At 41.2% G+C, this 1,153,433-nt stretch overlaps 5 protein-coding genes and 1 pseudogene across 9 annotated transcripts; 3 read left to right on the top strand and 3 right to left on the bottom strand.

Annotated features, from left to right (window-relative positions):
- Positions 1 to 48,923: 48,923 nt before the first annotated feature.
- LOC124789941 (ELMO domain-containing protein 3-like) lies at positions 48,924 to 178,866 on the top strand. Its single transcript, XM_047257470.1, has 7 exons — positions 48,924 to 49,127; positions 49,207 to 49,351; positions 76,553 to 76,676; positions 122,312 to 122,433; positions 147,986 to 148,194; positions 173,795 to 173,922; positions 178,573 to 178,866. Exons 1-7 carry the CDS (start codon positions 49,033 to 49,035, stop codon positions 178,725 to 178,727), a joined length of 978 nt encoding a protein of 325 aa, XP_047113426.1. The 5' UTR covers positions 48,924 to 49,032; the 3' UTR covers positions 178,728 to 178,866.
- A 767-nt stretch (positions 178,867 to 179,633) lies between these two features.
- On the bottom strand, positions 179,634 to 447,571 carry LOC124789120 (probable flavin-containing monoamine oxidase A). The gene is made up of 10 exons (XM_047256409.1): positions 447,083 to 447,571; positions 379,407 to 379,672; positions 318,943 to 319,099; positions 283,109 to 283,224; positions 282,845 to 282,978; positions 265,359 to 265,500; positions 226,245 to 226,412; positions 213,897 to 214,081; positions 201,008 to 201,154; positions 179,634 to 179,818 (listed from the first exon to the last, which is right to left on the bottom strand). Exons 1-10 carry the CDS (start codon positions 447,237 to 447,239, stop codon positions 179,710 to 179,712), a joined length of 1,581 nt encoding a protein of 526 aa, XP_047112365.1. The 5' UTR covers positions 447,240 to 447,571; the 3' UTR covers positions 179,634 to 179,709.
- Positions 447,366 to 545,928, top strand: LOC124788007 (E3 ubiquitin-protein ligase MARCHF5). Of its 4 annotated transcripts, XM_047255052.1 has the most exons (9): positions 447,506 to 447,763; positions 447,911 to 447,963; positions 448,099 to 448,201; positions 448,425 to 448,515; positions 497,964 to 498,078; positions 498,162 to 498,292; positions 522,346 to 522,533; positions 524,829 to 524,991; positions 545,577 to 545,928. In XM_047255052.1, exons 3-9 carry the CDS (start codon positions 448,131 to 448,133, stop codon positions 545,724 to 545,726), a joined length of 909 nt encoding a protein of 302 aa, XP_047111008.1. In that variant the 5' UTR covers positions 447,506 to 447,763; positions 447,911 to 447,963; positions 448,099 to 448,130; the 3' UTR covers positions 545,727 to 545,928. The 4 variants fall into 4 exon arrangements, with proteins under 4 accessions (XP_047111009.1, XP_047111008.1, XP_047111006.1 ...); XM_047255053.1 differs by lacking the exons at positions 447,506 to 447,763; positions 447,911 to 447,963 and adding an exon at positions 447,366 to 447,494; XM_047255050.1 differs by having other exon boundaries at positions 447,911 to 448,201.
- A 34,476-nt stretch (positions 545,929 to 580,404) lies between these two features.
- Positions 580,405 to 634,085, bottom strand: LOC124789457 (MICOS complex subunit Mic60). Of its 2 annotated transcripts, XM_047256824.1 has the most exons (14): positions 633,968 to 634,085; positions 633,579 to 633,661; positions 623,582 to 623,785; positions 623,394 to 623,500; positions 616,414 to 616,521; positions 616,032 to 616,181; positions 614,703 to 614,841; positions 610,601 to 610,805; positions 610,377 to 610,514; positions 610,154 to 610,288; positions 590,975 to 591,203; positions 587,153 to 587,311; positions 581,436 to 581,727; positions 580,405 to 580,969 (listed from the first exon to the last, which is right to left on the bottom strand). In XM_047256824.1, the coding sequence occupies exons 1-14, from the start codon at positions 634,010 to 634,012 to the stop codon at positions 580,792 to 580,794; spliced, it is 2,172 nt and encodes a 723-aa protein (XP_047112780.1). In that variant the 5' UTR covers positions 634,013 to 634,085; the 3' UTR covers positions 580,405 to 580,791. The 2 variants fall into 2 exon arrangements, with proteins under 2 accessions (XP_047112780.1, XP_047112781.1); XM_047256825.1 differs by lacking the exon at positions 616,414 to 616,521.
- Positions 634,086 to 692,377: 58,292 nt separating this feature from the next.
- On the top strand, positions 692,378 to 766,953 carry LOC124789694 (aspartate aminotransferase, cytoplasmic-like). Its single transcript, XM_047257137.1, has 8 exons — positions 692,378 to 692,592; positions 726,455 to 726,636; positions 730,900 to 731,008; positions 731,250 to 731,467; positions 731,585 to 731,735; positions 731,821 to 731,986; positions 756,153 to 756,295; positions 766,704 to 766,953. The coding sequence occupies exons 1-8, from the start codon at positions 692,409 to 692,411 to the stop codon at positions 766,844 to 766,846; spliced, it is 1,296 nt and encodes a 431-aa protein (XP_047113093.1). The 5' UTR covers positions 692,378 to 692,408; the 3' UTR covers positions 766,847 to 766,953.
- Positions 766,954 to 919,443: 152,490 nt separating this feature from the next.
- On the bottom strand, positions 919,444 to 919,561 carry LOC124790862 (annotated as a pseudogene).
- Between the last annotated feature and the right edge of the window lie 233,872 nt (positions 919,562 to 1,153,433).

The raw sequence follows: 1,153,433 nt of genomic DNA on the forward strand, positions 1-1,153,433 counted from the left end.
CGACACTGTCGACACGAATCGGTAGTCCAGATCGTATACGTTACACTGACAGTCCGTAACAAAGTCAATAAGCGGACTGTCAATGCACTGCATTGTTGCGTCCCAGCGATTTGCGACAGGACTGCAGTGTGACATGTGTCACTGTCACTTTTAATCATTTGAGCAAAGTACGCAGCATTGTTCATGTCTATCGACAGCGAGAGACGCAAGAGTTCAACAAAATTCGCGGTCGGCGTAACAAAATGGGGGTTTAATGGCCACATCGCCAAAACGCGAATTTGCACTATTTTAGCGTTCAGTCAAGGTTTGGAGTCACTAATGTGGAACTCCGGTACGTAGTGATAGCGATTGATAGGCAACACAGTGATACGGAGTATGCAACACACTTTACTTTATAGAAACATGATACATAACACACTGGAGTCACAGAGTGAACTCAACTGCTACTGTTAACTGTCAGAGATAAGACTGTGACGCGTTTCCTCTAGCCAGCGATGCTCACGTCCCCACATGGTTATAACGATCGGAATAGAATTCCAGTTTACACAGATGAGCTAATCAGTGTATGTGAGCCACTCTTCACACTCTTTTTCTCTGCCCTCAGCAGGAAAGAGAAACGTGATGGTCAGGTAGCTATATTTGCAGTGAGAGGTAGTAACAATAATGTAATACATATAAGTACTTTCAACATTAAGGGTATAACAGAACTAGCAGTTACCGGTAGGTGAAAGAGAACTAAAATATTATAGGTCCAAACAGACCTCCGTATGATAGCCTAGATATTTTCTTCGATGTTCTTAATGACCTGCTTGTTGGCACAGACACTAAACACTTAAACAAAAATGGTTGGTTTAACATCAAACTAACTGGAGATGGCAACACTCTTGCTGTCTACTGACTCGAAAAAAGTAATGCTAATACTAGCTCAGTTTAACTTAATGTTCGTCATAAATGATCCCACTGGAGAGGTCATTAGCGTTAAATCTGCACTGACAACATTATAACTCACACATATCGCTTCACGTACAATGCATCAGTTCTGAAGCTTGCCACTCCTGAAAACCATGCTGTATCTTCATACCAACAGCTAAAAGAAACAATATTTAACAAAAAGTACCACCCATGATAACAATGTTAAAGATCTCAACAGCATGCTAAAGAGCATACAAGATGTGAAAAACTGCATTTCTTTCAGTGAATTTTCATCAGATCTTTATTATTGCTTCAATGTCTCATGCACAGAAATAACTTTTCCAGTAAATGACTTTACAACAAAAAAATAGCTGTGTAAATCATGAAGTGAAAACAGTAAGACAAAATTTTACTGGAAGAATAAAGGTAAAATTTAAGAACTATCATGACTATTGTTAAGATCTGTAGAAACTAAAAGTACATTATACATAGCCACAATGTACACTGGCTTAGATGTTTCCAAAGTAATAAATAGCTTTAGAGATTTTAAGGACAAATCAACTAGTGATCTTACCAATAACCATAAATGGAGTACCACCAATTAAATTCGCAATTATTTTTAATGAGTATTTTTCTGGTGTTTGAAAATCTATCAATGACCATTTCAACGATCATCAGTAGAAATATGAGGGTGTTGCAATCAAAAAAGCACATACTTGGCCTCAACTAATACCAAGGGAATAAAACACATAGCAAGGTCACTAAAAATACAAAATCAGCAGGCTATGATGGATTGTCTTTCGACACATTAAAAGGTGCATAGACAATGTATCTGATGCTATGGCCACTGCAGTAAATAGTTTAGTTGTATTGGTAATTTCTCAGACAGTCTAAAGACAACACAAGTAACGCCAATTTACAAGGGAGGTGATAAATCTATAGTTGAAAACTACCACTCCGTCTCAAACTTACCTGCGTTTTGTCAAGTAGTGGAGAAAGTTATTCATAATAGACTAAAAACATTCCTGAGCAACCATAATTTAATATTTGAAAATCAGAATAGATTTATGAAAAACACGTCAATTTCAGTAGCCACAGACCAATTAATAGACGAGGAAACAGCAGCCATAGATTACAAAGACTATGATGCTGGAGTGTTCCTTGATCTAGAAAACCTTTTGATTATGTCAACAACAACATATTACTTGGCAAGCCGTGGAAACCCAAGCGACAGAGGAACTGGCTATGAGTTAACAAATTCTTATATCAGCAACAGAAAACAATATCTGTTGCTTGAAACAAACAGTGGGTCTTTCAAATCCTAAATTACTGATAAAAAATATGGGGTGCCTCAAGGCTCTGTCTTGGGACTCCTTTTCTTGATTTACATTAATGACATACAGTACTGTTCTCCTCACTCTAGAGAAATATTGCATGTAGACAATATATCAATTGTGTGTGACAGTCTGGAGGTGCTGTGCAACAGTGTAACTAGTGAAATAGCCAAGAATTTAAATGAAGGCCATCTAAATGTATGTGTGTAAAACAAACAGAATTTGGTATTAAATTATCCGTGGGAAATGACATTGTAACAAAGGAAAAAAATGGACAAAATTCTTGAGAATCACAATCTAGAACAACACGAAATGGGAGTTGCATATAGATTCCTAAGCCTGTTAGTCGTTGGAAAACATATTGGCCATAAATATGTAAGGATATGTGTGTACTAAAAACTGCTTATCATTCATTACTTTCATCCAATTTAAACTATGTGCTAGAGATAGGCCAATGGCCTTGCTGCAGCAGTAACACCAGTTCCCATCAGATCACCGAAGTTAAGCGCTGTTGGGCTGGGCTAGCACTTGGATGGGTGACCATCTGCTCTGCGGAGCACTGTTGGCAAGCATGGTGCACTCAACCCTTGAGAGGCAAGCTGAGGAGCTACTTGACTGAGAAGCAGCGGCTCTGGTCTCGTAAACCGACATACAGCTGGGGAACAGTGTGCTGATCACATGCTCCTCCATATCTGCATCCAGTGATACTTGTGGACTGAGGATGACACGGCAGTCGGTGGGTACTGCTGGGCCTTCCAGGCCAGTTTAGTTTAGCTAGTGCTAGAGATTGTGGTGCAACAACACAAACTAAACTAACCTTGTTACTAACACTACAGAAAAATAGTTATCAGAATTATTTGTGGGGCCAAACCAAGAAAGACACTTCAGAGCCTGTTTCCAAAAGTAGATGTGCTAACCATTATAGGTGTATATATATCGAACATAATATTGCTTATGAAAACAATAACTCCAAACTTCGACTGTGACCTACACCAACATGATACAAGACAAAATTTCAGACACTATGTAAATAGCCACAGAATGTCTTTATATGGAAAAAATGCACTTCATGCTAGACTGAAGCTAACCAGAGCCCTACCAAAAAGTCTCACAGCCCTTTGTAGTAGCAAATTAAAAGACCAGCTAAAAAGAGTTTTAAGTGAAGATCCATTTTATTCCCTTGATGAGTACTTCAAATTTATGAAAAATGCTTTGTAAATATGTCAAACTCGTTGTTTTAAGTAATTCACAAGTGATCTAACGATAATAAAAATATTTGGGACATCGTTATTTGTATATCAACAAATGTAAAATGTATCAAAATTAAAATTTATTGTTAAACACATATGTTTACTTTGTAGCTTGTAAACTGATATATTCAGAATAATAATATGTATGATGTTCTGAAACTGTATTATTTTACTGCTATTACTATTATTAATAATAATTATATTTCCTTCACTTTATTTGGTGATCGTTACATTTTAAAACCTGTTGTAAGATGTAACACAACTCAAGGAAGTCGCTACCTTTGTAATGTCATATGGGTTCCAACTCTGTGATGACTATAAACTGCTGATTTCAGGAATTTGTACCCATATTCAAGTCAAGCAGTGATGAGAGGCCAATGGGCCCACTTTGTCTAGTTACACTACTAAATCTGCACAAAAAATGATCAGTCTCTCCATTTTATGAATGATAGATGCTCACCACTTGGTGCCTCATTGCATTGTTCATGAAGTCTTTGACATATATCAGAATGACACCTAATTATAGGTTCTCTACTCTAGTTTCTGTACTGGCAAAGTTGTTTTTGTGTTAATATGTTGACTAACATAAAGAACACACTACCTTCCTTCTGTCGTTGATTGCACTACTTCTTACTAAAGAACATCCATCTAATTTAAATTAGAAACTACCTGCCAGATTAAAACTGTTTACCAGACCGGGACTCGAAATAGGGACCTTTGTCTTTCACAGCCAAGTGCTCAAACAACTTTTTTTTTTTTCAAATCTCATTTTGTTCGTTTTCGTTCGTTTCATCTGCTCGGAGTAGTCGTCACAAGACACCCGTTTCAGTTCGTCGTTGATCCATTAACTCAGTTTTTTTTATTACAGAGGGTAGCTAACCCTCTGACTGAACACACTGAGCTACCGTGCCGGCATTTTTATTTTGTTCATTATTGATCGTTGCGGACGTCGCAAGACTTCCTGTTCAAGTTCGGTGGTTGATCCTTCCACTCAGTTTTTTTTATCACAGAGGCCAACCAGCTCTCTGTCCGAACACGCTGAGCTACCGTGCCGGCAACCAACTGAGCTATCAAAGCACTACTCATCACTCAACCCCTGACCTTTACTTTACTAGCTTACAAGCTTCACAGATGAAACTTCAATAGAAACAGAGACTGCTGCAGAATAGGTATAAAACGAGTACTGAGGCCACTGGCAAAGAGATGCTGAATGAAAAACATTTAACAATCAAGAGGGCAACGTGTGAAGCTTTCCATGATCACTGTGTCAGAATGGGTAACCTACAGAAGATGAAAAGACTTGTCTATCGAGTTTTGTGATCGTTCAGTTTACAACACGTGAGGCGAGCCTAGCATTCAACACAAGCAGAGAGAACTGGAGCCAATGCCTTTTGATTACTGCAAGGTACACTCTTTGACATAAAACATGGCCCGCCACAGAGCCTACGTTCGCGTCGATCGCAAGTTGGAACAAACAACCTGGCCACACTGATAAATATAGTAAGACCGGCCATCTGCACGATCTGGCAACACTGTATGCTGCGGCACTTTCGTGAGGAAACCTTGCGTCCAATTCGACAAAGGTCGTTCCGGCTGTGGCCCTAGTGTAGCGGTAAAACTCACGACGTCGTTATGTGAAGCCTCGCGATCTAGACCCGTCCTCGGCTGAATTTTTATAGGACCTTTCGTCTGAATGTTGAAGTCATGAGTGAAATGATAGCAGAGCTGCAGTTTATTACACTTTCTGACATGCCAGTTAAAACAGTTTCACCCGGTAATAGTAACCGATCGCTTGGCGGACCGACTGCTCCTGAACGCCACACACGCCACATTATTGGGGGCTCACTCACTCAAAACGGTAGTTATTGGCAGCGGCTGCCACGGCGACGCTGCTCTCCCACGCCGCTTGTCGAAGGCGCCTGCTACCACTCGTCATTTTGGGCGGTATAAAATGCTTTGATGTTGTTGAGTGATGTTCCAACAAAAATGTCCACGCTCAGAAGCAACGAAGACATACGACCCTTTTTAAAATGATGACTTTTCTATTACACTAACACAGTAGAAAACTATTTCTATAGAATGAGATTTTCACTCTGCAGCGGATTGTGCGTTGATATGAAACTTCCTGGCAGATTAAAACTGTGTGCCAGACCGTGACTCGAACTCGGGACCTTTGCCTTTTGCGGGCAAGTGCTCTACCAACTGAGCTACCCAAGCACGACTCAGGGCCTGTCCTCACAGCTTTACTTCTGCCAATACCTCGTCTCCTACCTTCCAAACTTTACAGTTCTCCTGCGAACCTTGCAGAACTGTTGTTGTTGTTGTGGTGGTCTTCAGTCCTGAGACTGGTTTGATGCAGCTCTCCAGGCTACTCTATCCTGTGCAAGCTTCTTCATCTCCCAGTACTTACTGCAACCTACATCCTTCTGAATCTGCTTAGTGTATTCGTCTCTTGGTCTCCCTCTACGATTTTTACCCTCCACGCTGCCCTCCAATGCTAAATTTGTGATCCCTTGATGCCTCAGAACATGTCCTACCAACCAGTCCCTTCTTCTTGTCAAGTTGTGCCACAAACTCCTCTTCTCCCCAATTCTATTCAATACCTCCTCATTAGTTATGTGATCTACACGTCTAATCTTCAGCATTCTTCTGTAGCACCACATTTCGAAAGATTCTATTCTCTTCTTGTCCAGACTATTTATTGACCATGTTTCACTTCCATACATGGCTACACTCCATACAAATACTTTCAGAAAGGACTTCCTGACACTTAAATCTATACTCGATGTTAACAAATTTCTCTTCTTCAGAAACGCTTTCCTTGCCATTGCCAGTCTACATTTTATATTCTCTCTACTTCGACCATCGTCAGTTATTTTGCTCCCCAAACAGCAAAACTCCTTTACTACTTTAAGTGTCTCATTTCCTAATCTAATTCCCGCAGAATCACCCAACTTAATTCGACTACATTCCATTATCCTCGTTTTGCTTTTGTTGATGTTCATCTTTTATCCTCCTTTCAAGACACTGTCTATTCCGTTCAACTGCTCTTCCAAGTCCTTTGCTGTGTCTGACAAAATTACAGTGTCATCGGCGAACCTCAAAGTTTTTATTTCTTCTCCATGGATTTTAATACCTATTCCGAATTTTTCTTTTGTTTCCTTTACTGCTTGCTCGATATACAGATTGAATAAAATCGTGGATAGGCTACAACTCTGTATCACTCCCTTCCCAACCACTGCTTCCATTTCATGCCCCTCGACTCTTATAACTGCCATCTGGTTTCTGTACAAATTGTAAATAGCCTTTCGCTCCCTGTATTTTACCCCTTGCCACCATTAGAATTTGAAAGAGAGTATTCCAGTCAACATTGTCAAAAGCTTTCTCTAAGTCTACAAATGCTAGAAACGTAGGTTTGCCTTTCCTTAATCTTTCTTATAAGATAAGTCGTAAGGTCAGTATTGCCTCACGTGTTTCAACATTTCTACGGAATCCAAACTGATCTTCCCCGAGGTCGGTTTCTACTAGTTTTTCCATTCGTCTGTAAAGAATTCGCGTTAGTATTTTGCAGCTGTGACTTATTAAACTGATAGTTCGGTAATTTTCACATCTGTCAACACTTGCTTTCTTTGGGATTGGAATTATTATATTCTTCTTGAAGTCTGATGGTATTTCGCCTGTCTCATACATCTTGCTCACCAGATGGTAGAGTTTTGTCATGACTGGCTCTCCCAAGGCTGCGAGTAGTTCTGATGGAATGTTGTCTATTCCTGGGGCCTTGTTTCGACTCAGGTCTTTCAGTGCTCTGTCAAACTCTTCACGCAGTATCGTATCTCCCATTTCATCTTCATCTACATCCTCTTCCATTTCCGTAATACTGTCCCCAAGTACATCGCCCTTGTATAGACCCTCTATATACTCCTTCCACCTTGCAGAACTAGCACTCCTGAAAGAAAGGATATTGCGGAGACATGGCTTAGCCACAGCCTGGGGGATGTTTCCAGAATTAGATTTTCACTCTGCAGCGGAGTGTGCGTTGATATGAAACTTCCTGGCAGATTAAAACTGTGTGCCGGACCCAGACTCGAACTCGGGTACTGGCAGAAGTAAAGCTGTGAGAACAGGCTGTGAGTCGTGCTTGGGTAGCTCAGTTGGTAGAGCACTTGCCCGTGAAAGGCAAAAGTCCCGATTTCTAGTCTCGGTCTGGCACACAGTTTTAATCTGACAGGAAGTTTCACTATTTCTATAGTTTGTGATCCAATTATAAGACCTCACTACGTTGTTTAATGTTATTATTAACGCTTCATGTCTCACTTATTTTCCTTTTAGAGGCAATTTTTCATGCAATTATTTAGTCAAGAATTGGTATGTTCCGTCGAGCCACAGTAAGTAACGCTCGTACAAAGCCTTTCACTCCCTTAGTTTGGCTCTGTACGGATAAATGAATGCGATAAACTGTGTGAATACTTTGCAGCGCATGATCTGCAGCAAGAAGGCACACTGCACATTTTGAGGACAGCGTATGGATTCATAGAGAACTTAAGACTAATAGAATGTGATTTTTGTGGTATTCGATTAGAGTTAAACCAGAAAAACTGTCCATCTTCGAAGCTACCCTAAGGGGAAAGAAATTGCTAACACCGGCGTCAGCAAACATTTACAGGGGATGCCCAACTTCTGATAATAGACATTCAGCATAGAGGTAGTATATTAATCAATACGTTCACCTCATAGCCACTCCCCTGACATATGGGTCCTACGTGATGAGCACACCTCAAATTCGCATCGTTTACGGTCGATTCGAATCTCTTCAGAGGCATTTGTATAATGATACAGCGTGCTTTTCGTAAGACGTTTATGATAATTAAAACAGCTATTGAGTCGAGAGTACAAGAAGGCTTGTGTAAAGCTTTCCACCAGATTTGGTTAAAGAATTTCTTCTACGAATTATCAGCTCTATGAAGTAAAAAGCAAACCAAAAAAATAAAAGACAAGTGCTTTTCTTCCCACCGTGATCAGAACTCGGAACCCACATCACCATCACATGGTAACACACGCGCAGAACCCCTTTATTTAATCTGATTTGTCCGTTATTGTTTCCTTCGTTTTTTTGGGGCGGACGTCCCATGACACCTGTTCAAGGTCATCGTTGACCCGTTCACTCAGGACCACTGAGCTAACAAAACGCTACTAGCAGTACCATGCCGTTGTTTACTTCCGCGTCGCGGTATTTGTTTATAGAGTCTACTACTAACGTACCTCACAGCGCACTCTTACCGCCGTGCGACGATCAAAATAACGTTTCAGGCCGAACATCTGTGACCAAGAGCCTTTGAAGCTGAACAGTTCATACGAGAGGACTTGCATTTAAACTCCCTGGTCGTGATCTGAACACATTGTTCCATCACAGGGAGTGTTGTATACACCAAGATGTCGACAGAGGCGCTATGTTCTGAAGTTGTCCAACGACACTCTGATGGACATGTAGGTGCAGTGACAGTGGACCATGCAGGATTCAGTCTCTGAACCTTGCAGGTGTTTCAGCTCCCATCCAAAGTACCTCAAGAAGTGGTAATTGCCACTTTCCAACAATATGGATAAGTCTTGGGTCATTTTGCAGAGAAGTGGCAAACATTTACGACCTACCCAGTGTTAAATGGCATTCGGCAGATCAAAATTGAGCTGATGAAACACATTCCATCGTACTTGATGACTGACAGTGTGTGGGCCATCATCATGTATGGTGGTCAGACACGAATGTGGTCAGGGTGTGGGCAGGAAAGACATGTCTGGTCCAAATGTTTACGCCGACGTTTGATACAGACACCACTGGGTGAAGTGACCCCAGCATCGACATTCACGTACCTACCGGTCACCAGCACGGAACCCTGCCACGCCACTTCAGGATATGCCTGAAGCCTCATCAACACCACCCACCGCACCACAACGCGCCAATGAGATCAGCATGGCATCACCCCCAGTGCTCGAACCGGGACCATCCAATGTCATGACTGTGAAGGATGACCCTGCTCGAACCATGGACGTCGAACCACTTCCGCCGGCCACCAAACTCCCCAGATATGAATATTATTGAGCATATCTGGGTTGCCTTACAACGTGCTATTCAGAAGAGATCTCCGACACCTCACACTCTTACGGATTTGTGGACAGCCCTGTAGGAATCATGATATTAGTTGCCTCCAGCACTGCTTCAGACATTAGTCAAGTCCATGTCACGTCGTTTTGCGACAGTTCTGCGTGCTTGCGTGGGCCCTACACGATATTAGACAGATATACCAGTTTCTTTGGTTCGTCAGTGTGTACTACTTATCTTCAGTAACTAAATAATCATTCACTCGATGTGTTTTTGTAAAATGTGGTTTCTGATCTTAAAAACTTAAAAACTTGTGCCATGGGGTGGTTGGGGTTCGGGTTCTGCTGAATAGGTTGGGTTCAAATGGCTGTGAGCGCTATGGGACTTAACTTCTGAGGTCATCAGTCCCCTAGAACGTTTTTTTTAAATTTTTTGTTTCAACAACAATAATAATTATATAACATAACCCACTTCCTTATATGATTAGTGGGTCTTAATTTGTTTGAACATCAATTGCAGCTAATTGTAATTTAATTAATTGTGACCTACAGCTATAACTAATTACAATGGGCAGCTAAATTCCTACAAGTATTAGTGTTTAGTGTATAATATCTTAGCTAACTCTACTGCCTGCAGCGTCACAGTTGTGTCAGAGATATATATAAACCTACTTTATTGCCTTGCCCATCGAGCTAATCCCGATGGGCGTGCCCCTGACACTGGGCAGGCAAAGATGTTATTCCCTGCAGGTCCCTAATACTAATTTCCTAATCTAAGTCCTACTAACTAGTTCTAACCTAAGTCAAATCCGGTGCTTTGTCTAGTCGGTGATATTGTTCCCCACTCCCACTAGTCCCGAGCCGGCTGGTGTGGCCGTGCGGTTCTAGGCGCTTCAGTCCGGAACCGCGCTGCTGCTATGGGTGCAGATTCGAATCCTGCCTCGGGAATGGATGAGTGTGCTGTCCTTAGGTTAATTAGGTTTAAGTAGTTGTAAGTCTACTGGACTGATGACCACAGATGTTAAGTCCCATAGTACTCAGAGCCATTTGAACCAACCACTAGTCCCGTACGTGACGGATTCCAGACTACGAGAAAGTAGGCCTATCCACACGCAGGCGGTATAGGAGTAGCGCGCGTATTTGGAATTTAGTATATCTCAATTTTTTACATTAATTTATGTCTCTCAGGTATTCCTTTAGTACTTTTCGTGATACCACATCTGCTAGTTTATTAAGAGTTTGAAAAGTGTTTTGTTGTCTTATTAGTTGGTAAGTGTCACAGTCAGGTAATTGGTCACGTAATGTGGAAGCAACATCATTGAAAAGGGGGCACTCGTAGATCACATGATCGGGGGTACCCTCCGGTTCACCACATTCACACGGGGATGTGGCCCTTTTCCTGAACCGACATAAGTATGTCGGGTATGGCCCATGTCCAGTGAGAAAATGGATTAGTCCTCTAGTGGGTTCAAAGTATGTCATTTTCAATCGTTCCCTAATGTTTGGAAGAAGTTCATATGTCCTACGCCCTGTTTCATCCGCCTCCCATAGTTCTTGCCATAGTTGTTCGCCCCTTTGCCGAATCTCACCCTTGTCCCTAGTCCCAGTCCCTAAAATCTCTTCTGTCTTCGTAACATTCCCTTTCTTAACCGAGAACCACACAACCTGCTCTGTAATTTTGATGTCCAAGGGGCACAACCCCATTATGACTAATAGGGCTCCCCCTGGTGATGTTCTATAGGCCCCCACAGACCTGAGTATCATGTTCCTCTGAACCCTTCTCACTGTCATGGCGGGCACAACCCTCGTGAGCCTGTGTGCCCAGACTCCCGAGCTGTAACCCACTATTGATGTTAAGATACTATTATGGTATAGTTTTATGAGATGAGGGGGGAGACGAAATCTTTTGTGTCTGACGGAGATGAGATTTTTTTAGTGTTTGAAGTGCTTTCTGGGTTATGGTGCTGAAGTGTTTCCTGAAGTTCACTTTTCATCAGTGATGATTCCCAGGTACCGTGTGTCACATCGCCGAAGAACCGGCGAGTGCTTGATTTGTAGAGTCGGGTTTCTGATTAATTGTCCTTAAGGTGATACTTTCATTTTAGTGTTTTGGCACCATAGTTGCAGTTTGTTCAGGGCAATTTCTATCTTAGGTTCTATGTCTTCGCATCTATGGCCGCCAACCAACAGGAGGAGTTCATATGCATAGGCTATCACCTTTAGCACCTCTTCACTTTGTTGTAAGGTATCTAATAGTGGCTTCATGTGGATGTCCCAGAACAGAGGCCCTAACACAGAACCTTGGGGGCAACCCTTAGTTATTGATTTTCCAATTCTCTCGCTAGGGGATGATAGCCAGACCTCCCGCTCCTCGCAATAGCTCCTCAGACAGCCATATAGTGACCCTGGACACTCCTTCTCCCATAAGCAGCAGAAGAGCGAAGGCCACCACAGGTTGTCGAAGGCGCCACTGATGTCCACCATGATGCCCACTATGTACTTCTGCAGAGTAGAGACACAGACCTCGGCCGCCAGGGCGATTGCATCAGATGCCGAGCCCCCAGGCCTGAAGCCGAACTGCCTGCTGCTCATCTCACACAGCACTCGGTGTGCGGCCAGTCTGTCAGCTAGTAGTTTTTTCTAGTATTTTCCCGAGTATATTCACCAAGCATATTGGTCTATATGATTTCGTGTTTGTTGGGTCTTTGTCTAGTCCTTTTCGGATATTAACAACGTTCGCTGTCTTCCATACCTTTGAAATTTTTGTTGTCTGAGACACTCATTGCACAGGTGAGTGAGTGGTGCAGTTAGCTGGGGAGCCAGGAACTGCACCACCTCCGCTACAATGCCCTCTGGCCCGCGAGCTTTACCCCTCTTAAGTGACTTTATGTGGGGAGCCACCTCTTCCTCTGAGAAAGCGTAGACTGCCCTGTTGTTATTATATTCATTAAGGTCATTAAGTCTTTGTTGTTGCTGCTGTTCAGGTTCCCCATCCGCACTATCATCAGGCAGCAGGGACCGGAGGAGGACCTCAGCAGTCTCCTGCCAGGATTCCGTCATCCTGTCCCCATGCCTGACTGTTGATAATTCCAGTGGAGAGCGGATCTTCTCTCTGACTAGTTTATATGGTGTGCCCCAGGGGTCCAACGCCTATTGGTTCTGGACGAAACTTTCGCACCTTCGTGTTCTAACAGCTTGTAGTTCCTTCTGGAACCTGAGTTTAACCTCCAGATATTGCAGCAGCCATCTTTGCCGTTCTGGCCAGACGACGAGCTTAGAACTACTTAAACCTAACTAACCTAAGGACATACCACACATCCATATCCGAGGCAGGATTCGAACCTGCGACCGTAGCGGTTGCGCAGTTCCAGACTGAAGCGCCTAGAACCGCTCGGCTACTCCGGCCAGCTGCTGAATAGGTTAGGAGTCCTCTACACATAGGAAGCAGCTATACGGTAGCATGGGCTGTGTGTTGTGGACTTGTTTTAGGTTAGAGGGTCTTGGCAAAACACACAAAGGCTTCAGTCAGAAAGGGTGCAGGCTGAACACAGGAAGAACGTAGATACAGGAACCATCGATATAACAGTTGTAAATTGTCGTAGCTGTGATGGGAAGTACCAAAGCTGCAAGCACTAATAGAAAGAACCGATGCTCAAATCGTTATAGGCACTGAAAGCTGGCTAAGGGCGGAGATAAATCCGGCCGAAATTTTTGCGAAGAACCTAACGGTGTTCCGGAAGGATAGGCTAAACACAGTTGGCGGTGGCGTGTTTGTTGGTGTTAGTAGTAGTTTATCTTGTAGCGAAATTGAAGTAGATAGTTCGTGTGAGTTAGTAGCTGCCATGTTAGCCGAGAGCGCTAATGCGCTGCATCCTGGCTGGACTCGGGTAGTTGCGCCAGCCCCGGATCGAATCCTCCCGGCGGATTAACGATGACGGTCTGGATAAGATTTTTAGGTGGTGTTCCACATCCCCCTAGGTGGATACCGAGAAAGTCCCCACGTCCCGCCTCAGTTCCTCGCCTCGCAGACATTTGAAACACATTCACTCTATTTCATGGTTTACACTAGACGGAGACAGTTGGGGTACACTAATTCTGTCCCGGGGATATGGGGTGGTGGCAGGAAATGCATCCGGCCACCCCTTAAAATTAACATGCAAAATCCGATTTAACCATGCAGACTCTGCCCAAATTCGGGACAAAGGCGATAGCGACAGACCGACTGACAGTTCCTGTGAGTTAGTATGGGCAGGGGTCACTGTTGGCAACCGGAAGAAAATAATAATTGGATACTTTTATCGACCTCCCAAAAAGACGATACAACTGCTGAAAGTTCAAAGAAAACTTGAGTTGGATTTCAAATGCATACCTGACTCATACAATTATAGTTGGTGGTCACTTTAACTTACCTTCGATACATTGACGAAAATACTTGTTTAATTCCAGAGGTACGCATAAAACATCATCTGCAGCTACTTGATGAGCCCAGGAGTAGTAAACAGTTGCGAAAACACACTTGACCTCTTAGCAACAAATAATCCTAAGTTAATAACGAACATCAAAACGGATACAGGGATTAGTGGACAGGTTTGTCGTAGCGAGAATGAATATTGTAACCCCCAGGTCCTCCAAAAACAAACGGAAAACATAACTATTCAAGAAACTCTAAAAATTCTCTTGACGCCTTCCTGAGAGACAATCTCCACTCCTTCCAGACTATAAGTGTAGACCAAATGTGGCGTGAATTGAGAGAAACAGTATGGACAGCAATGGAGAAATTTATATCACATAAATTAACAAACGACGAAGCCGATCCCCCTCGGTACACAAAAAGGGTCGGAACACTCTTGCAGAAACAACGAAACAAACATGCCAGATTTAAACAGAAACAAAACCTTCAAGACTGGCGATCTTTCACAGAAGCTCGAAATTTATCGCGGACTTCAATGCCAGATGCTTATAATAGTTTCCACAACGAACATTTGACTCGAAACCTGCAGCAAATCCAGTGAGATTCTGGTCGTATGTCAAGTATGTTAGCGGCAAGACACAATCAGTGCCTTCTCTGCGCGATAGCAATGGAGATACTATTGAAGACAGTGCTGCTAAAGCAGAGTTACTAAACACAGCCTTCCGAAATGCTTTCACAAAAGAAGACGAATTAAATATTCCAGAATTCGAATCAATAACAGCTTCCTAGATGAGCAATGTAGAAGTAGATATCCTCGGAGTAGTGAAGTGACTTAAATCACTTGACAAAACCAAGTCTTCTGGTCCAAACTGTATACCAGTTAGGTTCCTTTCAGAGGATGCTGATGCAATAGCTCGTTACTTAACACTCATATACAACCGTTCGCTCGACGAAAGACCCGTACCCAAACACTGGAAAGACCAATATTCAAGAAAGGCAGTAGGAGTAATCCACTAAATTGCAGGCCCATATCATTAACGTCGATATGCAGCACGATTTTGGAACATATATTGTGTACGAACTTTATGAATTACCCCGAAGAAAACGGTCTATTGACGCACAATCAATACGGATTCTGAAAACATCGTTCTTGTGAAACACAAATGGCTCTTTAGTTGCGTAAAGTGTTGAGTGCTATTGCCAAGGGATTTCAAATTTAATCTGTATTTATGGATTTCCATAAGGCTTTTGACACTGTACCACACAAGTGGCTTGTAGTGAATTTGTTTGCTTATGGAATATCGTCTCAGTTATGTGACTGGATTCATGATTTTCTGTCAGAGAGGTCATAGTTCATTGTAATTGACAGAAAGTCATCGAGTAAAACAGAAGTGATTTCTGGCGTCCCGCAAGGTAGTGTACAGGCCCTTTGTTGTTCCTCATCTCTATTACGATTTGGGAGACAATCTGAGCAGCCGTCTTATGTTTTTTGCAGACGAAGATATCGTTTATCGACTAGTAAAGCCATTAGAAGATCAAAACAAATTGCAAAACGATTTAGAAAAGATATTTGTATGGTACGACAATTGGCAATTGACCCTCAATAACGAAAAGTTTGAGGTCATCCACATGAATGCTAAAAGGAATCCGTTAAACTTCGATTACACGATGAATCAGTGAAAACTAATGGCCGTAAATACTACTAAATACCTAGAAATTACAATTACAAACAACTTAAATTGATAGGAACACATAGAAAATGTTGTGGGAAAGCTAACCAAAGACTGTATTTTATTGGCAGGACACTTAGAAAATGTAACAGATCTTCTAAGGAGACTGCATCCACTACACTTGTCCGTCCTCACTTAGAATACTGCTGCGTGGTGTCGGATACTTACCAGAAACCGAGCGAGGTGGCGCAGTGGTTAGACACTGGACTCGCATTCGGGAGGACGAAGGTTCAATCCCGCGTCCGGCCATCCTGATTTAGGTTTTCCGTGATTTCCCTAAATCACTCCAGGTAAATGCCGGGATGGTTCCTCTGAAAGGGCACGGCCGACTTCCTTCCCCATCCTTCCCTAATCCGATGAGACCGATGACCTCGCTGTCTGGTCTGCTTCCCCAAAACAACCAACCAACCAACCAACTTACCAGAAAGGATTGACTGAGTACTTCGAAAAATTTCAGAGAAGGGCAGCACCTTTTGTATTATCGTGAAATAGGGGAGAGAGTGTCACTGAAATGATAGGATTTGGGATGGACATAATTAAACCAAAGGCCTTTTTGCATTGCGGAGGAAACTTCTCACGAAATTCCAATCGCCAACTTTCTCTGCCGAATGCGAAAATATTTTGTTGACGCGGACCTACATAGAGAGAAACGTTCACCATGATAAAATAAGGGAAATCAGAGCTCGTACGGAACGATATATTTGTTCGTTTTTTCCGCGCGCTGTGCGATATTGTAATATAGAGAATTGTGAAGGTGGTTCAATGAACCCTCTGCCAGGCTCTTAAATGTGATTTGCAGAGTATCCCTGTAGATGTAGGTGTAAATGTAGCAGAGATTACGCCACTATACTTTCATCACCAGCTGCGTGCCGTACGCAGTGCTGCCTCGGTATTATTGTCCACTCCACAGATCAGTCACAGCTATTACAAAGGGTTCTTATAATGTGGCAATAGTGAAACATATCGCCTGAGAATGTCATCGAAGCATATCTAGCACCATTGTTGTGTGCTTGGCGCGCTAACTTAACTATGGAAAGAAACAGAATTGGCGGTACTGTATGCCGTCACGCGCCCGCTGCAAGGTTAACATCTACACAATGTCTGGCTCTAGCTACCATCATGACCAACATACATTCTTTGCCGAGGAGGTCACACTGCTTATCACAGGCCCACAAGACAGTTTGGGGCTCGGACGGGACTTCAGCTCGAAACAAGAGCCCGCTGATCGACTGCCAAGGGCTTCACCTTGTGCAGCGTCTAACGGTGGTCGTGATCGCCTGCGACTCGATGACACCTGGACGAAGCTCCACCTTCACAGAATCCAACTGGATTACTCATGTTATACCGCTCACTGGTCAAGCCACATAGATCGCGTCTACCTCACCTGCCCGATTTCTGATAGCACCCGCCATGCAGAAGTCTGGTCCATGGCCTTTTCAGACCAATGGAAGCATACATATGCGGCGTCGTTCTTGCCCAACGGCGTGAGTGGCATAGTTGTGGTCTGTGGAAATTCAACGTTACCCACTTGACTTTCCCAGACTGTCGCTGTAAGGTCTAGGAAGCATGGGTACGATGCTGGCGTTGTCGTGAAGCCTATGACTCCACCTTATCTTGATGGCTCTCCCATGCAAAGCCGACCCTCCACAAAACATTGATGAGCTATGGTAAGCTAGCCAAGGCACGGCGTACTAATACTTTGCACTCTTCTTATTCCGTTCTTCGTGACTGTGCGACGATGCCTTTTCGTCAGGTAGGCAGACAGTGGTACACTGATCAAAGGTGCAGATTTCCTTGATCATGCGCCGTCACATGGAAGGCACTGTAATCCGATGTCAGACCTCTAATCGTATACTTCAAGAACATCCGTCAATGTACCATCTCCTCCAGGGATTTCAACGACAATGCAGGGCTTAGATCTACGTCCTCACTCTTGCGAAACGCCACTAGCATGAGACCCAACAAACCATCAGCCACGCTCTCCACAATAATTTAGAAGGATTGTATGCATTTGTATCGCATCCCGTGGAACTGACGATAGATATCGCACGATTTACTATGAGTGCTCTCCCTGTGCAGGTTGCACCTGAAGTAGAGGAAGACGTTACCACAGATGCAGTACTCGATGCTATCAAGGAGTGAGCTCCACAAAAACACGGGAGAACTGCCGGATATCAGTAACTTCCTGCCACCATATTTCGGCGCAGAGTCTTCTGGCCACCTTCAGGTGAATGCCACTGTAGTAGTACTGGCGAGTACACGCTGAGCTCCGCTATTTAAAGCCTTCTGAGGTGACATTGCGCATGCGCTGCTCAGCGTGCGCGTTCATAACGGTTCCGTGCGCTGCGCCTCGCGCCCTCCACAGTGAAAGCCTGGCGTATCGGTGTCAGGTCGATTTCCATCTTTATGCAGATAACTACGTCGACTACGAAGTTTCTCTATTCCAAGCAGAGTTCAGCTGATAACCGCTATCTCGATTGATGAGAGTCTCGTTGCCAGACAATCTTATTTCCACAGATTCATTGATAATCGAGCTCCAAAAGTTTGATGTATGGGCCAAAGATCCACAAGGAAAATGTGCCATTACCTCCAATTGTGAGTAACATTGGAGCAGCCACCTACGATCTAGCAAAATTCTTGGTATTTTTGCTCAAACCAATGATAGGCAAGTGTGCACATCACATAAAGAATTCTTGTGATTTTATCAGTCGACTTCAGTCACTACAACTGCAAAGTAGTGATTTATTGGTCAGTTTTGATGTGGTTTCACTGTTCACAAAGGTGCCTCTGGTGGACTCACTACACCTCATTGGCAATATGTTTGGTGCAGACATTACAGCGTTGTTTGAGCACACTCTCTCCTCTACATATTTTATATTTAACAACGAATTTTACGAACAATCTGATGGTGTCGCCATCGGGAGTCCTTTGTCTCCCCTGGTGGCCAATCTTTTTATGGAGGATTTTGAGGAGAGAGCACTCGACTCTGCCACTTTTAAACCGACAGTATTTTGGTGGTACGTTGACGACATTTTTATAGTGTGGCCTCATGGTCTGGACTGTCTCCAAGAATTTTTACGACACATGAACTCCATACATGAAAACATAAAGTTTACCTTGGAAATAGAGAGAGATGGTTGTCTGCCATTTTTGGACGTCTTGGTGCGACGGAAGTGTGATGGCACACTTGGTTACTCGGTGTACAGAAAGCCCACTCATACAGTCCTGTATCTACAAGCTACTAGTTGCCACCATCCAGCACATACAATGGGCGTTCTCAAAATCTTGGTCCACCGTGCCCATACTATCTCTGACGCCGACAGTCTTCAAGCGGAACTGGAACACCTGCAAAAAGTATTTTTGAAGAATGGCTTTTCACCTAGGCAAGTGAACAGAGTGATGAAGACCTACAAACGACGGAACAAGGAAGAGGAAGAGGCCTTCAGGTCGACTGTTTATCTACCATTTATTGGCAATATTTCTTCACAGATAGGCAGAATATTGAGAAAGTATCAAGTGAGAGTCATCTTTCGCCCTCCTTCCAAAATTTCATCACTGGTGGGATCCGTTAAAGACGACCTGGGCCTGCGTAAACCAGGTGTTTACAAAATTCCGTGTGAATGCGGCAAATCATATATAGGGCAAACGACACGAACTGTGCAGGAACGCATTGTGGAACACCAACGGCATACTCGCCTTCTCCAACCCACCAAGTCCGCAATCGCCGAACATTGTATTTCCACAGACCATTCCATGAATTACAACGACACAAAAATTTTGGCCCATACATCAAACTTTTGGAGCTCGATTATCAATGAATCTGTGGAAATAAGATTGTCTGGCAACGAGACTCTCATCAATCGAGATAGCGGTTATCAGCTGAACTCTGCTTGGAATCCTGCTATAGAGAAACTTCGTAGTCGACGTATTTATCTGCATAAAGATGTAAATCGACCTGACACCGATACGCCAGGCTTTCACTGTGGAGGGCGCGGGGCGCAGCGCACGGAGCCGTTATGAACGCGCACGCTGAGCAGCGCATGCGCAATGTCACCTCAGAAGGCTTTAAATAGCGGAGCTCAGCGCGTACTCGCTAGTAGAGATGGGCAAACTGAAACATGTAACTGTTTCGAAACAAATGAAATAGTACAATGTAATGTTTCGATAGGCTGTTTCGAAACAGTGAAACAGTTTGTGTTTTGTAATCTAATAAACCTAGACATTTTATCATCTTGAATGTCTACTGTATAGGTATGTGCACATAAACACACCCCCCATGAACCATGGACCTTGCCGTTGGTGGGGAGGCTTGCGTGCCTCAGCGATACAGATAGCCGTACCGTAGGTGCAACCACAACGGAGGGGTATCTGTTGAGAGGCCAGACAAACGTGTGGTTCCTGAAGAGGGGCAGCAGCCTTTTCAGTAGTTGCAAGGGCAACAGTCTGGATGATTGACTGATCTGGCCTTGTAACAATAACCAAAACGGCCTTGCTGTGCTGGTACTGCGAACGGCTGAAAGCAAGGGGAAACTACAGCCGTAATTTTTCCCGAGGGCGTGCAGCTTTACTGTATGATTACATGATAATGGCGTCCTCTTGGGTAAAATATTCCGGAGGTAAAATAGTCCCCCATTCGGACCTCCGGGCGGGGACTACTCAAGAGGATGTCGTTATCAGGAGAAAGAAAACTGGCGTTCTACGGATCGGAGCGTGGAATGTCAGATCCCTTAATCGGGCAGGTAGGTTAGAAAATTTAAAAAGGGAAATGGATAGGTTCAAGTTAGATATAGTGGGAATTAGTGAAGTTCGGTGGCAGGAGGAACAAGACTTCTGGTCAGGTGACTACAGGGTTATAAACACAAAATCAAATAGGGGTAATGCAGGAGTAGGTTTAATAATGAATAGGAAAATAGGAATGCGGGTAAGCTACTACAAACAGCATAGTGAACGCATTATTGTGGCCAAGATAGACACGAAGCCCACACCTACTACAGTAGTACAAGTTTATATGCCAACTAGCTCTGCAGATGACGAAGAAATTGAAAAAATGTATGATGAAATAAAAGAAATTATTCAGATTGTGAAGGGAGACGAAAATTTAATAGTCATGGGTGACTGGAATTCGAGTGTAGGAAAAGGGAGAGAAGGAAACATAGTAGGTGAATATGGATTGGGGGACAGAAATGAAAGAGGAAGCCGCCTGGTAGAATTTTGCACAGAGCACAACATAATCATAACTAACGCTTGGTTTAAGAATCATGAAAGAGGGTTGTATACATGGAAGAACCCTGGAGATACTAAAAGGTATCAGATAGATTACATAATGGTAAGACAGAGATTTAGGAACCAGGTTTTAAATTGTAAGACATTTCCAGGGGCAGATGTGGATTCTGACCACAATCTATTGGTTATGAACTGCAGATTGAAACTGAAGAAACTGCAAAAAGGCGGGAATTTAAGGAGATGGGACCTGGATAAACTAAAAGAACCAGAGGTTGTACAGAGATTCAGGGAGAGCATAAGGGAGCAATTGACAGGAATGGGGGAAAGAAATACAGTAGAAGAAGAATGGGTAGCTTTGACAGAAGAAGTAGTGAAGGCAGCAGAGGATCAAGTAGGTAAAAAGACGAGGGCTAGTAGAAATCCTTGGGTAACAGAAGAAATATTGAATTTAATTGATGAAAGGAGAAAATATAAAAATGCAGTAAGTGAAACAGGCAAAAAGGAATACAAACGTCTCAAAAATGAGATCGACAGGAAGTGCAAAATGGCTAAGCAGGGATGGCTAGAGGACAAATGTAAGGATGTAGAGGCCTATCTCACTAGGGGTAAGATAGATACCGCCTACAGGAAAATTAAAGAGACCTTTTGAGATAAGAGAACGACTTCTATGAATATCAAGAGCTCAGATGGAAACCCAGTTCTAAGCAAAGAAGGGAAGGCAGAAAGGTGGAAGGAGTATATAGAGGGTCTATACAAGGGCGATGTACTTGAGGACAATATTATGGAAATGGAAGAGGATGTAGATGAAGATGAAATGGGAGATACGATACTGCGTGAAGAGTTTGACAGAGCTATGAAAGACCTGAGTCGAAACAAGGCCCCCGGAGTAGACAATATTCCATTGGAACTACTGACGGCCGTGGGAGAGCCAGTCCTGACAAAACTCTACCATCTGGTGAGCAAGATGTATGAACCAGGCGAAATACCCTCAGACTTCAAGAAGAATATAATAATTCCAATCCCAAAGAAAGCAGGTGTTGACAGATGTGAAAATTACCGAACTATCAGCTTAATAAGTCACAGCTGCAAAATACTAACACGAATTCTTTACAGACGAATGGAAAAACTAGTAGAAGCCAACCTCGGGGAAGATCAGTTTGGATTCCGTAGAAACACTGGAACACGTGAGGCAATACTGACCTTACGACTTATCTTAGAAGAAAGATTAAGGAAAGGAAAACCTACGTTTCTAGCATTTGTAGACTTAGAGAAAGCTTTTGACAATGTTGACTGGAATACTCTCTTTCAAATTCTAAAGGTGGCAGGGGTAAAATAAAGGGAGCGAAAGGCTATTTACAATTTGTACAGAAACCAGATGGCAGTTATAAGAGTCGAGGGGCATGAAAGGGAAGCAGTGGTTGGGAAGGGAGTAAGACAGGGTTGTAGCCTCTCCCCGATGTTGTTCAATCTGTATATTGAGCAAGCAGTAAAGGAAACAAAAGAAAAATTCGGGGTAGGTATTAAAATTCATGGAGAAGAAATAAAAACTTTGAGGTTCGCCGATGACATTGTAATTCTGTCAGAGACAGCAAAGGACTTGGAAGAGCAGTTGAATGGAATGGACAGTGTCTTGAAAGGAGGATATAAGATGAACATCAACAAAAGCAAAACAAGGATAATGGAATGTAGTCTAATTAAGTCGGGTGATGCTGAGGGAATTAGATTAGGAAATGAGGCACTTAAAGTAGTAAAGGAGTTTTGCTATTTGGGGAGCAAAATAACTGATGATGGTCGAAGTAGAGAGGATATAAAATGTAGGCTGGCAATGGCAAGGAAGGCGTTTCTGAAGAAGAGAAATTTGTTAACATCCAGTATTGATTTAAGTGTCAGGAAGTCATTTCTGAAAGTATTCGTATGGAGTGTAGTCATGTATGGAAGTGAAACATGGACGATAAATAGTTTGGACAAGAAGAGAATAGAAGCTTTCGAAATGTGGTGCTACAGAAGAATGCTGAAGATTAGATGGGTAGATCACATAACTAATGAGGAAGTATTGAATAGGATTGGGGAGAGGAGAAGTTTGTGGCACAACTTGACCAGAAGAAGGGATCGGTTGGTAGGACATGTTCTGAGGCATCAAGGGATCACCACTTTAGTATTGGAGGGCAGCGTGGAGGGTAAAAATCGTAGAGGAGACCAAGAGATGAATACACTAAGCAGATTCAGAAGGATGTAGGTTGCAGTAGGTACTGGGAGATGAAAAAGCTTGCACAGGATAGAGTAGCATGGAGAGCTGCATCAAACCAGTCTCAGGACTGAAGACCACAACAACAACAACATATAAACACAAATGAGGTGCGAGAGCGCTAATCATATCGCAGAAAGTATGAAACTATCACTTAGGCGTCTTGGCAGTTTCGTATTTCATGCAGCAAATGCGCTGCTTTCGTGTCGTGTGACTTTCACACTTTTCAGTTGGCTGAGGACAGCCATAGCTGAAGACAGAAAAACCACCACGAACGAAACTGGAGGTGGGAGCGAACTGCAGAAACAACGGATATGGTACTGGGATTCCCACATTCCGCTAGTATGGGAATATACCCGTCCTGCTAATTGCCATGCACACAAAGGGAATCATTGTGGATAATAGGCACAGTGACTATAGACTCACAAATAATTCGAATAAATAACAAAATATAACAGAAAAATTTTGTCTTTCAAGGTGTTTCGAACCGTTACTATAAATTCACCATGCTTCCCAGCCCTTCCCGTTCACCATTACACTATCAGTGATATGTCAAACAGATTGCTTGCAATTATACCTACATTAAATTTATGTATATGTATAATAACTGTCACTCTACGCCTTTTTTTTATTCAAAATGTTCTAGGCTTACTTGCGTTTCTTAATATGATTACTGTACTTGAACAGAGAAACGCATGTTATAAAAAAAGTGTAATTTAACTGAATGATTTTCACATATTTATTATTTTGAATGTGAATAGTATGCGTTGTTTTATTGTTTGGTTAATGTTTATAAAGCAAATGTTACGCCATTTCGGAATAGGGCAGTCATCTAGAAACGAAACTTTATTTTCGGATATCTTAAGCTTCATGCTATTGCTTGTCAAAATGATTTCGACACTCTTGAAAGTGTTTCACGAAGTGGTATGTTGTGTTTCAGTACCTGTGCCGAGCCCGAATCTCGTCCGACACAGAGCGGAATGAAACATCACTGTTTCGATACAATCAGTCCGTTCCAAGCACAGGTGGACTGAAACAGCCTTATTTTGAAACAACAGTTTCTGTGTCTGGCTCGATATCGAATCTGGTCCGGATATCCGAGACAGGGGCAGAATGAAACACCACTGTTTCGAAACAGTGAACCACAGCCGTTCCGAAACACTGAAACAGTTCCACGTATCGATACACTGTATCGAAACATAGAAACAGTGGCCAAGTCTACTCGCCAGTACTACTACAGTGGCATTCACCTGAAGATGGCCAGAAGACTCTGCGCCGAAATATGGTGGCAGGAAGTTACTGATATCCGGCAGTTCTCCCGTGTTTTTATGGAACAATCAGTACACTGGGAAAGCTTTAAACATCACAAGGAGCGAGCTGATAACAGATCTCCAGGGCTCAATGGTACCCCCATCGAATTTTACAAAAGTTTTATCTCTTTGTAGGGTTCCACATGGATAACCATCGCACAAGAGCTGATATCCCTAATGACAATAGTCGCTAACAACTTTCTCGATGGCATCATTATACCCTTTCACAAACCTCATGGGCTATTGAGCGTCCATGGTTGATCACCAATCATGCTGCTCAACAGCGATGTGAAAATACTTACACGGATGTTGGCATCATGACACAAGAAAGTTAGTTGTACATTACATCACCTCCTGCGACCAGACGTCTCTAGGAGACAACAACAATATCCATATGGCCCTTTGTTGTTACCGAGATGTGATAGCATTTGCTCGTCACCAACGTCACCCTGGCGCCTTGGCATTGTTGGACTTCACCCAGGCCTTTGAACATCTGCGGACAGTTCATCAACATATGGGTTGTTGTTGTTGTTGTGGTCTTCAGTCCTGAGACTGTGTAAAGGATGAGCCAGACAATAAGGGATTTTACTTTATTATATGAGCCTCCAACCGGTAACTTCATTTTTCCATTACGGCCAAGCCACAGCCGGCAGTGTTAGCTGCCTGTAAATTCTTTCGTCCCACGGTCTAGTAACAGGAAGTCAGCACCGAGAAAGGGCACCTTGTTCACGCGCCTCTCTCGTGTGCTGACGAGGTAACGCCGCCCCAGGCGTCGCTTAGCAGGCAACGCTCTGGAAAGTTCCATGCCGCCCGCACGGTTTGCTCGGTCCTGACCAATCAGGGCGGAGGAAGCCGCGTGGTGCGTCGAACATACCCGGCCGCCCGTCGCCGGGCTCGCTCTCTTGTATTCTTGCTCACCCGCGAGTCGGATGCGCGCCCTGTAGCACTGAACATCTCCCGCTTTTCCCGGTGCTACGGCACTGTGGACTTAGTTTTGGCAGACAACAACTTTCGGTAGCTTCGCGGACAATGTTCGCCAAATTGTAAGCTCTGGCTCACCCTCGCCTCCCTAGGCCTATGTAACCCCTTTTCAACATGCTTTAGCCAATAAATGGCCTTTCTCTAAAACTTAATCTATTATTCCATAACGCCCACCGCCTGCCCATACGCGCCATCCTGTACAACTGGTTTGATGCAGCTCTCCATGCTACTCTATCCTGTGCAAGCTTCTTCATCTCCCAGTACCTACTGCAACCTACATCCTTCTGAATCTGCTTAGTGTATTGATCTCTTGGTCTCCCTCTACGATTTTTACCCTCCACGTTGCCCTCCAATGCTAAATTTGTGATCCCTTGATGCCTCAAAACATGTACTACCAACCGATCCCTTCTTCTAGTCAAGTTGTGCCACAAACTTTTCTTCTCCCCAATCCTATTCAATACCTCCTCATTAGTTACGTGATCTACCCACCTTATCTTCAGCATTCTTCTGTAGCACCACATTTCGAAACCTTCTATTCTCTTCTTGTCCAAACTGGTTATTGTCCATGTTTCACTTCCATACATGGCTACACTCCATACAAATACTTTCAGAAACGACTTCCTGACACTTAAATCTATACTCGATGTTAACAAATTTCTCTTCTTCAGAAACGCTTTCCTTGCCATTGCCAGTCTACATTTTATATCATCTCTACTTCGACCATCATCAGTTATTTTACTCCCTAAATAGCAAAACTCCTTTACTACTTTAAGTCTCTCATTTCCTAATCTAATCCCCTCAGCGTCACCCGATTTAATTTGACTGCATTCCATTATCCTCGTTTTGCTTTTGTTGATGTTCATCTTATATCCTCCTTTCAAGACACTGTCCATTCCGTTCAACTGCTCTTCCAAGTCCTTTGCTGTCTCTGACAGAATTACAATGTCATCGGCGAACCTCAAAGTTTTTACTTCTTCTCCATGAATTTTAATACCTACTCCGAATTTTTCTTTTGTTTCCTTTACTGCTTGCTCAAAATACAGATTGAATAACATAGGGGAGAGGCTACAACCCTGTCTCACTCCTTTCCCAACCACTGCTTCCCTTTCATGCCCCTCGACTCTTATAACTGCCATCTGGTTTCTGTACAAATTGTAAATAGCCTTTCGCTCCCTGTATTTTACCCCTGCCACCTTCAGAATTTCAAAGAGAGTATTCCAGTTAACGTTGTCAAAAGCTTTCTCTAAGTCTACAAATGCTAGAAACGTAGGTTTGCCTTTTCTTAATCTTTCTTCTAAGATAAGTCGTAAGGTTAGTATTGCCTCACGTGTTCCAACATTTCTACAGAATCCAAACTGAACTTCCCTGAGGTCCGCTTCTACCAGTTTTTCCATTCGTCTGTAAAGATTCGCGTTAGTATTTTGCAGCTGTGACTTATTAAACTGATACTTCGGTAATTTTCACATCTGTCAACACCTGCTTTCTTTGGGGTTGGAATTATTATATTCTTCTTGAAGTCTGTGGGTATTTCGCCTGTCTCATACATCTTGCTCACCAGATGGTAGAGTTTTGTCATGACTGGCTCTCCCAAGGCCATCAGTAGTTCTAATGGAATGTTGTCTACTCCCGGGGCCTTGTTTCGACTCAGGTCTTTCAGTGCTCTGTCAAACTCTTCACGCAGTATGTTATCTCCCATTTCATCTTCGTCTACATCCTCTTCCATTTCCATAATATTGTCCTCAAGTACATCGCCCTTGTATAAACCCTCTATATACTCCTTCCACCTTTCTGCCTTCCCTTCTTTGCTTAGAACTGGGTTGCCATCTGAGCTCTTGATGTTCATACAAGTGGTTCTCTTCTCTCCAAAGGTCTCTTTAATTTTCCTGTAGGCAGTATCTATCTTACCCCTAGTGAGACAAGCCTCTACATTCTTACATTTGTCCTCTAGCTATCCCTGCTTAGCCATTTTGCACTTCCTGTCGATCTCATTTTTGAGACGTTTGTATTCCTTTTTGCCTGCTTCATTTACTGCATTTTTATATTTTCTCCTTTCATCAATTAAATTCAATATTTCTTCTGTTACCCAAGGATTTCTATTAGCCCTCGTCTTTTTACCTACTTGATCCTCTGCTGCCTTCACTACTTCATCCCTCAGAGCTACCCATTCTTCTTCTACTGTATTTCTTTCCCACATTCCTGTCAATTGTTCCCTTATGCTCTCCCCGAAACTCTGTACAAACTCTGGTTCTTTCAGTTTATCCAGGTCCCATCTCCTTAAATTCCCGCCTTTTTGCAGTTTCTTCAGTTTCAATCTGCAGTTCATAACCAATAGATTGTGGTCAGAATCCACATCTGCCCCTGGAAATGTCTTACAATTTAAAACCTGGTTCCTAAATCTCTGTCTTACCATTATGTAATCTATCTGATACCTTTTAGTATCTCCAGGATTCTTCCATGTATACAACCTTCTTTCATGATTCTTGAACCAAGTGTTAACTATGATTAAGTTATGCTCTGTGCAAAATTCTACCAGGCGGCTTCCTCTTTCATTTCTTCTCCGCAATCCATATTCACCTACTATGTTTCCTTCTCTCCCTTTTCCTACACTCGAATTCCAGTCACCCATGACTATTAAATCCTCGTCTCCCTTCACTACCTGAATAATTTCTTTTATCTCGTCATACATTTCATCAATTTCTTCACCATCTGCAGAGCTAGTTGGCATATAAACTTGTACTACTGTAGTAGGCATGGGCTTTGTGTCTATCTTGGCCACAATAATGCGTTCACTATGCTGTTTGTAGTAGCTTACCCGCATTCCTATTTTCCTATTCGTTATTAAACCTACTCCTGCATTACCCCTATTTGATTTTGTATTTATAACCCTGTAATCACCTGACCAAAAGTCTTGTTCCTCCTGCCACCGAACTTCACTAATTCCCACTATATCTAACTTGAACCTATCCATTTCCCTTTTTAAATTTTCTAACCTACCTGCCCGATTAAGGGATCTGACATTCCACGCTCCGATCCGTAGAATGCCAGTTTTATTTCTCCTGATAACGATGTCCCCGCCCGGAGATCCGAATGGGGGACTATTTTACCTCCGGAATATTTTACCCAGGAGGACGCCATCATCATTTAACCATACAGTAAAGCTGCATGGCCTCGGGAAAAATTACGGCTGTAGTTTCCCCTTGCTTTCAGCTGTTCGCAGTACCAGCACAGCAAGGCCGTTTTGGTTAATGTTACAAGGCCAGATCAGTCAATCATCCAGACTGTTGCCCCTGCAACTACTGAAAAGGCTGCTGCCCCTCTTCAGGAACCACACGTTTGTCTGGCCTCTCAACAGATACCCCTCCGTTGTGGTTGCACCTACGGTACGGCCATCTGTATCGCTGAGGCACGCAAGCGTCCCCACCAACGGCAAGGTCCATGGTTCATGGGGGAAGGGGTATTCCTGGAAATTTTAAAATGGTAATTTTGCACTTTTTGAGCGGCGCGACCCCCAGAATCATGTGCAATGGCCGCCTCATGCCGCCCCTGGTCATAGCACGATCTGTCCAGCAAGTCTGCACCCTTTCCGCGATTTTATATGCCCTGCTCCAACAACTGCGCCAACGTTTGGAAGGTATGACATTGCATGGGCACCATTTCTGTTGCATGGCCTAAGCAGACGACTTCGTCCTTTATCTGTGCAGTGAGGATGAAGTTCGAGCAGCTGTGACATGAGTGGCAGCTTACAGCGGACCACCAGGCAGCTCCCTCAAGTATCCAAATGCAAGGTAATGCCAAATGGTGAGGGCTTACCGGAGGGAAGTGTAGGCCCCCATAGCGTCGCCGCCATTGTTCGATGTCTTGGCACTGACTTCACAGCCGATCTCCATCGCTGAGCGGCTATCAACGATAGGCGTCTGCCACAGACCATCAGAGCTAGCCTTGAAAAACACTGGCTATGAGCCCTCGACATTGCCCAATGCGCCCAATACGTGAACATCTGTCATGCCTCCTGCATACACATGTTTCAGGTACTACCAGTCCCAACTCTCCTGGGTCGACGTCTGTTGATGACATTTGGCTCCTATATCAACTCAGAGATGTTATTCCCAAGCACTCCCAGAGGACCATGGTGGGGTGGGACATGTGCCGACCAGAGCCACGATGCTGTACGTCAGGTCCCAACTCAAATTCTGGTATTGTTGCCAGCAGAGCCTCACTGGACTCCTATTTCAAGACTTTGCCAAGGTCTCTTTGTCTATCCCAGTTTTGGTATCGTACATCCCAACCCCCGGTTATCATATCTGGCGATTTTTCCTGGACTTCAGTTTTGTCTACCAGTCTTTATCACTTACACATTTGTTTCATTGCATTGTTCGTGTAGGCCTTGAGATATATCAGAATGGCAGCTAATTCTAGTTGCTCTATCTCCTATACTGGTGAGGAGTTAAGTTGTTTTTTGTTTTAATGTGTTGTCTAACATAAAGAGCACCCTACCTTCCTTTTTTCGTTGCCTACACTACTTCTTACTAAAGAACATCCATCTAATTTAAATTAGAAACTACTTGTCAGAGCAAAACTATGTACCAGACTGGGACTCGAAATGGGGACCTTTGCCTTTTGCAGGTAAGTGCTATACCAACTGAACTACCAAAGCACAACTCTACACTGAACCCCAGATCTTTACTTCCGCCAGCATCTTATTTCCTACTTTCCAAGCTTCACAGAAGAAACTTCAAAGGAAACAGAGACTAAGCAGAATAGGTATAAAACAAAGCCTGAGACTGCTGACAAAGAGATGCTGAAGGAAACACATTTAATAGTCAAGAGGGCAATGTGTGAAGCTTTCTATGACCACTGTGTCAGAATGGGTAACCTGTAGAAAATGAAAAGAGCTCTCTATCGACTTTCGTGATCATTCAGTTTACAATACGTGAGGCGAGCCTAACATTCAACACAGACAGAGAGAACTGGAGATTATGCTTTTTGATTACTCCAAGGTATGTACCTTAACCACGAAGTTACATTGTTTTTGAATATTTGAAGTTCTGCATTCATGTGGACTGAGCTGTGGATAAGAGAGGTTAAAGTGTTGTACTATCTAATTTTCCTAATACACCTTCATCAACCCTGAAAGTGAGCCAACTTACTGATTTCTGATTTACAATCAATAAGAAATGAAAAGCCTAAGTCGGCCCCAGTACTGACTGCAGCAACGTGTATGATTACATTCGAGAGTTATGACAGTTTTCATTAAAGTGTCTCAACAAAATAAGTTTGTTTTGAGAAACTCTGAAAACTATTGTCAGGAGTTGGTCTGTAATTAGATAGGGTGGGGAGCCGTTCTAGCAGACGAATTAAAGCAGCAGCTCATTTATCTTATGTACAATGAATAAATGCTGTTTCAAGGCGCCAACACATTGAGGATGTCTTGAAAACGCTTCGGTATTGGCAAAGTTTGTTGTAATAAAAAGATGAAAAAGTAATGTTGGTGGTTAAAGTTGTAATTCAATTGAAGATGTTTACTTCGAAAAGAAGTGTATTAAGAGAACTAGTTTGTAAATTGTGTTTTATACTTTATAGATGGCTAAGTCTAAGATAACGTTTAATAACTTTGCAAATGTGTCAGTGTTTTCTAGCCTGAGTGGTAGTTTGTTTTACCAGAAGATAAACGTATTTTGTTGCGTGTTTCATGCTTAGTTTGTAACTTATTGACAATGACAACTCTCATCTGATTGTGAGAGGGAGGGGGGGGAGGGAGAGGGAGTGTGAGAATGATAGATAGATAGAGAGAGAGAGAGGGGGGGAGAAGAGGGAGGGAGAGAGCGCAAGAAAGAAAGATAGATAGATAGAGAGGGACGGCACTATAGGGTTGCCAGGTGTCTCGCTTATTGCTGTTGTGTCCGGCCGGTATTACACAATCAAATTTCTTTGTCCAATATCTTTGTCCAAAATCTTTGTCAAAGATATTTGATAGTGTAATAGGGACTTTGTCAAATGTCGTCCAATATTTGATCAAATCTAGGGCCTCGCTGTATATTTGATCAAAGAAACCGCTTGTCTTCTGTTCACTGCAATGTGACATGTTACCACATGGAGCGCTAGCATCGCTGCAGCGTTCTGTCTTCTGTAGTGTTTTTATAACCATTGCCGGTAAATACAATTAGTGTGTGCCGACAACTACAAAATTAATAGAGATGTCTGAAGCTGATGAGGCGCTTTACAACGTGAGGCACCCTGAATACAAAGATAGATTAAGAAGATTGGAGACCTAACCTGACCTAACCTAACCTAACCTAACATAACCCTCTCCTGTAGCAAGGAATCGGAGCGTATAGTGAGCCTGTCTTCTGAAGATGTAGCAGTTCTTAAGTGAATATTGTGCTTTGTGATATGAGGATACACTTCATTGAGCACATACAGAAATGTATGCTCATCCATTCTTAAGTAATTGATGTACGACTTGACGTCTTCCACTGTAAGCTCACGTAACAAGTTTTGTTGAATGCTTTTATCGTGTCGTCGTAAAACCCACGGCTTCACCCAGATTAGATTAGTTTTTCGTTCCGTAGATCCGTGCTGAGGAGATCCTGGTGGATGTGGAACATGTCGATTTTTTTAAGCTGAAATAACAATACTAATAGTATGAATAAATACATCATTTGTTTCTATTAAAAATTTCGGCAATGGAGTAGGAGTTGGCCAGTAGTAAGTCTTTCAGGCTCCTTTTAAACTGATCTTTATTTCTAACTAAATTTTTTGTTTCCTGGCAAATTATTGAAGATGAGTGTTCCTGAGTAGTGGACACCTTTTTGAACTAAAGTGAGTGCTTGTAAGTCCTTGTGCAGATCATTTTTGTTCCTGGTATTGTATGTATGAACTGAGTTGTTTGTTGGAAAAAGAGATATATTATTTACGACAAATTTCATTAAGAAGTAAATATACTGAGAGGCAGTAGTTAGTATACCCAGTTCTTTGAAGAGGTTTCTGCAGGAGGTCCGTGAATTTACTCCACAAATAATACATATTACACGCTTTTGGACCTTGAAAACTTTTGTTTGACTTCAAGATTTATCTCAAAATATTATCCCATATGGCATTATGGAATGAAAGTATGCAAGCTTTTTCATTTTTATGTTGCCTATGTCTGCTAACACTCGAATTGCAAATACAGATTTGTTAAGGCCTTTCTGCAGTTCTGTGGTGTGCTCCTCCCAACTGAATTTATTATCAAGTTGTAATCCCAGGACTTTTAAGACAGTCAACCTCGTATGTATGGTTCCATTTTTTTCCCCCACTTCTTTTCCACATGTGCACACAAAGCAATTGGAGTACGTAGAACTGCTGCGGTTAATAACAAGTTGTTGTCAGCCATCTTGAACTTTGACGAAAAATTTGATGACAGTGTAATACCCCTTGTAGCGCTACGTCAAAGATCTTTGTCAAATATATTGGACGGAATATTGGATCACATCTTTGATCAAATCTTTGACAAAGAAATTTGATAGCGTAATACCGGCCTATGATCAAGAACGAGCATTCTGATTGACAGCGAGTAAGCTTAGCCAATCAGAACTGAGATGATTCCTGATAGTTATACTGGGAGTGAGGCCACAAGAAGGGAGTCTCTCGCTAGCTTTGAATGTGGACGGTCATGTTACTAGTGCGAGTCAAAATCATGTGTAAAATGAAGTAATATTGAGTTCCTCGCGGTTGATACGTGTCTAACGCTGATGTAGTTACCAACAGTTTTGTGAAGTTTGGAAATTATGGATCCGTATTGTTGGAATGATATTCGCATCTGAAAATTTGGCCTTCATAGTATCTGCGTGGCATGTTTCAGTATTCAACCACTGTGCATTTTTTTTTTAAATCCATCAGAAGGACCGAATGTAATAACTCATGTTAGTGGTGGAATTAATGACTGTGGATACGTTGTTTAACTCGGGTCGGATTTGGACAGATTTCTGGCTTGTGGACTTGCGAAATGAGTGTATGAATTGTGAACTTGATGAGAATAACCAATAGTTTAAATGTGGACTGAATAGTGCCGTTTCTTTGGTTATAAGAGTAAATAAACATTTTTGTGTGGAAATTTCGGACATTATTTTCCAGAAGCCAATCCATTATCTTACCGCCCATTAAATTTTTTATTGATAGTTTTTCTACAGAACTTTATTTCATGCGCGACCTCAGTAATTGCAGATATTAGATGATGTTTTTTATCAACGCTGCTTTTACATCATCTTGTGAGTATCTGCGTAGCCGAGTGAAGGGACATCGAACAGACGCCGTTCTGAGGTAGGTGAATTTCTAATTTGCAGCCTGCACAACACACGGAATTTCAAACCCCACCAAGCTGCAGCTTATAACCACTACACCACAATAAACCAACGAAATTGCAGCCTTTGTATTGTAAATTACAGCTCATGAAGGCTTTAACTGCCTTTAATTCATTATGTGACGTTTAATCATAGCAAGAACGACGTGTTTCATTAAGTCTTCAATGTGCCGTTCCCTTCATAGCATGCAAGTTACGATACGAAATTACAGAATCCAGTTGGTGTCACTCGAAGAAAGTCGATAGCAATTCCTGTGGTCATCCATACTTGCGTGTGACGTCAGTACGTCACGGTGGCACGAAGTCTTTTGAACTGCAGGTTTTCCTAGCAGAATACTGTCGAAAGATCTTCCATAGAACCCAAATAAATTATGTTCGTGTATAAAGGCTGTTAGTGGCAACAAAGTTAGTGTCTAGATCATAGCGAATTTGACTGGAACTGAAATTGAGAGCAGCAAAGCAAAAGCTGAAATGATTTTCAAATATTCCTTTGCAAATGAACTTTCTACAAGGTATATTTTTATTGTTTTTATTTTTTATTTCTCTTTCCAGATAATGTTTGTAATGGCTTAAAGACAATAAAATTATTATTATCATTATTATTATGGTGTGTTAAACAGTTGAACAGTTTTATTGCCATAGAAGTTGTGTTTCTTTCACATTTAGCTGTGTTATGATAAGGAACACTTCACTTTCTCTCTCTGTTTCTGGTAGCATGTCTAAGTGTATTTTTAACGAATTTGTTCTTTTTTCCCTGAAAAATATAGTATTTTGTTTATATACATATTGTAGCAGGTTAGAACTGAAAAACCCAAGGCCCTATATGAAGTCTTCATGGGTTGTCAGCCGACTAGCGTCGTTCCCTGACAACTCGGCTGACAACCCGTGAAGACTACATAAAAGAAATTCGCCCAGAAAGCCTGCACTCAGAAACTCAAGGCCTGATGGAATCCCTATTAGATTCTATGCCGAATTTGCAGCTGAGTTAGTACTCTTTTGGCCACTATATAACGAAGATCCACTGAACAAGTAGCTTTGTAAAGTGGTTTGAAGAATGTGATGGTCACATTCATCTACAAGAAGGGCAGTAGAAGGGATCTACGAAAATATTGTCCAGTGTCTTTGATATCCATTTGTGATAGAATCTTAGAACATGTTCTGATCTGAATATAATAATGTATCTCGAACAGACTGACCTCCTCTCTGCCAACCAGCACAGATTCCAAATACATCAGTCACATGAAACCCTACTTGCGTTTTTCTCATATAACATCACTAAAGCCATGGATTCTTCCATTCACTAATCAGGGCAGTTTTAGAAAGCATCACTTGTACGAAACTCAGCTTGCCCTTTTCTCACACAATATACTGTGAACTATGGATGATGGGAAAGAGGTAGGTTCCATAAACCTAGATTTCCGTCAAGCATTTGACATGGTGCCCCATAGCAGACTGTTAACCAATTTGCAACGATATGAAATAGGTTCCCAGATATGAGAGTGGCTCGAAGACTTCTTAACTGATAAAACCCTGTATGTTGTCCTCGATGGCAAATGTTCATCAGAGACAAGGGATCGTCAGGAGTGCCACCAGGAAAGAGTGATAGGACTACTATTATTTATATATACATAAATGATCTGGCGGACAAAATGGCAGCAATCTGCATCTGTTTGCTGACGATGCCTTGGTCTACAGGAGGGAGACCACATATAGGGCACTAGTATGAATTCTCGAGTGTTTGGAATCCACACCAGGTCAGATTAAAGGAAGACAGCGAAGCAATTCAGAGGCAGGCTGCTAGATTTGTTGCTGGTAGGTTCAAACAAAGTGCAAGTATTACAGAGATGTTTCGGGAACTCAAATGGGAATCTCTTGATGGAAGGTGACGTTCTGTTCGAGTAACACTACTGAAAAAATTTAGAGAACTGGCAATATTGAAACTGACTATGGAACGTTCCTACCGCCGCCAATGCACATTTCGCGTAAGAATCACGCAGATGAGAGTAATTATGGCTCGTACGGAGGCATATAGACAGTAGTTCTTCCCCCACTCTAACTGTGGGTGGAACAGGTAAGCAAATGACTAATAGTGGTACAGGATACCCTCCTCCACACAAAGTACAATCGCTTGTAGAGTATTTGTTTAGATGTATGTATAGAGGTAGGTCAAGGCAGTCAGATAGATCCAGTGTTCCTTTACTTCCAAAGGGCATTTGTCTCAGTCCACACATATGCAAACTAGATAAAGTACTTACATATGGGGTATCAAGTGAGGTTTGTAATTGGACTGAGGAGCTCTTGGTGGGGAAAACACAGCATGTTATCTTGAATGAAGAGCCATTGGCAAATGTAGAAGTAACTTCAGATGTACCCCACGAAGTGGTTTGGGATGCTTTCTGTTCATGTTGTACATTAATGACCTTGCAGACAATATTAACAGTAACTGTAGACTTTCCACAAATAATGCAGTTATTGCAGAGGAGGATTTAACAATCATTCTTCCTGCACTCCATATGTGAATGGAACAGGAAAAAGACTGATAACTGGTACAATACCCTCTGTTGTGCACTCTGTGGCTTTCTGAGTATATGTGTAGATGTAGATGTGGATGCTCTCCTGCATACCCATCATTCCTGGAATAGTGGATACTGTGGACACATCTGTGTCAGTGTACATACTCCACAAACCACCTTACAGTCCATGTCAGAGGGTACGACGTACTGTTGCTAGACATTTCCTCTCTTCTTCCACTTGCAAATAGAGTGTGGGGAAAACGGCTGTCTAAAAGCCTCTGTACGAGCCCTAATTTCTCTCATTTTCATGGTTCTTACGCGAATTATACCTTGGCAGTGGTAGGCCTCAAATGATGGTTCTCTAAATTTGCTCAATAGTGCCTTGCAGAAAGAGCAATGTCTTCCTTCCAGAGATTCCCAAGTGAGTTCACCAAACATTTTTGTAACACTTATGTGCTGATCGAGCCGACCAGTAACAAATATAGTAGCCCACCTCTGAATTGTTCAGATGACTTTGTAAGACGTATGCTTTGCCGGCGATGGGCGAGGCATGACAGAATCTCTGACCAGAGAGTAGTATGTCGTTAGTTGTTGCTTGTTTCTAGTCTGCGCTTGTCTGCGTGAGTGGACAGTAGTAGTCAGTAGTAATCTGGTGGAGTCGGCATGTGTCGGCTTTGTGCTGTGCTCGCGACTCTGGTCAGGACTCTGGAGGATGAGTATAGTTGTAGAAGGTAAAGAAGCAGCCTTGCGCATATTTAATAATGTATGTTAATTGTAATTTAATTTGTTCAAAAAATGCCCCAATAATAATTTTTATAATATAAAGTAACTCTTTTAAAGAAAAGCATTCATTTCAATTTAAAGAATTTTTCCAATGCATTATCATTGCTTCCATGAATAAAAAAAAAATTATACGCCAGCATTGCACGAAGCTGTGTCGAAAAATGACTAATTAAGAGCAGATATAATTGCAGTTTTATTGAGGTAAGAATTTTTGCTTTTTTTATTCAGAATACAGGGCCGAAGGTCAGAGCCGCTGTCCTCATCAAATTCATCAGGTTACAAAACCTTTTTTATAATTTTGTTGTTTAGGAATTTTTCTGTTTCGAATTTGACATTAAATGAGAAAAGAATTTTGTAGTAACATTAAATGTGAATGCATTTCTGCACACAGACCATAAATGGGAGCCAATTTTGTTCAGAGGTCAAAAGATTTAAAATTCATGTAATTATTATTTTTTGTGGCGAGGCTAAGCTTGGCACATTTCCAATTAACAATACTTTGTGGGGAGTTTATGCTTGGCTCCATTTTCATTTAACATTTTTCGTGTGGGGAGGTTACACTTGGCGACATCCGGCCAGGATCGTATCTCTTTGTGAATCTTCTGAGAAGTAGTCATATATCTGCTCTTAATTACTTAAACGTAGTTTGCATCTGGCGCAACACATTTACTAATTTGTCACTCTTTCTTTCACAGATCATCGGCAATTTATTGCTCTTTATTGTATTTGTGTTTGTTGCATTTTGCATTGTCTTTGTTTCATTTGTGAATAATTTTGTTTTGTGAAAAATGCCACGAAAAACTGTTAACAGTACATCGCGATGTGTAATGAACGAAATAGCCGACTCTAATAATTTGACCGATAATATTTGCGACACTCAGTGTAATGATGACAATCCTCCATTTACAGACAATCAGTGCGTACCGACCACTAATAATGATTTTTATCCTAATGATGAACAAACGAATTCAATTGTGTCCTCTGTTAATTTGACGATAATTGATGACACGGGACGTTCTGTTACAATGAACGCTGCCCAGCTTGAAACACCCGGTTTGCAAAATTTACGTAGCAAACAGATAATTATTTCTAACGAAAATGAACAGTGTACTCAAAATACGGCAGATTTATTTAATTCCGATTTAGGGACTAACAGTGCACATCCGATTGGCAAACATTTTCAAGAATCACAAAATGACCGAATGGTTACACAAAACGTGACAATTGCAAGTACGACATCACACAGCACAGAGAATAGAGTAGGTAATGTTACTTTGGATCAAGTTATGGCATTTTTACTACAATTCAAGAAAGAACAAAACGACCATTTCAAACAATTTATTAAAAAACAAGACGACCTTCTCAAACAACTTAATGAATCGAACAAACAATTTAATGGATGTTTCAAACAGTCGCATGAAAAACACGACAACCTTAATGAACAGAACAAACAACTTGGTGAACAGATTACAGCCGTTACCGTGCAAAGTCATGACACTGAAGAACAATTACGTGAGGATACAAAGACTTGTGCTACGAACAGTAGTGAAGAAATTAGATCTGTTGCACAAGAATTAAATAATACACATGCAGCCACAACAGTATCAGTTAGAGATGAAATTAGTGCAGTCGCTGAACAATGTTCTAAAAACGCGACACAGATACGCGACGAGTTTAATTTAAAGTCACCACAACTTTCACACACTCTGGATACGGAAGTCGATAATAAATGTGAATAACAGAACAACCAAATTGACGAACGTATTAAAGTGATAGAAATGAAAAATGTTTCAGTTAATAACACGTCACAGCATACGGCACATTCCGATCATTTGTCACACTCACACAGTCAGTGTAACTTAGGTAATTTACAGAGACTACTGGAGTTAAAATCCGAAAAGATACAGACAAACAGATTCTTATGTAATCGTGAACCTGTTCACACATTCAGTGACGAGAACATTGATTATAAGCAATTTGTATCTGTAAAAAAATCTAAGGTATTTGAAAATGACAGAACACAGGTACACGCATTGAACTGGATACGTCGATTTATTTTTGTACTTTCACCGCCATTGCCTGTAATGCAGAAACTAGCTTTGGACTTGATACAACAATTTGCTTTCGAATTTTCACCGGCATTGCCTGTAACACAAAAGCTAAAATTTATTTGTAGCGCGTAATTGACCTCACACTTTAATGAATATGTGCCATAGCGTGCTGTTTCATCTTTAGTTTTCTGCACTGCTGCCTTTTCTTCTACTATCCTTTATATCTATCAAAACAGCTCTTCAACTATTGCTCTACCTAGGATTAAGAAACGTGTAAAGAAAACCCGATAAGACAAATTTTACCGAAAGTGACAGTTCTCTTTAGACACTCCCGAAATGACAACTATCGCCGTAATTTTAATAACAGATAAAATTGTAATCAGTATGTATAGCATTTTCAGCAATCGTCAAAATTATCAGCAACAGGAAACACATTTTGGTAACAATAGACGTTTTTCACCGCAACAGCGTGAAAGCCAGCCGGTTAGCATACCTAACCAACAATGTAATGTACAAGGTCAACCAAGCTTTAATGTTTCGCCGCGTACACGTATAGCATCAGCTCCAACAAATGGTAACGCACAGTAAGAAGGGAATCAGTACGTACAGAAAACACACTATTTCAATTCCTATCGCAATGCGCCGTATAGAAATGACTATCACGACAGACGTAAAAATAATGAACACAATTTTCAGCGTACATTTAACAACAGTCTATCTTATCAGCAGCAAGAACATCTGCAACAACATATTATCATGAATGAACCAGACAGTAGGTATCATCCAGAACGTAAGACGTCAGGAAGAAATAACAGAACAGTACAAATAGTGGAAATGCCACAGCATCCTCCCGAAAACAATGACACATCAGATGGAATTTGACTAGATACAGTACAGGTTGCATATTCCAGTAACGCAAGTAATACTTTTGACACGCAGAATCTTGTTCACGAGAATGTTATTTGAAACATGCTTTGTTGAATGCACCACTTTTATCGCACCCAGATCTTACCAGAAATTTTTTTATTGCCACCGACAGTTCTAACACCGCTTTAGGCGTACATATTTTTCAGGAAATTGAAGAAGATGGTTGTACAGTAATTTAAAACATCGCTTTTGCAAGTCGCATTCTGTCACCTGCTGAACGAAATTATTGTGTTACAGAACTTGAAACATTATGTGTTGTATGGGCTTTTACCAGATTTAGGCATTTTCTTTATGGAAGACATACCACCGTTTACACAGATCATAGAGCGATACAATTTTTACTTTCGGCTAAATTTACGCACGACAGATTAAGTAGATGGAAACTTTATTTGCAGGAATTTAATTTTACAATTGTTCACATTCCCGGTACACAAAATGTTGTAGCAGACCCACTATCCCGTTCTCTCAGCAACAATCAGCAAGACATCGCAACCAACTTCTGCAAAGCAAATTTCAGCGTCATGTACATTCAACAAGTTGCATTTGAAAATTTCATTTCGTCGTCATTACAAGATATAGCACAAGAGCGGAGTAAAGACAACGTGTGGAAAGAAATTAAACAACTTTGGCAAGATAAGAATAATGTTACCATTAGAAACCATTACACTGTACGCAATGACATTCTGTTTCGTCGCTCTCATCCTGACAGCAACAATTGGTTATTATGCATTCCTGACAAACTTGTTAACAAATTAATCTGGTATACTCATTTAAGTTACGCACATTACGGAGCCAGAAAATGTTTTCTTATACTGAGACAGAACTTTTATTTTACCAACATGGAGAAACGTATACGACGAGTTTTAGCGTCATGTAAAATCTGCCAGAAAGCTAAATCAGACACGACTTCACATATTCCTCCATTACATCCCATTGTACCTGTTAAATTGAGACATATGGCCGCCATAGACATTTTTGGTTCGGTTCCCAGAACTAATAGAGGTTTTTGCTACATCTTTGTCGCTGTTGAACTCACTTCAAAATTTGTTACCTTCACTCCGTTACGCAAAGCTACTGCTAAAACTGTTTCGAAAGCATTTGTAAAACATTTTCTATTTCATGCAGGGCATGTGTTGAAAGTAATTTCCGACAATGGACCACAGTTTCGATCTGCTATATGGACACATATGTTACGAGCTAGAAACATTTCTCCGATCTATATATCCAGGTACCATGCTTCTTCGAACCCTTGTGAACGATTAATGAAAGAAATTGGTTAACTGTGTAGAATATACTGCCATAATATTGATTGGGACACATACATACTGTCATTCCAGGATGTAATTAATTCCATACCAAATGAATCTACTACGCTATCTCCGTCTGTTATACTGAAAAATGTTGAACCACCTAACAAAATTAAAGAATTAGTAACCTTTCCTACATCTCGTCGACTACGACACCATGAAATAATTGACATTGGGCTGAACAACATCAAACGTGCTGCAGAGCGCCGGAGAAGACAGCAAAAACAGGTTTGTACATGCCGTGACTTTCACATTGGACAGAAGATATTAGTACGTACACACTATTTATCCAATAGAGGAAAAGGTAGGTGTAGTAAATTTGAGCTTCTATATGCAGGTCCATATCGGATTCGCAGCATTCCTCACCCCAATGTAGTACACGTCGAAACTTTGAGAACCAGAAAAACCAAAGGGCACCACCACATGTTGGACATCAAACCTTTTATTGAATGAACATACTTTATGATTTATCACACTGTAATGCCATTTCCTAATTTTTTATGACCACTTATGCAATTATATCCACATGAACACTTACTAATGATTATCGTATTTTTTCTTGGCAAGTGCCCGGTAAGGTAAGGTTAGCGGGTCGCTTTTCTTGTCGTTACACATCAGACTGTGCATATTTTTCCAGATAAACTTACGTATCTTATGAATAATTATGCAATTCTATCTAGTGACATATTAATTTTATTAAATTCTCTCTCCATTAAAGTCTTCAATTCTCCCCTCTATTAACTACACAACATACAAGCTGAACACAAAGAAGGTCATATTTCTTGTCATCATATATCAGACCGTGCATATTTTCCATTTTTTATGTGTGTATGATTGTTTTCCTGTTTTGCTTGTATGCACTATGAAATAGTTAAGATATAACAAACACCAGTTGACTTTAACATTTTTGCCATATGATATCTCAACATCGTGACTACTTTACTTTTTTTTTTTTTGCTGCTACATTGTGATACTCTGTGTACATTTTTGCTTCTGAACACTGTTGATGTTTTTGACATATTACGTTTTCTGTCATGCTATACTGTATGCTCAATTATGTTACTATAAACCAGTTTTTATTTAATGGGTATATGAATTAAATGCAAGACATTAATCTTTGTTCATCATTTTCAGAAAGAAATAACGTGTAAACGAAATAAATTAAACAGAAATGGGAATTTGACCTTCAGAATGAACGAAAGAAAATGCAATACCTCGTGACGAAGAGTAAATGGATCAGAATTAACAAGCATTAAAAAGAATATATTATATACATCGTATGATAGCAGTCTTAACTAATTTTTTCTTTCAGAATACGAGGCGATTGATGCAGGCTGTCAGACAGAACTACACATCTTAGTTTTAGTGATGCAATATGCTAGAAATAAGGAATAGTTGTATAATGAATAATGAAGTGACTTTATTGCAGATGATAATGAATGGTGATGAATAATGATGAAGAATATGCTACTATAGATAATGAAGTTTTTTTTTACAGGTGATGATAATAATGGAGTTATGGTTATTACCATAGTTTTTCTTTACAGATGAGGATAATGATGAAGTTTATATATTTACTGTTAGTTAAGAGATGCTATGTAGTTATTTAAGTATTTGTTGCAGTTCATTTTGACAGTATGTCTTATATCGCATGCTATGATGACTGAAGGTTTGGGAAAGGACAGCTAGAGAACACATATTTTTTATACAGATTTCACTATCTGTTAATTCGAAGTTCACTACTTTTCAGCATAATATGCGTTTCTTCTTTCAGTTTAATAATCCATTTTGTATATTTTGCAGGAGAAATTATTCATGAAATTAATGTGCTATAAGCAGTTGTTCATTAAACCTATGTCATTTATGAATGTGATCACATATACTCTACTTGTTTCATAACCTTGCTACAGCTGACTCATGACGAGTGACGTTACACATCTTCATTTACAGCAATAGCTCAAAAGCCAATATTGTTATGCCCCAGTAATTAATTATCGATCCCAACGCAATGCATTGCTAGCATAAAAAAAAGGAAAATGCTTTGTAACTGGCCAATGAATGCCACTGATTACTGTAATAAGATGACCTATGATGCCAATGATTACTATAATTAGATGAATTATGTATAAATGCTATGCCAATAATTAACTCTCATTTTGAATGATCACTTCTGAATAATGCATAAAAATGCTTTGTAACTGGCCAATGAATGCCACTGATTACTGTAATAAGATGACCTATGATGCCAATGATTACTATAATTAGATGAATTATGTATCAATGCTATGCCAATAATTAACTCATTTTGAATGATCACTTCTGAATAATGCATAAAAAATGCTTTGTAGCTGCCCAGTGAATGCCACTGATTACTGTAATAAGATGACCTATGATGCCAATGATTACTATAATTAGATTAATTATGTATAAATGCTATGCCAATAATTAACTCATTTTGAATGATCACTTCTGAATAATGCATAAAAAAAATGCTTTGTAGCTGGCCAATGAATGCCACTGATTACTGTAATAAGATGACCTATGATGCCAATGATTACTATAATTAGATTAATTATGTATAAATGCTATGTCAATAATTAACTCGTTTTGAATGATGACTCCTGAATAATGCATAAAACAATGCTTTGTATCTGGCCAATGAGTGCCAATAATTGCTGTATTCAGATAATTTATGAACATTATTCTGTAATACTACATACATGGTACAGAAATGTTCAGTAACTAGGCGATGAGTGCCACCAATTACTCAAATCAGTTGTTAGACTAATGTAATTCTCAATGAAGACTACTATGTGACTTAATGTCCTTCACCTTCTGACCTAATTACCAGAAATTACTGCAATATCCGTTTGTCCTGTCTATCCTCATGATCATGGAGCACTATATTTGGTTTTTGCACTAATTCTACGTTGGTGTACTTTACAAGAACATGGTGTTGACACGACATGCTGTCCACCACCTTTGAGCAATGGAGATGTTATTATGGTCCCAAAATGATAGCATGGAATATTATTACGACATTTCAGTGTCTTGGCTACACTGATTAATACTTCAAGGAAAAGAACTTCAGATTGTCTCACTTGGTGTTGTGCTTCTATAGAAAGATATGGACTTTCAGTGCAGCTGCGTGCAACCTAAAGTGCTACAACCATGACACAATCCTTCCCATTCCTTTCCAAATTCTTGTAAAATGATAAAGACTTCTACAGTGCGTGTGCACTTTATTTCACTCCTTGATATGTTTATTTGTTGTAAAAAATGCTAGAGAGTTTTACAGTGTGTGTGCACTTTATGCCATTTGTATTCATTACATATACATTTTGTGATATGTTCTGTACTACAGTGCATGTGCACTTTATTTCACTCCATGATATGTTATGTAAAAATGCTAAAGACTTCTACAGTGCCTGTGCACTTTATGCCATTTGTTAATATGATTTGTACCTATTGTGTATACATTTTGTCATTACCTGATATGTTCTGTACTCAGTGCATGTGCACTATATTTTATTTCATGTTCTGCACCTATATATATGTACATATTCTGTGATTGTAAACTTAATTAATTAAGAAAAATTTGTTGCTCATGGCAAGTACAATTGCCTCACCATCGCTGCCAAATTTTTGCCCCCCCCCCCCCCCCCAGTGGAGGGTTATGTAAGGCGTATGCTTTGCCGGCGATGGGCGAGGCATGACAGAATCTCTGACCAGAGAGTAGTATGTCGTTAGTTGTTGCTTGCTGCTAGTCTGCACTTGTCTGCGTGAGTGGACAGTAGTAGTCAGTAGTTGTCTGGTGGAGTCGGCATGTGTCGGCTTTGTGCTCTGCTCGTGACTCTGGTCAGGACTCTGGAGGATGAATATTGTTGTAGAAGGTAAAGAAGCAGCCTTGCACATATTTAATAATGTATGTTAATTGTAATTTAATTTGTTCAAAAAAAATTCCCGTATAATAATTTTTATAATATAAAGTAACTCTTTTAAAGAAAAGCTTTCATTTCAATTTAAAGAATTTTTCCAATGCATTATCATTGCTTCCAAGAATAAAAAAAAAAATTATACGCCAGCATTGCACAAAGCTGTGTCGAAAAATGACTAATTAAGAGCAGATATAATTGCAGTTTTATTGAGGTAAGAATTTTTGCTTTTTTTATTCAAAATACAGGGCCGAAGGTCAGAGCCGCTGACCTCATAAAATTCATCAGGTTACAAAACCTTTTTTATAATTTTGCTGTTTAGGAATTTTTCTGTTTCGAATTTGACATTAAATGAGAAAAGAATTTTGTAGTAACATTAAATGTGAATGCATTTCTGCACACAGACCATAAATGGGAGCCAATTTTGTTCAGAGGTCAAAAGATTTAAAATTCATTTAATTATTATTTTTTGTGGTGAGGCTAAGCTTGGCACATTTCCATTTAACAATACTTTGTGGGGAGTTTACGCTTGGCTCCATTTTGATTTAACATTTTTTGTGGGGAGGTTACAACTTCCAGTAAACTGTCCTGATGGGGATCCCAAACACTCGAACAGTACTGAAGAATGGGTCACACCATCGTTGTATACGTTGTCTGCTTTTTGGATGAGATACGTTTGTCCAAATCTCTCCCAATGAAATGAAGTCGAACATTCGCCTTCCCCACTATCAACCTCAGGTGCTTATTCCATTTCAGTTCTTTTTGTGACGTCATGCCAAGATGTTTAATTGAAATAAATGTGTCAAGCTGCACCCTGCTAACGCTGTATTCGACCGTTACAGGACTATTTGCCTAATCATCTGCAATAGCTTTCGATTTTTTACATTTAGACCAAGCTGTCATTCGTAACACCAAGTCAAAATTAGTCTAAATCACCCTGTATATTCCTACAGTCACTCAACGTCGTCATATTCCTGTACACCACAGCATCATCAGCAAACAGCACACACAATTGCTGCACACCGTGTCTATCAGTTCATGTCGGCCGGGGTGGCTGAGTGGTTCTAGGCGCTGCAGTCTGGAACCACGCGACCGTTACGGTCGCAGGTTCGAATCCTGCCTCGGGCATGGATGTTTCTGATGTCCTTAGGTTAGTTTGGTTTAAGTAGTTCTAAGTTCTAGGGGACTGATGACCTCAGACGTTAAGTCCCATAGTGCTCAGAGCCATTTGAACCATTTGTCAGTTCATTTATGTATATACATAATACACGCTCTCCTATCATACTTCCCTGTCGTACTCCTGACGATACGCCTGTCTCTGATAAACACACGCTGTTATGGACCATGAACCGGGTTCTATTATTTACAAATTGTTCGAGCTACTCAGTATCTGGGAACTTACATCATGTACTCGAACCTTCATCAACAATCTGCAGTGAGGCACTGTCTCAAATGCTTTCAGGAAATCTAGGAATATGGAATCTGCCTGTGCCTTGCATCCATAGTTTACAAGATGTCATGTGTGAAAAGGGCACTCTGAGTTTCACATGAGCGATGCTTTCTAAATCCGTGCTGATTTGAAGGTAGAAACTTGTGTGTGTGAAATCTTATGGGACTTAACTGCTAAGATCATCAGTCCCTAAGTTTACACACTACTTAACCTAAATTATCCTAAGGACAAACACACACACCCATGCCCGAGGGAGGACTCGAACCTCCGCCGGTACCAGAAGCTTTTCCGTCTCAGGGAAATTTATTATATTCGAACTCAGAATGTGTTCAATAATTCTGCAGCAAATCGATGTTAGGGATATTGGTCTGTAATTCTGCAGGTTAGTTCCTTTTACTTTCTTATATACAGGAGTCACCTGCGCTTTTTTCCAGTCTCTTGGAACTTTTCGCTGGGCGAGAGATTCTCGATAAATGCAGGCTAAGTAAGGGGCTAATGCCGAAGGATACTCTCTGTAAAACCGGACTGGGATTCCATCTATTTGTTTTCAGCTCTTTCATTTGCTTCTCTACACCGTTGGATGTTATGTATGTCCTGCATGCAGGGCAGTAAAACAACGATATGTTTGTAAGGTCCTCGGGCGTGGATGATTTCTTAAATATGAAATTTATAACTTCTGCTTTCCTTTTGTTGTCTTCTGATGGCACCCCAAACTCATCGACGAGTGACTGGGTAGAAGCCTTCGACTCGCTTAGTGATTTTAAGTATGGCCAGAATTTTCTCTAGATGATTCGCTAAGATATGACGAAGGAAGTCGTTGTATACTTTGCAAATTACTCTTCTTAGGGACGCACAACTACTAACTTTTGCTCGCTCTTTTTTGAACCAAGAGTGCAACAATCGCTCTTTCTCAGAATTTTAGGAATTTCGATATTAAACCATCCTTGATCCACTTACTTGGCACATATGTCTTCATAGTGTCATCAGTTTAAACTGTATCCATAATCCCTCTATGTCCATTATACTGGAGCTTAATGATGTCGTTTCTCTAAATTGGACGCTAGCAACTGGTTATCTGTTTTTTCTAGCAAAGCACTGTTCTGGCCTTCTTGACAGGGTTGTTAACTTTAGTGACCTTCGTCGCTATGACGACATTATGACCACTAATCTTTTTTCTATATTGATACTGTCGATAAGGCCAGGCTATAAGATCTAAAATATTTCCATAGATTGTGGGTTGTCTAGCTAGTTGTTGAAATAAGTTTGCGGAAAACTTCTTCAGAGTAGTTCACAAGACTGTCTGTCTCTACCACCTGCAATGAATCAATAGATGTTTCAGTCTATACTCGGTAGGTTAAGGTCACCTCAGCTAAACACTAACAGATAGCGATTAGGTGGCGCCGGCAACAGCTATGCTTCCTCCCCAGGCTATCTACAATAGTTATTGAGGATGGCCTTATCCCCCAAACATTTCATTTTATCATAGGCGCTCACGCATTCGTGAGTCAGAAGTTTTAAGTATTGCGATATAAATGTTGTGAATGGCTTTATCCGGTTTAAATAGAATCTTCAATCTTTTGGCTTGAAGCAACCGAAGATGCAAATTTAATTTGCGAAACCGGCCGTGTTCTCCAATAAGGAATTCTAACAGACGCTGCGGTCTTGTTTATTCAAATCACATTGCGTAGTAGGCCTAGTCTCTGTTTCTATACAAGTTTCTTATCATCATAATAAAATATTAAATGCCGCATCGCAATATGTCTTAACAGATGGCAAGACACTTAAAATACGTAATTTATGAAACTACACTCCAAGCTTAGTGAACTTGTGAATACGTAATTCGTAGTGGCGTACGGTGTGGAGAGTCTGTGGTGAAATAGCTGTTACCTGCCAATATTACCTTTTGAGGTGTTATATATGTTCTACATTGTTTTACCATTTAAGCTTTATTCAGAAATCCCTGTTCCAGTTTTCATTTTCATTGTTTTCTGATGACTCATTTTACGACTTGTCCACTATTGCAACTTCATCTAGGGGCTGTTGACTATGACCCAATTAATTAACGTCTGCTGAAGAGATTCACTTTTGGTCAAAGATATCATTAGAAAGACACTCCTGCCGTCAGGTTGTGTTATGAAGTTCGCTTGTTGAAGGAGTGGGGCTTGCTCATTGTTACATTGTACTATCGTAACTAGTAAATAGTTAACTGGAATTATACCGCCTGACCTAGTGTGAAGCGATGCCTGCAAGCGACGGAAACGGAAATAAATCAGATTTAGATATTACTTCAGCATTTGCATGGCATCGTCTTAACGCTACCCCAGAGAAAGAAAGGTTTACTCTGCTGAATTTGTCTTTGATCCCTTTAAACCTGTTACAAGCAAAATATATTGTTCAGTTGCCTTTGATATAGGTTTGCTGTCGAATCTGCAAGAAGAGAATGGGACGGAATTGCCACAGTGGAACCGATGTATCAACTCAATATGTATCCTTTGTCCCATTTGACGTTCCAGCAAGCATTAACGTACTTTCAACGGCTCTGTTCAGCTCAGAAGACGGTGAGGATTGGTTGCTTAGTCCAGTAGATGAAGTCAGAAAACTAAGTGATGAGTGGTCCAGTAACTGACATCGGATTGGATGCTTTATCAGTTGGTCCTTCAGTTTTTTGGATAGCTTTGTGCTGAAGATACACACTTGAATATTAATAGTAGTCATGAAATTGTAGCCTTATTTTGTAACTTCTCAAAACTGTGTTGAATGCAACAGTGCATGTCAGGGCAAGTAAAAAATAATGTGTTGATCAAATTGAAGCCCAAATGTGGCTATTAGTATTGTTCGAAGAACTATTAGTAGCCTTTGATTTAACTAATGTGTGACAGGTATGTTGCGTATCAGGCCCTGAGCGTGATGACGTAGTGTTCTAAAACTGCAGTATGATAGGCTGTTGGGTTGCACATTTGGTCGATGAGTTAAGATACAGGCTAAACTGTATGCTCTCTTGAAATATGTGGACTTATAAAATGTACCATGCTGAGTTACAAAACGTATCACTTTGCTTAATCCGGTTGTTTTTTTTTTTTTAATCCAGTATTCGTCGTGGTGTAGAACAGTTAGGATTTGTGCAGAAGTGACAGGCATATATATGGCAGAGAGAGGGCAAATTAGGACATGGAAGATTCGAGAGTAACAGAAAAAAAAAAGACAATGGCTTATAGAGTGGGGTAATTGTTCAGGAATTCAAAGACTGCATAAATGGCTTTGTTCTTTCAAAAACAATAGACAGATAGAGCTCTACTTAAAGTAGGGACCTAGCTGGTATGTGATTTAGTCATATATTTGTGCCATAGATCCTTATTGGAAGAGCCTATGAAATGTGCAGGGAAGCTGAAGATGTATATTTATTTTCTTCACTTTACAATAGAATAATTTAAAGTTGTGTGTATGATAATACGAAAGTAGTTATCAATAATCATATAAGTGAGAACATTAACTGAGTAAGAGTACATACTGATTAATTTCTATAAAATGTAGTTGTTGTGTAAAATGTTAATGTTCAACTATGCTTGTGATGGCCCTCTTCAGTGGAGTAAGAGTAGTTGGTTAATGGAAGGTGCCTTAATTCCTCTTAAATTACTGTATACTTCCCACAAAACGTTTAATACAATTCTGGGCAGTTGTCTATGTGCCCGTTAACAACTCAGAACTTCAACTTTACTTCTTCCATTACTCTCAAAACATTTGATATGTTCTGACAAGCTGTTGGAAATGTGTAGTTATGTACCTCATTCCATTATGAACGTGTGTTAAACCTCAAATTCGTTATAGTATTCAACCCTTGAAATCTTCATGTTGCTGTTGTTGTGGTCTTCAATTCGAAGACTCATTTGATGCAAACTTGTGCAATCCTCTTCAGCTTGGAATGACAATTGCAATGTACATCCTTCTGAATCTGCTTAGTATATTCACCTCTTGGTCTGCCTCTACAGTTCCCCGCCCCCCTCCCCCTCCTGCATATACACTTCCCCCAAGTACTAAATTGGTGATTCCTTGATGCTTCAGAATGTGTCCTATCAGCATATCCCTTCTTCTAGACACGTTTGCCACAACTTTCTTTTCTCCCCAATTCCGTTCAGTACCTTCTTATTAGTTATGTTGTCTACCTGTCAGATCTTCAGCATTCTTCAGTTGTACTATGTTTCAAAAATCTTTTGTTCTCTTCTTGTCTAAAATGTTTATCATCCAGATTTCACTTCCATTATATTTTCAGAAAAGATTTCCTGACATAAGTTTGTATTCGATGTTAACAAATTTCTCTTCAGAAACACTTTTCTTGCCATTGCTTGTCTACATTTTATATCCTCTCTACTTTGGCCATCATTAGTTATTTTACTGCCCAAATAGCAGTCCTCATCTACTGCTTAAAGTGTCTCGTTTCTTAGTTCAATTGTCTCAGAGTCACCTGATTTAATTCAACTACATTCCATTATCCATGTTTTTGTTGATGTCCATCTCATATCCTCATTTCAAGACACTCATTTCAACTGCTCTTCCAAGTCCTTTGCTGTCTTGGACAGAATTTCAATGTCTTTGGTAAACCTAAAAGTTTTTATTTCTTCCCCCTGAACTTTAATTCCTACTCCAAAATTTTATTTGGTTTCCTTTACTGCTTCTTCAATGTACAGATTGAATAACATTGGGGATAAACTACAACCCTGTCTCACTCGTTTCTCAACTTGTCTTTGACGCCTCTTGACTCTTACGACTGCCATCTGAACTCAGAACAAGTTGTAGGTAGCTGTTTATGCCCTCTGTTCTAACCCTGCTACCTTCAGAATTGTGGAGAGAGTATTCCAGCCTACATTGTCAAAAGCTTTCTCTAAGTCTACTAATGCTGTAAATGTAGGTTTTCCTTTCGTTAACCTATCTTCTAAGAGAAGTCGTAGGGTCAATATTGTGTTGCGTGTTCCTATATTTCTCCAGAATCCAAGCTGATTTTCCCCAAGGTCAGTTTCTATCAGTTTTTCAATTTTTTAAAGAATTTGTGTTAGTGTTTTGCAAACATGAATTATTGAACTGGTAGTCTAGTAATATTGACACCTGTCAGCACCTGCTTTCTTCGGAATTGGAATTATTATATTCCACTTAAAGTCTGAGGGTATTTCTCCTGTCTCATACCCCTTGTACACCAAACAGAAGAGTTTTGTTGTGGTTGGTTCTCCCAAGACTATCAGTAGTTGTTTAGAGTTAGGTCTATCAGTGCTCTGTCAAATTTTTCTCGAAGTAATATGTCTCCCATCTCGTCTTCATCTATGTCTTCTTTTGTTTTTACAATATTGCCTGGAAGACCATCTTCCTTGTATAGACTTTCTGCATACTCCTTCCACCTGTCCCTTCTTTGCTTGGGACTGGTTTCCCATCTGAGCTCTTGATATTCATACAGCTGCTTCTCTTTTCTGCAGAGGCCTCTTTTTAATTTTAGGTAGTATCTATCTTTCCCCTAGTGATATATATGCTTCTAAATTCTTACAGTTGTCCTCTAGCCATTCCTGCCTAGCCATTTTGCACTTCATGTCAGTCTCGTTTTTTCGGTGTTTGTATTACCTTTCAGCTGCTTCATTTACTGCATTTTTGTATTTTCTCCTTTAATCCATTACCTCTTTGTTATCCAAGGATTTCTACTTGGCCTTGTTCTTTTACCTGTTTATCATGTGCTACCTTTACTATTTCTTCTCTCATAGCTACCCATTTGTCTTCTACTGTATTCCTTTCCTCCATTCTTGTCAGTAGTTGCCTAATGCTCCCTCTGAAACTCTCAACCTCTGGTTTTTTCTATTTATCCAGATACTACTCCCGAGGTTTCCTACCTCCTCGCAATTTCTTCAGTGTGGTCAGATAAACCAGATGTTAGCGTTAATTGAAAAACTGTACTGGCTGACTTCCTGTTTTATTCCCCCCCCCCCCCCCCCCGGTCCATATTCACCTACAATTTTTCCTTCCTCTCCCTGCTATCAAATTTGTCACCCATCACTATTACATTTTTGTCTCCCTTGACTATGTAATTTCTTTTATCTCAGTATACATTTCTTCAATCTCTTTAATCATCTGCATAGCTGGTTGGCTTGTAACCATGCACCACTGTGGTGGATGTGGGCTTTGTGTCTGTCTTGGCTACAATAATGTGTTCACTAGGCTGTTCGTAGTAGCTTTCCTGCATTCCTCCTTTTTTATGCATTATTAAACCTATTCCTGCGTTACTCCTGATTGGTTTTGTATATATAACCTGTATATTCACCTGAGCCGAAGTCCAGTTCCAACTGCCACCGAACTTCACTAATTCCCTCAATATCTAACTGTAACCCATCCATTACCATTTTAAAATTTTCTAACCTACGTGCCCAGTTAAGGGATCTAACATTCCACACTCTGATTCATAGAATGCCACTTTTGTTTCTCCTGATGATGGATGTCCTTCTGAGTAGTCCCTACCCGGAGATCCAAGTGGGGGACAATTTTGCCTCCAGAATATTTTATCCAATGGGACACCATCATCATTTAACCATACAGTACAGCTGTATGCTCTCAGGAAAAATTACTGCTGTAGTTTCCCCTTGCTTTCAGCTGTTTGCAGTACCAGCACAGGAAGGGTGTTTTGGTTGATGTTACAAGCCCAGATCAGTCAATCATCCAGATAGTTGCCCCTGCAACTGCAAAAAAGGCTGCTGACCATCTCCAGGAACCATATGTTTGTCTGGCTTCTCAACAGATACTCCACAGACATTGTTACACATACTGAATGGCTATTTGTATCGTTGTGGCACGTGAGCTGTGGTTCATTGGGGGGGAGGGGGGGGGGGGAAGAGAAAAATCTTAATAGATATTGTTATTACTCTTTATATTAATCATGCATTGTATTTTTAAAGATAAATAGTGGCATATAACAATAAAGTACATTAATATATATTCTATCGAAAGGAAAAAGCAGTTCAGAAAAATTTTTAATTATGAGGGACAGAATAGCTAGCCATACTTACCTTCAGGAGGCAAAAGCAACACTTGAAAGCGAAAAAACTGCACATACCATTTGGAGCACAGCATTGTATGGTAGTGAATTGTTCGCTGAGAGAAATCTGGAAAGGAAGAGGATTGAAGAGCTTGAGATGTGGTCCTATAGAAGGATGTTGAAAATTATCTAGACTGATAAAATAAGAAATGAGTACTTTCTCTGCAGAATTGGAAGAGAAAAGAACATACAGAAAACATGACAAGTAGAAGGGACAGGATGGAGGACAGTACTTGGGGTAGCTGTAGAGGAGAAACTGTAGGGGAGACAGATGGGAATATATGGATCAGATAATTTTTGAGACTGAAAAGCTGGAGGGGTGGGAGAACTTGCATGTTCTCTCTCTCTCTCTCTCTCTCTCTCTCTCTCTCTCTCAGGGAAAGATAGACAGGATGTTGGAAAGGAGGGGCAAGTCACTAAGATCCCAGCTTAAGGGACCCACCTGTTGTGACAACAGGGGGAGACAAAGACATGTATGTTCTAGAATTATTATCTTTATAAATTATATTTCCCTGAAAACTAATTTGATACGTTAGTGGATTGAAATATGATGCATTAAATTTTTTTCTTTTTTTCTGTAGATAGAGCTGTATAGTTTCATTGTATTTGATGCCAAGAAACCTTCCGTTAAATTTGTGTAATAGCACCCATGACCTGAAGATGGTTGCTTCAATGAAAACTTGTACTTTGTGGATAGCCCTCGTATTTATAAACAACATTACGTTTTCGAATTAAAAATAAATAAAGTATTGGATTTTTTTAATTATATATAGATGAAAGCCACACTTAAATACTACTTTTCTGCATAGTTGCCATTTAAATTAAGGCACTTATCGTAGCGATGGACGAGCTTGAAAATTCCATCGTTGTAAAATTCGGCCGCCTGCGCCTTCAACCACGTGGTTACCTCTTCTTGAAGCTGTGCGTCGTCATCAAAACGCTGCATAGCCAACCACTTCTTCATTGCTGGGAATAAGTGGAAGTCGCTCGGTGCCAGGTCGGGACTGTATGGCGGTTGGGACTGTATGGCGGATGAGGAAACAACTCCCACTTAAAAGATTCGAGAACTTCACGAGTGGCATTTGCCGTGTGGGCCTGGGCATTGTCGTGAATCAGCAAGATCTTTGAGCCTAACTTTCCCTGCGCTTGTTTTGTATTGCTCTTCTGAGGTTGTGCAGAGTTTGGCAATACCTTTGAGAGTTTATTGAAGTGCCTCTTTCCAGGAAATCCACAAAAATCACAGCTTTTCTGCCCCAAAAGAGTCGCCATCACCTTCCTTGCCGACATTGTCTGCATGCATTTCTTGGGTTTTTGGGGGTAATTTGTGTGCCCCCACTGCATTGACTGCAATTTTGTCTCACAGTTCACATGCTTAACCCATGTTTCGTCACCAGTAACAATGCGATTGAGTAATGAGTCGCCATCTTTCTCGTAAGCGTCCTAAAATGTTAACGCTACAGCCATTCGCTGATTTTTGTGAATATCTGTCAAGATTTTTGGTATCCATCTTGCACAAAACTTGTGGTGACCAAGCTTTTCGGTAATGATTTCGTGCAACAAACTTCGTGAAGTTTGTGGAAAACTCATAGAGAGTTCTGTTATTGTGAAATTACGGTTTTCACGGACCGCGGCATCAACTTTTTCGACAAGTTCGGCAGTCACTATGCTGGGTCTTCCACTTCGCTCTTCGTTGTGAACGTTAGTTCGGCCATTTTTAAATTTTATGACCCATTGACGCACTCCACCTTCAGTGATTATGTTGTCCCCCTACACTTCACAAAGCTGCCGATAGGTTTCTATCGGTGTACAGGTTTTTGCAGTCAGAAACCTTATTACAGCACGCACTTCACACTTCGCGGCATTTTCAATTAACGCTGACATTTCAAACTGTCACAGTAAGTCAACGGAGTACAGCACAAACCTCTCATTAGCACGGCAGTATGCCGACTGAGCGGCGGAATGCCATGACACCAAGATGGCCGCGCTAGCCCCGCCCCTAACGGACACAAACGAAAACGTAATGTACTTTGTGGATAGCCCTCGTAAATATGCATTGCAACTGCTTTAAGGTGGTTTTGTGAAGACATTTTCTTGAAATGTCTATGCTGTCTTAAACCATGAATAGTTGTGATCACATCCATTGTAAATAGAACTGAAAGGATATAGGCTTTTCAGCCCTCTCTGCTGTTTACTTGTATTCCCAAAAACTGATCCCCTTTGTCATACTAAGACAAGATTGAGATGATCCTTTCTGCATGTCCTGTCTCATTTGTTTTTTGTCCTCTTATTCGGTTGAATTACATCATCACTTGAAACGGTATAATCATTTCCTTACTCCCACCACCTCTTTATTTTTTTTTTTTAAAAAAAAGGGGGGAGGGGGGGGGGGAAGAAATTGATCACCTATACTCCTACCTGGTTTCTTCAGTGACCACTCCTTTTGTTATTCACTTTCAGTTTCCCCATAATCTTTTGTTCAGTATTGATAATTGTTTACATTTGCTTGTGAAAGTGGCCAGTGTAAGTAGTTTCAAAGTATTGAAGGGCAGAAGACAGTAGTTATATGTAATTTAAGATGAAATTTTTCTATCTATCTATCTATATCCGAATCCCGCTCCAGCTACTGCCGGGTCTGGGCGCTGAAGAGTCCTCTCCATTTGGCTCGGTCCTCCCAAGACTTTTCTTCCTCCACTTGCTGCCAGGTCACACCTCTCCTTTCAACAGATATTCTCACTCCCATTTTCCACCGTGTTCTTGGGCGCCCTCTAGGACTTTTCCCATCCATCTTTAGTTCTTCCATAATTTTGGGGAGTCTCTGCCCATGCATCCTCTCAACATGCCCATACCATCTTAATCTCTTTCTTTCAATTTCTTCTCTCATACTTTTTTGTTTGAGGTCCTTTCTAATCTCTACATTCCTTACTCTGTCCATTCTTGTTTTTCCCTTAACTGCTCCGAGATATTTCATTTCCCCTGCTTGCAGTCTGCTCCAGTCCCTTTCTGTCATTGTCCATGTTTCTCCACCATAGGTGACAATAGGGATGTAATAATTCTTATACATAAGGAGTTTTGCTCTTTCTGAAACTTCATTGTTCCAAATCAGATGTTTTATTGTTTGGTAGAAATTATCTCCCTTCTGTAACCTCCTATTAATTTCGTTAGTTATTCTTCCATCCCTAGATATTTCACTCCCTAAATAAGTGAAACTTTCTACCACTTTGAGGGGTTCTCCATTCAAGGTAATATTTCCGTTGATTCCTTTCTCCCTTCCAAATACCATTACTTCACCCTTATCTTTATTTATTTTTAATCCATACCTTTTCATTATTTCCTTCCACGCATCATGCTGTAACTGTACATCTACCTCTTTATCACCCCATATTACCATATCATCTGCAAAAATCATCTTTTTGTCTTTTTCTTTTACTATATCTTTGACTGCCCTATTCATTCCCTCCATCACAACATTAAAAAGCGCAGGAGATAGAATACTTCCGTGCTTAAGTCCTTGTCTTATTTCGAAGTATTCAGAGTTCCCCAATGGTGTTCTAATTCTACAATTGTGGCCTCTGTACATTGTCTTTATAACATTAATGTATCCATCTTCTATATCTATCTTCTTCAGTTCTTCCCAGAGTCTTTCCCGGTCAACTGAGTCATATGCCTTTTCTATGTCTATAAAAACCATTATCACCCTTTTGTTATACTCCCAACTTTTTTCCATCAGTTGACGGATAGAAAATATCAGGTCAATCGTGCTCCTTCCTTTCCTAAACCCATGCTGTTCTTCACTCAGCTCCTTTTCTATCTTTTCACTTATTCGATTTAGTAAAATTCTTTCAAAAATTGTGGCTGTATGACTCATGAGGGTTATTCCTCTGTAGTTTTTACAAAGTCTTTTATTGCCTTTCTTGAAGATGGGAACAATGTCTCCTGTTCTCCAGTCGTCAGGTATTTTACCATTTCTCCACACGCTTCATAGTACTCTATACAGCCACTGCATTCCCACTGGACCTGCTGCTCTTATGTCCACTGATACTTCTTCAGGTCCTGGGGCTTTCCCCCCATTCATCTTCTTCACAGCTTTTTCCATTTCTTCCCATGTAATTTGTCCTAATTCTGCTTCCCAACTTCTCTCAATTTCTTCATTATTTGTTGTTTCCTCATGTACCTGCTCCTCAGCGTTTAACAGCTTCTTAAAATGTTCTTTCCAGAGATCTTTTATATTCCCTGGATCTTCAATGATGGTACCGTCCTCTGTTTCCATCTTTACTGGTACTTCAGAAGCCTTCCTCTTATTTTTCATCATTTTATAGAACATTTTCTTATTTCTCTTCACATCTTCTTCAAGTTTTTTTGTAAACTCTTCTCATACCTTTTTCTTTGCTGTTTCCACTATTTCTTTGCACTTCTTCTTTTCCTCTATATATCTTTTATGGTCTTCATCATTTTTAGTTTTCCAACATTTTCTCCATGCTCCATTTTTTCTTCTAACTGCTTGGATTGTGGTATCGTCCCACCAACTTGTCTGTCTTATTTTTTCCTTTCCAGATGTTCTGCCACATACTTTTTGTGCTGCTTCAACTAAAGTGTCTTTGAATAAACTCCATTCTTTTTCTACATCGCAGAAAACTTCTTTTGGAAATTTTTGTGTTATTAATTCCCTGTACTTCTCAGCTCATTCACTCTCCTTCAGTTTACAATCCCGTATCCTCATCACTTTCTTCTGTTTTCTATTTTTCACACACTGATTCATTTTCCATTGTCCCACCAGTAATCTATGGTCTCCATCTGCACTCACACTTGGAATTCCCTTCACATTTGTTACTTTCTCTCCCCATTCCCTATCTACTAGAATATAATCAATTACACTCTTGGTTCTTCCATCCCAACTGTATATGGTGATAACATGACTTTCTCTCTTCATAAACCAGCTGTTTGCTATTTTCATTCCATTCCTCTGGCACAAATCCAGGAGTCTTTCCCCTTCATTTCTGCCTCCATATCCAAAACATCCCAATACTTGCTCAAATCCCTTTCTGTCTTTGCCTACCTGTGCATTAAAATCTCCCATCACTATATTAGCACTCTGTATATGGTTTTCTAACACATTTTCCCCCCAGGGGGTCCACAACTCTTTTGTGGATATGTCCGTGGCGAGCACGGGGCCCCGAGCCATTGCAGCCTTCTTTCTCTCCCGCGCTGCATTTCCTTTCCCTTCCCCTCCTTTCCCCTCCATACCCCTTTCCTCTCGCCCTCTCCTCTCCCTCTATTGGTGTCCTTGCTTATGTTGGCCCCCGCTATCCTCCTGGTTCTGTTGGTTTTACACTCCGGCTTTGTTGCGTAATCATCTCCTCCTTTTCGCATTCCTTGGTCCCCCTCTGGGGTTTGACCTCCATTCCAAAATTTCTCTTCCGTAGTGTGAGCCATTTGGGGAAGAGCACCTTACCTAGTGTCTCCGACGTGCGCCCTCCTAGTACATTCCACCTTTTCTTTTACGTCGTCTGATGCTAGGGTGCATAGCCAGCACGGTAGCCAGCCCGTGTGGTGGGGTCGCTATGTACCCTTTTGGTTGAGCCCCCTGAACACACAGGGATCACACTTCTGATACCTGAGCTGTGACCTCCTCATGCATGCCTTGGAGTGGTTGCTCATCATCCTGGAGCACCGGAACTCCCGGCAATGGCCGCCGTGCCAGACGGCCCTTGCTGTGGCTGGGTGGCGCCCGTGAGGAGAGCCCCTGATCGGAGTGGGTGGTATCAGGGCGGACGCTATGCAGATGAAACGCATACGGGTCCAAAACTCTGGCCGCTCTTCTGCGGCCGTCTCTCTGCGTGGTACTGATTCCTCAAGTGCTGCTTCTCTTGCCCCTTCGGCCTTCCCTTCCATGGCTACCCCCTGGGAGGAGGGTCAGGCCCGTCGTCTAGGGGCAAAACCTTTCCCCCGTTATCTAGTTTGCACCAGGACTGATGGAGATACTTTCACCAGTGTCAAACCTTTATTCTTTGTGGAACACATTAAAGACAAGTTCGGCGAAGTGGACTCCCTGAGCAAGATGCGGTCGGGTTCGTTGCTGATAAAAACTGCTTCGGCTGCCCAGTATGCGGCCCTTCGTGCCTGTACCCATCTTGGCACAATTCCCGTGTCCATTACCCCTCACCAGTCTCTAAATATGGTACAAGGTGTGATTTTTCACAGAGACCTCATCCTTCAAACTGATGAGGAACTTCGGGACAATCTCGGACGGCGGGGTGTTCACTTTGTTCGGCGTGTTCAGAAGGGTCCTAAAGATAATCGTATTGATACTGGTGCCTTTATCCTGGCCTTTGAAGGGGATACCCTTCCTGAGAAAGTTAAGATTATGGTCTATCGCTGTGATGTGAAGCCGTACATCCCACCTCCTATACGGTGTTTTAAGTGCTTGCGTTTTGGCCACATGTCTTCTCGCTGTTCCCAGGACCCTCTCTGTGGTGACTGTGGACGTCCACTCCATGAGGGGAGTCCCTGTGTTCCCCCTCCTGTATGTGTAAATTGTCATGGTAGTCATTCTCCACGTTCAGCAGATTGCCCAGTCTATAAGAAAGAAAAAAAGATACAGGAGTATAAGTCCCTTGATCGTTTAAGCTACACAGAGGCCCGTAAGAAATATGCACGATTGCACCCTGTGTCCATGACATCTAGTTACGCCTTGGTTACATCTTCATCCCTTCCTCCCCCTTCCTTACCCCCATCCCGGACCCCTCTCCTTCCCCCCTCCCCTGCGGCTCCCACACCTTCTCTGGGCGCTGCTCCCCCTCCCCAGCCGGAGAAGTGTCCCACTCCTTCGGCGTCTGCCGGTCAAGGGCGCCTCTCCCGGGATGCCCCTTCCCGGCACCTTCCAGGTCAAAGGTCTGCTGCAGCGCGGAGACCGCGAGAGCCGCGGTCTATCGGCCCCCAGGTCGCCCGGTCTCTTTCTGTTCCTGATCTTGCTGCAGCTGGCTCCATTATGCCACACAACCCTCCTCGATCTCAGCCTGAAAAGAAGAAGAAACATAAGTCCCGGGACAAAGAGCCTCTGGTGTCACCGGAGGTCCCTTCCCTGACTTCACAACCGGATTCTGACCTGTCGTTTATGGATGTCGCCCCCTCCTTGTCGGTGACGGGTGGGGACCCGGCGGTATGACTGGATTTAGCTTGTTCAGCCCTCATTTAAACCATCGTTCTGTGGTTCTCCAATGGAATTGTAATGGCTACTATCGTCACCTTCCGGAATTGAAATCCCTTCTTTCGTCCTACTCAGCAGCTTGTGTGGTTCTCCAGGAATCTCATTTTACTGATGCTCACTCACCGACCCTCCGTGGGTTCCGTGTTTTCTGTCGAAATCGGGTCGGACCCTTGTGGGCTTCTGGTGGCGTTTGTACGTTGGTCTGTACAGACATTGCTAGCACGTGGATTCCTCTTCAAACTACATTGGAAGCGGTTGCTGTTAGGGTCCACTTAGACTCTGCAGTCACAGTATGCAATCTTTATCTCCCTCCTGACAGGACTCTTACACCTGCTGCCTTAACCACCCTTCTTCAGCAACTTCCTCCCCCCTTCCTCCTCCTTGGGGATTTTAATGCTCATCATCCTTTGTGGGGCAGTGCCTTTCCATCTAGACGAGGTCTTCTTATAGACCAATTTATTGCAGACCACGACCTGTGCCTTCTTAATGATGGCTCCCCTACTCATTTCAGTGCTGGTCATGGTACCTTTTCTGCCATTGATCTTTCTCTTTCTTCTCCCTCTCTCCTCCCTTCATTACACTGGTCGCCACACGACGACCTTTGTGATAGTGACCATTTCCCGTTGATTATCACGCTCCCTTCCCGCTCCCCGATGGACAGGTTAACTCGTTGGTCTTTCCACCGCGCCGATTGGCCTCTATACACTGCACAGGTCGAGTTTTCTCCCTCTTTGTCGGGTTGTATTGATGACGTCCTACGTGACGTGTCTGACGCGATTGTTCGCGCTGCTAACCTTGCTGTCCCGCGCTCATCTGGACAATTTCGTCGTCGGCAAGTCCCGTGGTGGAGTACGGCCATTGCCATTGCCATCCGTGATCGCCGTCGAGCTTTGCAACACTTTAAGAGGCACCCATCTGTAGCCAGCCTTTCTACCTTTAAGCGCCTTCGTGCTAAAGCCCGTTATTTAATCAAACAGAGCAAGTGGATATGTTGGGAACGATTCGTTTCTTCCCTTGGTTCCACTGTCCCTCTGTCACGGGTATGGGCTACACTTCGCTCTCTCCAAGGTTGCCATCGGCAGTCCACCCTCCCAGGCCTTCACCTCCCAGATGGCATTTGTACGGACCCATTAGTTCTCGCAGAACATCTTGCGGCCCATTTTGCAGTGGCATCAGCGTCGGCCTCCTATCCAGCTGCTTTCCTTCATCAAAAACAGCAGGCTGAAGCTGTCACCTTATGTTTCACCACTTGTGAGTCAGAATCTTACAACGAACCTTTCACTGAATGGGAATTTCTTTCTGCTCTATCTTCTTCTCATGATACTGCCCCTGGCCCAGATTCCATTCATAACCAGCTGCTTCAACATCTCAGTGCTCCACAACGGCACCATCTTCTTCGGGTGTTTAATCGTACCTGGCTCCAGGGTGACTTCCCTTCTCAGTGGAGGGATAGCATTGTGGTTCCTGTCCTTAAGCCTGGTCAGAACCCCCTATCTGTTGACAGCTATCGGCCAATTAGTTTGACCAATGTTGGTTGTAAGTTACTTGAACGGCTGGTAGCCCGTCGGCTCACTTGGGTCCTCGAATCTCGGGATCTATTGTCCCCTTACCAGTGTGGCTTTCGAGAGGGACGATCTCCAATCGATCATTTACTTCGCTTGGAATCCGCAGTTCGGCAGGCTTTTTCCCAGCGCCGCCATTTGGTTGCAGTGTTTTTTGACCTTCGCAAGGCCTATGACACGGCCTGGCGCCATCACATCTTACTAACCCTTCATCAGTGGGGTCTTCGGGGCCCACTACCGATTTTTATCCGCCAGTTCCTGATCCATCGGTCATTCAGAGTTCGAGTTGGTACTGCTTTTAGTTCTCCACGGACCCAGGAGACGGGCATCCCACAGGGTTCTGTCTTGAGTGTCCTTCTTTTCCTCATTGCTATCGATGGACTTGTGGCCTCTGTCGGTCCCTTGGTCGCCCCTGCCCTGTATGTGGATGATTTCTGCATTTGGGTTAGTTCCTCCTCGATGCCATCTGCAGAACGGCAGCTCCAGGTGGCTATACGGCGTGCCTCTGCATGGACCCTCTCACACGGGTTTCAATTCTCTCCTTTAAAATCGCGGGTGGTCCACTTCTGTCGCCGTACTACGGTCCACCCTGATCCAGAGCTCTATCTCGCTGCACAAAGATTGCCTGTGGTTCCACAGTTTCGTTTCCTAGGTCTTCTTTTCGACAACAAGCTCACTTGGCTGCCCCATATCAGACTCCTGAAGGTAGGATGTTTCCGTAAACTCAATGTCCTTTGCTTCCTTGCCCACTCCTCTTGGGATGCGGACCGTTCCCTCCTCCTCCGTCTTTATCGTGCTCTAGTTCTGTCACGTTTGGACTATGATTGTCAAGTTTATGGTTCAGCTGCTCCTTCCACGCTGCACGTGCTGGATCCAGTCCACCATCGTGGTATCCGTTTGGCCACCGGTGCCTTCCCTACTAGCCCTGTTGATAGTCTCCTGGTTGAAGCTGGGATCCCCCCCCTTTCTGTTCGGCGGTCCCAGCTTCTGGTGTCTTATGCCCTTACTATCCGTTCTTCTCCCGCTCATCCTTCCTATTCTATCCTATTCCCAGACCATGGACGTCGCCCGCCCGACTCCCGCCCTCGGGCGGGTTTACCGGTTGGGCTGCGCCTTGCGTCTCTTAACCGTGATTTTCGGCTTCCTTCTTTGTCCTGTCTTCCTCGCTCCCTCCCCTCCACTCCTCCTTGGTTAGTTCCTCGGCCTCGAATTCGGATGGATCTCCGCCGCGGTCCGAAAGATTCCATCCCCCCGGTGGTGTTCCGTTCCTTTTTCCGCCAAATTTTATGGGAGTTTCGGGATGCTGTTTTTTACACTGATGGCTCTAAATCTGCTGATCATGTTGGGTATGCCTTCACGTCCTTTGTTGGAACGGAAAATCATCTGCTGCCACCCTCATGTGGGGTGTTTACTGCGGAATTGATGGCAATTTCCCGGGCCCTTACCTTTATTAAACAATCCCAACACAACCGCGTTTTGTTATGTACGGACTCGATGAGTGGCCTTCTTGCTATTGACCGGTGTTTTTCGCGCCATCCCTTGGTCTCTGCCATCCATGACCATCTCGCTGATCTTCACCGTGCTGCTTGTTCCATTGACTTCCTATGGGTCCCGGGCCATGTGGGTATCCCGTGTAATGAGCTCGCTGATCGTTTGGCTGGGGGAGCAGTTACTTACCCCCCATTTTCTGTAACCCCTCCTGCAGCGGATTTACGGCTTCACATCAAATCCCACTTTGCACAGTCATGGGCCAATTCTTGGGAGGCTACTCCAATGTCTAATAAACTTCGTGCAATTAAGGTGAATCCAGGCCCATGGCGTTCTTCCTTTCGCCTCTCCCGCAAGGACTCGACCACACTGTGTCGTCTCCGCATTGGCCATACCAGGCTGACCCATGGTTTCCTTTTGCGTGATGAGCCACCCCCGCTATGTGGTTGTGGAGCCTTCCAGTCAGTGGCCCACATTTTGGTTGAATGCCCCCTTCTTTTGGCTCTGCGTGCTAAGTACAGACTCCCCCACACTTTACCTTTGATGTTGGCTGACGATTCCCGGATGGTCTCTCTGGTTCTAGGTTTCCTCCGGGAGAGTGGTTTTTATTCTCAGTTTTAAAGTTTTTAATCTCCCTCTGGTGTTGGGGCAGGGCGGTGAGTGTTTGGGTGTCTCCCACTGTAGGCAGTGTTCAGAGATTCCCGATTCACCTCCCTGACCGGAATCCTCTTTTCTTTCCCTTTTACTCTGTTTTTACCCCTTCTTTTTAAGGCTTGGTTAGTTTTTCTATTCCCATACGTACTTTCTGCATTATAGCAGTTGTACCTTTTAAGTCACAGGTGGTCTTGCCTATGCTGCTTCAGCATAGTGTTGGGTTCGTTCTCTTGCCAACTTCCCTCATTTGTTTTTACTAATGACAATGTGACTGCCCTTTTACGTTTCCCCTTTTTCCGTTTTATTGTGCTGACTTTTCTGAGATGTCCCGTTAGCAGAATGGAGTCTATTTGAAACAAGGGACTGATGACCTTGCTGTTTGGTCCCTTTAACCTCAAACAACCAACCAACCAATCTAACACATTTTCAAAGTCCATCTTCTCTTCTTCGCTACATCCCACTTGAGGTGCATAAATCTGGATTACTTTTAGTGTTTCTTTTTGGAATCTCAGGTTTAAGATTATGATCCTGTCTGATATATCTCTCACATTTTCAATACAGCTTTGTACATTCTTATTCACCATGACTGCCACACCATTTCTTCCATACCTGTTATTCCCACTCCAGTACAGTTTTCCTCCTCCTCTCAAATTCTTCTCACCTTTTCCCTTCCACTTTGTTTCGCTTAATCCCAATATATCTAACTTCCTCTCTGTTAGTACATCTGTCATTTCTTCCATTTTTCCATTGAGGGTTAATATATTAAGGGTGCCAATATTTAGGTTATTTTTTAGTCTAGTTGGTTTCATCTTCTTGTACTGATGAATATCATCAGGTCTCCCATCATTTGCACCAGTACTTGAAGAAGCAGTGGGGTCAAATCCTGAGTGGTTCGTTCCGAGGCTCATCTGTGTTTTGAAAGCAATATGTGAAGACTTTCCTACTGGCTTGCTAGGCCTAACGCAAGGAAGGATTTTCTGTTGGGGTTGTCTCCCTTAGCCTTTGGAGTTTCTCCTCCACCACAAGGCAGTGGTTCCCTTCTCATTTAATCCCCAGAAAGGAGGGTTGCCTCATCTGCCAGCTATGCCGTTCCGAAGTCTTCCTTCTCCGCCGTCGCTGCCATTAAGGTCTTCACCCGTAACCCTGGGCATGGGTTCCGTGTTATACCCCATGGGATTGGGTCCCTGCCTGAACTCAGCCATCCTAGCACTCCGGCCTACTGAAGTGTAGGATGCCCACCCCCACGACGTGGACGCGCCAGGCAGGAGTTACCCCAGTGGACGAATAGGGAAGGGCACCCTACCTCCCTGGAGCCAGGTTAATGATTGTGTATGGTGCCACAATCAAAGGGCATGAAATTTTTATACTCTTAAATGGAACATGGAAATGGGCACTCAGAATTTTAAGCAGTTAGGCACTACTGGAATCGGTTCTGGACTTTGTTTCTGATATAAACAACAACAACAACAATAATAATAATAATAGAACTGATAAAGCAAGTATAATAGATACGTACTAGAGGTAGCACATTAGGTACTATTAAATGAATATTTACTACCACTGATATGTTTAAATTATCCCAGAGAAATAGTACTATGGATGGTGGAATTCAGAAATCTTTCACCGAGTATGGACAGCTTTTCATTATATAAATGTTTGAATTTGTCCCACCCTCAGCCTGACTCCCATGCACAGACACCCCCTCTGTGCAACTACATCATACCAGCTGAAAACAGAATACGCTGTTTTCTACATTCTCTTGTAGCTGCTGTATGCCATCAGTTATTCTAACAGCTCTCTTCTGAAGCACGAGTACATTTTCCATGTAGGCTTGCAGTTACCCCACCGCAAATCTTAATCCCACATTGCAGTTGTTAGTGATTTAACCAGCAGTAGAAGGGAACAGAACTTTTTGAAGTGTGTTGGCCCAGGAGAATGCTGAAGAGTGGATGGAGTGGTTGAATAAGTAATGCGAGGTGCTGTTCTGTAGTGTCTGGGGGGGGGATGCACAAGGCATCAATGAACAGTCTGTTTGGTAATGGAGGTAAGTGTGGAGGATAAAAATTATAGAGGAAACCAGGGCTTGAATACAGGAGTACAATAAGCAAGTTAAGATGGATGTAGGCTACAGTAGTTTTGTAGAGGTGAAGAGGCTTTGCACAGTGTGGAGAGTTGGATCTAACCTGTCTTTGTACTGAAGAAAAAACACACACACACACACACACACACACACACACACACACACACACACACACACACACACAGAGAGAGAGAGAGAGAGAGAGAGAGAGAGAGAGAGAGAGAGAGAGAGAGATTTCTTTTAGAATATGAGGTGATATTGTGGTTGTCAATTTTAAAAACATTGCATTTAGCTACTATACTCCTTTCATATGATATGCTCCACCATTAAAGTGCACAGATGTTTTTGCTTGAATCAGCTGTTCCAACTAAAGACATTGATTTAACACTTATGCATACTTAAGGTTTATTATAATTTAACAAAAACTTCATCAGAGTTGTCTTATCTTGAATCAGTGACAGTTTTTTCATAGTAAGATATTCTGTTACCAGGCCAACATTCTCTATATTATTTTGCATTATTGACTGTTGTGTAGTGCCCCAGCTAATAATGGATGTATCATGAGTATAGTTTACTAACTTTGAGTTTAATAGCTGTGTTATGTCATTAATATATACAAGAAACAAAAATGTTTCAAGAATACTTCCCTGTTTTGTTGGAATTTTAAGGTTCTTGAAATTGTCCAATTTCTTTTGTATTTTTACCATTAGACATTCCCTATTAAAATATAAATTTTATTCCACTTGCACTACCAAAAGATACAAGTATATGAACAAAAAATAGCAGATGGATTATAATTAAATTTTGACAAGACTCTGTAGATACAGTTCAATATTTCTGATAGAACTCTGCAAGCTGTGGAAATACTCTACCGAAACAATGAAATATGAGAAGCAGAAAGTGTTAAACTTTTGGAACTGTAGATAATCATAGCCTTGATTGAAAAATTCACATTCTAGAATCAATAAAGCATCATAGTTGAGCTACAATTCCAGTAGGCATAATGGGTTTGAAGAATTATGTTTGGTGCTAATCGTAGATTATCCCACAGAGACCATTACAATAGACTTGGTATTTAGAACATATATTCATTAATGTCATTTGATGTTACGAGTACTTCTGTTTGTTTCAAAAAACAATGCAAAGTATGAATACAATACTGGGGCTAAACACGACCACATCAAAGGCTGCAAGGGGCTAACTTAGTACAGAAAGGACTTGGACATAAGATACACAAGTATTCAGCAATCTGCCACAGCTTATTAAATGTGTCATGTGTAATGTACGGAAAGTTCTAGTTGAGAATTTTGAATTATTTAGGGGTAAAGGAGACGACTCACAGAAAGGCAGAAGTGCTGTCTCATCCATAGGTATACAAACAAAATGTACAGATCTTTGCTAGCTTTTGGAATGTAGAGAGACAGATGTATACATGTGAATCATTCCTAAAGGTAGCGAAGTTCTGTACTTTTTGTTTGTGTACCTATTGACGATGCAGCAGTTCTGCCTTTCAGAGATTCATCTCCTTTATTCCTAAATAATTCATGTATCATGTAATCCAATTTAAGATTTTGTTAAGTAACTTAGTACAGAAAGGACTTGGACAAATAGATACACATGTATTCAGCAATCTGCCACAGCTTATTAACTTTATACTGGTCAACTCTGTTAAACAGTATACTGCACTGAAGAGTATCTTTACATCAACCCTTCTCAGCATCGCCCCCGCCACTAGTATGGATATCTTACTCACAACAGTTTTATACAATTGCTCCAGGCATTCTTGAGTTATACTTTTGTCATGCCTTTTCGCCCCTATGATGTGTGTGCCAATTTTGGTAGAAATTCCTTCAGGCATTACAGAGAGATGCTGACATGTCATTATCTTTGCACCCACTCCTAACCCTAATGGTAGGAGTGAAACTTCACTGTGACTGTCATCAATAAGTCTAATGACCCAAAAAGCTATGGATTCAATACTGAAATCGGTCATTATCCAATATATTTATATAGGCCCTATGTGATTGGTGAATTTTACTCAAACAGTATTTTTATACAAATAATGTGTGTACAAAATTTGACTGAATTTGCTTCGTCTGTTCCTTAGTTAAGATTCTACGTCAGATGTCAGCCCCTTTTCATCTGTACCGCCATCGATGGTAGGTGCTTCTTACAACACCCCTCCCCCCTCCCCTTCGCCCCTCCCTCCTCTCATGACCTCCCTCCTACCCTTCAGGAACCCTCACAGGCATGTGTAAATCAACTCAGAAATTTTCATCATAATTGATTGAAGGGCATAGGAATGCATAGAAGACAACCAAATATTCATTTTTATGCATTAGACTACCTTAGCGCACACTGCTTTGCTCGCATGGACTGTATGGCCTGCAGGTTTTTGTTTTTATATAATAGAATTTTTATGTTGTTCATAAATTGCAACACCTTCTAAGCTTTTCATGCTAATTAAGGACATGTAAGCATGTTCTCTTCTGAAAGTACTTCTGACCAAAGGGCAGTTCCGGTAGCTGGAGTCCAAAGTTTTTGTTAATCATGACTTTTGTGTTCTTGTGGAGATGTTTCCATAGCAGTTTTCATCCCCTAACAAATATATCTATACGTCTAACTGAAAAGTGAAATACCAAATTTCATAAATTTAGCTTTAAGACTTTTTTAATGTGACAAAATATTTTCTAAAAAATTTTCATCTCCTATTGGACTCCCTTTATGGGTTCAATTTCCAGAAACACTGAAACACACATTTTTATTTTTTTTTTATTTTTAACTGAGATGTCAAATATCAGTTGTCATATATGTAGCTTTAAAAATCATTTAGTAGTTCTTTAGTAATTATTTATTTTAAAAAAAACTTTCACCCATTGTTTTACTCCGTTAGTGGTTGAATTTCCAAAAATGCTGAAACATGTCTTTTTTTATTTTCTGACTGAGAAACCGAATACTATTTTTCGTAATTGTAGCTTTAAAATTCCCTTAATAGCGACATATTTTCAAGAAGTTTTTCACTCCCTATTTCACCCCCTTAGAAGTGGAATTTTGGAAAGTTCCTTCGTAAATTATGCCTACAGTATAAGATACACATCCTCTCCAAACTTCACGTTTCTATGCTTAGCAGTTTAGGCTGGGTGATGTGTCAGTGAATCAGCCTGATACTATTTCACTCTGTTGGAGGCTGAATTTCCAAAAACAATGAAATAGATATTTTTCACCTCTAACCAACAAGCCAAACCACCAATTCTCAAAAATTTAGCATTAAAAATGCTTTCACAATAAAATATTTTCGTAAAGTGTTTCACTATTTCACCTCTTTAGGGGTTGCATTTCCAAAAACAGTGACATGTATGTTTTATTTCTAACAGAGAAGCAAAAATATAAATTTTCATAGATTTAGCTTCAAAAATGCTTGCACAGTAAAATATTTCCATAAAACCTGTCATTCTTCATTTCACCCTCATAAGTGTGAAAACAGTGAAACATATATTATTTCTGATTGATAAGCCAAATTTAAATTTTTGTAGATTTAGCTTTAAAATTGCTCTGATTATAAAATATTGCCATAAAAAATCTCATCCCTGTTTCACACCCTTAGGCACTCAGTTTTCAAGAACATTGAAACATATTTTTTTATTTCTAACTGAGAAGTCAAATACCAATATTTTTAGATACAGCTTTAAAAATACTTTAGTAATTCTTTAATAATGACATATTTTCAAAGAAAGTTTTCACCCCTTTCACCCACTATTCCCCCCCCTCCTCCCCCGCCCCATAGGTTGAAATTTCCAAAAATGCTGAAACCTTGTATTTCTTTATTTTTGACCGAGAAACCGAATACCAATTTTCATAGGTCCAATAGTGACAATTTTTTTTTTAAACCTTCATCTGCTTTTTTGAAAAATCTCTTTGTAAATGACATTTACACTATAAGAGCACACCTTCTCCAGATTTCAAACATCTGTCCATCACGGTTTGGGCTGGTCGATGATGAGTCAGTCAGCCAGGACATTGCCTTTTATATATAAGCTCTGTAATACAACAGTCTTCTGTAATGTGAAGCAGTCCATGGCATAGCCCTTGTACTTCCTTGACTTTTGTTCACATCCCAGAGACATCTTCTTGTGTGTACTGATGAACTGAGTACTAGGGGCTGGGGTGATACTTTTGTCTTCCTCTGATCTACTACTCTAACCACTGCCCATGTCCAGCATCTCCTCCCACCAACATACTGCTCCAACCTAGGTTCGCACCAGGAATGTATGCTGCAGCACCTCTGCTGTTCCTCCACCTGCTCCCAATGTCAGTTTGTTGTGTGGTGTATATTTCCACTTCTTAATCAGAATAATTGCAGCTTCTCAGGCCTTAACAAGGATGTACCATTATCAGGGTTGACTTGCAGTTCCCTTTACTCAATCTTGATAGATTCGTTAATGGCACAGCCAGTCTGTATCAGAACCTTAGTGTGGTTTTAATCCATTCCATATAATTCTGATAGGCAATGCACTGCAACAGTCAACTTGTTATGCTGCTGCAATCTGGTGTGCCAATGGCGTTCTCAGTAACGATCTTAGACAGTGCACACCATCTGACCTTTATATCTCTTGCCACAACATTGGCAGGGTATCTGATAGACACCAGATTTCTTTAATCTGAGGTCGTCTTTGACACTACCGAGCAGTGCCCGTGTTTTAGCTGGTGGCCAGAAGATGATCTTCACTTGGTATTTCTGGAGAATTCATCTTGTCTTTGTGGATAATGTGTCACAAAAAGGAATAAATGCAATGGCTACAGCCACCTGAGGGTTATCTTCTGTTTACACTGGTTGTATAGTGGATGTAGGGCTCTCTGAATTTACCACTCTTTGTAGCTGTTCTTCTAGCACAAGGCCCTGAGATGTTAAAGTTCTTGTTTGAGACTTGCATTGTCAGAGAGGGTGTGTGCCCTATGTACCAATGTTTTGAGCACTTCATTCCTCCACATCAGGTAGTGGCAGCTGTCTGCCCGAGGGTGTAGGTCGGCGTGTGTGTTCTTTTTGTACACACTGTGGCCTAATGTGCCATCCACTCTTCTTTTTACGACACCCAGAAAGGGGAGCACTTCATCCAGGTCACTTCCTTGGTAAAACTGATGTTCTGTGTAAGGAATTGAGATGTATGAGGAAGCCATTCAACATGTCTCTTCAATATGGCCACATGATGGTGTCATCTACATACTGCAAGGAACAGCTAGGTTTCCATTGGGCTGATTCTAAGGCATCCCCTCAAAATGTTCAACATATCTTCTGTCTGCTTGCAGCAGCCACCGTGGAAAAGAAAGTACGTTGACATCAAGACGTACCTAAAAAGTTTGGTCTCTGTCAAATTTCAGGCCAATAGTTCTGAGGATTCTTGTAAAGTCACTCTGGTAAACAGAGATGACATTGAAGCTCACAAAGATGTTGGTATCCATCCTTAAGCTTAAAGTCATTAAGGTGACCTACTGAGTTCATAGAGTTGCTGATTTGTTGAACGTTTCGTAGTGTAAGATCTAAGCAGATGCTGAAGATACTTAACGAGTGAGTACATTGGGGCACCAGTGTGTATGAACGCATCTTTACACTATTATTATTATTTCTTTCCTTTCTCAGACGTTATGTCTGGTTAAAAATGGAAAGTGATGCGGACCTTGATCAAGCGTGACTTCCTTTTAACTGTACGGTATATGTTACATTGCATTTAGGAACTTTTGGGTAATTGAACATGTATCAATAATTACAGATTTCTGTAGTTGTATATATAAGTTTGGATGTAGCTGTATTGCGTTGAAGTACTGGTGGATACTGCGTGGTATGACTCCTGTAGTTGATAGTATAATTGGTATAATGTCAACTTTATCCTGATGCCACATGTCCTTGACTTCCTCAGCCAGTTGGATGTATTTTTCAGTTTTTGCTCCTGTTTTCTTCTGTATATTTGTTGTATTGGGTATGGATATTTCGATTAGTTGTGCTAATTTCTTCTTTTTATTGGTGAGTATGATGTCAGGTTTGTTATGTGGTGTTGTTTTATCTGTTATAATGGTTCTGTTCCAGTATAATTTGTATTTATCATTCTCCAGTACATTTTGTGGTGCATACTTGTATGTGGGAACGTGTTGTTTTATTAGTTTATGTTGTATGGCAAGTTGTTGATGTATTATTTTTGCTACATTGTCATGTCTTCTGGGGTATTCTGTATTTGCTAGTATTGTACATCCGCTTGTGATGTGATCTACTGTTTCTATTTGTTGTTTGCAAAGTCTGCATTTATCTGTTGTGGTATTGGGATCTTTAATAATATGCTTGCTGTAATATCTGGTGGTGTTTGATCCTGTATTGCAATCATGAATCCTTCCGTCTCACTGTATATATTGCCTTTTCTTAGCCATGTGTTGGATGCGTCTTGATCGATGAGTGGCTGTGTTAGATGATAAGAGTGCTTTCCAAGTAGTGTTTTCTTTTTCCAATTTACTTTCTTCGTATCTGTTGATGTTATGTGATCTAAAGGGTTGTAGAAGTGTTTATGAAATTGCAGTGGTGTAGTCGATGTATTTATATGACTGATAGCTTTGTGTATTTTGCTAGTTTCTGCTCATTCTATAAAGAATTTTCTTAAATTGTCTACCTGTCCATAATGTAGGCTTTTTATGTCGATAAATCCTCTTCCTCCTTCCTTTCTGCTTAATGTGAATCTTTCTGTTGCTGAATGTATGTGATGTATTTTATATTTGTAGCATTGTGATCGTGTAAGTGTATTGAGTGCTTCTAGTCCTGTGTTACTCCATTTCACTACTCCAAATGAATAGGTCAATATTGTTATAGCATAAGTATTTATAGCTTTTGTCTTGTTTCTTGCTGTCAATTCTGTTTTCAGTATTTTTGTTAGTCTTTGTCTATATTTTTCTTTTAGTTTCTTTAATATTTGTATTATCTATTCCTATTTTTTGTCTGTATCCTAGATATTTATAGGCATCTGTTTTTTCCATCGCTTCTATGCAGTTGCTGTGGTTATCCAGTATGTAATCTTCTTGTTTAGTGTGTTTTCCCTTGACTATGCTATTTTTCTTACATTTGTCTGTTCCAAAAGCCATATTTATATCATTGCTGAATACTTGTGTTATCTTTAGTAATTGGTTGAGTTGTTGATTTGTTGCTGCCAGTAGTTTTAGATCATCCATGTATAGCAAATGTGTGATTTTGTATTGGTATGTTCCAGTAATATTATACCCATAATTTGTATTATTTAGCATGTTGGATAGTGGGTTCAGAGCAATGCAGAAGCAGAAAGGACTTAATGAGTCTCCTTGGTATATTCCACGCTTAATCTGTATTGGCTGTGATGTGGTATTATTTGAATTTGTTTGAATATTAAGTGTGATTTTCCAATTTTTCATTACTATGTTTAGGAACTGTATCAATTTAGGATCTACTTTGTATATTTCCAATATTTGTAGTAACCATGAGTGGGGTACACTATCAAAAGCTTTTTGGTAATCAATGTATGTGTAGTGTAGTGATCTTTGTTTAGTTTTAGCTTGATATGTCACCTCTGCATCTATTATCAGTTGCTCTTTACATCCTCGTGCTCCTTTGCAACAGCCTTTTTGTTTTTCATTTATAATTTTGTTCTGTGTTGTATGTGTCTTTAATTTCTGTGTAATGACTGAAGTTAATATTTTGTATATTGTTGGTAGGCATGTTATGGGGTGATATTTAGATGGATTTGCTGTGTCTGCTTGATCTTTAGGTTTCAGATAAGTTATTCCATGTGTAAGTATATCAGGGAATGTGTATGGGTCTGCAATGTAACTGTTAAATAATTTAGTTAGATTTGAATGTGTTGAGGTGAACTTCTTTAGCCAGAAATTTGCTATTTTATCTTTTCCAGGGGCTTTCCAATTGTGAGTAGAATTAATTGCTTGGGTGACTTCATGTTGCAAAATTATCACTTCAGGCATTTGTGGTATCATCTTGTATGTGTCTGTTTCTGCTTGTATCCACCGTGCATGCCTGTTATGTTGTACCGGGTTTGACCATACATTGCTCCATAAGTGTTCCATGTCTGTTATGTTTGGTGGATTGTCTATTTTAATGTATGTGTTATCTATTGTTTGATAAAATTTCTTTGGTTTGTGTTGAATGTTTGGTTTTGTTTTCTTCTATTTTCACTTTTTTTGTATCTTCTAAGTCATTTGGCCAATGCTTGTAATTTCTGCTTCTTTTCATCTAATTGCTCTAACGCTTATTGTTGTGAGATTTTACCTAACCTTTTTCGTTTTTTGTCTGATATTTCATTTCTTATAAATTGTGTTAGCTGTCTGATGTCTTTTCTCAGTTTTTCTATTCTGATCTGTAGCCTGTGTTGCCATGCTGGTTTTGTGGGTTTCTTCTGTGTGTTGGTTGGTTCTGATCTCTGCCTAGTGTGTATATTTAGTGTAGTGAGTGCTCCTATATAAACCAGTAGTTGTAACTCTTCCATTGTTGTGTTTTCATTTATTTTGTTGTGTATGATTGTGTTGATAGTTTTTATTGTTGTTTCGACTTGGGGGTTATTTGGTGGTCTATGCAAGAATGGTCTAATGTCTGTATTTGTGTCTTTGTATTGTATATATGTCAGCTGAAATTTTTCTTCTATACCTAACACGTGTGTCACTTCGTGTTCTATTTGTGCATGTTCTGGTGGCTGTCTTAAGATTTCGTTTTCCTCTGATTGTTTAATTGATGTGTGTTGTTCTTTGTTTGTTTGCTCTGGGATGTTTGAGCCCATTACTGTATTTTCTTCTTCTTCTGATTGCACATTATTTTGTTCTAGTATTTGTTGTACTTGTTGTTTGATGTTTTCTTTTTCTGACTGGGGTATCCTGTTATTTTTGATTATTACACGGATCTGATCAGCTAGTTGTTGTTCTGTTAAAAATTTTAATTCTGGGTATCTGGTAATAAATGTTGTGTATACTTGTGATCTGTATCCAGTTGTGTTGGTTCCTAAGTTTGTTGCTTGGTAATAACAGAACATGAGGTGTTGGTTAACTTCATCTGACCATCTCATCCTCTGTCTTTGTTTTCCTTCTAGAGTGGTTGCAGGAAGCATATCCTGCAAAACACCTCAATTTGGATTTAAATCATTTTCCGTGTGGCTAGCAGTGTCGTTGCCATTGTGGACAGGCATAGGGTTCAAGCGTCGTCCTCGACCATGACAGCGCTTGTCCGAGGCTTCATTAGTTCTGTCCTGAACCAACTAATCACACTAAAAGGGGGGTTAGCCCTATTAGTGGTTTGTTCTTTTCATCGTCTTTTACGACTGGTAGAACATAGCGGAGGCCTATTATTTTCCCAGGCCTCCATGGGTTATTATTATTATTATTATTATTATTATTATTATTATTGTTACTACTACTCTGAAAATTGTGCCCATTTTCTGTGTATTGGATCTCTAAACAGTCATTTCATGGATAAGTAAAATATGAGGTGATGTATGTAATGTCTGTAATTTTGCAGGGTGCTCATACAAATGCCTTTTGTGATGATTTTGTGGCAAATATGCTTGAGTGTCACCACCCAATTTCTGTATTTTAAGGGTGTCATGTGCAATTTTCATTGTTCTTTACACTGCTGTTCAGTTTTTAAATTATAGTGTTTGTGCATTCATCCTTTATTCTTTTCCATTTTTTTCCATTATATTGCAGGAAAATGTGATTGTAGAAGTGGAGAGAAAAGGACTGTGCACACTTTTGTCTTGCTTGGTTGGTCCTCCACAACTGGATGAACATCTCAGCTCAGAGAGAGATTTGGTGTTTGCCATTTCAAAATGTAAGTGCATATTCATTGTGTAAATCGCTGCACACACGAGATATGGTCTCTGTGCATTGTAGTCAAACAAGAAAGTGTAAGTAAGGAAATATCATGGTAAATAAATTAATGTCAGTGCAATTTATAATGTGGTGTTAGCTGCCAATAAATTGTGGCCAAAATAACAGTATAAGGTAGGAGGAGTAAAGGAGATCACTCACTAAATAGTAGGAACTTTGAATCAATGACAGGCACACACAAAAGAGAATGAAAACTTTTCTATCTTTCAGAAGAAATTCTTTGATGAGCTAGTGTACTCTACTTGTCAAAGGATGTCTTCCAGAAGATTGCAAAGTTTTCATTCTCTTTTGTATGTGCCTGTTGATGTCTCGATGCTTCTGCTGTTTAGTGAGTGGTTTTCTTTGTTCCCAGATTGTTTACAGTCTGTCAGAACTTTCTTACTATATTTATAACAATATAAGAAACTGTAATGCCAGAACTAGGTATATTAAGACTAAAATCTGTGCTCCAGATAATTATACATTAACTGCCCATTAGTTGGACAATTCTAAACGTGTTTGAGTGTAAGCATCTAGTATGACACTATGTACCCACGGGATCTCATCCATTTGTCCTCTTAGCAATGGCATTCTGACAGTAATAGTTCCTCTTCTAGCTATAGATAATTGTAGAGTCCATATGATTGGACAGAGATTCCAGCTGTTCCAATTTTATGGTGAATTTCAGAGTAGAAGTGCATATTTGCAGATGTCTGCCATTGATGTAAGCTTGTTGCAAAAGTATGGAACATGTTTTGTGTTGCCAGTGGAAAACCATTTTTAGAGATTGAGTAGCTCATACATAAGAATCATTGCCAGTCATGAGACATCATCGGAAAAAAAAGTAACTTACGCCATACCTCAACTCTCCCACCGCTGTACATATATTCTATTATGGGATTTGTTATTGCCAATCTTGACACATTCACATGATGCTGCAACATTCATTCAGAGTCCAAACACTGTATAAAAGAATTATTTGCACTTGAATAACAATTATTTAAGCAGTGTACAAAAAGAAATGCACCATTTATCAGGTTTAATTTTCAGCAGGCTAAAAAAAAACTGATTCACACCTGAAGTCTTCAAATCCAGACTGAAAGATTTTCTTGTGGTATAGTCCCATTCAGTGCAACAATTCCTCACAGTAGTTGTCAACTTTCCTATGTATGTGTCAGTTATGTGCACATTCTCTCGGTCTTTTAGTGATTTATTATTCCTTTAGTTTTTTTCTTTTTAATTTTCTAAACTTTGCGCTGACTTATTCTATGACCAGTTACATTCAGCCCAAATCCCATGGAACCTAATAAATAAATAAATTAAAAGAAATGTGGTAGGACTGTTACTGTTAGTTATAGGGATTACTTGACAAAGCTAACTGTGGACCTGGCTGTAGTGGGAACTAATTTTGTCATGACCAGTTACAGCCTCATTGTAGTTTGAATGGTGTGCTTTATTATATCACAGTGCATGTCTGGAAAGTTATTGCTGACAATGCCTTTGAGGCTGGATGTGTCATCTTTCTGATAATGCCATTAAATTTATTGAAAAAGAGATGGAGATAGGAGTGACAGTACTGATAGAAGATATGATTGAATGCAAAATTTGAGGGATTCGATTGTCTATCCCAAAGGAGAAGAGGCAAAGTGCACACAATAAAAATCTCTTTGGCAATATGAGGAAATGTGTTGTTAGACAAAAATTTCTGCGTTATTGTTAACAATACAACAAGATATCAACTTTGTGAAAACTTCACACAGCCTTTATCTCACAGAACTGGATACCAAGGCTTACCCTGAAACTTGGAGAAAAATTGTTATGTCTGTGTGATTTAGTGTTAAAAAAAGTGCCAGAATGAACAAGGCATCATGTGCGCATTACTGCTAGTGCAAGAGTTACTGGCAAACAAAAATGCTGGTTATTATTTTGACTATTGTGCTATCAGAACACTGGCGTATAGACATACAGCATGTGAGTGCTCAACATGTGAGAATTTTGGTGTGTGTTTCCCTCCCTGCCCCCACAAACATAAACGCAGTAGTTCTGCCACCCTAGCCAGGTCTTATTTTGCTTTACTGAATGATGTAAATTACCTACTGTATAACAATCGATATGTCTCTGAGCTGTTTACAGTTTACACAGTTGTATACAGGAGGCAGCATTAGTAGCAACTTGGGAAACGGAAGATGACTCCATCTTTGAGCAGTGAAAGTAATCAGTCCCACCCATGACACATCTGTGGATATTCATCCAAAGTGATTTGAGTTTAATTGACCACAGAAATTAAATTTTTGGTAATACCAGTTGCTTGAACAACTAGTTGAACAAATTCTGCAGTAATGTTGCCAACCGGGACTGTACCCAAGTTGGATTAATCACAGATCAAGAATCATTAGAGAATAGTTGTGCAAACTGCCAGGGGTTTGTTAAGGCATTGTGAATCACGGAAAAGCTGATTCATAAAATTCTGAGAGTGCATGCTCAATATACATCTTGCAAGCTGGTGAGCCTGGTGAAATTAGAAAAAAATTGAGAGTACTTCAACTGTTTTTCTTACCACATATAACGACCAGTAGAACACGAAAATTAGAAGTGTATGGGGATCACACTGATACACTAAGTAACCTCTATCATTTACTGTATGATGACTCATGACACACAAATGAAGACACACAGCGTGAACCTGAATGCTACCGACAAAATTTTGGAGATTCTTGAAGGATATTTCCTGAGTACTTTGGTACAAGGGCCCCCTGGTAACTGCATTACATTTGATTTCTTATCCTCGTTTATCTTTGTGTCTGTCATTTTTTAGATTTCAGGTCATCAGTCTTCTGACTGGTTTGATGTTGCATACTGTGGCTAACCCTCGTGTGCCATCCTCATCATCTCAGAGTAGCACTCACAGCTTATGACCTCAATTATTTGTTAAATGTATTCCAGTCTTTGTGTCTGTGTTGCACAGAAAATATCTGCACAACAGTAATAGTGTTGAAGGTATGTGCTGGGCTTCTTTTTTGGAAACAGATTTGTTCCATTCACTTGTGGTATATGCTGTTGTCAACAATAATGCGTGTTTACTTTACACCCTCAAGCTGACATTCAGTAGTACTCAGTTTGGTTGCGGTTTTTTGACAGTAATACAGAACAGTATGGATTGGTTTACTAATGAAGAACTGCAAGTTATAAAAGTATATTAAAGTTGGGCCACTGGTCCATTCCATTCAGTGAACCCACACAAGGTAAATATAAGTCAGGTCATTGTCCTATCCAACAGCTAACATATAACTGACATGGCTGGAAAAAAAATCCGAGGCAGAACCAAGCAGTAACAAATTCGAGGTTACGGGCAAAGAGTAAAATGGGCATTACTATTGTCAACAGCAAGTACTGTGAGAGAATGAAACAAGTTTGTTTCCAAACAAGACACAAAGTGTATACTGTTGACTTTTGCACTGTTGTGCACAGATTTTCAGTAAAGTGCATATACAAAAATTAATTAGGATAAGAAATTAAATGAAATGCACCTACCCTATAGTGAGTGACCCGAGATAATGGGTACCTTATACTGAAAAAATCCCTGAAACAGCATGTGAACTTAAGGCCATGGAGTTCACACTCATTCTGTATATGTGTAAGTATAGGAGCGAGAGTAAAATGTAAACCATAAAGCCTGTAAACTTGTAAGTAGAATGTAGTTCCATTTGGTGGTGCACATTTGTCACAGCAGCAAGTTTATGAATTAATGGTGTCGGGAATTTTCAATCGGTGTAATGTCTGTGCTCGAAGCTCCTCTTCTGGGTCACATTATCACTCTAGAGAACACTTTAGCCGTCTATTACACCATCAAAGAAAACTGCTGAGTGACCCTAAATGACCTTATAACATTTTAAACGTTAGTGACAGTTTAGTAAACTACACAAAAGTGCAATGTGCCAGACATTAATGTGATACCTTCATTGTGAGATTCCGTCACTGGGAACAAAACCTCGGTTCATTACGGTCAACCATAAATGAAGAGAGTGAGTAAGAAATGACTCCCTTCCTCGTTGCCCATACTAAAGTAATTCTGAACATGGTCATCAACAGGGCAAGTTACTGTATTTACTCGAATCTTAGCCGCACTCGAATCGAAGCTGCACCTGAAAAATGAGACTCGAAATCAAGGAAAAAAAATTTTCCTGAATCTAAGCCGCACCTGAAATTTGAGACTCGAAATTCAAGGGGAGAGAAAAGTTTTAGGTCGCACCTCCAAATCGAAACAAAGTTGGTCCATTGTAATATGAGACACAATTAGGTCGAATGAATGACGATACAGCTATAGTAATTTGGTTTGAATCGTAAACTTAGCAGTTAAGCTTTACCAGGTAGCCATTGATATGCGTCACGTGCTCCGTGCGTATTTATACGGGTACCCTTCCTTTTTCACGCGCTTCATCTGGTTTGAATCAATTGCTTTTTTTTTTTATCTGATAAGTGCCGTTCTCTTTGTTATAAGTGTTTACGTCACTCTGAGCTGAAAATGCAGTACTGTACTGTGTCATGTATTGTTTGTTGCATTCTGATAATGAGTGTTTACGGCCTGTCGCCGCTCACGGGATGGCTTGCTTGTGTGCACGCTACCGCCGCTTACAATTTTTTAAAAAAAGAGAGAGGAATCGTCTCATTAGCGAAACAATGGCAAGAGACTGCTATTTGTTGTTACTTACACCGCTGCTTTCTTTGATAATGATCAACAAGAACCAAATTATAGACTGCGTATGATAGAAGATGTTCTGAATAAGAGTTTAGCAAAAATTTTTCTATGTTTGAAAATCTTTGCAGACGCCTCTTTAGTACATTACATTCTGCACAGAAATTAGAGTTATCTTAGATTTAAAAATCTAGTCAATTGCCGTGCTTCATTCTGACTGTATCTCTATTAGGCATAAGAATAATATGAATATAAACATGACATGATATTTATATTCTTCCGCGTTTGCTGTTGTCTCACTCTAATTTTGTAGTTTATTAGGCAGACAGGATTTAAATGAGATAGTAGCAAACACGAAAGAATACATGGCAAAATGTTTATATTCGTATTATTCTTATGGTGAAGAGAATACTGCATGTGGTTCACAATTCATAAAAGTTCCTATTAGCAACCATCTCTTCTCACAGGTAGGAAAGAATTCAGAACGTAGAGTTGGCCATATTGACAGACATCCCAAAGTCTTGCCAGCCGGATTTTCGGAGTACATTGAAATGCTGCTACATTTGAAGATGAACAATACGGAATTTGTATTTACTTCGTTGGATAATGTACGAAAATATAGTGGTCGAAACTCGGGGCGGAGAAAAAAGCTCGTCTTCCACCTTTTTTTTTTTATTTATTTACTGACGCAGAGGTTTTGGTGCCAGTATTTATCTTTGTGCCTGCAAAGCATGCCTGTGTAGCGCTACGTATATTCGACAGCAGACTTTAGGTGTGGCGGCACCTACCAAAATTTTTCAGAACTTCCGCTTACTTTGCACTCGATTCTAAGCCGCAGGCGGTTTTTTGGATCAGAAAAACCGGAAACAAAGTGCGGCTTGGATTCGAGTAAATACGGTATGCTTGACCCTCTTTGGGAACAAAGCTGGTGTCATTGTGAAGTATTTCACATTGTGAGAGAGACCACTATGACTTGTGTGCGTGTTTTTTGTGTTATAATAATAAAGAAATATATATGAATGGAAAAAATTTAAAGGATAATACAATTGCGTTATTAGAAATGTTCTGCTTATACGAATTTAGGCTATTCAGACTTCCTCTCCTAAATTTCAATTGTAGATGCAGTCAGCCATCTTAAAGGACACCAATGTGTGCCATAAAAATGATGAAAATCCTCCTTATTTGGCTCCACTTCAGTTCAATAAAAATACTTAATACTGTTTTTAAGTCTTCTCTTATTCACACACACGTATGATACATAACACGCGTAATACTTCATACTTCAAGAAATAAATTTCATCCATCCTTCTACACACAAGAGAGGGTGAAAACAAAATCATGTACAAAGAAAAATGAATGATTTTTATTTTTATTTTTATTTTATTCCCTCCCCCCACCCCCCCCTGCGCCTTACTGCGCATTCATAATTAATGTCTTTGCCGACATTTGTGGTCGATCGCTGTTTCATTTCTTCTTCTTCTTTTTTAAATAAATTTTAACCTAACCCTATCCATGGGGTCTTTCACCATTCACCTACTCAGTGTGTGTGCTTTTCAGTGGCAGTGCTCTTACTGACTGAGCTAGCTGAGTGCTGCTCACACCCACCTTCCACAATATGACTCCATCGTGCCCAACTTCGTAGAAGCTGTTCTGCGTTCTCTTGGAAGACAGATATCGGGAAGAAAGGCAGAGTTTTCTATTGACAAAGTTACATGCAGATATTGCATTATTAATTACTTTAGTGCATGGCCTATATACTGTAACAGCCAGTTACAAATTTACTGTATTTGCTACTGTATAAGACCATTTTTTGCCCTCTGAAAATAGGCCTGAAAACTTGATGCATCTTAAATGCTGGCAGCGAGTTAAGGTAGGCACCTATAGCCTACTATTTCAGTGTTTCATCATGGAGCAATTCATTTTTAGCTTCCTCGCGAATTTTGAACATTCGAGTTATATAGAGTTCAGTGGATGCACATGCGCCATTGTTAGTATTTTTGTCATTTGTTCGAGCTTCAGATATTGTTGGGTTAGTGTGGAGCTCCTTTTGTGTTGTACCTTATAGTGTGGTTCATTTGCAAACTGTGGCTGAAAAACAACACTCCTGTACTATTGCATTAAAGCTACAAGTGATTGCATATGCTAAAGAGCATGGAAACATGTCCGCAGAAAAGCATTTTGGGCCACCTCTAACTGAAAAAATAAGAAGTTAGTGGAATCAGGAAGATGTTTTAAAGGAAGCATCTCGCAATAAACGTAATCTGAGAAGGAGTTAACTGGCCAAAACTTGAAGCAGAACTCGATAGACAGATTTTAGACAACAGACAAGCAGGAATTTAAGCTTGTACAGAAATGATAATTTGAATGAAAGCAATATCCACTAACAAAGAGATTGCTGACATTACTATATTGACATTGTGGTGTTAAAAATTTATGTAGAGGTATTTATGTAGAAGTATTGGCTTTGTATGCGAACTGAGACAAAAATATCACAAAAGATCCCAGCAGAGTACAAAGAACATATTATTGAATTTCATTGACTTGCCATTAATGCAAGGAAAAGAGAAAAGTTTGAATTTTCACAAATTGAAAATATAGACGAGACTCTGCTAACCTTTGATGTGCCTCCAAACAGAACTATGGATTTCAAGGGCATGAAAAGCGATACTGTTAAAACTTCAGGGCACAAAAAGGCTCATTACACAGTTGTTTTATTGTGCTGCGCTCAGTGAACAAAATTGCTGCCACTTTTGATTTTTAGGTGAAAGACGCTTCCTAAGAAATAATTGACGAAAGGTATTGTTTTACATGTACATGGAAAAATGGTGGGTGGATGGAGGAGAAATGACGTGGATACATAAAATTTGGCCTAGGCCAGTGGTCGGCAAACTCATTAGGCAACAGAGACTAATAGCAACAGTGATACAATTGAAATTTGTTGAGAGCGCCAAATTTTTTAAACTTAAACTATATAGGCAGGTACATAACTATGTAGGTAAGTGCAAAGTTCTTAAGTTAATTAGTGAACCCCTAAGATGGCCTGTGATAAAAATGCCCTCAGTCTGATTGAAGCACGTTTGCTACGTTGCCCCCTCCCAATACTCCCATCCATATTCGTATCGTTTACTTTTTTTTTGGCCATCTCCTTTCATTCAACCTCTCCATCCATCCATCTCGACATACCTTTCTGAATACTCAACACGTCTTCTTTCACTCCACAATGCTCCTTAAAATTAACTTAATAAACTTTAGGTAGAATTTTAAGTTTTATTTAAACCTTAGGTACATTGAATAAAACTTGACATCTACTTAATAATGGTATTATTGATAAAATTAAATTGTAAGGTATTAATAAAATTAAATCATGACAGTGACTGTCAAACAGTAATGTGAGCAATGGCCTTGGATCTCCTTGGAAAGTTTGGGTAAGTCTAGTTTGTATGTTGCTGTTTTTAATTCCAGGTTCTCACCAATAAGACAACCTCTCAATTTACTGTAGATAAGGTTCGTGTTTGAATATGATTGTTCACGTGAATGTAGACCCAAATAGGAAAGAATGGTAGACACAATTTTTTCAGCTGATTATAGAAGTTAGGAGTACTAGTCCAGGTTTTAAAAAAATCAACATGTCTCCCGTCTACAGGGCTTTCAAAGCAGACCACCTGTGCTGTGATCTCACATTTGTTTTTGTCCATTATTCCTAAATCAGTACAAAAAAAGTTCAGATTTTGAGCTCCATAGTTCTTTGTTTGTTTTTTAAATTGAGCAATTGCATTTCAAAGTTGCATATGGCAACATTAAAGGGAGAAAAATTTATTTTCTGTTACAGTAGCTTTAAGAGGTTTCTTAACATAGCCTAACATTGCTTTGCTGTTTCGGAATTCCAGAAACCTGCCGAGAAAAGCTTCCCTCATTTTTAAAAGTGTTGTTTGGAAATAGTACATGTCAATATCAGAATTATTTATATGAATGCATGGTGTCTGTTCTTTCAGACATCTCCACAGCTGTGATACATTATATGTAAATTGAAAGGAGAAGGGTGGAGTAAGGAAAGGGAAGGGAAGGGACTAGTGATGTCAGCTGCATCGAGACTTGATGTAGAATCAGTGGTGACAAGTGAAAATTTGTGCCGGACTGGGATTCGAAATCAGGACCTCCTGCTTACCAGGCAGTTGCGTTAACTACTACGCCATCCAGAAAACAGTGTTTATCACAACTGTGTGGGCTGTCTCATCATGCCTCTCGGCTGACCCACATTTCCACATAAGAATGTCCAAAAGAACAGACACCACGTATTCATATAATTGATTTGCCTAGATGGGCAACGCATCTACCTTCTTTAGTGGGGATGCATAACTACATTTCCTGCAGGAATCTCACATTAGTGAGTGTGGATAATATGGACAGGGACTGCAGATAGGTTGGGCTAGGTGGGAATGTGGGTCAGCCGAGAGGCGTGCGAGATAGCTCACACGATTGTGATAAACGCTGTTTTCTGGGTGGTGCAGAGGTTAACGCAACTCCGTAGTAAGCAGGATGTCCCGATTTCAAATCCCAGTCCGGTAAACATTCTCACTTGTAGGTGCTGATTCTGCATCAAGTCTCGATGCAGCTGACATCACTAGGCCCTCCCATTTCCTTGCCTTTCTCTTCCCTCCTCCCTTCAATTTAAATATAAACGGAATTATTTCCTTGTTGGTGTTTCAGCAGGCTTCGAGAGTGACTTAGTTTCTCTTTCAAAATCTAGAGCAACAAAGAGAGAACTTTCTTTTTTTTTCTAATGAAATAACTTCCCACATTGAAAAAAATTGCGTTACCTTTTCCCTGTAGTTTATGATTATACCCTTTTACAGGAGATGTAATGTTTGCCTGGTCTGGATAGTGAAAAAACCTCTCAAGAAGAAATGCTTTAAATTCTGTTAATAAGGAAGTGAAACATTTCCTCCTGACAACAAAAGTATCTTGTTGTGCAGCAAAAAGGCTGCATACTCACTCTTTATTTGAACTAAAATTATTTAAGTTAGTGATGATCACAGGATTTAGTACTGTATGTGCATGACCGCAAGTGGTATTTTCTGAAGAGCCACACTTAAGTGAGCCAAAGAGCTGCGTTTGGCTCACTAGCCCCAGTTTGCCGACCACTGGTCCACTGAAGAAGCTTACCCTTGTACTATGGAATTAGTCCATTCTCACAGAACAGAAAATATTAAAATTAGACTGAATGAATGGAAGAATCATCTGTAATTCCCGAAGGGCTAACTAGTTAACTTCAAACATTAGATGTATGTACCAACAGAATGTTTAAGGGACTTGTGTAGGGTTAGAACAGATGGATAGGGTCCACAGATTTTGAAACTACACCATCAGAAAGGCTGGGGACACCTAGCATTTCGCAAGTTTGTGAGCGGGTCAAAACACTGTGGGACTCTATAAAATTTGAAAGAGTGGTTAAATCATTTAAGAAGTGTGAAATCAGTAATGCACTGAATGGTAGGCGGGATAATTTATTCTGTGAAGATTCAAGTTCTGACATGGTGGCTTCAAGTATTTCTTCCTTCAGCTCTGAGGATGAATTTTGTGGATTTGAGTACAAAAATTAAAAGTTGAACCCTTCTTCCTACCTATATTGCCTAGATATTTGATTTACATGCACGTGTGTTATAACTGTTTTGCAATAGGTGTATGAAGCAAGAAATTCCCCCCCCCTCTGCCCCCCTCTGCCCCCCCTCTGCCCCCCTCTGCCCCCCCTCTGCCCCCCTCTGCCCCCCTCTGCCCCCCTCTGCCCCCCTCTGCCCCCCTCTGCCCCCCTCTGCCCCCCTCTGCCCCCCTCTGCCCCCCTCTGCCCCCCCTGCCTCTGCCCCCCCTGCCTCTGCCCCCCCTGCCTCTGCCCCCCCTGCCTCTGCCCCCCCTGCCTCTGCCCCCCCTGCCTCTGCCCCCCCCTGCCTCTGCCCCCCCTGCCTCTGCCCCCCCTGCCTCTGCCCCCCCCTGCCTCTGCCCCCCCCTGCCTCTGCCCCCCCCTGCCTCTGCCCCCCCTGCCTCTGCCCCCCCTGCCTCTGCCCCCCCTGCCTCTGCCCCCCCTGCCTCTGCCCCCCTCCCCACCTTTTGCTCCTCAACAGTCTCAGAAGTTGGTTTAACTGTCTGAAAATGAAGATCCTGCAAGTTCCTTATACTGCCCATAAGACTCTCATGTTACAAAGTGCAAATAAAGTATTCAGTTGTTATTACAGATTAAAATCTGCACATGTATTTGTCATTATTTTGTTTTGTATTTGTGGAGTAAGTTCCTTTATCCATTCACGGACAGCTGTTGAACCAAGACTAATGTTTAGCTTGTTCCCATAATGTTTTTACTATTAAATGAAGCCATATGCCTCAGATATTCAGTCGATATCATAATAAATTAGAAATGTCTGTGCAGTAAGTGTAGTGTACTCTGCGTATCACTGGTGTCAGATTGAAGTTGTCACCTTACTTGTGTCTAATGCTGTTCGTTTGTATTTTGTAATACCAGAACTGTGATATTATATGTATTTGTTCTGTTTTTAAACATACATTTATTAGCTACTATTGTGGCCACAATTTGGTTTGGTTCAGTGAGCATATGCAAGTTTTTGCATTTGTTTCCACATTTTGTGATCTCGTCACAATTATTAATAAGGACAAGAGGCGACGATGAGCATTTGATAATTGGGAAAAAGCTATGAAACTGTTAGTAATTGTTCAAAATGTTTAAGACAATGTATGAGTTCACTGACTGTGAAGTGTGTTCTGTAATGAGGTTTTTGAATGCAATTGATGTTAAGCCACCTGATATTCATTGTCAACTTCGAGAGCTTAGTGGTGAAAATATGATGACTGATGGAACAGTAAGAAAGTGCGTGAGACAGTTCAATCATGGATGAACCAGAGTCCATGCTGAAAGATGGAGTGGGCAGCCTTCTGTTGTCAGTAATGGTTTACGTGAGAAAGTGAATGAGAAAATTCATGAAAACATGTGGTTCACGATAAGAATGCTTTGTGATGAGTTTCCACAAATATCAAAAACTGTTTTGCAAGAGTTTGTCACAACCGCTTAAATTTTTACAAATTGTGTTCTCATTTGGTTCTGAAAATGCTTACAGATCTCCACAAAATGAGGTGAATTGATAGCGCATTCACATGTCTTACTTAAACAGAATTGTGATTGGTCATGAAACTTGGGTTTGTCATGCCAAACAACAGTCAATGAAGTGGAGGCACTTAAGATTCCCCAAAAAAACAAAAATTCAAAACAACATTGTCAGCACAAAAAATCATGTGCACTGTGTTCTGGGACAAACGGGGCACTCTGCTTTTTGAGTGCCTTCCCAGAGAAAACAAAAAGCGTGCATTGCACAGTCAAGGCATTGTGTCGCTTCATGACAACACACATTCCCATTCTGCTGGGGTCACTCAGAACCTTATTTAACAATTTGGCTGGGAGCAGTTTGATCAGCTGCTGTACAGCCTTGACCCCATACCTCCTGACTGCCACTTATTCTTGAACTTGAAGCATAATTTTGGAGGAAGGTGCTTTGACAGAGATGAAAATGCAAGAAACCATTCTTAGCAGTGGCTGTCTTCACTGGCAGCTTCTTTCTATGAAGAAGACATAGCTAGAAAAGTTAGTTTCCCACTGTGACTAATAGTGTTGACTATGTAGAAAAGTAGTTTGAAAAATGCTCTTTCTTGTGAAAAGAAATTTTAGTTTGAAAAACTGTTTTTAGAGTTTTTTCCGAAACAGTACTTTCTTTCCAGACATACACTGATCAGCCAGAACATTGTGCCCATCTGTCTACTGTCTATATAAACCTGTCCAGGTGATAGAAGCGTCACATGGCTAGGAATGAATGTTAGTCAAACGCACGCACTAGTGCACGTAATATCAGTGAGCATGCTGTCTGTATGTATTTGAGTTTGACTGAGGGCAGGTTGTGATGGCTCGGCACAAGCATTTCAGAAACTGCACGACTTGTTGGGTGTTCGAGGAATGCTATGGTGTCTTCACCACATGGCGAAAGCAATGTGAAACCATGTCCAGACGTCATGGGGTTGAGCGACCACCCCTCATTACAGATGTAGGACGGCATGGGTTGGGCAGACCGGTAAAACAGGACAGACGACGAACCGTGGCAATTTTAACATCAGAATTTAATGCTGGGCAGAGTACATGTGTGTCTGAACACACAATGCAATGAACACTCATCATGATGGGCCTCCACAGCTGACGAGCCATGCATGTACCAATGTTAACACCACGACATAGGCAGCTATAACTGAAATGGGAACATGTTCATTGGCATTGGATGTTGGCGCAGTGGCAAAGCATTGCATGGTTGGATGAACCCCAATACCTTCATCATCATGCTGATGGTAAGGTGCGGATCTGTCATCTTACAGGGGAACAGTTCCTTGGCTCCTTTACTACAGGATGGAGACAAGCTGATGGCTCCATTATGCTCAGGTGAACATTCACTTGGGCTTCCATGGATCCAGTGGAGCTTGTGCAGGGCACCATGACAACCAAGAGGTATCATACACTGGTTGCAGACCAAATAAACCTCTTCAAGATGATCATGTTTCCTGACGGCATTGGTATTTTTCAACAAGATAATGCACCAAGCCAGCATTGTGATGGAGTGGTTCAAGGAACACAGTGTTTGATGAAGCAAGCTGGGATATTTTTACTTCCCCTTTTGTTTTGCCACCTGCCTCCTTAAATTCGTTTTGTTACTTTTAACCAATTATCATTAACATGCGTGAATATAATCTGCATTTCCATAAAAGAGAAAGATTGGCCCTCTGTTTTAAAGAATATAACACCAGATCTAATTTTGTGCTTAATTTTAAGTATGTAATTGATTTTCTAATTTATTTTGACTATCACTAATTAGTTACTTTCATTATAGGGCGTAATCAGTGATTGTTTCGTAACTTAAAGTCTATTGTTGACATATAAACAAGTATAAATTCTGAAATAATCGTAAACATTTGGAAGACAGAGTACTAGTAATCTTAAAGTGTCTATTTAGCTCTATTCAAAAACATGTTAGCAAAACCAGCCCTTTATTAATTCCAAAGTAAACAACAGTTTTGCCAAAAGTATTGTTTATGTAACTATATTTGTTAATTTCATGATTTAAAAAAATAATTTGGCGTAACCCGCGTAGTAGAAGAAACTGCTAAAAGAACCAATTTTTTGATGTATTCAGTTAATTTAAGGAGTTAAGTTTTAATTGTAATTTCTGTAAATTTAACTTTGAACAATGTGCAGTTTCAGTACCGATTATTGTGATGATATATAAGTGCCCAATTTTTGGTCACGAGACAGTCATTCCACGGCCGAGTTTCAGACGAGGAACCTGTGTTGGTTAGAATGACAACAATGGACGACATAACAGTGAAATAAGTGTTACACCAATAGGCTGTGTGTAAAAACAATGACAGTGACTGTTTTCATACATACCTGATTATTCTTCAAGAACTGTAGATGTTCAATAGTAAACTATTGTAGCAGTGTGTGGAGTTTCACCTATTAATGAGGCTTTTTGAAAGTTAAGCAATAGTGCTCTGACCATATAACTGTGTATTATTGGGGGGTTGTGCAAAGTAAAATTAAAGTATGGTGCAATGCAATTGTGCACCTGTAGGCTACATTATTTACAGTAGTCAGTGTCGGAATCCACAATCCATTTTTCAGCCAGTGGAGGAACACAGTACAATGACATTGAGGACAATTACCAACAAACAAAGAAATAAAAAGCAGGAGGAAGTGCCACAAGTGGTGAGTTCCAATTGATGTGCTGGCCCCCCCTGGCCCCTCCAACTCAACAGATCTGAATCCAATTGAACACATCTGAGATGTGATTGAATGTGACGTCAGAACTCATTGCCCCCATCCTCGGAATTTATGGGGATTAGATGACTCGTGTGTGCAAATATGGTGCCAACTCCTCCAGTGACTTACCAAGGCCTCATTGCTACAATGCCTTGACACATTGTCACTGTTATATGTGCCGTAGGTGGACGTAATTGCTAGTAGGTAGGTAGTCATAATGTTCTGGCTGATCAGTGTACCTCGTAATAGGACCCACACATTGCCCTTGATGGCAAGTGTTTCTCAGAGACAGTGGTGTGATCAGAGTGCCCCAGGGAAGTGCGATGGCACCACTATTATTTTCTATATATATAAATTATGTGACGGGCAGGGTGAGCAGCAATCTGTGGCAATTTACTGATGATGCTGGATGTATGGAAAGGTGTCATCAGTGAGTGACTGTAGTAGTACACAAGATGACCCAGACAAAATTTCTAATTGGTCTGATGAATGGCAGCTACCTCTAAATGTAAAAAAGAAAGTAAGTTAATGCAAATGAGCAGGAAAAACAATCCCTTAATGTTTGAATTCTGCATTAGTAGGGGTGCTACTTGGCACAGGTTGATTAAATAAATACCTAGGCCTAACGTTTCAGTGCAATATGGAATGGAACAAGCATTTAAAGATTGTAGTGGGGAAGGAGAACGATTGATTGGGAGAGTGTTAGGGAAGTGTGCTTAATCTGTAAAGGAGACCGCATATAGCACATTAGTCTTACTCATTCTCGAGTACTGCTTGAGTGTTTGGTATTGCCACCAGGTCAGATTAAAGGCAGACATCAATTCAAGGGCAGGCTGTTAAATTTGTTTCTGAAAGGTTTGATCAACACACAAGTATGATGCAGACAGATGCTTCAGAAACTCAAATGGGTATCCCTATAGGGAAGGCAACTTTCTTTTCGGGGAATGCTATTGAAAAAATTTAGAGAACTGGCATTTGTTTTGTTTTGAAGACAAGTGAAGTCAGTCAGGTCCAGCTCTAGGCTGATGAGAGGCAAGTTAAGTGATCAGAGGCTGACTGTAGGACAGTCCTACTGCCAACAACATACATTTCAAGTAAGGACCACAAACCTAAGATAAGAGAAATTAGGGCTCATACGGAGGCATAGAGATAGTAATTTTTCTCTCATTCTGTTTGTGAGTGAAACAGGAAGAGAAATGTCTAGTAGTGGTACAACATGCCATCCGTCATTCACCATATGGGTGCCTGCGGAGTGTGTATGTAGATGTGATTGTAGATGTTGAAACTGATTATAACAAAAATAAATTAATGAAGTAAATTGTAGGTGACAAAGATTTATTTCCTGAAATAGTGCTTTGGTTGTGGTTCACAGTGTTTTCTATGTGAAGACTCAGTATATTTTGCTTCTACCAAAGAAATGTAAGCGAATCACGCATTTTAAAATTTTGTTATTATTCTTTGTGAAATTATAGATGTAATTTGGTTCTTCATTATACCAGCAGTTTTCCACTACTTGTGTGCTGTTTACTGTTACTTTTTAGGTCACAAAGGTGTAGGTCAGTATCATTGTACAGTAGGCAGTTCTCGGGAGAAACGTGTGTGTGCACTCCACACTCGAGGGAAGTAATGCTCCGGTGCTGTGGTCATACGTGGTGCAGACGGTGCACCGCATCCCATATTTGGTGCAGACTGCCGTACCACGCGCCCTTGCAATGGCAGCATCTCGGTCAGGGTACTAGTCTCGTTGGTACGAGTGTGTCTCTCATACCACACCCACGTGTCTGCACATTTCCGCTTGGATGCCTCTATGGAACTGCAAAATACAACAGAAAGTCAAAGTACTGTGTAACATCTCACTAGAAAATACAGTTACTATTCTTCGAATAGTCATGTTGGAAGCTGAGGCTATGGAATGAAAGTTTAAAAACTTTATTTTTTATTTAAATTTCTTTTTGTGTGTGCTTGTCACATTGACATTTGCAAACATCACATTGTTTACAAATATAATATAAATGCACAGATAAAAAATCTACTTACCAACCAGCGGCAAGAGAAAACAGTTATAAAAGGTTGGGATATGCGCAAGCTTATGTAGCCAATGGCTCCTTTTTCTGGCAGAAGGGAAAGCAAGAGGAATGAAGGAAATGCGTTGGTGATGTTTAGGAAATGGGAAGAGTTAAAGAAAAATCACCCAGAACTCCAGATCAGGGGAGACTTTTTGTAAACTTGAAAGTTATTTGTTTAGTTTCATGATATCACTATCACAGTTCCCGAAAATTCCATTTTACAGCAGAACTGCAACTTTTATTCAGTTGTTCACAATACACAGCTGTACTAAGCACCACCTTGAAAACAACTCAGAGATTAAACAGTGTTCAAGTGATATCCTATTTTCAGATCAGACATGTGGCTTCAGGGGTTGAGTTAAGGGCTCCATTGTGCATGTAGGTGATGAAGGGGACTGTGGAAAAAAACTAACAGTCTCATCTGTCATCACAGTGTTTGCTTTTATGAGTTAAGTAGCCAATCTTATTACTGTCTGTTAATCTTGTTTGTAAAGCATAGTTACATTTGTAGAATGTCAAATATATTATATGTGTAATAAAACATTGTTGTTGTCATTGTTCTACTCATCAGATTGAAGACTGGTCTAATGGAGAGGCCTCCACTATAGCGTATCCTGTGCAAGACTTCTCATATTAAGACTACTACTGCAACCTACATTCATTTAAAACACTTTGTGTGTTCAATCCTTGGTATGCATGTACAATTTTCATTCCTCACACTTCCCTCCATTACTAAATTAACTATTCATTGGCGCCTGAGGATGTGTCCTATCAGCCTAACCCTTCCTTTAGTAGAGTTGTGCCATAAAGCTTTGAATTCATACATCTTCATTACTTACTTGATGGACCCACACCCTCAGCATACTGTTCTTATCTTCAGCATTCCTCTGTAGCACCAAACTTCTAAAGCTTTCATCTGTACATGTATATCTACATACATACTCCGCAAGCCACTGTATGGCATCTGGCAGAGGGTACCCTGTACCATTACTAGTAATGTCCTTTCCTGTTCCACTCACAAATATAGTGAGGGAAAAATGACTGTCTCTAGTTGACTCTTAGTATTAACTGCCCATGTTTCACTCCATAACGTTACACTCCAGACATATACTTTTACAAAGGACTTCAACACTTAAATTTGTATTTCATGTTAACATATTTCAGAAAATATTGTCTTGTTGTCAGTTGGTGTCCCATTGCCTAATCTAATTTTCTCATCAATGGCTGGCTTAATTTGACACACTCTATACTCCTTGTTCATTTGGGTTTGTTTATCTAAGTCCTTTCCCTTCTAGGGCAAAATTATAATGTTGTCAAAAAACCATTAAATGTTAATTTATTTTCCGTAACTTTAAATTATATTAAAAATTTGTTGTTGGTTTATTTTACTGCATCATTTATGTAGCATTGAGTAATGTGGGGAATATGTTACAACTGTACAGTATTGAATAATTTTGGGAATAAGTTACAACCCTGTCTCATGCCCTTTTTTTAATTACTGTCTCCCTCACATGTCATTCAGCTCTTAGTACTGCAGTCATTATATTCTATATACTACATGTCCATCTAAATCTACACCTGTACTCGGCAAACCATTGTCAAGTGCATGGTAGAGGGTACGTCCCATTGTATCAGTTATTATGGTGTCTTCCTGTTCCATTTATGTATGGATCACAGAAAGAAGAATTGTTTCAATGCCTCTGTGCGTGCTGCAGCTATTCCAGTCTTCCAGTCGGAGGCGACTTCAGCCTACCTAGTATAGACTGGGATGTCTATGGATTCATTACAGGTGGTACAGACAAGCCGTCGTGTGAATTACTGTTGAAAACATTATCCGAAAACTGTCTTGAGCAGCTAAATCGACAGCCAACGTGTAATGGAAATATTTTAGATCTGGTAGCCATGAACAGACCAGACCTCATTGACGGTGTGTGTTGAGACAGGGATTAGTGATCATGATGATGTCATTACGACTATGGTTACAAAAGTTAGAAAGTCAGTCAAGAAGGCTAGGAGAGTATTCTTACTAGAAAGATCAGATTAGCAGTTGTTAGCATCCCACTTAGTAAATGAATCGACTTCATTTACTTCCGGTACGATGGACGTGGAAGAATTATGGGCAAATTTTAAACACATTGTAAATCACGCATTGGAGAAGTATGTGCCAAAAAAGTGGTGGTTGGAAAAGACCCACTGTGGTTTAACAGCGCAATTCGGAGAATGCTCAGGAAGCAAAGACAGACTCGCGGTACAAGAAAGATCGGGAGAATGAGGACAGGCAAAAGTTAGTAGAGATTCGTGCTGCTGTAAAAAGAGCGATGTGCGAAGCATACAACCACTACCTCCGTCATACCTTAGCAAAAGATCTTGCTGAAAACCCAAGGAAATTCTGGTCTTAAGTGAAATCGGTAAGCGGGTTGAAGGCTTCCATGCAGTCACTCACTGATCAGTCTGGCCTGGCAACGGAAGACAGCAAAACGAAAGCTGAAATTTTAAATTTAGCATTTGAGAAATCTTTCACACAGGAGGATCATACAAACATACCACCGTTTGAGTCTTGTACAGATTCCCGTATGGAGGACATAATGATAGACATCCCTGGGGTTGTGAAGCAGCTGAATGGGTTCAAAATAAATAAAGCGCCAGGTCCTGATGGGATTCCAATTCGGTTTTACAGAGAGTACTCTACTGCATTGGCTCTTTACTTAGCTTTCATTTATCGCGAATCTCTTGCCCAATGTAAAGTCCCGAGCGTCTGGAAAAAAGCACAGGTGACGCCTGTATATAAGAAGGGTAGAAGGATGGATCCTCAAAATTACAGATCAATATCCTTAACATCGGTTTGTTGCAGGATTCTCGAACATATTCTCAGTTCGAATATAATGAATTTCCTTGAAACATAGAAGTTGCTATCCATGCATCAGCACGGCTTTAGAAAGCATCGCTCCTGCAAAACACAACTCTCCCTTTTTTCACATGATACCTTGCAAACCATGGATGAAGGGTATCAGACGAGTGCCATATTCCTTGACTTCTGGAAAGTGTTTGACTCAGTGCCCCACTGCAGACTCCTAACTAAGGTACGAGCATATGGGATTGGTTCCCAAATATGTGAGTGGCTCGAAGACCTCTTAAGTAATAGAACCCAGTACGCTGTCCTCGATGGTGAGTGTTCATCGGAGGTGAGAGGTATCATCTGGAGTGCTCCAGGGAAGTGTGGTAGGTCCGTTGTTGTTTTCTATCTACATAAATGATCTTTTGGATAGGGTGGATAGCAATGTGTGGCTGTTTGCTGATGATGCTGTGGTGTACGGGAAGGTGTCGTTGAGTGACTCTAGGAGGATACAAGATGACTTGGACAGGATTTGTGATTGGTGTAAAGAATGGCAGCTAACTCTAAATATAGATAAATGTAAATTAATGCAGATGAATAGGAAACAGAATCCCGTAATGTTTGAATATTCCATTAGTAGTGTAGCGCTTGACACAGTCACGTTGATTAAATATTTGGGCGTAACATTGCAGAGCGATATGAAGTGGGACAAGCATGTAATGGCAATTGTGGGGAAGGCGGATAGTTGTCTTTGGTTCATTGGTAGAATTTTGGGAAGATGTGGTTCATCTGTAAAGGGGACCGCTTATAAAACACTAATACGACATATTCTTGAGTACTGCTTGAGCGTTTGGGATCCCTATCAGGTAAGATTGAGGTAGGTGATAGAAGCAATTCAGAGGCGGGCTGCTAGATTTGTTACTGGTAGGTTTGATCATCACGCGAGTGTTACAGAAATGCTTCAGGAACTCAGATGGGAGTCTCTGGAGGAAAGGACCACAAAGATAAGACCACAAAGATAAGATAAGAGAGATAGGGCTCGTACAGAGGCATATAGGCAGTCATTTTTCCCTCGTTCTGTTTGGGAGTGGAACAGGGAGTGAAGATGCTAGTTGTGGTACGAGGTACCCTCCGCCAAGCACCGTATGGTGGATTGCAGAGTATGTATGTAGATGTAGACAATACCTATGCAAGCATATTCCTAGAGTCATCATTTAAAGCTGGTATTTGAAACTTTAACAGAGTTCCTTGGGATAGTTTACATCTATCTTCAAGAGCCTGCCAGTTCAGTTCCCTCAGTATCTCTGTCACTCTCTCCCTGTATCAAACAAACCTGTGACCATTTGTGCTGCCTTTCTCAGTATTTGTTCAATATCTCCTGTTAGTTCTATTTGGTAAGGGTCCCGCACACTTGAGAAGCATTCTAGAACCGGTCACACAAGTTATTTTTAACCAATCTCCTTTGTAGACTGATTGCACTTCCAGTGTATTCTACCAATAAACCGAAGTCTACCACATGCTTTACTCATGACTGAGCCCATGTGACCATTCCATTTCGTATCCTTACAAAGTGTTACACCCAGGTATTTGTATGAGGTGGCTGATTCTAATAGAGACTCATTGACATTATAATCATAGGATACTACGTTTTTTTCATTTTTTTCATTTTTTGGAGTGCACAGTTTTATATTTTTGAGCATTTAAAGGAAGCTGCCAATCTCTGCACCACTTTGAAATCTTATCAAGATCTGACTGAATATTTATGCAGTTACTTTCAGGTGATAGTTCACCATAGATAACTGCATCATCTGCAAAAAGTCTGAGGTTGCTATTAATATTGTCTGTAAGGTCATTAATATACAACATCAACAGCAAGCATCCCACCACACTTCCTCAGAGGACATCTGAAGTTACTTCTAAGTCTGACAATGACTCTCCATCCAAGATAACATGCTGGCTCCCTACCAAAAAATCCTCAATCCATTCACAAATTTCACTTGACACCTCATATGTTTATACTTTTTACAATAAGTGTAGGTGTGGTACCGAGCTAAAAGCTTTTTGGAAACTAAGAAATTCAGCATCTACCTGCTTGCCTTGATCCAAAGCTTTCAGTAGGTCATGAGAAAAGTGCGAGTTGGGTTTCACATGATCAGTGTTTTTAGAATCCATGCTGGTTGGAATGGAGGAAGTCATTCTTTTCAAGATACCTCATTATGTTTGAATTCAGAATATTTCTAAGATTCTTCAACAAATTGATGTCAAGGATGTTAGATGGTTGTTTTGTCGATCACTTCAATTACTGTTCTTGTAGAACTGGACATGGGTTTTTGTTTGAAGGACCTACGATATAGTCAGAAGAGGGGCTAACTCAGCCACAAATCTAATAAAGAATCTGATGAGGATTCTATCGGGCCCTGGAGATTTGTTCAATTTTTATGATTTCAGTTGTTTCTCAACATCACTGACATTAATACTTATTTGATTCATCTTAGCAGTGGTACAAAGATCAAATCGGGGCTATCTCATTTGTAAAGGAAGTGAAAATGAAGTTAAGAATTTCAGCTTTTGCTTTTCGACCCTCAAGTTCAGTTCCTGTCTCATTCACTAGGGACTGGACCCTAACTTTGGTGTCACTAACAGCCTTTACACATGACCAGAATTTGATGAAAGATCATTTGACAATATTCTGCTACGTTAGTCATTGAAGGCACCACTTATTGCACTCTTGACAGTGAAGTGTGTTTCATTTGATATATATATATATATATATAGATAGTTATAATAGAGGGAAACATTCCACGTAGGAAATATATATCTAAAAACAAAGATGATGTGACTTACCAAATGAAAGTGCTGGCAGGTCGACAGACACACAAACAAACACAAACATACACACAAAATTCAAGCTTTCGCAACAAACTGTTGCCTCATCAGGAAAGAGGGAAGGAGAGGGAAAGACGAAAGGAAGTGGGTTTTAAGTGAGAGGGTAAGGAGTCATTCCAATCCCGGGAGCGGAAAGACTTACCTTAGGGGGAAAAAAAGGACGGGTATACACTCGCACACACACACACATATCCATCCACACATATACAGACACAAGCAGACATATTTGAAATATGTCTGCTTGTGTCTGTATATGTGTGGATGGATATGTGTGTGTGTGCGAGTGTATACCCGTCCTTTTTTTCCCCCTAAGGTAAGTCTTTCCGCTCCCGGGATTGGAATGACTCCTTACCCTCTCACTTAAAACCCACTTCCTTTCGTCTTTCCCTCTCCTTCCCTCTTTACTGATGAGGCAACAGTTTGTTGCGAAAGCTTGAATTTTGTGTGTATGTTTGTGTTTGTTTGTGTGTCTGTCGACCTGCCAGCACTTTCATTTGGTAAGTCACATCATCTTTGTTTTTTTATATATATATATATATATATATATATATATCCTTACACTTTGTTTTACACCTATTATGCAGTTTCTTTGGAAGTTTGTTTACAGTGGCAGTATGCCATGGAGGGTCCCTCCCATCTAAACTATTCTATTGGGTACATATTTATCCATTGCATGGCCAGTTATTCTGTTAAACTTGTGCCATAGTTCCTCTACATGTTCCTGCCCTGAGCTCTGAAAGTTGCAAGTTCCTTATTGAGATTTCAAGTTACTAATTTTTTATCTAGTTTACTGAATGTAGATATCTCTCCGCTTGTTTAAGTTGTCTTTTGTACTTTGTTAATCATTGTTGCCACAACTGCGTCAAGGTCACTGATACCAGTTTCGATGTGGCCATTCTCAAAGATGTCAGGCCTGTTTGTTGCCATTAGATCCAATATATTTTCATCATGAGTGGGGTTTGTGACCATCTGTTCTTAGTAGTTTCCAGAGAAGGCATTTGGTATTGTTTTAAAGGATGTCCTATTACACCTACCATTAACAAAACTGTAGTTTCCGCAGTTGATTGCTCGATGATTAAAAGTCTTCACCAATGATTACAGTATGACTGGGGGAACTTACATGCATGTGGACTGAGGTTTTTCAAAAAATTTTCAGTTACATTAGGAGATGAGTCTGGTGGGCGATAGAAGGATCCGATTTTCATTTTATGCCCACCCCTGATACTGAGTCTTACCTAAACAATCTCAAATTATGAAATGAATTATTCCCTTTTCATTGAGTTCTCCTCTTTAAATGCACACACAGTACATGCAGTAAATGAATGATGTTCCTAAACAATGGGAAACATTTTCACATGGATTTCAGTTTCAGCAGCATTGTAAGCTTCAAACCCATACATAGGCCTCCCTGCTGTCACAGAACTAGACTCCTCCTGCCCACCTTATTGCTGCTGTGATGTCCATAACTGTAAAATAGTATGTTGCATGAATTATGTGGGTATGCCACTTTTCAGCAACCGTCATTAACATTGTTACTGTCAGTAACAAAGCTCAAAACTAGAGCTTTTTGTTAATTTTCAAAGGAACTTGCATTTTGTGCCCATTTTTCCTCTCTCTCTCTCTCTCTCTCTCTCTCTCTCTCTCTCTCTCTCTCTCTCTCTCTCTCTCTAAACAGAGGCTTGATTGTAAGGAATACTGTTCACTTCTTTTGCCTTTTTTGCTTTATGATGAATATTCCGTGCAGGGAGCTTTCATAGAAAATCTGTTTCTGTCAGAGCAACGTTGCAATACAAATTAAGCATTCTAGTCAGTCTCTTCAATGTGTTTGCTCACACTTTTGTGTCACTTAACGCAACACATGGCATAAGTGAAATAGTAGCTGAGCCCTTGGCCGTATCCAAAGAATAGAAGTTTTTACAAGTAACATCATTTCTTTGTTTTAGTGTAAACCTCAGTTTGGCAATATTATTCCCAGCTGTAACATCTGGTAAAAATCTGATATATTTTGTTGGTGTGAGGAAACTTCTCCATTTGCAACGACAGCAGTTATGTCATTACTCATGCTGAATGAGTTGTGGTGCTATGAAGTACAGCAAAAAAAAAATTAAATTGAAATGCTTGTTTTTACCTCTTAAACACATTACCATTAACAACTGTTCTTGTTAAATATAAATGATCTTGCTTCATGTATGCAAGAAGCAGAAATAGTTCTCTTTGCTGAAAATCCAAGTATTATGATGAAACCCAATAGAGTATCTTCATAAATACTGCCCAAGGCCTCACCATACTATTCAAAATTATACATCAGGGTGAATCAGTAAATGGAACAAAATATTCTAAATTCTTAAGTGTTTATATTATAATGGACATGAACTGAAAATCATAAATGTCTAAGCCCTAAAAATTTTGAATTATGGAAAATATCAGATTTTGGAGATGAAAATGTAAAAAGTGATTTAACTTTCTCTCTTTCCATTCCCTAACATCTTATGGCATCAAATTGTGGAGCAACTGCCCTGCATAACTACTATGACCTACATCCGTGTGAAAGTTCATACCATATTCATGCCTTGGTGCCATACTCATACTTTGTTTGTGTCATACAGTTTTTATACCACCCCCATTTCCCCATTACCAAATATTTGATCCCTTGACACCTCAGGATGTGTTCTGTTAACTGATAGTTCAGTTATATTAATGCCTTTCACATCTGTGTTCTTTGGAATAGGAATTAGTACATTTTTAAGAGACATAGGAATTAAAGAGATTAGCTGCCATTGGGCATTGATTTATATAAGTGGTGTAAGGTGAAAGTTTGTGAGAAACTGGGATTTAGACCTGAGTCTCCTGCTTTCTAGGCAGATGTCCGCAAGGACAAACACCACATTTGTGTATAGGACATTATTCATGAAGTCTGAGGGTATTTTGCCTCTCCATATATTGCGCATACAAAGTGGAATAGTTTAGTTATGGTAAATCTCCAAAGGATCTCAGGTATTCTGAATGAATGTTGTTTTGACTTAGGTCTTTCCAAGCTCTCTCAGATTCTTCTTCCAGTACCTCCCATCTTATCTTCAACTTCATTTCCCTTGTATTCACATGTTAACAAAATTTATGCTTACTAAATAGTTCATGAGTTTGTAATAATGGTGCTGGGTAGCAAATAAGCATTTTAAGTGGTTTTGATCCTGTATGATTAGAGTTATTATTCACATGCTCTGTTCTACAGTTCCCTTTTTGAAAATCTTAAAGTACCAAGCATTACGCAACACTCATCTCCATCCTCCCAGCTTTTGCTGAATGCCGGCTATGGTGGCCGAGCGGTTCCATGCGCTTCAGTCCGGAACCACGCGACTGCTACGGTCGCAGGTTCGAATCCTGCCTCGGGCATGGATGTGTGTGATGTCCTTAGGTTAGTTAGGTTTAAGCAGCTCTAAGTTCTAGGGGACTGATGACCTCAGATGTTAAGTCCCCTAGTGCTCAGAGCCATTTGAATTTTATTTTTTGCTGAATAATCTTAGAATCACAGGTTATTGTATAACAGAACATTGTTGCATGAAATTGGAAATTCTTATTGTGATAGTTACGGACAGTGGTTTCAGCAATAAATAGAAGACATTAACTAAACAAACACTGTTTTTTTACCTTGTTTCACAAATTTTGTTATTGTGACTGCACAACCTAGGTTTCAGGTTATAAGCCCATTTTCAAGTACATTACTGATTCCCAAAGGTGATAATGCACAGATAAACATGATGATAAGACAAAGATAGTCATTCAACTTCTTAATTTATTGATCCATGGCTTAATGTAAAATTACTTCAATGACCATTTTTTTAACATATTACATATGGAATAACACAATTCAGCAATTACTCTAACCTGACTAAACATACCTGGGAATAAAGTTATGCATCCACCAAGAACTTTTTATCCACTGATGGATTGAGGTCAAAGTTTTACTTTTGTCCTGGAGTTGTGATACTGTCTAAAAGAGGTGAATAATTGGATTGGGTTTGCTCTTTTAATAATAGGTGTGGGGATGTACACATTTGTTTTTTAATTTCTAAAATTTCTAGCTGGTTGAGTTTAGCCCTCTTTTCCTCTGTGTGTAAGACTTGTACATCTATTATGTATTTGTGGGTATTGTTAAGGCAATGTTCTGGAAAGGCTGAATCAGACTTCTTCAATCTCCAGCTTCTATGATGTTCTTGAAGCCTGATGCAGATTGACCTCTCCATCTTTCCAATGTAGCAAGACTGACTCCTGCCACATTTGATTTTATAAATCCCACTTTATTTGATGACTCCTTTGTTCGTCTTTCGCATTGAACAAGCAACTACCTGTTGTCTGAGGGACATAGAAAAACAGAGAAAAACCCTTTGCCCCCAACACCTTATTTATCCTGTTTGATGTTTTCCCTGTAGAAGGTAATCTGCACCATTAACAATAACCACAAATATATAATAGATGTACAAGTCTTACACACAGAGGGCCGGCCGGAGTGGCCAAGCGGTTCTAGGCGCTACAGTCTGGAACCGCGCGACCGCTATGCTCGCAGGTTTGAATCCTGCCTCGGGCGTGGATGTGTGTGATGTCCTTAGGTTAGTTGGGTTTAAGTAGCTCTAAGTTCTAGGGGACTGATGACCTCAGAAGTTAAGTCCCATAGTGCTCAGAGCCATTTGAACCACTTTCTTACACACAGAGGAAAAGCAGGCTAAACTCAGCCAGCTAGAAATTTTAGAAATTAAAAAAAAAAGTACATCTCCACACCTATTATTAAATGAGCAAAAACCCAATTCAATTATTCACCTCTTTTAGACAATATCACAACTCCAGGAGAGAAGTAAAACTTTGATCTCAGTCCATCGCTAAATAAAAAGTTCTTGGCGGATGCATAACTTTATTCCCAGGTATGTTTAGCCAGGTTAGCGTAATTGCTGAATTGTGTTATTCCATATGTAATTTGTTAAAAAATGGTCATTGAAGTAATTTTACATTATGCCAAGTATTGATAAATTAAGAAGTTGAGATGACTATATTTGCCTTATCATGTTTCTGTGCATTATCACCTTTGGGAATCAGTAATGTACTTGAAAACGAGCTTATAACCTGAAACCTAGGTTATGCAGTAACAATAATAAAATTTGTGAAACAAGGAAAAAACAGTGTTTGTTTAGATAATTTGCAATGTTTCACCAAGAACCCACATTCATTCAATGAAAATAGAAGGCATCACTGAAAATAAGTTTCCCTTGTGACGTAAGTAGGAAGAATTTTTGTGTAAGAAATAGACTACAATTCAAACGTAAAGAAACTTCCTTCTGCTGTTCCCCTGTAAGTACATAAGCTAGATAAGCAAGCTCAGATGTCTGAGGTAGACCAAAGCATACTGCTGCCAACGACACTGACCCAGTAAATCATTGTGGTGGTCAAACAACTTTTGGGTTGTCATAAGCTTTGCTTTGTACTTCACAGTGAGTTTCTCGTTCATAACACTCACTCTGTTGATTGTGGAAAAGGTAATAGTACTGATTCATTTCATTTTTCAAAACAGTGAGTGGTAAATCTGATGAGGAGGAACGGTAAATCTGATGAGGAGGAACTTCGGGATGTTTATGGCACATCCCGCAGTGAAAGTGCAACTTGGTTGCCCATTTTTGTTGCAGCAGAGAAGTGTATATGATATTTGAAGGTCATCTCCCTTCCTGGGAAACTTCAGGAAAGTACAGTATCTAAGCAGTGGCTGTTAACTGCCTTGAATTTTGTTCATCATCTTTAAGATTAAGACTTCTACCACTATCATCTGTCGTGGCAAGTGAAAATTTGTGCCCAAGTGGAGTTTAAACCTCAACACCCTGCTTACTGCAAGCATTTTCCTAAACCAGTTACTCCTCAAGACTCAGCAATTTTACCATCCTATTACTTCCAAACACTGCAACCAGGGAATAACACCACTGGTATGCTTGAAAAGTTGTTCAACATCAAGTGAAGATAATGCATTTTCACTGGTTAATTATAAAGTTTGTTACAGGCTCTCTCTCACAACTGCTAAAAGCAATGATGCTGTGCACTTCCTCTGTAGAGCCACAAAATAATGTTTGATAACAAATTGTGGACATGAAGAATTGTGATTAGCAAATGTAATTTATTTTAAGGAGGCAATGAAATGATTTGGCCAATAGCTTTATGTTGCAGAATCAAAATTATAGAATGCAGGAAAGTACCCAATTTATGCAATACAGCATATGCCACTGCAGTCTGGCCTTGTGTTCTGCCCTGACAACAAAGTGCGTAATGTATAAATTGGGTACTTTCCTGCATTCTTTCATTTTGATGCAGCTTATGTATGACTTTGATCTGGATACAAATGATCATATTTGGACAAGTGATCTGTAATTAACCCTCGAGTGGGTGCGCCATTCTTCATAACATGAGTGTGCGTGCTGTCTTTATATTACCAACATATATTAGCAGAATGACAGTTTAATCTTAGTTTAACTAAACAGCAATAAAATAAACTTACATAATATGAGCCAAAGCACTGTTTAATTAAACAATAATGAAATGGACCTTCATCATATCACTATGTTGCCACAGACAGTGTTATCCCACAGTAATGGACCACTTGAAGCGTTGAAAAGCGCAGTTGCATCAGATCCCAGACAGCCTCTTGTTTGATTTCTAATTATCTTGTAGACAACTGCCTCGTTCTGGGATTGTGCTGCTAGCCCATGCTCTGGATCACTTTCGTGCATGGATCGCAACTTTTTTCCTCCCCTAGTTCTCTGTTTTATATTACTGCTGCTCACTTGGGTGCATGACAATACCATTTATCACTGTGTTAGCTAAAGAATAATGACCGAATAGGTATGGGCTCACAATTGTGAAACAACAGTGGAATGGTGCAGAACATTTTTATTTGTGGTTGATGCACATTATATCTAGGCACATCCACTGGAGGGTAATGATGTTCTTTATGCTTGCAGATTGTCTGTTATTTGCCAAAACTGGCAGTTTGAATAAAGTGACTTGCAACTGTTGTACCAAATCATTATTTTTCAAAAATGTGATGTATTGTTTAGATGAGTTCTGATTGCATTCAGTCACTAGAAAATTAAAAAGATATGTGTGAGAATCCTGTTTATACTACTCCTTTGATTGTAGTATTACAGTATAGTGAACCTGTGTAATGAAACTGATTTACCTTGGTGATATGATGCTAGTGTCCACAGGAACCCATTTACATTCTATTTTTGTTACAACTGGCTGTATCACTTTACACTCTGGCTCTTCTTTGCGAAGGTGATCTTTTGTCAGTCCCTTTTGTTTCCATATGATGTTGCCAGCTGTTGGTCCAGTTCAAAGGAAACAATTTAGTGTAAGAACAAAATTCATAGCTCCCAGTAAATTACACACAAAAATTGTCTAATGATCAGGTATGTTGATTGTCATTATGCATCTTCCACATTTTTAAAATTATACAGGGTGTCCCACATAAAACTAGTACACCTCATACCCAAGATTCAAGTAACAATGAACTAATTAAAAAAAAGATAATAGTAACATTAAAGGAACATGTATTACCTGTTTGTAAGAGATGTTAGAAGTGGTAGAAAAGGGCATCCAGGTGTCGCTTACTTCATGTGATGACTGTACAAGCAACATGCTCTAATTCTGCACACATGGTGGGGATAATTTCTCTAGTAATGTTCCATTTAAGGTTGTCTGTTGTGCTTATTTCTGTGCCTCATAAATAAAAATCACATGATATGAAGTCCAGAGACCCTGGGGGCCAGACACCCTTCTGACAAGTCTGTCTTCAGGGAACACATTGGTGATGTGGCGCATGCTTTGGTTGTATGTTGCTCCATCTTGTTGCAGTAGTGCATACAGCTTCTTACCTGTTCATAGAAAGAGTGAAAGATCTCTACATATCTGGCACTGTTTTAGCTGTAATTGGAAAAACACGGGGCTGATAATGCACGTGCCGGACAATGCACACCAAACACCTATCTTTTCTGAGTGGTAAGGTTCTTTGTGCAGAATGTGTGGGTTGTCCTGCAACCAGTATCTGCAGTTCATGGAGTTTACATAACCTGACAAATGAAACCAGGCCTCATCTGACGTGAAGTAAAGCAAGGCATCCAAGTGATCGTTACCGGTTGATGTCAACAGCCAGTTACAGTAATGAACTCTCTCTCTCTTTTTTTTTTCCTGATCCTCAAATTTCATCTCTTGCACCTCATTCAGATGCTATGCTTTTAATTTCATATGTACAAGAGAGATCAACCTGTTGTGAGGACTTCTCGTAATGTTCATGTGAATTCTGTCTGTAGTTTCAAGGGTCTTCACTGTTGGTAGCCTATTCCTGTGTACATTCTGAACGGTTCCAACAGCTCTCCATTTCTTGTACAGATCTTGAATGTTGTTGGGTGTGAGGAGTTTCCTACAGGGATACATTGCTTGAAACATTTCTTTACATTCCTTGATGGATCATGTCTTTATGTAACACTCCACATTATCAATTCACTGTTCTAATGCAAACTACACCATTTCTGTAACAACTTTACAAAATGAGCTTTCGACAACAACTGACACATGAACACACAGCTGCACTCAACTTTCTGATAAAATGTAATGTAACCAACTTGTGAGACATTGTTTCCACTACACAAGCAGCTCTACTAGATATGATTAACTGGTACATGAGGTGAACCAATTTAATGTGCAAGCCTTTGTACTAAACATATAGCTGATTTGGGGATAGCTACTAATTGCTCATAATAACCTTGGTAGCTGTTTTTAATAGTGACATTGAAGATGACTACAGGGGATTATAAGACACTTTCCTCTAATATACAGGTTTAGGCTTGTCAAACAACTAGAATTGTTACTGAACAATCACTGACTGCTATTTGTTGCTTTGCAGTTAGACGTGTGTTATTCAAATGTGATGTGTCAGCATTCCAGGTTTCTCCATTTGCCTTATATCATCTCCCTAGTATTTATCTTTCTGCAGGAAGGAGTCCATTCATAGGAGAAATTTTCTTCTAAATTTGTGATGTGCCCCCTGTACAAAAATGATCTGGGACAGAAAAACTACACATAGAGTACACGTACATGGTAGTTGAAAAGTTCTCAAAATTGGATAAAAATAAAATAATCATTGTTCTTATTTTACATCAAAGTGTCTGCCTTAATGATAGGTTTCTTCTCCAAGGATGCACAAGAAGTGGCAAACACCGAGTGTCACAAGAAAGGCCCATGTTAATGTCATGGTGTGCTTGATGTATGTGTTGCTCTATGAGCCTGTTGTCTGTGAGAACCTCAAATTGCTTGTTGCTGAACTGCCCCTTCCCTTTCACCTCATAGGACATTTTAATGCACACAGTGTACTGTGAGCACCCAACATCTCTTGCCTCAAGTGTTCAGAAATTGAGGTTCTCATATAAACTGAAAATATTGTACTGATGAGTATGGGTCACTTTAGTTGTCTTTTCACTTCAAGTTCATCTATAGCCAATGACCTCTCCTCCTGCCCTTGCAGGCACTGTGCAGTAGGAGGTGGACTAAGACCTTCATGTAAGTGACAATTACGTCAACTGGATCCATCTGCGAAGTGGAGCAGTTGACAAAGGGAGGCTGGTGTGATGGCTGGTCTGAAAGGCTGACAGGATGCTTCACAGCCAGTTAACTATTTTCGAACAATGGATCATATTACTCTTGTGGTTCACTGAGCCACTGACACATCCATCCCCAAATAGTCAGGAACACGTAGGAGGCATACTGTCCCTTGGAGGAATGATGAATTTTGTTCTGCAATCAGGGAGAGGAAGTTAACTGTGTGAAGGTTCATTCTGTGTCCTGTGGATGAGAATCTTGTCACCATATGGGTCAGGGAGCCAAAGGTGGGGAGACTAGTCAGTAAGAAGACATCATGGCAAGAGTTCTTGAACTCTACAAGTAGATCCACATCTGCAAGTAAAGTATGGGAAACCATTAAGAGGATTTCCTGATGGCACTCATGACTGCCGAAAGCAGATGTACAAAAGCAGGGATACCTCCTAACAACACTGAGAGACACTGGCTGGACAATGGTTAAAATTTATAAGAACATTATGGCCAATAATAGCCAGGAACCAACATTCCATGAATATCAGATGACACACGGAGGTCCTTGGGATTTCTGTGTCACGAACTTGGAGGAATACAACTAGCCTTTCTCTCTCTGGGAGTTGTATTCTACATTGTCAGTAGCTTGTGATACTGTGCACACTCACAGCCAGGTAACATACAGAATGTTTAAGCGGTTAACCAGGATTCAAAGGAGGTCCTCCTTCAGATGTTTAATAACATTTGACAGACAGGAATGTTTCCCACTTTGTGTAAAGAAGCTACTTAATGTCAGTTTTAAAACCAGGGGAGGATCATGCTAAACGCAGTAGTTACAGCGTGCTGAGGTAACAAAAGTCATGGGATAGCAATATGCACATTACTGTCTTTTGTAGTCTGGTGATTCATGTCAAAAGGTTTCCAATATGGTTACTGCTGCGCAACAGGAATTAAGTCTTTGAACGGGGAATGGTAGTTGGAGCTAGACGCACGGAACATTCTATTTTGGGAATTATTAGGGAGTTCATTATTCTGAGATACACAGTGGCAAGAGTGTGCTGAGAATACCAAATTTCAGACAGTACCTCTCATCACGGATTACGCATTAGCTAATGACCTTCAATTTAACAACCAGGAGCAGTGGTATTTGTGTAGAGTTGTCAGTGCTGACAAACAAGCAACACTGCATGAAATAACTGCAGAAATCAATGTGGGACTTACGACAAACATACCCGTTAGGACAGTGTGGCGAAATCTGGCGTTAATGGGCTATGAAGCAGACGACTGAAGCATGTGCCTTTGCTAACAGCACATCATCTGCAGTGGCCCTCCTGGGTTTGTGACCATATCGGTTGGATCCTGGATGACTGGAAAACCCTGGCCGGATCAGAAGAGTCCCGATATCATTTGGTGAGATCTGATAATGGTATGGTTCGAGTATGGTGCAGACCCCACAAAGCCAATGGAGACACTGCACTGTGCAAGCTGGTGATGGCTCCATAAATGATGTGGGCTGTATTTACAAGGAAACGACTGGATCCTCTGGTCCAAGTGAACTGATCATTGACTGGAGATGATTATGTTCGGTTACTAGGAGACCATTTTCAGCCATTCATGGACTTCATATTCCCAAACAATAATGGAATTTTTATGGATGACAATGCGCCATGTTGGTGGGCCACAATTTTTCACGATTGGTTTGAAGAACATTTTGTATAATTTGAGGAAATGATTTAGCCATCCAGATCACCCTACATAATCCCATCAAACATTTATGCTAGATAATCGAAAGGTCAGTTCATGCACAAAATTCTGCACTGGAAACACTTCACAATTATGGATGGTTATAAAGGCAGTATGGTTCAATATTTCTGCAGGGGGGCTTCCAATGACTTGTTGAGTCCATACCACATAGAGTTACCGCACTACGTTGGGTAAAATGAAATCTGAGATGATATTAGGAGCAATCCCATGACTTTTGTCACCTCAGCTTATTATCAGTCTCACTAGCTGCACAGGGAAGATGCTGGAGCGTGTGGTCAACTGGCAACTAGGGGATTCTTGAAACCAGGTCACACCAAGTGACCTCAGTGCGAGTTTCAGAATGTATCACATAGTACACAATAACCTGAGCTGCTAGGAACAGAATTTAACAAGCTTTCTTCGATAAGAAAGACCTTGTCAGTGCATTATTTGATTTGGCGAATACAGTACTGCCTGGAAACATATCATTTTGTTCTGACCCTGTGAGTTTCTGTGGACATCTCCCCACTTTCGTACAGTCATTGCTATCAAACAGGTGTTTCATGTCAGGAACCTACTGTTTGAAGATTTTAAGCAGGAGAATGACATTCCTGAAGGGTGTGTTTTAAGTGTCATGATAAGCTGTATTACAGTCATCGTTAGCAGACCTGTGCAGTACTCCTTACTTGTGGGTGATGTCTCCATCATATGTGTGTCCTCCAACATTGTAACAGCTACTCAGCGATGACATTTGACGATCAGCTGGTTGGAGGAATGGGTGAACACTACAAGTTTCAAGTTTTCTTTGGAGAAAATATTTGTGTTGGTTTTAACCACTCTTACTCTCTTTTTAATTAACCTCTTTTAAAACCTTGGGATACCATTCTCACTTCTAGGAAGAAAATGAAATATCTGGGCATTACTTTTGACGAAAAACTGACGTGCCTGCCACATGGATTTAATAAGCATGCCAGATTTATGGATTAACACAGCCTTCATACCTTAAAATGCTGGAAGTGGCTCATCATCAGAATATTAGGCTCTCAACAAGACCAGTGTCTAGCTTGTTTGCTGAGGCTGATCAGCCTGCACTGTCCAACATCATCTCCTCATGGTATGCCTCACACACAGGGCTCTGTCTCCCCCGAGGGGGTCCACAACTCTTTTGTGGATACGTGCGTAGCGAGCACGGGACCCCGAGCTAATGTGGCCTTCCTTCCTTTCCGGGTTGCATACCTTCCCTTTCCGCATCCTTCCCCATCCCCCATCTTGCTCCCCCCCACCCCCTCACCTCTGGCTTTTTCCCTCCCTTTCTCCTCCTCTGGGAGTATGGTTTGTGCCTACGTCCGGAGCGGACGCTCGAATCTGTTACAAATTCTTTGCTTTCTCCGCTTGCAAGTCTTCATCCTTCCTCTGTCCTTCTCTTTTCCTTACCTCTTCTCTTTGCCCTTTTCTCCACTGCGGCGTTTGAGACCCCTCTTCTTTCCTTTTCCTTTCTCTTTTTTCCTCCATGTGCGTGTCTGAAGGCTGACCCACGCATTTCCATGCGTAGCCGGTGACGGGGTAACGCGTAATTCCCCGCCCCGGGTAGACAGGTAGGACACGTACGTACCCCCTGGTAATGGCCAGGCCCAGGGAGGGGTGATTACCCGAGCTGATACCTTCCGAAAATGCCGATTGGTCCCTCTGTCTGTTTGTCGGGAGGTGTGACCTGAGGTGTGAACAATCACCTAAGGCGGGAGTGCCCTCAGAGAGGGCCCCCACAAGGGAGGAGCGCGCCATCGGAGATGTCGGTAATCATGGGGGATTCTTCCGCAATGGTTTCCTCACCTTCCACTATGTCTGCTCACAAGCGTAAGTTCACTGAGTGTCAGCCACAGACAGTTCTTCCATCGTTGCCACAGTTCCTTATTGTTTCTCGGTCTGACGAAGGTCACGACTTCTCCACGGTCAACCCTTTCATTATTCAGAAAGGTGTCGACGCAATTGCAGGTCCTGTAAAGTCTTGTTCCAGATTACGAAATGGCACCTTGTTGTTAGAAACAGTCAGTGCCCTCTAGGCACAAAAATTGCTGCATACTTCACTGCTCCACACCTTCCCTGTCCGGGTTGAACCGCACCGCACTTTAAATTCCTCGCGTGGAGTCGTTTGTACACGCTCCCTCGATGGATTGTCTGACGAAGAAATTCAGCACTACCTGTCTGATCACTGCATAACGGCTGTTCATAGAGTTATGAAAAGGGTTGACACGAACATCATTCCAACCCGCACTGTCTTCTTGACATATGACAAAGTTCAACTCCCATCGAAAATCAAAGCAGGCTATGAGATAATTTCCGTTCGCCCTCACGTCCCAAACCCTAAGCGTTGCTATCGGTGTCAGCGCTTCAATCACACCAGCCAGTCCTGTTCCAATCCGGCCAAATGTGTTACGTGTGGCAAGGATGCCCATGAGGGTGCTTGTCCACCTCCATCCCCTCGCTGCATCAACTGTATGGGTGACCACGCTGCTTCCTCTCGAGATTGCCCCATTTTTAAAGACGAAAGGCTCATCCAGGAAATCAGAGTGAAGGAAAAGGTGTCGACCTTTGCTGCTCGAAAATTATTCGCCAGTCGACAGCCCACCATGCCTCCAACAGGAAAATACAGCACTGTCCTTGCTTCTTCTCGGCCAACAAAGGAGGCGGTCACGCAGACTTGCGACCTCACCTTTAGTACCACGGTCGTCAGATCGGCCAATGCAAAGATCGCCCGTTCAACCTCACAACTTTCGCCTGCCCACTCTATGGCTCACCCTTCATCGGGTTCTGCTAAATCTCGAGCCCACAAGTCAGACACCAAGACTTTGAAAAAAGAGCATACCCGTGAAGATTTTTTACGTACCCCAACTTCACAACCATCGATTCCTCCATCTAAACATCATATTTCCAAGAAGGCTAATAAGAAACCCAGTTCATCTCCTTCTCCGCCAAAGCGTGTCCCATCTACGGCACCACCTGGCGGAAATCGCCCTCGGCCGTCTTCTGTGTCGCCGAGGCGCACTGCCGGTGGCCGATCAACCGGCTGATCGCTGGTGGCAGGAGCTGCTCCTGAACAACCTATGGATCAGGATCTTCTGCCTTTGGCTGAATGCCATTCCATGCTGTCGGTCGCAAGCTCTGAGCAGTCGTTGAGTTGACGGCAACCTTGGTCACATTCCTCCCTTTTCTGTTCACCCTATGTCCATTATCCACTGGAATATCCGCAGCATTCGAGTCAATCGGGACGAATTGTCGATCCTCTTACGATCCTACTCGCCGGTCATCTTCTGTCTTCAGGAAACAAAGCTGTGTCCCCATGACCGCTTTGTCCTCTCCCATTTTCAGTCCGTCTGATTTGATCTCCCTTCTGTTGAAGGCACTCCAGCCCATGGAGGACTCATGATTCTTCTCCATGATACTCTCCATTATCACCCAATCCACTTAAACACTTCCTTCCAAGCTGTCACTGTCCTTCTTTCCCTTTGTGGATATACCTTTTCTCTTTGTACTGTATACATTCCATCGTCCACACCAATGGCACGAGCTGATCTCCTTCATCTTCTTGGTCAGTTTCCACCCCCCTATTTGCTGGTTGGGGACTTCAATGCCCACCACCCGCTTTGGGGATCTCCACATCCTTGTCCACGTGGCTCACTATTGCTAGACGTCTTCCATCAAGCGGATCTAGTTTGCCTCAACACTGGGGTTCCTATATTTTTGTCTGCCTCCACGACAAATTTCTCTCATTTGGACCTTTCGTTCGGTACCGTTCCGCTAGCTCGGCGCTTCGAGTGGTTCGCCCTTGATGATAGACACTCGAGTGACCACTTTCCATGTGTCCTTAGACTGCAGCCTCAACTACCATATATGCGCCCGCGACGCTGGAAGTTTGGCGAAGCCGATTGGACACTTTTTTCGTCTCTAGCGACATTCGATGACTGTCACTTTCCTAGCGTCGACGATGAGGTCACACATCTTACCGACGTTATTCTTACAGCTGCGGAACGTTCAATACAACGCACCTCCGAATTGCCCCGGCACCCCGAAATTCCTTGGTGGAACGAGGCATGCCGTGACGCAATACGTGAGCGGCGTCGTTTTCCGCCACCATCCTACTTTGGCCAACTGTATCCGCTATAAGCAGTGCCGTGCGCGATGCCGTCACGTCATCCGCGATAGCCAGAAGGCAAGCTGGAAATTCTTTACTAGCTCATTTAACAACTTCACTCCCTCCTCGGAAGTTTGGAGTCGAATTCGACGGTTATTTGGTGCGCCTAGTTTCTCCCCGGTCTCTGGGCTCACTGTCACGTGTGATACATTAGTGGACCCCATCGCAATTTCTAACTCATTGGGTCAACACTTTGCTGAGATTTCGAGCTCTTCAAATTACCTGCCAGCGTTTCTCCCGAAGAAACGTGCAGCGGAAGTGCGACCTCTTGCTTTCTCCTCTCAAAATCGCGAAAGCTACAATACTGTTTTCTCCATGCGGGAACTCCAACATGCACGCTCTTCTTCTCCTTCCTCCGCCCCAGGACGGGATGGTATCCACATCCAAATGTTGCTGCATTTATCATACCATAGTCTGCTTTACCTCCTTCGCCTTTATAATCGAATTTGGACCAACAGTACTTTTCCCAGACGATGGCGGGAAGCTATCGTCGTTCCTGTTCCGAAACCTGGAAAGGACAAACATCTCCCCTCTAGCTATCGCCCCATTTCTCTCACGAGTAGTGTATATAAGGTTTTGGAGCGTATGGTGAATTGCTGTTTAGCATGGTGGCTGGAGTCCCGCTGTCTTTTGACACCTGCCCAATGTGGTTTCCGAAAGCATCGTTCTGCAGTTGACCATCTTGTTGCTCTCTCCACTTACATCATGAACAATTTTCTCCGGAAACGCCAAACAGCAGCAATATTTTTTGATCTGGAGAGAGCATACGATACCTGTTTGAGGACAGGCATCCTCCGCACACTGTTCTCTTGGGGCTTTCGAGGTCGGTTGCCCCTTTTTCTTCGCGAATTTATGGCAGAGCGCACATTTCGAGTGCAGGTGAACACTACTCTCTCCCGTATTTTCTCCCAAGAAAACAGGGTACCCCAGGGCTCCGTACTAAGTGTTGTACTGTTTGCCATTGCCATAAATCCAATTATGGATTGTCTCCTTCCTGATGTCTCAGGCTCCCTCTTTGTGGACGATTTTGCGATCTACTACAGCTCTCAATGGACCAGTTTTCTTGAACGACGTCTTCAAGGATGTCTCGATCGCCTCTACTCTTGGAGCATCGAAACCAGCTTCCGTTTTTCTCCCAGTAAGACCGTTTGTGTTAATTTTTGGTGACGTAAGAAGTTTCTTCCACCCTCCTTACATCTAGGACCTGTCAGCCTTCCGTTTTCGGACGTCGCTAAATTCTTGGGTCTTATGTTTGACAGAAAACTGTGCTGGTCCTCCCACGTTTCCTATCTTTCGGCTCGCTGTCTGCGATCCCTCAACACCCTCCGTGTCCTGAGTGGTACCTCCTGGGGAGCGGACCGAGTGGTCCTTCCCCGCCTCTATCGCGCCTTAGTGTGCGCGAAATTGGACTATGGAAGCATAGTTTACTCCTCTGCTCGGCCGTCAATTCTTCGTCGTCTCGACTCTATCCACCACCGTGGATTACGTTTAGTGTCTGGAGCTTTTTACACGAGCCCTGTGGAAAGTCTTTATGCTGAGACTGCTGAACCTCCGCTGTCCAATCGGCGAGCAGTCCTTCTGAGTCGTTATGCTAGCCATCTGTCTTCCATGCCTGCTAATCCAGCCCATGACATTTTTTTCGACGCCTCATTTGATGTAGGGTACGCAGGCCACCCTTCCTCCCTACTACCACCGGGAGTCCGCTTCCGTCAACTTCTCCATTCTCTTTCCTTTCTCTTTCCTAAAACCTTCTTGACAACTTGGGGTACAGCACCGCCTTGGCTCCATCCCCGGATCTGCCTGCTCCGTGACCTTTGTCAGTTTCCCAAGGATGGTACCCCTTCACTTGTTTATCGTCGGGCATTTGCTGCTCTATGTGCACAAATGAAGGAAGCCACATTTATTTACACTGATGGCTCGAAAACATCGTTAGGTGTAGGGAGTGCCTATATTGTTGGCGACACCCCAAATCAATTTCGGCTTCCCGACCAGTGTTCGGTTTATGCTGCGGAGCTTTACGCTGTTCTCCAGGCTAACCACTACATCCGCCGCCATCAGCGGATACAGTATGTTATCTGCTCAGATTCTCTCAGCTCTCTCCTCAGTCTCCAAGCTCTTTACCCTGTCCACCCTCTGGTCCACCGGATTCAGGACTGTCTGCGCTTGCTCCACCTGGGGGGCGTCTCGGTGGCGTTCCTCTGGCTCCCAGGACACGTTGGTATCTGTGGAAATGAGGCCAAGATATAGCGGCCAAGACTGCAGTCTCTCTTCTTCGGCCAGCTGTTCAATCGATTCCCTTCACCGATCTACGGAGCGTTTTATGTCGTCGAGTTGTTCTTTTATGGCCTGCCCATTGGTCGACACTTCCCCATAATAAATTGCGGGACGTGAAAGCTCTTCCTTGTGCTTGGACCTCTTCCTCCCGAACGCGTCATCGGGAGGAGGTAATTTTAACTAGACTCCGGATAGGGCACTGTCTTTTTAGCCATCGACATCTTTTAAGCGGCGATCCTCCCCCACTCTGTCCCCACTGCTCTCAGCTGTGGACGGTAAGACACCTTTTAATTGAGTGCCCCTATTTTACTCCGTTACGCGCCTGACTACAGCTGTCGCCTGACATATCGTCCATTTTAGCAGATGACACGCGCTCGACCGATCGTGTTCTCGAGTTTATTAGTGCCAGTGAAATGACGTCAGTCATTTGAAGCCTTTTTTTGGGGACAACCAACCCCTTTCTGTAGTGGATTTTTAAGCCTTCCTTCTGCTTTTAGTTTCTCCAATTTTTTGAGTTTCATTCCCATTTCTGCTGGTTTCTATTTTCGGTTTTTACTGTTTCCTAAGTCTAGGACCGGGCGCTAATGACCATAGCAGTTTTGCGCCCTAAAACCAAAAAACCAAAAACCAACCAAGGGCTCTGTTTGTTCCAAAATTGCCAGCATCCATCCCTGTTGCCCAGCACCTGCTGGATTAATTTTTGAACTGAGTGGTTACAGGGTGATTACATTTTTAAAACTAAATTTCATGAGATTTCAAATTGTCATTTGGATTTTATTAGTATTTATGCCAATGGGTCTAGGCAGGGGTGCTCTGTTGTGTTCCTCATATGTGTCCTTTGGATGGAGCTCATGGAGCAGTTTTCAGTTTGTGGAATTTTTTGCTGTCCTGAGGCCACCTGATGCCAGATGAGATGACATAATCGCAAGTAATTCCCCATCTTCCCAAAATATCCTTGCTATTGGTGAGATGTACCCACTAAATAGGGTGCTGTGAGATGTCGAAGATACTCTCCTTTTCTTGGAAAGGCAGTAAAAGGAAATAATTTTCTGCTGGGTACCAGAGAATGCGGTATCTGGGGAAATGAACTTGCAGCTGCTGAGGAAGCTTGCTCCCTTCAGCTTCCTGCTCACTGTCCAGCCCCCTTGCAGGCAATCCCTACATACCTAACCTAGAAGACCATGTGTTGATGAGAGGCTCAGTAGCTGGATGTAAGAAACAATGAGCTGTATTCGATGAAACCTTCAGTACAACCACAGCTTATGTCCTTCCTATCACTGTGAGCTGAGGAAGCTGCCCTTCCAAGGCTCAGAGAGGGACACCACCAATTGACAAACGGCTCTCTCTTACATATTAAGGACCTGTCAATATGTCAGAGATGTCGAACACAGATGTCCATACAGTGTACTTTAATGGGACGTGTTTTATATGATGACCTCATGGCAGATCTATTTCTCCCAAAGGATCAGCCCTATATTTTAAGTGACAATGACTTTTGTATTTTAAGGTTTTCTGTGTCAGGGCTCCTTCCTGAAATATTCTGTGTAAGATTTTAGTGTGTCGCAGAGTAGCTTGGTCACCCATTATTTCCAAGTAGTCACTCAGCTACAATAATCTGGACTGTTTTAAATGTACTTCTACTGATATTTTGTGTAAGGGGCATTTAAAAAGAAATGAGCCAGAGGCATAATTACAGAAACCAGTACCTGTATGTTAGAAGTATTGACCTTGGCTATTGAGACACTTGTCCCTCTGTGACAGAAGATGGTGAATGGCTGTCTCATAAAATTTCCGGCACTGTAATGTGAACCAGTACGGCATGTACAGCTGGATGTCGTCATCCGAGGTGAATCGTTTGCCCCCTCAGAGCCTTTTTAAGGGGACCAAAAATGGCGTAATCGCTGGGAGAGAGATCCGGACTGTATGGAGGGTGGCCGAGAAACTCCCATTTGAATTTCTGCAGAAGTGCTGCGACTGTGCTGGCCATATGAGGCTTTTGCAGTGTTGTGGAGCAGAATGACCCCACGGGTGAGATTTCCTAGTCATTTTGATTTGAACGCTTGGCGAAGGGTGGTCAAGGTGTGTGAGTAACACTGGGCATTTACTATTGTCCCGTGATGCAGGAAGTGAATCAGAAGGGGGCCATCTTGGTCAAAAGAGAATGTCAGCATAACCTTTCTTGCACTCGTGTGGACGACGACGTTCAGCTGTATGTGCAGAACTGGTTCACATTGCAGCCCCGGGAATTTTATGAGACAGCCATTCACCACCTTGTGTTACAGTGGGACAAGTGTCTCAACAAGCAGGGTCAGTACTTTACTTCTAACATACAGGTAATACAGGTACTGGTTTCTGTAATTATGCCTTCGGCTCATTTCTTCTTGAACACACCTTATACTTGGTTTTATCTAGGTATTCTGCTGTGTTTTATGTGCATTTAATGGCTGGTCATTTATGAAACTCCTAGTGTCACTCATGTTCTGAATTCTTGTGTGTTGATACAGCTTAGTTTTAAAATTTAGTGTTTCTTTTTTTTTTCTTCTTTTATTATTATTTTGTGTTAGCTATCCGATGTCTTTTCTCAGTTTTTCTATTCTGATCTGTAGCCTGTGTTGCCATGCTGGTTTTGTGGGTTTCTTCTGTGTGTTGGTTGGTTCTGATCTCTGCCTAGTGTGTATATTTAGTGTAGTGAGTGCTCCTATATAAACCAGTAGTTGTAACTCTTCCATTGTTGTGTTTTCATTTATTTTGTTGTGTATGATTGTGTTGATAGTTTTTATTGTTGTTTCGACTTGTGGGTTATTTGGCGGTCTATGCAAGAATGGTCTAATGTCTGTAATTGTGTCTTTGTGTTCTATGTATGTCAGCTGAAATTTTTCTTCTATATCTAACATGTGTGTCACTTCGTGTTCTATTTGTGCTTGTTCTGGTGGCTGTCTTAAGATTTCGTTTTCCTCTGATTGCTTAATTGATGTGTGTTGTTCTTTGTTTGTTTGCTCTGGGATGTTTGAGCCCATTACTGTATTTTCTTCTTCTTCTGATTGCACATTATTTTGTTCTAGTATTTGTTGTACTTGTTGTTTGATGTTTTCTAATTCTGACTGGGGTATCCTGTTATTTTTGATTACTACACGGATCTGATCAGCTAGTCATTGTTCTGTTAAAAATTTTAATTCTGGGTATCTGGTAATAAATGTTGTGTATACTTGTGATCTGTATCCAGTTGTGTTGGTTCCTAGGTTTTGTTGCTTGGTAATAACAGAACATGAGGTGTCGATTAACTTCATCTGACCATCTCATCCTCTGTCTTTGTTTTCCTTCTAGGGTGGTTGCAGGAAGCATATCCTGCAAAACACCTCAATTTGGATTTAAATCATTTTCCAGTTGGCTAGCAGTGTCGTTACCATTGTGGGCGGGCATAGGGTTCAAGCGTCGTCCCCGACCACGACAGCGCTTGTCCGAGGCTTCTTTAGTTCTGTCCTGAACCAACTAATCACACTAAAAGGGGGGTTAGCCCTATTAGTGGTTTGTTCTTTTTGTCGCCTTTTACGACTGGCAGAACATACCGGAGGCCTATTCTTTATTATTATTATTATTATTATTATTATTATTATTATAATAGATTTCCACCACCCTCCTCTCTGTTTATTTCATGCAAAGGCACTGATAGTCTCCCCATTTAGCACCCTAAAACACTAAACACTAACTTAAACAATATTATGGAAAGGTAGATTGCTACTCACTATACAGATGACATGCTGAGTTGTAGGCAGGCCCAACAAAAAGACTGTTGCAAATAAGCTTTTGCCCAAAGCCTTTTTCAAAAAAGAAAAATGTGCAACATTCACATAAGCAGGCACACCTCACACTCATATGACCACTATCTCCAGCGACTCAGGCTAAAAAACTGTCTGGCTGGAACAGCCAGACATACATAGCGGTTACGTGAGGCGTGCTTGCTTTTTTCACTCATGTTTACCTCTTATTCTGTTCGCAGATCCTGGTATGTTTATTTCTTAGTTCAAATAAATAGTGTTCTATTTAAGGGTGTTTTCTTTTTTTAACTAAGAGTACAACCCCCAATTATGTTCCTATGTATTTTCAGGTTTTATAAGTTATTCATGAAATTGATGAAGCTTGTTTAGGGACTAAGCACAGTATGACAACTGCACAGTCTCTCTTTTGCAAACTATTATTTACATCCAGATTGATTAGCATTCTGATTTTGTTTCAACCTTACAATTTATTGAATTTGACAATGTTATAGTTATTTTGTCTTGTTTCTTATAACTTTATATACGTACCTTTGTATTGCCCGTTTTCTGCAACAATAGTAGAAAGTATATTTTGAGCCTAACTTGACCTATGTCATTAATTTACTAAGAAGCTTGTTCCAGCATGGAGGGACACAGAATTTTTCTATTGTATCCCATCCACAGCACAGTTCTCTGTCTACAAAAAAAAAAAAAAAAAAAAAAAAAAAACCTGCAGTCTCTGTACATAGAACTTTATCAGAAATTTTTGTTATATAAATGATGTGTGCACAAAACATACATTTGGCATGCCAAGAAGTCTGATACTGTGTGTCTCCAATGGTTAAGTGTGTGAATAAAATTTAGCCACTTATGACTATTCCATTTCATTGTGTCTTTACCTTTAATGAATACTGTGCCAAGTAAAATTCTGTGTTATATTCCATGATGACTTATTCACTTACATATTTTTTTCTTGTCATAGTATGGACTGCTGGTCCCAACTGTATAAAATATTGTGTTGTTCAGTGCATTCTGATATTCTTCACAGCTGAAAGGTTTTTCCAGATTCTGCATTTTTTGGAAAGTAGAGAGGATATCGAGGTCCTGAAAAATATTTTTTATTATTAAATTTATTTGGAATAGTAGATTTTCATATCATATTTTGCAGCCAGTAGATACCCATCTCACCTACTATATCAATAATATTTTGTTGTATGAGAATGCTGGTTGGTTACTTTCAAATGCTAATAGTTTGTAACAACTTGATCCCCATTTCAGCTATTGGTGATTATGGCCCATAAATGTCTCTTGGTTACTAACATAATGTACATTACACATATATCAATTTAATAATGAAGATTATGAAAATTATTTAAATTTAAAATTCTAGTTATTTGTACTTACTCATTCTTTTATTGCTTTGGATAAATTTGACAATGTGTGTGTATTACAGTTGCTATGTCAACAAGTGACTTCTGATAGGCAGTTGTTCTGCTACAGCAGTCTTATGTTGATTTGGTTAGTTCATAGATGTTGATAATAAAGTAATATATGCCTTATGTAAAGGCCAATTGATAAAAAAATACCTTTTTGATTGTTCACTGTCCAAAAGAAAAACATAGACACATTTCCTCCTTGAGTTAAGTTACTGTAAATTCAGTTAGATAGTAAGCATTATTTTTTTCAGGTAAACTGGATGTCAGAGATGCAACACATATAAGAATTCTTCAGACCGTTTATTACAGATTTACTGGTGCAAATTTGGGCTGCCCATGCTATGGGGTGCACTGGGAGCATATAGGTTTTCAGGTAAGATACAGGAATCTTTCAGTGACTTAGTTATTTAGTCCACGAATAACTATATAATCTTAAAAAAAACGCCTTTTGATTAGCTGTAAGTGATCATAAAGAAGTTTGCAACCGATTGTCAGTGTCTTCTACCAGTAATTTTATGCAGATAGATCTCTGTAATGCCGCGACTAATGTGGAAGTGTAATTGGTTCCTATAATTGTAAAGCATGGTAGAAAGAAAAGTGCAGAACAAATCTGGAATAAACAATTGTTGCTTTGGAAGAAATAGAGGTACCACAGACTTTTCAATGTAACCAGAATCAGTCCTCCTAACACAACTGAAGACCAGATGATCACAGCAGTTTGGGAAATGTAACTTCCCACCTCTTGTCTACTATGTAAAATTAATGCAGTGTGGCTCAGTATTACAAGTCACCATAGTGCATCATTTTGCATGTTGTGCAGTTCATTGTGCTGTCTCAAAAAAAGTGAGAACTGCAATAATAATGAGTATGAAATCTAATCATCACTTAATTTCATATGTCTTCATTTCTTTCAGCTGGGGTATTAAGTTCAGCAAATACTAATAATGTAACTAGGTCTTTCTTTCCAAAATAAACAAGTAATTCTCTTGTCACATACTCTTTTTTAGATTACATATTTGCATCCATACATAACTGAAGGCTCTGTCCAGACTGACTTAAGAGTAACTTCTGACTAACTGAAGGCTAACAGTGTTTCAGTGCAGCCTGTGCCTAAATTGCTTACATTGCTAACTGAAACATATACATTCTACTGACATTATTTTCTGATATTTATGTGCATATAACATAATATAATTTCTACAAGGTAACAAGTGGTTTTATATATGAACAATAATTATGAAATAATGAAAAGTAAATATTTTCAGTCATATTTTGACTAATGTTACATTGTTAATGGACCCTTCTGCTTGACAACTTCATAAAATATTAATCAAATGTGAAAAATCACAGTTTGAAGTCAAAAATAATAAAAACATTTTACAATTCATTCATAAATGTTTGAACATACAGTCTTACATAGTTTCATAAAAGTACAATTTCATAGCAGAGCTATCTGTTCCTTAAGAATGTGTAGTTTTAATGGTGCAAATAATTTAATAACACTCTTGTCGTCCACAAAATCTTGTAGTAGATTAATGTTCTTTTAACATCTAATTTTACAACACTTGTTAGCAACGGTTATTGGAAATTCATACATGAAATGTTTAATTATTGTGTCCTTTGGAAGTTATTTATATGATTATAACACATATTCTGAAATTAAGTTAATCAGAACCATGAATTGACAAACAAAAATCTTGCCTATTACAATTTTAATTGTTGCATGTAATTTCATACTTAATATCTGGTGTAAGAACTATATGCCATAAGGGTTGTTGTAAGGCAATACAACAATGCTCCATTTAGTTATGTTTGTGTAATTGACTGGTTAATTATGACAATTAAACAATAGAAACCCCAAGTTGGAATATAGACAATATAAGGAAAAGGATAGATTGCTACTTACCATAAAGATTACATGGTGAGTTTACAGACAGGTACACTTAGCTTTCAGCCTAAGCTCGTTCACACACACACACACACACACACACACACACACACACACGCATTCATTAACACAGGCAAGCACACATCATGCATACATGACCACAATCTCCAGCAGCTCAGACTGGAATGCATTCTGGTTCAAACTGCTGGAGATGGCAGATGCTTGCTTGTTACTTTATTTATTTATTTATTTATTTACACGTGAAGTTCTGTAGGACCAAATTGAGGTGCAAATCTCCAAGGTCATGGAATGTGTCAGTATGTGAAATTACAACGTAAAAGTAATAACAGATAAAAATAAAATGTTTATGAACCTGAAAAAGTAAAGCTATAAGTTTAAGTAAATGCAGTCAACAATACAACAAGAATCAGCTTAATTTTTCAAGGAACTCCTTCACAAAATAGAAGGAGTGACCCATGAGGAAACTCATCAGTTTCGATTTTAAGGCGCATGGATTACTGCTAAGATTTTTGAATTCTTGTGGTAACTTATTGAATATAGATGCAGCAGTGTACTGCACTCCTTTCTGCACAAGAATTAAGGAAGTCTGATCCAAATGCAGGTTTGATTTCTGCCAAGTATAAACTGAGCGAAAGCTGTTTATTCTTGGGAGTAAGCTAATATTGGTAACAAGAAATAACAGTAAGGAATACATATATTGAGAGGCAAATGCCAAAATACCCAGACTCGTGAACAAGGGTCGACAAGAGGTTTGTGAACTAACACCACTTATTGCCCAAACCGCCCACTTCTGAGCCAAAAATATCCTTTTAGAATGGGAAGCGTTATCCCAAAATATAATACCATATGACATGAGCAAATGAAAATAAGCAAAGTAGACTAATTTTCGTGTTGAACGATCACTTAGTTCAGATACCGTTCGAATAGTAAAAATGGCAGAATTAAGTCTTTGAACAAGATCCTGAACATGGTCTTTCCATGACAGTGTAGTATCTATCTGAACACACAGAAATTTGAACTGTCCAGTTTCACTATTTGTATGCCCATTCTGTGAAATTAAAATGTCACCTTTTGTTGAAATGTGTGTTAGAAGCTGTAAAAACTGAGTCTTACTGTGATTTAGTGTTAGTTTATTTTATACAAGCCATGTACTTAGATCTTGAATTGCACTATTTGAAACTGAGCCAATGTTGCACCCAACATCCTTTACTACCAAGCTAGTACCAAGCGAGGTGGCGCAGTGGTTAGCACACTGGACTCGCATTCGGGAGGACGACTGTTCAATCCCGTCTCCAGCCATCCTGATTTAGGTTTTCCGTTATTTCCCTAAATCGTTTCAGGCAAATGCCGGGATGGTTCCTTCCCCATCCTTCCCTAACCCGAGCTTGCGCTCAGTCTCTAATGACCTCGTTGTCGACGGGACGTTAAACAACACTAACCTAACCTAACCTACCAAGCTAGTGTCATCAGCAAACATAAATATTTTAGAGTTTCCTGTAATACTAGAGGGCATATCATGTATATAAATATCATTTATATAAATAAGGAACAGGAGTAGCTCTAACACTGATCCCTGGGGCACCCCCCACTTGACTGTACCCCACCCAGACCCCACATCACAGCCATTCTCAACACTGTGAATAATGACTTTTAGCTGTCTGTTGCTAAAGCAAGAGGTGAACCAGTTCTGATCTCTCCGTATTCTGCAATGGTCCAACTTCTGGAGCAATATTTTGTGATGAACACAATCAAACACCTTAGTTAACTCAAAAAATATGCCTAGTGTTCGAAAACTTTTCTTCAATGCATCCAGTACATTGCAGAAAAAGAGAATATAACATTTTCAGTTGTTAAATGACTTCTAAAGCCGACCTGTACATTGTTAGCAAATTGTGTGATATAAAATGATCAATTATCTTTACACAGCCATTTCAATAACTTCAGGAAACACTGATGGCATAGAAATAGGTCTAAAATTGTCTGCATTATCCTGTTCTCCCTTTTTATAAAGTGGCTTTACTACTGAGTGCTTTAATCATTCAGGAAACTGACCATTCCTAAAGGAAAAATTACAAATATGGCTAAATACGGGGCTAACATTTGCAGAATAGTACTTTATTATTCTGCTAGGCACTCCATTATATCCATGAGAGTCCATAGTCTTAAGTGATTTAATTATTGACTCTATCTCCTCCTTGTCTGTATCACAGAGGAGTATTTCAGACATCAATCTCGGAAAGGCATTTGCCAAGAGAGTTAAATGATTCCATGTTGAAACTAGATTTTTATTTAATTCACCAGCAATGCTCAGAAAGTGATTGTTAAATACTGTACATATATCTGACTTGTCAGTAACAGAAATATTTTTACAACAAACTGACTTTATATCGTCAACCTTGTGCTGCTGACCACACATTTCCTTCACAACTGACCATGTTGTTGTTGTTGTTGTTGTTGTTGCGGTCTTCAGTACAGAGACTGGTTTGATGCAGCTCTCCATGCTACTCAATCCTGTGCAAGCTTCTTCATCTCCCAGTACCTACTGCAACCTACATCCTTCTGAATCTGTTTAGTGTTTTCATCTCTTGGTCTCCCTCTACAATTTTTACCCTCCACACTACCCTCCAATGCTAAATTGGTGATCCCTTGATGCCTCAGAATATGCCCTACCAACCGATCTCTTCTTCTGGTGAGGTTGTGCCACAAATTTCTCTTCTCTCCAATTCTATTCAATACCTCCTCATTAGTGAAGTGATACAAATAATTTCAGAAACGACTTCCTGACACTTAAATCTATACTCGATGTTAACAAATTTCTCTTCTTCAGAAAAACTTTCCTTGCCATTGTCAGTCTACATTTTATATCCTCTCTACTTCGACCATAATCAGTTATTTTGCTCCACAAATAGCAAAACTCTTTTACTACTTTAAGTTGTCTCATTTCCTAATCTAATTCCCTCAGCATCACCCGATTTAATTCGACTACATTCCATTATCCTCGTTTTGCTGTTGTTGATGTTCATGTTATACCCTCCTTTCAAGATTCTGTCCATTCCATTCAACTGCTATTCCAAGTCCTTTGCTGTCTCTGACAGAATTAAAATGTCATCGACGAACCTCAAAGTTTTTATTTCTTCTCCATGAATTTTAATACCTACTCCGAACTTTTCTTTTGTTTCCTTTACTGCTTGCTCGTTATACAGATTGAATAACATTGGGGAGAGGCTACAACCCTGTCTCACTCCCTTCCCAACCACTGCTTCCCTTTCATGTCCCTCGACTCTTATAACTCTCATCTAGTTTCTGTACAAATTGTAAATAGCCTTTTGCTCTCTATATTTTACCCTTGCCACCTTCAGAATTTGAAAGAGAGTATTCCAGGCAACATTGTCAAAAGCTTTCTCTAAGTCTGCAAATGCTAAAAAGTAGGTTTGCCGTAACTTAATCTAGCTTCTGTTATAAGTCGTAGGGTCAGTATTGCCTCACGTGTTCAAATATTTCTACGGAATCCAAACTGATCTTCCCCAAGGTCGGCTTTTACCAGTTTTTCCATTCGTCTGTAAAGAATTCACGTTAGTATTTTGCAGCCGTGGCTTATTAAACTGATAGTTCGGTAATTTTCACATCTGTCAACACCTGCTTTCTTTGGGATTGGAAATATTATGTTATTCTTGAAATCTGAGGGTATTTCGCCTGGCACATACATCTTGCTCACTAGATGGTAGAGTTTTGTTAAGCCTTGCTCTCCCAAGGCTGTCAGTAGTTCTAGTGGAATGTTGTCTATTCCTGGGGTCTTGTTTCGACTTAGGTCTTTCAGTGCTCTGTCAAACTCTTCCTGCAGTATCATATCTCTATTTCATCTTAACTACACTCTCTTCCATTTCTATAATATTGTCCTAAAGAACATCGCCCTTGTATAGACCCTCTATATACTCCTTCCACGTTTCTGCTTTCCCTTCTTTGCTTAGTACTGGGTTTCCATGTGAGCTCTTGATATTCATGCAAGTGGTTCTCTTTTCTCCAACGGTCTCTTTAATTTTTCTGTAGGCAGTATCTGTCTTATTCCTAGTGATGCGCCTCTACATCCTTACATTTGTCCTCTAGCCATCCCTGCTTAACCATTTTGCACTTTCTGTCGATCTCATTTTTGAGACGTTTGTATTCCTTTTTGCCTGCTTCATTTACTGCATTTTTATATTTTCTCCTTTCATCAATTAAATTCAATATTTCTTCTGTTACCCAAGGATTTATATTAGCCCCTGTCTTTTTACCTACTTGATCCGTGCTGTCAATTGTTCCCTTATGCTCTCCCTGAAACTCTGTGCAACCTCTGGTTTAGTCAGTTTATCCAGGTCCCATCTCCTTAAATTCCCACCTTTTTGCAGTTTCTTCAGTTTTAATCTACAGTTCATAACCAATAGATTGTGGTCAGAGTCCACATCTGCCCCTGGAAATGTCTTACAATGTAAAACCTGGTTCCTGAATCTCTGTCTTACCATTATATAATCTATCGGAGACCTTCCAGTATCTCCAGGCTTCTTCCATGTATACAGCCTTCTTTTATGATTCTTGAACCAAGTGTTAGCTATGATTAAATTATGCTCTGTGGAAAATTCTACCAGGCGGTTTCCTCTTTCATTCCGTAATCCCATTCCATATTCACCTACTAAGTTTCCTTCTCTTCCTTTTCCTTCTATCGAGTTCCAGTCACCCTTGACAATTAAATTTTCATCTCCCTTCACTATCTGAATAATTTCTTTGATTTCATCATACATTTCATCAATCTTTTCTTCATCTGCGGAACTAGTTGGCATATAAACTTGTACTACTGTGGTAGGTGTGGGCTTCGTATCTATCTTGGCCACAATAATGCATTCACTATGCTGTTTGTAGTAGCTTACCCGCATTCCTATTTTCCTATTCGTGATTAAACCTACTCCTGCACTACCCCTATTTGATTTTGTGTTTATAACCCTGTTTCACTTGACCAGAAGTCTTGTTCCTCCTGCCATCGAACTTCACTAATTTCCACTATATGTAACTTTAGCCTATCTATTTCCCTTTTAAATTTTCTAACCTACCTGCCCGATTAAGGGATCTGACATTCCACGCTCCGATCCGTAGAACGCCAGTTTTCTTTCTCCTGATAACAATGTCCTCTTGATTAGTCCCCGCCCGGAGATCCGAATGGGGGACTATTTTACCTCCGGAATATTTTACCCAAGAGAACGCCATCATCATTTAACCACACAGTAAAGTTGCATGCCCTCGGGGAAAATTACGGCTGTAGTTTCCCCTTGCTTTCAGCCGTTTGCAGTACCAGCACAGCACGGTCGTTTTGGTTAGTGTTACAAGGCCAGATCAGTCAATCATCCAGACTGTTGCCCCTGCAACTACTGAAAAGGCTGCTGCCCCTCTTCAGGAACCACACGTTTGTCTGGCCTCTCAACAGATATCCCTCCGTTGTGGTTGCACCTACGATACGGCTATCTGTATTGCTGAGGCACGCAGGCCTCCCCACCAATGGCAAGGTCCATGGTTCAGTGGAGGGGGAGGGGGGGGCAACTGACCATATGGTTTTAATTAATAGCTAATTCACAGGATAAAATTAAAACCAACTGACCGTATGGTTTTAATTTTATCCCGTGAATTAGCTATTCTATTTGTGTATCACATACTCTTTGCCTTCCTAATAACATTTTAAGCACCTTACAGTACTGTTTGTAATGGGCCATATAGCTTGATTGTGACTATTTCTAACATTTTGATATAATTCCCGCTTTGTTCTGTGTGATATCTTTATCCCAGTAGTCAGCCACCCAGGCTGACTTTTACTGCTAGTACCCTATTTAGAATGTTTTAATGGAAAGCAACTCTCAAAGAGCATGAGAAATGTGTTAAGGAAAGCATTATATTTGTCATCTATGTTATTGGCACAATAAACATCTTACCACTCTTGCTCCTTGATGAGGTTTAAAAAACTCTGTTGCTGTTGGATTAACTTTCCTACATAGTTTGTAATTGTATGTGACATTTGTTTGAGTACAAAAGCCTTTTAGTGTTAAATTTTGTGCATCATTATCTGAAAGGCCATTCACCCTTTTACTAACAGAATGCCCATTTAGTAATGAAGAATGAATAAAAACATTGTCTATGGCTGTGCTGCTGTTCCCCTGCACCCTAGATGGAAAAAAAAACTGTGTGCATCAGATCATATGAATTTAGGAGATCTACCAACATCTTTTTTCTTGCACCATCATACACAAAATTAATATTGAAGTTACTACATGTAACTAATTTCTGGTAATTCCTATAAAGTGAATCAAGAACACTCTCTAGCTTGAGCAGAAATGCTCTGAAGTTACAGTTAGGGGCCTATAAACAACAGTTAAAAGTTTAGTTTCACTAATTTCAACTGCCCCTGCACAACATTTCAAATATCTGTTCAGTGCAGTGCTGTGATACATCTATGGACTCAAATGGAATACTGTTTTCTTAAATACATGGCCACTCCCCCACCCCGCAAGGAACTCCTTGAAAAACATCTAACTAATCTGTAACCTGGTAAAGGAAGCCTATGAATTGTCAAATTATTTAAGTGATGCCCTGATATACCAATAATTTCAGAGTCAGCATCTATAAGTAGTTCACTAACTTTATGTCTAATAACTCTTATATTTTGATGAAATATGCTAATTCCTCCTCTATTTGGAAACATGACGTTCTCTGAAGGTGAGCCCTTAGTTAGAGGACTTCCTCTGAGCAGGTATACCTATCAACTGACTTCAGTCTTAAAAAAGGTGCAGCTCTAACACCAACTACTACTACCTGTTAAGGTGCGGGCTATGCCTAGTGAAACCTGATCTACTAGTAGACTCAACTGGAAAGCTTTGGCTGAAAGCTAAGTGTATAACAGCCTTTCCGGTGTGCCTATCTGCAATTCAGCATGCCATCTTTATAATAAGTAGCAATCTATCCTTTTCCTTATGGTGTTAATTATGACATTTGCATCACGGAAGGTATCACAAGTGAAAGTACTGTACCATTCAAACTAAGTGGAACAAAAGTGTTGAATGACTCATTATGCTTAATCCACATATGACAAAATGCAGGCATTGATTTGACCGTGTATAGATTCTCTTTTTCCTTGTGTTAAAGCTATACTTGAATATGAACTAGGATTTATATTAATAGTGTACTACTTTTCTAAAATTTTGGCTTAAAAAGAAAAAACCCCTCAAAAACTTGCACACTCTTGTACTTGAACAAAGATTGTGAGCCAGGAGAGGTCTTAAATCTCTAAAACATATATATTTTTTTAAGTTCATTGATGAAGCCTTTCAAGGTGTCTGTGCACTATACATGAGGTGACAAGTCATGGGAGACCTGCTAATATCATGTAGGGCTTCCATTTGCCCTGTGTAGTGCAGCAACGTGACATGGCATGGACTCAACACGTCATTGGAAGTCCCCTGCATAAATACTGAGCAATGCTGCATCTGTAGCTGTGCATAATTGCGAAAGTGTTGCCAGCGCAATATTTTATGCATGAACTCACCTTTCAATTATGTCCCATGAATGCTAGATGGGGTTCATGTCGAGCAATCTGGATGGCCAAATCAGTTTCTCAAATTATGCAGAATGTTCTTCAAACCAATCGTGAACAATTGTGGCCTGGTGACATGAAATATGGAAACGTGACACCCATGAATGGCTGCAAACTGTCTCCTAGTAACTGAACATAACCATTTCTGGTCAATGATCAGCTCAGTTGGACCAGAGGACCCAGTCCATTCCATGTAAATACAGCCCACACTATTTATGGAGCCACCACCAGCTTATATAGTGCCTTGTTGACAACTGTGGTCCATTGGCTTTGTGGGGTCTGCACCACACTTTAACCATACTGTCATCAGTTCTCACCAAATGAAATTTGGACCCATCTGACCTGGGCATGGTCTTCCAGTCGTTCAGGGTTCAACCGATATGGTCACAAACCCAGGAGGGCTACTGCAGACAATGTGCTGTTAGCAGAGGCGCACTCTTTGGTCATCTGCTTTCATAGGCCCTTGATGCCAGATTTTGCAACACTGTCCTAACGGGTATGTTTGTCATACGATCTGCATTGATTTCTGCAGTTGTTTCATGCATTGTTGCTGGTTCGTTAGAACTGACAACTCTACGAAAATACCACTGCTCTTGGTCATTAAGTGAATTGTCCATGGTGAGAGCTAAGGCCTGAAGATTTTGTATCCTTGGCACACTCTTGTCGGTGCATATCTTGGAATATTGAACTTCCTATTCATTTCCAAAATGGAATGTTCCATTCATCTAGCTCCAACTGCCATTCCACATTGAAAGTCTGTTAATTCCCCGTTTTGTGGCCATAATCACCTCGGAAACCTATCCACATGTATCACCTGAGCACAAATGATGGCTCTGTCAGTGCACTGCCCTTTTATATCTTGTGTATGTGATACTTCTTCTTCAGTAGCTCTACAGCCCTTGGTGAGCCTTGGCTTCTTCAACAATCTTCCTCCACACTTCTCGGTTATTTGCTGCTCTTTTCCACCCCCGGACTCCCATATTGGTGATATCCATTATTACCTCATCAATCCATCTTCTTCTAGGTCTCCCTTTTCACCTAACTGAATGGATCATACCTTTCATCATTTTCTTTGGAATTCTATCCTCTGCCATTCTCTCCAAGTGTCCTAGCCATCATATTCGCTGTGATTTCACAAATTTTACTATGTCCCTGCATTGTATTAACTCTTGTACTTCGGCATTGTAGCGTATTCTCCAGCCTTCTTCCTCCCTTATTGGCCCATAGATTTTGCGTAGTATTTTCCGCTCAATGCTTCTTAGAGCATTTTTATTGTTCTGTCAACGTCCATACCTCTGAGCCGTACGTGATCTGGGCGGACTAGGGAATTATATATTAGCAGTTTAGTTTTTCTTGTAACAAGGCTATTTTTGAAAAGCTGCATATTTGCAAAGTAAGCTCTGTTTCCTGCTTGTATTCTTTCCCTTATAGCCTTTCCAATACTGTTATCATTTGTTATTAGGGCTCCCAAGTAGTTAAAAGAGGACACTCCATTGAAGCATTTCCCATTGATGTTTAGGTTTTTAGGGGTTCTTCTGGCCTCAGATTGTGACATTACCATATATTTTGTTTTGTTTTCATTTACTATGAGGCCAATTTTTAAGGCTTCTGTTTCCATTGCCCAGTATGTTTCTAGGAGTGTATTGGTATTTCTTCCTACTATAGCAATGTCATCAGCGTATGCACATATCTGGCTAGTTTTCAAAAATATGGTGCCTCTTTTGTTGATTTTATTTACTGCACTATGCAGGGCTATGTTGAATAGGACAGTGGAGAGACTATCCCCTTGCTTCACACCTTTATTAAAGTCAAAGCTATCACTTGTTCTGCTAAGGACGTTTACTTTTGCTCTTGTCTCTGTCATTGTCATTCTGATTAGTCTTATTAATTTAGCACATATACCAACTTCTTTCAGTACTCTGTATAGTTCTTGCCGATTTATGCTGTCAAAGGCTTGTTTGAAATTGATGAATAAGAAATGCAGATCTATATCATATTCATAGAACTTTTCCATCATTTGCCTTATCACAAATATTTGATCAGTTGTTTCTCTGCCTGGTCGAAAGCCACACTGATATTCCCCTAGTATGCCTTCTGCACACTTCTGTATCCTTTCGTTTAATATACTTGTGAAGATCTTATAAGCTGTACTTAGGAGTGTTACACCTCTATAGTTTTCACATGCTGTTCTGTCCCCTTTCTTATAAATGGGGACTATTATTCCAATTTTCCAATTATCTGCCATAGTTTCTGTTTCTCATATATCTGATATTAATGTGTGCAGTTCCTTTATTACAGCCTCACCACCAGTTTTTATTAATTCAGCAATTATGCTGTCTTCCCCAGGGGCTCGATTGTTTTTTGACTTGTGCACAGCCTGGGAGACCTCTTGTAGAGTTGGCTTCCTTGCCTCATTGGTTTCATTGTCTACTTCCAGCTCCACTCTTCCCTCCTGTGCAGCTGTCTCTTCATCTTCTAGGCTGGTGCTTAGTGTATCTTTGAAATACTCTGCCCACCTTCCCACTATCTGTTCTTCCTCCCTTATCATTTTCCCATCTTTACTGGAACAGGCCGTTGTTTTTGGTTGGAATCTATTCTTCATTTTGCCTATGGCATGATAGAACTTTCTTATTTCACCCTGTTCCTTTAGTTCTTCTAGTTCTTGAAATTTCTTCTTATTCCACTCTCTTTTCTTTCTCTTGCACAGTCTGTTAGCTCTTCTCCTTAATTATCTGTATTGTTCCACATTATTTCTGGTTTCTCTCTGTAGCACTTTTGTTCTTGCCCTGTTCTTTTCCTCTATTGCTGACCTGCAACCTTCATCAAACCACTCCTGGGTTCTTCTGTTCCTTCTTATGCCTATTATTTCCTCTGCAGCATCCTTAATGGCTTTTTCAAACCTGTTCCACCTTTCATCTACTCCTACTGTGGTCTCTTCATTGCTCAACTTTCTGCTTAGTGTTACTTGGTATTTTTTTTACTTCATCAGGAATGTTCAGTTTGTCTGTATTCCATTTCATCATCTTTCCCATTCTGTTGCCCTTTGTTTGTGACAGTTTCTCTCTCAAGACTGATTTTATCAAAAAGTGATCTGAATCACAGTTTGGTACATCCGTAACTGACGTGGAGTGGCGTGCAATCACTAAAATATGGTCAATCTGATTGACTACTCCATTGGCTGCAGACTTCCAAGTACCCAGATGGATTCTTTTATGTGGAAAGCAGGTACTTTTAATAATCATATTATTCCTTGCTGCGAATTGGCATAGTAAGTCTCCATTCTCATTGTTTTCTTCATGTAGTGAATATTTTCCAGAAACTCCATACGGATGTTCATTCCTCCCTATTTTTGCATTAAAATCTCCTATTACTAGCATCAGGTCATATTTAGGTACTGCACAGCATACTTTTTCCAAGTCTTCGTAGAACTGTTCTTTAATTATATCCTCTTTTTCCTCTGTTGGTGCATGTGCATTAACTATTGATATATTCCTAAATTTACCTTTTAGTCTGAGTCTGCACATCCTTTCATTTATAGGTTCAAATTCTAGAAGACTTTTCCTAACTTCCCTAGTTATTATAAACCCTGTTCCAAGTTGGCCTGTTCTTTCTTCTGGTCCACTATATACCAATGAGTAATCAGGTTTATCTATCTGCCCATTCCCCTGCCATCTTATTTCCTGTAGCCCTACAATATCATATTTGAATTTTAAAATTTCATTGGCTATTTCTTTCATTTTTCCAGGCTGAAGCATTGTCCTCACATTCCACGATGCTACGGTTAGATCCTTTATCCGTTTCCTTTGCTGGGGTCGTGATACATGCTTTCCATCCATTTTCCGAGGCTTCTGTTGAATTTCCGTAATATTCTTTTTTTTACAGTATGGGGTTATTAGCCCCATGCCCAACCCCCAACCTGGAGGACCAGGATTTGTATGAGGTTTACTCCTCTAGGGAAGCTGGCTTCACTGCGCCTCTAGAGCCCTCCCTGCCCTATGTTGTGGGACACACTTTGTTTGGCTCCTCTGTTGAGACCAGACCAGCTTGGGAGACCCTGCCAGTAGCTATGCTACCGCCGGCATAGCTCTCGACTTCACCGAAGCACGCAAACCCTCCTGCCCGGCACTGAAGGTGCCTACTATAAGGCGGTGTCCCCTGGGAGGGTACGTGATACTACTGCCATCTATATATGGTTTTTGTCACCTCAGTATATTTTGTTCAGTGGCTTCAAAACCCTCTCATTGCACACATTTCTCTTTCACAGTTGCTTGTTGTTAGTTCTTGGTTTGTTTTGCTGTTGGAGGTCACTTTTTGCTGTTATGACAAATAACATTACAATCCATCTTCTTTGGCCACTGATGCAATCACCTTGGCGACTATCTGTCATGCATATGTAATAGAGACTGCGTCTTTGACATCATACTGTGGTTGAATGTAACAAACTCCATAATATCAAGACTGAGATTCTAATCATTAAATATAAAATGATTTTAACTATGGTGTGATGTGATGTCTATAGCGTACCACATTTGATTAACTTTTGATTACTGGAACCCCCTTGGAAAGAAATTAGTGTAGGGCAGGGAGATTTGTAGAATTTGTAAATAAAAGAGAATAACAAAGAAACAACAGAAATAATTTAATATGGGAATAATAAATGTCACAAACTAAAGCTGACCTGTATAGAATTCGACACATATCATCCTACTGAAAAGTTCCAGAACACCGCCACCCCAAAAACAAGTAGATTTGTTCCATCTGTATAGTTTAACTACAGCGAATGATACACAGTTGCTTATATGAACACATGCTTATATGAACCAAAGAAAACAATCATTTTTGGGAAATAACCTGTATCACAATTGTTTGTGTACATAAAGTATAGATTGCCACACACACTTACCAAATCCAGCAAATTATGAATAAGAAATGATTTCTGACTACTTCATTAGTAATGTGTGCAGTACATACAACTAATATAGGTCTACTACCATGAAATGAAATATCCACACAGCAGTGCTGTTATAAATATGCGCGATAAAGAGCCTTCAGTGATGTCACAGTCGTCATGTTGAGTGTGGCAGAGGTCAAAACTGATGGCTTGCATTGTAAACTGGAATATACCTCATTTTTATACACATTCATGGCGAATAGTTTGTTTTCCATTGACTTGTTTTGCCACATTCTGAACAAACTAGTTTTCTCACTCTGCTAATTAGTCACGTGTATATAAACAACAGACTTGCTCATTGCATCAGTCAAACATCTGTACTAATATTATAATTGTGGAACTGTGTCTGCCTCTTACATTTTCACAACTAAATTGCTGAACCAATTTTGGTGAGATTTATGTGGAGAAAGCTTGAACACCGAAATAGGACATAGGCTATTTTAGAAAAGTTTAGTAAAAGGTGCTTGTTTGATTTGAAGAATATTATGTGAATTAGGGAAAATATTTACGCTGAAAAATCTGTTTATTCTTTGACTTTTGAACTTAACTCATTTGTGAAAATGCTTTTACTGGTTTGTGTGTTCTACGCAATGCAATGGATACAGTGCTTGTACAGTTGTCAGTGTGTTTAATCCATACATACATACATACATACTAATATTATTAAATGTGAAAGTATGTCTGTCTCTCGTGTTTTCATTACTAAACAGCTGAACTGATTTTGATGAAATTTGGTTTGGAGATAGCTTTAACCCTGAGGAAGAAGATAGGCTACTTCAGAAAGAAAATAAATCAACCCTTAAGAAGAAGCAGTAGGGAAAAGAAAACATATTATTTACATGAGTGAACATGATCTATGATAAAAGAAAAAAAATATTAAATATGTTGCACAGTGCACTCGTTATATAATGTACAGCTGTTTAAATAGCATGATGCAGAGATACGTGCCTGTGTCCCTTCACATGCACCATTTGGCAGTGATGCTGTGTGTGCTGCCACACTGTGGATTGGGTCAGTTGGGGGGAGGGGGGCTTCGCACATCACGAACTATGCTTACCAAAGACAGACAGACACATGAGGGCAGCTGACATCATTATTGCATGTACAATATCTTACTTACTCGCCATCACTTGTCATAATAAAACTACTGATATCTGATAAGTGAGTGAAGTCACAAGTCGTAGTAACCAGTAGAACTAATAAAATCTTATTCTTTTAACTTCTTTTGAAACCGCAAATATTCTGTCTCAGCTGTGGTTTCCTGTTGCGCTGTACTCCTTTCTTTTCATTGGTGAGAGTATGTACAAGAGTCTGTCCTAACTTTGTTAAAATTGTGTTGTAGATTTCATTGCTAATAAAGATGAAAGAAATTTCACTCTGCAACATCATTGTGTATGGCCGTAATGTCACAGTTGTACCTTAACCCTTTCAGTCTCTCTTGCTACAGTTGTGTATATAAACTTTTACTGTGCCTTATCTGCAACAGGAGCATTTTTCCCAATGGAAAACTGAGGTACACATTTGTGAATGTTCAACGTTTCATCGTGCATAAGTGCTGCCAAATGTTGGGCAGCAGCTTGTGACCACCTGAAGACATGGTGGTTTGCTATATTCCACTGTATAATTGAATATTGTTCTTGTTATTTTGCATGGTAATCATTGAACAATCATTTTAATATTTATTACGTTAGAGAATATTTCGTAATTAGTTTGGTTCCTAAAATGAATCCAAGTGTATAAATTATTATTTGAAAATGGGTTCATATTTTTGTACAACTCTTGTATCTAAAATCATTAAAAATCGCCTAAAAGCATTAGCACATAAAGGAAAAGTTTCCTTCCTTCAGAAATAATTCAGGACTGAGAGGGTTGAGGTAGCGATGTATCCTTTTGCAAGCAAACAGACTGCAAATCACAGTCATGCATAACTTTGAGAATACAGAGCACTAAATTTTGGACAGCATGTTGAAAACAGAGGTTAACATTGATTACCCCTCTAGCTCTTGGGACTTCGCCATAAAGATATGTGGTGCTACAGTCATTTGTGTGTGTGTGTGTGTGTGTGTGTGTGTGTGTGTGTGTGTGTGTGTGTGTGTGTGAACCAATCTTTATTTATTCACGGTCAGCTTTGTCTGCTTCAAAGTAATCCCTCTTGGATATAATACACTTGTGCCAGCTCTTTTTCCAGTCTTGGAAACACTTCTGGAAGTCACTTTTCGTCATGGTGTTCAGGTCCTTCAGCAATTTTGCTTATATCTCATCAGTGGTGGCAAAACATCATCATTTAATGGTTCTCTTCAGACTAGGGAATTGAAAGAAGTCACAAGTGGCTATACATGGCAAATATGGCAGGTCAGGTAACGCAATGGTTTTGTTTTTGCCTGAAAATCACAAACAAGCATTAAGGTGTGAGCAGAAGCATTGTCATAATGTAATTTCCATGAGTAGTTTTACAACAGTTCTGGTCATTTTCTTTGGATAGGTGCATGCAAATGGCGCATAATTTCTAGGTAGAGCACAGTACTGATAATATGACCATAAGTCATGAACTCGTGATGCACTGTCCCATTGTAATCGAAGGAAGGAGTGAGAGAAAAACTTTCAAATGTGATCAAACTTATCGAATTTTTTTTCAGTCTTGGCTCTTCAGGCAATTTCCATTGGTTCAGTTGGGCCTTGGTGTGGATGCCATACCCATATACCCACGTTTTGTCACCTGTTATTATCTTCTTTAGATGTTATGGATCACTGTTGTTTACATTCAGCAGTTCCTGAGTGATGTCTAAGCAATGTCATTTGTGGTTGAAATTCAACAATTTTGGTGCAAACTTTGCTGCTACATGTTTCGTGCCCAAAACCTCCAAAAAAAAATTGCATGAGCCAAAGGATGTGCTGACATCATCAGCAGCCTCACTGGTGGTGAAATGGTGAGTTTACAGAACCGTTTTCTTTATTTCTTCCAAATTGTCATCTGTAATTGATATGCTAGGGCTGGCTCATCCAAACTGTGCCCCTGGGCGCTGGCACCCACGATCGCCCGCGGCCAGCGCCCCGGGTGAATTCGTATGTTGTCGCAGTGGCCGAGCCGTGTCGCTTAGCTGGCCGTGCGGACCGCCCGACAGCCTGCCGTGCGTCTCCACCTTATACCATTATAAGACCCAACCACGGGTTTGGATATTTTGCTAGCCGTGGAAAACGTTTTAGAGTCAATGGGTTTAAAATGGGAACGCCTGACCAGTGTAACAACGGATGAAGCCCCTACGCTACGAGGGATACGCACTGGATTCCTGGGTTACGTCAGGTCAAAAATGGCTGAAGTCGGCTGTTCCTTATTCGCGGCAATCCATTGTCTGATATACCAGGAGGCACTTTGCGCGAGGATTGTCAACATAAAAAATTTTATGGACACAGTTCTTCGAACGGTTAATTATCTTCGATCGCATGGATTCACACATCTCCAATTTAAAGAATTTCTGGCTGATATTGAAGCGGAATACCCAGACATCCCCTGCCACACCGAAGTAAGATGGCTGAGCAGAGGAAAGGTGCTTCATCGGTTTTTCTCCTTAAGGGGTGAAATAAATACCTTTTTGAAATGAGAGGACGTCCAGAAGAATTACTTTGTGATCCTAAGCGGGTGGTGAATTTGGCTTTTTTGAGTGACCTTACTGGTCATTTAAATACTTTGAACATTTCACTCCAACGCGAAAATCACTCTGTTGCTGATTTAGTGCAGACAATTCAAGCATTAAAATAAAAAAAAAAAAAACACTTATTTTGTGGGGAAAACAGTTGCGCGAGAAGAATTGTGGACACTTTCCTGCACTAGACAGTGTTACGGTACAGAAGATGTGGATTTTTCAGATTATGTTCAAATCATTTTCGAATTACAAGAACAGTTTGAAAACAGATTTTTGGAGGTAAGTGAGCTTCAACCGGCCTTATATATATATATATATATATATATATATATATATAATAGAGGGAAACATTCCACGTGGGAAAAATATATCTAAAAAGAAAGATGATGAAACTTACCAAACAAAAGCGCTGGCAGGTCGATAGACACACAAACAAACACAAACATACACACAAAATTCTAGCTTTCGCAACCAATGGTTGCCTCGTCAGGAAAGAGGGAAGGAGAAGGAAAGACAAAAGGATATGGGTTTTAAGGGAGAGGGTAAGGAGTCATTCCAATCAATATATATATATATATGTGTGTGTGTGTTCGCCCATTTTCCCTTCGGGCAGAGGACGTCTCACAAGTGCTTCAACTAGAGCTGATTCACCTGCAGTGCGATATCCGCCTGAAGAACTGCTTTCTTGTGTGTACAACTTTGGAAGACTTTTACAGATGTCTTCCACGAGAGAAATATCTTTTGCACAAGCACGCGGTCAAATTTCTCTCAATGTTTCTACGTATATTTGTGAGCGCATTTTCTCTCTTTTAAAGCTTGCTAAAACTAAGAACCGTTCATTACTTGGCGATAAAAATCTGACTAGTTCTTTGAGGTTAGCAGTCTCACGGAATGTCGTACCAAACCTAGACAAAATCGTTTCCTCGAAAAAGAAAAACGTGTAAAATGTTAGTTGTCTTCTTTAACAATGTTGACTGTAAGCAGTAAAGAGCTTTATAACCTTAATTCTATTTTTAATAAGTTTTCAAACTTGGACAGTTAAAATTATTACGTACAAAACAGCAAACTGAGGATCCGATTTCTAAACTCTGAAAAGGGATACAAAAGCTGTAGCACGAAGTATAACAAAAAATATTTACTTGACTCTACTAACAGTAAGTATGAGACACTATATCCCTTACATAAAATTAATTCTAAAATAGAATATTTTGTTTACGTTAGATATGACCGCGGGACAGTCCAGCGCAGAGCAGTGCTGTGCGGTCTCACTCGCTCCGCAGCGCGCTCTCTCTCTCTCTCTCTCTCTCTCTCTCTCTCTCTCTCTCTCTCTCTCTCTCTCTCTCTCTCTCTCTCTCTCTCCTATGCCGACACTGGCGACACATGGTCGAGGACGGGGTGCTGAACTACACTGCCATGTGCCCGCGGGCAGCCCGCCGGGCGCAATTCTTGGATGGGCCTGTGCTAGGGCATCCAGGGCGGCTGTTGTCTTCAGTGTCTTCTCAGCCCTCTTTGAAACATTTATAACATTCGTAAACTCTTGTCTTACTCATAGTAGATTTGCTGAAAAGCCACAGTCAGCATTTTTAATGCATTGCTGCACTTTATTCCATATTTCAAGCAAAATTTAATTCAAATTCACTTAGCCATCTTTTTCAAAAGCAAAAATTTGCCAAACACTCAGAAACATGTATAACCTTTCCGACTATCAACAATAAAATAAAGATTAGAAACAGCTGAAAATGTGAACATATGCCAGGAACACCAACAAGGTATATTTTTTTTAATCAGATATATAGAGCTCACAAAATTAAAAAATATCCGTTCGTTTTTAATCACATATTGTACATCAACTTAGTTTCAGGAGAGAATTACTTTGGGGATAGGACATCCTTAGCATCACTTTTATAGGGTTAGGGGAGGGGGCGGTGTTGCGCAGAAAGTGGCATGTAAAAGAGTTGAAAACGACCAATGTTAGCATCAGATTTATATATCTGGTGTAGCAAGGCTGACAGGTGACATCTTCGATGACATTTTACCACTAGCGGTGCAAATACAGAAAGTGACAAATATTGTGTGTAGTCAGATTATGTTTTGAAATAATTTTACAATCATTTTTGAAAAGCTTTTACTTTATTAAATACTTGTGCATTGTAATTATACCATTACAACATGTAAACAAAATAAATTTCTGTTTCATGCCATTTTCATATCTGATGCAATATCAGGATAAATAAGTAACCAAGCAACTGAAACATTGTGCCTTGTTAAAACTGAGATTATAGTGACAGTTTCTATCGCATTCATTATTCTGCAAGAACTATGTCAGTAATTTAGTAGTGAAGGAGACAACTCAACAAATAGCAGAAGTGTCGAGTTGTCAGTATGCACACACAAGAGAGAATGAAAAGTTGCTAACTCCTGAAAGAAATACTTTGATGAGCTATAGCGCGCGCACACACACACACACACACACACACACACACACACACACACACACACACACACACACACACACACTTGTCCATGCCCCTACATAGTGCCAGTTAGACACACAGTGTTGGCATGCAGTGTGGTAGGTGGTCTTGGGTTGGATGTAGGTTATGTCAGGTGGGGCAAGTAGAGGAATAAAGAGGTGGGAAGCAGGAAGATGGGTTTGGGGAGGGAATAGCTAGGTGTGCTGGTCAGGAAATCAGGAGGGAAGGATGGCATGTGCACGAGCTAGGCATGTGATAACACAGGTACCAGAACTGGTGAGGTACGATGCATGATGATGATGATGATGATGATGATGATGGGACATGGATGGATACGGGGTGACAGGACAGACGAAGGGGAAATAGTTGGGTAGAGGATGTGGCAACAGTAATTTAGCATAGCTTGAGACGTTTGGCTTGCAAGTGTTTGTGCGGTATGGCTTGCAGGTGTTTGTTCGGTAGATGATGCCTGAAGCATGGATATCAACAGGATGTAAGTGTTGCAGGTAAGAGGGACACAGCGCTACCCATCCTAAATCCCTTTCCCTGCTTCCTGCCTCTTTCTCCCTCTACCCACCCCACCAACACAACACCCACCTCACCCTAATCCACCTTTCGAACTTTAATATCAGCTTTGTGTGGCTAGCTACCACAGAGTAGGGATACTGCTGTGCGCATGCGTGTGTGCACACCGAAGGATTTCTTCCAAAAGCCAGCAAAGTTTTCATTCTCTTTTGAGTGATTGTATCAATTACTCAACGCTTCTGCTGTTTGGTGAGTGACCTCCTTTACTCCTATATTATTTACATTATGCCAGAACTTTCCTATTGTATATAAGATCTATGTCATGTGATTTAGCGGTACAAGAAAGACTTTCAGTTAAGTGAGAACCAAGGGAATCTTCCTGTGCATGGTTTTGCTACAAACATTTCTTTGCCACTTACCAGATGATGTCATCTCCTTCGCTCTATGTAGCCTGTTCCTCATAAAAAAATGAAGGAATAGTTGGATTTTGCTATGGATGCTGGTAACACTGGTGCGACTAACATAGATTGATTATAGAAACTTGTATTTATTCGGCACTGCTCCCTGTGCAAGTATCCTTAAAAGTCCAAACACTGATGGTAACATTGTATGTATGATGTATAATTCATTAAATAATTAACCAAAATACAAGGAGACCTGACATTGACATGTAATTTGTTACTAATTATATTTTTGCAAAAGTATTGCATTGAATAACCTAGACCTGGAATGGTTGAGTTGTAAGGATCGAGTCTGACCAATAACTGTTCAGTTCTCTTAATGTTCTAAGTACTTCAAACTTTTCAGTGTGTGTACTTTTATGTATGTTTTGTGATGATCATTTTCTGTTACTAACAGCAGTTATTTTTGTTGTCAGTGATGTGTTAATGTTCATATATTATTGTGGCGTGGCAAACAGTGTTTCCTTGAGCTCCATATATTTAACAGTTTTGGCACGTACATTACTAGTCCTTTCCTGCCATAGCATAATCAAGGTTCATCCTTGCAGCTTCAGCTATGCTGCCCCTGACGCAGTCTGTCATCTGTCACTCGAAGGACCATATGCATGTCCATGTCTCGTGTATTGTGTGTGTGTGTGTGTGTGTGTGTGTGTGTGTGTGTGTGTGTGTGTGTGAACGAATGGAGTCATGTTGCTAACAAGCCATTCTATTCACATGATTTAATAACATTGTGTTAGGGATGCTTAAGGTGACTCCTTATGATTTTTGATTAAATATACTGAATGCAATATAGTGAATAAAAGATATCATACCTATAATGCAAATGTCACATAGTGCTGGATAACCTCATCATCATTAATTTGAAAGCACTGTAGTTCTACATTTACATCTACATAAATACTCTGCACTCCACCATATGGTGCATGGCAGAGGGTATCGTGTTCCACTATTAGTTATTTCCGTTCCTGTAACACTTGCAAATAGAGCAAGGGAAAAAACAACTTTTGTATGCCTCTATATGAGGCCTAATTTCATGTAGCTTATCTTCATGGTCCGTATGCACAATATATGTTGAAGGCAGTAGAATCGGTCTGCAGTCAGCTTCATATGTCACTTCTCTAAATTTTCTTGGTAATGTTCCTCAAAAAGAATGTCATCTTCCCTCCAGGGATTCCCATATGAGTCCCTGAAGCATGTCCACAACACTTGCATGTTGTTCGAGCCTACCAGTAACAACTCTAACAGCCCACCTCTGAATTGTTTCAGCATCTTCCTTTAATCCTAAACGCTGGAGCAGTAACCAAGAATAGATTGCACTAGTGTCCTATACGTGGTCGCCTTTACAGAGTAACAACACTTTCCTAGAATTCTCCCAATAGACAGAAGTCAACCATTTTTCCATTTCAAATCACTTTGCAACTTTACGCCCAGATATTTAAATGATGTGACTTGTGTCAAGCAGGACACTGCTTATGCTGTATCCAAACATTACAGGTTTGTTTTTCCTACTCATCTGCATTAACTTCCATTTTTCTAGATTTAGAACTAGCTGCCATTCATCACACCATCTACAAATTTGGCATGTTACTTGTAGAAGCATCTTTTAGGATCCACATCACTAAAGAGTCTGTGAAAGTAAATTAAATATTAATTTTGATTGAAATACCTTCAGTATTAATTATAACTGCTGTAAACTTATACCTTTGGCTTTAATAAACGTGGATGTTTTAATGAGTAAAGTATACTGCCACACAGCTTAATGCTGCCTTACAAACTTCTCTGTTGTCTTTCTACTGGGTTTGCGTCTCTCTAAGTGTACAAAGATAACAATGTGAAACTACTGCGAACATAAATAATAAACCAGTTCTCTCCAATAATTGCTATATTGCAGACAGTCATGTTTACCACTAGGTTACCACTTAAGGTGACATACTGGATAAATCATTGAAGAAAGAATGATAGAGGTTATGTATTGTGAATCTCGATGTCATTCAAGTTTTTGGTCTGTGCCAATGTAGTTTTTCTGTTTTTTTGCTCTTTTCAAGAGTAATTCATTATGTAAAGCCTTCTGGGTTTCTGTAGGGCATTGTTCTCATCATGAATATAGAGTAACCTGTCATGCGATAAAATATTTACATGCAGTATGCGCTTATATGGATGGCGTTAGTATCTCTTACTCAAGGTATAAAAGGGCAGTGCATTGGGAGAGCTGTCATTTGTACTCAGGTGATTCATGTGAAAAGGTTTCCGACGTGATAATGGCTGCACAACAGGAATTAACAGACTTTGAATGGGAATGGTAGTTGGAGCTACACGTGTGGGACATTCTGTTTTGGAAATGTTGTCAGTGCTAACAAATGAACAACACTGCATAAATAACCACAGAAATCAATGTGGGGCATATGACGAACGTATCCATTAGGATAGCTTAGGAAAATTTGCCATTAATGGGCTATGGCAATAGACAACAGAGTCAAGTGTCTTTACTAACAGCATGACATCACCTGCAGCGCCCCTCCTGGGCTCGTGACCATATCGGTTGAACACTAGATAATTGGAAAACTGTGGCCTGGTCAAATGAGTCCTGATTTCAGTTGGTAAGAGCTGGTGGCTGGGTTCTAGTGTGGTTCAGACCACAAAGCTGTGGACTCAAGTTGTCAACAAGGCACTGTGCGAGCTGGTGTTGGTTCCATAATGGTGTGGGCTGTGTTTTAGGCCATAATTGTTTACAATTGGTTTGAAGAACATTCTGGACAATTCAAACAAATGATTTGGGCACCCAGATTGCCCAACATGAATCCCATTGAATATTTATGGGACATAATCGAGAGGTCACTTTATGCACAAAATCCTGCAGCAATGACATTTTTGCAATTATGGACAGCAGTAGAGGCAGCATGGCCCAGTATTTCAGAAGGGGACTTCCAATGACTCGTAGAGTCTCTGCCACATTGAGTTGTTACACTACACCAGGCAAAAGGAGGTCCAACATGATATTAGGAGGTATCCCATGACTTTTGTCACCTTAGTGTATGTAAATGTAGATAAACAGTCAAGAGTGTGAGATGTAATACTCTTATGAGTGAGTGGTTGACACCTATATTGTGGCATGGAATGCAACCCATTCAACTGTTTGCGTTAACATAGACTTTGTTAATTGGTGAAAGTGTTGGTGAGACACTCTGATTCATGACGTCTCAACCACTGACCATAACTCTGAGAGATTTATTGGAGCTAATCCACATGTGAGTAGAGGGCCACAGTGCTCAACAGGATCAAAGTGGTGTGATTTGGGAACTGTTCATGTACTCTTAAGTCTTTGGGGTGTTCCTAAAACCATTCTTACACAATTTCACTTTAATGGGATGTTGCATTGTCTTGTTGAAGGTAGAGCTAGCATGTAAGGTGCTGTAAGCGAATAAACTGATACACATGACAGAACAGTTCATTCCTGTATCATTTACTGGTTAGAGAGGGTTGCAAACATATCAGTGTTTCAGTTTCATACTATGTAAGTATCTGCCACTTGTCTGAACTTTGCAGTGTTGATAAGTGGGATGTGGTACTTAAATTGATTTTTGATGTGATCATTTTCTACCATGGGCATGTGCTAATGGGTTACATGATTGATATCAACCTGCAAAATCTTCCACCGTCCTTTCATTGTTCACTTGTTTTCCTGTGACTGTGCTAATCTCTGTGTTCTGTGGGATCATGCTGTGAGCAGAGGTGCGGTGTGAGATGATAGCTTCTGTATGCCGTAGTGAGTGTGGATAACCAGCATTGGATATCAAGTAGCTTGTTGCACTGTAGACCAACCACCTTCTGTTACAATCAGCAGTAGTTGACAGTGACCCCTGTTGTGGACATACTGTTATCCACAGCAGTTTACTGTGGTGGCAGTTTCCCCGCGTATTAAGATATTCAGGAAATACACACTCGTCATTGAACCACGTGAAAAGGCCAGTGTATGCAGAACCTCACAGATGGAATGTCCCATGTATTGGGCATCTGCTATATCTATAAGATCAAATACACTGATGTCGTGTGTGTTTCCCATGTTGTGCTCATTTGTCTCAGTGACAACCTGTTCAAAAGCTGAGGATATTCCAGTCACGTGACATGCCAAACCATCCCATTTGCCATGGTGACAGGAGTGCTTCCTCTCCAACATGGCTGCTGTCTATAATTGAGTTTGTCATAGTGATATTGAGTGTTTCAGGTAACTAAAATGTTTGTACCGTCAGAATGTAAGTGATCTTGTAATTGCTGTTATCAGCGATTGTTCTATTTTTTGTGTTGTTTTATACAGATCTGTTGTTTTAATATAAAGATCATGACTCATGCTGATCATGCAGGGCAGTGATCCGGGCTCAGATCTACGAGGTGTCGGGATGCTGGGGATGCTACAATTGCTCTATCTCAGTAGCAATCCCAAATTGTCATCACTGGCACGCCACATTTATAGAGTGTCTACAGATACAACTCATAGCTTTCCTCTTGCTGTACTGAGTTTCAACCTGACACGGGTAGCCTTGCAAGCTTTACGGCATGGACAGCTTAACAGGTTTGGAAAAATATCTACTGCAATTATTTGAAAATATACATTGTCACTGTTGCTCATGCATATAGTATATTCGTATCACTCTGTCCGTTAGATAAAGCTGTTACCTGAGTAAATTTTTTTATTGTTATGGCAGTGGTACCTTCCTAAATCTGAATGTCTTTGTACAATTAGTGCAGAAGTGGTGTTCGTGGGCTGTGCATGCTTTCTTATAGTGCAAGTAACACAGTAATTTCGCACCCTAACATTGCTTCTGCACCCTAACACTGCTTCTAGATCAATTGTTGCATTACATTAGTTCCAAATATGCATATTATCTTTTAAAAATTATTTTATGTTTAATATTGCCTTATTATTTTGCATGATGCTTCTAGCATAAATGTAAAAAAGAAAAGTGAATTTGAGCTACTGAGTTTAAACAATAAGTCCTCTCTGCAGACCAATAAAAGTCACCAGTGATCTCTCCATGAAAGAAGTATGGCTTCGTCTTTTCCTGATTTAGAGATATGAAAACGTCCTCTGTGACTATATCTGGCTTCTCTTTCAGTTTTGAATGTTTCTGCCTCATTGAAGCTAATGGAAGCTTTAGGACTGGTGTGTGTATCTTGCAGTATGCCAACAAAGTTGATTTTTTGCGTTGCTTATGAAGAGCTTTTAGTACCAATTTGATTCAAAAGCTTTCTCAGAATCTGTGAAACTTGGACAGACACAGTGGTGATTCATACTCATTGTTGCAGCCTGCAGTTCCATTCAGGACTTGCATATGATCCATTATAACCACTTCTAAAATAGCCAGCTTGTTTATTTGCTTAGGTCCATATTACACACTCAGATATTTTTCACCAATCTCTTATAGAAGATGTGATAAAAGCACCCCAGTACTCTGTCATATATTTTATAAAATGCCTTTGACAAAGTTATTGTATTGTGTAATATGGCATAAGTTATTAGAGACATATGTATGTACAAGGTGTCTTGTGCAGAGAGAGAGAGAGAGAGAGAGAGAGAGAGAGAGAGAGAGAGAGAGAGAGAGAGGCAGTATTTTGCAGCAGGGCATCACCTGTTTCTTTTCTGTAAACCCCACCACTATTGCTCCCTCTCCTGGCATCGTGCCAGCTGGTGATGATGGGGTGTGCCCCATGTGGAGGTGGAATTAAACATTCGCATTTTCTCTGATCTGGCCTTTTTGAATTAAGGACACCAAAACCACGGTCTAACATAAGTCACAATACTCCATTGTATTGGTACCCACAGTGATAGCAGCACCTGAAGTGACCAGCAAGAGATACTTCTGAATACCATATTGGATTAGTGTGAATATTAACATTTATTCTGATTTGTAACATAGTTTTCACAATAGGGAGTGTGTGTAGTGCCATAAAAATTGACAATAACTAAAAAATGACACCACATTTGTCATTATTTAGTTTCCTAAGGACCTTGGGAGGTATGAAACTGTACATTACAGGACAGTTCATTTGCAATTCTCTTGTAATGTGAAGATATTTAGTAAATAATGTTGTTTACCTTTAATAATAGAAAATGCTAGGAAACACCAGAAGACCTGTCATTTTACAGAAAGATGTACAGCGGAGTTTTGTTCGCTATGCTTTCAGCCAAATCAGTGAATGTGGAACATAGGAAAACTACGTTATTTAATATACCAAATAAGCCACCACACCTGTAGCTTAAGGGAAAACCATACAGACATGATAATAAATCATCAAAAGCAATAAGACTATTTCCCGACACATAAGAAACCAGTTCCAGAATTTTTGCTATATCAGAGCCACAAACAGCAAGAATCTTAAAAACATTTGCTTTTTACACCAAATTAATTAAATTTACAAAAATATTCATGTATTAGGAAGTTGAGTGAAGAATGGGTGAATCATTAATCTCCCTAAAAAATTTGAAGTGTTAAGGAAAGTGCCTATGTTAGCAACAACAGATAACAACAGAAATATATGCTTCTCATGCATGAAATGTGTGTATATATTCTCTTGCTTTCAGTGGAATAAGCTATAGATACTCATGTATTTGAAAGTATTTCTTCATGAATAAGTTGCAGCTTATGCCTCTGAAGCAGTGTGATAAGACTGTTTTTACGTGTATTTTGCGATGATTCATTCCTCTTGGTAACTCAGTAATGAATGGAATGCAAACATATAACAACTATTTCATTAATTAAGAAGAAAATAATGAAACACAATGCTTGTGGCACATATGACTGTCTGCTTTCTCACTGATTGGAGCACTAGTGTCGCTCGAGCAGTCAAACTATAACATGGATTTCTAGCAAGCAACTGATTTCATTGCCTACAATCAGATGTTCAAGTGAAATTAAATGGTCTCCCTGTTTTTTAGAACTGTAATTCTATGTTAAACAATGGAAAAACCAGGATGGAATGTAACATTATTATGAGAAGAAAAGTTGCTATTCACCATATAGCAGAGAGGTAGGCACAACAAAAATACTGTCACAATTATAGCTTTCAGCCATTATGGCCTTTGTCAACAATAGACACAATAAGGCCTTATTGACTGAAAGCTATAATTGTGAGAGTCTTTTTGTTGTGCCTATCTGCGACTCAGTCTCTCCACTATATGGTGAGTAGCAACTTACCTTCTGATAATATTGTAATTCTATGTTGGTAGCAGACAGAGCAGGAGCTCAGACTGGAAGGAAATAGTCTGTATCCGTCCCAGTATTTGCCTTAAGAAATTTAGGGAAGCCATGGAAAACCTAAATCTGGGCAGCCGCACAAAGATTTGAAATGCTGTTACCCTGAGTCAGTCTTTTGTCTTACCAGTGCTCTACCATGCTTTGTCTGCTCAGTTGCCTCTGATATTATTTTGTAGTGTGCTGTGTCGTCTCCTGTTACATTTCCTCCTCTTCTTTGAATAATGTTTGTGATCTGTCAGATTTTCTTGGTGCTATTGATTAATGGTGTGCTTCCAGATGTTCTGCCAAGTTGTTGTTTCTCTTTTATGCACAATATTTTGATGACTGACCCAGCTGCTTTCGTTAGGTACTGCAAGTTTTGCTGTTACATGTACTCATTGCCTGGAATCCAACCAGACTATTTATAGCCGAGTTTGATTCTCCATGGCCCCAATGCTCTCTGACGCTTTTTGATTTTCCATAGCCTCCACTGGTATTCCACAATATCCAAATTTTCCCAGCCCAGCTCTGGTGGATATAATGGCTGGTGAGTGATTCTTGGGTTCTTTTCCTTTTCCTCTTTTTTTCTGTGTCAGTCTCAACGTCTTTCTCATGCATTCTTGATTTGGATTGCAGTGCTCATTCAGTTTGATGACCTTGAGTACCTATTCCTTACAACACAATTTGTAGGTGGTGTAATTCTTCTGTGAGACACTCCTCATCTGGAAGTGTTCAACGTCTATGGACAATACTCTTTAACACCGAATTTCATTGTGACAGATGGTGATGGCTCGAGGTGTGAAGACAGAGCCCAGTGTGTGTATGCTTCCTATATGACCCAGGGGTCTGTCTGTTCTTAAGTAACACATTGAAGAAAGGTAGCTGGCTCTCTTTCTCAATATTCAAGTTCAATTGTGGCTTTTATTTTATGATAGAGTTTAATTGTTCCAGGAACTCAAGCTTGCTCCAGATGACCACACGTGTGTTGTCCTACCAATAGAAACATGATGGTTACAACTTGGTGGTTCCAGTGCATTTGCTTCAGGTTTGCCAAGACTCACTTATCTTCCTTATGTTGGTCCAATATCCAATAGACTCCTACAGAAACTCACAATTCAGAGTACATCACTTCCTTCAACTAAGATAAGTCTTCTTTGTAATGTTAAAGGTGATCTAAGTCTCCAAAAGTTGACTGTGTATCACATTCTGTACAAATGTGGTATGTCTTCTATCACAACAGTCCAAGTGAATAATTTTTGTTGATTCTACATACCCAGCATTATTTTCCTGCTCAGCATTTCTTTATCAGTATTTCTCCAATGATTCAGCTGCTGCTGTAATATGATGTTGTTGTTGTTGTCGTTGTTGTTGTGGTCTTCAGTCCTGAGACTGGTTTGATGCAGCTCTCCATGCTACTCTATCCTGTGCAAGCTTCTTCATCTCCCAGTACCTACTGCAGCCTACATCCTTCTGAATCTGCTTAGTGTATTCATCTCTTGGTCTCCTCCTATGATTTTTAACCTCCACGCTGCCCTCCAATACTAAATTGGTGATCCCTTGATGCCTCAACACATGTCCTACCAACCGATCCCTTCTTCTAGTCAAGTTGTGCCACAAACTTCTCTTCTCCCCAATCCTATTCAATACTTCCTCATTAGTTATGTGATCTACCCATCTAATCTTCAGCATTTTCTGTAGCACCACATTTCAAAAGCTTCTATTCTCTTCTTGTCCAAACTATTTATCGTCCATGTTTCACTTCCATACATGTCTACACTCCATACAAATTCTTTCAGAAACGACTTCCTGACAATACCTAGTAATACAACATACTTCATATGTTTTGGATAAATCCGGGTCAAAACTCATACAATCGTCAGGATAAAAAGAAACTGTTCCAACAAACACTTCATATGAAGGAAACACAAGATAATCAAAGTTATGTAAAACACTGTTCTTGAGATCTCATGGCTACAATTGTGCACACAGAAAAACATCGCTTCTTTTTGTTGACTAAAACAAATTATTTTGAAATATTGATTGTTGTAATAAACAAATCGAACATTCTACAATGTTCATGCAAAACAACAATACTGGTACTCAACTATTCTGTGGGTTATAGCTTACCAAAGACTACCAGGTACTTTCAAGGTCACAAACTGCTCTGCACTGCTACATTAATCTGTTGATATGTTTATAACGCTGCACAACAAATGGCAGCACTTGTGCATGGTGAAAAGAATGTTGTTGTTGTGGTCTTCAGTCCTGAGACTGGTTTGATGCAGCTCTCCATGCTACTCTATCCTGTGCAAGCTTTTTCATCTCCCAGTACCTACTGCAACCTACATCCTTCTGAATCTGCTTAGTGTATTCATCTCTTGGTCTCCCTCTACGATTTTTACCCTCCACGCTGCCCTCCAATACTAAATTGGTGATCCCTTGATGCCTCAGAACATGTCCTACCAACCGATCCCTTCTTCTGGTCAAGTTGTGCCACAAACTTCTCTTCTCCCCAATCCTATTCAATACTTCCTCATTAGTTATGTGATCTACCCATCTAATCTTCAGCATTCTTCTGTAGCACCACATTTCGAAAGCTTCTATTCTCTTCTTGTCCAAACTATTTATCGTCCATGTTTCACTTCCATACGTGGCTACACTCCATACGAATACTTTCAGAAATGACTTCCTGACACTTAAATCAATACTGGATGTTAACAAATTTCTCTTCTTCAGAAACGCTTTCCTTGCCATTGCCAGCCTACATTTTATATCCTCTCTACTTCGACCATCATCAGTTATTTTGCTCCCCAAATAGCAAAACTCCTTTACTACTTTAAGTGCCTCATTTCCTAATCTAATTCCCTCAGCATCACCCGACTTAATTAGACTACATTCCATTATCCTTGTTTTGCTTTTGTTGATGTTCATCTTATATCCTCCTTTCAAGACACTGTCCATTCCATTCAACTGCTCTTCCAAGTCCTTTGCTGTCTCTGACAGAATTACAATGTCATCGGCGAACCTCAAAGTTTTTATTTCTTCTCTATGAATTTTAATACCTACTCCGAATTTTTCTTTTGTTTCCTTTACTGCTTGCTCAATATACAGATTGAACAACATCGGGGAGAGGCTACAACCCTGTCTTACTCCCTTCCCAACCACTGCTTCCCTTTCATGTCCCTCGACTCTTATAACTGCCATCTGGTTTCTGTACAAATTGTAAATAGCCTTTCGCTCCCTGTATTTTACCCCTGCCACCTTTAAAATGTGAAAGAGAGTATTCCAGTCAACATTGTCAAAAGCTTTCTCTAAGTCTACAAATGCTAGAAACGTAGGTTTTCCTTTCCTTAATCTTTCTTCTAAGATAAGTCGTAAGGTCAGTATTGCCTCACGTGTTCCAGTGTTTCTACGGAATCCAAACTGATCTTCCCCGAGGTTGGCTTCTACTAGTTTTTCCATTCGTCTGTAAAGAATTCGTGTTAGTATTTTGCAGCTGTGACTTATTAAGCTGATAGTTCGGTAATTTTCACATCTGTCAACACCTGCTTTCTTTGGGATTGGAATTATAATATTCTTCTTGAAGTCTAAGGGTATTTTGCCTGTTTCATACATCTTGCTCACCAGATGGTAGAGTTTTGTCAAGACTGGCTCTCCCACGGCCGTCAGTAGTTCCAATGGAATATTGTCTACTCCGGGGGCCTTGTTTCGACTCAGGTCTTTCAGTGCTCTGTCAAACTCTTGTCCTCAAGTACATTGCCCTTGTATAGACCCTCTATATACTCCTTCCACCTTTCTGCTTTCCCTTCTTTGCTTGGAACTGGGTTTCCATCTGAGCTCTTGATATTCATACGAGTTGTTCTCTTATCTTCAAAGGTCTCTTTAATTTTCCTGTAGGTGGTATCTATCTTACCCCTAGTGAGATAGGCCTCTACATCCTTACATTTGTCCTCTAGCCATCCCTGCTTAGCCATTTTGCACTTCCTGTCGATCTCATTTTTGAGACGTTTGTATTCCTTTTTGCCTGTTTCACTTACTGCATTTTTATATTTTCTCCTTTCATCAATTAAATTCAATATTTCTTCTGTTACCCAAGGATTTCTACTAGCCCTTGTCTTTTTACCTACTTGATCCTCTGCTGCCTTCACTACTTCATCCCTCAAAGCTACCCTTTCTTCTTCTACTGTATTTATTTCCCCCATTCCTGTCAATTGCTCCCTTATGCTCTCCCTGAATCTCTGTACAACCTCTGGTTCTTTTAGTTTATCCAGGTCCCATCTCCTTAAATTCCCACCTTTTTGCAGTTTCTTCAGTTTTAATCTACAGGTCATAACCAATAGATTGTGGTCAGAGTCCACATTTGCCCCTGGAAATGTCTTACAATTGAAAACCTGGTCCCTAAATCTCTGTCTTACCATTATGTAATCTATCTGAAACCTTTTAGTATCTCCAGGGTTCTTCCATGTATACAACCTTCTTTCATGATTCTTAAACCAAGTGTTAGTTATGATTATGTTGTGCTCTGTGCAAAATTCGACCAGGCGGCTTCCTCTTTCATTTCTGTCCCCCAATCCATATTCACCTACTATGTTTCCTTCTCTCCCTTTTCCTACACTCGAATTCCAGTCACCCATGACTATTAAATTTTCGTCTCCCTTCACAATCTGAATAATTTCTTTTATTTCATCATACATTTCTTCAATTTCTTCGTCATCTGCAGAGCTAGTTGGCATATAAACTTGTACTACTGTAGTAGGCGTGGGCTTCGTATCTATCTTGGCCACAATAATGCGTTCACTATGCTGTTTGTAGTAGCTTACCCGCATTCCTATTTTCCTATTCATTATTAAACCTACTCCTGCATTACCCCTATTTGATTTTGTGTTTATAACCCTGTAGTCTCCTGACCAGAAGTCTTGTTCCTCCTGCCACCGAACTTCACTAATTCCCACTATATCTAACTTCAACCTATCCATTTCCCTTTTTAAATTTTCTAACCTACCTGCCCGATTAAGGGATCTGACATTCCACGCTCCGATCCGTTGAACGCCAGTTTTCTTTGTCCTGATAACGACATCCTCTTGAGTAGTCCCCGCCCGGAGATCCGAATGGGGGACTATTTTACCTCCGGAATATTTTACCCAAGAGGACGCCATCATCATGTAATCATACAGTAAAGCTGCATGCCCTCGGGAAAAATTACGGCTGTAGTTTCCCCTTGCTTTCAGCCGTTCGCAGTACCAGCACAGCAAGGCCGTTTTGGTTATTGTTACAAGGCCAGATCAGTCAATCATCCAGACTGTTGCCCTTGCAACTACTGAAAAGGCTGCTGCCCCTCTTCAGGAACCACACATCAGTAGTACTTATAATTCATAACAAATTATTTTTCTACGTGTGAGTCAAAATGTATGCGTAAATAGGTGTGGAGTGTTAAGAAATGTGGGTCTGTCAACAGAAGCAGCAATCACTTACAGAAACACACTAAATGGTTATCCACTTAAAATAGCACAGAAGTAGCTGAAACACACATGGGAAAAATGAACAGAAATAATTAGGTCTAAGAGCAGCATATTCATAAAATTACAGAGAAACTGAAACAATGGCCAGTACAGATAGGTCTCTCTCAAACTGATGGATAGTGAAATACCAGTACTCATGACAGACAGGATTCTTGTTCAAATCCATTCACAGCCATATTTGATTTTAACCATGTTACCTCTTTTTCCTTGCCGCAAAAATATACAACCCAAAGCTACCCACTTCAATATTCAAATATGTATTCTACACTGCTTGCAATCTGCAATAATGATTCAGCATTTGTATTGGTATTGAATATGGATGGAAACTTTAGTAAAGTCAGATAATTTCTAGATGTTTCCCATGTAGATGCGGTATGGGAAACAGTAGTTTATAAACACCCACAAATTTCAGAATTTGTCACTGACAATACTGTTTACTGTGTACTGATTCCATTCTGCCACCAGAAATGATGTTCTTACCCCATAACATGTATCAACACCTGCATCCCTTGACCCACATTAAAGTTGCATAATGTTCAAAGGGAACAATGCTGCAGATAAACATATATTCTAAGATTCTTTCTTTACTACCATTTCTTCGACTCAAAACAGGAGAAAATGTGGCAGGAGAACACAACTAGCAGCTGATGTTGATACTGATATGATGTCATGTTTTTACCAGAATGAAGCCCAAATCTGAAAGCAGAATCATCAGTGAAGTAAAACAAATATTACTGGAAGCATGTTTATTATGAACAACAGACAGCCAGAACAAAACTACATCCTGGATAGAGAGTGCTGCTATTCATACGTACAGTGAATATTTCAGAATATACAAACATTACGAACATAAGAAATGTTGAGAAACCTCCAGAAATGACAAATATTAAATAACAAATAATTGCTGGTGGCTCGGTTTGAACTGGCAATCCAAACATGATGGCAAGTGGCACTAATAGCTATGCCATACTGCGTGCAACACAAAGAATGAACATTCACAAATGTGTACATCAGCTCCAAATTGAGGAAAAATATTTCTATTGCAGTTAAGGCATCGTGAAAATTAATGTACACAATTGTAACCACAGGGTCTGAAAGGGTTAAGGTACGCGCGTGCGCGAGAACGCAAGTTGCACACAGGCCTGCAGTCTCAGAGAGCTGAAACCACACTGTGAGCAGCAGCTCCAGCGCATGATGGGAGTGGCGACTGTGTGGGGGTAAGGAGGAGGAAGGGGCAGGGAGGGGGATGGATAGTATGGTCGGAGTGGCAGACAGTGAAGTGTTGCAGTTTAGATGGAGGGCATGAGAGAAGTTGAGGAGGGGGGGAGGGGGTAGAGGTGCGGAGGGTCAAAACAACGGTGGTGGAGCCTTCCAAATACGCCTTTTCATGGAGAACGTCATCCACTGTCCATTCGCTGGTCACTAGATCAGCCTTAATCAGGTTTAGTACAGGTGTATGGACCTCAAACTGGATGTTGTCAAGAGGATAAGATCCAGTTTCTTGAAGATTTGGGAAAAGTCATTAGTAAAGAGAGAGAGATGATTGTAGGAGACCTAAATGCACAGATCGAGACAGATAGAACAGGATATGAGAATGTAATGGGACCCCATGGATATTGTAGAAGAAATATAGAAGGTGAGCATCTCCTTGACTTCTGTATGAGGAATGGCTTGGTGGTGAAAAACAGTTGGTTTGTGAAGAGACAGAGCCGTAAGATAACACGATACGGTTGGGATGGATTACAAAAGACTGTAATTGATCATGTCATTACAGATGAAGAGAGTAGTAGAATGGTAACTGATGTCAGAGTAATCCCTAGCGAGAGCCTTGACAGTGATCACAATCTGGTAGTAGCGGACGTGAGAAACTTCCATGTGCTCATAGTACAGAACAAGAAAATGCCAAAAATCAAATTATGGGAACTCCAGAAAACAGGGAAGAGAGCTGAATATCAGAACCAGATAAAATCCCTGTTACCAAGAAATGTAAGGAAAAATGGAGAGGCAGAATGGACCAGACTACGGTACACATTGGTAAAGGAAGCCACCGAAGTTTGTGGAAAGAAGAGATGAGACAAATATCAGAAACCTCAAACAAATGTACCGAATCAAGAAAATGGAAGTTAAAAGAACAGTTGCAGAAGAAATGACCAATACATTGAAGATATTCTCTCAGAAATTGGAGAAGGGCAATAGAGCTAATAAGAAACTGTTGTACAGGGTTGTCAGAGGTAAAAGGAAACCAATGAATACCATAAAAGCACTTGAAGATGAAAATGGAAATATGGTTAGGATAGAAAGTGACGTGAGAAAAGTCCTGAAAAACCATTTTGACCACCTACTAAATAGATCAGTTGAGGCAAATACAGAACTAGAAATCCACACTTACAATGAGGACACTTCCGTCACCTGGACAGAAAGAGAGGCAGCCTCAAAATCTATGTCTAAAGGTAAATCTTCAGATGCAGATGAAGTGAACGCAGACATGATAAAGGCAGAAGGTATCCAAGGCATACAGTGGCTGCACTGAGTACTCAGTGCCATATGGGGAGATAACAAAATACCTGCAGATTGGAGCAAAGGTGTAATAATTCCCCTGTTTAAGAAAGGTAGCAGGCAGAAACCCACTAACTATAGAGGAATAACCATATTGTCTCATGGGCTGAAAATACTTGAAGATCATAGAAAAGAGACTGAGAACTATCATAGAACCTCAGCTGGAGAAGGAACGATATGGCTTCAGAAGTAACAGGTAAACAACAGATCTAATTTTTAGCACCCGCATGTTGATGGAAAAGTATTGGGAGAAAGGCAAGAACGTGGTCATTGTATTCCTGGATATAGGAAAAGCCTATGATAGTGTTATAAAAGATAAGATCTGGGAGTGTCTGAGGAAAAAGAATATGCCTGAAGGACAAATGAGAAAAATTCAGATGTTGTACAAAGACTGTACTAGATGTGTACAAATTGGGGAAGGACGTTCATCATTTTTGACACCAAGAGTGGAGTTCAGCAAAGAAGTGCACTGTCCCCACCACTATTCATCACTGTAATGGATACTAGAATGAAGAATGTCGAGGAGAAGTCAGGTGAACTGAATGTGTTTGCCTTTGCTGAGGACATCATGATATGGGGTGAAACTGAAGAGAGTACAGACCAGATTCGATGAATGGAAATCTCAGTTCCAGAAATATAACCTCAAAGACCAAGACAGTGGTGATGGTAATCAACAGAGATAGACAACCACCAAGTGTAAAACTAAGAGAACACCAACTAGAGTGTGTGGACAAGAGTGCAAAAAGGATTTGAACTCTACCAACAATTAAGATCACTTTTGTGGGATGACTTGATTCCAATACTGGCCAAACTGATGATGTTTAATAGCTATTTCATATCAATATTGACCTGTGGTATTGATACATGTACCCTTACAAAAAGAGAATCATCAAGGCTGCAAGCATAAGAAATGAAATTTCTTAGATCCACCATCCAGAAGACCAAGATGGACAAGTTAAGGACTGAGGGGGTGAGGAAGGAAGCCGCAATAAAGACATCCCTATTACATCGAATTTGTGCATCTAGACTTCGATGGTACGGGTTTGTGATGAGAATGGAGCCAACTAGAACAGCCAAAATAAATTTGGAAAGACAGGTCGATGGGAAAAGACCTCAAGGAAGACCATGTTCATAAATCATATGTGAAAACATCAGTGACAGTGAAAGTTTGAGTCAGACTTGTAGGTGTGCTCAGATAGCTTAATAGTTAAGGTGACTACTTACAAAACATGGACGATCCTAGTCCTGTGTTACCCGTAATGAATGCAAAATGAAAAAATAGCCATGCTCTAGAAAAAATATACAATATGCACATTGAAGTGGAGCTGAATGACGCTATTGGCCAGCGCGTCATGTGGTACACTGCCTGTTAATACTTTGAATTTCCCACTCGCTCACTTTATTCACTGTATTCCACTTGGTACAAGTGCAGGAGAAGATGGGAAGTTGCTTTGAACCTTAAATTTCGAAAAATATTAATTGTGTTTTGGAAGTCCAGCATTTAAAATTGAAGATTCTCATAAAAATAACAGGCAGTCAGTAGATCAGAGACAAGAATGCAAATTCAAAAGCAATAGAGGAGTCCAGGCAGATACCATTCACAGAAGAGAATGAGGAAGAAACAGAGGAAAAAACATTAAGAAAATACTTTTGAAAGCCTTGAAAGTGAAACTGAAATTATCTGATGACTTGCCAGGACTGACTACATGTTTTTTCAACGGAATTTTTGGCACATATACAATTTATGTGTGAAGTCCCACAAAAAAACTCTAAGAGCCTATATAAAGTATCTCCTATTTAAAATACTACTCTCCCACATAAAGATGTGCTGCTCTCTGTCGGTAGGGTGTTTTCATGAAGTCTTGAGAGGCTTGAGCGGTATTCTTGACTTCCAGCTCACATTCCTCACTCAGGTAAAGCCACCAGTTTCATACGTCTACCCAGTTGACAGAGTGCATTGCTAGGCAATGACATTTTCATTTCTGTGTTGTAAAGTGTTTGGATTGTGATGCAATGACTGTGAATAATGAAAAGAAAGGTTTTGTGTGGCTGAGGAATAGCAAATTGTACAGAGAAGTATCTTAAAAACAAGACCTGTGAAGAAGAATGTTTACAATCTCATGGGATGCCACCTTTAGCATTTCGAGACATTGTTAGCAAGTTGAAGGCCATTGAACAAATTGCTTATGAAGAAGCGCCAAATTCCCACAAAATGAGAACTGGGAGATGTGGTGAGATAGAAAATGTTGTATTCAGGGACACATCAGGCATTTTGTCAATTCCTGTACTTGGACCAGTAATTCAAGCAAAGGCCATAAAAGTTGTGAGCAAGATGAAAATAGAATATTATATTGCATCTGCAGATTGACTCGTATGATTAAGGGATGTGCTGGAATTGCATAGTCAGTGGTGAGACTGAATCTGCAAAGGAAGTTGATGTTAACTTGCCTGAAAAAATCTCTTAGCAGGCTTTACGACATGCCATGAAAAGCCTGACATACTTAACACAGTTGAAGTGGGCTGTTTTTCAGGTGCAGGGCTGACAACTCTTACACTGTACAAAATTAAACTTGTCCTGTACAAAATTAAATTTGCTGTGGTGGGAACCTCAGCAAAGATAAAGCGAGAACACACACTTATGTAACAGAGAAACTGAAGTTTTCTCTTGAAAAAGCCATTAGTCCCTGTTGATTCAAAAAGTGCAGATTGCCATGCGAGTACACATCAGCGACAAACCTACTTGTGGGAGTTCAGTTTGTCACATGGCTCAAAGCACTTGGTCACAAAATGATCAAAGAAAGCCACAAGATTTTGCTTCTGATAGATAATTGTGCTGCTCACTTGAAAGATGTTTCACTGCAAAACACTAAACTTGCTTTCCTTCCTCCCAACACTACCAGAAAATTTCAGCCCATCGATCAGGGGGACACACATATCATTGCATTTACTTGGTATTTAAGAGATGTTAATGTGTTGAAATCTGTGGAGCTATTTAATCTCCTGTATGATCTGAGGTTTATTTCACCTATGTGGGAAACTTTCAAATAATTGGAAACTGTTTCTAGGAGGCTTGAGTTTCTGAGTAGTTTATCAGCCTCTTGGAATTTTTGGGAAAGTGTTTTTTTACTGTGTGCAACAGCCTGGATAAATTTTAGCTATAGACATGTATAGAAACAAATGCTGCTGTTAACTATACTGATGACAAATAGTAGCAGGTAGTCTATGAGAAACTCAGCAACACCCAAATTTACAACTCCCTTTAGATTGACAGTAATATTATGACATCTCATCTCAGATGTTGTACATAAATGAAATGAAATGGAGGGTAATACAAAGGAAGATAACCTTGTTGAAGATAAGCAGGGATGATAATGTGAAACAGAACCTGTTTCCTTCGAAACATCGAGTCCTGAACGTGATATGCTGATACGTCTTCCCTGGAAACACTGAATCATTTGACGACATTAACTATAGACCTAATCAGTAGAAAACTCTCTCCTTAAACACCAGTGCAGACTGAAGCAACAAATACTTCATCAGTTCCTTAAAAATGTTTAATTTCTGTGCTTCAAAAACTCAGTTTGTATTTTATTGGATGAATTAATTAAATTACAGTAATACTACTGCATTTATTTCTTTTTATAGTCTCTGGAACCCATTTATGTAGATTCACATTCTATTACTTCTTGCAGAAGCTGCTGTTATGATGCTAAAAATCATTTCTCCTTAAAGCACACTTGACCTGTGGACCTTTTTAGAATGTCTTAATGGGATTTTGCCATATTGCCGGGAAGACAGCTATGTAGTTATTAATGTTTCTTGATTATAACACCATTGCAAAGTAAGCATAACATGTTTAACTTTTTTTAAATTTTATTGTTCATCAGTTCTTATTTGTGATTTTAGACAGATTTTGCCACTGTTTTGCATCCAGTCAGGACAGAGAACATCTTGGCTTTAGACACAGATCCCAGAGCTGAAGTATACCCCCTACAGTAGCCTAACAGTAATCCCAAGATGTGAGAGTTGTAATCTGCTGTCCGTAGCTAATGTGGTACATATTTCAAGATTGTGTGCCATGCAACTCTTGCCTAGGTTCTTGGATTGGAGATTTTAGTGTGATTTCATGACTGCTGACTCATCCATTTAGTTTCATAGTTATCAGCCAGGCACATTATCCTGAAATATTGTTTTAACATTTTTCACTCTTTATATTTGTATTTTAACATTACATTTTAAGGCAAATGCTAAATTAGCACATTTAGATACTCAAACAACTTTGATCACAGAATATGACAGTAAGGACTCCAGTAACTGTGATGCTGAATGCCTGAAACCCATAACCATCATCATCATCATCATCATCATCATCGGTTGCTTAGTAGGTAAATGCTAGACTACATATCTAAAGGTTCAAATTTTGTTCCCTGCACAGTCCTAGGTTTTTATGATGTCAGTTAACACCTCTGGTAATGTTTACTGTAGGTAATGGTTGTCAGATTGCACCAGGGTTTGGACTTTTGTTAAACACAAGGACTCCCAGTACTTATTCCATAGGACAAACGAAGGCAAGGGCACATCATTACAATATGATCACACCTATTAAAGTGCTGCAGTGTTTCAGCCAGTCTGTGGACTGATAGCTGTGCCATTTTGATGTAAAATGTGTTATTCCTCCTGTATTGTTCATAAACAAATGGTGCAAATGAGTGATTTATGATTAACAGAAGTGCGATTTATCAGCACATGTGGCAGATATTATAATATTGCAAGGGCAATGACAATTTTGATTTGTAAGGATTATTTTCTGCCAAGTGCAACTTTCCAGTGGCTCAAAGCACACTGTTTTCTTCTTCCTTGTATTCAGCTCCTGCAATGCCTGGAATAGAGCACTGTTATAACTGTTGAGACAAGGGCTTTTAGAATAGTCTAACATTTTTTTAAAATTTTATATTGTTTTCAACAAATTTGCATTTTTGTTTGTTTGTGATTTATTTTATGTTCACTGTGCTGATTTATTGATAGATGGCAGTACATTGATCCTCTCCTTTAGAATATCCTGTTTTAATTAATTTGTGATTCTTGAGAAAAAGGGGGGGGGGGGGCATTTGCAAGTGAGTGCAGTCCGGTGTTAGATGAAATATGTGCTCAAGTAATTTTTACTATCTTTTCTTCTTTGTTTGAGTGTTCTTTGTAGTGTATAGAAAAATTAGTGTGACAAGAGTAAGTCAGAAAGTGAAGTTGTGCAGTTTATTGCTCTTAAGTGGAAGAGTGAAACTCATTGTAGAGTATTTAGTTACCAGCTTGTAGGCTCGATTGTAACTGGTACTTGCTGCTACACTCGGTGAATTAGAACCTTGATGGAGGGAGCAAAGTGGAAAAGATATTGAACAATTTGTTAGGGGACAATATGTGTGTATCACCAGAAATGTTACTGGCATGGATTACCAATTTGATCCAGATGAGAAGGAGGTAACATGAAATGCGGAAATGCCTAAATCATGAGCTTCAAAATTTGTAGGACAGCCACAGATTTATAGAAGATTATGGGAACTAGATGGGACATTCAAGGAATGATTGTTAATTTTGAGATTAATCATCCTGTTTGCAATAAATGGCACTCTGTTATGAAACCCTTGACGGATTGCAACTGTGTGCTAGACTCCATCTGAACATTATAAGGGCAGTGATCTTATTAACTGAGCTGTCTAGGTTAGGCTTAGCTGATAAATTTGTGGTATATTAGTATTTAATCATTGCTGTACAGGTATGTGTTCTATGCAATTCCTGTTGCACTTCAGGACACAGTATTTTGTAGGACACAATATTTTGATGCAGAATTTTCTGGTCATCTTTAGGAGTAATACTCAATACATACATGAAAATTTATGCCAGTATACACTTGAAGATGGCCAGAATACTCCGCACCAAAATATTGTGGCAGGAAGGTACTGACAACTGGCAGTTCTCTCAAATTTCCATAGAAAAATCTATATGCTGGGAAAGCTTTAAATAATGCATGTGAAACATGTTATATTGTTACACTACAGTTATTGTACAATGTTATTTGAATTTGATCTCGAACACATACTCATAATTACTATTATTTATTTATTTCGTGTTCCGTAGGTCCATGTGAACAAATCATAGGGTATGGAATGAGTTAGTTTTATAAGTTTGTTGTGATTAATGCAGTACACAGTTCTATGGAAACATGTTCACATTGGTAAGGTAATCTTACAGAAAAAAATAATAATACAGTTACAACGAAACACACACACACACACACACACACACACACACACACAAACTGAACAGACATTATACATTACGGTTCAAGAACTCTTCTCTTTTATAGTGTAGAGTGGCCCTTGCAACAGGAAATGCCTATTTTTTTAAAATAAGGAATCATTATCTACTAGATACTTAATTTGTGAAGAGATAGCTTTAAAAAATTTGCCAACACTAAACTAGATCCACTTCTGCATCATACTTAGATTTGTAAGCTTGAAGTGTATGTCTTTCGGGAAAAGCTTCTGACTTACCCTTGTCCTTTTATAACAAAGTAATATATTCATACTGATTGTTTGTTGTGGGGCTGAGTAATGCAATTACTTTTGAATATTTTTTTACAGTTGTTATTTCAGCTATGTACATGATGCACGCTTCATAATGCATGTGAAACAGACACACATCTCTTGTGTAGCACATTGAATCATCTATCCAACGAGTTGAAGCAGTAAAGCATCAAGAGCTACAGGGGCTCTTTCAGTCAGTTGCATCCATTTAGAAAAGTGCATTTCTCTACTACAGGTATGTGGTGGGCAAGCAGCAGTGAAAACAATATTTCACTTACAATACATTGATGTAATTTGTTTTTAAATGGACACATTGCTATTTGACAGTATCGTTGTTTATTTAATTATGACCCAGGTTTCGGCCTTTTATGCCATTTTCAAGTGACAGAGTGTATGTCATTAACACATATTGCAGGACATAAATTAAGAAAAATATTCGTTCTCCACAAAGTGCTTGCTGTAAATTCATCCATCTTGTTAAAAGATCAGTGCATAAAAGTTGGAGCATGTCATATTTAATAAAAACAGGTTTTTATTAAATATGACATGCTCCCACTCTTATTCACTGATCTCCCACTATTATTTACTGATCTTTTTACAAGATGATGATTTTTGCATCTGGCACTTTGTGGGGGGCGAATATTTTTCTTAATTTATAGCCAATTTTGAGCCTGATGTACTGCAATATGTGTTAATGACATAGACTCTGTCACTTGAAAATAGCATAAAAGGCCTAAACCTGAGTCGTAATTAACCCTTAAGCGGTCACGTGGGTTGTTCAGAACACCCCAGTCATCCTTATTGGTGGATTATTACATAATGTACAGAAGAATGCTGAAGATTAGATGGGTAGATCACATAACTAATGAGGAGGTATTGAATAAAATTGGAGAGAAGAGAATTTTGTGGCACAACTTGACAAGAAGAAGGGATCGGTTGGTGGGGCATATTCTGAGGCATCAAGGGAACACCAATTTAGTATTTGAGGGCAGCATGGAGGGTAAAAATTGCAGAGGGAGACCAAGAGATGAATACAATAAACAGATTCAGAAGCATGTAGGTTGCAGTAGGTACTGGCAGATGAAGAACCTTGCACAGGATAGAGTATCATGGAGAGCTGCATCAAATAATGTCATGTTCTTTGGTACCTTTCTAGGACGTAATATGAAAGCTTTGAGAACAATAGAATCTACAATGGAAGCACAAGTTCCAAGAAAACACGCAACAATGTGCCTTGGGGTGTTGTCAGTTGCAGTGCTGCGAGAAGCGTACAGTTGCGTTCCGTAGCAGCTGCTTGTATTTTTTCGCTCTCTGCAGTTAAAACAGCTATAGATCATTATGAAATAGAACAAGAAAGAGTGCGGAAGCTTCTGGAAGAGGTCTTAGGTGAAACTTTTGAAGGAGGAGAAGAGGAAGAAGAGGAAACAGACAGTTGTGAAGTTCTCTCTCATCACAGTGACACAGAAACGGAGGATGAAGACAGCCTGGAACTGAAACTGCAAGTAAGTGCAGCAGATAATGAAAGCAAGCATGATTTTTTTTTTATTGGAAAGGATAAGATTTTAAAATGGATTAAAAGTTGTCCTAGTCGTAACGAAAGTACTAGAAGTGTGGACCTCATTATTCGTCTCCCTGGAGTGAAAGCTATTGCAAAATCTGCGAAAACTTCTGTGGACTGTTTTTTGATATTTATAAATGACATAATAATTAGAAAGATTACATTGTGCACAAATATTTACATACAACTCATTGCATCAAATTTCACAAGAGACCGTGATGCCAAACCAACAAATGAGGAAGAAATCAAAGCTCTTCTGGGTCTATTGATATTGGCTGGGCATTACAGGGCAGGACACCAAAACCTGGAAGACTTACGGGACACAAATGGTTTTGGAATTGCAGTATTTCATGCAACAATGAGTTTGTGGTGCTTTTGTATCTTATTGCGTTGTTTGAGATTCGATGATATTCGAGACAGACCACAGCGTACAGAACTTGATCGCCTAGCTACGTTGTATTGAATTATTCATGTTAAAATGTGTCAGTAATTTTACTGTGTCTGAATCTACAACAGTGGATGAACAATTGGTTGCATTTAGAGGCAAATGCAGTTTCCAACAGTATATACCAAGCAAGCCTGCAAAAATGGTTTGAAAATTTTCGCCTTATGTGACGCAAGAACATGGTATACTTTGGGGATGGAAATCTATGTTGGGAAACAGCCAGAGGGTCCCTTTGCACTGTCAAACTCGCCTAAGGAGATAGTAAATAGATTGTACTGCCTATCGAAGGTACAGGACACAATGTGACTCTAGACACTGGTTTTGTTCTGTACCACTGGCTGAAGAGCTCCTGAAAAAGAAACTTACATTAGTAGGAACTCTTAGAAAGAATAAGAGGGAGCTCCCTCCAGAGTTTGTTTGCACAAGAGGTCGTGAACTTAGAAGCAGCATTTTTGGATTCAGAAAGGATATCACCAGTTTCATATGTGCCAAAGAAGGGCAAAAACGATATTCTCCTTTCATCTTTGCATCATGACGGTGCCATTGACACTAATACTGCGGACGAAAAGAAACCAGAAATTATAACAATGTACAATGAGACCAGATGTTGACACAATAGATGAAATGTGTGTTATTCAACCTCAAGAAAAACTAGACGCTGGCCACTTGCCCTATTTTTCCGAATGATTGACATTGCTTGCATTAACACCTTCATCGTATATGCAAATAATAACAGCGAGAGGATTTCCCAAAGAATGTTTTTACATTATGTTAGAAGGTCATTAGTAAATTCCATAGTGTGCAAGAGAGCAGCCACTCACTCCCTGCCTAAACAAGATAGACAGAGAGCTGCAAAAATGGTGGGAATTGAAGACATCAACAATGCACCACCTTCTGAACAAAGAATACTTAAGCCCAGGTGCTGCACGGTTTCTCCTTGGAGTAAAGATATAAAAATTAAATCGCACTGTGCTCGATGTTTGAAAGTTATGTTTGTAAAGCACATGAGAAATGTGTGTGAAAAGTGTTACGATAACGCACCCCTTGCAGCCAGTGATAGTGACCGATTTCATAAAATGTTTGTATGAGTTGACTGAACAAATGTTTAATTATATGTATAATGTCTTATACCTGTAATACAGTATGAAGAATAACAGAAATAAATAATTAAACAAAATATTGTAATAAAATGGGAATTATTGCATATGTTTCAAATAACCCAATTTAATACTAAAGTAATATTAAATAAAATGATAATGTACCGGGAGATAACATTCTAAATAGCCATTTGTGAAGTAAATGTGTTCATATCAGTGATATGCTGCACAACAATGTCATTATAGCCACTTTTATTCGGGGTGTTAGCAACATCCCACATGACTATTAATGTTATGAAAAGCAGTGCGACTGCATAAGGGTTAAATAAACAAGACAGTCAGTGTGTTCATTTAAAAATTATTGTATGACTGTTGCTCAGCAACATCAAAACATGTAATTTGTTGTTTCTAGTGTTAATCTGTACTTAACGTATATGTAATACTTAATTGAAGAGCTGTTGTTATTGAGTCAATACTAAGTTGAATTACTGGAGTTCTGTGACTGTACAGCACTCTTGAACACTGTGTGTGATGAGAAATAAGAATCTATCGCATTCAAATCCAAATGCTGGGATAATATTTTAAAATATTCATAAAAGATATTACCTTTCATTTATGTGAATCTTTTAGTTCTCACAAGCACAAACTCTTTGTGCTGCTAATAGTTCGGCTGTAAACCATTCAGCCATCTTAAGAGCGAGCTGAAAAGACTGACTGGAAAGCACCTGGCCGTCTTACATAATGATTGGGTGAACCAGTTGTGTATGCATTCATGGCAAATAATAGTGGGTGAATGTATTCTACTGTGGTGACTTCTGTGAAGGGTGTTGTCATAAGTTCTGTTCAGTAGAGGAACAGTACTGTAGTCTCATTTCTTCCACTGTGATTTATTGTGCACACATGTCCAATTGGCCTGACCTACTGGTATATAAGGTGGACTGGAGTGCTTTATGTCAGTCACTCCAGTTCACTCCAAAGACGATCTTTTACTTTGATCAGGCTCTAGAGTTTGTGAGAAGTACCCACACACTTAATGATTTATATTATATAAACTAAATACACTTGACATTTTGTGAGACTGTGCATTATAAATTGAAGAAAACTGTGACTTACATAAGCGAATGAAGAATTGTAACCTTCATGAAAATTATTTGTAGTTTTTTTTGCTTCAGGATATCAAATATGTTTGTGAGTGCAACCTAATTTCTGGACATATCGAAGAACTGCCAAGACACCACTTATATATCTCATTAGTGCGCTTTTTATAGAACCCCAGTGTCTGGGTTGTACAATAAAACTAATAAATTGTCTCAAATTTTAACCTTCTGAAAATTAAATTTATTTGTTCAGGAGTTAGAGAAAGAAAATGTGTGATTTAGACAGGTATTAGAATGATTAGAATGATATATAACTGAGAATGTCTGACCAAGAAAAGCAAGCAACATATCCAGTGAAATGGAATGCCACAGATGCATTCACATTTAAGAACACAATAAGTACCAGGTAATCAAAAAGTCAGTATAAATTTGAAAACTTAATAAACCATGGAATAATGTAGATAGAGAGGTAAAAATTGACAGACATGCTTGGAATGATATGGGATTTTATTAGGGGGGGAAAAAATAAAAAGAGCCCCATATTGCTAGATGCGTGAAAGATCTCTTGCGCGCGTCATTTGGTGATGGTTGTGTGCTCAGCTGCCACTTTCGTCATGCTTGGCCTCCCAGGTTCCCAGACCTCAGTCCGTGCTATTATTGGCTTTGGGGTTACTTGAAGTCGCAAGTGTATCGTGATCGACCGACATCTCCAGGGATGCTGAAAGGCAACATCCGACGCCAATGCCTCACCATAACTCCGGACATGCTTTACAGTGCTGTTCACAACATTATTCCTCGACTACAGCTATTGTTGAGGAATGATGGTGGACATATTGAGCATTTCCTGTAAAGAACATCATCTTTGCTTTGTCTTACTTTGTTATGCTGATTGTTGTTATTCTGATCAGATGAAGCGCCATCTGTCGGACATTTATAATAGAATAACATTAATTTATAATAGAATAACATTAGAAAATTGTAGCGAAATGCAGGAAGATCTGCAGCGGATAGGCTCTTGGTGCAGGGAGTGGCAACTGTCCCTTAACATAGACAAATGTAATGTATTGCGAATACATAGAAAGAAGGATCCTTTATTGTATGATTATATGATAGCGGAACAAACACTTGTAGCAGTTACTTCTGTAAAATATCTGGGAGTATGCGTGCGGAACGATTTGAAGTGGAATGATCATATAAAATTAATTGTTGGTGTCCGCCCTGGTAGCTGAGTGGTCAGCGTGACAGACTGTCAATCCTAAGGGCCCGGGTTCGATTCCCGGCTGGGTCGGAAATTTTCTCCGCTCAGGGACTGGGTGTTGTGTTGTCCTAATCATCATCATTTCATCCCCATCGACGCGCAGGTCGCCGAAGTGGCGTCAAATCGAAAGACCTGCACCAGGCGAACGGTCTACCCGACGGGAGGCCCTAGCCACACGACATTTCCATTTATTTAATTGTTGGTAAGGCGGGTACCAGGTTGAGATTCATTGGGAGAGTGCTTAGAAAATGTAGTCCATCAACAAAGGAGGTGGCTTACAAAACGCTCGTTCAACCTATACTTGAGTATTGCTCATCAGTGTGGGATCCGTACCAGATCGGGTTGACGGAGGAGATAGAGAAGATCCAAAGAAGAGCAGCGCGTTTCGTCACAGGGTTATGTGGTAACCGTGATAGCGTTACGGAGATGTTTAATAAACTCAAGTGGCAGACTCTGCAAGAGAGGCGCTCTGCATCGCGGTGTAGCTTGCTCGCCAGGTTTCGAGAGGGTGCGTTTCTGGATGAGGTATCGAATATATTGCTTCCCCCTACTTATACCTCCCGAGGAGATCACAAATGTAAAATTAGAGAGATTAGAGCACGCACGGAGGCTTTCAGACAGTTCTTCTTCCCGTGAACCATACGCGACTGGAACAGGAAAAGGGAGGTAATGACAGTGGCACGTAAAGTGCCCTCCGCCACGCACCGTTGGGTGGCTTGCGGAGTATAAATATAGATGTAGGTGTAGACATTTTTTGAATGTTTGTATTTGTTTGGTTCTAATAAAACCCCATGTCATTCCAAGCATGTGTGTCAATGTGTACCTCTCTATCTACATTATTCCGTGATTTATTCAATTTCCAAATTTGTACTGACTTTTTGATCATCCGGTATATTGAAAAATGCCACTGTTGGTTTTTGGTTTAATAGAAGACTGCAGTGATTTGAAGAAAAGAGATGGAAAATGTGGGACTTCGGAGCAACAAAAGGACTACAGTTTACTCAAAAAATGAAAGACAGAGCAGAACTCACTTTGTAAAGAAAAGGCAGATCTAAAAGGGATTTCATGATAATGTTATTGTATGCAACCCACCTCCCACTCATGCCAGAGTTACCATTCTGCCTTAAATTGTTTGTCAATATTTCTAATATGTCTCCTTAAATTGTACTTTGTCACTATATTGCACAGAAGGAACATTATTGCCCAAATATAGTGTTCAGTAGTTTTGTCCTTTCTATGGCATACCCAGTACATCTTCATTGGTTACTTCATAAATGCATCCAGTCTTCTGCACTCTTTTGTAGCATCACACTTGCTTCTGGAGTTTTCTTGTCCACATTTCATTTGCATAAAATCATTTTTCTTCATATTGCTCGTTTAGATTTTATATTCTCTTTACTTCTGCTGTCGTCAGTTAGTTGCTGTCCAAACAGCAAAACTCATCTACTACTTTTAGTGCCTTATTTTCTTATCTAGCTCACTGAGTGCCACCTGACTTAATCCAGTTATTCTCTTTTACCCTTGGTGTATTTTAATTGAAGTTCATTCTATAACTTCTTGTTAAGACACTCTGTGTTCTGTTTAACTAATCTTTCACGTCCTTTGTAATCTCTGATAAAACTGTTTTGTCCTTAATTTTCTGTGCTGCATATCACTGCATAGATTGAATTAACATATTTTATTTGGTTTCTATTCAATATCTCCACCATCACCGTCATCCCATCAACAGTGATGGGATATAATTGTAATGACTCCAGCCTGTTGCAGCAGCAGGAGACTGAGTGTTGCCACTGGTGGCAGTTTGGAGGGTTGATTTTCCATGTAAATCTGCATTGGAGGTGTATCATTCCTCAACCTGTTAAAGCTGAAGTAGCCAGTGAACTGTGGGATCCCATGGAGATTGCTGTGGAAATAAAATGAGGATGGTGACAACTTGAGCTGCTCTTGCCTTTGTGAGACACAAGTAAATTTATAGTAAATTTTGTCATTCATTCAGTACATTTTGAATAATAACACTCATACATTTGCCAATAAATTTTTGTACATCGAATTTCCCAAACTCTCAGTTTGTGATGTCATATTGCACAACTTTCTCTCAATGTTTTTACTAGCACCGGTGCTACCAATAAAATATTATCCTATGCCACACTATGTCAGAGGATTAGAGACTGAAGATAAAAAAGTAAAATGTAACATGAAGAGCGAAAGAGAGGCAAGAGAGAAAAAATGATGACTAAGTCTAGGAAGTGGAACACAAATTGTATGAGAAGAAACAGTTCAGTGCATTTATGATCAGTGTGTGAAGAAAATGGGCAAGGAATGCGATACTTGCCCCAGAAGAAGGAAAGAAAGATGAGAAGACCAATAACATTCCTTGTTTGCAGCTGAACAAGATTATGGAGAGTATAGAGATATTTACAGACTACAGATTATATGTAAGGTTTGTCATGTGGTAGAATGAAACATTCATTTTTAAATCTTATATTGCCTGCAGAATTAATTATACTCACTGAAATTAACGTGGATTCAGTGAGGGTGAAGTTATTGTAGATACAATGACATGAAATGATATTAGTGAAAACCAGTTGTAATTGTTTAATGTGCGGTGAAATTCATTTGTTGTGTAGGTGACTTAAGGTGGGTGCTTCCAAAAAGCAGAAAATCTGGATTCCAGTCAAAGTTGGTCACAATATATTCATGAAATGGCCATCTCTATGATACGTATTTCATTTTAAGTGAAAGTAAAAAAAATCTAGTTGTAACAATAATTAAAGAACTTGATCAGTATTTAGAGCATAAATTTAATAGCTACATATGAACTATGTTTCAGGGAATGCAATGAACGCCAACAGGTCTTTGATGTGGTTAATGAATTTTATGCTGCTATTTTTTTCCATCTGCTTCAAGTGTGGACCACGCAACATAAGACCATAAAGGACTCAGGATTTGTGCTGAAAGGTATCATTTGTTTGTCAACTAGTGTACTTTTATAAATGTAAGACTGTTTTCTTAAATTAACATGCTTATATCTTTTTCATAATTTAGGATAAAGGGGATGAGCCACCGGATAGCAGTGAGTTGTCAGCAGGAAAACACAAAAGAAAAACTTGGCTAGAATTTGGAATAAATAGTTTATAGAGTTAGAAAACACACACAATTTACTGGTGCCAGAGCCAGTGTAGTGTGCGCCACAATGGAGGTAGGAAAGGGAAGCTGTTTGATGGACAGTGTGAGGACAATGGAAATTGAAACCAGGATGGTTATGTCAGCAAAGGATGGTGATGCAAGGATAACTCCCATCTACATGGTTTAGAAAGTCTGGTGCTGGAGGGAAGGGTCCAGATGGCATGGGTTGTGAAGCATTCTTTAGTAGTTCAGCTGCATGTTGTGCTATAGGGTGGTCAAGTTTGTTCTTGACCACACTTCGTCAGTAACCATTCAATCTATAAAAAGCCGCTCAGTGTGAGTGCAGCAGAATTCTCGTCACTGCAGATATTTTGTTCATGGGTGGCCAGGCTGTATGGAAGCAATTTTTTTGGCATGGAAAGGATGATAGCTGTTGAAATGCAGGCACTGTTGGTGGTTTGTGGGTTTAGTATGGACAGAGGTGTGTGGAGCCATCAGAAAGGTTGAAAGGTCCAGGAAGGTGGCACGTTAGGTTATGAGGAGGATCAGGTGAAGTTGATAGAAGAGTAGGTGTTCAAATGAATAAAGTGTATCTTGGATCTGAGTCCAGATCCTGAAGATATAAATGAAGGAGGGGTTTGGGGTTTTTGGAGGCTAGGAAGGATTGCTCTAGATGGCTGGCATAGGAGAGTGCCTTGAGGGTGCCCATGGCTGTGCCGCAGTTTTGTTTGTATACATAGAAGTAATTGTTTGTAAGGATATAGTTGGTAAGGTGTACAAGGAATGGGATTGTGGGTTTGGGTCTGAAAGATGTAGGGAGAGTTAGTGTTGCGATAACAGCAAAGCTGTGGGCATGAAGGGTGGTGTTGGTGTATAGGGAGGCGGTATCAACAATGTTGGGTAGGGACCCAGCAGATAAAGCTGTGATTACTGTGCAATCCTAACTGCATACACAACATTTTCAGAATTGAAACCCCTGCCCTCCAACACCTGAAAGAGCATTCCAGACACCACCTCCATAAATTGTCCATTCTGTTGACATCCTTTCCCGCCTTGGAGCACCATTACCTATCAACACCTATCTTACCCATAGTGAACACAATTGTCAACCTGCCATAGCACGTGGACCCTGCCTAGCTGACCCTTTCAGTTTGCCACACCTCCAAATCTCCCAACACTGCACAAGAACTAGAACCCAGATGAACTTAAAACACAGTTGCTAACATTTCCACCAAGAACGTCGATCCCATACAAGTGTCAGTTCTATCCAAAAGCCTTACCTTCAGCTCCACACCCAAGTTTAACCATTTTGGACTGGTCAGAGATCTACTGTTGCTGCCACCTGTGTACACAACAACATCCCTAATGCCCCTGGTGTTGCCACTATCGAACACTACCTCTCTCTACATCCTTCAGACCCAAAACCCACTTTCTCATTCTTTCGTACGCTTTACCAACCATACTGTGACAGACAACTACTTTTCCTTTGAGAGGAAAGTATATAAACAAATCAACAGCACAGCCATGGGCACCTGCATTGCACCCTCCTGTGCCGACTTTTTTTGCACCATCTAGAAGAAACCTTTCTAGCTTCTCAAAACTCCAGACTCCTTGTCCGATTCAGGTCCATTGATGGTGGTTTCATGATCTGGACTCAAGGCCAAGACACCATTTCTTCATTCCTTCGCAACCTCAACACCTCTCCTATTTGCTTCACTTGGTCCTCCTCAACCCAACGTGCCACCTTCCTTGATATCTACCTCCTCCTCTCTGATAGCTCCATCTACATGTCTGTCCATATTAAACCCACCAACCACCAATACCTGCATTTTCACAGCTGTCCCTTCCACACCAAAAAAATAGCTCCCTTGCAGCCTGGCCACCTGTGGATGGCATATCATCTGACAAGAACTCCCTTGTCCAGTATGCTGAAGGTATCACAAATGCCTCCACACACAGATCACCTCCCCTCCCCCCCCCCCTACACACACACACACACACACACACACACACACACACACACACACAATGTAGTGTGTAAACAAATTTCCCATACCATGTACTCACAGGCCCGTAATCCCTCCACCACCCACAAGAATCAGCTATGAAGGAGAGCTCCTCTTGTCACTGAGTATCACTTGGGCCTGGAACAGCTGAATCATATCTTTCAAAAAGGCTTTGATTATGTACCATCATGTCCAAAAATGATCCTTTGCACCACTCCTCAAGTGGTTCCTGTCACTCACTCACCCAGCCAACAAAACGTCCTGGTCCATTCCTGTGTCACTCCCACTACCAACCTCTTGGCACAGGGATAATATTCGAATCCATCCATCCATTTAGCTTTTCCTACTCCAGTCCTGTCACAATTTTATCCTATCCCACCATAGGCAGGGCCACCTGTGAAAGCAGTCAGCCACGTCATATACCAACTCTGTGCAGTCACTGTACAGCTTTTTATATTGGCATGACAACCAACCAGCTGTCCACGAGAATGAATGGTCACTGCCAAATTGTGGTCAAGAACGAAGTTGATAATCCAGTGGCACAATGTACAATGTAGCACAAACACTTGATTTCAATGGCTGCTTAAAAACCTAGGCCATCTGAATCCTCCCCTCTACCACCAGTTTTTCTGAACTACACAAATGGAAGTAGGTTTTGCCCAAAAGCTATAATGTGTACCATTCTTTTCGATGTGCCTGTCTACATCTCAACGGGTCATCTTTGTGGTGAATAGCAATCTATCCTTTTACTAGTGTTGTTGATAATCCAACATGGAGTTTTCATTGTTTGATTCTACGTAAATGGGAATTATCCTTGCAACACAACCTTTGTTCCCATAACCCTCCTGGGCCCAATCTCTGTTAATTCACTGTCCTCACATCCCCCACCCAACAGTTCCCCTTCCTCTATTCTGTCACCTCCTCCCAATCCATGTCACCACCTCACCTTCATCATGAGCCACACCCCACCAGTTCCAGTAGCCGTGCATCACAGGCCTAGCCCATTCAGGTATCATCCCTCCCCCTCACCCCATTCCTACCCAACAAACCTGGCACTTCCCTCCAAGCTGTTAGCCACCCACTCCCAACCTCTCTTCATGCCTTCCGCCTCTCTGTGTACTGCACCCAACCTGATAAGGCCCCCACCTCACCCTACCTGACCCCACCAACTGAAATGCAGTTCCAGCATTTGAGTCCAGCTGGCACAATGTAGGGCACAGGAAGTGTAGAGTGTGTGTGTGTGTGTGTGTGTGTGTGTGTGTGTGTGTGTGTGTGTGTTTTATCTAGCTCGATAAAGGATTTATTCTGAAAGCTAGCAAGTTTTCTTTCTCTTTTATGTGCTCCTATCAAGACTCAACACTTCTGCTATTTGGTCAGTGGTCTCTTTTACTCCTAAATTATTTACATTCTGCTAGAACTTTCCTACTATATTTATTTATATCTTGTTCCTTTATTCGAGCTTCGTGTTTCGAGGATGGGAATATTTTTTATATAATCAGATAATTTTGCGTTTTTAGTCACTTTTTGCCGCGCCATGCACTTTGCTACTAGATTGATCACTGCTTGTTTTATGCACATGTTTGACTTACATGGACAATCCTTTGTGTCTACATTCTTTCAAAAAAGAAAGATTTTGATATCAGCCATCATGGTTTTCGCTCAACAGACAAGCTGTGTTGGGTTGACCCTCCCCTCTTTTCATTGAAAGGGGTCATCTGACACTGGCACTGGCTGCATGGCCTGTTCATCAGATGTTTATAAAGTAAAAATTACAAAAATCTCTGTAAGTATCATCTTGCATACTGAGAATCCATAATAGGCTAAGTACATGTACTGCGTCTGTCAGCTCTGCCAAAATCCTTGGCTGTGTTTAAGAATAAGAGCACATGAATAAATAATAATAACCACTTGTAGACCTTTTTAAAAACTCAAGTCCACCAACTTTTGTTCTCTATGTGAATACATTATGTTTCTTTTATCATCCTATCTACAAACAAGGGCCTTAACTGTGTCTTCACCCTTGACCATCTTTTCTGAATGACGCAGCAGAAACACACTTTCTCATTACATAAAAATCCTTTCTGTCCTATTCAATCAAACAGCTCGTTTCTCTGAGTCCTTTTCAGTAGCAAGAATCAAACTTGGGAATAATCTCCCTTACTGTACCAGAGAACTGCTTAACATCTCAGCTCCAAAATACAGCTAATAGCATCGTTAGTGGCATGCTCATCTTAGCTTTTGTATGCACCATTTACTACATTTCAGTGGCCAGTAAATAATTATTCAGTTCATGTTATATTGTTAGTTTCAATTTTTCACTTCCGTTTTTAATCAAGTAGAGGTTTGCAGATCTTGAATGTTGGAGTTTTCTTTGTTCAAAAAGTGTCTCAGCTTTAATTACTGTGATGGAAAAACTTTAAGCAAATTTAATGTGTGAAAATGTTAAATTAGTTGCTTTCCTGCTACGGTTTTCCAGATGTTGAATGGTTCTGCAGAAGCAATGTTCGCTTAGTGCTGAAGAACCTACAGGCTCATGTCAAAGCAGCTTCAGAATCATCCATTGAGAAGCTGAGTTATTTGGAAAGCTTCCATGACTTACGAAGCCAGGCAAAAACTGAAGTATTCATTTAAAACTTCAATTTTTATGTAACAGTTATATAAACAGTTTTCAGTATTAAAATATGTTGGTCTCAAAAAACAGGTTGTACTCACGTAACATTGAAGATTGTACTGGCCTACATCTACACTAATAAAATTTTTTACACCATTAGTCATCTCATATATTTTGATATTTTGAGTAGTAAGGTCCTTCACTATTTGCATTTACTATGTCAGCACTGTGCATTAAGGTATATTTTTGCCTTGTATCCTATATTATTCTTTTGTTCTTTTCATTCATGACACTCAGATGACCCCCGCCCCCCTCTGCTCCCACTGCTCAGCCACCCAGATTTCCTCCTGTCTTCCTTTTTTCCACATCTTTCTTTATCTTCTTGATAATAATCAACAATGGCTCAATTGAAAAAGAGAAATATGAACACATAAAAATATCATTAAATATAAGTAGTTTTCTTGATGTTGAATGAAAATGTTAAATTTTATCATGTAACTCAAGTCGTACATAATTTTTCAAAATTATATTGTTTATAAAGTTGGAAGTGTATTACACAAGTCACTAATAAAGAGTTCATTGTTATGACGCAGCTGATATGAAATTCTCATCTTCAGTATAACTGTTCTTCCTTCTGCTGATGTGATGGCCCCCCCCCCTCCGTGTGTGTGTGTGTGTGTGTGTGTGTGTGTGTGTGGTGTGTGTGTGTGTGTGTGTGTGTGTGTGTGCATACATGAACATATGTGGCATGATAAACTAGTAAACCCAATGTTAGCTTTGTATCACACTTTGTGCAATAATTAGCTTGCAAATAATTATTTGTCTAACTAAATTAAGTTTTTTATGATTGTCTGGTAATCAATGGAATAAGAATGAAGCAGAAACACACAAAAAGCTGTACAAGTTTGTTGTTTAACTTTTGCATATACTTATTGTTAGTAGAATTACATCTGATCCTAAACAAAAACCTGTATCACCCTTGGCTAACAGTTTCGAAAGCTATTATCGTTTGTACATGCGATAAGCAATGTAGGCAACTCCAATAAGGCCCAGTGATACCCATAGTAGCCACCAGGGGATTCCAGATGGTGGTCTTGTTACTGGAAAGCATCTGAAATAGATAAATTCATATTACAAAGAAAAGAAAAAAATGCATGGAGAATTATGTGAAAAAAAGATGATTTAAATGAACTGGACACTAGGTTATGTGAAAAATAAAGCTTATTTTCACAAATGTAATTCGTAATTTGATGTTCATTGGGAATGTCTCAGTATTGTAAAGCTGCAGGGCTGTGCATTGTCATGGAGAATATGATTCCAGGCAGTGATTTTCACTCTGCAATGGAGTGTGTGCTGATATGAACCTTCCTGGTAGATTAAAACTGTGTGCCGGGCTGAGACTCAAACTCAGGACCTTTGCCTTTCGCGGGCAAGTGCTCTGCCAATTGAGCTACCCAAGCACAACTCACGACACATCCCCCAGGCTGTGGCTAAGCCATGTCTGCACAATATCCTTTCTTCCAGGAATGCTAATTATGCAGGGTTCACAGAAGAGCATATGTGAAGTTTGGAAGGTAGGAGACGAGGTACTGGCAGAATTGAAGCTGTGGGGACTTACTTCCAGTAAGTGTTACGGTAGCATTTCCCACTTCGTGATTGGAAACTGGTAACACCAACCACTCCCAGCTATCAGAGATCTTCTGTCATTGAATGGTGTTCAGGAGCGAAGCCTACACTGTGGGGCAAATAATCAAAGATTTCCCATCCAGACTGATCCAGCAAGGCTCTGGTTTCAGCAGCGAGTGAAAGCTGTCGTTTTGAAGAAGCACAATACTGGGAAAACGATTATGTACCTAAGTTTTGGACTGCTTGCCATATTTTGCTTGGGGTGGCACAATATAGATCTGGGTTGATTGTAGTGCTTTTCAGAAGAAAAACCACTAAGAGTATGTAAAAAAAATGTCACCATGAGTTGTCACGGAAAGCGAAATACCACTGTGGGAGGAGTGGGAAGGATAGTGGGCAGGACATTTCTCATTTCAGGGCACAACGAGAGGTAGTCGAAACCCTGGTGGAGAATGTAATTCAGTTGCTCCACTCCAGGGTGGTATTGAGTTGCAAGGGGAATGCTCCTCTGTGGCCAGATGGTGTGACTTTGGAAGGTGATGGGAGACTGGAAGGATGGGGCACAGGAGATTTACGTTCCCGTAATCCTTCTGGCCTCAACCTTCGTTAGTCGTCGTCCTCACCCATCCAGCCCCTTCCGTTCCCATTCCAACACTACACAGCCCTTATTCCAACAACACACCCAGTCTTTTTACTTCTCTCCTTTTCCACTACCCCCTCCCACCACCTCTCCCTCCCACCACCTCTCCCCTGTCCACTGTCTAACTTCCCAACTGCCACCTAGCTCCCCTACCCTCTCTCCACCTTGTCCCTACGCGCTCCCCAGCAGCACTTCAATGTCCACCACCCGTACCCTACTATCCCTACCCCTCCCCTCCCCACCCCAGCCTCCTCCTTAACCTCGACCAGTTGCCACTCCCATCAGGCACTGCTGCTGCTGCTCGCAGTGTGGCTTCAGGTGCATGAGACTGCAGTCGTGTGTGTGTGTGTGTGTGTGTGTGTGTGTGTGTGTGTGTGTGTGTGTGTGTGTGTGTGTGTGTGTGTGTGTGCGCGCGCGCGCGCGCGCGCGCGCGCGCGTGTCCTATTTTTGACGAAGCCTGAAAGTTTATTTTGTTGTGCCTATCTCTGACTCAGCATCTTCGCTATATGATAAGTAGCAACTTTCCTTTTCATAATATTGTTACATTTCATCCCAGATTTCCCATTGTTTGATTTTTTTTTTAACTTCAGAATTTACATTCCAATCAATACTTGATGGACAGCAATGATTGCTGTGCTCCCTGTTCACCTTTTTCACTACATAAAATTGCTGCAATAAGTATTTTAAGAAGGTTGAACAATCACCACTGGATTTCCTGTTTTTCAAGATGACCCATGTGCCAGCAGTCAGTAGTTTCCAGACTAGGGTTTCGTTCACCTCCATTCTGGCCAACAACCCAGTTATATGTTTTGCACTAGTAGACGCTAGCTTTTGCAGTGCAGGAAATACAGGTGACTCAATGAAATTTGCCCCCGTTGTGCATCAACTTGATCACCGCTACATCACAGAAGTACAAATGTGATTACTGCACCAACTCAATAGTCATATGAAAGGCTTAAATTGGAATTAATCTGGAGAACTGTAGGTTCATCGCTTACATTCTGTGGGGAGAGCTGTTTTGCTTCACTTGTTTAGACAATGTGCTTGTGTATTTGACCACCAGGGATTCTTCAAGAGGTACGTAAATGTCTGGAGCAGTCTGGTGTGGTATTAAATACAGCCAATAGTGTGTTTGGGCTACCTGAGGTCACATTCCTAGGCCACCTGACATCATCTGCAGGCTTCCTACCACTAACTGAGAAGGTCGAAATAATTCTACACAAACCGCAACTGACCATACTCAAGGATTTACACCACATTTTAGGAGTGTTAAACTTCTACTGCTCGTGCAGAAGAACTGCAAGAACCATTGAGCACAGTACTTATTGGCCTAAAGGTTTGGACTGGGACACCAGTGCAGTAGAAGGAAACAATGTGCTCCGTTTTTGAGGCCGCAAAAAGTGTATGGCGCACACACAGCACTCCTCGTGTACTCTAATAAGCTGGATGCACCTTTGGCATTAGTGGTAGACACAAGCCAAATGTTATCAGTGCTGTACTGCAACAGTGGTCAAATAATTCATGGCATCCACATGGGTACTCCTTGCACAAACTGTCACATCGCTATTGAAGTGGAGAAAATACAAGGGTCACTCCAAAAGAAATACACACTATTTTTGTAAAAATACAGATTTCATTCTGCATGTGTGAATGTTTTACAGTGTTTAGGTACATCCTTCCTGCTGGTTTTCAAACTTGGTTCAACCTGTTCCCGTGAGTGGCGCCGTCACAGCATGTCTTCAAGATGGCTGCTACACTTGACGTTCGTCAGAAGTGATGAGCTGTCATAGAATTCCTGTGCTGTGAAAGTGAGACAGTGGGAAACATCCACAAGAGGTTGATAAAGGTGTATGAAGGTGCTGCTGTCGCTCGCAGTACAATTAGTCGGTGGGCAAGCAGGTTACGTGATGAAAGCGGGCACGGCAATATTGAGGATTGTCCTCGCAGCGGCAGGCCTCATACTGCGCATACTCCAGACAATGTGCAGAGAGTTAACGAATTGGTGACTGTTGACAGACGCATCACAGTGAACGAATTGTAACGCTACATTGGGATAGGGGATGGAAGTGTTTGCAGAATACTGAAAGTGTTGGCGTTAAAAAAGGTTTGTGCCAGGTGGGTTCCCAGGATGTTGACAGTGGCTCACAAAGAAACAAGAGAAACGGTATGCACCGAACTTTTGGAACAGTACGAGAATGGTGGAGATGAATTTCTAGGAAGAATTGTGACAGGTGATGAAACATGGCTCCATCATTTTTCACCAGAGACAAGGAGGCAATCAATGGAGTGGCATCATGCAAATTCACCCAAGAAAAAAAAATTGAAAACCACACCTTCTGCTGGAAAAGTTATGGCTACAGTGTTTTTCGATTCCGAAGTACTCTTGCTTGTGGGCATCATGCCAAGTGGAACCACCATAAATTCTGATGCATATGTGATGACACTGAAGAAACTTCAAGCTCGACTGAGTCGTGTTTGACCACATCGGAAAAAGCAGGATGTTTTGCTGTTGCACGACAATGCACGGCCACATGTCAGTCAAAAAACCATGGAAGCGATCACAAAACTCGGATGGACAACACTGAAACACCCGCCTTACAGTCCCGACCTGGCTCCATGTGACTATCATCTCTTTGGGAAACTGAAAGACTCTTTGTGGAACAAGGTTTGAAGATGATGACTCCCTTGTGCACGCTGCCAAACAGTGGCTCCAACAGGTTGGTCCAGAATTTTACAGTGTGGGTATACAGGTGCTGGTTCCAAGATTGCGTAAGGCAGTTGAGAGGGATGGAAATTATGTGGAGAAATGAAAATAATATTCCTAAAGGATGTATCTACACACTGTAAAACATTCAAACATGTAGAATAAAAGATGGATTTTAAAAAAATAGTATGCATTTCTTTTGGATTGACCCTTGTATGATTGTGAGCTCTTGGCCGTGCACGAGGCAGTTATATACTTATGGCCAGAAATAGAAGCAAGGATTTTCACGATCTACATGGACCACAAGGCACTAACCTACACTCTCAAGCAGAACAGCATCAACTGCTCTCCCCACCAGTACAACCATCCGGAATTTATCAGTCAATTTAGCACAGACATAAAGCACATTGTCGACACTGACAGTGTGGTGGCCGACTGCCTTTTGAGTATCAGCAGTGTGTCACGACCGATAGACTTTTCAGAACTCACCAAGGCACAGCAGAACAATCATAAGCTCCAGATCTTCATCGGCCGATTTACTGTTGCAACTAGTCAAACTGGTCATCGTTCCTGGTGAAGAGGTTCAATTGTATCGTGATGTTTCACAGGGAAGCCCATGACCATTCCTACCACCTACATTTCGGCAGCAAGTCTTCGATAGTTTCCACAATCTGTGCCACCTTGGAGCCCACTCAACTTTTTACCTAGTGTCACAATGTTTTATCTGGCCAGGCAAGGAGAGAGATTGATAAGAGTGGAGACGGTCATGCCTCCAATGTCAATGCTGTAAAGTATTCCATCATGGGCATGTGACCATCGGTGATTTTCCAGATGTAACCTCTCATTTTGCACATGTGTACCTCGACAAGGAAGGACCACTTCCTCTGCCATACGGCTAGTGATATCTGTTCACAATGATGGTTTTATGTGCTGGCCGGACACAACACCGATGCACAACATTACCATGGAAACTTTGGTCTCTGCATTCACATTAACTTGGCTAGTTGCATTTGGCTACCTGTTACACATAGCTACTGACTGTGGTTGGCAGTTCAAATCAGATTTATTTGCCCAGCTGACAAGGTTCTGTGGGTATGTACATCAGAGGACTACCAGCTACAACCCCGACAGTAATGAAATGATTGAAAGATGGCATAGTTCCCTGAAGACAGTGCTAATGCACCACGCAACTTCATGGATTTGTGCCCTATCAATAATCCTCATAGGCTTACGAATGACATGTAAACAAGACTTGGACTCCTTGGTTGGAGAACTGGTCTATTGTGAACCATTGCATCTTTTCAGATTCGAATCCTGCCTCGGACATGGATGTGTGTGATGTCCTTAGGTTACCGTATTTACTCGAATCTAAGCCGCTCCTGAAAAATGAGACTCAAAATCAAGGGGAAAAAATCTCTCGAATCTAAGCCGCACCTGAAATTTGAGATTCAAAATTCAAGGCGAGAGAAAAGTCAGACTGCACTTCCAAATCGAAACAAAGCAGTCCGTTGTAAGATGAGACACAATTTAGGTCGAATGGACGAAGATACAGCTACAGTAGTTTGGTTCGAGTCGTAATCTTAACAGTTAAGCTTTACCAAGTAGCCATTGCTATGTGTCAGGCGCTCCGTCCATATTTATACGGGTACCCTTCCTTTCTAAGGTGCTTTGTCTGGTTTGAATCAGTTGCTTATTGTGCTTTGATCTGATAAATGGAGTTCTCTTTGTTATAGGTGTTTACGTCACTCTAAGCTGAAAATGCATTATTGCACTGTGTCATGCATTGTTTGTAGCATTCTGATAATGAGTGTTCACATCCTGTCGCCGCTCGCGGCATGGCTTGCTTTTGTGCGTGCTTTCGCCGCTTACAATGAAAAAAGAGAGGAATTGTCTCATAAGCGAAACAATGGCAAGAGACTGCTGTTTGTTGTTACTTACACTGCTGCTTTCTTTGATAATGATCAACAAGAACCAAATAATAGACTGCATATGATAGAAGATGTTCTGAATGAGAGTTTAGCAAAAATTTTTCTCCGTTTGAAAATCTTTGCAGGCGCCTCTTTAGTACATTACATTCTGCACAGAAATTAGTCATCTTAGATTTAAAAATCTAGTCAGTTGCTGTACTTCATTTCTGACTATATCACTATTCAGCATAACAATAATACGCCTATAAACATGACATGATATATGTATATTCTTCCGCGTTTGCTGTTGTCTCACTCTAGTTTCGTAGTTTATTAGGCAGACAGGATTTAAATGAGATAGCAGCAAACACGAAAGAATACATGGCATAATGTTTACATTCTTCTACCTTTTGTTTTAATTTATTTACTGATGCAGAGGTTTTGGCGCCAGTATTTATCTTTGCGCCTGCAAAGCATGCCTGTGTAGTGGTACATATATTCGACGGCAGAAGTTAGTTGTGGCGGCACCTACCAACATTTTTCAGAACTTCCGCTTACTTTGTACTCGATTCTAAGCCGCAGGCAGTTTTTTGGATTACAAATACCGGAAAAAAAGTGCGGCTTAGATTCGAGTAAATACGGTAGTTAGGTTTAAGTGGACTGATGACCTCAGATGTTTAGTCTCTTAGTGCTCAGAGCCATTTGAACCATTTTTTTTAACCATCTCCTCAGAGAATTTGTCAAAGCCACCCTACACCGATCAGCAACCCAAGGCTAACTGGAATTCCTTTGGCAATAACCTATCGCTCAAATACTACTTCCCACAGCCTCCAAACATGGTATAACAACCACTTACATGACCTGCACTGTTCGTGATGCTCCAGACAGGCAGTGTCAAACCACCACTGCAACTGCTGTCCTCTCGCCCATACAGTGTTCTACAAAGAAGCACACAGATGCTGGGCATCATAGTAAGCAGAAAGCCCACAACCATTGCCATCAACTGTGTCAAACAGGTGTACATTTTCAAGGAAGAGCCACCATCCACAGCACCAAGACTTCAGCATCTTCCAATACCAGTGCCACAATCTCTGCCGCAGGGGTAACAACTGGCTGAAGCAGTCCAAAGACAAGCGCACACAATCCGTTGCAGCTGACACATACATTTTCCTGCCCAATTCTGTGACAAGACTTGACTTCCACTGTGGGGACTGATGTGGTGGTTCCTACAAAGGTGCATATTGTTGCGGTGGTTGACAGTCGAGGTCACACCAACCAGTGATGCTCATGTGTTTAGTTGTGTAGTGTAACACGTGCATGATAACAAGTGAATAACAACTGTCAAGCAGCTTCCATGACCGGTGCCAGGGGTGCTGTATTTTCTAACAAGTTTTACGTCTCTGTGTATTGTTTATTCCTTGCTGTGATTTTTTTATGTTTGTATGTTTTATGTTCTGTTCTAAGTTCCAATAGTAATAGCTTACTGACTTCCTCTCGAATATTTGTACATTCGAGAATGATTTATTTCGGAGTTTATGTTCTGATCAATACTCTACAGATGATAACAGTTTCTGCTCTCCGTGTTCACCTTGTTTGCAAAATACAGTTGCTGCAATAAATATTTTGCTGCAGTAAACCTCCAGTCTCAGTGTGTTCATATTTTGCAAAGGCTGGACAACCCAAATTGAGCTGTACCTGATACCTCATACATAGACAAATGCAGAAATAAGCCAGGGCTTTGATATGGTTCATTTTTTGGATTTTCCGTAACAGGAATTCGTCAGAAGAAGATCATCCTCTGCCGTGGCAATTACAAGGGTGAAAGTCTCACAATGAGGCTTCACACTCATTGCTCACCATATTATTTCCTTTATTTATTCATAAGAGCTCTTTTACCCAAAACTGCCATTTACTATTACAAGGAGTCATTTTTAATCGTTGTAATCTCCTGGTCTTTTTTACATTTACACTCAGTTTTTGTAACTTGACACTGATAGCAAATAGCATTATTACTAACCACAAATGCCATAAAGGAATAAGTATAAATGGGAGAACCTTCAAGTCTTTGAGGAGGCTTCTGCGAGATCTTTGATTATCAACTTCACATAATATTCTTACTGCACACTTCTGTAGATTAAATAGACTTTTCACTTTACCTGTGTTGCCCCAGAGTATTATGCTATGGGATAGCATTTAGTGAAAGTGTGCTAGTGATCCCATCTGCAGATCAACACAATGGGAGAGGATTCTAAATGCAAAACAGGCAGATGTTATCTTCATTCATTATGGTCAGATTCCAGAATGTTCAAATCTTAGAATATGTCCTTTCAAAAATCCAGTTTTTTACAATTTTACCAGAATAACTTGTTAGCTAATGAAAGATTTCAATTAGAAAATTTGACACTAAAAAAATCTTAGTGGTCCTTTGTAAATCCTAATGCAAGCTCAGACTTCTGCTTCATAAAATGGAACAATTATTATACCAATTGTAGAACAATTAACCAGTAGTTAATTGCAGTAATTTATCTGCCTAATGCATGTATATATACTCTACTTTTCAGGCCTTTTATGTTTCTAGCTTGCAGCCCCTGGTTGGGTCTGTTTAGAACACAAACCTTTTCAGCAGTTCCTTTCCTCTTTTCACTTATCCCTCTCTTCTCAGTCCCAGTCATCTCCTCTCTTCTTTACCCATTCTGTCATTTCAACCATCCATCTCTCTCTCTGTCACCCTATAGGTTTCTTGTCTCTTGCTATCATTTCACGGGCCTGTCTCAGTATTCCGCCAACTCTGGTTCTTGTAACTTGTGCGTTACTACCTTAATCTTGCCTTTTGTATGGTCTCTGTGTGAGCTTCTCTTTCATTATTTCTCTCAACAACTCATTTGATACTCTTATCTATTCTAGTAAGTGATATCCTATTTGTCTGAAATTTTATATCACAGGCCTGTACAGTGCTAACTGTGTTTTCTTCATTACACACATTTCCGATGGAGCATAACATGCTTGATATAACATTTGCTTGCTTTTTAGTGGTACATCCTTGATCCATATCTGGTTTATTGTAGCATTTTGTGGCAACTGTCCTACATGAATTTTTTAAGAGGCATTGCAATTCAAAGCCGTTGGTCCTAAGAATTTGTCGTGTAAAATTCTGCCAGTGAATCTGGGTGAACTGCAGAGTAGTATGCAGTTAAATGTGTGTAATTAGTCAGTATGTGTGTGATGTAGTTGTTACATACACTCCAGATAGACTGCTCAATATGGGCATTGAGAAATGTGTATGGAGTATGAACTGTGTATTGCTGCCATTTGTCTGTGTAAGTCTGACTTCCAAAGTTTTTGTGAATGTACTCATCTTTCTTGACGTCAGTATGAAGCTTAATATATAACAGCTGCTCATTGTCGACCGAGAACAGTAACAATAAATATGCACAGCTTGAATATCCACTTTGAAGATGATGTGTACAGTTATTTAAAAGTTCACTTAGAACATCCAACAATCACCAATGGGACTTGGGAAGAAAGGGAAGTCTTGGAGGCACCATTCTGACAGGACAGTAATCTTAAAATCTATAGGTTGAGTAAAAAATACCATAATTGTTTCAACTTGTGTGAGAGGTGAACATAAAGTTTTGACTATCACCATGAAAATAAAAGAAGGTTCCATAATTAAGCTTTTGTTTGTTGGCAGGAAGTACCTGAAATCCCATTACACACCGAAAGCCCTACTCCACAGTACCGCAGCACATTGTTAGAGCAGCCAAAAAAAGTGGGAGCACAATGACAGACTGGAGGTAGGCTGTGTCATTTTGTTTTGGCTGCTCTAGTGGCGCGCTGTGGTACTGTGGAGTGGGGCTTTTGTAGTGTAATGGGACTGCCAACAAACAAAAGGTTAATTATGGAGCCCTCTTTTATTTTTATCATGACAGTCAAACCTTTATGGCAGTTCCTTGCATCAAACTAAAGTGTTATCACCATGTAAAATTGCTTTGAATCCTTGTTCCTTGTAACTGTGCTGGCCTTCTGTGTGCAATGCAGTTCTAATCCCTGAAACACAAGAAGATTGCTTCACAGATTGGTGTATAATTCAGACAACAATTTATCTTATAAGGTTAGTTCAGAGTAGTGGGATCGACTTTTTGAAATCATCCATACAGTGATGTAGTTCAAGGTCTCAGCATAAAACCTTGCAGCCGTTCACCCTGGTGGGCCTTCATCTGCAAGTAATTGATGAAAAAATTCAGAATTTTGTGTGACGTTCTACAGCTTGAAAGTAGAAATATTAAACAGAATGGTTGCATAGTATTGTGAAGGTACTCCATTCTCATTAGGTGCTTTGAAATTCTTTGCCTTTAAATCTTTATCAAAATGATCTTGATCATTACTGTCATTCAGTTAATTGGTTAACATTATTTTTTTTTAGTTGTATTCATTTAATGCATAATTTTAATCACCGTGTTAAGTTTATCAGTTGCTCTTGTATTTTTCTTTGTATCCTCCACTTAGAATTATTTTGCTTGTGAATTTAATTATTTATTTATTTGTCATAGTATTTAAACTTTTGAAAATGCCAATTTATTGGTTAAAAAACAAAAGATAAGGTAATCTATCTATATGACTGTGCAATGATGTCAAACATGTATTTTTTTTGTTATAAAGACATTCATTTATTTTGGATGGTTATTATCATACTAACAGTTAAAACACAAATTCTTATTACACTATGGACAAAATAATGCAGATGGAGATATAAATGAAAGAAGAGGTTATAAGTAAAATGAAATTCAAGAAAAATGAGAAATAGAAATAATTAATGTAGCAACATGGATGAAAACATAGGCTGATAAAATGGAAGTAACTAAACTGAAGTTAATACGCAAAAATAATTAAAAACACATGAACACGAAAACCAAGCAGAAAAAATTTCAGGAAAAAAGAGAACAATGAAAAAGTTAATACAATGATTAATATGATGTGACGAAGGAACAGAAATAAAAAAGTTACATTTAAACCAGTTAACTGAATAAAAGAAATGGTCAAGCCCATTTTGATAAAGATTTAAAAATAAAAATTTCAAAGTATCTAATGAAATTTGAACCCACAACCTTTTGCATGTGAGGACTGTACCTTAACCATTATGCTCTGCAACTAGTCTGTATAATTACTTTTTTAAAGTTTCAGAGCACCTTGCGAACTTCTGAAAATTTTTGTTTATTATTCACAAAAGAGGGCGCACTGAGGATGAATGGCTATAGGGTGTGATAATGGGACTTTAACCTACATCACTGTATAGTTGGTTTCAAAAAGTCAATCCTGCTGCAGGGGATGTCTCTCTTGTTAGGAGGCTCTGTTATGAGTGGTAAAATACCAGTGGTTAGAAGTGTCAGAGCAGCATCTTGTTTACACTAGGAAGGACATAAGTACAAAGAATTGTTATTTGATAATTTTTGGCAACTGCCAGAAATTTTTTTTTCCACCCAGTTATACAAGATGTCCCAGGAGAAATGGTCAATATTCAGCCTTATGACAGGAAGAATCATTTGAGGCAAAAAAGTCTAGTAAACATAGGCTCTAAAATGCATACTTTAAAGAGCTATGAGCACTGCTTCATCTTCAGTACTGTGAAACAAATCTCTACTACTGCAAATTCTTTGCTTTCCATAATTTGAGACGTGGTGGTATGGACTAAAACAACAATGCTCTAAAATGCATAATCGCTACTGAACAAGTGCTCATAGCTGTTAAGGTATACATTTTAGAACACACGTTTACTGGACATTTTTCCTTAGAATAACTATTCATGTCATATCCCTAAACATTGACCACTCCTTGTCAGACACACTGTATTTCAGTCACTGTGAAATGGGAGCTATTCATTCTGCATCAGAATATTTAAGGACAGAGGAATAAAATTAGAGAGCTACTTATTTCTGCTGGTGTAAGAAAAATACATCACATTTATTAATAATAAAGCCTTTACTTTATTTGAAAGCTGTTTTCCTCCAAAAGGAACCCAGACTTAGACCCAAATCTACAAAAAAGCCAGGGATTGCTGAAGGAATATAGGTATGTTGTAAGACAAGAAGGAAACTGCCACTCAGAGTTCTGAAGTTGATGCTACAGCTTATTATAAGACAGAACGCAAAATATTAAAGATGGTAATACAGACATCATAGCAAATGCATTATAAGAAAAATGATAGTCACATCAGCTAACAAAATCAAGACAATATGAGATTAAGTGAAGGAGGAGATGTGGAAGAAGTGATTAGGAGCAGAAGATAGCTTCAAGAGTAAACAATAAAAAATTGTTCAAATGGCTCTGAGCACTTTGGGACTTAACGTCTAAGGTCATCAGTTCCCTAGAACTTAGAACTAGTTAAACTTAACTAACCTAAGGACATCACGCACATCCATGACCGAGGCAGGATTCTAACCTGCGACCGTAGCGGTCGCGCGGTTCCAGACTGTAGCGCCTAGAACCGCTCGGCCACCCAAGCCGGCAGTAAACAATAACATTGATGCTGTGGTATAAAACATTTTAACAAGCATTTCATAACTGCTACTGAAAATGTGGAGTTAAGTTCAGTAGATTCCACCAAGGAATATGCCAGACCAGCCATTATTGATAACTTCAGTAATAAGAATACGACCCACACTACACCAGAAAAATAATGTCCACCATAAAATTGAAACTTTTAGTGGTTATGATAAAACATCACCACAGTTAATTAAAGAATTCTCCTCCGCATGTGGTAATGCACACTGGTGTGCATATTTAAGGCCAAAAGTAAATTTTGCATGATGTGTCACAACCAAGTAAAATAGCTCGACAAAACTTTGAACGTACATAGAAAGAACTGCTGAAGTACAGTACAGAAAGTAACTGAAAGAAATGTGCAATAAGACAAACAAATGGCATTTTTGTTCAAAGGCATTAATTACATTGAAGTCATGTGATTTCTGATGTGCCTCTTGACACTGCAAAATGTCCAAAATGTCATGGCACTTATTATGGATGGATAGACGGCAGTGCGTGCTCTGCTATGTGCTCCCATGCTGGCCACGAGATAGGTAAGTAGTTACTGTGGTAGGGTGTTCCATTCCTTCAACACACCATTAACAACTGCTGGATGGTCATTGATGCTTGTGGACACACTGCAATGTGTCTCCCCAATGTATCCCATAGTGCTTGATGGTATTTAAATTTGGGGGGTGGGGGGTGGCAGACGAGTCCATTCACTGACTATGAATATCCTCTCATTCCAAGAGCTCCTAAAAATGTATTCTGGATCGAATGCTCACATGAAAAGATGCACATGGGGAAGGAGTACAATGTTACAGAAATGTTGATGGAATGAGTGTACCACTTTGAGATCAGTACTACCATGGAACATTATGACTCCCTGCACCATACCACATGGATCACCAAAATGATCATATTCCACTATGTTCCTGGGTGCCTTATGTATCCCCACCTCTTGCCATATGAGTGTACATCCAGAATCATTACTCAGACTCAATCTGCTCTCATCTGAAAAGAGCACATGACCCTACTCCTCGCTGGTCCACTCCCTGCACCATCACAAATGTTGCAGTGGATGTCGGCAGAACACAATGAACTGGTCATCGGGCAAAGAGATCACCCCATGCAGCCACCATGTCACTGTGAAACATGAGATTGCATGCCTGTTAAATGTGGTTGCAACTACAACTGCTGTTTGATGTGAGTCCTTTCTTTCCTGTTGCATACTGCAGCGGTCATCTGCTGCTGTAGTTGACCATGCTCAACCAACTCCTCTCCGTCGGGTGGCAGTGCTTGTGATTCAGAACACTCCCCATGAACATGAAACAGTGCTGTGAGCAGCACCAAACTCGTGGGTTACATTCATCATACTTCATTCGTCTTCCAGTTTCCTGATGATTGTACCCAATGTGAAGTCATGCAAATGTTGTCTCTGGACCATGTTGTAATGAATACCATCACAGTGCCCTGTACTTGCTCGGTGATTGATATTCACAGGCTTTTCCGACTCCTAGTTCGTGTTTCAGGGCCAGCCCCACTTGGTGCTATAGTCACACTGACCTCACGTCATGCGATGTCCAACATTCTGGGAGACATCTGGCAATATGCTCCTGCACTTTCTTTTATATCCACTGAGTTGTTAATATGTTATGTTACCTCGACCTCGAGTGTTGCAAAGCTGTATATTACGTTATTTGTGTAGCTAGTCATTTATCACCGGAACATTTCCCAATTGGCTAAAATTTCCAGAAATTAATTTTCTGTGTAAGAATACGGACAAAGAATTACTGCAAACTACTGTCCAATTTCGGCTTTGCCAGAATTCTCAAAAATTTTACAAAAGGTAATAGAGTAGGGACTTCTTAACCATCTTACTATAAATAATATATTGTCAAAGTCACAGCTCAGATTTCTAAACAGTTCTGAAACTAAGAAGACTATTAACACAAACAGCAATAATGTGCTTAATTTGGTAGACAATAAACTGGAGGCTGCTAGCATATTCTATGACCTGTCAAAGGCATTTGACTGTGTAAATCACAAGTAAATTACTTAAGGAATAAAGGTAATAACTCAGTGTATAGTTGATGTGCTGAGTTGTTAGACACATTTACACCACTGAGAACTTTGCTAGCTTTTGGGTGAATCCTCCTCCAGAGCTACAGAGTTCACATGCAAACTGTAGGGCTGCATTGTCCCGAATGACTACAGTGTGCCTGCTTTGCATGCCGACTGGAGTGAGGGGTCATGTCGGGTTGAGCGGGTGAGGGAAGAAAGGAGATGGGGAGTGAGAGGGAGGGTTGGGGAAGCAGGGCTGTCAGTTGGGAAGGAGAGGGCAGGAGTGGCACACAATAGGAATGTGACTCTAGTGAGCTAGTTATTGTCCCAGGCAGGGAAGCTGTGCACGACATACAGTGAAATGGAGGAATGGATCGGGAGGTGGATATAGGACAGAGGAAGAAGATGACTACAGAGAAGAGAGTGTGGCTGTGCGGCGAGTGTACCTAGAGTCACAGGTCAGTCAGTGGTGGAGGTGGTTTCAGAGCTGGAGCTAGTGGAGAGATGAGGCCACAGTCCTCCTGTTTGTGGCCACAGTTTGTGGGGACTGGTGTTTAGTGGTCTTGCCCGTATAAGAAACTCTGCAGAAATTATAGCAGAATCAGTAAATGATGTGACTGCTTTCACAGGTGCACTGTTTCTGATATGGAGGAAAAGCTGTGATGGAATTTGACTAGGATATACTGATTGGGTACGTAAGGCAGATTTTGCACCTGGCTCTTCCACAAGGATATGGCTCATATTGCAAGAGGTTGGAAGAAGGTGTGCCATTTGTTTGATATTTTCTAAATTGATTGGGCAGTGGAATACCACTTTGGAAAAGGTGAAATTATGGCCAGATATTCCTCATTTGCTTACCTTGTTCTGAGCTGGGGTGATATAGAGTATTGAGAGGGTGCCCCTTTCAAGGTGGTTTGTAGGAATGGTTGCAGTGTTAGGGTAGCATGCGCATATGCATGGGAGATCTGTTGGTGCATTGGGTTTGGGGGGTTGTCACCTGTCTCTGTGAAGGCCTTAGTAACATCTTTTCTGTACTGGACAAGGGATTGCACTTCACTACAGATGTGCCACTGCCTGGTGGCCAGACTGTATGGAAGAAACTTTTTAGTGTGAAAGGAATGACAGCTATGAAAATGGAGGAACTATTGACAGTGAACTTGATATAGACACTAGTTTTTATGGAGCCACCAGAGAGGTTGAGGAAAGTGGAAAGCTGAGCTGAGGAGGAGGACCAACTGAGGGCAAAACGAGAGATGGTGTTGAGGCTGTGGGAGAATTATTGTGCATTTTGGTCCTGGATCTAGAGCATGATGATATCACTGTGAACATGATGCTGAAAAAAAGTTAGGATCTTAGATGGCAATGAAAGCCATGCGGATGCCTGCAGTTGTACTGTGGATTTGTTTGTATATCTTCATTTTTATATTAATTAAAGAGCTTTTCCAACTCTTATTCCCTTTGGACAATACAAGCAATCTACTCCAAAACACTTAGGCATGCTTAAGCCCATTACTTGCACCTTCCTTAGTCAGTGAAATTTATCACATCAAACAACTAAGACTTAAAGAGGTGCAAAACTTGAAGCATAAATGCCACACTTAAATGGTGCCATGAAGCAAGCCATTGAACAATCTCTAGAGCTTGGACAAATCACGGTTACGGTGCAAGAGAAATCCTCCCTCAGGTGCCTAGGTTCTCGAACAATGTTAATAGAGGTACAACTGAGATAAGCTAAGCCAGAAGTCTTATTACCAGAGAATCCTCCTCAAAGCTCAGAAAAGGCTGGAACCCTGCCTTAAAATTAATGAAAGGACAGAGGCAAGGCCACACAAGAAAATCATCTTGGAACAAAACACCTGGGGGACAGCTGCTGACTGGTGGATTGGATGTCGTACAGAACACCTTGGACAGTCTAGGAGCACATGGAAACTGATAGTGACTGCAAAAAAGAAAAGGGAGGGAATAATCAGCAAATATAAAGAGCACACAAATGAGCACAGGTTGATGACAGTGATTGATATTGAAATATTGTGACAAAAGATATGAGAAACCAGTGATGTGCTTGAAACTACATCATGAATCAGCAGTGACAGAAAAACAATATCTTACATCACAGAACTATGTGGCGAGAAACTGTATGCTTGTTGCTCATGCTGTCAACCTCAGATGCAAATGTCACTTCAGTCTTCACACAACTCAGCTGCAGCTAAGAGGGACGAACACCAAGAAAGCTTAGCAAAGGTAATGGAAAGGATCCAGGACACCCACAGGTAGCTAAACAAGGACACCCACAGGTAGCTAAACACTAATGTCCAAAGACTTCTACCTCGTCATCATTTATTTCAGTCATCCATGATTCTGAGAATCAGAAATGGCTCGAGCATGCCTAGGCAGAATCATTGGAAGAGAAAGCATCAGTTCATAAAAATTTGAGCCTGTGGGCAGAAAGCTACAGTAAGAGGTCAGTATCTCTGAGAAACAGATTGACAAGTTGATGGTGCAACTACCGGGCAGAAGTTAAACTTTACAGCAACACCTAAACAGTCAATGACTGTGACATGGCTTTCAAAATGATGGAGCACAGCAATCGGCAGTCCCTTCCTTTCACATTTTATTAGAGCAAATCTAGATTTCGGCTAGTAACTAGCCATTATTTCAGAGTTTTAAAACCTGTCCTAGTATGTCAGTCCTCCGGTGTTCAGGCTCCTGTCACAGTTCCTTCAAGACTCAAGCAAGAGTCTTGAATGAACTGTAACACAAGCCTGAACAACAGGGGACTGATATACTAGGACATGTGTTAAGACTCTGAAATAATGTACTGATAATGGCTAGTTACCAACCGAAATCTAGATTCTTTTATAAAGCCTGAAAGGGAAGGACAGCTGATGGCTGTTATCCATCATTTGTAAAGACATGGAGGAACCTTAGGAAGAAATTCACTCTCCCAAGGAAAATATAATTGTATGTGGTGACTTCAATATTGATATCTAAAAATCCAATAAATTCAAAGATGATGATATAAATTTATTACAATCATTCAACATAAGCTCAACTGTAGCTTAACCTACTCAAGAAACTACAACCTCTGCTTCTATCATTGACCAGAATTTGATAAAAACGTGCAGATTTGCCCATAACATACAAGCGGTAAACACAGGTTCTAATGATCACTATGCTTAAATTCTTACAATGAATGCTTTAGGAAACCCAAAACTCAATGGAATAAGTTGTACTGTAAGGAATTTCGATTAAAAAACTGTGAAATACTTTTGTGTCCTCCTGAAGGATGAAAATTGGAATGATATATGCAACTGTAATGATACCAATGAAAAATATGATAAGTTTATGACCCTGTTTAATTATTTTTTAAATAGATTTTCTGAAGAAAAAAACAACATTGAACTCTATTCAAAAAAACAAATAGGTGGATTACGAAAGGGGTAAGGATAACATGTCAAAATAAGAGGAGGTAGTGAGTATGAGTACACCAAGAAAAATACTAATCCTGATTTTACTACCTATTTCAAAAGATATAAACAAATACTAAGACAAGTTATTTCAAAAGGAAAAAAATACTGAAAAATAACAAAATAATGTTTCATTCCAATAATAAAACCAAAGTAACCTAGCTGATGATAAAATTATGCATAATTCCAAGAATAAAACCAAAGTAACCAGGCAAATTATAAGAAGAGAAATGAATGCAAAGTCAGTTAACCACAGTAATATGGAGCTAATTATGAATAACAATAAGCTAACTGAACCCAGACAAGTGGCTAGTGCTTTCAACCACCATTTCTCAAACATAGCACAGCAGTTGACAAATAGCCAGACAGTAAGAGAGTACAGTCAGATCAAAAAATTCATGCAAATACAATATTCATATATTCAGTGACAGCTGAAGAAGTGTCAAAATCATTGAAAGATTGCCCAATAAATCGTCTGTGGGTGCTGATGAGATACCAGGTACTGCCATCAAAGCTAGTGCAACTGTTATTGTGGAACCACTAGCAGATACAATAAATTCATCGTTTGAGACTGGTGGATTTCTCAATATAGTAAAACTGCGAAAATAACACATCTGTTTAAGAAGGGTGCAAAATGTGAAATTTCTAATTATAGATCAATTTCGTCAGCAATCTTTGCCTTTTTAAATGCAAAAAATTCTCTGATACTCTGGAATATTTCTTGACATTAATGAAGCCTTTGATCTTATTGGTCATAAAATTCTCTTGCAGAAGTTAAGTATTACAGAATTAAGAGGCCAGTTGGAAAGGTGAGTCCAATCATATCTGCATTACAGAAATAAAATACAAAGACAGTGAAAAGCAAAAGAAAAAAATTCTAGTATTTGCAGTAATAAGCAAAACTCAAGTACGAAGTCTCATAACAGTCAGTGCTGGGACCTCTCTTATTTGTGCCATAAGTAAATGATTTGGCTGATAAAATACATGATGGGACCACAGGACACTACTGTTCTAACTAAAGGACACTGTGAGGAAATCTGCAAGAAAGCGCAACATTGCTTAAGGATAACTTAGCACAATGGTTCAAGACCAACAGGCTCATCATCAATTCTCAAAAAACTGAGGCAGTTAAATTTCAGATCATGCAAAACCACCATCCTGCAAATCCTGTTTCCACCATTTAAGGAAAAAATGTCAGTCATACAAAAACTTTAGGCATACATATTCAGGAGGATTTGAAATGAGTCATTCATCTTACCAATGTAAATAAAAAACTGAATACACTACTTTATGCTGCTAGAATTTTCACTCAAAGTACAGTACAGTGAAGAGACGTCTGCACTGTATTCTGCTTCAAGGAATAATGATGACCCGAATGTCTGACAGACAATAATGTCAACTATAATGATATTTTTGTAATGAAGTTCATTTGATCACTTAAACATTTGACTCAGTACAAGTCAGTCACTGTATGTCAAGAGAAGATTGAATTGTGCATTTATCTACAAGTAATTGGGCTATTCCTTTTATAGAGCTGCTAATGTACACTCCTGGAAATGGAAAAAAGAACACATTGACACCGGTGTGTCAGACCCACCATACTTGCTCCGGACACTGCGAGAGGGCTGTACAAGCAATGATCACACGCACGGCACAGCGGACACACCAGGAACCGCGGTGTTGGCCGTCGAATGGCGCTAGCTGCGCAGCATTTGTGCACCGCCGCCGTCAGTGTCAGCCAGTTTGCCGTGGCATACGGAGCTCCATCGCAGTCTTTAACACTGGTAGCATGCCACGACAGCGTGGACGTGAACCGTATGTGCAGTTGACGGACTTTGAGCGAGGGCGTATAGTTGGCATGCGGGAGGCCGGGTGGACGTACCGCCGAATTGCTCAACACGTGGGGCGTGAGGTCTCCACAGTACATCGATGTTGTCGCCAGTGGTCAGCGGAAGGTGCATGTGCCTGTCGACCTGGGACCAGACCGCAGCGACGCACGGATGCACGCCAAGACCGTAGGATCCTACGCAGTGCCGTAGGGGACCGCACCGCCACTTCCCAGCAAATTAGGGACACTGTTGCTCCTGGGGTATCGGCGAGGACCATTCGCAACCATCTCCATGAAGCTGGGCTACGGTCCCACACACCGTTAGGCCGTCTTCCGCTCACGCCCCAACATCGTGCAGCCCGCCTCCAGTGGTGTCGCGACAGGCGTGAATGGAGGGACGAATGGAGACGTGTCGTCTTCAGCGATGAGAGTCGCTTCTGCCTTGGTGCCAATGATGGTCGTATGCGTGTTTGGCGCCGTGCAGGTGAGCGCCACAATCAGGACTGCATACGACCGAGGCACACAGGGCCAACACCCAGCATCATGGTGTGGGGAGCGATCTCCTACACTGGCCGTACACCACTGGTGATCGTCGAGGGGACACTGAATAGTGCACGGTACATCCAAACCGTCATCGAACCCATCGTTCTACCATTCCTAGACCGGCAAGGGAACTTGCTGTTCCAACAGGACAATGCACGTCCGCATGTATCCCGTGCCACCCAACGTGCTCTAGAAGGTGTAAGTCAACTACCCTGGCCAGCAAGATCTCCAGATCTGTCCCCCATTGAGCATGTTTGGGACTGGATGAAGTGTCGTCTCACGCGGTCTGCACGTCCAGCACGAACGCTGGTCCAACTGAGGCGCCAGGTGGAAATGGCATGGCAAGCCGTTCCACAGGACTACATCCAGCATCTCTACGATCGTCTCCATGGGAGAATAGCAGCCTGCATTGCTGCGAAATGTGGATATACACTGTACTAGTGCCGACATTGTGCATGCTCTGTTGCATGTGTCTATGTGCCTGTGGTTCTGTCAGTGTGATCATGTGATGTATCTGACCCCAGGAATGTGTCAATAAAGTTTCCCCTTCCTGGGACAATGAATTCATGGTGTTCTTATTTCAATTTCCAGGAGTGTATAAATAACTAAGGAGTATCTGCCAGAGTCTGCTTTACTTTTACTGAAAGCAGAAATGTTTGACAGCTCTGGACTCTCACAGAAGATAGTCATGAGACGTGCCATTAAGTGACCAGGACATGGCCACCGAAACCCAACAGCTCTGGAGTTGAAAGTACAGCACCAGAGGCGCGAGCAGATTACGGCAGTGTTGTCCTTCTCGGGGATGGAGGTAATGCCATGGTCACCGTGCAACACCAGTATTATGTAGAGAAGATCCTCCAACTTCTTCTACATCTACAACTATACTCCGTGAAACCAGTTTTGAAGTGGGTGGTAGATGTCTCAGTAGTGAACGTGTTGATATTAACAGATAAAATATGATGATGATACTTGCTTGCAAACAAAATATAGTTCTGAACTCACCTGTGAACTTGTATCAGGTCAAGAGCCGTGAGACACTGTGGTCTTAGTTGATATAAAGTCTCCAATGCTGCCACATTCCCAGCCTGCACGGCACCATTCATGTATCCAAACCATGATACAGCAGCCTCTGTTCCAGCCCAGTACACTCTGTGAGCGAATGCATGTGGGAATTATTGACCAATACATACAGCAGCATTGCATATACAAGCAAGTCAAATAAAATAAACTGCTCATATAAAGTATAGCACACCTCCACATCTATGAATGTGTTTGAACTTAGATCAGAGGGAAAGAATAACTCTTATGCAACTAAGAAAACAACTTTATTATCAAATAAGGACAAAACAGTAATCAAAATAGTGGCAGTCTGTCCAAAAGGGCACAACTGTGAAGTCCAAGTCTGCTGCTTGCACTGTAACACTCGGATCCTCTTCGGCATGCTGTTCACCAGGCACTTCATACGTAGCTGCTCAAATCTGTCCCTCTCTCTGAACGTGGGCCTCATGAGCCATCCACTGTGTGACATACTGCAAGTTTCGGCTGGTCCCCAGCACAATCTGGCACTTTCATGTTAGCAGGTACTGCAGGCTATTCCATGTGGCTGATCCCTGTCTCCTGCAGGAAGTTGATCATGAGGTGGCCAGAGTGACTGTGCATTATCATTTCAGAAAATCAACACTTCACTGAAATGTCAACTGCAGTAGGGCTGAACAATTTATCAGAGATTCTCATGTCAATAACGCGCAGCCTTCAAATTACTCTCGATAGTGACGAGAGATGTGAGACATACCTGTGTGGCACTTATCCGAAACATGAGTAATGCTTCTCCAAGACAAACCTGTGAGACTGCATGCCTGGCGCACTCTTCTATGAAGATCGTCTGGTGTCTGACAAATGCTGCTCTTCACAGTGAAGAGAACCTGATGCTATCGATCCAGATTCGATTCCAGGTTTTCTAGTGCCCATCTTCTTTGTGCATCACTGTGTCAGTAGGCTGTACTGTTTATAATGGATTCTTACAGGACAACTGATTGAATGAAGATGGTTATGTACTGTCTGGGTTGACACAGCCCTCCCAGTGGCTTCTAAAAAGGCAGCACACAGTTCTGTAGCATTCACCTCAGGGTACCTACAAGCAATAATCTGTAGGTAGCAGTCGGCAGTGGGTGTTGTCGACTGTCGGTGACGACTACAAGTCAGATATTTGATTGTTCTCTGGTACAATAATTATTTGTATCTTTGATTTGCATAAGTCTTCCAGTTTTTATGAGGTAGTGAATTGCATTTTATTAATCTCATAAAGTATATAATCTAAATCATCAGATTCAGGTACAGTAAAACATGTCAAAAGTTTTTAGTGAAACTTCACCATAAACAGACAGCAACTCATGCTATTAACAGTATCTTAATAACAAGAGCAGCCATACGATAGTTTTTATGGGAAGGGGTGTCACAAGACCTGGGAGTATGGCGTATTTTTAATATAATGGCAATTTGTAAATAGCCATCAACAAGTTCCTCTTCCGACCCTGCTAAAAACCTACATAATACTGACTTTTAAATCGTTTTCAACTGACTACATTATTTTTTTTTCTTTCCTCAACATGTAGAGGGGAGGGGGAGATATAGGGTATCAAGTGAAATCTGTGTCTGGATTGAGGACTCCTTGGTAGGGCATATGCATCATGTTATCTGGAATGAAGGGTCAGATATAGAAGTAACGCTGGGTGTGCCCCAGGAAGTGTGCGGGGACCCTTGCTGTTTATGTTATGTATTAATGACTTTGCAGATAATGTTAATAGTTATCTCAGAATTTTTGTAGATGATGCAGTAATCTACAGTTCATTACTGTCTGAAAGAAGGTGCATTAACAGTCAGTCAGATCTTTTTAAGATTTATAGGTGGTGCCAAGATTGGCAACTTCTTTAAATGTTCGGAAATGTAGTTTATTGGTAGAATACTGGGGAAGTGCAATCAGCCTACAAAGGAGATTGCTTACAAATCACAAGTGCAACGTATCTATAATTTTGTGCAAATGTGTGGGATCTGTACCAAATAGGATTAACAGGCGATATTGAACATACGCAGAGAAGGGCAGTGCGAATGGTTACAGGTTTGTTGAATCTGTGGTAGAGTGTCACAGACATAATGAAGGAACTGAACTGAAAGACTCTTGAAGATAGACATAAACTATCCCAATAAAGACTACTTACAGAGTTTCAAGAACCAGCTGTAAATGATGATTCTAGGCACCTACTACAGCCTCCTATGAATTGTTCACGCAGGGATCATGAGGACAAGATTAGATTGATTACAGCACACACACAGGCACTCCAGCAGTCGTTCTGTCCATGTGCCATATTTGAATGGAATGGGTAGAAACACTAATAACTAATACAGTTTGATGTATCCTCTGCCATGCACTCCACTGTGGTTTGCACAGTACTGATGTAGAAGACTGAATGATGTGGACTGATCACTGAACACTGGTCAGATATGCTGATCTGTGTATGTCATCAGTCCTACGTGGAAGGGTACTCATACAGCCAAATGGTGTAAGGTGGAAGTAGCAAATCCAGGTTCAGATCTTGGTTTGGAACAGATTTTTGCTTGAAAGAAGTCATTTTTTGGTATGAATTTTTCTATTGAGGTCTTTGCCCTACCGAGGTTGAAGTTGAGTCTGAAAGTTAAGTTATCTGCTTGCATATAACAGGTCTAGGTGAAATCAAGTTAATTGTTGGATGTTTTTACTGGCCACCCAATTCTGCTGTGACATTCAAAGGTCTACGGTCAGTAGCGGTTAAATACCCAGATCATGCATTGCTAGTTGGAGGCATCTTTAACGTACCAAGTATAGAGTGGGATGTTTATGGATTCACTGCAGTGGGGATACAGACAGGCAGTCATGCGAAGTACTTTTGCATACATTTTCTGAAAACTATCTTGAGCAACTAGTTCAGCATTTCACACTCAATGGAAATGTCTGAGATCTTGTAGCTACAAATAGGCTGGACCTTATCGACAATGTCAGTATACAAATGAGGATTTGTGATTGTAATATCATTATAGCAACTATGGTTACAAAAGTTAATAAATCAGTTAAGAAGACTAGGAGAGTGTTTCTGCTAGAAAGAGCAGATCAGCAGTTGTAAGCATGTCACTTAGAAAGTGAACTGACATCACCTAGTTCCAGTAAGATGGGCATAGAGGAAATGTGGGCAAATTTTAAGCAGATTGTAAGTCATGGTTGGTAGGATTACCTTCTTAGTAAATGGATTAAGGATAGAAAAGACCCACCATGGTTTAATAATGGGATCTGAAAACTGCTGAAGAAGCAGAGGCTGTGGCACTCTTGGTTCAAAAGAGAAGTCACAAATGACAACAAGCAAAGGTTAGTAGAGATTCATGCAAGTGAAAAGATGTATGTGTCAATCGTGCAGCTGCTACAACCACCATATCTTAGCAAAAGAGCTGGCAGAGAACCCGAGAAAATTCTGGTCCTGTGTAAAATCAGTAAGTGGGTCTAAGTTTTGTTGACCAGTTTCGTGTGGCAGTTGAAGACAGCAAAATGAAAGCCAAAGTTTTAAATTTTACATTCAAGAAATCATTCCCACAGGAGAATCATACAAACATACTGTTGTTTGACAACTGAACAGACTCCCATATGGATGACATAGTAATAAGTATCCCTAGTGTAGAGAAACAACTGAAAGAATTGAAAACAGATAAGTCACAAGATCCGGATGGAATCCCAGTTCAGTTTTTCAAAGAATACTCTACAGCACAGGCATCTTACTTAGCTTGTATTTATCATGAATCTCTCACCTACCACAAAGTCCCAAGCGAATGGAAAAAGTGCAGGTGACTCTTGTGCATAAGAAGGGAAAGAGAGTGGCCTTGCAAAATTACGGACCAATAATATCTGTAACATCAGACTGCTGCAGAATCCTTGAACATTTCCTCAGTTTGAATATAATAAATTTTCTTGAGAGATTCTTATATCCACAAATCAGCATGGTTTTAGAAAGCATCGTTCTTGTGAAACTCAGCGTACACTTTTCTCACGTGCTATGCTGTGAACTACTGATGAAGAGCGACAGGCAGATTCCATATTTCTAGACTTCCAGAAAGCATTTGACACGGTATGTGATTGCAAGTTGTTAAAGAAGGTGCGAGGATATGGAATAGGCTGACAGATGTGTGAGTGGCTCGAAGACTTCTTAAGTAATGGAAACCAGTAGGTCGTCCTTGATAGCGAGTGTTCATCAGAGAGAAGGGTATCATCAGGAGTGCCCCAGGGAACTGTGATAGGACCTCTATTATTCCATATTTACATAAATGATTTGGTGGACAGGGTAGGCAGCAATCAGTAGTTGTTTGCTGATGATACTATGGTGTATGGTAAGGTGTTGAAGTTGAGCAACTGTAGGAGGATACGAGATGACTTAGACAAAATTTGCAGTTGTTGTGATGAATGGCTGCTAACACTTGTGAGGGTTCTCTCCTCCTTGATGTGATTTCTTACTCATTTCAGAGAGACCCCACCTTCCACCAGACTTCTCCTGTGAAATGACTACTAGTCTGTAGCAACAGGCACTGGTGAGTTCACAAACAAGTGTTTAGTATACCGATTACAAATTAGTTTAACTTCCAGTCAACAAGAACTTCTTACAACTAGTAATGTGAACAGACTCTCATTGCACTTCTGCATCAAATTCAGTTCTGTGTTATCTATAGGTATCCCTAGTTACCGTGTCCCATGATCACAGAACTTCGCCATGGATGGAGTTCCACGGCACACCGCACTGCTCTGCAGAACCTGAGCCCCTGCCTGATCTGATGTCATGAGCAGCCATTTGGCACTCCCAGCACATTTTCAACATAAATTACCACACCAATCCAAACATAACCTAATGTCCTTTTACATATAAATATTATTACTTAAACCTAGTTATTCACAATACAGTTTTTAGTGTTATATATATTTCTATAAACGCAAGTACACATGATCTCGCAGTCTCAATTCAGCAGTAAGGCTGCATATTACCAACTTTCAGTGACTACCATGCATATTTGTACTTTTACCCACTGAATGTGGAAAAATGTAAATTAATGTAGATGAGCAGGAAAAACAAACCCATAATATTCAGATACAGCATTGGTATTGGCCTGCTTGACACAGTCATGCTGTTTAAATATCTTGGCATAACATTGCAAAGCAATATGAAATGGAATGAAAATGCAAGGAGTGTGGTAGGAAAGATGAATGGTTGACTTCTGTTTATTGGCAGAATTCTAGAAAACTGTTGTTCATTCGTGACGGACACTGCATATAGAAGTCGAAGTCTGACATATTCTTGAGTACTGCTTTAGTGTTTGTGAGCCGTACCAGGCTGGATTAAAGGAAGACATCGAAAAAATTCAGAGGCGGGCTCGAACAACATGTATGTGGTACACAGATGCTTCGGGAACTCTAATGGAAATCCCTAGAGGGAAGGCATTCTTTCGGAGGAACACTATTGAGAACATTTAGAGAACTAGCATTTGAAGGTGAGTGCAGAGCGATTCTGTTGCCTTCAACATACATTGTGCTTAAGGACCACAAAGATAAGATAAGAGAAATTGGGTTCATACAGAGCATAAAGAAATTCTTTTTCCCCTCATTCTGTTTGCAAGTGGAACAGAAAAGGAAACAACTAGGGGTGGTATGGGGTACCCTCTACCATGCTCTGTAAGGTGGACTGCACAGTTTTTTTCCCCTATGTAGGTTGGTGTCAACAAAATATTTTCACGTTTGGAGATGAAAGTTGGTGATTGGAATTTTGTGAGAAGATTCCATCGCAACAGAAAACACCTTTCTTTTAATGGTGTCTGGCCCAAATCGTGTATCAATTCAGTGACACTTTCTCCCATATTTTGTGATAATACAAAACGTGGTGCTCTTCTTTGAACTTTTTCGATGTACTCTGTCAGTCCTATCTGGTAAGGATCCCACACCGTGCAGCAGTATTCTAAAAGATAATGGACAAGCTTAGTGTAGGCAGTCTCCTTAGTAGATCTGTTACATTTTCTAAGTGTCCTGCCAATAAAACACAGTCTTTGGTTAGCCCTCCCCACAACATTTTCTGTGTGTTCCTTCCAATTTAAGTTGTTTGTAATTATAATTCCTAGATATTTAGTTGAATTTACGGCCTTTATGTTTGACTGATTTAGTGTGTAACCAAAGTTTAATGGATTCCTTTTAGCACTTGTGGATGACTTCACACTTTTCATTATTTAGGGTCAACTGCCACTTTTTGCACCATTCAGATATCTTTTCTAAATCATTTTGCAGTTTGTTTTGAGCTTCTGATGACTTTATTAGTTGATAAACGACAGTGTCCTCTGCAAACAACCTAAGATGGCTGCTCAGATTGTCTCCCAAATCATTTATATAGATAAGGAACAGCAAAGGGCCTATAACACTACCTTGGGGAACGCCAGAAATCACTTCTGCTTTACTCAATGACTTTTCTTCAGTTACTACAAACTGTGACCTCTCTGACAGGAAGTCACAAATCCAGTCACATAACTGAGACGATTTCCATAAGCATGCAATTTCACTATAAGCCACTTGTGTGGTACAGTGTTAATAGCCTTCTGGAAATCCAGAAATACAGAACCGATCTGAAATCCCTTGTCAATAGCACTAAACACTTCATGCGAATAGAGAGCTAGTTGTGTTTCACAAGAACGATGTTTTCTAAACCCATACTGACTGTGTGTCAATAGACCATTTTCTTTGAGGTAATTCATAATGTTTGAACACAATATATATTCCAGAATCTGCTGCATATTGATGTTAATGATATTGGCCTGTAATTAAGTGGATTACTCCTACTACCTTTCATGAACATTGGTGTGACTTGTGCAACTTTCCAGTCTTTGGGTAAGGATCTTTCGTCGAGCGAACGGTTGTATATGATTGTCAAGTATGGAGCTACTGCATCAGCATACTCTGAAAGGAACTTAGTTGGTATACTGTCTGGACTTGCTTTTATTGAGTGATTTAGGTTGCTTTATTACGCCGAGGATATTTACTTCTACGTTACTCATGTTGGCAGTTGTTCTTGATTCAGATTCTGGAATATTTACTACTTCTTTTGTGAAGGCATTTTGGAGGGCTGTGTTTAGTAACTCTGCTTTGGCAGCACTGTCTTCAATAGTACCTCCATTCCTATCGCGCAGAGAAGGCATTGATTGTTTCTTGCTGCTAACATACTTCACAAACAACCAGAATCTCTTTCGATTTTCTGCTAGCTTTTGAGACAAAGTTTCATTATGGAAACTGTTATAAGCATCTTGCATTGAAGTTTGCACTAAATTTCGAGCTTCTGTAAAAGATCACCAATCTTGGGGATTTTGAATCTGTTTAAATTTGGCATGTTTGTTTTTTTGTTGCTGCAACAGTGTTCTGAGCCATTTTGTGTACCAGAGAGGATCAGCTCCTTTGTTTGTTAATTTATTTGGTATAAATCTCTCAATTTCTGCTGATATTATTTCTCTGAGTTAAAGCCACATCTAGTCTACACTTATATCATTAATTAGGAGGGAGTGGAGATTGTCTCTCAGGAAGGCAGCAAGTGAATTTTTATCTGCTTTTTTGAATAGGTATATTTTTCGTTTATTTTTGGAGGATTTGGGGGTTACAGTATTCAATCTCACTACGACAACCCTGTGTTCACTAATCCCTGTATCATTTTGATGCTCGTTATTAACTCCGGATTATTTGTTGCTAACAGGTCAAGTGTTTTTTCACAACCATTTACTACTCGTGTGGGCTCATGAACTAACTGCTTGAAATAATTTTCAGAGAATACATTTAGCACAATTTCAGATGATGTTTTATGCATACCTCCAGAATTAAATATGTATTTTCACCAACATATCGAGGCTAAATTAAAGTCACCACCAACTATAATTGTATGAGTTGGGTACGTGTTTGAAATCAAACTCAAGTTTTCTTTGAACCTTTCAGCAACTGTACCATCTGAATTGGGAGGTTGGTAAAAGTATTCAATTATTATTTTATTCCAGTTGCCAACAATGACCTTTCCCCGTACTAACTCACAGAAACTATTTACTTCAGTTTCTTGACAAGATAAACTATTTCTAACAGCAACAAACACGCCACCACCAACCATGTTTAGCCTATCCTTTCGGAGCACCATTAGGTTCTTCGCAAAAATTTTGGCTGAACTTATCTCCGGCTTTAGCCAGCTCTCAGTGCCTATAACGATTTGAGCATCAGTGTTTTCTATTAGCACTTGGAGCTCTTGTACTTTCCCAACACAGCTACGACAATTTACAACTGTTATACCGATGGTTCCTGTATCTACATTCTTCCTGTGTTCGGCGTGCACCCTTTGTGACTGAAGCCCTTCCCTTGTTCTCCTGAGACCCTCTAACCTAACAAACTGCCCAGTCCACGCCACACAGTCCCTGCTACCCATGTAGCCAGCTCCTGCATAGAGTGGACACCTGATCTATTCAGCGGGACCCAAAACCAAACCACCCTTTGGTGCAAGTCGAGGAATCTGCAGCCTACACGGTTGCAGAACCCTCTGAGCCTCTGATTCAGACCCTCCACTTGGCTGTGTACCAGAGGTCCGCAATTGGACCTGTCGACTGTTCTGCAAATGGTCAGCTCTGCTTTCATCTTGCAGGCAAGACTGGCAGCCTTTACCACTTTTGTTAGCCGCTCAAAATCGGAGAGAATCTCTTTTGATCCAAAGTGACACACATCATTGGTACCGACGCGAGCAACCACCTGTAGTTGGCTGCACCCTGTGCTCTTCATGGCATCCGGGAGGACCAGTTCAACATCTGGAATGACTCCACCCAGTATGCACACGGAGTGCACATTGGTTTTCTTTCCCTTCTTGGCAGCCATGTCCCCAAGGGGCCCCATAACATGCCTAACGTTGGAGCTCCCAACTGTAAAATGAATGCCTGACTGGGACTCAAACCTGGAATCTCCTGCTTACGAAGCAATCACATCAAGCACTGCGCCACCTGGGCACACAATGGCAAGGCAAGGAAATGTGTGTTGTTTTAATGGGTGTGGCCTGGATGTACAGAAAACCACTGTTAGATGTCATACAATCGTCTTCTCAGTTTTCAATCAGTCAGATGTAAGATGGCGTTCACTCATCAGAAGGTGTGCTGCAGTTTGCGAACAGTGAGTGGTGAGGGATTTCGGTCCAGTGTGCTTTTTGTCAGTGTTTTGGCACTGATCTGCCTGTACCCAAAAACATTCCTTATTGGTATAGCGTATTTCAAGAGACAGGAAGATGGTATGAAGGTAAGAGTTCAGGTCGGCAACCCACTTCTAATGACATGGTGGAAAGATCATTCTTTTTGAAACAACCTGTATTTCTGACTGGCTGTCACTGATATCATTTCATGTCTTTGGGTCATCATTGATTTCATTCTCCTCAACCCATTCATTTCATTTCATTGAATTTAATTTAAATGAATGACTAGATTCATTTATAATAATGGTCTTTTCAGTCTTTGTCTCCTCCCATGCCCCAAAGCATAATGTCATTTTGGATTCTGCTGTCTATCTTCAAGTACAACAATTTTAGTTTCACATTTCTGGCTTTCAATTTTTCTGTCTCTTCACGAAGGGTATCATACACCAAGCTCAACATGTGTATTAAAAATGGCAGGTCCAAGATGGAATAACAACAATATGAAAAATATAAATTGCTACTCACCACATAGAGAAGGCATTGAGTCGCAGACAGGCACAATGGAGAGACTGCTAAACATTTAGCTTTTGTACAAAAAAGTCCTTATGCAGAAACAGGAAACACAACACTCACTCAAGCGTGACACACACACACACACACACACACACACACGGTTACTGTCTGGGCCTCAGCTACAATAGAAAATTGCCATGTCTATGTGAGTCAGGCTTTTTTTGTGTGTGTGTGTGTGTGTGTGTGTGTGTGTGTGTGTGTGTGTGTGTGTGTGTGTCACGCTTGAGTGTTGTGTTTCCTGTTTCTGCAGGAGGACTTTTTTGTCCAAAAGCTAAAAGTTTAGCAGTCTTTCAATTGTGCCTGTGTGCGTCTCAATGCCTCCTCTATGTGGTGAGTAGCAATCTAGCCTTTGTATATTGTCAGTATGTATATTAGTTACCTCGCACATGAAAGGCACAATAAGGTACTGAATACTGTGATGTGCATGTGTCCTTCATATATAAAATAAGCTTTTGAATGTCCTGTGCCTCTGCACATGTTGGAAACACCACAATGCGTGACTGAGATTTACATGAGGCATGTACCTACCAAAATTTGTAGAGGGAGTATATGTCTCCGTTTCTGAACCCTACTGTAGAAAGGGTTGTGAATCTCCAGCCAATCCAAGGTTCACTCTTCTTATTAATCACAAATTACATTAGAGAGCGCACATATTTACATGCATATGTAAGAACTAGGTTCCTGTTGAGACTTCTAAACAATATTTTTTATTGCCTGATTCTGTAGGACAATTACTTTTTTAGCTTAACTGCATTGCTGTGGTATATTATGGAGTTGCACAACACTGGTGCTGGCAACCCCTCTCCAGATTAACACGAGAGAGAGAGAGAGAGAGAGAGAGAGAGAGAGAGAGAGAGAGAGAGGGGGCGGGGCAGGGTGGGGGGAGAGTGTTTTCTAGGTGCAAAGCAGGCAGATGTGAGTGTTTTTCATTGACTTACACACATTCTGTTACCAACTCAGTTTGTTATTCATCTGGATGTCTATAAATATTTTTTCTTGTTTGTTTCTGCCAAAATGCATTTGTTATAGCATGTATTGTTTTTCTGTAGAGAATCCATACTGAATCTGTTATTGATAGTTTATTTTCGGAAAATGGTTTAACATTCTCTTTTAAACTACCTTGTGAAAAAATAACTTTAATTTCACTTTTCACAACTCCCTAATAATACACAGTTATATTGCCAGTGCACTATTGTTTAACTTTTCATAAGCCTCACTAATAGTTTGCAGGCAAACCTCCACATACTGCTACAATAGTTTACTCTTGAACATACGAGCAGTAAAAACCTAACCACAAAGTTCACAGTTCTTGAAGAATAGCAAAGTACGTATGCAGCAGACACTGTCATTGGCTTTACACATGGCCTCATTATTTAACACTTATTCCACAGTTAAGTTGAAGCATTGTTGTTGCTCTAACCAACACAGGTTTCTCGTCTGAAGCTCATCCGTGAACTGACTGTCTCGTGAACAAAAATGAGGCCCTTATACATCATCACAATAATAAGTACTGAAACTACACATTGTTTGAAGTTAAATTTACAGAAATTACAATTAAAACTTAACTCATTAAATTAAGTGAATACATCGAAAAATGGATTCTTTTTAACAATTTCTTCTACTGCAAGAGTTAGGCCAAATTATTTGTTTAAATATGAAATTAACAAATATCATCATGAAAACAGTACTTTTGACAAAACTGTTCATTACTTTGGAATTAATTCAGGGCTGGTTATGCTAACATGTTTTTGAATAGAGCCATATAGATACTTTAAGATCACTAGTATTTCATCTTACGAATGTTTATAATTAGTACAGAATTTATATTTGTTTATACATCAACAATAGGATTTAAGTTATGAAAAAAATTACTGATTTCACCCTATAATGAAAGATACTAACTAGGAATAGTTGAAATAAATTAGAAGATCAATTCCATACCTAAAATTAAGCACAAAATTAGATCTGGTGTTACATTCTCTAAGGCTAAGGGCCAACTTTTCTCTTTTATGAAAATGCAATTATACTCAACTATGTTAATGGTAATTAATTTAAAAATGAAAAAATGAATTTTAAGTAGGCAGATGGCAAAACAAGAGAGGAAGAAAAAATATCTCAAATTCTACCAATCATTCCATCCATTTTGAGGATTGTTACTAAAAAATAATTAAGAAAGCCAGTGAAAAAATATAGACTTAGGAAAATGCAGAGCATTTTACCATCAGATACTGTAAGAAATAGGAAAGGAGACGGAAACAATATAAACAAAGAGTGTAGGACAGCACATGTAAATGAGGAAATAAAGGCATACATAACAATAGTCTGCTGTAATATGTTGCTTCCATAATTTCTCTTCATCTGCAATACTTCTTTCTCTATTGCTATAGATTTGTGAGTAAATTCTGGTTGGGGCTGTCACTGGTAGCAGTCATGTGAACATGAGGTGTGCTTGCTTGTGTGAATATGAGTGTTCTCTTTGCTGGAAAAGGGTTTGCCCAATAGCTATAATGAGTAACAGTCTTTTCGTTGTGCCTGTCTGCAACTCAATGGGTCATCTTTAAGGTAAGTAGCAATCTGTCCTTTTTCTAATAGTGTTAATATTCCAACCTGGAGTTTCCATGGTTTGAGTAAATTAAACTTTACACTGCTTCCACAGTGGAATAACCAACACACTGCCTGCAGTACAGAGGAATCAGGTCAAATTCCCTTGCTATCAGTGATTGTTCCTCAGAGGGAGGATCGGAATGGAGTGCACTCCAACTTATCGCTCATTCTGTTTTCCTACATACTGCATTCAAATGACGCCATATGGCAGATGAAGAATCAGCAGTCAGTCTTGCAGTTACTTGTTTTTTTCAACCCATTACAATACTAAATTTTTTTTCCTTTGACTTTCTATCCAATTTCCAAGGAAGTCACTTGATTAATGCAGATTTGCTATCAACTTTTGCAAGTGCCTATCAGCTAAGCTAAAACTCCAGAACTTCTATTAGAGTGACTTACTTATGTCATGTACCTGCTGTAAATCACAAATTGAAATGTAGCTTCCAGATATTTAGATAAATACCATTAAATAATACCTTATAAAGGGTTGCCTCATGAAATGTTTGCATGACATAACACCAGGAGTTAGGTATTGAATTGGGCATCCACCAATGTATAATTCTTCACACCAGTTTTTTTCTACATAATCGATAGGTCTTAAAGCTTCCTCTCCAAACAGTTTCAAAAGATGATGTAATACCAACTGCTTTCGTTTTTCAGCCTATAAAGAAAATTTTCATAAAACATTAATCTGTGGTATTAAGACAGTGTTACATATAATTTAGTTCTGACAACATGCACAGTTAAGGATTGAAAAAGCTCTCTAATTTTCCTCACTCAGCCATTTTTTTGTTTTTCCTCTCATTCATTCATCATGTTTGATAGATTTCATCAAGAAGAACCCTACCTTCAAGTATGTGGAAGAAGTCAATTTTCACAAAAGATACTGCTCCAGCAGTAAGCTGTCACTATAATTATTAAAGCTGTTCATACTTCTGGCACATAAATATAACCTAATAAATCAGAGAGGAAGCTACTACTATGATAAATTATGCTGCTTTTTCAATTACAATGTATAGACACTGTTTATCTCCTATTAGTAGCTTAATATTTACTTGATTGTGTAGGTATTTTTCAAAGAAAAGTCTATATGTGTAATACCACAGGCCTAGTTACACTTCACTGCTACTTGTTGCACTGCTTTACAGTGAACACAGCTATTTGCTATTTACCTAACACAGGAAGTGACAATTCTTGAATACAGATAATAAGAAGAACTGGCTCATTTGGAATGTCTCTTTAGTTTTCTTTTAATTTGGTCTTGATTTTAAGTATCAAGCTTCACGTTATAAGGGAACTGACTGAATACTAGAATATACAACTTAACTCTGAAACATGGAGGAGGAGGAAAAGTGTACATGAACATTATTTTTGTGTCTTGTCTTGTGGTTGTGCAAATCACATTTCAGCTGAATTTGTTTTTTTCTTTATCTGCAATAAGTAGCGTCATTGGGGAGTCTGGTGCATCGAATGGTACACCCCAGGTGTTACATGCTTCACCCACTGTCCCTGCTGTCGAGACATCTTCGTGGGTACCGGGTGCGGTTGGGCCATCCTCTCCCCAAGGGGAGTGGCAGAACCAGCAGCATTTGCGGCGCATGAGGCGGAGGGTCAATGTGGAGGCTGGCCGTGTCGCATCGCCCACTCTGCCTGTGAGTGAACATGTGGCTGCTCCTTCAGCAAGGTCCGAGCAGGCACATGGGGGGAGGGGTTTATTAGTGATTGGGAGCTCCAACGTTAGGCGGGTGATGGAGCCCCTTAGGAATATAGCGGAAAAGTCAGGGAACAAGGCCAGTGTTCACTCTGTCTGCTAGATGGGGGATCTCATCCGAGATGTCGAGGAGGCCCTGCCGGTGGCGATAGAGAGCACTGGGTGCACCAGACTGCAAATTGTTGCTCATGTCGGCACCAATGACTCCTGCCGTCTGGGTTCAGAGGTCATCCTCAGTTCATACAGGCGGTTAGTAGAGTTGGTGAAGGCAGAAAGCCTCGCTTGCGGGGTGGAATCTGAGCTAACTATTTGTAGTATCGTTCCCAGAAACAATCGTGGTCCTCTGGTTTCGAGCCAAGTGGAAGGCTTAAACCAGAGACTCAGATGATTCTGCGGAGATCTGGGGTGCAAATTCCTCGACCTCCGCTATCAGGTGGAGAAATGTAGGGTCCCCCAGAATAGGTCAGGTGTGCACTACATGCAAGAAGCGGCTAAAAGGGTAGCAGAGTATGTGTGAAGTGCAAATGTGGGTTTTTTAGGTTAGAGAATTCCCTCTCTAGGCCCAACAAGATGCCTCCTGAGATGTGGCAAGGTAGGAGTAGGCAAAATGCAACAGGGAATAACAATATTAATGTGCTAACAGTAAACTGCAGGAGCATCTATAGAAAGTTCCCAGAACTGCTCTCATTAATACACTGTCACAATGCCCACATAGTACTGGGGACAGAAAGTTGGCTGAAACCAGATGTAAACAGTAATGAAATTCTAAACTCAGATTGGAATGTATACCACAGAGACAGGCTGGACAGTGAAGGGGGAGGTGTGTTTATTGCAATAAGAAGTACAAAAGGGGGAGGCATGTTTATAGCAATAAGAAGTGCAATAGTATCGAAGGAAATTGACGGAGATCCGAAATGTGAAATAATTTGGGTGAATGTCACGGTTAAAGCAGGCTCAGACATGGTAATTGGATGTCTCTGTAGGTCCCCTGGCTCAGCAGCTGTTGTGGCTGAGCACGTGAAGGATAATTTGGAAAATATTTTTAGTATATTTCTCCACCATGTTATAATTCGGGATGGAGATTTTAATTTGCTGGATATAGACTGGGATACTCAAATGTTCATAACGGGTGGCAGGGACAAAGAATCCAGTGAAATTTTTTTAAGTGCTTTGTCTTAAAACTACCTTGAGCAGTTAAACAGAGAACCGACTTGTGGCGATAACATATTAGACCTTCTGGTGACAAACAGACCCAAACTATTTGAAACAGTTAACACAGAACAGGGAATCAGCGATCATAAAGCAGTTACTGCATCAATGATTTCAACCATAAATAGAAATATTAAAAAAGGTAGGAAGATTTTTCTGTTTAGCAAAAGTGACAAAAAGCAGATTTCAGAGTACCTGACGGCTCAACACAAAAGTTTTGTCTCAAGTACAGATAGTGTTGAGGATCAGTGGACAAAGTTCAAAACCATTGTACAATATGCATTAGATGTGCGAAGCAAGATCGTAAGAGATGGAAAAGAGCCACCGTGGTACAACAACCGAGTTAGAAAACTGCTGCGGAAGCAAAGGGAACTTCACAGCAAACATAAACATAGCCAAAGCCTTGCAGACAAACAAAAATTACGCGAAGCAAAATGTAGTGTGAAGAGGGCTATGCGAGAAGAGGCATTCAATGAATTCGAAAGTAAAGTTCTATGTACTGAATTGGCAGAAAATCCTAAGAAATTTTGATCTTATGTTAAAGCGGTAGGTGGATCAAAACAAAATGTCCAGACACTCTGTGACCAAAATGGTACTGAAATAGAGGATGACAGACTAAAGGCCGAAATACTAAATGTCTTTTTCCAAAGCTGTTTCACAGAGGAAGAATGCACTGTAGTTCCTTCTCTAGATTGTTGCACAGATGACAAAATGGTAGATATCGAAATAGACCACAGAGGGATAGAGAAACAATTAAAATCGCTCAAAAGAGGAAAGGCCGCTGGAGCTGATGGGATACCAGTACGATTTTACACAGAGTACGCGAAGGAACTTGCCCCCCTTCTTGCAGTGGTGTACCGTAGGTCTCTAGAAGAGCGTAGCTTTCCAAAGGATTGGAAAAGGGCACAGGTCATCCCCATTTTCAAGAAGGGACGTCGAACAGATCTGTAGAACTATAGACCTATATCTCTAATGTCGATCAGTTGTAGAATTTTGGAACACGTATTATGTTCAAGTATAATGACTTTTCTGGAGACTAGAAATCTACTCTGTAGGAATCAGCATGGGTTTTGAAAACGACGATTGTGTGAAACCCAGCTTGCGCTATTCGTCCACGAGACTCAGAGGGCCATAGATATGGGTTCCCAGGTAGATGCCATGTTTCTTGACTTCCGCAAGGCATTCGATACAGTTCCCCACAGTCATTTAATGAACAAAGTAAGAGCAAATGGACTATCAGACCAATTGTGTGATTGGATTGAAGAGTTCCTAGATAACAGAACGCAGCATGTCATTCTCAATGGAGAGAAGTCTTCTGAAGTAAGAGTGATTTCAGTTGTGCCGCAGGGGAGTGTCGTAGGACCATTGCTATTCACAATATACATAAACGACCTTGTGGATGACATCGGAAGTTCACTGAGGCTTTTTGCGGATGATGCTGTGGTACATCGAGAGGTTGTAACAATGGAAAATTGTACTGAAATGCAGGAGGATCTGCAGTGAACTGACACATGGTGCAGGGAACGGCAATTGAATCTCAATGTAGACGAGTGTAATGTGCTGCGAATACATAGAAAGAAAGATCCCTTATCATTTAAATACAATATAGCAGGTCAGCAACTGGAAGCAGTTAATTCCATAAATTATCTGGGAGTACGCATTAGGAGTGATTTAAAATGGAATGATCATATAAAGTTGATCGTCGGTAAAGCAGATGCCAGATTGAGATTCATTGGAAGAATCCTAAGGAAACGCAATCCAAAAACAAAGGAAGTAGGCATGTTCGCCCACTGCTTGAATACTGCTCAGCAGTGTGGGATCCGTGCCAGATAGGGTTGATAGAAGAGATAGAGAAGATCCAACGGAGAGCAGCGCGCTTCATTACAGGATCATTTGGTAATCGTGAAAGCGTTACGGAGATGATAGATAAACTCCAGTGGACGACTCTGCAGGAGAGACGCTCAGTAGCTCGGTACGGGCTTTTGTTGAAGTTTCGAGAACATACCTTCACCGAGGAGTCAAGCAGTATATTGCTCCCTCCTATGTATATCTTGCGAAGAGACCACGAGGATAAAATCAGAGAGATTAGAGCCCACACAGAGGCATACTGACAATCCTTCTTTCCACAAACAATATGAGACTGGAATAGAAGGGAGAACCGATAGAGGTACTCAAGGTACCCTCCGCCACACACCGTCATGTGGCTTGCGGCGTAGGGATGTAGATGAAGATGTAGAAAAACCACCTGTATTAATGAATGGCTGAAATGAACACCTGGTCTGAGTTCTAGGTTGCCTCCATAATATTTTATACTACTACTGACAGAATTTAAAAATTTAAAATGGTGCCATAATCTACTCATTAACAGAAATAATCTTACAATAAACACTTAATGTGATAAGTAAAGTATTACAGCTAGAAACTGCAATCTTTCCTTTTCTCACTGACACCCTACATGAAATAATGAAAGAAAACAACTTTATTTCTACCTACATTTTGCTTATATCAGTTCATGCAATAAATGTACATGGTTATTTAATCCTGTGGCTAATTATTTCCAGTGTATGGAACAGTATAATAGTAATAATGAATATATTTAAAAGGAAGACAGTTCAAGCATAAAAAAATTTTCATGGTTTTGCCACCCAGCAGATTGTCTCAAACTTAGCCTTCATTTTAAACATAATGTACTGTACATCTCTTAAAGAAAAAACTGTGCCTATTGGAAGACGGCATGGGTCACACCCATCTAAAAGTAGGGCAGCAGAAATGACCCACAAAACTGTTGTTCACTCTCATTGACATCCACTTTTTGTAGAGTACTAGAACATATTCTGAGCTGTAACATAATGAAATATCTCAAACAGAATGACCTGTCCCATGCCAGATGGCAAGTATGTTGTAAACAATGGTTCTGCAAGACGAACTCCCATTTTTCTCACATGAGATCAAGAAAGCCAAAGGTCAAAGGAATCAGGTAGACATATTATTTCTTGACTTTCGAAAACCTTTTGACTTGGTACCATACCAATGGGTATTGAGGATTTGTTGGTAGCATGGATGCAGTTATCGTTTCTATTTTCTGCACAATGTTTTGACAACTGACCCAGCTGTCTTTTTCAGGTGTTGCAAGTTTTGTTGTTGTGTGTTCTCAGTCTGGACTCCAACCAGACTGTGAACTATTACTGGTCTCACAAAGCCATTGATAGCTGTGTTTGATTCCCAATGCTCTCTATGTCCTTTGATGCTCTTTTGTTTTTCAGAGCCTGCACTGACATTCTATGAAATGCAAATTCTTTCGGCATTTGTCAGCTGTGGTGGATGCAATGGCCAGCGATTGATTTTTGGCTTCTCTTTCCCTGTCTCAGTCTCATCCTGTTTCTCAGGCACTCTTGATTTGGATTGCAACTATTCCAGGTCCCTCGCTGCTTGGGTCTGGCGCTCAATTTATTACCATTTCACTGACCATCACATCTGTCAGAGGTGGAAAATGCTGAGAGAATTGGCATTTCACAGAAATTCAGTGCAAGCTCTGAAAAATAAAAGACCATCAAAGGGCATAATGGACACCTGGAATTAAACTCGGCTATAAATGGCAGTCTGAGACCAAGAATAGTTCCCAGTCTGGTTGGAGTCCAGGCAAAGATTTTATATAAAACAGCAATTCTCATGGTACCTTAAAATGACAGCAGGGTTGGTTGTCGAAATATTGTGCAGAAAATGGAAATGACAACTTGGTAGAACACCTGGAAGCACATTATTAATAGGTGATACAGTTATCTGTACTGAAGTATTATCTGAAAAAAAATCTGCATGTATATCTAATCAGTTCTTGATAAGATTTCAAAGTGGTGCAGAGAATGGCAACTTGCTTTCAATCCACAAAATGTCAAATTGTGCACTTTTAAAAAAAAAAAAAAAAAAAGCAAAGTAGTAGTCACAACTGGAATCAGTCAAGTCATTCAAATACCTGGATAACCCATTTGTGGGCATATGAAATGGAATAATCACATAGGCTCAGTCACAGCAAAGCAGGTGCCATACTCCGATTCGCTGGCAGGATACTGGGAAAATGCATTAGTCCACATAGGAGAGTGCTTCAAAAACACTTGTGCATCATGCCTTAGAATGTTGCTCAAGTATTTGGGATTCATACCAAATAGGAATGCAGGAGATTTTGAATGTATACAAAGAAGAGAAGCATTAATGTTCACAGGTCTGTCTGAATCATGGGAGAGAGTTACAGAAATCCTGAAAAATCTGAATTGGCAAACATTTGGAGGTAGACGCTAATTGTCACACAAAAACCTACTTATAAGGTTTCATGATCAGCATTAAAGAGAAGAATCTAAAGATATACTTCAGGACCCTAAGTACTGCTCTTCAAGAGACCAGAAAGATAAAATTACACTACTTGGACATGGAGCAGCATGTGCCACATTTAGTGGACAAAAATCCTGGACCCAGTGGGCAACAATGGGCAGCACTGGAAGGCATGATTCATCATCTTGTCTGGGATGGACTTCATGAACAATTAATGTATCCACACCATTTTCACCATGTCCAGGGCCTAAAACCCATAACACCACAATGACAGTTAGCATTTCTGCCTACGACTCTTGCAGAAGTGTGGTGCAAATCAACTGTTTACATCTTATTTGCTGATGAAATGGCATTGATAAGATGCAGTACTGTGAATTTTAATAATTAGCATATGTGGGCTGATAAAAATCACCATGCAGCTGGAAAGAGAGGACTTCAGAAGCATTTCTGTCAGTCTGTGTACAAGCAGATTTAGATTAATAGATTCATACATGCTATAACAGAGATTCAATGGGAATAAAAATCAAGACTTCCTCATTAACATCTTTTTTACTTTGCTGGAAGATGTGCTGCCTTGGCAGTAAAGACTAAAGTAGTTGTTTATTCTTGATTATGCACAAGCACAGCTTTGCAGCAATGTGCATAAACATCTGATGCTGACCTTTCAGGACCACTGGATTATTTGGGTGAAGCTCCACACCTTGCCTCCACATTCCCCAGACTACAATCCCTAAACTCTCTGATTATGGGGACTCTTCAAGGACTTGGTCTATGACCACTCCAGTCAACTATGTGCACACACTTACAGGAATGTGACTTCAGTGCATGCCAGCATGTACGACAATAACAGGACCAACTTTAAAATGTATGTGGTTCCTTATGCCAAAAAATGGAAGGTTGCACTGGCGTGGGTGGACATCAAATTCCTATGAACAAATGTTATGAATGGACATCATATTGAAATACTCCTATGTACAAGTGTTCACATTTCAGAACATATGTTTTCCTAGACCCATGTTTATTTGATTTGTTTTTCTTGTTTCAATGAGTACTACCAGCTCTCACAACATCTGATACTTTCTACACCTCATTTTATTATGTGTATTGTGTATAGAATGCAGCAACTATTTTATAACTCTGTGTTTATTGAAAGTGTAATCATTCTTAGACTTTTACTTACAACAACATCATTTACCAAAAGCCTTCTGTTTGATGAAATGAAATGTTGTGTGCCTGGGGCCTCCCATCGGGTAGACCAGTCGCCTGGTGTAAGTCTTTTCCGATGACACCACTTCGGCAACTTGTGTGTCAATGGGGATGATATGATGATGATGAAGACAACACAATACCCAGTCCCTGAGTGGAGAAAATCTCCAACCCAGTCAGGAATCGAACCTGGGCCCCTTTGCAAAGCATTCAGCTGCACTTACCACTCAGTTATTGAGACAGACTTCTGTTTGATGATCACATGCAAAAAATAAATAAAAATTGAGCATTCCATCTATGAATTTGTGGTTGGACATTAAAGTCAGTTTCGATGAACCTTGATTCACATTACCACAATATGCGACATAAGATAATATCCTTCCAGTCATGTTAGTAGGATTCTGTAATGCAGTGAAAATATCTTTAACAAGTTAGACATAAGAAAAGAAATGGGGTAGCTCTGCAAATTCAAAAGAAGATTATGTTGTGAGAGCCACTCCACAAATGATAGGATGACCTAATCTGAAAGACTGACAACTCCTATTGAGTAACAACATTTGTCTTAAACAGGGCTATATTCTTAGAGAATGCAGATGGCTATTATTATTTGACCATTACATAAGTGGTCATGGATATATTACGCAAACAGCATTTGCTCAACAGCTTAGTATAATCTAAGAAGCAGCAGTTGATCAACAGCTTATTATAATCTAAGAAGCAGCAGTTAGTTTTTCTCTCTAATTAGTGACTTCATTCTTATTTTTTGGTAATGTTCATTTGTGGTCTATGCAAATACAAATAGATTACAACATTAATGTTAGCTACCTTCAAATACAGCCTACAGAATTAGTTTCTCACAACTGCTTTTCTATCACCATTGTCAGTGTTATTGGTCCATTTTACTTCATTTCACTATCTGACACCTATCAGTGAACATTAATATGGATTGTGTCCACTCTTTGCCTTTATGATGGGTCGACTTTGCTGGCAATATTTCCTCCTCATTAGTTATGTGATCTACTCATCTAATCTTCAGCATTCTTCTGTAGCACCATATTTCGAAAGCTTCTATTCTCTTTTTGTCTAAACTATTTATCGTCCACTTTTCACTTCCTTACATGGCTGCACTCCATACAAATACTTTCAGAAATGATTTCCTGATACTGAAATCTATACTTGATGTTAGCAAATTTCTCTTCTTCAAAAACGCTTTCCTTGCCATTGCCGGTCTACATTTTATATCCTCTCTACTTTGACCATCATCAGTTATTTTGCTCCCCAAATAGCAAAACTCATTTACTACAATGTCATTGGTGAACCTCAAAGTTTTAATTTCCTCTCCATGGATTTTAATACCTACTCCAAATTTTTCTTTCGTTTCCTTCACTGCTTGTTCAATATACAGATTGAATAACATCGGGGAGAGGCTACAACCCTGTCTCACTCCCTTCCCAACCACTGCTTCCCTTTCATGCCCCTTGACTCTTATAACTGCCATCTGGTTTCTGAACAAATTGTTAATAGGCTTTCTCTCCATGTATTTTATCCCTGCCACCTTTAGAATTTGAAAGAGAGTATTCCAGTCAACACTGCCAAAAGCTTTCTCTAAGTCTACAAATGCTAGAAACGTAGGTTTGCCTTTCCTTAATCTAGCTTCTAATATAAGTTGTAGGGTCAGTATTGCCTCACGTGTTCCAGTATTTCTACAGAATCCAAACTGATCTTCCCTGAGGTCGGCTTCACTAGTTTTTCCATTTGTCCGTAAAGAATTTGCATTAGTATTTTGCAGCTGTGGCTTATTAAACTGATTGTTCAGTAATTTTTGCATCTGTCAACACCTGCTTTCTTTGGGATTGGAATTATTATATTCTTCTTGAAGTCTGAGGGTATTTTGCCCATTTCATACATCTTGCTCACCAGATGGTAGAGTTTTGTCAGGACTGGCTCTCCCAAGGCTGTCAGTAGTTCTAATGGAATGTGTTCTGCTCCCGGGGCCTTGTTGTGACTCAGGTCTTTCAGTGCTCTGTCAAACTCTTCACGCAGTATCATATCTCCCATTTCATCTTCATCTACATCCTCTTCCATTTCCATAATATTGTCCTCAAGTAAATCGCCCTTGTATAGACCCTCTATATACTCCTTCCACCTTTCTGCTTTCCGTTCTTTGCTTAGAACTGGGTTTCCATATGAGCTCTTGATATTCATACAAGTGGTTCTCTTTTCTCCAAAGGTCTCTTTAATTTTCCTGTAGGCTGTATCTATCTTACCCCTAGTGAGATAAGCCTCTACATCCTTACATTTGTCCCTTAGCCATCCCTGCTTAGCCATTTTGCACTTCCTGTCGATCTCATTTTTGAGACGTTTGTATTCCTTTTTGCCTGCTTCATTTACTGCATTTTGATATTTTCTCCTTTCATCAATTAAATTCAATATTTCTTCTGTTACCCATGGAGTTCTACTAGCCCTCAGCTATTTTCCTACTTGATCCTCTACTGCCTTCACTACTTCATCCTTCAAAGCTACCCATTCTTCTTCTTCTGTATTTCTTTCCCCCATTTCTGTCAATTGTTCCCTTATGCTCTCCCTGAAACTCTGTACAAACTCTGTTTTAGTCAGTTTATCCAGGTCCCATCTCCTAAATTGCCACTTTTTTGCAGTTTCTTCAGTTTTAATCTACAGTTAATAACCAATAGATTGTGGTCAGAGTCCACATCTGCCCCTGGAAATGTCTTACAATTTAAAACCTGGTTCTTAAATCTCTGTCTTACCATTATGTAATCTATCTGAAACCTGTCAGTATCTCCAGGGTTCTTCCATGTATACAGCCTTCTTTCATGATTCTTGAACCAAGTGTTAGCTATGATAAAGTTGTGTTCTGTGCAAAATTCTACCAAGCGGCTTCCTCTTTCATTTCTTAGCCCCAATCCATATTCACCTACTACGTTTCCTTCTCTCCCCTTTCCTACTACCGAATTCCAGTCACCTATGACTATTAAATTTTCGTCTTCCTTCTCTATCTGAATAATTTCTTTGATTTCATCATACATTTCATTAATTTGTTCGTCATCTGCAGAGCTAGTTGGCATATAAACTTGTACTACTGTAGTAGGTGTGGGCTTTGTGTCTATCTTGGGCCACAATAATGCATTCACTATGCTGTTTGTAGTAGCTTACCTGCACTCCTATTTTTTTACTCATTATTAAACCTACTCCTGCATTACCCCCATTTGATTTTGTAATTATAATCCTGTATTCACCTGACCAAAAGTCTTGTTCCTCCTGCCACCGAACTTCACTAATTCCCACTATATCTAACTTTAACCTATCCATTTCCCTTTTTAAATTTTCTAACCTACCTGCCCGATTAAGGGATCTGATATTCCAGGTTCCAATCCGTAGAATGTAGAACGCCAGACTGTTGCCCCTGCAACTACTGAAAAGGCTGCTGCCCCTCTTCAGGAACCACATGTTTGTCTGGCCTCTCAACAGATACCCCTCCATTGTGGTTGCACGCACGGTATGGCTATCTGTATCGCTGAGGCATGCAAGCCTCCCCACCAATGGCAAGGTCCATAGTTCAAGGGTGGGGGGGGGGGGGGGGGTGTCAATCTAGCAACCAAGAAATTATACACAAAGTTTTTCGTTTAGTTCATGTCCATTAATATCTATTTATGAAGTCAGTAGGTTACTTTTATTTGTTTGGAACGGCATGATCTGAGACTTTGTGAAAATAATCTATAGAAGAGGATCACCATTATGCCATAATATTTCAACTTTCTGAGCAAAATTTTATAAACCCTGCAATAATGAAAGATCTTGGCAAGATTACAGATAATATCAACACAGGCAGAAATTCAGTTGTAATTTCATATCCAGTATTCTCTTTAGGTAATTCTTTTCAGCTTTTCAGACATCTAACTGAAAGACAGTTAGCAACATCTGGGAAAAGGAAAATCAGTATCCTGTGCAGTGAGTGTTCATCTTTATTTTTACAGAGGGGCAAATCAATGAAGTTTTTGAGCATAATCTCTCTCTTCTATTGCATTTTGTGACTTATTCCACAACTTTGATATCCTTAGAATACAGTGTAAGATTGAATAAATGACTTCCTTATCTACCCCTCCTCCCAAACTAATGCATTTAATCTCTCGTTCACTGCAGAGGATCTGTTAATTATGAAGATTCAAGACTCTATAGAGTCAATAATTGCTTTTTTTCACCATCTAGTATTTAGCACCATCATTTTTTATCAGTTACTACTTTTTTGTGGCATTGCTAATGATCAAAATATGCTGCAGTAGTTAATTTTAAATTAGTGGAAGACATATATACTTCTTAAAACTAGTGGAAGACTTGTGTACTTCTTAAAACTCACACTCCTAAGTATAAAGGAGTCCATTTGGCTGCCAGTTATGTGGCCCCCAATTGCTGGATGACCCCCAGGAGTGGTCAGGTCATACGTCATGCTAATCGGAAACTCTGCTGGATCTAATCCACCATCACTTACTGCTTCACCCGACAATTCTTTCTCCCGCCAAAAAGCCTGCATGTTATCATTATCATTAGTATTTTTAAGTTCTGAAACAGAAAGTTCTACTTTTAATGCAATAATACACACTGAATTAAGGTTAATTCACACTGAATTAAGGTCAGTAGGAGAAGTGATAGTCTTCAGCCAAAAAGGAAAAAAAAAAGACATTTTTAACACAGATATAAACATGTATATATTCATAAAGCAATTTTGTCATATGTAATTAGGTGTGAAACTGATAAGCTAGAACCATTGCTTAGTATTCATCTTATGCATGTGAATAATATCACTATAAAATCAATAATAAATAAATAAATTAAAATAAACAATAGTCAAGCAGATAATGTGATTAATCATAAAAAACTATATAAAATTCTTTAATTGGATAGATAAAAAATCTACTCACCAAGCAGCAGCAAAACACACATATAAAGATTGTTGTGAGTGGCAAGCTTTCAGAGCCAGTGGCTCATTCTTCAGGCATAAGGGTTGACGGGGAAGGAAGAAGGGTGAAGGAAAATGACTGGAGAGGTCTAGGAAAAGGGGCAGATTTGGGAAAATCACCCAGAACCGTGAGTCAGGGGAGACTTACCGTATGGATGAGAAGGAAAGACTAATTTTTGGGGACTGTATCAGACAAGATTTGAAAACCTGAGAGCTTAAAGGCGGAAGACAGGGTGGTATGCAAGACAGAGATTACTACTAAAACATAATGCATGAGTTAATAAGAGTGAGAAGCTAAGCACATTGTATGTAACAGAGGTGGGAGGGGACAGTGAAAAATAGACTGGAAAGACAATGAAAGTGTAGAAAACTAAAACAGAGTGAAGCAAAGAGTAGTTACAGTTAAGAAAAGCTGAGATGGAAGAAATTAATGTAAATTAAGGCCAGGTGGGTGGCTAGAACCGATGACATGTTGTAGTGCTAGTTCCCACCTGAAGAGTTCTGAGAAACTGGTGTCTGAGTGCAGAATCCAGATGGCACATATGATGAAACAGGTGCCAAGGTCACAAATGTCATGTTGTAGAGTGTGCTCTGCAACAGGATATTGCGAGTTGCCAGTATATACCGTCTGCCTATGCCATTCATCCTAATTGATAATTTGGTGGTAGTCATGCCAATGTAAAAGGCTGAACAGTGTTTACATAATAACTGGTGTATGACATGTGTCATTTTGCAGGTGGTTCTCCCTTTGATAGTGTATGTTTTGCCAGTTACAGGGCTATTACACTACGTGACCAAAAGTATCCGGACACCTGGCTGAAAATGACTTACAAGTTCATGGCACCCTCCATTGGTTATGCTGGAATTCAATATGGTGTTGGCTCACCCTTAGCCTAGATGACAGGCTCCCCTCTCGCAGGCATATGTTCAATCAGGTGCGGGAAGTTTTCTTGTGGAATGGCAGCCCATTGTTCACAGAGTGCTGCACTGAGAAGAGATATTGATGTTGGTCAGTGAGGCCTGGCACGAAGTCATTGTTCCAAAACATCCCAAAAGTGTTGCATAGGATTCAGGTCAGGATTCTGTGCAGGCCAGTCCAGTACAGGGATGTTATTGTCATGTAAACACTCCACCACAGGCCGTGCATTGTGAACAGGTGTTCAATCATCTTGAAAGATGCAATCACCATCCCCAAATTGCTCTTCAACAGTGGAAAGCAAGAAGGTGCTTAAAACATCAATGTAGGCCTGTGCTGTGATAGTGCTATGCAAAACAGTAAGGGGTGCAATCGCCCTCCATGAAAAACACAACCACACCATAACACCACTGCCCTCCGAATTTTACTGTTGGCACTACACACACTGGCAGATGACATTCACTGGACATTCGCCATACCCACACCCTGCCATTGGATCACCACATTGTGTAGATTTGTCATTCAACACAACATTTTTCCACTGTTCAATTGTCTAATGTTTATACTCATTACACCAAGTGAGGTGTCCTTTGGCATTTACTGGTGTGATGTGTGGCTTATGAGCAGTTGCTCGACCATGAAATCCAAGTTTTCTCACCTCCTGTCTACATGTGACAGTGCTTGCAGCGGATGCTGATGCAGTTTGGAATTCCTGTGTGATGGTCTGGATAGATGTCTGCGTATTACACATTACAATGCTCTTCAACTGTGGGCAGTCTCTATCAGTCAACAGACAAGGTCAGCCTGTACACTTTTGTGGTGTACGTGTCCCTTCATGTTTCCACTTCACTATCATATCGTAAACAGTGGGCCTAGGGATGTTTAGGAGTGTGGAAATCATGCATACAGACGTGTAACACAAGTGACACCCAATTACCTGACCACATTCTAAGTCCATGAGTTCCGCAGAGCACTCTCTCTCCCACACCCCGTTCTGCTCTCTCTCACTATGTCTAATGACTACTGAGGTCGCTGATATGGAGTACCTGGCAGTAGATGGCAGCACAATGCACCTAATATGAAAAATGTATGGTTTTGGGAGTGTCCGGATACTTTTGATCACATAGTATACAGGTGGTGGTAGGAGGGTGCATAGGCCAAGTCTTGCAGTGGGGCAGTCTTTTCCACTCTCTACGTATTTATTTTTTTTGCCACTCCCACGACTTTTAACTCTCCAAACTGTCCTGTCTTGCCATGATGAATCCAATCTCATTTTTCATCCATTCCTTTCTAAAACATTCCTGTGGACTGGCAAAACTAAGGTTCCACATTTTGTTTCTTGAAACCTGGTTGTCCCTTGGAGTTACTCCAAAAGGCCTAACATTGAAAGTCCCCATTTGTGGATGCAATCCTACCCTACACCAGGCTCTTTTGCAGTTTCAAATACAGAAATATCTTGCTCTTGTCCAGTTAATCTGTGACCTACATGCCTCATCAGCAAATTTCCACTCTACCAAACTTCTCTACTTCTATAAAATCCTGCAGTTATCTGCCCCTCATGTTTCCTTGAATGGTATCATCTGCCAAGCCAACATCACACTGCAACAACTTCACCTCAAAAAGCTATCCCACCTTCTCCTAAATTACCTGAACAATGGTATTTCCCTTCCTGTCCCTCTGCATCTCCCTAAACAGGCACACCATCAACCACCACTCCTCTCCTACAAACCAAGCTTGGCCAATCTCCTTAACACCCCACAGCCTTCAGCACTGCCTCTCAGGCCTAGAGCAACCCATAATCCCAAGAACCAATCACAACAGTACAATGTCCTTAACTTCTCATCTAATGCACTCTTCCCTCCTGAATTGTCCGTATTGTCTAAGGGCCTCACTTTCAGCCCTAAACCCGCATTTGATCATGCTGCTTTGGTGAAGGACCTCCTTTCCTTCACACATAATATCCATTGGAAATACCACTTTGCAACCCAACCCCAAAACCTTTCCAACAGCAAACATGACATTGAACTGAGCCTTGAACAGTTCAGACTATGATCCCAACTTGATCCGCCACCACTACCTCATAATCATCTCTTACAAGCCTTTCAAGAATTCCTCACATCCAGCATTGCCTCACAACCCTTCCTCGGGTCCCTACCACATGACCCTGACCTGTCCCCTGCAGTACTCCAAGTCCTATGTTCCCTGAAAGCTGATGACTCCATCATTATCCTCCCAGTAGACAAAGGATCTACCACTGTAGTTCTTGACCGAAAGATGTATGTTAGCGAAGGTCTACGCCAGCTGTCTGACACCTCTACATACAGCATCTGCCATCAAGATCCCATCCCTGTGATCCAAACTGCCCTGCAGTCCCTCCTTAAAACCTCGGGCACCTCACAAGGACTAACACCTCAGTCCATAGAACTTCTCACCCCACCCAACCATGCACCCTCCACCTTCTACCTTTTTCCTAAGATCCACAAACCCAATCATCTTGGATTCAAAGCACCCACCAAGCGTATATCTGCCTTAGTTGATCAACTCCTGCAACCCATAGTACAAAAACTCCCCTCCTACGTCAAAGATACCAACCATTTCCTAGATTGTCTGAAATCTGTGCCCATCCCACTGCCACCACACACCTTGCTTGTCAAGAATGATGCCACTTCCCTCTATAACAACACCCCCATGTATATGGTTCTCAACAGATAAGTAAGATTCTCAGCCACCTGTGTAATAGCTCTCTGGAACAGGGCATTTTCCCTGATAGACTGAAATATGCTATTGTTATACCTTTGCATAAAAAGGGGGATAGATCTGATGTCAACAATTACCGTCCAATCTCCCTTCTAACAGCTTTATCCAAAATTTTTGAGAAAGTAATGTATTCAAGAGTAGCTTCACATATCTGTAAAAATGAAGTACTAACAAAATGTCAGTTTGGTTTCCAGAAAAGTTTTTCAACAGAAACTGCCATATATGCTTTCACCAGTTAAATTTTGAATGATCTGAATAACCGAACACCACCCATTGGGATTTTTTGTGATCTCTCAAAGGCTTTTGATTGTGTAAATCATGAAATTCTGCTAGACAAGCTCAAGTACTGTGGCATGAGTGGGACAGTGCACAAATGGTTTAATTCGTACCTAACTGGAAGAGTGCAGAAAGTTGAAATAAGCAGTTCTCATAATATGCAAAGATCAGCACATTCCTCAAACTGAGGAACTATCAAGAATGGGGTTCCACAAAGATCAGTCTTGGGCCCTTTGTTGTTCTTAATATATATTAATGACTTACCATTCTATATTCATGAAGAGGCAAAGTTAGTTCTCTTTGCTGATGATACAAGTATAGTAATCACACCTGACAAACAAGAATTAACTGATGAAATTGTCAATACTGTCTTTCAGAAAATTACTAAGTGGTTCCTTGTAAATGGACTCTCACTGAATTTTGATAAGACACAGTACATACAGTTCCGTACAGTGAATGGTATGACGCCATTAATAAATATAGACCTTAATCAGAAGCATATAGCTAAGGTAGAATATTCCAAATTTTTAGGTGTGTGTATTGGTGAGAGATTAAATTGGAAGAAACACATTGATGATCTGCTGAAACGTTTGAGTTCAGCTACTTATGCAATAAGGGTCATTGCAAATTTTGGTGATAAACATCTTAGTAAATTAGCTTACTACGCCTATTTTCACTCATTGCTTTCATATGGCATCATATTTTGGGGTAATTCATCACTGAGGGATAAAGTATTTATTGCACAAAAGTGTGTAATCAGAATAATAGCTGGAGTCCACCCAAGATCATCCTGCAGACATTTATTTAAGGATCTAGGGATATTCACAGTAGCTTCTCAGTATATATACTCTCTTATGAAATTTGTTATTAACAACCAAACCCAATTCAAAAGTAATAGCAGTGTGCATAACTACAATACTAGGAGAAAGGACGATCTTCACCATTCAAGATTAAATCTAACTTTGGCACAGAAAGGGGTGAATTATACTGGCACTAAAGTCTTTGGTCACTTACCAAATAGTATCAAAAGTCTGACAGATAACCAACAAGTATTTAAGAAGAAATTAAAAGAATTTCCGAATGACAACTCCTTCTACTCCATAGAGGAATTTTTAGATATAAATTAAGAAAAAAAAAGGAAAAAAAAAAACAAAAAAAAAATATAAAAAAAATAAAAATAAAAATAAAAAATAAAGAAAAAAAACACAAAAAAATAAAGTTGTTATAATAACTGAAGTATGTTGTTAAATTAACCTAATTATGTCATGTATTGGAAACTTCGACTCGTTCCACATCATTACGAAATATCGTATTCATGATCCATGGAACTAGTATTAATCTAATCTAATCTAATCTTCTGCTGGACATTTCCTCAGTCAGCACCCACCTGATTCCAAACCTATGACATCCTTCCTACTCACCTTAACCAACTTTATATTTACCAATAACTACTTCCCCTTTGAGGGGTATGGCCATGGGTACCAGGATGGCTCCTTCCTATGCCAACCTTTTCATCGGTCGCTTGGAAGGGGCTTTCCTGGTTTGGTTTAGATACATTAATGACATCTTTAACATATGGACTCAAGGTGAGGATGACCTACTAAAATTCCCAGAATGTCTGAATACTTTCTCCCAATTAAATTTCACATGGTCTATTCTGAATCCCATGCCACTTTTTTTGATGTTGATCTCATCCTCACCGAAGGCCAGCTACACACTTCCATCCACATGAAACCTACCAATAAACAACAGTACTTTTATTTTGACAGTTGCCGTCCTTTCAATGCCAAATGTTCCCTCCCATACAGCCTTGGCATCCAAGGCAAATGTATTTGTTCGAATGCAGACTATTTACAGCAATACACCAACATTCCCACCTCAGCCTTCACTGCATGTAATTACCCCACCAGTCTAATTAAAAAGCAGATTTTTTGGGTCATCACATCCAGTCCTGGTACTGCTGATCCCTCCACAAAACAACTTCAGAGAACACCTTTGGTGACTCAGTATTATTATTCTGGTCTTGAATGTGTTAATAAGCTACTTCAACAGGGTCATGACTTCCTAAAATCATGTCCTGAAATGAGATCCATTCTGTCTGAATTTTTGCCCACCACACCTAGAATAGCTTTCTGTCCCCCTCCCAATCTCCGCAATATTCTTGTCGGACTATAATGGTACAGCCTCCCCCATAACTCATATGAAATGTGCGATTCTGCACCCATCTCCCTGCCCTATGGCTCCTACCCCTGGACCGTCCCCACTGCAAGACTTGCCCTACGCACCCTCTTACCACCACCAATAATAGCCCTGTAACTGACAAAACATACACTATCAAAGGGAGAGCCCCCTGTGAAATGACACATGTCATATACCAGCTATTATTTAAACACTGTTCAGCCTTCTACATCGGCATGACTACCACCAAATTATCATTTAGGATGAATGGGCATAGGCAGAGGGAGGGTATATACTGGCAACTCACAATATCCTGTTGCAGAGCATGCTCTACAACATGATATACGTGACCTCAGTGCCGGTTTCACCATACCTGACATCTAGATTCTTCCCTCAGATACCAGTTTCTCAGAACTCCACATGTGGGAACTAGTACTACAACATGGTCTTGGTTCTCACCATCCACCTGGACTTAATTTACATTAATTTCTTCCATCTCAGCTTTTCTTCACTGGAATTACTCTTTGCTTCATTCCGTTTTAGTTTCCTGTAATCTCTGTCTTGCATGTCACCCTGTCTTCCACCTTTAAGCTCTCAGGTTTTCAAATCTTGTCTGATGCAGTCCCCAACAATCAGTCTTTTCTTCACATCCTGCATGGTAAGTCTCCGCTAATCTGCAGTTCTGGGTGACTTTCCCAAAATCTACCCCTTTTCCTAGATCCCTCCAGTCCTTTTCCTTCACCCTTCTTCCTTCTCCTACAACCCTTCTGCCTGAAGAAGGAGCCACTGGCTATGAAAGCTTGCCAATCACAACAGTCTTTTATGTGTGTGTTTCACAACCAGAGTTTGTCATTGCACTACAGTGTGATGGTAAACATTATTACAGTATTAAACTAAGTTTAATTAAACATGTGTTACTGCAGATATTGCATGCCACTTGTGACAAGAAATGTGGATGCTAACATCCCTGAGTGGTTTAATCCTTTCAGTGAAAACTTAAACATTAAACTAGATGCAAATAATTAAAGTATGAAATCTCCAGAGACCGAGTTAAAGGAAATAAAGACTGAGTTAAACTCCATTGTCCAAGAACAGGGTTCAGAATTAAAAAATAAAATGAATAAAAGCAACTGATACCACACTCTGGCAACCGCATACCAATCTCGAGCAGCACATCAATGAGCCAAGCCAGGAAGAACTAGAAATTCAAAATAAAAAATTGCAATTGCCAATGACACTTTCCACCTTAACAAAGGAACGAAATGCTGAGGTAATTAAACAGTGAGATTTATGATATGATATTTCCCCAGTGCATCTCTAATTTATAGAATTTGCAGGTGTCCAGCTGGGTCACATCACAATTCCTGCATGATATTTCAGCAAAAACACATGTTGCCATCTTCAGGTGGTCCCTGATGAATCCTGTGCTGCTCCTCTCAGCATCCTATATATGCTGGCCATTATCCCCTCCACCACCTTGCTCTGTATGCTGTCCTCACAGACCACTGTGGATAGTGGCGGTGGTGGGGGAAGCAGAGCCTCAGTCCCCACTCTGGCCTGCAGTGTACGTGCTACCACTATCGGGTGTGGACACCACCAACTGGGAATGCCTCTTCCTTTCCAGGTTCAGCAGGGTTCCATGCCTGACTAAGCTGCAGACCACTGTCTTTGTTAATTGGACCATCTTGCAGTCGGGCTTCTTGCAGTCTGGCTTCTTTAATTACGTAATCCCAGGAGGAGGACAATTGCCTAAGTATTTTGGCGTTTTCATAATCCATAGAATGGCCAGTTTTTATGCTATGGTCAGCCACATCTCATCTGGTTTATGTTCATGGTGCCCATCTTCTACTGTGCAAACAGTTTCCACAGTGTATGATATGTAACACTGGCAGGGGATCTGGTAACTGTCTGGTTTGTGGAGGTCTAGTCATCCTTTACTGAGCCTAGGTTTTCACAAGATGTCAAAATAAACAATGTAAAAAGTATTTAATTAGACAGATAAAAAATCTACTCACCAAGCAGCCGTTGAACACACACATAAAAGATGGTTGTAATTGGCAAGCTTTCGGAGCCAGTGGCTCCTTCTTCTGGCAGAAGAGCTGATGGGGAAGGAAGAGGGGCGAAGCAAAAGGACTGGAGAGATCTAAGGAAAAGGGTAGATTTCAGGAAAGTCACCCAGAGTGACAGGTCAAGGAGACTTACTGTACGGGATGAGAAGGAAAGACTGAGTCTTTTTTTATCTAATTAATTAAACAACTATGTAAAAAGTGTATGTCGACCTCAGTAAGGAATCAGATGTGGTTACTCTACACTTGCTAGCTTGGAAAAGTATGTAGCTGATTTAATCCATCATAGAGTATGAGAAAAGACTGAATCGTCTGTTGGTATGCTTCATTCTACTGCAGAAACAGAGAGAATGGAGAACAAATTATTGAACCTAAGTATAAATAAAATAATTAAGGAGTCAAATGTCTTAGAATTGCACATATATAAAAATAGGGGTAAAGTTACAGAGGACCTAAAGAAATAAGTTTATGGTAATATCAACACAGTTAGAAATGAATTTCTGTGTTCCAGTGGGTATGTTATAATGTATGATGATTGTATGCCAGATTCTGAGAAATATCTGAACTCCAATGAATACTTAGATGAATATTTAAGTTTTACACGCATTGTGGGTAAATTATGTTTGGAAATCATGGTTAATATTGGTTACACTGAGTTGTATGTTGGTTTTAAGCGTTATTATGATAGCAATTCCTACCTAAATGAATGTTCAGCTGAACAGTTAAGTTATGAATAAATGTGCATAAGCTAGTAACTCTGTTGTTATAAGCTGTAAGACAGACAGTTTTTGATAGAAAGGTCAGTGAAGGGGTGAGAATGCTGAGCAATGTCATTGTATTGTATATATTAACAAGTAATGGATTATTTAATGGAATTGTTGTAAGGATAGACTTAAAGTTTATCCATACCCCAGATATGGATGGATTTTCTAGTGAAGTGCACCAAGAATCATTCCATATGAGGTGTACCTCACAGTAATAAAGGATATGGCTGGTGAAGTCAAAGATTTAAATAATGAAGATTGCATAGTGAAATATCAGATCCAGACTTTGAGCAGGCCAATATCACAACTGGCATATCCTGCCCATAAAATGAACTTTAGGACCATTGTTGTTCTTGGTTGTCATTAAAGACACCTGATACTATATTATTTGCTCATGGTACCAGCTTTATTATAAAAGGGAAGAATGTTTATGAAATGCAGCAAACAGTCTACAAAACAGCAGACGTGGCAGAAAAATGGTTTAAAGATAATTGTTTGGTTGTCAGTGACAAGAAAACTGTGTGGATGAACTTCAACCATATAAGGAACAAAAATAGTACCAATTTAAAATTCACATTATTGAATAGCCAAATTTAGCTATGAAATTACATAATTTTTTTAGTATTATCGTTGGATGAGCATCTAAGATGGGAAAACATTTAGAAATGTTTAACAAAAAATTAAGCAAGTACTGTTTCATGTTAAGAATACTTAAAGACTGCTGCAATAGTGAAACACTATTAAGTGCTTATTATGCATACATGCATAGTAGGTATAGTATTCTGGGAAAATACTTCTTTTGCAAAGCAGGCATTTAAGCTTCAAAAGAAAGCTGTAAGATTAATAAGTGATGTTCCTTGCAGAGCATCATGTAAAGGTATCTTTAAGGAATTAAAAATCATATTTGAAAGTATCTGCTTCATTAAAAACCATCATGTTTCAGCTTTGAATAGTGAGATTCACAATTATCAAATAAGAAACAGTGATGACTATCATAGGGATGTGCACAGAAAATCAATATATCAGGAGAGTACTGTTTACAAACCAAAAATTCTTTACAGTGTATTGCCAGATAACATCAAAAAATACCAAACATTAACACATTTAAAAAAGAACTAAAAAATCTACTAATAATCAACAGCTTCTACAGCATTAGTGAACACCTGGAATTTTGGTCAAATTTGTCTGCTTCATAACTCTCTAAACAAAAATTCATAATTATCAAACCATTCTTAGATAAAACTAAACTTCTTTCATCCTTGTATGTATCTAATTATGCACCTAACTTTTGTTCCTTGTGTTACTATGAATATTTAACTAAAATACTGGTATTTAATAGTTTATAATCTAATTAAGTAGAATAATGTTTTTGTTATAAAGATGTGTTGATACAAATGATAAGATTTTGTACGTGGTGTACATATGTAATATTTTATACTGTTTCATACTTGACAAGTCCAGTATCATGAATGTGATTCTACAGTTGCTAAATAAATAAATTAATAAATAAATAAACAGCCTAAGCAGATGTGATGATATCAACAAGGTCAAAATTTAAGTTCAGACACTTGTACATCTTTCACTGGCCGATAGTTTTTAAGGGGAAATGATTGTTTTTAATGTTGTAATATTTTTTCTCATTTATTAAAAATATAAAGGAGGTAAATAATAGTATTTACAAGCAAAGGTAGAAAAGCATCTAAAACAACAAGCACAGTTTCAAGTTTGAGAACATAATTTTAAGCCATGTGACCCAAATTTTAAACTAAATGACATTGTGCTAGAGAAAGCTTTTCATCCTAGTTCACAATTAAAGAAAAAAACAAGTGGGTTTTCCAACATTATGGAGGTCTATGCAGAATTTTAGGAATTCCACATCCAAAGACTATTTTATTAACAGATGCCTTGAGTGAAAAAAAGGTCTGTATAACATAGATATGATTATAAGATATGTGTCCTATGAAACATGTCTGAGATAAATTCACATCTTGTGTGAATTTAGCAGACTGATGTCTATAAAGTATCAAGCTATCTGCTGTATTTCTTCTGCTTTAGATTTCTGTATAGCAGTCTCTTATCCTTTCCCCTATCTGCTTTAAAACTGTAATTACTTTTGACTATCCTATACTTTAAAAGTGATTTGATAGAATAATTAATTCATAAACAATAGGAGACTTGTGTGTAGCAAATGAAATAGGGTTACATTTGTATTGGGCAAACAACAAAAATTAGCAAACATATGCTGGGAGATAGGCTACAAAACTTAGATGAATCTCCTAAATGGTACTGACCATTAGCATCATCACTTTTGGCAGGTGAATTATGGGGGATATACCATTATCTATAAAGTGTAAATGTTGGTGTTGTTGTGGTCTTCAGTCCCGAGACTGGTTTGATGCAGCTCTCCATGCTACTCTATCCTGTACAAGCTTCTTCATCTCCCAGTACCTACTGCAACCTACATCCTTCTGAATCTGCTTAGTGTATTCACCTCTTGGTCTCCTTCTACGATTTTTACCCTCCACGCTGCCCTCCAATACTAAATTGGTGATCCCTTGATGCCTCAACACATGTCCTACCAATCGATCCCTTCTTCTAGTCAAGTTGTGCCACAAACTTCTCTTCTCCCCAATCCTATTCAATACTTCCTCATTAGTTATGTGATCTACCCATCTAATCTTCAGCATTTTCTGTAGCACCACATTTCAAAAGCTTCTATTCTCTTCTTGTCCAAACTATTTATCGTCCATGTTTCACTTCCATACATGGCTACACTCCATACAAATACTTTCAGAAATGACTTCCTGACACTTAAATCTATACTCGGTGTTAACAAATTTCTCTTCTTCAGAAACACTTTCCTTGCCATTGCCAGTCTACATTTTATATCCTCTCTACTTCGACCATCATCAGTTATTTTGCTCCCCAAATAGCAAAATTCCTTTACTACTTTAAGTGTCTCATTTCCTAATCTAATTCCCTCAGCATCACCTGACTTAATTCGACTACATTCCAATATCCTTGTTTTGCTTTTATTGATGTTCATCTTATACCCTCCTTTCAAGACACTGCCCATTCCATTCAACTGATCTTCCAAGTCCTTTGCTGTCTCTGACAGAATTAAAATGTCATCGGTGAACCTCAAAGTTTTTATTTCTTCTCCATGGATTTTAATACCTAAGCCAAATTTTTCTTTTGTTTCCTTCACTGCTTGCTCAATATACAGATTGAATAACATGGGGGAGAGACTACAACCCTGTCTCACTCCCTTCCCAACCAATGCTTCCCTTTCATGTCCCTCGACTCTTATAACTGCCATCTGGTTTCTGTACCGGAGGCTGGTGTCATTATCAACCTGGAGAAGTGCCTTTTTGGTGTCCCAGAGATTGGCTTCCTGGGTCGTAGTATATGATCCGCAGGCTCTCACCCCCTCAACAAAACAGTCCGGACTTTGTATGAATTCCCACATCCCACTACATACAAAAAGTCTGGAGGTTCCTTTGGATAGCAAATTTTTTCAGCCACCACCTAAAGGACACTGCAACAGTGCAAGTGCCAATCATGGCTGCATGGCACACAAAAGGCAACAGGCCCATTTTCTGCACAGCGCAAATGTTGAGCAGTTTTGAATGAACAAAGTGCAAGGTCTTGCAAGCTGCCCTCCTAGTGCTAACCCACCTCACTGCTCCACTAGCAATTGTCGCTGATGACAGCCAGTCTGCCACAGGCTTAGTCCTGTAGCAACACACTGAAAGGACTTGGCAGTCCCCGATATTTTCCTTGGTGAAGCTTATGGAGCTGTAACAGTGATGGTTTGCATATGGTTGTGAGCTGCTTGCTGTGTATGAGGTAGTTAGGTATTTCCACCCCTCAGTGGAGGGACACCATTTCACGATATTTTACAGACCACTGCCCCCCCCCCCCACCCCCCACCCCTTGACAACAGGTTTATACTGCAAAGAGAGCATGCAGATCTCACTCCACCAATTCTGACAGCAGGAGTATATTGTACAATTCATCACTGATGTCTAGCACATGGCCAGAATAGAGAAGATAGTCACATAGTCCCCAGTTGCCTTAGCCGATTATATGCCCTTACAGCTTCCCTCAACTACGCGGCCTTTGCCAGCACCCAGGTTGCCAACCTGGAGCTCCTAAAGCTGCAAAATGACATAAATAAATGTCTCAACCTGTAACCTCACAAGATACCAATGCCCACGAGCCCAGCAGGTGTGTCATTTGTGCCAATGTCGACCACTCAGCTTCCCCTGGGAATGTGTCCAGCCATATCTTCTGCATTTTGTTTGGCCCAATATCCAGTGGGGCTGCACCAACTGGGCCCATGCCTATGTCCCGTGCCTGTGCTATAACATAGGCAGGCATGTGTACACCCCATCGCTTCCTTCTCCTGAGTGGACTATTGCTTTTTCACATATGTACGGATATTGTACATCTCCCACCATCATCCTATGGCCACCGGTATCTCCTTACTATCATCAATCACTTCACTTGGTGACCTGAAGCAGTACCTCTGCCTGACATAACCCCAGATACAGTGGTAAAGGCCTTTATAGTCACATGGGTATCATGTTTCAGATTCTCCCACCAAATCACCACTGAAACATTCAATAAACTAAATGTGACGAATAATTTAAAGATGGAAAACACACTAACATAGTTTTGACTCATTGAAAGTTCTAAAAGCTCTTAGAGAAAACAGCTTATCGGATATTATTGTTCACAAATGCTAATTGCATCAAATAGTTTTTGGTGCAATATGTGTGGCAGACAGACAATGATAAGAGTTCTGTGTTTTCAAACAGTGGAAAGTCCAGGTTGGAATATCGACAGTTAAGCAAAGGATAGATTACTACTTGCCATAAAGGTGACACACTGACTTGCAGTCAGGCATAACGAAAATACGTGACACATTAAGTTTTCAGCCAAAGCTGTCATCAGAAAACAAACACAAGCACACACGCGCGCGCGCGCGCGCGCGCGCGCGCGCGCGCACACACACACACACACACACACACACACACACACACACACACACACACATAACAGATATCTCTGACTGCTCAGGCCAGAACGCAACTACACGCATGGAATGGGAGAAATAATGTGGAAAGGGACAGTGAAGAGGGGCAGATAGCAGGATATGCTGACTGGCAGAGAGTATAGGGGCTTGCGGTGGCAGGAGATGGCTGCTAGGCATGGTGTCATGAGGCTGTAGGTGATGGAGACTGGGATGGGGGAGGGAGGCAAACAGGGAGTGGAAAGGAGAGCAGCAGAGAAGGGGAAAAGGCTGGTGAGCACATTGGCAGAGAGCAGTGGACAATGAGGGTGAGTGGATGTGAATTGTGAGAAGGTGACATGATAGAGGGGGTGGAAACAGTTGGGTGGAGGGTGTGCAGACAATAAGTTACTGTAAGTTGAGGCTGGAATGATTCCAGGAGCAGAGAATGTGTTGTAAGGGTAACTCCTATCTGTGCAGTTCAAAAAAGCCGGTGGTGGATGGGAGGATTTATATGATCAGGATTGTGAGGCAGCCAATGAAAGCAAACTTGTTACATTCAGTTACATGTTGTGCCATTTAAATCAAGCACATTATGTTTCCTTGCATGTTGTGCCATCGAAATCAAACATTTTATGTTCAGCTGCATGTTGTACCATTGAAATCAAGTATATGTATCTTGAAGGTTACTATAGAAGTAGCTACCATTAGTTTTGAGGTACCTCCAAAGAAACAAAGTAGATTAACTTATCTGAATTTGTTAATCTGCTCTATATGCTAACATAAAGATGGAATAATAAAGATACAAGAATCTAAATTTTGTATGCTATTCTTCAGGATTGGAACAACAGGTAATCTATAATAGAAAGCCTGATAGCATGACTCCTCTGCTTTGGTGGTAGTTCCATAAATGATAAAAGTATTACTTACCTCTATATGCTCTGTTGCCTCATACTTGTCTGATGAGAAAACAACCCTGTGGGTTTTATAGCTATAATGATTGACTGTGCACAGAAAACTCCAACTGATTGTGATTGAGCACTTTTATTATGGCTCATATAATTACACCAAACACAGGAAAAACATTACAGACAATAAAAACTCAAACATCTATGCCAGGATCAAAAGCACATACCGACCAAAGAACACTGAGTCCAAAGACAATTTACTTTGCACTTGGCAGGCAGTAGTTACTGGCGGCTGATGGTCGCACCAAAGCCGTCACCCCCCCCCCCCCCCCCCTGGGGGTGCAGAGCACAGGGGGGGGGGGGGGGGGAGGCCGTGGGTGTCTTCCTGTGTAGTGGTGTTGTGGGAATCTCTCTGGTTGATAAAGGTGTGTGTGAAGAGCCCATGCTGTCTGTGCAGCGTGGATTATTGATGGTATAGTTTGCCAACCTGTGGGGGGGAGATGGACTGGTCGACCTGCACGCGTGAACTGGACGGGCATGGAAGATGTCAGTATTGAAGTAGAGGCGGAGAGGGGGATCCAAATAATGACTGTCCCATTGGCGCTGAACATTGGAGCAATGTCAGCCGTATCCACCCTGTTTGGGATAGGGACTGTGTGCAGATTGGTAATACGTGATGTGGGTGTGGACACATGTGAAGCATCCCCTACATGGAGGAGGAAGATGGATCCCTTGTGGGGCTGTAAGGAAAGCTCTTCTGGACACCCAGAGGCATTGACTGAGATGCAAATTTCATCAACAGTGGATGTATGGGGTACTGAGGGGGGAGGAGGGGAATGACATAGTTCAGGGTAAGCACTAGAACGCTCCATGGATGCATTGGGTGTCAACACTTGCGACAGGGTAAAGTCACATGCAATGTGTATTTGGGCCTGAGGTTGTGGATCGTCACTTACAATGCATGAGTGAAGTGAGGGTAGAATATCATCACTTGCAACAACTGAGATGCTGAAGGATGTAGGCTCAGTGCATATATGATAAGGGTGGGGTGCAGGGCAGTGGGCAGTATGTGTGAGATCGGAGCCATTGCATGACGGAGGAGCATTTGACTGGAGAGGTTGTGGCACAGAGTCCTTGATCGTCCAGGCCAGTGTCACATGTTGAAGAGAAACTGTCTACTGACAGCCATTGATGATATGTTCATAGTATTGTCTGTGTGAGCCAATTACTCGGTGTGGACCAGAGTAAGGCGGCTGTAATGCTGGTTTGACTGTGTCATCCCGTAACATAAAGAACTCGCAAGAGTCCAGAGTTGAATGCAGAAAAACCCAAGGATGGGTGTGTGGTCATGAGGAGGCTTGCGCATCATGGCTATATGTGACCAGACATGCTTGACTAGAGCAGCGAGGTCAGATAGGTCGACGGTTGCTTTGTCATTGATGAACTCTCTGGGGAGAACAAGGGTCACACCATAAGTGATGCCTGGAGGTCTGTCTTCTAAGCTGTGTATATTCCTAACATAACCCAGGGAAGGGTGTCGAACCACTCACCACCGTGGTATATGAGGGCTGCTTTCAGAGTCTTGGGCCAACACTCGACCAGTCCGTTTGTAATGGATCTGGGAGATGTGTTATTTTCTACCAGATTTGTCGATACCAAATCTAATGAGGGAGGTTGTAAATGTTTTCTTATATTTTTGTCAGAATATTTTTTGTGAATTGTAATTTGCCTTATTTTATGCTAATTTGCTTATATGTTCGAGAGTGACAGCATATTGATTAATATTAGTAGATGTGACGAATAATATCAAAGAGACTGGTTGCAAGTGGAAGCTTGTGTGTTGTGTGAAATGTCTTTGATGCTGGAGTCATCTTTGACCATAGTCAGTCAGCAGTGAACACTCGGTGTGTGACGGTGGAACAATGTACAGGTCCCCATTATAATAATTTGCAAGTGACCAGCAAAAATGAGTTAGTCTACTACTTTTTATATAAACATCAAGAAGGAAGCACACTCAGAAAAATGGTATTTGAAACACCAAAAATGAGGCAAACGCATTGAACCAGGACATTTCCGCAGCTGACAAAACAGCATTATGGAATCATACTTTCACTAGACGACTGAAGCCAACACAAAAAAGTCAAATATCCTCTTATAAACATCCACGGAAAAGTGAGTACTGTCATGAAATATGCTAAATTCAAGTATATAAAAATAGTGAGCATATGTCACATTGCTCTGTGGATGGTAAGCCATAGTGCGTAATCTATCCACCCCACAGAGCACGCAGAGTTTGTTAAACAGCAGGAATTCAAACTGCCTACTCTGGTCAGTGGTGGTAGATGTAGGACAGTCAAATTGAGTTATCCAGGAGGATACAAATGCTCATGCTTTGGAATCCAATGTAATGTCTGTAGCACCTCCACCCAACGTGTAACGCGGTCAGTGACACACAGGATGCACCTGAAACCATCAGACACGAGTAACAGTCCTATGTGGCCCAGATGCGCAGAAGTGGCCTTCTGGGATGTCTAATTTACCTAGAGGGGAGCTGTGTGTGCTTGTTGACTTTGCTGTGCTGGCACTGTGCACGAGCCCAAGTACAACAGTCCCTCTTCACACCCGGCCACATAAAGCATTCTGTAACAAGGTGAATAGTAGGATTAGCACCAGGATGCGAAAGGTTATGTAACATAGAGAATATTTGGCGATGCAGTGTGGATGGAACAATAGGCCATGTGGTGCCATGGACATATCACAACATAGTGGCCTGACTGAGCCCAGTAGTTTGCAGGAAATGATCTGGAGGGAAGTAGCGGGGTCGTGTTGGAGGTTGTGCAGTTCATTGTCTTGTAAGCGAGCCAGTTCATTGAAATTAATGGGGTACAAAATTGCATTAATATGTGATAGGTAGTCGGCCACCACATTTTCTGAACCTCAGATGTAATGGATATTGGTTGTGTATTGGCAGATTAAGGCCATCTACTGAAACTTACATGGAGGAAGATCAACAGCAGGGTTACGGATAGCATCCGTGAGGGAGTGATGACCTCTGAAAATTGTAACATTCCTTCTTTTGATGTCTGTGCAGAAATATTTTACAGCTTCATACACCACAAGCAATTCTCTGTCAAACACTGACCATTCACATTGAGCCATAGATAGTTTTTTGGAAAAAAAATGAAGTGGCTGAGTCGAGTCACTGACGTGCTGTTGGAGGTCTGCTCTGATTGCAAAATTGCTCACATCAGCTGTAATAGGGATCCAGGCATCTGGCAAAGGCTGGGAAAGAGTATCAGCATATACTAACAGTGATTTAAGGTCTTTGAAAGCTGTCACCATATTGTCAGAGGTTTGTTTATCAACCAATGCAACTGTCAGAGGGGCTTGAATGGCTGTCACCATTGGTAGGTAACGACAAGAAATTGAGAATTCCTAAAAACTCGACTCAGTTACATGTCAATAGGTCCTGTATCATGGCCAGGTGGAGTTTGTGTCTCTGTTGGAGGAGGAGAAAAACGAGTATATCGTCGAGGTATGCATAACAATGAGCAGTTAAACAGAAGTGAGTCTATAAAACGTTGCCAAGTTTGGACCATGTTTTTGAGACCATAAGGCATGTAAAAAAATTCGTAGAGATTGAAGGGTGTGATCAACGCTGACTTTGGTCTGTCGCTCTGTTCGATGGGTGTCTGTAAATATCCAAGACATTGAAGATGCATGCTCCGCTAAGTACTTGGGCGAAGTCTTGTATCTGAGATATAGGGTAATTGTCTAATGCAGTCTGCATGTTGAGGCAGCAATAGTTGTCGTAGAGGCACACTGTGCCATCCTTTTTGGGAACTAAATGTATAGGCGAACACCAGTTACTGTCTGACGGATGGACAATACCTGCTGCAGTAGTTCCTCCTCTGCGGCCTTAGCTAGGTGTAGTATATGTGACGGTAGTCGGCATGCTTTATGGCACACTGGTGGCCTGTCTGTTGTGACAATTTTGTCCATTCATGACAGCATTCAGCTGGGCTGATGAACTCACTCAGGGGTCTTCACGGACAGGAATCAGTAGCAAACAACAGTCACTAACCTAATGTGCCGGTGGAGCTGTCTGCGGCGGCTGTGTCAAAGTTCCACGAGGTGTGTTGCTGGTGTCGGGGGGCGGCAGCATTGACAGACATTGTTTGAGACATCGTGCCTTGATGAGGGCTTGTGTTGGCAACAATATGGCATGATTCAGTTCGGCGTTGCAAGCACTGAGATCGTCGTCTGCAGAGGGCTCAGATTGAAGCTGGGAAATGGAAGCTGCAAGGGTGTCTGACAGTGAAGAGCACTCGATAAGAGCCATCGCAAGACTATGGGGAAGCTGAGGGGGAGGGGCAGCCACTGAGGAGGCGACTGAATACACAATATGAGTAGACAAAGCATAATGCAATAATGCAGCTGACTTGAGATCTGGACACAGACCAAAGTGAAAAGGGAGGTCAATGCCTAATACTAATGCCTGGGTCTTCTATGTCAGCCGTGTAGAAGGACCAAGTGAAACGTTTGCCAGGTATGAGTTCAATAGGTAACTGGCAAAACCATCAACATGAAGTGGCAATTTATTTGCTGCTCGAAGAAACAGTTTGGCTGATGTCATGTCCATTACAGTAAATGAGGGAGGTATGATGCTAACGTCTGCTCCGGTATCGATGAGCAAATACCAGCATGAACCCAAATCCAAGACATACAGATGACCTTGTGAGGTGAAGGATCTGACATAATGCGATGTCTGTGGGTGCCCTTCCATATAACCACGAGCCATGACGCCTACTGCAGCCCACGTGCGGCATTTGGGAATGCGCAGGGCGGGATGCAGTTGCGAGCGGCACCCCTGTAGGTGGAATGGAAATAGTGAGTCAGCTGTATGTGTCCCACCAGGTAAAGAACCAGATGAGGGGAAGGCGGAGGGGCAGGTGCTAGCCCAGTTGGAGTGGAGAGAGGTTGATGTTGAACTGCTCACGATTCCCGGCCTTGGCCACTAGTTGACTGCTGTTCCACGAGCTGTGCATGATATGCACACACCCAGCCTCTACTGCATGATGGTGGAAGCATAGCCATAGTATTACCAACCTCAGCAGTGTTAAGTGCTGTGCTGCGTGAAGGTAGGTGGCAGTGCATATCCCTGGTCTGCTAGCCGGAGTTTATCCTCAAGTGACGCTGCGGTATGGGGAAGCAAATGTAATTGTAGTTCTTGGCAGCAGCTTCACCAACCAAAATGCCCAGAGCACTAAGTTTGGAAAGATCTCGGTGGTGACCTATGCACGCAAGTGTCCCCACAGCTGAGAGGAGATTCTGTCACCTAAAGTATCATCATAAATAATATTGTGAATAATATTGGCTGGTGGAAGAGAAAGACGTTCGAAGAGTAGTGTATATGCAGAGGTATATTTGTTGCTTTTGGATGGTTTCAGCAAGTCACTGATAAGATCAGGGTGGTCATACACACACAATGGGTGTCGTCATCCACAATGCCGTGTATGTCCAATGTGTTGTCCACCAAGGTAAACCACCTCACTGAGTTGCCCAGTTGTAACGGTGGCAGCTTCAGAAAATGACCTGGGGGCAGTGCTTGCAGAGGTGTAGAAAAGGCACAAATTGTGTGGGAATTCTACACAGTCTTCACTGACGCAAACTGTGCCTCAGTGAAGGGCGATGTGGTGTGTTGAACATCTGGTAGCTGTGCAGGCAAGACATGGTGTCTAGTCCTTGTAGGAAGTAAATCTGTATGGCCAAACAATGAGCATGGTGCAGCAGGCTGATGCAGATGAAATCTCGAGCAGAGATGCAAAATCATGATTGTGTGCTGAGTGACAGGGCGGAACCATGGCAGTTGTGTTGCCCGAGGTGTGCACAGGGTGGCAGGATGGATAGACATATACATGGCCCAGAGCAGTTGACGTGAGTGTCCCTTTGACCAGTGTGGAGGGGGACCATTAAATAACGGACCACTTTGAGGAGAGGGTAGTCATGCTTATGGGCCCCAAAACTGGACAGCCGCATGGTCCATGTTGGAGTGCGATAGAAACGCGGGCGAGGGGTATCCATAATCTTGTGCTGGAGAAGCATTCTGTTGAGCACAGAAGACATCTGCACTGATGTGTACAGCACCCGGTGTGGTGTGCCGATGGAGGTTAGGGTAAGTATGGCTAGTCGACACAAACAGAACCAGCACATGTGATCAAGAATTGTGCTTCACAGTTGAAGGTCCATTTCATGGTTGCAGGGTCCTGCACTGCTGGAAAAACTGGAGGTTGCAACATTGTCTATTGGCACAAAACTGGTGATATACAGCAAGCAAATGAAATGTATTTTCACAACTCTGGGTCACCAATGTAGGTTTTCTACTATAGCGATTGACTGCACGCAAAAATCTCCAACTGATTACAATCGGGCACTTTTACTACGGTTTGTATAATTACACCAGACACATGAAAAACATTAGAAACAATAACAACTCAAACATCTACCTCAGAGTCAACACACAATGGCCAAAGGACACCAAGTCCAAAGACAATTTACTCTGCACTTGGCAGGCAGCAGTTACTGGCAGTTGATGGTTGCCACAACCCTTATAACAATGGATACTATGTTTCCCCTACGACTCGCAAAGGAAACTGTTATAGCTTTGTAAGTATTATAGAATTTCATATACTCTTTCTAGGTAGACTCGGAAGTAAGTTTGCTAAATTCTGTCTTGCTCACCAGAGATGTAGCACACATCCATTTATTTCTAAAAGTGTGATGGGGTATGGCTAATAAAGCCTGAGTTATGCAAGTAGCTGGTTAAATGAAATATGGGCAATTACAGTAAATGAGCTAGTGAACTGCATGTCTTCATAATGGATAATCCAAGTGTGTAAAATAAAGAGATGTGGTAAGATTGTTAAGTGATCTGTATTTGTAAAAAATATTTACAGCATTAGAAAAATGATAGACTGCTAGTCACTATAAAGTTGACATGTTGAGTTGCTGACAGGCAAAGCAAAAAGACTGTTACACATTTAGCTTTCAGCCAAAGTCTTCTTCCGAAATGAAAAGAAAACACACATATTCACATAAGCAGGCACACCTCATGCAGACATGACTGCCGTCTTCAGCAGCTTAGACCAGAATCCTAATAATAAATATTTGTTATCCGAGGGTTCATATTCATTATACAAGAATGATTGCCTGGTAGAGGTGTAAAGGACTTAATCAAAATGACATTATGTTAAATACATGCTTATGGTTAATAATTTATAATTAATTGTGGGACGTTCCACATATAATAAACATGAATAAGCATATTTACTAGAAATGAGTTACAATTACAGTCGTGATCATTCATCAGATAGACACAAACTTGATATTTTTAGTTAAGAAGGTTAAAATTAGTTTTGAACTTCACATGTTCATTGTTTATTTGAGTTTTATTATAGTCACCACATCATTCACCTAAGAGGAGGAATCTGTGGTGTAACAAATTACTTCCATGAAGTCATGTGTTGCACAAACACCTACTGAACTGATGAATGTTGATCACCACTATAAAAAGTTTGTTTAAGTAATGAACTGGTATAGGCCTCTGTCTGGAAGTGCATTTCATTTATGTACATGTATTCTGTAGTGGATAGATGCAGCATATCCATAAACCTGGATGACAATAACAATCTTGCTATATTCATGATACACGGGCAGATTATTTTGTGTCATCAGGTCTTGCCTTGGCGATATGATTCATGCCATGGAAGAAGAACAGCAGTGACAATCCCAATGACTTCATAGGGATGAGAGAAAAACTTATATTTTAATTTTCAATTGAAATCTGTTAACTTATACAGACAGTTTTGGACATAGTCTGTATTAATGTATGTGTGATGTCCTCAACTCTGTTATGCATGCTCATTGTAAATGAGAGCACAATATACGACATATTGTTTCTGAGAAGCTTCATATTTATTGCTAGAATCTGGATATTGGATTTTACTCTTTATTTCCACAATAACTCCAGCACTTTGAGAAATGAAATCAGACTAAGAAATAAGGGTGAGTGTAAAGAAATAGCATGGAGAGCAAATGAATAATTGGAAATCACAGCTCCTGAGTGAACTTTACACATCCACTGAATTCACGATAAACCAGCAAACAGAATGTCCCAAGATACATACAAAAAACAGACAGGAACACAATGAAACAAGATGAATACAGTGGAAACTCACTTAATGAGCACCTCCCATAATACGCAATTCACATAATGAGCAAAACAAATTGTAAAAAAAATGACTTGCTGGACGAGCGATGTTTCAGATAACAAGTGATGACTATTTAGTGTGACATCACCATCTGTTCATGCATGGCAGGGGAAACATTCAGCAATATGAACACCCTTCATTGTCGACAGCAGCATATGAGCAATGACTTTTATACATACTGCAGCCTGGGTTTAGCACTCTTTCTGCTACCATCTAAGTGCAGCTTGTGATCACACATTTCTCTAAACTTGCGTTCATATAGTGCTTTTTTGTGTGCTAATTTTAGTAACCTTCATAGAAATGTCCCTGAAGATAAATCTACAAGAAGACAACTCTAAGAGAAGGAAAATGACCTTAGAAGTGAAACGTTAAATCATTGAAAAACGTGAACATGGTGTGGGCGTTGCTGATTTAGCATGCACATACAATCAGTCAGTGGTTGCCCAGAAAGTAATCCACATTATTCTTGTTCTCAGCTGAAAACAATGCTATAAATGCGAGACATTATGTATAAATTATTTGAAGTCTCCTGACTGAGTGCACCAAGTTTCCATCACTTCCGACAAATAATGTAACTCCAGGACAGTTTCAAAATGGTATCTGTAGGTTATGTACGTTACAAGCAACATCATTGAATTTCTCACTGCATAAAAAGAAACTTTGGGGAATATTCACAAATGATGGACAACGTCTACAGAGCATGTGCTGCCAAAGAGAAGTACAGTTAATCGCTGGGCACGGAGGGTGAGGTCATCCGAAGGTGGTTCGATGTAACTCCACAATTTGCAGCCAGTTTCCACTTGTTTGGGCCATTAAAGGATGTCATTCATGGAAGACATTTTGAGGACAATGAGGAGTGATTCACACAGTGAACCACTGGCTCTGCCTCCAGGACAAGGATTGGTAATGACACGGCATACACACCTTTGTTTCGCACTGGAGGAAGGCCATAGAAAGGGATGGAGATTATGTGGAAAAATAGGGTGTGTAGATAAAACACTATTCTTTTGTGTGTGTAATTATCATTATGTTCAATAAAGAATTGTTGAAGAAAACAAATGCATGCATTACTTTCTGGGCAACCCTCATACATTAACTACTTGCACTATCCTCAAGAGCAAGGACAAGATTAAGGAGATAGATGTTTCAAACAGAGTGACAAGAATATGTAAACAACTGTTTCATATTCTGGATGATGTCAAAGGTTGCTCCTTCTATGGATAAGTGAAAAGCAATTGTAAGGTGACACTATTAACGAGAGCATCATATGTAAGAATGATTTTCAACGACATTGTTAAGAAGATGCCAGGATAATTAGCTGCCAAAGAAATATTTAAGGGAAGCCATGGGTGGTTCAAGAACTTTAAGAGAAGAACTGTTATCCACAGCATTGTGAGGTATGATGAAGCAGCCAGTTCTGACACAAAGGCAGCAGAGAACTTCAAGATGCTCATAAATTCTGAGGGTTATCTGTCACAACAGGTTTTTAATTGTGGCTAGATGGGTCTCGTCTGGCAAAAGATGCTGAAGCATGCCATTATAAAAGCAGAGGAGAATGCATTGCCCAGTCACAAGCAAATGAAAGACCATCTCTCATTGCTATTCTGTGCCAATGCAAGTGGCAATTTAAAAATTAAACCACTCCTTGTTTATCATTTAGAAACCCCACAAGCCTTCAAGAAACTTAAAGTCTAGAAGAGCAGATTAAATGTGATGTGGAGATCTGATACCAAGGCATGGGTGACAAGTGATTTTTTTAAAATTTTTTATTTATTTTTTTTATTGTATCAATGAAGTGTTTGGTCTTTGGGTGAAAAAATATTTGCTTGAGATGAATCTGCCACTCCATGTCTTGCTTGTTATGGACAACGCTTCTGCCATTTCCCCAGGCCTACAAGACCACCTCCTTGAAGAATTTCAATTCATCAACACCACTCTGTTACTCCAGCCTACAGACCAGCAGATTATTTCTAACTTTAAGAAACTCTGCACCAAAGCACTCTTCAAGCATTGCTTTATTGCTTCACGTTGACTGAAGCTACCAATCTCACTCTCAGAGAGTTTTGGAAATATCACTTCAAGATCGTTGCCTGTGTTAAGACAATTGAAACGGCATGGGAAGGAGTTATCAAGAGAACTCTCATTTCTGCTTGGAAGAAGTGACTCTGAGGCAACTGAGTCAATACCTGTGAAGCCTGTGGTCAACAAGATTGTGTTTTTGGCCAAGAGCGTGGGACTAGAAGTGGATAACAATGATATTGATGAAATTGTAGAACACCACAGCTGAAAAATGACCACCAAAGAGCTTGTGGAGTTGCACTGTGTTTCACATCAGGAAATTGTGGAGAATAGTTCTTCAGAGGAGGAGGAGGAGACAGTAACAGCGAAGCAGCAATCCTCTGGTGCAATAAGAGAAATGCCAGAAGCATGGGAATCTAATGCATTGTACACTGAAAATCATGACCCAAGTAAAGCAGTGGCTACGCATGCTACAAATTTATTTGAAGGTAATGCTATATCGCATTTTCACCAAGTGTTGAAGCATTGACAAAAACAAATGACTATAGACAGCTTCCTAGTAAAAAATAATTAAGTTATGTATCATGAATAATAAAGTACATAACAATGTATGTATAATTTTCTTTGAATAATGGCATGAATAAGATAAAGTTTTTAGTTCTTTTTCTGCATGGAACACATTACTGTATTTTATGTTAATTTATACAGGATAAATTGTTTTGCTTAATGAGTGTTTCATACTACAAGTAATATTCTGGAATGAATTATGCTCACTATGCAGGGTTCCGCTATATTTCTTCACAGAGAACAGATCATTTCTTAACTTGACGAAAAATTATATTCTTAAAATTAATTAATGTGCCAAAAATATAAAACAATGAGCACACACTACATGACATTCCATGTGTGAGGTTTATAAGCATACAGTTGGATAACAAACTGGGGGGATACTAAAAAGTGAATAAATATATCGAAAAGCTTAGTTCAGCCTGCGTTGCATTTGCACAAGGTCTGTTCAGAAAATTCCAGAACATTCATAATTTCGCACAAATGGTGTGCTGGAGTGAAATGCAGTTGGTATCCCTGCACACACCTGTATTTAATGTGTAACTGCCAGAAATTTCATTGTTATGTATCTGTCAGTTACTGCCCAGTGCTGTTTGCAAATTTCAAGGTGGCAGAGTTAGAGCAGCAATGTGCCAGCATTAAATTTTTTGTGAAACTCAAGAACACCATTACAGAGACACGCTAATTGAGGCAGGAAGCCTATGGTGATGAGTGATTAAGCCAAGTTCAGTGTTATTAATGGTTCACACGGTTTAAAAATCGCCAGACTGAAGTCAAAGGTTACCCTTGTTCCGGATGCCCTTCAATGTCTACTGATGACACTCATGTCAGGAAATGTCAACAAAATTGTGCCTGTATATATCAAATACTGACTGTCTGAGACATTGCAGAAGAATGTAACATTTCACTTGGATCATGTAATAAAATCCTGACACAGCATCTTGGAATGTGTGTTGCTACCAAGTATATCCCATGGCTCATGAGTCAAGACCTTGCAATCTGTGAAGAGCTTTTGGGTCACGCAAATGAGAATGAAATGTTTCTTATGAGAATCATAACTGGTGATGAGCTGTGGGTCTACAGTTATGATATTGAGACCAGGGTTCAATCTTCACTGAGGTTCTTCAGGACCACAAAAAGCTAATCAGGTCAGGTCAAATGTCTGAGCCATGCTGACAGTTTTCTTTGGCTTTGAAGGATTAGTTCATCATGAATTCGTACCACAGGAATAAAATGTTAATTAATGGTACTATTGGGTCGTGTTGTGACACCTGCAAGAAAATGTGAGAAGGAAATGGCCTGAGCTGTGGCAAGACAATTCATGTCTCTTGCGACGTGATAATGCACCTGCACAGTCATCCCTGTTGGTGCATAACTATTGCACAAATCAAAAAATCACTGTGCTGCCTCATCCTCCATTTCTCCAGACCAGCTGCATGTGGACTTTTTTTAAATTTCCAAAGCTAAATATTCCATTGAAAGGATGAAGATTTGCAATAATATACAAAATAAAAGAAAATTCTCAGGCAGTGCTTCGCACAATCCAGCAAGAAGCATACCAATACTGGTTCCAGAAGTGAAAACAGTGTTGGGAGCAGTGTATCAATTGTGGAGGACAGTATTTCGAAGGTAAATGTAGAAAAATTTCATGGACAAAGTTATGAAATTTTTTGAACAGACCTCGTATAAATCTCTTGTTGATATCCAGATGGCATTATTGGTGTTCTTTGCATACTGTCACTCAGTACTTTCCTATGGCATTATCTTCTGGTTCATTGCAGCTAAGATCAAAAATGTGTTTATTCTGCAGAAGAGTGCAGTGGAAATATTGCATAAGGTTGGTAACCAAAGATCTTGTAGGATCCATTCCAAGGATCTGTAGTTTCTTACACTTCTGTGCCACTACTCTTAGTAAGAGTACACTTAGGATGAACCGTGTAATTCACAAACCTGAATACTATAAGTAAAAAATAATTTCTGTATCCCTGTCAAGCGGCAGCAAATTTCAAATCCCAAGATATTAGAAAACAAAAGAAAAAAATATGTTATTAGTATTCATTCATTCATTAACACATTGTGTTCATAAAGCTTATCATGATGGGGAGCCTTCAAGAATGTGGAACAAGTCAAGTTTTACATTAGTAGGCAGAAGCAGCAATTGCAGATAACATTTGTGAAGTATACTAATGACAAATTATCACTTATGTTAATTACTAGCACTGATAATTATGTGAATTGCTGCTAGATTACTTTTCACCTAGTCTACATCTACATATGCATTTACATCTACATTCCTCATTTATCAGAATATCTACACTTGAGAATGTAAACGTATATTGACACTAATGTTGGTACTAAACTGTTCATTAACTTTTCAAGCATGTAGACTGTTCATAGTGGTTCCTCAAATCAATAGTGTTACGTAACTGCACAGTACAAAGCAGTTGATAAAAAGAGCAGCAGGGTAATATTAGAGGAGAACCAGTGGCTTTTATCAAAATAGTTATTTTTCTCCTAATATATGTATACAAAGTAATCTATTATATGTTCAAACATTTTTGTGTTTTTGCATTATAATACTAGAAAATTTTTAACCTGCCCAATTTTGCATGATACATTTAATGCTCTATTTTTTGTGAATTTAGGATTACATTTGGTTTAGCACTGATGATGACTAAAAGACATTATGAAACTTCATGGCAGAGTAGAGCTATGTATCGGACTGGGATTCAAACCTAGAAGTTTCAAATCAGCACACACACTGCTGGAGAGAGCAAATTGATTCTGTATGACATTATGTGACATTTAAATTTTTAGTGCATACAAAGTAAGCAAGCTCTGGAAGAGAGTCTAGAAAATACTTCCAAGGAAAGTAATTTACTTAGCCCCACAACAGAAAGTAACCAAAGCTTCAGTAAAAATTTTGGCAAGATTATTCAGTTACAAACTAAAGTTATATTCTCAAAATTAGTCCCATATTTTATAATTTTGCTTTATATTTACCACATCATAAATAATTATGCATGTTAATGGTGTTTCCATTAATATTATTGCACTGCACAGTAATAGCAAACATGGCTCCTTCGAGCTGCCGTACAATATAAATTTTGGTTGGCTATGCCAGCTTTGCTTTTGAAAGTTACAAGGTAAACATCTTCCATCCAAAAAATTCTGAGAGTGCCTTTATTCCTGGTGTGTAAGCAATGTCAGTGCAGTAACTGCAGAGGCTACTTGAACTAACTGCTGTAGACAACAGATGTACATCTGGCTAGTCAGTTGTAAGCAGCTAGTGGTGAGTAGTGAATATACAGCCATAGTGTGTCAGCATTGTTGTGTCACAAATCACAATAGTCCAATGAACTGAACACTACTAATCAAGGCATTATCCAGAATGTTTTGATGAAAAGAAAAGTGTGTGCAAAAAGTTTGTCCCACACACTTTCTACATCTACATCTATACTTCATCATATGGTCTGTGGCGGAGATTACCCTGTTCTACTACTTGTCATTTCCTTTCCTTTTCCGCTCACAAATAGAGTGAAAGAAAAGTGACTATCTATATACCTCCATGTGAACATTCATTTCTCTTATCTTCATGGTTCTTAGGCAAAATTGGTGGTCCTTAGGCAAAATGTATATTGGTGGAAGCAGAATCGATCTGAAGTCAACTTAATGTTGGTTCTCTAAATTTTCTCAATAATGTTTCTCTAAAAGAATGTCACCTTCTCTCCAGGGATTCCCATTTGATTTCCCAAAGCATCTCTGCAATACCTACATGTTGTTCGAACCTGTCAGTAACAAATGTTGCACCCCACCTCTGAATTACTTCAGTCACTTCCTTTAATCACACCTGATGTGGATCCCAAACACTTGAACAGTACTGGGTTGCACTAGTGTTCTATATGTGGTCTCCTTTAGAGATGAACCACACTTTCCCAAAATTCTTCCGATAAACCAAAGTCAGCCATTGCCTGCCCTACAACTGTCCTTATGTGCTTGTTCCATTTGATACATATCACTCTGCAATGTTATGCCTAGATATTTAATTGATGTGACTATGTCAAGCATCACACTACTAATGCTGCATTTGAAAATTATGGGCTTGTTCTTCCTACTCATCTGCATCAACCTGCATTTTTCTACATTACAGCTAGCTGCCATTCATCAGACTGCCCAGAAATTTTGTGTAAGTCATCTTGTATTACACCTTCCCATACACTGCAGGCATCATTAACAAACAACCTAAAGATTGCTACTCACTCTGTCCACCAGATCATTTATGTATGCAGAAAATAACAGTGGTCCTATCACGTTTCCCTAAGACACTCCTGATGATACCCCCGTTTCCGATGAACACTTGCCACTGAGGACAATGTATTGGGATCTATTCCTTAAGAAGTCTTTGAGCCGCTCACATATTTTCGAACCTACTCCGTGTGCCCGTACCTTTGTTAACAGCCTGCAGTGGGGTACAGTGTCAAATGCTTTTCAGAAAAGTAGGAATATGGAAACTGCCTCTTGCCCTTCATCCATGGCTATTACTATGTCCTCCATGTCTACATGGTGGTCAAACAATGGTATGTTTGTATCATTCTAATGTGTGAACAATTTCCTAAAAGTGAAATTTAAAACTTTGGCTTTCCTTTTGCTATCCCCTACTGACACACCAGATTGGCCAATGAGTCACAGGATAGAAGCCATAGATCTGCTTAGCAATTTCACATAGGATCAGAATTTTCTCAAAACTTTTGCTAATGTCTGATGGTGGTAGTTGTACATTTTGCACACTGATTATTTTACAGACACATGAATCTCTAGTAGCATTAGCCTGTTGTCATTTAGCATTCTCTTTTCAACCAAGACTGCAACAGCATTTTTCAAATTTTGTTGTAAAATCACAGTGGGTCTTTTCCATCCTTAACCCACTTATTAGGCACATACTTCTCCAGAGCACGATTTACAGTCTGTTTAAACTTTACCCTTATTCCTCTGTATTCATCAAACTGGAACTACATTATGTAAATTTGTTGTCTAAGTGGGATGATGACAACTGCTTATCTCCTCTTTCTAGAAGAATATTCTTCTTGCCTACTTGAATTATTAAATTTAGTAACCACAGTTGCTATGATGACATTATGGTCATTAATCCCTGTCCCTATAATGACACTGGTGATACAGTCAGGTCTGTTTGTAGCTATGAGGTCTAAACTATTCCCATTGAGTTTGAGCTGTCAAATTAGCTGCTTAAGACAGTTCTTTTAAAAAGTGTTCAAAAGTCCACAATGCTGTCTCTCTGTATCCCCTGCAATGACAAAAAATTATGATGCATGGATGGCTGCCATGACTTGACTGAAAGGAAAAACATGGAAAATCCTTTCTGGAAAATTTAATCATGGGGGACAAGACTTGGTATTACGAGTATGAATCTACCACAAAACAGAAACAAGCAGTACACCTCACGGATGGTTCTCCAAGACAGAAGAAGGTGTGAATGTGATCCCAAAGGACTTTTATGGAAGTTTTGTATTTTGTATGACCATCCTGTGCATTGTACTCAAATGGTGGAGACTGTGTACAACATCTGAAAATTTAAAACCACCGTGTTCACGTTTCTCTATTTATTTATTACTCCAGTCTTGAAACTTTTTGGACTGGCAGAGTAAAACTGTTGAGTTTGCCTCAGGAGACTTACCAGTTCCCAACAGTAGAGGTGTCAATATAAGTATTAAAAATTCACAGTGTCCTTCCACAAACTGTTGCAGTTGGCTAGCATATGCCATACTTCCTTCCCAGATTTTCACAGAGGCTTTTTTGTCAGCTACTTTTATCTCTTTCTTTAATCCTGATTTTCAAAACTACTTGTCTACTATCTCTTAGATGCAGTCATATTAATAGGGTTATGCAGACACACACATGGGCTGCATGACAGTCCCACACTCTGTGGAAGTAGCCCTTTTTTATGATGGTCACAATCTTAGTGTCAGCAAACACCAAGAATTATGAGAAAACTAGTTATGGCAGGAATTAGTTAAAATGTGAAAACATCATTACCAGAACCGTCATTGGAACTCTTTGTGTTAATATTGAAACCAAATTATGGAGGACACTGGTGAATCATGGTATGGGGTGAAAAAAATATCTGAAGCATTTAAAATGTTTATTAAAGTAGATAAAGAAGCAGCAGTGTCTTATCTTAAAGAGGAACTCAAAAGATTTACTTCTTTGTATTAATATTGTGAACTACTATGGCTCAAGTTAAAAAATATAACTGATCATGCCCTAAATATATATGGACATAGTAAAACAATTCATAATGGGAGGTATCACCTATGATATTCAGTAGCTGTAAAAAAAACCTCTAAAAACACAATAACTACTTCATACTAGGTGTAAAACAAAGAATAGCACTATAGATAGAGATATGTTGAATGAAACTGTTGAAAAAGTACCATAGGTTATTTTTTTTAAAACAAAACATTTACATTAAACCTCAAAAATACAACAATACTGAAAATATTCAAAGCACAGGTAGCACAACTAACTAAGAGTTTCTGTAATTTCAAATCACAACTTTAAAAGAAAATTAATGTATGTAATAACATTACAATACAACTGTTTTCACAGTCCCCCACAATGCTTTATATGTATCATGAAGGGTACACAATATCAACAAATGCCTTCATTGTCTGCAACATTGTAAAATAAAAACTAAGGACTCACCAGCTTTAATTTCTTTCAGAAGTCAGTCTAATCACAAAAGTCTATTGAAGTCAATACTGAGTTCTACTGTGAAGTTATCTGGACGCGTTAACAGGTTTAGGTGAACTCAAGTTAGTTATCAGATGTTTTTTTACTGGCCACCTGATTCTGCCAAAACAGTTTTAGAATTATTCAAAGAAAATCTACACTCAGTAGCATGTAAATACCCAGATTGTGGTTTTGTTGGAGCCCACATCTTCGTGTTTATTGCAGGTGGTATGGACGGATAAGTTTGTGAAGTACTTCTGAAAACATTGCCCAAAGATTGTCTCCAGCAACTAGTCCAACAGTCCAGATACAATGGAAGTATCTTAGATCTCATGACTACAAACAAGCACCACACGAGGTGGTGCAGTGATTAGCACACTGGACTCACATTTATGGGGATGGTGGTTCAAACCCGTGCCCAGCTATCCAGATATAGATTTTCTGTGATTTCCCTAAATTGTTCCAGGAAAATGCTAGGATGGTTCTTCTGAAAGGGCATGGCCAATTTCCTTCCCCATCCCTGACAATTCAAGCTTGTGCTCCATCTCTAATGACCCAATGTTGACAGGATGTTAACCTCAATCTTCCTTTCTTCAAACAAGCTTGATGTTGTTGATGGCATCCATAAAGAAACTGGGATTAGTGATTGGGGATGTCATCTGAATGACAATGTTTACTAAAGTTAATAAATCCATCGAGAAGGCTAGGAGAGTATTTTTGCTACAAAGAATAGATAAGCAGTTGTTAGCACTGTATGTAGAAAATGAATGGACTTCATTTAGTTCCAGTGTGAAGGACATTGGGCAAAATTTAAATGAATGGTAGATTGTGTTCTGGAGAAGTATGTGCCATTAAGTGTATTATGGATGGGAAACACACACCACAGTTTAAAAATAAAATTTAGAAATTGCTGAGGAAACAGAGACTGTTGCACTCTCAGTTCAAAAAGGAACACACAAACGATGACTGGCAAAAGTTAACAGAAATTTGTCCATCTGTAAAAAGATTGATGTGCAACATACAACTACTACCACTGTCATCTACACACCTACACATCTACATCTACATGGTTACTCTGCAATTCACACGTAAGAGCCTGGCAGAGGGTTCATCGAACCATTTTCATACTACTTCTCTACCATTCCACTCTCGAATGCCGCATGGGAAAAAGGAACATCTAAATCTTTCCGTTCAAGCTCAGATTTCTCTTATTTTTTTATGATGATCATTTCTCCCTATGTAGGTGGGTGTCAACAAAATATTTTTGCATTCAGAAGAGTAAGTTGGTGATTGAAATTTCATAAATAGATCTCACCGCAAAGAAAACTGCTTTTGTTTCAGTGACTGTCGCCCAAACTCGTGTATCATATCAATGACACTCTAACCTCTATTGCACAATAACACAAAACAGGCTGCCCTTCTTTGCACATTTTCGATGTCCTCCGTCAATCCTACTTGGTAAGGATCCCAGACCACACAGCATATTCCAGCAGAGGATGGACAAGTGTAATGTAGGCTGTCTCTTTAGTGGGTTTGTTGCATCTTTTAAGTGTTCTGTCAACAAAGCGCAGTCTTTGTTTCGCCTTCCCCACAATATTATCTATGTGGTCTTTCCAATTTAAGTTGCTCATAATTGTAATTCCTAGGTATTTAGTCGAATTGACAGCCCTTAGATTTGTGCAATTTATCGTATAGCCAAAATTTTTCAAATTTCTTTTAGTACCCATGTGGATGACCTCACACGTTTCTTTTTTTTAGTGCCAATTGCCACTTTTTGCACCGTACAGAAATTCTCTCTAGATCATTTTGTAATTGGAATTGATTGTCTGATGATTTTAATAGGTGGTAAATTACAGCAGCATCTGCAAACAATATAAGGGGGCTCCTCAGATTATCAACTAGATTATTTATGTAAACCAGTAACAGCAGAGGGCCCATGACACTACCTTGTGGAACACCAGATATCGCTTCTGTTCTACTCGATGATTTACCATCTATCACTACGAACTGTAACCTCTCTGAGAGGAAATCATGAATCCAGTCACACAACTGAGATGATAGTCCATATGCATGCAATTTGATTAATAATTCAATATAATGGAAGGAAACATTCCACGTGGGAAAAATTATATATAAAAACAAAGATGAGGTGACTTACCGAACAAAAGCGCTGGCAGGTCGATAGACACACAAACAAACACAAACATACACACAAAATTCAAGCTTTTGCAACAAACTGTTGCCTCATCAGGAAAGAGGGAAGGAGAGGGGAAGACGAAAGGAAGTGGGTTTTAAGGGAGAGGGTAAGGAGTCATTCCAATCCCGGGAGCGGAAAGACTTACCTTAGGGGGAAAAAGTCCTTTTTTCCCCCTAAGGTAAGTCTTTCCGCTCCCGGGATTGGAATGACTCCTTACCCTCTCCCTTAAAACCCACTTCCTTTCGTCTTCCCCTCTCCTTCCCTCTTTCCTGATGAGGCAACAGTTTGTTGCGAAAGCTTGAATTTTGTGTGTATGTTTGTGTTTGTTTGTGTGTCTATCGACCTGCCAGCGCTTTTGTTCGGTAAGTCACCTCATCTTTGTTTTTATATACAACTTGATTAATAGTTGCTTGTGAGAAACGGTGTCAAAAGCCTTCTGTAAACCTAGGAATATGGAATCGATCTGAGATTCGTTGTCAACAGCACTCATTACTTCATGGGAATAAAGAGCTAGCTGTGTTGCACAAGAATGATATTTTCTGAATCTGTGTTTGTTATGTATCAATAAGTCATTTTCTTCAAAGTGATTCATAATGTTCGAGTACAGTATATGCTCCAAAATCCTACTGCAAATTGAGGTCAGTGATATGGGTCTGTAATTCAATGGGTTACTACTATTTCCTTTCTTGAATATTGGTGTGACGTGTGCTACTTTCTAGTCTTTAGGGACAGATCTTTTGTCAAGTGAGTGGTTGTACGTGATTGCTAAAGTGCGCGTCATTTATGTTGGCGGCCGAGTTTAGATTCGTTCTGCGCATCTGACGTCACAAAACACAGTCAGCCAATGAACAGAGAACGACGTTGCCAGATCTCGACTGCAGTGCAGAGCATGGACGAGTGTCTTCAGTTTTAGAAACGTTCAGTCATAAATAAAGTAATAGAACAAAAGCAATGTCTTGATAGCAGACTTTCTTTTGTAGAAAGTTTGGAAAAAGCATTTTTTATACCAATTGCTTCATATTCTATTAATTAATTAAACCAAACAAGCAATAAGACTCCTAATTCAGGTGATAGCAAGGAAAGGTATTTGTATCAATCTCACGAACCGCTTTTTCGCAATAAAGAAAAGCGGTAATTGTTTATTTCCTATTGTACTTCGACGAAGCATGAGTAATTGATAGTCATACCAACAGTGTTTGTCGGTATTTTGCGTGACGTGGTACAGTCCTCATGGCGTTTCGTAGTCAGACGAGCTGCGTTAGCGTAACGGTGAAGGTGTTGGGGTTCAATGTGAAAGGTTATGACTTCAAACCTTATGCAGTGCTCAATATTTTCATTATTTAAAAACAATATTGAAGTGCCCTACTTCACGAACTATATTCGTTTGAATGCAATTTTTTGAAATTTCTAGTGCTTTGTCTCTTCATTAACCCTTTTGCTGCTGCAGACACGTGCTCCCTGCATTCCGAGCTGTGCGCGATTTTGTTATCACTGCACTGCTCACCTGTGCACACACATGGTGTTCCCACTGCTTTGACACACTTATCATTTGATTTCACAAAGACTATTTGGCCCAAAATTTGATTTTTACACGTCTTCTTGACTGATACCTTCCCCCCATAAATGACAATTTTGTTTCGATGTTCAACGCAGTTATTATGCAACATTAAATGTAGTAAACCATTGCACAAAATTTTGAAGAGTTTGCAGAGGTAAAAGTCCATGGCGTATACTTTCCGTATGGTCGATTTCAGTTGCCACAATGTTGAGAATGAAATGTGGACAAGATACCTAAATTTCATATAAAATTTACGGTATAACAATATCTCATTTAATTTAAGTACCACATAGGTGTCGTATGTAATATTGAGAAATATTCCGTCTTTCGCGACTGTAATAAATTTTTTATTTATGCCGGACGCGTTTGGCTTTATTTTAAAGCACTTCAATCAATGAAAGGTATGGCACATACACAATGGTACTCATGTTCTCTTTCTTTTTTTTGTTCCACAGTCGCAGTTTTACCAATGGTATTGAAATATATTCCTCTTCTGCAACTGTAATAAGCGACTTATTTAGACCAGGGGGGAAGGTATCAGTCAAGAAGACGTGTAAAAATTAAATTTTTGGGCCAAATGGTTTTTGTGAAATCGAATGATAAGTGTGTCAAAGCAGTGGGAACACTATGTGTCTGCACAGGCGAGCAGTGCAGTGATGACAAAATCGTGCACAGCGCGGTATGCAGGGAGCACGCCTTTGTAGCAGCAAAAGGGTTAATGCGGCCGTGGTGGCTTTACTTCATGAACTGCGCGCTCCCACGTAAACGTAAGCTTGCGAACTATGCTATGCTATGGCGCTGCTTCTCTTGGCGCGTGCGTCGTGTGCAACTGGCAATGCAGCAATCTCCCGCGTCTGGGCGGGCATGCGCGAGCCGCCAAGATAAAAGAATTGAACTATAACAAAGGCGCTATTGTGTCTGCATACTCTGAAAGGAACCTGATTGGTATACCATCTGGACCAGAAGACTTGCATTTCTTAAGAGATTTGAGTTATTTTGTAACAACTAAGATATCTACTTTTATGTCACTCTTGCTAATAGCTGTTCTGGTTTCGAATTCTGGAACATTTATTTCATCTTCTTTTGTGAAGGAATTATGGAAATTTAGTAACTCCGCTTTAGTGGCACCATCATCGGTAACATTCCCATCACTATCATGCAGTGATGGTATTGACTTTATCAAAAGATCTTGCCAAGAACCCAAGAAAATTCTGTTCCTACATAAAACTGCTAAGCAGGCTAAAGGCTTCTATGTATCCAGTCTCAACAACTATCAAGCAGTTGTCAGCCTCATTGATGAGGGAATGGAATGCAATGCCTTACCTTACCAATCTTGTGGCCAGCGTGGAACCAAATTGCAGAGCATGCATTGCCATCTGTGGTGATCACACACCCTATTAAGAGCAAAGTCCCTCCTTCTTTAACGTCCAGGGGACCATCATAAATCATGGTGACTTCAATGTAATTATTATTTAAGAACTTAGAACATGTGCTTTGTTTGCATCAATATCTTTTGGATTGCTATGGATGCTCAATGTTGTTATTTCATGTACTGAGTTTCTGTAACAGTTTTTAACTTGTTAATGTGTGTGTAAAAAATCTTATTTGTCTGAGACTAGTGGCTACAAGAGTTGAAGTAAAGATTATAGACACCAATTTATAAGAGATAAAATGAAAACTGTCCAAGTCACTGTCGAGCACATATCTTCACACCAAATTCTGGCAAACATGATAACAAAACCTTTCGCAAAAGACTTGCCATCATGTGCTGTAATAAGATTTTTGGACTGAAAATGTAATTTTCTGTCCTGTCCCTCCCAGGCAGGATTCTAGTGGGAATGAAAGAATTTAGAGTCTATGCCTCACTTGTGTAACTATATTTTATGTCGTTGTGGATGCTCAGTGTTTTATTCCACATACTGAATTGTACAAGAGTTTGTGCAACAATTTTTACCTCATTTATGATAACAAATCTTATCATTCCAATCAGATACCTCCAGAAAATTACTCTGCTAACATATTGTCTTTGAATAAAAGTGTCATTTCCATTCATCTCTTTGTGTATTTATTTCAGTTACCTTCTGTATTATGCTGTAGCTGTTCTCTACATGTAGGGTCCAAGTTTCATTAGGCTGTATTACTCGGCAGTGACATATCACGTAAAAGTTACTTTTGTCCTTAAGTTCTGCACAGTGGTGTATTTAAAAATTCAGTTACAAAAAGGAAAAGCAGACTGGCTATATATAACACAATTAAAGCAGGAATGCTACAAACCTCATTGTAGGTTGCCACAAATTTTATCATATGGCCAGCAGGAAAGTGATCTAAGAGCTTCTTGTGTTGAGCTGGCAAAGGTGGCATGAAATATATTTTCTGCACCTCACTCGGTGGTATTGCCATTATTGCATATTGACACCTGCAAGAGAAAGCCATTTATTTTTTAAAACAAGGAACTTATTACTTCACATTTTACATACTTTTTAAGTTTGAAGGAACCACACATTTTACGATCAAATCGTACCTCACACATCATATCCTCCCAACATAGAGCTTTGTTAGCAATGACATGAGTCAATGTTGTTTCTTTCTGGTTTTAAATTATTTTTATACAGAAAGAAGTTGCAGCAGTAAGTAAACATTTCAGTGCGGTGTCTTTTCTATTGAAGAAAATAATTGTCACTGACTCATTTGCACTTATAAAGTGGAATATTTCGCTCAAGGTACAGATTAACATAAAAGCATTCAACAAATTTCTAATTTATTTAGTTATTATATATTTTTTGCATGTACTGATAAAAATAAAATGACTTTTGCGTCTTTCATAGATAGACGGAACAGTGAAATCCTTCATAATGGTTATGCAGCATTTATATGAAAAGATAAACACAATCCTTTGTAAACAAGTGATAATCTTCATGACTGCACCATAATGTACTGTTTTTAGTGTTTGCTAAGGAACTATTTTTGACAACAGGCTAAGCTGACATAACTCATTATCAATTTTTCCAAGCATTAAATTACTGTAATCTACTCATTGTAGTTCTTTATACAGGCAAATGCTAAGAAACCATCTGCTGAAATACCAGTTATGTTAATTTCCGTGTCATACAATATCACCATTTTAAATGTTATTAGTTATTTCTGACATTTACTTTTAGACTCTACTGAAGGAAGTATGTCATCATTTCACAGTTCTTGCACTGCCAATTTGAAGGGCAGCTGTTGGAAATTTGAATGTTTTTCTGAGAAACAATTAATCACTCTTACTTATCACACCTGTCTATAAATTGACAGCACAAGGACTGTTCCAGTATCTACTGTTATCTTGATGCCATACACATCAATGTTCTGCTCAGCAAATTATTCCCTTAAATCTAGAGATTTATATCCTACATTGTTTCTAAAAACATTGTTACTCCACCTTTTTCCATACTAGATCTACAGTAATGAGCAGATAAATAAAAGTTTTCAATCTGTAACACGTGAATTCTGTTTGTAATACGATATTCAAAGAAATATAAGACATCAGAAATATTTCCATTTTTTTTCATCTTTTAGATGTATTACTAGTTGGTCTATTTTATTATTCAGATATTTTATATTTTCATAGAATATAGACTTTGAGTCTGGTTCACTTTTACATAAATATGATATTTTTTCTCTGCACATGAGTTGTTAGTTCTGCTTTTGGGCACTGGAGACTCAATTTGAATACATTAGAGAGATGTTCCACATGGCTTGGACTGCTATTCTGGTGTGAATCATAATGAAATATTTTGTCTCCCTTTTCTGTGTGTGTAGGAAGAGCCACTGCTTCTGCTATGTGTAGTGGTGTTTGAGCTGCTGGTTCTGATACTGATGGAACTGTTGTTTTTGATGATACTGGTGATGCTATTATTTCTGCTGCTGATGAATTTGCTCCATCGCATGGAATTATGCTATCTGCTCTCTCTGTGCAAAGATTTCATTTATCTTTTCTACATATAAAGTACTTTCCTTCATAATTTAGATGCATTCAGTGTCAGGTATGCTTGCACCTGTTCAGTTTGCCTATATCTAGGATGCTGCATCTGCCAAACAAAGGACACATCTGTTTTATTTTAAAGTTCATTTTCCATATTTCTTTAGTCATGCATAAGTGATACATTAAGTCATATCTATATTTTAATGTCATGACTGTGTGTTATGTTGATTATTATATTCTGGAAACTTTAGTTCTGCTAGGCAGTTACCTGTCTTATTTTTAGCCACATTTGTTTAGTTTTTTTATTTTATTCATTTGTTCATTCAGGGATCATCTTACAATGATAAATGATTTTTCATCATAAAACAATGAAAATAAATAGGTCAAAAATATACATAAGTATGCTTTAAGATAATACAACAGGTCCTGATGTTCTTGCTAAAGGAGCACTCCAGAACTTGCCTGAAGTTACTTAAGAAAACTATGGAAAATCTAAATCAGGATGGTTGGACAGAGTGTTACATCCACAATACACATCAATTTTTTTGTTCACATTTTGTCATGTAGATTGACATCAGTAACATTTTTCACTGTTGCTCCTGACTTAACAATAACTGTTTCGTAGCATTTACTGTCTTATTTGAAAAGTCTTTTCACGTTTTTCCATGGCCATGTGTTAAAAATAATACACTACATTCATATTTATATTATGTTTATATTCTGTTTCATTAATGATTTGCATTATGAATTATTTGTAACATTTAGTGTGTTTTATTGTCCCTTTGCAGAAAACTAGTTAATCATTTTCAGGAATACTTCATATACATTTTTAAGTTTTGTAGTTTCTCCATTAGGCTTGATTATGAAGTCAGCATCATCAGCAAAGAGAGCTATTTCAGCTTCTTAGATACACACTAAGAGCAAAAAATGATGCACTACAAAGGAAATCAGCAGATGTGATATACATGTACTGATAAATAAATGATGAGAATTCCAGAAAAATTGGATAATTTATTCAAGAGAAAGAACTTCACAAACTGAGTAAGCCAACAACACATTGGCGCACCTCTGGCCCTTATGTAAGCAGTTATTCAGCTTGATATTGACTGATAAGAGTTTTTATATGTCCTCCTGAGGGATACTGTGCCAAATTCTATTCAACTGGTGTTAAGAATGTCAAAATCCTAAGCTGGTTGGAGGGACCTGCCAATAATACCCCAAACGTTTTCAATTGGGCGAGATCTGGTGACCTTGGTGGCCAAGGTAAGATTTGGCAACCACAAAGACACGCAGTAAAAAGTCTCATCATGTGTGGGTGGGCTGAAATGTGAGGCCAGGATGGCTTTCTATGAACGGCAACAAAATGGAAGGTAGAATATCGTCGACATACCACTGTACTCTAGGGGAGCTATGGATGACAACCAGAGGAGTCCTGCTATGAAAATAAATGGCACCCCAGATCATCACTCCTGGTTGTCAGGCCATATGGCAAGTTTTGGTTAGGTTGTATCCCACTGCTGTCCGGAGCATCTCCAGACAAGTCTTTGTTAGTCATCGGGGCTCAGTATGAAGCATAATTCATCACTGAAGACAATGCTACTGCAGTCAATGAGACTGTAGAGAAAGGATGTGTCTGGAGAGGTCCCGGACAGTGGTGGGATACCAACCTGTTTGTCACCCACCACATGGCCTGCAGGAGTGATGGCATGCCATTTATTTTCATAGCAGGACCCCTTTGGTTGTTACCCATGGCTCCCTTACAGCACAGTGGTACATCATCAACAAGATTCTACACCCCATTTTGTTGCCCTTCATGTCAAGCTATCCTGTGCTTATATTTCAGAAATATAATGCCCGCATGGACATGGCAAGAGTTTCTACTTTTTGTCTTCATGCTTGCCAAACCCTACCTTGGTGAGTAAGGTCACCAGATATCTTCCCAATTGAGAATGTTTGGAGCATTATGGGCAGAACCCCAACAGTCTGGGATTTTGACAATCTAATGCAACCTCAGGAGGACATCAAACAACTCTATGAATCAATGCCAAGCCAAATAACTGCTTGCATCAGGGCCAGTGGTGGACCAATGCGTTATTGACTTGCTTGGTTTGTGAAACAGTTTCCCTTGAATAAATCATTTATTTTTTCTGAAATTGTAATCATTTATTTGTCTGTACATGTACTTCGCATCTACTGATCTCTGTCCCATTCAGGTAATTCCTTTGTGGTGCATGCTCTTTTAAGTGTATATTAAAGCAGCTCATTTATATATAACAAGAGTGGACCTAATATTGGTTCCTGTAGTACATCTTAAATTAAATAAAGGCACATTTATAATTGTAACTGTATATAGGTCCCCATCAGGAAATTTTCATCTATTTCTGAAAAATTTGGACTCCTTGTTGTGCTATCTGTCAGACAGGGGGAAGCAAATTATTATCTGTGGGGACTTCAATGTAGACTCTCTGAAAGAGGGTAATAGGAAAAATGACCTTGAAGTATTACTCGGTTCTTTCAATTTGACACCCGTTATTGATTTTCCTACTCGGGTAGTAAAGGATAGCAGCTCACTGATAGATAACTTCTTTATAGACCAAGATAAGTTTAACCAGATAAATGCTCAGCCTGTTGAGAATGGTCTTTCTGATCATGGTGCACAGCTAGTTACAATATATGACATAGCTCCATTCAGCAATACTAAACAGTCCTCCAAAGTAATACATTCAGTCAATGATTTAACAATTGCAAATTTCAGGGAAAGCCTACAGCAGTTAGACTGGGATGAGGTGTACCGTGAACCTGATGCCAATTTAAAATATAATTTATTTCATAACATTTTTGTAAATGCATTTGAAAACTGCTTCCCCAAGAAAATAGTTAAATATACTCGTTAAATATACTCGTAAGAAACCTTGTAACAAACCATGGCTTACTAAGGGTATAAAAATATCTTGTAACCGGAAAAGGGAAATGTATCTTACAGCAAGAAAGAGTAGTGACCCAGAAACTATCAAACATTATAAAAACTACTGTTATTAAAAAATCCAGAAGTATGTGTATCATGTCTGAAATCAGCAACTCTGATAATAAAATTAAAACAATTTGTAATATTATTAAAAGAGAAACAGGTCAACCAAGAGCACAGGAAGACAGTATTACCATCAAATTGAATGAAAACTTAACGAACAAAAAGTCAGAAGTTGAAAATATTTTTAATAATCATTTTCTAAATGTTGTGGATATAGTAGGATCCAGGTGTTCATTAGAAGATGCTAGGCTGTTAATGAAAGAGGGCATACCTATGCAATTTGATACAATTGAAATCTCACCCACTTCTCCCTCTGAAATTAGGAAAATAATAAACTTGCTTAAAAGCAAAAACTCACATGGAATTGATGGAATTTCCAGCAAAATACTAAAAGCTTGTTCTCAACAGATAAGTAAGATTCTCAGCCACCTGTGTAATAGCTCTCTGGAACAGGGCATTTTCCCTGATAGACTGAAATATGCTATTGTTATACCTTTGCATAAAAAGGGGGATAGATCTGATGTCAACAATTACCGTCCAATCTCCCTTCTAACAGCTTTATCCAAAATCTTTGAGAAAGTAATGTATTCAAGAGTAGCTTCACATATCTGTAAAAATGAAGTACTAACAAAATGTCAGTTTGGTTTCCAGAAAGGTTTTTCAACAGAAAATGCCATATATGCTTTCACCAATCAAATTTTGAATGATCTGAATAACCGAACACCACCCATTGGGATTTTTTGTGATCTTTCAAAGGCTTTTGATTGTGTAAATCATGAAATTCTGCTAGACAAGCTGAAGTATTGTGGCATGAGTGGGACAGTGCACAAATGGCTTAATTCGTACCTAACTGGAAGAGTGCAGAAAGTTGAAATAAGCAGTTCTCATAATATGCAAAGATCAGCACATTCCTCAAACTGAGGAACTATCAAGAATGGGGTTCCACAAAGATCAGTCTTGGGCCCTTTGTTGTTCATGAAGAGGCAAAGTTAGTTCTCTTTGCTGATGATACAAGTATAGTAATCACACCTGACAAACAAGAATTAACTGATGAAATTGTCAATACTGTCTTTCAGAAAATTACTAAGTGGTTCCTTGTAAATGGACTCTCACTGAATTTTGATAAGACACAGTACATACAGTTCCGTACAGTGAATGGTATGACGCCATTAATAAATATAGACCTTAATCAGAAGCATATAGCTAAGGTAGAATATTCCAAATTTTTAGGTGTGTGTATTGATGAGAGATTAAATTGGAAGAAACACATTGATGATCTGCTGAAACGTTTGAGTTCAGCTACTTATGCAATAAGGGTCATTGCAAATTTTGGTGATAAACATCTTAGTAAATTAGCTTACTACGCCTATTTTCACTCATTGCTTTCATATGGCATCATATTTTGGGGTAATTCATCACTGAGGGATAAAGTATTTATTGCACAAAAGTGTGTAATCAGAATAATAGCTGGAGTCCACCCAAGATCATCCTGCAGACATTTATTTAAGGATCTAGGGATATTCACAGTAGCTTCTCAGTATATATACTCTCTTATGAAATTTGTTATTAACAACCAAACCCAATTCAAAAGTAATAGCAGTGTGCATAACTACAATACTAGGAGAAAGGACGATCTTCACCATTCAAGATTAAATCTAACTTTGGCACAGAAAGGGGTGAATTATACTGGCACTAAAGTCTTTGGTCACTTACCAAATAGTATCAAAAGTCTGACAGATAACCAACAAGTATTTAAGAAGAAATTAAAAGAATTTCCGAATGACAACTCCTTCTACTCCATAGAGGAATTTTTAGATATAAATTAAGAAAAAAAAAGGAAAAAAAAAACAAAAAAAAAATATAAAAAAAATAAAAATAAAAATAAAAAATAAAGAAAAAAAACACAAAAAAATAAAGTTGTTATAATAACTGAAGTATGTTGTTAAATTAACCTAATTATGTCATGTATTGGAAACTTCGACTCGTTCCACATCATTACGAAATATCGTATTCATGATCCATGGAACTAGTATTAATCTAATCTAATCTAATCTGCTGCTGGACATTTCCTCAGTCAGCACCCACCTGATTCCAAACCTATGACATCCTTCCTACTCACCTTAACCAACTTTATATTTACCAATAACTACTTCCCCTTTGAGGGGTATGGCCATGGGTACCAGGATGGCTCCTTCCTATGCCAACCTTTTCATCGGTCGCTTGGAAGGGGCTTTCCTGGTTTGGTTTAGATACATTAATGACATCTTTAACATATGGACTCAAGGTGAGGATGACCTACTAAAATTCCCAGAATGTCTGAATACTTTCTCCCAATTAAATTTCACATGGTCTATTCTGAATCCCATGCCACTTTTTTTGATGTTGATCTCATCCTCACCGAAGGCCAGCTACACACTTCCATCCACATGAAACCTACCAATAAACAACAGTACTTTTATTTTGACAGTTGCCGTCCTTTCAATGCCAAATGTTCCCTCCCATACAGCCTTGGCATCCAAGGCAAATGTATTTGTTCGAATGCAGACTATTTACAGCAATACACCAACATTCCCACCTCAGCCTTCACTGCATGTAATTACCCCACCAGTCTAATTAAAAAGCAGATTTTTTGGGTCATCACATCCAGTCCTGGTACTGCTGATCCCTCCACAAAACAACTTCAGAGAACACCTTTGGTGACTCAGTATTATTATTCTGGTCTTGAATGTGTTAATAAGCTACTTCAACAGGGTCATGACTTCCTAAAATCATGTCCTGAAATGAGATCCATTCTGTCTGAATTTTTGCCCACCACACCTAGAATAGCTTTCTGTCCCCCTCCCAATCTCCGCAATATTCTTGTCGGACTATAATGGTACAGCCTCCCCCATAACTCATATGAAATGTGCGATTCTGCACCCATCTCCCTGCCCTATGGCTCCTACCCCTGGACCGTCCCCACTGCAAGACTTGCCCTACGCACCCTCTTACCACCACCAATAATAGCCCTGTAACTGACAAAACATACACTATCAAAGGGAGAGCCCCCTGTGAAATGACACATGTCATATACCAGCTATTATTTAAACACTGTTCAGCCTTCTACATCGGCATGACTACCACCAAATTATCATTTAGGATGAATGGGCATAGGCAGAGGGAGGGTATATACTGGCAACTCACAATATCCTGTTGCAGAGCATGCTCTACAACATGATATACGTGACCTCAGTGCCGGTTTCACCATACCTGACATCTAGATTCTTCCCTCAGATACCAGTTTCTCAGAACTCCACATGTGGGAACTAGTACTACAACATGGTCTTGGTTCTCACCATCCACCTGGACTTAATTTACATTAATTTCTTCCATCTCAGCTTTTCTTCACTGGAATTACTCTTTGCTTCATTCCGTTTTAGTTTCCTGTAATCTCTGTCTTGCATGTCACCCTGTCTTCCACCTTTAAGCTCTCAGGTTTTCAAATCTTGTCTGATGCAGTCCCCAACAATCAGTCTTTTCTTCACATCCTGCATGGTAAGTCTCCGCTAATCTGCAGTTCTGGGTGACTTTCCCAAAATCTACCCCTTTTCCTAGATCCCTCCAGTCCTTTTCCTTCACCCTTCTTCCTTCTCCTACAACCCTTCTGCCTGAAGAAGGAGCCACTGGCTATGAAAGCTTGCCAATCACAACAGTCTTTTATGTGTGTGTTTCACAACCAGAGTTTGTCATTGCACTACAGTGTGATGGTAAACATTATTACAGTATTAAACTAAGTTTAATTAAACATGTGTTACTGCAGATATTGCATGCCACTTGTGACAAGAAATGTGGATGCTAACATCCCTGAGTGGTTTAATCCTTTCAGTGAAAACTTAAACATTAAACTAGATGCAAATAATTAAAGTATGAAATCTCCAGAGACCGAGTTAAAGGAAATAAAGACTGAGTTAAACTCCATTGTCCAAGAACAGGGTTCAGAATTAAAAAATAAAATGAATAAAAGCAACTGATACCACACTCTGGCAACCGCATACCAATCTCGAGCAGCACATCAATGAGCCAAGCCAGGAAGAACTAGAAATTCAAAATAAAAAATTGCAATTGCCAATGACACTTTCCACCTTAACAAAGGAACGAAATGCTGAGGTAATTAAACAGTGAGATTTATGATATGATATTTCCCCAGTGCATCTCTAATTTATAGAATTTGCAGGTGTCCAGCTGGGTCACATCACAATTCCTGCATGATATTTCAGCAAAAACACATGTTGCCATCTTCAGGTGGTCCCTGATGAATCCTGTGCTGCTCCTCTCAGCATCCTATATATGCTGGCCATTATCCCCTCCACCACCTTGCTCTGTATGCTGTCCTCACAGACCACTGTGGATAGTGGCGGTGGTGGGGGAAGCAGAGCCTCAGTCCCCACTCTGGCCTGCAGTGTACGTGCTACCACTATCGGGTGTGGACACCACCAACTGGGAATGCCTCTTCCTTTCCAGGTTCAGCAGGGTTCCATGCCTGACTAAGCTGCAGACCACTGTCTTTGTTAATTGGACCATCTTGCAGTCGGGCTTCTTGCAGTCTGGCTTCTTTAATTACGTAATCCCAGGAGGAGGACAATTGCCTAAGTATTTTGGCGTTTTCATAATCCATAGAATGGCCAGTTTTTATGCTATGGTCAGCCACATCTCATCTGGTTTATGTTCATGGTGCCCATCTTCTACTGTGCAAACAGTTTCCACAGTGTATGATATGTAACACTGGCAGGGGATCTGGTAACTGTCTGGTTTGTGGAGGTCTAGTCATCCTTTACTGAGCCTAGGTTTTCACAAGATGTCAAAATAAACAATGTAAAAAGTATTTAATTAGACAGATAAAAAATCTACTCACCAAGCAGCCGTTGAACACACACATAAAAGATGGTTGTAATTGGCAAGCTTTCGGAGCCAGTGGCTCCTTCTTCTGGCAGAAGAGCTGATGGGGAAGGAAGAGGGGCGAAGCAAAAGGACTGGAGAGATCTAAGGAAAAGGGTAGATTTCAGGAAAGTCACCCAGAGTGACAGGTCAAGGAGACTTACTGTACGGGATGAGAAGGAAAGACTGAGTCTTTTTTTATCTAATTAATTAAACAACTATGTAAAAAGTGTATGTCGACCTCAGTAAGGAATCAGATGTGGTTACTCTACACTTGCTAGCTTGGAAAAGTATGTAGCTGATTTAATCCATCATAGAGTATGAGAAAAGACTGAATCGTCTGTTGGTATGCTTCATTCTACTGCAGAAACAGAGAGAATGGAGAACAAATTATTGAACCTAAGTATAAATAAAATAATTAAGGAGTCAAATGTCTTAGAATTGCACATATATAAAAATAGGGGTAAAGTTACAGAGGACCTAAAGAAATAAGTTTATGGTAATATCAACACAGTTAGAAATGAATTTCTGTGTTCCAGTGGGTATGTTATAATGTATGATGATTGTATGCCAGATTCTGAGAAATATCTGAACTCCAATGAATACTTAGATGAATATTTAAGTTTTACACGCATTGTGGGTAAATTATGTTTGGAAATCATGGTTAATATTGGTTACACTGAGTTGTATGTTGGTTTTAAGCGTTATTATGATAGCAATTCCTACCTAAATGAATGTTCAGCTGAACAGTTAAGTTATGAATAAATGTGCATAAGCTAGTAACTCTGTTGTTATAAGCTGTAAGACAGACAGTTTTTGATAGAAAGGTCAGTGAAGGGGTGAGAATGCTGAGCAATGTCATTGTATTGTATATATTAACAAGTAATGGATTATTTAATGGAATTGTTGTAAGGATAGACTTAAAGTTTATCCATACCCCAGATATGGATGGATTTTCTAGTGAAGTGCACCAAGAATCATTCCATATGAGGTGTACCTCACAGTAATAAAGGATATGGCTGGTGAAGTCAAAGATTTAAATAATGAAGATTGCATAGTGAAATATCAGATCCAGACTTTGAGCAGGCCAATATCACAACTGGCATATCCTGCCCATAAAATGAACTTTAGGACCATTGTTGTTCTTGGTTGTCATTAAAGACACCTGATACTATATTATTTGCTCATGGTACCAGCTTTATTATAAAAGGGAAGAATGTTTATGAAATGCAGCAAACAGTCTACAAAACAGCAGACGTGGCAGAAAAATGGTTTAAAGATAATTGTTTGGTTGTCAGTGACAAGAAAACTGTGTGGATGAACTTCAACCATATAAGGAACAAAAATAGTACCAATTTAAAATTCACATTATTGAATAGCCAAATTTAGCTATGAAATTACATAATTTTTTTTAGTATTATCGTTGGATGAGCATCTAAGATGGGAAAACATTTAGAAATGTTTAACAAAAAATTAAGCAAGTACTGTTTCATGTTAAGAATACTTAAAGACTGCTGCAATAGTGAAACACTATTAAGTGCTTATTATGCATACATGCATAGTAGGTATAGTATTCTGGGAAAATACTTCTTTTGCAAAGCAGGCATTTAAGCTGATGCAGTTTGGAATTCCTGTGTGATGGTCTGGATAGATGTCTGCGTATTACACATTACAATGCTCTTCAACTGTGGGCAGTCTCTATCAGTCAACAGACAAGGTCAGCCTGTACACTTTTGTGGTGTACGTGTCCCTTCATGTTTCCACTTCACTATCATATCGTAAACAGTGGGCCTAGGGATGTTTAGGAGTGTGGAAATCATGCATACAGACGTGTAACACAAGTGACACCCAATTACCTGACCACATTCTAAGTCCATGAGTTCCGCAGAGCACTCTCTCTCCCACACCCCGTTCTGCTCTCTCTCACTATGTCTAATGACTACTGAGGTCGCTGATATGGAGTACCTGGCAGTAGATGGCAGCACAATGCACCTAATATGAAAAATGTATGGTTTTGGGAGTGTCCGGATACTTTTGATCACATAGTATACAGGTGGTGGTAGGAGGGTGCATAGGCCAAGTCTTGCAGTGGGGCAGTCTTTTCCACTCTCTACGTATTTATTTTTTTTGCCACTCCCACGACTTTTAACTCTCCAAACTGTCCTGTCTTGCCATGATGAATCCAATCTCATTTTTCATCCATTCCTTTCTAAAACATTCCTGTGGACTGGCAAAACTAAGGTTCCACATTTTGTTTCTTGAAACCTGGTTGTCCCTTGGAGTTACTCCAAAAGGCCTAACATTGAAAGTCCCCATTTGTGGATGCAATCCTACCCTACACCAGGCTCTTTTGCAGTTTCAAATACAGAAATATCTTGCTCTTGTCCAGTTAATCTGTGACCTACATGCCTCATCAGCAAATTTCCACTCTACCAAACTTCTCTACTTCTATAAAATCCTGCAGTTATCTGCCCCTCATGTTTCCTTGAATGGTATCATCTGCCAAGCCAACATCACACTGCAACAACTTCACCTCAAAAAGCTATCCCACCTTCTCCTAAATTACCTGAACAATGGTATTTCCCTTCCTGTCCCTCTGCATCTCCCTAAACAGGCACACCATCAACCACCACTCCTCTCCTACAAACCAAGCTTGGCCAATCTCCTTAACACCCCACAGCCTTCAGCACTGCCTCTCAGGCCTAGAGCAACCCATAATCCCAAGAACCAATCACAACAGTACAATGTCCTTAACTTCTCATCTAATGCACTCTTCCCTCCTGAATTGTCCGTATTGTCTAAGGGCCTCACTTTCAGCCCTAAACCCGCATTTGATCATGCTGCTTTGGTGAAGGACCTCCTTTCCTTCACACATAATATCCATTGGAAATACCACTTTGCAACCCAACCCCAAAACCTTTCCAACAGCAAACATGACATTGAACTGAGCCTTGAACAGTTCAGACTATGATCCCAACTTGATCCGCCACCACTACCTCATAATCATCTCTTACAAGCCTTTCAAGAATTCCTCACATCCAGCATTGCCTCACAACCCTTCCTCGGGTCCCTACCACATGACCCTGACCTGTCCCCTGCAGTACTCCAAGTCCTATGTTCCCTGAAAGCTGATGACTCCATCATTATCCTCCCAGTAGACAAAGGATCTACCACTGTAGTTCTTGACCGAAAGATGTATGTTAGCGAAGGTCTACGCCAGCTGTCTGACACCTCTACATACAGCATCTGCCATCAAGATCCCATCCCTGTGATCCAAACTGCCCTGCAGTCCCTCCTTAAAACCTCGGGCACCTCACAAGGACTAACACCTCAGTCCATAGAACTTCTCACCCCACCCAACCATGCACCCTCCACCTTCTACCTTTTTCCTAAGATCCACAAACCCAATCATCTTGGATTCAAAGCACCCACCAAGCGTATATCTGCCTTAGTTGATCAACTCCTGCAACCCATAGTACAAAAACTCCCCTCCTACGTCAAAGATACCAACCATTTCCTAGATTGTCTGAAATCTGTGCCCATCCCACTGCCACCACACACCTTGCTTGTCAAGAATGATGCCACTTCCCTCTATAACAACACCCCCATGTATATGGTTCTCAACAGATAAGTAAGATTCTCAGCCACCTGTGTAATAGCTCTCTGGAACAGGGCATTTTCCCTGATAGACTGAAATATGCTATTGTTATACCTTTGCATAAAAAGGGGGATAGATCTGATGTCAACAATTACCGTCCAATCTCCCTTCTAACAGCTTTATCCAAAATTTTTGAGAAAGTAATGTATTCAAGAGTAGCTTCACATATCTGTAAAAATGAAGTACTAACAAAATGTCAGTTTGGTTTCCAGAAAGGTTTTTCAACAGAAACTGCCATATATGCTTTCACCAGTTAAATTTTGAATGATCTGAATAACCGAACACCACCCATTGGGATTTTTTGTGATCTCTCAAAGGCTTTTGATTGTGTAAATCATGAAATTCTGCTAGACAAGCTCAAGTACTGTGGCATGAGTGGGACAGTGCACAAATGGTTTAATTCGTACCTAACTGGAAGAGTGCAGAAAGTTGAAATAAGCAGTTCTCATAATATGCAAAGATCAGCACATTCCTCAAACTGAGGAACTATCAAGAATGGGGTTCCACAAAGATCAGTCTTGGGCCCTTTGTTGTTCTTAATATATATTAATGACTTACCATTCTATATTCATGAAGAGGCAAAGTTAGTTCTCTTTGCTGATGATACAAGTATAGTAATCACACCTGACAAACAAGAATTAACTGATGAAATTGTCAATACTGTCTTTCAGAAAATTACTAAGTGGTTCCTTGTAAATGGACTCTCACTGAATTTTGATAAGACACAGTACATACAGTTCCGTACAGTGAATGGTATGACGCCATTAATAAATATAGACCTTAATCAGAAGCATATAGCTAAGGTAGAATATTCCAAATTTTTAGGTGTGTGTATTGGTGAGAGATTAAATTGGAAGAAACACATTGATGATCTGCTGAAACGTTTGAGTTCAGCTACTTATGCAATAAGGGTCATTGCAAATTTTGGTGATAAACATCTTAGTAAATTAGCTTACTACGCCTATTTTCACTCATTGCTTTCATATGGCATCATATTTTGGGGTAATTCATCACTGAGGGATAAAGTATTTATTGCACAAAAGTGTGTAATCAGAATAATAGCTGGAGTCCACCCAAGATCATCCTGCAGACATTTATTTAAGGATCTAGGGATATTCACAGTAGCTTCTCAGTATATATACTCTCTTATGAAATTTGTTATTAACAACCAAACCCAATTCAAAAGTAATAGCAGTGTGCATAACTACAATACTAGGAGAAAGGACGATCTTCACCATTCAAGATTAAATCTAACTTTGGCACAGAAAGGGGTGAATTATACTGGCACTAAAGTCTTTGGTCACTTACCAAATAGTATCAAAAGTCTGACAGATAACCAACAAGTATTTAAGAAGAAATTAAAAGAATTTCCGAATGACAACTCCTTCTACTCCATAGAGGAATTTTTAGATATAAATTAAGAAAAACAAATTATAAAAAAATAAAAATAAATAAAAAGAAAAACAAAAAATAAAAAAAGTTGTTATATTAACTTAAGTATGTTGTTAAATTAACTTAATTTTGTCATGTATTGGAAAATTTGACTCGTTCCACATCATTATGAAATATCGTATTCATGATCCATGGAACTAGTATTAATCTAATCTAATCTAATCTAACATCTATGTTCCTTCATTCTAAATATTGTGTTTCATTGCATATGCTCCCTGGGTTTCTTTAAAGTGACGCAAAGAATTCTTTTGTTTGAATAGGATAAAAGTGAGCTACTGGCAAGATCTCTGGTACCATAATTAAGTTTTTCTTGTGAACTGCACAGTCAACAGAAGACTGGAAATGGAAAACATTCAAAGTTCCAAATCTGACATTTGTCATGGGAATGAAAAATTAATTTATCTCTGTTTGTAGATAACTGATTTGTATCCAAAAAAGTTGAGAAAATATTCTGATAGCACAGAACTATGCTGCTCATTGCATCACCACAAAAAATAGTGAGATAAATTAGAAACTAAATACTTTATTCAGAACATTATAAGTGCCTACCAGGTAACTAACTTATTTGAAGTGTCAATGAGAAAGTTGTTACAAGTTGCTTCTTGCAAGGCAGAAAAATAGCCACTGTTAATAATGCTATTCATTTACATAAATACATAGCACTGTTACTGGTTGTGAAGTGACTGAATCATCTTCAGATGCCCATTCATAATTTCTTATATATAAAAAACAAAGATTCTGTAACTTACCAAACAAAAGCATTGGTATGTTGATAGAAACAATAACAAACACAAACACACACACAAATTTCAAGGATGTGGGTTTTAAGGGAGAGGATAAGGAGTCATTCCAATCCCGGGAGCGGAAAGACTTACCTTGGGGGGAAAAAGGGACAGATATACACTCGCCCACACACACACACATATCCATCTGCACATAACAGACACAAGCAGACATATGTCTGGGATTGGAATTGGAATGACTCCTTACCCTCTCCCTTAAAATCCACATCCTTTCGCCTTTCCCTCCCCTTCCCTCTTTCCTGATGAAGCAACCGTGGGTTGCGAAAGCTTGAAATTTGTGTGTGTGTTTGTGTTTGTTATTGTTTCTATCAACGTACCAATGCTTTCGTTTGGTAAGTTACAGAATCTTTGTTTTTAGATATATTTTTCCCACATGGAATGTTTCCCTTTGCTGTTTTTGTCTCTACAACTAATGTACTCAACAACAATTGTAATATACATGTAAATGTGAACAGCAGTCTGGAGATGGTTTGAAAATTGTAACAGCACTGTTCATGAAAATAAACAGCATTACTGAGGGTGGCTGGTTGGTGGTTTCTTCTTTGCAAGTATCAACTTGCATTTTGTACACAACTATGATCTCAAAAATGACAGTTTTCAACAAAATAGTAGAAAGTTTTTGTTCCAAGTGCCATTAATACTGAGGCACTACATTTTATTTGTGATGATACATGTACAGAAACACAGCATTAGGTTTTTAACTGGTAGAACTGTAGTCAACAGAAACCACTTGCCATATCTCTTAACTTTTGGAACTCCAGAGGGAAGCACAGCTTGACATGAAGACCATGCACCATGTCTGAAAGACTTTCTCCATGGTTTGGCACCTGGATCAAGTCTAGGGATATGCAACAGAGCTCCAAGAACTCAGTACCACTGCAAACACATTTTTTGAAAAATGTCACTGAGAATGTTTTCCATTTTCACTCTTCAAATATTTTTAACAAGTTACAAAAAATATCAGCTAGCAATATTTTGTTAGAGTGTTTAATTTTTTTATAATCTGGTTAGTGACTTGAAAAATGGCTTTTTCTATGGAGAGACTAAGTATCTTATTCCTGGATAGGCGTGTTCTCTTGATGCATACATGATCTTTTCCAGTACCTTTGAGAAAGTGGCTAGCATCAAGTCTGTTGAGTAATTACTCCTTTCTTGACAAGGGTTCTTATAATAGTAAATTTCAGCCTGCATGAAAATGTACATTATGATAGTGGCATATTACCTATGCAATATAATAATTCCCATACATAGAGAGAATTGGATTTTAGTGATTTTATTTATCCCACAGACCCACCTAGATAGTTAAACACATTAAAGGGCTTGTTTCTGAGATACGGAGAGGTGCACTTGGCCTGGACTGAATCCACCACACAGATTAACAGCAGAAGCCAGCGTTCTGACCATCCTGAACATGGTTTTTAGGCTTTAGGTTTCAACTCAAGTAAATACTGAGCTGACTCCCAGGTTTTGCTTCAGTTACATGATATACGAACATTTTGGAAAAGGATGTCACATTTGATCATCCACCACACACTAGACACAGTCATCAGGGACACATGGATCTTTCCCCAGGGGGAAGCTGAAAGTAGCTTTAACATGCCTTTGTAAGTGACAAACCCATCATAACTACTTTTTAATCATTTAATCACTTTCCTTACAATGGCTCAGTATTTCTTGCAATATTAAGTCAGTCCTATCTCTTTCCTTTTCCTTCCAATTTCTTTTCATCTCCTAATTATTTCACATAATTTCCATGCTCATGATTTTTTCATTCCTCTTATAATGCCTGGGTTTTTATATGAGACTAAATACAAATAGTGTCAGTTTCTTGTAGAAAACAATTTAGAAATGTGTATATTGACTAAAAAGGTTGTGCTCATTGATATGATATAAATATATTCTATGTTGTTCATAAATTATGGTACACAGATACTTTCTTACCGATATAATTTTTGACTTGCTGTCATAATGTCAACTGTTTCATCAAGCTGAACTACTTCTATAACGTTATCACCCAGTTCCAAAGAATCTCCAATTTCTTCAGCAAGCCTCATTGATATATAATGTGCACCATTCTTGAACAAATTTGCTTTAATGAAAGACATGTTAGGTAGAATAAGAAACAACATTAATGCACATTTTGCAAATATATTTCACAAATAGGAAGATAATGATGAATGAGACATTCAACAAAAGCATTTTTACCATAATTCTTTGGGTGTCATCCCCTGGGAATATCAGTTTCAGCTTGTTTATAAATCCTTGTTTTCCATTTACAAATGATATAAAATATAATGCCGAAATCTGAGAAGATTCAGCCCCTAAAACCAAGAGGATGCATAATTGTATAGTATTGTATAGTACTGTATTTTTATAGCTTCTATATTCTATAAAAGCAGCTTATGTATTAGGCATTGGAGGAGTCTTTTTACATGTTTAGAGGTGAAAGTGGTTTATATGCACACATATTTAAAATTTCAAATAATACACTTAATACATTTAAGCTATGGAAAACATAGGATGGAATACCAGCAATATGGAAAGGATAGATTACTATTTACCACATAGAGCAGACAATTGACTGCAGACAGGCACAATGAAACTGAACGCTAGATGTATTCACTATCAGACTATGACTTTCATGAGACATTGAAAACTCACACACATTTACACAAGCACAACTCACACAAGCATGGCCTCTGTTGTCTCTGGGCACTACGCCCGACCACAACTGTGTCTCGTGTAAGCAGCCATCTTTGCTGAGATGGACACTGGGGGTACAGAGGAGGCATGGGTTGGGAAGGGCAAGGGATACTAGGGTAAATGTTGCGGAAGATGCTAGTGCTAGTGCTGGTGTACAGGGATGTGGTACGGGGACAGGACAGAGCTGTTGGGTGCAGTGCAGGGAGGCTGTGCTGGTGGGAGAGTGAGTCAGATGGGGATGGAGGGGAAGGGGGGGAGGTAGAGAGAAGGGGGAAGGACCATGCAGGTGTGTTGACACGATAGAAGGCATGAGTAGCACTGTAGTGGGAGCAGGGACGGGGGTAGGCAGCTGAAGGACAGAGACTAGCAAAGGCTGAGGGCAGGGGGATTATGCGTGTTTAGGCGCTGGGTTCTTTAGCATGATGGGAGGGAGTTCTGGAGGTGTGGCAAATGTAGTATGTCTATAAGACAGGTCTGGCAGCTATGCAGGGATGCGGGCACAGGTTTCATGAAGGTTCTTGTAATGGTTGTTGTGGACAGTGATAGTTATATGAGGTGAATAGCTGGAAGGCACAGGTTTCAGTTTTATAGATGGAATGTAGGAATTTGGGATTGCAGAGCAGGAAGATTTTATGGATGGAGTGGAGTTCGTGCAAGGAAGTTTGGGACTGATTTTGAAGGTTTTGCAGGACTATTTTGGTAAGGTCTATAGACTAATGGAATTTTAACATAAGGAGATCATTGTAGAAGGAGGGATTGTAGATGGAGATGGGTAATTTCATGGTTAGGCCATTTGGGGTGGGATTCCATAAGCAGGAACAGTATGTGTAGGTGCGTTCTGCCTGGGGATAGAGAAATTTTTCTTTATTGGCACAGATGAAAGGAGCAAGATCTATAGTGAAGGATGAAAAATGCATCCAAATATGAGCAATATCACAAAAAACACAACTAAGATGAAATGGATGAAAGATGGTTAGAAAAGATAAACCCAGAGTAAGTTGGGGTAATAGTGAAAACAAAATAAAATCAACATGAAAATGGTATGAGATCAAACTGAAAATACGAATAAAAATAAATAAAAAGATGATAAAAGACTGGAGTGTAGGTTGGTGAGAGGATATCTGCGAAGGGAGGGGGCAGCTGATGTAACTGGATTAGGTGAGGTCAGTGAGGAGCATGTCCAAATAAGGGAAGAAATGGGGAAGGGTGAGGTGGGGGCACAACAGTTGTTAGCTACAAGGTGGAAGAAAGTGTACAGGAATGAACAGGAAAATATCCATTCAAATATGTACATAATACACTTCATACATCTATATATTCTTCAACAGAGTAAAAGCAGTGATTCTGCAAATATCACTTTAAAGATTTTCCAGAGATTTTGACATCCGTATTTGTTTTTATGTTTTTGGTAAGTTTAATTCCCATGTGGTAAGTTCCATTCTGGCACAAGGATGTGATGTTTTTGGTCATATGTAATTTTTTATTTTGTCTGAGAGAAGGAATACCAGAAATCTTAAATGGAGCTTTACATGATCCTCTAGGTTTGCATCCAATCATGATTCTAATACCCTTTTCTGCAGTCTGATGGTCATATTAGCTGTTTTAGAATTTCCCCAAAATGTGACCCGATATTTAAGGTAAGTAGTAAACATTATTTTCACCGCAAAATTTCTGCATGCATTTATTTGAATTTGTGACTGAATTTTTTAGGGTTAAAGCAACAGCATATACAAATCACATTACACATTTCAGAAGCCCTATAAACAGTGGTTGTATGATTTTCAATTTATTATTTGTGTTGATGTAGTTACTTAGTGGAAGCAACAGGTTTTAGCTTCTCTATTCACCTTTCGTTAATTATTTACCCATAAAGTCACTTATGTTGGCCTTCTCTGTGAACAGCAGAAACAAAAATTTTTAGAATTATTAGTAGAAAACGTTGACTCATGTTGTCCCATATATTACAAAAACCACACAAAGCAGAGCTGGGGTAATAAACCTCAAGAAATGAGAAACTGGTAAATGCAACACCTGTGCAAAATTAGGGAAGAAATTGAGGTGTGCTCTGCCATGCACCTCACAGTGGTTTTCAGAGTATACATATATACGTAGATTGCAATACAGTCAAGCTGAGAAGGAAACTTACACAGGAGTGCCAAGTGCATACAGACCAGAAATTAGAGCAGCCAAGAGGAAAGCCACTGACAGTTACATATTCAATTTGACACATAAGTGAAAAACAGCTTAGAAAAGTTATTAAAACTGAGGTAATCTCTGAAAATAAGTACAATATTCCAAGTCAACCAAACACCTTAAATACATACTTTAACAGTTCTGGCTCAAATAAAAATCTCACTGAATGCAAATAAAACTGTAGTTTTGCTTCCAGGTCTAGATAGTATGCAAGGTGACAACTTCTGCCAGTCTCTTGTATCCTATCGACAGATTAGTGAAGCAACTGCCAAACTTAGCAGCTCAAAAGCAGAAGATTTCTATGGACTTTCAAATTGTGTAATAAAAATATAAAGAAAGAACTTTTACTGCCACTAACCAAAACCATTAACCAAATACTGCATACAGGAATCTTCCCAGATTGCCTAAACATTACTATTTGAACACTTATTCATAAGAAAGGTTATAAATCATCCCCTGATAACTATGTTCCATCTCACCCATACCAATCATATAAAGAATTATAGAATATTGTATGCACAAACAAATGAACCAGCACTACGAGCAAAATAACCTACTCAGCTCTTCACAACACGGTGTCAGACCTCATCCTTCCACTGTCAAAGAGTGGAGACTACCATCACAAAAATATATGATTCTTTTGGGACTGAGAAAACAACCTGTGTGGCTCTTCTAGATTTGAGGAAAGCTTTTGATACTGTCTCGCACAGTATACTTATCAAAAAGCTCTAGTACTATGAAGCTGGAGAGAATGATCTTCACCTTATTGAGTCATACCTAAGCAACACCTAGCACATGGTAACTGTAAACAACCAAAGGTCAGAGTCATTACCTGTTACAAAAGGCATTCCACAGGACTCGGTAATGGGATCATTCCCATTCACTGTATGTATAAACAATTTACCCTCATTCTTGCTTTGTCAGGCAGTATTGTACACAGATGATACAACTCTAACCACACAAGGTGATGAACCAGAGGAGATGTGAGCTAAGTGTAGCAATGGATTGATGCACTAACTGGTTCCAGGCAAATTACAAACAATTAAACTGAACACATTGTTTTCAATTTGAGTTTCTCCAATGAATAGAAAAAAATAATCAAACTGTTAGGTTTTCACATAGATCAGAAACTCAGCTTGGCAAGTTACACAAAAAATTGAACTTATCTATGGGGTAACTGCCCTGGCTCAAAAATCATATTCAAGTGGCAAAAAATGGTTATCAGATGTATTTTTCCCAAGAGAATCTCATAAAGATCACTTCAAAGAGCTCAATATTATGACAGTCCCTAGCCTCTATATGTAAAGTTGTCTTCTCAGTGTTAATGAGAATTTAAATAATTGTAACCTTAGGATGTCTGTACATGAACATGATACAAGAACTGGACACTCAATGGATATTACCTACAGTAGGCTAGCTAAGGTTCAAAACAGTCGCAAATATCTAGGATCCATATTATCCAATAGACTGCCAAAAGCTGCCCATTCTGTTCTCTGTAGTACATTTCAGATTGTTCTAGCAGAGTGGTTTAAGAAGGAAGCATATTACACCATAAAAGGGTATGAGGAATCAGATTTACGTGACAAAGTTCTGGCTACTGTCATACTAAGTTACATTAAATCACTGATTAAAAGCTGTTTCTGCATACATAATTTTCACATTATGTGTAACAATGTGTCACTGAAATTTTCATGCATTTCATGTCTCTTAGCTTTAATGTACATAATTACACCAACAAGATTTAAAATGTTGAAAGGTGAAAAAATTCTAAATTCCATTCCTATCCATATAGTCACATAAGTTGGTCTTGTCCAGGACCAACAAGAGTTAATAAAGGAACATCTTTACCTATATTGTCACATATATGGGCTTGGTCCAGGACAGTTAACAGTGACTTGAGTCAGTAGGCAGCACAGGATTCGTGTAAAGCCAGTTCAGCCATCCGCAAGAAATGTTTTGCCGAGTGCCAAGCGGTGTAGCGATCGCTGAACAGCCACCGGCAGGGAGATGCGGCATAGAGTCAACAGGGAATTGTTAGCCCTGCTTGCCGCTGAGTCATACACTGTACTGCAATGTCACATCACATCACATCACATTAGAGCAGCCAACAACAGCAGTAGTCATCATCATCAGCAGAGTTGTAGTCATAAGTATGTTAAGTGTTGTAGCAGGCATGTCATTTTTGTGATTTTCAGTATTCTTGATACCCACAGAGATGGATAAGGAAAGTAGAACATCTCCCAATATTCACAAGTCCATGGCTAGTGTGAGCCTGTGAGCTCACAGATACATGGAAAGGTAAACAAAGGTCTTTTGATGCATGTTTCAGGTAATTTTAAAACAAGAGTTAATGTCATATTTGAGAAATTTACAGTTGTCTTGACTGATATAATAAAAAATGGAGTAAAATATGGAGGACAGATAATTTTGAAAGGTAAGCTCGAAAATTGGAGATTGGATGTTAAATCAGGAAGGATACAAGTGAGGTGTAATGTAAAGAACAGAAACTGTCATAAGAAGTTGATGCAGTTGGGACAGAATTAAAAGGGGAAACAGTGGGCAGAAATGTGATGCTCGTAATGTTGAAATGGGGAAGGCTATAACTGAAGTGAATGAAGAGGTTGTGGCTGGCAATGATGAACCAGAATCTGCAGTGATAAGTGCTCAGCTAGCAATTTAAGGAATCAGGTTGAAAATGCATTTGAGATTGTGAGCAGGTAGATGTTCCTTTATCAGATATTTTCAGTAGTGGTACTGAATTAAGTGCAATGGAATTTGCTTCAGTGAAAGTCAGTGATAATTCTGTGGAGGCAATAGAACCTGAATCTTGTATTTTTATAGGTGGAGATGTTGCATGCTCCAGTGATGTGGCTGAGATTACTCATAAGTAGGCAGTGGTTCCCAAACCAGATGTTTTCAGTGGGCAGATAGGGGTTTCTGCATCACATGTTTTTGAGTGTGAGCAGGATGTGGTTCCTGTATGAGACCTTTTTGGTGATCAGGCAGTAGTCCTGTATCACGTGGTTTTGTTGGTTTGCAACGTGTAGAATATAGCTGCAGATAATGTTGTTTTTGTGGGAGGAACTGTGATCGGCAGACTTAATACTAATGAGGTAATGTTTGTTGCAATTAATATGAAAGTTAGATGATGAACAGTAAGATAAGTAACATACATCTATACAGTGTCTGGAAATGTAGGGTATTCTGTGATGCAGACACCCAGTGGTAAAAACTTTCACTTGTGTGGAGGCAATATGGCCTGGTGTTGATGTTTTTTTGTGGATGGATACATACATGGAGGCATATGCTCCAGGTATTGAGGTTATTGAGGTGATTGGTGACGGGAAAAGTGCCTATCATTAATGTAAAAGTGGATGGTGATATAGATGGAGGTATATGCTTTAGTAATTGAGATTATTTGTATGGAGGCAGTATGGACTGTGGATAACATGATTGATGGAATTTATGGGCACACTATAGTTTCTGTATCAGGCATTTTAAGTGATGGTGTCTGTGCCTGCAGATAATGTTATATGGATGGACAGTTACATTGACCGCTAATGAAGTGAAATTATTTTGCTAACTGCATGAGTGAAGAGCTTGTGCAAGCACATTTATTTACTGATGGCGTTCAGCAGTTGAGTGTTGATAATGAAATATGTTCTGGGGATAATGATTATAAATTTTTATTGGAGAAAACAGATCTGTATAATGAGAAAACTTTTTACATAGGTAGTGAAGTGAGTAACACAAGAGAGGCTGATGATAATAATAATTATCCAAATGGTAATGATAATAATGAGGTAGTTATATTTATAGTAATTATTGGTCTGCAAAGAATAGTTGTGAGTAGCAGCAAATAAAGCAGTAATTGAATGGAAGTGATGAGTTTATCGAGAGGTCCACTTCCACACCTGCGTCTACATCTACATCTATACTCTGCAAACCGCTGTGGGGTACATGGCAGAGGGTACATCCCATTGTACCAATTATTAGGGTTTCTTTCCATTCAATTCATTACAGAGTGCATGAAGAATGATTGTTTGAATACCTCTGTGCATGAAGTAATTAGTCCAATCTTATACTCAGAATCCCTATGTGAGTGATACATAGGAATTGTAGCATATTTTCACAGTCAACATGTAAAGCCGATCCATGAAATTTTGTTGAGAGACTTTCTCGGGACAGTTTACATCTATCTTAAACAGTCTTCCAGTTCAGTTCCTTCATTGCCTCTGTGACATTCTCCCATTGACTAAAAAAACCTATGGCCATTCATGCTGTCCTTCTCTACCTACATTTAATATCCCCTGTTAGTCCTATCTGTTGAGGGAATTAGACTAGGAAATGAGACACTTAAAGTGGTAAAGGAGTTTTGCTATTTGGGGAGCAAAATAACTGATGATGGTTGAAGTAGAGAGGATATAAAATGTAGACTGGCAATGGGAAGGAAAGTGTTTCTGAAGAAGAGAAATTTGTTAACATCGAGTATAGATTTAAATGTCAAGAAGTCATTTCTGAAAGTATTTGTATGGAGTGTAGCCATGTATGGAAGTGAAACATGGACGATACATAGTTTGGACAAGAAGAGAACAGAAGCTTTTGAAATGTGGTGCTACTGAAGAATGCTGAAGATTAGATGGGTAGATCATATAACTAATGAGGAGGTATTGATTAGGATTGGGGAGAAGAGAAATTTGTGGCACAATTTGACTAGTAGAAGGAATCGGTTGGTAGGACATGTTCTGAGGCATGAAGGGATCACCAATTTAGTATTGTAGGGCAGCATGGAGAGTAAAAATAGTAGCGGGAGACCAAGAGATGAATACACCAAGCAGATTCAGAAGGATTTACGTTGCAGTAGTTACTGGGAGATGAAGCAGCTTGCACAGGATAGAGTAGCATGGAGAGCTGCATCAAACCAGTCTCAGGACTGAAGACCACAACAACAACAACACTCCCACCTACAATACGGTATTGAGATTTGGGGTGGGGCACCAACGGTATACATGGATAGGGCTTTTAGAGCGCAGACGAGAGCAATTAGGATAATAGTGAATATTAGTAAACGTCAGTCCTGGTGAGAATACTTCATTAAGTATAATATACTAACAGTGTATTTATTATATATTCTAAGCACTATACTGTTTGTAGAAGAAAATATGGAGCACAGTATAATAAATAGTGATATCCATAGTTATAATAGAAGGAAGAAAGAGGATTACCACATAAAACTCAGAAATAAAAAAGCAACCGATCATAATCCATTTTCTGCTGGAAGATTTTTTTTACAACAGACTGCCAAATACCATAAAAATGTTAAAAGGAAACATATTTAAAATAAAATTAAAGCAGCTGTTAATTGCTAAATGTTTGTACTCCATCAAGGATTTTTAATGTTGTATGTACATTATTTCTACTACTAAACTATTATTATTGTTCATGTATGTACTGACTGACTAGGTCCATGACTGTAAAAGTTATTATGGACAAATAAACCATTATTATTATTATTATTATTAGAGACTGCCAAACTGGTTTAAATGTTCATAAATTTAAAATTGTACACTTCACAAAATGAAAAAAATGTAGTATCCTATGACTATAATATCAGACAGTCACTGCTGGAATTGGCCAACTCATACAAATCGCTGGGTATAACACTTTTAGTGATATGAAATGGAATGATCACATAGGCTCATTTGTGGGTAAAGGAGTTGGTATACTTTGGTTTGTTGATAGAGTACTGTGGAAGTGCAATCAGTCTACAAAGGAGATTGCACAAATCACTCATGAGATTGGTTCTAGAATATTGCTCAAGTGTGTGGTACCTGTACCAGGTAGGACTGTTGTTGTGGTCTTCAGTCCAGGGACTGGTTTGATGCATCTCTCCATGCTACTCTATCCTGTGCAAGTTTCTTCATCTCCAAGTAAATACTGCAACCTACATCCTTCTGAATCTGCTTAGTGTATCCATCTCTTGGTCTCCCTCTAAGATTTTTACCCTCCACACTGCCCTCCAGTACTAAATTGGTGATCCCTCAATGCCTCAGAACATGTCCTACCAACCAATCCCTTCTTCTAGTCAAGTTGTGCCACAAACTTCTCTTCTCCCCAATCCTATTCAATACTTCCTCATTAGTTATGTGATCTACCCATCTGATCTTCAGCATTCTTCTGTAGCACCACATTTCAAAAGCTTCTATTCTCTTCTTGTCCAAAGTATTTATCGTCCATGTTTCACTTCCATACATGGCTACACTCCATACAAATACTCTCAGAAATGACTTCCTGACACTTAAATCTATACTCAATGTTAACAAATTTCTCTTCTTCAGAAACGCTTTCCTTGTCATTGCCAGTCTACATTTTATATTCTCTCTACTTCAACCATTGTCAGTTATTTTGCTCCCCAAATAGCAAAACTCCTTTACCACTTTAAGAGTCTCATTTCCTAGTCTAATTCCCTCAACATCTCCCGACTTAATTCGACTACATTCCATTATCCTTGTTTTACTTTTGCTGATGTTCATCTTATATTCTCCTTTCAAGACACTATCCACTCTGTTTAACTGCTCTTCCAAGTCCTTTGCTGTCTCTGACAGAATTACTATGTCATCGGCAAACCTCAAAGGTTTGATTTCTTCTCCATGGATTTTAATACCTACTCCGAATTTTTCTTTTGTTTCCTTCACTGCTTGCTCAATATACAGATTGAATAACATCAGGGAGAGGCTACAACCCTGTCTCACTCCCTTCCCAATCACTGCTTCCCTTTCATGTCCCTCGACTCTTATAACTGCCATCTGGTTTCTGTACAAGTTGTAAATAGCCTTTCGCTCCCTGTATTTTACCCTTGCCACCTTCAGAATTTGAAAGAGAGTATTCCAGTCAACATTGTCAAAAGCTTTCTCTAAGTCTACAAATGCTAAAAACGTAGGTTTGCCTTTCCTTAATCTAGCTTCTAAGATAAGTCATGTGGTCAATATTGCCTCACGTGTTCCTATATTTCTACAGAATCCAAACTGATGTTCCACAATGTCGGCTTCTACTAGTTTTTCCATTCATCTGTAAAGAATTCGTGTTAGTATTTTGCAGACGTGACTTATTAAACTGTAATTTTCACATCTGTCAACACCTGCTTTCCTTTGGATTGGAATTATTATATTCTTCTTGAAGTCTGAGGTTATTTTGCCTGTCTCATATATCCTGCTTACTAGATGGTAGAGTTTTCAGGACTGGCTCTCCCAAGGCCGTCAGTAGTTCTAATGGAATGTTGTCTACTCCCGGGGCCTTGTTTCGACTCAGGTCTCTCAGTGCTCCATCAAACTCATCACGCAGTATCATATCTCCCATTTCATCTTCATCTATATCCTCTTCCATTTCCATAATATTGTCCTCAAGTACATCGCCCTTGTATAGACCTTCTATATACTCCTTCCACCTTTCTGCTTTCGCTTCTTTGCTTAGAACTGGGTTTCCATCTGAGCTCTTGATATTCATACAAGTGGTTCTCATTCCTCCAAAGGTATCTTTAATTTTCCTGTAGCCAGTATCTATCTTACCCCTGGTGAGACAAGCCTCTATATCCTTACATTTGTCCTCTAGCCATCCCTGCTTAGCCATTTTGCACTTCCTGTCGATCTCATTTTTGAGACGTTTGTATTCCTTTTTGTGTGCTTCATTTACTGCATTTTGATATTTTCTCCTTCCATCAATTAAATTCAATATTTCTTCTGTTACTCATGGAGTTCTACTAGCCCTCATCTATTTTCCTACTTGATCCTCTACTGCCTTCACTACTTCATCCCTCAAAGCTACCCATTCTTCTTCTACTGTATTTCTTTCCCCCATTCCTGTCAATTGTTCCCTTATGCTCTCCATGAAACTCTGTACAAACTCTGGTTTAGTCAGTTTATCCAGGTCCCATCTCCTTAAATTGCCACTTTTTTGCAGTTTCTTCAGTTTTAATCTACAGTTCATAACCAATAGATTGTGGTGAGAGTCCACATCCGCCCCTGGAAACGTCTTACAATTTGAAACCTGGTTCCTAAATCTCTGTCTTACCATTATATAATCTATCTGAAACCTGTCAGTATCTCCAGGCTTCTTCCATGTATACAACCTTCTTTTATGATTCTTGGACCAAGTGTTAGCTATCATTAAGTTATGCTCTGTGCAAAATTCTACCAGACGGCTTCCTCTTTCATTTCTTCCACCCAATCCATATTCACCTACTACGTTTCCTTCTCTTCCTTTTCCTACTACCGAATTCCAGTCACCCATGACTATTAAATTTTCGTCTCCCTTCACTATCTGAATAATTTCTTTTATTTCATCATACATTTCTTCAATTTCTTTGTCATCTGCAGAGCTAGTAGGCATATAAACTTGTACTAGTGTGGTAGGCGTGGGCTTCGTATCTATCTTGGCCACAATAATGCGTTCACTATGCTGTTTGTAGTAGCTTACCCGCACTCCTATTTTTTTATTCATTATTAAACCTACTCCTGCATTCCCCCGTTTTGATTTTGTATTTATAACCCTGTATTCGCCTGACCAAAAGTCTTGTTCCTCCTGCCACTGAACTTCACTAATTCCCACTATATCTAACTTTAACCTATCCATTTCCCTTTTTAAATTTTCTAACCTACCTGCCCGATTAAGGGATCTGACATTCCACGCTCCGATCCGTAGAATTCCAGTTTTCTTTCTCCTGATAACGACGTCCTTTTTTAGTAGTCCCCGCCCGGAGATCTGAATGGGGGACTATTTTACCTCCGGAATATTTTACCCAAGAGGACGCCATCATCATTTAACCATACAGTAAAGCTGCATGCCCTCGGGAAAAATTACGGCTTTAGTTTCCCCTTGCTTTCAGCCGTTCGCAGTACAGTCAATCATCCAGACTGTTTCCCCTGCAACTACTGAAAAGGCTGCTGCCCCTCTTCAGATTTTTTTACACATGTAGCAGATGTGCTCCTTCCATGTAAGATGTTCATCAACTATAATACCCAGGAATTTATGTTTATCAATTGTTTCAATTGATAACTCTGGCTCAGTATCCACTTGTCTTGATTTGTAATTTAGCATAAACTCCATTAGAATTGTCTTTTCCTTATTTAATGCCAATTCATTTTTAGTCATATATTCTGTGATGAGGCTAGTGTTCTTCATATTATTTTGCACTGCTAGCTGTTTTGTAGGGCCCCATCTTATGAAGGTGGTGTTGTCGGCATAATTCACAAGGTCTGCATTTTTTGGAATTATTATATCATTGATGTACACAATGAACAGAAAAGGCCCAATAATACTTCCCTGAGGGACTCCACAGTTAAGAATTTTATAAGATGATTTTACTGTTTGTATAAGCCCCCTGTTGTATGATACAACTTAACACTTTGTCTCCTGTCAGTAAGGTACGATCTTAACAAATCTAATGCCACTCCTCTGCCCCTATAAGTTTCTAACTTATGTAGAAGAATGGAGTGATTTGCAGTATCAAAAGCCTTAGATAGGTCTAGAAAGGTGCCAATAACTTTGTTTCCATCATCAAGTATATTTAATACTACTTGAAATCTTATCAATATCTTACTGAATATTTATGCAGCTTCTTTCAGATAATACTTCAATACAGATAACAGCATCATCTGTGGAAAGCCTGATGTTACTATTAACTGCTGCTTCAGCAGCTCATTGTCATGAAATAAAATAGGGCATGATTTCACCAACAGGATGTCTGGATCTTGAAAATGTTTAAAAACAATACATTAATTTTCTTCTTGGTCTCAGAATTCAGTTGTAGTTCCATCAAACAACAAAATTAGCAATAATGCAGTTGTATTATGTTCTCAAGATAATGTTATCAGGTGTAACTGAAATTTGTTCAAAATTAAACACCATAGTATACATTTTTTCAGTCTTAAATAAGCACAAAATAATGTTTTGCATTTCTTCATTGACAATAGATTTCACATGGGTGCAATTAGGACAAGTTGCAATCATGCCACCCCAAGTCCAATCCTCAACATTTTTCACCATTGTCCATCATCAACATAGCTACAATCTGAATCATCTCCTCCACAGCTCATTACCTACTGACCGACCATACAGTATCATTCACATTGATATTTGTTTACAGAAGACATATATGTAAAATAGTTTATATAGAATAATAAATGTATTTTTGTTAAATTGAATAATCAGTTAGTTTTAGAAACAAATTATAATGGGTTTTTAATAGTTTTAAATGCTGATAATATCAAAATTCTCTATTGATAACTGGCAAGTGGAAACATAATTGATCACATATGATTGTCAATGTTTCACAGTGGTAACTCAAAAATACAAATACATAGGCTTTCAGAGGCAGAGGAAGATAAATAAACATGACATAAGAAATATGGGTCCCCAAACATTGAAATAAATCAATAAACTCACACTAGGATAAAATGCTTTGCCAGTGTTACAAAATATTGTGGGTACAAAAGGTGTATTGTGTTGTACATTAAATACAGCCACATTGTCATTCCCTACAACAGACTTACACAGTGGTAGACTCATTGTAATACCCTCCCACACAATACCATGCACAAAGTTTCACTGCTATTCCTACTCTGTATGATGTAACATTTCATAAGAGTGAGAAGTTTATCTCTTCTTAACTTGCAAACACAAAAGAATTCTTAAGTGCAACTGATTTGCTTCAAACAATCAGAAAAATTATAATTAGTATTTCTTTTTACTTGTCTCAGAATTTCAATAACATTTATTCTGTAACTGTTTGCACTAAATAATGAAGTTTTTGTCCTCTCTGTATTCGAAGTACAGTTTTCTCTCACTTCATTGGGTCTCAGTTCCAGCCATGGGCATAGCCAGTGGGGTGCGGGGCAGTGGGCAACTGCCCCTCCTACAAGATTTTGTATGCCTACACACCTACTGCTGTTAGAAAAAGTTATGTTACAGCCATGTTACAACTTACTTTACAATATAATGTGTGACAACTTGTGAAAAAACCATGCTGCATGCCTGGTCAAGTTGCATTCATGCAATATGCAACCACGGCAAGCAAACGCCATGCTCACCACCCATTGCCATGTCAACGATAGATGAAAATTACCAGATATGGCCAAGCAGTCATATTCTCAGCTGTTAGTAGGACTGCAAGATTCAAAATGATGAGAGTGGGGGGGAGTTGCAAGTGGCTTGGAATTATTTGACAGGTTATTGTTTTGAAGGAGACAACCATAGATGACAAAAAATATTCATTTACTGTACATATCAAACTAAATTAAGAAAATCTAACAATGGAAAATCCAGGATGGAATGTGACAATATAATGAGAAGGAATGTTGCTATACACCATATAGCAGAGATGCTGAGTCGCAGATAGGCACAACAACAAGATTTTCTCACTTAAAGCTTTTTGGCCAATGGCCTTTGTCAACAACAGACAGACATATGCATACACACACTCAACTGCAGTCTTATAATATTGTTACATTCCATTCTAGATTTTCCATTGTTTGAATATTACCTTTTTTTAGATTTATTATTAAGTCATTATGTATGGGCCAGTGCAATGCATTATTTGTTCAAAATTAAACACCAATTAATATCTCCATAGTATAAATTTTTTTCAGTCTTAAATAAGCACAAAACAATTTTTCACATTTCTTCATAAATTGACAATATATTGCACATGGGTGCAATGGAGACAAATTACAGTTTTGCCTCCCCACATCTTATCATCAACATTTTCCATTATTGTCAATCATCAACACCATCAGTCTTACATGGACAGATTATACAGTATCATTCATAGATATTTGTTCACATGAGATATATAAATATAACAGTTTAAATAGAATAATAATTGCATCTTTGTTAAGTTTTAATAATCAATTAGTTTTAGAAAAAATAAATTATAATGGATTTTACAGTTTCATATGTTGATAAGATCAAAATTCTCTATTGATAACTGCTAAGTGGAAACATAATTAGTCATATATGATTATCAATGGTTTACCTTGGTAACTCCAAAATACAAAGACATGGCCTTTCAGCACTAGAGGAAGATAAATAAATATGACATAAGAAATATCGGTCCCCAAGCATCAAAATAAATCAATAAACTCACACTGAGAAGATATGCTTTGCCAACATTACAGTCTTCCGTTAAATAATCCTTTGGAAATTTCTGGAATGCTGTTTCACTCATGTTGTCTGGTAGACTCTTAGTGAGATATTTTACCAGCTGGAGAGCTGAGAATCCAGGACCTTTTTCAGTGCTCTCAGTCTGTGCAGTATACTTCTCAGCTAGCCTTTATTTCTTGTCATGTGAATGAACATCTGCATTTTTTCTAGTAATGGACTTCCTTTGATGATTAAAGTATTGTACATGGATGGAAATGACAATATTATTTAATTATGAAAGGCAGTTCTACATGGGTCAATTCATTTTTTATTCAGTTTAGTCCTAATAGCCTTTTCTGCAATGAAAATATTATTGTTGTATTATTTGTGCTGGAGTTTCCCCAAACAGCAATTCCATAATGTAATGCATTAGTGTGGATCAAAAAGAGCGTGGTACACTGTACGCATAAGCAGTTTGCTAGCACAATGCTCAAGCTGTGCCATAAAATATTACAGTGCTTAATTTACAGTAGACATTGTCTCTGTATTATCTCTATTGGTGCTTATTGTTGGCTGTAATTCTCACAAATTTTGGGGGAAACTTCTTCCAGCCGTGTTTCAGCTACAAATATATCTATGTGATCTTCATTTCCTCTATTCCAGAACATAATGAATATTACCTTTATTATGAGAAGGAAAGTTGCTACTCACAATATAGCAGAGATGCTGAGCCACAGACAGGCACAACAAAAAGATTTTCACACTTAAAGCTTTCGGCAAATGACCTTTGTCAACAATAGACACACATATGCACTCACCCCCCCCCCCCCCCCCTGAACCATGGACCTTGCCGTTGGTGGGGAGGCTTGCGTGCCTCAGCGATACAGATAGCCGTACCGTAGGTGCAACCACAACGGAGGGGTATCTGTTGAGAGGCCAGACAAACGTGTGGTTCCTGAAGAGGGGCAGCAGCCTTTTCAGTAGTTGCAAGGGCAACAGTCTGGATGATTGACTGATCTGACATTGTAACAATAACCAAAACGGCCTTGCTGTGCTGGTACTGCGAACGGCTGAAAGCAAGGGGAAACTACAGCCGTAATTTTTCCCGAGGGCATGCAGCTTTACTGTATGATTACATGATGATGGCGTCCTCTTGGGTAAAATATTCCGGAGGTAAAATAGTCCCCCATTCGGATCTCCGGGCGGGGACTACTCAGGAGGATGTCGTTATCAGGAGAAAGAAAACTGGCGTTCTACGGATCGGAGCATGGAATGTCAGATCCCTTAATCGGGCAGGTAGGTTAGAAAATTTAAAAAAGGAAATGGATAGGTTGAAGTTAGATATAGTGGGAATTAGTGAAGTTTGGTGGCAGGAGGAACAAGACTTCTGGTCAGGTGACTACAGGGTTATAAACACAAAATCAAATAGGGGTAATGCAGGAGTAGGTTTAATAATGAATAGGAAAATAGGAATGCAGGTAAGCTACTACAAACAGCATAGTGAACGCATTATTGTGGCCAAGATAGATACGAAGCCCACACCTACTACAGTAGTACAAGTTTATATGCCAACTAGCTCTGCAGATGACGAAGAAATTGAAGAAATGTATGATGAAATAAAAGAAATTATTCAGATTGTGAAGGGAGACGAAAATTTAATAGTCATGGGTGACTGGAATTTGAGTGTAGGAAAAGGGAGAGAAGGAAACATAGTAGGTGAATATGGATTGGGGCTAAGAAATGAAAGAGGAAGCCGCCTGGTAGAATTTTGCACAGAGCACAACATAATCATAACTAACACTTGGTTTAAGAATCATGAAAGAAGGTTGTATACATGGAAGAACCCTGGAGATACTAAAAGGTATCAGATAGATTATATAATGGTAAGACAGAGATTTAGGAACCAGGTTTTAAATTGTAAGACATTTCCAGGGGCAGATGTGGACTCTGACCACAATCTATTGGTTATGACCTGTAGATTAAAACTGAAGAAACTGCAAAAAGGTGGGAATTTAAGGAGATGGGACCTGGATAAACTAAAAGAACCAGAGGTTGTACAGAGATTCAGGGAGAGCATAAGGGAACAATTGACAGGAATGGGGGAAATAAATACAGTAGAAGAAGAATGGGTAGCTATGAGGGATGAAGTAGTGAAGGCAGCAGAGGATCAAGTAGGTAAAAAGACAAGGGCTAGTAGAAATCCTTGGGTAACAGAAGAAATATTGAATTTAATTAATGAAAGGAGAAAATATAAAAATGCAGTAAGTGAAACAGGGAAAAAGGAATACAAACGTCTCAAAAATGAGATCGACAGGAAGTGCAAAATGGCTAAGCAGGGATGGCTAGAGGACAAATGTAAGGATGTAGAGGCCTATCTCACTAGGGGTAAGATAGATACCGCCTACAGGAAAATTAAAGAGACCTTTGGAGATAAGAGAACAACTTGTATGAATATCAAGAGCTCAGATGGAAACCCAGTTCCAAGCAAAGAAGGGAAAGCAGAAAGGTGGAAGGAGTATATAGAGGGTCTATACAAGGGCGATGTACTTGAGGACAATATTATGGAAATGGAAGAGGATGTAGATGAAGATGAAATGGGAGATACGATACTGCGTGAAGAGTTTGACAGAGCACTGAAAGACCTGAGTCGAAACAAGGCCCCCGGAGTAGGCAATATTCCATTGGAACTACTGACGGCCTTGGGAGAGCCAGTCCTGACAAAACTCTACCATCTGGTGAGCAAGGTGTATGAAACAGGTGAAATACCCTCAGACTTCAAGAAGAATATAATAATTCCAATCCCAAAGAAAGCAGGTGCTGACAGATGTGAAAATTACCGAACTATCAGCTTAATAAGTCACAGCTGCAAAATACTAACACGAATTCTTTACAGACAAATGGAAAAACTAGTAGAAGCCAACCTCAGGGAAGATCAGTTTGGATTCCGTAGAAACACTGGAGCACGTGAGGCAATACTGACCTTACGACTTATCTTAGAAGAAAGATTAAGGAAAGGCAAACCTACGTTTCTAGCATTTGTAGACTTAGAGAAAGCTTTTGACAATGTTGACTGGAATACTCTCTTTCAAATTCTAAAGGTGGCAGGGGTAAAATACAGGGTGCGAAAGGCTATTTACAATTTGTACAGAAACCAGATGGCAGTTATAAGAGTCGAGGGACATGAAAGGGAAGCAGTGGTTGGGAAGGGAGTAAGACAGGGTTGTAGCCTGTCCCCAATGTTGTTCAATCTGTATATTGAGCAAGCAGTAAAGGAAACAGAAGAAAAATTCGGAGTAGGTATTAATATTCATGGAGAAGAAATAAAAACTTTGAGGTTCGCCGATGACATTGTAATTCTGTCAGAGACAGCAAAGGACTTGGAAGAGCAGTTGAATGGAATGGACAGTGTCTTGAAAGGAGGATATAAGATGAACATCAACAAAAGCAAAACAAGGATAATGGAATGTAGTCTAATTAAGTCGGGTGATGCTGAGGGAATTAGATTAGGAAATGAGGCACTTAAAGTAGTAAAGGAGTTTTGCTATTTGGGGAGCAAAATAACTGATGATGGTCGAAGTAGAGAGGATATAAAATGTAGACTGGCAATGGCAAGGAAAGCGTTTCTGAAGAAGAGAAATTTGTTAACATCCAGTATTGATTTAAGTGTCAGGAAGTCATTTCTGAAAGTATTCGTATGGAGTGTAGCCATGTATGGAAGTGAAACATGGACGATAAATAGTTTGGACAAGAAGAGAATAGAAGCTTTCGAAATGTGGTGCTACAGAAGAATGCTGAAGATTAGATGGGTAGATCACATAACTAATGAGGAAGTACTGAATAGGATTGGGGAGAAGAGAAGTTTGTGGCACAACTTGACCAGAAGAAGGGATCGGTTGGTAGGACATGTTCTGAGGCATCAAGGGATCACCAATTTAGTATTGGAGGGCAGCGTGGAGGGTAAAAATCGTAGGGGGAGATCAAGAGATGAATACACTAAGCAGATTCAGAAGGATGTAGGTAGCAGTAGGTACTGGGAGATGAAAAAGCTTGCACAGGATAGAGTAGCATGGAGAGCTGCATCAAACCAGTCTCAGGACTGAAGACCACAACAACAACAACATGCACTCACACACTCGTGCAAATGTGACTCACACACATGACTGAAGTCTTATAATATTGTTACACTCCATCTTGGATTTTCCATTGTTGAATATTACCTTTTTTAGATTTATTATTAAGTCATTATGTATGGGCCAGTGCAATGAATTATTTGGTGAAATATATGCACTTCTTTCCGATGTTTCCAGATTTTCTTCTGCACTTAGAATTCCATATCATCAACATAAAAATTTTGATCCTTCTCACTGACTTGTATTGTATTGAACAGGGGACCTAGAAGCAACGGAGAGGCTTCGTCCCTGCTGTAGCCTCAGTGGTACACAACCCCCCGACAGGTTACAACAGTCCACCCACCCCTCTGCCGCCCCACACTGAACCCAGAGTTATTGTGCGGTTTGGCCCCCAGTGGCCCCCCCGGGAATGTGTCACACCAGATGAGTGTAACCCCAACATTTGTGTCATAGAGTAATTATGGTGTATGCATACATGGAGAAAGTGTTTGCACAGCAATCGCCGACATACTGTAATTGAGGCAGAATAAGGGAAACCAGCCCAAATTCACCGCAGCAGACGGAAAACCGCCTTAAAAACCATCCACAGACTGGACGGCACACTGAACCTTGACAGTAATCCACTGGGTGTTCGTGCCAGGGACTGGCACGCCTTCCTGCCCAGAAAGAAGTGTGTTAGACCGCTTGGCTAACCGGGCGACTTCAATATAGTTTACATATAAGTCAAATAGAAGTGAGCGAAGGAGAGATCTTTGAGGTACACCATAGTTAACATCCCCGATTTTAGATCTGCATCCAGATTTTGTAGTCACATATTGCTTTCTATTACTAAGATATGATTTTATCCATTGCAGTGCTTATCCATGTATTCCAGGGCTTTCAAGTTTTTCAAATAGTGCTGCAAGGGTGATTGTGTCAAAAAGATTTAGACAAATCCAGAAACATAGCAGATACCAAATTTATTTTGTCTAACACATCTATGTTCTGTTAGGCTTGGGATAAGAGTTTCTGTAGATTTCCCTTTTTGGAAACCAAGCTGTGCCAGAATCAGAATACTACGAGGGTAATCCCAAAAGTAAGGTCTCCTACTTTTTTATAAGTACAGAATTCTGTTTGTGTGGCAGTTGGTTACACTGTTATGAAGAGTGCTTCATGCGCACTGTGTAAACATGCACACGCCACACTCAGGCACTCAGTCTTGGCTTGGCAGCTGTTGAGAATGGATCTCCCATTGGATGTTACCACCAAGTGCGAATTGTGCGCAGTTATTCAGTTTTTGAATGCGAAGGGCACTGCACTGATTGAAATCCATCACCAATTGATGGAAGTGTATGGTGAGTCGTGCATGGATGTTAAAAATGTTCGTAAGTGGTGGAGAGAGTTTGCAGCTGGTCGGACTGAAATTCATGACGAACAAAGGAGTGGGAGACTGTCAATTTCTGAGGAGACTGTGTTGAAGGTTGAGCAAAGTATGTGTGAAGATTGGTGGATCACCATGGGTGATCTCTGCACATTGGTTCCTGAGGTTTCCCAAAGCAACGCTCACAGAATTTTAACGGAAACACTGAAATACCGGAAGGTGTGTGCAAGATGGGTGCCACGCATGCTGACTGAAGACCACATGCAGCAATGAGTTGATGCTTCCTGTGCATTACTTCACTGCCTTGCAGCCAAACAGGACAACTTTCTGGACTGGTTAATAGAACATTTAGCCGGAAAGCGATTCACTCCAACGATGAGGTGAAAGAAGAGGTTCATTACTTTCTGAACAGCATGGGGACGAGCTGGTATGACATGGGCATACAAAAACTGCCACAGAGTCTTCAAAAATGCATTGACAGAAATGGTGATTATGTTGAAAAATAGCTAAATGTTCAAGCTGTAAACTGATGTAAACCATTGTAGAAATAAAAAGGTCTATGTGCTTATAAAAAATAAAAGACCTTAATTTTGGGATTACACTCGTGTATTTCTCATTGAATGTAATAAACCTTCTGCGCATAAGCATTGCTATGTTTTTTTGAGAAATCAGAGATTAAAGATACTAATGTCTATATATCTGTGTTACCTTTGTTGCCTTTCTTGTGTGCTGAAATTATGTTTGCTTATTTTAATGCTTCTGTTATTTCTTCATTCACATGCTTTATTAGATAATTTGATATTTCAACAACTCCTGCTGACTTCTTGGATTGTAGTTCCTGAATTATCTTTTTGAGTTATGGTTCTGTCATTGGTTCAAAGACACTGAGTGGGATGGTTGCTAAGTGTGCTAGGATATTTCAATTCCTGATGATTTCTTTCAAACTATAAATCTTGTTTGCCATCTATGAAAGTGTTGAGTATATTAGTAATCTTTGTTCCATCTGTAACAATAGCGTTCTCAGTTTTCATTAACTTAATAAAATTTATGCTGAATAAATTTCTTTTATTTCCGTCTGTGATCAAATAATCGTTAGGTCCTTAGACTACTGGCTTTTGTCTGCGATTACCATCTACACATCTGCAGCAAAACATTGGAAAGAACATAAAAACTACTAGTGGATTGTCTACATCTTAAAACAATAAAGTACACTGTAATGAAAAGTATTACTGACTTACATGTGAGAACATGTACTTTATATATGATGAACCTTACCTGTTTTAAAACATGTCCTAATACAATCAAGTCGTAGTAGCATGATCAAAAGATAAAAACAAAATTAGCTTAGCACTGTCACACATATTTACAATATGGTGTATTCTAGCCCACAGTGTCAACAGAGACATCTTGTTAATAGGACCAGGACCACTGTTCATAACAAGCTGCTGTACAGGGACCACATAATATTTGTGTCATATATTCGTTAGATGTCACTACTATAGGCCTACATATTGTTCTACGATATGGAATAAAAAGAAGAATATCAATACGTAAAGCCTATAGTGACCTTACCAAGTGTATAAGGTATTAAAGTAATGAGAAAATAAAAAACATGACCAAAGTTAAATTTAGACTGTCAAGAAATGGTTAAGTGACAATAATTATGATATGCTCTTGTGGTGATTTTAGATAAAAATATAATGACGTACGTAAAAACAAGCTTATAGAGCTAACATAATATTATACAAATGATAAAACAAATAGGTAAATAAGCCAAATGGATGAAACTACAGACTTTAAATAAGTAATCAGTGGCCTCTGTTGACATGGCTACCAGAATGCCACATTTTATATCCTCTCTACTTCGACCACCTTCAGTTATTTTGCTACCCAAATAGCAAAACTCGTTTACTACTTTAAGTGACTCATTTTCTAATCTAATTACCTCAGCATCATCTGATTTAATTTGACTACATTTCATTATCCTCATTTTGCTTTTGTTGATGTTCATCTTATGTCCTCCTATCAAGACACTGTACAATCCGTTCAGCTGCTCTTCCAGATCCTTTGCTGTCTCTGACAGAATTACAATGTCATCGGTAAACCTCAAAGTTTTTATTTCTTCTCTGTGGATTTTAATTCCTATCCAAATTTTTGTTTTGTTTCCTTTACTGCTTGCTCAATGTACAGATTGAATAACATTGAGGATAGGCTACAACCTGGGCTCACTCCCTTCTCAATCACTGCTTTCCTTTCATGCCACCTGGTTTCTGTACAAATTGTAAATAGCCTTTTGCTCCTTGCATTTTACACATGCTACCTTCAGACTTTGAAAGAAATATTCCAGTCAAAATTGTCAAAAGATTTCTCTAAGTCTAAAAATGCTAGAAATGTAGGTTTGCCTTTCCTTAACATATCTTCTAAGATAATTCAGTACTGCCTTGCATGTTCCAACATTTCTAAGGAATCCAAATTGATCTTCACCAAGGTCAGTTTCTACCAGTTTTTCCATTCATCTGCAAGCAATTTGTGTCAGTATTTTGCAGGTGTGACTTATTAAACTGGTAGTTCAGTAATTTTCACACCTGTCAACACCTCCTTTCTTTTTGATTGAAATTACTATATTCTTCCTTAAGGCTAAAGATAATTCACCTGTCTCATTCATCTTGCTCACCAGATGAAAGAGTTGTGTGATGGCTGGCTTTCTCAATGCTATCAGTAGTTCTAATGGAATATTGTCTACTCCTGGGGCAGGATGTATTCGTGATGCAGGACAACCGGGAGAGCCAGGAAAAACCTGGGAATTTTTTATTGTTTTAGTTTTCAGTTAAATTTCTGTAATTTTGACTGGTAAGAACCGATACTTTAACAAAGGATATTACTGTATCTTGCTACTGCAGGATAATACTGCAGCAATAAAACATGAACAAGAGAAAATAAACTGAAATAAAACTTAAGTTGTAAAGGTAATGCACCACATACTACACAAAACACAGTGCTCATACAAGTGTCTGCCAATAGCAAAATGTGTCAAAGGCTTTAGGAAGACTATGTGAGCTGATGTGCATGCACAGTTGTGTCGCATATGAGTAGTACCTTCTCCCAGTTCTGGCTACAGAAGTGTGGCTGTTAGCTACATAAGCAGTAGTAACAAGCAGCCAGATGCCGGGAAAATTTTACTGGCAAGCCCAAGCTGCCAGATTCACACACGTGCAACAGGCCTGGATCTAGGGGGTAAGGGGACAAACTGGGGTATCTGCCCTAGTTGGCATTTTTTTAGGGGAGGGGGGGGGGGGGGGACAAATACATATTCTTGAGGAAAAAAAGCTTGTTTCCCAAAGTGTCTAGCATCTATTGATTATTCATATGATTTTGAAATGCATTGCTGTTGGTTTTTGAACATTACTGCACATATTCTAAGTTGATTTCTGAATGATTCATGAGTTGATTCTTGAATGCGTGAATAGTATACATCATGTGTCTGTGAGGGGAATCCCTGTTGCATTTATAAATAAACTTTCTGGCTGACAAAAGAGGATGGGGCTATAAGATGGTTGGTTGTTTTGGGGAAGGAGACCAGACAGCGAGGTCATCGGTCTCATTGGAGTAGGGAAGGATGGAGAAGGATGTCGGCCGTGCCCTTTGAAAGGAACCATCCTGGCATTTGCCTGGAGCGATTTAGGGAAATTATGGAAAACCTAAATCAGGATGGCTGGACGTGGGATTGAACCGTCGTCCTCCCAAATGTGAGTCCAGTGTCCAACCACTGCGCCACCTCACTCGGTGGGGCTGTAAGAGCTGAGCGGAATAAAGCTGAATGGGTGAATACCAATCAGTGTTTATGTGGTCGACTTGGTTTGAGAATGATCAGCATTGTTATAATTACTAGTGAAATCCATAGATTCAGACTACCAATTTGGAAATAAATGACTAACAGGAGTAACAGATAAGAAAGATTATGTAACTCTTCAGGCTTTCCTGGCGATCTAATGACATCTTGGGTTGTCGGGTGTTCTGCCGGATATCAGTGTCATACTTGCATGATATTTCGGTCACGTAGCTCGTAACCTTCATCAGGTGTGACCTGAGACTTCTCCTCGAGTGGACCTGGTCCAGTATTTATGCCTATGGCCTTCCCCCTCCACCAACGGCTGCAGGTGCTTCCTCTGTGGTCCGCGCCCATTCCCTGCGACCTGCTGGAGCGTTGCTGCTCCGTTTTCCGTCCGCTGCGGTTCTAGGTGTTCCCTCTGCGGTCCGCGCCCACCAAACCCGCTCCTGGGGGTTTCATCAACAGTCTGCAGTACCAAGCGTTCCCCCTGCAGTCCGCACCCACTCACCATGACCTGTTGGAGCGTTGCCGCTCTGTTTTCCATCCGCTGCGGCTCTGGATGTTCCCTCTGCGGTCCACGCCCACCAGTCCCACTTCTGGGTGTTCCATCTTTGGTCTGGTGCACCTGGCAGTCCGTCAGGGGCTCGTTTTCCATCTCCATGTCTCTGGTTCTTCTGTTTGTGTAGTGTTGCAGCTGGCCCCGTTGCTCCTTTAACAACTCCAGAGCCGGATCCCAGGCTCTGCTTAGCTGGTATCCTGTATCACGGTTCATAAGATCATCAGCCATTTTAATTTCTATCGATTCTCTTATAACACTGTCCCAAAATCCGGGTGTTTGTGCTAGAAACTTGGTATCCTCATACTTCATGGCATGATCTAGTTCTAGACAGTGTTCAGCAATGGCTGACTTAGTTACCTGTCTTAATCTAGTGTGCCTCTGATGTTCTTTGCACCTGATCTCCACAGTTCTTGCCGTCTGGCCAATGTAGGACATGCCACATTGACAAGGTATATTGTAAATCCCTGGTTTTTGTAACCCCAGGTCGTCTTTGACACTCCCCAGCAGTCCCCCGATCTTGTTGGATGGACAGAAAACACACTTGATATTGTGTTTACGGAGGATCCTTCTGATTCTGGCAGAAATAGAGCCAGCATAGGGCAGATATGCCACCTTCTTTGCTTCATCTTGGTCTTCTTCAGGAACCTGTGGTATAGTGGCTGGTTGGAGTGCCCTCTCAATTTGTCTGTCCGTGTATCCATTCTTGGAGAAAACTGTTTTGAGACATGCTATCTCTATAGGTAGATTCTCTTGGTCTGACAGGGCACGTGCTCTGTGGACCAAAGTCTTCAGAACCCCATTCTTCTGTGCAGGGTGGTGACAGCTGCTGGCCTGCAGATATAAATCAGTGTGTGTTGGTTTTCGGTACACACTGTGGCCAATTGATAGATCTGCTTTCCTCTGGACTAGTACATCCAGAAATGGCAGCTGGCCATTCTTCTCCAGCTCCATGGTGAACTTGATATTAGGGTGGCATGAGTTAAGATGTTCAAGAAACTCATTGAGCCTGTCCATCCCATGTGGCCAGATCACGAAGGTGTCATCCACATACCTAAAGAAGCATGTGGGTTTAAATGTGACTGTCTCCAATGCCCTCTCCTCAAAACTCTCCATAAACATGTTGGCAACCACAGGGGACAGTGGGCTACCCATAGCTACACCTTCAGTTTGCTTGTAATATTGGTTTCTGTACAGGAAATACATGGATGTCAGTGTATGACTGAACAGGTCCAACAGAGCACCGTCAAATTTCTCTGCAATCAGTTCTAGTGAGTCCTTCAGTGGGACCCTGGTGAACAGCGATACCACATCAGAACTAACCATGATGTCCGAATCTGTGATGTGCAGTTGCTTGAGGCATTGCAGCAAATCTCTGAGTTGCGGATGTGGTGAATACATTTCCCCACATATGGAGACAGGAGTCCTTTCAAGTACTTGGCTGTTGTGTATGTAGGTGCCTCAATATTACTGACAATTGGACGTAGGGGCACGCCCTCCTTGTGTATTTTAGACAGACCATACAGTCTAGGTGGCACTGGCGCTTTTTCCCGTAGTTGTCTGATGATCTTATCGGGCATCCCTGTTTCCTTCAAGAGAGCACTAGTCTTCTTGGCCACCTTGTCCGTGGGGTCACACTCCAGAATTCTGTATGCAGGGTCCTCCAGGAGTTGGCGTACTTTCTTATCATAATCCACCCGCTGCAAGTTGACAGTGGAGTTCCCTTTGTCTGCTGGCAGTACCACAATGCTGTTGTCTTCCCGGAGTTTCTTGAGTGCAACCCTCTCCTCAGTTGTGATGTTCGATTTCGGCGGCCTGGCCTTGGTGAGGGCCCTGCAGATCTCTCAGCAGACTTCCTCTGCCACATTAGGTGGAAGTGTGGCTGCAACTTGCTCTACTGCACTGACGAAACCTGAAATGGGTATGTTTCTAGGGGTCGTAGCAAAGTTGAGACCCTTGCTGAGTACCTTTAAGGTTGTATCATCAAACTGTATGCCACTCAGATTCGTCACAGTGCGTGTCTCTTCCAACTGCTGTGCTTTCTTAGTCATGCGGTCAAACTTTGCAGATTGGCAAGATGAGGCATTCCTTCTTGCACACTCAGCTAAAGACCAGGAGGCATGGTCTACCCAATCCCAATCTTCTCTTGTTAAGGAGGCTGCCATGTACAGATGAATGTGTAACAGCTCCCTCGCCACAACATCTAACCTGTGGCACATATCTCGAATCCTCTCTCTCACCAGTGCCATGCTGGCTCTGCGTTTTATCTTGTTCACTGCTCTGGAGTTGATGTGAAGTTTAATTCTGGCAAATACTGGTACCACTTCTCCATCTCAACACCTCAGCAAAAAACTGAGAGAACTCAGCATCTTCCCTTTCTTCTGCCGAAGATTGTCCAGCTTCTTGCTATTCTGATACATCTACTCCCCATAGAGACTTTTGATGTAACTCTTCAGGCTTGCCCGGCGATCTAATGACATTTTGAGTTGTCGGGTGTTCTGCCGGATATCAGCATCATACTTGCACAATATTTTGGTCACGTAGCTCGTAACCTTCATCAGGTGTGACCTGAGACTTCTCCTCGAGTGGACCTGGTCCAGTATTTATGCCTATGGACTTCCCCCTCCACCAACGGCTGCAGGCGCTTCCTCTGTGGTCTGCGCCCAGAAATGGGACTGGTGGGCGCGGACCGCAGAGGGAACATCAATAGCCGCAGCGGACGGAAAACGGAGCAGTAACGCTCCAACAGGTCGTGGTGAGCGGGCGCAGACTGCAGGGGGAACGCTTGGTACTGCAGACCGTAGATGAAACCCCCAGGAGCAGGTTTGGTGGGCGTGGACTGCAGAGGGAATACCTAGAACCGCAGCGGCCGGAAAACGGAGCAGCAATGCTCCAGCAGGTCGCAGGGAACAGGCGCGGACCACAGAGGACGTGCCTGCAGGCGTTGGTGGAGGGGGAAGGCCATAGGCATAAATACTGGACCAGGTCCACTCGAGGAACAGTCTCAGGTCGCACTTGATGAAGGTTACGAGCTACGTGACTGAAATATCGTGCAAGTATTATGCTGATATCCGGCAGAACACCCGACAACCCAAGATGTCATTAGATCGCCGGGAAAGCCTGAAGAGTTACATCAAAAGTCTCTACGGGGAGGAGATGTATCAGAATATCACGAAGTTGGACAAGCTTCGGCAGAAGAAAGGGAAGATGCTGAGTTCTCTCAGTTTTTTGCTGAGGTGTCGAGATGGAGAAGTGGTACCAGTATTTGCCAGAATTAAACATCACATCAACTCCAGAGCGGCGAACAAGATGAAACGCAGAGCCAGCATGGCACTGGTGAGAGAGAGGATTCGAGATATGCGCCACAGGTTAGATGTTTTGGCCAGGCAGCTGTTACATATTCATCTGTACATGGCAGCCTCCTTAACAAGAGAAGATTGGGATTGGGTAGACCGTGCCTCCTGGTCTTTAGATGAGTGTGATAGAAGGAATGCCTCATCTTGCCAATCTGCAAAGTTTGACCGCATGACTAAGAAAGCACAGCAGTTGGAAGAGACACGCACTGTGACGAATCTGAGTGGCATACAGTTTGATGATACAACCTTAAAGGTACTCAGCAAGGGTCTCAACTTTGCTACGACCCCTAGAAACATACCCATTTCAGGTTTCGTCAGTGCAGTAGAGCAAGTTGCAGCCACACTTCCACCTAATGTGGCAGAGGAAGTCTGCTGAGAGATCTGCAGGGCCCTCACCAAGGCCAGGCCGCCGAAATCGAACATCACAACTGAGGAGAGGGTTGCACTCAAGAAACTCCGGGAAGACAACAGCATTGTGGTACTGCCAGCAGACAAAGGGAACTCCACTGTCATCTTGCAGCGGGTGGATTATGATGAGAAAGTACGTCAACTCCTGGAGGACCCTGCATACAGAATTCTGGAGTGTGACCCCACGGACAAGGTGGCCAAGAAGACTAGTGCTCTCTTGAAGGAAACAGGGATGCCCGATAAGATCATCAGACAACTACGGGAAAAAGTGCCAGTGCCACCTAGACTGTATGGCTTGTCTAAAATACACAAGGAGGGCGTGCCCCTACGTCCAATTGTCAGTAATATTGAGGCACCTATGTACACAATAGCCAAGTACTTGAAAGGTTTCCTGTCTCCATATGTGGGGAAATGTATTCACCACATCCGCAACTCAGACGATTTCCTGCAACGTGTCAAGCAACTGCACATCACAGATTCGGACATCATGGTTAGTTTTGATGTGGTATCGCTGTTCACCAGGGTCCCACTGAAGGACTCACTAGAACTGATTGCAGAGAAATTTGACGGTGCTCTGTTGGACCTGTTCAGTCATACACTGACATTCACGTATTTCCTGTACAGAAACCAATTTTACGAGCAAACTGAAGGTATAGCTATGGGTAGCCCACTGTCCCCTGTGGTTGCCAACATGTTTATGGAGAGTTTTGAGGAGAGGGCATTGGAGACAGCCACATTTAAACCCACATGCTTCTTTAGGTATGTGGATGACACCTTCGTGATCTGGCCACATGGGATGGACAGGCTCAATGAGTTTCTTGAACATCTTAACTCATGCCACCCTAATATCAAGTTCACCATGGAACTGGAGAAGAATGGCCAGCTGCCATTTCTGGATGTACTAGTCCAGAGGAAAGCAGATGTATCATTTGGCCACAGTGTGTACCGAAAACCAACACACACTGATTTATATCTGCAGGCCAGCAGCTGTCACCACCCTGCACAGAAGAATGGGGTTCTGAAGACTTTGGTCCACAGAGCACGTGCCCTGTCGGACCAAGAGAATCTACCTATAGAGATAGCATGTCTCAAAACAGTTTTCTCCAAGAATGGATACACGGACAGACAAATTGAGAGGGCACTCCAACCAGCCACTATACCACAGGTTCCTGAAGAAGACCAAGATGAAGCAAAGAAGGTGGCATATCTGCCCTATGCTGGCTCTATTTCTGCCAGAATCAGAAGGATCCTCCGTAAACACAATATCAAGTGTGTTTTCTGTCCATCCAACAAGATCGGGGGACTGCTGGGGAGTGTCAAAGACGACCTGGGGTTACGAAAACCAGGGATTTACAATATACCTTGTCAATGTGGCGTGTCCTACATTGGCCAGACGACAAGAACTGTGGAGATCAGGTGCAAAGAACATCAGAGGCACACTAGATTAAGACAGGTGGCTAAGTCAGCCATTGCTGAACACTCTAGAACTAGATCATGCCATGAAGTATGAGGATACCAAGATTCTAGCACAAACACCCGGATTTTAGGACAGTGTTATAAGAGAATCGATAGAAATTAAAATGGCTGACGATCTTATGAACCGTGACACAGGGTACCAGCTAAGTAGAGCCTGGGATCCGGCTCTGGAATTGTTAAAGGAGCAACGGGGCCACCTGCAACACTACACAAACAGAAGAACCAGAGACATGGAGATGGAAAACGAGCCCCTGACGGACTGCCAGGTGCACCAGACCAAAGATGGAACACCCAGAAGTGGGACTGGTGGGCGTGGACCACAGAGGGAACATCCAGAGCCGCAGCGGACGGAAAACGGAGCGGCAACACTCCAAGAGGTCATGGTGAACGGGCGCGGACAACAGGGGGAATGCTTGGTACTGCAGTCCGTAGATGAAACCCCCAGGAGTGGGTTTGGTGAGCGCGAACCGCAGAGGGAACACCTAGAACTGCAGCGGATGGAAAACGGAGCGCAACGCTCCAGCAGGTCGCAGGGAATGGGCGCGGACCACAGAGGAAGCGCCTGCAGCCGTTGGTGGAGGGGGAAGGCCATAGGCATAAATACTGGACCAGGTCCACTCAAGGAGCAGTCTCAGGTCACACCTGATGAAGGTTACGAGCTACGTGACCAAAATATCATGCAAGTACGACGCTGATATCCGGCAGAATACCCGACGACCCAAGATGTCAGAAAGATTATGTATTCTTTTTTTGGTGTATCAAAAAAAATGAAATTTTGACAGATAATTTTTGGTCTGACCACTATACGAGTAAGGTCGAGTTTTACAGTCCCCAGCTAGCAGCCGCTTAATGGGAGTAGTGCAGAAAATGTGTTTTATGAACATGTAATAATACCTAACCAGAGAATAAAGGTGGGATAACTAAACTGGTGGTTTTGCCAAGGTTAGTGAAGTTAACTGGAGAATAAGTTTTGACACTGGCAGGAATAGTTACAGAATTAGTGATGACAAGATTGTTTTTAGAACGAGGAAGGACAAGAAATGAGGACATCACAAAAATTATAAAAAATATGACAATTCCAAATTTATATAAAAATTTCGTACTACTACTTTTCGATCTCATGCTTGAGAATCTGGAATGTATGAATGAAATGTGAAACTGTTTCCTAACATTAAGGTTTTTGCTTGTAGGCCTAATAGGTATTTGATATTGGTAGTTTGGTGAATTATATACTGTTGTGTTAGAAAAAGGACCATTTGTGCCAAAACAGTCTTGCTGCAATATTAGGCAGGTCTATATCATTTTATCTAGCAGACAGTGACAAAATACACATAATTAGATCAAGAAACCACACCAACCTTGGGTACTATTTATATTAACAGCTTTTTCAGTATTAGACAGCAACATTTCATTTTTTCATGTAGCAAAATGTTTAATGAACTTTGATTAGGTAATAGATATTTTCCTAGAAAGGAAAACATGACATGTAAAGTTGAAGCAAGATTAGAGAGAAAAATATGCTAGGACTTAAGGATTGAAGATTGTACTGTTTTCTTGTCTCTTGTCTCAATATGTATACTACACTTAATTTTATGTCACACAAAACAGGAAGTTATTAGCTAATAGGCAATAAAAAGTGCAAATTTTCTGAAGAGTTCTTGTTCTCCCAGTTACAAACAATCCCATCCAGTATTAATTGTGAGTTTTTCTTTTCAAGAGGCACAGGATGTCAAACTGGCTGACTGGGAGCAGGAGAGGCATCACAGGACATTTTAATTTCCACTGTCCTGAATGTAGTTTGATGGCATCCATTACAAAATATTACGTGTTTGAATTCCACAGGGAAATACAGTGATGTGCAATAAGAGAATGCTGTATGAAGAGGTGTGGCACTGCACTTTGGCACACTTAATACAAAATAACATGTCTTAAATTTCCTTGAACACATATGTCTTATGTACCAGACACTTCAGAAAGGTGAACATATTTTTGAAAAGTAGATTTTTAAAATTTTTCATGTCCTACCTCAAACACTCGAGAAGCAGGGGGGTTACTCCAGTTTGGAAGTATCGTAGATCCGGGACTGATGCATGGAGCAGTCTGAGTTATAGTGGGGAGGTGAGTACTGTCCACAATACCTGTGTTTACTTTTAGTGATCCTCATTTATAAGCTCTCACGTCAAATGAAAACAAAATGGATTTCTGTGTCAGGATCTATCAAGTGAATTAAAGTACATTCACATAATTATGGAAGGCTACAATATGTTATTAGTTTCAGATTTTATTTTATTTCCACCTTTCTGAGAGTCAAGCATTAATTGCCTTGCAGAACAATAAAGTTATTTTTGTCACTTTGCTAAAGAAATCTGGCTTTTATTAATCTCTTCCACTGTGCCAGTCAACTTATTTGAAATGGTGTGTTTAATTCCACACTATTAGCTTGTTTCAACTGTTCGCAGCACTTCCAAGTGCATGTTTTCATCTTCTAGCACATATGGCATTATGCCATAATAAAGAACCAAACATGGGATGATACAATATTGGTACTCCAAGAAAATTTACATCTGAATCTGGACATATGAATGTGCACTTTAAGCCAAATTATGCATTTTAGTATGGTTCACAAAATTTTGATGCTCTTGGAGTAATCTCTAATGTCTTGTTTCTTTTATGACATAATGTAAGATCTTTTAATGTTTTACATGTAGAAACACACAGGCGTCCTACATCATCTTAGCTGTGGAAATGCAGGACGCCTGTTATTTGGTGCTCTGTGGCAACTGCTGAAACAACCTATTCCTAACAGGTCACATACTTTCAAAGTAAATTTCCTTTTACACAAGATGATCTATGTCCGAGAATGTATGATGAATTTCTTAAATCACAGAGTATTTGACTCTCATTTAGAAAACAACTCTTTGAGGATGACCATTCAGAAGAATTTCAAGCCCAGAAGATCAGACATCTATGTCACTGTTAAAAATTTTACAGGCACATTTGTGTGAGGTATCTAAAGTGTAACAAAGGCAAAAAAGATTAACATTATATGTGAAAGCTTAGTTTCTCTAGCAGCTTATTAATATTCGAGACCAATATTAAATGTAAAAGCTTTTCTTTTCTAGTAGCAACACTATGTATATTAATTTGAAACATGAACTTTTCCTATTTGTGTGTTCATACCACATAACTGTGATGTTGCTATTGGCTGACTACATCACATATCCTATGCTCTGAATATCTATTGTCATTGGCTGGTGAGATCACATGACACAAGCTATGACTGGCTTACAAAAGTGCATCGCAATCTTGATTTCAATGCTTCAGAAAGTAACATGCCGAGTTTGGTGGAATTCAAATTTATACTTTCATAATACAGAAACATGTAGTGTACATGTTACTGCACAACAAAGATCTTTCTAAAACATATTATTTTCCCTGAGTTTCACTTTCTAAAGTGCCAGGTAATTCTACGCCGGTGTATAGAAATATAACCACTGAAACAATTGATAAGTTTTACAGTTCTGAGGAAAAGTATACTGTCACTTAACACAGATAAAGTGTATTTTCACCTGGAAGAAAGTGTATTTTTAACCAGGAAATGGACCTTTTTTTTTCCCCCTTGTCCACGTGTACACCCTGCGGGGATTGTTTTGACTTAGCTCTTTCAGTGCTCTGTCAAATTTTTCATGCAGTATCATACTCCCATTTCATCTTCATCTACATCCTCTTCCATTTCCATAATATTGCCCTCAGGTACATTGCCTTTGTATAGATTCTCTATATACTCCTACCACCTTTCTGCTTTCCCTTATTTGCTTAGGACTAGTTTTCCATCTGAGCTCTTGAGATTCATACAGGTGGTTCTGTTTTCTCCAAAAGTATCTTTAATTTTCCTGTAGGCAGTATCTATCTTACAACTAGTGATATATGCTTCTACATTCTTACATTTGTCCTCTAGCCATCCCTGCTCAGCCATTTTGCAATTCATGTCTGTCTCAATTTTGAGACGTTTGTATTCCTTTTTGCCTGCTTCATTTACTGCATTTTTATATTTTCTCCTTTCATTAAATAAATTCAATATCTCTTGTTTTACCCAAAGATTTCTACTAGCCCTTGTCCGTTTACCTTCTTGATCATCTGCTGCCTTCACTATTTCACATCTCAAAGTTACTTATTCTTCTTCTACTGTATTCCTTTGCCCTGTTCTTGTCAATCATTCCCTAATGATCTCTCTGAAACTCTCTACAACCTCTGGTTCTTTCAGTTTATCCAGGTCCCATCTCTTTAAATTCCTACCTTTTTGCAGTTTCTTCAGTTTTGATTTAAAGTTCATAACCAATTGATTGTGGTCAGAGTCCACTTCTGCCCATGGCAATGTCTCAGAATTTAAAACCTGGTCCTAAATGTCTCCCTTACCATTGTATAATCTATCTGAAACCTTCCAGTGTATCCAGGCCTCTTCCATGTATACAACCTTCTTTCATGATTCTTAAACCAAGTGTTAGCTATGATTAAGTTATGCTCTGTGCAAAATTCTATAGTCAACTTCCTCTTTCATTCCTTACCCCCATTACATATTCACCTACTACTTTTCCTTCTCTTCCATTTCCTACAGTCGAATTCCAGTCCCCCATGACTACTACATTTTCATTTCTCTTCACTATCTGAATAATTTCTTTTATCACATCATACATTTCTGCAATCTCTTCATCATCTGCAGAACTAGTTGGCATATAAACTTGTACTACTGTGGTAGGCATGGGCTTCATGTCTATCTTGGCTACAATAATGCAATCACCATGCTGTTTGTAGTAGCTTATACGAGTTCCTATTTTTTTATTCATTTTTAAACCTACTCCTACACTTCCATTATTTGATTTTGTATTTATAGCCCTGTATTCACCTGACCAGAAGTCTTGTTCCTCCTGCCAGCAAACTTCACTAATTCCCACTATATCTAACTTTAACCTATCCATTTCCCTTTTCAAATTTTCTAACCTACCTGCCCGATCAAAGGATCTGACATTCCATGCTTCAGTCCGTAGAATGCCAGTTTTCTTTCTCCTGATAACGATGTCCTCATGAGTAGTCCCCGCCCGGAGATCTGAATGGGGGACTATTTTACCTCCGGAATATTTTACCCAAGAGGACGTCATCATCATTTAACCATACAGTAAAGCTGCATGACCTCAGGAAAAATTATGGCTGTAGTTTCCCCTTGCTTTCAGCCATTTGCAGTACCAGCACAGCAAGGCCGTTTTGGCCCCTGCAACTACTGAAAAGTGCCGCTCCTCTTCAGGAACCACATGTTTGTCCGGCCTCTCAACAGATACCCCTCTGTTGTGGCTGCACCTATGGCATGGCTATCTGTATTGCCAAGGCATGCAAGCCTCTCCACTAATGGCAAGGTTCATGGTTGCGTATGCAATCAAAAGTTAGACAAATGAGAGAGCTATGAATTATATAAATGCAATTCCTATACAACAGGAGCTATGGGACATCAAAAGTTACTGTATGCAAAGATTGCAATCTGAAGAAGCACTTGCCAAGCTGTTGTGGATGAGTTCAGTATCATGCTTGATGACACATAAAATGAAACTCCAAAATCTTTTATCCTACACCAAAAGCAACACAAATAACGTGCATACAAAGATTGTCAGCACATGTTTGCATTTGATGCCTTGAGTTTCATATTATTTTGAGATATACCTGCAGCAGGTATGATTACTGTGAACGGCGTTGTGTGCTGGAGAACAAAAATACAATGAAAATTGTATTCTTGTATCAAATTTCTCACAATGAAATCTTTCAGTCCTTCTACCAAAGCATTTCATATTTATGGTACCAGCAGTAAAACAATATAAAAACAAATATTACTTTTTAATAGCCTTACCTATGCAAGTCTGAATGAATGATTTCATGATACCAACAGCTAATTGTGTTTGAAGATGGCAGTTGAGAAAAGTTTCCAGCGTCATGCTGTCTAATTCTTTAACATAAGGATCTTCTAATGGCTCATTCCAGTTGATTCTTTTCATTATGTTCTCTACCTGGAACAAAATTATTTCTTAAAATTAAATATCATACAATGAATGAAGTCTGATATTTAAACTTTATCATCTTAATATTCTTTCTCATTGTTTTCAGTTGGAACAAGTTGTGAGGACTTCACAAGCAAGAACACAAATGTGAGAAAATAAGACTTTGTGTTGACTGGTTGAGCTCCTGTGGGGAAAGTATCTGATGTTCACAGTCTGCTGTGTGTTACTGTATTGTGTAGATCTTCTTTCTGCATGTTAAATAATAAAGTGTTTGTGAAATCCATCCATGTGCTCTCTTCATTTCATTTGAGCATTATGATTAGGAATTCCCCCACCCCCCGGTGGAGGTCCCGCAGCAAACAGCAACAGCTACTGCATCTTAATCAGTGTACTTTAGCTAACTGCCTTCACTACAACAATGGACCATCCCATGACTGCAACTCTTGTGAACAACAGGTGCACAAAAGTGGTCACCATGACGCTTAGTATAACATTTTTCACTATCCAGATCAGCCTGCATGGAAGTGTAGCTCTCCCACGTCATCCTGCCATTTACAACACACGTGTGAAACAGCAATGTGTAATAACTTATGACATTCTCATTGATTTTGGTCGTAAGTTCAGTGCTTCCTCACACAAACAAGTCAATATTCTGCTAGCTACTCCAAATCCACAGAGCTGCAACTCATGTGATTATACTGGTCCTTACATGTTGGGTGTAGCTCAGCTATCATCATATTTAAAAATTAAAGCAGCAACGTGTTGGCACAGTCAGTACATGCACATGTACTGCCAATGTGGTGCTGCTGTAATTTTCGTTTTAATAAAGTATTATATGGCCAAGAAATTAGTTTCTTTAATCTAATCATATTGATAGTGCACAAAAAGGTTACAACAATCAGTTTATACAATAAGGACAATGTCAAGAGTTCTGTATTATGAGCAAATGCGTACAGTGTATTTTAATAGTTTATTAGTGCCTTACATGTGAAATTATAGCAAGGGAATGTGCTGCATGAAAGAATATAAACAGGGTATTCATACTGTGAAAAAAAGGAAGGGGGAGGTGAAGTACAAATGACTTGAAATCTCAATTATAATGATTCATAAAAGGGATGATCAAGAGTAAGAAATTAATTACACAGTTATAATATATTTTTAAAACTAGTTTTGTTTTGTTTTAGGGCACAGAAACAACTAGGGTCAAATGCTCCCATGTCATAACTGTAGAACACTAAGAAAAAAAAAGCAGTTAAAAAAAGAAAAAGACTATACGTGAAGCTGAATTGACAGAAAAGAAGACAGCTAAAAACAATGTCTTGGAGAATGGTCTATAAAATATGCCACAGAGAAACGGAGGTCTTAACTAAAGATTAAAAGTCCTTTGCCATATTGCTACAATGGATAAAAAGTAAAAGCCCATGCATTGTTCACTCAAATGGCTGATAACTCAGAGGGCAAATGTAAATGAGAACATAAGTGGTTAAAAAAGGGCATTCTGTAAGGAAACAGTGAACTGTCAGAGGTTGAGGGCTATGAGCACATAGTGGAGGGGGGTCACTACTTAACAAATGCAATGGCTAAAAACACGGTGCTCAATACAAAAATGATCTCCTAGCGGCGAGAGGACTGAGAGGAAGTCATCCAAACCAATGGGAGAGGCTTAATTCCCTGGAGTTTCTTCCCATGAAGGGAGAACCACTGGTTATCCCAAAGTGACACTACCTGCTGACAGACGGCAGCACATAGATCATCAAAGGGAATGGAAGAACTAGCTGGCCAAGGTATGAGGACTGCAACCTAGGCAGCAGTGGCAGTGGCCTCGTTTCCCATCAGGAACCCACAAAAAAATCACAGTGGCTCCATCAAGAGTGAGAAAGTGACAGCACACAAAGGCTCTGAAGGGCACTGAGAGAGTCAGAGCAGATGACGCAATACTGAAAAGCCTATGTTGCTGGATGCACTGTGTGGCCTGACACAGGGCGAAGAGCTCTGCTGTAAATACTGAGCTGCGGTCCAGAAGCCAATATCAAAAAATGTCGGTGCCAATGACGAAGGCACACCCGGCATCGTGGTTAGTCTGAGAGCTATCAGTATACAAGAAGGTACTATCGCGAAGTTCTGTGCAAAGATCATTATACTTATGGTGATAGAGTGAGGCTGGAGTAATGTCTATAGGAAGTGAATGAAGGCCAAGCTGAATGAGGGCTGCTGCACCAGGTCAAGGTGGTGAAGGGTTCACACCCATTGGAAAGGTGGCAAGTTGCATGAAGTTAAGCTGCTGGAGCAAGAGCTAAAAGTGAGCTCCAGGAGAAGACAGCCATACCCCATACTGGCAGTCGAAGGAGCCATCAAAGAAGGAGGCTTAGGATGGGTGGCCAGGCATGGCAGAAAAATGGCATGCATATATGCTGAGCAGAATATCACAGTGGTATGACACCAGTAATACGGCAGCTTCAGCCCACAGACTCTCAACCGGGCTAGTGTAAAAGACGCCAGTGGCCAAACAGATGCCACGATGGTGTATAGTATTGAGATGGCATAAGAGGGATGGATGTGCAGATGCATAAACGAAAGACCCATAGTCTAGTTTCCAATGTACAAGGGACTGATACAAACAGAGGAGGATGGTCCGACCCACTCCCCAGGAAGTGGTGCTGAGGACACTTATGACATTGAGGGACCAAGTACAGTGGGTAGCAAGCTAAGACACATGGGTTTCCTATCAAGCATGAGCCCCATGAATTTTATATTTTCAATGAAGGGAAGAGCAACAAGCCCAAGATGTAAAGACAGTGGAAGAAACCAACTGCACTGACAGAAATTCATGCAAATGGCATTGTCACTGGAAAAGTGAAAGCCTTTGTCGCTGCTCCATGAGTAAAGATGACTGAGACTTCGCTGAAGACACTGCTCAAGGAGACAAGTCCATGGAGAACTGCAACAGATCACAAAATCATCAACATAAAGGGAGCCGGAGATGCCCGGTGGGAGGCAGGCCATTGCAGTGTTAATGGTGATAGCAAAGAGGATGACGCTCAGGACAGAGACCTGAGGCACACTGTTTTCCTGAATAAAGGTGTCTGATAAGGCAGAAACAATATGTACCTTGAAAACTCTGTCTTTTAAAAATTCCTTAAATGAAACGGGGCATGTGGTCTTGGAAGCCCCACATGTAGTGAGTATGGAGGACACCAGTCTTCCAGCAGATGTCATAGGCTTTCTCCAAATCGAAAAACATGGCTATAGTCTGGTATTTCCACAGAAAACCATTTATGATATGGGTTGACAAGGTGATGAGATGGTCAACCTCAGAATGGCATGCTCGAAATCCACATTGTGCAGTGCTTAGTAAACTGCAAGACTTGAGCCACCATACCAGCTGGGAATGAATCATACATTCCATCACCTTGCAAACACAGTTGGTGAGAGAAATGGGGTGATAAATAGAAGGAAGGTGTTTGTTCTTGCCAAGCTTGGGTATGGGTATGACAGTGGCTTCATGCCAGCATCGGGAAACGTGCCCTCTGCCCAGATATTATTGTACGTATTAAGGAGAAAGTGCTTGCCTGCAAGAGAAAGGTTCTGCAACATCTGAATGTGAACATTGTCTGGCCCTGGGGCAGAGGATCAAGATGAAGTGAGAACATGAGCTAGCTCCCTCATAGCAAAGGCGGCATTGTAGCACTCACAATTCTGAAAAGAGAAGGGTATTGCCAGAGTATCCTTTACTCATTTCCAATGGAGGAAGGCAGAATGATAGTGGGTGGAGTTCAAAATCTCTGCACAAAGTGGCTCAAGGTGTTGGAGATAGCAGTAGGGCTTTTAAGACATCTTATGCTACTGACAGGCTGGAAATTGGGGAATGGACCTTGATCCAAGACAGGTGTTGGAGGCTGGGAATGGTTCTGTTAAAAGAACTAGTAAAGGATATCCAGCTAGCTTTTCTGCTATCCCAAAGAATGTGACGACACTGTGGATGCAATTGTTTGTAACGAATGCTGTTTGCCATTGTAGAATGATGGTTAAAAATGCAGAGAGCATATCTCCATGCATGAGTGGCATAGTGGCACAACTCAGTCCACCAAGGGACCTGGACACAGAATGGTAAAGAGGAAGTGCAAAGAATGGAACATTCTACTGCATTAAGGATGATGTTTGTAAGATATTCTACCTGGTCATTGCAACTAGAGAAATGTTGTTCATTGAAGGTCACCTGGGAAAAGTGAAGCCTAGTCAGCCTTAGAAAGCTGCCATTTGTGTGTGCACATACGTGGGGTAGTAGTCAGCAATCAGATGGCACATGGAAATGGTCACTCGAGTACTTGTCAGAGAAAATGGACCACTTGAGATGATGGGCAAGCTGGGTAGGGCAGAAGGAGAGGTCTAAATGGGAACAGGTGTGAGTGTAGTCTGAAAGGAACATGGGTGCTGCCGTGTTAAGATAGATGAAGTTAAAGTGACTGAGAAGGTCAGACAAGAGGGGCACTTCTCTGACAGGTTCTGGGCAAGCCCCAAAGGGAATGGTGCACATTAAAGTCACTGAGCAGCAGAAAAGGATGAGGGAGTTGCCCAGTGCACACCGGCAACACTGAGGTCAGCCGGGTGAGGGTATCCGAGTCTGCAAAGGAGAAGACCATTTCTCTTAGTTTGACTTCTTGGAGTCTTTCCAGTTGGCAGAGGAAGACTCAGATGTTTGTTGGCTGGAAGGATGTAGGAAGTCATTGGGGAAATATTCCTTCCGTCCTTCCCAGCCAGCCAGTTGTGTAGCAAGTGACTTCACCCCATGAGGCAAAAGTTTGGTGGCTTGTTGCACAGCTGGGGGAGGAGATGGGAACACTACCATAACACTGTGTGATTTCACAACCACAGGGCTAAATTTGAGGTTGCATGTCTGCATGGCCATGTGCTTCATGGAGCAAGATGTAGTGAGAACAGTACTGTAAGTGCCAGACGGTTGAACACAGGTTTCCGACTAGCCAACAACTTGTGAGCGACCAGCTAAGGTACTTTTTCCTTCACCTGGATCTCCTTGACAGCCCACTCATCAAGATACATGGGACACTCTTGGGAGGATGTGGCATGGTCACAATTGCAGTTCACAAGTGGGGAGAAGGAGGTGGACAATTGCCCTCGTGAGCATTCCTACCGCAGATTACACATTTGGATGGTTGTTAACAGGACATGCAAGTATGATTGTGATCACGACACTGGTAGCAGCACATTGCATTCAGAATGTAAGGTCATGCTGAGATAACTTCATATTCTGCTTTGATCTTTGATGGAAGTACCACTCGATCAAAAGTGAGAAAGAGAGTGGGTGTGGGCACTAAGGATGCATCTGCTTTTTTCATCACCTGATGGTCTACAATGACACCCTGATCAGAGAAATATTTTTGGATTTCTGCCTGAGTGAGACCATTAAGCAGCCTAGAGTACATAACACCATAGGAAGAATTCAGCATTCAGTGGGCCTTGACATCAACAGGATAGCTGTGGAGGAGTGAAGCTGCAAACAGTTGTTGTGCCTGAGAATCAGAAGCAGTCTCCAAAATTGATGTGCCATTGTCTAAATAAGAGCAGGATTTCACAGAGCCAGCAATTGTATCAATACCTTTCTGAATAATAAATGGATTTACCACAGCAAAGGAGTGACTACCTTCAGTATGTGAAATCACAAAGAACCATGGTGCAGCTGGGAGGGTCTTTCAGTCATTAGCCTCATTCCATCTATGTTTGGTAGACAATGGTGGTGAAAAAGATGATTGGCTCATTGTGAGAAAATCCCCCATGACTGCCAATATCTCTGATGGCATGCTCCTTCCAACTGGAGGTCACCCCCTCAGAAGGGGGCACATCCACGTTAGTTGATTGTTCACACCTCACATCACACCTCCTGAGCATCTGACAGAGGGACCAATCAGCAATTTAGGAAGGTGGCAGCTCAGGCAATCCTCCCTCTCTGGGCCTGGCCTGTATGAGGAGGTACATGTGAATCCTACATGTCAACTTGGGGCTGGGAATTACACGTTTCCCAGTCACCTGTTACACGTCAGACGCATGGGCTGTCCTTCAGGAGCACACACAGAGGAAGAAGAAAAACAGGAACCTCAAATCCCAAAATGGAGGAAGGATAGGAGAAAGGGAACAAAGAAAAGAAAGAAGGGACAAAAGGAGTGGAAAGACCGTTCTGATATTGGCAACTGAATTTGAAGAATGTATTTCCAACAATATCCCAGACATATTCCACAAGGGAGGGGGAAGCAAGCAAGAGGACAGACATACAGCAATAAGAGAAAAGATGCTGCAAAGGCAAGGGCCAAACAGTAGCCAAGCGTGTACCCACCAAAGAGTGGTGAGGCCCCTGGGCACTATTTCTAAAACTGGACAACTAAATTAAAAATATAACATCACAACGATCTAGATTGAAATTGATACACATATTACACAAGGAGATACTGTGCATATTGCCTGGCAAAGTATAACACAGAAGATGTAGTTCCTATTACATGAGGCTCAAACTAACATCAGACTTCCAAGATATTTAAAAGGTTTTTAAGGAAGTTGCTCTGAAGTGCTACTGAAGAATTTTTATACTAATAAGTGTTTTTATAATATTAAAGAACTCCTTTCAGAGGAGTTGATTACCTTCTCATTTGTAACTTAAATTATTGTATTTTTCTAATTGCTTCTAAACAGTTATGATGTGACTTTTAACATCTGGTCACAACCTGAAAGAAATGTTCATTTTCTCCATACATCCATCATCTGGTGGATATCTGGACAGTAGCTGTTATTGTGTCTTATATACTAAGGACAACATGATCAGCTGCATTTACTGGTTTTATTCATGTGAATCCATGATCATAAACTGCTCCCCATACTACCTTGTAGGCAGCAGCTGGCTAGTCGGAACAGGCTTCAGTCCTATTCCCTGAGTGGTGTTTATGCTATTGACTACATACAGGGAGCGAAAGGCTATTTACAATTTGTACAGAAAGCAGATGGCAGTTATAAGAGTTGAGGGGTATGAAAGGGAAGCAGTGGTTGGGAAGGGAGTGAGACAGGGTTGTAGCCTATGCCCGATGTTATTCAATCTGTATATTGAGCAAGCAATAAAGGAAACAAAAGAAAAGTTCAGAGTAGGTATTAAAATCCATGGAGAAGAAATAAAAACTATGAGGTTCGCCGATGACATTGTAATTCTGTCAGAGACAGCAAAGGAATTGGAAGAGCAGTTGAACGGAATGGACAGTGTCTTGAAAGGAGGGTATAAGATGAACATCAACAAAAGCAAAACGAGGATAATGGAATGTAGTCTAATAAAGTCGGGTGATGCTGAGGGAATTAGATTAGGAAATGAGGCACTTAAAGTAGTAAAGGAGTTTTGCTATTTGAGGAGCAAAATAACTGATGATGGTTGAAGTGGAGAGGATATAAAATGTAGACTGCCAATGACAAGGAAACCATTTCTGAAGAAGAAAAATTTGTTAACATCGAGTATAGATTTAAATGTCAGGAAGCTGTTTCTGAAAGTATTTGTATGGAAGTGAAATGTGGACGATAAATAGTTTAGACAAGAAGAGAATAGAAGCTTTTGAAATATGGTGCTACAAAAGAATGCTGAAGATTAGATGGGTAGATCACATAACTAATGAGGAGGTATTGAATAGAATTGGGGAGAAGAGGAGCTTGTGGCACAACTTGACTAGAAGAAGGGATCAGTTGGTAGGACATGTTCTGAGACATCGAGGGATCACCAATTTAGTATTGGAGGGCAGCATGGAGAGTAAAAATCGTAGAGGGAGACCAAGAGATGAATACACTAAGCAGATTCAGAAGTATGTAGGCTGCAGTAGGTACTGGGAGATGAAGAAGCTTGCACAGGATAGAGTAGCATGGAGAGCTGCATCAAACCAGTCTCAGGACTGAAGACCACCACAACAACAACAACAACAATATTAGACTGAACCAATTCCATGTCATCAGCATAATGTTAATATCTCAATAACAAAAGGGCTATAAATAATGTCTACAAAATCTTAGCCCAGTCACACTCACACAAAACTGATGAAAATAAATAAAAGCTGTCTTTCGGTAACTTGTTCCTTCATTGGAAAGGATAGAGGAGGGAGGGAAAAATGGGGAAAGAAAATGGAAAAGAGAGAACTCAGAACATAGGTTATGAGGTAATAAGGGGAAGGTAAGAAAAGATAATGAATCATAAACACTCTGGGCACAAGCAAACCATTTGCCCTCCAGCATAATTCTAGTGACCTAAGTGCCTGCTACACCCACAGCCCCCTTCTTTTTACACTTTTCATTACTTATTTTGATATCTTTCTCTCCTTACCCAAGTAGCTCTTTCCCTGTTCCCATGCCAGCAAGATGCAGCCCTCTATTCCTTCAATGCACTCAGCCTTTTTACTTCTATCCTTCTCCACTGCCCCCCCCCCCCCCTCCCCTTCTAACCTCCTGACTGCACCTAGCTGCTCTACCCTCTCTCAACCTCGTCCCTGGATGCTCCTGCAGCAGCACTTTACTGTCCCTCCCCCTCTCACAGCCTCTTCATTACCCCCACCCGGTTGCCTCTGCCATCATGCACTGCTGTTCGTAGACTTGCTTCAGCTGCCAGTGACTGTGGTCATACGTGTGTGTGTGTGTGTGTGTGTGTGATACAGCATCTCCACGATATGGCGAATAGCAAAAACACTTTTCATAACATTGTTTCATTGCATCCTGGATTTTCCATGTTTCATTTCTTCTTATATGGTGTTAATCGCCTTATCTCGCATATGTCTCTTTACTTGTCAAACTATCCTCTTTGCTTTGAAGTTGGTACAGTGTTTAATATGCACTATCTTTGTCTTCCCTTTGACACCCTTTACTCCATCTTTACTTACCTTCTCCTTGTCGTCTCAAACTAGGTTGTGAATGACCTGCATCCACTTTTTGTTCTTCCCATTTTTTCCCTCCATCCTCTCTCTTCCTTAATGAAGGGACATGTTTCTGAAAGCTAGGTTTTATCTACTTTCATTGGTTTTGTGGGAATGTCAGCTGTACTGAGATCAGGTAAGTGCTTACCACCCCATCTGTCTCTGTATATTTTCACATTTCTGTATGATATCTTCCATTCATCAATCGGGTAGTGTGTCCAATGTGTCATATTTGTAATTATTGTGATAAAGCAAATATCCCACAATACAGACGTATTACCACGGAGGAGAAGTACACATACAAGTTGAAGGAACATAGTCCTCTTCTGGTTGACATAGCCTAATACGTTTTAAGGTACCTAGTAATCTTGTAGGCCATTTGATTTTATCACAATACTTACAAATATGACACAGTGTAGACATCATCTATAGTTTATGTGTTTTATTAAGTTTTCACTACTATGGTAATTATATGTACATATGTAGTTGGAATTGGATCAGTCTAATGTAGTTTTATGATTAAAAAAGAACTATAGACATTCAGATTTTGTATCTTGTGCAGTAGCACTGTAGCATTGAAACTGGTGTGTATGAATAAAACCAGAAAATCTTGCTGACGGTGCTATTCTTACTAAATGTTGTTATTATTGTTGTTGTTGTGGTCTTCAGTCTGGAGACTGGTTTGATGCAGCTCTCCATGCTTCTCTATCCTGTGCAAGCTTCTTCATCTCCCAGTACCTACTGCAACCTACATCCTTCTGAATCTGCTTAGTGTATTCATCTCTTGGTCTCCCTCTAAGATTTTTACCCTCCACACCTGCCTCCAGTACTAAATTGGTGATCCCTCAATGCCTCAGAACATGTCCTGCCAACCAATCCATTCTTCTAATCAAGTTGTGCCACAAATTACTCTCTTCCCCAACTCTATTCAGGACCTCCTTGGAAGTTATGTGATCTACCCATCTAATCTTCAGCATTCTTCTGTAGCACCACATTTCAAAAGCTTCAATTCTCTTCTTGTCCAAACTATTCATCGTCCATGTTTTACTTCCATACATGGCTACACTCCATACAAATACTTTCAGAAACGACTTCCTGACACTTAAATCTATACTCAATGTTAACAAATTTCTCTTCTTCAGAAACGCTTTCCTTGACTTTGCCAGTCTGCATTTTATATCCTCTCCACTTCAACCATCATCAGTTATTTTGCTCCTCAAATAGCAAAACTCATCTACTACTTTAAGTGTCTCATTTCTTAATCTAATTTCCTCAGCATCACCTGACTTAATTCGACTACATCCTATTATCCTCGTTTTGCTTTTGTTGATGTTCATCTTATATCCTCCTTTCAAGACACTGTCCATTCCACTCAACTGCTCTTCCAGGTCCTTTGCTGTCTCTGACAGAATTACAATGTCATCAGCAAACCTCAAAGTTTTTATTTCTTCTCCATGGATTTTAAATCCCGGTCCGAATTTTTCTTTTGTTTCCTTTACTGCTTGCTCAATATACAGATCAAATTGCATTGGGGATAGGCTAGAACACTGTCTCAATCCCTTCCCAACCACTGCTTCCCTTTCATGTCCCTCGACTCTTATAACTGCCATATGGTTTCTGTATAATTGTAAATAGCCTTTCGCTCCCTGTATTTTACTCTTGCCACCTTCAGAATTTGAAAGAGAGTATTCCAGTCAACATTGTCAAAAGCTTTCTCTAAGTCTACAAATGCTAGAAATGTAGGTTTGTGCAATTTCAGTCTTTCTTGGCGTATTCCACTTATGAATTCTTCTTGGGTTATCAGCCGAGCCGAGTGGTGGCGTCATCTTGTCGCAATGAGTTTCGTACCCGTCATATTCTGGCGAAGTGTCGGGATGCTGCATTCTGCATATCTATATGGCTGCTTGGCTGTCATCTGCTACTGTAGGCCGGCCAATCACATTCCTAAGGAAGGGGGTACCGCGTACCCGCGTACGTGGCGGTGGTAGGGGGGGGGGGGGGGGGGGCTTGACGTGGACTGGCGTCGAGACCCAGTGGCTATCCAATCTGTCTGCCGACGCTGATCTGAAGGCAGTGGCATCCTCCGCAGACAGATTGGTAGCCACCGGGACTCCACGCTGGTTGGCGCTGCACTGCACCCCCCCCCCCCCCCCCTCCCCCGCCCCACCCCATTCTGGAGGAACGTGACTGGCCGGCCTACAGTAGTGGTGACAGCCAAGCTGCTATATAGATATGCAGAATACCACATCCTGACATTTTGCCAGAAGATGATGGGTACAAAACTCATTGAAACATTGTGACAAGACAACGTCACCACTCGGCTGATAACCTGAGAAGAATTCATCAATGTAGGTTTGCCTTTCCTTAATCTATCTTGTAAGATAAGTTGTAGGGTCAGTATTGCCTCACATGTTCCCACATTTCTACGGAATCCAAACCGATCTTCCCCGAGGTCGGCATCTGCCAGTTTTTTCCATTCGTCTGTAAAGAATTCATGTTAGTATTTTGCTGCTGTGACTTATTAAATATAATAGTTCGGTAATTTTCACATCTGTCAACACCTGCTTTCTTTGGGATTGGCATTATTATATTCTTCTTGAAGTCTGAGGGTATTTTGCCTGTCTCATATGCCTTTCTCAGCCGATGGTATGGTTTTGTAAGGGCTGGCTCTCCCAAGGCTGTCAGTAGTTCCAATGGAACGTTGTCTACTCCCAGGGCCTTGTTTCGACTTAGGTCTCTCAGTGCTCTGTCAAACTCTTCACACAGTCCCATATCTCCTATTCCATCTTCATCTACATCCTCTTCCATTTCCATAATATTGCCCTCAAGTACATCGCCCTTGTATAGACCTTCTATATACTCCTCCCACCTTTCTGCTTTCCCTTCTTTACTTAGAACTGGGTTTCCATCTGAGCTCTTGATATTCATACAAGTGGTTCTCTTTTCTCCAAAGGTCTCTTTAATTTTCCTGTAGGCAGTATCTATTTTGCCGCTAGTGAGATATGCCTCTGCATCCTTACATTTGTCCTCTAGTCATCCCTGCTTAGCCCTTTTGCACTTCCTGTCGATCTCATTTTTGAGATGTTTGTATTCCTTTTTGCCTTCTTCATTTACTGCATTTTTATATTTTCTCCTTTCATCAATTAAATTCAATATCTCTTCTGTAACCCAAGGATTTCTACTAGCCCTCTGCTGCCTTCACTATTTCATCCCTCAACGCTACCCATTCTTCTTCTACTGTACTTCTTTCCCCCACTATTGTCAATCATTCCCTAACGCTCTCCCTGAAACTCCCTGCAACCTCTCGTTCTGTCAGTTTATCCAGGTCCCATCTCCTTAAATTCCCACATTTTTGCAGTTTCTTCAGTTTTAATCTACAGGTCATAACCAATAGATTGTGGTCAGAGTCTACATCTGCCCCTGGAAATGTCTTACAATTTAAAACTTGGTTCCTAAATCTCTGTCTTACCATTATGTAATCTATCTGATACCTTTTAGTATCTCCAGGGTTCTTCCATGTATACAACCTTCTTTCATGATTCTTAAACCAAGTGTTAGTAATGATTAAGTTGTGTTCTGTGCAAAATTGTACCTGACAGCTTCCTCTTTCATTTCTTACCCCACTCCATATTCACCTACTATGTTTACTTCTCTTCCTTTACCTGCTATTGAATTCCAGTCACCCATGATTATTAAATTTTAATCTCCCTTCACTATCTGAATAATTTCTTTTATCTCATCATACATCTCATCAATCTCTACATCATCTGCGGAGCTAGTTGGCATATAAACTTGTACTACTGTGGTAGGTGTGGGCTTCATGTCTATCTCAGCCACAATAATGCATTCACTATGCTGTTTGTAGTAGCTTACCCACACTCCTATTTTTTTGTTCATTATTAAACCTATTCCTGCATTACCCCTGTTTGATTTTGTATTTATAACCCTGTATTCATCTGACCAGAAGTCTTGTTCCTCCTGCCAGCAAACTTCACTAATTCCCACTATATCTAACTTTAACCTATCCATTTCCGTTTTCAAATTTTCTAACCTACCTGCACGATCAAAGGATCTGACATTCCACTCTCCAATCTGTAGAACGCCAGTTTTCTTTCTCCTGATAACGAAGTCCTCCTGAGTAGTCCCCACCCGGAGATCTGAATGGGGGACTATTTTACCTCTGGAATATTTTACCCAAGAGGACGTCATCATCATTTAACCATACAGTAAAGCTGCATGCCCTCAGGAAAAATTATGGCTGTAGTTTCCCCTTGCTTTCAGCCGTTTGCAGTACCAGCACAGCAAGGCCGTTTTGGTTAGTGTTACAAGGCTACATCAGTCAATCATCCAGACTGTTGCCCCTGCAACTACTGAAAAGGCTGCTTCCCCTCTTCAGGAATCACACTTTTGTCTGGCCTCTCAACAGATACCCCTCCATTGTGGTTGCACCTACGGTACGGCTATCTGTATTGCCGAGTCACGCAAGCATCCCCACGAACGGCAAGGTCCATGGTTCATGGGGGGGTCTTACTAAATACAAGTATATTATATACTCTTACTAAATATAAGAATATTATACACTCTTGGAAATTGAAATAAGAACACCGTGAATTCATTGACCCAGGAAGGGGAAACTTTATTGACACATTCCTGGGGTCAGATACATCACATGATCACACTGACAGAACCACAGGCACATAGACACAGGCAACAGAGCATGCACAATGTCAGCACTAGTACAGTGTATATCCACCTTTCGCAGCAATGCAGGTTGCTATTCTCCCATGGAGACGATCATAGAGATGCTGGATGTAGTCCTGTGGAACGGCTTGCCATGCCATTTCCACCTGGCGCCTCAGTTGGACCAGCGTTCGTGCTGGATGTGCAGACCGCGTGAGACGACGCTTCATCCAGTCCCAAACATGCTCAATGGGGGACATATCCGGAGATCTTGCTGGCCAGGGTAGTTGACTTACACCTTCTAGAGCACGTTGGGTGGCACGGGATACATGCGGACGTGCATTGTCCTGTTGGAACAGCAAGTTCCCTTGCCGGTCTAGGAATGGTAGAACGATGGGTTCGATGATGGTTTGGATGTACCGTGCACTATTCAGTGTCCCCTCGACGATCACCAGTGGTGTACGGCCAGTGTAGGAGATCGCTCCCCACACCATGATGCCGGGTGTTGGCCCTGTGTGCCTCGGTCGTATGCAGTCCTGATTGTGGCGCTCACCTGCACGGCGCCAAACATGCATACGACCATCATTGGCACCAAGGCAGAAGCGACTCTCATCGCTGAAGACGACACGTCTCCATTCATCCCTCCATTCACGCCTGTCGCGACACCACTGGAGGCGGGCTGCACGATGTTGGGGCGTGAGCGGTAGACGGCCTAACGGTGTGCGGGACCGTAGCCCAGCTTCATGGAGACGGTTGCGAATGGTCCTCGCCGATACCCCAGGAGCAACAGTGTCCCTAATTTGCTGGGAAGTGGCGGTGCGGTCCCCTACGGCACTGCATAGGATTCTACGGTCTTGGCGTGCATCCGTGCGTCGCTGCGGTCTGGTCCCAGGTCGACGGGCACGTGCACCTTCCGCCGACCACTGGCGACAACATCGATGTACTGTGGAGACCTCACGCCCCACGTGTTGAGCAATTCGGCGGTACGTCCACCCGGCCTCCGGCATGCCCACTATACGCCCTCGCTCAAAGTCCGTCAACTGCATATACGGTTCACGTCCACGCTGTCGCGGCATGCTACCAGTGTTAAAGACTGCGATGGAGCTCCGTATGCCACGGCAAACTGGCTGACACTGACGGCGGCGGTGCACAAATGCTGCGCAGCTAGCGCCATTCGACGGCCAACACCGCGGTTCCTGGTGTGTCCGCTGTGCCGTGCGTGTGATCATTGCTTGTACAGCCCTCTCGCAGTGTCCGGAGCAAGTATGGTGGGTCTGACACACCGGTGTCAATGTGTTCTTTTTTCCATTTCCAGGAGTGTATTTGTCTATGAAGAAACTAACATACAAATAAACAAAGATTGTTGTAGCACTGATATCGGCAGTTGCTATTTGTCAGTAGCTATCAGCAGCAACCATCTACATTTACATCTACATCTGTACTCTGCAAACCACTGTGAGGTGCATGGCAGAGGGTATGTCCCATTGTACTAGTTATTAGGGTTTCTTCCTGTTCCATTCACGTATGGAATGCAGGAAGGATGATTGTTTGAATGCCTCTGTACAAGCAGTAATTGTACTCCCGAAGTAATCATTTAAAGCCGGTTCTTGAAACTCTGTTAATAGACTTTCTGTTCTTTAAATTTTGTTGATAGACTTTCTGTTCTTGAAACTCTTTTAATAGACTTTCTCGGGATAGTTTACATCTATCCTAAAGAGTCTTCCAGTTCAGTTCCTTCAGCATCTCTGCCACAATCTCCCACAAATTAAACAAAGCTGTGACTGAATGGGCTTCAAACAGTGACTCATTGGTTTTATAGTTATAGGATGCTATGTTTTTTTTTTTGTGAACTGCAAAATTTTACGTTTCTGAACATTTAAAACAAGTTTCCCATCTCTGCACCACTTTGAAATCTTATCATGATGTGACTGAAAAATTATGTAGCTTTCTTCAGATAGTACTTCATTATACATAACTGCAACATCTGCATTACTATTAATATTGTCTGTAAGTTCATTAGTATACAACATGAACAGCAAGGGTCCCAACACACTTTCCTGGGGAACACCTGAAGTGCTTCTACATCTGACAATAACTCTCCATCCAAGAAAACATGTTGCATACTCCCCACCAAAAAGTCCTCAATTCAGTCACAAATTTCACTTGATACCTCATCTGAGTATATCTTTGACAATAAGCATAGGTTGGGACTGTGTCAAATGCTTTTTGGAAATCAAGAAATACAGCATCTACCTGATTGCCTTGATCGAAATCTTCCAGTAAGTCATAAAACAAAAGTGCCTGTTGGATCTCACATGATCAATGTTTTCGGAAACCATGCTGATTAGCATTGGGGAGATCATTCTGTTCAAGATACCTCATGAAGTTTGAGCTCAAAATATGTTCTAAAATGCTACAACAAAGCGATGTCAAGGGTATTGGGCAGGATCACTTCTACTACCCTGCTTGTAGACAAGGTGTGACCTGCACCTTTTTCCAAGAACTGGGCATGGTTTTCTGTTCAAGGACATATGATACATGGTAGTTAGAAGAGGGTCAAATTCAACTGCAAATTCAGTATAGAATCTGACAGAGATTCCATTTAGCTCTGCAGTTTTGTCCAATTTAAATGATTCTGCTGTTTCTCAACACCACTGACACTAACACTTATTTCATTCATCTATGGGAACGGGATTGGTAATCGGGATATAGAAAACTTAATTCCAATATATGTAGTAGCTCATATATATTTACACTTGACACTGAGTCCATACAGAATGAAGTATAACAAAGAACTGACTAAAGTAAAGTTAAGATGGAGGCTCGACAGAGCACTTAGAGTGCACAGATATTAAGTTTCATCGTCAATATGAACTATGAACTCCCGACACCACACAGCCCCCCCCCCCCCCCCCGCAGTACGGAATACAACAGATGTCCAAAGGTGAGGGCATGCGGGCATCAACATCAGTGATCAGTGGAAATCATGCGCGTAGGAAGGCGCACCACAGGTACTTCCATCTCGAACAAGGTGGGTTGTGCAGGCAGAGTGGCAAGAGGCATGTCCACTTCATAGTCAGTCAGCCACTGTGGCCTGATGAGGCAGTGTCCGGCCCAGGAGTAAGCAGATGGGGCAGCCGACGGTGTGGTGGAGATGTGTGTGGCCCTTAAGTGGATTGAGCCGTCTGTAGAAATGAAAGCACATAGAGATGCTCAGTCACTCCCACATGAGAGTGTGAGGTTGTGTGCAATGTTGACGTGTAAGGACTGTCCGATGGCAGGACCCCAGTATCTGTCAAAAGAATGAGCACTTAGTCATTGAATGTCGCTATAGAAATATTGTTCACTCGGTGCAGCGGCACACTGCAGGACAAACTGATAGTAGGTGTGCGTGTCACCGATGTTGCAGGTGAGGGCGCGAAACATGCGCAGGGTGAAACAGGGCGTGAGGTTGGAAAACCAGTGAACGGTGGCGAACAGTGTTTGATGGAAGAGGTGTGCAGTGAGATTGATGGGAGCACATCTTTGTTCTCGATCAAGGATGGATTGTCTGCACAGTCTGACTGCGGCGGTGTGAGACCATCAGGGTCAATGAAAGCCAGTTTCAGGCGATGCGGATAAACTGTCTGTTTGTGGTCTTTAATCATGATATCAAAAGTCATGTTCTTCCATCGCAGGACCTTGTAGGGGCCAAGATAGGGAGGTTGAAGAGGCTGCCTAACCGCATCATCACGCAGCATGATGTGGGAGCTGTCGGAGAGTGTGGTGGGAACGTAGGTCTCAGGCGGTGAGTGACTGATGGGTGGGTGCAAATGTGTTTGTTGAAAATGCGTGCGCATCCGGCTAATTAAATCTGGTGAAGGGGTGAAGATCCTCACTAAACTGGGGAAAAATAAGTTCCCCCAGTAGGATCAGATTCTTGCTGAAAACAAATTCGGATATAGTCCCCTGTAGGTCAGGTTTATAGGTCGAGTGTAGACCAAGTTGCATCCACTGGAGAGCTTCCAACCAGACACAATCATGACATCGAAGGGCCGTCTTGAGAGTGCGGTGCCAGCCATCTCTCCACCAACCCATTGCTTTGAGGGTGATAGGCGGTAGTGCATATTTTTTTAATATCACAGATATTGCAGAGGATGGTGAAAAGGGAGGATTCAAACTGTTGACCCTGATCAGTGGTGATAGTGGTTGGGCAACCGAAACGAGCAATCCATGAGCCAATGAAAGCCTTGGCTACTGTCTCGGCAGTAATGTTAGGGAGAGGGACAGTGTGAACCCAGCAAGACAAACGGTTGATAGTTGATAAGATATATCTATGGCCCTCCAAAGGAGGAAGAGGCCTGATCAGATCAATAAGCACATGACAGAATCATCCTGCGAGAATGTTGAACTTGCCCAGAGGTGGGGAGGTGTGGCGGCTGATCTTGTTGCACTGGCAAGCAACACAGCTGCGTGCCCAGGTTTGACAGTCCCGTTTGATATGCCTCCGAACAAAAGATTCTGACAGGAGGTGTGTGGTAGCTCGAATGTCCAGGTGGGCTAGGTTATGCATGGCGTTGAAAACCTGTCGGCGCAGCCTGGGTGGGAGCAAAGGGTGTAGGGTGCCAGTCGAAGAATCACACCATACCTCATCAGAAACGCCAGGAAATTTAGCCTTTGTGAAAACAAGTGATGTTTGTGGGTCTCGTAGGAGAGCCTGAGAATTTTCAGCAGAAGCTTGGAGGGAAACAGCACTGACCCACGAGAAGAAATCCGCAGCGACGTTATCTGCACCCTTGCTGTAACAGACATCCGTTGTAAATTGAGAAACCACGTCTAGGAGGTGGGTCCTCAGTAGGGTTGCAGAACACTTCTGCCAGTGGTTTGTGATCAGTGAGGATGAAAAACAAACGTCCCTCGACGTTGGGGCAGAAATGTTTGATTGCCTCGTAAACAACAAGGAGCTCTCTATCGAATGCAGAATATTTTCTCTGAGGCATAGATAGTTTCTTGGAGAAGAAATGAAGGGGAGAAACCATGTCACCCTTGTGTTGTTGAAACACTGCCCCCACCACGATGTAACTGGCGTCCGTAGTGATGAATAACTTGGCCAAGGGGTCGGGGTGGGCGAGTGTCACAGCATGAGCTAAAGAAGTCTTCAGCACCTTGAAGGCCTCTAGCATCGGAGCAGTCCAACAGACAGGTTTGATACCAGAAGTTTGTTTGCCTGATAGCGTGTCCGTCAGGGGTGGCAGAACAGCGGTGGCGGAAGGCAGATGGAGATGATAGTAATTGATGGTGCCAAGGAAAGGTTGTAGCTCTTTGAAAGTAGCTGGGGGCGGCAGAGACATGATAGCCTGCACATGAGATTTGGGAGGCTGTATTCTGCCAGCGGAGACGGTGTAACCTAGGAAGGAGATTGACACCCAAATGAAACTTGTCTTTGTTGACCTTGACACTGTTGGATTTCAAGGTCTGGAGGACTGTAGACAGATGATTTTCATGTTCCTCTGCTGAGCTGCTGAAAATGAGAATGTCATCCAGATAAGCAAAGCAAAACTCAAACTGTCGCAAGATAGAGTCAATGAAACATTGCCACGTTTGCACCGCATTCTTTAGGCCAAATAACATGATGTGGTACTGGAATAAACTGAGTGGCATGATAATAGCCATCTTAGGAATGTCTTCCGTCGCCACGGGAACCTGGTTGTAGGCGTGTTTACGGTCAATAATACTGAAAATTGTGGCGCCCGATAACATATGAGTGAAGCCATTGATGTTCGGCACTGGGTAATTGTCCATGATGGTAAGAGTGTTTAAGCATTTGTAATTGCCGCACATTCGAAAAGATCCATCGTGTTTGGGGATGAGGTGGATTGGTGAAGACCAGTTGCTGTCTGAAGATTGCAGAACACGTGCCGCCAAAAGTTCATTAATCTGCTGCTGAGCCATGCGCCACTTGATAGGGTTGAGGTGTTGGACCTTATGCCTAATAGGAGGGCCGGCAGTGGTAACTACCTTGTGTGTCATTCCATCAGTGACGGAAGAAACTGAGAACTTCACATAAGATTGTTTAACGTCCTGGTGCTGAGTCTTTGGACGAGTATGGCACGACGAGGCGTAGCCATTAGTGCGAGTGGGAAAAGGTAGCATGAAAGTCACATGTCTCTTATGGGAGTGCAGTGTGCACTTGTGTGGAGGGGGTGTGTGCACGTGCAGCATCGAGTGAAGGGAAACGGGCAGCGACTGTCCGCTGTTAACCTTGCACTGAACAACTGGCGCGGGTGAGAGCAGCACTGGCATCGCACGTGGGGCAACAATGGCCACTGGGTCATGTGGCCGGTGAGTGAGAGAGGAGGAATGTTTATCAACACACGGGGTAGCTATCTGAGAGGTGGGCGTGGTTGCAACATGCGCGCGACTGTCATTAGCAGCACTGTTTGATACACACGGCACTGGATGGGGCGAGTGCGTCAGGGGAGTTGGAATGTCACATGAAAGTAAAGTTTGTGGACTAACCTGGTGAGAGTTCGAGCTAGGCTCGGCCGAGCAATCTTGTTTAGGTGGCAGCGCTGTAGAGTGCAGTTGCAGAAGTGAGGTACGAGCCACGATGAACTCGCTGTAAGTGAATGCAATGCATTGTTTCAGCTTCTCATTGTCCTGGCCGAGTTGCGTCGCTGAGTTGTATTCTGACAGTAGGTTGGTAACGCAGGTCACAATGTTGCCCATGAGGGCAGAGCAATCACATATGATATTGTATGTTGTGGTGGAAACAGAGCGTTGGGCATAGGTGTGGGTGCATGGTTTGTGAGTGTTCATATGATGGTGGAGCACTGAACCCTGTATGACATTTGGAGATAGTTCGTAATGAGACAAAAAATCCATACCGAGGATCGGTTCATCGACAATGTAGAATGTCCATGGAAAACACAGAGCAGGAGACAGAGTCACCGTAACCTTTACTGAGCCAGAGGTAGGTAACATCATTGAGTTGACAGCTCGTAGAAGTGACTTTGTGAAGAAGCAGGTAGAGCCATCGAAGTAGGTATGATCAACACATCAGCACCAGTGTTGACCAGAAAAGCTAGATCTGACGCAAAGTCAGTCACATAGAGACGACCACTCGGCCGGGCAGACGAGTGAATGGAGTGTAATGTAAGAGGATGCCTGTTAGGTTCCCTGCAGGACTCTGCATCTCTTAGTTCCTATGGTCGGCGTTTGGGTGTTGGCATGGCAACCTGCACTTCTTGGCATTGTTGCCAAACACTTTGTGGTACCAGCAGAAAGGGTGAGCAGGGTGAGGAGGAGGTGGAGAGTGCGAGAGCGGTGGCGGCTTGTCCTTATTGATTTGTTCCAGTAAATAGACTGACACATAAGGTGCGTGGGCAATCCTGGAGCGCTCAGACAGCGGAGAGAATGAGCCGATGCTGCCAGGAGAAGCAGACGAGGTGATAGCAGAGTGAGCCCTTCCTCTGCCGGCTGAAGGTTGGTATGTGGGGGTGGCTGTGCTGATGAATGGTGTGGAATGAACCGGCTGATGTTGCCACACCAACGAATACAACTGGCCAGTGATGCATTGGTGGGAGCCGATGGACTTGAACGAGTGTAGTAACAGATGGCTCTGTAGATCAGTAGGTAGTATGGCAGACCACACAGTCCATAGCGTGGCATCGGCCATGATATGCTCATTCAAGAGCAATCGAAGGTGGCACCAGAGTTGTGAGGGAATGTGTTACCCCAGGTGCTCCTCATAGAGAATCTTGATTATTAGCTCTTGTGGCGAGCAGGCAAGTTGTTTCATTATAATCTTCTTTGCAAATTCGTATTTTGGTGCAGACGGCGGCAAAAGGAGCAGGTCACAAATCAAATCCGAGTGGTCATGGAGGTATGTGATGAGGAAGAGAAACTTGATGTAAACACATGATGTAACTCAAACAGATGCTCGACGAGCACGAACCACGATGCCGGGTTGTCCTCATATAAGGGCGGTAGCTTCAGCAGGTGGCCAGGATGGGGTGATGACAGTGGCTTCGGTGTCTCCTGGGGTAGCGGCTGAACTGAAGTCAAGTCAGAGGCCTACCGAGGAAGCCACCCACATGAAAACTATCTGATGCATTACATGCCTGTAGTGCATGTGGCGGGCCACTGAGGCGAGGTAAGGGCTCCATGTTACACAAAACACTGAATTGTGCATGTAAATTGGACACAACTGGAACACCATGTGTGCAGAACATATCCGGCATGGTTTGTAGTAATGGCGGCGTTGCACACAGCCAGACAGTAACTGATGTAGCATGCTGGTGGGTGGCTCAACATGTGTTCAAATGGAGATCACTTTGTTCTTGAAACACTCGATTTGAAGAGACACAATTGAAATATTGTTCAGTTCACATTTCACTGTCAGATGGGCATAATACAGTAATGTGAAGCCTGAGTCCATTGTTCGCTCTAATGGCATAGTTGTCGACCATTGAAAACTAATGAAGTTAGCACACAGCGTTGGTTGAGAACGTGAATCACTGTGCGTAAATGATGAATACACTATTGGCAAAGAAACAATGAAACTTGGTGAGTGGAGCTGTGCTTCAACATCTTTGAACAAGGCATTGTTTCGCATAGTCATTGCATAGTGCATATAACTTGTCGTGTAAACATCGGAGCGGAAGACACGAAACACGAATGAACTGTGGGGTCACCACTATGGGAATGGAATCAGTAATCGGGATATAGAGAACTTAATTCCCATATATGTCGTAGCTCATATATATTTACACTTGACACTGCATCCATATAGAATGAAGTATAACAAAGAACTGACTAAAGTAAAGTTAAGATGGAGACTCGACAGAGCACTTAGAGTTCACAGATATTAAGTTTCGTGGTCGATACGAACTATCGACTCCACACATTTTTTTCAAGGATACTACGGTTATATTATGGCAATTCTCCTGGGGTTTCCTTTGTAAAGGAACATTTGAAAAAGGAGTTGAGCATTTCAGCTTTTGCTTTGCTACCGTTAATTTCAGTTTCTGTCTCATTCGCTAGGGACTGGACACTAACTTCGGTGACACTAATAGCCTTTACCAATGAACAGAATTTCTTTGGGTTCTCTATCTATAGCCCTGCACTTGGGTTTTGCACCTATTATTCAGTAATCTCTGTTTCTTTAGAAGTTTATTTACAACGACTATATACAATGGAGGTTCTCTCCCATTATGGACTGTTTTACTGGGTGCATACCTATGCAGCATGTGGTCAACTATTCTTTTAAACTTGAGCCAGAGTTCCTCTCCACATGCTGCTACCCTGTGCTGAAAGTTTCAAGTTCCTCATTGAGATGTGACACTACTGATTTTTACCTTGTTTCTGCTCATTTTAGTTGTTCTTTGTTCCATGGTAATCATCACTGCCACAACTGTGTCATGGTCACTGATACTAGTTTCGATGTGCACATCCTCAAACAGGTCAGGTCTATTTGCTGCCTAGGTAGTTTTCAGATAACAGATTTAGTAAACTTTCACAAGATGTCTTATCATGCCCACCACTAATAAAACTGTAATTTTCCCAATTAATTGTTGAATGATTAAAGTCTCCATTGATATATTGGGAAACTTACGTGCAAGTGAACTGAGGTTGTCTCTAAAATTTTCATTTACATCAGGAGATGAGTCTGATGGGTGATAGAAGATCCAATTGCCATTTTATGCACCCCTTCCCCATACTGAGTCTTTCTGAAAGAATCCAACATGCAGCTTCAATTTCTAACTTGGTGTATTTGAGTTTGTTGTCTGCTGTGACAAATACACCACCTCTATTTGCCATTTGCCTATCCTTCCGAGATACACTTAAATATCCCCCAAAAATCTCTCTGCTATCAATTTCAGGTTTCAGCCAGCTTTCTGTACCTAATATAATGTGAGCTTCACTGCTTTTCATGAGCGCTTCAATCTCTGGCACTTTGTTGCAAATGCTTCGGCAGTTTTCCATTAGAATTTTAATACTCTCACATGTGGGAGGCATTTCTTTCGATTTTATACTGTTACTTCTGGGTTTCCTACAGCTGTTGTTAACTGGATTGCATTCCGGAGAGTCATGTAACCTAAAACACCCTTGTGTACACCCCACACACATTCAGCTACCTGTGTAGCAGCCTCTGATGTTTAGTATACACCTGACCTATTTAGGGAGCTCCTACAGTTCTCAACCCTATGGCACAAGTTCAGGAAGTCGCAGCCTAGCTTGTCACAGGACCTTCAGAGTCTCTGGTTCAGTCCTTCCACTCGACTCAGAACTCAAGAACCATGATCAGTTCTGGGGACAATCTTGCAAATTGTGACCTTTGTTGAAACACCATGTGCAATGTTGATCTTCTCAACCTTCTATGCCAGTTGCTGGAATGACCTAAGTATGACATCGGAGCCCAGACAACAGGCATCATTTGCTCTAACATGTGTCAGAATGTGCAGTTGGTTATACCCAGTTCCCTCAATGGCTGCAGGAATAGCCTCTTCAACAAGTTTCATGAGGCTCCCCTGGCATGCACATTGAGTGCACCTGGTGTCCTTTCTTGTCCCTTGCTGTCATTTTCCTAAGGGGTACTATCATTTCCTGCAAGTTTGAACTGCCAATGATTAATAGACCCTAATCTTTTGCATTTGCCTCTTCCTGACACAGGACAAAACAGGTTTCCCCAAAATAGGTGAAATGAGTCCCTCTGCCTCAGTTTCAGTTTCAGTGAAAGATAGCACCTCAAAATTGTTGGTTGGGGGAATCAGTACAACACTCTGAGTCATCCCTGGTCCTCATCCACCCTGTTCATGACACCTAGATCTACCACTTACAAGCCACTGGCTGTCAAGTGGACATACGACATATGAGAGAGGAATACCTGAGGTACCTCTGATACAGGTATGATAGATACATGACTCTGGGGAGCTCTTTCCGCACACTGTTTTGCAGCAGCTGCCAGTCATTTGATAGTGGTCAGGGCAATTTCCAACTGTTTACAAATGTCAGAACCAAAGGGCCATGATCTTGTGTTGGAGAACAGCATTCACAGTGGGGCTGCATTTTGGCTGGTGCAATATATTACAAGGCAGTGAACAAATAACTTTAAATTAAACCTGCTGATTATCTTTTAATCAGTTGAGCTAAAAAGTTGATAATTCCGTATAAGAATTGAAGCAGATACACAAAATGAGATTTCTATTAAGGCAACACAAAAACCTGTGGTAAAAATTACCAGATTCCTAAAAATTTTTGATGTTAATTACAGTTGCTAGCGAACTCAAACACAGAGCATCTGTTGTCACAAACATCAATCAGAGTGAACTAACTGCAGGTTAGTTGAGCTACTTCAGGTCAGATATATTGTTCCAAGTGACTTCACTTAGTTATATCCCCAGAGTCAAGTAATTTTCCCTTTTGAGATTGATAATAAATAGTTTGAGATGGTTGTCTTGTGATCTCACTGTTGACAGAAATTTTCTGTTTGGTATGGATTGGATACCTAAAATGGGATGGATAAACTAGAATGGTAACAGATCCCAAAGATGCAGTAACCATCGAAACAGATATATACCTTGTTGAATTGTGGAAATGACTGTAACCATGTCACAGAATGTAGACGTGCAGGATAACAGAAACAGACATATACTCCAGCTAGGCAAGATGGCGCTGGGTGTGGAGTCCAGGGTCACATCTCTCCCAAAAAAGAATAAAAGTAATAGGGCATCATGTAAGAAGTGCCAAAACAATACAGTTAAAATAATTCTGTGCATTAAATGCAGTTTTTGGTTACATGAAAATTGTGCCAAAGTATGTTTGAAATTTATTAGTGGCAGTTTACAGTGATTGTGTTCTGACTGTTTAGAACAAGAAAACACATGCTTAGCCTCAGCAGTGAAGTCAAAAGATGAAATTATAAAGTGCTTTTAAGTGATACAGACATTTTGAAATGTGAGATATGATTAATGACAGAAAGAAATAAAGAGCTGAAGCATCAAGTGCTCTGTAGTGTGTGAAAAAACCAATTGTTGCAGACCATAAACAAGAAAATGAGTGAAACATTTATGGGAACGAGATGCGTGTAGAGGTATACTGAACAAACTGTCCCACAAATATCTGCACATAAATATATATTTCCACAGTAGTCGTACATATGTACACAGCAAGAGGCATAAATGCTGACCCCCTAGAATTACACAGCCCTCCCCCCCCCCCCCCCCACCAGTATGGAGTACCACAGGTGAGTCTCGGCTGGAGACAGTGTGGGCTTTCATGCTGTTGGTGATCATACGAGATGACAGATGCACAACCGGGATCTCCACCTCGACCAGGGTGGGATGCAGATGTTTCCCAGAGATGATAAAGTATGCAGAAGTAAAACTGCTGTTCGAAAAAGAGTCAAGAGAGGAAATGGGAAGTTGTCATCCCATATCTCTTGTTCCAGTCCTGTCAAAAGTATTCAATAAAATAGTTTTCATCCAAATTCAAAATTTTGTTGAAAAATATGAGATTATTTTGAAAACACAATTTGACTTTCAACGTGGAAAAAGCACTATTGATGCAATTAATGAGTTTGTTGAAAATTAGACAATAAAATTAAAGTTTCATGGATCTTTTGTGACCTCACAAAAGCCTCTGAGTCAGTAAATCATGCACTTCTTTTCAATAAACATGACAGGTACGGAATTAGGAGTAGTGTTATACACTGGCTTACCTTGTACTTGGGCAATAGGAAACAAAGAGAGATTGTATCTGAAAATGGAGCTATTTATTATTCTGAATGGAAGACAATAAAACAAGGTGTCTCTCAAGGTTCTACCCTAGGACCTATTTTGTTTATATTCTACATTAACGATCTGTCACTCAATATAAAAGTTCCATCTATTTTATTTGCAGATGACACATCTGTATTAATTGAGGAACATGAGCCAGGAACTATCTCTGTCTGCATCATCAATACAATAGGTTATTTAGAAACATGGTTTCATCTCAGCAGATTAAGATTGATCATCCCAAAAACCAACGTGATCCAGTTCAGACCAAAACAGTCAACATTCCAGGAAATTAAAATAAACCATAAAAATCAAAATATACAAGAAGTGGATTCTGTGAAATTTTTAGGACTAAACCTAGACAAGAATTTAAATTGGAACAAATACGTGGAATATCTAGTAAACAAATTATGTAGCTTCGCATTTGCAATGGAAATATTGGCAAATGCCACTGACACAGACACAAGGAAAATTGCATACCATAGCTACTTCCAGTCAGTTATAAGGTAGAGCATTGTTTAAGGGGAAAATTCAAGTAACTTAATGTGCATACAGAAATTGCAGAAAAGACTTATTAGAAACATGTCCGTGCATCCTAGGAAATCATATCGCCCATTGTTCAAAAATCTGAAATTATTAACAGGATCCTCCCTGTATATCTATGGTATTATCATGTTTTTGTGTTCCACTTTAAAGTTATGCATAGAGAACTGCTTTGATCACATTTATAATACAGGAAATAAAGGAAATTTTATGCTCCCTGCACATTGTTTAATCTTATATGCTCAGACTCCCTAGTATATGGGAATGAAAATTTATAACAAATTAAAAGCCAAGAGCATATTGAGTATGAACCTAGATTCACTGAAAAGAAAGCTACATGATACTCTGCTTCAGCAATGCTATAACTCAGATGAAGATTTCATGAATGATGAACTTAATATTTGAACAGTATGTAATTTATATATTGCCTTGCTATGTGAATATGTAAAGGTATCTTTTCACAGAAAAGTTGCATTAATGTTTAAATACAACTCCATCTTATTAATAATTGCTTTATATCAGTGAAATTGTATTAATCATATTTTGATGTGTCTCCTGTACTCTAGTTAAATGATCAGGATATATATGTTACGGACAAATAAATCACAATTTTAAAAGAGGTTCCTAGCTTTGAGGAACTCATAAACAGAAAAGTAGATGCAGTCACATTTTAGATTCCAGTCAGAAAGAACAGTTATAGAAAGTCTTTTGGGAATTTCAGGGTGTATTCTGTGACAGACCAGGAAGGGTGAAGAATTACCAAGGTAAATTAAGCCTCAGAACACATGTTACATTTTTCTTAAAACCTTATGGGATACCTTTTGCAAAAAGAAAAGCAGTAGAAAAGGAAATTCAAGGGATGGAGACATGGGGGATTTTAGAAAGGAGTAGGAATGACTATAACAAACCACTGGTAGTTGTATCAAAACAAAATGAAGGGGTCAGACCTGTATTGCATTCCAGACAGCTTAATAAATGTCTAAAAAGAGAGAATTCAACCCTGAGAACATTGATGAACCCTTTCACAAATTTCATTGTGTCAAATATATGATTGGCTTAGATCTGAACTCAGGTTTTCATCAAGTGTGCCTGGATCCTGATTACAGGAAATACGCAGCCTTTTTGTACAGCGGGAATTGTTTCCAATACTGTGTCTTGCTTTTTGGACTAAATGTATCTGTGTTTAAGCATATAGAGTCTTAGATTTTGTCTTGGGGGATGAGGTAAACTCAAAGTTAATCAACTATGTGGATGACATTTTAATAACTGATAAAACTTGAGAAGAACATCTTGGATTATGAAATGAAATGTGTCTGAAGCTAGGGGGGTGTGACATTAAGGTTAGAAAAGTGCAAATTTTGGGTGAGGGAGTTGAAGTTTCTATGGTACATTATACACACATCAAAAAGTTTTGCATCACCACGGTTCCCAGAACTCCTGAAGATAGATGTTGACTGTGGATATTGCATCACAGACACAGTCCCTTTGACTGTTCAGAGATGTCACTAAACCTGCCCAAAGATGTAAACAACCACGCATGAGCAGCGCCTATTAGACAGAAGGGGTCCAACAGCCGATCAGTTCCAGTCATTCCACTGGTCAGTACCACAGTTTGATCGTGTCCACATTGTTACTTTGTGCCAGGAAGGGCTCTCAACAAGAGAAGTGTGCAGGCATCTTGGAGTGAACCAAAGCGATGTTGTGTAGACATGGAGGAGAAATAGAGAGACAGGAACTGTCGATGACATGCCTCGCTCAGGCCACCCAAGGGCTACTACTGCAGTGGATGACCACTACCTGTGGATTATGGCTCAGAGGAACCCTTACGGCAACACCACCATGTTGATTAGTGCTTCTCGTGCAGCCACAGGTTGTTGTGTTATGACTCAAACTGTGCGCAATAGGCTGCATGATGCGTAACTTCACTCCTGATGTCCATAGTGAGATCCATCTTCACAACCATGACACCATGTAGTGTGATATAGATGGGCCCAACAACATGCCGAATAGACCATTCATGATTGGCATCACGTTTTCTTCACCAATGAGTGTCGCATATGCCTTCAGCCAGACAATTGTCAGAATCATGTTTGGAGGCAACCCGGTCAGTTTGAACACCTTAGACACACTGTCCAGCAAGTGCAGCAACATAGAGGTTCCCTGCTGTTTTGGGGTGGCATTCTGTGGGACCAATGTATGCTGCTAGTGGTCATGGAAAGCACTGTAATGGCTGTACGATACATGAATGCCATCCTCCGACCAATAGTGCAACCATATCAGAAGCATATTGGTGAGGCATTCATCTTCATGGATGACAATTCATGCCCCCATCATGCACATCTTGTGAATGACTTCCTTCAGGATAACAATATCGCTTGACTAGAGTGACCAGCATGTTCTCCAGACATGAACCATATCAAACATGCCTGGGATGGACTGAAAAGGGCTGATTATGGATGACGTGACCCACCAACCACTCTGAGGAATCTATGCCAAATCACCATTGAGGAGTGGGACAATCTGGACTAACAGTCCCTTGATAAACTTGTGGATAGCATTCCATGATGAATACAGGTATGCATCAATGCAAGAGGACGTGCTACTGGGTATTAGAGGTACCGGTGTGTACAGCAATCTGGACCACCACCTCTGAAGGTCTTGCTGTATGGTGGTACAACATGCAATGTGTGGTTTTCATGAGCAATAAAAAGGGTGGGATCTGTATTCCAACTTCCTGTACAGGTTCCAAGACTCTCGGAACCGAGGTGATGCAAAACTGTTTTTGATGTGTATAGCAGAAAAAGAAATTGCACCAGATTGAAGTAAGTTTGAAACCATTGCTAAGATTCCTGTACTCAAGAATAAAAAAAACAATTAAAACACTGTTTTGGTTAACAGGTTTCACAGAAAATTTTTAAATAATCAAGCACTCTGTGTCACTTGCTTATGTAATTTACTGAAAAAGAACAGCATATGGGACTGGAATCAAGAGTCAAGACCTCAATGTGGATAGGACAGTAAATCCAATCATGCCTCCTTCCTCTTTTACTGGAATCAAGAGTGCCACATTGCATTTGTTAAAATAAAAAGAAATAAAAAAACACTTATGTAAAGTCTCAATTTTGTCAAGATCTATTATGTCTCTGCCCTTTTGCATTATGACTGATAGCAGTAGCACCAGATTTCAAGAAAAGGTAGAAGGGGGAAAAGTAGAACCAGAGTCATTAGTTTTTGCCAGCAGAGTCTTACAGAAACATGAGAAATCCTATACCATAACAGAGAAAGAATTATTAGCCATATATTGGGCCTTCAATAATTTTAAGAACTACATCTTGGGTCATAAAGTAATCATATATACTAACCACAAAGCATTATGTTATATTCAGGAATGTAAGCTTTATCACAACAGAATTACCAGGTGGTCATTGTTTTCACAAGTTTGATTATGATGTAAAATATATCCAGGGAAAAGAAATGACACAGAGAACAGTAGAGGGGATGAAGAAAATCTGTTTATGTATTTAAATGGAGTAAAAGAAGAAGAAAAAATTGAACATTTTTGAAGATAGTAGAAGAAATCAAAATCATGATGACAACTGGAGACTAGTTAGAAGCTTTCTAGGAATAAAATTGGGGAAACAACTGACCAGTATTATATTGTCCATAACAGAATACTGTTTAGAAGGTACAAACCTGACTTAGACAATAGGAAACTATGCTGGGCAGAACAATGCATTGACACACTCACTTTATACACTGTGGAACCACTAAATGTACACAGAAAATACAAGAAGACATATACTTTTATAATATTACTAGGAGAGTAAAAAAGAAAGTTACTGCCTGTCACAGACGTTAGATAGTCAAAGTTAGTAATCAGCAGGGGGTTGATGCCAGATAAAAATGTAGCTCTTATCATAGTCGACATATATGGACCTCTGCCAAAAATCAAAGGGGGTTGTTGCTATATTTTTGTAATTGGCAGTGTGGTTTCAGTTGCCTGAGACTGCAGTTATATGTGTGATTTGCATTTGCGTGCCCATGTATGTGCATATGTATGTCTATTGTTGATGAAGGCCAATGGCTAAAACTTTAATTCTGTGAGTCTTTTTGTTGTGGCTATCTGCGACTCAGCATCTCCGCAATATGGTGAGTAGCAACTTTTCTTCTGATAATATTGTTACATTCCATCCTGCATGTTCCATTGTTTGTAATTGTACGCATTTTCTCATAACTAATCAAACTATACATACTCAAAAAAGCAACCAGTAAAGAGCTAACTACAAAAGTTATCAGTGACTGTTTCAAGGAAGTTGTGAAACCTAAAGCTATCCTCTCAGATAATGGATCATGGTTTACATCTCAAACTTGACTATCCCAAAATTAGAGATATCTTAATCCCAGTCTATCATCTGTCCAGCAATTCATCTGAAAGATACAGGAGAGAAATTGGAAGGATTTGTAGAACCTACTGTAATTAAAACCATGTAGCCTGGATAAAATATATTAAGGATTTTGAAGATATCATGAACACGGAATGAGATTTTCACTCTGTAGCGGAGTGTGCGCTGATATGAAACTTCCTGGCAGATTAAAACTGCGTGCCGGACGGAGACTTGAACTCGGGACCTTTGCCTTTCGCGGGCAAGTGCTCTACCAACTGAGCTACCCAAGCACGACTCACACCCCGTCCTCACAGCTTTACTTCTGCCATTATCTCGTCTCCTACCTTCCAAACTTTACAGAAGCTCTCCTGCGAACCATGCAGAACTAGCACTCCTGAAAGAGAGGATACTGCAGAGACATGGCTTAGCCACGGCCTTGGGGATGTTTCCAGAATGAGATTTTCACTCTCCAGCAGAGTGTGCGCTGATATGAAACATCCTGTCAGATTAAAACTGTGTGCTGGACCAAGACTCGAACTTGGCACCTTTGCCTTTTGCGGGCAAGTGGTCTACCAACTGAGCTACCCAGGCACGATTCACGCCCTGTCCTCACAGCTTTACTTCTGCCAGTATCTCGTCTCCTACCTTCCAAACTTCACAGAAGCTCTCCTGCGAACCGTGCAGAACTGTGAGGACGGGGTGTGAGTTGTGCTTAGGTAGCTCAGTTGGTAGAGCACTTGCCCGCGAAAGGCAAAGGTCCCCAGTTCGAGTGTCAGTCCGGCACACAGTTTTAATCTGCCAGGGAGTTTCATATCATGATCAGTTTGCAACATACATGAACTGGATTCTCTCCCTTCGAAGTCATGTGTGACAGAAGACCAGTATGTTTCTTTACAGAAAGTACACAATATCCAGCTTGTAGAATCATATATCCATGGGAAATAGAAGTCAGTGTCAAGATTATTATGAAAAAGAGAGGAGAAATAGGAAAAGAATCCATGATGCAGAAGGATTGGTGTATCCAAAATCCAGGTTATTTGTATTACACAATGCCACTGAACTAAAGATATACAGGCACTATATCTAATGGCAGAGCCCTGCCAGAGTAACCATGAAACAGTATCAGAACATAGAGCTATAAACTGTGACAACACATTAATCTTCTTAGCTGTGTGTATTATATGACTTAAATAGTCATTCACCAAACTATTTAATATCAATTTATACAAGTGTCTTTGTTATCAAAACTCATCTAATATCTATTACTTGCATAAGTATCTACTTATGAAAAACTATAATAACTTTAAATCAGTAAATACAAATTCAAAAGGAAAAAGGTGAGATGGGGCAAGGTCAGACAGACACTGTTGGCTGTGACAACCATTGGAATTTTAAATGTATTATGCAAGCTGCAACAATGTATGAAAGTTGTGTGAGAGGTATGTATCAAGCCAGGGGGAGATAATAACAATTTAGCAAAATATGTGTATACATGTTTATTCACAGATAGAGCATTTACTTTATTATGTTAAAGAGCAGAGGAGTTTAGGTACCGGTTGACACATGAAGGCATTTAACGAAAGTGTCTTGTAGATGCAAATGATGATGAAATTTTTTGAAATGTTTCAGGGGAGTGGTGTTTTTACTGTAGCAAGGCCTCAGGGTAGGGATTCTTTTTATGCTTTGTGTTGGCTAGCAGTAAATGTGTTTTGATACTAAAACTAGTGAAACATTAAAAGTTGGAGTTGAAACATAAACTAATAACCTAACTTGTATAGCTTAAGAAAGACTATTGTAAAACGTCTGATTACTGGTACCAATGCAAGTTTTTGTTTGAGTATGAAAGCTATCTGACCAAGTAAATAAAAAATAATAAGAAAAATAGAGAATATTAATATTTGTTGCCCATTCTACAGGACACAAACAAAACTATTTCTATGCCTATGAATTTAAAACAAATGGCTCTCTCTAGTTGACAAAGTCTTTCACCAACTAATTGTATACATACTTCCAAAATGTGCTCAGTATTTTTTTACTAAGTACATGACATAATACCGATCAAGGTTATATATAAATCTTGGTACTCTATTAAATATGTGTACCAATATGTATCCTGCACTACTGATACTTGTTGTATAAAAATATTTTTCTTGTTTAAGAGAATGCTTTGTTTGTTTCACTGTTTAAAAACAAAGAGTCCTCATAAAAGATTCCTGTCAGAATTTTGAAAACAAGAAAAGGAAATAAAATAAATGCACCTACTCATGGATAGTTCTCGGCAGATGTGAGAAAAGTGCAAACATGACAAATAAAATTGTAAAATACTTTATTTATAAGCACCTGAACAAATTTTTAAGTGTAGATATGTAAGACAAAAAGTCTCACTGAAGACAAAACAGTATGATATTCAAGTATATCTGTGAACATTCACATTAATATCTGAAACAATCAGGTATTTTCAGTCTGTATGTTTTTCAACTGTTTTTAATACTATGATAGTAATTACTAATATTATGCTTGTAAAATGTACATGTATTTAAAACTATCATGCACCTAAGGAAAATAAGAAATAAGTCTCATGATCAGTAAATATTGTCGCAGAAGAAACAGCCACACGGTGGTGTAGTGGTTATGATACTAAACTATTGCATGGAGGGTCATGAGTTCAAAACTCACCTGGACTATACAATTTTAATTTCTGTATTCGGTTCAAGTACATTCTAGAACTATCCACAAATGTCAAGAATCATTGTACTGGAATGTTCTGTAGCTGTATATATACTGTATGTATTCTGGCCGGAGGCAGTTCAGTACACACTCTTGTATGTGCAAGTGCTGAATAAACCTTCGTTAAGTGAAGTTAGTGTTCGTCATTCATCTAATTACACCTTCTTCTTTGTGACATTTTTTTGGTGGAGGCACCAGATATTGGAACTTGTGGTAGCATACATTATCGATGACAGAGTGGCTCCCATCAGGCCATGACAGAGCCGCCATTTATGTGGCAAGAAACCAGATTTCGAGCCATATTCAACAGATCGCAATCTACCGGAGACAGAAGAAGAAGAGGATGTTACAATGACAGCAACTGTGTGCCACCATGTGAGACATCTTTCTGGGTTCTCTGGTGACAATGGCCAAGATCCAAATAAATGGCTGAAGGTATATGAGTTTATAGACAAATACAACAAATAGGATGACACGTCTTTTTCTGCTTGAAGGACACTGCCAAGCAATGGAGTGAGAACAACAATGAGAAGTTCACAAGCTAGGAAGTATTCCAGGTGGAACTGCACAAGTATTTCGGTGACACACAATGACAGAAGTGCAAGGCTGAAGATAAATTAAAGTGCAGGGCACAGCGTCCAGGAGAAACTACAGCATCCTACATTCAAGACGTCTTGGAGCTGCGTAAAATAGTGGATCCTAGAATGGAGGAGGAAGATAAGATTGCACATTTCATGAAGGGTGTTGCTGAGGACACGTATCAAGCCCTACTCCTGAAGGAGGTTTCGGCAGCAGACGACTTCATAAAATGGTGCCAGTATATCGAGACAATGCATTAAAAAAAACTACATGCAAGAAGTTTGAATGTCTGTGATGCAGGAAGAAACTGATTACACAAGTGTTCTTCATCAGATAGTGAGAGAGGAAGTTCAGAAGGCACCTGGATTGACGGACGGCAAGCAAGAAACTGATATGTTTCAAGAGGTCACAAGGCAAGAAGTGGAACAGACATTGAAACCAATCTCTCGTCCTTCAGTTCTCTTTAAAACAGTGAAAAAGTCAAGACCCAGGTGAAGTTACATTCCTACAATGCCACATGAGGAATCTGTTTGGGCACCAAGGAAGACTGATGTCTGGAGGACCCAACGTAACCAACCAATATGTTTCCACTGCAGAAAACCGGGACATTGTCGAGAAAGGAGGTGGATATTTGATGACACCCACACCAGAAGACAGCAGACTGATCTTAGCCAACGCCAAGTCCTGGACGACGAAGATGAACAAGAAGATGTGGGTGCAGGATGATGTAGGTCACCATCGCCACAAGCTAGCTGCTGGAGAGGATGCTCCCCAACATGCCGATCAAGGTCTCCACACCATTTAGAAGCTCCAGCTGATCACTTAGTTGCTGAAACCTGGAAAACTAAAGGGTGCAACCTTCCTTGGAGGTGAGGCCGCTGAAGAGAAAAATCCTCTGCTGTCAATCACTGCAAAAAATGATAGGAAACTATGTCGATATCCTTATGGATGGCCAACCAGCCCAAGCTCTTGTGGACTCTGAAGCATCATATTCAGTCATTTTGGAGAAGTACCGTCGCAAGTTGTAGAAAACCATATTTGTCGACAACGAAACATCTCTGCTGAAGGTGGCTAATAGGAAATATGTAAAACCTACAGGAAGATGTACCATTTGTGTGGGTATAAGTGGCCCTTAGAATTCATCATCTTACAAGAGTGTAGTCATGACATCATTCTCATATGGGACTTTTTGAAGGTTCTCAGGCAATTATAGATTGTGGTAGCTCAAATATTACGCTAGACGAGATGAGATACTGTGGGCAGGAAGATGCACATCGGAGTGTGTGGAGACTGTGTGTGCTGGATGAAGTGATCATTCCTGCAATCAGTGCTAGAAAAGTAACTGTCATGTTCATGCCATGCATCAACCCATGGATCTTGTAGTGGAATGTAAGAGAAGCATACCGCTGAAGAATAACTTGGTCATCCCAGCCTCTGTCGTTTCGTTTAAGAACGGATTCAGTGAATTGTGGATAGTTAACTGTTGCCGAGAACTGCAGATCCTTCCAAGATGCAAGTGCATAGCAAATGCTGAGCTGTTAACTGAAGAACAGCTGAGCATCATAGAAACCTCCCATGCCAAGTCTGTGGGCGAAATTAGCGCTACCACTATGAGACAAGATCTTCTAGCTTGACTATCACCATATCTTACTAAGGAGAAACAGAAGAAGCTACTTTCCATTCTCCAGGAGTTCTCTGAATGCTTCAATCCACAAGTGAAGAGCTAATTAGACAAATTGATAGTGAAGCACTGGATTAGCACTGGAGACCATCAACCAATAAGCCAGAGAGCATACCATGTGTCAGCAACAGAACATCGAATAATTCATGACAAGGTAGAAAAAATGATGAAGAATGACATCATTCAGCCTTCGCAGAGCCCTCGGTTGTCACCAGTGGTCAGGAAGAAGGATGGCAGTTGGTGCTTTTGTGTTGATTACAGGAAGCTTAATAAGATAACAAAAAAGGATGTTTACCCTCTTCCATGAATTGCAATACACTAAATTGTCTGCAGGGGGATAAATTTTTCTCAACCATGGACATGTACTCAGCATATTGGCAAACTAAAGTAGATGAGGCTGATTGTGAGAAAATTGCACTCATCACCCCTGAGGGCATGTATGAGTTTAAGGTAATGCCGTTTGGTTTGTGTAATGCACCAGCAACTTTTGAATGGATGATGGGTAATCTTCTAAGTCACCTGAATTGGACGATGTTTCTTTGTTATTTAGATGACATTATAGTGTTCTCAGAGACATTTTATGAACACATAAAAAGATTGAAGGCCATTCTTAAGTGTTTCCACCAAAGCAGACTGAAACTTAATCCAATAAAATGTCTCTTTGGAGCAAAAGAAATGAAAATACTTGGACACCTTGTGTCAAACGAAGGTATGTGGCCACACCCAGAAAAGGTGAGATCTATAATGGAATTTCTTATTCCTAAAAGTGTTAGAGATGTGAGACGTTTCCTTGGATTATGTTCTTATTACCGTCGTTTTATCAAAGACTTTTGTATCAAAGCCAGGCCACTCCAATAGTTGTTAAAATCTGATGCTAAATTTATCTGGGGTGGTGCTCAACAAGATTCTTTTGATGTGCTGTGAAAAGCTCTGATGACCGACCCTATACTTGGTTTGTATGATGAGAGAGCACCTACAGAACTACACACAGATGCCAGTGGGTATGGGATTGGTGGTGTTCTGGTGCAAATTTCAGATGGAAAAGAGGTTATAGCCTATGCTTCTAGGACACTTACAAAAGCCGAGAGAAAGTACTCAACTACAGAAAGGGAATGTCTTGCTGTGACCTGGGCCACATGCAAATTTCGACAGTATCTCTATGGAAGGCCATTAACTTTGTTGGTTGACAAGTCTTAGGGATCCAACAGGATGACTCGCCAGGTGGGCACTGTATCTTCAAGAGTATAAAATTACCATAGCGTACAAAAGTGGAAGAAAACACCAAGATGCTGACTGTCTCTCAAGAAACCCTAAGCAAAATAGAGACTGTCTTACTGCACACCAGGATCTCTCTGCTGAGCAGAAGGAGGATGCCAATATATCTCAAATTATGCTTGAAATTAAATTGGTCAGAAGATGTGAAAGGACAATTTAAGGTAGTTTTACTTTGCAAGAAAAACTTTGATGTGTTTGGAAAGAGGTGGCTACCAGTGATTCCTAAACACATGCGCTTAGATGTTCTTCAGAAATTCCATGACACACCTGGGGCTGGACATTTAGGATTTATTGAGGCATGTGATAGAATCCGCAAGAGATTTTTCTGGCCAGGTTTATTTAGGAGTGTCCGTCACTTTGTGTCTCATTGTCAGAAGTGCCAGAGGAGAACGGCAGTTCCTCATAAACCACCTGGCCAACTCATACTAATTCCACCAGCTGAAATGCCTTTCCACGGTGTTGGGATTGACCTCTTCAGACGATTTCCAATATCTGCTAGTGGCAATAGATGGATTATTGTTTGCACTGATTATGTGACATGCTATGCCATTACAAAAGCCGTGAAAACAGCTGAAGCATCCGAGGTAGCCAAATTCATCGTGGACTAAAACATGGTGCCCCAAGGTCATTAATTCTGGATCGAGGGTAAGTTTTTCAATCAAATCTTGTGACAGAGGTAAACGGTCAGTGCAACATTACTCATCACATGACGACTGCCTATCATCCACAAACTAACGAACTTACTGAATGCCTTAATAAGACCTTGGCTGACATGCTATCAATGTTTGTCAATGTTGGGCAGAGCAACTGGGATGAGGTGCTACCTTTCGTGACATTTGCCTACAACACCACCAAACAAGACACCACAGGATTTATGCCATTTTTCCTGGAGCATGGGCATTGAGGCGACTACAGCGATGGACACTGTGTTTCCGTTACATCCTGATGACATGGACGATGACTACATCAGCCAGGTTGTAATCAGAGCTGTGGAAGCTCGGCAGTTAGCTCAACTCCACATGTTGCAGGCTCAGGAAAATGATCGCCAAAGGTATGAGGTGAGCCACCACCCTGTTGTCTACCAGTCTGGTAACCTCGTCTGGATCTTCACTCCTGTTCGGAAGGTTGGTCCCTCTGAGAAGCTCCTCAGGCACTACTTTGGACCTTATAAGGTTGTAAGACAGTTGTCCGACGTTACTTACGAAGTTGAAGATTTCGATCCAGACAAAAGACGATGAAAGATCAGAGATACGGTCCACGTCCTTCGAATGAAGTCCTGTAAGGATCCTGCAGCCCAGGGTAAATTCGAATCTCCAGTGACAGGCAACAAGTGGAAAGGTGACAAAGGGTGTAGCAGCAAAAGAAGTTCTAAGAAGATCACTGCCAGGGCGAGCATCACTCATCGGGAGTTGGGGTATGCAAGACCAATGACTCGTTCCCGTACTAGGAGGATATAACACTGAGACACTGTTCGCTTAAGGAGGGAGCAATGTTGCAGAAGAAGCTGAGTAGCACTGTGGTGTAGAGGTTATGATACTAAACTGTTGCATGGAGGGTCGTGAGTTCAAAACTCACCTGGACTGTACAGTTTTAATTTCTATATTTGGTTCGAGTACATTCTAGAAGTATCCATAAATGTCAAGAATCATTGTACTGGAATGTTCTGTAGCTGTTTATATATTGTATGTGTTCTGGCTGGAGGCAGTTCACTCCGCACTCTTGTATGTGCAAGTGCTGAATATGTTGTTGTTGTGGTCTTCAGTCCTGAGACTGGTTTGATGCAGCTCTCCATGCTACTCTATCCTGTGCAAGCTTTTTCATCTCCCAGTACCTACTGCAACCTACATCCTTCTGAATCTGCTTAGTGTATTCATCTCTTGGTCTCCCTCTATGATTTTTACCCTCCACGCTGCCCTCCAATACTAAATTTGTGATCCCTTGATGCCTCAGAACATGTCCTACCAACCAATCTCTTTTTCTGGTCAAGTTGTGCCACAAACTTCTTTTCTCCCCAATCCTATTCAATACTTCCTCATTAGTTATGTGATCTACCCATCTAATCTTCAGCATTCTTCTGTAGCACCACATTTCAAAAGCTTCTATTCTCTTCCTGTCCAAACTATTTATCGTCCATGTTTCACTTCCATCTACACTCCATACGAATACTTTCAGAAATGACTTCCTGACACTTAAATCAATACTGGATGTTAACAAATTTCTCTTCTTCAGAAATGCTTTCCTTGCCATTGCCAGCCTACATTTTATATCCTCTCTACTTCGACCATTATCAGTTATTTTGCTCCCCAAATAGCAAAACTCCTTTACTACTTTAAGTGCCTCATTTCCTAATCTAATTCCCTCAGCATCACCCGACTTAATTAGACTACATTCCATTATCCTTGTTTTGCTTTTGTTGATGTTCATCTTATATCCTCCTTTCAAGACACTGTCCATTCCATTCAACTGCTCTTCCAAGTCCTTTGCTGTCTCTGACAGAATTACAATGTCATCGGCGAACCTCAAAGTTTTTATTTCTTCTCCATGAATTTTAATACCTACTCCGAATTTTTCTTTTGTTTCCTTTACTGCTTGCTCAATATACAGATTGAACAACATCGGGGAGGGGCTACAACCCTGTCTTACTCCCTTCCCAACCACTGCTTCCCTTTCATGTCCCTCGACTCTTATAACTGCCATCTGGTTTCTGTACAAATTGTAAATAGCCTTTCGCTCCCTGTATTTTACCCCTGCCACCTTTAGAATTTGAAAGAGAGTATTCCAGTCAACATTGTCAAAAGCTTTCTCTAAGTCTACAAATGCTAGACACATAGGTTTGCCTTTCCTTAATCTTTCTTCTAAGATAAGTCGTAAGGTCAGTATTGCCTCACGTGTTCCAGTGTTTCTACGGAATCCAAACTGATCTTCCCCGAGGTTGGCTTCTACTAGTTTTTCCATTCATCTGTAAAGAATTCGTGTTAGTATTTTGCAGCTGTGACTTATTAAACTGATAGTTCGGTAATTTTCACATCTGTCAACACCTGCTTTCTTTGGGATTGGAATTATTATATTCTTCTTGAAGTCTGAGGGTATTTCGCCTGTTTCATACATCTTGCTCACCAGATGGTAGAGTTTTGTCAGGACTGGCTCTCCCACGGCCGTCAGTAGTTCCAATGGAATATTGTCTACTCCGGGGGCCTTGTTTCGACTCAGGTCTTTCAGTGCTCTGTCAAACTCTTCACGCAGTATCATATCTACCATTTCATCTTCATCTACATCCTCTTCCATTTCCATAATATTGTCCTCAAGTACATCGCCCTTGTATAGACCCTCTATATACTCCTTCCACCTTTCTGCTTTCCCTTCTTTGCTTAGAACTGGGTTTCCATCTGAGCTCTTGATATTCATACAAGTCGTTCTCTTATCTCCAAAGGTCTCTTTAATTTTCCTGTAGGCGGTATCTATCTTACCCCTAGTGAGATAGGCCTCTACATCCTTACATTTGTCCTCTAGCCATCCCTGCTTAGCCATTTTGCACTTCCTGTCGATCTCATTTTTGAGACGTTTGTATTCCTTTTTGCCTGTTTCACTTACTGTATTTTTATATTTTCTCCTTTCATCAATTAAATTCAATATTTCTTCTGTTACCCAAGGATTTCTACTAGCCCTCGTCTTTTTACCTACTTGATCCTCTGCTGCCTTCACTACTTCATCCCTCAAAGCTACCCATTCTTCCTCTACTGTATTTATTTCCCCCATTCCTGTCAGTTGCTCCCTTATGCTCTCCCTGAATCTCTGTACAACCTCTGGTTCTTAAATGCAGTTAGTGTTCATCATTCATCTAATTACACCTTCTTCTACATGACATTATTAGCTCTTAACAAGTGAAGCAACTGGCTTAAAATCCTTGTTAGAATACTTAAATAAATACCTCATATGAAAACTTTTACAGCCCCGTTAATTTGAAATCCCACTCTTGCCATTTGTCAGTGCACAAGTGAGGAAAAGACAAACAAACTTCCTCAGCCTCACAATATCTTAAATGGTCAAGCATTTGAAATACCTTTTTAGTCATAAAGAATTACTCATGATACATATATGCTTATATTTGAGCATTGTTCCTGAATGCAGTCTGATTAAACAATAACAAAATATGTTATTGCTGCCTAGTAATCAAGTACAAGTGCAGCAGATATGTCAACATGAAAAACATCTTTTCATAAACTTTTCTATAAATATACCTATCACTACATTATTATATATACATATTATTCTTTCTTGAAAAGCTGAGTTTGCTTTAATTTAAAAGAAATGATATTAACCAAGTAAAGCTCTTGTGCCAAAGATGTTACTAAGATGTGCTTATATCTATATGTCCATCATATAATTAAAGATTAATACGCTTATTCTTCCTGTTACTGAATGATTGCAGGCATGTTACCTATGGTTTCTTGTAGAAATTGTTTCTGCATTGCAATATGCCTTTGATCTCATTCACAAGAATTTTTTTCGTGACTGTAACTTAATATTTCTATGAATCTCATTCACACAACAAAATTTTACATAGAAACTTTATGTCTTAGAGAAGGCATGTTATGTCACACATTCTCAACCAGTGTCTCTGTCTGACATTGTGTGATGGGGATGTATAATGAAACAAGCCATCAGAACACTTTCTTTTATCATTAACAAAGAAATCAATACTACACCATTTTCTTCACATTAAGACTACATTTCCGAAGTATATGTCTGCTTGTGTCTGTATATGTGTGGATGGATATGTGTGTGTGTGTGCAAGTGTATACCCGTCCTTTTTTCCTCCTAAGGTAAGTCTTTCCGCTCCCGGGATTGGAATGACTCCTTACCCTCTCCCTTAAAATCCAAATCCTTTCGTCTTTCCCTCTCCTTCCCTCTTTCCTGATGAGGCAACCGTTGGTTGTGAAAGCTAGAATTTTGTGTGTATGTTTGTGTGTCTATCGACATGCCAACGCTTTCATTTGGTAAGTCACATCATCTTTGTTTTTAGATATATTTATATCAAATCAGGTATACAAACAAACACTAACAACTTTGTCAGTGCAAGGAGATATAACACACATCATAATTGAACCAATTTTTTCACATAACAGATAAATATCATATCTCTGTAAAATAATTTCTCTACACTTTTCATATTCATGTTCAGAGGAAAAGTAGAATGGCTTATAACTTTATTTAAATGTTTATTAGTGCATTCAAACTAAAGGCATGTTTGCACAACTGCATTTATATTTCTATATCAAATTTATTATACGTCAATTCAAAGATTATATATGCGAAGACAGAATCTTGTTCTCGAAAGAACAGTTACTGTTGATGACCGGGCAGCTTTTTCCTGGAATAAATGATAACTAACTGACAACCTCAGCTGCCGACAGGTGTTGTTGTTATACCTCGATGTGGACAGCTGAAAATGTGTGCCCCGACCGGGACCCGAACCCGGGATCTCCTGCTTACATGGCAGACGCTCTATCCATCTGAGCCACCGAGGACACAGATGAATAGGGCGACTGCCGGGACTTATCCCTTATTAATCAAAGACTGATTAATGACCAAATTTGACTAGCTAAATTAAAGACGTAAGAATGCGAATTCTTCTTATATTTTTGGCTATCTGCTTTATTGTAAAAACTAAATACAACTAACCAAACAATCATATAATTCCAAGAATCAAAGTTTTTAAAATAAAACTGTTGAATTAACTAGTAAATGTGGTGTTACCCTCATATCGGAAAGTGTCTGTTTTTGTGTACAAAGAAAGGAAAAGTACTTTGTCAGTCAGTCAGTCAGAGAGAAAGACATCAGTGGCAGAATTAATAGCTTGTTATGCTTTGAAGCTTGGCAATGTTGAACAAAAAACTGTTCTTTTATAAATTGTGATGGATACAGAACGGTAATTAGGAGATGATATTGCTTTTGGAAATAAACAAATGGAAAACATCTTGTGTCCATTTTAATAATTAAATGACACATCACCCTACTTTTGAAAACAGCTGGAGAAAGGAGAAGAAGATCAGTGCAGCATCCAGATAAGTACCAGAATTCAGATTCTTAAATTGAATGTATTCCTCTTGTCATACAACTACAAGCACTGACACATAAACAGATGTACTGTCATCATTGTCAGGAGGGCATTCAAATACTTTTTACATATGAGAGGGGTAAGATCCTTGTTGCAAGGGATTGGGATTGCGAATGGCATAGAGCTGGATTATGATGATTTGGACATCAAGTGGGCGATGGAGCACCACATAAGGAGGGATGGGAAGGATCTCATGTAGTATGTCCCTCCTTTCAGAGCACTATGCTAGGTAATTGAAGCCCTTGATAGGTAATCAAAGCCCTGGCAAAGGTTGTGATTCAGTTGCTCCAGTCAGGGTGGTACTGGGTGTCAAAGGGGGCACTCCTTTGTGGCTGGTTCTTGGGGGTGGTAGGAGGATTGGGGGTGTGATGGGAAATGGCACTGGAAATCAGTCTGCGGACTAGGTCTGGGGGGACAGTGCCTATCTGTGAAGGCCTTAGTGAGATCCTCATCATAATGAGGAAGGGAGTTCTTGTCACTGAGGACACACCATCCTTGGGTGGTCAAGCTGCATGGAAGTGACTTTTTGATGTGAAAGAAATGATAGTTGTTGAAATGCAGGTACTGTTGAAGGTTTGTGGGTTTAATGTGGACAGAGGTGTGGATGGAGCCATCAGAGAGGAGGAGGTCAACATCTAGGGAGCTAGCACCTGGGTAGAGGAGGACCAGGTGAAGTGGATGGGAGATAAGTTGTTGAGGTTGTGAAAGCATAGGAGGGTGCTATGCAGGTGCTCATGGCTCTGCCCAGAGTTGTTTTTATACCTTTCCTTCAAAGGAGAAGTAGTAGTGGGTTAGGATAAAGTTAGTAATGTATATGAGGAATGACGCAATGTGTTTGGAGCATTATGGACATTGGGAAAGGTAGTTTAATAGTGGTAAGACAATGTATGTGAGGGATTTTGGTGTATAGGGAGGTGGTGTCAACAGTTACAAGTAAGGATCAAGAAGGTAAATGGGTGGGGATGCTGGAGATTCAGTGAAGGAAATGGTTGGTATCTTTGACATGAGAAGCTAGATTACAGGCAACTAGTTGGAGGTGTTGGTCAATGAGGGCCAAAATTCTTTCAGTTGAGAGACAATAACCAGCCACTATGGGGCATCCAGTATTATTGGGTTTGTGGATTTTGGAGAGCTTGTAGAAGGTGAGTGTGCAGAGTGTAATAGGTGTGAAGACATAAAAGGATTCAGGGGAGAGGTTCTCCAAAGGCCCTAAGGCAGGGATTGGAGATTGTGTTGGACTTCTGGGATGAGATCACTATGGCAATGTTTATATGTAGAGGAGTCAGACAACTGGCGGTGACCTTCTGCCAGGTAGTCACTGTGATTCATAATAATAGTTGTGAAACATTTGCCTGCAGGTAGGATGATAGGTCAGGATTTGTTTTTAGGTTCTGTATGGCTATTATTTCTTCTGAAAGGTTTGCGTTCTGAGGAAGGGACATGGGGAATGATGGTGAGGCTAAGTTGGAGGTAAGGAATTCCTGGAAGGTGACCAGCAAGTGGTTAGGTGGGAGGGGACAGGTGGGATAGGATCATGGTTGGATGGTGGTATAAAATGGAAAAGGCAGGGTTCAGTGTTGGAATTAGGTTGGCATCATTTGGCAATTGGTGGCAAAGAAGTGTCTCCATTGCAGTGATCAAGAGAGGGAGAGCAGGTGTTTGCCAAGTCCAGCATGGTTAAATTTCAGTGTATGGCTGAAGGTGAGGTCTTTGGATAGGACTGAAACTTCTGTGGGGCTGAGGAATGTGGTGGAAAGGTTAGTGAAAGCATTCTAGGATTGTTTCTGCTCTGGATTTAGTGGAGCATTAGAAGGGGGTTTGAAGGTGTGGCAACTTGAAAAGGTCAGCTAGGCAGGGTCTGGGAGTTATGATGCGTTGACAAGGAGGAACACTGTGGATAGCATAGGGGCTGGACAGTGGTAACCTAAGGTGGAAGTAGGATGTCAGCAGGTTGGATAACTTATAGAGCTAGTGCCTGAATGCTCTTCCAGGCACTGGAGAGCAAGGGATTCAATTTCAGAGATGTTATGTATGAAGCAGGGATTGCAAAGTAGTAGTATCTTCCAGATGGAGCTGAGGTGCTATTGTGATGCCTGCGCCATGGAGATGTGTTTATGCAGTACCAGGTTTGTGAGGGCCAGGGACATGCATAGATATGTAAAAATACATAATAATGCACAAAACCATGTAAAGACATGCATTTATATGTTAAAAACATACAAGAACACGGGACAAAAGGAACAGATGAGGGGTGTGTGTGTGTGTGTGTGTGTGTGTGTGTGTGTGTGTGTGTGTGTGTGCGTGCGTGCGTGTGTGTGTGTGTGTGTGTGTGTGTGTGTGCCTGTGTGCGTGTGTGTGTGTGTGTGTGTGTGTGTGTGTGTGTGTGTGTGTGTGTGTGTGGGGTGCGATAAAGGGAAGATCGGGGAATGGGGTGTGGCTTAGGTTGATTGTTATTATGTCGTGTGACGAGGGCCTCCCGCCGGGTAGATCGCTCGCCTGGTGCAAGTATTTCGATTTGATGCCACTTCAGGGACTTGCGTGTCAATAGGGATGAAATTATGATGATTTGATTAGGACAACACAACACCCAGTCCCTGAGCGGAGAAAATCTTCGACCCAGCAGGGAATCAAACCCAGGCCCTTAGGATTGACAGTCTGTCGTGCTGACCGCTCAGCTACTGGGGGCAGATACTTAGGTTGATGATCACAAGTTCGTGTGACACAGGGAGATGTGGAAAATAAAATGCTAAAATATGTCAGGATAGGTGATGAACTGGAATCACTAGCAATAAATATATTTGCAACTATCACAGGAAAGAATCTTGGGTTTCAGATGCCACATCAACAATCCCTGTGGACATGGAGCTGGAATTGTGATGGGGCAATCATTGATACAGTGTGGTTCGGAAGTAGAGGCAGTTCGGAAACCTGTAATAAACGTAGTGCTGATGACCTCAACATTGAGCACCTGTAAGCACCAAACCAATAAACATAGGAAAGAAGAGAAAGAATGGGCAGTGAGAAGAGCAATGCTATAGAGAAAGTAACAAAGGAAAACATCACATGGTTGTAGGATGGAAGAAACACTGTTCAACAAAATTAAAAAATGGAAACACCATGTAGCAATATCAACAATGTAGGAAAAGATAGATTGGTAGTTACCATAAAGATGATACTTTATGTTGCAGACAGGCACAATTAAAAGACACACAAAGCTTTCGGCCACAGAATTAGAAAATACACCATTCATACATACAAGCAAGCATACCTCATGTACAAATGACTGCCAACTCCGGCAGCTTGGGCCAGAATTCAGCTATCATGTGGGATGGAAGCAGCAATCTGGATGTGATGGGGAAGGGGAAGGGGAAGGGATAGTAGTGTGTGAGTGAGGGGAGAGAGGAACACTGTCTGGCAGTGTGTGCAGGGACTAGATTGACAACAGGCACAGCATCAGTAGGTTCTGGGGCAGGGAGGTGGGCAAAAAAGGAGTGAAAAGAACAAGAGTAGGGAGGGATGGATGGGTGAATTGGCAGAGAGTGGGTGATGAGAGTGGGGAGGAGACAATAAGACAGAGGGATTTGGAACTGTTGGATGGAAGACATGGGAAGAACATGTTCCATAAGTTGAGACTGGGATAATTATGGGAGCAGAGAATGTGTGGGAAGGATAACTCCAATCTGCACAGCTCAGAAAAGCTGGTAGTGGAAGAGAGGATCGAGATTTCTCAGGTAGCAAAGCAGCCATTGAAATCAAGCATGTTATGTTCAGCTGCATACTGTGTCATAGTGTGGTGTACTTTGCTTTTGGTCACAGTTTGGCACTGGCTGTTCATCATGGTAGACTGCTTGTTGGTAGTCATACCAATATAAAAAGCTGTATCAACAATTGTCCACACACAACACAAGCTACATGAATGTGCAGACTGCTGACGCAGCATCTGATGCCACAGACTCTTTCCTTTAATAGTCATAATTATATTCAATCCTACTGATCCCACTTCAGCCCTCAAGCTGAGGTACTTCAGCATTTTATTTTCCATTACTGCTCATACCACACAAGGTTGTGTGCCCGACCTAACCCATACTCCCTCCCTCTCCTTTCCCTTATTGCAACACACACACTCCCAAAACTCTTCCGTTTCTTTCCTCCCAAGTTTCTGTATGATTTTAACTTATTTGCGATTTTTACATGATTTCACACATGATTACATATTTTGAAGTATTTGTGCATATTTGTCTGTGTTTCTGCCTTCTTTATGTATTTTCTATGCATCTTTTCTCTTATCCAGCTGCTTCTACAACCATCAACATCTATTTTCCCATTTCCATGACATTCCCATTTACACCATTTCTGTCATGTTGGATCTCTATCTTTCTGTACCAGTTCAAAAATGTGTTCCTTTCAATGGCTAAACCTAGTCCCACATCCTACTTCTCAAATTCTGCCTAAAGCATGGAATCCCCCCAAAATGGCTTAACCATACAAATTCCCTTCTCCAAACCCCACCCCTCTTTTCACAATGACATTCCCTTCTCACATTCTACCAGTCCCTGTCATCACAGACTTGGTACTACAAAAACAAACCTCCAGGGAACAGGCATACTAGAACGATCTCATTTCCCTCCACAAGATAGTACTACTGGAAAATCCCTGCTTCATACATCACATTGCTGAAATTGAATCCCTTGCTCTCCAGCACCTGGAAGAGCATTCCAGATACCACCATGTCACTCTTGCTGCTGATATCCTGCTACCACCTTGAGGCACCACTATCCAACCCCTACCTTATCCAGTCTTCCTCCTCATGCAACCATCATAGCCCCTAAATGCTGCCTAGCTGATCTTTTCAATTTTCCACATCCCCCCAAAACACACTACCAACACTCCACCAAACACAGACCCAAAATATTCCTGTGAAACTGTTGCTAACCTTTCCACCAAACTCCTCAGCTCTACAGAAATTTTAGTCCTATCCAAAGGCCTCACCTTTAGACCTCCACCCAAATTTAATCATGCTGGACATGGTAAAGCCCTACTCTCCTTCACCAGGTCCCAGTGATGGAAGCACTTCTTTGCTGCCAGTCTCTTCAGCCAAAACCAACCTAATTCCAACATTGAACCCTGCCTCTCCCAGTTCATCCCACCATCCAACCATGATGCTTGCCCCCTCCCACCTGACCATCCACTGGTCACCTTCCAGGGAATCCTTACCTACAACTTAGCCTTGCCATCCTTACCCAAGTCCCTTCCTCATAACACCAACCTTTCAGCAGAAGAAAGAACAGCCACAAAAAATCTCAGAATAAATCCTGACTTAATCATCCCACCTGCAGACAAAGATTTCACCATCAATGTTATGAATCACAGTGACTACCTGGCAGAATGCCTCTGCCAATTATCTGACTCTTTCACTTATAAACTTTGCCATAGTGATCCCATCCCAGAAGACCATCACAAACTCCAATCCCTGCTTAAAGTCTTAAGCAGTCCCAGAATCTCTCCTCTGAACCCCTTCCCCTTCTTGTCCATATGACACACTGCAGACCCACTTCCTACATGCTCCAAACTCCACAAACCCAACAATCCTTGATGCTCCATTGTGGCTGAGTATTGTGCCCCCACTGAAAGAATTTTGGCCCTCATTGACCAACACCTCTAACCAATTGCCCGTAATCTAGCCACCCATGTCAAAGATACCAACCACTTCCTTCACTGCCTCTCCACCATCCCCACCCACTTATCTCCTGAATCCCTAGTCATCACTGTTGATCCCACCTTCCTACACACCAACTTCTCTCACTCGCATGGTTTTACCGCTACTGAACACCCCTTTCCCAGTCCTTCAGACTCCAAACCCACTGTTTCATTCCTCATGCACCTTAGTAACTTTATTCTAAACAGCTACTTCTCCTTTGAAGGGAAGGAATGCAAACAAATACACAGCATAGTCATGGGCACCAGCATGGCAACTCCTATGCCAACCTGTTTATGGGCCATGTAGAGGAGACATTCTTAGCCTTCCGAAACGCCAAACCCCTAGTCTAGTTCAGGTTCTTCATGATCTGGACACAGGGCCAGGACACCTTATCTTCAATCCTTCACAACCTCAGCACCTTGTCACTCATCTGCTACATCTGGTCCTCCTCTTCCCAACATTCAATCTTCCTAGATGTTGACCTCCTCCTCTCAGGTGGCTCCATTCACACCTCTGTCCACTTTAACCCCACCAACCACCAACAGTACCTGCATTCCAACAGCTGTTATCTCTTTCACACCGCAAAATCCATCGCATACAGCCTGGTCATCTAGGGACAGCTTATCTTCAGAGTCAAGATCTCCCTTGCCCCTTGCCCCTTGCCCCTTGCCCCTTGCCCCTTGCCCCTTGCCCAGCATGCTGAGGGTTCACCAACCAAGGCTTTCACAAAGAGGCACTATCTCCCAGACCTAGTCTGCGTACTGATCTCCATGCCATTTCCCCTCACATCATCAATCCTCCCACCCCCAAGAGCTAGCCACAAAGTTGTGCCCCCTTTGTTACCTAGTACTACACTGGACTGCAACAACAACAATATCCTTTGACAGGGCTTTGATTATCTAACACCATGCACTGAAATAGGGGACACCCCACCCCAGATCCATCCCATCCCACCTCAAATGGTTTTTTTTTGTTATGGTTTTAAAGTGCAGAACTGCTACAGTCATAAGTGCCCATTCTGTGGCTTAGGGAAGGGTAAAAAACTGAATGTTAAATCAGCATCAATGGGAGCGAAACTCAAAAAGGTAAGAAACTAAAAACGGAAGTAGATCTTAGAAAACTACTATTGAAGGGGGGGGGGGGGGGGGGTATTTTCCCCAAAAAAGGGCATCAAATGAGCAGTGTCATCTCACTGACACTGATGAACTTGAGGATGCAATTGGCTGAGCGCGTGTCATCTGCTAAAAGGGAAGATATATCAGGCGGCATCTGTAAACGGGCATGTAGTGGATTAAAAGTTCCATCACTCACCCAACCTTGACAGTATCCTAGTCCATCCCTGTACCACTCCCAATCCTAACTCCTTGCCACAAGGAACAAATCCCTAGATTAGATTAGAGATTAGATTAGTTTTCGTTCCATAGATCCGTGCTGAGGAGATCCTCGTGGATGTGGAACATGTCAATTTTTTTTTTTTTTTTTTTTTTTTTTTTAAGCTGAAATAACAATACTAATAGTATGAATATATATAATACATCATTTGTTTCTATTAAAAAATTCGTCAATGGAGTAGAAGGAGTTGGCCACTAGTAAGTCTTTCAGGCTCCTTTTAAACTGATCTTTATTTGTAACTAAATTTTTTATGTTTACTGGCAAATTATTGAAGATGAGTGCTCCTGAGTAGTGGACCCCTTTTTGAACTAAAGTAAGTGCTTTTAAGTCCTTGTGCAGATCATTTTTGTTCCAGATATTGTATGTATGAACTGAGCTGTTTGTTGGAAAAAGAGATATATTATTTAGGACAAATTTCATTAATGAGTAAATATACTGAGGGGCAGTAGTTAGTATACCCAGTTCTTTGAAGAGGTTTCTACTGGACGTCCGTGAATTTACTCCACAAATAATATGTATTACACGCTTTTGGACTCTGAAAACTTTTGTTTGACTTGAAGAGTTACCACAAAATATTATACCATATGACATTATGGTAAAGTATGCAAGCTTTTTCATTTTTATGTTGCCTATGTCTGCTAACACTCGAATTGCAAATACAGATTTGTTAAGGCGTTTCTGCAGTTCTGTGGTGTGCTCTTCCCAACTGAGTTTATTATCAAGTTGTAATCCCAGGAATTTAAGACTGTCAACCTCTTCTATCTGCTCTTCTTTGTATTTTATGCATATGCTGGGTGGAAACCTCTTACAGGTTCTGAATTGCATATAGTGAGTCTTTTCGAAGTTTAATGTCAGTGAGTTGGCTTTAAACCATTTATTAATATCCATTAAAATATCATTAGCAGATCTTTCTAGAACTACACTTGACATACTATTTATTGCAATACTTGTGTCATCTGCAAACAAAACAAACTCTGCTTCTGGCAGTGTAACTGATGAGAGATCATTAATGTACACAAGAAAAAGCAATGGCCCTAAGATGGATCCTTGTGGGACACCACATGTAATTTCTTCCCATTCTGATGATGACTGATGACTTAATTCACTAGTCCCTTGCACTGACACCCTTTGTTTCCTGTTAGTGAGGTATGACTTGAACCATTTTGCAGCACTGCCCGTGACACCATAGAATTCTAATTTACTTAAAAGGATGTTGTGGTTCACACAATCAAATGCCTTTGACAAATCACAGAAAATACCTGCTGCTTGTAATTTGTTATTTAATGAATTAAGTACATTTTCACTGTAGGTGTAAATAGCCTTCTCGATATCAGAACCCTTCAGAAATCCAAACTGTGTTCTTGATAATATGTTATTTGTGATCAGATGGTTGAGCAGCTGCCTGTACATTACTTTTTCTAAAATTTTTGAGAATACCGGCAAAAGTGAAATCGGTCTGTAGTTTGATGGTATCTCTTTATCCCCTTTCTTGAATAGAGGCTTAACATCTGCATATTTTAGCCAGTCCCAGTTATAATTGACTGGTTACACAAGTAACTTAGAATTGTACTAAACTCACAAGAACATGCCTTAATTAACTTTGTTGATATTTCATCATACCCACTAGAATGCTTTGTTTTTAAAGATTTTATTATGGACGTTATTTCTTTTGGTGAAGTAAGTGATATATTCATGTACTTGAAGGTATTTGTGAAGGCTAGTTTCAGATATTCAAGGGCATTATTTACTGATCCTGAAAGTCTCATTCTATCAGTAACGGATATAAAGTACTTGTTAAATAGATTTGCCACACTATGCCCATCAGTTACTAATGTGTCATCTACCCTTAGTGCTGTTTGCTCCTGTTCCTTTCTGGTTCTACCAGTCTGCTCTTTCACTATATCCCATATTGTTTTTATTTTGTTCCCTGACATTGCTATCTTCTTCTCGTAGTGCATTTGTTTGGACGTCTGAATTATTTTTTTTAATGTTTTACAGTATTCCTTGTGTTTAGCTAAATCATCAGCATTGGAGCTATTCTTGGTCGACAGATACATTTTCCTTTTTGTCTTACAGGAAATCTTTATTCCTTGTGTAATCCATGGTTTTATTATAGTCTTCTGTTTAATTTGAGTAACTTTTAGAGGAAAACAGTTTTCAAATATGGTACTGACATTGTTCATGAATGTGTTATATTTTTCATTCATGTCATGAGCACTATAAACGTCTTTCCAGTTCATATCTTTGAGCAGTTTTCTAAAACACTCAATTTTTGGTTGATTGACTACTCTCTTGTACTCAGATTTAGCAGTCTTGATAATCTGCTTAGACTTTACATCTAAAACAAGGAGCTGCATGTCATGATCTGATAGTCCATTTATAACAGGTTTTATGATATGATTTTGTTCCTTTGATTTGTCTATAAAAATGTTATCAATGGCTGTCCTTGAGGATTTAGTGATCCTAGTTGGAAAGTTTACAGTGTGAGTTAGATTGAAAGACAACATTACTAACTGCAGTGAATGTTTACTGGAAGATTGCATTAGAAAATCTATATTAAAGTCACCAGCAATCAAAATTTCTTTGTTTCTTCCTGTTAAATAACCCAAAAGAGCTTCTAGATGATCTAAGAATAGATTATAATTTCCTGCAGGTGCTCGGTAAATAGTTATTATTATATAGGATCTATTATGGTACTCTACTTCTGTTGCACACATGCTTCTAGATGCTGCTCTAAACAGAATTTATTAATGTCAATGTTCTTGAATTTATGGCAGTTTTTGATAAATGTGGCAACTCCTCCTCCATCCATATCTACTCTGCAGAAGTAGGAAGCTAGCTTAAATCCTGAAATGTCTAACATATCTATATCAGTGGTCACTTGATGTTCAGAGAGGCAGATTATGTCAATTTGGTTAGATGAATTCATTTCATCGATACAAATGAGTAGTTCATCAACTTTATTTCTAAGTCCCGGAATGTTCTGGTGTAATAAAGATAGCTGATACTGCATACTAATGGGATTGTAACTGCTTTGGCAAAGATGAACTGGCAGTTTCTGATTACTTTCTGTTAAACACTGTTTAAATGGAGGCTGTATGATACAATCTGACTCCTGTTCATCTGTTTTCTCAAACTGAGTGTGTCTGCCAATCTCTCTTAAAACTCGTTTTCTTTCCCCCTTCCCTATCCTAAAAAAGGCATCCCTCTGACACCTGTGACCACTGGTATTTTACCACTTGTGCCAGTGTCCCCCCTTAAGTTTTCTGCAATCAACCCAGACAGTTTTCCCTTCCGTTTCCTATTGAGGTGAAGGCCATGCCTAGTGTAGTCCCACCTATCGATAGCATCCACAGGAATCAAACCAATATGGGACCCTATATCCGTCCTAAGCAGCCACTCCAACTCCAAGTTCACCCTCCCTATGGAAGAATTCAAATGAGGCCGATCATGGCGTCTCAACACAGACACAAATCCCACACTCGTATGCTTCGTTGCTGATTCTATCCTCACCAGGTCACTCTCTATGGAATATTCAGAGTCTCTGTCAATGCTATTTCCCGGACCACCCACTATAACCACGGCATCCTCCTATGTGAAATCCTTGCATAAAGCACCTACATCCTCTGTTACCTGACCCAGATCTGCACTAGGCTTGAAAAAGTTTGTGACCTGGTACTCTGGACCTAGATTTTCCTGCAGTAGTTGGCCAACACCTCTACCATGGGAACTACCTAACAACAGAACTTTCTTTCTCTTTACAAATTTCCCTACATTTTTCAAGTCCTTGAAAGCTTGTTGTGCCCTTTCTACAGCTTCAGCTACATGAGGCTCATCCGATTCTGATTGAGGCAACAGGTCAAATCTATTTTCAAGATTTATGACAAAGCTGTCTGATGCTCTCCTTTGCCTGTTCCCCCTATTACCTGTTGCCACTTCCCACCTCTGTTCACCGTTCTCCCTCTTTAACCCGTCCAGATCCTCCCTTGCCTTGTCTAGGTCAGCTAGAAGAGCTGCAATTTTCCCTTCCTGTTCCAGTATTTTCCTATCTCTACTACAGATCCTACAATACCACCGGTGAGCCTCATTTATGTCCCCATTTCCCACGCCACTACATTCGCCCCAATGAAAGAAACTACAGCACCCATCACACCACACCCCGGAACTAACGATCCTACGGCATGTCACACACTTCTCACTCATGGTAAAAACAGAAATCGTATAAGCTGATTTAAGTAGTGACTAAAACGTAAACAAAGAACCCTAGAAACTATTCAGGCAGGTATAAATAAATTGAAAGAGTACTGAATAAAAAACTGGTGATTACATATAACTCACTGTTTACTTACGATACGCGCACGTGAAATTAAGCCTAAAATCCGTGCTATAGGTGCGAGAAGGAAAATAAACTTCTTAACCTGTTTAATCTTCTTTAGCACTTCACTAACACTACTGACCAGCTGTCCACTAGAATGAATGGCCACCATCAAACTGTGGCCAAGAGCAAAGTAGACTTTTGTTGATGAGGGCTATGGCTGAAAGTTTTGTGTACGAGTCTTTTAATTGTGCCTGTCTGGAACTTAACGTATCATCTTTATGGTAACTAGCAATCTATATTTTCCTACACTGTTGATATTCCTGCCCAGAGTTTCCATTTTTGGATTTTGCTGAACAGCTCTTCTTCCATCCCACAACCCTGTGATGTTTCCCTTTCTTACCTTCTCTACAGCATTACTCTTCCCACTGTTCATCCTTTCTCTTCTTTCCTGTGTTTATGCATGGCTTTCCAAACCACATATACTTCGAAGCCACACTGTATCAATGATTGGCTGATCACAACCCAGCCTTCATGACCACGAGGATTTTGAAGCAGCATCTGATGCCCCAGATTCTTTTCTCTGATAGTAGTAATTACATTTATTCCTAGTGATCCCACTTTATGACTCACATGTACTTTAGCATTTTATTTTCCACACCTACCCATATCACATGAACTTGTGATCCTCAACCTAAGCCATAAGCCCTTCACCTCTCTACTCTTATCGCAGTGCATGCGCACAAGCACGTACGCACACACACACACACACACACACACACACACACACACACACACACACCTCATCATTCCTTTTCTCCCAAGTCTCTGTATGTTTATAAAAGATATGTGTGTATTTTCATGCAGTTTCACATATTTCTACATTTTTGTGCGTATTTTTGCAGATCTTTGCACTTTTTTGCTTATGTTTACATATTTTTTATGCGTCTTTTCTCTTATTCATCTACTCTCACAACTGTCAACACCTATTTCCCCTGTTTCCAGGTGATTTCTATTTCCTTTAGGCCATTCGTGCCACAATGGACCCCTGATCCATCTTTCTGTACTAGTTCAAACATGCGTTCTTTTTCCTGGCTAAAACCCAGTCCCAAACTATTTCTCAACTGCTGCCTAAGGCATGGAAACCACCTACATGGCTTAACCATAAAAATTCCTCTCTGTGGCTCAACCCCTCCTTTCACAACAAGATCCAGCTTTTCAGATTCTGCCAATCCCTGGCCCTCACAAACCTGGTACTGCAAAGCACATCTCCATGACACAGGCATCCCAGAACCACCTCGGATCCCTTCACAAGATACTACTACTGTGCAATCCCTGTTTCATACATCAAATCTCTGAAACTGAATCCTTTGGCCTCCAGGCACCTGGAAGAGCATTCCACGTTATCCGTCCTGCTATTAACAGCCTACTGCCACCTCAGGGCACCACTATCCAACCCCTATCCCCCCCCACAGTCTTCCTCTTTGTCCACCCTTCATAGAACCTAAAACCTATCTACATGACCTTTTCAACTTGCCATATTCCCCAAAACTCCCTACTAACACTCCACCAAATCCAGAGCAAAGATGTTCCTTTAACACTGTTGATGACTTTTCCACCAAAGGCCTCATCTTCAGCCCTACACCTAAATTTAACCATGCTACACTTGTCAAATACCTACTCTCCTTCTCCCAATGCCTGCAGAGGAGGCACTTCTTTGCTGTCAATCCCTCCAACCAAAACCAACTGAATTCCACCACTGAACCCTGCTTCTCCTTGTTCATACCGCCATCCAACCATGATCCCCCCCTCCCACCTAACCACCTGCTAGTCACCTCCCAGGAATTCCTTACCTCCAACTTAGCTTTACCATCCTTCCCCAGGTCCCACCCTCAAAAAACCAAACCTTTCCACAGAAGAAAGAATAGCCATACACAACCTCAAAACAAATCCTGACCTAATCATCAAACCTGCAGACAAAAATTCTACCACTGCTGTTATAAATTACACTGACTACTTGGCAGAAGGCCTCTGCCAATTGTCCAACTCCTCCACCTATAAGCTCTGCCACAGTGATCCCATCAAAGAAGTCCAACACAACCTCCACGCTCTGCTTAAAGCCTTAGGCTCTTCCCTGAATCACTCCCCTGAACCCTTTCCCTTCCTCACCCCCATGACATCCCACTCATCTACCTTCTACATGCTCCCCAAAATCTACAAACCCAACAATCCTTGATGCCCCATTGTGGCTGATTATTGGGCCCCCACTAAAAGAATTCTGCCCCTCATTGACCAACACCTCTAACCAATTGCCTGTAGTCTAGCCTCCCATGTCAAAGATACCAACCACTTCCTTCGCTGACTCTCCACCATCCCCACACACTTATCTCCTGAATCCCTACTCATCACTGTTGATGTCACATTCCTATACACCAATTTCCCTCGTTCCCATTGTCTTACTGCTACTGGACACCCCTTTCCCAGTGTCCTTCAGACTGCAAACCCACTGCTTCATTCCTCATACATCTTACTAACTTTATCCTAACCCAAAGCTGCTTCTCTTTTGAAGGGAAGATAGACAAACAAAGCCATGGCACAGTCATAGGCACCCGTATTGTACCCTCCTATGCTAGCCTGTTTAAGGAGCCATCTAGAGCAGACATTCTTAGCCTCCCAAAATGCCAAACCCCTAGTCTGGTCAGGTTCATTTATGATATCTTCATGATATTGACTCATCCCTTTCACACAAAAAATCCTTCCCATACAGCCTGGCCACTTGGGTATGGCTTATCTGCAGTGACAAGCATTCCCTTGCCCAGTATGCTGAGAGTCTCACCAAGGCTTTCACAGACCTATCCTGTAAACAGATCTTCTATGCCATTTCCCCTCACACCCCCAATCATTCCACCATCCCCAAGAATGGCCACAAAGGAATGTCCCCCTTCATCGCTCATTACCATCCCAAACTGGAACAACTGAAAAGCATCCTTTGCCAAGGCTTTGATTACCTATCATCATGCCCTAAAATGAGGGACAGCCTAAAGATCCTTCCCAATTCTAATAAAGTGGCGTTCCATCAACCACCCAACCTCCATAACATCCTAGTCCATCCATATCCCACTCCCAATCCCAGACCCCTTGCCACAAGGATCATATCCCCGTGGAAGACCCAAGTGCAATGCAACACCTGCCCAGTTCACTACCCAGCACTTCCTATTCCAGTCCTGTCACAGTTTTATTCAACCCCATCTGAGGCCAGGCCACATGTGGAAGCATCCATGTCATGAATCAGCTCTGCTGCAATCATTGCATAGCTTTTTATATTGGTATGACCACCAACCAGCTGTCCACCAGGATAAATGGCCACCACCAAACTGTGGCCAAGAGCAAAGTAGACCACCCTGTGATACAAAATGCAGTTGAACATAACATGCCTGATTGCAATGGCTGCTTCACTACCCAAGCCATCTGGATCCTTCCTTCTACTACCTATTTTTCTGAACTGTGCAGATGGGAGTTATCCATGTAACACATTCTCTGCTTCCATAATTATCCCAGTCTCAACTTACAGCAACATACTGTCCTCAGACCTTCGACCCAACTCCCTTCCCCTCTGTCCCATTATCTCCTCCTCATTCTTGACTCCCACCCTATACCAAAGTACCTGCCCATCTTTCCCTGCTCCTCTATTTTTTCACTCCTTTTTTCTCTACCTCCCTGCCCCACAATCCCCTGACACTGCACCTGTTAGCATTCTAGCCCTGCACACTCTGCCAGGTAGCTTTCCTCTCTCCCCCAACCATACGCTGCTAACCCTTCTGCTTAGCTGCCCCCTCCACACTGCTGCTTCGATCCCACTGCCAGAGTTGGTGGTCATATGTGCATGAGGTGTGCTTCCTTCCCTGTGACCACAAGCTTTGTGCAAGTATCTTTTAGTTGTGTCTGTCTGCAACTTAATGTGTCACCTTTACAGTCAGTATCAATCTATTTTTTGCATTTAATGTTAATACCTGTGATTAGATGGATTTCCTCCATCTTCAGTTTCAGACCACTCTCTCAATTTTAATGGTGTGGCTAATCCAGTAAAACCAATGGATTTAGATAGATGTGTGACACCTCCAAACACCTTGGATGATGATATGCAAAACGTTCAGGCAGTCAGCTGCATTTTATACACAACACTAGCACCAGCAAATCATGTCTCACCAAAGGAGATTCACGGTTTCCCAAAAGTTCCTACTAGAAAAACAACTGGGTACTCAAAAGAAAGAAGCATCATATTCACTTCAACACCTAAGATGGTGGCTATTGAAGAAAATGCATTTAAGGAAAGGGGTAAAGTTAAAAGAAAAAGAGAAGTGTCAAGAGAGTCCACAAGCAGAAAATTAAGCAATGTGAAAGTAAAATGGCTTCAAGTGAAAGATGAGGTGTCAGACGATGAATCAGAGATGAGTTCATCATTAGAGCTTTTTAATTTATTGGTAAACTTTCCAAATGATGTATTTCTTGTAGCTAACGTGTTTGAATATGAGATCTCATATGTTGAAGAAAAGCAAAAGCAGGTTTAGTATTCCCAGAAGCAGAAGACATAATTTTATATGATAATGCTGGAAACTGAAGAAGTGAATTAATTTTGTGTATCACATAAGGGTATTGCAATGATTCTGCCTTCAGCAATGCCTATGACTGCCAAGAGACTATCAAATTATATTCTATGTCCATCCAATTTTGGTAGTCTTGATGTTCACTGAGCAAAACTTATAGTACCTCAAGGTTTGTAATTGTACTTATCATATATATTAATGTTTTATGTGTGATCTCAGCTATTCATATATAAATAATGTAAAAATCATAACTGTTTCACTGTGTACTATGCACAGTAGGCAGTTAAACATTCACAGTGTCTTGTTAAAATTGTACCTTCATTTTTTAATTAGCTGCCAAGTTATTTTTGTTTTATTCCAAAACATTGGCAACAAATTGTTCATTTAAATAAATACAAACATTTTGTTCTGTAAGAAATAACTAAAACTGTAATTTTTGTTTCACTGTGTGCTATCATCCCCTACAACTTTACAGCTCATATTTTTTATTTTGGTTCTGTCACTGTTAAAAATGTCAAAAACAATATAAAATTCCACAAAACACAGAGTCTGGTTGTAGATTTTGCACACTAGAAAAAGAGGGCAACATAGGCTCAACAATAAAGAAAAAACTACCTTACCTTACCTTACGTACAAAGCTGTTCAGTTGAAAACGACAGTACCACGAACAGGCAGGGATAAAACAATTGTCTTCTGTTTTCAAATGTGCTCCAAATTCAAAAACTTTTTTTCCATCTCTGTATTGTGGGAAGCTAGTTATTTCTAACTCATCCAGTAACAGCATTATATCATCCTGTCCAGAGTCAACCCATTGGCCACCAACATCAAATGGTTCTTTGCCTCCACCAGCAACTTTTAGTAGCACTGTCTGCGTCCGTCCCCCGACATCATCTGAAGATGGAACACTGTTTTCTTACTTGCTTAAACATGCGGTTAATAACTTGTCAGATATGTTATCAATGCAGCTGAAATCTGTTATGTTGTTATATACTCATATTCTTCATAAGCTGTAGCTATTATCTCAGTATCTGTCATTTACACAGAAGCTGCAAAGGAGCATAGCAACACAACAGGCCTCTCTGTTATTTATTTACTCAATGGTCCAGTAAATATTTGACCAGTCTTTAAGTGCTACAAACATGTCAGAAACTAAAACACAATTATTTATCAACTACAAATAATATTATGTAACATTGGGCTATTGTGGAAATTTTACAAATGTTGTTGTTGTTGTGGTCTTCAGTCCTGAGACTGGTTTGATGCAGCTCTCCATGCTACTCTATCCAGTGCAAGCTTCTTCATCTCCCAGTACCCACTGCAACCTACATCCTTCTGAATCTGCTTAGTGTATTCATCTCTTGGTCTCCCTCTAAGATTTTTACCCTCCACGCTGCCCTCCAATACTAAATTGGTGATCCCTCGATGTCTCAGAATATGTCCTACCAACCAATCCCTTCTTCTAGTCAAGTTGTGCCACAAGCTCCTCTTCTCCCCAATTCTATTCAATACCTCCTCATTAGTTATGTGATCAACCCATCCAATCTTCAGCATTCTTCTGTAGCACCACATTTCGAAAGCTTCTTTCTCTTCTTGTCTAAGCTGTTTATCGTCCACGTTTCACTTCCATACATGGCTACACTCCATACAAATACTTTCAGAAACGACTTCCTGACACTTAAATCTATACTTGATGTTAACAAATTTCTCTTCTTCAGAAACGCTTTCCTTACCATTGCCAGTCTACATTTTATATCCTCTCTACTTCGACCACAATCAGTTATTTTGCTCCCCAAATAGCAAAACTCCTTTACTACTTTAAGTGTCTCATTTCCTAATCTAATTCCCTCAGCATCACCTGACTTAATTCGACTACATTCCATTATCCTCATTTTGCTTTTGTTGATGTTCATCTTATACCCTCCTTTCAAGACACTGTCCATTCTGTTCAACTGCTCTTCCAAGTCCTTTGCTGTCTCTGACAGAATTACAATGTCATCGGCGAACCTCAAAGTTTTTATTTCTTCTCCATGGATTTTAATACCTTAGCATCAAAAGGAGGAATCATTTTGTTTTTCTAGACGCCCAAATATGTGGTCTTTTGCTGGTGATTTGAATTCATCCTTACCTGTTACTATTTTGATGTCCCTTGTTAATGCATTATACAGTTTGCTACTAGGAAGGAGTATGCCTTTTTGGAATAGTGACATATTTGTCTGCTCTATCTATACATAATTTGGATGTCTTATATATTAGCTATCACCAGATTAATTATGGTAGAATCAAATGTCACTAATGTTCAATTTTTCTTTTATAATAATTAAATTTTCTAATATGTACAAAGTCTGCCTATATAGCCAAGTGCCCAATCTGTCTGACTCTCATGCAGAGGATGTGGGTTCAACTCCTGGTACTGCCAGAGATTTCTCCATGGTGGAAGGACTGCTATGGGGTGCACTCAGCCCTGTCATGCCAATAGAGGAGCTTCTTGAATAAGTAGTAGTGGCTCCAAGGTCTGCACAGTTGAAAAAAGCAAGGAGATTGGTGTGCTAAACCCATGCCCTTCCATACTGCATCCACCCTTCCATACTGCATCCATATGATGACACTTCTTTAAAGTATATAGTCCTGAGATTATTGTATGAGATGCAGTTCTGTAGTGTTCTTATCATCAAACATGTCTTGTTCAACTTTTTTTTATATAATTTGTGTATCACATTTCATTTTCTGTTACATACGTGCCTAGAAATTTTGTACATTCTGTTTTGATGATTGTTCATTCATTTAGTTCAATATCGGAATTAGCTGGTGTCCTATTCTGTAACATAATATGTAACAGCATTTTCCAAATTTACAGATAAATTTAGGATAAAATAATTTTGGGTATTGGGTCATGTCATTGTAAATACTAAAACAACTAAATTTCCAATATTTCAGTTGACTTGCTATGGTCCTCTTCGGGGAAGTTCAATGCAGTATGCTGGTGAATGTCTTTCTTTATATAACATCATTTTCAGTTATCTGGTGGTTACCAACATCAGATATCTGAGATGTCAATGGAAAATTTGAAGAGGTTGTTATGGAGGGGTGGCTATTTCCTTTGCTATACTGGTGGCTGATTGGAGGGGTGTATTGGCTGTCTGTCACCTGTGCCACTCTAGTAAGTGATTGGTAGGCAAACTCTTTCTCCCGGGCTGCAATCGCTGGCAGCCAGGCTGTAGGTAACTTGTAGTCATCCTCCCTGTTAGCGTTGTTAGGGCATTTCAATGGCCTTTTCTATTTACCATTGTTGCATCCACAGCTGCTGAGCAAGTGTGCAAGGTTCTTGACAACTGGCCATGTTCCTGGTGGCGTTCTGCTACAGCTGACTTGTTGTTCTGTCCCTGTTATACATAACATGCTAATAGGTCTCCCGGTTTCACCATCATGGACTTCGCCACATTCACACTGAATTTTGTAGTCAACTTCAGTGTGCAGAGCACTCATGGGATCCTTAGTGGGTCTCAACAAATCTCAGATCTTTCAGTGATCTGAAATATAGGTCTGATATATGAGTGATGCAGGAACTTGCCTGCACAGTCACTGACAGCAATCACATGAGGTATACAAGCAAGAGGAAGAGTATCTTCTGTACATTTGTCTGATTTGTCTTCGCTGTACCTCGTAGCTCATTGTATGTCTCTGTTGTTGTATCTATTTTCATTAAATGTTGTCTTGAGCTCATTCAATACATGCAGGAAGACATTCACCAGTACACAGCAGTGAATGATCCTGAAGAGGACTGCAGCAAGTTTGTCAAAATGTCGTGACTAAGTTGTTTAGTAGTTTACAATGACGCAGCACAAAACCCAAAATTATTTGATCGAAAATGATGTTGGCCATGGAAACCTAAGAACTTACAGGTAAGTCTTTTGCCTCGAGATAATCTACTATATTCTCTCTGATGGGTTTAATGTTTTCTTCCAATATTTCTTTCATATTACCTGTTATTAAAATACCAGTGTCAACTGTAAATTTCAACATTTCTGTTGTTTATTAAAAGACAATAAATATGTGGCTGTGAGACCTGATATGAAAAAACTTATTGACCTGCCTGTTATGTTCATGTCACTTACATACAGTGAAAATATGACTGGTCCTGAAATGGATCTTTGGGACATACAGTGTCTGATTACTAGTAGGTCTGATCAAGGGCGTTCCCAGGATCTGAGCTGGGGGGTGGGGGCAGGTCATACTAGTCTCAGGAAACAAGGACTTGAGACAACATACAGCACTTCTTATTAAATAAAACAGTAAACCAGTGAAAAACTGCTTTTAATAAACATTTTAAATACAAGAATGCACTTGTAAAATCCGAGGAAACATGCAGCATTTCTTATTAAATAAAACAGTAAACTCGTGAAAAACTGTGAATATCTTCTAGGTGGAGCTGCCCCCCCCCCCCCCCCCTGCCCCTCGCTGGGTATGCCCATGGATCTGATAGATGTGGGTGTTAACTATGTTATTTTCTTCATGTGCAATCTTTATGAAATGTTTTCTTTCATGAATCAAGGAGATAAAATCAGTCATCTCCTGCTCCCCCATACCTAAATTTTTCATCTTCCTAAGTAACTTACTATGGTTGATGGTGTCAAAAGCCTTTGACAAGTCTTGAAACATGCTGCAAACATGATTCAGCTTGTATATTCCCTGCAATGCTTTACTCAGAAAAGGAAATAGCTGTTTGAGTTCAGTGTCTCCTTCGAAATCTTTGTTTGGACTCTGTTAATATGTTGTATTTATTTAAGAAATCTGAGAGTAAAATATTTTTTAAAAGGGCTCACAGTAAGCAAATAGGTCTGCAGTTTGTCACCACTTCATGGCTTCCATTTTTATTAAAGAGTTTTCACTTTTGGAATTTTTTAACAGTTTGGCTAGATATCTGTAGAGGACAAATGTGTGGCTCTGCACATTTTTTGTAACCAAATCTAATGTACTAATCATTCCTGCAGCATGTTTAGTTTTTAGTAGGTTAATTTCCTGCTAGACTACCTGTATCTGTTGGCATAGAAATATTATTTTTATGTACTTGTTCCATTTTTTACCTCAGATTTGTGTAATTTTCATGCGATGTTTTGCTCAACAGGCTTTTCAGCTACATTTACAAAAACCGTTAAACAATATTTGAACATTACTGGGTTGCTGGTAATTTGGGAATTTTCATTCAACTGAATACTATTACCATTCTTTTTATTATTTCTCATTTCTTCTTTATAATATTCTGAACAGCTTTCACTTTATTAAGTGCATTTCTTATGAATCTGTTATTTCCCAGCAATTTGATGCTTTTTCATTATTTTTATGAGTACCAATTTATATATTTTTTAAATAGCTAGCAAATTGAAGTGCTGTATTAACCATTTTAAAACTGATGTAGAGGAATCATTCCTGAGCAAATAATTTTCTTACACCAGGAGCAATCCAGTTGTTTCTGTACATTATTTTTAATTTTCTAGGTATGTTGTAATATTGTTTAACTGGGTCTATGAATGTATACTGTGTTGCTCAGTGGTAAAGTGCAAGATTATGAATGAAAAGTGTATGATCCTAAAGGTCTTGGGTTCAATCCCTGGTCAGACTCATGATTTTTATCAGTCACTTATCAGTTCTATCACCTTTGGAAGTATTAGTTAATGTGAAAAATGATAAAGTGTGCTGTGGTTCAGATTCAAGATTAAACTACAGGCCCCCATATAACTGGCTGGAAAGTTCAGTTCAAAGGTTGAAGGAAGGCAATGGCATACCACTTCCAATAGAACTGGACCATGCGAAGTATAGCACTGTGATGTTCAAAGTAAGCTTCATATTGATGACTTCATTACCTTTTTTATGAATATGTTCTGCAGTCAGTGAACAATGAACAAAGTATCATTAAAGTTAAATGAAAAAAATTAATATATCTCTATTGGGTTTACATGAAATCAGAGTGGCAAAATGGAAACTACTATATATATATATATATATATATATATATATATATATATATATATATATATATATATATATATATATATATAACATGGCAGCAACAATAACATAACGTTTTTGTGCAGCATATGCAAAATGGTGTTACCTGACATATAACTACTGGATATGGCATTGGAGCCTAAACCAGTCATGGTATTTAAAACAAATATAAATGTGTAACTGGTGTTCTCATTTTATTCCAAATAAACCAACTGCCACATGGTTATGTCAGCATCCAGGATATGCCATTAGCTAAGTTTTAACCTGAGTAAGCAATGGTCGTCAGTATCATGCTACAGTGTCTAGTAGCAATAATGTTACTTATTCTACATGAATAATCCATGACGACATTGCATTATGTCCACAAGCATGAAATAGAGTTTCTGGTGGCAACTCTGTGTGGTGTGGGGTGGTGTGGGGTTGGGGGGGGGGGGGGGGAGGGAGGGGGGATGGGGGTAGGGGAGAAGGGGGAGGGGGAGAGGGAGGGGGGCAGAGGGAGGGAGAGAGAGAGCATTACAGATAGTACAGATCAAATGGCTAATTATCTACTCCTGATGCCATCTTGGTATCCACCATAGATGTCAAAATAATAGACAAAGCCAGCAAAGTTCATTCGTTCAGTCACTCATAATGGAGAGCCTCCAGGGATGTGCAATGAATCATGTTACAAATTAGGCACACACTATCTTTGCTGGTTACTTCTGTAAAGTATACTCACCAAATTTACACTAGCACTAATATACTCAAAACTGAATTATGGTACTGAGTCGCAGACAGGAACAATGAAACAGAATGTTAGAAATGTTCAGCTTTTGGACTACATCCTTCATCAGAAGCAGAAAGTGGCAGTGTCATACATGTGTCAAATGTTTAGTATAAATCAATTTAAAGGACTCCCTAACAATGTACAAAAAGGAAATAAATAGAGTGAAAGAAGATCTAGCAGCAATACATTCTGAACATGAAGAACTCTTGAAGAAACACAAAATAGTGACAGAAGAAACTATCTCCTCAATGCTTAGTTGTAAGCAATCTCAAGGTTCTTTTGGCATCACAGGAAGAAGAAATTAATGCACTAATAGAAGATTTGGCTATAACATATTCCAAATATGAAGGCTATGTGAAGAAATTTGAAGTAAAGAAAGAACAGAAAGTACACAGAAAATTGGTGTACTGTGTTCATGTGACTCATGTGTGATTTAAAATGTCAATAATAACAAGGATTCTGGTGCTTCAAATAAGAACTCTAAGAATAAAGTGCAAATCACCAGTGTCAAAAAGCCGAGGCAAACATATTGTCACAAAAGCAGCACAGACACTGACTGCAGTATTAATAATAATGACGGCAAACACTTTTTTAAACAATGGAAAACTAATCTGCTGCCTAAAGAGAGTAGCAGTTCAAACAAAAATCCATGAGGTATTATATAGAATGTGCTGTTTTTGGTGGACAGTCACAGCTGGAAAATAACTGGTGTATTGAATGATGTAAACAGTGACATCACAGATACTGGAATCGGGAAACCAAGAGCTAGAACGACCCCCTAGAAGACATCAGTCAAAAGAAAACAATGTTGCAAGAAACTGACAATTCTGTGTGTTTAAATGGCTTGAATGATGTGGCATGTAATGAGGCAGACACCTGTATTACAGGTGTAAAGACATTCTTAGAACATAACCATTCAAAAAATTCAGTTGTTGATACAATACCCCATGGACACAATTTAAGTTCTTGTGTTAAAAGAGAAGTACACTAAATGAATGCCTTGTTCATAATATGAATAATATAATAATTATGGTGATTTGATTTGATTTATTTCATCTCATAACATAGAATATTCAGATCACATGATCAGTTGTACTGGAGACATGTCAATATATAATTTTAGGGATTTAGTTTACAAACTTAAAAATAATAACAAGTATAGTTATCAACAATTTTCTAGCAGTACAATACTCTTACATTTTTGTACATTTTTTTTCTACAGAGATGTTAGTTGCCCTGTTTAAATTAACACCTCATCATTCATAAACTCCTCCACTGAACAATATCATTTTTCCACTAAGAGTTCATGTAATTTTTTCTTTAGATGACCAATTTCCATGCTCAGAATATCACAGCCCTTTAATTATTGTATATTTTCATGCTCATGTATTGAGGAGTCATAGAATATAGCTTTAATCAGTGTGGAGGGAACATAAAATTTTGTTTTTGCCTAGTTGTGTAAGTGTGTTTGAAGTGAAAATCTTTGAAAAGTTCAGGTTTACTGTGTAGAAAAATTAGAATTTCAAAAATGTATAGTGACGGGACAGATAATATATTTAGTTTTTTAAACAATGGGCAGCATGAGGTTCTTAGATGTGCAGCACACATCTTCCTAATGATTCTTTTTTGAAGTTTTAATATCCATTCCATATAACTTGAATTACCCCAAAAAATTATGCCATATCTGATGACAGATTTGAAGTAACTAAGGTACATAATTTTTTGGCTGTTCAAGTCTATTACATCATGTAACATTCCCATTGCAAAAGAAAGGCTATTTAGTTTGTTGGCTGGTCCCAGTAGAGGTTCGAGTCCTCCCTTGGGCATGGGTGTGTGTGTTTGTCCTTAGGATAATTTATGGTTAAGTAGTGTGTAAGCTTAGGAACTGATGACCTTAGCAGTTAAGTCCAATAAGATTTCACACACATTTGAACATTTTTTTAATCATCATCATCATTTAAGACTGATTATGCCTTTCAGTGTTCAGTCTGGAGCATAGCCCCCTTATAAAATTCCTCCACGATCCCCTATTCAGTGCTAACATTGGTGCCTCTTCTGATCTTAAACCTATTACTTCAAAATCATTCTTAACCGAATCCAGGTACCTTCTCCTTGGTCTGCCCCGACTCCTCCTGCCCTCTACTGCTGAATCCACGAGTCTCTTGGGTAACCTTGCTTCTCCCATGCGTGTAACATGACCCCACCATCTAAGCATGTTCGCCCTGACTGCTACATCTATAGAGTTCATTCCCAGTTTTTCTTTGATTTCCTCATTGTGGACACCCTCCTGCCATGTTTATGTGACTAATGGTGCAGCATCTCATTTTAAAATCTGCTTTATGAGGTTGGTCAATACTGCAGTACAGGAATTGAGACAAAAAATGGATATTTTCAGCAACAGGTCATGGAAAAAGTGCATTGATGGAGTAGGAAGTCTCAGCAAACATCTTGCAACAAGATTTAATCTCCAGCATGAAGCTGTTGATGCAGTAAGAGATGCTACTGGATTGGTACACACCATATCAACTTAAGTACAAACATGAAACTCTTAATTCTCAATGAAAATACATTGAGGGACTCCCATTTAAAAAAGAGAGAAGAGTGGTCCGCTATGAAGCCTGGGGTAGGAAGTCAATCAAGTTACTACTGGGTTGCATCACGGAGGGGCACATACATTGCAAGAACACTTCTCCACGAAATGCAGCCTGTTACTGTGTGCAAAATGCAGAGATCACAGTATACATTAGAAGACTTTGTAGTGAGGCACTTCATTTCTTGTGTGTATTACAATCATTGGTGGGTGGGACAGATAATGAGTGTCTCTCATGAGCTGCAAGATATAACTGTCTCCTTTATGCCATATCATGTTCCTGCTAATGCTTTCAAATGACCATCATCAAAAGATCAGTGTGCAGTTCCCATTTCCCAAGTACTGCTCTTGATGGTTCATCCTTGTCCATGTGCAAATTCATCTCGACTTTACAAGTTCAATGAGAAGCAGATGAAAAAAACAAGTGAACTCTTTTCAACAGTGAACTGTTGATTGTTACATTGTAGGCAATTTTAATTCTTGGAAAGTCATGAAGAAGTAAAATCATGATAGAAGACAATAATAATTTGTGAATGATATAAAGGAAAAATTGGTATAAATATTCTCTATCTCATTTTGTCATAAAATGCTTTTGAACAAAATTATGAACTGTTTTCCCACTCACTTATGATATTATAAAGTAATTATTTTGATGTATAAATACTAGTTTTTCATGACATTTACTTAAAATCAGTGATCAGTGTAAATATTTAAGTGTCCATGAATTTTTTATCTTGAAAGTAGAGCTAGGTCTACCTAAAAATATCTCACATCTTGTACAGACTGGTATTACCCACTCTGATTGTACATTCCCAAAGTACAATGGCCAACTCATGTACCATGAAATTTTTAGAACATGTAGGATGGGGTTTTGGGGAAAATAATTTATAAATAACCAAAAAATTTCAGATTCTTTCATCTTTATGTACAAATATTTTGACATCATGCATTAATATCATAGCTGACAGTTAGAATTTCTTCCACTTTATCACTTCTCAAGACAGTTAACATCCTGTGACTTTTCATATTTTCAAAACATAATTTTGAAATTTGCAAAAAGTTACAAATTTTCATAATTTAATAAGAAAGACTAATAATAACAATAATAATAATGAAAAAAGCTCAGAAGTGTGTATGAGTTAATCTTGTCTCATAGTATTGGGAACAATGTATTTATTGATCTCTATCACTTTTGGTTTCCTTATTACAATTTTCGATTTTGTTATGACATTTTCACAAATACTCTCATTTCGAGAGGTCTGTGTTGTTTTAATAAATCACCTGAAAATCAAAATATCATAGTATTGGACAGGTATCATGTGGAACTTCAACACACATTTTTTTCAACAAATTTTGAAATAGTAATGTGACATATTCATCTTCACCTGTATGATTTGAGATGAAATCGCCCTTGTGCTTACTAATAAATAGTGTGGAAACCATATCTCTAAGCTGTGTCACTATTCTTCTGCCACACAGCTGGTATCCCATCTCCCACAGCTTATAATATTATTTTGCATTTCAGGTAAGCTTTATAAGAAATGTCATTCTGCTCTGTGCCACATTTGAAATTTTTTCATGTATCTTGTACAGTGAAAGTATCTTTTCCCTGATACCAGCAAGGTCATGAGTGTACCATTTAAGAGTTTACTTTTTCTTTATGATTTAATACTATTTATTTTCAGTGGTGAGCAAGAGTACCATAAATCATTATATGTCTTAAAAAAATTATTAGAGAGAGTTTCAACAGTTTGTGGTGCCGATGAAATCAAAACCAACATCGATATGCATTCATCTTTGAACTATAAGCATTACCTTTGGCTGTTCCGCCATGTTCAGTTCAGTTCTTTGTGATCCTTATATGTGTTAAGGCTAATAAATGAACTACTGCTAAAGGGGTAATTATTGGTGAAACCAACCCGAACTCCCCCCCCCCCCCCCCTTGCCCATACTGGTGACCCCAAGTTGTAACGTCTTCCGTTTCTGCCATCCCCCAGCGTCAGTTATTTTCTTGGGTATTACATCGATACAGCATTCGAACAATGACTTTGGCCCAGCGCCTAACGCCGGATTTTGTGATCGACATGCATCATGTTGTGTGCGACGTACACCCGCCAGGACTGCAACACGATGCCTCTCACTCGATGATTTTTCTGGACTTTTCGAGCCTGCAACAATAAGTGAGGTTAGGAGTGTGCATGACTCCAGCTATCAAACACCTTTGTTCCTGCCACATGTGCCCTCCCTCATCGACTGTGCAGTTACCTCTTACGGATCTCCGTGCAGTGCAGGACCAATGCCAATTTTTGCAACTGCTTCGTTGGACAACCTACTACCTCCAGGACAATGATTTGCCATGCTGAAATCCGTTCAGTACCATGTGGATACCTGCCACGTGGCTGGAACTGCTTCGTTCACAGGTCAACCTCCGCAGCATCCGACCACACACGTGCCTGCCTCGGTTCAGCTTCAGCACATGCCTTCCACCTTCGATACCTTGGCCTGCAACAGGAACAATAACTTGTTGTCTGTGCCTGACCTCCACCTCTGTCCCACTGCTACGCCTCAGTGTTTTGTGCCAGGACATTCACCTTATCCGCACACTGTTTTGAGTGGAGTGACTATGAACAGTGAACATTCACGCATTCCGTCTCATGTTCGACATCATTTCCCACACTGTGCTTCTGGACAGCCTGCATCTCCACAGCCTCCCTGCAACACAGGTGGCCCTGGCTCTGATCATATGTTGAGCTTTCCGTGGACTAACACGCGTTCTCAAACTTTGAACTTTTTCCCACATGTCGCCCCTGCAACAGCTCCAGTCGAGCTTCCGCTACCGTTTTCGGCACATCTTGGTGCCTCATCCACGTCGGTCTTCCGCAACATGTCAATCCGAACACACCCGCAATGTGTTGAGCTTCCGCAACTGCAGTCGACACATTACAGTGTCTCACCTGTGTCGACCATCCGTGTTGTGACAGATCGCGCTCAACCACAACGTGTCACCTTCACGCTGCCACCCGAACAGCCATCATTGCCACATCCCCTGGAGGCACACTCTCCTGGAATACTATAGCAACAACAGCTCGATTCAGGCAGTGCCCCGATGAACTCAACTCAACCTGTTCTTCCAAACATTCTACAAAGCTTACCGACGCTGCCGCCATTTAATCCCAACAGAGCTACAACCTGGTTCAAAATTGTGGACAAAGTGTTCAACCATTACAAACTCGACAAGTCACCCAGGTTTCTGTGTCTCATCAGCCACCTGCACGACCAGGAGGACTTGATTGCTGACCTGGTCGACACTTCGGACTCATCTACCCGGTACACTCTAGCCAAAAAGACAGTTCTACGTCAGCTTGCATGCTCAACTGAGGCAGCAATACGGCAAGTGCTCCTCCACATCAAGCAGCTAGGCAATGACAGCGCCGATCTACTCTCTGACACAGCTCTCCTTGCCATCTGGTTAGATAAACTATCTCCTCACATCCGCTTTGCTCTGGCTCAGAGGTCTCCCGAACCTGTCGAGCAAAGAATGACAATTGCTGACAAGCTACACGATGCATCACTGCTCTATTTCACCAGCTACTGCCTAGCTGACAAGTCTTAGGTTCAAGCTAATCGCCCTGCGGCCGGATGTGTCCGGGGCCGCACTGTGCCTACCGTTCCACTCGCTCCAGGAAGCAGTAAACAAGCAACTGGGACATCACCAGCTCCACCCACGGTCACGCCCCCTCCTGCAACCAAGCCTGCTGTGGCCACCAAACCTCGGCCACCGCCACTGGCAACAAATGTTCCACAGGAAATGCAACCACACTACCTGTACTGTTACTTCCAAACACGGTTTGGTGAGGCAGCACAGAACTGCAGACCACCCTGCTACTTCCCAAATGCCAATCGCAGTAGGTCCGGGTTTCACCTCCTGCGCACAACAAGACAGGCACCCCCCAGTGCTCCATTCTGTCCAGGAACGATCAGATAATTGCGGACGACTTTACATTAAAGACATTTCGTCAGGATACCTTTTCCTAGTGGACACAGGCGTCGATGTTTTGCTGCTGCCTACGTCCTTAGCGTCGGCGAACATCCGCCCTCATCATACTTCACTGCAAGCCGTGAATTCAACTAAACTACAATGCTCGGGTTCAACTTCCCACGTCGTCTCACTCTCTGCGAACTGCAAACTCGAGTGGACTTTTTTTATTGTGCGAAACTGACGAACCTATACTAGGCATTGACTTCTTGTGACACCACAAACTTTCACCAGACCTAGTGCAAAACACCGTGTTTCATCATCTGTCCAAGACGCACTTCCCCTGGGCTCCGTCAAGCAAACCCCCCTGTGACACATCAGTCCGGGCTCATCTCATCCATACATGCTCATCTCTGTCGACAACGTTACAAGAAACAACGCACAAGTGCCTTGTCGAGCTTGAACACGTCGCTCGCCTATGCAAGGAAAACTTCGAGCTCTCCCTCCAGCTCCACGAAACACAGCTCCAGCTCTCCGATGCAGCAAAGGAATTACAGACACTACAGCAAGGACAAAGCAAGGTCAGTAAGTCTGCCGAATCTGTTTGCAGTCCCAGCAATCGAGCCTTCGTGTGTTTACCTCCCACTACCCCTCGCAACTGTGCTATCAAGACTGTCATAACATGTACTGACAGTTCCGCAGGGCCACACCCTCCTAACACGGCAGCATTTGACACTCGGCTGGACACAAGTGCGCATGCGCGACGAGTGTCATGTGTTCCCGAACTGATGGCTTCTACCCCGCCCCTTGCGGACTGCACCTCAAACTATGTAACTCTGGCTCCTGTGCGCCGCCATGTGACACAAACAGTGCACTCGCACCAAGCGTTTTGCCCGCTACCATGCTGCCACAGGCCGCGCCCTCGGACAATGGACTGACTAACGGCTCACGAGCTCTACCAAGCTCACCTGACCACGGTGCCACTGCTTTGGGCAGACGGCCATCTTGTCGCGTTGACTCCTGGGACACTTTGCCACCTCGGCTCCCGTCGGATCCGCTGAGTGGCTCCGAACACCACGACCACACCTCGCCTGCCCCTCCCGCCACACACTGTAAACAAACCGCCTCCCGTGCCGCCGGCAACATTTCTGTCGTCACTACCGGCACGGTTCACAAGCTTCGCCTCACGGTAGGTCCCCCGAGCTCCAGTAAACCACGCTGACTTTGTCCCGAGTGCCTCTCTGACCTTAAAAAGCAGATTTCTGAACTACTAAGCTCCGGCGTCATTGAATCCTCTGCCAGTAGGTGGTCTACGCCCATACATCGACACCCAAGAAAGACGGGTCCTGGCGCATGTGCGGAGACTATCATCGACTAAACGCACGAACAATTATGGACACCTACCCCATACACAACATTGCCAACTCTACCAGTTCTCTGTCATTGATTTCAAACGGGCCTACCACCAGATCCCCATGGCACCTGAAGACATTGAGAAGACAGTAATCACCACCCCGATCAGGTTATTTCAGTTTCAATTCATGCCCTTTGGTCTGAAAAATGCAACCCAGACCTGGCAACGCTTCATCAACGAAGTGCTATTCGACCTAAAATTCTGCTTTGCATATCTCGATGGCATTCTTGTGTTCAGCTCCTCCATCAAGGACAATATTCAACATGTGCAAACTGCTATGAACACTCTTGTGGCAGCAGGCATCGAGACCAACCAAGGACAGATTGCAGCTACATCAACCTGCTGTCACTTTTCTTGGTTTTCAGGTCTAGGTCTCTGCCGATGGCATTTCCCCCCCCCCCACCCCCTTCCCACTGAGAAAGTACAAACAATACTAAACCTACCCAGACCTCTGTCATTCAAAGAACTCTGGCACTTTATGGGGACGGTTAATTATTATCGCCGACATCTACCTCAGGCTGTAGAGATTTAGGCTCCACTGACGGACGCCTTGGCAACACTTATTGATCTCGGCCCGTTCCATGGACCCCTGCTATGACTGACTCTTTCACTGCCCTCAAAAATCTTCTTGCCGAGGTCTGTACCATCACGCATCCTCATCCCAATGCGCAGCTTTTCATCACCACAGACGCGAGCGATACTGCCATCGGCAATGTCCTTAGCCAGACAATCGACGGCCAAACTTCGCCTCTGCAGTTCTTCTCACACAAGCTCACCAATGCACAACGGAAATATTCCGCGTTTGACAGGGAGTTGCTTGCGGTCTATGAAGCGATCAAGCATTTTAAGACTGACGTTGAGGGACACCCTTTCTATGTTTTAATGGACCACAAACCCCTGGCTGTGGCCATTACAAACCCGCCAGCTGACCAGCCTCCTCACCGCTTCAGATACATGGACTTCATATCTCAGTTCACCACCAATATCAGACACATAAAGGGTGCTGACAATATAGTTGCTGATTTCCTTTCACGAGTCGACGCCATCCATTAGCTGTTAGACCTCTCTGAACTGCCTAACCTCCAACTCGCCAACGAGGAAACACAAAATCTGATTTCAGACTCTAATTCTTCACTACACTTCGTCTGCACCACCTTCCCTGGCATTTCTGGTGAGATCTGGTGCGACGACAGTACGAGCATGTTACGCCCCCTCATCCCAACGATGCTCCGTCGAGCTGTCGTCAACACATTGCATAATTTAGCCCACCCCGGTGTTCGTGCGTCCGCCTGCCTCGTAGTGGAGTGCTTTGTGTGGAGAAATGTCAACAAGAGCTGCCAGCAATGGGCACGCTCCTGCATCGCATGCCAATGCTGCAAAGTACACAAGCACACTTCACCCCCCCCCCCCCCCCCCCCCGCTCCCCTCGGTGCCTTTTCGATCCCTCCTGGGCGTTTCCAGCATATTCAAATCGACATTGTCGGACCTCTCTCCCCCCCTAACGGCTTTAGTTATGTTCTCTCGTCTATCGACCGAACAACTCGCTGGGTCGAGGCTGTCTCCCTCCCCAATATTACAGCAGAAACTTTTGCTCGAGCTTTCGTCGAGTCATGGGTATTGCGTTTCGGATGTCCAGTTATCATCACGACTGACCAGGGCAGACAATTTGAGTTGGCCCTGTTCAACGGGATTTGTAACATTTGTGGCATCCAGCACATCCATACCACAGCATATCACCCGCAAAGTAACGGGCTAGTCGAGCGCTGGCACCACACTTTCAAGGCGGCTCTTCGATGCCACAACTTTCTATGGATGGAGGCCCTTCCCCTTGTGCTACTCAACATTCGTGCGATCTATATGGAAGACCTCAAAGGCACAATAGCCTAGTTCGTATATGGCCAGAACATTGTTCTCCCTGTCGAACTTGTGAGCCCTTCCGCTTCTCTCCCTCAGTCTGACTTACCTTCCTTCGTGGACCGCGTTAGATGATACTTCATCCACCTCCATATCCTCTGCCTGCCAGCCATTCCCTCCCTAAGGTTCATATCCCGAAATCTCTGGACAATTGCAAGTACGTCATGCTCCGAGATGATACTGTCCGCGCTCCCCTCCAACCTCTATATACCGGCCAGTACCGGGTTCTCCAGAGCTCAGCCAACACCTATGAAATATAGATGAAAAATTCAGCAGCTGCAGTCTCTCTCAACAGACTTAAAGACTTAAGCCTGCTGATGTCAAGCCTTCTTCTACCCCCCTTCAGGCTACGACCATGCCAGTCACTGTCGTGGCTCACAACGCTCCAACCACTCCCTCCATGTTGGAATTACACACTCAATTGGGTGACTTCCAGCTCCAATCGTTGAGCTCTCCTCTGACCTCGCCCCCTATGCCGGTCTCACACACTTCGTCGAGTGACTTCCAGCTCCAATCATCGAGCCCCCGCCCCCCCCCCCCCCCCCCAACCTGGCCCTCTACTCCGGTCTCACGCACTCCGTCAAGTGACCACATGCTCCCCACATCAAGCTTACCTATGATCACGCCCTCGCCTACAGCCCCTTTGCCGGTCCTTTTGACTTCACCACCATCACCTGTCTCACCCTGTCGAGGTTTCTCACACGCCCCCCATCTTGAACCTGCCCTCGCTCGAGGTGTTTGTGCTCGTCCCCCTGGACATTATCCACAACATCTCAATAATACTGTGTGATTATACACTGTTCGTCGTGTGTTTCTCTTCATCCAGTGCTCATGACACAACCTCTAACATTCCCTGCCACCTGGTGAAATGCGTTCCTCTCCCGCCTGACGTTGACCTGGACAAGCTTTGTGTGTTCGCCATGCCCTCCGGAGACATCGTTGTTGTAGCTCCATTCCACCTGCAAACCGCCAGCCTACCTGTTGTTGTACAACCAGCACTCCCAGTACGATGCCCGGCTCGCTTCAACAACTTCCAGGTTCGGTGGCCGAACCTTCCTTCACGACATCTTCCCACACAGCTCCCCGCCAACGCTGTCGACCTGACCGTGGTCTGGCTCCCGCGGACCACCCCTGCCTACGCCATAGTCCCGCCCCCCCCCTCCCAGCCTCTCAAGAGTACTCCGTACTGTAGGGGGGGGGGGGGGGGGGGAGGAGGTTATGTGGTGCCGATGAAATCGACACCAACATTGATATGCATTCATCTTTGGACTCTAAGCATTATCCTTGGCTGTTCCACCATGTTCAGTTCAGTTCTTTGTGATCCCTGTATGTGTTAAGGTTAATAAATGAACTACTGCTAAAGGGGTGATTATTGGTGGAACCAACCCAAACACTCCCCCCTCAAGTTAAATTATCTACATAATAATCATGAACAAAGCCCCAGTGTGCATTTCTAAGGCAGTCTGTGAATAACTTAATACCTTCTTCTTTCTGACCTCTAACCCACTTCATGCTTGGCTCCTTATCTGCAACTGCATAATTATTATCTGACTGTGCATAGTGGTTTGTGAATAGTAGTAGTAGACCATGATCTGCAAAACATTCATCTGCTATGCTAACAGCGTCTATTTCTCTTGAGAAATTAACTGTAGTATTGTCCAAACAGGCATTTCCATGTGTGGGGCTATTGTTACTATAACATAAATTTAATAATCTGAGTAGGTTTAAAAATTTTGTGAGTTGGTCTTATCTAAGTCTGACAACTCTATGCTGACCAGCCAGAACATTATGACCACCTACCTAGTAGCCAGTATGCCCACCTTTGGCACAGATAATATTGGCGATGTATTGTGGCAGGAAGCAATAAGGCTTGGGTAGGTCACTGCAGGGAGACTGCAATTCATCTGTGCACACAAGTCACCTAATTCCCACAAATTCTGGAAAGGGTGTTGATGAACTCTGACACTGCGTTTAATCACATCCCAGATGCGTTTGATCAGGTTCAGATCTGGCAGTTTGAGGGGCCAGCACATCAATTGGAACTCACCACTGTGCTCCTTGAACCACTCCATCAGACTCCTGGCCTTGTGACATGGCGCATTATAATGTTGAAAAATGTCACTGCCTTTGGGAAACATGATCATCATGAAGGCATGTACTTGGTCTGTAACCAGTATACGATACTTCTTGGCCGTCATGGTGCCTTGTATGTGATACACTGGACCCCTGGATGCACATAAGTGTTCCCCAAACCATAATGGGGCCATTGCGTGCAGTACAAATGACAAAGAACTGTTGCCCTGGAAGATGACAGATTCGCACCCTCACATTGGCATGATGAAGAAAGTTCCAAGTCTTCTCAGATCATGCAACCCTCTGCCATTGCACCAACGTCCAGTGCCTATGGTCATGCACCCATTTCAGTCATAGATGCCAATGTCACGGTGTTAATATTGGTACATACATGGTCATAGACTGCGGAGGCCCATCGTTAGGAGTTTTCTGTGAATATGTGTTCACACACACTTGTACTCTGCCCAGCATTAAAGTCTGATGTTACTTCCACCACAGTTCTTCGCTTGACCTGTTGTACCAGTCAGCCCAGCCTACAATGTCCAACATGGCTAATGAGGGGTGGCCACCCACCCCCATGATCTCTGGATGTTGTTTCACCTTGGCTTCACCACTCGTTGAAGACACTCACCACAGTACTCCTCAAACAAGAAGTCATGCAGTTTCCAAAATGCTCATACCAAGTCTCCAGGTCCTTGGTCAAATGCAGACTGATCGCATGCCTTCCCCATTCTACACAAGGACATCATGCTGACTGATAATACAAACACTGTGCATGTGTCCAACTAGCAGTCATTCCTTGCCAGGTTACGCTGCTGTAGTATGGATGAATTTGCATCAGTAGTAGGTTGTTGGTCATACTGTTCTGCTGATCAATGCATGTTGAAATCACCATATACTGCAGCCTTTGTTTTGAGTTTTACAATTTTTCTCATCATTTGTTCAAATTTCTCAAAAAAAAAAAAAAAAAAAAAAATCAAGGTCACCATTTGGAGTTCTATAGAAAATGAAAATTATGATAGTCTGGTTGATTAGTCTTATACAACTATATTCTCCATTTAAAGAATGGAAACTCCAAGTAAGAGTATTGACAATGTAGAAAAAGACAGATTGCTCCTTACCATAAAGAAGACACATTAAGTTGAGACAGGCACAATTAAAAGACACACACTTGATAAGTAAATATAAATGGACATCAAAATCATCCACCAAAATCAAGGAGCAACGTAGCAGTAGTCAAATTCTGAAGGAAAATGATTTTCTTATTATTGGGGACTCTTTGCTGAAAAACGCAAAAGTCCAAAATTGTAAAATTGATGTTCAGCCAGGAATTAGGACATGTCAACTTAATAATCACCTTCTGAACTGTCTCACCTCAAAAGAAGGCAGTAACCGCAATATAAATATGACCTACAAAGCTGCTTTTCTTCATTGTGGAACAAATTCTCTTAGGAGCAGCAGTGAAGAGATACTTATCAATGATAAAAAAAAAAACTAATTCGGTCTTCAAGAAGCTTGTTCCCACCATCCTAGCTGAATTATCAAGAGGAAAACTGTGAGTGACAATGACATCAATAGACCAAATTGCAACATCAAAGAACTGTGTGATAGCTTATGTGCAATTTTTGTTAATGCAAACAAATTCCTAGAAAACAGTTGTCAAGGTAAAGATGGTTTAAATCTAAATAGACTAGGTTCTTTTACTTTAAGTAAAACGTTCACTGATATATGTCATATCATTAGCAACAAGAGAAACTAAAATATATGTAGGGGGTGCTGTAAAAATCCAAGAAAAGCTTAAGAAAAATTGTTGCATAATAAAAGGAGCTATTAGTAAAATAAATAAAACCAAAAACAGCTATTTGATGCATCTGAATATAAATGGATTAATGACAGGAGGTACAACAATTGAAGAATTTCAAACTATACTTGCAGAAGCCAAATACATTAAAGTTATTTGCATAAATAAACATTGGCTGACAGATAATTCTATAAATATTTTAAATAAAATAGAGAATTTCCATTTGTACGAAAAATAGAAGTCATGGAGGCTTGTGCATACTTGTCAATGATTGCTCGAGGTATGATTTAAAAAGGGACTCTGAATATTTACATGAGGAATGCACTTTTAAGAGCTACTGCTTAGAATTGACAGACACATTAGTCATCTCCACTTATAGAATTCCAGGGTAACCAACAACAAAAATTTTCCTATCTAAATTATACAGTCTTTTAGAAAAGTTCAAGAAAGAAAATAAGAAAAATGTTGTTATAGCAGCTGATTTCAGCTTAAATGTGCTAAGTCAAGACAGTAACATTGTAAAAATTACTGACATAATCCAAAACTCTAGTTTTAAATTAGTTTTTTTGAATCCACTAGAACATATGCCTGTTCTGCCACTTGTATTGATAATATACTAACAAACTATGTGTTTGACTGTGAATATAAGTTTAGTTCTGACTTGGGAATCTCTGGCCATGTTGCTTTGTTTATCGAGCTACCATCTCAAATTAATAAATAAAGTGATAGCGAAACTGGTATTAAAAAAATTCAGCAAAAACAATATGGATATGTTTTACATTAAGCTAAATGAAATAAATAGGTCCATAGATTATAATATATTGGGTTCTGAGAACTTTAGAAGATTTCTAGAAACATTTTTAGAAATATTCAATGAAGTATTTCCACCTAGAATTTGGCATAAATAAACTAATCTGGATTACTCCAGGCATAAAAAAATGTAGTATAAGAAAAGAAACTTGCAAAATGAACTGAAATTCAGTACAAATCCAGACTTTGTTGAATATGTGAAACGATATAAAACTGTGTTCAGAAAGGTTGTAAAGGCTGCCAAAAGAATGTCTAGCAATAAGTTCATCAGATGTCATAAGATAGAGCTGGTCAATTATCAGTTCTGAACTAGGTACATCAAAGAATAGCCAGGAAATTTCATGAATCAAAGACCAGGATGTTACCATTGTAAGCCCTGTTCAAATATCTGATTGCGTCAATAATTTTTTGTCTTTTTTAAAAATGTAGCTAAATCTAATGTAAATGTGTCTACTTATAAGAATAATGTGCAGTTTTTTTGCCTTACTCAAAATTCTGAACAGCTTCCTGGATTTACAAATGTTACACCGAAAGATGTAGAAGATGTTATATTATCCCTGAAAAATAAAAATTCTGCATGATGGGATGGTATACCAACTAAAGTAATTAAAATGGTGTTTAAAATAATATCACATCCTCTGACAGAAATAATTAATCAATCATTTGTGCAAGTATGTGTCCCAGAGTTACTGAAGTATGCTGAAGTAAGATCAGTACACAAAAAAGGCCCAAAAGAAGAAATGGGAAATTACAGATCTTTTTCTATCCTGTCACTTTTCTCTAAGTTATTTGAAAAACTTGCTGCAGCACAGATACTAAATTTTGTCTCAAAATTTAATACCATTGCTAAAAATCTATTTGGGTTCCATAAAAGAAAAAGTACCATAGATGCAATAAACACATTTGTTGAAAGAATTAGCTACTCATTGGATAACAGCAGCAAAGTTGCAGGTATCTTCTGCGACCTAAGCAAAGCATTCGGTGGTGGTGGTGGTGGTGGTGGTGTGTTGGGGCTTATGGGCGCTCAACATCGAGGTCATCAGCGTCCTGACACACATTAAAAGGAACGAATGTGGACAGACCTAAGAAAATTAAAGCACACACTCAAAGAAAGTGGGAAAAGAAGGAAAATGCTACATAAGAAAGTAAAACCTAAGGAAAGGGGAAACATAGCAACAAGAATGTCAGAGAAATTGTTATTGGCTGGCCACTTACATAAAATATGGGTGAGCTTGTCACACAGTGAGAAAATTAAAATCCTCCTTTGTAAAAACATTTGACAGGGCACAGAACTTTAAAACTTTAACCACATTCGTCCAAGTGTTGCCTAAAAGAGATGGCAGGTTCGCTGGCAAGTCAGCCGCGAACCGCTGGTCAGAAAATAAAACGCAATCCAATAAAACGTGGCACACAGTGACCTGGACGCCGCAAGCACCACACATTGGAGGGTCCTCTCGCCGGAGCAGGAAGCCATGCGTCATAGGGCTGTGGCCTATTCGAAGCTGAGTGAGGAGAATTCGATTGAGTGAATCACTTCATGTTGCTCTATAAATTAGAGAGATATGGGATCAGCGGGAGTGCCCTCCAATGGCTGACCTCATATTTGACAAACAGGAAGCAAAGAGTTATAATAACATCTAACTCTGCAAATTACTCATCGAAATGGTAAACTATATCACTAGGTGTTCCCCAGAGCTTGGTTTTGGGACAAATTCTCTTCCTATTTTATATAGTTGATTTACCCTTGAACATAATGCAAAGTCAGTCCCATTTGTAGATGACACTTCAGTGCTGATTGGAAAAAAAAGCTCTGCAGAAATCGCTGACTGTGTTGTAAATACTTTGGATTCTCTGGAAGACTGGTTTCAATTAAATGGTCTGAAACTGAGATCTATGTCCTACATAAAAATGAAAATATAGAACCAGCAAGTATCATTATTTAATCTGCAGTGAAATTGGGATTGTGAGGCCGAAAGTGCAGGAGGTCAGGTACAAGTACATAACAGCAATCTCAGAAAGGTACCAGTTAGTTGAATGTAGTCAATTACAGTCATTGGAAAAGGAATGGACAAGGTACAGGGACACAGTACTAGAAGGGGCTAAAGAATGTCTTGGAACAGTAGTGTGTAAAAGTATGATGAAGCAAACAGCTTGGTGGAATGACACAGTCAAGGCAGCCTGTAAAAGGAAAAAGAAGGCATATCAAAAATGGCTACATACTAGAACTCAGGTAGACAGAGAAAGTTATGTTGAAGAAAGAAACAAAGCCAAACAGATAATTGCAGCATCCAAGAAGAAATCTTGGGAAGACTTTGGAAACAGGTTGGAGACTATGGGTCAATGATGAAGCAAACAGCTTGGTGGAATGACACAGTCAAGGCAGCCTGTAAAAGGAAAACGAAGGCATATCAAAAATGGCTACATACTAGAACTCAGGTAGACAGAGAAAGTTATGTTGAAGAAAGAAACAAAGCCAAAGAGATAATTGCAGCATCCAAGAAGAAATCTTGGGAAGACTTTGGAAACAGGTTGGAGACTATGGGTCAAGCTGCTGGAAAACCATTCTGGAGTGTAATTAGCAGTCTTTGAAAGGGAGGTAAGAAGGAAATGACAAGTATTTTGGACAGGTCAGGCAAACTGCTGGTGAATCCTGTGGATGCCTTGGGCAGATGGAGGGAATATTTTGAAGAGTTGCTCAATGTAGGTGAAAATACGATCAGTAATGTTTCAGATTTTGATGTACAATGGGATAGGAATGATGATGGAAATAGGATCACATTTGAGGAAGTGGAGAAAATGGTCAATAGATTGCAGTGCAATAAAGCGGCTGGGGTGGATGAAATTAAGTCGGAACTCATAAAATACAGTGGAATGTCAGGTCTTAAATGGCTACACAGGATAATTGAAATGGCCTGGGAGTCGGGACAGGTCCCATCAGACTGTAGAAAAGCAGTAATCACACCAATCTTTAAACATGGAAACAGAAAAGATTGTAACAACTACAGAGGTATCTCTTTAATCAGCGTTGTGGGTAAAATCTTCTCAGGTATTGTTGAAAGGAAAGTGTGAGTATTAGTTGAGGACCAATTGGATGAAAATCAGTGTGGGTTTAGGCCTCTTAGAGGTTGTCAGGACCAGATCTTTAGCTTACGGCAAATAATGGAGAAGTGTTATGAGCGGAACAGGGAATTGTATCTATGCTTTATAGATCTAGAAAAGGCATATGACCGGCTTCCTAGGAGGAAGTTATTGTCTGTTCTATGAGATTATGGAATAGGAGGCAAACTTTTGCAAGCAATTAAAGGTCTTTACATGGATAGTCAGGCAGCAGTTAGAGTTGACAGTAAATTGAGTTCATGGTTCAGTGTACTTTCAGGGGTAAGACAAGCCTGCAACCTGTCTCCACTGTTGTTCATATTATTTATGGATCATATGTTGAAAACAGTAGACTGGCTGGGTGAGATTAAGATATGTGAACACAAAATAAGCAGTCTTGCATATGCGGATGACTTAGTTGTGATGGCAGATTCGATTGAAAGTTTGCAAAGTAATATTTCAGAGTTAGATCAGAAATGTAAGGACTATGGTATGAAGATTAGCATCTCCAAAACGAAAGTAATGTCAGTGGGAAAGAAATATAAACGGATTGAGTGCCAAATAGGAGGAACAAAGTTAAAACAGGTGGACTGTTTCAAGTACTTAGGATGCATATTCTCACAGGATGGCAACATAGTGAAAGAACTGGAAGTGAGGTGTAGCAAAGCTAATGCAGTGAGCGCTCAGCTACGATCTACCCTCTTCTGCAAGAAGGAAGTCAGTACCAAGACTAAGTTATCTGTGCACCGTTCAATCTTTCGACCAACTTTGTTGTATGGGAGTGAAAGCTGGGTGGATTCAGGTTACCTTATCAACAAGGTTGAGGTTACGGATATGAAAGTAGCTAGGATGATTGCAGGTACTAGTATATGGGAACAATGGCAGGAGGGTGTCCACAATGAGGAAATCAAAGAAAAACTGGGAATGAACTCTATAGATGTAGCAGTCAGGGCGAACAGGCTTAGATGGTGGGGTCATGTTACACACATGGGAGAAGCAACACAAAACATCTGCCAGGTCTCCAGTACATTTGGTTTATTTGTTACTTTTTTTGTTCTTTAGTATTTTAAGAGTTATTTAGAAAATACACATTTTCCAATGGGCCATACCATTTACAAAAATTAAGATAAAACGAAAATACTTTATTTCTTAACACTTATGATATAGAGGTCTAATGTATATTTTTTTCCAGGGAAATTCATGACCACAGGTTGACCTGTATAATATGAGATGAAATCACCAACAAATACATACCATGTGCAAACTTTACAAGTGTACAGAGCATACTAACTCCTACTGTTACACAGAGCAGCGATCCTCATTTACAGAGCCAGGACATTATGCCATCGCAGAGGTACACCACTTCTCTCCTCACCCCCACAGTGTGGGGTAATGGTAATGAGGAGAGGTTGCGGTGGTAGGGCATCATCTGTCTGAATTGATGTGGCTGTGTGATGGTGGATGTGATGGCAGACATGTCATAGTCACCAAGGTGCACAGGGGGACAAAGGGCACATCAAAAGCACAACATCGGCAATGTGACAAACGAGTTGCTGCCTATGGCGTTAGCACATAAGGAAGTAGTATCAGTGGCATTTTTAACTGTTGCTGGCTTGGAAGTGACATTTGAAGAGGGAGGCATGTTGGTGGGATTGCCTTGCATTGTTGCATCCACAGGAAGCATTGCAGAGCCAGAGGTGGTGTAAGCTGGGGTGTTGGTAATGAGTGCACCATCTGCTACAAAATGGGAGGTGGGCTCTGCCATGTCACTTGTGGTGGGATGGAGTGTTGTGCAAGAAACTGTGTGTGATGGTGCTTGCACCCGACCACCTGTTCATGTAGGTAGCAGTAACCACGAGGTCAGTATCACATAACATGACAGATGTGTCATCAGGCAGAAAATCTTAGATTCACACGCACTTGAAAATTGGCTAACGGATGCGTAAGAGGCGGTGGGGTGGGGAATGTCTGTTTTGGCAGGTTCACTTACGTCCATGGCAGTTCACCAACACTGTTATTTGTTTTTCAGCAGTTACAATATCGAGAATGTTTGTATCATGTTTCTTCACTCGATATGGTCATGTCAATGGCAGCTGCATGAAGCATCACATAAGAACATGTGGCCAGGTCTTTAAGAACGAAAATTTGTTGTGTCGTGTTGTGAGGAAGGTGGCACATGGATGTTTTATACATGTGTAAGTACTGGTCTCTGGGGGCCAGTTCATGTGCTACAAATGCAGAGGATAGAGTGAGGGGCTCGACGTATAGTATTTAGTGAGCGACACATCAAGGTCATCTTTATGTGTTGTGCGAATGCCAGGAGACCACATGGAAGCGTCTCCACTCATAATTCTGAGTGGCACATGAGAGCATCTTTCATCATCCAATGCCACCATTCCATGAGGCCATTGGATTGAGAGTGTGTATTATAATAATTAAAAAATGGAAAAACTTAAAGTATAGTACAATTGCATTATCAATAATGTTCTGTGCATACAAATTTAGGCTATTCGGACTTCCTCTCTTACATTTCAATTGTAGATGCAGGCAGCTGACTTCAGAGACACAAGTTTGTGCCAAAAGTAAAGAAAATCCTCCTAAGTTGGCTCCACTTCACTTCAGTAAAAATACTTAATACTGTTGTTAAGTCTTCTCTTATTCAGACTCACATATAATACAAAACACTCGTAATAATTCATACTTTGAGGAATACATCTTAACCATCTTTCTACACATGAGAGAGTGCAACAAAATAATGTAAAAAGAAAAATGAATCATGAATTTTTTTTATTTGTCTGTGCCTTGCTGCACATTCATAATTAATATCTTTGCCAATACTTATGGCCATCACTGTTTCATTTTTTTTTTTTTTTTTAAATAAATTTTAACTTTAGCATATCCAGGGCATCTTTCACCGTGTACCTACACAGGTGGTAGGCAGTTGCCTGGAACTGGTGGCATCCAAACAGGTAGCATAAGTCATTGAACAGTTGGGATTCGAACTGCCAACCCTGCTCTGAAGATGAGGCAGTTGGGCAGCTGAAGACAAAAGTTTTCACTACTGTATCTGATGATATATCGGAAATGGGTGTGGCCTCCACTCGTTGCGTCACGCGATCTGTCATTGGCAGAATGTAACGGTAACCATAACATTTGAGGAGAGGTCCTACAATGTCAGTGTGGATGTGCTGGAACTGCCCCTTTAGAATCAGGAATTTACCAAAGGGTACTGTGTTTGGTAGCCAGTTTTTTCCTGCTGGCATGAAATGCAAATTCTGGTCCACATAGCACAACCCTTTTTGATTTTAGGTCAGACAAACCGGGATACGGTAGGGAGCAGCCGTTACAAGTCGCAATCCTTGGACACAGCAAACATAGTGGAGTATGGCCTGTTCGTCATGTAGGCATGACATGCTGCTGCATGACATGCACACAGTGCTTGAGAGTACTGGAAACTTCTAGACAAGTGGTGCTGGGTGCAATACCACCTATAAAAAGGCTAGCCGCCATAATGTTGGGAGAGTGATGCCAGTGATGGAGCAGCTGGTCAGTCGGTCAGACATGGTTTAGCTGGAGTTATGATGCTGTGAGATTGTAGTGCAATGCTGCATAACCATGATGGGACATCATGGCATGATGGCATCAAATAGCACCAGCACAGAGCCAGTGGGTAGACACACAATGTCTACATAGAGCATTGTTGCCTCGCGTCAATGTAAAGTCAGGGGGGGTAGACACTCAGCGTCTACACAGAGGGTCATCGCATCGCGCCAATGCAGAGCCAGAGGCTAGATGCACCACGTCTATGCAGAGGGTTGTCGGTTCACACCAATGCAGCACCAGCGTCGCATCATACCGTGGTGGAATCGGAGGGTCGCGGGTCTGCGCCACCGCAGCAGCTGACCCATCTCACGTTGAACTCATTGTGGGCAAATCCACATGCTGCAAGCGAGAGCGCCGAGTTCGCCGTACAGGCCACAGGAAACAAGGTTAGTGAAGAAGGGAAACGCTGATGCAGTAGACTCAGGTGGGAGTATGCAAGTAAACCCCAGTGAGAACAGATTATATTAAGTTATAGTGAGGTCACCCAGTTAGTATCACATAAATTTGAGGGGGGACAGAGAAAAACTGTCCGAATTCCTAGATAATTGTGATAACACTTACAACTTAGTAGATCCTAGTTATAATCAAGTATTTTTAAAGTTTATTATTGGCCAAATAACAGGCTCCACCCGCAGTAAGCTATTAGTTAGAGATCATACAGAAACATGGTCTGACATGAGGGCAATTGTGTTAGAAAATTATGAAAGTAAACGCACTATTGATTACTATGCCTGCACCATGTTCAATAGTAGACAAGAAAAGGGAGAAAGTGTGGCTCAATGGGGCTCTCACATGGATTCCATGCAATTCCATTTTTGAGAAGCAATAAAGAGAGTCATGGATGACAAAGAAACTGCAGGATGCAATGCGTTGATAGGGAAGTTCGGACGGGCCATGTTTATACAAGGGTTGTATGATGACTGGATAAAGACAGTAATACTGGCCCAAGGTGAACCGATCACCCTCTAGAAAGCTACTGATTTAGCAGCTACCAAAGACTGTGCAATAACCTCGGAAAGAGATAAGCGCCTGGCCAGAGAAAAGAAGTTGTGCGAAATATTTTAACTGGGGGAAAGAGGGGCACATATCGCATGAGTGTAGGAAAAAGTATACTGTCCAGAAGACAGACACTGTAAAGGAGATTCCCCAAAAGACAGAAAGTAGTCGGCTACCCCTAAAGAAATCAATGTTCGTGAATTCAAAGGGACTGGATCGCAGGCACAGTGTCCCCAACCAGCACGATGTACGGCATGTAATCTGATGGTGTACTCGCCCCCGTGTACTATAGCAAAGCCAGTGACATGCTTCATGTGTGACCGAATGGGACACTATGCTCATGATTGTCGCAAAAAAGTAAGTGGGCTAACATACCTAGGAAAAATGTGTAGGGAAACAAGCAGTGGGTGTAATGCCGCAGTTCCATTACTCTGCGTCAACAATCGTAAGAGCTACTGACTGCATGGGGAAAAACGATTACATATGCGTACAGAGCAAGGATGTGAAAGACTCTGAAACAAAGTTATTGATAGATAGTGGTGCCCATATTGACCTTATACAGTCCAAGGTTCTGAAGGAAAACGGGAAGTGGGCTCCTCGAAGGGCGGTAATGGTAAAAAGTATCGCAAATGAAGAGGTCAGGACTGAGGGTCCTGTGTCAGTATGTTTAAGCAACGGTGAGGGAAGCAACTGGGTCACACAGTTCCAAGTAGTGAGTGAGTGTACTGATTTGCCATTTTATGGGCTACTGGGACGGGAGTCCCTGGATAAAAATAAAGTCATGTTGGATTATGGCCATAGGAGAGTGCAGGTACAAGGCGAATGGATAGAGTTGCAAGAAGAATGCAAAGAAGAAACCATCAATAGATTAACTGTACAAAATTATAGAAACGGGAAGACTCTATGAGCAAGTTACGCAGCTGTAACGAGGTTTGGAAAGATGCAAGCCAAGGTCACCGCATCCAAAGAAACACTCGCCGCAACGCAAACGGATGATAGAGGCCCATTCTGCATAGATAACAAGGGTATTGGTGAAGACAAATACACGGCGAGGCGTTATCAGCTGGCTGCCGCCTGCGCCATCCCAAGCGGGTTGTACAAAACCTAAGGAAAATGAAACTAAGCAAAGTAATTGGCCACCCCGAAGAGCAAAGAATCAATGCAAGGTCACAACGAGTAGGAGTGACATGTCTCCAGCCCTGGAGGATTCAGAAGAAATAAGAATTGGGCCACGACAAGAAAGATTTATAAAAGTTCGCATAACACGAAAACTAGGGAGTGAAATGGTAATTCCGAAACAAGAGATTAGACCAGGGGTCTATATACCAGAAGCCATAGTGACTATCCAAGATGGGATGTGCATAACAAGTGTAATGAACACCAGGGAACAAGAAGGTCATTTTTATTGCGCCGGAGGTATTAGCAGAACAAAATCCGCCACCAAGCAGTTGTAAAATCCGACGTGCACCGCAGGGAAAGAAAGATGGGAGAAAACCGCGGCAGAGCTTGTTGAAAGAAAACATGCGTATAGAGCACTTAAACCAAGAAGAGCAAGAAGCCGTACAGGTGTTGTGTTTGGCGGATAATGGTGTCTTTCATTTACCGGGGGACGTGCTCACATACACCACTGTAGTGAAGCACCAGAATCCACTAGAACCTGAAGCAGAAGGGACGGTCATAAATCAGAGGCCTTAAGAAATCCCCAAGCCCAGCAGAAAGCACTGAAAAGGAAATAGATGGCATGCTGGATGTGGCATGCTGGATGATGGCATAATATCACCAAGTACCAGTCCATTTAACTTCCCTCTGTTATCACTACCTAAGAAGCTTGATGCCAGCGGCACACAAAACTGGAAAGCGGTTGTCGATTATCAGAAATTAAATGATATGTCGTTAAATATAGTCTATCCACTACCCAGAATTGACGAAACACCAGACAGCCTAGGGAAGGCAAAGTATTTCTCAACCCTAGATCTCAGGAAAGGGGACTATCAAGTCCTGATAGACAAACGGGATCGAGAAAAGACGGCATTTAGCACACCTACAGGCCATTATGAAGACAATAGGATGGTGATGAGCCTGAAGATGGCTCCATCCACATTTCAATGGTTAATGAATACCGTACTGATGGATGTACAGGAAAATAAAGTGTTCATTTACCTAGACAACACTGTCATGGGTGCGTCACTTGGGGACCATAATGCGCAACTTGAGGAAGTATTTGATCACTTACGGAAAGCAAACCTGAAATTGCAAATCGACAAATGTGAATTCCTAAGGACGGAAGTTATGGTTTTGGGGCAGCACATTTTGACAGCGGAAGGTCTGAAACCCGATCCCACTAAAGTAGCAGCAATAGAAAAGTATCAGCAATAGAAAAGTATCCACGACCAGAAGAACTGCTGACTTAAAAAGTTATCTGGGTATGATTGGATACTACCGAAGATTTTTGAGCAACTTTATCAAAATTGCAAAACTCCTACACGAACTATTAAAGAAAGGAGTTCCGTATGTTTGGGTGGAAGCGCAGGAAGAGGCATTTCAAACATTGAAAGAGAAGTTAACCAAGCCACCGATACTACAGTATCCAGACTTCACTAACTTAATGACTGACACCAGTAAGTACACATTAGGGGCATATATGAGTCAAGGTCTAATGGGAAAGAATTTACCAATTGCATACATATCACATACTCTCAACAAGGCAGAGTTGAATTACAGCACAATAGAGTGAGAGTACTTGCCATAGTATGGGCAGTTAAGTATTTCCGACCGTATCTCTTTGGAAGGAAGTTCAAGAATCTCCAAGATAAGATAAACCACTGATATGGTTAGGTAGCATTATGTATCCATCATCAAGATTAATGAAGCTTTGGTTAAAGTTAGAATAATACAATTACCAAATCATATATAAGGAAGGAAAGCAAAATCGTGTGGCCAACACGCTATCACGCATTCGGAGTGTACAAGACGGCGACAAACAAAAACACAGTAGATTACAAAGAGGGGCACAAATGAGACTGACAGGCACGAAGATAAGCAAGGGGCTGCCGCAGCTAAGACCGCAATCAAGGACTAGAATAGTGACGAGATAATGGAGACAGAAGTGACAACTGAGACAGCAGACCCCGAAGAGACAGCTGACGCGACCGAGATATGCGGAGACAGTAACACATCACAGATAAACAAAGATGATGTTCTGAGTGCAGAGGACAAATTGGCAATTCTAAAGTAGATGTGCATATCTCTCATAGGAGGCCATCAAGGAATGGGAAGAACGTATAAATGAATAAAACAGTACTATACATGGCCGAGTATGAAAGCTGACATAGAGAAGTTCATCTCTACATGCGAAAGTTGCCAAAAGAACAAGATCACACAAGCTATGACTAAGCAACCACTAGAGCTAACTCCGACCCCAGAATTTATATTTGAGCGCTGTGATATTGATATAGTAGATCCATTACCCATTACCCAGTCTGGGCACAAATATATTTTGACTTTTCAAGACTCTCTCATGAAGTTTGTAATAGCCGAACCGATAGCTTGGCAAGACGCTGATACGGTTGCACGAAAATTGGTGGAAAGCATTATTTTATAATCTGGGATCCCGACAGTTCTGTTGAGCGACATGGGAAGCAATTTCATAGGCGATACCATGAAACGAGTCTGCAAATTACTGAGAACAGAGAAAATACAAATGACAGCATACCATCCGCAGTCCAATGGAGCACTACAATGGAGATGCTACAACACTATGTGAACCGGGACCAGACAGATTGGAATGAATGGGTTGCATTTGCATGTTTTGTGAACAATACCACTCCTCATAGTACCACGGGATACACACCATTCGAATTGTTCTTTGGCAGGGAGTGCAACTTGCCGGGATGGCTACAAAAGAAACCAGCAAACGTAATCTACAATTATGACGATTATGTGACGGAGATTCGACAGCAACTACAAATGTTACACCAAGATGCCCATGAGGCAACACAAGTGAGCAAAGAAATAAACATGAATAACTACGACAAAACACAAAACACAAGGGAATTTAGAAGGAATGATTGCGTGTTGCTGTATGATGAGAGCGTGCATCGGGGACAATTGAAGAAATTAGATAGCCAATGGCAAGGGCCATTTACTGTGGTTGATGTGCAAGAACCTAACATAGTGATTAGGCTATATGGGAAGAAATGTATAAAAGTGCATGCCAATAGGCTGAAGGAATTTTACTGAACAGAAATGTGGACATTCTATTAGAAGACATGATGTAAAAGGAAGAAGGACCGCAGGTGATTAAGGAGCAGAAGAGTGACAAGTACGTTTCTATTACAGATGCCAAAGATGAAGGTACTGTGGGTGACAGCGATAGTCGGGAGTATCTTGCAGATCAGCCTCGCGGGATGAGAAGCGCCACCACACGATGTACGAGTGCAAAAATTCCAGTCAGCACCGGGGATTTACTACAACAACCAGGGCAGCGTGAGTTTGTACAGCACAACATGGAGAGTGGTGAGTTATTTTAACCTCAAGGAACTGCATGACAAATTGGAGGACACACCAGTGGTTGCCAATAGAGCAGTAACACATTGCATGGGTAAGCTGAATCAGGCAAAGTTAAGCACCAGAGAGTGCGAGAATGCACAGCATACTGTGAAATGGCATGTGAGTAAATTTTCTAGATCGAAAGAGTTGATTGATCAGTTGGCTAGGCATGAATGACTGAGGGTCAAAAGAGGAATATTAAATTTTATAGGGGAGGTAAGTAAGGTATTGTTCGGCACATTAGATGAAGATGATGCAGCATTCTTTAAAGCCAAAATAGATGTACTTGTGGAACAGCAGAAGAGCTGTTACAATTGTCCAAAGAACAAGTGACCATTGTGAGAGCGTCACTGATAGGGGTGAATTAAACACTTAACATGGCAACTAAGAATACTCAGATAATTGCAGAAGGAATAAGAAAACTAAGTATGCATGTAGATGGTTGGTTGTTTTTGGGGGGAGGAGACCAGACAGCGAGGTCATCGGTCTCATCGGATTAGGGAAGGAAGGGGAAGGAAGTCAGCTATGCCCTTTCAAAGGAACCATCCCAGCATTTGCCTGGAGTGATTTAGGGAAATCACAGAAAACCTAAATCAAGATGGCCGGGCGCAGGATTGAACCGTCGTCCTCCCAAATGCGAGTCCAGTGAGTTAGCCACTGCGCTACCTCGCTCGGTATATGCATGTAGAGGATTATGAGTTTAGCACTACTAGGAAGGTACCACATGCCCTGATTCTCTTAACTATTACAGAGCAAATAATGCAGATTACTGGTATGTTCAATGAACTCGAGAGGAAATATGACTTATTAGTCTCTGCAATAGTGAACTTGCAGAAAGGTCTTTTAGAACCACACTTGATTAACCCTGTACAGGTGGTCAAGTATTTAGAACTGATAAAAGAAGATTTAAGAGACAAAAAGTTCCCTGTTGAACTCACAAAGGACCAAGGGTATCTGTTACTTCGTATAATAGATATAGACGTAGTTCTTGCAAGCACTACATTAAGTTACATGTTAAATGTACCTTTAGTGGATAGTAACATATATACGTTATATAGAATATGGACATTACCCGCAGAGTATGATCAGGCAAAGAAATTGTTTGCTTATATTGAGCCTGAGAAAAACTACTTGCTGGCTGATGATGCGAAACAACAGTACGCGTTTCTGTCCTGTGACCAGTTACACTGTAAAATAGTCACACCAAGAAGTCAGATTTGCAAGCAGAGGTTTGTTTTAATGTCCACCTATGACCACAAGCGATGTGAAGCTCGTATGTTGCAGCCTATAAGAGAAGTTCCAAAAGATTGCAATCAAAAGTATATCATATTGAATGAAAGTATCTGGACGCAGATACAAGACACTGAATGGCTGTATGTCACACCCAAGGATGAGGGTTTAATGATATTGTGCTATGAGTTACCCCCTAATGATCTTAAATCATAAGAGGTACTGGTAAATTAACATTTACAAGCCAGTGCAAAGGATATGGTGCGCAAGTCATGCTACAAGCTGACTATGTAATTAGTACTAATTTAAGCAGGAATAACATAGTACCTACGTTAAGTTTAGATATAGACTGTTGTATGATAAATGAGGAGAAGCAGGAGGTCACAAAAATACCTGTATCGTTACCCTTAGAACATAGAAAAATTGCAAGAAAATGTGTGAAAAGTGCAAACAATTCAGTGTTTACCGTAATAATATGTGCTTGGTGTGTCATATTGCCGGAAAAACAACCAAAATAAAGACTAAGGTCATAGAAAAACGCCATAAAGACATTGCCTGCATAGCAACCACCGTCCTACAACAGTGATATGAACGTATTTCTCGATTCCAGTTATTGCTACTGTGAAAAGTGAGCTTACAAAGAAATAATATGTGTGAAATGTAAAACAAAATTTCATTTCCAATGTGCAAATGCGACTTCAAAATGGAAAATATGGTTATGTGTAAAATGTGATCAAAATGAATTGAATAGTAAACTTAAAAAGGACTGCAAAAACGAAATTATTACGGCATTAATAGAAGAAATACATATATTAAAATACAAATGTGATGAACTTTCATATATGATAACAGAAAATCGTAGTACAACTCGCACTGATAAAAGACTAGATCCTAGCACCCAAGTTTCAAGTGATGATATTTCGTCTTGTTGTAAAAGATGCAAGAAAAATGTGAAAAGTGGTGTGAAGTGAAATGAATGCTGTCTACTATTTCACTTTAGATGTGGAAAAGTTGATCCATCCCTTATAGAAGACATGACATTGTTGACAAACTGGAAATGTGAGGAATGTAGGACAAGATCTAATGCTATAAGCCATCAGGAAGTTTAGCATAGAGAATTTACAACAACAATGGACATACTAAATAATGAAACACTGTCCCAGTCCATAGGGCAAACACATTTTCAGAAAAGCAGCACAGGATGAATTATGCCTCAACCGCCTCGTAAGGTAACAAACAACACAAACGTGAATAGTTATCTTAAACTTTGTACAATCCCTGAACATGAGAATAGATACTCAGCTCTAACTCATGTGAACAATGACAGTGATCATCAAGTGACAGTCCAAAGAAGACATACCCCAAACAAAACTGTGATAAAACAATCTCATCAAACGAACACAAAGGTACTACGAAAAAATAAACACTATAATAACCTAAAAGTTTTCTCAGACAGTTTCGGAAGAGGGTTAGCTATAAAACTGAAAACAGATGATGCAGCAGGAAGGTTCAAAATTCAGGGACTAGTAAAACCTAATGCAAGATTAAGCCAAGTTGTTGACAGTGTTGAAGAAGAATGCAAGAATCTATCATCAAACGACTATGCAGTAATTATAGGAGGTGCTAATGATGTGTATCACAATGAAACAGTTGCAGCAACAAAAGCACTGAAAGAGTCACTGGGTAAGCTAACACATACCAATGTAATAGTGGCTAAAATACCTCACCATTATGAGCTAATAGAACAATCATGTGTGAACAATGATTCAGTATGTAAACATTTCAAAACTGTAACAGTGATTGACATGAATGATATTTCAGACTGCTGCCACACCACAATTGTGCCCCTTAGCAAACCTTGTCACTGTAACAGAGCTTGTCATACAAGCCATGGTCAGCATCTAAATGGTTTAGGAAAGTCACTTCTAAGCAAAAAAATAGTTGGGATTGTAAGAGAAAAATTAAGCTCCGCTAAAAAAACAATTTATAGGCTTCAGTTCAAAGATATGGAGATATGGTACAGGGAAACTCCCAGTAGTGACCAAATCTAACACAAGTTCGATTCGGTCACAATAGTTTGCAAGGGACAATAAAGATAATGCATCAGAAAAAGCAACAAGTATTACTCCCAGTAACAAAAATGATTTAATGTTATTTCATGTTAATGTACAATCCCTAAGACATAAGGTTAATGAGTTACAGTACTTGGCAGACAAAATTAACTATAGCATACTGTGTATTAATGAGCATTGGTTGCATGACTCAGAAATAGAGTTGTGTGTACCTTATGGTCCAAGTCACAAAATATTGTAGAACAAATATTGCACATGGTGGAGTTGCAATCTACATCAAAGAAAACTTAAATCTGCAGCATTCAGTGATAGACCTACACAAACATTGCATTGAAGGTGTATTTGAAGTAGCAGCCATAGTATTGCATACCCAAAAAATTATCATTGCTTCTGTGTACCGTACACCAGCCTCTGATGAGGAAGTTCTTATACATAAGCTAAATTCATAATCAAGTTATTCACTAAACACAAAAATCACAAAATTTTTATTGCAGGTGACTTCAATACAGATATAAGGGAAAGTGGAAAAAATGTAAATGACATGGTTAACAGCCTAAAGGTACTAAACTGCTACTGTATAAATGAAAAGCCTACTAGACTAGATGCATGCCTTGACAATGTAATTAGTAATGTAAATCAGTATCAACTAAAGCATGATGTGATTAAGTTAGAGTTATCTGATCATGATGGGATATGGGTCAGAATAGGCAGTATGAACCCAGAGAGAACTAAATAGTTAGTCACTTTCAGAATACTAAAAGAGAGCAATATTGTACAATTGAAACATGAACTGAAGGTAGTAGATTGGTCAAATACACTACACAATATAAAAAGTCTTGATGAATGTTTCTCTATGTTTTTATATATAATAAAAAATGCAGTAGATAGTCACTGTCCACTTATCACAAAAAGATGCACCCCTAACAACAGAAAAAAACCTCAGCACTCTAACAAGTGGTATACTCCAGAGCTCAAGCAAATGAGGACACTGCTACTTATACTAAAAAATAATACTGATAAAAATGAGGAAGCCATGAAACACTATGTGACCCTTAAGAAGTTGTACAAATATGAAATAAAATCAGCTAAATGTAAAGTAAATGATGAATATATTGCAGGCTCAAAAATGCCTGTCAAGCAGCTTGGAATATAATAAAAAGTGAAATCAATATGAGCAAACAGGAAGCCACAGTGCCTATAGATTGCAACATCCTTAACGAATATTTTATAAATTGTGCCAGCTCTCATTCTTCTTCTTCTTTTGGTAAAAATAATTCTGATAATATTTCAGCTGCTGTAACCCTTCTTAAACAACAAGCACCAGAAACCAAGAAATTCTTTTGGTCAAAAATCACCTCCAGCCACACTATCAAATCTATAAAGAAACTTAAAAACTCAAAAACAGAGGACTATTATGGGCTTAGTAACAGTATTGTTAAACACATAACCACTGCAATCTTAATGACACTAACATATCTGACAAATCGCATATTTGAAGAAGGAGTACTCCCTGAATGTCTGAAAATGACAGTTACACTCCCAATCTATAAGAAAGGTGACAGAAAAATGCCGAACAATTATAAACATATATCAATAGTTCCCATTATATCAAAAGTAATAGAAAACTGCATACATATCCAAATTTACAATTGTTTTGAAAGTAATAAATTATTGAGTAAGAACCAGTCTGGCTTTCGATCTGAACTATCGACAAGCAAAGCAGTTGAATGCCTCCTTAGTAATATATATGAAGGATATGAAAACAAGAAACTCACTTGTGCTACACTGTTAGATTTAACAAAAGCCTTCGACTCAGTCACACATGAAATAATGATAAAAAAACTAGAACATTATGGTATTGTAGATAAACCATCCATTACAATTTTTTCAATCATACTTAAGCAATAGGGTGCAATTAGTAAAAACAAACTATCAAAAGTCAACACCCGTCAAAGTAAAGAGAGGGATTGCACAAGGCTCAGTGCTTGGCCCTTTCCTGTTCATTGTTTACATCAATGTCTTCTCAAATTATATGCCATGCAACAATGTACTGTATGCTGATGATATGACACTAATAACAGATGGAGAAAATCTGCAAGATGTCACAGAATACAACAAAGTAGTAACTGAAATGAGCAGTGACTGGTGCAGAGCCAACCTTTTATCAGTAAACAAATTGAAAACTGAAGAAATTTACTTCACCCTGAAACCAATTAAACATAATGCAAAAAATGTCAAGTTACTAGGTTTACATATAGATCAAAAACTTACATGGGACAGACACACAAATTATCTATGTGGCAAACTTACTCGAACTCTCTTTCTATTACACAAGCTGAGACACGTTATCAGTAAAAATCTGCTAATCTCCACATACTTTGCTTTTTTCCATTCAGAACTGCAATATGGGGTACTTTTCTGGGGTAACTCAGTGGGTTCAAGTACCATATTCAAGTGGCAGAAGAAAGCAGTTAGGTGCATTTTAGGACTAACACCAAGACAAAATTGTAAAAATCATTTTAAAGAACCAAAGATAATAACACTACCTAGTATATACATTTATAATTGTTTAATATATGCTAAAGAGAATGTAAGGAACTTTAATTTAAGATCTGAAGTGCATGTTCATAATACTCAAAATAATAGTAAAATAGACCTACCATACACAAGGCTGACATTAACACAAAAGAGCCATAAACACCTTAGCTTGAAATTTTATAACAAACTCTCAAAGGCTGTGAGCGAACTACCAATGAATAACTTTAAGCAAACAATAGAAGTGTGGTTCAAATGTACGCCATGTTACTCACTTGATGAGTTTCTAAACAGTGACACAAAAGAGATATGCTACATGAAACAAAAAACTGCCATATGAATTATACCTATATGTTTGTGACAGTAATGTACCAACAAAGACTTTTACATGGATACGTACGATGTAGCATAAATATATCTTGATACTATTGTATATTTAACTGTTATGATGTATTATTATTATTATTACTATTGTGAATGAATAACTGTTGTATTATCGATATTACTTTAGCATGCGTATCTGCTTGCCCTGCACAGGCACAATTATGTACTATAATAATTGTTGTAATTTTAAAAAAATGTATTGAACACACTGACGATGCCAATTCTATGGAAAACATACTGAAAGGCAAATAAAGATTCTATTCTATTCTATTGTAAGACACTTAGACGACCTAAAGATAGCAAGTCATAAAACGGATGAACTACAAAATGAAACAGAATACCAGCAGCGAACGACCTTCCGAGGATGGTCACAAAGTATGTATTCCGCGTGGGGATACACATGTTCAGTAGCCCTAGTTGCAATTGTTATAATATGTTGCTCATGTATCTGTTGCAACTGTTGTCGAGGGTGTGGCAGAACACTGTGTGAAGTAGGAGGAAATTGTTGTGCTAAAGTGTGTGCGACAAATACGGTGGTAACAGATAGCCGCTGTGAAAGAACTGTCCGATACGCTCCTTCCCTTCATTCTGTACAGTGTGGAGAGCAGGAAGATGGTGGAGAGTATGAATTAAAGTATACATGACGTACTCCTCTCCCCGATCGGGTGCAACGGAGAGAGCAAAGTCAAACGCCATGACTCACTAAACAAATCGAACCACAGGCAAATACAGTGGAGTCGTTCGTACCCAAAACAGATAGGAGATGAAAATACAACTTATAAATTATCTATAAGCGTAATTTTAAGTTGAATGATAAACTATGTTGTATAATATTTTATGTAACCTTTTTCCTTTTCCTGTTCTTTTGTGTTGTGTTGCAAACTATGTGTATGAAATTTTAAAGTGATCATGCATTAAAAAAGAGGTCTGTACTATGTGTAATATTATGTGAAACCTTTGCTATATCAGGTAAAGCTCTGAACTTTGAATTGTGTAATGTAAAACTTTATATTGTTGTGTGAACTACGAACAATAAAAAGAGTGATATAGAAGTGTAATGTGGTAGTTTCCACGACAAGTATGTGTGGACAACAAACAACCAAATGTCAGTTGCACTTACAATGTGCTTTCTATTTTTATGACAATGTACTTGTATTAGAGTTTATGATGTGAAGCCATGTTTTAAAATAAAGTCTGGCAAGTTTCACTGGCACCACACGTAGAGATCGAAAATTTTGTAACCTCGAGAGTCCGAGCTTACAAAATTTTCCCCTGGGGAAGGGAGGTGTCGTGAATTATAGAAAACAGGGTTAAAAATCAAGTAAAATGTAGGCTTGGAAATTCTTGCTACCAGCGAGGCGGACATGACTGGACGTAGCTTATGTGTAATGTTCACTCTGCTAACAAGAGCGGACTATGCCACATCACGAGGCTCGAGAGCCGTTACAACCCGCAATCCTTGGACACAGCAAACATAGCGGAGTACGGCCTGTTCGTCATGTAGGCATACGTGCTGCCGCGTGACACACATGCAATGCTTGAGAGTACTGGAAACTTCTAGAACAAGTGGTGCTGAGTGCACTACCACCTATAAAAAGGCTAGCTGCCATAGTGTTGGGAGAGTGATGGCAGTGATGGAGCAGCTGGTCAGTCAGTCAGATATGATTTAGCTGGAGTTGTGATGCTGTGAGATTGTAGTACAATGCTGCATAACCATGAGGGGACTTAGACTCATTTCCATGTAGTCAACAGTTAGTCTGGTGTGCCCGCCTCTGCTATATTGGGACTTAGACTCAGGGAGCTATGAGAAGTTACACTACTAAGAAGGCAGTTAACAGTCTCTGAATACAGAACTGTTTATAAAACGGATGTGCCAAGGGTGCTTCCAGTGTACGAGTTCCGTATTCTAACTCACCCTACAGCCCTCTTTTCAGTGGAGCAAGTGCACAGAAGACAGCCCACGACCATGAGACCTCCTGCCAAGTAAGTTCTTTGATGCACATTCTTGCCGTCCTTCCACTCCCTCTCAGGACTCGTCAGTGGGACACGACAACAGCTCTGTGATGACTGGTCAGACTTGTCTGTTCAAAATGTCACACCAAACTTGTTCGGTTATGCCAAGTAGTGTGCATTGTTGCAATTGGAATCTGGTGTCTGGTTTGTAACACAAGCTGTGGGGATCAGCACCTGTCGCTTGTATATCTGCTATTTTATTAAAGTCCAACTGGGCAGAGGTAGATGCGATACAGGAAAGACAGTCTGTCACAAAGTTATTGGCACCTTTAACGTATTGCACATTGGTAGTAAACTGTGCTACTAAATCTAAGTGGCGGAATTTCCTGGGAGCAGAACCTCACAATGGGTTGTGGAATGCATCTAATAATGGATGATGGTGTGTATATGTGGTAAGGGGTCTACCTTAAACATCATTCTGAAAGTGATGAACTGCTTCATATATGGCTAGTAGTTTACAGTCAGATGTGGACAATTTTTTCTGTCTGTCGGTAAGTTTGCGCGAGAAAAATCTGAGTGGCTGTGTGAGTCCACTGGTCTCTTGCTGAAAAGCAACCCCAATCACATAATCACTAGCATCAGACTTGATAATTAGATGCACATCAGGCAATGGGTGGGCAAGAGTTATGGCGTGTAACAGGTGTTCTTTTATTTTGTCAAAGGCTGCCTGCATTTGCAGCATCCAATTGACATGTCGTTTACCAGATGTTTCTTCCTGCACAATGCTTGGGTGACTAGTAGCAAAGTCTTAGTGGTGTGTGGCAATTGGTTCCTGTAGAAATTTATGTTCCCCAAAAAACTATGCAGGTCTTGGTAGTTGTTGGGAGATGGAGGAGGTTTATCTGGAAAAGTTTTCTCAGGAGTAGGACACATCCCAGATGCGTCAACACGGTGTGCAAAAAAGGTCACATGGGGTTGCTGAAGTTGGCACTTATCATCATTTATCACAACCTCGTGAGTGGTCAGCTTATCAAGGACGATATGTAGGTGGTCATTGTGGTCTTGCTCGTTTTGCAAAAAGATTATGACATCACCTGCATAGGCATAACAAAAAGGTGTATTGAACAGTATACTATCATTAAAGCTTTGCCACATCTGTGTCATGACATGATTATCACAATTTTTGGTACGTCTTTGTCTGCCATCGGAATTTGCATGTATGCTGTTTTGCAATCAACAACACTGAAAAGTTTTATCATGGCCAAGACATGGGTAAAATCATGCAAGTTTGGAACAGGGTACCTGTCAATGATTGTATGGGCACTGAGGTAGCAGTAGACTCTGCATAGCTACCAAGTGCCATTCCTTTTAGGAACTAGTTTAATTGGGTAGGACCAAGCACTGTGTGACAGACTGACTATGCCAGCTCGATAAACTTTATCAACCACAGTTTTAGTCACTTTAAATTTGTTAGGAGCTAGACAACAGGTGTGGTGATGGACAATCTGACCTGTTGTGGTTGTAATGTGTTGGACTATAATGTCCTGCATGACAAGAATTGTATTGGTCTAATGGGAGAGTGTAGAGCGAGTCCAGGAAGTGGGGAGTAAAGTGATTCACCATCACTGTTAACATCACACGGCATTGTCTCAGGAGTGGACTTGTTTGGAGATTGTGATGCTTCACTAAGCTTGGAAGTGCCCGTAGTAGTAGTGTCACAGAAGTGATCGGTGTCACGATGGCAAAGCTCATCAAGATACTCTTGAGCTGTGCATAGCAGTGTTGTGGCATCCAAGATTTGACTCCCTAGTTGTTCATGGGTGAGGCCGATGACCTTGATTTTATGATGTGATGATGAGTACTAGGCTGCCTTTAAACATAGCTGGTTGAAAAGTGCTTCACTTTGTAGCTTTAGGTCGAGTGGTGCATCAAACGATGGCAGCGTGACAGAGGGCATTGCAGTGCCAGCCGGTAGTGTATAGCTGACCACACCATGAATCAACTAATGGCCATCACATTGTAGTAGGAGGGTGCAATTTAAATCCAGCAGTAGCTGGTAGTGCCAGAGTAAGTCAGCTCACAGGACTGCTTCAACTGTCACTGCCACTAGGAATGTCCGAGGCATTTGCATATGTGTGCCGATGTCGCGCATGATGTGTTCCAGCAGCTGTGATTATAGTGTCATTGGCCACATGCGATTGCAGTGGCGATGGCAACAGGGTAGCAGGTGTGAGAGCAGATGGTAGATTGTTCACATCAGCCCCAGTATCGATGAGGAAATATGGCAGCTGTCATGGACAAATAGTCAGGGTCCATCTGCTCGCTGAAACACTGCATCAGTGCTGTTTTGTGGTGGTGTGCAGAGGTGTCTTGTTAATGACGAGCAGCCATGTGTGCCTATGTTAGATCACCCTACTAGTTTAGGTAGGGGCAGGGTTGTTTGCTATGCTGTGCATCCTGCCAAAATCAGGTGTGAAACTAGCGATAGTGTTTTCGGGCGTGGGGCATAGAAGTAGATGATCCCCTTTCTCGGCGTGGCTTACGTTTCTTTACAGTCAGGGTGGTGGCCAGATGGGAGGGCGACAACCTCAGCTGTGATGGTAAGCGAGTGCTGTCTGTCAGACCCCTGAAACACACTTTGGGTAGTAGTGGCGGGGGGGCATGACTCAGTTCGGGTCAATCTGGCCATTGTTGGGTGGTCTGCAACTGCGAGGAATTTTGAGGCAGCTCAACTGGGATCATGAAAAACTGGTTTCATTGCAGGCGTACTGGGCATTGACTGCAGTGTAGCACTGTTGGTTGTTCCTTATAATGCAGTGGTGTGATAGTGCCTGCATTCTGTCAGCAAGTCGAAGCTTAAACTCAAGCGGTGCCCCGTCATGTGCTAGCATCACTGTTTGGATGTTCTCTGGCAGTTTGAGGAGACAAAGTGTCCACAGCATGTGATCAGGAAGGAGCATTGGTTCAATTAGAACTCAAAAGTGGTGCCAGAGCAAAGACAGTGTGCTGTTGCCTGAAGTAGTTTCATTGATGATGAGATGTAGCTGGTGCTCAGGTATGTGTGTCAGTCATCGTAGCAGTAGCATTCTGGCAGACTGGTATTTGGGAGAAGTCAGAATGTCCAAAATCAAGTTGGTAATAAGGTCTGCACTGTCTCTGCGGAGGTTAAGAAGAGTGGCGAACTTTTTATCATCCCCAATGGTGCCACTGGCTGACATCAAACTCGCTGAGGGCAAACCACATCGCGGGAGAATCTGCATGAAACAACAATAGTTTTCAATGGAGGTGGTCCGTATGACGGCTGTCAGTAGTTTGATTGTAAGGCACCACCACGAGGTGGACATGGCATGTTATGGGAGGTGCAGGAGTATCAATGCACGAGACAGGCAGGAAATGCAGCTGGAGGGAAGGAGGCACATGATGAGGTAGGTCATGTTGCAGTGCAGGTGAGATTGGCATCACGTGGCAATGTGCATAGAACTCAGTTGCCTGTTTGAAGGACAGCTGTGCATGGGAGAGAAGCTCCGTAGGCCAATGCGGTATGTACAACTTTCCCAATATTGTATGTCTAAGACAGTAGAAAATGCTTGTGAGAGTGCACATGAGGTCTTGGCACCATAAAGAAGGACAGATTAGTCCATTTATCATCCAGCAGCACTGTCTATGTTTCATGGAGTTCATGCAGACATTTGTGGCTGATGCGGGTGTGACATCACTTGAACTGAAGGCAGCATATGTGACCTTGCCAAGGCAAGGTTGCGAAAACACATTCCCGGAGTCCATGGTTGGTTTGGGTGCAGGTGTTACAAATGTGAAGCATGGTGCTGGACTGGAAGCAAGTCAGTTGTTACGCCCGGAGCAGCTGGCGCAGCTTGGATATGAGCGAGATCATAATCTGTCTCGCAGAACTCATGTGTCGCAACAGTCCAAACAGGATTTGGAAAATTGGAATGCAAGGGTACTGTAAGGTGATGTAAACCTTGGTCCTGTGGTCTGTTGGCAGATGGATGATGAACTGGAATGACTGAGTAGTATGGCGATGGCTACTGTTGTTCAACCATGATGGCACTGTGGAAGGCGTCCGGGTGGTTCAGATCAATAATGCGAGTGTCATATCGTTAATAATCACTACCATTGGAACACACAATGTTTTGTCCTGTGCAAAATTTTGTCATGTAGGTGGGCAGAAATTGTTTATTGTGACTCTCTGCTACACTTTTGCCTGAAATACCAGGAATATATTCACTTGGTGCCAAATCTCAAATTTTTATTGCGAAGTCACTCTGTAAATTTGCCACTTGTCATGGCACAGTTTGCTGCTTGGCATCGATGGCAATGCGAGGTTAGTCTGAAGATGTGGCACACAATGAAGGCATTGTCACTATATCATTCGGCACTGTAGTGTTGTCCAAGCCTTTGAGGATATTTAGCGATTTTGCACATGGGATGTTCGTGGAATACACAAGCACTTGTCGAGAGATGTTGTTGACATTACCAAAGAAACAGTGCGGTTGTACCATTTGTAATGGCAGCATTCTTGATTGCACAACTGGTGCAGCAGATCTTCAAGTTAACAGCAAAATCACAGAGTGATGTGACGCAACGCAGAAATTCACGGTCACCACTGTCAGTAATGAGGTACTGGCAGTGTGATAGCATGATAGTGGCACAGCATAGAGATACAATTTACACACTATTTATTAGTAAGCACATATAATAACGTGTATGTGTTAACGAGTGACACAGCATATTAGCTCCTACTGCCTCTTGGGGCAACAATCCTCATTTACAGAGCCTGAGACAGTATGCCAACACAAAGCCATACTTAAACTTGCCAAACATGCTGCCTATGAAAATTATGTAGAAGGAGCTACAAACAAATGTATGGCTAGTTAGGATATTATAATACAAATAATTCACTTCTACCCAAACTAAAGATGTCCTGCTTGAGCCAAGATGTGGTGGTGGTGGTGGTGGTGTGTTGGGGCTTATGGGCGCTCAACATCGAGGTCATCAGCGCCCTGACACACATTAAAAGGAACGAATGTGGACAGACCTAAGAAAACTAAAGCACACACTCAAAGAAAGCAGGAAAAGAAAGAAAATGCTACATAAGAAAGTAAAACCTAAGGAAAGGAGAAACATAGCAACAAGAATGTCACAGGAAATTGTTATTGGCTGGCCACTTACATAAAATATAGGTGAGCTTGTCACACAGTGAGAAAATTAAAATCCTCTCCCTAAAATCTTTGTAAAAACATTTGACAGGGCACAGAACTTTAAAACTTTAACCACATTCGTCCGAGTGTTACCTAAAAGAGACGGCAGGTCTGGTGGCAAGTCAGCCGCGACCCGCTGATCAGAAAATAAAACGCAATCCAATAAAACGTGGCGCACAGTGACCTGGACGCCGCAAGCACCACACATTGGAGGGTCCTCTCGCCGGAGCAGGAAGCTGAGCGTCATAGGGCTGTGGCCTATTCGAAGCCGAGTGAGGAGAACCTCGTCCCGTCGATGGGGCTGAAAGGAAGTACACCACACACGCGTTGTGGGCTTGACTATACGGAGCTTATTGTCAGTCACTTCCAGCCACTCATCCTCCCACCGACGCATGACCCGTGAGGTCAACAGCGAGGCGACTGCGTGCAAGGGGATAGCACACTGAGATACTTGTGGGGCAAGACACGCCTCCTTGGCTGCGAGATCTGCCCTTTCATTCCCAGCAATGCCAACATGCCCCGGAACCCAGCAGAAAGCTACAACCTTCCCCAGTCGCTGTAGTCGGAGGAGGGCATCCTGGACAGTCTGGACAATTTTGTCTGCCGGATACAAACGTTGCAATGAGTGAAGGGCACTGAGTGAATCGGAACAGACAAGAAATTTAGGAGAGGAAGAATGTCTCATGTGCTCCAGTGCCCGCAAGATCGCAAACAATTCTGCATCAAAGACAGTAAAAATCTGAGGCAGTCGGACCTTGAGGACACAATATGGAAAAACAACTGAGCAACCAACAGAATCCCCTTGTTTCGACCCATCCGTAAAAACAGCTACATAGTCGTGGTGCTCAGAAAAAATGGCAGAAAATGCTGCATTAAAAACGGTGGCAGGAGTGCAATCTCTCTTGTACTGCAATAAATCTAAAATCACTCGGGGCCTCTTCAGTAACCAGGGTGGCAGGCGGTTAAAACCTTGGATTTGGGGTTGTACAGACTCCACACCGAGGGACTCTAGTATACGTTGCACACGGATCCCAAACGGCAACGTAGCCCGGGGACAGAGGGAAAAAAGGCGGTCTAGAGGTGGATGGGCAACAAGATGGTGAGCAGGCGATCTGGGAGCTGCAAGAAACTTACAAGCCTGGTGCACCAGCAGGAGCTGCCGCCGGATGGTAAGTGGCGGTTCACCAGACACAGCACAGAGGCTGGGTATGGGACTGGTCCGATAAGCACCCGTGGCCAGTCGGATCCCAGCATGGTGAACAGCGTCAAGGATCCGCAAATAAGATGGCCTCGCTGACCCATATACTGTGCACCCATAGTCCAGCCGTGAACACACAAAAGCTCCATAAAACTGTAGGAGACGCGCCCTGTCCACGCCCCAAGACCTGTGGCTGAGGCACTTGAGGATGTTCAGTGCCTTCAGCGTTCTGGCTTTCAAGTCACGTAGGTGTGGCAGCCATGACAACCTGAAGTCAAAAATTAGGCCCAGAAACCGCACTGTGTCTCTAAAATGTAGGACAGTATCCCCCATATGCAAAGCAGGCAAAGTAAAAAGATGACGAGAACGATTAAAATGAACACAAACACACTTATCGGCAGAAAACCGAAAACCTGTCTTTGCAGCCCACTCCTCTAACTGCCGCACTGTTAGCTGCAACTGACGGCTCACAGTTGCAACACTGGAGGAGGAACAGAAAACAGCAAAGTTGTCCACAAATAAGGAGCACTGTACTGGACTCCTCACTGTAGACGTTATACTGTTGATGGCTATGGCAAAGAGGGTAACGCTTAAAACACTGCCCTGGGGGACACCGTTCTCTTGCTCAAAGCGATCAGACAGTGTGTTACCAACGCGGGTCCGAAAAAACCGCTGAGACAGGAAATACTGAATGAAAATGGGGAGGCGGCCACGAAAGCCCCATTGATGCATCTGTGCAAGAATTCAGTGTCTCCAAGTAGTATCATATGCCTTACTGATATCAAAGAAGATACCGATACAGTGATGCTGACGGAGAAGCCAAGAGAGCTCAATTAATACTTTAGTGTTATAGTAAATGAATTAAGATCTAAAATTAAACAAACACACCATGAAACCTGACTTAACTAACTACACATAATGATGGGGTTGTTCATAGTAACTCATGCAAATTTGAGTGTTTAAATGAGTTTCAATTAAACTGTTACATTTCAACCAGCAACTGATATACTTGTTAACTGGCTTTCTAGAGGACATGAATTCCATTGGGATCTTGTCACACCCATAGATATAGTAACTGCCTAGAAATCCCGGGATTGGAATGACTCCTTACCCTCTCCCTTAAAACCCACATCCTTTCGTCTTTCCCTCTCCTTCCTTCTTTCCTGATGAGGCAACAGTTTGTTGCGAAAGCTTGAATTTTGCGTGTATGTTTGTGTTTGTTTGTGTGTCTGTCGACCTGTCAGCACTTTCATTTGGTAAGTCACATCATCTTTGTTTTTAGATACATTTTTCCTACGTGGAATGTTTCCCTCTATTATAACCAAAAGTTATACCTATATACACAAAGCAAGGAAAGCACCTCACTGGGAGCTATAGACCTGTCTCTATTTTTCAATATTTTCCAAAATATTGAAGCAATTTTTTACATACAGCTTAGTAACTACTTTGAAAAACATATCCTACTTATTAGTAGACACCATGGTTTTTAGGAAAGGAAGGAGAAGGAGAAAACATTTTTGCAGTCCTCAAATTGTCAGTTATACGTTAACTGCATTTGTAAAGATTAGATTAGATTAGATTTACTTTCATTCCAATTGATCCGTAGTGAGAAGGTCCTCCAGGATGTAGAACATATCAGAAAAACAATAATACATGACATATATTTACAACTGAAACAAATAAGCTAATGTACCTTCCACAGGTCCCAAATGGAATGATCGTCTTTTTTTTTTTTTTTTTTTTTTTTTAATGAACATTATATGAAAGAATCATTAATGCTCTGAATTTAAAATACAAAAATGTTTTATTTATAAGGTAATAAACATATAATAGAACTATTACAATACTTATTTACAATGAACACATTACTGCACTGAAATGGTGCAGCAGAAGTTAGATTGCACATTACACACACACACACACACACACACAAAAATTTGTTGGTTCTACTGAGAAATTCATCAATGAAGTAGAAGGAGTTGGCCACCAATAAATCCTTAAGGCTTCTCTTAAACTGAATTTCATTGGTTGTTAAGCTTTTTATGGCTGCTGGCAAGTTATTGAAAATGTGTGTTCCTGTACAAGAGTAAGTGACTTTAAATCTTTGTGAATATTATTCTTATTTCTAGTATTGTTTCCATGAACTGAGCAGTTGGTTTGAAAGAATGATATATTTTTAATGACAAATTTCATTAAGGAATAAATATATTGGGAAGCAGTAGTTAGCACCCCTAGCTCCCTAAACAGGCTTCTGCAGGATGTTCTTGAGTTCACACTACATATAACTCTTATTGCACGTTTTTGTGTATAGAAAACTTTAGCTTGGTTTGGTGAATTACCCCCAAAAATAATCCCATATGACATTATGGAATGAAAGTAAGCATAGTATGCCAGATTTTTCATTTTTATATCCCCTATGTCTGACACAATTCGCACTGCAAATAGAGATTTGTTAAAATGCTTGAGCAGTTCTGTGGTGTGCTCCTCCCAGTTGAATTTATTATCAAGCTGTAATCCCAAAAATTTAACACTGTCCACTTCTCCTATCTGCTTGTCATTGTATGTTAGGCATATACCCATGGGACACCCCTTACAAGTTCTGAACTGCATGTAGTGTGTTTTTTCAAAGTTTAGTGACAAAGAATTGGCTAGGAACCAGTGATTAATGTACACAAATATTTTATTAGCCGCTCTTTCTAAGACGACACTTGATTTGTTATTTATTGCAATGTTTGTACCATCGGCAAACAAAACAAACTTGGCATCTGGTAATGTTACTGATGAAAGGGAAAATTTCCAACAAGAAAATGAAACTGAATCACTGACAACAGGTCCAGCACTAGAATCTCCACTTTCGTCACAAACAGCTGAGATAAATGAGTCAACTAGGACAGAAGTTTCCAAAGCAGCTTCAGCAGAAGCAGCTACATACTACGCAACTGCATCATTAACAAGAAAAAAAACGCCTGATGTGCCAACAGCCAACGACCTTTCATCAGTATTGGCCGCTCCGCAGTCTTCAACAGTGAAAGACTTTTCACCAGCTTCACCATCATCATCAGTAACAGAAGCAAACAGAAGAAGCACAAGAACCAGGAAACTTTCAACTCTGCAGGATTTTTGGTACCCGGCCTCAGTTACAAGACTAACATAAGGCAGATACCCTCAGATACACCAACTTCCAAGTCAAACCGGCAACAGACTCACCTCCACTGTCATCAACAGAAGAATAACCATGCCACCAGCTCATCTGAAGGATTTTTTAGCATCAGGTCTAAAGGGAAAGGTGCCACCAAGATAAGTGAAAACAAATACCTAACAGTGTTTCACCAAAACATTCAAGCCATAAAGAACAAAGCACAACAGCTAGAAGTAGAATTGGAAAAATTTGATAGCCAAATTTTGTGTATCACTGAACACTGGTGCAAAGGGAAGCAAATTGAACACATTGCATTAGCCTCATTTGACCTTGCATGTTACTATAGCAGAATCTCAATGAATGGTGGAGGTTCATGTATCTATGTAAAAAAAGGTATGTCATTTAAAGTAAGATATGATCTTTTAGATCTAGGTGAGGACAAACATTTCGAACTTTCCGCTGTTGAAATAATAGGACCTGGCATAGCAAAAAAATTAGTCATATTTTGTGTGTACCGCTCTCCTAGTGGAGACATTGATATATTTTTCTCAAAACTGAATCAAAGCTTAGACAGGGTTTCTGGACCAAAAGCAAATGTAATTATCTGTGGTGACTTAAACATTAATATGATGAAGCCTGATAAGGCTAGCAACATATATGTGAATATTCTAAGCTGTTACGGAATATCCTCCCTTGTAAATTGTCCAACTAGAATAACGAAAGAATCCTCCTCATCTATAGATCATGTAGCTACAGATATTGATAGTAAAAAATGTCATATTGTTGTCCAAAACCTGGGCCTAGCAGACCACCTCTGCCAGATCTTAAAAACTAACATTCATGTAGAAACTCCTCCTAAACTTTGTACATACAAAAGAATGTTTTCCAAATCAGCCCTGCATCAGTTTAAATCCCAGCTAGAATATGAAGATTGGAGGGAAGTCTATGCGGAAACCAACGCAAATCAGAAATTTATCAAGTTCATGTCAATTTTTAAACTCAGATTTGAAGAGATGTTTCCCAAAACTCTTTATCAAATTAAAACTACAAAGAGAAATCAGTGGGTGACTACAGGTATCAAAAAATCCTCAGAAACTCTTAGATATCTCAACTCCATAAAAAATAATCAGTCTAACCCAGAAGTTCTGCAATCCTACAAAAAGTACAGGAAAATTTACAGAAAGGTGTTGCTAGCCGCAAAAAAACTTTCAAACAACAAAATATTACTTGAAGCTGAAAACAAGAGCAAAGCAGCCTGGAACATCGTCAAACAGGAAACATCTAACTCTGCTAAAAAGGACCTCAATTCACATATTAAAAACAAAGATGTACCAGTAGGTAACCCTAAAAAATTAGCTGATTTTGTAAACTCATATTTCAGTAGTATTGCAAAAAAATTACAGCAGAAATTTCCAGATACGTATGATTTACCTACTCAGAACCAGCCAACAAACTCAATGGTGCTCTTGCCAACTACAGAAAGGGAAGTGGCACTAGTAGTACACCAACTAAAAAATAAAACTTCAGTAGGACTTGATGAAATTCCAGTCTGCGTAATTAAAGATTGTATAGACTCCATAAAGGGCCCATTAACAGACATAATTAATGAATCTTTCGAGTCTGGATACTTTCCGGAGTACCTAAAACAAGCAAAAGTTATACCTATCCTTAAAAACGGAGATGTGGAAAATGTAGAGAACTACAGGCCGATCTCTATACTGTCTATCATTTCTAAAATAATAGAAATACTAGTCAAAAAGAGACTGCTAAATTACCTGAATAAATATAATCTTCTTTCCAATGACCAATTTGGTTTTAGGCCCGGAACAGGCACACAATATGCTATAGCACAGTTCACTAAAGCAATTTTAGAAGCACTGGACAAAGGTGAAAATGTAAGTGGTATCTTTTTAGACTTGTCCAAGGCCTTTGATACAGTTGACCACAAAATCTTACTTCATAAATTAGGGCAAATAGGAATAAGAGGTGTGACAAAGAAGTGGTTCAAATCACACTTGGAAAACAGAGTTCAACGAGTTGAGATATCACAAGTTTCAAACAATTCCCTTATAAAACACCTGTCTGACCCAGAAAATGTGAATATAGGCGTCCCACAGGGAAGTGTATTAGGCCCAATATTGTTTCTTATATACATTAACGACTTTCCACAAAGTATCAGACATGGCGAAAAAATACTTTTTGCTGATGATAGCAACATAGTAATAACAGGTGAAAATCCAACACAACTGTCAGAAAGAGCAAACGAGGCTCTCAATGATGTCCACAACTGGTCATTAAAAAATAAAGTAACCCTAAATGTAAAGAAAACTAACTATATTAACTTCCAATTGAACAAAAAACACAATGCCACTAGAATAAAAGTTAATAATAATGAATTAGAATGTGTAACAAGTACCAAATTCTTAGGGATGAATGTAGACAGCCAACTGAAATGGACAAACCATGTCAACATTTTGGCAAAGAAATTATCCACAGCATGCTATGCTCTTAGAATCCTTGCACCGGTATGCAATAATACCTGTCTTAAAATAACATATTACGGATATCTACACTCAGTCCTCAGCTATGGGATCATGTTTTGGGGAACAAGTGCCAGTAACATACAAACTGTGTTCAAAGTACAAAAAAGAGCCATAAGGATAATAACAAATAGCAACAACAGGGCCCACTGTCTAGAATTATTTAGAAAGCTAGGAATTCTAACTGTTTCTTGTGAGTATATCTTTCAGAACATAATGTTCATTAAGAAAAATCTTAACATGTACAACACAAACAGCCTAATACATGACCATGAAACAAGAGCTTGTCACCACATCCATCTAGATAGAAAGAACAAGGCAAAGACACAAAAAAGTATATTTTACAATGGGATAAAACTGTACAACAAAGTACCACAAGAAATTAAAGAAATAAATGAGCCCCTCACTTTCAGACAAAAGCTTAAAACCTTTTTAGTAAGTAAAAGTTTTTATACTGTAAAAGAATATTTAACATAGATGTAGATTATTAGCAACATATGACATTATCACCAAAATATTATGTAAATCATAAATATGTGTATGACTAGTTATAAAAACTACACAAAATATGAGAAACCTGTTTAATTGTAAATGTAAATGTGTGCTCATGTTTTGTAATCTGACGACATCCATACAATATTTATTGTTCCACGGATGAATAAATAAATAAATAAAAATAAATAAATATACACAAGAAAAAGTAAGGGCCCTAAGATGGAACCTTATGGGACCCCACATGTAATTAGTTCCCAGTTGGATGATGCCTGATAGCTTAATACATGTCTCTTTCCTAAAAACACCCTATGTTTCCAGCCGGAGATAAAACATTTGAATCATTTTGCACCATTCCATATAACACCATAATATTCTAATTTACTTAAAAGGATATTGTGATTTACAGGAGTCAAATGCCTTTGACAGATCACAAAATATACCAGCTGCCTGTCATTTTTTGTCTACTGAATTACGTGCATTCTCACTGTAAGTGCAGATAGTCTTCTCAATATCAGAACCTTTTAGAACTCTGAAATTCGACTTTGACAGTATGTTATTTGTAATAAGATGGTTATAAAGCCAAATGTACATTGTTGTTGTTGTTGTTGTTGTTGTGGTCTTCAGTCCTGAGACTGGTTTGATGCAGCTCTCCATGCTACTCTATCCTGTGCAAGCTTCTTCATCTCCCAGTACCTACTGCAACCTACATCCTTCTGAACCTGCTTAGTGTATTCATCTCTTGGTCTCCCTCTACGATTTTTACCCTCCACGCTGCCCTCCAATACTAAATTGGTGATCCCTTGATGCCTCAGAACATGTCCTACCAACCGATCCCTTCTTCTGGTCAAGTTGTGCCACAAACTTCTCTTCTCCCCAATCCTATTCAATACTTCCTCATTAGTTATGTGATCTACCCATCTAATTTTCAGCATTCTTCTGTAGCACCGCATCTCGAAAGCTTCTATTCTCTTCTTGTCCAAACTATTTATCGTCCATGTTTCACTTCCATACATGGCTACACTCCATACAAATACTTTCAAAAATGACTTCCTGACACACAAATCTATACTCGATGTTAACAAATTTCTCTTCTTCAGAAACGCTTTCCTTGCCATTGCCAGTCTACATTTTATATCCTCTCTACTTCGACCATCATCAGACATTTTGCTCCCCAAATAGCAAAACTCCTTTACTACTTTAAGTGTCTAATTTCCTAATCTAATTCCCTCAGCATCACCCGACTTAATTCGACTACATTCCATTATCCTCATTTTGCTTTTGTTGATGTTCATCTTATATCTTCCTTTTAAGACACTGTCAATTCCATTCAACAGCTCTTCCAAGTCCTTTGCTGACTCTGACAGAATTACAATGTCATCGGTGAACCTCAAAGTTTTTATTTCTTCTCCATGGATTTTAATGCCTACTCTGAATTTTTCTTTTGTTTCCTTTACTGCTTGCTCAATATACAGATTGAATAACATAGGGGAGAGGCTACAGCCCTGTCTTACTCCCTTCCCAACCACTGCTTCCCTTTCACGTCCCTCGAGTCTATAACTGCCATCTGGTTTCTGTACAAATTGTAAATAGCCTTTCGCTCCCTGTATTTTACCCCTGCCACCTTTAGAATTTGAAAGAGAGTATTACAGTCAACATTGTCAAAAGCTTTCTCTAAGTCTACAAGTCATAAGGTCAGTATCGCCTCACGTGTTCCAGTATTTCTACGGAATCCAAACTGATCTTCCCCGAGGTCGGCTTCTACTAGTTTTTCCATTCGTCTGTAAAGAATTTGTGTTAGTATTTTGCAGCTGTAGCTTATTAAACTGATTGTTCAGTAATTTTCACATCTGTCAACACCTGCTTTCTTTGGGATTGGAATTATTATATTCTTCTTGAAGTCTGAGGGTATTTCGCCTGTTTCATAAATCTTGCTCACCACATGGTAGAGTTTTGTCAGGACTGGCTCTCCCAAGGCAGTCAGTAGTTCCAATGGAATGTTGTCTACTCCGGGGGCCTTGTTTCGACTCAGGTCTTTCAGTGCTCTGTCAAACTCTTCACGCAGTATTGTATCTCCCATTTCATCTTCATCTACATCCTCTTCCATTTCCATAATATTGTCCTCAAGTACATCGCCCTTGTATAGACCCTCTATATACTCCTTCCACCTTTCTGCTTTCCCTTCTTTGCTTAGAACTGGGTTTCCATCTGAGCTCTTGATGTTCATACAAGTGATTCTCTAATCTCCAAAGGTCTCTTTAATTTTCCTGTAGGCAGTATCTGTCTTACCCCTAGTGAGATAAGCCTCTACATCCTTACATTTGTCCTCTAGCCATCCCTGCTTAGCCATTTTGCACTTCCTGTCGATCTCATTTTTGAGACGTTTGTATTCCTTTTTGCCTGCTTCATTTACTGCATTTTTATATTTTCTCCTTTCATCAGTTAAGTTCAATATTTCTTCTGTTACCCAAGGAGTTCTACTAGCCCTCATCTTTTTACCTACTTGATCCTCTGCTGCCTTCACTACTTCATCCCTCAAAGCTACCCATTCTTCTTCTACTGTACTTCTTTCCCCCATTCCTGTCAATTGTTCCCTTATGCTCTCCCTGAAACTCTGTACAACCTCTGGCTCTTTCAGTTTATCCAGGTCCCATCTCCTTAAATTCCCACCTTTTTGCAGTTTCTTCAGTTTTAATCTACAGGTCATAACAAATACATTGTGGTCAGAGTCCACATCTGCCCCTGGAAATGTCTTACAATTTAAAACCTGGTTCCTAAATCTCCGTCTTACCATTATATAATCTATCTGATACCTTTCAGTATCTCCAGGGTTCTTCCACTTATACAACCTTCTTTCATGGTTCTTAAACCAAGTGTTAGCTATGATTAAGTTGTGTTCTGTGCAAAATTCTAACAGGCGGCTTCCTCTTTCATTTCTTAGCCCCAATCCATATTCACCTACTACGTTTCCTTCTCTCCCTTTTCCTACTACCGAATTCCAGTCACCCATGACTATTAAATTTTCGTCACCCTTCACTATCTGAATAATTTTTTTATTTTATCATACATTTCTTCAATTTCTTCATCATCTGCAGAGCTAGTTGGCATATAAACTTGTACTACTGTAGTAGGTGTGGGCTTCGTATCTATCTTGGCCACAATAATGCGTTTACTATACTGTTTGTAGTAGCTTACACGCATTCCTATTTTCCAATTCATTATTAAACCTACTCCTGTATTACCCCTATTTGATTTTGTGTTTATAAACCTGTAGACACCTGACCATAAGTCTTGTTCCTCCTGCCACCGAACTTCACTAATTCCCACTATATCTAACTTTAAGCTATCCATTTCCCTTTTTAAATTTTCTAACCTACCCGCCCGATTAAGTGATCTGACATTCCACGTCCGATCCGCAGAACACCAGTTTTCTTTCTCCTGATAACTACATCCTCTTGAGTAGTCCCCGCCCGGAGATCCGAATGGGGGACTATTTTATCTCTTGAATATTTTACCCACGAGGACGCCATCAGCATTTAATCATACAGTAAAGCTGCATGCCCTCGGGAAAAATTACGGCCGTAGTTTCCCCTAGCTTTCAGCCGTTCGCAGTACCAGCACAGCAAGGCCGTTTTGGTTATTGTTACAAGGCCAGATCAGTCAATCATCCAGACTGTTGCCCCTGCAACTACTGAAAAGACTGCTGCCCCTCTTCAGGAACCACACGTTTGTCTGGCCTCTCAACAGATACCCCTCCGTTGTGGTTGCACCTACGGTACGGCTATCTGTATCACTGAGGCACGCAAGCCTCCCCACCGACGGCAAGGTCCATGGTTCATGGGGGGAGGGAATGTACATTACCTTTTCTAAAATTTTTGAGAATTCTGGCAAAAGTGAAATTGGACAGAAATTTGATGCTATTTCTTTTTTCTCCCTTCTTAAACAGTGGCTTAACTTCAGCATATTTCAACCATTCTGGAAATATTCCACTGATAAATGATTGGTTACACAGATAGATTATTATGTTACTTAACTCAGAATCACGTTAATTAACTTAGTTGATATTTCATCATACCCACTAGATGTTTTTTATTTTAAAATATTTTATGATGGACGTTACTTCTGCTGGGGTAGTGAGGGTCAAATTCATATTACGGAAGTAACTTGAAATGACTGGTCTGAGGTATTCCATAGCAGCATCTACAGAACCTGACAACTCCATCTTTTCAGTAACAGTTATAAAATGTTTGTTAAAAATTTCTGCAACATTATACACATCTGTCACCAATGTATCGTTGTTGTTGTTGTTGTGGTCTTTAGTCCTGAGACTCGTCTGATGCAGCTCTCCATGCCACTCTATCCTGTGCAACCTTCTTCATCTCCAAGTACCTACTGCAGCCTACATCCTTCTGAATCTGCTTAGTGTATTCATCTCTTGGTCTCCCTCTACGATTTTTACCCTCCACGCTGCCCTCCAATGCTAAATTTGTGATCCCTTGATGCCTCAGAACATGTCCTACCAACCGGTCCCTTATTCTTGTCAAGTTGTGCCACAAACTTCTCTTCTCCCCAATTCTATTCAATACCTCCTCATTAGTTATGTGATTTACCCATCTAATCTTCAGCATTCTTCTGTAGCACCACATTTCGAAAGCTTTTCTTCTCTTCTTGTCTAAACTATTTATTGTCCATGTTTCACTTCCATACATGGCTACACTCCATACAAATACTTTCAGAAACGACTTCCTGACACTTAAATCTATACTCGATGTTAGCAAATTTCTCTTCTTCAGAAATGCTTTCCTTGCCATTGCCAGTCTACATTTTATATCCTCTCTACTTCGACCATCATCAGTTATTTTGCTCCCCAAATAGCAAAACTTCTTTACTACTTTAAGTGTCTCATTTCCTAATCTAATTCCCTCAGCATCACATGACTTAATTCAACTAGATTCCATTATCCTCATTTTGCTTTTGCTGATGTTCATCTTATATCCTCCTTTCAAGACACTGTCCATTCCGTTCAACTGCTCTTCCAAGTCCTTTGCTGTCTCTGACAGAATTACAATGTCATCGGCGAACCTCAAAGTTTTTATTTCTTCTCCATGGATTTTAATATCTACTCCGAACTTTTCTTTTGTTTCCTTTACTGCTTGCTCAATATACAGATTGAATAACATCAGGGATAGGCTACAACCCTGTCTCACTCCCTTCCCAACCACTGCTTCCCTTTCATACCCCTCGACTCTTATAACTGCCATCTGCTTTCTGTACAAATTGTAAATAGTCTTTTGCTCCCTGTATTTTACCCCTGCCACCTTTAGAATTGGAAAGATAGGATTCCAATCAACATTGTCAAAAGCTTTCTCTAAGTCTACAAATGCTAGAAAGGTAGGTTTGCCTTTCCTTAATCTTTCTTCTAAGATAAGTCGTAAGGTCAGTATTGCCTCATGTGTTCCATCATTTCTGCGGAATCCAAACTGATCCTCGCCAAGGTCGGCTTCTATCAGTTTTTCCATTTGTCTGTAAAGAATTCGCATTACTATTTCGCAGCTGTGACTTATTAAACTGATAGTTCGGTAATTTTCACATCTGTCAACACCTGCTTTCTTTGGTATTGGAATTATTGTATTTTTCTTGAAGTCTGAGGGTATTTCGCCTGTCTCATACGTCTTGCTCACCAGATGGTAGAGATTTGTCAGGACTGGCTCTCCCAAGGCTGTCAGTAGTTCTAATGGAATTTTACTCCTTCCACCGTTCTGCTTTCCCTTCTTTGCTTAGAACTGGGTTTCCATCAAAGCTCTTGATATTCATGTATCATTTACTCTTAATGCCATTTGTCCCTCTTCATGTCTGGATCTACCGGTCTCCTCCTTCACTATATCCCATATTGTCTTTATTTTGTTATCTGATATGACTATCTTTTCCTTGTAATATATTTGCTTTGATGTCAGAATTACAGTCTTTAATACCTTGCAGTATTTCTTGTAATATGCTATAGCATCAATATCAGAACTGCTTCAGATTGACAGATAAAGTTTTCTTTTTGTTTTACGAGAACACAATCTGTCTTGAGCTATACCATTTGAATGTATCCCCTTGGGCATCTTACTAGCCATGCTACAGTGTTATATAATAAACAATACAACATTAGGAATAATGAATTCTTTGGGGAAATCTCTGTCAATTCAAAATAGGCATTCTTCCCTGTTGAAAGTCACATCTGTCGTGTATCAGGGCTCTGTCCTTGGGCCATTCTTCTTCACTGTTGCAATAAACTATTTGTCACATTATGCTCAACTTCAGTCACTTGCTATGTGGATGACACAGCTTTAAACACGACAGATCAAGATACATTAAGGTTACACCAGAAATCACCGGACACTCTCCTTTTAGCACTAAACTTCTTCTCATCTAATAAACTACAGTGCAATTCAAAGACAACCCAATGTCTGCAGCTGTGTCAACCCATTCTACAGTTTAAGAGAATTCTCATTTACTAGTAGTGTAGAGATTTAGTTTTATGATGATGACTGCAATTCTGTAACATTAAATAGGGGTAGTGCAGCAGTAGGTTTAATAATGAATAAAAACATAGGAATGTGGGTAAGCTACTACAAACAGCATAGTGAACGCATTATTGTGGCCAAGATAGATACGAAGCCCACACCTACTACAGTAGTACACGTTTATATGCCAACTAGCTCTGCAGATGATGAAGAAATTGAAGAAATGTATGATGAGATAAAAGAAATTATTCAGGGAGTAAAGGGAGACGAAAATTTAATATTCATGGGTGACTGGAATTCGAGAGTAGGAAAAGGAGAGAAGGAAACGTAGTAGGTGAATATGGATTGGGGCTAAGAAATGAAAGAGGAAGTCATCTGGTAGAATTTTGCACAGAGCATAACTTAATCATAGCTAACACTTGGTTCAAGAATCATAAAAGAAGGTTGTATACATGGAAGAATCCTGGAGATACTAAAAGGTATCAGATAGATTATATAATGGTAAGACAGAGATTTAGGAACCAGGTTTTAAATTGTAAGACATTTCCAGGGGCAGATGTGGACTCTGACCACAATCTATTGGTTATGAACTGTAGATTAAAACTGAAGAAACTGCAAAAAGGTGGGAATTTAAGGAGGTGGGACCTGGATAAACTGACTAAACCAAGGGTTGTACAGAGTTTCAGAGAGAGCATAAGGGAACAATTGACAGGAATGGGGGAAAGAAATACAGTAAAAGAAGAATGGGTAGCTCTGAGGGATGAAGTAGTGAAGACAGCAGAGGATCAAGTAGGTAAAAAGACGAGGGCTAGTAGAACTCCTTGGGTAACAGAAGAAATATTGAACTTAACTGATGAAAGGAGAAAATATAAAAATGCAGTAAATGAAGCAGGCAAAAAGGAATACAAACGTCTCAAAAATGAGATCGACAGGAAGTGCAAAATGGCTAAGCAGGGATGGCTAGAGGACAAATGTAAGGATGTAGAGGCTTATCTCACTAGGGGTAAGATAGATACTGCCTACAGGAAAATTAAAGAGACCTTTGGAGAAAAGAGAACCACTTGTTTGAATATCAAGAGCTCAGATGGAAACCCAGTTCTAAGCAAAGAAGGGAAAGCAGAAAGGTGGAAGGAGTATATAGAGGGTCTATACAAGGGCGATGTACTTGAGGACAATATTATGGAAATGGAAGAGGATGTAGATGAAGATGAAATGGGAGATACGATATTGCGTGAAGAGTTTGACAGAGCACTGAAAGACCTGAGTCATAACAAGGCCCCAAGAGTAGACAACATTCCATTAGAACTACTGACGGCCTTGGGAGAGCCAGTCCTGACAAAACTCTAGCATCTGGTGAGCAAGACATATGAGTCAGGCAAAATACCCTCAGACTTCAAGAAGAATATAATAATTCCAATCCCAAAGAAAGCAGGTGTTGACAGATGTGAAAATTACTGAACTATCAGTTTAATAAGTCACAGCTGCAAAATACTAACACGAATTCTTTACAGACGAATGGAAAAACTAGTAGAAGCCAACCTCAGGGAAGATCAGTTTGGATTCCGTAGAAACACTGGAACACGTGAGGCAATACCGACCTTACGACTTACCTTAGAAGAAAGATTAAGGAAAGGCAAACCTACGTTACTAGCATTTGTAGACTTAGAGAAAGCTTTTGACAATGTTGACTGGAATACTCTCTTTCAAATTCTAAAGGTGGCATGGGTAAAACACAGGGAGGAAAGGCTATTTACAATTTGTACAGAAACCAGATGGTAGTTATAAGAGTTGAGGGACACGAAAGGGAAGCAGTGGTTGGGAAGGGAGTGAGACAGGGTTGTAGCCTATCCCCAATGTTATTCAATCTGTATATTGAGCAAGCAGTAAAGGAAACAAAAGAAAAGTTCGGAGTAGGTATTAAAATCCATGGAGAAGAAACAAAAACTTTGAGGTTCGCCGATGACATTGTAATTCTATCAGAGACAGCAAAGGACTTGGAAGAGCAGTTGAACAGAATGGAACTTTGAGGTTCGCCGATGACATTGTAATTCTGTCAGAGACAGCAAAGGACTTGGAAGAGCAGTTGAACGGAATGGACAGTGTCTTGAAAGGAGGATATAAGATGAACATCAACAAAAGCAAAACGAGGATAATGGAATGTAGTCTAATTAAGTCGGGTGATGCTGAGGGAATTAGATTAGGAAATGAGACACTTAAAGTAGTAAAGGAGTTTTGCTATTTGGGGAGCAAAATAACTGATGATGGTCGAAGTAGAGAGGATATAAAATGTAGGCTGGCAATGGCAAGGAAAGCGTTTCTGAAGAATAGAAACTTGTTAACATTGAGTATAGATTTAAGTGTTGGTAAGTCGTTTCTGAAAGAGTTTGTATGGAGTGTAGCCATGTATGGAAGTGAAACATGAACAACAAATAGTTTGGACGAGAAGAGAATAGAAGCTTTCAAAATGTGATACTACATAAGAATGCTGAAGATTAGATGGGTAGATCACATAACTAATGAGGAGGTATTGAATAGAATTGGGGAGAAGAGGAGTTTGTGGCACAACTTGACAAGAAGAATGGAGCAGTTGGTAGGACATGTTCTGAGGCATCAAGGGATCACAAATTTAGCATTGGAGGGCAGCGTGGAGGGTAAAAATCGTAGAGGGAGACCAAGAGATGAATACACTAAGCAGATTCAGAAGGATGTAGGTTGCAGTAAGTACTGGGAGATAAAGAACCCTGCACAGGATAGAGTAGCATGGAGAGCTGCATCAAACCAGTCTCAGGCCTATGAATTCTATTCAAAACCTCATTAGTTATGTGATCTACCCATCTAATCTTCAGCATTCTTCTGTAGCACCACATTTAGAAAGCTTCTATTCTCTTCTTGTCCAAACTATTTATCGTCCATGTTTCACTTCCATACATGGCTACACTCCATACAAATACTTTAAGTGCATAACTGTGTTTCATTCTGACAGTGTATTAATTCTGTAAATATTAGCGGTTCCAGTTTACTGTAACATTTTGACTGTCTCCTGACAAATGATCGGGTAAGAGAGTATTATATTCGAATGATCTATGTCTTTTATGTTGCACTTTCTGACATGTTCCACAACTACGAGAATCATCTCATTTTTGGATCTATGGAATAAAAACTGAATCTAATCTAATCTACATACGAAAATGGAAAAAAACAGGTTACACATAATATATTCACAATACAAATATACATATACACAGTTTACCACTGCTTTAAATAAGGTAGAAGAACCTGCTTCTAACAACAGAAAAGAATCATTAGACTTATTCGATAATACAACTCGGTTTCGCATTGCCTGGTGTAAATTACAAACTACAGTGTATTGTGTTGCTTACAAGCATACTCCATACTCTTTTGTCTGTTTTCTAATTGGTCAACCTGCTTATTTATTTGTAATAATTTTATGTTGGGTGAATTCTTTAATGGGATGAAAACGTATTCACTCTATGCGGGTACAAGCAATCACTGTATCTGGTTTGACGATCATGATGGAGCTCAATGCTTTTTTTTTATTTATTTATAAAAACTGCAGTTTGGAATACATATTCACTTGGAACTGTCAGAATACCCCATTTTTTAATACCTCAATGCAGAGGGTCCTTTTATGACTCTTGCTAAGTAATAATAATAGTCATATGAAAAGGATAGTTGCTACTCACCATATGGCAGAGATGCCAAGTTGCAAATAGGCACTCAACATCTCCACTACATGGTGAGTAGCAACTATCCTTTTCATAATATTAAACAATTTTCATAACACTGTTACATTCCATCCTGGATTTTCCATTGTTTAATAATAGTAATAAATGGTTTATTTGTCCATAATAACTTTTACAGTCATGGGCATAGTCTGTTTATTTACATGTAACATTAAAAAGAGTTTAGAAATAAGGATAAATTATACACAATAACATTAAAAATCCTTGATGGAGTACAAACATTTATCAATTAACAGTTCCTTTAATTTTTGTCTAAAATACATTTCCATTTAACAGTTTTATGTTATTTGTCAGTCTTTTATGGACTATGATCTGTTGCTCTTTTGTTACTAAATTTTATGTGGTAATCCTCTCGTTTTCTTGTATTATAATTATGGATTTCACTACTGGTTATACAGGGTGATTCAAAAAGAATACCACAACTTTAAAAATGTGTATTTAATGAAAGAAACATAATATAACCTTCTGTTATACATCATTACAAAGAGTATTTAAAAAGGTTTTTTTCACTCAAAAACAAGTTCAGAGATGTTCAATACGGCCCCCTCCAGACACTCGAGCAATATCAACCCGATACTCCAACTCGTTCCACACTCTCTGTAGCATATCAGGCGTAACAGTTTGGATAGCTGCTGTTATTTCTCGTTTCAAATCATCAATGGTGGCTGGGAGAGGTGGCCGAAACACCATATCCTTAACATACCCCCATAAGAAAAAATCGCAGGGGGTAAGATCAGGGCTTCATGCTACATTTTCATCACTCGTTCTCGGCCGTCCAGAACTTTTCCCTTTGCACAAACACCTATTCTCTGTAAACTGTTTATACCAACGTTTAATACACCACCTATTAGGAGGTTTAACACCATACTTCGTTCGAAATGCACGCTGAACAACTGTCTTCGATTCACTTCTGCCGTACTCAATAACACAAAAAGCTTTCTGTTGAGCGGTCGCCATCTTAGCATCAACTGACGCTGACGCCTAGTCAACAGCGCCTCAAGCGAACAAATGTACAACTAAATGAAACTTTATAGCTCCCTTAATTTGCCGACAGATAGTGCTTAGCTCTGCCTTTTGTCGTTGCAGAGTTTTAAATTCCTAAAGTTGTGGTATTCTTTTTGAATCACCCTGTATTATGCTCCATATTTTCTTTTACAAACAGTATAGTCCTGAAAACATCGAGTGAATACTCTGTTAGTATGCTATGCTTAATGAAGTAGTCTCTACAGGACTGGTGTTTACTGATATTAGCTATTATCATAACTGCTCCTTTGTGGGCTCTGAAAGCCTTATACATGTATACCATTGATGCCCCACCCCAAATCTCGATACCATATTGTTGGTGGGAGTGCATAATTCCAAAATAGATTTGTCTTAAGACAGGTGATGTTATTACACTTGAAAGGCATTTTAGCATTTAGGTGCTACAGGAGGTCTTTTTTACATGTGTAACTGATGTTCTCCTTCCATGTAAAATGTTTATCTACTGTAATATTCAGGAATTTATGTTTTTCAATTGTTCCAACCCATAACTCTGGCTCACTATCCACTTGTCTCAATTTATAATGTTGTAGAAACTCCATCAGAATTGCCTAATTAAGTGCTACTTTGTTTTCAGTGAGGTATTCTGTGATGAGACTGACGTTCTCTGTATCATTTTGCATTGCTTACTGTTTTGTAGAGCTGCAGCTTATGAAGGAGGTATTGTCAGCATAATTTACTAGATTTGAATTTTGAGGAATTATTATATCACTGATGTACACAATACACAAAAGTGGCCCTATAATACTTCCCTGAGGAACTCTAAGGTTAAGGATTTTATAAGATGGTTTTACTGTTTGTACATGTTCCACAGTTGTATGATACAGCTTAACACATTGACCCCTGTCAGCAAGGTAACATGTTAACAAATCTAATGCCACTCTCCTGACTCCAAAAGTTTCTTATTCATACAGAAGCATACAATGACTTACAGAGTCAAAAGCCTTGGATAGGTCTAAAAAGGTGTCAACTACTTTGTTTCCTTCGTCAAGTTTATTCAATACTGCTTGAAAAAATGTAGCTACAGCTGCTACTGCAGACCTGCCTTTCCTGAAACAATGCTGACAGTTTTTTTAGTAGATTGTACTTACAGAAAAATAATTCCAGTTGATCAGTAAGTAGCTTTTCTAACACCTTATAAACTATTCACATCAGTAAAATAGATCTATAATTTTGTGTATCATTGATTGCACTGATCTTATTTCAGTGACTTTTAGCATATCAGGAAATGACCCCTGATTGTGACGATTCGTTTTTGCAATTTGAACACATTTACCACATTCTGTGCATTTGCACCACAGAATATTATCCCATAACTGATATTAGAATGTATGTGTGCATAGTATATTGCTCTTAGGCATGAGCTATTATGCACTGTGGTTAGTAATCATAAGGCATAGCATGCAGTGCTAATTCTTTTTCCTAGTACCCCGATATGTTCATCCCATTTTATACATACCCTAAAATTTTCTGTCCGCTACACTCTCTAGGGATTTGTTATGTATTTTAAGTTTTGTTATATTTGGTTTTTATTTATGTAGAAGTTTAGGTTATTAGCCTTTTTTACATTAAGAGTTACTTTATTGTTACTACACCAGCTTAAGTGTCTTTGCAGCATTTACTTCTAAAATTTCTAAGTGTCCTTTCTGTAATTATCATACTGCTGTCCTCAGCAAATAACATGGTTTCTCCTCATGTAAATGCATATTAGAAACAGTATTGGGTCTAACCCACTCCCTTGAGGGACTCCGGTGTTTAAGTATTCTGTCTCTGAAAGATGTTTCACCATATTGTTAGAGCCCCTTGAAATTTGGGATCTCTACCCTCTGCACATTGTCTGCTAGTGAAGGCCTAAACCATTTATTTACCACCCCATCTCCCTTATTTCTAGTGCATCATGTTCACCTACAAGTATTTCTTTACTGCCATCCAGGAGAATGCCTGTTACTTGTTCTCCTTTGTGTAGGGCTTCTAAAACCGCTTTTGTAAATCTTGCTAAAGCAGCTTCTGTTCCCTTCCCAGACCGAGTAAAATTGTACCTTGCACAGAAGTTAGTATTTATTTAAATAATCCATAAGTCTGTTTTTCATAATAGTTTCTATCACGTTTGAAAAGGAAGACAGTAGTGAAACTGTTCTGTAATGCTCTATATTATCTGTACCACCTTTTTCATGAATGGGAAGTACTTCTGCCTGCTTTGGTAATTAGAGAAGTAACATGATGAGAATGTCTCATTTATAATGTTTGTTAGGGATACTTTCTTGATGAGAATGTCTCATTTATAATGTCTGTTAGGGATACTTTCATGCTGTTAATGCTGTCTTTAGTAGACACATTTTAACTTCATCTTGACTTGTGGACATTTTACTCCTAAGTATATGTACGATCCTGCTGATTTCCTCCTCAGCGGTGGTTAGTAGCAGCACTGTGTAAGGTCCACAGTTAGTTGTAGCTGTACGTTGCATTTCACATACAAGTACGTATGAGAATAGATATCGGGTTCGAGAGAACGTCATATTTCTCGTTTCAATCTTTAAGAACGCAAGAAAGTGAGTTTACAGTTTTAATACATAGATTCAAATCTATGGGAAGAAAAACTGTCATGGCCTGACAAAATTAGAGGTTAGTTTCTCACCCTTCGCTTCTAGCACAATTACACGCAGACTTGGGTCCTTCTTTAGAATCCTATATGCTGCTGTCAAACCCGACAGCCCAGCACCAATAATCGCAATATCAGCAGCAGTGTAGAGACGTCCAGACCAACTTTCTTGCGACAAAAGGGAGTTACTCATTTTCAGTAACAAACTGCCGTCTGTTTCACCAATACATCAGCGATTATTAACATTTGCTGATATAAAGTAGCCGCCAGCTACATTCATGTGCTCCATGGTGCATAATACCTCCTTGGGCTCACGTATTTATTGTATTCACAGATAATCGTCTAAGCAATTCTGCAGTGCAGATGTTAGTGGGCGTACAGAAAGAATTTCAGCCCTGCGCATTTACACTTTATGACGTATTTATTAACGAAACACTACACGTCCAAGGTGAGACTTTAGAAAGCGCTGATTAACACACGCGTGTAAAATCAGTCTTGTTACACCATATCGAAATCAGTAAATGATCACAGATGTATTTGTTTGCAACAATCATTCCAAAGATATTCGTAAGTGTTTGCTAAAAGCCGCTGAGCAGTGTTGTGTGTGGGACCTGGGAAGATCATTTAATTGCTGGAATGTAGACACATGTGTCAGCACAACAAAATTGCGTTCGTAACGTGAGATAAGTGTGTAACGACTGCTGGTGATCCATTCGAGTATGTTTCTTAACGATATGTATTTTTTTCTGTTTAGTTTAAGAAATGTTTACGGCTCACTGTATAAGTCTAAATAATCTGACAAACCATGACAATAATGAATCAAAATAGCTTATGAATGTGCTATTTCATGATGATTGGTTTCAGTTGATACGCAAACAACATAAAACCCACATGTTCCAGTACAAAGTCTCATTAAGGTGATAAATAAATATGAACTACATTGTGAGAAAGTCTGCCTCACGACGTTTAATCTACACTTTATTTCATATATGAAGCTGTGGATCTCTCAAAGTTCTCAAGGAATTGTCAAATATTTTTTTATCTCTTATCAGAAACTGATATGTTGGAATCGTGACAAAGTGAGATGGCTGGAAGAGAACGGGAGGAAAGTGCCAATCAGCTAGTAGGTGCGACGTCCAGGTTAGATGAAGAAAGGTAATGCAGTTTCTCTCCGTATAATATTGATGCACTGTTCCCTTTATTTTTTTTGTTATTTGTCTGTTCCAATTGTTATATTGTGTTTGTAGAGTAGATAAAGTAAAATGCAGCTGTTGGTGATTTTAGCATCAAATAATTTGAGAACAAGTTCTGATAGTTGCTGTTGTTAAGATTTGTGTCATGATGTATTTGCTGTTTACATTTTGCCATGTTTCAATAGGAGGACGTGTTGGGTTTGTTTTGCCACTGATGATGATGACAGTGAAGCAGAGTGGGTGCATCCTTGCAATTGTCGTGGTACAACTAAGTGGGTAAGTAAGGGTAAACATCAGTTTTTAGTTTACGGTGTGACAATAAAGCATTGTTTTCGTATACGTTTGTATTGCATTTTGTATTCGTGTGTCTTTTGAGCATCTTAAAACAGTCTACATAATTTTAGTTTTCATTGTCCTTGTTTGATGTAAGTCGTTTTGGTTTCCTATTTGGAAATTGGTTCGTAGGCAAAGGCTGGTTACTGGTGTCAAACGGGTACATTGTTTCAGCAGTCATGTTTGCTACCATCAGGTTCATTGATGAACTGATTATTCCCTTAATTTGGAATAACAATTATTGTAAAAAGTCAATTTATTATTCTGTCCATGTCACGTTTTGTAGGATTAGACTTCCCGTCATCTGGGAGATTCATGCCATGACAGTTAAAGACATGGATTATAATACATCCATCTGAGAGTGGTAAGAACACTATGTGAAATAAGTGAGAGTAATTTGCATTTTTTATTGTCTTCGTGTCATGGTCAAGCATATTGGACAATTTTACCCTTTAAATGATTACTCTGTTTTGTTAACATTGTTTATTCAAGTTTGTTCTTCTGTTTGCCTTATACTTTTAAAATAGATTTTTGTAAAGCTTGTCATTCTGTTCTCGAGATTTTACATCAGTCATTGGTCTCCCTAATTCTCAGCTATGAATGTTGGGTTCATCTTTGATCTGTTGTTAGAGATGTTTGTTGGCTACAACTGCAAACCAGTTTTTTCTTGTTTGTTTTTCCCCAAAGGATCTTCATTAGGCAACATTCCACCGCATGAGTGTTTCCTCTCAGATATTTAGAATCTCTACCCGCAGTGATCTCTACCCGAGTGATTTCAGATCACTCTTTTACCACAACCATGATTGCAGGGAGAGGAAGGAGGGGGGGGGGGGGGTTCAAATAAGTAACTTTGTTAGACATATCAGCTGTGTAAAACAATGTGTAATGTGAGGCAGTTTTAGAAACAGACTATGTACTGTGACAACTTGACAGTTCCATTAATATTTGCAATAAATTGCATCTTATACATGAAAGAAATTTAACAGAACTGCCATTTAAGACAGTAAGCACATCAACACAATGTTACCACTACTGTTTTCCATCCACAGACTGTTTTGCTGCACCTCTCCAAACTAGCCTATCACCTGCATAACTACTGCAACCTACATTCACTTGAATTGTTTTATTTATTTATTTATTTTATTTATTTATTTCTTGTTCCGTAGATCCAGTTAGTGAGTCAATCACAAGGATATGGAACGTGTCAAATTGTACAGGTTTCAATTTAAACTTACAATAAATACAAGGGCATTTCAATGGCAAATTGTGCATAGTTTAAGTAAGACATACTATAAATACAGTAACAGATACAATGTCAGCTAGATAACATAACTACCATTTGACAGAAAAAGGAGCTTCAAATAAAGATTAAAGATAAGAGCACAAAGTTAAATCAGATATTAGGCCTACAAGAGTAAATACATGTACAGCCAATCTGTTGTTACAAAAAGTGTGCTAATGCCCAAATGCACAATAAAATCAATTGAACTACTTCTAGACATAGTACGTTTAGTGATGGTATACAGATTTCCAAACCCTTGTCTCCATCTCCAATATTTACCCACCACACTTCCCTCTATTACCAAATTGACGTTCTTGATGCCTGAAGGCACGTACTATAAACCATTCTCTTTTTATTTTCAAATTGTACAATAGGTTTTTCTCTCCAGTTTGATTGACCACCTCTTTGTTAGTTAACCAATGTACCCATGTAATGCTTAGCATTCATCTTTAGCACAACATTTCAGAAGCTCCTGTTCTCTTTCTTATCTGTGCTGCTTATAGCCCTCACGTTCACCACCATAGCTGAGTGGACAGTGCACCACTTGTCATGCCGGGGGCCCCGGGTTCAATTCCTGGCTGGGCTGGAGATTTGCACCACTCAGGTATACTGAGTGTTTGTGCCATCATCATTATTTCATCCTCATCAACGCGCAAGTTTCCAAAGTGGCATCACTTCAAAACACTAGCATCAGGCGATCAGGGCTAACCGCCGGGAGGCCCTCGCCACACATTTCAATTCATAGCCCTCAATTCACTTTTATACAAGGCTACACTCAAGACAGTTGCCTTGAGAAAAATGTTGTGTAACACTAGACTTTATGTTCGATGTTAACAAATTTCTCTTCTTCAGATACGCTTTTCTTGCCATTGCCAGTCTAAATTTTAAATCCTCTCTTTTGATCAACATTATGAAAGCTGCACACATAGGGAATGTGGATACCACAATATTTTTTCTTTTAGTATTTGGTCATTATATTTCCTTTCAGTTCAGAATGTTTCTGTGGCTCTTGTCCATATCCACATCTGTTACTTCTAATTTTTTCTTTCTGTGTTTTTCCATAGTCCACCCTTCATAACTGTACTCCCAGATAAAAGTTTTGATTAATTTATTTCTTGTTTGTATGTTAAAGGGTGCGTTTGTTGATAAATTAAGTGTATTTTGAATGCTTGCTTAGTCATTGCAGTACTTGTAATATCAACTATAGTTCAGTTGTCACCTGTTTTATGTGCTGCCCAAGTAGTAAAATCCATGCAAATTAGTTGTGGAACTCTGAAAACTACCACACTCGTCATGGAAATATTAAGTTTGGTGACAGCAGACAGACCTGACCTCTTTGAGGAAGTCCACATTGAAACTGATATCAGTGATCATGATACGATTGTGGCAACAGTGATGCACTGGATAGGTATGTACCCAGTAGAGCAATTCATAATGGGAGGGGACCTTCATGGTATACCATCACTGTAAAGAATCTTGTAAAGGAACAGAGATTACAGCATAATACGCGTAAAACAAAGTGTAGGGCTAAAGATAGATAAGTCTGAGTGAAACATGTTTGGCTGTCAAAAGTAGTGCTTGACGCCTTCAGTGACTATGGTAGCAGAATATTGTAAATTAAAATTTTACCAATTCCAAGAAATACTCATTATATGTAAAGGCTATTAGTGGCACCAAAGTTTGGGTTCTGTTCCTAGTGAATGAGACCGGAATTGAAACTGAGGGTAACAAGCAAAAGCTGATATGCTTAACTCCATTTTTGAATGTTCCTTTACAAAGGAAAACCCAGGAGAATTGCCCAAATTTAATCCCAGTACCACTGAAAAGATGAATGAAATAAGTATTCATGTCAATCGTGTTGAGAAACAGCTGAAATTGTTAAAATTGAAAACAGCTCCAGGCTCCAGTTGAATCCCTATCGTATTCTATACTGAATTGTGGTTGAGCTAGCCCCTCTTCTAACTATAATCTATTGTAGATTCCTCGAACAGAAAACTGTACCCAGTTCTTGGAAAAAGGCAAAGGTCGCATCCGTCTGCAAGAAAGGTAATAGAAGTGAGCCACAAAACTGCCATCCAATATCCTTGCCATTGATTTGTTGTAGAATCTTATAATGTATGCTGAGCTCAAACATGATGCAGTATCTTGGACAGAATGACCTCCATGCCAACCAGCATGGATTTTGAAAACATCGATTATGTGAAACCAGACTCGCACTTTTCTCACATAACATACTGAAAGCTTTGAATTAAGGCAACAAGGTACATACAGTATTTCTTGATTTCTGAAAAGCATTTGACTCAGTACCGCACCACGCTTATTATCAAATGTATGATCATATCGAGTGTCGAGTGAAATTTCTGACTGGATTGAGGACTTTTTGGTAGGGAGGACACAGCTTGTCATATTGGATGGTTGTAGAAGTAACTTCAGGTGTGCCCAAAGGAAGTGTGTTGGGATCCTTGCTATTCATATTGTCTCTTAATGACCTTGCAGACAATATTATTAGCAGCCTTACATGTTTTGCATATGATAGTTATCTATAATGAAGTACTGTCTGAAGGAAGCTGCTTAAATATTCAGGCAGATCTTGATAAGATTTCAGCATGGTGCAGAGATTGAAGCTTGCTCTAAATTTTCAGAAATGTAAAACTGTGTACCTCACAAAATGAAAAAAAAGTAGTGTCCTTTGGCTATAATATCAATGAGTCTCTGTTGGAATAACCAACTCGTACAAATATCTGGGTGTAACATTTCATAGGGATATGAAATGGAATGATCACATATTCTTTTGTGGGTAAAGCAGGTGGTAGACTTTGGTTTATTGTTAGAATACTAGAGAAGTGCATCAGTCTGCAAACTAGATTGCGTACTCATGCGACCAGTTCTAGAACATTGCTCAAGTGTATTGGACATGTACCTGATAGAACTAACAGGGGATATTGAACGTATACAGAGAAGGGCAGCACAAATGGTCACAGGTTTGTTTAATTCGTACGAGAGTCCTAGAGATATTAAAGGAACGAACTGGCAGAATCCTGAAAAAGTCTATTAACAGTGTTTAAAGAATTGGCTGTAAATGATGACTCCTAGGAGTATACAACCACCACCCCCTATGTATCGCTCACATAAGAATTGTGAGGATAAGGTTAGAATAATTGCTGCATGTGCCGGGGCACTCAGTTAGTCATTCTTCCCGCACTTCATACATGAATGGAACAGGAAGAAACCCTAACAACTGGTACAATGGGATGTACCCTCTGCCATGCGTCCCATGGTGATTTGCAGAGTATGGATATAGATGTAAATGTAGGACAAAAAGACTAAAGTTTCTAAAATGTTTACCACAAATTTGGACCATTAGAAAGATAATGTGTGAATTTAATGAACTGAATTACATGGCCAGGCAGTCAAAAAGAGTTCTTAAAGAAAAGATTTTTGGAAGGTTCGTATTTAAAACCAGGGAAAAGCTTGCCAATAGAGACAGTCGGAATTGTACACTCATTTTATGGAGATGATGTAGTAAGTAGGCAATGCAAGGTATAAAAGACTCTGTGACAGTTACTGAATCAGACAGAAGTAAGTCAGTGATTTCAAAAAGACACATATTGTGTAACCTTGAAGCAGCACACAAATTTTAAAGACAAGTTTTTCAGCATAAAAATGAGTTTCTCTAAATTTGCTGAATTGAGATCTGAACATTATATGTTAGCTGGTCAAAGGGGCATACACCTTTTGGGTGTACACAAATCACAAAAATGTGAAACTAATGATAGAAAATACTAAATAGAAAATTGTAACAAAAGCTAAAATTCAAAATTACGAGCAGTACCTCGCAAAAGTTCTTTGTAACCCATTGTCTATGAATGCACTTTTGAAAAAAGAAAAGTCTCACCTCAAACCACACACACACACACACACACACACACACACAACTTTTCTGACAGCCACATTTCAAAACATTGCAAAAAAAAGTTACTCAGTTTTTCAGATGGGTCTTTTGCCTAGTACAAAAACAAAAAACTTCTTAACCTTATGTTTCCATGAATTAATTGTAAAGTGGAAGCAGAGTGGTACTTTTTGCTGCAGCATAGGGCAAAGGGACGTGTGTTGGAGGATCTGTAGAGAACTTGCAGTTTGTGCCAGTTTGCAAAACCATATGAAAACCTAACACAACTTTTTGAATCGGCAGTAGAAAACATTACCAATGTAGAGCTCGAGAAGACTTTCTTGAATCAGAATATTTCTTGAAAAAAAAAAAAAAGCTTTAAACAATCATTGATCATCAAAGGAATGCATCAATACCGCATATTAATTCCAAAAAGGTCAGTGGAAAAACTTTTCGTTGGGATGCAGAATTTTGCAAAAAGGAAGTGTCAAAATCTCCTGATAAATTAAAATTAGCAGACATACCATGATATATCACTGTCTCTGTCAAGCAAACTAGTTGCAAAGTATATCTTACAGAAAAATGGAGAAACTAATGGAGTAAAGATAACTTTTTGTCCAGTTGGGCTATCTACATGCTTCCCATACCCAAGAAATGACATTCTGTGGGTATCAGTAATGGATGTTCTGGGGAAAGTAAATCCTGTGATTCGTACTGGAATATCACAACAGTGTTTGTTTATTTTCATGAAAATGTCTGTATTAGTAATACTGTAACAATTAACATGAGTACTCAGTCCAATTATTGGAAATAGAGCTTCAGTCATTATCCTTTTCTTCTTCTTCTTTCTTCTTCTTTTAATAATATGGAAATTATCATCCCAAATACATATTTTAGCCTGTGCTTTCTTGCAGTACTTGCTACTCATGGAATAAAATTGGAAATTTTAAAATATTTACCTTAAAAAATATTTTTAAATGCTGTTTTGAAAAGAATTTTCTGATATTAGCCTCTATATTATTCTATACCATATGAAAGGGTGTGAAAAAGGTGTTGTAAAATGGTATGTGTCTCAGGTCTGTAGTTCAATTAGGAAAGTTTCTACAGAAATTCTAAAAACTGCTGTGCCTTGTCTTTGCATCCAGCTATGATAAATTTACAGCTATGTAAACAAGTTGACATAGCTCAGTAAAATTTCATATTTTTCTATGTCTATACCAACAGTACACCAGTGCCAAATTTCCAGAAAATATGAGATGGTGAGGTAGCAAATGGTCTTTTTTATATTGATTTGACATGGTATGAATCAGATATTGAAAGAAATTAAAGAGAAAAGGACATTAACAACATGGTTATGTAGTGACATTGAAGGAAATACTATTGTAAATCCAGCTCAAATACCAGAGTACTTTAATGAATTATTTATAAATGTAGCAAAGTCTGATGTAGATGTAACAGATTATCACAACAAAGTAAATCCCTTTGGCCTAGGCGAAAACTTTGCAAAATTCTCAAAAGTTTCTGTGGAGGATGTAGAAAATGCTATTCTAACATTAAGAAACAAAAAAATCTGCAGGGTGGGATGGAATACCCACCAAAGTTATTAAAGTGGTACACAATAGAATTGCAAACCCACTAGCTCAGATAATAAATCAGTGTTTTGAAGAGGGCTGTTTCCCAGAGGTACTGAAATATGCTGAGGTCAAACCACTCTTCAAGAAGGGATCAAGAGAGATCATGGGAAATTATCGTCCTATCTCCACTCTCCCAGTCCTATCTAAAATATTTGAAAAACTTGCTGTTGCACAAATCCAAAACTTCATTGCAAAATATTCTGTTATTCTAAACAATCAATTTGGTTTTCAGCAGGGTAAAAACACCATCAATGCAGTAAACAGTTTCATTGAGAAAATAAGCACATCATTAGACAAGAGAAATAAGGTGGCAAGAATTTTCTGCTACCTCTCAAAGGCATTTGATTCCGTAAACCATGCATTGCATGTTTACAAACTTGAAAAGTATGGTATTAGCGGCAGTGCCCTACAAGGCTTAACTCCTATTTATCCAACAAAAAGCAAAGAGTTAGCATTTCTTCACATGGCACATGTTATTTTTTGACTGAAAAAAATATCTCAGGGTGTTCCACAAGGCTCCATATTAGGCCCAATCCTATTTCTCTTTTATGTTAATGACTTACCATTAAATATCAGCTCCCCATCAGTTCTGTTCGCAGATGATACTTCTGTCTTAGTTGAAGATCAGGACTCGGAAAAAATTCCCAAATCTGTGATCAGTACCCTCAGTACCTTAGAAACTTGGTTTCAGCTAAATGGGCTGAATCTAAACATATCTAAGACTCATGTGATACAGTTCAGAACCAAACAGTCAAAATGTGAGCAGATTAAGATTGAACACAACAACCAAGGTATAGAAGAAGTTGACTCAGTCAAATTCTTAGGTTTAAATGTAGATAAAAATTTGAGCTGTCAGGCACACATTGAATACCTGGCAAACAAACTGATCAGCTTTGCGTTTGCAATGCAAATAGTGTCAACTGATACTGACATGGACACACGAAAAGTAGCATATACAAGCTACTTTGAATCGATTATTAGGTATGGTATTGTTTTTTGGTAACTCGACAAACATAGTGCGGATACTAAAAATACAGAAAAAAATCATATGAAATATGTGCACTGCAAATCACAAAGAATCATGTCAACCATTATTTGGAAAGCTTTAAACCATTTTGTCCATTCACATGATACCAGAAACAAAGAAAATTTTATGCTCCCCACCCACCGCCTCAGACTGTATGCCCAGGGACCTCAATGCATGGGAATGAAAATTTGTAATAAATTAAAAGGGAACAAATTGATGCAGATGAATTTAGGTTCACTTAAAAGAAAACTATATGAGGTACTGACACTGAAGTGTTATTACTCAGTGGATGAATTCATACAGGACAAACTGGAAATTTGAGCTGGGTACAATGTGTTATCCTTATAGTGCTGTTATTTATTATAGTGCTATTATTTATTAGTGTAAAAATCATTGTAATTGTTTTATAAATTTTTGACATGTCTCCTGTATGCAAACCAAATGGATTGCAAATGTACATCATGAGATGAATAAAACACAATTCACACAAAGTGTGTTATATTCCTCAGTACTATAGATGTCAGGCCTGGTGGTAAAGCACTTGGCTGAAAACTGAAGGTTTCAAGTCCAGGTGTAACCACGGATTTTTCAGTATCTGTTTTAAGCTTCACCTCACAATGATGTGAAGAGTTGTCACAAAAAACATATGGCTGGTTAAGCTGTAGGTCCTTTTCCCCTGATTGGATAAATGGGGTACGTTATGGCCACGCAAGTCACTGAAAATAACATCCAATTGAAAGACTTGTGCCAGGCCACTGAACCACACAAAAAAAAAAAAAAAAAAAAAAAAACAAAAAAAAAAAAAAAAAAAAAAAATAATAATAATAATAATAATAATAATAATAATAATAATAATAATAATAATAATAATAATTAATTATTATTATTATTATTATTAATAGTAGTAGTCAAGGGTGTACCCAGGATCTGAACGGGGCTGGGGTGGGGGGGGCCAGGTCATACTTGTCTCAGGAAACAAAGACTCGAGACAACATACAGCACTTCCTATTAAATAAAACAGTAAAGCAGTGAAAAACTGCATTTAAGTAACATTTGAAATACAAGAATGCACTTGTACAATCTGAGAAAACATGCAGCATTTCTTATTAAATAAACAGTAAACCAGTAAAAAACTGCGAATATCTTCTAGGAGGGGGGGGGGGGAGGCAGCTGCCCCCCCTTCCCTCTCTGGGTACGCCCATGGTAGTAGTAGTAGTAGTAGTAGTAGTTGTTGTTGTTGTTGTTGTTGTGGTCTTCAGTCCTGAGACTGGTTTGATGCAGCTCTCCATGCTACTCTATCCTGTGCAGGGTTCTTTATCTCCCAGCACTTACTGCAACCTACATCCTTCTGAATCTGCTTAGTGTATTCATCTCTTGGTCTCCCTCTACGATTTTTACCCTCCACGCTGCCCTCCAATGCTAAATTTGTGATCCCTTGATGCCTCAGAACATGTCCTACCAACCGGTCCCTTATTCTTGTCAAGTTGTGCCACAAACTCCTCTTCTCCCCAATTCTATTCAATACCTCCTCATTAGTTATGTGATCTACCCATCTAATCTTCAGCATTCTTCTATAGCACCACATTTCGAAAGCTTCTATTCTCTTCTTGTCTAAACTATTTATCGTCCATGTTTCACTTCCATACATGGCTACACTCCATACAAATACTTTCAGAAACGACTTCCTGACACTTAAATCTATACTCGATGTTAGCAAATTTCTCTTCTTCAGAATCGCTTTCCTTGCCATTGCCAGTCTACATTTGATATCCTCTCTACTTTGACCATCATCAGTTATTTTGCTCCCCAAATAGCAAAACTCCTTTACTACTTTAAGTGTCTCATTTCCTAATCTAATTCCCTCAGCATCACATGACTTAATTCGACTAGATTCCATTATCCTCGTTTTGCTTTTGCTGATGTTCATCTTATATCCTCCTTTCAAGACACTGTCAATTCCATTCAACTGCTCTTCCAAGTCCTTTGCTGTCTCTGACAGAATTACAATGTCATCGGCGAACCTCAAGGTTTTTATTTCTTCCTCATGGATTTTAATACCTACTCCGAATTTTTCTTTTGCTTCCTTTACTGCTTGCTCAATGTACAGATGGAATTAACATCGGGGAGAGGCTACAACCTTGTCTCACTCCCTTCCCAACCACTGCTTCCCTTTCAGGCCCCTCGACTTACTACCTAATAGTAGTAGTAGAGATGATTTATTTCACCCTGCATGTATAATCCTCAAAAGTGGATTAGTAAATTGAAGTGGTGGCACACACTGGCCTGAACGTTTATCTTGGTAGTGCATTCACCATTCTGCAGAGTTGGTTGTATGCCAGATGCAATCACATCTGAAAAATAAAGCTAAGATTGATTACTTTTCAAATTAAGTTTCATATGGATTATCCTCTCTAACAGTCTAGTTTTTAGGTGAGAATTAGATCCTTTTCGTCCTCATCAGTGCTACAAGTAAGTTCTCTTAAAATGATGACAGCTATATTGATTTTGGTGTCATTCACTGCTGTGGAGAGAGACAGTTTATAATTTGATTTGGGAGTTTGTCTAACTTTCCTTATACTAAATCATTATAATGAACAGTAGCTTATGCTTAAAACATTAAGTACCCCGATGATAGTTTTATGTAGACAGATGCAAGCTGCTCAGGCAGGAGGGATCATGTTTTCTGCATATTGGCAGGAATTAATGGTTTTTGAGGGATGGGTAGAAAAGAAGTAGAGGGAGATGGCTGGGAAGAGTGGGTGAATGTCTAGTGATTTAAGTGGGAGTGTTGTGGGGGCGGGGTGATATGTCATGGAGACAGTGGTGGTGCTGGGACAGCTGCTAGCTGAGGCTAAGATCAGAGATGTATGGGATCAAAAGATGTGTTGGGAGGACAATCCCTATCTACATAATTAAGAGCACCTATTATAGTGGGGGGGATGTTGTGTGTAAATGACACAAGCTGTAAAGCATTAACAGAAGTTGAGGCTGTTGTTTGCAATTTGACTGTGGCCATGCATTTGCTTGGGCAGGTATATGATGGCCACGCCCACATAAAATGCTCTGCATGATCCCAGCATAAGTGGTAAATGATTTGGCTGCTTTCAAAGGTGGTCTTGCCTCTGATAGGATAAGATAGTCCTGTGCTGGATGGGTGTGTCAGACAGGTCATGCATCAGCATCTCCCACAGGGGTACAAGACATGTGGCAAGGGCTAGGGAGTAATATGTGATTTAAGGATGGTTTTAGGGTATTTTTTAGATTGCGTAGTCAGTGGAAAACCACTTGTGGAGGTAGTGAGAAGAATTGTAGGTAGGATGTTAATTTCCAGGTGTGATAAGTAGACCACGGATTTTTAGGTCGTAAAAAGTGTGTTTTAGGCACCTAAAATAGGCTCCTTCAGTAGTTCATTTAGGCTATATAAAACCTAAAATAGGCTCTAATTAAAAATGATGCAGAGAAAAATAAAAATAAATTAAAATACACAGTGTTGACAGTATGAACATCTTATTAGTCATTAAAACAAGGAGAATGAATATTTACACAGTTACAGAGCACAGCAATCTACAACATTAATGTTGAACATAACTCCAAATATTTTTGAGTTCCTGCAAGATAAAGATCTCCCTAAAAATGATGTGGCCATGGATTAATTAATGCATTCGTGGTTTCACATATTCTCACCATAGTTGGCTTCACAATAAATAACCAAAATCTTTTCTAGGTTTTCTAGTGAAAAAAGGTGGCGCTTGTCAGTCAGAATCAGTTTATACGCTGAAAAAAAAGTTCTACATCAACAGATGTGACAGGGACGTACTTCATTTTCGGCACATGTTGGACAGGAAAGCTGCAGTTAGGAGTGCTGGATTTTCCACTAAGTATGTCGGCAGCTACACACAACTCCTTCAGGCCAGTGTTCTTCTGCAAAACCGTTTGCATTTTTGCACGTACTTTTTCCCCTACTTCACCTGGCGCTTCATTATTTTTCATTTTGACTTCTTCAAGCAAAGACATATTGTCGTAGATAGGTCTCCCTGAGCCTTCTAATTGTGAAATTATTGTTGCCATAAATGCGTAGTGGGCCCTAATGTAATATAAGACCTGTTTTAAAGAAGAATCTTTGAGTAACTCCATTTCTACAGTTACGGATGCAGCATCCTCCAGTATATTTTCAACCACCTTCTGGACGGCTGAGAGATGCGTACTATAGTATTCTGCTGATATCAGCCACGTGCCCCAGTGGGTGACAACAGGCTTTGGCGGCAATGGGACATCTGGAAGCTGTTCTTTGAATGCCTGTATTCTTGATGGTCCCTTAACAAAAATTTTCTTCAACATAGATATTACTTTATTTACTTTAGGAAATTGTAGCCTTGCTTGCTCTGCTATGCGGTTGATCCCATGCACTACACAAGTTACGTGCAGCATCAATGGTTAGAATACTTTTAGTAGTTGAAATGGTGCTATCATATATGCAGCAGCATCGGTGACGGCCAGAAGCACCTTATTCTCATTCACTCCGTTTGGGTATAGCACCTTAAGCCCATTGTTCACAAACTGTGCTATTGTTTGTTGGTTAGTTTTTGCAAGCTGTTTTGAGTAAATCAAATGAGCCCTGGATGGAGCATCTGGATCTAGCTTGCCAATAATCAGGTTTGCAATGTAACGGCCAAGACTGTCAGTAGTTTCATCCACAGAAATCCATATACAAGATTCTCCAACATCTTCTCGGATTCTGTGCAATGCAGCATTGTAAGCTGACTCCAGATAATTCTTACGTAAAGTTGACTCTGCAGGAATAGACTGACGGCAGTACTTCTCAAGATAACCTCTGAAAATAGGGTTTTCTAGTTTCCGAAAGGGGATGTTTGCTGCCACAAGTGCATGACACAAATCACTGCAGAACTAGTTTTTTTCGGAGGATTCACCAGATTTATTGGTTAAAAGAGTTTGCTTCAATTTTGACTTTCATTCAACATTAGCTGTATGTGCGATTCCATCTGCATGCTGAGTTAATTTAGATTTCTTAACACTCTAAACCTAATACGAGAGAAAATGGAAATTCAGTTTCGAATCGCATATATGAGTATTTCGTATTACTAAAGGATAGCGTTAAAAAATAATCCTAAGTGACAGGAAAATAAGAAGTCTAAGAAAAACATCAACTAACCTCCTTGTTGCATGCTTGGCAGAAAATGATTTTCCCATCTGTTGTATAATGCAGAAAATCTTGCAGCCACTGCCTTATGTGAGTAGACTTTGAACTAGCTGTTTTCGGCATGGCGTAGTATTCTCACACAGAAACTAGAATTTATTTTGCACTTAGAACGTCAGTAACACTTAAAATGTCATTCGCTACACAATGTACTGATTTGTTTTCACTGGGAAAAGTGAACGATGACCCTTTTTTTTTTTTTTTTTTTTTTTTTACTGCTGTGCATGGGAACGGTAGGGGAAGTACCGTACTCGTTGCTGGACATATGGCACCTGACAGATGGCCGCCCCTTCTGAACATGCGAATGGAATCTGCCGGTGCTTCAGATGAAAACATCTCACTACTGGCAAATTATTTTTTGAACCGGAAAATTCACGTATAATACCTTTCACGAAACAGAGTAGTGTGATAGGACTGCCTGTAGACAGCAGCGAGAAAATGCGCGAAGGGCAGTAATTTAGCTATAGAGGTCGTCTACGATTAACATTGTGATTTTTTAATCCGTGCTCAGCTTAAGGCCTATGAAACCGTTTCTTTGCGAAAATACACAGCTGACTAGAATCCTACGAATGAAATATTTTCATATATATCATTTAGTACTCCCACGTTCGATTCTAATGTGTAACTCAAATCTTTGACCGGATCCCATTCGCTCACCGAAGTTAAGCACTGTCGTGCTCGGTGTGTACTTGGATGGATGACCATTCAACCGTGCCGAATGCTGTTGATAGTAAGGCAAGCAAAGGAATTGTAAACAGTCTCTAACGACCTTCGCCTTCGACGTGACGTAAAGCCCTAAGTTTACTTCCTTTTTCTAATCTTTGAAAACACAAGAACTCTGTCAGATTAATGAAATAGGTACTTTTTAGGATTTTGATGGCGAAATAGGCCAAATTAGGCGTCAGTGTCGAAATACGCAATTTTAGGTCCTATAGAACTAACGGTATTCAGTTTAGTCAGTCATGAAACGCAAAGTACCAACTTATATGCAAATTGGAGCTTAGGAAAAAGAAAAATAGGTTTTAACCTAAAGATCCATGATCAATTTTTTACATATGAATAATAAAACACCTGTAAGGAGTATTTGGTATTAACAGGGATAGCGATATAAAAAAATATAAAAAGACCGAAATGTTAGGCAAATACGAAGCATGAGCGCACATCAACTAGCCACCTTGCTGCGCGCTGAGCAGAACAATTTTTTTTTCCATCTGTCGTATAGTGTGGAAAAACTTGGAGCAACTGTCTTATATGATGAAATAGGCACTTTTTAGGATATTAAAGCCGAAATAGGCAAAAATAGGCACTAATGTCGAAATAGGCTTTTTTAGGTCCTATAGAATTAACGCTATTAAATGTAAATAGTCATGAAATTGTAAGACATTACCAGGGGCAGATGTGGACTCTGACCACAATCTATTGGTTATGACCTGTAGATTAAAACTGAAGAAACTGCAAAAAGGTGGGAATTTAAGGAGATGGGACCTGGATAAACTAAAAGAACCAGAGGTTGTACAGAGATTCAGGGAGAGCATAAGGGAGCAAATGACAGGAATGGGGGGAAATAAATACAGTAGAAGAAGAATGGGTAGCTTTGAGGGATGAAGTAGTGAATGCAGCAGAGGATCAAGTAGGTAAAAAGACGAGGGCTAGTAGAAATCCTTGGGTAACAGAAGAAATATTGAATTTAATTGATGAAAGGAGAAAATATAAAAATGCAGTAAGTGAAACAGGCAAAAAGGAATACAAACGTCTCAAAAATGATATCGACAGGAAGTGCAAAATGGCTAAGCAGGGATGGCTAGAGGACAAATGTAAGGATGTAGAGGCCTATCTCACTAGGGGTAAGATAGATACCGCCTACAGGAAAATTAAAGAGACCTTTGGAGATAAGAGAACAACTTGTATGAATATCAAGAGCTCAGATGGAAACCCAGTTCCAAGCAAAGAAGGGAAAGCAGAAAGGTGGAAGGAGTATATAGAGGGTCTATACAAGGGCGATGTACTTGAGGACAATATTATGGAAATGGAAGAGGATGTAGATGAAGATGAAATGGGAGATATGATACTGCGTGAAGAGTTTGACAGAGCACTGAAAGACCTGAGTCGAAACAAGGCCCCCGGAGTAGACAATATTCCATTGGAACTACTGACGGCCGTGGGAGAGCCAGTCCTGACAAAACTCTACCATCTGGTGAGCAAGATGTATGACACAGGCGAAATACCCTCAGACTTCAAGAAGAATATAATAATTCCAATCCCAAAGAAAGCAGGTGTTGACAGATGTGAAAATTACCGAACTATCAGCTTAATAAGTCACAGCTGCAAAATACTAACACGAATTCTTTACAGACGAATGGAAAAACTAGTAGAAGCCAACCTCGGGGAAGATCAGTTTGGATTCCGTAGAAACACTGGAACACGTGAGGCAATACTGACCTTACGACTTATCTTAGAAGAAAGATTAAGGAAAGGCAAACCTACGTTTCTAGCATTTGTGGACTTAGAGAAAGCTTTTGACAATGTTGACTGGAATACTCTCTTTCAAATTCTAAAGGTGGCAGGGGTAAAATACAGGGAGCGAAAGGCTATTTACAATTTGTACAGAAACCAGATGGCAGTTATAAGAGTCAAGGGACATGAAAGGGAAGCGGTGGTTGGGAAGGGAGTAAGACAGGGTTTGTTCAATCAGTATATTGAGCAAGCAGTAAAGGAAACAAAAGAAAAATTCGGAGTAGGTATTAAAATTCATGGAGAAGAAATAAAAACTTTGAGGTTCGCCGATGACATTGTAATTCTGTCAGAGACAGCAAAGGACTTGGAAGAGCAGTTGAATGGAATGGACAGTGTCGTGAAAGGAGGATATAAGATGAACATCAACAAAAGTAAAACAAGGATAATGGAATGTAGTCTAATAAAATCGGGTGATGCTGAGGGAATTAGATTAGGAAATGAGGCACTTAAAGCAGTAAAGGAGTTTTGCTATTTGGGGAGCAAAATAACTGATGATGGTCGAAGTAGAGAGGATATAAAATGTAGGCTGGCAATGGCAAGGAAAGCGTTTCTGAAGAAGAGAAATTTGTTAACATCCAGTATTGATTTAAGTGTCAGGAAGTCATTTCTGAAAGTATTCGTATGGAGTGTAGCCATGTATGGAAGTGAAACATGGACGATAAATAGTTTGGACAAGAAGAGAATAGAAGCTTTCGAAATGTGGTGCTACAGAAGAATGCTGAAGATTAGATGGGTAGATCACATAACTAATGAGGAAGTATTGAATAGGATTGGGGAGAAGAGAAGTTTGTGGCACAACCTGACCAGAAGAAGGGATCGGTTGGTAGGACATGTTCTGAGGCATCAAGGGATCACCAATTTAGTATTGGAGGGCAGCGTGGAGGGTAAAAATCGTAGAGGGAGACCAAGAGATGAATACACTAAGCAGATTCAGAAGGATGTAGGTTGCAGTAGGTACTGGGAGATGAAAAAGCTTGCACAGGATAGAGTAGCATGGAGAGCTGCATCAAACCAGTCTCAGGACTGAAGACCACAACAACAACAGTCATGAAATGCGTAAGTACAAATTTTTATGCAAATAGGAACTCAGGAACAAAATAGGTTTTTACCTAAAATCCGCAGTCTAGTGATAAGTAGTTGAAATCACAGTGAAGAATATGGATAAATTGTACCAGTCCAGGGTGGTACTGGTTATCGAGGGCAGTGTTCTTTTGCAGTTGGTGATCAGTGGAATCGGGACACTTGTGGATATGCCATGGTAAATCTGTTCACGGGCTAGGTTTGTGGATAATGCTACAGTGTGGCAGTTGCTTTATTCATGCTTGTACTTGTGTAAGTAGTACATGCAAGTGTGCACACTATCTTGCCTGGTGTTCTGAAGACTCAGGATTTCCTTAAATAATTTGGCAGCTGTTTGCAGTAGTCGACCAGACCAGCTACTCAGTTCCAGTCTGCAATGCTAATCGTTCTTCTTCACACGGCAGTTATGTGTGGAACTGTAAAAGAGATTGTTCTCCAACTAACGTCACCAAATCAACAAATATTCGGACCTCAGTTTAACTTGTATACTCTTCAACATCATAAATGACATTTCACATTGACATCTTGCTGAGCATCAGATTAATATTACAATTGCCTGAGCAGACAGTGTTCTCACATGAAGTCCACATTACTTGATATCTCTGCACAGAGAAGGAGCTGATCGCACATTGTTGTCTGCAGTGCTATTCTGTGGGCCAAACTCTTCTCTGGTATGATGCCACAACAGGTGGTGATGTTTTAACACCCATACCATTCCCCATATATATATGGCATTCATTTCTCACTCCATCTTCCCACAGAATTTCCCACATAGTGGACTGTCCAATCTTTTTGCCTACCTTACACATTAAGAAATCTTCCAACACTTTTCATCAGCTAAGTTAATCCTTGAGTGTGACATGCAGTCTCATACAAAATAACCTGTGACACTACATATACTGCCACATAGGAGAAAGATGTTGAAATTATTCATTTACATTGAGCTTGTACTGCTTCTTGTTTAATTTATACCTTGGTAATATTTTATTATTGAGGCTTTGTGTGGTACTTAACACCTCTTTTAATACTGCTCCTGTTATGTTCTTTCAAGAACAAAAGAAAATAGAAACTTCATTATTCCATCTAAGTTTAATTTTATTATCTTTGTATACCTTTGCACATTTTTAGGCCAACTTTAAGGGGACTTGTACTGAAAAACTGTCAAAAATTGTTTTTTAAAATTTTTGTCTTAAAAAAGTCACTGTAGTTTTCTGAACGAGGAAAAGTTTACTTTCAGGAAAATGGACCACAGAAAGTATCAAAATTAGAGGACTTTAAAAGTGACTGCACGCACCACAACATTCCCATGGCACAAAGTGAGCTCTGTTAAAAAATAAAGTTTTGCTGTCATTCTTTTTGTTTTTATGACTTTTTAGACCATAAGCTGGTTAACCTGCTGTTGTTTTGGTGTGAATATTTTGTTTACTGCGAAGTAATTGTGTATGTGAGTTTCTTATTCCACTTAAGAGCAATGGGAAGCAATGACAGTGCAGTCTCAAGGCTTAATATTATGGAACTGATGGAAGTGCATGCTGGACTGAATATGCATAGAGCTGTAATAGCCATTGACCGAAGGAGACTCTTCGAAGCAGAAAAATTGTTGATGGAAGCCACCAAAGAAGCATGAATAAGGAGTAGTGTGAAAAACAGAAGCAACGAAGAACAACACAGGAAACTGGATGAATATGGACCTGGGATGTATTAGTACTGTACATTTGTTTAATAGAAAAAGCAAGTTATATCTTTAACTTGAATTTCCCAAAAGTTGAATTGTTTCCTGATGTGATACACTTTGGCTAAAATCTATTAAAGCAGTAGTAGTAGTAGTAGTAGTAGTAGTTGTTGTTGTTGTTATGGTCTTCAGTCCTGAGACCGGTTTGATGCAGCTCTCCATGCTACTCTATCCTGTGCAAGCTTCTTCATCTCCCAGTACCTACTGCAGCCTACATCCTTCTGAATCTGCTTAGTGTATTCATCTCTTGGTCTCCCTCTAAGATTTTTACCGTCCACACTGCCCTCCAGTACTAAATTGGTGATCCCTTGATGCCTCAGAACATGTCCTACCAACCGATTCCTTCTTCTAGTCAAGTTGTGCCACAAACTCCTCTTCTCCCCAATTTTATTCAATACCTCCTCATTAGTTATGTGATCTACCCATCTAATCTTCAGCATTCTTCTGTAACACCACATTTCGAAAGCTTCTATTCTCTTCTTGTCTAAAGTGTTTGTCGTCCATGTTTCACTTCCATACATGGGTACACTTCATACAAATACTTTCAGAAACGACTTCCTGACACTTAAATCTATACTCGATGTTAACAAATTTCTCTTCTTCAGAAACGCTTTCCTTGCCGTTGCCAGTCTACATTTTATATCCTCTCTACTTCGACCATAATCAGTTATTTTGCTCCCCAAATAGCAAAACTCATCTACTACTTTAAGTGTCTCATTTCCTAATCTAATTCCCTCAGCATCACTCGATTTAATTTGACTACATTCCATGATCCTCGTTTTGCTTTTGTTGATGTTCATCTTATACCCTCCTTTCAAGATACTGTCCATTCCGTTCAACTGCTCTTCCAAGTCCTTTGCTGTCTCTGACAGAATTACAATGTCATCGGCAAACCTCAAAGTTTTAATTTCTTCTCCCTGGATTTTAATACCTACTCCAAATTTTTCTTTTGCTTCCTTTACGGCTTGCTCAATATACAGATTGAATAACATCGGGGAGAGGCTACAACCCTGTCTCACTCCCTTCCCAACCGCTGCTTCTCTTTCATGCCCCTTGACTCTTATAACTGCCATCTGGTTTCTGTACAAATTGTAAATAGCCTTTCGCTCCCTGTATTTTACTCCTGCTACCTTTCAGAATTTGAAAGAGAGTATTCCAGTCAACATTGTCAAAACTTTCTCTACGTCTACAAATGCTAGAAACGTAGGTTTGCCTTTCCTTAATCTTTCTTATAAGATAAGTCGTAGGGTCAGTATTGCTTCACGTGTTCCAACATTTCTACGGAATCCAAACTGATCTTCCCCGAAGTCGGCTTCCAGCAGTTTTTCCCTTCGTCTGTAAAGAATTCGCGTTAGTATTTTGCAGCTGTGACTTATTAAACTGATAGTTCGGTAATTTTCACATCTGTCAACACCTGCTTTCTTTGGGATTGGAATTATTATATTCTTCTTGAAGTCTGAGGGTATTTCGCCTGTGTCATACATCTTGCTCACCAGATGGTAGAGTTTTGTCAGGACTGACTCTCCCAATGATGTCAGTAGTTCTAATGGAATGTTGTCTACTCACGGGGCCTCGTTTCGACTTAGGTCTTTCAGTGCTATGTCAAACTCTTCATGCAGTATCATATCTCCCATTTCATCTTCATCTACATCCTCTTCCATTTCCATAATATTGTCCTCAAGTACATCGCCCTTGTATAGACCCTCTATATACTCCTTCCACCTTTCTGCTTTCCCTTCCTTGCTTAGAACTGGGTTTCCATCTGAGATCTTGATATTCATGCAAGTGGTTCTCTTTTCTCCAAAGGTCTCTTTAATTTTCCTGTAGGCAGTATCTATCTTACCCCTCATGAGATAAGTCTCTACATCCTTACATTTGTCCTCTAGCCATCCCTCCTTAGCCATTTTTCACTTCGTGTTGATCTCATTTTTGAGATGTTTGTATTCCTTTTTGCCTGCTTCACTTACTGCATTTTTGTATTTTTTCCTTTCATCAATTAAATTCAGTATCTCTTCTGTCCTACCCCCATGAACCATGGACCTTGCCGTTGGTGGGGAGGATTGCGTGCCTCAGTGATACTGATGGCCGTACCGTAGGTGCAACCACAACGGAGGGGTACATGTTGAGAGGCCATATAGAGGGGCAGCAGCCTTTTCAGTAGTTGCAGGGGCAACAGTCTGGATGATTGACTGATCTGGCCTTGCAACACTAACCAAAACGGCCTTGCTGTGCTGGTACTGCGAACGGCTGAAAGCAAGGGGAAACTACAGCCGTAATTTTTCCCGAGGGGATGCAGCTTTACTGTATGGTTAAATGATGATGGCGTCCTCTTGGGTAAAATATTCCGGAGGTAAAATAGTCCCCCAATCGTATCTCCAGGCGGGGACTACTCAAGAGGACGTCGTTATCAGGAGAAAGAAAACTGGCGTTCTACGGATCGGAGCGTGGAATGTCAGATCCCTTAATCGGGCAGGTAGGTTAGAAAATTTAAAAAAGGAAATGGATAGGTTAAAGTTAGATGTACTGGGAATTAATGAAGTTCGGTGGCAGGAGGAACAAGACTTTTAGTCAGGTGAATACAGGGTTATAAATACAAAATGCAATAGGGGTAATGCAGGAGTAGGTTTAATAATGAATAAAAAAATACGAGTGTGGGTAAGCTACTACAAACAGCATAGTGAACGCATTATTGTGGCCAAGATAGACATGAAGCCCTTGCCTACTACAGTAGTACAAGTTTATATGCCAACTAGCTCTGCAGATGATGAAGAAATTGATAAAATGTATGATGAGACAAAAGAAATTATTCAGGTAGTGAAGGGAGATGAAAATTTAATAGTCATGGGTGACTGGAATTCGAGAGTAGGAAAAGGGAGAGAAGGAAACATAGTGGGTGAATATGGATTGGGGGAGAGAAATGAAAGAGGAAGTCATCTGGTAGAATTTTGCACAGAGCATAACTTAATCATAGCTAACACTTGGTTCAAGAATCATAAAAGAAGGTTGTATACATGGAAGAATCCTGGAGATACTAAAAGGTATCAGATAGATTATATAATGGTAAGACAGAGATTTAGGAACCAGGTTTTAAATTGTAAGACATTTCCTGGGGCAGATGTGGATTCTGACCACAATCTATTGGTTATGAACTGCAGATTGAAACTGAAGAAACTGCAAAAAGATGGGAAGTTAAGCAGATGGGACCTGGATAAACTGACTAAACCAAGGGTTGTACAGAGTTTCAGAGAGAGCATAAGGGAACAATTGACAGGAATGGGGAAAGAAATACAGTAAAAGAAGAATGGGTAGCTCTGAGGGATGAAGTAGTGAAGGCAGCAGAGTATCAAGTAGGTAGAGACACGAGGGCTAGTAGAAATCCTTGGGTAACAGAAGAAATATTGAATTTAATTGATGAAAGGAGAAAATATAAAAATGCAGTAAATGAAGCAGGCAAAAAGGAATACAAACGTCTCAAAAATGACATCGACAGGAAGTGCAAAATGGCTAAGCAGGGATGGCTAGAGGACAAATGTAAGGATGTAGAGGCTTATCTCACTAGGGTTAAGATAGATACTGCCTACAGGAAAATTAAAGAGAACTTTGGAGAAAAGAGAGCCATTTGTATGAACATCAAGAGCTTGGATGGAATCCCAGTTCTAAGCAAAGAAGGGAAAGCAGAAAGGTGGAAGGAGTATATAGAGGGTCTATACAAGGGTGATGTACATGAGGACAATATTATGGAAATGGAAGAGGATGTAGATGAAGATGAAATGGGAGATACGATACTGCGTATAGAGTTTGACAGAGCACTGGAAGACCTGAGTCATAACAAGGCCCCGTGAGTAGACAACATTCCATTAGAACTACTGACTGCCTTGGGAGAGCCAGTCCTGACAAAACTCTACCATGTGGTGAGCAAGATTTATGAAACAGGCGAAATACCCTCAGACTTCAAGAAGAATATAATAATTCCAATCCCAAAGAAAGCAGGTGTTGACAGATGTGAAAATTACCGAATTATCAGTTTAATAAGTCACAGCTGCAAAATACTAATGCGAATTCTTTACAGACGAATGGAAAAACTGGTAGAAGCCGACCTTGGCGAAGATCAGTTTGGATTCCGCAGAAATGTTGGAACACATGATGCAATACTGACCCTACGACTTATCTTAGAAAATAGATTAAGGAAAGGCAAATCTACATTTCTAGCATTTGTAGACTTAGAGAAAGCTTTTGACAATGTTGACTGGAATACTCTCTTTCAAATTCTAAATGTGGCAGGGGTAAAATACAGGGAGCGAAAGGCTATTTACAATTTGTACAGAAACCAGATGGCAGTTGTAAGACTCGAGGGACATGAAAGGGAAACAGTTGTTGGGAAGGGAGTGAGACTGGGTTGTAGAATGTCCCGAATGTTATTCAATCTGTATATTGAGCAAGCAGTAAAGGAAACAAAAGAAAAATTTGGAGTAGGTATTAAAATCCATGGAGAAGAAATAAAAACCTTGAGGTTTGCCGATGACATTGTAATTCTGTCAGAGACAGCAAAGGACTTGGAAGAGCAGTTGAACGGAATGGACAGTGTCTTGAAAGGAGGATGTAAGATGAACATCAACAAAAGCAAAACGAGGATCATGGAATGTAGTCGAAGTAGAGAGGATATCAAATGTAGACTGGCAATGGCAAGGAAAGCGTTTCTGAAGAAGAGAAATTTGTTAACATCGAGTATAGATTTAAGCATCAGGAAGTCATTTCTGAAAGTATTTGTATGGAGTGTAGCCATGTATGGAAGTGAAACATGAATGATAAATAGTTTGGACGAGAAGAGAATAGAAGCTTTCGAAATGTGGTGCTACAGAAGAATGCTGAAGATTAGATGGGTAGATCGCATAACTAATGAGGAGGTATTGAATAGAATTGGGGAGAAGGGGAGTTTGTGGCACAACTTAACAAGAAGAATGGAGCAGTTGGTAGGACATGTTCTGAGGCATCAAGGGATCACAAATTTAGCATTGGAGGGCAGCGTGGAGGGTAAAAATCGTAGAGGGAGACCAAGAGATGAATACACTAAGCAGATTCAGAAGGATATAGGTTGCAGTAAGTACTGGGAGATGAAGAAGCTTGCACAAGATAGAGTAGCATGGAGAGCTGCATGAAACCAGTCTCAGGACTGAAGACAACAACAACAACAACAACAACAACAACAACAACAGCAACATCTCTTCTGTTACCCAAGGATTTCTACTAGCCCTAGTCTTTTTGCCTACTTGATCCTCTGCTGCCTTCACTATTTCATCCCTCAAAGCTACCCATTCTTCTTTTTCTGTATTTCTTTCCCCCATTCCTGTCAATTGTTCCCTTATGCTGTCCCTGAAACTCTGTACAACCTCTGGTTTAGTCAGTTTATGCAGGTCCCACCTCCTTAAATTCCCACCTTTTTGCAGTTTCTTCAGTTTTAATCTACAGTTTATAACCAATAGATTGTGGTCAGTCCACATCTGCCCCTGGAAATGTCTTACAATTTAAAACCTGGTTCCTAAATCTCTGTCTTACCATTATATAATTTATCTGAAACCTGTTATTATCTCCAGGTTTCTTCCATGTATACAACCTTCTTTCATGATTCTTGAACCAAGTGTTAGCTATGATTAAGTTATGCTCTGTGCAAAATTCTACCAGGCGGCTTCCTCTTTCATTTCTTAGCCCCAATCCATATTCACCTACTACGTTTCCTTCTCTTCCTTTTCCTACTGTCGAATTCCAGTCACCCATGTCTATTAAATTTTTGTCTCCCTTCACTACCTGAATAATTTCTTTTATCTCATCATACATTTTATCAATTTCTTAATCGTCTGCAGAGCTAGTTGGCATAGAAACTTGTACTACTGTAGTAGGCATGGGCTTCGTGTCTGTCTTGGCCACAATAATGCGTTCACTATGCTGTTTGTAGTAGCTTACCCGCACTCGTATTTTTTTATTCATTATTAAACCTACTCCTGCATTACCCCTATTTCATTTTGTATTTATAACCCTGAAATCACCTGACCAAAAGTCTTGTTCCTCCTGCCACCGAACTTCACTAAATCCCACTGTATCTAACTTTAACCTATCCATTTCCTTTTTTAAGTTTTCTAACCTACCTGTCCGATTAAGGGATCTGACATTCCACGCTCCGATCCGTAGAATTCCAGTTTTCTTTCTCCTGATAACGACGTCCTTTTTTAGTAGTCCCCGCCCGGAGATACGATTGGGGGACTATTTTACCTCCGGAATATTTTACCCAAGAGGACGTCTTTATCATTTAACCATACAGTAAAGCTGCATGCCCTCGGGAAAAATTACGGCTGTAGTTTCCCCTTGCTTTCAGCCGTTCGCAGTACCAGCACAGTAAGACTGTTTTGGTTAGTGTTACAAGGCCAGATCAGTCAATCATCCAGACTGTTGCCCCTGCAACTACTGAAAAGGCTGCTGCCCCTCTTCAGGAACCACATGTTTGTCTGGCCTCTCAACAGATATCCCTCCGTTGTGGTTGGACCTACGGTACGGCCATCTGTATTGCTGAGGCACACAAGCCTCCCCACCAATGGCAAGGTCCATAGTTCCTGGGGGGGGGGGGGGGGCTATTTAGATAGAGCTGAAATTTTGTATACTGTCTTAAAACATGCCTCACTAAAAAGTAGAGTATTCTTGTGGATTAACTTAAAAAATAAAATGCTTTTTGAAGAAAAACCCTGAATTCATGTCTAAAACTTTTGATAATCATACTTAAAAAAATTTTGTACTACAATTTATGACAGCACCATCGTGTCAATAGTCTGCCCTAAAGATAATAGTGTAAAGAACTTACAGGAAAAAAATAAACCTTCTACTTTGTTTGCGTTTTGAGTAATGTGTACCTGTGATGTACATAAGTAATCAGCGTGGTTTATTTCGCTTGCAACAAAAAAATAAAATTAATGAAAGTGTGAGAGCTAAAGCTGTGGTTCATACATAAAAATGTTCCCAAAAGGTGTCTGAAAAGATGGTAAGCATTATATGGGCTTTCAAATCTTATTCTTTCAGTTTCACTGTTTAGAAAATGACAATTTTTTCAAGGTTTCCCCTAGTATTTAGGGACCAGTCCCCATAAAACTTATTTTTCGTCTGCTTGGATGAGAAACAAGATTTTATACAATTTTGGAACCTGTGTGACCTTTTTCACTTACATTCCTTTACATCATAATCAGTTACTCTTTCTTTACATTTCTTTAACAGTTATCATTTTGATTAATGGTTCTTTCCCATTTGAAGAATGCTTCTACACTACCGTCACTTAATTTCTTATAAGAACGCTACAATACCTTCATTCAGAGAGGAAGATACTCTTTCATTATTCATAACACCAGGCAGGTGTTAACCTACAATGGTAAAGGTCGTCCTGTTCACGAGTCTACCTTGTCTAGGCATAGGTCATCTCAGCCGTGAGTTGATGTAGCGTTACAAGGGAAAAAAAGGGAAAAAGAATGTCAAGGCCATCCCATTTGTAGGTTCACATTGTATAACCCAGGGCATCTCAGTTATTGGTCCACCTACACTATTTTCCACCTGATCTCCATAGATATCTTTCACTACCCTTAGTACTACTTCATGGAGCATCTGAACTTGCGCCTGTTTATTTCGGCTGACATTCTCCTATATAACACTATAGAACTCAAGTTTCCTTATTCCCCCTTTAATGTAGAACATTGTGTGCTACTTAATACTCACAGATATACAATGTATTTATATTTCAAGATTATTCATATTTCATTGCATGTACATCTTCATCTATTTACATTGTGTATTAAACTGGGCACCTAGAAATGGCACAGAGGCTTTGTCCTGCTGTAGCCCTCAGTGGTTCACAACCCACCTACAGACCACATCAGTCCGCCTACCCCACCGCTGCCCCGCACTGAACCCAAGGTTATTGTGCAGTTCGGCCCCTAGTGGACCCCTTCCCCTGGAATGTCTCGCACCAGACGAGTGTAGCCCCAAGTATTTGCGTGATAGAGTAATTATGGTGTACACTTATGTAGAGACAGTGTTTGCTCAGCAATTGCTGACATAGTGTAATTGAGGCGGAATAAGGGGAACCAGCCTTAAAAACCATCCACAGGCTGGCTGACATACCAGACCTCAACACTAATCTGCCGGGTGGATTCGTGCCAGGGACCGGCATGCCTTCCTGCCTGGGAAGCAGCGTGTAAGACCATGTGACTAGCTGAGCAGGCATCTACTTACATATTCCTCAAACCACCATACAGCGACTGGTGGAGGGTACTCTGTATTTATTTATTTATTTATTTATTTATTTATTGTTCCGTGGGACCACATTTAGGAGAAGTCTCCATGGCCATGGAACGAGTCAATACATGAAATGATAACACAATTGTAGAAACAGATAAAATGAAATATAAGAAACATATTCAGGCGACAAGTCGTTAGTTTAAATAAAGAAAATCAAGAATGTAACACTGGAATTTGCTTAATTCTTTAGCTCTTCCAGGAGCTCCTCGACAGAATAGAAGGAGTGAGCCATGAGGAAACTCTTCAGTTTAGACTTAAAAGTGTTTGGGCTACTGCTAAGATTTTTGAGTTCTTGTGGTAGCTTATTGAAAATGGATGCAGCAGAATACTGCACTCCTTTCTGCACAAGAGTCAAGGAAGTGCATTCCACATGCAGATTTGATTTCTGCCTAGTATTAACTGAGTGAAAGCTGCTAACTCTTGGGAATAAGCTAATATTGCTAACAACAAACGACATCAAAGAAAATACATACTGTGAGGGCAATGTCAAAATTCCCAGACTATTGAATAGGGGTCGACAAGAGGTTTTCGAACTTACACCATACATAGCTCGAACAGCCCGTTTTTGAGCCAAAAATACCCTTTTTGAATCAGAAGAATTACCCCAAAAAATAATACCATATCACATAAGCGTATGAAAATATGCGAAGTATACTACTTTTCGTGTTGAAATGTCACTTATTTCAGATACTGTTCTAATGGTAAATAAAGCGGCATTTAGTTTCTGAACAAGATCCTGAACATGGGCTTTCCACAACAGCTTACTATCTATCTGTACGCCTAGGAACTTGAACTGTTCCGTCTCGCTTATAACATGCCCATTCTGTCTGATTAAAATGTCAGCTCTTGTTGAATTGTGGGTTAGAAACTGTAAAAACTTAGTCTTACTGTGATTTAGCATCAAATTATTTTCCACAAGCCACGAACTTATATCATGAACTACATTATTTGATAATGTTTCAATATTACACACAAGATCCTTCACTACCAAGGTGGTGTCATCGTCAAACAGAAATATTTTTGAATCACCTGTAATACTAGAAGGCATATCATTTACATAAATAAGAAACAGCAGTGGCCCCAGCACTGACCCTTGGGGAACGCCCCATTTAACAGTGCCCCATTGGGACTGAACATCATTACCACTCTCAGTATTGCGGAGGATTACCTTCTGCTTTCTGTTCTTAAAGTAGGAGGCGAACCAATTGTAAGCTACTCCCCTTACTCCGTAATGTTCCAACTTCTGCAGTAATATTTTGTGGTCAACACAGTCAAAAGCCTTCGTTAAATCAAAGAAAACACCTAACGTTCGCAACCTTTTATTTAATCCGTCCAAAACCTCACAGAGAAAAGAGACTATAGCATTTTCAGTTGTTAAGCCATTTCTAAAACCAAACTGTACACTTGACAGCAAATTATGTGAATTTAAATGCTGCAGTAACCTTGTATATACAACCCTCTCGATAACTTTAGCAAACACCGATAGCATAGAAATAGGTCTATAATTGTCAACATTATCCCTGTCTCCCTTTTTATAAAGTGGCTTCACTACCGAGTACTTTAATCGGTCAGGAAACCGACCACTTCCTAAAGGAAAAGTTACAGATATGGCTAAGTACTGAGCTAACATACGTGGAACAATACTTCAGTATTCTGCTAGATACCCCGTCATATCCATGAGAGTTCTTGGTCTTTAGTGATTTAATTATTAACTCAATCTCCCTCTTGTTAGTATCATGGAGGAGCATTTCAGGTAACAGTCTCGGAACACTTTTTTCTAAGAGCGCTATTTGATTCCCTGTTGGGACTAGGTTTCTATTTAGTTCACCTGCTATATTCAGAAAGTGATTATTAAATACTGTACATATATGCGACTTATCAGTAACACGGACATTCCCACTACGCACTGATTCTATATCCTCGGTCTGTCTCTGCAGACCAGCAACTTCCTTTACGACTGACCATATGGTTTTAATTTTATCCTGAGACTTAGCTATTCTATCTGCATACCACATACTTTTTGCCTTCCTAATAACTTTTTTAAGCACCTTACAATACTGTTTGTAATGGGCTGCTGCATTTAGATTTTGGCTGTTTCTAACGTTTTGATATAATTGCCACTTTGTTCTACAAGATATTCTTATCCCTTTAGTCATTCCTTTGACTGTTCCACTCCCAAGTAGAGCAAAGGGGCAAACAAATTTCTGTATGCCTCCATATGTGCATTACTTTCTCTTAGCTTATCTTCATTGGTCCTTATGCGCGTTGTATGTTGGCGGCTGTAGAATTGAAACTTCCTTACAGATTAAAACTGTGTATCGGACTGAGGCTTGAACTCTGGAGCTTTGCTTTCTGCAGGCAAGGTTCGCAGGAGAGCTTGTGTGAAGTTTGGAAGGTAGGAGATGAGGTACTGACAGAATTGAAGCTGTGAGGACGGATCATGAGTCGTTCTTGGGTAGCTCGGTTGGTAAAGCACTTTCCCGCAAAAGGCAAAGGTTCAGAGTTTGATTCTTGGTCCGGCACAAAGTTTTAATCTTCCAGGATGCCACATGCCACTGTAATGTGAAAATTCATTCTGGAGGCAGTAGAATTATTATACAATCAGCTTCAAATGCCACTTCTCTAAATTTTCTCATTAGTGTTCCACGTAAAGAACGCCGCCTTCTCTCCAGGGATTGCCGCCAGGGGGCCTACAGTCCTTTCCCTCGCTTGGTGTTTTTATTTATGCTGGCCCAGCTATCCTCCTGACTTCATTTCGTCTTGCAGTTTTGGTTTGTTTGCTTCCCCCTCCCCTCTGTGGGTTTTCTTTTTTGGTCCCCTTTATGGATTCGACTTCTATCGCTAAATTTGATATCTGTAGTGTGAACCAGTCGGGGAATAACTCCCTCCCTAGTGTCTTTGGTGTGGTTTCCTCTCCCATTCCTCTCCCTTCTCTCCCTTTCCCCTCTTCCCCTCCCTCTCCACAATAACCCTTTTGCCTCCTTACTAGGTCACATGCTTGGTAGCCAGTCTGTGTGGTGGGGCTTTTATGTACCCATCTGGCTGATCCCCCTGATGCCACAGGGATCACACTTCTATTACCTGCCCTGTGAACACCCCATGAAAGCCTAGGAGAAGTTGCCTATCTTTCTGGATTATCGGAGCTCCCGGCAGTGACCATCATGCCAGGTGGTTGTTGCTGTGGCACCTGTGAGGTGAGCCCCTGATCAGAGTGGGTGATGCAGAGGCCGATATTTGACACATGAAACATGTTAAACTCTGGCTGCTCTTCTGTGGCTGTGTGTCTTCCGAGGAATAGTTCTGTCTCAGTTGCTGTTCCTGCCTTCATGGACTTTCCCCTCCTGGCTAGTCCCTGGGAGGAGGGCCAGGCCCACCAGCTCGGGGCAAAACCCTTTCCGCAGTTCCTAGTCTGTACCGGGAGTGAAAGGGAGACTTTTGGCTGGCACAACTAAAGCCTTCTTTTTTAAATACATTAAGTACAAGTTCAGTGAAGTTGAGTCCTTAAGCGAGATGGGATCTGGCACCCTCCTTATTAAGACAGCCCCTGCCAGCTAGTCACTTCCCGCTGTGACTGCGACCAGATGTCGCAGTGAACGTCACTCCTCACAAGTCTCTCAATATGACACAAGGTGTAATTTTCCATGGGGACTTTTTCCATCAGTCCGATGATGAACTCGGGGCTAATCTGGAATGACATGGCATTTATTTCATCTGGTGTGTTCAGAGGTACACTAAGAGCAATCTTGTAGAGACTGGCACTTTCATCTTGGTGGAAGGTCAAGGTGGCAATATATAGATGCAACGTCAAACCATTCGTCTCACCTCCCGTGTGTTGCTTACATTGCCTCCATTTCGACCACATGTCCTCACATTGCGATGCCACTGCCATCTGTGATGACTGTTGCCACCCTCTTCCTGTGAGGAGCCCTGCACACCGCCGCCCAAATGTGTAAAACTTCCCTGGTCTGCATTCTCCCTACTCTTTCACTTTAGTGTCCAGTGTTTACAAAGAAAAAAAGAATCCATGAAATAAAGATCCTGGGACCATCTGAGCTACTTTGAGGCTTGGAAGAAATTTGACTGAATTCATCTTGTGAATCTCTCACCTACCTTTGCCTCAGTTGTTACTTCCCCCTCCCCGGCAGCTCCCATCCCCTGCAAGGAACAGCTCCTCCTTCTCCTCCTCCTCCTCCTCCTCCTCCTCCGCAGCCAGTGAAGAAATTCTCTTCTCTTGCTCCTGCCAGGGATGGGGCTTGGACGAGGGACCCACACTCCGAAAGCCCCAAAGCCGCTCGCTGTTTGTTCGATCCGGACATCGCTGCCACCTATACCCGTACTGATGACATAGTCTCCCTTCCTCCGAGGGAGGAGAAGAAGAAGAAGAAGAAGAAGAAGAAGAAGAAGAAGCAGCGCAAGTCCAAGGATGAGGCTTCTCCGGCATCCTGGAAGACTTTGCCCCCCCCCCCCCCCCCCTCTTTTTCACTCCTAATCAGACCCAGTCTTTATGGATGTCACCTGATCCTCGTCAGTGATGACTACTGACCTGATGACATGACCTCACCTTGGCGTCTTTGTCTAACCTGGATTCTTGCCACACGATAATCCAGTGAAATTGCAGCTGGAAATGCAACGACTTGTTTGCTCTTATTCTGTGTTCGGTCCTGCTCTTCAAGAAACTTTCTTCCGTGATGACTGCTCTCCAACATTTCGTGGTTATCAGGTGTTCTGTTGGATCTGTGCTTGTCCCAAGGTAGCATCTGGAGGGTGTAGCGGTTCCACCTTCTTTTATTTCTTTCGTTTGTTGATTGTTGTCCTTGGTGTTGATGTACTGCATTGCTACACTGGCTGAAACAATGGGTTGTGGATTCTGACACTGACTACTGCAAATGATGTGGCCGACATATGCACAGTTACGTTTTACAGTGCTTTAATTTTACTGGTCACAATGCACTAATAATACACAGTTATATGGCCAGTGTACTATTGTTTAAACTTTCCATAAGCCTGATTAATGGTTTTCACACGAAACTCCACATACTGCTACAATAGTTTACTGTTGAATAGCTGCGAGCAGTAAAACCTAACCATATAGTTCACAGTTCTTGAAGAATAATCAGGTACATATGGAGCAGACACTGTAACTGTTTTTACACATGGCCTATTTGTTTAACACTTATTAAACTGTTAATTTGAAGCATTGTTGTTGATCTAACCAGCATAGGTTACTTGTCTGAAATTCGGCCATGTACTGAATGCCTCGCGACCAAAAATCGGGCCCTTATATATCATCACAATAATAGGTGCTGAAACTACACATTGTTTAAAGTTAAATTTACAGAAATTACAATTAAAACTTAACTCCTTAAATTAACTGAATACATAAAAAAATTGGTTCTTTTTAGCAGTTTCTTCTACTACGAAGGTTATGCCAAATTATTTGTTTAAATTGTAAAATTAACAAATATAGTTATGCAAAAAATACTTTTGATAAAACCATTAATTACTTTGGAATTAATGAAGGGCTGGTTTTGCTAACATGTTTTTGAATAGAGCTACGTAGATACTTTAAGAATACCATCGTTTTGTCTTCTAAATTTTTACAATTATTATAGAATTTAAGTTACGAAACAGTCACTGATTTCACCCTATAACAAACGATACTAACTAGGAATAGTCAAAATAAATTAGAAAATCAATTACATGCATGAAACTAAACACAAAATTAGATCTGGTGTTATATTCTTTAGAACTGATTATATTCATGTATGTTAAAAAAAAAAAAAAAACGTATTTAAGGAGGCAAATAGCAATACAAGAGGGGAATTAAAATTATCCCAGCTTGCTTCGTCACAAGGGGCTCTGCACTTTAGTTTGCACTGATGTCATTAGTGAAAGGATCCTGCCTTTGTACTAACCTGCAGGGAATAGCAGTACGAGTGTGAACGACTTCAGCAATCACAATTTGCATTGTCTAGCTCCCTCTAGGTAGGCCACTTCCTTATATTAAACTGCCTACGTTAATGCAGCATCTTCCACCCCTGTATCTCCTCCACAGGGACTTCAATGCACACCACCCCATGTGGGTGAGTGCTACTTCGATGGGTAGGAGTCTTCTAATTGACAAACATATTACACACTTTGGTTTGTCTCCCCTCAATGACGGTTCTCCAACCCACTTCAGTGCCACTTATGGCACTGTTTCTGCTATTGATCACACAGTCTCCTCCCCTGCTCTCGTAGCTTCACTACATTGGTTACCCCATGATCATCTTTGTGACAGTGACCCCTTTCTGGTTATTCTATCGTTCCCCTGCTGCACCAGGCAGATAGGCTTCCTACATTGGGCATTCTGCAGAGACATTTGGCCTCTATGTATGTGTGCTGTGCATTTTGACATCTTTCTCTGACTGCATTGATGCGGTTGTGCAGTACATGTCTGTCACTATTGTTCTTGTCTCTGGCACTGCTATCCTCCTTGACATCGATCGATACCATGGTGGACCAAGTGTGTAGCAGTCACTATTCAGGACCGTCGACAGGTGCTACAATGATTTAAACGACACCCTTCACAGACTAATCTTATAGCTTTAAGCATCTCGATGCCAAGACTCACCCCCTTATTAAGCCAAGTAGAAAGGAATGCTGGGAGTGCTATGTTTCCATCCTAGGGATGTGTGCCTCTTCATCTCAGGTTTCGGCCAAGAGCCATAGCCTTCTGGGTCACTGAAAACAACTGTCCAAGGTCTTATACTACAGGATGCTCTGTGTACTGATACATCGATCCTTGCAGAACATCTCAAGGCACACTTTGCGACAGCATCAGCACCTTCTTCCTATACTGCTGCATTTCTCTGACAGAGATGGCGAGTTAAAGAAACCCCTCTCCGTTTCAACCACCACCAAGCTTAAGCCTTGACTGAATGGGAATTTTTGCTGGCTCTTATGACTGGGTCCCAGGCAAGGATTGCATCCACAACCAGATGATCCAACACTTAGATGTTACCCAAAGGAAACATCTACTCAGGGTCTTCAACCACATTTGGCTCACAGATGTCTTCCTATCATAATGGTGAGACAGCATAGTTATTCTCAAATGTAAGCCCAGGAAGAACCCAACATCTCTCGACAGCTACTGATGGAGTAGCCTGGCGAACATACTTTGTAAGCTGCTTGAGAGGTTGGTTACCTTCATATTACATTGGGTACTCGAATCTTGGGGCCTTTCGTCCCCATATTAGTGTGGCTTGTTGGTTGGACAATCTAAACTGACCATTTACTCTGATTGGAAACAGCAATCCGACAGATTTTTCATAAACGCCGACACCTTGTCACAGTTTTAAGGCATACGACACAGCTTGGTGCCATCACATTTTGGTTACTCTCCACTCTGGAGCTTTCGCAGCCCCCCTTCAGATTTTTATCCATGAATTTTTATTCCACTGGCTCTTCCAGGTTAGAGTTGGAATTTTACTCAGCACCCCGTGGATCAAGGAGAATGGTATCCCACAGGGTTCTGTGTTAAGTGTCACACTCTTTCTCATCACTATCAATGGGCTTGTAACCTCTGTTGGGCCTCTGGTTATCCAGGCATTGTACGAGGACAATTTTTGCATCTGATGCAGCTCCCACGTGGTAGCATCTGCTGAATACCAGTTCCTAGGTGCCATCCAATGAGCCTCTGGGTGGGCCGTTTGTCGTAGATTCTGTTTCCTCTCTCCAAAACGCTGGTTATGCATCTTTGCTGTCAACCCACAAAATGCCCCAGGCCTGAACTTTATTTAGGCAACCAGCACCTAGATGTTGTAGAACAGTCTCATTTTTGGGGCCTTCTTTTCGATAAAAAGCTGATGTGGCTACCATGTACTTGCCACCTAAAGACTACCTGCAGGCTGACGCATAATGCTCTCTGCCTCCTGGTCCACACATCTTGGGGTGCAGACTGTGCTACTCTTCTCCATATTAACCATGCTCTGGTTTTTTCCAGACTAGATTGTTGTTGTCAGGTTTATGGCTCAGTGGCTCCTTCTACCCTGAAACTACCTGACCCTGTTCATCATTGTGGGGTGCACATGGCTATCGGTGCCTTTTGCACTAGTCCTGTCGACAGTCTCCTCACACAAGCAACGATTCCCCCTCTACAAATTCGCTGGAGCCAACTCCAGGTTTCCTATGCAATCGCCGTTTGAGATCCCCTGACCATACCATGTACTCCATCCTATTTGTAAACGAGGGTTGTCTCCCTCCTAATACCTGCCGTCATGTGGGATTACCAGTTGGAATGTGTCTCACTTCCTGTTGGGATCGCCACTCCCTGGAATGTGCCCCTTGGTGTATTTCCTCCTGCATCCCTCCGTGGACGGTGCCTAGACCACAGATTAGGACTGACCTATTCCTAGGTCCTAAGGTCTCTGGCACCCATATGATATTCTGTCACCTTGTACTGTCCATTCTTGAAGAGTTCTAGGGTGCTACCATCTTTTACTCTGATGGTTCTAAAAGGATAGATAAGGTGGGATGTGCTTGTACGTGTCCTTCTGGCATGGAACACCATTTACTAGTGGGATCATGGAGTGTGTTCACAGCAGAGCTGCTAGCCATTAACAGGACCCTCCATTTTGTTACTCAGGCCTCCTTCCACAGTATTTTAATGTGTACTGTCTCAGTGAGCAGCCTGTAGACTATAGACCAATGCTATTCTCATCACACTTTGGGCTATGCTCTGCCCTCAGTTGTACTGCCTGCTCAGCTGTCTTTCTCTGGGTCTTAAGTCATGTGGGCATCCCAAGGAATGAATAAGCTGACTGTTTGGCTAGATAGGCAGATACTTGCCCCCCCCCCCCCCCCCCCCACCCAATTCCCTGTCACGATTCCAGATGCAGATATACGGACACACATTAAATCTCCCTCTGCCCAAACGTGGAATGACATCTAGTGTGCTACTACTCCGTATAATCAAGGAGACTACTGCAGTTTGGTGCTCTTCCTTCTGCTCCTCTCACAATGAGTCTATTGTATTCCATCTATGCATCAGTCATACTGGGTTCACCCATAGTTTTCTCTTGCATTATGAGCCATCTCCACAATGTAGCTGTGGAGCCAGACTGATGGTATCCCATATATTGATGGAATGTTCCCTTCTTTTAGCCCTTCGTGCTAAGTAGAGTCTTCCAGATTTTTTGTCTTTAATATTAGCAGACAGTTCGTGGATTGTTGAATGAGAACTCAGTTTCTTGTTGAAAGTGGTTTCTATTTTCAGTTATAAGGTTTTGCTTTACTCATAGGGCAGGTGCAGGTTGGTTGTGATTGGGGCTACTCGTCTGGTTTTATGGGTGTGAGACCCATGACCACACCCCCTTCCAAAGACCGCCTCTTTATCGTTCTGTTTTTCCAGTTTTTAGATTTGACCTACCCTTTTATGCCTTCCACTCTGAGTTTTTAGCTCCTACTTTATAGTTTGACGCCTCAAACCTACTGTTAACAAATCCAGTAGCCTGCCTCTGAATTGATTCTGTCTCTTCCTTCAATCCAACTTGGTACAGACTCCAAACACTCAAACAGTACTCAAGAATATGTTGCTCTAATGTTCCATGTGTGGTCTCCTTTACACATGAGCAGCGCTTTCCTAAATTCTCCCAATAAACCAAAGTTGACCATTTGCGTTCCCTGCCACAATCCTCTTGTGCTTGTTTCATTTCATATTGCTTTGCAACATCATGCTGAGATATTTAAATGACGTGGCTGTGTCAAACAGGACATTACTAATGCTGTATCCTAACATTACGGGTTTGTGTTTCATACTCGTTCTCATTAACTTAAGTTTTTGTACATTTACAGCTAGCTGCCATTCACCACTCCAACTAGAAATTTTGTGTATGTCATCTTGTATCCTTCTTCGCCCACTCACTTCTGATGCCATACCATACACCACACCATCATCAGCAAATAACTGCAAATTGCTGCCCACTCTGCCTGCCAAACCATTTATGTACGTTTCTCTGCCTCATGATGGCTGGGTGTTGTGTGATGTCCTTAGGTTAGTTAGGTTTAAGTAGTTCTAAGTTCTAGGGGACTGATGACCATAGATGTTAAGTCCCATAGTGCTCAGAGCCATTTGAGCCATTTATGTATGAAGAGAATAACAGCGGTCATATCACACTTCCGTGGGGCATTCCTGGAACCCTTGTCTCTGATGAACACTCGCCATCGAGGACAGCATACTCGTTACTATAACTTAAGAAATCTTCAAGGCTCTCACATAGCTGCTAACCTATTCCATACACTCATACATTCATTAGCCTGCTATGGGGCACCGTGTCAAATGCTTTTTGGAAATATAAAACTGTGGAATCTGCCTGTTACTCTTCATCCATAGTTCGCAGAATATCTGCATCTGTAACTGTGTGCAAAACACTATGAGGTGTATGGCAGAGAGTATATCCCTTTGTACCATTTATTAGGGTTTCTTCCCGTTCCATTCACGTATTGAGCACTGGAAGAATGGTTGTTTGAATACCTCCGTGTGTGCAGTAATTATTCTGATCTTACCCTCATGATCCCTATGTGAGTGATACATAGAGGTTGTAGTATTTTCCTAGAGTAATCAGTTAAAGGTTTCTCAGGACAGTTTACATCTATCTTCAAGAGTTTTCCAGTTCAGTTCCTTCAATATTTCTGTGACATTCTCACATGGATTAGACAAACCTGTGACCAATTGTGCTGTCCTTCGCTGTATATGTTCAGCATCCCCTGGTAGTCCTATTTGGTATGGGTCGCACACACTTGAATAATGTTGTAGAATGGGTTGCACGAGTGATTTGTAAGCAATCTCCTTTGTAAACTGACTGAACTTCCCCAGTATTCTACCAATAACCTCAAGTCTACCACCTGCTTTACCCACAACTGCGCATATTTCAGCATTCCATTTCATATCCCTAGAAAGTTTTATACCCAGGTATTTGTATGAGTTGGCTGATTGTAACTGTGACTGACTAATATTATAGTCTTAGGATTCTATCTTCTTTCATTTTGGGAAGTGCACAGTTTTACATTTCTGAACATTTAGAGCAAGTTTCCAATGTCTGCACCACTTTGAGATCTTATCAAGATCTGACTGAATATTTATCCAGCTTTCTTCAGACAGGGCTTCATTATAGATAACTGCATCACATGCAAAAAAATCTGAGGTTACTGTTAATATTAAACTTACTGGCATATTAAAACTGTGTGCCGGACCGAGACTTGAACTCGGTACCTTTGCCTTTCGGGGACAAGTGCTCTACCAACTGAGCTACCCAAGAACGACTCATGCCCTGTCCTCACAGCTTTACTTCTGCCAGTTCCTCGTCTCATACTTTCCAAACTTTACAGACGCTCTCCTGCGAGGTCATTGATATACAACATGAACAGCAAGGGTCACAACATACCCTGGATCATAGCTGAAATTACTTCTACTGCTGACGATGACTCTCCATCCAAAATAACATGCCGCGTCCTCCCTACCAAAAAGTCCTCAGTCCAGTCACGGGTTTCACTTGATACCCTATATGATCGTACTTTTGACAATAAGTGTAAGTGTGGTACTGAGTCAAATTCTTTTTGGGAATCAAGAAATACTGCATATACCTGGTTGTCTTGATGCAAAGCTTTCACTATGTCACATGAGAAAAGAGCGAGTTGGGTTTCACATGATAGATGTTTTTGGAATTCATGCTGGTTGGAATTGAAGAGGTCATCATATTCAAGGAACTCATTATATTTGAGCTCAGAATTTGTTCTAAGATTCTGCAACAAATCATTATCAAGGATGCTGGGCAGTAGTTTTGTGGATCACTTCTACTAGCCATCTTTTAGATATGTGTGACCTGTGCTTTGTTCCAAGAACTAGGCACAATTTTTTGTTCGAGGGATATAAGATAGAATATAGTTAGAAGAGAGGCCGACTCAGCTTAAAATTCAGTGTAGAATCTGTTAGGGATTCCATCGGGCCCTGGAACTTTGATCACAGCTGTTTCTCAACACCGCTGATACAAATACTGATTCCGCTCATCTTTTCAGTGGTATGAGAATTAAATTTGACAATTGTTCTGGGTTTCCTTTGTAAAGAAACATTGAAAATGGAGTTAAGCATTTCATCTTTTGCTTAGCTATCCTCAATTTCAGTCCTGTCTTATTCGCAAGGGACTGGACACTAGCAACACTAGCAACCTTTACATATGACCAGAATTTCTTTGTGTTTGGTGAAATATAATTTGACAATATTCTGCTGCGGTGGTCATAGTAGGCATCGCGCATTACTCTCTTGACAGCAGAAGTGTTTCATTCAGCATCTCCCTGTCTATAGCTCTACACTTTGTTTTTAATCTATTATGCAATAATCTCTGTTTCTGTGTAATGACTGTATACCACAAAGGGTCTTTCCCGTTATGAACTATTCTAGTGGGTACATATCTATCCAGTGCATGGTGTGCTATTCTTTCAAACTTGAGCCATAGTTTCAATACGTGCTCGTGTCTTGTGCTGAAAGTTTCAAGTCCCTCACCGAAGCATGCCGCTACTGATTTGTTATTTAGTTTACTGAATATAAGTGCTTTTCTGCTTGTTTTAGTAGTCCTATATATTTTGATAATCATTGTTGCTGCAACCACATCCCGGTAACTGATACCAGTTTAAATGTTGACATCCTCAGAGATATTAGGTCTACTTGTTGCCATTAGGACCAATACATTTCCATCATGAGTGGGGATCCTATCCACCTGTTCCAGGTAGTTTTCAGAGAAGGCATTAAGTATAAAGTTTCGCGAGATTTCTTATAATGCCTACCACTAACAGTACTGTAATTTTACCAGTTGATTGTTGGGTGATTAAAGTCTTCACTGATGATTACAGTATGACCGCAGAACTTACATACAAGTGAACTGAGGTTTTCTGTATAGGTTTTGGTTACACCAGGAGATGAATCTGGTGGGCTATAGAAGAATCCAGTTATCATTTTGTGCCCACTCCTGATACTTAGTCTTGCCCAAACAGTGTCACAGCCAGCTTCAATTTCTATCTCGGTGGATTTGAGTTTCTTGTCTACTGCGACAAATACACCAACTTCCTTTCCCATTTTTTTATTCTTTCAATATGCAATCAAATTTTCCTTCAGTATATCACTATCAATTTCAGGTTTCAACCAGCTTTTTGTACCTACTGTTGTGTGAGCTTCACTGCTTTTCAGGAGAGCTTCAAACTCTGCCACTTTGTTGCAAATGCTTCGACAGCTTACCGTTGTGATTTTAATTCACTTACCTGTGGGAGGCATTTCTTTCGATCGTACATAGATACTTCCAGCAGTTGTTATCTGGATTGGATGGAGAGTCACCTAATCTAAAAAAGCCCTAGTGTGCATCCCACACATAGTCAGCTACCTGATTAGCAGCCTCGGATGTGTAGTGCACATCTGACCTATTTAGGGGGCTCTAAAGTTCTCAGCCGTATGCCACAAGTCCAGAAAGTCACCGCATAGATTGTCACGGAACCTTCGAAGTCTCTGGTCCAGTCCTTCCACACCGACTTGGAACCAAAGGGCCATGATTAGTTCTGCGTACAATGCTGCAAATTGTGAGCTTTGTTGAAGTCCAACCTTCTCTGTCACTTGCTGGACTGACCCAAGAATGACCTTGGAGTCCAGACGGCAGGCATTATTTGTTCCAACGTGTGCCACAGTCTGCAGTTGGTTGCACCCGGTCTCCTAAATGGCTGCCAGAATAGCCTCTTCAACATGTCAAATGAGATCCCCAAACATACCTACTGAGTGTGCCTGGCGTCCTTTCCTGTCCCTTGCTGCCATTTATGTAAGGAGTACCATTTTGTGGCACGTTTGAATTGCTGATGATTAATACACTGCAACTCTTTTGCGTTTGCCTCCTCTTGACACTGGACAGATCATGTTTCCCCAAAACAGGTGAAATGAGTCCCATTGACTCAAATTCAGTTTCAGTGAAAGAAAACACCTCAAACTTGTTGGTTATGGGATGGGTACAACACCCTGAGTCCTCCCTGCTTCCTATCCACCCTGTAGAGGATGCCTAGATCTACAATTGGCATGCCACTCACAGTCAAGTGTACAAGTAATGACAGATCCTGTATTTTCTGCAGAGGAGACAGTATACACAGGAGAGGATAGTACTTGAGGTACTTCCGGTACAGGTATCACAGGTACATGACTCTCAGGGGTTCTCCAAACACACTGATTCACAGCAGCTGCCATTTGTTTGAAAGTAGTAAGGGTGATTTCCAGCTGCTTACGAATGTCGGCCAACTCATCTCATGTTTGAGAACGACATTAACAGTGGGGCTGCATTTTGGCTGGTGCAGTGAACATTAAACTAAGCCAAATGTTGTCTTTTGTACCTGTTGAACTAAAAAAAAAAAAAAAAAAAAACTGATTCCCTGGAAGAATTGAAGCAAATACACAACAGGAAATACTGGGGTAAAAATTGCTAATTTCCTAAAACTTTTTGAAGTTAATTATAGTTATTAGCAAACTCGAAAAGAGTTAATTTACAATAAATGTGGATAGTATATACTCCTCTTTAAGAGAAAATGGGATGGAGCACAATATGTTAGTTACAATACCTGCAACAGTAATTAAATGACATGCTGATTATGTACAGGGCAATGGTACCTTCCAGACATTCTTAAAAAATACATATTTATTTGCATTGATATATAATGAAATTCGGGATTATCTATTTCTTTTTTTTTTGCCAGTAACTGTAAATCGCAAACACTGATTTGATTTGCTATGAAATAATTTATCCAAGAACTCTTGTACCAGTAACTTATGGAAATATAGTTTTTTAAGCTTCCAAAATTTCTCAGAAACAATCTTTCTCACGTAATTGTACATTGAAATTAGAGAATGAATGTTTTGAATGACAATAGGCCTCCTATTCTTAAAAATTTTAAAAGGGTACAATTAATTTTAAGCCTACAGTTGACAATAACAGTAAAATTTTATTGCTGCACTTGTGGATGTTCAGAATGTCACAGTATAGCACAATACGAACGAGTATTGGTACAGTCAGTGAAATTCTATGCAGAAGTGATGCCAACAGTAAAAAATATGAATATGGAACTTCAAATCGGAACACTAATCGTGTATATGCAGACTCGCACAAAGGAAAATTTCGAAGTTGGCTGTTATACATAAATAAACGTGTATTACACTGATTTTTCACTAACACACTTATACACTGGCATGCCAAAGAAGAACATAGCGACGTGAGTTTTATCTTGGGCAAAATTGCTAAATTGTCTATCGCCAATGAAGGTCATCTTCTGCCTGCTGCAGTTAACAACGTGAGAAAATGGCAAGCTGAGTTTTGCATTAGCAATGCTTTCTAAAACCATGCTGTTTCATGGACTTAGCTTCTTGGTCTCAAGAAAATTTATTATCTTTGAACTGAGAATATGTTCAAGGATTCTGCAGCAAACCAATGTTAGGGTTATTGATGTGGAGTTTTGCAAGTCTGTTCTTTTGCCCTTCTTATATGCAGGAGTCACTTGCACCTTTTTCCCAGTCGCTTGGGACTTTGCATTATCGCAACTCTCTCACCCAGTGCATTCTAGGTAAGGGGCCAGTGCCATAGAGTACTCTTTGTAAAACTGAATTAGAATTTCATCCAGACCTGACAAATTATTTGCTTTGAACTCTTTCAGTACGATAGTTCCTCTATACCAGGGATGCTTATTACTAAGTCGTCCGTATGGGACTCTGTGCAAACGTCAAGCGACAATATGTTTGTACGATTCTCCTGTGTCAACAATTTCTTAAATGCAAAATTTAGAACTTTCTTTTGTTTTGCTATCTTCTACTGCCACACTAGTCTGATCAAAAGTGACTGGATTGCAGCCTTAGACCTACTTAGCGATTTTACATAGGACTAGAATTTTCTTGGATGGTCTTTTTGTCCTTAATCTACTTACGAGGCACAGAATTCTCCAGACCACAATTTAGAATCTGCTTAAACTTTGCCCATAACTTCTTTCTGCCCATCTTAATGGAGTTAAGTGATTTCATTTCACAGCCTGAGTGAGATGCCAACAACTACTTGTCTGTTCTTTCTAGCAGAAGCTCTCTCCTAGCCTTCTTGACTGATTTATTAACTTTATTAACCACAGTTCTATAATGACATAATGATTGCTAATCCCTGTTTCTATAGTGACTTCATTGTTAAGGTCTGGCCGGTTTGTAGTGACAAAGTTAAAGATATTTGTGTTGCATGTGGGTTGTCGAACTAGCTGCTCAAGACAGTTTTCAGATAATGTGTTCAAACGTACTTCGCAAGACTGTTGGTCTGTACTCCCCACAATGAATCCATAGACATTTAAGTTAAAGTTGCCTCCAAATAGTATTGCATGATCTGGGAATTTACGCATTATTGACCGTAGACTTTCTTTGAATGACTGTAGAACTGCCACAGTGGGATCACGTCGCCAGTAAACATTCAACAATTTACTTGGTTTCTTCTAGACCTGTTGTACACAACCAGATAATTAGATTGTCTCGATCAACTTTAATCTCGGTAGAGACAATATTTTTGTCTACAGCAATGAACACCCCCCCCCCCCCCCCCTTAAATGGCCTGTAATCTGTCTTTCTGATATACATTCCATGGCTTGTTATATATCTCTACTTCGGGTTTCAGCGAGGTCTCAATCTCAAGAATAATATGAGTTCTGAACACTGTCTGACTTCCCTTGTGTGTATCAACTGGCAAGTGTTCATTTGAGTACCTCAGTCTATGACATAGTGTAAAGAAAATCCTCATTTGCACTCCACAAGGACTCTATTACCTGGATAGCTGCTTTCTTTAAGTGCTAAGTACACCACTGACCTATCAAGGGGAGTTCTACAAATCCCCACCTGATAATGCAGGTCAAGAAATCTTCAGCCAACAAGAGTTGACAAAGCATTTGGTTGAGACCCTATACTCGGTTCCAAACCAAAGGACCCCAATCACCTCTAGGAACAGTGCTGCAAATAGCGAGCTCTCCTTGCAGCCCACACATAAGACCAGCAGCCTTCACCATCTCCACCAGCTGCCTGTATGAACTGAGAGTGACCTCTGAACCTATGTGACAGGTGTAACTGGTGCTGACATTAGCCCCAACTTGAAAATGACTTCTTGGATGAGTGTCCCTCCCCCCCACCCCCACCCTGGCAGACATTCCAAGCGCACATTGGTATTCTTTTCAGCCCTAAATGCTACCTGCCTAGGGCGCTCAACACACTTAACGTTGTAGCTCCCAATAACTAGTAAACACCTCCGCTCGTGTTTACTGGGACCATGCTGAAGCAATAGCCACCTGTCTGCTCACAGGGTGAATGGGTGAGGCCAGATGGCCAACTTCCACATTGCCCCTCCAAGTCGAGGGATGCGAATCTGTTACCATCCCTCCTCACCCTAGTATGAGGGCAGAGCCACCATGTCAGGCGCACTAGTAGGTGCCTCGGCAGCGCTCGTGGGTGAAACAAGTGACACCTGAGGTGTACAATGTGACTCGCCAGATTCTCTGCCACTGCAGAACCCTGAGACAGCAGCATGAAGGTGACTGACTGTAGTCAAAAGCACATTCAGCTGTTTGTGAACTGTAGCCATCTTCTCTTGCATCCACACACAGCATGCACACATTCTACCCATCCTAGCAAGACTAACATAAGAGGATAAATAATCGATGCAGGGAAAAAGGAAAAGTAAAACTGTATTGATTAATTCATGTTCCATGCCTACTTAAAGATGCATAGACCACTTAAGACCGTGGTCTCTGTGCGATTTCAAGGAATTTCATAATCATTTCTGTATTATACAGGTCTTTCTTTTTGCTGGTCACTGGATCCACCAGGAACACTACTTTAGGATGTGGAATTCCAACTATTTTATAAAGGTCAATGTAAGTCAGAAAAAATTTACTCATTTCCTTTTTTAATCCCAAACTCAGTGGATGATACTTTCCAGTACTAAATCGTTGATACAGACATTAGATACGCTAGTGTTTTAGTTAAAATTGTGCTCTCTGGAATTTGCTTGCATAAATATATTGTCTATCACCACTTCTTGCATATCATTTGGCTGTATTATGGTGCCTCTGGGCCAACGAAGCAGTTTCAATAGAGGCCCTCTTGCAAAATGTTTGCCTAAAACTTCAACACCTAATAACTCTGTAGAAAGGTGTGGTGGTCCATTTAAAATTGTTCTGTAATAAGATGAACCCAAAGAGTATGCCTGTCAGAGCAGAATGTTTTACACAGAACGCCAATTTCCTTCATTAACTGTTCACTCGGATTACATTGTGGATGATACTTGGATATTGCTATGTGCTTAATGCCTTTCCACACCAAAAACTCTTTAAAGGTAGTATTGTAAACTTAGAGTCATCGTCCATAAGCAGTTGACATGGTTTTCCAATGTTGACAAAGTATTCTAATGAACAGTATGTTACAGTGTTAGTATTGGCGACCTTAATAGGATAAAGTTTTACATATTTTGACCAGCACTCTAATAACACAAAAATGTATTTAGTACCCATCTTTCTTTTGGAAGAGTCCAAAGAAATTCGTTGCTGTCAGATCGTATAATGACACAGGTATTATTGGGTACCACTTGTCTCTTGTACCAGAATTATTTTCCTTTGTGTCTTGGCATGTTCTAAAAGTTTTGATTGTATCAGACATCTTTCTACTTGTTGTTGTCGTCTTCAGTCCTGAGACTGGTTTGATGCAGCTCTCCATGCTACTCTATCCTGTGCAAGCTTCTTCATCTCCCAGTACTTACTGCAACCTACATCCTTCTGAATCTGCTTAGTGTATTCATCTCTTGGTCTCCCTCTACGATTTTTACCCTCCACACTGCCCTCCAATGCTAAATTTGTGATCCCTTGATGCCTCAGAACATGTCCTACCAACCGGTCCCTTCTTCTAGTCAAGTTGTGCCACAAACTCCTCTTCTCCCCAATTCTATTCAATACCTCCTCATTAGTTATGTGATCTACCCATCTAATCTTCAGCATTCTTCTCTAACACCACATTTCAAAAGCTTCTATTCTCTTCTTGTCCAAACTATTTGATGTCATCGGCGAACCTCAATGTTTTTATTTCTTCTCCATGGACTTTAACAACTACTACGAATTATTCTTTTGTTTTCTTTACTGCTTGCTCAATATACAAATTGAATAACATCGGGGAGAGGCTACAACCCTGTCTCAATCCCTTCCCAACCGCTGCTTCTCTTTCATGCCCCTCGACTCGTATAACTGCCATCTGGTTTCTGTACAAATTGTAAATAGCCTTTCGCTCCCTGTATTTTACCCCTGCCACCTTTAGAATTTGAAAGAGAGTATTCCAGTCAACATTGTCAAAAGCTTTCTCTAAGTCTACAAATGCTAGAAATGTAGATTTGCCTTTCCTTAATCTATTTTCTAACATTTCTGCGGAATCCAAACTGATCTTCGCCGAGGTCGGCTTCTACCAGTTTTTCCATTCGTCTGTAAAGAATTCGCGTTAGTATTTTGCATCTGTGACTTATTAAACTGTTAGTTCGGTAATTTTCACATCTGTCAACACCTGCTTTCTTTGGGATTGGAATTATTATATTCTTCTTGAAGTCTGAGGATACGCCTGTCTCATACATCTTGCTCACCAGATGGTAGAGTTTTGTCAGAACTGGCTCTCCCAAGGCCGTAAGGGATCTGACATTCCATGTTCCGATCCGTAGAACGCCAGTTTTCTTTCTCCTGATAACAACGTCCTCTTGAGTAGTCCCTGCTCGGAGATCTGCAGGGGGGACTATTTTACCTCCGGAATATTTTATCCAAGAGTACGCCATCATCATTTAACCATACAGTAAAGCTGCATGCCCTCGGGAAAAATTACGGCTGTAGTTTCCCCTTGCTTTCAGCCGTTCGCAGTACCAGCACAGCAAGGCCGTTTTGGTTAGTGTTGCAAGGCCAGATAGTCAATCATCCAGACTGTTGCCCCTGCAACTACTGAAAAGGCTGCTGCCCCTCTTCAGGAACCACACGTTTGTCTGGCCTCTCAACAGATACCCCTCCATTGTGGTTGCACCTACGGTACGGCCATCTGTATCGCAAGCCTCCCCACCAACGGCAAGGTCCATGGTTCATGGGGGTAGGATCTTTCTACTTAAGTTCTTAAAATAGTAAAACTTTACTTTACCATATGTTTAATACATTTTCTAATACCAAAATGTCCATATCCATTGGGTAAATACCGTGTTAAGTTGGATTCTGTCTTGTATGTGGTTCTTCTTTGTTTTTGAATATTCCTCTTTTTTTCCTGCACCCACACCACATTGTGACTGCTTACAGTTTCGTATTTTCACCTGGTGCCAGAGGTAGAACTATTGTTTTTTTCAGCATACTCCGCAAGCACACCGATTAATGAATGTATGTATGATGTTTCAGCATAAAAGGGATACATTGTTAGCAAAAATCTCCAAAATTCTTAGATTCCTTCGAAATTTTGAAACAATGTTGTATTTGAATACACATGTGTTTTTGCATACCTACTGGAGTGACATATGTTGTGTAAATATATATAAGGTTATGTTGTAAAAATATATACGAGGAGTGATTCAAAAAGCTTGCATTTGATTGTGTTGCTGTAGCATATATGCAGCGTAGTGCATCTCTGATGGGGATACATAAGCACTGACATGTAGGCAAGGATTAGTGTGGCATTCTTGTCTTTCTGTTGTGTGTACGGTAAAGGGGAAACATGAATTATGACAACATTACTACCAAATGCATTCAAACAGGACCAATGTGCTGTTTTTTCTGTTCTTGGCTGCTGAAGGACCAACACCAGTTGACAGCCATCTGAGAAAGAAGAATGCGTATGGGGCAACATGACTGTTGAAAACCACTGTTGTGAAATGGTGCTCTGACTTCCATGCTGATCGCAATTTGACATAAGATTCCATTCAATCTGGGTGGCCAGTCTGATCCATTATGCACCAACTCGAGTGGGAGACACTTGAGCACCCGTCCTGTAGTCCAGTTTTTTCCCATGGTGATCCCCATTCGGTCCCTTGAAAAGGGTGTTAAAGGGTCAACGATTTCTGTCAGATGAGGATGTGCAGCAGGCAGATACAGACTTCTTCACGCACTAGAACACAGTTTTTTATGAGACGGGCATATTCAACTTGGTGTTTCTATGGGATTATTGCCTCAGTGCTCACAACAGTTTTGCTTGCGTGGCATACAGATTCTGGACAGTAAGGCCTTCCAACGGAAACTTTCTGATCAGTCCTCATAGTATCTACACTAATTATAAAACTGTACGACTGTAGTGTCTTTTTTTGTCTGTCTGTCTGTCTGTTTGGATATTTTAATCTCTAAAACCATTAGATGAAATTTCAAGAGATTTTGCAGATAATGTGAGTAGAGCTTTGTGCACTGTATGCGCTATATTTCATCAGAATCAGATCATAGAAAAAGTGATATCCATACATGTTACAAAAAGAGGAGATGGACAGAGGGGTGGGAAGGAAATGGACATAGAGATTGAAAAAGGAGTTTTTAGGCCGAGAAAGGGGCAGAAGGTGATAGGGAGGAGGAGGAGGAGGAGGAGGAGGAGGAGGAGGAGGAGGACATAGACGGGCAGGAGTAGGAGATGAGGATGTATATCCAGTTGTCATACATTTTAGAAACTTCTCTCTCTCTCTCTCTCTCTCTCTCTCTCTCTCTCTCTCTCTCTCTCTCTCTCTCTCCCCCCCCCCTTCCTTCCTTCCTCCCCCCCCCCCCCCCCCTCACCCCACCCCACCTGAGCCACAGCAATGTGTGGCAGGATATAGCTAGTAGTAGTAGTAGTAGGAGTTGTAGTAACAATAACAATAATGCTACTTTGAAAGAAACCCCTTTGACCAAAAGCTTAATGTGTAGCAGTCTTTTCGTTGTGCGAGTCTGCAACTCAGTGTCTCCTCTGTATAGTTAGTAGCAATCAGCCCTTTTCATAATACAGTTGTCTATCCTGACCTTCCCATTGTTTAATGTTAATAATAATGATGTTTGGACTATGCAGTCGTGAGAGTCAGATATGTTGCAGCAGGTAAGCTCCTAGTATTTACTGTCGTAAACAATGGAACTTGCAGTGAATACATTTTCAGGAAGTAAGTGCACACCATTGGAACAAAGTGTAACTTACCTTTTAACAATTCATGTGCCATGTTTGTTGAGGAGAAAAAATTGCATTCAGGCCATCTTCTTCTGATGTGTGCATATTTCCATTTGTTGATATTTTGTAGGACAACATTCTTTTTTGGAATGCTGTTAAAGGTACTGAATGCACAATTAGTTAAGTAAGAAGTCCACACTTGTGTCTCTCTACTTAAATGGTTGGGTATACTGAACTTTCTCAACTAAAGTTACTCACAGATGAGTTTAATACTGCTAATTTTCAAATACAAAACTAGAATGGATGTAACCTATACTACTTTACAATGAACCTTAAATTTTGCCTCTGGAAGGGATAAATGCCATGGGAGTTGCAGCACTTAATACATAAAATTTTCCCTTCATAACATGAATCCTTTTATTGGAAATACTTAGTGCCAACTTGAACAATATGCAAATGTTCACTAAATTTAGTACTTCTTAAATAACAAAGTATTTTACTGTGAAACAGGTTCATCAGTCCTGCATACAACGATGGGTAGATGAGAAACAAAAAGGAAATCCTTCCGGCCGTGTAACTTGTCCACAGTGTGGAACAGAATACATAATTTTAATTCCTAATGTGGGTAAGTTCCACCACAGAAAAATAAATTTGCTGGATGTATAGTAATGTCTAGTGTCTTTTCAACATGTTCCTTTTTTAAATCAGGTACAGTGGTGTTTATACTAGACACACTTGATAGTATTGTCATAAAAGTGTGCCCTTTCATGGCTGCTGGCATTGTTGTTGGATCCATATATTGGACAGCAGTGACATATGGCGCAGTGACGATCATGCAGGTAAGCCACCTTCTTTTTCGTTTCATTTCATTTTACTTGTTACATAATCGGATTTTTATGACAGAGGCATTTTAAATTTAAAAAAATTGCATTTGGCAATAATAATTATAGTTAGGGGAATTGACCATTGATATATTCCTGTTCATTTTGTTGGCAGAAACCGTTGATGGCAATGTAATTTTGTTTTTATTATGATCATACAGCTGGTGTTACAATTCGTGAGACCCCTCACTTTCTTGTTATGCTGAACTGCAGAGCTTGTCTGTTACACAGTATAATGTGCAAGAATACACAATAGTACTAACATACCTGTTGTCACATGGGTCCTACTGCTCCTTGCAGGGAACGAAAAAGTGAGATGTCATCTGGACTGAGTTAGGAGTAAACAGAAGACAAACTGCAAGCAAAAATGGTTTAACAGGAAGGTCCATTTTCTTCTACCGCAAGACAAAGGAGGAAATAGTTATGAACAAACATCACAGTCAGTAATAACACATTTTTCATGATGCATGTATTTTTGTATGATACGAGGGTCACTCCAAAAGAAATGCACACTATTTTTGTAAAAATGCAGTTTTCATTCTGCATGTGTGAAAGTTTTACAGTGTGTAGATACATCCTTCCCGCTTGTTTTCAAACTTAGTTCAACCTGTTCCCGTGAGTGGCACCGTCACAGCATGCCTTCAAGATGTCTGCTACTCTTGACGTTCGTCAGAAGCAACATGCTGTCATAGAATTCCTGTGCTGTGAAAATGAGACAGTGGGAAACATCCACAAGAGGTTGAAAAAGGTGTATGGAGATGCTGCTGTCGATCGCAGTACAGTTAGTCGGTGAGCAAGCAGGTTACGTGATGAAAGCGGGCACAGCAAAATTGAGGATTGTCCTCGCAACGGCAGGCCTCATACTGCGCACACTCCAGACAATGTGCAGAGAGTTAACGAAATGGTGACTGCTGACAGACGCATCACAGTGAACAAATTGTCATGCTACGTTGGGATAGGGGAAGGAAGTGTTTGCAGAATACTGAAAGTGTTGGCATTAAAAAAGGTTTGTGCCAGGTGGGTTCCCCAAGATGTTGACAGGGGCTCACAAAGAAAGAAGAAAAACGGTATGTAGCGAACTTTTGGAACAGTACGAGAATGGACATGAATATCTTGGAAGAGTTGTGACAGGTGATGAAACATGGCTCCATCATTTTTCACCAGAGACAAAGAGGCAATCAATGGAGTGGCATCATACAAATTCACCCAAGGAAAAGAAAATTCAAAACCACACCTTCTGCTGGAAAAGTTATGGCTATTGTGTTTTTCGATTCCGAAGGACTCTTGCTTGTGAAATTCATGCCAAGTGGAACCACCATAAATTCTGATGTATATGTGACGACACTGAAGAAACTTCAAGCTCGACTGAGTCGTGTTCAACCACATCGACAAAAGCAGGATGTTTTGCTGTTGCACCACAATGCACGGCCACATGTCAGTCAAAAAACCATGGAAGCAATCAAAAACCTCGGATGAACAACACTGAAACACCCGCCTTACAGTCCTGACCTGACTCCATGTGACTATCATCTCTTTGGGAAACTGAAAGATTCTCTTCATGGAACAAAGTTTGAAGATGATGACTCCCTTGTGCATGCTGCCAAACAGTGGCTCCAACAGGTTGGTCCAGAATTTTACTGTGCGGGTATACAGGTGCTGGTTCCAAGATGGTGTAAGGCAGTTGACAGGGATGGAAATTATGTGGAGAAATGAAAATTGAAAATATTGTTCCTAAAGGATGCATCTACACACTGTAAAACTTTCAAACATGTAGAATAAAAGATGGATTTAAAAAAAAAAAATAGTGTGTGTTTCTTTTGGAGTGACCCTCGTATAATGCAGAGTTCATAAACAAAATTAATAACTGATCCACAGCTTCATTCTTCCTTGCGCTATTTTTAGCGCTTCACATCTCACACATTCATTTTTTACACCCCAGACATCGTAGTATCAGTAACGAAGATGCCAGAAAGACTGGAGATGCAGATGCCATAGTTTGAATATATTACACATTTCCGATCGACATTTGGCAGTCACTAAGGAGCCGAATATCATAACTTCAAAGGAGGATGAAACAAAACCCATGAACATACTTATTTATCAATATTATGATTATTTTATGTCTGTATGTGAAACATTTTATAAGTTAATGTAGTCCTTGAAGCTGCACTAAGATCCATATAAAATTTTCCTGTTCTTGTTGATTGTCAGACATTTAAGTGAAACAAAAACTGCAGACCATCTGGAAAAGTAGTAGTAATTCTGCATTGGCAGGACAGTCTGAGGGATTGTGCTTCACACTCCGTTACAGTGCACTAGAGACCACTGATCCAAACATTTTTGGACCAGATTGCTGACAAGTTTCCACCCACCAGCTCTGTCACTCGCTAGGAAGGCACACAACTATTTGGTGTGATGCTCGCTGGTTCTCAAAAGAAGATTTCATTGTAATTGTCATCTCCACTAGTTGAAACACACATGGTACTCATAATAACTAAAATATTAAAGACAGAAAAAGTTAGCTGTGTTGTCATGGCTGACAGTTTCCTTTACTGATACAATAATCTGCCATGTGTCATAATTCGATGTGTAAACAATAGTTGTAAAGGACCCCAACAACAAATAAACTTTCAGGTTCCAAGGTACAGTGATTATTAGTTTTGTTATTAACATGTCTAGGAGTGCAGGTAATAGAGAAATGAGTCTAATAATTTCTGAAATGATGTTGCCAACTTAGGCGTGCTTCTTGTTTATAGTTCTCATACGTTAATACCACAACTAAAAAAATCTTGATGATTGATAGTGAAAATTTATTGCTGCAGGTAATTGATCCAAAATTGGCATTTTATTAAAATAATTAATTATAAAAACATGATAGCATGCTTAGACCTAATACTTAACACATACAGTTACTGGAAATGACAACTCCAAGTTCTAAGAAAGAGATAAACTTATTTGTTAACATTGGTCAACAAACACAAACTTTGGGGGTTTGTGTCCTCCCTTTATCACATTTATATTGCATTTCTATGTACTGGTCACTATGTTCTGCCTCTAAAAAGAAAGACATGTATAATATTAATAATGCTGAAGAATCACAAATATTGTGAACTAATATTACTGTGGTCATCCATGGTCTTGGTCCATAGCCTTGGAAAAATCTAGTTAGTAAGCAAAGTGTGTAGCACCAAACAAATTTTGTGTTCACAAATGGATAATTACTTTTCAATTTATTATTTTTCGATAGTGAAAAAAAAAATCTGGAATTAACATTCGGAGTTTTCATTTGCTGCTACATTTGTCTGTCAGTCTGAACTAAACCAATTTCACACCGGCTGGTAGCGGGAATCACCATGCTAAAATGTGATTCAAAATGATAATCGATCCCAGCATTTTTGTGTGGTATTCACAGAGGTGAAGGATGGTGTATGTTAAAATTTGTGACTCGGGTGAAATCGAACATGAGATCATCAAAATATTTTGCAAGCACCAATCCAACAGACAACCCGTAGTCACACAAATTATGCAGATAAACATAAATTTTGTAAAGTTCTTTTCGTTTCCTGAAATCACCAATCTGATGGAACTGAAAGATAATTTACTTCCTTAATTGCCATTAATAGAAAACTGATCAGAGTAATTTTTTGCTTGAGAATTCCCATTCAGTAAAACAGACAACTGCCACTGGCCATTGGCTGCCTGACGCCAACAGGTGTCCATCCATGTAATGACAATTCTTTGGACCTTACGCCTATGATCTTCAGTGCATGTTGCATCATCTCACAAGAAGCTATTAGTTGTGTATGCTGCTAGCTTAAAATATGGTCTTCAATAAACAGGCCCCCAGGGGCTCGGCATTCAGGTGCCGGGCCTGGCGACCCTGGGGTTCCTGAGCTGGGGACTGGTAAGCGTCGCCAGTCCCCTGTCACCGTAAGCTCAGCGACCACCGTGTGGTGCGGCGGTGGAATGTTGTGTGTCTCAGGGAATGGGGATCTTGGCTTGACCGCCCGGATCGCGAGGATGGAATAAACCTCTATAAACAACCCCTCAATTTCAAGGTGTGCCACGCGCTGATGAGATGCAGGATCCATTACGGTATGCTATGACACCTCACAATTCGCAACAAAGAAATCCTCCTTGCACTTTTTAATGCCATTTGGGCATTGGGTCACCTTCCTGGCGTGTGGCACGAGGCAGTTTTAATTCCTTTTTTTTTTTTAAACCTGGGAAAGACCTCACGAGCCCGAGTAGCTACCGTAGTGTTGCCCTCACTACTTGCATGGGGAAGACCATGGAGCTGATGGTCAACTGCCACCTTGTCTGGATGTTAGAATCCCAGCAACTCCTTAGTCGCTTTCAGTGTGGGTTCAGGAGGTTTCATTCCACCTTCGATATCCTTGCCCTCCTCGAGGCGGCTATACAACAAGCTTTCCTACGCCATCATCACCTTCTAGGTGTATTTTTCGACATCTAGGAGGCCTACGATAACACTTGGAGGCGTCTCATCCTGGAGCAGCTTCACGAATGGGGTTTTTGTGGTTGTCTTCCTCTTTTTATTCAGTCTTTCCTCTCGCCATGATATTTTAGATACCGAATTGGTGACGTCCTGTCTGATCGCTTTGAGCAGGAGAACGGTGTCCCTCAGGGTAGTGTTTTAAGTGTGACTCTCTTTGCCATCGCTATTAATAGCATTATGTCCATAGCGAAAAGTCCTGTCCAGTGTTCCTTTTTTGTGGATGATTTCCCTTTGTTTTGCTCTTCTTCCAGCCTTGCAACGACAATGCGTCAGTTGCAACTTACTATTAGACGTTTGGATGACTGGGCGCAGAAGAGTGGTTTTAAGTTTTCCTCTGAGAAGTCTGTATGTGTTCTTTTTCACCGTTCTCGTTCGATTTTAACCTTTCCTGAGTTGAGGATGAGGGACACTATTCTTACTTTGAAAGATACGGTGAGATTTCTGGGCCCTCATTTTTGACTCAAAGCTTGCATGGTTACCTCATCTTAGAGACCTGAAACGGCGGTCGCTTCAGGCTTTAAGTATTTTAAAATGTCATAGCCACAGTACATGGGGAGCTGACAGGACTTGTCTGCTCCAGTTTTACAGGGCGTTTGTGCGATCTCGGCTCGATTATGGGTGCACGGTGTATGGGTCTGGGAGGCCTTCTTACTTAAAGATGTTGGACGTTGTGCACCATGAAGGGCTTCGGTTGGCCACTGGGGCATTTCGAACTAGCCCCATACCAAGCCTCTGTGCAGAGGCTGGTGAACCGCCACTTCATATGCGGCGACGGCTACTTACAGTACTCCAGGCATATAAAACTTTTTCCACACCATACACACCTGCATACCATACCGTTGCTCAGCCTCCTCTGGCACGGTTATTTCATAACCGGCAACATGCGATGCAGCCCTATAGGATTCACGCACAGGATTGCCTCGCTGCCATGTCTATGGCTGGTCTTCGTGTTTTATGTCACGGTTGGAGCAGATTTCCACCTTGGCTCCTCCGGAGACCCAAACTTATTTTAGATTTGACTAATTTTAAGAAAGGTAGCACACCAGATTTTAGATTCCAATCTCTGTTTTTTAACATTTTAGATGTGCATCACGGTTTCACCATCGTTTATACTGATGGCTCCAAACAGGAGAATTTCCTTGGCTGTTCTGTGGTGTTCCCTGATCATGTTACCCGGATTCGCCTCCCTGCTGAATATACCGTTTTCGCAGCAGAGCTCCACACGATCTTGAAGGCACTGGAGCAGATGAATCATGTTCGGGGCGATCGATTTCTTCTCTGCTCCGATTCTCTTAGTGCCTTACAATCACTGCAGAACCTGTACCCGACTGAGGAGATGGTCCAGCTGATATATGACCAACTGTACTTGCTCCAACAGCGGGGTAAAGAGGTCTCCTTCTGCTGGGTGCCTGGTCATGTCGGAATATGGGGCTGAACAGGCCGGTAGGGCTGCCAAGGAGGCCTGCAGAGAGCAGGATGTGGTCCAGTGTCCTATCCCCTTACAGTCTGTCATCTCTGCACTCCACAGGAAGTGCATGGAGGTGTGGGAGGACAAATGGCTGGCAGTGACGGCCAATAATCTGCGGTTGGTAAAGACAACCACTCAGCTGGGGCGTTCCTCCTGCCGGTTGCTCAGGCGGGAAGAGGTGGCCCTCACACGTCTTCGGACCAGGCACTGTCCTCTCACACATAGCTTTTTATTACGGCGGGAGGATCCTCCATTTTGTGATGCTTGTGGTGTGCCCATCTCTGTCCGGTACATTTTAACAGACTGCATTTTATACCGTGATGCAAGGGCAGAAGCACAAGTTGATGGGGATCTGCCTTGTGTTTTAGCTAACGATGAGACGTTTTAGGGTTTTTAAGTTTTGTGATGTGTCTGGACTCTGGCCTAAACTTTTAGGCTGGAGGTTTTAGTGTATTGCAGAGTGGCTGACTCCTCCCTTTTTTCCTTGTGGTCAGCCAACCACTTAGCTCCCTCTACCACCTTCTTCCTGTGTTGTCCATGTTTTACTGCTGACGTCCTGTTTCATCCCACGCTTCGGTGTGGGTGAGCACATGTTTTTCAACGATTGTTCCCTGTGTTTTATGTTCCGTTTTATATTGCTGTTCTGAGTTTTTTTCTTGACACCCGTCTCACTATGTTACTGAAAGGGCGCTGAAGACCTTGCTGTCGTGCGCCCAAAAAACCCCTCTACTACTACAATAAACAGCTTGTCATGGTTTTTGATGTCAGCATTTTTCCCTTGTTTCCCATGTTTATCATGTTAACATGCCTATTTCTTTTGTTTTGTTGTTACACATACATTTTGTATGATTTGTTATCCAGGCACAGTGTTTCTGTTGCCATTTTATGTGTTAACACAAGCAAGGGAAAAATACATAATCAAAAACCATGACTAACTGTAGACTATCTAGTAATTAAAAGCTATCAGCATGTACAACTAATAGCCTCATGCGAGAAACAATTTACTCATTTTTATCCAGAACTTTCTGTTCTCCTCCAGATTTCAGGTCTGGAGAGGTTTGACTCTCAGCAGCCATTGTTCACAGGAAGATGGAGTCCTTCAGGGGTTGGTTCTGAGCCTAACTCTTTGACGTTGCAGTCAATGGTATTACAATTGCAGTGGGATCCATAGCCTCACAATCACTGTTTGTGGATGACCTTTGTCTGTATTGCAGCTCTCAATGATTGCGCACCATAAAGTATTTATCTCACGGGCAATACAGAGTGTACATTATTGGACCCTGAATTCTGGCCATCAGTTTTCTCCTGCAAAAACTTGCGTTGTGAATTTTTGTCAACTTAGGACTGTCTTCCTGTGCCCAGAACTTTACTTTAGTGACCAGTAATTGAAGTTGTTGAAAATTTCAAATTTTTAAGCCTTTTAGTTGACAGTAAATTAATGTGGCTACCACATTATGCCACCTCAAAGCATATTGGCATGGAGAAGCCTAATATTCTGATTTCTCAGCAGCACCTCCTGTGGCACAGACTGCACAGTTCTTCTTCATTTTTATAAAGCATTGATTTTATTCTGACCCGAGTACAGATGTGATCGGCAACTGGAGCTTTCTGTATGTTCTCTGTAGACAACCTCCTGGTGGAAGCTGGTGTCCCACCACTGAGGGTCAGATGCCAACAACTCTTGGCGAGCTGTGTGGTCACATTGTCAAATTCCTACCCACTCAAGGTACTCGTCACTGTTTCATTATCAGCAGTTCAGACTGTTTATGAATCGCTCAAAAGTGAGTAGATCAGCTTGTGAGATAATATTGGACATTCTATGCAAGGATCTCTATCTGCCCCCTCGTCTTCTCTGAGTGTCCCGTCTTGAGAAATTGCCTTCACCCTGCTTTCCCCCCTCTGTTCTTGCCTGTAGCTTATACCCAGACCTGTCATTCAGATGAATCTCTTTTGTGGCCCTAAGAAAAACACTGAATGTACCATCCTCAGGCGCATGTTCCGTTCTGTTCTTCATGACTACCCAGATTCGACATGCACATACACAGATGGATCGAAAGTCAATGACAAGGTCGATTTTCCTTTTGCACATTCAAAGGGACATGCAGTGTATACATTGCAGAGTTGGTCACCATATCACAGGCACTACAGTATGTTAAAACTCCAGCCACGAAGGGCTTCCTGGTTTGTAGCAACTCCTTGAGCTCCTTATAGGACATATTTCAGTGGTATCTGTAAAACCTTTCGATCGCTGACATCCAAAACCTATCAGTTGACCTCCACAGCCCCAGAACGACAGTAACATCATTCATCAGGGCACTGAGCCATGTGGCTATTCCAAGAAATGAACTCACTGACAAATTAGGTAAAGAAGCAACCACAGGAGACAAACTTAACTCAGAGTACTGAGTGCTGAATTGCAGATTGCAGCTGTGGCATCAAACTTAAAAAACGTGAGATATTGAATGTCAGGCCACCACCACCTTCAACAAGGTGAGAGCAATCAAGAGGACTGCCAAGATGTGTCATACTTCTCACCAGGGCTCTCAGAAAGATGCCACCTTACTGTGCTGGCCGCATATTGGTGAAACCAGACTTACCCAAGAGTTCCTTTGCATCAGGAGTATAACCCTCAATGCAGCTATTGTTGTCATCTCACTGTCACTCATATTCTTGCAGTGTGTGCCCTGCTGGCTGATCTGAGACGAGTGATCTACTAAGTCTTTCACTGGATGAGGGGCATTGAGAACACATCCCAGATTGACAATGTAAAACAGTTTTATTGGAATGCGCATGAGCCAAAATGCTCCTGTTGGAAAAAAGTTAATCACTACAATAGTTTGTGAAAGTTAGTGATTAGTGCTGAATTTACACAAGTGCGGACTTAGGCTGAAGGCAGTAATGATATTCACTCAGAAGTAGAACAAAATAACATAGTAAAGGTCAACAGCTGATACAAAGATCCTGGTCATCTCTGATGCAGAGACTGAGTCCTGGTGATGGTGAAGGCTCTCTGTTGGTGGTGGCTGGTGCAGCATGGCAGATATAGCTAAGATTTTGGTCAAGGCTCCGGTCAAAGAAATATAGGTGCAGTCAGTGCCTGGCCCAGAATGGGACAGAAGATACTTCAGAATGGTTTTGCGCCACCCTAAATATCCAGGCCATGTAGAGATCCTAGAGGAATTGTTTGTGATCACGTGACCTGCAGAGGCAAACAGGCCCACAGGGACAGCGACTTCTGCCGGTGCTCACTCTGTCGGCCTGGGCAGCATGTGTGATTTAAGCTCTGTCATCTGCTGATATAACCCCTTGGTGGAAGATAGGCTGCTAGTATATTGTTGTTTTGATGTTGTCAGTCTGTAGGGTATACAGTCTGTACACAGCATCCCTCCCACCCTAGATCTCTGAGGAGCCTGGCACCTCCTTTCAGGCGCTGATGGAACTGGTGACTCAGGTTGGCTGAGGTTGATGTCCATGGGCACGTCTGACTGTGGAACAAAAGATCATGACACACCACTGCTAGGTGGTGTCGCTGTTAACCCTGGGTGCACCTGGTTGACGCACTTGTGTAATGGAGCTGTCATGTAGCCTCACTTCCACCATGGGTTGTCCCAATAAATAGGTGACCACTATTGGGGCCCAGTGGCAGCAACTCTTTTTGAGAAAACCAACTTCCAGACATTGTTTTGGATGGAATAAGAGTAGCCTCAAGACCCAACAGATGTAGAGACTGAGTTTTCGTAGGATGGAGAATTCCAGTGCTTCTGTCAGTGGAGCTCTTCAGCATGGCTGGCACTGACCTGAAGGATTGAGTGTGATAGGATGACAAAAACTGAGTGACGGCTTCATCTAAATTACGATGGTTGTGCATATTTGCCAATTCTGACTTGTACGTGTGAACAAAACTTTCTGATAATCCATTGGGTGCAGGATGAAAAGGCACCATGTGCAATAGGGCAGTTATGTTGGAAGGGCAAAGAAGTTGTAAAGTGAGGCTCGTAGTTGGTAACCTAGGTTTTCAGGAGGCCTTCTATGGAGAAGATTCACGCCAAAGCCTGTGCCGAGGATATTGGAGATGTCCAAGAAACATACAGGAATCCAGTTTCCACATCGAACCCAATAAACCGTGAATAACAAAGGAAGAGGCCATCAAAGTCTAAAAGGAGTCTCAACCAGAGTGCTGAAACATACGGCCAAGGATAGTACCTGCAAGCAGTTGCTGCCTAGTGGCTTTGACAGGCCTCGCGTGGTGCCATCATGTTGGCAATGTTTATATAGATGCCCTGACAATACAGATGTTGATAGGCCAGCCTCTTCGTGAGCACAACTCCTTAGTGGTCTTGATGTAGGAGGGCAGGATGTGGTGCTGCAAGGGGAGTGAGATGGCGGATTCGGCCAGCTTCCTCTTGCAACAAGAAGACTGCACTGAGGGTGGAGAATGTGTGATGCCTGTGCCAGAATTGTTGGACTCCCACATGACTGAAATATTTCTGATCCGTTGGCCACCCTCTGTGCACCAGAGTATTTTCCAGATATATGAGACCTCCAAGGCAAGGGAAGGGTAGCTATGTCTTCTTCTGCTTGTGTGCCCATATGGCAACAGACTTCCATTTCAATTAATTGCATGACCTGTCCCTGTGGTGACCTGGTGTGTGTCAGCATTGGAATGTTGACCTATTGGGCAATATCTGAACTCGTATTAATAGCTAGATGAAAACATTGCCCACATCTGGAGGCGATGCGCTAATTTGGTTGGAACATTGGAGTCTTCCTTGAAAAGCAATAAGAGTTTTATGGTCAATCAATGATGTGGAATGACGTCCATGCACATAATTGTGGAATTTCATGAGTTGCAAACACAATAGCTAGTGCTATCTGACCATAGTTGTGTTGTGCGTGTGTCGGAGTATTAGATGTGAACACAGTAAGAAATTCCACACAATCTACTTCCTTGGATAACTCCGCACCCAAGCCGTAATCTGAAGCATCAACTGATAAAATTGAAGATTTTGATGGGTCACAAGCAGTAAGGCATGGCAGATGAAGCGAGCCTTAAATGATGTCTTGGAAAGCTTTATTACATGCAGGAGTTCAGTTCCACTTCACACTTTTGTTTAACAACTGATAGGGCAGTTCTGCTGTGACCACGACGTGTGGGATGAACGTGCAATAATAATTAAGTTGGTCAAGCACAGATTGTAGATACCCTGTGTCATTTGGGACTGGAAGTTGCTGAATGGTTTGATTATATTGAGGTATGGGTCATATTCCCAAAACAGTGAGAAAATGACGAAAGATATTCCACCTGAGCCAAAAAAAGGGCTTTTGTCTTTGATACTTGAGACTGAGTTGTGGAAGGAGCAAAACAGGCATGAGGATTGCACCAGCTCTTGGGTGTTTTTACCAGTAACTAGAATGTTATGAAGATAGTTCACTGTGCTGGGAATGTGCTGTGTCGACTTGTCCAAGTACCACTGAAAATTAACCGGAGCACTGGCAATGCCAAAAGGAAGTCTGTTATAGCATAATAGTCCAAACAGAGCGTTCATGGTCAGAATGCTCTGCGAATCCTCATCCAGGGGGAGCTAAAGGTAAGCATCTTGCTGATAAATCTCGGTGAAAATATGCTTGCTGCAAGCTGCACCATAGTGTCATCCATCTCTGAAATCTGATAGGCATCTACGACAGACTATGTGTTGACTGTGGCCTTGAAATTGCCATAAATTCATGTTCGACTTTTCCATGGTACAATGAGGGTAGCTCACTGCTGGTGTCTGTACCTAGTAGAATGTCTTCCTCTTAGAGGTGCTGTAGCTGCTCTTGTAGATTATCCCTGAGACTGAATGGAACATTTCGTGCTTTGAAGAAACAGGGATTGGCCGTGCAAGGAGTGTGAGATGAGCCTCAAAACTAGTGTCGACCGTGGTAGGATGAGAACAAACTGACTTGTACTTGGAGCAAAGCTCGCTTGAGTAGGAGCTAGCCCCTGATGTATTAATGCTGTAATTCCAAGCCCAAAACTTTGAAAGGTCCAAACCAAGGATATCTGTGGCTCCTTGAATGTTTACCACAAAATTGCTTGCCATGAAGACTGTAGAATGATATTGAATGTGAGCCACGAACTGCCTTTTCACTCAGTTTCGTTGCTGTAGCTACATAGGTGTTTGGAGAGTTCCTGTAGCGGAGGTGAGCCCAAATTTAGCCTATTGGTGAGTGGTAAAACAGTTGCAGTTGTGGGCGATGCACGTTGATCGAGGGCTTCCCAGCCATGAGCAGATCAGAATGCTGTGCAGGCTGTGGTCGGTGTTGGGGCTGGAAAGTCAGACAGGCTGTAAACACCTGTGAAAAAGGATCATGTAATGGTGCAGATTATGATAGAGACTGTGAGAAGCCCTAATGATGGGGAGGCGAGTATTTAACAAGGGAACCTCAAGTTTGAGGAGGTCATTATGGACCCCTTCATCCGTTGAACGTACAAGAATCATGTCTCTGATGAGTAGTTGCATATTACTGTTTACATTGAGGATTATTGCACTGGAACCGACAGTCAGCCAAAAACTTACAGTAGGCTGCTGCAGTGTACACTTGAGAGGTGAAGTATGCTAGTAGACAAGTCTTAAGTGATCATACGAGAGGGCTTGGGGCTCCACTTTAGGGTTGAATTGCTGCACTGAATGATAAATTTGCGGGCATGCTTAGGCCAACAAGAATGTGTGCTGCTAGGTGTCACCTGTGATAACATGTGCCAGAAAATGTTGCTCCATTCTGGCCACACAGTTCGCTCAGGGCTCGATGTTCCGGACAAGCAGCTGGAATGGCTGTGGTGCCCCTCTGAATCTCTCACCAGTGAATTGATGTGGGACAGTGAGGATTGAAGATTCCATTTTTCTGCATAATATCTTGATGAATGGCCTAGTTGTTATCATTTTGTGTCTGTGTGTTTTTTTGGTTTCATGAATGCTAGTGATGTATCAATTGTGACAAGTATTAGGTAATATATTTACATTTTTAGACATGTTTGGAACTACATAATTCAATTAAACTGTATGAGTGGGCAGTGAGGTATCTTCTACTCTATTTCTGTGTGTCTGGAGATTTTCGGTTCCATACCTAAAGTATACCAGCAACCTGGTATAGACATTTAGAACCACAAACAACTGGTCTCCTCTTCCAATCTTGCTGTGTTCCTTGCTCTTAGTTTTCCACAAAAGATTGTGTTTTCTATACATATCAATAAACTCAGCAATGAACCACAGAGCTCTGATGCGTATAAACCATTTTAAAACTGAATGTCAGGTCAAACACCTTTCAGCCGTCTAATGTCCAAACTGTTATTTTATTTGACTACCAGTTTCGGCGCTTTACTAGGCCATCTTCAGGCCCCCTGACTGATGTGTAGGAAGTTTCCAACATCGGTTCCGATCAAAATAAGGGCCAGTATTCAAAGACTGGTTTTTTGTAGATTTCTGCTTGATACAGTGATCACTTCAACTATCAACTTTGGTTGGCGCATGACAGTTGAAGTGATTGTTGTATCGAGCAGAAATCTACAGATACCAGTCTTTGAATGCCGGGCCCTATTTTGACTGGAACCGAGATTAAAATCTTCCTACATGGTCAGGGCACTAGCAAATGACGTAGTAAATTGCCAAAACTGGTGTCCAAATAAAATAACAGTTTGGAAATTAGATGGCTGGAAGGTGTTAGATGTGACATTCTGTGCTGATCAGCTGAGTCCCACAACCATCTCTGAAAAGATGGACATACAGAGATTTTTAAAACTGATTGCACACCCTCCCAGCAGATGCCGTGTTGTTGCAGGCACTTTCAGTTCCGGGCAGGAGGGTTTGCCTGTCTCAGTGAAGCTGAGGGCTATTCTGGAGGTGGTGTAGCTGCAGGCAGGGTCACCAAAGCCAAACCTCAGCAGAGGGTACTGGTGAAGTATGTTCCACGTCTTAGGGGATGGAGCCTCTCCAGTGGTGGGCAGTTACAGAGACTGGAAACCTGGGATTCCCAAGCTGGGGCTGTGACCAGCATTTCCAGTACTCTTGTACTACACAAGCTCTGAGCATACTCCGGTGACCATCATTAGGTGTGATGACGGAATCTCTCTCTCTCTCTCTCTCTCTCTCTCTCTCTCTCTCTCTCTCTCTCTCTCACACACACACACACACACACACACACACACACCTCAAGATGTGCTGCACACCTGGGCAGTCTCCATGCATCTGCCACGGCCCCCCTCCCCCATCCTTCAGTTGTAAGAGCCTTACTCAGATAAGCGGAGTTGACATTTTCCTAGTGTCTCATGGGATTCCAATGGTGTGAACTCATCAAAAATACTCCAAATGGGAGGCAGGGACCATCAGGTAAATATGCCCAATCAACAGTGTGTTCCTGTGCCCAACCAACAGAGCTCGAATGGTCAGTCCACCGAAAAAGAGTACCAAAAAGATAGTAAATGGGCACTAGTCTATCATAATACCTCCTTAGTAATTAAGGGAGAGAAAGAACCTTAAAAAAGATAACCTCTTTCTATTAGGAGGGAATTGTTGGCTCTTTAAAATGAATAAAATGACTGCATAAGGGTGTAATGGTACACAACTAGTAGAAACAGCTACATCACACAAAGTGCATAGGTTTCTAGGATGTGAGGCATTAAGTGAATACCCTAGTCTAACTGAAATGCATAACACCATTGACTACAGCAAATGTCTAGTTACCCACTCAGTATCCCCCTTCTGGTTCGGGGGTTAGAATAGGCCCGCGGTATTCCTGCCTGTCGTAAGAGGCGACTAAAAGGAGTCTCAAACGTTTCGGCCTTTAATGTGATGGTCCCCATTAGGGTTTGACCTCCATTTTTCCAAATTCCACAGACGTACGAGCCTTTTGGGGAAGGACACCTTACGTGGTGCACCATCAGTCCTATGTGCCCTAAGGCCTTGGCACTCTTGATCGTCTTGGCGTCGTCACTGCACCCTCCATCCCTCATTTTGGGCATACACACCTGATGGGTTGTGTCCGTCGCGCCCTTAGTGCGTCACCATCTGCACCCACGATCACTATGGACTACCCATGGCACCCAAAATCCAGCACGGTAGCCAGCCCGTTGTGGTGGGGTCGTCATGCACCCTCTAGGTTGTAGCCCCCTGACAACACAGGGATCGTACTGCCGATGCCTGAGCTGACACCTCCCCACGTAAGCCAAGGAGTAGATGCCCGTCTCTCTGGGGCATCGGGACTCCCGGCAACGGCCATCCTGCCAGGTGGCCTTTGCTGTGGCTGGGTGGCGCCTGTGGGGAGAGCCCCTGGTCGGAGTGGGTGGCATCGGGGAGGATGCCCCGCAATGAAGTGGGTGAAATCTCAATCTGGTGGTCGCCCGACCGCCAATATCTCTAAGCGTGGTAAGGTGGAATTTAACGCTGTGACATATAACCCGAAATCGTTCCCTTCCCTAGCCACACCATGGGAGGAACGTAGGGCTGCAGACAGACAGGAGCCGTATTCGCCACGATACCTTGTATGCAGCAGAACTGATGGGGATTCGTTTTTGGGGACTAAGCCTCTTTTCTTTGTGCACAATCTCGAAGATAAGTTTGGGGAAGTGGCGTCTCTTTCCAAAATGAGAAGCAGGGCCATTCTGATCCAAGCAGCTTCATCTGCACAGTCCCAGGCATTACTCGCCTGTGAGAAGCTCGGTGACATCCCCGTTACTGTCACTCCCCATAAGTCCTTAAATTTGGTCCAGGGGATTATTTTTCATAAAGATCTTCTGCTACAGTCTGATGACGAGCTACGTGAGAACCTGGCACGACGAGGTGTACACTTTGTCCGTCGTGTCTTTAGGGGGCCGAAGGATAATAGGGTCGCTACCAGTGCTTTCATCCTGGCCTTCGAGGGCGACTGCTTGCCTGAGAAAGTCAAGGTCATGATCTACCAGTGCGATGTCAAGCCCTATGTCCCGCCCCCTATGCGATGCTTCCAGTGCTGGAAATTCGGACACATGTCCTCCAGGTGCACTGCCAGCCCCACGTGTCGTGATTGTGGACGACCTCCGCATCCTAATGCTCCATGTGCTCCGCCTCCCACCTGCGTTAACTGTGGGGAGCATCATTCTCCCTGCTCACCAGACTGTGCAGTCTATCAACGAGAGCGGAAGATACAAGAAATTAAGACCTTGGACCGTTTAAGTTACCAAGAGGCAAAGAAGAAGCTAGAACGACTCAACCCCACACCTATGTTGAGGAGTTATACTACCGTCACACTGCCACCACCAGCTCCTGCACAGACTCCCTTCTCTGTTGGCCCACAGAGAACTCAAGTCACGTCTGCCCCACCGCTGGGACAGGCCACTCTCTCTTCCACTGCTCCCAAAACACCCAGTTTGGGAGCAGTGCGCCCCAAGCAACCGGGGACGTCAGTCCCCACCTCTCAGCCGGAGCGGCGACAGCCCTCTCCGGCTCCTCAGCCGGGGAAGCGACAGCTCTCTCCGGCTGCTCAGCCTCCTCCGGCCTCACTTGTTTGGCAGGGATCCCTTGGGGGAGTCCCTTCCAAGTACTTCCCCAGTGTCTCCCAAGACACTAGCCAGTGGCTGAAGAAGCCACCAGCTGCTGGTCGAAGGGCTTCCCACTCTTCATCTGTTCCCGATAATGCATCAGGAAAGCCCTCTCAGCATGCCAACCCTCCTCCCAAAGACAAGAGAGAGAAGAGGAAGCTCTCCAAGAAGGATAAGGACCCAGTGGTTCCCGCACGAACGCTTCCTGTCAGCTCAGCCTCTGAGGATGAGGTCGAGCTCTTTGCATCCCCTGACGACCTGGATCTCGCAGTCTCCTCAGAAACCATGGCTGTAACGACGTCCGTCACTCAGTCGGTGGCAGCATGTCACCCTGTGAAGTAATTTGCTTTTTCAGTACCTTCATGCCCTTACAGGACACGCTTTGTACGATCCTCCAGTGGAATTGTGGCGGTTATTTTAGCCATCTCCCTGAGCCACGACAGCTTCTAAGCCTGACACCTGCTTTCTGCATTGCCCTCCAGGAAACCTGGTTCCCGGCAATGCGGACCCCTGTCCTTCGTGGATACAAGGGTTATTACTGCAACCGTAGCACCTACAATTATGTGTCAGGTGGAGCCTGCGTGTATGTCCTTACCTCTGTATATAGTGCTCCTGTGCCCCTTCAAACATCATTGGAAGCTGTGGCTGTACGCGTAAGGACTACCCAGTACATAACCATCTGCAGTGTCTATCTGCCACCAGGTGGTACAGTCTCCCTGACCGAATTGGCTGCACTTGTCGCCCAACTCCCCACGCCTTTTCTTCTCCTGGGGGATTTTAACGCCCACAATCCCCTGTGGGGTGGAATGAAGGTTTCTGGCCGAGGCAGAGAGGTCGAGAATCTCATCTCCCAACTCGACCTCTGCCTCTTAAACACTGGCGCCGCCACACATTTCAGTGTGGCGCATGGCACGTTCTCGTCCATAGATCTGTCATTGTGCAGCCCAGGGCTTGTACCATCGGTCCACTGGAGAGTCCATGACGACTTGTGTGGTAGTGACCATTTTCCCATCTTCCTTTCACTACCCCAGCGTCGCTCCCATGAACGCTTGCCTATATGGGCATTTAGCAAGGCAAACTGGGACACGTTCTCCTCTGCTGCCACTGTTGTATCTCTCCCCCATGGTACCATCGATGTGGCGGTTGAGACACTGACTGCAGCGATTGTTTCAGCTGCGGAACGTACCATTCCTCGTTCGTTAGGGTGCCGCCGGCGAAAGTCCGTGCCTTGGTGGTCTTCAGAGGTCGCTGACGCCATTAAAGAATGTCGGCGGGCTCTTCAGCGACATAAGCGGCACCCGTCTTTGGAGAACCTCATTTTCTTCAAACGTCTCCGTGCTCAGGTACGGAGGCTTATCAAACGGCGGAAACGGGAGTGCTGGGAGAGGTACATTTCCAACATTGGTTCCCGTACTTCACCTGGATGAAGATTCGGCGCATCTTTGGATTGCAGTACTCTACAGGTGTCCCAGGGCTTACCATCAACAGGGCGGTATCCACCGATGCCGATGCAATCGCCGAGCATTTCGTACAGCACTATGTTCGGGCCTCTGCGTCAGGGAATTACCCGCCTGCGTTTCGCGCGCTCAAACGCCGGGAGGAAGGCGAACGGCTTTCTTTCGCTTCTCGCCACCCTGAGGCGTATAACGCCCCATTTAGTTTGTGGGAACTCCAGAGCGCCCTGGCACAGTGCCCCGATACAGCCTCTGGGCCAGATGGCGTCCACAATCAGATGCTCAAACACCTGTCCCCGGACTGTCAGCGATGTGTTCTTGCCATCTTCAACCGCATATGGGGTGATGGTGTCTTTCCGTCGCAGTGACGAGAAAGTACCATCATTCCGGTGCTGAAGCCTGGTAAGGACCCGCTTACTGTGGATAGCTATCGGCCCATCAGCTTGACAAATACTCTGTGCAAGCTACTGGAACGCATGGTGAGTCGACGGCTGTGTTGGCTGCTCGTGTCTCGGTGTCTTCTGGCTCAGTGCCAGAGCGGCTTCCGTCTGGCCGTTCCACCGCCGATACTTTGGTCTTCCTTGAGTCTGCAATCCGCACTGCTTTTTCCAGGCGCCAACACCTCGTCTCCGTCTTTTTCGACCTCTCCAGAGCATATGACATGACGTGGCGGCACCATATTCTCGCCACGTTGCACGGGTGGGGTCTCCGGGGCTCTCTCCCCATTTTTATTCAGAATTTTTTATCTGTTCGGACATTCCGCGTTTTAATTGGCACATCCCATAGTTCACTTCATATCCAGGAGAACGGCTTTCCACAGGGCTCTGTATTGAGCGTGCCTCTTTTCCTTGTGGCCATTAATGGCCTTGCAGCAGCAGTAGGGTCGTCTGTCTCACCCACGTTATATGCTGACGATTTCTGCATCTTTTTCAGCTCCTCCACCATTGGTGTTGCAGAACGTCGGTTGCAGGGAGCCATACGCAAGGCGCAGGCGTGGGCCTTAGCCCATGGGTTTCAGTTTTCTCCTGCGAAGACTTGTGTTATGCACTTTTGTCGGCGTCGAACTGTCCATCCCCACCCTGAGCTCTATCTTCAGGATTCTATGCTCAGGGTTGTTGTCACTTACCGTTTTCTGGGATTGCTGTTCGATGCCCGGCTTACTTGGCTTCCACATATTCGTGAGCTCAAGCGTCAGTGCTGGCAGTATCTGAATGCCCTCCGCTGCCTCAGCAACACCACTTGGGGTGCAGATCGTAACATGCTGCTGCAGCTCTACAAAGCCCTTGTGCTATCCCGACTTGATTATGGGAGTGTGGCGTATGGCTCAGCGTCGCCCTCAGCGTTGCAACTGCTGGACCCGTTCACCACTGTGGGGTTCGACAGGCGACAGGAGCATTCCGCACCAGTCCTGTTAATAGCCTACTTGCTGAAGCTGGGGTCCCTCCGCTCCACATTCAGCGTCAACAACTCTTAGCCAACTATGCTGCCCATGTCCGTTGTTCTCCCCGTCACCCTAACTACCGTCTCCTTTTCGCCGATGCGGCAGTCCATATCCCACGCCGGCGGCCGCGATCAGGCCACGCAATTGGGATCCGTGTTCGGTCACTCCTTAGTGAATTCGAGTCTTTGCCTCTTCCATCTGCTTTTCAGGTCCACCCCCATACACCACCTTGGTGCATTCGTCGGCCGCAGCTTCGGCTGGACCTCTCACAATGGCAAAAGGATTCAGTTCCTCCTGCAGTCTTGCGCCGCCAATTTCTTGCTCTCCTCGACGCATCCCGTGACTCGGAGGTTATCTATACAGATGGCTTGATGGTTGATGGCCGTGTGGGGTACGCTTACGCTCATGCGGACTATGTAGACCAGCGCTCCTTGCCGGACGGCTGCAGTGTTTACACTGCAGAGCTAACAGCCATTTTTCGTGCCCTTGAGCGTATTCGTACCAGCACTGGCGAGTCTTTTGTCATTTGCAGTGACTCTCTCAGTAGTCTACAGGCTCTTGACCAGTGCTACCCACGCCATCCCATTGTTGTTGCCATCCAGGAGTCCGTTCATGCTCTTGGACAGCGTGGACGTTCAGTGGTGTTCATATGGACCCCGGACACGTTGGGATAGCGGGAAACGAACACGCCGACAAGTTAGCTAAAGAAGCCACCCGCAAACTGCCGTTGGAGATCGGCCTCCCGGCAACTGATCTCCAATCGGTGTTACGCCGTCGGGTCTTTGGGATGTGGGCAGACGAATGGCGCACTCTGTCTGTACCCAACAAGCTGCGGCGTGTAAAGGAGGCCACGACCGTTTGGGGTTCCTCCATGCGGGCCTCTCGCAGGGATTCTGTTGTTCTCTGTAGGCTCCGCATTGGTCACTCTTGGCTGACGCATGGTCATCTGCTGCGTCGAGAGGACCCCCCTCATTGTCGCTGTGGTGCGAATATGACGGTGGCCCATATATTGTTGGACTGTCCTCTTTTAACCGCCCTCAGGTGAACTTTTAATCTCCAGGGTGCTTTATCATCTCTTTTAGGTGACAATGTCTCTATGGCAGATCGGGTTTTAAGTTTTATTCGCGCAAGCGGCTTTTATAGGTCCATTTAAATATTTTTTATTTATTTATTTATTTTTTTTTTTTTTACACACACATCACCTTCTTTTGAGCTCTCTCTTCTAATTAGTTTTGTGTTGTGATTCGACTCCACCCTAAACTTTCAGGCTGGAGGTTTTAACGTGTTGCAGAGTGGCTGGCTCATCCTATTATTTTCGTGATCAGCCAGCCACAGTCCTCTGCTGTGCAGTTTTAATTCCTTCTGCCTTTGTCCTCTGTATTGATTTTGTTGCTGTGCTCTGTTTTCCGTGTTGTCTTACAATGGACTATGGGGCTTTTCTTCCCCCAGAATTTTTCTTTTAGTGCTTCGCCTGACTGGTGGATAGTTTCACTGTGCTCTGTGTTTTTATGAAACAAGGGACCAATGACCTTTGTAGTTTGGTCCCTTCAATCTTTAAACCAACCAACCAACCCACTCAGTTACAATGATGATTGTACCCAAATAACTAAAAGAAGAATGGAAAAACATTGGTAATACAGAGCTGGAAATGTATGTCGTGGGGAAAAAAAGCAACATTTATTTTAACCTTCAGAACACCAGAACTACCTAAATAGATTACTGTAGGGTACATCCTCCTTAATGTTTAACAGTACATCCCAAATAAGATGTGATGCCTTAAATGCCAAATATTTGACCATACCACTGTGGCGTGTAATAGTATAACTAAAAGTGGAAATTGGGGAGGCCCATCCTACAAATCACTTGAATCCTGTACGTCTCCTCCAAAATGTACAGAAAGTTCCATTTACCTCACCTGGTGTGAAACAGAAAGTGCAGCATTTATATTGACAAAAGAAAACTTTTGGAGCTGAAAGTTAAAAGAAGAACGTTCTATAGTGAAGCTATAAAAGCTGTTAAGCCAATGCAGCTTCCAGCATGTCTTATTGCTTTTGTGTCAGCCCTTAAGAATCCAGTTGCCAAAAGTGGTGCCTCAATAAAAATTTGGACATCAGAATTGAGCCCAAACATGTGCACCTGTGTGTGTGTGTGTGTGTGTGTGTGTGTGTGTGTGTGTGTGTGTGTGTGTGTGTGTGGGCGGGGGGGGGGGGGGGGGGGGAGGGAGGGGGTGTAGACTGCATTTGACCCTGAAACTATTTTGAAGTTATCAATGAAAGCATTAGAAGGTCACCCTTGTAAAAATACACATAATCAAAAACCCAGTAGGCCTATGACACATGTTGGAGGATGGGAATCCTCCATACACGGATCTTCCAAGGTCACCTGCCCCACTTTGAGGAGAGCCCCACTTAATTAGGAGATTTTTAAGGCCCGGTTTTTAAAGTACATGCAAGTCTGCCTGTATTGGACCTTTTTATTCATGAGGACAGGATACCGCAGGGCTCTGTGTTGAGAATAAAATTATTTGTTGAGGCAGTAAACCACATTGATGATCTTCCTCTGGGTATCACAGGCTCTCACTTTGTCGACTATTTCACGATCTATTTCCGGCCTCAGTGGACTCAGTTACTTGAGAAGTGACTTCAGCACTGTCTGTCCAATCTCCAATACTTGTTAGAAAACTGTGTTGATCCTCTCACACATCCTACTTGGCAGCTTGCAGTATCTGCAGTCTGCAGCTGGCGCGCTGCCAAGATGGCCTTGAGCCGCCTTATCGGCGGGGTCAAAGGTCAAGCGTTCAGAGAACTGACGCAACATGCTGTTGCATACTCTATGTCGACAGATTCTAGATGTACCCTTGTCCGTTTTTAAGCTACGCTACAGATCACTTTATTTGTGGAAATACATTGTACAATCTCCTACAAATTTAACATATTCACAGGTACCTTTTCCTTTAATCCATATAAATACAGTTTCATTAACAGATATCTTACGTCTACTACGTGTATACAAGGAGAAGGGTGAGGATGACATGTATGTTGATTTGCTGAAGTCTTTATTTGCATTTTCTGTAACATGATATGTGCGATAGGCTATGATATCACGATCCACGAAGCTTTCCAGTCCAGATACATTAGGTACGCCTGTACCACCACGTACAATAGCAACTGTTAACCATCCGTTCCCATGGGTAAAGGTATCATTGATGTCGATGCTGAAGTTGAGTCTGCAACCACAGAAGACAGCGGGTCCATCCAATAGCGAGTGCGCGGCGACAGATTTGATAGTATTATTTTTCTTGCTGGCGGCAGATGTGGCAGACTCTGCAAGAGAGGCGCTCTGCATCGCGGTATAGCTTGCTCGCCAGGTTTCGAGAGGGTGCATTTCTGGATGAGGTATCGAATATATTGCTTCCCCCTACTTATACCTCCCGAGGAGATCACGAATGTAAAATTAGAGAGATTAGAGCGCGCACGGAGGCTTTCAGACAGTCGTTCTTCCCGCGAACCATACGCGACTGGAACAGGAAAGGGAGGTAATGACAGTGGCACGTAAAGTGCCCTCCGCCACACACCGTTGGGTGGCTTGCGGAGTATCGATGTAGATGTAGATGTAGATGTAGATGTAGATCTGTTCTCTGAATGTCCTGTGCTTTCTGTGTCACACCTCAGAGGGGGCAGAGCAGACAGCCCTCACTTGTGATGTTATCTCATCACACAGCCAGGTTTGTGTCTGATCAGTGAGCATGTGTAAGAACATGACTCACAATATCGAACAAAGATCAACTATATCACCTATCAGAATACTGTGCACTAAACTGGAATTGTCAATGCATGTGGACACAAGTCTATCGGTGCCACCAGTACAACTTCGGGAATCAGATTGAGAATTTATGTACATGTGTATTTTATTGATCCACAGAGTGGAAACGTGATCTTTTTTTTTTTTTTTTTCCTTTTTCCTTTTTTGTGTAAGGAATATGTTGTGGAGATTAGTTATTAATGTAAGGATAAACAGTCCATTCATATAAAAATACATAGAATGGTTAAAATATTGATTCGTAAATAAAGATCAGCATGAATCCCTAGGATTAATGTTACTCACCATTTTAATAATTGTATTTCGTAATAACAGTATTCTCTGTACCCTAGTTGCATAAATTATTGTATTCATGTCAGTTGTAGATGACAACATTGACATTGTGGAAACAACTGTTTGACGTATTTGGCAAGTATGTAATTTGTGTGAAGACCATGATATTTTTTTGTCAAAAAATATCTCCAAGAATTTTATAGAATCTGCTTCCCAAAGCTCCTGATTTGTATGGATAATTTTATAGTTATTTGACTGTTTGTTTTAAATATGTTAGCTGGGTCTATGTTGTCAGTAATTTTGATCCATTTAGATTAAACCAGAGTTCGAAGCTGTTTGGAGTATCAGTGACAGTTGGAATTTGTTTTGAAAGTTCTCTTTCCATTAGTATATGTGTGAAACCTGCAAGTAAAATGAATGGGAAGTTATATTTAGGGATGAATCATTTACATCCATTTTTCATGAGAATGTATTTGTCTGTTTTCCAGGTGGTAGGTCAGGATGAAGGTATGTCTGTAATGGAAAAGGCAGACCCTTTTGTGCTGCTTTTTGGACTGCCTATGATACCTATGGTATTAATTGTTGGAAAAACTCTTCACTGGGAGGATGCTGTCCTAAATTTTTTGCGACGACATTCGTACAAATTGCCTCTTCTTAAATACATTCTTCCATCAGGGTGAGTAGTCAAAATGTTATTAATTTTTTGTGAACACATGTTTTGTCGAGGGCTGCCCATGACCACACCCCAATTTATATGAATTTAGTATGTTTGGAGGAGTTTATTTACAGGTTGTACAAAAACTGGACTGCATTTTGAGAAGCTAAAGACACAAAGAAGATGGTAGTGGAGAAAACAGTGAAACAGTGTTGTAAGCTGTCCTCCATGTTATTCATGCTTTATGTAGCACAAGCAGTGAAGAAAATGGAAAAAGAAATTTGGCAAAGAGATTAAAGATCAATGACAAGAATTAGTATTTTCTAAGGTTTGTCAAAGGAATCATAATTCTGTCATACATCGAAGGACATGAAAGATAAGGTTAACTGAATGGATTATGTTTTGAAAACAGATTATAAGATTAACACCAATAAAAGTATAGTGAGAGTATGGAGTTAAAATAACTGGCAGTGGCAAAAGCAGAGAGAATATGAAATGCAGAGTGGCAACTGCAAGAAAAACTGTTATTAAAAAGAGAAATATATTTGACATCAAATATGTGGACTGTATACTTATGTGGAAGTGAAATATGAAGGAAAAACTGTACAGACAAAAAATGATGAAATGTGGAGCTGTGGAAGAATGCTGAAGATTGTGTGGGTAAAGAGAGAAAACGGTTGTCAATTGAATGGAGGTGGGGGGATAAGCTCAATGGCACAACATGAGTAAACAAAATTATAGGTTAAGAAACATCCTCGACTATTGAGGAATAGTTAATTTTCTTGTGAATGGAAGTGGAGGTGTAGAAATTATAGTGTCCGACAAAGGCTTGACTACAGTAAGCAGCTACAAATGAATGTAGGAGATTAATAATAATATTTCTTAAACCTTTAATAATTTAGTACAAGTCATTTAATGTAGATAATGGAACAGGGGAAAAAAATTGTCTCTTAATTATGTGCAAATACGATGAAAATCTTGTGTTCTAATTTCATTCGCTCTGTCTCACTCTCCACACACAGTTTCATCCACACAATTATTGTTGCTTTTTGTTAAGCTCAGTTCAACAGCGTTCTGGGTATGAAACAATAGAAACAGGGAAGCAGCTTGTAACATACCCAGGGAAAATGCGGTACATATGTTCTCTGCACAAGTACTCTCTAAAGACAGTAACAGGGGCTGGACGTTTAAAAGATCACTTGCCTAAACGCCACATGCCTGGTTTTCCGCAGTGGTTGCTCTTCTCTTATTGCACTCCCCAGTTAGATGTTTCCTATAATAATTTTTATCCAACAAGATGCAGAGCTACTCACGCCAATAATACTGACTTAGTCTGATGGAATTCAGTATATTCTGTTACAGACATACACACAGGGTTGAGCTGCTCTCTCCACAATTAACGTCATTCCACAGTTGACGTAGTCGGTAGTTACAGTCCAACAGCATAACCCATTTTGATGTACTAAAGTTGTTGTAAGTAATAGGATCCAATTCAAATAGTAAGTAATAGTATCCAATTGAAATACATGCAACACAGAACACACATGAGATTCCCTGTTCAGAATGTGCTTTATAAGTCAATGTAAACCACAGTTATTCCAGTCAGTACTAAACAATTCCTTCGTTCATTACAGGAGCGTCCGCATGATCGAGTCACAATGTGGATGTTTCAAAAAGTAGGTGTGCAACATCCGAAACAAGAAAGTACCTATGCTCGTGATATTCAAACAGTCCAGCCATACATGTTTGTATCACTTGGAACTTGTAATTAGTCAATCCAGTTCAGGCTATCTTCCCATAACCATCCCAGTGTGATTGATTATTGAACTCCCGACATGACATACGAGATCGGAAGTAGTCACCGTTTAGATATTGAGCCATGAACACTGATATGAAATGTTCAACTTATGTGGCAAAAATTTTTAATTATGTCACAATGACTTGAGAAATGTGTGCTGCAGACACAGCACAGCATCACCTCCCCACGGTAACTGAGCTACGACTACCCATGCATTCTACCCTTGCCAGAGAGGCAACTATCGATGGGTTAGCAGTACAACAGTACACTTACAAGCAATTTGGGTAACAATATTTACCAGCGATGAAGAGACTTGCACGGCATAAACTAAACTGTAGAGCTGCAGCGAATCAGCCTCCTTACCAAGAACGACAGAAAAGTGGAAATAAAGGGTACTCTGACATTTTGATTAATTTCAAACCTCTCTTTCACTGTTTTCACAGTTACCAATGTACTGTTTTTCTTTATCAGTTTGTCTGCTTACCACGATTGAAACTCCCATAATTTTTTCATTCCAGGCCTTCAGAGGGAACACGGAGCAGTGTAGAATTTCCTCCCATGAATGATCCCGTTTCTGCAACACGGGTGCTTTGTGGAGCACTTTTGTTGCCAACTGTGGCATCATTAGTTGGAAACATTTTCTTCGAAACTGTAGAGTCAAATATTCATCGAACATTGTTGGTGAGTGAGTGTATTTTTGTGGCAAATGAGTGGTTTTGGAAAGTATATTCATGTGCATTTTTCAAGTTACTTGGTCATTAGGCATTTTATAATGTGTCATTGTGAGAAATACCGAATTAAAGAAAATTTGATCCTGCAGGTAAGTGAACAGCTGTAAGCAGGTTCTCAGTCATACCTCATGTTTTTGATGGGCTTCAGTAATATCTTAGAAATTGTGACTAATATTTGGGGCTTAAAATCATAGATTCCATACTTGTGTGGTGTCCCTGTAGCTACATAAAACTGTAACAGTCAACAATAAATTTGCCATTTTCTATGTGTAAAATAAGTAATATTACTTGGGTGTACAGATATTTTTTATGTTTACGTACAACTTCCTTTGCCATTTACCTCCCGATCTGATGAATTGGGGGGGGGGCATGAGAACCAGCAAGTGAGGAGAATAGGAAGATACAAGGTTTGCAAAGAAATGACTTCTATAAAACCAGTCGCATTTTACTGAAAAATAGTGCTTTTAATTGTTGATTTTGAAAGATATTGAAAAAACACAATTCAGTGTTTAGTGCAACTTCAGTTATCCAAAAGACAGTGACTATGAAAAAGTAACATAACTGTAACAAAATTATTAAGTTCAATATAAAGTCCTTTTTGGCAATAGTTCGTGTTGGTGAGCTCTTGTCTCTTCACTCAGTTGATGCTGTTGGCGATGTTTGCATTGTTGGTCCATAATCTGTGAGCATACAGTCCAGTATTTATTGCTGTCTTACTGGCCATCCATTGTGAATATAGCAAGAGCGAATGATGTTTGTAGAATTGTCTCATGTAGCACATCTACATGCAGCAATGAAAGTAAGGTACACTTCATTCAGTTAACGCATAATGTATCCCAATGTCATAATGAGCGGCCACCTTCGGTTGTTTGCAGATGACGCTGTCATTTATCGACTAATAAAGTCATCAGAAGATAAAAAAAAACAACTGCAAAACGATTTAAAAGAAATATTGGGATGGTGCAAAAAGTGGCAGTTGACCTTAAGTGACGAAAAGTGTGAGGTCATCCACATGAGTGCTAAAAGGAATGCGTTAAACTTCGGTTACACGATAAATCAATCTAATCTAAAAGCCGTAAATTCAACTAAATACCTAGGCATTACAATTACGAACAGTTTAAATTGGAAGGAACACACAGAAAATGTTGTGGGGAAGGCTAACCAAAGACTGTGTGTTATTGGCAGGACACTTAGAAAATGTAACATACCTACTAAGGAGACTGCCTACACAACGCTTGTCCATCCACTTTTAGAAAACTGTTGCACGGTGTGGGATCCGTACCAGATAGGACTGACTGAGTACATCAAGAAAGTTCAAAGAGAGTCAGCACATTTTGTATTATCGCGAAATATGGGAGAGAGTGTCACAGAAATGATACAGGATTTGGGATGGACTTCATTAAAAAAAAAAAAAAAAAAAAAAGGCATTTTTCGTTGCGACAGAATCTTCTCACGAAATTCCAATCACCAACTTTCTCCTCCGAATGCGAAAATATTTTGTTGACACTGACTTACATAGGGAGGAACGATCACCAAGATAAAATAAGGGAAATCAGAGCTCGTATGGAAAGATATAGGTGTTCATTCTTCCCGCGTGCTATCCGAGATTGGAATAATAGAGAATTGTGAAAGTGGCTCGATGAACCCTCTGCCAGGCACTTAAATGTGATTTGCAGAGTATCCATGTAGATGTAAACGTAGATAATGTTTGCTAACCATTACAGGTCACAGTTTCAAACTTATGATTTTCCGCTCAATCGCAGTTTGGGACCTTTCACAATACAACTGTCCGTGATAAGAAAGTACATTAATATACTTGTAATTTGAATTAACACTTCACGGCTTGCACAAATCAATCCATACTGTGAACAGTTGTCACTGTACGCTTACATAAGTCACATGTGGACAAACACTCACAAATAAACTAATTATCTATGTATATTTAAAGAAAGATTGTCATACTATGCATTTAGGATATTTGTGTATTTGTTTGCTGTCCATATAACAATCAGTTTTCAGACATTGTCATAGATTTTAGTTCACATATACAAAGGTTTAGTTAACATACATAAGTGCACACATGGACATAAATAGTGAAGGTAAAAATATCTTGTTTCAAAAACAAACTGCTATATACACTGTTTTACAGAGAGACTACTGCTTGAAATACAAATGCATGTATTGATGTAATGTGCGAAGATCATAAATTATCATTTTTGTGTTGCAAAAACAAACTTATGCTATATACACTGTTTTACAAAGGGAGATTACAACTTGAAATCTTCTACTGAATAACAGCTTTTCTCTATTAATAAATACTTAAGTTTACTCTTTAAAGTGTTTAAATTAGCTGTATTGAGGTCAGGAAATTATTTATTATTATTTTGAGCTTTTTCTCATTACAGAGGCTTATCTCCAACATAATAATTTACTTGGAAATTACAATACAAACAATAAATGTTCTTAAACTATAATCTCAAAATATTTCTCCAGGTGTTTCGATCTTGTGTGTCCTCTTCCTCTGCGCCCATTCTCCTCATTATGTGCTGTACATTTTGGAGCCAGGTTGTCATAGGTCGTCCTCTTCTTCTTCTCCCCTCCTGTTCCCACTCTAGTATCAATTTTGGTATTCTGGTTTTCTCCATTCGTCGTACATGCCCGTACCACTGTAATTTCTTCCTATCCATTACGTCATATATTCTTTCTTTTATTTCCATTCTCCTTATTACTTCGGTGTTCCTTATCTTTTCTTTCCTGGAGATTCTTGCTGATATTCTCCAAAAGTCCATCTCTAGAGCTTGTAATTTTTTAATGTGCTTCATGTTAATTGTCCAGGTCTCCGTTCCATACAGAACCACATTCTCTAATATGGAGGTCAGGAAATGCATTACCATTATTCTGTTTAAATTTACAGTGTCTCGTGACAACTGCAGTGCCTAAATAGAAACATAGTTGTACAAAGAAATAAATTTACAAAGCTCATCCAGAAATATCACTTTCAATGTATCACATAAATTAGCAAGAAAACAAGGAAAAAATCACAGGAAAAGAAAACAATGCATTATCTCTTGTTGTAGTGTCATCTTTACAGTCCTTTATTTTCTGAGCCCATGAAACTGACTTTTATTACAAAACAGAGGATATGTGGTGAAGTTTGCTTTGCAAAAAAATAAAATAAACCAGATATCAAACCAGAAACTGTTGTTTAACACCACATTGCTCTACTTGACATGGTTCTGTTGGAGAAGATATGCTTGCTCCTTTCTTTGTCTTGTGAACTGGCCAGTTTTGCCATTGTGGTCAGCGTTATGCCTTAATATGTAAACTGCAATGCAGGTTGATCTAACCTCCGCCCTCCCCCCTGCATGTGTGTGACACACACACACACACACACACACACACACACACACACACACACACACACAAATTGTCAGAGAAGACCACAATTTTGTACATGTCGGACTCTTAATTCAGAATGATCTTGAGAAGTACTTTACAGAAACATATAAAGAAACAGAAATATTTAGAACAAAATGGTAGATAAAAGTTGTAGCACGTAGAAACAGCAAATAAAGTAAAAGTGCCCTTTGCTTGTTAATGCCTGTTGTGTGGATAACAAGTGTAAGGAGTTTGGTGTTCCATGATTTCTCTAAAGCAATTGTCAGTCTATTTGCTTTTAGTAGAAAACTGCCAATTCCCTATCACCACTTCTCCCTCACTTCAGTTTGTGCTCAGTCTTTAATAACTTTCTTGCAACAGAGATGGTGAACCCTAATCTTTCTTTCTATGGGTTAGAACAAAAACTAAGAGTGCAGTTGTCAAATTAAAGGTGGCTTTAGAGTTAAGAGAGGTCCAGTAGTGGCTAATTACTAAAAAAGTGTGTAAGTATTTCTTACTTGTGGCGTGACATTACATTTTTGTCGTCTATCAAAAAAAAATATGAAAAGCCTCTAAGCTGTGTTTATATCTGGTATTAGAATGGAGAATTCTTATACACATCAGTGTGAGCACAGAGATCGCCACCACTCACCAGAAACATGGTGCTGCCAGATCTTCATTCAGTCATTTCACAGCACAGTCTCCCATACCATTCTCAAATGACTACACTTTTACTGTCCTTCTATAATGTGTTTCCCCACTAATGTAGTTATATAGTCTGTCATTGACTGTCATTTTTACTGTCTCCCTTCCAGCCACGCTATCACTAGTGAAGAATCCTAATGTAGTGTAAAATTTACTAGTTCAAAGTCTATTGTCAGATTTACGTAAATGTAATCTTATATGCAGCCTGCTAAAATGTTCATGAATTTGATTCTCTACAATGTATAAATATAAAATTATTTCTTATATATGTTAAATTATTGGGTTTGCAATATTATTGAGCTAGTCTTCTCATAACTAGTAAACTAAACCACATGGAATTATACCAATAACTTATTACTAAGGTGCAACATGTGTTACTGTATATCATTTTTCATCTATACTGTTTCCTTAACTTAGAACTACAGTTAAACATTCACACAAGAATTCTGCACGGCTCTTACTTTCATGTAATAGATGTGGTATGAAGGTAATGAAGTTCCTAATTTTGCATGCTGTGGTGTGTGTTCATAAATTGTTCAGTAAGTGTTAGTGGAATTTCCATTTCGCTGTTGGTGGCTTGGACTCTTGAGTGTAGCTGTTCATTTAATTCTACAATAAGTGCTTCTGCAGATTTGTCTCCTCACATTGACTGCACCAGCATGCCTGAGCTGTGGGTCAGTAAACTTCTTCTGCCTCAGATCATTACAGTAGGCAGCACTCAGCTGTCCATAGCTGGACATTCCTATAGGAATTACTACACACTAGGGTAGCATTTCCTAGGTCCTCTGTACATGGAAACCACGTTACTCACTACGCAAAGTTCTTGTTAGCTAGTCGAAGTGCTCACAGCTCAGTGACACAGACAACATTTAAAACTTCCTGTCAGATTAAAACTGTGTGCCCGACCGAGACTCGAACTCGGGAGCTTTGCCTTTCGCGGGCAAGTGCTCTACCAACTGAGCTACCGAAGCACGACTCACGACCGGTACTCATAGCTTTACTTCTGCCAGTACCTCGTCTCCTACCTTCCAAACTTTACAGAAGCTCTCCTGCGAACCTTGCAGAACTAGCACTCCTGAAAGAAAGGATATTGTGGAGACATGGCTTAGCCACAGCCTGGGGGATGTTTCTGGAAACATGGCATAGCCACAGCCTGGGAGATGTTTCTGGAAACATCCCCCCAGGCTGTGGCTAAGCCATGTCTCCGCAATATCCTTTCTTTTAGGAGTGCTAGTTCTGCAAGGTTCGCAGGAGAGCTTCTGTAAAGTTTGGAAGGTAGGAGACGAGGTACTGGCAGAAGTAAAGCTGTGAGTACCGGGCGTGAGTCGTGCTTCGGTAGCTCAGTTGGTAGAGCACTTGCCTGCGAAAGGCAAAGGTCCCGAGTTCGAGTCTCGGTCGGGCACACAGTTTGAATCTGCCAGGAAGTTTCATATCAGCGCACACTCCGCTGCAGAGTGAAAATCTCATTCTGCAGACAACATTTGTTTGTAAGATTACTCTTCTTGAAATTTCACTGTACACTCAAACCCAATATGTGTTCACTCTGGTAAATACTCTCACAAGTCAAACTTTCTGATAGAAGGCCACAGCATTGTCTAGCACTTATATTTCAAACTGGGGGAAATCTCCCCTTACTTAAAACAATTCCAGGTGCAGTATTGTAACTTCACAAGATGCTAGCGTGTTTTCTGACAAGTACTTTGGTGTCTGGCTAATGAAAAGGGCATATGCTGTATGCTATGTTTGGATTTATAGCATAGACAACAGGTTGCAAATTTGAGGAAATTTGATAAAAGATCGTGCTTTTCTTCCCATTTATGTGACTGTCCTTTTGAGTAAGTCCATCTTAATCAAATATCCCTTTCTATTTAAATTTCAGCAGAATCTTTCACCACTTTATATATGATCCAAAACTCAAATTAATTCTTGTTGAAAACAGTTCTATTTAACAGTAAAAAGTAGCAGTTAATATAATCGTGGTATCATTCATCCATCATAAAATCCTAAGTTCCAATTCATAAAAAAAATTAAATTCTTCATTTGTATACCTATAGTTGCTTTATAATTCTTGAGTGTATTTTTGTTCTGTCATTGTAACTACAACTGGTGAGAAAAATCGTGCATTTTTGTAGTTGCAACGACAGAACAAAAATACCCTCAAGAATTAAAAAAAAAAAATTTGACATATACCATTGATCTCATCCAACTGAATAAATTTTTATCAGTTGGGATATGGCGGATAACTGAATCAAACAACACACTGAAAACGGTTAAAGTGCGGATTTCAGAAAATTATACTATACCTTTTGTGGTAGTGTTTAACTTCTTTATTGCCCAATACAAAATACTCATTCAAACACTGAACATCAAATAATAATGATGGCCATGACCAGCAAGGTCAGCCGTAACTTAACTTAAACAAGTCTGCGGTGAATGTCCATATGGCTATATAGTACAAAAATGAGAATTGTTAGTGAACCTACACATTCACAGTAAAGAACAAAGCAATGAAAATCAGTCCAGTAATGTATTCCAATCCAAGTTTCAATTTGCACAGATATAATCTAGAAGGCATAGTGCATATTATATTAAGGCATATGCTAGTTAGATACATGCTCCATGGATCATTTTTCATAATAAATCATAATGATGTGGAACAAGTCATTTTACGTTCACATCCCTAATTAATTTGTTCATTGGTTACATCCTGAACATTTCTAATTTTTTTTTTTTCCAAATAGAAAAAGAAATACGCAGATACAAGTTAGTAGTTCCTTCCCACCACTTTTTACACATTGCAATAATAGAAATTCTCCTACAGAGTAGGAGGAGTTGTCAAGGAATAACTTGCTCAGTTTGTTTTCAAATTTTGGTTTTCTATCAGACATTTTATATCACTGGGTAAGTGATCAAAACCTTTTGTTGCAGTATTGTGCAGCCCTTTTTGTGCTGAAGACAACCTTAATGTATAGTAATGAATGTCATTTTTCCTTCTGGTATTGCAATCATGTACATCACTGATCATTATGGGCTGTAGTGGATTATTTACAGTGAACGTCATGAGGGAATAAATTTACTGTGAAGCAGTAGTCAGAGTGCTCTAGTCCTAAAACATATGTCTAAAAGATGATTGTGGGTGAGAATCACATATTATTCTTACAGACATTTTTGCATAATGAAGGCTTTTTTCTTAAAGATAAGGTGCCCCAGGACATAATTGAATGAAAATATGCAAAATGTATGACCTTGCAGATTTCTCTATCCCCAAGATTTGCAATGATGCTAAGTGCAAATGTGGCTGAACTAAGTTGTTTTAGGAGTTCCAAAATGTGGTTTTCCCACTTTAAATTCTCATCAATATGGCTTCATAAGAATTTTGAAGAGTCCACCCTTCATAAGAATTTTGAAGAGTCCACCCTATTTATTATTTCCTCACAGTGTGTCACACATATCATTGGTGTAGTACCTCTAGATGTGCAGAACTGAATATGGTGTGTCTTTTAAAAATTGAGGGTGAGACCATTTGCAGCAAATCAGTAATGATACTTTTAAGAACTTTGTATATCATTTCTTCTGTTTCTATATGTGTGCTTGGATTGATTAAAATACTAATGTCATCTGCAAAAAGAACTAAATATGCTTGTTGTATACTAGATGGAAGATTGTTTACATATATGAAGAACAGCAGTGGACCTGAGATTGAATCTGGGGAGGAACCCCATACATGATTTCTCACCAGTCAGAATTATGTTCCTTGTTTATATTGGTTGAATTACTAAGTACAGTCTTCAGCATTCTTTTGGTTAGATATGACATTATCAATTGGTTGGCTGTACCATCAATCCTCTAAAATGTCAATTTATCTAGGAGAATAATGTGACTCCCACTGTCAAATGCCTTAGTTCAGTCCCAGAAAATACCAGTTGGCACGATTTTATTGTTTTGATGCCTGTAAAATCTGGTAGGTGAACATGTAAATGGCATTCTCAGTAGAGCAACCCTTCTGAAACGTAAAATGTGATTTGCTAAGGATGTTATTGTTTCTAAGTCAGATACTGTTCTAGAATAAATCACCTTCTCAAAAATTTTGGAGAATGATGTCACCAGTGAAACAGGTCACTAGTTATTGATGTCTCTCTTATCAGCGGCATAGTTCAGTCCCTCTAAGAAACAATCTTTTCATATTCTCAGATGCTATTGAATTTAAACAGGTTGACACCATTATACACGTATTCATTGCCTGTGTTTTCACATACATGCGATTTTAGTTTTGAGTCCAGTGCTGTAATTTGCTAACAGTATGTGGAAGCAGTAGTGAGTGCACTTAATGCCAAACTTCTGTCATTTTTTGTTGATATGTGAATTGTCAGTTAAAGTCAGAGCAATTGACAGGATCTGTATTTAAAATGTTGGTAAAAAGAAAGAAAATGATCGTGTCTACAGGAGGAAGCATCTACGGAAGCCGTATTCAGTAGAAAAAGGTTAGAAGTTGTGGATCGCTAGACATTTGGTGTGGTTTGGTACTCACTGAATCAGTTTGTAAGAACTGTTCATGACAATGCAGAATAAATTTGAAAAACTGCTCGATCTTTTATTAACATCAGTGTAACTATAGTGACCAAATAATGCTCACAGGCAGTGGAAAGACTGGAAAAAATGCTAAGCCAATGGATTGCACATGTCTTAATGGTGCTGCTGTTCAAGCTAAAGCCAAGACCTTGTATGCAGATTTAAGAAAGAAGAGAAGAGCCAGCTCAGGTTGGTTTGATCACTTTGAGCATTGTTTTGACTTTCATAACATTAAAATAATAGGAGAGGTATGGCAGTTGAAGTTGGAACTGAGGAATTTAAAAATATGTTTAAAAAAATTTTCAGAAGAAGATTATATTGCAAAGCAGGTTTTCAAATGGGCTTATTTTCGAAACAAATTCCTAGCTGCACGTTGATTCGTATTGAAGAAAAAACAGCAACAGTATTTAGGGCTGCCAATGACTGATGCACTATTCTTTTCAGAGAAAATGTTACAGAGGATTGCAACTCCTCATGATCTAGTACTCTTGAAACCGAAGAACATTAAAGGGTTGTGACTACGAAAGGCTGAATGACTTCTATTTTCAGTGACTACTTTTTAGTGAACTAAACAGAGAATTAAATGCCTTCTGTGAGAAAGAAAAACTCTTTTTCAAAATGATTCTTGTCCTTGATAATGTTCCAAACCACCAACTGTCAGTTGTTGACTCAAATAACAATTAAGTTCTGTTTCCACCACACGTGTCATGCAATCAGTAAACCAAGGAGTTATTTTTACATTCAAGAAATACAACCTGCATAAAATTTTCTCTAATCTCATAGAAGAATGCGATTTGAGTGACAAACTTCCCGTCAAGATTTTCTAGTGACAATTTAATATTAAGATGGAAGTTGAAGTTGTTAAAGACGCATGGACTGACATCGCACCAAAATGTATGAATTATGTGTGGAGGAAACTATGACCTAAAGCTGTGTCAGTGCCAGTAGATGATCACTTATATCTCCATTGCAATGAGAGAAATTGCGGACCTGACACAGAAGATTGGATTCACTAATGTCAATGAAGAGAATGTATGTGACTTCCTAAATCCTCATCCCAAGGATCTGGGTAATGAATATTTGATAGCTTTCAGTGAAATTGATAATAAACAAGAAATAGAAAATGAGGAAGTTGAGCCTGTTACAAAGCCAACACGAAGAAAATGGTAGGGTCCTCCAGAATGACCGATGCTGCAGTGAAAATTTTTGAGGAACATGATCGTGAACAAGTAAGGAATACCAGTAGTGAAGAAAGAAATTGAACATCTCCTTAAATGTTACAAATAGTTATGTAATCATCTGGCAAAGGAGGTGGGGGGAGTACACCACAGCAAAACAAAGCACACTCTTCAGAGTAAAAGGTGCATGATGAGAAGAAAATCTATCAAAGGAAACTTGCACAACTTGCCAAGACTTTTTTTAATATCAATTCACGTTTTGAATTGTATGCCCCCTACAGTGAAAAGGTGCAAGGTCTGTTATCCCCAAGTCATTTAAAAAAGTTTTGCACCACATTCCGTGTGTGTCAAAATACATGGTGGACAAAACAAGAAATTAGAGGTCTGTAAAAGGAAGATCAGATTCTTATTATGGTCATATTCACAGTCATTTTATATGGAAGATGAAGGAGACTTCTCACCAGAATGCAAACAAGGGAGGTGCTACAACAGTTTAAGGAGAAAAAGTAGTGAAAGTTTAAAGATACAAGACTCCCAATATTAAAGAGACTTTTGCCATGTGCAAGAAGCAATATACACTACTGGCCATTAAAATTGCTACACCATGAAGATGACGTGCTACAGACGCGAAATTTAACCAACAGGAAGAAGATGCTGTGATATGCAAATGATTAGCTTTTCAGAGCATTCACACAAGGTTGGCACCGGTGGCGACACCTGCAACATGCTGACATGAGGAAAGTTTCCAACTGATTTCTCATACACATAAACAGCAGTTTACCGGCATTGCCTGGTGAAACGTTGTTGTGTTGCCTCGTGTAAGGAGGAGAAATGCGTATCATCATGTCTCCGACTTTGATAAAGGTCGGATTGTAGCCTATCGCGATTGCGGTTTATCGTATCGCGACATCGCTCCTCGCATTGGTGGAGATCCAATGACTGTTAGCAGAATATGAAGTCGGTGGGTTCCGGAGGGTAATGCGGAACGCCGTGCTGGATCCCAACAGCCTCGTATCACTAGCACTCGAGATGACAGGCATCTTATCTGCATGGCTGTAATGGATTGTGCAGCCACATCTCGATCCCTGAGTCAACAGATGGGGACGTTTGATAGACAACAACCATCTGCACGAACAGTTTGATGACGTTTGCGGCAGCATGGACTATCAACTCGGAGACCATGACTGCGGTTACCCTTGATGCTGCATCACAGACAGGAGCGCCTGCGATGGTGTACTCAACGACAAACCTGGGTGCATGAATGGCAAAACATCATTTTTTTCCCCCCGGATTAATCCAGGCTCTGTTTACATCATCATGATGGTCGCATCCGTGTTTGGCGACATCGTGATGAACGTACATTGGAAGCATGTATTCATCATCACCATACTGGCATATCACCCGGCGTGATGGTATGGGGTGCCATTGGTCACCTCTTGTTCGCATTGGCAGCACTTTGAACAGTGGACATTACATTTCAGATATGTTACGACCCGTGGCTCTACCCTTCATTCGATCCCTGCAAAACCCTACATTTCAGCAGGATAATGCACGACCGCATGTTGCAGGTCCTGTATGGGCTTTTCTGGATACATAAAATGTTAGACTGCTACCCTGGCCAGTCCATTCTCCAGATCTCTCACCAATTGAAAACGTCTGGTCAATTGTGGCCAAGCAACTGGCTCATCACAATACGCCAGTCACTACTCTTGATGAACTTTGGTATTGTGTTGAAGGTGCATGGGCAGCTGTAACTGTACACGCCATCCAAGCTCTGTTTGACTCAATGCCCAGGTGTATCAAGGCCATTATTACGGCCAGAGGTGGTTGTTCTGGGTACTGATTTCTCAGGATCTATGCACCCAAATTGCGTGAAAATGTAATCACATGTCAGTTCTCATATAATATATTTGTCCAATGAATACCCATTTATCATCTGCATTTCTTCTTGATGTAGCAATTTTAATGGCCAGTAGTGTACAACGTAATACAGGGTGTTTCAAAAAAGACTTGACAGCTTTGAAAATGCATATAAATTACTTCATAGTACCTACAGAGGTGTCAAGTTGTAGGGAAATACATCAAGTTTTGTCTCGCATAGTTTGCTAGTGCCGAATTGCATTGTAAGGAGTGCTAGCGTCACTAGACCCGAGCGTGCTAGATGTCTGTTTTGGTTTGAAGAATTGAAGTTGGCGACAACAGTTCAGTGTAATTTCCATACCAAGTATTCTAAAGATCCTCGTAGTAGGCCTACAATGTATGAGTGGCTTAAATATTTTGTAGGAACAGGGTGCTCGGTAAGACATGGGAAATCATCGGGTCATCCAAGCACATTTGATGACATCATTGAGCGAGCAAGAGAACATTTTGTCAACAGCTCTACAAAATCGAGCTGGCATGCATCTCGCGAGCTGCAAATCCGACGTACAACTGTTTGGCGTGTGTTGAGAAACCGTTTGCATTTGAAACCATACAGATTGATGATCGTACAAGCAATAAAAGACATTGATAAATTGCTCACAACTACTTCTGTGCAGATACGTTAAATTGATTACAAGAGGATGATCATTTCTTGGACAAAATCATCTTTTCTGATGAGTCGACTTTTCACTTATGTGGCAAAGTTAACACACACAACTGTAGTATGTGGGGCAGTGAAAATCCACATCAAACATTGCAACATGTTTGTGATAGCCATAAACTGAACGTTTTTTGTGCATTGAGCAAGAACAAAGTTTAGGCCCCTTGTTTTTCCGTGACAGAACGATCAATGGGATGGTGTATGTAGATATGTTACAACAATTTTTGATACCACAGATCAGTGAGGATGGGCAAGTTACACCTGCAGTGCTACAGCTAGTTAGGGAGGAAATTGACTTCTGATGGGACATGTGCATGATAATCAACGGAAGCCACATACAACATCCTTAGTTTAAGGTAAAAAACTTGACGTGTTTCCCTAAAAAGATAAACTAAACCGAGCTGTATATCTTCCTTCAATAAATTTATACGTATTTTTAAAGTTGTAAAGTCCTTTTTGAAACACCCTGTACAATTGAAGATCAAAATTTAATGCACTAAGACGTAAGTGGGTGGTTCCACACTGTACTGATTCTCTACCATGACATTGAGGGGTGAGCAAAGTCTGATTGGGATGTAAGATTTCCTGTGATTTAATCTTGCTCAATTTAATATTTCAGCACGCTCACAGACCTCTTCTAATCAAACTTCTTTTCTCAAAGTGCTGCAGGTACTTTCGGAAGTTAAGAGGATGATCCCAATATCAGACTCTCAAAATAAAGATGAGTCTTCTCATTATCGTCATCTCATATATTGTAATCTTGTTTACAATAACTGTGCATTACAAAGCAATTACATCATGCAGAACACTGCAAAAACTTTGATAAGGACATAGTCCAAAAATTCTGCTTCGTTGATAGATGTCAACTGAATGTATCTCTATAAAAATTTTCTCTTCTTCCCATGACATCATTGGCTTTGCCACGGCCTTTCTTGCTCTATGGCGCGCACCAAATCTCCAAAATATGGATCGGCCACACGGAATAAACTGCCCAATCAGCAGGTACCGCAAATGTGGTATAATGTTTATTGTAGCCCCAGCTTGCAGATATGCTGTGTCTATCCATCTCATGATACACACACATAAATAAAACAAACACCCAAACATAGATTACCTGATACATTATGAAAATAAACTTTTTATAGTGACTGCAATCATTCATCGGTTTAAAAAAGCCTGTGCAACACTTCATGTCATCAAAGTGATATGTTACACTACCACAGCCATCTAGGAGATGTCTCTGTGTATTGTGTGCATTTTGAACTTCATTTGATAATGCTGAAGAACTTATTGAACACATGACATACCACACCATGGTTGGATGTGTGAAGTTCTTAGTAGTCTGTGCAGTTAGGCAAGAGTCCTGTTTGTTTCGGAATGTGGCAACTGCACTGGAAAGGGAGGACTTTCATTACAGACACCTGATGTGGAAGGCATACTAGATGACTCCCCAGAAGTTTCATATCCGCCATGGAAGGAAAATAAACTAATTAAGAAAACTGTTGGCATCAACATTTTCACTGGTGGACTGGGGAAATGGTCAGTGAAAGTAGTAATACACCATCATCTGAAGAAATTGTAACAACACATTGCAGAAGTGAAGGGACTTTTACAGGCAGAAGAACTGTGTTTAATGCTTCACTGTGGTTTTGCTGAGAAATGGTCTGTGATTATGCTACAAGAAGTAAAGGGATATCATTGGAATAATGACTTAAGTTTCAGTTTTTACTGGGGTGACGTTTTCTGGACAAGACCACAAGTGTTGCAGTTATAAGTGATGACACAGGACATAAATCAGGATTTTTGCCAATGCACAAAATTCAGCATGTGCAACCACAGGCAGAAAAGATCATTATTATTTTTAACGGTGCTCATAATTGCTCTAAATTCATTACCAGTTGTTTGACAATATAATGTAATTGGATATGTAAAAAGTCTACTCACCAAGCATAAAAGGTTATACATACGCAAGCCTTCAGGGATAGTGGCCCCTTCTTCCAGCAGAAGGGGATGGAAGAGGGGTGGATGAGGAGGACTGGAGAGGCTTAGGAAAAGGGGTAGATTTCAGAAAAATCACCCAGAACTGCCGGTCAGGTGAGACATACCAGGCATGATGAGAAGGTAAGATGACTGTTGGGAACGGCACTGGCCAAGATTTGAAAACCTGAGAGCCTAAGGTGGAAGACTGTGTAGTATGCAAGACAGAGATTATTACTAAAACATGCACAAGTTAATAAGAATGAAAAGCACTGTATGTAACAGAGGTGGGAGGTGGACAGGAAAAAATAGGCAGGTCAGAAAATGAAAGGTGGAATGAAGAAAGGAGTGCCGAGGCTCAGAAATTAACATAAATTAAGACCAGGTGGGTGATGAAAACCAAAGATGTGTTGCAGCGTTAGTTCCCACCTGTGGGGTTCTGAGAAACTGGTGTCTGAGGGAAAGATGCAGGTGGCACATGCGATGAAACAGGTTGTCATGCCGATATAAAAGACCAAACAGTGTTTACATAACAGCTGGTATAGCAATAGTGAGACGGAAGAAGACGCAAAGACACAACTCGACAACTTAAGTAATGTAGCCAGAATGGTGTGGACTGAGGATCGCCTATAACAAGACAAAGACATTAAATACCACTGCAGACTGGGAAACACCGGAAGGCACTGTGCAAATGGTGGACAAATTTAAATATCTGGGAGAATTTATAACAGGAAGGAACAGGAGCAAGGAGGGAATAACAGAGAGGATAAAGAAGATGAGGTCAGCGTTCTGCATGACGAGAGACATATACAATATAAGAATATATCCACAGAGACAAAGATACGCCACTACAAGGCAACGGTGAGGAATGCAGTATTATATGGTGCTGAGATGATGACACTAGGAAGAAATTGGGCATAACAACTAGAGAAAGAAGAGAGAAAAATACTAGGTCCCAAAAGAGGTGGAGAGAGGTGGATGCGAAGACCTAGGGAAGAATTGTACCAGAACATGAGAACAATATCTGGGGAAATCAGACTCAAAAGGGCAAGGTTTGTGGGACATGTAGTTAGGATGAGTATGGACAGAATGACGAAGAGAGTGTGGGAAACAGGGAGGACAAGGGGAAATACAGGAACCAAGTGGGTTGTTGAACTTTGGAAGGACTGGTTGGAATTGGGGATCAAGGTCGAAGGAAAGGAAAATTGGAGGAACAAATATACACTGGCCAATATGCCGGAGATCAATGACAGAGTAGAATACAGGAAAAGATTAGTGTGTCCCCAGTGGAGCTGACAGGAGTAATGGAAACTGAAGATCTCGGAAGAAGAGCGGGAGAGAAGAAGAGAAAGAATGAAGAGGTTCTGGGAAAAGAAGAGGAAAATGCAGTCCACGAAGGGGCTACCCGTGGTCCTGCAGAGGCCGTAACGCAAGAAGAAGAAGAAGAAGAAGAAGAAGAAGAAGAAGAACTGGTATATGACATCTCGTTTCACAGGTGGCTCTCTCTTTAATAGTATATGTTTTGCGAGTTACTAGTAGGAGGGTGCATAGACAGATCTTTCAGTGGTATCGGTCACAGTGTAGGGAGATGGCTACAGAAGGAGCATGGAGTCTGACAAGGATATTGCGAAGATTGGGAGGATAACAAAAAGCTATTCTAGGTGTGGTAGGTAAAATCTTGGGCAGAATGGATCTCATTTCAGGATATGATTTTAGGAAGTCATGGGCATGTCAAAGTAGCTGATTAATACATTCCAGGCCAGGATAATACTGAGTGACAAGTGTTCCAAAGTTGTTGTTTTTTTTTTTTGTTTTTTTTTGAGGGGGGGGGGGGGGGGGCAGCAGTATCAGGAATGGATGTGATGGTCTGGGAAAGCTGGTTTTGAATTAGGCTGGTGGGGTAATTACGCCAAGTGAAGGTTCAGGTGAGAATGGTGGTGTAGTGCTATGAAGAGTCCGCATCTGAACAAATAAGTTTGCCCCGAATGCCAAGGCTGTATGGGAGGGAACGTTTGACATGGAAAACATGGCAACTGTCAAAATATAAATACTGTTGTTTGTTAGTAGATTTAATGTGGACAAAAGTGTGTAGCTGGCTTTCTGTGAGGGCGAGATCAACATCTAGGAAAGTGGCATGGGATTTGGAAAGTCCATGTGAAATTTAATTGGGAGAAGGTATTTATAGATTCCAGGAATGTTAACAGGTCAACCTCACCATGATTCCATATGGCAATGATGTCATCAGTGTATCTAAACCAAACAAGGGACTAAAGACTTACGGATCCCAAGAAACCTGCCTTCAAGTGACCCATGAAAAGGTTGGCATAGGAAGGAGCCATCCTGGTTCATATGGCCATACCCCTGATCTGTTTGTATGCCTGCCCATACCTGTCACTGATAGGCCACTTGCATTCAACTGGAGAGGTAGTGGCAGATCCCATACTTCCTGCAGAGGAGACTGCATTCACAGGAGAAGTTAGTACTTTAGATACCTTTTGTAATGGGAGAGCTCCAGAGGGTCGCAAACCAAACAACAATTTGCAACAACTGCCAATTTTGACAGTAATCAAGGTGATTTCCACCGGCTTATGAACATCAACTAACTCGTCCCATTTGGGAACAGCATTCACAGGAGGGCTGCATTGTGGTTGGTGCCATGTTTTACAGGAGAATCAACAAATAACTTTAAACTAAGCCTGCTGATTATCTTTTAATCTGCTGGGCAAAAAATATTCATAATTCCATCTAAGAATTAAAAAAATTAGTACACAAAATAGAATTGCTATTAAGGCAACAAAATAACGTGGTGAAAGTTACTAGTTTCCTAACTTTTGGGTGTTAGTTACTAAGACATTCGAAATAGTGTTAACTTATGATAATATACACTCCCTTTGAAAGGGAAAGTGAAATGCAACACGATATGTTAGTTATAAAATTTGCTACAGGAACTAAATCACAAACTCTGATTTACTAAAAAAATAGTTTATGCAAACATCAATGATAACGTCTAAAATTCTCAAAATGTCCATTTATTCACATTGATATATACTGAAGTTTGGGGTGAATTATTCTTTGACAGTAACGGTAAATTGCAACCTTTGACTTGCTACCAAATAGTTAAGAATTGAATTAAATTGTTGTGAACTTCATGCTGCCACATGGACTGGCTGCTGGACACAAGTTTCCAGCTGCAGACAGCACCATCACCATCGGTGCTCACTTATGGTTCCTAATATTTTAAAAACTGTGAATGCTCCAGTTGCTGTTGATTCAATGGGAAGGCTTCATTCAATATCAGAGGAAGAGACTGATGCAGTTGAACACATTTTTAATTCAAGCAGATTGCACATGAGTTGCATGCTTTGGAAGTTTTAAGTTTTTGAAACTTTTGCAAATTGTTTAAATCTTTTATTATGTTTGAAAAAATGTGCTGCTTACTCGTTTCAGAATAGATAAAATTCTGAGTCTAAATGAGCTTTTGATTTCATGAGACCAATATGTGAAGATGTGGCAATAGGAACTGAGTTATTGTATGGCAACATTTTAAATTGTTTATAAAACCTGTTCAACTAGAAAGTGGAAATTCTCCTTTCCAGGGAATGTTTTACTATATGGTACTACCGTATTTACTCAACTCTAAGCCACACTCAAATCTAAGCTGCACCTGAAAAATGAGACTCTGAATCGAGGAAAAGAAATTTCCTGAATCTAAGTCGCACGTGAAATTTCAGACTCGAAATTCAAGGGGAGAGAAAAGTTTTAGACCGCACCTCCAAACCGAAACAAAGTTGGTCCATTGTAACATGAGACACAATTTAGGTCAAATGGATGAAGATACAGCTACTGTAGTTTGGTTCGAGTCGTAAGCTTAGCAGTTAAGCTTTACCAGGTAGCCATTGCTGTGCGTCAGGTGCTCTGTCCATATTTATACGGGTACCCTTCCTTTTTCACGTGCTTCGTCTGGTTTGAATCAATTGCTTATTATGCTTTGATCTGATAAGTGTCGTTCTCTTTGTTATAGGTGTTTATGTCATTCTATGCATCAAAATGGTTTGCAGGAGAGCTTCTGTAAAGTTTGGAAGGTAGGAGACGAGGTACTTGCGGAAGTAAAGCTGTGAGGACGGGGTGTGAGTTGTGCTTGGGTAGCTCAGCGTGTTCAGTCAGCGGGCTGCTCGCCCTCGGTAATAAAAAAAAACTGAGTAAAGGAATCAATAATCGACCTGAATCAATGTCTTGCGATGTCTGCCCAGACCAAACACAACAAACAATACTGAACAAAACAAGGAAAAAGAGAGAAAAAAAAAAAAAAGTTGGTAGAGCACTTGCCCGCGAAAGGCAAAGGTCCCGAGTTCGAGTCTAGGTCCGGCACACAGTTTTAATCTGCCAGGAAGTTTCATATCAGCGCACACTCCGCTGCAGAGTGAAAATCTCATTCTGAAAAGGCATTATTGTACTGTGTCCTGCATTGTTTGTCAGATTCTGATAATGAGTGTTAACGACTTATCACCACTCGCGGCATGGCTTGCTTTTGTACGCGCTACCGCGGCTAACAATAAAAAAAGAGAGGAATTGTCTCATAAGCTAAACAATGGCAAGAGACTGCTATTTGTTGTTACTTACACTGCTGCTTTCTTTGATGATGATCAACACTAACCAAATAATAGACTGCGTATTATACAAGATTTTCTGAATGAGAGTTTAGCAAACATTTTTCTCTGTTTGAAAATCTTTGCAGACTCCCCTTTAGTACATTACACTCTGTGCAGAAATTAGTAATCTAGATTTAAAAATCTAGTCAGTTTCCTTGCTTCATTTCTGACTGTATCACTATTCAGCATAAGAATAATATCAATACAAACATGACATGATTATATATATTCTTCCGCGTTTGCTGTTGTCTCACTCTAGTTTCATAGTTTATTAGGCAGACAGGATTTAAATGAGATAGCAGCAAACATGAAAGAAGAATACGTGGCATAATGTTTACATTCTTTTACCTTTTCTTTTAATTTATTTACTGACGCAGAGGTTTTGGCGTCAGTATTTATCTTTGTACCTGCAAAGCATGCCTGTGTAGCACTTCGTGTATTCAGCAGCAAAAGTTAGTTGTGGCAGCACCTACTAACATTTTTCAGAACTTCCACTTACTTTGAACTCAATTCTAAGCCGCAGGCAGGTTTTTGGATTACAAAAACCGGAAAAAGTGTGGCTTAGATTCGAGTAAATACGGTAACTGACGTTTAAAAAAAAAAAATCTTAAATAAAAAAATTTGGAGGCTACGACGAGGTCTTTGATTCATATTTCCAAATCAAGGATATCATGGTAAACCTAAAATTGTAACATACATTTTATTCAGTGACATTTGAGATTTGAGGTGACCCACCTGTCTTATTTGATGTGGATTGTCAGAATCATAAACAGTTTGTTGCTGTAGAGCAGGGTTACCCAAACTGTGTTCTGCAGAATTGAACTAATCACTGAATAAAACAAGTTTTTCTCATTTTTAATAATTTATTAACCTTCAAAAGAAACATGGTGTTCCATCAGTGTACTAGGATTCACAAAGTGTTCCGTTGAAAGAAAAGTTTGGGAACCCCTTCTAAAGAGCATTGAACCATTTCCTGGAGTGTAGCCTCTCCAGCAGCTCCCTCTGTGGCCTTGGCATTGGTCACACTATCATCTCAAACTATTCTTGATTGATCTTCACAGTCTGGCTGGAATTAACTGAACATCTCGGACAGTGTGGGATATAAATATTAAATAAATGTCAACTTTAAACAAACTTTATATTAACATTTAATGAAGCGTTTTCCAGAAAAATAGCAGATGTGGAAAATGCTGTTGGACCTAGTTTGCATAGACTATGTGGCCCTTCTAATCACATCCAGCCAGATGTGATGGTGGATTCGTACTCAGATTTACAGCCGTCTTTCACGACTTCATCGGCAGTGTATTGAGGAATATTTTGAAATTAAGTAGTCCTTTATAGGCCAGAAAGTTGTGATATTTTTGTGGCTGCAACCCAGTATCAAGAGGCAATTTTTGGTCTGAAAAATTGTATGGGATTTGACAGGCAGGTGTAAGAGCCTGTTTAGATGAGCTTTCTGTTACAATTCTTACTCTAAAATAATTTTTTCTCTCCATAGGGTGGATTGGCATTCGTCGCTGTCAAAGGTGTGTTAAGAATATACCATAAACAAAAACAGTATGTTCGACAGACACGTCGCAGAATATTGGATTACACGGAAGCGAATCGTAACGCTGTCAGAAGGGAAGCAGGAGCAGCTAATCACTGAAGTCACTGTCAGGTTATTGACTGAGAATTGGCAGTTCCTTGCTGTTTGCATATTGTTGCAAATTAAAATTTCAAGTAACTGGTGTGAAACTTGCAGAGTGTGAGCCAGGTGATGAATCGAATAACAAAATTGTCCATGGTAAAGTGTTTAGTGATAACTTTGTTTACAATTGTTACTGTAAAATAAATTAAAATATATGAAACCTGTGTATCATTCACTTGTTTTCATAGATATTTTTGTGTCAGGAGCACTACAACCAAAAGCAAACAGCGTTGTTTGTTTGGAAATTTGCGCCTATGATTATTTTGTGGGCTTGTAAACTTTAGTGACTACTGTTTTCTTTATACTTTTTTTGAAAAGAGGATTTGGTTTATGTTTGTTTTGTTGACCCAACAAATTTGTAATATTCTTGTGGAGTATCTTAATTACACATCTCATAAATCAAGTTTCCAAAACTTTAGTACCCATTGTTATTTGCAGATACTTAACAAATATTGATGTTTGTTCCTTGTTGGAGAATACTCAGTATCTTTTTAAGTTTTGTTGTTTCCTTATGGGACTGAAAATTTGTAACCCATTTTGGTTAAACTGTGTGGTTATTGGATTAAAAACCCTGCATTAAAACTTTTTACGCAGATTAATTTGAAATAAACCAATAAATGAAACAGCTATTACTTACTGGTTCAGCATCAATTTGTGTTTGTCATTGCAATAAACAAAGAGAAAAATTACAATAACATGTCTGCTTGTCTGCCTGTGATACTGCGGTTTGTGGTCCTGTACTTTACTGAGGTATCCTAGTTGTTTAATGGGTACATAACTGAGAGACAGTGTCAAAGCTTATGCAGTGGAAACAGTCATGCCTGGCTATAACCATGTGCGTGATACGTGTGGCAAAAATGATAATAATTCTTTTTAAATAGGTAATTCTTGTATGTAAACAAAAACTTGGTCAATAAGTTCTCCAATCACACTGATCTGCACAATGTAAGACTGAGATAGGTATAGTAGCATAAAATATTAACATCTCGGTGGAAAGTGAATGAAAGTGTGGGAATGTATTGCCAGAGCTCTCCCATTTGTGCCCAGAAAGCTCGATGTCACATGATTTGAGGTCAGCGTGACTATAGCACCAAATGGGGCTGGCCTCACAAGAGGCAATTGAAGGTGCGGGAAAGGGTGGTGTACGCCAGTCAGTGGACAGTTATGGTGCACTTTGTTGGTGTTCTTCTTACAGCATGGTCCAGAGACATTTGGATGACTGTACACATGGAAGAATCATCACAAAACGGAAGATGGATGAAGCCCAGGAGTTTGGTATTGCGCACAACATTGTTTCACATGCGGGAAGGGAGTGCCACAGGCCCTGCCGCCTGAAGGAGAGGAGGTGGTCGACCTTGTTCAACAACAACAGCAGATGACCACTGCTAAATTTTACGACAGGCAAGAAGGGAGCCACGTCTAACAGCAGGTGCAGTTGTAATTGCATTTTAAAGACTGCAAGGCACACCACCTCACACACCCGCAGTGATACCTGACTGCATGGGGGTGAACACTCTGGCCAATGGCTAGTATGTTGTGTTCTATTGACACCCGCTCATTGGTGGACCTTCTGTGATGGTGCCAAGAGCATAAGGACCTGAGCTTCTAGAAGTGGGAGTCGAACACTTTTTTTGGATGAAAGCAAATTCAGTCTGAGGAGTGATTCTGGACTTACCCTCAAATGGTAAGCGGTAGGATCACATAATTCACCCAGGAACATTGTCGAATGTGATTGTTTTGGTAGTCTAGATGCTATGGTGAGGGGGCACATAATGTTGCACATGTGTACTGATCTCAGTGTGTTTGAACACTGTACACTCACTGGTCAGTGTTGTTGTGACACTGTACCTCCTCCCCATGTTTGTCTCTTTAGGGGTGCATTCTGTCCTAACTGCATTTATATGGATGAGAATGTGTGACCTTATCAAACAGTGCAGGCAGAGGAACTCTTGGAATGAGAGGATGTCTGTCAAATGGCCTGCCTGTTCCCTCAACTTAAATCCCATTGAGCATATCAGATGCATTGAGGAGATGTATTGCAGCACGTCCACATGCACCAACTACCACCTAGCAGCTGTCAAAGGCGTTAGTGGAGGAATGGAACACCATACTATGAGAACTCCTGGGCAATTTCGTCTCAAATCATGCAGGACGTGTCAATTCATGATCATGAATTTCTGTGGAAAAAAATGTTTTAAAGACATCTACACCATGTATATTAAGAAAGTAAATATTTTCATTTTATCTTGGTTTTTTAAATGGTACAGTCCTTCGAAAAATCTGTATTTTGTAAGTAACTCTTAAAACAGTAGAGAACTAAAAAATATGCCAGATGTTTTGTTTTAAAGCTCCATCTTTGTGTTCAAATTTAGTTCTCACACACACACACACACACACACACACACACACACACACACACACTTATAGGCTTTCCTTTTAACTTACAGATTTAAGAAGAAGATACAAAAATTTAAATTTTTTTCTGATTTGGAAAGTCACAGAATGCTGACATCCTTGTTGTGTATTACTAGATACAATTGATATACTTTTTTTAAAAAAAGACCTTCTGTGTTCCAGCTATCTGTATTATGTAAATATTTATTACTAAAAATTATTTAGTTGAAAATCACCATCACAAAACTTATGAAGATTGAGCAATATATTTTTGGTTAATGTGTTAGTAGTTACTGCAGTCAAAGTGGACAATATTTTTTCTATGTAAAGCATTAAAAAATTTTCAATATTCTGCATATTTCGCATAATTGAATTTTTAGTGTAAAATATGTGCGTTAGCAACACTGTTTCCTGCTCTCTTCTGTTCATAACAAACAAGTGAGAACTTGCATATGAATCATTGAACTTTTTGTTTACTACAATGTCAGTGAGGAAAATACAGTAGTGAAAGGGTGAGGTGTACGGACTGAAAAACACACACAGGAAGGTGGTGTTTAAGAAAAGAGAAAACTCTTCACAATTGTTTGAAATATGTGAGAGGCATTGCAGAAATATCTTGGCCCTCTAGTGATTTTGTCACCATCACATCTATTGTGCAGGAATTCCTATACTCACTACAACAAGAAATTTATTGATAAACCACCTGAACTATCACCATCACCAGAATGTGAAACAGAAGATGACACTATAGATGTTTATATTCCTGGGTGAGAAGTTGTTAATGTGTTGGATGTTAGCATTTGTGTTGTAGCCCAAAATATTCCCCCCCCCCCCCCCCCCCCCCCTCCAACACCTTAAACGCCCAGTCAAGATAAGAAGTACAAGAAAAAAAATTGTATGTATAAAGAAAGGTGGTAGCACTTGAAACAAGTTTTTACACAAGCAACATCTTCGAAACTTAGTTAGTTGTATAATGTAGATGCACTTGGTGCCAAACCAGAAGGCAGTGACGTGTGCCCAGTGTGATGTATTGTTTCAAAACCTAAACACTGCTGTCTCAGCATCTACCTATACCGAGAAGGTCCAGTTACTGACACTGATACCAGGTGGCTATTCCAAGCAACAGATACATGCCCACTTCCTCACATCATTTAATTTCAAAAGCTCGTAAAATAAAGAATAAAAACCGTATTTGGGCATGCCCAGATTCCTACTGTGGATCTGCATTGCAAGATGATATGCTTAATGTTGCCCTGGAATATTACCTTAGGTGATAACAAAGATTGCAGCAGAAGTCATAACCAGGCTAATGTTACCTCTGTTAGTGGAAATGGTGAAAAAGGTAAAAAGATGTATGGCAAGATCAATAAGAGAAGCATATCTCCTAATGAAAAAGGTGAACCGGAATTGATAACTGGTCGCACAAATTCTACTGTTTATCACCAAAATGGATAAGATGTCAGCAAGTGAAGGAAGTATGCACACGCATTTATTACACTAAACAGAAACATTTGTTTCACCGTAAGTTGTGTCACAGGGAAGAAGTACACAGAGATGGACCTTATGCTTTTGTGTGTGTGTTAAGAACCACAAGATAAATGTTGGTGCAGGAGTGTGCAATGTGTCCTGGTGCTGAAGGGATGACTGTTGGAAGCATTACACCTTCAGTATACTCACAATGATGTAATCTATACATTATGGGAGGGAGGAGAGTTTGTGAAGAAGATGGTGGAACTAGGGAAGTTTGTTACAGAGGTTAGGTATTGGGTCATGAAAGGAGTAGCTCATTATAATATTCACAGGATTCAGAGACAGTCCATAGCAGAAGTAAAATCAGCCACATCCCAGAATACATGTATTAGTTCATTTTGACTTTGCTGAGAACTGGTCTAGTGCTTTCAGAATGAAATTCAAAGTTACCACTGGCACACATCACAGGTATCAATATTCGTATATGTAGCTCACGTCCTTTTGCTATTGTCAGTGATGCTCTCGTTCATGAAGGTGCACATGCATGCAACGCAGTCAGTATAATAATTGATGACATTGCATCTAGAGGCCGTACGTTTCCTGAACATGTGCATATGCCTGATGGTGCAGCATCTCGATTTAAAAACCATTTTCAGCTTTACAAGCTCGTAAATATTGTGCACGAAATAAGGAAAAAAAATGGATATTTTCAGCAATAGATATAAGAAAAAGTATGTGTGATGGGGTAGGTCTCTGTAATCATCTTGCAACAAGATTTAATCTCCATCATGAAGCTGTTGATGCTACTGGATTTGTACAGACCATACCACAATTACTACAAAAAATGAAATTCTTACTTCTAAGTGAAGGTACATTAGAAGAATTCTGTGGATGGCCTCCTGGGATGACATATACACTGCAAGAACAGATTTTCATGAAATGTTACTGTGTGTGAAATGCATAGATCTCGGCATACTTTAGAATTGTTGTGAAAAGCTTCGTTGTGTGTGACAATCAGTGGTGTGAGGCACAAATAATTTTTTGGTCATTCCATGTCAAGTGGTCTAGGATCCCCACTCGATGATCTTGAATTTTTTCCTGAAATTTGTATATAGAGCACCACATATATCAGACTAATTTTGGATAAGTTTTAGATTCTTCATTGGAACACTCGTTGAGATAAAGCCATTTTTTTTTACCCCCCCCCCATATCCAACCACGTACAAGGCAACACTGACATTTCGCTGACTTTGGGTATTTTCAATCAGATATTGCACAAAATTATCTTCTAGAAACGTTTCAAAAGCCACTCTCTTCAGAAATAGCATGTTTTGATCATTCTAGAAAAGTGGATTTGATTGACCAATGCTGGCATATAGAAAAGGGTCAAAGTAAGGAGCATTTCTGAACAACAGGTTTTTTTTTTAAATTGAGAAACTTTGAGTATTCTGTTGTGTTGGTCCACAGCAACATTGTCGCACTACCAGTTCAAGAAACCTGAACTGGCAACCCCATCACTGTAGAGGTCACACCCAGTAGCTGTGCAATACCAGCCATGGGTGGATTTCTCAGTCCAGGTTCCCCAGCCTGTAATTTTCTACTTGAGGTTTCAAAGCCTTAAGTGAGTGTCTGCCTGGTTCCTAAGCCAATGATTGAGCATCTTATCCTAGGTTCTCATGTGTAAACTGGGTATGTTACATGATTCCCCATTCCATGTACACAGTTTGATTTTAATTGATAGTAATCTTTCTTCACATTCTGTTACATTTACAAGCCACTTCCTTCATCATGGTTTCTGGAAATTGATATTGTTGGCCAGACACTGTAACTGGAGAAGCAGGAAGCATGCAAATCAGGTGTTGTTGCTCTGGAATCCAACATATATCTTGCCTTTCCAGCCAGTAAAATGAATGAGCAGGTCCTGGCAGATACATACATTTTATCAACGCATCATTTTCTTCAACTGAAACTTACACAACATTGCCAGTCCACCATTTTTCGTCATAAATACAGGCAATGTAACAACCAGAGGACAGCTCAGGTAATTCTGAATACAGAATAGTGATGTCACAAATTCTGCCAGCTTTTGCTGTCTTTGGAAACTTTGCAGATGCAAATTAAGTTTGAATCAACTGGTACAATTTGGTGATGCTCTCTAGTACCAGCTGTTGTGCTGCTTTCTTGCTGTCTTTCTTCTTGAAACTTTCCACTTTCCTCAATTTCAGGTTTTGTGACAAAAATGTATTTAATTCAATTTATATTTTGGTCTCAAAAATTGAAGAGATCCTTTGGCATCAATATTTGGTCATATGAATGTCTTTGGAGGCTTGCCCATGCAGCCAACCATTTAGTTCTGCCACCAACTCCATCACAGAGAGATTTCTCATGGTTTGTACCAAAGAAGTTCTATTCAGCCTCAATATTGAAATCATTTTTATGGTTGCATAAATTCACAAAGTTCTTGTAGTTTTTATATTGTGTCATGGAGCCATCACTGAAGTAGTATATTTTCATAACATTTGTTCAAGTCACCAAAAATTCGATACACTTATGAACAAACATGTGTACAGACGTGGTATCATGTTCCAATGTATCGGAAATCGTGCAACAGTTAACAACTTGCAAGGTCCCCACGTTTTGACATAATAAGCAACTAATGGATGTACTGTGGCATAACTTTATTGCTGTTTCATTTATTGACTAGCTTTTTGGAGCCATATTCAGTAGTTGAACTTCTGTTGATCTATTGGATATTTCAATTTTTTCTTTCATTTCTTTTTTAAGGTCGGTGTAATCATTACACAAACTGCATTGAACAGAGTGACCAGATTGTGCAGTGTCTTCAGTCTTTCCAGAAATGGACATTATTTTTTCTGCTATTGTATTTTGCACTCAATTCAATCTTTTGTTTCAAATAGCTAGTTTTATGTCTGCTGCTTATTCTTCAAATTTTCAATGGAGAAGTGCCTAAAGGAGTTGAGCTTTCATCCAAACTACTGTGTGTGAAGTGTTTGGATCAAAATCTTCTGAAGATGAAGTTGATGTGGCTTCAGCCATAAAAATGTATTTTGCTTTGCACTTGATGCAAATTTTCTGACCTGGCTTTATGTTCGCTTTAGTCACTTTTTGAATTTCTTGGACATGTCTAAAGTGACTTTGACAATAATGATGGAAGCTGAATGAGTCAATTTAAATTTGTGCCACAGCCTGGACTTATCATTATCGTAGATAAAGATGAGGCATAAGAAATGTCTCGAGGAAAATTTAATTGTAAGATCACCATTGACAATGTGAGTCTGCTTTTCAAATGGATTGCAACACTAATTTTGGTTCATTTCATATTTGTGGATGTACTTTCCTGTTGATGCAAGCAGATCTGGCCATTGTCCATAAACTCAACTTCTGATCACCGAATAATAAGTAATTTTTCATTTTCTGACAAGCTGCTAACAGAAATGAGCTCAGTTTTGTTTCGAATAAAATGAGCACTGCTAGCATTTTGATGACAGTTTGCGCCCAGCAGTGCATTCGGCTATAGGATAATCCTTATCAATTGATTCACTGATGTCCATTTTGAATTAAGCTAATTAGTGAATTAATACTAATGTAAATCTGAAAATCCGTATACTAGGTTACATACGGGGGTCACTCCAAAAGAAATGCACACTATTTTTTTTTTTTTTAAATCCATCTTTTATTCTACATGCTCGAAAGTTTTACAGTGTGTAGATACATCCTTAGCAATATTTTCATTTCTTCACATAATTTCCATCACTCTCAATTGCCTTACTCCATCTTGGAACCAGTGTCTGTATACCCTACGGTAAAATTCTGGACCAACTTGTTGGAGCCACTGTTTGGCAGCGTGCACACGGGAGTCATCATCTTCAAATCTTGTTCCACGAAGAGTCTTTCAGTTTCCCAAAGAGATGATAGGCACATGGAGCCAGCTCAAGACTGTAAGGTGGGTGTTTCAGTGTTGTCCATCCAAGTTTTGTGATCGCTTCCATGGTTTTTTGACTGACTTGTGGCCGTACATTGTGGTGCAACAGCAAAACATCCTGCTTTTGCCGATGTGGTCGAACAAGACTCAATCAAGCTTGAAGTTTCTTCAGTGTCGTCACATATGAAGCAGAATTTATGGTGGTTTCACTTGGCATGATGTCCACAAGCAAGAGTCCTTCGGAATCGAAAAACACCGTAGCCATAACTTTTCCAGCAGAAGGTGTGGTTTTGAATTTTTTTTTCTTGGGTGAATTTGCATGATGCCACTCCATTGATTGCCAATTCGTCTCTGGTGAAAAATGATGGAGCCATGTTTTATCACCTGTCACAATTCTTCCAAGAAATTCATCTCCACCATTCTCATTCCGTTCCAAAAGTTTGCTGCATACCAACTCTCTCTCTCTCTCTCTCTCTCTCTCTCTCTCTCTCTCTTTTTTTTTTAAAAGGCCACTGTCAACATCCTGGGAACATACCTGGCACAAACCTTTTTTAACGCCAACACTTTCAGTATTCTGCCAACATTTCCTTCCCCTATCCCAACGTTGCGTGACAATTCGTTCACTGTGATGCGTCTGTCAGCAGTCGCCAATTCGTTAACTCTCTGCACATTGTCTGGAGTGTGTGCAGTATGAGACCTGCCGCTGCGTGGACAATCCTCAATTTTGCCGTGTTCGCTTTCATCACGTAACCTGCTTGCCCACCGACTAATTGTACTGCGATCAACAGCAGCATCTCTATACACCTTTTTCAACCTCTTGTGGATGTTTCCCACTGTATTGTTTTTACAGCACAGGAATTCTATGACAACATGTTGCTTCTGACGAACGTCAAGTGTAGCAGCCATCTTGAAGACATGCTGTGACGGCGCCACTCACGGGAACAGGTTGAACTAAGTTTGAAAACAAGTGGGAAGGATGTATCTACACATTGTAAAACTTTCACACATGCAGAATGAAAACTGTATTTTTACAAAAATAGTGTGCATTTCTTTTGGAGTGACCTTCGTACATACTCTTTTATGTTCAGCATTTGTGATGGATTGCTGAAACAAATTAGACCACCACCACAAAATGCAACTAATACACAATGAACTCCACAAACACTCGAGATCAAAATAACAGGTATTTGTAAACAAACGTGGTGGCACCATGCCAAGAAAGCTGGTTCTACACATGTGCAATTCTCATGACTAGCCCAGATTCGGCCTCTCTCTCTCTCTTTTTCTTTTTACACTGTATGCCAGTGTTAGTCAGTCAAATCCACTTTTCTATGATGATCAAACTTGCTCTTTCTAATGAGAATGGTTTTAAAATGTTTCCAGAAGATAATTTGTGCAGCAAGAGATTGAAAATACTCTTTTATTTTTATCTCATTTACAAAAATCATCAACTTTACACTAAATCTGTAAAGTAATAGAAAGAGGTAGTAAAATCAAATTATACACACAAAAAAATAAAAATAAAAAAAAAACTTTTAGATATACTATGCATCAAATTTGACATCTATTACTTAATTATTTAAGGAGCTATGTTACTTTTAATTTTTTAAGTACCATTTTTTAGGCCCGCTTTGACTCAGTTATCTACTTATGCTGCACACAGAAATAATCATCATTATTACCATTAAATATAGTGCAAAAGTTATAGAAGTTAGCTAAGTTTAATGATTTTTTTAAAATATACCAAGAGAGATATTAGATCTCAAAGTTGCTGAAATATCAGTGTCGTACTGTACAAACAGTGGTATCTCAACAAGTATTCCACTGGAGGATCTAAAACTTTACCAAGTTCGTTTGACAGATGTGGTACTCTACATATAAAATGTCAGCAAAATCCACAGTGTTAGACAGGGCAGTTTCCAAAAATTAGACCACTTGACATGGAATGTCCCTTCTGTCCCTCATGAGCTGCAAGATGTAACAGTCTCCTTTGACACCTCATGATCCAGCAAATTGTTTCAAATGGCCATCTTCAACAGATCAGTGTGTAGTTCCTGTTTCCCAAGTACTGCTCTTGTTGGGTCATCCTTGTCCACGTGCAAATTTCAGCACAGCTATACAAGTTCAATGAGGAGTAGATGAAAAAACATAATTTTTTTCAGTAGTGCAGTGTTGTTTGTTACAGCATAGACGATTCTCATTCATGGGATGTCATGAAGAAGTAAGTCACAACAGAAGACAAAAATTTGTGAATAATATCAGAAACAGAAAAATGTGTATAAAAAGCTATTTTCTATACTACTTTTTTGTATAAAATGCTTGAATAAAATGAATTGTTTTCCCACTCACTCATAAGGCTATACAATAATTATTTTGACTGCGATACACCAGTTTTGCTTTACATTTACTCAACATCAGCATTCAATTTAAATTTTTAAGTGTCCAGTGTTTTTTGACTTTGATTGGAGGCTGACCTAACATAAAAATTTCTCAAATTTGCATTGCAAAATATTGACTACTCTGTATGTTCAATAAGTAAAATTGACTAACTACCGTACCATGCAATACCATAGAATATTCGGGATGGGGGTTTTAGAGAAAATAATATATAAAGAATCAAAAATTTTCACGTTTTCTCATCTTAAGGTAGAAATATTTTGATAGTTTAAGAATTTCAAGCATTAATGTCGTAGCAATCTTTCCATTTTATCATTTCTCAAGGCACTTAACATCCTGTTATTATTCATAGTTTGCTAAAAGTTACAAATTTTCATAGTTTATTTTTCTAAATTAAAGACAAAAAAAGCTCAGAAATACTTGTGTTTTAATCATACCTGATAGTATTGTGAACAAGGTTTTTGTTGAAAGTAATTTCAGATCTGTATCGCTTGTAGTTTGTTTGGTTACAGTTTCTTCCCCCCCTCCCCCCTTTTCATTGCAGCATTTTCACAAATACTCATTAGAAAGGACTATAATGTTTTAAACAAATTATCAGAAAATCAAAATATTTTAAGGTTTTTAGAGGCATCTTGGGGAACTTCAACTCCTTCAACTTTTTGTCCAGAAAACTTTGAAATAATGATGTGACACATTCACTCATGAACTTGAATGATCTGAGAAGAAATCACCCTCCTTACCAACTGTGGGGGCAGCAAATTGCAAAACTGTGTCCCACGTATTCTAATGTCCAGGGGGCAGGTCAAGATGGCAGCCAACTTACTTGTGACTTGATATCAGCTCTGTGTTGAGACGACATTCTTCTGTAGTAAAAGTAGTAAATTAGTAGCTGGTGTTTAGTCTCAAGAGTGCAAGGTTAATTGATTTGTAGGTATTCTCAGTTCACAGTCTAATTATTGACTGGGTGTCGTGTGATGATGTTAGTTGACAAAGGCTCCCATCACCTCACCGCAGTCGCCCCAGGTAGCTCACCACTCTTTGGAGGGTTCATGCTTGGCTAACACAGGGCCCCAGCCTTTGTGACATCTTTTCCTTTCCATGCTGCATGTCTCTCTTCTTGCTATTCTTTTTCCCCCCTCTTGGGAAACATGCCTGGGATGTTTTTGGGAATTATTCTGCATTTTTGACATCATAAGTCTCTCACTGTTTTTCATTCCTTTTTCCTTTCTTCATTCCCGTTCTCCTGTCCTTCCTCTGCTTTGAATTTTGAGGTTCCTCTTTTTCTTCTTCCACTCTCTGCACTCTAGAAGGCTGGCCCACATGTCTGACACATAACAGATGACTGGGTAATGTGTAATTCCCAGACCTGCATCAACAGATAGGGTTCACACATATCCCCTTGTAGAGGCCAGGCTCAGGGAGGGGTGATTACCTGAGCTTCTACCTTCCCAAATTGCCAGTTGGTAACTCTGTCATGTGTTTGGGAGATGTGACCTGAGTTGTGAACAGTCACCTAAGACGGACATGCCCTCCTTGGGACAAGGAGGGGGGGGGGGGGGGGGGGGGGGGGAGAGCAGCAGTTTGAAGGAGCATGCCATCAAAGACATTGGTAATCATGGGGAATTGTCTCGCAATGAGCCAATCATCATCTTCAGTCAACATGTACTAAACATAAGCGAAATGAAGCTCCTGACTCAAGGACCCTTCCAGCTGCACCATGGTTCCTTCTGGTTTCACGTACTGAAGAGGGTCAGTCTTTTGCAACAGTAGATCTGTTTATTATTTAGAAAGATTTCGATGCAGTTGCTGGCCCTGTGAAATCCTGCTGCTGTTTACACAATGGCACTTCGCTTTTTGGAGACTGCTTCTGATTCTCAGGCACAACAACTGCTTGCAGCTTTGCTCCTCCATGGCTGTCCTGTCATGTTGAGGCCAATCGAATTCCGAGTTCTTCCCGTGGTATTAATTACACTAGGCTGCTCGGTGGTCTTACTGAGGTAGAAATCCAAATGTACGTCTGATAAGGGTGTCATTGCAGTCCATCAGGTGATGAAAAAGATCCTTAGTGCCAACACTTGCTCTTTTTCTCACTGGTGCTTCCATCAAATATAAAAGCAGGCTATGAAGTTATCACAGTCCGAACATACATTCCGAATCCGATGTGTTCCTACCTGTGTCATCGTTACAACCAAACTCGAATGTCCTGTCGACACCTGGGCAAATGTGAAACCTGTGGTAGGGATGCTCACAAGTGCAATTGTCTGCCTCCTTTTCCCAGCTGTATCAACTGCAATGGCGATCATGCAGTCCGTGTATCTTGATGAGTGCACTGTCCAGAGATCCAGGTGAAGGAAAAAGTGCCTTATCCTGTCATTCACAAGTTGTTGGCTAGTCAGAAACCCTGTGTTCTACCATCTGGCACCTACTGTACTCTTTTTGATACATCTTGCTCCACGAAGGATATGGCCATGCGGACATGCGTGACTCCTCCTCCAGCTGTGCAACAAGCCGCCGGACTTTGCCTCACAGGGCAAAGTCACCTGCTACACAATCGGCAGGACAGAAGGAATACTCCCGCACAGACTTTTTACATCCCTCCAGCCAACAAACATCTTAGTCTTCCTCTGCCAACCGGAAAAGCTCCAAGAAATCAGACGCAAACTGTCTTCTCCTTTGTCAACTCGGAGATCCTCTTCAGCAGTGTGTCCACTTGATACCCTCACCTGACCGACATATGTGTCACTGGTGCGCTCTGCCAACTGTTTTTCTGCCCTTGACTCCACAGACTGACAGAGGGAGAATGCTGACACCTCTGTAGATCTCTTGGAGCAGGATCCTCCAGCCTCTGCAACCCGCGTCTCTGCGCTGGCACTCGGCAGCCACTGAGGTGAGACCCCTCCATATTTTCCCTCCTCCCCTTTCCTCCTCATGACTCTCCTCCAATGGAACGTTTGCGGCCTTTGGTCCATCAAAGAGGCATTGCAGCTGCATTCACTTAGTCTCTGCCTCCAGGCAACAAAATTGCATCCTCACAACTGCTTTGACTTCTTGCATTTCTTCCAGTCCGCTTGGACCTTCCCCACGAGGACGGCATTCTAAGTCATGGGGGAGTCATGCTGCTAATCTGGGATGCTGTTCATAGTCAAGACCATCTCCCTGACTATCCAACTTCAAGCTGTTGTAGTCTGCATTTTCCTTCCTCACTTGACCTTTTCCTTTTGTACCATTTACACCCCTACGTCATTCAATGTCACCAGGGCAAATTTCCTCCACTGTACCGGAACCTGTTTGAGAGATGCCCTCTTGGTTGACCTTCTCAACCAACTTAACCTCATTTGTCTTAATACGGGAGCACCCACATTCCTTCCAGACTCCACACGCACCTATTCCCATTTGGACCTTTCCTTCTGCACTGCCCAGATCCATCTCAAGTGGTCTATTCTCCCTGACACATACTTGAGCAACCATTTCCCATGTGCTATCAGTTTGCTGACTCCTAACCCACCTACATGCACACCCAAACGGCAGCTCTCTAAGGCCAACTGGAAGCTGTACTCCTCCCTGGCGACCTTCAATGAAGGAGGTTTCCCCAGTTGTGAAGATCAGGTAGAATATTGTACAAAAGCTATCCTTACTGCCGCAGAAGATGCCCTTTCTCACACTTCCTCTTAACCATGCTGTGTCCTGGTCCCATGGGGACTAAGGCATGCCGCGGCACAATTCACTTGTGGAGGAGGCATGCTCTCTTCCTGTTTTAGCAGTCATCCTTCGATGTCAAACTGCATTTGTTATAAACAGTTGTGTGCACAGGCTCATCACGTTCTTCAGGATAGCAGAAAAGCTAGTTGAATTTCATTTACTAGTTCTTTTAACGGTTCCACTCCCTCTTTGAGGGTCATGTGGACCAACCTCCTGTGGCTCTCGAACCAAGATCCATTCCCCAATTTTTGGCTTGACCATAGCAGATGATGTCATAGCGGACCCTTTGCTATCTCCAACACCTTGGGCCATTATTTTGCGGAGACTTTGAACTCCACCCACTATCACCTGCCTTCCTCCCCTTGACTTTCTCCATTGGAAACTAGTGGAAGAGTTTCGGGTGAAACCCTTCTCTTCTCAGAATCGTGAGTGCTACAATGCCGCCTTTACTATGAGGGAGCTGGATCACGCTCTCACTTCATCCTGATTCTCCACTCCACGACCAGACGATGTTCACATTCAGATGAACTTTTCTCTTGCAGCCAAGCACTTTCTCCTTTACACATACAATCACGTTTGGGCAGAAGGCACATTTTTCAGATGCTGGCGTGAAACCACTGTCATACCCAGGCCTAAGCCGGGTAAGGACAAATGCCTTCCATACTGCCCCTTTCTCTCACCAGTTGTGTTTGCAATGGTGATGAAATGTATGATTCATGCCCGGTGGCTCGGGTCTCGCAATTTACTAACCAATGCACTATGTGGATTTCGAGAACATCATTGTGCAATTGACCTTCTTGTTACTTTGTCAACCCATGTCATGAATGGTTTTCTGCAGAAATATCAGACTGTGGCCATGTTTTTTGATTTGGAGAAAGTCTACGATGCCTGCTGGAGAACTGGTGTCCTCCACACTCTCTACATGTGGGGCTTTCGAGGCCGCAAGCCCCGCTTCCTTCAGGAAGATCGAGTTTTCAAGGTACATGTGGGTTCTGCTGTGTTGGACACCTTTATCCAGGAAAATGGTGTGCCTCAGGGTTGCGTCCTGTGCGTAGTAGTCTTTGCTATCGTCATCAACCCTGTTATAGTCTGTCTCCTGTTGGGCATCTTTGACTCCATTTTTGTTGACGATTTTGCTATCTATTGCAGTTCTCCACAGACTTGTCTTCTAGAGGGGCTTCTTCAGCGTTGTCTCAGTCATCTTTACTCGTGGAGCATCGACAGAGGCTTTCGCTTTTCTGCTGAAAAACCATTTGTCTGAATTTATGGTGGTGCAGTTGGTTTCTTCCGCTGTCCTTACATCTTGGGCCTGTTGCTCTTCCATTCATTGAAACTACAAAAATTCTGGGGCTCATGTTCAATGGGAAACTTTCTTGGTCCTCTCACATTTCTTACCTGGCTGCTCACTGTAGGTGGTTCCTCAATGTCCTACGTGCACTCAACGTACTTCCTATGGAGTGGATCGGACCGCCTTCCTCCATTTGTACTGGCCTTTTGTCGGTTCAAAACTACACTATGAGTGTTTTGTTTGTGCATCTTACTCCATCTCAATACAATCCTTCGTCATGGCTTCCGTTTGGCCATTGGTTCCTTTTACACTGGCCTGGTTGTGAGTCTGTATGCGGAAGCTGCTGAACTATCGCTGTCATATCGCCAAGATTTTCTCCCCGGCAGATATGTATGCTGACCACCCATCCTATGCCTCCTTCTTCAATGACTCCTTTGATTGCCAGTATGGGGTGTCCCCCTCTTCTATGTTACCTCCTGGAGTTTGTTCTCGGCTATTTCTCCAGCAGCTTAACTTCATGCTACCTGCCACTTTCCCAATGAGTGTGAATGCTTCATCACCTTGGCTATGTGTGGCAGTTCGTATTTACCGTGGGCTTAATTCGCTTTCTAAGGACACTATACCAGCCCACTATACCAGCCTTGCTCTCTTACCATAAATTTGTCGACCTTCACATGGGTCTTCGTGATAATGCCTTTGTATACACTGATGGCTTTCGGACTGACCTTGGTGTCGGGTGTGCCTTCATCATAGGTGTTATATCCTAGCCAGTAATGCCAACCGAGCCCGCTGCCAAAAGGTTGGCAGCATCAAAGTCCGGACGCCGTCCGTATAAGCAGCGCCAGCGAGACAGGAAATCGCCGCAAGTCTGCGCGCGCCACCGCTGGCTTCTGGCTTCTTAAGCGCTGGAGTCGCGAGCGCTAGGACAGTTCTGTATTCGCCGCTCAGTTGTATACTCGCCACCAAATTGTGTACTTGCTAGTCAGTTGTGTGTTCATCGCAGCAGAGTTGTTGTTTGTCGTCAGCCGACGCTGACCTACGCTCCGACTCGAACTAGACAGATTTCTGTAGACACGGAGTTCACCACTGTGTTTCTGTATCTTCGTTAATAAAGATAAGTACCGACTTTTATTTAATCAGGGTGTTTGGGTTTTCATCTTTCTGTTAACTGTTCCAGCGGACCGGTCGGCCCGCTATTAAAAGTGTGGCGGTGACTTCGTAAGCCGTTTCTACAGCGAATTGTTTGTCGCTACGAACACCGCCACAAAAATAGGTACCGATGATTTTGTTATTGGTTTACGGAACACTGCTCAGTATTTACAGATGAATTCTTCACTCTGTATCAGGCCACACAGTACATTTAGTAACACAGGCATTTTAATTGTGTCATTTGCTCAGACACTCTAAGACCCTCCGTGTTCTGTACACCGTCCATCTCTTAGTGCAATGGATTCAGGAAAGCTTTCACTTGCTCACTCTTGATGGGGACTCTGTGACGTTTATGTGGATCCCTGGTCTTGTCAGTCTGAAAGGAAAGAGGCCGCTGACATTGCTGCCAAGGCTGCAGTCCTTGTACCTCGGCCCACTAGTTCTTCCATTCCCTCCAGTGATGTCTGTGTTGCAGTCTGTCAGCAGGTGGTGTCACTTTGGCATCACCACTGGTCTTTCCTTCATGAGAACAAGCTCTGGGGAATTAAACGTCTCCCAATGGTTTGCACAACCTCCTCTCAGCCCTCTTGCTGTGAGGAGATCATTTTAGCTAGGTTGCGTATTGGGCACTGTCTTTTTAACCATCACCGTTTGTTAAGGGGTGATCCTCCACCACTCTGTGCTCCTTGCCCTCAACCTTTGACGGTTAGCCATTTCCTTAGGGAATGCCCTTTTTTAACCAGTTACGTTCTGATTTATGTTTGCCATCTGAATTATCGGCCTTTTCAGTGAATGACACATGGGCTGTCGACCGTGTTTTACTTTTTATTCATCGTAGCAATATGGCGAAGGATATTTAATCTTTAGTTCAGGACCTGTATTGTCTGTATGGCGAATTTTATGGACCTGTCTCCAAGCCCTGTTTTTAGCTGCCTTTCTTTCTGTCGATTGGGCTTAACATTTAGTCGTTTTTAACTCCTTTTTTGTCTTCGTGTTCTACAGTTCTGATATGGGAGCATATGAACCTAGCTGTTTTGGTGCTCTAAAACAAGCATCACCTCAGTGAAGTATTTGTGATGTGGACACTAAGCTTTTTGTCCTGTAGGGTTCCATGTCTGCATCATAAGTGCACACACTGGATTAAGCTAAGAAGTCTTTGCTGATGGCAGCACCCTCTATCCCAAATAGTGAGGGAGGCGGCATGCCGAAGTTAGTGATAACTGTGACATCAGGAGTGAGAAGAAATGAGACACAACAGAATAGGAAGACTGGTGATATTAAGAGAAGTAATCAGGTGACGTGGCTTGTAAAAGAGCACTTTCAAGTACATCAACTGTGGAAAAAATCGTGACAGTTGATGAGATTCTGAGTGTCGTGCAAACTGAACTGAAACAAATAAGATCATTGACAACAATCGTAGCTCAAGTCAGCACCAGAATCTGGGTGTTCATACTAACACATCAAAACTTGAGGGCCAGAATAAAAAGTTACATATAGAAATGAAATGCCTGCACATTGACTTGGGAGTAGCAAGTGCACCCTATGTAAAGGACAAAATTGACAGACTAGAAGCAGAAATAGAGAAACAAAAGCAAGAGAAAATATAACTTAGACGCAATGTAAGACCGCATCCTTTGCAGTGGTCATTGCAGCTGGCACTTGCCAGCTAGCAAAAAATTAGTTAGAAGTTGTACGGAATAGACAAGTGAATCAAACAAACATTCTGTTTTTCAAAGCAGCCAACACTCAAGCTGTGCGCGCTGTTAAGGAAACCTTGAGGAAGAAGTCAGTCCCTCAACAAGACAATTAAGATAAAGGCCATTAGATCTACGGTCATCATGCCCTGGTAAAGGACATGTGTGAAGAGCTCTTGGCAGTCTATCAAATGATGCCAACAGTTTTTGACGAATTATCTGAAATCAATCTAAATAATGAACTAGATAAAGAGAAGTTCACGAGAGAGATCAAGTGAAGATTCAACGCAGGGTGAGGGGACAAATGGATTGCAAACAATATCATTAAGCCGGCCTTCGAGTTCACTACCTTCTCCTCCAGAGGGAGTCAGTATACATTGACTCTGGGGCACTGTGAATCAAGAATTTCATGGATGTCTATTGGCGCTTTAATTGCTGTGACCTATATCCTGCCAACAAAGTGTAGAGAATGGGAAGTAACTTGTGAAAACAGTGGCAAACCAGGCTACAGAAAGTCTGATTGTAGGGAATCTGGAAGCATAGGGTGCATACCATGTAAGTCGTGAAGAAGTAATTGTGATAAAACAAGGACTGGTATTTGTACATATAGACATCTGTAAGACAGACAGATTGCACAATGTATGTCTTCACAGACATGGCATATAAACATTACAGTGGGCATGTATGTACTGAATACCATATATGCACTCACCATGTTATAAAATCACTTAGCACACAGCGAGGGAAAAAGTGCAAACTGAAATGTACCAGAATACATCCACAACGATGACAAATGGGCTTCATAACCAGTCAACAAGCAATAGCAGTAAAGCCATGGGCATTAGGGATGCTTGTGTAAAGGAGATGTCAACAGTAGTGAGCAGGGTGCCATATGGTAAGGGAACAGGATCTGCGGAGACTGGACGGAAAAATGGTTGGTATCTTTTATATAGGAGGGTAGGTTACAGGTAATAGGCTGAAGGTGTTGGTCTACAAGAGCAGAGATTCTCTCAGTGGGACACAGTAACCGGCCACAATGGAGGGTCCTGTGTGGTTGGGTTTATGGACTTTAGGAAGCATGTAGAAGGTAGGAGTGTGGGGAGTCGTAGGGGTGCGGAGAGAGATGGACTCTGGGGAGAGGTTCTGGGATGGGCCTGGATGTGAGGAGAGACTGGAGATCCTGCTGGATTTCTGGAATGGGGTCATTGTGGCAGGATTTGTAGATATGATGAATCTCACAGCTGGCGGAGTCCTTCTTCCAGGTAATCCTTGCGTTTGTCAGCAAGTAGGATTATAAGTTTTTAGGTGGTGGACTGCAATTATTTCTGTAGATGTAAGGTTAGTGTGCATGTTGAGGGATTTGGGGAAAAGTGGTGATGCAAGATTCAAGGTTAAGAAATTCTGGAAAGTTAACAGGGGGTGATTTAGCGGCAGTGGGAGTGGATCACATTTGGATGGAGGATAGGGTTAAACATTGGTCTTAAGTTGAGTCTGATTCGTATGATTGGTGGAGAAAAACTGTTTCTGTCATAGGGATCAGGAGAAGAAATGAAGGTCTTTAACAAGTCCCGCGTTATTGAATTTGGGAGTGGGGTGAAAGGTGTGGCTTTTGGAAAGGACTGATAATTCTGGGGGGCTAAAGCTTTTGGAGGAACAGTTCATGTTTCAGGCCTATTTAGATTCTGGATTCTGTATCATGGTGGGAGTGAGCTTTTGAGGGTGCGGTAAATGTAATAGGTCTTCGAGACACGGTTTGTCAGCTATGAGGGGATATGGGGGAGGTTTGGAGGTGGTTGGAGAGGTGGTGGATAGTGGCAGACCAAGACGGGAGTACAAAGTGAACAGTGGAAAGAGGTTTTGGAAGTGGTATTGTTCATGTTGTCCTAGTTCCTGGAGGGCAAGAGTTTTTCAGTATGCGATAGGGTTTCAGAAATTTGGGATTGCATAGCAGGAGAATTATGCAGATGGAGAGAAGGTATTGCAAGGTGGTAGCTGGAGATGGGTAATTTGACGGTAAGCACATTTGGGGAGATTCCACGAGCCAAGCACCAAGCCAGGGATAGTTTGTGGAACTGGATTCTGGTTCTTTATGTGTATCAGTTACATTAAAAATCAAAAGGCAGAGGTCACAATATTAAAGGTGTAATTTTGTCAATTATTAGAATGTGAAAGTTTGTGATTGAGTGCTACATGTTAGCAAATCTGTAACTAACATGTTTATTCTTCATGAGAATTGTACCCGATTGTGACTGACACCCATCCTCTGACCTGATGACCCTCCCAACCATATACAAAAACAGATACCCCATGTCTTATCTTTCCTGTCACCATGACACCCCAAAGTCCTACTGACTGGCCACAGGGGAGCATTCCCCTCACGACTCAGAACCACCCAGTACTGGAGCAACTAAATCACATTCTACACCAGGGTTTTTACTACCTCTCGCTGTGCCCTGAAAACTGGGATGCCCTACCCACCATCCTTCCCACCCCTCCCACAATGGAACTGCGTCGCCCACGGAACCTACACAGTACCTTCCTGTGAAGCGTCATGTGGTCTGCAAGATAAGCTACAACCATTGTGCTGCATTCTACGTGGGCATGACCACCAACAAGCTGTCTGCCCGCATGAATGGCCACCGACAGCTGTGACCAAGAAATAATTGGACCACCTGTTGCTGAGCACACAGCCCAACATGACGTTCTTCCTTTCAATGGCTGCTTCACAGCCTGTGCCATCTGAATCTTTACCACCAACATCAGCTTTTCTGAATTGTGCAGATGGGAACTCTCCCTGTAATATAGCCTATATTCCTGTAACCCTTCTGGCCTCAACCCTCATTAGTCATTGTCCTTACCTATCTGTCCCCTTCCTTGTCACCATTCAAGCACTACACAGCCCTCTATTCCACCAATGCATCTGTCTTTTTATTTCTCTCCTTTTCTGCTACCCCACTCTCCACCACCCCAGCCTCCTCCTTACCCCAACCAGTTGCCTCTCCCATCATGCACAGTTGCTCATTGTCTGCTTTCAGCTGCAGTTGTGTGTGTGTGTGTGTGTGTGTGTGTGTGTGTGTGTGGTTTTTTGTCAGTTTTCAACAGAGGCCTTGTTGGCCAAAAGCTCATTTTGTAGCAGTCTTTTTGTTGTGCCTATCTGCGACTCAGCATATGCACTATATGGTGAGTAGCAACTATCCTTTTATTAATGTTATTAGATTCCATCCTGGATTTTCCATTGTTTGTTTTATAGGGAAGGTTAGGTAAATGTAAGCTGTTATGTACAGTGGTACTTATAATCAAATAAATATGTTTCATGATGATGAAATACTGTGAGCGACCATTGACTTGCAGATTGACGATTAAAAGACTGATTACTATTGACAACCGACATGTTATTATCCAATCTCTTGCTACTCATAGGGGTGCAGTTAGGATGAATTTTGAGGACGTATACAGCTAAAACAGGGATAAGTCCATTGCGTAGGGCATGCTGACGACACTTTGTAGTCCGGCACCTTGGTGAAGGACCCCTTGGGGTGGAGGTGGGATAGGATCGTTTCTGGGGATCTATCTTCTTCATTTCTTTGATCCTAACACACTTACTCTTTTATTTCCTTTCATTCTTCTCAAGCACGAATACCATTTCTATCTTCCATTCGTCTTTCTGTTTCTGAAATCCTTCTTTTATCTGTTCAACATTTTGGTATTTTGCAACTTGTTTTCATATGTAAAGCCAAGAACTCCGAGTAACAACCATATGACATTAAAATAGATCTTTCTTTGTTGTTTTTTTTTATGTGGGGTAAGCTAAACAATTACTGGTATTGCGATCTCAAATACATGTTAGCAATATCAAATAATTGTGGGGGTGGGCTGGGATGTTAAGTTGAAGGTAGCTAATACTTGTCCCTAAAGGACATTGTGATGCGCTAACATATTAGTGAAAATAAAATGAAATAATGTGGCTAAGCATACTGTTTCGCCGATTCAACAGTAGATGGCATTCAGGTTATGTCCAATAGGAGGGCACCAATGACTTTTTAATTCTAATTATCTCTGATGAGAGTGTGCTAGTGCATAAAAGATTTCAATAAATGTTAGAAAATTACAATAGTTAATGACATATTACATTTTTAATGTAAAATGGTAGGATTATGGGGATATAAAGAAAAGGTTTTGTATCCTGTAATTCTTAAAAAAGTTCAAGAAAGATTAAATGCTAATTTTCAAGTGTTCTCAACAGAATATGGGAATCTGTGGCGCAATGTTTGTAGAGCGTATGAGTGTGCAGAAATGGAAAAAAGAGACTACGATTACACATTGTCAGAATCATTCATATCATGTTTTTGCTGGTTTTTCACATGCGTACATTATAGCTATGGTAATAATAAAGTATGAAGAAATTAGTATAAGTTAATAATAATAAATAGATCAAGGCTGATTTGCCTTTGACTGCATGTGCAAGAGGATTATGCATAATAAAGAGGAAGGTGAATGTAGAACAAGCAACATAAGAGAGCACTATTCAGTATGTGTAGTTTGATGAATGTATGTGAATTATGGCATCGCAAATGTCCAATCCTTGGTCAGGTGAATCCATGGAAGGAACGACCTGTATCATTTCTTTTACATATAGCACTAAGGATAGGGTAACTTGTGTCACAGAGATGATAATGCATGTACACAGCATCTGTCTGAAGGATGAGGTGCATATGCAGTTCTTACAAAGGTACAAAACTATACTACTACTGTTAGTCAGACTAATGAAATATTCTCCAAAATAGTCAAAAGCCAACAGACTTATCTGGGCAGTGTTTGATTCTTTTAATATTCATTTCTGTGCATGGTGGCTTATCACAAATCTGAGATTTGAAATTGAGAGAAGTTGTGAAGAGGAAAATGTCAGCATATAATTCCTTATGGTAATTGAAGATGTAAACCTTTTCTATCTCAATAAGTCTGAGCACCTCGTACTTTCGTAGACAACAATTTACAAACAATGCGATGCAAATTATCTGTGAATAAAAGTAATGAAATAATGATAGAGCCTGGTCAAGTAGGACAAATCTCTTGTGCATTTTCTTCATCTATGAAATTCTAACAATGTAATTAAAAAGCAGCTTGATGGGCATAGTAGTTTAAGACAAATGAGACAGGATAGAGGAATGACATTAGTAAAAATAAACTTTATCCTTTTAACTAACTAGGTGTAAAATATGTGCTAAATACGTAACCAAAAGGGAAATCCAGTTGCTGTTAAACCTAGTAATGGCAAACTGGAAAGACTCAAATAAGAAATATACGCACACAAGATTTGTTTTGTGAATTCCTTGATTTGAATAAACTTTAAGTTTAATAATGATGACATGTTAACAAAAGGTAAAAAGTTATATAATGGATTTTAATTAGTTAAGTAAGTTATTTTACATGACATCTTTCATCTTGGCGGGAGGACCTGTGGTGTAACATGTTGTTCCACCTTGTCCTTGCAATCAAATGATGAAAGATGTTCATGTAAAACGTTGCTTATGTTATTAACATGTAGAGAACTTTCCATTCTGAGTGCACTGGTTTGGTAAGTGTACAGAGACAGAGCCAGATGCGCGAGCACAAAACGTCACCAAGGTGTGACAGCGTTTGGGTGCCTCCACCTGCTGTGAAGGTTCCTTCTGCTTTGGCATCACAGCTTGGTGGGTTTTGGAAACCAGAAAGCAAGAGGTGCTGCCCACAATCACAGTGTCCAACAGTTGAAAGAAGCAGAAGAGAAATGTCATTCTCTTCTCTTCTCTTCTGAAATTTGGTTCAGAGATGTGTTCTGATTAATAAGAGATCTGTTCATCAAATGTTGTAATTATTACGTAAGAGCAACAAAATAAAGAAGAGATCTTTCGTAGTGTGTTGGTGTAGAATTAAGCCCTCAATCCTCTGCGGATATAAGGAATGGCAAAATAATCCTGGTAACAGTTATCATGAAGACCAACAGGGTGGCAGATTGTTAGTGAAGTTGTTGACTATGTTATAGCCTATAAATTTAGCCGTAAGACTTAATCTTAAGGCTGATGTTTGATACTAGCAGAATGCTCTTGGCCAGAATTGCTCTTTTTGTCTGTGCTGATCTGCTTTTTACGTCTTCCTTGCTTCATCCAAAGTAGTGGGATTCCTGAACATTGTTTTGATATTAAGTTTATCACTAATCTCATTTCTGCCACTCCTCCTTACTTTTGCATTTCTTCAGTTTATTCTCAACCAATATTTTGTACTTAGAAGACTATAATTGTATTCAACACTTCTTGTATTTCTTCTTCACTTTCACTGAGAATTGCTTGATGCTGGGAGATATTGGAGGGGAGAAGGGTGGTGGGTTGGGGTATATTGGGGATACTAGTGGGGTGTGGCAGGGGAGGGGGTGGAGGAAGGAGGGAGTGTATTATGGACAATAATTTATGACATATAAGCACGACTATGGAAATAAAAAGAAACAAGCTGAAAGATCACTTGCATTTGCAAAATTACACCAATGCAGTGCTGTCCTTACAATAAAATTGCACAAAATACTACAAAAAATACCTTTTGGACCCTCTATTGAAGGGTTGATTCCTCATACATGACTACACATATTGATGAATGAGATCATCATGACTACCTAGCTAACAACCGGTATGTCCACGTATGGCATGGACAAAAGTGGCGACATGTCATGGCATGGATGCAATGAGACTGTAGGTTGCTGGAGGGAGTGGACACTGCATCTGCATGCACAAGTCACTTAGTTCCTGTAAATACCAGGAGGGGAGCAATGAGCTGTGATGGCACGTTCAATTGCATCCCAGATGTGTTCAATCGGGTTCAGATCTTGTGAGTTGGGGGGCTAGCACATCAATTGGAAATCACCACTGTGTTTCTTGAACCACTCCATCACACTCCTGGCCTTGTGACATGACGCGTTATCTTGAAAAATGCCACTGCCGTCAGGAAACGTGATCATCATGAAGGGGTGTATATGGCCTGCAACCATTGTCTGATACTCCTTAGCCACCGTGATGCATTGCACAAGCTCCACTGGACCCACAGATGCCCAAGTGAATGTTCCCCAGAGCACAATGGAACCTCTGTCAGCTTGTCTCTCTCTAGCAGTACAGGTGTCAAGTAACTGTTCCACTGGAAGACAACAGATTCATGCCCTCCTATTGGCATGGTGAAGAAGGTGTTGGGATTCATCAGACCATGTAATCCTCTACCACTGTACCAATGGTCAAGTGCCCATTTCAGTCGTAATTGCCAATGTCATGGTGTTAACATTGGCACATACACGGGTCATCGGCTGCAGATGCCCATTATTAGGAGTGTTTGGTGCTCCATGTATTTACACTCACTTGAACTCTGCTCAGCATCAAAGTCTATATTATACAACTGTAACAAGAAAATAATCAATTATTAATAATATAATGTAAATGGACAAATTTAAAAAAATCTACTCATCAAGCGGCAGCAGGGGTGTGCGCGCGTGCCGCACGCGCGCGCCCACACACACACACACACACACACACACAGAGAGAGAGAGAGAGAGAGAGAGAGAGAGAGAGAGAGAGGGGATTTAACTTTTACAAACTTTTGGAGCCAGTGGCTCTTTCTTCTGGCAGAAGAGTTGAAGGGGAAGGGGAAGGAGGAGGGCTGAAGAAAAAGGACCCTAAACCTCTCCATTCCCTTTCCTTTATCTCTCTTCCCTCCCCTTTAATCTTCTGCCAGAAGGAGGAGCCACTGGCTCCGAAACATTGTAAAAGTTAAAACCTTTTGTTTATTTGTGTGTGTGTGTTTTTTCCCCTGCCACCGCTTGGTGAGTAGCATTTTTTTTATCTTCCCATTTACATTATATAGTATAGTTGGACAGATAAAAAAATTTACTCGCCAAGTGGCAGCAGGAGAATACACTTACAAAAAAAAAAGGTTTTATATATGCAGGTTTTCAGAGCCAGTGGAGAGGTTTCGGAAAAGGGGTAGAGTTTGGAAAAGTCACCCGGCACCCCGGTCAGGGGAGACTTACCGGAGATGAGAAGAAAAACTCATTAAAGTCTGATATTAGTTCTGCCACAGTTCGCTGCTTGTCCTGTTTTACCAGTCTGCCACACCTGCGATGTCACATCTGTAATGTGAGGTGGCCATCCAGCCTCATGAAGTCTCAATGTGGTTTCACCTCGGTTTCGCCATGTGTTGAAGACATTCACCACAGCACTCCTCTAACACCCAACAAGTCATGCAGTTTCCTCCAGGCCATCAAAATCTGCCCTCTGGCTGATCAGTGTGCGCGTCTAGTACCTATCTTCCACACTCCCTACAGATGAATTTTTGTGACTCTTCCACCACAAACTCGTTGACAGGCGAATGGGACTATTGAATAATCAACAGATACTAAGTCTCTTTGTCTGTTTACATACCATTATATTACTTTACATTAATTTATGTTTAGTCAGTTGCCGGTGTTGCACCAGGCACTAATCATCTGCAAGTATCCGCATTTCGTTATGAGTTTCTAATGATGTCACCTCACTGTTTACAACTGTGTTCCCTGTGAGCAGCTTCATAGTACCTCATACAGTATCTACTAGAGCATTTATATACCATAAACAATAGCAGCCCTATAACACTGTCTCACGGAACATTAGATGCTTCTTTTACATCTGATGATGCCTTCTACTGAAACAGACATACCAAGTTGTGATACTAAATTTTGTTACTAATACTTTAGTCCAGTTCCTTAGATGTTCAGGTGGTCCATATCTTGAGATTTAGGAGTAGCTACCACCAGCAACAATTGCAGCAGTTGGAACTTAAAGTTTGTGCATGGTGCTTAGTTTAGATTTTTGTATGCTTCTCTAAGGTCATAAGTGTTACGAAGTTTTTGTTTTAATTTCTCTTATGCTTTGTAGGATCATGATACAGAAATTCGCTGGTGCTAGAGAATAGCTAACCATAGACTGGCTTCATACAGATGCTGCAAATTGGAGTGATAGTGTAGTCTCTTGTTTCGAACATGCCATTTTGCTAACTACTCAAGTTGCACAGTGTTGGGTTAGCTAAATAGTGAGAACTAATAATGAATATCATCAGACAACTGCCTTGAACAATCAGCACTACAGCCCACACGTGAAAGAGATAGTTTAGAACATTTACGGAACACACACAGACATATTAAGAACTGAAATACATGGTATTGACATTCCACAATAATATTTATCTTACAGTTTTTTGTTAGCTGGGTTTTGGCTTTTTCTGGCATTCTCAGACAACTTAAGCTGTGAAACATCAATCCTTAAGCTGTGAAACATCAATCCTGTGTATTTCAAGTTTGAAAATGTTTTTTTCATCCTGGCTACAAACACATCAATTTTTCCGAGGGTGTCATCCACGAGAGAGGGGTTCGGGGCTATGATGCTATTAAGGGAGTGATGGTCACCAAATGTCAAAAGGTGCGCAGGAAAGCTAATGTGAATGTCTGTTCATCCCAGTTTTTCCATAAGGCAGCCAACACTGACTAGCAGTACGTGGTTGGCTTTTTCGTTTTTTGTTTCCATCCTGGATATCCATCATTGTACAGTCTAAAGTACAATCCACGGGACAAATACTAGATGTCTTGGAGATTAAATTAGTTGGGCAAGGTAAGAAAGAATTAATATTCTTTCCCCCACATACTGGAATGGAAATGGATCTCTGTATATTGACTGATTAACATTTTCAGATGATCAACAGTTCCAACAGGCACTGTAGAGAGAATATAAAAATGGAACATTTTTGGTGATTTTTGTTGCTTGTCCATTAGGCCTTGGACATGTTTCTGTGCTTAACATTTAGTCTCGTAATGCTTGAGACATGCCAAACTACATATTGCAAAATGAGTGAATGAAAGAAACCCTGAAGGGACTTGAACAGGATGTCTTGCACCACCTGCCGTATTCATCAGACAATGCCCCTTCCAATTACCATTTGGTCCATGAAGTGTGGCCTCTCTGAACAACATTTCACAACTTTTAACAATTTCGAAAACTGGCTCCACAAGTGAATCACCTCAAATTAACCCCCCCCCCCTTTTTTTCTTAATCACAGCTGTATGTGGCATGATGATGAAATATATGCTGTGGATGGACATGTTCCATATAGGTGATCTTTGACTGGTGCTGAATAATCAATTCTCTATGAGCCAATGAAGATTACTGCAAACTCACAGTCAAATGTCAATAAATACAAAGAGCCACTGCCTGACGATTACACAAGAAAAAGATAACAGACAAGTGCAAAAGGGAAGCCAAGAGTATCACCTGAACATTCCTGAAACTCACGGAAAGTCTGAAGCTTTGAAACAAGTGAAGAAGATAGTCCCATTCTGTGAAACCTGGAGCAAATTGTCCTGTCAGCCTTGATTGCTGTGTATCCTCAATTCTACTCATCTACTCAATAAACTGCATATTGCATATGTATTTTTTTACAGTTTACATATTGTTTACAACTATTTATATTTTTTTTCTAATTCTCGTTGTGAGGTTACTAATCTGCAGCTGTCTGCATCTCCATGTGGCGTGGAGTTCACATATTACAACTACGCATGATGTACGAGCAGGCATCCTAGATTTTTTAAATTGTATTACCAAAATTTTGACCTATAAGAGATGTGTGAAACTTCAATTTCTCCCATATACAAAATGTTCAAATAACTTACAAGAATGCAGCTGAGTGGTATCTTCGAGAACTTCTGATGTTTCAAAAGGTGCATGCTCTGTCTTTCTCAAGGCACAAATGCATTTAGCATTTAGAGTACACTGAGCAATGAAATTTAAAACTTTGGTATGTAGAGCATATGTACAGAGACAAAATGTGCAACCCCCCCCACCACACACACACACACACACACACACACACACACACACACACACACACACACGGAGGGAGGGAAGGAAAATGGGGAGGGGGGGGGGGGGGGGAGAGCGCATTTTCACATAAACACTCCACATGACCTTGTCTGGTTAGTGTGGCTGCCAGTGGGTACAGTGTCAGGTGTGAGGCTACGCTGTTCCTACCAGTGGCCTTGTGGCAGTCAAGGTGTTACAAATGGCCACGTATCTGGTTGATCTCCCAGTAAATATGGTCTAAGATACTATGGAAAGAAATTTTTAGGAACAAACAAATTTCACTGTTTTACATTGAACACAATGGCAATGCTGAGAACCATAAGAGCCTACAGCACACCATCGGCAGCCCCATACAAAAGTGAATGTCATAGCAATCAGTGAGACAGCTTTCCATGAATGTTCACAGATACAAAGTGGGCCAACAGCACAGATATAGCTGGTTCACAATAAGATCAATATATGTCAGGAGCAAGCACACGTGCTACAGTAACAAAGTAAATGACAGTATACTTTATGCCCTTATGGTTCTCAGCACTTCTTATTTGTTCTTTCAGTGAGTTAGCGGTGACTTGTCTTTGTTCTAAACTTTGTATTGAAAATCATAAATTCTTAGTTGAAATAAAAACACTCATAAAGATGAACAGAGCAGTTTCTAGTCAGTTTTACCAGATAAAATAAATCATACATGAACTATATAATCTTTGCTGTATCAAAGCTGAGAGGCTCCCCTTATATTTTTAACTGCAGCCCTGACATGTATTTCAACTATAAAATGTGGAAGTGAGACTGTACTTGCTTGGTGATGTGTAATGTGTTGGGCCGGAACTGGAATCCTGCATTTCATGGAAGGAGTACTGGGCAACACAATGTATTCATAATAAAACAAATGTGTGCAACTGCAAAAAAATTAGGTTGGATTCCAAACAGTGGTACATGAATAATCCTCCATCAAACACCATATCGTGACTTGAGGAGTATTAAGCATACCTTCAGTAATATTATGATGTTTCTGTACAACACTTGAAAACAGCTGGAGACTCTCCAGTCTTCTGATTTACATATATTAAAAAACGGTGGAACATCTTAGAATCCTGCACTAACAGCAATGTACTCCAAATAAAAGTGATCTGAGAAAGCCACTTTTAGAAGCTTTGGTAAAATATCAGGAATGCCAAGATCAAAAAGGTCAAGACGTCAGTGGTGCTTTTTATGACAACATACAGTATGTTTTTTCTTTCTGTGCCTATTTTTATAAATAAGTCAATCTCGAATTTTCAATCTTCTCTGCGTGTTAAAGTCCACACAAGCTCAAATTAACCTTTTTAAATTTGCATTAACATTCTATCACTGTTAGCACAAGAATTTATCCATAGGAACTACTGAAAGGAAACTGTAGGTGTCCAAACACTTTTTGTTAATCTAAAATAGATTTCTGCTTGGAGTTTCATTTTATTTAGTACAATACAATGGCTGGTAATTTTTCTTTTTCAAAGTGAACAGTAATACTATTACAGTCATACATGAGAATTAGCATAACTTTCATATTTTGACAAATGTTCAACAGTCGTGCTGAACTGTAATGATGCGATTCATTTGGCATTTCAGCTGTTGTTCAGGTGATTTAGCTCATGTCTCATCTAGCATAATGATATGGCATAAGAAAGGCTCTTCTTTGCATCCCAAATGGGTATTTTAATAGTGTCATGTTTAAGCTATTTTTGCGTTTCAGTCAAATTATGCAGACCTCTTTGTGATGCAGTTTTCCTCATGCCTAGAAGTTTCCTCAGAAGCACAGTCGTGTTTGCTAATCTTTTCTCTTAAGACATTTCATAGCAGACAGCTCTCCAATCACACGGGGACGACCTCACCTATGAATGCCCGACACATTTTGAGGTCCATTGTTGAAAGCTTTTACCCACATTACCACTGTCCTGTAAGGCAATGCAGGCTCCCCACAAGTCTCATTTACTGTTGTGCTGTATGTTCTCTGGCACTCTCACTTTTTCTCCGACTCCGTTGTTCTTCATTCGAAAACATTGTGATGGCACTACATTAGAGCGTCTGCTACGTAAGGCTCTCTTCTCGTATTACCTATCCCTACTAACACCCAACTTGATAGTATTACAGATCATGCTCACACTTACAGCACCATTTCATTTCCGAGGTGTGTTAACCATCTTCCAATTTCAATGTTCCAGGATGTTCATCAGTGCATATCCATTCCCCTCATGAGGTCTTCTCAAAAAAATTAATGTCTCTTTTTGCTTTCTCTTCATCAGTCTTCACATTACTTTTCTCCTTACAATGAGCCTGCACGCCACATACGTAGATTTTTCCTGCACTTTTTGCTGCCGTGGTCACTTTTTTTTACCCCCCCCCCCCCCCCCCCCACTACCTCCCTACTCTCAGTTTGTTCCCTTAGTCACATTTTATACACAAAATTTCTCACAGTGTCAAAATTTGTCTGTGTGTCTGTATAAGGAGTACAGCATTTTGCATGGCCCTAAATACTATTTTCTTACTTTTCATCTTTCCAGCCTTTTACTATTTCTATTTATCTCTTTTTTCCCATATCAACCAACTAGGATCACGTAAGAACTTCAATTCCTCTTCTTTCTTTGTTGCTTTTTACTTTTCCAGTACTCCATCTTCTCCCCATTATGTCTTCATGTTGTTCCATTTCTTCTGCATTGAAAGCCTTTTAAATTTAAAGTTTTATTCTTGAAAAGATGTCTTATTTCGTATTCTTTGTTTTTTTTTTGTTTTTTTTTTTTTCCTCTTTCTAAATCTTTCCTTACTTCTGTAATCCATGCCATCGTCAATTTTTTTCTTAAAGAAATACAGGAATATTTGTTTCATGAACCTGTTCTCATTCATTTGGCAGATGTGTCCAAAAAAGGTTAATCTTGTTTTAGCCATTACTTGTGATATTTTCTATATATTTTTGTAGATCTCCTCATTACTTCTAAATTTCCAGGCATCTGTAGTTTTTATTGCATCCCTTATTTTTCTAACTTTCCATCTTTCAGGTACCTCTCTTCTGTCAAGCTTATAGTTCATTGTTAGGCATTCACATGCATATAAAAATTCTGGTTGCACCACTGTGGTACAGTGTTTTAGTTTGGTTTTTCTGGATATGCATTTCTTGTCGTAAATATTCTTTGTTGAACCATATGCTCCCTCCATTTTGTTAACTCTTACATCTACTGCAAATTTTCCTAGTCCATTATGTAGTATAGTTTCACCAAGATATTTGAATTTACATTTTACCTATTTGTGTTTCTATGAATTTTGGTGCAATTTTTGTGTTTGTCATGAACTTTGTTTTTTTTCAGCTGAAATTTTGACTCTAGTTCTATTCGCTATTTCTTCTGGAAGATTTATTTGGATAACTATGTCAATCATATTTTGTGAAAGTACTGCAAAATCATTTGCAAAAGCCAGGCTGTTTACATTCATTCCATTTGTTTTCCATCCGAGAATCATTGATTCAATTTTGTTATTCTTTAGCTCCAAATTCCAGACCCTTACTTTTTTTTTCTACAACACAGTTAAACAGTAAAGGTGATAAACCATCCCCTTGTCTAATAGCAGTTTTTATTTCAAATGGCTGAGATAGTTCTCCCCTAAATTTAACTTTAGATACTGTCTTTGTTAAGAGTTCGTGAATTTGTTTGCTAATTTTGCTCTAACATCAGATTCTCTAATGATTTTATCTACTGTCTTCCAGTCTACCAAATCAATATTTTTTTAATCAATAGATGCTACTATTATAGGTTTGCTGTTTAACATTCTGTAGCAAAGTATTATTTTAGGCTAAAAATCTGTTCTGTGCAGGATCTCCCCTTTCGAAAACCTCCCCGATATTCTTCCAATTGAATATCTAAAGTTCCTACCATTCCGTCCATGAGAATTTTTGATAATATTTTGTATGCCACTGAGAGAAGTGACACTCCTCTGTAATTTTTGATGTTTTATTTGTCTCCTTTTCTATGTAGTGGGTGGATTCACATTGTTTTCCACTCTTCAGGAATCTTTACCTCTATCTACATCTTTCCAATACCCAAATATTTTATAATGACAAATAATTTTTCCTTCACTTAGCCTACACGACTCATGGAATTAACAAAAGGATTAAATGCTACAAGGCAACTTGCGGTAAGGCAACTGCAGGAAAGGCACTATGAGTACGGGAAGGACTTAATCATGGCCTTTTTGGATATTGAGAAGGCGTATGACAGTATCTGTAGGGACAAGCTCTGGGATGTGCTGAACGCAAAAGGGATAGATGAAGAGATTACACGAAAAGTCAGAAAAATGTATGAGGGAAGTGAGAGTTGTGTGAAAGTGGGGAGGGAACGTACTGCATGGTTCAAGCTGGAAAATGGGCTGCGACAGGGAAGTGCACTTTCGCCTTTATTGTTTATTATTGTTATGGATGAAATCCTACAGCAAGTATCAGATGCAATTGGAGATCATAAAATGAAAGCAGTGCTTTTTGCCGATGACCTGATGTTATGGGGAAATTGCGTGAAGGAGGTGCAAGAGCAGTTAGATGCATGGGAGGCAACGGCAGCACAATATGGAATGCATTTCTCTGCAAAGAAAAGTGAAATAATCGTCACAACAAGGAAGAAGAATAGGCCAAATGTGGATATAACTTGTGGAGGGGAAAAACTACAAGTGGTAGAGAACTTCAAGTACCTGGGAAGTGTGATTGAAAGTAAGGGGGGAAACGCAATGGAAATAAATGAAAGATGCAGAAAAGCAGGGCAGTTCTACAAATGCATTAGGGGGTTTATTTGGAGCAAGGAGGTGCCACAGAAATCCAAGGGAATTATATACCGAACCTACTTTGTCCCCATATTGACATACGGAAGTGAGACATGGGTAATGCACAAAAGCGACAAAAGTAGAATACAGGCTAGTGAAATGAAGTTCCAGAGGAGCAGGTTGGGTGTAACAAGACGAGACAGATTGCGAAATTTGTATGTGAGGGAAAGACTAAAGGAGGAACCAGTACAGGACAGGATAGAAAAATCAAGACTGCAGTGGTATGGACACATGAAGAGAATGGATGAGGGAAGAATTCCAAAGAGGATGTTTGATCTGCAACTGGAGGGGAAGAGGCCCAGAGGAAGACCAAGAGATAGATGGGTGAAGGGAGTGAAGGAATGTGTGATGAGAAGAGGAGAGAACTGGACGAAGGTGGAAGAGGGGGAATGGTGGAAAGACAGAACACGGTGGAGAGGCTTGTGTTCCCGACAGACCCAGCCAGTGGCTGGAAACTGTCCAAGATGATGATGATGATGATTAAATGCTACAATACTTTTTTTTAATTAAAAAAGCCACTTTGGCAAGTCCAATGTGATTGCTTACAGCAGTCCTCTATTGTTCATATTTCAGTCTAAGAAACTGATGAATGCAGATACATATTTTTCACTCTTCCAAACAAAATTAACTGAAAAATAAAATATAAAACTTTCTCACACCATGCACTCTCAAAAAAGGGAACAGTCATAATTTAATAAAATTGATTTTGTTACTGTAAACTTGTCACTAATTTGATTGGCTATATACTACTTTTGAAATGTTGCTTCTCTATCACCTTCATGTTTGTTTGTAAGCAAAGATGTAGTTACTGGAACACTCTGTCACATGCATCCTGCGATTTTTACTTTAATAAGTGAGTGTCATGTTGGTATGAGTTTTATCTTAGCTGTATTTACATATTATATAGTTACAGTCTGTTCTCCAAAATCACAGTTTTACAAGATGTTCTAGAAAAACATACATACAAACTGTACAAAACATGATATTTTCTTGACGACAGTTATTTACATTCGCCCACAGAAGGAGTTAATTCATATGTAACCAGAAATGTTCAAAAAAATATGAACTTCGTTGCTAGCACTGTCACAAATGCTGGCTAATAATTGTGGAATGAATGTGAGATATGCAGAAACAGCAAAAAATATGAAAAACTTCATAAAAATTTCAGAATGGCATTTACAGAGAAGGAAATGCAACAATTTCATGACATTACACTAGACATTAACAATACTCATGCATTCAACTCCATATTTGCTATTCACAGATGAATCAGCCCTGCTGCTGCCGCATGTGCCAACAATGTTCCAGCAGCTTGCTGAGTTTCCAGCAAAATTCTAGTTTCATTCATCCAATCACTGGCAATCTGCCTTGAAGCTCCTTTCAGTAAATTCATATATTTCAGTGTCTGTGTGAAGTTGCCTCTGTCCAACCAATATCTGAAATTAAGCACATAATTACATCAGACTATCTGTGAGTAATATAAGCAAGCATTTGTAGCAAATGGAACATTTACCTGAGAAAACTTAAAGTACAAGGAGGCAGAATAGATAGCCTGTACTTAGTTTAAGGAGGTAGAGTACCAAATACTGCTGATACACACGTATATAAAAAACAGAAAAAAGCTAACTTAGTTTTACGTACATCTATCAGCAGTACTTCAAGTTTTGCTTCATGTGAGTAAGTAATGGTCAGACAGAACTAAGAATTTAGTTGTTACAAGTGTAAATAGGAAAGGCACTTTTTCTATTACATAATAAACAACATGTAAAACCAGTAAGTTGCTATAAATTTTTGACAGAAGTAGAAAGCAACATTGCCTGGTAACTGAAGAAGTAATTTCCAATGTAAATTTTGTTCCACAATATTACATCATCATAATCATCTTAATCCTAGTTTTCATACCTCGCCCTTTGCAGTATATCAAAAGTATCCAAATGGGCCAGGTTAACTGGTTCATCAGATAATTCTGCTTGGGGTATGGGGTCCACTGCATTTATGAGGAAGAGGCTCTGCAGATAAGAAAAGAAGTAGAGGGGCAGTGACCCTCCACTCTCGGGCAGAAGCGCCAGGCGCCGAGCGATGCGCTCCACTTTGAGGAACCTTTCCCTCAGAGCGTCTTCCGGATAGACACCTCGAGAGACGGCTTCCTTCGGAATGGCTGCCAACACAGCTTCCACAAGCTCATCTCCTTCAACTACAAAACCAAGCCTGGTTCAGAACATATGTACAGCATCTTCTACTTAAATTATTTTTACATCTAAAAGACTGACAGTCTACTCACACAATCCATAAACACTGCTATTGTTAATAAGAAATTCTATCATATTTAAGAAAAATGTGCACAAACAATTCAACAAAGTGTGAAATGAGAATTGTAATAACAGAGGTAACCAAAGATATTCAGTGTTATCTCCAGTTCCTGGAACTAAGTATGGCAAATATCAAGGGGGGGGAGAGAAATATTTTTTTTTTTAAATTAAAGATAATAGTGTGTGACAGCAAGTGGTTTTTGCTTAATAGTGTGTGACAGCAAGTGCTTTTTGCTTATATACTATTTCCATGCAAGCTCAATCCTCAGCTGCAGCACAATATTTGGGGGAGGGGTGGGGGTGGGGTTGGGGGTGGGATGGGGTGGGGGTGGGGTGGAATTGCACAAAATATGAATCATTCTCAGACTACACAAAAGAGCCAAATAGTAATAATAACAATGTGTGGTTTAAAGTTTTCCTGATGTAGGAAAATCTTTACTGGTTCTCAGGTGGCGTTGTCTAAAAGATGCGATATTTCAACAAACCAAATTCTTGCCATCTACAGGCATTACTGATGACTGAGTAGTATCTGCTGGGTGCCGCCTTTGTACCCTCTCCCCTCCCCTCTTCCCCCTCCCTCCCACTGCCTCTAATTGGCACCTCTTGGTGTGGATCTGGTGCAGTGGTGGGGGAAGCACAGTGTTGGCTGTTGATCCATGGGCTTCAGAAGTGCCACGGCCAGTGCTCAATGCGTATCTATGCTGGTGTGGCAACAATTCTTCTTCGTCTTCTTCATTTATGATGATGGAAGTCAACCTCCACGTTGACTACTGCTGTACTCTGGTCATGCTCAACACTGGGACCAGATCTTGCTTAACTGAAACTCACTGTCCCTATTTATTAGTCCATCATGCAATGCGATCTCTACAGCTTCTTTCAGAATACAATCCCAGAAAGTATTGGATTGTTGCAACAACTTTGTATCATAATAATTCATGGTATGTCCGTGGGAGAAGTAGTCCTTTGCTTCAGTGGACTTTGTTGGATTAACGTTGTCTGTGTGTTGTTTATGCTCATTGCATCTGTCCTGTATTGGCTGGATAGACTAGCCTACATACATTTTCCCACACTGGCAAGGTATGTGGTAGACTCCCTGTTTCTGGAGGCCTAGGATCCTTGACAGATCCTAATAATGTTTTCGTCTGGGTTGCCAGGCAGAACACGCACCTGATGTGTTGCTGTAACTGTTCATATGGAACATGGCCTACGTTACAGCAACTGCCAGATACAATGTGCCTTAACACAGAAGAAGCCAAGACCACAGCCTGCTGAAGACAAAGATAAACTGGTTGTGACAGTGATTATTCCATATGTCAGGAAAACATCAGCAAAGATTGGAAGGATATTCCAGAAACATGTCAAGTGTGTGTTCTGTCCACCAACCAAGTTGAAAATCTTATTAGGATCTATCAAGGATGATCTAGGAGAATGAAACTGGAGGTCTACCACATCCCTTGCCAGCGAGGGAAAATGTATATAGGCCAGTCTATCTGGACAGTAAAGGAGAGATGCAATGAGCATAAACAACACACAGACAACTCTTAGCCGACAAAGTTCACTGTAGCAGAGCGGTGCTTCTCCCACAGACATACCGTGAATGATGACTTCTGGGACATTATTCTTGAGAATACAGTCCCAGAAGGTGTTGGATTGTTGCAAGAACTTGGTGTTGTCATCCAGACTCCTAGAGCATCCTTGATAGACCCTAATGAGATTTTCAACTTGGTTGGTGGACAGAACATGCACTTGACGTTGTGTTTCTGGAGTATTCTTCTGATTTTTGCTGATGTGTTCCCAACATATGGAATAATCACTGTTACAACCAGTTTATCTTTGTCTTCAGCAGGCTGTGGTCTTGGCTTCTTCTGCATTAAGACACATTGTATCTGGCGGTTGCTGTAACATAGGCCATGTCACATATGAACAGTTACAACATCAGGTGTGTGTTCTACCTACCAACCAAGATGAAAACATTATTAGGATCTGTCAAGGATCCTAGGCCTCCAGAAACAGGGAGTCTACGAATGTATAAACTATACAAACACGACTGCATGACAGATTAATAAATAAGGACAGTTGGTTTCAGTTAAGTAAGGCCTGGGACATAGTCTTGAGCATTACTACAGCACAGCAGCAGTCTACGTGGAAGTCTGCTTCCACCATGATAAATGAAGATAAGAAGAAGATGATAAACGAAGAAGATGAGGAAGCAGTTACCTCACCAGCAGACATCCGCATCAGTTGCCAGTTGTGGCACTTCTGAAGGCCCTGGATCAAGGCCTGATGTCATGCTTCCTCCATCACCACACCAGGTCCACATCTGGAGGCACAGGCGGGAGGAGTAGGGGGGTGGGGGTGCAGAGAGCGAGCACTCAGAAGGTACCACTCACTCGTCAGTAATACCTGAAGGTGGCAAGAAGTCTGCTTGTCGAAATATTGTGCCTTTAGACAAAGCCACCTGGCTGAATTCTTGAGAATTCAAAATAGTAATAACAATAATAAATAATAATAATAATAATAATCAAAAACAATGATTGAGTTTCTAGTAAAAATCTGTTTATAGAATATTGGTGAGCCTCTCTAAATCTGTTGACTACTACTAAAAATCCATTATGCACTTTAAGAAAGACACTAGTAATCACCACGTTAACAGCACTATTCATAATTTTGGAACAACAGCTACACTTAACTTATACACACTGAGCAAAATTTAAAAAGCTGAAAATATTGGAGGAAATGTTCTAGGGCAAACAACCAGATGACCATGTCAAGCATGCACAAATGTTTCAGCTACAAAACAAGTTTTCATCAGGTGTGCTAAAGGACTAAAATCAGGAAACTGGAGCAATTACTGTTTACATCTGTGGAAGCTGACAGCAGATTGTGTTCCATATTTAGTCTGCATGTCATTATCACATTTTGTTCATTGACATTTTGTCCAGCATCCCCAATGTTAAATCTGTTTGCCTCTCCTCCATGATACGATTCATAGAGCATAATGTGTGAATGAATGAATGAGTAATTTTAGACATTTTTAAAAATATTTATGAACTCTGCCAACTAAATATAGAGCATATGGCTCAAATGATGGGTTTCTGAGTAGGTTACAAAAGAGCCAGACCCATACACAGGCATGTAAGCTTCTAATAATTGTTTAGAAAGCTGTCAAAGGTGCTTATATTTTTTTGGTGATTAAAAGCATTTTCATTCACACACACACACATATATATATATATATATATATATATATATATATATATATATATATATATATATATATATATATATATATTAAAAAAAAAAAAAAAAACAGCTAAGTTCGATTTCACTAGTTTCAGCAGAAGTTGCTGTGATGTGTGAATGCCAGTTGGCACACAAGTGTCTGCCTATACTCCTATCAGAATTGTGAATTATTTGTCTCTAGGTACATATCTAAATCCTCTGAATCACATAGAGAACACATGCCAATAATTTGTTATAAAACAGAAACACAATCAAATTACAACAAATTCTGACAATAGTAACTTAATACTAATACAGTTCTGCATAAAATAAGAGAAAGGAAAGGAGTCTTGCCATGATCACGAGAGTGTGCTTTGGGTGTCTGTGTGTGCGTGAGTGTAAGCATGCATATAATTTTACCAGAAAGAGCTAATGCTCAAGAGGTAGTGTAAATATTGTTTTTTGTTATGTGTTCCTGTGTTCCACACACTAATCCGCTACAGGTGAGTCATTGCCCTTCCCTTATTTTATGTATTGCTCCATCCATGAATTTCCATTTTTCTTGCACTAACACAGTTATGTTATGGAAAAAGTTACATAATAAATCCAGTATCACGTTGCACAATTCTAAAAATGTCAGTTCATCCAACATGAATTCTTCTAGGAAAAAGGGAAAGTCCTGTAGCCTTATTTTTAGAGGATTTAACTTCTTATAAGCATTTTTTGGCTATTAATTTAGTGTATATTTTCATCTGCATACTGTGGACTCTGAGCATAAAATTTAATCTGTGGGGTAAGCATAAAAATTATCTTTGTTTCTTGCATTTTAAGAGTGACCGAAGTGACTTTCTCCAAATAATTTTAGTCTGCTGAGGAAGAACATCATGATTTTATAACTGTGTAATGTGGGGACAGCTACAATATGCTATTTTTTGTGCAAAGGTGTCAGTAGGATTTGCTAGTATGTACAAAACTGCTTAATTTGTTAGCTACGACTTCACCAATATGTAATCCAGCTTACATTATTTTACTAATTTAATCCAAGGAGCTCCACCACATTAGCTGCTTCATCAATTGATTGTTATGATTCATTTTAATCTCCCAGCATTCTGAATATTTGGTTTCAAACAACATCATACAGGTTTTTGCGATGTTAAGTTTAAACCTATTTAATTTGATCCATTTGTCGATTGTATCGAATATATTCACATAAGAGACCATAAGTCCTTTCTGCACTATTACATTAAATTAATACTGATGTATCACTTGCAAAACCACTGTTGTCGTTAATAGTTCCTCACAACTCATTTATGAACCACCAAGAACTGCTGATGAAATAATCTTTTATTCATAACAGTTTCAAACAACCTGTCATCATCACACAACATAAAATTATTTACAACTGCCTGCACAGTATCATTACTACTCTGGTATCAATAAAATAAAATTTAAAAAGTTAACCTGTGTCTCTGAAACTGCCGTCAACAGTGGAATGCATTGATAAAATTAAAATAATTTTGGTACATCAACTACATTCAGGTTCCAGGCTCCTGTGTGGAGTGCACTCTGCATACAAAAAATGGTCATTCCATTTTTGCATTCCACGAGATATTTTGCGTTATCTCACTGATGTTGTCATTAAGGTTTTGTCTGGTGGAGTGGACAAGGGAAGAAAGGACGAGGAGGGCAGGGGGAAGACTTGCAGAAAGGTGACTGAAAATGGGTCCATGGGACAGGAATGTGGCACCAGCGAGCTCGTTCTGGCTGCAGACAATAGGAGTCAGCATTATGTCACAGAAGAACAGAGGAAGAGGAAGTGGGGGAGTGTGGAGGAAAGGGCCCGAGTGCAGGACGAGCGTCACTGGGGCTGTGGGACAGGGGTGGAGGCGGGTGTGAGACATGGGTCTAGCCAAGATTGTGGCCAGGAGGAATGTGGGATCTAAGGTTGCGTCGTGACATTTGCCTTTAACATCACTCCTCAAATTATTTAATTCCACCAACATATTTCCATTCCCGTTTCATTAAGGTTTGATATTTTCATGGTCACACACAGACAATTTTATAAGCAGTCACAGATATTTTGCATACCTGCCGCTTTCCTGAGAGCAAGTACATCGTCCTCCAGAGGGCGGAGTTGCCGTGTCCAAGGTTCACCAGGAACACCAGCCTTGAGAGCGGAGTGGAGGGATTGTGCAGCACTCCACAGCAGCTGCGCCTGGGCTGCCTTTTTGTCAGCTTCGGCACGTGCTTTGAACATACATTAACGTCAGTTCTACTGCCTTAGATCTCACAAAGCAGATTGTCAAACTAGGGACACAAAAGTGATCATTATGATCTCTCTCTCTCTCTCTCTCTCTCTCTCTCTCTCTCTCTCTCGCGCACACACACACACACACACACACACACACACACACACACACACACACACACACACACAGTGGGATTATGAACATGAGTGGTGGTGGGTGTGTGTGTGCGTGTGTGCGTGTGTGTGTGTGTGTGTGTGTGTGTGTGTGTGTTTTTTCACAGCCTATAACCCACATCTATACCTCTCACTCCCTTGCTAGAATACAAAAATTTGATACAAATTTCTACTGACTGTGAAACCACAGTTTTTTTTTTTTTTTTTTTTTTTTGTTTTTGTTTTTTTTTTAATATACTGACGCTGCAAACCTGCAGAAATTTAGTGTTAACTAAAGGACAAGTACGGTGATACAGTAATGAACAAAAGAAATTAGTGAAAACATTGTGCAATGTTCAAAAATTTAGAACAAGTGTGCAATACGAAACACTATTCAGCTGTCAGTCACCACTGAGACACATTACACATTCCTCTCCCAAAAATTTCTTGTTCTTTGTTCGGTGAACTTGTGTCCAAATATCTTGGCTGTAGCCAACTTTGTGCATTGTGGGTTCCTTGATAACTGAGTAATAGATACATAATAGGTAATGGCTTCAGCACTGACATTTTATTTCATACAGATGCAAATACATTTGCTGTTCCATTCATTACTGATGATGAGGCATGGGTGTATTACCTAAAGACATATGCTAGATACTAATTACTTGAGTGGCGTCAGCACGTAATACCCCCAAAACTGAAAATTAAAGCAAACTATTACTACAGAAATTCACAGCAACAGTTTTCTATGATCATAAGGCTTTTCCTCTGACAGATTTCAAGTGAAAAAATGCTGTGATCAATGCGGATCAATATTGGGACATCCTAAACAACAGTGACTAGCAATCCAAAATCATAAGTGTCGAATACCTTTTTCGGGGCATTCTGCTTCTTCACACCAATAGTCATCATCACAACAATTACAAGCAGAGGCTTGCTGAATCGATTTAGATGGTAAATTTTTGATCACTCAATTTACTGCCTTGTCCTGGTTTTTACATTTTAACGAAAGTAAGAGCTCCTGACAGGAAAAATGTTTCAGCAGTAATGCAAAGGTGTAAAAGGCCTGTAGCTACATGTTTAATGAACGAGACACAGCTGACTATGAGACAGAAATCCTAAATCTTATGGAAAGAAATGTCAAATGCTAAAATAATGGACAATGATTAGCCTACATAGAGAAATAATGTAAGCTTCACTTTTTTAACTGACAAGTATTTTTGTTATTAATCTATATTCCTAACAAAAATACAGATTAATAACAAAAATACTTGTCAGTTAGAAAAGTGAAGCTTACATTATTTCTCTATGTAGGCTAATCATTGTCCATTATTTTAGCATTTGACATAACAGTGATCTCAGAAAGGTACCAGTTAGTTGAATGTAGTCAATTACAGTCACTGGAAAAGGAATGGACAAGGTACAGGGACACAGTACTAGAAGGGGCTAAAGAATGTCTTTGGAACAGTAGTGTGTAAAGGTAGGATGAAGCAAACAGCTTGGTGGAATGACACAGTCAAGGCAGCCTGTAAAAGGAAAATACTAGAACTCAGGTAGACAGAGAAAGTTATGTTGAAGAAAGAAACAAAGCCAAACAGATAATTGCAGCATCCAAGAAGAAATCTTGGGAAGACTTTGGAAACAGGTTGGAGACTTTGGGTCAAGCTGCTGGAAAACCATTCTGGAGAGTAATTAGCAGTCTTCGAAAGGGAGGTAAGAAGGAAATGACAAGTATTTTGGACAGGGCAGGAAAACTGCTGGTGGATCCTGTTGATGCCTTGGGCAGATGGAGGGAATATTTTGAATAGCTGCTCAATGTAGTTGAAAATATGATCAGTAATGTTTCAGATTTTGATGTACAATGGGATAGGAATGATGATGGAAATAGGATCACATTTGAGGAAGTGGAGAAAATGGTCAAGAGATTGCAGTGCAATAAAGCGGCTGGGGTGGATGAAATTAAGTCGGAACTCATAAAATACAGTGGAATGTCAGGTCTTAAATGGCTACACAGGATAATTGAAATGGCCTGGGAGTTGGGACAGGTCCCATCAGACTGTACAAAAGCAGTAATCACACCAATCTTTAAACATGGAAACAGAAAAGATTGTAACAACTACAGAGGTATCTCTTTAATCAGCGTTGTGGGTAAAATCTTCTCAGGTATTGTTGAAAGGAAAGTGCGAGTATTAGCTGAGGACAAATTGGATGAAAATCAGTGTGGGTTTAGGCCTCTTAGAGGTTGTCAGGACCAGATCTTTAGCTTACGGCAAATAATGGAGAAGTGTTACAAGTGGAACAGGGAATTGTATCTATGCTTTATAGATCTAGAAAAGGCATATGACCGGGTTCCTAGGAGGAAGTTATTGTCTTCTACGAGATTATGGAATAGGAGGCAAACTTTTGCAAGCAATTAAAGGTCTTTACATGGATAGTCAGGCATCAGTTAGAGTTGACGGTAAATTGAGTTCATGGTTCAGTGTACTTCCAGGGGTAAGACAAGGCTGCAACCTGTCTCCACTGTTGTTCATATTATTTATGGATCATATGTTGAAAACAATAGACTGGCTGGGTGAGATTAAGATATGTGAATACAAAATAAGCAGTCTCGCATATGCGGATGACTCAGTTGTGATGGCAGATTCGACAGAAAGTTTGCAGAGTAATATTTCAGAGCTAGATCAGAAATGTAAGGAGTATGGTATGAAGATCAGCATCTCCAAAACGAACGTAATATCGGTGGGAAAGAGATATAAATGGATTGAGTGCCAAATAGGAGGAACAAAGTTAGAACAGGTGGACGATTTCAAGTACTTAGGATGCATATTCTCACAGGATGGCAACTTAGTGAAAGAACTGGAAGCGAGGTGTAACAAAGCTAATGCAGTGAGCGCTCAGCTACGATCTACTCTCTTCTGCAAGAAGGAAGTCAGTACCAAGACTAAGTTATCTGTGCACCATTCAATCTTTCGACCAACTTTGTTATATGCGAGCCAAAGCTGGGTGGATTCAGGTTACCTTAACAATAAGGTTGAGGTTACGGATATGAAAGTAGCTAGGATGATTGCAGGTACTAGTAGATGGGAACAATGGCAGGAGGGTGTCAACAATGAGGAAATCAAAGAAAAACTGGGAATGAACTCTATAGATGTAGCAGTCAGGGCGAACAGGCTTAGATGGTGGGGTCATGTTACACGCATGGGAGAAGCAAGGTTAGCCAGAGACTCATGGGTTCAGCAGTAGAGGGTAGGAGGAGTCGGGGTAGACCAAGGAGAAGGTACCTGGATTCGATTAAGAATGATTTTGAAGTAATAGGCGTAACATCAGAAGAGGCACCAATGTTAGCACTGAATAGGGGATCATGGAGGAATTTTATAAGGGGGACTATGCTTCAGACTGAACACTGAAAGGCATAACCAGTCTTAAATGATGATGATGATGAATCTATGCCAAAGGACCGTTAATTCCTGAATTACACCCTTATTACAATGACAGGCAATATAACCCACCTCTGAGAGCTGTCTCAAGGCCTTTTAGTCGTCCCATCATCGAGGCAATCTGCAGTTTGTACTTGGCCTGTTCTTCTGCGATCCTCTCATCTGCTGTGCGCTGATATTTACGGGACAGTTCCACTTCCCGCAGCGCCAAGGCATCATGCAGGTGGTCACTGTGGGCCTCCGCCTGTCGCTTCAGTTGCATGCGGAGTTCGCGCTCTGCCTCTGCTTTCAGACCGAGAGACTGCAACAGACAGTATCTGGTCACAACTGCAGCAACTTGCAAATAGAGAGAGACATAAGGGAAAATGTGTTATGGGCATCTATCTCTACTGCAGCTATAAAACAAATTTACTCCCATTGATAAAATTTGAAACTGTATAAATCATTTACTGCTTATGAATGAGAAAATGGAAAATTTGCAAAAAGTAAGAACAAAGTAGAAAAACAAAATCTGCAAAATAAGGAAAGAAAGGAATCCTTTCTTTTTCAGGAAGCTTACACAACAGTAAATAAACAAACATACATAGCAGAAAATTATCAAGGAAAGGCAACAACAATTTAATTTATCTTTCCTTATTCTAAGAAGAATTTACAAAATACCACTAGTAGTTTTCTCAGAAAATACATATAATACTTTTCTCACTTGGATCTGAAACTTTCAGTTTTGGAATTTTCCTGCATACATAAATCATCACCATTTCTCAGTATTTGAGTATGATGAAATCATAACTTTAGATTATTAATAATCATCTGAATCGTGCAGGCTGTCACAGTGGCCAAAATTTGCTGTGCTCAAGTGCCACAGCAGTTCAGTACTGACATGTCCATGGTGTGTTTAAGCACTGTGAAAGTTCTGTGATGTACACTTTCTTATTGACAATTAAGGAAAATGAAGATTGCTACTTACCATAAAGAACATGCGTTAAGTTGCAGACAGGCACAATTAAAAGACACTTACATAAAGATTTTAGCCAGAGCCTTCATCAATACAAGAGAGATAAACACCATTCATACACACAAGCAGGCACATCTCATGCTCACCACTCCCATCATGCACCAGTTGCTCGAGACTGCAGTCTTGCGAGTTGTGTGTGTGTGTGTGTGTGTGTGATCTATTTTTGATGAAGGCCTTACTGGTCAAAAGCTTTATTTGTGGCAGTCTTTTTGTTGTGTCTATCTGTGACTTAGCATCTCCGCTATAAGGTGAGTAGCAACTTACCTTTCCATAATAGTGTTGAATTCTGAATTTGTAAGTTGCATTTCCGACCATGACACAAAGACTGAAGTATTTGGGGAGACTAATGTAATAGTTTTGAAGAATACATGGGAAATGTGTGCAAGAAGTGTCGGTACATTTAGCTGAAGACAAACAATAACACTGAGTATTAATAGGTTCAAGTAAATCTCAACTTTGAAATACTATGGGAATACTACAGTTCCCAACCTGGCAGTGTTATGACACCTACAAATGATAAAACAAACTTGTTTGTCAAATTTGATCATTTCTATCCATGGATTTGTCTGACAAATCAGTAAACATAACAACAAAGTTTGTCAATCTGACTTCACTACTGTGGCTGAAACTGTTCATTCTGTGAAGTATTTTCATGCTAGTGAGAGTAGATACCAATGTAGACAAAGCATTTCTTGCATTGACTTTAGGACTGTGAATAAAGACGAAAAATAAAACACGGCAGTGGTCCAGGGAACAGTTGGAATTGAGAGATAAATATACCCATGAAATCTGCTAAAGGAAATATTACACTCAGAACCAGATGACTGTATCAACTTTCTCTGAATGGACTCTGAAACGTTTGATGACCAAGTTCCTTTGCCCTCGTGTTGAAAAAGAAGACAACTATGTGAAAATTTATTCTCTTCTACTTGGTCCTCTATGACAGTACATTAAAGTACAACAACATAGTAACATATATCATACCCTGTCTTTGAAAGAATCAGAGATTTTTAATTTTATTATACTCCCACTTGTTTACTTGTGTGCAGAATATCAATTTTCTTCTTAACCCGTTCCTGCGTAACATATGGCTGAGAAAGACAACATCTTTACCATTTTGATAACTGCAAGTGCTATTTTGTTTTTATCCTTGATTGTAGTTTTAACAGTTGTGAAAACTCCCGATACAGTGAGATAAATTGTAGCAAAACTCTTTCACTAAACATCCACAGCGAGACATTAATATAAACATCTGCCGTATTGTCAAAACTGCTGTCAATCAATATTTATCTCCACCACATCAAACACGGCTTATGTTCGACAACTGTTTGACCATTCCCATTCACACTCATTGAGTTTCTTTCATTAGCGCACATCTATGTTATTCTGCTGTTTTGTTTCTCATTTACAGAGCACAGAGTTTAATTCAGTAACTTTGAAATCAGAAGTCTGTAGCTTTATTTCTTCCACCTCCTCTGTGTCTTCAGGACACAAGGTGGGACAGTGATTCACAGAGAAGACAGGGGAACATAATAAAATATTATCAGGATGCTAAGACAAAAAATTTGAAATATCTACTGAAACATTGTTGTCCGTGTGCTGCCAATTATGCTGGTATTTCTGAGAGAACTCTTTTACACAAATTTGGAAAAGGGAATTTCTGTTGGTGAATCTTCTCTTAGTACTTCTGGTAAAAGTGTCCCAAGATCTGAAGAATTCAAAAGTTTCAAGTGGTAATGCAGACAGTACAGGACAGAGACATTATGTTGCACTACAGCTTAGTGAAGAAAAATGCCTATAGTGCCAAAAAGCTCCACATAACAGTCAGGAGAAGAATTCAATTTCTCTGGGGTGATAACATACTAAAGAGACTGTATCATGCAGTGGGATTCAAGTGGGAGAGATGTCCAAGTAACAGGATAATTTTGATTGAGTTCTCAAATATTGTCACTTGAGAAGTGATCAGAACTTTCCAGTGTCAGAATAGAAACACTGTTCATTTTGATGAATCTTGGGCGGACAATAAAAAGTGGCATATAATGGACACAATACAAGTATTTTGTACTGATACAACAGCAAGCCATACAGGTTGACTATATGGTGTCTGTACAAACAGAGAAAAAAAGTTTTACTGTGATCTCTTGTGCCTCTCCTGCCTTCATCACATTCTTGCAAAGCTGTTTCAATTTGCTCATTGTGATATACTAGACAAGAAACAACTTATACAGTTACCAGTACCAGGACTTATGATCAACATGATTCATCAGTCACATAGTGTACACACATGCTACAGGCGACTGCTACTTCGTTCACCATCTATTTCCATTTGTCTATGAACTTATCTGTTTTAGAATCATGCAGACATAATGCTGACTTTCACATCATTCCTTTTGATGTAGTTTCACTTCCACAGAACATTCCAGAACGTTTTCTTTACCATCCATTCCAGGAATCATGCGCTCTGTATTATTATTTCTTTATCTTAAAAGTGCTGAATGTATAATTTTCTACAATGCACGCAGACATCAAGCAAATGTTAGTAACATAAATGATATTGTAATTATAATGTAATTAAGAAATTTTGTAATATGACTGATTGACAATGTTAATTCATTAATTTTCATGTTAAAATGCAATCCAACCAACCTCATATCAAAATTTGCTTTAGTTTTGTAAAATATTATGTTGTAGCAAACTTTTCACAAAACACTAATTTTCGACTGTAACTTGTTAGATGAAATTGACATAATAATGCTTTGTAAAATTCTGACTGTTAATACATATGGTTGTGTGGCAGAGACCATGCAGCAGTTACTGTAATCAGCTTGGGATAGCTGTTTTTGGGGAGCCTCTGATGGAGAATTCAGCATTACTTAGTTTGGTGCAAAATGTTAAAATGTGTTCAGAACTGTGTAATTCAGGGAGGATTACAGAAATTTTAACTGAAGACTGTCATCAAACTTCAGTATTTATTCAAAGCAATAAACACAAAAAAGTTAAAAGGAATCTGCAGTTGGGTTATCAATAATGAGGAACATACCCTAGGCAACAGTTAAATTCAATCCCAGAAGATAATTAAATTACATAAAAAAATTAGTTTCAATTCTACATTACCATCTGATGCTATATACTCTCAGTGGCATACATCAGCTTTTTCTGGTCAGATCACCAGCAAATAGCAATCTTTAGCTGCCTGCAAAATTTGAAACTTCGAAGCTTATCATCAGATGGTATTGTTAGATAGTTCAGACATGACACTTTTCCAAAAAAAATTGAGAAATCTTGAGGAAAATCAACAAGAATTCTTGCTTTTGTAGTTAACTGGCCACTTTCCAAAGAATAGGGCATTGTTTCATATACCAGGAAACTGTTTCATGTACCAGGGACAGTAACGGACGTGGATGATACAGACAGTTTTCATATTCAAGATATACCTCTTTTTTATCTTGTGGAAAGAACTCTTTAATAAGAATATTCTTGCAATGCCAGCTTTTATGATTGGCATTTGTGTCCTTTAAAACTTTTGGGCATTGGGTGGTGGTCCAAGGAAGAGAAATGAGCCTTGGGCCTTGACCAGAAGCCCATACAACTAAAATCACCAAGAATATTTTGGCTAGAGAGCACACGAGTCTGATTTAGGTCATTACAAGTAATTAAAGTATCTTAATATGATTTCCTATTTATGCATTAGCTGGTAATTTATCTTGAAATCAGTACAGCTGCTGCAAAAAGATTTTCCAACCCTCTGGTACACAGTTCCTGAATCTATTTCTCTATTCCAATTCCTGAATCTGTTACTCTATCCTTACTTGATGATGATCCAACAGTGAAAGTCATTTTTATTTCTTCAAAAACACTGAATTCTCATCTATTGTAATTCTTGGTACAAAAGCTCTCTTCAGGAGACTATCAATTGCCACTGACTTCATCAACAATGATTCCTCAACACTAAAGACTGATCTTAGTTACAAAAGTGGAATTGAAAACGTTCAGAAGACTGTCGTGTGCAGAAAGGTCCTTAATTACAAGAACATCCTCACAAAAGATGAAACTCAAGAACCTAAAAAATACCCAACTGCTGACATATGGCATTCTTTCTTGGGAAAAAAATAACATTCAATGTCTCTTCAATCATGTGATATTTTGGTTCAGTAGAACATGAAAATAAAAACATGTTTCTGTTATATAAATGGTGCGCATTTTTAATGAAAACAGAATATTTTCTAAAATTTCTTGGAAAATGTGAAAAATTTAGAGAGATTATTTTCAAATTTCAATTCAGAATATTATTTAACAAGTGCTACAGCACCCTAGAGGTACCCATAAATTTCTCTTAAGAGTAACAAATGAATGGGTGGAGATAGAGAAAAATAAACCACCATCAAACAAAAATAAAGTTGCCTGAGACCGCAGTCGTGTATGTGAGTTGCGTTAGCATGAGTGGGTGTGCGTGCATGTGTGTGTGTATTGTTGACAAAGGCCAATGGCTGAAAGCTTTAATTGTCAAAGTTTTTTGTTGACTCAGCATCTCTGCTACATGGTGAGAAACAAAAATAATATCTACATATAATTTTAAGGCCGCCTAGAAGTTGTCCTATTAAGAACAAAGTTAGTGCAGACTATTTTCTTGTTGACTGGAACTGGATTATGTGGTGGGAGTAGCAAAATTTTATCTTTCAGAAGATTTCCTATATCTAAGGGCCACATTAAAAACCACCACAAAAACATGGACGAATCACACCAAATATCAGTCATTGTGTTTATAAGCATAAGTTAGACCATTCAGCTAGCACGCACTTTATTATAGTCTGATTTACGAACAATGACAATTCGGGTAGGTCGAGGCTTGGACAGGGACTGATTTGTTGCTATTACCACATGACAGTTGTGGTATGTGCATACACACACTTTGCGCATAAAGAAACTGTGTATCCTGCAAATTATGTCTCTCGTTTGTTTATGCAAAATCTGTCACTACCACCAGTGATGACAACTCACAACTGTAAGCAAGAAACAGACAAGCAAGGCCCACCACCAACAACATCCTAAGTGAATGCGATAAAACTGTCATGAAGAAAAGAATGCACTTCAGTTGTTCCATACACAGTATCAGCATTAATAAACTTTTTATATGACAGCCACAGAAATGAATTCAATTGATCTTCAGCTGTGCTTGAACTTTTGCATCTTCTACTATCAGTCCACTCTTATGTATCACAGACAGGTGGTTAGTGTGTCAAGATGGATCACATGACAGACTGGTAGAGTAATATGATATTGGGATGTCTGGGTGGAAAACAAGTAATGGAAGGAGCATCATGTAGCTGGGAGGCGCACAAACATGAATGGCACTGCCACTACATTTTGGATAATATCCCCGATTATCACTAAAATACAAGCAAAACATGTACTATCATATTCCACCCAGTATGCCTGAAGGACTGGCAACCGTGCAGATGGAAAAGCATCATGTACCTGTGTACTTACAAGGTGTCACCTCCCAGTACTTCGGCTGCTGGCGATTGTCATATTGCAACCAATAAATGGTGGAGTAAGCACAACTACAGGCCCTCCTCGCTGGGGATCTATTTCCCTCCGCCGAGCCATGAGCGCGGAAATAGATCCAGAAGTATAACTCCGTGCACTGGTTACTCATAGAGACGAAGCTCCACTCTTGGGCAGCTTTCCACCGCCACTCTGGGCCACTCATGTGCTGGCTAATACTGGCCCTTCAATCGGAGCCTGGATGGATACACTGCTGCAGAATTTTGGACCTCTCCAATGTCATTTCCAAGAAGTAACTTCCAGTAGCTGCTGCCACCGAATACACTCCTTCCTCCCACTGGGAAACTTTGTTACATTAGTTTTTACATCCCTTCATCTTAATTAACTTTGTTGTTTTTCAGGCAAATGATTGATAGAAGTCTGTGAAAGTAAGCTATTAAGTTTTATAGGAAGTAGTTTTTTGTTTAGCTAACATTCTGTTGTGTTTAATAAACCTTCCTTCTGTTGCTTTGGAATGCCTTGTTTCTCGAGCACTTCACTACATGAGATATAACAGTTGGGGACACAGTTTTCTTTGGATCCAGGAGGTCGTGAGTGCTTTCTTTTGTTCTTCGCTCCCACCAGTTCAACAGGTAGGTCTGATCATCTTGCTTCCCTATGGCCGAACACCTGGTTCCTTGAACCCCTCAATGTGATGCAACAGATGATGCTCTTCCTGTGAGATATGCACATCTCATACAGTGGCTGGTAAACACAATGGTGGACATTACCACAGCATCCGCTGATGGATCACAACACTTTTCTCGAATGGACTCTGCAGCTAAAGGCCTCTGTGGAGTTCCTCCGCTATTTTCGGCCTTTGACAGGAAACTGGAACCTAGTGCAAATTATATGGCCTGACATGGGCAGCATTTTATGGCTTAAGATATTTCTGGCAATGCCCATTGTCAGGCCTTCCTCCTCATCTACATCGGACCAGCGGTCTATCACCTTGTTCACCAGTTAAGCCTGAAAATGATCTGCATGCCCTGCCACATGAGGAATTGAAATTTTGCTTGCAAGAATATTTTGACTCTCAGGGGCATGTTGCAGCAGCACGGCGTAAGCAACAGGGGCTACTGTATCGGTAGTGGATCATGACGTTCAAAGGGCTCTTGGGATAGCCATTTACAGTGCACAAATGATATCTGTCAACAGTTGTATGCTGTGTCTTTCATTCAAGACAAGATCTTGGTGCATGCCCTAGATGAGGGACTTTGAATGGACTTACTGAAGTTGAGAGACCCATGTTTGATTATTGTCTTTTGATCATTTGAGTATTCAAGCAGTCCCTTCATGCATCAGCATCCCTGCAATCCGTCTCACGTCTACATTGCTGCCCACCCACCAACCCAGTAGCTCCCCCACTCTGCAGAGTTTTCCCCTCACAGTAAACCAGCATTCTCAGCCTACAGCCCTCAGTAGTTGCCCTCTTGCATTCACTCTTTCATCGTGCATCCTACACAACAGTGCCAGCTTCAGTGTGCCAAATGTGCCTCGTGTGGCAAAACAGGTCACAAAATAGAGGCCTGCCATGCTCCCTCCAAGACACATGTGGATTATACTCAAGTGTACCCCCTTCCAGTCGAGCAACCTGATGTGGCAGACCCAGAGGTCCTCAATGTCCACACGGTACTACCCATCTGGGATCAACAAGCACCCCTGCAGGTGTTCGCCAGTAGTCACCCAGCCAACTTGCAGGTGGACACCAGTTGAACCTCAACTATCATAGTGTGGAACACCTACTGGGAATTGGGCTTCCATCTCCTCCACACATTTGACTAGTGCCTTTGCAGTTACAGCAACAACATAGTGGTGGTCACAGGACAATTCACAGCCCTCAGCCAAAATGGTGTCACAACATGGAGGATGTGCCTCCTTGTCATCAACAAGCCTGTGATGACAGACTCAGTGGGACTTGACCTCTGACACTTCTGGTACTAGACATGCATCATGCAACCAATAGCATCCAGCCCGGCATGGATAATTCTTACTTCTACTCTCTTCACTAGAAGTATTGTTTGGTTTTTGAGTTTTCTGCTACAGGCATTGTGGGATTTGAATCCCACATCACCCTCCTGCTGATTACCTTGCCTTTGAGGTCTTGGAATGTCCCACTTGCACCGTAGGTTAAGTTATGTGTGGAGCTGCCGACAGTTAGTGGGCAATAGCCATTGTGCTGGTTGACAAACAGGATGGCTCCTTCCATATATGTGGTGACTTCAAGAACACCATTAACCCACAGTCTACTGTTGAATCTTACATTATCCCAAGGGTGGACGAGATCCTTACTTGGCTGGCAGCAGGCAAAATATTTGCAAAAATTGATCTCAAGGGTGCATGCATACAGCTTCCATTGGATGTGGCATTGTGAGACTTGCTGGCGATCAACATGCCCTTCGGTCTCTTCCACTGCAAAACATGCCCTTCAGTCTCTTCCACTACAATCACGTACCCTTTGGCACTGTGAACATCTCAGCGATATTTCAGAAGCATTTGGAACACGTCACATGGGAAGTGCTGGATGCAGCCAATTAGCCGTATGATATCATCATTGCACGTCAGCCTGCCCAGCATCCAGCAGATAACCTGAGTGCTCTTTTTTCTGTCCTACTGGGAGCAAATCTACTCTGTACCTTTGAGATGTGCCAGTTTTCCGTTCCTCAAGTCGAATATTTGGGGCATATTCTCAGTGGCACTGCTATCTGACCAAAGCCACAATATGTCCAGGCTATGCAGAACTTACCACCTCCGACAAATGTGAAGCAACTTCAGTGCATATTACGGTGGGACAACTGAATTATTATTGTAAGTTGTTCACCTCCATGCTGTCACAACTGCAGAACCACTGTACTGTCTCTCATAAAAATGCGGCATGGAATCAGAACACGACATGCAACCGCCCCTTCAGGGACCTTAAACAGGCACTGCTTTGGCCCACATGTCTCATGACTTACGATCCCTCCAGCCCTGTGGTTATCGCAGCAGACACTTCCAATTACGGATTACAAGCTGTCCTCTCTCGCATCATAGGCAGTGTGGAACAGCCTGTCACTTTTGTCTTGCAAGGAGTTGATAAGGGCCCAACGCAACTACGGACAGACTATAAAGAAGGCTCTGGCCATAGTCTTCGCTTTAAAAAAAATTCCACAACTACGTGTATGGGTACCTTTTTATCCTCTTGACAGCAGAAATTGCTGCTCTTATTCTGACCTGATGTCAACATCCCCACAAAATCGGCTCACCACATTCTGTGATGGACTTTGTTTCTCACCAGTTATTACTGCAATATCCAGTGCTGTTCTACATCTCACAATGCCAATGCTGACTTACTTTCAAGATTGCCGGTAGGCCAAGACTCCTCTTTTGACTCTAATCTTGAAGTACGCTACTGCCTGGACACCAATGACGAAGAAGCCGTCACCCCACTCCCTATCGATAACAAAGCATTGGAGAGTTCCTCCTCCTGGTCCAGTGAGGATGGCCATCAGATTGCCAGAAGGTGCTCAAACCTGCAAGTTCAGAGTTCACACTGTCAGTGTGAAAATGGCCGGACTCTGATCATAATTCCCTCCTCCCTCCAGCACTGGATCCAAATCTGCTTCACTGTGGCCATTGGAACGGCGTGTTAGTGAAATACATGGCTCGTCAACATGTGTGTTGGAAAGGGACTGACAGCAACATTGCCACCATGGTGGCAGCCTGCACATTCTGCCATAGCAAGCGAGTGGCCCCAGTATGTTGCTATTTCCCATAGTCAGAGGCAGTTACATTTGGATTTCGCAGTTTGTGGTCAACGCCAGATTTGGTTTTCCTTGTGTATGTCCTCAATGCATGCAATTCAAGCTTTGACACAAATGTTTCAACTGAAAGTTTTCTCTTAACAATCGTCAGAGACAGTGGGCCTCAATTTACATCTGCAGAGTTTACATCCTTTTGTGCTTCAAATGGAATCAACTGTTGTCCAGGCAGCACCACTCTACCCTCCTCAGTCCTGGTGTTCCCTATGGGGGACATAACACATAGCATTATTATATATTTTTTCCCCTGAGCTTTTATCATCTTGGCAACACTGAAAAGTGTTTTTGAAGGAAGTTCAGAGATGGCGGCACCTCATGCAACAGCAGTTCATCACCATTGTCTTTAATGACATTGTTGTAAGGCAGAATAGAAAATGGCTGACAGAAGAAAGCATGTTTTCAGAGGAGAGGCTCTTTGTAAGTATTTTATTACCACTTTATTCTATTTTAATCAATATAACTTATATGGGATAATGCAACTGAACAGTCAGAGAATAATTATTTGAAATTACAATTTTAATAATTTTACAACTGTCTTTGACAAATGTATTGAAATTCAAGTGTACCCTGTAGGGGACATCAGGACTTCGTGTAACGTATAACGTGATTTGTCAACAAAATAGGTTTCTTTTTTTTCTTTTTTTTCAAAAATAATATTTTAATTGTTCATTTTATATTCTGTGGTGAATATTAGATTAATATTAATTAACGTTTCAGGAAATTGTAATCTACAGGTGAATAATTTAACAATTTTTAGGTCAAATTTCAAATTTTTTTTCATATTAAAAGGCATTTGAAGATTTTGTAAATGAATTATTTGATGGAGATGTTAGTGAACTAGAGCTCTCTGATGATGATGATGATGATGATGATATCTGTACAGATCCAGTTTACTATGTTAGTAAAGAACTGGAATTAGATATAGCTAATGAAGATGAAGACGAAGCTGAAGACAGGAACAATAGCAGATCCGAAAAAATCCGCTCTAGTCAATCTACCACCGACAGGACATTTTGGAAGGAAGACTTCGGATTTTTTCCCCTTACCACCTGCACCTGAACATGAGGAACTAGTGGCAGTCGGTGTGAACTTCCCACCTCATGACTATGTGAGTAAATATCTGCCACAAAATATTTTTAGCACCCTTACCGAATATACAAACAGAAGGTATCTTAAAAATACTGGGAGAGATCTGAAATGTACTGTAGATGAAATGAAAAGTTTTCTCTCTGCAACAGTGATGATGTCATACTTGTGCTATCCTAGGTTTAGGATGTATTGGGCCAAAAAGACTACGGCGGAAAGTATTGCTAAAAAAAAATTGCCGTGACATATTTTACAATTAGAAAACATCTGAAACTTATTGTTGATGACAAAGTGTCCCTCAAAGTAAAACAAAATAATAATTCTGGAAAATACAACCTATTCTTAAAAGTGTATGGAATGGTTGCAGATTAGACCCCAGGCCCACTAATGTTTCTGTTGATGAATAGACGATTCCATTTTGGGGTCACAGTCCAACAGGACAAGTCGTAAAATTGAAACTTAACCCTTGTGGATTAAAGAATTTTTTTACTGGCTGCAACTGATGGCCTTTCTTTGGATTTCTTCTTTTACCAAGGGAAAAGGTGATCCTATAGTTTCTGATACTCAATATGAAAATTCGGATTTAGATGGAAAAGCTGTTATAAAACTGACAGCCACTCTCCCTCCAGGAGTGACCATATACATGGGCTGTTAATTCACGTTGGGGTTGCTTTTAGACAAATTGCACAGTGAAGCTGAGTGCCAAGCTACTGGAACATTACAGAACTCCAGAATTCCAAAAGGCTTCCAAACTATCATTGGACAAGGATATGAAGAAAAATGGTAGGGGATCCATTGATCAGTCAGTGAGAAGTGATGGCAAAGTTTGTGTAGTGAAGTGGTTTGACAATCGCCTTGTTATATTCATGTCCAGTACAGAAAGAGTAAATCCAGTTGATAAATGTCAATGCTGGTGCAGGAAAGAAAAAAAAGTACATTCAAGTGGACCATCCTGCAATTGTAAGCACCTACAATTCAAATATGGGAGGCGTTGACTTCCTCAACAGGCTGATCAGTTATTATAGAATAAGTGCCATAACTAAGAAGTGAACTGTAAGAGTGATTATACAATTCATTGATTTCGCTATTCATGCTTCATGGCTAGAAAACAGACATGATCAAGCTGTTTTGGGTACATTGAAGAATAACATTCTAGACTGCCTTCAGTTCAGAGAGAAGTACAAGGAATATCTATCGCATACACGTGAACCTGAAGTGATATCTAATGATGACCCTGACTTCGAAAATTGAGCACCAAAGCATTCAAAATCTAGAGTTTACCACCCTCCTGAGCCCTTCAAACCAAAAACGTTCTACATCTACCAGAATTTCCTCAACCGAATACCAAAAATCGCTGTCGATTTCCAGGGTGTTCAGCTAATAAGGCACCTAAATCAGGATGGCCGGACGCGGGATTGAACCGTCGTCCTCCCGAATGCGAGTCCAGTGTGCTAGCCACCTCGCTCGGTTCAAGCTTTGTCATGAGCTGCGAAGACTAAATGAATTTGTCATCAGAAATAAATTATTATGATAGATCTACTGTATTCGGAATTTTTTCAATCTACTTTTCTTTTATTCAGTAGATATACCTAGGTACAATTTGGAACAATAAAATTTATTTTTGTATTAATTTAAATAAATAATGCATCAATAAAACTAAAAATACTGTTCTTAATGAAATATGATGTGTGGAACTTCATTACATCTTGAGACCTAACATCCGCTGTGGAGGACATCCCTTTGTAGGACTAGGAGTAATGAATGATTTTTTAAACATTTTTCTTGTTTTTCTGGTATTGCTAATAAGCAAATTATGGAAGAAAATATAAAAAGTTTAAATAAAAATTTTCTCGGAACTGAGGAGGCTACTCTGCATGCAATGGTCTAGTAGAGCGGTTCATCCGAACGTTTAAAGAACAGCTATCAAAGATCTGCCGTCACAACTCATTGGACAACACACTCTCCTTTGTTCTTGCTTTTTATCCGGCAACCCCAGAGGAGGAGGCCTGTCCAGATGAATGACTCCATGGGTGGCCACAGCGATCACACCTTTCCCTTCTACACCCATGCAAGCCATAAGAGCCTCCTTCACGGGGTTGTCAGCACCATAATTCCATCTGTGATGATATCTGGGCAGCCCCTACACCTTCACTAGTGGACAGTCGCTGTACGATACCCATCCCAAAGTGAACCCCAGTGGACATTGACCAGAGTGCCCTGGAACAGCACACATTGGGGGATTTCTCGACACCATGGAGGTCAACCCTAATGTCGAGGCCAGCTAATGGCTCTCTCCAGTTCTTGCGAGCGAGGGATGTCATATACCAGTAGTAATCCTGACAGACTTGCAACCCTACATATAGAAAAGCATTGTGTACATGCAAACTTCCAAGGTGTCACTTCCCAGGACTTCAGGTGCTGATGAGTATCATTACCGCAACTGATAGATGGCAGTGCAACTGCATCCAGAGGTCTTCACTGGGGATCTATTTCCCTCCACTGAGTCGTGTGAGAAACTGAACGAGAAGTATAACTCTGCACATTGGCTACTTACAGTGGCACAGCTCCAATTGTCAGCAGTTCCTGTCAAAGCTCTGGGTCAACTCATATGCTGGCTTATACTAGCCCTTTGATCAGAGCCTTGTTGGAGCCCCCACTGCAGAACTTCAGACTGCTCCAACATCAATTCCGATAAGTATCTTCAGCCAGCTGCTACCGAGTACACTCTCCTTTGTTCCAGTTGGAAATTAACTTTGTTGTTTTTCAGGCTAATGCCTGACAGAAGTCTGAGAGTTTGGTATTCAGTTTTGTAAGAAGAATTTTTTGTTTAGCTAATATTTTGTTGTGTTGTAATAAACATTTCTCTTGCTGATTTGGAACGTGTAGTTTCTCAGGCATTTCACTTCATGAAATATAGCACACACAACACATAACCTCAACTTTCCCAGCATTTCAACCCGATTGCAATGTCAGGGCTACGTGTGTGTCAAGTTCCATAGGACCAAATTGACGAGCAAATTCCAAGGTCATTGAACCTGTCAGTACATGAAATTACAACATAAAAGTAATAACAGATAAAAATAAAATGTTAATGAACCCAAAAGAGTCAAGCCACAAGTTTAAGTAAACAGAATCAACAATACAACAAGAATCAGCTTAATTTTTCGAGGAACTCCTCAACAGAATAGGAGTGACCCATGAGGAAACTTTCAGTTTCAATTTGAAAGCGCAGGGATTACTGCTAAGATTTTTGAATCCTTGTGGTAGCTTACTGAAAACAGATGCAGCAGAATACTGCACACCTTTCTGCGCACGAGTTAAAGAAGTCCGATTCAAATACAGATTTGATTTCTGCCAAGTATTAACTGAGTGAAAGCTGATTATTCTTGGGAATAAGCTGATACTGTTAACAAGAAATGACAGTAAAGAATATAGATATTGGGAGGCCAATGTCAAAATACCCACACTAGTGAACAGGATTCGACAAGAGGTTTGTGAACTTACACCTCTTATTGCTGGAACCGCCCATTTCTGAGCCAAAAATATCCTTATAGAATGGGAAGAATTACCCCAAAATATAGTACCACATGACATAAGCGAATGAAAGTAAGGAAGGTAGACTAACTTTCGTGTCAAATGATCACTTACATCAGGTTCAAATAGCAAAACTGGCAGCATTAAGTGTGTATGAACATGCAAAGATGACTTCTGACGTGACACACACTACAGGCTAAGGTCCGCATTTTTGGTAATGGTGATTGTCTCTTGAAACAGTAACATCTTAATAAATGGAGGTAAATGATTCCTGTCGAGTTCCACGTAAAGGGAGCTGCTATCAGCATCCAAAATCCTCCAGCATGTCACAAGAGTTATTCAATGGATGGGTATATACAAATGACAAATATGTGAACTATATGAAGGAATTATCACCAGCACTGTCTGACTTTCTCAGTCTTTGTAAACTGGATGTTCTTCACAGAAATGGCTGTGAGAGGAATTTGTATAAAATGTTGACTAGAAGGAAGGACAAGATGATAAGACACATGTTAAGAAGTAACATCCGTAGCATTTGATGCAACCTGTAGACTCTAAAACCTGTGGAGGAAGACAGATATTGCAAAACATCCACCAAATATTTGAGGATGTCGGATGCAAAGTGCTATTCTGCAATGAAGAGGTTGGCACAGGTGAGGAATTCATGGAGAGCTGCAACTGATTGTTTGATACCTAATCACAGACTGTTTCAATGCACAGATTACCAATGTCCTACTGTATACATATGTGCAGAATGATTGCATTTACATTAGTCAATGTGCCACTGTAGCACATTTATGAATCTTAATAATAGATAACAGTAAAATAAAACAATATCGCTCCCTAACTTGTGACACCTTATAATGCTTTTAAAATTTTACGTTACCGATATCAAACAGGCAGAAAAAATGATCCACATCATCCTAGTGATACCTTGTAAACCACAAATGAAAGAGTTGAGGTGAAAAATGTAGGAAAAGACAGATTGCTACTTATCATAAAAATGACACATTTACGTTGCAGACAGGCACGTTTAAAAGACAAGCTTTCAGCCACAGCCTTCATCAAAAAGAGAGAAACACACACCATTTACTCAAACAAGCAAGCACACCTCAAGCACATATGATGATCAACTCCGGCAGCTTGAGCCAGAATGCAAATATCACGTGGGATGGAAGCAGCAATCTGGAGGTGGTGGGGAAGGGATAGCAATATGTGGGTGGGTGTTTGGGGGATGGGGGAGGGGGGGGGGGGTCAGGGGGGTGCTGTCTGGCAGAGTGTGCAGGAACGAGAACACCAACAGAGACAGCAACAGGAGGTTGTGGGGCAGGGAGGTGAGGAAAATGGAGCAAAAAGGAGAGAAGCAGGGAAAGATGGGCAGTTGCATTGGCAGAGAGTGGGAGACGAGATTCGGAAGGATGTGATAGTACAGAGGGGGAATGGAAACTGTTGGGTGGAGGGGGGAGGGGGCGGACAACACATTACCTTAGGGTGAGGCCAGGATAATTACATGAGCAGAGACTTTGCTGTAAGGATAACTCCCATTTGGGCAGTTCAGAAAAGCTGGTGGTGGAGGGGAGGATCAAGATGGCTTGGGTAGTGAAGCAGCCACTGAAATCAAGCATGTTATGTTCAGCTGCATGTTGTGCCACAGGGTGGTCTCTCTGCTCTTGCCCACATTTTGGCAGTGGCTGTTCACCCTGGTGGACAACTTGTTGGTGGTCATACAAAAATAAAAGCTGTGCAATTATTGCAGCAGACCTAGTAAATGACATGGATGCCTTCACAGCTGGCCCGACCACTTACGAGATAGATTTATCCTATGACAGGATGGGAATAGGAAGTGCTGGGTGGGTGGATTGGGCAGGTCTTGCACCTCGGTTTTCCTCAGGGATATGATCCCAGAGGCAAGTGATTGGGACTGGGAATGACATAGGGATGAACTAGGATGTTATGAAGGTTGGGTGGGTGATGGAATACAACTTTAGGAGGGTTGGAAGTATACTGGGTAGGATGTCCCTTGTTTCAGAGCATCATCATAGGTAATCAAAGCCCAGGCGAAGGATGTGGCTCAAACTCCAGGGTGGCATTGGATGATGAAGGGGGCACTCCTTTGTGGCTGTTCTTGCATGGTGATGTGGATTATTGGTGTGTGAGGGGAAATGGGATGGGAGATCTGTTTGCGAACTATGTCTGCGGAATAGTGCCTGTACGCAAAGGCCTTGGTGAGTCCCTCAGCATACTGGGAAAGGGAGTTCTTGTCACTGCAAATATGCTGTCCGCAGCTGGCCAGGCTGTATGGGAGGGATTTTTTGCTGTGAACAGGATGACTGCTGTCTAAGTGCAGGTACTGTTAGTGATTGGTTGGTTTATTGTGGACAGAAGTGTGGAGAGAGCTGTCAGAAAGGAGGTCAATGTCTAGGAAGGTGGCACACTGGAGGAAGATCAGGTGAAGCAGAAGGGAGAGAATGTGTTGAGGTTATGAAGGAAGGAAGATAGGGTGTCTTGGCCCTGAGTCCACATGATGAAGGTATCATCATCAAACCTAAACCTGTTCAAGGGTTTTGCATTTTGTGACGCTAGGAAGCTCTTCTCTAGATGGGCACAAACAGGTTGGCATAGGATGGTGCCATGTAGGTGTCCAGATTTGTTTATTGTTGATATGTCGTCTTTATGGTAAGTAGCGATCTACGAGGGCCGTTCAGAAAGTAACCTCCGGTTGATTTAAAAAAATACACCAAGTTAAATAAAAATATTTTAATATATACATCTTACAACTACATCTTTGCACTATTTTTCTACATAGTCTCCATAGCGATTGAGGCACTTATTGTATCTCTTCACAAGCTTTGAAATTCCTTCTGCATAAAAATCACCCGCTTGTGCCTGGAGCCAGCCTGTGACCGCATCTTTGAGCTCTTCGTCGTCATCAAACTGCTGTGACCCGAGCCATTTCTTCAAATGCATGAAGAGGTGATAATCACTTGGCACCAGGTCTGGGCTGTAAGGTGGATGGTTGATAACGTCCCACTTGAAGGACTCAAGAAGGGCCGTTGTTCTGCGAGCAGAGTGAGGACGGGCGTTATCGTGCAAAAAAACGATACCGGAAGTCAGCATACCACGGCGTTTGTTCTGTATAGCACGTCGTAACTTTTTTATTGTTTCACAGTACACGTCTTGATTAATGGTCGTACCACGTTCCATGAATTCAACCAACAACACCCCTTTGGCATCCCAAAACACCGTTGCCATCAGTTTTCTGGCAGAAAAATCTTGCGAGGCTTTTCTTGGTTTGGTAGGCGAATTTGAATGTGCCCACATCTTTGATTGTTCTTTTGTCTCAGGGTTCACCTACTTAATCCAGGTTTCGTCACCGGTCACGATTCTGTTTTACAATGGTTCTCCTTCGTCCTCATAACGTGACAGAAAGTCTAATGCAGAGGCCATTCTTTGAGTTTTGTGGTGGTCGGTAAGAATTTTGGGCACCCATCGTGCACAGAACTTACGGTAACCCAATCTTGTTGTCACTATCTCGTACAAGAGAGTCTTAGAAATCTGTGGAAAACCACTAGACAACTCCGACATTGAGAAACGTCGATTTTCACAAACTTTTGCATCAACTGTCTGAACGAGTTCGTCAGTCACCAATGATGGTCTACCACTCCTCTCTTCATCATGAACGTTTTCTCGTCCACTTTTAAATAAACGTACCCATTCACGGACAACTCCTTCACTCAAAACTCTTGGTCCGTACACGGCACAAAGCTCATGATGAATAGCTGCTGCAGAATATCCTTTGGCTGTAAAAAACCTTATGACAGCACGCACTTCACATTTGGCGAGGTTTTCTATTGCAGCACACATTTCAAACTGCCACAAAAACTAAACTAGCGCAGGTACGACGTTCACTCGACCACGGCTTGATGCTGACTGACCTGTTGAGTGCGTGAATGCACAGATGGCGTCGCTACTCCCCCACAACTCGCACTGTGACCAATCGGAGGTTACTTTCTGAACCGCCCTCGTATCTTTTCCTATCGTGTATATTCCTACTTGAAGTTCCCTTGTTTGAGATTCTGAGGTGAATTCTATGTGAAGTGATAGTTTATAGGCAAAACAAGCCAGTTTGTAACAAATATCACAAAATTTCGATCTAGGTCCTTAACAAAAGGTATGTAGAGGATTTTTCTTCTCTCCTGAAAAGTTGGGTTTTTGTACTTAATAGGTATCACATGTTAAGGAGCAATAAGTTTATGTAAACTCCTACCATACCTTTTTCTGAAATTCAGCATCCAATTTCCTTCGTTCTCTCTCAAGTTCCGCTTCAACTTCAGCAATAACAATGGCCTTGTCAACAGCACCGCCAGTTTTTTCAAGAGCGATCTGCAGCCGCTGATCATATAGTGTCTGGATAGGATAAATGTATGTTCAGTTGCAGTGGAGATGTAGGGGAAATGGAAAGCAGTAAAGTATTACACAAAACTATTTTCTTTACCTCTAACTTCTGCAGTTCCTTTTGGTAATAGAGTACAGTGCGAAATGCGTGAAGAATAAATAGATCTAAATCACCTTCTGCAATCTTGAGTTTTCTATCTGTGATCTTAAAAGAAGGAATAAGTACTTCCAGTTCTTCCTGCAAGTGTGATGACATCTGTTAATAAAAATATAACAATTCTTGACACTTCATTTCAAAAGAACATTTACAATCTTCTTACTTACAGCAAAATGTCTTCGTGCTTCTTCCACCTTCCTCCAATATTTGTCTGTAACATCGGCTCTCTGGCGTTCCACTTCCAGTCCCTTTGCAGCAATAGCGAGTTCTTCTTGCAAACGCATAATATTCTGTTTAATAGTTTCCTTTTGTGCTTCTGATATATCAGCTTTACTATCCTCGACAAACAATCTCAGCTTCTCAATACTCTCACTGAAATTAATTTTATGTTTTTTTTTAATTATAATTTAATCTTGAAAATGCAGATAGGAGTGGCTCATAATCTCAGATATTTGTGCAACTGTCAAACCGCCATTATATTGCATCATTTCATTTCATTTATTTATTCATTCAGAAATCTTGTTGTGTTATTACACATAGATGTAGGATAAGTTACATTTAACATGCTTTGATACATAAATATACTTATATTGTAGGTATTCAGTTACATGCATAAGTATACACATTCTTAAGATATACATTTATATAAATTATATGCTGTACATAGCGAATCATAACTTTTTTTGTATGTTACATACATTCATCAGATAATGATTACACAAGATTTAGGAACAAATTGTTTTGGGAAAAAGAAGAGAATGTGTATAAATTAGTATATATCTTTAAAACACCATTTTGCATATACTGTGAATTTTATCAGAAGCTAGAGCCACTTCATATGCCTGATTTGTAGTTATCCGTTGACTGAATACGTGGCATCGGTCAAAATTAACTCTCAGGGGCACTCAAGAAAACATTTAATACCCTTAGTGGAATGGATGGAGTAAAGGTAACTACTTGCTGTATAGATGAGGCACTGAGTGGCTGGCAGCCACATGAACAAGACTGAAACTAAATATTTCAAAGTTTAAGTTTTCTAGACTATTAAGCTCCTTCTTAATGCTGGTACTCTATTATTATTATTATTATATTATTCAAATTTTCTTCTTAGTTTGACTTTCTCTGTTTTTCCAGAATGCACAGCAACTTTACCAATTATTTATGGTGGTGTTAGTTGGGGATTAAGGGACTAAATAGCATGTCCACCAGTCCCTTGCTTGTAGGGTAGTGTATCTGGAATTAATATCAGGCAGAAATCTGACTGAATTGTGATAGCATGTACAAGTGGTAAAACTCAGGCACTGAGAGCATTACTGATGCTACAGATGATAAACAATTGCAGGATGTATGAACGTATAGAGACACAAACAGAATAATTAATTCCTTCTAGCCAGATCGTGAGCAGATCCATAACAGCAAAAGTGAAATGGCAAAAACAATAATTAACACCAGTGGGTTGGACAGTAGTAAAATAGACAGAAATTATCAGATCAGTATGTGGGTAGATGCAGTCGAGAGTCCCACAGGAGTATGTCTGTCCTACAATTATCCACCTACAATATGCTATAGCTTACATTTAAAGATTGAAATAGAACCAATAAAAACAGAATGAAAAAGGAAGACTATAGCCGGCATGCAGCAGAAGGCACTATGAACCTGACCATGTTTGAGAATAAAAGCCACTTTCTCAGTGGAAATGAAAAACCAGTACAGCTGTCCGTGTGCTGATTGTTAATATAAGAAGCAAAGAACTCCGAAGACGATACTTGATTCTGAGAGCCTGAAGGAAAGGGCATTCCTCAAGGATGTGAGCTACTGTTTGTAAACCACAACACATAGGTAGCTCATTATGTAGGTAATATTATGGGTTATCGGGCACAACTAATGTGTAGGTGATGTAAGATGATGGACTGCTTCTGGGAGGAATGTGAGTAGGAACACAGTGCAACTGTATCTCCTCGATAGTGTGAATTCATTAGAAGAGGCAGTATCAGACGTTGATACCTATCTCAAAGTGAGTAGAAGCCTTTTATGCACCCACTAAACTGCACTCTGGAATTGTCCAAGATGTTGAGTACGTAACTGCTGCTTTAATCAATTCTCTGGTATACTGACATGATTGGGACTCAGAGAAAGACAGCTGAGCAGGATGTACAAATAAGATCAGAAAGAATATTGTGAGTACCAGATACCACTAGGTGAAATGAGCAACAGGAATCAATCGCCTGGAGACTGCTCATCGAGTTGCTAGACATTAAAAAAAGGTCAAAGAAGGTCTGTTTAGTAAAACATAAGGCTCTATTAATGGCTATCAGATCCCCAAGGAAAAAAATCGCACGTTCCTGTCCATGATTTTGAAGCCATCAGTGTAAATGAAACAAGTACTTCAATATTCCTGAAGAACTAAGAGAAAGAGATGTGGAAAGGTGATCACAGGATGACTTGAACTTTAGGTCCTTAAAATAAATCGGTGATAATTTGTGTTCTGGGTACTAAACAAGCAGGGGTGCACAGGAACAAACAAGAAGCCTACACCCTTAATGTAGGCGACAGTTCCAGCGGAGCGTCTCAAGACACATTCAAAATGGAAAACCCATTTTAGCTTTAATGTCACAGCATCGACATCCTATTATGAAGCAAAGAATTTGATGAGTTGGATGGATAGGTAATTTTTGTATGGTAATTATGTAAATGAGCAATAGTCACCCTTGTCAGAACTGAAAAGGTAACATCCTGATCCGGCAACACAACAAATATGTACTGTGTGCAACAATTTCAAAGCTGAAGGGCCACTGAGCCATAAACCCGGCATTCATACTCCAGTTTGGATGAGCCCAGTGTCTGGTAATTCCTGAGCAGAGTTAAGCTTCGCATGCAGCTAGCCTCAACTTGATGGATAGGGGTACAACTATGTCATATTTTACCAAAGAGGAGTCTCAAAAATTGGGACTGTGCAACAATGCCAAATCATTGTATGCCCACAGAGTTCTGGGTTGAGATAAATCGTGGTATGATGTAGAAATAGATTCAGCGGGGGAAACTGGAAACCATGGGAAAGGGTCCAAGTGGAGGCCCATCGGATGGCTCTTAGGAGCCAACATTCAACAAACGCTACAGACTAGGAGCTTCACTAAATGCAGAAGTCACTTGGAGGGAGCCAAGCAACACGTGCGCGCGGTTTTGTGTGTGTGTGTGTGTGTGTGTGTGTGTGTGTGTGTGTGTGTGTGTACACACACACATCTATAGTTGACAAAGGCCTTATGGCCAAAAGCTTTATTTGTGACAGAGTTTTTGTTGTGCCTATCTGTGACTCATCATCTCCGCTATATGATGAGTAGTGACTTTCCTTTTCATAATATTGTCAAAAAATAAAAGAAGGTCTCCAGAGAGACTGTCCAGTCTCTAGTAGGTCTGTAGCCATTAACTAGAAACCTAACTATGTTTGCAATTAAAATGTTTTCATGTTATTGTATTACAGTCATAATTTTACACAGCTGTCTGGATCTCACCCCAAGTAATGAAATTCACATGGCCACTGGCATCACCAGATGTTGTGGTGCCAACAACTAAGCAAAAAAATTTTAAAGCAATAAATTAGGTCTGAGAAAAATTTGCTGTGAACTGTGTGAGGTAATAAAAATTACAGCTGTAGAGGGAATAGTGCTCATCATGAGATACGCACTTTCTATAGAGAGAAGTGTCAGGTTTGGTAGATGAGCTCTTTCTGAATATTAAAAATATGTAGTGAGAATTGAAAACAAAGCAAATTCTTATGTCTAACTTGTAGGACTGCCATTTTAACTTACATGACTGTCGTTTTTGTTGACATCACAGCAATGAATGCAGAACAATTTAGCCAGACAGAGAATTGCATAATCATGCATAGCTGTATAGCTATGGCAAGGTGCACTATGTGTGCCATTACTTCACTTGGTAACTACATAGTTTAATGTCAACATTCAACAAAAATTGCCAGTGACTAATGACAAACTCTTACATGAAAGAATATGGAAAAATAAGATGCTGAGGTTGTGTGCTGATATAATGGTGTGTGTGAATCAGAACATGGATATCCCACTGGCCACTATATATATTTGTAGCAAGCACCTCTTCAGCCTTCTCAGTCAAACCTATGCTACCTGATCATGAAATGCAAACATAGCTCAACCCAATTTCCCACTCAAAAGACTCATCAAATGACTGAGATATGGATTTTCTTAAATATTGTACATTTCACAAATTAAGCTATGACAATTTCTTGGTACTCACGTGGCTGTTTTGGCTCTTTCTTGTGATAATACCAATGCTGCTTCTCTCTTTTCTGCTTTCGACTTAAGTTGCGCCCACACATTTGAGTCTATCCTCTCTATTGACTCTTCTACAATGTGTCCAATATCCTTGCCATGTTCTAAAAATAAGAAACAAAACATTTCCATTATTGGTGGTTATGCTCATTTCTTAAAAATAATTATGTCAAAAGTAATAATAATATAAGCCCCTATGCGTACAGATTTTCTTAGGAGGCTGTATAAATTACTATACAGTATTCATGTGTGGTAAAGTAAGTGTGACTTTCCACATATTGCTGGCCATGGGATTTCTTGCACTCTGTGTGAGTGTGCATCAACTTAAAGCCCTATCAGATGAAGATGTGTGATGCCATATGCTATCACTGAACTTACTACAGAAAAACCCATAACTTTTTATACAGTACATTAGAACATGTTTAAAATGTATGACATACAAATTTTCTATCCATTCAAATGTACATTTTTCAAGTTATTCAGTATTAGGGAAGGCAGACACACTGGTAGAATTAAAACAAGTCAGTATCACACACACCAAAATGTAACTGGGATTCACAGGGAACTTAAAATGAGAATCTTTGGGAGATCAGCAACAATATTCTATTGGAAATGTTGCAAAAACAATCCAAACACCTTAAATAATATCACAGAAAAAAGTAGTGAGAACTATGTTTGGTGCCAGACTAAGAGTATCATATCATAAGCTGTTTGTCCACTCTTCATTGTGTTACGAATCCTGTATACAATGAATTTGATGTTTTATTGTTTCACTGTTAGCATATGTTGTGCAGCTGCAACTTAATAATCATTGTCTGGTGCAGATCCCAGCAACCAGAGGGTAGGGCAGCTTCACTGCAGCTTAAATGTGCCAGCAAAGAAATGTGCAAGCTGCTCGGCTGTGGAATAAACGTTTTCTATACCTGCACGCAACTGAAACTGACAAGGCATGATTTATGTTCTGTGGGAAGAGAATCCATAAAATTAACAACAAAGGATGAGGAATACATAACACAGGGCTGTCTTTTATGTTAAACTAGTTATGAAGGAAGCAAATTGCTGGGATAGAGTAGGTAGTGGTAAAGAGAAAGTGTAGGTAAAGGTTTGCCACAGGGGTTGTCGCATGGATAAGATGCATATAGCAAATAAAAGGCTGGAGTGGTAGCACAATGATCACAATATCATGAAATTTGAGACTTTTGCCTTTACCGCTGCTTCCTGCATATTTCTTTTTCGAGATATATGTTCTCAACAGATGGCACGAATTACTATGTACACAAATGTTCCAGCTTACCTTTACAAGCACAAGCAGCTTCTCTATACGCACTAATCGCTAATTTCACAGAATCCATCACATTCTGCTCCAACTCAGAAACATTCTGAGGTTGGGCTGGTGGTAACTTGTCACTAGCAGCTGCAGCCGTTGGTTTTGCTTGTTCGGGAGCTGTATAAACAGAAAACAATAATTAGTATATCGAAGTCTGCTTTAGGGATAATATACGAACATACCAAGGTTCAAATATTAATAAAAATACCAAGTAATTCATTCTAGAAGCATAGCACACACTATGACAGATCTGCAGAACAACATGAAAAAGCGCTACAGCAGAATTACTTCAATGTTCCACATTAGTAGTGCAACAATAGCTGAGCAAATTTAGCAAAAGACATCTTACCTGTTTCAGGTGGAGGAGGGGGACAGTCAGGAAGAAGTCTAACTTCAGCCTTTGCACTCTGAGGTTCAGTAGGAGCATTTGTAAAGGATGGCAGCACCTTTGCAGGAGCTAAATGGAATGGGTAAAAGAAAAGGGTGAGGTTGAAACACCAATAATGAATTTTATTAGACAATCATTATTTTAAAACAGGCTAGCCCCACACACAAGCATAAAGTGTTAAAATTTTAATGGGGGCCACATCACCATCACTCCGCGAGTCACCTTACAATACATGGTGGAAAGTCCTCCTAGTACCCCTATCATTTTCCCACTTTCCAGTTCCACTTGCAAATGGCCTGCAGGAAGAACAACTGTTGATAAGCCTCAGCAAAAGCTCAATTTTTCAGATTTTATGCTCAAGGTCATTTTTTGAGAAGCTCATTGGAGAAAGGGATATGTCACTTAACCCTTTTTTGTAACATACAATCTCAGAATTTTGACAGTAAATCTCTCTGTGATGCACAATGCCTCTCTCACAGCATCTATCAATACAGTTGCATAAGCATACTCATGAAGGCCTCGTGCTTAAAAAAATGACACAATAAAATACATTGCTCTTTCACACATCTTCTACATCTCCTCTACTAATAATTCCTGGTATGGATCTCAGGCTAATGAATAATATCAAAGAAAAGGCTGAGCAATGGTTCTGCATGCAACTGCAAATAGCAATTTCAATGAACTCTGCAAATAGTCTCTGTCCGGCATCTGCCCTTTTTACAACTAGTTTTATGTGGCCATTCTGTTTTAAATTGGCTAGGATGCATAATCACAGATATATACATGTTGTGACTGCATCCAGTGATGATCACCAACTGAGTTAAGATGACAATGGGTACTTCTACTTATTTCTGTTTAATATGTGTAATCTGTTTATTTCAATGTTCAACTCTAGGTTCCTACACCAAGAGTCAACAGTGAAACCCTTACATTAATTTGCTAACATTTTCTCATGTCACAACTCCTCCATATACCAGTATTGTCTGAAAACAGCCTAATGAAACGAAGGCCTTATGTAGCAGGTTATTTATTTATATCGTGAACAGAAACTGTCCTAACATCCTTTTGGAATAAAACTGAAACTGTGAACAGTTTTGTTTTATTTCAACTGTAACCCTTCCCCTCCCCCCTCCCTACTACATCTTCATACCATACCCCCACCCTTTATACATTGTTGTTGGTGTGACAGAGACAGTAAACATGTTAAAGCAGCAAAACAGAAAATGAAGGTAAGGCAACTGTTCAACAATAGCCGACTGATGTGTAGCACATAGAAACAAGATGAAGTAAAATAGTACTGCTTTCGAGCTCTTGCTCTTTCTTGCCACGCTAAGTCTCACAACAGAGAAAGACTACGGCTAGTATAAATACTGTTATACTGTTTTCTGTTGCATGCCAAATATCAGTCAGCTCTAGGTGAGTGGTTGCCTTTCCTTTATTTTATCTATTATTCTGTCACGGAATTCACATTGTTATTACAGCAATTAAATGTTCAACAACACAACATGCAAAACAGGACTGTAAGGAACACAAAGCAGGACAAAATGTTGAAACATAACGAGTGAAGTGGTTCTGTTATTTGACACACATGTTAATTCAGTTCCCATTACCCACATTTTAATGCTCAAAGAGTAAGACAGAACCAAAAGGAAAGTTTTTACCTTCAGGAGGCTAAATGTTTCCTACTGTCAACATATACACAAAACTACCCTGTGAGAAGACAGGGATAAGTTGGGAAAGGTTAAGGTGGAGGGGCAGACCACTTAGGTCCCAGGTTCACAATTATCAGTGAACTAGTTGAGAAAAAATTTACAATCTGTGTGAGTAAATGATCCAGATTCCGAGCTATCAGCACTCTCCCACAATGAGGCAGTTATCTATGAGATAATTAGTAATCAAACAAACAGCTGGTAGGGATCTGATGCAACTGGGCTGTTTAATGCTTCGATGGGTCTTTACCGTAGGGGAACACCTGTATGCAGTGACAGAATGATATAATGAAAAGTTTATTTTATTATCGTTTTATCAAACAGTGATTTAACTCATATAATGCAAGTTTATTTTATCATTATTTAATTAAACTAAGAACAAAGACAGCTTTTCTTTACATGTGTACAAAATGTGCTGTGCATTCACTCATGTTACAAAAAGCAGCACGTCTGCTCAAGGGTTAATACCCCATGTCATCATTGCCGCATTTGATTTGACCTGAGCTGTACATTGTGTATGTCCACTAAATGTGTTTTAAGTTTTTTATAAAGGGTTATTCAAAAAGAGGGAACAGATTTCAAACATTTATTGCTTCCAAACTATAAAAGATTGAAACAATGTCAATGTTCCTGGTAAGAGAAAAGTTCAAATTTGTATGAATTCAATGTGAGCACCATATGTTACACGACAAATATAAAATGGTGGGTCATTTCCTACTACATACAAAGTAGCTAGTCTCTCATTATAGAATTCACTGCTTCAACAATGCAATGTCTTAGACTTTCCTACATAGAGGGAATAAAAATGCAGTCTTTCACGTAACCCCATGGATAAAAGTCACAAGTTATGAGGTCTGAAGACCTGGGATGAAGTTCATTTTCTGCTTCTCCTCTTCCAATCCAAAGTCTTGGAACAGTGTGTCATTCAGAGGTCACCTCAGAACTGTTAATAGCGCTGCTTCCAATAGGGATAATATCATCATCATCATCATCATCATCATCATCATCATCATCATCATCATTATCACTATTACTATTATTATTACCTTCATCAGCAGGTATATTATTATGGTTTTGCATGTGAACTTTTACTGACTGTATCAATTACTTAAAACTCTAAACTTTTATTTATAGTCATACTTCCTGGTCCTGCTGAGTAAATAGCAAGTAGCAACATTTTCTTTCAGTGAGTATGAAGAGAAATGTGGACTTGCAGACTAAAAATTACTGTCAGTAAGTTCTCCATCTTATGGCTGACCGCAAAAACCATTTTCAGGAGCTTGTAAATGAAACGATAATTTACCCGCTGTCCCACAATCCATGCGGAAGACCCAAATGCCAGATTTACCCAATTCACTCACCCAGCACATCCTCCTCTAGTCCTGTCAGAATTATCTGATCCCATCATAAGCAAGGCCACCTGTGGAAGCAGCCACACCACAGTAGATCTTCCGCAATTTCGGCACAGCATTTTATATGGATGTAACTATCAGCCAGCTGTCCACCACGATGAATTGCCATCATTAAACTGTGGCTGACAGCAAGATGACTACCCAGTGGCAAAACAAAGCTGAGGACAACATGCTGGAGTCCAATAACACATGCCACTGGATCCTTTCCCACCAGCAAGAGCTATTCTGAATTACGTAAATGGGAGTTATCCTTGCGACACATCCTTCATTCACGTAGTCCTCCTTGCCTTGATCTCCACTAACCCACTGCACCAGCACCCTCTAGCCAATTGTCTACTCTTCCTCTATCCTGCAGCCTGCTCCCAAATCATGCCTTCACGTCGTCGTCATCATCGTCATGGTGCACTGCGTGAACTCACTGGCTTCTGGGTCTTCAGGTCACATTCCTATTCCTTGTACCTGCTGAATTTTCATTCCATTTTGCTATGCTGCACACACTAGCAGCCTCCTTCTGAGCCACTATCCAGCCTTCCCCAGCCCCTCTTGCCACCTCTACACCCCGCGCACGCGCGTCACACCACCACACGAGTCTACATAATCTACCTGCCGAACTACAGAACTATAGTCCTCGCAGTCCGTGTTTTCAGCTAACACAACTTGTGTGTGTGTGTGTGTGTGTGTGTGTGTGTGTGTGTGTGTCCAAGCACTTGCGTGAACTCCTGACTGTTTAGGATTGTCTGGGAGCTAGTGAAGTTTTCATTTCTTTCTGTGCCTTTTGATGACTCAACATTTTAGTTTTTGGCATGTAATCTCCTTTACTCCTAAATTATTTAATTTTTTAAAAATACAGTTATAAGCAAACAAATATTGAAAAGGTTTTAACACAGGGAATACACAGCATCAATGTTCTTTTATTCCAATATGTAGGTTATTAGCCTTTAAAGAAAGTGAAACTTTTATTAATTAATTCAGAGGACAGGCAATAAGAAGGAGGGAGAAATGGCCCACCACGAAAAAGGGTTGTAAATGGCAGGCACAAGTACCTAGTGTGGAAGATAGTGTTCCAGCAAGTGAATGGGCTTGTGAATGTGCACACACCAGGAAAACCATAAGAGATGTGAAACAGGATATTGCAGCACAGTGCCATAAAGAGGCACCAAAAAAGAGAACAGTACTGTGATGGCAACAGAAACTCTTCAGAAATGGATATAATTTGGATGGAAAGAGGATAGGTCGACCATCAACACGAAAACAATCATGGGCAGCAGTGGCAGACTATGTGACTTGATCTCCCCTAAAATCTTTGTAGAAGAGGTCTGCTGAATTCAGAATTACAAAAATGACTATGCTGACATGCATGAGGAAAGAACTTGAATTAAAATTTTTTAGGCAAACATTCTTAAATGACTTGAGTGACGAGGACATGTAGCGAAGACATGAAGCTTGCTCAAGATTGCTCTACATGTTTGTGATGCTCCCACAGCAGGACCAAGTATTCTTCTCAAACAAATGTGAAATTTATTAATCTTTTCGGAAAATCATTACAAAGAGTTACAGAATAATCACCCACATTATGATCTGATCTGCAATGTCCAGTAGGCACTTCATAAGGCTGTATCTCTGACATTGCAGTGAATCAACATTTTCACTTCCAAATGTTGCATGAATGGTTTATTTCAGAGCCCCCGAGACTGAACAGTCTTGGTGACAGTTGACTTCAGCAAGACAGAGCTCTTGCTCACTACACTCTCTGTATTCAAGAATTCTTTGATGAGTACTACCCCAGAGATGGCTAGGGAGAGTATGGGTGCATGTGTCGGCACCGATCAAAGTGGCCTCCAAGGAGTCCTGATCTGACATCATGCGACAATTCCCTGTGGGATGTATTAAGCATCATGTTGCAAAACAATGATACCAGACAACTGATGAAATAAAGCAAGCTGTTAGGGAGGCATTCAAGGAAACCACACTGAGGAAAATTTGACACGGGATCTGGCGCCGCATAATTTTGTGCCGTGATAATGGTGGTGCCCTTCTGAATTGCTAAACAAGCTGGAATGTAAATTATCAACATTTGTCAAATGTCTGCCACGACATGTTCAAAATAAGGAAATATACACACACATCATGACCAAAAAAGTGGAAAAGTGGGTGGGTAGGGGTGGGGAACAGGGAGGGGGGGGGGGGGGGGGGGACAGGACTTTCGGATCAGACGGTGTATCGCTAAAGGCAATGGCATACAAGTGATGCATACCAAGAACACCACAAACCTGTCATTTTAGGAACCATATCCCACCCCACAGACTTAAATTCTGACTTATAAATTAGATAATCCTCATCTTCAGCATTTACAAGTTGCAAACTTCACTAAATACAACATTTTGACAATCACTTTATCCAGTAATTGTGTGTTCAACAAGTGGTTTTATAATGTGGGATTGATGTGTCCACAGCAATTTATCAATTAATTTGCTTGTTAGCTACAAACTAGTTCTGGAGATAATTTCACCATTGTCATTGGATTTCTGTTCATTTTAAAAAAAACAACCAAATAGACACTATGGGACATCTAAATGCAATTTAAATATTGTGATTGTGATTAGTTAAATGTTGATGTGGTTTTTTCTTTCTGTACTTACACGTCAAAACTTGTTAGCATGCTATATTTCCTCATATACCACGTCGTCAATGAGACAAGCACCTAATCATCCACTTTCCACAATTTCTAAATCTCTGTGAAATTTTTCCCATTCAAGGCTGACTGCTTTCTTTATTTCAAACAATGTAAAATTTATTTGTATTATGAAAAGGATAGTTGCTACTCACCATATAGCAGAGATGCTGAGTGGCAGATAGGCACAACAAAAAGACTGTGCCTGTCAGCCACTCAGTATCTCCACTATATGGTGAGCAGCAACTATCATTTTCATAATACTGTTACATTCCATCCTGAATATCCCCCTGTTTGAGTTTGCTTTCTTTATTTCATAGGTGTTCATCAAAATGCACATCAGACTTGTCAGTGTACCCACATTAGCAAAATATTACCTGTAAGTAACGAAGCTTTTGTCATAAAGTTCTGCATCCAAGAAGATTTTTGCACTATGTACAAATGTTATTAGAGTTTACTGTGGTGAGATGATGATGACTGATTATTCTTTCCCCAAGAAATAAGTCAATATGCATAATGTAAAAATCCTAGGACTCCAATGGACATGTATGAAAGTTTCAGAGTAAATAACCATTTGTTTCCAAAAATATACAGTTAAAGGTCCATAAACAGATTTTTGTAGAATATCCAATGCCTTACAGACAATAAGCTCCAGGAAAAAGCAATGAGCCAAGAATCCTACTCCAGCATCAGCTACGCCGAAATTGCATCAGTAACAAAAGACAACACATTAAAAAGAAGAGGGCTACAATTCATCTTAAGATATAGTAGCCACTCAGTGTTGTTTTACAACAGAGAAAGCTGTTATCCTCGAACCTGTGAAAAAAAACCCTACTCCAACGATTTCATTGCTTCAGGGCCTCTGCACAGTATGTGTTACCAAGATGACAAGCATGTGTTCCATCAAAATACTGACAAAAACATTTGACAGCCTCAGCAACATTTACTGCACTGGGAAAGGCTTGACGTGCATATAAATTTGTTCACGTTTGCCATTTGCACACTGATGACAACTAGCCTATTATGTGAAATATGATGGCAGAAAATGAATGCAAAAGCAACAAAAATGAATAGATGTAGCAACAATTTGTCTATGTGAAATCTATTAACAGCACACATAATGTGCAATTTAATGGTTTAAAGTATTACTTTTATGAGCTTTCTTCTCATTCGTCTCTTCAAGTACAGGTTTCGGTTCTGTTCTCGGTTTTGTAGGTGGAGATTTATCTTCTTTGCGAGAAATCAGTCCCAAAACTCTAAAAAGAAAGAGACAATGTATCATCATTACTGCCTTATATCTCAATAAATAAGTACAATTATGAAAGAGTGCTACTTACTGGTTCTTCAACTCACTGACATAGTTGTTCAGAGAAGTATACAAGGCATTATTATCTCGTAATACTACATTAAAAGCATCACCAGCATAGGGAACATTAGCCTCTAACCACCTTCGAAATTCTGGGTCATAATTGGCATATGCAACTGTTCCTCCAGAGGCCAATGTTATTGTACCTAGAAAATAGAAGAACTTCCCAGCTCTCCTGGAAAAAATAAGTACAGATACAAGACAAATGCATGCACACATGGTTAAAACGCACAGCTATCTGCTCATATTCAAGTAGGGGCAGAATCAGAAGCAATAGGGATAACAACTTACATAAATCATGGGCTTTAAGGAGAGACAGAAAAACTTGTCAGAGAATAAATTTGGATTTAGGAGATGAAGGGAAGCAAGACATGCTATTGGATGTAGATGGAGAGGAGGAGGAGGATTATTATTTGGGGTTAGGGGTGCTCAACATCATGGTCATCAGCACTGTGACAAAAAGCCAGCATACCAATTTCATGGATGGGGACAGAGGCTATCCTCACATGCAGAGTAATTTATAATGCTTTAAAGTCTGCCAACCTTCCCCACCATTTTAGGGATGAGGCCTGACTATTCACAAATGTCAACACTCTTGTAACATTGGAATCAATATCGGCTAGGATAGTGAGCAGATCTCCATCGAACTGAGGGCTGTCCTGATATTAGTTCTGTAAGTCACATGTTGCCAAAATACGCTGAACTTAAAGTGGGCCAACACAAACCTCATAGAGCAGTGGATCCTCCCACTGGAGGAGGAAGCCATGTGTTACAGGGCTATGTGCGACATACAGCCTGGTAAGCGGTGAGGCTTACCTGTGTGATCGATTTGAGTAACCACGGTTTGTTTTCTGTCACCTTCAACCATTCAGTCTCGCACTGACACATGATGAGTGTCTGAAAATGAGAAGACTGCATGCAACGGGATGGGACATTGATGGACAACACCATCCCGACATGCTTCATTGACTGCTTTCTCGACCACGTCGTTTCTCTGTATCCTGATGTGGCCAGGTACCCAGCAAAAGATCACCACCTTGCCATGGTGTTGGAGCACTGTAAGGAGTCCTGGATGAGCTGAATCAACTGGTCTACTGGATACATTTGGTGAAGTGCTTTTAGTGCATCAAGCAAGTTCAAACAGACAAAAAACCTTGTACAGCGAAGTCTGTGAATCCTCTGCAGTGCCATCATCATGCCATGTAACTTCGCATCATAATTTGAAAACCATATCAGGGAAAACAGCAGAACAAACTAAGACATTCTCTTGCTGGGAGCCACCTGTATAAAGAACAATGAAACTGTGGTACATACTTAAAATGGAGGAAAACAAAGTTGTAAAAACGTAATCTAGAGTACAAGTTTTCTTATACTGCATCAAACTTAAAATAACTTTGGGCCCCTGAAGACACCAAGGCAGCAATGTGTTCCATCCCTGGCTGTGTATTCGGAGGTCTGATAGATCCAGAGTTTTGAGACATTCAGCAGCACGTATCTCGAATGGTTTGGTCACATGAAACTGATTCCTGAACAGCCGTTCAGAGTTGGGTTGGACCACTGCACTAAATGCCAATGACTGAAGTGATGCTGAGATCTTCTGTGCCTGTCAAGCCAAAAGAATATGCCACTGAATCTGGAGTGTTCGTTCAACAGCTTCTACACAGAGACTCTGAATTGGGCTGGTCTGAAAGGCCCCAGTCAATATCCGAATGCCCTCATGGTGGACAGTGTCTAACATCTTGAGATAGGAAATACAGGCTGACATAATCTAAATGTGATTGAACAAATGCACTACAAAACTGCAGGACACAGGATCTGTCTGCTCCCCATGATTTTCTGCTAAAGCATTTAAAAATATTCATTGTCTGTGAAGTCCTTTGTTCGTAGGTCTTTCAGGTGTTGTAGCCAGTTTAATTTCGAGTCAAATAATAAACCCAAAAAGTGCACAGTTTCCTGAAGATGTAAAATATTTTCCCCCACTGTGAGCACTGCTTGGTTAAAAATTCGATTAAAACTGACACATGTAGTTTTCCCTGGTCAGAACCCAAAACTAGTTGTCTTGGTCCAGATTCCCAGCCTCCTGATGGTCAGATGGAGCTGCTTCATTGTCATTGTTAGACCAGAGAAAGAGTAGAAGACTGCAAAGTCATCCACAAACAAAGAGCATTTGGCAGGGCTTGCAGAGGAAATGCCACTGATAGCAATGGCAAACTGTGTGACACTGAGTACACTGCCTTGGGGGACCCCATTCTCTTGGAGACAGCAGTCAGACAAGGCATCACCAGGGTTATATTGACAGTGCTGGTCCTTGAAGAAGGATTGGATAAGAAGTGGCAGACATCCACGTAGTACCCATTCATGAAATTGGTGAAGGATGTTTTAACTGCAAGTAGAGTCATATGCTTTTTCGAGGTCAAAAAACACACAAACCAAAATGGTTTCGGTGTAAGAAAGACTCCTGTATCGCCATCTCCAGTACAGTTAAGTTGTCAAGGATGGAATGGTAGCACCTGAAACCATACTTGGAGTGGCTCAAGTGATTTCAGGATCCAAGCAGCCAGACGAGGCGGTCGTTGACCATGCATTCAAGAGTCTAATCCATACAACAGGTACAGGCTACACTCTGGTAAATGTTACTACCGTCCTTTCCTGGTTTACAGAATGGAATTAATATTGCCTCCTTCCAAGTCGTAGGGTACTGTCCATCAAACCAGATCTGATTAAAACAAAAGAGGAGCTGTCCTTTAGCTTCAGGGCACAGATGACAAAGTATGGCATATTGAATCTCATTCGCATTCGGGAGGACGACGGTTCAATCCTGTCTCCAACCATCCTGATTTAGGTTTTCCGTGATTTCCCTAAATCGTTTCAGACAAATGCCGGGATGGTTCCTTTGAAAGGGCACGGCCGATTTCCTTCCCAATCCTTCCCTAACCCGAGCTTGGGCTCCGTCTCTAATGACCTCGTTGTCGACGGGATGTTAAACACTAACCACCTACCTTGAATCTCATTAGGTCCTGGAGCAGTGTCTCTTGCCACAGACAAAGCTGATTCCAGTTCCCACATGGAGAATGAAAGGTTGCAGACTTCATAATGGGACATCCTTTTCTAACATTAACTTTTTTTTAAATAGAAATAACCGATACCATTTATACTATCGAGTCTTGTATAGTGAACATTCTTGGCTGTTTCACTGAAAAATTTCATTTGATTTTGTATATGATGTATTATATTTCAGGCTAAAATGTATAAAAAAGAAATTAATTTGTTACAATCGATATGCACCACCAGTTAAAATTATTCTTGTTTTAGACATATTTGAAATTAGAAATTCTGGCATACTTAAAATTCATATTATTAATTGCACAATCTAATGCTAATAATTAAACTTATTTCTGGAACCATTTATAAGATAATGATATAATGTGGTAAAGAGTCTACTTTCGTCAAGGAAGTTTGAAAACTCTTTGGAATATTGTGAGTACCGTAGAATGTAAGTAGCAGTAGGCATGCCTATGATGGAAATGCACATGTTTTTTTTAATTTGGCTACAACAATGTAATTGATGGCTTTTTAAAAATGGAGATTGTGAAGTCAGTGTGATATAGAAGAATGGGGTAAAATAAAAGAAAATCATAGCACGGATAGTACTTCATCAGTTACTTTGTCATCTGGAACCCAGTAAGTCAAAATTTCAGCTGCAAGAATGTAGCCCTAGACGCAAGAACTGAAGCCAACAGCAAGAAAAGAAAATGAAGATAAGTAAAAAGTTATTCTTATGTATATCTTACGCCTCTCAAAGCTTTTGAAAATAATGAAGAGACTAAGAGAAATATAATGATGATGTGTGGGAGGATAAGATTACAACTTCCTCATATTTCGAGCAGAAATGGAGCTTCCCCATCTCTGCAGTCCTACAAAACACCTTAAACACAGGAGCTTGCCCAGATGATGCAGTGACTGTAAAAAAAAAGTGTTCACCTGAACCGTGTCTTTAGGTGTGTCCACCAAGACCCCATTTCTCGACAAGGCCGTAAAGGAATGTGTACTGCCCTTGCCTGAGATCCCCCTAATTGATTCCCAAACTTGTGAATCAAGTCTTGAATTCCTTTGAGGAAGTCGCCATTCCACGAAGGTACAGATCGTTGTCTGATGTAGTTGCTGGACTGGGGGATGGTCTTAGCAGCAGCCCACTGGATCTCACAAATGATATGGGCCACTGTCTCCTGTGCACAATCCTTTTGTTCAAAAATAGCCTGTTGACTGCACAGCAACCAATTTGCCCTTCGAATCACCCATCTTTGTCGTCTTCTGTCTACCACCGTCTGAGTCAGCAGATGGATCCACACTGGGAAGCGTCAATAGAATGTAAATCTGTTGTCACTTTCCACTGAACCGAGTCTGTAATAGCTGGGAAGCAAAAACACATGTCAATGGCTGAAAAAGACCCTGCAGCTGGGGAAAAGTCTCTCATCTGAACCCAGCTCAAAAGGCAGATATTCTCAGAATGGATAAGTTGCTCAATAATTCGACTCCTCGAGCAAGTGGTAGCCAAGCCCCACAGCTGACTGTGTGCACTGAAGCCCCCACAAGGAGGAATATGCATGGGAGTGCTCGGAAGAGTTCTGTCAGTGACTGCATCGAAAGGATCATGAGGTGGAAGACATACAGAACACACAGTGATGTTAACTGGTGCTAGGATTTTCACGGCAACTGCTTGTATGGTAGACTGAAGGATAATGACAGTCAAAAGAGACATTTACATATGGGAAGGACATGGCACTAATAATGGAATTATACTTAAAGGAAAGCAGTGACAAGAGTGCACTAGGGAAACAACAGATCAAATAGCTACTGAGAGAAATGCGAGATTCAATAGTTGCATGTCTCTACACTATTTAACATAAGAGATTTATGGATGAAAGCTTGGATAATAAGAATAAACGATGGGGTACAAGTAATTAAATATGCAGATGGTCAGGAAGCAGTAAGAACTTGAGGGCATATAAACAATGTAGTTCAAATTACATACACAACAAAGAACGCAGTTTGCTGTACTCACATAGCTTCATTCTAATCTTAAAGTCAAAGTGACGTCAATGTATGGAAAGTCAAAAAAGGTGTACCAGAATGTAGTAGACTAGGCCTTCTTTTACATAGATGTCATACAGACCTAAGACACTGTAGCCAAGAGCATACTCTTCAGAGGAGACAAGTTAAACACTTTACTTTATTATACATCTCCAGAACTTCGATATACAAACTAACTGAAATACAATATGACAAATAAAGGTACAGTACAGTAATATGAGATACTGAAAGTGATAATATAATATAGCAAGACACAGTTTTCTATTAAATGGACCACAGCCTAAAGAATTCCGCAGTTTTGATGGTCTTATCACTTGCTACATAAAGATCTTCTGTGGTGCAAGTATTGGGCAGGTTTGTGCAGACCAGGATGTGATATGTGCCCTGTAGGTCGCCACACTCAGATAATTCCTCCTCAGACGTCTAGCTCCCCTTCCTGACGTTCACCTTGTACTTGACACTTGTCCTCAGTTGGTTAAGAGCCTTCCATATCACATATGGCAGATGAAAGCCCATGGCAGGATTCTCTTTGATGTTCTTCCTATCCCTTTAAGTTAGTCAATTTTGCCACAGCTCTGTTCTATGGGTTCTGGGTGCTGATGGAATTGCTGATGTGTGCATGAAGCTCCTTCTTGACCTGTCTTGGTCTTTCTGCTTCATGTCTGAACAGGGGATGCCTGGGGTCAGACTCCTCCTTTTTCTCAATTTCTGGGGCTGTTCTTTTGCAGATGTCAGGCGGCGCTATACCCATAACTTGATAGATTTTGATGACAGGAGTTGGTCATAAACAGCCAGTCACAATGTGTCAAGTCTCATTCAATGCCGTGTCCATCTGTTTAGCATGTTGGAATTTCGCCAGACTGCTGCTGCATATTCTGCTGCAGATAAGCATAGTGCCAGGGTGAATGTATGGAGCATGTTAGGCTGTGATCCCCAGGTGGTGCCGTTAAGTTTACGTATGATGATGTTCTGAGCAGATATCTTCAGCCTTGTTTCTTGACAATGGTCTTTAAATGCGAGACTACAGTCCACCTTTATTCCCCGATATTTTGTACCATCTTAGTGGCATGTTGTTGCCCTCTTAACTTCCTCCTGGCTTCCCAGTATCTCAGATGAAAGGCACAAACTTGCATCTTTCTGGGATTTGGCCTCAGGTAGTTATCATCGTAATACATGCCGAAATCCTAAAGGGCTGCTGTCAGCTTCATCTCCACTTCCTCAAAGATTTTGCCTTGAGCTGCAGTTCCTGTGTCATCTGTATAAATAAATTTTCTTGTTCCAGGATTGATTAATGGTCATTAGCACAGGTGCTGTACAGCAGGGGTGCCAGTACGCTACCTTGAGGGAGATCATTCTTCAATGTCCTGCGTTGCCTCTTCCTACTATGCAGACTGACAAAAAACCTGTTTTGCTGTGAACACTGGATGACCTGCGTTAAGCAGTAGTCTTTCGTAACTGAATATACCTTTCTAATAAATTTCTTGCTGCTGACAGATATATGAATGCCATTCTGTGGCCTGTCCTCTTTCGTATCCATATTCTATATATTAGTCAGATTAAGGATTTGATCACAGCATAACGTTTCTGGGCAGAAACCAGACTGCTCATTTATAAAGTTTTTATCGACATGTTGTGTGATGTGATTGAGGATCAGCCCTTCCAGGACTTTGTACAGTTGGCAAAGAAGAGAAAGTGGTCAGAAGCTTTTAGAATCAGTTGGATCCTTTCCAGGCTTTGGAAAGCGCTGCAACTTTGGCTTTGCACCAGATCTTAGGGATCTGTAATTTTGAAATGCAGGTGTCCATTAAATTTAGATTCATTGCTTTGTTACAAGCCCAAACATTTTAATTTGCTCTGGTATTAGATTACGTAGGTCTGCAGCTTTATTGTTCTTCACAGACAAAAGTTGCTTCCAGTTCTTGCACGGTGCAGAGAGTATCAAAGTGGTCTTCCTCACCAGTATTTCTTTGAAGCTTCCTCTCCACATATGTTATAATTTTCCCATTCAACGGTAGTTGATGTGCAATTTGATCAGGCGTTACATTAAACAGGCTTGGAGAAGAACTTCAGGAGTACTATGGGAGCTGGCTTTGAGAAAAGCTTTTGTAATTGAAATTTATCTTTATCTCGGTGCTGTTGGTGGAAGGATCTGCAGCTAGGATTACCCCTAACGTTGCCCAGAGTAAGTCTGATCAATTTTTATTCCATATTTCGGAGTATGATCTGCTGGGATGCTCCTATATTGTATACAAATTGACGTAAAGGCATCTTTGTATGAAACTATTATTGATTGAGGTCTTATGTTGACACAGTCTACATTCATAGTTTAATGCCAATAGGTTGCCACTAATGTAAATAAATCATACATGATTTTGAAAAATAAATCAAAATGAAGATCGCAATCTGGTTTTGGGGAGGGAAGGGGCAGAGCAGGGGGGGGGGGGGGTGGGAGAGGGCTAACAGAGTTGGAAATAACAGAAATTACTGAACTGTTTACTCAATTCAGCAAATTCTGCTCCGAGAACCATTTAAAAATTTGCACCATACAAGGTACTACAATAGTGTATTCTGTGTACTTCCTCTTCAGCTTACAGAACAGTATTTTGGGGTAATTTAAATGACAATTTTACAAAACAGAAGAGAGTTATCTGAATCAGGTATCACAGTTCTAAAAACAAACATTGCAAATACGAGCTTCAGAAAGTTAGTTTGCAGTACCTTCATTATATGTGTACAAATGTATGATGACAATAAAATCTAAAATTGGAGATGTACACACAATGACTGTCTACAACAGCTATCATACTTGCAACTTTGTGTTCTCTTTTGGAGAGCAAGAAAAAAGAACTCTTTATCTTCTGACAGACATGTATATCATTCTTTCTTAGGATTTACATAATGTACAAAGTACAGTCCACATTGTAAATAATGAGTTAGGATAGCATCACAAACATAGCATAAAGGTCGCAATCTTCACTTACTACTCCTGATCTAGAGTAACACTCTTGAGATCATTCAGCTTCCACATTTGTATAAGGCAATATAAGGCAAACGCTACAAACTGGTCTTTCAATTATTTTATTCTTAGATCACATGTAGGAGGAATACTTCATGTCTACATTCACACACAAAAAACCATGACTGGTATGACTCTCACAATTATTCCTACAAGTCTGTTCTCATTAATTTGTACAGCAATGCAGAAATTATGGGCATACTGAAAAGTAAGATACAATCTGTCAGTTATGACCAGTGACAGACTGCAATTACACATATTTTAACTAGTAACGTATTGGAATTTCTATGGATATATGGACAGTTTGGATGAAAATATTCTTGTTATTAATATTTTCTTGAATAATTATTTATTCAAGATGTCTACTCATGGCTGTGGCTGCCCCTCATACAAGATACTTTTAGACAAATTAAATTCAAAATATCAGATCACAGTGAGGAAATAGGGGCTCTCAACAAGGATATAAATACAATTACAGAATGCACAATTTATAACAACAAAAAATTGTCACATCCAGCCACCTAACCAGGTCACTACATAAAAAAAATGTGAGGTCACTGGTCAAAGCAGAATGACAGTATCGCCTTCTTCTATACACCTGACATTTTATGTCCCAAACAGACTGTTCTGTAAGCTCCTTGTTTGTGAATCAGCCACAATTCCTTTGTGTCCAAACTGTAGCTCTACATGAAAACCTCGTGAATGCTGAAAATAATGCATTTTTTAGGTTTACTTGCTAGTTATAAGGAAGAAAATCTCACAGATGTTCAACTTTCAACAACACATTACACTGCTCATAGAGTGTGTGTGTGTGTGTGTGTGTGTGTGTGTGTGTGTGTGTGTGTGTGTGTGTGTGTGTGGTTTCCCCCCCCCCCCTCACATCAACTAATAAAAATGAAAGAAATGGTAAAGGGGTGGAGGCAGTGGGTTGGGGGAGCAATACTACACAATTCTTATGCGTCTAGTGAAATGAGTCTGAACCAATTACTTTACTTTTTGAAAAACAATAGCATACAGCTAACACAAACATTGCAAATGTCACACTCTGTCCTACTTGTCTTTGTCAGGCCTTGACATAACAACAATACTGTATGTAGCTCTGTCGGATTCATTACACACTGAATGTCGTTTTTTAGCGTCTATATTGAAATGATTGATGAGACATGTTCAGGCCATTGCAAGTGCTACGTACAGTTTGTTAGATACATGGGTCACTTTAAATTTTATGCCAATGCTCAGTGCAAAACACTAAGTAAGTAAGTAAGTAATACCAGCATTACATGAAGAAGACAAGACTCGTTTGGCCATACTGCTATCTCCCCAAGGCATTCTATAAACGGAGTGTAATTTGCACCACCTCTCCCAGTAAAGTCTCCGTTACTGATCAAGAAAAGTTTGACTGATAACAATCCTATATAACACTTTCAGAACGAGTTGCAGAAGAAAGTTGTTGTAAGATAATGCATGTACTAAGCACATTTAATTCTATGTACTAAACAGAACAGTAGCAGAACAGCTGAGATAAGCAGAATAATGAATGATAAGAGTTGTGTACTCGAGTCACAATATTACATCAATATAGTAAAACAATGCGAGAAAGTCTTGTGAAAATACCACTTCAAATATAGGCCTATATGGTATTCTCTATTTCTGAGTTTACAGAGAAAAGGCGTTATTTCCGTTGTTTCACGTTATAAGGATAGTTCCCACTAATTTAAAATTGTAGTTTCTATTTCTAAGAACACACATATTACCAACAAAAATTTACTCTTTTCTGAAGGAACCAAGTGTCACATACAACTACAAAACTTCCACAGTGACAACTATCATTATCAGCACATAATGGTACTGCGTGTCTTACCCTCTTCCGCGAGTATTTTCGAAACCAGTGGACTGAAGATTCCTCGACGATATGTGGAGTTTGGCGGTGTTGCAACGGAGCACCTGGAAGGTAATCGCAATATGTAGTGGGTCCTATTTCGGCTCCTTGCTGCCGCAAGGTTATGTTGACATTGACAACCACTGTACTTGCTTACATTCAAAAAAAGTGTACAGTTTTTAAGGGCTTGTAATTAAATTGTTTATTAGCCAAAAAATTTAAAACGATCTATGGAAAATCTACATAAATAGGTCAATTTAAGAATCAACTGCATTCTGCCGGCATTTTACGAGACCCGTAAAGAAAAATTTGCAGGGTGTTAGAAAGAAACCCTGTGTGGAAGGTTATTTTTGCTATAATACTAGTCCTACCCTTGGCGGTCCTCGATATACAAATTTAACTGCAACCCTCAACATCTTAAACCGCCTATGCGGCTCCTAGTTGATTCAGAACCTGAAACAACTGAAGATCGGCATTAATCAGTTGGTAATACCTAAATGTGCATCTTTCCTTTGCAATGTTGGCTGATTGGCTCTTTTGATACTGGTATCGGCGCGTTATTTAGAATTGTGATTTAGTATTCGAAATGACTGAAAGTTACTATCACAAGTTCTCGTAAATCTCAGGTACTGTTGTATGCAAGATATGTTCATATAACTAATCGAAAGCGGCCTCCGGAAATGTAATTCCCTGCACAATTACTCCTCCGCAGGCATAGACAATTTTGGTGAATTTTGCATCAAATAGCATTACATCGTTACTTACCACAAATACATAATACGGATGAGACACAAGCTCCAATCCTGGTAAATTATTGAAAAAGCTCTTGTAAGTTATATTTATTTCCTTAGTATTTGCCCCCCTCCCTCCGTACCAAAAAAAAATCTTTATTCTGCCGAGAGCTTTTAGTGCTTAACATAGCTTGGACCGCTATATCGTTAGGTACGAAACACTGCTTTGGATTGGACAAGGATGAGGAAAGCCTTTTGAAGAATGAGTCCAGCATTCACCAAAAGTGATATAGAATTTCAAAGATGGGGCTTCGAAGTTTGAATCTTCTCACTTGCTTCTAGTTTCCAACGTGCAACTACAGGTCCAGGCTTATGAGTCGACTGAGCTGAGGCGGGAGATACGAATTTCAGCTATTTTTGTGTGCGCAACACGAAGTAAGTCTGCAAGCAGGTAGGATACTGTGTAACATCGGACGCAACGTCAAAATTGGCTTTTTGTGTAAGGGACCTACACACGCACCATCGGGATGTCAGTCGGTTAGGACCACTCGACAGACGACCGCCCAAAACCAAATAATGTCGTGTGTAACACTGTCGTGCCAACCGTCCGACGAAAATTCGTCTTTTGTATTTGCGCGCGAGGTTAAATGCTGTTGTGACATACATGGCAGGGGGCGAGGCAGATTAAAATTTAGTGGAGAAATTTAAAAGCTGCAGATGTTTGTGGGACACGTCGTTCGAGGAGTAGAGTAATAGAGGTTCTAGAAATGAAGCACTTCCATTTTTAACGAGTCCATAAAGGCTTCATGGGACGCCAAGGAGGTCAGAATTTTAACCTTCTTGTGTGGCACATAGAGAGAGTAAAATATATGCATATCTTCTTAATGAAAGCCCGTTAACCTACCGTTTCGACTTTTATGTTTTATTTCCGATACTTACCGGAAATGAAATCTAAAAACCGAAATACAGACTAATTAGATCTTAGGTTTCATTTCCGATACATATCGGTATTGGAAGTAAAAACTAAAAATCGAAATAATTTATTCATAAATTATACTTGCTTCATTATTATACGTGTTACGGAGAGACCACCCTATACCCTAGCCCCGCGATGACGAGCAGTGTGGGATAGACTTGGTCACTGTTTCTATGTTTCGATACAGTGTATCGATACGTGGAACTGTTTCAGTGTTTCGGAACGGCTGTGGTTCACTGTTTCGAAACAGTAGTGTTTCATTCCGCCCCTGTCTCGGATAACCGGACCAGATTCGATCTCGAGCCAGACACAGAAACTGTATCGTTATTTCAAAATAAGACTGTTTCAGTCCACCTGTGCTTGGAACGGACTAATTGTATCGAAACAGTGATGTTTCGTTCCACTCTGTATCGGACGAGATTCGGGCTCGGCACAGGTACTGAAACACATTTAACATACCACTTCGTGAAACACTTACAAGAGTGTCGAAATCTTTTTGACAACCAATAGCATGCAGCAAAAGATATCCGAAAATAAAGCTTCGTTTCTAGCTGACTGTCCTATTCCGAAATGACGTAACATCTGCTTTATAAACACTAACCAAACAATAAAACAACACATACTATTCACATTCAAAATAATAAATATGTGAAATTCAGTTAAATTACACTTTTTTTATAACATACGCTTCTCTGTTCATGTACAGTAATCATATTAAGAAACGCAAGTAAGCCTACAACATTTTGAACAAAAAAAGGCGTAGAGTGACAGTTATTAGACATATATACAAATTTGATTTAGGTATAATTGCAAGCAATCTGTTTGACATATCACTGATAGTGTAATGGTGAACAGGAAGGGATGGGAAGCATGGTGCATTTATAGTAACGGTTCGAAACACCTTGAAAGGCAAAATTTTTTTCTGTTATATTTTGTTATTTATTCGAATTATTTGGCATTATTTGTGAGCCTATAGTCACTGTGCCTATAATCCACAATGATTCCCTTTGTGTGCATGTAAATTAACAGGATGAGTATATTACCCATACTAACAGAATGTGGGAATCCCAGTAGCATGCCGGCCGAAGTGGCCGCGCGGTTCTGGCGCTGCAGACTGGAACCGCGAGACCGCTACGGTCGCAGGTTCGAATCCTGCCTCGGGCATGGATGTGTGTGATGTCCTTAGGTTAGTTAGGTTTAACTAGTTCTAAGTTCTAGGGGACTAATGACCTCAGCAGTTGAGTCCCATAGTGCTCAGAGCCATTTGAACCATTTTGAACCATCCCAGTAGCATGTCCGTTGTTTCTGCAGTTTGCTCCCACCTCCAGTTCCGTTCGTGGTGGTTCTTCTGTCTTCAGCTATGGCTGTCCTCAGCCAAATGCAAAGTATGAAAGCGACACAAAACGAAAGCAGCGCATTTGCTGCATGAAATACGGAACTGCCAAAACGCCTAAGTGATAGTTTCATACTTTCTGCGATATGATTAGCGCTCTCGCGCCTCATTTATGTTTATATGGACATACTTATACAGTAGACATTCAAGATGATAAAATGTGTAGGTTTATTAAATTATAAAACGCAAACTGTTTCACTGTTTCGAAACAGCGTATCGAAACATTACATTGTACTGTTTCATTTGTTTCGAAACAGTTACGTGTTTCAGTTTGCCCATCTCTAGTGTGGGATTTTTAAAAGAGTTCTAACAGTTGAGAAATGCTTCATTTCTGGTGTAGCCTATCTATTGTTGTATTTATTAGACGATGTGCACCACCACCATTTGTAGCGCTTCCTCTAATGTGAGATGATTTTCTTAAATGTGCAGGGGCATCTTTAATGGTACATACATAAATTAAGTAATCAACTTTACAAGCACATCTTTTACACTTTTTATTTTGCTTTAACACGATGAATTTCCTCATGTAACTATAAATCACGTAGCAGGTTTATCAATCTTGGTCAGTAGTCTTATGTTTAACCTATTTACGATCGTCGTTTTCTTACTGCTTTTGGTCCATACTCTTTGGAAGCGTATAAAGTTTATCTTTGCCTGAGAGTGATAAAATATTTTTGGAGTATGTGAATATGAGAAGAAGACATTTATCATAAAATAATATTTTCTCTATTGTTTCTAATCATGAACAATTGCTGTAATTCTGAGCAGTATAGCCATTGATACTAATGTATCACACTCCATTGTAAAAAATCCATACTGTTATTTTAACCTTTTTAGACACTTATGAAATATAAGAAGCTGCCCTATGGTGCATAATGTAACAGCTTAATGGGGGGCATAGTGTAATCATGTTACACTGATATGAACAATGCAACTCCTGTTCTATGAACCATTGACAATGATGAGGACCAAAGTGAGTCACAAGAAGACGCTTCCAAAATACTGTGGTAGCGCTGAAAATATTTTTTGCACAACATTTATCACAGCAGTTGGACCAGGGAGATAAAGGAGAAAAGAAGGAGAGGGCGGGAAATTATGTGAAACACCTGTTACAGTGAAGCAACAAGAAAGCAAGGCAGGAAATTTTCGGCAGTACAAACTATTTACCGAGGAAGACACTGCTACATTTAGGGGAATCTGCGATCTGCCCACAGTTTAGTTGTGACATTCACAGAGAGTGTTCACAGTTTATCAGCGCCAGTACAGAAAGAAATGTGTTAAAAGTTTGCAGGCGGGAGTCTTCTCAAAAACTTACACAAAGTTCAAAAGCTCAACATAAACACTAAAAGTTCGTTTCTAACATAGATCGCAGTAAAGAGCCACTGAGGTGAGGCACGGTCGTACATGAAGGTAGATACTAATCTGTGTGATAATACAACAGGAAGGTCGACATGAAGCGCAGCGTTGGCACATAACAGTACGAGGTGCATTCAAGTTCTAAGGCCTCCGATTTTTTTTCTTCGGACTGAAAAGAGATAGAAGCATGTGCATTGTTTTAAAATGAGGCCGCGTTCATTGCCAATACGTCCCAGAGATGGCAGCACCGAATGGCAGATGGAATTTTACCGCCAGCGGCGAGAATGAGAACTGTTTTAAATACTTAAAATGACGACGTTTTCCTTACTTGAACAGCGTGCAATCATTCGGTTTCTGAATTTGCATGGTGTGAAACCAATTGAAATTCATCGACAGTTGAAGGAGACATGTGGTGATGGAGCTATGGATGTGTCGAAAGTGTGTTCGTGGGTGTGACAGTTTAATGAAGGCAGAACATCGTGTGACAACAAACCGAAACAACCTCGGGCTCGCACAAGCCGGTCTGACGACATGATCGAGAAAGTGGAGAGAATTGTTTTGGGGGATCGCTGAATGAGTGTTGAACAGATCGCCTCCAGAGTTGGCATTTCTGTGGGTTCTGTGCACACAATCCTTCATGACGACCTGAAAATGCGTAAAGTGTCATCCAGGTGGGCGCCACGAATGCTGACTGAGGACTACATGGCTGCCCGTGTGGCATGTTGCCAAGCAATGTTGATGCGCAATGACAGCATGAATGGGACTTTCTTTTCGTCGGTTGTGACAATGGATGAGACGTGGATGCCATTTTTCAATCCAGAAACAAAGCGCCAGTCAGCTCAATGGAAGCACACAGATTCACCGCCACCAAAAAAATTTCGGGTAACCGCCAGTGCTGAAAAAATGATGGTGTCCATGCTCTGGGACAGCGAGGGTGTAATCCTTACACATTGCGTTCCAAAGGGCACTACGGTAACGGGTGCATCCTACGAAAATGTTTTGAAGAACAAATTCCTTCCTGCACTGCAAAAAAAAACGTCCGGGAAGGGCTGCGTGTGTGCTGTTTCACCAAGACAACGCACTCGCACATCGAGCTAACGTTACGCAACAGTTTCTTCATGATAACAACTTTGAAGTGATTCCTCATGCTCCCTACTCACCTGACCTGGCTCCTAGTGACTTTTGGCTTTTTCCAATAATGAAAGACACTCTCCATGGCCGCACATTCGCCAGCCGTGCTGCTATTGCCTCAGCGATTTTCCAGTGGTCAAAACAGACTCCTAAAGAAGCCTTCGCCGCTGCCATGGAATCATGGCGTCAGCGTTGTGAAAAATGTGTACGTCTGCAGAGCGATTAATTCGAGAAGTAACGCCAGTTTCATCGATTTCGGGTGAGTAGTTAATTAGGAAAAAAAATCGGAGGTGTTAGAACTTGAATGCACCTCGTACAACATAGACGGCATTCGTGTGTTTCACTGCATTTGGAAAACGGCAGGTGAGCTGTAAGTCACTCAACTGCTTGGGATGCTAAGGCACTCGCAAGCAATCTGCTGAAGCAGTGCACAAGGGCAACTCACCTGATTTGTCCACGAATAGTCACCATGCAACTGTTCTCATGTCCTCACTGAAGTGCTGATCAAAATCAAAATCACTGTTTCACAAATGGTAGCAACAGTTCACAATGAAAGAAGGAGCACTTGTGCAGATATTGCATGGCCATTCATCACTGACACATGCTTGTATCAGACATGGGCAGAAATTTCAGGCAAAGCAATGGTAGGCAGAGTACAATATTGGAGGCAAGACGCTTCAGTTGACAGGTGTCAACTATGGCGCAGGTACTTGGGAGATAGTTTAAGTGTGACTGCAAGGTGAGAGCCATCTGTTAGGGTAGACTGTGGGATTCACAAAATTCCCCCACCCCCCACCCCCGTGCAAGAGGAGGAAGTCGGGGTAACAACGTTGAATGCAGCTGCTCTGGCTAGTCAAACACTATGTCTGGGTACCACAACAGTGAGTGGCGGTGGCATGGATAGGTGACAGGTGAACCGACATCCACCTTGTTGACGGCCAACACGTTGACAGCCACTGCGTTGACAATGGAGCATGGCAGTGCAGTATGTATTGAGAAAAAATACCTGGCCACTGCCAGCGGCTGGGGTGGTGCAGTAATGATGGTAGCATGCAATGGCAGCATAGAGTGCGTGGTGGTAGTCAGCGATGTAGAACGTGACAGATGACCGGCAGGGTGGCGTGCAAGACTGCAGGGCCAAAGGCACACCTGGTGAGGTGGTTAGTGTGAAAATACAGTTAAATTCAAATTTAAATGTCGAATGAAAACCATTTCATCAAAATTATTGATCTTATACTAAAGGTTAGTGTTAAGAAAACCTCTGTGACTATGCAAGATGTAAAAGTGTTATTTCTGTGTTAAATGGTAGTAGGAAGTAGAGTGTAGTTGTGAACGCATTAATAATTTTATGGAAAATAAAATATAGAAATTAATCTAATTGAAATGAAATGTCTTGTTGCAAGGGCCTCCTATCGAGTAGACTGGTCGCTTGGTGCAAGTTTGATTAGGTGACGCCACTTCAGCGACCTGCGTGTCAATGGGGATGATATGATGGTGAAGACAACACAACACCCAGTTGCTGAGCAGAGAAAATCTCCAAGCCAGCCGGGAATCGAAACCTGACCCCTTTGCATGGCATTCTGCCGCTCTGACCACTGAGCTATTGAGACAGACATGAATGTAATTTATAAATGTACTGATCGTAACATTCTAAGGTATTAGGACATGTAATTCATTTAAACAAATTGAAATCATAAAGCCAGGGAATCCGCAATGGGTTTTTGACTCTGTCTCTTGGATGACCTTGATGCAAGCAGCACAAGGAAGGGAACGATCGGAAAACCAGGAGCAGTTGCAGTAAAGCCTTGGCAGTGTACATGTCATGGCATTTCATGTGATGCGAGGCTTAAGCAGCAAAAAATTCGGTGTGAAACAGCTTGATATTTGGTGTGGCAGTGGCTTATAGTTCCTGAAGTCGTCTCCAGTTTATTTTGTGTTGTTGGAAACCAAGAATACCCAACTTGTTTTATATGATGGAATGTGGATTGATGATACAGCAAGTTAATATGTCTATCGCATGTGCGTAGTAATCACAAATTCATTCCATCACTTGAGATGTGAAGAGCCTATCCAAATTTTTATTCCACAAGCAACAACTTCAACACCGGTATGACTGCAACTAACAAGACAGTTTTGTATTAACCATATTTAGAAGTGTATCAGGATGTCACAGTCAAATGGTTCAAATGGCTCTGAGCTCTATGGGACTCAACTTCTGAGGCCATCAGTCGCCTACAACTTAGAACTACTTAAACGTAACTAACCTAAGGACATCACACACATCCATGCCCGAGGCAGGATTCGAACCTGCGACCGTAGCGGTCGTGCGGTTCCAGACTGTAGCGACTAGAACCGCTCGGCCACCCCAGCCGGCTGTCACAGTCAACCCCATAAATTCAAAAAAGTTTTAATATACACTCCTGGAAATTGAAATAAGAACACCGTGAATTCATTGTCCCAAGAAGGGGAAACTTTATTGACACATTCCTGGTGTCAGATACATCACATGATCACACTGACAGAACCACAGGCACATAGACACAGGCAACAGAGCATGCACAATGTCGGCACTAGTACAGTGTATATCCACCTTTCGCAGCAATGCAGGCTGCTATTGTCCCATGGAGACGATCGTAGAGATGCTGGATGTAGTCCTGTGGAACGGCTTGCCATGCCATTTCCACCTGGCGCCTCAGTTGGACCAGTGTTCGTGCTGGACGCGCAGACCGCGTGACACGACGCTTCATCCAGTCCCAAACATGCTCAATGGGGGACAGATCCGGAGATCTTGCTGGCCAGGGTAGTTGACTTACACCTTCTAGAGCACGTTGGGTGGCACGGGATACATGCGGACATGCATTGTCCTGTTGGAACAGCAAGTTCCCTTGCCGGTCTAGGAATGGTAGAACGATGGGTTCGATGACAGTTTGGATGTACCGTGCACTATTCAGTGTCCCCTCGACGATCACCAGTGGTGTACGGCCAGTGTAGGAGATCGCTCCCCACACCATGATGCCGGGTGTTGGCCCTGTGTGCCTCGGTCGTATGCAGTCCTGATTGTGGCACCCACCTGCACGGCGCCAAACACGCATACGACCATCATTGGCACCAAGGCAGAAGCGACTCTCATCGCTGAAGACGACACGTCTCCATTCGTCCCTCCATTCACGCCTGTCGCGACACCACTGGAGGCGGGCTGCACGATGTTGGGGCGTGAGCGGAAGACGGCCTAACGGTGTGCGGGACCGTAGCCCAGCTTCATGGAGACGGTTGCGAATGGTCCTCGCCGATACCCCAGGAGCAACAGTGTCCCTAATTTGCTGGGAAGTGGCGGTGCGGTCCCCTACAGCACTGCGTAGGATCCTACGGTCTTGGCGTGCATCCGTGCGTCGCTGCGGTCCGGTCCCAGGTCGACGGGCACGTGCACCTTCCGCCGACCACTGGCGACAACATCGATGTACTGTGGAGACCTCACGCCCCACGTGTTGAGCAATTCGGCGGTACGTCCACCTGACCTCCCGCATGCCCACTATACGCCCTCGCTCAAAGTCCGTCAACGGCACATACGGTTCACGTCGACGTTGTCGCGGCATGCTACCAGTGTTAAAGACTGCGATGGAGCTCCGTATGCCACGGCAAACTGACTGACACTGACGGCGACGGTGCACAAATGCTGCGCAGCTAGCGCCATTTGACGGCCAACACCGCGGTTCCTGGTGTGTCCGCTGTGCCGTGCGTGTGATCATTGCTTGTACAGCCCTCTCGCAGTGTCCGGAGCAAGTATGGTGGGTCTGACACACCGGTGTCAATGTGTTCTTTTTTTCATTTGTATTTGTTCGAATCATTGTCCCAAAGCCATATACCGATCCAAAGTTCCCTGCCCATTTTGTCAAATGTAACTTTTGTGTCATTCTGTAGTCTAAGAGCATAGTTAATTAATTTTCTTGTTATAACAGTCATTCAGTCTCGTATAAAAGTAACTTCTAAGAATAACTGTTTACTTTCATTTTGAAGAGACAGTGTGGTCGCTTTGCTATGTCATTGTAATGTTCAATTTTATGAGATTTCTTACTTTTAAATTTGATTTAGCAGAATATTAATTTTATGTATTTATTCAAAGTAAAGATGGCAGAACTTAACTTTATTTCTGGCACGTTCAAAAACATAACCTGAAAGAAAATATTTAAATTGCTCCATCGGAGCTGGTGACCAATCTTTATAGCTATAATTTTCTTTCATTGGATCTGTCATAAGATAGAGTAGAACCAGACATGAAGAGGAACAAATAGCATTAAGAGTAAATGACACATTGGTGACAGATGTGTATAGTGTTGCAGAAATTTTTAACAAATATTTTATAACTGTTACTGAAAAGATGGGGTTGTCAGATCCGATAGATACTGCTATGGAATACCTCAGATTAGACATTTCAAGTAACTTCCATAATATGAATTTGACCCTCACTACCCCAGCAGAAATAATGTCCATCATAAAATCTTTAAAATCAAAAACATCTAGTGTGTATGATGAAATATCAACAAAGTTAATAAAAGAATATGATTCTGAGCTAAGTAACATATTAAGCTATCTTTGTAACCAGTCGTTTGTCAGTGGAATATTTCCTGAATAGTTGAAATATGCTGAAGTTAAGCCACTGTTTAAGAAGGGAGATAAAGAAATAGCCTCAAATTTCTGTCCAATTTCGCTGTTGCCAGCATTCTCAAAAATTTTAGAAAAAGTAATGTACAATTCGCTTTATAACCACCTTATCTCGAATAACATACTGTCAAAGTTACAGTTTGGATTTCTAAAGGGTTCTGATATTGACAAGGCTATCTACACTTACAGTGAAAAAGTGCTTAATTCATTATACAAAAAATTGCGGGCAACTGGTCTATCTTGTGACTTGTCAAAGGCATTTGACCGTGTAAATCACAATATCGTTTTAAATAAATTAGAATATTATAGTGTAACAGGACATGCTGCAAAATGGTTCAAATCTTATATCTCTGGCAGGAAACAAAGGGTGTTATTAGGAAAGAGACACATTTCAAGCTATCAGGCATCATCCAACTGGAAACGGATTACATGTGGGGATTGAGATGTTACATACGGCTATATTGAACCCAACATTAAGTATTCGCTCGCTTATAATGAATTAACTTTATTTTGATCATGCTGGTACAAACATATCCGCTCGAATACAGAGTTCGGAACACACTGGGATCAACAGTTTTCAAAGATATTCGTTATCAAAGATGAGGCGGTTGACTCTTGCAGTCGATAACCGCCACAGAGCCCCCGCCAGTAGTGCGGAGCACGGTAAGGATGATGAGACGCGTGTGTGCACCCAGCCGGCTGATAGCGCAGGTGCGCGTGACAGATCGTGTCGTGACAGGCGCTAGTGCGAGGCGCGATCGGACCGTTTCTCGATGTCTCGGTAGGCGCGACCAGCAGAGGGAAGGAGGCGCGGAAGACGTCCAAAGGTTGACCGTGGCATGCTGCTGATGGCACGGTGGAAGCAGAAGGCAGCGGCATGTCGGTGGGGAGAACACCGTCGTGCCGAGGCCGTGTGGCGCAGCGGGGTTTTGATCCCATCAAAGGCGCTGAGTGCGTCGAAGATGCGATGCGATATATTGCCAAAGTATTTGCCGGCGAGCGCCGCGGTAAGTGCAGCGTGTCCGGTAACAGTTTGTTATTGGCCGTATGACATAAAGGAGCAAGCATGCTGTGGCTTAACAGGTTGCATAAGAGATGCCGGATGAGCAACACTCGCGGTAATGACAGAGTTATAGAAGCGCTTGATGTCGCACCAGGGGAGAAAACAGCAAGCTTCACATGACTGACCTTGGCGGCGGATGACTTCGGTGTAGACGGAAGTGTCACCTCAGAGTTCGAGGAAGGCGGGTGTGTTACAGCGGTAGATAGCAGGATGTTCCAAGCGGAGTTGACACTGTCGGTGTTTTGATGTGCGAAAGAGCCGTGATCGAAGGTTGGGGGGCGTGCCCGTGAGCCCGTGCATGATGCATGGCGACGGCGAGAGGTGGTGGAAGGCGGACGTGGTCGGTGAAACCATGGTCGGAGCAGGAAGGCGATGAGACGTAATGTGAACATAAAGAAGTTGAACTGGCGGATGAACTACTGGTCCTTGGCGGAGAGGCGACACAGTTTGATGGAACTGTAGCTGCGTGTGTGCTGTCGCTGTCGGCGCTGCGGTCGAGTGGTAAGGCTGCAAGCTGCTCGCGCGAAACTGCTGCACGGTCGTGTGTCGGAGCAGAAAGGTGCTCACTCGTCGAAGCAGAAACGGCAGATGTGTTGGTCGTACATTGCAGAGGTAGTGAAGAGGGCGGCAAAGCAAGCGGCACTGGAATGCGGCTGGTTATGCCGTGGTACAGAAACGAAGTGTCTGGAACTAACAAGGAAAGGTGGCAGCGGTGTAAATAAGTTGCTTGTATCACATCAGTAACGTAGAATTTTCACTTGAGGCGGCGTGATGATGACAGTTGTGACATCTGGGACCTAGATACATGTAGCGTGATCGTTAGGGTATTAGTTGTAGCTGGTAGTAACAGCAAAGGATCGGAAGCAGTCGGAGGTGGAACAATGACAGGAGCATCTCGTTGCATGCCGTACTCGGTCGGTGTCGGCTGCAGCATGTGTAACTGATCTTGCACCATTAAGTTGTATGTCGCAATTTGTTCACGTAGCTGTTGCAGTTGTTCAGGTAAAAATGTATGTCATGAAGCGGTCTGCTGTGTATCACTGAATAAGATAGGGTCGAAATCGGGATCTGTCTCTATCAAAGGGTAACCTGGCGTACAAGACAAGGTCGGTGGCACAGTATTGACGTAACAGTTCGAGTAGAAGAGATTGTGTGTGCGATCGCGAATGTGAAATTCAGTACTTGGCGGAGGCGGAGTGAGAACACGTTCACTGCTGTATGAAGCATCGATACAGATGAAATCGTCTTCTGGGGTGGGTGAACAAGTTGCGGGCGCGATCGAGTAGTGAACGGCCGGGCGGTAAGCGTGCGTAGTGTCGGCGAGTTATTGGCAAGATGCGGGTGCAGTAGCCGTGGCGGGATCGTATGTCGCGCAGCTGTTTGTTTTGCCTAGGTCGAGGTCAGTGAGCCAGCAGGCCGTGACGTCGCTGTCGGTAGCGGTCGAGCAGAGTCGGTGCGTCTCGGATGCTGCGTAGAGGGAGGCGTGGCACGTGCAGTGTTGCACTGAGAATCAGCCGGCATTATCATTGGTGTAATTGGTACATTGTCGTTGATTGGTAGGATGCCCTTGATGAAATTGTTCCTGTGATGTTGGTGACAGGCGCTGGATTAAAGCGGCTTTCGCTCTGGTCTACTTGTCACTCAAATTGTCACAGATAATGTCCATAATTATATAATGATAGTCCTTTAGGTGCCTGAAGAGTACGAAGTATTTTTTACTTTCGGTGGGGATACCATAAGAGGAGAATATATACTCCGCGGCCATGAACCACATTGGAAGTTGGTCCGAGAGAAATGTTGGTAGTTGGATGCTGCAAATGAGGGACAAGCGTGGAGAAGTGGCAGAAAAGTTGGCGCCAACATTCGAACTCTGGATGACGGGCTGTGCGGAAACCGGGTCGAACGAATTTGCACGCGGCGCGGAAGATGTGGTCGCCGTGACGGGCGTTTGTGAATTCGACCAGGCATGCGATTTAGCCGTAGTTCGGAGTTCGTGCGAACTGGGATTTGCAACATCGTCCCCGTTTGTTGCAACCCATTGTTTGGCATGATTGTCCGACGTCGAAGCACTGCACAAAGTTAATTCATTACACAAAAGCAAGTCAAAATTGTCCAAATTAATCGGCGAAGGTGCACTGCACTGTCCAGAAGTGAAATTACCGACGCGTTGAGCGGGTTTCGACGGACGACGTGTGTGCCTCGGTCGCATTGTCGATGTGTGAGAAGGTGACGAAAGTTACCAAAAAGCACGATTCATACAAGAGTCGGGAATTTACACACTAATTACACTTCCTGTACACTGCATCCAGATGTGGCGCGATGCGAAGTCGATGGACGTAGAAATCCGACAAAGGGTTGCTGCATTGTTTGTCCATGGTGATGTTCCAGTACACATTTCTGGCATCATAAGCGGCGTTTGTGAGTGTCAGGGTCACCAGTGTGGGGATCGAGATGCTACGTACGGTAATATCGAACCCAACATTAAGTATTTGCTCGTTTATAATGAATTAACTTTATTTTGATCATGTCGGTACAAACACATCCACTCAAATACAGAGTTCGGAACACACTGAGATCAACAGTTTTCTAAGAAGTTCGTTCTCAAAGATGAGGCAGTCGAGTCTTGCAGTCGATAACTGCCACATAGTCGTGGGGTCCCACAAGGTTCCATTTTTGGGCCTTTACTTTTTCTCGTGTATGTCAATGACCGTTCATCAGTAACATTACCTGATGCCCAATTAGTTTTTTTTTGCCGATGATGGAAACATTGCAACAAATAGCAAATCAAGTGTAGTCTTAGAAAGATGAGCTAATAAAATATTTGTGGACATTAATCACTGGTTCCTAGCCAATTATTTGTCACTAAACTTTGAAAAAACACACTACATGCAGGTCAGAACTTATAAGGGGTGTCCCACAAGTATATGCCTAACATATAATGACAAGCAGATAGAAGAAGTGGACAGTGTTAAATTCTTGGGATTACAGCTTGATAATAAATTCAACTGGGAGGAGCACACAACAGAACTGCTGAAGCATCTTAACAAATCTCTATTTGCAATTCGAATTGTGTCAGACACAAGGGATATAAAAATGAAAAAGCTGGCATACTATGTTTCCTTTCATTCCATAATGTCATATGGTATTATTTTTTGGGGTAATTCATCAATCCAAGTTTTCCAACTCAAGAGCATCCTGCAGAAGCCTGTTTAGGGAACTAGGGATACTAACTACTGCTTCCCAATATATTTATTCCTTAATGAAATTTGTCATTAAAAATATACCACTTTTTCAAACCAACAGCTCAATTCATGGAATCAGTACTAGAAATGTGAATAATCTTCACAAGGATTTAAAGTCTCTTAGTCTTGTACAAAAAGGTGTGCATTATTCAGGAACACACATTTTCAATAACTTGCCAGGAGCCATGAAAAGCTTAACAACCAATGAAATTCAGTTTAAGCGAAGCCTAAAGGATTTATTGGTGGCCAACTCCTTCTACTTCATTGATGAATTTCTCAGTAAAACCAACTGATTTGTGTGTGTATATATATGAGTTTCTGCCAAACACATCCTGCCCGAACGGGTTGAGGCCATTAGTACGGTGCCTTTGCCCAAAGATTTTCAGGGCCTCCACCGCTTCCTTGAAATGGTAAATTACTACTGCAAACACATCTCCCATGCTGCTAACATAGAAGCCTCACTGACGGATGCTGTCGCAGGAAAAAACACTTCAGGGTCTCGTGCGGTCACGTGGACTCCAGATATGTGTTGCGCATTTGATAACCTAAAGTCAGCCTTACAGATGGCCATTATGCTTACTCATCCCATTCCTGACACTCCCATCTCACTTACTACAGACATGAGTGATACAGCTGTGGGGGCGGTAATTCAGCAATCCATGGGTTCTGTTGTACATCTGCTCAGATTTTTCTCTCATGAACTGCCCGCTTCCCAATGTAAATGGGCGACCTTCAACCAGGAACTGTTTGCTATTTACAACACCACCAAATATTTCCAAGACGATATCAAAGGTCGTCATCTCGTCGTGTTTACTGACCACAAGACATCGGTATATGCTTTCCGTAACCCAGGCAAGGACTCATTCCCGAGATGTTTTCGACATATGGACCTCATATGTCAGTTTATGAATGACATATGTTACATCAGAGGGGCAGACAACGTCATCGCCAATTTTCTATCTCGTGTGTCGGTTTTATCTTCACAACTGGACCTCAGTGAACTTCCTAAATTGCAAATAGAGGATACTGAACTTATAAACACTTCCTGGGTTATCATCACCCATCTGGTGTGACATTTCAACAGGACACATACGTCCAGTGATTCCTGCACCTCTCCGCCGGGACATTTCTAATAGTATCCACAACATGGCACACCCTGGCATTCGCGCCACTGCACATCTGGTATCTGAACGTTTCATTTGGCCTGGGGTGATAAAACAATGTCGCAGATGGGCGCGAGCATGTGTGGCTTGTCAGTGCGCAAAAGTAGATCGTCACGCACAGCCCCCCCATGGGTATGTTCGATGTGGTTAAAAGATACACATCGATATCATCGGGCCCTTAACTCCCTTGGGCTTCTTCTGTCCGCCACTGACAGGTTTACCCGCTGGGTAGAGGTAATTCCTCTCACTACTATCACAGCCAACGCAATGGCCCGAGCCCTCTTATTTATGTGGATCTCATGCTTCGGCTGCTCAAGTTCCATCACCACTGACCAGGGACACCAATTTGGGTCCGCCCTCTTCTGAAAGCTTTGTGAACTGTGTGGGGTGAAACAATTTAGGACTACCGCATACCACCCCCAGAGCAATGGGCTTGTCAAATGCTGGCACCGAACGCTTAAAGCTTCCCTGACTTGCCATGGAGGTGAGTGGTTCAACACCGTACCGTGGGTAATGTTAGGCATTTGGGCCGCCCACAAAGAGGACCTTAGCACATCCCTGGCAGAAGTACTGTATGGAGAACCCCTCACATTCCCAGCAGAGCTAGTCGAGCCTCCACTTCCTCCAGATCAAATCTGCAACTCGACATTCATGTTAAGTAGCTAATCACTAACATTCGCATGCCCCCTCCTTGACTGCACTCGCTCCCTCCCGTATTTCTGCATAAGGACTTGGTGTCTTGCAGTGCACAATGACACCATGAAACCGGCACTCAGACCCCCATATTCAGGGCCGTACAGAGTCATATCGTGGCGTACCAACACATTCAAAGTGCTCATTAATGGCGCACCTCAAAAGGTATCTGTCTGCCATCTCAAACTGGCGTGGTCTCAGGGAGAACTGCCTAATACCCCACCCAGTCAGCTCCCACCCCCTGCTACACCCACCTCACATGAGTCATCTACCACTGGTCTGCAGATAAGTGACGCCAATTCCCGCACGTGCGACGTTATCCACTCCCAGTCGTGTGACAGTGCTACAGGTATGTGTGACATTCCCCTACAGAGTTACGCGTATGATGACTCCCCCTCCTACAAGCAGCCCCCCGCCTCTCCCCTGTTAGTATGTAGTGATGTATCAAGAGCCAGTCTCAGAACATGTGGTGTCGCCGCCGCCGACTCATGTGGAGATTCTGTCAACCCGTATACGGAAGTGGTAGTGAATGTTAACACAGCTCTAAAGTGTATTTTGTTATGCAGCCGGATAATGTGTGTTTCTTCTATGAATGAGCCACCTCCCCCAATGACAACTTAACCCACATTCACCTTATCCAGTCTGTCCACTAGCCTCTTGGTCCTGACCCATCAATGGTAAAAGTCGTACTGCAACAGGCATTCAGGTCCACTACTCCCCCTGATCCCTCGATTGCTGTACGAGGATTCGTCCAGTCAGGCAGGACCATCCGCCCCCTCGCCGGCACGAAGACTTCAGTTACTAATGTAATGTAAGGTATGGTTTTGGTTTAAACACACTCTTCCTCCCCCCCCCCCCCCCCCCCCCCTGGGTGTTTCCTTTACATGTATGCCCCAATATTTATGTTTTGTGCTCCACATTCTAGGGGGGGCTAATTTGGCGACTATCGACCAAGTTCCATGTAATATCTTCGTTTTGGCAAGCTTTTTGCAACTAGTCTGTTTCTGTGTGCGAATACAGTACAAATGTGCAAGGAGAATCAAGAATGTATATAACTATATATGTGCTTCCAAGTAATAAAGTAGTGCTTATTAAATGTAGTATACTGTGCATCATTTGATCCGGCAATCCTACAACACTAAATGCATAACTTCTTATTCCGGCTCCAATGTGGGCATCTCATATATCACCATTTGCAGACCACATTGGCTTATAATGTACTAAGAGTGCATAGCATGGTTTCAGAGGGGGTAGGGCCACTAAAACAGCAGTAGCAGATTTCGCAACACATTTAATCAAAGTACTGAAAGATCAGGAAGAAGTTTGTAGTTTATTTCTAGAACCATTTTTTAGATTATGCTTAAATGAAATGCTGCGAGCTGTAAATGAGTAAAGGAGTAAGTATGCTGAAGTCAGTCAGGGACGTGGAAATGAGATTTATGAAGAGACTGAAATAGCAAGAAAATACCCTGTAGGGGAAAAGCTATTCATGAACTGAAGTTAAACAACACACATGAAAATAGAACAATCAATACTGAAGAGGTCAATATTGACTTTAGGAACCCAGTTTTCATTGAGGATCAATGTTTTAAAGAATGGAAAGGTCATACATAAAACAGGAGCATTGACTCGAAAATGAGGACAAACATATTTTTCATGAAAAACATATTCTCTAACATTAAACACTACCACATTGTTTTAATACACTACCATGGCTTTATTTATTCTGACAGCCGTAAGTCCAGAATACAAGGCAGATGGTAGCTCAACCAACATTATAAATAAGATATGGTTGATACATGTTAGTCATCAAGTATAAATGTTCTATGAAAATATAGCACAACATTATGACACAATAAAAACATTTTAAGAAAACTCAAATAATACAATGACCAGAGTATACAGAAATTTTAGAGGATCAGGTCACTTTTATTATACATTTTAAATTCTTCTATTGTGCAAAAAGGTTTTTTTTCCAAGCCACCTTTTTGTAATATTTCTGAAGAAGTTCCGTGATACACTCCATGCTGTGATCATTAAGATATTAAATAATTGTAGCCCCATGTCTGTGTAACTATTTTAGTTTTTTTTAAAGCCTAGTCACTGGGATGTCAATCATCTGCCTTTGACATGTGTTATATTTATGTATAGATGCCCACAGATCATTGCTGTCTTGATTTTTCTTGATATGCACCTGGCTGCTGAGAAAAAAACAAGGTTACAATTATTAGTATCTTGAGATCTTTAAAGCATTTCCTATATGATTCATGGTTTCTTACTCCAGTAATGCACCTAATGGTCTTTTTCTGCTAGATAAAAATTCTTTTCACCCCAAAGGAATTGCACCATATCGGGTGGCACTGTACACATGAGGTGACTGTGACAAAAAGTATATTAAGAATTTACCAGTAGTTTGTAAGTCACACAAGTCCTAAGTTTACTCAGCAGGTAGGTGACTTGGACTAATTTTGTGCATACATAATTAGTGTGAGTTTCCCAAGTTAATTTTGGATCGAGGTGAATGCCAAGAAGCTTGCCACAGCTAGTATAAACAATCAATCAACATCATCCATTTCAAGTAGGAAAAGCAACAGAAACAAGAAGCTTTTGGTACAACAGGATTTTTGGTATCCGGCCTTCATGAAAACTCCAAGTTAACGGTGTTAAACGAAAGGAGAAATACCATCGGTGCTCACTCCCCTGATCTAAAGATTATGACTCTAAATGTGCAGTGCCTCAAGAACAAATATTGTGAACTCGAAATAGCAGTAAGTAACACCCAACCTGATGTCTTGTGTATTACTGAACACTGGTGTAAGTACCATGAAATTAGTAGTATTTATATTAATCCATTTAAACTGGCAAATCATTATAGTAGGAAAATTGCAAAAGGTGTTGGTGTTGGCATTTGCCTTAGACAAGAGTTAGAATTTAAAAAGAGATGTGAAGCAGAGAACTTAAGTTTTGAAAAGTTATTTGAAGCAGGTGCTGTCCAGCTATATAGCCTGATGAAAAAAGTCATAGTCATAACAGTGTATAGGTCACCATGTGGAAACATAGAAGTCTTTTTTGACAAATTAGAATTGTTGCTAAATACTTTTTACAAAAAAACTGTGATTATTCTTTGTGGTGATTTCAACATTAATCTTCTAGTTGAAAGTCAACAAAAAGGCAATTTTCGGACATATTAAAGAGTTTCAACATGTCACCACACATAAACAATTCAACTAGAATAACAAACACCTCCAACAGCCTCATAGATAACATTTTCTCAAATACGTCAACAACTGACATAGAGGTAACAAACGTAGATTTAGGATTGTCTGGCCACAGTGCTCTCCCCATTGATATCCCTTTAAGGTCAAAGGAAGATTAAGGTGCAAATAATATTTACAAAAGAAACTTCTCTATGGACATCTGTCATCAGTTCATAAGTATCTTAGAGAATGAAAACCGGTTAGATGTTATGAAACAAACAAGTACAGATGAGGCATATAGTGTACTTGCATTAAATTATATGATGAACTTTGAGATGTGTTTTCCAAAGAAACTGACCACAGTGAAGTCTACTGAACACAAAGTCAAGTTCTCGGATGACTCTTGGCATTAAGAAATCATGTGAAAACATGAAAAAACTCAATACAGCGTTGAGGGAGTGTGCAGATACTGATTTTACAGAATATGTAAAAAGGTGTAGGAAAATATGCCGCAGAGTAATTGCAAATGCAAAGTTACTAAGTAATGACATGGAAATAAAACAGTCTAGAAATAAAACTACAATAGCTTGGGAAATTGTGAGAAAAGAAACCAGGGTACCTAACAAAGATAAGAAAATTATTCTAAAAGATGAGGAGAATAAAATGGTAGATAAATATGCCATGCCTAATCATGTAAATAATTACTTTTTAAATATACCCCAGACATTAAGCAGGAATTTTGGGGAGCAGACTAAGAGAGCAACACCCATGGTAGCCAGCAGTATGATGGCAGTCCCAACAAACGAAAAGGAAGTTTTAAATGTGATTAAAAGTCTGAAGTCCAAGATGTCAGCTGGAGTAGATGAGGTGCCAATATTACTAGTAAAGAAAACAGCTAATCAAATAGCAAAAGCATTGGTGCACATAGCAAACTTGTCAATGGCTGAGGGTGTGTTTCCACAGAAACTGAAAATTTCTAAAGTCATTCCCCTATTGGAAAAGGGTGATAAGATTAAAATAGAAAACTACAGACCTGTCTCACTTCTCCCAACTTTCTCTAAGGTTTTAGAGATACTAATGAAATATAGAGTCACACATTAACTTAAGATCCACAATCTGATAAACAGTAATCAGCATGGAATTCAAGCTGGGAGAAGTACCGAAACAGCTGTATTGGAATACACAAAAGAAATAATCAATATATTGGATGAGCGAAAAAGTGTAGTCGGGATAAATCTGGATCTGTCAAAAGCCTTTGACAGTGTTGACCACAGCATACTTTTGGAAAAGCTTGAAGCTATAGGTTTCAGAGGACCGGTAAAAAAGTGGTTTGAGTCGTATCTGAAAAAGAGGATGCAGGTGGTTGAAATTTGCAGCACCAAATATTAACCAAAAAATTAAACTAATATCAGATCCAAGGGAGGTCACAGTAGGAGTACCCCAAGGAAGTGTATTAGGCCCCTTGTTGTTCCTCATTTACATTAATGATATTCAGGTGTCAGAGAGAAAAGCTAGAATCATGTTATTTGCTGATGATACTAGTTTAATAGTTAGTGATATGAAGCAGTCATTGCAAAGTACTGTGGACCATGTCCTACAAGATATACAAAAATGGTTTAATGCAAAGAAGCTAACATTGAATGCAAATAAAACTAATTATGTGCAATATGGAAAAATAAGTGATCTTGATGACCTAAATCCCACCATGGAGGGCAAACAGCTTGAAATAGTAGTGTTCAAAATTCCTGGGTATGCACATTGATGAGAAGATAAACTGGAAGGACCATGTGGTGAGCTTAGCACTAAAACTAAATTCAGCATGTTTTGTACTTAGAATAATTTCAAGAGTTTGTAGTAATGACTGTACAAGATTAGTATATTTTGGCTATTTTCAGTCCATTGATTCCTATGGGATAGTATTTTGGGGAAAAACAAATTGTCATCTAAATGAGATTTTCAAATTACAAAAACGCGCTATTCGGATAATGACCCAGAGCCCACCTCAAACACATTATAGGCCCCTTTTTAAAGCATTGAAAATTTAACAATTCCATCATTATACATTCTGAAATGTCTGTTGGTGATCAAAAGAAATCAGGACAAAATTAAAATCAATACAGACTACCATAATTACGATACACAGCAATGTAAAGATCTCCACTTACAAGCGGTAACAAGAACTCGAAGTCAGGAACATGTATGTAATCAAGGCGTCAAACTTTTTAGTGCACTACCAAAACATTTCAAAGAGCTGGAAAATGAGGATAAATTTAAAACTGTTATAAAGAATCACATGCTTGACAAATGCTATTACAGTGTAAGTGAATTTCTATGCTCAACTGTATTAGAATATAAAGAACCACATGCTTGACAAATGTTATTACAGCATAAGTGAATATCCCTGCGCAACTATATAAGAATATATCTAAAAACAAAGATGATGTGACTTACCAAACGAAAGTGCTGGCAGGTCGATAGACACACAAACAAACACAAACATACACACAAAATTCAAGCTTTCGCAACAAATGGTTGTTTCATCAGGAAAGAGGGAAGGAGAGGGAAAGATGAAAGGGTGTGGGTTTTAAGGGAGAGGGTAAGGAGTCATTCCAATCCTGGGAGCGGAAAAACTTACCTTAGGGGGAAAAAAGGACAGGTATAAACTCGCACACACACACACACACATCCATCCACACATACACAGACACAAGCAGACAAATCATAAATAACAGTCTGGGCTTCTGCAAAGTGGATGCGAACCACTTAGGGATGTGTGTAGAGTCATGTCTTGAGGTTGCTACCTTATTTATTTTCAAAATCTTTGGGCAACAAGTCTTAAAAATGCCTGTGGGTACACTGATAGAAACTACAAATGCATTCTCAATGTTCTTACCATTAAACAGGTTGTCATTCCATCTAATCACCTGCAACAGTTTCATGTAGTTGTCAATATTTTGATCACACAGTAGCCTAATATACTTTGTTTTGATGCAGTCAAACCTAGTCTGTTAATTTTTAATTTTAACCATACATCTTCGTGGTTGACAGAAAATAAGTATTAAACAACCCTAACTCATTTAGATCTTTTTCAACATTGGTGATGACATTATCAAGACAGGATGACAGAGTTATTGCAATTTTATTAACACAATTTGTGATCTTAACGTATTCAGTAGGTGAAGCTGCTTTGATGTCTTTAGCCTTACCTCATCAATGGTCATACCTCAAAAGATTAATATTCTGTATTTGCATGGTTTTTTAAAGTTGAAGATCATTTTCTTCTAAGACCTGTGTAAATAATTCATGGTCCTATCTGGAGTATGGTATACTGGAACTGTTATGAGTTTTAATGCTGGAAGTAGTATTGCAGCTGCTTCAAGCACATTCTCTATACAGTAATCATCAACATTAAAGACAGTATATTGCAGATGTAGGTCACTACTAATATTTATCAAAAATCTCGTAAAATTCAGTCATATGCATATCTGGAACATTTCTCAAATCTGCAGTTTCTGCCTCAAAATCTCTCTAATCAACAATTGATTATTATCAAAGTATTCCTAGGTAAAACTAAACTCCTTTCACTAATGTACTCATGTGTATAATAATGTACATCTTCTGTGCCATATATCTGGCGCCTGCCCGTGGCACCACCTGATGTCACCGGTGCTGCCACGGGCAATAGCTCTGCTAGCTGCCTGGGTCGACCTATGCACTTGTGCTGCATTGGGTCTATCTGATTGGCTGTTGATGATGTCATCATGCATATATAAGCTAGAAACCATAGCAGCCCCAGCAGTCAGTGAACTCCTGATGACGATGGGAGAGGTGGTCATCAAAAGCTTGAGGATTTTATTTGAATTGACATGCCTTGAAAACTGAGAATGTTTTATTCATGTATGCCACTGCGAAAGACTCCAAGGATACAATATTTAATACTTTAGTTAAATCAACGAAGATGTTGCAGTAACTTTTCAGCAATATGCCTGCTTTCTCTATATGCATGAACAAAATTTTATTCTCTTATGTCTAAGTAAATAGAACACTGCTTGTGCTATTACAGTCATGAAGGTGTGTTGGTAAGAAAGCATCTAGCCTTGATGAAACATTACTAGTACCATAATATGTGACTTTATTTTGTACATGAATATAAATGTGTAAAATTTTATACTGTCTTGTACTTTGTCAGACCAGTCCAATATCATGAATATGATAAAATGAGCGCTAAATAAATAAACAATTAAAATAAAGTCTCAAGTACAAAGGTCAATATAATTCTGTGTGGGGACATTGACATCAACACTAAAATCGTAAATGAATCCAGCAGCATCTTTATAAACATCCTTCAAAGTTTTGGCATGTCCCTATTGGTCAATAGTGCAACAAGGGTTACAACAATGACTTCATCAGTAATTGACCATGTGGCCACAAATATGGACAGGTAAAAATGTGATGTAGCTGTAAAATATCTTGGACTATCAGACTATCTCGGTCAAATAACAACAGTAAAGTCAGGCATTGAATCATTCCCTAAACTACAAGCCTACAAACGACATCTATCAGAAATCAAAATAAAAGATTTTTCAAAGGAGCTAGGAAAACGAAACTGGTATGAAGTGTATAAGGAAACCAATGTGAATATGAAATTCTCAAAATTCTCCACATTGTTTAAATTGAACTTTGAAAAGGCATTTCCAAAAGTATGCATGACTGTATCAACATCTCATAAAAGCAGATGGATAACAGTAGATATTAAGAAGTCCTCCCAAACACTTAAACACCTCAGTTCCATGAAAAAGATTTGCAATGATCCAGAATTCTTAAATTTCTATCATAGATACAAAAAGATCTATAGGAAGGTGCTGATTGCTGCAAAAAAGTCATTTAATGACAAAATAATATATAATGCAGAGAATAAAAGCAAAGCAGTCTGGGATGTTATAAAAAAAGAAACGGAGAGAGATAAACAAACACAGAATAACATACTGCTAAGGGAGAGGGAGAAAGTAATAGATGATCCACAGCACTTAGCAAACTACACTCCTGGAAATTGAAATAAGAACACCGTGAATCCATTGTCCCAGGAAGGGGAAACTTTATTGACACATTCCTGGGGTCAGATACATCACATGATCACACTGACAGAACCACAGGCACATAGACACAGGCAACAGAGCATGCACAATGTCGGCACTAGTACACGGTATATACACCTTTCGCAGCAATGCAGGCTGCTATTCTCCCATGGAGACGATCGTAGAGATGCTGGATGTAGTCCTGTGGAATGGCTTGCCATGCCATTTCCACCTGGCGCCTCAGTTGGACCAGCGTTCGTGCTGGACGTGCAGACCGCGTGAGACGACGCTTCATCCAGTTCCAAACATGCTCAATGGGGGACAGATCCGGAGATCTTGCTGGCCAGGGTAGTTGACTTACACCTTCTAGAGCACGTTGGGTGGCACGGGATACAAGCGGACGTGCATTGTCCTGTTGGAACAGCAAGTTCCCTTGCCGGTCTAGGAATGATAGAACGATGGGTTCGATGACGGTTTGGATGTACCGTGCACTATTCAGTGTCCCCTCGACGATCACCAGTGGCGTACGGCCAGTGTAGGAGATCGCTCCCCACACCATGATGCTGGGTGTTGGCCCTGTGTGCCTCGGTCGTATGCAGTCCTGATTGTGGCGCTCACCTGCACGGCGCCAAACACGCATACGACCATCATTGGCACCAAGGCAGAAGCGACTCTCATCGGTGAAGACGACACGTCTCCATTCGTCCCTCCATTCACGCCTGTCGCGATACCACTGGAGGCGGGCTGCACGATGTTGGGGCGTGAGCGGAAGACGGCCTAACGGTGTGTGGGACCTTAGCCCAGCTTCATGGAGACGGTTACGAATGGTCCTCGCCGATACCCCAGGAGCAACAGTGTCCCTAATTTGCTGGGAAGTGGCGGTGCGGTCCCCTACGGCACTGCGTAGGATCCTACGGTCTTGGCGTGCATCCGTGCGTCGCTGCGGTCCGGTCCCAGGTCGACGGGCACATGCACCTTCCGCCGACCACTGGCGACAACATCGATGTACTGTGGAGACCTCACGCCCCACGTGTTGAGCAATTTGGCGGTACGTCCACCCGGTCTCCCACATGCCCACTATACGCCCTCGCTCAAAGTCTGTCAATTGCACATATGGTTCACGTCCACGCTGTCGCGGCATGCTACCAGTGTTAAAGACTGTGATGGAGCTCCGTATGCCATGGCAAACTGGCTGACACTGACGGCGGCGGTGCACAAATGCTGCACAGCTAGCGCCATTCGATGGCCAACACCGCGGTTCCTGGTGTGTTCGCTGTGCCGTGCGTGTGATCATTGCTTGTACAGCCCTCTCGCAGTGTCCGGAGCAAGTATGGTGGGTCTGACACACCGGTGTCAATGTGTTCTTTTTTCCATTTCCAGGAGTGTATGTAAAGGGGCATTTTTCAAGTATTGCAGAGAAGGTACAGCAAACATTCCCCCACACAAATATAACACCTGTAAATAATGTTGCACTAAATAAAATGATGTTACTTCCAACCACAGAGAATGAAGTCAGTAAAACTGTTCAGAAACTAAAAAATAAAAGGTCAGTAGGCTTAGATGAAGTACCAATGTGTGTACTGAAATAATGCATAGGGATTATACAAGACTATTTAACAAATATAATAAATGAATCCTTCACATCAGAGACATTTTCAGAGCAGTTAAAACTGGGAAGAGTTGTACCTTGGCTTAAGAAAATTAATGCAGAAGACATAGAAAATTACTGGCCCATTTCCCTGCTGTCAGCATTCTCAAAAATAATAGAAGTAATTATGAAAGACAGATTAATGAATTATCTGAATAAATACAATCTTTTAAACAAATCACAGTTTGGGCAAAAATATGGAGTCAGCGATAGTAGAATTCACAAAGGTTGTACTTGATGCTCTTGATAAAGATGAGTGTGTCACAGGAATATTTTTGGATGTTTCTAAGGCATTTGATGCAGTTGACCACTAGAAACTATTAAATAAATTAGAAGAATTAGGAATAAGAGGGATAGCTAATGCCTGGTTTCGATCATACCTAACAGATAGGGTCAAAGAGTAGAGATAACACGTACTTCAAATAGATCTAAACATTTAGTAAAACACTTATCAGAACCAAAATACATTAATATAGGGGTTCCGCAAGGTAGCATATTAGGACCAATACTGTTCCTGGTATACATCAGTGACTTTCCCAGTAGTGTTACTCATGGTGAAAAAGTCCTCTTCGCTGATGACAGCAATATTATAGTCACTGAGAAAATGAGAACGCCCTGTCGAGAAAGCAAATGAAAGTCTCAAGGAAGTTTATGATTGGTCAATAAGTAATAAAGTGACGTTGAACATAAAGAAGACTAATGCCTTGAATTTCAGTTTGAAGAGGAAAAATGACAATGTTAAATTAGATGTAGATGGCACCTCTATAGACTGTGTAACAAATGCAAAATTTCTAGGAATGAATATTGATTCTCAGCTGAAGTGGTATGAACACACAAAGGTACTTGCAAACAGAATATCATCAGCATGTTATGCCCTTATAATCCTATCATCAGTGTCTAATATGCAGTGTCTTTTAGTTACATATTATTCATATGTACACTCAATACTAGTCGAGCTCATTGTAAAGATCTGTTCAGAACACAGGATTTTAACTGGTCCATGTGAATACATTTACCAGTCAGTTGTACACATCAAAAATAACATTGGTAATTACTGCACAAACAGCTATGTCCATGACCATGCAACAAGAGATACACCCAACTTATATTTACCAAGAAAAAATAAACACAAAACTCAAAACAGTATTTTCTACCAAGGAATAAAACTGTACAATCACTTATTTAAAAAGGCAGCTAAAAAGTACCTGTTATGCAATACATTTTATACATTGAAGGATTATTTAGCAAAAACAGAGTAGGAGTTTGATAAAAAATGTTATACAAATAATAGTAATAATAATAATGATTATAAAATATCCAACATTCCACACAACACTTTCACTTTATGTTTTTTTTCCTTTCTAGAAATACTTACCCCAAGCTATGCATGGCACGATAGTAACACCTCCTCCTCTTTCAGAGCTCAACATCTCGCTCATTATGGAGGGATGCTGACTCAGTTTTTCTGGATCGCAAATGGGAAGTTGTGGTACAGAAAATGGCCCAGAGATCGCCAGTGTGTGTGTGTGTGTGTGTGTGTGTGTGTGTGTGTGTGTGTGTGTGTAATGAGTGACGTGTTATGAAACAATGTGTGTATAATGTGTGCAGTGACTGATAGTGAGATATGAGTGAACAATGTGGCATTACATTATTTAATAAGTTATTTGTAAAAAAAGTGCTGTATACCAGGAGTAAATCTAATGATTGACTCTAACTAGAAGTCTGTAAATATATGAATTAGCTTATTTTAAATTGATCTAAATTTGTAAATACTTTGACAGGTCCTATACCCTTGTAAAAAGCGATCTACGGATAATGAAGCAACTACTACTACTAACACTATATAAATACCACAAACTTCCACTTTCTCAAAAATAAAAGCGCATCTAGTTTTGATGGTGTTCCCAATAGGATACTAAAGACTTGTTTCCATGTGGTAAGTGGTGTCTGATCTGAAATTTGTTATGCATCGCTAACTCCTGGCATTTTTCCAAGAGAGACTGAAATGAAACTATATTGCTACGGTGTACGTGGTACTGTTCACAGCTGGTTTAAATCATACCTGTCAGACAGATACCAGAAAGTAGAAATAGTTCACGAAGGAACCTCTTACTTTTCAGAATATAAGAAAGTTAGTAATGGAGTGCCACAAGGTTCTGTGCTAGGACCCCTCTTGTTCTTGAGTTTCATAAATGACCTGCCAAACTGTTTAACACTAGCTAATGCTGTATTGTATACGGATGATACAAGTTTTTTTATTAAAGCTCAAAATGAGACTGACTTGCAACACGAAGTAGAAATAACAAAAGAAGAAGCAGGAAAAAGGTTTAGAGATAACTGTTTATTTGTAAATGAGAAAAAACAGTGTGGGTGAATTTCAGCCATGTATTGAAAAAAGTAAAACCCAATATAGTTTTGAAACTTCAAACACAAAATTTTTAGGTATCTAGTTAAACGAGCATTTAAAGTGGGATAAACATACTGAAATGCTGAATAAAAAGCTAAGTAAATGCTGCTATATACTCAGAATTCTGAAAAACTGCTGCAGTGAAAAAACAGTAATATGTGCTTATTATGCTCTTATGCTCTATTGCGGTATGGTGTCTTATTTTGGGGTAATTCAAGTCTGGCAAATCGCTCATTCATTATTCAAAAACGAGCATTAAGAATAATGAAAGGGGCTGCACCAAGAGAAATTTTCAAATAATGTCACTTCCATCTTTATACATCTACGAAAGTATCTGCTTTTTCAAATCTCACTCCCAGTTTTCTTCTTTAAATAGTGAGTGCCATGACTACCCGACAAGACACAGGAATCATTTCCACAGAGAAACACACAAAACAGCCCAATATCACAAAAGTGCAATATCACCCCAAAATCCTTTTTAGTGCTCTTCCCTTAAGCAGCAAAAAGATAGAAAAGTTTTACATTTTTAAAAATGAGCTTAAAAATGTAATTAAGAGAATGTTTTTACAGTGTTAAAGAGTACATGGATTTTCAGAACATAGTGACATAGTGGTCTACGATAATTCATATTTGAACAAATGTATGAAAATAGCCTGCCTGTGCACACTATAATTAATTAATTATTGTTTGTTCTGTTATTCTCTACTAGAGTGGTCAATGATAATGATAAGTCATATCTGAAAAACAAATGTATGAAACAGTATATACTATAAATAATTAATTATTGTTTGTTTTGATAGTATCTACTATATGCTGCATGAGATATATATTTAAATGCGTTTTACCACCGTAGTCCTATGTTATTAATTTACTGTATAATTAAAAACTCATATAATGTAACATGACAACACCTATATCATTGTATATGATAAAATGGATGCCAATAAATTATATTGTTAATCCCCATTTTAAGAAAGGTGATAATAATGTCAATAACTACCAACCTGTTTCACTGCTGACATCATTTTTCAAAATTCTTGAGCAGGTGATGTATTCTAGAATAGTATCTCACCTTAGCAACAATAATATCCTCGACAAATCACAGTTTGGGTTTCAGATGGGTTGCTATACTGAGAAGGCCATTTACACTCACTCAGCAGATTTTACAGACATTAAATAATGAAAAAGTCCCAGTCTACAAGTCATTTGCCCCAGCAGGCAACTGACTTCTTGTAATTCATAAATCATAGTATTCTCCTTCATATATCAAAGTTTTATAGGGTAATGTCATTTCTGAAGAAAAAAAAATTAGGTCCACTATTGTTTCTCACATATATAAATGACCTTTCATCTAATACACAACAAGCACAATTAGTTTTTTTGCAGGTGACACTAGTATTACACTCAGTCCAAACATACATACAGAAACAGGAGAAATGGTACACAAGGTTCTTAAAAGTATCACTGACTGCTTTTCTCTGAATTGGTCTCACCCTCAATATTAAAAATACACAACATATTCGTTTCTCCACATCTAGGGTACTACACCAGTGGTAAGTGTAACACATGTCAAGGAAATAATAAATAGGCGGAGACTTCAAACTTTTTGGGTGTAAATATCAATGAGTATTTAAACCAAAAAAGCACATTCTGGAACTCCTAAAACAATTTATTTTAACCACAATTTCATTCAGAATTATTGCAAATCTTCATGAAAGACAAATCTGTACATTGGCATATTTTGTACATTTTCATACAATAAAGTCATACAGAATAAAGTTATGGGGTAACTCATCTTTAAGAAAGGAAGTCTTGGTTGCTCAAAAATATGTTGTAAGAATAGTATATGGTGCTCACCCATGATCATCTTGTAGACATCTATTTAAGAAGTTGAGCATCCTAATTACTACTTCACAGTATATTTATTCTGCCACGAAGTTTATTGTAAATAATCCACCACAGTTCAAAAGGAACAATGATGTACACAATTACAGTACCAGAAGGAAAAATGACATTCACTACTCCACATCAAGGTTGTCTTTAGCAAAAAAAGGGGTGCATAATGCTGCAACAAACATTTTAGATTGCTTACCAGTGATATGAAATGTCTGACAGACAGCAAGTAAAATTTGAAACCAAACTGAGAAAGTTTCTCTTTGACAACTCATATTCTGTAGAAGATTTTCTATTATTGTAGTGTGTGAAAGGTGACACACACACACACACACACACACACACACACACTTAAAAATGTTCAGAATGTAACCATAAGTACAAATTCATTTTTGCTGTGAATGTAAAATGAGCTTCCATATCATCACAAATTAGTGTGCAAAATGATCCATGGAACACAAAACTAACTAACTCCACCATGCTACTGTGTTTTTCTGCAGGCAGGTGGTACATTCAAATCCAACAGATCTTCACTTAGCCAATTTTCATTAACAAATGATACAATGTTCTTGTTCTTTCTTACAAGAATACTCACAAATTCAATATAAACAAACTGAGAGGGTAGCTGTCAACAAATTTTTAGGTGTGCATATTCACAAAAATTTTGATTGTAAAGCCAACATCCTATAGCTCACTAAGTGCATAAGATCTACCTTCTTTGCATTACATGCAATTAGTAGTATATATAGTGGTCACTGTAGAAGAATTGTCTAGTTTGTATACTTCCTTTATGCTATTACCTATGGTCTCAGCTTCTGGGGCCATAGTAACAAAAATTTGAAAACAATCTTCACTATAAAAAATGAACTTTTAGAATAATTACTAACAATTCTATGTTAACACCCTCCAAGCAATTATTTCAACAGCTAGATATTCTAACCTTGATATGCCTGTTTATAACAAAGTGTAATTAAAAGGTATAGTGACAGTTTCAAAACCAAGTCACATCTTCATTCTTATAATACGAGTACAAGTATGTGCTTTGACATCCATATAAAAGCAAAAACAAGTCTTTGAAACAAAAACAAACATTGAGTGTATTAGATGCTACAACCAACTTGTGGCACAGATAAAAGAAATAAAAAAACTGTCTTCATTAAAGGAAACAGTTCCAGTATTCAAATTTTTAATGACTAACTGCTGCTGTAGTGTAAATGAATAGCAGCGACAAACTTGTAGCCAATAACTACATTCATTTACAATACGCCAATAAGGTTTTTAATCAAGTGCTTGCTACAATGTGAATGTATTTTTTGAACAAAAGTGTTACATCTAAGGCTTTATTTGTATGTAAGTATCAACTACGTATGAGGGTTGTCCAGAAAGCAAGTTCCAATCAGGCGCTAAATGGAAACCATACTGAAAATCAGAAACATTTTATTTGCAAGAGTTAGCTACACTTTCCAGATACTTCTCTACATAGTCGCCGCTCCGACTTAGACATTTGTCGGAGCGTTATACCAAATTTCCAACACCATCGTCATAGAAGGCAACTGCCTGTGCTTTCCAATAATTCTCTACACTGGTCTATAGGGCGTAGCCTGTGCCCAAGTGTTGTCTTCGTATCCAGCGTTTCATGTGAAAGAGATGATACTCAGGACGAGCCAATTAGAGCTGTGTTGCGGGTGATCGAACACTTCCCATCAGAAAGGCAGCAGGAGCGTCTTTACTACCCCTGCAGAGTGCAGCTGAGAATTGCCATGAAGAAGGAAGTGCGTGGCAGTTTTGTTAGGTGGGCTGCATTCATTAAGGCGTAGCCTCTCAGCGGGCCCTCCTACTTGGCGCGAGACATCGTTATTGTAGGCACCTTTACTCGCTCACAGTGCACTCACAACTGAAAAGAGCGTCTTGATGCGATCGACGCTCATACTAAAAACACTACCCAACACATCTGTGCAAAGCTTCTTCGAGTTTTAACTGCGGTGTCCATTTCGCGACTGATCGGAAAACCCTTATATTACATACAAAATATGTCTTTACGTTGGGCACTGCACACAGTTGTGCTATGCAAGGTACTGTACACCCTTGTATTTTTTATGCTATGTATTTTCTGGGAAAATCTATTCAGCGTATAGTGTCTCTGGCTAAATAAGCTACTATTACTACTATTGCTACTACTACTACTACTACTACTACTACTACTATTACTACTATTAATGTTTAACATTGCATGCCATTAGGCGAAGTGTAGCAAATGGGCACAATAAACAGAAGGAAATTATTGAGTGCAGTGGAGGTCTTGTTATAGTGTATGGGAATAATTATAGCACACAAGATGTCATTATCTTCAACTATGTGAATTCTGAAGCTATTTTAATAGACCTCCATATGTTATCTGGACGAAATTAAAAGACATTGTGATGCCAACATTGCATGAAGAAAAATGGATTGAAATATTCGAAGGATTTGAATAGTACAGAAAGTTTCCTCATTGCATCGGAGCTCTTGTTGGTAAACATGCCAGAAAACAAAATCCAGAACATTCAAGTTCCTTATACTGAAATAAATATTTTTTTCTCTAGTGCTGTTGGCGCAACGTGGATCAGACTATCGTTTTATCTGGGTGGACACAGAATCTTATGGAAAACACAGCTACTCAGGAACTTTCAGAGATTCTGTTCTACATCAAAAACTCTCAGAAATTTTTTGGATGTACCAAAACCAAGAGCTTTATTAGAAAAATACGACATGGCACTTACGTGATTGTTGTTGGTGAAGCACTTAGCTGACGGGGAATTTAATAAAAGCGTATGGCGGAAAGCAGCTAGCTTATGGGGAAAAGAAAGATATTTAACTATCGGCTAACTTTAGCACGTAAGTATATTGAGCATAGTTTTGGCTGCTACATCACCCATTAGCTGTCAGTGTGTATCGCGTCGAACACATTGTAAAAACGGTCACAGTACTTCACCATGATATTAGCACGAGAGGCGAATTTTTTATACCGTCACGCCACTAACCCTGCCCGGTAGACTGCCCTTCCGTCACGGTGGTGTGCACGTTTGGCCTACATCAAGGCGAAGCCAGCGCACTACGTGGAAGAGACCAAGGAAACCAACACCAACCTCTCACTAGTATCGCTATCATTCTCTCATCAGAAAATGCATATAATTACAAACAGCAGTTTATAATATTGGTTTGCACACCTCGCCACGTGCACCAACTGTGCAGAGAGGTGACAGCATTCCGCCTGGGAAGCGAACAAGAGAGATGCACGTTACCGCTCGGCGGCCAAAGGCAATCAGGCGCATTCTCGATATCAGCCCGTATAGCTGTTTAACTCGCGCCCCAGCGAGTTAGCGCTGGTTCATAGCCAGTCTGTGAGCTCTCGTGTGGAGTTCGAGTGCAAGCAGCAGTCAGAAGAGAACAGCTATCAATCTGGAATCAGCAGTCTGCAAAACCCAGTCCACAAGTCTACTAGCCACTGCAGCCAATATTACGCAGCGTCGCCGGTAATGGACTTAGTTAGCTCTGGATAGTCTGTAGCTACTTCTGGGAACTGGCTGTGGGTCGTAAGAATAAAACGCCGAACGTACTTTACTCTCGGAATTTCGGAGAACATTCTCACGTTTGCAAGAATAAAGCGAGTCAGAGAATAAACTTCACTTGGGGATGTTATCGGCTTGAGTAAAAGGGTGGGGGAAGCTGCTCGACTCGAAGAACTTTCTCCGATTTTGAATGAATAAAGTTAAGAGAAGTTTCACACAAGTGGAGAACGTTCCCCATTTTTTGGAGTCAACTTGTAGCTTGCTTCGAGCTGAGTAAATTTTGTCGAGGTCAAGAATTACCGAGGGTCAACGACAAAACCATTATTTGGTTGACGAATTTCCTTCCCAAAAGTCATGGAAGAGAAGGGAGCGACGTTCCAGACGAAGCGAAAACATTTTTATGCTATGTAGCAGACCCAGATTTTCGAAGGCGTAGGAGAAGACAGGTATAAACCAGACAGCTGTATCGATGACATTTTCAGATGTTTTTCACCACGTTTTCTGAAGCATATATCACATATTTTGCTATGGAAAAATAAGTAGGCGGATCCAAAAAAGTAATAACTGGTTTATTACAAATCTAGTAATTTGTTTCTCGTAACGAAATCTCAAGGGCGACCGCTTAAGTCCTTGACGCGCGGGAGGACCATTATGCGTCACATTTAACCAAAATTACCTAGTGTTAGGAAACTCTAAAAAAAAGAGTTCGGTTTGGAGTAGATGAAAATCTGATATATTCTTCAAATATAGTTCCCATAATATGTTCAGCTAATATCAATAACAAAAAAAATCCGGCATGTCCAAAATTCCGTGACATTTTCAGAAAATGCATTTTTGTAAACTATTTGTATGTTCTCTTAAATGCTTATTGCCGCATATAAAACTAAAATAGAAACGTAGTGCAACTCTTCTAGAACACATTGACTTGTAGACTGAATGGTTTGCTTGTTCCAGTGAGCTGAAAGAAATGTAAAATTATGTGTGTGTTCTGTGATGGACGCAGCAACGACACACACTGGATTCCTTCTCAAGAAGGAGGGGAAGTAGTGAGAAACAACTCGCTCCTCAGAGAATATGCTTCAATATTTTTTATTCGTACAAAGCTGAGAATTTTCTCAAAGACCGTTCTTTTGCTCTGATACTCTTTCCAAAGGGTGATCCATTTTTTTATGCATACCACCCTATATTGTGTCCTGGACTTAGTCTCAGCATGAACATGCCATATTAATGCTTAACCCTAACTGGATGCTATGCTTGCTGTGTGTAGCAATAAATGAGTGTGTATGTACATTGTACTAATTTGGCAGCCGTATTCCAGAACGCAGCCACTACAGTAGTGTAGCTGTAGGAAATCAAACCGATACACATCAGATTTAAACTTGAAGACACCTTAGGAGGGAATCTCACGAGTATAAATGTTGCTCGCAAAAGACGACCCACTTCATCAGCAGATAACGTTTGGGCTAAATTTACCAATTATTTTGTTAATGAATGTAGACTAGAACACGTATATCATGTGATATGAACGAAATTGTACTTATTAACGATAAAGTTTTTCTTATTTATATTCATCTTTTATTTCTGAGAGTTCTTTTCCCTATCATAAGATCAAAACCAATTCTTCCCAAGCTCTTCGCTTAAAAACTTAATTTTTATACCATTCCGACGCTATATTACAAATTGTTGGCTTTTTTTCTACTTCGTCGATTAGTAGCTCGATATCAATTTTCTCATCTTCGGTTTCACTCATTTTCGCAATGTACAACAAAGAAAAATAACAGAAAATACGTGTGGTAACAACGGAAATGCGTGGTCAACTGAACAACAGCATAAGAGCGCCATCCATTTTTCTATCCGCACATCAACGTGTATTCGTCTGCGTCTAGAGATTTATTAAGACGACTTACGGATAGTTTACGAAAATGCATTTTGCGAAAATGTCACCGAATTTTGAAAGCTGCGTTAACGCACGCTCCTATGATCGATTCTATGTTGAATGTCAGATATCTAAATGCTTGATTTCTGTCACCTTAACTTGAGCGTTGTGGGTTGGACATGCGCTATGTGATACCCAACGTCCACCATAAGGATGCTCTTTCGTCACACAAACTGCCCTTCACCCCCACAGGGTAGGCTTAAGAGAAACACCTCAATATCAGAAGATGATTAAAATAGCACAGCAATTTCGTTTGACTGGCATTACGATCGGTAACACATTGTGAGCAAGAGATTAAGGAAACTGAAACACGAATTACTCAGTAATATCGCACCGTCTTTCATAACAGAATGCACAAACTTACAAAATAATCATGTATTCATTAAGAGCTTGTAACCTACACATATAATACGTATATACTCTGTACATACTAAGATAAATTCATTGGAAATAACAGATGTACTGCTAATGTAATACGGAGCTGCACACAGAGGCACTGGAAAGAGGAGAGGGGCTTCAAGAAGTAGCACTTGTCCTCCCTGGAATCTGGATGGAGAGTTTTTATTCATTGCATAATTCTCATAAAACATGGACAGCCATAAATGCTCTGGGAAATAATGAGTTTTTTGTCTCATCTAGAAAATTAATTTGTTGTGGCATGACACATCGCGAAACTGACTGACTCATTTCTAGCCAAATTTTCAATTTTAAATTGTTGCAACCCCTGGAAAAATTTCTGCTGACGCCTATGGCTGCGCGGAATGTTCACCAAATGCCAATAAAATTAAATTTAAAAAAGGTTTTCCCAGTAACCTGTCCCATGTGTTTCATGGTGCTGTGTGGGAAAGTATTTGTTGTTACTACAAACTGTTGATAGTAACGACTACATGTGGAAATCCTCCTTATGTTAATTTACTGCGGATACCTTCAGCAGAGATATGTTCCCTGTAATTGAAAAGTAGAGCAGAAATCACAGCTATTTAAAAAAAAAACTGATCTACCGAACTCATATCACATCTGTTGGCGGCAGCGTACTGGAACACATTCTGAATACAAAGTACCTAGAGCCAAAGAACCCTCTTCGTGTGAAACCAAAGTAATAACATAGGTAAGTAAGTTATGAAAGCATAGATCATATGAAACCCAATATGCACTTTTCGAACATGATATACTCAGTGCCACGGACAGATGAAACCAGTGTGATTCTGTTTCTAGACTTTCCATGTGGTTTGGATCACTACCTTGTTGATGGATTCTGCGGAAAATATGTTCCTATGGGGTACTTACCCAGGTTTGCAACTGGATCGAACATTTGCTGCCAGGCAGAATGTAGCGTTTTATAGTGGATGGGAAGACATCTACAGACAACGAGGGTTGTAACCCGACTGTTGCCGTTCATACTATCTGTTAATTTCTGAGAGGATGGCAGAATATTATTTCTTGACCTCAGTTTAGCTGTAGTCTTTGTTAGATGCTGCTTAAATGGCAAGGTACCAAGTGGGGTTTAGCATCTTCGACCATATGATTATCCCCCTTTGCTTTTGTCTACTCCGTGGTCTGCATAAACAGCCACACGAAGCTGGTAGATACGCAACTAAATCAAACGATGCGGATTGCTACTGCCACAATTAAGTCAACTCCAGTATTGTGGCTACTTGCCCTGAGAAGCATTCCAGTACCTAACCTTAGAAGAAGGAATAATCTTCTGAAGGAACATAAGAAAATTTGCAACAACCAGCAGCTGCAAATTCGTGACGACATACCTGCTATCTGAATCAACAGACTCTGCTGCAGACATCCCTTACTCAGAGCAGCTAGCAACCTTCTGGATCGTAACTTCAATCTGCACGAAGCCTGGACGCAAGAATTGTATAATACGACTCCACCAGAGCTCCGTAGCTTTCTCCAAGTCAGCAATATACTCGATCTGTCCAGAGGACAGGGAGCGCACTCAACAGAATGCGGACGCACCGTGGGAGATGCGGTGATCTACTACACACTACACGGCTGAGGGAAGGCTACCAGGGCTGAGTACACCTGTGGCTTTCCAAGACAGATTGTCAGACACATTATTAAAGAGTGCTCTCAAATTTCGCACCCTGGAAACCCCTCCGAATTCTTGGACACTACAGCAGAGACAGTAAATTATACAACTAATATGTCTGTGCCGGCCGGGGTGGCCAAGCGGTTCTAGGCGCTACAGTATGGAGCCGCGCGACCGCTACGGTCGCAGGTTCGAATCTTGCCTAGGGCATGGATGTGTGTGCTGTCCTTAAGTTAGTTAGGTCTAAGTAGTTCTAAGTTCTAGGGGACTGATGAACTTAGAAGTTAAGTCCCATAGTGCTCAGAGCCATTTGAACCATTTTAATATGTCTGTAAATTTGTAAATTATGTAAACATTTTTTTGTCTTCGTATATATAAAGTGATGTGTAACTGTCATAAGATTAATTATATGGGGAGGTTTTATGAAATTGACCTTACAGTAATATCCAGGTAGAGCTCGACAAAAATACAGCAGCTTGGTGGAGATACTGGAACTGCACATAAAAAGTTAAGTCTGTAGCGAAGAACCCGAGAACGAGCTGCTGATCTGATTGCAGGTAGAGAGCAGCCTTTCGTTCGCTGTAGCACTCGGTGGTTGGGGTGGGGGGGGGGGAGGGGGATAGCCCATCGCCCCCGAAGCTTTCTACGTCAGGGAGGGATCCCCAGTACTCAGTTTGACAGCAGAGAGGGTGTACCTGGAGCTATCCTGGGGGGACCGAAGAGGGAAAAATCCCCGCTTCTGCCCGGGATTAAACCTGTGGCTTCCAAAACTAGAGTTTAGAGCTGGAAAAGGTGCAGGTGATTCCTGTATATAAGAAGGGTAAAAGAATAGATCCGTAAAATTACAGACCAATATCCCTAATTTCGGTTTGCTGTAGAATCCTTGAACATATTCTTAGTTCGAATATAATAAATTTTCTTGAGACAGAGAAGCTTATGTCTGCGGATGAGCTTGGTGCGAAGCACAGTTTGACCTTTTCTCACATGATATACTGCGAACTATGGATGATGGGCAAAGGGCAGACCTTATATTTTTAGATTTCCGGAAAGCTTTTGACACTGTGCCCCAAACGAAGGAACAAGAAGATCGAATAAGATCACAGATATGTGAGTGGCTCGAAGACTTCTTAAGCAATAGAACCCAGTACGTTGTCCTCGACGGCGAGTGTTCATCAGAGACAAGGGTGTTGTCAGGAGGGCCCCAGGGAAGTGTGATAGGACAACTGTTGTTCTCTATATACGAGGGCTGTCCAGAAAGTAAGTTCCGATTGATCGCGAAATGAAAACCACAGTGAAAATCAGAAATGTTTTATTTGTAACAATTAGCTACACCTTCCAGCTACTTCTCTACGTAGTCGCCGTTCTGACTTCGACATTTATTGTAGCGTTGTACCAACTTTCCAATACCCTCATCATACAAGGCAGCCGCCAGTGCTTTCCGCCAATTCTCTACGTTGGTCTAAAGCTCGTTGTCTGTGCCAAAATGTTGTCTTCATAGTCAGCGGTTCGTTTGAGCAGAGATGAAACTCAGTGGGAGACAATTACGGGCTGTATTGAGGGTAATCAAACATTTCCAATTGAAACGATGCAGGAACATCTTCATTGCCCCTGCAGAATGCGGCTGAGAATTGTCTTGAAGAAGAAATCACACGACAGTTATGTAATGTTGGCTGCATAGCTTCAGGGGAAATTTCTCACCAGGCCCTCGTACTTGGCGGGAGACACTATTTTCTAGACATTTTTACGAGCTCAGGAATGAAAAGAACGACAGAATTCTACCTGGGGTCACACTAGAGACACTGCCCAACACATCTTTGCAAAGCTTTGTCGGATTTTCATAGTCGTTTCCATTTCGAGACCGATCGGAACGTACTTTCTGGACAGCCCTCGCACATAATGATTTGGCGGACGGGGTGACCAACAATCTGCGGTTGTTTGCTGATGATGCCGTGGTGTACGGTAAGGTGTCGAAGTTGAGTGATTGTAAGAAAATACAAGACGACTTAGACAAAATTGCTAGTTGCTGTGATGAATGGCGGCTAGCTGTAAATGTGTAAAAATGTAAGTTAAGCCGGATGAGTATGAAGATCAAACATGCAATGTTCGAATACAGTATTACTAGTGTCCTGCTTGACACAGTCAGGTCTTTTAAATATCTGGGCATAATGTTGCAGAGCAATATGAGGTGGAACGAGCATTTGAGAACTGTGGTAGGAAGGGCGAATGGTCGACTTCGGCTTATTAGGAGAATTTTAGGAAAAAGTGATTGACCTATAAAAGAAGCCTGCATATAGGACGCTGGTACGACCTGTTCTTGAGTACTGCTTGAGTGTTTGCGATTCGAACCAGGTCGCAATGAAGGAAAACATCGAAGCAGTTCAGAGGTGGGCCGCTAGATTTGTTACCCGTAGGTTCGAATAACATGTAAGTGTTAAGAGATGTTTCGGGAACTCAAATGGGAATCCCTGGAGGGAAGACGACGCTCTTTTCGAGGAACACTATTGAGGAAATTCAGAAAACCGGCATTTGAAGCTGACTGCCGAATGATTCTTCTGCCGCCGACATACATTGTGCGTAAGGACCACAAAGATAAGATACGTGAAATTAGGGCTCATACGGAGGTATATAAATAGTCGTTTTTCCCTCCCTCTGTTTGCGAGTGGAACAGGAAAGGAAATGACTAGTAGTGGTTCAGGGTACTCTCCGCCACGCGCCGTATGGTGGCTTGTTCAGTATCTATGTAGATGTTGATGAACCCGCTTTTACTTTCATTTTGGTGGCTATTGTTCTCGCATTTGATCTGGGCAGACGTCACAGTACACCTTTTCAAGTTGATCACTGAATACTTGTCAGTTTTCTTATTACAGAGGGCAGTCAACCCTGTGACCGAAAACCCTGAGTTACCCAGCCGGCATCCGCTAGACCACTTTGGCTGCTGAAATCCCATGTAACGCAGAGGTTTTCAAAACAGTGCACTTCAAGAAATGGAAAAGCTTGGTATTACTTATACTACAGCAGAAATTAGTCGGTGACCTATGCCCATATCCCTCTCGTGGTTTACGTGAATTTGACTTGTTACTTTTTTTTAGTGTCAAACAAAACAAAACACATCAGTTTGCTACGAGAGAAAATAACGGCGGTCCAAGCCCTAGACACCAATGTACTACACATAAACTGCCTGTGTCAGAGGTGCAGAGATCTTTTTGGCGCTGCATCTTCGAAGTCCAACTGTACATTCCTCACCGGTCAAACTCACCCGATCGTACCTGCAAGACAGCTACCACCACGTGGCACTGCAGCATATAAACTCAGGGAACGAATGTGCTACGACAGTACCCAAGTACTGTGGGGTAAGCTGGTACACTTGTAAATCAATCACAGACAAATCTGCTAAAAGCCGTAGTACATTGTCGAGGTCCAACGTCCTCCAATATCGTAGGTGTACATTCGTTACAGCAGTTGCACAAAGTCACAAATACTTCGACCAGAATCCACAGTGCTCACGCGAACGTAGCATTTTACTCTAGCTCCGACAGGACCCATACGCAAGAGAGAGTTACTTGCAACATAATGCAAATTACTAATCTGTCACAGTTTAAAACCCGTACCTGCCAAACGGATCTTGCTACCACACCACCAGGATAGTATAGAAAATGCTGGCACTTTCTCAACAAACAAAAAATAACAAAATTCTCTCCCTGTCGCGACCAAATGATCATCAGCGACACCGAGGCAGTAAACACTGGAATAGTAAGGACTAGAGTCCTGCATGACCGAGTAAGCGAGCACAAAATACGAGATGGGGCGAGCACACCCTAACTGGATAGGCTGCCCGCACTAGTTCTCGTATCCGAGCATAGACGCTGTGATCGAGTACGTAGCACGTAACTTCAAACACGTTACACGTATAATTTTCCGCTTGAGATTGCAGCCAGTACGTGCTTCTCATTTGTGGTGTGTCTCCCTCTGTAATCACGCAGCTCGTGGAAGCCAGTGCAGTAAGACATAAGACTGAAACCAATGTTTACACACTGAAGAAACGGGAAGGTCTAAAAAGCCAAGTACGGAGTACATTTCTGCGTCTACTGGGTACGTACGGTGCATAAACTGCTCCACATTGTGTTTCCAGTCGGGAACCACACATTTAAAGAAACACAGTTGCAAGAAACCTCACAAAGATACAGCTCCTTCAGGGATACCGGCAGTAATAAAAAATAGTATTACCGCAAAGTGTGTTGCAATGTGTGCTGAAGATAAGAGACCTTTTAATGCTGCTTCCTGTGAAGGTTTCAGAGAACTAGGCCAAGAATTAATACACCTAGGCGCGCATTATGGAGAAGTTAACGTAGCAGATGTCATGCCACGTTCCCCTACTATAAACAGATATATCAAAGAACAAGATGATGCAATACGAAACAGCATAATGCCTACTGTTATTTTGGAAGTTATTAATGTAACATGTGCTACGACAGTTGACATGTGGACTGATTCGCATAATCAGGTGCACTATTTGACGCTTACAACACATTACATTAACACAAATTTGTCTCTTGTGAACAATATTTTATTTACAACAAAATTCCCGGACGTTAACAAGACGGGAGTAAATATTACGAAACAAATTGAAGAGAGGATGGCTGATTGGGACATTGCACCGGACATGTTGCACAATTTTGTTTTTGTCTCCGACCAGGATGCCAACGTAATAAAGGCTTTGGGAAATCACGAAGGGATTCCTTGTGCTGCTCATTGTATAAACACAGCACTTAGCCATACTGCCGATGAAGGTAACTTCTTGTTAAATCATGCCCCGAACATCGCATCAACAATAAATATTGCAAAATGCATTTTAAGTTACATTACGAAAAGTGTCCTCTGCTCGTCTTTGAAATCATCGTTGAAACAAGTGGTCTGCACACGCTGAAACAGCTTGTGCACTATGTTGGAATCCCTATAAACTCAGTATAACGAAGTTGCTGCTTTGCTGACGGAAAAGGACTCCGCTTACAGATTGAAATGATATGATAATGAGCTTGCAGGAAAAATTGTGCATTTTCTGAGAACATTTAAAGAGCCCACAGATGAATTAGAAGACGAAAAAGAACCGACAATCCAGTTAGTTCTTAGCCAGTTTCACAAACTGCAACAAATTTGCAGTGTCAATGACACTGACTGTCAGGTGAGTAATTACTGCAGTTAAAAGCACTGTTTCATTATGATACGCGATAGTTTTATAATTAACTAGCGTAATTGATGTGTACTAACATATGTATTTCCTAACAGGAGGTACAAAGGATTAAAAATCGAGCCATGACTTTCGTTTGTGAGAAGATTGTGATCATTTGTGTGTGGCAAGTTACGTCAGTAAATGTTTAATGTTCAGTGTATGCTTCCGTTATGAAGATGGTTGTCTTCTAGATTACAGGAACAGCACTTATTTAATGTTTCCTGTTAATGAAAGGAAAAATATATCTTCTGTTTGGAAATGAGACTCGTCTTATATCCGCCATTGTATTGAAATATCATTTTACTTTTCAAGTGCTTTACGAATTTAGCTGTGTCACGTACCCGTTCTTGGAAACGTTACTTTTGTATTAAAAGAGAGAGAGACAAAGATAAATACATTGTGTGTGTGTGTGTGTGTGTGTGTGTGTGTGAGAGAGAGAGAGAGAGAGAGAGAGAGAGAGAGAGAGAGAGAGAGAGACAGAGAGAGACAGAGAGGCGTTAGATTTGTACAGTACAGTGCAGCGAGCCCGGGGCGAGGCGAGGTGAGACGTCAGCGGTGACCGGTCATGCTCGGTTATCCGCGTGTCCGGAATCCAGACAACAGAAATGGGGCGAGTACGTGACCGAGCCGAGTCGTGTGGGGCCGGACACGAGCGGCTCGGTCCCCCAGTCAACAGGCGAGCCGTCACCGGTCAAACACTGAGCGTTTCAGCACTCTAGTAAGGACGTCCAACTTACATACTGTAGACAAATTGTAGTAATGGCGCCGCGACTGGGGTAAGCTTTGCGCAATGTCTTACATCGTCTTAAGTGTGCGAATTTGTCAAAAATCAAAAACTACATGTAATCAGCAAATAAATTCACTTACTACTCGACTTCACTTGCAAATACATTCTTTATCTAATATGCGCAAAGCCAAAGAGTATTTTTCCATAACTTTGGAGCTGCCTCTTGGAACATGTCCAACTGCTTCAGGCTTCCGTCGCGTTATCCTGAACAATGGCGGATCCTCCCCATTGCTGCCCGTCCTGGGTGACGACGACGCCACACTATCATCCTTACGACCTGCTAATGTATTTGTTTATTAGAATACCTTCCGTCAATCGCTTCATGTGATCCACTCACAGAATCATATCTGACAGAATCTTGTCTATCTTCTAACAATTACAATTCGTAACTTTATCATGTCCTTCTTTACCTCTGTCCTTTTACGAGACTTTAGACTCTTCCGGCCGCTTGGAATGAAAGAAAGTGTGTCCTATGCTACAAATTTTCACACTATTTTAACTTAGGACCGAGGTCGCATCCATCCGCCCGCCTTCGAAACTTTCCCGACACTATGGCTTCACCCTTGTCCCATCGACTTGAGTTATCGCGACCAACAGCACCCAATTCTGCGGTAATGTCAGAGTCTGCTCGTATCTGTCACTCACGAATTTAGATCAATCAGCTCAATTAAAACTTGAATTGTAAGTAGGCTCTTTAGGTTTTTATGTTGGTAACGCCACGTAGCGCTCTGTATGAAAATCACTGACTGTGCTGTGTGCAGTCTGTGGCTGGTTTGCATTGTTGGAATATTTGCTATTGTACTGCTGGGCAGTTGGATGTGAACAGCGCGTAGCTTTGCGTAATTGGAGGTGAGTCGCCACTAATGGTAGACGTGGGGAGAGAGATCGCAGAATTTTGAGAGCGGACGATCTTGGACGTGTGTCCATCAGAAAGAGTAAATTTTTAATACTGTATATCATGAACTGATTATATATATATATATGATGACTTTTGAATATTATTTAGGTAAATACATTGTTTGTTCTCTATCAAAATCTTTCATTTGCTAACTATGGCTATCAGTAGTTAGTGCCTTCAGTAGTTACAATCTTTTATTTAGCTGGCAGTATTGGCGCTCGCTGTACTGCAGTAGTTCGAGTAACGAAGATTTTTGGCCGGCCGGAGTGGCCGAGCGGTTAAAGGCGCTACAGTCTGGAACCGCACAACCGCTACGGTCGCAGGTTCGAATCCTGCCTCGGGCATGGATGTGTGTGATGTCCTTAGGTTAGTTAGGTTTAAGTAGTTCTAAGTTCTAGGGGACTTATGACCACGGCAGTTGAGTCCCATAGTGCTCAGAGCCATTTGAACCATTTAACGAAGATTTTTGTGAGGTAAGTGTTCATGAAAGGTATAGGTTATTGTCAGTCGGGGCCATTCTTTTGTAGGGATTATTGAAAGTCAGCTTGCGTTGCGCTAAAAATATTGTGTCAGTTTAGTGTTGATCGGAATAAGTAAAGAGAGAGATGTCTGAGTACGTTCAGTTCTGCTCAGCTGTTTGAAAATCAAATAACGTAAGAGGTTTATCAGCACAGTAATTCATTAATTTTTCTAAGGGGATGTTTCAGAATGTCTCGTGATTCGCAACTCGGATCACTCTGATGTTTTTTCCACAATTATTATAATAAAATTCTCTATACGTCTAGAAACGATTATACGTCCTCTGTTATTTCTTTCATTATTTTCATTTATCCAGCTATGGATGAGGGGCACAGTGAGAATTTACACTGGACAAACATACCACTGCCACGTCTTATGTCTCAACTAGAGGCAGTCTATGTGATTCAAATGTTTGGGAGGAATAATGACTAGAAATGTTAAGAAATGTAGGAATGCATTTTCGGTTACCAAGAGAGTCAGGATATTAATTCCAGAGTATATGAGTACTCTGCATCAAATATTCAGCTCTGAGGACGAAATGGTGAGGCACAAGTGGATAAAATGGAAAATCATTGCGCAGTGCACATTAGACCAAAGTGCTCTGAGCAAGGTTGTGAGTGGTAGGGAAGATCCATCGTGGTTCAATAGCTGTGACAGAAAGTTGCTAGACTTAACCGAAGTCAAAGCCTAGCTGTCAAAACAAAAGCTGAACGAAGTCAACACCCACATCAGAAGAGCAATGTGAGAAGCCATCAGTGCATTCAAAAGTAAAATTTGTACCCGATCTGACTAATAATCCTAAGAAGGTTTCGTCTTAGGTAAAGTCGGTAAGCGAATCGAAATAATCTCTTCAGTTTCTCAATAACCATATTGGCTCTGAAAGAGAGAGAAGACTAATTCTGAATCCGATCTTCCGAAATTGTTACCCTACGAAAGATCGTAAAACTATTCTTCCTTTCAAACATTGCGGGAAAGCTTAAATGGCAGATATTAAGATAAGTGACCGAGGAGCAGGAAATCAACTACAACTGATCAACATTGGAAAGAAATCTCGAGTGGATGAGACACCTAAAAAATTCTGCAGAGATTGTGAGAAAGAAGGCGCTCCCCTTCTAGCAATAGTTTATCGTAGTTCGCTGGAGCAACGAAGGGTACCAAACGATTGGAAAAAAAAACCGCGTCATTCCTGTTTACCAGAAGAGTCACTGGGCGAGGTGCACATACTGAAAGGCCTATATCACTGACATCAATTTGTTGTAGGATTACACGACATATTTTACGCACATGTATTACAACGTTTTTTAAGAACGAAACTCCCCTCGATGAAACTAACACAGAGTCCGCAATGAGAGACCGTGCGAAACACAGCAGAATGTTCCAATCCGACGTACCGAAACATACCCTAAAATTTTTCACACTGGAAGAATACGCAGAATGAAATGCACCGTCAAATTTTTAGCTGTTAAGGCACACTGCAGGTAAAAAACGTCAAATTCACTCGTTTTTCACACTGGGAAGAATACGCAGAAAGAAATGCACCGCCAAATTTTTAGCTGTTAAGGTACACTGCAGGTAAAAAATGTCAAAATTACTCGTTTTTGCCGCACGAAGAGCCGCTTATAACAGTGTTTTGAACTATTTGTACAGCCATTCCTGCCTAACAGGCGGATCGGTCAATGCACAGACGCAGCGAGGACAAGAGAACATAACGCCACGTAACCCCAAGTCCAAATTGCACAGGCGCGGAATTTAAGCACTTAAACAGTACCAAAAATGCCTCAAATAATTAATTTTTTTGAATAACTGGCAGTTCATATCAACGGCTAAACGGTCACGGACGTATTTGTTACCCAACAGACTTAGTAGTAGAAAGAAAATCTAGGCAGTGTATGATGTTACACTAGAGACGACTTTCGTCAACTGGTTCTTTAATCTGTTGACATGAAATATTTTATAATAATTCTTGTACCACAGTTGTTATTAATAATTTTTCAATAATGTATATTTTGCTAACAATGAAACAGTTCCTTAATTATTCCCTGCAGTCGTAACAAAAATGTGAAGTGTGTGTTGGATGACGAAAACAAGCATTTTCCTTAGATCCTGCACACCTGATGAAAAAAAAAAAAAATTGATGCATTCAGGCACTTCACAGCAATTACTAGTTGTCTTTAGTCAATGGAGATACTATCGAAAACAGTGCTGCCAAAGCAGAGTTACTAAACACAGCCTTCCGAAATGCCTTCACAAAAGAAGACGAAGTAAATATTCCAGAAGTCGAATCGAGAACAGCTGCCAACGTGAGTAACGTAGAAATAAATATCCTCGGAGTAGTGAAGCAACATAAATCACTTAATAAAAGCAAGTCTTCTGCTCCAGACTGTATACCAATTAGGTTCCTTTCGGAGTATGCTGATGCATTAGCTTCATACTTAACAATCACATACAACCGTTCGCTCGACGAAAGATCCGTACGCAAAGACTGCACAGTTCCACCGGTCACACCAATATTCAAGAAAGGTAGTAGGAGTAATCCACTAAATTACAGGCCCATATCGTTAACGTCGGTATGCAGCAGGATTTTAGAACATATATTCTGTTCGAACATTATGAATTACCTCGAAGAAAACGGTCTATTGAGACACAGTCAACGTGGGTTTAGAAAACATCGTTCCTGTGAAACACAACTAGCTCTTTATTCACAAGAGGTGTTGAGTGCTATTGACAAGGGCTTTCACATCGATTCGGTATTTCTGGACTTCCGGAAGGCTTTTGACTCTGTACCACACAAGCGGCTCGTAGTGAAATTGCATGCTTATGGAATATCGTCTCAGTTATGTGACTGGATTTGTGATTTACTGTCAGAGAGGTCACAGTTCGTAGTAACTGACGGAAAGTCATCGAGTAAAACAGAAGCGATTTCTGGCGTCCCCCATGGTAGTGTTTTAGGCCCTTTTCTGTTTCTTATCTATATTAACGATTCTGGAGACAATCTGAGCAGCCGTCTTCGGTTATTTGTAGATGACGCTGTCGTTTATCGACTATTAAAGTCATCAGAAGACCAAAACAAACTGCAAAACGATTTAGAAAAGATATCTGAATGGTGCGGAGATTGGCAGTTGACCCTAAATAACGAAAAGTGTGAGGTCATCCACATGAATGCTAAAAGGAACTCGTTAAACTTCGGTTACACGATTAATCAGTCTAATCTAAAAGCCGTAAATTCAACTAAATACCTGGGTATTACAATTACGACCAACTTAAATAGGAAGGAACACATAGAAGATGTTGTGGGGAAGGATAACCCAGGACTGCATTTTACTGGCAGGACACTTACAAAATGTAACAGATCTATTAAGGAGACTGCCTACACTACGCTTGTCCGTCCTCTTTGAGAATACTGCTGCGTAGTGTGGCATCCTTACCAGATAGGACTGACGGAATACATCGAAAAAGTTCAAAGAAAGTCAGTAAGTTTTCGAAATTTGGGAGAGAGTGTCACAAAAATGATTCAGGGTTTGGGCTGGACATCATATTTCACTGCGACGGAATCTTCTCACGAAATTCCAATCACCAACTTTATCCTCCGAATGCGAAAATATTTTGTTAACACCGACCTACATAGGGAGGAACGATCACCAAGATAATAAGGGAAATCAGAGCTCGTACGGAAAGATACAGGTGTTCATTCTTTCCGTGCGCTATACGAGATGGGAATAATAGAGAATTGTGAAGGTGGTTCGATGAACCCTCTGCCAGGCACTTAAATGTGATTTGCAGAGTATCCATGAAGATGTAGATGTAGAATAGGGATGGAGGAAGAAATGGTGGTGGTCGTTGTTCTGCATATTGTGCTGTGTACCATTTGCTATGTTGATGACATTTGTAAAACATGGAAATGCAAGCTGGCAGTGCAGAAATGACTGAAGTATAACAATACTTTACGCTGATAAACATGAAATGACAAAGAGCTCTCGGAAATTACATTGTCCGACAGTTTACTGAATAAATACTTTGCACTGTCGAAAAATTTGTTTATTGAGAGTCTGAATAACACTATTAGTTTTGGGTGGAGGCCAAGAGTCTAACAAAAGGAATGAACTGTTTTCTGCATCTGGTAAGAAGATGTTTCAGATGTAATACTTAAACTTATCCTCTCCAGTATTTCCAGATTGGTTTTTTTAAATTTTGATCCCATTTTTCCTCAAGGATTCTGAAGAAAGATATAAAGCTGTGGAAACAGTAATCCACTGATATTTACCACTGGAACTGTTGTCTACGAATGTGTCATGGCATTTATCGACCGCAAAACGATTCCGTGTTTTTTCGCTCGAAATTATAAAGTGTGGTTTGCATGCAGTTCTTGCACCAAACCTGACTGTTGGCTTAATGCACAGCATTTTAGGGGATAACAAGAAACTTGGTATTAAATCACATACTAATTTCTCTATAGTATTACCTATGAATGACACTCTCCCACACATTTACTTGAAGTAAACTTCAACTTGCGACTTCCTTGACCATACAGTTTCCTGAATCTGTTTAACTAGATCGAAGACACCTGGAAATCAGTAATGTTCACCTCACTTTCAAGTCGGAGGGCCCAGTCTTGTAGATTTCCCTTGCTGACTGGTGCTCTTACGAGCAGTGCTACGTCTTTCGAACATTTTTTGCTTTCATACTTTTGCGAGTTTCATTTTGGCACATATTTCGTAGCTCATATGAATCTTTCGATACTAAAAGGTATCAGATAGATTATATAATGGTAAGACAGAGATTTAGGAACCAGGTTTTAAATTGTAAGACATTTCCAGGGGCAGATATGGACTCTGACCACAATCTATTGGTTATGACCTGTAGATTAAAACTGAAGAAACTGCAAAAAGGTGGGAATTTAAGGAGATGGGACCTGGATAAACTGAAAGAACCAGAGATTGTACAGAGATTCAGGGAGAGCATAAGGGAGCAATTGACAGGAATGGGGGAAATAAATACAGTAGAAGAAGAATGGGTAGCTTTGAGGGATGAAGTAGTGAAGGCAGCAGAGGATCAAGTAGGTAAAAAGACGAGGGCTAGTAGAAATCCTTGGGTAACAGAAGAAATATTGAATTTAATTGATGAAAGGAGAAAATATAAAAATGCAGTAAGTGAAACAGGCAAAAAGGAATACAAACGTCTCAAAAATGAGATCGACAGGAAGTGCAAAATGGCTAAGCAGGGGTGGCTAGAGGACAAATGTAAGGATGTAGAGGCCTATCTCACTAGGGGTAAGATAGATACCGCCTACAGGAAAATTAAAGAGACCTTTGGAGATAAGAGAACGACTTGTATGAATATCAAGAGCTCAGATGGAAACCCAGTTCTAAGCAAAGAAGGGAAAGCAGAAAGGTGGAAGGAGTATATAGAGGGTCTATACAAGGGCGATGTACTTGAGGACAATATTATGGAAATGGAAGAGGATGTAGATGAAGATGAAATGGGAGATATGATACTGCGTGAAGAGTTTGACAGAGCACTGAAAGACCTGAGTCGAAACAAGGCCCCCGGAGTAGACAATATTCCATTGGAACTACTGACGGCCGTGGGAGAGCCAGTCCAGACAAAACTCTACCATCTGGTGAGCAAGATGTATGAAACAGGCGAAATACCCTCAGACTTCAAGAAGAATATAATGATTCCAATCCAAAAGAAAGCAGGTGTTGACAGATGTGAAAATTACCGAACTATCAGCTTAATAAGTCACAGCTGCAAAATACTAACACGAATTCTTTACAGACGAATGGAAAAACTAGTAGAAGCCAACCTCGGGGAAGATCAGTTTTGATTCCGTAGAAACACTGGAACACGTGAGGCAATACTGACCTTACGACTTATCTTAGAAGAAAGATTAAGGAAAGGCAAACCTACGTTTCTAGCATTTGTAGACTTAGAGAAAGCTTTTGACAATGTTGACTGGAATACTCTCTTTCAAATTCTAAAGGTGGCAGGGGTAAAATACAGGGAGCGAAAGGCTATTTACAATTTGTACAGAAACCAGATGGCAGTTATAAGAGTCGAGGGACATGAAAGGGAAGCAGTGGTTGGGAAGGGAGTAAGACAGGGTTGTAGCCTCTCCCCGATGTTGTTCAATCTGTATATTGAGCAAGCAGTAAAGGAAACAAAAGAAAAATTCGGAGTAGGTATTAAAATTCAGGGAGAAGAAATAAAAACTTTGAGGCTCGCCGATGACATTGTAATTCTGTCAGAGACAGCAAAGGACTTGGAAGAGCAGTTGAATGGAATGGACAGTGTCTTGTAAGGAGGATATAAGATGAACATCAACAACAGCAAAACAAGGATAATGGAATGTAGTCTAATTAAGTCGGGCGATGCTGAGGGAATTAGATTAGGAAATGAGGCACTTAAAGTAGTAAAGGAGTTTTGCTATTTGGGGAGCAAAATAACTGATGATGGTCGAAGTAGAGAGGATATAAAATGTAGGCTGGCAATGGCAAGGAAAGCATTTCTGAAGAAGAGAAATTTGTTAACATCCAGTATTGATTTAAGTGTCAGGAAGTCATTTCTGAAAGTATTCGTATGGAGTGTAGCCATGTATGGAAGTGAAACATGGACGATAAATAGTTTGGACAAGAAGAGAATAGAAGCTTTCGAAATGTGGTGCTACAGAAGAATGCTGAAGATTAGATGGGTAGATCACATAACTAATGAGGAAGTATTGAATAGGATTGGGGAGAAGAGAAGGTTGTGGCACAACTTGACCAGAAGAAGGGATCGGTTGGTAGGACATGTTCTGAGGCATCAAGGGATCACCAATTTAGTATTGGAGGGCAGCGTGGAGGGTAAAAATCGTAGAGGGAGACCAAGAGATGAATACACTAAGCAGATTCAGAAGGATGTAGGTTGCAATAGGTACTGGGAGATGAAAAAGCTTGCACAGGATAGAGTAGCATGGAGAGCTGCATCAAACCAGTCTCAGGACTGAAGACCACAACAACAACAATGAATCTTTCTCCCGTTTATACAATTCACGTTCAGATTTTGTGAAACGAAACTGGTTTTGCACACTGTTCAGCTAGAAGCATTTTTCCCCTGCTTCATTTAACCAGAAAATTTACAGCCTTCTTTTTATCACTGAGAGCTATTATTGTAACGGAATCTTTGGGCTAGGAAGATACTGTTTTTGTTCTAGACTATAATTAGCAAAACAACCATCGTTCGAACCAGCAGTCACGAAGTCGTCAGAATTATTTCCCATTTCTTCTAATGTTTCCTCAATTTCTAAAGAAATGCCGACGTCACCGAAATGAATGTCCGAGAAATGAACAACTAAATAAAGTATAATTATGCAGGTCTTCAGGAGAAGTAGGTGATTTTGATTGGTATATTTCATCTTTGCAAGCTCCTAAACATTAATTGGGTTCCACTTTACTGTGGAACTCCCAAACCTGCACAAATCAGATGCTATTAGCAATCATAGACGAAGGAACCACAAAGAAAATTAATTCAGTTTCATCTCCGTTGTTAACACTTAGCCATATCACAAAGGCAACTGCTAATTATTATGGATGATATTCAATGAGTTGCAAATTCGAGCGAATAGTGACTGTGAACAGTTGCGTCAGAGACAGTATGAACGGAAACTGAAATTCGCTTAACAAATTACGACTGCGTTGTGGCGTGTTGTCTGTATACCGATGCACCGTCAACCGAGGCTATGGACCGGCCGGGTTGCACGTGTGTTGTCTGCCACAGTTACGGTAGGGATGTACATTTCTCCAGCCGCCTAGTGAGCTACGAATTTGGCTGTTGTCAACATTAAAAAAATGCTTGTAATGTGTCTTAGCAGCTAAAATTTTGAAACTGTTTCTTTCAGTGTGTTCTTTATCAATAAAATATTTCAGGGCAGGTTTCGACATGTCGTATTGGACCACTCCATGACAAGCTCGCTCCCTTCGTCCATGAGATCCAGACCTCCATAGACAACGTCGTCCAGGTTTATGACGTACTCTTCGCGATGAGAAGATCAGAGATTGGAACTCTTACGGAGGTTTATCGCCAAGCATTCTTACCATGCGCCATTCGCGATGGAGTGGTCAGTTATAATGGTGCTAGAAGTACGCTCCGCCACACTCCTTAAGGTAGCCTACGCAGTTTAGATGTTCAGGTATGAGGTGTTTCCAAAAAGTAACGAGAATTTTGTAATGATGCATGTTGTATCAGTTCGATTCGCGTAATTTTGTTGTTCTTATTGTCGGTAAACATGTATGAAATGTATTTTGCATGTCGGATATTTAGTCTATTGTCACCTGTCAAAAAGGTTGCATGAGTTTTGGTAGTATCTGCAAATATTTTTGTGTATAAAGGTGGATCAGGGAATTTGTATTAAATTTTGTTATAAGAACGGAATAAATTGCAGTAAAGTTTTAGAAAATATTAAATATTGCGTTTGGTGACTCCGCTAGGAGGAACCGAGCGAGGTGGTGGAGTGATTGTCACACTAGGCTCGCATTAGGAAGGACGACGGTTCAAATACGCGTCCGGCCATCCAGATTTAGGTTTTCAGTGATTTCCCGAAACCGACTCAGGTAAATGCTGGGATGATTTTTTGAAAGGACACAGCCGATATCCTTCTGCATTCTTGAAACAATCCGAGCCTGTGATCCATCTCTCATGACCTAGATGTCGTTGGGACATTAAACACTAATCATCCTTCCTTTTTTTCCTATGATGAAAGCGTAGGATTACGAGTGGTGTAAGCATTTTGAATCAGGCCATGAATACGTCGAAGATGACGAAAGACGAGCGTCCTGGCCGCCACTACACAGCATCAACTGATGAAATCACGCAGAAACCGTAAGGAATCATCATGAACGATCGCCTTGAAAGAGGCTTGTTCAACTCTCTTTTCACATACATGTTATTTATCATACTTTATTTAACTTGGAACCAGTCTGACAGCTTAGTCTTCCGCTACCTTTTACCATACTTCTGTCCTGTGCTTGAGGAAAGAATTCGTACGGACAAGTTTGTTTTATTTGTGTCTCGCATCATCAACCTTTCTCCTCTTCCTAATTCACATCACGAATAAACTCTGTAGTGTGTGGAAAATTGAGTGCGCATATGTACCGGTAGAAATTAGAGTAGTTCCTTTCCCTCTGTGTAAAGTCACAGAAATTTTCCACTGAGCCCTGTTCAGACCCGCCCTGTAACCTGGCATGACGTAGTGCAACGAACATGCTTTTTTTTAGCGTCTTCGGACCGGGCAAGCACTCACCATCTCTATTATCAGTTTTTCCATTCACACAACACTCACTCGCCGTGGTAAAAAAGGAAAAAAATGGCACACCTCGGCGACTACAGGCCAGCGGTTAGAAAGTTTTCCGGACACTCATGTTCGGAATTACTTAAATATTCGTCTGCGATCTATGTAACTATCGCGCTTTACTCGAGCTGATAACCAAGAACTGTATTCGAGAAGAACCACATTTCTATTCTAAAAGTTTTTCAGTAGTATAATGTGGAATTTCGTGCTACCATTGGTCCCGGCGGAGGTTCGAGTCCTCCCTCGGGCATGGTGTCCTTAGGATACTTTAGGTTAAGTAGTGTGTAAGCTTAGGGACTGATGACCATAGCAGTTAAGTCCCATAAGATTTCACACACATTTGAACATTTTGTGTTACCATTCTCTTCTATCTGATGCTGAACACGTTTCCGTTTGTAAATTGGTGCACACTTGTGTTGTGCGGAGTGATTACTGACTATTTTTTTTTTTTTTTTAATGAACCATGAGTGCGACCTTCATACTGACTTATCTTTGTGTGAATTTCTCAATTCTTTCTATTTACTGATCATCTTCAGCGAATTGTCTGTAACTTCAGTTTTCAGTTTTAATTATTCTAGTGGCCGAGCGGTTCTAGCCGCTTCAGTCTGGACCCGCGCGACCGCTACGGTCGCAGGTTCGAATCCTGCCTCGGGTATGGATGTGTGTGATGTCCTTAGGTTAGTTAGGTTAAGTAGTTCTAAGTTCTAGGGGACTGACGACTTCAGATGTTAAGTCCCATAGTGCTCAGAACCATTTGAACTATTTAATTATTCTAATTGTGTTTCACGTTTGTGTGTGATAATTCGGGCTAAACTTGTACATCTGTGGGCAACCGAGTACCACACGAATCCGAGCAGGGGAGTTTCGCTAGAAGACAGGTTAAATGAACAATTTTTAACTCACTGAGTAGAACCAATATCCACACACATGCTCAGGTTTATGGGTACTGAACTTCATCGATTTTCTTGTACGTTTCGGCTTGGCTTTCGATCTGTTGCCCATTCACTCTAGACACACCTAACTGCGTTACACCCAACCACGTGAGCAGAACTAATACCTGTGTAGCTGGGAATGACTCAGTAGACTTTGGTTTATTGATATAACTGCCGTTTACCAAGTGTAGCGGACTTGGATTCCTATCTCATTAGATCCCATCCTGCGAGTGTAACACATGTTGATATCAGTACATGGTGGAATTTCTCCGGCGGTTTTATGTCGGTTCCTAATGTCTAGACTCCTTATTTCTTTCCGCAGATTCACGTGTTGTTGTTACAGATAAAGATTGTCAGTAGAAACCTCCCCTACATCTTAAGGAACCAGGATGATTAAGTGTTGTTTCTGCATGCATGGTATTTGGTGTGAGACTGAAGGGCTTTTCTAGCAGTAAATGCCCATTTTATAGAATACGAGTCACTTCTTCTCTCAGCCCCAGTAATGAGTCTGCGTATTTCTGTTTCCTTTTTGAGATCGCTAATAGAAAGAATACTCTAATTAGGAAATCTGTGGCAAACATGTAACGAAACAGCCTCCGTGCATTGTTGTGTCGAAGTCCAGGCCTTAATTCCGTTCCGCTTTTGATTAATCTACAGGGTCATAAAACAAATTTCAGCTGGAATTCGCACGACACTGCACTTGGTGGAACTGAAGCATAGAAATGCCAGTTACCCCAATTTGCAAGGGTCATAATACCCTTCAAAATTCTTTGATACATGGCGAAAGGGATGCCCCAGAGAATAATATCTAAATACTAACAAGAATCAGGAGTTCAAATAACAAAATAACAAGCGTAGGGACCCGTTTTAGCCTGATCACAATCAGGGAAGTCGATGATGATGTTGGCCTATCAATTAGTTTATGCCATGGAATTTTTCGGATGTTTTGTGTATGGAATAAGTGACTGCAAAATCTTTCCGAAAATTGTTGAATTTCGAACAAAAGTAGTGACGACTGCAAGTAGTTCAGCAGTCGTTAGTTCAAGTCAACAACGATGCAGAACCATTAAAACGTGTCATAACAGGTAATGAGACATGTGTTTGCAGATATGTCGAAACTAAACCTCCATCGTAGCAGTGAAAACATTCTGGATCGCCAAGAGCGATAAAGCTCGCGAAGTGTGATCAAACGTGAAAGTTATGCTCACTGTGTTCTTCGATTTTTAGCAGTATAGTGTGTTTGTGCGTGCGTGTGTGTGTGAATTCCTAAGGGACCAAACTGCTGAAATCATCGGTCCCTAGACTTACACACTACTTAAACTAACTAATGCTAAGAACAACACACACACCCATGCCCGAGGGAGGACTCGGACCTCCGACGGGAGGGGCCGCGCAATCCGTGACATGGCGCCTTAAACCGAGCGGCCACTCCGTGCGGGTACAGTGTACCAAGAATTCTTGTCACAAGATCGAATGATTAATAAGGAATAGTACTTTCATGTTGAACGTCACTGCCCGAAGCAATCCGAATAAAAGCTCGAATTTGTGGGGAAATATTTCATGGCTTTTAGCACCACGATGATGCACCTGCTTGCACTTCTTTGCTTGTTTGTGAATGTTTGGTCAAAAACAATGTCGTTGTCATGCCCAGTCTCCATATTCGCCAGACACGGCGCTATGTGACTTTCTCCTATTCCAAAAAATAAAGGAAGCCGTAAAATGGTTCAAATGGCTCTGAGCACTATGGGACTTATCTGAAGTCGTCAGTCCCCTAGAACTTAGAACTACTTAAACCTAACTAACCTAAGGACATCACACACATCCACGCCCGAGGCAGGATTCGAACCTGCAACCGTAGCAGTCGCGCGGTTCCGGACTGAAGCGCCTAGAACCACTCGACCACCGCGGCCGGCCGAAGCCGTAAAGGGTCGAGGTTTTATAAGCGCTGACGAGATTGAAAACGCATTGCTGACGGGTCCCAAAGAGCAAGTTTCGGTTCCAGAAGTGTTGCGGAGCAAGGAAAAAGCGCTGGCAAAAGTGTATAATATCTAATGAGGACTAGTTTACAAGAGATAGCATTTATATCGAGGAATAAACAAAACTTTTTCCAAAAAAAGGAATGATTCCCATTGCTTTTGGAACACATGTCGCGTATGTAAAAATATGAATTGGAATGACACATGGACATCGTTGAAGATAATGGTAATAACAGGCTATGGTTCGCTGCTGGGATCTTAGGTAAAGATATTGCAGACAAAGCGGTTGCACAGATCATACCTGAATGCTGCTGAAGGGATTGAGACCAGCATCAGGTTGCACCGAGAGGGTACATCGAATGTACTGGTGTGTATATATACTATAAAAGGCGGCGTGAATGATCACTAGCTTGTTTGACTAGCGAAATAATGAAAAAATCGTAAGTGTCTGACACTCAAAGAAAGACAGTGTACCTCATCAGAACGTGCTTAGAAAACTCCAAGAACTGTTCTTAGGGCAGAAACTGATAATATTCTTCAATCCTTTGCTATCGACCCTGCCCACATGTCTCAGACAAAATTAGGCATATTATGGCTGCTCGTATACAGAGGCATACAAGCAGTCGTTCGTCTCACAGTACATCCACCTGTGACTGGAACAAGGAGAAACCTCAATACACGATACAGTAGGAAGTACCCTCTGCCACACACTTAACAGCGGTGTATAGATGTAGATGTAGGAGTCCAGTGCAACGATAAACAGGGTTGATGTTAAGTGCTGTAGATGTGACGGCAATGTGACGAGTGTCTCCCTTGTTGCGTAACGCATTCAAACGTCGTTGTTTTGCAGCAGTGTAATCTCTCCTGCTTGTCTGCGTCTGCTCCTCTAAGCTTGGGCGGTGACAACGTACGAGCGCTCCCGAACAGTAACGAATCCTCTCTTGTTTACGTATGACGTAATATGCACGGGTCAGCGCCGGCAGTCGTGGTAAAGCCATGCGGCGGGCAGCTTCGCTCATTCCCCGGAGCCTGCGGACGCAGCTGTCTCGCGCCATGGCCACGAACGCCGAGGGGTCCGTGTTCGACCCCGTGCAAGCTGCGCCCCCTCTGGAACTGTGGAAAGTGAGGACGGGGTTCGCGCAGGACAAGAGCGAGAACAAAGTCGATCTCGGCATCGGAGGTATTTCTTTTTTAACTTTAATTTCACTCGCGTCTGCTGTGCGTACCACGCAGCCATAGCTTCATATAACATTAATAAAACATCTGTGCGGTAGCGTTCTCGCTTCCCGTGCACGGGGTCCCGGGTTCGATTCACGGCGGGGTCAGGGATTTTCTCTGCCTCGTAATGACTGAGTGTTGTGTGTTCTTCATCATCATTGACTCGCATGTCGCCGAAGTGGCGTCAACTAAAAAGGACTTGCAATACGGTGGCCGAACTTCCCCGCATGGGGCCTCCCGGCCAACAATGCCATATGATCATTTCATTTTTTCAGTACATCTGATGATTACAACAAATTTATGTCAGCACATACAGAATACACAGCACCTGAGAATTGTGTAGATCCCTACATGTTGCAGTCTCTTAAAAAAATCAGTTTTAAATTGTTATACAACAGCCCTCAAGCACAAATCAATTTCTGAAATATTTTGAAAACATTTTTTTGTATCTTATCACTGAAAAATGTCAATTGCTTCCGAATAATAAGAAATGTGAGGTCATTCACGTGAGTTTTAAAAAGAATCGATAAATTTCCATTACACAATAAATCATACAAATCTGAACGCTGTCAATTCAACTAAATACCTGGGGATCAGAATAACGAGCAACTTAAATCGGAACGATCACATAGCAAATGTTACGGAGAAGGCGAACCAACGACTGCGTTTTATTGGCAGAGCACTTGAATATGCAACACGTCTACTAAAGAGACTGTGTGCATTATGCCAGCTCCTCCTCTACTAGAATACTGCTGTGCAATAAGCCTAGTTTACACGACGACATTGGGTTGCGCCACTCGTTGCGTGTAATGTGTTGCACGCAAATGGTTTCATATTCCACTGTAGACACGGCGAAACCAGTATGCACTTCAGTTTCGTCGTTTTGTGGGTTCCTGAGTTGTGTCTGAAATGAAAGTTTTGGCAACTGCACGTCGCACGAGTTGTGATTGAGTTAAAGCTTGTTGCGTGGAATCACTGCATAAGAAAAAAATAAGAAATGTGTTTCGATTCGTAACTGGATGAAGAAAAGACGTCAGCGCGATTGCTTAGCATCCTTGCTGAAATAGTTTGTAATGGAAGACCCAAGAAGTTCTTTTAACTATCTTAGAATGCACCAGAACTGTTACCGTTTCTTCTAAATAGAGTTAATTATGCGATAAGTAATAAAGATATTGTAATGCATGAAGCACTGTCGCCAGAACTGAAATTACATATCACATTGCATGCACTGAGCATGCTATAAGATGCTGTTATAGTTGGGGATGACGCTTTTTCATCAATACCAATAATTATTAACGGTAATAATTGTTAACATTAACAGCAGTAATTATTAGAAGCAGGCCGCATTAAGAAGAGGACGGTTTGCAAACGAATCCCTTGAAGTGGCAATATTTCAAAATTCCAACATTTGTGAATGGGGAGCAATGCTGCGACATTTTAAATAGATGAATATTGAATAAAGAATTTAGCTTCTTGATTTGTGTAGCCTTCCATCCTGTTAACAATGTTCCTTAAAAAAAAAGTGGGCTAACTCGAACGATAGGATTTAATCTTGTAGACAAGAGCACTTCTACAGCTATAATTACATTTGCTTGTATTTTTCTTAATTCAAGTTGTAAATGTGCTCCTAATTCAATAAATTTTGCCCTGCAGCTAAGATATTGTCAAACTATGTTCTGATCACACATGATGGTCTCAGCGGCAGCAATATGTTGCTTATTTTTGTAACCAGCATCACTGAAATCAAATGGTTCAAATGGCTCTGAGCATTATGGGACTTAACATCTGAGGTTATCAGTCTCCTAGAACTTAGAACTACGTAAACCTAACTAACCTAAGGACATCACACACATCCATGCCCGAAGCAGGATTCGAACCTGCGACCGTAGCGGTCGCGCTGTTCCAGACTGAAGCGCCTAGAACCGCTCGGCCACACCGGCCGGCTCACTGAAATCCCACAAACACTTATGCAAATCATAGATATCCAAAAATTGAACATCATTCTCCGTTCTCCACTTCATATTTCAGTTTTTCTACAATCTACGAACACACATAACCTCAAAGCTCATGCAACAAGTGTCGCCAAAGTTGGAACACGCCGAAAGTGTTGTTTCACCAACGAGTTGTGCAAACGCGCAGCGCGCGCAAATGCGCAGTGGCCGCTAATGCAGTTGCCTGCAACCTAGTGTTGTGTAAACTAGGCTGTATGGGATCCTTACCAGGTAGGATGGACGGAGGATATCGAAAAAGTTCAAAGAAGTGCTGCACGTTTTGTATTATCGTGAAATAGGGGGGAGAGTGTCACTGAAATGATACAGGATTTGGTGTGGACATCATTAAAACATAGGCGTTTTTTGTTGCGGCGCGATCTTCCCACGAAATTTCAGTCGCCAACTTTCTCTTACGGATACGAGAATATTTCGTTGACGCCCACCTACACAGACAGAAATGCTTAACGTAATACAATAAGAGAAATCAGCGCTCATACCGAAAGTCTTTCGTGCTCGTTTTTTTCCGGGCCCTATTCGAGATTGGAACGGTAGAGAAATAGTTTGAAGGTGGTTCAATGGACCTTCTGCCAGATACTTAAGTGTGAATTGCAGATCAGTCACGTAGATACAGATGTACCTTGTCGTTACTGGTGTCAAATATTTTGTTCAGTATTTTTAGCATGCAAGTTTTCGGCAATAATTGGTAAATCACGGCGTTGTTTGATGGGTTGGTTTGTGGATGGTAGCTGCTATAAAACGTTTTATAATACAATTTTGGAATAATAAACATGTCATCTACTAACAAAATAGCTGTAGTCCACAATTAGTTTGTAAAAGTGAGTTCGGGAGCACCACAAGTTCGTGTTATACAGTGTGTTTCAGGAGGATTAGCAAATATGCCATGTAACATGTGTCCAATTTTTATTGAGAACAGAGATAAGGCTGTTAGTATGTGACCCAAACAAACTTAAACAAAGGCAAATGAGGACGTTCACACTTAATTTTCTTCCGGGGAATATCAGGTTTAGACGAAGTGTCTCCCGGCGACTGCAATTTGCAGGAGCCGCGTCATGCTGAATGAACTTACGTATTCTTGTTGCCAAAGGAATCTGTTCCAATAATGCTGGAAGTTCATTTTCAAGCAAGTGTAAATAACGGGGCCTGTAAGACGATGCGGTAACACATCAGGCCCAGCCAACTCATTGTGTATCAAGCCACACCACACAGTTACAGAGAAGCGTTCTTGAAAATGTGTGTCCACAGTGGCATGTGAGTTTTCTTCAGGCTACTAATGTGAATACGAGTTTCATTGATGTCGTCCTGTGTGAAAGTGGCTTCATCAGTTAAGAGGAAAAATGGGATTACCTGGCGATTTTCAAGTCTCCAATCACAAAATTCGAATCGTCTCCTGCTCGAAGGTGTCGGATGAGTTGTAATTGATACTGATGGAACACGTGCATAGGTAATGTCCGCCATACTTCTGTACACTATGTGATCAAAAGTATCCGGACATCTGGCTGAAAATGACTTACAAGTTCGTGACACCCTCCATCGGTAATGCTGGAATTCAATATGGTGTTGGCCCACCCTTAGCCTTGATGACAGCTTCCACTCTCGCAGGCATACGTCCAATCAGGTGCTGGAAGGTTTCTTGGGGAATGGCAGCCCATTCTTCGCGGAGTGCTGCACTGAGGAGAGGTATCGATGTCGGTAGGTGAGGCCTGGTACGAAGTCGGCGTTCCCAAACATCCCAGAGGTGTTCTATAGGGTTCAGGTCAGGACTCTGCGCGGGCCAGTGCATTACAGGGATGTTATTGCCGTGTAACCACTCCGCCACAGGCCGTGCATTATGAACAGGTGCTCGATCGTGTTGAAAGATGCAATCGCCATCCCCAAATGCCTCTTCGACAGTGGAAAGCAAGAAGGTACCTAAAACATCAAGTAGGCCTGTGCAGTGTTAGTGCCACGCAAAACAACAAGGGGTGCAAGCCCCTCCTTGAAAAATATGACCACACCACACCACCACCGCCTCCGAATTTTACTGTTGCACAATACACGCTGGCAGATGACGTTCACCGGGCATTCGCCATACCCACACCCTGCCATCAGATCGCCACATTGTGTACTGTGATTCGTCACTCCACACAACGTTTTTCCACAGTTCAATCGTCCAATGTTTACGCTCCTTACACCAAACGAGGCGTCGTTTGGCATTGCCGGTGTGATGTGTGGCTTAAGAGCAGCCGCTCGACCATGAAATCCAAGTTTTCTCACCTCCCACCTAACTGTCATAGTTCGTGCAGTGGATCCTGGTGCAGTTTGGAATTCCTGTGTGATGGTCTGGATAGATGTTTGCCTATTACATATTATGACCCTCTTCAACTGTCGGCAGTCTCTGTCAGTCAACAGACGAGGTCGGCCTGTACGTTTTTGTGTTGCACGCGTCCCTTCACGTTTCCACTTCACTATCGCATCGGAAATAGTGGACCTGGGAATGTTTGGGAGTGTGGAAATCTCGCATACAGACATATGACACAAGTGACACCCAATCACCTGACCACGTTCGAAGTCCGTGAGTTCAGCAGAGCGCCCCATTCTGTTGTCTCACGATGTCTAATGACTACTGAGGTCGCTGATATGGAGTACCTGGCAATAGGTGGCAGTACAATGCACCTAATATGAAAAACGTATGTTTTTGAGGGTTTCCGGATACTTGTGATCACATAGTGTATGTGGAACACCGATAGATGCAGAAATTCTACGTGCACTTTTTGAAGGACTACGTTCTACCTACTGAATGATGTCTTCTGCTTCATCCACAGTCTGTTCATTTACACATTCGATAAATACACCCATAGCAGTCTATAGCAACCGGTGTAGCAACACACGAAACGAAAATGCATTGAACTCAACCGTATCCGTGTACTCGATAAAAGCGGACACATAGTTATATGGCTTTTTTATTGCAGTTCGTCTGCACTACCACCTCGTAAAATATTTACCATTGCTCCTGAAACACCCCGTAGTGTCGTTAGAGTTTATAACATATCATCAAAAAGGTTCCTTTTGAGGGCGTTGCTGCAGCGTATATGCAACGTAGCGCGTCTACAAAGCAAGTATATAAGCACTGACATGCAGGCGGGGATTAGTGTAGTGTTCGTGTCTTTCTGGCATGTGTGCGGTAAATGCTGAAATAAGAATTATGGCGACGTTATTACCAAATGCGTCCAAAGAGTACCAGCGGGAGGAATGTGTATGTGGCAGCATGTCTGTCAAAAAGGAATGTTCCTGATTCGTGATAACGCACGTTCCTATCTCGCAAATGTCGTAACGGAGCGAGAGACATTCGAGCACCCTCCCTATAGTCCTGATCTCTCCCCATGCGATTATAACGCCTTCGGTTCCTTAAAAAAGGCTTTGAAGGGTCAACGATTTCTGTCGGACGAGGATGTACAGCAGGCAATTACGGACTTCTTCACGCAGCACGACACGGTGTTTTACCAAACGGTATCTTCAACCTGGTGCGCCGGCGAGATCATTGCCTCAATGCTCTCGGCGATTTTGCCTGATTGGCGTATCGAGTCTGGACTGTAGGGCCTTCGAACGGAAACTTTTTGATCGCCCCTTACATATAGCCTACTCACATAGTGGATAGGGTTGGTAGGTCTGTGCTGTTGGCCGCGGACGATGCTGTTTCTACAGCCAGGTTTCACCGCCAGAAGACTTTGACGAAATGCAGGAAGACGTGCACAGGTCTGGCACAGGGACTGTTAGTTGACCCTAAAGGTAAACAAATGTTTCACACTGCATGTAAGCAGCCGAAGAGATCGACTGCTGTTCCATCGGCGATAAATAACTGGAGAGAGTAACAATTGCAGGATACCTGGGAGTGAGCGTTCGGCGCGGTCTAAAACGAAGCAGACGCCACGCTCAGATTTCTTGGTAGAATCTTAAGGAAATGGAATTAATCCACCACAGAAGTAGCTTACGAATGCATCGTTCGATCGATTCTTGAGTGTTGCTTGCCGGTCTGGGACCATTATCAGGTAGGATTAGTAGAAGAGGCACAGAAGATCTAGAGGAGAGCGGCTCGTTTCGTTACAGAATCGTTCAGTAAACGCAAGATAGCTTTCTGGAAGTGTTCATCAAATTATAGTGGCAGACTCTACGTGAGAGGTCGATCGAGCATCACTAGTATCTTCCAGAGCGAGAGTTTCAAGATCTGCCTGACGATATAATTAGTTCCTCTTACACATATTTAAGGAAACGTTCGTGACGGTAAAATCGGAGTAGTAAGAATTTATAAGGCGGCATACGGACAGCGTTCTCTATGCAGAACAACTGCGAATGGAACAGGCAAGGGAGGATATGAAAGTCGTAGCAAAAATGCCTGAAACTGGCCTGCAGAGTTTGTATGTACAGGGTGACAATTATTGAACTACATGAAAAATACGTAAATTAGCTACAAACTACTACGTGCACACACTTTATTCAACATGTAAACTTCACTACAGATTTTCGCATTTAGGTTATCACATGTTCGATATGCCTGCCATCGTTGGGGATGATGTTGAGCAGACGAATAGCGAAATTCTGCATCACCCACTGGAGTGTCGGAACATCGATGTTGTTGATGACCTCCTAAATAGCTGTTTTCAGCTCAGCAATGGTTTTGGGGTTATTGCTGTACACCTTGTCTTTAATACAGCCTCACGAAAAGGAGTCACATGTGCTCAGATCCGGAGAATATGGCGGGAATGGACGTTGCACACCACACAGTCACCCGTCGACGGTGAAGAGACTTCTCGATCGCGCAATGCGATTTCTCAGTCCCCCAAATGTCGCCAACTTTGATTATTGGCGAACCGATTGAAATGAAAGTCGGCTTCGTCACTAAACCAAACCATACAGTGCTTAGTAATTCCCATCATACCCCCGCGGCCAACCCTGCAGTTTGAACGTCCTAACGCAAACCCTCAGAAGTTATGACGATTTTATTTCATATAGTTCAATAATTGTCACCCTGCAGATGTCAGTTTTTGAATTTTCTGACGAGAGGGTAACTGTGGTAGTAATAAGGAATCGGTGTTTCAGCTTTTTAATCATGTGAAAAAAGTAACTTTCTGGCTGAGATGAAAGGGAACTGCAGAAAACAAGTTGCACTTGTTGTCCCACGCTAAGTCTGTTGCGTAAGAAAGGAGGCGCATTGTCACAAATAGTACATGTTGCCGGTTTCCTGTAGAGACAAATCTGCTCAGGTTCAGATAACAGGTGCATCACAGTGCAGGACTGAAATGGCCCCAAAACTGGAAACATACTCCAAATATGATCTGCGTTGGACAGTACGATACTTGTGGGCAAAACGCTAAATTGCACACAGATTCACCGTGAAATTTAGGCAGTATATGGGCTGCATGCAGTGTCGCGTGCAGCCGTAGTGAAATGGTGCCAACAATTGAAGACAAGCGCGGAAAAATAGAGTAGCCATCAAATGTAGAAGCTTAGAGATAAGTGTTGCCATCTGTTTCTGGGTACGGGAAGTATCAAAACTGACATTGGTCTCGCCCTTAAATATCACTTAGGGGTACGACCAATGTCAATTTTGATAGTTCCCGTAGCCAGAAACAGACTGCAACACTTATCTGTAAGATTTTACATTTGAGAGTTAACCCGTTTTTCCGCGCATGTCTTCAATTCTGCCAAAGGCCGCAGAAACGTGTGTCAGACTGATCGGGAAGGAAGGCCGTCGATAAAGGCCACAGAAGACAATCTCCAGGCAGTTGGGGAACTGATTCGCAGCAATCCGAACGATGAGGACGTTCACACAGCTGTTCTCGAACGGCCTTGTGACCGAGGAGCGTATTTGTATCGTCTAGGAGTTGAACGATTGGTTGAACTTCTCGGCTGTTGTTTACTGAGACTCGATGGCTATGTTGAAAAATAGTGCCATGTATCTGTGCAACTTTGATGTACAGTGCAGCAATCAATAAAACTTGCTTGGTCTGCCATAATAATGTGCAACTTACTATTTGAAGTAGTCTTGTACCACTCACATGAGAAGAATAGGTGATTTAAATCATCTTCTGATGTTGAGTGTCACGAATAATATAGGTGGTGATTGGGGATACATCCACATTGAAAGCTAACTTGTATCGTTGTCGTTACATACACCCTGTCGCAGGTACAAGGAGTAAATCATGGTCTTCTGGGCTGGGAGTTGGAGAGGGGAGAGTGGTGGAACGGGGGTTGAGGGAGTAGGATCCACTAGCCGCCTCTCTGGTGCTGTGTGTTTGTTCCCAGACTTTATTTCCAGGCGTTCTTGGGTCTTCGCTTTGAGTTCACTGACGTTGTTGGAAACTTTCAAGTCGGGGATAAGCGAGTCCCCCCTTTCCTTTGTGAGGGAATCCACGCTGTATTTTCGTTGGATACCTTACTGCGATGGATTCCAGAGAAACTCCACCAACTTTCCATAGTACATCAGTTCAGTCCCTCCGTATTGCTGGAATGTAGACAGGCGACACCCCACTTAACGGCCCAGGTGTGATCGAGATCTTGTTCAGTCCTGTAGTGTATGTACCTAAGAAATGGGGGTGGTGGGATGATACGCAGTAACAAGCTTGTGTACATCATCATCAGTTTTCTAATACCTACAAGTAGGTCCTTTGCGTCTCTATTTCCCGCGATCCACTGCTTCCTACTTAAATATCGCTGCATCTGCTGCCATCCATCACACCGCCGCGGATCTGAAGTCTCTTCTTCCTTCACCTTCTCTACCCATCCACTCTGCTCAGTACTTCATTTTTCACTCCATACGTCAAACTTATTCTTTCCACACTCCAAGAAGTCCACATTTCAAAAGCCTCCAGCCTTTGTGTATCTTCCTTCCTCAGTGCCCATGTTTCAGCACCATATACGAGAACATTCTAAACGTAACATTACATTAGTGTTTTCCTTAAATCTTTGTCCATATTGCTACAGAGAATTCTTCTTTTCTTACAAAGTGCTTCTTCCGCCATTGCTATCCAGGAACGAGTATCTGAGAAAAAAGAATTTCGAAGTGCTAGTAACTCTGGTGAACATGCTAGGAACGAAATGTCCCCGTTCAACAGTGGTTGATATTCAGCAGCGCGCTTTTTGTTTCAACTCAGAAACGGAAATTGGCCTGGAGAAGCTCCATTGGTTCAGTTAATTTCTGAACAACTGACGGATTCCCAAGTTAAGAATTTTCGCAACGTAAATCTCTCTGCCAGCAACTGGCGACAAATATAAAGATGCATCTCTGCTGCTTTCAAGAGCAAAACAGATCTGTATTGAGGGCCTCGCTCCGATACATATTCTAGCGCAGCGGTGCTGTATTCCTTCTAATTTGGCGAGGCAGTGGAGTAAAGTGAGACGTCCAAACTAACGATGCAGTGCCTTGTTACCCGGGTCATGCTTGAGCGCCCCCCCCCCCCCCCCCCACACACACACACACACGCACGCACGCACATAGACAGACAGGCACACAAAAACAGCCCCCCCCCCCCCCCCCCCACACACACATACATCATGTTCCCAAGCCACAGCGTTATGTAAGGATGACAAATCTACGGAAATCATTACTAAACTGAGTTCATTTATTCATTCACGCGTCGTGTTATCTAAAGCCCTTTAGAAACAAAATCCTCCTGGTATGTGGAACAAATGAACGTATGTATTAACAAAAGAGAAGCAGCAACTCTTATAAACCTAATGTTAACACTGTGTTACAAATAACCTGTCACAGTACTGATTAACTCTATCTGTGCTAAGTTTAGCCTCGCAACTTCGGAGGAAGGTGGCTACTTTAAAAAAAATAATAATAATAATAAAAAAAACTGCTGTTGGCCTCCTACTGGTAGTCCAACGTTTACTTGATTACATTGGTACTTTTGAAACAAAATAGTTACCCGTGCCTGTTTACAATACACTACTGCTTGTCAAACACATTTACAATGAGCACTGCCACTGGCATGTAGCTAACAGGGAGTTTCAATCCTTGTATCTACATAGTCATTTAATGTGCAAGAGCACCTAGTGATGTAGTAGAGATTACCAATTTATTGCTTTATATTACACGGGAGCTTGATGACGACCTGTGTACTTTGGTACTTAAATGCACTCTGATACCAAGAAAAGATAGCGAAGTGTACACTGAACTTATATCTCTGGTTTTTATCACAGTTGCGAAAATCAAAGTTGAGCGGAAACAGATTATTGTTATCAGTAAAAAGAACTGTAAGGAGTAAATATACTGAGAAGTGAGTGTAAGAATTCAAAGATCCTTGAAGGGCTTCTACAAGATGTTTGCAGACAGCACTGAATGTCCTTGCAAAATAATGTAGTTGTACGACATGTAATTCAGGAGATACATGAAAAACAGCTTTTGCTTGAAATAGAGTGCGTATTACCCAGAATATATTCATCCAGTGTTTCATGCTGAGACCACTTAAACAGACTTCCAACACATATTAAACGTAATTTCAAACCTTTCATAAATCACCCAGCGTGTTGGTATGGGGTGCCATTGGTTTCACGTCTCGGTCACCTCTTGCTCACATTGACGGCACTTTGAACAGTGGACATTACATTTCAGATGTGTTACGATCCGTGGCTCTACCCTTCATTCGATCCCTGCGAAACCCTACATTTCAGCAGGATAAACCACGACCGCATGTTGCAGGTCCTGTACGGGCCTCTCTGGATACAGAAAATGTTCGACTGCTGCTCTGACCAGTACATTCTCCAGATCTCTCTCCAATCGAAAACGTCTGGTCAATGGTGGCCGAGAAACTGGCTCGTCACAATACGCCTGTCAGTACTCTTGATGAACTGTGGTATCGTGTTGAAGCTGCATGGGCAGCTGTTCCTGTACACGCCATCCAAGCTCTGTTTGACTTAATGCCCAGGCGTATAAAGGCCGTTATTACTGCCAGAGGTGGTTGTTCTGGGTACTGATTTCTCAGGATTTATGCACCCAAATTGCGTGAAAATGTAATCACATATCAGTTCTAATATAAAATATTTGTCCAATGAATACCTGTTTATCATCTGCATTTCTTCTTAGTGTAGCAGTTTTAATGGCCAGTACTGTATTATCCAGATGTCACCTTCAGAGTTTTTACCGAACGGCACTGTTGTGATGTGACATTACTATAGTTTCAAAATTTATAATTTGTTATTATTAAAATAATGGCAGCACAGAAATTGGACGAGTAGTTTTTGTGCAATAAGCTTTTACAGAAATTATGTCTGGAAAGAAAGAAAAACCAACAGGAGTGGTTTGTTCGTGAACCACTTCCGAAATAATGTTCATCTGTTTCTTTAGTTACACCGGACATTCCGCGACCATTACTTGAGGCATTCGAAGAACAGTTAATTCTGAAGTATTCAACAATTTATTCGCAACAAATCATCAATCAGACTGCGCTACCGACGGCACCTTTGTCAATCGCACGTGCCGTACCACGCGTCGTTCACAGCTACTCGGAAGAGAGACAGCACTTCTAAATTTATAACGCAGTACCACAGAAGAGCCTATATCTATACAAAGTTACGTACATCTGAATTGTTAAACGTCATATTGTAAATAAGCCCATTAATGTGTTATTTTTTTCTAGATGGTTGATGGTATTCAATGCCCATCTCAACTAATAATACATCAGACATCAGATAACAAGCCAGAAAAAACTGTACTATTCATGACAGTACCCCCGGTGACAGCCTGTCAAAATTTCGGTTATTCGACAATGAAAAACATGGAAATAATGTCTCATTGCCTGTACTCATGTGATTTGTTCACAAATGGCACTACCAAACTGATTACAGCCTTAGCCAGAAAAGCCCTTCAATCATCAACAAACACATCAGTGATGAAGCTAGCACACTGCTATGAAAATTACAATAAGCGTATAATAAACACTGAAAATACTTTAGCCACAAGTGTCCAGAGCAACAAAATGGCAGCTCCTCGAAGATAGAGTTAAAAACTGGTTGATGATGTGAAATTCTTAGGTTTATATTTACAGAGTAGTCTAAAATGGAACACATATTCTTGTTCCTACAGCTAAACTATCATCTAATTGCATGTCTGTATGAAAACATTAATGACAATTAAAAGCCATCTGAAACTAATTAGACATGAATTCGCTGAATCCGAATATCTAGGCATCAGCTGTCTTAGATATATATGTATTGGTCCGGGACAAATTTTCATGTGTCACTAATAGGTAGTACATCTATACTTACACAGGTTACGCCTAGATATTAGCAGTCAGGGAATTTATTTTGAACTATCATAAATCTGTTATGTGCTACAGATACTGAAAGCTCATTTACAGTCAAGTGTGGAATAATATACTGGGGAAAAGAACTCGGTACTGTAAACAAAAATAAAAAAAAAAACGAGATACCAGTCATGCTACAGGAAGAGACAAAATTCATGTCATCTTCTTTTCCTAACACTATAGATCCTCCACTTTCCATCCTTACTCTATAGTTCCTGCATCTTCCATCCTTACACGGGGGTGGACAAAAATATGAAAAAACCAAAAGCACGACACGTTACCATGCCACAGACGGTGTAGGAAAACAGCTGGCATTCAAAACAGCTTCCAGTCCTATAGGAATGGATAAAAAACACAGGCCATGTAATTATGGTTTTCAAGGAAATCTCATAACATTCTTCCAGCAAAATAGTGGCAAGTTCCGGTAAGATGATGGAGGTAGATAGCGATCACACAGCCACCTCACCAAAGGTGGATGGTGTGTTGGAGACCTTAGTTGTGCAGGGTGGGTCAGCGTTGTCTGATGGTTTTGAATCTATAGCACACTGTCACATTTTAAGATATACAATAAATGACAGATTACATCTTATACACTGAGCACCAAAGAAACAGGTATAGGCACACTATTCAAATACAGAAAGCCGCACGGGATTAGCCGAGCGGTCTCAGGCGCTGCAGTCATGGACTGTGCGGCTGGTCCCAGCGGAGGTTCAAGTCCTCCCTCGGGCATGGGTGTGTGTGTGTTTGTCCTTGGGATAATTTAGGTTAAGTAGTGTTAAGCTTAGGGACTGACGACCTTAGCAGTTAAGTCCCATAAGATTTCACACACATTTGAACATTTGGTATACAGACATATGTAAACAGGCAGAATACGCCGATGCGGTATACATAAGACAATTATAGTTCAATTATTTTATCTTGGCGGTTCGCGCATGACCGTCCAGACGCGGGAGATCGCTGCGTTGCCAGTTGCACGCGCCAAGAGAAGCAGCGCCATAGTATAGTTCGCAAACTTACGTTTAGGGGGGAGCGCGCAGTTTATGACGTAAAGCCACCACGGCCGTATTAACCCTTTCGCTGCTATAGAGACGTGCTCCCCGCATTCCGTGCTGTGCGCGATTTTGTCATCACTGCACTGCTCGCCTGTGCAGACACATGGTGTTTCGACTGCTTTGACACACTTTATCATTCGATTTCACAAAAACTATTTGGCCCAATAATTTGATTTTTACACATCTTCTTGACTGATACCTTCCACCCATAAATGACTTAATTTTGTTTCGATGTTCAACGCAGTTACTGTGCAGCATAAGATGTAGTAAACCATTGCACGAAATTTTGAAGAGTTTGCAGAGGTAAACTTTCCGTATGGTCGATTTTAGTTGCCACTACAAATTTCAAAAAATTACATTCAAACAAATAAAATTCATGAACTAAGACACTTCGATGTTGTTTTTAAATAAAGAAAATACTAAGCACCGAACAAGGTTTGTACTCAGAACCTTTCGCGTAGCAGCCAAACACTTTAACCATTACCCTTACGCAACTCGTCATTCAATAGACCTTCCAAAGGACTTTAAAATAGCACGCAAAATACCGACAAACACTGTTGGTGTGACTATAAATTACTCACGTTTCGTCGAAGTACAATAGGAAAGAAACAATTACCGCTGTTCTTTATTGCGAAAAAGAGGTTAGTAAGAATGATACAAACACCTTTCCTTGCTATCGCCTGAATTAGGAGGCTTATTGCTTGTTTGGTTTAATTAATTAATAGAATATGAAGCAACTGGTATAAAGAATGCTTTTTCCAAACTTTCTATAAAAGAAAGTCTGCTATCAAGACATTGCTTTTGTTCAGTTACTTTATTTATGACTGAACGTTTCTAAAACTGAAGACTCTTGTCCGTGCTCTGCACTGCAGTCGAACTCTGGCAACGTCGTTCTCTGTTCATTGGCTGACTGTATTTTGTGACGTCAGATGCGCAGAATGAACCTAAACTCGGCCGCCGTCGTAAATGACGCGCACTTTAGTGTCAAGCGCAGTTGTTAAACCGGTTACTGCTGCTACAATGGCACGTTATCAAGATTTAAGAGAGTTTGAACTAGGTCTTATAGTCGGCGTATGAGCGATGGGACACAGCATCTCCGAGGTAGTGATGAAGTGGGGATTTTTCCCATACAGCCATTTCACGAGTGTATTATGAACATCAGGAATCCAACAAAACATCAAATCTCCGACATCGCTGCAGCTGGAAAAAGATTCTGCAAGAATGGGTCCAACGACAACTGAAGAGAATCGTTCACCGTGACAGAAGTGCAATCCTTTCACAAATTGCTACAGATTTCAATGCTAGCTCATCAACAAGTGTCAGCATGTGAACCATTCAACGAAACATCATCAATATGGGCTCTCAGAGCTGAAGACCCACTCGTGTACTTTTGTTGACTGCATGACACAAAGCTTTACGCCTTGCCTGGGCCCATCAACACCAACACTGACTGTTGATGACTGGAAACATGTTGCGTGGTCGGACGAGTCTTGTTTCAGATTGTATCGAGCAGATGGACGTGTACGGGTATGGAGACAACCTCAGGAATCCATGGACTATGCATGTCAGCAGGAGACTGTTCAAGCTGGTGGATGCTCTGTAATGGTGTGGGGCGTGTGCAGTTGGAGCGATATGGAACCCCTGATACGTCGAGATACGACTCTACCAGGTGACATGTACTTAAGCACCCTGTCTGATCACCTGCATCCATTCATGTCCATTGTGCATTCTAACAGACTTGGCTAATTCCAGCAGGACAATTGCTACAGAGTGGCTCCAGGAACACTCTTCTGTGTTTAAACACTTGTGTTGGGCACCAAACTCCTCAGACATGAACATTATTGATTATATCTGGGATGCCTTGCAACGTGCTGTTCAGAAGAGATCTCCACCTCCTCCTACTCTTCAGGATTCATGGTGTCAGTTCCCTCCAGCACTTCAGACATTAGTTGTGTACATGCCGCATCATATTGTGTCACTTCTGCATGCTCATACACAATATTAGGCAGGTGTACCAGTTTCTTTGCCTCTTCAGTGTGTGTTAATTTTGAAAGAAATTAATTACTTGTGTAAGATAATGTCCTTTAAGTACTGTCCCTGTTTTTGCCACACTTGTCAACTGTTTGTGTGAAGCTTGTCATCACAGTCTCCAACATGTTTGGGGTGTATGATGAATCTCTCACTCAGTGGTATGCTTTAACTGAAGCACAGTACATGGCATACTGGTGTACAATTTTCTTGAGGAAGCTCCACAAGAAGAAGTCACACAGAGTAAGGTCTGGAGAACGAGATGGCCAGTCAACATCTCACCTGTTAGATGTCACCTTCCCCAGAAACAGCTTCTTTATTTGAGACATACACACACGGGAAGTGTGAGCTATCGTACTGTCTTGCTGAAACCAAGCACTTCGACGACTTATGCCACGGCGATGAAGTTCCAGGACGAGAAATAACGTTCTGAGTTCACAGGGACGGCTCTCCCATTTTCTTTGAAGAAATGAGGCCCTAAGAAACCAAATTTCCATAATCCTGCCCGCAATGTTGCCCTGTCACAATATGATGGGGGCTGGTGCAGCTGCGGAGGGTTGTTTGGAGACCAGTAACGGCAGTTTTGTTTATTAGTAATGCTGTTTAGGTAAAAATTAAGCCTTATCTGATATTAAAATTACAATTCTAGGTTCTTCTACCAACATCTTTCTCATTACTTCAGCAAAACTTCTCATTCTCACAAAATCTTGAGGCTTCAACTCCTAAACAATCGCAGTTTTGTAGGGATGAAAATTTAGACGGTGTAAAATGCGTCAAACGGACGAGTTTGATAACCCAGGAGACTGTGCATGTCGTTTCGCAGATCCGCCAGTGCTCTGCCAAATTGCACGATGCACAACTTCAATGTTTTCAGGCTGACGTGGCTGTTTTTGCACTGCAGAAACTGTTTCATGAAAGTTCTTAACCTATAGCAGAGTGCGATTGCAGGGTGGAATTGCATGATTATGTAGAACGTCTAATTGGAGATAGAACTTCCTCTGAGTGGTGGCCATACATTCTACATGTTTAAAGAATGTCTCTACGACGCACGTATGGTGTCGTGCGGTCCACCTCTCCATTGTCACTAAACTGCTGCTGTCGGGAAGACAATGAGTCCAAGCAAGCTCTTCCACTTCTCTGACTCGAGCGCTACTGCTCAAGTCAAAGGTATTGGGTAGTGCTGACTCACCCTTTAGAAGTCTACATTTTGGTTGTCCAGGAAATGTTTCACGTCGAAAATTACCACGTAGTCATTCGAGAAATGCCTGCCACGCAATGGTTTCTTCATCAAAGGGAAAAGTAAGAATTTGCTGGATGCCGTGTCAGGAGAATATGAGGTGAGGCAATATTTGATAACCCAAAGAAGCACAATATATATGTTGTGAAGAACGAGCTTGTAGCGAAAAGAACCTCGTTCAACAATTTCCAGCTTACACAGGCTATTGAAACAGCGCCAGGGCGTTTCAGTAGTTTACTTGAGTGACGTAGCATCACACCATAGCCCCAAAAACACACAGCATCGCCTTGGCTGATGATTGGTGGGTCTTCGACTTTAATAACACAATAGAAGCATATATTTCTGTTGTTGTCTGTTGTTATCATAGGCGCTTTAAAAATTTTAATGGAGTCCAATGATTCACCATTTCTTACACTTCATTCTACTTTCTAGTACACATTTTTGTAAATGTAATTACTTGTGCTTCAAAACCGAATTTGTTGAAGATTCTTGCCGTTTGTGGCTCAGATTTAGCAGCAATTGTGGAAATGGTTTCTCCTGTGTTGGGAAACAGTTTTATTGCTTTTGACGATTTACTATCACGTTTGTGTGGTTTTGCCTTAAGCTACAGTTGTAATGGCTTATTTGATACGTTAAATAATGTAGGTATTACATTGCACATAGGTTTCCTACGTTCCACGTTCGCTGATATGGCTGAAAGAGTAGTGAACAAAACTCTGCTTTGTCGGGTAGAAATAAGACGTCTTTCTGTCAAATGTCGGGTCTTCTGGAGTTCGCTAATAGTGTTTTGTTATTAAAGGAAAACGTTGTTATTCAGTAAATGTTTGTATGTTACAAGATAACTATAAAAAACTGTCCGGTAATGCGCGGTTTCGTATCTCCCAGAACCCTCTGGACACTAAAGAATCACGAAAGTGGTGTAATTTTTTACTTATTGTCGATTTATATGGCACCGCATATACGGTACTTCCTGTTGTAAGAGTTATGTTACATGTCAATATAAACGTAAATATTCACACTCATCTTACATCGTATTCAGAAGTGTCGGTTGCAGACCGCTTGGGGCGCTGTTATCACTGGGGATAACGAAAACGAGGCGGAGTGTTGCGAGTATGTTATCCGTTCAAATCGCACAAAAAGGGAATTCCGCGCAACAGGTCGGATAGTGCCAGAGGCAGTCCTCTAAAGTCGGATTTTTAAATCGGACTCCGATATCACTAAACCCATCTCAAAATCAAAATGATCCAAGCTTTTGCACAGTACGATATATAATTTTCCTGGACTAATATTCGAGCAAAATAGATGTTCCTGCAGGAACACTGATCTAAATCTAACGTCTCGCTCCATAGAGGGAAGTAAACGCCAACAAGAACTAGTGGCCATTATAACAGACGATTTTCAAACACTGTCAGTCGTTGAGGACACTCGTTTTCGACGTATTGTTGCACTGTTACCGGTACACCCAAATATTCGATACCAAATCGAAAAAAATTGCGCCACATAACTTAAGAGAATTACCAGAAAGTGAAAGAGACTGCAACCTAGGAAGTGAAAGATTCCACCTGTGTTTCTTCAACAGCTGATATTTGGACCTCGCTGAACTGTGGCAACATAAACATAAAACAGGTTGTTTGTTTTGCACACGCAGTGTTATTTAGTTGTGAAAAGTTCTTTGTACAACTACGGTGAACTCTCTAATATACGGTAAAAATCCAGAAAAATGGTCAGTTATTTCAAAACAAGCTACAATGCTAGTGAAAAACTTCATGAGTTCCAGTATCTAATGAAAAAACCCGTAGGTAAATTAATTCAGGAATCGTAAGTTCGATTGTACGGTATGTTTAATACGGTACAACGCCTACTGGAGCAAAATGAATGCATTGCAGCCTGTTTATCATATTTGCATTCAGGTGTTCTGAGACTGACAGCTGACATTGGCGAATGCATAAGTGTTTAAGTGCAGACTCCGCAACTGACGCACGAAGGGCTTGCGTTGCTAAAAAAGAAGACTAATGTATACCAGTGACTGTATGCTGGGCCCTATTTTGATTGTACATGAGGTTGGCTTCTTCCTACCCATCGGTAAGGCGGCCTGAAGATGGCGTAGTGAAACGCCAAAACCAGTCGCTAAAATAAAATTGAAAATATAAACGGCTGAAGGTGTTTTTGATTTGACATTTATAGTGAACAGCAGAAGTCCTGCAGCCATCCTGTGTAGATATGGACATTTTACAGAGAACTACGATTGATGGTGGCTGGCCCCTGCCACTAAACTCAGTGAAACATCACTCACAAAGTAATTTTAATTGGACTATAAATGCAGAGATATTTTCTGATGATCAGTGCCTGATGTAAACGTTGATAGCGGATGTTAAACACAAATAAATTTAAATGAATAGATGAAAACATCTGATAACGTTAGACTTCACCTGTAATCGTCAGACTGCGGCACGTGGCACAAATCAAGTAGTCATGTGGCCCATAATTCTCGAACAAAATTTACGATATTAGCCATTCGGCACTAACATAAGAATCCAAAAAATCAACTAATGATAAGAGCTTTCTAAGAGTGTAGTTTTTCTGCTGAGCAACAAACAAAAATAACTACAAAGACACAATGTAACATTTTAAGATGTGATTAATCTTACTTGATGATGGTGAATTTAGCCATGAGCTAAGAAAAGTTGGCTGCCTACCCCAGGGACAGATGAGTATGTAGCAAGGCCACTCCAGGGATATAGGACATGAGAGGGGAATGTTTTCTATTATTTGTCTTTCAGTACAAATAACTCAATGGGCACGTGTAAATTGTACTGATTGACACGATCCAGCAAGACTTGACACTCTCCGGCAGCAAATCGAGGAAATTCGGGCAGCAGCAGAGGCTCACGACAGATGGCAGACCATTGGCCAATGTGATGCGCATGGCAAGGTCAATAAGCAGTCTCTGACATGATGTTGGTATTGTTTACGTTTTGAACAGGCAAGAAACTACACATCCCCTTGCAGTTACCCAAATGTTAACAGCAACCTGGTGTAGGCCCGACCGGTCGCTATGAGACGATGTTCCTATCCACCAATGGTTACAAAACAGGAGTATGCAACTTGTAAAGAGACCCAATGCTTCCGCTTTTAATTATGACTGTTCCTAGGTTGAATTTACATATAACATACACAGGTGGAAATGGAAGGTGTTACACTATGAGCCCTTGACCTAGTGCTGCCAAACTGGTACTGCAGTATTTACATGCTTGTGTGGTATGTTGATTCCAATTTCATACTTTGGTGAACTTATTTTCTCTACAGGGAAATCATTTCCTCTAAATAAAGAAATTTGGGACTACATGATGACTCTTAGGCGTGTGTAACATCATTGGAACTTTTCAGATGGAGATAACAAAAGAGCATGCCAAGAGAGTGTTAACATGCAGCTTATTAGCATCTTTCAAAGTTTGAGAAAATCTGAATCAATGACATGATGGACATGGGAGCATCATACCAACACCCTGCATAGTCAGTAGACTCTAGCACAATGTCTGTACTAGTGAAGAGTGATGGGGAGTTGAGCTCAGGTTGGCTCCCCCAATGGGGGAGGGGGCCAAACAGCAAGGGCATCAGTCCCATCAAATTAGGGAAGGAAGTTGGCCATGGCCTTTCAAAGAAACCATCCCAGCATTTGCCTGAAGTGATTTAGAGAAATCACAGAAAACCTAAATCAGAATGGCTGGAAGTTGGTTTGACCCGTCATCCTCCCAAATGCGAGTCCAGTGTGCTAACCACTGTGCCATCCCGCTCAGTGATGAGCTCAGGACAAGAAGAGTGGGCACATGTCCTTCCAGAAGGACTACACCATGACAGGACTGTACACTTAATTGACTGGCTTTGATGAATAGAGGGATGATAATAGTTGAGATCAGAATGTCACAATCTGTTAGAAAGTACTAAAAGCTGTGATGAGATATCAGGCTGCCATGCATTATTTACTGTGAACACTGTACCACAGACAATAGAGATTTTCATGCTGTAGAGCCAGAGGCAGCTGGGACATTGAGTGATGTTCTGTGGTATTCAGCGATGAGTCTCACTTCTGTTTGTGGCCATCAGATAGATATCAATGTGTCCTTAGATGACCAGGTTCAACCTCAAAAGAAATAACAATTCTCGAGACCCATACCTCTCCAATTATTGGAATCACAGCATGGGGAGCTACTGGATATGACAAAAGAACTGATCTGGTAATTGTTTTAGGGAGAGACAATGCCTGCAAGTCTGTAACATGAATGGTAAACCGTGTTGTCACACCTTTAATGACCAGGATGCCAAATGGCATATTCCTGCAGTATAATGCAAGCCTTCTATAAGCAGTCTTCATTTAACAACACAGCACGTGTTTCAGGCATGGCAAGAGATACCTCACACTGACATTTGGATGCTATTTGCCCCTATACCACAACAAATACAAGAGTGCAATTGTTCTCAAGAGCGTTACACCTCATACTGATGTTGGTGATGGTCACCAGTACTATATGGAAGTTCAATAATCTAATACCAATTGTGTGCGGCGCCTCTTCACAAAGATTGATAAATATTGGATTAGTGTTTCACGGTGTATGTCTTTCTTTATCTTTCAGGAAAGAACAGCCACAACATTCATAATGTGTTTGTAAGGTCACAGTGAAAGTGACAAAGAAATGCTCAACAAACTGCAGTGGAAAAAGTTACAAGATAAACCTCTTGCATCATGAAAAGCTTCACTCAAAAAATTTTAAGATCCGATGCTGCAAAACAAGTCAAGAACCAGACATTTTCTCCAACATAAATCTTGCATAATGAGCAAAACGCAAAAAATTAAATAAATTTGGAGGTTAGACAGAACATTATCATCTGTCTTCCTTCCTGCATATCATCTACGAATTGAATAGGGAGTATTAGAAATGAAATGGTACTGGTACACTACGTACTGTCTGCCACACACCTTATGTTAGCCTATGGAGTATAGATGTAGGTGTAGATTTGGTGCCCATATTTTCATAGGAAATGATTTCTCTTATGTTACCAGAAAAGACAGATCCTCAAGTGTCATATGCTGTGGGTACAATGGCAGTGATCGAGCGGTATGGGAGTAGAGTCCCTTCGATGAGGCATGAGGGTATAGAAGAAGATGTTGTACTTGGACACACAACACAAACAAGAATGTTAGTACAACTTTATTAGACTGTGACATGCATGTCAATCACCAGAACATACACTGAACACAATGAGATAAGGCAAATGTATGTAACCAGTAATAGCATAATAACTGGGCATGAGCATAGCGCAGCAGGGTTTGCAAAATGATTTAGATAAGATATCTGTATGGTGCGAAAAGTGGCAATTGACCCTGAATAAGGAAAAGGATGGAGTTATTCACATCAGTACTAAAAGAAATCAGGTAAATTTTGATTACGTGATAAGTCACACAAATCTGATGGCTGTAAATTCAACCACATACTTAGGGATTACAATTACAAATAACCTAAATTGCAATGCTCACATAGATAATATTGTGGGTAGAGCAAACCAAAGACTGTGATTCATTGGCAGAACACTTAGAAGATGCAACAGCTCTACCACAGAGACTGCTTACACCACACTTGTCCACCCTATTCTGGAGTACTGCTGTGCGGTGTGGGATCCGCATCAGGTGGGACTGACGGATGACATCGAAAAAGTACAGAGAAGGGCAGCTCATTTTGTATTATTGTGAAATAGGGGAGATAATGTCACAGACATGATGCGTGAATTGGAGTGGCAATCATTAAAACAAAGGCATTTTTCATTGTGACGGGATCTTCTCATGAAATTTCAATCACCAGTTTTCTCCTCTGATTGTGAAAACATTCTGTTGGCACCCACCTACATAGGGAGAAATGATCATCAAGATAAAATAAGAGAAATCAGGGCTCGCTCAGAAAAATTTAAGTGCTTTCCCATGTGCCGTTTGAGAGTGGAACAGTAGAGAGACAGCTTGAAGGTGGTTCATTGAACCCTCTGCCAGGCACTTTATTGTGAATAGCAGAGTAATCACGTAGATGTAGATGTAGAAATGGGGACTTGACTGTGGTGGGCTCTATCAGAATTTCACAGTATTGCTCTTTCACAGCGCACTCTCGCATATGACAACACACTTCTTATGCACACGGCTTTCAAGTATGCACACATTACTTCATTCCTCTTCCCTTGCGGAACCGTTCCAATTCACAAGATGTCCATGGTGTCTTCCTCTGTGAGGCTCTGACTGAGATGACATGCTGATACTGGGGCATATGGTCAAAGTACTTGGGGTGCGGGCAGTGTCACAGTCCACCTTATAGTGTCAACCCCAACAGTAGGGTGGATAGTGCCTGCACAAGGTCTATGTCCATATCAGATCCAGGACCTGGTGGTGGTGCCCTCACATTTGGTGGCTGAGGCAGAGGAGATGGCTCCAGTATGAATGATGGTCGCGTTGCTAGTGGAAGTAGTACTGGATAAGCTATGCGAGGTTTGCCCACCAGTGACGGGGGACCCTCGTATGTCATGGCAGAGACCCAGCTGCATCAGGTGATCCATCGAGCGATGCACTCTGGTGTGGTGACATCAGTGTCCCAGACAGGTTTATCCGGTCATCCACACACAGGCGCAGTTGGTCATGATGACATGCACAGAGGCCCTCCATACAGATGTCACAGAGATGGTGGCTGCAGCATCAGGAGATGATAGCGGCAATCCATTTTGGATGACGGTCAAACCCAGGTGCTCAGACAGCCACCCCATGCCAGAAATGGGACGACGCCTGCACAGGTTGGCATCCCTGACCAGGCCACAGGAGATGCAGGAGCATCCGGTGTTGGTGCCTCTTGAGCAGTTCAGCAGGGCTGTTGTCACCGAATGGTGTGAACCAATAGGAAGACAGAAATTGGTTGAAGGCAATGTCAGATGGGAACCAAGTCACATAATTTTTCATTTGTGTTTTGAATGTTGAAACTAATCTTTCGGCCCCATTGTTGGACTCCAGGTGGAAGGGCAGGGCAAAATGTGGCGCATTCAATGGACGTTACAAAAGGAGGCAAACTCCTGCAAAACAAACTGAGAGCCGTTATTGGAGACCAACGTTGCCAGAAGTCCTTTGATGAAAAAGATTTTTGACAGGGCTGCCACAGCGGCAGAGGCCAAAGTTGATGGACAATGAAAAACATATGGGAACAGAAAGAACGCATCAATTACTATTAGCCAGTATGCATTACGGAAATCGTCAGTGAAATCGATGTGGAGATGGTCCCAGCCCTGCGAAGGTTGTAGCCACGGACACAATGTTGCCTGCAGGGCAGCCTGCTTCGATGTGCATTTAGAACATGCCATAACCAAACAAGTGATGTCACCATCCAAACCAGGCCAAAAAACATAACGATGGGCTAACGCCTTGGTGCATGATACCCCCTCAGTGATGAATATGCAGCAATTGCAGGATCTCTGAATGGAGAGCTGAGGGAACCACTATTCAAGGAGCTGAATAGGTCGTATCCAGAACATCATCAATGACAGAGAAATGATGCCAAAACTCATAGCAGTTACAGAGGGGGTCAGAAGTCCACATGGACATGCCTCAGGCAAGCCATGTTGTACGCTATACATAACTTTCTTTGAAATTGAGTTGATAGCACTAACTTGTGTGACCGGAGTGCTAGTGATTGGAAAACCATCGACTGTTTGTTGAACGCACCCATTGATGTGGACACAGAGTAACTCCCCCTGTTCAAAAACTATGTCCAGACTGGTCAGAAGATGGGAGAGCATGTCAGCATCCACCTGTTTACCCTTGGGATGTAAGTGAATCTCGTAGTTGTACCGAGAGAGATAGAGCACCCAATGCTGAAGGCAATGCACTGCTTTGTCTGGCAACGATGCTGAGGAGTTAAGCAGCAAAACTAAAGGCTTGTGATCCATAATGAGATGGAATTTTAGACTATGCAGGAAAACATGAAACTTCTTTAATGCATAAGCAATGGTGAGGGCTTCCTTCTCTATTTGTGAATATCTAATCTGAACCAAATTAAGCGTCTTTTATGAGTACACAATAGGCTGCACAGAACCATCAGAGTATTTATGAGCCAACACTGCCCCCAGCCTGTGCTGGAATTCATTTGTTGCTAACACTAGAAATGTAGACCCAGCTGGTAGGTTATGAGGCAAGGTGCAGGTTGTAACATATACTTCAGTTTGGAAAACGCAATTTCACATTCCTGCAACCAGTGGAAAAATTTGCCCTTAGGCAGCAAGGCATGTAACAGTTGTGCAACTTACACTGCCCCTGGCAAAAATTGATGATATGCAATCTTACCTAAAAAAAAAAACCTGGAGTTCCTTGACCGACGTAGGATGCAGAAGAGAGACAATGTCGGAGACATTCTGATGAAGGGGTTTGATACTGGCGCTACAGACATCAAATCCAAGATGAACCAAAGAAGGCTGCAAGAAGCAGCACTTCTCCAAAAAAATGGTTCAAATGGCTCTGAGCACTATGGGACTCAACTGCTGTGGTCATCAGTCCCCTAGAACTTAGAACTGCTTAAACCTAACTAACCTAAGAACATCACACACATCCATGCCCGAGGCAGGATTCGAACCTGCGACCGTAGCAGTCGCACGGTTCCGGACTGTGGGCCTAGAACCGCGAGACCACCGCGGCCGGCAGCTCTTCTCCAAATTGCATCTTAACCCAGTGGCCTGTAACACCGAAAGAGCATACATACGCTGTAGAGATGTTCAGCAGTGGAGGAGCCAAAGACCACAATACCATCAAGATAGTTGGCACATCCAGGTACAGACTTCTTGAGCTGTTCAAGATATCGTTGAAAAGTCCGTGGGGGCTGGTCATGCCAAATGATAACCACAAGTACTGATACAAGCCAAAAGGTGTATTAACGACCAACAGCCGTTGAGAGTCAGTATCAATGGTAAACTGAAAATATGCATTGGAGAGATCGATCTTGGAACAATACTGACCACTAGTGAGCTTAGCAAAAGTTCATAAGGGCACAGCAAGGGATATGTGTCAATAATAGACTGAGCATTGACAGAAACTTTGAAATTGCCGCAAAGGCATAACCATCCTGCCAGCTTCTTGACAATGACCAGGTGGGGAGGGGCGGGGGGGGAGGGGTAGCCCATTGGTTGGACAACCCTGGAGGCCATGAGGCAGTTGAGCTCTGCGTTGACTTGGTCATGGAGCGCCAACGGCACTGGGCGAGTCCAAAAGAAATGGGGTCTGGCCAAAGGCTTCATGGTGATGTGGCCTTTGAAATTATTAGCACAACCCAAACCCATGGAAAATTCAGGGCATAAAGAATCGAGCTGTGTATAAGGCACTTGATTAGAGATGAGATTAACTTCATCAGAAATAGTAAACCCGAAAAGGCTAAAGGTGTCCACAGCATACAAATTTTAAGTGCATGCAGCAGATGAACCACAGATTTGTTTGTGACTGGGGCCAAGAAACTACCTAATATCAGAATATTTTGTTTATTTTAAGTGACTAATGTACATGACACTGGCACTAAAGGGGGAGAACCCAAGTCCACGTACATTAGCAAGTTGAGTAATGACACAGCAGCACCAGTGATGAATTGTATGTGCAAAACCTTGTGATAAACCTTCACATCAATAAAAAGCTTATTCAGTGCAATGGAGACTGACTGCTGATACGCAACTGACATCCATGGTCAGCATCTGCAAGAAGCTGTTGGAATTTTGCATTACAAACAGGAGCAATTTGACCCATTTTGTTGTACTTGCAGCAAATGGCCCACCGCTGGAGACAATCCGGCCTATCATGAGTGGCAAAACATGACGGGCAAGAGAGAAGTGAGGAGTGCTTGTGGTGTTGTTCATTACCAGGCTTGCTGTGCTGCCACTGTGGCCATGGCTGCCATAATGAGGTGGGCCAGCCACCATGACATTTTGCTTGCATGTGAACCACTGCCACCATATTGTCCCCCTGTGAATCATCCCACAAATGGGGAGGTGGATGGAGTTGAACTTCTGCAACCTCACACGATGATTCAATTTTAGTACCTGCAGCCCTCAAAACCTCAAACGATTGTGTAATAGTCAGAACATCATAGAGGGAGGGGTTTTCACACTGAAGGGCCTACTCACGAACCTCATGGTCGGGGGCCAACCGAATGATTGCAACATGAACTTGGTTGGAATATGACTCCTTATGTATGTCAGTGGCAAACTAACAACAATGACCTAAAACATGAAGCCCAGCTACCCAAGTCTTATAGGAATGTTCTGGTTTCTTGTAACACACAGAACTCAACTCGAGGGGCAATGATGTGTGTCCGTTTACAGTAATATTTGAAAAGAAGGTCACACATGTTATCAAAAAAGAGTGAAGATGGATCCTGTGGGGAGGGAGGGGGGGGGCAGTTGGCAATGGAGTTGATACATGGGAGGTGATAACCAAGGAAAAAAGAAAGCATGGCATAAACTAACTTCAGTCAATCCAAACACATGACAATGCTGGTACAAATGTTTTTCATAGGCTTTCCATTCTTTGACGGACTCAATGTAAGCTGGAAATAGCAGTGTAGCAACAGGCAAAACAGGATGTGCGGCAGGTGATGTAGATTGAAATGGACCGGGAAAAGCCAAAACAGAGGCAAGCATTTGCAGTTACCTGGATTTGGTTGTGTTGTGCTGTGGCGAACACCCCCTGCTGTTGACTGAGATGCTGCAATAAGAATCCCTTGCTGATCAACCAGATGGTGTAAAAACTCATCAGTGTCACCATCAGACATCATAACTCAATGGGGGACCAACCAAAGACTGAAAACTGCGTGGAGGACAATCTCTCACTTATTGTCACTTGTGTTGTACTTGGACACAAAACACAACCGAGAATGTTAGTACAACTTTATTAGACTGTGGTATGTACACCAATCAGCATAACATACACTGAACACAGTAAGATAAGGCAATGTATGTAAGCAGTAATAACATGATACACAAGTGCACGGATAGCACGGCAGGGCTTAAATAGGCCTTCGCCCATGGCAGGTTCTGTCAAAAGTTCACAGTATTGATCTTTCATGGCACACTACTAACACACTGCTAGCAGTGACACACACTGCTAATGTGCATGGTTTTCAAGTGCACGTGCATTACATCAAAATATTTTCCCCCTCCAGGCTATATCTGGCACAAGTGTCAACTTTAATTCATCCTGCACTGTCAAGCAGTTTTATTCACTCACTACTTAATTTTTGTCATTTTCTGTACAAGTCTTGCAGCAGAACCACATTACTTTACTAGAACATCTGATGTTTACAACAAATCTACGTTAGCACACTGTAACTAACAATTATATAGGAAGGTACACCCTTTTAAAAGTTTACAATTATTTTGTAAGCTACTGCTTTTCCTGATACAAGGATGCTGATGATATTAGTAGGAAATTAGTCTGCATGATCTTTTAAATACAGTTTGTAATGGGTAATTGGGTTCTATTTAATGTTGTAGTGGTGTGTACATGTTATTGTAAAATGTATAAAAATGTAGCAGCAAGAAATAAATAATCTCTCACTATTCTTATTTATGTGCTGCTGATCCCAACTATAATGAGTTTCAATAGTTCTTTATTTGAGATTAAAATGTATGCAGCAAATAATTAATATATCACACCACAACCTCTATCCATAACAACACTGGTGTCATAAATATTCTTATTTAAAACTCACTGATAAATTGTTCTGGAAAAAATTAATCTTACGCACCAGCCATAAAATTATTTCATTTATGTAAAGTCTAAGACTGTTCTACTGAATGTTATTTTCATTTTTACAATAGAAAAATAATAAATTCCTGTGGGTTCTTGTCCTCGGAGTTCAAATATTGTAATGTATTGGAACATATAGAAATTATAGATAAGTAAGTACCCATTGTGTGTTGTGACCTTTGCAAAGACATCCATATGACCATTTTGTTTGATGCCTTAGTGTGATGAAACTCTAGAGAAAGCTCACCCAGGTTCCACATTGCTGCAGCTCAACTACCTTCTCCGTAATGATCATAAGATCCATGGTGTTACCCCTTCCTGTTGCTGGGGCACTGAAAGCCAATTCTACTCTTAATATTGTGTATCCCATCTTGATGGCGGTAGAGGCTGCACAATGGTCGCTGCCTCTATGGTAAACACTACTGTGTTCTGCGACATGGAGTATTGCCATTTTGCTTAGAGGTCAGGACAGAAGAAGGATTGCCCACATTGTCTTGATCAGCTATTTATTGACTTGTTACTAATACATCTGGTCAATGTATGTACACAGAGCAAATCCCCCTTTTATCTATTTTTCGAATAATAAAGGTTCACCCAAGTTTGTAGCAAAACAGACAAGTGAAAGATCCTAAACTAACATGCACAATCTATCCTCTATGTATAGGAATGGATATTTAATGACTGCTTTGAAATGATAAAAGTTGCTCATAGTGAACAAGTTTAAGGGGCCCCATCAATGTCTCTCAGTTCAACATCACTCATCCTGCTTAGCCACATGTCAGTTTCTTTCATCGATTTCACATTAAGAATAATTCAAATGAGTGTTTAAGACTACTTCTGATATACAACCTTCACACAAGGTCACCTATAAATAGAAAAATCTCCTACCCACTACTAATGGGTCACTACTCAGTCTTTAAACTGTTCATAGCTCATTAGTCTTCTCAATGAGCTTTACAAAATGATTTTCCACTCATACTCAATCACATCATGACTTAAATGGTCCTTGTTATCACTTTTAAGAAATTTATACTTCAAAAGTAATTGTCTGCCTGCACTTTTGGGCTGCAACCTCACTGTCACCCTTGATGAGTAGCCCCTGACTGACTCATTCCAGTGTCTCAGACTCATGCACAGTCTACCTGAGATTTCCTGACTGTTACTGAAAAACAAAACTAACTTACAGAACATAAATGATATTGCAGCCACTGGAAAAAACTGCTAATTTTCATATTTAGTAATAGTATTGATAATGGTGCTCTTAAAGAACATTTTCATTCTCAGTGCTGGTTTCCAAAAGGGTGCCTGCCTCAGTTTCCTGCTCCTTACTGTGCTGTATGCTTCGCCTGTTTTGAACGAAACATTCTCTACCTGCTCTGGCTGCACTGTGGATACAGAGGCGTGCACACGTTAGCTGCTTGGCAATCTTTGTCAAACGATTTTAAAGAGACTATTTGGGAAAAACTGTTATTCTCTCACATCTAATAGCCCTATTCACCAGCTTCATGATGAACTGCCAATCAGCTTGTCAGTGGTCATACTTATTGTGAAATTTTAGCAATAAGGATAGCACTGCATGAAATTCAAATGGTTTGCAATGAAAACTATGGGTTGCTATGAGTTTGTATTTGGTGCATGTTACATCAGGCATTGTTGCATATGAAATGTAGCACAACACATTCAATTTTTTTAAACTTGAGACAGGGTCTATATCTATTTTTATGGCACGGCAAACTGTACAGAGAAAGTGAAATATTCATATCTCTCATAACTCATAAACCGTTGGTTGCGAAAGCTTGAATTTTGTGTGTATGTTTGTGTGTCTATCAACCTGCCAGTGCTTTCGTTTGGTAATTCGCATCATCTTTGTTTTTAGATATAACTTATAAACTGTTTGAGATACTGAAACAAATTTTTTGCGAATAGTAACATACACAGCAGGGAGCAGTTTGCCATGTAGTTAACATACAAAAGTCACCTACTGCAATATATGGGCAACAACAGATTTTTCAATTAAATATTGTAATTATTTTAAGAGACATTGGTAACTGGTGAAATGAGAATTAGTATGGGTTTGTAAAAAAGTAAGTTAAAGACTCAAATATCTGTTATACTGAGCTTCAGCTTTTCATATGTTATGGACCTGACTTGTCCTCAGTTGTTTGTTTAATAATAGACTGTTTCAGGAATCTGCCATATCTAGCATTAGCATTTTAGTGAGGTGAAATTGTGTAAATACCATTGTATTTGGCAACAGAAGCTAATTTTAACACGGCAACAACAGAAAGGGAGAAAGGCTTGCAAGTAAGATGAAAATAAATCTCTCCTGTTGCAGTTTCAGCATAATCCTGTAACTAATTGTGGATTTTAACAATAAATAATTGACTTGTCCAGTTATTGATTTTACTGGCATAATCTGTTAATACGATCATATGCAGACTCGCAAGCTGTAGTTTAAAAGTTCTGTGAGAAAGGCATTTGTGTGAAGGCTTCAGCTGTAGAGCTACAACTCTCCTACCATTCTGTCCCCTCCACAAGGGAGCCCCCACCCCTACCATTTCCCTCCTCTTCTGCATCAGCTGCACAGCTAGGGGCCACGTGATTTTGTAAGCACTCCACATGGGGTTGCTATTCAGCAGCATGCTTTTTGTTTTTTCAAACAAACAGTAAAACTGGAACGAGATATTCACTGTGCAGCGGAGTGTGCACTGATATGAAACTTCCTGGCAGATTAAAACTGCGGAGCACTTGCCCGTGAAAGGCAAAGGTCCCGAGTTCGAGTCTCGGTCCGGCACACAGTTTTAATCTGCCAGGAAGTTTCAAACAGTAAAACTGGTCCACTGAAGCTTAAGTTAATGGGGGCTTCCTATTTCTACATCACCATAATGTTCATGATGACACAGTGGTATTACCATGTATGGTAGCTATATGACTGTCTCAATATAATCACTGACAAAAAAATACAAGCCTTTCCCATCCCTGGAACACTATCGCCCTACTGAGTATGTGATGTGTCCGTGATGATCTTTCTCAGATGACTCAGTCAGTAAAGGCTGCTCTACAGCACTTATGCAAAGTGTGATATGGAATCTTAAGTCCAGGTAAATGTCTTCTCATCCATTACTGTTGTTGGTGTTCATCTTATAACGTCTTTTCAAGGCACTATCCATTCCTTTAACCTGCTCTTCCAATGCTTGACTGCCCTCTGACAGAATTACAATTTCACTGATAAACCTGAAAGTTTCTCTAAGTCTACAAATGCCCTACACACAGGGCTACCTTTCTTTAAGCTCCCTCCCAAAATGTATCTTAGGGTCAGTATTACTTCCTGTGTTCCTATGTTTCTCTGGAACCTAAACTGAGCTTCCTCAAGGCTGGCTTCTACCGGTTTTCCACTATTCTGTAAATAATTCTTGGCAGTATTTCACATTCATAATTTATTAAACTCATAGTTCGGTAATATACCAATATACGAGGGCCGTTCAGAAAGTAACCTCCGGTTGATTTAAAAAAATACACCAAGTTAAATAAAAATATTTTAATATATACATCTTACAACTACATCTTTGCACTATTTTTCTACATAGTCTCCATAGCGATTGAGGCACTTATCATATCTCTTCACAAGCTTTGAAATTCCTTCTGCATAAAAATCACCCGCTTGTGCCTGGAGCCAGCCTGTGACCGCATCTTTGAGCTCTTCGTCGTCATCAAACCGCTGTGACCCGAGCCATTTCTTCAAATGCATGAAGAGGTGATAATCACTTGGCACCAGGTCTGGGCTTTAAGGTGGATGGTTGATAACGTCCCACTTGAAGGACTCAAGAAGGGCCGTTGTTTGCGAGCAGAGTGAGGACGGGCGTTATCGTGCAAAAAACCGATACCGGAAGTCAGCATACCACGGCGTTTGTTCTGTATAGCTCGTCGTAACTTTTTTATTGTTTCACAGTACACGTCTTGATTAATGGTCGTACCACGTTCCATGAATTCAACCAACAACACCCCTTTGGCATCCCAAAACACCGTTGCCATCAGTTTTCTGGCAGAAAAATCTTGCGAGGCTTTTCTTGGTTTGGTAGGCGAATTTGAATGTGCCCACATCTTTGATTGTTCTTTTGTCTCAGGGTTCACGTACTTAATCCAGGTTTCGTCACCGGTCACGATTCTGTTTAACAATGGTTCTCCTTCATCCTCATAACATGACAGAAAGTCTAATGCAGAGGCCATTCTTTGAGTTTTGTGGTGGTCGGTAAGAATTTTGGGCACCCATCGTGCACAGAACTTACGGTAACCCAATCTTGCTGTCACTATCTCGTACAAGAGAGTCTTAGAAATCTGTGGAAAACCAGTAGACAACTCCGACATTGAGAAACGTCGATTTTCACGAACTTTTGCATCAACTGTCTGAACGAGTTCGTCAGTCACCAATGATGGTCTACCACTCCTCTCTTCATCATGAACATTTTCTCGTCCACTTTTAAATAAACGTACCCATTCACGGACAACTCCTTCACTCATAACTCTTGGTCCGTACACGGCACAAAGCTCACGATGAATAGCTGCTGCAGAATATCCTTTGGCTGTAAAAAACCTTATGACAGCACGCACTTCACATTTGGCGGGGTTTTCTATTGCAGCACAAATTTCAAACTGCCACAAAAACTAAACTAGCGCAGGTACGACGTTCACTCGACCACGGCTTGATGCCGACTGACCTGTTGAGTGCGTGAACGCACAGATGGCGTCGCTACTCCCCCCACAACCCGCACTGTGACCAATCGGAGGTTACTTTCTGAACTGCCCTCGTATATACTTGTCAGCACCTGGCTTCATTGTATTTGGAATTACTATATTATTCTTTAAATGTGAGGGTGTTTTGCCTTCCTCATATATCATCCACACAAGACTGTTAAAGTATCCAAAATAAATTCATACTGCTGTAAAAATATGCAAAATAAATCAGCATATTATCAAATAAACACAATGCCAAAAAAACATTCCAAACCAAGTTTCTTGATTAATTTATCTGTGTTGTAGTTTGTTATATGGCTGATATGCTGGATTTTTATGCAAAGTCTTTCATGTAGTGTATCATTAATATCACATAACAGATCCAAAATACACACTAAAATATACAATGTAGAGACCACTGATGAAAAAAAAAAATAATAATAAAAAATAATACTGGAAGGATATTTCGTGTTCTATCATAAGCGTGCACTTACATTATATTCCTTGAATATATGAAAACTTTGAGGGGTGTGGTATGTACTCTCAATCTTCACTGTGGATACTGCTAAATATGGTATTAAATGATATTCCAATATGAACACATGTAAATAGATACATGCAAATAAGACCAAGTTACATACTCCATTATTTCCAAATATAACAGAATTTATTAATGTTTAGCCTACAGGACCAATGAAGGTAAGCCATGGGTGTTACCAGTGGTGAAAAGAACTGAACAAAAAGTCGTGACTGACGAAAACCTGAACCACGAATATCTGATGATTCTTGGGATGGATTCACTCGGTGCTGCTGCCACTAAACTCCTGCTGGGAGAAAAATCGAGGGCTGTTCTTGAAAATCGGGTATGGCAATATTATCTACAGTAAAATTTTATATTTGTAGTGTGAAACATGTAATATTACATTAGACAATGGAAAATACAGAATGGAATGTAACAAAATAATCAAAAGATAAAAAAGTCTACTCACCAAGTGACACCAGAATACACTCATAAAAGACTGTTGTAATTGGCAAGCTTTCAGAGCCAGTGGCTTCTTCTTCAGGAAGAAGGGTTGAAGTAGAAGGTAGAAGGGTGAAGGAAAAGGACTGGAGAGGTCTAGGAAAAAGGGTATGATATGGTCCTAGTCAAGTCTGGATTTATCTTTAAGTAGGAGTGGGAGGGCTAGGCCAAGTTCCGGGGGATTGAGCAATGCAGGCTCCGACAGAGATAGCGAGTGGTGCACCTCAGAATAGGCAACTCTCTCAACCCAAATACGCTCCCAAGGTACAGGGTACAGGATCACGGTTGGGTGCGGAACATCGGAAACCAATGTCAGCCCTACAATGATTATAAATACAAACATTTGTTGTCTTCCCAAACCTTAAGTCAGAAGAATGTATATAAAAGGATATACCAAAATAAAGATTTAAACAGTATAAAACTAGAAAAATGTAATCAACCAAGCAACAAGCCCAGAATACTACAGCTGATGGCCATAAGCTACCAGGTAAACCTGCTGCTGTACAATGTATAAGGAAAGAGCAATCTTACCACAAGAAGCCAGGAACTCGATAATACAAACTGCAGAACATCATGTCTCCAGGCACATTGCCTCACCGCCCTTCTGGATGAGATGCAACACAAACCACGATGAGGCGTGGCTTCCTACCTCAAAACAGTTCACCATACGATACAATCCCACTCGTGAAACTCGGCCGTCCACATGGGCCACCTACCACAAAATACCCGTATGCTAGTATGTCCTCTCTCTCTGAAAGCCACCAGTGACCCCCTGCTACACATTGTGACCCCCTCTGGCTATGCACCAGAGGAAAGAGAGCATGGCTGAGGAGATTTCAGGAAAGTCATCCAGAACTGCGGGTCAGGGCAGACTTACCGTACAGGAGTCTTTCCTTCTCATCCCATAACGGTAAGTCTCCCCTGCCTTGCGGTTCTGGGTGACTTTCCCAAAATCTGCCCTTTTTCCTAGACCTCTTCAGTCTTTTCCTTCACCCTTCTTCCTTCCCCTTTAACCCTTCTGCCTGAAGAAGAAGCCACTGACTCCAAACAATTGCCAATTACAACAGTCTTTTATATCTGTGTTCTGCCACTGCTTGGTGAGTAGATTTTTTTATACATCTAATTAAATAATTTTGTTAATAATTGATTGTTTTCATTGTAATATAATGAAAAGGATAGACTGCTACTCACCATATAGTGGAGATGCTGAGTCGCAGAAAGGCACAATAAAAAGACTGTCACACAATTATCTGGAGCCAGCCAGCTGCCGGAGACTGTGGTCATGTGTGTGTGAGTTGCATTTGCATGAGTGTGTGCATGTTTGTATGTTGTCTAATTCCAACAAAGGCCTTGTTGGCCAAGAGCTAAATGTGTGACAGTCTTTTTATTGTGCCTTTCTGCAGCTCAGCTATATGGTGAGTAGCAACTACCCTTTTGATTATATTGTTAATATTATATTAGACTGGTTAAAATGTATGTTCTTCTAAGTATTTAAATAAATTTAATGTTATTACTTAGTATCCACAACAGGGAGGTGGAGAGGGGGGAAGGGAGAGAGGGTGGGAGGGTGGGAGGAACAGGGAGTGATAAAGGAGAGGTATCAGGAAAGGAAAGACAGGTGGAAGTCATGGCAGATGGGATGCAAACTGTTGCATTGAGGGTATTGGGACAGTAGGTTACCGTAGGTTGAGGCCAGGAGAATTTTGGGAGTGGAGAACATGTTGTAAGGATAACTCCCATCTGCACAGTTCAGAAAAGCTGGTGGAAGATGGGAGGATCCATTTGGCTTGCATATTGAAGCAGCTATTGAACTAAATTTTGTTATGCTCACCTGCATGTTGTGGCACCATTTGGTCTACACTTTGCTTTTGGCCACAGTTTGGCAGTGGCCATTCGTCCTGATGAACATCTGGTTGGCAGTCACAACAATACAAAAATCTGTGCAGCAGCACCAGAACTGGCATGTGACCTGGATGCCTTCACAATTAGTCTGGCCTTTGATGGGGTTGGATAAACCTGTGATAGGACTGATATAGGAAGTGCGGGCTATCTGGACTGGACAGGTCTTGCACCTTGGTCTTCCACAGCGATATTTTCCCAGTGGCGAGGGGTTGGGATTGGGAGTGGGATGGGGATGGACTAGGATGCTGTGGAAGTCAGGTGAGCAATAGAACACCACTTTAGGAGAGGTGGGAAGGATCTTGGGTAGGATGTCTCTCATTTCAGGGCATGATAATAGACAATCAGAGCCCTGGTGAAGGATGTGGTTCATTCATTCCAGTCCAGGGTGCTACTGGGTGGCAAAGAAGACACTCCTTTGTTGATGGTTCTTGGGGGTGGTGGGAGGATTGCGGGTGTGAGATGGAATGGCACAGGAAATATGTTTTTGTACTAGGTCGGGCGGGCAGTGCCTGTCAGTGAAGGCCTTGGTGAGAGCCTCAGAATAGTGGGAAATGAAGTTCTTGTCACTGCAAATACACTGTTCTACATCTACATTTACATCTACCTGATTACTCTGCTATTCACAATAATGTGCCTGGCAGAGGGTTCAATGAACCACCTTCATGCTGTCTCTCTACTGTTCCACTCTTGAACGAACGGCACATGAGAAAAATGAGCACTTAAATTTTTCTGTGCGAGCCCTGATTTCTGTTATTTTATCATGATGATCATTTCTCCCTACGTAGGTGGGTGCCAACAGAATGTTTTCGCAATCGGAGGAGAAAACTGGTGATCGAAATTTCATGAGAAGATCCTGTCGCAACGAAAAACGCCTTCGTTTTAATGATTGACCCTCCAATTCATGTATCATGTCTGTGACACTATCTCCCCTATTTTGTGATAATACAAAATGAGCTGCCCTTCTTTGTACTTTTTCGATGTCATCTGTCAGTCCCACCTGATGGGGATCCCACACCGCACAGCAGTCTGACTAGAGTATAGACATTAAGCACACAATAAGAACAATGTTTGCAGCATTTGAAGAAGCTGGCTGGGTCAGTTGCTGGTTACTGAACACAGCTAGAAACTCAAAAATGTATTTCAGTAATTTTAACCAAACTTAACACACACATGACATCATATATAGGAAAAAATAATGACTGGCTAAGACATCCCTAGCTAAATGTCCCGATACAAGATAAGACTAGGATAAACAAGCAACAGGGTAATGTCAGATAATTAGCTGGTTTTCCATAAATCCCAACATGGAAAAGAACCTCCAATGATGTGTACTGACTCAAAGAAATGATTACTGCAGAGAAACACTGTACTGCTAACCAACTACCATGACTGATAGTATGAGTATGTTATATTTATCAGAAGAATTTGCTTTATTTATATTCTATAACACTTCAAATAATCATACTATTGCAACTTTTGACAACTGCAATGATGCTGATGACTAGGGAAAACTGATAATGAGCCTAAATCCACAGTAAACAGTGTTATTGAATACAAACTGACATAAAAATAAATATCACACAAATACCACAAAGATTCAATTAGAGAAGTCAGCACACTTACAGAAACATGCAAACAACGATCTTCCACTTAACAAGCTCAAGAGAGGATACTGATGAGAGACGTACTTTACGGTATATGTCCTTTACGATAGAACTGTATGAACACAAATAGAGATGAATCAAGTATGAATATTTTTGAGAGTATAAGAAAATGTGTGGCTTTCATATTTACGTAAACATGAATATTAAAGATATTCATTATGACAGAAGAGGTTTGTCATTCACTAATTCATATTAGAAGGAAAGCCACAACTAGTAAAAAAACTTACAGCTTCTGTTATACTAATTGTCTCCTACATAACTTCTATTGGCATTTTAGTTTTTGCTTGATACGTGGATGTTTTCTACTTACTAACCATCTCAACAGGTATAACTGCAGCAATTCTACTTCAAATGTTTCTATTTTGGTTGTTAGTCAGATACTGTTAACTGTGACATTACTGAGAAATACTAGTATTACAAATGAACTTCAGTATTTTTTATTAGTATTACTTTTTAAAAAACTGACAGCTTCAATAGTTGCCACTTTATTTAACACTGCATTTATGTTCAAATACATCTCCAATAATTTTCTTTTCAAGGCATTTGGTGTGCATTCTCTCAGCGGGACAGGATCACTGAGAATTGGAACTGAGTTCCTATCAAAAATACTAAACTACAACACTGCTTATGTTTCCAACCCATCATGGGGTATGTTGAATTCAACTTTCTTCTAGAAATTTTGTGATACATTTAAGCTTATTACTAAAATCAGAAGAAGATCATGAAACCAACTGACAATTCCTGTACAACAGTTCTAGGTAAATTATTTCATTAAAAATGAAATGAAATGAAAAGCAATGTATGTATGAATATTTAATATGTGATAATTAAAACTGTAAGAAACAGATTTTAAAAACCAGTTTAACTGGGTACAAAAATATAATTTCAGATAACCATCAAAAAATTCTGCACTACTCTGGGTTCGGCGACATACGGCAGTACCGATACTGGGACCCTGCAACAAGATCCCTGGATATTGATGGACTGATAAATGATCTTTCTACTGCACCAGAACATTCTGTCATTATATTGCATGTTTGTGCTCATAATCCAACTGGTTGTGATCCAACAAAGGAACAGTGGATCAGAATTGCTGATATCATGCAAGTAACTGTCAAAAATTTGCCATCTCACAGAATGCAAAATGTTTCAACATTGATGAAATGATTAATTTTAATAAGTATTTTCTGTAATGTGACCAATTACAAAATTTTATTTGTATAGGAGAGGAAGCTCTTCCCTTACTTTGATGCAGCTTATCTTGGCTTCGCATCTGGGGACCTGGAAGAAGACGCTTGGCCTGTTAGATACTTTGAAGAACGAGGTTTTGAACTGTTTTGTGCACAATCATTTGCAAAGAATTTTGGCCTATACAGTATGTAATGAGCACAATCACTACATAAGAATACAGTTTGTATTTTGGCCTTTTAATGTAAACATCTTTTACCCTATTGTTTTAGGTGAAAGGGTTGGGAATCTTGCAATTGTAGTCAAAAAACCACAAGACAAATTTAAAATACAATCTCAGTTCAATGCTATCATAAGACCTATATACCAGAGCCCTCCAGCTCATGGAGCTCGAGTGGTTAATCACATCCTTAATGATCCAGTCCTCAGTAATGAGTGGTAAGTAGATTTAACTGATAATTTTACTGTTTGTCTGTAGCTGTAGTGCTCAGTTTAAAGACTAATTTGATGCAGCATTTCACACTAGTTCATCTTCTGCAAGTCTCTTGATATCTGTAGAACTATTACAAGCTACATCCATTAGAACTTATTTTCTGTGTTCAGCCTTGGCCACCTTCCACAATTTTTATGCTTGATCGCCAAATCCTAAATTAGCTATTACTCAATGTTTCAAGATATTTTCTGTCAGTCAAACCTTTCTTTTGGCCAATTTGTGTTATAAAGTTTTTTCTTCCTGATTTGATACCTCTTCACTTGTCACCTGATCTAAACATCTAGTCTTCAGCAATTTTCTGTAATACTGCATTTCAAAATCTTCTATTTTCTTATTGTCTGTAGTGTTTATCATCTAATCTCCATAAAAACACAGTAGAAGCCTGATATAACACAGTTGTCAGGGGACTGCTTTACTCACACTTTATAGCACATCCATGGATCATCGAGAATGAGCTGTATAATGACAAACTACGCATGGGAAGTTAGGAAGAACAAATAATCCAGTATTATACAATGAAGTGACAAAAGTCATGGGATACTTCCTAATATAGTGATGGACCTCTTTTCGCCTGGCGTAGTGCAGCAACTCAACATGGCATGGACTCAACATTTATTTGGAAGTACCATGCAGACATATTGAGCCATGATGCCTCCTGTATAGCCATTCGTAATTGCGAAAAGTGTTTCCGCTGTAGAGTTTTGTGCATGAACTGACCTCACGACTATGTCCCATAAATGTTTGATGAGTTCATATCAGGCACTCTGAGTGGCCAAATCATTTACGCAAATGTTCTCCTAACCAATCATGGCCAATTATGGCCTGGTGACATGGTGCACTGTTGTCCATAAAAATGCCATTGTTATTTGCGAACATGAAGTGCACGAATGGGTGTAAATGATCTCCAAGTAGCTGAACATAACCATCTCCAGTCAATGATCGGTTCAGTTGGGCCAAAGGACTCAGTCCATTCCATGTAAACACAGCCCACACTATTATGGAGCCACCACCAGCTTGCATAGTGCCTTGCTGGCAACTTGGGTTCATGGCTTTGTGGGGTCTGCACCACACTCGAACCCTACCATCAGCTCTTACCAACTGAAATCAGGACTCATCTGACTAGCTCATGGCTTTATAGTCGTCTAAAGCCCAATCGATACAGTCACGAGCCCAGGAGAGGTACTGCAGGTGATGCTGTGCTGCTAACAAATCACTCCTGTCAGTCGTCTGCTGCCATAAACCATTAACAACAGATTTCACTACACACTCCCAATTGATATGTTCGACTTGTGTCCCACATTAATTTCTGCAATTATTTCACATAGTGTTCCTTATCTTTTGGCACTGACAACTCTATGCACATCCTGCAGCTCTTGGTCGTTAAGTGAACGCTGTCAGCCACTGAGTAGTCCGTGGTGAAAGGTAATGCCTGATATTTAGAATTCTTGGCATACTCTGGACACTGTGGCTCTCAGAATACTGAATTTCCTAATGATTTCTGAAATGAAATGTTCAATGCATCGAGCTCCAACTATCATTCTGCATTCAACATCTGTTAATTTCCGTTGTGCAGCAATAATCGCACTGGAAACCTTTTCACATGAATCGCCTGAGTGTAAATGACAGCTCTGCCAAGACATTGCTCTTTTACATCTTGTGTGCATGATACTACGCCCATATGTATATGTGTTTATTGCTATCTTATGACTTTTGTCACCTCGGTGTACTCTATTCTATTTTAATTTAATGAACATTTGTTGGTTAACATTTCAGAAACATACCAAATAGGGTACAACAATTGGGCAAACTTCACTCAAACATTGCCCAAACAGTAATCCGAGTTTCAATACAGTATATAAAGTACGCTCTCAAATACAAAAATAACAGAAGGAAAGTTGCTACTCACCATATAGCGGAGATGCTGAGCTGCGATAGGCACACTAGAAAGATTCACAGAATCATAGCTTTCGGCCATTAAGGCCTTTGTCAGCAGTCACACACACACACACACACACACACACACACACACACACACAAAAAGCGCAAGTGCAGCTTGCACACACATCTGCAGTCTCAGAGAGCTGAAACTACATTGCGAGCAGCAGCAGTAGTATGGTGGGAGTGGCGGACAGTGAAGTGTTGCACTGTAGACGGAGGGTAGGAAAGAAGGTGCGGGGAGGGGGGGGGGGCGGGGTGTAAGTAGTGGAAAGGAGAGAAATAAAAATAAAAGAAAAGAAATTAAATTACTTGGTGTGGTGGTGAAATGACGGCTGTGTAGTGCTGGAATGGGAACAGGGAGGGGCTTGGATGGGTGAGGACAGTGACTAACGGAGGCTGAGGCCAGGAGGGTTACGGGAACATAGGATGTATTGCAGGGAGAGTTCCCACCTGTGCAATTCAGAAAAGCTGGTGTTGCAGGTAGACTTGGCCACTGTTTCTATGTTTCGATACAGTGTATCGATACGTGGAACTGTTTCAGTGTTTCGGAACGGCTACGGTTCACTGTTTCAAAACAGTGGTGTTTCATTCCACCCCTGTCTCCGATAACTGGACCAGATTCGGTCTCGAGCCAGACACAGAAACTGTATCATTGTTTCAAAATAAGGCTGTTTCAGTCCACCAGTGCTTGGAACGGACTAATTGTATCGAAACAGTGATGTTTCATTCCCCTCTGTGTCGGACGAGATTCCGGCTCGGCACAGGTACTGAAACACATTTAACATACCACTTCATGAAACACTTTCAAGAGTGTCAAAATCTTTTTGACAAGCAATAGTATGAAGCTTAAGATATCCGAAAATAAAGCTTCGTTTCTAGCTGACTGTCATATTCCGAAATGGCGTAACATCTGCTTTATAAACACTAACCAAGCAATAAAACAATGCATACTATTCACATTCAAAATAATAAATATGTGAAAATCATTCAGTTAAATTACACTTATTGACAACATACGCTTCTCTGTTCATGTAAAGTAATCATATTAAGAAACACAAGTAAGCCTACAACATTTTGAAAAAAAAAAAAAAAAAGTCGTAGAGTGACAGTTATTAGACATATACATAAATTTGATGTAGGTATAATTGCAAGCAATATGTTTGACATATCACTGGTAGTGTAATGGTGAACAGGAAGGAATAGGAAGCATGGTGAATTTATAGTAACGGTTCGAAACACCATGAAAGACAAAATTTTTTTCTGTTATATTTTGTTATTTATTCAAATTATTTGGCGCTATTTGTGACTCTATAGTCACTGTGCCTATTATCCACAATGATTCCCTTTGTGTGCATGGAAATTAGCAGGATGGGTATATTACCCATACTAACGGAATGTGGGAATCCCAGTAGCATATCTGTTGTCTCTGCAGTTTGCTCCCACCTCCAGTTTCGTTCGTGGTGGCTCTTCTGTCTTCGGCTATGGCTGTCCTCAGCCAATTGAAAAGTATGAAAGTCACACGACACAAAAGCAGCGCATTTGCTGTAGAAATACGAAACTGCCAAGACGCCTAAGTGATAATTTCATACTTTCTGCGATATGATTAGCGTTCTCGCACCTCATTTGTGTTTATGTGGACATACTTATACAGTAGACAGTCAAGATGATAAAATGTGTAGGTTTATTAGATTACAAAGCACAAACTGTTTCACTGTTTCGAAGCAGCGTATCGAAACATTACGTTGTACTGTTTCATTTGTTTCGAAACAGTTACGTGTTTCAGTTTGCCCATCTCTAGATGCAGGGAAGGATCCATATGGCACATGCTGTGAAGCAGTCATTGAGATGAGGGATATCATGTTTGGCTGCGTGTTCAGCTACGGGGTGGTCCACTTGTTTTTTCGCCACAGTTTGTCGGTGGCCATTCATGCAGACAGACAGCTGGTTGGTTGTCATGCCTACATAGAATGCTGCACATTGGTTGAAGCTTAGCTTGTACATCACATGACTGGTTTCACAAGTAGCCCTGCCTTTGATGTGATAGGTAATGTTAGTGACCGGACTGGAGTAGGTGGTGGTAGGAGGATGTATGGGACAGATATTGCACCTAGGTCTATTACAGGGATATGAACCATGAGGTAAGAGATTGGGAGCAGGGGTTGTGTAAGGTTGGATGAGTATATTGTGTAGGTTCGGTGGACGGCGGAATACCGCAGTAGGAGGGGTGGGAAGGATTGTGGGTAGGACATTTCTCATTTCAGGGCACAACGAGAGGTAATCGAAAACCTGGCGGAGAATGTAATTCAGTTGCTCCAGTCCCAGATGGCACTGAGTTATGACGGGAATCCTCCTCTGTGGCCGGGCTGTGGGACTTTGGGAGGTGGTGGGAGACTGGAAAGACAAGGCACGGGAGATTTGTTTTTGTACAAGGATGGGAGGACAATTACAGTCAGTGAAGGCTTCAGTGAGACCCTCGGTATATTTAGAGAGGGACTGCTCATCACTGCAGATGCAACAACCACGGGTGGCTGTGCTGTACAGAAGGGACTTCTTGGTATGAAATGGGTGGTAGCTGTCAAAGTGGAGGTATTGCTGGTGGTCAGTAGGTTTGATATGGACGGAGGTACTGATGTAGCCATCTCTGAGGCAGAGGTCAACATCTAGGAAGGTGGCTTGTTGGGTTGAGTAGGACCAGGTGAAGCAAATGGAAGAGAAGTTGTTGAGGTTTTGGAGGAATGTGAATAAGGTGTCCTCACCTTCAATCCAGATAGCAAAGATGTCATCAATGAATGTGAACCAGGTGAGGGGTTTAGGATTCTGGGTTTTTAGGAAGGATTTGTCTAGATGGCCCATGAATAGGTTAGCATAGGATGGTGCCATGTGGGTACCCATGTCCATACTGTGTATTTTTTTGTAGGTAATGCCTTCAAAGGAGAAGTAATTGTGGGTGAGGATATAGTTGGTTATGGAGACTAGGAAGGAGGTTGTTGGTTTGGAATCCATAGGGCATCTGGAAAGGTAGTGTTCAATAGCAGTAAGGCCATGGGCATTAGGCATGTTAGCAGGGCACCGTGTAGGAAAGGGAGAGGAGCTGTGGAGAGTTGGTCGAGGAAATGGTTGATATCTTTTATATAGGAGGATAGGTTCCGGGTAATAGGTTGAAGGTGTTGGTCTACGAGAGCAGAGATTCTCTCAGTGGGGGCACAGTAACTGGCCACAATGGGGCGTCCTGGGTGGTTGGGTTTATGGACTTCAGGAAGCATTTAGAAGGTGGGGCTGCGGGTAGTGGTAGGGGTAAGTAGAGAGATTGACTCTGGGGAGAGGTTTGGGATGGGCCTAAGGATTTGAGTAGTGACTGGAGATCCTGCTGGATTGCTGGAATGGGATCACTGTGGCATGGTTTATAGGTGGAAGTATCTGACAGCTGACGGAGTCCTTCTGCCACGTAATTCTTGCGGTTCAAAACTACGGTGGTGGTGCCATTGTGTGCAGGTAGGATTACAAGATTGGGATCAGTTTTTAGATGGTGGACTGCGGTTGTTTCTGCAGATGTAAGGTTAGTATGCATGTTGAGGGATTAGGGGAATGATGGTGAGGCAAGGTTCGAAGATAAGAAATACTGGAAAGTTAACAGGGGGTGGTTTGGAGGCAGTGGGAGTGGATCACGGTTGGATGGAGGAGTGAACTGAGATAGGCAAGGTTCATTGTTGGTCTTTGGTTGAGTCTGATTGGTCGGGTTGGTGGCAAAAAAGTGTTTCCGCTGTAGGGACTGGGAGAAGGTCTTTAACTAGTCCTGCATGGTTGAATTGGGGGGTGGGGCAAAAGGTGAGGCCTTTGGAAAGGACTGATATTTCTGTGGGACTAAGGCTTCTGGAGGAAAGGTTCATGACAGTGTTGCAGGTCTGTTTGGGATTTGAGTTCTTTGTGGTGGTGGTGGTGGTGGTGGTGGTGGGGAGGGGGGGGAGATTTAGGAGGGTGGGATAAATGTAGTAGGTTTGTCTGCTATGAGGGGGTGTGGGGAAGGTTTGGAGGTTGTTGTAGAAGTGGTGGACAGTAGTACTCCGAGGCAGGAGTAGGAAATGAGCAGGATGGAGAGCTTTTTGAGGTGGTGTTGTGCATGTTGCTCAAGTTCCTGCAGGGCAAGAATTTCAATGTGTGTTATGAGTTCCAGGAATCTGGGATTACATAGCAGGAGAATTTTGTGGATGGAGAGAAGGTACTGCAAGGAGGATTGGGCTTGGTTGATATGGTTTTGCAGGACTTTGTTGGTGAGGGCTAAGGATTGGCGGAATCTGAACAGGTGGAGGTCATTGTGGAAGGAGGGGGGCAACCAGAGATGGGTAATTTGATGGGAAGACGTTAGGGGGGGATTTCGTGAGCCAAGCAACAACGCAGGAACAGTATGTGGGACTGGGATCTGGCTAGGGATAAGGAAACTTTTCTGTATTGACGCAGCTGGAAGGAGCAAGGATCTATGGTGGTGCAAAAATGCGAAAAAATACGTAGGAAAGTAGAATTACGTCCAAAAAATTACGCAAAAATACACGAAATTACGTGTAAAAAGTACGAAATGGATGCACAGGGGAGAAAAAGGGATGAAATCTGAGGAAGACGACGATAGTGGAAGGCGAAAACGACTAAAATTGGCGAGAAGTCTGCGGTGTAACGACGCGTATTAGGTTTTCGTTTGATATATGTATGACCATGTGCAGACTTCGTCACCCACGTCAGTTACACTCACTTCAAAATTATTTATATTCTTTTTTAAATTGTCATAGGATGGTTCTTGAACGAAACTGTAAAACATCCGTTGAGTCGTATGCAAAGAATTACATCACTTGGGCCAATTGGTTTTCGTAAACTTTTCCCAATTTAAATTTCGTTTGTTTCTCCTCAGAAAATTATATCGACACACGTTATCTTGATCTAATCGATATCAGAATCACACATTAAATAAACTTTTTAGATTCAAAGTTTCGGCCAACGCTGTCTGAATCAATAATCTTGTCAAATATATTATTAATCCGTTCACATAACTCTTCATAAATAAATCTTCAAGACACGTGTTTCAACTTTAGTAGCATACACTATTTTATTAGCTTCCTACACATACAGATGTGAACTTGAGCGTTGACAGACAGTGACTAACTTTTCAATAAGGTTAAGATCATTATGACGTCATTGTTGTACAAAAAGAGTATAAAAATTCATTTTTAATTTTTTTAGAAACACGACGCAACAACTCGGTTCCAGGATCTTCTGTTGCTCCTTGGCTGTCGACCCGCGACGTATAGCGGCCAGCAATTTCCTCTCTGGTCGCGGCAACGAAGATGCTGTCCCCGTTCGTTGCGCCGATCTCTCCGTACATGAAACACATAAAAAAAATACAAAACTTTTAGATAATTCACATTTATTACAAATAATAAGAAAACACATAAACAAAAACTAAATTAAACTTATAGTCACCTGCAAACTGGGCTGACTTGGTGGATGGGTGACGTTTAATTTCGTCCCACTACATACCCCACCCACAAGCTCAGTTTGTCAGGTTTTAACCGAAATTAAAACTGTTCAATATACAATATTTAACTGTTAATACATTTTCCTCACATTTTACGTAACCTAGAGTCCTTGCTATTAGAGAGATTTAATCCTTTTAATACGATATCGTTGTGACTATTTGTCATTTACTCTTAATTGTGCTCTTATGGTAATTCGTAACCGAATATAGGGAGATTGCTCCTCTTCAGTTAATAGTTGCTAATAAATACTAATTTAGTACGTTCTTTAACGTTGTACATTAGGACAGAGCATTCAAATTGTGATAGATTAGTTATAGTTTCATTTATTTACTAGAGTTATTCTTTCCAAGAATGTATATTACTAATAAGTTTCTCACAATAACTAATAGTACTATTTACTTTACGTCATTCTCTTCCCTAATGCCTTATTTATGCCTGAGGTCAAGAAGAAATCAAGCAAACTTTCTTTAGAATCTCGGCACGGCTTTCTTTACCTTCGGACACCTTGTTGGGTAATGGCCATTTATTTAGGAGAACAAGCGAGAGAGCCCCGTTTGGTGTGTTTATATTAACACTATTGCAAACCTCTATTAAAGGCACTCTGCTATGTTCTCGTGAGCCATATAGCTCTGGACGCCCATGGTCCCTAAAACTATTAACCATCCCCTTTGGCTCCTACTATCCGAGTAAATTTAAAATAAGCAAAATTCCTTTAGACCTAAGAGCAAAATTTCCTCCATATAAATCCCCCTTTTGGTTATCTTTCTCTTTTTAAGTACCAGTAGATTATTGTAGAACATTTGTTTAAGCTTTCTGTTCTATTCTTTAAAATAATACGTAACTATCACGAAAAACTTCACATGAATAAACTATGAACGCTCTTCCGTGTGTAACATATACTAAATATTAACTTATTTAGGAATGAAGGGTTTCATTTGATCAACACTATATAATCCTTTAATTACACCTGATGAAGGTTCCATAAGAAGTAATGCTTTGGGATGTACAATCTTATGTACAACATATGGACCTTCAAAGATAAAGAAGAATTTTCTACATTCCTTATCGATCTTAGAACTTTTGGGATGAGATCGTACTAGCACAAGATCTCCTACCTGAAATGAGGGTTCTACAGCCTGTTGATTATAACTTTTAATTCTCCGTTCGGCATTTTTTACAATCTGTTCGCAAACTTTTTCGTCTGGAATATCTTGTTGTATCTCATTTACTGGTGGCCAAGGTAAAGCAGCTAGTAAAGGCTCACCTATAATTCGTTTGCCTAAAATTTCTATAGGTGATAATCCCGTCGTTAGGTGAGGCAATTCATTTAATATCTTTTCGAATTCAGGCATTAGTTTGGCCCACCGAGTATGTTTATGTGCACAATAAGTTCTACATAATCGTCCTAATTCTTTCATGACTCTTTCTAGTAAATTACTTTGAGGGTGATATTTCGAAATTAAGATATGTTTGATTCCATATTGTCTTATCATATCTTGAAATCTTTGACTAATAAAGGCACTACCGTTGTCAGACATAAGTCGTTTAGGAATGCCCCAGTTAACAAAGTAATTTCGGGTGAGGCAGCGTATAACGCTTGCTGTATTCGCTCGTTTCAAAGTATACAGTTTCACATGTTTGGACCAACATTCCATTACAACAAACACATATGTTAATCCTCCTGAACTCCGAGGCAGAGGGCCGAAAAAATCTAATGATAGTAGATCCCACAAACCTCGAGGAATTACAGCATATAATTTATAACGCTTGGATTTGTTATTAACTTTAACCTTTTGACAGGTTTCACAAGCCCTAATAATACTTCTCACAATACGGGACATATTTTTGAAATAATAATACTTCATTAGATGTTTAATACATTTATGAATTCCAAAATGCCCGTAACCTTCATGAATATAAGTAATTAACTCGTCCACAACAGTTTTCGGAATGCAGATTTTCCATCTCTGGTGTTCCCTCTGTGCTTTCCAATACAACAAGTCGTTAAAATATAACCACACACCCCGGGTGTTAACTGTTTCGTCCCCATTATTAAGGTTTTGTATAATTCGTAGAATAACATTTTTCTTTCCTTTATGTAATACGGTAATCCACTAATTAGTACTCGCATTAGATGACTTTCAATTAATTTAGCACGGTTTAAATTCCATTCAAAATAATTCCTATAACCTCTCCACCGTTTAGAATATGGAGGAGGGGCTATCAACTCTAAAGTTAAGTGTTGTTGTTTTCGTCTTGACCAATAATTTTGTTTAAACTGCTTAACAAAATCATCCCAATCCCTGAATTCATTTCTATGCAGTACTGCCCATTCCGCAGCTTCTGCTTCTAAATGTCCTATTACAAATTGAATGCGTTTTTCATTACTCCATTTAGGAGATAATGATGTTTCAAAAGCTTTTATAAAGATTATAGGGTGCAGTTCGCCTCCTGGTTTGAATACAGGAAATCGACTTGCTACATTTGAATTTGTTGTTATGTCATCCAGACATTCTGCGAGAGAAATAGTCGGATTTTGTTTAGATTGCAGAGACGGAGTTGCATCGGATTGGCTTGCCGTGATTGCCTTATTCATATTGTTGTCGTCCGTGCTAGCAAATTCGATGCGACTGTTGTCTCTGATTATGTTATTGCCTCTGCTACCTGAAATGTTCTCGTTATTATATAATTCCGATAACCGTCTAGTAATTTCCTGTATCCGCATTTCTGTATTGGATACGCGATGAGCTAATATCGATTCTTCACTGTGTTCACGATGTGAACGCTCTGTACCTTCGTCAATATTACTATCTTTGGCAGTCTCAAGATTGCTGCATATCTCAGTAATTAAAAATTTCATGTTTTCGATTTCGGTATGGTCCTTTTCTACTTGATGAGTTAATGTCTCTAATTCTACATTATCTATTGAAGAAATCTCTACAGGTTTGGTAGAGACCTCTTTAATAGATTTCAATAATTCTCTGCGAACAGTTTCTGTTTGCATAGAAAATTCATCTCGTAACATATCGTTATTTTTCTGTATTTCATTTACAACTAAGATATTGACACTATCTAGTCTCTCGGATAAGTCAGTAATATCGTGTCGCATGCGAGCTTTTTCTTCGCGCGATTCCTGGATATGTTCTTCTAACCTTTTACAATTATCAGCAATCTTATTACTAAGTCCTACTAAGTTTTCCTGCATTTCAACTTTAGAAGACTCTATTTTATCACTTAATTCTCGACTGGTTTCATTAAGATATTCCTGCAACCTGTCTGTTGATTTTGTTAGCTCCCCTTTAAGTCTAGCAGTAGATTCCTCGTTAGACTGTTTTAATTCCTGTTTTAGTTCCTGTTTCAATCTAGCAGTAGATTCCTCATTAGACTGTTTTAATCTAGCCATAGATTCTTCGTTAGACTGTTTTAATCTAGCCATAGATTCTTCGTTAGACTGTTTTAATCTAGCCATAGATTCTTCGTTAGACTGTTTTAATTCCTCTTTTAATCTAGCAGTAGATTCTTCGTTAGACTGTTTTAATTCAGCTAGGAAATCCCCGTTAGATTGTTTTAATTTAGCTATCGCCCTAAAAAGGGATCTCATGCTCCTATCGGACATAGATTGCTCTTCGTCTGACATTTCACTTCCCGACATTATTGTAAGATATTAACTATTTACACACGCAGACTTGTAATCAACAATCCTATAAAAGCACACTCCCTATATACAACACTCCACTTCCAACTTGAAACAAACTCACCGGACACTTAATATTGTAATTTGTAGTTCTCGATGATCAGTGTGCTGCTATGGGCTGCAGATGTAACAGCCGTCGATGCAGCCGCTGAGATGCTGCGACCCCGCTTCCGCAACCGGCCGGACGCTGAGTCGAACACCGGAAACGTCGCTGGCTGCAACCACGCCCGGCACCGCCGTAGACAGGCGAAGCCCTCAGCAACACCTCTAATATCAGCCGGAGGAACGCCCCGCAGCTGACGTACTGGGCCTATTAGTTTAGGGAGAAAAAGGGTTGTCGGGGTTTGCAGCGTTCAGCTGCTGCCCAACAGACGCGCCTTCTCGTGGAACAACTGCGTGACCGTACTGCTTGGCTGCACTCCGTCAGATGCCCACACCCGCGAAGTCGCCGCTGGCTGGTGAAGGCTCCACGAAAACCCGCGTTGACTTCCGAAGGACTCTTGATGCTTTGTTTCGTACCTGTGTGCCTTAGTTGCACACAAGTCCTGTTTCTAAGGTCGCCACGGTGCGGTGTAACGACGCGTATTAGGTTTTCGTTTGATATATGTATGACCATGTGCAGACTTCGTCACCCACGTCAGTTACACTCACTTCAAAATTATTTATATTCTTTTTTAAATTGTCATAGGATGGTTCTTGAACGAAACTGTAAAACATCCGTTGAGTCGTATGCAAAGAATTACATCACTTGGGCCAATTGGTTTTCGTAAACTTTTCCCAATTTAAATTTCGTTTGTTTCTCCTCAGAAAATTATATTGACACACGTTATCTTGATCTAATCGATATCAGAATCACACATTAAATAAACTTTTTAGATTCAAAGTTTCGGCCAACGCTGTCTGAATCAATAATCTTGTCAAATATATTATTAATCCGTTCACATAACTCTTCATAAATAAATCTTCAAGACACGTGTTTCAACTTTAGTAGCATACACTATTTTATTAGCTTCCTACACATACAGATGTGAACTTGAGCGTTGACAGACAGTGACTAACTTTTCAATAAGGTTAAGATCATTATGACGTCATTGTTGTACAAAAAGAGTATAAAAATTCATTTCTAATTTTTTTAGAAACACGACGCAACAACTCGGTTCCAGGATCTTCTGTTGCTCCTTGGCTGTCGACCCGCGACGTATAGCGGCCAGCAATTTCCTCTCTGGTCGCGGCAACGAAGATGCTGTCCCCGTTCGTTGCGCCGATCTCTCCGTACATGAAACACATAAAAAAAATACAAAACTTTTAGATAATTCACATTTATTACAAATAATAAGAAAACACATAAACAAAAACTAAATTAAACTTATAGTCACCTGCAAACTGGGCTGACTTGGTGGATGGGTGACGTTTAATTTCGTCCCACTACAAGTCACAAAGGTCAAAGTAGAGAATAACCAATCATTAATAAATATATTACTGTGGGTCGCAGGTTTGAGGGCGGACAAGCATAGAGAAGGGGGAAGGCAGATGTGACTGGATGAGGTGGATTTAGTGGGTGCGAACAGGGATAGAACGGACAAAGTGTTGGGGGAGGGGAGGGGTTCATAGTTAAAGAGATGTAAGATCGTGTGGCACCGGAAAAGTGCGGGAGATAACAAGCAAAAAATGCGGGAACTGACACAGGGAGCATGATCAGTTTGAAGGTATAGGCTTAATTATATGGGCGGAAGTAATGTGGGGAAAAAGATGCCGCACCAACAATCAGCGTGCTCTTGCCGCCGTCTGTTGCGCGCGACTGAGTCCGTTGATACAGTGTGCCTCATAAGTTGTGCGTGCAGTGCGGTTCACAAGTCAATAAGAGAAACACAGGAAAGAAAAGAAAGAAGGATGGACACTGAGTATATCGACGTAAAAGAAAGTAGTTACAAAGGAAAACAACACAGGATTAGGCTCGAAGAAAAGCCGTCAGGCAAAATTCAAACAACGGAAATTCCAGGATGGAATGTAACAATAAGAGAAGGAAAGTTGCTACTCACCATATAGCGGAGATGCTGAGCCGCGATAGGCACGATAAAAAGATTCACACAATTATAGCTTTCGGCCATTAAAGCCTTTGTCAGCAGTACACACACACACACACACACACACACACACACACACACACTCGCGCAAGCGCAACTTGCACACACATCTGCAGTCTCAGAGAGCTGAAACTACACTGCGAACAGCAGCACCAGTGCATGATGGGAGTGGCGACTGGGTGGGGGTAAGGAGGAAGCTGGGACTGGAAGGGGGACGGATAGTATGGTGGGAGTGGCAGACAGAGAAGTGTTGCACTTTAAACAGAGGGTAGGAGAGAAGGTGCAGAGAGGAGAGGGGGTAATTAGTGGAAAGGAGAGAAATAAAAATAAAAGAAAAGAAATTAAATGACTTGGTGTGGTGGTGAAATGACGGCTGTGTAGTGCTGGAATGGGAACAGGGAGGGGCTTGGATGGGTGAGGACAGTGACTAACGAAGGTTGAGGCCAGGAGGGTTACGGGAATGTAGGATATATTGCAGGGACAGTTCCCACCTGTGTAATTCAGAAAAGCTGGTGTTGGCGAGAAGGATCCATATGGCACAGGCTGTGAAGTAGTCATTGAAATGAGGGGTATCATGTTTGGCAGCGTGTTCAGCTATAGGGAGGTCCACTTGTTTTTTGGCCACAGTTTGTCGGTGGCCGTTCATGCGGACAGACAGCTTGTTGGTTGTCATGCCTACGTAGAATACTGCACAGTGGTTACAGCTTAGCTTGTAGATCACATGACTGGTTTCACAAGTAGCCCTGCCTTTGATGTGATAGGTAATGTTAGTGACCAAACTGGAGTAGGTGGTGGTTGTTGTTGTTGTGGTATTCAGTCCTGAGACTGGTTTGATGCAGCTCTCCATGCTACTCTATACTGTCCAAGCGTTTTCATCTCCCAGTACTTACTGCAACCTACATCCTTCTGAATCTGCTTAATGTATTAATCTCTTGGTCCCCCTATACTATTTTTACCCTCCACGCTGCCATCCAATGCTAAATTTGTGATCCCTTGATGCCTCAGAACATGCCCTACCAACCGGTCCCTTCTTCTTGTCAAGTTGGGCCACAAGCTCCTCTTCTCCCCTATTCTATTCAATACCTCCTCATTAGTTACGTGATCTACTCATCTAACTTTCAGCATTCTTCTGTAGCACCACATTTCGAAAGCTTCTATTCTCTTCCTGTCCAAACTATTTATCGTCCATGTTTCACTTCCATACAGGGCTAAACTCCATACAAAAACTTTCAGAAACGACTTCCTGACACTTAAATCTATACTCGATGTTCACAAATTCCTCTTCTTCAGAAACGCTTTCCTTGCCATTGCCAGTCTACATTTTATATCCTCTCTACTTCGACCATCATCAGTTATTTTGCTCCCCAAATAGCAAAACTCCTTTACTACTTTAAGTTAACTCATTTCCTAATCTAATTCCCTCAGCATCGCCCGACTTATCCTCGTTTTGCTTTTGTTGATGTTCATCTTATATCCTCCTTTCAAGACACTGTCCATTCCGTTCAACTGCTTTTCCAAGTCCTCTGCTGTCTCTGACAGAATTACAATGTCATCGGCGAACCTCAAAGTTTTTATTTCTTCTCCATGGATTTTAATTCGTACTCCGAATTTTTCTTTAGTTTCCTTTACTGCTTGCTCAATATACAGATTGAATAACATTGGGGAGAGGCTACAACCCTGTCTCACTCCCTTCCCAACCACTGCTCCCCTTTCATGCCCCTCGACTCTTATAACTGCCATGTCGTTCCTGTACAAATTGTAAATGGCCTTTCGCTCCCTGTATTTTACCCCTGCCACCTTTAGAATTTGAAAGAGAGTATTCCAGTCAACACTGTCAAAAGCTTTCTCCGAGTCTACAATGCTAGAAAAGTACGTTTGCCTTTCCTTAATCTTTCTTCTAAGATGGGTGTAAGGTCAGTACTGCCTCACGTGTTCCAACATTTCTACGGAATCCAAACTGATCTTCCCCGAGGTCGACTTCTACCAGTTTTTCCATTCGTCTGCAAAGAATTCGTGTTAGTATTTTGCAGCCGTAGTTTATTGAACTGATAGTTCGGTAATTTTCACATCTGTCAACACCTGCTTTCTTTGGGATTGGAATTATTATATTCTTCTTGAAGTCTGAGGGTATTTTGCCTGTCTTATATATCTTGCTCACCAGATGGTAGAGTTTTGTCATGACTGGCTCTCCCAAGGCCATCAGTAATTCTAATGGAATGTTGTCTATGCCCGGGGCCTTGTTTCGATCAGGTCTTTCAGTGCTCTGTCAAACTCTTCACACAGTATCGTATCTCCCATTTCATCTTCATCTACATCCTCTTCCATTTCCATAATATTGTCCTCAAGAACATTACAGGGGTATGAGCCATGAGGGAAGAGGTTGGGAGCAGGGGTTGTTTAAGGTTGGATGAGTATATTGTGTAGGTTCGGTGGACGGCGGAATACCGCTGTAGGAGGGGTGGGAAGGATTGTGGGTAGGACATTTCTCATTTCAGGGCACAACGAGAGGTAATCGAAAACCTGGCGGAGAATGTAATTCAGTTGCTCCAGTCCCAGATGGCACTGAGTTATGACGGGAATCCTCCTCTGTGGCCGGGCTGTGGGACTTTGGGAGATGGTGGGAGACTGGAAAGACAAGGCACGGGAGATTTGTTTTTGTACAAGGATGGGAGGACAATTACAGTCAGTGAAGGCTTCAGTGAGACCCTCGGTATATTTGGAGAGGGACTGCTCATCACTACAGATGCAACGACCACGGGTGGCTAGGCTGTATGGAAGAGACTTCTTGGTATGAAACGGGTGGCAGCTGTCAAAGTGGAGGCATTGCTGGTGGTTAGTAGGTTTGGTATGGACGGAGGTACTGATGTAGCCACCTGTGAGGCGGAGATCAACATCTAGGAAGGTGGCTTGTTGGGTTGAATAGGACCAGATGAAGCAAATGGGAGAGAAGCTGTTGAGGTTCTGGAGGAATGTGAATAAGGTGTCCTCACCTTCAATCCAGATAGCAAAGATGTCATCAATGAATGTGAACCAGGTGAGGAGTTTAGGATTCTGGGTTTTTAGGAAGGATTCCTCTACATGGTCAATGAATAGGTTAGCATAGGATGGTGCCATGCGGGTGCCGATAGCCGTACCGCTGATTTATTTGTAGGTAATGCCTTCAAAGGAGAAGTAATTGTGGGTGAGGATATAGTTGGTTATGGAGACTAGGAAGGAGGTTGTTAGTTTGGTCCTTGGTATATTTAGAGAGGGACTGCTTGTCACTGCAGATGGGATGTGACCAGCACATCTAGAAATGGCAGTTTCTTGTCCTTTTCTATTTCCATGGTAAATGTTATGTTGGCATGGAGGCTGTTCAAGTGTCTTAGGAAGTCACCGAGCTGTTCTTCACCATGGCTCCACACCACAAAAGTATCATCGACGTACCTGTACCACATCTTAGGTTTGCAAGTCGCCAAGTCCAGTGCCTGTGCTTCGAATTGTTCCATGAAGAAGTTGGCCACCACTGGACTACCCATGGCGACGCCTTCCAGCTCTTCATAGAAATCGCCATTCCACGTGAAATAGTTTGTGGTGAGACATGCATGGAAGAGCTTTTTGATGTCTTGCGGGGAAAATGGAAACCGATGTGCGCCAGAGCATCACTGAGTGGCACTTTCGTAAATAACGAAACAACATCAAAGCTGACCAGGATGTCGTTTGGTGCAAGTTTCAGTTTCTTCAGCTTCTCAATGAAATGTCCTGAGTCTCTTATGTGTGTGTCGGTCTTCCCCACATGTGGCTGGAGCAGAGAGGCCAAGTGTTTTGCCAGTTTATACGTCGGTGAGCCAGGAGGACTAACGATCGGTCTCAGTGGAACGTTGTTCTTATGGATCTTGGGTAATCCATACAGCCGAGGTGGTAGGGCTTCTGAATTGCGCAGGTTTTTCTGTATGTCCGCCAGCAGAGAAGACGCCTTGATTAATCGATTCGTATTCCGTGTGATACGCTGCGTCGGATCTGCACTTAGTTTTCGGTACGCCGTCGGATCTAATAGGACTCAGATCTTTTGCTCATAATCTTCGGTCTTCATTACGACTGTCGCATTCCCCTTATCGGCAGGCAGTACCAATATACTCTTGTCGGCATTGAGATTCTTAATGGCTTGTACCTCTTCTTTCTTCAGGTTTCAAGCTGGTGGTTTTGCTCGGCGCAGTATCCTGGCTGTTTCAGTGCGTATTTCCTCTGCTCTTTCACGAGGAAGGGTCCGAATGGCTGCTTCGGTGTTGGCAATGACGTCCTCCATAGGTATAGTTCTCGGGATGATAGCGTAATTCCCTTCTTTTTGAAGAACAGACACTTCCTCTTCGGTCAATTGTCGTTCAGTGAGGTTGACCACCATGTGTGACATGTCACGAATCGCCATGTCGGTCTGCTTCTGGCATCTTTCAAACTTTTTCTTCTATCGCTCGGTGCGGCACTCGAGTTCATTCTGCATGCTCCTTTGAGCGATGCTGTCGATCTTGTCCCAGTCGTCTCGGTGTGTTCTGCTACTTAGTTGATAGAAAATGTCCAGAAGTTCCTGATCCGTTCTTGCCAAGTCTCTCCGTGTTGTATGAATTCGCTCACGAAGAAAAGCTCGTTCCATTCTGTCATAGATACGATGTGCTTGGGTGGTGGTGAATAGGCGCTTACATCTCAAGAACTTCGGTGAAGCACATTCATCTCGGCACCGTGACAGAAAGGCGAGAGAGGACATCAGTCGCATTTTCTTCTTCCGTCGTTGGTCAAATTACGCCTCTACAGGGAGGAGATTTGCAGAATGTACCGATGCCTTGACCAACGATGCAAGAAGAAAGTGCGACTGATGTCCTCTCTCGCCTTTCTGTCACGGTACCGAGATGAATGTGCTACACTGACATTCTTGAGGTGTAAGCGCCTACTCACCACAGCCCAAGCACATCGTATCTACGACAGAATGGAATGAGATTTTCTTCGTGAGTGAATTCATACAACACGGAAGACTTGGCAAGAACGGATCAGGAACTTCTGGACATTTTCTATCAACTAAGTAGCAGAATGTATCGAGACGACTGGGACAAGATCGACAGCATCACTCACAGTAGCATGCAAAACGAACTCAAGCGCTGCACCGAGCGACAGATGGAGGACATCATTGCCAACACTGAAGCAGCCATTCGGACCCTTCCTTGTGAAAGGGCAGAGGAAATACGCACTGAAACAGCCAGGATACTGTGCCGAGCAAAACCACCAGCTTGCAACATAAAGAAAGAAGAGGTACAAGCCATTAAGAATCTCAACGCTGACAAGAGTATATTGGTACTGCCTGCCGATAAGGGGAATGCGACCGTTGTAATGAAGACCGAAGATTATGAGCAAAAGATGCGAGACCTATTAGATCCGCCGACGTACCAAAAACTAAGCGCAGATCCGACGCAGTGTATCACATGGAATACGAGTCGATTAATCAAGGCATCTTCTCTGCCGGCAGACATACAGAGAAACCTGCGCAATACAGAAGCCCTACCACCTCGGCTGTATGGATTACCCAAGATCCATAAGAACAACGTTCCACTGAGATAAAATTATAAACAGCCGACCAGTTGCAATGGATAAAGAAATCTTTACCTAGGTTTCAACAAATTTAAATTTGTCTTCTTCAGAAGGTGGCCTAAGGACAATGAACATCATAGCTTACATTAGAAGGTATAAAACTTAAGTCGAGAATAGATTTTAACACATATTAGAGAGCTCTTGCATAACAAAAATATGAGAATGACGACTGGTACTTACAATTTTACAGTAGTATGGACTGATGTATCATCGCCGTTTTTACAAATGTCTGCATAGATCCATTTGTCCAAATTAAAATATAGCCCTAAAAATAGGGTTTGTCATGTAAATATAAATTAGTACATGGATGTTGCAGAGCTCACAGGCGACTGAGTGTAATCGGCCAGCGTAGTTACTCTGCGGCCAGGGCAGGTGGCGCTCATGGCGCAAACCATGTGCCGATTGGCGTACAAAAGCAACTTGTAAATTATCAGTATTAATAACGTCCTTAGATAAAGTAACAATAAAAAGAAGGAAAGCGTTTAACACTCCCGTTATAACAGTATGGGAGCCTTGGTACAATTAATGTAGTTATACATCAAAAAGGCAGGTGGCGCTTACGCCGAGAGAGTTACATACAGTGGCATATACAGCCAGAATATAAAAATTACATTACAATATTAGTGAAGCCCACACACGGTATATATGTCAGAACTTTAAAATTAACAATAATGGCTCTTAAGACAGAATTACGAACCCTGGTCCACAATCCAGTTAATACACATTCTCAGGGAGCCAACGTTTTAGAGCCAGACAAAATCACATAAGGGCCGAAGTAGTGGCAGCCATACATCGTGAGAAAACCACATTACATAAAGGGTAGTGAGCTTAAAGATTTGAAAGTGCATCATAGCTTCCTGAGAAAATAGACCACTGAGGTTACCAGCATTAATGTTATACCATAAACAGTACAGGTTTAAAGCCTTCGAAAAATTGTCTACAAGCAAGGTTCAACTGGTCATTCAGTATATTACCGTCTTTGAGCTCTAGATGTTTAAAAATTTGTAACTCTTCCCACAGATCTAGCCTACGCCCTTTGACTTGTCTGTTTATCGAGTTTATTATTTCTGCTGTTTTATGTTAAGACTATGGAACTGTACTGTGGATGTGTGTGAAAACTGCTATCACAAGACTAAAGGTAGTAGTGTTGCCCATCATATGTTCTCCAAAAATCCTGAAGTGTGTTTACCTCTGCAGAAGAAGTGATAGTATTAACATTAAGAATGCTACTATCTGTAGCATACATTTTAAAGATGATGATTATTTACATGATCTCCAAGCTGAATTATTGAAACTTCATCCAAAGAAGACCTTAAAGCTCACTGCAGTTTGTACATTGCATCTCACTGAAGCCAGTTCTGCTGCTTCTTCATCCTCTGTCCGACAAAGAAGTGACACAAGAAAAAATCGTGAAACACGTCAATGTGCACTTAACATGCTAGCTTCTTTGCCACCAAAGAAAACGAAAGTAGATCTAAGCACAGGAACTGAAAAAGGACATATTGAGGATGAAATGAAGGGACTTGAAAAAGAATCATCACTACTGAGGAAAAATTACTGTCTCACGCATTATGCAGACAGAGGAAGCAGCGCCAAAGCCTTCAGTGTGGACAAAGTGCTGAAGTGATAATTAAGGTACAGCAAATTTTGAAAAAAGCATTTACACACACACACACACACACACACACACACACACACACACACACACACCTAAATGTTTCATGAACACCAAGAAGAGTATACGTTGGAGTCAGGAAGATAGCAAAGGCTTTCTTCTGCACTCTCTGTTGAGAAAAAATTACATTTATTACAGGAACATAATAGATATACCATTACTGGGATTTTCTATGTTAAAAAGATGGATTTCTAATGGTCTTTGCTGTCTTCCTGGCATTTTGATGGATGTGTTGCACTTACTGAGTAAGCAAGCAACAAGATTACATGAAGCAGAAAGGCTGTGCGTGTTGAGTTTTGATTAAATGAATGTGGACAGTTGCATATGCTTACAGCCAAGAAACTGACACTATTTACGGGCCACATAGCCAGGTGCAGGTTGTTACAGCATGTGGTTTATGTGGAACCTGGAAGCAGCCTGTGTATTACAATTTTGATATCACGATGAATCGAGGGTTGCTAATCAGTATCAACAAAGAGACGCAGAAAGTGGGATTTGTTGTAGCTGGTGTTGTAACTGATTTGGGTGGTAAAATTGGGAAGTGTGGAAGGACTTCCACATTGACTACACAAACACATGCTTCATCAAACCTAACGATGAAATGACACATGTTTGGGTATTTGCTGATGGACCACATATGTTGAAACTTTTGAGAAATCACTTTTTGCATGATGGTTTTTCATTAAGAAATGGAAAAATAATAATAAAAGGCGTAATCAACAGCTGTTGCGGAAAGATAATGGCGAGTTAAAACTGTGCCCTAAACTTACTGCTCATCATCTGACAGTTTCCAGAAGGGATTAGCAGTGTGTTCATCTTGCCTGCTAGCTCTTTTCCAACACTGAGTCAGAGGGAATTTCTTTCATAATGACTGAAGAAAAAGACACTGCAGAATTCTTGAAGTTGGTAAACGATACGTTTGCCGTCATGAATTTGAGGGTACCTGCTGGCAAGTGACCAGTTGCAAGTGATTTTGCATTGTGTATGGAGACATAAGAGGAAGTTTTTCACAGAGTCTACACTGTGAAAAAATGAAGAATAGAAAAATCGTAAAACTTTACTTCCTTTCCAAAAGGGATTACTCACTTCAACACGGTTACTACTGGGTTGTTTCTCTGATTTGAAACATAGCTATGATTTGACCTCAAGGTTCAACCAAGACTGGCTGGAAAACTCATTTTTACAGATAAGGGCAACTGTAAGAGTTTATGATCATCTCTACCAGTGGAGTTCAAAAGTCATTTGCGTATCTTAATTATGAACAAAAATATTGCTAACATTCAGTTACATAATTCTTCACCAGTTGAAGCAGAAACTGGTGCAAACTACCTGATTTCCACGTTATCTACAGGACTATGCTGGATATTGAAGAAACATTGTCAATGATAGAAGGTGAGCAACAAATGAGAGACATTACACTACTTGATTTAACTGTTTTATCATTGATAGAAGCTTCAGAGTACTCTCTAGAATGTTTCACTGGATATATTGCTTTCAGATACACCTGCATACACAAATCACTTAGCCATCCTACTGGCAAGATAATGGAAGTGTCAGAAGAACCTATAAGTTCTGGGCAGCTTGAGACACTTTCCCGTGGTGGCTTAATTGTCCTTTCAGATGAGTGGTTTGAAGTTGTTAAGAGTTAGAGCTGCTATTTTCAAATTTTCATGGCAGCAGTCTGTGTAAAGATGCCAATACAGTTAGCAACCTGTGGAGACTTTTAAGTGGGAATTTTCCAGCTAATTTTCAAGAGGTCATCACAGTGCATGATAAAGACCAGAACCTTTATCTGAATAAGACACCTCAACACATCAACAGAGACACAGAGGGCCAAACAGCAGCAGCAGAAAACAGCGCACAGGTGGAGAGTTTTGGCAGTTCATTTCAGATCAGATTAAGATATTTAAATTCTTCTTCAAATTGATGAAAATGAGATGATTAATTTTCTAGCTTCTGTATCATCATATGTAGTAATGGGTCAAATAATTGGTCTTATAGCGTTTTCTTATTGTTTAATATCTGCATGAGAAAAGTGTTATAAACTATTTTTGACTGTGATGCAAAAAATATATTTAGCAGACTGAAAGCTCTTGTGAGTGTTGCATTTACATATGACTGAAATTTGTATAATATTTGAAAAGGAACGGAAGGATGCCAGGTTGTGAGTTATCCAATAGAAAATAATGAATAATAGCATATACATGTTAAGGGAGCCACAGTCAATAGTTTTGCCATTACTAGGAAGATATATGAGAGTTTTATAGCCATAAAAAGTAGCAACATTCAGTCCCCGTATAGATTAACTTCTATCGAACCCCTGACTGGTTACATTGCCATTCAGTTTTAGTGAATTAACGTAAGTATGAGTGGAATAATACAACGTGCAAATGAGAGAATATGTCTTGTGCTACTGATGCTTCTCAACAGTGATGTCATGTGGAAGTGCTCGCTGTGTTCAGCAGCATTGCCCCAACTTTCCATGTAGGAACCTTGGAGTGAAGGTACATTAGTAGGAAAAGACAGATTGCTATTTACCTTAAAGATGACTCGCTAAGTTCAAACTGGCAAACTTAACAGTCTTTTAATTGTCGCTGTCTTCAACTTATCAAGTCATCTTTATTTTAAGTAGCAATCTATCTTTCCCTAAATTAATGAATAATTCATGATCCACATGATGGTTAGGCTCATTTAAATTATTGCCAGGCACTCTTGCATAGTCACTTTGTTGAATGCATCACAACTGTGTGATGTGATTTCAAACCTCCTGTCCAGCAACAATCCTGATATGTTGATAAGATGAACAAAAGGTTGAGTTTAATTATGACCATCTATTTTGGTTACTGTTTACAGAGGTTGGATGTTTCAGCAGTAAATTATATAGCAGAAGGGCTGGGCTACATGGAGACTGTAATAAAGTTTTTCCAATTTTATACAGTAAACTTAGAGTGCAAAAACCATTCATACATATTTTATCCTGGGGGACCTACTTCATACAGAATTATATCTGAATCCATGGTGTATAGCACTGCAGTATTTCTTCCAGAAAATACATCCTAGAAATTAAATTTCAATACATTGTTAATATATTTCTCTTTTTCAGCAAAACTGTGTTTTATTTCTAGTTTATGTCTTCCACAATCAATTAGTTGCCTGCTCAAGGAGCAAATCTTTTCTGTTATTTTTAGTGTCTTATTTTATAATCTAACCCCATGAGAATCATCTGACTTGACTTGACTCCATTAGCCTAATTTGAGTTTGATTAATATTCATCTTAGAACATCTTCCCAGGAGATAATCCATTCTGTTCAACCTATCTTTGAAGTCCTCTGCAATCTCTGAGCAGGTTACACTGTTAGTGGCAAAACTTTGAGACCTTATATTTTCTCCCTGAACTTTTATACCTTCTCTATATGTTTTCTGTTTCCCTTACTACTTGCTCTATGTACAGATCGAATAACGTGGATAGGTTACAACCCTGTCTCATTCCCTTCGTAACTACTGCCTCAACTTTTATGCCTCTGTTTGTCTACAATTACAATATGATTCATTCTGATCACATTTAATTTTATTTCTACATTTCAGGAAAGACTGTGTGAAGATCATGACGAAACGGATACAGGAAATGAGGTCAGCACTGAAGTTGTCTCTAGAAAAGCTACAGACACCAGGTAACTGGAACCATATAACAGAACAGAAAGGAATGTTCTCATACACTGGCCTCACAGGTACGTCGCCCAATTTGTATGTGTTTTTTCTGTTCCTCTGTGCATTGTAGTTAATAGAAACATTTATTTAACTAAAAGAATAGCACAAAAATGTGGATTACTGTGACCCTTGGCTGAGTCATGTACCAAGGATGTGACCAATATGCACGTGTTACGGTAACTGAACTCAGTACTGTGTCAGAGGACAAAAGCCCACAAGGAACACATCTAAAATGTCCTCCTGTGATGATGCATTATGGGGGACACTATGACGAAGTCTGTGATCAATGGTAGTGGTGACGAGCTGAGGAAGCAGGCCATTCAAAGCAGATGTGATCCTGCAAAGGCACGAGACAGCACTGTCGGATGGGTAGCAGCAACAGCAGGTGTTGTGGTCTGAAACATTGGCTTGAGGGAAGCTGGTAGTTGACATAGAGCTGAGCTGGCCACAGAGGAGCTAAGTGGTGACCTAAGTACCTGACACTTGGACACCAATAGGTAGATGCCTGTGGCTGCAGTGGTGTTTACCATGACCTGCATGCCACATATTGGTGCCGCCCAGCCCTGCATACTCTTCATGGATATTAGACATTAGTACTGATTTATTTAATTAACCAGTTTTCAGTTTTCAAGATGACTATTATTATAGTTTGACCATGGCCTCATTAGCTGGAAACTCATTACCTAACTAAATTAATGCTGTATAACATCCACAACTTTGTGCGTATCTTCTATATACAGGGTGATGCAAAAAGAATACCACAACTTTAAAAATGTGTATTTAATGAAAGAAACATAATATAACCTTCTGTTATACATCATTACAAAGAGTATTTATAAAGTTTTTTTTCACTCAAAAACAAGTTCAGAGATGTTCAATATGGCCCCCTCCAGACACTCGAGCAATATCAACCCGATACTCCAACTCGTTCCACACACTCTGTAGCATATCAGGCGTAACAGTTTGGATAGCTGCTGTTATTTCTCGTTTCAAATCATCAATGGTGGCTGGGAGAGGTGGCCGAAACACCATATCCTTAACATACCCCATAAGAAAAAATCGCAGGGGGTAAGATCAGGGCTTCTTGGAGGCCAGTGATGAAGTGCTCTGTCAAGGGCTGCCTGGCGGCCGATCCATCGCCTCGGGTAATTGACGTTCAGGTTTCATAACTAACCTTTTTCATAGGACTCTCCATACAGTTGATTGTGGAATTTGCAGCTCTCTGCTAGCTCTGCGAGTCGATTTTCCTGGGCTGCGAACAAATGCTTGCTGGATGCGTGCTACATTTTCATCACTCATTCTCGGCCGTCCAGAACTTTTCCCTTTGCACAAACACCCATTCTCTGTAAACTGTTTATACCAACGTTTAATACACCACCTATCAGGAGGTTTAACACCATACTTCGTTCGAAATGCACGCTGAACAACTGTCGTCGATTCACTTCTGCCGTACTCAATAACACAAAAAGCTTTCTGTTGAGCAGTCGCCATCTTAGCATCAACTGACCCTGACGCCTAGTCAACAGCGCCTCAAGCGAAAAAATGCACAACTAAATGAAACTTTATAGCTCCCTTAATTCGCCGACAGATAGTGCTTAGCTCTGCCTTTTGTCGTTGCAGAGTTTTAAATTCCTAAAGTTGTGGTATTCTTTATATATATATTTATAATAGAGGGAAACATTCCACGTAGGAAATATATATCTAAAAACAAAGATGATGTGACTTACCAAATGAAAGTGCTGGCAGGTCGACAGACACACAAACAAACACAAACATACACACAAAATTCAAGCTTTCGCAACAAACTGTTGCCTCATCAGGAAAGAGGGAAGGAGAGGGAAAGACAAAAGGATGTGGGTTTTAAGGGAGAGGGTAAGGAGTCATTCCAATCCCGGGAGCGGAAAGACTTACCTTAGGGGGAAAAAAGGACGGGTATACACTCGCGCACACACACACATATCCATCCACACATATACAGACACAAGCAGACATATTTAAAGGTCTTTAAATATGTCTGCTTGTGTCTGTATATGTGTGGATGGATATGTGTGTGTGTGCGAGTGTATACCCGTCCTTTTTTTCCCCTAAGGTAAGTCTTTCCGCTCCCGGGATTGGAATAACTCCTTACCTTCTCCCTTAAAACCCACATCCTTTCGTCTTTCCCTCTCCTTCCCTCTTTCCTGATGAGACAACAGTTTGTTGCGAAAGCTTGAATTCTGTTTGTATGTTTGTGTGCAGCAAAGGAATAATCAGTTAACATGTACCAGAATCTTTTCTTAATTTCTATTTAGAACATGAATGGGTTGCAGTATGGGTCTGAACTTCTTTAATTTTAGTGTTATGTGATTATGGCACTAAAAGTGGAGAAGTGAGATTTATGACTTTTTGCTATTTTGTTGAAATCCGACACAGTGAGACTGTGACAGTGTGGCAGTACAGGTTAATTCTTACAAAAAACTAAAAAATAGCAATCAGCCACTATTAATATGCTATTTATTAAAAATAAATAGTTCTGTTACTGGTTTCAAACTGAATGGTTCATCGACAGACTGGCGTTCATGTTTATAATTTCATTTAACTCATGCTGAACAAGGGATGCTGGCTGTTTCTGACTGTAGCAAAAGTTTCGTGGAGGGGTGATGTTATCAAAAAGCCTCCATCATTTTTGTTAAATCCTGCCCAGTCATCAAATTCAGGGTGTCTAGGAAAACTACTTTCTCGGATTGCTAGACGACAATCAAACAAATTGTATTAATGAGTTTTATTACAAAATGGAATTTACAGATACTTAACTTGGATTACAGAAATGTGTCGCAAGCAAAGGGTGACATGCAAAATGTTCTTCAATATAAGAATTCCCACATCCATGTTACACAGATGTGAATACAGTAGTCGCTGCTATACAAGTCCCTAATCTTGAAGCTGCTCTTCAACTGGGCCGCGACCAGTCGGGTGCAGCTGTTATGTCCTCTTCACCTAAGGGCGACTGCTGTTGCATTTTCATCCTGTAGAGGGGTTTGTGAGTGTGCTATTGGCTGACATCTTTTCACAGCCATCTCTTCTCTGTCATTCCCGACTGGTGTGCTGATGATTGACTTTATGCCATAACAGTTTTATGGCACTGTTAACTGTTTATGAATAAGTTCATATTTTGCACAATAATAAGCAAGATTCCACACTTTTCTGAACTTTATACAGATAGACAGTATATATTTCCAGACCCACTGCTCAGATAGTACACTATGGACTTTATAAACTGTATCAACAGTACGGAGAACAGAAATCATTTTAAAAGTCTATGCATCTGAACCTTTACATCTCTGTAATACACTGCTACTTAACAAAAAAAGTGAAGTACCCAGAGGGCAAGGAGGAAATGAAATAAAATGAAAGTTCACAAGTTGAGAGGGTATGTGATATTATTGCAGTTGCTACAAAATCGGGAAAAACTGACAGAGAACTTGGCTGTACGAACTCACATATCAGTACGACACTGCAGCCCCTCTGGCCCAAATGTGTGCACTTAATTGATGGAGAAGAATGTCATAAAGTCGTCGTACCCTCTTCTGAGGCGAACTCCCCACAAAAGTTGCAACTGGTCCTCAAGATCCCAGACACCAGAACTGGGGCAGAGCTGATGCCCGAGCTGGCCCCACACATCCTGTCGTAGACAGATCTGCGTATCTTGCTGGCCACATGGATACCGCAACATCAGGTAGACAATTTTGGCATTGCATTGTTGAAAAATGGCACCACGATGCTGTCACACACAAAGTAACACATTAGGATGCCGGATGTCTGTGACGAAATGTTGTGCTGTCAGAGTTCCCTCAATCACTACCAGTTGTGTGTGACCCGAAGCCATACCTGATGGCTCCCCACATCGTAACACCAGGAGTAACACCACTGTGGCTCTCCAAACCCTGGACGAATGGGAGCACTCTCCAGGTTGTTACCACACTCTCTGAGGGTGGTCACCTGGTGTAGTGCAGAATGGTGATTCATCGCCAAACACAAATCATCAGCAGTCCACGATGCTCAGGAATGGCACCACTCCAGACACAGCCATTTTGCTGTGGCGTTAACAGCAGCCCACACACTAAATGATACTCCCTAGTCCAGCTGCTGCTAATCTTCGACAAATGATGTGGACTGACAGAATATTGCAGGGAGTCTGTGACTTGTTCTTGGATGGCAGGCACAGATGTGAAGGGATACAATGTGTGTGGCCTACTACATGGTGATCATCAATCCTGGTGGTAAGATGTGGTTGATTGTAACCTTGACAAGAAGTAGGTCTGCCCTCACATTCCCCAACTGTCCAACATTGGCCACTGTCACATTAGAATTCCACACAGAACTAGTTATTGCACGACTTGACCAGCTGGACAAATGGAGATCCACAATGAGGCCTCTTTCAAACTGTTCCAGCCTCTGATAATGCTGTCTCATACAAGTATGTGGCATTTTGTGTCCTTCACAGAGATCATGCAACATCTTATGCTGCTCATGTCCCTTATATACCCTTCGAGGCCTGGGAACAACACTAAACATGAACACTAATGCTCAAGGGTAACCAGTCTAGCCGTCATGGAAAATTGCAACTCTCATCACTTGCATACGTGCTGATGATTTGTATGTGTACAAAGTTAGACTGACATCCAACCACATTTTCTGAATGTTTCACATTTTTTGTAAGGTAGTGCAAATAAAATAATAATATACAGTACAAAAGTAATTCAAAGCAGGTAAAATAGAAATATATACACCCACAACATATCTCACCAACTGACCATCCTTGAAAAAGGACCTTGGTATTCAGGTATCAAGTTAAAAGAAGTCTGCCCAAAACTCCATAGCATGATTTACATGACAGTAACTTTCTGAAAAAGCATACAATGCCACCTAGCGGAAAATAAATTTCAATGTTAATAATTACATACTAAATTATATTTTTAAATTTTTCTTTGAAATAATTAGTGTTAGAAAGTCTGATAAAATAGTTTGTCTTTAGGAAATACATGATAGTGAATGTTTTCTGTTCAGGATGTTTCCTTTATTACAAGTACACATGCTTCATACAAGTGTAAGCCTACAGGATCATAATAAAGAACTGTTAATTCAGTCTTTAGCTAGTAGAGGAATCTGTGTTTAATAAGTTTAATGCATCAAAAATAAGAGGTTTTCAAACTCAATTACACACAACATTTCAATGATGCTTAATTCCACATGTCATGTCTAGTTTCAACATAGCTGTAATACACACAGCGTTGTTTGGTAGCTAAACAGAAAGTGATTTACACTAGTTTATATTATTCGATTTCTATTGATTCAGCTACTCCCGTGGGCCACTGTGCCAGGAATTTTCTTGGAGTGCAGAAATAGCACCAAATGGACACTGAACAATGGACAAATTATTATGACAACAATGGAAATTTGGATAGTCAGCAATACACATGCCATCACCTTGACTGAATATGATAATTCTGATCGCTCATTATTTCCTCATCAGAAAAACTTTCATGCATTTCAAAAGCATGCCTCTCAACGCATGAGAAAGCAATAAAAATTACATTAAAGGATGATGACAAGAATTTGATAATACAGCACATGGCAGTTGGATTAGAGCAATCATTCAGATGAGAGAGGTTAAAATGGATAACAGAAAATTGGTAAAATGATAATCTCAGTTACACCACTCAACCATGCCAATGCATACAATTGACTTATGCAACTATACGCAGGTACATAACTCTGTTTTAATCTGTTCTTAAAGATTAAAGGAAATAAAACTGAAAGGAATGATGGGAATAAATGACACACTTTGTAACAGTATATTGCCACAATGGTCATCTTGATGATTGATTTTCACAATGGCCTAACTGTGAAAATATAATCCTTGTTTCCCACCAGCTGAAATCATCCCCATGGCCATGCTTATGGTCATGGGCTTTTGGCACACATCAATTGAGACTGATATGTTATCAATGGTAAGAACACACTGCATTGTTAAGCAATTGTGAATGCATTTTCTGACAAAACACAAAAGAAATATTTGAGGCTCTTGGCTGGAAACAAACTCGATTTGTTTCAAGAGCCAAGTCATCAAGAAAGCTGATATAGTATTCGTGTTTAGTCAAAAAGAAAGACAGCCAAAACAACCTACATAAAGGTGAACAGAGAACATTTATTTCAAATCCAACAGAGTACAACTGTGCTTCAGTTGAAAGACACCACCAACTGCAATCTAAAGAAATATATATCATGTATGGTAATGAAAGATGCCAAACACCCAATTTTGTTTAGTGATACAACTTGGAGAAAATTGTGAAAGCAGAGTATGCTACAAAAGAGAATGTGGGGAAATTGACAGAAGTAGCTTAATTACATGCACCTATAATAAGTGCTACATGCAAAGCCTACAATAGTTTCCATTGTTATATCCCGGTGAAAGATTTACCAGAACATCCTAGGAAATTCTGTAATACTGTTCCACCATTTGGAATCCTTACCAAGAAAATATACTAGCAGAAGCTGAACACATTCAGAGATGTGCAGCTAGAGGTGGAGCAGATTAGTACAGTGCATACACTGAAGTTAAAGAGATTCTTGGGGAACTTTGGATGGAAGATGGACATTGCACTCTCAAAACTAGACTGAGGAAATTTAGAGGGCTAATATTTGAGGAAAACTATGTGACACTATCACTGCAATCACCACATATCTCACATAGGTATCTTTAGAGTATGATGAGAGAGATCAGGTCACATAAGATGTGTACAGGCAGTCAGTTTTTCTCTCACTCAATTTGAAAATAGAATAGCACAAAAAATTGCTAGTGCTGGTAAGGACCACCATTTACCATGCACTGTACAGTGGCTTGCAGAGTGAATAGCTAAATGTAGACAAGGGGAACTATTCCAATGAGTCATATCTTGTTTACGGACACATGAGGACCAACATCAGCCTTAAGTAGTCTTCTTTTTGTGCTCATTACTTATGTTAAGACACAGAAAGTTTGCAGCACATTGCTAGAAATATAAAAGCTTTTGGACAAACTCCTTCCTCAGAAGTAGAACTCTCACACATTCGCACAATGCTACTGTCTTTGGCTGTTGGAGACGACTGTGATTGCTTCGGATGTGAGCAACTAGTTTCATGATGCATATTATCGTAATAATCTTCCTACAACTTTCTCTCTGTTTAGCTGTTTAAGTTATTCACATTCATTTGGAAATGCTAGCCAATAAATGTGACACACTCAAAGAGTTTACCAGTCATTCACACTTGGGGACCATTATGAGTTAATAAAGAAATAACAGAAAAGTAGCAAAAATATTTCATGTACAAATGCTAATTTTAAGCAAGATTATTTAACAGCAGAAGGGAACATGTTCACACAGGAACTGATATCCCACATATTGGTCTGACTTGTAGCAATAAGTACTCAAGCATACTGCCTCCCTACCATGACAATTACGTATACTATTCAAGAAAGAAACACCTTGCACTAAATACACTGTGCAACAGAATGAAAGGATCATGTTTATGGAACCTTGTAATTGTCAACAAAAGAGAGGCCCCAGTATGGCAAAACCTTCAGTGGCACCCATCCACTTTTACTGACAATTTTAAAAATGAATGTGTACAGAAACAGCACATAAAGTAGTCTGAGGCGCATGCAGGCAGGTAACTTGATTTACAGTGGTGTCAGTGAGTTGCCTACATGCAGGTACCACAGATTACTTTACAGGTTGTTTTAGTACAACAGGATCGTATGTTTCTCAATTCTCAATAAAGGTGGGCAAGTGCCATTGAGGGTTTTTGCCAAACTGGGAGGTTGGTCATTTTATTCACGTGTGTGTCAACATTTCATCCCCCCCCCCCCCCCCCCCCCTTGCATAAAACACCACAGGGGGACTCGAAATAGGAGGGATAAAAATGCATTTAGTACTCTTTCCTGATACAGATCATGTTCAGATTTTGTAGAATGGTTTTGAACAGTTGTTCCAACTTGTACACAAGAGTAAAAATGTGATTGAACCGTCCTCCAAAGGGGTCAAATCAGGTTTAATGGGGATGCAGCCTCACAATATCCTAAGAGAAAGGTGGAAACATATGATGATTCAGCAATGTCAAAGTTTGTTAAGAATGTATTCCTGTTGTTCATTGCACTGCTGTCATTTTCAATCATGAAATGTATGGGAATCAAAACCTCAGGGAAATGGTTAGTTCCATTGATGCCCTTTATAGCACTCCCTGAGGTCTTTTCTTGCTGATTCTGAGCAGTGTTTGGAATGTTTTTCTCAACTCATAAGTAAACCACGTGATTTCAACACTGTGTGTCGTGGTTCTAACATTTCATGACACAGGCATCAAAAGAAGGGGTGAAATGTGGGTAAGAGAGGCTGTCACACAACATGTCAACAATTTCATTGAGTACAATTGTGGTGAATTTTGGTGCCAATGTGACATCATTAACCCACTTTACACATCACATGAACTTCTGAGCTGTGGCTCTTTTTTTCACACATGTCAACACCTTGCTATTTTAAGCATAGCTGAGCCCAAGGGTGACTGCAGGGTGCCACGTATTTGTACCATTAGAGAGGAAAGTTGTATGCACTTTCAAGCCTAATTTAAAACTTAGGTGTTGCAGAGGGTGGGAATTACAGTGTTAAAAGAAGTGATCCTTTAATTCTGTTGCACAATGTAATTTCTTAGGTATCATACAAAAAAACAGTGTTGAGAGGGAAGATGAAAAATATTTGTGTTAACAGAAGTGTTATGAGGCATGTCTTTTATGTCCAATGGATAACTGTTGTCAGCAATCTGGATACATCTGTTGAGTATACATATGTATTGGTTACCTGCAGACAATATAATAGAAGAATAAGTGTTTGTGTATGTTCATGCTTATTTACAATGCTTCAGTTAACTTAAAATCCCAGTGTGTGAAATATGTGCAGTGATTCACTTTATATGTGGAAAATAGTATAAAACATGCAAAATTCATTGGCAAATTAGTGAAGTCTGTGGTGAGAACACTGAGTGGTGGAATGGTAAAAAAGTGGTTACAGCATTAAAGAATCCCCATCCTAATGTTCACTTAAAATGCTGACTACGTGCACACAACCAGTCAAGCAATGAGTGCTTTGAAGTCGTTTGAGTGCTGCAGTAAGTAATAAAGGTAATTAATTTTTTAGACAAACTGTCACTGAAGATGAAAAATGGACGCCTTCTACTAGACCAGAGTGAAAATTACAACCAATGCTTTGGAAGCATTTAACATCACCAAAGTGAAGTGAAGTCCAAGCACACAACTCCAGCCCAATTAATCACATGCACTGTGCTTGAGATAGGCAAGGAGCATTGCTTGTGGATTTTTCACTCCAGGATAACACACTTAAATCTGATACATTTGTGACATATTAACTCAACTCTGTCAAGCAACTGCAAACAAAAAGCTTGGCAAGGTCAGTAAAGGGGTGTCTTTGCTTCATGACAATATTCACCTGCATATCTCTCAGCAAATGCAAGATCTCACTGTATCATATGCCATCATATTTTTATTGCAATTGCACATTTCATATTATGTTAGAGAGGAAATTATCAATGGATAATGTAACTACCTCCCAACCAATGTGATGTAACTCAGTGGAAAATGAATATAAAAATATCTTCATTTCTCTCCTGAAGTATTCCTCTATCTGATTCATTAGTTTACATTAAACAGCCATTAGAATGTCAGATTGTATACTTTATAATAACTCAATGAATTGCTGATGGGATAGGCACTATAATGAGACTGAGAACATAGCCTTGTGTGTGTGTGTGTGTGTGTGTGTGCGCACGCTCGTGCACTTGTACCCAGCCCACACCCCACTCCTACCTCCATCACTGCCCCAGGCTCTGGTTTCCTGCACTCTCACTCTCTTCTCCAAAGTCTACCTCATTTCCTGCCCTCTCTCCCCCCTTCTCAGTTCACCCCACCACCTCACTATGTGGTGTGAAACTCTCATTGCCTGCAGTGAGAATGAGCTCATAAGTGTCACATTCCAATACCCTGCAGCTGTCAGCCACAGTTTCCCTACCCTACCCTACCCTACCCTCCCCTCCCCTCCCCTCCCTCCCTCCCATGCCAACATTTTGCCCCCATCCACTCCATATGACATGACTACTCATCCCTGTCAAGCTGCAGTGCAGACACAATATAGTCAACCAGGACACTGTAGCTATACAGGCATGTGTGCACTCTATATCCCTGAAGAATGGTTCACCTAGAAGCTAGTAGTATTCTCAGTCTCAGTTATGTGCCAATCAGTGACTCAGTGTCCTATATGGTGAGTTATTTCCTTTCATCCTAAAATTATGTATAGTGCATATTTTGCTTGTACACATAAAATACCTACTGTTGTTTTGTTGCAGCCCAGCAAGTTGAGTATTTGAGGGATACATGGCACATTTATCTTTACAGCAGTGGAAGAGCAAATATGTGTGGTTTAAACACCAAAAACGTAAATTATGTGGCAAAAGCATTCAATGATGCTATCAGAAATGTGGCTCATTAACAGCTCTCAAGAGCTATAAATTACATGAATGGCTTTAATACCATACTTCACCACGAAGATGTGAAAATAAAGTGAAATTTGAATAAAATTTCAATCATAAATACAAACTCTGCAATTTTATGTGATACACACCCGTAGCACACACTCTAGTTCCCCACTCCTTTCCCTGTTGATTTTGCCTCCTGGTAGACAAGGTACAAAACCTCTCCCACTGATCTACACAATACTTCTTATTCTAGCCTTTCTATGGGCATCTCATACATCACCATTTGCCGAACCATACTGGCATACAATATACTGAACAGTACATAGCACAGCCTCAAAGTGGATAGTCACAAAAAAGCAATATCAGGTTTTACAACACACATAATCAAAGTACTGAAAGAACAAGGAAAACTTTGTAGTGTATTCACTGATCTGCCAAAGGCCTTTGATTGACTAAATGTGTTACATATTTTTGTTAAGAGTAATTTCACAATTTTGGTAAAACAGCTGAATCAGTTAGTATTATAAAATCAGTAACCACTATTTAGGATAAAATCACAAACTGCGTATGATGCATACACTATTCCAAAAAGTTTTATACTAGGGCAACTTTTTTAAACTCATGTCAAAATGAAATTTTAGGAGCTGAAAATTAAAATTGAACTATGTATGCTGGTATCAATCTTTAGTACTAATTAGTAATGGACTTGCAAGTGGCGATGTATGCAGACATGGAAACAGCAAGAAAATTCTTTTGAGGGGAAAATCTATTCATAACTGAAGTAAAACAACACACATGAAAATGGAGCAAGCAATACTGAAGAGATCAATATTAACTTCAGAAATACAGTTTTTGAGGATCTCTGAAGCAAATTCCTTAGTTTGAATATAGACTCTTTTATGTATAGGAAACTCATACGTAAAACATAGGAATTGGCTAAAACTGAGAAACACATTTCTCTTGGAAAAGAAAAAAAAAAATCCCCAAAACACTCAACAAGGACACACTAACTTAATGACCTATTACAGTTTTATTTACACTCAAATTTAACATTGCATACTATTACACAAAGTATAGAAATGACACAAGAAGCACAAAAAAGTTATTAAGTATGCTGGATGTATTCAGTAATATTCATAGTATATTGGAATACTTACTGTACATAAAGCACCATTATTTTTAATTACATGAATTGTCAAGTGATTTTCATCAACCTCCAAAGGAGAGGGAAGGAGGGAGAGAGAGGGAGGGAGGGGGAGGGAGGGAGGGAGAGAGAGAGAGAGAGAGAGAGAGAGAGAGAGAGAGAGAGAGAGAGAGAGGGGGGGGGGGAAGGGAGAGAATGAAAGAGATGGGTATCACAATCACAAAGGATGTTGCAGATCACTTGAGACAACAGCTACATTTAGACAGTTTGCTTGCTTTTTTCTTATATATTTGTGTCTACATACATACTCCGCTACCCACCATAAGGTGAGTGGCAGAGGGTACCCTGTACCACTGCTAGTTATTTTCATTCTAGTTCCACTCACAAATAGAGCGAGGAAACAAAAGACTGTGTATATACCCTCATATGAGACCTACTTTCCCTTACATTATCTTTGAGGTCCTTATGCGAAGTATATGTTGGTAGCAGTAAAATCATTCTGCAGTTTGCTTCAAATGAAAGTTCTCTAAATTTTCTCATTAATCTTCCTCAAAAAGAACTTCACCTTCCCTCCTGGGATTCCCATTTAAATTCCTGAAGAATCTCCGCAATAGTTGCATGTTGTTCAAACCTATCACTAACAGATCTAGCAGCCAGCCTCTGAATTGCTTCGGTGTCTTCCTTTAATCTGACATGGTACATATCCCAAATGGTTCTGCAGAACTCAAGAACAGGTCACACTGGTGTCCTAAATGCAGTCTCCTTTACAGATTAACCACACTTTCCTAAAATTCTCTTAATAAAATGATGTCAACCATTCACCTTCCCTACAACAATCATTACATGATAGCTCCATTTCATAATGTTTTGTATCATTACGCACAGATATGTCAACAACATCAGTGTGTCAAGCAGGACATTACTCATGTTGCATCCAAACATTATGAGTTTGTTTTTCCTACTCATCTGCATTGACTTACAATTTTCTGCATTTAGACCTAGTTGTCATTCACCACACCAACTAGAAATATTGTTCAAGTCATCTTGTATCCAACTACAGTCACTCCCCAATGATATCTTCCCAAACACCACAGCATCAACAGCAAACAGCTGCAGATTGCTGCCTCCGCCAGGTCATTTATGTACTTAAAAAATGGCAGCAGTGACTTCACACTTCACTGAGGCACTCCTGACAATAATTTTGTCCCTGATTAACACTTGCCATCAATGACAATATACTGGATTCTGCTAGTTAAGGTGCTGGTTGAAACCTGAAATTGATAGCAGTGAGATTTTTGGGGGAAAATTTAAGTTTATATCGAAAAGATAGGCAAATGGGAAATGGAAGTAGTGATCTTTCGCAGTAAACAAGAAACTAAAATTAACCCAGATAGAAATTGAAGCTGCATGTAAGACTGTTTGGGCAAGATTCAGTACCAGCGGTGGACATAAAATGATAATTGGACCCACCAGACTCATCTTCTGATGTAACTAAAAACTTGAGAGAAAACCTCAGTTCGCTTGTAAATTCAGTCACACTGTAATAAACAGTGAAGGCTCTAATCATCCAACAATTAATTAGGAAAAATACAGTTTTGTTAGTGGTGGGCATGATAAGACATCCTGGGCAACAATGATTGCCAAAGTACAAAAGACAACTGAAACAAGTGGCTTTTCATAAATCATGCTATGTCCTGTATTCAGACAGTGTTCTGCAATTGCCGACTTTTCCAGTTGACAAAGGCATGTATGATGCTGATGTTCATTGCAGCATTCTTGCACAGTGCGACATATATATATGCTGCCCCACACTGACAAGGAATCTTGTACACACCACATTTCCTCATGCCAAGATCATCCTTAACCAAATACAACAGGTTTCTCTTAGAACATATTCTGAGCTCAAACATTATGAGGCATCTTGAACAGAATGACCTCCTCAGTGCCAACCAGAATGGATTTTGAAAACATTGAACATGTGAAACTTGTACTTTTCTCACATGACGTACTGAAAGCTTTGGATCAAGGCACTCAGGTAGATGCTGTATTTCTTAATTTCCAAAAAGCATTTGACTCGGCACCACACCTATGCTTATTGTCAAAAGTACGATCACGTGAGGTATCAAGTGGCATTTGTGAGTGGACTGAGGTCTTTTTAGTAGGGGGGACACAGCATGTTATCTTGGACGGATCATCAGATGTAGAAGTTACTTCAGGTGTGCCCCAGGGAAGTGTGTTGGGATCCGTGCTATTCATGTTGTATATTAATTACCTTGCAGACAATATTAATAGTACAATCAGCCTTTTTGCAGATGATGCAGTGATCTAGAATGAAGTACCATCTGAAAGAAGCCACACAAATATTCAGTCAGATCTTGGTAAGATTTCAACATGGTGAAGAAATTGGCAACTTGCTCCAAATGTTTAGAAATGTAAAATTGTGCACTTCACAAAATGAAAAAACGTTCTATCCTATGACTATAATATCAGTGAGTCACTGTTGGAATCGGCCAACTCATACAAATAGCTGGGTGCAATACTTCGTAAGAATATGAAATGGAATGATCACAGAGGCACATTTGTGGATAAAGCAGGTGCTAGACTTTGGTTTATTGGTAGAATACTAGGGAAGAGCAAACAGTCTACAAAGGAGATTGCTTACAAGTCACTCACATGACCGACTGTACAATATTGCTCAAGTGTAGGGGACTCATACCAAATAGGACTAAACAGGTGTTGAATGTATACAGAGAAGTGCAGCACTGATGGTCATAGGTTTGTTTGATTTTTGGCAGAGTGTCACAGAAATCCTGAAGGAAGTGAACTGGAAGACTCTTGAAGATAGATGTTCGAGGTCTGTTCAAAAAATTCTGGATCTTTGTCCACAAAATTTTTCTACACTTGGCTTTTACTTATTGTGCATGGTCTCCTTTGAAATGCTTTGCTCCACAATTGGTACACTGCTCCCATACACCTCTTGCTGGAATGCACAAAGTGCCATCTGCAAATTTTCTTTTATCTCATCTGTCATTGCAAATCTTCATCCTTTCAACTGGGTTTTCTATTTTGGAAATAGAAAAAATCCACAGGTGCCAGGTATGGAGAGTACAGAGGATGAGGCAGCACAGTGATTTTGTTTTTTGTGCAACTGTTACACACCAGTAGCATTTTCGTGATGCAAGAGCCACATTTCAGGCCATTTCCCTCTCACATTTTCTTGCAGGCATCGCAACACATCCCAATAGTACCATCGATTAACAGTTTGTCCATGTGGCATGAGTTCATGATTAACTAATCCTTCAAAGTCAACCAGCATGACTTCGACATTTGACCTGACCTGATGAGCTTTTTTTGGCCTTGTAGAACCTTTCCTGACCCATTATGAAGATTGAACCTTGGTCTCACATCATAAATATTGACCCATGTCTCATCACCAGTTATGATTCTCTTAAGGAACATCTCGTTCTCATCTGTGCAATCCAAAAGCTCTTCACAGATTGTGAGGTTTTTCAGGTTTTGACTCATGAGCCACGGACAAACTTGGTGGCAAGATGACGCATTTCAAGATGCTGTCTCAGGATTTCACGACATGGTCCAATTGAAGTGTTACATCTTCTGCAATCTCTTTGACAGTTTATCTTTGATCGGCATGCACAATTTTGTTGACGGTCCTGACATGAGTGTCATCGGTAGACGTTGAAGGGTGTCCTGAGTGAGGGTCTTCTGTAACTTCTGTCTGGTCAATTTTCAACCATATGAACCATTCGTAACACTGTGTACACCTTAAGCACTGATCACTGTAGGCTTCCTGCATCATTTGGTGTATCTCTGTAAAGGTTTTCTTGAGTTTCATGCAAAATTTAATGCAGATGTGTTGCTCCTCTAACTCTGACATCTTGAAATTTGCGAACTGTGTGATACAATGTAGTACTCAAAACAGCACTGAACAATAACTAACAGACATACAACAACGAAACTTCCACCTGTTGCACATTAAACATAGGTGTGTGCAAGGATGCCAACTGCATTTTGCTCCAACACACCTTCAGCGCAAAATTACAAGTGTTCTACAATTTTTTGAACAGACCCCATAAACTATTCCGAGAAACAAAGTTTCAAGAACCGGCTTTAAATGATGACTTTGGAGTATACTTCAACCCCCTACGTATCACTCACATAGGGATGAGATTAGAATACTTACTGTACACAGAGAGGCATTCAAACAATTGTTCTTCCCATGCTCCATACATGAATGGAATGGGAAGAAATCTTAATAACTTGTACAATGGGATGTACCCACTGCCATGCATATCACAGTGGTTTGCAGAGTATAGATGTCAATTTAGATGTCAAGTCTTCGAGCTATTAACATATCTGGGAACCTATACCATATGTCTGAACCTTTATTCACAGCCTGCAGGGGGCACTTTTTTATTATTTATTATTTATTATTATTATTATTTATTTTTATTATTTATTTACACGTCAAGTTCCATAGGACCAAATCTCCATGGCCATGGAACATGTGAGTACATGAAATTACAACATAAAAGTAACAATAGATAAAAATGCTTATGAACCCAAAAAAGTCAGTCCATAAATTTAGGTAAATGCAATCAACAATAAAACAAGAAACAGCTTAATTTTTCAAGAACCTCCTTGACAGAATAGAAAAAATGACCCATGAGGAAAGTCTTCAGTTTCGATTTGGAAGTGCGTGGATTACAACTAAGATTTTTGAATTTGAGTGGTAGCTTATTGAAAATGGATGCAGCAGTATACTGCACACCTTTCTGCACAAGAGTTAAGGAAGTCCGATCCAAATGCAGGTTTGATTTCTGCCGAGTATTAAGTGAGTGAAAGCTGCTTATTCTTGGGAATAAGCTAATATTGTTAACAAGAAATGACAGTGAGGAATATATATACATACTGAGAGGCCAATGTCAAAATACCCAGACTCTTGAATAGGGGTCGACATGAGGTTCGTGAACTTACACCACTTATTGCCCAAACCACCCATTTCTGAGCCAAAAGTATCCTTTTAGAATGGGAAGAGTTACCTCAAAATATAATACCATGTGACATAAGTGAATGAAAATAAGCAAAGTAGACTAATTTTCATGTCCAGCGATCACTCACTTCAGATACCATTCAAGTAGTAAACATGGCAGCATTAAGTCTTTGAACAAGATCCTGAACGTGGGCTTTCCATGACAGTTTACTATCTATCTGAACACCTAGAAATTTGAACTGTTCAATTTCACTAATCACATGGCCATCCTGTGAAATTAAAACATCAGGTTTTGTAGAATTGTTTGTTAGAAATTTTAAAAACTGAGTCTTACTGTGATTTAGCATTAGTTTATTTTCTACAAGCCATGAACTTAGGTCATGAACTGCACTATTTGAAACCAGGCCAATGTTGCACACAACATACTTTACTACCATGCTAGTGTCATCAGCAAACAGAAATATCCTGTAGTACTAGAGGGCATATCATTTATATAAATAAGGAACATGAGTGGCCCCAACAGTGATCCCTGGGGCACCCCCACTTGACTGTACCCCACTCTGACCCCACATCACAGCCATTCTCAACATTGTGAATAATGACCTTTTGCTGTCTGCTGCTAAAGTAAGAGGCAAACCAACTGTGAGCGACTTCCCATATTTTGTAATGGTCCAACTTCTGGAGCAATATTTTGTGATCAACACTATCAAATGCCTTAGTTAAATCAAAAAAATATGCCTAGCATTCAAAACTTTTTGTTTAAACCATCCAGTAAATCACAGAGAAAAGAGAATATAGCATTTTCAGTTGTTAAATGACTTCTAAAGCTGAACTGTACATTTGATAGCAAATTGTGTGGTATAAAATGATCAATTATCCTTACATACACAACCTTTTTAATAACTTTAGCAAACACTGATGGCATAGAAATAGGTCTAAAATTATCTAAATTATCCCTTTTTATAAAGTGGCTTTACTACTGAGTACTTTAACCACTCAGGAAACTTACCATTCCTAAAGGAAAAATTAAAAATATGGCTAAACACAGGGCTAACATGTGCAGCACAGTATTTTAATATTCTGCTAGGCACGCCATCATAGCCTCAAGAGTCCTTAGTCTTCAGTGATTTAATTATTGATTCACTCTCCTTCTTGTCTGTATCACAGAGGAGTATTTCAGATCAATGGTTGGTTGGTTGGCTTGAGGGATAAAAGGACCAAACTACAGAGTCATCGGGCCCTTGTTCCGGATGCAAACAAGGCTCGGGGTAAAACATCTCCCAAAGTACAGTTGGGAAAGTAAAAAGGGGGGAAAAGGAATGTGGAACCACACCTAAAAAGAAAACAAATGGCATGAACAAAAAACAGGAAAAACAGGGAGATGATACACCATAAGGAAAAGTAGAAAAAGGCATTAAAACCGTAGTGCGGATGGTCTGGGCTGGCTGATCACAAGAATAAAAGTGGATGAGCCAGCCCCACTGCAACACAATGAAATGTCCAGCACAAAAAGGCAAGGCGAGATGAACACACATGTAGGGAAGAGACGAACACAAAGAGGAACGAATGCAAACAAAGGTTGACAGAGTTAAAAGGGAGGGAGGGTGGAGGTCCCAAAAAGAAGGCCAAATGCCTACCCTTAGATGGTATGATAAAAACCTCCCCTCATAAATAAAACGTAAAACTAAATCTGCTGTTGAGGCATCATTGCCCAACACTGAAGGTAGAGTGCTGGGAAGGTTAAAGGTCTGCTGCAGAGTGGCTAAAATTGGGTAGTCCAGCAAGATGTGGACGACAGTCAGAAGGGAGCCACAGCAGCCCCAAGGTGGGTCCTCGCGATGGAGAAGGTAGCCATGTGTTAGCCACGTATGGCCAATGCAGAGCCGGCAAAGGACAACTGATTCCCTGCAAGTGGCTCGCATGGATGACTGCCACACATTCGTCATCTCCTCGATAGCACAGAGTTTATTTGGTGTGCTCAGGGTGTGCCATTCAGTGTCCCAAATCGCGGAAACTTTGCGGTGGAAGACTGCTCGCAAATCGGTCTCCGGGAGGCCAATCTCCAGAGATGGTTTGCTGGTGGCCTGTTTGGCCAAGGCTGTCAACATATTCATTGCCCGGTATCCCGACATGGGCTGGGGTCCAAATAAAGGTCACTGAACGGCCACTAGTGCAGAGGGCATAAAGAGACTCCTGGTATACAGTACCAAAGGATGCCTATGGAAGCACTGGTCGAGAGCTTGTAGGCTGCTTAAGAAGCCACTACAAATGACGAAGGACTCATCAGAGAAGGAGCGGAGATGTTCAAGAGCACGATAGTTGGCAACCAGCTCTGCAGTGAATAAGCTGCAGCCATCCAGCAGGGAGTGTCGTTCCATATGGCCAACGTGAGCATAAGTGAATCCTACAAGACCGTCGACCAGTGATCTGTCTGTGTAGATTATTTCTGAGCCCTCAAACTCACTAGGAACAGAGAGAAAATGCTGACAGAGGACCTCAGGTAGGAGCCTTTGGGGCCAAGCAATAGGTATAGCTGAAGCTGTGGCTGAGGTATGGAACATGGAGATGTATGGAAGCGAGCCTGCAGGAAAGGTGGTAAGGGGGAAGTGTGAAGGTCATGAAGAAGTTCTGGGCTGCCGTTGCGGGAGATGGACCCCCGTGTTGGGGAAAAGAAGATGGTAATTTGGGTGGCGAGGTGAACTATGTATGTGGGCGGTATAATTTGCGAGTAATATTTACTGCCGGAGCCACAATGGAGGACCACCAGCTTCTATAAGGATGCTGTTCACGGGGCTATATTGAAAGGCTCTCGTAGCAAGGCAAACTTCACAATGGTGTACAGGGTCTAGTAGTCTCAGTGCAGAAGGGGCGGCTGAACCGTACACCACACTTCCGTAATCAACACGGGACTGTACAACGGCTTGGTACAGCCGCAGTAGTGTACGACAATCAGCACCCCAGTCAGTGTGGCTCAGGCATCGAATAAGATTAAGGTGCCACCAGCACTTGTGCTTAAGCTGACAAATATAGGGAAGCCAACTTAAGCGGGCATCAAAGACCAGTTTTAGAAAACAGTAAGTCTGCACTACATCTAGTAGTTGGTCATTGAGGTAAAGTTCTGGATGGTATGACGACAACAGAAGTGCATCACACAAGTTTTGGCGGCTGAAAACTGAAAGCCATCATTGAAGGCCCACGACTGCGCCTTCCAAATAGCTCCCTGCAAACGGTGTTCAGCTGCAACACTAGAAGAGGAGCAGAACTAAATACAAAAATTGTCAGCGTATAGGAGGGGAGAGACCAACGATCCTACAACTAGTACAAGACCATTGATGGCAATTACAGAGAGCGGGACACTCAGGACAGAGCCCTGTGGGACCCCATTCTCTTGTGCATGAGGTGCACTATGGGAATCATTGACACAAACTCTGAATGTGTGGTTTGATAAAAAGTTCTGTATAAAAATTGGGAGTGGGCTCCGAAGACCCCCACTCATGCGGAGTAGCGAGAATGTGGTGCCGCCAAGTGGTATCGTAGGCCTTCGTGAGATCGAAAAAGATGGTGATGAGGTGGTGTTGCCGGGAAAAGGCTGACTGAATGGCAGACTCCAGGTACACCAAGTTGTCGATGGTGGAGCGTCCTCGGCAGAAACCGCCCTGGGATGGAGCCAGAAGGTCCCGAGACTCAAGGAGCCAACACAACCGCTGCCTCAGCATATGTTCAAGAAGCTTGCACAGGACATTGGTAAGGCTGACGGGGCAATAACTGTCATCACCTAGTGGGTTCTTCCCGGGCTTTAGCACCAGAATGATGACACTTTCCCATCACTGTGATGGGAATTTGCCATTGTTCCAATGTGGTTGAAGACAGCCAGGGGGCGGCGTTGGGAATCCAGCGACAGATGTTTCAGCACTTGCAAATGGATGTGGTCTGGGCCAGGGGATGTGTCAGGATAGTCGGCAAGGGCACTAAGGAATTCCCACTCACTAAAAGGGGCGTTGTAAGGCTCAGGATGGCGTGGAGCAAAAGAGAGGTGGTGTCGCTCCACCCTCTATTTGAGGAGACGAAAGGTGGGGTGATAATTCGCCGATGCAGAGATGTGAGCATAATGCTTGGCAAGATGTTCTGCAATTACATCAGGATCGGGTGATACAGCTCCATTTTTGGAAATGCCAGGTACACCTTCTGGGTTCTGGTAGCCATAAAGTCGGCGGAGCTTGGTCCAAACCTGAGAGGGGGAGGTTCAAATGGTGGAGACATAGCGTTCCCAACACTCCTGCTTCTTTTATTTGATGAGGCGGCGAACCTGCACTCGGAGCCATTTGAAGGCAATAAGGTTCTCCAGGGAGGGGTGGCAATTATGTCGTTGGAGGGCCCACCTGCGATCTCTAATCGCCTCTGCCGAGTGGACCCGGAAGAACAGGGAATTACAGATTCTGTGGCAGAAACAATGCCGGTGGTGATAGAGTGAACCACCACATCAATGGCATCATTGGGAAGAGGCTCAATAGTGGCAATGGAGGTGAACAAGTCCCAGTCAGTCTTATTCATAGCCCATCTGGAGGGGCGCCCAGGAGAGTGATGCTGTGGAAGTGTGAAATGTGTGGGGGCACCATTATTTAAAAGAGAGAGGTCAAGCTGTGCCAACACTTGCTCAATGACAGTGCCTCGGCCTGTTGCCACCAATTCACCCCACAGAGAGTTATGGGCGTTGAAGTCGCCCAGTAACAGACAAGATGGCGGCAGCTGGGCGATCAGTGCAGCCAAGACATGATGTGGGACATCACCATCCGGTGGAAGATAGAGACTGCAGACAGTAACAGCCTGAGGCATCCACACCCTTACAGTGACAGCCTGTAAAGGTGTTTGAAGAGGTACATACTACTTGTAAAGAGAGTTAAGGACATAGACTCCACCAGATACCCTCACATAAGCTGCCCGATTCTTATAATAACCCTGATAGCCATGGAGAGCAGGGGTTTGCTTCGCTGGAAACCAAGTTTCCTGGAGAGCAATGCAGAAGAAAGGGTGGAGGCTGAGAAGCTGTCGGAGCTCAGCAAGGTGGTGGAAAAAACCCCCACAATTCCACTGGAGGATGACGTCAGTATTAGGCTGGAAAGACATGAAGCACTCAAGAATGCAGGTTACACCTCAGGGTCACCTGCTGCCACTGACTGAGTACATGTGAGATTGACTTCCATGGTGCCTGAGGGTCCGGTGAGAGCTAGGTCCTGAGCGGACACCAGAATCTCCACCTCATCCTCAGACGCAGAACTGGTAGGTAGTGGTGATGGTGGAGTTGCCACCACGAGTTCCTTGGTCTTAGGGGTTTTCTTTTTTGACTTGTCTCGCTGTTCCTTTGGTTTCTCTGGCTGGGAGGGCTTCACGGATTCAGTCTCCGGGATTGAGGAGGATCGTGAAGCCCTATGACCAGCTTCTTCTGGACACTTCAGCCACTGGCGGACATCAGCCTTCCCACGAGGAGAAACCTGGGAAGGAAGGGACCCCTTCTGAGCGAGAGGAGCCGAAGAAGGGGTACATTTCTACCGCTTAGAAGGGGGGATGGACTTCCCCAATGGTTGGGGGAGTGTTGCTCCTGAAGTAGGTGGTGCAGGAGCAACAGGGAGGGAAGCACCCCCCACCATCAAGGGGGCAGGTGTAGCCTTCCGTCTCTGAGAGGTGACTGTTGGAGGTGGAGCTCGTGGGGCTATAACAGCAGTAGCGGCAGCGTAAGAGGTGGTCATACAAACAAGATGGAGGTGTTCAAACTTCTGCTTACCCCCAGTATAGGTCAGTCGGTCCAGGGTCTTATATTCCATGATTTTCCTCTCTTTCTGGAAAATCTTGCAGTCTGGTGAGCACGATGAATGATGCTCTCCGCAGTTGATGCAGATGGGAGGCAGGGTACACAGAGTATTGGGATGTGATGGGCATCTGCAATCTCGACATGTGAGGCTGGAAGTACAGCAGGAAGACATATGGACAAACTTTCAGCACTTGAAGCGCCACATTGGGGGAGGGATACAGGGCTTGACATCGCAGTGGTAGACCATCACCTTGACCCTCTCAGGCAGTGTATCACCCTCGAAGGCCAAGATGAAGGCACCGGTGGCAACCTGACTGTCCCTCGGTTGCTGATGGACATGGCGGATGAAATGAACTCCTCGACACTCTAAAATGGCGCGTAGCTCTGCATCGGACTGCAAAAGAAGGTCCCTGTGGAATATGATACCCTGGACCATATTTAAACTCTTATGGGGCGTGATGGTAACATAAACATCCCCCAACTTGTCACAAGTGAGTAATACCTGTGACTGGTCAAAGGATGCTGTTTTTAATCAAAACTGCCCCAGAGTGCAATTTCGACAAGCCCTCCAACTCCCCAAACTTGTCCTCTAAATGCTCTACAAAGAACTGAGGCTTCATCATCATGAAAGACTGCCCATCAGCTCTCGTACATACTAAATACCAGGGCAAAAATAAGCTTCACTGCCACCCTTAGCCTTTCATTCATCTCATGGTGTGGCCAGGGAGATGAATGATTCAGGGTCATACGTGTTTGCATTAAAGTGAGCAGCCGAATGCTTAGAGACCACTGGTGGTTGGCCACCAGCAAGAGAAGAAGTGCCACACTTCATTGCGTGTCATCCACCATGATGCCACCCGCTCCGACCAAGGGCCCTCCCCACGGGCGCCACCCAGCCGCAGCAAGGGCCATTGCTGGGAGTCCCGATGCCCCAGGGAGATAGGCGTCTACTACTTGGCATATGTGGGGAGTTAATGGCACAGACATCAGCAGAACAATCCCTGTGTTGTCAGGGGGCTACAACCAACAGGGTACACGGCAGCCCCACCACAACGCACTGATACCGTGCTGGGTATCAGGTGCAAAGAAGGCCATGGCCGTCGGCGCAGAAAGCGAAACTGCATAGTGCATGGCTTATCCTCACCCAAGAGATGGAGAATGGGCGGAAATGCAATGTGACGACGAGAAAGCGGCTAAAGATCTCAGTGCCGATGGACACAATGCATCAAGTAAGGCGCCCTTCCCTAATTGGCTCGCTCTTTGAAATAATTTTGAAATATGGAGGTCAAACACAAGATGGGACCATCACATAAAGGCCAAAATGTGAGAGACTCCTTTTAGTCGCCTCTTATGACAGGCAGGAATACTGCGGGCCTATGCCAACTCCCGGACCCGCAGGGTGTAGAGATCAATGTTGGAAAGGCATTTGCCAAGAAAGTTATATGATTCCCAGTAGAAACTAAATTCTTATTTAATTCATCAGCAACGCTCATAAAATGATTGTTAAATACTGTACATATATCTGATTAATCAGTAACGGGAATATTTTACTGCGAACTGACTTTATATCATCGACCTTGTGCTGCTGACCAAACACTTCCTACACAACTGACCATATGGTTTTAATTTTATCCTGTGAATTAGCTATTCTATTTGCATACCACATACTCGTTGCCTTCCTAAAAACACTTTTAAGCACCTTACAATACTGTCTGTAATGGGCTACTGCAGCTTGACTGTGACTACTTCTAACATTTTGATATAATTCCCGCTTTGTTCTACATGATATCCTTATCCCACTAGTCAACCACTCAAGTTGTCTATTACTGCTAGTACCACGTTTCGAACGTTATAATGGAAAGCAACTCGCAAAGAGCATGAGAAATGTGTTAAGGAAAGCATTATATTTATAATCTATATTATCAGCACTATAAACATCCTGCCACTCTTGTTCCTTGACAAGGTTTAAAAAAGCTCTGTATAGCTGTTGGATTAACTTTCCTGCATAGTTTGTAATTAAATGTGACATTTGTTTGAGTACTAAAGCGTTTTAGTGTTAAAATTTGTGCATCATGGTCTGAAAGGCCATTCACCTTTTTACTAACAGAATGACCATCTAGTAATGAAGAATGAATAAAAATATTGTCTATGGCTGTGCTACTGTTCCCCTGCACCTAGTTGAATCAGATCATATGAATTTATGAGATCTATCAACATCCTTTCTCATGCACCATCATATACAAAATTTACATTGAAGTCACCACATGTAACTAATTTCTGCTACTTCCTACAAAGTGAATTAAGAACCCTCTCTAGCTTGAACAGAAATGCTCTGAAGTCAGTGTTAAGGCACCTATAAACAACAACAATTAGAAGTTTAGTTTCACTAAATTCAACTGCCCCTGCACAACATTCAAATATCTGTTCAGTGGAGTGCCATGATATGTCTATGGACTCAAATGGAACACTGTTTTTTACATACATAGCCACTCCCCCACCCGACAATGAACTCCTTGAAATACAGCCAGCTAATCTGTATCCTGGTAAAGAAAGCCTCTGAATTGTAAATTATTTAAGTGGTGTTCTGCCATACCAATAATTTCAGAGTCAACATCTATCTCTAATACCTCTTATATTTTGATGAAATACGCTAATTCCTTCTCTACTTGGAAACATTACATCCTCTGAAGGTAAGCCCCTTGTTAGAGGGACTTCCTTTAAGTAGGTATACCTATCAGTTGACTTCAATCTAAAAAAGGTGCAGCTCTAACACCAACTACTACAGGAATTTTTCCTTCAGTGATCCCAGCACCACCGCCACCCATTAAACTGTCACCTATGAGCTTTGCCAGCCTCCCCTTCCCATACCTATTGGAGGTGCAAGCCAGGCACTGTGTCAATGCTTTTGGGAAATTTAGAAATCTGGAGTCTACCTGTTGCACTTGATCCAAAGTTTGCCGTATGTTGTGTGAGAAAAGGGCAAGCTGAGTTTTGCACACACGATCCTTCTAAAACCGTGCTGATTTGTGGACAGAAGCCTTTCCGTCTCAAGAAAATTTGTTATATTCAAACTGAGAGTATGTTCAAGACTTCTACGTTAAGGATATTGGTCTGTAAATCTGTGGATCCACTCTTTTACCCTTCTTATATATAGGAGTCACCTGCCTTTTCTTCCAGTCACTTGGGACTTCACTCTTGGTGAGAGATTTGTGATAAATTCAAGCTAAGTAAGTGGCCAGTGTCATAGAGCATGCCTTGTAAAATTGGACTGGAATACCATCTGGACTGATGACTTATTTATTTGTTTCTCTATGTAAGGGATGCCTATTACATCGTCCATATGGGAGTCTGGGTAATTGTCAAACTATGGTATGTTTGTGAGGTTCTTCTGCAAGAATGATTTCTTCAACGTGAAATTTAAAACTTCATTGTTTGTTTTGCTATCTTCTACTGCTACACCAGACTGGTCAGTGAGTGACTGGATAGAAGCCTTAGACATGATTAGCGATTTTACATGGGACCAGAATTTTTTCATGTAGATCTATTTCTATGATATGACAGTGGTGGTTGTATGCATTATGCGTAGATCTTTTTGAAGAGGCACAAATCTCTGCCAAACTTTGCCTCTCATTATTTGTGTGTTCTATTTTGTACCAAGAGTACAACAGCCTTTGCTTTCTAAGCATTTTCAAAGTTTCTTTGTTAAACAATGGTGGGTCTTTTCCATTGTTAATCCACTAACTAAGCACATACTTCTCCAGAGCACAATTTACAATCTGTTTTCAACTTTACCCGTAATTCCTCTATATCCATCATACAGGAACTAAATGATGCCAATTAATTGTTTAAGTGGACTGCTAACAACTGGTTATCTATTCTTTCTAGCAGAAATACTCTTCTAGGCTTCTTTATCAATTTATGAACTTTATAAAGCATAGTCACTATGACGGCATCATGGTCACTTATTCATGTCTCTATACTGATTCTGTTGACAAGATCAGGCTTGTTGGTAGCTACAAGGTCTAAAATATTTGTATTGCATGTGAGCTTTTGAAGTATCTGCTCAAGACGGTTTTTGGACGATGGAATCAAAAGTAATTCGCTAGACTGACTGACTGTGCCTTCTACAATGAATCTATAGATGTCCCAGTCTATCCTTGGAAGGTTGAAGTAACCTCCAACTAGTATTGCATGATCGTGTTGCATAATTAACTTGATTTCACCTAGACTTGTTATACATGACCAGATAATTTCACAATCAAATTCGACCTCAACAGAGAGAATATTTTTGTAAACTGCAATGAACACTCTCCTCCTATGACATCTAATTCGTCTTTCCAATATACAGTCCATGATTTGCTAAATATGTCAGAGGTTCCTGCTTCGGATTTCAGCCCGCTCTCAGCCCAAAAGTACTTTGAGCATGAAGAACTTTCCTAGAGGGCAATAAATTTGGGAACTCTCATTACAAATATTTCAACAATTTACTGATAAAATTTTGCCGATTGAAGTGCCTGTACTCTGAAAGTGGTCTGGATTTGCTACCTGGATATCACCTGGCGAGTGTTCATCAGAGTACCTCGAACTACCACCAAGTCTAGAAGTACTCCACTACCCATGTAGCTCCTTCCTTTGTGTAGCACACCCATGATCTGTCAAGGGGAGGCCTGCAACTCCCCATCCAATAATGCATGTCCACAAATCTGCATCCAAGACCATCACAGACTCTATGAAGCCTTTGGTTGAGATCCTCCACTCAGCTCCAAACTAAAGGACCCCAATCAACTCTGGGAACAATGCTACAAACTGGCAGCTCTGCTTGCACCATGTGCATTAGGTCATCTGCATTGAGCACTTCTGCTAGCCATCTGTAAGAATTGAGGACAGCCACAGAACCCATGCAGCAGGTGTTGTTTGCATCAACATGTGCAACACCTTGCACACGACTGCATTCTGCTCACTTGATATCTGCAGGCAAACCACCTCCACATCTCGGATGAGGCCCCCTGGCAGACATACTGAATGCATATAGACTTGCTTTCTGGCCTGGAATGCTATCTCACTAAGTCACTCTATAACATGCCTAATGTTGTAACACCCAATAACTAACAAACACATGCCCCTGAGTGCCTGCTTGGACCTTGCTGAAGGAATGGGCACCTGCTCACTCACAGTGTGAATAGGCAAGGCCAGGTGGCCAGTCTCCACATTAGCCCTCCACCAATCAGCCAGTTGTAAGGGTAGATCCATCAGGCTGTGAACACTAGAAGATGCCTCAGCAGCAGAGCATGTGGATGAAAGGAGCAATGCCTGAAGTGTCCCATGTGAGGCCCCAAACTCTTGCTACATTCAGAGGTAGCAGCCTGAAGGCAGCTGACCATAGCCAAATACACATTCAGCTGTTTGCAAACTATGAGCAACTTCTCTTGTTTCTGTACACAGCATACACGCACCCTAAGCAAAAGTAACTGAAGAAGTAAACTATAGAAGCAGACAGAAACCTAGATATGCAACTCGCTACCCTCCTACAAACTGCACACATCTGTATAAAAGATTTAATTGTTTTGTATAATAAAATTGTCATATATGCTGGACACTTCAAGAGTCTGTAAATTGGTGTAAACTGTTAACACACACATATTTGTTTTGTTTTTCTGTACATTGACTTTGAAATATCCCTTCAACACTTTCTTATGGTGATAAGAAAGTGGAAGGTGCTATTCCTGGGATGAAAATAAAAGTAAAACCACAGTAGATGTAAAAGAAAAGTACATGGAAATATGACTGGCAGACCACTTACCAGAAACATGGGTGAGACGGTCACCCTGTTAACACATTAAGTAAATCTCCCTAAAATGTTTGGAAACAAAAGGCCTTGCTGACTCGTACACTGTGAACCTGCAGTCTAACTGTGAATGCATGAAAGACCTATAAAACCGGAACAGACATGCCCTGTCTGCTCCTCAAGACCTGTGACTATGGCAGTTTACAACATTCAGTGCCTTCTGGGTTCTTGCTCTCAGGTCTCTCAAGTGTTGTAAGCATGGTAGTTTACACACACACACATTTATCTGCAGAGAACTGAAAACCCATCTTTGCAGCCAATCTTCTAACCTTTGAATACTGTTTACGGCTATGACAAAGAGGATAAAACTTAAAACATTGTCCTGAGGAACACCATTCTGCTGCTCCAAATGATCCAACAGCATGTCACAAACTTGAGACCTACCAAATTGCTTAGACTGGAAAGGCTATATGATCGTGGGGAGGTAGCCACGAAAGCCCCATTGATACAACTAGTATACAACTAGTGTTGTATACCTTACTGATATCGAAGAATATGATGATACAGTGATGTTTATGCAGGAAATCCTGCTGAATAGCCATCTCTAGGAGGGTCAAATTGTCAATAGTGGACCGAAATCTCTGGAGTGCACTCTGGGAGCGGGTAAGTAGTTGCCTGGTCTTTAACAACCAGACCACACGACGGTTAACCATTCACTCCAGGATATTTCTTAAACAGCTCACTAAGGCAATGCTCCAGGTCAGGTAGCAAAATGGCCCATGTGTGTTGGTTGGACACTTTTACACATGCAACAAAATATATCAATGACTCACAAGAAAGATGGCATACAATGTCATGTCCCAAGACATGTAATGTCAAGCTTAGTTAACAAGTGCAATAACATCTGGAGCATTACTCTCAGACATTATGAAATTTCTAGATTGGCTTATTGTGGTAGTTATTAAAATGAGCTGTGGCTGGTGTCGATATGCTGGGCGAGAAACAGTAAATGCTGGAATTATATATGGGTGCTTGTGTTAGGCCAAATGACTGTGGTTAGACAAGAATAATTAATCAATTAACAAGTCATCAGTGAACACTGCAGCAATAATGAACACAACAGATCGGACATAAAGAGTTGTAATAACACAATTGCATCCTTTGAGGTGCGTTCAAACCCATTACACACTACCTCAGAATTGCACCTGATCAGCTGATCCAGGGGCACATGTTGACATTGACCACTGAAATGCTGTTGACTGTCAACCTTATAAAGGTTTTACTGAATCAATGGCATGTTTCACAAGTAGTATATGGAGAGCCCCCCCCATGAACCATGGACCTTGCCGTTGGTGGGGAGGCTTGCGTGCCTCAGCGATACAGATAGCCGTACCGTAGGTGCAACCACAACGGAGGGGTATCTGTTGAGAGGCCAGACAAACGTGTGGTTCCTGAAGAGGGGCAGCAGCCTTTTCAGTAGTTGCAAGGGCAACAGTCTGGATGATTGACTGATCTGGCCTTGTAACAATAACCGAAACGGCCTTGCCGTGCCGGTACTGCGAACGGCTGAAAGCAAGGGGAAACTACAGCCGTAATTTTTCCCGAGGGCATGCAGCTTTACTGTATGATTACATGATGATGGCGTCCTCTTGGGTAAAATATTCCGGAGGTAAAATAGTCCCCCATTCGGATCTCCGGGCGGGGACTACTCAAGAGGATGTCGTTATCAGGAGAAAGAAAACTGGCGTTCTACGGATCGGAGCGTGGAATGTCAGATCCCTTAATCGGGCAGGTAGGTTAGAAAATTTAAAAAGGGAAATGGATAGGTTGAAGTTAGATATTGTGGGAATTAGTGAAGTTCGGTGGCAGGAGGAACAAGACTTCTGGTCAGGTGACTACAGGGTTATAAACACAAAATCAAATAGGGGTAATGCAGGAGTAGGTTTAATAATGAATAGGAAAATAGGAATGCGGGTAAGCTACTACAAACAGCATAGTGAACGCATTATTGTGGCCAAGATAGATACGAAGCCCACACCTACTACAGTAGTACAAGTTTATATGCCAACTAGCTCTGCAGATGACGAAGACATTGAAGAAATGTATGATGAAATAAAAGAAATTATTCAGATTGTGAAGGGAGACGAAAATTTAATAGTCATGGGTGACTGGAATTCGAGTGTAGGAAAAGGGAGAGAAGGAAACATAGTAGGTGAATATGGATTGGGGGACAGAAATGAAAGAGGAAGCCGCCTGGTAGAATTTTGCACAGAGCACAACATAATCATAACTAACACTTGGTTTAAGAATCATGAAAGAAGGTTGTATACATGGAAGAACCCTGGAGATACTAAAAGGTATCAGATAGATTATATAATGGTAAGACAGAGATTTAGGAACCAGGTTCTAAATTGTAAGACATTTCCAGGGGCAGATGTGGACTCTGACCACAATCTATTGGTTATGACCTGTAGATTAAAACTGAAGAAACTGCAAAAAGGTGGGAATTTAAGGAGATGGGACCTGGATAAACTGAAAGAACCAGAGGTGGTACAGAGATTCAGGGAGAGCATAAGGGAGCAATTGACAGGAATGGGGGAAATAAATACAGTAGAAGAAGAATGGGTAGCTTTGAGGGATGAAGTAGTGAAGGCAGCAGAGTATCAAGTAGGTAAAAAGACGAGGGCTAGTAGAAATCCTTGGGTAACAGAAGAAATATTGAATTTAACTGATGAAAGGAGAAAATATAAAAATGCAGTAAGTGAAACAGGCAAAAAGGAATACAAACGTCTCAAAAATGAGATCGACAGGAAGTGCAAAATGGCTAAGCAGGGATGGCTAGAGGACAAATGTAAGGATGTAGAGGCCTATCTCACTAGGGGTAAGATAGATACCGCCTACAGGAAAATTAAAGAGACCTTTGGAGATAAGAGAACGACTTGTATGAATATCAAGAGCTCAGATGGAAACCCAGTTCTAAGCAAAGAAGGGAAAGCAGAAAGGTGGAAGGAGTATATAGAGGGTCTATACAAGGGCGATGTACTTGAGGACAATATTATGGAAATGGAAGAGGATGTAGATGAAGATGAAATGGGAGATATGATACTGCGTGAAGAGTTTGACAGAGCACTGAAAGACCTGAGTAGAAACAAAGCCCCCGGAGTAGACAATATTCCATTGGAACTACTGACGGCCGTGGGAGAGCCAGTCCTGACAAAACTCTACCATCTGGTGAGGAAGATGTATGAGACAGGCGAAATACCCTCAGACTTCAAGAAGAATATAATAATTCCAATCCCAAAGAAAGCAGGTGTTGACAGATGTGAAAATTACCGAACTATCAGCTTAATAAGTCACAGCTGCAAAATACTAACACGAATTCTTTACAGACGAATGGAAAAACTAGTAGAAGCCAACCTCGGGGAAGATCAGTTTGGATTCCGTAGAAACACTGGAACACGTGAGGCAATACTGACCTTAAGACTTATCTTAGAAGAAAGATTAAGGAAAGGCAAACCTACGTTTCTAGCATTTGTAGACTTAGAGAAAGCTTTTGACAATGTTGACTGGAATACTCTCTTTCAAATTCTAAAGGTGGCAGGGGTAAAATACAGGGAGCGAAAGGCTATTTACAATTTGTACAGAAACCAGATGGCAGTTATAAGAGTCGAGGGACATGAAAGGGAAGCAGTGGTTGGGAAGGGAGTGAGACAGGGTTGTAGCCTCTCCCCGATGTTATTCAATCTGTATATTGAGCAAGCAGTAAAGGAAACAAAAGAAAAATTCGGAGTAGGTATTAAAATTCATGGAGAAGAAATAAAAACTTTGAGGTTCGCCGATGACATTGTAATTCTGTCCGAGACAGCAAAGGACTTGGAAGAGCAGTTGAATGGAATGGACAGTGTCTTGAAAGGAGGATATAAGATGAACATCAACAAAAGCAAAACAAGGATAATGGAATGTAGCCTAATTAAGTCGGGTGATGCTGAGGGAATTAGATTAGGAAATGAGGCACTTAAAGTAGTAAAGGAGTTTTGCTATTTGGGGAGCAAAATAACTGATAATGGTCGAAGTAGAGAGGATATAAAATGTAGGCTGGCAATGGCAAGGAAAGCGTTTCTGAAGAAGAGAAATTTGTTAACATCCAGTATTGATTTAAGTGTCAGGAAGTCATTTCTGAAAGTATTCGTATGGAGTGTAGCCATGTATGGAAGTGAAACATGGACGATAAATAGTTTGGACAAGAAGAGAATAGAAGCTTTTGAAATGTGGTGCTACAGAAGAATGCTGAAGATTAGATGGGTAGATCACATAACTAATGAGGAAGTATTGAATAGGATTGGGGAGAAGAGAAGTTTGTGGCACAACTTGACCAGAAGAAGGGATCGGTTGGTAGGACATGTTCTGAGGCATCAAGGGATCACCAATTTAGTATTGGAGGGCAGCGTGGAGGGTAAAAATCGTAGAGGGAGACCAAGAGATGAATACACTAAGCAGATTCAGAAGGATGTAGGTTGCAGTAGGTACTGGGAGATGAAAAAGCTTGCACAGGATAGAGTAGCATGGAGAGCTGCATCAAACCAGTCTTAGGACTGAAGACCACAACAACAACAAATATGGAGAGTAGGAGAAGACCAACACAGTGTGTTTAAAATAAAAAGGTAAGATTCCAATATTCATTTTAGTTATTGGCAACATATATTCAAACTCTGGACTCTCACGATTTCATGGACCTGTAATGGTTTTTGTCCTTTTTTTCACTTTTTAAGTGATTAGCATCTTATTACATGTGGCAATCCACATGAGCTTTTGAGTCAATTGTTGGGCAGCTTCTAGTCCACTGAAGTTCATACTGACTGAAAGTCTAAAAATTAATGTTTACAGTTATTTTGTAATTGACATTAACACTCCAATACAATAACATTAAACCCGCATAAAATGTACATCCTTAACTTCCCAGATTTCAGAGACTCATTGGCTTATTATGGCAGTTATTAAAATGGGCTGTTACTGGTGTCAATATGCTGAGCAATAAACAGTAATGCCGGAACTATATATAGGTGCTTGTGTTAGACCAAATGACTATGGTTAGACAAAAATAATTAATCAATTAAAAAGTCATCTACCCAGATCTCAGATACTCATTTCTGTGAGACCCACAAAATACGACAAAAGCACTGCAGTTAACCTCAAAATAACTAAAAAAGCTGAACATTTTAGATTTTTGTATTATGTCAATTACAATTTACATAAATTAGAAGATATTTCACAATAAACATGGATGAACAGTCTGTGGGCCAGTGGTAGTCGTGGTTTAAGTCTAAAGGCCGCAGGAGACATTACCACCTACAGATGCAGTAACTGAAAGGAGGAAAAAGATTAGGACTTATTATCTGACTGATAATCACATCATAGGAGCTTCAGAAGTAGTTCTCATTGCAGAGGATGCGAGAGAAAAGTCATCATGCTTTATTCAAAGGCACCATCTTAAATCTGCCTAAAGAAATTTACTAAAGCCATGGAAACAAATTTAATATCTAAACATTGCAATACCTGACTTGTGCAATGCTGTGGCTGTTTTATTCAATTAAACAACCAACGTAAGCAGTATTCAGGCACAACTTTAGATAAAATAAATAGTTTGTATCCTAGACTTACAGTCTTACCACAAGTATTTAAAGGTATACATACAGAAGTGTATAAAATAATTCCAAGGTTATATATAAAAATGATGTCACTAAGAAACTAAATAAATTTCAAATGATATATGGCACAATACACAGAACAACAGTTGGTAAGACTGAAAGGATACAAAGTTAAAATTTTATGAAGTAAAGGCTCCTCCTAATACATGAAAGCAAATCTTGGACATTAGGCCTAATTAAAAAAAGACAAAAGCAGTGAAGTGACTCGCACTACTTGTGCGAATGAGCAGACACAGCAATGTATTCTTTGACATTATGTTTTCTCTACTTATTCACTAATGTACCTAGCACTATGAGTAGCATGCACATTGTAATTAATACATATTTGGAATAAATCTGTATTTTAGCAGAGTAAATGTCACAGTGTTTCATGGTTGAGATAATTTGAGACTTCAATTTCTGCTACATCAAACAGATGATGTTCTCGTGATGTCGACATCTGAAGAGGAATGTTTACAGCATTTAACTCCGTTGTTTGACTGTTTGCTCATGCAGGTCCAGTAATAAACCCTTCAAAATATTTTTGGGGCAACAGATGTTCATTTCCTGGGATACACTACAGACGAAAATGGCATATGTCCTCCTCGAGATAAAGTACAGCCATAATTGCATACCCTCATCCAGTCACAATTAGAGAGTTTCGTTGGTTTCTCGCCATTGCAAACTGCTACCAAAGTTGCATTTCCAAACATTCTCTGATCACAGCTTCATTAAATGAACTTTTAAAGGGAGCACCAAAACCAAATGACACATTACAGTGGACGAGTGAAACAGACTCTGCTTTCCAGGCCACAAAAATGGCAACAGCAGACGTTACATGATTGGCACATTCTACAGTGCAAGCTCCACCGGTATGGTTGATGACTCTTTTACCGATGTTGGAGGAGTACTGCAATGATAAGTAGACCATTGTTGGCAACCACTTGCATTTTACAACCACAAGCTGTCACCCTCCCAACAATGGTGGGCAACATACAACTGTGAATTATATGCTCTAACTGAAAAATTCAAACATTACAGAAGGTTGACACTTTAGTACTTATACACATGACAAGCCTTTTACTTAAGCTTTTAAGGTGAAAGTGAGCAAGCCATCTCCAAGACGGTTGAAGCAATTAGACAACGCTGGTCAATTTTCAACTTGTTTTGTTTATGTACAAGGCAACCTCAATTAGCTCACAGATGCACTGTCCTGTGCTGAAACCTTGAACGCATCAGAGCATACAACAGCACAGATCAAAATTATAGCTACAGCCATCAATTTTGATGATCTTGTGCAGGCACAACAGCATGCTGAGGAATTACACATGTCGCTCATGCAACAATCAGGTCTGAAACTATGTCAGCTACTGACACCTGAAATGAAGCTAGACTGTATTGTGACATTTCCAGATCATGACCATGACCGTTTGTACCACAAAACAGCCTAGTACGTCCGGGAGTTTCGAGGCATCACTAAGTTAATCAAGCAAAGTTTCATATGGCCCAAACTGCATATGGATTGTAAAGCATTTGTCAAGAGCTGCATCATATGTCAAAGGAATCAAATCTCGTGACATGTTAAGACACTATTGGGTGCATTTGTACCCCTAACCAACAATTTGAACATATCCACATTAACATTATAGGTCCTCCCACCATTTCCAAAGGCTACAGTTACAGCCTCACAATGGAGGACCGATCCACCAAGTGGCGATAAGTGTTCCCAATGACAAATGCCATGGCAGAGACAGTGGCCTGAGGCACTGCTTACTCTGCTTCTTGGGCTGCGAACATCTTTCAAGAGTGGTCTTATGACCTAGGCAACCAAACTCAAGAGTCACAATTGCTGGCAGCATTCACGCATGATGGGACAGATGACAACACAGCATTGTCAGAGTTCGCTGTTAAACTGAGAGTGCATGTACGCCAGTTACAGGTCATCGTCCCCAGAGAGCAAACTGGGTGACGTCTGTTCATTTTCACAGATTTAGACAGCTGTATACACATATTTTTGTGCAATGACTCTGTTTGCAAACCACTTCAACCACCATCTGAGGAATCATAAGAAATATTAATTAGAAGCAGCAACACATTCAGGGTTGACCTCATGGTGCACTGACTACAGCTGCCCCTGACCAGATCAAGCCTGGATTTCTTAATGCACAAGATGCCACTAAAGAGTCAGCACCACCAGTTACAAAAAGTGAAGATGCCGCAATGGAAGACCGTTCTGTGTGTTACCTTGCCGACGTTACTGTGGGGAAGACAACGAAGCTTACCCACCCCTCAACCAGATTTCACTGGATTCAAGAGTGCTGTGACAACTTGATCTGGTGCCATGTTAGATTCAGCATGAAATATCATTGACACTGTAGTGAGTCGTCCTACATGTGTGAATGCACAGAGACAGTGATGAAAAGTACATAAATATTCTGTGTGTGTATTCTTCTATAATGTATTCCTCGAAGTTACTTTTTCCACTGATTACTCATTGCTTCTTTTTCACTAATAATGTAACTAGTGTAGTGAATAGCACACATCTTGTAATTAATATATGTACTGTATGTGGAATAAAGATGTATTTGAGCAGAGTACCACAGAAGAATACAGTTGGATGAAACGAAATTTTTAAGGGAAGTTAAATTCTGTACCTTCCAAGATGAAACACAAAACAGTCTCATAAGAGAAGAACTTAACATATATTATACTAAAAAAGTGAAACAAACACAGCAAACATGCATAAAATGGAAACAATATATCAACAGAATGGGATAGAGAGATTAGTCAAATACCTAATTAACTATAAACCAATATGAAAGGGAAATGTACTATGAACAAGGAACAGATGGCTTCACTTACGACAAAACAGGCTATATGCTCTCCCCATGAAACGAAAAAGAAGTTATTATAGTTACACATCATCAAAAAAGGAAACAGTCTACAAGTAGTTCACATTAATTCACTGAAGTTGTGCTAGAGTCAGGTGTTGCATAGCATTCACATAATGAGATACAGGTAATAATATGTACACAAATTGGCTCTGCTAAGGAATTAATAAGTGAAGTAGGAGTTGGCTGCCAATAAATCCTGTAGGTTAAACCCTTTATGGTTTCTGGTAAGGCATCGGAAATTGTGCGTGAACAATGGCCACCTTTTTTGTATGAAAATGAGTGACAAAGTTATTGTGACAATTTTTCTCATTTTTGGCATTGACTTCATAAACTGAGCTAATGGTTTGAAATAGACATATATGACTTACTGTGCACTAATCATCCACAGATTGTGGTCCAAGAAAACCTTGGGGGCGGGGGTGAGGGGATGGTGGGGGGGGGGGGGTGACACGTGGGAACACCATTACTGGATTCACAGCAAGAGTGGAAATGCAGCAGTCCCCGTGGAACTCAAACATATAAAAATCTCTCTTCTGGCCACCAAGGGAAGTGGAGTATTTAGTATGTTCTTAACTGTCTACGTTATGAAGTTGGAAGATCCAAACATAATCTAAAAAGCAGGGGGTGGGGGGGGGGGGGGGGATTTCCAGTCAGCACTAAGAGCTGTGACAACAGAAGTGCAAACTGTGGAGGACTTTCAGTACTGCTGGCTGTGCTCTGAATTCTATGCCAAGGACAATCTCTGTCAGGTAGCTCCAAATGCTCTTCCACTTATACAACAAAAATTTGAAAAAAGAAAAACCTATGAGAAATTTCATTCGGGAATAACTACATGGAGAAGTAGTAGGTAACATACAGAGTTCTTTGAACATTAGCAAAATGATATGTTCTGAGCCTTGTCACACTGGCCATCTACCACACCCATAGGCTATTCCCAGTCTGGCCACAAAGGACCACTCCTTTCATTACCCAATACTAAATAGGACTGGAGCAACTGAATCACATGTCAGGGTTTCAACTATCTCTCATTCTGCCCAGAAATGAGGAATACTCTCTCCACTCCTCCCATAGTGGTAATTCCGCTGCCCACCCAACTTACACATATTTTTTAAGAATAACCTGTCATTTGACTGTGTATTTATCTTCTGTGCTGTCAAGATTTCCATTTTGTGTATTCACAATTGTAAATAAGGACAACCATCAGTTGTATAATTGAATAATGACAGTGAAAATTTGTGCCAGACTGGGACTCCAACCCAGATTTGCCGCTTATCATGAGAGATTGCCTTACTATTTGGCTATCTGTGCAAGACTCATGGCCAGATCCAAACTTCCGTATGTCATCAACATGTGCTGGGTCTGGCCGGGAGTCGTGCACAGATAGCCAAAGGGTTCGAGTCCCAGTCTGGCACAAATTTTCACTGTCATCATTCCATTCTACAGCAGATGGTTGTCCTTATTTGCAATCACGAATACACGTCCAATGAAACTTTGCATTGTAATCAGAATAACACAGTTACTGCAAATCATATCTAAATTTCGGTTGGCACAGGGTGACAAATGTGCAGAAGGAGCAAATCCCAATTTCCTCACGCAGTGCAGTAGTATTTTGTACTACATGCAGTATCCACCCTTGCCGTGGACATTTCTTTGCACAGGGCAACTGCTGCATGTTGATATATTCCACTAGTTATCACACAGAAAATGGAGACAGACAGGTAAAAAATACAGATCACAAATTATACAAAAATAGTTTACTTTTCTGCAGCATTCTATATTCACAATATTAGATATCCACTTACAGCACTGGACAAAAGTCATCTCACCACCACAATCAGTGTGCAGGTTAGGTTCATGACCAATATTTCTCTTTTGACTGTTCCACATTCCTGAAAGTTTTCTTACTGATGAGCTATATGGGTTGTTGCATCTTTGAATACTGTTAACACAGTATTAGCATGGTTGTGCTAAAATGAACCCATTTACAAAATGAACCTATGATGATGACAGGAAACTGTGCTAGAATTGAAGGCAGTGACACTCAATTAAAAAAAATAGCTACACAGAATTTATAGAAAACAGCTTTATTGATGCCAAGAAATTCACGAGAATACGTTACAAACAAAAACTTGTGATTATCACAGACCTTTTCACTTCTCGGAGTGACTCTGTCACTGTTGACATTTTACTGAAGTATTACCTTTACATCTATCAAAATTTGGTATGGTTTCTGTGTACCAGTAGTAGATATGCTAGAACAACAAATCTGTTTCTAAAATTAAAAAAAAGTGGGAAATTCGTCTATCTCTGATGGAGAAATCTAAATGACTTTCATAAAGAGAACTCTGATTAAACAAATCTAAATAAGCATTCTGTTTCTAACACTGCTTTATCAAAGATCCCAACGTCGGCCATCTGAGGCTCTTGAAAGGACAACATAACTCTCTCTAAACAATATCATAATATTGAAAAATAACGGAAATGACATAAAATCACGGCAATGGAGAAGCCGTACAGGCCCTAAACCATTTCACAAACAGAATCGTCTCCACAAAACAGTGAGTACAGAAGAGATCTGATTAAACGTGGTTACTACATACACTGGCTGGAACCACAACCTTAGGTGTCGCTACTTTTCTTCTGTTCATCAAATATCCCATTTAGACTTTTTCTTCAGGAAAACTTCTGAACCTTCTTTATCAACGGCGGTGTAATAACCCATGCCTTCGTATTTTGATCTCATGTAAGCGATGTATCCGACGCATATTCCCATACACATTAATCCTATGCCCATTACGACTTTGTTCTGTAACAAAAAGTTTCATTTCATACATGTTCCAGCACATATCTACTTATGGCAAATAAAGTAACTGCAAACGCCAGAACTATGGGTAGTAAATGTTTATGTAGAAATTATTTCGTGGCTAGCTTTGACTTTCAAAGATAAGAACGAATTTTTAATTTTAACACACCACTTTTTATAAATATTATGGTGTCAAGTTGCAATAATCCTATTTTTCAAGTTGCTATTTTTATATTTGACACAGCGAAGTTACGTAAGGGGGCACAGTTATTACGTGTATCTTACAGGTTTGGTATATAATTCGAAGTTCGTCACACGAAAAATGGCAGATGTTCTTAATGACTTTATGCCATCACCCGGAGCTCGCTCCTGTTTTGGAGCTTCTTCTTTTCCACCCATTATTTACAAACAGAAAGCTCTTCGGCTACAACACACTCATCTTTGCTACGAGAATATTCGCCAAAGACGTGAAACTACAAAGAGATGTATGAAACAAGATGAAACCTTTGTTGATTTGGTGTGTTAGAGGTTTTATTTGGAAAGCACGTGCATACGCAACGACCTGTCTGCGCAAATACCTGCCCATATTTCGTGTGAGTATACAGATGGTTGTATGTGAATAGGGAATTTGCACACACGGTGCGCAAACATGGAAGCTGGAGTTGGAGATTTGAGCAACATTGCTGAAAACTGTGGATAGCTACCACGTCTGTGCAGACAAATCATAGCGTGTGAACAAAATCGCCGCAAACCTTGTGCGCGAAGCGTGTTTGATTCAGCTGTTTGTTCACTATAGAATTTCTCGTCTGCGTTTTCATAGTGAATTTTAAAATGGCAGATACTCGTCAGTAGAAAATTCCATTCGTGAATTTACTGGAATGTGTAGGTGGCACATATGTCTGTGGAAAATTAAGAACGAGGTCTACAGCAATCGAGATAAGAAGGCAGCTGCTTATAATTCTTTAATAGAGAGGTTATGAGTGGTTGACCCTATGGAAACCAGAGGAACATTTGTAGGAATTCGTGTGGCAGTGAGTACGAATGATATCCAAGAACTAAAGCCATGAATTGTACACTTCCCCACTTTATTATCTCGTGTACAACCAATGCAATCAGAGTACAATTTACACCATCAGATGAGAGAGTAAAGCAATATGGACAGGACAACAAAGACAATAACTTCCAAAGAGGCACCCTTGTTCATTGGTTTTTTTGTTGATACCGGCGGTTGCTGTTGATGTCAGCAGTTGATGCTGCCACACCGTCCTCTATCTCCTCCCAGTGCTGAGCACTGCTGAGTGGGTAGGAAGTATCTCATCTCTTTCTGACATGTAGTCTTGTGGAAATGGTGGCGTTGGTGAGGTCTGCGGAAGTGGGAGAGAGAGTGGTTGGTGGTGGTGTTGCCTGGGGCTGCCTGGCACATGTCGAACATTTCTGGTGAAGCAGCGGTATCAGCGTGAAGCTCCTCAGCGGTGGTGTTGGAATCAGATGTTGTCGTCCAGCAGCCAAGCGGATTTGAGCAACTGGAGCAATACTGTCGATAGTTTGCGTTTCACTAGTGTTGCAAATGCCTGTTCCCTGTGTTGGAGAACTTTTTTTGATCCATCGTATGACTGTTGTTATGCTGCACTAACTGTGTCACCACACGGTTTGATGTGAATGCAGTAACATAATGCCATGTCCACGAAAAAAGGCCTTACACTATGTGCATGGGGGAGGGGGCAGTGTGATAAGTAGTGATGAGCCATTTAGGTTGGTGCATCGAGGATGATAAGTCTAATGTGGGTACCGGCAGTGAATGTAAGAGGAGGTCTGCCAGCAGTGTGAGGTATTTACCAGGCAAAACCTTAAAACCTCTGCAAGGGAGGACTTAAGGTCATTCTTGTGTGCAGTGTGGACACCCAGTAACATCCACGTCAAGGCTTTGGTCCATTGTGCATCATGGAACATCGAAGTGACCTTGAGAGTGTGATGCCATGTTTCCACTAACTCACTGCTCTGCAGTTGGTACGCAGTTACATGGAAGATTTGCAAAGAGGAGTGACTCGAATTGTTGTCCTTGGTTAGTCGAAATGGACAACAGACATCCAAATCGAGATATCCACAAGTCTATGAATGACTGTGGCATAGATTCAGCCATAATATCCTGCAGTGGACGAGGCTCTTTACAGCTTGCTGTATGGTCGACAGCCAATAGGATTTGTTTATAGCTGCAGGATTCTGGCAAATGTCTGATTAAATCCATGTGAACATGCTGGAAACGTCATTTTGGTACTATATAAATGTGCCTTGTGATGGAAATGTATGGCGTCCAATTTTGGTGCACTGCCATGGAATGCAGGTGTGTGACCATTTCCTGCAGTCTGCCTTAATTCCTGGCCAGACAAAGAGTTCCATAATTTCTCATGGTAGGGAAAACTGCTGGATAACACAGATAATGTAAGCACAATATTGTGCATGCATGTCTGAAGGAACATTGTATTGTTTTTCTTAACAACATAGGCACTGCAATATCATATTTATCCCTTAAATGCGAACATTTTTAGGTTAGGCTTTACTGTGACTGTTACTGACATTAAATGAAACAACAAGTTCACTGTTACCAGTCACCGTTTGACTGGTAACAGTGAACTTGTTATTCATTTAATGTCATATTTATCCGCCTATACTAGACAGCGCATTCAATTAAAAAGTTCTCCCCTGTACGGGAATTACGTAATGTGTGTATGAATGTAGGTTGTGATGCTTGAATGACAACATATGAAAGTTTGGGTCTGACCATGAGTCGTGCACGGATAGTGAAAGTGGCTACGGTGATCATTCACGAGAAGTGGGAAATCCATGTTCGTGTCCCAGACCAGCACAAATTTCCATTGTCATCATTCCTTTATACAGTTGATGGTTGTCTGTATTTGCAGCTGTGAATACATTTGGTGATTGTGTAAGCTGTCAAAGATCGTTGTCCTCAATGACATGGTCTACCCTGTGACATGTAACATCTTAAATGTACTATAGAGCCAGGTATCTACATGTGTTGGAGCTGCAAGCTCGTATTGGGGGTCCTGTAGGAGGAACTATAACCTTTCTTCTTGTTCCTGTGCTGCAGCTAAATCACTGAAATCAATGAGCATGCTGAGGTCATTAAAGTAGGATATGCGCTATAGTCCACCAATGTGTCGGATGTCTATTGAAAATTGAGCAAAAAAATTGAGATGTTCGAAGTAGCAGGAGGAAATGTCCCTACTATCGTTGGAGATGGCATGAAGCAATGGACAATGACTTGTGGGAAGTGTGGGGGATTGGCCCTCGATGTTTTCAAAAATGGTTCAAATGGCTCTGAGCACTATGGAACTTAACTGCTGTGGTCATCAGTCCCCTAGAACTTAGAACTACTTAAACCTAACTAACCTAAGGACATCACACACATCCATGCCCGAGGCAGGATTCGAACCTGCGACTGTAGCGGTCTCGCGGTTCCAGACTGTAGCGCCTAGAACCGCTCGGCCACTCTGGCTGGCCCTTGATGTTTTCCCTGTAGTTTTTCACTGCCTCATAAAGCACTAGTAATTCGTGGTCATATGCTGACCACAACCATTGATATCCTTTTAACCTGCAGGAGGTATATTGTAGTGGCTGGTGGATACCATTCCCTGATTGTTGTAAAAATGCGGCAGTGGTGGTATCACTAGCGTCAGCAGTGATATGCTGATGGGCTGAGGGCGAGGAGTAAGCCAACATCACTGCTTTCAGCAGTGACTGTTTGATAGATTCGAAAATAACACAGCCTCCAACCGTGGAACAGTTTGGTTTCCCTTAGCGTTCATACCGGAAAGGGCACTGGTGAGAGGTGCTTGTATACTTGCTGCCTGTGAAATCTGAAGCCAATATAAATTGATCACATCCACAAGTTCTTTGTAAGTTGAGTGCCTGGATTTTAGCTGAATCAATTCACTCTTTTCCTCCGTCGGTTTGATCTGCTCTGTCGAAATGGAGTGACCTAGAAATGTCGCTTCCTGTTGTAGTGGCGTTGGCGTTTTTCGGTGTTCATTGTTATGCCTAACCGTTCCAGGGTGTTGTAAATCAGTTTAAAGTGATCTTCATGCTTGTGTAGTGAAGAAGAAAAAATGAGTACTTTGTCCAGGCTTGAAAAGCAAAATAGGTAATTGCGCAGTGTGGAGCTGATGAATTTCTGCTGCATTTGTGCCACATTTTTCAGCACGAACAGTATGTGTAAAATTAAAAGAACCTAAAAGGGGTAATAAGTGCTTGGGTGACTTTTGGGTATTCATGAGGAGGAATGCACTTGTGCACAGCACTGCCAATGTGTGTGTGGAACCAACTGTTGTGCGCAATTTGTTGACCAATGTCTGTACTCCAAGAGGTGGGTGGTGCCCAACAGTCTGTTCTCATACAGGCATGGTGCATCTCTGCCACCACAGGGCGATGACTGTTACTTGTAGAGTCAGGCATTTTCAGGCGTGTCCCGTGCTGTTCAGGTGGCACCTTTGCATGGAAGGACAAAGTAGCTGACACTGTCCCTTGTATAGCATGTTGACATGCATGAGAAGATATCGGGTATCCTCACTAGTCGTCAGAAATGTCAACACACAAGATGGCTGCTGAGTGTAAGTACTGTTGGTGGATGCTGGGTATTGAGTGCAGCCATGTTGCAACACGAGAACAGTGTTTGTGAGCTGTAACGTAACTTCCTGTAGGAGTCATTTGTTGAATGTAAAAAAATGTTTGAATTTCATGAGGCAGTTTGATTCACCACATTACCCACAGGTGCCAAAACGGTGAAGGTGTCTTACTATTCAATTGTTCAGAGTATACAGCCTGTTGGATGTAACAGACTTGGCTGCTTCAAATGAGCAGTTATACGACAATCTCAAACTAAATATGTGGTTGGTCTGATGGGAACTGTGGTAGCTTTGGAGGAATCTGTTGTACAGGGTAGCTGGTGGGAAAGTGTGCAAGAGGTACTATACTTAACGAATGGGTGTCATTGGCATGCGGAATGCCACTGACTGGTTTTGACGTGTTAGCTACCCCAAAGACCTTGTGGTGTAGCTCGGCCTGTCGAACTGAGCCTCCGGTTAAAAACGGATTTTTTTAACCTGAATGTCTGGCGCATTGGCACACGTCACGATCGGAGGAATAACGCACTGCAGCAGCGCTTGTATGCTGGTATCAAGCGCAGGTTCTGTAGCCCAAGTAGGTGTAATTTTTTGATGTTCATTCATCTAAGAAAAGTCCATCAGGTAAATGGACGGCTGCGTTGGGTTGCCATGTGGCAACATGGCATCAGCCCAAGCGAGAATACACACTGGAAGTGGCTGACGGTCACTTACACTCGCACTTTCGGACTAAAGTGGTTGCATACAGCTCGGCAAACTGTGCAGTCCTTAGGACAGCTCGTTCAAACTGGCGAAAATCCCTAGTAGCTCTTGATACACTTTGATATCCATTGTCTCGGCGATAAGGCGTGTGGCATGTTCACAGAGTTTGCACAGAACAAACTATTCTAGCAGATCACCAATGTAGGAATTTGTGTGGCGGTGAGTACGAATGATATCTAGGTCCTAAAGCCATTTATTATACAGTTTAACACTTTATTAACTCTTATGCAAGCAATACAATTAGAGTACGCTTCACACCACCATATGAGACACCAGAACGATAGTGGACAGGACAACAAAGACAAATATTTCCAAAGAATCACACGTCTTCATTTCTTTATATCGAGACCGATGGTCACCATCGATGGCAGCAGTAGATGTGACCACATGGTTAAAAGAAAAAAATAATGTCAAGATTTTGGTATTGTGACTTCCTCTGCTTTCTAAGCGATTCCATGAAGATAGATCATGTAAAACACAGTATAAGGTTTATCTTGTAGATAACAGTGAATATTACTTAACTTTTCCAGCTCTTTTCACTTATCTATAAGATAAAAAACGCATAAGCAACACCTGAGAGAGATTACTGCAAATATTAGTACAGAGTTTTACCCAGTTCCTGTTTTAGATGGTATTGACAGAAATTATTTCATCCAATTGAGGTGGCTCCAGCTTGTGTATAACTTAACCTAAATTCTCAATCCTGCTTGCTTTGCACGTAGAAATCTCTCTCATTATGATGGCCTGCAAAAGACATTCCTAGCATACTTTCAATCAATACTGTTGTATGCCATAATCTCATGAGACAGTATAGCAAAAAGAAATAGGGTCTATCTTTCTAAAGAAAAATACAATCAGAAAATTGTTTTAAGCTGATAATGTAAGAGCTTGCCGCAGTGCCTTCAGAGCCAAAAGAGTCTTATACTGGTTTTACTTCATAATGTAATATGTGGTTCATAAGTGTGAATTAGATCTGAGCTGTAGGATTCAGTACCACAATACTAGAAGTAAAACTTTCTAGGTAAACTATTGCTGTGGAGTAGAATAATGGTGTTGTACATGTTTTAAAGTTTTTAAAAGTAGTACCAGGCAAGCTCAGAATGGAGAAAGTTAGCTCTGCACCTATTTATTGCAATGTTTGTGTCGACTGCAAACAATATAAACTTTGCATCTGGCAATGTAACAGACAAGAAGTCATTAATGTACACAAGGAAAAGTAACATATCTGAGATGGAACTTTACAATTAATTCCCAATCAGATGAAGACTGACTGCTGACTGAACAGATATTTTGCAACGACACTCATTGTTCCCTGTTAGTTAGGTAAGACTTGAATCATTATTCAGCACTGCCAGTGACACCATAATGTTCTAATTTACTTAAGAAAAAGCTGTGCTTCACACAGTCAAAGGTTTTTGATAGAACACAGAAAATGCTAGTGGCCTCTACTTTGTTACCTAATGAATAAAGTACATTCTCACTGCATGTGTAAATAGCCTTCTCTATATCGGAACCCTTAAGGAACCAAACTGTGACTTGGACAATATATTATTTGCAGTCAGATGCTTAAGAAGACGCTTGAACACAACCTCCTCAAATATTTTTGAAAAAACTGGCAAAAGTGAAACTGGTCGATAATTTCATGGTATCTCTTTACCCCCTCCTCTTCTTGCAAAGAGGCTTATCTTCAGCACATTTTACCCAGTCTGGAAACGTTATGCTGATAAGAGATTGATTAGAGAAATAACTTAAGATAGAACTCAACTCACATGAACACTCTTTGATTAATTTCACTGATACGTCATCACAATCATTAGAATACTTTGATTTTGAGGAGTTTATGATAGATGCTGTTTCTTTGGGAGAAGTGAGTGTCGTTTTCATTTTACTGAACTTATTTGTAGACACTGGTCTCAGATATTCGATTGCACTGTTTGCTGAGTCTGATAACCCCAAGCTATCAGTGACAGAAATAAAGTGCTTGTTTAAGAGGTTTGCAACACTACATGCACTTGTTACCAATGTCTCACATATTTAAAGAGCTATCTGTTCCTCTTCCTTTCTGGCTCCAGCTGTCACTGTCTTCACTACATCCTGTACAGCTTTAATTTTGTTGCCTGATGTATTTATCTTTTTTCATAATAAAGCTGCTTAGATTTCTGGATCAGTTGCTTCAATATTATACAGCATACTTTGTAATGCATTACAATGTTAACATCAGATCCGTTCCTAGAGAGTAGATATAGTTTCCTTTTTGTTCCCCATTATACCTTTATTCCTTGTGTATCCCAAATTTCTTTCTTTAGACTTCTGTTTGATTTGAGTTACCATTAGGGGAAAGCAATTTTCAAATGAGAAAGTAACTTTATTAATGTATGTTTTGTGTTTTGCAATTGAGTCAGAAATATTGTAAACATTTATCCACTTCATGTCTTTGAACAATCTCCTAAAATTCTTAGTTTTGGCTGATTTTTATCCTCCTGTACTCTGATTTAATAGATTTTCTATCCTGGCAAAGTAAACATTTAACATAAGATGGTGCATGTCATGATCAGATAGCCCATTTACTATTGGTTTTGTGGTAACTCTTTTTTCCCTAGATTTGTCTGCGAAGGTATTATCAACAGCAGACTCAGACCATTTACATACCCTAGTTGCGAAGTTCACAGTTTGATGTTGTATGACTCTATCTCTCTCAACAGGGCTATATGTCGCCGAGTTCGTAAGTTCTACATTTTAAAATAACTCACCAGAATTTTCACGTCTCCTGTCTGATTATAAAAGCAAAAGTTATTATTCCTCTGCGTAATATTCAGTATAGAATTGCACATAAATACACTATGTGATCAAAAGTATCCGGACACCTGGCTGAAAATGACTTACAAGTTCGTGGCGCCCTCCATCGGTAATGCTGGAATTGAACATGGTGTTGGCGCACCCTTAGTCTTGATGATAACTTCCACCCTCGCAGGCATACGTTCAATCAGGAGCTGGAAGGTGTCTTGGGGAATGGCAGCCCATTCTTCGCGGAGTGCTGCTCTGAGGAGAGGTATCGATGTCGGTCGGTGAGGCCTGACACGAAGTCGGCGTTCCAAAACATCCGAAAGGTGTTCTTTAGGATTCAGGTCAGGCGTTGTGCAGGCCAGTCCATCACAGGGATGTTATTGTCGTGCAACCACTACGCCACAGGCCGTGCATTATGAACAGGTGCTCAATGGTGTTGAAAGATGGAACCGCCATCCCCGAATTGCTCTTCAACAATGGGAAGCAAGAAGGTGCTTAAAACATCATCACTGTAGGCCTGTGCTGTGATAGTGCCACGCAAAACAACAAGGGGTGCAAGCAAACACCACCACACCATAACATCACCGCCTCCGAATTTTACTGTTGGCACTACACACGCTGGTAGATGATGTTCACCTGGCATTAACCATACCCACACCCTGCAATCGGATCCCCACATTGTGTACCGTTATTCGTCACTCCACACAACGTTTTCCCACTGTTCAGTCGTCCAATGTTTATGCTCCTTCCACAAAGCGAGAGCCATTTGGCAATTACCGGCGTGATGTGTGGCTTCTGAGCAGCCGCTCGACCATGAAATCCAAGTTTTCTCAGCTCCCGCCTAACTGTCATAGTACTTGCAGTGGATCCTGATGCAGTGTGGAATTCCTGTGTGATGGTCTGGATAGATGTCTGCCTATCACACGTTACGACCCTCTTCAACTGTCGGCGGCGGTTTCTGCCAGTCAACAGACGAGGTCGGTCTGTACGCTTTTCTTGCTGTACATGTCCCTTCATTTCATTGTAAAAATACAGCAACCAGCCACAGTCCAAATATAATGGACAAATTGTTATGTCCCTTCATGTTTTCACTTCACTATCACACTGGAAACAGTGGACCTAGGGATGTTTAGGAGTGTGGAAATCTCGTGTACAGACGTTTGACATAAGTGAAACCCAATCACCTGAACACGTTCGAAGTCTGAGACTTCCACAGAGCTCCTCATTCTGCTTTCTCACGATGTTTAATGGCTACTGAGGTCGCTGATATGGAGTACCCGGCAGCAGGGGGCAGCACAATGCACCTAATATGCAAAACATATGTTTTTGGGGTAGTCTGGATACTTTTGATCACACAGTGTAAGTTGAGTAATGCAATTTCGTGCGCATGATGAGATAAATTTAGTGTAGGGTTAAGGACAGCAGCTATAACTGAGCTTTTAACAAGCAGGTTAAACATTAGACCATGATCGAGGACACACATGGTGATAATGTCAGGATATGCTAAGGCATTTGATAATTTAATACGAGTATGACCACACGTCTTCCTTTTAGATGATTGAAGCATATTGTAGTTATATTAGTTGTATACGTTCTGAAATATCTCACTATTTCGGGAGGAGATGGTAAATTGCAGAGACTATCAAAGTAGTATGTATACAAATTAGCCTTGTTCTTGTAACACACCAAATGTGAACCTGGTACACATTGAGTGTGGAAGCTAACAATCTTGCTCCCGTGTCTTCTAGGTGTTTTGGATAAAGACCCACTCATAAACACGCCCAGTTTCTTAGCGTGATATTCTAAGTCAATATTAGGAAGCGCTCTCGTTGGAGGACTTAAAGGGGAAAAATTTTATTCAGGTTCAGACCCTCTTCATTTGTCTTATGTGGTCCTAAATACAAGTGCTTCCCTTCACGAAGTGCTATTTCTTCCATTGTTTGATTATGTCCTTGAATCTCTGCCAATTGTTTGCAAGCCACCTCTGCCTCATCAGCTGCTTTAGCAATGCCTACCGCTCCACCAGCTAATCTTCCAGAGATGAAAACGCAGCGAATAATGGAATGAGAGAAACTATTCCACCTGTTTTGAGAATGGGTGTTATATACTTTCTGGAGTGCAATTTTGCTTTTGGAGCAACTTGCGAATGAATTTCACGAGCTATTTTCACAGCTGTTGTGAGATTACTGCCTGGAATCAGACAGTTTGTAGTACTTCAGACTGTTTTAATTATTCTGTACATAGCTAATGTTCTCAGCATTCTTCTTTTTCGTATCCATATTCACATCAACTTTCATTGCACCGGGAACTGCTGAGGTAGCTAATTTCCTACTGAGCAAAGCACCTTTTGCTTTCAGTCTTCACCATGCCCTTTCTGCCAGAATCCAGTGTGCTCAATGTCTGACAAGTTGTCTGGATACGATGTATAAGTGATGTCATGTTTCTTGCATGCCACATCTTGTGAACAGATTCTACCATTCCCTCTGTTCAGCCTGTAAGCTGCCACTCCGTAATATTTGTTGATTTATACTTGATATAGTCTGATTGATTGGAAAATTAGGCATCAAACATTCATAATTAGTCATTGTTGGAGGCAGAACTAACTTCCAAGTAACATGTGCCAAAATCTGTAGTTCTGACCGTGTGCCTACGTCACATGGCCTGTCTATTCTCCCACACATTTCTATTATTCGTTCCTTTCCGGAATATTCTAATAATATCGAAGGGGTTATAATATGTGAATACTTTTGCATGACACAGTCAGTTTATTTCACTTCAAATTCAAGTGTCATGCTCCTAATTCCTCTGTTCATACTCAAACTACAATTACAGTCACTCATCTATACCCTGATTATATGAATTTACCTTCGGCGATTTCTTATCGTACGAAAGCCTTTTCATTGTATAACAACTTCCTTGATACGAAATTGATCCCGAGCTTTAAAATTATTATTTTGACCACGATCGCTTCTCTCAACATATACGCGTCCTAATCGCGTGACTGCTTTGGTGCGACTCACTCACCCCTTCCCGCCAAACTATCTCCAGGGGACAATATGTCCCTCATAGAACTACGGGGCATCCCCATCGGCAATGCTGCTGCGCTGTAGCAAAGAAGCGTAAGAGTAGATTTGATCTGTCAAGTGTAGGATCGAGATCTAGATTTGATCTGCCACTTGTAGGATCGATATCTGTACAGTTACAAGGCGTGCCATCTGCTTTGTTTGCGACCCACAGTATGAGTATTCAGATATATGGAGTTCTATGTTTATGTTCTTAATAAAACTATTAAGGAGAGATCAAGCTTGCTTCTCCTTCTTCATTGCTCAGTTTGCATCTCATGGATGACATGGTATACTCTATGCAGTTCTCTTAAACAGATAGTTGCCGCAAGGCAGAAGATTCTTTCTACAAGGCTCTTCTATACATAGATGCCAGATGGCAGTACCATCCTTATTGTGTTTCAAGATGCGATTCAAGAAGCATGCACTTCAGCTCTCAGTTCTATTAATGATGAAAGTGGGTTGCAGTCATAGAACGCAAACATAGTGATCTATTTCCAAAAACAATTAGATACATTAATTGTGCCCTTCCAACTGTGGAAAAAGAATGTATCTTCTCTTTCATAAAAATGACCTCAGATTTAAGTATATGTGAATATGTGTGTATGTTCCAAATCGCTTCAGCAATAAAAGCGTAAATTTACAGCACAAGATTTTGAAAACTTGAGTGATATCGGAATTTCATATTTTCACTTTAAGTGGATATAATATTGTCTGACGTAGCACTACCACTTTATGTTTTTATTTTCGACGGTATTGCTTGTGATAAGCATGATAATACGAAGAAATATTTACCTACGAATCGTCACTATGGAATAGATAACTTTTATATATGCTAAACGTATAGGAAAATTATGAAACAATTAGAGACAATCTTAATGTACGAAGGCGTGCCGGAAATTAATTTCTCCGATGTTCTTATGTGAAAACAATGAAAGATATTTAAATAAAACAAAGGTTATTAACATTGTACATCTTTATTCATCATGGCTACATATTTATTTCTTAACATAGTCACCCTGGCGACGAACAAATTCCTCTCAGTGAGAGACCAGTTTGTTGACACAGTCACTGTATGATGTCTGACATCCCTGTCGGAGTCACAGCCTCACCTCAGCTTCCATCGCCTTATCATCATCACATTGAAGTTCTCGAAGGTGTTATTTCAGTTTCGGAAACAGATGAAAAATCGGATGGAACCAAGCCGTGAGTGTATCGAGGGTGGTCGGTGACAGTGAACCCAAGGCATGGATTGTGGCACATGTCGCAGCACTCATGTGTGGCCTGGCATTGTCTTACTTAAGGAGAGGATGCTCCATTTGTGGATAGACTATTCGGATACAAAACTCGCTTACATCACACTGTTTCTAACGCTGCGAAATAGTTACATTACATACTGTCATGTTACATATTACAATTTGGAGCCCTCTAGAGGCAGAAGGCTGCAAATAAGTAAACGGGAAGAATAAAGAAGAATAAAGATGTAGAATGTTAATTTATTTTACATAAAAAGATTTAAGATTCTTGAGGGTATTTTTGTTCTGTCGTTGCAACTACAAAAGTGCGTGTCACCAGACGCGTTTCGCTCTATAGAGGTAAAGAATCATCAGTGGTCTGTAAACACGTTATTTTCCATTTGGTTTGCTTTAAGATCGAAGAACAGTTCGTTAACAATATGTTGGTTTGTACTTACGGAGATTCTCGCATGATTTCTCACTTGCATCGGGAAATGCCGTCTGCTAGCACATCGTTTCTGCTTTTCTTCTTTAGGTACTGGTAGTTATGGTCTAATTTTTGGTTGATCTGCAGCACTAAGCAGTTCTTATGTTTTGCCCACCATTGTTTACTGTTTGTTTTTATCCTTCTAAGTATGTGTTGTGGTTTGTGTTTTGTAGTGTTGTCAAGCTAATTGTGTCACTAGTTTGATCTACAATTTTTTTTGTCTTTTGGATTATTGTATGTGTGTAATTCTATTCAATTATGTTGCTGTGTATTTATGTAATGGGTAAGAGTAGGGAAGGAATAATGATGGAGTATTTTTTTAGATGGGTTAGGAAGAAACGAAATAATTAAAAAAGTAACCAAACCACAGCAGTACATACAACCTGCGCTACTACAAAAAATTACATTCAATGACTCACCACAGCAATTTCACACATAAAATTGGTAACATATTCAAAAAACAAGGCATAAACACTGCTTACAAAACGAACAATTCAATACAAAAGCACATCCCAAAACTGAAATCAAAACCAGATACCATATTCTGTTATCTATCACTCAGTTGCAGAGAGAGTGAAAAGATATACATTGGAATAGCTGACAGGACATTCGACACAAGATATAAAGAACATATGAGAGCATTTGAATACTGTAGAAGCCATTCAACATTTGCAGATCATCTAAAACAAAGCACCATAGACCAAGCAATATTGAAAAAATATATGAATATCATAAAAATCAGTAAAGGCAGACACTTCCTCCCCTTTCAAGAAAATTTCCACACTCACAAAGCATTAACACAAAATAAATAGTTACCCAATGACGAATTAAATATTGGAAAGAAGACTCTATATAAAATAATTGAGATATAAAATTACATGAGAAAGAAAAGAATTTTGTCCATCCTTCACCCCGTCCCACTCTCCCACCCTAGCTCCCTCCCCCTCCAAATTTCATTTCACTTCTTGTTCCTCACCTTCTCCTCCAACTCACACTCCATCACACTACTATAAACTTATGTCCACTCATCATAGTTTCTCCCTCCCCACCTAAGAAAAAGTACTCCATCAGTATTACCTCCCTACTCTTACACATTAGATAAAGACACAGCAGCATAATTGAGTATAATTACACACATACAATAAACAAAAAGAAGAAAAAAATGTAGGTCAAGAACAAACTAGTGGCAAAGTTAGGTTAGCAACACTACAAAACACAAACCACAACGCCTACTTAGAAGTGTTAAAACAAACAGTAAAGAGTGGTGTGCGAAAGTTTGTGGTGGGAAAAACATAAGTAATGCATAGTGCTACAGAACAACCAAAAATTAGACCACAACTACCAAAGTCTAAAGAAGAAAAACAGAAACGATGTGCCAGCAGAAGCCATTTACCGATGTAAGCGACAAATCAGGCGAAAATCTCCGTAAGTAATAACCAACACATTATTAACGAACTGTTTTTCGATCTTAAAGCAAATCAAAATGTAAATAACGTAATTACAGACACTGATGATGCTTTACCTGTATAAAGCGAATCGCGTCTGGTGAAAAAAGAAGCATTTTTGTAGTTACATCGACAGAACAAAAATACCCTCAAGAACTGTAAAGCAGCTACGGACGACATGACCACACAAATGAAGAATTTAAAGATTTAAGAGTTTTCACATAAAAATTTCGGAAGCATCACTTTTGAGCACACCATCGTAATTATTCTTTTCAAACAAGATGAATATAATCCGAGGCATATATTCAGTGATCATGTCAGTCCAAATATTTTTAATACATTCCTGGAAATGTGTAATGTAGCGTTGAGTGAGAATGCATATAACTCTGTGGTTATAAGCAAATTTTAAACAGTGGTCGATATTGTACAAGGGCGGCAAAAAGAACTCCCCTATTTTCGGAATGAATAAGAACAAAACCTTATGAGATATCAACAAATGCTTTTTGTTGAAATAAACAAACTGAGACACCCTGGATTTTAGTACCCCACAGGAGAAAGTGGCAGGATGTCAAGTCTGGTGAGTGTGGAGACTAGCCAATATCACCTCATAAGGAAACGACGTGCTCAGCAAACGTGTCTCTCAGGATTTCAAGAGAACGATGGGATGTGTGGGACGTTGCTCCATCTTGCTGACACCAAACGTTTTCTGCTCCAAGTTCGTTAGAATATCGTCCACTTTTGGTCGGAGAAAGTTTTGCAGTATTTGACAGTAACGATCGCTTTTTACTGTTACCAGTGGCAGGTTGCGGAAGATTTTACCAGTGTGCCAGAATGCGGTGGCCTACAGCCTTTTGACTTACAAAGGTAGTAATCGTAACTAAATTGAATATATTAATTATACATATATAAATCAAACTCTTTTAATATATTTAAATTTTACACTTAATCATTTAACATTTAGAGGAATAAAATAAAATGGAAAAAAAAGTTGTAGCAGCAGTGGGAATCAAACCCAAGCCAGTTTATTGCCAGTTGGTTCGCTTGACCATTTTTTTTCCCAGATGTTTGCCGTCATATTCTTGTATTCTGCTGTACTACTGATTTTTTTCATGTGTGACTTGCAGGTGAGGTTAGGGTCGGGAACGTGACACAACCCATCCCCTCTCCACGAGGAATCCAGTTTTCGGCTACCATGCCGACACGTGAATCACTGCTCAAAATCCCCTCATACGCTTTACTTTTTCCTACGGTCCACCCAGGCGAAACATTCCAGTAACTTGAAAGGGACGTCTGCCTGCTTCTACTCACATAGCTTGAACCAAATCGATGAGCCTCCTCCCACGCCTCCTGTTGCTAGATTTACGTTTGAGGTAGATCTACCTAACTCTCTAAGTCTCACTATCTCCTCCATAAATCTGCTGGAAAAAGGCCTCATTAACAGTTCATACTGAATTTCTTCATATACTCACTTTTTTTACCACCACCTTTTGACTCATAAGGATAGAAATTGTGCCTAAATTGAATATATTAACTTTATGTATATAAATTTAACTGCTTAAATGTATTTAACTTTTGTAGTTAAGCGTTTAACATTTTAAGGAATAAAAAAATGAAAATCAAATCTGAGCCAGTGAATTGCCAGGCAGTGCACCAGACATTTCGGCCACGGCGCTGATACATCAACCGCTTCTCAAAAATGCGTCATACTCTACGCTAGCACAATACATCACAGGCACTTCCGATGAAAAATACTGACCTGGTACTGTGAGCAACATAGCACTCACAGTACCGGAAGGGATGACGTCACATCAGAACACACGCAGCCGAAAACAGACAGCTGCATCCCTTCTCTCAGTTTAACGTAGAGCGGCTGATGATCAAATGTTCAAATGTGTGTGAAATCTTATGGGACTTAACTGCTAAGGTCATCAGTCCCTAAGCTTACACACGATTTAACCTAAATTATCCTAAGGACAAACACACACACCCATGCCCGAGGGAGGACTCGAACCTCCGCCGGGACCAGCCGCACAGTCCATGACTGCAGCACCCTAGACCGCTCGGCTAATCCTGCGCGGCGGCTGATAATCATTTCAGCACTCGAGCCTGGTTTCTATTTATTGAGGAGAAAGCCATAAGAAACACGTTTTCGTCCATCTTATTTGCATACATGTTCGGATTCGAAGAGAAATGGCGTAATTTTAGCGGAATATTAACAGAGTGCCGTAGCACATCAGCACATGATACAGGGCCGTTCCTGACTCGAACTGCCACAAGTATTCTTCAAAAAAGTAGCGACCCTACACGCCAAACTCAAAAACTGCATACCAAAGTGTTACTTTTGGGCTGTGAAGCGGGCATTGGCGAAGTTCTCGGGTGTTGTCTGCAGACCAGTACCTGAAATTTTATTTATTTACTGCACCCAAAAGATAAAACCTGGCTTCCTCCATAAAGAGAGTGACATCCGCGCAGTGCACGTTTCGAAGACTGTCTTATACATGTTGCACAGTCTCTGTCACTCAATTCTTGAGTCATCACAGCCTTAAAACGATACATCTTTAGATCTTTGTGAAGAATTATCCGAACACTTCAGTTTTATAAGCGTAGGGCCGCTGCATGCTTTCATACTTAGCACTACTAAGACTGTTGAATTGAATGCCAATTGCGAACCTGTTACATTATGAGGGTAATCAGGAGATTTCTTTTGTAAAGCAGAACTTGTTTCTCTAAAGTTCTGAGTCCATTTGTGAATCGTTTTCTTAGTCAGAGCAGGGTCACGTCGACGAAGCGCAAAGTGTACAAGGAAAGATCGCTATGTCGTTATCGGCGATTCGTCAGTTTTAGTAAACCCCTCGACTACGTATGCACGGCTCTCACGGGACCAAGCCGTGGCTGATACTATCAACAACACATACACAGCAGCCGAATGACATTACTCCCACCACACAACTTAGTTCCCTCACTAAACTGTGAGGTCTCAAAATCGTGGATTTCTTTTTGCCACACCATGTACAAGTATTAATTTCAGTTACTATATTTTATTTCAGGTCATGTGTTACATGTGAGCAGTGGTATCTAAATCTACCGGGTGATCAAGAAGTCAGTGTAAATTTGAAAACTTAATAAACCACGGAATAATGTAGATAGAGAGGTAAAAACTGCACACTTGCTTGGAATGACATGTGGTTTTATTAGAACCAAAATGCAGGATGGCTAGGCGCGTGAAAGATCTCTTGAGCGCGTCATTTGGTGATGATCGTGTGCCCAGCCGCCATTTTCGTCATGCTTGGCCTCCCACGTCCCCAAACCTCAGTCCGTGCGATTATTGGCTTTTGGGTTACCTGAAGTCGCAAGTGTATCGTGATTGACCGACATCTCTAGGTATGCTGAAAGACAACATCCGACGCCAATGACTCACCATAACCCCGGACATGCTTTACAGTGCTGTTGACAACATTATTCCTCGACTACAGCTATTGTTGAGGGATGATGGTGGACATATTGAGCATTTCCTGTAAAGAACATCATCTTTGCTTTGTCTTACATTGTTATGTTAATTATTGCTATTCTGCTCAGATGAAGCGCCATCTGTCAGACATTTTTTGAACTTTTGTATTTTTTGGTTCTAATAAAACCCCATGTCATTCCGGCCATGTGTGTCAATTTGTACCTGTCTATCTACATTATTCCGTGATTTATTCAGTTTTCAAATTTATACTGACTTTTTGATCACCCGGTATATTTACACACATATTCCGCAAGCCACCACACGGTGCTTGGCGGAGGGTACCCTGTAACTCTGTCATTTCCTTTCCTGTTCCACTCGCAAATAGAGCCCTAATTTCTCGTACCTTATCGTCGTGGCCCTTACGGTAACGTACACAACGGGCCATTAAAATTGCTACACCACGAAGATGACGTGCTACAGACGCGAAATTTAACCGACAGGAAGAAGATGCTGTGATATGCAAATGATTGGCTTCTCAAAGCATTTACACAAGGTTGGCGCCGGTGGCGACACCTACAACGTGCTGACATGAGGAAAGTTTCCGACCGATTTCTCATACACAAACAGCAGTTGACTGGCGTTGCCTGGTGAAACGTTGTTGTGATGCCTCGTGTAAGGAGGAGAAATGCGTACCATCACGTTTCCGATTTTGATAAAGGTCGGATTGTAGCCTATCGCGATTGCGGTTTATCGTATCGCGACATTGCTGCTCGCGTTGCTCGAGATCCAATGACTGTTAGCAGAATATGGAATCGGTGGGTTCAGGAGGGTAATACGTAACGCCGTGCAGGATCCCAACGGCCTCGTATCACTAGCAGTCGAGATGACAGGCATCTTCCCCACATGGCTGTAACAGATCGTGCAGCCACGTCTCGATCCCTGACTCAACAGGTGGGGACGTTTGCAAGACAACAACCATCTGCACGTACAGTTCGACGACGTTTGCAGCAGCATGGACTATCAGCTCGGAGACCATGGCTGCGGTTACCCTTGACGCTGCATCACAGACAGGCGCGCCTGCGATGATGTACTCAACGACGAACCTGGGTGCACGAATGGCAAACCGTAATTTTTTTCGGATGAATGCAGGTTCTGTTTACAGCATCATGATGGTTGCATCCGTGTTTGGCGGTGGGAGCGTGTATTCGTCATCACCATACTGGCGTATGACCAGGCGTGATGGTGTGGGGTACCATTGGTTACACTTCTCCGCCATCTCTTGTTCGCATTGACGGCACTTTGAACAGTGTACGTTACATTTCAGATGTGTTACGACCCGTGACTCTACCCTTCATTCGATCCCTGCGAAATCCTACATTTCAGCAGGATAATGCACGACCGCATGTTGCAGGTCCTGTACGGGCCTTTCTGGATACAGATAATGTTCGAATGCTGCCCTGACCAGCACATTCTCCAGATCTCTCACCAATTGAAAACGTCAATGGTGGTCGAGCAACTGGCTCGTCACAATACGCCAGTCACTACTCTTGATAACTGTGGTATCGTGTTGAAGCTGCATGGGCAGCTGTACCTGTACACGCTATCCAAGCTCTGTTTGACTCAATGCCCAGGCGTACCAAGGCCGTTATTACGTCCAGAGGTGGTTGTCCTGGGTACTGATTTCTCAGGATCTATACACCCAAATTGCGTGAAAATGTAATCACATGTCAGTTCTAGTATAATATGTTTGTCCAATGAATACCCGTTTATCATCTGCATCTCTTCTTGGTGTAGCAATTTTAATGGCCAGCAGTGTATGTTGGTGGCAGTAAAATCGTTTGGAGGTCAGATTCAAATGCTAGTTCTCTAAATTTTCTCAATTGTGTTCTTCGAAAAGAATATCGCCTTTCCTCCAAGGATTGCCATTGTACTTACATGTTGTCTGAAACTGCCGGTAACAAATATAGCAACCCGTCTCTGAATTGCTTCTATGTCTTCCTTTAATTTGAGCTGGTATGCGGATCCGAGACGCTCGAGCGGTACTCAACAATATGTTGCACTAGCGTTCTATATGTGGTGTCCTTCACAGATGAACCACATATTCCCAAAACTCTCCCAATAAACAGAAATCGACCATTCGCTTTCCCTACTTCAATCTTCCCATGCTCGTTCCATTTCATATCGTTTTGCAACGTTGCGCCCCGACATTTAAACGTTGTGACTGTGTCAAGCAGGACACTACTAATGCAGTATCCGAACATTACGGGTTTGTTTTTCCTACTCATCCTCATTTACTTACACTTTTCTACATTTAGAGCTAGCTGTCATTCATCACACCAATATCGTTCTCTTTATTCTCATGAAGTAATGAGTGCTGTCGACAAGGAATCTCAGATCGATTCCATATTCCTAGACTTCCAGAAGGCTTTTGATACCGTTCCTCAAAAGCGACTATTCATCAAATTGCGTGCATATGGAGTCTCAGTTGTGTGACTGGATTCGTGATTTCCTCTCAGAGAGGTCACAGTTCGTAGTGATAGACGGTGAATTATCGAGCAGAACAGAAGTGATATCTGGCGTTCCGCAAGGTAGTGTCATAGATCCTCTGCTGTTCCTGATTTACGTAAATGATGTAGGTGATAATCTGATCAGCCCTCTCTGATTGTTTGCAGATGACTCTGTAATTTACCGTACAGTAAAATCATCATCAGAAGATCAATTCCAATTAACAAATGATCTAGAGAGAATTTCTGTATGGTGCAAAAAGTGGTAATCAGCACTAAACAAAGAAAAGTGTGAGGTCATCCACATTGGTACTAAAAACAATCCGATAAATTTTGGGTGTACGATGAATCGCACAAATCTAAGGGCTGTCAATTCGACTAAATACCTAGGAATTACAATTACAAGCAACTTAAATTGGAAAGACCACATAGATAATACTGTGGGTAAGGCGAAACAAAGACTGCGCTTTGTTGGCAGAACACTTAGAAGATGCGACAAACCCACTAAAGAGACAGCCTACATTACACTTGTCCGTCCTCTGCTGGATTATTGCTGCGCGGTGTGGGATTCTTACCAGGTTAGATTGACGGAGGACATCGAAAAAGTGCAAAGAAGGGCAGCTCGTTTCGTGTTATCGCTCAATAGGGGTGAGAGTGTCACTGATATGATACGCGAGTTTGGGTGCAGTCACTGAAACAAAGGCGGGTTTCTTTGCTGCGAGACCTATTTACGACGTTTCAATCACCAACTTTCTCTTCCGAATGCGCAAATATAAGAGAAATCAGAGCTCGAACGGGAAGATTTAGGTGTTCCTTTTTCCCACGCGCCATTCGAGAGTGGAATGGTAGAGAAGTAGTATGAAAATGGTTCGATGAACCCTCTGCCAGGAACTTAAGTGTGAATTGCAGAGTAACCATGTAGATGTAGATGTAGCAATTTTGTCTAAGTAATCACGCATCCTCCTACAGTTACTCAACTTCGACACCTTCCCGTACAGAACAGCATCATCAGAAAACAACTGCAGATTGCTACCCACCCTGTTCGGCTGATAATTTACGTGTCATTTAAGTGTTATGCATAGAAATTGAGACGTTTGTTTGTAATCGGTTCGGTAGTCAACATGTCTCTCAATACGACTGGACGATAGATTAGTCAAGAAATATCGACGAAATATTCTGAGAAAACTGACCTTCCTGAAGAGAGAGAGAGAGAGAGAGAGAGAGAGAGAGAGAGAGAGAGAGAGAAGGCGCTCAGCTGACTGTACTGGAAAGTGTGTTTAGACCTGTTCTTCAGATTGGGAGAGCTATTGCGAAAGGAGAATAAGACATGCATAGACTAACGAGTTTGGTCTAAAGAAAAGAAAGTAGCTACGAAAGTAGAAGAAGATAATGATGATGAATATGATGTAGAAGAGAGTAATATAGATTAAGTACAGCCGCAAATGAACATTATGCTACAGGCATGGAGTACACTGTTAACACAACTTTTTAGTAAACCAACAGACAGAACAGATGATACGGTGTATGGTAACAGATTTGATCAGACAGCAAAAGTTTGGATGACTAGCAATTTGCAAGTGACTGTCGACGGAGGTGATTTAATAATTCACAATGCAAGATACCCTGGGACGAGAGGATCACATAACCTGTTGTGTAAAATTAGACCTCCTAAAACAAGTTACACAGCACGAGACCTTCAAAATTATGGTAGAATTCTCAAGGATAGCAATACTCATAAGCAAGGGTATCTCTCTCACAAACGATTAAATTAAATCTGAGGCACACTCATATTCTCCGCATGGAGAATACGACCAAAACCGGCCAAATCGCAGCTACTGATAAACCACCACAGAAACCTCACACAACATAAACAGCAAAACCCTGAAGATGTGGAAATAACACTCTGGGGACAAAAAGTAGAGCCAAAGAAGACAGCCAAATACCTAGGCCTAGAGATTGACAACCTACTCAATTGTAAAACCAACCCAACACAAAAAAATAGGTATAGGAAGCACAAAACTAGCCAAAATCAAACTATTACAACACAGAAACGGAGGCGCCGCAACACCACTCGTGCTACATATATAAAAAATGTACGTAAGGCCAATACTAGAGTATGCAGGAATAGCATGGTGCGGAAACATAACACAATGTAACCGAATTAAGTCTACTGATAGAACAATGCTAAGAACACTAGCAAGAAAGCCACGAGAAAGAACGACAACATTGCACACAACTTTCGATACAGACTCAATGGAAGAACGATTAATAAAGCAGATAGCTACATATTGTGACAATAGACTAATCACGAACGAGACCATAAAAGACATAATCATCAAACCGCATTTCCACCTCAATCTACCACGCTACAAGTACGCATACCCACCACAAATTGCCGCAATAGCAACAGAACAAATTCACCCCGGAAAACACAAGGATTTAGAAGCAATTACAACAGGAAAACAACTGACAGAGCACCTGCAATTCCACAGCACACCAAACTAAATAAGAGACAGAAAGAAACAGGAAAAACACCCAACCCTGGCTGAGGTTTTATGGGGTTTCCCTCAGCTGTAAGACAAATGTCAAGGTTGTGCATAGTCCCCAAATCCAACAAACCAACTAATAAATACAATAATATAAAAGAAAAAAATAGATTAGAACACAGAGAATAAGACCAAACCTACGCAATCTACCAAATAAAAAGTGCCACAACAGCCTAACATAAGGATAAGCTAAGGCACCAGAGTGGCATTAAGCCCTCCATGAGCCCGCCCCACCCTTCCGGTGGAGGAATGAAAGTTAAAAAAATGATAAGCCTACATTAAATAAAACTAGTAGATCATTAATAAGAGATGATGAAATACATATCGGAACGGCAATGAACGAATATGTGCTTGAAATTCGCGACTGGAAGACAGTCTTCACCGAATCGCCAACACATATCGATATTGTTCACTAGAATAATCAGAATGTACTGGTGGAGCGATTAGCACTTTGCTAGCTTAGAAAACAGCAGGAAATAATTCAGGTGGTAATGAAATAGTATCTACTGGAGAGGAGCTTTGCGATGTCTGACAAAAATGGAAGATTTGGACGCTGCATAGAACATTCCATCAGCTGAAAGACATTCCCAAAAAACGGTCATCCAGAAACAGTTCAAGTAATTATTGCAGGAATTTTGCATATCGAACAGCATGCACTGGATTATGAGAAAGGGATGGTATTTTCTTATGCAGAAGAAATGAAAACATTGGCAGATAAATAGAACCAGTACCACGCCGGCAGTGCAGAACGAGGAAAGCAAAGCACATTCCAAGTGAGAATCTGTGATATAGTGTTGTAATCTAACCTTCCAAGGACGCTGGAGAGCAGTAGGTCTAAGTTAACATGCCACAGGATGCGCGACTGTGTGGAATTATTATAACCCACGTTCAAAGAGTGTTTCTACCACAATTTTTTTACGCAAAGTTGCATCACACAGAAGTGAGATCCAGCTTATCCGTTTCCAAGAGATTCAAGACGCTAGAGAGATTCACTTTTCGGGATGTCTTAGGGGAGCTTGTGTTCTTGGGGCAGAACCCTTGGAAACAACGACAAGACAGACACCATATCCATATAAGTATATAGTTCTGGCAATACCGGCCACGACCTTCCTCTTCTGTGTGGATGTACACATATTATCCGAACTCTTGCGGGACCTGATAAGAATATCTTCCACGAGTAATTAGTGTGTTGGGTAGGGACACTACGAATCTAGTGTGTGGACATATAAGGTGAGAATGTGGGTCTCGCAGGAGGCGTGCGCGAGATAGTCCCTGCAGTCGCACTATCCTCTGTGCCCTCGGTGGCTCAGATAGATAGAGCGCCTGCCATGTAAGCAGGAGATCCCAGGACCGAGTCCCGGTTGGGGCACACATTTTCACCTGTCCTCGTTGATATATATCAACTCCCGTCAGCAGCTGAAGGTATTGATATATAATTCTAATTTCGAGACAGCAAAGGTACTTATTAGTGGTTAGTAGTCTCATTTTTGCATATTTTTACCTGATGGTCCAGCAGCGAGATGTACTACAGAAGCTGGAAGACTTACGAGAAAGCTTTTAGTTGATGCTGAACAATCAGAGGGGGGGGGGGGGGGGGGGGAGGACTGTCATTAATGCAGCTGCCGTCTTCACAAAGATACAGCGTGACTTTTTCCACCGTGTACAAACTCTAAGGACTAATCGACGAGAGGATACGGAGCAAGAAAGGTCTAATGAACTTATGTTCGGGAATGCATGGTTTCAATGCTAGAGACCACTTACTTAATCATACTTTGTTACAGAGACTGCGGTCTAGCACGAGCTGTACCACGCAGCCACAGTTACAGTATGTGCTGAAAATGGTTTGCATGTGCCTCAACGCACGCTGGTACGCGCCGTAGCATGTTCTGCCTCACATGTTCACATCGGCCAGGCTGCATCTGAACAGTGGCAAAGGCAGTACGAATACGCTGCTCCAGTGTCTCCACATCTGGAATGGGGATACTTTTGAGAGGGCCCCAGAATCAGAAATTGCACAGGCTGAGATCCAGTGAACGAGCAGGCCATGCAATTGGACGCCCTCGTCCGATCCGTCGACCAGGGAAGACACAATTGAGTTGTGTCCGGACGTTAACGGCGAAGTGCGCTAGAGCACCATCATGTAGCAGCCACATAACCCTTCAAATCATCAGCTGCACTTTTTCCAGCAGTGGAGGCAAAGTCACCTACAAGAAACGCCGCTAGTTCCGGCCTGTTAGGCGATGTGGAAGGAAGACTGGTCCCAAAATACGGTCGCCAGTTGTCCCGGCCTACACATTTCGGCTGCACTGACGCTGATGATTCGCTGTCACCATACCATGGGGGTTCTGCATACCATCCCACAGACAACTGTTATGAAAGTTGAAGATACCACTACGCTTAAAGGTGGCCACATCTGTGAATAGGATGGATGACACAAATCCCGGAATCGTGGTTGCCTGATGAAGAAACCAGTGACAAAACTGCTCCCCATGTGGAAAGTCTGTAGCTAGTAAGCCCTGCACACCCTGTACGTGATAAGGGTAGCAACAGTTGTCATGGAGAATGTTCCACACGGTCGTCTGGCTCACCATGTTCTGGCGTGCCTACTGCTTTCCACAGAGTTCATCACATTTTCCTTCTAGTCTGGTGTTTGAACATTTCGGGTGCATCCTTCATGATTTTCTACTTCTTGAAATAGGCCTGTCTCAAACAAACGGCGAAACACTGTTGCAAACTTGGAATGCTGTGGTTGTTGCCGGCTGGGACAGGGCTCCTGATACAACCTCGCTGCCCACCACCCGTTGCCATTTGCCTTTCCGTAAGTAAACACCATGTTGGCAAGCTTTTGATTCGAATACGGAAGCACAGTGTACAACGCTGTATCACATCCACTACAAGGTGAGTCAGCAACAGAAGTCAATCGGACACAACATTATCAATTACAATGGCAGGAGACAGTGCTAGGGCGTGACGTATGAGAAATAGTACCACCCTCTAGGAGGAAACCGTGCATACTGTAGCTATGACCGCATGGTACAGCTCTTCTTACACCGCAGTCTCTGTTAACAAGTTATGATTGAATAAATGGTCTCTAGCATGGAAACCATGCATTTCCGGACGTAAGTTCATCAGATCTTTTTTGCTCCGTATCCTCTCACCGATCAATCCCTAGACTTCGTACATGGTGGAAAAAATCACCCAATATAAGTAAAACAGGCAGTGCTACTAGTAAGAATGTGTGCATATTCTGAGGCTTTCCTGACAGACTGATTGTAATCCCCTGTCACTCTTTTTTTTTTCTTTGTTGTATTTCAGTTCCCCATCGGGCGAGCTGGCAGCAGTATATGCACTGCTCTTCAGCCAAAACACATAGAACATACAATAGAAGACATTTAAAAATAACATAAAGGAGAAAACATGGTGTACATAGATATAAAAAAGGGGTAACATTATGGAAGACAATAGACAAAACGGGGCGACTGTAAAATGGAGATAAAAACCGTAAAAAAGTAGCATACACAGAAAACCATACACTGGGACAGTTAAAAGAAAACAAGGCTTACTACGACCGGAGCATGAAAGTATCGACAGATGGTGTAGTACATAAAAATCACTGACAGTAACACTAAGTACAAGGCCAGTACACAATTAAAATCACACCTCTCGATAACAGGAGAACAGCACCAAACACAACACTGACGTGGCACACTGATAACGGTGATCAAAACGGAGGATCTGCCAAGTGCAAGGAGATGAGCGAGAAGGGGAGAAGGGATGAACGGGAAGAGAGGGGGCGAGATGGGCGGGGGCGCACAAAAGAGGGCCAGGTGTTCAGTGTTCTCAACGACGAAGATCATCGCCAGTGTTTTGTGCAACAGTGTTGTTCATCGTTAGTGTGCGTCATTGTTCTCTTCGGTGTGCTCCTTCGTTTGGTGACTGCCTACGTTTGTGTGCTCTGTCGACTTTGCTTGTGTCGTGCGGTCCACCGAACGCCTCCATCACATTCTTATGTATACCTACTGTTTTTGACATTCTTGTCTATCTGTTTTCATATCTTCCTGTAGGATTTCTGTTATTCTATAGGCTGAAGAGCGGCTTCTGTAAGCCGCTACCATTACAATAAAGGGGAAAAAAACATTTAGTGCCTGGCAAAGGGTTCATCGATCCATCTTCAAGCTATTTCTCTACTATTCCACTCTAACAGCGCGCGGGAAAAACGGGCACTCAAATCGTTCTATGCGAGTTCTGGTTTCTCTTATTTTATCATGACGATCATTTCTCGCTATGTAGGTGGGAGCCAACAGATTATTTTCGATTTGAAGGAGGAAATTGGTGATAGACGTTTCATGAGAAGGTCCTTCTGCAACGAAAAACGCCTTTGTTTTAATGAATGCCACCACAATTCGCGTATCATATCCATGCCACTCTCTCCCCTATTTCACGATAATACAAAACGAGCTGCCCTTCCTTGTACTTTATCGATGCCCTTCGTCAGTTCCATCTGATGCGGGTCCCACACTGCATAGCAGTGCTCCAGAGGAGGACGGACAAGCGTGGTGTAGGCAGTCTCTCTAGTACACCTATTACATTTCCTAAGTGTTCTGCCAATAAATCGCAGCCTATTGTTTACTTTCCCCACAACATTATCTACGTGATCGTTCCAATTTAAGCTATACGTAATTGTAATTCCTAAATAGTTAGTTGAATTTGCAGCCTTCAGCTTTGTGTGAATTATCGCGTTACCGAAATTTAGCGGATGCCTTTTAGTATTCATGTGGATTTTCATTATTTAGTTCCAATCGCCACTTTTCGCGCCATACCCATCTCTTGTCTAAATCATTTTGCAATTGGTTTTGAGCATCTGATGTCGTCAAGAGACGGCAAATGACGTCATCATTTGGAAACAATTAAGACAGCTTCTCATATTGTCACACAAATCTTTTATGCAGACGAGGAGCTGCAGACAGCCTGTAATACTTCCTTGGGGAACGCCAGATATTACTTCTGTTTACTGTATGACTTTCCGCCAGCTACTACGAACTGAAAGATCTAAGTCGAAACAAGACCCCGGAGTAGACAACATTCCATTAGAACTACTGACAGCTTTGGGAGAGCCAGCCCTGACAAAACTCTACGATCTGGTGAGCAAGATATATGAGACAGGCGAAATACCCTCAGACTTCAAGAAGAATATAATAATTCCAATCCCAAAGAAAGCAGGTGTTGACAGATGTGGAATTACCGAACTATCAGTTTAATAAGTCACAGCTGCAAAATACTAACGCGAATTCTTTACAGACGAATGGAAAAACTGATAGAAGCCGACCTCGGGGAAGATCAGTTTGGATTCCGTAGAAATGTTGGAACACGTGAGGCAATACTGACCTTACAACTTATCTTAGAAGAAAGATTAAGGAAAGGCAAACCTACGTTTCTAGCATTTGTAGACTTAGAGAAAGCTTTTGACAATGTTGACTGGAATACTCTCTTTCAAATTCTGAAGGTGGCAGGGGTAAAACACGAGGAGCCAAAGGCTATTTACAATTTGTACAGAAACCAGATGGCAGTTATAAGAGTCGAGGGGTATGAAAGGGAAGCAGTGGTTGGGAAGGGAGTGAGACAGGGTTGTAGCCTATCCCCGATGTTATTCAATCTGTATATTGAGCAAGCAGTAAAGGAAACAAAAGAAAAATTCGGAGTAGGTATTAAAATCCATGGAGAACAAATAAAAACTTTAAGGTTCGCCGATGATATTGTAATTCTGTCAGAGACAGCAAAGGACTTGGAAGAGCAGTTGAACGGAATGGACAGTGTCTTGAAAGGAGGGTATAACACGAACATCAAAAAAGCAAAACGAGGATAATGGAATGTAGTCGAATTTAGTCGGGTGATGCTGAGGGAATTGGATTAGGAAATGAGACACTAAAAGTAGTAAAGGAGTTTTGCTATTTGGGGAGCAAAATAACTGATGATAGTCGAAGTACAGAGGATATAAAATGTAGACTGGCAATGGCAAGAAAAGCGTTTCTGAAGAAGAAAAATTTGTTAACATCGAGTATTGATTTAAGTGTCAGGAAGTCGTTTCTGAAAGTATTTGTATGGAGTGTAGCCATGTATGGAAGTGAAACGTGGACGATAAATAGTTTAGACAAGAAGAGAATAAAAGCTTTCGAAATGTGGTGCTACAGAAGAATGCTGAAGATTAGATGGGTAGATTACATAACTAATGAGAAGGTATTGAATAGAATTGGGGAAAAGAGAAGCTTGTGGCACAACTTGACTAGAAGAAGGGATCGGTTGGTAGGACATATTCTGAGACATCGAGGGATCACCAATTTAGTATAGGAGGGCAGCGTGGAGGGTAAAAATCGTAGAGGGAGGCCAAGAGATGAATACACTAAGCAGATTCAGAATGATGTAGGTTGCATTAGGTACTGGGAGATGAAGAAGCTTGCACAGGATAGAGTAGCATGGAGAACTGCATCAAGCCAGTCTCAGGACTGAAGACCACTACAACAACACTACGAACTATGATCTATCTGACTCGAAATTGCGAATTCAGTCACACAACCAAGACGATACTCCACAGGCATGCAATTTGACTAGAAGTTGCTTATGAGGAACGGTGTCAAAAACCTTGTATCTCACATTGAAGTCAGCGCTAAGTTTTGAGTTTCAGTAAAGATTGTCAATATTGGAGATTTTGTGTTCTTTTAAATTTGGCACGCACTTTTTTGTTGGTTCCACGACAGTATTGTGACCACATTTTGTACCACGGGTAGGTCAGTATGCAAGAACCCCCCCCACTCGCACTAAACCTCCAGAAACATCTCAGTTTAACCGGCGAGTCCGTAGATGGTGGTATAAGAGGTGTGCAGTACAAATGGCCACAGTTTCCCACCTGAGTTTTGCAATAATTAATCCAGTCCGTCCTTGAACTGACTTAGCGAGCCGTCATGTATGATTTCTTCCTACCTTAAATGTGGAAGCGCTCTCGTAGTTTTTATGTCTCCTTGTAGAACCGTAGTAGCGCCGTCCGATTCTGAACGTGCAGTAGTACTGTAAGTGTTTTACTTAATGAAGCGGGAAGAACTTTTTTGTGCAAATAATTTTAACATGGGATGGTATTAAGGTGCGTTTATTTAAGAAACACCATAACATGAACTTGTTCACACTGATTATAAGCTAACTATCAACAGGACGAGAGCTCGGTCTACCGTATGACTAGATCGAAAGGCATCCTATCGACGACTGCCGGCTGTGGCCCACAGTCTGTAACTTGAGCGTACAATCGGTATGGTTCGTATAAGATCGTACATCTTCGGTTGTGCCAAAGTTATTCATTTATTTATTAATATCAACGTTTCCTGGCATTGTAAAATTACTGAAAGATAGTAAGTATGAGCTGTAGTCTCCTCCTAATGTCTGAGTAGAAAGGCAACTTCCGTTAGCAAATATTTATTAATAACAATTACTTGGTTCGCGCCAGAATAAACGTACTTTCCCTAAAATCTCTTTGCTGACGTCACGAGCGATTTCTGCGTCGGCACCTCGTCCCACTGGTTCTGAGAGCGCCAAATAGCCAACCGCCTCTGTGAACTATTTGGCAACCTACCGCTCACTCCTTCCTTACTACCGAGCGAGGTGGCGCAGTGGCTAGCACACTGGACTCGCATTCGGGAGGACGACGGTTCAATCCCGCGTCCGGCCATCCTGATTTAGGTTTTCCGTGATTTTCCTAAAACACTCCAGGCAAATGCCGGGATGGTTCCTTTGAAAGGGCACGGCCGACTTCCTTCTCCGTCCTTTCCTAACCCGATGAGACCGATGACCTCGCTGTTTGGTCTCTTCCCCCAAACCAACCAACCAACCAACCTTCCTTACTCCGTACGTGCTGCAGCACTGATACATCCACTTCACGTATGTGAAATAGCAAAACTGGAAATAAAGCAAAATGCGCTCTTATCTGCAAATAAGGGCTACCTTACAAGTGCCGCTTCTTATTAATTTACTTGGTATAAAACTCTCAATTGCTGTCGACACTATTTCTTTGAATGTGAGTCACATCCGGCCACTTTATCAACCAAAGTATTACATTTTTGCCAATGACATTATTGTCTTTTACATAAATCTTAAGCTACCTGTTCAATTTTTTTCTTCATATGGTGATTGCTATTAAGTACATGGGCCATCTCTCTCTCTCTCTCTCTCTCTCTCTCTCTCTCCCTCTCTCTCCCTATCTCTCTTGCCCACATAAAAATACGTTATAATGTTATATTTACATTAATTCTTATATGGAGTAGGGATAGACATGTACATACGATTTCAGTTTAAATTGGAAATTAATTTTATTTTCTATTAGATTCTTCACACTAATGGCAAGTTACCAAAGGCTTTTGAGGCTCAGTACCTCCATTCTTGGATAGAGTAAGTCGTTTCTTTCTCTACTATTATAATTTTGATTGTCACTGTTGTTTCCGAACAGAGTGCTTGTTGAGAACAAACTTCACATTCCACAAAGGAGTAAATGTCTTGTGAGGCTGCATTCGATATGCCATATCGAAGAGCGTCTGTGTCTTTTTCTGTTAGTTTTAGATCATTCATGATTACAAACCCTTTGTCAATGTTCAAAGGACCAAATCAATAGCATCGTGTCACTTCAAAATTGTCGTATTATGCACGGTGCGGCAGCGTTCATAGTAGGATATTAAAAACACACCATCAGGCAGTAACTGTAATGTATTTATTACCTCTTATGTCAATTAATAGTTAAAGGTATGCCATTTACTAATGTGTAATTCATTTCCATTGCGTGGACTACTTTTTGAATATGACTCCTGCAAGTGATGCCCCCTCTGCACAACACATTCATCTAGGATGCGTTGGAAGCTTTCTATAACTCGGCGCAACGTATTCCCTGGGACATTGCCGACGACAGTTCTGATGCGATCCTTCAACTCAGGAATGGTGGCACAACGTGTTCTGAACACTTCTTGCTTCACGTAGCCCCAAAGGTAAAAGTCTGCACATGAAAGGTAAGGTGAGCGAGGCGGCCAGGAAATGTCACCCAAACGGGAAATTACTCTACCGGGAAATGTCTGTCGCAAGAAATCCATGCAAATTCTGGCTCTATGCAAGGTCGCTCCGTCTTGTTGAAAGCATAATTGTTCCACATCCACATCGACCATACCTAATTGGGGAAGAACGAAGTCTTACAGCATCTTCAGGTAGTGTTCGCTGGTGACTGTTACAGCCACACCGCTGTCATCCTCAAAGAAGTAAGGGCCAATAATCCCAAAGGGAGCAACTCCACACCACACTGTGACACGAGAACTGTGCAAGGGCTTGACGTGCAGTTCATGCGGGTTTACATCACTCCAAAATGCATGTTCACGTAACTCGAAATAGCTTCATCTGACATCAGGATGGTGTGCAACATTTGTGGATTTTGGCGAAGGAGATCACGCATGGTAAAGCAGAATGTTTCGCGTGAAACCCAATCGCGAGGCCTAATTTTCTGAACAACGACGAGCAGATCTTTTAGGGCTACGCAATAGTGCAGCACGAACATTTTCCACGACTTCTGGTATCCGCACAGTTCTTTCACTTCTTTCCGGTTTGCCACTGCAAACAGAACCTGTTGTTCGAAATGCACGTGCCCACCTCACAATGGTCCGTCCATCTGGAACTTTCCCATGACGTCCCAAGTTGAAATGTTGCCGAAATAGATGCTGGGTAGCAATAACAGAGTCGTTATTCTTGAAATAACTTTCAACAGCAAAGGTACGATGCTGTGCACTCCACCACTCTATATTGCTGTCACACTCGAAATGGCAGCTCATTAATACACGAATGCGGCACGAGCTGGCGCTCATTCCTGCAGTACGTCATTGTACTACGCAAGTGAAATTACGCTATGAACACTGCCGCACCCTGTACCGTGATATTAGAACACTCACAAGGGGAGGCCGCCAATTGTTTCTTTTAACTGTCGATTTTCTCGACAACGGCTGAGAAGTGCATCTTGGTGCTTTGCCACATTACACCTCTGGCCATGAGCTTTTATTATGCGCAGTATGAATCGAATCTGAATTTCACAATTGGCGGCCTCCCCTTGTCAGTCAGACTTCTTGTAATATAGTTTGCGGTGTAGTTAACATTTACACCTACATAATTAGAAAATATTAAAAATAGTATATATGTGCTGTACTCACGTGTCCCACCAGGTGCAGTCGTCTTTGTAACGCGATTTTTGGTAGTGTATCTTGCTTACCAAAGAACAGTACGAATAGTCGATTCGCCGGGAAAGCTTCATATTAAAAAAAACAGTTCACGTTGTGATATAACAAGACAAAAAACGAATGTAGATTGACGAAAACAAGTGAACGGTGCTATGTGTTATTTATTGACGGTAAGAATATTGGCTGTTTACAGATTAAACAAATTTCCTTAACTACAGAAGATTCGGTAGATATTTTCTAGGTCTCTTATGAGGCACACAGATACTATTCCACACATGTTCCTTAGATACCAGTATACCTTTTTAAACTCTGTTTCCAAACAACAAGATGTCTGAGTGCTGCATGTCTTTGTCATTTCCTCTGAAGAGTTCTGGCTTGGTCAGATTTTATGGCTGGGATATCAGTCGTTGTTTGCATGTACGCCATGTAACCGACATATCCAGCCACCATCGTCGCCCCTACAGCCACAGCATATTTATTCTGAAACAAAAACCTTTCGTTACTTGAAACAGATACTCATTCACTAGCAGAGCCTTAATTCCAACCATTAAAAATAATAGGGAAAATATACTGATTACAAAAACCATTGTTCTGAAGTTACAAAACACCTGTGTGATCTGTTCTTGAGTATTGCTCACGTCTGTGGCACTCATACCAGACAACACTAACAGGGAAATGTAACGTGTACAAAGAAGGGACAGCTCGAATAGTCGCAGGTTTCTCTGCCTCAGGAGAACGTCGTGGATGTTTTACGAAACATAAACTGGCACATGCCTGACGAGAGACGCCAACTATATGGGGAACGCCTTGTTACAAAGTTTCAAGTTCCACTATTAAGTCAGCATCTAGAAAGTTTTACATAGTGCAGATGTAGAAGTAGAAGTTTTGTAGAACATTGGGACAGCAGCTTAGGCCTGAGTTACCAGCTATAATGTCTCAAAAAGTATGAAATGAGTGCTAATTTCCCACTAATTTTACTATGTTGCATTAGTCGTATTTCATGGATTCCATGGGAAGGTCTCTCTGGGATATGAAAATTAATCCAAGAACATATATTAATATCAAGAGCAACAAATGAAATGAGTATTTTCCTGTGGGACAGCTGTGAAGTACCAGACTATGGATTTCTAGCTGTGATACCCACTGTAAAGATAATATGGATCTGAAGGTATGGGATTATAGTCAGATTTTTTATCCGTCACTCATCACTTCTTCCATCTCTATCAGTGTTTGTTAAAGTAAAAAATCCCTAGTTTCGTCGTGGTTCGAGGTCCATGTTAAATTGTATGTCCCCTTTTAATTGTCTGGGAGAGATGGTTCAACTGTCAGCGTTGTTGTTGTTGTGGGATTCAGTCCAGTGACTGGTTTGATGCAGCTCTCCATGCTACTCTATCCTGTGCAATCTTCTTCATCTCCCAGTACCTACTGCAACCTACATTCTTCTGAATCTGTTTAGTGTATTCATCTCTTGGTCTCCCTCTACGGTTTTTACCCTCCACGCTGCCCTCCGATACTAAAGTGGTGATCCCTTGATGCCTCAGAATATGTCCTACCAAGCGATCCCTTCTTCTAGTCAAGTTGTGAAACAAATTTCTCTTCTTCCCAATTCTATTCAATACATCCTCATTAGTCATGTGATCTACCCATCTAATCTTCAGTATTCTTCTGTAGCACCACATTTCGAAAGCTTCTATTCTCTTCTTGTCTAAACTATTTATCGTCCCAAATAGCAAAACTCTCCAAATAGCGAAACACCAGTTGAAATATGCTCACTATTTTTTATATACTGTATTTAGCATATTTCGTGACAGTACTTTTTGCGTGAAATGTTTACAAGACGATATTTGTCGTGGCTTCAGTCGTCTAGTGGAAGTATGATTCCACAATGCAGTTTCGTCGGCTGCAGAAATGACCTGATACAATGCATTTGCCTCATTTTTGGTGCTTCAAATACCATATCTTCGAATGTGGTTTTTTCTTAAAGTTTATATAAAAAAAGTAGTAACGTAATTCATTTTTCCTGTTCACTAGCAAATTATTATGACGGCGACCTGCACATTATTCCACCGTCAACACACACCAAGAGTTCACTGCCGACTGACTACAGTCAAAGACGACTCCAGCGTCAAAGACATTTTACACAACACACAAGCTTCCACTTATAATCAGTCTCTTTGATATTCTTCGTCACATCTACTTCGTCACTACTAGGTACTTTAAGCGTCTCATTTCCTAATCTAATTCCCTCAGCATCACCCGATTTAATTCGGTTACATTCCAGTAGCCTATCCTCGTTTTGCTTTTGTTGATGTTCGTCTTATATCCTCCTTTCAAGACTCTGTCCATTCCGTTCAACTGCTCTTCCAAGTCCTTTGCTGCCTCTGACAGAATTACAATGTCATCGGCGAACCTCAAAGTTTTTATTTCTTCTCCATGGATATTAATACCTACTCCGAATTTTTCTTTTGTTTCCTTTACTGCTTGCTCAATATACAGATTGAATAACATCGGCGATAGGCTACAACCCTGTCTCACTCCCTTCCCAACCACTGCTTCCTTTTCACGCCCCTCGACTCTTATGACTGCCATCTGGTTTCTGTACACATTGTAAATAGCCTTTCGCTCCCTGTATTTGACCCCTGCACCTTCAGAATTTGACAGAGAGTATTCCAGTCAACATTGTCAAGAGCTTTCTCTAAGTCTACAAATGCTAGAAACGTAGGTTTGCCTTTCCTTAGTCTAGCTTCTAAGATAAGTCGTAGGGTCAGTATTGCCTCACGTGTTCAGATATTTTTACGGAATCCAAACTGATCTTCTCCGAGGTCGGCTTGTACCTGTTTATCCATTCGTCTGTGAAGAATTCGTGTTAGTATTTTGCAGCCATGACTTATTAAAATGATAGTTCGGTAATTTTCACACCTGTCGACACCTGCTTTCTTTGGGATTGGACTTAGTATATTCTTCTTGAAGTCTGAGGGTATTTCGCCTGTCTCGTACGTCTTGCTCACCAGATGGTAGAGATTTGTAAGGACTGGCTTTCCCAAGGCCGTCAGTAGTTCTAATGGAATGTTGTCTACTCCCGGGGCCTTGTTTCGACTCAGGTCTTTCAGTGCTCTGTCAAACTCTTCAAGCAGTATCGTAGCTCCCATTTCATCTTCATCTACATCCTCTTCCATTTCCATAATATTGTCCTCAAGTACACTGCCCTTGTATAGACCCTCTATATACTCCTTCCACCTTTCTGCTTTCCCTTCTTTGCTTAGAACTGGGTTTCCACCTGAGCTCTTGATATTCATACAAGTGGCTCTCTTTTCTCCAAAGGTCTGTTTATTTTTCCTGTAGGCAGTATCTATCTTACCCCTAGTGAGATAAGCCTCTACATCGTTACATTTTTCCTCTAGCCATCCCTGCTTAGCCATTTTGCACTTCATGTCGATCTTATTTTTGAGACGTTTGTATTCCTTTTTGCCTGCTTCATTTACTGCATTTTTGTATTGTTTCCTTTCATCAATTAAATTCAGTATCTCTTCTGTTACCCAAGGATTTCTACTAGCCCTCGTCTTTTTACCTACTTGATCCTCTGCTGCTTTCACTGTTTCAGCTCTCAAAACTACCCATTCTTCTTCTACTGTATTTCTTTCCCCCATTCTTGTCCATCGTTTCCTAACGCTCTCCCTGAAACTCTCTACAACCTCAGGTTCTTTCAATTTATCCAGGTCCCATCTCCTTAAATTCCTACCTTTTTGCAGTTTTTTCAGTGTTAATCTACAGTTCATAACCAATAGATTGTGGTCAGAGTCCACATCTGCCCCTGGAAATGTCTTACAATTTACAACCTGGTTCCTAAATCTCTGTCTTACTATTATATAATCTATCTCACACCTTCCAGTGTCTCCAGGCTTCTTCCATGTATACAACCTTGTTTCATAATTCTTAAACCAAGTGTTACCTATGATTAAGTTATGCTCTGTGCAAAATTCTACCAAGAGGCTTCCTCTTTCATTGCTTACCCCCATATTCCATATTCACCTAAGGTAAGAAAATACAGCACCTAAGATGGCCATGTCAAATAAAGCACTGTGATGTTGAAACCAACCTTCAGGTTAATTACAGCTTGAAGGCACTTGAAATGACTTAACATTACGAAATATACCAATGAGCCAAATCATTATGACCACCTGCTCAACAGCGTGTTGGTCCACTTTTCAAACACAGTATAGCAGCGATTCTGCTTAGCATGGATTGTAAAAGTCCTTGATAGGTTTCCAGAATTATATGGCACCAGATGTCTAATCACAGGCCACTAAATTCCTGAAAAATACAGGATTGTTGTTTGTTGTCATCAGCTGGCGGCCAAAGTGTGTTCCAGTGGGTACAGATCAGAGGCATTTACTGGCTAAGACATCAGTGTGAGTTCCCTGTCATGCTCCTCAAGCAACTGCAGCACGATTATGGCCTTGCAACACAAACAATTATCCTGATGGAAGAAGTCATCGCCATAAGAGAAGATTTCAATCATGAATGGATGGAGGTGGTCCGCAATAAGATTCACGTAGTTCACTTCTGTCATGGTGTCTTCGAGTACTACCATAGGTCCCAAAAACGTTCCCCATAACATAATTCTGCTCTCACCGGCCTGCATCTGTGGCCCGGTGCACGTTTCAAGCAACCATTCGTATGTAAGGACACAGCCACCGACCTGTTGTAACAACAAACGCGATTCATTCGACGGCCGACACGTTACTATCGATCCACGATGAAAACTACCTGATGCTGCGTGCACTGCAGTCGTAACTGACGATATCGTTGGGTCAACACAGGCACACGTAGGGGTCCTGTGTTGTAGAGCTACGCGTTCAACAATGGCCTGTGAACAGTGGGCTCCGAAACACTCGTGCTTGCACCAGCATTGTATATTGTTTCAGACCCCTCCCCCTCCCATGAACCATGGACCTTGCCGTTGGTGGGGAGGCTTGCGTGCCTCAGCAATATAGATAGTCGTACCGTAGGTAGAACCACAACGGAGGGGTATCAGTTGAGAGGCCGGACAAACGTGTGGTTCCTGAAGAAGGGCAGCAGCCTTTTCAGCAGTTGCAGGGGCATCAGTATGGATGGTTGACTGATCTGGCTTTGTAACATTAACCAAAACGGCCTTGCTGCATTGGTCCTGCGAACGGCTGAAAGCAAGGGGAAACTACAGCCGTAATTTTTCCCGAGGGCATGCAGCTGTATGGTTAAATAACGATGGCGTCCTCTTGGGTAAAATATTCCGGAGGTAAAATACTCCCCCATTCGGATCTACGGACGGGGACTACTCAGGGGGACATCATTAACAGGAGAAAGGAAACTGGCGTTCTATGGATCGGAGCATGGAGCGTCAGATCCCTTAATCGGGCAGGCAGGTTAGAAAATTTAAAAAAGGAAATGGATAGGTTAAAGTTAGATATAGTGGGAATTAGTGAAGTCGGTGGCAGAAGGAACAAGACTTTTGGTCAGGTGAATACAGGATTATAAATACAAAATCAAATAGGGTTAATGATGGAGTAGGTTTAATAATGAATAAAAAAATAGGGGACGGGTAAGCTACTATGAACAGCATAGTGAACACATTATTGTAGCCAAGATAAGACATGAAGCGCTCGCCTACCACAGTAGTACAAGTTCATATGCCAACTAGCTCCGGAGATGATGGAGAGATTGAAGAAATGTATGATGTGATTAAAGAAATTATTCAGATATTTCAAGGAAAAGAAAATTTAATAGTCATGGGTGACTGGAATCCGATAGTAGGGAAAGGAAGAGAAGGAAAAGTCGTAGGTGAATATGGACTGGGAGTAAGGAATGAAAGAGGAAGCCTCTTGGTAGAATTTTGCACAGAGCATAACTTAAACATAGCTAACACTTGGTTCAAAAATCATGAAAGAAAGTTGTGTACATGGAAGAGATCTGGAACACTGGAAGATTTCAGGTATATTGTGTGATGGTAAGACAGAGATTTAGGAATCAGGTTTTGAATTGTAAGACATTTCCAGAGGCAGATGTGGAGTCTGACCACAATTTATTGGTTATGCACTGTAGATTAAAACTGAAGAAACTGCAAAAAGGTAGGAATTTAAAGAGATGGGACCTGGATGGACTGAAAGAACAAGAGAATGTAGAGAGTTTCAGACAGAGTATTAGGGAACAATTGACAAATACAGAGGAAAGAAATACAGTAGAAGAAGAATGGGTAGGTTTGAGAGACGAAATAGTGAAGGCCCAGAGGATCAAGTAGGTAAAAAGACGAGGGCTAGTAGAAATCCTTGGGTAACATAAGAGATATTGAATTTAATAGATAAAAGGAGAAAATATACAAATGCAGTAAATGAAGCAGGCGAAAAGGAATATAAACGTCTCAAAAATGAGACTGACAGGAAGTGCGAAATGGCTAAGCTAGGATGGCTAGAGGACAAATGTAAGGATGTAGAGGCGCATATCACTAGGGGTAAGACAGATACTGCCTATAGGAAAATTAAAGATTCTTTTGGAGAAAAGACAACCAATTGTTAGAATATCAAGAGCTCAGATGGAAAACCAGTCCTAAGCAAATATGGGAAAGCAGAAAGGTGGAAGGAGTATATAGAGGGTCTATACAAGGGCAATGTTCTTGAGGGCAGTATTATAGAAATGGAAGAGGTCGTAGATGAAGATGAAATGGAAGATATGATACAGCGTGAAGAATTTGACAGAGCACTGAAAGACCTAAGTCGAAAAAAGGCCCTGGGAATAGACAACATTCCATTAGAGCTACTGACATCCTTGGGAGAGCCAGCCATGACAAAACTTTACCATCTGGTGAGCAAGATATATGAGACAGGCGAAATACCCTCAGACTTCAAGAAGAATAAAATAATTCCAATCCCAAAGAAAACAGGTGTTGACAGATGTGAAAATTACCGAACTATCAGTTTAATAAGTCATGGCTGCAAAATACTAACACGAATTCTTCATAGACGAATGGTTAAACAGGTACAAGCCGAAGTCGGGGAAGATAATTTTGGATTCCGTAGAAATGTGGAACAGATGAGGCAATACTGACCCTACGACTTACCATAGAAGACTGATTAAGGAAAGGCAAACCTATGGTTCTAGCATTTGTAGACTTGGCGATAGCTTTTGACAATGTTGACTGGAATACTCTCATTCAAATTCTGAAGGTGGCAGGGGTCTAATACAGGGAGTGAAAGGCTATTTAAAATTTATACAGAAACCAGACGACAGTTATAAGAGAAGAGTGGCATGAAAGGGAAGCAGTGGTTGAGAAAGGAGTGAGACAAGGTTGTAGCCTATACCCGATGTTATTCAATCTGTGTACTGAGCAAGCAGTAAAGGAAACAAAAGAAAAATTCGGAGTAGGTATTAAAATCCATGGATAACAAATAAAAACTTTGAAGTTTGCCGATGACATTATAATTCTGTCAGAGACAGCAAAGGACCTGGGAAAGCAGTTGAACTAAATGGACAGTGTCTTGAAAGGAGGATATAAGATATACATCAACAAAAGCAAAACGAGGATAATGGAATGTAGTCGAATTAAATCGGGTGATGCTGAGGGAATTAGATAAGGAAATGAGACGCTTAAAGTAGTAAATGTGTTTTGCTATTTGGGGAGCAAAATAACTGATGATGTTCGAAGAAGAGAGGATATAAAATGTAGACGGTAATGGCAAGGAAAGCGTTTCTGAAGAAGAGATATTTGTTAACATTGAGTATAGATTTAAGTGTCAGGAAGTCTTTTTCTGAAAGTATTTGTATGGAGTGTAGCCATGTATGAAAGTGAAACGTGGACGATAAATAGTTTAGACAAGAAGAGAATAGAAGCTTTCGAAATGTGGTGCTAAAGAAGAATGCTGAATATTAGATGGGTTAATCACGTAAGTAATGAGGAGGTAATGAATAGAATTGGGGAAAAGAGGAAATTGTGGCACAACCCGACTAAAAGAAGGGACCGGTTGGTAGGACACGTTCTGGGGCATCAAGAGATGACCAATTTAGTATTGGACGGTATCGTGAAGGATAAAAATAGTAGAGGTAGACCAAGAGATGAATACACTAAGAAGATTCAGAAGGATGTAGGCTGCAGTAGTTACTCAGAGATGAAGAAGCTTGCACAGGATAGAGTAACATGGAGAGCTGCATCAAACCAGTCTCTGGACTGAAGGCCACAACAATAACAACAACCGTTTCAGTCGATTAGGCAGCATTACTGAGTCAAAGATTATAAAATATTTTCGATAAAATCAAAGTGATGAAACTAGTTACTGACTGTGTTACTGCATCTACACAAGAAGGATATAATGTGCGAAAATTCTGCGCATGGAAAAATGAAATATTTTGGTGTTTTCATATATATAACTGATGAGGCTGCTTTATGGAAAGCCGGCCGGTGTGGCCGAACGGTTATAGGCACTTCAGTCTGGAACCGCGCGACCGCTACGGTCGCAGGTTCGAATCCTGCCTCGGGCATGGATGTGTGTGATGTCATTAGGTTAGTTAGGTTTAAGTAGTTCTAAGTTCTAGGGGACCGATGACCTTAGATGTTAACTCCCATAGTGCTCAGAGCCATTTGAACCATTTTTTGCTTTATGGAAATATCATATTATTAGTTGTATTTAAGCAAAGTTATGAATGCTACAATTTTTTTAAGATCTTTTATAACCAGCGGCTCACAGATGAAGGAAAAGTTTTTAATGGCCACTTAAAGTAAGTTTAAATATTTATCAGTGGAGTTAAGAAGCTATCCAGCAGAAAGGCATTTAATTCGTTTTAAACTCCATTATCTATAAGACATGTCTTATACACTTACAGGTTGTTGAATGCATGTGTGTACATGTATCTTGTAATGTTATCTGGAATACAGTTATTTTAGTGTGGTACTAGACTTTTCAGTATTTGTTGTGACCTGGTATCGGTTAGTTCAATTTGTAATTTTTGTGACCATTCATATTTTCTAGAAGAAAGTTTCTTGAGACTATAAAATGTGTGTGTTTCTGTCGTATCCAAATCAGCTATGAGAGAACTTATACATTTTCATAATATTTTAGATTTTCGATCAATAAATGCTACATTGCACTACAGTCTTTCAATTGCACTTTGGCAACTTGCATGCTCTAGAGGAACGGTACCTGGCTTTCACCAGATAGCCGCCCTTTCAAGTTCTAACCAAACCCGACGTTGATTAACTTCTGTGGTTGGGAGGGAACTGATCCCCAAAAAACTCGAATTATTTTTTAAAAGCTATATGTTTTCAAATTGTTTACAAAACAATCTTATCCTCTTCAAAACAGTCTCCATTACAACTAATAAATTTGTCCACCCGGTGCTTCCACTATTCGAAACATTTTTTGTAGTCATGTTTAGAAATGGGTGACATCTCCTCCCTCGTTTTTTTCTTGACTTCTTCAATGTCGTCAAATCAGTGTCTTTTCATGCCCATTTCCTAAGTGGAAATAAGAAAAAGTCGCACGGAGCCAGGTCAGGCAAGTAAGCTGCGTGGGGTAGCGGAACGATTCATTTTTGCCAAAAACTAAGCAAGATGGCTGTGTGTGCAGGTGTGTTGTTGTGGTGGAAGAACCAGTCTCCTGTCTGCCACAGATCGAGTATTTTTTTTTACGAACATTGCTGCCCAGTCTTCTCTAAAATTCCAAATTAAAAGTATGATCTGGGGGAACAAACTCTGAATGAACAACGCTCTTGGCATCAAAAAAGCAAATGAGCATCGTTTTGATGTTTGATGTGACGACCTTTTTCGATGGGGTGATGATGACATCTTCCATTCGCTTGACTGTTGTTTTGTTTCTTGTTCGTAACCACAGCACTATAACTCATTACCAGTACTGACCTTTTACACAAAATCTGCGTCAGTTTCAAGCTGTTGTTTCGAAGTACGAAATATTTCAACTCGACGTTCCTATTGATTGTCAGTCAGAACCCGGGGAACAAACTTGGCAGCAACTCTTTTCATTCCAAAAGCTTCCGTTGAAATTCGCTGAGTCAAGCTCCAAGATAACCCACTAATTCTAACAGTTGACCAATTGTCTGTCGACGTCTGTGAGCACAAGCTCTGAAATTTTTCAATATTTACGTCGATTTGAGGAAGTTGATGGACGCCCAGAACGAGATTTGTCATTAAATTGACATGTCGCCATTTCTAAACTGAGTTTTTCCCGTAGCGTCATATTGGTATGCTGTTTTCAACATTAAAACGGATTCAACAGCATTTTTACCGAGTAGAGAAGAAAATTTCATAGCTGCACGTTGTTTACTTAAACTTGTCATCATAAAAAACGAAGCAAGAACAAAACAGCTCTAGCAAAAACAGTCACTGCATACGAACAGAACATGCCAGGTAGACACAGGCGGCACTGAACTGGCAATGAGTTGCGCTATATGTGCCTAGCTGCAGAAATGCGTACTACACAAGCTCTGCCCACGGCAATGTTGTACCAGTCTTTGTTTTTTTTGGGTATCCCATCGTAAATCTAACATGAAAGCCACTGGCTTTTGAATATTTAACTTTGTAAATCCAAATATTTCATTAAAATATTTTATATTTTGTAAATGAATTATTTTGAAGGTAAATGTTTCGTAATATTCCTCTTCCATCTGTAATGAATATCTACAGCTTTCACATCGTCTTTGCCAGACATGTGATTTAAGTACAAAAGGAGATGCGTAAGGAAATTTGGTAAGGAACATAAAGAACACAAGGTTGTAACTAGAGGAAATATACAGTGAAGAACAGAGATAATTGATTTACTAGTCAGGAACTGAATGGAAGACTGACTTAATTATGTAAACCTGAAATATTAATTTAACATGATGTATCAAATTTGTCAACAGGCCCAGGATTTTTGAGGAAACTGCTTAACACCTTGCTACAATCAACTGTAATCAAGGTCAAGAAAAACTTTATAAATGAAAATTTAGTTGCAGTTCTTGTTCTCAATTATTCTTTAATATGTACATAACATACGACGTTTTAGAATCAAAAGTGCTTAGATGTGATAAGTCGTTTTATGGTTGCACAAGAATCAGTAAGGCTACAATCGGACATTGAATAGGTTGTTTGTGATCCTAATGTTATTCCGATTTCTTTCACTATTTCTGAAGAAAGAGAAGTATTAGAGGGGACAAAGTGCATCAAAAAATATAATCATGTTGTGAAATAGATGTATCAATACCAATTTTCTTGAAGAGGAGTTTCTATAACTAACACCAAATGTAATTCTTATAGCTAATACTTCTGACTTCAGAAAATAAGAGGGTTGCCCAGAAAACAATGCACCGCTATTTTTTACAAGTCGAAAACAATGCTACAAATGCGAAACGTTTCGTATGTGTTCTTCTACGTTAGCGCACCAAATTTCCGTCACTTCCGACAGATAGCGCAGCTGCAGGACAGTTTAAAAATGGCGTGTGTGGGTGATGTACGTTACAAGCAACGTACCGTCGTTGAATTTATCACTGCAGAGAAAGAAAATGTGGGGAATATTCACAAACGCTTGTGCAGAGTCTATGGAGCATCTGATGTTGACAGAAGTACAGTTAGTCGCTGGGCACAGATGGTGAGGTCATCAGAAGGCGGTTCGGCGGAGCTCCAAGATTTGCAACCATCGGGGAGACCATCCGCGGCTGTCACACCTGACATGTTGCAGCGAGCTGCTGATGTGATTCGGGAGGACAGACGCATTACGACTCGGCAGTTGGAGCTGCATCTGTCAATCAGCAAAGGAAGTGTGGATGCAACTATCCGTACTCTTGGATGTTCAAAAGTGTGTGCAAGATGGGTCCCGCAGTGTCTAACGATGGATCATAAATCGCACAGAAAAACATTTGTCTTGATTTGTTGCAACATTTTGAAGCTGAGAGGGAGTCCTTCTTGTCCCTGGTCGTGACAGGTTATGAAACCTGGATTCACCATTTTGAGCCCAAAACAAAATGACAGTCGATAGAATGGCGTCATTCACACTCCCCACAGAACAAAAAATTCAAAGCAACTTCTTCCGCCGGTAAAGTCATGATCACCATGTTCTGGGACTGTGTAGGTGTGATTCTCATTGATGTGATGCCAAGAGGAGGTACGATCAATTCAGAAGCGTATCCCAACACATTAATGAAACTCAAGACGTGCTTCCGGCGACTTCGGCGCCACAGCAACACAGGAGATGTTTTGCTGCAACACGATAACGCTTGGCCCTCCACAAGACTGAGGACTACCCTACACAAGTCTACACAACACTTGTTTGGACAGTTAAAGGATACCATTCGTGGAGGACATTTTGAGGACGATGAGGAGGTGATCCACACAGTGAAGCACTGGTTCCGCCACCAAGAGAAGTATTGCTACCGGCAGAGCATACAGGCCCTTGTTTTGCACTGGAGGAAGGCCATAAAACGGGATGGAGATATGTGGAAAAATAGGACGTGTAGATAAAACACCATTCTTTCGTGCGTGTATTTCTCAATACGTTCAATAAAGAATTGTTGAAGAAAAAAATGCGGTGCATTACTTTCTGGGAACCCTCGTATTATCCCTGTAACTAAATTTTCCCGGAAAGGTGAATTTGTAACTTATTTGTAACTGTTAATATGCGAAAAATTATTTTTTAATCATTTACATCAATAATCATGTGCGCTACAAACGTAGCTGAGCTAAGGCAGAGTGATATCAGCTTTCCAATAAGGGTTATGATAACAATATAGTCCCAAACATTTAACACTATATACTGTTGCATAATTTAAGTTTATGACTTGTATAGTTTTACGAAAAGTATAGGTTAGAATGTACTAAGACTTGTCAAAATTTAATGATAATCCATTTTCCTTGCATATTATATTGAATTTTTAAAGTATTTCACTAGTTAAATTTTCTGTAAGGGGACTGGTAGTAGTGGTAGTACTTTTTGTTACTGTAATTCATGTACCAAAAAAAATTACTCTTTGAAAATACAAGTTGATGATTACGTATGTGTATCAGGAACGTCATGGGACCAAACACAGAGTTAGTACTCTGTGGTACAGCACTTGTAATTGTACCAAATTCTAAGTGCTTATTGCTATGCGGTTGGCATGGAAGTGATACAGATACAGTAAAAACAATGCACCTACTGTATCGACTACTGCATGATGCTTTAACATTAACTTCAGTTATAGTTTACAACACTTTAACGAAATTCAGTTATTATCGCAGTTACCAGCAGCTGCATTCAATTGTTAATATTTCTCTTGAGTCACATCTACCCCTGAAGGAGTTCCTTCATGACAGGATCTATGGGACGCAATGAATGAATGAATAAAGTTTTGTTGTCATTGGAGACATCAGCAAATAGAAACTGGATTACCTTGTGTCTGCACAGTGTAGCATCCGGCGAGAGTCGTTGCCAAATTGTATCCAGAATGTGTGAAAGAGTTAGCTGTGTTGTTACCATAATTTATCAGAGATACCTTGAGCAGAAACATGTTTCTGGTGTTTGAGAAAGAGAATAAGTCATTACCATCTATAAAACTGGAAGTATAGCATTCACAGAACAACTGTGCTATGTCACTTATATCTTTAGCAGAATACTTGAACATATTCTAAGTTCAAAAGTTATGACCTAAATAGAATAAAATAATTTTCGCTGCGGAAATTATCATTTGTTCTGGAAACAACAATCAGGAAAAACTCAAATTGTGCTCTCAGGGGTAGATGAAACTAAATGGATTCGGTGGCAATAAACTTTAAAAAAGTTTGGTCAATGTCTCATTGGCGCTTTATAAAGAAAGTTTGTTCCTATAGGATATGCAATCGGATTTATGACTAGATTGAAAATTTTCTGAGTCATTATCTTGAATGACACTGAAGCAATATCTTATATGATTTGATCTTCTATTTGGTCCTGTAGATTACACACTGTACAAGCAATATACTCGTAATGTAGAAAAAGTCAAAGATAACAATGTATATTAACCTTTTGCGAGATGGGTGTGAGGTTTAGATGTTATTTAGATAATATTTTAGTTATTACCTAAGTGCAATTGGCTGAATATCACTCATGTACACAAAAAAACAAAAAAAAACACCTTGAATGACTAGAGACAGGACGTTCATATTTACAGCACATGTACATTAGTATGTTTGGCAGAAACGACTAGCATTTCAGTCACCTCGGTTCAGCATGCGTCCTGTAGCCTAGCAGGCACAGCGTCCGCTTTGGGTTCAAATGGCTCTGAGCACTATGGGACTTAACATCTGAGGTTATCAGTACCCTATAACTTAGAACTACTTAAACCTAACTATCCTAAGGACATCACACACATCCATGCCAGAGGCAAGATTCGAACCCGCGACCGTAGCGGTCGCGCGGCTCCAGACCGAAGCGCCTAGAACCGCTCGGCCACAGTGGCCGGCATCCGCTATGGGCACTGATAACTTATTCCGTGTGTGATTGCATCGACGCGTATAAGGCGCAAATGGCGTCCTGTGGTATAGCCATCCATGCTGCATTAACCTGGTTCCAAAGTTCGTCTGTGGTGGTTGGCACTGGGTCACAGAACTGCATCTGCCGTTTCGGCATGTCCCACACATTTTCAGTTGGCAACAAGTCTAGTGATCTGGTGGGTCAATGCAAAAACCTGACATTATATGACACCAAGAAGGCAGCGACATGTTGTCGTGCATTGTCTTGCTGAAAAATGGCGTCCGGGCTGTTGTGCAGAAAGGGTATGGCTACAGGTCGCCGGATGTCATTAATGTAGATCACACTGGCCACAGTGCCCTGGACATGAACCAGCTGTGATTTGTTGTTGTACTCAAATGCACCTCACACCATATGGCCTTGAGTTGGCGCTGTATGTCTTGTGTGAATGCAGTCACTGTGATACCGCTCCCTCTGAATGCAGGTGACCAAAATGCGAATATCATTTTTCAAACAAACAGAACTCGGATTCGACCATTCCTGTCTCCACTGACGTCATTCCATACACCACTGCCCTCTAGCGTGTTTCTATACATTCGTCAAAGGTAGCTGGAGAAGTGGACGACATGCACGTAACCCAGGCCGTAATAAACGGCGACGGACTGTCACCCCTGAGAATGTGTGATGTGTTCCACTGTTACGCCAGAGCCGAGGAGGACGCAGGTCTGTCCTGCAATGCCATTCGAATGAGGTGCCGACAACTGGTTCTGGGGTTACATTACATCTCCAGGCGCATGGCTTCTATCCTACTCTGTGTAAGTACAACACATTTTACGATAACTCATACGTAGAGAACAGCAGAACGAAACAGGCATTTGCGGTGGTCTAGCGGTTCTGGCGCTGCAGTCCGGAACCGCGGGACTGCTACGGTCGCAGGTTCGAATCCTGCCTCGGGCATGGGTGTGTGTGATGTCCTTAGGTTAGTTAGGTTTAAGTAGTTCTAAGTTCTAGGGGACTTATGATCTAAGATGTTGAGTCCCATAGTGCTCAGAGCCATTTGAACCATTTTTTTGAAACAGGCATTTCGAAGGTAAATGACAACGAAGATCGCGAAGTAAACGAATAATCAAAACACGTCCGGAGCGTAGAAAAGTCTTCCTAGTCATATACAACAACCCAAATTACAAACATAGGCAAACATCTCTGACGTGTTCCCCCTGTCGATGCTAGTAGGACTAGGTGTGCAGTCCGAACCACCATACTAAAACACTGATACCGGAAATCAATACGTCCGACACATAGGCGCCCGGTAAACTGAAACTTCTTACCGCCTATGGTGAGTACGGTGGAACAAGAAGCTTCAGTTTAGCGGACGCCTATGTCTTAGACTTTCTACGGAAGACATGTATTGTTTTCCAGTATCAATGTGAAGACCCAAGACTCACTGAGGAGCCTGCAGATGGTATACTGCAAAACCGAAACCGGTTGCGTAAGAATGAAACCAGTAAATACAACTGGCTGTGTTACTGTTACGACATATAAGGTGCAGTGACAGCTGTTGTCCCCTGATCCACTAGAAGATGGACGCTGAACGAAGTTTTTTGAGCAGTTCATCGATTTGCTCACTCCGCATTAACTGACTGGTTCATCTGTATACTTAGAAATTTTATATGAGGTGTTTTTATTAATTTTTTGATCTTTTGTATCAGGGATGGCCAAGATTTCGGCTCACATTTCCCCCACCGCCATGCCACGCTCTCTGAGCGCTAGGAGGGTGAAGAGGGGAAAACAGCGAACGCGCCGCATTTAAATGGCAGTGCGGTTGTACTGCGTACGACTTGGTTTTATATTTCGCATTTCTCAACAACAAAGATCGAAAAAAACAAGTATTCACTATTAATTAATTATTTTTGGAGCGCTGAAGACAGAATATTATTTTTATGTGGTAGAAACTGTAAGAATACGGTTGCCATATAATCGTGACTTTTTGTTTCCTAATGGAGAAAAAGTCTTTCACAAAAATATGTTGATCGAAATAGCGTGACACTTTTGAAACCTCATTATGGAGACTCGGAAATTCCACCTCAGGAAATCAATGTAGACGTCCTGGACAGTTTTAACATAAAAAGATTTGTCATTAAAATTGGAAATATCTTACAGGTCAGCCAGTTAGATCTACACATGGACAGAGGCGCTTTCAACTGCAACGGCAAACGGTCTGGCAAAGGAGCTCGAAAAACACGGTCTCGAAAATAGCTCTAAAACAGCTGTAAGATTGACAGCCTTTCGAAACTTTTGTACAACTATCCTCGTAATACACGCAAGGCCACAATGAATTCTTCAAACTTCGCACTTCCCTTACTGTCAGTGAGCTTAGGGTACTGGACTGTCTTTGTCAGAATGTGTCCCTTCTACGATGCGGTTTTCTTTTTAAATACATCCCCATCAAATTAAAAAGAAATATCTCGCAATTATTCACTGTGCGCAATGTACAAGGTGACAATTATTGAACTGTATGAAATAAAATCGTCATAACTTCTGAACGGTTTGCGTTAGGACTTTCAAACTGCACTGTTGGCCGCGGGGCATGGTGGGAATTTGTATACGCATATGGTTTGGTTTAGCGACGACGCCCACTTTCATTTGGATGGCTTCCTCAGTAAGCAAAATTGGCGCATTCGGGGGACTGAGAATCAGCTTTTCGCGACCGAGAAGTCTCTTTACCTTCAGTGGGGGAGTGTGTGGTCTATCCAGTCACGGAACAATCGGTGCGATATTCCTTGATGCACGGTGACTACCGAACGGTACGTGAAGGTTTTTGAAAATGATTTCATCTCTATTATCCAAAGTCACGCTGATTTCGACAAGATGTGGTTCATGCAAGACGGAGCTTGACGCCATCGAAGCAGGAGAGTGTTTGATGACCTGGAGGAGCACTTTGGGACCGCATTCTGGCTCTGAGGTACCCAGAGGCCACTGGCATGGGCCTCGATTGGCCGCCAGATTCCCCGAATCTCAACATATGCAATTTCTTTTTGTGGGGCTATATTAAAGACAAGGTGTACAGAAATAACCCCAAAACCATTGCTGAACTGAAAACAGCCATTCAGGAGGACATCGACAGCATCGATGTTCCGACACTTCAGCGGGTGATACAGAATCTCGATATTCGTCTGCGCCACATCATCGCCAATGTTGACAGGCATATCGAACATGTCATAACCTACATACGAATATCTGTAGTGATGTTTACATTTTGAATAAAGTGTGTATACGCCATAGTTTGCAACTAATTTCCTTTTTTTTCATGTAGTTCAATAATTGTCACCCTGTACATTCAAGTCCACTTAAAACGTGAGCTCTCCAATGAATTCCAGATGTTCTAATTTTTGTTCTTGCAGTTCTTTTTCCATCATAAATTCAACAATAGCGAATGCGGAATCGAAAAATCGTTCCACGTATGCACCTTGATTTAACCAACGTACTTTGTAGCAATGTATTAAGTCTCAGTAGTCTTCGCTCATTTCCAACGAAAACTGTTGCAGCTCACAATGGAATAATGGGTGCGATTACAAAACTTTTACTATTTGTACCACCAATTTCTTCAAATGCTCCATGCCTGCAAATTTAACACAAAGTTAACAAATGTAACACAAATTCTTTCTGCATGATACTGTAATGCCGTTTCATAGCAAATAAGGAGTACATATCGCTTATGCAAAATTGAGAATTCTCGTCCCTCTCCTTTGTCATTCCCATTCATTTTAAAGGATTGTGCCGATAGATTGGTAGCTGCCTCTTTTTGTGCAAACAACTACTGGACCTGTGAACGTCCTTCATGACACGAAAAAGTAGTGAAAGGTAAACAGTACTGACACCACGATTCTGTCGAACTCAAGAGAGTTGTGCCGAACGAAGAATGCCGCACCGCAATGTCAAATGAACTGTCTCGCTGCTTCGGGTACTTCCGAGAAGGAGCGGGCAAAGCCGAGTGAAAGGTCAGGCCTTGGCTCGCCCGACTACCACAGAACTTATGATATCCACCCTTGTTGTGATTTTGTTTTCTTATTTGTCTCACTTTTAAGGGTTTTTACATTACTGTTTTTTTTTCATAATACATAAACTTTGCATTTCTGATAATAGATGTTAAGGATTCACAATATTTCTTGTAATGTACTTTAACTTTTAAGTTTATATCATCCCTCTATTCTACACGACGGTTCCACTCTTTCACGCATGATATTCTAATCTCAATAGCTAACCACTCTTTCCTTCCACTTGAGGTTGGTTTGATTTTAATCAGTATTTGGGGGAGTCATGCTTTAAAGTGTCTGAGAAAAAAGTTCAGGGATTGAAATTCTCTTCCAGTATGTCTACCTGGCAAACTTCCTCCCATTATTACAATTGTAAACTATTTCTAACCATACTCGGAGATTCAGATTTTATTTCTCTAACGTGTTTAACTTGGGTGTGGTCATTTAGTGTTTTCTTCTGGCAAGTTTTAGGGTTGATATTTCACTGCCACGCCCACCCCCCCCCCCACCCCATGAACCATACCTTGCCGTTGGTGGGGAGGCTTGCGTGCCTCAGCGATACAGATAGCCGTACCATAGGTGCAACCACAACGGAGGGGTATCTGTTGAGAGGCCAGACAAACGTGTGGTTCCTGAAGAGGGCAGCAGCCTTTTCAGTAGTTGCAAGGGCAACAGTCTGGATGATTGACTGATCTGGCCTTGTAACACTAACCAAAACGGCCTAGCTGCATTCGTCCTGCGAACGGCTGAAAGCAAGGGGAAACTACAGCCGTAATTTTTCCCCAGGGCATGCAGCTTTACTGTATGGTTAAATGATGATGGTGTCCTCTTGGGTAGAATATTCCGGAAGTAAAATAGTCCCCCATTCGGATCTCCGGGCGGGGACTACTCAAGTGGATGTTGTTATCAGGAGAAAGAAAACTGCCGTTCTACGGATCGGAGCGTGAAATGTCAGATCCCTTAACCGGGCAGGTAGGTTAGAAAATTTAAAAAGGGAAATGGATAGGTTAAAGTTAGATATAGTGGGAATTAGTGAAGTTCGGTGGCAGGAGGAACAAGACTTCTGGTCAGGTGACTACAGGGTTATAAACACAAAATCAAATAGGGGTAATGCAGGAGTAGGTTTAATAATGAATAGGAAAATAGGAATGCAGGTAAGCTACTACAAACAGCATAGTGAACGCATTATTGTGGCAAAGATAGATACGAGGCCCACGCCTACTACAGTAGTACAAGTTTATATGCCAACTAGCTCTGCAGATGACGAAGAAATTGAAGAAATGTATGATGAAATAAAAGAAATTATTCAAATAGTGAAGGGTGACGAAAATTTAATAGTCATGGGTGACTGGAATTCGGTAGTAGGAAAAGGGAGAGAGGGAAACGTAGTAGGTGAATATGGACTGGGGCTAAGAAATGAAAGAGGAAGCCGCCTGGTAGAATTTTGCACAGAGCATAACTTAATCATAGCTAACACTTGGTTCAAGAATCATGAAAGAAGGTTGTATACATGGAAGAACCCTGGAGATACTGACAGGGATTCAGCTAGATTATATAATGGTAAGACTGAGATTTAGGAACCAGGTTTTAAATTGTAAGACATTTCCAGGGGCAGATGTGGACTCTGACCACAATCTATTTGTTATGATCTGTAGATTAAAACTGAAGAAACTACAAAAAGGTGGGAATTTAAGGAGATGGGTCCTGGATAAACTGAAAGAACCAGAGGTTGTACAGAGTTTCAGGGATAGCATAAGGGAACAATTGACAGGAATGGGGGAAAGAAATACAGTAGAAGAAGAATGGATAGCTCTGAGGGATGAAGTAGTGAAGGCAGCAGAGGATCAAGTAGGTAAAAAGCGGAGGGCTAGTAGAAATCCTTGGGTAACAGAAGAAATATTGAATTTAATTGATGAAAGGAGAAGATATACAAATGCAGTAAATGAAGCAGGCAAAAAGGAATACAAACGTCTCAAAAATGAGATCGAGAGGAACTGCAAAATGGCTAAGCAGGGATGGCTAGAGGACAAATGTAAGGATGTAGAGGCTTATCTCACTAGGGGTAAGATAGATACTGCCTACAGGAAAATTAAAGAGACCTTTGGAGATAAGAGAACCAGTATGAATATCAAGAGCTCAGATGGAAATCCAGTTCTAAGCAATGAAGGGAAAGCAGAAAGGTGGAATGAGTATATAGAGGGTCTATACAAGGGCGATGTACTTGAGGACAATATTATTGAAATGGAAGATGATGTAGATGAAGGTGAAATGGGAGATACAATACTGCGTGAAGTGAAGAGTTTGACAGAGCACTGGAGGACCTGAGTCGAAACAAGGCCCCGGGAGTAGACAACATTCCATTAGATCTACTGACGGCCTTGGGAGAGCCAGTCCTGACAAAACTCTACCATCTGGTGAGCAAGATGTATGAAACGGGCGAAATCCCCTCAGACTTCAAGAAGAATATAATAATTCCAATCCCAAAAAAAGCAGGTGTTGGCAGATGTGAAAATAACCGAACTATTAGTTTAATAAGTCACAGCTGCAAAATACTAACGCGAAATCTTTACAGACGAATGGAAAAACTAGTAGAAGCCGACCTCGGGGAAGATCAGTTTGGATTCCGTAGAAATGGTGGAACACGTGAGGCAATACTGACCCTACGACCTATCTTAGAAACTAGATTAAGGAAGGGCAAACCTACGTTTCTAGCATTTGTAGACTTAGAGAAAGCTTTTGACAATGTTGACTGGAATACTCTCTTTCAAATTGTGAAGGTGGAAGGGGTAAAATACAGGGAGCGAAAGCCTATTTACAATTTGTACAGAAAGCAGATGGCAGTTATAAGAGTCGAGGGACATGAAAGGAAAGCAGTGGTTGGGAAGGGAGTGAGACAGCTTTCTAGTCTCTCCCCGATGTTATTCAATCTGTATATTGAGCAAGCAGTAAAGGAAATGTAAGAAAAGTTCGGAGTAGGTATAAAATTCATGGAGAAGAAATAAAAACTTTGAGGTTCGCCGATAACATAGTAATTCTGTCGGAGACAGCAAAGGACTTGGAAGAGCAGTTGAATGGAATGGATAGTGTCTTGAAAGGAGGATATAAGGTGAACATCAACAAAAGCAAAACAAGGATAATGGAATGTAGTCGAATTAAGTCGGGTGATGCTGAGGGAATTAGATTAGGAAATGAGACACTTAAAGTAGTAAAGGAGTTTTGCTATTTGGGGAGCAAAAGATCTGATGATGGTCGAAGTAGAGAGGATATAAAATGTAGACTGGCAATGGCAAGGAAAGCGTTTCTGAAGAAGAGAAATTTGTTAACATCGAGTATAGATTTAAATGTCAGGAAGTCGTTTCTGAAAGTATTTGTATGGAGTGTAGCCATGTATGGAAGTGAAACGTGGACGATAAATAGTTTGGACAAGAAGAGAATAGAAGCTTTCGAAATGTGGTGCTACAGAAGAATGCTGAAGATTTGATGGGTAGGTCACATAGCTAATGAGGAAGTATTGAATAGGATTGGGGAGAAGAGAAGTTTGTGGCACAACTTGACCAGAAGAAGGGATCGGTTGGTAGGACATGTTCTGAGGCATCAAGCGATCATCAATTTAGTACTGGAGGGCAGCGTGGAGGGTAAAAATCGTAGAGGGAGACCAAGAGATGAATACACTAAGCAGATTCAGAAGGATGTAGGTTGCGGTAGGTACTGGGAGATGAAGCAGCTTGCACAAGATAGAGTGGCGTGGAGAGCTACATCAAACCAGTCTCAGGACTGAAGACCACAACAACAACGTTTCACTGCCATGGTCGGACTTATTTTTATTTCACTTTAATATGTTGAGTCCATGAACAGGTTATCAATACTAATCGTGCTGGGGCCATCTAATCTAGGTGCGAATGACGTCTTAAGGAGCAAGTTGAATGTGTACAATAATATTTACAAATATTTATGTCTGTACTTACTTGAAAGAAAGTTAATGTGAAAATCTCCACAAACAATAATCATACTTTGTTCCTATAAAATTTGTGAAAGCTGTTTCCAGCTGGAAAAAAAAATTGTAATATTTCCTGCAGATGCCCTGTAAACTGTTGTAATTAAGAGGGCTTAGATTACAGATCTAATTTGACAGTACGGCATTCAAAATTTTCGGGCGTGCAGCTGGTCGTCGCTTTCTATAATGCACGATGTTTCGTCTGGGCACCTGCAGACATCTTGACGTGAGCTATCGAAGCCTTCAACGACTCACCTGAAGACGTCTGCCAGGTTTGCAGAAGAAAAATCGTGCGTTTTAGCAAACGACGACCAGCCGAACTCACGAAATGACATCGAGTTTTGAATACGCCGGGAAAATTTCACGGCTAATGTTCGAAATGTCGTTCAGTGCACTATTGAGTTGAAACTACCAACTTTACCCCTTGAGTGCTGCGGACTTAATTGATCCTAACCTTTTTCTTAAGTTTGCCCTATGGCAATAAGCACCAGTTCCATAACTATTTAAATGTATCTGATTAGTTTATGTAGCTTCCATATGACGTTCAGTTAATCAGATCACATTAGTAGTTGTTGCTGCTACGTCAGCTGTTTTTTGAAGAGTAGGCAAAAGTCTTCCTTTTTATTTAAAAGTCTTATTGTATTTTGATGAATTATTTTTTAAAAACTATAGGTAATCTATCGAGTTATTGATATTTTCCTTACTGTTAGGTTTTATATTAGCTAAATTATTTTTAGAAATATTGGTGTGTGTTCTTGACTTTTATATTTGATAATGGCAAAGTTTTTATCAAAAATGGTTATATTTTCAGAATAAATTTTGACTCTGTACGAAGTGCGCGCTAATTTGAAAGTTCGTGGCAGACTGAAACCGTGTGCTGGACCGTATCTCTTAACTTGGGACCTTTGCCTTTCGGAAGCAACTCACAACCCGTCCTCACAGCTTTACTCCCACCAGTACCTCATCTCCTGCCTCCAAAACTTCACAGTTCTCCTGCATGCCTTGCGGGACTAGCACTCTTAGAAGAAAGGACATTGCGGAAACATTCTGGAAACAATACCCTACGCTGTAGCTAAGCCAAGTCTTCGCAATATCCTTTCTTCCAGAAGTGCTAGTCCCGCAAGGTACGAGGGTGAGTCAAATGAAAACCTTAAATTTGTAATAACAAATCGAGATTTCGCGCCATTATCCTGTAAGTTGGTAAGCGTGCTACAAACAGCGTGGAGAATGGCCTGTAGGTGGCAGCATAGTGCAGATGATCACATACCGTCGCAGTATCAGTATAAAGATGGTCGCCCCACTTGCGACTTGCACCAGGGAAGAACAGCGTTTTGTTATTCGGTTTTTGCGTAGTGAAGGTGTGAAACATATTGAAATTCATCGACGAATAAAGGTTCAGTACGGTGATGCGTGTTTGTCACAGCAGCAAGTCTACAAATGGAGTAGGAAGTTCGCAAATGGTGTGACTTCAATGGAAGATGCTCCTCGTCCAGGTCAGGCACAACGAGTTGTGACTCCACAGAACATTGCAGCAATTGAAGCCATACTGAAGGAAAACCGCCGAGTGACACTGAATGACATTGCAGCATGTTTTCAGATTAGTCACGGGTCGGTACACCACATTCTGCATGATGTGCTCCACTTTCACAACGTGTCTGTAACATGCGTGCCACGGCAGCTGACTCCTGAAATGAGAGAACGACGTGTTGATGCTTGTGAAGAACTTCTTCGGCGCTTTGAACGAGAAGGTGATGGCTTCCTTGCAAGAATCGTTACTGGGGGCGAAACCTGGATTCACTTCCATCAACCGGAAATGAAGAGAGCGAGCAAGGAATGGCGCCATTCCTCATCGCCAAAACCAAGGAAGTTTCCAACAGAACCGTCAGCATGGGAAGGTTCTGCTGACTCTCTTTTGGGACTAAAATGGCGTCATTTTGGAGCATTACATGCCTAGAGGGTCACTGTCACCAGTGCATCATACACAGATCTCCTAAAAAATCATCTGCAGCCTGCAATTAAATCAAAGCTGCTGTCAGCAGGTGTCCTTTTGCAACATGACAATGCAAGGCCCCAACACTGCCCGTACAACAGGTACAACAATCACAGACCTGCATTTTGAGCGTCTTCCTCATCCACCATACTCACCACACCTTGCCCCAAGTGATTTCCGTATGTTTGGACCATTCAGAGACGCAGTGGGAGGAAAGAAGTTCCGTTCTGATGAAGAGGTACGCCACGTGGTGCATGGGTGGTTGCGCAGACTACCGAAATAATTTTTTTCTAAAGGAATTTATGCAATTTGTAAGCGCTGGAGGACTTGCATTGAGCGTGGGGGAGATTATGTTGAAAAGTGATACAGCTTTGTACCACTTATGCACAATAAATAATATTTTAAAAAAATATTTAAGATTTTCATATGACTCACCCTCGTATGTAGGAGAACTTTCGTGAAGTTTGGAAGATAGGAGATGAGGTACTGGCGGAAGTAAAGCAGTGAATGCTCAGTTGCTCTTGGATAGCTCATTCGGTAGAACACATGTCCGTAGAAGGCAAAAATCCCTGTTTCGAGTCACGTTTCGTCACAAAGATAAAAAAGTTTGTCTGAGGGCGTTGCTGCAGCGTGTGCGCAACTTAGCGCGACTTCGATGCGTGTATATAAGCACTGGCATGTGGACAAGGGATTAGTGTGACATCCGTGTCTTTCCGACGTGCGTGTGGTACTTGTAAATGCGTAAACGTAAACTATGGCGACGTCATTACCACGTGCTTCCAAACAGGATTCTTTTCTTGGCTGCCGAAGGGCAAACATCGTTATATATCCGTCGGAGAATTAAGAATGTGTACGCAATTAAGACGAAACATCCGGGAACAATGCGACAAATGTTGTTGCTATTTCATGATAACGCCCAGCCCCATGTCGCCAATATCGTACCGCAAACGTCAACTAACGTAGGAGACACAGTAGCTCCCACCCTATAGTCCTGGTCACTTCCCAAGCGATTAACACGCCTTCGGTCCCTTAAAGAAAGCCTTAAAAAGGCTGTGAACGGTCGAAGATTGCTGTGGGACGAGAATGTGCAGCAGGCAATTACAGACCTCTTCACCCAGTCGCGCACGGTGTTTTACCTAACGGGTATCTTCAACCTATCGAGTTAACAAGGCCTTAGAGAAATTTAAGCTATTGATATATCGATAGCATTAGGCTGTCAACCATCCATAGTTAAGCCAACCCCAGTTACCGCACATTTTTGGGTTTACTTGAGCTCATTTGTTATTTTGCTAGTCAGTTTGTAACACCATTATCGATTTACGCAGTATATACAGTGTAAGTGATTGTTCTGTACTAGTTAAGATCTTTGAATGGTCAGAGGGAAAGTGGACGTACACGATGTATATATCGTAAAGATTTAATAATGTTTAAAAATAATGAAACTTTATAAAATATGTATGCTCGTAAAAAAGAAATTATACTTGGAATACTGGTTCATACATAGGGAAGTTGGATTATATAATGGAAAAGATGTTGGGATCCACCTCCGCTACGGAAGGGGCTTGGCGCGCAATAAAAGGTGGATTTGGTAGTCAAACTGGTCGGCAAAAGAGAGAGCACTTTACGCAGTCAGTGGCCAGCAGTTTTATAGTCAACACCGTTGGTGCCAAGTTAGGCATTCGGAAGCCGATTTGTGTTGAAATTGCCTCGGATGCGGTTTCGGCTGTAATATGGTGCTCTTGTATTACGGAATGGCTCTAAAATGATTAATACGTAGCCAAGAAGAAATTTGAAAAGAGCCTTAAACGGCAATAAAATGGTTCAAATGGCTCTATGGGACTTAACATCTATGGTCATCAGTCCCCTGGAACTTAGAACTACTTAAACCTAACTAACCTAAGGACAGCACACTACAAAACGGCAACAGTTGACACAAAATAGCCGCCAAGTGCTTGCCACCACTATTGCGCCACTGCCCCGCCAACTTCAGGAAATCAGATATGTATCTTAGTATGGACCAGTATGTTGGTGTGCGTGCTTTTTCAATAATAATACAAGTGATAAAAACGTGTGTGTGGACTTTGGAATTGTCCTGATCATAAACAGTCTTAGGGTCCTGTCCTAAAAGTACAAAAGACCGAGTATCCTGTTTCTGAATAACCATTGAATAGTTTCTAATTTGAATGTGTCAAAGTTTCAGTATTAAAGTGTGCTTCACAGGTAATGAAAAGGGCACATATTTTGACTTACAGGAAATATGATTTTGCTTTGACTATTACCATGAACTAATTTCTGAACTTTTATTTGAGAATAACATTTGAGTAAATTGCTATATAGTACTGAAATATAAACAAATTCAAGTGGGTTACAAATTCACATTAGTGTAATGCAGTTTGTCTCTGAAATAGTTACAGAATTAGCCTGTAGAGTAAATGACAGTTTATGGGCTCCCCTAAATTCTTTTCTATTATGAGAAAGTTAAAGTAAAGATTGCTTTTGCTAAAGAAATTTGATGTACTTTGATAAATGAGAGAGGGTAAGAAAGTGTCTGTACAGTGTTATTTATCTGTATTTGTGGTGTGTGTGTGTGTGTGTGTGTGTGTGTGTGTTAGTTAAACCAGGACTATTTCCACGTCCAATTTTAGTCTCGTGATGTCTTTGATAATATTTTAGTGCTGAATTAATTAATGATTGAGATTGTAATTATTATCAATAGGAGTAAAAAGCCATTTATCTTTCTGTGATTGCCAATTTAAGCAAATGATAACTACTGCTATATACTGTTCAGTTCGTCTGGTAGTTGTGTGAGTTCGTTGCACTTTACAAAGAGAAAATGAATGAAAGTCCCTTTCGCAAAATTATATTTAGATTCTTTGAACTTAACGTTTAAAATTATTATGCCTAACTAGGCTGGCGGCCGTTTATTATTTCATTCACGAAAACTTTCACTATTTTCATTATTTCCTAAATTAAAATCTTTCAGCTTTCTATTAATTGCCATAGTAACGAAATTTATGTTCGACACTCTCTGTCCATTACATTAACACACGGTCAAACAATTCAAAATTCCTCACAGAGGGTAACGCTTATTGTATGTTAAGGTGATATTTGGTACAAAGTACGTACAGGTGTTATAAGTTCAGTTCTTAATTGTAGTTAAATTTGATGTAAGTGCTGCCGTTTATTGCTTTTGTGGTGTGTGCTGTTGTGATAGTTTCTAATTATGGATAACTTTGTAACAAATAAGGAGAGGATAACCCATTCTGATTCGCCCACTAGCATTAATATAGGTTAAAAATATTTACACACTACTAAATAGCCTTATTATCTATCTATACCAGTATAATGTTAGCACTGGCATCGTTATTTAGAGATTGATAAGACTTTGAGGTTGTAATATTACAGAGCTGTAAACATCATTACAAATAACATTAAATTAAAATCAATGCATAAAAATACGCTTGAATTTGCCTGTGCCGCCCAAAAACCGCGTTCATCAACAAAAATATCGCTCAAACAGCGATGATTGTATTTCCTTGAGCAAAAAATGGTTCAAATGGCCCTGAGCACTATGGGACATAACTTCTGAGGTCATCAGTCCACTAGAACTTAGAACTACTTAAACCTAACCAACCTAAGGACATCACACACATCCATGCCCGAGGCAGGATTCGAACCCGCGACCGTAGCGGTCGCGCGGTTCCCGACTGTAGCGCCTGGAACCGCTCGGCCACACCGACCGGCATTTCCTTAAGCAATTTGCTCAGTTCTCTCACTAGTAGCCCAAATGGCGCAATATCGGTCAATTTGGTAGGTTCAGTTTTTACATATTCGTATCGCACTTTCAGTCACTGCAGCTCAACAAACCGAGAAGAAAAGGACTTCTCCCTGATAAATCTTTAATGCGCTGTAGCACTGACACTGTATATTTGCGGAATAAGTAAGTATAAATACGAAATCCACCAAATAGGCACGATAGTTTCGGAAACTGTGAAATCGCGCGCACATGCAAAGTAAAATATATACAGTGCAGAAATAAGTAGAGCTATGGATTCATACATAATTTTGGGTCTGCTTTTTTTTCGTCAGAGACGTTGTTAGGCAGGGGTGTAAGACGACATCTGAAACTGAGGCGAATGAAGCAGTGACATCGCTACTCTTGTTAGAGACGAATATATGGCTGTTTTAATCCGAATATGTCGTGATTCCATATCGCAATTTCCGAGGGGGAGATACGGCTTGGACCTAACAACAGAACTTAATCCTAGGAAATTAAAAGGGGGGCCATTGCCACATTGTTACTAAACCATCGTAAATTTCACTACTCCAAATTATTCAAAAGAAACCACAATTTATAGTTTATATAGTACTTAATGACAAGATCTCCAGTAAATAAATACAAAATGTCCTATTTTACTACCTGTACTGACAATTGTATTGCTGGAAATGCTGGCGGGAACCACGAATTGGTACCAATTGCAATCGTACATTCGAGAAGGGTTTAGTGATCTAGAGTTAAAGTGCTCGGAATGAAGCAGTGAATTTTATATTCTTTATTGTTACGCATACTTGGCTGTTTTCTACGAATAGGTCACGATTCCTGGGATAGTGATTAAGATGTTTTCGGATATACTTTCCGAATATCTCGATTTCCTATGGTGTTGTTAGGATGGAATATAAGAGCACAGTTGGAATTGGCAGAAAAAATCTGGTAGTGGTGACACACTGATCTGTAGCATAGCCAAGGATATAGGTTAGGTTGGAATGGAACAGTTAGGATATGAGTTGGTGAAGCGAATTTTGGGAAGAGAAAACAAAACAAAGGCTGTGAAATCGTATGAAATTGGTTGTGTTTGGTGAAATTAAGCGAGGGTCAAAAAATCGTAACTGCCGTCTGCTTCACGTCTGCTGTGCAGCGAGCTACGTTAATTTAAGTATTAACTGTATTTTTCTTACTTGTCACTTCTTCTTCCGTGTGTTTTTGCTTTTAGAAAGCTTTACTTGTCGAGTGCTAGTAATAGTGTTCCATAGATTTCGTGTTTGTTTTGAATACAGTCAGAGAGAGCCCCTTTAGTCAACCATAGTGCCCGTAGTGCTAGTGTTTGTTTTCAATACAGTCCAGAGACAGGTAGTGCTATTTTAATTGCTTTCCACAAGAAGTGTCTAGCAACCACAGTTTAGTCAACAATCAGCCGCCTTTAGTAAATTAGCAGTTTAGTTAAAAGTTGATTAACTCTCTACAGTAAATTGATTTCTTAGGATGGATAGGATGTACGACTGCTGTGTACGGACGCAGGAGGAGCTGGCCACTGTTCGCGAACAGCTGAAAATGTTGATGGCCGGGGTCAGCCGTCTTCGGGCTGCTGCCTCGGAGTGTAGCGGCAGTGGGGAGTCCGGTGCGTTGCATGGTACACGCCAGGTGTTACATGCTTCACCCACTGTCCCTGCTGTCGAGACATCTTCGCGGGTACTGGGCGCGGTTGGGCCACCCTCTCCCCAAAGGGAGTGACGGGATCAACGGCGTTCGCGGCGCACGAGGTGGAGGGTCAATGTGGAGGCTGGCCGTGTGGCATCGCCCGCTCTGCCTCTGAGTGGACATGTGGCCGCTCCTTCAGCAAGGTCCGAGCAGGCACGCGGGGGTAGGGGTTTATTAGTTATTGGGAGCTCCAACGTTAGGCAGGTGATGGAGCCCCTTAGGGAAATAGCGGAAAGGTCGGGGAAGAAGGCCAGTGTTCACTCTGTCTGCTTGCCGCGGGGTCTCATCCGAGATGTGGAGGAGGCCCTGCCGGCGGCGATAGAGAGCACTGGGAAAGGTCGGGGAAGAAGGCCAGTGTTCACTCTGTCTGCTTGCCGGGGGGTCTCATTCGAGATGTGGAGGAGGCCCTGCCGGCGGCGATAGAGAGCACTGGGTGCACCCGACTGCAAATTGTTGCTCATGTCGGCACCAATGACTCCTGCCGTCTGGGTTCAGAGGTCATCCTTAGTTCGTACAGGCGGTTGGCGGATTTGGTGAAGGCGGAAAGCCTCGCTCGCGGGGTGGAATCTGAGCTAACTATTTGTAGTATCGTTCCCAGAACCGATCGCGGTCCTCTGGTTTGGAGCCGAGTAGAAGGCTTAAACCAGAGGCTCAGACGATTCTGCGGAGATCTGGGGTGCAAATTTCTCGACCTCCGCTATCGGGTGGAGAAATGTAGGGTCCCCCTGAATAGGTCAGGCGTGCACTACACGCCGGAAGCGGCTACAACGGTAGCGGAGTACGTGTGGAGTGCACATGTGGGTTTTTTAGGTTAGAGAATTCCCTCCCTAGGCCCGACAAGACGCCTCCTGAGACGCGGCAAGTTAGGAGTAGGCAAAATGCAACAGGGAATAACAATATTAATGTGCTAATAGTAAACTGCAGGAGCGTCTATAGAAAGGTCCCAGAACTGCTCTCATTAATAAACGGTCACAATGCCCATATAGTACTAGGGACAGAAAGTTGCCTGAAACCAGACGTAAACAGTAATGATATCCTAAACTCAGATTGGAATGTATACCGCAGAGACAGGCTGGACAGTGAAGTGGGAGGCGTGTTTATAGCGATAAGAAGTGCAATAGTATCGAAGGAAATTGACGGAGATCCGAAATGTGAAATAACTTGGGTGAAGGTCACGGTTAAAGCAGGCTCAGACATGGTAATTGGATGTCTCTATAGGCCCCCTGGCTCAGCAGCTGTTGTGGCTGAGCACCTGATGGATAATTTGGAAAATATTTCGAGTAGATTTCCCCACCATGTTATAGTTCTGGGTGGAGATTTTAATTTGCCGGATATAGACTGGGAGACTCAAACGTTCATAACGGGTGGCAGGGGCAAAGAATCCAGTGAATATTTTTTAAGTGCTTTATCTGAAAACTACCTTGAGCAGTTAAACAGAGAACCGACTCGTGGCGATAACATATTAGACCTTCTGATGACAAAGAGACCCGAACTATTTGAAACAGTTAACGCAGAACAGGGAATCAGCGATAATAAAGCGGTTACTGCATCGATGATTTCAGCCGTAAATAGAAATATTAAAAAAGGTAGGAAGATTTTTCTTTTTAGCAAAAGTGACAAAAAGCAGATTTCTGAGTACCTGACGGCTCAACACAAAAGTTTTGTCTCAAGTACAGGTAGTGTTGAGGATCAGTGGACAAAATTCAAAACCATCGTACAATATGCGTTAGATGAGTATGTGCCAAGCAAGATCGTAAGAGATGGAAAAGAGCCACTGTGGTACAACAACCGAGTTAGAAAACTGCTGTGGAAGCAAAGGGAACTTCACAGCAAACATAAACATAACCAAAGCCTTACAGACAAACAAAAATTACGCGAAGCGAAATGTAGTGTGAGGAGGGCTATGCGAGAGGCGTTCAATGAATTCGAAAGTAAAGTTCTATGTACTGACTTGGCAGAAAATCCTAAGAAATTTTGGCCTTATGTCAAAGCGGCAGGTGGATCAAAACAAAATGTCCAGACACTCTGTGGCCAAAATGGTACTGAAACAGAGAATGACAGACTAAAGGCCAAAATACTAAATGTCTTTTTCCAAAGCTGTTTCACAGAGGAAGACTGCACTGTAGTTCCTTCTCTAGATTGTCGCACAGATGACAAAATGGTAGATATCGAAATAGACGACAGAGGGATAGACAAACAATTAAAATCGCTCAAAAGTGGGAAGGCCGCTGGACCTGATGGGATACCAGTTCGATTTTACACAGAGTACGCGAAGGAACTTGCTCCTCTTCTTGCAGCGGTGTACCGTAGGTCTCTAGAAGAGCGTAGCGTTCCAAAGGATTGGAAAAGGGCACAGGTCATCACCATTTTCAAGAAGGGACGTCGAACAGATGTGCAGAACTATAGACCTATATCTCTAACGTCGATCAGTTGTAGAATTTTGGAACACGTATTATGTTCGAATATAATGACTTTTCTGGAGACTAGAAATCTACTCTATAGGAATCAGCATGGGTTTCGAAAAAGACGGTCGTGTGAAACCCAGCTCGCGCTATTCGTCCACGAGACTCAGAGAGCCATAGACACGGGTTCACAGGTAGATGCCGTGTTTCTTGACTTCCGCAAGGCGTTCGACACAGTTCCCCACAGTCGTTTAATGAACAAAGTAAGAGCATATGGACTATCAGACCATTTGTGTGATTGGATTGAAGAGTTCCTAGATAACAGAACGCAGCATGTCATTCTCAATGGAGAGAAGTCTTCCGAAATAAGAGTGATTTCAGGTGTGCCGCAGGGGAGTGTCATAGGACCGTTGCTATTCACAATATACATAAATGACCCTGTGGATGACATCGGAAGTTCACTGAGGCTTTTTGCAGATGATGCTGTGGTGTATCGAGAGGTTGTAACAATGGAAAATTGTACTGAAATGCAGGAGGATCTGCAGCGAATTGACGCATGGTGCAGAGAATGGCAATTGAATCTCAATGTAGACAAGTGTAATGTGCTGCGAATACATAGAAAGATAGATCCCTTATCATTTAGCTACAAAATAGCAGGTCAGCAACTGGAAGCAGTTAATTCCATAAATTATCTGGGAGTACGCATTATGAGTGATTTAAAATGGAATGATCATATAAAGTTGATCGTCGGTAAAGCAGATGCCAGACTGAGATTCATTGGGAGAATCCTAAGGAAATGCAATCCGAAAACAAAGGAAGTAGGTTACAGTACGCTTGTTCGCCCACTGCTTGAATACTGCTCGGCAGTGTGGGATCCGTACCAGATTGGATTGACAGAAGAGATAGAGAAGATCCAACGGAGAGCAGCGCGCTTCGTTACAGGATCATTTAGTAATCGCGAAAGCGTTACGGAGATGATAGATAAACTCCAGTGGAAGACTCTGCAGGAGAGACGCTCAGTAGCTCGGTACGGGCTTTTGTTAAAGTTTCGAGAACATACCTTCACCGAGGAGTCAAGCAGTATATTGCTCCCTCCTACGTATATCTCGAGAAGAGACCATGAGGATAAAATCAGAGAGATTAGAGCCCACGCAGAAGCATACCGACAATCCTTCTTTCCACGAACAATACGAGACTGGAATAGAAGGGAGAACCGATAGAGGTACTCAAGGTACCCTCCGCCACACAACGTCAGGTGACTTGCGGAGTATGGATGTAGATGTAGATGTAGAATTTCGGACCAAGGAAATGTCGTTCAGAACAATAAAAGAAAAGAGCCTTCCTGGGACGACAATCGTTAGTGACTGCTTAGATTCATACAACACTCAAGGAACTGAAGGTTTCCAGCACCTTAAAGTGAACCAGATTCCGTGAACTTCGTAGACACGAAAGATCGTTCCGTTCACACACAGAACGTGGCCAGAGGGGGCGGGACGTCAAAGGTGCCATCCCACGATATAGTAGAAAGACCAAACATTTCGCGGGTTACCTAGCTGAGTATCGAGCACATAGCCAGAAAGAAATATTACGTCACCTTTTTTTATTGAAGCGGGTAAACTTTACCTGTCCAGCGGAATTGTAATGCAATAATTCTTACGCAGAATGTTGCACGCACGACTAGTGACTGCAAATCCATGCCCTTCGGGGAAACCGGCACCTTCCATTTCCTCAACATTACAGGTATGTCACACCATCGCTTTGCGTAGCATTGTAAATTTTGTACAATACATTGGAATAGCTACTTTGTGTTTCATTCTCAAATTTTTTTCGTCGTTTGTGGGTTTGCGCATTGAAAATGTGATGATACGAGATGGCTGATTACATACGCTTGATGTGCTCTCATTCTGTGCTTTGATTAGCTGGGGAGGTCAAGTCTTCTGTGCCCAGGTTGTGTAACAAAAGCACATCGTACAGTGCAAACTCGATTTCACATTTTCCGAAGCTATCAAGCCGTATTTGGTTGATTTCGTATTTATACTTGCTTATTCCGCACACAAGCAGTTTCAGTGCTCTATCCAAGAGACGTCGTTTTTTCTCTGTTTGTTGTGTTACAGTGCCTGAAAGTGCAATACCGATATGTAAAAATTCCATCATTTGGTCACCTGGGAGCTACTCAGTTATGAAAACCAGTTCCGATACGGAATGATGGGGAGGGGTTTGTGGAGAGGAAGGGCTAAAGCTCGTTCGTTTCTAAAAGATTTTTTCAGGGGTTGCTTGAATTCGTTCGAGTCTACTATACCTACCCTGCAGCACCCTTTCTCGGTTTTCTGCAGAAACTGTTTACGGTCTTGTAATACTATAGTGAATGAAGCTTTTTAAAATGTTCTGTGATTATCTTCAACTGTAATGTTTTTAAGTAGCAGAAACAATGAGATAAAAAAAATATTTCGTTACTACTGTAACAGTACTTCTTTTGATTTGGGGAATAGTTATTTTTTTCTCGGGCGGACTGTACCCAATTTTAATGTTAGTTTGCATAGGATTTCGAAAATATGCGAAGTTCACAGATATTTACATTGGAAGATGGCTAGCAATCGTCATTTGTACTATATGTCTGTCCATAAAGATGGCTCATTCGTCTCTTCAAGTTTTACTACAAGTACGATGCTCGACTGTGAAATGTCTTATTCGTTATGTCCTTGGAACAGTGAGTCCAATCGACTCAGCTCTAATGCGCTTGTAAATAAACGTCATGCAAACGACAACGTGTGTCGTATGTCATAGAGGAGTTAATTAGCATCAAAGACTGTATAACCATATTATCATCGATAGATACTAACTCATTTATGAGGTCGCATAGTTTAGATGTCTAGTTGTAAACAACGTGTGAATAAATGTTAAGATTGTAGAGCTGTAGCTCAAAGTATCTGTGTATTCTGTTTTGTGCAATTTTGTCATATGATGACATGGTTGGAGACCATAATTTGTGGCTGGTTGCTGTCTCAACACCATCCAAATTTGTATTCTGTTTTGTTTTGTAAACAAATAATCCGCCTCCGTAGTGGTCAACGTGACATACCCTCCTCATGTGGAGGACCCAGCTGCTGCCAGGCAGTTTTCCTCTTGGTGGACGGACTAGACCGGAGTGCGCACAACGTCGTGACACCTGACTTCGCGGTGGCGGCTCCAAGCTGAGAATGGCGACAACGGCGAGGAGAGGGGTGTGCTCACCCCATGCCCCTCCATGCCGCATCCAATGGTGAACGACTGAGGATGACACAGCGGTCGGTCGACCGTCGCATGGTCTTCAGAGCTTGGCCGCGGGTTTCCTTTTCTTTTATAAATACACTACTGGCCATTAAAATTGCTACATCACGAAGATGACATGCTACAGACGCGAAATTTAACCGACAGGAAGAAGATGCTGTGATATGCAAATGACTAGCTTTTCAGAGCATTCACACAAGGTTGGCGCTGGTGGCGACACCTACAAGGTGCTGACATGAGGAAAGTTTCCAACCGATTTCTCATACACAAACAGCAGTTGACCGGCCTTGCCTGGCCAAACGTTGTTGTGATGCCTCGTTTAAGGAGGAGAAATGCGTACCGTCACGTTTCCGACTTTGATAAAGGTAAGATTGTAGCGTATCGCGATAGCGGTTTATCGTATCGCGACATTGCTGCTCGCGTTGCTCGAGATCCAATGACAGTTAGCAGAATATGGAATCGGTGGGTGAAGGAGGGTAATACGGAACGCCGTGCTGGATCCCAACGGCCTCGTATCACTAGCAGTCGAGATAACAGGCATCTTATCCGCATGGTTGTAACGGATCGTGCAGCCACGTCTCGATCCCTGAGTTGGGGACGTTTGCAAGACAACAACCATCTGCACGAACAGTTCGACGACGTTTGCAGCAGCATGGACTATCAGCTCGGAGACCATGGCTGCGGTTACCCTTGACGCTGCATCACAGACAGGAGCGCCTGCGATGGTGTACTCAACGACGATCCTGGGTGCACGAATGGCCAAACGTCATGTTTCCGGATGAATCCAGGTTCTGTTTACAGCATCATGATAGTCGCATCCGTGTTTGGTGACATCGCGGTGAACGCACATTGGAAGCGTGTATTCGTCATCGCCATACTAGCGCATCACCCGGCGTGATGGTATGGGGTGCCATTGGTTACACGTCTCGGTCACCTCTTGTTCGCATTGACGGCAGTTCGAAGAATGGACGTTACATTTCAGACATGTTACGACCCGTGGCTCTACCCTTCATTCGATCTCAGCGAAACCCTACATTTCAGCAGGATAATGCACGACCGCATGTTGCAGGTCCTGTACGGGCCTTTCTGGATACAGAAAATGTTCGACTGCTGCCCTGGTGGCCAGCACATTCTCCAGATCTCTCACCAATTGAAAACGTCTGGTAAATGGTGGCCGAGAAACTGGCTCGTCACAATACGCCAGTCTTGATGAACTGTGGTATCGTGTTGAAGCTGCGTGGGCAGCTGTACCTGTAAACGCCATCCAAGCTCTGTTTGACTCAATGCCCAGGCACAGCAGGGCCGTTATTACGTCCAGAGGTGGTTGTTCTGGGTACTGATTTCTCTGGATCTATGCACCCAAACTGCCTGAAAATGTAATCACATGTCTGTTCTAGTGTAATATATTTGTCCAATGAATACCCGTTTATCATCTGCATTTCTTCTTGGTGTAGCAATTTTAATGGCCAGTAGTGTAAATTTGGTTGCCACAGTTTCAATTTGACTGTTAAAATAATGAATTGAAAAGAAATTCTTAATCATTTAAGGAAACTGAAAAATTTTAATGACATGAAAAATACTTTAAATAAAATCTGAGACTGAACTGAGGAACTTGGGATGCTCTGATGTGCTGAAGGAATTCTGACTTGTTTTCAAATAAGTTGTAACTTTAAATGCAAGACTGTAATAGGAGAAAAACAGGTACTGTTAAGAGAGGTTTGAGTCCCATTAACTTTATAAGTTATTCAACTCAATTTTAATATTCTTCTGTTCTGCGATAGTGAACCTCATATTAGATTATTGAGCCGTGTTTTGACAGCAAAGAGGCAATACATTATACTAGAGTTTTAATGCGTTTGGCAGTAAACCTGAAATTGACAAATAGGAAAACAATGGAAAATTCAGGATGGAATAACAACAATACCATGAAAAGATCGTGACCGGGCCAAATATCTCACGAAATAAGCGTCAAACGAAAAAACTATGAAGAACGAAACTTCTAGCTTGAAGGGGGAAACCAGATGGCGCTATGGTTGGACCGCTAGATGGCGCTGCCACACGTCAAACGGATATCAACTGCGTTTTTTTAAATAGGAACCCCCCATTTTTTATTACATATTCGTGTAGTACGTAAAGCAATATGAATCTTTTAGCTGGACCACTTTTTTCGCTTTGTTGTAGATGGCGCTGTAATAGTCACAAACTTATAAGTACGTGGTATCACGTAAACGGAGGGGTATCTGTTGAGAGGCCAGACAAACGTGTGGTTCCTGAAGAGGGGCAGCAGCCTTTTCAGTAGTTGCAAGGGCAACAGTCTGGATGATTGACTGATCTGGCCTTGTAACAATAACCAAAACAGTCTTACTGTGCTGGTACTGCGAACGGCTGAAAGCAAGGGGAAACTACAGCCGTAATTTTTCCCCAGGGCATGCAGCTTTACTGTATGGTTAAATGATAAAGGCGTCCTCTTGGGTAAAATATTCCGGAGGTAAAATAGTCCCCCATTCGGATCTCCGGGCGGGGACTACTCAAGTGGATGTCGTTATCAGGAGAAAGAAAACTGCCGTTCTACGGATCGGAGTGTGGAATGTCAGATCCCTTAATCGGGTAGGTAGGTTAGAAAATTTAAAAAGGGGAATGGACAGGTTAAAGTTAGATATAGTGGGAATTAGTGAAGTTCGGTGGCAGGAGGAACAAGACGTCTGGTCAGGCGACTACAAGGTTATAAACACAAAATCAAATAGGGGTAATGCAGGAGTAGGTTTAATAATGAATAAAAAAATAGGAGTGCAGGTAAGCTACTACAAACAGCGTAGTGAACGCATTATTGTGGCCAAGATAGATATGAAGCCCACGCCTACTACAGTAGTAGAAGTTTATATGCCAACTAGCTCTGCAGATGACGAAGAAATTGAAGAAATGTATGATGAAATAAAAAAAAATTATTCAGATAGTGAAGGGTGACGAAAATTTAATAGTCATGGGTGACTGGAATTCGATAGTAGGAAAAGGGAGAGAAGGAAACGTAGTAGGTGAATATGGATTGGGGCTAAGAAACGAAAGAGGAAGCCGCCTGGTAGAATTTTGCACAGAGCACAACTTAATCATAGCTAACACTTGGTTCAAGAATCATAAAAGACGTCTGTATACATGGAAGAAGCCTGAAGATACTGACAGGGATTCAGCTAGATTATATAATGGTAAGACAGAGATTTCGGAACCTGGTTTTAAATTGTAAGACATTTCCAGGGGCAGATGTGGACTCTGACCACAATCTATTGGTTATGACCTGTAGATTAAAACTGAAGAAACTACAAAAAGGTGGGAATTTAAGGAGATGGGACCTGGATAAATTGAAAGAACTAGGGGTTGTACAGAGTTTCAGGGAGAGCATAAGGGAACAATTGACAGGAATGGGGGAAAGAAATACAGTAGAAGAAGAATGGATAGCTTTGAGGGATGAAGTAGTGAAAGCAGCAGAGGATCAAGTAGGTAAAAAGAGGAGGGCTAGTAGAAATCCTTGGGTAACAGAAGAAATATTGAATGTAATTGATGAAAGGAGAAAATATACAAATGCAGTAAATGAAGCAGGCAAAAAGGAATACAAAGGTCTCAAAAATGAGATCGACAAAAAGTGCAAAATGGCTAAGCAGGCATGGCTAGAGGACAAATGTAAGGATGTAGAGGCTTATCTCACTAGGGGTAAGATAGTTACTGCCTACAGGAAAATTAAAGATTCCTTTGGAGATAAGAGAACCACTTGTATGAATATCAAGAGCTCAGATGGAAACCCAGTTCTAAGCAAAGAAGGGAAAGCAGAGAGGTGGATGGAGCATATAGAGGGTCTATACAAGGGCGATGTACTTGAGGACAATATTATGAAAATGGAAGAGGATGTAGATGAAGATGAAATGGGAGATACGATACTGCGTGAAGAGTTTGACAGAGCACTGAAAGACCTGAGTCGAAACAAGGCCCCCGGAGTAGACAACATTCCATTGGAACTACTGACGGCCTTGGGAGAGCCAGTCCTGACAATACCACCTGGTGAGCAAGATGTATGAAACAGGCGAAATACCCTCAGACTTCAAGAAGAATATAATAAATCCAATTCCAAGGAAAGCAGGTGTTGACAGATGTGAAAATTACCGAACTATCAGTTTAATAAGTCACAGCTGCAAAATACTAACGCGAATTCTTTACAGACGAATGGAAAAACTAGTAGAAGCCGACCTCGGGGAAGATCAGTTTGGATTCCGTAGAAATGGTGGAACACGTGAGGCAATACTGACCCTACGACCTATCTTAGAAACTAGATTAAGGAAGGGCAAACCTACGTTTCTAGCATTTGTAGACTTAGAGAAAGCTTTTGACAATGTTGACTGGAATACTCTCTTTCAAATTCTGAAGGTGGAAGGGGTAAAATACAGGGAGCGAAAGCCTATTTACAATTTGTACAGAAAGCAGATGGCAGTTATAAGAGTCGAGGGACATGAAAGGGAAGCAGTGGTTGGGAAGGGAGTGAGACAGCTTTCTATTCTCTCCCCGATGTTATTCAATCTGTATATTGAGCAAGCAGTTAAGGAAACGTAAGAAAAGTTCGGAGTAGGTATTAAAATCCATGGAGAAGAAATAAAAACTTTGAGGTTCGCCGATAACATAGTAATTCTGTCAGAGACAGCAAAGGACTTGGAAGAGCAGTTGAATGGAATGGATAGTGTCTTGAAAGGAGGAATTAAGATGAACATCAACAAAAGGAAAACGAGGATAATGGAATGTAGTCGAACTAAGTCGAGTGATGCTGAGGGAATTAGATTAGGAAATGAGACACTTAAAGTAGTAAAGGAGTTTTGCTATTTGGGGAGCAAAATAACTGATAATGGTCGAAGTAGAGAGGATATAAAATGTAGACTGGCAATGGCAAGGAAAGCGTTTCTGAAGAAGAGAAATTTATTAACATCGAGTATAGATTTAAGTGTCAGAAAGGCATTTCTGAAAGTATTTGTAAGGAGTGTAGCCATGTATGGAAGTGAAACGTGGACGATAAATAGTTTGGACAAGAAGAGAATAGAAGCTTTTGAAATGTGGTGCTACAGAAGAATGCTGAAGATTAGATGGGTAGATCACATAACTAATGAAGTATTGAATAGGATTGGGGAGAAGAGAAGTTTGTGGCACAACTTGACCAGAAGAAGGGATCGATTGGTAGGACATGTTGTGAGGCATCAAGGGATCACCAATTTAGTATTGGAGGGCAGCGTGGAGGGTAAAAATCGTAGAGGGAGGCCAAGAGATGAATACACTGAGCAGATTCAGAAGGATGTAGGTTGCGATAGGTACTGGGAGATGAAGAAGCTTGCAGAGGATAGAGTAGCATGGAGAGCTGCATCAAACCAGTCTCAGGACTGAAGACCACCACAACAACAACAACATCACGTAACATTCCGCCAGTGCGGACGGTATTTGCTTCGTGATACATTACCCGTGTTAAAATAGACCGCTTACCAATTGCGGAAAAGGTTGATATCATGTTGATGTACGGCTATTGTGATCAAAATGCCCAACGGGCGTGTGCTATGTATGCTGCTCGGTATCCTGGACGACATCATACAAGTGTCAGGACCGTTCGCCGTATAGTTCCGTTATTTAGGGAAACAGGATGTGTTCAGCCACATGTGAACCGTCAACCACGACTTGCAATAAATGATGATGCCCAGGTAGGTGTTTTAGCTGCTGTCGCGTCTAATCCGCACATCAGTAGCAGACAAATCGCGCGAGAATCGGGAATCTCAGAAACATCGGTGTTGAGAATGGTACATCAACATCGATTGCACCCGTACCATGTTTCTATGCACCAGGAATTGCATGGCTACGACTTTGAACGTCGTGTACGGTTCTGCCACTGGGTACAAGAGAAATTAAGAGACGTAAACCGGCATAATATGCACTATTGGGCCACGGAAAATCCACGATGGCTGCGACAAGTGGAATATCAGCGACCTTGGCGGGTTCTACATCTACATCTACATCCATACTCCGCAAGCCACCTGACGGTGTGTGGCGGAGGGTACTTTGAGTAAATGTATGGTGCGGCATTATGGGAGGAAGGATAATTGGCCCCCATTTTATCGATGGCAATCTAAATGGTGCAGTGTATGCTGATTTCCTACGGAATGTTCTACCGATGTTACTACAAGATGTTTCACTGCATGAAAGAATGGCGCTGTGCTTCCAACATGATGGATGTCCGGTACATAGCTCGAGTGCGCTTGAAGCGGTATGGAATAGCATATTTCATGATAGGTTGATTGGTCGTCGAAGCATCGTACCATGGCCCGCACGTTCACCGGATCTGAAGTCCCCGGATTTCTTTCTGTGGAGAAAGTTGAAGGATATTTGCTGTGGTGATCCACCGACAACGCCTGAAAACATGGGTCAGCGTATTGTCAATGCATGTGCGAACATTACGGAAGGCGAACTACTTGCTGTTGAGAGGAATGTCGTCACACGTATTGCCAAATGCATTGAGGTCGACGGACATCATTTTGAGCATTTATTGCATTAATGTGGTATTTACAGGTAATCACGCTGTAACTGCATGCGTTCTCAGAAATTATAAGTTCAAAAAGGTACATGTATCACATTGGAACAAGCGAAATAAAATGTTCAAACGTACCTACGTTCTGTATTTTAATTTAAGAAACCTACCTGTTACCAACTGTTCGTCTAAACTTGTGAGCCATGTGTTTGTGACTATTACAGCGCCATCTATCACAAAGCGAAAAAAGTGGTCCAACTAAAACATTCATATTTCTTTACATAATACACGAATATGTAATAAAAATGGGGATTCCTATTTTAAAAAAAACCGCAGTTGATATCCGTTTGACCTATAGCAGCGCCATCTAGCGGGCCAACCATAGCGCCATCTGGTTTCCCCCTTCAAGCTAGACAAGTTTCGGACTTTGTAGTTTTTTTCTTTTGACGCTTATTTCGTGAGATATTTGGCCCGGTCACGATCAATGGAGCACCCTGCATATATCTATGGTGTTTCAAAAAGGACTTTACAGCTTCAAAAATTCATATAAATTTACTGAAAGAAGATATAGGTCTGAGTTTAGTGTTATTTTGTAGGGAAACACATCAAGTATTATTATCTTAAACTAAAGATTATGTATGTGGCTTCCATTGGTTATCCTGCACACACCCCATCGAAAGTCAGTTTCTTCCCAAACTCGCTATAGCATTGCAGGTGTAACTTACTCAATAACGGCAGAAATTCTTTCTCGAAGTTCTGATAGAGAAGCCAGCACAGGAGGTACAAGCACGACATCGAGTGCTGTCGGGTCTGTTGAACGTGGGGGCCATGCAATTGGCGCATCATGGCCAATCCATTGACCTGGAAAGCGGTCACTGAGAAAATCCCGAACATCAGCCAGGTAGTGGGGTGGTGCACCACCTCATGAAGTAAACATTTCGTTCTTTGTCATCATCATCAATCTGTGGTATAGGAAACTTTTGTAACGTTGTCTCACTTGCTCATCGACGTCGTCAGATGTGCTTGGACGACATGATGATTCCCCACGTCTTACTGAGCACCCTGGTTCTACAAAATATTTATACCATTCATAAATTGTAGGCCTACTAGGAAGATTTTTAGCGTACTTGGTAACGAAATTACGCTGCTTTCCCTGACTGCGATTCTTCAAACCAAAACACACAGGTTCAGTGAAAGGAGCCATCTTTTAACACAACTACCGCTAGCGCTCCTTACGGCGCGATTCCGCAGTAGCCAAGTACGCGAGACAAAACGTGATGTACACTCCTGGAAATTGAAATAAGAACACCGTGAATTTATTGTCCCAGGAAGGGGAAACTTTATTGACACATTCCTGGGGTCAGATACATCACATGATCACACTGACAGAACCACAGGCACATAGACACAGGCAACAGAGCATGCACAATGTCGGCACTAGTACAGTGTATATCCACCTTTCGCAGCAATGCAGGCTGCTATTCTCCCATGGAGACGATCGTAGAGATGCTGGATGTAGTCCTGTGGAACGGCTTGCCATGCCATTTCCACCTGGCGCCTCAGTTGGACCAGCGTTCGTGCTGGACGTGCAGACCGCGTGAGACGACGCTTCATCCAGTTCCAAACATGCTCAATGGGGGACAGATCCGGAGATCTTGCTGGCCAGGGTTGTTGACTTACACCTTCTAGAGCACGTTGGGTGGCACGGGATACATGCGGACGTGCATTGTCCTGTTGGAACAGCAAGTTCCCTTGCCGGTCTAGGAATGGTAGAACGATGGGTTCGATGACGGTTTGGATGTACCGTGCACTATTCAGTGTCCCCTCGACGATCACCAGTGGTGTACGGCCAGTGTAGGAGATCGCTCCCCACACCATGATGCCGGGTGTTGGCCCTGTGTGCCTCGGTCGTATGCAGTCCTGATTGTGGCGCTCACCTGCACGGCGCCAAACACGCATACGACCATCATTGGCACCAAGGCAGAAGCGACTCTCATCGCTGAAGACGACACGTCTCCATTCGTCCCTCCATTCACGCCTGTCGCGACACCACTGGAGACGGGCTGCACGATGTTGGGGCGTGAGCGGAAGACGGCCTAACGGTGTGCGGGACCGTAGCCCAGCTTCATGGAGACGGTTGCGAATGGTCCTCGCCGATACCCCAGGAGCAACAGTGTCCCTAATTTGCTGGGAAGTGGCGGTGCGGTCCCCTACGGCACTGCGTAGGATCCTACGGTCTTGGCGTGCATCCGTGCGTCGCTGCGGTCCGGTCCCAGGTCGACGGGCACGTGCACCTTCCGCCGACCACTGGCGACAACATCGATGTACTGTGGAGACCTCACGCCCCACGTGTTGAGCAATTCGGCGGTACGTCCACCCGGCCTCCCGCATGCCCACTATACGCCCTCGCTCAAAGTCCGTCAACTGCACATACGGTTCACGTCCACGCTGTCGCGGCATGCTACCAGTGTTAAAGACTGCGATGGAGCTCCGTATGCCACGGCAAACTGGCTGACACTGACGGCGGCGGTGCACAAATGCTGCGCAGCTAGCGCCATTCGACGGCCAACACCGCGGTTCCTGGTGTGTCCGCTGTGCCGTGCGTGTGATCATTGCTTGTACAGCCCTCTCGCAGTGTCCGGATTAAGTATGGTGGGTCTGACACACCGGTGTCAATGTGTTCTTTTTTCCATTTCCAGGAGTGTATTTCCCTGCAAATTGACACTACAGTTACCTCTGTAGATACTATGAATTAATTTATATGATTTTTCTAAGTTGTAAAGTCCTTTTCGAAACATCCTGTATGTTTATGTATTATTGAGAGTACATGTTATACTTCTTTAAGAAAAGCTTTTCTTGCTTCATTTTATAGACCAAATACTGTTTGTATGAAGGCCATACAAAAGCAAACTATGCAGAATAAATGAAAAACACGAGCCTTTTTAAGGTCATCTTTAACAAATGGGAACTCCCTTTCCTTTTAAAAAATCCTGGCTAAGTCTTTGGTGGGACAACTGCCTCAATATTCACAGCGATTTTTCCTGATTGACGTACCGATTCTAGACTGTACGGCCTTCGAACGGAAACTTTTTCATCGCCCTTTGTACATAAATAACGTAGCAGATTGTATTTGTGGCGATAGCAGACTTTTCGTACACGCTGCAATGGCGTCGGAGGGAAAGAACAGCAGTAATATTACGTTAGATCTCGACAGTTACCAGCCTAGTCAAAAAAAAAAAAAAAAATTGCAAACTAGCTCTTAATGAGAAAGATGCAATGTTGTGCACTTCACAAAACTTAAAATCGAACTATCCTTTGATTGCTTTTCGGGTTTAATGACTCACAACTAGAGGCACTATTTGGTAATGTTAATGAAATGATACGACCTTATAGGCCCCACTGTAGGTAAAGCAAATCGCTGACTACGATTCTTGGGCGGTATTGTGAAACTGTAGTCTGCCCACAAAAGATACTGCATGTAGATAGTTGTACGGTTTACACGTAAACAATGGTACCTCTCTGGACTAACAGGGAACATCGGGGAAAAACAAAAAGGGCAACGCAAATGGTTACAGCCACTTCTAAGGGGCGAGAAACAGTTACAGAACTGTTGAGAAATCTCAACTGGTCGATGTACATCTCGACTCTGCACTCTTCACGAGTGTCTTTCAGGGTAGAAACGTCGGATGTTCGTCAGCTCCGTAGGTATCCGTTCTGGTGAAATCGCGAAGGTAAAACTGGGCAAATCACAGCCCATTCAGAGGCCTGCAAGCATTCATTCTCCTCCCGATCCGTCCGTGAACTGCACTGGAAGATACATAACATACGAGGCAGTAAGTACTGCTCTCTGCCACGCACTTAGCAGTCATTGGAGTAAACACCGCAGACATAGATACAATGGTAAGGGACACGTTAAATATTCTTTAATCTATTCACATTTGATTGAGTTTCGTATTTACGAGATGTGTGACAGGAAGTTTAACATAGACCAAAACGTCATGCCGGTACTGTTTCTGGTTAGAAAACTATCTATTTAAATATGCTCAATCCCATTTATGCAATATAGATGGAACATTTAACTGACTTTAACTAGCAGCTTGGTGTACAAAAATTGTAGGGGAACAGAGAGATGGGAATGTATACAGCCAATAACTGAGGGATTTAGGTGTAAGTGCCACTCTGGGGTGAAGAGATTGGTGAAGGAGAAGTAGTCTTAGTGCACCGCATCAAACCAGTCAAAAAGACATCGTTGAAAATTTTACGAGTCTTTGTAAAAATATAGTCTAATTTCTATAGATCTGTGAAATGTTTTCTGGCTGCACATGTATTAGAATACAAACCCAAGAGTTCAGCGGCCTACCCTCATGTGCTACTAGTGCTTATTTATGTACCCCTTTCGCTGGCACTTAGCTGAGTGCTAGGCAGATTATCATTCCTGCAAAGGGCAGTACCTTAGCTGGCTACTTACGGTTAGAACTGATAACTGCTTTGCTTAAAAAATAGACATTTGAGGAAAACTGAGACAGAATTACATACAATTAATGTAAACAACAAATATCAATGAGTACTAGTGGTAGTAAAAATACTTACAGGTCTAGTTCGACAAGGTTGGTACAGATAGTCGGACGTGGCCTTATAGTGTAAACCATCTCAGCATTTGCCTGAAGTAATCTGAGGACACCACAGAAAACCTACATCAATAACGCTGTATGAAGACTGGAGCCTCCAACTTTGACCTGAACATTAACACCCGCGCCTCCCGTCGTATATGACACCCGACTCCAAGTGTAGGGTAAGTTAATAAATGAATAAGGACAGTTATTCATTAACTGTTGGCGCAACACATTTTAATTCATTAATGGTATTATATCTTATTCTTGGAACGCAATCTGTGGAGAGGATCACCTTGCTTCCTCTTTACCTTCAAACCTCGGCACAAGATTGCAAACTGCGACTCGCATGTCTTTCTGCACATTCATTCGCGATCTGTATTTTGAATATGATTGACAATGCTGAAAAACGTTATCTCAGGTAATTCGAATGCTCCAAAAGGTGTGGAAATTCGTAGGTCCTTGTTACCTACTTGCGGATACTCCTGCTCCACCAAGCTCCAAATCTCATGCCGTGATGCGGAAACGAGCTTCGATTTCAATCATGAGTCTGAAGAAATATCGATAAATTGCTCTTGTTTTTCTGTGGTAAGTGTTGATGGAAGTTCTGTACTGAAAGTATGTTTGATCCAGTAGAGTTGCTCACCTTATTCTGCCTGGTACTTCAGAAAGTGAGCTCTGTTAAATAATTCACAAACAGAGACTTCAGTTCCTGACTCAACTGAAAGTCATTATCTTCTAAAGCCGGGTGAAGAGTATGATGTATTTCTTTACGTCCAATTTGTTCTTGCACAGTAGCAGTTTCTTTATGAAGTGGTAGGATTTCACAGAAGTAATGTTCTATGCTCTTGACAAAGATGATTGTGTCACAGGCATTTTTTTGTAGATCTTTGTAATGCTTTTAATACTGTTGGTCATAAGATCCTGCTAATTAAGCTAGAAGCATTAGGAATTAGAGGAATGGTTAATGATTGGTTCTGATCATACCTCGCAGACAGGGCACGAAGAATGGATTTAACATACATTGTACCTCAAATAAGTCTTAAGTTTTATTAAATCAATTATTAGAGACAATCTGAACAAGGGCAATCTGTTTAAGACAGTGCTGCCTCAATTGGTTTGCCTCTAGTGCACAATACTGTTTTGCAAAGAAGTTATTTAATAATGTAAAAGAACAGTGCCACACTGTTCATTCATTCGTCGCTCTCAGTCGCTGCACGCACTATACACGCATTATTTCATAATGTAACATTACACACACTATCAGCTGATGTCAGGATCATAGCGACGATGTCTGGCATCCATTTTGCGTAACGTAACTTCCAATTTCCTAGCCTGAAAAGCTGTCAGTATCGCCTATAATGAGTGAGATGTTGGGCTCAAAAGGTGGATAAGGTATTAGTATTATAGATTGCATTGCTTTGGGAGCGAGTTTTTCCACAAAATAAACCAAAAGGAAGGAAGAAGCATAGTGTGAAAATGGTATGTGAAATGCTTTATGTTTCTCTATCGTTATTATGATTTGAATGTCTTAAATTTTCCACCGAATCCTATAAAGTGTTACCTAAGTAATCTTCACTTAAGATGTACTAACTAAATTGCTTTTTAAGTGAGTTTATTTTAGTAATCACTCTGATCTTCTTGGACAATTTATTGTAGAGTTTTATTTCTCGAAAATGCTGTTTGTAGTTTTATGTTGATTATTTCTCAGTCAATGTAAGTTCGGTCTAGCTATTGCAGGTGTAACTTACTCAATAACGGCAGAAATTCTTTCTCGAAGTTCTGACAGAGAAGCCAGCACAGGAGGTACAAGCACGACATCGAGTGCTGTCGGGTCTGTTGAACGTGGGGGCCATGCAATTGGCGCATCATGGCCAATCCATTGACCTGGAAAGCGGTCACTGAGAAAATCCCGAACATCAGCCAGGTAGTGGGGTGGTGCACCACCTCATGAAGTAAACATTTCGTTCTTTGTCATCATCATCAATCTGTGGTATAGGAAACTTTTGTAACGTTGTCTCACTTGCTCATCGACGTCGTCAGATGTGCTTGGACGACATGATGATTCCCCACGTCTTACTGAGCACCCTGGTTCTACAAAATATTTATACCATTCATAAATTGTAGGCCTACTAGGAAGATTTTTAGCGTACTTGGTAAGCTGTTTGTGCACTATTATCAACGTTATTTTTGATGTGTACAACCTTTTGGTAAATGTTTTCAGATTGGTAGTTCAAACTCCAGCGTTTTGAACTGATATTTTCAATGAGCTAGATTATTATTTTTTATTATTATTGTTCTTACCCGCATCTTTATTTCGAAAACTATGTTCATATTTTGTGTATTGTGCATTTCTTTCCCCATAGCTAAGAATTAAGCGTACAGAAGAACTATGTATGTAACTAAAAGACACTGGCTAATACAAATTGATGGCAGGATGGCAGATCTCTAAAGGCATAACATGCTGATGAAATAGTGTTTGCAGCTGTCTTTGTGTGTTCAACTGACAACCAATATTCAGCCCTAGAAATCTTTTATTTATTTTGCTATGTATAGAGATGTCATCTACATTTAATTTAACAGTGTTACTTGCCCTCTTGAAACTGAAATTTATAGTATTTATTTTCTTTATGTTCAATGTCACTTTTTTGCATTTGGTCAACCATAAACTTCCTTGATGGTTTCCTTTGCTTTCTATGCGATGAATTCTTTTGTTTTCGTTGTGACTGTAATATTGCTGTGAATAGCAAAGATTTTTTCCCCTTGACTAATGCTACTGGGAATCCATTGATATATCAGAAACAGTATTGGCTCCTAAAATGCTACCATGAGGAACTCTTATATTAATGTATTTTGCCTCTAATAATTGATTTATTGAAACTTAAGACTTATTTGAGGTACAATGTATGTTAAATCCATTCTTCGTACCCTATCTGCGAGGTATGATCAGAACCAATCATTAAATATTCCTCTGTTTCCTAATGCTTCTAGCTTAATTAGCAGAATCTTATGATCAACAGTATTAAAAACATTACTCAGATCTACAAAAAAAAAAATGCCTGTGACACAATCATCTTTGTCAAGAGCATAGAACATCACTTCTGTGGAATGCTACCACTTCACTTCATAAAGAAACTGCTACTGTGCAAGAACAAATTGGACGTAAAGAAATACATCATACTCTTCACCCGGCTTTAGAAGATAATGACTTTCAGTTGAGTCAAGGACTGAAGTCTCTGTTTGTGAATTATTTAACAGAGCTCACTTTCTGAAGTACGAGGCAGAACAAGTTGAGCAGCTATACTGGATCAAAAATACTTTCAATACAGAACTTCCATCAACACTTACCACTGAAAAACGAGAGCAATTTATCGATATTTCTTCAGACTCAAGATTGAAATCGAAGTTCGCATGGGATTTCGAGCTTGGTGGAGCAGGAGCATCTGCAAGTAGGTAACAAGGGAAACGAAATTCGACACCTTTTGGAGCATTCGAATTACCTGACACAACGTTTTTCAGCATTGTCAATCATCAGTACAAAATACAGATCGCGAATGAATGTGTAGAAAGATATGCGAGTCGCAGTTTCCAATCTTGTGCCGAGATTTGAAGGTGAAGAAGAAGCAAGGTGATCCTCTACATTGATTGTGTTCCAAGAATAAGATGTAATAACATTAATGAATTAAAATGTGTTGTGCCAACAGTTAATGAATAACTATACTTATTCATTTATTAACTTACCCTGCACTTGGAGTCGGATGCCATATGCGACGAGAGGCGCAGGTGTTTATGTTCAGGTCAAAGAAACCATGTATCCAAAAAATGTGAAAACTACTGCCCTAACAAATTACATCTAGTTCCTGTATTTGCCCTACCAGGCGCCACGTCTCCGACAGCTGGAAACTAGCTCCGGAAGAGTCACTACTACAGCCCTCTTTTATTATTGTCAACTTTCCTCACGTTTGAACTAATAATGAAGTTTAGCCCACGCACGTACTGATTTGATTTGATTCACGTTGGCGCCATTCATTTAACTTCAGAGAGTTTAATTCAATTCATATATATTTCTTACGACAGATTAGAATCTTAAGAGAAGTCCAAATCTATGCAAAGCAGCCTGAAATCTAGCGAACGAAAACATTCTTCTTATTTGTTTATAGCCCGAAAATTTTGTGACTACTTTAATAAATTTATAAAAAAAGCTGTAGGTGAAGTCCCATACCTGGGTGTGAATCATCTTGCTACCTTAACAAGTAAAACCCACTGAAGAACGGAAAACTGGAAGAAAGTGCAGCATAATGTCCTAGTGAAAAGAGTGAACGAAGGAAGTGCAGATATTAATGGGATGTCCTGTATCGTCCTTAAGAAAACTACCAATGAAATAGCTAACCCAGTAGGCATGACAATGAACAATTGCTTAGCGACAGGAATCTTCTTGGAGTTCTTGAAAGTGGCACACACGGTACCAATTTACAAAATGGGAGAGCTACGTTTAGTGTCAAGTTACTGGCCAATCTCCATCATTCCAGCCCTAGGTCAAGTAATGGAATCTCTTATGAAAAAGAAGCATCTAGATTACTCTGAGGAAAAATAGTTCTTGCATGACGAACAACACGGTTTCGAAAGAGGAAGTCCAGAACTACCGCTAAACTGGATTTATCAACAAAAATAACTCTGGTATTTTATGAGAGAGAGTCCGCAGCACTCACATTGTGTGATTTTAGCGCAGTATTTAAGTGCCATCCACAATATGTTACTCACAACGTTGAAATACTATGATGTGGGAGGTGCTGTAGTAATTGCTCTTCAGTTACTTAGAAAACACATGGCAGGTTGTTTCAGTCTAAGGAGTAACTTCTCAGGAGCATGGCGTGCCACAAGATTCAGACGTAAACCTTTTACTCATTTTTTTTATAAATGATTTAAGTCAAAACGTTCGCAGTGATCAAAATGGTTCAAATGGCTCTGAGCACTATGTGACTTAACTTCTGAGGTCATCAGTCGCCTAGAACGTAGAACTAATTAAACCGAACTAACCTAAGGACATCACACACATCCATGCCCAAGGCAGGATTCGAACCTGCGACCGTAGCGGTCGCTCGGTTCCAGACTGTAGCGCTTAGAACCGCACGGCCACTCCGGCCGGTTATTCTCAGTGTCTACTACAATTTACCGACGACACCTCTCTTATGGCCAAAGGAAACAATTCTACCCAGGAAGTTCTGGAGTCAGCTGTGCTATTCGGAAACAGCAGTCAAGAAGTTGTTAGCACCTCAGTTAGACAATGAATTGACATCACTTATTTCCAGTAACTAGGACGTAGCGGAATTATGAGCAAAGTTGAAAAACATTGTAAATCTTGGGCTGGAGAGCAATGTGTCTTGTAAGTGGATTAAGGGCGAAAAAAAAACACCACCATCTAACAACGAATTCGGAAAATGCTGAGGAGCCAGTCTGTTGCATTCGCGGTTCAAAAGAGAACGCGCAAATTACGACAGTAACTTAGTACATGATTTTCCCGAGAACCAGAGAAAATTCTGGTCCTATGTAAAATCGTTGAACGGGTCTGTGGTTTCCATGTAGCCACTTGTTAACCAGTCTGGAGAGGCAGCTGAAAGTAGCACAACGAAAACCGGTATTAATTCCGGGTTTAAGAAATGGTTCACGCAGAAGAATCGTACAAACATACCGTCGTTTGAACATCGAACAGACTCCCGTACAGACAGCATAGTAATAAGCATTCCTGGGGAATAGAAACAACTGAAAAACTTGAAAACAAGTAGGTTTGCAGATCCGGATGGAACCCCAATTCGATTTTATAAAGAGTACGGCATTGGCCCATTATTTAGCTCGTATTTATCGCGAATACTCTCCCACCGCGACGTCCCAAGCGATTCCAAAAAAGCGTAGGTGACTCCAATATATAAGAAAGGTAAAAGAACGGACCCGCGAAATTACAGACCAATATCCCTAACGTCAGCTTGTTGCAGAATTCATGAACGTATTCTCAGTTCTAAAAAAACAAATTTCCTTGAAACCGAGAAGCTTTTGCCCACGGATTAAAAAGGTTTTACAAACCGTCGCTCGTGCCAAACACAGCTTGCCCTTTTTTCACATAATATACTACGAACTTTGGATGAAGGGCAACAGGCAGGTTCCATATTTCTAGATTTCCGGAAAGCATTTGAACCGTGCTCCATTGCACGCTGTTAATGAAGATACCAGCACATGGAGTAGATTCCCAGATACGTGAGTGACTCTTAAGTAGAAGAACCCAGTATGTTGTTCGTGACGGCGAGTGTTCGTCAGAGACACAGTATGTTGTTCTCAATGGAGAGACGTCTACAGACGTTAAAGTAACCTCTGGCGTACCACAGGAGAGTGTTATGGGACCATTGCTTTTCACAATATATATAAATGACCTAGTAGATAGTGTCGGAAGTTCCATGCGGCTTTTCGCGGATGATGCTGTAGTATACAGAGAAGTTGCAGCATTAGAAAATTGCAGCGAAATGCAGGAAGATCTGCAGCGAATAGGCACTTAGTGCAGGGAGTGACAACTGACCCTTAACATAGACAAATGTGATGTATTGCGAATACATAGAACGAAGGATCCTTTATTATATGATTATATGATAGCGGATCAAACACTGGTAGCAGTTACTTCTGTAAAATATCTGGGAGTATGCGTACGGAACGATTTGAAGTGGAATAATCATATAAAATTAATTGTTGGTAAGGCGGGGGCCAGGTTGAGATTCATTGGGAGCGTCCTTAGAAAATGTAGTCCATCAACAAAGGAGGTGGCTTACAAAACGCTCGTTCGGCCTATACTTGAGTATTGCTCATCAGTGTGGGATCCGTACCAGGTCGGGTTGACGGAGGAGATAGAGAAGATCCAAAGAAGAGCGGCGCGTTTCGTCACAGGATTATTTGTTAAGCGTGATAGCGTTACGGAGATGTTTAGCAAACTCAAGTGGCGGACTCTTCAAGAGAGGCGCTCTGCATCGCGGTGTAGCTTGCTGTCCAGGTTTCGAGAGGGTGCGTTTCTGGATGAGGTATCGAATATATTGCTTCCCCCTACTTATAGCTCCCGAGGAGATCACGAATGTAAAATTAGAGAGATTCGAGCGCGCAAGGAGGCTTTCCGGCAGTCGTTCTTCCCGCGAACCATACGCGAGTGGAACAGGAAAGGGAGGTAATGACAGTGGCACGTAAAGTGACCTCGGCCACACACCGTTGGGTGGCTTGCGGAGTATAAATGTAGATGTAGATGTAGACAAAGGTATCGTCAGGAATGCCCGAGAGGAGTGTGGCAGAACGGTTCTGATCTGGCGGACAGTGTGGGCAGAAATCTGAGATTGTTTGCTGACGATACTGTACTGTACGGGAAACTGTTGAAGCTGAGTGGCTGTATGAGGACACAAGATGACTTCGACCAAATTTCTAGTTGGTGTCATGAATGGCAGCTAGCTCTAAATGTAGAAAAGTGTGAGTTAATGCGGATGAGTAGGAAAAACAAATACGTAATTTTCGGATAGAGCGTTAGTAGTGTTCTGCTTGAAACAGTCAAGGCATTTCACTATCTGGGCGTAATGTTGCAAAGCAGTATCAAATGGAACGAGCATGTGAGGACTGTGGTATGGAAGGCGAATGGTCTACTTTGGTTTATTGGGAGAATTTTGGGAAAGAGTGGTTCACCTGTAAAGGAGACCGGGGACACAAATGGGAATCCCTGGAGGGAAGGTGACGCTCTTTCCGAGGAAAACTATTGAGAAAATTCAGAACCGGCATCTGAAATTTCCTGCAGATGGATGCTACAGCTGCCAAAATATACTGGGCATAAGGGCAACGATGATAATATACGAGAAATTAGGGCTCATCCGGAGGCGTAGTCAGTCGTTTTGCCATTGCTCTATTCACGAGTGGAACAGGAAAGGAAATGACTAGTTGTGGTACAAGGTACCCTCTGCTACGCACCGTACGGTGGCTTGCGGAGTATGTGTGTAGATGTAGACGTAGATGAAGCGAAAGTTTCACTCGGGTTGTATGTGTCATGAGTAGTTTACCTCCTGAGGAGACTGAAAATAATATACCGGCTGTCCGTCCTAAGAATCGCCAGGCGCATTTACTCTGCTGTTTCGGCAGATATCTGCAATTTAGTTATTGCGATGTGTAGGTGAAGTCACCCCCAACAAATACTGCTCATAACGTCTTTAATGAGACGCCCAGTTTCAATGCAAAACGTCAGTTTATTTCCCCATGGGAGCAAACGCGAAATTTTACGTACTCATTCGACAGAGCGGTCCCATATTAGTCTAGTGCAATGTGTGATGGTTCAAATGGCTCTAAGCACTATGGGACAACATCTGAGGTCATCAGTCCCCTCGACTTAGAACTACTTAAACCTAACTGACCTAAGGACATCACACACATCCATGCCCAAGGCAGGATTCGAACCTGCGACCGCAGCAGCGGCGTGGTTCCGGACTGAAGCGCCTAGAACCGCTCGGCCACCGCGGCCGGCCAATGTATGATAACAGGGACAGTAAATTACAAAAAATAACCAGTACTCAAGCAGCGACTAAGCTGTGATCTGGCCCACACTGACTGCTGCCGCTGCTGCTACGGTCGCAGCTTCGAATCCTGCCTCGGGCATGTATGTGTGTGTTGTCCTTAGGTTAGTTAGATTTAAGTACTTCTAAGTCTAGGGGACTGATGACCTCAGATTTTAAGTCCCGTAGTGCTTAAAGCCATTTGAACCATTTGAACTGTTGCAGCTGTGCAGCAGCGCTACTCGGTCGCTGCTGGAATACTGCTTCTTTCTCGTTCGTAAGTTGCTGTCCTTGTTAATACAAATTGCTAAGACCGAGTACCACACTAAGCTAACTCTATCGAATGGACAATTTTGCTTGTAGGGACAAATAAGCCGATGTTTTCTTTTGACGCTGGGCCTCGCATGAAATATATGATAAACAGAATTTGTTGGGCCGATTCCACCAACACATTGCAAAAACGATATTGGAAACATCTACCGAAACACAAGAGAAAATGCGCTTGACAATTTTTAGGAGAGGCGGCCTGTCTATAATGCTCTGTTCCACAGCCATATTGCCTATGGACTGTAGCTGTGGAGTTATTCATTAGGGTGCTATTACTGTAAAAAGACGCCAGTAAGAACTATCGCATCGAGTTGTAAATATGAGCATTGAAGGCTATAAAATTGGGAATAACGACTGTTTACAGCCATCTTCTGTTATGGTGCCTTCTCCACACCAAGGAAAACCTAGTTACAGGCAGGAATTGGCGTGATACACAGAAGCACAACACTTGGGAGAAGAGATTATAAACTGACAAAGCTGTCGACTGACGAAGATTGCTCTGAGTGTGTTCAGTTCACTATCTTTGGAAGTGCAGACTTATCGCTGAAGAAGTTCAAGAAAAACATTACAGGAAACCTAAAACTACGCCCGCTATACTCAATACAGGAATTTTTTGACTCTGATGGCTGTGAATGAATCTACTACACCTTGTTGATCGAAAATGTATTATATTTTAAAATGTTTCATTTGTTTAAATTAATCGTAATGACGCATTTTACTTTATTTAAGCTCAGTAATACTGTAAATTTGGCGCAGTTTATCCAGGCACCGCTGATGAATGACGCAGACGCTGTAAAAGCAGCAATAATAAATAGGTTTAGCTACGCGGGGTAGGCGCGTGGTCTAGGGCGTCTTGTAACGGGCCACGCGGCTCCCCCCCCCCCCCCCCCCCCCGCTCCTCCCCGCCCCGTCGAAGGTTCGAGTCCTCCCACTGGTATGGGTGTGTGGGTGTGCGTAAGTTAGTTTAAGTTAGATTGGGTAGCGTGTAAACTTAGGGACCGATGACCTAAGCAGTTTGGTCCCACAAGATCTTACCACAAATTTTCATTTAATAAATGGTTACTAAGCCACGGTCTTTCTCCAGCTCTGGTTGTAGTGTTGGGAGATCACATATGGAAATGTCAGTGACAAGTGAAAGGTTGTGACAGGCTTGGAAGTATGCTCAGATAGTCTCATGGTTAAGGCGAATGCTCGCAAAAGCAAGATATCTGTCTTCCAGACTAAGTCAGCCACGAATTTTCTTCAGTCACAGCGTACTCATTTGAATGCAGTTCCAGGATAAAGAGGAAATTGCGATACCAGTGTCTTAGTGAACATCCCACAAACGTAGTAAATAAAATGAGGACGAAAATATCATATCATTGGCGATACTTTGACGTAAAATAATCACAAACAGTATTGATTACGAGGGTTTACTATTACGATCAATCACTTATAAATAGGACAAAGATTTCTTGGAAATAAAACGAATCACGTACCTTAAAAACACGTTCTGCAGCTGTAATAACTATTACGACACACACTACGAACTTGCAAGTTATTTATCGCATTTATCGTAAATAAATCGTAGCTAGTATTGGGAAATACACTTTAAGTATACAGCTCAAGTGGAGAGTGCGGTACACAATTCCAAATATATGAAATTATCAGTAGTAACTCCAAATGACTATCACAAGAAGAACTTTAACTGCTTACAAGATAGAAAAAGAAATCAGTATTGTCAAAAAGTTGTACCACTGTAACCGAGAGCTCAATACACAAAAAATTAAATACGTATGCAAAAGGAATCGACACTGCTGTTGAAAGATTCAGTTTAGCTTTGTAGCTCAATAGATACTGCGACAGGAAGCTAAGAATCTATGTATCATGAGTAAATCGAAACCAATATCATAAAAAGAATGTTATTTATCGGAAGAAAAACGAACTGAGTGTCGAAAAAAACCACTACAGCTTTAGTGAGGACCTCGGTGAACAGCAGGAATTTATAATAAATGTTTATCAATTCAACCAAATACTGTTTCTCGTACACAAATGAGATCCAAAATGTAGTTTATATCCAAACAAATATAAATATGTTTATAAACAGTGCTACGAAATACAGTTCAAAATGCGAACCAAGAAGTAACGTCACATCAGCTGTTATCATTTGCCACTAGTCAAAGATGACAGTTATCGCAAATTCCTGAACGGTTTTGGCTATCATTGCATCTTCACTGAGGACATTTTCACTGATACCATTTCATTTCAGCGAATTTAATTCAATTGATGGAAGCCTTCCTCCGACTAGTTCAGCCGTTGCTAATTTCCGAAAGAACTCGCAAAGACAACACCGCCACAGTTAACATACGTTTCTGTGTAGACAAAAATTAAGATCATGTTATCTGATCCTTCCGTCGCTTCTTGGTAGAACAACACAATTACAAATGAAAACCTCATTACTGTGTATGTTCTACGTTGCATAAAAATTGAAACTGTGTGACAAATTCCGGACGGATTTTATAACATAACAGAAAAATGTCTGACCAGAATTTAGTGCATATTACATGCATATGGGTATGTACCGTACCATCAGTTGTGGAAAATATAAATGAGGCATAAATTAACTCTTACTCTGACACGAGTAAGTAATATAATACTTACGGGATTGCTGAACATTTGTGATTTCATTTTGCTATAAAATGGCGTTGCAGGCGGCGGTTTGTTGGTGGGAGCCGCGCGCCGCTTCGGTGCTGGCTTTTCAACTGGAGGCTTTTCCACCGGCTCTTTTTCTACTGCTTTTTTTTCTTCTGGTTCCTTTTCAATCTCTGATGACATGATGTGTGGTGGAAGTACTGTGTTAGGTGGGATGTACTTAAGTTTAATTCACACGGAAATTTCCACCTGAATCAACGACTGTAACAACCGAATGTAGCTTCATCTTTGACGAACAGAGATTGTATACATATGCTCTAATTATGCCTTAGAAGTGATCGCCACGAGATTGGTATATTTACGTAATTTATTTACTGACAAGTACTACATTTTCATGGAGCCTCCAAATCCGGCTTCCATGAATCGGTTTCCCAATACCGCGGCTCCATCACCGTGTAAACATTCCTAAATCGATCACGGAAATGCAATTTTAGCTGGCGCATTTTTCTTCCATAATCGATATTCAGTCCCAAATAAACGCTTGGGTTGTCAGACTCCTATTTAACGGGAATGTAGATGCAGACATCAACAGCAGAACCGGAAAAGCATCTGCAGTCTTCCAATGAATGCAATCGATACGGCAACGGTTCCTGAGGCGTATTTTGAAGATCAGTTATCGAGAGCACGCTTCAAATGAATTTGCTACGAAGAAGTAGTCCAGACACTCTGCATAAAATCGTTGCTGAAAAAAGACTGAAGGTTGCAGGGCGCGTTCTCCGCACGGAAGATTGAAGAATCACCATATCAGCTCAGTTGTGGAACCAAATGGATGGATACAGAAGTAGAGGAAATCCTCGGAACACCTGGAAACGAACTTCTACAAAGTATCTTCAGTGCATGGTCATGAAGTGGGAGGAAGTTGACAACACTGCAGCTGATCGAGTTCGCCGCAAGAAATTTATTGTCCGATATGCTACCTATCTTTTGAGGAACTACACACATAAAAAACGTTCTGCATCACCACGGTTCCGAGAGTTCCGGAACAACGTAAACATAAATTCCACCCTTTCTATTGCTCATGAAAACCACAAATTGCATGTTGTACCACCATACAGCGAGACCTTCAAAGGTGGTGGTCCAGACTGCTGTACACACCGGAACCTCTAATACCCAGTAGCAAGTCCTCTTGCATTGATGCATGCCCCTATTCGTTGTAGCATACTATCCACAAGTCCATCAAGGCACTGTTGGTCCAGATTGTCCCACTCCTCAACGGATATTCAGCATAGATCCCTCAGAGTGGTTGGTGGGTCATATCATCCATAAACAGCCCTTTTCAATCTATGCCAGGCATGTTCGATAGGGTTCATGTCTGGAGAACATGTTGGCCACTCTAGTCGAGCGATGTCGTTATCCTGAAGGAAGTCATTCACAAGATGCACACAATGGGTGCGCGAATTGTAGTCCATGAAGACGAATGCCTCGCCAATATGCTGCCGACATGGTTGTACTATCGGTCGGAGGATGGCATTCACGTATCGTACAGCCGTTACGGTGCCTTCCATGAGCACCATCGGCGTACCTCGGTCATCATGAATCATCAAACAGAAAACACAATTTACAACACTTATTTACAATGATCACATTACTGGACCGAATTTGCAAAGAAGTCAGGCTGTAACAATACGCGTATTATTTGACATTATTAGTAAAATATACACATCAGTTAGTTCTACTAAGAAATTCATCAATGGAGCAGGAGGAGCTGGTCTACACTAAATCTTTTGATGCCTCTTAAACTGGACTTTATTAGTAATTAAACATTTTATGGCTATTGGTAAGTTATTGAAAATGTGTGTTCCTGAATAATGGACACCTTTTTGGATCAAAATAAGTGAGTTTAAATCTTTGTGAAGATTATTCTAAATTATAGTATTGATTTCAAGAACAGAGCTGTTATTTGGAAAAGAGATAAATTTTTAATGACAAATTTAATCAAGGAATAAATATATTGGGAAGCAGTAGTTAACATTCCTAATTCCCTAAACAGGCCTCTGAAGGATGTTCTTGAGTCCACACCACAAATAAAACTTATTTTACGTTTTTGGACTCGATAACTACAGCTTCGCTGAGTTGCCCCAATAAATGATATCCTATGACATTATGGAATGAAAGTGACCTTAGTACGCCAGATTTTTTATTTTTATACCACCTACGTCTGACAACACAAAGATTTGATTAGGCGCTTCAGCAGTTTTGTAGTGTGCTCCTCCCAGATGAATTTATTATCAAGCTGCAGTCGCAAGAATGTAACACTGTCCACGTTTTCTATCTGTTCGTCGTCATATTTTAGGCACATACTAGTGGGAAACGTCTTAAAAGTCCTGAACTGCATGCACTGTGTTTTTTCAAAGTTTGATGACAAAGAAATAGCTAGGAACCATCCATTAATGTCCACGAAAACTTCATTAGCCGATTTTTCTGAGATTATACTTGATTTTCTATTTATTGCAATGTTTGTGCCACCTGTAAAAAAAAAAACATACTTGGCATTAGCTAATGTTACTGATGAAAGATCAATAATATACACAAGAAAAAGTAAGCGCCACATGAAGGAACCTTCGGGGACACTACATGTGATTAGTTCTCAGTTCCCCCCAGGGGCTCAGCATTCATTTGCTGAGTACGGGCTTGGCGACCCCGGGGTCCTGAGCTGGGGACTGGTCAGCGCCGCCAGTCTCCTGTCACCGTAAACCCCGGACATGCTTCAGCGACCACCGCATGGCGCAGCGGTGGAATGTTGTATGCTGCGGGGAATGGTAATCTTGGCTTGACCGCCTGGATTGCGAGGAAGGTAAACCTCTATAAAAACCCCTCAATCTTATGGTGTGCTGCGCGCCTATAAGATGCATGGCTGTTGGGGTGGAACAGTCGCAAGCGGGCAACCTCTGGGGCACCTGCCGCACCCCAGTTGTATAAGGCTTACTCAGGCACGCGGGGCTCTGTCTGAGCGGACCTTTAGTTCCCTAGCTGCTCGTGGGACCACAATGGACCCTTCGACCTCTACGTTTCCCCCTACCAGTGGATTGGGTGGGCCACTGGTAGGAAAACACACCCAATCGAAAAAGCGACTTCGTGCTGCGAGTCCTCCAGCGCCTGGTGTTACTAGAGATTTATCAGACTGTCGTAACAGAGCACATGCTGATATCCAGAATGTGTTTTTGATTGTCAAACGGAAGGAAGGTAGCTTTGAGAGAGTTTCTCCCTTTTACATCCACAAGGGTCTTGAGGGAATTGCAGGAACACTGAAATCTGTGAAGCGTCTGCGCAATGGGACTCTGTTAGTTGAAACTTCTAGTTCCCGTCAAGTCACTTCTCTTAGGAAAGCAACCTGTCTTGGAGAGTACGCTATCGAGATCGAGCTCCACTCCACTTTGAACTATAGTAAGGGTGTTGTGACATGTAGGGACTTGGTGGATATCCCCAAGGACGAGTTGAAATCTGAGTGGGCTGACGAAGGTATTGTCGACGTGCAGCATATTATGAAACGAGTCGATGGGGACCTAGTCAAATCCGACTCGTTTATTCTCACGTTCAATCGCCCGAGACTCCCAGAGCATGTTAAAGCGGGTTTCTTACGTTTGCCAGTACGGCCATATTTCCCCAACCCAATGCGCTGTTTTAAATGTCAGCGCTTTGGGCATACTACGTTGGGGTGCAATGGGATAGCCACTTGTGGTAAATGTGGTCAGCCTGCCCATGAAGGAGCCGATTGTTCATCGCCTGTGAAGTGCGTGAATTGCTCTGGGAGTCACCCTGTCTGGAGCCGGGTCTGCCCCATCTATCTCGAGGAACGGAAGATACAGGAGATCAAAACATCTAAGCGCATCCCCTATGGTGAGGCCAAGAAGCTCTTTAAGGCCATGCAGCCTCCTGTGTTTACAACATCTTTCGCTTCCACTCTGCAGAAACCGGTACAGTTGGCCACTGTCGCTACACAAACGGAGGTTGCTAGTGTCAGCACTAATACCTGCATTTGCCAGTGCACTTGTGCTGCTGCGGTTGTTTTGCAACCTGCAGCTCTCCCCACAACATCGGACAAGGCCGTGGTTGCTGACATTGGGGTACTTCCTGCACCTCCCCATATGGCACCTTCTGCCCAGGCGAGTAAAGCTCCAACTGTTGACAAGGTTCTGCATTCTAAGCCCCCCAAGACGAAGACGCCAAAGGTGAAGGTTTTGCCACCTGAGGAGACTAGTCACGGTCAGTCCGATGATGATGCCATCGTACTATCTGACATCTCCCTTGGGTCGCCATCGGAGCTGATGGACATTGATGTCGACCGGGGGCGATCTTCTCGCCCCAGGAATAAATCTCCGGCCAGTACGGGCTCTCCTCCAAAGCACAGGGGCAGGGTGAAAATTCAGCCACCCTGATCACTGGCTCCCATATTACAGTGGAACCTGAATGGGTTCAGGACGCATGTGGCCGAATTACAACTCCTTGTACGAGAGCGCCCCTTGTGCTTATGTCTCCAAGAGACACATTTCCGGGCCACTGATGCTCCTTCTTTACGGGGCTATACCGTGTATCGAAAAGATGATCTGATGGGGGAAAGGGCAAAGGGTGGTGTTGCGGTTTTAGTCCATGACATGCACCACTCATCTGAGCTCCCTCTCGTTACGAACTTGCAAGCAGTTGCAGTTGACCTTCTTGTGGGGCAGAGGCTCACTATCTGTTCCGTTTACTTACCGCCTCAGGACGCCATAGACACTGAGGCTCTCACAGACCTTATTACCCAACTCCCCCGCCCATTTCTCCTTCTGGGGGACTTCAATGCTCATAATGTCTTATGGGGCTCTACGACTACTTGCCCCAGGGGTCGCATTCTGGAAAGCCTCATGGTATCCGAAGAACTGTGCATCCTCAACTCTGGTGCTCCCACTCATTTCTGTACTGCTTCTGGGTCGTCGTCAGCTATTGACCTTTCCTTTTGCTCTCCAGCACTCGCGGATTCTGCTCTGTGGGAGGTTGCCGCTGACCTCCATTCTAGTGACCACTTCCCCCTTTGGATTCGCCTCCTGGATGAGACTGTAGCATTACCAGTGCCACCCAGGTGGAACCTCTGCAGAGCTGACTGGACACTTTTCAGCGATTTAGCTGTTTTGGAACACCGTGCCAGCGTCCACGAATGGGTCGACCATGTTACAGCCGTGATCTCCCATGCTGCTGAATTGTCGATCCCACGGTCCTCAAGTCATCCCAAGAGGCGCCTTGTCCCTTGGTGGACCACTGAGTGCCGCTCAGCCATCCGAGCCCGCCGTGCAGCTCTGCGCCGCTTCAAGTGCCGTCCCTCAGCTGACAATCTTGCGGCCTTTCGGGTGGCAAGGGCCAAGGCGCGGCGAGTGATTAAAGAGAGCAAACGACGGTCATGGCAATCGTTCTTGAACTCCATCTCCCGCTCCACTAGTTCTACAAAAGTGTGGGAAGCCATCAGGAGGATCTCCGGGAAACGCAGCCAACTACCTGTCACGGCATTGCTGCATCAGGGTAGTCTACTCACGGCGCCGAGAGACATTGCCCAGACACTGGCCACGTATTTTGCCGAATCTACTGCCACTATGAACTGTGATCCAGATTTCTGCCGCTACCGCACTGCTATCGAGAGGGATCACTTGGACTTCCGGTCTCCAAATTCTGAACCCTACAACTGCCCCTTCACAATGTGGGAACTGGATTCGGCGCTGTCTGTGGCTCATGATACTGCGCCAGGTGCTGATCAAATCCTGTACAGCATGCTGCAGCACTTGTTGCTGCCATCCAAGGAAGTACTCCTGAATTGTTTTAATATGATATGGTCATCCGGCACATTCCCTGACTCGTGGAGGGAGGCGATTTTGGTTCCCCTCCTCAAACCGGGAAAGGACCGAATGCATCCCAGTAGTTATCGGAGTATTGCTTTGACGAGCTGTGTCGGGAAGACATTGGAACGCATGGTCAACCGTCGCCTGGTTTGGCTGCTCGAGACCAGGCAGCTCCTTAGCCGTTCTCAGTGTGGCTTTCGGAGATGTCGTTCAACTATAGACAACTTGACCCTGCTTGAGGCGGTCATCCAGCAGGCCTTCTTACGTAACCAGCATTGTCTAGGTGTATTCTTTGACATTAATAAGGCGTATGACACTACTTGGCGCCGCCTTATCCTCAATCAACTCCATCAGTGGGGCTTTCGTGGCCATCTCCCCATCTTCATTCGGTCCTTTCTTTCCCGCCACCTCTTTCGATATCGGGTTGGTAATGTGCTATCTGGTTTGTACGTGCAGGAGAATGGTGTTCCTCAGGGAAGCGTTTTAAGTGTCACCCTCTTTGCCGTCGCCATTAACAGTATCACGTCCACAATCCGGAGTCCTGCCCAGTGCTCCTTGTTTGTGGACGATTTTGCTGTTTTCTGTTCTTCCTCCAGTCTTGTCACTGCTAGTCGGCAGCTGCAGCTTACGATAAAGCGATTAGAGGCATGGACTGCAAAGACGGGTTTTACCTTTTCTGCAGCCAAATGTGTGTGTGTCCATTTTAATCGTTCTCGACGTGCTTTTACCTCCCCTGAATTGCGTCTGAGGGGCACCATTCTTCCTTTTAGAGACAGTGTGAGGTTCCTGGGCCTCACTTTTGATTCCAAGTTGTCGTGGTTGCCGCACCTTAAAGACCTCAAGGTGCGGGCCCTGAAGGCGCTGAATATTTTGAAGTGTTTGAGCCATCGATCCTGGGGAGCAGATCGGGCGCGTCTGCTGCAGTTTTATAGGGCTTTCGTCCGGTCGCGTCTTGACTATGGATGCACTGTGTATGGGTCAGCGAGGCCTTCGTATCTGAAGATTCTTGACGCAGTACACCATGAGGGTATCAGGCTGGCCACTGGTGCATTCCGTACCAGTCCCATCCCCAGCCTGTGTGCTGAGGCAGGGGAACCGCCGCTCGCCATCCGGCGGAAACTCCTCATGGTGCGACGAGTGTGTCAATTCCTTGCCTGTCCTCCCTCCCCTGCATACCCTACTGTTGCCCGACCCCCTATGGAACGTCTCTTTTCCAGTCGTCCAAGGGCAACGAGACCATTTGGGATTCGTGCCAAGCATTTGCTTGAGTCCCTTGGTGTGGAGCGTGTGGCACCCCAACTCCAGGGTTTTACCCGCCTGCCTCCCTGGTTGCTCCAGAGGCCCAGCGTCCTTTTAGACTTGTCAGAGTACCAGAGGAGCTGCACTCCTGCGTTTGTTTTTACCTCCTTATTTTACGATATTTTAAACCAGCATCCTGACCATGTACCAGTATTTACGGATGGCTCTAAACAGGGGGACTCTGTAGGTTGTGCTGTGGTTTTCCCTGATCGAGTCATCAAATTACGGCTTCCTGCAGCGTTTACCATCTTTGATGCCGAATTGTTTGCGATCTTGCGGGCATTGGAGCAGATGAGATGTGTTCCCAGTCTTAAGTTTCTCATCTGTTCTGACTCTCTGAGTGCCCTTCAGACCATGCAACACTTGTACCCAGCGGATACGGTCGTCCAGAACATCCATGATGCCCTACTCCACCTGCAACGGCAGGGGAAGGAGGTTTCTTTCTGCTGGGTGCCGGGGCACGTGGGTATTAGGGGAAACGAACTGGCGGATGTGGCTGCCAAAGATGCATGTTCCCTCCCTCACGTTGTTGAATGTGCCGTCCCCCTCCATGCTGTTACCTCCCTTTTGCGTTTTCGTGTTATGCGTCAGTGGGAAGAGGAGTGGCTGGCAGTCGGTGAAAATAAGCTGCGTCTGGTCAAGGCCACCACGCGGCCATGGCGTACATCCTACCAGTCATGCAGGCGGGATGAGGTTCTCCTCACCCGCCTCCGCATCGGGCACAGTCCCTTAACGCACGGTTTTTTACTCCGGCGGGAGGACCCCCCAATCTGTAGTGCTTGTGGCGTCCAGATAACTGTCCGCCACATTTTACTTGACTGTCCTTTATTCTCTGACCAGAGGGCGGTGGTTTCCTTGCCACCGGATTTGCCCTCTATTTTGCAAGACGACGCAACGACTGTGGTTAAGGTCTTACGGTTTTGTGTCCTGTCCAATTTGTTGCCTCGGATTTTAGGGAGAGGATTTTAATGTGCTGCTGGGTGACTGGTTCACTCAGGCTTTAGGTAAGAGGTCCGCCAGTCACGATTACGTACTTGTTTCACTTCGATTTCTGTTCTCTTTTCCTTGTGTTTCCTTTCCTTTTTTAGTGCGTTTCTTCTCCTCTTGTCTTGCCTCTGTATGTGAGGATTTGTAACTGCGTCAGGCCAGTACCTTTTAACCGTTCTCCTTGTTCGCTGTCCGTCTTCGTCCCTTCTCCGCATGTGTTCCCGTTTCTATGCGTTTGGGCGCTGATGACCACGCTGTTTAGCGCCCGAAAACCTCAAACCACACACACACACACACACACTAGTTCTCAGTTGGATGATGCCTCACACTTTAATACATGTATCTTTGGTCCTGTCACAGATATAGGATTGGAATCATTTTCCGGCATTTCCTGTTAGAGTGTAATATTCTAATTTGCTTAAAAGGATATTGTGATGACAAAGCATTCATTAATTGTGGGCGGGGGAATACGAATGTCTCTTTACTCATTCTGGAGTTTTATTGCCATTCTAAGTCTCCAAAACGCTGGATTACAGTGAGCACTTCGCACTTTTTTCCACAGAGCGCGGGATTTAGGTAGATTAATAAGACAGTTTCAAACGCACTGGCATGGCGTGGATAAGATTGTTGAACATCTATTCTTGTTCAGTCTCCTCTTACCTCTCCTTAGGAGATCACTGACATCCGTAAGAAAACCGCATATTTTCTTTCTTAAGAATAGTACCAATTACTGAAACTTCGCTTCTTCGAGGAGACGGAATCGGACGGTTGATTTACAGACAGCATTCTTCTATAATAACCGACACTCGGAAAACCGAGCCGGCCCGTGTGGCCTAGCGGCTCTAGGCGCTTCAGTCTGGAACCGCGCGACCGCTACAGTCGCAGGTTCGAATCCTGCCTCGGGCATGGATGTGTGTGATGTCCTTAGGTTAGTTAGGTTTAAGTAGTTCTAAGTTTTAGGGGATTGATGGCCTCAGATGTTAAGTTCCATAGTGCTCAGAGCCATTTGAACCATTTTTTTTTTTTTAAACCGATACCTGATAAGGCCTGACATGTAAACGAGACATTGAAAAACGATTTCCGAAATTCTGATTTCGTCTTCCGGTAGTTGTGGAGCGTATTATGGCAGTGACAAAAGACTTATTGGTGCTGTATGCTGTGAAACGAAATGTGTTTACGTTCTTTTGAACATTTTTTGTTGCTAAACGATACAACATTTTTTTACTTCGACAAATATAGTTGACTAACCAAAATATTTTTGACTTCGATCACCAGTTATATTATGAAAAATATAGAGGTAGAGCTGACAATGCAGAAGTATTTTGAGCATTAAAAAACTATAAGACCGATCTCTTTACGACCTACGAGACCGAGGTGAGATGTTGTCCAATATTAAAACATGAAGATTATATTAACATGCTGTTTTGATGATTCTTGGCAGATTACTTCCTGCCTACATGTACATACCTACTCTTCAAAACAACAGTGAGGTGCATGGCAGAGGGTACTCACTACAGCAGAACATGCTTGGGTTTCTTCCCGCAACTATTGCGTATGGAGCGAGGGAAGAACAAGTGCTTTTGCAAGTGCTACAATCAGTCTAATATTGTTTTTCCGTTTTTTACGGCATCAATGTATAGGGAGCTTTACAGGCAGGCTTTCACGGGATAACTGCCGGCTGTCTTCGAGCTGTCACCAATTCATGTTGTGGTACTATAGTGTTCAGATTTGTTAACATTGAAAGATCAACTGTACGCAAACGCAGGGTTCTGCAGATAAATGATCTTAATGGGTGGTAGGACAGGAACTTCTCTGTGTTTTAAAGTAATTTTTATCTTGTTTTAGCCTAGCGAGCTGTTGTACTTTATTTGTAAGTGGACGCCGCAGTGAAATCACGGCTTTTGAGTGGATATCTACCGCCGCCTTCTCTCGCCCGTGAATTTAGGTACAGCCCTTCCAAAGTCGGTGGAAGCAGAGGTGATCCGTGCTGGTCACCGTACGGTGGAAGTATCTCCAAAGCGATTTCCTGTCGAAAAGTCATGTAGTGAAACAGAACATCTGGCGTTTCGCAAGGAAGTATTATAGGCCCTCTATTAATTGTAATCTATATTAAGAATTTAGGAGACAATGCGAACGGCCATCTTCGATTGTAGCAGATGATGCTGTCGTTTACCGTCTAGTAACGTCGTCAAACGATTGATACGAATTACAAACCCATTTAGACAAAATACCTATATGGTGCGAAAGGTGGAAATTGACCGTGAATAACAAAAAAAGTGTGAAGTTCTCCACGCCAGTACTAAAAAGGATCCGTTACATTTCGGTTACGCGATATATAATACAAAATTAAAGGTTGTTGGTTCAATGAAATACCTAAAGATTACAATTACGAACAGTTTAAACCGAAACCACGATGTAGAAAATGTCGAGCGAAGGTGAATTAGAGACCGCATTTCATTGGCAGAACACACAGAAAATGCAACAATTCTGCTAAAAAAGCTGCCTACATAACGTTTGTCCGTCCTCTTCTGGAGTGTTTATGCGGGGTATGGGATCCCTACCAGGTAGAACTGAAGGAGAACACTGGAACAGTTCCAAAGAAGAGAATCTCGTTTTGTATTGTTGCGAAATAGGAGAGAGAGCGTCATGGATATTATATGCGAGCTAGGGTGGCGGTCATTAAAACAAAGACGTTTAACGTTACTGCGAGATATTTTCACGAAATTTCAGTCGTCACCTTTGACCTCCGAGTGCGATAATATTTCTTTGATCCCCAACCTAGATAGGGGAATATTAGAGAAATCAGCTCGCACGGAAAGATTTAGATGTTCATTTTTCCCACGCCCATTTCGAGAGTGGAACGCTCGAGAAAGAGTCTCAAAGTGGTTCTGTGAACGCTCTGCCAAGCAGCTGGTTATCAATTTCTGGCTAGTGATGCAGTGTAGTGAACATTCGAATGCGCAGAACAGAATTCTTCCCCGCGGCAGACATCGCACCCCAAGTCACACGGTGTAGGTAACCTTCGTTGATTCTGAACATCACATCTCTGTTACTGGTATCATTTAGCATACAGCTGGAAATAGCCCTGACGGCTGTCCAGCGACTGGAATCTGTTAACCAGTGGGTATACTGGACGAATCACCGAAATCATGTGCCAAAGATAACAAACTGTGCCTCAATAACATACTCTTCCGTGGATAATGTCTCCTCTTCAGGAAGTACACGAGACATTAACTGTTCACCGACTTGACTGTAAGTGACGAGTCAGGGGTAGCCCCAGGAGCACCTGGAGACATAGCGCACGGACAACTCTGGTACTACATCCATACTCCCAGGGACTAGGGAAACCTCAGCATACTACTGCACATCCCTACTTCTTACCAGCACGTTTGAGTTGCCGTCTCCCATTGGAGCTGAGACTTAGTCATTGCGATACACTTCATCTGTAGTGTTTCGTGTCTGGTTAGGAGTCGGTTCCTCGCCACCTGTTCACAAGTACGCGAATAATTGTAGCCCTTAGAGGAATGGCAGGAACAGGTGGGAAGGACCAACTTGTGATCTCAGTGTGCATGTGTGTGGCCCTTATTTAGTATGTTGAAAATACGGTTCTGGCAGCCATTGAGGAACCAGGCTGCAACCAGCTGCAGGTTGTGGTATACGTTGGAGCAAACAATATCTATCATCTGGGCTCCAAAATTCTACTTGGAAAATTCCAGCGATGTGGAGAGAACGTGACGAACACCGGTCTTGTTCATGACGTTTCAACGAAGACCATGGCATTCTACAAAGAATTAATCTTGGTTCCCTCGTTCCGAGTCGAATAGAAGGCGTAAACTAAAGACTTTAAGGGTTCTGTAACAAACTAAACTGCGGTCGATTTTGTGAACTTGTGCCTTAGGGTTGAGAACTATAGTATCCTCCTAAGAAGTTCATTGGTGCACTACACACCAGAGGCTGTTATACAGGCAGCTGAGTGAGTTTGAGGTGCACACATAGTTTCTTTTACACAGGGTGACTCTCCAATCAATCCAGATAACGACAGCTGTACAAGACCCCGAAGTGTTAATGTAAAACCCAAAGAAATACGCCCTCCCAACATATTTCTGACGTACGTATACGTGAAAATAAATAGTTTTTTATACATTTCATTGATGCAGCTGAATGTGGAAATGGTGACAGACCGCAACTGGCCGTTGATCTAGTATGTCAACTGATAAAGTACATTCGTACAGAAGTTTCTAACAGCGTACGGTGGACATAAAAATGGTTTTAGCATTCAGAAATTACGTTGAGGCAGTGGATCCACTCAAGATAAAACTACTGAAAATCAGAAGCATGTGCAACAAAATTCCATAGTTTGACGAGCTTCTAAGAGACAATGGATGCCACACAATACTAAGTACAAAAAGCTGTCTAAACCAGAAACTGAGAAAGATGAGACTTTTTGGGTAAATCTGTACTTATGTGGAAGGCATAGGCTAATGTGAAGTGGAGGTAATGTAGTAATCGCAGTAGACTAGACACTGAAATCCACCAACACAGAAATTTGAAACTGCATGTGAAATGGTTTGGTCAAGACAGTATCACACAACTGGGTTCTTCTATAGAGTACCAGATTCACACACCGATGTAGCTTTAGCGTAAACTTACACATATGTTCCCCAATTGTTCTGTCAACATTGCAAGAGGCTTTTTTAATCGGCCAAAACCTTGACAATATAGACTTTACAAGACGTACACAACGGTTTGAATCAATTCAGAATTTGATTCAACTGTCAACTGCCCAACACACAGGCAATTTCAAGCAATTATTAGAACACATGAATAAATTTAGGGAAGTAATTACCACAACGGCCAGCATCCCATTAAAAAAAATAAAAAAACGGACCTTTCTTAACTGATCACATAGAATTTTGAAATGAATAAAAGTAAATTTTTTAAAATAGTCCACCACATCTAATTTTAAACCAGACATTAATAGTGGAATGACTCTATAGATGACTGACCATACAAAAGTTTAAAAAATAGGTAAAAATTGCAAACGATGGAATGAGTCTTTTAAAATAAACAGTGAAATTGAAATAAAGCAAACAGAGGATTTTTTTTTACTTCATTTTCAGTCCGTCTTGATCACACAGATTTCTTACACTTTATTACCGGTTTCGGCATACTGCCATCCTCAGATCTGTTACAAAGATAAATATTGTGTAAGCGACAGGTTCAATAAGTTAACGCTAAATCTAACAAGTCGTAGTGAAACATAAAATACAAAATTATGAAATGCTTATAGCCACGTATAGCAGCAATACATACGATTAAAATATTCGGATGTAAATCATCGTCAAGTTAACAATGTGAGTACATGGTACGTGCTGGTAATACTCAGGTCGCGTCTGGTATTTATACAAGAGACTAATGCCAGCAGATGGCGCTTTAGCTACAGTACATATTAAACGAGTGACGCCACTGTGATGATTAAATTGCAGCATGCACAGTCATTAGTTAGTTTTTTTAAATTACTTCCCGTAGCAAAACGAGCGTCTGACAATAAAACCTAACTGATGTGAAATTGGATTCATATTTAAAATACCATAAAAAGTACAAATGGTAATATAATAGAGTTTCCGGATCGGGAAGAAGCGCCTGGTCCCCGGCACGAATCCGCCCGTCGGATTTGTGTCGAGGTCCGGTGACCCGGGCAGTCTGTGGATGGTTTTTAGGCGGTTTTCCATCTGCCTCGGCGAATGCGGGCTGGTTTCCCTTATTCCGCCTCAGCTACACTATGTCGGCAATTGCTGCGCTAACAAGTTCTCCACGTACGCGTCCATCACCATTACTCTACCACGCAAACATAGGGGTCACGCTCGTCTGGTGTGAGACGTTCTCTGGGGGCTCCACCGGGGGCCGAACCGCACAATAACCCTGGGTTCGGTGTGGGGCGGCGGAGGGGTGAAGTGGACTACGGTAGTCGTGGGGTTGTGGACCACTGCGGCTGCGGCGGGGACGGAGCCTCTCCGTCGTTTCTAGGTCCCCGGTTAACATACAACATACATTCAATATATAATATAATATAGTCACTTGCCTGACTAGGTAAAACACAACCTGTATAAGCTAGTATAAAAGGTGTAACAATAAAATAAAATATCTAAAAAATCTTCCAGCCTGACAGATAAGTTACCAAAAACATAATTGTAGTACAATTAATAAAGTAGTAACTATACGTTAGAAGTAAAAAAATCGATAGTCGGTGTTATATCCAGCGTGTGGTCTCGATGGCGACATGTCGTAGTATCCTGTTTTCCTGTGGTGGAGCTTATGGAGGAGGGCCTTGTCTCCTCGTCGTTGGCGGCCGGCGCACGTCAATCGCTGGGGTGCTCTGCGCTACTCAACGCTACTCAGAGACCTACTAGTTTGAGTAGCGGATTGGCGTGCGCCGGCCGCCGACGACTAGGAGACTGGGCCTTCCTCCGTAAGCCCCACCACAGGAAAACAAGGATACTATGACATGTCGCCATCGAGATCTGTGTGATCAAGACGGACTTATGAAAATAAAGTGCCAAAAATGATTGCGGACTCATTTACAGACTTTATGTCTTCAATTAATAGGTAAACAGTGGCATTAATCCTGACGGTTGCACCCTATTTCTCGGCCTTTAAAAAGACTTTTTTCGTGAGAAAACCTCCAAGCCTCAAGGAATACACAAACTAGAATTGTGGCACCAAAACTAACTGTCACACACGCTAATATCTACAGAAACTTCATAAAGCAGCAGAAGAAGAAAATGACACTTATAGTTGGTGACCTGAAGATAAAAATAAGACTAACTCAGGATAATGAAAGACAGTTCAGTAAATACATTCCAATTTGAATCATCAGTGGCCGCCATCAACAGCACGGGACCATCATCAAATAAAATAACTCTTACTCACGGAACTTATTAACAACTAGACGGAAACGGATAAACAAGGGGTGATAATAGACACACAGAACATAGAACTGATTTCAGGTAATAAATATAACAATTGACTGACAGCAGGAACAGCCACGTTTTAACCTGTAGGGTAAACCAATCTTAGAATGCAGCGTTTGTGTGATATGTGCCACGTTCAAGCTCACCGATCAACCTTGAAGACATGAATTTTAAAACTTATACTTGTAATGGCCATACATCATTGTCTGTTGCGTGTTACCAATCAAGAACCGCATTTAATTACACTTTTCTTTACACGACAGAAATGAACTTAGTGACGACCTGGAATATCCGCATATCAAATAACACATAATAGTTGGCGATAGACAACTTAATGAATGAATGAATGCAAAAATTCACTCAAGAGAAGGTAGATCGCGTAACTCGAGCGAACAACCTAATCACACACCACGTCAACTAAATTTTCGGCCAATTGCAGATTAATCCTGAATAGAACGATGAATAACATCTACTGACGATTGTAATAAGACGAAGCGATCACTACAGCTAACAATCTATTCATTACCCCACAATTCGGCTCTAAGAAACCAGGTTGGTGATTTGTCCACACAAACACTTGATGTTCGCCAAGAAAGCTGCTCACAGTTAATTTCTTGCAGTGAGAGCTAAGGCACCATCCTTCCAGCAGTTGAGAGTCCAGCCTCTTTCAAACAGTAACCACCGCAACGACGAATACTGGTCTCAGTCACGGTTGCCGCAATTCCGCTATGTGCAGCCGTGGTCCAAAGTAAACACGTTCACAAAGCATTCTCGCCTTACGTCACACAGCGCAACCCATTCTTCCCTTATTTCCTTTTCTTGTTACGGTGTTTAATGGTGAGAGTTGCGGGTGGCGAGTTGGAAGTGGTGTACTACGAATCTTTTCTTGCAAGGAGTTAGATTGTAACACCTATTTTTGACCTATTTTATTTCTCTATCGATATTTCAGTGTCAATTTGTAGTATTGGTTATGTATAATGTTCCCATCTGTTATGGAAATTTTTTGACTATGTGTGCATGTTTCAGTTATGTTAAACCTTTGAACGATGTTATTTAAATTATGTTTGTGATTTTAATTAATTACTGAAATGATTGTTTTATAATGTACTGTAAATGACTTGGTCCATAGTTAGTGAACATAGGGTTGAATGTAAAAGATGTGGGGAAGCCCCGGAGCTACGGAAATAGCCTAGCAGACTGGAAAAGCTGTGGTTGGCGCACAAGTGGCAACTTGTCCTTTGTGACGGGTAAGGAGTCTGGGTTGAGCAGTGCTGTGTTAACACCTCGCTAACAGTAGCGGACCATTATGGCTCATATTTCTGGAGTTTCGAGGCCAGAAGAGCTTAAGAGCAGTATTTTGGTGATACCATTATCGTGGCATGGTTTTTGGCCCTATAAATGTAATTTCGACGCCAAGAAGTTATGTAACAGGGCGAGACCAACAGTATTGCTTTAGTTGCATCCCTGCCACGTTAACAGCCACTGCAAATTACGCCACCAGCCTCCCACTAAATTGCTTGTATTTGGCATTCTGTAAATGGACCAGGTATTTGTGAAATTTGGTAGATTTTAATAATAATCGTCGTGTTGCTAAAAACTCTATCTTACATCCGTGATTATCCCAAATCACAAACCTGGACAGGAATCCTATCCTAGTGAATTTAATTCCGAGTGTCCTAATTTATTATGATAAAGTGGTTGAACTTGAATTCAATGTTGTGTTGTCATTTGAACAGCCAAATATATTTTTGTGTAGGTCAAAAGACTGCTTATCAAAGCAGATTTGTTATTTAAAAAGTTATAGCTTGTTGTGCTTTACTTACTTAATAATTAATTATAAGAATACTTACCATTTCTCATACATACTGGCGTAGTTTTGTTAATAGACATGGTTCTTCAAACCATGAAAGTTTAAAGGCCCTCATGTACTAGGCTAGTTAGTTAATGAAGCAATGCAAAGCCTCCCTCAGAGCCAGTGTAGTTAAATTTGCATTCTGTTTGGTTGACTCAAACCGAGTTTAAGAAAGAACTATTTACTATGTTACCTTTTCTAATGAAGTTGGTTAATGCACAGGCATAGAACTCTGTACTAAGCAATGAAGTTATAGAGTATGATCATTAGCAGCCCCCTGATTTAAATTCAGAATCATTTCAAGCTTTTCCCTGTTCAGTATTGCTACTGGTTTCATGTGTGTCGGTAATTGGTTTTATAAACTGTTACACCTAGCTCATTTAGGATACGCGTTGCTGAGAGGCATGTGTTACTGGTTACTATCTCATTGGCCATATGTTTGTTAGTAGCACATTTATCTGCAAGGTTGCGTTATCGTTTGTAATAGCAACAGATGCAAGGGAAAGGTTTAGCGTGTGTGTCAAGGAAGGTTAGGTTAGCCTTAGCACTGCCTTCTGCTTTATCATTTTGCTTGACACAAGAATGACTAATTAGGCTGGCGACCATTTTTAATATGTAATGTTACAACTTGCTTGTGTGCTGAGACAACGTCTGTTCCTGACCCACCGTTTTCTGTTGGATATACTTTGCTGGAGTGTTTCGGAATCGAATCCTAGATTTATTGTACTGTTTCCATTAGGTTATCTCACTGTCATAACTTTCAAAAATTCCTCGCAGAGGTGTAACGTTAGCATCGATTCCCATTTTAAGGTAATCGGTGGTAGCTACATGGCTTTTAATTATTGACATATGTTAAAAGACATTTTGCTGTCTACCGTCAGATGCATTTAAAATATCTAGAAGCGACACCAGTGTTCGAGCACGTAGCCCATAGCCGATGGCACCTGACACAGAAGACAAACAAATGTATACGTATCGATATCGATACAATGATCACATAGACTTGATTTTAGTTAAATTTTAAATATTTGCGGTGTTTTATGTTTTTTGTATCCACACCAATACTAAAATTGTGGGGATTTTATGACTAACACGGACGTTGTTTCATATGGCTGAGCATAATACGTAAGTAACCTTTAGTTTGTACGCTGTACAAATGTTATTAAGTCTTAGATAGCGATATGTATAAATTTGATTGTTTGTCCTTTGTATCACATGCCACTGACGATGGACTGTCTGAGGAAATAGCGGTCAGGTCATAAAATATTTTAAATGTAGCTCATGGTGCTCAGCAAGACGTCTCTTAACAAGTACACTGCAAGAAGGCAAAAAAAAAGGGCACAGCTAGAAGAACGAGCTATCCGAATGGGACGAAAATTGGCATGTGCGATATACACGAATAGATAAATAAATGACTGCAATTTCAGAAAAATTGGATGATTTATTCAAGAGAAGCAGCTTCACCAGTTGAACAAGTCAGCAATGCGTTGATCCATTTCTAGTCCTTATGTAAGCAGTTATTCGGCTTGATATTGTTTGGCAGAGTTATTGGATGTGCTCCTGAGAGACGTTGTGCCAATTTCTGAAATAGCTTATTAGTCCGTCAAAACACCGAGGTGGCTGGAGGTCATTGCCCATAATGCTCCAAATGATCTCAGTTTGGGAGAGATCTGGCGATCTTGGTGGCCAAGGTAGGGTTTGGCAAGCACGAAGAAAGGAATAGGAACTGTCGCCTTGTGCGGGCGAGCATTACCCTGCTGACCTGTAATACCAGGACTGTCCAGGATGTCTGCAGACACATTTTTACTGGGAATCGGCGCTCAAATTGAAGTGGGACATACCACTGAAGATAATTCCACTCCAGTCAATGAGATTGCAGGCTGAATATCTGTCTCGAGGCACTCCAGAGAGTGGTGAGGTGCCAACCAGACTGTCACCTGACATACAGCCCGACATCAAGGAGTGATGGTCTGAGGTGTCATTTCACTTCATAGTATGTCCCCTATGGTTGTCATCTGTGGTATACTTACAACACAGCGGCACGTCGGCACTCTTCTATGTACCGTTTTGCTGCCCTTCATGGCAAACCATCCTGGGCTTACATTTCAGCAAGATAATGCCCATTTGCACACGGAGAGATTTTCTTCCGCTTATCTTCGTACTTGTCAAACCGTACTTCAGCCAGCAAGAACTCCGGATCTCCTCCGAATTAAGAACTTTTAGAGGATTGCAGTCAGGGCACTCCAACCAGCTCGAGATTTTGATGATCTAATGGGCAATTGGACGGAATTTGGCACGATGTGCCTGAGGAGGTCATCTAACAACTTCCTCAAACCATACCAAGGCAAATAACTGCTTGTCTACGGGCCAGAGGTGGACCAAGGCGTTATTGACTTGCTGAATCTATGAAGCTCTTTCTCTTGCATAAATCATCCATTTTTTCTGAAACTGTCAGCATTTGTTTGTCTATACATGTACATCACAGCTACTGATTTCACTCCCATTCTGATAATTCCTTCGTGATACGTTTTTTTTTTTTTTTGTCCTAGAGTGTACTTACAAGATGAGGACACCAAGCACAGAAGATTTTTGACGTTGGAGTAGTGAGAAGTTTAAACCTGTCTCGCGAATCAGAGCGAGGCTAGCGGTCCTTAATGGGACTAATTTTACGTGTGCACAACTTCAGAGAATAAAGCCGGGTCCGCCAATAAATCCTCGGAGCAGAACGCCATGTGGCTCATGCCGCACGGCGTACACCGCCAGGAACGCTGAGGCTTTCTCTCTGCCGCCGCGGGTGGACCTCAAGGTAGTTCCGACGCTCGGACGAAAGTAGCTTTCCAATTGGCGCTCCTAGTTTCGATTTCTCCCACATTAACTCTTGCGGCTGTCGTCGCAGATGACGACAGGGCAGTCTCGATCAGAATCGTTAAGGTTTTTGACAAATTGGCTGCTGCCTTCTTCCTCGGGTTCTTCGGTCGACGTTTGTCTGATGGTTTTTCTGACATTTCGCCACCATCCATTGGTGGCAGTGGACTGCAGATTATACACTGAAAAGCCAAAGCAACTGATACACCTGCCTAATACCATGTAGTGTCACAACACGACGTGGCGTGGACTCGACCAACGTCTGAAGTGGCGCTGGAGGGAACTGACACCATTAATCCTGCCGGACTGCCCATAAATCCGTAAGAGTACGAGGGGGTGGAGATCTTTTCTGAACAGCACTTTGCAAGGCATCCCAGATATGCTCAATAATGTTCATGTCTGGGGGATGGGGGGGGGGGGGGCGTGTTTGGTGGCCAGTGGAAGTGCTTAAACTTAGAAGAGTGTTCCTGGAGCCACTGTACAGTAGTTCTGGACATGTGGGGTGTCGCCTCCTCCTGCTGGAATTGTTCAAGTCCGTCGGAATGCACAATTGACATGAATGGATGCAGGTGATCAGACAGGATGCTTACGCACGTGTCACCCGTCAGATTCGTATCTAGACATATCAGAGATACGATATCACTCCAACTGCACACGTCCCACACAATTACTGAGCCTCCACCAGCTTGAACTGTCCCCTACTGACATGCAGGGTCCATTGATTCATGGTCTCCATACTCGTGCACGTCGATCCGCTAGATACAATTTGAAACGAGACTCGTCCGACCACCGTCAGTCTAATGTCGGTGTTGACGGGCGCAGGCGAGGCGTAAGGCTTTGTATCGTGCAGTCACCAAGGGTACACAAGTGTGCCTTTGGCTGCGAAAGCCCCTATCCATGACGTTTCGTTGAATGGATCGCACACTGACACTTGTTATGGCCCAGCACTGAAATCTACAGCAATTTGCTGAATGGTCCCGTTCTTGCAGGATCTTTTTCCGGTCGCAGCGATCTCTGAGATTTGATATTTTTCTGGATTCATGATATTCACGATACACTCGTGAAATGGTCGTTCGGGAAAATCCCTACTTCATTGTTATCTTGGAGATGCTGTGTCCCATCGCTCGTGCGCCTACTATAACAGCACGTTCAAACGTACTTAAAAATCTTGATAACCTGCCATTGTACCAGCAGTAACCGATCTAACAACTGCGCCAGACATGTGTTGTCTTGTATAGGCGTTGCCGACCGCAGCGCCGTCCTCTGCCCGTTTACATATCTCTGTATTTGAATATGTATTTGAATATGCTTGCCTATACTAGTTTCTTTGGCGTTTTAGTGTATGTACGTTAGGAGGCAACGTCCGAGGGCTTTACCGTAGTCCATGGTTCTCCCCTTGCTACCTGCAACAGTTCTTCTCTGCATCGTGGTAATCCAGAATCCGTTCACCTTGAGGCTCTCCTTGTTCTCACTGAAGCCATTCTCATGTTTGTGTATTTCTATAGCTTCCCTGAAGAAGCGGGTGTAATAGCTCTAGAACTTCTGTGTCGGCCAATTTCAATATGTGGTCGCCTAACAGAGCACATGCTCCACCACTGCCATTCTCCCTACCTGCCCCAGCCTGCAATATCGCTTATGTTCGGTGATCCTGGTGTTGATTGATCATCCAGTCATTCCAACGTAGTTTTCCACGTACAAATGGCATGCGATACATTCCTGAGGAAATGGACCTACCTGTAATGTCGAATACACACCATACCATGCACGTGTGGAAAAGCCTATGTTCCAATGACTGGACGATCAATCAACACCAGGATAACCGAAGATAAGTGGCACTGCAGGCTGGGGCAGGTAGAGAAATCTGTCGTGGCAGAGCACGCACTGTGTGAGGTCGACCATATAGCGCAATTGGCTGACGCGGAAGTTCTGGAGCTATCACACCTTCTTGTTCAAAGAAGCTACAGAAAGGCACAAATATGGCAAGAACTTCAAAAGAAAGAAATGGTTCAAATGGCTCTGAGCACTATACGACTTAACTTCTGAGGTCATCAGTCCCCGAGAACTTAGAACTAATTAAACCTAACTAACCTAAGGACATCACACACATCCATGCCCGAGGCAGGATTCGAACCTGCGACCGTAGCGGTCGCTCGGTTCCAGACTGTAGCGCCTAGAACCGCACGGCCACTCCGACCGTCTCAAAAGAAAGAGAAAAGCCTCAAGGTGAAAGGGTTCTCCATTCTCGTGCTGCGGAGAACGATCGCTGCAGGTGGTAAGGGGAGAACCATAGAGGAAATGCCCGCGGAAAAGCGTTCGGACGTTGGCTAGGTAGATATAATCTGCGGCCGCGAGCTCGATTTCAGCCCACTAAAGGGCACTGGAGAGTAAAGCTTGGAAGGTGCCTCTTACGTGAGGAAGACATTTTTACCAGTTTTAATATTGTCTCTCATTTATGTATTCACGATAGTTAGGAAGTGCTGTAGTCCGTAGCCGGCCATGAATCGGAGAGCATTTCCCACGCTGGCTCTCTAGGTGACTAAGCGACCATATGTCGCGCGTAGTGGGGTGGGGCTCGGCGCTGGACCGTAGCAACAAGCGTCAGCCTGGGAAATATACATGAAGGGAAGTACCGCCAGCCGGCCAGGGTGGCCGAGCGGTTCTAGGCGCTACAGTCTGGAACCGCGCGACCGCTACGGTCGCAGGTTCGAATCCTGCCTGGGGCATGGATGTGTGTGATGTCCTTAGGTTAGTTAGGTTTAAGTAGTTCTAAGTTCTAGGGGAGTAATGACCATAGAAGTTAAGTCCCAAAGTGCTCAGAGCCATTTGAACCAGCCAAGTACCGCCATCTTGGCGCCAAAGTCACCGATTTTGTTTATTTATATTTAATAATAAAAGTCATTTATGACAACACGAATACTAGGAGTAGCCTCTGGATGTTTAAAACTATTTATCATAATTTTGCCATGTTAAAATTCACACCCGTCGATTAACAAATGCATATCTTAGTAAGTACGAACTTGATCGGAAATCCACGAACTGTGACGAAACTAGTAAGAGATACGGACTGCGCGTCACAGTCGGCAGTCGGCGTTAAGAGCTCTTCCTGTCTTGTTCGATGGTAGCCATGCTCTCGGTTACGAGTAGTTTGTGACATGAGTGTTTCATTCTTGATCTAATACGAATAAAAGTGATATTACGGCATTCTGAATGTTAATTTAGAGTAAATAGATACCCCAAAGTTGACCGACAGCAATTTCAGATAATTAGCTTCCACCGACAGAGATATCCAATGCGCCAATGAAGAATCAACACGGGACGATATTTACGAGAGCTGCGCCGCGCACAGGTAGGAGGAAATCCGACGACACGACCCACCAAGGAGGATCAAGGAAGGTCCGACTTACACCCGCAAATTCCGGGTGGAAATGCTGACCAGTTATACTGTACGTCACATATACCACCCTCTACGGACTCGCGGCTAAGCTGAGTAATAACAGTATCAGTTTAGAAGCGAGGGGATCTTGCAAGCTACGAAAATGCTAGATACTCGTGCTGGCGAAACGCCAGAAAAATTATCAAACAAACGTCAGCTGAAGAGCCCAAGACCGAAGTCAACAGGCAATGTGTCAGTTTCGAGCAAGCTGCGGAATTCTGATGCTGAGTGCAAAAAAGACAGGAGAGTTAATTGTGACAGTTAACTCTAACTGGTGTGCCATCTGAAAATTGTAACTGAAGACGACAATAAGTGGGAAAGTCTCCAGGAAGCGTTTCACCAGCAGTGGTTGTGGATGACAAGTGGGAGCTGGGGTTGCATGTATAATGGGACTATCGGGTTGCGTGTTTGGGAGGTGCGGGCCTCGCGCTAAACGCCTCCCTGTGTAGCCGCCCAGTAGGTGCAGAGCCGTGTAGCGAGCGGTGTGGTTCAGACACCAGACACTGGACGTTAGAAGGCGCCGGCCTGTATTCCGGCAGGCGCGCCGCTTTGTGCGGGGCACGCCTTTGTGGCGAACAATGCTCCTGGCGCGCCTGCCCGGCTGGGGCTCGATTGTCCTCCAGAAGCGCGGGAGGGAGGGAGAGAGGAGGAAGGAAGGAAGAAAGGAGCCGCCTTGGCTGCCTGCTTCCCATCCTCTGCTGGTCGATCCCGCGCCTACACAACGGGTCAGCTTTGGCCAATACTACAGACACCAAACTGCACGTCAGCCTGTTTGTCTGCTACCCGCAACACAGTACTCTCATGGTGGCTTTCGTGGCTGACGTTTATTTGCTAGGGGCCGCAGCGTTTGTATTTGTCTTTCTTTATTGGTCCTGTAAATCGTGTTTAGGTACATATTTTGCACAAACGATGTAGGACAAGTCAGGTTGCTACAGTATACAGGGTGTTACATAAAGGTACGGCCAAACTTTCAGGAAACATTCCTCACACACAAATAAAGAAAAGATGTTATGTGGACATGTGTCCGGAAACGCTTAATTTCCATGTTAGAGCTCATTTTAGTTTCGTCAGTGTGTACTCTACTTCCTCGATTCACCGCCATGATTTCATACGGGATACTCTACCTGTGCTGCTAGAACATGTGCCTTTACAAGTACGACACAACATGTGGTTCATGCACGATGGAGCTCCTGCACATTTCAGTCGAAGTGTTCGTATGCTTCTCAACAACAGATTCGGTGACCGATGGACTGGTAGAGGCGGACCAATTCCATGGCCTCCACGCTCTCCTGACCTCAACCCTCTTGACTTTCATTTATGGGGGCATTTGAAAGCTCTTGTCTACGCAAACCCGGTGCCAAATGTAGAGACTCTTCGTGCTCGTATTGTGGATGGCTGTGATACAACACGCCATTCTCCAGGGCTGCATCAGCGCATCAGGGATTCCATGCGACGGAGGGTGGATGCATGTATCCTCGCTAACGGAGGACATTTTGAACATTTCCTGTAACAAAGTGTTTGAAGTCACGCTGGTACGATCTGTTGCTGTGTGTTTCCACTCCATGATTAATGTGATTTGAAGGGAAGTAATAAAATGGGCTCTAACATGGAAAGTAAGCGTTTCCGGACACATGTCCACATAACATATTTTCTTTCTTTGTGTGTGAGGAATGTTTCCTGAAAGTTTGGCCATACCTTTTGTAACACCCTGTATACACCATACAGATTGTTATTTTGAAAAGATAAATAATTAAAAATTATTCAGTACATGTTGAATATTGATGACAAAATTAATGTACTGAAATAAAATCGTAGATTGGTTAAGAATATTTGAGCAGTTACACTATACTTTTCTGGTACTCTAAAAACTCGGAAACAGAATAGAAGCAGTGGTCAAGCAAGTACTCTTTCAGTTTCACTTTAAACTTTTGTAAATTTTGCATCTGCTTCAAATAGGATGGCATGTGATTGTACAGCGTTATGCCAGTATGACACACTCCTCTCTTACAAATGTTTGTACTTACTGTATTGACATGCAAATAATGCTTCTGCCTAGTATCATGAGGGTGGTAATCACAGTTACACTTGAAGATATTTCCATCTTTTAAAATAATTCCTTTTCTGAAATTTAGTATTTCATACATGTATAAGCAAGGAAGAGGCAGTATATTGGGATTTTTAAATATTGGTCTACAGGAGTCTCTGTACTTAGTATGGTTTATTACTCTAACAATCTTTTTCTGTAGCTTAAATGTTTTGTTTGTACCTATGGAGTTCCCCAAAAAGATAACGCCATACATCAGCAGTGACTGAATACTGTCATACTGCTATGGTACATTGTGATCACTGACACACGGCTTGTATTTTGTGCGAGGATTCTTACTGCATACTTAAGTGTATTTAACTTTTTATTTTCATGAACCTATTTTAGGTATTACTGAATATGTATAACTAAAAATTTTGTGTCGCTCACAGATGAGACAGTTTTTCCATCAATTTCAAAAATCAGTCTTGCAGGATGTAGTTTCTGTGAATTGTGAAAATTGACTGTCACTGTTTTTTCATCATTTATTATTAACTTGTTTGTTCTGAACCATTGTGTTAAATTTTGTATTATACCTAAGCTGTTTTTTGTAGGCTTTCCTCATCACATGATTTGATTAGGATATTTGTGTCATCTGCAAAAAGTACTGTTGTCCCATTAGTTATTTTTTCTGACAAATCATTAACATAAAGCACCGAACGTGATGATGCACAGTGCAGCCAAATACTAACGGAACGACAAAATCTACACGACATATACAATGTCCGACAAAAAAAGTTAAACAGCGGAAGAGATGGTCGGATGTCAGCGCAACTTTGAACACACCACTGGCGGGTATATAAATGAATGGAGTTGCGGTTTTCTGTGCCAGGTGGAATGGTCACAGAGCGCAGTAGTGTATTTTGCGCTTAGTTTTATTACCGTGCCGCGTAGGGTATATGGAGGGTGTGAACAGAGTCAAATGTTGAGTCACCACTGTTAAGCACACAGAGGTGCCATGTACTCACGTGTGACAGCATTCTAAAAACTTCATAAAGAGGTGTTGTTTTAACAAGAACTGACGAAAGATTCAGTTAACCTCATTGATATGTGATATTTACTGGTATTAAGGAAAACGTGGAAGGAAGGACCCACCAATGTAACTTTCTTTTCACATAACCTGTTTATTTAACAATATATAATCATAGATTTATTTTCTTTACCAATTAACAAATTTATGAAATGATTAAGCTTTTACAAGAGAAATCAAAACAAGAACAACATGACAATAATTACAAGGGCCCAGACCTGCAGCCCGCCCGTTATGGGTGAAACAGCGGTGTTTACTACCGCGCTGGACACAGTCTATCGTATTAAATGCACTTCATGAAAACATATAAGTAATATTGATGACAAGAGTGTTTCAATTACTCAAACAGATGACGTAATTTTTTTATTTGGAAACTGTATGTTGAAAGGTTTCTGGGTTGAGATGTACACCTATGCTTAAAGGTTAGACAAATTAGAAAACAATTATGACGATGATAAGGCTTGCTTCAAAGCGGGCAATCTTTTCATTTAAATCAGCAGCCAAGGTGTGATTGGATCCAAACCTGTCTCTTTTGACAATCTTGTTCTGACTAAAGCCCTGGTGACAGTTGCCTGTTAATATGTCAAAAGTTAAATTGCTTCCCAATTAAGAAGGCCGCTCTGAAGGAACGTTTTAAAATATTACGTATGAGCACTTATTACTAGAGAACTCACTCGGCAGAACTACAAGATCCAGTTAAAAAATACACCAGTAATGACCAAGTCATCCAAAGACTGGTTCAGATTTTCTCAAATACAATTACAATCAAGAAATTGAACCAGTTAACATCTAAATATAAGCACAAGATCCCCGTTGTTTAACGGCAACCTGTGCCTTGGTACTGTTTTCCAGGCTGTATTTCCGACCAGGAGCTGATTCATTAAAACGTTAATGATCGGGTATGAACTAGAGAGGAAGGGCAATATAATATCAGAACAAGTTTTCAAACGACAACTAGTGTCTAGTACAATACTACGGTATGTATTTACACCCAAAGAGCCGACCGAGTAAAACTCTGAAGGTCGGATACAAGCCAGAAAATAATTAGGAGGTCGGGTAGACAATGACATCAATCATCACGAGGATTACAGAATCCCAAAAAATCATCATCATCATCATCCTCATCGCTCTGTGGAACAGGGGTCACGATAAGAGGATATATGTCTCAACTTATCATCTTGATTCTTAGTGAACTAGAAGCACCAGTTTCCCGAAAAGTGATCCGTTACGCATGTTTTGTCGTGAAATTATTCCAACGCGCGAAATCTTCAGCAACGTTAACGATGTTTCTGTCCTGAGTGAGATTCATACGAAGAAATGCCACTGTGAGAAACCCGCCTTCGCGCCATGATCGTGGTGTTCGAAATACTGTGTTTCGAAAGTTGCTACGATCGGGATCATCCAAAGGACTACACCAAATCTTCCTGAAGAATAAACATATGAATAAAATATAAGAATTAATATAAGAATTGATGTTGTTGTTGTTGTTGTTGTGGTCTTCAGTCCTGAGACTGGTTTGATGCAGCTCTCCATGCTACTCTATCCTGTGCAAGCTTTTTCATCTCCCAGTACCTACTGCAACCTACATCCTTCTGAATCTGCTTAGTGTATTCATCTCTTGGTCTCCCTCTACGATTTTTACCCTCCACGCTGCCCTCCAATACTAAATTGGTGATCCCTTGATGCCTCAGAACACGTCCTACCAACCGATCCCTTCTTCTGGTCAAGTTGTGCCACAAACTTCTCTTCTCCCCAATCCTATTCAATACTTCCTCATTAGTTATGTGATCTACCCATCTAATCTTCAGCATTCTTCTGTAGCACCACATTTCGAAAGCTTCTATTCTCTTCTTGTCCAAACTATTTATCGTCCATGTTTCACTTCCATACATGGCTACACTCCATACGAATACTTTCAGAAATGACTTCCTGACACTTAAATCAATACTGGATGTTAACAAATTTCTCTTCTTTAGAAACGCTTTCCTTGCCATTGCCAGCCTACATTTTATATCCTCTCTACTTCGACCATCATCAGTTATTTTGTTCCCCAAATAGCAAAACTCCTTTACTACTTTAAGTGCCTCATTTCCTAATCTAATTCCCTCAGCATCACCCGACTTAATTAGACTACATTCCATTATCCTTGTTTTGCTTTTGTTGATGTTCATCTTATATTCTCCTTTCAAGACACTGTCCATTCCATTCAATTGCTCTTCCAAGTCCTTTGCTGTCTCTGACAGAATTACAATGTCATCGGCGAACCTCAAAGTTTTTATTTCTTCTCCATGAATTTTAATACCTACTCCTAATTTTTCTTTTGTTTCCTTTACTGCTTGCTCAATATACAGATTGAACAACATCGGGGAGAGGCTACAACCCTGTCTTACTCCCTTCCCAACCACTGCTTCCCTTTCATGTCCCTCGACTCTTATAACTGCCATCTGGTTTCTGTACAAATTGTAAATAGCCTTTCGCTCCCTGTATTTTACCCCTGCCACCTTTAGAATTTGAAAGAGAGTATTCCAGTCAACATTGTCAAAAGCTTTCTCTAAGTCTACAAATGCTAGAAACGTAGGTTTGTCTTTCCTTAATCTTTCTTCTAAGATAAGTCGTAAGGTCAGTATTGCCTCACGTGTTCCAGTGTTTCTACGGAATCCAAACTGATCTTCCCCGAGGTTTGCTTCTACTAGTTTTTCCATTCGTCTGTAAAGAATTCGTGTTAGTATTTTGCAGCTGTGACTTATTAAGCTGATAGTTCGGTAATTTTCACATCTGTCAACACCTGCTTTCTTTGGGATTGGAATTATTATATTCTTCTTGAAGTCTGAGGGTATTTCGCCTGTTTCATACATCTTGCTCACCAGATGGTAGAGTTTTGTCAGGACTGGCTCTCCCATGGCCGTCAGTAGTTCCAATGGAATATTGTCTACTCCGGGGGCCTTGTTTCGACTCAGGTCTTTCAGTGCTCTGTCAGACACTTCACGCAGTATCATATCTCCCATTTCATCTTCATCTACATCCTCTTCCATTTCCATAATATTGTCCTCAAGTACATCGCCCTTGTATAGACCAACTATATACTCCTCCCACCTTTCTGCTTTCCCTTCTTTGCTTAGAACTGGGTTTCCATCTGAGCTCTTGATATTCATACAAGTCGTTCTCTTATCTCCAAAGGTCTCTTTAATTTTCCTGTAGGCGGTATCTATCTTACCCCTAGCGAGATAGGCCTCTACATCCTTACATTTGTCCTCTAGCCATCCCTGCTTAGCCATTTTGCACTTCCTGTCGATCTCATTTTTGAGACGTTTGTATTCCTTTTTGCCTGTTTCACTTACTGCATTTTTATATTTTCTCCTTTCATCAATTAAATTCAGTATTTCTTCTGTTACCCAAGGATTTCTACTAGCCCTCGTCTTTTTACCTACTTGATCCTCTGCTGCCTTCACTACTTCATCCCTCAAAGCTACCCATTCTTCTTCTACTGTATTTATTTCCCCCATTCCTGTCAATTGCTCCCTTATGCTCTCCCTGAATCTCTGTACAACCTCTGGTTCTTTTAGTTTATCCAGGTCCCATCTCCTTAAATTCCCACCTTTTTGCAGTTTCTTCAGTTTTAATCTACAGGTCATAACCAATAGATTGTGGTCAGAGTCCACATCTGCCCCTGGAAATGTCTTACAATTTAAAACCTGGTTCCTAAATCTCTGTCTTACCATTATATAATCTATCTGATACCTTTTAGTATCTCCAGGGTTTTTCCATGTATACAACCTTCTTTCATGATTCTTAAACCAAGTGTTAGTTATGATTATCTTGTGCTCTGTGCAAAATTCTACCAGGCGGCTTCCTCTTTCATTTCTGTCCCCCAATCCATATTCACCTACTACGTTTCCCTCTCTGCCTTTTCCTACTACCGAATTCCAGTCACCCATGACTATTAAATTTTCGTCTCCCTTCACAATCTGAATAATTTCTTTTATTTCATCATACATTTCTTCAATTTCTTCGTCATCTGCAGAGCTAGTTGGCATATAAACTTGTACTACTGTAGTAGGTGTGGGCTTCGTATCTATCTTGGCCACAATAATGCGTTCACTATGCTGTTTGTAGTAGCTTACCCGCATTCCTATTTTCCTATTCATTATTAAACCTACTCCTGCATTACCCCTATTTGATTTTGTGTTTATAACCCTGTAGTCACCTGACCAGAAGTCTTGTTCCTCCTGCCACCGAAATTCACTAATTCCCACTATATCTAACTTCAACCTATCCATTTCCCTTTTTAAATTTTCTAACCTACCTGCCCGATTAAGGGATCTGACATTCCACGCTCCGATCCGTAGAACGCCAGTTTTCTTTCCTCCTGATAACGACATCCTCTTGAGTAGTCCCCGCCCGGAGATCCGAATGGGGGACTATTTTACCTCCGGAATATTTTACCCAAGAGGACGCCATCATCATTTAATCATACAGTAAAGCTGCATGTCCTCGGGAAAAATTACGGCTGTAGTTTCCCCTTGCTTTCCGCCGTTCGCAGTACCAGCACAGCAAGGCCGTTTTGGTTATTGTTACAAGGCCAGATCAGTCAATCATCCAGACTGTTGCCCTTGCAACTACTGAAAAGGCTGCTGCCCCTCTTCAGGAACCACACGTTTGTCTGGCCTCTCAACAGATACCCCTCCGTTGTGGTTGCACCTACGGTACGGCTATCTGTATCGCTGAGGCACGCAAGCCTCCCCACCAACGGCAAGGTCCATAGTTCATGGGGGGGGGGGGGGGGTCCATAGTTCATAGTTGATATGTGGATGAAATATCAGAATATGAGAGTTTAAATAGGTTGTAACCCGTCAACATACCATGCACACATATATTAATAATAAATGTGTGCTATTTATTTATGAAATCTAGTCGTAATTTTACAATTAATATAAAGCCCTTGTATTTCCTAATTTTATAAGAAATGTTCGTGTAGTACCCTTCTACAATATGGGTAGATAAATAAAAGCAATAAAAATAAAATAAATAAAATCAGCAATCGGGTTTAGAACACGGAGAGCAAAATTAAGAAGCCGCGGCATTAACCACTCTGCCACCACTTCTCCTCCGAATGTGGCATGGTAAAAGGCACGTATAATATCTCGAAAATGCCTCGAAAACTTTGACCGTCGTTTCCTCAGAAACGATCGAGTATCTAAGTGTAAGCTGAGACGTCCGGTTAATTCGACTCATCTTCCACTCAGCGGAAGTCCTGGGAAATCGGGTGATGGGACTTGCCGTGTTCTCCTCGTCAGTATGGAACTGGACGTCTGCTGGTACAAGGACCATATTGCACAGCTGTCTGTAGAAGGACCACATTGCGCTTGCACGTAGAGGTGAGCCGACAACATCCGCGGCTGCCGCGATTAACTGTCAATGAGTTTGTTTTTCTGATCCCGGTGCAGTCGACTGAGAAAAGAAAGGCTATCGTGTAGAAACTCTCCTCCCGAACAGGCCATGAAGGCCCAAAGGTACCGACCGGCCGCCGTGTCATCGTCAGCCTACAGGCTTCACTGGATGCGGATGTGGAGGGGCATGTGGTCAGTACACCGCTCTCCCGGCCGTATGTCAGTTTCCGAGACCGGAGCCGCTACTTTTCAATCAAGTAGCTCATCAGTTTGCCTCACACTGGCTGAGTGCACGACGCTTGCCAACAGCGCTCGACAGATCGGATGGTCACCCATCCAAGTGCTAGCCCAGCCCGATAGCGCTTAACTTCGGTGATCTGATGTGAACCGGTGTTACCACTGCGGCAAGGCCGTTGGCGTCGTGTAGAAGGGGCTAAAGCAAATCGAGAGAAACGCGGAGAAGGCTGGACTTGTACAAGTAAGATTACAGTGGAGATTTGTAAGAAGCCAGTCTTGACACGGAAAACCAGATCACGAACAGCGTTCAGGGCTGAAAGTGAGTCGAGCGCTGTGCCTGGACAGATAGTTGCTTCAGCCGTCGGCACACGGACCGTGCTCTCGAACGTCAACGTTGGGCATGCCGAGTTCAACGTGCTGGTGAACGCTCACAAGGGCGACTCCCCATCGCACGCCCCTCGGATTTAGTGCAAAGAGGGTCCAGTGGACAGCCCGTCGAAATCTGAACAAAGATCAATCATGAAAACAGGTGTACTTAACTGTGAAAAAAAAAGCAAAGTAGAAACAGTGAACGGTCTAAGAATAAGAAGTGCAATATAGAGGAGCCGGGGAGAGAAATGGTGTTCTCCACACCTCTACTCATACAGGTTCAACGTACTGCTCGACCGACGCCATTATTTATCATCGGAGCGACGTGGAGGTGACGATGTGCTCCACGCCGCTTCGATGATAATTAACGTCGTCGGTTAAGCAATATTTTAACTGGCATGGGGATCTAAGAGCAATATGCAATCGCTTGCGTACATTTCTGCGTGTCAATTTGCATGCCACTACGTATGTGGCTTCCAGCCACTGTTACAGCAATCAGATCCTGCTGGATGGCACATATCGATATGACCACGCCGTCTCCAAAGGGAACCTCTGGCGTCGCCTAACCGCCGTCTCTGCTGCCATACGGTCTACGAGTTTACCATAAATGTCCACAAATGGCTATCGCTGTTCTCACAACAGTTTATGAATGGATATCTCTTTTATACATTTACTTTATTACAGATTGACGTAATGCTGTGTATAGCAGCTACTTTACATAATATAAGACACCTATTTCTTCATCTGTTGCTAGCTTCCGTGTTATCATTTTATATATATTTTAGTCTAAAAACCGTTTGACGTGCTGTATGCCTGATTGTCTATCACTGTTATAATCGGTGTGCAATGGGTGGATCATCGCGTATTTAAGCAACAGGTGCATCACTCTCCTTAGGGGTTAGCGTTTGTGGAGGTGTAGCGCCAGAACCATTCACAAGCCACCACCTACCATCATGGGTATAATTTCTTCTTTTGTTATTTGTTATGTAACATCCTTATATATAAAATTCTCCTGTCACAGTGCTAGTTGCCATACTCCTCCGAAACGGCTAAATCGATTCTGATGAAATTTTACTTGTGTATTCGGTACGTCTGAGAATCGGTCGTAATCTATTTTTCATACACGTAAGTGATAACGGTGGTCCACCGCAAAAAAATTTTCTTATTCTTTGGACAGAACTTTTTATTTTTTTATGATATGGCATTACAAAATACACACAACCCTAAATTTTCACCCTTCTACCACCAACCCCTATTTTTAAATAGCGATTTTAGTAATTTAATAATTTTCAACCCCAGTCGATAACTGATCAATTATGGCTCGATCGATGAAATTTTACATGTATATTCGGTACGTCTGAGAATCGGTCGTAATCATTTTTTCATACCCATAAGTGATAAGGGTGGTCCACCCCAAAAATTTTTACTTATATTTTGGACAGAACTTTTTATTTTTTTGATGTGGCATTACAAAATACACGCAACCCTAAATTTTCACCCTTCTACCACCAGCCCCTATTTTTAATAGCGATTTTAGTAATTTAATAATTTTCAACCCCGGTTGATAACTGATCAATTATCACTTGATCAGTTATCCCCACCAGGTGCATACCGGTGATAGTCTTTCACTATTCGATAGATGGGTAACTGAAGAAAACGTACCAAAAGCAACGACTCGAATATCCCTCTTTGAATCAACGCAACTAGACCGAGAAGTTTAACTAGGTAGCACGCGTCATTCGCCAAACCGACATTTGGCCTAGCGCACACGCATCGATTTTTATCGTACGGAAATACATCGTACGATCAAATTCTTTTAGTGGAACAAAGAAGTTCCTGTGCTCTCCTCTGTTCCTCTAAAAGAATTTAATCGTACAATATTTTTACGTACGAAAAATCGATACTTGGCCTTATTCATAATGCTGGCGAACTTGTTTCGACACGAAATTGCCGCTATGTTTCTATGCTCATGGACGAGCCGTGTATTGGCTGCAATTGTTAAAACCTTGCGATCTACCGTAGAAACGCTAGAACTAATATTGGCCAATACTGCCGAACTTCCCCCTAAACCTTTTCTCGGTTAGGTTAGGTTAGGCTTTCACTCCCTACACAGTTTTCGGCCATTATTATTGTTTGTGTCACGAGTTCCCGCCAACAACGGCTATTGTGTTACACGTATACATTGTGTTACACGTATACATTATTCTTATAGACTAGACGTAATTTATATGGCAAAACAACGTTTGTCGGGTCAGCTATAACATACAAAGATTTTCAGAGGCGGAACGAAGTTGGCCGGTAGAGCTAGTGTATTTTGGGTTCAGATGCCTTTGAGCACTATGGGACTTAACATCTATGGTCATCAGTCCCCTAGAACTTAGAACTACTTAAACCTAACTAACCTAAGGACATCACACAACACCCAGTCATCACGAGGCAGAGAAAATCCCTGACCCCGCCGGGAATCGAACCCGGGACCCCGTGCTCGGGAAGCGAGAACGCTACCGCGAGACCACGAGCTGCGGACTTAGTGTATTTTGTATATTGCTACATCCCTCGAATTCTATCGTATGTACATCTTTCAGTGTGGGTCTGAAAATGATCTAAAACAGTCCAAAATCGATAACCTCATATTAAAAAACTTTATTACAGTAGAAAACATAATAAGCTGAAAAAAAGAACGCAACAGTTTCACAATCGCACAGTTTCTTTGTGTTCTGTCAAAACATATGCTTTTAACATTTTTGGAATTGCGTTTATAACGCTAAACTCGTTTGCTATGACGCAAACTAGTGTTACCCTCTGGGACGATTTTGAGTTTTCACCGTGCGTGTGTCTAACGGTTAAAGTATCGGACAGTAATTTCGAATATAATGTAATTAATAGAAAACTAAACAGGCTTTACTTTGGGGTAATGAAAGTAGGAAAGTTCATACGAATGAAACAATCAACGGTCTCCAGCCTAATGAGGCATGTTAATTTGAAACATTATGTTCAAGGAAATTGAAAGTAGTTGTAGTGACTTTCTTTAAGATTCCCTTTCAATAGTACACTGGATACACTCTACTATAGGGTGATCTAAGTTGTGGGTAGCAGTAGTTATCATTAATGCACAAGCCAGTAATCATAGAAAACAAGATAGTGCCCGACTCATAATAATATAAGTTACAATCACTACCATTACGTAATCCAGTATTGAGATGTTACTACAGTAAACAGTGAACTAAAGTTGGGCATGAAAAGATTTCAGACTTAAGTGAGATATAAATAACACAAATAAAATTAAATAATACTACATTTACACTTTTTATACTACCATTTAAGGAAAAGTATCAGATTTCTTTAGTAGCGACAATATTTCACATATCTTTCTAATATGAAAAGAATATGATGGGGACCCATAAACTGATACTGTCTCTCTAGGCAAACTCTATGATTATTTCAGAAGCCAAGTTCAATTCCACCAAAATTAATTCTTAGTACCACTTGGAATAATTTGTATTTTCATCCTTCAAAACAAATTACTCAACAATGAACTCGATTAACCTCAACAGAATTATTCGTGATAGCAGTCAAAGCTAAATTGCGTTTCAAGTAAGTTTAATTTAAGTGCCCTTTTCATCACCTGTGAAGCAGGTATTTTAGACAGTAACATTTACACACCCTGGCACTGAACTTTTGCATATTGAAAGGTGGCTACACTGAGCCACAGCGCCAGAGATTGCGCCAAAGAGTATTATTCAGCCGCCTCCACTGGCAGTTCTGGTCGAGACGTGGTAGTAGTCAGTGCTTGCTGAGATGTCGTAGTGAAGAGTTCTTGTCGAGAAGTCGTGGTGGAGAGTGCTTGTCGAGAACTCGTAGTAGTCAGTGCTTGCTGAGATGTCGTAGTGAAGAGTTCTTGTCGAGAAGTCGTGGTGGAGTGTGCTTATCGAGATGTGGTAGTAGTAGCGTCGGTGTTGAGATGTTGTAGTAGGGAGTGCTTGCTCCATGTTTTATGCAGTTGTTTGATGGGCTAGACAGCAGATGTTGTTCGAATGGAGATATTGTAATGATCAGAGTGCTTTTCGTCAATATATATGAAGGTAAAAAAAAATTCCCTATTCTTTTTATTATTTCAGTGTCTTAAATAATGCGTCATTACAGGTTCAGTCAACAAAGCACTTGGCTTGTGTTCTTGTATTAGAGTGTAATTCTGGTTTTCTTGCGCAATTATAGTATTTCTATTTTTTTAAATTACTTCAGTATAAATGGTATTTAAAATTTCTTGTCTTATTGAAGAAGAACCGTGCCAGATGTGTACGTTGAATCACACTTCCACACACAGAACAGTTACACTTGTGCTTTGGTTTCGTACGTTTTATAGTTGCTGGGGACTTAATTAATTAATTGTGTAATGGAAATTTTCTTTCATTCTTTGTTGTTATTCTATGCAGTCAGATTGCGTACTAAAACTAGTCAGGGCCAACCGTTTACGAGACTTCGTAATCGGACAGACAGTTACGAAAAATTAAAAAGTATTTGCATTTCATATTTATATAATTAAGCTCCCATGCACGTGGCGACCGCTGCTTCGGATCGTCCCTTGGAATTCTTATGATTGTAAAAATAGTAGACAGTAGTATTGTAGTAATTTGTAGTTTAGTAATTGTAGTCTATATTGCACGTGTAGATTTGGTAATTGGCATTCTTCTAGTGGTATTTTGCAAAATTTAATTTTTGTTGTCTTGTCTACGAGTCTGACAATTTAGTGCAATTATTTCAATTGTTCGTTAATCGTGTTTGAGGGAAACATTTCGTGTGAATGGTATTGTTGGAGATAAACTGTCATTGTGTGTAATTTTCATATAGTGACGAGTTTTGTATGTTTTGTAAATGATTACGTGATCGATGAAACAGGCAAAAATGATGAACAGTCAGAATAACGAAATTGTTGACATGGCGAACTCGCCAACACAGGAGAACAGGATGGTGAATAATGAAGTTGAAAACAATTTAACAAGTAGGGAAAATAGTTCGGAAACAGTTCAAAATTTTTCACAATCGAAAAATTTTCAGATTACGTGGTTAACGACAGAAGAAGTGGAGCAGTTGATGGGTGCTATATTAAATTTGGGAGCACGAATGGAAACAGAGTTTAGATCTGAATTAAAAACACAGATGGGAACAATGGAAATACGGTTAGACTCATTGGGATCACAGTTAGGATCTGAATTTAAAACAGTGGCAACACGGCTAAAAGTTAAAATGGAAACAATGGCAACACGATTAGGCTCACAAATAAGAACATGTTTCAAAAACATGAAAGATGAATCAAAGAAAGAAATTAGAGAAGAAGTACAACCGATTTTGAATGCTCACAACAATAGTTTAATTTCAACAGAAATTAGACAAGTGGAAGAGGACCGAGAACAGGAAGAAAAAGATCGCGTGATAGTGCAAAAATTTTCCGAGTTAAATTTACAATGTGCACACGATAAGGAAGAAATACTTGAAAGAATCGAGGAATCCATACCAAATGACAGAATAAATAACTTAACGCAACAGTATGAACAGTTCACTAGTAAATGTGACAATACCGAAACCCGAGTCGCGACACTTACGGAAGACGTAAATAAACAGAAAGAACAATTAAGTGACTCATCAGAAAGAGTTGAGGAGATCTCAGATAAATTGACAAGTCTTAGTTTAAATGGGGACAGAGATTCAGATGATACAGCACTATTGCCATTTGCAGAAACCGAAGTGTATCAGAAACATAAATAAACATGTTGAAAATCAGGGAAAATTTAATGAACGCATTAAAAGGGAAGTTGAGGCATTGAGAGGCACCCACATGCCTTGCTCATACTGTGGCATCAAGCAGTCAGGCCTGCAAGATGAGTGGTCTGCCAAGCGAGTGGATTCATTCTTACTTATTGAGTAACATGAACTCCAGTACTCACACTTAAGTTATCCTCCTATATGATTAATACGCAACGGAAACACGCATCTGACTATCAGTAATTTACAGAACTCTGACTGTACACTACGCACTGGCAATACCACATTTTCTTTTTGTCTTTTATTTAACGGCTTTTGTCAACACATGACCACCACACTGAATATGGATGGCGCACACATTATAAATTCGGGACATTATGACAACATACAATTTGAAGGAAAAGTTCACCAATCTTTTTCTTTTCACTATCTTATTTATTCCGATAAATTCTCTAACCTAAACACACAAATTCTGTAACCTACAACAATAACACATGAGAAATTCCGCCGAGTGGGCATGGCTTTACAATGGTTAATCTCTATATTATGGTCTCGTAATTATTTTTAACGATACCGTGCACTTTCGGGATAGGATGGTGGATCTTTTATTATACCTCACACTTCGACTCTCACAATCATCATCACGAAACTTTCCTCCAGATCGAGCGATACAGAAGGAACAAGCATAACCCACTAATCTTTTGAAACTACCTTGCTACTCTCCCATGCAAACCACACATACCCAAATTACATGACATACATCACACTACGACATGGAATACAAACACTAAATAGTCACAACACTATCACTTTCAGCTTTCCCACTTCAATTAGTATTTATCCCAGTTTCACACGACACTGCCCCACTTTGTAATTCTACTTTCCTACTATGAACTCTGGAGATATATGCACGTCTTCCTGTGCAATGCAAGCCAAGTGGCGTTGCTGGATAGACGGCCGACTCACCTTGCTTCTCTCTCAGAGTTTGAATCTAGCATCACACGGAATTATATCACGCAAGGTAATATTAAGAACGTATTCATCACACACGCGAGTCCTCAACTGATACCATGGACGAGTACTTCTCTTTATCCTTTATCTCATACACAGATTGAGACTCACACAGTACTCACCACGTGGAAGTACTCGTCTCTAATTTCAAGTCCTGCACACGCCATTTCTTAAATATTTCAACTTATGGTACACACGCTAGTAATTCAGCTTAACTTAAGCACACGGAAGTATTTCAACTTATTGCTACACGTGGTTTCATTGTGACCGTTGGTCACTTCCGAAGATTACTACAATCCCTTTAATATTACCTGCCTGACATTTAATTCTCCCCACAAAAGTTCCTGCAATAGAGAAATTATTATTTCAAACTACTCTTAAATATTCCACATGCATACCATGTCTCCACTCTTTCATCATTACGGAGCACAACTAAAACAGGTCTTAACAGCACAAGATCCAGCGGCAGAGTGCCGAAACATGGTCGTTCTCTAGGTCCTCTCCCATCTCTGTCGAGGTGGGGGAAGCACCTTGCTATCGTATTGGTCAGCCACATTTCAGGCGCTCAAAGCTCTGGTAAATTTCATCTCTTTGGTCCCACCAAAGGTGGCCAAAGGATCGACTCAAAGATAATCATATATTCACATTTACTATCTGCGGTTAGCAGACGACCATACATTCATTCATTTCACAGATCTCACCAAACTGGATGTAGGGATTTACTTTGTGGGAGTGCACATGTGATCAATTAAATAAATAAATTGTCATTCTTTCCCACACTGGTATCCGGCTTCGCTGTATTAATTGAAATTGAGTTATTTTACAAAAAAAAATGTGTTCTTCTGACAAAAATAATGAAGTATGTTGTACCTATTTTCAATGTTGGGCGGTACTGTACCCTTTCAGCATTACGAAAGCAAGTCAAACAAATCGAAGGCGAAATTGTAGGAAAATACAGTAGAAGAAATTTAGAATCACAGATAGCAGAGGGGTTTGAAGAAAGTAATTTATTTCATTTACGAGAAGCAACAAGAGAGCGCCAGGTGCGCAAGCTTGACAATAATTGACATTGGGACTGGGACAAACGCGGTAGGTCTTTCTCGCCACGAGGCGAAAACTTTGACTATAAACATTTTTTGACTGTTCGGAAATTTAAGATCTTTCGTAATTCTAAGAATGACATACATCCATGTTCATGGCTAGATCAATTTATGTACGCACTTCCACGAAACTGGCCACTAAGTCACAAACTGGAAATTATGTGCGGCTATTAATGTCCTAAGGGGATTCACTACACTAAGTGAATATGTGCCGTAGCGTGCATAGGGACCCAAGCTGTAGTGGTGCTATTTCCCTTTTAGTTTTCTGCACCGCTGCCTACTCTTTTACTATTCTTTGCATCTGTCAAAACAACTCTTCGACTATCAATCTATCTAGACAGTAGGTAAAGAATAACCGGATATGACTATTTTACCCAAAAGTGATTTCGAAAATTACCATTTGGACTTACTGTATCTTCATCAGCATTCATTCGTAGTTTAAACGAAATTTTACCTGTTTATCTTCGTGACAATATTACTTCATATGTTGACGATATTCTTATTGCTAAACGTTCTTGGAGTGAGCACAACAAAATTTTGGATTCATTATTACGTATTTTTGCAAGAGTTGGCATAACAGCGAACTTGGAAAAATCTGAATTTGGTCGTTCTCAGGTGAAATTTCTTGGTAATATTATTTCTACAGAAGGTATTCTTCCTGATCCAGAGAAACTAGATGCTATTCGTAATTATGCTGTACCTACCACAAAACGTGACGTTCGTAGTTTCCTTGGTGTCTCTAATTTTCCTAGACGCTTTATTAGATTGGACAATTTGGCCACACCTCGTTTTTGCGAACTATCTGGAAAGTTCTTTCTAAAACGAAAATCGGTCGACAACTCTGTTTGGTTAGTTTGTATTCCTGATGAGTGGATTAAAAAATTGATGTGGTACACACATTTTAGTTATGCACACTTTGGTCCCAGAAAATGCTTTCATAAATTACGAGAAAATTGCTACTTCAGTAATATGGAAAAATGTATTCGATCTGTTCTTGCCAAATGCAAATTATGTCAAAAGGCTAAGCCGCCAACTATTTCTCACAGAGCACCGTTGTTTCCTATCATTCCAGCAAAATTAAAGGACATGGCTGCAGTCGATTTGTTTGGTCCAGTGGTTCGTTCTACTAATGGTTTTGCGTACATTTTCGTAGCAGTGGAACTGACATCAAAATATGTGTGTTTTACACCTTTACGCAAAGCAACAGCTCGTTCAGTATCTAATGCTTTCATCAAACATTTTCTTAAAGAAGTGGGTCATGTTGATAAGGTTATATCAGATAATGGATCACAGTTTCGCTCTAAAATTTGGCTTCGTACTCTACAGCGTCGTAAGATTAAACCAATTTTCATTTCACTTTTTCACCCTCAATCTAACGCTTCAGAGAGATGGATGAAGGAAATCAATAAATTGTGCCGTCTTTATTGTCATCAGAATCACAGAACATGGGATCAGTACCTTCATATTTTTCAAAACATTCTGAATGAACTCCCTAATGACTCAACTTCTTTACCGCCTATACTGATATTAAAAAACAAAGCACCGACAAATCGCATTTCTGAAATCGTTCCCTTTCCCCCTTCATGGAAACTGTGGCATTCTGAAGGTGTCAGCCTGGCTCTGCAAAATATTGCATCTGCGGCTGCTAGAAGAGAGAAATCAGCTAAACGTCCTGGTCGTTTAAAAATCTTGTCAGTTGGTCAGAAGGTATTAATTAAGTCTCATCGTTTGTCTCACAAAGGAAAAGGCTTGTGTCGCAAATTTTTTCTGCTTTATAATGGTCCATATAGAATTCGCAAAATTATTCATGATAACACTGTCGAAGTAGAAACTCTTAAATCTCGGCGCTCTAAGGGAATACATCATATATCTAACGTTAAAATCTTTGTGGAATGACATACTTTTGAGAACTAACAGCTACATGTAAACATGCAGAGAATACAAGGATACCGCGCTGTGTTTGGGCGGCGGCACACACTCAAAGCAACAGTCAAGTCTGCGCGCCGCACAAGGCAGTCGTTGACCGCAAACAATTACTTCCTACGTCACGCGCCTACAGCTGATCGAGCGCTCAGTGCGAATGCACTGACAGCCGTAAACAAATACACAGTCTAATTTCTCCGATTAAATTCAGTATAAAGCTATAGTGACTTGATGAATTATGATATTAACGTTCAGTATTTTTCAGGATACGGTTCTATAAAATATTTAAGAACTTCAGGTAAATTCTGTGCGTGTCCGACGTTAAGACTACTTGCTATCGAGAAAATTTCGGGAAGAATGTAATTTCGAAGAAGAAACTAATAAACTAAAAAGGTAACTGTTAATTGAGTTTATTTTTCAGGTAACATATTTCCACTTAGGTACGTACTTTAGACGTAATTTGCTGCTCGCGATTACATGACTCATACTTTGTGCTAAATTTCATGTTCTATGAATTTACTTGTGAAGCGACGTGCTTGCGTACATTAACTGATTTTGACAATGATTGATGAATGAACAGGGTTGTTACTTATGTATATTATACATCGCTTGGCTGCACTGCTTTTTCACTGATGTCATATTTTTTTAATTATGTGTCTGCTGTGCTTATTTATTTAAATTATAATTGTCACCTGATTAATTCTGCTGACTGTGGTTATGTATGTAAGTTATACTTTGTGATTTATCTGCTTGCACCTTCATGTTTATTTATTAAGATTACATATGAACATTTATTTGCGTATGCTGATATGATGCTAATGACCTATTTATTATGTAAGATATATATTTGCTGCTTTGCGTATGGATTGCATATTTACACATTTCTGTTTTATTGTCATAACTACTCTTTAATTTGGTATATAGAAATGCTCACATACTGTGTACAAACTTGGAGCTTAGGTCACACTATGGTATTAATTATACACTCCTGGAAATGGAAAAAGAACACATTGACACCGGTGTGTCAGACCCACCATACTTGCTCCGGACACTGCGAGAGGGCTGTACAAGCAATGATCACACGCACGGCACAGCGGACACACCAGGAGCCGCGGTGTTGGCCGTCGAATGGCGCTAGCTGCGCAGCATTTGTGCACCGCCGCCGTCAGTGTCAGCCAGTTTGCCGTGGCATACGGAGCTCCATCGCAGTCTTTAACACTGGTAGCATGCCGCGACAGCGTGGACGTGAACCGTATGTGCAGTTGACGGACTTTGAGCGAGGGCGTATAGTGGGCATGCGGGAGGCCGGGTGGACGTACCGCCGAATTGCTCAACACGTGGGGCGTGAGGTCTCCACAGTACATCGATGTTGTCGCCAGTGGTCGGCGGAAGGTGCACGTGCCAGTCGACCTGGGACCGAACCGCAGCGACGCACGGATGCACGCCAAGACCGTAGGATCCTACGCAGTGCCGTGGGGGACCGCACCGCCACTTCCCAGCAAATTAGGGACACTGTTGCTCCTGGGGTATCGGCGAGGACCATTCGCAACCGTCTCCATGAAGCTGGGCTACGGTCCCGCACACCGTTAGGCCGTCTTCCGCTCACGCCCCAACATCGTGCAGCCCGCCTCCAGTGGTGTCGCGACAGGCGTGAATGGAGGGACGAATGGAGACGTGTCGTCTTCAGCGATGAGAGTCGCTTCTGCCTTGGTGCCAATGATGGTCGTATGCGTGTTTGGCGCCGTGCAGGTGAGCGCCACAATCAGGACTGCATACGACCGAGGCACACAGGGCCAACACCCGGCATCATGGTGTGGGGAGCGATCTCCTACACTGGCCGTACACCACTGGTGATCGTCGAGGGGACACTGAATAGTGCACGGTACATCCAAACCGTCATCGAATCCATCGTTCTACCATTCCTAGACCGGCAAGGGAACTTGCTGTTCCAACAGGACAATGCACGTCCGCATGTATCCCGTGCCACCCAACGTGCTCTAGAAGGTGTAAGTCAACTACCCTGGCCTGCAAGATCTCCGGATCTGTCCCCCATCGAGCATGTTTGGGACTGGATGAAGCGTCGTCTCACGCGGTCTGCACGTCCAGCACGAACGCTGGTCCAACTGAGGCGCCAGGTGGAAATGGCATGGCAAGCCGTTCCACAGGACTACATCCAGCATCTCTACGATCGTCTCCATGGGAGAATAGCAGCCTGCATTGCTGCGAAAGGTGGATATACACTGTACTAGTGCCGACATTGTGCATGCTCTGTTGCCTGTGTCTATGTGCCTGTGGTTCTGTCAGTGTGATCATGTGATGTATCTGACCCCAGGAATGTATCAATAAAGTTTCCCCTTCCTGGGACAATGAATTCACGGTGTTCTTATTTTAATTTCCAGGAGTGTAGATTGTTTGCTTGGCAGAGCCTCGTGGTAGGAATTGTGCTGCATCCACTTGTTAACATTATGTTCTCCACTGGTATATTTACTCGCTGTTGCATGTTTTGCTTACACTCAGTGCCTTATATTTTTAAGATAAGAAAATGAACTGCTATAATTCGACGAACGACATTAGTATAAGAAACTTCATAGAAGTCACATGAGCTGGCGGTTTTATGGAAGCTGTATAAATTTATGTAATAGGAGGGAAGCTAACGACATGACATACCAACACTAGGGTTAGACCATTGACAGTTATTACACTGCATTCTTCGTGAGCAATTGAAATAGGAAGTGACATTTGACACAAGAAATACTCCACATGTTTGCTTCTGCCACGATTCTTGAAGTGGTGTACACACTGTGAAATATTATGATCATTCACACTCCGTAATCGTACTTAATTACTGAGAGTTATTCGAACTAAAGTCTGTTAGAGGTCATGTAAGCATTTCTTTTGTTTAATGATGGACAAGGTAACCAAAATGTATCTTATAATTCATAATGAGTAGAAGATTTGGGTCAGATGGATTACACAGAGGTTGTGTGTGGACACTGCGTCTTCGGAATGTATGGGATGATGAACTGAAGTTTGCACTAGAATTTTGTCTGTACTTGTTTGAGGAGACTGACTAGAGGAAAGAGTTGTTATGGAAGTGAAATGATATTAGCGATAAGGTTTATATGTATCGACGTATTGAAGAGGTATTATTGAGGTATTGAGATTATGTGAAGTTGATGATTATTGGAGTTTTGGTGGACAAGAGGTAAGGTAAATGATATTGATGATAAGATTTATATGTATCGACGTAAGAGGTATTATTGAAGCATTGAGATTATGTGATGCTGATGATTATTGGAGTTTTGGTGGATAAGAGGTAAAGTGAGGTGCATATTTTTTTTGTTGGTCTATATGGAACAAGGAGGATGAAGATAGCAGACTAGAACACTAAAGTGGAAGGAAGATTGTCTACACACACTTTGTTAAATCACTAAGCAGTATATACTTTTTTTTGAGAGAGGAAGCATTTGCATATCTTGGCTCACTGACAGTTGTTCAGCAACCGTACATTTGATTTGGCTTGGCAAACATTGGTCTTGACATGATGTCTATGACGTTGACTAACTATTATTGACTGTTATACATTGCTGCCACTACTACATGATACACATGATGAACATCAAATTTTGACAGAATTGCATTTACACAGTTAACAGTATTCAATAACACAGTAGCACTAATGTGGACGAAAGATGAGTGAGTGTGTTTTGTGTGTTTTCCTTTCCCAATCCCAAATTGGTACCGACCTATCTCCTAAATATTATCCTACTTGTTTGTAGTGGCTTGCACTGACACTCATAAATATTATAGGTTTACTGATATTTGTGCATTTGTAATAGTTAAGATGACAATTATCTGATATCATTTGTGTGTTTCTTATAATTTGTATGTTTAGTGTAAGAGCATTGATAATAATTTTGTAAAAGCAATTCAAACTATTGTTCATGCCTGAACTGTGTGATTAGTGATAGCGAATATTATGGACTGTTACTTGCAACTTTTTCTACATGATTGGTGCCACTAGGACATGTTTAATTTCTGCTTATAAACTCTGATGAACAGTGTGATTAGTGATAGTGAATATTATGGACTGCTGTCTGGACCTGCTCATCATTGCTAGGTGCCACTGATGAACTGCTTCTACTGACATAATGTCACTTGTTGGTGTCTGCACCTGCTCAACATTACTGGGTGCCACTGATGGAACTGCTTCTACTGAAATGATGTCACTTGTTGCTGTCTGCACCTGCTCAACATTGCTGGGTGCCACTGTTGGAACTGCTCAACCAGTGATGAGATGTCACTTGTTGCTGTCTGCACCTGTCAACATTACTGGGTGCCACTAATGGAACTGCTTCTGCTGAAAGATGTCACTTGTTGGTGTCTGCACCTGTTCAACATTGCTGGGTGCCGCTAATGGAACTGCTTCTGCTGAATGATGTCACTTGTTGGTGTCTGCACCTGTTGACCATTGCTGGGTGCTACTGCTGGAACTATCAACTACTTGTTTTTTTTTAATAATTGAAAGCATTTTATGTGAACATTTGTATAAACTGATTTTTTGTGTATTGTGTAAACTATTATTTAAAGTCACATGTATGAAAGAATTTGTATTGCTTACTGTATCTCATATATTAGGTTATTGAAAGGTCAGTGCAAAGCCAAAATTTTATCTAATTGTGTGATATTTACGTATTAATATTATCTTTTATTTTTGTCTGTATTTTTGTGGACGAATTTGGTGGTATTTTCACCACCAATGCTGGCAAAAATACCATCAAATTCTGGCCCGTGGAGGAAGGGCATATGAAAGATGGCTACACTGAGCCACAGCGCCAGAGATTGCGCCAAAGAGTATTATTCAGCCGCCTCCACTGGCAGTTCTGGTCGAGATGTGGTAGTAGTCAGTGCTTGCTGAGATGTCGTAGTGAAGAGTTCTTGTCGAGAAGTCGTGGTGGAGAGTGCTTGTCGAGAACTCGTAGTAGTCAGTGCTTGCTGACAAGGGAACCTCCCCATGGCACCCCCCTCAGATTTAGTTATAAGTTGGCACAGGGATAGGCCTTGAAAAACTGAACACGGATCAATCGAGAAAACAGGAAGAAGTTGTGTGGAACTATGAAAAAAATAAGCAAAATATACAAACTGAGTAGTCCATGCGCAAGGTAGGCAACATCAAGGAAAGTGATGGCTTACGAGCGCCGTGGTCTCATGGTTAGCGTGAGCGGCTATGGAACAACAGGTCCTTGGTTCAAATCTTCTATCGACTGAAAATTTTAATTTTTTATTTTCAGATAATTATCAAAGTTCAGGCACTCACACATAATCAACTTCGCTCTCCAAAATTCCAGGACATGTTCAGATTTGCTTGGACATATACAGAATTTGACGGTCTACGCACGGAAACATTTGAAAACGTAAAAAAAAACATATGTTTTGACAGAGCACAGGGAAAACTGTGGGACTCTGAAACCGTTGCATTCATTTGATGCAGTTCATGTGACAAATTCTTATGTTCTCATCACTTTTTTTGGAGTGATTATCACATCCACAAGAAAACCTAAATCGGGCAAGGTAGAAGAATCTTTGTACCCATTCGCCAAGTGTGCAAGTTAGGTGGGTCGACAACATATTCCTGTCATGTGACGCACATGCCGTCACCGGTGTCGTAAAGAATATATCAGACGTGTTTTCCTGTGGAGGAATCGGTTGACCTATGACCTTGCGATCAAATGTTTTCGGTTCCTATTGGAGAGGCACGTCCTTTCGTCTACTAATCGCACGGTTTTGCGGTGCGGTCGCAAAACACGGACACCAAACTTATTACAGTGAACAGAGACGTCAGTGAATGAACGGGCAGATTGTAACTCTGCGAAAATAAAGAAAGTAAAATTTTCGGTCGAGGGAGGTGTCGAACCAAGGACCCTTCGTTCCACAGTTGCTCACTCTAACCACGAGACCACGGCGCTCATCAGCCTTCATTGTCCTTTATGTTGCCTATCTTGCACATGGACTACTCAGTTTATATATTTTGTTTATTTTTTCATAGTTCCACACAACTTCTTCCCGTTTTCTCGATTGATCTGTGTTCAGTTTTTCAAGGCCTATCCCTGTGCCAACTTATAACTAAATCTGAGGGGGGTGCGATGGGGAGGTTCCCTTGTGAGATGTCGTAGTGAAGAGTTCTTGTCGAGAAGTCGTGGTGGAGTGTGCTTATCGAGATGTGGTAGTAGTAGAGTCGGTGTTGAGATGATGTAGTAGGGAGTGCTTGCTCCGTGTTTTATGCAGTTGTTTGATGGGCTAGACAGCAGATGTTGTTCGAATGGAGATATTTTAATGATCAGAGTGCTTTTCGTCAATATATATGAAGGTAAAAAAAAATCCCTATTCTTTTTGTTATTTCAGTGTCTTAAATAATGCGTCATTACAGGTTCAGTCAACAAAGCACCTGGCTTGTGTTCTTGTATTAGAGTGTAATTCTGGTTTTCTTGCGCAATTATAGTATTTCTATTTTTTTTAATTACTTCAGTATAAATGGTATTTAAAATTTCTTGTCTTATTGAAGAAGAACCGTGCCAAATGTGTACGTTGAATCACACTTCCACACACAGAACAGTTACACTTGTGCTTTGGTTTCGTACGTTTTATAGTTGCTGGGGACTTAATTAATTAATTGTGTAACGGAAATTTTCTTTCATTCTTTGTTGTTATTCTATGCAGTCAGATTGCGTACTAAAACTAGTCAGGGCCAACCGTTTACGAGACTTCGTAATCGAACATACAGCTACGAAAAATAAAAATTATTTTCATTTCATTCCATATATATATAATTAAGCCCCCATGCAATATTTAATACACAGAAACAAATCACTAGCTTGTTAGAAACAGAATACTCGGTTTTCTGCACACTTGAGGATGGGATGCTGCATCGGTTCATGATTAGGATAATGTTAGGTTTATAGCACTTGGATTATTATTGAAAAACACACAAATTATCTGGTCCATGCTATAATACATATCTTTGTACCTAAAGTTGGTGGAGAAGTGGTGAAATAGTGGTGGCAAGCGACATGGCGGCTAACTGTACACACGGCTATTGATGTTGAATGCTCTTTATAATTTCTTATTGACGTCGGATATGTGTCGTATTAGCGTCATTCCTTATTGGCAAGAGCACCATTCAATAGCCAAATCCACATCCGAGGCAAAATTCCATACAAAACGGCTTCCAAATGCCTCCCTTGGCACTCTCGATGTGTATCGTGCAATAACTAGTCACTGACTGCGTACCGTTCCCACCAAGGAGCCGCCCAGTACGACCGCCAAAACCACCTTTTTCCTCGCGCCAAGCCACTTCCGTTGCGGAGGGGCTTCCCTACAGCTTTTATATTTCACAATACAAGTTTCCTAAGCATGAACCAGCTTCCAATATACAAATTTTTCTTTATGAACATACATATATTATAATATTTCATTATTTTTAAACATAATTTAGCTTTGTTATAATACAGTTCACACCCTTTTATTTGTTGTGTTCATTTCTGTGAGACGTCTATGTGGTACCTCGCCTGCTCTCACTACTCATCACGTTTACTTGCGACGGTAACGTATTCTTAACACATGACTCATATTCTTTATTCAATGTACAGTATGACAACTGCCAAGACTACAGAAACAGAACAAACATTTCAATGACCGGTGACAGTTCATAATGTTGTGAAAAAAAAAGGGACTTGGGAGTTTTGAACACAGGTCACCCGTTTGGCAGTCCAATACCATGACGCCGTAGTTGTTGCAGACTGCTCTTCACTGTTTGTATTCTGCTTTTTACTTTGCAGAGGACACTGCACCTTCTCCCTGCTTTCGTGCTTGATCCGTGTTCAGTTTTTGACGGGTCGCCCACTGGCCCATATTACCGTCATATCTGAGGGGGGTGCGATGGGGAGTTTCCCTTGTCAGAAACGTTGCAAATTGTGCATGCGGTACGTGTGCCCCAACGTGCAATACGTGATTGCAACGCGCTCCAGCGGCAGCTGTCGACTGTATCTGGCCAACACCGACTCAAAGGAAGGCCTCGGCGCTTGTTCGTGACGTCACGTCAGCTAGGCACGGCCAACGCCAGGTCTGTCGCAGGCATACTCGTAATGATGGTATCTCCCTCTCTGGCACAGGAAAATGTGAAACTATTGGCGGTAGTTGACCAACACACATTGTTCTCAGAGATTTCTGCAATCAATTAATTGTGCAATTCATTACACTTCTTAACAAATAGTGTACTCCTGAACTTAAATTTCCACCTGTTTTACGGATTGACATACAAAAACAACTTCATGGTCCAGCAGCAACAGAATTCGTGCTTCTTTACCTTATTTGTAAATCTGAGGAAGTTACGTTTGTACTGAGTTGCTTTTACAAGAAACTGTGAACATATTGGTGCTCTTCTTTAGGTATCTTGGTTGACTATGGGGTGAGGAGCACCGAATGTTAATGAAATATCTTGTGATTGTACACGTTGGTGGAGGGAGTGGGGGACAGAAGAAGAGGCAAAAGAGAGATAGTTGTTTTATCAAATAAAATCTTTTTATCTTATAGTTCCTCCTTTCAGTTGCAAGAGGGGAATATTTATCTTTTCTAATGTGCATGTTTAAAAAAGTTTAAGCTCAGCAGTATTTTCGATCTATGAAGCTATTTTGTTTCCTGTTTAGAATTCCTTTCGTTGAAAACGACTGTAATCTAATGACTGGCAACAGTTGGACATTTACACATGTAAATTAGTTAACATTTCCAGTGCCGATTTCAAACGAAAATAAATAAATAAATCAAAAAACGAGTTCATTGTAAGGGGGTTGGGGTAACTTTCGATAACAAAATGGATCAAGTAAATATAGTTTCTTGAATGCAAAAATTCCGAAGCTTGCAATGGGACAAAGCATCTTCTCATATTGGTCTACGTTTGTTTCGACAGGATTCAGTAATACAGAACTATGATCTTCATTTGTAGCTTTACGATAGTAAGAAAATCTTTGATCTAAATAAAACTGCAGAATCCAAAACAATACCAAACATTTTGTCCAAAAATAAGAGATTTATAGTGATAAGCACGCCCAGGCGTTTCTGCCTGCAAGAGACGTGGCGTTCGCCATGCCTAGCTGACGTGACATCACCAACAAGCGCCGAGTCCTTCCTTTGAGTCGGTGTTGATCTGGCTCGCAAATCACATTGTTTACGAGACGAGCGGGCATAAAATTCCTACGTTAGCCCCATTAAAAACTCATATTTCCGCTCTTTTGTATATGCTACTCCTGTTGGTCTGTGTGTAGTATACATAAATAAAAATTTCAATATTCACTTACATGGTGCGAAGCAAACAGGGAAGTACCATGTCCAGTCAACAACGACATTGGCTTATAAAAGTTCCAATACGACTAGTGCAAAGCAAATTTACAATAGTTCTCCACGCATGATAAAAATTATTTCATCACTCTCACTTTTTAGCAAGACCCTGACGTCATTCTTACTTGATCACTGTTCGTGTTCAGTAGCAGAATCTTTGCAACGCGTGAAATATCCAATCTGAAAACAAGAAAGAGCAAAATATCTAACTGGAAATAGTGCAAGATGTCTTTTAGATGCCGCCAGTCGAACAACTTCACTCCTCAGAAGGAGCGCAATTATGTTTACATAATATAAAATATTGTAGAACATTCTTCATGTAAAATAATAAGGAAGTATCAGAACCTATTGTAAAACGCGAAGGTCAGTAAAAAGCAGTATTTGGATCTAAGAGGACGGAAATCAGCAACACATCAAGTCTCCGTATGTCCATCTTTATACGGATGGTTGCGGGATCTAGGCTGATCAGTACTGAATGTCAAATCAAAACACCTTACAGCTGTCTGAATTTCCAGATTGTTATTTTATTGAGCAACCAGTTTCGGCGACATAGTACGCCATCTTCAGGCCCCCTGGCCGATCTTTAAGAAGATTCCCACCTCTGGTCCAGTCAAAATGATGACTGAAATGATCGGTGGGTCAAAAATCTATGGATGCCAATCATTGAATGGTGGCCACTATTTTGATTGGACCAGAGGTGAGAATCTTCCTACACGCTCGTCAGGGGGCCTGAAAATAGCGCAATACATGGCCGAAACTGGTTGCACAATAAGATAATGATTTGGAAATTGAGATGACTGGAAGATATTTTGATTTGACATTCAGCAACACATCACATTTGTCATAAGTAATATGCGTCTCCAGTCACTGAGCTACACTGATCATACGCAGTTCAGGACCATATTTTGCATGTTGCCATATCCTGAAAGTTTTAATCGAAGGTATGTTATTAACTGGCATTTAATTATAACAATTTATATCAAGAGCAATGCTTTTTTAGACGGATCCTCGATATTCAGTTGCCTTGAAATGCCATACTTTCGTAATAAGAAAGTTACGATACGACGTTTCTCGTCATTTTATTACAACAAATTGTACAATTAAAGACGGGTTGTCGATGGATCTGCAATTTGCTGGTGCTCAGAAACGGCATGTACAGGTTGCTCGGAAATTCCCGTTACAAGGTTATAGGATTTGTATAGGGGAGTGACCACATAGTATTTTGAATAGGAACCCTTACCGGAAGCGTACCGCTTCCGTTCTACGATGGTTTCAGTAAAGATGTTTAACTCATCCACTTAAGCCTGAGAACTGAATTAGGCGTGACGCAGTACAGTTATTAGGTAGCTATTCGACAGGAAACATTACGAAACAAGACTCTAAGCACTATGGGACTTAACATCTCAGGTCATCAGTCCCCTAGACTTAGAACTATTTAAACCTAACTAACCTAAGGACATCACACACATCCATGCCGAAGGCAGGATTCGAACCTGCGACCGTAGCAGCAGCGCGGTTCCAGACTGAAGCGTCTAGAACCGCACGGCCACAGAGGCCGGCTCTCTTAAGCACATTTGTATTGCATTTGTTTGCATTGCCACTTAAACATTACGTATTTACATTACTCGAAAACAAAAAGAATCCAGCATACTGTACGTACAGAACAGTACTGATACATTACAACAGCGGCTCGATGTGGCGACTACTAATGTCATTACAGATATTGTACCTACGAAGCCTGTTGTGGTACACACTATCCTGCCTGGTCTCTCTTCACACCAGAACTCGTGCCAGCGGATCTTCCTCTGTCTCTTCAGGAGTCTCGTAAATTAAACTTTGCATACGACCACACAGACGTTAAGTGCTATGAGGTGATCGTCTGACATAGTACAGGTCATACAGTCTAGTCTATTGCATATCAGGACCAGCAACTCTGATACTTTTCTCTTTCCCTCAGCAGACGAAGCTTTACGTATCTAAGCTGACCGAGAGAGCTGGCACAGTGGTTAGCACACTGGACTTTCATTCGGCACGACGACGGTTCGAACCCGCGTCCAGTCACCCTGATTTAGATTTTCCGTGATTTCCCTAAATCGCAAATGCCGGGATGGATCCTTTGAAAGGGCACGGCCGACTTCCTTGGCTAATCCGATGGGATCGATGACTTCACTGTTTGTTCCTCTCCCCCAAATCAATCTACCAACCAAACTCTGAACTGAAACGGTCGTAGAACGGAAACGGTACGGTTTGAGACGTGGGTTCCTATTCAAAATATTATGTTCTCACTCCCATCTACAAGTGCTAGAAGCTTGTAACGGGGATTTCCGAACGCCCTCTAGACGTTTTAACTGAGAGGCAAAATGGCGTATCGCGATTCTGTGCTGAAGAGAGACGCTGTCATCTGACAAAGTGGCATTCTTCCATCTCATTTATCTATGTTAAGCCGGACGCTGAGAGTATCTGACATGCTAGAGATACGAGGGTCGTTCCGAAAATAATACCTCCTTTTTTTGTGGTGACTTCGGATGTCCTCGTCAGATGTCGCTGTTATAGTGCTGATGCTTGAATCTTCCTCTTTCATTTTCAGGTGGTTCCGTTGTTCTGCGGTAGATGACGCCAGCAGAGGAGTGTTCTAAAGTGGAGTCGGATATGGACGCGCGTATAAAACAGTGACGCGTGATTGAATTCCTCACTGCTGAAGAAATTGCGCCGATTGAAATCCATCGACTCTTGCTAAGGTGGTATGGAGACGATACAATAGACGTGAGCAATATGAGGCGATGGGTACGGCATTTACAAGGCGGTGAAAAGGCGTGCATTACAAGCCACGGCCCGTTTGACCCTGCACAGTTGTCATCCCTCGCAATGAAGAGCGTCTTGATCAACTCATCCGTGTTGATAGGCGTATAACGACCAGAGAATTGTGTGCAAAGCTGAATGTTGGCTGTAATGCCTTGGAAACAATGTTGGAACATCTTGGTTATCACAAAGTCTGTACGACCTGCAGATGCGTACAGAAGAACAAAAAACTCATCGAATGGAAATTTGTCGGGACCTGCTGGGCCAATATGAAGCTGAAGGTGATAATGTTCTGAATAGAATCTTCACCGAAGTTGAGACGTGGTGGCGGCCGAAGTGGCCGAGCTGTTCTAGGCGCTACAGTCTGGAGCCGCGAGACCGCTACGGTCGCAGGGTCGAATCCTGCGTCGGGCATTGATGTGTGTGATGTCCTTAGGTTAGTTATGTTTAAGTAGTTCTAAGTTCTAGGGAACTGATGACCTCAGAAGTTAAGTCCCATAGTGCTCAGAGCCATTTGAACCATTTGAGACGTGGTGTCACTACCATGAGCAGGTATCCAAAAGATATTGCATGGAATGGCGACATGCGAATTCTCCATCAAAGAATAAATGTAAGACACAGCCGTCTACAGGGGCCCTATTCAGTATCGTTCATACCGATCGGTGTAGTAGGTTAGTCTCGGTAGTGACGTCATTTTCGGTTCTTTATCGAAATATCCTAGTCAGTAAGCTTCTGAGACTTGTTACCGAACGGTCCTCCCACCGATTTTACAACAATTGTACCGAGAGGTTTTGGATTTCGGTCTGACCCTGTCGATCGGTGAGCTGTCATTTATGTACACCTGTAATTTGTTATTTTAAACACATTTAGCGGTTTTAGCTTCGGATTTAGTGATTGTGTTACTAAAGAATCACCAGAGAACGCATCCGGTTGGAAAGTGAGTTCATAATAGACTATTTTCCTTTGTTAGAAATATGGTTAGGTTAGGTTGTTACTGTGAATGATTATACACACACAAAAAAAAACCGCTTTCGGTCAATATTCTCTCAAAATACGTGTTATTTTTATGCAAATAAGAGTTTAAAGATCATTAAATATCAAGACATCGGCTCTGCTTACGTACATTACATGAGTGTGAGCTGACGTTACTAGTGTCTTTGTGTACTTTTCCCCACAAATGAGTTAGTTAGTAACTATCGAAACGTGTTTACAACTTCCAAGTAACAATGGAAAGTAATTATGTGAAGCCTGATATTGAAAACCTTCCAAACTATCACGGTGTTATGACTGACGCAGCACAGTTTAGCAACGAAGTCAGCCTACGTTCTTCTACACAATACTACAAGAATTGAATACCGCGTATCTGTTGTTTGGCGTGGCCACGTGGTTGCCGGCACAGTAGCTCAGCGTGTTCGGTCAGAGGGTTAGCTGCTCTCTGTAATAAAAAAAAAAAAAAAAAAAAAAAAAAAAAAACTGAGCTAACCGATCAACGACGATCTTAAACGGATGTCTACCGACGTCCGCCCCAAGCAGATGCAACGAACGAAAACGAACAAAATGAGATTAATAATAAAAAAAAAGTGGTTAGCGCGTGGGAACGCGATACGAAAGGACACGGGTTCGCGCATGGGTGGATGCAAAAATTTTCTTTTCCTCTTCATATATGCAACACGTTCTGAGACATTGTTATTGGTGTAAGTTAAGATTTTTCAAAAAAAATGGTTCTGAGCACTATGGGACTTAACATCTGTGGTCATCAGTCCCCTAGAACTTAGAACTACTTAAACCTAACTAACCTAAGGACATCACACACATCCATGCCCGAGACAGGATTCGAACCTGCGACCGTAGCAGTCGCGCGGTTCCGGACTGCGCGCCTAGAACCGCTAGACCACCGCGGCCGGCTTAAGATTTTTCTGCAATATTCGTTATTACTTACGTGTAAGAGCGCACTTCCTCAGTAATGATTTCGTGATTTCTGTGTGTTTAAAACACGAAATATGAAATTGTTGGGGATGAAATTGCTGTGAGTGAAACAACCGACAGTGACCTTTATATTTTTTCTCGTCAGAAATAATTCACCATTTTTTCCGAATATGTAGCGATTTCCGAGTATTCGGTTAGACAGGAATCTAAGAGCACAACTTAAATTACGGGGAATGTAACTAGCAGCAGTCATCTTCATAATCTTGCTTGTCACAAGTATTTATCTGCGATCGATTCCTCCAACATAAATTACGGGGAATGTAACTAGCAGCAGTCATCTTCATAATCTTGCTTGTCACAAGTATTTATCTGCGATCGATTCTTCACCTACAGTAGACAGAGATGAAAGATCTGTGCCGTAATATACTTAACTGTAGCAACATATACGAAAGATTTTCATTCATGAGATGCATGTTATAAACTTCGACGAACTGCAGGAGCTCTCGAAAATGCGTCTTTTTTTCAATTTTGTTTTTAAGACCCAAATCGTTGACGCATCATACAGGGAAGTGGGCTACTTAATCATTTAGATCTCTGTTTATCTTCTTATTCTTTGAAACTCCCAGAATAGATTTTTCGGGTGTTTTTATACATGTATTAGTACAATATGGTACTACACACTATTCCTAACTGATTTTCCGAAACGTAAAATCCAAAACACGATATCAGTGTGAATGAGAATAAGATTACATAATGCGGCATTTATGACAATCTACAGAATACGCTATCGTTATTATGCATGCATGCAAACATGCGGTCAGAGGAACTGTAAAAATTTGTATGCATTTCTGCTGAGAATGATGGAAACAGATATACTGCGCCTGATACTGTTAAGGAGGATGCAAGGGCGATGAAGGCGGGCACGTCAGCTCTATGGAATGCGGCGTCATGCGTTATGGCAACATAAACGCAATTTACGGTACTTGGAAGAATAGCGCGCCCGTATCGTCTGCCAGCAGCTTTGTGTTTGTGGCGCTGTGCGCACTGCAGTGCGCATGCACGGATCTGCGGTCGTTTGCTTTTGATTGGCTTGCGCGACAGGAACCGAACGGTATCGCTACCGAAATGCATACTGAATAATGCAGGGACTCTAATTCGAGTACTAGACGGTTCGGTGCTCTTGAGTACCGAAACGATCGGCACAATGGCGGAAAGATACAGAACAGGCACCCAGGCAAATTGATGCGCACAGTCTTCTGGGCTAGCCGGCGTGTGGTTCTTTTGGATGTCCTGGAGCCTGGAGAAACTGTCAATTCAGCACGCTACAAGACGACACTGACCAAGCCGAAAGCCAGAATTTCCAAGGTAAGGCCAGAGAAGAAGACCAACTTTCACCTGCAATATGATAATGCCTGGCCCTACACCATTTCTACGACCACTCAACTCACTGGAAAATTTGGCTGGACTGTCTTACCACATCCACTGTACAGTCCCAATTTAGCGCCTTTGGCTACTATCTCTATGGGCCTCCGAAAGATCGACTTCATGGCGAACGTATTCAAGACTCGGATGCTGTTGTCCCAAAGCAGTAAGGAAGTGATTGGTCTCAGCTGGTTCCGATTTTTACAAACGCGCGTTCGGGCCCTGCTTCATCGTTGGCAGAAGTGCTTAACGAATGGTGGTGTATGTGGAAATGTAACAGTGTGTAGCTGAAATATTGCTCTATTTAGATGTGTTGTTGTGATTTACATATCTCCTGTAGTTTACATGAATAGAAATACGAGGCATTACTTTTGGAACGACTCTCGTATTGCTCCGCACATTCAGAAAGTCTCGCTAAAGCCGTCGGCACATGGACCGTGCTGTCGAACGTTAACGTTGAGCGTGCCAAGTTCAACGTGCTGCTCAACGCTCAGGAACGATGCGACTTGTGCATACGGTGCGTGGGCCCTAACGTGGTATACGCGAACGCAACGTGCTCCAGCGGCAGTTGAGGGATGTTTCTAGTTCGTAAATCACAGTGTTTACTCAACGGGCGGGCGTAAAATTCGCACGTTAGCTCTATTAAAACGCACATTTCCTCCACCGTCCACGAAAGGGAAAGTACCATATCCAATCAATAAGGACACAGACTTATTAAAGTTCCATTACAATCAGCGCGGTACAAATGTGGAATACTTCTCCGCATAAGATAAACATTATTTCATCATTCCCACATTTTAGTAAAACCCGAAGTACTTGATAACTGTCCTCCCCAGTAGCAGAATCTTTGCAACATGTGAATTACGAAGCGTAAAAGAAGAAGGAGCAAAGCTGTCCTGTAGATTAAGCCAATCGAACATAGTCACCCCTCAAAAAAAGGTGAATTTATATTTACATAACATCAAATATTATAGCATATACTTATATTAAACTAATAATAGAGTATCAGAACCTAATAAAAACGCGAGTGTTATGAAAACAAAATTGGAAGTGTTGAGACGCGAACCACCGCAACCAACAACATCCCCATGCTGTTCAAGGTGGCTACTCATTACGCTAAAACAACAACACGTTAATTGAATCTAATCATATTGTGTTACCCCTTGCTGTACACGTTAATCGTACATAATTACGTTACTAATTGAAATTTAATTATAACAAATTGTACCAAGGACAATGCGTTTTGGGTGGATCTTCAGTGTGTCGCTGTCTTCAAACAGAGTATTCTCATAATATGCAAGTTACAATAATTCTTTTGCCACGAATATGATGTTTCTCATTATTTTATTGGATCGAATCACACAACTAACAACGGGTTTTTCAGTGATTCTCAATTTGCTGATGCTCAGAAACGGCATATGTACATATGCAAGTTGGCTGTTTAGGTTTTTATGTTGGTAACGCCATGTAGCGCTCTATATGAAAATCACTGACTGTGCTGTGTGAAGTCTGTGGCTGGTTGGTATTGTTGAAATAGTCGCTATTGTAGTGTTGGGGACTTGGCTGTTAACAGCGCGTAGCGTTGCACAGTTGGAGGTGAGCCGCCAGCAGTGGTGGATGTGGGGAGAGAGATGGCGGAATTTTGAGAGCGGACGATCTGGACGTGTGTCCATCACAAAAAGTAAATTTGTAATATTGGATATCATGCACTGATATATATATATATATATATATATATATATATATAATGACTTTTGAACATATATATATATATATATATATAATGACTTTTGAACACTATTAAGGTAAATACATAGTTTGATCTCTATCAAAATCTTTCATTTGCTAACTATGCCTATCAGTAGCTAGTGACTTCAGTAGTTAGAATCTTTTATTTAGCTGGCAGTATTGGCGCACACTGTATTGCAGTAGTTTGAGTAACGAAGATTTTGTGAGGTAAGTGATTCATGAAAGGTATAGGTTATTGTTAGTCAGGGCCATTCTTATGTAGGGATTATTAAAAGTCAGATTGCGTTGCGCTAAAAATATTGTGTGTCAGTTTAAGCACAGTCATTTATAATTTTTCTACGGGGACGTTTCACATATAGGGTTGAAATGAATGCCAATGTGGCGCCTCACAACTCTGTACTGAAGGGAGCGGCGTGCGTCTGACGTAGATAGCGTTGTTCCATCTCATTGGTCAACGCTCAGAATATCTAACATGCCAGATATTGCTCTGCACGTTCGGAAAGACTCCCGAGCGTGCTATTCCACGCTATGACGTCAGAAACTCGGCACGCTCAACGCTCAACGTTCGGATGCACGGTCCGTGTGCGGACGGATTAGCGCGCTTTTCCCACGTTGTGACGTCAGAAACTCAGCAAGCTCGACGCCAAACGTTCGAGTGCACGCTCAGTGTGCCGACGGCTCGAGTCTCCTTTCTGTCGTGTCCTTGCGGTACATCTGCCAGCGTCCGCCGCCCGCCGCCCGCGCTGCCATCCGGGCGCCCCTGCAGCCCTGCGCCCTGCACCCTGTCCCATCTGGTAGGACCGCCCAGCGTGGCGCAGCCCCTCCGCATCGGCACGTGGCGTATCGCTCGGCGTGCGCCGGCGGGCCGGCCACGGTATCGAGCGCGCGCCTCGTGTGACGTCGCGTCGCGTGGCGTGGAGTGTAGCAGAGTGTAGTGCAGTGTACTGGAGCGCTGCGGCCGTGTTGGAGCGACGCCAGGGTCCGGAGCGGCGCGTCCCGGCCGCCACGTGCCGATGCGTCGCCGCGCTCCCACCCCACCCACACCTGCGTCCAGGCGTCACTGGCAGCAGTTCTGGGAGGGGGGGGGGGGCGGTCAGCGGGTGCTGCGGGCCTGCTCCAGGGAGGCCGACTGAGGAGCACCTCAGGGTTCACAGACCAGCGGCTTGTCTCTCTGTGCCTTGCGGTAGCAAGTGTGCCGCACCGCTTTCAGTTTATACTGCTCCGCCTCCGGTAGATTGCATCCTATCTAGGGTACCGATACCAGTGTTCACAGACATACCGAATCATACCATTAGCGATCACTTTTACGTAGGTACCATTTCACAGGCATTTTCCAGCAATCTGCACTACTGGCCATTAAAATTGCTACAGCAAGAAGAAATGCAGATGATAAGCAGGTATTCATTGGACAAATATATTATACTAGAGCTGACATGTGACTACATTTTCGCGCAATTTGGGTGCATAGATCCTGAGACACCAGTACCCAGAACAATCATCTCTGGCCTTAATAACGGCCTTGATATGACTGGGCATTAAGTCAAACAGAGCTTGGATGGCGTGTACAGGTACAGCTGCCCATGCAGCTTCAACACGATACCATGTTCGTCAAGAGTAGTGACTGGCATATTGTGACGAGCCAGTTTCTCGGCCACCATTGACCAGACGTTTTCAATTGGTGAGAGATCTGGAGAATGTGCTGGCCACCAGGACAGCAGTCGAACATTTTCTGTATCTGGAAAGGCCCGTACAGGACCTGCAACATGCGGTCGTGCATTAACCAGCTGAAATGTAGCGTTTCACAGGGATCGAATAAAGGTAGAGCCACGGGTCGTAACACATCTGAAATCTAACGTCCACTGTTCAAAGTGCCGTCAATGCGAACAAGAGGTGACCGAGACGTGTAACCAATGGCACCCCATACCATCAGGCCAGGTGATACACCAGTATGGCGATGACGAAAGTAGGGGGACTAAGTATGTGCCACCCCACTCTCCATTGTTGTCAAATTTATTCAAGATGGCGGCGATGACGTTATCCAAGATGGCGGCATGTAGACTTGGCAACATCGCATGACGTCATCCAATATGGCGGCAAAATAGGCCAATTGTGCTATGTCCACTAACCTAACCTCAAGAAAAATGGCGGGAAGTTTGAATTCCAACAGGATAATGCATGTAAAGACCATAATTGCTTTATTATTATTATTGATTATCATTCATTAACATTCATTATAATTTATTAACATTCATTATCATTCATTGTCATTCATTATCATTTATTATTATTTATTATCATTTATTATTATTTATTATTATTGACCTGCCTCCACTAGAAAATTCCCTAAAAATTCAAATTCATACACGATAATGGATGCAAAACCTTACTTTTGTTTATTATTATTCATTATCATTTATTAACATTCATTATCATTCATTGTCATTTATTATCATTTATTACCATTCATTATCATTTATTATTATAGGCCTACCTCCACCAGAAAATGGCGCCAAATTCAAATTCCAACACGATATTTTCTCGAAAACCGTACTTCTATGTATTATTATCATTTATTATTTATTCAAGATGTCTGATTTTCTCGGTGAGAAAGCCATTCTCCTTACATCTATAACAAAAATCTATCACAAGTTCAAATCCCCAAAACCATAATTGATCACATGTACGAGCTTTCTCCGTCACTAATCTTTTTTTTTTTTTTTTTACTGGTAGCCTATCATAATCGCGTCAAATTATAAACTGCACTTACAGTAATGTAATTCACGTCCTTTTGATTTTGCAGGGTGGAAGGGACTGAAGACTTTATTTCAAGCAGTACGGTCATCACTTGTTCTCCAACACAGTCAGCACACACATCTTTGATATCGCAGTGCAGTCACCACGACGCCTGCACTCCAACTGAATTAGTTCAAATCCGCGCCACGCCCTGGCCAGCGTGCAGAGACACTGCCTACGCCTGTCACGTGAGGCATCCGGCCACTAGTGCGGGTGCGAGACCAGTGATCGCTCCCACGCCGTAAACATGTTTCCGCTGGACACGCTGGAACTTGTCGAGTTTGATGTCACAGTGGCCCCTTGTCCGCTCACCACGTGTATTCATCGCCTCAACACGTTTCCCGCCAAAATTGTCTCCCTCCGAGCTGAATCACACAACTGTCGGCCGTTTTGCTGCAACACTTCCGGCACCACGTCAAACCTGTCAATGCCGACCTCACACAGCTGTTCGCCACGTGTCCCTGTGCGAACGAGAATGCAGTGCTACACTTTTGGCGGCAAAGTTTGCTCGACAGTGGAATCCGCCATGACTATATAACAGCACCTTTGGACTGCACTAGAATGCCCACTAATTGAATCGCTATCGTGCGCGTGTTATAACTGTACAATCGCTGCGCCGCCGCCCCGATTACGTCACACACCATCCATACAGAAGATGGACCTAGCCTTCTGTAAATACCTGGAAAATGACTCTTTATTTCAGACATTACGGTCATGCAGGTGTGTCGTAAATGACTTCTCCATGCTCACACAGCGAAACTCCAGAGTGCAGTTGACGTACGTGCGGCCAGCTGAGCCCACTCCCTTGCCCGCTGACATCAAGCATCCCGCCACAAACGGTCGGCCGCGCCCGCCAGCACTTAACACTGGACAGAATGTTTCCTGTCGACCGCGTGCCACACAAAGGATACATTTGGCGCCAGAGTTTGACCTACAGTAGAATCCATCATGACCGTATAACAGCGCATTTGCTCGGTGCGAGAACGCTCGCTAATACACTCTCACCACCCTGCTATATTAAATAATTCCATTTACAATTTCATATAAATATTCAAACGTGTGCAAGTCCCTGATATCAACTACGTTTCGAGGACCAGAACGCCACCTCCTCCTCCTAGGAACCAGCGCCAAGTTTTTAAATCTGCCAGTAAACAAAGCTCACTTGCGCTTCCGCCACCAACCTAAGAAAATTGTTTCAAACTAAGCCACCAGCACTCAACCTCTTCCTACACGTTTCTGGTAAATGGACTCACCCTGCACAAGATCCACAGACCGAGGAACGAATTTTCTTTATTTAGGAATGGAGTATATATATACATGCCCCACATCACACAGACCTGCGAAACACCCCTACATAACTCATTTATAATGTTCTAGACACACGCTTGCTAATTGTAAACAGTTAAAAATAACTTATAGCACAGCTTACAGACATGCGAACAGCTCGTAAATAATGCAAGACATTTACCTCCAAATAGCCAAACAACTGCTAATTTTCGAAAAGAATTTCAGTGCATAGGCTAATGGAAGGAAGAACAAGTGTACTTTATTTATTTGCTACATATGTTTTTCAAACTTTTACTTCTCATAGGTTTCGATATGTAAGGCTGACAACAGGCAGGTTCTGAACTCCAGTATGTAACGACAACTGTACATATAAAAATTTTTCCTTTATGAATTTAGATAAATTAATGTAAGCAATGTTTTGAACTTCTTTTTCGGTTCGTATCGTTATGTTAAAGAGACTGTGAGCTACTTTTGAAATGAATATTATTATTTATGTTGGATTTCAAATGATGTGGTAATCAAAGGGAAGTGCATTTAATGTTAGAACTATTGTAAGATGTGAAAATTGTAATTTATACACTTGGTCCATACGTAGGTAATGCATTAGGAAATGTGTAGTAGAAAACCTGTGGTGAATACCCTACCTGTAGGGGAGCGGGAAAAGGTGGAGGCAGGCGAGCGCGGGAAAACGCACACTGGCGCGGTTCGGCACAACGGGCTCAGCATCACAGTCGGAGGCGAGCAACAGTCGGAGGCGAGCAACAGTCGGAGTTGGAAATCGGTCAGAGGAACACGTACTGTACCGAAGCGGCTATTCAGGAAAAGTGGATTCCATTGAGCCTCGGATGAACCGATTCCGACGACTACTTGGCATGGCTATATTCTGAGGCACAAAATTGGAAAGATTACGACGCTAAGAAGATGGAAAGTGCCTATGTAGTGTGAGCCTTAGCCGTGCTTGCATGTGTGCCGTGCTGCCCGCTATCTCGCTGCCCGCCAACCGCCGCACCGACTTGCACAGGTCAAATATTTATTTCATCTTTAGAAGTGTATCTGTGTGGACCAGTGGCGAAACTGTTTCTAACTGTTCAATAATAACGTGACTTTTACCAGAATTGCCTTAGCCATTACTGATCCTGATCACTGACCTAGACGGGGTCCTTACCTCGTATTGTGCAACCCTAGTATCCTGAACTGAAAGTTTAAGATTAGTGTTAATAAGAATTATCAGCAGACAAAGCTATGCTATAAAGAATTCTACAGTTCTGTGTGTTATTACAAATGTTGGTAAAGAACAAAAGTATGACTAAACTGGAAGAGAGTTTTTTTTGGATTGAGTTAGCGATGTTATTTAATTAATTTGAGACAGAAATAATGACAGTTTAATTATTCAGAAGTAAGACAAAAGAGCTCAAAACACAGAATGAACAGCTTAAAACACACGTGGATCAAATTAAGGCACAGGTCGAAGGACAGGGAATTAAAATTAGTAAACAAATAGAACAGGTAGAACAAAAAGTGGGTAATTTAAGTTCTGTGGTAAATACACTGAAACTTGAAATTGATACCATTAACAAAAATATGGAATTGGTATAGAAGTTTTCCAAGAAATCTGTAATGACAAAGAAATCGAACACAGGACTATCGCATTTGCAAGTAGAACTCTAACAAAATACGAGAGTAACTACACTATTTCGGAAAAGGAAGCTTTAGCCATTATATGGGGGCTAAAGAAATATAGAAATTATCTGTGGGGCCATAAGCTCATTATACATACCGACCACAAAGCTTTAACTTTTCTTAAAGATTGCCGTTTACTTAATGGTAGGCTAACTCGTTGGGCTTTGTACCTACAACAATTTGATTACGATATTTACTATGTTAAAGGTACTGAGAATTATGTGGCAGATGCTTTATCTCGATTGCCTAATGGTATGAGTGAAGTGCCAAATGAAAATGGTGAAGAGGGTACTTTTCAGATAAGGTATATGAAAGAGGTTTCAGGAAAGAGGAAAATGGAGCAGATATGTAAAAATATGAGATACCATCAGAATGAGGATTCAACCTGGAAATCAGTGAAGGTAAATTTTGACAGTGTGCAGTATCCTCAAATTAAGAAGTATTACAAGATCTTTAAAGGCATTTTATATAGGAGGAAAGATTTAACCACTGAAGAATGGAGAGTATGTTGGCCACGCCAGTTTGATACCGAGGTCATAGACTATTTTCATTTAGCATTGGGGCATAGTGGGCCAAAGAAGTGTTTGGATAAATTGAATAATGTAGTAGTGATTGTTGGTAGTGTCAATAAGAAGGTAAAGGAACGAATTAAGTCGTGCGATGTCTGTCAAAGGGCCAAAGCACATTACCTGAAGACACCCTAGAATTATTATCGGTAGATTTATATGGTCCCCTCCCAAAGACTTCGGGAAATTGTGCATATATTTTGGTGATTTTGGAAGTATTTTCAAAATTTGTGAAATTATACCCCTTGAAAAAAGCAACAGCAAAAGCTGTATTTAGTAGGATGGTCGAATACTTCAGGACCATCGGGAAACCCAAAGCAGTACTATCTGACAATGGACCCCAGTTCATATCCAAAATTTGGAAGGAAGGAATGGAGAAAATTGGTGTGGAGGTTAAATATATTGCCGCCTACCATCCTGCAAGCAACCCGGTTGAAAGGTACATGCGAGAAATCGGGAGATTGTGTAGAACATACTGCAGTCACAATCATAGAGCCTGGGGCAGATTTATATCGGATTTTGAGAATGTCATGAACACATTACATCATGAAACAACAGGATTTCCACCGGAAGAAATTTTGTTAGGCAGAAGTAGTGAAAGTTTAATTGAAGAAAAACTAGAGTTTCCACCTTGTACAAGTTTGGGATTGGATCAAAAGAAAGAATTGGTGATAAAAAGGGCAAAGCAAAAAGCTGAATCTAGATCAAAAAGACACGATAAAATTTAAAAGTTTCAAAATTTAAAATTGGAGATTATGTTCTTTTAAAAACCCACGAAAAGTCTAGTGAACTAAACCATGAAATTTCAAAATTTAAATATATTTATAATGGACCATATATAATACAGAATATTCCACACGATAATGCTTACTACCTGATCTACCCAAAATCCAAAAGACCTTTAGGTGTGAGAAATATTGTGGACCTGAAACTGTATGTTCCTAGGAACGAGTAATTGTGCTGTATCTTATGCTGAACCCAAGTTATTCTAAATGTAACTAATCTTTGTAAATGTCTGTATACCCTTGAAAGTGTGCTAATGTAGTTATGTGAGTTTCAGATTACCAATTGTACTGTAACTGTAAAAAAGTATGGAGAAAAGGACTGAAAAGAAAGGATAAATGCTATCAGCCAGATAAAAGATGGGACTGTCAAAAATAAAAATGGGCAGTGTATGAACCATAATATGAAGAACTGCCAAATACCAATGAGGGCAGACAAATAGTCGATGGAAAATTGTAAATGTGATCCAGGAGATGTGACAATATGAAGTGAGAAGGACTGCCCAAATCCGCATAATAGGCAGCAAATATGTGTACTTAATTTTCTGAATATATGTGTGTGTGTTTTGTTTAGTAAGTAAGGAAATGGACTGCTATTCAAAGCAAGCAGCGACAAATTATCTTATAGTGTATACAAAATATGCAATTGTTTTTGTAGTTAAATGTTTGTATTCCAGAATTTTAAACTATTTCTTTGAGAAATTTAGAAAAAATGATTAAATTGCTATTTTAGTAATGTTATGATGGGAAGTTGGACTGTGCAAAAGGCACTTGAGTAAATGACAAGTAATTATTCTTGATGTGTTAAAAAAGTGTAAACCCATATACAGTGAGTAAAAGGAAATATGTAATGTAAATCTTTTTGGACATTTAAGTAAAGATTCAGAACCACTGTATAATAGTAAGATTTAGTGTTCCCATAAAATTTGAACTTAAGAAAATTTTCTGGAAACAGGGGCATGTGTAACAACAACTGTACATATAAAAATTTTTCCTTTATGAATTTCGATAAATTAATGTAACCAATGTTTTGAACTTCTTTTTCGGTTCGTATCGTTATGTTAAAGAGACTGTGAGCTACTTTTGAAATGAATATTATTATTTATGTTGGATTTCAAATGATGTGGTAATCAAAGGGAAGTGCATTTAATGTTAGAACTATTGTAAGATGTGAAAATTGTAATTTATACACTTGGTCCATACGTAGGTAATGCATTAGGATATGTGTAGTAGAAAACCTGTGGTGAATACCCTACCTGTAGGGGAGCGGGAAAAGGTGGAGGCAGACGAGGCGGGAAAACGCACACTGGCGCGGTTCGGCACAACGGGCTCAGCATCACAGTCGGAGGCGAGCAACAGTCGGAGGCGAGCAACAGTCGGAGTTGGAAATCGGTCAGAGGAACACGTACTGTACCGAAGCGGCTATTCAGGAAAAGTGGATTCCATTGAGCCTCGGATGAACCGATTCCGACGACTACTTGGCATGGCTATATTCTGAGGCACAAAATTGGAAAGATTACGACGCTAAGAAGATGGAAAGTGCCGATGTAGTGTGAGCCTTAGCCGTGCTTGTATGTGTGCCGTGCTGCCCGCTATCTCGCTGCCCGCCAACCGCCGCACCGACTTGCACAGGTCAAACATTTATTTCATCTTTAGAAGTGTATCTGTGTGGACCAGTGGCGAAACTGTTTCTAACTGTTCAATAATAACGTGACTTTTACCAGAATTGCCTTAGCCATTACTGATCCTGATCACTGACCTAGACGGGGTCCTTACCTCGTATTGTGCAACCCGAGTATCCTGAACTGAAAGTTTAAGATTAGTGTTAATAAGAATTATCAGCAGACAAAGCTATGCTATAAAGAATTCTACAGTTCTGTGTGTTATTACAAATGTTGGTAAAGAACAATAGTATGACTAGATTGGAAGAGAGTTTTTTTTTGGATTGAGTTAGCGATGTTATTTAATTAATTTGAGACAGAAATAATGACAGTTTAATTATTCAGAAGTAAGACAAAAGAGTAGTTATCCATAGATTGATAATTTTGAGTGTTAATTTGCCTTCAGTACTTAATAGTTTCAGTATAACGACCATAACAGTTTCAGCCCCCCCCCCCTTCTCTTGTCCATTTTTTCAAACCTTGAAATGTGCTGATCAGATTTGACCAGTAAAGCTAAATTCTATATTAATCCTAAGTGTATTAGTGTTTTTCCATCCTTAATAGTGACATTGTGTGTGTACTTTCAAGATTGTCGATGCTAGGGCAATCTATGCCCGATTTCAGTCTGATCAATATACAAAATGCAGTTCGTAGTAATCATTGCTGTGTGGTGATGTGTAAATTTAGCTCGTCCAAATTAGTACAAAAAGAGAAAACTTTAGTTCAGTGGATTTTCCTGGTTCCAAACTTTGCCATATAATGCATCATTACTACGTGTTACTATGCTTGTACATGCACCCACTTGTACAAGGAAAAACTCACTCATTGCCTAAGTAGGCTGGCGACCGAATTATTAATTATAGGTAGCATCTACTGTGCATACGTCTTGTCCATGCGAAAGAGTAATTATACTTCACATTTGCTTGATGCATCACTGTAGTTATTGACTGAGTATAAGTCCGATCTTGCTTCCATTAGATACACGCGGTCAACTTATGTACTGAAATCCTTGTTTATAAGGTGAAGCCCGTGAACTTATTACAGTACAGGCTTTATAGAGCTAACGTACATCCGAGCAGGGAGGTAGCGTTACAAGTGGCTTCCCGGTGACAGGACATCCAGTTGTTGTCAGTTACAAATTAATGCAAAGATCGAACAGTGGATGTTCAGTGGCACGAATAGCAATAAAGTTCAGTAAAAGAAACTGCAGTGTGAGTCAAGTATATTAGTGTGGTGTAGTTGGCATTTAGTATGGACAGAAACGTAGACGGGGTAGGTGCGCCAAGCGAAATGGAGAATGCGGCTGGCAGTAGCCGGAGTTTACGCGGCCAGATAACAGATGGCGTTAGCGGAAGACAATTGGCGTACATACAATACCATGAATACGTCAACGAACACATTGAAATATCGAGATCGTCTCGAATACAGCAAGGGACAAAACAGAAAGAAGAGGGTGATTTTGTAGATGATAGTGGGTACGTGAACGAATCCACTGACATGTTTGATTCATCACAGATAAAGAAAGAACCGAAAGAAACTTCTGAAGTAGAATCGGAACACATCGATCCTGTAGAACAAAACAGTATAAAAATTTTAAGTATGAACGACTTATTTGAACAATTAACCAAACAAATTGCAGGACAGAATGAGCAGCTTAAAACGCACGTTGATGAGCAGCTCAAAACGCAAGGCCATCAGCTCAAAATACAGAATGAGCAGCTTAAAACGCACGTTGACGAGCAACTCAAAATACAGGGAAGTCAGCTCAAAACACAGAATGAACAGCTTAAAACACACGTGGATCAAATTAAGGCACAGGTCGAAGGACAGGGAATTAAAATTAGTAAACAAATAGAACAGGTAGAACAAAAAGTGGGTAATTTAAGTTCTGTGGTAAATACACTGAAACTTGAAATTGATACCATTAACAAAAATATGGAATTGGTATAGAAGTTTTCCAAGAAATCTGTAATGACAAAGAAATCGAACACAGGACTATCGCATTTGCAAGTAGAACTCTAACAAAATACGAGAGAAACTACACTATTTCGGAAAAGGAAGCTTTAGCCATTATATGGGGGCTAAAGAAATTTAGAAATTATCTGTGGGGCCATAAGCTCATTATACATACCGACCACAAAGCTTTAACTTTTCTTAAAGATTGCCGTTTACTTAATGGTAGGCTAACTCGTTGGGCTTTGTACCTACAACAATTTGATTACGATATTTACTATGTTAAAGGTACTGAGAATTATGTGGCAGATGCTTTATCTCGATTGCCTAATGGTATGAGTGAAATGCCAAATGAAAATGGTGAAGAGGGTACTTTTCAGATAAGGTATATGAAAGAGGTTTCAGGAAAGAGGAAAATGGAGCAGATATGTAAAAATATGAGATACCATCAGAATGAGGATTCAACCCGGAAATCAGTGAAGGTAAATTTTGACAGTGTGCAGTATCCTCAAATTAAGAAGTATTACAAGATCTTTAAAGGCATTTTATATAGGAGGAAAGATTTGACCACTGAAGAATGGAGAGTATGTTGGCCACGCCAGTTTGATACCGAGGTCATAGACTATTTTCATTTAGCATTGGGGCATAGTGGGCCAAAGAAGTGTTTGGATAAATTGAATAATGTAGTAGTGATTGTTGGTAGTGTCAATAAGAAGGTAAAGGAACGAATTAAGTCGTGCGATGTCTGTCAAAGGGCCAAAGTACCGAACAGAACTAAATAGAGGTCCAATGCAAAGCACATTACCTGAAGACACCCTAGAATTATTATCGGTAGATTTATATGGTCCCCTCCCAAAGACTTCGGGAAATTGTGCATATATTTTGGTGATTTTGGAAGTATTTTCAAAATTTGTGAAATTATACCCCTTGAAAAAAGCAACAGCAAAAGCTGTATTTAGTAGGATGGTCGAATACTTCAGGACCATCGGGAAACCCAAAGCAGTACTATCTGACAATGGACCCCAGTTCATATCCAAAATTTGGAAGGAAGGAATGGAGAAAATTGGTGTGGAGGTTAAATATATTGCCGCCTACCATCCTGCAAGCAACCCGGTTGAAAGGTACGTGCGAGAAATCGGGAGATTGTGTAGAACATACTGCAGTCACAGTCATAGAGCCTGGGGCAGATTTATATCGGATTTTGAGAATGTCATGAACACATTACATCATGAAACAACAGGATTTCCACCGGAAGAAATTTTGTTAGGCAGAAGTAGTAAAAGTTTAATTGAAGAAAAACTAGAGTTTCCACCTTGTACAAGTTTGGGATTGGATCAAAAGAAAGAATTGGTGATAAAAAGGGCAAAGCAAAAAGCTGAATCTAGAGCAAAAAGACACGATAAAATTTAAAAGTTTCAAAATTTAAAATTGGAGATTATGTTCTTTTAAAAACCCACGAAAAGTCTAGTGAACTAAACCATGAAATTTCAAAATTTAAATATATTTATAATGGACCATATATAATACAGAATATTCCACACGATAATGCTTACTACCTGATCTACCCAAAATCCAAAAGACCTTTAGGTGTGAGAAATATTGTGGACCTGAAACTGTATGTTCCTAGGAACGAGTAATTGTGCTGTATCTTATGCTGAACCCAAGTTATTCTAAATGTAACTAATCTTTGTAAATGTCTGTATACCCTTGAAAGTGTGCTAATGTAGTTATGTGAGTTTCAGATTACCAATTGTACTGTAACTGTAAAAAAGTATGGAGAAAAGGACTGAAAAGAAAGGATAAATGCTATCAGCCAGATAAAAGATGGGACTGTCAAAAATAAAAATGGGCAGTGTATGAACCATAATATGAAGAACTGCCAAATACCAATGAGGGCAGACAAATAGTCGATGGAAAATTGTAAATGTGATCCAGGAGATGTGACAATATGAAGTGAGAAGGACTGCCCAAATCCGCATAATAGGCAGCAAATATGTGTACTTAATTTTCTGAATATATGTGTGTGTGTTTTGTTTAGTAAGTAAGGAAATGGACTGCTATTCAAAGCAAGCAGCGACAAATTATCTTATAGTGTATACAAAATATGCAATTGTTTTTGTAGTTAAATGTTTGTATTCCAGAATTTTAAACTATTTCTTTGAGAAATTTAGAAAAAATGATTAAATTGCTATTTTAGTAATGTTATGATGGGAAGTTGGACTGTGCAAAAGGCACTTGAGTAAATGACAAGTAATTATTCTTGATGTGTTAAAAAAGTGTAAACCCATATACAGTGAGTAAAAGGAAATATGTAATGTAAATCTTTTTGGACATTTAAGTAAAGATTCAGAACCACTGTATAATAGTAAGATTTAGTGTTCCCATAAAATTTGAACTTAAGAAAATTTTCTGGAAACAGGGGCATGTGTAACAACAACTGTACATATAAAAATTTTTCCTTTATGAATTTCGATAAATTAATGTGACCAATGTTTTGAACTTCTTTTTCGGTTCGTATCGTTATGTTAAAGAGACTGTGAGCTACTTTTGAAATGAATATTATTATTTATGTTGGATTTCAAATGATGTGGTAATCAAAGGGAAGTGCATTTAATGTTAGAACTATTGTAAGATGTGAAAATTGTAATTTATACACTTGGTCCATACGTAGGTAATGCATTAGGATATGTGTAGTAGAAAACCTGTGGTGAATACCCTACCTGTAGGGGAGCGGGAAAAGGTGGAGGCAGACGAGGCGGGAAAACGCACACTGGCGCGGTTCGGCACAACGGGCTCAGCATCACAGTCGGAGGCGAGCAACAGTCGGAGGCGAGCAACAGTCGGAGTTGGAAATCGGTCAGAGGAACACGTACTGTATCGAGGAGGCTACCCAGGATAAGTGGATTGCATTGAGCCTCGGATGGGCCGATTCCGACGACTACTTGGCATGGCTATATTCTGAGGCACAAAATTGGAAAGATTACGACGCTAAGAAGATGGAAAGTGCCGATGTAGTGTGAGCCTTAGCCGTGCTTGTATGTGTGCCGTGCTGCCCGCTATCTCGCTGCCCGCCAACCGCCGCACCGACTTGCACAGGTCAAACATTTATTTCATCTTTAGAAGTGTATCTGTGTGGACCAGTGGCGAAACTGTTTCTAACTGTTCAATAATAACGTGACTTTTACCAGAATTGCCTTAGCCATTACTGATCCTGATCACTAACCTAGACAGAGTCCTTACCTCGTATTGTGCAACCCGAGTATCCTGAACTGAAAGTTTAAGATTAGTGTTAATAAGAATTATCAGCAGACAAAGCTATGCTATAAAGAATTCTACAGTTCTGTGTGTTATTACAAATGTTGGTAAAGAACAAAAGTATGACTAAATTGGAAGAGAGTTTTTTTTGGATTGAGTTAGCGATGTTACTTAATTAATTTGAGACAGAAATAATGACAGTTTAATTATTCAGAAGTAAGACAAAAGAGTAGTTATCCATAGATTGATAATTTTGAGTGTTAATTTGCCTTCAGTACTTAATAGTTTCAGTATAACGACCATAACAGTTTCAGGCCCCCCCCCCCCTTCTCTTGTCCATTTTTTCAAACCTTGAAATGTGCTGATCAGATTTGACCAGTAAAGCTAAATTCTATATTAATCCTAAGTGTATTAGTGTTTTTCCATCCTTAATAGTGACATTGTGTGTGTACTTTCAAGATTGTCGATGCTAGGGCAATCTATGCCCGATTTCAGTCTGATCAATATACAAAATGCAGTTCGTAGTAATCATTGCTGTGTGGTGATGTGTAAATTTAGCTCATCCAAATTAGTACCAAAAGAGAAAACTTTAGTTCAGTGGATTTTCCTGGTTCCAAACTTTGCCATATAATGCATCATTACTACGTGTTACTATGCTTGTACATGCACCCACTTGTACAAGGAAAAACTCACTCATTGCCTAAGTAGGCTGGCGACCGAATTATTAATTATAGGTAGCATCTACTGTGCATACGTCTTGTCCATGCGAAAGAGTAATTATACTTCACATTTGCTTGATGCATCACTGTAGTTATTGACTGAGTATAAGTCCGATCTTGCTTCCATTAGATACACGCGGTCAACTAATGTACTAAAATCCTTGTTTATAAGGTGAAGCCCGTGAACTTATTACAGTACAGGCTTTATAGAGCTAACGTACATCCGAGCAGGGGGGTAGCGTTACAAGTAGTGCACTACACTTGGCAACACAACCACACCCATCAAGATATTCGTTCCATTCCAGACCTGTAACTCCTCTACAGATGAATTTGTCCAGTTATTTGTCTACTCACTCACATTCTGACCAGATTGCCGTTATTGCGCAAAAACAGCTCGGACTGCGCTGTGCTGCCCAGGAAAGTAAGGAAGGGCTGCACTCTATTTATTTGAAGCCCTTTTATTTAGTCGTGGAGTGTATATTTGTCACAAAACACCCGCACTGATCTGACTGCGGTCATCTGACACAGGCCACAAACACGTAAACAACTCCTAATTTCGCCACACAACAGCAAACACTTCCCCCATGAACCATGGACCTTGCCGTTGGTGGGGAGGCTTGCGTGCCTCAGCGATACAGATGGCCGTACCGTAGGTGCAACCACAACGGAGGGGTATCTGTTGAGAGGCCAGACAAACATGTGGTTCCTGAAGAGGGGCAGCAGCCTTTTCAGTAGTTGCAGGGGCAACAGTCTGGATGATTGACTGATCTGGCCTTGTAACATTAACCAAAACGGCCTTGCTGTGCTGGTACTGCGAACGGCTGAAAGCAAGGGGAAACTACAGCCGTAATTTTTCCCGAGGACATGCAGCTTTACTGTATGATTAAATGATGATGGCGTCCTCTTGGGTAAAATATTCCGGTGGTAAAATAGTCCCCCATTCGGATCTCCGGGCGGGGACTACTCAAGAGGACGTCGTTATCAGGAGAAAGAAAACTGGCATTCTACGGATCGGAGCGTGGAATGTCAGATCCCTTAATCGGGACGGTCGGTTAGAAAATTTAAAAAGGGAAATGGATAGGTTAAAGTTAGATATAGTGGGAATTAGTGAAGTTCGGTGGCAGGAGGAACAAGACTTTTGGTCAGGTGATTACAGGGTTATAAATACAAAATCAAATAGGGGTAATGCAGGAGTAGGTTTAATAATGAATAAAAAAATAGGAGTGCGGGTTAGCTACTACAAACAGCATAGTGAACGCATTATTGTGGCCAAGATAGACACAAAGCCCATGCCTACTACAGTAGTACAAGTTTATATGCCAACTAGCTCTGCAGATGATGAAGAAATTGATGAAATGTATGACGAGATAAAAGAAATTATTCAGGTAGTGAAGGGAGACGAAAATTTAATAGTCATGGGTGACTGGAATTCGTCAGTAGGAAAAGGGAGAGATGGAAACATAGTAGGTGAATATGGTTTGGGGGGAAGAAATGAAAGAGGAAGCCGCCTTGTAGAATTTTGCACAGAGAATAATTTAATCATAGCTAACACTTGGTTCAAGAATCATAAAAGAAGGTTGTATACCTGGAAGAATCCTGGAGATACTAATAGGTATCAGATAGATTATATAATGGTAAGACAGAGATTTAGGAACCAGGTTTTAAATTGTAAGACATTTCCAGGGGCAGATGTGGATGCTGACCACAATCTATTGGTTATGAACTGCAGATTGAAACTGAAGAAACTGCAAAAAGGTGGGAATTTAAGGAGATGGGACCTGGATAAACTGAAAGAACCAGAGGTTGTAGAGAGTTTCAGGGAGAGCATAAGGGAACAATTGACAAGAATGGGGGAAAGAAATACAGTAGAAGAAGAATGGGTAGCTCTGAGGGATGAAGTAGTGAAGGCAGCAGAGGATCAAGTAGGTAAAAAGACGAGGGCTAATAGAAATCCTTGGGTAACAGAAGAAATATTGAATTTAATTGATGAAAGGAGAAAATATAAAAATGCAGTAAATGAAGCAGGCAAAAGGGAATACAAACGTCTCAAAAATGAGATCGACAGAAAGTGCAAAATGGCTAAGCAGGGATGGCTAGAGGACAAATGTAAGGATGTAGAGGCTTGTCTCACTAGCGGTAAGATAGATACTGCCTACAGGAAAATTAAAGAGACCTTTGGAGAGAAGAGAACCACTTGTATGAATATCAAGAGCTCAGATGGCACCCAGTTCTAAGCAAAGAAGGGAAGGCAGAAAGGTGGAAGGAGTATATAGAGGGTTTATATAAGGGCGATGTACTTGAGGACAATATTATGGAAATGGAAGAGGATGTAGATGAAGATGAAATGGGAGATACGATACTGCGTGAAGAGTTTGACAGAGCACTGAAAGACCTGAGTCGAAACAAGGCCCCGGGAGTAGACAACATTCCATTAGAACTACTGATGGCCTTGGGAGAGCCAGTCATGACAAAACTCTACCATCTGGTGAGCAAGATGTATGAGACAGGCGAAATACCCACAGACTTCAAGAAGAATATAATAATTCCAATACCAAAGAAAGCAGGTGTTGACAGATGTGAAAATTACCGAACTATCAGTTTAATAAGTCACAGCTGCAAAATACTAACGCGAATTCTTTATAGACGAATGGAAAAACTGGTAGAAGCGGACCTCGGGGAAGATAAGTTTGGATTCCGTAGAAATGTTGGAACACGTGAGGCAATACTAACCTTACGACTTATCTTAGAAGAAAGATTAAGAAAAGGCAAACCTACGTTTCTAGCATTTGTAGACTTAGAGAAAGCTTTTGACAACGTTAACTGGAATACTCTCTTTCAAATTCTGAAGGTGGCAGGGGTAAAATACAGGGAGCGAAAGGCTATTTACAATTTGTACAGAAACCAGATGGCAGTGATAAGAGTCGAGGGGCATGAAAGCGAAGCAGTAGTTGGGAAAGGAGTGAGACAGGGTTGTAGCCTCTCCCCGATGTTATTCAATCTGTATATTGAGCAAGCAGTAAAGGAAACGAAAGAAAAATTCGGAGTAGGTATTAAAATTCATGGAGAAGAAGTAAAAACTTTGAGGTTCGCCGATGACATTGTAATTCTGTCAGAGACAGCAAAGGACTTGGAAGAGCAGTTGAACGGAATGGACAGTGTCTTGAAAGGAGGATATAAGATGAACATCAACAAAAGCAAAACGAGGATAATGGAATGTAGTCAAATTAAATCGGGTGATGCTGAGGGGATTAGATTAGGAAATGAGACACTTAAAGTAGTAAAGGAGTTTTGCTATTTAGGGAGTAAAATAACTGATGATGGTCGAAGTAGAGAGGATATAAAATGTAGACTGGCAATGGCAAGGAAATCGTTTCTGAAGAAGAGAAATTTGTTAACATCGAGTATAGATTTAAGTGTCAGGAAGTCGTTTCTGAAAGTATTTGTATGGAGTGTAGCCATGTATGGAAGTGAAACATGGACGATAACCAGTTTGGACAAGAAGAGAATAGAAGCTTTCGAAATGTGGTGCTACAGAAGAATGCTGAAGATAAGGTGGGTAGATCACGTAACTGATGAGGAGGTATTGAATAGGATTGGGGAGAAGAGAAGTTTGTGGCACAACTTGACTAGAAGAAGGGATCGGTTGGTAGGACATGTTTTGAGGCATCAAGGGATCACAAATTTAGCATTGGAGGGCAGCGTGGAGGGTAAAAATCGTAGAGGGAGACCAAGAGATCAATACACTAAGCAGATTCAGAAGGATGTAGGTTGCAGTAGGTACTGGGAGATGAAGAAGCTTGCACAGGATAGAGTAGCATGGAGAGCTGCATCAAACCAGTCTCAGGACTGAAGACCTAAACAACAACAACAACAACAGCAAACAGCTCTTAAATAATGCAGTACATAATATCAGCAGACGAGTTCTGTATTCTTAAACTCTCCAAATGAAGTACCGCACATTGCACAGACATGCTCGGAAAATAGTGCAACAGACGCGTGCAAACACCACCAGCTGCCAAACCGACCAAAAGTCTCTGCTCGGCTTCCCCCAAACATGACCTCAACACAGTCGCATTCGCACCTATCACCAGAGAAATTGATATCGCCTATGCGCCTTAGATTACGCCCCAAGGCAGAAGCTCTCCTCCAAATCTTGCAGAACTATCACTCCTGAAAGAAAGGATACTACGGAGACATGGATTAGCCACAGCCTGGGGGATGTTTCCAGAATGAGATTTTCACTCTGCAGCGGAGTGTGCGCTGATATGAAACTTCCTGGCAGATTAAAACTGTGTGCCCGACCGAGACTCGAACTCGGGACCTTTGCCTTTCGCGGGCAAGTGCTCTACCATCTGAGCTACGAAGCACAACTCACGCCCGGTACTCACAGCTTTATTTCTGCCAGTATCCGTCTCCTACCTTCCAAACTTTACAGAAGCTCTTCTGCGAACCTTGCAGAACTAGCACTCCTGAAAGAAAGGATACTGTGGAGACATGGCTTAGCCGCAGCCTGGGGGATGCTTCCAGAATGAGATTTTCACTATGCAACGGAGTGGGCGCTGATATGAAATTTCCTGGCAGATTAAAACTGTGTGCCCGACCGAGACTCGTACTCGGGACGTTTGCCATTCGCGGGCAAGTGCTCTACCATGTGAGCAACCGAAGCAAAACTCACGCCCGGTACTCACAGCTTTACTTCTGCCAGTATCCGTCTCCTACCTTCCAAACTTTACAGAAGCTCTCCTGCGAACCTTGCAGAACTAGCACTCCTGAGAGCACTCCAGGAGAGCTTCTGTAAAGTTTGGAAGGTAGGAGACGGATACTGTTAGAAGTAAAGCTGTGAGTACGGGGCGTGAGTTGTGCTTCGGTAGCTCAGATGGTAGAGCACTTGCCCGCGAAATGCAAAGGTCCCGAGTTCGAGTCTCGGTCGGGCACACGGTTTTAATCTGCCAGGAAGTTTCATATCAGCACACACTCCGCTGCAGAGTGAAAATCTCATTCTGGAAACATCCCCCAGGCTGTGGCTAAGCCACGTCTCCGCAGTATCCTTTCTTTCAGGAGTGCTAGTTCTGCAAGGTTTGCAGGAGAGCTTCTGCCTTGGAGCATAATCTAAGGCGCAAGGGCGATATCAATTTCTCTGGTGATAGGTGCGAATGCGACTGTGTTGAGGTCATGTTTGGGGTAGGCCGAGCAGAGACTGTTGGTCAGTTTGGCAGCTGGTGGTGTTTGGGGGCATCTGTTGCACTATTTTGCGAGCATGCCTGTGCACTGTGTGGTGCTTTATTTGGAGAGTTTAAGAGCACAGAGCTCGTCTGCTGATATTGTGTACTGCATTATTTAAGAGCTGTTTGCTATTGTGTGGTGAAATTAGGAGTTGTTTGCGTGTTTGTGGCCTGTGTCAGATGACCACAGTCGGATCAGTGCGGGTGTTTTGTGACAAATATACTCCACGACTAAATAAAAGGGCTCCAAATAAATAGAGTGCAGCCCTTCCTTACTTCCCCGAGAAGCACAGCGCAGTCCGAGCCGTTTTTGTGCAATAACGGCTAATATGGCCAGAATGTGAGTGAGTAGACAAATAACTGGACAAATTTATCTGTAGAGGAGTTACAGGTCTGGAATGGAACGAATATCTTGATGGGTGTGGTTGTGTTGCCAAGTGTAGTGCACTACTGGAGTTCAGAACCTGCCTTATGTCAGCCTTACATATCGAAACCTATGAGAAGTAAAAGTTTGAAAAACATATGTAGCAAATAAATAAAGTACACTTGTTCTTCCTTCCATCAGCCTATGCACTGAAATTCTTTTCGAAAATTAGCAGTTGTTTGGCTATTTGGAGGTAAATGTTTTGCATTATTTACGAGCGGTTCGCATGTCTGTAAGCTGTGCTATAAGTTATTTTTAACTGTTTACAATTAGCAAGCGTGTGTCTAGAACATTATAAATGAGTTATGTAGGAGTGTTTCGCAGGTCTGTATGATGTGGGACATGTATATATATACTCCATTCCTAAATAAAGAAAATTCGTTCCTCGGTCTGTGGACCTAGTGCAGGGTGAGTCCATTTACCAGAAACGTGTTGGAAGAGGTTGAGTGCTGGTGGCTTAGTTTGAAACAATTTTCTTAGGTTGGTGGCGGAAGCGCAAGTGAGCTTTGTTTACTGGCAGATTTAAAAACTTGGCGCTGGTTCCTAGGAGGAGGAGGTGGCGTTCTAGTCCTCGAAACGTAGATGATATTAGGGACTTGCACACGTTTGAATAGTTATATGAAATTGTAAATGGAATTATTTAATATAGCAGGGTGGTGAGAGTGTATTAGCGAGCGTTCTCGCGACGAGCAAACGCGCTGTTATACGGTCATGGTGGATTCTACTGTAGGTCAAACTCTGGCGCCAAATGTATCCTTTGTATGGCACACGGTCGACAGGAAACATCGTGTCCGGTGTTAAGTGCTCGCGGGCGCGGTCGTCCACTTGTGGCGGGATGCTTGATGTCAGCGGACCAGGGAGTGGGCTCAGCTGGCCGCACGTACGTCAGCTGCACTCTGGAGTTTCGCTGTGTGAGCATGGAGTAGTCATTTGGGGCACACCTGCATGACCGTAATGTCTGAAATAAAGAGTCATTTTCCAGGTATTTACAGAAGGCTAGGTCCATCTTGTGTATGGAGGGTGTGTGACGTAATCGGGGCGGCGGCGCAGCGATTGTACTTCGTGGTGACTGCACTGCGATATCAAAGATGTGTGTGCTGACTGTGTTGGAGAACAAGTGATGACCGTACTGCTTGAAATAAAGTCTTCAGTCCCTTCCACCCTGCAAAATCAAAAGGACGTGAATTACATTACTGTAAGTGCAGTTTATAATTTGACGCGATTAAGATTGGCTACCAGTAAAAAAAAAAAAGATTAGTGACGGAGAAAGCTCGTACATGTGATCAATTATGGTGTTGGGGATTTGAACTTGTGATAGATTTTTGTTATAGATGTAAGGAGAATGGCTTTCTCACCGAGAAAATCAGACATCTTGAATAAATAATAAATGATAATAATACATAGAAGTACAGTTTCCGAGAGAATATCGTGTTGGAATTTGAATTTGGCGCAATTTTCTAGTGGAGGTAGGCCAATAATAATAAATGATAATGAACGATAATAAATGATAATAAATGACAATGAGTGATAATGAATGTTAATAAATGATAATGAATAATAATAAACAAAATTAAGGTTTTGCAGCCATTATCATGTAGGAATTTGAATTATGAGGTAATTTTCTAGTGGAGGCAGGTCAATAATAATAAATAATAATAAATGATAATAAATAATAATAAATGATAATGAATGATAATGAATGATAATGATTGACAATGAATGATAATGAATGTTAATAAATGATAATGATTGTTAATGAATGATAATAATAATAATAAAGATAATTATGGTCTTTGCATGCATTATCCTGTTGGAATTCAAACTTCCCGCTATTTTTTCTTGAGGTTAGGTTAGTGGACTTAGCACAATTGGCCTACTTTCCCGCCAAAAGCCGCCATCTTGGATGATGTCATGCGATGTTGTCAAGTCTACATGCCGCCATCTTGGATGACGTTATCGCCGCGATCTTGAATAAGTTTGGCAACAATGGAGAGTGGGGTGGCACATACGTAGTCCCCCTAGTGACGAATACACGCTTCCAATGTGCGTTCACCGCGATGTCGCCAAACACGGATGCGACAGTCATGATGCTGTAAACAGAACCTGGATTCATCCGAAAAATCATGTTTTGCCATTCGTGAACCCAGGTTCGTCGCTGAGTACACCATCGCAGGCGCTCCTGTCTGTGATAAGCGCCAAAGGTAACTGTAGCCATGGTCTCCGAGCTGATAGTCCATGCTGCTGCAAACGTCGTCGGACTGTTCGTGTAGACGGTTGTTGTCTTGCAAACGTCCCCATTTGTTGACTCAGGGATCGAGACGTGGCTGCACGATCCGTTACAGCCATGCGGATAAGATGCCTGTCATCTCGACTGCTAGTGATACGAGGCCGTTGGGATCCATATTACCTTCCTGAACCCACCGATTCCATATTCTGCTAATAGTCATTGGATCTCGAGCAACGCGAGGGGCAATGTCGCGACACGATAAACCGCAATCGCGATGGGCTACAATGCGACCTTTATCGAAGTCGGAAACGTGGTGGTACGCTTTTCTACTCCTTACACGAGGCATCACAACAACGTTTCACCAGGCAACGCTGGTCAACTGCTGTTTGTGTATGAGAAATCGGTTGGAAATTTTACTCATGTCAGCACGTTGTAGGTGTCGCCACCAGCGCCAACCTTGTGTGAATGCTCTGAAAAGCTAATCATTTGCATATCACAGCATCTTCTTCTTGTCGGTTAAATTTACCGTCTGTAGCACGTCATCTTCGTGGTGTAGTAATTTTAATGGCCAGTAGTGTAAGATGCAGGAAGTACACAACACCTTTCTACAGAAGGAGTGCTGTTGCCCACATTCAAATGTTCAGATGTGTGTTTATTCCTAAGGGACCAAACTGCTGAGGTCATCGGTCCGTAGATTTACACACTACTTAAACAAACTAATGCTAAGAGTAACGCACACATCCATGCCCGAGGAAGTACTCGAACCTCCAGCGGGAGGAGCCACGCAATCCCTGCATGGTGCCCCTAACCGCGCGGCCTCTCCGCGCTGCTGTCCACATTCTATTCCAGATTTAAGATAAGATCCCGCCTTTAGAATAGAATGGACCTTATAGAATTTCCTGCATTTTGTGCGGCAAAATTATATGTAGTTCAGTCATGTAGGGCTGTAACTGCTACTCCGACTGAACAGGAAACGATGAAGAGACTGAAATTTGAAAGGTACTACGTTTGTTGACAGGGGAAACTCCCCATCGGACAACCTTCAGATTTAGTGGTATGAGAGTTCAGCGGACAGCCCGTATAAAACTGAAATCAGATCAAGCGTGACAACAAGAAGAAGGTGTACTGAACGGTGGAAAAAAAGCGAAATAGAAACAGCGAACGGTCGAAGGAAAAGAAGAGTTATATGGAGCAGCCGTCAACACAAATGGCGTCGTGGTTAAGTGGTTATGACGAGCCGTCCTCAAACCTGCTCTTGCTAATTTTTTTTTTCGCAGTTCGCTTTATCCAAAATATGTCTGTGTCGTTGTGTAACGTCTGTTTGCAACAGTGAGGTGTATGGTAGGGTCCTATGATGACAGTTGATTTGCACAACTACTCTTATTAGCAGCCTACAGGAACTCGCTTTCGAATGGGAACCGCAAACGTTTCATGAAAACGCGACAAGTGAACCGTATCCTCCACTGGAAAGCAGGTCAGTACACGGCGTTAGTGACAGTATGTGTGTCATATGATAGGAAACTCTTATCGACGCATCTAATTTGTACGACTGGTAAGTGAGTGAGATATGCCTGAATGATATCACTCCCAAGGACATGATGAAGTCATAATAGTTCGTCACATAAGCTGCAACAAATGAACGCAACAGTTTCATAATCACACAGTTTCTCTGCGCTCTGTCGAAAAGTGTGTTTTTAACGTTTTTGAAGTTGCGTTCCGTTTTGGAGGTCTTGACTCTTGAATTCCTTTGTTGTAACGTAGTTCAAATTTGTTTATTTGTTGTTTTCAAAAAATGGTTCAAATGGCTCTGAGCACTATGGGACTTAACATCTATGGTCATCAGTCCCCTAGAATTTAGAACTACTTAAACCTAACTAACCTAAGGACATCACACAACATCCAGTCATCACGAGGCAGAGAAAATCCCTGACCCCGCCGGGAATCGAACCCGGGAACCCGGGCGCGGGAAGCGAGAACGCTACCGCACGACCACGAGCTGCGGACAATTGTTGTTTTCATTTTCGTGCTCTCACTATTCATCAGATTTACTTACGACGTTAACGTATTCTTACCACATGACTCATATTCTATAACCAATGTATAGTATAACAAATACCAAGACTACAGAAAGGGAACAAACATTTCAATGACCTGACGGACAGATCATAATGTTGTGGGGAAAAAAGGAAAATAAATTGCACGAGGGAGTTTTGAACACGGCTCGCCCGCTTGGCGGTCCAACACCATGAGGACTTCTTTTCTTTTGTTGATCTCATTTTGTTCGTTGCATTTGTTTGGGGCGGACATACCAGAACATGCGTTCAAGTTCATCATTGATCCATTCACTCAGTTTTCTTTTTAATAGAGAGAGGAACCTCTGACCAAACACGCCGGCGGAATCACGACGCCGTTGCCCTTTCTGGCTGCTCTTCATTGCACCGCCTGCTCTTGGACCGTCCACTGCTTGTATTTTTTTTTTTTTTTCACACTTCGGTACACCTTTTCCCTGTTTTCATGCTTCATCTGTGTTCAGTTTCTGACGGAGTATCCACTGGACGATCTTACCACTAAAGCTGAGGGTGGTGTGATGCGGAGATTCCCTTGTGAGCATGTTCTGGATGCATGTCATTCTTATGACATTAAAAATTATTTTCTAATGTGATATTCTCCACCGAGTAAATAAAAGCATAACTGACGTTACTTAAAATTCTGGCGAGCAACATTCACCACTTACAGAATCACGACTTAATTTTTGATGATCAACTATATTACCGCTCTTCACCCTTGCTAAAGTATCAATAGCCTGTCAACAATTTTTTGGTCTCTCATCACAAGATAATATGTTTGTAGTAAACACAGAAGAAAGTGTCCAAAAACGGATAGCCATTTTGTTTTGGGTCTAATCGTGCAGCGCACTGCTTCTTATAAGAAAATCATAGAACGTTACCGATTTCAGAGTTCTTTGTACATCACCACAACCCTTGCTGTTTCTGCTTCCTTCCTCCCTTCTTCCCAACCCACATCTTTCCTCCCTCCACTTCTTCCTCCCACCACATCCTCCTCTCACCCTTTCTTCCTTCCACTAATTTCTCCTCCGTCTCTTCCTTCCTCCCTCTCTTCCTTCCTCCCTCCTGTGTCTTCTCCTCCCTTCCTTTCCTCCTTCCTCCGTCCCCACTTTCTAAACTCTTCGTCTCTTACTCTCTGCTGTTGTTCGGTTTTACTGCACTGAGTTTTCTCCATTGTGCTTTACAAACGAGAATAACCTGATTTTTGCTATATGCGCCTGCTTATACCTAGTTTGGTCTACATGTAACAGGAGGAAGCTGGCTAAAATCTGAAAAAAGGGCTCCAAGCACTATGGGACTTAACATCTGAGGTCATCAGTCCCCTAGACTTAGAACTACTTACACCTAAATAACCTAAGGACATCACACACATCCATGCCCGAGGCAGGATTCGAACCTGCGACCGTAGGAGCCACGTGGTTCTGGACTGAAGTGCCTAGAACCGTTCGGCCACAACGGCCGGCCTAAAATGTGACAATTATATTACAATTCATAGTATGGTAGGGCCACCGTGACTGTGAGCACTCCAATGAAAGATATCATTACAAAGAGGGCATGGAGAAAAGTACAGAAACAGGGCAAGAAATGTACGCTCGAATATAAATGTAGTTGCTAGCCAAGCATGCAGGTTGCAGTGTTGTACTTGACCACCAGCGTCACTTCTGCAGTGTCCTCAACACATTGCATGAGTCAGTCATTGTCAGAACAGTGTTCTGTGTAGTTGTGAGTGCGTTATTTCGCAACCAAGCGAACTCGAACGCGAGCAAACTGTTGATGCTCGTATGGTGGCGGCTTCCGTAACTGAGGGAGCAGAAGACTTTCGTGTTTGAAGAGGCACCATATCGAAGATTTATGCTGCATACAGCCAAAGCAGTAAATCGTCATCCACTAAGTCACAACGCGGATGAACGTGTGTCTTGAGACACCATGACAGCCGGTCACTGAAGAGGATTCTAACAAAAAATGAGATGACAACAGCTGCAAGACTCACTGAAGAACTGAATGTCACACTCACGAACCCTGTAAACATCAAAACAACATGGAGAAAGCATCACAATCAGGGAACTTTAGTGCGACCTGTGATTCCAAACCCACATATTAATGGCGATAATACTAGTAACAAGAAAAGGTGAGTAGTAGGTCTAAGTATGTTCTACGACATGCTGCTTTGTTGCCAAATTTATTCAAGATAGTGGCAATGACGTCATCCAAGATGGCGCCATGTAGACTTGGCAACAGGGCATGACATCATCCAAGATGGCCAATTTGGCGGGAAAATAGGCCAATTGTGCTATGTCCACTAACCTAACCACCAGAAAAAGGGTGGGAATTTTGAATTTTGGCGAGAAAATAGACCAATTGGGCTACTTCCACTAACCTAAGCCTCCAGAAAAAACAGAGGCAAAAATTCAAATTCCAACAGGATAATGCATGCAAAACCATACTTTTCTTTATTATTATTCATTACCATTTATTAACATTCATTATCATTCATTATCCTTTGTTATCTTATTATTATTATTATTATTATTTACTATCATTGCCCTACCTCCACTAGAAAATTCGCTCCAAATTCAAATTCCAGCACGATAATGGCTGCAAAACTCTACTTGTCTACTTGTCGTTATTATTATTTATTATTATTCATTATCATTCATCATTTATTATTATTATTGGCCTACCTCCACTTGCAAATAGGCGCCAAATTCAAATTCCAACAGGATAATGCATGCACAACCTTACTTTTCTTTATTATTATTCATTATTATACATTATCATTTATTAACATTCATTATCATTCATTATCATTTACTATCATTTATTATTATTATTTATTATTATTGCCCTACCTCCACTAGAAAATTCACTCGAAATTAAAGTTCAGGCACGATAATTGCTGCAAAACCGTACTTGTCTTTATTATTATTTATTATTATTCATTATCATTCATCATTTATTATTATTTTTTATTATTATTGGCCTACCTCCAATAGAAAATTGCACCAAATTCAAATTACAACACAATAATATCTCGAAAACTGTACTTCTATTTATTATTATCATTTATTACCATCTATTATTTATCCAAGATGTCTGATTTCGGTGGGAAGAAAGCCATTTACGTTACATCCATAGCAAAAAATCTGCCTCAAGTTCAAATTCCAACACCATAATCTATCACACATACGAACTTTCGCCGTCAATTATCTTTTTTCACTGGTAACCTATCAAAATTGCGTCAAATAATAAAGTGCACTTACAGTATCATAAGTCACGTCCCTTGAATTTGCAGAGGGAAGGGGACTGAAGTCTTTATTTCAAGCAGTACGGTCATCACTTGTTCTCCAACACAATCAGTACACATCTTTGATATCGCAGTGCAGTCGCCACGAAGTCCGCACTCCAACTGAATTAGATCAAATCGTCGCCACCCCCCTGGCCCCACCAGCCAGCGTGCGGAACACTGCCAACGCCTGTCACGTGAGGTGGCCGCTTGAGCTGGACTGGCAGTGCGCTCCAGTGGCCGGTGTGCGGGGGGGGGGGGGGGGGGGGGGGTGGAGGGGGGGCGGCCAGTGCTAGCCGCGGGCCCTGCGATCGCTCCCACATTGTAAACATGTTGTTGCTGGACACACTGGAGATTGTCGAGTTTGACGTCACAGTGGCCCCTTGTCGCTTCACCACATGTATTCGTCACCTCTGCATGTTTCCCGCCAAAATTGTTTGCCTTGGAACTGAATCAGACTATGGTTGGCCGTTCCACAAAGAACACCCTGCCACACTTTTGGCGCGAAAGTTGTTTTCCTGGGTACATTCAAACGTATCGATGCCGACCGTTCAACGTCCCAACGTGTCTTTCTGCGACCGAGAACGCCGTCCTACACCTTTGGCGCCAAAGTTTGCTCGACAGTGGAATCCGCCGTGACTGTATAACAGCATGTTTGGTCGCCACGATAACGCTTGCTAATTGACTCTCCCTCGCACGCGTGTTATAACTGGACACTCGCTGCGCCGCTGCCCCGCTGACGTCTGACTGCTTACGTCACACACCCTCCATACATGCAATGGACATTGTCTTCTGTAAATTTGCTAACTCCCACATCGCTCATCTAACCGATCAATTACCTAAGTACTTAATTACATTTCAATTTCAATCATATTAAATAATTCAGTTTACAATTTCATATACGTATGCAAAGGTGTTCACCTACCTAATTTCAACTACTATTCGAGGACCCGACTGCCACCTCTTCCTAAGAACCAGTGCCGAGTTTGAATTCTGGCAGTAAAGAAAGGTCACTTCCGCTTTCTCTATCATCCTAAGGAAATTGTTGGAAACAAAGGGCACTTGTACTAACCTCAGCCACCCGACCACCACTTCCTCCTAGGAACTAGCGCCAAGTTTGAATTCTGCCAGTAAACAAAGCAAAGCTCATTTGCGCTTCCACCATGAACCGAAGAAAATTGTTGCAAACGAAGCTCACCACCACTAAACTAAGCCACTAGGACTCAACCTATTCCTACGCATTTCGGGTAAAAGGACTCACACTGCACTAGACCCATGGATGGAGGAACGAATTTACTTTATTTAGGGATGGAGTATATGTATCACAGAACACACGCGCCGACATGTCCCACACCATACAGACCTACAGACCTGCAAACCACTCCTACATAACTTATTTGTAATGCTCTAGACACATGCTTGCTAAATGTAAACAGTTAAAAATAACGCTTAGCACAGCCTACAGACATGCGAACCGCTCTTAAATAATGCAAAACATTTACATACAAATAGCCAAACAACTACTTTTTTACGGAAATAATTTCAGTGTGTAGGCTGGTGGAAGGAGGAAGGAGTGTACTTTATTTAATTGGGACATATATTTTTGAAACTTTTGCATCTCATAGTTTTCGATATGTAAGGCTGACCTAAGGCAGGTTCTGAACTCCAGTAGTACACTACACTTGGCAACACAACCACACCCATCAAGATATTCATTCCAATCCAGACCTGTAACTCATCTACAGATAAATTTGTCCAGTTATTTGTTGACTCACTCACAGTCTGACCAGATTGCCGTTTTTGCGCAAAAACAGCTCAGACTGCGCTGTGCTGCTCGGGGAAGTAAGGAAGGACTGCACTATATTTCTTTGAGCATTTTATTTAGTCGTGGAGAATATTTGTCACGAAACACCCGAACTGATCCGACTGTGGTTATCTGACACAGGTCACAAACACATAAACAACTCCTAATTTCACCACACAATAGCAAACTGCTCTTAAATAGTGCAGTACACAATATCCGCAGACGAGCTCTGTACTCTTAAACTCTCCAAATAAATAGCAGCACATTGCACAGACATGCTCGCAAAATAGTGCAACAGACGCGCCCAGACATCCCAGCTGCCAAACCGACCAAAAGTCTCTGCTCGGCCTCCCCCAAACATAACCTCAACACAGTCGCATTCGTGCCTAACAACGGAGAAACTGATATCACCTACGCACCTTAGATAGCACCCCAAGGCAGGCCGCACACGCGTGCAGTCGGTGGGAGAGGGGGTTCCAGAGCCTCCACCCAAGTTCAGCTTCTGCGCAGCCATGACAGCCGACCAGAAAGGGCACTATCCTCTGACACATGTGAAAGCTGAATTGTTCTTCTCATGTATACCGCCGGCATCTCAGGTCTGGACTTGCCTTCTTGTCAATTGTCAGAATAGCCCCTATCTCGTTGACAAACAGGATTAACGCTGCCGCGAAAACACATACTACTCGCCTGCAACCGAGGTGGTGACGGAAAACCGATCACTCTTATCTGCACTGCAGGAGCATGTAATGATCGGCAACACACTATTTATTTTTTCAAACAACTTATTTAACCATATAGTATATCTGTCACAGTATCACAAAACACCCACCCAAATGTGCCCTGGGCCATGTTGCACAGCCCACAGACACGCACCTAATCATAATTTCAGTACACACAATAGCAAACTGCTACTAAATAGTTCTTCACACTAATGTGAAGGTATGCTCAGTACTTGTAAACTATTCAAATAACGCATAGCAGAGCCTGGAGATCAGCTCGCAAAATACCTCAGCAAACGTGCGCAGGTACCCACCTCCACACCCTGTCCACAGGATCATGAAGAAGCGCATCCATCTGGTTTCAGACCTCGCACAGCACCTGCTCGGCTTCCGCAAGCGTGAGTTGGCGCGGTCGATGCGCTCGTCAGCTGTCAAATCAAACGCAGATGCCCGTCCAGGACCGCGATCCGTCACAACACCGAGCCATGACCACCGAACGCGGGTGAAATTCAACTTTATATCAACGTAGCATAGTTCCAAAGTGCAGCCTCCACACGCTACACACATCATAGCACCACATGTCTCTACCTCCTATGACACAATAGCACACTGCGCATTGATCCTGACACGACATTACACGGCCCTTTAACTAAACATAACTACACATTCCTGCTCTCGCCTCGTCACGTGACCAGCCATCTAAAACCTTCTAAATGTTATTCTTACTTCACAACATTTTAAAAAAAGTAAGATCTAATAAACTCTTCCCACCGCACCTAACCTCACACCCGTCCCACCATCAACTTACGCAAACGTCCTCAACCCTATCTTGACGCTCATATATCACCCCACAAACCATGTCCATCAATCAGTTTACCATTCTCATCTCCTATTCAGAATTACAAACGTAGCCTCTATCTAAACACCAATCAACTAATCTTTCTCGCACTTTCAACAGTAAAATTAATTTTAAACACACCCCGAAATGCCAAACGCAATTAAAGAGTCAAACTTTTATACAGAGCATCAAGCACGTATCACACTCACAGCAATATTCAAAACCTGGTCCATATTTACCACCTCCAACTTGAATTAAATATTATTATCATTGCCGCAACACTCTGCCAGCGCTCGATTTGGACCTATTTTTCCTCTCTTAACTGTTGTCACTAGCGGTCGAATATCACTATCTATAGATTGCATCGATTTCCACATAAAAGAAATCTCTGGCCGCCGTTTATAGACTCCTATATTCAAACACATAGCATCATTCGACAACTATCACTTGCTCTTATCTAATAACTCATCCATCAGGTCTGCCATCAACTTAACATCACCAATCGCGAAACGTATCTTCAAATACGTAAACACTCTTACTCAATTACTCATCGTTCACGCTGAGGACATGACCTTCAATATTACAGTTCGTAATCCAATAACCACCAAAACAAGTACAAAATGCTCAAACTAATCCCATAGCACCTTACAAAGCGAACGTCCGAGCGCCATCGGCGGCATGTCAAAGCCACATATCTGTCCATCCAAACAGCCATCCACTCGGCCCTAGGACCAGCATGCTGAAGTGGGCTCTATCTATACCTGCTCTCCAGCTATTGTCTAACGACATACAGTGCACAAATGGATTCCTGAATAGCGCAGATCTCTACCCCCCCCCCCCTCCCCCCGTGCATCACCAACTGGACATATAAACTGTGTCTCCCCCAACCAGTGAACCCGACGTCATTCACCCTTCGCTGTCGATTTCCACTCACAAATTGTAAACACTTGCATATATAAAACCATATTCACTCCTGCCAAAACTCAATTGATAATAAAAAAGCATTCTCCTTTTTTAAGCATAGATGAGTATACATTTATCTTCACCCATCTGATTTCTGAAATTGAAGTCGGAGAAAGACATATCCATTACCTTCTGCAACCTGTCTACAAACAGAATAAATATACAGACACTGCAGAGACCACTTTAAAGTTTGATCACCCGCACTCTAAGCGAATGAGAAGCTGCCTCTGACCCTTGTTCAAACAGTGTTTTCTAACACGCTTTTGCACACTGCCGAACATTTCGTCTTTCTGCCATGACTTCGAAGTCCGTGTCTGATTCTAAACAGACATTAACACGGATTGATGCACCACCTCTCACAGCAAACTATACCTCGCACCTTGTAAATCATATTCTTACAGTCGATAGCATAACATCGAATGATTTTAAATAAAGGACAGCCACAACACAAGGAAACTAGAAGGTGGCGTTGTGGGGACTTTCCAAACTACCCCCCGAAAGTGACTGACCACCTCTACATTGAAACTCTTATGTCGCGGTGACTGAATTGTTGATAACTCTGCGTTCCATTTCTAGTGATTGTTCATTTTGCACACAAGTACGGAATCACCGTTTTTGCTGCTAGCAACCCCAGAAATTGCGGTCCATCAACCAAAATTTGTTCCCGAACTCAAACAAGCATTGTCAGTCAATCATTATGTCGTACCCAATGCACGGATGGGATGGGTAAGACACTACTGATCTACTGTAATATTATCCATCACAGCTGATATCGCAAAAGTCCAACACTGGCCAATCATGTGACAGCATGTTTTCCTAATTTCAGTATCATAGCTAAACCATACCTCCTCTACTTTGCAAGTATCATTACGAACATTCATAGATGACTGCTCAGTATGTCCATTCACGCTAAATTCTCGAACACATAAAAACGATCAAAGTAAACCAGACTACGCTATACATATTTCTTAAGACCTGGCACATAGTACTTGATCTCGATTATGTAAAAATGTGTCGAACTACGTTGTGTATAAATATCACTCTGTTCTTGTTCTTCTTAACTATATGCTATTAAATTAAGGGACTTTGAGATCAGTTACTATAGATCAATATGGTGTGCTTAGCTCCAAGACTTGGTTACATTTCGAGAAATGTGGTGCACTTGGAGGCATTAGAAGTAGGAAAGCTCTATTCAGTCAGGGGAGGTGGAATGTAGCTATATTCGTCTGCTCGGTTGAGGATTAATTGGGTAACAATGTTGCAGGGTAGGTTGGTCAATGCCGAGGTGAGGATGGTCTTTCAACGTAAGAGGGCGAGATTGCTCTGTGGATGCCATACGCAGACAGATTCATCGAGTACTATTTGCGAGGTCTTAGAAATATGTATAGCGTAGTCTGGTATACTTCGAGAGTTTTTATGTGTCGCCACAACGCCACCAGGCTCTTCTAGTTTCCTTGTGTTGTGGCTGTCCTATATTTAAAATGATTCAATGTTATGCTATCGACTGTAAGAATATGATTGACAAGGTGCAAGGTATAGTTTCCTGTGAGAGGCCGTGCATCAGTCTGTGTTAATGTCTGTTTAGAATCAGACACGGACTTCGAAGTTGCGGTAGAAAGATGAAATGTTCGGCAGTGTGCAAAAGCGTGTTAGAAAACACTGTTTGAACAAGGGTCAGAGGTAGCTTCTCATTCGCTTAGAGTATGGGTGATCAAACTTTAAAGTGGTCTCAGCAGTGTCTGTATATTTAATATGATCTTGTTCACATAGGCAGCTGCAGTTTGAGGTGTCGGACTTAGTGAGCTGTTAGGAATTCTTGGATGGTCGCAATCTGAGTTGTTCAGGGAGAGTATTGTGAATTCTGTTTGTCGGCCCTGGAGGTGTATCGCATTGGTGCCTTTGTGACTTGCAAATATGATGAGCTTTTATAGCTGGTAATGTTTTGTCACTGTTTGATGGTAGGGAATAAGGATTATAGGGTGTTGAGGATCTACTGTACTTGTATCTAGTTTGGGACGTACAACATTGCGGGCATTTCTGGCGAACGGTCAAAACAAGGTCCTGTTGCAGTAACTGAGGTCGTTCTGTTTCTAGAAAGGCTGCAGAAGGTAATGGATATGTCTTTCTCCGACTTAAATTGCAGAGATCAGATGGGTGAAGATAAATGTATACCCATCTATGCTTAGAAAGGAAGAATGCTTTTTTATTATTAAGTGAGTTTTGGCAGGAGTGAATATGGTTTTATATATGCAAGTGTTTACGGTTAGTGAGTGGAAATTTTCAGCAAAGGGTTAATGACGTCAGGTTCGCTGGTTGGGGGAAACACCGTTTACATGTGTAGTTGGAGATACAGGGGGGGATAGAGATCTGCGCTATTCAGGAATCCATTTGTGCACTGTATGTCGTTAGACAATAGCTGGAGAGCAGGTACAGAGAGAGCCCACTTCAGCATGCAGGTCCTGGCGCTGAGTGGACTGTTTCACGAATGGTGATATTAAGTTGATAAAAAATAACTGTCTGCTGCTAAAAGAAAGAAAGAAAGTGGTGACCTTGACCCCAGACCTGATGGATGAGTTATTAGATATGAGCAAGTGATAGTTATTGAAGGATGCTATGTGTTTGGATATAGGAGTCTCTAAACAGCGATGTGAGATTTCTTTTATGTGGAAATTTATGCAGTCTATAGATATTCGACCGCTAGTGACAACAGTTAAGAGCGGAAAAATAGGTCCAAATCGAGCGCTGGCAGAATGTTGCGGCAATGGTAATAATACTTAATTCAAGTTGGAGGTGGTGAATATGGACCAAGTTTTGAATATTGCTGTGAGTGTGATATGTGCTTGATGCTCTGTATAAAAGTTTGACTCTTTAATTGCGTTTGGAATTTCGGAGTGTGTGTAAAATTAATTTTACTGTTGAAAGTGGGAGAAAGATGAGTTGATTGGTGTTTAGATAGAGGCTATGTTTGTAATTCGCAAATAGGGGATGGGAATGGTAAATTGATTGATGGACATGGTTTGTGGGGTGATATATGAGCGTCAAGATAGGGTTGAGGACGTTTACGTAAGTTGATGGTGGGACGGATGTGAGGTTAGGTGCGGTAGGAGGGGTAAATTAGATATTATTTTTTTAAAAATGTTGTAAAGTAAGAATAATATTTAGAAGGTTTTAGATGGCTGGTCACTCGATGAGACGAGAGCAGGAATGTGTAGTTATGTTTAGTTAAAGGGCCGTGTAATGTCGTGTCAGGATCAATGCGCAATGTGCTATTGTGTCATAGGAGGTAAAGACAATGTGGTGCTATGATGTGTGTAGTTAATGGAGGCTGCGCTTTGGAACTATGCTACGTTGATATAAAGTTGAATTTCACCCGCGTTCGGTGGTCACGGCTCGGTGTTGTGACGGATCGCGGTCCTGGACGGGCATCTGCGTTTGATTTGACAGCTGACGAGCGCATCGACCGCGCCAACTCACGCTTGCGGAAGCCGAGCAGGTGCTGTGCGAGGTCTGAAACCAGATGGATGCGCTTCTTCATGATTCTGTGGACAGGGTGTGGAGGGGGGTACCTGCGCACGTCTGCTGAGGTATTTTGCGAGCTGATCTCCAGGCTCTGCTATGCGTTATTTGAATAGTTTACAAGTACTGAGCATACCTTCACATTAGTGTGAAGAACTATTTAGTAGCAGTTTGCTATTGTGTGTACTGAAATTATGATTAGGTGCGTGTCTGTGGGCTGTGCAACATGGCCCAGGGCACATCTGGGTGGGTGTTTTGTGATACTGTGACAGATATACTATATGGTTAAACAAGTTGTTTGAAAAAATAAATAGAGTGTTGTCGATCATTACATGCTCCTGCAGTGCAGATCAGAGTGATTGGTTTTCCGTCACCATCTCGGTTGCAGGCGAGTAGTATGTAATTTAGCACCGAGGTTAATCGTGTGTGTCAACGAGATATGGGCTATTTTGACAATAGACATGGTGGCAGGTCCAGACCTGAGATGCCGGCGGTATGCATAAGAAGAATAATTCAACTTTCACATGTGTCAGAGGATAGTGCCCTTTCTGGTCGGCTGTCACGGCTGTGCAGAAGCTGAACTTGGGTGGAGGCTCTGGAACCCCCTCTCCCACCGACTGCACGTGTGTGCGGCCTGCCTTGGGGGGGGGGGGGGGGAATCTAGGGTGCATAGGTGATATCAGTTTCTCCGGTGTTAGGCGCGATTGCGACTCTGTTGAGGTCATGTTTGGGGGAGGCCGAGCAGAGACTTTTGGTTGGTTTGGCAGCTGGGGGTGTCTGGGCGCGTCTGTTGCACTATTTTGCGAACAATGTGCTGCTCTTTATTTGGAGAGTTTAAGAGGACAGAGCTCGTCCTCGGATATTGTGTACTGCACTATTTAAGAGCAGTTTGCTATTGTGCTGTGAAATTAGGAGTTAGTTATGTGTTTTTGGCCTGTGTCAGATGACCACAGTCGGATCAGTGTGGGTGTTTTGTGACAAATATACTCCACGACTAAATAAAAGGGCTCAAATAAATATAGTGCAGTCCTTCCTCACTTCCCCGAGCAGCACAGCGCAGTCTGAGCGGTTTTGGCGCAAAAACGGCAATCTGGTCAGACTGTGAGTGAGTCAACAAATAACTGGACAAATTTATCTGTAGATGAGTTACAGGTCTGGATTGGAATGAATATCTTGATGGGTGTGGTTGTGTTGCCAAGTGTAGTGTACTACTGGAGTTCAGAACCTGCCTTAGGCCAGCCTTACATATCGAAAACTATGAGATGCAAAAGTTTCAAAAATATATGTCCCAATTAAATAAAGTACACTCCTTCCTCCTTCCACCAGCCTACGCACTGAAATTATTTCCGTAAAAAAGTAGTTGTTTGGCTATTTGTATGTAAATGTTTTGCATTATTTAAGAGCGGTTCGCATGTCTGTAGGCTGTGCTAAGCATTATTTTTAACTGTTTACATTTAGCAAGCATGTGTCTAGAGCATTACAAATAAGTTATGTAGGAGTGGTTTGCAGGTCTGTATGGTGTGGGACATGTCGGCGCGTGTGTTCTGTGATACATATACTCCATCCCTAAATAAAGTAAATTCGTTCCTCCAGCCATGGGCCAAGTGCAGTGTGAGTCTTACCCGAAATGCGTAGGAATAGGTTGAGTCCTAGTGGCTTAGTTTAGTGGCGATGAGCTTCGTTTGCAACAATTTTCTTCGGTTCATGGCGGAAGCGCAAATGAGCTTTGTTTACTGGCAGAATTCAAACTTGGCGCTAGTTCCTAGGAGGAAGTGGTGGTCGGGTGGCTGAGGTTAGTACAAGTGCCCTTTGTTTCCAACAATTTCCTTAGGATGATAGAGAAAGCGGAAGTGACCTTTCTTTACTGCCAGAATTCAAACTCGGCACTGGTTCTTAGGAAGAGGTGGCAGTCGGGTCCTCGAAAAGTAGTTGAAATTAGGTAGGTGAACACCTTTGCATACGTATATGAAATTGTAAACTGAATTATTTAATATGATTGAAATTGAAATGTAATTAAGTACTTAGGTAATTGATCGGTTAGATGAGCGATGTGGGAGTTAGCAAATTTACAGAAGACAATGTCCATTGCATGTATGGAGGGTGTGTGACGTAAGCGGTCAGACGTCAGCGGGGCAGCGACGCAGCGAGTGTCCAGTTATAACACGCGTGCGAGGGAGAGTCAATTAGCAAGCGTTATCGTGGCGACCAAACATGCTGTTATACAGTCACGGCGGATTCCACTGTCGAGCAAACTTTGGCGCCAAAGGTGTAGCATGGTATTCTCAGTCGTAGGAAGACACGTGCTGGACGTTGAACGGTCGGCATCGATAAGTTTGAACGTGCCCAGGAAAACAACTTTCGCGCCAAAAGTGTGGCAGGGCTTTCTTTGCGGAATGGCCAACCATTGTGTGATTCAGCTCTGTGGCAAACAATATTTTGCGGGAAACGTGCAGAGGTGATGAATACATGTGGTGAACGGACAAGGGACGGCTGTGACGTCAAACTCTACAAGTTCCAGTGTGCCCAGCAACAACATGTTTACAATGTGGGAGCGATCGTAGGGGCTGCGGCTAGCACTAGCCGCCCCCCCGCACACCGTCCACTGGAGAGCACTGCCAGTCCAGCTCAAGCGGCCACCTCACGTGACAGGCGTTGGCAGTGTTCCGCGCACTGGCTGGCAGGGCCAGGGGGTGGCGACGATTTGAACTAATTCAGTTAGATTGCAGACTTCGTGACGACTGCACTGCGATATCAAAGATGTGTACTGATTGTGTTGGAGAACAAGTGATGACCGTACTGCTTGAAATAAAGACTTCAGTCCTTTTCCCCCTTCGAAATCAAAGGACGTGACTTAGGATACTGTAAGTGCACTTTATTATTTGACGCAATTTTGATAGGTTACCAGTGAAAAAAGATAATTGACGGCGAAAGTTCGTATGTGTGATAGATTATGGTGTTGGAATTTGAACTTGAGGCAGATTTTTTGCTATGGATGTAACGTAAATGGCTTTCTTCCCACCGAAATCAGACATCTTGGATAAATAATAGATGGTAATAAATGATAATAATAAATAGAAGTACAGTTTTCGAGATATTATTGTGTTGTAATTTGAATTTGGCGCAATTTTCTATTGGAGGTAGGCCAATAATAATAAAAAATAATAATAAATGATGAATGATAATGAATAATAATAAATAATAATAAAGACAAGTACGGTTTTGCAGCAATTATCGTGCCGGAACTTTAATTTCGAGTGAATTTTCTAGTGGAGGTAGGGCAATAATAATAAATAATAATAATAATAATAATAAATGATAGTAAATGATAATGAATGATAATGAATGTTAATAAATGATAATGTATAATAATGGTGAAGAAAAGTAAGGTTTTGCATGCATTATCCTGTTGGAATTTGAATTTGGAGGGAATTTTCTAGTGGAGGTAGGCCAATAATAAATAACAACAATAATAATAATGATAATAATAATAATAATAATAATAATAATAATAATAATAGATAATAAATGATAATGAATGATAAAGAATCATAATAAATGATAATGAATAATTATAAAGAAAAGTAAGGTTTTGTATGCATTATCTTGTTGGAATTTGAATTTGGCGCCTATTTTTTCTGGTGGCTTAAGTTAGTGCACACAGCCCAATTGGTCTATTTTCCCGCCAAAATTCAAAATTACCGCCATTTTTTCTGGTGGTTAGGTTAGTGGACATAGCACAATCGGCCTATTTTCCTGGCAAATCGGCCATTTTGGATGACGTTGTGCGCTGTTGTCAAGTCTACATGCCGCCATCTTGGATGACGTCATCGCCGCCATCTTGAATAAATTTGGCAACAATGCAGCATGTTATAGAACATACTTAGTCCTACTACTAACGTGCCACTGAAGGCATACAACCTGGACTATGGAGCAATGGAATAATGTCATTTTAGGCCACAGCTCGTGGTCGGGCGGTAGCGTTCTCGCTTCCCGCGCGTGGGTTCGATTCCCGGCGGGGTCCGGGATTTTCTCTGCCTCGTGATGCCTGGGAGTTGTGTGACGTCCTTAGGTTAGTTAGGTTTAAGTAGTTCTAAGTTCAAGGGGACTGATGACCATAGCTGATAAGTCCCATAGTGCTCAGAGCCATTTGAATCATTTTTTATGTCATTTTATCAGATCATTCTTGTTTTACTATGTTTGCAGTTTCTACCATGTTTGCAACCAAAGAGTGAAACACGAAACGTGGGTGGCAGAGTATGCATGTGTGTTGGATGATCAGGTGCATACTGTGGTGCATTATTCATTTCCCAATGGTGATGATGTGTTCCAAGACGACAAGGTCGCTGTTCACACGGCTCATGTTGACTGGGGCTGGTCTTGTGAGCAGGGGGATGGAAATGAGCGTTTGACGTCATTGGCCGGGAGGCCCCATACAGGGCAAGACCGGTCGCCCTGGTGCAAGTCTTATTACATTCGACGCCACACAGGGCGACCGACGGGCCGGATGGGAATGAAGTGGTGATGAAGACAACACAGCACCCTGTCCCTGAGCGGAGAAAATCCCCGACACAGCCGGGAATCGAACCCGGGGCCGTGAGGACGGCAGTCTGTCATGCTGACCATTCACCTATGAGGGCGGACAGCAGGGGAATGAACAGTTGCATCTGCCCTGGCCACAGCAGTCGTCAGATGTCAGTACCATTGAGTCTTTGTGGTCCACTTTGGAGAGAAGGATGCTTTATCGCCATCCACCTCCACCACTGTTACCTTAGCTTCCCACTATTCTGCAGGAAGAATTGTATAACATTCCATTCAGAACCATACAGGGCATGTATTTAACAATTCTTAGACAGCTGAAAACTGTGTTAGCGTAATGTGTTGTGTTTGTAGTCTTTCCATGTTTTTGCCCCCCCCCCCCTCCGCCCGAATTTTCTAGAAAGAAGATCCAGAAAATACACACCAACTTTCTACACTAGGAATACCGCTGCCGCGTTCTATTCAACAGTGAAGACTAGATTTTACCTTCAGAACAGAGCGGAATTTATAGAATTTCCTGTGATTTGCGTGGCACATTATATGTGAGTTCATCAAGCAGGGCTACAACTACTAGATCACATGAACATCAAAGGAGTTGGAGACTCAAAAAGAAGACCGGATATTTCTTAGTATGCTCTGAATGATTCTCACTCTTACGATATTACATGCAATGTTCCAATATGATGGTATACACAGCGCACAAAAATTAGAAAATTAACATTACTTGAAATTGTGGGTATCAAAAAACACCAATCGCAGAACCATGACTTAATTCTTAACTATGAAATACAGTCACACCACTCATGCTTGCTGAAGGAGCAGCAGCCACTCAACATCTTTTTCCATCACCATAAGATAACGTGTTTGTAGTAAACAGTACAAGTGTTCCTTCAGTCCCCACAATGCAATCACTCTTTCATCTCTTCCTCCCCTCCCTCCTTTTGCCAATTGTATTGGAACTGGTCAGTCACCCTCTCTCTTCCTCTCTCTCTCTCTCTCTCTCTCTCTCTCTCTCTCTCTCTCTCATAGTAGTATACGATACTCACATTAAATTTCTGACACTATCAAACAGAAGCAAGACCTGTTGTCATAATTTTTCATAAACAGAACTGCTACATAAAGAAACGCAAGACGTATTAATCTCAAATTGTGATTATAATTTAACGTTAATGTGATACTTCCTATTTATATAATTTCTTTGAAAAAAAAGTAGACAGGAAATCTTTAATTGTGAAAGAAACACTTTGGAAGCAAAAGATCGATAAATTCAAATACCGTTCGGCTGTGAAAAAACAGTATCTGTGTTGTTGTTTTATGTATCAGTAGCAGGACTATCAGCGAGATATGAAGTTACAGTAGAAGAAGCAATATTTCAGTGATTTATGGCTCAGTGTTATCAAGTATCTGTCATGAAACTGTGATGCTAAAGAAAGGATATTTGATTTAATACATTTTAGTGAAATATGACATGAAGAAAATGAAAAGGATGAATAAAAATTCATTACGCAGCAGCTAACTTATCTGACAAGAAACGCCAGCCGATGTGGCCGAGCGGTTCTAGGCGCTACAGTTCGGAACCGCGCTGCTGCTACGGTCGCAGGTTCGAATCCTGCCTCGGCATGGGTGTGTGTGATGTCCTTAGGTTAGTTAGGTTTAAGTAGTTCTACGTTCTAAGGGACTGATGACCTCAGATGTTAAGTCCCTTAGTGTTCGGAGCCATTTGAACCATTTGACAAGAACAGAACCCATCATACCTACTAGACGAGAATGAATAATGCATCAAGCCACAATTTCGACAAAAATCCACGAGTAACATATGAGTAAATTTTTTTTAGTTTTTGAAATGTTTTCTCGTAATTCCTTTCTCGCTTGATATGTATGCCCATTAGTGAGTGATAGAATTCCTCAAAAACTGCATGACAACAACTGACAGTTTATCAAATTCACCAGTAATTTGGTTGATGTAACATAGCAGTCTGCGCTCGTAGTCACTTTTAACCTTACGCCTACGTTTAATCTTTGAATGTCATATCGTCGTCATCATCATCATCATCATCATTGGGTTGTCTGCCTTGCATCAGGTTTTGACTGCATAGCCCTCCATGCTTCTCCGTTCCTCTTCATTCTTTGGTAATCTCCTTGTGGCCTGCATCTGGAGCCTTCTTCTACCCTTCTACAAGAAAGCAATCTCTTCTTAGACTGCGGTCCATCCAGTTTAGTTTCCTGTTCTTCACCGTCAGCAGCATCCTCCTTTCTTCAACAACTCTTCTCAGTACTTCCTCATTCCTGAATTTGTTAGTCCAGCTGATCTTCTCCATTATTTATTCACAATTTCTTTGTGCCTGTTTCAATCTGCTTATCTATAAGCTTAATGACAGTTTATCAGTTTGTGTATAGTTCAGAGACCTTAACCAATACCTTCATAATTTGCTCAGCAATATGACCTTATACTAATATCTGTAGAGTTTAAAACATTGAATATATCATTACAGAAAATTTCCTGTTTTGGGCACATATAGAACTGAAGCACTGCAGCTCGTGTTTTTCATATACAGGGTGAGTCAGGAGGAAAGTTATATGCTTTGAGGGGTGATAGTGATTCTGAACAAAAAAATTCATATGGACGTATGCCCTATTTGCGAATGGTTTCCGAGATAGGACACATTTAATATCACTTTTGACCTCGGGGGAAGAGCAGTTTGGGTTCCGTAGAAATGGTGAAACACGTGAGGCAATACTGACCTTACGACTTATCTTAGAAGGTAGATTAAGGAAATGCAAACCTACGTTTCTAGCATTTGTAGACTTAGAGAAACCTTTTTACAATGTTGACTGGAATGCACTCTTACAAATACTGAAGGTGGCAGGGGTCAAATACAGGGAGCGAAAGGCTATTTACAATTTGTACAGAAACCAGATGGCAGTTATAAGAAGCGATGGGCATGAAAGGGAAGTAGTGGTTGGGAAGGAAGTGAGACAGGGTTGTAGCCTATCCCCGATGTTATTCAGTCTGTATATTGAGCAAACAGTAAAGGAAACGAAAGAAAAAATTGGAGTAGGAATTAAAGTGCCGGGAGAAGAAATAAAAACTTTGAGCTTTGTCGATGACATAGTAATTTTGTCAGAGATAGGAAAGGACCTGGAAGAGCAGCTGAACGGAATGGAGAGTGTCTTGAAATGAAGATATAAGATGAACATCAACAAAAGCTAAACGAGGATAGTAGAATGTAGTCGAATTAAATCAGGTGATGCTGAAGGAATGAGATTAGGAAATGGGACACTTAAAGTAGTAGATGAGTTTTGATATTTGGGGAGCAAAATAACTGATGATGATAGAAGTAGAGAGGATATAAAATGTAGACTGGCAACGGCAAGGAAAGCGTTTCTGAAGAAGAGAAATTTGTTAACATCGAGTATAGATTTAAGTGTCAGGATGTCTTTTCTGAAAGTATTTGTATGAAGTGTACCCATGTATTGAAGTGAAACATGGGCGACAAATACTTTAGACAAGAAGAGAATAGAAGCTTTCAAAATGTAGTGCTACAGAAGAATGCTGAATATTAGATGGGTAGATCATGTAACTAATGAGGAGGTACTGAATAGAATTGGGGAGAAGAGGAGTTTGTGGCACAACTTGACTAGAAGAAGGGATCTATTGGTAGGGCATGTTCTGAGGCATCAAGGGATCACCAATTTAGTACTGGATGGCAGAGTGGAGGGTAAAAATCGTAGAGGGACACCATGAGATGAATACATTAAGCAGATTGAGAAGGATGTATGTTGCAGTACGTACTGGGAGATGAAGAAGGTTGCACAGGATAGAGTAGCATGGAGAGCTGCATCAAACCAGTCTCTGGACTCAAGACCAGAACAATGAACAACGTTTTCCTTGAATAACTCGAAAACCGCACACTCCAGCGAAAACGCGTCGCAGTAAAAATTTAAACTGTATTAAATTTCCTACAAAAAGGGCCCTATTCATTTTTTCTCTCTAGAACTGAGGGTTTGTGCGATGAGAGCGCGAGAAAGAAAAACTCGCTCGATGCGCATGCGCTGTAGCTTACGTAGCTTTTGTAGGCCAATTTGAGGTAGCATATTGAGGTAGCGAGTTGAGACGAACAGTTTGATACGGGGCAAGTCGGGAAACTACCTCAAATTGGCCTACAAAAACTACGTAGACTAGAGCGCATTCGCGTCGAGTGAGTTTTTCAACATTCTCGCGCTCTCTTCGCACAAACCATTAGTTCTAGAGAAAAAAATGAATAGGACCTTTTTTGTAGGAAATTGAATATTGTTTAATTTTGTACTGTGACACGTTTTTCGCTGGAGGGTGCGGTTTTCGAGTTATTCAAGGAAAACGTACAAAAGTGATATTAAATGTGTTCTATCTTGGAAACCATAGGCATACGTCCAGAACAAGTTTTTTGTTCAGAATCACTAATACTATCACCCCTCAAAGCACGTATTTTTCCTCCTGACTCACTCTGTATATAGGCATAAAATGGTCACATATATTTGGCAATATCCATCTTTATACAAATAGAATCTGTCTGTGATATTGTGTGGGATGTCTGCTTAGTCCTAAGCTATATGGTGATGGCCTAAAAATCCGAAACCTGGTTCATAACAACATGCGAAAGAGATATTGTGGAACATTAATGCTGTGTATTTCCGTTTTTAATACGTCTATCTTTCTGCAAGTAAGGGCGGTATATTCTTAAGTGCCTATTTAAATGTTCCTGTTAGTGCACAACAGGTGTCCGCGGTATTGCGCTGACAATTGAAACTCGCTACCTACACCCTGCTGTTGCACGTTGCACGAAACTGAAGACGTAAAAAGTACATTCAATGATACAGGAAAGTTGCCGGTAGAAGCTAAAGCGCTCACTCAACACATGGGTACCTAGACTAGACAGCCTGCAGTTAATGAGAAAATTCAAAGGCTATGAAAATCTTGCACATGGTATTTGAAGGCGTTGCGGGCTGCATGATCCCAGCAACTGTATCGAGCGTAAATTGGTGGAAAGCCCCTTTATCGTTCGATTACACGATTGTCAAATTAGTACGCTTCACATTTTCCACACCACATCGACAAACACCGAGATTTCGAGGAGGGAAGCGTCAGAACATGGGAACTTGATGCAATGAACGCGTGAGATTTGTAACTGAACAACAGTGAATGAAGTCGTGGTATATATTTGACAGCAGAAGTAAAGATTATCACAACAAAAGCATATATGATACAACATTAAAGAAATGTGGTGTACGTAAAACAGTGTGGATTGCAGACATCAGGAGAGAAAATTAAAGAGAAAATTTTAAAAATTCTGCGTTCACAGTACTCAAATGGTTCAAATGGCTCTGAGCACTATGGGACTTAACTTCTGAGGTCATCAGTCCCCTAGAACTTAGAACTACTTAAACCTAACTAACCTAAGGACATCATACACATCCATGCCCGAAGCAGGATTCGAACCTGCGACCGTAGCGATCGCGCGGTTCCAGACTGTAGCACCTAGAACCGTTCACAGTACTTTCGAGAAACACATGCAACTGAGACTTCAAAGAGAAGCTGTACTCATTCTACGGATGTTTACCAAAGAAATACATGGTTCTTTTACGGAGACTATTTTCTGTACACATGTTTAACAGACAGGAGGAGTGCGTCAACTGTACAGACAACATGATACTCCTGAATGGACAAATACCACGGCATGTATGCAGCTATCGCACAGAAAGTAAGAACTGCTGATTTACTTTAAGAGTTAGACGCCTCTGAGCGTAGAGTGCAGAGTGTGCTTTTGTGGCGCGTCTAACCACACTCGTCGTAAGGCACCTATTGACGTGTAAATGTTAACTTGCACATCAGCATCTTTGTTTTTTTTGAAAAAGTTCATTATTAATAATTTTAGAAATTATTGTGTATATTGATATTATGACACAAAATTAACATTTAGAAGTATAATACAAGTTTTGCCATGTGGTGTAGCCGGCCGTTGTGACCGAGCGGTTCTAGGCGTTTCAGTCCGGAACCGCACTGCTGCTACGATCGCAGGATCGAATCCTGCCTCGGGCATCGATGTGTGTGATGTCCTTAGGTTAGTTATGTTTAAGTAGTTCTACGTCTAGGGGACTGATGACCTCAGCAGTTGAGTCCCATAGTGCTTAGTATCATTTGAACCATTTCTTTGCCATGTGGTGTGCGGCGGGGCCGGTTAAACACTATGATCGCTAGCACTGAGTGAAGCAAGCTGCAAAATTAATATCCACCTACCTCAGTATAGAGTTCGTTCACCGTTCGTTGCTCTGCATTCGTAGGTACTATGTAGGCGATGTTAAGCAGCATTGAAGAAAACCATCATCCATACTTAAAGAGTGCATAGTCCGTGTAACTCAGGTAACAAAATATATCTGCAAATCTCTAGTAATAACGGACATAAGGCTTATCGATGCTAATGTTGTTTATTGTCTTTTAGCTAGTGTGTCAACAAGCCCACATTTACGTCGATAGCACATCCACTACCAGTTCATGCAGCTTATGTCACACGCAAGACGGCCAGAAATGTGTTAAGTCCAACCCGAAATATTACGAGATTAATACAGCCAATACTCTGCTACGAAATGAGTTTCACGCTAGGTCCTTTTCAGTGGATTCTTCAAAAGAAGATGCTCGCCAAAAATGTCCTGTAAATGCATACTGAACACGCCACGCAGAATTCTTTACAAAGGCGGATAGTTTCACATGCGGTTTTCTCTACAACAAACACTACAAAATCTCCCAAACTTCACAGAACTGTCGGTAATTGCATCTGCTTGCACAGCGATACAAACTGAACGTGGTCTACCAGTCTTTTCTTCATTTTACAAATACTATTTTCGGACACGTCTAACATGATTTTCTCGTCCGGCAGCTAGTCCATGACTGACTGAATACCGTTGCTTTCAGGGCATATAACTCATCCCAATGCGCGGGAAAGAGTTTACTCTCATTGGTTGATCAAAGCGAACAGCCAATCAGATTAATCTTTCATGATCATATTCGCTCACAAACTGCTTTACTTCAATCAACATTCGCAGATGCATCTACGACATTTCATGCTGCAAGTATTAACAACATGTTCCACCGAACCAAACGAAATGAAAACTAAGAGAAAACTATGCTTGAAATATACTTTAGAACTGATTATCCTCTTATTACCTTTCTCGCTGCCTTATTACAAAAGCAAACGCTCATAGAAATACATCACATGCCAGTTAGGGGGATTCACAGTTTTTTCATGACATCCTGGTGGCGTAACATTTGCTAGTTATGTAAGATGTAATACAATATAAAATTGAAATTTGTCGTACGTCCCACAGACAGACTCTCACTCACTCTCATTTGCTCTCACCCTAACACAAAATTTAAATATTAACTTTTAAACCGTTATTACCATTACGAATGAAAGAAATTATCGAAAGCCTATAACTGAAAATCTTTAAAAATTAAATCAGCACACTAAGAGCGCTATTACTGTTTTCAGATAACTAAAGGAATGTAAACTGTTACTATTACTATCTGACTTTATTTTCTTAAGTGTCGTTAAGTACTTTTTATAGGTTTTTTTAATATCTCTGAAACTATTATAGGTAGCGGTATCAAATTTCGACACAAAGCTCGTCTGAATAACAAAAGGTCATGAACCAAATTTGGAATAAAGCAGCTAATATTTAACGTAGTTATTTAGTTTCTTATGTGAGGTGAATAAGTGATTTTAGTACGCGCCACAGTGAGCATTCTCACGGTCTGCTTTAGCGACTAGTCGGGCTATGACGCATACGGCAGGCTACATGCCGGCCGCCACCGAACGCTTCTATACTATACCGCAGGCTCCCAAAACTGCTTGCCTTAATGTAACAAAACTTGCTGCAAAAATCGCGTAATAGCAGCGACGTTAAAAGTGTATATGTGATATCTTCCATCACGTGAATGAAACGTCGGCATTTTGAAACATTTTAGCGTTAAGCGATTATTGTTGCAAGTTTTATAGTCTGAGAGAATTGTCATGATGTAGTCAACAATGCTGCATTCGTGATAGCGATCCAGCGAGGTGACGTGTGCTGTGAGTCAATCCAGAGCGCTGAGGAAAGTTGGCGCTAAGTGTATGAGGTTAAATAGTGGTACTGGCCACCAGCAGGGCGACGCTAGAAACAGAATAGAAGAGTCGCCTTTATCCAGGAAGAAGTTGTTCCAAATATTCGTCATCTGTTCGCCATTTCTGAGGCACACTAAGACGTTTAGTATTAACTCACGATTGCCGTGAATTTGTAGAACCATTTCAATAAAATCAATTCTCAAAAGCATTTCACACTGGAAGGAAATGCACAATAAACCGTTTAGCTGAACTTAATCATCCTTACTTTCGTATCATACCTGATCATTCAAAGTTAGACTCTTACTTACGCATTTTATAAGATACGTCATTCAAGGCGACACGTCTAGGAAGTATTATTCTGCTATACAGGGCTACTACAAATGATTGAAGCGATTTCATAAATTCACTGTAGCTCCATTAATTGACATATGGTCACGACACAGTACAGATACGTAGAAAAACTCATAAAGTTTTGTTCGGCTGAAGCCGCACTTCAGGTTTCTGCCGCCAGAGCGCTCGAGAGCGCAGTGAGACAAAATGGCGACAGGAGCCGAGAAAGCGTATGTCGTGCTTTAAATGCACTCACATTAGTCAGTCATAACAGTGCAACGACACTTCAGGACGAAGTTCAACAAAGATCCACCAACTGCTAACTCCATTCGGCGATGGTATGCGCAGTTTAAAGCTTCTGGATGCCTCTGTAAGGGGAAATCAACGGGTCGGCCTGCAGTGAGCGAAGAAACGGTTGAACGCGTGCGGGCAAGTTTCACGCGCAGCCCGCGGAAGTCGACGAATAAAGCAAGCAGGGAGCTAACCGTACCACAGCCGACGGTTTGGAAAATCTTACGGAAAAGGCTAAAGCAGAAGCCTTACCGTTTACAATTGCTACAAGCCCTGACACCCGATGACAAAGTCAAACGCTTTGAATTTTCGGCGGGGTTGCAACAGCTCATGGAAGAGGTTGCGTTCAGTGCGAAACTTGTTTTCAGTGATGAAGCAACATTTTTTCTTAATAGTGAAGTGAACAGACGCAATGTGCGAACCTGGGCGGTAGAGAATCCGCACGCATTCGTGCAGCAAATTTGCAATTCACCAAAAGTTAACGTGTTTCGTGCAATCTCACGGTTTAAAGTCTCCAGTTGTGGCATGAGCCAGTTTTCCAGCATGTCCACATACACGTTTCCTGTAACGTTTTTTTCGCAGAAGAAAAAGGGGCCGTAAACTTTAAACCCATTCTTTCTCTGTCCCGAGGACCCAACGCTGGTGAAGGAAGATAGGTGTGCCACAGCTAGATGGATTATTTGTTCGTATGAAACGAGCCCATTGTTTAAATCGGCTATCGCTATTTATCGTGGGTTATCGCTCCTCGAGTGTCAAATGTCTACTAAACTTTCGAATCAATCCCCACCATAAGAAGGTATTGTAGTGAAAATACAACTAATTTGTGCACCAGGTTGCTTCTTATCGGAAAACCATAAAACATTACTGATTTCGGATCTCTTTGTAGATCATTAAAACCCTTCCTTCTTTTCCTTCCTTGATAACTTCCAACCCACATCCTTCCCTACCTCCACTTACTTCTCCCACCACATTTTTAACTCTCACTTCCTTCCTACTAATGCTCCTCTCTCTCTTCCTTACTACCATTTCCTTCCCTATTCCTCACTTCGTCCCTCCATGCTCTCCTCTCTACTATACTCTGTCCCTGTCCCCCAATTTCTAAGGCCGGCCGAAGTGGCCGTGCGGTTAAAGGCGCTGCAGTCTGGAACCGCAAGACCGCTACGGTCGCAGGTTCGAATCCTGCCTCGGGAATGGATGTTTGTGATGTCCTTAGGTTAGTTAGGTTTAACTAGTTCTAAGTTCTAGGGGACTAATGACCTCAGTCCCATAGTCCCATAGTGCTCAGAGCCATTTGAACCCAAATTCTAAATCCTTCCTTGTTTATTCTCTCCAGGTTTTAGTTCCTCTCACATTCCAATTTCTTGCAGTCCACTTCACCCCCCCCCCACCGAACCCAGGGTTATTGTGCGGTTCGACCCCCGGTGGACCCCCCAGGGAACGTCTCACACGAGACGAGTGTAACCCCTATGTTTGCGTGGTCGGGTAATGGTGGTGTACGCGTACGTGGAGAACTTGTTTGCTCAGCATTCGCCGACATAGTGTAACTGAGGCGGAATAAGGGGAACCAGCCCGCATTCGCCGAGGCAGATGGAAAACCTCCTTAAAAACCATCCACAGACTGACCGGTTCACCGGACCTCGACACATATCCGCCGGGCGGATTCGTGCCGGGGCCAGCACTGGAAATGTCAGCACATCTATTTCTACCGGCCACAGCACGCATTTTCATTAATACGCCCTCAGGCAGTCGCTAGCACTTGTTCGTGTACTTGCGTCTATAAAACGTTTGACATTGATACACGTATCAGAATGCCCTTAATGGTATGTTACGGCAGCCACCCACGTTACACTTATTATTTACAGTTAGATTTTTCTGTTGACTTTCCCTTCGGCCAAATGAACCTATATTAGTTGCATTCCTATTTTTCCATGTTGTTTTAACAGATCTGATAACGGCATCATGCGATCCAGAGGACCAGTTGTTAATAAGTAACAAATATGATCGCTGACCCATATACAGAAAATGTCTTCAGTTGGTAAAACATGAGCTGCATACGTAATAGCGTATTCTTCTTCTGTCATATATTATGCCTTCCTCGGCCTGTTGCATCTACAATTGGTCGCTCCATCCCTTTGTTAATCTTCCAATGCATCTTCCATCTTGCGGAATATACATACAGCAAAAAAAAAAGTTTTGCATCAACTCGTTTCCGAGAGTTCCGGAACCTGCACAGAAAATTGGAATAGAGATCATCATAAACATCATTTCCGCCCTTTTTATTGATTATGAAAACCACACATTGCATATTGAGCCACCATAGAGCGAGATCTTCAGAGGTGCTGGGCCAGATTTCTGTACACACCGGTACCTCTAATACACAGTAGCACGTCCTCTTGCATTGTTGCATACCTGTATTCGACGTGGCATACTATCCAAAAGTTCATCAAGGCACTGCTAGTCCAGACAGTCCCACTCCTCAGCGGCGATTCGGCATAGATCCCTCAGAGTGGTTGATGGGTCACGTCGTCCAAAATAGCTCTTTTCAATCTATCCTAGGCATGTTAGATAGAGTTCATGTAAGGAGAACATGCTGGCCACTATAATCGAGCGATGTCGTTCTCCTGAAAGAAGTCATTCATAAGATGTGTGCGATGGGAGCGGTACAATGCGTCACCCCACACGTCCAGAATTTCTACGGAGTGGATCCAGGAACACTACTCTGATTTTAAACACTTCAGAAGTCCCTAGACATGAACATTGTTGAGCATATCTGGGTTGCCTTGCAAGGTGATGTTCAGAAGAGATCTCCACACCCTCGTACTCTTGCGGGTTTATGGACACCCCCGCAGGATTCATGGTGTCAGTTCCCTCCAGCACTACTTTAGACATTAGTCGAGACCATGCCAGGTTGTATTGCGGCACTTCTGCGTGCTCGCGCGTGCCCTACACGATATTAGGCAGGTGTACCAGTTTCTTTGGCTCTTCAGTGTACAAAATGCATTTAACCATCAGCTGTCTATGTGTCCCATGAATCATCTACCGATTTCGGTTATTAACCATCATCCAGGATGTATGGTACAACAGATTAGTTAAAGCATCCCATATTTCTTTGAAGCTGAACAATATCGAAATTATCCATAATCCTGGAAGATGGTTAATAACCTAAACCGGTAGATGACTAATGGGAAGAATAAACAGCTGATGGTTACAATGCATTTTATAAAATACTTCACGGCTGTCGAATCTCACCTTATGAAAATATTGCAGACTGATACTTTGTCCAGGTGTAACTGGATATTACTGCAATTGACAGAATTTGCCCATAGATAACCGCGTCAGTTGCGGAGAGCCAGAGATTTGCTACTGATACTATCCTCAAAGTCATTGCTGTATAATATGGGCCACAAGACAACACTACAGTGCATGTAGACGACTCTTCATGTAGGATCAGGTGCTGCGACACTTGCAAACCTGATTACAGATCCAACAGAAACGAATTCTCTTCAGAATATGGTGATGTAGCACTGAATCAAATTCTTTTCGACTAACTGGAAGCCCGAGTCTATCTCTTCTCCTTTGCCCGTGGCACTGAGGACATGGGGTTTGAGTAGCGCGAGTTGGATTCTGTTCCGTCGAGGTCGTCAAACCCACGTGAATTTCGACAAAGTTATTTCTTTGTGAAGGGACGAGCTGAGTTTCGCTTGGTGGATATTTAGTGATGTCCAGGGAGAAAGCTTTTTGTTCCATGTACATCACAATGTTCGAATAGTGAATATGGCCTACTTGCTACAAAGTGTTACCTAATCGCGTAATGTAAACGTATATTTCCTCATCTCAACTCTGGAAGAGTACATCACAATGTTCGAATAGTGAATATGGCCTACTTGCCTCAAAGTTTTACCTAATCGCGTAATGTAAACGTATATTTCCTCATCTCAACTCTGGAAGAAAGGCGGGAGAACACTGTGTGCCACGGACCAGTACACTGCGAGAACAGACGCGAGAGGACTTCATGGCTGGCTGTGACGTTGTGGTCGGTCAGAGACGGAAATATCTCCTGAAGGTACAAGACGGAGCAGGGACGGATGCAATCTTAGACCCGGCGTCCAGTTTCTGCAGAGCGTATCTCTCTCTCTCTCTCTCTCTCTCTCTTTCTGCGGATTTACGCCGGGCGGCGTCGGATTTCTCGTAATGCCGAAGCGCATTAGGAGCAAACTGAGATAATACATCAGCAGAGGGAGCGGAGAAGGCACGACTCGGAAGGTTGGCGGAGGAAGAAAAGGTACGCGACGCTACTGCGTGACGGAATATTCTTCTGCTGCATCACATCGTGGGCTTTACTGCCCGTACTAAAACATTGTTAAACTCGGTTAAAGAAAAAAAAAGCTATACTCAAATGAAAATAAAGTAATATGCTTAGATGTGTTTAATGCAGGTTTAAACACACACACACACACACACACACACACACACACACACACACACTCGTATACATACACATAAAGAAAAAAAACAAGTTTTCCTATTTTCTTACAATTTTAACTAAAAACAGAGAAATATGCTCGAACGGAAATGATTAAGAGACTGTAGCACATAGAGGAGAATGCAAGGAATGATAAGATGCGTGAAATGCACAGAACGGAATCATGGAAAGTGTGCAGCGATGGCGAAAAGAGTGAAAAAGTTATATTGTAATGCGTTCAGATAGTCATACAGGAACTCAAATATGACGTATTTCCTTGAACGTCCATTAACTAATACATATTTTAAGGCTCAGGGATATAGATTGTAAAGGTGGTACAGTTTATGAACTGTCAGAATTTCCGTTCTCTAAATCAGATACCAAGAACAACACAATGTACTTGAGGATGGCATCTGTTAAATAATTTTGTAACTTACTGTTTAGGCTATAATAAATAAAATCTCAAAAGTGGAAACTCTCCCCCGCACCGTCCGTTCAAAAAGATCCGAGACTGATTTTATTCCTGGCGTGTGTGTGACGTCATACCACAAACTACAGTGGCAATTGTACACAACAGACGTGCATCCGACAGTCAGTTGTGAGCAGGCAGTGTTAAGTAGCGGGCATGCAACCAAACTGTGTCAACGTTGTTGTGTCACAAATCACAGTTGAGGAACATCACTAAATCAAGTGTTCCAGGCATTCTCCAAATCTTTCGAAGAAGAAAAAAGTGTGTATACAGTTTGTGCGGCACAGCCTGACTCCTGCGCAAAAGCGACAACGCGCCATCGTCTGCCGTGAACTGACTGAAATATAAAACGTAGACAATACTTTTCTAGACGAAATCATCACTGACGATGAGGCTTGGTGTTGTGAATACCTACCCAGCACAAAACGACAAAGTGCAGCAACTCACGTAAAGACACATAACCTAGATTAAAGCCAATCTGACGAACTAGTCGAATAAAATCCTGAAGAAGGACATTTATGAAAGTTTCACATGGTTGTTTGAAAGTTCTGCACAAGTGGAAGGAGACCATGTAGAACACCTGAGGCATTACAATCACCTTCTTAACAGTGATCTATTTTTTATTAATCGAGCCTCGAAATGTTTTGGAGTGACTGCGTATATGGCTAATCGATCACCACACAAGAAAACGAGGAGGGCCCTGCTCTGCAACACACTGAAAACTCCAGCCTAAGATCGTAAGTTGGAGTCTGGACATTGGAGAAAATTCTAATAGCTTTCTAGCATTTGTTGCACCGTCAGCTAAACAAGAGGGCAGGTCCCGACTTACAGTACTCGCTGCCCTTAATTCTGAACATAGAGTGCACCCGATAAAAACGTGACAGGGGTGACAGATTTTGGGGATCTTACTGCTTGAGCAAGAAACTCTGCACTAGTGGACAGTGCCCTACTTGCAGGCATGTCAAGGTTGCTTCACCCCATCAGTATGAGTGGAATGATGTACACCTTGGCTGGACAGCTGGCTTTGTTGATCACAGCTCATTGTCCCTCTTGCCTTGCCAGGCATATATTCCCCCACCAGTATTCTGCATGCTACCACACAGTCTCTGGTAGAGGGTACATAGCTTATCAATATCATCAGTCCACCCCTCTTCCATTCCACTTATTGATGGTATCTGCTAACGGACACTGTGGACTACTTCTCTGCATGAGCCGGTTTGTCTTATCTTAACATCGAGGTCATTGTCTGATATGTATGTTTTAGAGAATAGTAAGCCACTTTGTCTCTAGCAATTTAGTCTGTAAGGCCCTTGGAATGAAGGAATGCCTAGAGAGAAAAAATGTATCCAAGGCACTAACTGAGAAAGCGAAGTGCACTACAGAAGATACATCAGCTCTGTTTGAATAGAAAATCGAGAGAGCGAATGGGCTGAGATGAAACCTGGAGCCCAGGGAGTGCCTTGCGTCCACTGTTCTTCATCACTGTGATGGACGATATCATGAAAAGGATAAAGATGCAGTGTAGACCTTGTGCAGACAACTTGTAATTCGTGGTACGTTTTTCTTCCTGCCCCATCCAATCAACCGTTATAGCGCTGCTCCCGCAATAATACCCGGCGAAAGGGAGCAGTTGGTGGCGTTTATGGCGCAACTAGCACCATTCCGAGCTTTGACGGAGGTGGTGCGAGACTGAAAGGAGTCAGTCACCTTCCTGAGTCAGTCACCTTCTCTGTGATCAGAATGACCACACCTCCAGAAAGCGAATGGTGTAACCACTGGATAGCCTACAGTGTCACTGGTGGTCAACACGGGGCAGTGTCCAGGTTGGGGGCAGCAGCAAATGTTATTGAAGTGAGCTGTACTTGGAGATGCAGAGAGTGGAGCAGGAGATGCGTTGACAACAAGGAGAGCCTCCACGAATAGCTATGGTCCAGCAGCTGACGAGTCGTTGCGAGACCCTAGTCCAGAACTTGGGCGTTGGCCCAACTTGTCTCAGCACAGCACAGCAGGCTGAAGGCAACCCAGTGGCCGCAGTTGCAGCTGCGGTATCAGGGGGAATGGCGGTTAGTCGGTGGGCAGCCAATAACGCGAACCGTTCTCCAGAACTGGTGCGCCGAAGAACTGAGACTGGGACTTCACTAACGTCAGCACAAGTCCAGGCTAAGGTGTGTGGATACAAACAACCCAGGACGGCTATTGGTGTCTTTTCCCTGGCGAGAAGAGTGCTATTCCAGAAGAGGTGCAGTCAGGGGTTTTCAGATTAGAAGAGGAACACTTACAGGTTGCTTTTCTGAGTGACAGTGGTATTTTGGTCGGTTGTCGGCAGTGAATGATGCAAGTTAGCGTACAGTGAAGGGCACAGGCTGTGCGTTGAGTGTGATGAATTAATAGTAATATTTCATATAGAATACGCATGAGCGTGATGTGTTGAGGTTATTGAGTTTGTGGGCAGTTTGGGTAAGCAATTGTTTTCCTGAACCGAGTGTCGTGTTGACTCTATTATTTTATTGTATATGCCACTGTACAGAGTATTGTAATTGATACATTCTCGTACATTGTGGGTCGATAATAGCGTTGCTTTAGTGAGTAACTGGTGACGGGAGTGGAAGAAGATCTAGATTTAGTTGAGTGCTAATGCAAGGAAGCCCAACGAGGACAGAGGGCTGTTTTCTGATATGTTACTATTTGACAGTTGTCAAGAAGGATACACTTGTACAGCAAAGAATCAAGGACAGAATAATGAAGGTGCACAGATAGGCCTCTTACCACGGCAAGTATAATGGTCTCATAGTTACGTTAGATTCCATAAGTCATTCAGGACACATGCTCAAGATGATAAATTTGTTCTTGAGGAGAAGAGATCCGTCGTCATAAACGGCACACATTGCAGCAGCATAAAACCAGTGTTGGCATGGTCTGGATCTGGGACCCGTGCTGTGTTTCAAGTACACCAGCGACATAACCAAGCAGATGGGAGGAGAAACCGCCCTGTACTTCGATGACACTCCACTGTTCAAGCACGGTCACAACCTCAGCTACATTATTTAGCACCTCCGGAGGAATCTGGATACAATCAATCCACCGTCCACTGTCTGGAAGGCGGAAGTCAATCAAACCAAGCAATTTTGTATCCCATGTTGCTCAAGTACTCCATCTGTTGACTCATGATTAATGCAGCATATTCGATATATCATTCAAAAATCTTGGACTTACCAGTGCTATATCGGTGTACTATCAGGACTACTTTTACCTTTGCACATCGTATTGCCCACATGACTGGGGAAACGACGTCATCAATGACAGATGACTGATGGTGAGAAACGTGAAGCTAAAAGATGTTTGAAGGTGAGAAATGTAAAAATAAATGAAAGCACTGGCAGAAAATTTGTAAATATGCAAGACAGTGGATCGTGGGAAATTTTAAATAATGCAAGATGACATTGGTGGAAAAAAATTCATTAAAATGAAACAACCAATGACAGTGCAGTATCGTTAACAAGTCACTAAATACAGCCCTCCCTCATCACGTTCAAAAGTATTTGATTACTTATTAAAATTACATAACCAAACACTTACACACACACACACACACACACACACACACACCTGAATTTCACATTGTGTCGAAAAGTATTCCAACAATTTTTCCAACGTAAAAAAGAGATATGTACGCATTTAGCATTGTGTCTCATCAGTAAATTTCATCTCCTTGTTTGTCATATACTAAAGAAGGAGAAAGTTGAGAAAAACTAAAAAATAAATTTTATTATTAAAAGGCTACATTCCAAAGAAAAGTTACCTGCATGTTTTAGTTAAGAAAAGGAATATTCAGTTTTAGTTATACAATGTTTTAGCATTCAGTGCTTTATATTTTTCATACATTCAAATTTTTATCTATTTTCACACAGAGAGATGCACAGTAAAAAATACTCTAGATACAAAAAAGAATGCAATTGCACAGTGCTTTACATTTAATATTTTTATTGATTTTTCACTATTTCCAACGAACGGCTTACATCATAGACACTATAATTCTCCCTATATGTTCAATGCTCCTGGCTATTCATTGTGCTAAACCCCATGCAATAACTACACGAACTGTTTCCAAATCTTTCGAATTCGTGAAAAGAACCCTTCGTGGATCTCTTTCAACTCATAGACTGTTATACGCAACTTCCCATTCCGAAACTGAGCTTTTCACTTTGTTATTTTCGACAGCCACTGTAAACTTGAAGCACAAGTCGATGCTTCCTGTTATTCCTCTTCGAAAGGTATTATTTCATTATCATGTGAATGACTGCCTACCGCTTTCAAAGCCAGAAAGAAATCTCTGCCAATAATTCGGATCATTCCAATGGATATAGTCGATATCTGATGTGGATTTCTTGGCAACCATCTTCCAGTTGTGAATGTCATCTTCGTCATCATAATCAGCCTCTTTTCTTCTTCATCGTCATCCTGCTTGTAATCATCCTCTTCTTCTTTTCTCCAATGTCTCTACCTTCTGTTTTCATACATTGTTTCCTTTGAGTTTAGTATCCTCACCTTTTTGTCTTGATCTGTCTTCTCCTTTTACACTAGGTGACCTTCTTTAATCAGTCTCTGAGGAACGGCTCTGATGGGAAGTTGAACTGTATTCTTCTTGCGTCATACCTTCTCCTCTGAAAAACCCTGGTAGTTTTTGTCCAACATTAGGCACAGCTGGATTAAAGTCCGAAATTACATTTGCTCCCATGCCAAAATGTAGGCTATATTGATGCACCAATTTTTTCTGATGTAGGCTTAACAATACGCATGTATTTATAGCCTCTGTTAGAATTCACTTGTCTGTTGGAGAGGTATCTCTGCTTATGAGCATTGATAGAATTTTGAGAATTTAATCATAATTTTGAAGATCGCGTGTTGTGTAACTCTTTGTTTGATGTTTAATTTTAAGCAATAGATTATATAATCCTATATCGGGTGTATTACATCGTGAATTACTCAATAGTCTCCATCGACGTCTACTGGTGAATTACCAATCAGCCACACTTTTGCTATCGGTTCAAACCTGATTTTGTATAGAAGATCACGCATTTTGACTATTAGTTCAACAAAAAACGATGTTGCCAGTTTACCCTTTGTCTCTGCTATAATTTTCTTTCGTGACCCTTCAATGTCATCATCATCATCATCATCATAATCATTATAACCGCCTTCCACGTTGGACTCATTTTCTTTTTCTCCTTCTGCTTCTCCAATAACTTCACTTTCTGCTTTCATAAACATATTGTTTGTTTTGGTTTCATCTTCTTCGTGTTGGTCTGTGTTATTTCAGAACAGCTGTCCTCTTCTCTTCAGCCGTTGAGAAATAGCTTAAATGCATTTTACAGTACAATGTCAACTTCAGCTTGCCTTTTTCGCAACGACTTCGCTTTCCAGTAGACATTTCTAAGAAATTTCGACACCTGACTTTTACGACTGATGTGTCTTCCAATGGAATTGAGAGGCATGTTGACAACTGCAGTGCTCTGTCAACATCTGATCCATCATAAGCATATGTGTCAATTTGTACCACTGCTCACATGTAGCTGATGATGTCAAATATAACCATAGTTATCAAAATTCAAATTGTGTCATTTCCACAGACCGTTAAAAAAAAACTGTCTGAATTTCATTCACGCAGACTGTTTTAAGATATGGAACATGTCGTAAGACACAGACCGTTTAAGAAGACTGGAACTTGTCGGAACACACAGGCTGTTTCAGAAAGCGTAACAGATTGGAACACACAAACCGCATTCAGTTCTGACCCGTTCTGTTCGAGAGCGTTACGATCCGATTTGTTTTTTAGTGCTGGGTCTGAATGAAATCCACTGCGGAGAATTTCAGCTACTGGAACGTCAGCTTCTGTGATGGTCTACTATTGGACGAGAAAGATAAAGTGTTTAAGTCATAAATGAAGTCATTAAATCATACAAATCTGACAGATGTATTAGTGTCTGCTGGGAGTATCTGTCAAGGCTTATTACATGACCCTTGTATAACGCTGTTTGTTTACGTTTTGTGCTAACAGTTAAACTGTAAAATTACCTACATCTATTTTTTTATATTTCTTTATTGATAACTGCAGTGGTGAAACTCATAATACGTCAAAGGAGAGAACATTAATTATTTGTGTAAGTACTGGAAAGATATAATTATTGTTACTAAATTATTAAGAGGAGCTTTATGTGGTCACAAATACTGACTGTGGGGTTATTACCTTAGGGGTAATGTACGTGACTGCATGATTATATATTTGCAAGGCGAATGCTGTTTGGATAAATTTGGGAGTCAATCCGTTGAACGCATATACATTTAGAGCAAATTTCAATTGGAGAAAGGAATTGAATATGACAATGCAAGTCATTTCCTATGGATTTTACGGATCTCCGAGCAATAGTACTTACTTGAAACTAGTTGCAGTAGGAAAGAGTACTGCAGTAATAGTATCTAAGACGCGGAAAATGATTATGTGCGAATAAGATTTCATTTTGCCTATGATTTAAGATTAAAAAAAGTGTCAGAAAGCGAAAAAAGGAAGGATATAATCCTTGAAAACAAAATATTCCAAAATGTGATAAATTGCAGATATCATGCATGTCATCGTTTCAAATTCATTTTCGAGAGCGCTTTCACTTTAACACATTAGGAAGCCAATGTCGCAAAATCAAGATTTACTGATATGGGAACACAGCAGTAATATAAAGTGATGTGCAAAACGCAAAAAAGTAACAGTCTTTCCATATGCTGTAACATAAAAAATACGTTACATTTATTTAAGTTCATGGTCAACTGATTTTTGGTACAGTTTTCTGGCATTGCTATCTTTCCATATATGATAAGTGCACAACATCAATGAAATGTTTCCTATTTTGGTTATAATCGGACACCAGGTTCTGTAGTTTGGATGGCCAATGAATACTCGTACAATCAGACATCTACAAAAAGGCAATACATGGATAAGGTTGTTTACACCATCTACACCTCATAATAGAGATGCACATCATTTTGTATAGCTGTGGTGCTCAGTTATATACAATGAGTTCTTGATAAAAACGAGTAGTTTTGAGTGCTGTTGCGCTCTGATAAGATACTGACACATAGTAATGTTTAGTAGCATTGTGCTACGTCAGTGTATTGTCCTCACCACAGTCTTTTGTACTGTTGTTGATAAGTCTGTAGAGGCATTGAATCTGGGGCGGAGGTCTGAATTATTGTTGCACAAAGAAGACGCACCAGTCTGTCAGAGCAGCGACCAGTGAGACCATGTCAGTTTAGCGTCCTCTGGTGGCGAGGATGCGTGGCGGCCCCATCGAAGACCGGGAACGATGAAAGAGCCGTCTCTAGCGTAGCTGCAATCAGCGCGCACCACACTGGGTGTGGTCGACGGAAATGCTGCCATACCGCAGTAAACATTGATTACATCTTAGGTACACACAGGGAGTATGGTAAAGAATAAGCAAAAAACTTTTCCAGTAACACGAGTCTGTATAACGAGCTGTTTGTGAGGTGACGGTTGGCTGGCTGATATGGTGGAGGGCACCACACAGCGAGGCCATTAGTCCCCAAGTAACTGTGAATACCTGGTTAGGAGCTGACACCAGCTTAATAATGCATTAGGAACACCAACTGGTGACTTTGTAATAAGGTATGCTCACCAGTCAGTATCATCGTGGCACTGTACTAATTCCACATGTGAGTATTTTCAGGAGTTCATTCGGCAGCGACTTAGTTTTTATGGAGGACAGTCTGTGACAGTATCGAAGCTCAGAGCTGAAGGAGCTCTTGGACCGAGAGAATATTTTGCAAATGGACCATCCTGCCCGTTCACCCAGCTTAAATTCCATCGGGTACGTGTGGGCTCTGTTGGGGAGACGTATCACAGCATGTCTATATGCACGAACGATTACACAGGCCAACGAAAAAGGCACGCAAGCCAGAATTACAAAAATCAGCAGATGCCATATGGGAATCTCTGTTTGCTCGTCATCAACTGACTCTTGAACAACACCGACTATTCCTATTCTGTAACATTACTGGTGACGAGAAATAACTGTATGCTAAGATAAGGGAAACAAAGGAATGGTTGAGCCCAAGCAAAGTAGCAACTTCCCGTACAAAGTCTTGCGCGTATACACAAAAGATAATGTTATGAATCTGGTGAAACAGCGACGGCGTGGTCTACTAGGACTTTTTCCCTCGAAGTGTAGTCATCACTACTGACATTTATTGTCAGCAACTGAAACGTCTTGCTGAACAGAGTGCAATTCAAGGACGATCAGGAAGACTGCGTAATTTGATGCTACTCCACGATTACTCCCGCGCGCATTTGGCTAGAATGAAAAAAAAAAAATCATTACACAGGAGCTGGGTTGGAAAGTCATTCGGCACCCACCTTATTCACCTGATCTTACGCTCTCAGATTTTCACCTTTTCCTCTCTCTATCGAAAAATCTTCAACAAACTTCGTTTCGCGATGAAAATGCTCTCCGAACATGGCTCGACGAATTCTTCACCTGAGAACCGTGTGATTTCTACTGTCGCGCAATCAAGGTACTTGAGCGGTGCAGACCGTTGGATATAGTGAATGAGAATATATTACTGATGAATACAGTCTCTGTTATGTGTATCTGTTGTGTTTATTAAATTTATTGAAAAACGCTACGAACTTATTAACAACTCCAATACTTAATATGCCCACAACACCAGCAGCTGGAGCTCCGTATCATGGTGGGCAGCGGCCACAGTATTTTTACCTCTGCAGTGCATTTTCGACTTCTGTGTGTGTGTGTGTGTGTGTGTGTGTGTGTGTGTGTGTGCGGAATGAGTCGAGAAAGTCAGATCCTACCTTTCTGTTACAGGCTGTAAATTTTCAGCTGGAACAATTCCATTACAGTGGAGAAAGTGTAGCGCAGTTTTAGCCTCATTACTCCGCGAACACAGGAACTGTCTTTGTTTCTGAACTCCATTCGCAACTATAGAAAAAAAAGGTCTTTCAATTACTCAGCTGAAACTGGTCGGTTGAGTACGGTGGTTTTTCACGAGCGGACATCTCAACAGAAGTTTTATTGTTATTGACCGTTCGGTTTCGGCGAGCCGTTTGATGTTTTTTCCGGCTGCTGCAAGCGAGAGAACAAGCGGAGGTCATAAATCTCTGTTCGAAATGGAATGTCGTCATAAAAGCGAGAAATCCCGAGCTCGCAAGGAATTTGTTTTACGATGCTTCAGCTACATCAGCCAGTCAACGAAAACTCTGTAGAATGCAGGGAGCTCTACGGCAACAGTCGGATGGAAATCTCGCCTCATTCTTCGTATCAACTGCTCTAATGCAGAGAAGAGAAACTGTTGTAGGAAATTCCGTTGTTATTCCAACGTATTAGTGCAGTTTTAATCGCTAATTGTACATTCACTTTTCAAATAGTGCAAACCTTAAATAATAACCTATAGCCCGCTGGTATCTTTTGTGATTTCTCTAAGACCTGCGATTGTGAAGATCAAGATATTCTCTAAGAAAAGCTCCAGTTTTATGGAACTGATGGCTTTACATACAGCTGGTTTGAATCATACCTGACAAACGGAATGCAAAAGGTTGTGCTGAATAATTCAGGCAATGTCGGAAAGGTTGAAAATTTTAGCGTTGGGATTAAAATCACAAAGGGAGTCCCACAGGGTTCTGTTTTGGGCCCACTCCTAATCCTTATGCAAGTGAATGCACTTCCACTTAACGTTTAACAAGCAAAACTGGTACTTGTTGCAGATGATACTAGTGTTGCAATAAATCCCATAAGACACAAAGCAACAGACAAGTTAGTAAATGACATTTTCCAAATAATTATTTAGTGGTTCTCTGAAAATGTACTGTTCCTAAATTTTGAAGGAAAACACATTATATTCAGTTTGGTACAACAAGTAGTCATACCACAATTGATGTAACAATATGAGCATGTCTCAGTAAGTAGGGTAGAACCCTCCAAGTTTTTAGGTGTACATACTGACGAAAATTTGAACTGGAAGACGCATATTACTGAACCTCTCAAACAATTAGCTTCAGCTACTTTTGCTCTTCGTATAATTGCTAATCCTGGAAACAAACGTAACACATACGTACACATGCAGCGTGCCTAGAACAATATAAATTGTTGACACTTGAAGAGGATGTAATAGCTGCATTTTAGCACAGACAGACGTGTTACAAGTTGTCGTTACCCTTAACTGTTGGCGACAGCGTCCGATGACATCCACTACAGGAACTTCATAGTTCTACACCACTGTAAGGCTGCCCTTCCATAAAGATTGAAAGCAGTTCCATATTACTGACTATAAAAAGCATGTTTCTTCGAATAAATTCTTCCTGTATTGACTAGATTCAAAACCTCAAATTATCGATGTCTGTCATTATTTCCCTTCCACTGCTGTTAGCTAACTTCTTTTTGCCTTTGTTTGCAGTTATATGTATTTTTAGGCGTCTTTTAGGGGCTACATTTCTGAACATGTGTATTCTATGACTTTGTTAGATCATTTTACCTATTTAAGAGATGTGTTTCGTAAAATGTACGCCAGCTGTGGCATCCGCCATTAGGCACTTGGCTCCGACGACTCAGCTTATGTACCATTGGTTCAGGTCCAAACACAGTGGAAATTTTAAATCTGGCACCCGCGCGATTACAGGAAGTTATGTTTACAAGCTATGTAAGTTATAACGTCTTTTGTGACAGTAAATGGAAGTCTTCACTTTATTCTAAAGCATATTCAGGTCACTGTAACAGTGTGACTTTTTTTAGAGTTTCGTTTGTTAGGATCATGAACACTTCTCATGCTTTCATTTACCGCTATAAACAACATTAAATTATCGTTACTCACAGTCTTTGTTTCTTACGTCATTCTTCCCCGTCATTCTTCACATTCTTCCACACATGTAAACAAAAAAGCTGTGAGCAACGATAAAAATGTAATACTGTTTCTAGTACTTAGTGAAAGCATGAGAAATGTTCATGATCCTAGCAAACAAATTGTAAAAATGTGTGGTATTGTTACAATAGCCCCTGAAAGACGTTTTACAATAAAGGAAAACGCGTTTGGTATTAATAAGACTTCTTATTTACAGTTGACAAAGATGATATAACTTATGTGACTCGTAACATTGCAATTGAGGGGAAAAAAAGAAAAAGAGGCCGTGATACAAAGAAGACAACATGATTATATTTATTTTCTGGAATGTGTCATGTGGTAGCATTCCCGAAGCCGTGAATGAGATTACTTACTTGTGGAAATGTCTTTGGGCAGTACTACGATTTGTTTGACATAGTTCTGCCAAAGTATTCCTGGTGTTTCTGTAATTTATATTCTGTTGGACATTTGTTTAGTAAGTGCAGACGAGTTTTTCCAGTAATTTTGGAATCTAAAGGGTTTTTCTTCTGTCTGTTAAATGCGTAAATGTTGCAATTCACCATATTGTTACACTCCATCCTGGACTTTCCCTTATATGCGTAAATTTGTTTCGTTTCGATTCTGAGCTAAATATTTAGGCACATTCACGATCAAACGTCAACATTTCGACCTCTTCAGGGGTGTTTCGAACAATATGAAAGACTTATTCGTAATCTACACAAAAAGTAGAGCACAGAGTTAATTATCAATGACATTAAGAAAGAAGTTACAAAGAAGTGGTCTCCGACGCTGCCGCTCTCTCTATATTTATTTAATTTATTTATAGAAAGTGAAACACAAAAAATTAAAAACTTCAAACTAATAAAATTTTATTTTACACTGAGGTGACAGGTCATGAGATAGCGATAAGCAGATATATATTACTGTAAAAGTAAGTTAATTGGGAAATCCTAGAATCAACCTAAGATTTACCATAGCGGTGTAAATGTCCGAAGTTTCTCACTGTATTCATAGATTTTTAACTTTTACCAAGATACAATGGTATTGGTTAGGATTTACCAATGCAAACTGGTAAAAGCAGGCTCGAAGACTCTCGTCACCGTCGTGCAGGTTCAGACAAGTTTCATTGTCGCCAATTTTGTCTTCAGATAAGTTTCTTTGTTGGCAATTGTGAGTTCTCAGTCCGCTTACTAACGCGTAGTTTCAGTCAGCGTCAAGAACCGTGCATACGGCCATCACTGCGATTCATTTTAGTGGTGTTTCTTCTACAGCTTTCCATCAGAATGAGTGATGTTATGCGTAACAGATTTTACGAACTTTTAAGTGAATCAGTGAATAAGAAGGACAACAATTTTTATGTAACTGCTGAGCAATGTAATATTCTGTTGAGTGAAGTGAAAAATGCAAAAATCGTTTCCAATGAAAAATCTGTTCACTACAGACTTTTGAAGAGATATGATGTTCTCAACATCAGAGGTGAAGAGAAACTCATAGCACCGGTGTCTGCTGGAAAAGGAGAAATTCGTTATTACGATAGTTTTTATGAACTGTTGAACGTACTACATGAGGCCCACGTTGCTATAGGCCATGGCGGCAGAACACGGATGATTGTGGAACTGAATCGTAAGTACAAGAATGTGACTGTTGAATCAATTTTACTTATTTGAGATTACGTGAACCATGTCAGAAAAAGGAAAAAACACTGAAAAGGGGTGTTGTAGTGAAACTTGTCATGCACAGTGAAATGAATTCACTATGCCAAATTGACTTAATCAACATGCAGGCAATAAGTCGAAGTTCATACTTGTATACCAAGATCATTTGACAAAATTTATTGTGCTCCATGCACTAAATTCTAAAAGGGCTGATGAGGTAGCATATCATCTATCGGACATTTTTGCCACCTTTGGTGCCCCAAGTATCCTCCATTATGATAATGGTAGAGAGTTTTGTAACGAAGTCATTCAAAGTTTATATGGGTTTGAAAGTTAACCCTGGTCAGACTATTCAAATGATTGAGAATGTAGGCAAATTTAGTGTACTAACAACATTTATTTTCCTAAAACAGACATCAACAAGTTATTGATTGAATACTGTAAAAAACTAACAGGTGATTTAAGACTACACAGGACAAGGATCCTGGGTGGCAGAGACAGTTTAACTAGTGGATTGAGTCAAGTACTCTGGCCTTAAAAATGTGGATAACGCAATCTGAATTGATCTGACGCTGAGCAGACTTTGATTGATCAAATCTACTGAAGCTTCTCTACATAGGTGCAGCTGAGAGCAAGTGGCGATTGAGATCTGTACGCCCTGACAATGCCAGAGTGGCAGTACGATACCCTGTTTGCTTCGTGAGGACAATGTGACTTGCAGCTGACGAGATGTGTGCAGTGCAGGAGGTGAGACGTGGAGGCGGCACCTGTGAATTGATCGCAGCCAAGAAAGAAGTGCATAAATCCCACGGTCTAGTGATCAGGCAGACAGATCGCAATTTACTCTCTGCCAGGGCCCTGAAATAATGGTAGATTTCAGTGTGTGACACACCCGTTCGCTGGTCGTACCAAGGACCAATTTAGCTCACTTATACAACAGGGCACTCAAGGATACCAAATGTCAAGACTGGTAAACCAAAAACGAATAAGTGTGCCCTTGGCAAATGAGTAGTTTGAGACGTTTGAAGTCACACTGTCGGTACAGTAAGAACTTCACCATGGAGTACCCAGTCTAAACTACTCACAAGTGAAGTCAGTCTCAGGACAGGTCCCAAGTACCAACCACACATGCCAGAGCTTCAACCATACGTGCTTACCAGACCAAAGTCTGACACCCGAGTTCTTCGCCTCTCTCCAGAAAAAAATTCCGTTTTCCCACAAAGTGCACGAACGACACTGCCATCTTGAGCCAATCACAGGGCTCTAGTGGCGCTTAATCTCCCCTCCTACATGACAGCACAAACTCATGTCGAACCAGAGCAAGAGTTAAGATACTGCCAGTTACAATCTTTTTTAAGTTTTTACAGAGTGGAAGATGATTTTTCCTGAAGTCATGTCTCTTCCCAAGGCAACAAGTGAACAGATACAATCTCAAAGATCTTTATCTAAATCGTCTGTGCCTTGGAGCTTATTAGTCCTAGCTATGAGGTGTGATAAAGATTCTGTTTCCAAACATTTCTTAGACACCGGGAAGTTGTTCACTGGCCTATTTGCACTATCGGCGAAAAAGAAAACAGATGAATTTTTATTATGTGTGGCTCTGCACACAATGCCCATTTTACGACTCTACTGTCTAGATGCGTTCCTTCAGACAGTCGCCCCAGCCCAGGCTTCTGCTGGCGCCGCAGCAGGTAGTGTGGCATTGTTCTGCTGAAGACCTGTCTCAATGAGGGGCTGCCCTGTCTGCCTTGTACGGCTGTGGACCTGTCCGGCAAGATTTACTAGGGAATGAGCTTCCTGCCAATTGCTTCCAACTCCCAACATGCCGTTTCTATGAGCTAAGAATCATAAAAATACCTTGTGCTTTTACTGTCATACCAGGCTCCATCAAAGTCTGATCAGGCCATTAATTTTCTAGAGTCTCGCTCAATGTGCATCAAGTTGTAATGAAATTTTTAATGATTTTCCGTATGCGAAAAATAGGTGAGAGAGTAATTTGTCCTCTATCAGGTTGTGGAGTGACATAAAGATAGTCCAAGGGAAGCTGAGGCACAGTCAGTCTCAGGGATGAGTCGAAAGAGCAAATCAGGATATCGAAAATATCATCTTGGATGGAAACAAATGAAACTTCAAAGTGGTCTGAAAGAGCTAATGTTTGTGTAAGCAATGAAAAATAGGGCTTTTCATGAAGGGATCAGATGTTCGCCATATGAAGCCTTGTTTGGGGTTCCAATGAAAATGGGCTTGGAAACCTCAGTTGGTACACTTGATTTAATAAAAAAATATAAGCAGTGAAGAAGACTTAGAGACAATGTTAAACACCATTTACAGTGACTCACAGGTAATTGAAATGATGGCCAAGAAATTGATGACGGTGAATCAAGTACTGGATGACAGTGAATCAAATACTGGAACACAAGGAATGGAGGTAGAACGTGCTGGTGCAGCATGTGCGGAAGCAACAGAGGCACAGGATTTGATGACAGTTAACAATGTGACATGGACACCAGCTGATGGTTGTCACGAGATGCTGACAACTTCCAGCAGTGTTAGTAAACAGAAACGGATTCGAGAAGCTCCCAAAGAAAGTCTTCAATTGCAGGCAAAGAAAATTCCAAAACCTTCAGTTGGACAGAATGTGAGAATTAAAGTACTGGATGTAGACAGGACAAAAATGGTTGCAAAATCTATGATAGTAGAAGTGATAAACATTCAGGATGACGAATTTTATCAACTTGGTACCAGAGCTGGTAAACTGAAGTCATTGTAGCCTATGTACCAATTTACATTGTGTAAGGAAAATTTTACCAACGTCGAAGAAGTTGCAAGAGAAGAAATTAATCTACAGGAAGTAGTTGCCAAACAATCTTTTGTTGGAGGACAAGAGTTCAAAAAGTGCAATTGCTCAAAAGAGTGTTCGACTAAAAAATGCTTCGGTAAATCGTCTTCCATATTATGTAATTCGAAATACCACAATAGTCAGCCTTATTGCAACAAAAATTAATACAAAATTGTTAAGGCTTTCATGGCCACTTGTTGACAAACTTCCTATTGGCTTCTGTATCGGGTTCTTCGGCCGACGTTCATCTGGTGATTTTACTGACTTTTCGCCACCATGAGTGGCTGGCATTGTCAAAACTGGCCAGTTCACCACCGGCAATGGAGGGTGAAGCTTTGACAATGCCAGCCACTCGTGCTGGTGAAACGTCAGTAAAATCATCAGATGAACGTCGGCCGAAGAACCCGATGCAGAAGCCAATAGGCAGTTTGTCAACAAAAATTAACGTTCGCGAGGGAACATTTTTTACAACATTTTTCACTAATATGGAATATTGGTCATTATAATCACATTGGAATGCAAGAATGTTTAAAATACATAAATTTACAATAAATGCAAACTATTTCCATAAATTGCTAAGCTGATTTTTATTAGTGAATACGGTCTTACCAGTTGGTATGAGTATATCCTGAGATTTGCCAACGTCTCTTGGTAAATGTTGGAAATCTATGCATACAATAAGAAATTTCGGACTTTTACCACACCGTGATGGTCAGTCTTAGGTTCCACTAGTTAATTCTAGGATTAACCAATCATCTTACTTTTACAGTAACATATACACAAGGTATAAAAGGGCAGTGAATTGGCTGTGCTGTCATTTGTACTTAGGTGATTTTCGTGTGAAAAGATTTGAGACCTGATTATGGCTGCATGAGAGGATTTAACAGACTTTGAATGCGGAATGGTAGTTGGAGCTAGCCGTATGGGACATTTCATTTCGGAAATCGTTATGGAATTCAGTATTCCGAGATCCACAGTATGAAGATTGTGCCGACAGTACCAATTTTCAGGCATTACCTTTCACCTCGGACAACGCAGTAGTCGACAACCTTTTTTAACGATCGAGAGCAGTGGGGTTTGCGTAGAATTGTCAGTGCTAACAGACAAGCAAAACTGCGTGAAATAATCTTAGAAATCGTTGTAGGACGTACAACGAACGTATCCGTTAGCGCAGTGCGATAGAATTTGGCATTAATGGGTTATACCAGCAACGACCGACGCGAGTGCCTTTGCTAACAGCACGACATCACCTGTAGAGCCTCTCCTGGGCTCGTGGCTATATCCAGTGGATATTACACGAGTGGAAAACCATGACCTGGTCAGATGAGTCCCGATTTCAGTTGCTAAGAACTGATGGTAGGGTTCGAGTGAGGCGCAGATCCCACGAAGCCAGGGGCACAAGTTGTCAACAAGGCACTGTGGAAGCTGATAGTTGCTGCATAGTGGTGTGGGCTGTGTTACTGTAATATTATGTGACTTGTGTACATACAAGAACATAGAATGGAAATAAATCTGTACTGTTTGTCTTCAGTTTACTTTTCTGCGTTACAGACGTTTTAACAATAACAGTTACGCACTTTCAAACTTGCTTCGCTCATGGATATCATATGCGTAATGTTGACGAATTTATACGTTGGCCTAGTAAGACAGTTTTATGTTACATCTTTCAGCTAAGGGGGAAATATCCTCTGAAGAAAACTACACTCCTGGAAATGGAAAAAAGAACACATTGACACCGGTGTGTCAGACCCACCATACTTGCTCCGGACACTGCGAGAGGGCTGTACAAGCAATGATCACACGCACGGCACAGCGGACACACCAGGAACCGCGGTGTTGGCCGTCGAATGGCACTAGCTGCGCAGCATTTGTGCACCGCCGCCGTCAGTGTCAGCCAGTTTGCGGTGGCATACGGAGCTCCATCGCAGTCTTTAACACTGGTAGCATGCCGCGACAGCGTGGACGTGAACCGTATGTGCAGTTGACAGATTTTGAGCGAGGGCGTATAGTGGGCATGCCGGAGGCCGGGTGGACGTACCGCCGAATTGCTCAACACGTGGGGCGTGAGGTCTCCACAGTACATCGATGTTGTCGCCAGTGGTCGGCGGAAGGTGCACGTGCCCGTCGACCTGGGACCGGACCGCAGCGACGCACGGATGCACGCCAAGACCGTAGGATCCTACGCAGTGCCGTAGGGGACCGCACCGCCACTTCCCAGCAAATTAGGGACACTGTTGCTCCTGGGGTATCGGCGAGGACCATTCGCAACCGTCTCCATGAAGCTGGGCTACGGTCCCGCACACCGTTAGGCCGTCTTCCGCTCACGCCCCAACATCGTGCAGCCCGCCTCCAGTGGTGTCGCGACAGGCGTGAATGGAGGGACGAATGGTGACGTGTCGTCTTCAGCGATGAGAGTCGCTTCTCCCTTGGTGCCAATGATGGTCGTATGCGTGTTTGGCGCCGTGCAGGTGAGCGCCACAATCAGGACTGCATACGACCGAGGCACACAGGGCCAACACCCGGCATCATGGTGTGGGGAGCGATCTCCTACACTGGCCGTACACCACTGGTGATCGTCAAGGGGACACTGAATAGTGCACGGTACATCCAAACCGTCATCGAACCCATCGTTCTACCATTCCTAGACCGGCAAGGGAACTTGCTGTTCCAACAGGACAATGCACGCCCGCATGTATCACGTGCCACCCAACGTGCTCTAGAAGGTGTAAGTCAACTACCCTGGCCAGCAAGATCCCCGGATCTGTCCCCCATTGAGCATGTTTGGGACTGGATGAAGCGTCGTCTCACGCGGTCTGCACGTCCAGCACGAACGCTGGTCCAACTGAGGCGCCAGGTGGAAATGGCATGGCAAGCCGTTCCACAGGACTACATCCAGCATCTCTACGATCGTCTCCATGGGAGAATAGCAGCCTGCATTGCTGCGAAAGGTGGATATACACTGTACTAGTGCCGACATTGTGCATGCTCTGTTGCCTGTGTCTATGTGCCTGTGGTTCTGTCAGTGTGATCATGTGATGTATCTGACCCCAGGAATGTGTCAATAAAGTTTCCCCTTCCTGGGACAATGAATTCACGGTGTTCTTATTTCAATTTCCAGGAGTGTATATTTCATTGTGGCTTGTTTAATTTCTACCAAACCATGAGGCATTTCATACTTTTTACCGTGTATTGTTTTCGGACAGACTGCAGTCCGTTAACGAGTGTAGGCTCAGGATATTCCTTTACAGGACAGGCCTGCACCATTACATCTATATCTGCATCCATACATTGAAAACCACCGTGAAGCGCACGGCAGAGCGTAATTTCCTTCGTACCGTTTATTAAGACTTCTTTCCCATCCATTCTCGTACGGTGCGCGGGAAGAACGACCGCGTGAACATGTTTCTGCATAGTGTAACTAGTCTGACGCTGGCTAGATCCCTCAATTAGAGCTGGTTGTAGAAAACCAGATATGTTACACTACTGGCCCTTAAAATTCCTGCACCAAGAAGAAATGCAGATGATAAACGGGTATTCATTGGACAAATATATTATACTAGAACTGACCTGTGATTACATTTTCACGCCATTTGGGTGCATAGATCCTGAGAAATCAGTACCCAGAACAACCACCTCTGGCAGTAATAACGGCCTTGATACGCCTGGGCATTGAGTAAAATAGAGCTTGGATGGCTTGTACAGGTACAGCTGCCCATGCAGCTTCAACATGATACCACAGTTCATCAAGAGTAGTGACTGGCGTATTGTGACGAGCCAATTGCTCGGCCACCATTGACCAGACGTTTTCAGTTGGTGAGAGATCTGGAGCATGTGCTGACCAGGGCAGCAGTCGAACATTTTCTGTATCCAGAAAGGCCCGTACAGGACCTGCAACATACGGTCGTGCATTATCCTGCTGAAATGCAGGGTTTCGCAGGGATCGAATGAAGGGTAGAGCCACGGGTCGTAACATGTCTGAAATGTAACGTCCATTCTTCAAACTGCCGTCAATGCGAACAAGAGGTGACCGAGACGTGTGACCAATGGCACCCCATACCATCACGCCGGGTGATGCGCTAGTATGGCGATGACGAATACACGCTTCCAATGTGCGTTCACCGCGATGTCGCCAAACACGGATGCGACCATCATGATGCTGTAAACAGAACCTGGGTTCATCCGAAAAAATGACGTTTTGCCATTCGTGCACACAGGTTCGTCGTTGAGTACACCATCGCAGGCGCTCCTGTCTGTAGTGCAGCGTCAAGGGTAACCGCAGAAATGGTATCCGAGCTGATAGTCCATGCTGCTGCAAACGTCGTCGAACTGTTCGTGCAGATGGTTGTTGTCTTGCAGACGTCCCCATCTGTTGACTCAGGGATCGAGACGTGGCTGCAGGATCCGTTACAGGCATGCGGATAAGACGCCTGTCCTCTCGACTGCTAGTGATACGAGGCCGTTGGGATCCAGCACGGCATTCCGTATTACCCTCCCGAACCCACCGATTTCATATTCTGCTAAGAGTCATTGGATCTCGACCAACGCGAGCAGCAATGTCGCGATACGCTAAACCGCAATCGCTATAGCCTACAATCCGACCTTTATCAAAGTCGGAAACGTGATGGTACGCATTTCTCCTCCTTACACGAGGCATCACAACAACGTTTCACCAGGCAACGCCGGTCAACTGCTGTTTGTGTATGAGAAATCGGTTGGAAACTTTCCTCATGTCAGCACGTTGCAGGTGTAGCCACCGGCGCCAACCTTGTGTGAATGCTCTGAAAAGCTAATCATTTGCATATCACAGCATCTTCTCCCTGTCGGTTAAATTTCGCGTCTGTAGCACGTCATCTTCGTAGTGTAGCAATTTTAATGGCTAGTAGTTTAGTTTTTTTAGGATCTTTCTGGTGCTCTTCCATGAGTCAAACCAATCGTGCTGCCCTTCTCTGTATACGTTCTATGTCTGGTAATGTCCTACACACCTGAGCAATATTTTACGGTGAATCACACGAGTCACAAGTTATTTTGTATCCCTGGCAACCGCAGCTTTTGAAAGGCATGAAGTTAGGTAGAATTTCGCTCACAGAGGGTAAAACTGTTGTTTATTAAAACACGACCGGTTTCGCGGCTTTGCGATGCATCATCAGGTGAACGATGCTGAAAGATCATGGGCATACCCATCGCTCGTAGAGCAGTCTCTCTTTGTCGTTCGTGCGGGCCGCTTTTGCCTTGCCCTGCTCTGCACTTCTTCTTTACCTTTCGCTCGCCATAACATTGACGACATTAACTGAATAGTAACTTTTAACTAGGAGCGATGGATAGGCCTATGATCTAGTATCATTGTTCACCTGATGATACGGTTTAAAGCCGCGAAACCGGTCGTGTTTTAATAAAGAACAATTTTACCATCTGTGACCGGAATTCTTCCTAACGTCGATCACACGAGTGTATTTTACCTATGAACAGAAGTGTGCCACCTGCTTTACCCAAGACGTAGCGCATGTGATCGTTCCTGATCGTCCCATTTCATATTTCTAGAAACTGTTGCATTCAAGCATTTGTATGAGTGGGCAAATTCCAATTGTGCCAATTGATAGTCACTCAAATTTTTCGTTTTGCGAATTATACAATTTGCCAAACTTCATAGCATTTTGAAATCTTATCGAGATCTTACTGCTTATCTGTGCAGCTTTTTCAGAGAATAAGTCATGGTAGAGAACGGCATCTTCTGCAAAATTTCTTAGACACCACTATTAACATTATCGTTTATAGTCCGCCCGCAGTAGCTGAGTGGTCAACGCGACAGAATGTCAATCCTAAGTGCCCGGGTTCGATTCCCGGCTGGGTCGGAGATTTTCTCCATTCAGGCACTTGGTGTTGTGTTGTCCTAATCATCCCCAAGTCGCCGAAGTGACGTCAAATCAAAAGAATATCACCCAGCGAACGGTCTAACCGCTGGGAGGCCCTAGTTACACGACATTTACATTTTAGTCATTGATATACATGGTGACCGAAGGGTCTCTTAGTGTTTGAAAATGCACTAATTCATTGAATAATATAGGTAGAGAGGTAAACCTTGATGCATATGCCTGAAATGATATGGGGTTTATTGAAATCAATGAGAGTGGGAAAACCGTGCCAGCAAGACGTCAGAGACGCATGCGAATTGTGTAGGAAATGAGCTGTAGTGAGAGAAGAAGCCAAATGGGTCAGAAATCGAGGTATGTTGACTTTACTAGAAAAGGATCTGTTAGTGTAGCTTCGCTATCTGAACGGAGAATCCGCTATTACGCCTTTACGGTCCTATCGCTTTAAGAAGGGTCTGGAATGAGTCAAGGGCCTGTGCCACTGTTAAGAAGGTGATCAAAAAGTTCGAAGCCACGGGTTGTTTAGACGATGGGCCCCGTAGTGGGCGACCAGACACAAGTGCCACTGCCGCTCGGACTGTTCATGAAGAAATGGAAACTTCAGAGGGTTCATTTTCGCATGGTGACTTCAGCGCTAGTCAAGTCGCACCGCCGTTCCAAGCACTACCATTTGGAGAGCACTAAGACGTACTCTGCAATGCTATCCGTACAGAATCCAGCGTCATCATGAACTGTTAGCACCGATTTTGTGACACGGACAGCATTTGCGGTGTGGGTGCCTAAAAAAATGGTAGATGACGACGATTGGTTGTCTAACATGTTGTGGACCGACGAAGCCCATTCCACACACCCAGGGTCTGTATACACTCACAGCTGCAGAATCTGGGCTACCGAAAATTCTAGAACTGTCATGGAGACCCCTTTGATGACGAGAAAGTTATTGTGTAGTGTGAATCGTAACCTTTCCTTAGAGGGAACATGGGGTGCTGCTTTTCAAACCATCAGCGCGACGGTTGCGAAGTACACCTATATATTACAGAATCGCATTGTCCCTACTGTGGCTTATAAACACCTGATGGATGGTACGACTTTATGCGGGATGGCGCTCCATCCCATGTTGCCACATGTGTTAAAAATTAGTTGCGCACATCGTTTGGTGAGGGCCGCGTGCTCAGCCGCCACTTCGGTCATGCTTGGCCTTCCACGTCCCTAGACTTCAATCCGTGTGATTATTGGTTGTGGATTTACCTGAAGTTGCAAGTTGCACACGAAGGCAGTTTCCCACCATACCTACTGATGTGCTGTACAGTACTATTCACGTCATATCCCTCGACTACAGATATAGTTGATGAATGATGGCCGACATGCTGAGTATTTGTTATAAAGAACACCATCCATGCTAAGAATCAGTTGTTATGCTAATTATTACTTTTGTAGCATGTGACACGCCATCAGCGTGTCATTTCAAGCATTTGTGTCTCTTTTTACCTCTGAACCTACTTCATTCCTGAAGTATTAATTTTCAGGTGTTACCGGGCTTTTGGATCACCCTGTACAACTTGATCACTTCCCTGTCGCACACCTGCAGTTCCTTCTGCGTCTTTCGAAGACCCTTCATCCTAGATAACATGCTGTGGGCTCCCTACCAAAAAATCTCAATCCAGTCACGAACTGATACGTTATAGAACTCACTTTTGATAATGATCGTAGATGTTGTACTGAATCAAACGTTTTTGGGAAACCAAGAAATACTGCGTCTACCTGATTTTCTTGATCCAAAACTTTCAGGCCGTCATGTGTGGAAAGTGTGAGTTGGAATTCACACGAGCGATGTTTTCGGAATCTATGCTGGTGGCATGGAGGAGGCCGTTCAGTTCGGGATACCTCATTGCGTTTGAACTCAGAGCGTGTTCCAAGATTCTACGACACGTGATGTCAAGGAAACTGGAAGTAGCTTTGTGGATCACTTCTACTAACCTTTTTGTAGACGGGTGGAACAATATTCTTTCCAACTTTTGAGCAAAGTATTTTTCCTGGGTATCTACGGTATATTGTGTTTAAAACAGAACCCCTGATAGAGAGTCCGCGTGCCCTGGAGCTTTGTTCAATTTTAGCTATTTCAGCTGTGTATCAACGCTTCTGGCATTGATATTTTATCAGTATTTACAGTGGCATGTGAATCAAACTGAGACAATACTCTTCGATTTTCCCTTGTAAAGGAATAATTGAAAACAAAATTCAGTAATTCACCGAGGTATGTCTTGAAAGTATCTCTGTCGCCACAAAAACTTGAAATATGACCAGAATTTCTTTGAGTTTTGTGAGAGATCTTTCCATAAAATCCCGCTACGATAGTAGTTGAAGGTTTCACTTTGTAATAATGGTTCTATCCTTCTCCTCTGTCGTTATTGCAATACTTGTCCAGCGCCTGGCTCACTGATGTGGTAATCGTCCGCTGCCGTAGTGGCAGTTTCTGTCACATCAGCGGGTAGTTCCTGGCGTAACTATGTTTGGTCGGCTCGTGCCTACTCCGCTTCCATGGCCTCTTGCATTAGCCATGACAGCGCCGTTATTGTATTCAGCAGCCCCTAAAATAGCGGTGGCTCTACAACTCGACAACCAAATGCGTTTCATTCAATAACTGTCAGTTTTTTTAGCAGTTTTTTACAATTAGTGTACCCTTCATGGTATATAGCCACTAAAAAGAAATATCTAAAGAGAGACTACTGCAGAACAGATATAGAATTACACTGATTATACACGGAATAGCTAACGACTCGTACACCTGCCTAATATCGTGTAGCGCCTCAGCGAGCACGCACAAGTGCCGCAACACGACGTGGCATGGACTCGACTAATGTCTGAAGTAGTGCTGAATGGAACTGACACCATGAATCCTGCAGGGCTCTCCACAAGTCCGTAAGATTAAGAGGGGGTGGAGATCTCTTCTGAACAGCACGTTGCAAGGCATCCCAGATATGCTCAATGATGTTCATGTCTGGGAGTTTGGTGGCCAGTGGAAGTGTTTAAACTCAGAAGAGTGTTCCTGGAACCACTGTGCAGCAATTCTGGACGTGTGGGGTGTCGCATTGTCCTGCTGAAATTGCACAAGTCCACCGTAATGCACAATTCACATGAATGGATGTAGGTTATCAGACAGGGTGTTTACATACGTGTCGCCTGTCAGACCCGTATCTAGACGTATGAAGAGTCCCATATCCAGAAAGGAGACGAGGTACAGGCAGAAGTAAAGCTGTGAGTACCGGGCGTGAGTCGTGCTTCGGTAGCTCAGTTGGTAGAGCACTTGCCCGCGAAAGGCAAAGGTCCCGAGTTCGAGTCTCGGTCGGGCACACAGTTTTAATCTGCCAGGAAGATTCAGTCCCATATCACTCCAACTGCAAACGCCCCCACCATTACAGAGCCTCAGCCAGCTTGAACAGTCCCCTGCTGACATTCGGGATCCATGGATTCATGAGATTTCTCCATACCCGTACACGTCCATCCGCTCCATACAATCTGAAACGGGACTCGTCCGTTCACGCAACATGTTTCATGTCATCAATGGTACACTAGCGGGCCTTCGGTTCCGAAAGCCCATATGGATGATGTTTCGTTGAATGGTTTACATACTGACACTTGTTAAAGGCCCAGCATTGAAATCTGCAGCAATTTGCGGTAAGGTTGCACTTCTGTGGGATTGAACGATTCTATTCCGTCGTCGTTGGTCCCATTATAGCAGGATCTTTTTCCGGCCGCAGCGATTTAGGAGATTTTCAGTTTTACCGGATTCCTGATATTGACTTTATACTCGTGAAATGATCGTACCGGAATATCTCCACTTCATCGCTACCTCGGAGATGCTGTGTGCCATCGTTCGTGCACCAACTCCGACGCCACCTTCAAACTCAGTTAAATCTTAATAACCTGCCATTGTAGCAGCAATAACCGATCTAACAACTGCGCTGGACACTTGTTGTCTTATATAGGCATTGTCGACCGCAGTGCCGTAGTCTGCCTGTTAAAATATCTGGGGCTTTGGGGCTTCAGTGTATTATCTGTTTGTGAATTTTGATAGTGGTTTTCCTGTTTTCGAAATGGATGTAAGGCAGCAAACACAGTGTTTGCTGTGTCCACTGTTTCTGTTACGTGTTACACTGAGGTTAACTCGATTCGTGATGGTCCCCTGGACATTACAAAAGGCGGGATCTCTTTCTAAACAGGGTATGTGATATCCACGGTCGGCTGTGCCTGCCCCGCAATGTTCTCCCATGCTGGCCACAAGGTTGGGAAGCAGCTGTTGTGATAGGGTACTTCATTCCTTCACCAGCACTGCTGACAACTGCTAGGTGGTCACTACTGCAAGTGGACGTGCTACGATAAGTCTGTCCAACGCATCCCAAACGTTCTACATGTTATTCAAGTGGAGGGAACGGGTAGGCCATGCGAGCTAACGCCCCAAAGATGTTCGGTCTCACATGCGGTTCCCCTTCATCGAAATGGCTTGGCTCAAACTCGTCTAGGGGTTGAATTGCACGTGTCGCATTACACGCCCTAAATCAGACACTTGTGACCCTTTAGTTAAATTGTCTGGATGATGGCAAGTTTGCGAAATACAAAGTTAATATAACATATAAAAACAGTAATAATAATATCCCATGAACGAATGTCGGTATTCACTTTTCGCCGGCTTCTCATTACAATTTAAAAGCAGGACAGTAATTACAAACTACCAACTTAATTCGAAGAAACGGTAACATTTACACTCCATTTATTAACTACTTGGGACATTAGTGACTGCTCGCATTTCAATAAATGTTACGTGACAGGTTGTTTCTGATGTTTGCAGTGACGTGCAAAGGGCTTCAAAGATTACATTAAAGTGCGTTTAAATAAGATAATGCCAATAGAATATGATTAATGAAACACGAAATATATGTACGACCTGCCACATAGGTTACTTTGTAAAACGTGTTATATAATTTGGTATAGTCCATCTCGAGTAAGTTATTTTTATTTATTATCAAAACTCTGACGTAACAGTGAACGTCAGGCATGTAATTACAGCTGTGATAAACGTGAACAACGAGAATCATCACGACTTTTGTGTATTTATAATTATATTCAGCATACTAATTCATGCCTGTTTACTCTCAAAGAAATTTGTTGAGCTTTTTCTTTTTAATAAAAAGGATTACAAAGCTCCGTTCCCGCCTGATGGAAGCATCTAATGAATTTACCTTCTTTCTGGCGTCGCTGGTTGGACCTTTCAGTGCCTTAGCAATTTTTTAAGAGTCATACCTCTCTTCCATCGGAATTAGTACTATGGATCTCAGGTAGACGATAGCTTTCGATACTAGTAGCGCCGAAGAGGAACCGATGCGAACTTGCTGTGGTGGTTCGCTGCAAGACCGACAAGCAAGCAACACGAGCGAGCACTAGCGGACGCCAACCGAACACTGCCGAATGCAGGTTGCTCACCAGCCATTGTGGGCAAGAGGTTCTAGGCACTTCAGTCCGGAACAGTGCTGCTGCAAGGTCGCAGGTTCGAATCCTGCGTCGGGCCTGGATGTGTGTGATGTCCTTACGTTAGTTAGGTTTAGGTAGTTCTAAGTCTTAGGGGACTGATGACCTCAAATGTTAAGTCCCATAGCGCTTAGAGCCATTTGAACAATTTTGCAGTTTGCTCACACTCGCCTACTGTTTGCATCAGAGAGAGCTGCTGCCGGTGTTCTCTGCGGTGTAAACATTGCCTAAGCCAGTAGCACCAGTTCGGCGACATCTCGACTGAAGAGTGGCACTTGTTCCTTCTGGGATTGGGATAAGGGGAGGGGGGGGGGGGGTCGGGCAACGAGTTTAAATTTCATAGAGTGGCTATACGTCAGCCACTATAAAGCAAACTGAATTCCTGTCCGTAATTTGGTCGATAGCCACAGGCGTCGTGTGCTGTGTCACGCCTACTTCAAATTGCCTTTGACTAACTTCAAGTAGCTCACACCAGCGTTACTTTTTCTCAAAGAACAGTAAACAGCATGATTTCTGTGTACACTGGCAGAAACAAGGGAGTTTTAGTCGAAACATTGGTTCAAATGGCTCTGAGCACTATGGGACTCAACTTCTAAGGTCATCGGTCCCCTAGAACTTAGAACTACTTCAACCTAAGGACATCACACACATGCATGCCCGAGGCAGGATTCGAACCTGCGACCGTAGCGGTTGCGCGGTTCCAGACTGTAGCGCCTAGAACCGCTCGACCACCCCGGCCGGCAGTCGAACATTAATAAACTTTTCAATGTAGATAACACTGCAAGACGACTCAAATAATTTTCTTCCAGCTGTGATAACTTCTCGTCTTTCACAAACTGAAGGTGAATCGATGCCACTTGAGCACGTAATGCCAGAAGATTATCAAATAAACTTCGAAACTTGTTGTGGTTCGTTAATAGAAGCAGTGACTGTGAAACATCCCCTTAGAACAATTATACATGACTGCCCTTAAACTGACACACAATATTTTTAGCGCAACGCAATCTGACTTTCAATAATCCCTACAAAAGAATGGCCCTGACTAACACTAACCTATACCTTTCACAAATCACTTACCTCACAAAAATCTTCGTTACTCGAACTACTGCAATACAGCGAGCGCCACTACTGCCAGCTAAATAAAAGATTCAAACTACGGAAGGCACTAACTACTGATAGGCATAGTTAGCAAATGAAAGATTTTAATAGAGAACAAACAATGTATTTACCTAAATAGTGTTGAAAAATCATAATATACATAGCAGTTCATGACATCCAGTCTTACAAATTGCAAAACTCCGCCATTTCTCTCCCCACATCCACCACTGCTGGCGGCTCACCTCCAACTGCGCAACGCTACGCGCTGTTCACATCCAGCTGCCCAACACTACAATGGCAGACAATAATGCAAACTAGCCACAGACTGCACACAGCACAGCCAGTGATTTTCATACAGAGCGGTACGTAACGTTGCCAATAAGAAAACATAAACAGCCTACTTACAACTGGTGCAGAAATTCTGCATTTTTGTTTGTATTTTAAACATACAGTCTCGGCCTCAAAAACATTCACCACGGATAAAAATATTTTAAAAAATATGTGCTACAAGTAATTAATATACATAATTCAATAATAACAACAATGACTTACAGGACAATAAAGTAGTTTATTGAAATTTCATTTTTACAATTTTTTCTTTGGAATTTTATTTTATGGTAGTTTAACAGACATTTGATTATTGCACCGTTTCTACTGATCTTCAAGTAAAACAAACTCTGTGCATGGTTGTCTTACGGACTTACCGTTCTGCTCAAAAGATTTAAATTTATGTAAATGGTTTATTCTGCAGATAAAATAATGCTTGAGGAGCAGTTTCATAAGTTTCACATTACAGATTTCTCCCCCAAATTCAGCTCCTGTTAAAAATTGGCCACTGTTTGTAGATAAGGAACTTCTTAACAATTCCACTGAAGTTTTCTTGGTGTCTTAATTTCACAAACATTCGTAAACAGCTATGTGCCCTAGCAGAATGAAAATGTTGGGTCAGAGCAAACTTCCTTACTTGCTGAGAATATTGTGATATGTTGCCACTAGCTTGAAGTTCCAAAAGCTCCTTCATGAGATGCATTACATTTTGAATATTTAATATACACGAAACTGAATTACATACTGAAGTTTCTAACAGCACTATCCTTTTTTTGTGTCGTACACTAAGTTGCTTTATACACATCTTCATTGGTACATTCTCGGCTTGCACTCTGTCATATTGTGCTATCAGCTTTTTTGAACTGTGGTGGTCATAAATAGATGTACTAGTCACTGAAAGAATGACATTTCACCACAAGATTAAAATAATAAATTTACGGCGCGGAAAAAGTATAAATTACCGATATCAGTATGATAAGTACTTGCAGTGAAATTGAATTTTCTATGTACAACTGATACCTTATTAACAGCACTGTCCTGCAAATTATCGAAAGCTCACTTTATGGCTAGTGGTTGTGAGATTTTATCTTTTATGTGTAAGTATGTGGGATAAGTAAAGATATTTGGTATTGCCTTGGAGAAAAGGCGCCTCTGATCATTTGTCTGATACATATATTTCCATTTGTCTCATTCGTATATTTCTGTTCAAAATGAGCTGAGCAAGGGTAACTGGCCCTAGTCTGAAACCAGTTGTCGTATTTCATATTTAGAATTCATCTTATTGTTAGCTGTTCTCTCAAAGGAAACCTATAATTATTGAAAACCAGTTCGCTGCACTTATATTGAGGATACCTCCAATTAAAATACACCCAATGACTCTCTAATAAACGTTAAAAAATGAATTTCGATTTTCAGTTATAAATTTTATAATATGAAATATTTGTTGCTTTATCTTTTAGATTTGTGCAGGCAAGTGTAATTTATGTTTTGTTGCCTAAATCTTCCAGAAAAATTAAATATTTCACCAATAACAGAAGAGCTGACACTTCAAACACTAACAGCAGACTGGCTTCTCGTAATGTAGCGCTGTAACTAGTGTCTTAGTCACTCTATGAAGTCTTAACTCTCTTGTAAGGGGTGGGGGTGATTATCCACGGTAAACGGTGGCTGGACTTCTACATTCTTCTCACAACAGGAGGGGGTGGCGGTGGCCAGTTTTAAATGTGGCCGCTGACAGGAGCGTGGGAGGGAGGAAGGGAAGGAGAACGTGGCAGGGAGGGGGGTGAGGAACTGCTAACTGCGAAACACGGGAAGCGGCGTGAGAGCAGAGCACGGCTGAGGGGGCTTACGGCCGGCGAGGGGTCGTTAAGGCGGAGCGCGCGCGCATACTAAGCGGCCTTATTACGCGCGTGTCCGGAATGGAAGTTTGCGCATTCTGCGCTCATCGCCAGAGCCTCAGCTGCCGAGCGGCGTTTCAGTTTGATTTTTCATTAGGCGCACCTGCCACGTCCCCATGTAGGTCCTGCGGAAGCACACGGAACTGTAAAACCCGTAGAACACAGGCGATCAGTTTTGAGCTTGAAGTTACACTGATGAGCGAGGTATGATCACCAGCTCAATAGCGGTTTGGTCCATCTTCGCAACGCAGTGCGGAAGCGATTCGGCGTGGCGTGGATTCCGAAAGTCCTTGCTAGGCTTTCGGAGGTTCGTGGCACCAAATGTCTATGCACAGGATATGCAGTTTCCGTAAATTACCGGCCGGCTGTTTGTGGTCGTACAGTTGGCGACAGATAGCGTCCAGAAGTGTTCCATTCTGTTGAGATCAGCGAAGTGCTCAACACATCCATGCGAACTCATTATCATGTTCTTTAAGCAACCAAAGAACGATTGTGCTTGTGGCCTTGTGAGGTGGAGAGTTATCCTGCTGGAAGATGCCACGGACTTCAGGGAAGACATCAGGCATAAAGGGGTCCAGATGGTCATGTGCATGGTTATGGGCATTCGGTCTTCTCTAGGCGCTGAAATAAATCAACGGTGCAGGTTGAAAATTTATGCCGGATCCGATACTCCACTTCTCTAGAATGGTTACCTTAACCACCTCAGCCATCTGGACACGCCTCCCGTCCAACCCAAATTCTCAACCTGTCTCGTGCATGTAGCGCTCCTATCCATTCACCTCACTGCTCGTACCATTCGCTAAGTCCCGCAAAGGGGCAAACGGATAGAGGCACTACATGCGCGTGTCATGTTGAGAATTTCGGTCATACGGGAGGCGTGTCCGGATGGCTGGGGTGGTTAAGGCAACCGTTCCAGAGAAGCGGAGTATTCGAGTTGGAGTCCCCGTCCGGTACAAGTTTTAGCCCTTCCCCATTGATTTATTTCAATGGCTGTAGACAGTGGAATATCCTGATTTCTCTTACTCATGTAGTGCATACGGCCGTTGCACCACCAGTGGTGTCTACTCCGCCCGATATATTCGACGGAACAGGTACTCCACATTTATAATGTTCATGTAGTCCACAGCCATAATTATGTCTTCGATTTGTATCACAAGTTCTACATCTACATACATACGCCACAATCCACCATATGGTGCGTGGCGGAGGGTACCTCGTACCACAACTAGCATCTTCTCTCCCTGTGACACTCCCAAACAGAACGAGGGAAGAATGACTGCCTATATGCCTCTGCACGAGCCCTAATCTCTCTTATCTTATTTTTGTGGTCTTTCCGCGAAATATAAGTTGGCGGCAGTAAAATTGTACTGCAGTCAGCCTCAAATGCTGGTTCTCTAAATTTCCTCAGCAACGATTCACGAAAAGAACGCCTCCTTTCCTTTAGAGACTCCCACCCGAGTTCCTGAAGCATTACCGTAACACTCGCGTGATGATCAAACCTACCAGTAACAAATCTAGCGCCGGCCGAAGTGGCCGTGCGGTTAAAGGCGCTGCAGTCTGGAACCGCAAGACCGCTACGGTCGCAGGTTCGAATCCTGCCTTGGGCATGGATGTTTGTGATGTCCTTAGGTTAGTTAGGTTTAACTAGTTCTAAGTTCTAGGGGACTAATGACCTCAGCAGTTGAGTCCCATAGTGCTCAGACCCATTTTTTGAACAAATCTAGCACCCCGCCTCTGAATTGCTTTATGTCCTCCCTCAATCCGACCTGATAGGGATCCCAAACGCTCGAGCAGTACTCAAAAATATGTCGTATTAGTGTTTTATAAGCGGTCTCCTTTACAGATGAACCACATCTTCCCAAAATTCTACCAATGAACCGAAGACGACCATCCGCCTTCCCCAAAACTGCCATTACATGCTTGTCCCACCTCATATCGCTCTGCAGTGTTACGCCCAAATATTTAATCGACTTGACTGTGTCAAGCGCTACACTACTAATGGAGTATTCAAACATTACAGGATTCTTTTTCCTATTCATCTGCATTAATTTACAATTATCTATATTTAGAGTTAGCTGCCATTCTTTCCACCAATCACAAATCCTGTCCAAGTCATCTTGTATCCCCCTAATCACTCAACGACGACACCTACCCGTACACCACAGCATCATCAGCAAACAGCCACACATTGCTTTCCACCCTACCCAAAAGATTATTTATGTAGACAGAAAACAACAGCGGACCTACCACACTTCCCTGGGGCACTCCAGATGATACCCTCACCTCCGATGAACACTGACCATCGAGGACAACGTTCCATGTTCCATGGCAGTCCACGTGCATGTCATCCAGCGCATAATACTGCCCCCATGCCCTGCATCCGTGGCACAGTGGATGCTTCGAGCAGCCATTAGTCTGGATGACAGGGTACCCCGATACGTCCATAAGCCTCGTGTAACAAGAAACATGATTCATTCAACCAGGTCACACATTTCACTGATCACGCTCCACTCTCGTTGACCCTGTACCCACTGCAATGTTAACTGACGATGTCCTTCTACGATGCCTGTACTTCCAACACCTTGTTACCTACTCGTCTTTTCTCAGTCCGTAAATCACTTTCAGTGCACACGCAGAAATGCACCACGCGAACAGCCGAGCAGCTACGCCATTTCCGAGACGCTTTCTCCAGGAGCCAAGCCATAGCAAGCTCCCTCTGCAGAAGTGGCTTATATCACTGGATTTCTACATTTTCAGCTCGTATCGTTGCTGGAATGCTTCTCCATTCGCTTCTGCTCCATTTACATGTCTTCCTTATCGCGTCACGTGACCGCAACGTCACAGGCGACATTCAATGTCGCGAAAGGCAGTGCCTGTAATGTTTTGGCTCGTGAGTGTGTCTGCCAGGATAGGCCGTACGCGAGACTGGAAAATATCAGACGATTAAGGCGTTTTATGCTTCTGTCACTACAACCAGGTAGTGCGTAAACCTCGTCCAGCTCTACAGGGCACCGGAACTTTGGGCAGGGGGAAAGCGAGGTAAGAGAGTTATAAATTTCGTTCAATTTATGATGACCAGCGCCACAAGTGACGGTAGTGACTAGGAAGAGAGCAGTGGAAGTTACTACTTGGCACCTGGAGCGACCGTCTCGGAAAAAAACAGAATTCCATTGCCCTGAGAAAGATTTCAAATGCTGTTGAGATCATGAAAGGAGTCGTGCTAGGGGGTAAATTCTCTTCTCTATCTTTCAACTCGAGAAAGTGATATGTGAAGGCGAAAGGAAATGGGTAAGAAAGATGTTGGAAATGAAGTCAGCCTTGACTACAGAAACATTAATTTGACAGTTGATTGCCCACCGTTTGCAGATGACCTTTTAATTTTACTGATTCGTTAGATACAGCTACAGAACAAACCAGTGGACTGAAGAGATAAGCAGCAAAGGCAGGACTCCAGATCTCCTTTGAGAAAACGGAATTTGTAACAAACTTCAATTCAACACTCAGGTTAGAAGATGTAGAATAAGGGGAAATGGAACAAGAGTGAAATTTAAATACCTGGAAAGGTGGATACAGTGAAGCCTTTGCATCACAGGTCTGAAACATGGAAACAGCGTATCAAGAAACCAAAAGTGTCTACAAGAAGGAATCAACATCCATTAGCACTGTTCTGCAACAGAATAATATTCCTGGCAGATGTTAAAAACTGTTTAAGTTCTCCTCATCCTACTAAATGATAAACGTTGTTCCTGCTTATATATTTACTGTAGAATAAAAAAAACATTTATATTACACATTTTACATTTCCTAAGTAAAATTACTAGTCAATTGTCCAATTCTGTCCCTTATTATGAGTGCACGGTCTAATACCAATAACGCGAAATGACTGACATCATCTACGTATCAAACACTAGAAAACACTACTTTCAAAGATGATCTACAGTGGTGTGGAACCTCAGTGGAAATAAATTAACTTGATCACAGATGTTTAGCTTTTATAGCCCTAATAAGCGGAAGCAATTTGCGGTATCACCGTATGTACAGCGTCTGGTGCGTCGAAGTGATAGTTCTCGTATTCGTCTGCGACGATGGAAGAACTCCAGCCACAAATAAACTCTATCAAGCACTAGGACGGCTGAAGGCGGTCCTCTGGCTACTATACTCTAATACTGTCTTCTCCCCTCTGTGTTCTACAGACAAGAAACGCGAACTCCCAGCCGCAAGGACGGAGTTCAGATAACGTCTCAACGTCAGTATAGGCAAAAGAAGTGCTCTCAGTCACTGAACGCTGCGTGCTCAACGACGACTTCCAACCCTGAGGCGAAGTCCAGAATCGTATAAGTTCACAACAGTACAGTGCCTAACCGTTCTAACTATAAAATCTCGTGAGAGAAAGGACAGCAAGTCCGTCTGTGCCAACACGAAGCTGATACTGAGCGACCATCACACACGGGAGCTCAAAACGGAAGACCACGTCTCTCCAGCGCTGGCTTCCCAGCAAGACTTGGCTCCCTATCCTCGTAATTCCGAAAACGAATCATATTCCCGAAACCACGGAACATTCTCCCTCTCTACAGATTCAAAAAGCTATGCTCGTACAATGGTAAGCTTCTGAGTAAAAATCCTTGGAAATAACCCAGCCTGTGTGGTTTCCGAGGTGCCGCTACTTCGTTCCTCTCACCTGCGTCCGAGAGTTTCAGCGTTTACGAAGTATAATCCTTCCTGTTCGGCTACAACACAGCCGGTCGCGACTCTACTGCGCTCCAGCACTTAGGTGCTACGACGTCGGTCTCCTACTTCCTGTGTTTAAGCAGGACCAACACCTTTGCGGGCCTTCTACCCAGAGCTTGAGTTCCTCCTGTCGTTTCATCTCTACTGGCGTTCCAACCTCTACTAGTACAGGCAATCATTCATTATGCTGTTTTTATAATAAAGACACTCCGTCACCTTTCATGCAATAAGCGTTAACAATTATTTACAAGACACATGACAATGTCAGTCTCCTTTATATATTCATATTTACGATGTACAGTGTACAACCTATCACATGATACCTAATTGTTTGTAGATCACGGCAAAGTATGTGGATGAGTTCTTGTAAGGTGCGAAATTATAGCCACCTTACAATCTAAGCACTTCTGAGGTGGGACCTGTGTGTACCATCCACAGTGCGCCTAGATGACTTCGATCTATGGTGTAACTGCCTGCAAGATCTGAAGTTCTTCGCTGCCAAGGGCTGGTACCGCCTCTTCTTCGTCTTCACTGATGAGAAGAATACCAGGCCACTGGAGGCCTAGCTGATGGTACGTTGTGAGCTGACCAACTACCATCACTGTGGGGGAGGGCAGCAGCTGCCACCTTGACCTGTTTTCATAAGGAGACACCTGCATCATGGGCCATTCTCTTGCAGAGAGGCCATCGTGTAATACTTCATGATTATGGCTACCCTGTGCACAGTTGTTGGGTGTCGTTCCTGGCTGCCAAATAAGTCGTCCACAAAAGCGTCCTCGTAAACTACTTTCGGGGTTAAGGCAATTGGGTCATACAGGCAATGTGTGCAGTCCATCTGGTCAATGACTGTTCATGTCACAGCTGCCGCTACATGAGCAGCCATACCACTGTTGTGCCGAGATTGCAAGGCAGGCACGTGTCAGCACATACTCGTCTGGCGAGTGATACACCAGCTCACCTGGCCTGCAGTAACCTAGAGGAGACGCTTGTGCTTTGTTTTTAATAAATGTGTATTCTGTCAACAATTTTTTACTAGTACCCTCTGGCATTCGGCAAATCATCACCTCCCCACTCCCCACTATGCTATCCTAGCCCTCTAATACAGATTGCTGTTCAGCACTTTTTGATGTGGCGATAACTGTCTTCTGTTGGCCTCTTATTGTTTTTGTTTATTTGTGGCCATGTTGTGTCATGGGGACATCTGTAGCACTTTGAGAGTTACTTTCGTTAAACTATAGGTGCCGTTGGATCTTGTCCAATGTCATGGCACCAGTAAGGGAGTTTACTTTCAACCAGTGTCATGTCAATTTTGTATTTGTCTGGGCACGTTGCCATGGACTGAGGCAGTGTCAGTGATGTGTGTTATGTTTAGAAGGTTTGGAAATGAGGCAGAGCAGTGCACGCAATCTCACTGGGCCATGGTATGGCGCAAAGATTAACGTAATTTGTTTCTTGTCTGTTCGATTTGGTTACCGTTTCCTCACTTTTACGACTATAACGCCAGAAACAAATGTTGCTACCTTGAAAGAGCAAATAGCCACATTGCTGGAAACTGCAGCCGAACAGAAGGAAATGAATAAAGCAGTAGTAGCGAAGGTAATAGCTATTTGTGTGTACACAGACATGTCCAAAAGAACAGATACCAATAAACCGCTTAAACTGCCTAAAATGCATGAGTAAGAGAAATTTGTATAACTTGGCTGCTTTGGGTGTTGAAATAATTCAACAGATGCGCTTGAAAATTTGTGACTAGACTAGGCCTAGAATCGACATTCTCCATTTATCACGAACGGCTGTTTTGACTGCCTCGGCTATCCAGACATGCATCCCGCCCGACTCAAAGTCCAAAGTGCAGCAAACCACTGATGATGTGACCCCGCTCATTTTCCCCATTGCTTGCAGACTCACTGTATTCTTGCAAGGGTATAAATGACAGTATGCAAGATGTATCTGTGTCCGAAAGAACGGACGCAGTTGATCGACTTAAGAAGCCTTACATTCATAAACAAAGGGAAGTCCGTATAACTTAGCTGCTTTGAGTCTTAAAATGATTCAACCGCTGCACTTGAAATTCTGTGAGCGTGCCGGGAATTAAGGCAGATTTCTCAGTTTCTTGCGAACTGACACGCTGACTGCCTCGGCCATCCAGACTCACTTCACGTCCGACTCGAATTCCCAAGTGTTGCTCACGACAGATGTTGTGGCCCCATTATTTAGTTCAATGCCCAAAGTTCTAAAGTCATAGTACTTTCCCTTTACTGACGAATATAAAGCTGCTTAAGTCGATCATTGGTGTCTGTTCTTTCGAACATGTTGAATGAACAGATACCACACACAGATACGCCACGATGGGCAATCTGACTATTTCTATGTAGATACATGCCATCGTTCGTCACTTTGCAGAAATATAGTGATGTTGTGAGTAGTGGGTAAAATGAACCCAGGTCACAACTTCAGTGGCGTGCAACACTCGGGAATTTGAGTCAGACGGGATGAGTCTCTGGTTGACCAAAGCAGTCAAGCCGACTGTTTGAGGGAAAATGGAGTATCTGGGTTCGATTCCTAGCCTGGCTACAAGTTTTCAAGTGCAGCTGTTCAATTATTTCAACGCTCAAAGCAGCTAAGTCATACAAGTTTCTCTTTAGTTATGAAAATGAAAGCGTTCGAATCCATTAGAGGGAAAGATTTACCTGATCCAAGTGAGATAAAAACCTTGTTGAATATAACCGTTCCTTTAAATAATGCCGTAGAAGCTAACATAGTGATTCTTTTTCGGGGAAAGCAACCGAAGATATGACAGATGTGAGGGCTGCCACTAAATTGGCAAACTGGACAGACGGAACTTGTTTAAATATCGCTAAGTTATGATTAGTGTGTGACGCAAAGGCATAAATTGTGTATCATAAGTCTGTCAGTAAGGCGCAAACATTTGACAGCTGGCTAATGGACTTGCCCAGCATTATCACAGAGAAAACAATGCTACGTTCTCATCGGGTTGTCTCAAAAAAAAGAGTCAGTGGAGTCCTTCTCTGACAGGATTAGGAAAGAATATACAGACTTATGTAGAATGCAGAGACTGACAGAGTCATACAGCAAGAGGTGGAAAATAAGGCTTACGATGTGGCCGAGAGGGATATTTACGTTGACGTGTCAAAAAGAGTGAGGATGGAAAATCCTAGTGATTTGATGTGACTCTTGAAATTTTCCCGGCGTATCGAATATTCCACAAGATTTCGGGATTGCAGCCGGATCTCATCGACTTCTTTCCACGATATTTCGGCTGACAACCTTACAGCCATCTTCAGGCGAGTGTTTGACACTGGAGATTGCTAGTTTTTTTTTTCTTTATTGATTTTCAATTCCCCCCCCGAAGGGGGCGGGCTGGCAGCAGCTTACTACGCTGCTCTACAGCCTACAGACTTTTTTTTAAAAGAAAGGAAGAAGAAAGAAACAAGAAAAAACAAGCGATAAAATGGTGATTTAAAGTGGAAAATGGCGTAAAAATGCGGAAAGTTAAAACAGAAAGCAAAAGGGGACGGCAATGTTGATAAAAGACACAGGAATCAGACAAGTAACATAGTAGACACACAGTTAAAAAACATGGCGACAGTCTGGTTTCTGTTCGCAAGAGATAAAAGGCACACCCAGCGACAGTATGATGGCCGTTTGCAACAAGTCCCAAAAAACACTACACGGAACACTCACTGTAAAACACGCACTGTAGAACACTCACTGTAGAACACTGCACGAAAGTGGCAGCACAAAGACGACACTCCCGAGCCAAAGGCAGATGGGGGGGGGGGGCTGCAGGAGGGGGAAAAACAAGGAGGGAGGAGAGGAAAAAACGAAAAGGGGGGGAACCAAGGAGGGAGAGGACTAATAAAGGGGGAGAAGGGCAGACGCGAGAGGGAATGAGAGGAGGCAGAGGAGGGAAATGGAAAAGGACGCGAGGGAGAGAAGGGGGCAAAGAGAGGGGAGGTGGGGAAGAAAGAGGATGGAAGGGGGGGAGAGGGAGCCCGGGAAAAGGACAGAGGAAAGGAGGGGGAGTGAGGATCAGAGTTGAGAGGAGGCGTAAATGGAGGGAGAGAGGGCATCATCCGGGAGGGGGAGTTGATGGAAGCCACCTTGGGAAAGGAGAATGGAGGGTAGGGGGGACACAACGATGAAGACGTGGCAGGGGGCGGGGATCGGAGAGGAGAGGAGCAACCAGGGGGTGAGGGGGTTCAAGACGGCGGGAGGTGTAGAGGATGCGGATATGTTCGAGGAATAGGAGCAGATGGGGGAAAGGAATGAGATCATAGAGGATCCGCGTGGGGGACAGGAGGCGTATACGGAAGGCAAGGCAGAGTGCATGACGCTCAAGGATCTAGAGGGACTTATAGAATTTGGGGGGGGGGGGCAGATATCCAGGCAGGACTGGCATAACAGAGGATGGGACGGATTAAGGATTTGTAGGTGTGGAGGATGGTAGAGGGGTGCAACCCCCATGTCCAGCCGGAGAGGAGTTTGAGGAGGCGGAGGCGGTTGTGGGCTTTGGATTGGATGGAGCGGAGATGAGAAATCCAGGTGAGGTGACGGTCAATGGTGAGGCCAAGGTAGGTGAGGGTGGGGGTGAGGCGGACAGGATGGGCGCAGACAGTAAGGGAGAAATCCAGGAGCCGGAAGGAGCAAGTGGTACGACCTACGATGATTGCCTGGGTCTTGGAAGGGTTGAGTTTCAGGAGCCACTGGTTACACCAAGCAGCAAAAAGGTCAAGGTGATTCTGGAGAAGGCGTTGAGACCGTTGGAGGGTAGGAGCGAGGGCGAGGAATGAGGTGTACTGGAGGGGGGGTTTGGGGCATATCTGCCGTGTACAGGAGGTAGAGGAGAGGGGAGAGGACAGAGCCCTGGGGCACACCTGCAGAGGGGTAGAAGGTGTAGGAAGTGGCATTATGGATGGTAACATAGGAGGGGCGGTGAGAGAGGAAGGAGGCCACCAGACGGATGTAGTTGATAGGAAGGGCGTAGGTTTGGAGTTTAAACAGGAGACCAGGATTCCAGACATGGTCGTAGGTCTTTTCGAGGTCAAGGGAGACAAAAATGGCGGAGCGACGGGAGTTAAGCTGGAGGGAGAGGAGATGAGTGAGGCAGAGGAGTTGGTCATCAGCAGAGAAGGAAGGGCGAAATCCACATTGGGTGTGTGGGAGGAGGTGGTTTTGGCGGAAGTGGTGATGGATGCGCTGGGAAAGGATGGATTCCAAGAGCTTGCTGAACACCGATGTGAGACAGATAGGATGATAGGAAGAGGCATCGGATGGAGGCTTGTTGGGTTTGGAGAACATCAGGATATGGGAGGTTTTCCACAGGTCGGGATAGAAGCCAGTGGCAAGGATGACATTGTAGAGGGTGGCAAGGATTGAAAGGAATGAGGGAGGGCAGTGTTTGAGGTGGCGGTAGGTAACGCAGTCGTGGCCGGGAGCAGTGTTGCGTTTGGTGCGGAGTGTGAGGCTGACGTCCTGGGTAGTGATGGGAGTGTTAAGTTCAGATGGTGGTGTGTGGCCCAAGTACTGGAAGCTAGGAGCAAGGGGAGGAACAGAGGTATTCGTATGGTCCATGACATCAGGGAAGAGGGAATAATCAAAGTGGGGATCATCTGGGGTGGAAAAAACATCAGAGAGGTGGGAGGCAAAGTGGTTGGCCTGACTGAGGTTGTCAGGAAAGGGACGGTCATTAAGGAGGAGAGGGTACTGGGGGGTGAGGCGGTTCCCAGTAAGGCGGTGAAAAGCAGACCAATACTTGGAAGAGTTTATGGGGAGCGTGGTGTTGAGTTGTGTACATGTCTGGCGCCAGGCACGGCGTTTCTTCGCAGTAAGCAGGTTGCGGATGTGTCGTTGTAATTGCCATTGGCGGGTAAGTGTATCCCGGTCACGAGTGCGGAGAAAAGAGCGGTAGAGGCGGCGGGACTCTCGAAGGAGGACGGCCTGTGGAGGCGGGGCGGGGCGGTGAGGGTGGATGGCTTTGGTGGGGATGTGGGTGGCGACGGCGTCAGACAAGGTCTGGTGCAGGAAGGTAGCAACACGAGAGATGTCATCAGGAGATTGGAGGGTAAGGTCGTGGCCGGAGATTGCTAGTGCAAGTCGCTCTATTTATACGTAAAAGTGCCGCAGGTGCGCATGCGCAAGTTACCGTAGCATGCGGGCCACCTGTCGATTCCAAGGCCCTCTACAATATTACTGCATCTATGGAGCGCCAACGAATGCGTGAAAAAAGTAAAACATGCACGCAGACGTGTCCAAAACAATAAAATGCAAAATTTCAATATTAAAATTAAAATTACTTGTCGCTCGACATGTCAGAAGCCATAAAAAGTTTTCTTTTGGTTGAAATTAAAGAAATCAACGGGTCCCAGGCCTTATTCAATAAAAAGCCCCCATCACGAATAATGAGATTTTCCGCTAAACGTATTTCCACGGATTCCTTCACAACTGAATCCCAGAAGGATCTCGATGGGGCCAAGATTTTCGTGGCCAAATAATCCATAGTATGTCCTGTGGAAATACAATGTTCGGCTATGGCCGGCTTACTGGGCTGTAAAAGGCGAGTGTGGCACTCATGTTCAACGCAGCGGTCGTGTACTGTGCGTGTGGTTTGACCAATGTAGGCTTTCCCACACTCGCAAGGTATTTTATAAATTCCAGCCTTCCGTAATCCCAGATCATCCTTGGCTGAGCCCAGAAGAGCACGAGTCTTTGTAGGTGGCCGGAAGGTTGCTTTCACACGATGTTTCTTTAAAATTCTGCCTACTTTCGATGAAATTTTCCCGATATATGGGAGAAATGCTCTGGACTTAAACACCTCCTTATCCTCTTGATCTTGTGGGTGGTCACGTTTTTTCCTCCTTAAAGCAGTACTGACCTGATGTGCAGAATATCCATTATGTTGAAATACCGATTTCAAGTGCTCTGATTCGTCTGCAAGGCTGTCTTTATCAGACACGACATGTGCCCTATGCACCAACGTTCGAAGAACACCCATAGTTTGTGACGGGTGATGACAGCTTGACGCCTGCAGGTACAGATCCGTATGCGTGGGTTTTCGATAGACAGAATGCCCCAATGACCCATCCACCCATCCACCCTGCGTTTAACTCTGCACTAGCAATCTCCAGTGTCAAACACTCTCCTGAAGATGGCTGTAAGGTTGTCAGCCGAAATATCGTGGAAAGAAGTCGATGAGATCCGACTGCAATCCCGAAATCTTGTTAAATCCTAGTGATTTGTCCACTGCCACTAGGTTCACCACACACCTGGAGAAAATCCACATTGGTTCTCAGACGAAATGTCCATAGTGATCTCCTCCGAGACGAGGTGTCATATATGCGGGCATACAGGCCACATCAAGAAGCTATGCCTCCAGACGGTAAGTAGGACATAAGGTGCACGATTTCTAAAGGAAAAAGCGAGATAATCGACGTCCAGTTAACTGAAACGTCCTGACAGATTAAAACTGTGTGCCGGACCGAGACTCGGCCTGGGGACCTTTGCCTTTCGCAGGCAAGTGCTCTACCAACTGAGCTACCGAAGCACGACTCACGATCCACCCTCACAGCTTCAATTCCGCCAGTACCTCGTCTCCTAACTTGTGCCAGGAAGTTTGACATCAGCGCACACCCTACTGCAGAGTGAAAATTTCATTCTGGTCCAGTTAACCGTTTGTTAAATGGAAGCAGCAGTGCCTCATCCCCGCGCTGCTGCTACGGTCGCGAGTTCGAATCCTGCCTCGGGCATGAATGTGTGTTATGTCCTTAGGTTAGTCAGGTTTAAGTAGTTCTAAGTTCTAGGGGACTGATGACCTCAGATGTTGAGTCCCATAGTGCTTAGAGCCATTTGAAGTGCCTCATCTGTCAGACGCCATTCCCAGAGGTGAAGAGTACTGCAAAACCGTGTGTAGAGATGGAATGCTGCTTTTTAGGGATAGTAAACGGTAGGGAACATAAATTGTTGGTGGACACGGGTGTTAATGTGTCAGCCGTCAGTCAGGACCTTTTTGGTAGGAAGAGACTGACGTCTCCACGATATGGGTTACACAGGGCAGGTGACGATTATGTGATGTCATTAGGGACAACACTGCTCAACTTTGGCGTTGGAACTGCAGCATGTGGAAGTGTTGCCACATGTCATTGGGCAGTACTATGCGCCCTAGGACTCGAGATTCTTAATGAACATCACGCAAAAATTTATCTTTCAAATTGTAAGGTTGGGGTTTTGTTGTGCTTATTCTAGAATTCAGAAAAACTGTGTGAGGTGAAATGACAAGTTTAATGTCGCAATATTTCTCACCAAATTACAGCTTTTCACACAGTTTTCAACTCGCCAACATAAAATCAGCGCAGTGGATAACACATCTTGCCAACATCAAAAAGTGAAATAAGTTAATACACAACAATGTTAAATATTAACTCTCTGAAAGAACATTAATCTTAAGAACAATATTATGAAAGTTTAATTGGAAGTTTCTTTACATTGATCCTAAGCAAAATAATATGAAACAGCCGGCCGCGGTGGTCTCGCGGTTCTAGGCGCGCAGTCCGGAACCGTGCGACTGCTACGGTCGCAGGTTCGAATCCTGCCTCGGGCATGGATGTATGTGATGTCCTTAGGTTAGTTAGGTTTAAGTAGTTCTAAGTTCTAGGGGACTGATGACCACAGCAGTTGAGTCCCATAGTGCTCAGAGCCATTTGAACCATTTTTGCTCCTACACATACGCTATGATGCTGGTCAGTACTACGAAAATCGTCCGATTCCGGTTCCAAGTTCGGTACTATTTAGGATAAAAATCAAGTCTATGATGGATGGTTAGTCAACTGACAAATTTGAGCGCAAGATTGCCCAAGGCCGCTCGAGTTTACAGTGGACGCAAGCTGCTGAACCAATAAAGTTTACGCCTCTGCACGTGGTATTTACCTTAAGCTGCGACGTGCTGCTGTCTGCAAGGCAGCTCTCTCCCACTGAAATCCCTACAAAACTAATCTGGCCTTTGCTGAACTTTCCAGCAGAAACTTTCTCAATGTTTCTTGTTATGCGAGAAAACATGTACTCAGCCCTAGTCTTATTGTGTGCCGATTTACACGCACATTGTCGGAGCAGTGTGCATATTATAGTACCCTCTCAGTTCTCGCAAGAACAATTAACTAATTTGGCTGGTTCGTTTCTCCACAGTTGGAGATAAATGTTGCTACAGCTAATTCTTTAGCTGGAGTGCAGCCGCTGTGAACACAGTGTCCACACAAATTTCTTCACTGTGTCGTACGGAGCATTAAGCACTCCATTCTGCACTTGACGCCAGTTCAGAGAAGAGTCCACTCGATAAATTTCTCTTGTCCTACTCATGGCAGAACTGCCTCCCTCCACTTGGGTTCCTTTTTCACATCAAGGCTTTTTTCGACCAATAGGAGCGTTCCTCTTATTTTGTAGGAACACCCTCTACCAATCACAATATCCCTTCTATCAAACTGTGTCGAAACTTCAGTATTTTTCTCCTTCCTAGTGCCTTTCCGCCAATCGGACGTTTTGTGCCAGTTCTAGACGCCAAAAGTACATTGACCTTTCTGTGTGTGGCACTCGCTGGACGAAAATGCGTCACTTGCTTTTGTTCATATCCCATTGGACTTTCAAAACGCAGTTTTCTAAAGCTTCTTCTCTGCCCTTGTACCAATGCCTCGCACAGGCGGTCCTCTGGCTTAAATCACCTGATCTGGGGTCGCTGTCCTCCTTCCTGCCACTCTTTTAAGTGGTTTCCGGCGTAACTCTCGCAGTGTGGCTTCACTATGCCATTGTGGAGCTGGCTTTTCAAAACTAAAAACGACTCGACTCGCATTCCCTGTTCTACTTTCTGCTCAGAGACATGCATTGTGTAGGAATGGTGTGTGAATTACCGTCAGTTGACTATCATCCCTTTTTGCATTACACATTAATAGGCAAATGTTTTCATAACTGTCGATTTACGTTAGGTGTCATCTTCACCTTCTCATTGTGATTTGTAAAGGTCTCATGTAAGGTGCAAATCTGACCATTTATTCTGCCACCTCACAACATTATACAATTGAACTGGGGGAATATTGTTTCTACAGAGGGCAATGACTACAAGTGGGACAATAGCACAAGGTTTGCCGACCTAGAAGGTGATATCAAAGAAACTACAGACATGTGCATTAAACATCACTTTGCGTGATAGCATGCCATGTGGTACAGGGAAGCTGGTCTGGGTTAGTGTAGGTACAGACTAGTCAAAGGAAGTATTCTCTGTTTTAGAGCCATTGTAAAGCAATTATGAATTGGATAAGTCACACTGTTTTGTAAGCAAAAGCGTAGTATACATCAGTGAAATGGACAGAGGTTTTGTTGTCCGAGTTAGTCTTGATAATTTAGACATGGACGAGGTGAGTCTGCGAAGGGGTTTACTGATTGATAATTTAGATATCCTAGAGAATGATGACACGGGTAGGTCAAGTGAGGACCTTTGCTGCATGCAAACAATCGTTTCATCTGTATTATGTGATGAAGTGAAACGTTTATAAGGGAGCAATAGAAAAGTACTCCTGGAAGATATGATGTAGGAGTGCTAGTCTTGCAAGCTTCGCAGGAAAGTTTCTGTGAGGTTTGGAAGGTAGGAGACGAGGTACTGGGGGAAGGAAAGCTGTGAAGATGGGTCGTGAGTCGTGCTCGGGTAGCTCAGACGGTAGAGAAATTGCCCGCAAAAGCCAAAGGTCCCGAGTTTGGGTCGCTGCCCGGCATGCAGTTTCAATCTGCAAGGAAGTTTCATATCAGCACCCACTCAGGTGCAGAATGAAAATTTCATTCGTGGAGTGAATGACAAAGCTTTAGAATGTCAAGAACAAATAGACCAACGTGTGAGGAAATTGGCGCAGTATAGGGTTGGCCAACAGGCTTTGGTAACAAATCTGTACCCAACTAAGGGCAAAAGGAGGGAATTCCTAACCTGATACCAAGCATCATACCAAGTTGTGGAAATGACAATGCCTATCAAAGTTAAGATGCAGATGCCATCCCTTTTTGCATTACACATTAATAGGCAAATGTTTTCATAACTGTCGATTTACGTTAGGTGTCATCTTCACCTTCTCATTGTGATTTGTAAAGGTCTCATGTAAGGTGCAAATCTGACCATTTATTCTGCCACCTCACAACATTATACAATTGAACTGGGGGAATATTGTTTCTGCTTATTCACATTATTTCATAAGGATGTTTGTTTACAGCTGTATTCACAGTCAATACAGCTATCTGTAACATCATTATGAAATAAACTTTCGTAATTGGGAAGCTTCAGAAATAACTGTCCCAGCTACAGTTTAACACCTACCAACGCTCTGTCGACATCCACGGAGCAAACTTATACAGTAGTGATAGCAACTAACAAACAGCGTTATTATATAATATCAAGACCACCTGATATAAGTCGACGACGGCAATCACACCGAAACAGGCCTATTGTAATAAATAGTATAATAGAATATGCTGCGTCTTGGTCTGATAGCATAATGAGTAAAAAGGTATATGTGAATCAACTGTTTCTAAACTTACTATGAGTAAAACAAGCTGCTGGAAAGTGTATCACTGTATGGGCAACATAAATTGTTAGATACGTTCTGTATATATATTCCTGTACATTGTTATGTTACGTTTTGTAAATATTGTGTACATGCAGTTGCTGTACCTTATATATATATATATATATATATATATATATATGAAAAATGAACTAGTCTAACATGTGGGACATACATTTTGTAAAATAAAACGTGTCATCTGCTATCTATCTTGACAACCAAACAAATCTAGTTGTTAAACTCTACTCATTTGTTTTGTTTCATTCTGCTTTGTCATATCCCTGTATAATGTTTACAACATGCAGTGACATCTGCATTGCGTGTTCCCTTTCTATAAGGAGCGATGCATTAACACTGAAATTTTTTACGCAACTACGTAAAGTGTTCAGCTTTTTCTTTTTTTTAAATAGAAGCAGACACATCTGCGTCTGCACACACCTTTTCTATAAGAATGGATGAATTTATACTTCGTTAAAAATGCTCAACAGCAAAACATCCACCTAAAACAACCTTCCAGATGCAGTGAGGATAGGTGCCTTCGAGAGGACCAGGAAGGATTTTCTGAGACCCTGACAGCTGTCTGCCAGTCTCTGCACCTTGGGTGGAAGAGCTGCACAACGCCTGTGAATACTGAGTTGTAGCTCAGTGGACCATGGGCTCACTTTCCAGTACAACAGGCCAGCAACATGTGCCTTCAGGATTCCGGATGAACATATACCTGTGAGCCATTTCGCCAAATGGAGCATGTAGACTTTTTAAAAAAAATTATTTCTTCTTTTTGTATAGATATTTTATGTAGATTTTCCCCCTTAAACAGCATAACGCTTAGTTAAACTAACACTTGTGTAATGATGTTAAAATATTGTTTGCTATATTCATAACAATTCAAGTAGAACATTTGGTGTGTGATTTAAAGAAAATGGCAAGTAAGTAAGAATAAATAAATAACGTTCCCTATGCACGAATATTCTATACTAGGCGACTGTGTGGAACTGTATCGAAGGCACTGCGTAAGTTGGGAAATACGGCATCAACCTGGGCTTCACAAGATTGACAATCACAGCACCGTAGTGATTCCCAGAAAGCAGGTGATCTGTCTCCAGGAAAAGCCCTGGAACAAACACCAATAGTCGATTCAGTAATGCACGTTTCCCCTGGCTGCTCACGATCATTTCGGAAATGCTAAATCAGGTATTTTATAACCAAATTGTTTCTATCTACACTTTAAATGATTTTTAAAGTCCAATATAATGTACTTTGAGTATTAGTCAAGCGTGAAATGAAACAGGAATATTTTTACACTACATTTCGCTGCTGTTAACCTTTTAATAAAAATCTCAATTACACGGTGATGCTAGAGAAGCATAACTGAACAATGGCGAATTATGTACTATATATATTTCATTCGTGGTATGAGTATGAACAGAACTTTAATTTCAACATGTTACACTTGCATGACCTCTTTGAAAGAGTCACGAGCTCGCGAACAATGGCGTAGAGTCCAAATACGTTTGTTAAAATGGTGCAAAGTGAATGCAGAATTTTGTATGGCTTCTAAGAAACGACAAATTCGAGACAAAGGAAAGAAGTTTAGGACTTAATGGTCTCTTGAAGATGTGTTCATTAGAACATTAGTCTCGGAAATGCTAAATGATGGGGAAGAAAGTCAGGAGTGTTTTTCCTAAAACAAACCGCGATAATTCGCCTTAAGTGGAGTATAAATGACCATTTCGTCGAAAATTCTCAATTTTTTGTTTTTTATGTAGAAATATTATTTGGAATTAGCTGATTAACTAGGTGTGAGATTTATTAAATTTGTTTGGTTGTAAGTATTTTTAATAGAATTTAATCTAATTAGTTGCAAAGGACATTTTTAAGATTTCGTAAACCATTGGTCATCTAAAACCTTATATCTCAAGAACAATAAGTTCTAGAAGGCTGTGGTTTGATTTAATTTGTAGTGGAAACTTTGCTGCATAAGTTGGTAGGACTTTCATGACAGTTGCGAGTCTTGTTTGCGTTGTGAACGCGATATTGTTGGTGTAACGTTTGCGAGTATTCCATTCGTTTTCCTGTTGTGCTAGTGTACTCTTGATGCAGTGAGTTAATTATTACATTTGACAATGACAAGAGCAAAAGGAGTTTTCAAGAAAGTAAAAAACCGAGGAAATCGGTACTACAGAATTTATCCTCGTGTACCAAAGGTTACAAGTGAGGTGAGGAATGACAGTTCAGTCAATGCAGGTACAGCTCCACACACTGCTACACCCTCAAGTTCCTCTTCCAAAAAGAAACTTGCGAAATGTGGTGAAATGTATTCGAATAAGCGAAATGTGAATGATAAAGACATCAACATCATTATAGATTTCAGTATTCTCAGTTCTGTGTTCAGTGAATTTACAAGTTGTAGTTTATGTGGAGGAAAAATAAACGTCACTGAAGACGCCTCAAAGCGATATGGGTTAGTTTGTAGCTTGACAGTTTCATGTGGAAATTGTAAACTTCAGAAGAAATTTTTTACTTCAGAAAAGTGCAAATATAACAAATTATTTGCGACGAACATAAGGTATTTTTATGGACTGAGGTGCATTGGAAAAGGGCCTACTGCTGGGAAAGTACTATGCGGTATAATCAATCTGCCACGCCCCACTACAAGCCTATCAAAACACAGAGGCATTTTACTAGACAAAGTGGAAAAAAATAGCAGAGGAATCAATTTAAACTGCAACTCAGGAGGCAGTTGAGGAAAATAGAGACAGTGAGACATCTATAGACATAACAGTTGCATTTGATGGTACTTGGCAGAAGCCACCAGTCTCTAAAAGTCCTGTGCAGCTGTCACAGATATTGACACAGGTAAATTCATAGATGTAGAAATTTTATGCAAACATTGCCATGGATGCAATATTGCTAAGTCAAATGTAGACAAAAAGAAGCATCACGAACGAAAGTGCATCAAGAATTATACAGGCTCTAGTGGAGGAATGGAGAGTACCTCAGCTGTAAACATTTTTGATCGCTCTGTACAAAATCGGGGGTTCGCTATGTGCAGTTCATTGGAGATGGTGACTGTAGCTCATTCAAATCTGTTGTTGATAGCAGACCTTACGACAACAAGATACCAGAAAAGTTGGAGTGTGTCAACCGCGTACAGAAAAGAATGGGCACACAACTTCGACGGAGGAAAAAGGAGTTGTTGAAGATGCCGCTGTCTGATGGCAAGACTATTCGGGGCCGTCTACTAGACAAAAACATCAATCAGCTATCAGAGTGCTACGGTGAAGCCATAAGAAGTAACCAAAATAACCTAGATGGTATGAAAAAGGCTGTGTGGGCATCCTTATTCCATAAAATATCAACGGATGACAATCCGATCCACAACCTTTGCTCAGGCGAGTGGTGTAAATATGAAAAAGCTGAAGCAGCTGGAACTTATGATAAGTTTACCCACAAGAGCTCTTTACCTGAGGCTATCATGTTGGCTATAAAGCCAGTTTATAGAGATCTAGCAAATCCAGATCTATTGAAGAAATGTCTAACAGGGAGAACACAAAATGCGAATGAGTCATTCAACACTGTAGTGTGGACAAGAGTACCTAAAAATGTATTTGTGGGGCACCGTACATTGAAGCTTGGTGTGTCTGATGCTGTTATCACATTTAATGATGGTAATGCTGATAGACTAAAAGTCTTAGAGGAATTGGGAGTGAAGACTGGTTGGAATACGCAAGACATACTAGAGGAACTGGACAAGCAGCGAGTCAAGAATGCTGAGCTGCTAGTCCAAAAAGCGTTCAAGGAGGCAAGATCTTTGAACAAGAGGAAGAGGATGCATTCTGCCAATGTAGATGAAGATAAAGACTACAGCGCTGGTGCATTTTAGCTGTTGATTCTATTTAAAAGTGACTTTTATTTAAAAATAATTTTCAATTGCAATGTCTGAAAAATAATTTTTTCTAAGACAAATGATCCGTTATCTCAGTAACTGCAAAATATATACTCTTCATTTTTTACAGTTTATTTGTAATACCCTTATTGTACTATACCTCTAGAATGTTAGAGATAACTTGCACATTTCCGGCAAAATGCACAAAAATGTATAGAAAATTGTAATAAAAAATTTAGAACAGAGAAAAATTTCTATCTTAACTTATGAAATATATATTTCAATCAAACTAGAGGATAACCCACAAAAGTTTCATAATGTTGCATGAAGTAGTTCTTTAGAAAATGGGTCATGGAGTTAGCAAATTTAACGTTAGCGGGATAGGCCATTCATACTCCCCTTATGTAAATTAGAAAGAGTGTAGAAAATCTAAATCAAGTTGATTGGACGATTATGACTTCTAATTTCTTAGATTTTTCCGATATATTCATTTTGAGAAAGTTGTACGAGAGGAAGAAAATTTGTCCATGCCTCTTCTTGCATCTTGCAATGTATGCTCTCGTAACTACAGTAGCAATTATCTTCGTGATACACAACATCTGGAGTTTCTTGACATGTCAATAACGCTCTCGCCCTTGCTAAATGAACACGCGACAAAACCACGCCGAATGTATTAGAGTCTTTTATAAAGAATGACGAAGCCTCTAAGGTACGGGGACCAAATAACGCCACCTTTGTACATAATATGTTGTAGTTTCGTTAGTAAGTCATGTTGAATCACTAAATTTATGAAAATAGCTCTTTAATCTCTTTTGAACATAAAAACAAAGATATTTCTGATACTTATGTCTGGAGGTTCAGAAACTCCGAATTAGAAGAATGTTTCATGCTGCCGTTATTATGAACACATGGTCCAATTAACGCCACATATTTTAAACACAAAATAAGTATTTATTTTTACTCATAATTATCATTAACTAAAATGTCACAGTGTCAACCTATTTTGAGCTTATACAGGATGATTTTTTCCACTGCGTACAAGCTCTCGGGATTGATCGATGAGAGGATATGGAACAAAAAAGATGTAATGAACTGACGTCTGGAAATGCATGGTTTCCACGCTAGGGACCGTTTATTCAGTTACACGTTGTTACATGTGCCTCAACTCATGCGTGTATGCCCCGTAGCATGTCTGACTCACACGTTCACATCGGCCAGGCTGCATCCGAACAGTGTCAAAGGAAGCCTGAATACGCTGTTCCAGTGTCTCCACATCTGGAATGGGTTCTGCATACACGATACTTCTGAGATGGCTCCATAACCAGAAATCGCATGGGTTGAGATCCAGTAAACCAGTCGGCCATGCAACTGGACTCTCTTGTCCGATCCATGGACCAGGGAAGACACGATTCAGATGCATCGGCACGTTAACTGCGAAGTGGGCTGCAGCAGCCACATAATCATTGGAATCATCAGTTGCACTTCTTCCAGCAGGGGAGACAAAGTCACCTGAGAGAAAAGCAGATAGTTCAGGCCTGTTAGACGACGTGGAAGGAAGACTGGTCCTAAAATACCATCGCCAATTATCCTGCCCACATATACCGGCTGCACCGATGTTGATGATTCGCTGTCACGATAGCAAGGGGGTTTTGCATATTATCCCACAGATGACTATTATGAAAGTTGAAGATACCAGTCCACATAAAGGCGGCCTCATCTGTGAAATGGGTGGATGACACAAATCCCGGCATCGTGGTTGCCTGGGGAAGAAACCAGTGACAAAATGTTCCCAATGTGGAAAGTCTGTCGCTAGTAAACCCTGCACACGCTGTACGTGATAAGGGTAGTAACACTTGTCGTAGAGAATGTTGCACACCGTCCTCTGGCTTATCCTGTACTGGTGAACTAACTGCCTAATACTGACACGGCAGTCGCCTACCATAGTGCTAATCCCATTTTCCTCCAAGTCTGGTTTCCGAATATTCTGGGTACATCATTCATGATTATCAGTTTCCTCAAACGACTCTGTCCCAGACCAACGGCGAAACGCTGTTGCAACATTGAATGCTACTGTTGTTGTCGGCAGGAATAGGTCTCCTGTTGCCCTATGCTTTTTGCCTTTCTGTAAGTAAACACCATGTTGCAAGGTCTCGATTCGAATATAGAACCATTGTGTACAACACTGCATCACATCCACTACAGTGTGAGTCGGCAAGAGAAGTGAATCGGACACAACATTGCCAATTACTAATGCAGGAGAGGGCGCTAGGGTATAATGTATGAGGAACAGTACCACCCTCTAGGAGGAAATCAAGCATACTGTAACTATGGCTGCATGGTACAGCGCGTATTAGACTGCAGTCTCTGTAACAAAGTGTGATTGAACAAATGGTCTCTAGCATGGAAACCATGCATTTCCGGACATGAGTTCATTAAACCTTGCTTTTTCTGTATCCTCTCATTGATCAATCCCTAGACGTTGTACACGATGGAAAAAATCACCCTGTACAGTATATGAACATTTATACATAAAAGTCATTACTCTGCACATTCTACGCACTTGTGAATTGCAATGTTTGTGTTTTTTCTAATTACCAGACATTCACCATGTAAATACCTGACATAAGATTTATACAGTGACAGGTACTCTATACGATCTCCATCAACCAGAAAACACATCCCGCCTGTGCCTAAGCTTGCGCTGCATTGGGGATCACTTGTGACAGGAACTTCTTTAGAGCTGGTCTTCTCACAGTTCTTTTCTACGTCATTAAACAGGGAGGCCTAAATTACAGTTTCTTTGTAGTTCAACGATTTTCGAGCGATCTTCTCAGGGCGTCTTTGTTTTGGCGTGGAAAGAACAGTAGACAAAGGAGATGAAGGTGTAGTGTTCGTGATTATTCTGTCACTTCTTAGTTACCACTGTCGACAGAATGACTAAAATTAGGAGTTTCTACTGTGCGTGAACTTTGTGAAGCTATTTCCAGTGAGGGAGACACACTTGGTCATCTTGAGTACTACTTGGATATGAACCTTCTGTTGTAGGAGTAGTTTGATTCCTAGATGCTAGTTCAGCTTGTTATGCTGCTTCAGATGCATCTGACGAAACAAATGCCTCTTTAGAAATGACGTTAGGGTAGAACAAATAGCTCCCAGTGGCCCTAAAGCCACTCATTACACTGCTCGGAGTCAAAGCTCTTTTCCATACTGTGTTGAAAATTGTTCTGGAGTCACTTTTCCTGAAGTCACAGGGCTTGATCTTGTGAAGACTAACATAGCGTCTTAACCCAAGAAAATCTTGAAAGGTTTGAAAACTGCTATATCCATTGGCTGCAGTTTATGTGTTGTATTGCTAGGGACACAGTACAGTGTGATGTCATGTTTATCCGCAGCTGCTACGATGTTTGCATCCATATGGGAGGACACTCGATCAAATATCAGCACTACTTCTCCAGCTGCCTTACATCGGGTAAAGTGATCAAGTCAACTGATGAATAAAACAGTTGTCATTGAATCCTGTCCCCTCATGACGGTCACCGGTCCAAGACGCATTTACGTTTTCCACTAAGGGTCAAATGTTGGCCTCTGAAAATTACCATCGGTGGGATTGATGTACCCCGAGCACTGGTGCATGCAACAACTGTAACGTTTTCAGCATGCTTCGGTTCAACCATACACACTCTTTTGGCGCTTTTCCTTGTCAAAACCATTTGATGATGATGTACAGCGATCTGGTAACCTATTGTCATCGATATTGCATACCCTCTCTGGCTTCATCATTATGTCTTTTTCAATCAAAAGACTACGTAACTCTGAAAAATAGTCTCTCACTATTGTACGCCCTGGGTTCTTTTTCTGGAGTTTCTTGCAGCTACTTGCGGGTTCCACTGCAAGAACGGTCTCAGCCACTTCCTTCCAGCTGACCATTTTGACACTTCAAAAGGGTGTGGTAAACTCTTAAATAGGCAGAAGTTGAAAACAAAGACACACAAAACTTTCACAGTTATTGGCACACCAATCTCAAACAAACAAAACCAACACTGTCTGAACAGGCCCTGAAGGCTCAACGGTACTGGCCGGCCGCCGTTTCATCCTCAGCCCTTAGGCGTCACCATATCACTCAATCGAAAAATATAAGAACATAGTTCTTTTTCCATTTCCTTACTGAGGTATTGAGTATGGCCAAGCTTTCTGGCTTGTGATCCAGTCTGGATCTGTTCACGTAGAGTCCTCCTAGGAACTTTCTGTACTAATGAAGCTCTTTTCATACTCATTCCTTCGTTTAATGCATTCATTGCGGTCTTCAGTTCTTCTTCTGGCCATGGAGCTCTTTCTGGCATCTAAAATTAAAGCGCGTTTGCACAACACGATTGTTTTAATATTATCAATATGTAAACTAAAGTAAAGATATTTGGCTAGCGTACTGTACTGTGACAACATAAATGTTTTGTCTGTAGACCTGTAACGCCATTATACCGTTGTGTGTAAACCTATAACGCCACCGTGGCATTTAAGTGCTACCACGTACTCCATGAGAGTATAATATTATTCTATAATATTAAAAAAGTATTATTATGAATTAAGTTTTGTAACATAAAAGAAGAACATTGACAAAGCACGAAAATATACAGTCTTATATAGTTATTCCTTAATACAGCGGCAAAAACAACCCATAGTTCTTACCTTGATTTAACAGCAACCGTTCAGCTGATTGACACAAGACACAATGGGTGTGTAACGCTGATGTGAAGGGTGATGGGGAACTCGTAATACCTTTTTCTGCCACTAGTTGGCATTACAATACAGACACATACGAGCAAACTAGCGCTGCCTGGTACGAGTACACGAAATTACTTGGGTGGCGTTAAACGTTTAATGTACGTGGGGATATTTGGTCGAGATACCTTATTATTCCAACCAAAGCTCTTTTCAATTGAACAGGGCTTCAAGAAGATCCTCAACTCCGACAGTAACTGTGGTGTCACCGCCAGACACCACACTTGCTAGGTGGTAGCCTTTAAATCGGCCGCGGTCCGTTAGTATACGTCGGACCCTCGTGTCGCCACTGTCAGTGATTGCAGACCGAGCGCCACCACACGGCAGGTCTAGAGAGACGTCATAGCACTCGCCCCAATTGTACAGCCGACTTTGCTAGCGATGCTACACTGACAAATACGCTCTCGTTTGCCGAGACGATAGTTAGCATAGCCTTCAGCTACGTCATTTGCTACGACCTAGCAAGGCGCCATAGCATTTGATATTTATCTTGAAGAATGTACAGTCAAGAGAGATGTTCTCCAATTGTGGATTAAAGTTAAGTATTCCAAGAACTACGTTCTTTTCTTTATAGGATAATTACTTTACCTTGTTCCAGGCCTCACGCCAATCTGCGTGAGCTTAACAGCGTGCATTTCGGCTCCTCTAGCAACACGGTGATGGCTCTTCTGCCAACACCTCAGTAACAAGTTTGATTCGGGAAAGGGCGACCGTCAGTAGAACAAATTCTTACCATGAAGAACACAATTTCTCGATCTGAAAAGCATTTGGCTCTTTAGATCGACAATCCTTCCTCAAAATATCAACTACTTTTGGATTGGATGAAAAGACAACAAATATCGTCATGGAAACACTGTCACAGACGAATGAAACGTGACGTTTATGGGAGAACTGAGTAAAGAATTTAAGACAGTGAGAGGAGTACGACAAGAAGATGCATTATCCCTTTCACTGTTTTTCTACGTCCTTGAAAAAATTAAGAGCAGCTCCCCAACACACCGACTAGAACGCAAACTCGAATATGCAGAGTTAGATTGCTGATGACATCACACTAACTGCCAAAATGTGAATGAGGCACAAAAACGACTTGAAACATTGCAGGATCGAACGGGGAATGTTGGGCTATTAGTTTCATCTGAAAAAAAAAGAAATAATTCATGGCTGATGCCAAAACTGGGTGAGTTCCAAATTGGCAATAAAAAAGTATTTCATATTAAATAATTGAAAGACTTAGGTGATTGTGTAACGCCGGAAATGCATATCCTCCTATTTCCATCTATTGTACTATAAATTTATTTTCCTTATTTTTGTTACCTGAATATATGACATTTCTGTGTCTTTACATATTGTAATTGTTTTACTATATGTATATATATTTATGCATTTATGTCGATGTATAATTGGTTTGTTTCGTAAATATTATTTGTATTTTTACGCTGGGTCTTGCCTAGGGAAAACTGCTATCGAACGATTACATCGATAGGTCGTGTGAAGAATCAAAGTGTGTAGGATCTTTGGTAGTGTTAACTCTGCCGCGTGGAGCGCGGGCTGGGCAGAGGAGTCTGGCTGGGGTAGTGCAGTGGAGCAGGTGTGTTGTGTGACGCTCCCGCGAGTTGCCGCGCTTTCGGGGTTGAGCAGCATGTAATTGCGCTCGACTGGCTATAATAGTTTCTAGCACGGTGTCGCGGACGGGAAGCATTAGCTGGCACACATCAAGAGCCCGTTTCGCCTGGTGATCGTGTCGAGAAGAAGGCGCGCCAGCATCCAGCTTCTGCAACAGCGACGGCCGACAATGAGTGACTGTCGCCACCTCCTCGATCGACGACTTCAAACCTTCAATCAACCAACAAGGAAGACTAAAAGCACGTAAAGTTTCAGAACTGTATGGCAGACCTCAGCTTTTAAAATTGTTGCATCACAAAATTACAGCAACTTAGCATGAACCTTTGTTGCTCATTGTCCCAATTGCATTGCCAAGCAGGGTCCCTTCCTTTTCCGAAATGAACCCGAGTGTCATTGAAATTAAAACGCCAGCATTAAAATAATATAATTCGATTTCACTGCTTTAATTTCAAAGTTCAGTTAAAGTATTCGTAGTTGGCTACAATATTTAGATAACACGAGCACAAATTAAGAGTGCGAGTTTTGTTAGCATATTTTAGCGTACCTGTGACTGCAGCTCAGCTTGGTACGTACCAAATTTTACTATTGTTAATTGTTCAGAATCATTTAATTCAAGTTCGAAGTTAAATCTCTTACTTCTAAATTGTGTAGATTCAAGTAGCTTTTGAAATGATTGTTGAGGTAGCCCAAGACTAACTGTATTTTACTGAATTTCGATATGCTTCAGAAACAAAGTTCACTATTAATCTCAGTCACTAAATTAACTTTCAATTTTCCGGTTTTATTCAGAGTGTAGCGACATTTATTACTTCTGACAAACTTTCAGTTTTCACACTACACGTGTCAAGCTTCAGTTGCCACGCTTCTAGTGCTGTGGTGGTTAGTGTTTAATCTTCTAGTGCTAATTATATGTGTAATAACCTTTCTTTTTCAGTTACTATAGTAATTGTCCTTAGGACTGGCGACCGTAATTTCCCCCAAATTTCAAATATCTAATTACCGCTAGTTAATTGTTAATGTAACGGCCGCACATTTACTTTCTTTATTAACTTTACCCCTTTTCAAAATTAATTTCCACCAGTTCCATTTGCATTTTTCCTTTCATTTAGATGTAACCCTTTCCTCCCTCTTTACCGACAGATTAACTTCGGTGACGATTGCTTTTCCCAAATTTCCATTAGGTACACGCGGATTAATTTTTCACTGTCATTAAGGTTGATGAGTGAGGGGGAGGTTACAATTGGATCACGGAAACAGAATTCTTATTTAAGGGAGTAGACACTGCGTTTCAGTTAACACATGATATTTCAAGGAAAACTGCATTTTCTGGATCTGCGAAATTTGGCGTTCTACAACACCGTTCAAACCATTAGCAATCTTCGCATAAGATACAGTTTCCAACATCAAACAAAAACAGAGCAATCAGTAGAAAAAGAACATAACAATGTGAGGAAAATCTTAAGACACAGCGTAGAAGATGGAACACCAATGCAGAAATCTATCAGCAAATTTCTGACATCTGATGAACTCAGCAATCTTACTTAATATAATGATAAAATGTATCAATAGTAATTGCAAATTTCTTTTATATCTAATGTTTGTAACCATTAAAACTATGGGCAGGAAAATGTTCGGAAGTTCATAACACATTAAAAAAAGTTTTGCATCACCTCGGTTCAGAGAGTTCCTGAACCTGTACAGAAATTGGAATAGAGATCGACGTAAACATCATTTCCGCTCTTTTTATTGCTCATGAAAACCACACATTGCATGCTGTGCCACCATACAGCGAGACATTCAGAGGTGATGATCCAGACTGCTGTATACACGGCTACGTCTAATACCCAGTAGCACGGCCGCTTACGTTGAATCATGCCTGTATTCGCCATGGCATACTACCCATAAGTTCATCGAGGCACTGTTGATCCAAATTGTCCCACTCCTCAACGGCGATTCGGTATAGATCTCTCAGAGTAGTTGATGGGTAATGTCGTCCATAAACAGCCCTTTCCAATGTATCCCACGCATGTTCGATAGTGTTCATGTCTGGAGAACATGTTGGCCACTCTAGTCGAGTGATGTCGTTATCCCGAAGAAAGTCATTCACAAGATGTGCACAATGGGGGCGCGAATTGTCGTCCATGAAGACGAATGCCTCGCCAGTATTCTGCCGATATGGTTGCATTATCGGTCGGAGGATGGCATTCACGTATCGTACAGCCGTTACGGCGCCTTCCATGACCACCAGCGGAGTACGTCGGCCCCGCATAATGCCACCCCAAAACATCAAGGAACCTCCGCCTTGCTGCACTCGCTGGACAATGTGTCTAAGGCGTTCAGCCTGACCGGTTTGTCTCCAAACACGTCTCCGACGATTGTCTGTTTGAAGGCATATGCGACACTCATCAATGAAGAGAACGTGATGCCAATCCTGAGCGGTCCATTCGGCATGTTGTTGGGCCTACTTGTATCGCTCTGCATGGTGGCATGGTTGCAAAGATGGATCTCGCCATGGACGTCGGGAGTGAAGTTGTGCATCATGCAGCCTACTGCGCTCAGTTTGAGTCGTAATACGAATTTCTGTGGCTGCACGAAAAGCTTTATTCAACATGGTGGCGTTGCTGTCAGGGCTCCTACGAGCCATAATCCGTAAGTAGCGCTCATCCACTACAGTAGTGGCCCTTGGGCTGCCTGAGCGTGTGATATTACCGACAGGTCCTGTCTCTCTGTATCTCCTCCATGTCCGACCAACATCGTTTTGGTTCACTCCGAGACGCCTGGGCACTTCCCTTGTTGAGAGCCGTTCGTGGCACAAAGTAACAAAGCGGACGCGATCGAACCGCGGTATTGATCATTTAGGCGTGGTTGAACTACAGACAACACGAGCCGTGTACCTCCTTCCTGGTGGAATGACTGGAACTGATCGACTGTCGGACACCCTCCGTCTAATAGGCGCTGCTCATACATGGTTGTTTACATCTTTGGGCGAGTTTAGTGACATCTCTGAACAGTGAAAGGGACTATGTCTGTGATACGATATCCACAGTCAACGTCTATCTTCAGGTGTTCTGGGAACAGCGGTGATGCAAAATTTTTTTGATCTGTGTGTTGCAACGGACCATGTATGACATGCATGTAGCAGTCTTATAGTTTTTACATAGGGGCAACGGTAGTAAATATGTAAAATGTGGTATTACCGAAATTACAACACAGTTCCAGGAGACACTGTGTTATAGCAACTGATACTTGTTCTCCAACTGCTAACCTCCTAGCAAGGGCTGCCCTGGGGGCTATAAAAAGGGGAAGTTCCGACCACCATCCGTCACATGATCCATAATAAAACGATTGAAGTCCACAAAAATTGATGATATTATATACACATATAAGAAGAAAAATCTCATGTAGTTTATCCAGTCGGACTCAATGTTGCTTAAAATATATTTTAGTATTTGAATTTAAAGACTGCCCGAAGAAGGCCGAAAACAACCGCCAGAATACTGAAGTACTGCCATATGTCCTCTACTTAACCGGAACACCTAGTTGTTTTGGCATTACCATGGAAATTACTGCAGAAGTTTCTTTCTACTAAGCAAAGCTTACGTTAATCTGTCGCCACGTAGAAATAAGTCAGGTTTTACTGTTGTTGCAGGAATCGCCTCTCTAGCTGGTGGTCCAGTACAGTGATGCGTCCTTAGCAATGCAATGTGTTATCACAACAACCTGTTGACTTGTTTTCATAGACTAAATCTGTATAAAACACACTTAAAACATGTTACAATGTTTTACATATTGACAATGCGGTCACAAACGAAGAAAAAATTTTATTGACTGTGACAATGGCTGCGGATGCCTACATTTATATAGAATAGTAGTTTGTCAAATTTATAACAATGCAGAAATAAGTAGTAAAAAATATTTTTCTTAGAAGTCGATTTGTCCGGTTAACGATTTTTTCGGCAAACTCTTGTGGCTGTTATAAGTTCCTTTTTCCCGCAGCGTATCTAATAAAAAAATTTTCACAATACTTTTATAGACCCTATTGAGTGGTCAGTGTTTAAAAGATGCTGCCCAAATAAAGGGTTATTACTTGCTATTCCTACTGTATGTTCCTTATGTTGGAAACAGAATAAACTGCGAGAGCCAGCAACTGAAATACTAGAGAAACAGATTCCTTTCTTAATAAGGTAAAACAGAGAGCCGAAAATATGTTCACCGTATAGAAACCTAATTTCCTCAGCATGACACATGTTGGTAGTATCTCAGACATGACAGGTTGGTTATTTCAGGATAAAAATATTAATGTTAGTTTCGTCACCAGGAACTCTTTCCAGTTGAGACTTAATCGCATTGTAGGTGACAACCAGAGTGGATTTTACCAGCATGTATTTATACTATAAAATGTATTGACTGTGGAAAACAATATGTAGGACAGACAGGTCGCAATTTTTATACTTAAGCAACTTGCCAGATGAGTGATAAGTGGTGGAGGGTTCCAGTAAAATTCCGCTTGCGATGTGGTATGCCGTGCTGGGGCACACAATAAACATGCAAAGGTCTTACAGACTGAGATGTAGTCACATGGAAACCACTTAATAGTTAATGCCGATATCAAACTGGGGATGTCAGTTAAATTTATGTGACACTGAGTTCTTTCTGTAATACGGCACTTTACTATTACAGTGATTATTCGAGACACACCTTTACTGGCTGCTACGTTCGTAGGCTGTTTCGTTGCGACAACTAGCCGAGGTTATGTTGTCTAGCTTGCCGCATTTCATCTCATTATTTATAGTGGGTGGTGGCTGGTGATTTCACGTAGTGGCATTTCCTGCTACTGTCATGGGTTGAACTTTCTTCAGCTTTAGGGTTAATGTTGTCGCATGATCACGGTTGGTAGTACTGTGTTACTTTGTGTTTCCTTCTGATAGCCTACTGTGCAAGACAGCAGATTTATGGGCCAGACTGGCGCGCCAATCCGGAGTCAACCTACAGACGTATTGGGGCTCGGGGCGGCATGCGTAGCATCCCTCTGGAGGCCGGCTGGTAGCTTTGAAGTGCCTCTGGCCCGACCTCAGTTTGCTTACAGCTTCCCGCTTTGGGATATCTCTAAACTGACACGTGTGATGTCTGCATAGTATATCAATTCTAAAGGTTAGTTAAACAATTACGTTTCTGTGTACTACAGCGGAAAATTATATTTTTCTTAATAATGTGGAAAATAATGCAAAATATTGTAAATTGCGTTTCTGATGACTTTTGTTTTATGGGCATTATCCAGTGGTCCAAGACATACTTCTCTGTCTAACGTTTCGTCTGCCAATGCTGGAGACATAGTGAGGTTGCTGCTCAGCTACAGACATGCCCCTGTGGATGTCAGAAAGATCTGTGTAACAGCGAAAATGCAGATAAAATACCTTCTGCACCATCCAAAATCTTTCGTCGTTTAATATCCGTTGATAACTATTTCTGTACCGATAATTCTGAATATGTAAGCTTTTTACAGAAACTATATTTAATACGTAATCGATGTAATAGTGTGTTTATTTTTGACTGTATAAAATTGATTGTAATTACAATGAAAATATTGTAAATTGCTGGGTAATAGGCAAGGGAACTTTATTGAAATGTATCGATAGCAACGACGAAATGGCACTAGCTGTGCCGTTGTTTTATCGTTGCGTGTGGAGAGTCTCTGTCGCGTTGCGGGCAGAGAGGAGGCAGAGCAGCTCGAGTGATGAAAAAAAAGAGTGCGGAAGTGTTTGTTGGGCGCTCCTGCAGACGTTGTGTGCAGCTATGCACGCGACAATGTAGACGCGACTGATTCGTTAACCCGCGAATATTGAGTAGGAGTGGACAGGCGGAGGAAGCTGCAGTTCTAACTGCTGTCTGTCCAATAATTATCCGTGGCTCTGGAGACGACTCATCAAACGGCAGCAGCAGCAGCAACAACGGCTTCATTGTTCTATAGCTGAGTGCTTCTTATCTGTCTCCTTTCATATGAAGAAAGAACACGACATCATTGTACCAGCATGGCGTCGGCTGCATTATTCGTTGTCCGCACAGCTACAACATAGTAAGGCTGTAAAGTGACGTACTATCTTAAAGGCATTACCCAGTACCATTTCTTTCACAAAGTATGACTAACTTGAATAATAGCCTGCAATACTTGAAACTTGTAGGTCACCTGTGTGTGGATAACTTTTCTGAATATTTTCTACGTTATGGAGAGGAGCTTCATTGTTCTATAGCTGTGTGCATCTTATCTGTCTCCTTTCATATGAAGAAAGAACACGACATCATTGTACCAGTTCCGGGTCATATCTTTCCTATGCACGCATTCTCCATATAATTTTGCAAGTTCCTTTCGTATCTTTCGTATTACTTTGCTTCCAGCTTTAGTCATGTCTATTGAAATGCTATTATTATTTGGATGCATATTTTGTCTCTTCAAATCTCAAATCTCTTTTTACATCTCACCTGACAACATGGCCAGGAAATATTTATTTTCATTACTAATGATCTGTGTTTTGAATTCACCTTTTGATTTACACCAATACCTGGAAAAATGTTAGAATGAGTGTATTATTTATCCCTCTGTTGTTTACAAAAGTGCTACGTTTAACTGAGCTCGCTTTGTACAATGGAGAGGTCTCTAGTAGAATCAACGATATACTTCGAGACTTCTTCTAATATAAATTTACGATAGTTATACACCAGCCAATTTATCACACCAAGATTGAAAATTACCTTATGTTGATGGCTCGTTTTCTCACTATTCGCCTGTTTTTGATGTTCGCTTTAATGTCGTTGTACATGACGTGCTTTAGAAATTCTTACTAGTTGTTACTTATGATATATCTATATTTTACAGGTCATTCTTTTTGCGTCATTTTACTGGCAGCTACGACTCAAGTATCCTTATTGTTGACCTATGTTTTATGTAGTATTTTATGTAAATAAATACACAGAGAACATGTAATGATTTTATATTGTAGTAGATAGATAGTGTCGTTTCTCATGCACTGCTCTCTTGCGTGTCTCGTATATAAATCCTCTTACATATGAAAAAATACGTAATTCTGGGTCATTCACTAAGTTTTTACTTAATTCAAAACGCGTTTCGATAGATAACCACCGTCATCATCAGGTCGAAGGTATTCTCTCTGATGTTGATGGTCAACCATCGAAACGTTTAGTGAAGTAAAAACAACATGATGCAGGATTACATATATTTTTCATTTGTATTAACAGCCGCAGTCTTGACAAAATGTTCCATGATTGTATGGCGTAACTGGTGACTCCTAAACATTAAGTATAGAGCAGTGTTGCTGAGCATGAGGCTTTGCTTTAGGAGACTTCTTATGTTTAACACTGCATGGCATTTTTATCGGTTTCCCTCTACTCATATCAAAAAAAGTTTTGCATCACTCCAGCTCCCAGAGGTTGACTGTGGATATTGTATCACAGACACAGTCCGTTTCACTGTTCAGAGATGACATTAAACACACCCATAGGTGTAAACAACTATGTATGAGCAGCGCCTATTAGACGGAGGGTGTCCGACAGCCGGTCAGTTCCAGTCATTCCACCAAGAAGGAGGTACACGGCTCGCGTCGTCTGTAGTTCAACCACGCCTAGACGGTCAATACCGCGGTTCGATCGCGTCCGCATTGTTACTTTGTGCCAGGAAGGGCTCTCAACTAGGGAAGTGAGCTCGAAGAGAACCAAGGAGATGTTGTTCGGACATGGAGGAGATACAGAGAGACAGGAACTGTCGACGACATGCCTCGCTCAGGCCGCCCAAGAGCTACTACTGCAGTGAATGACCTTACCTACGGATTATGGCTCGTAGGAATCCCGACAGCAACGTCTCATGCTGAATAATGCTTTTCGTGCAGCCACAGGACGTCGTGTTAGGACTCAAACTGTGCGAAATAGGTTGCATGATGCACAACTTCACTCCCTACGTCCATGGGGAGGTCCATCTTTGTAACCACGACAGTATGCAGTGCGATACAGATGGGCCAGACAACATGCCGAATGGACCGCTCAGGATTGGCATCACGTTCTCTTCACCGATCAGTGTCGCATATGCCTTCAACCAGACAATCGTCGGAGACATGTTTGGAAGCAACCCAGTCAGGCTGAACGCCTTAGACACACTGTCCAGCGAGTGCAGCAAGATGGAGGTTCCCTACTGTTTTGGGGTGGTATTATGTGGGTCCGACGTACGCCACTGCTGGTCGTGGAAGGCGCCGTAGCGGCTGTACGATGCGTGAATGCCATACTCCGACCGATAGTGCAGCCATATCGGCAGCATATTGCCGACGCATTCGTCTTCATGGACGACAACTCGCACCCCCATCGTGCACATCTTGTGAGTGACTTTCTTCAGGATAACGACATCTCTCGACCAGAGTGGCCAGCAAGTTCTCCAGACATGAACTCTATCGACATGCCTAGGATAGATTGAAAAAGGCTGTTTATGGACGACATGACCCATCAATCACTCTGAGAGATCTATACCGAATCGCCGTTGGGGAGTGGGACAATCTGGACCAACAGTGCCTTGATGAACTTGTAAATAGTATTCAATGACGAATACAGGCATGTATCCATGGAAGAGGATGTACTACTGGGTATTAGAGGTACCGGTGTGTACAGCAATCTGGACTACCGCCTCTGTAGGTCTCGCTTTGTGGTGGCACAACATGCAATGTGTGATTTTCATGAGCAATAAAAAGGGCAGAAATGATGTTTATGTTGATCTCTATTCCAATTTTCTGTACAGATCCCGGAACTCTCGGAACAGAGGTGATGCAAAACCTTTTTTGATGTGTATATATTGTTATTGTTAGGTTCTTGGTTTTTCCCTAATTTCGTTTTCATTGTTTATAGGTGTGAAGTCGGCTAGAGTGCATTTGAAACCGTTAATTTTATGAGAAAAGTTTGTTATTTTCCTGACGTTACATATAAAAAAATCCATTTTCTGTTTGTCAAGCTGTAAAGTGCTACTAGTTATAATCACTTAGATACTATTCCACAAAAAAGTATTAATGTATATTGGTTTAGAATGAATGTTGGGACTCCCCTTTGTTCCATTTGCTGTTAGTACCGCTGGAACGCCTCGGCGTATCTCACGCAGATTTTCCGCTGCCGCGCGCAACGCACTTCGCTTATAACCCGCTTCCGTGGGTCGCGGGATTTACTGCCCCTGGGGAGTAGGCTTAACTGCGCCTCACTGTAGCGATCCACGCTAGGGCCCCGGCCTTCTAAGCCATAAGCCTCTCTGCACCCTTCTGGGCGCTGCCCTTCACGTCCATCACGCGACCACGCCGACAACTTGAGGTTTAGGAAATCGACAGTTTAAGAGAGAAGCGATTTGAAGTGCTCCTTGAAGCTGTCCCGGCGCAACGAGTATTGCACGAGGCTTCAGGCTTGCTGCCAGATACGTCGATATTCTGACGACGATATTTCGGGTGACAACTGTTTAGCCAGCAATCTTCAGATAAGCTGAAGACTGTCAGAATCAGGCATAACAAAAAGAGTGCAAGAAGTTGCGCTGAAAGAACAGAAAATTTTAATAACTGTGAAGAAATCAGAAAGGGAGTCTCAAACGGACTTTGGGTCCACTCTGATTCCTTACACAGCTGAGTGACTTTTCAATAAACATTTATCAAACTGTGTTATACTTTTTTTGGCAAGAGAGCCCTTATAATTAATCTACTTGGAGAGAAAGCAACGCCGGCCGGAGTGGCCGTGCGGTTCTAGGCGCTACAGTCTGGAACCGAGCGACCGCTACGGTCGCAGGTTCGAATCCTGTCTCGGGCATGGATGTGTGTGATGTCCTTAGGTTAGTTAGGTTTAATTAGTTCTAAGTTCTAGGCGACTGATGACCTCAGAAGTTAAGTCGCATAGTGCTCAGAGCCATTTTTAGAGAAAGCAACAGTGACATTGTTAGCAATTGTGAAGTGACATACAGTTATAAATGTCCCCGTTCGTAGTCGCTAATTATAACAATATGTTTACTTTTGTGCTGTAACATATAGCTATAATCAGCGGTGGAAATATATTTGCGAACGCCGACCGTGTGCGGCTGTTTCTTGTTGGATCGTCTGATCAGTCGGAAGTTGCATTGCAGAGGAGAGTAAATGCCTATTCAAAATATAATTATTTTTGGATAGCTCAACATGAATTTCCTAAGGGACCGTAGTTTATCATGCATTTACCAGTAGAATATGGCTCGGAGAAAATATTTCGCCGCATACAACTTCCGTCCGATTTCGACGAAAGAATTCGTGACTGTGAACTCTCTATTTGGCAGAAACATAAAGAAAATTAAATAACTTCATGAAGGAGTGAGACAGATTCTATATTAAATAAATAGTCCATACACCAATTCCATTTAAATCTGAATTTATGGCAATTAATAAATGAACTTACACTGCAATGAAAGATTTAACGTGGATGCCGTTTTGACTGGAACTTCTCTTCTCGTAATAAAAATAATTCCTTTGACGTTTTCACAAAAACGTCGCACAATAAATCTACTGCTATGCAGTATTGCACTTTTACTTTACGCTAAAATAATATTATTTTTAACGATAATAATACGGCGGCAAGACATGCGCGTCCGACACAAGTTACAAGACACAAGAGAAGAATGAGTAACTGTTCATCGAGAATATCTCGTACATCCAAAAAAATGTGTAAAAGTGTTCTTCTTCTGTCCGCTTTTCGCGCCGCGGTTTTCGAAGTCAATAACTCACTGCATCTCTGACGGCGCTTCGACAATAAACAAGTTACGTCACAGGTCGTTCACCTTTTACATTCTCGCAACATTATTTGCTAACTGTAGCTGTTGCCGAGCGACTACTCGATTAGTGAATGATTTAAAATGATAAGGCAATCACATAATGTTACACTCTCTCACGCCGACTAAACGATCCCTCGACGAAACGCGTGGTTCTTCGTTGGGCATCTCTTCTATTAATCCATCCTGCTAAGGGTTTCTGACCGATTAGCAACATTCAAGGATCGGTCGAACAAGTGTTTTCCAAGCCTCTTCTTTCGTGGATGAATTGCATTTCCTCGAGGTTCTTCCTATGAATCCCAGCCGGGCCTCTCCTTTTCCTGTTTCTTATTTGTCTTATGCGATCAGTCTATTTTAGGTCGTCCTGGATAGTTACTCCTAGATATATTACTCTAGTTACTGTTTCCAGCGATTTGTCACCTGTAAAGTGGTGATTTCATTTGATTTTTGTATGTTATCGATGTGCATGTCAGAGAGAGTAAGTTACATTACTGTCAAACAATCTTTGGTTCAAAATAGTTCAAATGGCTTTGAGCACTATGCGACTTAACTTCTGAGGTCATCAGTCGCCTAGAACTTAGAACTAATTAAACCTAACTAACCTAAGGACATCACACACATCCATGCCCGAGGCGGGATTCGAACCTGCGACCGTAGCGGTCGCTCGGTTCCAGACTGTAGCGCCTAGAACCGCACGGCCACTCCGGCCGGCATAAACAATCTTTGGTCTTGTCATGGCGCAGTCATTGCCTCTGTCGAGTCTGATATATTCTTAGTTGAAGTGTGACAGGGGAGAGACGTATTTAGTAGTGCTGTGTTACTTGTGATTGTATTTGTTAGATAAAGAAAGATTGCCGCACGGGATCAGCCGAGCAGTCTGGGGCGCTGCAGTCATGGAGTGTGCGGCTGGTCCCGGCGGAGGTTCGAGTCCTCCCTCGGGCATGGGTGTGTGTTTGTCCTTAGGATAATTTCGGTTAAGTAGTGTGTAAGCTTAGGGACTGATGACCTTAGCAGTTAAGTCCCATAAGATTTCACACACATTTGAAGATTTTTTGAAAGAAAGATTTATTGTGAAGGACAGCAAAGAGGAATAAGACTTATTTATTAGAAAGCGAAGAGAATATAAACTCTTGAATAATGTTGTTATTTTTTGAAGAGAAAAAGTTTGAGGTAAATGGAAATGTCGTGTGACTAGGGCGTCCCGTCGGGTAGACCGTTCGCCTGGTGCAAGTCTTTCGAGTTGACGCCGCTTCGGCGAATTTCTTGTCGATGAGGATGATAAGGACAACACAACACCCAGTCCCTGAGCGGAGAAAATCTCCGACCTAGCCGGGAATCAAACCGGGGCCGTTAGTTATGACATTCCGTCGCGCTGACCACTCAGCTACCAGGGGCGGACAAGTTTGAGGTAAGGCTACTGCACTGCGCAACTGGTTTGTCGGAATGATTATTGTCAGCTTGTTTACTTGCTCAGAGGTGAGAGAAAGACCACCCCACTTCGCTGAGTCATGCGTTAGCATATTAATTGATTAAGCTGTTTGATTTTTATAGAAATTATCTGTTAATAATGAACCACTTTTAAATCATTGTTCACTTAGTTAAGCATAACATTCTTCAGCCCTATGTTATGTGTGAAGATCACGAGACGTTTTACTATGTCTTTTTGAATATATGCTTCATTCTAAAATCATTGTCTTGGAATATCATTTCATAGGAATAGCTACTCTCCCCACACCAGTGTTTACCATCAAGCATCACCACATGTATGCAAAATACGGAAAATTTTATTTAGAAATAGAAATCTAGGTTAGCCGCTACCTGCTTGCTGTCTGCTGTTGTGCCTTCGAGAAATGGCTTTGAGCACTATGGGACTTAACTACTGTGATCATCAGTCCCCTAGAACTTAGAACTACTTAAACCTAACTAACCTAAGGACATCACACACATCCATGCCCGAGGCAGGATTCGAACCTGCGACCGTAGCGGTCACGCGGTTCCAGACTGTAGCGCCTGGAACCGCACGGCCACTCCGGCCGGCTGCCTTCGAGAAATCTGCAACAGTGTCGTCAGGATGCGAGGTAAGGGGAACTTTTGATTAGGGCCAGATAACTGTTTTACTTCAGTTGTGCATTTGTTAAAAAGACATGTTGTATTCAGAGCAGTTACAGTTCAGTTCAAATTAGATTGTGTTTAGTCAAAGGTCAGCAAACGAGTTTAAATTGGATAACGGTTTACGGGTACATGGCTTTAGTAATACGCAGAAATTTATAGAGCGGGAGGTAAAGTTGGGCTACATTTCATACAGAAACAAATATGGTGGGAAGGTTACATACCAACATTGTAATTGTGCGTTACTGGATTGCTTTGCCCATTTATGTGCAATATGTTATATTTATTTACGTTCATGGTGAACTGCCAGAGCCTACACCATTGTTCAGTCCTCTACAGGTATATCTGCAGTTCGCACTACTTTCTTACAGACAATCGCATCGTCTGCGAACAGTCTTAAAGAACTCCCGACGCTTTCTACCACATCATTTATATACATTGTAAACAGTAACGGTCCTATCTCGCTTCTTTGGGGCATCGCGGAAATTACCTTTACATCTCTTCATTATGTTCCCTTTAGAGCGACGTGTTGAGTTTGAATTCTATCTGCAAGGACATCTTGAATCCCATTAGAAATCTGAGTCGATACTCTCTAAGTTCGTATTTTTTCACTCAACGGCAGAGTGGAAATGTATCGAAAAAGCCATCAGTCTGAGCGTCGTTGTATAGAGCATTGCGTATCAAGAAGAGATTGAGCTGAGATTCGGAAGATCTCTGTTTCCGAGGTCCAATTCGACTTTTATAGAACAGATTCTCGTTCTCCAAAAATGTTATAATATGCGAGTACAAAATATGCTCCCCCATTCTACAGGAGATTGATGTCAACGATATAACCTTATTATGTGCAACTGCCCTACGACTCTCCTTGAAGACGGAAATAATCTGAGCTTTTTTCCAGCCACTAAATAACGTTCGTTGCTCCAGCGACCTACGATAAACTGCTGCTAGAAGAGGAGTAAGTTCTTTCGTATAACCTCTGTAGAATCTTGTAGCTTCCTTACGTGGTGCACATGCCTTTCCATTTCCAAATAATTACTTTTCCGTTTTCCATTCTGCTATCATTTATCTCAATATCTGTCATTTCAGTGTTCGTGCAATGATTGAATAGTGGGACTGTATTACGATCTTTCACGGTGGAACAGTTTCGGAAGGCGGAATTCCGTAGCTTATAAACCGACTTTCTTTTAGTGATCTTCTCTTTCCGTGCCTCTGTGGCCACCGAGAGACGGGATACATGATTGCGATGCGTTTACAGATTCTATGTAAGACCAAAAGTTATTAACGTTTTTGTTCAGATCGGTTGACAAAATTTTACCTTCGTGGTCATTGAACGCTTCTCTCATTGCTCTCCTTGCGCTTATTTTCGCTTAGTTCTGCTTTTCTTAGTCAGCTGTGTTTTGACTTCGGTTAAATCTGTGGTGAAGCTGTGTTCCCGTAGCAACTTTCTAGCACGACCGTTAAACTAATGTAGATCTTTCGAATCCCCTAAATATCTTCTCAGAACATAATTGTCTAAGGCATATTGAACGACGATTTTGAATTTATTCTATTTCTGCTCTACTTTTTCGTCCTCAGTACCGCATAGTTAATGTTGACTACTCAGATACTCTTCAGTTTGTATCGCGTAACTCTTGCTAAATAAAAAATATTTTTCCAACTGCCACGATTCATCCATTGCAGCCGCCCGGGGTAGCCGCGCAGTCTAAGGCGCCTTGCCACAGTTCGCGCGGCTGCCCCCGTCGGAGGTTCGAGTCCTCCCTCGGGCATGGGTGTGTGTGTATGTGTGTGTCGCCCTTAGCGTAAGTCAGTTTAAGTTACATTAAGTAGTGTGTAAGCCTAGGGATCGATGACCTCAGCAGTTTGGTCCCGTAGAAACTTACCACAAATTTCCAAAATTTACGCACCGGTCAGATGCCGAGCGCAGCAACAACGTGGTTTTAAGGAGATTCCAACGGCAACCAAGGTGTCGCAGCTTACACCACTGATGCCCCGATGTAGTTGTAGCTTTGGTCAGCAATCTATAGCCTATCGAGCGTTGCCAACGTAGCTTCCAGCTGTTCCCGGGCAGTGGCCAGTTCTCATTGTGTCTGCACACAAAAAGCGCAGCGCCTATATATTTCATACTGTGTAAAAGAAACGTGCAAAATATCAAAGAATCGCAGTGATGAATAATTGAGAAAGAACAGACTGACCTCACCAAGAGATAAAGTGACCACATATAAACCGCAAAAATAAAAATGAAAAACAAGTGCCAATACATGCTGCACAAAGTTTTCGCTATGATCGAAGCTGAAAATTCCGCAAATTGTTAAAGGAGCAACGAACTGTGCTATTGCAAACAGATACGTAACCAATTACTTTTCTCTGGGAAGCCACCTTATACAGAAAACTAATGCACGAAAAACATACGCAAGCACTTAGCAAAATTATCTTACCATTAGTTAACACAGATGAACACACATATATTATTCTCTTCATGAGACATGCTCGTGAGGAAACACGAAAATAAAAGGGCCGCAGAAAAGCAGATAGCTGCTGACCGCTGCGGCTGGAGCTCTCTTTCAAAATACTCTGCTCACTTCTTCTCCTATTTCGAAAAAAGAAATATTGTGCAGTCGGTTCTCTAGAAAAAAAATTAATGTAGCGCCTATCAGGAGTCAATCAACAGAGCAGAATGTTCCAGATTCTTTGGTGTGCCTGTTGATAAAAGCTTGAAGTGGGAAAAAGAACATATTATTGAATTTCTCAAACAACTAAGTTCGTCAGGTTTCGCTCTTCGTCTAATTCCTGGACACGGAAAGAAACGAATGAACATTTTGAGATGAGGGTTTTTGGCGAGGGCCGCTTCCGTACAGTGGTGGTGAATTCCAGCGAGCTGCAAGCTGGCACGAGAGCCCTGTCGGACGGCGCGCGGTTGCGGGCAGAAGAAAGTTAACACTCGCAGACAATGGCAATGACGTCAGGCAGAAACCTCTGGATTGCATTATTCTGGAGGCGGCCAGTGACTTCCACTCTGAGCTCGGCAGAGAACGGCAGGCGATGGAGGATATTCACACTGAGGGCATAGATAACTATACAGCTGAAATAAGTGATACGCGGATATACCAGTGAAAAGCGAGAAAAAGGACAGAATTACTGACGACAACGTCTTTACTCTGAAACAACTACCTTAGAAGTTATACTACACAAAGTGAGTCGGCATCTATAAAATTTGTGTTTTCGTTAATGTTGATGTCATTGTGACAAACACGATGTCGTTGATTAGCTCTTGTTAAGGGCATTCCATTTGGTTGCGCAGAATTTACATGCGGTAGTCGACACAAGAGCGACATCTAAATGTACATCTACATTTATACTCCACAAGCCACCCAACGGTGTGTGGCGAAGGGCACTTTACGTGCCACTGTCATTACCTCCCTTTCCTGTTCCAGTCGCGTATGGTTCGCGAGAAGAACGACTGCCGGAAAGCCTCCATGCGCACTCGAATCCCTCTAATTTTACATTCGTGATCTTCTCAGGGTGTATAAGTAGGGGGAAGCAATATATTCGATACATCATCCAGAAATGCACCCTCTCGAAACCTGGACAGGAAGCTATACCGCGATGCAGAGCGTCTCTCTTGTAGAGTCTGTCACTTGAGTTTGCTAAACATCTCCGTTACGCTATCACGCTTACCAAATAACCCTGTGACGAAACGCGCCGCTCTTCTTTCGATCTTCTCTATCTCCTCTGTCAACCCGACCTGGTACGGATCCCACAATGATGAGCAATACTCAAGTATAGGTCGAACGAGTGTTTTGTAAGCCACCTTCTTTGCTGATGGACTAAATTTTCTAAGGACTCTCCCAATGAATCTCAATCTTGCACCCGCCTTACCAACAATTAATTTTATATATCATTCCACTTAAAATCGTTCCGCACGCATACTCCCAGATATTTTACAGAAGTAACTGCTGCCAGTGTTTGTTCCGCTATCATATAATCATACAATAAACGATCCTTCTTTCTAAGTATTCGCAATAAATTACATTTGTCTATGTGAAGAGTCAGTTGCCACTCCCTGCACCAAGTGCCTATCCGCTGCAGATCATCCTGCATTTCACTGCAATTTTCTAATGCTGCAACTTCTCTGTATACTACAGTATCATCCGCGAAAAGCCGCATGGAACTTCCGACAATATCTACTAGGTCATTTATATACAATGTGAAAAGCAATGGTCCCATATCACTCCCCTGTGGCACGCCAGAGGTTACTTTAACGCCTGTAGACGTCTCTCCATTGAGAACAACATGCTGTGTTCTGTTTGCTAAAAACTCTTCAATCCAGCCACACAGCTGGTCTGATATTCCGTAGGCTCTTACTTTGTTTATCAGGCGACATGAGGAACTGTATCGAACGCCTTCCGGAAGTCAAGGAAAATGGCATCTACCTGGGAGCCTGTATGTCTTATTTTCTGGTTCTCATGAACAAATAAAGCGAGTTGGGTCTCACACGATCGCTGTTTCCGGAATCCATGTTGATTCCTACGGAGTAGATTCTGGGTTTTCCAGAAATGACATGATACGCGAGCAAAAAACACGTTCTAAAATTCTACAACAGATCGATGTCAGAGACATAGGCCTATAGTTTTGCGCATCTGCTCGACGACCCTCCCTGAAAACTGGAACTACTTGTGCTCTTTTCCAATCATTTGGAACCTTCCGTTCCTCTAGTGACTTGCGGTACACGGCTGTTGGAAGGGGGGGGCAAGTTCTTTCGCGTACTCTGTGTAGAATCGAATTGGTATCCCGTCAGGTCCAGTGGACTTCCCTCTGTTGAGTGATTTCAGTTGCTTTTCTATTCCTTGGACACTTATTTAGATGTCAGATATTTTTTCGTTCGTGCGAGGATTTAGAGAAGGAACTGCAGTGCAGTCTTCCTCTGTGAAACAGCTTTGGAAAAAGGTGTTTAGTATTTCAGCTTTGCGGGTGTCATCCTCTGTTTCAACGTCATTATCATCCCAGAGTGTCTGAATATGCTGTTTCGATCCACTTACTGATTTAACGTAAGACCAGAACTTCCTAGGATTTTCTGTCAAGTCGGTACATAGAATTTTACTTTCGAATTCACTGAACGCTTCACGCATGGCCCTCCTTACGCTAACTTTGACATCGTTTAGCTTCTGTTTGTCTGAGAGGTTTTGGCTGCGTTTAAATTTGCAGTGAAGCTCTCTTTGCCTTCGCAGTAGTTTCCTAACTTTGTTGTTGAACCACGATGGGTTTTCCCGTCCCTCACAGTTTTACTCGGCACGTACCTGTCTAAAACGCATTTTACGATTGCCTTGAACTTTTTCCATAAACACTCAACATGGTCAGTGACGGAACAGAAATTTTCGTTTTGATCTGTTAGGTAGTCTGAAATCTGTCTCCTATTACTCTTGCTAAACAGAAAAACCTTCCTCCCTTTTTTTATATTCTTAGTTACTTCCATATTCAGGGATGCTGCAACTGCCTTATGATCACTGATTCCCTGTTCTGCGCTTACAGAGTCGAAAAGTTCGGGTCTGTTTGTTATCAGTAGGTCCAAGATGTTATCTGCACGAGGTGGTTCTCTGTTTAATTGCTCGAGGTCATTTTTGTATAGTGCACTCAGTATAATATCACTCGATGCTCTGTCCCTACCACCCGTCCTAAACATCTGAGTGTCCCAGTCTATATCTGGTAAATTGAAATCTCCACCTAAGACTATAACATGCTGAGGAAATTTATGTGAAATTTTTCTCTCAGTTGTTCTGCCACTAATGCTGCTGAGTCGGGAGGTCGGTAAAAGGAGCCAATTATTAACCTAGCTCTGTTGTTAAGTATAACCTCCACCCATAATAATTCACAGGAAGTATCCACTTCTATTCCACTACAGGATAAACTACTACTAACAGCGACAAACACGCCACCACCGGTTGCATGCAATCTATCCTTTCTAAACACCGTCTGTGCCTCTGTAAAAATTTCGGCAGAATTTATCTCTGGCTTCAGACAGCTTTCCGTACCTATAACGATTTCAGCTTCGGTGCTTTCTATCAGTGCTTGAAGTTCCGGTACTTTACCAACGCAGCTTCGACAGTTTACAATTACAATACCGATTGCTGCTTGGTCCCCGCATGTCCTGACTTAGCCCCGCACCGTTTGAGGCTTTTGCCCTTTCTGTACTTGCCCGAGGCCATCTAACCTAAAAAACCGTCCAGTCCACGCCACACAACCCCTGCTACCCGTGTAGCCGCCTGCTGTGTGTAGTGGACTCCTGACCTATTCAGCGGAACCCGAAACCCCACCACCCTATGGCGTAAGTCGAGGAATCTGCGGCCCACACGGTCGCAGAACCGTCTCAGCCTCTGATTCGGACCCTCCACTCGGCGCTATACCAAAGGTCCGCAGTCAGTCCTGTCAACGATGCTGCAGATGGTGAGCTCTGCTTTCATCCCGCTAGCGAGACTAACAGTCTTCACAAAACCAAGCCGCCGGAAGCCAGAGAGGATTTCCTCCGATCCATAGCGACTCACATCATTGGTGCCGACATGAGCGAGCACCTGCAGATGGGTCACCCTGTACCCTTCATGGCATCCGGAAGGACCCTTTCCACATCTGGAATGACTCCCCCCTGGTATGCATACGGAGTGCACGTTGATTTTCTTCCAGCGCGAGATAGCAGAACAGCAGAATTAGTTAGTATAGGAGAAACACTCAGTGGTAAGGTACAGATCGACACACGGCGGCACACAGTTCTGCAACTTCATAAACAGAATAATTCAAGATCAAAAGATGCAACTGACTCATATTTACGAAGCTAAGTCCAAGATTAATAATGACAATGTAAATGTGCAAATTAGAGTTAAAAGAATGGTTAAAATGGGTCTAAGCAATATGGGACTTAGGATCTAAGGTCATCACTTCCCTAGACTTAGAACTACTTAAACCTAACTAAGGACATCACACACATCCATGCCCGAGGCAGGATTCGAACCTGTGACCGTGGCAGCAGCGCCGTTCCGGACTGAAGCGCCTAGAACCGCTCGGCCTCATCGTCCGGCTACTGAATCGACTATTGGTGTTTGTTCCAGGGCTGGACTTGAACAAGAGTAACTCTAGTCGTGAAGGTTAAACATAAATGTTAAATTGCTTTTCCTGGAGACAGAACACCTGCTTTCTAGGAATCACCACGGTGCTGTGAATATCGACCTTGTGAAGCTCAGGCTGATGCCGTATTTCTCAACTTACGCAATGCCTTCGATACAGTTCCAGGCATGCGTATTCAAATACAGCGATATGAAAACAGGTAGAATACGGCGCTGCGGTCGGCAACGCCTGTATAAGACAACAAGTGTCTGGCGTAGTTACTAGATCGGTTACTGCTGCTACAATGGCAGGTTACCAAGATTTAAGTGGGTTTGAACGTGGTGTTATAGTCGGCGCACGAGCTATAAGACACACCATCTCCGAGGTAGCGGTGAAATGGGCATTTTAGCGTACGACCATTTCACGAGTTTACCGTGAATGTCAGGAATCCGATAAAACATCAGATCTCCGACATCTCTGCAGCCGGAAAAAGATTCTGCAAGAACGGGACTAATGACGATTGAAGAGAATCGTTCAACGTGACAGAAGTGCAACCCCTCCGCAAACTGCTGTAGATTTCAGTACTGGGGCATCAACAAGTGTCAGCGTGCGACCCATTCAACGAAACATCATCGCTAAGCGCTTTCGGAGGCGAAGGCCCACTCATGTACCCTTGATGACAGTACGACACAATGCTTTCCGTCTCGCCTGGACCCCCGAACACCGACATTGGACTGTTGATGACTGGAAGCATGTTGCCTGGTCTGACGTGCGGATGGACGTGTATGGGTATGAAGACAACCTCATTAATCCGTGGGTCCATGTCAGCAAAGTACTGTTCGAGCTCGTAGAGGCTCTGCAATGGTATGGGGCGTGTGGAGTCAAATGGTACCCCCGATACCTCTAGATGCTGCTCTTAACATGTGACACATACTCACTGTGTGATCACCTGCTTCGATTCATGTCCATTGTGCATTCCGACGGACTTGGCCAATTCCAGCAGGACAATGCGACACCCCCCACGACGGAATTGCTACAGCGTGGCTCCAGGAACACTCCTCTGAGTTTAAACACCTCCGCTAGCCACCAAATTCCCCAGACATGAACATAATTGAGCATATCTGGGATGCTTTGCTACGTGCTGTTCAGGAAAGATCTCTACCCTCTCGTACTCTTATGGATTCATGGACAGCCCTGCAGGATTCATGTTGTCAATTCCCTCCAGGAGTACTTCAGACATTAGTAGAGTAAATGACACGTCGTGTTGCGGCACTTCTGCGTGCGGGGCCCTACATGGTATCAGGCAGCCGCACCAGTTTCTTTGGCTCTTATTTGTACAACAAACTATGTATCTCGTGTATCCATATCGTAGACTCAACCAGTTATGCGTAATTTCTTTGTTTCATTAGCTGGCATGCATACACTGATGAGCCAAAACATTCTGACCACTGCCCAGCGCGACGTTGGATGCCACCTGATGACGCTGCGGGGATGTGACACGCTTGATAAGTATGTAAGCGCAGCAGACACGGAGGGACAATCACCCTAGAGAAGATTTGGACTGCAAATAGGTAAATCCATTGAGATGAGCGACTTTCACAAAAGGCAGATTATTGTTACCTAGAGCCTGTTCACGTACTACTGAGGCCATAGAATAATGTAGTATCGGGTTCCGCTAAATAGGCCAGGAGTCCCTTGCCCGTAAGAGGCGGCTGTAGTGGTAGCAGGGGCTGTGTGGCGTGGATTGGTAGTTTTTTTAATGTTGAGTGTCTCGGGGATCACAAGAAGGGCTTCGGTCTTAAAGGGTGCAGGTCGAACTCAACGAAAATGTAGATCTAGAAACTACCGGTGTAACGGCTATAAATTGTCGTAGCTGTGTTGGGAAAGTACCAGAGCTCCAAGCGCTAACAGAAAGCACTGATACTGAAAACGTTATAGGCCCTCAATCCTGGGTAAAGACGGAAATAAGTTCAGCTGAAATTTTTGCGAAGGACCTAACGGTGTTTAGAAAGGAATGGCTAAACACATTTGGTGGTGGCGTGTTTGTTGCGGTTAGAAGTAGTTTATATTGTAGTGAAATTAAAGTACATAGTGACTTAGTGTGGGTACAGGTCATTCTTGGCAATCGGAATAAAATAATAATTGGATTTTTTATCGACCTCCCGACTCAGATGACACAATTGCTTAAAGGTTAAAAAGAACTGAGTTTGATTTCAAACACTTACCCGACTCATACGATTATAGATGGTGGTGACTTCAATTTACCCTCCACACGTTGGTGAAAATACATGATTAAATCCGGAGGTACGCGTAAAATATCATCCGAAATTGTGCTTAACACATTCTCTGAAAATTATTTCTAGCAGTTAGTTCATCAGCCCACTCGAATCCTTACTAATGTTCAAATGTGTGTGAAATCTTATGGGACTTTACTGCTAAGGTCATCAGTCCCTAAGCTTGCACACTACTTTAACCTAAATTATCCTAAGGACAAACACACACACCCATGCCCGAGGGAGGACTCGAACCTCCGCCGAGACCAGCCGCACAGTCCATTGCTGCAGCGCCCAAGACCGCTCGGCTAATCCCGCACGGTTCCTGACTAATAACAAGCATCAAAAGGGATACAGGGATTAGTGAACACGGGGTTGTCGCAGCGAGACTGCATACCGTAACTCCCAAATCCTCCGAAAGTAAACCAAAAATATACCTATTCAAACAAGCAGATAAAAATTTGCCCCACGCCTTCGTGAGAGACAATCTCCACTCCTTCAAAATAAACAATGTAAGTGTAGTCCAGATGTGGCTCGAATTTAAAGAAACAGTATTGACTGCAAATGAGAGATTTATACAAAATAAAGTAACAAACTACGGCGCTGATCCTCCCTGGTACATAAATGGGTCAGAACACACTTGCAGAAACAACGATAGAAGGGATGCCAAATTCAAACGAACGGAAAATCCCCAGGATTGGCGATATTTTACAGAAGCTCGAAATTTAGTGAGGACTTAAATGCGAGATGTCTATTACAGTTTCCACAACGTAACCTTGTGTCGAATCCTGGCAGAAAATCCAGAGATACAACCAATGTCTTCTCTGCGCGGCAGCAATGGAAGTTCTATGACACTGCTGCTAAGGCAGAGTTACTACACACAGACTCCCGAAATTCGTTCACCAAAGGAAACGACGTAAACATTCAGAATTCGAATCAAGAACAGCGACCAACATGAGTAACTTAGAAGTAGATTACCGCGGACTATTGAAGCAACTGAAGTCACTTAATAAAAGCAGGTTCAAATGGTTCAAATGGCTCTGAGCACTATGGGACTCAACTGCTGAGGTCATTAGTCCCCTAGAACTTAGAACTAGTTAAACCTAACTAACCTAAGGACATCACAAACATCCATGCCCGAGGCAGGATTCGAACCTGCGACCGTAGCGGTCTTGCGCTTCCAGACTGCAGCGCCTTTAACCGCACGGCCACCTCGGCCGGCTTAATAAAAGCAGGTCTTCCGGTGCAGACTGTATATACAATTATGTTCCTTCCAGAGTACGCTGATACAATAGCTCCATACATAACAATCACACACAACCGCTCGCTCGACGAAATATCCGTACCCAAAGACCGGTAAGGCAATAGAAGTAATTCACTTAATTACATTTCCATATTATTAACGTCGATATGCAGTAGAATTTTCAGACATATATTGTGTTCGAACATTATGAATTACCTCAAAGAGAAAGGTCTATTGATACACAGTGATCCACGGATTTAGAAAACATCGTACATGTGAAACACAACTGTCTCTTTACTCACACGAAGTGTTGAGTACTATTGACAAGGAATTTGAAGTTATTTCCGTATTTCTAGATTTTCAGAAGGCTTTTGACACTGTACCACGCAAGCAGCTTGTAGTACAATTGCGTGGTTATGGAATACAGTCTCAGTTGCGTGACAGGGTTCGTGATTTCCTGTCAGAGAGGTCACAATTCGTAGTGTATGACGGAAAGTCATCGGGGAAAACAAAAGTGATTTCTGGCGTTCCCCAAGATAGTGTTACAGGCCCTCTGCTGTTCCTTATCTATATAAACAAGACAATCTGAGCAACCGCCTTAAGTTGTTTGCAAGTGACGCTGTCGTTTTCGATTAGTAAAGTGATCAGAAGATCAAAACGAATTGTAAAACGATTTATAAAAGATATCTGTATGGTGCGAAAATTGGCAATCGACCCTAAGTAACGAAAAGTGTGAGGTCATCCACATGAGTGCTTAAGGAATCCGTTAAACTTCGGTTACACGATAAATCAATCAAATATAAAGGCAGTAAATTCAATTGAATAACTAGAAATTACAATTACAAACAACTTAAATGGAAAAGAACGCACAGAAATATTGTGGCGAAGGCGAACCAAAGACTGTGATTTATTGGCGGAACTCTTAGAACATGCAACAGATCTACTAAAGGGACTGTTTACATTACGCTTGTCCATCCTCTTTTGGAGCACTGCTGCGCGGTGTGGAATTCTTACCAGATATGATCAATGGATTTCAAAGAAGGGCATAACGTTTTGTATTATCGAGAAATAGGGGGGATAGTATCACGGATATGTTACAGGATTTGGAGTGGACACCATTAAAAGAAAGTGTTTCTCGTTATGGCGGCGTCTTCTCGCCAAATTTCAACTTTCTCCTCCGAATGCAAAAGGGAGAAACGATCATCACAATAAAATAAAGGAATTCAGAGATCTCCCCGAAGGATATAGTGAGAGGTGGCATGAGCCCCCTCTCATATTTCTATCTTACTCTAATTCGATTTTCCTCTCTAATTGCATGCGGTGAAAAGTTGCTATTCCTTCACACGCGGACTTCGCACGCAGTGTCTCTCGTCACCTGGGTGGTCCGGTGACAGGCGAGTTCTGCTGAGCTTGAAAGAGTTAAAAAAAGGTTACAAGACTGAGCTCTCGCTGCTCTCGACAGCCTGCCTTCCGTTGGCTGTCTAATATACTTTTATTTAATTGTAACTGTTTGATGAAGTTGCTGAAGTTTCGACTTCAACGTAACTTTCCGAGTATAGTTGGCAATTGAGCGTTCTGCGTACAAGCGGCCTATGTTGTCTGTCTTGAGCAGTTTTGGCTAAAGTTGAATGTATTGGAGTTACTGTGTGACTTCGCTTGTTAAAATCAATCATTGTACCGTCAGTGATTGTGTGGCGAGCCTTCTTCGTCTCCCTCAGAGGCGCATTTGTATTGATAGGAAGTCTTTAGTCTGAAACAACCAGACCAGGACAATTTGTTTCGGGCTATACTCGCGACATTATCATCACCACGACGGGACGCCGAAGCAACCAGCCAACGCTTCCGGTACGCCAGATCGTGTCCTTGCAGTTAAGAACACAGCTTGGTAATGTATGTCCGCAGCACCAGCAGATTAGGGAATTTGCTCTGTATTAATCAGAGCTCAGCAGAGCGCGCCTGTTCGTCTTTTCTAACTTTGTTCTGTCTTGGGTGTTCATTGTCTGAGTTATCACTACCGTAGCAGCAATTAATGTTGGGTTGGCTGGATGTTTCTCGTAAGATTTGAGTTGCAAGGAATTGGTTACACATACCACTTGGTCATAAATGTCACAATCTAGTTTATGGACAACTTCACCTTCACAGCATTTATTTGTGTATCCAACTTGAGGTATTGTAAATGTTTCGTGTGTTTTGTTTATTATTTTGAGTTTAGTCATAACAAATCAAATTGTTATTTTGGACAGAACTATTAATCGGTAGAGCAACCCTTTCATTTCTCACTACGTTAATGAAACTTTCCTTAATTTCTTTCCAATTAAATTATTGCAGGTGCCAAACTCTTTTCTACTCCACTTGCAGGGTCGATTACAGTCAGTTCGCGTTTCTTCTTAATCCATGTGCAACAGCAAAAGTAGGAGTTAGAAAAGGGGGGGGGGGCTGAGAGCATCATTTCCATATGAAGATTCGAGAAGAATTTAGTGATAAATGCACTGCTAGCCCCGGCACCTCGCAATAGGTGTTCGTTTCCTCCGCGCGCCGTTCGAGAGTGGTGTAATAGAGAATTACTGTGAAGGTGGTTCGATGAACCCTCTGCCAGGCACTTAAGTGCGATTTGCGGAATATACGTGTAGATGTAAATGTACTGTGGTGAGCTCCTACGGAAAGAGGTACGTGGACAGTGTAACTACCACTAGCCACATAAATGGTTGGACGTCCACGATTCCTCACAGAACGAGGCGTTTTGTGGATGCCTGCCCTGTAAAATCGGATAGATGGTGATCTGTGGCGTCTCCGAACAGTGCTGGTGCACGCACAAATGTTTCGGAGCACACTGTTAATCTTACATTGTTGAACATGGAGCTCTGCAGCACGCCTCCCCTCACATGTTGGCCTGACGACGTCGTCAGTTACGATTGCAGTGGGCACGGGACGATCCGGATTCGACCGTCAGTCAATGGAAACGTGTCGACTGTTCTGGTAAATCACGTTTTTGCTACGCTAGGTCGATGGTCGTCTCCACATATGCCATTATCGAGGTGAACGGTGACTCGAAAAGTGAAGCGCAACACAGACGCAGGCTGGTGGGAGCTGTATCACGCTATGGGAGACGTTCTCCTGCGCTTGCGTGTGATCTGGGGTAGTAATCGAAGACACGCTGACTGCTGCGAACCATCTGCATCCCTTTACGCTTGATATCTTTATGTCATTTTTCAGCAGTATAATTGCCAGTGTCTCGGAGCCAGAACCATGCTACAGTAGACTGAGTAGCATTACAGTGAACTCACGTTCATGCATCGGCTACCAAATTCTCGGTTGTGTAACTACTACGGAACCGATGTGGGTCGCTATCGGGCGCCATCACCGCGTAAGCAAGTCAGCAGCCCGTTATTTACGCGACTTACATGTCCTGTGCACAGACATCTAATGCCACATACCTCCACAAAGCTACCAACAAACTGGCGAATCCGTGAGTCATTGTGACAGACGGTCACTGAAGAGGAATGTTAGGAAAAATAAATGGACGACATCTACAAAAGTCCCTGCAGAACTGAATGTCGCACTCGCAAACCTTGTCAGCACTGTAGCCGTCACTGCCAAATGTAGATGTTGGTGTGCGGTGGAGGAATGTTGGACGTGGAATGGAAACTGTCAGGATGCGCCGTATTAAAACTCGGCCATGACCTTCAAGTGTTTTATTATTCCCAGCTACAGTGCCACGTTCCTCTCTGCCTACGTCACAGGGTCCCACGGTGCCGAGGACGCCACTCCGCTGTCTGCAAAACAGCTTGGCGTGGAAGGGATACCTGCAGCCTGCCAGCCGTGTACAGCCGCAGTGTTTTGATGACGTCAGGATGATCTGGCAGCTGACTCAGCGCCGCTCGATGGGAGCCGCAGAGTGGCCCGCTGCGTGCTTCTTCGCCACTGTGGTTAATGTCGCAGCGACAACAAGCGCCTGCAATCCGACAGCCAAATCTGCGGCCCTCGCCTTGGGATACCTCTGTCGTGTGTTGGGAGCCAACAAGACTGCCCGCAATAGCGAGCCGTCAATTGGCCTGCCGCTGGTTGACTATGGACCCCACGCTGACCTCAGAGGGTCGAACCAGCGACCTGCCATGAAGTGGAATGCTGGCGCCCCATCTGCTGCTGCGTGTAGCCAGTGGTGTGACACGCCCTGTCGTCCAGGAGAGGTGCCACACTTGAATTCCTCTCGTTAGAAAACTGGAACCTATTTATATGCAGCTGTGTGCCTCTGTTTTGCTAACACGCCACTCCGAATCACATACTCATAACACTTAGGTTGAGCCAGTGGCCCGTTCTGCCTGTAACTTGCCCCATGCAAACCGCTGCATTTACTCTTTTCAGCGGTTCTATGGCCCTGTGGTTCTTCACAACTGATGGTAAGCATAGCTAACTGCCAGTAGGCCCATACCTGGCTGTAACTTGTGGGCTCAGAAATATTGCACCGAATCTAACTTTCCTATCTTAAACGGTGGTGCCGCTACAACACTACAAGAACACAAAACGAGTTCCATAAGCAGTGAACTGAAGGGGGAGCTGGAATCCCAAAACCACTCATCCGTGATTCAAACGTCCGCAGCAGGAAAACGTGGTGCCGAGGCCATGAAACGTGGACTATGGAGCAATAAAGAAAGTAATTTGGTTGGGTGGGTCTTGTTTTACAGTTTGCCAAATTCTGGCCGAATTTACGTCCTGAAAGTGAAGCATGGACGGTACTCGGTGACGTTTTGGGCAGCCACATCGTGGTGTTCCATGGGCCCAAAATTCACTTTGCAAGGTCGCATTATTGCCAAGGATAATTTGACTGTTTTGGCTGATGGGTCTGTCCCATGGTGGCACTTTCTCATCATACTTGTATGTCATAGTGAGTAGGAGGGGAATAAAGCAGAAGTAACGCCGGTCTGCAGTGTTGCCACATTTATTCAAGATGGTGGCTCTCCCTGGTTGGTCACACCACCTTCTCTCCATGGAGAGTAGATGTGGCAATATCACATTGTTAACATCACCACCACTACTCCTCCTTCTCCCCCACTTCCCCTCCCCTCGCCTACCTGTGAATTGACGGGAAAAGACTGAGTGTATGCTGAGCTGCTGGAGGAGAAGGACGTAAGGTACTGTCTTGGGAATCATATTGATTTATTTATATGTGTATTATCCTGCTGGAGGAATTCCCTAAATTTTTGTGGGGAAACCAAACTGACAATTACTCTAGAGCACTGCTGCTTGAAATTCGTATAAACACTACTGTTTACAACTGATTGGAAAAAGATTCAGTCTGTGCTGAGCTGCTGGAGAGGATGGAGTAAGGTGTTTATTTATTTATTTGGTTTTGGTGGGAACTGTGTTCAACTGACGAGATGTTGATGTTGGACAGAGACGAGCTTAATAAGTGCATTAAGTATAAGCAAACTACAGATGAATTAGTCCATAGCCTCCTATGTGAGGAATGCAAAGAGGTGATAATGGATGAAATTAGGGGGAATACTTTTCAGCAAATGATGGTGATGCAGCAGGATGGACTGAGGATGCATTTTACAGCTCATAGAGACTACTGCCTGTGCTGGAGCTGTGTATTAGTTTTGAAATGGCCAGTCAAGTCACAGTGCAGGGTACAACTTTGTCCTATTCCACAACCCCAAACTGAATGAACCAGAGGTGCTTGCCTCGGTGTATGGAGCTGAAGGTGCTTGAAACAGGTTTCGTTCCCCTTTCCGATCGCGTGTGTGTATATGTTCACATTGCTGTGTGCTCTAGTCCAAAATACCGTTTGACATTGGCAGGGAACTGCCCTACAGCTGCTGCCTGAAGAACTTTATCCTACTAAGCTGCAACTGCGTAGCTGCTGATGAACTTCTACACCTATAGATGTTAAGGAGGGATAGGACAGCAAACCATCACTAAAGTTTAGGAAGGCCAATACACACTACCACAACTAATGGAAAATGCTCCACTGCTCTAATTACACATCGAAATTGTCATGAAAAAACCTCCACTGGTAAACAATCGATCATAATGCAACAACCACGCTGGGAATTGAGAAGAATCATTTTAATAACGCAACTACCGCAAAACCGCCAAAAGATAGTGCATCAACTGCACGTGTTCACCTCAATGTGTGGATACAGACCAACAGCTTAGAACCAGTCTTACTTTCCCTCCTACCTCCTCTCCTCGTTCTCTCTCCCCCTCCCCTTCTCCATAGGTAGAGATACCGGTTTTGCAGGCCTGTTCTAACCTCTCACTGATGGTACAGAAAGAGATCCATTTGCTGTTAGTGATATACTGTTCCTGGTCTGCAGAAATCAGTAACAGGTGGACAAAAGACTCAAGAACAGGAGACTTTCTCCAAGCCATTCAACTTGGTTCAGTTGGACCACAGGAGCCAGTCAATTCCATGTAAATACAGCCAATACAATTGCGGAGCTACCACAAGTTTGCACAGTGCCCTGTTGATAGCTTAGATCCGTGGCTTCATGGAGAATGTGTCGCATTCTAACCCTACCATCAGCCCTTAGCAACTGAAATCGGGACTCATCTGACCAGATGACGGTTTTTCCAGTCGTCAGAGTCCCAACCGATATGGTCACGAACCCAGGAGAGGCACTGCAGGTGATGCTGTGCTGTTAGCGAATGCACTCACTCGCGTCTGTCGCCGCGCGGAGTGGCCGCGCTGTCTAAAGGCGTCATGTCACGGGCTGCGCGGCCCCTACCGCCGGAGGTTCGGGTCCTCCCTCGGGCATGGGTGTGTGTGTTGTCCTTAGAATAAGTTAGTTTAAGTAGTGTGTAAGTCTAGGGACCGATGACCTCAGCAGTTTGGTCCCTTAAGAACTCACACATATTTTTCGCGTCTGTCGTTTGCTGCCATAGCCCAGTAACGCCAAATTTCGCCGCACTGCCCTAACGGATACATTCGTCGTACCTCCCACATTGATTTCTGCAGTTATTTCACGCAGTGTTGCTTGTCTGCTAGACTGACAACTCTATGCAAACACCTCATACCCTTTCTTTCAGGAGTGCTAGTTCTGCAAGGTTCGCAGGAGAGCTTCTGTAAAGTTTGGAAGGTAGGAGACGAGGTGCTGGCAGAAGTAAAAGCTGTGAGGACGGGGCGTGAGTCGTGCTTGGGTAGCTCAGTTGGTAGAGCACTTGCCCGCGAAAGGAAAGGTCCCGAGTTCTAGTCTAGGTCCAGCACACAGTTCTAATCTGCCAGCAAGTTTCACCTCATTTCTCGGTCGTTAAGTGAAGGCCGTCGGCCATTACGATGTCCTTAGTGACAGGTAAAGCCTGAAATTTGGTATTCTCGGCACACTCTTGACACCGTGGAGGCCGGAATATTGAATTCCCTAACGATTTCCGAAATGGAATGCTCCACCGACCATCTAAAGTACAAAGTCTGTTAATTCCCGTTGTGCCGCCCCAGCCACGTCTGAAATCTTCCCAAATGAATCACCTGAGTACAAAAGGCAGCTCCGCCAATGCACTGCTGCCATCTTTGTATGTGCGCATCGCTATTTTGCCACCAGAGTGTATGACGAATAAAGAAGTAGTTACATCCAAAGAGACGACAAACAATGCAATATACAGGGTGTTACTAAAAGGTGCGGCCAAACCTTCAGGAAACATTCCTCACACACAAAGAAAGAAAATATGTTATGTGGACATGTGCCCGGAAACGCTTACTTTCCATGTTAGAGCTCATTTTATTACTTCTCTTCAAATCACATTAATCATGGAATGGAAACTCACAGCAGCAGAACGTTCCAGCGTGACTTCAAACACTTTGTTATAGGAAATGTTCAAAATGTCCTCCGTTAGCAAGGATACGTGCATCCACCCTCCGTCGCACGGAATCCCTGATGCGCTGATGCAGCCCTGGAGAATGGCGTATTGTATCACAGCCGTCCACAATACGAGCACGAAGAGTCTCTACATTTGGTACCGGGGTTGTGCAGACGAGAGCTTTCAAATGCCCCCATTAATGAAAGTCAAGAGGGTTGAGGTCAGGAGAGCGTGGAGGCCATGGAATTGGTCCGCCTCTACCAATCCGTCGGTCACCGAATCTGCTGTCGAGAAGCGTACGAACACTTCGACTGAAATGTGCAGGAGCTCCATGGTGCACGAACCACATGTTGTGCCGTACTTGTAAAGGCACATGCTCTAGCAGCACAGGTAGAGTATCCCGTATGAAATCATGATAACGTGCTCAATTGGGCGTAGGTAGACGAAACTAAAATGAGCTCTTAACATGGAAATTAAGCGTTTCCGGACACATGTCCACATAACATCTTTTCTTTATTTATGTGTGAGGAATGTTTCCTGAAAGTTTGGCCGTACCTTTTAGTAACACCCTGTATACATTCTACAGTGAAGCGCCAAACAAACTGGTATAAACTGCATGGGGGCTTAATTATATATTTACAACGCAAATATTTTTAATTTTTTAGTCGCTGTCTGTCCGGTTACGTAGTCTCGTAAACGGTTGGCCCTGACTGGTATTAGTACGCAATCTGACTGCATAGAATAACGACAAAGAATGAAAGGAAATTTCTGTTACCACAATTAATTAATTAAGTCCCCAGCAACTATAAAAGCTACGAAACAACAAAGCACAAGTGTAACTGTTCTGTGTGTGGAATTGTGATTCAACGCACACATCTGGCACGGTTTTTCCTCAATAAGACCAGATATTTTAAACACCATTTATACTGAAGTAATTAAAAAAAACCAGAAATACTATAATTGCACATAGAAACCAGAATTACACTCTAATACATGAACACAAGCCAGATGCTTTGTTGACTGAACCTGTGACCAAGAGACATTGTTAATTAGGAAATTTAAAAAAATAAAAAAAATGTTTTTTACCTTCATATATATTGACGAAAAATACACTCTGGTTATTACAACATCTCCATTCGAACAACATCTGCTGTCTAGCCCATCAAAACAACTGCACACGACATGGCCTCAAAAAGTACAGCTATCAACATCCTCTCAGCAAAGCACTAACCACCACAACTTCTGAACAAGCACTCTCCATGGGAACTTCTCAACAGCGACTCACCACTGCTACATCTCAACAAGCACTGCCTACTGCTACTTCTCAATAAGCACTCTCCACTACGACTTCACGACACACGAGGCTGAACGTGGCGTTATAGTCGGCGCACGAGCGATGGGACACATCATCTCCGAGGTAACGATGAAGTGGGGATTTTCCCGCACGACCATTTCACGAGTGTACCGTGAATACCAGGGATCCGGTGAAACATCGAACCTCCGACATCGCTGCGGCCGGAAAAAGATCTTGCAAGAACGGGACCAACGATGATTGAAGAGAATCGTTCAACGTGATAGAAATGTATCCCTTCCGCAAATTGCTGCAGAAATCAATGCTGGGCCATCAACAAGTGTCAGATTGCGAACCATTCAACGAAACATCATTGATATGGGCTTTCGGAGCCGAATACCCACTCGTGTACCCTTGATGACTGCACGACGCAAAACTTAACGCGTAGCCTGGGCACGTCAACACAGACACTGGACTGTTGATGACTGGAAATATGTTGCCTGGTCGGATGAGTCTCCTTTCATATTGTATCGAGCGGCTGGACGTGTACTTGTTTGGAGACAACCTCACGAATCCATGAACCCTGCATGTCAGCAGGGGATTGTTCAAGCTGGTGGAGGCTCTGTAATAGTGTGGGCAGTGTGTAGTTGGAGTGATATGGGACCCCTGATACGTCTAGAAACGGCTCTGACAGGTGACACGTACGTAAACATTCTGTCTGATCACCTGCATCGATTCATGTCCGTTGTGCATTCCGACAGACTTGGGCAATTCCAGCTGGACGATGCGACACTCCACACGTCCAGAATTGCAACAGAGTGGCTACAGGAACACCCTTCTGAATTTAAACATTTCCGCCTGCCACCAAACTTCCCAGACATGAACATTATTGACCATATCTGGGATGACTTTCAACGTTCTGTTCGGAAGAGATCTCCATCCTCTCGTACTCTTACGGATACATGGACAGCCCTGCAGGACTGATGGTGTCAGTTCATTCCAGCACTACTTCAGACATAAGTCGAGTCCGTGCCATGTCGTGTTGCGGCACTTCTGCGTGCTCGCGGGGGCCCCACACGATGTTAGGCTGGTCTACCAGTTTCTTTGGCTCTTCACTGTGGTATGTAGTTATATAATACAAGAAATCCATACGAGAATCTATTGGAATAACAAAATTTCTTATTAATTAAAAAAAATTCAACTAAAATGTTATAGAGACAAAACACTTATAAGGCAACTGCAGTGTGGAAACTATATCACCATTGAATAAGCTTACATACGATCGTTCGAGGCCTAGCTGACAAGAACATAGAAGCACTGGACGAAGTACATATGACAATATGGCGACAAAGAGGAACATCTAAAAACGGCGTCCTTAAAATGCCGTACACAAATTATAGTATTATAGACACATTTCAGTAGAATACAAGGTACACGTGCTGACGCAGCATGGTGCTCGAAGACTGGGTGCTAACGTACCACAGTGCTCGAAGTCTTGGTGTAATAAACATCTGGTATAAGACCAGAATTTAAGTAATGAATAAGTGCATACAAATAATGTGCAATATAGTGATGTAAGTAAAATGTCAAAGTGACTGTGATTGCATAGTATAGATATTAGAAAACAGCCATAAAATATCATAGTAGTTCGAGGTCCAGGTGTCATATGTAGGACAAGGAAGGACATCAGTTATATGAAGTATGCCGATAACATGTACCGCACTACAGTGTTCAATTGACATAACGTCAGGAAAGGGGAACACATAATCCTGTAACAAAAAAATAAGTTCAGTGTAATAAATTCTCTTTTCTCTGTGAGATTTTGGGCGGATTAAATAAAAGGTTGCGAACACTAGGTGTTTTCTTTTATTTAACGAAGGCTTTTGACTGTGTTGACCACAAAATGTTACTGCAGAAGTTGGACCATTATGGAGTAAGCGGAGTAGCTTACAATTGGTTCGCCTCTTACTTTAAGAACAGAAAGCAGGAGGTAATTCACCGCAATATTGAGAGTGGTAGTGATGTTTAGTCACAATGGGGCACTGGTGGGGCGTTCCCCAAGTGTCGGTGCTGGGGCCACTGCTGTTTCTTATTTATATAAATGATATGCCTTCTAGTATTCAAAAATATTTCTGTTTGCTGATGACACCAGCTTGGTAGTGAAGGATCTTGTGTGTAATATTGAAACAGTATCAAATAATGTAGTTCATGAAATAAGTTCGTGGCTTGTGGAAAATAATTTGATGATAAATCACAGTAAGACTCAGTTTTTACAGTTTCTAACTCGCAATTCAACAAGAACCGATATTTTGATCAGACAGAATGGGCATATTATAAGCGAAACGGAACAGTTCAAGTTCCTAGGCGTTCGGATAGATAGTAAGCTGTTGCGGAAAGCCCATATTCAGGATCTTGTTCAGAAACTAAATGCTGCTTTATTTACCATTAGAACAGTATCTGAAATGAGTGACATTTCAACACGAAAAGTAGTCTACTTCGCATATTTTCACACGCTTATGTCGTATGCTATTATTTTTAGGGGTTAATTCTTCTGATTCAAAAAGGGTATTTTTGGCTCAAAAACGGGCTATTCGAACTATATGTGGTGTAAATTTGAGAACCTCATGTCGACCTTTATTCAATAGTTTGGGAATTAAATTAGACATTAAAATGAAGTACTTGTTATTATTCTGTGCCGACGTCATCACGAAAAATCTTCTGGGCTGACCCGAAATGCAAACCAAGTGAATTTTCTCTTATGTTATCACGACGTGTACACAAATTCTTGGTAAAAAAATGCACAGATTCCATTACACCTAGTTTAATGGTTTCAGTTTCCTCTGTCGGAGGTTCGAGTTCTCCCTCGGGCAAGGGTGTATGTATTGTCATAGCGTAAGCTAGTTTAAATTACATTAAGTAGTGTGTAAGCCTAGGGACCGATGACCTCATTAGTTTGGTCCCATAGGAACTTACACAAATTTCCGAATTTCAGATTCCTCTGTTATGTATTTAACAGTAAAATTTATATTTTAACGTCAGGAACAAGTTGCATGAATGAAACCTGCAACTAACGGATCGTAGGTGTGACTTGGGAATGTCATCGCTTCGGCCGAGTAAGCGCTAATCTCGTAAATGTTCACAAACTGTACAGGTGCGCTAAAAATTGATATGGACTGAAGACGGTGGAAACGGTGGTAAGCAGCTACCTACCGAGACTGTGGCAGTGCTGTAGCGGAAAGTCCATCGGGAACCAGGAGTTGATAATGGTTTGGTTCTGAAAACGGGTGTCATTGCGGAATACGACGAATAACACTGAAGAACGTGGCAAACACAGGTTACCGATATGCTGCAAAATAAGCATATATCCGAATTTCAAATAATGTAGAAAGAAAGTTACTGGTGGTAATGACTCTTCGATGCGACATTTATATTAGATGATAGTCACAATAAAAAATAGGAAAGTGCACTGACAGTTGTGAAATTAAGGACGAAAAAGTATTTATCATATCTCTACAGTGAAAGTATCGTTGGATAGCTTTCAAGCTACTCATAGCCGCAGTGCAATATGCCAGCCTGCAACGAAAGCTCGAAGTATTACAATTACGCCGTTACAGTATATATTTTCTCTAATGTCGTTTGTTGTTAGCAATATTAGCTTATTCCCAAGAGTTAGCAGCTTTCACTCGGTTAATACTAGGCAGAAATCAAATCTGCATGTGGAATGCACTTCCTTGACTCTTGTGCAGGAAGGAGTGCAGTATTCTGCTGCATCCATTTTCAATGAGCTACTACAAGAACTCAAAAATCTTAGCAGTAGCCCAAACACGTTTAAGTCTAAACTGAAGAGTTTCCTCATGGCTCACTCCTTCTATTCTGTCGATGAGTTCCTGGAAGAGCTGAAAAATTAAGCAAATTCCAGTGTTACGTTGTTGATTTTCTTTATTTAAACTTACAACTTGTCGCCTGAATATGTTTCTTATATTTAATTTGATCTGTTTCTACTATCGTGCTACAATTTCATGTATTGACTCATTCCATGACCATGGAGACTTCTCCTTAATTTGGTCCCACGGAACAATAAATAAATAAAATAAATAAATACATACCTAATATTATACCAGAAGTTAGGTAATGAATAAGTGTATACAACTAATTTGCCACATAGTAAAATATGTGCAATATCAGAGTAAGTGTGATTACATCAAATACAGATATACAAAAAAATTCCCAAAGATCATGGTAACTCGACGTCTAGGTCTCTTACTCTGAAACAGAAGAATGGTAAAAATGTTAGTGTGTTCAAAAGAGGAAAGACAATGACAGCTGCACGCCATGCTGAACTTTGAAAGATAAGCCATATTTGTAAGTTGCAAAACGGAAAGACCTGATGACACTGTTGCCACCACTTCCTCAACAGCACAGGGCGTTTTACAGTAAAAATTGCAACTCTGATCCCAACAATGAAGATGTGAAGAAAGAGGTGTCAATACTAAGAGAGGTTTTCAAGAATTCAGTTTTGTTATTCTCTTGAAAAAATGCAAAAGAAGTCAATAATGGTTTGTAACCTTCCCGCATGAAAAATAAAAATGATACATTTTTATATCTTAACTCATGAAAACTGATAAATTTTGACGTAAGCAGCCCTACGCCATGACCCTGTGAAATCAATCTGAATAAACTGAAAAATTCTTACCTCATGATGGTGTCGCCGGATAACGCTGTCTATATATCTGCTGGTGAATGGCACAGCTTAGTGCAATGCTGGCCTATCTACTAATACTGGACAACATTTGTCGGAGATCCGAATTATTAGAAAAACTGACTTTGCTTACCGAAATAGCTTCACAGCTGGTCGTTTGATTATTAAAGAACACATAACTATGATCTGAGAAAATTTCTGAAATATTTAAATTTAAATAAATGACTGGGTCGGGACTGACAATGACTTAAGGCAAAATTATTCCTTCCTTTTTGTAGACTGGTAAAAATTATATTCTGAAAATCCTTTACATTACCAATAAAGATCTGTAATCCATTATCCGGCCGGAGTGGCCGAGCGGTTCTAGGCGCTACAGTCTGGATCCGCGAGACCGCTACAGTCGCAGGTTCGAATCCTGCCTCGGGCATGGATGTGTGTGATGTCCTTAGGTTAGTTAGGTTTAAGTAGTTCTAAGTTCTAGGGGACTGATGACCTCAGAAGTTAAGTCCCATAGTGCTCAGAGCCACTTTTTTGTAATCCATAATATGAAAAATTGAATATTACTAATTTGGGTCAACTGGTGCTGACGACTCACAAAAAGATTGAAACAAATTCATATTAACATCTCAGACAAGTGACTTAACTACACGCATGCCAATAAAAGTAATAAAATTTTCCTTACAGTACATGGCTATGAATTGCGCTGTACAAGCGACAGACTACAACTGCACTGCAGCAGCGAGCGACTGCAACAACTGCCGAGACTGCTCTGACCTGCGACTCTATTGCAGCAAAGATATTTTCTGTCGCAAGCAGCGCGTGAGCAATACATCGAAATTACAGTTGCTCCAGAGGATGGTGAACGCCTTGCAGGTTTTTGTTGGCTAAATTTGTACTAGGTAAGATATAGCTGCCGTGTTTCTGTACTTCTATTATCACAAATGAGCTGTAGTTCCTCTGTGTTAGTGGCACTTGGAACAAAATTTTCTTATTGTCACTTACAGCCAGAGAGTTCCCTGTTGTGGCACTTAAAAAGTTCTTAATAAATGATTTATTTTCTAATTTGTCTCTTTAGGTTTTGCAGTGATGAGGCGGGCAAAGCAGTCTGTGATATTACAAACTTTCTCAATTTTTGATGCAAGCAAGTTGGGATACATTGTTTTTTGATTCTCCTGACAAATTTGAGATTTGGCACTTACATAGTTTTCTGCTTCCACTCTTCAAATGACACAGAGTTAGAGGTTGTTGAGTCAAGTACGTATCTAGGGACTACCGTTATGGACAACTGAAATGTTCTGCACATAAGACGAACCAAGGACTGAATTTTATTTTCAGGACACTTTGGAAGTTCAACAAATTCACTGAAGAAGGTGCTTGCACTACCATTGTTCGTGTTCTTTTAGATTATTTCTCTGCAGTGCGGAATCCTTAACAGGTAGGATTGACAGAAGGCATCGAAAAAGTTCAGAGAAGGGCATCCCGTGTTCTGTTTTCAGTAAAGAGGGGCATGGAAATCATCCAGTGAAAGGCGTCTGTACTGCAGCGAATACTTTTCACGTAATTTCGACTAAAAATTCCTGCTAGGATTGTCAAGACATTTACGTAAAAAAATGAAACACCTAGAGCCATCGTTTTAATGTAATAAAATAACAATGCAACTTGTTTCGGTGATTAATACACCACCAGCAGGCCTTAACTGACACTGAGGGGGGGGGGGGAGGAGGGGGGGGGGGGAGATTCCAATCGTATACACGATCCCATCAGTGGCCAACATCTGTGAACTGGCTTCCATAGAACACTGTAAAACAGATATTGTGTCTTCAACTATCAATTAGGTTAGTAGTATGAAAACAGTCTCAATCGCGATTAAGACTGTTCTCTTAATACTAACTTAATTTTACTTAATTTTATATCAATCGCTGTTAATCCACAACCATGTTGTCCAAATATCAACTAGGTGTTGGCCACTGATGGGGTCGTGTATACGATTGGGATTCAGGTGTCAGTTAAGGCCCGATGATGGTGTACTGAGTTGGTTGAAATATAATAATATTTATTACGTAAGAGAAAGACCAATGACCCGCAGGCCATAAACAGAAGAGTGGACGTGCAAACCGTCAAGCCAATTAAACGGGGCGTCATCACAATGAAATATGATAGTTCAAACTAGCACAAAAAAACTTAAACCTTCATTTTTTACACAACTATTCCAGACTGAGGCCGTACAGAAATGGTCTGAAAGCGATACTATAAACCCTCTGCTAAGCACTTGAGCGTGAACTACAGAGTAATAGCGTACACGCAGGAGCAGGATGGGTGTGGGATGTAATGGCTGTGAGTTCCCCAAAAACCCCTTCGGCAGAAGAGATGCTTTTTATACACGTATTCATTTTTGAATTTCTCAGATTCCTTTCATCAAGAAGCATGAAAGCAGAGAGGCTCTAAAATGAGCAAATAGCCTAGAAATTACAAGCTACACTATCTGGTCAGAAGTATTGTAAACCCCTACGAAATAAGAAATTGAGCACTAAATGTACCAGGAGATAGTCTGTTAGGTTAAAAGGAATAAGGAGTATTGTTCTGTCAGTAGGGAAGTAGTGACAGCAGAATAGGTAGGTCAAGAAAGTGTCAGGACCGTGATCTAGTTACTGGGTGTCGCAATCGTGATTGACGTTTCAACTCTTGTACAGCTGCCCAAGCTGACTATTGGTATGTCATTGTTAAGTAGATATGTGATGGTGCAATCACTGCTAAACCAAGACCAGGAAAGCACTGTATACTGACGAACAGGGATTGCCGAGCTTTGCGTATGGTGGTTACAAAACATCGCATGAAATCAGCGAAAAGAATGGCTAGTGAATTCCAAAGTGCAACCAACAGTCCAGGTGGCGCCATGACTGTGCGTAGTGAGTTAAAAATAATGGGGTACAACGGGCGGGTAGCTCTTCAAAAGCCACACATTCCTGCATAGACACTTGAGGTGCTGTGAAGAGTGGCACCAATGGACACTGGGTGACCGAAATTGATTAATCTGAAGTGATGAATTACGCTATTCGCGGAGCAGTCAGGCGGAAGGGGTTGGGTTTGATGAGTTCATGTTGAACCTCATTTCCACTCATGTGTAGCGCCAATAGTGAAGTACATAGGAGGTGGTGTTGCATTATGGGTTTTTTCCGTGGATAGGGTGGGTTCTTGTTATTGCACTTAAGAAAACACTTAAATTCAGAAAGATATGAACACATTCTATAGTATTCTGTACCACTTACACTGCAGGAACAGTTCGGAGACGATCATTCTTTCACATATCAGCCTGACAATGCACCCTGTCATACATCAGCATCTGTTAGACAATGGTCTGTGGACAATAAACCTTCCTGAAATGCATTGACCTGTCCAGAGTCATGACCTGAACTCAATGGAACACATTTGGGATGATGTAGAGTGTCCACTTCATACCACGGCATCTGACATCACTGCCTTCTTCTGATTCATCTCTTGAGAAAGAATGGGATGCTATTGCTCCACAGACCTTCAGGCATATTGTTGTAAGTGTTTGTAGCAGATCTGAAGCTGTCATAAAGGTGAAGGGTGGAAATAGCCCCTATTAATGCCCACCAACATGTATCCAGATATTTTTGTGCAAATGGTGCTGGTGTAAGCTGGCGTCAGCACTTCGGCTGGCAAAGAGGCTGTGAAAAGATCGATGGTAGGGAAAGTAGCGTGCCTGTCAGGAGAGAGACCAAAGATAGACTCGCAGGCAACATGCCGCCAACGCCCTCTCGGCCGCCAGTATTTAGATCGCCACCGCGGACCGGAGGCCGCAGTCAGTCATCCAGCGAGTCACTGAGTGCGAGTCTTCGGTCGCAGTTAGCTCAGCTTCTAGCTCAGAGTCAGTCAGTACCTAGTGACCAGAGTGGTGCACATAGCGGGACTGGTACTTCTCCAGCAGTGAGGCTAACGTGGGCATTACGGAAGAGCTTGTACCACCACACCTGGGCTATTGTAAGGAGGATAGGACGTCAAATGTGCCAACTTCGAGCAGGAGAGGCACCAAAGGACATTTTAATCTCCGCTGTTTATACTTTTATAAATAAATTAATAAAACCAGGAAGGATTCAGGATTTACACTCATAGCAGTGGAACTTTGAAAACGTAACAAAATGAATTTTTTTACATGTGAAATTTCATCATTTTTTCACTCACTTTTGGCTGCATTTGTTGCTGTAGGTACACTTTTATTCATAAGTAAGAGAGATCCTTCTACGAATTTTGCACAGCACACAAATCATACTTACAGGTGTATGAGACTCTAGAATTTTCCAAATCTATTAAAAACTATATTTATATTTAATACCTTGCAATTCGGCCGCTGGACCTAATAACCCCCTGGATTCGGTCAGGAAGGGAGTCCGCAACGTTGTGCAGGTATATCGCTTCCAGGCTAAGCCACTCGCTGAGGTTTCGGCGGCCCAGTTCCACCAAATCGCGGGGATGCTTATGTCACCGTTTCACCCCCTGCTCCAGTGGGTCACACAAATATTTACTGGGCGTCAAGCCAGTTGATTTTTCTGGCTAATCCAGATGTAGTAGAGTGGGGGAATCTTCAGAAAACCAGTCACTTATTCTTCCAGCCCCGAGAACTTTGCTGTTGCCTTCATTATATGCCTGTGTGAGCAATGGCCTCTTTCGAGGTTCAGAAGTGGTTCAAATGGCTCTGAGCACTATGGGACTTAACTTGGGAGGTCATCAGTACCCTAGAACTTAGAACTACTTAAACATAACTAACCTAAGGACATCACACACATCCATGCCCGAGGCAGGATTCGAACCTGCGACAGTAGCGGTCGCGCGCTTGCAGACTGTAGCGCCTAGAACCGCTCGGCCACCCCGACTCTTGCGAGGTGGCCGACTCCAAATGTTCACGGCATGCAGTTGCCGTCGCAATTTTTTCTGTCGCCAACAGGCTGGGACGGACCTCCGTTCACTGCCTGCAGCGATTCCTGTCGGATTTGGAAGCGATTTTGATTCAGAACTGTTCGTGCGCTCTGGGATAACTATTGTTTTGTCCGGCCAGCCTACGAGTTTCTGTTCCGAAGTGACTGCTTCCAGCTAAGATACCAGGAAGGAAACGGCGCACAGTCACTGGCTGACCGTAACTGGTGTCAACAACGAATCCAACACAGGTAGAACCTGCGACACATATGAAGAAGTGTAACACAAGAAAGAAAGGGAAAAGCAGTAAAGCCGTACACTAAGATGGGGCGGGGGGGGGGGGGGGGGGAAGGGAAAAGCAGTAAAGCCGTACACTAAGATGGGGGGGGGGGGGTGAGGGGACGCAGGAAATCTGGATTCTCATTCTTAGACGAAATGACCGACGGAAACACCATTCTCCTCATTCACAGGCTCTCACAAGCGTACTGCTAATATCCACACACTTCGATTTTATATAAATTAGGACGTAAGGGTTGTGAGAGTTTGTTCTTGTTGTAATTATTAAATTAACTGCATGACACAAGCATTTCTGAAACTTTTGAACGATACGATGTATTTCTCTGAATTTCAATTTCTTGGAAGCTATGCTAAAGACCAAAGAAAGCAGGTATCGACAGGAGTGAAAATTACGGAGCTATCAGTTTAATAAGTCACGACTACAAAATACTAACACGAATTCTTTACAGACGAATGGATAAACTGGTAGAAGCCAACCTCGGGGCACACCAGTTTGGATTCCGTAGAAATGAACACGAGAGGCAATACTGATCCTACGACTTATCTTAGAAGATAGTTTAAGGAAAGGCAAAACTACGTTTCTAGCATTAGAGACTTAGAGAAAACTGTTGACAATGTTGACGGGAATAATTTCTTTCAAATTCTGAACGTAGCAAGGCTAAAATACAGGGAGCGAAAGGTTATTTACAATTTGTACAGAAACCAGATGGCAGTTTTAAGAGCCGAGGGCACGAAAGGGAAGCAGTGGTTGAGAAGGGAGTGAGACAGGGTTGTAGCCAATACCCGATGCTATTCAGTCTGTATATTGAGCAAGCAGTAAAGGGTACAAAAGAAAAATTTGGAGTAGGGAATGATATCCATGCAGAAGAAACAAAAACTTTGAGGTTTGCCAAAGACACTGTAATTCTATCAGAGGCAGCAAAGGACATGGAAGAGCAGTTGACCGGAATGGACAGTGTCTTGAAAGGAGGATATAAGACGAACAATAACAAAAGCAAAACGAGGGTAGTGCAAGGATAATAAAATCAGGTGATGCTGAGAGAATTAGATTAGGAAATGAGACCCTTAAAGTAGTAGATGAGTTTTGCTATTTGGGGAGCAAAGGAACTGATGATAGTTGAAGTAGAGAGGATATAAAATGTACACTGAAAATGGCAAGAAAAGCGTTTCTGAAGAAGACAAATGTGTTAACATCGAGTATAAATTTAAGTGCCAGGACGGATTTTCTGAATGTATTTGAATGGAGTTTAGCCATGTACGGAAGTGAAACATGGACGATAAATAGTTAAGACAAGAAGATAGTGGAAGCTTTCGAAATGGGTGCTAGAGAAGAATGCTGAAGATTAGATGGGTAGGTCACGTAAGTAATGAGGAAGTACTGAATAGAACTGGGGAGAACAGGAATTTGTGGCGCAACCTGACTAAAAGAAGGGATCGGTTGGTAGGAGACATTCTGAGGCATCAAGGGATCACCAATTCATTATTGGAGGGAAGCGTGGAGGGTAAAAATCGTAGAGGCAGACCAAGAGATGAATGCACTACGCAGATTCAGAAGGATGTAGATTGCAGTAGTTACTCAGAGATGAAGGAGTAGCATGGAGAGCTGCATCAAACCAGTTGAGGCGTAGCGCCGTATACCGATCCTGCCTTGGAGGCGGTTAAGTGGGAAATGTGTCTCAGAGCTGGATAGTGACAGATGGTAACGCGAGACTGGACGTACACATAGTTTATGTATCAGCCGATAGAGGACAGTATTGGATAGGGGACTGTGATTTAGTTTCGATTGTGCCCACTAGAGTGCACTAAAGTAATAGAATGTTTTTCATAAACTGTTCTAGTATTTCCGTAAAGTGTTATAATGTCTTTTTGTGAATGCAAAATGTTATAAATATGTTTTAGCAGTATGAATGATGTGTGAGTGTGGTTTAAGGTTGATATGAAGATAGTTGTTTTACGAGTTATGTAGTGGAATTTAGTGTGGGAACATTTCGAAGAAGCATGGATGTTGACAAATGGGATTTTTGTAGAATAGATTTGTAAAGTACGTGTTGTGGATTGGCAAGAGAGCCAACCCGGTTTTGAGAGGAAGCCGAAAGGCACGCGTTTTAGCTCACGCAGGCTGGCGTGAGGTCTGGAAGAGGTCAAGGAAATTAGACTAGCAAAAAAGGACGTAGCTATGGAATACTTAACTTTAATCCATAAATGGTGAACATCGCTCTTGACGGTACATGTTTTACAGCATCAATAGTAACGGGTAATGGCGCCTTGCTAGGTCGTAGCAAATGACGTAGCTGAAGGCTAGGCTAACTATCGTCTCGGCAAATGAGAGCGTAATTTGTCAGTGAACCATCGCTAGCAAAGTCGGTTGTACCACTGGGGCGAGTGCTAGGAAGTCTCTGTAGTCCTGCCGTGTGGCGGCGCTCGGTCTGCAATCACTAATAGTGGCGACACGCGGGTCCGACGTATACTAACGGACCGCGGCCGATTTAAAGGCTACCACCTAGCAAGTGTGGTGTCTGGCGGTGACACCACAGTAAGTTTATGTTAAAGGGAAAGTTAATTCAGGTATAAATAACAATAATAACTAACTTTATGCATAAACAAAACTTCAGCATAGTGGATAATTACGTCGGTAAAAAGTGCAGTCGTTAGGTTTACTATTTTGCGATTGGTTATTGATGAAAAGCGCGGACTGACGCGGGAGAATGTTGTTTTGCTATTGGCTGTTGAGTAAACTGACCAATGTTGAAGCGATATTCTTCGCGCGCCATTCTCTGCTGGTAGAGAAGACTTAGACTATTCTAGAGAGGAGATGGAGCCTAGCCATGAAACAGTTCGGACGTGTGTTGTAGTAGTTCCGATGGAAATGATAAGTTGCCGTATCTAGCAGTGTTTCTTACATCAAAAGTGGTGTAAAGTGACGGTATAATTATTCCGATGAGTGTGTAGAAATTTCGGAATTTTTAAGTGAATTTTGTGACGAGAAAAGACATAAATTCCGCATGGTGTATTGAGCAGGTCGGTGGCTAAAAACTGTGACTGCATTAGGTATCGACAGACTTAATATTTGTCGAGCATTCTCAATCAACAATCCGCATTTTTGTAGCTATTACGTTTTCGAGAAATGCAACACCATAAACTTACTAACGTGAGTGAAAGGGATTATGAGTGACTGTGTTAAGACTAGCACGGGCTTTGCAGTGATACTTGCTTACCTAAGTTTCAGAATATATTAATTAAGGACAAAATTTCCAACCTTTCATTTCGTGTGAAAACTTTCTCCCGAAACGTAGATTAGTGACTTTAATTGCAGCCTGGTTCACGTCGAAGTACAGTAGATTTCACTCGGCTTCCCTGCTGATGATCTGCTGAGACAATTTTCACAGGTAGGTGCAGGTTCGTCGTAAAGGGACGGAAGGAACCGCGCCGCCGGACAGTCTCTGGACCGAAGACCACAACAACAACAATGATAAAGTCACGTACTAAGCAATGAGGTAAACACGTTAATATTATTATCACATTATAAAATTTTACACATCATATTCTAATTAAACAATTTATTATTTCTATGACATTAAAACATTTTAAACATTTTATTGTTATTATTAAGATCGTAGGCATCTGTGGCACCACAAATGTTATCTTTCGGGACGGAGAGAGGAACAAACATACCGTGACAACGTCAGAATTGAATGCTTGCTCCGTGCCTGGGAGTGCACGGCAGTCAGGAACAAGCTGTTGACTAAGCAGCCGTGGGCGGCGGAACACGTGTCTGCTCGGTGGAGCCTGAGAATCGTCACGAGACGATTCTGCGGTCGCCAGCAAGGCCGAAACGTTTCAGATTTCTAACCGGTCGACCTTCTGTCTCGGCTTCTGTGTGCCGACTTCTCTCCTCTGGCTATCCTTCCGCCTGGCCGCCAGTGGAGGGAGCAGACACTGTTTGCTGCAGCTGATGAAACAGTGTGTGACTACTAGTCCTCTGATCTCTAGTAGTAGATCACGTCACCAGTAGAGTAGAGGTGCCAAGTCCTGGGTACTTCAAACAGTGCAAACAATCTGTATCACTAAATGGGGGGATCAGCTGGCGGCGGTGCGGTGCGTTGCAAAATTCCAGTCACCCTTTGATCAATCTCTTCCAACACGCACGCCTCCGTGAAGTTACTGAAATGTCGTTCTCAACCGGAAAAAGCTACAGAAGAAACGGTTGTACATCTCGTAACCAGAAGTAGCACTAAAAATTGTTTTGTCCTTGTCACTACCAGTCCTTACCCGAAGCTCTACAATGTCTGGGGCATTCACACTCACACCCAATTCATAACCGTAGCCAGTTTTTGATAACTATGAACTATTCTTCACCGAAAGTTTACAAACTGATTGTTTATTTTAGAACAGTTCGCTGAAATGTTGCTATTATCAGTCTCACGTCACAAAATGTTCACGTTAGCGACTAAGCAACACGCCACATGGAATTTAGTTATTTAAATGCCACCAAATGTTCCGAATTTCGCACTGTGCTTTAAATCAAACTCCGTTCCACACTTTGTGACACTTTTCAAATATTTTAGTAGCGAAATATCACATTATTAATAATTTTCGACTGAGCATATATCAGTAGGTCTGATCACTATGACATCAAATCCCCGACTCTACTCATCTCTCTCCACAAAAGAAGTTCCTAGTTCCACAAAAAGCACGCGAGTATGCTAATTTATGATTGGCAGAGAAACATCATAACCAAGCGGAAAGAAGCATCAAACTCTCTGAATTACGCGCATATATACAGAACCAATCAAAATATGTCAATGAATCAGAACAGTAAATTAAAATAAATAAATTTTGAAAACCCACAAATATAAAATTAATTTCCTCTTAACAAAACTACTTTAGCGAAAGCATAATCTCATTTCCCCAGTACCATAAATTGACAAAACAGTTTATAACAAATTCCCTGGTACGAATGACTAACATACACGACATTCTCGAACATTCGTCATGTGGCAAATTACTTCACTGTATAGTATAAAAACTTTACATAAAACAGTATATAACATTCAACCTCCACTCAGTCATAAAATTGACAGTATTTTGACTGCAGCGTAAACACTATCCGTCAGCTATGACCTCTACCAGGTCGCATACAAACTACATACAAACCGGCATCTCACGCCATCTGTCCTGCACGTGACTCAAACTGCACGTCTAATCACTGCTGTAATGTCCAATATGAATAGGTACGATGTAGAGGCGCTACGCCTCGAGCTAGTATACGACACAACTACAAACGATTCCTTCTTTTAGTCTTCTAGATACACTAAATACAGGGACCAAACTACTACAATTTGTGCAGCCACTAGAATGTGGCTATAAGACTCGAAGAACATGAAAAACAAGCAGCAGTTGAGGACGGAGTCAGACAGTGCTACAGCCTAGTCCTAATCTTATTCAATACACACTGAAGCGCTAAAGAAACTGATATAGAAGTGCGTGTTCAAGTACAGAGATATGTAAATAGGCAGAATATGGCACTGCGGTCGGCAACGCCTATATAAGACAATAAGTGTTTGGCACAGTTGTTAGATGGGTTACTGCTGCTGCAATGGCATGTTATCAAGATTTAAGTGAGTTAGGACGTGGTGTTATGGTCGCTGCACGAGCGGTGGTACACAACATCTCCGAGGTAGTTATGAAGTGGGTATATTCCCATACTTTCATTTCACGAGTGTACCGTGAATATCAGGAACGCGTTAAACGTCAGTCTCCGGCATCGATGCGACCGGAAAAAGATCCTGCAAGAACGGGACCAACAACGACTGAAGAGAATCGTTCAACGTGGCAGAAGTGGAACCCTTTCTCAAATTGCTGCAGATTTCACTGTTGGGCCATCAACAAGTGTCAGCGTGCGAAGAATTCAACGAAACATCATCGGTATGGACTTTTGGAGCCAAAGGCCCACTAGTGTACCCTTGATGACTGTACGACATGGTACTTTACGCCTCGCCTGGGCCCGCCAACACCGACAGTGGACTGTTGATGACTGGAAACGTGTTGCCTGGTCGGACGAGTCTCGTTTCAAATAGTTCAAATGGTTCAAATGTCCCTGAGCACTATGGGACTTAACATCTTAGGTCATCAGTCCCCAAGAACTACTTAAACCTAACTAACCTGAGGACATCACACACATCCATGCCCGAGGCAGGATTCGAACCTGCGACCGTAGCAGTCCCGCGGTTCCGAACTGCAGCGCCTAGAACCGCACGGCCACCGCGACCGGCGTTTCAAATAGTATCCAGCGGATGGACGTGTACAGGGATGGAGACAATCTCATAAACCAGTGCACCCTGCATGTCAGAGGTGACTGTTGGAGTGGTATGGGAACTCTGATATGTCTAGATACGACTCTGGTGGGTGACATGTACGAAACCATCCTGTCTGATCACCTGCATCCATTCATGTCCATTGTACATTGCGACGGACTTGAGCAATTTCAGCAGGACACATCCAGAATTGCTACAGTGTGGCTCCAGGAACACTCTTCTGAGTTTAAACATTTTCGCTGGCCAGCAAACTCACCATCACACATGCACATTATTGGGCATATCTGGGATGCCTTGAAGCGTGCTGTTCAGAAGAGATGTCTACCCCCTCGTACTATTACGGATTAGTGAACAGCCCTGCAGGATTCATGGTGTCAATTCCTTCACTACTTGGGACATTAGTCAAGTCCATGCCGCGTCGTGTTGCGGCACTTCTGCGTGTTCACGGGACCCTACACGATATGTGGCAGGTGTGCCAGTTTCTTTGGCTCTTCAGTGTATACATAGTGACCGCAACCAAGGAGAAAATTTGGAAAACGCATTAAATTCCATGGTGAAGCAATAAAGACTTCACGGTTTACCGGTGACATCGGTATTCTGTCAGATGCGATAAACATTTGGTAGGTCAGTTTAATGGAATGGATAGTGTCTTGAAAAGAATTTATACTGACGAGTCATATAAGTTTAACCAACTGTTAAAGTCCTGAATAGTCAACTTTTGCAATGCGGACCGTTGCTAGACGTGCAGTAAGAGAGTCTAAGAAGTTCTGGAAGATACGGACAGCGGTATGGAGCCATGCCGACTCCAGTCCCGTGGCCAGCTGCGCTAGGATCCATGGCGCGAACAGCCCGACACAGATGGTGTCACAGATTCTCTACTGTGCTTAAATCCGGGGAGTCTGGCGGTCAGGGGACCAAGGTAAACTCATTCTGGCGCCCTTCAAACAACGCATGTACACTGTGAGCTGTGTGACACGCTGCATTGTCCTGCTGGTAGATGCCATCATGCCGAGGGAGAAAACACTGCATGTTGTGTGGACATGGTCCTCAGGGATAGACACAGGCTTGTGGTGACCCGTTGTGGCATCGAGAATGACGAGATCAGGCAGGGAAAGCCACTAAAACATTCCCCAGCCCCTAATGCTCTCTCCTCCGACCTGGGCGCTTACAACGATTGTTTCAGGGTGTATGCCTTCAGCCCGGTGGCGCATAAAATGTGATTCATCTGAAAAGGAAACCTGTCGCCATTCAGTGGACGTCCAGGGCAACTTCCAGCCTTCGTCGCCGACGTACAGCACTCAGGATAGGTGCATGAAACAGGTGCCTGCTGTGTAGGCTCGTATGCAGCAACGCACACTGGACAGTCGTTCAGCGGCCGGGAGCCGCTTGGTTCATCTGGCCGGTCAGCTGCTCAACAGTTGCACGTCTACTCGCCCGTAAACATCTCAGCAGCCGCTGTTCACCCCTGTCACCTATGGTTCGTGGTGCCACAGTTGCCTCGGCGCTGGTTGCAGATAGCACCATTCCGCCATGCATGGAATGCTTTAACCACGGCGGCACGCAAACAGTTTACAAACTTAGCCATTTCGGAAATGCTTCCATCCTTGGCCCGAAAGCCAATGATAAAGCCCTTCGGCAAGCCAGATAAATCGTTCCGTTCCTGCAATACGACAACGACTACACTGTTTCCCACGTCCATCCCACATACTTTATATACTTTTTCAACAAGGAAATTCGCCAAACAGTCGTGTAATTTGAGAAGTTATTTTATTTTCGCTGGCAGTTTCGGTAATTCAATATGCCATTTTCATGCCCCATATACAGCTCTCAAATATGCATCTGGGGCCTGAAGAACGCATACTGAATTACCGAAACTGCCAGCGAAAATAAAATAAAGTAACTGCTCAAATTGCACGGCAGTTTGGCGAATTTCCTTGTTAAATATTTGACCAGCAGCCGTCCTACGTCCACAATTAGTCTACAAAGACTGTTTTATGCCGGGTGACTTTTTCCATCCTGTACAAACTCTAGGGATTGATCGGTGAGAGGGTACGGAAGAAAAATCTAATGAACTTATGTCCGGAAATGCATGGTTTCCATGCTAAAGGCCATTTATTCAATTATAGTTTGGTACAGAGATTGCGGTCTAACACTCACTGTACCATGCAGCCACAGTTACCGTATGCATAGCTTTCTCCTAGAGGATGGTACTGTTCCTCATACGTCATGCCCTAGCGCTCTCTCCTGCCGGGCTTATTGGTAATGTTGTGTCCGAGTCACTTCTCTTGCTGACTCACCTTGTAGTGGATGTGATACAGCGTTGTACACAATGGTTCTGTATTCGAATCGAGAGCTTGCCGACATTGTGTTCGCTTACGGAAAGGCAAATGGCAATGGGTGACGGGCAGCAAGATTGTATCAGGAAACCTATCCCCGCCGACAACAACAGTGTTTGCAACAGTGTTTCGCCGTTTGTCTGAGAGAGGATCGTTTCAGGAAGGACGTACTCGAAATGTTCGGACACGAGACTTGGAGGAAAATGTGATTAACACTGTGGAAGACGACCGCCGTGTCAGCACCAGGCAGTTGGCCCACCAGTAGAGAGTAAGCCAGACCACCATGTGGAACATTCTCCATGACAGTTGTTACTACCCTTATCATACAGCGTATGCAGGGCTTACTAGTGACATACTTTCCACATCGGGAACAATTTTGTCACTGGTTCCTTATCCCAAGATTCTGGGATCTGTGTCATCCATCCTATTTTCAGATAAGGCTACCTTTATGCGCAGTGGTATCTTCAACTTTCATAACAGCCATCTGTGGAATAGTACGCAAAATTCCCATCGTATGGTGACAGCGAACCATCAGCGTCAGTGCAGCAGGAATGTGTGGGCCGGGATAACTGGCGATCGTATTGTGGGATCAGTATTCCTTACACGTCGCCTAACAGGCAGGAACTATCGGCGTTTCATGCGGGTGACTGTCTCCTCTGCTGGAAGAAGTACCACTAATGGTTGGAATGGTAGTGTGGCTGCTACGTGATGGTGCTCCATCTCACTTTGCTCTTAACGTCCGAACGCATCTCAATCGTGGCTTCCCTGGTCAATGGATGGGACGTGAGGGTCCAGTAGCATGGCCTGCTCGTTCACCGGATCTCGACTCTTGAGTTTTCTGGTTATTCGCCCATCTCAAAAATATCGTGTATGCAGAGTCCATTCCAGATGCGGAGACACTGGAGCAGCGTATTCACGCTGCCTTTGCCACAATTTGGATACAATCTAGCCGATGTGAACGTGTCAGACAGAACATGCTACGGGGCGTACAGGCGTGCGTTGAGGCACATGGAAACCATTTTCAGCACATACTGTAGCTGTAGCTGCATGGTACAGCGCGTGGTAGACCGCAGTCTCTGTAACAATGTATGACAGAATCAATGGTCTCTACCCGGGCATACGTTCATTAGACCTTTTTTGTTCCGTATCCTCTCACCGATCAATCCCTAGAGTATGTACACCGTGGAAAAATTCACTCTGTGTAGTGTATACCGTCCACTGCTGGGCTGGCACCTGCCGCCTGTGTGTGGTTCGTGCGTGTCGACGTCGAACATAGGTGGTGGTCACATTAACATCAGTAGACTGTGTACGAGTAAATAGAAGAAAAAATAATGGACTGTGGTCGAATGAAGTCGTACGATGCTGAGGAACTCAGATTAGGAAATGAAATACTGGAACTAGTAGTAGGACTTTTTTATTTAAGTAGCAAAACCGACGACGCGACGGAAGAAATGAAGACGATATAAGGTGTACGTTGGCAATGGTAAGAAAAGTTTTATTGTAAGTGAAAATCGAATGTAAATTTAAATACTAGGCAGTTTTCAGAGAAGGTATTTATTAACTGTGTGGCCTTATGTGGAATTGAAACACAGACAGAGAATAGAAGCTTCTGAGATGCGGTGATACAAAACAATGCTTAGGATTAGGTTGGTAGGTAGGATAGGTGATGAGAACGTGTTACATTATATTACATTACATTACGACAGCCATATTCTATCTGTTACTTGCAGTGGTGTCTCTAGGATGTAGAAAGAAGTCAAAGCTGAATAACGTTTTATTTCAGTGCAATACGATGAAATGACGTAACATTATGAAATAAAATTTTATTACACTGGTAATACTAATTACAAAATAATCTAAAACGCTTTATTACACTGGTAATACTAATTACAAAATAATCTAAAACGCTACTTTTAAGACTTCATGTGAAGATAGTTTTCAGTGGGGTACAAGAAGTTTCCCAATGGAATAAATTTCCATTATACCATCCTTAATAAATTTCGTACAGTCTGTCTCGTTGTTGAAAACATTCCTATGACAGCAAAAGTATACAGACACCAATTGATGGGCATTAATATGGGATGTATCCACCCTTCACCTTTACAACGGTTTCAGCTCTGCTGGGGACATCTTCAGTGAAGAATATGAAGGTCTGTGGAGGGATGACAGTCCGCTCTTCCTCAACAACCGAAATCCGAGAACGTTGTGATGTTGGATGATTCGGTTTGGAGTGAATAAGACGACCTGTCTCATCCCACAGGTGTACCACTGGATCCAGATCGGGACGCTGGGGATACGTGGAATGCTATTGTCCACTGAGCCGTGTGTCGGCTCTCAACATATATCGCGCTGTTAAGATTTTCTGAGTCCTTCCATTCCATCGTTAATTGATTCTTTCATATTTATCGTTATGCTGCGTACGATTCTGTCGAGATTCCCCTCTGGCGGCGTGTCTGGTCTTATCGATCTTTGAGTCGTTGCTTCCTGTTAGCCTTGTGTACGGAAATATGATCTTTGGGGGATGGCCGGTTGGTTGCCTAGCGGTGACGAGTCGGTCGGTCGCTTTTTAAAATCTGGAAGGAGAGACTGTCGTACGATTAGACCGCGGCGTGGCGTGGCGGTGGAAAGTTGGCTGTTGTTCCGAGAAGCCGCGTAGTCTATCCTGGCGGTGCGAGACGTGTGGAACGAGTTGACGGGACAAGGCTGTAAGGTCTTGCTGTGAACACCCGGGGGCCACGGCTGTGGTTCCGAGTCACTACTTGGTGGAAGCGGCAACGGATTTTAAATTTTCCGTCTGGAGGCGGGAATGATGGACTAGTAACTCGCCTACCCTGAGAAGTGGTATTTCGCCGCCGTGGGTGCAGAGAAGACGAGGGCTCCAGTGACAGAACGCATGGCTTCGTGACTGTGCCCAGTTGGGTACGCTGGCGACGTGGACACGGTCGGGTGTGAGGAACCTTTGCATCGGCGTTCACCTGCTGTTTCTCTGATAAACTGCAAGTTAAGTTGGTTAAAGGTTTAGATATTAACTGAAGAATTTTGGTTTGTGCAACCAGCGTCTTTTCTGCCTTGTGGCCTCCTGCGTTCGGATTTCCTGTCCCTTTTGCCGGTGTAATTATAGACAGTGATCTTTTGACTTCTTTTTAATACTGCCTGGGAGGAAGTGTATTTTTGGGCAGGGTTATGGTTCCTGATTTGATTCCTCCTCCTCCCCTGGCTTCGCGTGAGGTCGATGTGATTGCTGAATGTGAGGCGTTGTGGGTCTGTTAGTCCGCTTCTAGCCTGAGCATCCTTCGGGAGACAATTGTGGCCGCCCTTACACCCGGTCGGTTAATTATTTCTATCCCAGGACAGTTTGGTGGCAGGACATGGTATTAAAGTTGTTAGTTATTGTAAAATGTTAAATGGTTGTATTTTACTCTGATTGTTTTGGCCACTGTTTAAAAAGGTTAAGTTTGCCTTTCATTTGTGGGTTTTTAAAAATTAAGTGGCTTTGAATTTGTTAGTTATAGTAAAAGGTCAATCACTGTATCTTTACTTTGATTGTTTTAATCTACTTGGCATCCTTTGAAAACGCTAGTTCTGCCTTCCTTTTGGCGAGCGCTTGTAATTTAATATCTTGTTGTGCCAAAATTTAAAAGAAGTGGCTCCCTACATGTTCGGTAGCGAAATTGTATGCAAATTGGTGTTTTTCTTTGATTACTTGGAGAGTTTTAATTTTGATATTAAATGCTTTATCAAAGTCTGTTTTAAGTAAAATGGCTTGGCTATTAACGGTAAAGTTTTTAATTTCATTACTTGGAAAATTTTGATTTGTTATCAGATGTTTTATCAAAGCCGGTTTTAAGTAAAATGGCTTGGCCGTTAATTGTAAAGTAAATTGTTTTAAAAAGGCACTCATGCCTGCTAGCCTTTTTTGGATCTGTTCCTGGTCAAGTGGTAAAGAGATGACTCTTAATGGTTGAAGTAATCAATAAAGGAATTGTAAATTGCAACTCGACAGTAACCAACTAATTTTGGCCCCGTTTCCCAACTGGGGGTTTTCCTTGGTTAATCGTAACACCCGCCTCATCCACAAACAATTGCCTCATGCACACTGCTTTACGATGGGATGCATTTGTATGCTGGTACAATCATCGACTTTGAACCGTTGCTCTACTAAACACAGTTCACACTGCTGTAAAATGTATTCGTATCCTTCCGCACTTAGGATTTTCTTAAGCGCAGTAAGGCACCACACCATAACCGTGAAATAAACCCCCGCACCCTGTAACATGAAATACTGAAAGAAACGAATGAGCAGCAATACGTGGAAATACTGAAAGAAACGAATGAGCAGCAATACGTGGTTAGCTTCGAAGGTAATCATGACGGGAACCACGGGAAGTGCCACAACCAGAGTTGGAGGCCTCAGTTTGCTAGCAATAATGATCATGATCGTGGTAACGACAGGCGTGGGCGTCGCCCTTGGAGCCCACGGCGCACTGATAGAGGTTGGAGACGCTTTAGGGAAGATCGGCCCTGGACCGATAATGGTAATGTGTTACACACAACGGACTGTAGGTCAGTGGAGCCACACGATAATTCCTGAGGCAACAATAAAACGAAAGTAGTGACGCGTGACTAGCAGAATAATGAAACTTAGGACGTCAACGCAATGTGCTTAGAATTCGAAGACATCCGGGACGTGTTACTAGAGGAAACGACAGTAGTAAACTCGGTCAAATGCCCTACAATCTGTATAACTATTAACGGAATTACGATTCCCTGTCTACTTGACTCGGGAAGCGAGGCATCGGTGATGAGAGAAGATGTGTTCGCGCGGTGCAGCGAGAAGAGTCTGTGTGGCCGACGCTTCCTTTGCAGAAAAAAAGAGTGCATGGTGCCGTATGGAATAAGAGTGTAGAGACGAAAGAGCGGGGGTATATCGATTTTACTTGTCAGTCGTACGACCTTATGGCTGTGTTGCTGATAGTACCATCACTATCAGCTGAGGCAGTGCTTGGCCTGGATTCTCTGGGACATTATAAGGCCGTTCTTGATTTTGATAATATGTGCATCCATTTCAGCGATCATAAAACAAAGATGATTGTTGCTTTCGATGAGGAACGCGTAGAAGAAGGAGTGGGATGTGTGTCCCTTGGCATGTGCGTGATTGGCGGGGATGATGACGCCCAAGTGCGCCTATGCACATGAGGGAGACCAGGATAACGAGAAAACAGTAGAGTAGGTAATCCGCGGGAAAACGCAGCATTTAGGATCGACAGAGACAGGGGAACACCTATGTGGGATTCCCAGGAGGTATCAAACCGTTTTTTCAGATTCGCCTGGGTCCATAGAAAATTTCCAGTACGAATCTGAAATGAAGTCCCATACGCCGTTTGCTGCGAAAACTTATGCCATACCTGTTGTGCACCGTGTGGCTTTAGAACAGGAAATTAAGACTACGCTGGAGCAAGGTATAATAGAACCGGCGGTAAGCTCATACAACAGTCTGATACACCCGGCTGTGAAGAAGAACGAATCGATCCGTTTAGTTCTGGACTCGAGGCAGATCAACACTATTATTGATACAGAAACCGATCGGCCAGAGACGCTGGACATCTTGCCCCAGAAATTTCATGGCGTTCGTGTGCTCACGTCGATCGATTTGCAATCCAGCTTCTGGCATGTCCCATTGGCAAAGGACTGCAGTTCTCTGTTTTGGCAGCTCTTATCAGTTCGGACGGCTCCCGTTCGGATTAAGTGTCTCTTCTGACGCCTTCATCCGTGCTTTGGTCACAGTTTTACCGGAAACCCTCCGGAAAAAAAATTACGTGTTATACTGATGACGTGTTAATCGCGGAAGAATCATGGAAATATCACCACAGAGTGCTCACGTCATTATTAGAGGCGTTGAGAAATAGAAAAGTCAGTGTCAACCTAGCCAGATCTGAATTTGGGAGAAAGGAAATTCACTTCCTGGGACATACAGTCTCGGCAGAGGGTATCCGACCTGACCCCGATAAGCTGCAGGCGATTAAAGAGTATGCAACGCTCAGAACAAAGCACCGATTACGTGCGCTCCTCGGCGTAATAAACTTTTACAAACGGTTCATTATGATAGGAAGTGTTACCACCCCGCGACTGTGCCAACTAACGGGTAAAAGAACAACCTAGAGTTGGGACACTAAAGCACAAGAGGAGTTTGACGCATTCAAAAGGCCATTGTAGAATGCGCCCATCCTGATTCACTCAGTCTTGGGGAAGGAATTTTGTATGTCATTCGATAGTTCCCAGGATGCCATAGCGGTTACCATTTCTCAAGAGAGTAAACAAGACGGCAACATTGTCCCGCAAACTGTGGCTTTCACAAGTTGTGTTTTAAACCAAACTGAGAGAAACTACATGGTGACCGAACTAGAGGCATTAGCCATTGTATGGTGGTTCATCAAGTTTCGGTATTACCTGTGTGGTCGCACTACGAAGGTGTATTCGGACCACAAGACGTCGCAGTTCCTCATGACGGCGAAGTTTACGCACAATCGCCTTCTGCGCTGGGCGTTGTATCTTCAAGAATTTTCCTTCAAAACTTTCCGTATTCCTGGTCTGCAAAACGTGGTAGCAGATGCCCTATCGCGGGGTCCGATTGGACTGACGCAGGGGAAGGATGAGTAGTTCAAAGGAATGTATATGAGCCCGGTTACTTTTGAAAATTACTTAAGTGCGGCCCTCAGCAGTATAGCAAGAGAGCAAGACAAAGTTGAGGTGTGGAGCTCAGTGAAAACTAAGCTGCAGGATGGTAGCATCGGAGAATGGCGTCGGTTCTACTCGTTAAGGAAGGGTGTGTTGTTTTCCAGACGTGGCATCAACAGTAACGAGTGGTTGGACTGAGTGCCGGAAGAAGTAATTAATAAATTAATATGGTACACACACCTCAGTTACGGCCACTTCGGGGAGCGTAAGTGATGTATGCAATTGGAGCAAATAGTGTATTTTAACAGCATGGAACGTAGGGTCAAAAGAGTGCTTCGAATGTGTAAGGTTTGCCGGAAGGCAAAGCATTCGGTCCAGTGTTGTCGAGCACCCTTACACACTATTATACCGAGTAGATTAAAGGAATTAGGAGCGACGGACCTGTTTGGACCCCTCCCACAAACCATACAGGAATATCGGTATGTTCTTATCGTGAAGGAGTTAGTCTCCAAGTACGTGACGTTTACCCCACTACGCGCTGCGACCGGGAAAACGGTGGCGTCTGCACTTAAGAGGAATTTCCTCAGAGAGGTAGGAAGCGTAAACAAATTAATCTCGGACAATGGTCCACAATTTCGGTCAAGGTCTTCGATAAACAACATAAGGCAAAGGGGGAAAAAGCCGGTGTTCATTTCCCGCTATTTTCCCGCCGGAAATCCTGCATCGAGGGTTATAAAGAAGTTAGCAAAACTATACAGAATACACTGCCACAATAAGCACCGTCAGCGGGATTAATATCTGGCCGACTTTCAGAGGATACTGAACGAAATTCCACATGGGACCACGAAGATCAGCCCCACACTAGTCCTGAGATATCAGTCACTTCCCAACAGAGCACGGGAACTGGTAGATTGGCCACCAGAAAGGAGACAACGACACAGAAAAGCACTAAAGTTGGCAATAGAGAATATTACAGAGGAAGGGCAAAGTGGGAAAAGGTGACAAAAGGGACATATAAGACAATTAACCCTTGAAATAGAAAATAAAGTTCTCGTTGAAACTCATAGATTGTCCAAAAGACACCAGTATATTAGAAGCAAATTTTTCAATGTCTATTCTGGACCTTTTTGGGTGAGGTGTGTTGTTCATCACTACGCGACTGAAATAGAAACGGTCAGATCTCGTAGGCCCAGAGGCTTGCATCACACATCTAATGTCAAGAAATGGATCGAGTAAGAAGTAGGGGCAGAAGTGTCATCTCTCGTAAACAACAAATTAGTTTTGTATAAAAACAGTTCTCTATAACATCTTGCGTAAAGGATTTGGTACTCTTTGCTGTCTTTGCCTGGTCATCTATTACACTACTGGCCATTAAATTTGCTACACCAAGAAGAAATGCAGATGATTAACAGGTATTCATTGGACAAATATATTATACTAGAACTGACATGTGATTACATTTTCACGCAGTTTGGGTGCATAGATCCTGAGAAATCAGTACCCAGAACAACCACCTCTGGCAGTAATAACGAGCTTGATACGCCTGGGCATTGAGTCAAACGGAGCTTGGATGGCGTGCAAAAGTACAGCTGCCCATGCAGCTTCAACACGATACCACAGTTCATCAAGAGTAGTGACTGGCGTATTGTGACGAGCCAGTTGCTCGGCCACCATTGACCAATCGTTTTCAATTTATGAGAGATCTGGAGAATGTGCTGACCAGGGCAGCAGTCGATCATTTTCTGTATCCAGAAAGGGCCGTACAGGACCTGCAACATGCGGTCGTGCATTATCCTGCTGAGATGTAGGGATTCGCAGGGATCAAATGAAGGGTAGAGCCACGGGTCGTAACACATCTGAAATGTAACGTCCACTGTTCAAAGTGCTCTCAATGCGAACAAGAGGTGACCGAGACGTGTAACCATGGCACCCCATACCATCACGCCGGGTGATACGCCAGTATGGCGATAACGAATACACGCTTGCAATGTGCGTTCACTGCGATGTCGCCAAACACGGATGCAACCATCATGATGCTGTAAACAGAACCTGAATTCATCCGAAAAAATGATGTTTTGCCATTCGTGCACCCAGGTTCATCGTTGGTTACACCATCGCAGGCGCTCCTGTCTGTGATACGTCGAGGGTAACCGCAGTCATGGTCTCCGAGCTGATAGTCCATGCTGCTGCAAACGTCGCCGAACTGTTCGTGCAGATGGTTGTTGTCTTTCAAACGTCCCCATCTGTTGACTCAGGGATCGAGACGTGGCTGAACGATCCGTTACAGCCATGCGGATAACATGCCTGTCATCTCGACTGCTAGTGATACGAGGCCGTTGGGATCCAGCACGGCGTTCCGTATTACCCTCCTGAACCCACCGATTCCATATTCTGCTAACAGACATTGGATCTCGACCAACACGAGCAGCAATGTCGCGATAAGATAAACCGCAATCGCGATGGGCTACAATCCGACATTTATCAAAGTCGGAAACGTGATGGTACGCATATCTCCTCCTTACACGAGGCATCACAACAACGTTTCGCCGGCAGCGCCGGTCGACTGCTGTTTGTGTATGAGAAATCGGTTGGAAACTTTCCTCATGTCAGCACGTTGTAGGTGTCGCCATCGGCGCCAACCTTGTGTGAATGCTCTGGAAAGCTAATCATTTGCATATCACAGCATCTTCTTCCTGTCGGTTAAATTTCACGTCTGTAGCACGTCATCTTCGTGGTATAGCAATTTTAATGGCCAGTAGTGTAGGTATGAATTGTAATAACGAGTGCTGAAGTAAGATTTTCGTACGTTTTGGTCGTGACTTGCTCTAGAGGAGCGATGACCAATTGAAGGAAAACAAGAAGTAATTAGGCTAGGAAAGGTAAACCTTTTGCAACGTACAATTGAGGGGGAAACGCGCCGTAGATGCGCTTATGTGGAGTAATGGCTGGCGCCGAAGTAGCGACGGGACCAATTGTCAGTTGCAAAAGACACCGACTCTTGTGTGTTGTTGTATTTTTGTTATAGTAGTGTGCAGAGACGCAGCACTATAAAGTGTTACTTACTTAGGCAGTGATGACTTTGAGAGATCCCGAGGGAGAGAGCAGAGCTATAAAGAGTGCATGACAGAACATACCGAGGAATATCAGACGGAGGCAAGTTAAGGATCCTGGAGGTAAACCATCCAGAGGAATGAAGGCAGGACTAAGTAAAGAGGAGGTCCATGGAGGTAACAGAAGGGAGTACTGATTGTAGTCATGAATGACACCCATTTGGCGAAAGATGATGATGCTGGTAGAATAAGAAGTATATGTAAGATGTACCCTTAGCTTTAAATAAGCTGTATGTGGTATGCGGTATCTGTGCTTGATTTTGTTTACAGGGAATAAAAGGCACTAAATAGGACGAGATGCTGATGATGAAAGATTGAGATAGATTGCGAGTAACAGGAATTGGTGCAATGACTAAAGTGGAGGTTCTAACAACCCTACTACAACAAAGGTCAAACTTTAATAACGATTGTGGTGTTGCTCACGCTGCTAAATACTGCATTTTCCGGCAATAACAGTCATATTATGTGGCAGGTGTCATTAGAGCACAGTTAATAGTCATTTCATGTAATAATGAAAAAACTAGGCACTCATCTTTTTGTGTTTCCCACGCTGGTCTCGTCGTAAAATCATGGCTCAATTGTTGAAAATCTAGGTGGTTATGATTCCAAGCTCGGATGCAAAGAGGCCTAGGTTTTATCGTGATATATTCAAAACTTTTGTAGATGCGCTGCACAAACCATTCTTGAAGATTACACTTTTACTGGACAATAGAGATGTAAAAAAAATAATCAGCACTCCGAATTTAAGTTACACTTCCTTTTAATTGCAATATCACGTGACACACAAACATCACTTCACAATACAAAACATACTTGAAAACATCTTCCTCACATTTTATAAGCCAACTATAAAATGCATCTTTCCAACATGACGTCCAAGACTTGACCTTTTCAAGGTCCGACTCTCTGACAACTCAACAACTAACTAACTAATAATCGCTTACGCGCCCAAAAATCAGAGTTACAAGTACGTCAAAGAAAGAATATACATAAGAATAATATCATTGCAATATAAACATATCGATGTATCAAAAGTGAAAACAAATCTGAATGTTGTCTCAGAATATGTTAAGTAGTTAACATAAATACAGTAGAATATTACTGGTATCGAGAGGTTCAGGTGAGGTTCCATAATGGTTACGTAATTCAAGTACCATTACAAGGTATAATGTTTTTATGAGATTTTTCAAGTGAGCAATGCCGTAGTGAAATAAACTTGATAGAATGCAGAGCAAAATATTCGAGTTGGGTAATGTATGAGTGTGGTCTGAGAGGTAATAACTCCAGGTGGTATCGTTCCAATGAGTTTTGATTTTGTGTATTATTCTCTAGTTCTATGTATTTGTCTACTTAGCATTTGATGGTGTGTTATCCTGGTCGTACCCTCATGGATGAGCAAAGACGTCACCTGTTTTGGCTGTTTGTGTTTGGTAAATGAACTGTATTAAGGCATCTAAACTGTTTAGGAGGTAGATTAGAGGAAAGGGTGATTGTAGAAAAGAATATGTAAGACCATATTGTGATTTGTGAATGTTCTGGGTAATGAGGATGTAACTTAGACCCAGATAATCTAGGAGATGTGGGCATGCAGATTCGTAGGACATGGAGATGTAGACAGTGGCGACGGTGTACTGAATTTCATACCAATCCTCACAACCCATGATACCTGTTCTGATAGACTCCGCAATTTGCTCCTTTATGGGCAATCAACTACACTTAAATAAGAAATAGGTTAATTATTTTAGGACGTCTTCAACATTGTAAAGACTTCTAGAGACATATTTTCTCTATTTAATTATTACTCAGGGATCAAAAGACCTGTAATGTTAATTCATTTGGTACATGTAAAGTGCCTCAAAGATGAGAATGGACATTTTAGAGGCCTGTGTTTGTAAGTAAACGTGTATTGAAACCGACAAACTCTTGGAGGTTGTAGGGGACTTCAAAACAATTATTTTTCCTAATGTCATTTTTTTCCTATGAGGAGTATTTAAACCGGTAGAGGAAGATTTCTCTGGCGGCAAATTAGTTAAACCAACAAACAATTTTCCATTTTTTTTATGACCAAGAGACAACACATTAACACAATCCAATTTCAATTACAGTAGATTTTCAAAAATGTCTCCATTGACACGTAAACAAAGGTTACACCGTCGGATTTTGTTCTGTCTGATACGGGCAAAAACCCCAGGAGTATCCTGAATTGTTCCTGTTGCTGCCACTATCCGGGCAACCAGATCCTCTTCTGATGCAACAGGAGTTGCGTAAACAAGTCCAGAGGGGACATATCTGGGGATCGAGCAGGCCATGGTACAGCTCTGCGAGTCCACGTTTCTGGGAACCGTCGGTGCAGGAATCGACGCACACGACGACTGAAATGTGCCAGTGCCATGTCATGTTGGAACCACATGCATTGTCTTCAAGCAATGATGGCAATGCTCTGGCGAGAAAATTGTAATAGTGCCTGCCATTTAATGGCCTAGGTAGCAGATACAGCCCAGTTAAACAGTCTCCAACAACACCAACCCACACATTAACGAAGAACCGCACTTGATGAGCGCTAGTAACTGTGGCATGTGGGTTACCCTTACTCAAAACATGCGAATTGTGCAGGTTGAAGCCTCCATCACGCGCGAACGTTGCTTCATCGGTAAACAACACAGAGGATGGATATGTAAGATGGATTTCACACTGTTATAGGTACCACTGCGAAAACTATGCTCTGGGTGGATAATCAACTGGTTCCAGGTTGTGGACACGCTGTAAGTGAAATGGACGTAACAACTGCTCTCGAAGGACTGTTCTTACATTCGTCTGATTCGTCCCTATGTCACTTGAAATTGCACGAGTGTTGATTGAAGGATCCCGCTCCACATGCTACAAGACAGTTTCTTCAAATTGCAGCGTTATTACCGTGCGACGGCGTCCCTGTCCAGGTAATCTGCTAAATGACCCGGTCTCACGCAGACGTTGGTACACAGCAGCAAAGATCGTATGATACGGAATACGGCGATTAGGATATTGTTGTTGATAAACCCGCTGTGCAGCTCGTCCGTTGTGGTGTGGTACGTAGTACGCACCAACCATATCAGTGCACTTACTCCAGATGTATCGTTCCATTAGTAAACAGAGACAATGCACTACTACACTGGTGGACACCAGTTGCCTACAGCTGAAGAGGGTAATACGCCCTCTAACAACTGAAGATCGTAATACGGCCTCCAACGTTTTAAGTAATCCTCATAGGAAAATATGGCATTAGGGAAAAATATTTGTCGGTTTAAATACTTTTCACCCTAGATTGTTTTATTTTTGTTAACAACTATTCGCCATTAATTGCAAAGCTCTGGCAAAATCTGTGGATAATTAAGTTCCCACGTACAGTAGGTTAAGTGAAAAGTGTACCTGATACAAACAACAGAGGAACTGAGGACTCCTAAAGTTCAAGGGAATGACAACTGTTCTATTTACATGTTGGAAGGCGACAGCGCAGAGAAAAGGGCAGCCTGACGGCTACAGAGGGGAAGGACTCGGGCAAACCTGTTCCTGTCAAAGAGCTGATCCTGTGAACGTGAGCAGTAGCCCGGGACTTACGAATGGAGTCTGGTGCCCCCCCCCCCCCCCCCCCCCCAAGCGGCAGTGGTGGCGGCTGAAAGGGCGACAGCAGCCACAACAGCACACGCTGACGCACGGCCCCGAGCTACACCGTGCGACGACTCTGGTCAGCTACCTGTGGAAAGGTCATGGCCGGTCAGAGCGGCTAAACTCTTCCCACTACAAAGGAGACCCCTGTTGTTATCGCTACAAGGCATCTTGTTAGACGGAGATCACAATGTCGCTCTGCCAGGACACAGGAGGCTGCGACTTTGGCAGAGGCTGTTAGCACTACTGAACCTGTTAGTTGGTGACGGAGAACACTGTCGCTTTTGCAAAGGTCAAGGGATAAAGGACAAAATACTAAGGACTGCTGGCCTCATTAGTAACCCTTGTTGGATGCACGTACACTGAGAATAGGGAGAACACGCAGTAGAACTTTCAGTGCAAAGACAGCAGACTTCGAACTTAGATGATAAATAAGCCCTTATTTAATTGAGTAAAGTGTGTATGTGTGTGTGTAGTCAGGAAGAATTTCACTTATGTTTTGGTGATCCATGACGGTGAGGGGTAGGCACAGATAGCAGTGTCAGACTATAACTGTCCATCACAGAACTTAGGCCCGTAAGGCATGGCAAATTCCTGTTATGGAATTTTGAAGTAGACTGAGGACAGTAAATAGGTCAACAACTTAGAGACACGTACGTGCAGCGTAGTTGTCTGACAATCGGCTTTATTTGGATTGCTGGAACTGATGTACTGTTAGTCCAATCCATTCCCCTAGAGCTAATAATAGAAAAAAAAGGCTAACTGGTTACTGACATTGTGTTAACTGCAAATGAAAACTACTTTGGCGCCATTATTTTGCAGATGGGAATTGTCTAAAGTACAATAAATTTAAGGAGACAGCATGGGATGAAGGAGAGTCCTTTGGAAGGAAGCCCTCCCCGACGATCATCCTAGATCGTGTGAATGTGACTTCTTAGTGCCGTGTGACTACTCAAACGTAGGATGTGCCAAAGAATAAACGAACCAGCGTGAGAGCTGGTCCTTTGATGATGTGCATAATGTGGATCTTCATCAAGATATCCTTATAATAACATGCTGTGTTTTTGTTTATGACTTAGTTGAATATGTTGAGTAGAATATGAAATGTTGTTTGTCTTGTCATTAGTGTTTCCTTTCTTTGCTGACACGTGCAACACAACAGTACCTTGTTTACTTAGTAATAATTTTGAGCAAAGGGGAAAGAGGGAACGTTTCTGTTTTGATAGAAAGAATTATCTCTAATCTTAGAAGCGTGATCGATGGTATGTTGTTTTCTGTCATTTATCAGCCTGAAAATGGAGCAGTGAGATGAACAAAAAAATTTGCTGGCACAAGGCAAAATGTTGTCTAGTAACTCAACAGAAAGTAGGTCTACGGTGTTTCCCTCATTCCTGTCTAACCAGAACTAAATTTGTTTATTGACAAGGAGGCCCTAAGCCTAAGAATAGTCGATATAACGTAGTGAAGTGTTTTCTGATCATAATATTTAAAAGGACTCTCACTCTGTGAGTAACTATAAAGATAGATCGTTACATTGCTTTCATGACATACATAACTTCATTCCTAGTCAGTAATGAATAAATTACGTAAAATTTAATAATGTGTTAGAGCAGAAAGTTGCTTTTCCAATGAAATTTGTGACCTTCATAATGTATCACTGTATAGCTTTGTACTAGTATAATTTGCGATTTGAGGTCTCAAATATTTTATTTAGAGTTACATTACAGTAGTGATCAGTTTCAAATATGTATTTTCTTTATTAGAATTTCTGATTAGTGACTAGGTAATATGCATAACAGTAAATGTTTATGGAGCCATTGAAGGCTGGATGTTTTGTATTATTAATTGCATTGAAGGTTTACTAATTTTTTAGATGTTGTTTGCATAATTATTCAGTAGGGAATAGACATAACAGAATGTTTTGAAGCCATTGTAAGTTGAGTGTTTTGTATTATTGATATTGATTGCGTTAAATGCTTACTCCTTTTTCAATACTTTGCATAGAACATATTGTGTTTTTGTTGAGATACACTAACAGTCATCCTTGTTATCAGTATTTTATTCTTATTTCTTAGGATAATTTAATGTGTATACATAATGAGTACCAACCAGTATTGGATATAAATGTGATTAACTGCTTAAGATGTTTTCATTTATAGAATTTTTGTAATGTTGTGAATATTTGTGCAAATGGTCACTGTGTCAATGGTATTCTTTTATGTGGTTTTTTCAAGTTAACTATTTCAAATGATGTACTTTGAACCTTGCCAAGCATAACCAAAATAGATAATAATGATAATAAACGGGTTGGTGTAGTGTGGAGATAAGGGTCTCCTCTTTGTGGCATCAATTGAAAAATGTCCTGGACTGCCGTTCCATCGGAAAGACTGCTTTGAGTCCATTTTCTACGAAAATACCGGAGGATGATGAAACGGAATTTGTACCGTTGCATATTTTTCCCAATAAATCTCGGTACAGGAGAATTATAGTGAGAGTGTTTTTAATCGGCAGAAATAAATTAGTGGGTAACAAGCAGGAGAGAATGGACCAAGCGGTGTTTATTTATTTTATTTCATGTGTGCCACGTTTCCCGGCATCCTTTCCCATGTGCGATCTGGGCTGTATGAATGAGATATTAGGTGAAGTAGCAGAAAGCTTTGGTCAGAGGTTGTAGCATTGCGTGAGTAGAGTGGTTCTGTGGTAGGATAGTACCAACCACTAAACGCAAACAAATTTGGCAAAGAAGATGAGCATGTCAGGTCAGAGAGGTCACAAAGGCACGAGTATTGGCTCTGTCAGGTTGGCGAAACATCCCCACCTCCACCTTTTGAACGAGCAACGGTTAGGCGATATGCCGGCAGGTCCACTTGTTCCTGCGTAGCGGTGATGGACAGACACAGACGTGGAGACGCAGCTCTCGATTTTGGTAATGTTAACAAAGGTATTAGAATGTCTCGAATTGCTCGTTTATATGGTCCAGATGTTGAAATCAGGTGTGATATTGCCACGAAACCCCCATAAGGGAGTTTATTTTCATAATTTAGTCAAATTTCAGTAGAACTTTGAGTTTGTGCCTTGGTCAGGCCACGCACAATTGGCCTTAAGCTCACGGTAGTATTATTGCTTTGTGCTTAACGGAAGTTCACCCATTTAATATATTTTAACATGGTCTTTCTTTTATAGTAATAGTTTGGGGATTTTTTTTTTTTTTAATTGTTGATGTTTCCTTTGTGTAGTTACTTTCCCGCCACGTGGTCGGTTGGAGCAACCACCACATTAGTAAAGTGCAGTTTCGGTCTGAAAATGTATGGTAGACGAGTGAATAACCATACGGTAGTGGGTGAGTGTAAGATAGGGAAGGAATCTTGGCCACGTGTGTGGCATAGTATTAATGTGATAATGTTTCTTGTCTCCCCCATAACTATTTGATTTGCTGGTAATGTTGCACGTCCCCATTGTTCGTTCTGAAATGTTTGTATTTTATCCCGTATTATGTCCTGGAGTCTGTGACAAAAAAACTACACAGGAATTGGATTGGGAAGTCATTCCGCACCAACCTCATTCACTTGATGTTGGCCCTCAGATTTACACCTTTTCCGCTCTCTGTCGGACAACCTTCAACAAACTTCCTTTCCACATGAAAATGCCCACCGAACAAGTCTGGACGAGATCTCCGCCTTGAAACCACGTGACTTCTGCAGTCGCGGAATCGAGAAGTTACCTCAGCGTTGGCAGACTGTTGTAAATATTGAAGGAGAATGTATTAGTGGTGAGTTATGCACTAACCCAATATATCACAGGAATGTGCTGGAAACAATGGGGTGACATATTTATCTCGATAATATTTAGTAACGTTATATCAGAAGCCGAACATGAAATAATATGGATAAAAGGAGGGATGAAAGATGGACCAAACACAGTATAATCGGATAAATTTCTAAACCAGTTTCGTCAGGAGCTGCAGTGGCAGAGCGTTTGAAAGAGAACTTGCAGAATACAGCGCGTAAGTTTCCCGATCGCCCCATTCTGATAGAGGGAGACCTCGACTTGTTAGCTACTGAATGGGAGGTTTGTGGGATTAAAACTGGTCGCAGAGAAAGGGGTTATTATGAATCTTTTGTGTCAAAAGTATTTGGAGGAGTTAGAGAATCGATCACTGAGGGTAAAATATTAGACCTGCGAATAACTATAGGCCCGAACTTTTCGAATCAGTTAATGTGGAGGAGGGCGTCAGTGATCATAAGGCTGTTACAGCGTCAATGGCTACACGTGTTAAATGTTTACTTTTTGTGGTGCATTTTCGTAGGCCTGATGTTGTTTTTGATTTTGGACTGAGCCATACACTCTACAAGGTAACCTACTGCCCTCTTACTTTTGCAGTATCAAACATAGAGACATAAGGAGATTAATGGCACTGATTGCCGTTTTGGCTATCTTATATATATATTTTACAGCAACCAGTTGTAAGTTGGCTGTTTAGGTTTCTATGTTGGTAACGCCACGTAGCGCTCTGTATGAAAATCACTGACTTTGCTGTGTGCAGTCTGTGGCTGGTTGGACTCATTGTTGGAATATTCGCTTGTGTAGTGTTGGGCAGTTGGATGTGAACAGCGCATAGCGTTGTGCGGTTGGAGGTGAGCCACCAGCAGTAGTGGATGTGGAGAGAGAGATGCCAGAGTTTTGAGAGGTTACTATAAGCGGACGACCTGGACGTGAGTCCGCCAGAAAAAGGTAATTTGTAAAGATGGATATCATGAATTGATAGATATATCTATGATGACTTTTGAACACTATTAACGTAAATACATTGTTTGTTCTCTATCAAAATCTTTCATTTGCTAACTATGCCTATCAGTAGTTAGTGCCTTCAGTAGTTAGAATCTTTTATTTAGCTGGCAGTATTGGCGCTTGCTGTATTGCAGTAATTAGAGTAGCGAAGATGTTTGTGAGGTAAGTGATTCATGAAAGGTATAGGTTATTGTCAGTCAGGTCCATTCTTTTGTAGGGATTATTGAAAGTCAGATTGCGTTGCGCTAAGGAAATACTGTGTGTCAGTTTAGTGATGATCAGAATAAGTAAAGAGAGAAACGTCTGAGTACGTTCAGTTTTGCTCAGCTGTTTGAAAATCAAATAACGTAAGAGGTTTTCCAGCACTGTCATTCTTTAATTTTTCTAAGGTGACTTTTCACAGTGATAAACGTTTTAAGCAGATAAACAATCTTGGCTGCGAAACAGGTTTTGTTATTATATATTTTGCTAAAATGCGTTTCGCCTTGTTTAAGGCATCTTCAGACTGGTCTACAAAGATAAATACAAACATTTCTTAGACAATGGCATGACTCCGATTTAGTAAAATTTCATACTACCAAGGGAAATATTAAAACCAACTTACTGGCATGACAAGGGTTGAAGACATATGCTGCCGTCCATGCAAATGTCTTAGCAGGCAAACACTGTCGTCAGTAATTTAAAAACCAGTGCGAGTGCCTGGTCTCTATAAACTCTACAAGGGCAACTAGCTGGTGAGGTTCTTATGTATTTTAAATATGACATCCTGTGTATTCAAAACCATTTTATATCCATAAATTGGTTTAATAAATTTTTCAGTTATGTGTATTTATGCCTTTGATCAGTTACTGGCTTATGAATACTTTAGGCTATTATATTCAATTTATTTTCGTTTTAAGGGGCACCTTGCAAAGTTCTTAAATTATTGACAACAGTGTTTGTCTGCTGAGACACTTATATGGACGGCACCAAATGTGTTCAACACCTGTTATGCCAGTAAGTTAGTTTTAACATTTTCCTTGGTAGTACAAAGTTTTACTAAATCGGGGTCATCCCATTGTCTAAGAAAAGTTTTTATTTTCCTCTTAGGGCAATCTGAAGATCAGGCAATAAGAAACTCAGTCTTCAGTTGTAAGCTATTTTTTTTTTAGTTTATCGGGGTTTAGATGCCAACGATGGTATCTTCTTAAGAACAAAAATTGAATTATTTTGTTGGCCGAACGTTGGCCATGTCACAGAATACAGAATAAAGACGCATAATCGTAAGATTATGTCTGGCAATACTAAAAACAATCAGGAAAACGTAGACGGAGCTACGCTGGGTCAGGAATGAGGGTCACATGTAAGCATCAATGGTCACTGAAGGTTGAATTTCTTATTGTCTGAACATTTCACAATTGCTGCAGCGCTGCAAAAAATGGTACAAATGGCTCTGAGCACTATGGGACTTAACATCTGCGGTCATCAGTCCCCTAGAACTTAGAACTACTTAAACCTAACTAACCTAAGGACATCACACACATACATGCCATAGGCAGGATTCGAACCTGAGACCGTAGCGGTCGCGCGGTTCCAGACTGTAGCGCGTAGAACCGCTCGGCCACACCGGCCGGCGAAGCGCTGCATTATGTTAAAGATTTGCTATCTGAAGATACCTTAAACAAGGCGAAACGCAGTTTGGCAAAATATGTAATAATGGAGGCCGTTTCGCATCTAAGACTGTTTATCTCCTCAAAACATTTATCACTGGTTGCTGTACCATACGACCATGAATTGTAAAAAGTTCTGTTACAAGGAAGTTAAAAAAATGTAAGAAATTATTTTTTCTGAGCTAGTGGAATAAGAAAGGGGGAGGAGGGGAGAGATGATGATGGTGATGATGTTTGGTTTGTGGGGCGCTCAACTGTGTGATAATCAGCGCCTATACAGAGTCCCAATTTTGACACAGTCCAATTTTGACACAGTCCAATTTTGACACAGTCCAATTTTCACACAGTCCAATTTTAATGCAGTCCAATTTTAACGCAGTCCAGTTTTAACACAGTCCAATTTTAACACAGTCCAATTTTAACACAGTCCAATTTTAATACAGTCCAATTTTTACACTGTCCAGTTTTTACACTGTCCAATTTTTACACTGTCCAATTTTTACACAGCCCAATCGAGCCACTGTCACGAATGAAGATGAGGATGATGATGAGGACAACACAAACACCAAGTCCTCGGGGTAGAGAATTTCTCCAACCCTTCCAGGAGTCGAACCTGGCACCACGTGATCCGGGGAGGGAGGGAGTCACTCCGGAACTTCGTGTACCCTCTGTCAGTGGCCGTACTGTGGAAACAGACTGCCGACTACGCCTGAAGAGACCTGAGCCAATCGCCACCGCTGGCCTGGTGCTGCCCGGTCCAGCTGTCGGGGCGACGGTGCGATGTCCTGAACAGAGGCAGAGGTGGGGACAGCGAGGCGGACCGGACCAGGGGCACCTGTTGCTGACGGCGGCGGCCTGCAGGCAGAACGCCGGCCGGGCCCTGTATTATCGACCCCTGTGGGCCTCCATGCAGGAGGGATGCCCGCCTCTCTGCGCTGCGCTGCACTGGACGCCCACGCAGCCGGGCGGGCGACCCCTGGGCACTGTGTGGTGCAGCCGGCCACGGCGGTTGCAGCGGCAAGTGTCGGTGCTCACAGCGGCAGGCGCGCTATCTGCACGAGTCTAGCAGCTGCAATAACAGGGTAGGCGTCGAGCACGTGATCTGGGGGCGCGGGGGGACAGTGCTACCTCAGAAATACACTACTGGCCATTAAAATTCCTACACCAAGAAATGCAGATGATAAACGAGTATTCATTGGACAAATAATTTATACTAGAACTGACATTTGGGTGCATAGATTCTGAGAAATCAGTACCCAGAACAACCACTTCTGGCCGTAATAACGGCCTTGATACGCCTGGGCATGGAGTCAAACAGAGCTTGGATGGCGTGTACAGGTACAGCTGCCCACACAGGTTCAACACGATATGATAGTTCATCAAGAGTAGTGACTGGCGTATTGTGACGAGCCAGTTGCTCGGCCACCATTGAGCAGACGTTTTCAATTGGTGAGAGATCTGAAGAATGTCCTGGCCAGGGCAGCAGTCGAACATTTTCTGTATCCAGAAAGGCCCGTACAGGACGTGCAACATGCGGTCGTGCATTATCCTGCTGAAATGTAGGGTTTCGCAGGGAACGAATGAAGGGTAGAGCCACGGGTCATAACACATCTGAAATGTAACGTCCACTGTTCAAAGTGCCGTCAATGCGAACAAGAGGTGACTGAGATGTATAACCAATGGCACCCCATACCATCACGCCATGTGATACGTCAGTATGGCGCTGAGGAATACACGCTTCCAATGTGCGTTCACCGCGATGTCGCCAAACACGGTTGCGACCATCATGGTGCTGTAAACAGAACCTGGATTCATCCGAAAAAATGACGTTTTGCCATTCGTGCACCCAGGTTCGTCGTTGACTACACCATCGCAAGCGCTCCTGTCTGTGATGCAGCGTCAAGGGTAACTGCAGCCATGGTCTCCGAGCTGATAGTCCATGCTGCTGCAAACGCCGTCGAATTGTTCGTGCAGATGGTTGTTGTCTTTCAAACATCCCCATCTGTTGACTCAGGGATTGAGACGTGGCTGGACGATCCGTTACAGCCATGCGGATAAGATACCTGTCATCTCGACTGCTAGTGATACGAGGCCGTTGGGATCCAGCACGGCGTTCCGTATTACCCTCCTGAACCCACCGATTCCATATTCTGCTAACAGTCATTGGATCTCGACTAATGCGACCAGCAATGTCGTGATACGATAAACCGCAATCGCGATAGGCTACAATCTGACCTTTATTAAAGTCGGAAACGTGATGGTACGCATGTCTCCTCCTTTTGTGAGGCATCACAACAACGTTTCGCCAGGCAACGCCGTTCAAGTGCTGTTTGTGTATGAGAAATCGGTTGGAAACATTCCTCATGTCAGCACGTTGTAGGTGTCGCCACCGGCGCCAACCTTGTGTGAATGCTTTGAAAAGCTAATCATTTGCTTATCACAGCATCTTCTTCTTGTCCGTTAAATTTAGCGACTGTAGCACGTCATCTTCGTGGTGTAGCAATTTTAATGGCCACTAGTGTACTTTGTGGCCAGTGGCAGTGCCCCATTGGTTATTTCAGATTTTTGTCTGTGAAACACTTGATTAGGTACACTAATTAACTTCACTGCATAAGAATCTGTGTGTCAGCGATGATGCGTTATAAAGAACAGTTACAGGCAAACACTTAGATTCCTTCTCCCTCTTCCTAGATTTCCGAGAAGGCACTCGAACTTTGACGAATTCGACCACTGACAACGACAATACCATCGCACGGGAGTGGTTTGAAAAGTTCTGGGAACGGAATACAAAAAAAGTACTTACATCACAGAAACTTTTTTTAATTTACAGTGCAGTCTCCTTGTAGATTAACGCACTTGATCCAACGATGTTTCAGTGGCTTCATACCATCTCGAAAATAAGTTTCCCCCGAGCCTGCAAAAAATTGTCAACTCCGGCTATCAATTCTTCGTTTGAAGTGAATCTTCACCCACCGAAAACAATTTCAGCTTTGGGGAGAGATGGAAGTATGACAGAGCCATATCAGGTGAATAAGGCGGGTGTGGCAACTATTCATACTTTATTTCGTGTAATTTTGTCATGGCGACGGCACATGTGTGCGGCCACGCATTGTCTTGATGAAAGATGACTATCTTCCTTGCCAAATCTGGCCTTTTTTCGCAGTTTGACTAGGAGGTTAGCATAGTATTCGCCAATAATTGTTTGCCCAGTGGGGAGACAATCTACAAGCAGAATCCCCTTCGCGTCCCTTCTGCTCGCTGCTGTGGCCGAGCGGTTCTAGGCGCTTTAGTTCGAAACCGTGCTGCTGCTACGGTTGCAGGTTCGAATCCTGCCTCGGGCATGGATGCGTGTGATGTCCTTAGATTAGTTAGGTTTAAGTAGTTCTAATTTTAGGGGACTGATGACCTCAGATGTTAGGTTCCATAATGTTTAGAGCCATTTGAACCATTTTGAACTTCGTTTCTGTAAGTGGTTGCTCACCGACGTAAGTTGTTGAAAAAACTGATGTAATACCAGCGGCAAATTTCTTCAGTTTCGAAAATTGCGTTAAAATTCAATAAGTTTTCTCTCCCTGTGCTCCAATTTAAACAAGATATTTGTTTACAAATCAGTGAGGTCAAGTGTCACATCATCAAGGTTACAGTCAAATGGATTGTGGAATAGAAGAATGCCACTCTCAGTGTTTTCAATATCTGAAAATCTCTCTCGAAAGAAATGCTTCTTTAAGTCACAAATAATTTTTTTCGGACAATCAAGTTGACATATTCGGGGATTGTAGCACAAAACCCTGTGAAATGAAAACGATAAAAGTTTCCTCCTTGCAGCTGTGTTTCAAACAGTGACAGCTTTCTCCGAAATCTTTTATGATTCTGTAGAGAATACGAGTTTATCCTTTAACTGAAGTGTCAAGTACAGTTCATTTACGCGGGATGTGATGTGTACAGAAAATGACTTTGAGAGGCAGCCAGGATCTGACAGACGTGGATCACCTCTCTTTTTCGGTGTGAAAAACATGTATTTCGTTTCGGGGCTTGTAAAAACGAAACAGGACTTTACTGCAGCTGAGATGCGTCATTACTGTATGATAAGCTCAGTCAAAGAATTATTCGTCAAGAAAAGTCTGTAGCTGACGGTGAGTGAGCGCATGCCGTCAAATGAATTTCGTACGGGATGAAGCAGGATTTGACAGAGTCTGCAAGCAACGTGACCCGAGAACACGTCCGCAGATCCTTGTGTACAAAGATTTCCCGGTCCATATGCCGGACGTCTGCGACGGGCGACATTCAGAGATAGAACTCTTGACTTGCCGAAGTGGAACGAAGGTTCTCGTGCAAGGGGGGCCACTCTGTTGCTGGAAAATTTCTGAAGGGAGTCTGAGTGGTTCACCATACACGAATTCTACTGTAGAAGCTACAATGTCAGGCTTAACAGCTGCACGTAGTTCTAGTAACACCAGCAGTAAGGCAGACACGTCTCGTGTTCCATACGTTTTATGGAGGAGCTTTAAGTACCGCCGGCGGGGCAGATGAACTGACGTCAAGGGCGGCATCCGGCCTGCAGGTCGTAGTTTGGAGACCACTGACCTACTGCATTATACTGGACAGAGAATGTTGAACAGAGCAGAAAGTAACATCGGGTGTCATTCAAGGAAGCGTCAGAGGACGTCGTGTTCTCAGTATACCAAAGCGATTTATCAGATAGTGTCAGCAGCAACATGAGATTGCTCGTGCACGGTAGTGTCATCTGCAGGAAAGTATTGACGCAGGAAGATACGTGCACACAATTTTAAATTGATATAATGAGTGGCTGGTCTCTATGAATTCAAGATAACGCATATGCAAAAGAAATTGGTAGCATCTGATAAAAAGGACAGCTCTAAGTTTCTTGAGCATGCCGCACTTTTAAAATATCCATCGCTATACCAGAAAGCGGAGTGAAGTAGGACGCAATCGTGAAATAAGTAGATTTGTTAGAAGCATGGTGGGAAAGGAAATCGTATAAAGGATCTGTTGTTGTTGTTTTAGTCTTCAGTCCAGAGACTGGTTTGATGCAGCTCTCCATGCTACTCTATCCTGTGCAAGCTTCCTCATCTCCCAGTACTTACTGCAACCTACATCCTTCTGAATCTGCTTAGTGTATTCATCTCTTGGTCTCCCTCTACGATTTTTACCCTCCACGCTGCCCTCCAATACTAAATTGGTGATCCCTCGATGCTTCAGAATATGCCCTACCAACCGATCCCTTCTTCTAGTCAAGTTGTGCCACAAATTTCTCTTCGCTCCAATACTATTCAGTACCTCCTCACTAGTTACGTAATCTACCCATCTAATCTTCAGCATTCTTCTGTAGCACCACATTTCGAAAGCTTCTATTCTCTTCTTGTCTAAACTATTTATCGTCCACGTTTCACTCCCACACATGGCTACAATCCATACAAATACTTTCAGAAAAGATTTCCTGACAAATCTATACTCGATGTTAACAAATTTCTCTTCTTCAGAAACGCTTTCCTTGCCATTATGAGTCTACATTTCATATCCTCTCTACTTCGACCATCATTAGTTAATTTGCTCCCCAAATAGCAAAACTGATTTACTACTTTAAGCGTCTCATTTCCTAATCTAATACCCTCAGCATCACCCGATTCTATTCGGCTACATTCCATTATCCTCGTTTTGCTTGTGTTGATGATCATCTTATATCTTCCTTTCAAGACACTGTCCATTCCGTTCAACTACTCTTCCAGGTCCTTTGCTGTCTCTGACAGAATTACAATGTCATCGGCGAACCTCAGATTTTTTATTTCATCTCCATGGATTTTAATTCCTGTTCTAAATTTTTCTTTTGTTTCCATTACTGCTTGCTCAGTACACAGATTGAATAACATCGGGGATAGGCTACAACCCTGTTTCACTCCCTTCCCAACCACTGCTTCCCTTTCATGCCCCTCGACTCTTATAACTGCCATCTGCTTTCTGCACAAATTGTAAATGGCCTTTCGCTCCCTGTATTTTACCCCTGCCACCTTCAGAATTTGAAAGAAAGTATTCCAGTTAACATTGTCAAAAGCTTTCTCTAAGTCTACAAATGCTAAAACCATAGGTTTGCCTTTCCTTAATCTATTTTCTAAGATAGCATCCGTTAACAAGGTCAGCTCTAAGTTTCTTGAGTATGCCACACTTTTAAAATATCCATCGCTATACCAGAAAGCGGAGTGAAGTAGAACGCAATCGTGAAATAAGTAGATTTGTTAGAAGCATTGTGGGACAGGAAATCGTATAAAGGATCTAGTGCGACATATTTTAGATCACCGTTATAGTGTTTGGAGTCTTTGTCAACTAGGCATGAGAAGACACGTCGAAGGAATTCAGATCGGTATAGCTCACAGCAAAATGTGACAGAGATACTGGGGAACGTTATGGGAGTAGCCCTCTTTGGATGCGTGACAAATAGATGACCTTACTGATGTTTTTTCAAGAAAAATAAAAAGAAATGCTAAATCTCATGGTATAGTTTTATTCCTTACACTTCTATCATTAAGAAATTACTTTGTGTCCACATAAGACGCTCACTGTAAGCGTTGCGCCAGGTCGAAGGACCCCTTGCACACAAAACACTGGGCATTGGTGAGAATTCCCAAAACCTTCCTATTGGACACGTCACAAAATAGTCATTTTTAATATATTTTTCATCATGCATACGATGAAAATATTAAGTGCCAATAAAATGACAATGTGTTGAAACAAATGTCATTTTCCTCGCCCACAAAATCGAGACAAGAGTTTGCACCGAAAATTGACTTTTGAAGATTACGATGTAAGGCAGCAGATTTTGCATCTAATACACCGAATAATAATTGATAATTGGCCCACCGGTAGGAGAGAATGGACACAGAAACGGAAGTTGTGTGTGTCATGTCAAACTAACGGGATGGCTGTGGCCGGCCCCTTTGTCGGCTGGCACTTCAGACCACCAAAGACGTTGGGAGAGGCTGGTCAATCACAACAAGAAGTGAGAAGGAGCTATATGCGGAAGAGAGAAAGACGATTTCGCGCCACAGTGGAAAATTTGCGGAAGACTGTGACGGGATTGGCTCAGAGCGCGTAGAGAGACATCTTAAAAGTTTGGTGGCAACAGTAACCACGGGAGAATTCTGTGTCGTGGTAGGGTACAAACGCGCACGGATACATGGTAGTCTGTGTCGTGATTGGCTACCAACGCGCACGGATCCATGCGGCGAAGAACGGCCAGGTTTGCAAAAACTCTGAAGGAGGACTCTGAGGTCGGTAGGGGACTAGAGCAGTCGCGGTGTCTGGCTGCCCTGCTTGGAGAGCGTGGAGAGAAGTAGGTTGGAGAAATTACCGACATTGAGTCCAGTGATTACTCTCCAAGTCTGAATAGTGTAGAGCATACGACTCCACACACGTAGCATTATCTGTTCCTCTGAGGAGAGAAATAGATTTGTACTAACTTGTGGTGTTCATATGCAATCTGAAGTGCACCTTTGCTGCCGCGCACTTGAGTCGACCAACTACTCTTGGCATATGTGCAAGTAGCTTGTGTATTGGCTAGTGACGGACTCCGCAATTGAACACTTACGTACAGAAGTTTGCGGACGCAAACCACGTCCACGCTGGAGATTAAAGCCAAGCTCGCTCACGGGAAAGACGACATCACGACGTTGGCTGGGCCGACCGTCGTAATCATAACGGAGAATTACGGTGATATTAGCAATCATCAGCCAAAGTAGGGCACCGTAACTCTAAATGAATTCATATTCGGCTAGCTCTTTGACTGGCGCTATCTGAGTCTGTGTCCGTTCAGGCAGAACGTCTATAGAGTCACTCGAGGGTTCAGTATTGACTTAAATAGTTAGGAAAAGAGGATGCATTGTGCCAATGATAGGCTAGTTAGGTTAGCGAGTCTATTGGATTGTCATGTTAGGCTAGAAATATTGCTCATCCTGTTTTCTGAATAAATCTTAATTTGGTATCATATGCTAATCACCGCATTATTGATTTCGTAGCTAGCAATCACCAAATTTTTGTTTAATGATTAGAGTGTAATGATAATTTCGATGCAAATGATACTGGGGGCATAACCGCGCGTTTAAACAGAGCCAACTTAAGTCAGATAGCAACTCATGGTCATCTAACAATATATAGTTTTCAATATATCGATAATTTTACAATAAACACCCCGTTGGATGGATAGGATGTGTGACTGCTGTGTACGGACGCAGGAGGAGCTGGTCACTGTTCGCGAACAGCTGAACGTGTTGATGGCCGCGGTCAGCCGTCTTCAGGCTGCTGCCTCGGAGTGTAGTGGCAGTGGGGAGTCTGGTGCGTCGCATGGTACACCCCAGGTGTTACATGCTTCACCCACTGTCCCTGCTGTCAAGACATCTTCGCGGGTACCGGGCGCGGTTGGGCCACCATCTCCCCATGAGGAGTGGCCGGTTCAGCGGCGTTCGCGGCGCACGAGGCGGAGGGTCAATGTGGAGGCTGGCCGTGTGGCATCGCCCGCTCTGTGAGTGGACATGTGGCCGCTCCTTCAGTAAGGTCCGAGCAGGCACACGGGTGGAGGGGTTTATTAGTTATTGGGAGCTCCAACGTTAGGCGGGTGATGGAACCTCTTAGGGAAATAGCGCAAAGGTCGGGGAAGAAGGCCAGTGTTCACTCTGTCTGCTTGCTGGGGAGTCTCATCCGAGATGTGGAGGCCCTGCCGGCGGCGATAGAGAGCACTGGGTGCATCCGACTGCAAATTGTTGCTCATGTCGGCCCAATGACTCCTGCCGTCTGGGTTCAGAGGTCAACCTCAGTTCGTACAGGCGGTTGGCGGAATTGGTGAAGGCGGAAAGCCTCGCTCGCGAGGTGGAATCAGAGCTAACTATTTGTAGTATCGTTCCCTGAACCGATCGCGGTCCTCTGGTTTGGAGCCGAGTGGAAGGCTTAAACCAGAGGCTCAGACGATTCTGCGGAGATCTGGGGTGCAAATTTCTCGACCTCCGCTATCGGGTGGAGAAATGTAGGGTCCCCCTGAATAGGTCAGGCGTGCACTACACGCCGGAAGCGGCTACAAGGGTAGCGGAGTACGGGTGGAGTGCTCATGTGGGTTTTTTAGGTTAGAGAATTCCCTCCCTAGGCCCGACAAGACGACTCCTGAGACGCGGCAAGGTAGGAGTAGGCAAAATGCAACAGGGAATAACAATATTAATGTGCTATTAGTAAACTGCAGGAGCGTCTATAGAAAGGTACCAGAACTGCTCTCATTAATAAACGGTCACAATGCCCACATAGTACTAGGGACAGAAAGTTGGCTGAAACCAGGCGTAAACAGTAATGAAATCCTAAACTCAGATTGGAATGTATACCGCAGAGACAGGCTGGACAGTGAAGGGGGAGGCGTGTTTATAGCGATAAGAAGTGCAATAGTATCGATGGAAATTGACGGAGATCCAAAATGTGAAATAATTTGGGTGAAGGTCACGGTTAAAGCAGGCTCAGACATGGTAATTGGATGTCTCTATAGGCCCCCTGGCTCAGCAGCTGTTGTGGCTGAGCACCTGATGGATAATTTCGAAAATATTTCGAATAGATTTTCCCACCATATTATAGTTCTGGGTGGAGATTTTAATTTGCCGTATATAGACTGGGAGACTCAAACGTTCATAACGGGTGGCAGGGACAAAGAATCCTATGACATTTTTTTAAATGCTTTATCTGAAAACTACCTTGAGCAGTTAAACAGAGAACCGACTCGTGGTGATAACATATTAGACCTTCTGGTGACAAACAGATCCGAACTATTTGAAACAGTTAACGGAGAACAGGGAATCAGCGATCATAAAGCGATTACTGCATCGATGATTTCAACCGTAAATAGAAATATTAAAAAAGGTAGGAAGATTTTTCTGTTTAGCAAAAGTGACAAAAAGCAGATTATAGAGTACCCGACGGCTCAACACAAAAGTACAGATAGTGTAGATGATCAGTGGACAAAGTTCAAAACCATCGTACAATATGCGTTAGATGAGTGTGTGCCAAGCAAGATCGTAAGAGATGGAAAAGAGCCACCATGGTACAACAACCGAGTTAGGAAACTGCTGCGGAAGCAAAGGGAACTTCACAGCAAACATAGCCAAAGACTTGCAGACAAACAAAAATTACGCGAAGCGAAATGTAGTGTGAGCAGGGCTATCCGAGAGGCGTTCAATGAATTCGAAAGTAAAGTTCTATGTACTGACTTGGCAGAAACTCCTAAGAAATTTTGGTCTTATGTCAAAGCGGTAGGTGGGTCAAAACAAAATGTCCAGACACTCTGTGACTAAAATGGTACTGAAACCGAGGATGACAGACTAAAGGCCGAAATACTAAATGTCTTTTTCGAAAGCTGTTTCACAGAGGAAGACTGCACTGTAGTTCCTTCTCTAGATTGTCGCACAGATGACGAAGTGGTAGATATCGAAATAGACGACAGGGGGATAGAGAAACAATTAAAATCGCTCAAAAGAGGAAAGGCCGCTGGACCTGATGAGATACCAGTTCGATTTTACACAGAGTACGCGAAGGAACTTGCCCGCCTTCTTGCAGCGGTGTACCGTAGGTCTCTAGAAGAGTGTAGCGTTCCAAAGGATTGGAAAAGGGCACAGGTCATCCCCGTTTTCAAGAAGGGGCGTCGAACAGATGTGCAGAACTATAGACCTATATCTCTAACGTCGATCAGTTGCAGAACTTTGGAACACGTATTATGTTCGGGGTATAATGACTTTTCTGGAGACCAGAAATCTACTCTGTAGGAATCAGCGTGGGTTTCGAAAAAGACGGTCGTGTGAAACCCAGCTCAGAGGGCCATAGACACGGGTTCACAGCTAGATGCCGTGTTTCTTGACTTCCGCAAGGTGTTCGATACAGTTCCCCACAGTCGTTTAATGAACAAAGTAACAGTATATGGACTATCAGACCAATTGTGTGATTGGATTGAAGAGTTCCTAGATAACAGAACGCAGCATGTCATTCTCAATGGAGAGAAATCTTCCGAAGTAAGAGTGATTTCAGGTGTGTCGCGGGGGAGTGTCATAGGACCGTTGCTATTCACAATATACATAAATGACCTTGTGGATGACATCAGAAGTTCACTGAGGCTTTTTGGAAATGATGCTGTGGTGTTTCGAGAGGTTGTAACAATGTAAAATTGTACTGAAATGCAAGAGGATCTGCAGCAAATTGACGCATGGTGCAGGGAATGGCAATTCAATCTCGATGTAGACAAGTGTAATGTGCTGCGAATACATAGAAAGATAGATCCCTTATCATTTAGCTACAAAATAGCAGGTCAGCAACTGGAAGCAGTTAATTCCATAAATTATCTGGGAGTACGCATTAGGAGTGATTTAAAATGGAATGATCACATAAAGTTGATCGTCGGTAAATCAGATGCCAGACTGAGATTCATTGGAAGAATCCTAAGGAAATGGAATCCGAAAACAAAGGAAGTAGGTTACAGTACGCTTGTTCGCCCACTGCTTGAATACTGCTCATCAGTGTGGGATTCGTACCAGATAGGATTGATAGAAGAGATAGAGAAGATTCAACGGAGAGCAGCGCGCTTCGTTACAGGATCATTTAGTAATCGCGAAAGCGTTACGGAGATGATAGATAAACTCCAGTGGAAGACTCTGCAGGAGAGACGCTCAGTAGCTCGGTACGGGATTTTGTTAAAGTTTCGAGAACATACCTTCACCGAAGAGTCAAGCAGTATATTGCTCCCTCCTACGTATATCTCGCGAAGAGACCATGAAGATAAAATCAGAGAGATTAGAGCCCACAGAGAAGCATATCGACAATACTTCTTTCCACGAACAATACGAGACTGGAATAGAAGGGAGAATCGATAGAGGTACTCAGGGTACCCTCCGCCACACACCGTCAGGTGGCTTGCGGAGTATGGATGTAGATGTGGATGTAGACACGTTGCAACGCAAAACTATATCTATGTACGATGATAAGGAATTCAGTTAAGAATACTGGCATCAAATTCTCATCAAAGTCGTATATACCGTTCTCAGGTTATGTTTGCTGCCAATTTGAAAAATACAGTTTAGAGAAAAAATCGCGTTTAAGGTTCTGGGTTACATTTTTTTGCAGTGGACCACGCAGCACCCCTTGCAGATGCAAAAGGAGGCCCTCCTCCGCTTCTCTGTAGCCGTGGTGGTCCTGTGGCCACCTCTGGTAGCTTCTGTATATCCGCTGCTCTTCTCGCTCGTTACACTTGTCATCCACTTTTGTGCAGGAGTTGTAACAGGCTGCCTAGATGGCAAGCTCGAGCACTTCCATAATTTCCGTAGTACCTGCTAGGCCATCGCTGAAATTACAGTCCACTATTATTTTCCCTTTGTGAATGGTTTTAGAAGACAGTTTTTCACAAGTCGCTCTGTAATTCGTTAACGTAGCTTCTGACAAACTTGGCATGAACCCTACAATAAAGTAGACATCGTAGAGAACATTTTAAGCCAAAAAAATATTCGATTTATTGAAATTTTCAGAGTGGACTACCCCTCAAATGTGTTCCTTTGGAAGGAAGGGCATATTTTTCTCAGGTAGTATTGTTGCCCAAAATTTAGATAATCTGTAGACGAGGGATACCATGCACAGCAGTTCTGCTGCCTCCATCGTATACCTGACGTAGGCTCCGTGAGAATATGATAATGCAGATCAGGGCACGTACAGAAGATGTGAACAACGATGCTCACGAAACCAAGAAGATAGGACAGAAAATCTCTAAAACTGGAAACAAGTGTGGTTCAAATGGTTCAAATGGCTCTGAGAACTATGGGACTCAACATCTGAGGTCATCAGTCCCCTAGAACTAAGAACTACTTAAACCTAACTAACCTAAGGACATCACACACATACATGCCCGAGCAGGATTCGAAACTGCGACCGTAGCGGTCACGCGGTTCCAGACTGAAGCGCCTAGAACCTAGGTTGTGAGTCACAGGCGAACGGGAGTGTCACACACTGGACTCTTCTGAGATTTCAAGGCTCCATCAGACAGTAATTGCAATCCATCTAACATATGACCAGCCTGTGACTTTGCATATTTTGTGCTCGTAATAAACAATTATTGGAGCTGAACATTGCTACTCTGCAGACGCTTACACCACGACCGTCACCTGAGACAGCGCCACGCACCGAGAAAGCGGTATAATTCGCTGCTCCATCTTTTTAGGGCACACAGCATCACAGTCCCACCACTTATTCTCAGTTGCACCATCCCACTATAATTCCTGTGTAGAATAAATTCACCAAAATCTATTCAGCGTTAGATAATTCCAGACTGCGTTTTTCATATTTTGAGGCAGGGTAAATAGATTAAACAGATAAACCTCAGTCTTTGCCACTCAAACGCCTCCCAGTAGAGTACTAATTATTCGTCGTTTCTATTTGTGTTACCAGCAGTTCATGACTCATTTGTCATGTCGCTTACCTTGCGTTGTTCATCCTATTTTATGATCGATAAAAGTTTGCCATTTTTTTTTGTAAAAGATTTGTCACCCACCAATAATTGACTACAATAATGAAATTGCCACCATTTCATTAAACTGTTTCAGCATTCAAGCTTTATTTAAGATTCTGATAAATGTGATTAACTCCAATGGTGGATAGCAACGACAACCACAGTCAGAGGACAGAATAAATTTAGCAGACACGTGGCCAGGTAGGCAAGTGGAAAGCGTACAAGATAAAGTGACTGCTGCCATGGTATAAGCGTACAGTCGCCTGTAGCCATTCAAATCAAATTGCAAGACCAGTGTAGTGTTCCATAGTTTCTATGCAAAAGAAATCAGGGATTTTGTTGGTGTTCGGCTTGAAACCATTTTTAAACCATAATTCGAACAACTGGTCTCGAAACATTGTGCTGCTGTTCTCGCCTTAAGAATCTTCTAGTGTATTAATTTTAAGACGTGATACAGGTAGTACCTTTGCGTCTTAAACTTCAAAATTTTGCGAAATTGTGTTGGCAAATGAAGTGTACGCTGCAACATTTCACCTCACTCATGAAAATCGACGAGTCAGTTCACTAGCGTTAACATTTCGACGTCATAGCAATTCAGTTCTTTTACAAGAGTTTGAAATTTCATTCCAGATTTCTGAACTGATGTGGTGGATGTGTGGTGTCTGTAAAATACGTGCTTGCAGTCGTGCTCACTAAATTCCACATAAGATTGCCCTGGTTAGGGATGCCCTCTTTACTTAGTGAATAAAGCTCAAAAGATAACATTATTCGTATTACGCCATCTGGCTACGTACTCTGTAACACTTGACTGTCTGTAAGTGGTAATACACCGTTCCTACCAAACGTTGTATCAGTAGAGCAAACAACTTTTGGTGTGGAATTCACGCGGCAAACTTCACCTGTGGAATCTGAACAGAGACTACTAAAGTAATAGAAAGCCTTGCTGGGATGTGCAATTCGTATGAAAAAAAAAATAGTTATCGTCGAACTAAAGAGTGAGCTGAAGGCATAAAATATTTTCTGTTGTAACCTCCCAGCAAGAATATGAAAGTCAGTACTAAGTGAAATGTTGTCTTCCCACAAAACTGAATAATAAAAGTGTGCAAAAATGTTAAGTCCCCACAAAATGAACGTTAAGATGAACCTGATAAATTTTATAAGGGCAGCTGCGCTGACCTTCGGCCCTGTGCAATAATTAAACCTGAACACAAAAAACCAAAATTCTTACCTCAGTAAACTGCATCTATATCTGCTCTTATTTTTCGACACAGCTCTGTGCAATGCTGGCCCATATTTAATTTTTGATTCTTGGAGGGAATGCATGGGAAATATTGTTTAACTTGAAATGAATCCTTTTGTTTAAAACAGTTATTTTAAAAAAGAAAAATTAATATTGGGGCAATTCTTGAACAAATTAATTACAATTAAAATATGTTATTAGCTGAGCGCAATGCTGCTTCATTACCTTTGATAACAATATACCTCGTCCAGAACCTTGACCAGAGACCCATGTCGACGCCCGCCGAGTCCTCACACACATCTTCCGACTGAGTCCAAGTCACAACTGAACTCTCGCGCGGTCAAGCGCAGACTAGCAACGATAAATAACTCTCTGGTCAGAGATTCCGTCATGCCTCGCCATCGCTGGTACTGTTCCATAACCCTCCACTGGGGGGGGCAAAAATTTGGCAGCGGTGGAGAGTCATTTGGACTTGCCATGAGCAACAAATTCTTTCTTAACTAATTAACTTTACAATCATAAAAATATAGGTATATAGGTGTAGAACATGAAGTAAATATAGTGCACATGCACCGAGTACACAACATATCAGACAATGACAAAAAATTATATATACAATGAGTACAGAATATATTAGCAAATCAGAAAAATGTATATACAAATCATATTGATAAGTGACAAAAGTGCACACTTACTGACGTTCAGCACAAAACAAATGACATAAGTGCACATGCACTGAAAAATTCTTCAAAGTCTTCACAACAAATAGACATAATGAGTGCAAATCTCATTGACAAATGACATAAGTGCACATGTACTGTAGTTTAGAACATATCAGCAAATGAAAGAAATGTACATACAATGAGTAGAAATCATGTTAGAAAAATGACAAAAGTGCACACTTACTATAATTCAGAATATATCAGCAAATCAAAAAAAATGTATTGGTCATGATTACAAATCACATTAGCAAAAAAATGATTTTCACTATGTTACAAGAATTAGGATAGGAAAGGGAACGACTGCATCATGGTTGTAGCACTTTAGGTTGCACGCAGCTGCACTGAAAGTCCATATTTTTCTACTGTAGCACAACACCAAGTGAAACAATCTGAAGTTCTTTTCCCAGAAGTATTTATCAGCGTACCCAAGACACTGAAATGTCGTAGTAATATTCCATGTTATCATTTTAGCAGTACATTAGGTACACCAAACAGTGGGACCATAATACCATCTCCCTCGCTTACAGTGGTGGACAGCATGTCGTGTCAACACCACGTTTTTGTAAGGTACACCAACGTAGAATTAGTGCAAAAACCAAATATAGTGCTCCATGATCAAGAGGATATACAGGACAAACGGATATTGCAGTAATTCAAGGTAGTTAGATCAGAAGGTGAAGGACGTTAAGTCACATACTAGTCTTCACTGAGAATTACATTAGAAGTTTGCGGCATTCATTGCCCAGTTATTGAACATTTCTGTACCATGTACGTAGTATTACAGAATAATGTTCATAAATTGGCGTTTTACACAGAACATTGGCACTCATTGCCTAATTATAAATCATCAGAAGTCAAAATATTCATATGGTGTTTTACAGAGAACATTGGCACTCATTTCCTAATTACAAGTCATCAGAAGTCATAATATTCATGTGGTGTTTTACAGAGAACATTGGTACTCATTTCTTAATTACAAATCATCAGAAGTCATTATATTCATGTGGTGCTTTACAGAGAACACTGGCACTCATATCCTAATTACAAATCATCAGAAGTCATTATATTCATGTGGTGTTTTACAGAGAACACTGGCACTCATTTCCTAATTACAAATCATCAGAAGTCATTATATTCATGTGGTGCTTTACAGAGAACACTGGCACTGATTTCCTAATTATAAGTCATCAGAAGTCATAATATTCATGTGGTGTTTTACAGACAACATTGGTACTCATTTCCTAATTACAAATCATCAGAAGTCATTACATAATAATACTCATATAATGATTTACAGAGAACATAGGCACTCATTTCCTAATTACAAGTCATCAGAAATCATAATATTCATGTGGTGTTTTACAGAGAACATTGGTACTCATTTCCTAATTACAAAGTATTATTATATTTATTTATTATTTGCTAGCAATGCATTGCGTTCAGATCGATAACTAATTGCTGAGGGATAATAATATTTGCATTTGACTTATTGCTGCAAATGAAGATGTATAACGTCATTCGTCATGAGTCAGCTGTAGCAAGGTTATGAAACAAGTAGAGTATATGTGATCACATTCATAAATGACATAGACTTAATGAACAACTGCTTATAGTACAGTAATTTCATAAATAATTTCTCCTGCAAATAATATACAAAAAGTGGATTATTAATCTGAAGGAACCTCGAATTAACAGACAGTGAAATGTGTATAAAAATGTGTTCCATAGCTGTCACTTCCAAAACCTTCATTCATCTTACTATGCAATATGACACATACTGTCAAAACGAACTGCAACAAATACTTAAATAACTACATAGCATAAATACATAACTTCAACATTATCCTCATCTGTAAAGAGAAAACTTCATTATCCATCACTTCATTATCCATATTATCATAACTCCATTATTATCATCATCTGTAAAGAAAAACTTCATTATCCGTAGTAGCATATTCTTCATCATTATTCATCAGCATTCATTATCATCTGCAAAAAGATCGCTTCATTACTCATTATACAACTATTCCTTATTTCTATCATATTTCATCATTAAAACTAAGAGGTGAAGTTCTGTTTGACAGCCTGCATCAATCGCCTTGTATTCTGAAAGAAAAAAATAGTTAAGACTGCTATTCTACGATGTGTATAGTATATTCTTGTTAATGCTTGTCAATTCTGATCCATTTACTCTTCCTCACAAGGTTTGCATCTTCTTTCGGCCATTCCGAAGGTGAAATTCCCATTTTTGTTTAATTTATGTCTTTCACGCATCATTTCTTTCTGAAATTGATGAACAAAGATTAATGTCTTGCATTTATATCATATACTCATTAGATAAAAACTGGTTTATGGTAACATAATTGAGCATACAGCATAACATGACAGAAAACGTAACATGTCAAAAAAAATTGGCAGTGTTCAAATGCAAAAATGTACACAGAATATCACAATGCAGCAGCAAAAAATGTAAAACAGTCACGATGTTGAGATATCATAGGGCAAAAAATGTCCAAGTCAACTGGTGTGTGTTATATCTTAACTATTTCACAGTGCATATAAACAAAATATGAAAACAATCGTACATACATAAAAAATGATGACAAGAAATGTGACCTTCTTTGAGTTCAGCTTGTATGTTGTGTAGTTAATAGAGGCGAGAATTAAAGACTTTAATGGAGAGAGAATTTAATAAAATCAATATGCCACTAGAAAAAATATGCACGGTCTGATGTGTAACAACAAGAAAAGCGACCTGCTAACCTTACGTTGCCGGGCACTTGCCAAGAAAAAATACGATAATCATCAGTAAGTAGTCATGTGAATATAATTGCATAAGTGATCATAAAATTAGCAAATGGCATTATAGCATGTTAAATCATAAAGTATCTTTATTCAATAAAAGGTTTGATGTTTGACCAGTGGTGGTTTCCTTTCGATTTTCTGGTTCTCAAAGTTTCGACGTGTACAACATTGGGGTGAGGAATGCTGCGAATCCGATATGGTCATGCGTATAGAAGTTCAAATTTACTGCACCTACCTTTTCCTTTATTAGATAAATGGTGTGTACGTACTAATATCTTCTGCCCAATGTGAAAGTCACGGCGTGTACAAACCTGTTTGTGCTGTCTTCTCCGGCGCTCTGCGGCACGTTAGATGCTGTTCAGTGCAATGTCAATTATATCATGGTGTCGTAGTCGACGAGATGTAGGAAAGTTTACTAATTCTGTAATTTTGTTAGGTGGTTCAACATTTTTCAGTATAACAGACGGAGATATCATAGTGGATTCATTTGGTATGGAATTAATTACATCCTGGAATGAGAGTATGTGTGCGTCCCAATCATATGTCTTTTATGGCAGTATATTCTACACAGTTTAGCAATTTCTTTCATTAATCGTTCACAAGGGTTCGAAGAAGCATGGTACCTGGATATATACATCGGAGAAATGTTTCTAGCTCGTAACATACGTGTCCATATAGCAGATCGAAATTGTGGTCCATTGTCGGAAATTACTTTCATCACATGCCTTACATGAAATAGAAAACGTTTTACAAATGCTTTCGAAACAGTTTTAGCTGTAGCTTTACGTAACGGAGTGAAGATAACAAATTTTGAAGTGAGTTCAACAGCGACAAAAATGTAGCAAAAACCTCTGTTAGTTCTGGGAATTGGACCAAAAATGTCTACAGCGGCCATATGTCTTGATTTAACAGGTACAATGGGATATAATGGAGGAATATGTGAAGTTGTATCAGACTTAGCTTTCTGGCAGATTTTAAATGACGCTAAAACTCGTCATATACGTTTCTCCATGTTGGAAAAATAACAGTTCTGTCTCAGTATAAGAAAACATTTTCTAGCTCCGTAATGTGCGTAACTTAAATGAGTATACCAGATTAATTTGTTAACAAGCTCGTCAGGAATGCATAATAACCAATAGTTGCTGTCAGGATGAGAGTGGCGAAATAGAATGTCATTGCGTACAGTGTAATGGTTTCTAATCGTAACATTATTCCTATCTTGCCAGAGGTGTTTAATCTCTTTCCACACGTTGTCTTTATTTTGCTCTTGTGCTATGTCCTGTAATGACGATGAAATAAAATTTTCAAATGCAACTTGCTGAATGTACATGACGCTGAAATTTGCTTTGCAGAAGTTGGTTGCGATGTCTTGCTGATTGTTGCTAAGAGAACGAGATAGTGCGTCTGCTACAATATTTTGTGTGCCTGGAATGTGAACTATTGTAGAATTAAATTCTTGTAAATAAAGTTTCCATCTGCTTAACCTGTCGTGAGTAAATTTAGCTGAAAGTAAAAATTGTATCGCTCTGTGATCTGTATATACGGTGGTATGTCTGCCATAAAGAAACTGCCTAAATCTCGTAAATGCCCATACAACACATAATGTTTCCAGTTCGGTAACGGAATAATTTCGTTCTGCAGGTGACAGAATGCGACTTGCAAATGCGATGTTTTTAATTACTGTAGAGCCATCTCCTTCAATTTCCTGAAAAATATGTACTCCTAAAGCGGTGTTGGAACTGTCGGTGGCAATGGAAAAATTTTTGGTAAGATCTGGGTGCGATAAAAGTGGAGCATTCAACAAAGCATGTTTCAGGTTCATAAATTCAGAATGTGCTTGCTTATCCCAGGACCAAATAGTGTTTTTACCTGTCAATTGACATAATCTAGGTGTGTCTAAAGTAGAGTGATGAATAAATTTACGAAAATAGTTAATTAATCCCAAAAAGCTGCGTAATTGTTTTTTTGTCGTAGGAACAGTAATGTCACGTAGAGCTTGAAGTTTTTTCGGATCAGGCACAATGTCTCCTGCTGAAATTACATGTCCAAGAAATTTTATAGAAGTTTTACCAAAATGCGATTTACTGAGATTAACTGTGAGTCCTTGTGCACGAAAAGTTTGCAACAGTTGTTCAAGAATCAGATTGTGTTCAGTCCAGTTAGCTTCTGCAATAAGAATGTCATCTACGTACGTCGTGATTCTGTCTTTAAGTTCTGTCTTAAGTATTGTATTCAAACCGCGAATAAAAGCTGCAGAAGAAATAGTTAAACCGGATGGTAATTTGCAAAATTGATAACAGTCGCCAAAACAGAGAAATGCTGTGTACTTTCTGCAGTTCGGATGGAGCTGAATTTGCCAAAATCCCGATTTCAGATCTAATGTAGAATAAATAGCAGTACCGTGAAATTTCTGTAGAAGTTCCTCTGATGTCTGTGGTCGATCTGTTTCATTAATAATTGTGTCATTGATGTGACGTGAATCAAGTACGAGGCGTAGTGAGCCATCTCTTTTCTTAACAATATGTAGCGGGTTTATGCACGGACTAACTGCCGGTTCAATAATTCCTTGGTCGAGCATATCTTGCAATTCTTTTTTAACTTGTTCTCTGTGGATATATGGAATGGGATAATGCTTTGCTTTAAATGTGTCGTGCTGTTTGACTTGAAATTCATACATAAAACCGGACATAGTACCAGGAATGTTGTCAAAAACTGGAGCTTGCTCTAAAAGAATTTGTGTAGTTGCGTCCGTTCGTCGTCTGTGTTTGCACTGCTCTGTTTAACCTTATCAGAAATCATCTGCATTACGTCGTAGTCAGCTTCGTCTGGAGTATTATAGTTATGTACGTACGTATTCGTGAACAAAGTGGAATTACAGTCTATGTCACGTGATACGGAAATGACCTCTGTACAATTAATTGTTTGTTCTTCCGCAGATAATGAGTGCTGAAATTCTAAAGCCAATTGTACATTTTCATCCTTTAACATTAAATAGGAATTTTGAAAATCAATAACTGCGTCGTGTTGTACCAGAAAATTAGTACCTAAAATAACGTTTGTTGTCAATAAAGGAACAATCCAAAAATTTGAGTGAAATGTGTGACCTGCAATACAAAATGATAAATGTGTCTGTAATTTAACTTTTACTCCTTTACTCGATACTGCTCCTTTCACTTTCGTTTTGCCTAATGGTAATGTAGGATAGGTATTCTCTTTATTACACTCGTTGAAAGTTTCTTCATTTATTACTGACATAAGTGATCCAGAATCGATTACTGCTGAAAATTTCGATGCTCCAATTTTAATTTCGATGACAGGATGTGAAATAGTTTTTTGAATAACTGGTCTTTCCTGTAAAAGAGTGTCTCGGATGTCGTCAAAAGTAATAACATTTTCGTGAACGACATTCTGCGTGTCAAAAGTAGTGCTTGCGTTACTGGAAGATGCGACCTGTTCAGTATCCAGTCAGATTCTATCTGACGTGTTATTATTTTCTGGAGGATGTTGTGGCATTTCGACTATTTGAACTGTTCTGTTATTTCTTTCAGACGCATTATGTTCTGGATGATACCTACTGTCGGGTTCATTCATGAGAATATGTTGTTGCTGATCATTTTGCTACTCGTAAGACCGACTGTTATTATACGTACGCTGATAATTGTGCTCATTGTTTTTACGTCTGTCGTGATAGTCATTCCTATATGGCGCATTGCGATAGGAATTAAAATATTGAGTTTTGTGTACATAGTTATTTCCCTGCTAGCGTGCGTTACTATTTGTTGTAGCTGGGACTATACGGGCACGCGGCGAAACATTAAAGCCTGGCTGACCTTGCACACTGCATTGCTGGTCAAGTATACTAACCGGCTGGCTTTCATGCTGTTGTGGTGAAAAACGTCTATTATTACCTAAATGTGGTTCCTGTTGCTGATAATTTTGATGACCTTGATAATTAAAATTTTGTCTGTTATTAAAGTTCTGGTGGTTGTCGTTCCTAAAGCGTCTGTTACCTTTGCTATTGAAATTACGTGGTTGATCGTAATTGCTGTACGTTTGTTGACCTTGGTTAATATAAGAAAAATTTTTGTTAATAAAAGAATAATCCGATTGCTGTACTTCCAAAAGCTGTAACAGATCTCTGAATGCCAAAATGTTTTCCTTCTGCTGGCCCATTAAAAGTGACACTCTTAATGACCATGGTAATTTAGAAATACATAATTGAATAAGTGCAGATTCACTGTAAGGTTCACTTAGGTACTGGTTTTGTTGGACCATGTGCTCAAAAAATTGCGTGACAGTAGAAAAATTTGAGTTCTCATAATTTGGTAAACTAATTAATTGATCTTTAATTCCGCGCTGTGTCGTCTTCGACCAATACGCTGACAGAAAAGCATTCTGAAATTCTTCTACTGAATAACATTGTCTCGTGATCGGTCTCATACGAGTTGCCGGTTCGCCTTCCAAAAAACTGCAAATAAATTCAAGTATATGTGCTACGAGCCAAGTCGGTGGAAAAGCAAAGCTAAATTGTTGTATCCAATCCAGTGGGTGAATCTGTGTTCTGTCATTTTTAAATACTTTAAATTTTCTCACAGATAGAAAATGTTTGTAATCAAAATTATCGTCTCTGTATAACGGAACAGGTTCAGGATAGCAAGAGAATCTATTTGTCTGTGTCTGTTTGGAATCTAAGTCGTGTACTCGTGCAGAACTGTGACCAGAGACCCATGTCGATGCCCGCTCAGTACAACCGTCCATTCGCTATCGCTACTGCCGACTCGTCTCACACAACTACCAACTGAGTCCAACTCACAACTGTTCCTGCCGACTCGCTACACGCAACTGAACTCAGTCCAATTCACAACTGTTCCTGCCGACTCACTACACGCAACTGAACTGAGTCCAACTCACAACTCGCAACTGAACTCTGGCGCAGTCAAGCACAGACTAGCAACGATAAATAACTCTTTGGTCAGAGATTCTGTCATGCCTCGCCATCGCTGGTACATATGAGACGTATGCGTTTCATAACACTCCACTGGGGGGCAAAAATTTGGCAGCGATGGTGAGTCATTTGGACTTGCCATGAGCAACAAATTTTTTCTTAACTAATTAACTTTACAAACAGAGAATATGCAGATATAGAACATGAAGTAAATATGGCGCACATGCACCGAGTACACAACATATTAGGCAATAACAAAATGTGAGTACAAAACATATTAACAAATGACATAAGTGCACATGCACTGAAAAATTCTTCAAAGTTTGCACAACAAATAGACATAATGAGCACAAATCTCATTGACAAATGACATAAGTGCACATGTACTGTAGTTTAGAACATATCAGCAAATGAAAAAAAATGTACATACAAATCATATTAGCAAAAAAAAAAAAAAATGATTTTCACTATGTTACAAGAATTAGGATAGGAAAGGGAAGGACTGCATCATGGTTGTAGCACTTTAGGTTGCACGCAGCTGCACTGAAAGTCCATATCTTTCTACTGTAGCACAACACCAAGTGAAACAATCTGAAGTTCTTTTCCCAGAAGTATTTATCAGCGTACCCAAGACACTGAAATGTCGTAGTAATATTCCATGTTATCATTTTAGCAGTACATTAGGTACACCAAACAGTGGGACCATAATAACATCTCCCTCGCTTACAGTGGTGGACAGCATGTCGTGTCAACACCACGTTTTTGTAAGGTACACCAACGTAGAATTAGTGCAAAAACCAAATATAGTGCTCCATGATCAAGAGGATATACAGGACAAACGGATATTGCAGTAATTCAAGGTAGTTAGATCAGAAGGTGAAGGACGTTAAGTCACATACTAGTCTTCACTGAGAATTACATTAGTAGTTTGCGGTATTCATTGCCCAGTTATTGAACATTTCTGTACCATGTATGTAGTATTACAGAATAATGTTCATAAATTGGCGTTTGACACAGAACATTGGCACTCGTTGCCTAAATATAAATCATCAGAAGTCAAAATATTCATATGGTGTTTTACAGAGAACATTGGCACTCATTTACTAATTACAAGTCATCAGAAGTCATAATATTCATGTGGTGTTTTACAGAGAACATTGGTACTCATTTCTTAATTACAAATCATCAGAAGTCATAATATTCATGTGGTGCTTTACAGACAACATTGGTACTCATTTCCTAATTACAAATCATCAGAAGTCATTACATAATAATATTCATACAATGATTTACAGAGAACATAGGCACTCATTTCCTAATTACAAACTATTATTATATTTCTTATTATTTGCTAGCAATGCATTGCGTTGAGATCGATAACTAATTGCTGAGGGATAATAATATTTGCATTTGACTTATTGCTGCAAATGAAGATGTATAACGTCATTCGTCATGAGTCAGCTGTAGCAAGGTTATGAAACAAGTAGAGTATATATGATCACATTCATAAATGACATAGACTTAATGAACAACTGCTTATAGCACATTAATTTCATAAATAATTTCTCCTGCAAAAAATATACAAAAAAGGATTATTA

Source organism: Schistocerca piceifrons, chromosome 3 (assembly GCF_021461385.2).
Source record: "Schistocerca piceifrons isolate TAMUIC-IGC-003096 chromosome 3, iqSchPice1.1, whole genome shotgun sequence".
NCBI lineage: Eukaryota > Metazoa > Arthropoda > Insecta > Orthoptera > Acrididae > Schistocerca > Schistocerca piceifrons.

Bases quoted from the DNA above. Each gene is read 5' to 3' on its own strand.
- LOC124789120 (XM_047256409.1), bottom strand. From the start codon at position 447,239: ATGAGTAACTCCCTTTTGTCGCAAGAAAGTTGGTCTGGACGTCTCTAC. The intron at 319,100-379,406 runs GTAAGGTAAGGT...ATTTTGTTCCAG, and splicing joins TGAACAGCTTTGTACGTAAG to GTAGAGAACATAATGAAAAG. The intron at 265,501-282,844 runs GTAAGAAAGTAT...TTTCTCTTGCAG, and splicing joins GCAAGTCAAAAATTATATCG to GTGTCAATATGCAATAATGG.
- LOC124788007 (XM_047255053.1), top strand. From the start codon at position 448,131: ATGGCTGGAAGAGAACGGGAGGAAAGTGCCAATCAGCTAGTAGGTGCG. The intron at 448,202-448,424 runs GTAATGCAGTTT...ATGTTTCAATAG, and splicing joins TCCAGGTTAGATGAAGAAAG to GAGGACGTGTTGGGTTTGTT. The intron at 498,293-522,345 runs GTAAGCCACCTT...TCTGTTTTCCAG, and splicing joins GCGCAGTGACGATCATGCAG to GTGGTAGGTCAGGATGAAGG.
- LOC124789941 (XM_047257470.1), top strand. From the start codon at position 49,033: ATGCCTGCAAGCGACGGAAACGGAAATAAATCAGATTTAGATATTACT. The intron at 122,434-147,985 runs GTAAGATACAGG...CTGATCATGCAG, and splicing joins GGGAGCATATAGGTTTTCAG to GGCAGTGATCCGGGCTCAGA. The intron at 173,923-178,572 runs GTATCATTTGTT...ACGGTTTTCCAG, and splicing joins CTCAGGATTTGTGCTGAAAG to ATGTTGAATGGTTCTGCAGA.
- LOC124789694 (XM_047257137.1), top strand. From the start codon at position 692,409: ATGCGGCGGGCAGCTTCGCTCATTCCCCGGAGCCTGCGGACGCAGCTG. The intron at 731,009-731,249 runs GTATGTTGAATT...ATATAATTTCAG, and splicing joins TGTTTCCAACCCATCATGGG to ATAACCATCAAAAAATTCTG. The intron at 731,736-731,820 runs GTATGTAATGAG...CTATTGTTTTAG, and splicing joins AAAGAATTTTGGCCTATACA to GTGAAAGGGTTGGGAATCTT.
- LOC124789457 (XM_047256824.1), bottom strand. From the start codon at position 634,012: ATGTTGAGGGTTGCAGTTAAATTTGTATATCGAGGACCGCCAAGG. The intron at 623,501-623,581 runs GTAAGTAGCACT...CTTTCTTTTTAG, and splicing joins GTCAGTGAGTTGAAGAACCA to AGTTTTGGGACTGATTTCTC. The intron at 610,289-610,376 runs GTAAAGAAAATA...TATCCTATCCAG, and splicing joins AGGAACTGCAGAAGTTAGAG to ACACTATATGATCAGCGGCT.